Genomic DNA, 1,153,433 nt, shown 5'->3' on the forward strand with positions numbered 1-1,153,433 from the left:
AAGCCAAATAATGTTTACTACTCTTATAGCATTCATCTGTGACTCCCCTTGTTGCTGCTAGTATGAATTCTAAATTCCTTAAGTTAGAGCCCTAACTCCTTACCATAGCTTCCTCCACATTGTCAGATCTGGTCTCTGGTTACCTCCCCAACAAACTGTGTACTACTTCTTCCCTTGCTCATTGTAATCTGGTTTCTTGAACTATTCTTGTCCTTCTTACTTTGGTTTGACTGTTGAACTCCTTGGAATATTCTTCCCATCTCACCAATTTGATGCAATATTATGTCACTCAAGTTTGTGTTTCAATTATACCTAGTTCTTCCTTATTATAGCATCACATATAATGATGATGGCATATAAGAAATACTTGTTGAATGAATGCATGCATTTAAATAAAAGCTGCCATCCTATACTACCCAACCTAATTTTTTAGCATCTGGAGAAAAGAGAAATCACACTCCCAGTTATGCTCCAATCATCTCAATCAATGAAGACAGGAAAGTTTTGTCCTACCTGAATCTCTTCTTTAGTCTGAAGTTCTCTGTTTATTCCACAATTCTGTTATGATTTCCAGGATCTCAATACTCTATAGACTCATCATACTCTAGGTGAATTTTAAAATGTAAGTAAACATAGTATCTCAGTTTTGTTCAAACTATGGTAAAATATTGAGAACTAAGATACTCTGCTTATGTAGAAATTGGTGCTGTATGAATTGTTTTGCATAATACACTCTGATCAAAAGCTCTAAATATTTACTTTTGATGAAAAATTAAATACTTCTTTCTTAGAGTGGAAGGTATTCCAGAAAGTTACATTTGTAAGTATTAGGAATCTATACCCATACTGAATATAATCCATCCTCCCCCCTAGAAGAACTCTACATCAGTTCTTCATTAAACATATAATGTGTTCCTAAATGTATTCTGTGGAAAACTAGCCCTATAGGTTCTCAATAGCTGGTATTTTAGTGGAGAAATTCTACAATCCAATAATATTGGGAAATGCTGAATTCAAATAGCTTCTTCACTACAGGAATTCTGAAATCTTTTAATATATTAATGAGCACTGAGACTATCTGAGAGGTTGGATAAAAAATGCAGCTTCCCTCAGGGTTACTTGACCTTGGAACCCTTTTATGCAAAGCACATCAAGGGACTAACGTAAAACCAGTTGGGGAAATGTTTTCTTCTAAGTAATAGATCTCCTTAAAAACACTAAAATGCTGTATAAAACTTAGTTAATTAACTTCCTCAATGACCTTATTAAGAGAGATTTTAATAGTTCATGTGACTCAAACAAAGTAAACCATATAATCTCTCCTTATAAATGTATTTAGAATTTAGGCCCATTCAGAATCCCAACTAAACTAACTTCCTTCAAGCACTCCCCTGCTAGAATAAGCTGGCTCTTTTCTTTATGTATTTTTTTTCTATATAAAGACATTTAGATTATTCTAGTAATTATCCTGCTGCTGGTTTTGTTTTGTTTGTTCGGTTGGTTGATTAGTTGGTTTCCTGTCTGCTATGAAATGAATTGTGCTTTCCCAAATTCACATGCTGAACCCATACCCCCTAATGCAGTGGTATTTGAGATAGGGACTAGAAGGAGGTAATTAATGCTAAACAAGGCCATATATGTGGGGTCTTGATCTAATAAGATTAGTGTCATTACGAGAGGAGACACTAGAGCCCACTTTCTCTTTCTGCCGTGTGAAGATACAGCGAGAAAGTGGCCATTTATAAACCAGGAAGAGAGGTTTCACTGGAAACTTGACCTTGGACTTTTCAGCTTCCAGAGCTGTGGGGAAATAAGTTTCCCATTGTGTTATGGCAACCTGAGCAGCATAATAGTCTCCAGACTAAGTACTACCTCAGATACGTCCATCAGATTCTCTCCATTCTCTAAAATCAAGTCAAAGTCTCCCTAAAGTGCTATAATCAAGCTCAGGAATGTGAATAATATAAGTACTTTTGATTCCAGGGAAGTCAGCATATAGTTTGTCCATGATTTCTATTAGGGTAGGACTCTTAATACATACAAAATCTGAGTTCATGACGGACCTTATTTTTATGCATTTTTATTCTTCTGTCATTTTGAAAAAACAAATACTAATGCGTGTTGGAAATCTAAAATCCATTTTAAAACATTTTAATCAATTACCTGGCTCTTGTAAAGAAACGACTTGCAAAGGATGAGCCAAAGTCCATGTTTGGTCCTCTTACCTCCCCTTCCCACCTGCCTTCTCACGCCCTGTCTGAGGGGAGCCTCTGGCCAAAGCACAGACGAATGAATAACATCCCCTGAGCCCGGAGACTGACCAGGAACTTGTCAACTCAGATAATAAAGACTGCCCACATTTTTGTGTACTCTTTGGTGATTTATTATGATTTTACAGTGTCACATACAGTAGAAACAATGGGCCTAATCTCCAAGGAAAGAGGAGTGTCATATATGAAGAGATCTATTTCCCATTCATGATGCCAAGTTCTTATCATCTTAATTACTCTCATTTAATTCAGTTGATTTGACATTTGCTTTCTTGAAGAGTTTTAAATATATGAGGTCCTTGATTTAAAAAAAAAGAAAAGCCACTGTGCATCTCAGAAGCAAGAGTACATTATGCCATTTGTAAACATGGAGATAGTTATTTGCTCAGGTACATGCTTTTGTTGATGGACAAAGGAAGAACATTCTTTAAATCAATATTTTCCAAGTCAGTTTTAGAGAACATTTGTTCTGCAGAATTTTCTTAGAAAATTGAGGAAGGGTATTGTGTTTGAGTACATTTAGGAAACCCAGGGTTAAACAAAGTGGGCTTCTTGACTACAGTTTTTCTGATATTCTTTAAATGTTAAAATGTCTTGTGAGTTTCCAAAGGAAGGCTTTGTTATATGTAACATTCTTTGAATTTAATATGATCGTGGAAACTTCTTTTATTGCTGAGGCTGTTGCTGCTGTTCATTTTTTTACTTCTTTGCTTTCACAGATCTTCTGTCAGTGTTACATAGCTCATTTTAGAAAGTGCTTTTCATATAAAGTCCTGAGCCCCTCATACTGCATGCTTGTATAAGGCCTCAGCTTGTTTTTAATCAGTTCTACAATCCGGGTAATCAACCTATAGACATAGAAGACTCTCTGTTTTATGGCAATAGTCCTCGAAATATGGTCCACATGCCAGCAGCATCACCATGACCTGGTGACTTATTAGAAAGGAACACCTTCAGACCCCACCCCAGACCTACCGCACTGGGGCCCAACAATCTCTTTTTAAAAGCCTTTCAGGTAATTGTTATACATGCTGACATTTGAGAACCTGAGAACCATTGGTCTTGTATGTTAGAATCAGAATGGAGACTCAGATCTCAGTCAAGTAGAGTGGACACTTTTTTTGAAAATGGATTGTATCCCTGGAATGTGCAATCCCACAACAGAGGAAGGGAAGTTGAGCAGTTAACCAGCAGAGTAACACATCACAAAGAGAGAAACCCTACCAGGAGGGACTATAAGTAGAAGCCAAGCCTGGCCTTACCAGGCACCTTGGCTGTTTGAGTGGCAGAGGTCATTTAGAAGAGGCTTGGGAACAAATGACTGGGATTCAGAGGCAGAAATCAGGTGCCTGGTAATAGAGGCAAGAGAAACACAGTGCTCAGCCTCAGAAGACCAGGATCCTAGAAATGTATCAAGGTAGCAGGAACTCTGAATTCCAGGGAACAACTAGGAGACAGTGACAGAATTGTGTTGTATAACAATGGGCTGAGGTTGGGTCACTACATGTCTGTACTTTGACTAAGTGAAATTAAAACTTAGATTCACTGATAGATAACTGAGTTTCTGAACTTGGACTGGTCATGAACTTCTGAATTAAAAGCAATTAAATGTTATATAACATTAGGTATGGCAAATATGCCTGCATGAGATTCCATGTGGCTTCAGAGAATTAGGAAGGTGCAGAAGTGGAGACAGGATCCAACAAGATTTTGCCACAAGAGTCTTGGATTCCTCAGTTAAGAAATCGATTACCAGCAATACTGTGTGGCTGTCATTGGGCCTGTAGAGCAGAGTGGATCTGCTTCTCTTCACTTCTCCTCCCTGCTTGATGATCTGTAATGCTTTATTACCTCCACTAAATGAATAGTCCTGCTTTCAATTCTTCATTAAGCAAGGACACATGCTATGAAGTGCATAACTTAAGTATCCTGGTTGTTATGCTTGTAGGCGTCCCCTGGAAGATGTGACATTGATACTAAATTCCAGTTGTGGTTTGACCAGTTGAGCTTAGATTTCAAACAATAACATTCCTTGTTTGGGATATTTCTACGATGCATTTTTCTTTGGCAGTCTCATTACACTGAGTCATGTTAAACTACCTGTCGACTAAAATTCCCAAATGCAATCCATATACACTGATTACTCATAAAATGTAAAGGTTTACAGTTGGGATACTACACTTTCTCCCCTTTCTCAGTTTCATGGCAGGGAGCACTTTAGAGTGTAGATCTGCCACATCTGCACTCGAGCTACTGATAAAAGTATAGCAGGCAGGCCAGTGAAAATTATATATATATATGAGATACACTTATATATATCAGTCAAGCTTCTGAGTCTAGGTATTTCCCTATTGCATAATATAATAAGTAAAAGCAAACTCAGCATTATTAAAAATATTTATGAAAAAAGTTAATCAGAAGTTTTGAAAATTGATTCTTCTAATCTGCATGTGTCACATTCCCCATTCTTTTTAAGACTCTGTTTTAATGTCCTTCCTCTATAAATACTCCATGGTACTCCTCAACTTGCTAATCTTTTGGAGGTTCAATAAAAATTATAGTATAAAATCAAATTATGAATTAAGATAGTCTTCAAATAAAGCAAAACTTTCTTTGAGAGGTGTCCTTAATATTTCAACATGAAAAATGAGGAAAGTCCAAATAATTCCTGACTTTAAGAAGACAGTGAAAAATCTTAATATCAGCTAGACCCAGAGTAGTCAGAATTTCAAAAGGCCTATTGATGTGTCATGTCTTTCTTCCCCTGCACATTAGGAGGATACCATGTGCGCTGTTGGACTCACCGGATGGCACCTTCTAATAAGGTCATGATTTAAACTCTTCAGTGTTGAGGGAGAAGAGGGATTCTGGAGCAGTTTGCATAGCAAAGCACTTGAATAAACCAGAAATGGTGATAGAAGTGACCTGCATAGACAAATTTGCAGCCTCTGGGCCCCCTTAGGGCCCAGACAAAAACCCGACTGGTGTCTAGCTTAAGCTTTGTATCCTCCTTGGTTATAACGTGATTGACTTTTGTACTTTAAGGCATAATAATCTAATACTTGGTTCTAAATCCTTTCTGGAAATATCACTATCTTTTCTTAATGTTCTTTTCTCTGAAAACTGATGAGAGCTCTCACATACTATAAAACCTGAATTTTTCAACAAGGGACTTTCTAAGCCTCGTCAAGCAATTTTTTCCCCTCATTTTCATTTGTTTGCTTTGTTTTTGTCCATCATCAAAAGATTTTCAAAGTTCAGTGTTAATTTTTTTCTAGCCTATGCAAGCGCAAGTCTTTACACTGAGAGGGTATAGCATCTTCTTAATGCTTCCCATTTCACTAGAAGTTCACTTACCTAATTCATGTCAGACTTGATGCAACTGTTGGTCAAATATGACAGTTTTATTTATTTTTTTTAAAGATTTTATTTATTTGTCAGAGAGGGAGAGAGAGAGAGAGTACACACAAGCAAGCAGAGAGGCAGGCAGAGGCAGCGAGAGAAGCAGGCTCCCCTGCCGAGCAAGGATCCCAATTCAGGACTCGATCCCAGGACCCTGGGATCATGATCTGAGCCAAAGGCAGTGGCTTAACCAACTGAGCCACCCAGGCATCCCAAATATGACAGTTTTAAATAACAAAGAGACTTTTATAGATTTAGGACTTTTTTAGAAACAGAAACGAACAGAAAACAGTTGACTTAAGCTAACTTTGATGAAAATTTTTCAGGTAGACCTCTATTAAATCACCTGAGATGGGATGGGGTGGTAGATGGGATATGTGAGTGACATCAGAGAAGGTGGGAGGGGTTAGAGGACCCTTATAATTTGGGCAGACACTCCCAAACGTTCTGCTGCAATCTATCTATTAAATAATTCTGAAGAGAAAATCACAATGCCAAAGAATTATCTCTAACTTTGAAACCTCATAGTCAATGCATTCTCCTTGAATGGTTCAGGAACATATCTAGATATCATCCAGATTATAAATGTTAACAGGGAAATTACCAGAATCTGACAGCAAGAGCCTGAGTTCCAATGTGAAATGACTTCTTTTGGTTGAATTTTCTTTAATATGACAAGTATTTTTATCAATTAAGATACATTTTAACTGGGGCACCTGGGTGGCTCAGTGGGTTAAGCCTCTGTCTTCGCCTCAGGTCATGATCTCAGGGTCCTGGGATCGAGCCCCACATCAGGCTCTCTGCTCAGCGGGGAGCCTGCTTCCGCCTCTCTCTCTGCCTGTTTTTCTGCCTACTTGTGATCCCTCTCTGTCAAATAAGTAAATAAATAAAATCTTTAAAAAAAAAAAATAAAACTACTTTGAGAAGAAAAAAAAAACATGCTCAATACTCCATTCTAGTTTTTCTTTGACATGGAAGTATTCACAAGCCTCTTTAATTATTAATTTAGTAGAATTTGTAATTACATGAATGGCAGCTATCCACTTAGCTCTTCAGAAGTCCCATTAGTACAACTGTATATTAGCGCTTTTCAGAATGCAAAACCTGACCTAATAAAGGATGACAAAAATTTTGTAATTTAAGTTTGTTTTAAATATAGGACGAGGCAAATCAGACCACTATCTAGATCAGGATAATGTCCATTGTGAATCAGAAAGAATTGCTGACTTTCAGCATCACAGCACTAAGGAAGTCAAATGAAAATCATTCAACTGATATTTGCAGAGTTATCAACTTTGTTTTAAGAATGGGGGATCCTTATGCTTCTTTTGAATTGTAATAATTTCTACACAGTTGTTTCTCTCTAAAAGATCATATAACCTCTGACCCTTCCACTGATACTTACATTTTTCCTCATATTGTTATGTAATTTTTGAGCTATATCATATGTTTCAAAAAAAAATCTGTGTAATGAGTTAGTGCATATGTCACATCTCATTCTTCTTTTCTACACCTTGTAGGGTCTCCTCACTAAATCACAGAACACACAGAAGGCATCTGGTAGGTACCAACTGACGCAGGCTACAAGGATTTCACAATAAAGAGCTAAAGCACTCAACATCAAGTGGACTGTGGTATACCAACCACAAAATAATATATTTATTTTTCCAACATTTTCTTTTATTGATAAAAACTACACAAACGCTAATTGATAATTAACTTAAAAAGCAATGTTATACATTATCTTGTATTTAGAAATTTGTCAACTTGGCAGTTTCCTTCGTTGACCATGTGACCATTGTTCTTCATATGCCCCTGTTCAGCTGAGATTTCTGCTGGTCTTTCCAACTGGAGGTCTATACGGATCCCATTCAAAATTCTTACACAGTGAAAACTCACAGGAGGACTTCCAGTAGGGGGAAAAAAAAAAAAAGTCAAAACTCTTCCTACTGTGTGTCCTGAAGGACCATTCACCCAGATTTTACTGGATTTTCATTCCAGTAGTTTTGCCAAACTCTGTGGTCAATTTCGTTTCTTTGTGGTCTGTAATAAAGCAGATTTTCTTTTGGTACAACATAAGCTTTAATGCCCATGTTTAGAATTGGAAACAAAATCACTTGACCGGAAAAAAAGAAAAGAATGTGAAACATAAAGCAAACCAAATAGGAACACACAGCATTTTAGAGGGAAAATGAAGGAAAGCAATTGAAATCAAGTCTGTGAAAGTTACACACACCTAACACGGAAAACTGTCGTGTTTCCCCCATTCCCCCCGCCCCCTCCCCAGCCCCAGGTCCTCCCCGCCCACCCACCCCTGTGGTTCTCCAGCCCAGGAACCATGCAGTGTAGAAAAAGCAAATATACAAACAAACCTATACGTAGCTAGGGTGAAATCTATTTTTATAAGAACTCGACACTTGGACTATGTACATCCAGGAGCATTTCTGTTTTACGTTTTGAAGCAAAGAAAGTCCCGTAGTTCTCCTGGTTATGCTGCAGGTGCATCCGCGGCCCTCTCTCAGCAGTTTTGGTTTTTCCTCTCCTCTCTGTCCTAAGTGTTTATTGAACAGGCACGATGAGCCAGCGTGCTTGCACGACTGTGGACACCCACTCTCCTTTAAGAGGAAGCCCTCCCCCCACCCCGCCCCCCCCACCGAGGTCCCGCACCGAGGAGGAGTCGGTTTTCGCGTTAGTTTGTTATTCTCTCCAGGTAAATGGCTGGGGCCGCCGACCTGGCGATGGTGGCGATGAAGCTGTGGTCGCGGCCGAGCTCCAGGCTGGGGGTTTCGTCCTGCTCGGGAGACACCGCTTCATAGCCCTTGCTGACGCGGAGCGGCTGGTGAGCCTGGCAGTAGCCGATCACAGGCGGGTCGTAGCTGTAATACGGCAAGGGCTTCACGTGGTGCGGGATCTGGTGTGAGAAGGACAAAGATTTAGGGTTAGGAAAATGCCTTGGCAAGACAAGAAGAGGACGCGCCGGGGCTCCTGCTCTGAACTCTTCCATGCTGTTTGAAGGCATCAACTGCGGATTCCGCTATTAACAGACACAAAACAAAAGAAGGATTGTTAGTATGGAACTCGATCTTGTTCTGTCCAGAGAGATAAGCCTCATAGACCATTTTATGTCCAAAGCGTGTGTATTTATTTATAAACCTTAGAGATGCACCTTGTATATAGCTGTGTGTGTGTGTACACACACATATATATACACTTTATAAAAATGTATGTATATACCTTTTACATATACTGTTATAGAAAGTGTGTGTATACATACACACATATTTATGAACACATATATCCATTCATATATACGTTGTATATGAAGATTTAAAAAGATTTTTTCATGATTTCAAAGATTTCAAAAATCTTTCATAAAGATTTTTCCATGCCCAGGCCTGTCCTTTATCTTTCTATCTATTGCCATAGAGAAAGTTAAGAACAACCTAAATTCCCATCAACAGGGAATTTTAAAATACATGAGGTAAATTCATACACTTGTTGACAGATAATACGAAGATTGGGGAGTGCCCATCTGTTATAACGTGGCAAGATAGGACACTAAGAGAAAACAATGTGAAAAGAATGTACAGTGTGACCCATTTTGTGAAAATACAAATGTAAACGTACGTAGAGTTTTTACTTTTAAAATATCTTTATATACAATTGAAACCTTTATTGAGGACATACATGTTTTACTTAACATTTTTTAAAAAATAATCTCAATTTCCTATAGATCATTTCTAACAATTCTATGAATTCTCAACAACAACAACAAAAACTTTAGAATCATGAAAGCTGGCACATCCTGTGTTCATAAGATGTGATGCTCTTGATTTCAAGCTAACAGGCCAAATATGTGTCCGATGTTAGAATAATATACCTGAAAAATTGGCTACAGAAATCCCTTTAATAGTAAAAGCTAAAAATATTAAAATTACAGTTTTTTGTTTTTTTTTGTTTTTTTTTAAAGAGAGAGTGAGGGAGGAGGGGCAGAGGGAGAGAAAAAATATTAAGCAGGCTCCGCACCCAGCAAGGAGCCCAACATGGGCTTGATCACGACCTGAGCCAAAATCAAGAGTCAGAGGCTTAACCGACTGAGTCGCCCAGGAGCCCCAAATTATAGTACTTTCGATGCTATGCAGCTTTTTATTAAACCACAAATTTCCGATAAAGAAAAATGTGTCATAAGCTCAGAAAGGAAAATGAGGATTGCTTAATTCTATTCCACTAGAGCATTTCTCATAACGCACTAGATCAGATCGGACACTCTTGGTCAACAGTCCACAGATGATAAAATTGCAAACACTGTCACTGTCCTGTCAGGCAAGACTAGCGGCAGTTTAAATTATTGTCTCTCGGCTCCAACCCCCTGCTCTAGCTTGGCTTTATCATGCCAACCTGGGACTTTGCAAACCACATTGCCTCTTGACCTGCCTATCCCTGTTAGACAGTGGGCCCACTGGAGGAAGATGTCAAGAGTAGAGGAGTTGGAGGGACTGCTCCCATGGTGGGCTGCCTCTGTTTCTTCCTGCTCCAGGGAGCTACCCCAAATATATCCCGTCATACTGGCTGTAGCAATGCCTTCCCACAGTAGCCGGACATTCCAGTTTGTACAGTCTTCCTAACGTTTGATCCCACCATGTCCCCGCAGAGTCTTAAGCACCAAGGAAATGTGAGGTGTATCTCCACAAAGCTCCTCCTGCAGTCTCGTAATGTTACAATTACAACCTCTCCATTTGGTCCTTTAGTCCCACAGGTGGTAGGGTGGCAGTTACTACCTGAAGTTGCTGTCTCTGTTACACTCTGGCATTTCTAGCCTTTGCATAAACTTAGCTAATAACTCTGCATGTTTTTAAAGATTTTATTTATTTATTGAGAGAGAGAATGATAGAGAGAGTGTAGGTGTGTGCATGCACTAGAAGGGGCAAAGGGGCAGAGCAAAGGGGGCAGAGACAGAGGGAGAGGGAATCTCAAGCCGACTCCCCGCTTACCAGAGAGCCTGCCTGAGGGCTCAGTCCCACGACCCTGAGATCCTGACCTGAGCTGGAATTCAGAGTCAGATGCTCAACTCACTGAGCCACCAGGTGCCCCAACCACTGTATTTAATCAACAATTCATGTAAAATGCTTTGTTAAAATAACTGATAGGTTGTTTCCTGACTAGACTATATATGACTCTTTCTCTAGGTTAAACTACAGATATTGTTGTTATAGTTTTATAATTTGGGAGTGAGGTTAAACCCCAAAGGTTTTACGGGTTAATTGTTCTGTAGGAAGTTAACCAGTCTTATGGCTAACTTGGCCACTTTATTTTAAGAATCCATTTTTCCTATTACTGTATAAATCCCTCAAATGTTCTTCAAACTAGGTCTTATGTTTTCTCACTGGGATCCCCATTAATGTGTTAAGCAAAATTTTGACAAGAATTCATTATCTGTTTGCACGAGAATTGTGTTTTAAACAACTCTGTGCTTATTAAAAGTCACCTCCTCACATTTTTAAAAATAGAGATTAAAGCAACGTTTTCTGTGGAAGATCACAACTCATTAGTAGGTTATAAAATCAATTTAATGAATCCAGATAAACATTTTAAAAATTGAATTAACTAGAATAGAAAGTATTGGAGTGTCTCATGAGTAAGTTGCTTCATAAAAGTATCATTTCGGGCACCCGGGTGGCTCAGTTGGTTAAGCGACTGCCTTCAGCTCAGGTCAAGATCCTGGAGTCCCGGGATGGAGTCCCACATTGGGTTCCCAGCTCCATGGGGAGTCCGCTTCCCCCCCTTCTCCCCAATCCTGCTATCTCTCGTTCTTTCTCAAATAAATAAAGAAAATCTTAAAAAAAAATTTTCATTTCAAATTTGTGTGTTCATAAGTATATGTCTACTGAGTTTCCCTGTGATTTTTTTTAAATTGAAAAACACAATGAAAGATGCTTGAATAATATTCAAAGCACATAGTCAGACTGTACTTTATTTTAATGTGATCAGCAACAGCTGGATACATTCCCATCCTCCATTTACTATTCTCTTTTTTCCTAACTCACATCATACAGTTTTTCTCAGTGAGTGAGGAAATTAAGCCAATGTATATTTCTTTATTTTTTGGATGAAACTCCTTGATTTCTAATGGGAGGCAAACACTATTTTCAGCTAGTGTTAGGAAATAGTAAAGGAAAGATAATTTCTCATCAAACAAGATGTTGATATAGTCTGGAATATACAATTCTGCTCTCAAAAAATCTGAACAAAAATACATACTAGGTCAAATTTGTGATTGGTACAGAGATGTTTAGACATTGGACATTAATTTCTGTTCTGGCAGTGAGAACAAGGAACAAATTATAGGACAATATGGTTGGATTACTAGATAATAAATATAAAGTTAGATCTTCCCTGAATGTATAGTAGGTTTTTTTTTTCTTTTTTTCTCACTTATATAGACTTCTCCCTATAAATCAGTTCAGGTCCAGACATGAAATGTTTGTCAGCAAATTCTATTTTAGGTATCCTCATAGGATTTTACTGTGTGTCAGATAGGTAGAGATATTTGTGATTAGTGTCATGGGTCACCAAAACTCTGAAAAAGCATAGACATGAAACTACTTCATTGTGACATTTCAGCAGAAAGAATTTTATGAAGACCTTCTTAAGTGTCACATAGACCATTCTTGCTTTTTTATTGTTAATAGGTGGAATAATATAACTCTAAGCCATTAAAAAATTCACCAAATTATTTCCAGTGGCAGCAACATTCACTGCACATAGAATCTTTGTTGACTTTTTGTCTCCAAATTAGCCAAATTACTAAAAAAATAAAAATAAACATTAAGCTCTCTCTCTCCTCATGCCTCTCTGCTTTCTTGTGAACTCTCTGTCAAATAAATAAAAAATATCTTAAAAAAAAAAAGTGGGGGGTGCCTGGGTGGCTCAGTGGGTTAAAGCCTCTGCCTTTGGCTCAGGTCATGGTCCCATGGTCCTGGGATCGAGCCCCTCATCGGGCTTTCTCCTCAGCGGGGAGCCTGCTTCCCCCCTCTCTCTCCATGCCTCTCTGCTTACTTGTGATCTCTCTGTCAAATAAATAAATAAAATCTTTTAAAAATAAATAAAAAAATAAACATTAAGCATGGATTCTGGTTTTGTCCACTGTCTTCTAACCCCAGCGATAGTCCTCCTCTGGTCACCTACAAACCTGCTTGATCTACAAACATAGATGAATCACAAATACAAAGTGAGATAGGGTCATACAGACCCTACTAAAACCAGTTTAATCTACAGATGGAAACCATTAGCTCTTACGGGAACATTATAGAATTTTCAGTATGAAGTCCCTCAAATTGAATAAAGTGGGAAAGAACAATTTCATATCTAAGAAACTATGGCACTTATATGCAAACAAAGTTGATTCAAATGGTAAGGGACCTGTATTAACTACAGCACGTCAGGTTTATATATTCCATCATCTCTGAACTTAGAAAATTTGTTTTGCTATGACAGTCGAACCAGTTTATTTTTTACTTCAAGGAACAGGGGAACCTGCCATTTTCTCTGTTGTATTTGAGGTAGGCTTAGAACCTCCAGCAGGATAAAAAACATTGTAAAGCGCCCTCCTGCCCAACAGTCCAATAGCAAGAATTCAAAAGCTATGTGAACTGGCAGGCTCTGAAAGGATATCTGAGATGTTTGCTCATTTACTCTTAAAGTCTAGTCTGTGGGGCACTATGTAATCAACTGATTTTGTGGTTTCTGAGGAGCTGAGAGACTGAGGTCTTGTACTTTATAGTAATAATGTACAGTACATTAACCACCTGGGTCCCTGTGTGTATCATTGTTTCCTTTCCAGCAGTCAAAACAAAGTATCCTTCAGTTCCCCTTAATGTGTATTTGATATTTTTGTAAATGTGTTCTTAGAGCTTTTCCAAATGGTCCCTGTGTTCCGTTAGCTCTCTGACAGACCTCATTCTGGGGCACAGCACAACAACACTACTTAAAGATGGCCTCTTTTGTATGCTTGGCTGCTCATTGATTGCTTTGGAAGCTGCACTTTATTTACAGATAATAGGTGTGGTACGTGGAATGAAGGGGATCTCACCGGGGAAATCTACCACACTGAAATTCTGTCATTTGCTTCTCTCAAGAATATGAACACTTGAACTCAACTTGAATTTAAACCTTTATAGGGACATATAAACTTCTATGGAGGCATATTCATAAATAAATCTGAGGTAGGTTACAAAAGGGAAAACCATTATTATCACTAATTATAAGTCACTTTAATCTTGCTGAGTTTCCTGGGAGTCCTCTGAAAATGGGCATAATAATGACATATGATTTACCTCTATAAATCTCAGATAACTCCGAAAGCATTCCCTGTTTCTTGAGAATACTCTGGAAAGACATAACCTATTCTAGTTTCACTCAACACTGACAGTGTCTTTCCTGGAAATGTTCCCTGTCTTTTGTCTTACAGTTTCCATTTGAGAGATGTGAGAACATGAAGGGTCACAGAGTGGCTCATTATCAGAGGCTCTCAGTCCTACTTTGTGCACTCAGAAGCTAGGACACCTTAGTGGATGTTCTGGATTTCTGACAATGTTTTTTACACTTTGCCTAGAATATGGTTTTCTTCCAACATGCTGTGAGGAGAATGAAAGGACACACTCCTCTGAATTTCAGTGGTTCACAGAGTAAATGATTCAAAGAGGAAAGTGAAGGAAAGAGAATGTGTTTAAATGTTGAGAGGAAGGGCAAAAAAGTATAGTGGGATGTGCAGAGCTTCAAAAGTCTACAAATTGAATCAGATCCCATAATTTTATATCCATAATAATTACATTTAAAATGAGAAATGAATGTGTCTGTGTAGTTAATGTGAGAGTAATGTGACTCTTGATATGTGATCAGGAAAGGCTTTTGAAGTTCAGTTTTGTTGTAAGCATGAAATTCCAATATCGTTACCCTCTTTTCTCAAACGTATTAGCATTAGTTATAAGTAGTGTAATAGCCTGATCATTTTAAAATTACCATGCATTATCATTAGTCTTATTTATTAACTTTTCATGAACATTGTTCACATTTCAGTATGAGTTCTTTCAATTGAAGTCATAAAAAGTTGATTTTCAATTTCCTAAATGACATTTGGTCTCTAATTTTCGGAACTAAAGGGTAGTACCTGACTACTCAGACTGTTTAAAAAGTACCATCCTAAAAATCTAGATGAGGAATTCAATATAGTTGAATTGCTTAATGGAGATGGACACTTGGTTTATTGGAAATAAAATAGATTAAAAAGGAAGGGCAACAGCTAAATGAGCATATAACTTAGCCTTTATTCTATTCGCTATATTAGTCTGTGACAAGAATTGACAGGGACCAAGAAAATGTAAACAAATTTGGCTAGAGGCTTTTTTTCAGGAATTTTGATCAAAGCTGACAGACCCTCAGCCCATTTATAAGTTAGTTGGGTAAAAGGGAGACTTAATTGACTCATAGACACAAAAAGGGATTTAGCAGCTAAACAGAAGAGCAAGGGTACCACTGGGTCTGAAGAACGACTGACGCCAAGAACACAAATGTCACCAGGCCCTCTCAGTCAATCCTGCCTGATAATCTCTACACGTTTTCTTCACATCCTGATTGCCAAACGGCTTTCTTCATCTAGTAAAACACATTGCTGTGAGAGCTTCAGAATTTTACATGTAACCAGCCACAGTAGATTGCGCAAAGGACCATAGTTCTTCTAGCTCCTCTCATCAAAATGTAGTATCTGTTTCTTCTTGCCTTAAACACTGGCTAGTCTTGTGATTTTCTTTGCCCAGTAGAGCAGCAGCAATGCTTCTTGTGTCTCAAGGTTCCTAGGATCCTGGCCAGATTAGCCACCACCACATTAACAAGTCTAGGCTAGATCACTAGAGAATGGAAAGTGCTGTGGAGCCACAGAGTAATCTTAGACTAGCCACAGTCCCTTAAAGTCCACCGAAGTTCATCACAGGCACAAGAGCCCAGCTGGCCCCAGAGGAGCAGAATTGCTCAGCCACTTCTCCCATTCCCAAAAAGCAAATGAGAAATTACACTGAGCTGTGACATTGACAGTTCCAACAAACCTGATTTCATCCCTCACTCCTTAAATGAGAGAATTAAAATAATAATCACCCATTCATAAATTTTGCCTCTTTGATTTGAATACCTGAAGGCACATATAATATAAAAAGGAGACACAAGAAATGTAATGAATCTAAATCAATTCATCAAATTATGTTATTTAACCCTGTTCTGCAATGAAACATTCTTACTCATTGTTCTTTTCTTTTCTTTTTTTCTCTTTTTTCTTTTTTTTTTTTTAAGATTTTATTTATTTGACAGAGAGAGATCACAAGTGGACAGAGAGGCAAGCAGAGAAAGAGGGAGGAGGAAGCAGAGAGCCCGATGTGGGACTCGATCCCAGGACCCTGAGATCATGACCTGAGCTGAAGGCAGAGGCTTAACCCACTGAGCCACCCAGGTGCCCCCTTATTTTATTTTCTTAGAAGATTTTATTTATTCACTTTTAAAAAAGATTTTATTTATTCATTTGAGGAAGAGGGCGAGAGCACAAGAAAGAGGGGGGCAGAGGAAGAAGCAGATGCCCTGCTGAGCAGGGAGCCCTACATAGGGCTCAATCCTGGGATCATGACCTGAGCAGAAGGGAGATGCTTAACCAACTGAGCCACACTTGTGCCCTATTTATTCACTTGAGAGAGAGAGAGAGAGAATGAGAAAGAGACAGAGAGAGAATTCCGGAGCCCATGAGCAGAGAGAGAGGCAGAGAAGGAGGGATAAGGAAAGGAAGAGAATCCAAAGCAGACTCTGCACTGACCCCAGGCTGGATCCCACAACCCGGAGATCCTGACCTGAGCCAAAGTCAAGAGTCAGAAGCTCAACTGACTGAGCCACCCAGGCACCCTTCTTATTGTTTTTAAATGCAGCCTTGCTTCTTAATCAAAAAACACCAACTATCTAAGTATTAGTTTGTATTAATCAAAAAGTAAAACTGTCAACATCGTCTGACATTATTTTAAAAACATTTTGCTAGAAAGCTTATTTTAAAGCACAATTTTGAAAAATACCTTGAACTCAAAGTCAAGATGGAAATTGGAGTCTTAATTGTCCTTCCAAGTTAGCACTCAAATGGACAAAGTTTTTTATTTAACAGATGTTTGTTCACAAGAACTGTTAGAAATTCCTATAACATGGTAGAGAGAGGAGAATGCAAAGAAAAATTCACTAGCATATCAGTTTATGCAACTGGAGGCAAAGCTGGTTTAGACTAGGGAAAGGTCTTTTGCATGACTATGATATACTCATATCGACAAAGGTAACATTCAAATGACAAGTTAGCACTCAAATGGACAAATTTTTATTTAACAGATGTTTGTTCATTTGTTTTTCCATCCTTAAATCAAAAACTCTTAGAAATTCCTATAACATGGAGGATGGAAGAGAATGAATTAAAAGAAAAATTTACTAGCATATAATTCAATGCAACTGGAGGAAAAGCTGGTTTAGACTGGGAAAGGTCTTCTGAGGACTTTGATGCACTCAGCAGCTTTGCATGGCCAGGATTGGTGAGGTAGGGAGAAAGGCAGGGTCTGGGCCATCCCTGGCCATGAGTAAAAGCAGGAGAACAGCAGAGGATGATAGGAGGGTAATGAACCTTACTTTGAGGATTCATACTGTGGAATACTAAGTAAAAAAGGATATGACTGTACCAGACGCAGGGCACACTCACTCATATTGGGGTATTACTTTCCAACCGGTTGCCTCCAGTGGCTCCCTCCCCTTTCTTTATCTTCTGATATCAGTCCACCTTCCCACTCCACTTTACCTGCCCACTGGCGTCTTCTGCCGCTGTAGAGATCCAGACGTGTATAATTCTGATCTCAGGCTGATTTCATGGGTGAATGGAGTTCTTTGGTAGGTAATCACCTCACTTTGGGGTACCAGCTGAAAAGGCGCCTCCTCCTACACCCCCGCCATCTTGTCCCCATATGACTGTATCAGAAAGCTCATCTTCTATTTAAAGAAATGGTGAGTTCTTTAAGTGACAAAAGGAAAACAGAACTTCTCTGTCTGCCATTTTATTTCTTGTTGCTCAGCTGCCTTCACCAGCAGCCACTCTCTCTCCCACCATCTTCACTATCTACTGGTTCACTAGTGAAACAAAGCTTATCTCCTTAAAAAAGAGGCCCATACAATCTCTGACATCCTAACACTGTATACACACAAAGACTTTTCTCCCTAAGTAGTAACTGTAATAGAGAAGAATCTCTGGAAAAAAGATGCAAGAATTCAAGAGAAGATGATAAATCAGAGTGATAAGTGAAAAAGTCAAGACCACCTAAAAATGAATGAAACTAGAAACAGTTGAAAATGCATTCTTGTTGAACACCATTATCTCAACATTGCTTGGCAACATTGCTTGGCTTCATAGATAGTCACATTATTTGTTCAATGAAAGAACATAACCGTCTTATCTTTCTCACACTTTATTTTGGAGATTAAGTGATACATGTGACAAAATCTAAAATAATCTACTAATATTTGTCATAAACACTGATTACATTTATTGATTTTTGTTTTTGAAAATCTCTAAAGAAAAACAAGAAGATAATGGTGCAAATTGCTACTGTCCTACTTGCATTTTGTTTTTGGGCTGAAGTACGTACCAAGTTGCTCCAGCATGCAAAATCTGTGACACTAAACACACTGCATTTGCCTTTGGATCTCCATGGGACTCTTCTGACCATTTGAAACTCGAGTCCTGACAAAAGTTGCACACAAGCACTTGCCCTTATTGTTCTGTTCTTATTTAAAGATGGGAATGTGTACTCTTTGTGCACTCATGGTTGTCCAAATTTTAACTTTTAAGTCAGTCATGGGATAATAGAACAGAACATCCACTTACATCTTTACTGCTCTCCTAGTAGGCTTCCTTGTCCGTGAGGTGTCCAGACAGTTGACTAAGTTAATGAATGAGGTACTAGCTGTTCTTTGAAGTTAGCTTTGACTCCATTAGCTGGAAAGCTTATTGCATTACAGGCACTCTCAGTGTTCAGTGAGGTTCTGGGCTAATGAGCTGGATTAATTAGCTAGTATTAACGTCTAAAGGCTTTCCTTCTGTTGCTCTGGCCTCTGAATTTGAAAGAGTTAGGACTCCTTAATAGAGTAGGACAAGCAAACATTCTACAGAAGTGAAATCTACAACAATACTTCAATAAAAAATAGAGACAACAAAATTTTAATACCCCCATCTTTCCCCTCTGAGGGGGGGAAAAAAAACAAATGTGGAAGTGCCAATGATATACAGTGATGCACAGAAGGGAGTTCTTGCCTAAAACAGGAGACAGTGATCACTACTTGAGCCCAAATCTACTGCTGGACACTTAAAAACAAAACCAAACAAAATAAAACAAACAAACAAAACCAAAATGTATCAGCACATGTAACAAACAGATTCAGTGTAAGATTTGCTTTGCAGTCCCTCCTCAGAAATTTGGGGAGGGAAATGAACCAAAAGCAGCAGGAATGCCAATACCAGGAAGGCATGAGCAAGCAGGAATTACAGATGTTTTCCTTCTAAATTCAGATTCAGCTTCTCCGCAACGTTCAGAGTAGCTTATTTCTAGTTTCCATATTAGTTTTTGTAGTATTCTGTACAGTTTTGTGTTCATTTCTTAATGGTGTCCTTAACCTGTTTTATGCAAGATTGTTTATCTTGTCTAAAGCAAATGTGACTGATTTGTTCAGCTTTTGAAGATAAACTACCTTTGTGATCCTCCCCAGACATGTAATTCGATAGGGCAGTAGGTATTCAGTAAAAGCTAGAAATGTTTTTAAAATGTAAAAATAAAATGAAATGAAACTCTTATATAAGGAAGTTGATTGAGTTTCTTACATTTCGTGTACCTTTTCCTCCCAAGATAAAAGTTTAGAACCAAATGACGATTATAGAAGAAAGAAAACCCCAGAAGGACATACATCTTGATAGGATGAGTAACCTGAATCTAATAGAGTTTAAATAGAACTTCTTGGGGGAACTGACTGATCCTAATGAAAGGAGGCATGGCAATGTATATTTAATTGCAAAAATAGGGGAAGCCCACTTAGAAAATGCAACTAAAGTTGTTATTCTGATTGAATATGCTTTAGAACAGGGTGGCAGAGTGATGCATAAATAATATTAGTCTCATATTTTTAATAAAATGTGTTAAGCTCTAGGTTACTGCCTGGATCTCTGCCATGGAGCATATACTATTAAGGAGTCATTATATAAAGTGAATTTGCCATAATGGTATACTTATTTTTGTATCCATTCATTCACAGGGCAAATATTTATCACTGAGGTTGGCCAACTTTTTCTGGAAAGGGCCAGTAGTAAATATTTTAGGCTTGCAACCCATACAGTCTCTGTCACAAGTAGTAAACAACTTTACCATTGTAGCAGGAGAATAGGCTTAGACAAAAAATCTTTTGATTTTTTTTTTTCAATCATGTAAAAAATAAGATCTGGTTGGCTTGGGGCTAACTTACTAAGCTAGGCATTGCAGTAGGTGCCGGGGATATGAAGAAGAATAAAATAAAGGTGCCTACTGAAAGAACCTCTTCAGAACAGATTAGAAGATCAACCTGATTCTAATTCTCTGTGTTTGAAACTGCATCATCCAAGTCCGTGAAGAGAGGGAGAAAAGCATTCCCCGCCAGTGGGCACGGCAGGTTTTCTTGTGAAGATCCAGGTGTTCCGCTCCGGAATAAAGCTCTCAGCGGATCCCAGACAAAGAGCTAGACCCATACAACCTTGGTACTTAGAAGTCCGACTTGAATCTCCAGGTGGGAGTTCTAAAGTCTCCATTCAGGTCATTTAGATCAAACATGCTCAGGCAGAATAAACGCCCAATGACCTTTCAGCGAAGATCTTAAGCAACACTCAAGCCCGTGAACCTGCCCCTGGGTATAGGACAGCTTATAACACAGGGCCCGAGGGAACTTGCTTGCTTTTGTCAAAGAGGATAAGTTCATGGGTCATGGAACCATAAACAGGTTTTGTTTTGTGGAGAAGGTTAAAAAGCCTTCTTTCTATTTCTCAATCTCTACAAGCCTTTTCCCATCTCTGGGCCTCTGTACTCGCCATTCCTTTTGTCCGGGATAGTCTTCTTCCAACTCTTTTCCGTAGGATTATGCTGATCTTTTGAGTCTCTGCTTAAATGTCATGTTCCTAGAGGGGCCTTCCCACCACCTTGTCTAAAATGCCACTCCGTCCCTACTCACGCATATAAGCCGTCCCCTGACTCAATTCCCTGTTTATTTTCTTCACAGCATTTATCAAAATGTTAAATATCTGGGATCATGTCTATCTTTGCTCCTTTACTGACTGTTTCCTCCCAGTGTCAGTTCCGTGCTGTCACAGAATGTTTCTGATTGGTCTGGTGCTGCCTAGCTAGAGTATTCCAAAAAAATGTGTGCTCAAAGAATTATGAATTTATGAGAGATATTTGTTAGGGGAATTGGGTTTTATTTGGAAGAAATTTGCCTCCAAAACTGTGTCTTTTTCCACAGTCCCTTACCCATTCTTCACTTTGGATTTAAACAGGGACCTAGGATGGCACACGCACAATTTCTCTCTACAAATCCTTGCATGCCGGGCCCTGTGTTGAGGGCTAAAGGACTAGAGTGACTAAAGGTGTCCATGACCTTAAGGAACCTATAACCTAATGTGAAGACAAAAGGGAGTAGATTTTTACAATGTGACATCATCTATGGTCCAATGCAACAGTAGCGGTATATGAAAAATGACAAGGGAGGAAAGAAGAGGGAGTAAGATACTTATCAGGTGGTTTCCGATCCACAGAATGGATACTGATGAAGCCATCTGTAGAAAGCCTGGTGCTACCTGCAGCTTCTATGTCCGGTCAGCATGTCTGCTGCTATTACTATGCTACTTGGCTTCCTGTGTCCCGGGGGAGCCCAGTGCCCAAACTAACCTGTTTATTTAACTAATTAATTAATTGATTTTTTAAAAGATTTTATTTATTTGACAGACAGAGATCACAAGTCGGCAGAGAGGCAGGCAGAGAGAGGGGAAGGGAAACAGACTCCCTACTGAGCAGAGACCCTGATATGGGGCTCTATCACCAGGATCCTGGGATCATGACCTGAGCCAAAGGCAGAAGCTTTAACCCACTGAGCCACCCAGGCACCCCTCACAACAACCTGTTTTAAATCTTAATCGTCTACCCAACTCACCACAACTTGCCCTTGTAGGGAATGGATTCCACATCCTCCGTCTCTTCTGCCACTATTTCCACCTCTCAGCCGAACATTAGTCTCTTACGGCTGAAGCATCCCTAAGTTGTGATGAGCAGCTGAGACTGACCATAGCTCTGGGGCAGGACATGGGGACAGCTGCTTTCTCAGCTGCTGCTGCTGCTGAGAAAGCAATCAACCCTTGCCACCCTTAACGAAAGCCGAGAAATGGAGATCCTCACCTTCCCCTTCATGTGCCATTTGGGATTTCATCAACCATACAGACTGCCCTTAAAACACTGGTTCTCAGGCCTGGCTGCAGCTTTGTCACCTCTGAGGTGATGGTAAAAATGCTTAAGCCTGGTCCTTATTCCAAATCAATTAAATCAGAATTTCTGGAGGTATGGCACAGGCCACCTTTTCTTTTCTTTCTTTCTTTTTTTTTTTTTAAAGCACCCACTCAAATGTGCAACCAAGGTTGAAAGCACTACTTCTTGTTAAATTTAGATTGTTTTCCTTTAAAGATGTAGGCCCAACAGGGAGTGCACAGTGTGCTTTACCTAATTCCCCACACCTGCCTGGAGACTGCCTTGCTCAAAACAAAGCAGATTACTTCCCAGTCTGAAGTCACCAAACATTGTGCACATATGTGTGCTTTTTACTCTCCAATTAAATTTTCCTTTTTCTTAAGTTCAATTCATTACTGCTAATTATTCTGTCTCACCCGTTGTGTTTCTTCACTTGGCCCTATTCATATTCTTGGGTGATTATTCTGCCGGGGTTTTAGTTATTATCAGTTTGGTTATGTATAGATTCTACTCTTTTGTCTAAAGTTAGGTGTAATTCAGTTGGGTAAGTTTAACAACTACATTATACGCATGTTTTTTAAATAGCTACTTGTAGGTGAATTTACCTTGCCTTGATGGCAAAATGCCCATAAATGTTCAGTCAGCTGGAGAACTCCTTTGGCTAAACATTTTCACAATCTATTTCTTTTATTTTTTTTTAAGTAATTTAATTTACTGGGATGGTAGTAATAGCCCATTCCACTTTGCACTATGGGGAAGGAAGGATATTTTTATCTACTTAAAAGCTAATAAAGACTCCCACTGTTGAAAAATATTCAAACCTCCCAATTATTTCCATCATGCGATAAATTTAAAAGAAAAGAAAAAGAATTAAAACCCCAAAGTGGTAGCAAGTAAGCAATAATGACTAAGAGAAACTTAGGGAAGGATCATTAAATTCATCTTTGCTTTAGAGTAACCTGATACTCCCATGTAGAGGTGCCTATGAAAGGGTGTCTTCTGCCACTGGAAATAATAAAAGATGACATATAATTGATGAAGTTCACCAACCATGGTAGTAACTCATAGAAGGAAATGATCTGTATGTGTGAGAGCACAGAGAAGAGCTTGGAGGAGCGGCTCTCCCATTGTCCACCCCCCACCCCCCACTCCAGCTGCTGCCCATCCAAAGATCACAGGACTTATTTGCCTGGTTGTATCATGCTGCCCCGTGGACCACCATGGTCATATGCCTTTAGTTCCCCATCATGACAGAGTATTAATTTTGTGGGCTACCTCCATGGGTCCCTTTGTCAGAATGATGTTATAGCTGAATTTTTTGACATACTCCATGCTTGTTTTCCTTGGCCAATGCCAAAACGGTATCTATTTCCCCTCTATGCCATTCCTATAATCCACTTTTCTTCTCTGCCCAAATTTCTTCTTTCTTTTTCCTACCAAACCATTCCAATGAATGTAGATAAACCAAAGCCTTTTATCAAGAAGTCTCACACTCATCGAATCTTACTAAAAATACTCGAGGAATAATTCATTTTTATAGTGCCACTGAACTGTGGTTTTCTGGTTTATTATTAAATAATATGACACATTTATTATAAATAAATTTGTATACCTTACTATTATAAGTTATTAAAAATAAAATTATTGGGGTGCCTGAGTGGCTCAGTGGGTTAAAGCCTTTGCCTTTGACTCAGGTCATGATCCCAGTGTCCTGGGATCAAGCCTCACATCATGCTGTCTGTTCCGCAGAGAGCATGCTTCCTCCTCTCTCTCTCTCTGCCTGCCTCTCTGTCTACTTGTGATCTCTGTCTGTCAAATAAATAAATAAATAAAATCTTTAAAAAAAAATAAAATTATTATTTTGTCATGAAACTAGACCCACAGGGAAGTCCTACATTCTTGGAATTTAGTCTAACATTGAGAGTTTGATAGAAAAAGAGCTCACAATATTCTTGGATAGATTTAACTTTATGTGGATTCTATATGGCAACCCAGAGTATCATTTTCCAGGATGGCAAATAATTTCTATTTATCTAAAGGGAAACATGGAAAGACCCCATTATCTTCTTAGCTAAACATGTAGTAAAATGTCATTGATTCAGACTAACTAAGAGATGATCACTCAGGGAGAATTGGAAATCATATAGAATTTTAAAAATCTATAGTTTACTTCCTTGGGTTTAACCTAAGTTCAATAAACAACTAGAGAGTGTAGACAATACACTTTTCCACCTCTAGCTCTTTGATGAGTAGGACGTTTATGGTATATATGGACTGGTGGTAGAGAGAGAACTTGTGCAAGCGGGCACCAGGAAGACTGGGGGGAGGAATAAAAGAGATAGTGGAACAACATCCCCTTCCTGTCCATCACTTCTGATCAGCAGGTTGATGAAAAGGTTCATGAAGGCTTTTGTGTCAACTGAGTCATAAAGGTGGCATACACTTGTAAAAGAGCCTTTTGTCTCTTCCTCTGTGGAAAAGCAGCACTCTTGTGTCTCCTGCCTCATCAGTGTTCTCACAGTGGGGCACTGTTACAGACTCAAAGTATGTGTCCTCCATCTAACCCATACATTGAAGCCCTAATCCCCAGTGTCCATATTTGGAGATGGGGCTTCTAAGGCTAGATTAAATGGGGGGATAAAGGTGAGATCATGACTCCACACTATTAGTGTCTTCATAATAAGAGACCAGAGAGCTTGTTCTCTCTCTTTCCACGTACATATAAAGGTTGCGTGAGTGTACCCTATGATGCTTGTTGGCCAACAAAAGGGATCTCAGAATGAAACCCACCTTACCAGCACTTAGACTTCCCAGCCTCTAGAATTGTCTTAAACAAATCCTCCAGCCGATGACATTTTGTTTTGGCAGCCTGAGTTGACTAAGACAGAGACCAACACCATGAAGTGGTGAAGGTTTGCATAAAGATGGATGGAAGTTGTCACAGTGATGGAAGCAATACGGCTGAAGCTGATGAACCATTGTGTGATAAAGTATTGTTACTTCTTCTGCTGGCCTCCAGAAACAATTTCTTGAGAGAGATGAATGAAATCCTACTATTTAATAGCATAGTACATGGGCTTCAGTGGTATTTATCTGATTTATCAATGCTGAACCACAAAGATGAGTATATAGGCAGTCACAAGATGCTGAGATGTGCCCCTTGGTAAAACGTCTCTTAGTTTAGGGCAGACTTAATGGGAGCATGATGATTTACATTCTTCTTCTTCTTTGAACATCTTCCCCATCCTTCTTTATATAATGTTTATACTATTGAAATTAGGCTGGATCTGGGAGGGGGTTATGCATGAGGGGCTTTGTTCCTTCCTTGTACCTTATTTTAGTGCTCACTTGGAATTCAAGCTGGAGGCATTTATATTAATCTAGGCTGTTATTCTCATAATATCCATCTGGGGACCAGGACACCAACACATTTTTCCTAAGATCCTACAACCCGTGGTGCTCCTTGTCTTCTTACATTACCCCAAAGTCTCATGACTACTGAAAAGGGATCAAGGTAACTCTACATTATTGCCTATCCTAGGCCTGCATTTTGGTTATTCTCCTTTTATCCAGACCTTTTCCCCTCTTCCAACCTTGCCTTGTACCTAAGGAAGCTCATTCTATGACCCAAAATGCCTTGTTAGCTGGTTTTGGTTAGTTTCAGTAAGGAGAGCCATCCCCATCCAATGATATTAGGAAAAGGGAGGTCAGAGCATTTATTCCTTGCCACTCATTCTGGCCATGCTACTGTTCGGGAGTGGCTGGTTCCTTCTGCAGCAGTAGTTCACATTCTAGAGCAATTTTGCCTCCCAGGGAACATTTGGTAAAATCCAGAGGTATTTCTATTGTCAAGGTTAAGGTCTTCAAGACAAGAAATTGTCAAAACTGAGGCATTACTGGCATCTAGTGAGTAGAACCCAAGGATGTTGCTAAAGATCCTACAATGCACAAGGTATACCCCCCATCCCCGCCAACAACAATAACAACAAAGAATTATCTGATCTAAATGTCAAAGTGTCACTGTCAAGCTACCTTTTTACTATAATCACAGATCCTTTCAGATGGACTGTGGGAGGCCACGATAAGTCTTGAGACGAGGACCAAACCAGGCCCTGACTTGTGCCTCCTTTAAAGTCTGAATAACCTAACAAAAGGTTTAGGATGGGAAAAGTGGAGTAGCACCGAGAAAGGGTCTGTGCTATGTGTTGTGCGCTTGCCTACGTGACTTCCCACACATTTGCTAAACAAATGATAACAATTCGGTTGGGGTCATAAGTTCATGGCTGGTCCTTGCTGCCCTAGTACAGACCATGTACTGAAAATGGCTCTTGAGTCTGGGTGCTTAACACTACCTCAAGGAGGCATTTTGTCTTCAGAAATAAACCCTTCTAAAATATCTGCAACACAGAAAGCCCCATAGTTGGCTCTAGGGAATCACTTAAATGGGAATCACAAAGAAATTTTCAGAGGTACATCCAAGGCAATTCCTGATGTCATGCTACACTCCTACACTGTACTTTTTTTCTCTTTCTTTTACTTCTCTGTGCTTGCCTTCTTGCCTCCTCTGTTTCCTCTCTTTTCTTTCTGTTTCTCTTTCCCCTTTATCCCTGCATGTCTCTTCACTTCCATTCTTTCCTTTCTTCGCTTTGCCTATTTTTGCAAAACTTAGATCTGCCTTTGGCACCTCAATGTTAAAATGAACTGGGTTCAATTTTAGTTATAATGGCATTCAAACCATCAGGAACAGAAAGAATGTATAAAATATTGAATAAGACTATCTCTGGGATTTAATGAAATGTTAAGCATAAAATCACTTAAATGTTAGTTTTCTAAGTGCCAGTGTCTTGAAACAATACAATCAATTCCACAAAAAATGTGATGGATACTCAGTTGAATCTTATAGCCTATATTCAAGGAACACAGAAAAAGCTGGTTTTAATTTATATGCTTACTATATAGAGATATGAAATTGTTTAAAAAGACAAAGTTTATTTATGTAAGTGCTTGGGTTTGGAAATATGAAATGGTGATATTTGAAAGTAATAGCTTCTCTGAAAATACTTTTCAAAAGTGGGCAAATTGATTCATTCTCTAAGGAATTATGACAGTAAGCATAAAAGTATAGTTGCTATTTTGCATGCAACAATACTAAGGATAGTAACCCATTCCATCCATTTTTCACTACAAATATGTACAGCACTTAATATCAAAAGCTGAGTTATCCTGGCACTTTGATAAATGGATGCATGGGTGGGTGAATGAAATAAGATTTTGTCTTAGAGGAAATATTGGCTTTTCATTAGGTCAACTGAGAATTTATTGCATACAAAAGAACTAGGAATTTATGGTTTCTTCAAAGAGGTTTAAATACTCTTTCTAAAGATATACAAGTTATCTTTTTCCAGGGAAAACTATATCCAATTTCTATGACTCTTTGAGAAAAACATGCAACATATTTGTTCCCAACTTGTATATGGAAAGAATGATGACTGAAAGTTTATGCTGGCCAAAATTCAAATCATCCTGCTTTGTCCTCTTCTAGGCAAAATAAATCGTAAGCAAACAAACAGGCATTTCTAAGGACAATTTTCTCCATAAATATCCCCTCTCACAAGATAAGAACAAAGGCATTCCCTTGCCATTTCAGAAATTTTACTGAAATTAGGATGATTCCTCCTGCCTAAAGCCATTCGGGATAACTAAAGGCTTGGGAAGGATTAAATTGCCTTGTCCATTCCTCATAAGGAGTAGAGTTTTTGTTTGTTTGTTTGTTTGTTTTTTGTTTTTTTAAATAAGGAGTAGAAGGTGTTGGGACACGCAATATTGAAATTCACACAGCAATGTCTTCTTTTGATGTGTACGCCACTCTAATCAGTGTTATGAAGAGGTCTGAACAAAGACATCAAATGAAGCATCTTGTGGCACTGCCTAAGAAATGACTCATGTTTCTTTGAGGGCCTGGTCATCATCACCAACTAGGTTCAGGAATAGTGGGGCTCTAACGTATTTTTTGGTTGTTGTTTTTGGTCTTTTGTGGCCATAAAAAGAGGCAGGTGAAGATCATTAACATCTCCACAGGACTAGAAGGATCTTTCTGCTGCCTTGATTTCATAAAATTGCTGTGGCCACTTAAGGAAGTCCTCTTCTAGTAATTTAAGATTTTATTTGTTTATTTGAGAGAGAGAAAGCTGAGCAGGGGAAGGGGCAGAGAGAGAAGCAGTCTCCCCGCTGACCAGGGAGGCTGATGCCCTGTAGGGCTCAATCCTAGGACCCTGATCAGGACCTGAGCTGAAGGTAGACACTTAACCAACTGAGCCACCCAGGTGCCCCAGGAACTCCTCTCAATTTAGACTAAATCTTCCCTAAAAAACACAAAAGAAGAGGTCTCAAATGATTACACCATCTTCTTAATTCCAACCAGATGTGGGGCCAGAAAAATGTCCCAATAAATAAAACGGAGGGATTAATTTCGAAGATATTTAAGGTCCACTTTGCCTTAGACTGTGTTTTCTATGAATATAAGAGTCTTTTCTGTGGGGAATAGTTGACAATGAGAAGTAACTGAAACTGTAAAATTAATTAGATGAATTTGGGATGCGAGCTGTCCCTAAAAGGAAGTTCATTTGCAACTGAAAAACACTAACTTGGGTTGCTCCAATGTTGAGTCCAAAGTCCTTTCATGCCTGGAGGTTTGGAAAGGCAAAATCTCACTCAGGTCTCACCTCAGACCTGCTGAATCTGAATCAGCATTTTAACAAGGCCTCTGGATGTTTCATAAGCATATTAAAGTCTGTGATGCTCTGCTTTCTAACAGATCAGTTGTCTCAGAGGTATACTCTACCAGAATCGCAATGGTGCAGCTCTGTATTTCCACTGTGCCCAGATTAAAAATGCATTAAGAGAAAAAATAAGAATACTTGTAGATCTTAGAGAAGTGGTCTTCCAGACCAGTGGCAGCAGCATAACCTGGTAACTTGTTAGAAATGTAAATCATTGCACCCCACCGTAGCCCTACCCAGTCAAACCTCTGGGTTTCTGGCCCAGGCACCTGTGTTTGAATAGCCCTATGGGTGATTCTGATGCTAACTGGGACTTGTAGAGTAGGAAATGAAGAGCACCCCCCACTGTTCCCCTCACAACCAGTTTAGATAATGAGGGTGAAAAGCAATTGACCAGAGTTAGAAGATGAAATGCCCAAGGTGCCTGGGTGGCTCAGTGGGTTAAAAAACTGCCTTCTGCTGGGGTCAGGATCCCAGGATGCTGGGATCCAGCCCCGCATTAGGCTCCCTGCTCAACAGAATCTGCTTCTCCGTCTCCTTCTGCCTTCTGTTCTGCCTACTTGTGCTCTCTCCCTCTCTTTTTCTCTGTCAAATAAATGAAATATTAAAAAAAAAGTCCCCAAAAGGGGCTTACAGCGAAAATGGACATATTTCCATAAATGGCGCTGTTTTAAAGGATTAGTAACATATGTGGAATGAATCATGCTTGTTATTTTTCCTCCAACCCCACAAATCACCCTTCACAATTCATATAAAATATCAGTTCCTTCAGGGAACCTATTCCCTTCAAAAAAGTAACTTTTTGCTGCTCTAAACTCCCATCCTCATTATCTGTATTGACCATGTGGTGGTCACTTTCCAGTAATTGTCAGCAGGAGACCACTAGGGAACTACTTTATGTATAAAGTTTCTAGAGGGAAGAGATTCTGTCTTGTAACTATGTAGCCCCCAGGCATTCAGCACTCTATCTGGGATACAGCTGAGGTCTAATATGTTTTCTATGTGTTTGTTTGTTAGTTCTTTGGTTTGGGGGATGAAAAAGCCCATTTATTTTCCTGTTTTAAAAGTCATTTCTTTTTAAAGGATGAACAACTACCTGTGAAATACATGGAGATCCTCCGATTAAAAGTAAGCTGTGTTAAGAACATCTCCTTTTATACATTAAGCATTAAAAAAGAAAGTCTACCAACAAAGTCATAGAAGGTCTTTACCCCCCAGTAGTACAATTGAAACATTTGATGTAACATAAAATATGTCTCCATTTTCATGCATTTAAATTTCTAATTGTTTCTCGGTCCCCTCAGAGAGCTTTTCTAGGTCAACGAAGTACTCACACTGTGCTACACATTCCAAGAGTCCAAGTGAGTCTCATCTCATCCTCAAAATTAGAAGGCTAGCAAATGCTCCTCGTTCATACAATAGTTAGAAAAGATCAAAAGAAAAATTTGATTCTGTCAAATGCAAGCTCTTGCAGCTTTTAGATTTCTGGTTAACAATGTTATCCCTAGCTCTTCAGTATCCCCCTTCTTTCAGATTAGCTTCGAGCCTGGCTTAATTCTGAAAAACCAAACCAAACCACCACCACTGAAACAAAACAAAACAACAACGACCAAAAATATAAATATAAATAAATAAAAACAACCAAAACCAAAAAAAACAAGTGACGAAGAATTGTTGAAAACAAGGTGATGAGATCACAGATTCCTAACCCTCCTCTCATCTTGTATGACGCAAGAAATGAGTAAAAGACAAAAATGACGGTGTGTGTGTGTGTGTGTGTGTGTGTGTGTGTGTGCACAGCCATACAACGAGACTCGGAACCAACGAGACTCGGAACCGCTGTATCAGCTATTTGGAAACAGTATAAAGTACCAACCATTTGCCGTGACCTTAGAGGACCTGTGTGGGATTTAATGCAGCAGGAACCAGACAGAGGAAAGAAAACAATGGCTGAGTCAGAACTACTCCAGCTGATTTAGATGAGATTCAGGCCCAATTCCACTAAAGTGACCTTATTTGTAAGAATGAGGAATGGAGGTGACTTGGGGCCACAGCAATTGCTCCTTTGTGGGATGCCTTTAACCGCTATGCTTTCACACAGTTAACTCATGGGAGATCTGAGGTCTAGCACTGTTACTTCAAACAGCTTTGGCTAGCACCAATTCCCTGAAGCATCAAGAGGGTTCTGTGCTGTCCCTCAAATCATTGCCTGGTGAACTGAAAAACCAGTTTGGTTTAAGGCCTTCAGTGCACTTCATGACCAATGCAGATGTGAGACCAAACCAGCACACAGAGGGCTCTTCTCTGGACAGACCCCAGGGCCTGAGCTCTACCTTTGCACTAATGCTGTAGAATCTTGAATTCTGAGTTTGTTTTTGTTAACACCCCCTTTGACCTAATATCCAGGAGGACTCCAACGTTCTCCATTTGAATAATGAGGAATCTAGGAAAAACCCACCCAGATAATTTTGAGGGAAGTTACAGGCCAGGATTTCCTTCATCTCAATGAAAGAGAAGAAGGAGCAGAATAAAAATTTAGGGGCCATGTGTAAGACAAATGCAAAATTTTGTAGGAAATGACTTAACAAGAGGAAAGAAGTAGTTGTGGGCAAAGGCAACAGGAAACTTAGCCATGTCTAAATAAATGTTGGAGGTAAATACTAAAATAATGGGAGAGAGTGATCAAAAGAGACAAATATAGTCAAAGAAAGTATAAACTAGCTTTAAAACTGACCAAGAAAGCCTTTGCCTTCCCCCTCAGTTGGACTAGACTTCAGACAAGCTTCTTTGTGACCATAAACCTCTGATTTCCCTTCATGTAGGAATTTATTACTTTAGAAAACTTGGAATTGTAAATCCTTCTCTGACCTGTGAGTTGGAAGTCTCCCAACATCTGCACAGTCTATAGTCCAGGAAGTGCCTTTCTCAAAGACCTGGGGGCCATCCCTTTGAAAGGTAATCATCAAATCAGGGAACAGCCCTATCTGTCAATCTCTGTGGGATGGTAGGACCCTAACTTCAGTAAGTAGGAAATTAGCAAACACATATCCCCTAATCACATTGATCAGCTCCACCTACCAGCATCCTCTGGGTCACTCTCCACTAGCTAATCTGAGGTTCTAAAACCTACCCAGCCCTTTGGTTCAGCCGGTTCAGTTCAATCTCTCTCTTTTACTGCAACAGACTTGGAGGAAGTTTTTCTTGACTACTTAACTCTTCAGTGCAACTTTTCTTTGACAAAATGCATATCACAGCAATAAAAACTGGTATATAGTGTAAAATATATGTGGGCTAGGTAAAATAAGAAATTTCTTCCATTTTCATACAGGTACATAAATACACTCTGGAAGAGCAATTGAAAGAAAAAAATGGTAATTCCAGACAAAATAATCAAAGCAAAAAAACAACTAAAAATAAAAAAGAAAGATAAAACTTTAAATTAAACTAAATTTAAGTTCCCAAACATATGATCTTGATGCAGAATAACACATCAAAGTAATATATAAACCTAAAACTATTTTAGGGGAAAAATCTTCAAAAATCCACAGATGAATTAAGAAATTTTCTTTCAGTTGTTGGCAATGTGGTCAGAATTAATAAATAAGGATATAGGAAGTTCAATCTTGGAATCAGTGTCTTTTTTTAAATTAGGTATATATCTTCAATTTGGTTAATTATAACTGTTTGGAAGAAAAAAATCAACAAGATAATAAATACAACTATATTACATTGATTTTAAATTACTGTTTTCAGAAACTTAAAATTGTTGCTGGGGAAACAATTTAAATTGTGAGAGGAGTGTGTCTTAGAATTAAGGATATACCAAACATATGGCAATTACTTAAGGCTTTGTCAAGGATATATAGAGTATATAGATCTATTTATATAGATCTATATACTTTAAAACAAATATTTTAAAACAAATCTATTTATATAGATCTATACTCTATTTATTTAGAGTATATAGATCTATTTATAGAAATATATATAATTTCTGATCTACATTTCTCATTGGACCAGATATAGAGTATATATATCTGATATATATGTAGGTATGTATCAGAAATATGTATATATATATATATATATATATAGCTGTACACACACACAGATATATATATATATATATATATATATATATATATATATACCTTAGAGAAATGCACAATTAGGTGCAGAAATTTACATGTACAAGAATGGCCTGAGAAGCACTCTCCATTACAAAATGGAGAGTGTTAATTACTATTGGAAACAATTTAAATCCCAGCAACATAGAAATAATAAATACATTCCATTATTTTCATTTTGATGAAAATGTAGAACTTTTTATATATATATATATATATAGAAAGAATGCAAGTAAGCGAAGCAAACATTTGCTTCAAGAAACTAAAACAAATCTAAAATGACAATGAAATAAAGCTGCAGGGAGAAGGATGCCTCAAGAAGGGATTTCATAAATTATTGAATAAAATAAAAGGAAAAAAAAAGCCATATTTTAAAACAAATCATTTAAGCTTTTCTCTCAAAATATCTATAAAATATGACAAATAGACTTTCCTTCTGTTAACTCATATACTTTTCTACCTGAGGGACCACATATTATTTAACAAATACCTAATTACACCTACTACTGAGTCAGACCCTGGAGGATAAATAGACAGTAGACCAAATGGATAGGGTCCCTGTCTTAGGTAGCTCATGGTCTGTTAGGGAAAAGAAACAAAGCAATATTAAGCTAGGGAGTCACAGAGGTGTGGAAGGCAGACAGAATACTCCTTAATCTAGATCTGTGTTGTTACATGCCTACAGGATAAGGTTCAGATGACATTTCTGGCAGAGCAAGGAACAGTTGCAAAGGTATGAGGCAAGGGAACACAGCAGCATTTTTAAAAGAAACAGAGAGAGAAAGAAAGAGAGAGAGTGTGCGTATTTTAACTGCCATGTTCAATTACGAGCATTTGAGAATGAGATAGGAAAAGCATGTGCATGAGCTTTACGCTATGAAGGACTCATAACAAAAGTGTTTAGTAATAGCTAAGTTATTCATTAGGGAAAATGCTAACAAAATGAATTTTAAACAGAATTTTTTTCTTATATTTCTTTTATTTTATTGTGAAAGTAAGAAATTGTAAATAATTATTTTTGAAATTAATTCCCAAATAAACTTTTATATTTAGAATGGAAATAGCCTTAAAGTTCATGATGCATTTATACAGTAGATTAATGTTTTTGAAAAAGAATCCTAATTTCTTCAGTTAATACATTATTCTGATGAAAGACATACTACATCAATTCATGCATTATAATCCTATGCAAATTTTGAAAATTATTATGGAAAACATTTTTAATGTCACTTAAAAAACTTCCATGTATAGGGTCAAATGAAAAATGTAGATCACAAATTATTATGTTTCTTTTTAATATAATCTAATATGCATATGCATAGATATATGAGTGCTGTGTTTTTCACTGGGTGATAAAATTAAGCTGATATTTGTGTTCTTCTAAGCACATAATATGAATAGATGCCATATTTTCAAAATTAGGTATTCCATGTAATTTCACTCATTCAAGTTGTGTTCATTATTGGGCATCACTGATTTTGAAATGATGAATGTAATGTTCTCTATTTCATGCATAAACAGCTTCCTATGATCTTATTAGTATCATTATTTTACATCTGAACAGCTCTTTAAAATACCAGTAGCTGTGATGGCCAGTAATTTTGTCAAGACTGGATTTCTTTTTGTGTGATTTCTTTATTTACTTCTTTTTACAAAAATGAAATACTAAGCCAGATAAGTAAATACGCCTTAAAGACAAGGACTTGTTCAGCCCAGCATGTAGTGGAATGCTTCAATTGTGAAATCAATTATTTTGCACAAAACTAATTCAATTCAAATAGTCCCAATAGCTGAGTGGCAGACTGCATTCTAGGATGCAAGTAGCAATGTGGGACTCTTCGTTTTGTTCTATAGTATCCTGATTCCCTATAGGCAACTTTCCCTAGCTGTTGCTTTATCAACATTCAATTTATTCTGCAGTAGGAAGTAAACTATTTAGATGTCAGTCCTCCAAAGATATCTGGCTACATGCATTTTTAAAGAAGAAAATATAAACAACTGATAGAAAATTCTGATCTTATGTTTACATTGGCATCTGCGTTTTTGAAGAGTCTGCATGAAATTTAAAATGAGACCTTCTTGAATGATTGATTTGCAGTATTAGTAATGAGAGGACTCCTTTTTCACATATGAGGCTACAATTTTCTGTCTTGTTAAGCATGTAGAACAAGTAGTCTGATAAAATTAATAATTAGAAGGATAAAGCAAAATAGAGTAGCAGTTTATAATGATGTGCTTTATAGTATCTATAGTATATTTATTGAAGTGGTTCAGGAGAACTTCCAATAAAGGCATATTTCCTGAGAGTGAATTTTGGTTGGGAAACCAATAGTTCTTAACATATTTTAAAGGCAGATCATTGTTAATCACCTTTTGTATGAATCCAGGAAGGATCTTCTCCTATTGAATTTAGAATTTATTTCTAGTCTTTATCTTTCCTACCAATAATTTAATTTGAACATATATTAGTAATAGTCTTCTTTGTAAAAGACCACAAGTAGAGCAAATGGTTATATGTTATATGTTGAGATAGTAAAGTAAAAAAAATATGATTTTACCCTTCTCATATTTATAGAACTGAAATGTTGCAAATACCTGGTGGAGATAAAATTGATTTTGATGTACAGGATGCTTAACAAATCCATATTTAAACTGAGAGCATGGCTTGAATCCATCATGTTCTTGAATTAATTTATAATGATGGGTATTAAAAGACAAAAGCCAGCCAGACAGAATCTACAGAGTTGCCTGAGGAAGAAGAGGAATCCTTGCCGGTGGGTCAACTAGAAACAAAATGAACCATGAGTAGAAATGTTTGCTGCAAAAGTTAATCAGTGATAGTGCACTTGACTGATTTCTGAACAATATGCACTTTAGCTGAATGATACCTCGCTCCTATCTTTTTAATAGTTTGTGAGGTTGGAAAACATAAGCTATATGAGTATCTTGGCAAGCTATATCTTCAGCCCTCACCTCAAATTCAACTTTGTCTGGGAAACCTGCCATAATTGATTGGAAAAGAAGTACAAATTCTTTCCTATTCATAAAGCAATAAAGAAAGTTTCTAGCCTCTCTTCCCAAACGAACCATGAACCATTAAAAATAAGCCACACTTAAAACAATCTTTTCCAACTGATCGATTTTTCTTAGATTATGAGTTTGAAAATGGCAGAGACTGTACTGAATGAGAATATTGACAACGCATGAAAAAAAGTCAAGAAAATGCAAATGATAAATACATAAATAGATTAGTTCACCAACATTTCTTACTCTTGTTTAAATGGTATTGGTATAATATTTTCAATTCTGTCACGGGTTTCACTGTCAAAATATTCTAAAAAGTACCTATTAAGTTTTATGAAAACTTTGACTATTTGCCATGCAGCTCTTCTAATCCTCAAGGGAGTTGTCTGATTCAATCTTCCTTTACCTTTCTCCACTTTAACCTTCAGAGGAGCAAAATAACAAGAGAACTAAATGCAGGGAGGTAATTTGGATTTAAAAATATCTGAGGGAGATGCCAATGTATTCAGACAGTTCCTCTCCCTTCTTTGATTCCTGCTAAGTGGCCCCTCTTTCAATTTCTTTATCTTGTGTCAACAGGCTACAAGATTTTTTTTGCCAAGGAATACAGCATTTTCTTGGTTGACAAACTAAAAATAGTTGACTTAAAAAATGCAGAAGGAACGCGATTTTCCTATTGCTCTCCTTGCTGTTTCTTTTCTTCATGCTGATAGCATCAAAGCCAAAGCCATTCCATTCAGCAAGTTCCTGACACCCTGATCGGCTAACACAATGAAAACTTGCTGGGGAGCAATTTTAACTGTCACAATTTTTCTGTTTCCATCCATACCCAGGCAATGAAGGGAACCCAAAAGTATCTAAGGAAATCACACAGGAGCACTCTGGGGAAAATTCCCACCTTATTAGACACAGCTGGAGAAAGACAGGACCAGTGTGTGGCAAGGAATAGGGGAGGGCAGGGTCCATGCTATCAAGGAAGCAAGTTATCTGTCAGACAGCAAAAGAGAGCTCTAGTAGAAAAAAGAGAGGGATGTGAGATATAAATAGTAATAATAATAGTAATAATAATAATCTGGGAAACATTGTTTGGGTGGCAAAAGATGACTCGAGAGAGTCCCCAGCTGGCATAAGGAGATTCGAATCTGCGCTGGAAATAGATAGCTTGCTATTATCAGCAACTTGCAGTCGGTAGTGAGTTCTTCTTTTCTTTTTTCCTGCCTGCTCTACATAATCCATCCTTTTATACATTTCCGGAGTTCAAGAATAACAGGTAGCCAGGCCATTGTCTACTGAGGTCAATACAAAATATTTAATGGTTAGATGTTGAATTAAAATGGGGAGTGGAAGTGTAGAACAGGAAAAAGGCATCTTCCATGTGATTAACAGTGAAATTTAGTGCTTTGGTTAAATTTAATGACTATTGCCTATTTTGTGAGGATTAAGAGTTAGAGGGAAAACTCTGTGCTTTGGAAAACTGAAAAAACTATACATTTCTTAGAGTATATTTTTCCAGATTATCTGATTCTGATCCATGGGAGTTATTTTACAACTGTGTAAAATATTTCTTATCTATAGACAACAAATACTTTCTGTCAGATGGAGTTTCAGTAGATTTCTTTTCCTGACCATGGGGGAAAAAGTTTCTATCAGTAACTTCATTTCACCATTTCGTTATATAAATTTGTACTTCTTCAACTTCTTTGAATGAGTTACAATATCTATCTCGTGGCTCCACTATGAGTTAAGTAAAATCTTTAATATGTTCATGTATGTAAGTATGTGATTCATGCTTTTACCATTAAAAATATTCTTTAACAAGGTTCATATGTACACAAATAATTAGAACCTGGTGTAAGGAGAGATGAATAAACGTCATCATTGCTATTGTTTTGAGCCTGCTTTCATGCTTCTGCATGCTGGGACACAGTCATGATTGAAGCTGAAGAAGGTCAGAGTGTAGTGGAAAAATCAAGTAAATAAATAGTTCCAGTATAATGTGTTAAGAAATTTAATTCAGATAAGTACAAGGTCCTATAGTAATGTGGATAGAACAAGAATTGACTCTGTCTCAGGGTCAAGAGAAAAATGGGGTATGTGTGTGGAGGGACAACATTTAAGAGTTAGGTTAGAAAAAGGAGTTAGCCAATCACACTATTGTCCCTAGCTATCGCTGATGAATAACTATAATCAGGCATTGTAATATTAAACACAGAGCCAGGACAATGGCAATTAGTGAACAAGCTCTCTTTTACTCAATCAGAACTAAAATGAGCTTGAACACAAGGTCACATTTACTAATACTAGGAAGTCAGCAAAGATACAAAGTGTAATGTTCTCTGTTTAACCTGTAGACTTGGCAGGTGATGAGATTAATGATAGCTGAGGAAAAATAGAAGATATAATTTCAAAATAAGTGCAAGAAAGCTTATAAAGCAAGGTTAAGTTTAGATAAAAATTTAATGCCAAACTTTTTTTTAAGGGAATCACATAAGACGGGAATCACATAAAAAGGAAAAGTAATAATATAAACTGGAAGGACTGTGTCTCTATGTTCAATGTCCTTTTATACCTACTCTATCATTGTAACCTCGGGAAAGAGTCCTTGTGAATTCAACTGAAGAAGGGAATTCTAACACTGTTTTATAGTTAAGGACTCTTAAACATGGAGAGGTTTTTATATTAAGATCTGTGATGATCATGACAAATGCTCTTATGTCTATGGAGTTTATAGTTTCAAAAATAACTTCTCTCTACAGTATTTCCCTTAATTCCCTAACCACGAGGGCAAAGGAGGTTTTATTTTTCACATTTTACAAATGAGAAAGTGGAGTCCTAGAGAAATAAATTTTCTTATGCCGAGTTAAACAGCTAATATTTGGCTCCCTGCTTTTCTGGTCCTGCATTCTGTGCTTTTTCTACTACAAGTTGCTTCTCAACAAAAATGGAACTTTATGTTTCGGAGGTACCAGGGGTCACAGACTTTGAGGCTGAGGACCTATTAGGGCTAGGGATAGAGAGTTTGAGATTAGAATCAGGTGCTGGAGCTTTGTCTCTCATCCCCACTTCCTTTAAATGTCAGAAGAATGGCAGGGGTTAGTGGAGGGAGATGGCAAAGGAGCCAAATAGGCCATCCTTCCTTCCTGTCCTACCCTCAGACCATGATACATGGAGGGAATAAAGAAGAATTACATGCTATCATAGCTTATCTGGTATACTTAGTGTCATCTGAAAGAAATGCATTTTACTTAAAACAAAACAAAACAAAACAATACATGGGATTTTTATTTAGTTTATGGGAAACATGTACTGATCAAGAAAAGTTCTAACAACCCCCATATAACCATATTAGTTTCAATAATATTAAACGAAGAAAACCATAGATTTTTCTTGTTTATCGTCATTGCATAGGACCTAGAATTCCAATTTGTTCTTGAATTCCGTTTGGGCCATTGTGAATGCTGTCTACCCAAGGGATTGACTAGTTTATCAATAACTTGCATAACAGCTACTTAGGTGATTTCAGGTTGTGCCCTTCAGAAGCTGCCCAGCCAAACCAATGAGCCCATGTTCCACCATATTCCCTTCCTCATGGGGAGGACTGAGGTTGGGATGCAATTACCTGGAAGGGGCGCACACTCTTTCTTTCTTTCTTTCTTTCTTTCTTTCTTTTTTTTTTTTTTTTAGATGCACACCAAGACATTGTATGTGCTAACAGAGGCAGTGAGGAAAGGGAATACAAACAGCAGGGCGGACACTGGAATAAAGGGGTCAAGCAAGGGAGATCCCTTTAGAAACTCCCATTTCTGATTTCTATATGCCACTATTATCTCAGCAGCCTCTTGCCCTCATCACTCACCTCCATCCCAGTGCCCTCTCCCTCTTCCAAGAATACTCATCTTCAAGGGGTAACTCAAATAGTTTGAGTCATATAATAGGCCTTCTTTGGGAGCCCTTCTAATTTGCAAAATGGTATATGGAATGAGTATGGAAAGAAAGAGTTTCCTGGTTGGCAGTTAACTGGGACTCTTCTGCTTTCGAGTAAGCCTAAGATATCTTTCTATTATCTCTAGATTTCTATCTATTTCACTTACAGATGGTTTGGTTCTTCCTGGAGGCCACCAGGACCAAGGGCTGCTTCCTAGGATGAGTAGCCCGAGATATGTGACCTATGACAGCTTGTCTGGGAAGAGTTGTACAAATGCTCTCTCTTATTTGTTCCTTCTCATAGACTGCCTTCATCTTATCACCCTGCACGAGATCTGTCCCTGCATCAGATACTCTGGTTTACTCTTAGAAGTACCAAGGCAGTTATTCTAGACTTCATGAAGGAGATACCATAAGGTTGAGCCTACTTCACTAGCCTTCTGTTCTGTGGCTAGGAGTTAAAGTTCAAATTAGTAGTCATTTTTGTTTTTTTTTCCTTCAGACATAGATGCAAAGCAGAAATGCTGGATCATATGATAGCCCTATTTTTAATTTTTTGAGGAATCTGCATACTATTTACTTTTCACACCAACTGTGCATAAGAGTGCTCTTTTCTCTGTATCTTCCAAGTACTTTGGGTTTTTGTTGTTGTTTTGTTGGTTTTTTAATTTTTTTAATTTTTTTGTTTTTTTATGATAGCCATTCTAACAAATGTGAATGATATCTCACTGTGGTTTTAATGTGTTTTCCCTAATTATCAGTGATGTTGAACACCCCTTCGCGGACTTGTTGCCCATTTTTAAATTGGATTATGTGTTGTTTCACTATTGAGTGGTATGAATTCTTTACATAATTTGGGTATTAAACCCTTATCATACGTGTGTTTTTCAAATATTTTCTCCCATCCTATAGTTTGCCTTTTCACTTTGTTGATCATTTGTTTTCTGTGCAGAAGCTTTTAGTTTGATATAGGCCAATTTGTTTATTTTTTATTTTGTTGCTTGTACTTTAGGTGTCATGTTGAAAGAGTCATCACTATTCTAAAGAGATAATCTGCACACCCATATTCATTGCAGCAGCATTATTTACAATAGACAAGCCATGGAAACAGTCTCAGTGTCCACTGATGGATTACTGGATAAAGATAATATGTTTCTTATATATATATGATAAATGAGCGCACACACACACTCTCATACTAGAATACTATTCAGCCATTTTAGAAAAGGAAATCCTGTCATTTGTGACAATAGGATGGACATTATGCTAACTGAAGTATGTATGTCAGACAGAGAAACACAAATATTGTATGATCTCACTTGTATAGAGAAACTAAAAATAAAGAAACTTACAGAAACAGAGATCAGACTGGTGGTTGCCTGAGGCAGGGAGTGGGCAGGGGAGGAACAGGGTAAAGGTGATCAGATGGTTCAACTTCCAACTAGAGAGTAAAAATATTCTGGAGATGTAAGGTACAGCATGGTGACTATAGCTAGCAATACCGTATTGTATATTTGACAGTTGCTAAGAAAGCAGATCTTAAAAGGTCATGTAGTAAGGAAAAAAATTGAAACTATGTGAGATGATAGATGTTAACTAAATTTATTGTGGTGATCATTTCACAATGTATACATGCATCAAATCATGACGTTGTACACCCTAAATTTATATAATGTTATATGCTGATTATATCTCAAGGGGACTGGAAAAAATAAGGTGCAAGCTAATAATAAGGCAGTCATTGGCCCTGCTTTGGCAGTCATTGTGTGGTGTTTACATTCCTCCTCTGCAGAGAGATAATGATGCAAGATCTTCCATAAGGCATATTTTTTTATTCTGAACAAAGAAACTGATAGGAGTTGTACCTTCAGTAGAACAGATCCTGATAGATACTTCTCTGGACTCCCGTTGTCTGGGTTCGGATCTCAGCCTTATACCTTGCTAGCTGTCTAATCTTGAGAGCCAGCCTCTATTTCTTCCTCTTTACAGTGAACTCTATTTCATACATACTATGGAGTTTAAGTAAGAAAATACATGTAAGTCTTAACGTAGTGCCTGACAAAGAGTAACACCAAGTAAGTGTTAACTCATTGGTAATGAGAACGAAGTCTCATTACCACCTCTCATGAACGGAATTAGACCTTCTGAATTTAGAGAACAATATATTTATCTGTTGATTAATTGAATAGACTCCCCCACCCCAGAGAAATCTGATAGACAAAATGTCAGTATCTTCTTATTGATATAAATATATCCTGATACAATTGAATATAATTCTACTGTTGCTGCCATAGAAGTAGTCTGATGTTAGACTTAATGTACTTCACTACTCGGAAACCTGTTTTGGGCAATAATGCTGTCTGATTGGACCCTGAGAGGGTTGTATCAATCAATAAATACTGAGCTGCTGCAATGACAGGTCATGTTTCTGTATTTTCCTCTAAATATGGAATAACACACTTCGCGAGTCTTTTCTCAGCTGCTTGATAAGCCAGTTTGAAGTTACAGTGACAAAGAGATAATTTACTGAGGACATAACCTATTGGCTGTTACTCTGATGGTCTCAAAGGATCCCAAATTGATATTCTTTATATCCTCCAGGTTCCCTGAAGTGAAGCGGGGTTACTTCTTCTCAAGTCAAAATTGGAATTAGAGAATGATAGAAACACAGTCCATGAGAGCTGCAAATGATCTAGGGAATCTCTTGCCAAAACCCTGACACCACTAAGGGACATGGAGAGGGCTTCACAAAACCCCTTGTAACCTCTCCTGGGATCATTTCCACAGTTCTAGAGTCAGTATTGGGAGGCAACATCTATTTGAAGAAACAAAGTCCCCTGCCCAAGTCCCCCTACTCATGTTCATTCATAAGTTTGAAACTCAACTGAAGTCATTTGACTAGAAAATTGGAATGTAAGTCTCATAGCTAGTTATCACATGATTGATCAGACAATGTAGAAAGAACTAAATGAGAATATCATATGGACACCAAGATAGCATAAGGAAGACAGAGGGCTCAGGGACTGAGGAACTCTAATTCAGCAGGAATATTCATAGAGCAGTAAATCCTATCCTGCCAGCTGCATAGGAAAACACAATAGGACAAGAGAACAACACGGTGACTGCTTCTGGATTGTATACAAAAGTTTCTTAAGCTGTGAGAATCTGCTAAAGACACAATTTCAGTGCCTATTATGTCCTCATATGGAGAGATGTCATAATGCAAATTGGTGAGAGAATCAGCTATGTGGAGCTACACATTCTGCAGATACCCAGCCGCAGAGAGGCACTGCAGGTTTCAGAACTATACATATTTATTTTGCCAACAATATTTGTCATAGGAAATCAAGTCACAACATTGTAATAAGCTAGTTTCCAATATGAAATAGACTTTCAGACCCCAGAGAATTCTTGGGGAAAAGCGAAAAACAAAACCAAAGAAAAAATTCTTAACTAGCTTAGCCTATCCCCCACTCATGTTTCTGTATCAGATCTGGGTCATAAATTTCATTACATTTTAGTTTTCTCCATTATATTGTTCTATTTCAGAAAGAGAGTCAGCTTTTGTTTATCTAAGCACACAAACCTGGAGGCAGGCAGAATACTTAAAATACAAATGCCCATATTTAGAGAAATGGAATTTTTCTAGTCATAAAAAAAAAAAAAGAGACTACAGAGTAAGGAAAAAAAATCCTATCCATGGCTTTTGGTGTAATACTCCACCTAGAGTATCACTATGTTCCAGCATTTTAAAAAACGCATATGAAGTCAATGTAGAAACAAATAATCATAATAACAACACTCTCTTATTGTATAAAAAGAAAGTCAGGGAGAGTCAGTTTACATACTACAATAAATACTAACACCCCCCAAATCAGGAGTATACAGAAAGTGGGATAAATGGTTATAGAATGATAATGTTCAGCCCCAGGAAACATTTGTTTGGCATGTATTCTACAAAACACTCTGCTAGGAACCCAAGGATGATCCAAGGGTGGAATGACATACATCCATTCTTTTAAGAGCTTACAGTATACTAGGAAAGACATGTGTGTGATATTTAATCTTATACATATGGCACAAGCTAAGCTAGGCTATGTCTCCTAGTAGCTCCCAGAGAACACAGCCTTCATTTCAGGTAAGAGAAACTACCGTATGAGTAGTATTGTTGCTACTGGTAATGATTACTCCTTTGCTGAATTCTTTTTTTTTTTTTTTTAAAGATTTTATTTATTTATTTGACAGAGAGAAATCACAAGTAGGCAGGCAGAGAGGCAGGCAGAGAGAGAGGAAGGGAAGCAGGCCCCCTGCTGAGCAGAGAGCCCGATGTGGGACTCGATCTCAGGACCCTGAGATCATGACCTGAGCCGAAGGCAGCGGCTTAACCCACTGAGCCACCCAGGCGTCCCTCCTTTGCTGAATTCTTGATGGGTCTTTCAACGGACCTCCCAGACTCTGACTCTCTTTGTGCAACTCTTCCCTCTTAGTATCTTTCCCTTTAAAATGCCAGTAGCTAATGACTCTCAGCTCAGCTCCTTAACTCATGGAGTCAGCTGGGGTCTGTCTGGGTTCCCCCTCCTAAGCCCCCTCCTGAAAACACATCCAGTCAGCAAGCTAGAGGAAGTATTGGGTCCACCTTATTTGTTTCCTGTCCCTTAGGGATCACTGTCCTGCCTTGCCTGATGTCCAGGGTCTTGAAAACATCATCTTATATATTCTGTTTGGGTTTTTGTTTGTGATGTGTGGGAGGGTGAGACCTATCTCTGTAAACTCCCATCTTGATAGAAAATAAAAGTCTTCATTGATTCTTTGCTACTCTTAGAAGAAATTACCCATTCACCAGTGAAGAAACTGAGGCTTTAGCAGTATTAAATAACTTCCTGAATTTCACATAAAACCTGGAAGTATGAGTTAGTATTCATACCCAAGCTTTTAGGCAAGTAGGGTCTAGTGACCCCTGGAATGAGATGAATGGCTTATGCCATTTATTCTAGGTTTCAAGGACATCACTTTCCTCTTGGTATGCTTCATATTTGCTCATCTTGCCTTGACTCTTCCCATCATCAGAGTTCTTGGATACAAATAGTATGTTTTCTCTTGACCACCTGCTTTCTTTCTGGATCTGGAGTTTCCGTATGTGCTAGGCAAAAGCACCTACATGACCGCTCCCCCGCCACCAGTAAAAAGGCTAGATATCAAGTTTCATTAGCTTTTCTCCTAGACAACATTTCATATAACTTGTCCCAATTCATTGCTAGAGAAGTAAAGTAAGCTTTGCCTGACTCCACTGGGAGAAGACTCTTGGAAGTTTGCACTTTTCTGTTATAATAAATTATAGTTGGGAATAAAACTATCTGCTGAGTCCCGCAGTGAACCTGGAGGTGTTTTTGAGCATTTCTGACAAGGATGAGAATACCTTTTGTTTACGATATTATGAAGAGCTAGGCACACTATTTCGAGAGGTGTTTTTTTTTTTTGTTTGTTTGTTTTGACAGAGAGATCACAAGCAGGCAGAGAGGCAGACAGAGAGAGAGGGAGAAGCAGGTTCCCCGCTGAGCAGAGAGCCCGATGTGGGGCTTGATCCCAGGACCCTGACACCATGACCTGAGCCGAAGGCAGTGGCCTAACCCACTGAGCCACCCAGGCACCCCTATTTCGAGAGTTTTAATTGGTTCTTTATTTATGGAGAATCATTTGGAAATATGTATCAAAATCTATTTTATGTATACCCTTTGATTTAGTGTTTGCATTCCTTGAAATTTTACTTAAGGGAAAAAAAGAAAAAGAACATAACACACCCACATCACCTTATAATTTTTCAATATTATTCATACATTTGAAAACCTGGAGAGAGTATTTATGAATATAGAATTAATTAAGTTATGACATAACTCTGTTCTAATTTGTTAGGTATCTATTCTGATTGATTAATGCCCATTTGATGCCTTGTTAAAATGTTTAATTGTTTCCATTGGGTATGTTTATACAAAACACTATATATTATGCCATAATATATAAAAAATTTTTAGATAAGCACTTCCCAAATAGCTTATAATTTGGTGAGTTAGACAGATTTTTCAGCTGTCATCAGATAATCTAAGCAAACTCAGAAAATCACATCATTAAGGAACAGAACTTTAATAATTCCCTAAGTATTTGAATGACCTGTCATTTAGGCAATAAAAGTGAATAGGCACCTATTGTCATGGGGAAAGGGCTTACCATGACCATTTTTTGGGCCTAATGAAGGCTATCCTTCTTAAAACCTCTCTAAAGAGGTAGGTAACATTTTAAAGAAAATAAAGAATTAAAGCCCCAATCCCTTCCTTTTGAGGCTCAATGTTCTAGAGTCTCCATAGATAGAGATTATCTTGACCCAGTTCTACTGGTGGTAAAGGGCCCTAAAAAAAAAAAAAGACTAAATAAAATGACCTCACAATGAGGCATAGCCCTCCTTGTTCCCACTGGTAGAGGGGAAACAATGTATTTTCAGCAAGTGTGACTTACATAATCTATGTCTTAATCTTCTGAATTTGATAAATCTTTCTGCCACTCAGCATATCTTTAATATGTTTAAATACATATTATCTGAGACTTTTTTGCATAGCTTAGAACATCATTTTGTCACCTTTTTAATAAGAAACAGCATATTTGGGTAAAATGCTTTTCTTATTTAAAAGCCAATGGTTTTGTTCCATTATCTTTTGTTCTTCCTGGTTTGTGGCGGAGCACTTAAAGCCACCCCAGTTTGGTCCCACATAATTAAATTTGTCTTTACCCTATTCCTCTCTGTCCAGATGTTTGCAGGCATATTTCTTTATATTTGCAGCTTGAAAACTGATTTCAGAATGTATACAAAGGAAGGTTATACCTTTTGGTTTTACATAAAGTATAATGAGCTCTTTCAACATGAGCATGCAGGCCTTTTCCAGTTCAGGAATGTTTCTTATTATTATATTTTGAATACATGTCCTATTTCTTTATTCTGCTTCTTTCTCAGTTATGTTGATGACCTTTATGGATATTCCCAGTTCTCCATATCTATCTCAGCTTTCATGTATTCATAGTTCACCGTCTACAACACTGAGTTTATTTCTATAGTGCCAATATTTTATTGCCTCCCAATAAATTAATTGTAGGGTAGTAGAAAATTGGTTAGCAAAATTCTCAAAATTCAAACTAGCTATTTCTTTCTGCTAGTTTCCAGAGTAAAAACAACCAAACCAAACCGAACCAAACCAAACAACAACAACAAAAAGTTGTCTAAATTAAAAGTGACTCTTTGGCCTGTTTTTATGTATAATATCAATAGAAACTATTTTAAAAATATTGGAATAAACTTGGCAAGTAATTATCGCCCAAGACTATGAGAAAAGAAAAGTGCAATTTCAACCAAGCATATAAAATAACACTTGCATAAAATGGAAATTCTGGAATAGGAAAACATATTTTAATATTCCCATAGCCCCATTAATTCATAAAGTTGTCCAAATATTTAATACAGCTTATGAAAAATACTAGAAGCCTCTTTTGTTAGAATATGATAAATTATTACCAGCCTTTCTAGAAAAATATATCAATCAGTGTTAGTTATAGACTAGACTTTTAACAGTTACAGAAGGAGTAACAATGGTTATGAAAATTTAGCAAAACATATTCCAAATGAGTCTTAGATTGTTGGAAAATAAATTATATAAAAATGCTTCAGGGTTAAATTTCCTGTGGCTACTGTAATAAGTTACCAAAGACTTGGATTCACACAACAGAAATGTATCCTTTCACAGTTCTGGAGGCTAGAAGTTCAAAATCAGCACCAAAGGCCCTAAAGCAAGGTGTCCCCAGGGCCATGCTCTTCTGGACACTGTAAGGGACAATGTGCTGTTTGTTTCCTTCAGCTTTGGGTGGCTCCCCGTCTTTCTTGCTTTATAGACAGGCAGCTCCAATAGAAGCCAGCATCTTCAAATCTCTCTCTTCTCTGCCCTCACAGACCTGTTCTTTCTCTGGGTTCAAAATTTCTTTGCTTCTCTCAGAGGGACACTTGTGACTGCATATGAATCCCACCCAGAAAATCCAGGATAATCTCTTCATTTCAATACCCTTAACTTAACCACATACACAAGATAGCAAAGGCTATTTTTCCATGTAAGATAACATTTACAAGTTCCAAGGACTGGGACCTAACATCTTTGTGAGTCATTTTCCGCCTACTACGGCAAAAATAAACAAAGCTGAGATGCTGGTACAGGACAAGGGAGACTACTTAGAAGAAGGATACAAAGTCTAGAAATAAGATTAAGCACACCTTAGAATCTAGCACTCAATGAGGTTGCTATTTCAAATGAGTGGGAAAAATCATCATTCGAAAACTGGTTGGGCATGTGGAGACAAAAGTAGAAACTACCTTAAACCGTAAAAGATAAAGACCTCACTTTAAGCGTCTTAAACTAGACACTCATGTGAAAAATAAAACTATATTAGACAACATAATTGAATATTCACACAAACTTAGTATTAAGAATAATTTCCTGAAGTGAATGACAGAATTAGAAAGAAAATGGAATATGTGAATGAAACTTAATATCTAAGCTTCTGGATGATGATAAAACACTGTAACAATTCAAAAGAAGGGAATTACTTATCAACCTGTCATCCTACTTATGTTATTACGGCATATAACATATTGGTATTTTTAATATATAATGGTCTTTAGGAAACATAAACATTTCAATAGAAAAATGAGCGAAGAAACTAATAATGGATGTCATGAATTAAGAAATACAAATGGCTTATATACATAAGACCACACAAATTCACTAGTAAACACAAAAATATAAATTTGAAAATATACTGAGACTTTGAAAAATTATCACTGGAGAAGAATTAGAGCATGCTAATAAAATGCACTATGGGTGGAGTATGGGCAAATAGATTGCTGCCACACTTGTAGTGTGTAAACTACAAACCTTGCAATAAGAAACCAAAGACTCTTTCAACTTAGGTCATTTATAAGCTCTACTTCAAAGAATTGACTCAAAGGAAATAATCAGCACTGCTTGGCAATGGAAATGCTTACCAAAATGCTCTTTATTACAATGAACAACAAATTTTCAACTACAAGACAAGTTAAATGAATTACTGTCTACATTCCTTGGTTAACACTGTGCAAATACTGAACATTTTAAAGATAGATTATTATGGGTAATCATTAACACAATATTAATAGTATTATATGTGTTATGAACTTTCATATAGGCTTATATATATGCAAAACTACAATAAAATCTTGATCATGGTGGATTTCTTCTCTGTCATTTCTGTTTTCCATTTTTATTTTCCTAATTGCTTACTGATTCCTGTATTTTCTTCTATCTTTCCTTTTCTGAATTTTCAATGATGTTCATTTATTGCTTTTTCACAGTAAAATGGTTTATGATTATATAAATAATATATGTACATTACTGGAATATTGAAAAAATATTTACATTGTTTATGAGTATACAAACTCATAGAGAGATAAGTCATCTAAAATATAATCACCCTAAAACAAACACCATCACAGTACTGGGGGTTGTCTTTTCCTTTACTTCTTGATGCATACTTGTACTTTACGCTATTTTTCAATTTGCAAAATTAGATGACATTATTTTTCATTTTCCAGAAAAGTAAAAACCCATATTCTGAAGGCCACCGCCAAGTTCCTAGAACTGATGCAGAATGATCTGGGAATATGCCATTATGGGCCGCAGTGGTGTAGAAAGTTGCATGGCCAGTGCACTTTCCTGCAACACATTTAGTCAGAAAACTCAAAAATGCTATGGATTGCTGAGAATTTTCTGCTGGGATTTTTTTTTTTTTTTTAAGTTCAACCTAGAAAATAGATGGCAATCTTCTTATTTTAAAAGAATGTTTTCCTCCATTTCTTTCCCATTTTAGCAAAGACAGTAAAGAATTCAAATTATATAATATCTCTGTCCTCCGTGCCAGCTGTGTTTTGTGTTTGTCAGATGCTTCCAGTGATTTTCAAGCAGCTGGGCTTTCTCAACCATATTTTACCCCAATTATCTTTCTCCATGATCTTCAAAGCTATTTCCAATGATACTCCCCCCTGATTCAATACACATGTTTATAGTAAAAAAAAATTGGAAAATAGAGAATGAAATGATGGAGAAAACCAGAGTCAGCTATAACCATGCTAACCAGTGGTAAATAATGGTAACTTTTTTATCACTAGTCATTTTCTATACATACCCATATACGATCCTATTGTACTTACACTTTTGTACCTTTTATGCCTCATTGCTTTAATACTTACTATGTTATTAATTATTCTTCTAAAGTATGAACTTTAACGTTTGCCATGCATTGCTACTATCTTACCACCACCTGCCTCTCGGTGCTGCCTCTCGGTGTCCCCCTATCAACTATACCAAACTCATTGCTCAACAACTCAGGCCTAAACCATGGATTTTTCCATGACTCTTTTCTTTCCCAACCCACATCTTGTCATTAGCTAATTCTAGTCAATTTAACTTAAAAGAGAGAGAGAGAGGAAAAATCCATCATATACAGACTTCCCTCCCTTTCACAGCTAACCCCTCATTAACCTCAATAACCCCCTTATTTCTTTTCTCGTCTACAACAGAAGCCTCCCTTCTTCCACTCTGCTTCCCTACCCCTACAGTTAATTAAATATGAGCCAGACCATTTACTCTTGTGCTTAAAATCCACTCACACCCTCTCATAACACTGAAAATAAAAACTTAACTATGTTTTTATTCTTGGCCTAGAAGAACCAGGACTCCTGGCCTATCGTTGTTTCTTTGACCTATTCCTTCTTCTCTCCCTCCCCTCAGACACAGTCATGGCTCCTTCTCTCATTTCATGTAGTTCCTATTCAAATGTCACCACCCCAGTAGACATCTGTCTGACCAACCTATCAAAAATACCATCACCAACAAACAAACAAACAAACAAACAAAAATCACCAATGTTTTGCTCTTCTACATTTTGCCTTGTAGTTCTTCATTACAATTATCCCCAGCTCATATAATGTTATATGTGTATGTACCCATTTTATTTATTTTCTATCTTCTCCACTAGAATGTAAGCTGAATAAAGATCAGGACATTGTCAGTTTTCATTAATTTTTATATTCCCAACACCTTCAAAGTGAGTGACATTAATTAATTAATTAATTAAATTAATTAATTAGCAACAGTCACTCATTAATTAATTTGACCAGTTTTTCTCTACACAGCTTTTATTTTCTCTTATAAATAATAATTGTCATCCTTGATTATAATGTAAAAGTAAATTCTAAAAGTGAATAATATAATTTAAAAGATATGAATATTCTGCAAATGATTCTCAATAACAGGTTTTCTTAATTTATGCTTCTACTAATAGGGTATCTGAATATCTATTTTTGTATACTCCTATGAACACCGAGTTTTGTCATTTTTTTTCTCTTTAAATTTTCCCTTTAGTTATTAGGCAAAATGCTTCTTTTCACAGTTTAGATGATACTAATAAAATTTCTTTGAGATCACTTATGTAAGCAGCCTGCCACATAGTGAGCTATCAATACAGGTTAGTGATTTTTAAAAATTGTAAATGTGTTGTTTTTCTAAGAAGTCTTAAAATCTATAGAAATTGTATTCCAAGTATAAAAGAGTGGTTTTCAGCCTGTTGTAACAACTTGATTACCAGATTTCTCATTTTTTTCCATTAAAATATTAAAGTCCCTGCTACGGTGGGATTATTGAGCCCTTAAATGAAAATAGTGCTTTGAGATCAATGGATAAACCACATCATAAAATCACGTTGATTATATGCAAATGTGTTTTCTCAGGGAAAATTCTGGAGGTTTCATTCTAATTATTACTAATATTACAAACTCCTTCTTACCATTTTCACATACTTTGGGTTATTTTGGTAATCTAATATTTAAATAATAATGTGGTGATATTGTAATCATGGGTCAAAAATATATATTCACTGGAAACGATACAGGACATATTTGGAGGTCGCTCATTAGAAGTAAATATGGGGAGTTCTTTGTTTGGACAAAGTCCTCCAACCTTCTCATCCCTACCTTAGCCCAACCTTACCTTGAGGTGCCAGCCATAGACCTTAAGAGTTTCACCATTAGAGGCATTTCTTTCCGTTAAGGCTTTGATCCAAAGGGTTGTTGTCAATATGTAAACTCCAGAATGCCTGATACTTTGTACTCACCTACCCATTGGTGGGGGAATATTCACATTAAATTTCCAAAGAAATATAAACATTAGCACCTTACCGTCCCTTAGCCTACGTATTTTTTCTAACTTTGTAGTTGTTACAAAGGGACTTACAGAAGATTGAAAGCCTAATGACACTTTGAAGCATGAAAGGCAGGCCAGGACGAAACAAGATTGGGGCTCTTGGGTATCCACAAGGCAGCAAATGGACACTGGCGGGTTGAAGGGGGGGTGCAGCAGGACCCCGCTGAGAGCCGAGGGAGCAGCCCCACCATCACCTCTCCCCTACATTGTGAGTTTATCTCAGGCCTTCCACCTGAAGGGAAAACCTACTCTTCTTTGGCTATCATTTTTATTAGTCATCTGCCTTTGTTTCTGCCATGTCTTTCTTAGTCGATGAATGTGTTTATGGTATGTGTTTATGCAAGAGGGAACATTAGAAAACTGAGTTCTGACAGGGCTGACATCATTCGTGTCTGACCGGGGCTCTCCACCCTTAGAAGAGCCCCATGCTTGTCATCTAAATAATTTCTGAACAAAGCCCTAACATTTTCAGTGTAATAGTTCTCAACACTGAGGGTGTAGTTGATTGGAATCCAATTTCTCAATGGTTGAAAGGAAGCCTTTGATTTGATCTGGGAGGTAGGCAGTGGCAGAGATACAGAATGGGAAGGACATACAAAACTACATGTCTTTCTTTCTTGGTCTCTTTCACTGTTTTTATTATACAATAAGTTTACTCATTTACTTTTCTTATGTTAATCCCCCATTTTTTACTCCCATTATACTAAATATGTTTCATAAGAATTATATTTCAAACACCAAGCTTTTTTTCTCCCTGTAGCAATAAAACATTAAAATAACTTATACTCCTTTTGATAAATGGAGTTATTTGAACTTCATAAAGCACAGAGAAAAAATTTATAGTGTAACTGAATAATAAACACAGCTAGTGGACGTCTTTGAGGTCCGGAAGGAGGAATGAAACAATGTATGCTTCCTCCCATCCCATATATCTGATCCAATTTCCAGATCTCAGATCCATTCTAGTCACTTAAACACCACATAAACTTCCTTGACATTTAATTATATTATGTATATGCTGGGTACTATAGAAGGACCAACAGAATGAAAACTTCATTGAGTGTTTTCCTGGCTGCTAACCAATGAAATGCTCTGTGAGAAGGGACAGTGGGTAACAAATGCCTGGCCTGGCAGTAAATTCTCCAGTCTTACGAGACTGTTGGACAGGCCAGAGAGTGGCAGCTTGCTAAACTGTCCTTTGAGTTGACTAGGGATACTTGCTAGCATTGAAATGGGATTTAATAGGCTCAGCATGAGCTTGATAAGAGCCTGTATCACCAAGAGACACTTAATTCAGCGTAATTATTGTCTTTAGTGATAGATGGGTGGCCTGAGCCCTAATGCATTCTTACCAAGGAGACTGTTAGGAAGAGGCTGTTTTGCAAGAAGATAGACTTTTTGTGCCTAGGCTGAAGATGAGATACATACTTAATCTGAACTAGTGCCTTCACTGACTTTCTGCATTAAAATGGGCTTTTTACAAGTTCAGGTTTAGAGAAAGTTTGCCTGTTTCTGTTTAAAAAAAAAAAAAATCCCGAGACCCACTGAAGGAGGAATATATTTCCATATTTCATCTGGAAAGGTGTGAATAGGAAATATCCCCACTGGGGACTTGTTTATAGGAACTATTTTTCTTTACCTAAATCATCATGAGTGGTATAATCTTGCTTCTGTCAGACAAGGACCATCTCTCATCAGATGTTTAATCAGATGTCTTTCATCAGTGCTGGGCTTTGTTTGACTTCACCTTGTGTCAGAGAAATATGGTCTCCAGACATGAAATCCCCAAGACATGGAGTACGAAATATCTATTGCTACTTTGTTTTTTAATAATTTCTCATATTTTTTCCATTTTTAGACTCTATCTAATCCATGAATTTTAGATGGAAGCTACTCATTGATGTGAGCAGTAGAGGAAATAATCTCAGGCAGCAAAAAAATGATTAAGTAGTACAGGTCAGCTTTTGGTACATTTCTTCCCTTTTGAATTTCAGATTAGGGCTGTTGGACAGGCTTTCGGTTTTATTACCTCACCAGCAGTGGGATGGGACAGATGTAGAGGACAGAGGGGGTGCTATTTTTTTTTTTTTTACTTTTTTGAAGAGTAGTTTTAGATTTACAAAAAAAATTTTAGAAGAGTTTTTACCAAAAAGATAGTACAGGATGTTCCCATGTACTGTACCCTCAGTTTCCCCTCTTCTCAACATGTTACTTAAGTAAAGCACTAGTATTTCATTGTCACCATTAATGCAACAAATTGGCACACCGTTACTAGCCAAAGTCCGTTCAGATTGCCTTAGTCCTTACCTAACGTCCTTTTCCTGTTCCAGGATCCTAATTACATTTAGTCTTCATCTCCTTTGCCTCCTCTGGGCTGAAACAATGTCTCAGATGTCCTTGTTTTTGATGACCTTGACAGTGTTGAAGACTACCGGTCAGGTAATTGATAGTGTGCCCTAAATTGGGATTTGTCTGATGCTTTTCTGGTCATTAGGATGGGATTATGAGTTTGGGGAGGAAATTACAGAGGGAAATGCCATTGTCATCAAATTTATCAAGGGTACACACTATCAACATAACATACACTGATGATGTTTGATCACCCATTTGAGGTAATCTTTGTCAGATTCACCCACCATCAAGCTGCTTCCTTTCCCTTTCCATAGCATACTCTTTGGAAGGAAACCACTAAGGCCCAGCCAGAATTTAAAGGACTATGGAGTTCTGATCCTCCTTCTTGGTGGAGTATCTACATAACAAAGGAAGTAACACCTCCACCCAGGAGAATAATTTTCTACATTCTTCCACAAACACTAACTGTGAGACCTTGCTCCCTCACCAAATATGAGAATATCAACAAATTCCAGTACCTGTCTGTGGGTACTACGTGGAGGAAAAAAGTGTATTTACCATGGAAATAAAAGAAGGCACGGATGAGGAATAAGCAATCCCTATCATGTATGCTCTTTCTGAGTCAGATGTAGGACACCTCTGGCCTTGATACCCTCATTGGTTTTTACAGTGTGAGTTAGTGGCAGAATTATAAAGTGGGTCAAGTGTTTCTTTGAAAACACTTTTCCCTTCTCTTCTTTCCTGCTTCGTTTTCTCTCCCATTTTAGCAGAACTCTCCTCGCCCCAGGGCACTCGGTGATTTCTGGCTGCCAATTTGACCCTACCTGCCGCAGAGAAAAACATCTCATAAACCAAATAACAGAGCCCGCAGTAAATCACCTAATGCTTTGACGTGTTACTTAACACAATTCCATTTGGCAGACATTTATGGAGTAGCGATTCTATGCTGATCATGGGCACCATGGAAACTAGAAGGGGAGGCAGATCCATATGCAATTATGATTTGGGGAGATCAGAGCAGTGCTGGAAGTGTGCTTCTTAATTTTTACCAGGTAATTTCAGTTTCTTTGGTTTTGATTTTGTTTTGTTTTAATGCTACAGAAAAGAAAATGCTTCTTTCAAATAAATCACTCAGAGTATAATTTTAGGCATTAGTAAGAGGGTGTGATGATATGGAATTTAAAACAGGGTTTCCCTTGATCTCACAAATGAAACTTAGAAAACTGATTATGGGTTTTGTGTCAGTTTCATGGGATTAATCTTTTAAACATCTCTTCATGGGGGTTCCTAGGTTGCTCAGTTGGCTAAGTGTCTGGACTCTTGGTTTTGGCTCAGGGTCCTGAGATCCAGCCCTGACTCAGGATCTGGGCTCATCAGGGAATCTGCTTGGGATTCTTTCTCTCTTTCTGCCTCTTGCCCTGCTCAGGTACACGCGCACACGCACTCTCTCTCTCTCATAAAGAAAGAAACAAATAAATAAATAAACATCTCTTCACATCCTCACGCACACATGCATATTTGCTACTATATCCCTAGTACTCTGTAGAACCTCATAATATATTATGTAGTAGGGGCTCAATAAATATTTTTTCTTTTATTTCATTTTGACATGTAAAATAATAAATTTTATTTTTTAAGTACAGTTTTAGGGTCACAGCAAAAGTGATCAGAAAGTGCAGAGATCCACCCATATTCCCTTTGCCCCTACATATCAAAATTCATATACATTTTGGCCCATTAATTTTCCTTCTATAAATTAATCACATAGAAATATCATCAGATGTGTAAAATAACAAACGTACAGGATAATTCGTGGTAGCCTAAATCTCCATAAGAGAAGTCCTGCTAGTTTATGGTACAACTATAAAGTGTGTTAAAACAAAGAAATTTATTAAATTTATTAATTAAACTTACTTATTAAAGAAAATAAAGAAAAGCTTTCTTTGAGCCAATAAAGAAAAAATTCAAGATATAACATTAAGTAAAAAAAAAAAGAAAATCAAAACAATGTGCAAAAGTGTGGGTTTACTCTGTTGTCATTTGTATAAGAAAATTGGAAAAATACAAACATATACATTTAAATAAGAAACTTATGACAGTTTTTCCTGGTCATTGTGAAGGGCACAGGGGTGAGGACCAGGAAGAAAGGGGCATAAGTGGAAAAGAACCTTGTTATGCACCTATCTTCTTTACTTTTTGAAACAGACAACAATATCATCTATTTAAAAATAAAGTGATGGATAACACTATCTTAAAAATACTTTTTCTTGGTGAGTGCTGTGAAGTATGTAAACCTGGCGATTCACAGACCTGTACCCCTGGGGCTAAAAATACATTATATGTTTATAAAAAAATTTAAAAAATTATTAAAAAATACTTTTTCTTTTTTTTAATGGGTCAATGACTGTCTATACAGAAAGGTTATAGCTAATGTGCCCAACTGAAACTTAACATCAGACTAATTCTGTATATATATCTTGCTTGCAAAACTAACTCATTCAAGAATCTTGGGCAAAAAGGTGACCATTGCTCACAGGAGAGGAACCTGGACATAGGCCTGCCAGAAGCAAGGGATTCAGACTGAAGGAAGATGGCCTGCCTCTGCTGTGCTCTTTGCAAGCCACATGGCTAGAAATATGGCTGATGCCATTTCAAACCAATGATTAAATTAATATCTATCACTTTACATGATATAATATCTCTAATGATGACGTAAAGTAGGTTCTGACAAATAGTATCATGCAAAATTAGTATTAGTAAGCAAAGGAAGCAATAGTGGTTGTAGTAATAGCAACAACAGCAATAACAATAGTTACTATTATTGATGGATTTGTATGAGGAGGTTCCTTTGAGGATCACAAAAAGTTGAGAATCCATGGTGGGACGGGCAAAACTGTAGACTGCTTGTTGACACAAGAATTAGGAGTTGCAGGGAAAACTGATTTTGCAGATAGCCGTAAAGTAACTATCAGCGATGAATGGAATGAAATAGGATGTTGTGTAATGGAACAGAATAGAATACTAATGAAGAGGAATGAACGCCCATGTTTTAGATCATCTTCTAGCTCTCACTAACAACTGGTAGAGCTGGTCTGCAAATTATTATATTCTTTCCACTATTTTTCTACTCTACTTTGCCCACTAATTTATTTTCCAGGGTTATTTGGCTTCTTGTTTATTATGATAATCATTATTTTTTATGTATTTTGAGATGAGGGGGTTAGAATTCCTTAGACTTGTCTCTGTTTGATACTCCCAGAATAATGGATACAACATAAAGCTCAGGGTCACAAATCTGCACTGTTTCCTCCCTGCTTTCCTTTGTCTGTCTAGAGAAGGTAACCTCGCTGCTGTCAGATAGGATCTGATACAAAAAAAGATTGTTTCGTATGCAAAGACGTTAATGGAAGAGACGTGGTGACCTGAGCTGCTGGAGCATGCATCATTAGCAGGACTTCTCCCACTGGGTGCAGGATGCTTTCAGAACTACAGTCACCAAGTTTTTGCTGGCTGCTTTGACTATGGTTCCTACAGGGATTAGCAGTGCCATGACTGACTGCTTTCCAGAACATAGTGTTCTCAAGCTGGCTGCTCATCAAAAGTATCCAAAAATTGTCAAAGAAAACAAATACATAGATCTGTTATGATGAACCCTCATGTGCAAGAGTGAAACCCAATAATCTGTGTTTTTAAAAAGAGTCCAGTGTAATTTTAATGATCAGCCATAGTTGTATACTTTCTTAATTAGTTCCTGGCTAGCTTCATGTTTCATAACCTAAATCAACACTGTTGAGTCTCCCAAATTTTTGCTGGTGACATTGGTTAGGAAGACCTCTAAATACCCCTTCTTTAACTGCCCTCTCCTAAACCTTTCTTGGGACCTGCCTCAGATTTGCCGGTGGATTATCTGAGTACCACTTGCTTTTATTTGAGCTACAGTTGGATGGTGCTTGAAGACATTAATGCTTTTTCTTACAGAAGCCAAATTTAAGAAATAGAAATGGTTTTGCCTCTTTGGGGGAAGCACACCCAAAGGGAACTGTAGTTCAAAGAAGCAAAGTCATAGTTGGGTAGTTTCCTTGTGTGCTCAGTATAAGTTAGATTGTTTTCCTAAATCCTGAGTTTGTGATGTTACCAATAGATGCATTTATAGGGGTCAGAGGAAATCTTAAGAATGAATGAAGGGGGCCTTGCTCTGTGATGAATGCATGGATTCAAACTGACTGAGGGGAGAAAGGAAGAGAATCCCAGAGAGAGGGAACAGCCTGAAAGCAATGAGCAGTGCCAGGACAGGGCATCGTCGTTTCCAGTATTGATGAGCAAGTGGTCTCCATAGCTTGATAGTTCATTCCATTGTATAGAGGTCAATGATATTTCATAGATAATATAGGACCAGATTGGAAATTGAGTTTAGGTTGTTGCTTTAAGTTTCAGTGGTGTAGTTAAAGAAGTACTTGAAGAGTAAAGACTCTTAAAGAAGTAAGAGACATAAACAATGAGGTTGTGCAGAGTGAAGCTGGGGTCAGGATGGAGAAGACAGAGCAATAAGTTAACATTTATCAAATGATGATGCTGGGAACAGAATAAACAGTGCCTAGTTTAATTGTCACAATGATCCTAGTTAAATTTAAATGACAACATCCTTGAAAAGGTTAAATAATCTACCCAAGGTTGCATAGCTGAGAAGTTGATAAGATCACATTCTGTTATTCCATTCTTGGCACTAGAAGATCTGGGGAACAGTCAGTCACAATTGCAGCCAGAGATAAGCTATACCCATAACATAGCTACTTGAGTTTCCTGTAACTGCTTTGGGAAACCTCATTTAGTCTGATTTTGAAATGAAAAGTGCTGTACAATAGGCTTAAATGCTCTTTGAACAAGAGAGATTTTTAACAGTCCTATCAAATTTGTATTAATGAAGCTGGGCTGCAACGTACCATCATCTTGTTTCAGATGTGCCAGGCTTACTCTTTTCCAATGAAAGAGTTGGTTTTTCTCTCCAGGGAAGAAGAGTTGTGGCATTTAGCATAGAACATGCCATCATTCATAAAACAGAATCATGTTGGAAATAATACTAAGAGGTTTCATGCTCTCCTAAACTCTGAATGAAGGAAAAGCCAGAGCAAGTTCTTAAAAAAGATAAAGAGAATGCAGAGAGCAGTAGAAGAACAGAAGTGGGGGTTTGCAGACTTTGGTCAAGGAAAGGGAAAAAAGCTGTAGTACATTTTTCTTTGTAATACACATTTAAGCTGGTGATAGATTTCTGCTTCCCTGAGGATAGTTTTTCATTTTAAAAAATAATAAGACAAAGAGTAAATTAGACATTTTTAATTTAAATATTTTCTTGAAACTCGTTTTTAAAACAGTTTTATTGACCTTTTGTATTCCTTTAGTGGGTGAATAATACAGTAGAATTTACTTACTAGGACATAATCTCTTACAATATCAAATGTCTACTTTAAAGAACTCAGGAAAAATCACAAAATCCGTGAAAACCTTGCTTTCCTCACAGCCACATCTCATCACATTACTGAACACAAACTCTGAGCTAAAGTGGTGTCCTAAACCGCTTAACTGCAGTGAGCAAATGCTAAGATGAAAAAGTATTATAAACTGAAAATAATGTGATAACTAGTCTTTCCTTTCTCAATTCTTTACCAATGGACTACTGATGCTTTCCAGATTCCCATTCCATGCATCCAATCCAGTTAGTACTCAAGGCCATGAGGGAGAAAACCCGATACATGAAAGCTTACGCCTACATCATCACAGCCACACATGCAGACACACGTACACAGTCATAGGATTGCCATATAAGTTTCCTGAGAATATTATATTTTTAAAAAAAAAAAGTCTAATTCTAAAAAAAAGAGAAAAGAGTAAAAAATCACATATGCTACTTAAAAAGTGAGAAATCATTGTGCATTAAATATTAGTAAAAGAAGTATAAATAATGTTGCTCCCAATATTTGTTGACATGGTTATGAAACAAAGCAAATACTAGAACAACTCCTGAAATACAAATAAGCAATGTTCTGTGTCTAAGACCCTACATCATTTTACCAAAAATTGAGAAAATAAAATAATAGACTAAAAAAAAAAAAAAAGCTGAACATATCACTCTGTAATTTGGGACTATGGTAAACAATCATCATAGCAGCCAGTATTTATTGCTATCTTATACCACATATGTGTTACATCATTTAATCTTCTTTCATAAAAACCTACCAGAGGTAGATACTGATATTTCCTTTATTATACAAATGAAGAAACAGAGTCACAAAAAAGTTACCTTATTTGCTCAATGTCATAAAAATGGTATGTATACTTCACAGATCAAAAGACATAAAGAAGGGCACCTGGGTGGCTCAGTGGGTTAAAGCCTCTGCCTTTGGCTCAGGTCATGATCCTAGGGTCCTGGGATCTAGCCCCCATCTGGCTCTCTGCTCATCAGGGAGCCTGCTTCCTCCTCTCTCTCTCTCTCTGCCTGCCTCTCTGCCTACTTGCGATCTCTGCCTGTCAAATAAATAAATAAAATCTTAAAAAATAAAACGACATAATGAGCAAATCAAATGTCATCAATGTAGAAAAACATAGCAATATAAAATAGGAAAGGACAAAGAAGCATTCTATATTTAACACAAAGACTGACCAGTTGAGCCTGGAAAACAAACCACGAAAAAAACTGTATGTTAACATCCTGTTGATAGGTGAGCTACTTAAGCTGGATAGACTTCACTTCATAATATTAAAAATAAATATTTCAAAAAATCATGAAGAAACATGGAAATCAAAGATTTTGCCACACCCGAGTGATACTTTCATACTTTTTCACTCTTAAAACTATGATTCATCTTCTACATTGTAACTTGCAGCCTACCACTGTATTGGTCCTTCAGTTAAGTAAATAGATGATATCAGGTAGAATTTGTTCAAATTCTAAAGCTATCAAACCTAAAATTTGACTTCCATATGCAACCATCCTTCCTTCCTTCCTTCCTCCAGTTTTAACACCCATTCTGTAAAAGACCACCCATCTACTTTTTGCCTTTTCAGGAATTCCAGTCCTTCAGTCAACCCCCTCTGTGATCTGACTCTTCAACCTCAGTATCTCCTTGGCGTGCTGCCCTGTCCTAATAGTGTCCATTGGAGCAACAGTGGCAACTACAAGAAGAGAACTTTTGGATCCCACATGGCTTTTCAGATAACCATCTCACAGTTCTCTTACTCTTTAGTAAAATTTCTTAAGGAAAAAAAAGGGAGTGAACTAAATACATCCTATTTCTTAAGCTTTCATTCTATTTAACACAGAGTTTTGCTTGTGCTGCAATGAGAGCTATTTAGTTGTTATTAAATTTAACTGATGCTTTTTAGGTTCTAATCTTGCATGGCCTCTTTCTCAGTCTCTTTTTGATAGTAGTCCTCATTTCTACCTGGCCTCTTCATTCATACTGACATTCCTTAAGTTTCCATCTTGGGACTTCCTTTCTTCTCCTTTAACATTCTGTCCTGAGCTCTCTAACTTCCTGCTACATCATATTAGAAAAGACAAGACTGAAGGCCAGATTCAAGTCAGGGCTCTAGCAATGTCAGTGGGACTGGAGAAGAATGGAGAGTTTAAAAATTTCTCCAGGCCCCCATGAGAGTGGGAGTGAGGGGCAAAACAGGAATCTAGGATAAATCAGTTTTGTTTTAGCCTTAATCTTGGGGAGGTAGAATCACTAGAAGAAATCTGTCATAAAAATGATAGACTTTGTTTTAGGTATGTTAATCAAAGAAATTAAGAGAGATATCACTACCCAACTATATCTGATTATTTTATAGTGGTTTTTGCCTATATAGAATTACTTAAAATACATTAGCAATTATTATAAAAATTAATTGAGACTGAAACTCTTTCTATTAAAAATAATAGAAAAAGTAGTCTTAAGCATCAGGATGATAATACTGATAATGTGTATTTATAATTTAATACTATATAAAACTGAATGCTGCTATTGCACTAATAAAATTGAAAATCATTGAGGCAAAAAAAGGAGTTGGAAGCAATTGCGACATCTGAATTATCTGTTATATCCTTTCTCTGTATACTGAAAATTAGGGCAAACTGGTAGGACATCATCTGACCTGACATCTATTTTTTTGAACTAAAAATAAAGTTACTAGATACATGTTTTGATATAAAATCATAGGTTATGTCAGCATACTGGGCAGGGCATAATATTTCATGGACACTATGAATATAAAAAATAAATGAGAGATGTTGAAGAATATAAAAAAATAAATAGGAGACTGATTTTGAGCAATCTGTGAGCAAGCTAAGAAAAAGTGAGTTGATCCTACAGCACAGTGAATCATATAATTGTACTATTAAACAAGACCATGCTTTTATGAAGCACACATTTAGGAAGGGATGATTGTGCTTTGTTTAGATATATACCCAAACCGAGGTTCAACAGTGAGCACATCATAAAAAGTGAGCAAGATAATTCAGCTATCTGGCCTCCACTGCTCCAGGTAAATTTAATTAAAATAGAAGAAAGATTGTGTGCCTCTCTGTTTTATGTCCAGTTGAAGATAGATGTCTATCTCCACTCTTCCTTGATAATTGCTATCTATATCTATATCTATATATATTTTAAGAAAAGCCTTCATAATTCCTGAAACATCTCAGAAAATAAAAGTATTCTTCTAGGTACAAAACATACAGACCAGGAAAGAAGACCCAGAAACCAAATTTACTTCAATGTAAATGAGGAGTCAAATGAAATAAAAATAATGATTTTAACACCATTTGACATGGGTCATTGCCATTGACTCCTCAGACCTTGGGTATTAACTGCTTTGAACAGGGATAAAGTAGGAGATAAGGTGCTGCTACATGTAGCCATTGCCCAACCAGCACAGGGAGTGGAGAGGTGGGTTCTTCCTTGGAATGGCAACATCTCCACCTTATTAATGAGGGCTACAAAGAAAATACAAAAATTTTAACAAATGTGAGGGCCAAAGGATCTGTACCACGATATTTATTCTTTGGTTCTCCTCATAGTATACTTCTCAGTGTGTACTAGAACAGAGTCTTATATATATATATATATATTTCTTTTTATAGAGAATCCAAAGCAAATTAATCTATCTTGGTTTTGGAAAACAGTAGATATCAATAAATCCTTACAAGTGAATCAATGAAAATAGAAAACCAAATTTTACCCATGAAACATATTCACTAAAATTTCAATAGTAAGAAAATATGATATACCAGAGTTAAATAAAGATAAAGATAATATTTTATAAAAAAAAGTTTGCTCTAAAGAATATATTCATTTTTTAAACAGCATGTGCTTTGTGTTTTCAAAAGCAATTGCACTAAAACATGGACTTGAGGAAATTAATGCTGAAAACAAGAGTTGCTAAGACTTGAAAATGAGACGGCCAATGAGCTGACAGAGATAAAGGTGGAAATAAGGAGAACTGAATATTCTAATAAAGGAACAGAAATAAACTATAATGTTACTGTAGAACTAAAAGTGACATTAGGATAGTGAAAATAGAAATTAACGTGAAGAAAGCCTAATGACTAATTTATTAGCTACTAAAAAGGGAAGGGATTAAAAATAAAATTATGTTCCCTAAAGTAGAAACCAATAACATTACAGTAGATTAGAATAAAAATATAGGAAACAAACAAGAGATAAACTTTATTTAGATGAAGAAAACTCTCAACGTTTAGAGGCAAAGAGTTCATTATATTCCAACTGATTTAAAACGAACACGTAAAGAAATAATTATCACCCTAATGAATAAAAAATAAAATAGCACTAACAATAACTGGCTTTGTAACTGCAGCAAATCAAGGATAAAGGGGAAATCAGTCCATAATTTGCAGAAGACACAAACAAGTCACCCTGAAGTATGAAACAAATAATATCCATGAATCGATAAAGAGAGGATGTGACCCTAAGACTGACTAACCTCAGGAGTTTTAACCAATTCACACCTGCCTATTGACCTAAGGAGGTTTGAAATAAAATGTTCAGTACCAATGACTTTTTCTCAACCCATGACAAAAAAATTTTCAGTTACTTATGAAGCAGTGAGAAACAACACCCATAAAACTATTCAAATGTATTGGAGAGATGGCATACTTTTATTTCTTTGTTTATTTATTTATTTATTTATTTATTTATTTGTGAGAATGAGGGGCAGAGGGGAGAGGAGACAGAGGATCTCAAGCAGGCTCCATGCACAGTGTAGAACCTGACACAGGGTTTGATCCCATGATCCTGAGATCATGGCGGGAGCTGCAATCAAGAGTCGGATGCTTAACCAGCTGAACTACCCAGGCACTCCATGATAGTATACTTTAAAAAATAATGTTTAGAAATAACAAACTGTGTCAAAAAGCTACAGGTAAAATTAATAATAGAGGAGAATATGAAAAGGACAATAGGATAATATACAAAAAATCAATTTCATTATTTTACACTGAACATAATTAAAAGTTCATATATCGGGGCGCCTGGGTGGCTCAGTGGGTTAGGCTGCTGCCTTCGGCTCAGTTCGTGGTCTCAGGGTCCTGGGATCGAGCCCCACATCGGGCTCTCTGCTCAGCAGGGAGCCTGCTTCCTCCTCTCTCTCTGCTGCCTCTCTGCCTGCTTGTGATCTCTGTTTGTCAAATAAATAGATAAAATCTTTAAAAAAAAAGTTCATATATCAATCATAATTCAATGATTACAAAATGAAGAACCAGGCATAAAAGTAAAAGTTACCACGGTGGAATTAAAAGTCAGGTATACAATGTACAGATCACAAGTGGAAATTAAAGAAGCATACCTTGTCCTTAAAGCAAAAAACTGCAGAAAAATATATCCAGGTAGAAGAGACAGCAAAACGAATAACCAGAAAGAATTAAGATGAAAAAGTAAGACCAAATAAAACATTTTTAGTTAAATTTGCTAAAAACTTCTCTTAAAAGACTCTAACTTCAGTAAATGTGGTGGTTTTAAAATCTATTCACAGATTTTCTGACACTTCTCTCTTCAAGAGGCAAAGCCTAATTCCTCTTCTTATGAGTCGCCTGAACTTAATAACTCTCTTTTAACCAATGGGATCAAGCAGGGGCAATAGTGTGTCACCTCAAAGACTGGGTCATAAAAGGTACTGCCGCTTCTTACTCACACTCTGTTAGATTGTTTGCTCTAGAGAAAGCTGACTGCTTCTCTGACAGGAGCATACTAAAGCAGTCTTACAGAGAGGCTCACAAAGCAAAGAACTCAGGTCTCCTGCCAACAGCCATGTGAATGAGCTGTCCTGGAAGCAGGTCCTCCAGCTCTATCTTCTGAGAGATACCACCCCTGATGACACTGTGACTACAACCAGAGAGGAAGCCTTGAGCCAGAACCATCCACAGTTGAGTTGCCACAGGATCTATGACCCAGAGAAACTATGAGATAATAAGTGTTCATGGTTTTAAGGCACTAAATCTTGGAGTCATTCGTTATGTAGCAAGACATAACAAATTCAGTAAAACAGGCATACCTATGTTCTCAATTAACTATATTCTATTTTCAGTAATCAATCCTAATACAAAGGAACAGATTGAAATTTAATACAAGAAGTTTAGACAAATGCAAGCATAGGGACAATTCATATCAATTAAGAGCTATATTTCAACTTATATTTTGTACAAAAATGCAAGACTACTTTCTTACTATACAAAAAATAATAAAGAAACAATAAGGTTTACCTTCTATCCTTGTATTATTTTAAATAGTTCTTAAAAGTGAATTTGTATAGGAAATAAACAGCTATGAATATATAATCTAATAGAAACCATGAAAAATGCAATGAGACAAAATTTTGCTGTTCATTATTCATACATAGCTCATACAAATACACAAATATAAATACACCCACACACTCTAAAATAGTGAGCTATTTCTGCAAGTATGTAAACAATGTTGCGTTTTTATTAATGTAGCAAAGATGAAGTAAGTAATATGGTGGAGAATATGTGGTTAACTATCAAGAAAATATATAATTAGACCAAATGAATCACAGCATTGTACATAATAAAACAAAAAGTTTAACAAACTTAAAATATTTGTTAAATGTTCTCTTGTTCATGGGGAATGGGAATCAAGTACCTCGAAAACATAAAAGCATAAGGAGATAGATTAATTGATTTAATTCCATAAATTAAAACTTCTGGGGATTTCTGGGTGGCTCAGGTGGTTAAGTGCCTGCCTTCAGCTCAGGTCATGATCTCAGAGTCCTGGGATCAAGTCCCACATGGAGCTCTTTTCTCTGTGGGGAGCCTGCTTCTTCCTCTGCCTACTGATCCCCCTGCTTGTGCTCTATCTCTCTCTCTCTGTCTCTCTGACAAATACACAAATAAAATCTTCAAAAAAATTAAAACATCTAGACATAACAAACAAAATTAAGGAGCAAAGAGAATATTAGAGAGCATTTTCAATATATGTTTAAATTCATAATTTTTACAAATTTTATAAATTTGTATAAAATTTTTTCTTTAAAAATTTGTTAAATTTGTATAAAACATTTTCTTAGAAAAATAAAGGTACATAAACCTGCATGTTTTACTTCCTAATTATAATGCAATACAGGAAGCATTCCTTGTTGCTTTACTAAATAATGTTATAAACCATTCACTTTCAGTCCACTTAACCTCTACAGAAAGGTTTGAGTTGAATGACAGAAAAAATGTGTGCTCCAAAGGAAAACTATGCATTGTCTATAGGACATCCATCTGGGTTATCTAATTATCATCTTTTCTTGTCTTTGAACTACTTTGTAACTGAGAGTGTTTCATCTGTGGATGGACATGCAAATTCTATCTTATTGGGTAGAGACTCAACCATTCCTTCCAATGGAAAACCAGTTTTCCCTGTATTTGTGCAATCTTTCAATATTCTTGATCTACAAATGTGTCTGTTCTTTGCATTCTCTTTAACCAGTTATAACATCTCCCTTCTTCCTTCACAAATTAATGAAAAGAAAAAAAGTTAGGATATATTTACTTCATGTCTGCATTATTGTCTTAATTTTATCTTTTTTGAGAGAAGATTTTTTTTTAACAACAACATGTTTGTTTTAGGTAAACAATCTGTTTACCTTCACCTGATACTCATAGATTATACATAATGTTTTCAGGTTTTCCTTGGGGTGTCTTCAAATTATAAGTCATTTGATAAATTCTTATTCGTGGTGGTAACAATACCCTCACTTTATTGAATTAATCATAAGGCTGCCTTATTTTGAATATTGCTTAAGCTTGTAACACTAATACAAAAGTATTAAAAATAAGACATAATCCTTGCCCTAGGGAAAGTTAGAAACTAATGAAAGACCCAGCCATTAATTACTATCTGTACATACTGGATAAATTTTCAGTATTTGCTGAATAGATGACCAGTTAATAATGCTTCAAAAAGAACAAAAATAGTGTTAATGTTGTTTCCTGGAATTTCAGAGGCAGACAAAGGTGATTGGTCATAGGAGGCTTTGAAATTGGATTTCTTGGGCCATCAAGAATGGATAGGATTTGAACAAATAGAGAGGATGATGGACTGCTTTCCAAACAGGGAAACGATGTTAACAAAGGAATCAGGGCAGAATTCACAGAATATACTAGAGAACATCAAGTGACACTTTAAACAGTCAATCCCTCCATTTGGGGTACTGCTGATTCATTTATTTCTTTACTTTATATAGACATACTTGCTAAGCATTTACAGTGTTCTAGGCCACTTTTCCAGGAACGGAGGGTATAATGATGTGAACTAAACAAACAGTTCCCAGATCTCATAGCTTAAGTTCTAGTGCACAGAGAGTAAATTTAAAAAATAAGTGCATCAGATACTTTTAGAATTGTATGAGCTATATAGTAATGAAAAACAGAGTAGCAGAGAAGAGAAGGACTAGAAGTAAAGGCTATTTTAGATACCCAGAGAGTTTCAGACAGTTGAGAAAATTTCCTTATAGTGGAAGCATTTCACCTGAGACCCATGATGAGAAGTAACCAAGAGTGACTGGCAACTGAAAAGTGCAGAGACAGGACAGGGGATGATTGGGACCAGGATATAAACAAAGGAGTGTAGCTAGTACACATTGTGCAACATAAAGGGTTGCAAATTTGAGTAGAAGAGGAAGGTAGGAATTTGTAGCAGGCTGAATAACAGCCTCCAAAGATATCCATGTCCTGATCACTGGAACCTGTGAATGTTACCTTATATGGCCAATGCGATTAAACTACAGATCATGAGATGTGAACTATCCTGGGTTATAGGCATGGGCTCAATATAATCACAAATGTTCTTATAAGGAGCAGGTAAGAGTTCAGACAGGATTCCACAATTTATAATCTTTTAGACAAGGATGAAATATGTGTATTTAATACTAAATGTGACAAAAGAGAGAATGGAAGGCAATAAGGATCAAAGAAGGACAAAACATGATCAGCTTTACATTTTAAATAGTCATTCTAGATACTGGGTGGAGAAGGAGATTGAAGAGGACTAAGCACTGAAGGAGAGAGAAGAGAAAAGAAGCTATTGCAATAGCCTACCCTAGAAATAAGGGCTGGCTGAACTATCCTGACAATGGTAAAGATGTAGAGAAGTAAGTGGGCACTAGAGGAAATGGTCTGATTCAGGATAGATTTTGAATATAGAGTGAGTTGATATCCTGATGGATTGGAAGTAATGGAGAGAGAAAGGCATTACTGATGACTTCTAGCTATTTGACTTGAGCAGTTGTGCTCAGCTGCTGTGGATGGTGATGCCACTTAGTGAAATGGAAATGACCAAGGGAGACACAGGAGTGTCTGGGGTGATGGCTACGGAAGCAAGTTGAAAAGTCCACTTTGCGTGTATTAAGTAAAAGATGATGACAGATCTCTGGCTATTGAATACACTGTGTGAGGTCTGGGAGAAGACAGAGCTAGAAATACAAATGTGCACATAGAAGTGGTATATAAAGTCATGAGACGGAATGAGGTTACCTAGGGATGGAGCACAGAGGTTGAGATGAAGGTCTAGAACTGAGCATTAAAACGTTAAGAGGTTAAGTCAAAGGGAAAATGTTAGAAAAGGAAAATGCGATGATAGGAGGAAAACCAAGAGCTTAGGGAGTTGTAGTGTCTAAGAGCTGAAATTATTTTACGAAAGAAGTATTCATATTATATATTAGATATACTGAAACCAAATATATTATCAATAAATTAAAATTAAATATGTATATAATATTAAACACATTAAAACAAATCATAGAAGTGGATACTGAATTTGTTAACATGCAAGTCTGCCTAGACAACTGAGGAGACAATGAGAAAGAAGGAAGAGGTAGTTACATATGAACAAATGTTATCCATAGGTTTTGCTGTGAGGAGAACCAAAGAAATGCCACAGTATCTGTACAGGAACATTTTTTTCTTAATATTGAAGATGCTAGGTCATTATCAAATGCTATTGTTAAGGACACAAAGAACTTAGCAAAACTAATAGAAATAGATTATAGGAAAACCTTCAAATATTTTAATATAGTGGTGAAGAATTTAGGATTAGGAGTGAGGAACAGCTGGTTTTGAGTCTAAGTATCATTGCACACCAGATGTGTAATCTTAAATTCCATAAACCCTTTTAGCATAATCTAATCATTCATAAAAGGGAAAATAATAAGGTTGGCAATGTTAAGGCCTACACTGATGTAACTGCTAAGAATTTGGAACGTAGGAAAATAGATTGCCTTTGAAACATAAACTGCTACATATAACTAAATAAAAGTATTTATGTATATGTGTAATTTATATATTACATAAAAATTATAAAATATATAGAATATATAATATATTATATCTAAATAAATCATAATGATTATATATAAATAAATTATATATATAATGGCTTTGGAAATTCGCCTCTAGGAGAAAAATAGTTACAAAGCTAGAAGGATTTAGCAGTCCTTTAAATGAGGTGCATTAAACTACTTAAAAAAATCTCGTGTCATTCAGAAGAAAGATTTGGCCAGTCCTGAAAGCAGAGATAAAAGGAAAGTCACCGGGGAATATGTTCATCACGCTGATTCAAGTACTACGCAGCAACAAGTGTACATTAACTCTCTTCTCAAAACACCTCTGCTTCCTATGAAAAGTCCATCTCTGCCGTAGAAATAACTGTGAAATGCAGTAGCCAAAGGGATGCATATTTCCATTCTTGAAGGGAAACTCATCACAATCACCAGAGAGGCTTCCAGCTTCCCTCAGGCAGCCACATCAAGCTTTGATTCCCCCGCTGCCTTGTGTTGTTTCGATGCCCGCCACGCCACCTTCAGACTCTGTGAACATTCATTCAAGGTGCTGATGTGAGAGACTTGTATTTTTCTTTTCTGTACCATTAGTTCTTGTGGTAAATCCATAAAGTGGTTTCCGATTTTGCTTCGGCTTCCCATAGCGTTGGATGGTAGAGGAGAAAACGCGCCGATCGCCCTGACCTTAAGTATTTCAAGACCCTATGGCATTATTTTCCATTTTAAAATAATAAACGAGAAAATGGGTGTATGTTTCAACTCTATAGGTATTGTAGATAGCAAGGGCTAGTCTCTCAGGACCTAATCATTCCTGAGGACTTGAAGAGAAAATTTTGAGTCTTAAAAGAGAAGCACCAAATTCCAGAGGTCTGCCCCGACAGCTCTCCTGCTCTCTCTCATGCCTACCGATTGTGAGTTCCCATTAAAACAAAAGCACGTAGGGCTGCTCTGTTTCCTCCCCATGCCACTCAGATTTCAGCTCAGGATCATCATGGTGATGCTAGAAACCACATGCTGTGATGACTACATCTTGATGGATGGATGCATTTCACAGCAGCGAGAAACTTCTCATTGGATTCTTAAAATGAGTTATTTCAATGGACCAACTTTCAGATTCATGTACAAAAAGTTGTATATGAGGATAAAGAAATCAGCCAACTTCTTTTTTTTCACAGACTGTGTAGTTAATATTAATATATTGAGTCCTGATAAGATTATAAATGTATTGCTCTAGTTTGAGGCAATTCCAGATATCTACAGGATCCCAGGTGCTTACAGTCGTTTTTCTCTCCTCCCCTGTCTGACATTAAAGCGCTCTCTCCACGGGAATGAGATAGTTATAATAATATTACTGTATTCTGGCTTTTTCTCAGGAATCAGAATTTCCATTTTCCACAGTTACTGATTCTAAATATAACAGACTAGTGTGGGAACACAATAGAACAAATGAAATGTTATTTTCAGAATACACAGGAAAATGTCATTTGCTTTTACTCTTGGGAAACAGTGAAAGAATAAAAGATTTGTTGCCTATGTTAGGAAAGTCTCACTTAAGTGTTAACACACTGATTTTGGATTTAATAGAAAGAAGAATCATTGCTTTCATCATTTCCTTATTACTACCAATTTTTGGAATATAATAACCTGCTAGAAGTTTCTCTTTAACATTGAATGATGTGATGGCAAGTGATTGCCTGATTGCCTGAGCATGTCATTTAGGACACTACTGAATCCTCTGAAGAGTTGCTACTCCTTCCCAAACTGCAGTGAAGGAGGAAAGCTCTTAAAACCTCAAGAGGCAGAGGCTGCCTTCATTTCATCTCCTTCATAATTGCATCTTATTTGGGCCCAAATGCTATGTGTGTAGTGTCTAAAAATGGAGCAGTAATATGAAGTGGAAGTGATATCATTGTAATGCACATTTCAAAGAGATTTAGTGCCAGTTCTCTTGACTTCATATGCTTTGAAGTGTTCAGAGTATGAAAAGATGGCACTTAGGAAGAATCTGAAAAATTCCTTCTCAAGTATTAGTGTAATACTGCCCTTGGAGAGACGAGTGTGCAGATCCATTAGAGAGCTAACAGTTTCTTGCCACAGCTATTGCATTTAGGATGACATGAATGCCAGGTACCACTGAATTTCCCTTTGTGTTTTCAAAAACAGACCTTTTCTTCTCTACTTGCAAAGATACTTTAATTTAAACTCTTATGAGCATGGTGTCTATTGCCTCCTCATAGAATCTAAAAGCAAGTTCATCTTCTAACTTCCAGCTTCTTTTCACTTTGGAGCTGTAGAAGAATGGGACAAATTTAATATATCCAGCACTAAACCAATCAATTACCCCAATCTACCTTTGCAGTCCTTGCTCGTGCTTATCTGCAATCATAACTCATGCTTCATAACCTCAAACTGACTGTAAATTTCTCCTTGGTCCCTCATTTATAATGTTCATTTGGTCATTAGGCTTTGGGATTCTTTTTCTATACTCTCTTACCACACAATATACTTAACATATTCTGCCCTAGTCCATCTGCTTTGAAGAGCCTGGCTCCATCTTTGTTTCAACTGTGACCACCTCCACCCCTCTACCCCATGTGACTAGGGTCTATGGGGTCAACAGAACAAGTGCATTCAAAGCTTATGCTGTTTGTCAAGTTCAGAATCTTAAATCCCAGATCTTGAATTTCCTGCTCAAATACCCCCAAACTTCCAGACACACATACGGCCAAGCCAAGGAGCAACTGTCGGCCAGGTGTTAAGAGAGTTCCAGGCAGTGGTTTAATCTGAGGTTGAGGGTGTGCGTGTGCATGTGTATGAGGTTCCTTGAGGGTGAGAAGAGCTAGAAGCAGGTAAAGAAGAGGATAAGGGTAAAACCTAGATATGTCCATTTGTACTTTCCTCCAATCCCACAAATACTAGAGTCCTTTCTGCCTAAAGGATTCAGTTTAATCCTGTCATCTCCAACCTTTATTGTTCATTTCATTTCATAGAGAAACTGCTCACCTAGGACCACACAGCACATAGGATCCGCATCACCATCGGGTCCTTAATCATACTGTCATGTAATTGCTTTTTGATTGGTTAAGGCTTCCCCTCACCCATGGTCATAACATGTAAGCTGGATTTTTTTTTAATTGCTTAACATACTGCTATGCATGAACTAATTGCTCAGTTCATCTTTGTTCTATAAATGCATGTGGAGAACAAGACTTATATTTCAATTATTATAATTTTCTCTTTCATTATCTGGGGGGTTGTTGATTTTATTAATGTGCCCTAAAAAAGTAAAATAATGTATTCTAGTATTTTAGCAGTTTCTTGCTCTTGACACTTTTAAATATCGGACCTTTGCCTTACATTTTAGTTCCAGACTGTAGACTTCATAGCATTTTCATTTATACATTTTAAATTTATTTTTAAAACAATAGAATTATGGAGAATGAAGAAACATAAATGGTCATTTAGTTTAATCCACCTTCTTTGGTGGGAATCCAAGGCATCCTTGAGAGATGTTAACCTTAGACTGCCAGAAGCATGTATTTCAAGACTCTGATCAGTTTGAACTTGACTAATGTATAATGAAAACCTTCCAGAAGAAAAATGAATCTTTATCATTTTACATGTCATAAGTAATAGTAATTTGATCACCAGGGCTATTATTCTTTCATGGAGGAATCTTAGAGACTCCAAATTCTTCCATAGCCAGTGTGCAAGATGGTACAGTGTCCTTACCATCATCAAAGTATTCACATTTTTATAAAACCATGTTGTCTTATATTTAAGCCAGCTATGTCATCTCCATTTTAATCTTAATAGCTGTATACTTTAAAAAAAATATGAAAATTTTCATTTCAATTATATGTCAACCAAACATTATTTTAAACTTTTTGCTTCTAACTTTCTGGAATTTTATTTTTGTTCTTGCAAGGCATTGGAAAAGAAATAAGTAAGACTATAAAGAGATTTTAGACCTGCTTGCCTCTTGTTGTTTCTGTGATTTAAAGTAAGTTGTCTGCATGTGGCTGTGTCCTTAAGAAGGACAGAGACTTACGGGTGCTTGGGTACAAGTGTTCCAGGGAATGTAGCAATGGAATGGAAAGGAGAATACTTGTATCTTTTGGATTCTTAAATCATGTGTTTTAAGAATCTGTGCTTATATTAGCATGAGAAAACTTGTCTCAAAATTTAACATTAGGGGCAACTGGGTGGCTCAGTTAAGTATCTGCTTTTAGCTCAGCTAATGATCCCAGGGTCCTGGGACTGAGCCCCACATCAGGCTTCTTGCTCACCAGGGAGCCTGCTTCTCCCTTTTCCTCTGCCCCTCCCCCCTGCTCGTTCTCTCTCTCTCAAATAAATAATTTTTTAAAAAAATTTAAAATTAATCTTTACATTATCAAAATGTCTTTAAAAACAATGTTTTATGAACTAACATTGCAACAGCCTGCAATAGATTGTGGCTATTTAAAAGTAGGTAAAAAGTTTTATGTTAAATAATTTATATTTAAGGTAAAGCAAGTGGGACACATTTGGTGAATGTGCCCAGTTTTAATTCTAGTTTGATGTTTAGATTACAACTATAGCGTTATTATTTATCTCTGATCCAATAAAAATATAAATATATGAATGATGATGTCATAGTTCTAATTATGTCATCTTTAAAAATAGAGTTTTATGTGGTTACAATTTAGTACAATTAGATTTGCATTACTAGCCAGTTGCTAACTTTTAAGAAGATTTTCATTTGCTTTTACAAAGTTAGCAATGTTCCACATCTCATCTTGTTAAAATACTGGTGGAGATACTTTTTCTTTAATTCTATCTTATAATTGCAAAACATTAAGTCATGGTTAATAATAAAATACATTGTGTGTGCCTCTCTCTATATATAAAATATACAGTGAATACATAATGGCCCCATATGCACACATATATAATGAACATATATTGAAAATTTCAGGTGGTATGCAACTATTGAGTATTATTTGGAAATTTTGCATTTCTGCCTATGTACTTTCACTGTTTTGTGTGTTTGTGTGTACATGTGTGTATGCTTCTGTGCATGTAAATGCTTTAAAATAACTTTTCCCTGGTCTCTGCATCTCTGCTTCTCTATCCTACACACACCTAGGAATACTTTAACTATTCTGTGGAACCCACTTAAAGGACTCTCCCTAACTTGTTTCCTATTACAATAGCTTTGCTGTTGACCTTCATCAATTTAATCCCTTCTATAGCATACAGAATCCTAAATACACAATTCAGTAGCTAATGAGAAGGTGTATCCTTTGATATCCGGTTATGGAATATTCCAGACTTTGCTATACTTGCAATGATCTACTGCAAATCCATGATTTGTAACGCTGCTTTAACAAACATATTCATATATCATGAAAATGTTGACCTGTGAGGGAAGGACGTTAGGATGCTACATCTCAGTTTAGCTCCTCCCATGAGATCCCATTGGTGTCACTAACCACTACCTCTTCTTCCTATGAATGAGCCCTTTGGGGGCTCCAGTGTTATATTTACTGGGCACCTGGGGGCAATATCAACCTGGGTGTATTCAGATGTTGTCTTTAGTAGCTTTACTCTTCGTCTCTTCCTCTTCCTCCTCTTCTAGTCTCCTTTCTCTTTTTCTCCTTCTTCTTCCTATTCTTTTCTTCTTTTTCTCCCCTTCTCCTTTTTTTCTTCTCTCCTCCTCCTCCACTTCTTCTTCCCCTCCTCCTCTTTTTTCTTTTTAAAATTCATATTGTCGTTCATGTTTGTGGCAGTGCAGAAAGGAAATGTAATCTATATCTGAAACAATATAGTATCTTTGTATTCTGCAAACCAACATAACCTTTGGGTTCAACAGATGTTAAATAATTTGGTAGTTGATACCTTAAAAACATTCTATTCTGCAGAAATCCTCAATGGATTTTTCTTTTGGTGGTTAAGGTATTTTAGGGATTTGCAAAAAGCTATTTGGGGATTTGAATATACTGGGAACACAGTATTTTCCAATCCTTTTAAAAATAATGTCACATAGGCTCCCACTTTCTGAAAATTTGTTCTAGAACACACTGGCAGACACAAATTAGGTTTGATGCTTAGAGATGTCTGCATGCTATTATGTATTATTTCTTTTTGTTTAGCATGTCTGATTTTCCCATCACCAATTTGATTGTAAACCATTTGAAAGTTTGTTTTAGGCTTCTTTGCACCCTTATTGAGCCTAGAATATGTGGAATGTGAAGCAGGTACTTTATGCACATATTCAGGTTGATTAAAGCTTTACATGCGCGCACACACACACACACACACACACACTTCTGCAGACTCTATGACTACCACCTGGATTGCACCTCTCCTGATTTCCTGTAATCTATTTCCTAATACATTGTTTTAGTGCATCCTTAAGTAATCTTTTCTCTATCCTGCTTAGTAAATATCCTGCTTGGGTAAATATTTGTTGAAAGGTAGTTGAATATTTTTACCTTTTCTCTTTAGGTTTGAATTTTCTCAACATATATCCAGTTTATGATAACAAAGATGTGTTTGAGTAGGTGCTTTTCAATACATATAGACCGAATTTAAGCAACAACATTCTAGTTCCCATATTGCCATTTCAATTTAACTATAGCTCATGGATGAGGCAGTGGCTTGATTAAAAGCCAGCGATAGCATCTATCTGTACTTAAAAGGACATCTGAGACAAAGATAACTGCCGGTCTCTAGCCAGGACATTTTAAAGGCTAGCTTTGAGTGCACGTGGCTGCAGTAGAAAGCTGTGGAAGATCAGGAAAAGAAAGTCAACAGAACACACCGATTCATCTAAGCCAGTGGCTAAAGCGCCCAGAGGAATTCAGCCACTACCAAGTTATTAATGTCAAGAGAAGGGGGAGGCTATGGAACACTAGACACATTTTGATGCTAGTAGCAAAACTGGAAAGTTAGAAACTAGAACATGTTTATTGGATGGGGAGAGTTATGGTGGGTTGTTTTGAGTTTGCTGTGATTGTTAGATATCTAAGTGGAACTGGGTGTGAAATATGAATCCAGAACTTGGGTGAGTGATTATAGTTGGAAATACAGATTTGGGAGTTGTTTGACACAGAAATAATGGTTGCAACCATAAAAGTAAATGAACTCTGCAAGGGAGTGATCTTATATAAAGGGTGAGGAGTTTTATTTTAAAGCTCTTATTTTTCTTTAAAAGAATCCTCTGTGACTTACCCATCCACATCCTCACAGCAAACTCTGATTGTAAATATGCCATTTGTTCCTCAACTTTGTATGAATGTTCTAAGTGGGTCAGAGTAGTTGAATCCATAAATTTATCTCTACCCAATATATTTCATCTCAGCATTGGAGAAGGTAAATAAAAAAATAAAAAAAAATTAAAAATACCTCAGCTGTCCTTACATTCAATGCACCTTTCAAATATATGGTAGTCTGATCTTTACAAAAACCAGTAGAGGAAGGCTGATGATTGATTTTCTCAGTTTAAGTATGTATGGGAATATTCACTTATAAGTTCATATTAGCAAATACATATTATCTAATAAATATAATACATTTCATTATAAAATATGATGCTATTAATAAATAGATAATGGTTTTAATTGTGTTAGTATTTCTTTTAAAGATTTTATCTATTTGACAGAGCGAGACACAGGGAGAGAGGGAATACAAGCAGGGGGAGTGGGAGAGGGAGTAGCAGGCTTCCTGCTGAGCAGAGCGCCTGATGTGGGGCTCGATGTGAGGCTTGATCCCAGGATCCCAGGATCATGACCTGAGCTGAAAGCAGATGCTTAATGACTGACCCACCCAGGCGCCCCAACTGTGTTAGTATTTAAAGTTATTTAATGTATAATAATGATTTTTTAAAGTAAACCCTGTGAGGACAAGATGATGAATGTGCTTATCATAAAGCAGTTTGAAAACAGGTGATTTTAAATTGTAAAATTTAGAAGACTTCTTTTTTAGAGAAAATAGAAAAATATTATTTTAATATATCTGCACCTTAACTATATACTGTTCCTTTTAATTAAATAACAAAAAAGATTGGGCATTTTCTGCCTTTCCTTTTACTCTTTACTCCAGTGCCATTAAAGACCCTTTCTATAAGCAATTTTTAAAGGATGTGTAACGCTCCATTGAATGGATGGCATGACTTAGTTAAACAAGCCCTATTTTTGGATTTAAAAGCAATTTCCAAATATCTATTGCTGTAAATAATTCTTCAATGAGAATCTTAGCTCATAAAATGTGGTCAGTTTTCTCTTTGCATATGTTCCTAGAATGAGAATACTGAATCACTTGCCTTGCAAGTGTACTTGAGACTCCTATTCCATATTATTATAATCACATAAGATAGTTCCGAGGTCTAGAGAATGTGTAGTGGCTACAAGTGACTTTTTTTTTTCCCCATGCTCTCAAAGAGCACACTTCTTTGGTTGTAAAAAAGTAGATTTAAGATTAGAGTACAATTAAGAACATGTCATCCCATTTCCATTTTCTGCTTGCTTTTTTAAAAGTTTTTGAGAATACATATTATGCCATCACGATCATATTCCATCATATCATGTCTTTTAGATAATATGTCATTTGAGATAAGTCTGCTTTCTTCAACTTCAGTGTCTCAAACTCCCAAAGATTGCTTTTTAACTCTAATCTAGAATTTGTGGGAATATCAAAATATTTACTTAGTTATCTTGCATGCTACTTTTATAGACGATACATACATAAAATGTATAGCTATCTTTGGAAAGATCGTCCATATATAAAATTCACTGAATAGGAGAAGGAGAAACTACAAACAATGTTACACTGTATTTACTTGAATAAATGACATATGAGTGATTTCAAAGAAGTCTGATGTCACTGTGCTGGTAGGTCATAACCAATAAAACCCCTTCTCGGGGGAAAAAAACTTTTGGGAAGACCCACAAAAGTCTGATCCTCCCTTCATAGGTAAAAAAGTTAATAATAGGAAGAAGACGCATCAATTAATTGATTAAACGTTATATTGTGATTTATAAGAAATATGTATTTGGTGATCTGAATGACCAATACATATTTTTGATATATATTTGTTCATTATTCATGGTTCCTGGTCCACAGCTCCCCAAATCCTTAAAATTCCTGACCAATAAGAGCAATTGGAGCATTTTTTGTCATTATATTTAGTCTCTTGTACTCAGTTCTTGAAATTATTTCAGAGTCATAAAAGTAAAATGGGGGTCTTACTATTTATAAAAGGTTCCTTTCTACCACAACTGGGTTTATGGTAATGAGGTGACTTTTAGAAAACACCTAAGGATTGGGCTTGTTGCCAGGGAAAACAACCCTGAATAGAAGGGTAGAACTTTTTCGTCCCACCTCCTGATCACCTGGGAAAGTGGGGAGGAGAGAATGAGTTCAATGACAAATGGCCATTGATTTAATCAATTTTGTTTTGTGATGAAGCTTCAATAAAAATTCCAAAAAGCAGGGTATGAGAATTTCCAGGTTGGTGAACTCGTGGGGATGCCAGGAGAGTAGGTCACTCAAAGGGCATGGAGTGCTCTGTGCCCTTTCCTTACATTTTGCCCCGTGCATCTCTTCTATCTGGCTGTGCGTGAGTATATCTTTTTATAATTAATGATAATCTGGTAAGTAAAATGTTTCTCTGAGCTCTGCAAGCTGTTCTAGCAAATTAATTGAATCCAAGGTGTAGGTCGTTGGAACCTCCAATCTGTAGCCAGTCAGTCAGAGAAAGACAGGAGACACCTGGACTTGTGACTGGTAGCTGAAGCAGGAAGGTGGACACTCTTGTGGGACTGAACCCTTTACTTGTAGAATCTAATGCTGTCTCCAGGTAGACAGTATCTGATTGAGTTGGACTGTAGGATACCCAACTGTGTCAGGGCATTGCTTGTTGGTGTGGGGGAAAACTCTCCAACCACTTGGAAATGGGTACCAGAATTTTTACTCAGCTATTTTGATGTTTAGTAAACTAGACAGTTTGGGGGAGCTAATTACATCAGGATTCTTGTAGCCTGCTCTGGTCTCAAGTACATGTTCTTCAAGAGAAATTATCTCCATAGTAACATCACGAGCAGGATGGAAGAAACCGATAGTGCTTTAACTTAACTTAAAGGAATTATTCTCTGGTTTCTCATTTATCCTTTGTCCATGGTAATAGATCCTTAAAATCCAGAACTTTATGTGTATTGGCAAGTCACCTAGATGCCTAGACTAATTTTATCTTTTAAAAAATGAAACTGATCAAATTGCACATTTTAAATATGTGCATGTCAATTATATCTCAATAAAGTTAGAAAAATTAGCCTTAAGAAGCAAATACTTAATGAAAACAAATGGGAGTGGCTAAATGTCTCTTAACATGTGCATAGATTTATGAGGTGAGAGACACCATATTTCTGTTAAAAAAAGGAAAATAAATAGTACCCTGGATTATCATATATTCTTTATTTTTAAGATTTTATTTATTTATCTGAGCAAAAGAGAGACAGAGAGCACAAGTGGAGGGGATGAGCAAAGGCTGAGGGAGAAGAAGACTCCCCTTTAAGCAGGGAGTCTGATAGGACATGGGGCTTGACCCCAGGACCCCTGGATCATGTGACTTGAGCTGAAGGCAGACACCTAGCCAACTGAGCCACCTGGTCTCCCCATATTATCTTAAAAATTCTAAAGTCATTGGTAAATAGAATCATACACAAAGAATATGACTCAAATTGTGAGGATCTCTAATTCCTATTTAAACTCAGGAAGAGAACTTTCTGAATGAAAGTATAAGCTAAGCCATGACTAGAAAAACTAAGTTTCAGTAAGAGTCATCAGGAAATAGATAATGATTATAGGTAAGAAAACAGTTGAAACCATTCTGGATGATTAGTCATGTAATCTTAAATCTGCAAGACCAAATTTAAGTGAATATTGTAGTTTGCAATGTTTTTGATTTTCCAGAGTATCAGAGAAATTCTTATATCCCAGAAGAAATTCATTGTTCTCTCTTGGTCCTGAAGAGAGGGATAGATGACAAAAAGTTGATGAGAAAGTTGATGAAAGATTCATCAAAGGGCACCCTCCCCTGCTCAAATATTCTAAGAATTAGTTTTAAATGAGATAAGAGGAAAATTATTAGAGGAATAAAGTTATTACATGGTATATTTGGAGGTAGTTTCTCTAGCCTTGAGATGTAATGAATGATACATGGAAAAAATGAAAAGAAAATCATGAAAAATGAAGTAAAATATTTGAGTATTAATTCCTCCTGGTCAGTAGTATATTCAACAGGTGATTTAGTTCAACTGCATAACTTTTCTGAGCCTGTTTAATTACAAACTGATATACACTATAATATTTATTATGTAAGTTTGAAATGGGTAATAAGTTTGTTCAAAAGGCTTTGGCATATTGTAATTGCTCAATGACTAATAATGTAATTGCTCAATGTTGTTTGTCAATGTCTTTGATTATGCCTATGACAACACCTGCATATACCTACTCCAAGATATTCTCCATGACTTCCCATCTTCTTCCTCATCTTTATTTTATTCCACACATCCTTCCAACAGCTCTCTCTCATCTTGCCATTTTGTTTCATCTTTAGTTCTAAGAACAACAATGCTGATGCTATGGCTGATGAACAGTTAATGAATTAATATACACTAGAGACTATATTAAATGCTTTATGTACATGTCACCTAACTCTGATAACAATCTAAATGTCAAGATCTACTGTTACCTAAGCTTATATACAAATGAAGATTCAGAGATGTTAATACATTTTCCAAGATCACACAGCTACTAAGTAGCAGAGCTGGGATTTAAATCTATGAATTCACAATCCAAGTTCTTGCCGGATTTAGTATGGAATGTCCTTCCCAAAGTTGAAGAAGGCAGACAGAAGAATGTAACAGGGCTAAGGTTTATGTTTGGTCATGGGTTATTAAAATGTCTGATAAAAATGGTTTTGTTTCTTTCTTTCTGTTCAAAGAAAATTTTAATACAAGTTCTATTACTATAGTAAATGAATTTTCAATATCATGAAATCAGAGGATTTTCCTCATGTTATATGCGAGTTGGGGAAATGTTAAGAGGGGATCATTCTGTCACCTTCAGAGGTTAAGCAGCTGTAAGAATTGAGGCAGAAGCAAAACTTGAGGATGTTCAAACTGTTTTGGAGCTAATTTAAATTTAAAGTCTCGAAGTGTCATAAAAGTTACTAATTAATATACAAGAGATGCCTAATTACATTTACTGTTCAATTTATGTCACTGTAAGAAATGGTTTTGGCTGAATTATCCAAAATAAATACTTATTTTCAACTTGTTTATTCGGTACAATATTTATAGTAGTTGTTTCCCTACTTCCAAGCCTGTAATTAGTTTATATAAGAAGGCTTTCCACAATATTTAATGTATATCCCTAAATCAAGAAGGATAACTTATTGAGTAGGAACAAATAATGTAACAATTCCAGGTCCCATCTTACTATTCTTCATGAGAGCGTAAAAATTTCAAGCTTGTAGAAACGAATTCTAATTTTGTTACTTGAAGTATAGTTGCAAATTAGTTTTGGAATACATTTTCCCTACCCCTCCCAGCCCAATCTCTATTCCCTCCCTAGAGAAGCAAAATGCCACTCTATACTTGAAGTTGCTATGAACATTTACTGATTTCTGAAATGTTACAGTCATTTTCTTCTCTGCATCACACCTGGAATAACATCTAGAAATGTGTGGAAATGCATTTCTAAGTAATTGATGTTATTTGGATGAAATCACGTTCCTGAATTTGACAATGAAATGGGAGGTGTTAATAAGAGCTCACTGATGGACCTGCAGGGCTAAATAAACCAAATGTCACTTTTGAAGTTAATCTGGGGAAATGTCAGCAATTTATCCCAAATTTAATAATCAATTATTTCAGGATACCAACTTTTTATTCAGAAACCAAACACATGATGATAACAAAAACCCTGAAACCAAACATACCCTTCCAATATTTTTCAAGTTCACATAATTATTTTGTATTTACTAACAACAATACCAGCACATGAAATGCATAACATTCATTCCTCAATAAAAAGAAAGGGAGTTGGGGTATCATTATGGGAGTCAGATTACCTCAAGTCCTCTGTAATGTAAATATTCGGCACTGAAATATTTTTATAGCATTTTTCCCAAGGATATTTACCACATATCGTGTTAATTATGAAACTGTTAAAAAGAGAAAAAGAAATTAAGAGACAGCATGAGGAAAATAAGAAATGTTCTCAAATGATTGTTGACAACAGAAGGGGAGTCAATGAGGTAGAGAGATACAGACATTTTATCCTCAAATGATAACAATTTCTGAAAGGAAGGTTCTCAAAGCACGAACACAAGATTGCATTAACAGTTCTAGTCAGGTGTCAGAGAAGCCAAGAGTCACCAAAGAAAGGAAAAAATGCTCAATTAACTTTTTTATAACTGAAAACAGTTTACTCACCCTAAATCCTCAAATGGTTATCTTAAACTAATAAGTAATTAGTGGACTATTTTTACTATGCAATCACTTGGCAACTTATGTACAATAGACATTTCCCTTATAATTAAATAATTAATTGTATTTCCTAACCTAATAGACCTCAATTGCATATCAAATCATCCTGCTAGATAATTTTGATCCTGTCATTTCCAATTAATTATGCCTATTTGTTATGTTTGGTTATCCTAGAAAACTGTCATGAAATATTATTATTTTAACACATTTTCCACATAGTGGAATAGATTATCTCATTTGGAAGCACATGTTTGTATTTGTCATATAACTGATTCCTTTTGATTATCAAATAATAGATCACTTATAAACACCTGTGGATAATTTGGATAATATTTAAATGCCACTTTATTTTTTTTAAATGCTGAATCTTATAAACCTGCGCAAAGGAGGTCTTCGTTCCTTGGATATGAGGAATAGCCTCAAAGTCAGCGATATATCAGTAAATTCTTACTTTATCAGATGATTCTGGAATTCTGAATTCCCTTAATATGCTTATTTAATAAAAACCATCAAGGGTCTACTACATGTCAGGCATTAAGCCTGCCCCTAAGGAAACAACGATAAATAAAGTAGACCCAATAGCTGTCTAAATATTGCTTCTACTCCAGAAGGACCTTCTTTAAACTTTGGTTTTTTGTGGGAGGGTAGTGGTTTGATGTTGGTAGTTTTTAGAATATTTTCAATAATGACAAAACATTGTTCCCCCTCTGAAGATGAATTTGCCGGTAAGGGACTATGGATAAAGATGAAGTGGCTTAATAGCCATTTGTTATTTTAAATTAAGGTTAATAAAATACATAATGATTAAATTTTCTTCAAAAATTATATTTTAAGTATGATACAATGGTAGTGCAAGGAGTTTCTGAAGGAAATTGCAAAAATTTTTTCTTGTGTCTCCCAGAACACAGTTCTGGGCACCCAGAAAACGCTTAAGTTTATTTGATGGACTATTTGCCATCACTCAACAAGGTTGTAGAGGGATGTTAGGTAATAACAAAGTTCTGTCTATTGGACCTCACACACAGAAGACAAGATGATAACCAAAACCCTGAAAACCAAACCAAAAACAACCCAAAACTGATTTGACTTTAATAGATGCCCTGACCAGATGTCGTTTTCTATTTCCTATGAAAACAAGTAAAAAAAAAAAAAAAACAAAAAGGAGAGGATGAAGTTAGTATTGATACCTGGATTCTTGTTTCTGATTGTAAATTTGCCATCTCTTTGATTATACATCCAGGGAAATGTCACTTTCAACTTAGCATCTCTGAAAGGCCTTTGTAACAGTGCAGTGGGATGGTAATTCATTAACTATGAAATACTTTAAAATCCTCAACTTTTAAATGCTGTGTAGTTAGTAGTATTCAAAACACACCACACCAGTCAAAAATACAGCAGGCACAGAGTCAGTTTGGCAACCTGGACAAAAGGAAGCTGAAAACCACTATGTTCACATGATAAAGACATTCAGTACAAAAAGGCAATGTACCAAAAAAAAAAAAAAAGTGAACATTCATAAAAGACATAAAAGACATACAAAAAAATAGGCAATAAAATATCATATAGGGATGGCTGGGTGGCTCCATCAGTTAAGGGTCTGCCTTCAGCTCAGGTCATGATCCCAGGGTCTTGGGTTCAAGCCCCGCATTGGGCTCATTGTTCAGTAGGGGGCCTGCTTCTCCCTCTGCCTGCTGCTCCCCCTGCTTATGTTCTCTCTCTGTCCCTCTGTCTCTCTCTGACAAATAAGTAAATGAAATCTTTTTTTTTAAAAGATTTTATTTATTTATTTGACAGAGAGAGAGAGATCACAAGTAGGCAGAAAAACAGGTTGGGGGGCAGTGGGGGAGGGGAAGCAGGCCCCCTGCTGAGCAGAGAGCTTTACCCTAAGGCAGAGGCTTAACCCACTGAGCCATCCAGGCACCCAAAGTAAATGAAATCTTTAAAAAATAAAATATCAAATATCCAACCATACTTTTTAAACCAAAGAAGTGCAACTTAAAACAAAGAGATAGCACTTTCACATATGAGTACAAATTAAAAAGAAAAATGGAGTTAAGATTGTGGGAAAATGGGCTCACACATATACTGTTCATAGAAGGAAAATTTTAGGCTGTCTTCATTAACAATTTAACATTATTTAGCACTAAAAATTTATTTGGACTTTAGCTTCAATGCAGCAATTTATGCTAATACATTTAATACCTCTCCTTGTTGTACTTCATTTGAAATGATACCAAAATAAGGAAAATTCTATAGTGGGGATTGACCTTCTATTAACAGTAGGGAAGAATACTTCATTTTATGAATGTTGGAATTGGCTTTTCCTTCTGTGGAGTCAGGTGCACAGAGAAATTTCTGCTGCTTATAAATTGCCCCATAGTCTCGAAGTTATGCTATCAGGTAAATAAATACGTTTATGTATTGCCCTTCTGTTTTTCCTCATCAATAACATCAACATCATAGTGTGGTTTTGTTTGTTATCATTTGTAAGTGACAAACAGGTGCTAGCCATTTTGTTTTGGACACAAATAGTTCATTTAAGTGAGGAAGAAGGAAGAGAGGTCAGTGGGTCTGTGTACAGCTGCATTCTTGGGACTCCACCTAAGTAAAAACACAATCTAGAAATCACATTATAGAAGTCAGAGAAAGGAGAGGAGAGGAAACAAAGGTAGAATCGAAAAACCATCAGAGTGTAATTTGCAGTTTTCCCAGACTCAAGTTTCTTATATTTGTCCTTGAAAACTTTTGGATGGCTTAGTTTTTTTGTTTGTTTGTTTGTTTTTGTTTTGTTTTTAAATTTTATTTATTGAGAGCTAGAGAGACAGAGAGAGAGAAAGCACAGAGAGCACATGAGAGCAAAGAGGGCGAGGGAACACAAAGGCAGAGGGAGAAGCAGACACACTGCTGAGCAGGGAGCCCAAGGTGGGGGAGGGGAGGGCAGGGCGGTGGGGGGAATTGATCTAATCCAGGGATCATAACTTGAGCTGAAGGCAGACGCTTAACTGACTGAGCCACCCAGGCACCCCACTGCATGGCTTAGTTTCAATGTGTATTCCCAAAGTATCTAAAATGCATTGTAAAAAATTATATATATTTGAATGAGTTTTAAGACCTACACCCTTTCTTAGGAATATATATCTATGTCTATATCTGTATCTATGTCCACGTAACTCACCTTATTTAATCTTCAGGACATGTGTTTTAGGCGTGACTTTTAACCTCATTTTACAGAAATTGAGGCCATACAGAAGAAGCTGGAAAAGTAGAGTCTAAAGCCCAGTTCTTATTAATGAACAAATGGAAAGTTCAATGTTGACTGGACATTTGATGATAACAATTTATAAATTTTACATCTGACAATAATATTTTGGTTGTGTAAATAAAATGAGTTCCCACTTTGGAATTACATACTGAAATATTAACATAAAATGATATGATTTCTGAGATTCATTCAAAATAAATTAGAGAAGAAAGACTGGATGGGGGCGTGGCTGGGTCAGGCCTGGCCAGGGTTGATGGTAGCCGCATTCAGGTAGTAGGTATAAGGGACTTTCACCACATAAAACCACTCGTGTGCGTGTTCAAAATTCTCCACTATGAGAACTTAAAACAGTGTTAATACTGTTAATACTGTTAATCTCTCTGCCCCCAAAGCTCCTGTTTTAAAACACTCACAATGATTTCTTTACTGATACATACTTTTTTAAAAAATCACCATTCTGTTTTGGGGGGGACTAAATCTCTCATTTTTTTTTTTGTTCCCTTATCTACATCAGCAATAGAGTTAAACTATTTTCTTTATCTACTACTATATAATTTAGTTTTTAGCTAAAGTTTACCAAACAAAGAAACAATGTATCATTTCCAATAATGTGGGTTAGAATTACTGAGTATGTTGCCATCATCACTATTTGACAAGGAGGGTTAATTCGTTTTAGGGGAAAAAAAGAGTACTTAGTTATAAAATTTCCTACTCCCCACTTCCAAAGTCATTGAACATCTTACCCAGTGCTGGATCATTGTTGCATAGAGGTTTAAATGAAGAAAAATGGTATAATGCTATCAAACTGATACACATTGTGTAGTTGACTTTCAGCTTAAAGGTTAGTGAGTCTTTTTTTTTTTTTTTTTTAAACAGAATATGCTCACTTCATTTTTAGAAAGGACAATGAGATTCTTTTGTAGCCCATCAGGAGGCAGTAATCAGAAGGAGGGGAAGACATGCTAGCAAGGCTTGCTTTAGGCAGAGGTGTATGGTGGGGTTGCAAATGTGAATTCATTTTGATGATGCAAGTGAGAATCGTGCACCCTCAATCTATTGCTTTCTTTACCCTATTGCAGTCTCCTTTGATGTCAGAGAATTAATGTTTTGTGATTTATAAAAGAGGTCTGAATGTGGAGAACTTGACTGGAAAGAAGCTAAGCTACAATCATAGTAGTAAAACCAAGGCATATAACACAATTGAAAAACAACAATAAATAAGAAAGTGAAAGTATATGGAACAAACTAGAAACAGGGCAGGGTCTGTTGCAGAACAGCAATGTGGCAGCTCCCCACAGACATCTGAGGAAGATTGCTCCCAGGAGGCAGCCTGTAACTGCAGGCTGTAGATGGATGGTGGGATCAGGTCATGTGAGCAGATGCACAGAGATGGAGGGAGCATTGAAGACACTAAAAATACATTCCTTATTATTCAGGCATTTTTTCTATAAAATGCCAGTACTACCTGGAGAGCTAACATCAAATTTTTTAGTCTTTTTTGTCTCAAAAATGAAATGGCTATTTATAAAATTGTCTATGTGAGAGCGTTATCCCCATGAATGGGACAGAAACAACTGGAGATTTGATAGGGAAATAGGAGAGAGAGAGGCTCCTAAACACGATTGCTGTTCAGTGCTCTAGTGAGAAAGGACATCTCAGAAGCTAAGCATCATGGGAAGGCACTGGAAGTCTGGAAGAAAGCTAATAAAACAGGGAGATAATTCCAGAAAGGATGATTGCCGAGACCAGGATGTTGTGAGTGAGGCACTAGGGGGACAAAATTTAAGGAGGCACTTATTCTCAGGGGCTGACCCCACAACTTGCATCAGCCCGATGAGGTTTTCCTTAAAATCTGAGTTTTAGGTGCCTTACTCCCTTCTGTTTATCCTGGTCCAGGTACCATGAGAAAACCAAAACACAAGAACACAACCAACCCAAAGCAAAAAATACCTCAACTTGAGTAATTTTGCTTTAAACTAATAATATGTAATCTGAATAATTACAAATGGACAGATTTTAACAGGCTGATATTTTGTCTCTCTCTGTATGTGGATATATGTTTGTACCTACCTATCATTAGGAAAAACATTGAGTAATGCTATACTAATTCAGCATAGAAAAAAGAGAAACACTCTTTTAATTATGAATATTTCTGATAATTAAAATATTTATTTGGTTTACCTCTTTTATATCTTTAGATACAAATGTTAATAAATATTCACACTTTTCCTCCAATTCTATATGAAGAGGATCTTTGTGTTTTGGAGATACAAAATCAGATCTATCTAGAAACTTTGTTGAGTATAACCCACTGTCTGATAGATAAAAGATAAAAACATGCATAATGAACTATAAGTGAAATAAAAAACTAAAGAGTTTCACATGATAAATACGAATAAAGAGTCATTAGATTTGACATAAAAATTTTAACAATTTTTACCGCTAAGGGGTTTAAAGAATATTTTGTGAAGAAAGTGAAATTTGAGCTAGCTTTTGAAAGATGAACAGGCAACAACATATTAGATTTGTGTCCTCCAGATAGACCAGATATCAAAACCAACTGGGAACATTCCATGTTAAGTGGAGTTTTTCATAAAGTATAAAGAAATGATTATTTATTTTTATAGCAGGTGTGTCAGGATTTTGTGAAGTAATATGTTTTTTTAAATTTTTTATAAACATATAATATATTTTTATCCCCAGGGGTACAGGTCTGTGAATCGCCAGGTTTACACACTTCACAGCACTCACCAAAGCACATACCCTCCCCAATATCCATAACCCCACCCCCCTTCTCCCAACCACCCTCCCCCCAGCAACCCTCAGTTTGTTTTGTGAGATTAAGAGTCACTTATGGTTTGTCTCCCTCCCAATCCCATCTTGTTTCATTTATTCTTCTCCTACCCCCCTAACCCCCCACTTTGCATCTCCACTTCCTCATATCAGGGAGATCATATGATGGTTGTCCACAATAGCCAAACTATGGAAAGAACCTAGATGTCCATCCACAGATGAATGGATAAAAAAGACATGGTATATATACACAATGGAAGACTATGCAGCCATCAAAAGAAATGAAATCTTGCCATTTGCGACAACGTGGATGGAACTAGAGCGTATCATGCTTAGCGAAATAAGTCAAGCAGTGAAGTAATATGTTTTGGTTCTCCATCCCTCTCTCACTCCACTCACCCTTTCTGCATATCCTTCCCTACAGAAACAGGCTCTACTGAACATTCTTCTGTACTTAATACACTTTGCTCAGAAAAAGCTGTCCAACAAAAAAAGATGGTTTTTGTAGCAATAGCCACTAATATAATATTAGGAATTTTTTGAAAAGAAAAAGTTTTTAAAATTCTAAAATAAATCCTGTTTGCATTTTATAATATTCCCATGGGCAAGTGACTTTCCTGTTCTTCACCATTGCTTCACCATGCCTCTCCCTCGTTTTTCATACAGATTTTCTTCCAAGAGGTTGCCAAAGTAAGTGTCTGTGTTGATGAAAGGCATACAATTAGCAGGGTAGTCTGGATTCTTTTTAAACACCAACTTTAATTTTACATCATTTCTAAGTTACTTTCATAAAGGAAAAATTCTATTTGAAAAAAAGGAAGGAAAAATGTCATTTGCTTGATTACTAAGGAGAGTAAACATTCTCAAGTGTTTTGCTGTTCTGTTACTAATTTGTAAATATGCAATATTTGCCTAATTTTTGTTTATTTTTACAAGCCACTTTATAAAATGTTATTGATTATGTATATTCAACTTTTGTCAAATTTCAGAATAGATGTTCTTTAGATTTTTAGTGGAATTTCATGAAGAGTTTGAGTTAATTTATTTTAAAAGTGACATCTTCATGGCGCCTGGGTGGCTCAGTGGGTTAAAGCCTCTGCCTTCAGCTCAGGTCATGATCTCAGGGTCCTGGGATTGAGCCCCACATAAGGTTCTCTGTTCGGCAGGGAGCCTCCTTCCTCTCTCTCTCTCTCTGCCTGCCTCTCTGCCTACTTGTGATCTCTGTCTGTCAAATAAATAAAATCTTTAAAACAATGACATCTTCATTTTATATATTTCAGTACAAGTAAAACTTCTAATGGAGCCCTTAAGATGTTCGCTCACCCAGTTGCCCACCTAGTCAATAAACACGCTCCCTGTGGAACACTCAAAGCAAGGCCATGGGGTCCAATGATTAATAAGAGTTGGCCACCATTCAGACAGTTTAAGGAGAAACAGAAACGTAAACAAGTAATAAAAATAAATAATGTCTGACTAGTACACTATGGATGTGTGGCTGGTCTACAGTCCTGGATATGAAGAACAGATGCTATTTGATCGGGTTGTGAGAGAGTTTATGTAGTAGAATGTAACTGACCTTGCGAGCTAGGCTGATTCTTGGGGGTTGGGGTCAGAAGTGAACCCAGCCTGTGGTAAACAGTGTAAAGGACCTCTGCTGCTACAGGAAAAAGACATGAAATAGTATGTGGCGTTCAGGGATTTGGTTAGAGAGTATGAGAGACATGCATTATTCTAGATGAGGAGGTTAGAAAGGAAATAAGAACCTAGTTAAAAAAGGATATTTTATGGACTATTTGAGGAATATAGCAATTGCTCTAGTTAGACCTGGAGGATCTACTGACCTGTGAAAGGAGTAGCAAAGATCAAGGCAGGGTTGCATCTTTGTGTATCTTAGAAAAGATTCGATTTCGGCAGTTTTCCAAAGAGCCCATTCAGATCGTTTCCCATGATTTTTCCTTTTTTCTTTTTTCCTTTTTCCAAGGAGCTATGTGTGTGACTTTCTACTACTATATTTTGACTTCATATTAATGTATATTGATGTTGTATGAGAACAATACTTAATGTATACCTTTTTATCTTTGAATTTGCTACCGTCCTGAATTCCGCTATTAATTCATTTTTCCCAGTTGATTCCCTTGAAATATATAAAGACAAAGATAATATCTAGAAACAACAGCTTTATCTATAACTTACAAACATCATCTTTCTCTTCTTCCTTCCTCCCTCCCTTTCTTTCCTTCTTCCTGTCTTCTTTTCTTTTTCCTTCCTTTCTTCTTTCTCTCACTCTCTTTTTTTCTTTCAGTAGCTAGAGACCAGAATTATATATTCCTCACAAATCTTGTCATTTATCTATAAACCTTTCTAAACCAATTGTTCTTTAAAAAAAAAAAAGATTTTATTGATTTATTTGACAGAGAGAGAAAGCACAAGCAGGCAGAGTGGCAGGCAGAGGGGGAGGAAGAAGCAGACTCCCACTGAGCAGGGAGCCCAATGAGGGACTCGATCCCATGACCCTAGGATCATGACCGACGCTGAAGGCAGACACTTAATCGACTGAGCCACCGGGTACCCGTAAACCAATGCCTTTTAATGGACTATTTTGATAATTACCACCACCACTTGGTTGGTGGTATAGTCAGATTTTAAATTTCACCTTAAGTCAGTTTTAGTTATGCATGTTCTTAGTAAAATCTTCAGTTCATCATTATTTTAAAGTCGATTTCCATTGCCATTTTATTTTCCTTGAAACACATGAATTATTTATATATCATTTACCCTGAGGATTTCTAAGCTGTTTTCTAACATGTTATTATTAATAAACAATTTCAGAAAAAGTGGGGGAGCACTTTACCTGGTCAACAAATGTTTGAGGAACATGTGCTTATACCAAGGGCAAATGTTTATTTCTGGTAGAATATTTGGAGCAATAGACAACTTACGTATTAATAAACATTATTTGTTATTTCAGAGGCAGAAAAAGCATGCAGGATCTGAAAGTATCCTGGATTCTGTTGTTGGACAACAACAAATAATATTGTCATTGTTTCATGACAACACCCTCCTTGGTAGGCATGTTTTATGAGGAATCCTAGTTCCAGCTATCCACTGCCAACAGATCACACAAACCAGATCTATATTGTCTACCATATCAGACCTCATTATACTTTCTCCAGGTACTATTCTTAAAGTGTACCTTGAAACAGAATGGAAATAAAGTCTTTTTCTGGCTTTTTGTTTGTTCATTTGTTTTTCCGGTTGAATGTTAATAAGGTCTTAGTGAGGGCTGACAGTTTTTCTTGCTTTGAGAATGATGTAGGGATGGTAGCACATAGGAGACAGAACAGGTTGAATCAATGAAAGGCTACCAGGTGGAGAATCATATCTTTTCTAACAGGCTTCTAGTCTTTGTGTTCAAGACATGCACGATTCGTGTGATCATCCCCACCTTTCCTTGGGACAGCATGATTTCTTTTCTTGGAAAAATGGAAATTCCTCTGCTATGAGGAATATCCTTGTGCAAATGAACGAAAGCTGAAAACACGGAGCTGAAATATTTCCCAGCTGTTTGGAGGGGCATATATATATGTAGTTCCACAGAAAAAAGAATGTCCAAAATAAATTCTATGCATTTCTAAGAATAACGATGGTAAAAAAGACTTCATAAAATAAATACATTGTTAATTATCCTTCTATAGCAGGTGCCTTTTAAAAAGGAATCATTTATTCAAAGAAAAATAATCATCTTGATCAGTAATCCCTATCAAATTCCTCCTTAGCAAAGAAGTTAAAAAACTTTCTTAATTTTTATACCAGAACAAAATACCTTATTAACAAAAGCTTACAACTCAATTATAATCTCCTTATATTTGAGACAATATCTTAGAATTTTGCTAACAATCAGCAATGCCTTAGAAGTGCAAAATAATATTCCAAAGGGGAAAAAAAGAAATGCTAATGATATATTCTTTTCATACAAAGAACTGATTTATAAATATATTTTCCCTTCTTATCCACATGAAAAGGAAAGTCATTCGTTGAGGGCAGCGACAGGAGTTGACTCCCAATTACGGATGATGGTGAGAACTATGTCCTTATACCCACAGGGACAATTGCTTGGTAGTAGTGGATAATTATTAATCCTTGAATTTTGAATTCTCTACTGTTTTATATCTTTCTCAATCTAATTTCAACATTCCAACTTTCTGTCTTAGGGGTCTTTAAGTTCTAGCCAAATGAGGGTTTTTTTGGTGCTACCCAAAGCCTTTTTGCCCATCTGCACTTTCATACCGTGTTCTTTTCCTCTTACCCTATCTACCCTTCCAAGACCTATTTAATGTTCCAAATGCTCTAGAAAGAGATGCATTTATTAGAAACTCAGTGAAAAGCAAAGAGTTGTACACTGGGCAGATCAGAACAAGACAACAGAGAAAGACCACAGAGTAGGGTCTAAGAAAAATAGATTCAAATATTGGTTGCATTAATAATTGAGTAATGTTAAGCAAACCAGTGAATAGCTCTAATCCTCAGTTTTGTCATTTTGATAGTTGAGGATGACAATACATAAGGGTCCACAATTACTACAAGATTTAAACACCATTGTTTGTGTGTTGTTCTGTTTATTTATCATTTGGATCATGATTTTATTTTTATCTCATTTTAATTTTTAATTTTTAATTTTTAAATTTGCATATATTGACACATAACGTTACATTGGTTTTTGGTGTATAACAGTGATTCAACATCTCTATACATTATGCTAGACTCAACAGAGAGTAGGAAATGGAAGTCATACATATTTATCTACTGTATGCTCAATACTCTGCACATAGCAGGCACTTAGCAAGTGTTACTTTCCTCTCCCCACCCCCGTTCATCTCAAGAGTTGGAGATGTTACCTGTTACCTGTTACCAGATGAATGTGCATTTGTGGATGTGTGAATATGTACATGCTTCATGGCACCTACTCTAGTATTATATACATAGTTTCCTAATAAAGATTCTGTTAATGTCTAATTGCTTCTAAAAATTAGATTGCTAATCCTTAAAAATGATAAGGGAAATGGAAAAGCCAGAAAAATTTAGAAATGGATCAAATATTGCAACTCAGATTTATGGCATATCAATTTATTTAATTACTTCTTACTGGGGACTCTCTTTGGACATCTAAAAGATAGACATTATTTATAAATATATTTAATCCCCAAAGCTCCAATTGATTTTGACTAAATAGAGGCTGGTTGGGGAAGTCTGGAGCCCCACTTGGGCTAAGGGCCAGTTTTGCTAACAGTGCACATTCAGGGAACACTGTGAGCAATTCTATTTATCTAAGAGTTCAGCCTCGTGCTTGGGTTTGCAGGTGCAGCTGTAAATTTCAGGTGATTTACAGAGTGGGAAGCACACCAAATCTGAAATTATAATGGAGCTCAAGGCTCACGGCATCTTTTGTTAGATGCTCTGGTTTTATGATTTTGGGTGGGTGCCACCACATTTTTCTTCCAAGTGCAATAAAAAAAATGATGCCATTCAAGCTGAAAAGCTTAACAACCACTTTACCTTTATTGAATCTGTAGCTAATGTACTGAAATAGCAGGGGTTTTGCTGCAAATATAATTTGAGTTTTTGTCTGGGCATCTCTTCATGCCTTAAAAATGGGTTTGCATTGAGCACAAGTGGGTTACCTAAAAGATCTGAAGACAGAGATAGAGGACTTGATCTTACTATTGCTGACAGCTGCCAACCTGGAGCCAGTGAGAAGGAAGAACTGGTTTAGTAATTATAGCGATTCAGAAGCCATGTTCTAGAAGCCACCCTGCTTAGCTACCTAACTGTAGGTTGTTGCTTAGTCTCTCCCAGGCTCAGTTTTCTGATCAATGATTTGGCAGAGTTGGAGTTGATGACCTTCAGGCTCCTTCAAAGTCCAGAAGTCTACTCTTCTAAGGAAATTTGCATGCTTTGTTTGTTTGTTTGCTTGACATTGCATGTTTTCCTAAGAGCATTTCCCCAAAGTGATTTTATCCCCCTGTGTGGCAAATCTGATCCTGAGTTAGCCTACAGTTTTGACCCTACCTGCTAAACACTTAGGAAATAGTCTCTATGACTGCAAGCAACTGGAAGAAGAAAAAGCACTACTTGAATGACTGTGGACTTTTAACATAACTCACTTTTAACTTAAGGTTGAATCATACTGCATGTGCCAGAGAGTTCCAAGGAAGCTTCATTTCTTCTAACTCTTATTCACATTAAACTAATAATTTTGAACATTTACTATCTACTACCCATTATGCCAGAGAATGTCACCTGCATATGAACCCTATCATCACAATAACTTACTGAAAGTCACACATGAGTAAGTAGTTTTTGGATTCCAACTCTAATCTTCTACTTCCAAACTTAGCAGCCTTCCATAACACCTTTTCTATTCAATCATGCCTCTCGCTACCACCCAGCATCAGCTGGAGGCATGATTCAACATAAGCTCCTACTACATCACTGGTTCATTCCTTCCTCTAAGTGGTATTATTAATACCTCTAAGAGGTATTATTTTTTTGGCATTATTTGTTGTCCTTTTGTTCCAGACTACATAAACATTACACTTACATTAAGATCAAAATGATGTCCCCATTCTCATCAAGAACTCTTAATAATATTTGCCTCAGATTTTATTTACTCCCTTTTCTGAATATTTTAAGTGAATTTTGTCTGCATCATTTTAAGATGCAATTTTATGCTCTCTTATGTTATTATTTATAAAGTTATCTTTTTTTTATAAAGTTATTTATAAAGTCATCTTTCTGGTGAATAGGAAATTTGTAATAAATATTATTTAATCTATTCATCCAATAAGAATTGCAACTTTTTTTGTCCTGAAACATGTGAATATGCAAAGAATTCAGAGTGAATACTATACAATCCACGACTTAACTTGCCTTAATTGTTATTATAAGAATAGAGGTGGAGGATAACTTTGTGAAAGGGATAGTAGGTTTGAGAACATATGAATGAGGAGGCTGGAAATTAATTGAAAAGAGAGCTTTTTTTTTTTCAGACAGGAAGTTTTTGATCTTAGAAGAAATAAAATATGCAAAAAAAAGCAGAAAAGGTTGGAATTCTGTGTCCTAGAGCAAGCTGAATAGTAAGAGATGACACAGGGTTCATAACTTGGTACCTGTTGAAATCTTTATGCTATGCTGAAAATTCTAGGGTTTATCTTGGGAAACACTAAAGATTTTTCAGTTTTCTTTTGTCTGTAGCAGAACTTTGGTGTGATAAAATTTGGTGTTGGAGAGAGAAGGTTGGATACAGTGTGGAGGATTCGTTGGGGGAGAAGCTGTTGTCACTAATATAGTTGTGGTGAAGAAGGAGAGGTAAAAAATTGATTCAAGAGATGTTCAAGAAATATAATCAACAGAACTGATTGAATTGAGATAGGCTCTCAGTCCCCTAGATTGTTTTATATATATATATACAGGTTTGCCTTTATTTCAACATCCAAATTGTTGAGAGCACCTGTCACCACCTAAATAGAATTCAATTGCTTTCTTGCTGATTTTTTTCTAGGACAAACCAAATTCTGGTCCTTGCCCTTTGGATGTTAAAGCTGTCTTTGAATGGGAACACTGTTCAGTTGTGGATGATTTGTCTACGAAATGCCACCCAGAACATGTACTGAAAAGTGACCTCTCCACAGTAATATTTAAAGTAGGGTAAATGGCAAATACTTGTGCACAGAAAAAAATGTGTTAATCCTAAAAAAGAAAGATCTTGAAAGTAAGACTTTAAACCCTTTGCAAATTTAAGCATATGATATATAAAAAAAAGTGTTAAGATAAATCACAGATAAATCACAAATCATTTTCCAGAAGGCAAAGAAAACAATAAACACACATGCAACATACAAACACACAAACAACATATGATGTTGGTATTCTTCAAGGACAAATGCAATTGCAGTATTACAGCTGATTCTACATGCTGCTAACCTACCATTCACGGCACCTAAGGGAAAGTGTTTTCTCAATGCCACAAAATGCAGTTGCCTTGCCTTCCCAGTTGTGAATATTGTTGAGAAGTTTTATCCATCTGCCCCTATGCAAACTTTCAGATGCTCATTTGTCTTTCTCTTAAAGAGTTCAATACTTAAGAAAATGTTTCATCACAGTCTGCCTATAGTAATAACCACTCTGAGTTGGCAACGTTTCAGGCTTCAATACTCCACTTCTTTCCTAGCAACTAATTCTTGATTATGTTCAGGGATGCAATTACATTCTCAGGAGATGAGTTATGATAACACTAAGGCAATAGTGGTAGAATATATCCCAATGCTGGACATTCACTTTCTCAGTCTCCTGTGCAAGTAACAGATGATCCTGTGACAAATATGGGCTAATGAAAGGTTAGCACTAATTTTTTTAGGAGGCTTCTGAGAGAGCTTGAGCTGCCTGGTGAAAGAGCTGGTTATGCTGACAGTTTGCTTTTACTTTCCTTCAACAAACAAATCTTTGAAATGAGTCATGATAACTGCTGAAGTGGCAGTCGCCTTTCAGTCTTGAAGTAACAAACACAATGATCAGAAACCCAATCAATGAGCATGGCAGAACCACAGGAATGGAAAATCTGGGTCCAGATCTCTGTTGGTAATCCACTCTCTGAGGGAGGAAAAAAAAGACTTCATTTGAATTCTTGGCCAATTTTTAATGGTGAAAATATTCCCACCATTAGAAAGTGAGTTGAAACTACCAATCACTAAATATCCAACACACCACTACCTGGGTACCTGATGACAGAAATTGAGCTACTAAGCCTGCTCTAGATGACCTACTTTAAGATGTCTCTATTTTTTAAAAAATATTTATTGAGCACCTACTATATTCCAGGAGCTAGTCAAGGCATATGAGACACATCAGTGTGCAAAACAGAGAAGATCCGTGTCCTCATGGAGGTGAGATTCTAGAAGAAAGTGAAAGACAATCAACGATAAACATAATAAATGAGTTATGTACTATTTTAGAAGTTGGTAAGTACTGTAGGGAAAAAAAAAAAGAGAAAGAAACAGTAGATTAGAGTAAGGCAGATAGAGTATAATGGTCAGAGGAGGCAAACTGCAATAATAAATAAAATGGTCAGATGGTGACAATTGACCAAGATTTGAAAGAGAGGACAGATCTAGCCAAATAGGTATCTGGAAGTAAAGCATTCTGGGTAGAGAGAATTTATTAGAGCAAAGGCATTTGTTCAGAAGCCTGAGAGGTCTGATGAGGAGTCATCATCAGGAACAAAGTGCACAAAGGGAGAGGAGGACCAGGGGTAACAATCGCAAGATCTGGGAACCTGTGTAGATCATCCATTGTTAAAGCAGTTGAACGTCATTGCTGAAATAACTGATGAAAGTTACTGATCCATGTCGAGGACAAAGACTAATGTTTATGAATGCCCTGCCTCATACTCTTTGACAGTCCTTTAAGGCTAATTCCTGCTCCATGAGATCAATTTCCCCTCAGGACTTAAACTATTTCACAAGAAAATACCCCACCACCACCACCCTCAAACGACAGAGCCGAAGCTATTAAAATTTTATGGATTTTCTACCTTATTATAAAAGAAAATATTTACTCTAAAATTTTCTCTTATTTGGCAAATAAGCGGATGATATCAAATCCTTTATAAAGTTTCCTTTAAAATCAAACAGATTACAAACACTTTCTGGGAACACATTGTTGCTGGAGAACGTGCCCTTCACTTACATCAGCTTCTTCTTTTGCCCTCTGCACTGTGTTTAAAGAACCCACCAAAAGCACATGAAAAAGTCAGATAATTTTTAAATCAACCTTAAAATAAAAATTGGCAAAGAATGACATCAGAATGCTCAAATGTAAAAAATCATTTTCTGGAAACATAAAACAGATGAATCTACAAAGTAGATCTGAGAACATTAATTTGGAGGACGAGAAATCATCCTCCTGTCGCATATTTGGATGCTGTGTGGGGCTATGAGAGATTGTAACAGGGCCCCCAACGGGGACAGGGAGTTTCAAAACAAAAAACAAGCCATTCTGCTGTTAAAGGATATGAAGCAATAGCACAATTTATTCAGATTAAGCCTTCTGGAATATTTTAAAGTGGATAAGTGAAAAACAATTCATAGGATGACAAAAGGTCACTCTAGTAATCACCTGGTGACTCTGGTAATCAAAGAAACAAATTAAGAAAAACATGAGGTTTTAAAAATTTGCTTATATATTTTTTGATTAATATTATGTTACATGTAATATCCCAGTTGGTTGAGATGCTGGTTAAGAACTCCTTTATACACATAAATGTAAATGTTTAAGTAGGCACATCTATTTCTAAGAAATATTTGGCCCCACATATCAAAAGCATTACCAATATACCTAGACTTTACCTTGGAAATCTGATTTCTAGAAATTTCTATCTCAGGGTTAATTTTGCTTTATGAAATCTGTCTGCAAGTGTCTTCTTAATAGAAATAAAGCAGGAAACAACCTAAATATTTAATATAAATTACTACTTAAATTACTACTTATTTATCAATAAAATATTTATTGTCATTAAAAACAATATGTACAAAATTATTTGGAAATATCCCCATACATCATTAAGCTAAATGTGTTATAAATCAGTTTAGTGTTTTTATAAAAGATAAACAAAGTATGTAAAATAAAAATATTAAGTATATATATACATATATACACATATAGGGCTGAAATAAAATGTATACTCTAATAAATAAGTTAGAATTGGTCAATGAATAATTTTTTTCTTATTTTATTTTTGCTTTTCTCTTTCCCATTTCATGTTTTCAAAAATAAACATGTATTCCTTCTTTTATAAAAATATTAAAGCAAAAGAAACATTATAGCAAAAATTTTCATCTTGTTAAAAAAATAAATTTCCTACTGTCCTAGTATAAAATATTTTTGCCATCCCTTTTTGTTTCAAATATGTTTATTTACAAAAATTCTCAACATATATTTATACACTGCTATCTAAAAATATATATCATATACTCATATATCATATTAATACATTTATAACAAAATATTTGTACCCAGTGAGCAGCTTCTGGGAATTGAAAACTCCAAGCAAAAGAATTGTCAGTTTACAAAGGCAGAAAACATGGCCTATGTGATGGCCTATATCATCCACCTCATGTAACTTTTTGTTGTCTATATATTTTGCACTTAATCGTATATTGTCATATATTACGGAAATGTTAAGGATATAGCATATTGGCATAGGAGCTGGGAGAGAGTGAGTTCTAAATCCAGCTTTGTCACTAACCGCATCTCTTGGCTTTTTACATATCATTTGAATGTGTTTGTGACTCATTTTCCCCCGGCAATACTTTAATACAAATAGTAGTTATTTATTTAACGTAAATAACAGTTTATTGAGTGTCTATTGTGTACTGGGCTGTAATTAGTGTGTTTAAGGTATTGCTCAAAACAACTCTATGAGTTGGTGTTACCATTACTTCTATTTTATAACTGGATAACTGAGGAAAGAGTAAATCACTTGAAGAAATACTTAATAAGAGACAAAACTGGGATTCAGGCTCAGTCTTTTCTTTTTCCCCTAAGATTTTACTCATTTCAGAGAGAGAGAGAGAGAGCACTAGTGGGGGGTTGACAGAGGCAGAGGCTGAAGCAGGCACCCCACTGAGCTAAGACTAAGGCATACTTCCAGGATTCTAAGATCATGACCTGAGCCAAAGGTAGAGGCTTAAAAACCAAGCCACCCAGGTGCTCCCAGGTTCTGTACTTCTGACCCCAGTGTTCATACCCTTCACTTCCTCACTAAGTTAAAGATAATTCTTTTCAGCACTTCTTGCTTTATGTTTTTTTATGAAATACAATTAAGATGATAATATAAAAAATTGCTTTGAAAATTTTATATATATATATATATATATATATATATATAAATGTATATGCTTTAAATATAAGTTCAATAGCATTAGTCTTTTATGTGCTGGGTTTGAAGAACCTTACAATATGGTCTTTTGCTAGAGAAGAGCTTCAAACTGGCTTCTAAGATGCCCACTCCAAGAAAACTAGAGTTTTGAAGTTCTGAAAACTTGAATAATTTCATATTCCAGGGACTCTGGGACTTAAATTATTGGTCCATATAAATTAAATCAGCAAGAAACCAAGCTCTAAACAACTCAAGAAATATTTATAAAGTTGCAACAATGAAAAGAATCTTGCAGGTGAAAGACATCCACATCTCCTGACAGGCACAATTTGCCTATAATTTGAAATTTCCAGTGGAAGATCAGTTTTTCATTCACAGAGCAAAATGTTGATACATTACTCAATATTTGCCAATAAAGGAATAGTCTGGTTCTAAGGACCAAGCTGTCTTACCTACTGAAGGGAAAAGCAGAACCTGTCAGAAATGTATGGATAGCAATTGCCATTTTCTTTTTTTTATTCAAATGAGTCATTATTAATAGCCTTTCAGTAGTTATGTAAAGATTACACTTGATAAAAATTTAAGACATGCTAATAGTGCCAAGAATTATCTGAGGCTACACTCTGATACCTTGCTGAAGGAATCTTCCCAATTGCTCATTGACATTTTGTCTTTTCATAATTTTATCCTCAAAAGTCACATGCTTCTTCATCACTGGAACACTGTTCTTATAATTCCTAAAATATATGTTAACTTACATAACTTACTTAATAGAAATCAGTGTAATATGATTGAATTAGAAGAAGTCAGAATTAAAAGAAATCAGAAAAGGTGCTTAAAATGGCATACTTTTATAAAAGCCAAGGAAAAAGTTCAATGGTTAATGCAAAATTTTGTTAAAGACAGTAACAGCACAAACATTCATATAAATACAATGCAGAATATATGAATATGTGAAAGCCTGATCATAATAGACATGTGTCCCATGGGTTTTAGTGGGATCCCTTTTTTCATAAAACAGAACAAAACAAAAACAAACACAAAAAAACAAAGCTTGCTTTTCAAGCTTAAATTATCCACTGATTTTTGACCTGAATTTCTTTGGTTTCTATAGGCATGAGTATTATAGTCTTATATAGTGTTTATCTCTGAATATAAATTAATACACAGCTTCTCATTTATAAATTGGCTTGCCAGTAAAAATTTAACATTAGAGTTGTTCAATCCTATAACCAAATCATAGACCCTAGTGTGTGTGTTGCATGAGAGGTGTTATATCTTTCCATAGTGAGAAATCACTTACAGTCCACAAAGGTCTTTCCACTTAAACAGGAAGACCTGAGAATTAATTTCAACACAATGTCTTAAGACACTGAAAAAATAAAATAAAATAAAATAATAATTAAAAGACATACATAACAAAAAGGGGTATGTCTAAGAGTTTAAAAGTATTTGCCAAACTTATGTTCTAATGATGACACAAAGATAGAATGTTCTGAGACTTAGCTTAAAATAGTCAGTTGCCTAAAATATTATATTGCTACAAATTTTATGACTTAGGGAAGGCTATAAAGACATGTTACTTAAACAAACTCCTAGAAGGTATTTAGAGTTTCATTGGACAACAAAGAATGACAGAACATACAACTAATTTACTTGATATCTCAGCATCACCAGTGAACACAAATCAGTGTGTTCACATGTGGAACAGATCCACATGGTTGGAAGCAAAAACCAAATATTAACAAAACTTACTGAAAATTATTTCACAAAGTAACCATCTGGGCTAGCTATAAACACTATAATATTCTACCCTTTGTACCATGGCAAAAGTTTGCCCTTAATTTAAAGAATGTTTTTGTTTGTATGCATATGTGTGTATGTGAGTAGGCCTATCCAGTATTGCTTAGGAAACCCCTTTGAGAACAGAACCTAGTCACAGTTTTCTGTATTCAATTCTATTTTATTTACTTTTACTAATTTTTGTAGAAAAATTGGAAGAGAATGAGGTCATATTGATAAAAGGGTGATTTAAATAGTGATTTAAAACCTCTTTCTATAAGATCCAGAAATATATATCCCTAGGTTTAAAACATTGTGAATGAAAAAAAATTATGAATCAGAAGAAAAGAGATACAAATTCCGTAAAGAATATATACTAAGTATAGAGGAGAGAGGCAAGATGGCAGAGGAGTAGCTGACTGAAATGACATCAGATCTCAGGAGTTCAGCTACATAGTTATCACACCATTCCAAACATCTACAAACTCAGCAGGAGATTGAAAAGAACAAGAGCAACAATTCTAGGAACAGAAAATTGACCACTTTCTGAAAGGTAGGATGTGTGGAGAAGTGAATCCAAGGCAATGGGAAGATAGACTGTGGGTGAAGGGCCGGCTCCCAGCAAGTGAGGGAGCATTGGAACACAAAATCAGAACCTTTAGAAGTCTGCTCCATTGAGGAATATCGCTCCAGAGGCTAAATGGGGTGGAGCCCTCGCAGGGACAGTGTGGTCTCAGTACCTGCAGGGTCACTGAAAAATCAGGGGTGCTTGAGTGTGGCAGAGTTTCCAGGTATCAGAGCAGGGAAGCCAACTACAGAGAGAGCTGAGGAGTGAGCTCTCAGCTCAGGGTTACCTTAAACAGTGATCCGTGGCACAGTTGGACCACTGCTCTTTGAGCAGGGACCCCACAAGTGGTAGATCCAGGGAGACTCACCTTCCTCCTCTGGAGGAAGGAATCTGCTGATTTGGAGACTAAAAATGGGGCTGTGCATCAGAGACAGAAATGTTTGGTCACAGGACAGGTGGGCCTAGAACATGCCGGGAAAGGGAGACCCCTCTTCTCTGAGGGTGCTCTGAGGAGTGGGGCCCCAAGCTCTCAGCTCCTCTGGGCTGGAGATTGGGAGGCCACCATTTTCATGCCCATCATTGAGAGCTCTATGGAAAACATTCAGAGAACACTAAACTCTGAGAGTAAACATGAGCAGATTTCTTAGCCTGGCCCCAGGCAAGGGCGGTGCAATTCCACCTCAGGCAAAGACATTTGAGAATCACTACAACAGGCCCCTCCCCCAGAAGATCAGCAGAAACATCCAGCCAAGACCAAGATCACCAATCAAGGAGAGCAACAGAATTCCAGAGGTAGAGGAAAGCAATGCATGGAATTCATGGCTTTCTCCCCATGATCTTTTAGTCTTACAAAGTTAAATTAAAATTCTTTTTAATTTTATCTTTTTTCTTATTCTATTTTTCTTTTTTTTTTAAGATTTTTTATTTATTTATATGACAGAGATCACAAGTAGTCAGAGAGGTAGACAGAGAGAGAGGAGGAAGCAGGCTCCCTGCTGAGCAGAAAGCCCGATGCGGGGCTCGATCCCAGGACCCTGGGATCATGACCTGAGCCGAAGGCAGAAGCTTTAACCCACTGAGCCACCCGGGCGCCCCTTATTCTATTTTTCTTAACTTTTCCTCTTTCCTCTTTTAACGTTTTTTAACTAGTTTATCTTAACAGTGACTTTCTTTAAAAAAATCTTTTTTAAACCTTCATTATTATAGTCATATTTTATCCTTCATTGTATTTAACCTTATTTTTTATATACATATAGGGTATTTTTTTTCTAAAAAATTTTGGGGTACAATTTCTTCTAATAGATCAAAACATACTCAACATCTAGCACAGGGCTTTGTTCTAGTCTCCAGCCTGAGCATATTCTCTACCCCACCTTTTCTCTTACTCTTTCTTTCCTTCTCCAAACAACTTATCAATACCTTTTTTAGAATTTTTCTTAAAATTTTCATCTTTACAGTCATATTCCATCTCTTCATTGTGTTTACCCTTATTTTTGTGTGTATATATATATAAGGGTTTTTTTTTCTTTAAAATTTTGGGAAGTAGTTTCTTCTAAGAGACCAAAATACACCCCAAATCAAGTGGGTGGCTCTGTTCTATTCACCAGTCTAAATACACACACACACACACACACACACACACACACACACATATATATATATATATTTTTAATTTCTTTTTACCCCCTTTCTTCTCCCCCTGGTTTGGGGTCTCTCTGATTTGATGAGCATATATTCTTTCTGGGGACTTTGCCACACTTTTAGTATTTTATTCTCTCATTCATATATTCTTATCTGTATAAAATGACAAGGCGGAAAAACTCACCAAAAAAAAAAAAAAAAAAAAAGAACAGGAGGCAATACCAAAGGCTAGGGACCTAATCAATATAGACATTGGTAATATATCAGATCTAAAATTCAGAATGATGATTCTCAAGGTGCTAGCTGGGCTTGAAAAGGCATGGAGGATATTAGAGAAATCTTGTCTGGAGAAATAAAATTCCTTTCTGGAGAAATAAAAGAACTAAAATCTAAATAAGCTGAAATCAAAAAAGGAATTAATGAGGTGCAATAAAAAATGGAGACTCTTACTGCTAGGTTAAATGAGGGAGAAGAGAGAATTAGTGATATAGAAGACCAAATGACAGGGAATAAAGAAGCTGATCAAGAGAGAGACAAACAACTACTGGACCGTGAAGGGAGAATTCAAGAGATAAGTAATACCATAAGATAAAACAATATTAGAATAATTGGTATTCCAGAAGAGGAAGAAAGAGAGAGGGGCAGAAGGTATATTGGAGCAAATTATAATAGAGAATTTCCCTAATATCGCAAAGGGAACACACATCAAAATCCAGGAGGCACAGAGAAGGTCCCTCAAAAGTAATAAAAATAGGTTCACACTCTATCATCTAACACTAAAACTACTAGTCTTAGTGACAAAGAGAAAATCCTGAAAGCAGCTCAGGACAAGAGGGCTGTAATACACAATGGTAGAAATATTAGATTGGCAGTGGACTTATCCACAGAGACCTGACACGCTAGAAAGAATGGGCATGATATATTCAGAGCACTAAATGAGAAAAATATGCAGCCAAGAATACTATATCCATCTAGGTTATCATTGAAAATAGAAGGAGAGATAAAAAGTTTCCAGGACAAAAAAAAAATTAAAAGAATTTGCAAACACCAAACCAGCCCTATAGGAAATATTGAAAGGGGTCCTCTAAGCAAGGAGAGAGCCTAAAAGTAGTAGTCAAGAACAGAACAGAGATAATATATACAGTAACAGTCACCTTACAGGCAATACAATGACACTAAATTAATATCTTTCTATAGTTACCCTGAATGTAAATGGGCTAAATGCCCCAATCAAAAGACACAGGGTATCAGAATGGATAAAAAAACAAAACCCATCAATATGTTGTCTTCAAGACACTCATTTTAGACCCAAAGTCACCTCCAGATTCAAAGTGAGGGGCTGGAAAACAATTTACCATGCTAATGGACATCAAAAGAAAGCTGGGATGGCAATGCTTATATAAGATAAATTAGATTTTAAGCCAAGACTATAATAATAGATGAGGAAGAGCACTATATCAGACTCAAAGTGTCTGTCCAACAAGAAGATCTAACAATTTTAAATATCTATGCCCCTAACATGGGAGCAGCCAACTTTATAAACCAATTAATAACAAAAATCAAATAAACACATCAACAATAATACAATAATAGTAGGGGACTTTAAGACCCCCTTCAATGGAAATGGAGAGATCATCCAAGCAAAAGATCAACAAGAAAATAAAGGCCTTAAATGACACATTGGACCAGATGGACATCACAGATATATGCCAAAGCAACAGAACACACATTCTTCTCTAGTGCAAATGGAACATTCTCTGGAATAGATCACATCCTGGGTCACAAATTAGGTCTCATCTGGTACCAAAAGATTGAGATCATTCCCTGAATATTTTCAGACCACAATGCTCTGAAGCTAGAATTTAATCACAAGAGGAAAGTCTGAAAATACTCAGATACATGGAGGCTAAAGGGCATCCTACTAAAAAATGAATGAGTCAACCAGGAAATTAAAGAAGAATTGAAAAAATTCATGGAAACAAATGATAATGAAAACACAACTGTTCAAAACCTGTGGGACACAGCAAAAGTGGTCCTGAGAGGAAAGTATATAGCCATACAAGCCTTTCTCAAGAGACAAGAAAGGTCTCAATTTTACAACCTAACTCGTCACCTAAAGGAGCTGGAGAAAGAACTGCAAAGAAAGCCTAAATCCAACAGGAGAAGAGAAATAATAAAGATTAGAACAGAAATCAATGAAATAGAAAACAAAAGAACAGTAGAACAAATCAACAAAACTAGGAGCTTGTTCTTTGAAAGAATTAATAAGATTGATAAACCCCTGGCCAGACTTATCAAAAAGAAAAAAGAAAGGACCCAAATAAATAAAATTATGAATCATAGAGGAGAGATCACAACCAACACCAAAGAAATACAAACAATTATAAGAACATATTGTGAGCAACTATATGCCAGCAAATTTGGCAATCTGGAAGAAATGGATGCATTCCTAGAGACATATAAACTACCAAAACTGAACCAGGAAGAAATAGAAAACCTGAACAGACCTGTAACCAGTAAGGAGGTTGAAGCAGTCATCAAAAATCTCTCAACAAACAAGAGCCCAGAGCCAGATGGCTTCCCAGGGGAATTCTACCAAACATTTAAAGAAGAATTAATTCCTATTCTCCTGAAACTGTTCCAAAAAATAGAAATGGAAGGAAAACTGCTAAACTCATTTTATGAGGCCAGCATTACCTTGATCCCAAAACTAGACAAAGACCCCATCAAAAAAGAGAATTACAGACCCATATCCTTGATGAACATAGATGTGAAAATTCTCACCAAAACAGTAGCCAATAGGATCCAACAGTACATTAAAAGGATTATTCACCACAACCAAGTGAGATTTATTCCTGGGCTGCAAGATTGGTTCAACATCCACAAATCAATCAGTGTGATACAATATATTAATAAAAGAAAGAACAAGAACCATATGATACTCTCAATAGATGCTGAAAAAGCATTTGACAAAGTATAGCATCCTCTCTTGATCAAAACTCTTCAAAGTGTAGGGATAGAAGGTACATATCTCAATATCATCAAAGCCATCTATGAAAAACCCACAGTGAATATCATTTTCAATGGAGAAAAACCAAGAGCTTTTCCCCTAAGGTCAGGAACACAATAGGGATGTCCACTATCACCACTGATATTCAACATAGTATTAGAAGTCCTAGCCTCAGGAATCAGACAAGAAAAAGAAATAAAAGGCATCTGAATCAGCAAAGTGGAAGTCAAACTCTCACTCTTTGCAGACGATAGGATACTTTATGTGGAAAACCCAAAAGACTCCACTCCAAAACTGCTAGAATTTGTACAGGAATTCAGTAAAGTGTCAGGATATAAAATCAATGCACAGAAATCAGTTGCATTTCTTTTTTTTTTTCTTTTCTTTTTTTAATTGCATTTCTATACACCAACAAAAAGACAGAGAAAGAGAAATTAAGGACTCAATCTCATTTACAATTGCACCCAAAACCATAAGATACCTAGGAATAAACCTAACTGAAGAGGCAAAAATTTTTTACTCAGAAAACTATAAAGTACTCATGAAAGAAATTGAGGAAGACACAAAGAAATGGAAAAACTTCCAATGCTCATGGATTGGAAGAACAAATATTGTGAAAATGTCTATGCTACCTAAAGTAATCTACCCATTTAATGCAATCCCTATTAAAATACTATCAATTTTTTTCAAAGAAATGGAACAAAAAATCCTAAAATTAATATGGAACCAGAAAAGACCCCAAATAGCCAGAGAAATATTGAAAAAGAAAGCCAAAATTGGTGGCATCACAATTCCAGACTTCAAGCTCTATTACAAATCTACAGTCATCAAGACGGTATGGTACTGGTACAAAAACAGACACGTAGATCAATGGAACCGAATAGAGAGTCCAGAAATAGACCCTCAACTTTATGGTCAACTCATCTTCGACAAAGCAGGAAAGAATGTCCAATGGAAAAAAGACAGTCTCTTCAACAAATGGTCTTAGGGGAATTGAATAGCCACATGCAGAAAAATGAAAAAGGACCATTTCCTTATACCACATACAAAAACAGACTCAAAATGGATAAAGACCTCAATGTGAGACAGGAATCCATCAAAATCCTTGAGAACACAGGCAACAACCTCTTCAACCTCAGCCACAGCAACTTCTTCCTAGAAACATCACCAAAGGCAAGGGAAGCAAGGGAAGAAACAAACTATTGGGACATCATCAAGATCAAAATCTTTTGCACAGCAAAGGAAACAGTCAATAAAACCAAAAAACAACTGACAAAATAGGAGAAGATATTCGCAAATGACAGACATATCAGACATTTCTGCAAAGAAGACATCCAGATGCCCTACAGACAAATGAAAAAATGCTCCACATCACTTGGCATCAGGGAAATACAAATCAAAACCACAATGAGATACTACCTCACATCAGTCAGAATAGCTAAAATTAACAGGTTGGGAAACAACAGATGTTGGAAAGGATGCGGAGAAAGGGGAACCCTCTTACACTGTTGGTGGGAATGCAAACTAGTGCAACCACTCTGGAAAACAGCATGGAGGTTCCTCAAAAAGTTGAAAATAGAGCTGCCCTATGATCCAGCCATCACACTACTGGGTATTTACCCTAATGATAAAAATGTAGTGATCTGAAGGGGCACATGTATCCGAATGTTTATAGCAACAATGTCCACAATGGCCAAACTATGGGAAGAACCTAGATGTCCATCAACAGATGAATGGATAAAGAAGAAGTGGTATATATATACAATGGAATACTATGCAGCCATCAAAATAAATGATATCTTGCCATTTGTAATGATGGATGGAACTAGAGGGTATTGTGTTGAGTGAAATAAGTCAATCAGAGAATAACAATTATCATATGATCTCCCCGATATGAGGAATTTGAGAGGCAGAGTAGGGAGTTTGAGGAGGGAAGGAAGAAATGAAAGAAGATGGGATTGGGAGGGAGACAAACCATAAGAGACTCTTAATCTCACAAAACAAACTGAGGGTTGCTGGGGGGAGGTATGGAGAGTGTGGCTGGGTTACCGACACTGGGAGGGTATGTGAAATGGTGAGTGCTGTGACGTGTGTAAGCCTGACAATTCACAGACCTCTACCTCTGGGGCAAGTAATACATTATATGTTAGTAAAAATAATAAATAAATAAATAATTTAAAAAAATATACACTAAGTATAGAATTTACATAAGATGTAATAAGACAAAGCTAAAAGGTCTAATTATAATACCATATGGTATAGAAATACTAAGAATAAGTGAAAGGAAAACAAATCATGTCACTTTTCTTTTTGAAAGTGGTTGACCCAGTTTTTATAAAGGAAGTGGTTTTTTGAGGGTCAAAATAGGAAAATCTATTTCAGTGCAGGTAGTTTTTGACAAATCACTTTGCCTCTTTAGGTAGTGATTTCCATATGTCTAAATTCAGACAACTTGTAGTCTTTGGAGAACAAAGTCATTTTCAACCCTACCATCATTAATAATTTAATGACTTCATTAAATTTATGTTCTGTATATTTTCATATTCTAAAATTCTAAGAATGCAGGAAACTATGAAGTACATGAAGCATTAGCCTAAGACTTAACTTTTTTTTTTTAAGATTTTATTTATTTATTTGACAGACAGAGATCACAAGTAGGCAGAGGCAGGCAGAGAGAGAGGAGGAAGCAGGCTCTCCCCAGAGCAGAGAGCCCAACGCGGGGCTTGATCACAGGACCCTGGGATCATGACATGAGCTGAAGGCAGAGGCTTTAACCCACTAAGCCACCCAGGCACCCCATCTAAGACTTAACTTTTTAAAAAATTTTTAGAATCACCAAAAATCTGTTTGCACATTCCAACTGATTTGCTTCTTCTTCCCATATCCATACTACACGACAGCGACCTCCAAGAGATGGAGCTATATTCTATTTCTCCCTTAAATAGTCCAGTTTACTCAATTTCAATTTCTTCCTGATAATTTGTTGGGTGTAGCACTTTGCTTTCTCAGCTCAAGGGTCAATGCAATCTTTTCAATAGCCACAATCTCTGTCCTTTCCTGGGAAATTTGAGCTGGTCTTCGTTCTTCCTTAATCTTGACATAGGCATTGAAATTTGCCAGGCCAATACAGTACTGACTTGTTTATCTGAGTAAAGTATTTCCTTACTTTCATGTTCCTTTTTTTTTTTATATATAATTTTTTATTTTTTATAAACATATATTTTTATCCCCAGGGGTACAGGTCTGTGAATCACCAGGTTTACACACTTCACAGCACTCACCAAAACACATACCCTCCCCAATGTCCATAATCCCACCCCCTTCTCCCAAACCCCCTTCCCCCAGCAACCCTCAGTTTGTTTTGTGAGATTAAGAGTCACTTATGGTTTGTCTCCCTCCCAATCCCATCTTCTTTCATTGATTCTTCTCGTACCCACTTAAGCCCCCATGTTTAAAGGAATCATAATACAATACAATAATCCAGATTAACCAACGGTAATAAAGTCATTGAGCATTTATAATTTCAAACAGGAGCATGGGATGAGGATTAAAGGATTATGCTGGCTTCGAATTTCCTATGACTTAAAACAAAGTTTGTTCTGCCCTTAAACATATGATGACATTTATCTGAAGTAACACAGACACCTGTGAAATACACCTGTAAGTCTTGTGGGAGTGCCTTGGTCACTCTAGGACCCAAAGCAACTAAAGGAATGTGTGTCTAATGAGGTGTTCTTGGGCTGAACTATTTCTTGGGAGGATTCCCAGGGTGTTTCTATGCTTACAAGTCCAAGTATATTCATACTGAGCCGGAAGGACAGACACTTGCTTATTTGGGCATTTAGACAAAGAGCGGGGCCTTTTATTTTCACATTGCTATAAATAATGACATTTCCTGGCCCATTATTTCAACTAAATTAAGATCAAGAAAAATGGGACTGTGCTCTCCTAATCCCTGGATATTTGGGTCATTTGGTGCCTCTTATGCAGCTGGTAAGGCATGGTGGAGGTGGCTGTTGGTGTTCCTGTAACCCAGCCCCTTTCAGGTGACAGTGTGTCCTTGGGAGGTGAAGGAGCTTGGATTAAAAGGCAATTCACAGTAGCGCTCAGAAAATGCTTTCTTAGGGATCTAGCAATCACTTGTTATTTGTTGCTTCTACCTACAATTGCTGTGAACTTTGTTCTTTATTCAGGGAAGTGCATGGAAACGGTGATAAAGCCTGCTGCTGCTTCTCAGGTGAGAAACAAATGCTGAGAGATGCTATTGTCCTGAAAAGATCATCCTGAAGGTCATTGCTCTGGACCAGACATAATAACAATAGATAGTAGCAGCATGACCTTCCTGACTAAAAGAAAAAGAAGGCTGTATCTGAGGAGAGGAAGGGAAAAAAAAATATGTATATATAGATATAGATATATACAGAAAGATTTTATATAAATTATATGTAAACATTATATATATATAAATATATATTTGTATATATATTTATGTATATATAAAATAAAGCAATGGTAACCTTAGGGGATGTTCTATAAATGCAATTTCCTCTGTTAAACTGAAGTCTGTTGACTCATGTTTGAACAGTCTAAGAACTAAAAATGAGGATCTTACTCGCATATATTTGTTGACCTTAAAGGAGAGTTGGAGCTAAAAGAGAAATGTAACTTTAACAAATGAAGACACCTAGCTGGCAGATGAATTGTTGTGCTTGCAGAAAGTCTCTTTGTTAAGGATAGCACCATGTGTGTATTCATTTGTGTAATCCAAAGCAGATCACACTTCCAGACTCTTTTTCTGCCCTCCATACACCACCATACCAGCATTCGAAATTGGAAGCAAACAGCTGATAACTTAAATTCCACTCGGACACTTTCATGTTCCACTTACTCAGTACTTTCTTTCTAATTCTCCTATGATATGTGGACTTTCCAATCTTCTCTAGGCTTTTAGAAACTTCTGGGAAGAATGAAAATATAGCTGCTAAGAGCCAGGTACTTACATATAATTCAGTCCTCACAATGTCTTGGTAACACAGATCTGATTGATGTATGTATTTCCACGCCAGAAAATCAACATTTAGAGGTTAGTGGTATCCTTTAGGTCAGAAGCTCATGTACTAGATTTGCTACAAGAATCCTGAACTGGGTGCCTGAGTGGCTCAGTGGGTTAAGCCGCTGCCTTCAGCTCAGGTCATGATCTCAGGGTCCTGGGATCGAGTCCCGCATCGGGCTCTCTGCTCAGCAGGGAGCCTGCTTCCCTCTATCTCTCTCTCTGCCTGCCTCTCCATCTACTTGTGATCTCTCTCTGTCAAATAAGTAAATAAAATCTTAAAAAAAAAAAAAAAAAAGAATCCTGAACTGCCTGGCACTAAATTTAACATTGGTTTCACTATACTTTACAGCTAGAAGAGTTTTATATTTATTTATCTTTGATGCCCTCTTTCCTTGCCTCAAGTCCACAGTTTTTCAAATAATAGTGTTCAACAGATACTAATTATACATAAGCAACTAAAACATTCCCTTCCCAGAAATTAATAGAAAATGAAGAAGAATAAAAAGTAATTTTCCCTTACATATTTATTACTAATGTGCTACTTAACAATTCTGATGATTTAAAAGGTAAGATAATCATATTTTACAGATCATTAGCATTCAGGACCCTGAAATACACTGGGTGCCTGAATGAGATTCAAAAGTTTTCACCTTGGAAAACTTGGGAGTATCAGGTATCACCCAAAAAGATGAAATTTAATAAGAATAAATGTTAAATCCTGCACTATGATTTAAGAAAAAAAAAGTCTACAAGACTTAAAAAGACTTAGACACACCTTCCTGAAACTAACTTACCACATTTTAGTACAAGAAACCAAACAAACTATGTCCCACTCAGAGGATGATGACTGGGGTTACTAAGTAAATTGGAAATATTCCATCGAAGGAATTTTGCTAAAAGGGTAAGGATCTTGGGGAAATTATGACAGCCTTCTCAAAGCATTTTAATAAGGTCATTTGGAACAAAAATTAAATGAATTTTATTTGTTTTTAAAGTGGTGAGATTCAGATCTGTGGAGTAGAGAGTTACATGGTGTTCCACCATGTAACCAAGTTGGCCAAAGACAGAAGGAGATACCTGGGAGACAGAAATTTCCTCACTCCTGGAATTGTGTACAGAGAGATTGAACAACCATTTGTTGGGGATTTTTAAGAGATGATTTGAGTATCAGATGACGCTTATAATGCCATCTGGCTCTTGATTCTTATGTTGTTCATATTCTTGTAGGAGAAAATTGTTACTGGGATCCTGATACATTCTCTACTCCCATTCCTAGTTAGGTTAAGTTGCCCCACCATATATTTCCACAGCACGAGCAATAATTATGTAGCACTTTGCACATATGTTGTTTTAGGAAGTTATTTAGCATATGTGCTCAAATCCTTTCTTTGCCTTTAGATTGTAAGATCTACGAGGGCAGGGACTATGTCCATCTTGATATTTACCATCTACCCACCTTCCTGGATGAAGGAATCAGTAAATATTGACTGATTAATTACATACAGTGTCCTCTTTGCAGGATGCACTTTTGGATACTCTCTGGTTGTAAAAAGAAAGAGAGAGAGAAAGAAAGAGAAGAGAAAAAGACAAAGACCTATACAGTATTGATGCAAATATAAGACCTAGGAAATGGGCACGGCCCACTTAGCTCAATGGGCATTTTGAATACAGATTATAAAATTAAAGAAAGTCTTTTCCAATGTAACATTTTACATTCCATATCCAGTTTCTGTCCATCCTCATCACTTTTATTTTTTTTTTTTAAGATTTTATTTATTTATTTGACAGACAGAGATCACAAGTAGGCAGAGAGGCAGGCAGAGAGAGAGAGAGGAAAGCAGGTTTCCTGCTGAGCAGAGAGCCGGATATGGGGCTCGATCCCAGGACCCTGGGATCATGACCTGAGACGAAAGCAGAGATTTTAACCCACTGAGCCACCCAGGTGCCCTGATCCTCATAACTTTATCACAAAGGTATTAACCTTTTATCAAAATTATTACTAATTTGATGGCATTTGTTTTCCTAGTTTTTTGATAAACTTTTCAAGTATCTGGGCTCATGATTTTGAGCTCCATCCCATAACTGCAAAAAGTTAAGATTTAAGTATTTTATAAACAAGAGGATAGCTTAGACTTTTTCCTATTTCAAAGGAGTAAGTTAAGCAGAAATATACATGCTTAGAACGTAGATATTGACTAAGTATGAGGTAAAGACTACCCATTTAAACAAAAGGGAGTAAGCTGTTATCTGATAACTCTCTTTGATATATAAAAGATGTATCAAGACTGTCACATTGAGGGGCACCTGCGTGGCTCAGTGGGTTAAAGCCTCTGCCTTCAGCTCAGGTCATGATCCCAGGGTTCTGAGATGGAGCCCCACCATCGGGCTCTCTGCTCAGCAGGGAGCCTTCTTCCCTTTCTCTCTGCCTGCCTCTTTACCTGCTTGTGATCTCTGTCCATCAAATAAATAAATAAAAATCTTAAAAAAAAAAAAAAGACTGTCACATTGGGGTGCTGGGGGTGGCTCAGTTCTTTAGGCCTCTGACTCTTGGTCTCAGCTCAGGTTTAAAACAAAAACAAGAATGCTGTCACATTACATGTTCCTAAGCAGAAGAAACTAAAATTTATCTGTAGACCTCTGAAGATTAGAGAGAGTCCAGAATACTATTTCCTGTTTTATGTATGTTTTATATATCAAAATTCCCATATTGAGATCATTTAAATTATTTTGAAGAATAACAGAGTGATCCATGAAAACTCTACATCAGCATTCACTTAGTAGCCAGAGTGACAGGAGCAGGTGGGACAGGGTCTTGGTACCATTCCACACCCCATCCCTGATGGAAACAAGCCAAAATAACTTGGTAGTATTCCTTCCAGACCACGATGATGCTCTTGCCAAAGAATCCCAATTACCTACCTCCCTGCAAGATCTACCCCAAGTTAAGGAATTAAATTCCCTTTGACGGCACGGAACATTTCAGAAGTTAATTTAAATTTGTCTGTCCGCATTTGCATTGAAGAACAATCTCAGTTCCCACCATCCTGTTTGAAGTCCTGACGAGCTCGCCAACATGAAATGATTATGATGCAGGGATCTCATTTTGAACATTTTCCTCAGGGTTTCCATCAGCTCTGCTGGTTACCTTTCTTTCCTTAGAGCAATTTCAATTTCCTTATGACTCAGCAAGCAGCATGTGGATCGATACTGTATTTTTTCCTCTTTTGGTTTTGGATTGGCTCTTCATCTTTTTATTTACTTTTTTTTTTCTAAGACAAATTTAAAAGTGTTCCCTTCCAAAGGCAAAACTTTTAAAATTCTGCACTGTATCTTTTCTCCAACAATTCTTGACTGATGTGTCACATTGCGTCGCATCACTTTAGATAACTCTTGCATCTTTGCACTGTATCCTTCCACGAGCGAGCAAAAATGATGGACTCTGCTGACCAGGGAGCACCGGGATGTAGCCTGATGGTTATCGAACAGGTTTTCTCGAGGCTTTACCACCCATTCTTCCGATGAATACAAATATGAAGGCCTTCCCATTGTGTTTGCAAACCAAATAGGACATAAATTACTCCAAGTATAAAAGATTTAAAGATAAAATACCTGGAATGCAGCCCAAATCCTGGAACCTCTTCTGCTGTTGATTTCCTCTGGATATATTTGGTATAAATGCTAGGTGTGTTTGGTTTCTTCTTTTGTTTGTTTCCTCTTATGAATGTTAGAATTTAGCTGCTATAATAAATCCTTCAGGGACTTTTCAGTTGAAGAGATATTTGCCATTAGCTCCATGTGCAACTGATGCTACAGGGGTCTGAAACCACAAATAACACACTCCTACCACTGCTCATAGATTTCCCCTGTTGGATGATACCACTTTCATATGTAAAGCATGGGCTTCACCTTGTGAAATGGGTTGCTTTTGTCAATTTCCAGGTTTTAGCCCTATGAGGCATATGTTGTCTAGAATATAGTTTCCATCAGATATAGCTTCTCCCTGCAATATATCATCCACACATACACGCATGTTCTGTCTCATTCCATCAAAGAATAAGAAATTCCACCTAAGGTCCAGGATACATAGGATTGAGGTTTTATTGGCTTAAATAGCCTCTGGAATTTTCTGGAGAGATCAAATCCATAAGAACTTCTTATTGATTCCTACATTCAAGCTAACCAAAAACGCCCTACTGAATCAATTCAGTTGTGGGGACACTTCCTGTTGATGCAGAAGTTCTGTCCTACACAGGATATTGGATCCTGGCTAATGCAAGTATCATAGGCTGAGGTCGGAAAGAATATAATGTCATCTGATGGAATTAAAGATTTTTTTTTCAACTGAACTCAGTCAATCTATAGTAAGATTTTAGAAGTAGATTCTCATCCCAAAATCTCAAAACAAAACTAGATTTTTCTGATATGATTATTTCTTGCTTGGTTAAATTTGAGGCTCATGAAGATATCATATTTAACTCAGACTATACTCCTACATGAGTATGAATCACGTTTATTAAAATTTCAATACCTTCTATCTATAGACATATACCACGGTCAGTTTTCAACAATTTTTTTCTGAGTGTGAACAGAATAAGAAAAAATATCTCTCATTTATATAGCACCTTTCAATCAGAATGTTCTTTGTACACTGTACATAGTTAATTTTTCCCCTCAAATACATGTGTTAAACTCCCACGGATCTATCAGCAATTTTGTGGGGTTATTTTAGTATCATGTTAGAGAAAGGCTCCAACAGAATAAAAAAGCCTGGTGTAGCCTTCACTCAACTTAAGGAAGTTCAACCTATTTTTATATTGTCTAGTTCTATGTGGAAATATTGCTAAGAACATTTAAAAAATACCCAGTGGATTTACAATAGGTGCTATGTAGGAGGGAGCCTGGCCATGCAAATAAAGTAAAGCATAAAAACTTAAACTGAGTCAGACCCATATGAAAGAGGATGAAGATCTCTGATCATTCTGGGGATTTTTCTGGGCAGTCTTTTTTTTACCCCATTAAATCACATTTTGTCCCTTCCCTATTCTCAAGTACCTGCATTCTCATTATACCTTCCCTAGCCACCCTGTTAAAATTGTTTTCAGAAAAGGATGGGAAATTTACTTAACACTATAGCATGTCCAGTTGTTAACAGTTTTACTTGACCTCAGTGGGGTTTTGTATTTTAAAAGCTAATAAGACCTGAAGGCAAGAAAGATAATTTCAAATAGAAGGTTGAAGAGACTGAGTCTTCTCTTTGCCTTTCAAATTGTATAACCGGCTGGTCAACATTTTCATATATTTCTTATATTAAGCTTCTCTTAAACTTACAAATGCAGACTGGCAAAACTAAGAAATCTCATGGGATACTGTCTGGCTTATCCTGTGGCTGATCTGAAAAATGAATGGGAAGTGGGAAAGGGTAGATGATTGATTTTTTTTTTTTTTTTGAAAAAGGTCAGACCTTTTGAGGGAACTTTAAAAAATGTCTGCCAACTCCAGATATATACTTAAAAACATGGCCATTATTATGTGTGATATAAATAAACTTATATTATTAAAATGGAAATACTATATAACTGAAGACAAAATGAATGTATTTGACTTAGGAAATAGGATGGAGCATTATATTTTAAGATTATAAGAGAATTTGAAAGAAAGTCATAAACTAAAGTAATACCCAAGAACAACAAAATAGTCTAGGAGAAAACTATACATAACTTAACAGTAGTAGTGATCAAGATAATAGTATTATGAACTTGCACATTATTTGACATTTTACACAAATTTACATTTGTTTTCTTATAACATGCCCTTCTGAGTGAGTGAGACGATCATCCATTTAGGACAGAAAGTGAGACATTTTCAATATCAATGGAAAGGTAAAAGAGATTTAGGGAGGCCGAAACCAATTACCTAAATTGGAATTTTGCCAGAACACATAGATTAACCATCCCATCCCAGGAGAAGTATCCTGAGAACTTTAAATGCTCACTAGTCGCCAGGATCCTTCTTTTATTTCTCACCAGAAAGACATATGTTCTTTTATCCTCCTGGAGTCCTCCAGTATTTCCTGCTTGCTCAGCATTTTTGCATACCAATGCCTTTTACTGCCTTCTCCAGGAAGAATATATAGTTTGCACTTGTATCTGTGGACTTGCTGAGTAGTCTGACAAGGTCTTTTCTAAAGGGTTATATGCTGTGTCTCACAATAAGAGATATTATAACCCTCCCTGGCATCTCTCACCCAAGCCCTGTATTGCTGAATAATGATTACCTGGGTAGAGTCAGAACACCCCTAAATCCATGCTCAGGGTTTCTCAAAAGAAAAAAAAAAAAAAAAAACAAAAAACAGAAATATTCTGGATAAAACATTTTCCTTTGGTGGGTGGGTGGGGAAAGCTGTTGAGAAATGTTTTATAGCAAGCGCAGGCATACAGCAGGTGAATGAACATGTTCCAGCATTTCTGTTTCTACTGCTAAACAGAGTAGCAGCTCTATTCATTTCTTATTATTTTAGAGCTTTTATTTTTCTCCATTTGTTCACATGTCAAACTTATGGAAGTTGAACCTCTCCCCTTCCCAAGGGATTTTCTTCAGTAGGAAAAGTCAAGAAAGTTTACCACAAGCAAGAGTTGGTCAACACATTTGTAATGCCATGGAAACTGCATGTTTATGGCACAACTGTGTTTATCACCATACACAAGGGTTCCATGAGTGCTCATCATCCAATGGCAAGATGTTAGGAAGCCACACACAAAAATGCCTGTTTTTAAAATAGGAACAATTTAAAAAATATTACACAATTTAATTATCCTACTTTGGTAGTAAACTTTGTTCTCTGAATGATCCAGGGACACTACTGGTTATTCTTGCAAAGTTCTACATCTTGCTGACTACACTATTAGGTGGCAACACAATACAACAGAGATCATAAAATCTTGAAAAAAATCAACACAGCATCAGCATGGTCATCTGTATTTTAAAATGGCATATTTTGTGTTATAAATAACAAACATTGTCCCAAGTGTCATATGTGGAGTTGTTAAGGTAGAAGAAAATTATCTTGTACTTAAAAGAATTAAATAACCCTTTACCCAAACTCATCTTCAAGCTTCAAATTATTGGGTGTGGTGTACAGCAATAAAACATGAACATTAACATGCTTTATAGTCCAGTGTCTTGATACTACAGATAAAGGAAGTAGACATAAGTGGAGTTGAGGAATTGATTAACATTGTATAGTAGTTAGTAGAGCATCTATAGTTTAGACTATAGTCTACTTTTAACCAGAAACTGGCATAGCAATCTAGTCTTACACATCTTCTGGTCAAGAATATCTTAAGTAATCACATGTATTGACTTAAAAATCTTGTGTTTTTCTCATAATTTATGCATCCCATTTAAGCATATAAATATTAAACTTCCATGGTAGACAGACTCTGGGATGACCCCCAATGATCTCTGCCTCTTGGTACTCATGTCCTTGTATAATCCCCTCTGACTGAATGAGCAGGAACTGTGACCTGCTTTTAACTAGTAGAATACAGCAGTTGATGAGATATCACTTCTTCGATTATGTTACATATAATTTAAAATTTTGTTTTGCTGACAGACATCTCTCTTCTTGGCTTTGATGAAGTGAACTGTCATGCTATGAACTGCCCTACGGAGAGAGCTGGGTGACAGGGAACTGAATGTTGCCTCCAACAATCAGCATGGAATTCAGCCCTTCAATCACCCAACTCCCAAGACATTCAATCCTCCAATCACACAGCTCCCAAGACTATGCAAGTAAGCTTGCAAGAGGATTCTTCCCCAGTCAAGTCTTCAGATGAGAGGTGCCAGATCAGCACCTTGACTAAAGCCTGTGAGATACACTAAAGAAGAGGATCCAACTAAGCAATGCCTGATCTCCTGACCCACAGAAAGTTTAAGGCAATAGGTGTGTGTTGCTTTAAGCTGCTAAGTTTGAGGTAATTTGTTATATGGCAATAGACAACTAACACAGTTTTGCTTTTGAATAAAATAATATATACTTAAAGAAAATAAATCTTGGCCACAACCCAGGTAATGTAACTAACTGCACTATGGGAAACAATTTTTTTTTTGATCCTCAGGATAGATTAAAATCAGAGTTGCGTGACCTCTATTAAAATGATAATAACAAATCATTGAAGACAACCTCAAAAACTAATGATGTGCTATATGTTGGCTAACTGAACATAATAAAAAAAAGAGCAACTTTTGAAATAAAAGAATTGTGCAATTATGAAGAGCAATTATAAATATGGAATTAAAAATAGAAGAAATTTACAATTACTTTCCAAAATGTTTTTGCTCACATCAAAGTGGTTTTCTAAATGTCACTCACTACTTGTCTGTATTTGCCCTTTTTGAAGTTCTCAAACACTTCCCAGAAGCTACCTCTGACCTCCAGGGCCCATAATGGTTTTGGCTTCATTTGCCCTCCCTAAGAACCTACTGTTTGTGGCACTTACACAGCATTTAAAATACATTAGTGACACTGTTGGTGGGTGCACAGGTGTATCTTGTCTCCATTGATATGCCCTTCTAATGAGGAAAACTTCTTAAGGGTAGGAATGAGGTCTTTTATTTCCCTAATACCAGCAAAATACATAGTAACTTATGACACAGAAGATGCCCACAAATCTGTCTTTGTAGATGGTGGTGCTATGCTGACAATAGAAATAATTTGTGTCCTTTCTATTTAAGGAGAAAATTCAAATATTAGAATTTTCAAGACATGAGGAAATCTATTTACATCATACTGGAAGAAAATTAGGTAGTTTGGTTAGTACTTTCAGATGCAGAGCGATTCTAGGCATAGGCACATTCTCCATCACCTTGTCAGTCACCTATATGTATGCACAGCTTAGTTGTAAAACCACCTCTGGTGGGGGGACACAAATCCCTCAGAGCAATTATTGATTTTTCTTGTGGCCTTCAAGTAAGTAATTAGACTAACATTTTGCCCCATCTTTAAATTCTGTGATAGCCTTGTGACCCTGGCATGTGTGAGATAAACGTGTGCTGCTGGGTAACATTTTACCATATGACCTTATTGTTAATCATCAAGGTATACTGCTTGAAGTCACAAATTTTAATAGGTGAAACATGTGAAACAGGTTGATAGATTGATAACCTGATCCTGATGCTAATGTATTTAAACACAGGAGAATTCATGAACAGAGTACAGAATAAATTTGAGTATTGATTAATTCTTTTGAAGGTCATTCCCCTCTGATCATTTGAATTTCCTGAAAATATATAAGGTTAATTTTTCTTAATTGAATAGCAAATCATATCTATTGTGAATAAGATTTACTCAAAATTTTAAAATGTAGGGAAAGTATTGATATCAAACAAAAATCCTTCCTCCAAGCAAGAATCATTAGGTATGTTAGAGTACTTTACAGAAAATTCAAATCATACTATATATGAAATGTCTGTGGTTTTTTTTTCCTTTGTCCAGTAGCATATAATTTTTTCTCTGTCTAGAACATTCTTCCACATATTCTTTGTCTGCCTAAATCCTGCTCATTTTTCTTGTCTCATCTTAGACAACATTTGAGGAAGTCTTGACAAGTTAATTTGACTGTGACTCGACAAGTTTTGCTTTCCCAAATTCTTGTTGTGTTCTCTTAGTACCTTGCTCTTCTATCTTAACACATATACACACAGTATCACATTCAAATTTCTTGATTCTTCAATCCCATAGCTAAACTACAATTCTTATGAAGGCAAGGACAATGTCTTCCACACTACCGTACTTCCAAATAGGCACACAGCTAGCCACATAGTAAAATAGTAAAGCATATTTGATAAATGAATGATTGGGTGAATGAATGGTCTGATTGAATACACAAATTAAATTATGAATATATCTTATAAACGATTAAATATTGTGAATAAGCTCCTAAAAAACTGTGTAATATTCCACCACATGGACGGACCATCATTTACTTAGCAAGTTCTTTTGTTGTTATTGTTTTTGGTCATTGATGTTATCTCTTATTCTTTGCTATTTTTAACAACAATTGAGTGATCAACCTTTAATGGAATACTAATATTTATTTCTGATGATTCTCTCAGAATAAATTCTTATAAGTAGAATATTTTTGAGACTTTTGATACTACTGCCAGATTACTTTTTTCAAAAGATTCGTGATCAACAATATTAACAGTGGATATAGTTTATTTCTTAAAGTTTACTTTTAGGTGACAGTGTTGGCTCTCATGTTATAGTTATGTGATGAAAGTCAAATATTCTGTCCATTCCCTTTTGCTCTCTCAAATAAATAAAAACCTTTAAAAAGATTATTTTTTAAATAAAATTTTTTGAGAGTGAGAGAGAGTACAAGAACAAGCAGGGAGGAAGGGCAGAGGGAGAGGGAGAAGCAGGTTTCCTGCTGAGCAGGGACTAGATGTGGGACTCTATTCAAGAACCCAGGGATCATAACCTGAGCTAAAGGCAGATACTTAATCATGTAAGCCACCCAGTTACCCCAATAATTTACATCTCTTGATTTGATGAAATTATTTTCACTTTTCATCTACAGTATCTCTTACTCATTTTTCTGTTGGAGTGGCATTTGATTGGAGGAATTATTTTTATGTTCATATATTCTGCTGCACAATGGCAGAAATGGGAGGTTTCTATCCAAGCTAAGTAACTGAATGTGACTAAAAATAGTCACATGTTCACTAAAGTATATAGGTTTGTTTATCTTTTTTTTTTTTTAATGAGTCACACATGATAGGTATAGGGTAAAGCTTAGAGAGAGTGAAAGATATGCCTTCTGCAGTCATGAGCCAATTCCTACCAAATTTTGTCTTCTTTAAGGACCTTTAAGAGAAATAGTACCCCCTCTTTAATATTTCTCAATACTTTCTTCTTCCTTAATACTTCTCCCTAATTTATTAGAGAGTTATTTATTTTAGAGAGAGAAAGAGGACAAGAAGGGAGGAGGGATAGAAGGAAAGGGAGAGAGAGAGAATCTCCAACAGACTCCCAACTGAATTCAGAGCCCAATCAATGGAGGGCTCAACCCAGGACCCTGGGATCATGACTTGAGCTGAAACCAAGAGCGGATGCTAAACTGACTGAGCCACCCAAGCACCCGACTACTTCTCCATAATTTACATAAACTTCTCATAGTCACATTTGCCATATTTGCCATATTTCTTTTAGACTACACATGGATTTATTTTTGTCCTTCAATTTCTAGGAAGTCATGTCTAGCACATATCTGACATATTTTGTTGGACTATGTTGATGCAAATGAGCAAATTATAAGTGAATGAGCGAGTGAATGAATCAGTTAAGTCATTAAGATGCATTTTCATTCATTTTGTCATTACAGATTGTGAGGATATAAGGAAATCGGAGTTAAATTTTGATGACTAGCAAATGTTAGGGATAAAAACCTGATTCTAGGGGCGCCTGGGTGGCTCAGTGGGTTAATCCTCTGCCTTTGGCTCAGGTCATGATCTCAGGATCCTGGGATCGAGCACCGCATCGGGCTCTCTGCTCGGCAGGGGGCCTGCTTCCTCCTCTCTGCCTGTGTCTCTACCTACTTGTGATCCCTGTCTGTCAAATAAATAAATAAAATCTTTAAAAAAAAAAAACCCGATTCTAGCCTTTGCATGGTTTTTTAAAAAATATTTTCTAAAAGTGTCCTTCATTCTAATTAATCACTGCTAACAATTAATTATAAAATGGAAACATTTGACATGTTTATAAAGGCTGAGATTTTTTTTTTTTTTTCTTCCCATGACCTGCCAGATCTTGCTGGTCACTTTACAAGCTCAATGGAAACTATTCTTCCAAAGATAGGAATGCATTTTGAGACAGGGTATGGTGGGACTGTAGGCAATTGCCAAACCCACTCTTACTTCAGCTGAATTTTGTCATAAGGTAGGGTTAAAAAATGTGTTTCATTAGAGGGGTGGCTACACTGGAAAATACATTCAGTGAAAGTATTTACAGACTTGGAATATCAGATATAAGAAAAATCCCATCTTTCAACTTGTTGCCATCTTTACAATAATTGAATTTAATGAGCTTTTCTCCAGCTGTCCCCAAGGAATCTACTCTCTAATCAAGTCTAATTGGTGTTTTCCCTTGAGGTGAGAATTACACACACACACACAGTGAAGAACACAGTATGCCTAAAGATTTTAGAGGAAAGGAGGTTTTTCTCTTGTTTCCAAGAAATAAGCAAGATTTAGATTGATTTATGTTAAATCCCGAAATACTTATATGTTCTTTTAAAGTAAAGTTCATTTATGATACCTGTTAACCCAAAAGAAGTTTATAAAAGCTAGCAAATTACCAGATGTAATACTGGGTTCCAGAGGCACAGGACTGCCTAGCACACTAAAATTAGAAAATTGTTATATAATTTATGTAAGCTAAAAGCCTGGAAAATATATTGGAATGAATATTGTTTTTACTGAAGTATCTCTATCAGGCATCATATTATAAGACATTTAATTTTCATTCTCCTTAGATAAAAATATAGGAAAAATGCAAAGGATAATGAATATCCATCTATCTGATACTCAAAATTAACATACAATATAATTTTTCATATTTGCCTTAGATATATTTTAAACAATACCTATGTGCAAAGTTGAACATCACTCCCATGTTCTTTCTCTTTCTCCCTACCTCCCATCCTTTTTTTTTTTTAAAGATTTTATTTATTAATTTGACAGAGAGAAATCACAAGTAGATGGAGAGGCAGCCAGAGAGAGAGAGAGAGAGAGGGAAGCAGGCTCCCCGCTGAGCAGAGAGCCCAATGCAGGACTCGATCCCAGGACCCTGAGATCATGACCTGAGCCAAAGGCAGCGGCTTAACCCACTGAGCCACCCAGGCACCCCCTAGCTCCCATCCTGCTTCCCCTCCTTCATAACAGGCCACCAACTATATCACAAATTTTTGACATATCTAGTCCATGTTTTTATATATTAAATGCTTACCCTGACTCTAAAAACAGTACATAGTGTTTTTATTTACCTATTTTCACTTTTAACTCTGGTTAAAATAAGGGATTTTGTTGTTCCTAGTGTTGTTGCTCTTGTTTAGAAATAGAAAAATCACTCTGGAACTTGGTAACATAGTATCAGATTGGTGGTTGTCAAGGGGTAGGGGCTTGGGATTGATGAAGGTTGTCAAAAGGTACAAACTCTCAGTTGCAAAATAAATAAGCTCTAAGGATGTAATGTCCAGCGCAGTGACTGTAGTTAACAAGACTGTATTGTATATTTTAAAATTGCTGAGGGAATAGATCTTAAAAGTCCTCATCACAAGAAAAAATTTTGAAACTGTGTGTGGTGATGGATGTCAATGAGACATATTGTGGTGATTATTTCAGAGCACAGATATATGTCAAATCATTATGTTGCACATCTTACATAATGTTACATGTCAATAACATATCAATAAGTTTTTAAAAATTAAAATAAAAGAGTAGCAAATACAAACTAAGAAGTCATACAGTAGACAAGAGATGATGGTACAGTGGGGGTTTTATTTATAAATTAGTTAAAATAAAGGTTTTCAATCTCTAGTTTTCCAAACACTAAAAATAGAAATGTCTTATACTTTGCACACTATGGGGTACACTTTATTCGGATATTTTTTATCTGAAATTTATCAGAGGTTTGGTAAATACATAAGGGTCTTAACAGACTTTAGTATTTCAACCCTATTTTTTTGAAGAGCTATACGTTAATTTCATTTTATTTCCAGTAGTTTCTATCTGCTCTGTTTCTTTAGACAAGTGTTTTCAGGTGTCTGGGTGCTCAGTGAATCATCTGAGTAGGTTTCTGCTGTTGTCACGATCTCACGGTTGTGCAACGGAGCTCCTGTGCCTGGTTCAGCGCTGAGCACAGAGTCTGCTCGAGATTCTTTCCCCCTCCTTCTCCCTCTAACTGTTCTTCCCACCACTAGCAAATGTGCTCACTCGCTCATTTGCTCTCTCGCTTTAATTATTTAATAAAATAAATAAATAAATAAAATCTTTTTAAAAAGTGTTTTGATTATTTTATTTCCTTCAGTTTTGTGACTACACTATAAAAGGCTGATTGGAAAATGATGTTTTATGAGTTAATATATTCATAATCTTGGTGTAACTTTAATTGTTTTTTTTTTTTAATTTATTTTATATTTTGAGAGAGAGAGAGAGAGCACAAGCAGGAGGAATGGCAGAAGGAGAGAGAGACGATCTCAATGAGGCCTCATGCTCAGGGCACAGCCCAAAGCAGGGCTCCATCTCAGGACCCTGAGACCATGACCCAAGCCGAAATCAAGAGTCTGGCCCTTAATCTAGTGAGCCACCCAAGCGCCCCTTACCTGTAACTTTAAAAAGGAAGAGTTTATACGTTTTGAAAATGACTAGTCCACTTCTAACTCATTTTGTTGCTTAAATATCTAATAAAATTTTTTCAGTAATTAGTGACTTTTAGCTTTTTGAACAATGATTTCTCAACTAAAGAATCAGCGCTTCACAACTGCGTGGTATTTATTATACTTAGGGTGAACTGTAAAATAATATCTATGATTATTAAAATTTTAAATCAAAATTAAAAAGTCAAAATAAAAATGTCTTAGTTCTGTTTTATAATCTAATATTAAATTAGAATTTAGTTATTTCTGTTTATTTCAGATTTATAAAACCAAAAATTTCCATATTCTTTAATTCCTTTTAGAAACTTTATTTTTTCATAATGAAACCTTGATCAAAGTCATTTAGACATAAATAAACAAACCAAGGAGACTCAGCTCTGGAAGGTCATTTTTGTAGCAACCCTACACATTTATTTAAAGGGAGTGGCTGTGCTAAATTTACAAGAGGTTTTTTTTATAGCCAGACCAAGCTACAGTTTGAGAGCCAGATTGACACGAACCCAATCAAACTGTTAATTTAAACAACCCCAATGGGATGTGCATGACTGGATAGGGGGGCTGGGAGAAAAGGAGAGCCTTATTTGCAGACAAAAAAGTCGAAAGCTTCTTACAATATCCACAATTCCTCTCACCCCACTTTTTCTCACAAATCCATACCTCAGGAATTGGAGAACTTGGAACAGTCACAGTCTCTGAAAATTTCCCTAAAAATTATGTCATGAGCTATCTCAGCCTCAGTGAAGTAAGGGAACTAACACTGAGTACGGCATACTAGCTCTAAATGAGTGTGTTTGCCAGGAGAATAGCCTTTTATACCAATAGTAACCTAACCATGATGTAGGAATCTTATTGGTACTTAATTTGAAGCAAGCAAGCCAACTAAGGAAAATATGATTTGGAGGAAATGCCTTTGAATTCTCTACTGGTTATCAGACTCATGGGTGTGTTATTACTTCATCTAATTGTCCTAACCACCATATGAAGGGGAAAAGAAAGAAGCTTAAAGAAGTGTAGTACCTTGCTCAAGTCATGAGACTTGTTAAAAGTGAGCAGGAAATTAAAAGTTAGCTTTCGCCTGGGTGGCTCGGTTGGTTAAGCAGCTGCCTTTGGCTCAGGTTATGATCCCAGGGTCCTGGAATCGAGTCCCGCATCGGGCTCCTTGCTCAGTGGGGAGCCTGCTTCTCTCTCTGCCTCTGCCTGCTGCTCTTCCTGCTTGTGTTCTCTCTCCCCCTCTCTCTCTCTCTGACAAATAAATAAATAAATAAAATCTTAAAAAAACAACAAAAAACACAACAAATCATAACTACAATAAGGTCTGTTTTAATATACAAGAATTATATGATGTGCTGAATATCACAAAAGACTGAATTTCAATGATAGACAAATGTTTAAGTAAACTATAACTATATTCAAAGATTGTATATCCCTATTAATAGGCTTATACATACTGTATGATAATACACAAGGAATGTTTTTGTTAGGTCAAAGTAGTGAATGCAAAATTGTACATAGAGTATAATTACAATTATATATTTATATTTGATTAAAACAATAACAACAACAAAAACTTGGGCATGAAAGAGAAAAAGCAACAAGAACCAACATAGTTTTTATGTTCTTTGGCAATATGTACCAAAAGCTTTTAAAATGTTGGGACTTTTAACCTAATAATTCCATGTCTTACAATCTGTTTTAAAGAAATAATATAAGAAGTGGATAAGCACTTTAAAGATGTTCATGCAAGTGCAAATTGTAAACAACTTAAATATCCAAGTGGGCACTTCAAAGAAAATTATTGTGCTCACATAGGATGTAATTTTATACAGTCCTTATGCCTTCAAAACTTTTTTTTTTTTTTTTACTGGCAAAGAGAAATGCTTGCAATATAATGGCAAGCAGAATTGCCGTATGCAAAATCCATGTATGGTAGGATCATAAAATATGAGCACAGATAAAAGACTGCAAAGACATATGTTAAAATGTTAATAACGGTTTTCTCTGGATAGCAGGATCATGATTGATTTCCCTCTTATAACTTTCTGTATTCTACAACTTCCCCACAATCATCACAAAATATTATTATTTTTTTATTCCTGCATATTTTATTTGTTATGAGTAGTATTTTTTTATTACATATGTTCAGTATACCAGGAAAAATAGCTATTGCCAACAAAATATTATTTGTATTTAAAATAAAAAAGTCACCCCATCTTTCAAACTTTCTCTGCTATGCTTGATTGCCGACAAAGAAATAAACACATTGAAAAATAGGGACGCCTGAGTGTTTTAGTGAGTTAAGCATCTATCTACCTTCTGTTCAGGTGCTGATCCCAGGGTCCTGGGATCAGCCCTGCATTGGGCTTTTTGCTTAGCGGGGAGCCTGCTTCTCCCTCCACTTGCTGCTTCCCCTGCCTGCAATCTCTTTTTTCTCTCTGTCAAATAAATAAATAAAATCTTTAAAAAAATAAAAATAAAAAAATATGTTGAATGGTGATTTATAAAGATCCTCCCTACCCCCAGTAAACTAAACTGGAAAAGGCAGCAACAGCATCTTACTTATATGTGTATTCGGTTTGCTCATCACTGTCTGCTTGATAAATGCTAATGGAATCAACAACAGAAGACGTGAAGGAATTGAGCTGACTGATAAATAGGGAAGGACTTTTGACTCCCCGTCCCCTCACAAAAAATGTCTAGAAAATATCACAGGTCTGTGGGAGCTTTGTGGAAATTATACATGAACTTTCAACTAATAAATAATAATTTTGTATCTAAACTTTTCCATATCACAAAGCAGAAATCTTTTTGACTCATTTGGAGAAGTTAGTAATAGCTCAGATAAATAAACTTGACATAAATAGCACCCTCCTAAAAACTAAAAAATACAGTAATACACTATAACAAATATGACCTGTTTCTAAATTCTAAAAAATGTTCAGCTTAATTTATCAGACCAAAGGTTAAACAATAAGACATGTGAGAAAACTCAATATACTGAATAAAAAAAAAATCAAAGCAAAGTGACAAAAAGCAAAACTAAGAAAAATTATGAGAAAAAAAGGAGTATTAAGAAATAAAAAAAAATTATAATAATTCTTTCCTGTGATAAGGAAAACTTAGCTCAAATCAATTGTAATATTTAATATTTAATGAGCAAAAATATTAACCATTAGAGTCTCAAACACTACTAAGAATTCATCATGAATGATAAATACCCCCAAACTTTCACATACTTTTTAAGGTAATATCTGGAGGTACATTGATTAATTTCAATGCCCACTGAATTTGAGTTAAGCACCTCAGTTTTAGAGATGTTCCTTTTATTTATTTATTTTTTATTTTTTAGAGTTGTTCTTTCTAGTCAAGGATAAGTAAGGATTCCCATGATCAGCACTGTTGAATTTTGCTGTATCTCATGCAATAAAACAAAAAAAAAATTAGATATTATGAGTCAATATGTAGGATAAAAAGAGAAAAATATCTAAGATGATATATCTTACCACCAGGAAAATCTAACGGAAAAAATTGAAAAACCAATAAACTTAATAAGACTGTAAACATGGCTGTCTCCAAAAATAAAAACACAAACAAGTTTCCTAGGTTCTAAAAATAGCCACTTACAAAATGAAGACTGGCAAAGAAAAAAAAAATACTTTATAAAAATGTTAAAACTACTATATAGGATCTTTACAAACAAAACTGTCTTATTCCTGATAGATTTAAAATAATAAAGGCCTTTCATTACTTTAAGACACTATCTCTGTCTAAAAGATTCAACAGAAGAAGGACGTTAGTTCCATCAAAACTGACCTATAGTTTATTTTTTTTTTGAAGATTTTATTTATTTATTTGACAGATAGAGATCACAAGTAGGCAGAGAGGCAGGCAGAGAGGTGTGGGGGGAAGCAGACTCCCCAGTGAGCAGAGAGCCTGATAAGGGGCTTGATCCCAGGACCCTGAGATCATGACCTGAGCCGAAGGCAGAGGTTTTAACCCACTGAGTCACCCAGGTGCCCCAAAACTGACCTATAGTTTAAAAGAAAAATTTTGAACTTAATACATTAATTTTTACATTTGTCTGTATGACTAAATGTATATTTCAGAATATCTCAAACAATAATAGCAAGAGAAGACTACTCTTGTATTATTTTTGAATCACAAGTATTTATTTGAAGACTGTAATGCTAACACTAGAATGTATAAAGAGAAATAGGAAATGAAATATAAATCAAAGGAAGATATACAGAAAGGCAAGTATATTCCCATATAGAAAGTATAAATAATTCAATATGGTTTTGAAGTAACTAATTCTGTAAACAGGAAAGAAAATAATTATCTATTATCTATTGTATGACAAAATAAATTCAGGAGGGTAGATATGCAATGTGGAAGTAAATGTATCAAATACTCAAAACTTTTGATCTTTAATGTGGTATATTCTGTGTACGTACAGGGGAAATTTTTTCTAAGCCTCACAACAAAGGCAATAATCATAAGAAAAACAGAATAGATGTAAAAATATGACAAATAGCACCATCAGTCCAAAACAATAACAGAGTGACAACTACTCAATACCTGTGTTTATATATACATAGGCACACACATCATAAATACATATGCATATATATATACTCACTATGATTTTATATATGTGTATGTGTGTTTGTGTATCTCTTATCTATAAATGAAATGCAATAGGATATAAGATTAGAAAATGTATACGTTATTAAAATTTAAGAAATTCAAATGGCTGAAGAAAACATGAAAAAATAAAATAATTATATTTCCTAGTCAATGGAATGTGACCTAAAATATGATGTACTACATTTTGGCTGTCAAATTGCCGAGACCAATAAGGAGAAAAGATATTGTCTAAGCTATCAAGTGGAAACCATAATATTGCCCTATGTGTGTGTATACACATACATATATATGCAGTACTAGTGTCTGTGTATTTTGTATAGATATATAATATATAATGTATATATATAATTTTAAAGAAAAAATACTTTAGCTACAATTGTATTCTTAGAATAATAATGAACTGAAAGGAATAGTCTTGAAATTTAATATCAGAGACTATATTATTTATATTATTTGTATCATAATTTCTATAATGGCTTATTAATAGGTTATTAAATTATGTTATAGAAGTATATTTATTGGCATAAAATAATTATACATATATGCACATATGCAAATTGCATAATGTATAATATATAAAGATAATATATATCTTGTTCCTAACATAAATATATACATATATCTGAAAGGTCATATTCTAAAATTTAAGAATTATCACCTAAGGATGTGAAGATTTATTTTCTTAATATGCATGCATATCTTTCAGTATGAATAAAATATATTTAGGACTTGAAAATAGCTTAGCTTATTTCAAACAAGGAAATAAAAAAAGCATTCTGATTTGTTGAGATGATAGATGTTTTGTAATTATCTTTGTCAATCAGAATTTTCACCTCAATTTCAAATTCTATTCAAGTTTTTCAAAGTTCATTTTAACTATTCAATAGTTTTTCCTATATTTTAGTTGGAACCTTTGCTTCCTTTCATTTTGTGTTTTTCTTTTATAATACTGATTTTGTTCAGCACTTTTCTTTTGCTAATCTGGGGAAATAATGTTCATTTTCTTGCATCTAATACTTGGTTGCCATGTCCAAAGAATGATTTTTCTTTTTTATGGTTTGTTGATTAAGTCAAGTGAGTACTTATAAAATACCTGATACTTAGTTACTTTACTTAACACATTCTGTTTTTTCCTTTTCAAGGGAAAGGATCGGAGACTAAATTCTCAGTTAAGTCATGTCAAGAAGCTAATATCTCAAATATATATATATATTTGTGTGTGTGTGTGTGTATGCATATATACATATATATATATATATAGGAACACATGTACTTAAATATTCTTTAGTAATATTTTTATTTTAATTCTGAATTAGAATGATAATATCACACAGGCCAAAACACACACACACACACCAAAAACCACAACAACAAAACCCTTTCACCAAAAATTGAATTTGAAATATAACATTTATCTACCTATCTGTCTATCCATCTATCTGCCTTTTCATGGAGGAGAGGTAGGAACATTTGGTCTTTGCTTTGGTTAAATTAACTGTGAAACTGACTTAAAATTAATACAGTTATTTTAATCACCATTTTACTCTCCTATTTAAAACTAAGGTTTTGATTTTAGTATTAAAAATGTTTCACCATAAACCTCTAAGCTAGAGGCAGCTTAGTTCAAAAAACCAGATATTGATTTTGAGGAATAAAAATTTTTATATAGAGTAAACATATTGCTTTCTGTGTGCAGTCCTATAGAAAAAAAAAATGAGAAAGTCTTATAGAAAAGAAATGAAAGAACCTTTGCTTGAAATATGTCTTTCATTTCGATGGGATTAAAGTGAAAAATAAACTCTCACTTTCAATATTTTCATGATTCTTAACAATTATTAGTGTTTGATTTATGTGAATTTAAGAAACGAAAGTGATGAAGATAGACTGGAAACCTAGCAACAGATACATAAAAATAGTTTGACTCCAAAGATCCAAGGATACTGATGGAAGCAAATGGAAGGTCAAGTTAATGGATGATCCAATTAGCAAGGCGGCAGGCAGGCAAAAGGATTGTATTTCAATCTGAGCAGCGGCCCCCTGCCACATTCTCAGTGGATGTTTAAATAATATAGCAGAAAAATTATACTTACTTCTATGTTCCTTTGTGTTTCTTTCATGTATGAGAGGAAAAGAGACAAATAAAAGGGAGAGGGGAGGGGGTAGAGTGACAGAAAGGAGAGAGTGAGATTAAAATAAAGAGAGTGATTACAAGAGGGAGCAAACAAGAATTTGCAAGCCATGGCCAAAGCTATCGAACCACTGTTCACCTCAGGCATTCTGTTCTGTGACCTGCTCTTAGATGGATGACTACAGGGATATTCAGGGAGTTCTGTCATTCCGTCAAGAGATAAAAGATCTGAGGTCATTTCCATTGTCCCATCTAGGATCAATGGAAAGAAATAACTGTAGCATGCACACTATTGAAAGCAAGATAGAATCTTGGACTCTTGGAGTTGGATTTCATCATCCCACCACACCAGCCCAAAGATGTCATGCTGAGAAGGCCAAGGTCCATGATATGAGGGTCATATGTCTAGCTGCCTAGCCCTGAGTGATTATTAGAATCCAAGTCTCAGGGCGCCTGGGTAGCTCAGTCTGTTAAGCCTGTGACTCTTGATTTTGGTTCAGGTCATGATCTCAGGATTTTGAGATCTAGCCCCATGTCCGGCTCTGTGCTCAGAGCAATGTGCACTGTCCCTCTCCTTCTGCTCCCCCACCCCCGCATTCATGTGCACACGCTCTTCTCTCTGAAGTAAATAGATAAACACAATCCAGGTCTCCTGGTCCTGGATCCAAGAGTTCATTTGTTTCGTAGATTATTATTCCCACAAATTAAAATTTTAGAGGAGGATGGCCTAAAGGCTCACAAGTGACGTGGGAACAAAAGATACTATGTCCTGACCAGATTATTATTCTACGCTACAATTTTTTTAACATCATGGTTAAGCATGATTTATGTAATTATCCAAAAGTTCCTTCAGAGGCCAAAGGTGGACACAGATCTCGTCAATGTTGATTATATTTCCTTTAGGATGTTTCATGTCCTATTTCCTCAGACCCAGTTCGTACTTTGTGATATGTTAGTGCACATTGAAAATTATACCTTGACAAAGGAAACGTCAAAAGGAAATAGAGAAAAGTTTTAAAATTATATACATATAAAAATAATTCTATAAACAACAGCAGAGAATGTCCATGTTTCCAGGCAGCAATGGCAGCCAACTAAACTTTCTAGAAAACTGCATCTATAACTGACCATAATCCATACTAAAATGTAATTGGTAAGAAGATGATGCTACAAAGTCAAATTTATGGAGAAATATGGCAATAAAGCAGAGCCAACTGTGACTTGTATTCCAGAAGCAAGGGTAAGGCAGAGACTGGGAGAGGAGGCCTGCCAACGCCTAACAAGGGCAGAACACAGGTGAAGTCACTCCCAGAAATAGAGAATGTACCATGGTGAGGGAGGATTCAGAACAGATCTGAATTGTGCCAAGGGAAAGATTACTGAAAATAAAATAATCTTGAAATTTCAAGGGAACAAAAATGGTGGTCTTACGGAAGCACTTCAAGGGAAGAGAAGAATTAAATGAGAGGACGAGGCATCATTGGAAGGGTTGTTGGTGAAGGGGAAAAAAGAAATTAAAGATTCACAGAAACAAAAAAGGATGATAAAGTCAGAAAACATGCCAATCCCTTTCCAACAACTCCCTGCCAAGAAGTTTGTTGAATAAAACAAAACAAAGTAAGACAAGACAAGGCAAGATAAAACAGCTACTTAAATAACAGGACAGGCTCTCAAAAAATATAGTAAGTCAACTCAACCACTCAGTCCTGCCTAAAAAGAATCACCTATTATTGCTTGCCCAGAAAATTACAAGGGATTTCAAAATAAAAAAAGAGTGGATGACATTCCTACAAAATTACATTAACAACAAAAAATATCAAAGAATTTCAGTTGTTGGAATGGAGAAAATTCTCACAGAACTGCTCCATGCAAACAATCTCTAGTCTTAGAGAACTTTACAAGGAAACTCAACCAAATTTTCAGAAACTATAATCACAATGTTATTTTATATTTTCCCAGAGCATAAAAAAGTAAGATAATGTCTGGGGTTCTTTATATGAAGCAAAGTCAGCATTAACATCTAAGCCTATACATACACACATATTCACATACACAAAATTACCAATCTCACTTATGCATATTGATGTGAATTCTTAAAAGATTATCAGCAACACACACAAACACTCACTCACTAAGGTATCATGGTCAAGTGGGATTTATCCTAAGAATGTAAGAACAGTTTAACATCTGCAAATCCTTGATATAACTTGCTATATTAATAAATCTAAACAGAAAAATCATGATTATCTCTATAGATGATGAAAAGATATTTTATAAAATTCAATATCTGTCTCTGATTAAAACACTTAATAAAACAGGAATTGATAAAAACTTGTTTTACATAGTGAAACGTTTATGCCTCTATCCTAAAGCCAACATTTTACTGATTGGAGAACACTAAAGGCATTCCTACAGAGGATATACAAAAAGGATGCCCAATATCTCTAATATCTAACACTACATTGCAGGTGTGAATGAACACGTTCAGGCAAAAAAAAAAAAAAATGAACATACACGATAAAATAAAAACTGTTAGAGCTGTAGTAGTTGGGCAAAAAATAAAAACATCTTTTTCCAAACAGTATAATACTGTTATCAGCCAACCTAGAGTAGGAGTCAGCAAACTATAGCTCCTGGGCTGGCCATCTGTTTCTGCAAAATAAAGTTGTTTGTAAATAAAATTTTATTTGCATACAGCCATGTTTACTGACTCGTGTATTTATGTAGTTGCTTGTGTATTTCAGCAATAGAGTTAAGTGGTTGTGACAGGAAGTTCATTGCTAGTAAGGCCTAAAATACTTATCTATCTAACTCTTTCAGAAGAAGTTTGCTCTAGAGAATCAGTGATAAGATTAACACAAAAAAATAACATTTCTTTAAAGTGGAATAATATGAAATGAACAGGCATTATATACAAATAAGTTCTAGTTAGACCATTGGAAGAGTAAACCTTATTTATTTATTTATTTATTTATTTATAGAGAGGGATGGGACAGTGTAGAGGGAGACAGAACCTTTAGTAGGTTCCATGCCTAGCGTGGAACCTAAAGCTGAGCTCAGTTTCATAACCTGGAGATCACCACTTGAGCCAAAATCAAGAGTTGGACGCTTAACAGAGTGAGCGACCCAGGTATCCTAAAACTCGATTTGTAATAGCAACTCAATAAACAAAATACTCTGGGGCACCTGGATGGCTCAGTGGGTTAAAGCCTCTGCCTTCAGCTCAGGTCATGATCCCAGGGTCCTGGGATCGAGCCCCGCATCGGGCTCTCTGCTCAGCAGGGAGCCTGCTTCCTCTTCTCTCTCTGCCTGCCTCTCTGCCTACTTGTGATCTCTGTCTGTCAAATAAATAAACAAAATCTTTAAAAACAAAACAAAACAAAATGCTCTAAGAAAAGTTTAAAATTGATATGAGGAAAAATGAATCCGCATACAGATGGATCTTTAATGTCTGATAAAGGTGGTGTTTCAAATCACTGGGGAAAATATGGACTTCTACATGGGAGGTATTCAGTAATTAGAGAGCCATGCAGATAAAAATGATATTGGATTATTATCTCACCTAAGAATTAACTCCAAATGAATAAGATATCTAAATATAACAAATGAAAGACATAATTAATAGAAGAAAACATAGATTAATTAATTCATAAAGTGATAATAGGTAAAGTCTTTCTAATTATGACTCAAAATCTGAACACAAAAATGGAAAGTGTTGATTAATTTGACAAATAATTTCATAAAACATCAAATAGAGGCAAAAGACAAAAAATAATCAAGAAGAAAATATTTGCAGCACATATCATGGATGAAAAACTAATCTCCCTAAAAATATAATGAACTAAAATACCATGATAAAAAGAAATTTAAAATGTAAAACTTAATGCAGAATGGCCTCTATTTGGTATACTGTGTAGAAAATAAATAATTTAATAGGGCTGCTGTAATACTGAAATTACCCTAAAACTTAATTGTAAAAGCTAGGAAAATTAACAGAAACTAATTTGGTCACAGTTGTATGAAGAATTCATGTAATAATCTCCTAAAACAGAAATGCTTTAAAACTTTTCTAGGACAGTTACAACTGAAATTACGACAGAAACCTCTCTCTGGTCAATTTCCAATCATAAGAAGCTGTATCCAAAAAATAGGAAAGCTTTTGCAAGATTCTTGGCTATTTGGCGAAAGAACTTACATGTCTTTAAAGTCTTATAATATTGATGATAGTTTAAATAACGATAATAATTGCTGTTATTTTTGAAAGCCTAATACGTGTTTGACACTATTTTATATGCTTTCCATGTATTATTTCCTCTAAGGAAGTAAGAACCCATGAAGTCATCACCTCCATTTTATGCATAAGGAAGCAGAAGCAGAGAAGTTGAGTCACTTCACCAATTTGCACAGCTGCCAGTGGGAGTGTTAGGACTCATCCTGGCTGCAGAATTATACTTGATGTCCAGATCCACAAAAAAGCAAGTTTCTACCAGAACATTTACAGCTCCTGATATATCTTTTAATACCCTCAGCAGAGAATAGAGCCAGAGTCCGTGGAGTCATCAGACAATAAAGTTAGTCTTCTATCTGCTGATCCAAACCCACAGTCCACTCACTAGCTAACCTTTCCATCCTGGGAAACTATTCACTGGCTAACCTTTCAGTCTCATTTGCTCTTTCTGATACAAAATTCCTAACTGGCTTTATAGTTTGTTTGCTAAAATACATGCTTTGATTAGTTTGTCCTCCATCTTTAGACCTTGAACAATAGTCCTTAGTTTTCTAGTTTGGGCATGCCAAAAGCTCTCTAGCTGTTCCATCCTGCCACCAAAGTTGCTGCCAGGTCCATGATGTCAATGTTATGCTCGTACTGTTTTTATTGCTTTTAGAGTAGATTTAGGAAGTTAGGAAGACTTAATAGGCCCATAAGGCATAGTTTCTCCCATTTTAGGTCATTTGAAACTGATTTAAGTGTAAATTGCAATTTTTTTGGCAAACCTAAAAACAGTGGTGTATATCAGGGATTCCCAAAACATGTTCCAAGAAACCACAGCACATCAATAGGTTTAATTTTAAGGGTGAAAAAAGAATTTAGTGGAGGAAGTGGGAGATTCAGAGTGAAATACATTTAGGAAAAGCTGAGTGATTTTGCATATTTTAAACGCAGAAAGTCATAGCATTTTAAATATTCATTATGGCCCTACAAGAGGGAAATGAAATATGCTGAATTTACCAAATATATTTTTTCTCCAAGCCATCTTTCAAGGAGCTTCTTAAAGGACTTGTGTTCCTCAAAAATGTTTTTGGGAAATATTGACTTGGAAGGAAATGTGCTAAGAAATGTTGAAACAGCATTTCAGTGGCATGCTTTGGAGATTATTAAGAATCTTTCCTACTGATACATTCAAAGTTGTCCCCAATGTGTGAAAAGATGTTAGAAATCATAATCAGAGGACTATTACTTAATTTGAACCTCAAAGAAATAAGTGTAATATTATCATCAGAAAACAAGAAAAAAAAAGAAAATCAATGTATGAAAAATTAAAGGATGACTAGAGAGTTGAATTTGTAAATCAACCATCAAATGAGATTAAAGAAATGAAATCATTCTATTATTTGGTTATAAAACATTTATTAGTTACATTTTGTATTAAAAGAAAAAGTTTCACACTTAACCTTCAAATAAATTCAAATACATGTTGTTCATAAGACATATAAGAAATTATAGTTCTTAAAAGTCATATCCAAGTAAAAAGGGATAATTTTCCAAGAAAGGGAGCTTTTGAAAAATGTCATTGCTAACTTGAGTAGAGATGAAAAATCTCTAATATCTTATTAATCTCTGTTAACTTCCGATAATATTAATCTAAAACTTTTTAAAGAAATAATCAAATGCCTCTGAATACAGTTAATTCTTGGTAAATTATTTCAAATCTTCAAAGAGAAGAAAAGCTCTAGATTATTTGGCTTAAGACAAGAAAAATATGTAATCAATCTCAAAGTATTCTTCCCAGGAAGGTAAATAATCTACAGCCTAGAAAATCAATACAGATAGGTAAACTCTAGGTTAATTTATGATGTGGGTTAGTTGCATACTTGTTGTTGGCATCAAAATGGTACTGATTAATAAATGCATCCACAGAGAAATTTTGGTGGAATTCTACTAGGATCTTGACTCACGGTCATCTTATTTTGACACAGGCGTGCATTTCTGTGTGTGTGTTTGTGTGTGTGTGTACCTATGAAGGGTATCAACTTTAGTCTAAACTGAGTCCCTGCTCCAGTTAAGGCATGGGTCCTCCAGGAGTCTCATTTGTTTTTAACGCTTAGAAATTACTGAAAGAGAACTCATCCTAAGGACATGGGCATATTTCCTAAAGGCATGACCCAATGTCAGAGATAGAGTAGATTCTGGTTGTGTCATTGCATTCTGTCCTTATTTCTTCCATTTACAAAATCACAGACTCAGTGTCTAGGTCTTAAAGACTAAAGCTCTGCTTCCCTCAAAATTCCATGCATATGTAGGATGCATGGTATTCGTATAGTCTCTTCTGTTTAACACTAGACTAGGAGAAAGGCACTTTTCATTATTTAGTCATGAACTACTGTGCAGCAAATGACTTTCCTCCCTCAAATATGAGTAGATTTACCATGTGAAGAGAACTTTGCAGATTTGAAATGGCCCAAATTCAAATAAGTTTAGAGCACGCTGGTTCAATCAACTAAAAGTAACTCTCTCAATTAGGTAAATTCAAATGTGCATCTTATACTAAATAAAATTAGTTAATTAATTATACATAAGCATGGTCTTCATTAATGACTGTTGTGAAAGATAAATAAAAATGACCTAGGATGGAATTTACAGAGATATACGTTGGTTACTCAAAGCTAGTGTTCTCGAAATTTAAATGGTGTCTACAGTGAAGTATGTTTCCTCAGGAGGCAGTAGGCATCCACCCATGCGCGAGAAAACTGTTAGAAGTAATAGTGCGTTAGCAAGAATTCAAGCACTTGTGGGTTACTGGACTATATGGTTATAAAGTCTCATTGGGATTCTAGGATACTATGATTCTTGTTTGTACAAAATACTGAGTCATCCAATCCCCTGTTTCTAGATAGAGGCCTTGTCTACTGTGGTTCCTAAACTGATCATTTTTGAGAAGAATATGTTATTCATCTTATTAATTAATCTGTTTGTGATTGATTGGAATGTTTCAACGGTCAAATTGCTACAACAGCTAAAAAGAATAGATCAGCTGATTTTCAGTGTGGTGCTTGTAATCAAACGGTATTTTGCTGACAAGTTATGTTAATGTTCCTGTTTTCAAAATGGGCCAAGCATTAACTCGTTTGAAAGTCTCTGAATTCTATCTGGTGAAGGCATTAAAAAATCACGATTACAAATCTTTTGCAAGGAGCTTGAGTGACATTTTTTATTCTTTTAATAAACTGGCTGTTCAACCCAACACACAGTTCTAACCACTTGACTGTAAGTTGCTTACGAGATATCTGTTTGTAAATGGGTGTGTGTGAGATATAAACACATATAGTACATATGTGTCTATGCATGTTTATATATGTATGTGTATGCAGGTTCATATACACATATATGTTTATATACACATATTTTTTATTCAGGTGTGTGGGTACATATATATATAGTTATACTAGATAGCTAAAAATAATACAATAACAATTTGATTTATGCCTTATAATATTATCTTTTGAGAATAAATTATAATCTTACAGCTTTCACCTCTTTAGCAAATTAACTTACCAATATTAAAGGATGACATTTTATTTTAAAGTGAGACAAGGAAAAATAGTTTGCAACAGAGAAGTTGTTTAAAAAAAAAAAAAAAAAAAGAGCCAGACTTAATAGCACAAGCCCAGGTAGATATTTTCCCATTATAAAATTTTAGCACTTCATTTGCATTTCTATTTGTAACTTATCTGCTTTTTATAGCATTCTGTGTTAATTTCCAACTTTATATAAAACTTGTGGAAGACGGTAGACTGATTTGCTATGGATAAAAATACCTTGTATTTAAATAACCCATATAAAATAGATTATCTATACATTTCTTATTAGTGAATCTGTTCTCAAATTGCTGTGTCATTTATCCATCAATGAAAAAGACTGGTCATAATAAAAGCAATGCCCTATGTAGTATTTGTGTAGCTTGTACAATTTATAATCAAGGTCGCAAATATTAGCTCATTTTGATACAGATTCTCAGGACAAAGACAGACTTTGTGACATATGAAGCTGAAATTATTCATTCTCTGAGCCAATGGGCATAGAATGGGAAATAATAGAATGTTCTTCCCTCCCAGGCATTGTTTCTGAATAGGAGGAGCAAATAAATTATTAGAAATTTAAGTATGTATCTATTTTTATCTTGAACCCTTGTTCTGTCCCCGATGTGTCCATAAATCCAATATATTCTTCATTCACGTTGTACAATTAAGACAACAATGAATGAACAGAATGTGAAGAGCCACATGGGGTAAAAACACTGCAAAAAATATATTGGTGCTATTGAGCCCAATTTTTGTTTTTAATAAATAATTAAGAAGCTGGCTAGCTTCCATGAAGGATGGTGTGGGTAGCAACATAACCCCAATTACTTGCATTGACAACTGAATTAATCTTCTTCTTTTCTTCTTCTTTTTTAATAACATATGGGCTCCACTCAGCTGTGGATTATAGTGGAACCTCACTGGGATCACATCTGTCAGGTTTACAGAGTGAATAAAAGCACTCGGCAGGTTTCTGTGCTACTGTGTGTGTGAAGGCAGGGGCGAATTAGTGCCAAGTCCATGTCCTTGTCTTGTCCCTAAGATGTTAAAGATCATTACCTATTATAGAGATGAACCCCACACAATATTCTGTATGGGAAATTTGTAAAAAGAAAAATGTAGGAATCTAAATGCCTTACATGAAGTTAGAGTTTCTCTGTAGCTCATTCACTCTCTATCTCTCTCAAACACACACACACACACACACACACACACACACACTTTAGACTCTTGGTTACACACACACACACACACACACAGACTTTAGACTCTTGGTTACATTTTTCCCATGGCGTGGCACCAAAAAATCATTTCAACAATAATTTAGACAATAAACACCATAACCTATGCAGTCAGGTTTAATAAAAATGAAAGAGTAAAAAATTCATTGCTTTGGGTACAAAAATGACAGCTTTCATCAGATAGGGACGTGCTTTAATTTCTACCTAACCCTGGCCAGGCTACTACAAATTATATTCTGTTCTGTGAAAAGAAAATCATCAAGCTTCAACAATCCACGTGGCTTATCTCAGGTGTGATTTTTCATGAGCTGGCCAAAATTCAAAATATTAAATATAATTTAATTGGCAAAGATTTATGTGGTTCAAAAGTCACAGGACACATATCTGTTGTTTAGTGAGTCTTCCCAGAAGGGAATCACTTTATTTAAAACTATGACCCTTTTCTATTTCCCTTAGTTAATGAAAGTGTCATTTCATCAAATCTTTAAGAGTTGGTCTGAGTTTCAAATCTTTTCAAGTTAGCAAGCATTTATTGGACACGTTTTGAGAGGGACTCTCAGGGATTGTGATTGCTCTACAAGATTTACATACTATGTTTCTTGTACAAGGAGCACAGTATTTGGCAATACAAGCTATATGCAAAAGAGTTGAATAATTAAATAAAGCAACTGAAATTGTACAAAAAGTATGCATTATGCATTTGTGAAACAGGGATAATAGAAGAAATCTAGAGAGAGTCTGTACTTTTGCTTATTTTGGGTTTGGGGAAGGGGATATTCTGATGAGGGTGCCCAGTGCATTTCACTGAGATGGACGTTCTCGGGTTACTTCAATTTCAGAGAGAAGGTGGTTGTTTAAACAACTCTACTGTCATTGCTTCAATGACTCAGAAAGAGCCCACATTCCTTGAACCCTCGAGATGAGGAGGTAAGCTCAAAGCTGAATTGTAGTTGTTTTTTCAGGGCAGAGTAGGGGGTGACTGATAATGCAACCACTTCCATTCTGCATCTAGAGAAAATTTAGCTCTCTGTAATTTAAACTCATGAGCAGGTAGACGAAAGACATTCACTCATACAACACCTGTGACATCTCAAATTTCATCCCTATATCTAAAATAAGAGTAAGACCTTGAAGGATAACTTGCTTAGGTAGGCTTATTCCTGAAGTTATGTGATTAGCCCATGTAGCTAATAGCCCCCCGCTCGGATGCTGTTTCCTTCAGTGCCCTGGGTGTGGCTCTATGTTAATTCCCACTGCACAGGTTTCGGCCAATCATTTGTTCTGTGGACCTTTGTCCTTGAGCCCCACTTCTGTTCCTGCAGGGACAACTCATAACAGTAATGCCATTCAATCCCTAAAGAAAGGAAGAACAATATGGCCTTTTTATATCAGTAGAATTAAGCCATCAAAAGGGAAGACAATCTTAACAGGGAAGACTTTATAAAGAAAAAAACATGTATTCTTTTCATTTTTCTAAATGTCAACTTCAACCCCTAACAAGATGGTCCAGATTTGTTCCTTTGTCCAGTCCTCTTTCAGACTTTCTCTTTAGAAATGGAATGAAGAAGGGGAGGTCACAAGTGAATGATTAAACTCCCTCTAGTGCCAGAAAATTTTGCCAAAAGAAATATGACAGCTTCATACAGGTCTCACCTCTTATAAATAAATTTTCCTATGTATTCCAAAGAATGTGTCCTGAGATTCAACATGCATCATGTTCTACTCTTGGCTATTTCTGCTTCTTAATGATGTATAAATACAGAATACATACTTATTAGTGACTGTGAATTTAATTTTAAATACATAGGAGTGCTTCAGCAAAATTGTTTTCTTCTCTTAATACCCTGACAACTAGACATTTTATTTTTTATTTTGGGGGGGAGGGGCAGAGAGAGAGAGAGAGAGAGGATCTTAAACAGGCTTCATGCCCAGCATGGAGCCCAACCTGAAGCTCAATCTTACAACCCTGAGATCATGACCTGAGCCAAAATTAAGAGTTGAGCGCTTAACTAACTGAGCCACCCAGGCACCCCTAGACATTTTAAATGGACTGTCTGTTGACAAACAATTTTTTGGAAATCAGTAGATTATGTAGCTATATTTAACATAATATGACAAATAGTCATTGAAATCATTTCCCCTTGCATGTGGCAAGTCAAATTTTTATTTTATTATAGAAAAGGGCAATTTTAAAACATTCATAAGTATCAGTATAGTAATGGGTGATGGTACAAAATAATCTCATAAATGTCCCCTGTTGAAACTTGTGCTAGTTTTTATTTTCACAATCAGGTAGAGTTTTCTGGGAAAATATCTCTGGAGACATGGAATTTTATGGAAGATGTCTACTACATCTAAAAAGAACTACTATGTATTATAAGAGGTACCATAAAGATATGGAGATATATAATATTACTTATAATTTTTGCATATACTATAGATCAAATATTAATTTCTACTTTCATTTTAATCCTTTATTTAGCATTTGAAATGTCTTGAAAGATTGATATTCCCAGAAACAGACCCAGTTTATAAAAGAATGTAATCTTTGGCTAAGTCGAATTCATAAACCAGTAAAGAAAGGAATGTTTCTGAGCAAATGGTGTTGAAAAATTGGTTAACTTCACATCTGAAGAAATATGAGACTCTTACATAACTCTTCACACCAAAAGAAATAACTGATTAGTTAAGAGATAAAGCATAGAATTAAAATGAAATGTAGGTGAATGTTTACACACAGAGAGGAAAGAACTTTAATAACATTCAACAAACACATAGAGAAATGCTGGGGATACAGAGGTGAAGGAAACTTCAGAAATACCTCCCCTCATGGAACTTACACTCTAGTGAAGGGGAGAAAGACAAGTGAACAACAAATCTACATACACTATATTTTATAATGGTAGATGATGAGTACTATTGAGAAGCACAGAGTTGTAAACAGATTGGCCATGTAAGTCTTATGAAGGTGATATTTGAATGAAGATTTGAAGTAAATGAGGAATCAACACTAAAGGTTCCTGGAAAAAGATTTTTCCATATGAAGGAAATAGCAAATTCAAAGTACCTAGGATGAGTTCATGCCTGGTAGGCAGGATAGGGGAAAGGGAAGGAAAGAAGGAAAGAGTAATAGGAAAATTGTTAAAACTATAAATGAAGTTACCAAAAATATTGACAGCTTTAATTACATAAGCATTTGAAACTTGTGAACATTCAAGGTAATTATGAATAAATTAAGAGGCAAAAGACACACTGGGGTGAAATCGTAGGAACAGTGCAACACAAGGTAATCCACTAGGTAATAGGGTCTACAGAAACTATGACATTTCTTTATTGACTGCAGAATCCCTAGCACTTAGAACAATGTACTCGTATGATGTCCACACTAAACAGATCGTGAATGCGTTCTAATAACTCTGTATCTGCCAATAGAAGTAAGGAGTGTTGGATACTGACATATATTTTTTATAGGTGTCAAAACAGGATTCCTTTCAAGTACTTGATAGTTAGAAATGTATATACCAGAAGTCTTGGGCTCCTGGGTGGCTCAATGGGTCAAGCCTCTGCTTAATGATCTCAAGGTCATGATCTCAAGGTGCTTGGATTGGGCGCTCTGCTTAGCAGGGAGCCTGCTCCCCCTCTCTCTCTGCCTGCCTCTCTGCCTACTTGTGATCTCTGTCTGTGTCAAATAAATAAATAAAGTCTTAAAAAAAAAGAAGTCTCAAAATGTCCATCATCATTTTTATCTCTTCATCTTGTTTATTTTTTATTTATTTTTTTTAAAGATTTTATTTATTTATTTGACAGACAGAAGTCACAAGTAGGCGGAGAGGCAGGCAGAGAGAGAGAGGAGGAAGCAGGCTCCCCGCCAAGCAGAGAGCCCGATGCGGGGCTTGATCCCAGAACCCTGGGATCATGACCTGAGCCAAAGGCAGAGGCTTTAACCCACTGAGCCACCCAGGCGCCCCCCATCTTGTTTATTTTTAAATAATAGTCATTCCTAATATTATATTTTTATTCCTTTTGTTATGTCCACTAGGACAATGGTTTGGTTTTAATCTTTCCTGTATGTCAAATCATAGAATAGCTCCTGGTACCTCACAGCTTTCAAGAAATATTTCTTGAAAAAAAAAAAAAAAAACAATGAATAATTGCTTCTGGAAAATAATCCAATTTCAATAAGGAGTGCTAGTCAAAGATCTATGTACAGGGGTGTTCATTTCAGCATAATTTAAAATAATAAAAAATTTGGAATATCTTGCATCTACAAAATCAAGGTAATGATTAAAAATAGTGGCATATCCATTGATAAGAATATCATATAGGAATTAATCTTTACAAAGCACATTAAATATCAGGGAAGTGCTCACAACATGTTAAATAAAAGCAGTGCAATACTAAATCCCATGACATTCAATTAATATTGCTGAATTGAATTATATATTAGCAGATGTTAATTAGAACTGAATTTTAGAATTGTGAGAGACCTAAAAATACACCTAATCTAGGTATTTTCTGACTTTTTTTCCCTTCCCTTCCTTCCCTTTCCTTCCTTTTCCTTCGTAGGAGTGGCACCATATATACAGAAAAAGTGCCTTCTGTGGAACCAAAGAATTCTTTTCTATTGCTATGATAACTAATTACCACAAATTTGGTGGTTTAAAACAACACAGATCTATTCTTAAAGTTTTGTACAGTTTAGACTGGCTAAAATCTAGATGTAAGCCCTGCTGGGTTCCTTCTTGGAGACCCAAAGATAGACTGCATTTCCTTGCCTTCTCCAGGCTCTAGAGGCTGCCCACCTACCTCGCATTCCCTGGCCCATGATTCCCTTCCCCAGCATTCAAAGCCAGTAACATTACATCTCTTTTATTTTTTGACATTCACGTCGCCTTCTTATTTTTCTCTTCTTCCACTTCTAAGGAACATTTTGATCTTATTGGGTCTATCTGGATAATCCAGAATAATCTCTCCATTTTCAGGTCAGATAATTAGCAACCTGAATTCCAAATGTAACCTTAATTCCTCTCTGCCATGTAGCCTCAATATTCATAGGCTCCAGAAATTAGGACACAGACTTCTTTGGGGAACCATTTAGTACACCTACTGCAAAGAACAGTTAAAGAGAAATTCCCCAGAATGTCCACCTTCTTTTTCATACCTGACATCTACACACGTGCTTGTGCACGTACTCATGTATGCACACACATGGTCTCTTCTGTAATGTGAGGAATTTTTAGACTTCCTTCTGGTCAAAGCACATAGAAAAGCTGTAAAAATGTGACTTTTATCTAAAGGAAAGTAAGATTATAGAAACTAACTTAGTTGTCCTCTATTTAACATACTCACACACACAAAAATGGCCAATTTCCAAATCTTTTAAAAAATATGCAGTCCATTTTATATAGCTCTCTGATCACCGCAGTGACACCCAACTCCTCATGTGTTTACCTTCCACACTATAAACAGGCCAGGAGTTACCTGTGTTCCTCCCTTTTTAACCAACCTTTCTTAAAATTAAACAACTACTTTTTTATTAATTGGCTAGTCTCTATCAAGTCAGATTGGAGGCAGCATAACGTATATTCAGCAACTATCCATTGTGATGCTTGAATAAAAATTTGAGTATCATATCATTTCTCATTCACCAGAGCTCTGCAAGAAAAGAACCTGAGACATGTGGATTGTGACCACCGAGGGGAATAAGGAAAGTTTAGAATTCGAGGGTAGAGATGGGAGGTCCTAGCCATGAAGGAGGCCTCATAGGACCAGCGGGTATCATAGGGGCCCTAGGAATAACACTAGGAGACAAGTTCCTGGATGAGATTTGGGTCCATTAGTGAAGTTTTCCTATTTTAAGTTTTATCTGGCCTTGTACCCTGTTTTAAGTTTCATTATGCACAACCATTTTATTTTTCATTGAATACTTATCTAGAATCAAATTGCCCTAGTTTTAAAATATTCTATTAAGTTATATATCAGCTACCCCCAAATTGGTAGATTTCCCTGGTGCATTTGGAAGGAATTTCTGAAAATTTTATCATGTCCAATTGAGTTCTTGCCATTTCTTGGTGTCTCTTAATTAGCTCTATTTCCAGGGACTAGGAGTGACTTTTTCTATAATAAACTAATAAATTTGGTGGGTCAAGGTTAATATAATTTTAATCTGTCAATCAAATTCCACAGCTTCTCAGCTCATTAATATATGTTGAACTGTTTCATTTATCATTCAACCAAATTTCATTAAAACTACAAGAGCTTATTTTATCTAAGCTTTGTAATGTGTGTGGATGACATTGTTGTCTAGAGAAATTAGGATTCTGAACAGCAGTCAAAACATGGTATTTTTGCAACTGAGATAAATCAAATTTATGAAGCATTTATGAATAAATCAAATTTATGAAGTATCATCCATGAAGTATTTTTATCACACATAAATGATAGATTTGGTATTTTCCTGGGTTTCAAATGTTTATAATCCCATCCCTAATAAACTATCATTCAAAAATTGCATCCAGGAAAGGTGATAGGCTGCTTTTCTTAATTATATAATATTATTTTATTATCATAGAAGCCGTTAGTGGATAGAGTATTCTATTCTATCCATTCACTAATGATTCAAATGTTTTAAGATTTAAAGGAAATCCATCAAATGTTTCAGTATCACGTGGCCATTCTTTAAATGTAGGAATCCAATTTAATGAAAATGTGAAAGCCAGGAGCTCTCACGTTCAACATCTTATTTAATCTTTGTAGCAACACTGAGTGACAGGTCTTATTCCCACCTAATTATAAGGAACTGAAATGGAGAGAAATGAAGCTACTTCTGAGGTTTGTACAGAATGGTAGAATTGCCATTCAGACACCACACTCCCAGTTCAGTGCTCAGCCCACCCCAATTACACCTGGGGCACAGCAGCCCCAGGTTCAAAGTCATGGAATATCTCTTGTTGTATGATGAGAATATACTTACCAGATCTTCTTATCCTCTTATTAAACTACATTAGCAAACTACCTAATGAAGTTTTACAAATTTACTGAGAATGAAAATAGCCTTCTTAGAAAAACCGTTTTGGGCAAGAATGTTAGAGAGAAGAAGTATGTGTTTATTTGGAAGATTGAATGTATGTTTTCTAATGAAGAAAGAAAGAACAAACAGAAAAATAGCAAAACCTGGATTGATTTGGGATATCTAGCATGCTATCTTTATTAAAAGAGAGAAGAGGAAGAGAGGAAATTAGTTTTTACTTTATTCCAACAAATGCCAAGCATTTTCATGTATTTTATATCCTCATGATTGTACTATAAGGTTATTTTTATAACCCCCATATTGCATATGGAAACAACATAAGGCTCCTGCTTTAAAATGCTAGGCTAAATTCATTAGATAAGAACAAATAAAATCGAGATGAACACAGGTATCTGTCTCTAAGATGACACGCTGTCAACTTCTTAACATGTAACAACTTGTCAGAGAATATTCCAGTAAGAGTTATCAGATGGAAATAAAACAAATTATTGTTCTTTCTTAAAATCATAGTGGTGATGTTGCTATAATGAAGCATTAAATAGATATGTTTATAACTTTCTAAAATTTTAAGTAAAACGTATACCTGTGGTTATTGGAAACATTCAATGATAGAATTAATTCATACATCCCTTTACTTTAGATAGAACTTCATATAAGGTTAATGAAAATATGTAGTTAAGAACTTATTAAAAATAACTTTACTCTAGAAAGAAAAGACTAAGACAGTACTGAGTTACCTTTAGCAGATCTGACTCAAATGTAATAATAAAGTTGGAGATTTAAAAGATACCTGAAAAAGTGTCTTCAAAGACTTAAAGTCCTACTGTAGGAGGTATGTCTTAAGCTCTAGGTTGAATTTACAAGGAGGTTTTTTTGTTTTGTTTTGTTTTGTTTTGTTTTTTCAGCTCAGTAGTAGGCAGGAATTGCCAGCCATAAAAGCTATACATAACTGATATGAGCTACCTAATGAAATCAATGAGCTAATCGTTGCTGGAAGCTTTAATAGTGGGTCTACGTAGGCATTTGTATGAGATTTTGAGCACAGGATTATCAAGAACTGACTTGATACTTCTAAGCTTCTTCCCATTCTGTTTATGGTTTTATTTCACTACAGGGAATAACGATGTGGAAATACTTACTTACTTACTTAAAAATCACATGATGAAGATCAGTGCCTCTTTTGCCATATACATTCTATATTTTTATCTCTTTCTATAGGCCAAAGGTGGAAGGAGTCACGAAGTTTCTGTTACATAGTTAGTTAACTTATAAGGATATAACCTTATTCTCTGAATAGCCATATATTTTTTAAGAAGATAAAACCTACAACACTAATGATCATACCATATTTGATTCAGAAATTGTTGCTCAAGGAAGAAAATCATCACAGATAAAGCAGACATACAACTGTCCCAATCCAATAAGGTTTATGCATACACTTGATATTTGCCTTATGTTTTACTCTTACATGTATCATTGCAATAATATTTTCATAATAAAAAATAATTTGTGTTCTTGGCATGCAAGCTTGAGAATATGACTAGCTGAAACTTTATATATATCTCTCAGCAGTGTTTATATAAAGCTTTCAGAGAGTATAGAAGATAAAAACTGCCCATAAATGACACATTTTCATATATTCAAGCAAAAAAGGACTCGACACCAGTGTCTTAGAAGGCTGCTGGCTCAGTGAAAAAAACATTGACTTGGAATTAGAAAACACATACTCAAACTCCATCTGCTATTAGCAAGTTTTCAGTGACCTTAAATAACATCAAATGTTACATATTTTTTTAAAAAATGGGTATAATGTATAAAACTATTCACCATGAAGTGTTAGAGTAAAAGTAATATGAGCCACACACTTGTCAAAAGTGTTTTGAAGATGATTCATTCTTAAAGGCCTACTATTAAGCATATACATCTTTCAGATTCTCATTATTCATGGGTTGATAGAACTCCTTACAAAGAGTATGTGTTCACCCAAGGATAGAGCTTGTGTCAAATTCTTTACTTATCACTCTAAATAATAACTTTGTGTTTCTGAAGAGGCCTTTGCAATGAAATAGTTACAAAGATGCTAGAAGGTCATTCAATTCACAGAAACACTCTGTTATATGAAAACAACTGTGGTGTGAAATGTTAATTGATCTCGTATCATTGTCTCTTTCTAGCTTATTTCATTTTTCCCCAGCATAGAAATATATCTCATTCTTCCCCTAGACATTATCTGTCTTTTTTGACCATTCACATGCATTTCACACAATGTCTGGACTAAATAACAAGATAGGATGCTGATGAGCTTGATGGTATTGAGTAATAAATTCATCTACATAAAATGCCTTTACTCAGTGAAACAATCTAAAGTAGCTAATCTTTGCAGAATATATGAAATTCATATCTGATCCATAAAACGTGTACATTTTACTCAGGGAACAAGATGAAAGAGAAATGTCTAAGAAAGTGTCCCTTAGTTAACCATGATCATTTAGAAAGAAACATTTTTCCTGAAGGCTGAGAATAAGGGTCAATCAGTATTGAATTTATAAAGGAAACCTCCAGTGAATAAGATAACAGATGGATGTGCAGCCAAGCCACAATAATAAAAAAGATGATCATTTTGTCAAGCCATTTGTTAATACAATAATCACTATTAGAATTTTCATAATTATTTGTTTTCCATTCATTATGGATTTCTTGAAAATAAAAATGAAAATGTTGTCCTTGACAGCCAAGAACAAATGCTGGGACAGAACATACTGCTTGTAAGGAAACAATTACATACCCAACCCGGGTATAAGTCTTTCCATTTGCAGTAATTCTATGAAGCATTTCAAAAATCTTAAATCTAGTACTTGAGAGCCACAGCTTTCTCCTAGGGTTCATGGTTAATGAGTTATAGCTCTTTACTATGGTTGATGGCAGTGGGAGGCAAGCCATAAGGTCATAGAATGGGTCATTATGGAATTTTGATACTCTCATTCAAGAGGAGAAAATGAAAATAGAGAAAGAGGAAAGGAAGCGGCGGGGATAGGAGGACTAATGGGGAAGACGGAAATACAGAGAGGGAGAGAAAGGGAGATAGAGAAATGGCAGCTGGAATAGAATAGGATAGTGACAAGTAATATACACATTCAAGAGGAACAGAAAAAAATGAAAACTTTGATAGGCAACATTGTATAAGTTTAAGGGATACAAGTCTTGATACATTTCTGTATTGCAAAATGATGCTAAGGAAAAATTAAAGATACATCACTTTGATAGAATTACACGGATCAATTAAGTCACAATTTCCAACTTAAAAAAACAAAAATGAAAACTTCATGATTTGGGTGTTTGTCTGTATAGTTATGTGTGTGTAGTTTGAAACTGTCCATAATGCCACCATGGTATACTATAAACAGTGAGTTAGGATAGGTATCCTTTTAATTTGGCATTTGTATATAATAAAATGTGAGACATTATGCCTAATATTTTATAAACATTTTTCCATTTATTGTATCACAATGATTGTTTCACATCAATAAATATACTTCTGCAAAAATGGTATAATATTGCATTTCAGGGCTATGTCTTAGTTTGATACTTGTTTCAATTAAATTGCTTCTGATATTTCAGCAGTTATAATGTTATGATGAATCTCTTGTGAGTATATTTTCATCAACCCTTAATTATATTCTTAAGGATAAAATCTTAGAGGTAACACAGGAAATAGGTACACAAAACTCCAGGACTGTTGCAAAATGTTTAGAGATAATGTCATTCAGAAAAGGTCATACTTAGCTTTACCAAGTAAAACCCTCTGATATCACAAGACTCAAGTAAATTTGATTCATACATTTTTGATTCTTCTATATTCAGAACAAAAAGAAGTCACCAAAGCAACTCACATCATGCCTGATTGAAACCATCCCGACCAACACTATCTATTTAGAACTAGAAGGTTAGAAAAACACTCTCTTTGAGGGACCAATTAAAGGGAAATAATATATATCTATATCTATATCTATATCTATATCTATATCTATCTATATCTATCAATGTCTGTATCTATATCTATATATCTATATGAAAAAACTTCAAGGAATTACCTTAAATATTTGTCATTTTACTTAAAAAGTTATTATAAAAACTGAAGAAAACTGTAAAATATCTTGTTAATATTCTCATCAAGATACACTGGTGCACTGTTCCTATGAAAATAGAGCAATTACTAAACAATGAGAAATAAACTTCACTGAGAAAATGTTTATTAGAAAACAGAAAAGTAATCCTTGCCTTTTTAAAGGTAATTTGGTTGTAAGATACAGATTTGTAACTGGAGAAAACAAAACCAGTGCACTTGAAGATAAATTTTCTCAGCAATTATAAGTTAAAAATAAAGAGATGGAAGTGATAAAAAGAAAAAAGTGACATGTAGAACAGATGCTGAAGATAAAATATATCTAGAACATAAATTCCAGAGGAGAGAATAAAATAGAAGAATTATGATAATTAACCAGAGAAATGGTAGAGTAATATGATCACAGGTTAAAAAAATGCTCATGGTTAGTCAAAATTAATGAAAAATTACCAGCATCTGCTTGTATGCAAGTTTAAGAAAAATACATAAGTTCTTTTTGAAATATGAAATACACTTGGAAGGTACTAGTGTCCAATTAGAGTGGTAAAAGTCACTATGCCCCCACTAATTTCTTTTAAAGATTTATTTATTTATGAAAGAGAGAGAGAGCAAGCATTGGGGAGATGGGCAGAAGGAGAGGAAAAGTGAAACTCAAGCAGTCTCTGCTCTGAGCCTGGAGCCTGATGCAGGTCTTGATCTCACAACGCTGTGAGACCCTGTGAGAGCCAAAACCAAGAGTCAGACTCTTAACTGATTGTTCCACATAGCTGCCACACCCCCACTAATTTTAGATCCGTGTTATTTTGAGGTAAAATATCATGACCTGCTATTCTAGGGCCTCCAAACTCAAATGTACAAACCTACAACTCTGTTTCTATAATTGACTTTGATATCTGGCAAGAAACCCTAGCTTCCTTCTTAGCACGCAGATTCATCTACTTATTCCCAGGTAAATTAAATGAAGAAAATTCCAGCTAAGATAACATTTATAAACCTGTCACATTTCAAATAAAAGACCCATATTCACATTCCCTTATTTTCTTCCTCGGGTGGTAGCAAGATATTTATTGTATATGGAAGACTGTGTGTTGTTTATCGGGATGTTTAATACACAGTACCCTTTGTTAATACATTTTTTTTTGGTGTCGACCGGAGGTTGGACAACTTTTTCTATAAAAGGTCGGGGGTAAATATTCTAAACTCTGTGGGTCATATAATCTTTGTTGCAACAACTCAACACTGCCACCGTAACATAAAAGTAGTCACAGATAATATTTAAATGTATGAACATGGCTATATTCCATTAAACCTTTATTTACAAAACCAGGGTTAGTTTTGATTTTGCCCAAGGGTCTGCTGATGCTTGGTATATTAAATTCCCAGAACTCTTTCCAAAATCATTTCAATTAAAAAAATTTTTTTTTCATATTTCTATCAATTTTTCACTGGATTTCATAGCACTGTAACTTTGGAAAAATAGTGTCTGTGTTCTTAACCAGAGTTACACATATTACATGTCTCTGTTCGATGTACTAACTCCTCTTAAGCTCTTACCAAGTAAAACCCTCTGATATCACCCTCTTGGTGTCACCCAAAACTGTTGGATCTTCTTCCAGGTCATTTCCCTACATGGAAAACCCAGGGAGATGTCTGGGTCCCTTACTGTGCATATATCAACATGTGTCCATCTCTGTAAGCCTGCTGAGTACCGTACAGCAAGATAATAAAATTGAGCCCCAAATTTACCCTCCTTCCACTTCATGTCAATCCTAGTCAAGTATCTAATGGTCCCTCCCATTCTTCCTCATCTCAGGATTAGCCTGTGGCAGAGTAGCGGGAAGTTAACACACTGATTCTCATTTTTCTTCTGTTTTTCCTCTTCTCTACCAGCATCATCATGACTAGCGCCCTCTACCTCCTCATTTTTGTATTGTAAAGGTGTACTCAGGGAAAAGGTCCTGTATCTTTTTTGCCTCGTACTTAGCCTACATACAATCTTGATGATAATAGGAAAGGCAGAATCTTTTTACTTTTGGGTCAGAGAAGAGGGCTGAACATACCATTTGATATTTTAAGGTATTAGTTGGTTTTCCAGGATTAACAATTCACATATCATCTTTCCACAAAACAATGACCGTGGTATGTTAACAAAACAATAATACCTAAATACTGTCATAACACACCAATCTTTAAGAAACATACCTTCATGAAAAATGCCTGTCCTCCTAACCCACTTATGAAAGTTTTGCAAGTAATGTATTAACCATTAAAATCAAAAAAGAGGAGCACTTGAGTGGCTAAGTCCTTATGCAACTGCCTTTGGCTTGAGTCATGATCCCAGGGTCCTGGGATCCAGCCCTGCATGGAGCCCTGCATCAAGTGCTCTGCTCTGTAGGAAGCCTGCTTATCCCTGTCCCACTCCTTCTGCTTCTGTTTCCTCTCTAGCTGTCTCTCTCTCTCTGCAAATAAATAAAATCTTTTAAAAAAATCACAAAAGAGCAACAAACTTGAAGCAAATAAATAATACGTTCTGAAATTTCATTTAATGCTAAAGTTGTTTGTTTGTTTGTTTTTAACTTGAGGTGCAATCAAATGATAATATTGCAGCTTCTTTCTGTGAGTTCAGATTTAGACAAATTTAGTTAAATTCCTTAACAAAATTCAGAATTTCACCTTTATGTCTCCTGTGTCCATTTGTTCTAGGAATATATTTGGCTTATCACATAAACTATGCAAGTGTAGGACGTGTAGGGTTATCCCCATGGGAAGTGCAAGTGGAATAAATGAGACTGGCTATAAAAAGAGAAGGGGAGGCCATAAAAATATAGAGGGAACAGAAATCCTCAGTGTCATCACTCTTGGTGGTCTGGTTCCCAGCCATTTCCTTGCCCATCTTCCTTAACAACAGCCTACCTTACATGAAAGGGGCTAAAACTACCAGGCACTCAATTTACCTCCCTTGCTGCTAGAAAAGGCCCTATGCCCTGGCTCTGACCAATGAAAATTAAGACGTCTTCCGAGGGAATTCTGGAAAAGATTTCCCTCTGTGATAATGAGAGACATGAATGATAATGATGTCCCCCCTGCCTCCTACCCCTGACGTTAGCTTTGCTGGACCATCCTCAGGCTCAATTATTCACAGAGAGGACCCCCCCAGGACTCAGAAAAGCTGTTATGTCTAGGGTGATGGTTTATTCCAGCAGAACGATAGAGATGACAATCGGCAAAGAGGAAGGTGCTTATGGTGACATTTAGGAGAAACAGGGTCTAAGCTTCGAGGTGTCCTTTCCCAGCAGAGTCACACCCAATATGATGAATCCTTCCAGCAACAACGGACGGCACACATGCAAAGTTGCTGCCAATGAGGGCAGCTCACCGAGCCTTCCTGTCCGGGTCTGTCTTCGGACGGGGGGGGGGAGGGGTTGGGGGGGACCTGTCACACATGCATGAAGCTCCTCTGTGACTCATACAGCTATTGAGACGCCAGCGCCCCAGAGCAAAAACAATCATTCACCGCAAACCCCATTGTTAGTATAAACCATCCAATCAAAGTGATACCTCACAGCCCCAGGCCCCAGGCATACAAAACAAAAACACACAAAATATTTTTTAGAATCAGCCAGAATATTCCAAGGGGTCGGAGTTCATCTCCCAAGAGCTGGCCAAGGGCCAGTCCCGACAGCAAGCCTTTCTTGGGAACATGCAGGGTTTGCGCACCTGTGCCTCCTGAGTTAATCCTTTCCGGCATACTTTGAACATGGCTGGGTGAAGGCATATGTTTGGAGCTACATATTCTGTCCTATGACTCTAGAGGGACTGCTGAGAGAATTGTAGATGCTGATAAGGACCTGACATTTTTGAACTTCCAATCTACCACCTCCGAAACACCTTCCAGTGAATGCCTTGCTGTGTGATATATATTACGGAATCATTTTAAAGTTATTTTATTTGGCTATTCTCTTTGGTTCTACAAAATGGATCTTAAGTATCATTCAGTATCCAATGCATACCATGGCATATAAGTGAAGTTGAAGGCTAAAAATACACATATATTCTGATAAGACTTCAGTCATAGACTGAGTTTCAATTTGACAGAAACTCTGTTTCTTGGCTTGTGTTTTCCCTCTGTCCAGTTCTAAGTAATGTAGTAACTACATTGTCTTTGTTGCTACAATTCTAAAAATTCTCATAATCTTTTATCTATTTATATTTTCTTGAAATACTATTTATTTCCACTAACCTAACCCAGTGTTTTGCATAATAAACGCTCAATAAATATTCTGAATGTTCAATTTGAATTCCAGTTAGATATTTTTCCAATGAGATTTTGCCCTATAGCTCTTCTAAAAGAACAATGCAAGATCCTTTTCTGGCACCCACAGATAATAAAAATCACTTTGCAGGAGACATTTACAACACTGTAGTCTTGATGGAAATGGTTAATGTGCAGCCATTCCACATTTTCCTCTCTTCTTTCTCTTCCTTTTCTATAGAAGTAAAATATTTTTCCTCAAAAGGTAAAACTTTGATGTAACCTTCTGTTAGTCTCAGATAAGGGGCTTTAAATTTGAGCTTTCCAGAAGTTCCTTCCACAACACTTTGAGTTCTATAGCACAGTTTTAGACCATAGACAGCCATTTTATAATCTTTGGGCATGAATACTTGGTTTTGAAATAACGGTTTAGTTTCCTATAGAATTTTGGAGGTTTTGTACTTGTGTAAAAGAATGACATTGAGGTTTTAGTAATTTATTTCAGAACCTGGAGAAGACTTCATTTTCATAGCTGTCACACTAGGTGATATGTAAGCCCTAATGACATTCAAAAGTTGTCAGTGTGATTTATTTGTAATTTGGGAGACTAGGCTGGTAACAGGAGCTGTTGTTGTTTTAAAGGTGTTTTCTTGTGTGTCTAAACATAGACTAATGAAAAAGCAAAAAATAAAGTATGGTATATAAAATGAGGCATCTAGCACAGCCTCTAGCCCATAGCAGATTCTCAGCAAATTGTTTTTGCATTCCACTTCGTTTGCCAAAATACCATTATTCTAGGCCCTTTCTCTACCACATTTTAATTAACATATATCTCTGAAATATTTTTTCCTGGTCTCTCTGTAGTTGCATGTTTTTTTGTTTTTATTTCGTTTTTAGTTTAGAATGGTTTTAGATTTACAGAAGACTTCGAAGACAGTACAGATTCCCTATACGTTCTTCATTCTGTTTTCCCCATTTTTACCATCTTACATTTACCAAAACTAAAATGCCAGCCTTCATATATCATTATTAACTAAACTCCATACTCAGATTTCACTATTTTTCGCCTAAAGTCCTTTTCCTGTTCCAAGATCCCACTTTAATGTGATCCCAAGATCACATTAAATTTTGTCACCATATCCCTTTAGCTTTCCCTTGGCTGTTTATAAGATCTTGCTTATTTTTGATGATTTGGCAGTTTTGAGATTCCCTAGTCAGATATTTTGTAGAATGTTGTTCAGTTTTGATTTGTCTGATAGTTTTTTTATGGTTAGACTGGAACCTTGGGTTTTGGTGAGAAGACCAAAGGCAAAGTTCTTCCCATTACATCATATCAAGTGTGTACATGCTATTAAGATGACTTACCACAGATGATGCTCATCTTGGTCACCTGGCAGAAGTGCTGCTTGGCATATTTCTCTACTATTTTTACTGTCCCCACTCCAACCCCCTTTTTTGTGCTCTATTCTGTAAAAATAAGTCATTAAGTATACTCCACATTCAAAGGTTAGGAAATTCAGCTCCATCTCCTGGAAGAGTTAACATCTGTAAATGATTTGGAATTCTTCTGTGCAGGAGGCTTGTCTCTTTCCCCATTTATTTATCTATTTGATCTTCTGTTTATATCATGCGGACTCATGGCCATTAATTTAATACTGTAGGTTATATTATTTATTTTGTGGTCCCAATTGTGCCAATTTTAGCAATTATGTTTCTTTCCTGTTGGCTCCTGTGTCCCACTGACATGCCCCTTTGTTTTGGCCTTTGAGCTCTTCTTTACTTTCTGACACTACAAGATGCTCCGTGTTCACTGTGTATATTCCTGTGCCAGAGGGAATTGTCCATCTGAGTGTTTTTTTGAGAATGGCATTAGAATCTAAGATCTGGGTGCTGGGTGTACGTACTCATTGCAACTGGACTCATTTTTCTCTTTGTCAGGGAAGAATGAAAACATATACATTAGTAGAAAAATTACTGAATCTCTCAAAGACTTTCACTCACTTATCAACACAGGCAAATCTTCATCTACTCCTCTACCTACTTCTCCCAATGGTTCCCCAGGCCCCCAATGTCATTGCATCAGCAGGGTCTCTGAAAGATAAAAACCTTAAGAAAAAGTTTTTTAACATAACCACAATGCCATTACCAAACTTAAAGGAAATTCATTGTGTAACATCATTTGAATTCATTAGCACTCAAATTTTATTGTCTTTTTCATGTTTACTCTTAGCCACTGCATTTATTTTATTTTCCCACTTTCTTTTCTAATTAACACAAAATTTTTCTTCTTCATGCCACATTTAACCCATATATTTAAGGAGAGCTTTTTCTGTTGCATTTATTAAATTATAGCTTAACACTTCCTTTGGTTAAAGCCCACTGCACACAATTCTTACATCTATCTTGTTTTTATGGTATTTTCTTTCTGTATCTCACAACTGAGAATACTGCTATTTTGCACATCTTTAGTTATTTCTGCAGTAATTCAGGGGCTAACTTGAATTAAGGATGGCCACCCATCATTTATCTTCAAAGAGGATTTTTTTTTATTGCCTTTTCCACATTCCTGAAAGATTTCCATGAGATCGTGTCTACATGATGCATCCCTAATATTGCCGTGGCACGAATGTCAAATATTTTTGACACGGCTTGTTTTAACACCTGGCTGTTTTTACTTAGGCCCCTGGTCATCTCTCTGATGAGGATGCTCTTTTGGGGACATGTGCTGGGATTTCTTCAATATAATGTGGAGCCTTAATTACCTGAGTGGCAGTTTTCCAAATCACACAAGTGAAAAATAGAGGCACACCTATTTATGTCTTTCTGAATTTTTTTTTTTACAGAAACTCATTTTCTCTTAGAAAATCACTTTGTCCCAAACACATATTTTTGAACCCAGACAAAATACACCTAATGGAGATCATAATGGTAATCTTCAAATTAGAACTCAGCTATCCAGTCTATATCATACTGCCTTTACAATATCCTTTCCTGAATCTCTCCTCTTTTGTTCTCTGTGAGTTTTACATGATTATGTAGATAGATCATATATGCAGCCCACTTCTATTCCTCTATGGCTCTTTGAAACCATGAACACAACTCAGCAAGGACTTGATGGATTGAAATAAAGCCTATTCATGAACCTCTCTCAAATTCCAGAGTCTATTTCAATTCTATTCAATTTAAAAGGCATTACAAAACTTCCATTATATGCCAACATTATTTTAAGTATTGAAAGTGATAGAAAGATAAATATGTATAGTTCATTCTGCTGTAATGCTTGTTTTAAAAATGCACATTAGTCCCAACACAACTGATATATTAAGGAACAATTTGAACGTAATACAAATTTTGTGTTTGCTTATGCATGATTTCATCTGTGAGAAACGCTAGCTGAATGCCAAAAGTACACCCAGCTGAACAGAGCCACTATGTAGGAATACACAAAACACACACATATGCACATCTCAAACATCTACCAGCTGCCTCAGTTCACTTGTGAGCTATGAGCCCCATTGGTTCACATCTTGTGTTAGAACCTTCCATCCAATTCTCAATTAGCTCTACCTCTACCACATCGCAATAACTCACAAACAGCAACTGTTCTGTCTTAGCCAGAATTCAAAGATGACCTCCAATGAGTCCTGTCCTCATATTATCCTCTGCTCTTGGGTGGGAGGGACTTATAACTTCCAGAGGTGATAGGTTATCTCTCCTATGATTATGACATATTATATAGTAAGGGTGAAGAAAATTGACAGATATAATTAAGTTCCCTAATCGACGTAATTAATCCCTAAGTTAACTTTCACTGATTTAAGGTAGATTATTCTGGGTGAGCCTTAGTTAATCATGTGAGCCCTTATAAAGAGAATTTTAAGGTCAAAGATGAAAGAAGTTAGAGAAGCTGTCCTGCTGGCCAGGAAGGACACAGTCCCGCCGGAGGGAGTAGAGGCCTCCATCCTGCCTCCCCAACGTCTATTCTGTTAAGAACCTGAATGAGCTCAGAAGAAAAACAGAGCTTTAACTGAGATTGCAGCCTCGAGGACAGCCTTGATGTTACCTGTGAGATTCTGAGCAGAGGATGCAGTTGAGGTGTGCAAGACTTCTGGCCTATAGAACCACAAGATATAATATGGGTGCTGTTTCGAGCCACTAAGTTTGTAGTGATTTGGTATGCCAGCAATAAAAACTAAAAGAGTTTCTGATGCCTATATCCACAACCGAATTTGTAGCCATTTTCAAGGTCAAGTGTCATGTTGGGGCAATATTCCCATGTTTCTTCACCATTTACTGTGTGCGAAAGTGTGCTGCTTCCTTTTACTGGGTTCTTATCTTTTCTTAAAAGGGGCACTAATAAAGTTCTTAAGTGTTGTGACCCAATCTCATTTTCCCCATATGCCTTGTGACTTTTACTGTGCAATTCTACACAGCACAGTGAGCTGGGGGAATACATACATCATCTTATATTAGAATTGGCTGTACTCAGAATATATTTGAAAGAAACCCTATCTCACATATTTATAAAGTAAGCATCCAACAAAGACAAAAATCCTTTCTAATAGCATTCAATGTAGTTGTTATATTTATATTTAAATTATCTTCTTAAAGTAATAAATATTATGTGAGATTTAAGAAATAAAACCAAGTTATCACAAGGTTATTTTTTTTTTTACTTCTATCCTTGAAACAATAGGTGAGTCTGAGACTTCATTTAGGAATTATTACCGTAAGTGAATTTATTTTTCCCTAAGTTCCACTTTTGATAAACTGAAGAATCTAATTGTTTCCTCCTTTGGGGTCTAAGTTTCTCCCTTCAGTGAGTGTTTAGAGGATTTAGTAAGATATAAAATGTATTTAAGAGTACTTTTATGAAAAATTATCCAAGATCTTAAAAATACACATTTTCTAAAAATAAATAAAACTACCTAATAATCTTACAAATAAAAACTCTTTAAACAATGCCATTGCCAATCAATACTACTACAGATTCACTCTATATTTGATCCCCCAAATTTTGTATATACCACATGCATTCTCTGGCTCACTCCTTCTAATGAAGCCCATCACTCTATTATTGAAGAACAAACTGATGAAGTAAAGGAGACCTGAGTTACAACTGACATTTTCATGAATTTTAACTAAGATGGTAACGGTACTTTCATCAGGAAAAGAAATTATCTTTCAACTGCACCCACACACTGCTCCTTATCCTAACATCCCCAAAAACCTACCTCAGAAAAACTCATGTCAACGTGAAACTTCCTCCTAGTTTCACTAGAACCAAAGAGAAGGCATATGAAAATGTGTCAAGATGATGAATAGAATCATAATATATTACATCTGTTTCATTTATTTCTCCATTCAAATGGCAAATCAGCAACTACTTTTCATTTGCATTTATGGGTATTAGCATTTGCAATATTTACATTTTTATATGTTTGTAGTGGATCTCTATAGATGTCTTTGTCTGTGGTTATCTCACACTTTTCCTGAAAGCCCTCTTTTGTTATGTCTCCATGACTACCTGAGGCACTACCATATTTATAAATACAGTCGATTTGCTTTGGGATGTGAATGTATAAAACTGAGCCAATGAAATTCCTTCCCTGGGATTTTAAGAACTTGAGGGGATTAAGAAATCTGTAAAAGTCTCTCTATTATAAAAATGGCAAGATACAAAACTTTGTTCTTTTTGACAGCCATGATTCCTATAGATCAAGCATGAGTGATACTGAAGCATATGCCATAGATAAACAGAGACAAAAGATAAAATAGAAAAGTCTTGATGGCAGATTTTCAGAGTTACCGCCTTCCTTATAGCTTGGTTTTCAACAGTCATGTATTTCAAGAGTCAATATATTTCTCTGCTCTCTCTCCACTAATTTACTTGGGTTTCCACCCCTTGCAACCAATGAAATCCTAATTAATACACTGAGAGAGGCAGCAAATAAATAAACATATGTCATTTAGTTTCCTGTTTGTGCCTTAGGCTTTCTCGGTTTACTAATTCAGTCTAATGTTTTGGTCTCTTTCTCAAGAATGTTTCAGCTTCGAAGCACTGACGTCCCTCTGCAGGATTCTCAGCAGTTGGGACAGGAGGCAGTGGGGCACAGTGGGTAAAAGAAGGTAACTCCTCTAATCTAATACGATTTATGTTTTGTATGAATTATTACTTCAGAGGTCTTGCCCTTTAAAAATAATTACTCTGAAATGACTCCAATGAACTGGCTGAATTTATAAAACACATACCCTAACTGCCTTTCAAAGTTTCACGCTCTTAGAAGTTAGAGAATATGCCTTTCCAATTTTATATGGCTTGATATCAGACATATAATAGTCACATAATAAATGTTTGTTGAATCAAATAGAAGGACAGGAGCCATGTGGATGTGAAAGTTTGGGTTTGTGACTAAAGTCACACTTTAGAATCACACCTCATATCTGATGCTTAAAATCCTTTAAAATATTGATAAAATAAAAATTCAGTGTTAATTGGAATTCTCTATTTTGACTGTCAGTTCTCTCATTTAAAACATTAAAAGTGGTATCATGTATAATTTACTGAATAACAGCAAAAGCCATTCTGAAGTGTTATGAATATGTTTAAACAAGTGCACGAGTGGGGGATGAGATGTAGTCTTTCAATTGTGCAGTTTCAAGATCAAATTCTGCAGTGTGTCTGTGGACCTGACCACTATTCACGGAGGAGCTTTGAGGATTTTTGATGATGTAGAACAATCAGTGGTGAAAGATCAAAGACTGGAACATTGAGGGCAAATATGGGTTCATGAATTTTAAAGGCAGTCGTGCCTTAAATAATTTCAGGGCATAGGATGAAGCTGTTGGTGCTGATGAGATAGGTAGTCAGGAAGCCAACTTACCCTCTCTTTAGGTGAATAGGAAAAGAAAACTATAGCCGAGAATACTGAATGATTCTCGATTTTTGCAAGCTAACTGAATGACCTTTAATCAGTTTAAGGAATAAAAAATGCTTGTCGAGGTTCCTACTTAATTCATGATATCTTCTCTTCACCTCTTGACTTATGCCATGAAAAACTTAAGCAAGGACTATCAAAAATTTAGAATGTGGTATAGTCATCTTTAATATAAAATCATATTAAATATATTTCTTGGGAATTACTCTATGTTACTGTATTTAATTTTAAATACAATTCAGACTAAAGCTACAGCCTACAAACTCAGCCTCTGAAGAGTAGTTTTGAATGCTTCAAGGAAATAAAAACAAATTAAGCTATAGAGGTAGGGTCAGGGATAACAATGAAAGGAAGAGAAAAGTGGTCCCTTATTTTGTTTTCTGGAATGCAGAAATATGTGTTACTAGTTCCTCTCTCCCTTGCTTTTCTTGCAGCTTCTTCAGGTGAGAGGGATGTCCTGGAACCCCCTTGTGCCAGGATGAGCAGCCCACTTATTGAAGATCTAGATGGTGGACAAAAAATAGACTCCACAGGCCACATCCAGTCAATTCCACAACAAATATGGCTATGTCCATTTGTTTTCAGATTGTCTATGAATGCTTTCATCTGCAGGAGCAAAGTTGAAAAGTTGCAAGGAAGATCTTACAGCCCACAAAGCTCGATTTGCATTTGTGACTTGGACATTTACAGAAAATATTTGTGGATCTACCAGACTTGATTTCAGGAAGAAGAAACATTAACTGAGAATTTTTAGCCCTGTTCTACTCTAGGTTTTGGCTTTCTCTACTTTGGTTTTTCCTTTGAGATTTCCTTTGTCATTACAGTGAAAGAGCCTAAATGTCCTAGAGCAGACTTAAGGAAAAGTGAGAGAGTAGGTATGCTTCTAGTCTTGACCTTAAGTTAAACATGCTATTTAAGATCTTGGGCTACACACGTGGTCCAGCATAATTCACCAGGGGGCAAACCCCTTCTTTCATCATAATAGAGTCAACATTTGCCTGACGTTCCCTCTACGTAAATCCATCACAGATCTAGTCCAAGACAGGACTGAGAGTCCAGCGACGTGCGTCAGTGACCTGACTAGAAAAACATGCTGCTTCAAAGTGAAAATCATAGGCACCTCACATATTCTATCTTTTTAGCTTGTTTTCATAATGAAAAAAAAAAAAATAGGTGAGTGTGTTTTGGAATAGAGCTCTAAAAATATGTTAATTGCAATTAGAGTTGTTACTTTTTTAGCTGACTTATAGCATATTTTCTTACAATAGAATCCTGTTTAAGTTGGAGTGTGGGGCTTGGGGGGTTTTAATTTTTTTTCCATTTATTATCTCTCTGTAGTGACTGGAGATCAGTACTGCTCCGACTTCAGGCTCTGTGTACTAATGGTGTAATTTCTAACAGCCAATCCACAACAAACCCATAAAACTTGTCTTAATGGGATTTTGCCTTGAGCACCATCTGTAATTAGGTAGGGGGTTACCACTGCAACTCCATTACTGTGGTTTCTAGGTGAGTCTCTTGGGGCCCCTTTGGCCTCTGGGCTTCCAAGCTTTACAGCATTCACTGAGCATTAGGTAAGACTCTGCTAATGCTCAAGGACACAAACACACACTCATAACACCACACCACACCGTACACACCACATAGTATGGTTAATATCCATCAGCAGTTCTGTAATTAGTAAATGTGCCCGTGCTGAAAGGTTTTTTTTTTTCTTATTTTATTATTATTTTCTTTCTTTTTGCACATATTGGCTCTTTTGATGTAAGTACAATCCAATCTAGAGGCACAGAAGTAACCACAGATGCCACACCAGAAGTGTGCTGATGACACCATCTGCTTTCTGCAATTCTCTCTTGGTCATTGATTTCTCCAGGAGATTTTCTTCAAAATAGTTGGACAATCTTATGGCATGTTGTGTGACATATGGAGTGCTTTTTCACTAGTGACTTTAGCATGCTGTAGTAGAGAGAGGGAGGGATGTGAAATTGGAGAGCCAGATTTAGAAGCCTGAATTGGTTTCTACACTGGACAAAGTCATGTGTCTTTCCTGTCCTTAGTGTCCTAGTGTATAAAATAATGATTTATGTTATAGAGCTGTCTAAGAGGTACTATGATGAATACCTGAGAGGACATTGAGAATGCTTGATACATTATAAAGTGTTATTTAAAAATAAATCACAATTTTCTATTTCTTAAAATTTTCTTAATGGCAGCCAAATTATTTCTAATATCAAAAAGAAAGCTTTTCATTCCAGCTATGAGTAGGGATATTTATACCACTCCAATCATCATTGCTTGACATTCATAGACCCGTTTGATTTTAAGGTATTAGATTTTTGCTTAAAGAATTTGCACAACTTTGTTTTATGGCAATATCCTCTCTCTGTAAGCAGAGGTTATGGAATTATGGAATAAAAGTGATGAGACAGAAAGAGAGAGGGGTGGGAGAAGGAGAAGAGAGAACGAGAAATGAAAGAGAAAAGACTCTTTGGAAATAAAAATTAAGTAAAATATATATTCAACTTCTTTATCAAATTTGTGGATACTCCAATATCCACCAAATAAATAAGAAAACTATTAAACAGAAGTGCTTGTTTACATTCTGGACATTTTTTAGGAGAAATGTAGGCATGCATTGTTCCTATGAGCAATAATATCAACATTACATCAAAATCATCTACTGTAATAAAATGAAGAAACACAAGGTAGGGAAAACCATTTCCTTACTCTCCCTACAATTCCTTGTGTGGCCTTGTGTTGTACTTCTTACTGTCTTTGATATTCCCCTTCACAATGCCTTTTTAGATTCAAGAGTATGGGATAAGTTTTCCTGATGTGTGCCCATAACTTGCCCTCATGCATTTTCCCTCCCTCCTTCTCTCTCTGTATCTTTCTCCCTAGTCTCTTTCTTTCTCTCTCTTTTATTCATTACTCTCTGGCTCTCTCTCTCCAGCACCCTTGTCATCTAATGCCTCCCAGCTGTCCTATTGAGCAGGACAACTCCTCCCTGCTCTCTGAGTTGGATGGACAAAACCCAATTGACTGACTAGGTATATATGTTCTCTAAAGATCCAACTGTCTCTGCAGATGGATTGTAAGGTCTTGATTTAAAGGACAAAAGTATCAAAACCTCATTTGGACCTCAGGTTCAAAGCACTTTCTTCGAGCTAAATTTTCCAGTCACATCTATAAAACTGGTACTTTGATATCTATATCTTACTCTTACTTATCTTACTCAAATGAATCAGAACTATTGAGAGTTGTGATAGTAGTTCACTCAAAATTCCAACAGATAATTTCAATATCAAGGTGGTTTTAATTAGGTTGAGAGCAAACAGAGCAGAGAGGCTAGTAATCAAAGAATAAGGTCTTAAATCTCAATATATATATATATATATATATATATATATATATGCCTCAGTAAGATATTTGGCTTCAGTTTTTTTAACCTGAGAATTAATCACAACAATCACAGAAATTTATGTGTCATCCCCACTTCCCCCTCATTCAAAGTGAATTTTATTGTGCTTATATTGACTGCTCCTCTTTCATACTATATATTAGGTGAGGCAGAGACAGGTGTCAAAGCCATGACTCAGAGTCATGGGATATCACATCTGAATGCGACCACATCCCAAGTATTTGGACTTTTACTTGTACACATGAACTGACTATAACTTTGAGGCTATTTTCCTTAGCAAGGGGCAAGAATGTTCACATATAAGAAAAGGGATCCTACCATTATTTGGGTAGTCAAAGTACCAGTTGTTGAGAGATAGGCATCATCTCTCAATGATAACCCTAACCCCTCCCTTTTTTTTCCCATTAGTAATAGAATTTCCAACATGTACCTGGACACATTTCCACCCATACTAAGGATATTTCCCTGGCTTTATCACAGCCAGTTGTACTAAACTGTGGCCAAGGAATGTGAGTGGAAGTAATCTGTGCAAGGGGTATCCTTAAAAGGAAGAGGGGCCACATTCTTCTTTTGTATTCAGTCTGTACTTGGACCTCAGTTGTCCCACTTGTAAATAGAAAGCTGTCTTCTAGATTCTCATCAAAGTTCACTACCAGGTCTGAAAGACTAAATCATTTTCTGACAGCCATCTAGAATCTGTATCAGACAGATACAGCCAGAACTTGCCATTGGCAACTCTAAAATAGCTTGTTTGTTTTTAGTCCAACAACTTTCTTCTTCTGGCTTTTTTCCTTCCTGTAAATTGTCACTTCTTCTATCAGAGAGGGATGTTATAAGTTATTTCCAAGAGTGGTGGTGGTGGAGGACGTTAATTCATAGTAATGTGTCAGTGACTCACTGAATTAGTCCCCTGGAGTGTTTGCCTTTTGAGGAAAAGAAATTCAGACAGACAGACAGACACACACACCCCTACACACAAATAATACTATATGTGTGTGTATGTGTATATACTTTGTACATATATAGATACATATATGTGTATATACACACATACATAAAGATAGGAAAATGTTTATCTTAAATAAATTAATTTCAAATGATAGAACATCACAAATTCAGTTGATGTCTGTATAGAAAAATAATTTGAGATACTTACATATTTTTTAGTTCCTCAAATCAAAATTTTGGGGGTGTAATCCTTAGGCAACAAGATAAATAACACTGAATGCAACAATAAGCCAATTTATGATAAAAGACCAAAAATATATCTGAAAAGTACATTCTTAAAGATTCACTTATTTATTCTGAGAGAGAGAGAGAGCATGAGCAGGGAAGGGACAGAGAGAAATGGAGAGGATCTCAAACAGCCTGCCCATTAAGCATCGAGCCAGACAACCTAAGATCATGACCTGAGCTGAAACTGAGAATCAGATGCTTAACCAAGTGAAGCACCCAGGTGACTCTGAAAAACAGATTTTAAAAATCCATGAAATACCATCCATTACTTTCATCTGAATCTTATATCAGAGTAATCATTAAGTTATCATAGAGATGTTTTCTCTAACAATAGAGTTGTATGTTATTCCATTCCACTATTGTATATACTGCCAATAACCACATATTAAAATTGTTTTCCTGTGTCTGAAAATAGGTATTCTTTTTATTCTCCCACTATCACACAAATAGATTCTTACCTAAAGAGGCTGAGAAATTTTTCTAGTGCTGCAGTAAGAATCAAATTTTGAATATTAACTACCTGGAGTAATTAAAAGAAGATAAATAGGATTGAGGTATATAAAAGAGGAATGCTTATTAATTTTTTTAGAATTTATTACTAAAACTAGCCTCTGGTATTAATAATTGCATTCCTTTTAGGATATCATGCTTTGAAATAATGACATGCAGCAGTATCCATTATATTGATTGAAAGGTGCCAGATAGACCCGTCTTCAGTTATTTGATGTAGACTGGGTCAGAGACTGATGATTTAAATAAATAAAGAGGAAAAAATTTCTGAGCACAGTATTAGTGTCAGAATCAATGAATTATCCCTGCTGGGTATTTATTAGTGCACCCAGAAATACTAGGTTTAGAGACAGCCATGACATTTTTGGAAAAGTTGATGAAAAATTCAACTCTTCATTCCAAATTAACATGCTTTCCTTCCCTACTCTATACCAGTATTAAAGGTAGAAATCTAAAATATATTGGTCATAATCTTCCCTACACAGGTACTCCTATGTTGAGAAATAATGTCTTCAAGTCAGTGGGTAAGATGTCAATAACATTCACATTGTTTACCAGTGCTCGCTTTACATCAGGAATCCAGTTCTCAAAGCAAGATTCTACATTAAATAGAAATAGAGAGCTCTACTTTGCAGAAAAATATCACAACGATTTAAATAAACTTGGACTTCTGTACTTGTCACTTAGAATTCCATTGGGAGTGTCTCCAAAATTTAATTATGTTAAATATAATAACGCAGAGTATATACACGTGCACACACACACACACCCGGATAACTTTATCACAGAGATGAATAATATTGGAATTAATTTTTTAGTAATACAAATTAGCTACTGTGGTGAAGGGTGAAAAAGCACTTGAGGTAGACTTTGAGACTCGCTTTTTGATCTGATTATGTATATGATGTTGGACTAGCCAAGTAATACTTTTGAAATTTAGATGTCTTATCTGTAAAATTTGTATTAGTGTACCTTTCTCATATAGTTATTTTAAGACATCCCATACAGTTATTCCAAGTGGTGTGTTGGCAAGTGTTTAACAACCACTTCTCTATGCAAAAACACCCCTGATTTGTAGCAGTTTTCAAATTAGGGAGTGCAAATATTCCAACCACAGCCTATTTCAAGGTATCAGTATGTGGTCACTGAGTATAGGATTGGAAGGATATGTCCAGAATCAGGTCCTGTAAGTGGGTGCAAGCTGGTTTCAGCACACACTGCTCCTACCAGAAAATATAGGTGAGATGTGGTATTAGCATATGCTTGCTAACTGTTGATTGAATGCTTGCATGAAAGAATCCTATGGTCATTTACTCATACAGGAAAAATGAAAGATACATTAAGCTATTGATTAGTCTAATTTTATAATCCTATATAAATCTATATTTATAACCAAAATAAAATTCTGAAAAGTAGTTGGGGATTTGTCCTTCTCAATTCCATATTATCAAGAGTTAAAAAAAAAAAAATAAACAAAACTAAATGGCTCTAGATATCAACTTTACTTAAATATGTTGGTTACCAAACTTTCTGAATTTAATATCATTTTTTCAAAGGCAGGAAAGAATATGAGAGTAAGAATAATGTAGCGAATTGTCTCAATACGCACTTACTAGTGTTCAAGACCAGGAAAAACAAAAGATAAAAATAGCACTGAGTAACTAGAATCCTGAACTTAGGTAATGGAAAATTGCTTCTATCAGGTCAAGCTGCACTCTGTATATGAAAAAAATTTGTGGTCACATCATCTCTCTTACTGACAAATTTCCATTCAAAGATGCAATTAAGTACATATGAAAACACACCATCTTATCAGTAGATCTACGGTGTCAATGACAGACCAAGTCACAGAAGAATTTTAAGAAGCATATTCTTGAGATTGAAAAGCAATTTCTAGAAACACAGTGTTTGGTATAGTGACTGCATTGCTCAACTCCAAGAGGAAAATTTCACACTACACTCATTGTGAATGACACTCCTTGTTTATGGACCAAATGCTAACTTAAAAGCCTTCGCTATAACTATCACACACAAAATTGGTCATGAAAATGGTCAACTGGTGCAGATCAAAATCTCAATCTTTTAGTTATAAGACAAGAGGAGGGAAAATTGAGTTTCTAGAAAGTTCTAGCAAAAGTCACTAAGAGCAATACTTTGAAAACTGCTTTCTTTTATATTGGTATGATGGAAAAAGTGTCACCAGAAACAGTGTGGTGATCATGTATTTCTGATCTCTGGATGGAACTATCATTGTTTTAAATTGGCTTACGTATCAAATGATACTCTTACTTCAATTTAGGCATTATGCAAGAAGAAAGGAGGATTTTATTTTTATCAAGTGGCTTTTCTTTGTTTTGTTTGTTTGTTTCACTACATATTTTTTAAAAATACACAACTCTTTTTTTTTCTTTTTCTTTTTTTAAATTTTAAATTTTTTATGTTTTATAAACATATAATATATTTGTATCCCCAGGGGTACAGGTCTGTGAATCGCCAGGTTTACACACTTCACAGCACTCACCAAAGCACATACCTGCCCCAATGTCCATAATCCCACCCCCTTCTCCCAAACCCCCTCCCCCCAGCAACCCTCAGTTTGTTTTGTGAGATTAAGAGTCACTTATGGTTTGTCTCCCTCCCAATCCCATCTTAAAAATACACAACTCTTAATAGCACTTACATAGTAAGTCACTGACTCAAAGTATCAGTTATAAACAATAAAGGAGTGGGGAAACATTGATTTTGTTTAACATTTGGGAGCTTTTAACTGGTTTTAATTAATATTCCCATGAGCAATTCAATTAATATTTCTCATGAGTACTTTTAAAATAGCCAATAATGAGCCTTTTCTCCCAATTTGCATTATTTTATAAGATAATTTCTGGTAAAGAATATTTCTATTGACTTTGTGGCTGCATGTCATCAGTTCATTTCAACAGCTTTGATTTTTTTTTTCCCTAACATTCCTCAGTTCTAAGACCATCTAATTAGCAAATCCAGAGAGAGTACAAAGATTAGTCTTGATGTTTTAGCCTAATCAAAAATCCTTCATTTGGCAGTAACTGTCTGGCAAAGTTAAGCAGCTGGCAAAGAGTATCATACTGATTTTTTTAAAAAACTGTGATATAACTATTACGACATTTCTTAATTTCAAAGATAAAAGAACATAAATTATTATAAAAATTCTATCTCAAGTTATGATTCTTTTAGAATAATTTTACTGATTATGGATCATACAATTTCATTAGAATGAGCTTCTTCATAACTGCTTTTTATTGTTTGTTGCTGCATTTTGGGAGATGTGATTTGACACATATGTGAATTAATGAACTAGAGCATAATTAGCTCCACTGAATAAAATGAGATACTACATTTTGAGTAACAGAATTTTTCTCCTACATTTTCCCTCTTGTTCAAACAAGTTGTTTGAACAAGTTTAGATTTAAAAGCTACATGATTTTTTTTTTTTTTTTTTTTTTTTGGTAAAAATCTTAGATTGCTGTTCTGTAATTGATCCTGGTTATATATAAGCAGGAACACTATTATGGAAACATTTTTGAAAGACATTAGTCTTTTTTATAATGTTGAATCTGAAAAAGTACATTTAACAGAGAAAGCAAATAGGGTGCCTGGGTGGCTCAGTGGGTTAAAGCCTCTGCTTTCAGCTCAGGTCATGATCCCAGGGTCCTGGGATCGAGCCCCACATCAGGCTCTCTGCTCAGCAGGGAGCCTGCTTCCTCCTCTCTCTCTCTCTTTCTGCCTGCATCTCACTACTTGTAATCTCTATCAAATAAATAAATAAAATCTTTAAAAAAAAAAAAAAACAGAGAAAGCAAATAGAAAATGCTAAATTATCACATTTTATCAACCTATACCGTAACAGTTCTTATTTTTATCACGTCTTCTTCCTATTTTTTAAAAAAGTCTGTATTTCTGGTCCCAAATTAGTCTTACAATATTGGGATTCCAGCCTGTATCACAGAGACTCCCAACAAAGAAATACCCGGGAAAGGAAAAGAAGCAACAGAGAATTTAGCATTCAATTGTTTGTTACGCTACATGGCAAAGTTATCTTTATAGATCTTTCAGTGTTTATGGATTAAGTTCAGGGGTTCTGTTTGCATCAACTGTTGTTTAAACTTCCCTTTGGCATGTTTGCTCTATAAAATTATTTGTACCACAGCCACTATGAGGATAACACATTTCTTTTATGCAATAGGAGAAAGAAGAGATTATTATTCAAGAAATTATATACAAGAAAACTTGGAATTGACCCAAATGTCCTTTAACAAGGGAAGAGAGAAATAACATTTCTGTTTTCCATTCCTATTGTCACTTTTCTAGCCTTACTCTTAGTAGGAATGCAGTCTTTGAGCAAAATAATGCACTAACATAAAGTCGCACAAACCAGGTCAATAAGAGAACTATGTATTTTTTTGTCCTAGATAGATGTTTAAGCTAAAGAATGAACTGTCAGGATGACGTGAAACTTGCAATTTGGAGGGATCAGGGTTTGAGCCAGAACTTGAGATCTGAGGAGTGGCCATTATGAAATAGGAGACTGACAGTGGGATGGAAGGATGAAGCCAAGTGGAGTGGATAAGACATGCTGAACAAAGACAGCGGGAGGGAATTTCAGTGCCCATGTTAAGCTACATCAGCTAAGAATAAGAGGCAGCCACAATGGGATAGTGAAATCTTTGTATCATCTCCTGGACTCCAAGTATATTGTTAATAGTCCAGGAATATCATAAGGTCTTTTCTTTCTTTCTTTTTTTTTAATTTTATAATTTTTTATGTTTTAAATTTCTTTCCAGTGTACCAGAATTCATTGTTTATGCACCACACCCAGTGTTCCATGCAATACGTGCCCTCCATAATACCCACCACCAGGCTCACCCAACCTCCCACCCCCCGCCCCTTCAAAACACTCAGATTGTTTTTCAGAGTCCATAGTCTCTCATGGTTCATGGGGACATGGAGAGGAGAAGAGATTTGGGGAAAAATGGAGAGGGAGATGAACCATAGGGTTCTTTCTGATAAAGACTGTCATCTGGTCTGTTAAGTATTTGGGGACATACATATAATAGCTGCCTCTATCAGTCCAGAACTGACATATACATTCTGAGGTGAAGCAATTTCCAAGACTTTCCCAAGTGAAAAAAATTAAATTAAATTAAGGAAAAATTATACACTAAATTTTCTTATAGTATTAACGAAGATATGTTATGTTTTATTTTTACCAAAACAAATATGCCTAAAACTGTACTTTCAATATCACAAAAATGATATTTAGCTGCAATAAGTCAAAGTCACTCAAATAACACATGATTTACCTTTTACTTGTTGTCTTTGCATAATTAGGTTATATAACAATCTATTTTGTATTTATGTGTGCTCAAAGGAACATTTATTTGACTGGGAATACAGAAATCTGGTATCTTTTCATGTCTTCATGACATTGTGAATTCCCTAACTTCTTGTCTTCAGTTCATTTATTTATAAATTATGAACTACATAATATGTAAGATCATTTCCAGATATGCCTTAGTGGATTCCCTAGAGGTCCACTTATGAATTTATTTCATCTTGCTTTAACATTGACTTCATATAGATCATTATTCAATCATAATTTATATTCTCTGTTTACTTTAGATTTATATGGGATAAACTATTAAAATAAAATTGTTTAAATTTTGTGTATTCATGTGAATGTGTCTATTCAAATGTATTCATATGTTTATATATAGAAAATCAAGCACACAGAGAAGGTAATATTCATATATATATATAGTTTTTGTTGTTGTTGTTGTTAAGGCTTTTGGCATCCAATTTGTTCAGGCATGAACACAGAGGCTATGTAAGGTATGAAAAAACCTTTTAAATACACGCACCTGGGTGGCTCAATTAGTTAAGCTACCAACTCTCCATTTCAGCTCAGGTCACGATCTCGGGTCAAGAGACTGGGCAGGATGTCAGTCCTTTGCACTGGGCATGGAATCTGCTTAAGATTCTCTCTCTCCCCCTGCCTGCTGCTTGCACACATGCTCACTCTCTCTCAAATAAACAAACAAATAAAAAACCCACAAAAACCTAAATAATAGAGTTTAAAACAGTTTCATATATTTTAGGCTTTGGGCACAGTACATATCTGGCCTCAATTCGCACATGTGGTTCATTGGAAATTATTTATTTATAACCTTAATTATAATGTCTAGTGCACAAAGAGAACACAAGGGCATGTACAATATTATTGATTACTAGTACTATTGATTATTAATAACAATTACAGTAATAATAACAATGCTATTATTTTATCATTATCATCTGATACCTGTCAACTTCTATGAAGAGCTCAAGGCTTTTAAATCCTAGTCATTTCATTCCCTGATCCCCCTCCACGCTACCAAATACTGTTAACACTGATCAAGGACATTGGCTATAACGCAATTCTAAGTGGCGAGTTTTTAATTCTGAAATCTGATACAAACCTAGTATATTTAAGGTTTTTGCATCATGGTCATTTTCTCTCTCCTAGCTGGAAATATGGGATAATTGGAGGGCCTGAGTCTGCCTGCTTTCTGGGATATGCCTCTTCCTTAAGGCCTATGACAGATAACATAGGTCAACCCTGAATTAAACATTAAAGAAAGTATGCATTCTCCTCTTTTTTCCTTAGACTTTTTTTCTTGCTGGCAAAACAGTAAAGTAGTTTTATAAGTAAAATGTAGAAGAAGAGAAAATCTACTAATTCTATTAGAGTATAGATCTCCTGTCTGGCTTCTCAACATAAAAAAGATTTTGGGTATCGATGGAGTTCACCTGAGTTCACTAGGACCCAAGACTTAGGTCTGCATGAAAACAAGGAATAAAATATTCCTTCCTTGGTGCCCTCTGTACCTACACCTTCATGAAGAAAGTTGAACTACCATAGTTGTATTAGGGTAGATTTCAAGAATAATGGTTATAGGCCTTCTCTGATAACCTTTCCATCAGATCCATGGATTATAGAACTTTATAGAAAACGTACATTCCTTTGCCTGTTTCAACCCATTAATGAGGAAGCTATTTGGTAGCTAATCAGAGATTAGGGACAAACAAACAAATAAAAAGAACTATCAGACCTTGTGACAACAGAGGAGTGACATGCCATAAATAAAGAACAGGAAAGTTAAATCCGAATATGCTACTTGGTCTACAAAGAGTTACTTCTGAGGTTGGTGGCAGAACATGAACATTCTAGGGAATCTAGACACTCCCCACATATCCCACTTTCAAGATGAATAATCACACTCCCCAATATTCTATATTTACTAGAACTGGGGATAATAGCTTTTAATAAATCTTTAAACTGATAACATTATTAGAAAAATTCTATTGATTGTACTTTCAAGGTAATACTTGCAGCTATCATGAACCTTGAAACTTAAGTGACTACACAATAGAAATTTCTCATGCAGATAACATTTCAGCACAGATTTTCCTGGAGACTTTTCACTGCATGAAGATTTGGGAGCCCAGATTGCCTTCATCTTGCAGCTCCAGTATTTCCTATGGCCTTGGACTCCACCACATCCAACATTAAATGAGGGGAAGACGGTGAAGACCTATCCGTTCCTTAGGAAATCCAAAAAATTCATGCCTTACTTCCACTCACATTTCATTGGTGAAAGACAGTCACATAGTCTTGCCAGAATGAAAGGGAAGCCTAGCCGGTCGCAGCTGGATACATTCATATTATGGAAAGTAAAATACATTTTTGGTAGATATCTAGTGGCCTTATCTTATTATACAAACAATAAAACTAATATTTCACCCCTCTCCTGATAGATGCATTATTCCTCTCCTGACAATGTAAAGCAATACATTTTTTTTGGACCCCAAAAATTGTGGAACAAAATTTTAAACAAAATTATTACAGGTATTTCAGACAGTTCTAGACAGTTTAATTTTTAAGTGATACCCTTTTAGTAAATTAGTATTTAGTGGTTTCTAACTAGCCAGAGATCACCCTTAGTTCTCCGTATTTTTCAGCAAATTTAGGGGGAAAATATCATAGGGAAATTTCCCAGATATATTCCATTGATTGCTATATTCAGATGAATATATTAATGGCAACAATGCATTATTTCAAGGCCAAGATGGGGCTGGCTCCTCAAATCTTTTGTTTCTTTGTTTCTGTTTTAGTTGTATATATATATATTTTTAAGATTTTATTTATTTATTTGACAGAGAGAGATTACAAGCAGGCAGAGAGGAAGGTAGAGAGAGAGAGAGAGGAGGAAGCAGGCTCCCTGCTGAGAAGAGAGCCCGATGCGGGACTCGATCCCAGGACCCTGAGATCATGACCTGAGCCGAAGGCAGCGGCTTAACCCACTGAGCCACCCAGGCGCCCTGTTTTAGTTGTATAGATCCCAGATTACATTTGCTGTGTAGACTTGAGAAAGAGAGTTCCTGAAGATTAGATCTCCACTTACCCCATTGGTAAGTGAGCATGCCCAGAAGTAAACCTAATACTCTGGTTCTGGCAAAAGTCACCCTCTTAGAGGTGTTTTCTTTCTCTCTTCTCCCCAAGGCGCTGTGTGTGTGTGTGTGTGTGCGTGCGTGCGTGCGCCTGAAAGTGTGTGGTTTTTTGTTTTGTTTTTGTTTTTTGGTGGGGTTGGGGTTGATTTTCATACCTGCTTTTAGCAATTCAAATTGTTTTTATTTTTCTCATTCTTGTTGAAATTTTGTCTTTCGGTGTGATATAAGAAAGAAATAAAAATATAAGGTAGAATATAATACAAGCAAAGATAAAATATATAGGAAATATATTTCAAAATTAAGACCCCAAAATAAGAAAAAGTTATTTTATGGACAGCATTCACTGGTAGGATGTACATATACTATAAAATCTTTCATGCATTGAATCATACTAATTTTCAGGCAAAACAAATGGCTGTTTATATTAAACACATTCTAAATACATTCAAGTAAGAGTCAAATGATAGAGTATTATGATTTAGAGATAATTGATGTTTTCCCCCCTGAGGAGAACAGATAAAAGAGTATTATTCTGATCCTTAAACCCCTGTGCTAACTCTTCTTTGCAATAAAAACATTCTCAGAGTTTCAGCTAGATAAAGAAGGATATGTATAAATTTGTATTGCAAAATGATATGCCCCAAAGATTCAACCTCAACTTTTATGAACTCTGGGTCTACCTGTTAGTATATTTACAATGAAACCTTGGGAAAGTGAGCAAACTCTAGGATCCAGATATTTTTACTTCATCCATACAGAATAGAGGTTTTTAGGTTTTTTCTACTATATGGCATAACTTATATATATATATATATTTTTTAAGATTTTATTTATTTATTTGACAGAGAGAAATTACAAGTACACTGAGAGGCAGGCAGAGAGAGAGAGAGAGAAGGAAGCAGGCTCCCTGCTGAGCAGAGAGCCCGATGCGGGACTCGATCCCAGGACCCTGAGATCATGACCTGAGCCGAAGGCAGCGGCTTAACCCACTGAGCCACCCAGGTGCCCCTGGCATAACTTATATTAAATTCTTATTAGAGTGTGAGGAATATGAAGTACTAAATATATATTAATTTCTGTCTCACAGCTTCTAGTTCCAAAATGAATATATCCATGAAATGGTATTTTGTAAAGGTAGGTAATTAATATTGCCAATGATTAAGGTTGCATACAATAAGTATGTTGTAAATCAAATATTATTTTGTCAGAAAGCCCATGTTTACTGACCCTTTTACTTCCACTGTGACAGAAGACAGCAATACAATTTTGAAAATTATAAATACACCATAACACGATAATCAGTAGATCAACTCTGGAATAAGTAATTTTTAGCTCTGTCTTTATATGAGAATTCCTGGAAAGCTCTTATAACATACCAGTCCCTGGATTCTGAAAACCTCAAATCCTCAAATTCAGATTTAATTTGGCTGTGATGAAACCAGAACACCAATATTTTTAAAAGTTCTTTTGACGATTAATATGAAGCCAGGTTTGAACATCACTTAATCAAAAGATTCACTAGAAACATTAATTATGCCAAAAAGAGGTGTTTACATTTATAGTTTATATGCTTTCTTGTTATGATTTATCCCTCTATCTACAGCAATTGGATTCTGCTTTTTTACTCTTGTGAGGACCAGACATCTATATCCACTGTCTTCTGGACAGCTTCAGTTGTATACACTGCAGGAACTGAGCCCTCAAAACACCACAAAACAAATTTATTACCTTTGTCTCAAATCTGCTCCTTCTCCTCTACTGTGTATTTCAATGAATGGCACTGAAATACATTCATTCTTTTAAGCCAAAAGCAGGAGCATCAGCCTTACTGTCTGGCTTGTCTTCTTTCACACACCAAAAGGCTGATAACTTCTCTCTCTTAATACATCTCCTGTATCTATCCATGTCTTTTCATACCGAGGGGCATTTCCCCTGTACTGTATTCCTATCTTCCCTGAACTATTCCTATAGCTTCATCGTTGGTCTCCTTGATTTTAGTCTGGCCCATCATCGGTTCAAATTATTTTCTGGGAATTCAAGAACGTATGATCACATCGCTGTCTAATCTCAAATGTTAGTGTGGTCTCTGGTGCCCTTCGTGATTGCCCCCTGCTTGCCCCGCAGGTCCTACTTCTCTTCACCCAGTACATTCCGGTTACAATAGCCTTTATTCTGTTTCATGCATGTTCTCACTCACCTCTTTAAATATGCTCTCACTCCTCTTTTGGAGTCATATTTTCCTGATTCCTCTCACTCCCGCTCCTGACTCATACTTTCCTGACACTTCCTCCAAGCAGCCTTTTTTTGACACTCAGATTTGGATGAAATATTTTCTAGGCATTCTTATAGTACAATACATCCCTCTTTATCATATTTACAACGTTGTACTTAATACCCTACCTACTTATTCATTTGTTCAAAAATATGAAATAGCTCTGTTTGGCTATAACTCTTCTGTTCCCCAGTGCCCAAGAAGTAATAATCAGCCAGTAAATACTTGATGAATTCAGAAGCAGAAGCAAATGTGTTGTTGATGAGATAAAAGAAGACACTTTATCACAAAGGAAGAATGAGTATTTTCACTTACAGGTAGGAATGAGAGGGAGGCAAAAGAAGATTAAAAAAAAAAAAAAAACCCGATGCTACTGTCTTTAATTTTGTTTAAAAGTGTAGTCATATTTATCTACTAAGAATACGGCTATAATTATAGAGTATTCAGTTAGTAAACTGAGAAGTGCTCTTTCAGTGGTTCCCAGAGTTTTAGAAGAATGGGGAGGAAATTTACGAAAGGCAAAGAAATAGATCTTGAAAATGGAGAAGAGACCATCAAAGTCATGTATTTGTAAAAGGTTAGATATGTATTAGTTGGGGATATTTATAAGAGTTTTTGGACTCAGGTATAAGAAAGGACATGAAAGATAGGGGGTTTCTACAGAGCTTACTTAGAAGGTTGTTGTAGAAACTCAGAACTGCTAAAAAGGCCATACAGCCTGTAGAATGTAGAAATCACCCTGTGATTCTTGGCCTAGATTTAAAGATTTGAAAACTTAATTTAGGCTTAGGACAGGTATGTGTTTTGTCCAAGATCATGGGGATAGTAAATAGTAGGATATTATTATGTATTGATTATTATAAGCAAACTATAATAGTTCCCCCTTATCTGCAGGGGATATGTTCCAACTCCCAGTAGATGCCTGAAACTGCTGATAGTACCAAACATTATATAAACTATGTTTTTTTCCAATACATACCTAAGATAAAGTTTAATCAATAAATTAGGAGATGAACAATAACTAAGAATAGAATACGTAGGCCAATATACCATAGGAAAAGTTATGTGAATGTAGTCTTTCTCAAAGTCTTATTGTACTGTACTTACTCTTCTTTTCCTGGTGATCATGGGAGGTGATAAGATGCCCACATGATCAGACGACATAAGGTGACTATGTAGGCGTTGTGATGCAGTGTTGGGCTCCTAACTGACCTTCTGATGTATGTATGATGATGATGTAAGTGAGGATTATCTGCTTCTAGGCCGTGGTTGACTGCAGGTAACTGAAACTGCAGAAAGCAAAACTACAGAGAAGGGAGGACTGGGGTGGGGGCGGTCACCATATAATTAACTAAAGAGAATCCTACCCAATGTAATCATCTCTCAGTTTTCTTTTTAGCTTTGTAAAAAGAAGGTAGAATATGCACAAAACTTTAACTCTAAGGAAATCGCTCATAAGATGAAGCAACTCGTCTACCTAAACCTAAATGACACTTTTTATATTTTCCTGAAGAGACTAAGATTCACTTTAATGTATATTTATTGGTCTCAGAGTAACAACTTTTTCAGTGTAGAAACATTTGTTGTGAAAACACCACCACCATAAAATGTGTCATGTCTTATTTTAGCAGACTGAAAATGGCCCTATAAGGCATGGGGCAATACTGGCAAAGATGAAGAGCAAATTTCGGTGGCAGACGTGTGGTGTGGTTGAAGGCAGAGGATCCAGGCTGTAATACACAGTAGGAAATAGCTTTCCACAGAATAAGAAGCAGCATGTTGATTACAAAGACTTATTTTTTTTTAAAGATTTTATTTATTTATTTGACAGAGAAAGGGAGAGAGATCACAAGTAGGCAGAGAGAGAGGGGTAAGCAGGCTCCCTGCAGAGCAGAGAGCCCAATGCAGGGCTTGATCCCAGGACTCTGAGACCATGACCTGAGCCAAAGGTAGAGGCTTAACCCACTGAGCCACCCAGGCTCCCTACAAAGACTTTTTAACCCAAATATCTATTAAGCCCTGAAAAAAGACCCACATATCTCTAAAGCAACCTTTTTAAAAAGTCTTACAATGAAATTTGAGAATGAAGAGAATAAGAAAGCAATAAAACACTGACTAGTGTAAGTGGAAAACAATTTGGGGTAGAAAATAAAATATTTCAAACAGTCATATTTTGAGTGATGGAGAATGGTGTTTATTTTTTTTTTCAAAAAAGCATTATAGGAGAGGGGATTTTTTAAATCACAACATTAAACTTGCTTTTTGACTTTGAATTCATTCAAGTATGCAATCATAATTATATCCACAACTGAGAAATTGTGGTAAGAAATCCATGTACAACTTCTCATGCTTGATGTCCTTTATTTTCTTTTAAGGGTTTCTCTTAAAAAATAACAATAATATTGTATCTGTTTAAACTTCTACATGAAATCTCAATGCAGTGTCATTAAAGTATGGCACTTTGTTGAATGCCTCTTATCTCCAGGGGTAATGAATTCCTTAGGGGTCATTCCCCCCAACACACATTTAAATACTTGCCTAAAAGATGGCAGATAGTCTTGTATAGAATAATTATTCCAAGGAAGTAACCCACCTAATCATTCTAAATAAGCATATGTTCATAAATTAACACACTTAAAAAAAAAAAAAAACTTCTGCATTATCTTTGTAATTTGTGACAGAATATTGTGTCCCCCAAAATTCATAGTTCAATCTTAACCCCCCAAATGATGGCATCTGGAGGTAGGGTCTTTAGGCAGATAATTAGATCATGGGGGTGGAGTCCTTATGAATGGGATTAGTGTCCTCATAAAAAAAAAGATCCCAGACATCTCCTTCCCTTTTACCATGTGAGGAAGAGAGAAGTCTATATCAGGAAGTGCATTTCATCAGATATCAAATCTGCCAGGACCTTTATCTTAGACATCGCAGCTTCCAGAACTCTGAGAAATAAATTCTGATTACTTACATTAATCCACCAGTCTATGTTATTTTTTCTTAGTCAAACAGACTAAGCCATAACTATACAGGCAAACTAAAATCGCAACAAATAGATGAAAAATATAAAAACATCCTTGCTTGCTTGTTAAGAAAACATCCAGTGTTCTTGCATGTATTTGAAAATAAGGCTATAGATTAGATACAGAGGCAAAGGTGAGACTTTAATGTTCGGAGAAACCTTAGCGGTTGGATGTGATTAAACATGCACTAAAAAGAGTCGTCCACACCGAGCGACTAACTCTCACTTCCAAATATTGAATGAACAGACCGAGTTATCTCCAAACCTCAACTTTTTCACCTTTAAAATTGGGATAATAATCTCTGCATTGCTGGATTCATTGAAGGAATAAATGCAACAGTAGCCATAAAGTTTGGCCAGTTACAGCAACAAAAGTTAAATGCTTTGCTAACTCATACTTATAGTAAGAATTTGGTCTATAATCTCCAAAGCTACACAACATAAAAAGGAGGGGCTATTTTTTATTGGTAAAGTTTAGTTGAAATTTTAAGATGTCATCTGAAGCATCATTCAATATACATGAATATACATATGTTCTATTATTTAAACTATATCCTTTCTGACAAATGAGGTACATTTGTCATACACAGGTTGGGGAGAACAAAAGACCAAATTTCTTTCTTTGGAAAGATTACAGTAAGACCAGGAAGGCCTGAGAGGAGAGCATAATTAAAGCATATAAAGATGTACAAAATAGGAGTGCCTGGGTGGCTCAGTGGGTTAAAGCCTCTGCCTTCAGCTCAGGTCATGATCCCAGGGTCCTGGGATCGAGTCCCGCATCAGGCTCTCTGCTCAGCAGGGAGCCTGCTTCCTCCTCTCTCTCTCTCTCTCTGCCTGCCTCTCTGCCTACTTGTGATGTCTCTCTGTCAAATAAATAAAATCTTTAAAAATCTTTAAAAAATCAAAATAGTTAGAATGATGAAATTTAATTCTTAAGTATGATGGAATCACTGATATTGGATGAAGGGAGGAGAGATTTTGAACTCTCAGTTCCTGATGGGGGAATTTCAAGGAAATGCTGAAATTTGAGATAAGAAAAATGAAACACTAGAAAGGCTAAATGTGCTTTTCAACTGAAAATAAATCAGAAGAAATAGGAGAGTGGATAAGTTGATAATAATAAATATCAGCAGAATTAGAACTAATATTTATTAATTGCATTCAATGATTCTGAGGCTACACTGAGATGAAATAGAAGATTTCTTCTATTTAAATCTCATAATATCTAATGTTACTAATACCTTCCCATTATAGAGAGGAGAAGGTCTAGAACAATATTAGACAGGATATATAACTTGCCTAGAACAACAAATCCAGTAAATGAACATGCCTGGATTTGAAGCCAGATTCTTCTAAGGAATAATCATTATAAACTAAATACAATAATGTGAGGATAGTGACATTTAATATATATCAACACCATATTAAAAATATTCAAGCCTTACTTACTTCCTAACTCCACATTATCTAATTAATGTTTGTATGTTCAAAAAAAACTATTTACAGATAAACTGAGAAATGAGCCTTCTTTACACAGACAGACACATAGACAAATGGATAGATATTTGTACACACCCATGCAAGCACACATATACAAGCAGCATTCTAATTATGACAACCTACTTTAGAGAATGCTGCCTATTAGAAAGGAGTAGCAGTAAAATAAATCCATTATATTCACTAATCACACCATTATTTATGCTTGACTTTGAAAATGTTTTTTATTCATAGATTTGAAGGAATAGACACAATTACGCTAGATTCTTAGCAAAGACCAAACAAAAAAGGAATTTCAAAGTGACTCATGAAATCAAAAATTATGAGCTGCCCAGATACCTGAGTCTTCCTCCCTCGTGTCCTAGACTAGAGCATCTTTTAAAATTAAATACTATGAGTTGGCTTTTGAAGTTTTCTCTTTTAGCAGATCATCCACCTGTTTTATTCATAATAAGACTGAGAGGAAAGAAACTTTGACTTAAGATAGAGATCCCCAAATACTGTTGTAGGGCAACAAGTAGCCCACATCGCAAAGTGGAAAATCCATTCAGTGACAAGAGGGACAGGACTGTCTTTTTGTCTTTTCCTGCCCTCATTATTTGCTGCTGTTGTGATCAGGAAACTTTAGGTGATTACAAATACACCTTGGGGCTATGGTCCTATTGTACCCATAAATACTTTCCACCATTTAATTAGACTAGAGACATGTGTAACCTACATGACTGAACTCTCTTGGGTTTTGTCAGGTGAAGACAAATGTCTTTGCATTTTAATCTTTTCTCATTGAAGTCTACCAGACCTATTTGCAAAGGAAATTAAATAACCTTACACTATTTAGAAATTATTTTAGGATATCTCATCTTTGTTCATTTATCTGATTTCCATTTCTAGTAGAACTGGTCATAATAATTTCATTTGGAATCAATTCCTTGGTCTGATTATGATTCCGCAGGTGTTATATAGTAACTTAATAATAGTTCTTAGGCATTTAAGTCACTAGAGCTAATTTATAGTGGAAATGCATATGGAATAATATATTACTGCTCCACTGAATTTCAAAGGAATTCATTATGATTAATATTATTACAATAGCAATTGGAGGAAGTAATAATGATTTGCTACAAGTTATAAGGACTCATTGAATAGTTTTAATCTTACTATATTTAAACATTGAACTGCAAGTAAATTCGGCAATACTCAGTAATGAGATCTGGGACTCATAATAATGCCATTAATCATAACTAGATTTTATACATTTTATGGTAAAGAATACATGATATTTGGTGGATTTGATTTAAAATATTTTACTGATTTTAAATTAAGCTATCTGTGTGAGATTTGAAGCCTGTGGTGATTATGTCTTTACACGAGCCATGTTTGTTTTACATGATTGATGGGTTTAATTCTCTCTAGTGAATATTCCATATTTACACTCAAATCCAACCATTTCATACAATTAAGAGAAATACAGTGATTTGGAGGAAAATAAACAGTGCTTTAGCTAATAAAAATATACTAACACCCACTTCTCTGTTTCTTAGCCATCTTCAACTATTGGAGGCAGCACCGAATCTGAGACGATTTTTAAAAATGAGTTCAAGTAAATGAGTAGTTATTTTCAGTCTCTGTGTTAAACACTTGCGATATAATATAAAGAAGTCAGCCTGCTCACTCTCATGGAATTCCCAATAAAGTAGATACAGAACCATATGCAGCTAAATATAACACAATGTAAAATATGCTCTATGAGGGGTTAGAACAAAGTCACCCAAGGAAAGAACAATTCTTTCTGCCTGAATAGTTCACAGAATGCTTCATAGAAGATATAATATTTTCAGCCAGACTTGATGGATGAAAGGAATTTCAGCAGTTGGGGGTGGCATGGAAAACGTGCCAAAAATATTAGCAGAGCAATGGCGATGCTCAGTGACCACAGGATGTGGAAAGATTCAACTCTTATAAGCAGTCCCTTTGTGTTTCAGTTGACCTATCTGTAAAATGTGTTACTTCCCTGTTATTGTCATAATTTGCTCATAGCTAACAGAATTGTCACTACTGAACACAGTGAAATAGTCGAAATCACCTTGGGCTATTGTACACATGTTATTTATTTTGATATAAAATACTTATGATGATACTATTAGGAAAATGTAGAAAAATGCAGTAATTTTTAACAGAAAGGAGGTAAGCAGCACTATTATTCGCTGGTCAACGTCATGGGCTGGGTCGCATTTTAACCAAAATTAAGAGCCACAGGAAAAATATGTAGGAAAAACAAGAGAGAAGACAGAAAAAAAAAAGGTTAAATGAGTAGACAGTAAGAAGTCAGCAGTAAGAGGCACAAGCTTGGCAAAAATGAGTGAGAGTAGGTAGGAACAAGCAAGGAAAAAAAGGATCCTCATATGATGGAAGGAGTAGTAACAATGGTAAACCATGGAGAAAGAGTTAAGAAAGCCCTCCCAGATACTGAACATATCCCAGGAAGCTCAGTAATCCTTAAACAGCTTTACCAAGAAAAAAGCAGAAGCAGCTCATAGTTCTGAAGAATAGTCTAAAAGCAAAACCTAACAGGTCACCTCAAAGACCTCTATGGTATCACCACATTTCAGCTCATGTCTACCTAAAGGCATTTCCATCAAGGCACTTCAGGTATTGGGATGGAATCTATTGCAAATACAACATAACCTCACACTTAAGCAGCTCAATTTAACCAAGCATATGGCAGAAAATCATCCCTGCTTTCAGTTCCAAACTCCATCCAATGCAAAGGAAAGGGAGTTATTTTTAAAAGTTCTATTAACCTTCAAAACTGAGAACATGAATATTGTACCTGGATTGAAAAGGTTAGGGAAAAAAGTGAATCCTTTGGTAGATCAAGGCTATACAGGCTCATTTGCTTAATATAACACCACATAGACCAAAACAGATTGCTAGTCAAACTTTCAGATAATAGCATTTACAAATAGTTAAAACAAAGGACCAAACAAAAAACCGCTGCAGTCTGCATATAGTTTAACTTGTGCCCCTGTTTGAGCATTTTAAATGTAAAAATACGGGAAATATTGAGATCTGACCCAATTCTTTAAAAAAAAAAAAAAAAGATACAAATTCTAAAGAGCAGTTGCAGTCGAAAGTGCTTTCTAGAAAGGGCTCTGCCATATTTAGATTTTAACTACATGAAGTCAGGAACAGTATTTTGATATTCTTTTACTCAATGCCAATAAATGGTGCCGGCTGAATAAATAGAAATGTAGATATAACACTATGAGAATAATTATATATGAAAAAGGAACCTTCAGAATATGTGTGCAACTATTTCAAAGAAATAAGTTTCTGAACATTATTCTTTCCTTTCAAAAATGCTAACAAAACTCTTTTTATTCCAAGATTCCTAAGTTTGACCATAATTGGTGCCTGAGAATCAGTTATCCTTGTATTGAAGCAAATATAAGACAAGCTGATGATTTTAAAGGGGCCAATGCTGCAGTCTCTCATAAAATATACCTTTGGTGATAAAACAATCTATTTCCACACCAATGAAAGTTATAGAACATTAATTTATTGCTTCCAGAGTTTATGTTTATTTTTGAATGAAAAATGACAAATATTCCCTAACTGGTTGAGACATATGTTTGCATCTTCACTAATATATTCAGAATGCACTTTAGCTCTTCTAGTTCTGAATAATTATAAAGCTTATCACAAGGACAAGCAATAAAAGTCTCCTGAAAATGTAAGATTTGGATTATTTAATAATAATGTCCTCTGCATTGTTAATTGTTTATTGATTGGGAATTAATGAAATGCTATCTGGAAGTACATTAGTCTATTTGAATGGAAGCAGTTCAGACTCAAGCAATTACTAGGGTTAGCGTACTTAGTGGCATATTCTCTTGCCTTCCTGGAAAGAGCTTTGTTATCACCATTAATACACAGTGTAATTGAGTTATTCAGAGGCTGTTTTGCCTGCTATCTAAATGTGCATCATTAATGAAGCTAAAATGAAGTTGAGTTGCCCAGATGTCAGGAAAACCTCATTGTTTTCCTGACAATGTCTCTCCAAATAGACCAGACAGATGTATTCACGTGCAGTCTGTTCTAGTTCATTTCAACACTTTGGAGGAGGAATACATCAATGTGATTTAAGAATAGTTCTACATATTAGCATTTCTATATTAAGGAAAAAAATAAAATATAATAAGTGTGACACATGTAATTTAATGATGATTTCAGCACTAGAGGATTTATACAAGTCAACTGATAGATCAGCTGTTCTCTGAATAATAGCTGGAAAAAAATTACTAAGTGAAAATGCACATGAATTCCTTTCACTTGTTCCAAATTTTAAAAGTAGTCTTATAAGCAACAAGAAAAAACAAAACTGGAGTGGAGTGACAGATGTTAAGTAGACTTATTTTGGTGATCATTTCACCATAGGTACAAATATGGTATTATGTTTTACACCTGAAACTAATATAATGTGTCTCAATTATACCTCAATACTAAACAAACATACAAACAAATAAATAACTAAACAAAGAAATCTGGAGTGTTTAACAACCAGAAGTGTTGGTTCCATGATTCTGCTCATCAACATGCAATCAATTTAAAGGGTAAATGGGTAAGTATAATTATTAGGAGAGTGAAGTTGATTTGAGTCTTAACATCTACTTAAAGAGGCCTCTTTTCCATTTACTTTTTTTAAATTAAATTTTATTCTTTTTTCAGTGTTCCAACATTCATTGTTTATGCACCACACTCAGTGCTCCATGCAATCCGTGCCCTCCATAATACCCACCACCAGGCTCACACAACCTCCCATCCCCTCCCACAAAACCCTCATTTTTTTTTCTCAGAGTTCACAGTCTCTCATCCTTTGTCTCCCCCTCAGATTTCTCCCAAATCACTTCCCCTCTCCATCTCCCAGTGCTCTCTGTGATCTTCCTTATGCCTCACAAGTAAATGAAACCATATGATAATTGACTCTCTCTGTTTGATTCATTTCACTCAGCATAATCTCCTCCAGTCCTGTCCATGTTGATACAAAAGTTGGGTATTCATTCTTTCCGATGGAAGCATAATACTCCATTGTATATATTAACCATATCTTCTTTATCTATTCATTTGTTGAAGGGCATCTTGGTTCTTTCCACAGTTCAGTCACTGTGGGCATTGCTGCTATGAACGCTGAGGTACAGAGGGCTCTTCTTTCCACTACATCTGTATCTTTGGGGTAAATACCCAGTAATGCAATTGCAGGTTAGGTTAGCTCTATTTTTAATTTCTTAAGGAATTTCCACACTGTTTTCCAAAGTGGCTGCACCAACTTGCATTCGCACCAACAGTGTAAGAGGGTTCCTCTTTCTCCACCCTTTCTCCAAAACTTGTTATTTACTGTCTTGTTGAAATCAGTTGCTTTTTTATAAACTAACAATGAAAATATAGAAAGGGAAATTAGATAATTTATTTCCATTTACTATAGCACAAAGAACCATAAGATACCTGGGAATAAACCTAACCAAAGAGGTAAAGGATCTGTACTCGAGGAACTACAGGACACTCATGAAAGAAATTGAAGAAGACAAAAAAAAAAACAGAAGAGCATTCCATGCTCATGGATCAGAATAATAAACATTGTTAAAATGTCTACACTGCCTAGAGCCATCTATACTTTCAATGCCACCCTGATCAAAATTCCACCGGCATTTTTCAAAGAGCTGGAACAAGCAATCCTAAAATTTGTATGGAACCAGAAGAGACCCCAAATTGCTAAGGAAATGTTGAAATAGAAAAACAAAACTGGGGGTATCACGTTGTCTGATTTCAGCCTTTACTACAACACTGTGATCACCGAGACAGCACAAAAACACTGGCACAAAAACAGACACATAGACCAATAGAACAGAGTAGAGATCCCAGATATGGACCCTCAGTGCTATGGTCCATTCACTTTTAAAGACCTCCCACTCCGTTCACAAGCACAATATCTTTTCAACTGTACTTTCCATAATGAGAAGATATTTTCTCAGTTAATTACAGGAAAACAGGTCACTGGACTACATCTTCTTTCTATCCCGAATAATTTTTTCTGGGCCTTTCTCTCACAGCAGGGGAGGCATAATTTAAGAATGTCAGGTAAGAAATATTGTTTTACTTTCTAAAATAATAAGAAAATATATTCGCTTTAATGGAGATTCTATACAAATTTTAAATCTAACTTTAAAAGTTTCAAGAAGATTCTTTATTTTCAGTGCATTAATTGACCCTTTAATCTAGGGCAAATTTGGATTATCACATTTGGCTTTCCTTTCCTGAAAGTTCCAAACTGATTTTTTTCAAGATTATATTTATGTATTTGACAGAGAAAGAGAGAGAGCACAAGCAGGGGAAGCAGCAAAGGTAAAGGGAGAAGCAGAGTCCCCACTGAGCAGGGAGCCTGATGCAGGGCTCAATCCTAGGACCCTGGGATGATGATATGAGCCAAAACCAGACTCATAACCAACTGAGCCACCTAGGTGCTCCTAAATTGATTTAATAGTATTTCAGGGCCCACTTCTGGAAAGTGAATTCGCTGAGGAAATGAGTAAAAACACACTCTAGTTTCTATTAACAGGATGAGAAAGCTTGACTATGAGAAAAATCCAAGCTTTTCACAATGGCTCACAGTCATATGGTTTCAAAATATATATGTTTATGATATGACTTTCCTAATTCAGCCAGTTAGCTCAGTTTTCTCCCAAGAAGATGTATGCTTTTATTTTAATTAGCCTCAAATCTTCTGTTGTCATTGTTTCCAATTTCAGCTCTTCTCCTCTGTGAGCCTTAAGCATCTCTGAGACAGTAAGTTCAGTTTTAACACTTAATATGACTCACAAGGTGGCAAAGATATGTCTTATTAAGTATAAAATTCCATGGGATGAAACATTTCCCCACGCTTTCCCTTAATATGACATCAAATATTTACAGAGAAACTAACCACATGCACCCAGTGCTGAGGCAGAGGGCCTGTGCCCTAACTGGAGTGCCAAACTTCTTGTGGCAATCTCTTCGCAAGAGTGCAGAATGCAAACCAGAAAAAAAATTGTTACAGAATCTCTTAAGTGATGAAAGCTATGAGGCTGACTCTGTGGCTCTCTGGTATCAAGCGTTGATAGATTTCCCAAGTCAGAGGTGGCCAACTGGGCCTTACAGTCATCTGACAGGACAAAACTTGTGATGCATCTACCTTTACCCAGAGGAGGAAATCTTGTAATGAGAAGTTAAATGTTTGAATTAGAACATTTCAACCTCCTACTTCAGCCAGTTTCATAGTTGTTTAAATACTAAATACCATGAGAAATGAACTTAGCATCCATTTCCATGCAAGATACAATGAGCCTCTGTAGGCTTACCCTGCCTCTGACCCCAACCTCCAGAACCCATGAACCCCACCTATGTTCTTGGTTTTATTTGAATTAAGCAAACAGATCTTGGATAGCTTTCATGTTTCACTGAATGTAAGATAAAACCATTCATCTAAATTGATACTATACCTAGAACAAAATGATCCTAGACCTGGTAAGACTGGTAAGATTGTACTTACCAGGTAAGACCATGGGTAAGACTTTCCTGTGAAGGGCCAGATAGTAAATATTTTAGGTTTCACTGGCCAGATGGCTTCTGCTGAAACTACTTAATTGTGCCATTGTACCATGGAAGCACCCATGAGCAATAAGTAAATGAAAGGACATGGCTATGTTCCAAAAAAAAAAATTATATACAAAAACAGACGGTGAGCTAGATTTGGCCTGCAGGACACAGTTTTCTGACTAAGATGCAAACTGAAACCTCAAAGGCCTGATGTTATTTTCTTGATTGGCTAATGGGACCTGAGGAAATCTTGCCACCCAACCAGCTGTTACAGTCCTCTTCTGCTTTTCTTTTCTGGTATGCAGAACTTAAAACTTGAGTCTGTGAGGGTCTCAGGATCTCTTTCTTACCAAGTCTCTACAGTTGTCAATTTTTCAACTAAACCAAAGCTTCTGTATTAGAAAGTTCATGTCCATGAAGCAGGAGGAGATGGAAGTGTGAGAAGATTCCATTCAAGTGGAGAACCTCAAGACATATCTAAGGACTCTTAAAAAATGAGCACTATTTAGTAATTTGGTTTAGTGTTTCTAAAGCCTCAACAAGTATAATTACCTGAGATGCTACTAAAACTGTAGTCCTCGTATTCTCACTCCCAATACTGCAATTCAGTATGAAAAAAAAAAAAAAAAAGGAAAAAACAAAACAAGACAAAAAAAGAAAAAAAGAAAACCCTGAATTTGTATCATGCCACCTAAGCATTTTGTAGATAAATGATCCACAGGTTATGCTTTGGGATTTATTACCTAGTTACCAAAACTGACTGAATAGGTAGAAACTCTGTAAGAAATTAAGTCACGTGCTTTGGAAACACGCAAAGATTCTAAGTTGTAAAGGATTATCCTGCCATCAAAGACAGATAAAGATGGATATTTCCATCCATACGGACTAATGTCAAGTGAGCCATACCTTAGAGAGGGAATTCTTATACTGCTCCAGATATTCTGGAAAACAAAGAATGGTAAGTGATTTGGAGAATGCACCCTGTGCAATCACTTCCCTTAACCTCCTTTTTACTGAATCCTGGAGAGGAAGTATCCGTTTACTTTCTGGTAAACATGACTAAAGCCTGATCTAAAACTGAATATGCAACCCATGCCTTCCAGGTGCTGAGCAGAATTTTTGAAGGTGTGTTCTAAGGAACAATAATAGTCCTATAGGATATTAACAGGTACTAAATGAAAGAAGAAATATGGTTAGATAGGGAGGTAGAATATGCAGTTTTCCTCAGACTTTTTAATCCTTGAAATCTCCTCATCTACCTACCCCAGTAAATATCTTGCTGGACTAGTTTTCAAAACTTATTGCTAGGAAAATGATTCTGTAAACAGTAAAGAACCCAAGATGGACTGTCCTTCATGCGGAAAGGGAAAATTGGAGGTAGTGGTCACATTTGTACTGATTTGTACTCCAACTGCCTTGTCTCTAGAATATTGAACTGTTTTCTGACTACATCAGGGTCATCACACTTTTAAGCATAGAGTGTCCCTTTGGCTAATTATTATTTATTACCTGGTGCTAAAATTTGGAATTTCAAACCTTCCTCTAATTTCCACCCACTGTATTCTATTAAAATACCCTTTAACCCTAACCCTAACTTATTTGTGGAGCATAACAAATAACATGGAGGACATGGGGAGATGGAGAGGAGAAGGGAGCTGAGGGAAATTGGAAGGGGAGGTGAACCATGAGAGACTATGGACTCTGAAAAACAACGTGAGGGTTTTGAAGGGGCAGGGGTTGGGAGGTTGGGGAACCAAGTGGTGGGTATTGGGGAGTGAACGTATTGCATGGAGCACTGGGTGTGGTGCAAAACAATGAATACTGTTATGCTGAAAAGAAATTAAAAAATAATAATAATATAAAAAATAAAATACTAAAGAGTATTTTATCCTAAAGAGGATACTCATGGTATGTTCTCAAATTTTAAAATTATATCTTGTGTTAGTTAAAATATAAGATTAAAAATAAATGTCATAGTGCAGATGACTGTAATTTGAATCTAGGAATCTAGGAATCCTAGGAATCTTTCTAGGAAGAAAAATATTAAAATGAAGAAGACACCATAAATACAGAAAAAGAAAACTCCACATCCATATTAGAGGTGGGCCATAAAGGCTCCTGACTAAGATCTAATATCACAAATACCAAAACATTACTGGTAAAAGAAGAAGACAGAATTTGTAAGGGACATTATGCATCTCTTAAAAATAAGTTTTGCTCCTTTAAAAGTGCACATAAGAGAGGTAGGAAGAACAAAGCTACATCCCTTAATTTAAATAAGGAAGAGATAGAGGAGAAGGTAGCACATGAAACAGATACAGCACATGCCTACTATGAAAAAAAAAAACTGAAACAATATGTGTGAACAGCATACACAATAAGCTGTCTTAAGTATTTCATGTTGGCTACACAGAATTTAAAGACAGTGTGTAATGCAGCTCTTCCTTTATCTTGGGAGCCTGTGGAGTATGACTATAGTGGTAAGATGCAGTAGTATAATCAAAAAGTGTATGTGTGTGGGGTGGTCCACATACAGGCAGGGAAGATTATTTTATGACTTAAATTGTTTTAAATGTTAGTGAATGCTGATTTGAAAAAGACAAACTTTTTTTATTATTATTTTAAAAATCTCTACAGATGATGTATCCCATTATTGACTGCACTTAAGGCAGACCACTTCCCTTGTTATCACCTTCATCACCAGTGGTTTACTGTGTATTAGAAACGAAAATATGGCCAAACAAAAAACTAGCTTTTGGAAATTGCTTGATGCACATTGACTTCTCTAGACTACAAGCAATAAGAACCTGAAAATCAAGTTATTTCACAAGGACTGCCCATACTACATCTCCCTCTCCATCTTTCTAAGTACCAGACAGTAAGAAATTAATCCAATTCTAACATATTCAAATAGGGAATCATATATCACATTGAAAAAAATTATAGATTATTTCATATTATAGATAAATGTTCCAAATATATTGGTTCAGTAAAACAGTGTTATAATAGAGAATTCACAGTATGATCATCAATTTGTTAAGAAATAAAAATTGATGACCACACTGTAAATTTTCCATTGTATATAAAATGTTATATATAATATTTAGCATACAATATAATATATTACCTGTGTAGGTATCATGAAATTTTGTCACATTTTAATTTTTCTATTTTATAATTTTCTATTTTTGAACTTTATAAAAATACACATTATTATTATTAGAAAAAGTTGGAATTTTAGATATATAAGTTGTTCCATCTAAAAGAACACTAAAGCAATATGAACTTGCACAATATCTTTATTGATGATTTCTAGTGTCAAAAATTACATCATAAAAATATGGCCAGCTATATGTGGCATTTTCATCATAAATGCTCATATTAGTACTCACTCTCTTCTTCTGATACACATACACACACACACACACACATACATACACACACATACACATACATACACACACATGAAAACCAGAGATCCTTTTCAGGATCACAATTATTTAATAATCTTTTACTAAGGATAAGACACTACAAAGGTTAAGAGAACTCTAGAACCACATAATATAAATTTTATTTTTTTTTAAGATTTTATTTATTTATTTGACAGACAGAGATCACAAGTAGGCAGAGAGTCAGGCAGAGAGAGAGAGAGAGAAGCAGGCTCCCTGCCGAGCTGAGAGCCCAACATGGGGCTCAATACCAGGACCCTGGGATCATGACCTGAGCCGAAAGCAGAGGCTTAAACCCACCGAGTCTTCCAGGCACCCCATAATATAAGTTTTAAACCTGACTGCATTTCCTGGATGTGTGACCCTATGCAAGACTTTTTCTTTCAAAATAAAATCTCTGTAAGTTTATAATCAAATCTCTTAAAATATCTGAACTTAAATCATTCTTATGAGGTTTAAATTGAGAAATATATGTAAAGTGCTTAGTAGAATGTTTGGCATTTGTAAACAATAAATGCACACCATTTTTATTGAATGATGACTATGCATAATATATTGTGCTGGGACTGTGGGGAAAATAAAAGTAATACAACAAGATGATTTATTTTTCCAATGGGATTTTAGAATCAATATTTGTGAAAGATTAGAGAGAATGAAAAAATCCTATTTTCAATTTGCCTATCAGTATCCATGGTGCAAATATATTAATTCACTATATATTTTCATTTTTATATATTATGATGGTAGGATAAAAATATTTCCCCAATTGGATGGTATCATATATTGACTTTTCTGATTATCTAACATTAATAGACAATGGCATTTATTTTCAGGTGGCATATGTGAATAAATATTTATTTAATATCATTGGAAACCTTGGGGCAGCGAGGACAAGGTGCACAAACATAAAAGATTTGTCCACATCATTGCTTTTGAATCTTGAAATTCCCAGCTGCCACAATAAGGCTTTGTGGCATAATTAGAGGAGAATTTCACAAATATGTCAGCTTGCCCACATTTTATGCATCAGGAAAATAGCCTATTGTTATCTTTTCAGACCTGTCTCTACCCATGTGAGAAGTAAATCAAGGAATGGATATCTTAAATGACCTAATCACCTATTTTCTCTCTGAGAGAGGTGTGTAGTTGAGTGGTCATCAGGAAATGGGCATAGTTCAGGCACTTGGGCAGTCTTGTTCTTTTCCAGGGCATGGACAAGGGTGGAAAAGACGTTGGGTAGGAAAGGCTGAAGTGAGGAAACAATGCATTCCTATGTAATTCTGTTCTTTGTTGATGCATCTCTCCATGTCTTAATGACAGTCACAAAACATTAACAAGTATTTGCGGAAAGTAGATCAATAGATGCTTTCGAAGACTGGGGCAATTCAGACAAAGATTAAAGAGTGGCTAGATCGGTAGATAGATATTCAGTGACAGTTTGTCCTCTGATTTGAAAGATTAAGGTTACAAAAATAAAGTTCTACTTTTGCATCTGCTACATGAAATTTATGAGATCCTATAGATTTTCTTGATTTCTTGTCTTTTAAATAACGTTTTATTTTCCTACCATGGGAAATAGTTTGAACAGCTATCATTATCTTGAAATCTGCTCAAATATCAGAGTTTCAGAGACCAGTTTGAGCCGACCGCAATTAATTTTTAAAACTCTTGACAAAGTAATCATCCTTAAGACTCTCCAATTCTCTACCACCTCTCAATAAAGAAATTTTTTCATCTGGAAATCCTTAAGTGTGAATTAATAGCTCTGAAGAGAAGTAAATAGCTATGCCAAAGCATGTTTAAAACCAGAAATAAATATAGAAGTGTGGATCAAAATACTTCCTAATGTTTGCGGTTTAATTAACAATGATAGTGATCTTCATTCCATAACAGCTTGAAACTATGAACCATATTAGCAAACTTTGAGGGATATGAAATTGACATTGTGTCCCTCTCGAAAGAACTACCTTCTAGTCTTATTTGCAATATTTTGAAAAGCAGCAATTTTTAGGTACACCTAAATATCATTTAGCTGGTGAATTATCCAACTATTTAAGTTATATTCTATTGAACTTAAAGAATCAATTTTCCTATAAACACAGTATAATATATTCTACTTTCTAATAGAAATAATTCCTATTAATTACCATTTTACTATTACTTGTATCTGTGATGCAAATTGGAAAATAATTAAATATTTTTAGTTTGGTATTCCAGGAAATGTTCTGAGATTTTAAATCCAAAGTGGAACTACTACTATAAAATCCTGACATTTTTCAGTTTAGATACTTAAAATCCTATTTTTATGTGTGAAATTGTTCTAACTAAATTGACCTTATATTTGTTTAAAAATAACCATGCTCACTTTATGAATGTGCTGCCAATTCAGAAATAAACATTAAACATTTGAAGACATTATCTCCGACAGAAATTCTGGGTTAAATGTAGGAAATGCAAGAAACAGAAATCTCAAGAAAAGATTTGTTTAGTGAGAAAAATGCAACAATTTTACACATTTTTCTCCAAGATTTGCAACAATTATTAGACCCTCAATCAGCTGGTGCAAAAATAACAAAGAATGTTAATTTCTGAGTTCAGGGACAAAACACCATGCCTTTTGCAATGAAAAGAAATGGATTTTGCATGGGAGCAGAGAGAAAACTTTTACTTATGTCCCTGGTTCCACCTTTTGGTAATTTTGCAATTCACTGGCTCAGCAAGATTGAGTTGGCTGAATGCAAAATTACAGTTTCCAGTTGAAGCTTGCAACCTCCATGTACAGGCCACCCCAGTCTGGCTTGGGAATCTTCCCTTTCTTCTAGCAGTGCCATTTTGCCAGAGAAAGGTCTCCTTGTTAGTCCCGAACAGTCCTTCTCCTAAAATCCCTAAAAATACGCAAAGCAGCACCATGGGAGTGAGGTAATTAGGGAAGAGAAGCAAGGTTCCTTTCCTGCAGTTCACCATGTTTCAGGACCAACACACCTTTGCACAGGTTAGTAGGAGAAAGGGAGCCTTTGCACAGTACTGACCTTCTGTCTGTGAGTCTTCCTCAATACAACTTTTTTAGTCCAAATCTATATTTTCCACTGTATGTGTGCAAGGGAGGGTGAGGGCGGTGCCTATATTCCTTGCAAATCAATGTGACTACCAATTTGGACATGAAAATCCCTAAGTTGCTGTCATGTTAAGAAATAGTAAGACCTATATATGTCAATAAAGAACATTATTTTAGAACAATAAAAAATGGTTCATGAGAGACTTGTAGATTTGTTGTATTTTCTTGTCCAAATAACATTCATCTTTTAAAATGTGAAACATTTGGGCACCTGGGTGGCTCAGTGGGTTAAAGCCTCTGCCTTCAGCTCAGGTCATGATCCCAGGGTTCTGGGATCGAGCCCCACATCGGGCTCTCTGCTCAGTGGGGAGCCTGCTTTCTCCTCTCTCTCTCTCTGCCTAAAAAAAATAAATAAATAAAAATAAAAAAATAAAAAATAAAATGTGAAACATTTGCTACTTGTTTTCCACAAGTTCTGAAAATGTTCCTGCATTACTCTGAACATATTCTAAGGGACATGGTTATTTGATCACTGGTGGCCAGGTCTGGCTGCCATCATTAAAAAATATCAGTGTAATGTATTTTCTTCATTTTACCTTTAGCCAGAATAGTTAGGGAAAGAAGCATCCTGGATAACCTACCTACACAAGAGACCTATAAGAAATTGAATGTATATTGAATCAACACTCTAAGAAATAAAACCAAAGCTGTGACAGATAAACATCTTCTGTCAAACTATTAAGATTTAGAAAAAAATGATCAGTTTAAATCAGTTTCTTGAAGAGAATACAAATGTCATGTCACATATTTTAGTTATTCTACTTAAAAGCAGATAAAGAAATGCTTTGTTTAAAAACAAAGGTAAGAAGTCAACTTACTATATTACTCTTTTATGTTTAACACTATAATTAGGAAAAACTTTTTAGGATTTTATTATGCTAATTTTAAAAAATACGTGTAATTGTAAGTGGAAATTATTTGCTCAGAATAAAATTTTTAAAAATAAAATTTTTAAAAACCTAAAAAAAAAGTTTAATATTTGATAAATTAACAGGTATATTAGTGGGATCACTTCAGATGCCTGAGCATCAGTTTTTTTCATTTCTAAAATGAGGGTTTATAACCACTGAAGGGCAAAAGTCTATTTTGGCTCTCAGACTCTGGGTGATACATAATACAAATACATGCATATCTGATTTTCAAAAAACAAAACAAAAAAAACTTTAGTTCAGTGTCCCCGGGTGGCTTAGTGGGTTAAGCCTTTGGCTCAGGCTGAGGTCATGATCTCAGGGTCCTGGGATCAAGTCTTGCATCAGGCTCTCCACTCAGCAGGGAGCCTGCTTCCCCCTCTCCCTCTGTCTGCCTCTCTGCCTACTTATGATCTCTGTCTCTCTGTCAAATAAATAAATAAAATCTTTAAAAAAATTTAGTTCAATAATAAAATTTTAAACTTTGCTTAGGGCAGTTTAATATTTGATAAATTAGCAGGTATATTAGAATGTGAAATAAACAGGATCATTACTATGAAACTGCTTTTATTTACTTCTTTTATTTTTGCAACAGAATTATGAGAATAGACATTGTGAGAAATGGACCAGATTTATGTCATAATTGTAAATATTCTGGGTCTCTTTTTCAGATTACATGATTCCTAGTGAATTCTACAGATCAAATATCCATATAGCAGTTTCTTTTACCCTTGGTATTCTTAACCTTGGTTTTTCTTTAAATTCTGTTTTGCAGTCTTCTATTTTTCTTCATCAATCTTCAAAATTTGTTAACTACTAAGTTTGCAAAGTAAAACAACCACAGTTCTTATCTGAATTTGGAATATTTTTGCATTTACCTATTTCTTCAATGAAGTCCTTCCAATCTATTGGTATAATATTTTTGGTTTTCCAGTCCTCCTTGATGAGCTCATATACATTAGAGATAATCATACTATGCTAAATGCATGTATATATGTTGACTCTGAACCCTATCATAACCTTATGGAATCTCTACTGTAACTTCATTTCACAGATAATTGACTTGAGGCTTAGAGTGGTAAACAATTTGTGTAAATAAGAACATACTTCAAAACTAAGAGGTTGAATGTGATTTTGACATCACTATAAACCACTAGTGATTTCATGGAGAATAACCAAATGAAAATATTTGACAGGACAGTTTTGTAAAATACAGTTTATACAAGATCAGATACATACCAAGATTATAATATAAAATAGTAATATGTTATTGAATAAATGGATGGTGGCACTTATTAATGCTGTACGCTTATAATCTTTCCTATCACTTAATTTTTGTTGGTTATATAATTATATGTTGCCTAGATTAATAAAATCAAGTATAAAAAAAGTATGATTAAAACATTTAGAATAATGCCAATAACCAATAAAAGAATATTTTTCCCTCTTGAAAGAGAGACTGGATGTAAAGTGTTGAACTTGAGAGCTGAAGTAACCTTTACTACTCACATTTTTTAACCTCTGAATGTACTTTTTAAATCAAATTAAATGAAATAAGTCTATATTACATTAGAGTATATATTAGAGTACTCTAATTATATTAGAGTAATATAATTGAAATTTTGTTGAAATGAATTATTTTCTAGTGTAATATGAAGTGTAAAAAAAAAAAAAGACAATATATTGGAAGAAAAGCCAGAAGATATAACAGGTTAGCTCATTCAATACATCAAGGCATGGATAATTGCAATGTTACCTGAATATTATCAGAGCATTTTAAAAAATGTCCAACTTCCCAATTTTTTTTAAAGATTTTTATTTATTTATTTATTTGACAGACAGATCACAAGTAGGCAGAGAGGCAGGCAGAGAGAGAGAGAGAGAGAGAAGAGGAAGCAGGCTCCCCACTGAGCAGAGAGCCTGACGTGGGGCTTGATTCCAGGACCCTGAGATCATGACCTCAGCCGAAGGCAGAGGCTTTAACCCACTGAGCCACCCAGGTGTCCCCAGTATGTTTTTAAATGCCATCATGACTTTGAAGCCAGAAGTTGATTAAAAATTAGTGTATATATACACACACACATACACTCACCCTCAGATCAGTTCCATTCACAGAAGCAAATGGAAAATGCAATTTAGAATTCTAATGAGGTTTTAGCAGTGCATTAAAATATAAAACACATAATCAATTTCTCTTTCTTTTAAGAATATCAAAATACTTCTGTATAACTATAATTTAATAGAGCAAACAATAGAAATTTTAGGAATTATCTTATTCAATGTAAAAAATATATTTAAAAATTCAATTATCATTCTTGAAAGAATAAGTATTACTAAAAATGGATTATAAAAATATAATTTAAAGAAATATTATATATGTTACAAACCAAGGGCCAACATTAAATTAAGTAGTAAAACCCTGGATGCTTTCTTCTTAAATCAAGGATATGGTGACCTTTAGTTTCATTATTCACTGCTCTGGAATCATGGCCAATGCAAATCACCAGGACAAAAATGGAAGTATAAGTTTTGGAAATGAGGGAAAAAAATACACCCACACATCCATACCCACAACTGTATTCACCCAGAAGAAGTAGGAGAAATAAAAGAAAAAGATTGATTGATACATTAATTGATTAAAATATATCACTCATTAGAAAATGGGCAAAAAACATGATCAGGCAACAAAGAAAATAAATACAAATGACCAAAAACACTTTGATAAAACATTTTGATTCAGAAATAACCAAAGAAATTAAAATAAACAATGAATTTCATTTTTGCCTATGAAATTAGAAGGCGGGTTTTAAGTGTTGACTAATCTATAAACTAAAATTCGTATTTCTAGAAAAAGCATCTTTTTTTGGCAGGGAGGAAGGAAAAGGAGAAAGTGAATTGGAAAATTTTCATTTTATATTTCTAAAGCCTTAGAATTTTGCATAACTAGTTGATACAGCTTTTCCAAATTTCAGACATATCACAAGGAAGTACTCATAATGAGTACTTCCAATAGCATTTTGGATAAGAGAATCCAATAGCATTTTAAATAAGAGAAATAATGTTAGATCAAATTTCATGGAAAGAGACAGAATTAAAAAATGAACCCTAGGGGCGCCTGGGTGGCTCAGTGCGTTAAGCCTCTGCCTTCGGCTCAGGCTGTGGTCCCAGGGTCCCACATTGGGCTTTCCGCTCAGCAGGGAGCCTGCTTCCTCCTCTCTCTCTGCCTGCCTCTCTGCCTACTTGTGATCTCTGTCTGTCAAATAAATAAATAAAATCTAAAAACAAAAAAAATGAACCCTATAAGCAAAACAACTTGAATGACAATAGGTAGTGACAATAACAATTCAATGTGTGGGGAGGGAGAATGGGGATAACAATTTTTAAGCAAGAAACAATCCAGTTAGGAATATACTTATGATTTATTAGTGTTTCCTTGACTACTATAAAATAAAATATTTAGAGGAAATAGTTTTATGATAAATTTCAAGTCTATCACAATATAATATTCAATAATATCCAAAGTCAAAAGATTTGAAATTTTCCTCTGATATTTCTATACCATCCTCCAACAGAAGTGTTGAAATTTAACAATATTTTTCCCTTGCCTAAGTTAAACTCAATAATGCTACCTGAATCTGTACTGCTCTTCATATATTAAACTTGTTTAACATATTGAAAATTAAAATAAAAGTATGCTTTTAGAATGGTGTGAGTAATGCAAATATTGGGAAAAAAGAAAGATACCAAATTGATAAACCATATTTCTAACCTAGAACATTCAAGAAAGAGGAGTAATTTAAACTTAAATTGAGCAAAAGAAAATAAGTTATAAAAATTAGGACAGAAAATCATGAAATTGAAAACAGGAAAACAATAGAGAAAATCAATGAAACCAAAAGCTAGGTCTTTGAGTAGATCCATAAAATAGATATATCTCTAGCCAAGCTAACCAAGAAGAAAGGAGAGAAGACACATATTACCAATGCCATGAAATGAAAAAGGAATCCTCCCTTGTCATTCCATGGACATTTAAAGAATAATAAAGGAATACTATGAATGACTTTTTAGCCCCAAATCTGATAATTTAGACTAAGTGAACTAATTCCTTGAAAGATACAAACAACTAAAATTTGAACAATAAGAACAGCCCTATAGCCACAAAAGAAATTGATTCAATAATTAATAACCTTTCATTAGGCCTGGATGATTTCATTGATGAATTCTACAAACATTTAAGGAAAAAGTGATTTTAAGTCTTCATAATCTGTTTCAGAAAACACAAGCAGAGGGACCACTTCCTAATGCATTCTATGAGGCCAATATTATCCTGATGCTAAAATGAAATTAAGATATTACAAAAAAGGAAAAGAAAATTACAGACCAATATCTTTCATAAACATAAATGCAAAAATACTCAATAAAATATCAGCAAATGAAATTCATCAGTGTATAAAAAGTACTATACTTCCTGACCAAGGGGGATGAATTTCCGCTATGCAGGTCTGGTTCAATATTTGAAAATCAGTTAATGTAACCTAGCACATCAAGAAGATAAGGAAGAAAAAATCAGATGAACATATTAATTGATGTATGGTCTGAGTATAAATATCTTTAATTTCTAAGCATTTACCTTGGAGCTACTTAATGAAAACAGTTTTTGTGTTTTAGGACCTGAAGTAAATGCACATTTTCATACTTAACTCTTAGGATCATCATACTTTGCAAATCAAAAATCATTTTTCACAACTGACTTGGCTTTCTTGTATTTGAGTTTACATTTGAGTAATGTTTGACCCTACCACTTGAATATTTTGCTAAGTATTTCAAATAAATACTATGTTATAACTGTAAAATAAATAAATGAAAATAAATATATGTAAGCAAAATATTTGATAAAATGTCATTATTACATGGATTATTCTTGCTCATTTTAGACAATAATAAACTATCTATGCAAATAAATGTGCTGGAATATATACATCAATAAAATAGTAACTATCTAAAATTGTTTTAATACAGCCACCATACCATGTTCTTAGGGATGGCTGGAGTCAGATACCCACAGCCTAGCTTTAAAATCAAATTGTAAGGTGGTTTCCCAGAAGCAACTCAAGTGGTAAGAGTAGAATCTAAGTAATCATGAGTATGCATATGAAATAGGAGACAGAGGAGAATTTAAGGAAGAAGGACATAGCCGGGCAGAGGGACCGGGGGGTGGGGGCGGTTGGCGGTGGGGGGCAGTGGTGGTGGGAAGAGATGGGTGGAAGAGGGAAAAGAGGAAAAAGGTAATAGAAGAGGTTGGAATGGAAATAATTTTAAATATCTTTGTGTCTCTTTTGTATTGTGAGATTCTGCCCTCATCTTTATGGCTCACTTGGTAATACAAGGGAAAAAATTACTGTATGCCTTTCAGAAGCTTCCCAACATGCATAAGCCTCTTCCACATCTAAGAAAACAAGCAAACAATGCCTTTGTTGCAAACACATTGCTACATGAAAATCCCTCAACTCTGTATCTTCCTTTTAAAACTATTTCTCTCTTTCTCTCTCCTTCCTTTGTAACTAGTTTTCTTGGAAATGTTGCCATTTTCTTATCTTTAATTTGCTTCTTTATCTCACTAGAATCTTTTCCCATCAAATTTACTCAACAGAAAATAGCAGTGTTATCCTTTCAATGACAATCTAATTGCCATTTCCAATATAATTTTTTTTCAATTCTTGTACAACATTTTATAGGGTTTGACACTGTTGATTAATCTTTTTTAGGGATGCTTACTAACATCCTCTGCTGGTTTTCCTTCCATTTCTCTGGCAACTTTTCAGGTTGCCTTCATTGGCTTCTTTTTAACCTGGGTCATTATATAGTCCCCCAGATTACCAATCCAGCCTTCTCAATTTTTTTTCTAACATATTTCCTTGCATAATCACATACATATTTTTGGCTTTTACACCTACCAACTTACCTATTTATCAAACAAATGAATTTATAAATGAATTAACTGCCTCTTAAATCTCTATTTCTATCACATATCATCTGTGAATCTCCTAACCCACATGTTTACTGTCTTCTACTTAACCCTACCTATTTTACCCTAATATGTCTCTCTCCTGTCAGAATAAGAGCCTCTTCTTGCATTTCTTTTTGTTCTCAGGAGAAACACAACTATGCATCTGTTCAACCAAATCCATAATAGGGAGCTTATTCCTGACATTTTCCTCCATATAATGCTCCAACTTCAATTAGGCAGAAAGTTTTCCAGATTTTAATCCTTAAATATGTGTCTGATCTATTCCCCTCCAGTTGCAAAGTCTCTGGCAATTCAGATTCTAATACCTTCATATATCGTTCCACCAACCAATTCATTTTATATAATTTAATGAGTCTGAGTTTTCAATGTGGCAGTTTGAGTCATGTCACTTCCAACATAAGGCCAAGCAGGAGTTCCTCAGTGCCTGTAGAACACTTTTTGATCCTCTCCATATTGGTGGGACGTGGACCTGGGCCCTTTTTGATCTGCTGAACACTTCTTATTTTAATCCTCTCAAATAACCTTTCTATCACAAAGCCTGATTTCACCACACAAAATAATTTATAATTCCTCAAAATAGCCATGGTTACAATAACTTGTGCCTTTGCCTATGACAGTTTCTCTTTTAGAACATTCAACTTACATATATACTTTTGTCAAATTCTTACTAAATTTTAAGGCTCACATTATGTTTCCTTTGAGAAGCAGATCTCCTCATCAGGGTATTTTGTTTTGTTTTAATAACACATTGTAAATACTGATATTATAACTCATTACATTCACCCTCAGAATACTGGACTCTAAGTGAACAGTCACTATGTCTTATTTGTATCTCTATTCCTAGCACCTAGCTCAGTGCCTGATGAATAGTAGTTATTTAACAAATATGAAGACAGACGAATGTGGACTGAGGACTGACATGTCATTGTCATTTATTTATTTGCTTAAAAAGACAGTAAGAGATGATTAAAAAAAAAAAAAAAAAAAAAAAAAAAAAAAAAAAGATTAAAGATGTAAGTAAGCAAACTGAAAAAAAGTCAAATGTCAGTGACATTATTCATCCATCCCTAATATTTTGGTGTATATTCAGGCATTCATTTCTGCAAACCTTACATAAGAAAGAGATGCAGCTCATATGGCATATGTAAAAACTATCCAATTCACTACTGGCAATCAAATAAGTATAAATTAAAATAGCATTGGAAACTCTTTTTAAAAGGAAAACCAAGTCTGGCAATGAATCTAAAAATCTAATAATACATAGGGTTGGTAAAATATAAATATAAAAGTAGATGAAGTACAAAAATCAAACTGGCAAAGTACATAAAAGCCAATTCATCAGTCTTTCTCTTTTATGTTCTCTCTCTCTGCTCCTCTCCACGTCTATCTATCTATCTGTCATCATCATTGTCATCTTCTTTCACTTGTATGTGATCTCTAGGTTAAACTTAACTTTTCTATAGCCAGCCTAGTCTTCCTCAATGGTTTTCTTTTAATCCTTAGCCAATTTTGCCTTAGCTCATTCTTCTCTCTTGAGTTGGGCAGAAGAGAAGGAGATTATTTGCAGTGGAGGAAAAAGAAGAATAGGCAAAGAGGAAAATATAAATGATGTGCACACACTCTGCCTGGCAAATCCACACTACCAGGTAAGGCCTGTGAACTACCCATCTCTCAGCCCAGGCTCCTGGCCAGTCTTTCACAGTTCAAAAGCTTCTTTCTGCTCAGCAAAACACTTAAGGTAAATCCCCTACGCATCCATTTGTGGCTCAAAAAAAAAAAAAGATCTTGTAGCTCAAAAGAACTGTCGTCAATAAATTAAATCAAAACCTAGCTCCTCCTGGCAATGCCTAGGGAGTTGTCAATTACCTAACAGTCATTTAGCCTTTGCTAATTGCAAAATAAAGAGACTGCTACCCTTATTTCTCCCCCAACGGTCTTGCTTCTCATCTATTCAGTAAATACAAGGATTTGCTATTATCTATTTTACTTTTTAAAGTTGAAGGAATTTAATTTTTTAGAATTTAGATGTTTAAGGAGCACACTTTTAGTCCTCTTTAAAGATACCCTTCTTGATATTAGCAGTCCACTAAACATCTAGTTAGTCTCTTAGGAGGTAGGTCAGGGTCCAAAGGAGTAGTACCATAGACCTTGCTTCTCACCAGTCATTCTGTAAATTAACCCTTTTTCTATCATGAAGAAGTTCTAGTATCTTTTTAATCTTTCTCATTATTATTATTTTTTAAAATTTTCTGCTCTTTCCCATTCCCCCCAATTTCCAAGAAGTGCCAGATATGGAGATGCAAAAATGTACAAAAAATATGTTTTTAGTATTTGCCTCAATCCAGATGTCTTAGATTTCCCCCAAGAAAGGTAACTCTAGAAAATTTGCAAATGCAGCTCTAACTATAGAGAAATTTTAAGCCATTCAGGTATGCACGCAGATAGCCAAATGGAACACTGATGCACTAAGCTTTGCATTCTCCATAGAGTAGCAAAATTTTCTAACAGTAATAAATGTCTTAACCACAAAATAATAAAAAAAATTGATAACAATATAATAATGTTGATGAAAACGATGATGACGTTGGTAATGGTGTTTGAGTACTTACTGCATTCTCAAACTATATTATGGACTATTTGTTAACTTATTCTTAGCTATGTTGTCTTTGTCAAACTTCACAATTACTCTAAGAGTTGAAATGCTATCTCTGTTTTATTTTTTTTAAGATAAGAAATTGAGAATTAGAGAAAATTAGCTGACACAGATTTGCAAATTTAACTGTCCTGATCTATGTCTTCCTCAAAATATCTCTATTCTGCTAGGAATTTTGATAACTTTCATGTGACTTCAAATGAGAAACAATTTTAGGGATCACAAAGTCCTACTTACTCATTTTAGGGGGAGGAAAATGAAACTCACAGTTAAGTTGTGCCCATAGTTTACTAACTGCAGTTTCAAAGAAGGCTTCAAAATTTAATCTCCTAATACACAGTACAGTCTTCCTTCTATGACATATAAAATGGCTCCAAAAATTAGGACTCCTAAGTTCATAATTGTGTATAAATGTACAGGGTAAAAGTGATACAATAATTAAAACCTCTGAAAAGCCAATGTACACACTCAAAAAATATATCAAGCGGCCTATTTAGTTCACCAACAGAAGTAAAGTATTTCACATTGTTCAATTCTGAAAGTCTTTTCTCCTTGTGGCATTATAACAACTAACAATATAGTAAATAATGAGAAAATAATTTTCATTCCATTGCAAATTCCCAAATGCCCTCTTGTTGGTTTCTTTCCTATTAAAATGATAAGCACATTGGTTTGGGCCCTTACTCTGTAAGTACGCTAACGATTCACGGAAAATTATATGAATTTAGCAATATTCATGGCATATCATATGAATATTATAAATATTATAGACTATTATCCTTAGCTCAATAACTCCTAAAAATAATTGGCTTGCATTATGAAACCTGTAATTTCTCATAAAAGGAAAATACCCTACAGCAATTTCACACCATCTTCACATATGTTCTGCCAAAAGTTATATAAAGCCAAACCTCACAGCCTAGAGCTGTAGCAATGTAATTAGATTTCTATTTTATAACTGAATATGCTGATTTCATTGGAAGGTGTTTAATGATATATTTTGCTTATTATGCCAAAATGTCATGGACAGAGGTTGAAAAGTCGAGTTACAATTAATTACACAGTTTCAGGGAATGGCTGAGACAAGAGGAGTATGGAGCTCCCATTGAGATGTAAATGAAGTCCACTTCAGTCTCAACATCATTGATTTATTCGGTCTTTAGAACCAATGCCTCTACTCAAAGCATGTCCAAGGCTTACAAAACAGAAAAAGCACAAAGCAGCAAGTGAGAGTGGGCAGGTAATGTGGTGGCTCGAACATTCCAAGATTCTTGCAATGAAGACAAAACCAATACTCTTTGGGGTAGGGCTAATGCCTGAGAACAGAAGAGCCATATGCCGGGAGCGGTCCTCCCGGACGGACAAAACAGACTCCCAAAGCTCAGCATTCCGTCTGTTGTGAGGATCATCTGTGTCTGCACAGCCTGTGTGTTTCTTAAAACTGCACATTGTCAGTTCAACCTACCCAAATCAGAATGGCTCAGCAGGAGCCCTGGAATGGGCATCTCTCATAAGCTCCCAGGCAATTGTTCCCGAATGCTGAAATATGACAACCAATGATCCCTCAAGTTGGATGACTGGCAATTGGTGAGAGGCAAGCTGATGACTAACAGGTGCTATATTCCATAAGGGGTATCAGTCGAGTGCCATTGTGAAGGTCAAACACTGCATCCGAGGAACTAGGAGAGATTCAGACAGGCAACTGGAATTAGAGGTGTCTGTCAGAGAGAACAGTAGCAGGGCTCCAGGCTCAGGTTTGGGTAGGAGTTCTGTTCTCAAGGAAGAAATAGTTAACGGTATGGCCCCTTGTTTGAGAAATAGTGGTACAAGCCTGGCTAGTAAATTAAAAAAAGCTTGGAATAAAGAATCAACTTGGCGGGGGATGCCTGGGTGGCTCAGTGGGTTATAGCCTTTGCTTTCTGCTCAGGCCACAATCTCAGGGTCCTGGGATCAAACCCCACATTGGGCTCTGTGCTCAGCGGGGAGCCTGCTTACTTCTCTCTCTTTCTGCCTGCCTCTCTGCCTATCTGTGATCTCTGTCAAATAAATAAATAAAATCTTAAAAAAAAAAAAAAGAATCAACCTGGAGTTGAGAACATAGGGCCTACGTTTAACTGTATTAACTGTATTTGAATGTATTTACCAATGCATTCTTTCACTTGCTTGAGGACTTTGTTCAAAGTTCCATTAACACACAAGAAAAGAGCAGAAAATACCATCCTCCCCCCCGAAATACATGGATAGAACAGAGACCAAAAAAATCAATAAGATTTAAATTGTAATGGAAACTTTTTAATGGTTATTTACTTTTCTATAAAATGAGAACTGATGATCATGGTGATAGTGTTATATTTCATCCTACAAATCATGCTGTTTCATTGACCTGCAGGGGAACAGAAGCGTTTATTGAGGGGGTAACTATCATTCTTCTTTTATGGCCTCCATTTAAAATGCACCACAGAACTGGGTTGTTACACCGGCAGTTTCCCAGAAGTCAGCCACTCCAGTAAAACCTCAACCATTTTCAACTGATGTTTCCCCAGAAGAGTTTGTCTTGGTGAGAGAGAAAGACCCAATAGCACTTTCCTGAAAATCCTGGTCAAATCTGCCCATCCAGTTAGATGCCAGAGAACTGAGAAGGATGAGGACATTAGGGAAAGTAATGGGGTGACTCAGTGTGGCTGACACCCACTGTGAACCTCTCAGCAGAGACAAAGTCCCTACTTTCTCCTAACATATGCAAGCTCCTAATTAGTACCATTTTAAAGTCACCTGCCACTCTCTGCCTTGTGTCTATTACAAATATTTCATTCATTCACTGAACACCTTTTTTTTAAACCTCCTTCTGTGTGCCATATGGTAGTCTAGGCACATCCGTACATAAGACTGCTGATGTCCCTAACCTCATAGCATTTGGAATCCCTGATGCAAGCTTTGTGTCTGATATATCATGTCACCTCTCATGAAACATATTTGCCATATGAAATCCTGGAATAAGTATAATGAAAAGGGTTGCTAGGGTTAACGCTCTCCTTTTCCTGCATTCTCTTAAAGGAAGGCAAGCATATTGTGTAAAGATTTTTTATTTTATTTTATTTTTTTTGCTCTCCCAATATCTGACAGGTATGTATGGTCCAGAGCAACATGAGAGTATTTTCTATCATACTAAAATAATGAAATATGGTTTTGACCTCCCGAGATGGATGGGAAACATGTCTTGTGAGATATTGCATAAAAGGAGTTGAAAAGAAACTTTGAGAGCTGACAACGATCAGTGGTATTGGATTAGGATGTGATTTTTATAATCTTAAAATTATAAAATAAGTGATTTAGTGTCTTGAAAATATTGATCACAAAGTGTCCTATGTTGTGCTACAATTTTCTTCATTTTATTAGGTTTTGATAATAGGGAGTGCTAGTTTTTCCTGCTTCTGATTAGAATAAATTGCTGAGTTTTTGTTAATTTCTTTTTTTTAAAAGATTTTATTTATTTATTTGAGAGAGAGACAGTGAGAGAGAATATGACTGGCGAGAAGGTCAGAGGGAGAAGCAGACTCCCCACGAAGCTGGGAGCCCAATGCAGGACTCGATCCCTGGACTTCGGGACCGTGACCTGAGCCGTAGGCAGTTGCTTAACCAACTGTGCCACCCAGGCGCCCGGTTTTTGTTAATTTCTAAGATATTCTTCAGTGGAAAAACTTTCTCAGTAGTTGTAGCTCTCTAGCACACTACACAGAAAACATGTATCACATTTCACATGCGTACTCTCCTAAAAGTAGGCATATTGTTTACTTTTTCCACTGTCTAAAGTTTTCTGAAGGAAAGAACTCTTCATTAGTATTTGGAACACTCTGCCCAAGAAAATCCTGCCTTTCGTGAGACAAGGGGTATGACAGACCATATCACTTCTGATGAGCTCTACTGTATACTTTTGCTGGTAATGCTCATTTCTATTCTATCAGTACTAATACAACCGAATAAGCCTTTTATGCAATTTTCAATCCTTCTACAAGATGGATGAGTAAGCTTAATGTATAAAGGATGACAAAATGAAATATAGAAATCTGGACAGAACAGAATAACCAGGGTAGCACATACAATTACTAGCATCTGTCAATCCTTCCCCATCATTTGTCATTCATTCTGTTACTAATTCTAACAGTTGAAATTATGTGTCATGGGATAAATGTGATGGAAAGTTACTTTTCAGCTTTTCTTAAGGATCAATGAAACACATTCAGAAAAAAACGCGGCCGACATTGCTTGTCATTTTCACATCTTTAAGATGGAGGGAAATGTGCTCTCTCTTTTTTGGGGAAAAAAAAAGTGACTCTGTTAAGAACATAGCACATAACGAGAATAATTTTCAGTTCCTCTTCCTTAGAAAAAGGTTTTGCCATCCATTCAGATAAATGCACTGTTTTTAATGCCGAATCATGATTATTAGCACATTTGTTCTAATATATGTACTTCTTATTCTGACATATCAAAGCATTAACAATGATTTAACAGATTTTTAAACATATTTTGAGCTTTGACACCTGAAATTATTTTTAAGAGGGTTTTTGAGCTAATAACATTTATCTTGAGAACCCTAGAAAGTTTGAAAATACCAAGAGATTGTATTAGTATTATAGCATATGGTGTATTTTACAATATTAACTAAACCCTCACTATGTCTATAACTTCAAATAAATAAAACAAGGTGGGATTACTGTTGTAATACACATAGGCATATGAAGAGATGAAGAAAAATCCTCAAGAATGATCCAGGTATATATCTATACTCTAGATTCTAATAAAAGTAGAATTTCAAAAGAGTACAAAGGATAGCTTTTTTTTTTTTTTTTTTTTTTTTTTTTTTTGGTAAATTGTACTGGGATTTGAGAGGCAATGTGGTTTTATTTTAGAGAATAGAGTTAAATAAATATTCTGATATACTAATATTAGAAATTTAATTTCCCAAAAATATTTCTGGAGAATACTCAACAATATATTATAAAAGTTCTAAAAATTTACATTCTTTTTATCTTTTTAAATCATGACACCTTTTTTTTTTTTAAATCTAAGGAAGTCATGAGGGGCATGCAGAAATAACTATGCACAGTAATCATCTTGTCATATGTTTCTAAAATATTTTTTAAGTTATGTATTCCTGTATTTTCCACATTTCCAAGCATTCAAAATTGAGAACTTAAGTGGCCCTTTGGATAATGGCTAGTTATTTACAAATACTAAGGCCCATGTGCAACGGTCTGGTGATACAGCAAAACAGACAAAAAATCCCAATTAGTAGCACTAGAAGATGACTGTGGTGTAAATACTCCCACTATGGTAGGTTACAGGTTACCAGCATGACATCACTGAAGTTGGAGATGGGAAGTGATGTGCACAGTTTGCTTTATCTGAGAGCTGATTCCAGCAGGACCTATTTGTGAAAAAATAATATATAACAGGGTAGGGAACTCATGATTTGCTTATGCTAACCAAGTCTCTCTTCCTTATCTTGACTTTCTAAGTAGGACCCCCTTTGCCATGCCCGAAGGGGGCATGGCTGCTTCATGAGTAGTTTAGCTAAGGAGGATAGAGCCCTGCTTACTCACCAAGGATTTAAGAACATAAGCTAATAAGAATTTAAAAGTACATTTTTCTAGTCTAATCTGCTGTTATTTTTCAAGATTTTCAAGAGAATGTGGGAGTAGAAGGAAGTGGTCTTCAGAAAGGACTAACCATGTCCCTGCCACACCCTTTTTACCCCAATATTCTTTATGGTTCTAGGCATTTTATTTAAGATCACTGCATCTCAATGTTCATTTCTTAAAATTAAAAGAAAACAAATATGCCTCCACCAACAATCAAAAGATTACCATGAGGCAAATTTTAGGAGTTAATTGTGGAAATGCTCTGCTAAACAGAAGACATTAGACAGACGCGAAAAAGATTTATTACTGAACCATTTTTGGCAAAGTCCTTTATAAAACGCCCTGAGGTAGCTTTGTGATGCCACAATAACTAAGTCCATAAGAAGCAATGAGTCAAATCAATATCTTTTTCTCCCTTATATATCCATTTTGTAGCTAATCAAATAATTGTTAAGTGGTTTAAAAACAAACATGAATTCTGGAGATATAAAATATGTAAGTCCTAAGAAAATTTTGAGAAGAGGCAAGTTCCTGTTTCTTTTTTCCTAATGAAATAGATTGCATTCTTGATCATTCATGCCATGTATATGGATTTTCTTCCTTTCTTGCCTCTCATTCTTTAGGGAAATAATGTTTCTTTCTATTGAATTATGAGTCTCCTTGTAATAAATATGGTCCTTCTATTTAAAATTGGTTTGCGTGCATTTTATATTAAAGGGTTTCAAACTTTTTGCAAACAGATGCTATAATTCTTTTGACTTTAAATGTATAAAGGAAGTTTTAGAAATTTTCCCTTTGCTTGCTTATGTTAGCATTGGCCAAAAGAACCCTTCAGTAATAGCAGAACATGTATGCATCAAAACACATTTTAAATAATAATATCAAGAGGACAAATAAAAATCAACTTATGTCTTAATTAGACCCAGAATCCATGGAAAGAAAAACATTGGTCTTGATATAAAGAAACCCCTATTTAAATGATGACTCCTTTGGTTAATGGAGCCATTTAATTAGGGGGGAAACCCAAAGCATATAAATAAAGTTGTCTAAGGTAATCAGTCAATGTGAAACACAGTTCTATTGTATATCAGTAGTTATTTACTTTCTTGGTTCCTATGTAAATTACTAGTCTTTGCGACAACATGGATGGAACTAGAGTGTATCTCTCTTGGTTCCTATAGAATTTACTAATCTCTGCCTTCTTCACTCGACCTCTGAATGTTGGTGTGGCCCAGGCTCAGAGAGAATTTTTGATCTACCCACATATATTATTGTCTGATCTCATCAATTTCTAAGGCATTAAAAGGCATCCATATACTAATTATGTGATGTGTGTTTATGTGTGTGTACACAGGCAGTACCCGTGTGAATATGTGTGCATGTGTGGACAGTTCTCACTCTCAGTGGAAATTTCCCTTTGAGCTACCAACTTGATCCTTCCCCTTGGATGTGAATTAATCTCACCTCAATACTAGTAAATTCAAAATGGAACCCTTGATTCCATGTCAGTGACACTGACAAATATCTTTTTTATACCAAATACCTAAAATATTCTTTTTTTGTATCCACCCCCCAATTTTTTTTTTCTATTTTTTTTTTTCATAGTTGAGATCTTTTGCTAAGGTCTTCTCTTGGGAATAATACGTGATCCTTAATTTTTGATCAAATTAAGCCCAAACACCCATAAACTTACCTGCCGGTGGCAATCACAACTTCCTGCATAAAGTACGCACAGCGTAGTCATTTTATTACAAGCTGAAGGTGAAAGATTGCATGTATTGGCTTATTCTAAATACAAAGCTAAAATTTCAGAAGGCAGAAGGCGGGTAGGGTTTTAACCCACTGCAGTCCTTCCCACTTTAACCAGCAGCCTGTTGATTTCCAAAATATCTAAGGCTGCCTCTCAATGCCCAAGGCGTAAATGTAATAACCATCACAAACTGTTATTGGATTCCTAGGTCCTCACAGATGTAACTCACTATACACGTTTACTTCTCTTGGAATACTGACAATGTTGAAACCAGGAAAATGTGACATTTCATTCGTTTTTGTACGATGGTTGTCAATTGGTGATTCTTTATTATATATCAGTCATGAAAGAGCAATCTAACTAAAGCCTAGGAAATGTGTTTTCTCTTTCAAAAACCTATTAGAAGAAAACAAATAAGGATTAGGGTATAAACCTTTTTCTTTCATCCAAATGTAGTGAAAACAGTGGGATGCCCTTTTATGCTAACTATGTCTAGGAAAGAATTGAAAAGGCTTGCTGAGCCAGAAACATAAATGGCTTTGATAGCACTGGAGTTGAAAACCTTTATTTACATTCACTCAGTGTGAATGTGAGCTTCCGTATGGTCAAACCCATGGCTTACGAGTCTATGGGGAAGGCTAATATGTTATCTAGCTCTTCTCACACAAATTATATTCTGATGGCAACTATCAGCCCTCTCCTAGTTTTCTTTCTTTTATGAACCTTCCCAAACTCTTCTCCCCTTTGGCCTACAAACAGATTCCCTCTTCTACCAGCCTTGTTCAGTGTGATTGACTCTGAAGGCAACGTCCTTTCTTTTCTACTACAGAAAAGTAATGCTTTGCTAAGCCATTTCCTTCAGAATCATTTAGCTGTTTGAAATTTAGAAATGGGAAAAAAAAGAATCAAGGCACATGCTTGGCCTAAGTTAGAGGATTTTATTGCTCAGTTATGTTGGTGATGATGAATGGTAATGGTTGTAGTCATTTTTTCTTATATAACATGAATACATATATTTTTTTTTCAATGTTCTGCTTTCACATTTATTTTCTGCAATCCAAATGCTCACTCACTCATACAGCCTCTAGCTTAAGACTTGAATTCTAAGCAACGGATGAGAAAGTCAGAGATTAAAAATAAAACTGGTGAGATACCACAGTGCACGTAATCATTCCTTCATTAACTCTGTTACTTTTTCAATCAACACATATTTACAGAGGTTATATCTAAAAGGTGTACTACCTTCAGCAGAAAATGAAACACACACACACACACACAAAGAAAACAAAACTTAAGCTTGTCTGGGAGTTTCTGGTAAACTGGTAAGCAGATCTTCAAGTATTTGCTGTGCATGGAAACTTGTTATTTCTGTAGAAGGTAAAGGGGGAGGTTTTTTAGATGTGACACCTGGTGGCTGCGACTTGGCTGGGGTGGTGCAGGAGCAGAGCCTCTCCCTTATTTTACATGAACTGGGTCTGAGGTCTGAGGGGACAGAGATAAAGGGGAAGTTGCAGGAACAATTTTCATGTAGCCTGTTATTTGACACCTAGAGACAGCCTGAAATTCTTATGTCTCCAGATAATTTAAAAATTACATAGGATAGAGGAGTTTTGTTCTTTCTTCCACATATAATATGGTATTAAGGTTGTTGTATCATGTGGGCATTCATGGTGAATGCTAAAGACAAGTCTCACTTTCTTAGGAGTAATTTAGATCTTAGTTACGGAGCATAGAAATAAGGTATCTAGATAACATGAGGCCAAGATGCTCATATACTAGTGGGGGAGATGGACACCTAAAGTAACGATAGTACAATATGGTAAGAGATGCTGTGATAACTCAGACAGAGAGAGAGAGAGAGAGAGATGTGAGAATAGAGAGGATGAGTATACAATCCAGACTGGAAAGGCAAAGTTTTTGAAAAATGCAGAGAAAAAAATAGAGGAAGCATAAAAGGCCCTACAGCAAAGGAATTAGGGATTTTAAGGTATATTCATGAACTAGTGAGAGCTTGGTTGTGTTTGAAGCACAGGTTTCAATAGGGAATAAGCAATATATGATGACAGATGGATAGATGATAGGGAGGTCGTGAGATGAAGACATACACAGGCACATAGATATGAGTTTAGAAGACAAATTGGGCCCATGTCACGAAATACTATGAGTCCTTCCATGACATCAGGTCATACAAGGCTAGGAACCTTGTATGAACCTCTTCTACTCACTGCTATACCTCTCACTGCTATACCTCCAAGGGACTGTAAGCAGCAGAAACTCAATAAATCGTGTCTGATTAGATAGATGGATGCATATCAATGTGGTCCAAGTTCATCCTATACTCAGTGGAAGCCACAAGACAACAGCAGTTAGAGAAGTCTTATGAGGGGAAAATACATATATAGAGAATCATGGTTAAAGGGAAACATAAGTTTGGCTCTCACTGTTTTCTCTTTAAGGTGACAAAATTGAGCATATTTATATGCTGGAGAGAAGGGAAGAATATTCAAGAGAGGAGACAAGTGTTGGAATGATTGTCTTAAGAGGGATGAATAAACAGATTCTAAATTACAGGTGGAAGGATTTGCATGGGAAAGATGACAAGATAGCTCCTTCACTGAAGAGGAGAGGAAAGGGAGAAGGTGAAGGTAACAGGGAGGTTGATCATACAACTGGAGAGAAAAGTTTGGGAGAAGAGAGGAGACTGAGAAAGAACCCTTCTCATGTCCTCTATTTTCTTTATGAAAAAGAAGATGTAATTACCTTTTCAGAAGCACAGGCAATGACTACATATATATAGTCTGCATGGAGTCAGCAGACCAACACAGTCAGAATCAGCCTCCTGGATGGGGAGAAGGTGCTGGATGTCTTGGCAAATGCTGAAACAGGATCAGGGCTGACAAGACTCTGGATGTATTATCTCTATTCCAGCAGTTTTATTCATAAAGGAGTAAATGAAAATGACATGGAAGCATACAAAAAAAGCATACAAAAAGAAGCATATGAAAGAAGCAGTACCAGATTTTTAATCAGAGATTGTGTTGTATGTAGGCTTATATAAGGCAGGAGAAGTTCTAATAGTATGAAGAAGTATCTCTCATGATATTGTACATGAGTGTGGGTTTTACTTCTCCACACTGAGTTTAAGTTCTTTGAAAGAAAGGGTTGTACATTTATTTAGATTGCAAATATCATTGCATCTAGTCTGCCACTTCACTATTTTGGACATATACCCATCTTAGTTTCCAGTTTCAATAAAGGAAGACTTGTGTTGCAATAATTAATGTTTATGATCTCTTTTGGGTTTAAAAATATTCTCAGGGAGCTTTTATTTCTATTCTGGTAGAGAGTTTAAAACTGATGATCATGTTGATATTATGAGGCACTGAAACATGTCTTATAGTACCAACTATGCCTTTGTACCAAACACTAAGTCTAGGTAGCCATATTTTGTATCACATGATACTGTCTCCAGCCAATTGGATGACAATCAGGCACTAAAGCCAAGACACCACACAGCAGTCCTTGAATTATTACTTGGCTCCAAATTATGAGCAAGGCCATCTATATTCTAAACCTCATCTCTTATAAGCCAGGGCTACTTATAAAAAGAAGAAGTTAGGTTTGGGAACTGATGCTTAAAAGATTCCTTAAGAAAAGTGGTGAAGTATTGCTGGTTTTGTGATGAGCCAAGCACAAACTGAACATATAAGAGAGAAGAAAATATGAGTAAGCAGGAAAATCCAAGCAGAAGATAAAACAGGATGAGATACTAGTTTGAACCACAGAAAATGTGAGCAAGATTACATGCAGTGTAAGGGAAATATGAAGCAAGGCTCCAGGAAATGTCCCTACTAGCATCTTATTTCCATTGCATTTATTAATATCATAAGGGTTAAAGGTACGGCTGTGAGAACAAGCTTCTCAGATTTAAATCACAGCTCTTAAATCTTTACTAAACTTGTGATCATTGAAAAGCTAAAACTTTCTGGCCTCAATATTTTCATCCATTAACTGAGGATAACAATAGTGATAAAAATTAAATCAGTTAATAGAAAGTACTCTTCAGAAAATCCCTCAGCACAAAGCTCTTGCTATTATTATTTTAAATATCCCTTACAATTAGATGTGTCTGCAGTCCAAACTTCTGGGCCACCTGGGGGGCTCATTTCATTGAGCACCATCTCTTGATTTTGGCTCACGTCATGATTTTGGGGTTGTGAGATAGAGCTCCAAGTCAGACTCTACACTCAATGGGGAGTCTGCTTGAGATTCTCTCTCTATTTCTCTCTCTACTCCTTCCCCTGCTCATGCTGTCTTTCTCTAAAATATATAAATCTTTTAAAAAAGGACAAAGCTTCCATTCCCCATCTCACCAATTGTTCTATTGAACCATGTCATGATTTTAAGACACCAAAAAAATTTAACTGTATCTGTATGTTCAAAATGTCCTTGAGACTTTTAGACATAGAAAAGAGTAAGGAATTCTAGAAGATGTAACTCTTTGAAGATATTTGTACTTATGACAATACATGAAAACTTTGGATCAACTGGATTCCTATCTGTTTGTCCATTATTCTACTTATTATTGGAACATTCTTCCTCATTACTCCTTCTGTTGGGCATAATCCCTCTCATCCCACACTGTAGCTAGGTATTTATTTTCAGAGTCTAGACACAGATCATGGTCTATTGCTGGCAGAGGATGTGGTAGGAGGGACCCTCACTCAAACTTAAATAATCATTCCCTTCTAGGGATTTTAGATGGCAGAAAGTTAAATTAGACTTTCTTTCTTTCTTTCTTTGAAGATTTTATTTATTTATTTGACAGAGATCACAAGTAGGCAGAGAGGCAGGCAGAGGCGGGGTGGAGGAGGGGAAGCAGACTCCCTGCTGAGCAGAGAGCCCGATGTGGGACTTGATCCCAGGACCCTGAGATCATGACCTGAGCCGAAGGGAGTGGCTTAACCCACTGAGCCACCCAGGTGCCCCTAAATTAGACTTTCTTAAGCAACCATAATATAAAAACTCAGATAGTATAGGTAACCATGTGTTGCCATGCAGACAGATGAGCATAGAAAGCCACTCTTCAGCAAGACAAAAGAATATTACAGATTCCCAGAGAGAAGCGACAGTAAGAAGGAGAACAATATGCTGAGGATGACTGAGCTCCTGGGTGGACCTGCCTTTGAAGTCTAGCCATCCTTATCCTCAGTTTCCAAGAGCATTCCGGCATCCTTTAGTGCTATGGTCTGAATGTTTGTGTCCCCCCAAAATGGACAAGTTGTAATTCTAATGCCCATTGTGATGGTAGTAAACAGTGGGGCCTTTGAGGGTGATTAGGTCATGAAGGTAGAGCTCTCCTAGGTGGGATTAGTGTTTCTTTTATAAAAGAGATGTTCCAGAGCTCCATAAGCTCTCTGGCATATGAGGATATAATGAGAAGTCCATCGCCAGAAGAAGGTCCTCACCTACCATGTTGGCACTCTGACCTATTTCCAGCCTCCGTAACTAGGAGAAAAACATTTCTGTTGCTCTATGAGCTACCGAGTCTGTGGTATTTTATTATAGCAGTCAGAATGGACTAAGACAACAAGTTATACATTTGTTCACACCAGTTTGTGTTTAGTTTCACATACTTACCAAGTAGGGAGAAATGGCTCTGAACAATAAATCTAGACTGTTTAAAATTTTTCAAGCATATGTATTTTTAAAAGAAAATTAAAAGTGGTGGGAAAGACGTATGCAGTATCTCTGAGGCTCTATGTGCCTCTTGCAGAATGAGTCAAAAAAGAGAAGACAGGTAACAATGGAAAAAAGCCCTCTCCTAGAAGATATGTTCTTGGTACTATATTTTTAAGAGAAATAAACTATATGCTAGCAAGCTAATGAAAAGCAGGAGGCAATTTTTAAGGCAATAACTAATCGGGATGTGGTGGGGATTTTACTCTAGTCCTTTAAGTTTGAGAGTAATACCTCCTGATATGGGCATAGTCAATTTTTGATGATCAAGAGAAAAGATTCCAAGTGTTAAACTTAGATCTCAGAGGATGCCAGCAATAGTGATTGGGCAGAAAATACCATTAAAGAGTTAAGGGGAATGGAGCAACTATCTCTTTGTATTTTTATATGGCATTTTATTTCTTATGAATTTTTAAAATGTTCATAAGAATCAAAGAATTGATTCTCTATGGCCACACACTGATATTTAAATATTCTTATCCACATAGTTAACCCAGTAGGCTTGTCCATGAACGCTGGACTTTAGTTTCTTTGGGGCAAAACTACAATGAGATGATTAATGTAGTCCTCAGATACCGTTTTGCTCAACTACAAGTGCTTGCCACCATAGTAAATCTATAAAAACTTTCATAGTCAGTAAATAAATATAATTGTTATCTTGTTATGTGAAAAAGTGAAAGTGTTCATTCTTTCCCTACTCAGCATGTATTGCCCTTGTTTTAGGCAACACATACTGATTTTGCGTGGGGAAACACAGAGATATGGCTGTGAAAATCAGTCTCTGCCCTAGAAGAGAAGCTGAGACCATAGTAAAACATAGAAAGAAAATCATCTTTCAGTTATCCTAACTCAAACATTCACAGCTGGAACAGTAACTAGGCATCATCAACAGAAATCTCCATTCACCTCAGGACATTTACTCCTACTCCACATATTCTGCCAAGGGTGAGACAGCTGGGCTTTGCAAATCCAAACCTGTCTTAAATATAGACATTTAATATTAGCACTATTTGGAAATAATATTCTCAGTGCAACTTTAAAAATATGTACTAAGAAAGAGCTTAGGCTTCTGTGTATACTAATGGAATACATAATGTGAGTTTCATCATAAACATCGAGCAGAAGGTAAATGTAAACATTGGGCAGTTTGAAGAGTTCCAGTTTCCTTAATTTGATCAATCTTTGGGAAAGTGAAATGAACCTACCTTGAAGGAGGCTTTTTGCCCCTTTGATAGAAGAGCAGTTCTTTAAAACAAAAACAACAAAAAACTTTGAAGAATATTTGCTAACAAAAGGATTGTGTTCAGTGAGATTCTATTTTCCTATGACATCAATCCTCAGTCATATTGCACTATATGATCATGAATATTGTTATGATTTGCCATCTGCCATATTTCCCATATTTCTCTAGTTATTTGACCTTGGAAAGAAAGTCAGCTATCAGCCTCTGTTGATTCACTCAAAGTCTTCTTGCATTTGAACAAAAGGAAGACTACTGAGCAGCAAAATCAACAACATAATATGGATTCCCAGAATATGTCTAACACTTAATATAATTTCACTCTGAAAATCCCAGTGATGCAAAATGGAAACTATTTCTTAACCATGCAGAGATTTTATGTTTAAGCAATCAGGCCCTTTCTTTGGGTTTAAACTAAATGGAAAGGAGACAAGAATTTGAGCCATTGCCTTTCATCTTAAGGATGGTAATAAAAAGGTAAATTTCCATAATTCTTTATAATTTTCCAAGCACCTTGGTACTTTATGGGTGATATGGGGTGATGGAAGGGTTTGTGACCAGCAGGGTAAATCAGGCTGAGAGATGGGATGTGAACTATTCCAGATGCTGCGATGGGTGGGAATCAAGAGTAGACCTGGAGAAACCGAGGAACCTGGGTGACATGCAGAGTTGCGGAAAGAGAGTATGAAAGTTTGAGATGGAAAAGAATCAGGGATAAACCAAACACCAGAGTAAATTATGAAAGCCAGTGTTTAAATTTGTAGTTTAGATTTGTAAACATAGGGGTGGAAAGTTGTAAGTTTTATTATGTTTGTCTTATTCTTATAGCTAAGTTTCTCTTGTGGCAAATTAAGAAGTATGTCTTAAATAATTTTTCTTATGCCCCAAATGAAGAGAAATAAATTGTAGTTCTGGCAGGTAATGATTCACTCAAGGTTATACATAAAACTAAATATAGACTCTTCTCTTTGTTCTGCAATGACATATATGTGTTGTCCGTGTGATATCATTGTGGTCTATGAGACCTAAGGGAAAGGCTTCTGGCTCGGACATGCTCGGGCAGAAGCCGTCTGTGCCACCTTCTTCTTCCTGCCCTAAACCGTAAGGTGATGCTAGAGTTCCAACTGGCTTCTTGCAGCCTGAGGCTAAGAATCACACATTAAAGGATCACAAAAGCAGCAGAAGCTTGAGAAACTGGAGAGAGCGTGGAGGAGCCACTGAATGGGGACTAGACTGTTCTCAGAATTCTTTACAGGAAGGGTAAATTTCTCCTTCATTAAGCTTGTGTTATTTGCATTCCCTGCTATACTGTTCACTCTCAAGTTGACACGATTCCAAAAAGGAAATGGGCATAACAGTGAGATTTGCATAAGTAGACAATGAAGTGAAGGTTTGACAAAATAAGAACAATTGAGTGTAAAAACAATAGAAAGATTTTTCCCCCCTAGATTTTGGAGGTAGAGGATAAAACTTTCAATACTATAACACCGTAGAAATTCAAAGTAAAATATTTTAAATTTAGAATGAGTTTTGTGTGATTGGGTCTTTCTAAACTGCCTGATTCCAACCAGTTCCACTTATACTTCTTCTTCCAAAAAATAATTCTTTACCTTCTATCAAAATGTGGATACTCTTCAGGAAACTCTTTAAACTCTTGTTCAAAATTACCTTGTCCGAAATAAAAAGGATATGTTCTTAGTTGGAAAATTTGGCGACAGGGTTTATGTTAGAAACATGTAAAAGTTGTGTATATTTCAACAAGTTTCCAGCTGTGAATTAATTGGGGGATAATATTTTCTTAAGAGCAAATTGAGAAATTGCCTCCTCTGTATTAGAAAGACTGATTCCCAGAGAGATTTGCTTTCAGCTTAAAGCCCCAGTGGGATAGCATTTCCTTTCTTTTTTCTACCACTGCCATAGAAAAGGAACAGAGGACCAACAAGGAATAAGATGCCCCTTCCAGAGACCTTGAGTGACAGTAAGGCAAACAAAGGTCATCACTTTAATTAGCTTTATTTTTTTTTTTTTTAATATTTTATTTACTTATTTGACAGGCAGAGATCACAAGCAGACAGAGAGGCAGGCAGAGAGAGAGGAGGAAGCAGGCTCCCCGCTGAGCAGAGAGCCCGATGCGGGACTCGATCCCAGGACACTGAGATCATGACCTGAGGCGAAGGCAGCGGCTTAACCCACTGAGCCACCCAGGCGCCCCTTAATTAGCTTTAATAACCCAAAGCAGGGCGGGAGACTCCCTCCTGAGACAAAAGTTGCTAGCTGGCGAAAGGATGTTAGTGAAAATGCTGTTATGTCAAAAGTCTTGCCACATGATTTGAAGTTTTTATTAAGGAGTGCGGGAAGTTAGAGCCGTCTGAGCAACATGTGAGAGGAAATCAAAAAGGAAATGAAATCTAATGCCTTCTTTTTTCCAGCTAAAAGCTGGCTTTGTTTAATGACACAGTCTTAGTATATTATGATAGTTTTATTATCATACCATATAGTCATTATTTTTTTTATACTCATCACTTCTAATGATAAAAGAGAATATTGAAAGGGATCATGAATCATGAATGAATGCCCAGGAAAGAATGAATCTGCCCCCGCCTCACCCCACTCATACACTTGCTTAGAGGTTTCAAGAAGTTGAAACTAATAATTTACCCTGTGAACTCTAAGCTCTCAATTCAAAATCTTTCACTTGGCTAATTCTAGTAAGGGGTGGGATCTTGACCCTCTCTGTTCAGGTGTAACTTCGAATTATATCGTCTACTCTAACATCCAGATATTTGACTGATGAATCTAGTTCTATTTTAAATGACGTGAACGCTAGATTTTCATTAGACTCTGGTCCTTTGCATTGTAGCGGTGCTACTTGTTTTAAGTTGTCCCTTCTACATATTGACTTGAATTTTCCGTTTGATTTGAACTTTTAAGGAGTATACATTTAAAAATATGGGTTTGTTATGTTTTTTGCTTGTCAGTTTGTTTGTTTTATAAAGCATGACCATCCTCTTGTCTGGTAGTAATGAATACACAGATTGGGCTAGAGGACATTTTAGCATTGCAGGAGTCCTCACAGTCTTCTACCAGTCTATAGTGGGTGAACGTTTCTAGGAAATACGATGGGCGCATGGATGGCAAACTTAGATCAGAGGTTCAGGGATACTCCCTGTAAGAGGCAGATTCTATGTCTAAGTTACTCATGTCTTTTCCTTTTGGAAGCTCCCCAACCTCTGCCCTTCTACTAAGAAACCAATCTTGTGTGTGTGTGTGTGTGTGCGCGCGCGCACATATGCCCTTCTAGTTCACAGGAAGAGGCAGTGTAGCCAATTTGAATATTTTTGGTAGGGAGTAATATGGAAGGTATCTCTTGCTACTAAAGCCTCAGGAATTGGAAACAGTGGAAAACCAGAATGACCTGGCACAGCTATTCTGGCACATGGAGTAAATCTGCTTGAGAATGAAACCAATAGACAGGAAAACTCAGCCAAGAGATGGAGGATAAGAGGCAGATCTCTGATTATTGTTTGTCCTCCTGGATCCACCCATGTCTGGAGTAAGTTTTACCCCTTTGGACTTTGTAGTTACAGGGGACAATACATTTCTTCTTTTGCTTTAGTTAATTAGACTTTGGTTTCTCTCATATGCAGCCCTAATGAACAAGACAAACACACTGCTTCATCCCCAGTTGGTAAAGTAATCACTAGAGAAAATGTTAAACAAGGCTGCATGAACTATTTTGATTCTGTATTTATCTGAAAGTCAATAGCCAGTGGTGGGAAGAAACTGACTCCAATAAATTATTTCTTTGTTGATTCTGTACAAAGCTACAGAAAAAGACCTAGTTTATATTTGAGAAGAGTATATGGAATAGTAATGATGAATTTGATTTTATTTACTGTGATCATCATTCTTTATAAATTCTATGTAGGAACTGGCTCTAAATACACTATTCATTATTAATTGTTATATTTTCCTGCTATTAGAAAGTGATGTTTCTTTTTATAACCAAGAGACGTATAATATTTGGTTGTAGTCAGAATGTTTGAGTTTATTACATGTGAGGAAGTACCCACATGTAAGAGTACAAACTCTTTCATTTTAAGTAATATGATAATGCATTTATTCTTTGACAATTAGAACTCTAAACAAGAAGTTTCACAATGGACCCTGAATGCCTATTTATTCTCTTGGTTTCAGTGGGTGATTTCTAAAGTGGTGATGTCCAAAGGAGAGCCAATACATCTCAGGGAATGTTCAGAATTATGCCGTGGAGTACAGAAAGAAAATATGCAGGTTTTTATAATTAGTTTTATAGTCATAGTTTTTAAGTTATCTAAGTCATAATATAATAATAACTTTAAAATCTCAATGGCTTAACATCACCAAATATTTTTCTCTCTCATGATCTATGTCCAGTATAGCTTGGCTGAGGGCTTTGTCCCACAGTTACAAGAGACCCAGGCTGGCAATCTCCTTTATCCATAGATGCACTAATGTAGAGACATGGCTTCCAATACAATAGAGTCCTGGAAAAGGAGTGAGGAGAATGCTGTTGGGCTTTCCACTGCTTCACTGACTAGCTCTTTGAGGGCCAGAACATATAGTTGTCCATATGGCCCCCCAAAGAAAGGAAAGCTGAATATTGGTGGGCTATGCTAATGCTTGCTACACAATGTATTTATTATATATCAATATATTTGCAAAGTAAAATGAAACTATAATTTCTGAATAATATAATAATATAGGCTTATGCTCAAAAAACTTTTACTAAAATTATGCATGATAAAAATTATTTCGAGAATATTATGCCACTTTTGGATTTTTTCTTGGACTCTACATTTTGGTTCTTTTTTCCTTTTAAATTTTTTTTAATTTTTTTATTTTTTTTTAAAGATTTTATTTATTTATTTGACAGAGAGAGATCACAAGGTAGGCAGAGAGAGAGAGGAGGAAGCAGGCTCCCTGTGGAGCAGAGAGCCAGATGCGGGGCTCAATCCCAGGACCCTGGGATCATGACCTGAGCCGAAGGCAGAGGCTTTAACCCACTGAGCCACCCAGATGCCCCTGGTTCTTTTTTCTTTTGCCAATTTTCATTTGCCTTGATGATTGCTTCTAATCATAAGTGCCTTTTCTATGTTTTCTATAGCAAACCTAGTTTCTCCTAATCCTTCCTCTTCCCACCTTTGCCTAAGTACAAGTTAAGAATGGGATAAAATTAATATTTTCCATGCCTACCCGATGTCAGCAATCTATCAAAACATAATCAAGGTGCTACTAAAATCTAGATCAGGGGCATAAAGGTGATTGATAATGACATGTCCTTGACACAAATATGAATTCAAAGATATGTATTCTCCATTAATTTATGTGGTGGAATGACCAATTCACATGTGAGTTTGATTTCATTTATTGTACCAAGATATCACCTAACTCTATCCTATGACTACTGATACTAGGTTTCAATCATCACCTCTTCAAATTCTTCAAAGGAAAAAACAAAAACCTTTCAGAGCCAAACATATTCTATTAAATATTTTGAGGAAGATATAAATATATTAAATATACTGTGAATGTCATAGTGAAATAATGTTAAAAATTGTCATTAAAGATTTCTTTTCTTCAAGCCCTCTCCTCACTTCCAGAAATTTTCTCTGAGTTCTCCTTTCCTCCATCAAATAACAAGTCTTGTCAGCAACTATTATCTGCCTACCAAAATTATCACCAAAACTTTAGATTTCTTTCTTGAAAAAAACAAAAAAAGGCAAAACAAAGAGCAAAGAACAACTTATCACGTGAATGAGAATACATGCCACAGAATGTGAGAAAACATTTCCCCCCAAAAAATCTGATAACTGTAATCTAAAATATACAAGAAATTCTTAAAACTCAACATTAAGAAAACAAATCTGATTTAAAATGGGCCAGAAACCTTAAAAGACACCTCATCAAAGAAGATACAAAAATGGCAAAGCAGCCTATGAGTAGACGTTCCACATCCTATGGCAACAGGGAAATGTAAATAACAATGAGATACCAGTATGCACCTAATAAAATAGCCAAAATTCAGAATACTGATACCACCAAATGCTGGAAAAGATGTGAGGCAACAGGAACTCACATTCATTGCTGGTGGGAATGCAAAATACCACAGCCACTTTGGAAGACAGTTTGCCAGTTTCTCACAAAACTAAATATATTCTTACTGTACAATCCAGCAATCATGGTTTTTGGTATTTACTCAAAGGAGCTGAAAATGTATGTTCACACAAAAACCTACACACAGATGTTTATAGCAGTTTGATTCATAGTTGACACAACCTGGAAACCCAAGAAGCCCTTCAGTAGATGAACAGATAAACAACCTCTGCTATATCTAAACTCTGGAATATTATTCAGTGCTAAAAAGAAATGAGCTATCAAGCGATGAAAAGACAGCCTTAAACACATATTACTAAGTTAAAAAAGCCAGTCTTAAGAGGGTATATACTACATTATTCCAACAATAAGACATTGTGAAAAGGCAATGGAGACTTTGCTTTAAATGGAGACAGTAACAAGTGGCCTCCAGTAGTTGAGGTGAGGAAGGATGAAACGATGAAGCACAGGGCACTTTAAGGGCAATGAAAATACTCCATCCACCATAATGGTGGACAGGCCTCATTATACATTTGTACAGGCCCACAGAATGTAGAACACCAGCAATGAAACCTAATGTAATCTATGGACTCTGGGTGATTATGATGTATGTGTCAATGCAGGTTCATCAACTATAACAAATGAACCACTCTGGCAGGGGGTATTGGTGATGGGAGAGGCTATGCATGCAAGGGAATATGAGGTATATCAAAAATGTCCATATCTTCCCCTAAATTTTGCTGTGAACTGAAAATTGCTGTAAGAAAAAAAAAAAAAAAGACAAACAAAAAAACTCCAGGCACCTGGATGGCTCAGTCAATTAAGCATCAGACTCTTGATCTTGGGGGTGTGAGATGGAATCCCACATCAGGCTCTGCACTCAGTTGGAGTCTGCTTTAGATGCTCTCTCCACTCCCTCTGCTCCCCCCCCCAATAAAATCTTTAAAAAAAATAATAAAAATAAAACAATTCAGCTACTAGCCCTAAATTGGTAATACCTAAATTGATACATCCTATCACATTCTTTAAAAGATTTTATTTATTTATTTGACAGACAGAGATCACAGGTAGAGAAGCAGGCAGAGAGAGAGGAAGAAGCAGACTCCCTCCTGAGCAAAGACCCTGCTGTGGGGCTTGATCCCTGGATCCTGGGATCATGACCTGAGCTGAGGGCAGAGGCTTTAACCCACTGAGCCACCCAGGCGCCCCTCCTATCATATTGTTTAGCAAACTAAATGACCTCCGAGGCATACCTAATTGGAAAATAGTTATCTATTATCAATTCTTATGAAAACAAATGTATCTTGGTTCTTAACTCCCGCTTTAAGTTTTTTTTTTTTTTTTTAAGATTGATTGATTGATTTGACAGACAGACAGAGAGATCACAAGTAGGCAGAGAAGCAGGCAGAGAGAGAGGGGGGAATGAGGCTCACTGCTGAGCAGAGAGTCCAATGCAGGACTTGATTCCAGGACCCTGAGATCATGACCTGGGCCAAAGTCAGAGGCTTTAACCCACTGAGCTACCCAGGCATCCCCCGCCAAGTTGATTCTTTGTTCCAAGTTATTTTTCCCTCACTTTAAGTATCTTATCAAAACATTTTTTCCAGGGTACCTGTGTGACTCAGTCCTTAAGTTTCTGCCTTTGGCTCAGGTCATGATCCCAGGGTCTTGGGATGGAGCCAAGGGCTCCCTGCTCTTTGGGGAGCCTGCTTCTCTCTCTCCAACTCCCCCTGTTTGTGTTCCCTCTCTTACTCTCTCTCTCAATCTGTCATAAATAAATAAAATCTTTAAAAAAAGAACAAAGTGAAACATTTTTTTCCCCAACAATTTCAGTGCTTCCACAATAAGTATTCTAGGGAATGCAACTGCTATATATTGTTACATATATTCTCTCTCTCTATGTGATATATATCATGTATATGTATATCATATCATATATATATATCATAATATAGAGAGAATATATAGAATATACATAGATATATATGAATCTTACTTATGATGTTTTGACTTGTGATTTTCAACTTGATGATGATGCAAAAGCCTTATGCATTCAGTAGAAACCATGCTTTGGATTTTAAATTTGGATCTTTTCCCAAGCTAGTGATTTGCAGCATGTCAGTCTCTTGTGATGCCAGGTTGTAGCAGCAAGCCACAGCTCAAAGTTACCACACAATCACTAGGGTAAAAACTGATGCGCTTACAACCATACTGTACCATACGACTATGCTGTTTTCCACTTTCAGCACAGTATGCAATACATTACATGATATATCCAACACTTAATTATGAAATAGGCTTCGTGTTAGATGATTTTGTCTAATTATAGACTGATGTAAGTGTTCTGAGCATGTTTAAGGTAGGTGAGGCTGAACATGAGGTTCAATAGTTTAGGTGTCATCAATGCATTTTTGACTTAGGATATTTTCAGTTTACAATAGGTTGATCAGGTTGTAATCCCATTCTAAGTTAAGGAAGATCTGTATTGTTGAGTTTTCATTGTGGTATCTCCCTTCATTTCTGGAATGCTTTAAATATCCTTAGATTTTTCATAGATCTCCTTTCCCTGGAAAAAAAGTGATTGAGTGACAAAGTAAAAGATCAGATTTGAAATGTGATAATTTATTCAATATGTTCCCTACAGTGTCTGTCCAGCTTCCATTCTTTTCCACGTTGCTAGTAGTTTACCACAAAAGCAAGCTCTGTTAGTTTGTGATGGACCTTAGAATGAAGAATTTTTAATCAATGATCTCAGGTTTTGAAGAGAGTTGTTCATTTCTGCTCCAGTATAAGGAAATTAATTTTAAAATTTGAATTTGCAACTGTATGAAAATAGCATAAACAAAGTTACATGTGTTGGGTACAGGAGGAGAAATGAATATGTTTGTTAAAATGATTATTACATGTATGTTACGTATGCTAATTATATGTATGTTATATATGCATGTTAATAATATGCATGTTAAAATAATCATTTATTCAGAAATAAATAATAACTGGATTAAGAATGTACATTCTATAGCGATCCTTGTTCTTGTCCTTACAATTTCTCCTGGCCTACGCAACTTACTTAACCTCCCTAAATTCCAGTATCCTGAGCTATAATGGGAATAATGAAACTCAGTGTTTACTACTGTGAGAATTTGATTTTTAAAAATCTATATCTATCATATAAAATGATAATGATAACTGTAAGCCTTTTATCATTATTTTACAAAAATAATTCCTAAAATGTCTCTAACCTTCCTTTGTTTTCTGTGTATACTGGTCTTACTTAGGCAAGTGACTTGAAATACCTAAGACTTGGTTTCTTCTTTTCAAACATGGAGTCATTAAAAGTATAAGGGGGGAAATAACACAAGCTATAGCCATAAGGTAGGTAAAGTACCAACAAGATAGTCAATAACTATTGGCTATTCTTTCTTATTGTTAATAATACTATTCTTTATGTGTCTAATAAGGTTATGCAATAGCCCTTCTTTATTTGATACAGAGAGAAGCAATTTTCCATGAACCCTGATCTTCTCTGCAAGTTCTTACTTTGTAAGCCAAGAAAGCAAAACTCTAATCATTCTTTACCAGGGCCATTTCTCAGAGTTATGTTGTTTGAGGCTTTAAAAAAAAAAAAAGATTTTATTTATTTATTTGAGAGAGAGAGAGAGAAAGTAAGGAGGGAGGGGGCAGAGAGCACAAGCCAGGAGGAGAGGGAGAAGCAGCCTCCTTGAATGCAGGACTTGATCCCAGCATCAAGTGAATCCCTGAAACTTAGTAATCCGGTTCTGTAACATAAGCAGTTTCATATGCAAGCATCTGTGTTAGGCCCTTTGCATTTCTTCAGTTGGATTTGAGGGCCACAGAGAACTGATGAAAATTAGTATGAAGCTCTGGCTAATGCTGTTGCCATAAGTAATAAAATCCTTTGTTTCTGAGCCTGGGGACTCAACATACTTGAATTTGTGGAAAACTAACATATTAGCTTGTGAGTAGGCTAAAATCTCAGATACTGCGTAGTTCTTAACATAAGGTTACCTCCAAGACATACTATGAGACAGTTTCCCAAAGAACATTAAAAAAAGGAATTATTTAAATAACTTGTAATTGATACACTGAAAATATAATTCATTATTATATGAACATGGAACTTAAAGAGAAATGGACTAAAAACAGTACATAATAGTGTATTATCTGTTATTAGTTGATGAACATGTAAAATTGATTTCCCAAAACCATCAACATCAATGCACAAAAAGTTCTATTAAGAAAAAGTTAGGAGCCCTACATCAGCATCCTGGCTCTCTGATCAGCAGGGAGCCGGCTTTTCCCTCTCTGTTTTGCTCTACCTACTTGTATGCTCTCTCTCTCTCTCTGTGTGTCATATAAATAAATAAAATCATTTTTGAAAAAGAGAAAGTTAAGAAATTCTAATATATGGCACTCCATCCAAATTAAATAGTTACACCACCTAATTAGGAAAAGGAAATTTTTGCTCAAAGCCACTCCTCACATTTTGATCTAAATCAAGTGGAAAGTTCTAAGGGTAGAGGTCAGTTGAATCTGATAACTGACAAGTCTTTCTTATAACTCTTGAGATTATAAGGAGAAATATGTCCTGAGAAACTAGGCTTCTAAATTGTAGAGTTTTGTATATAGATGTAAACTTCAGAAAATGCATAAAGGAGATAGATAAGGAATAATTTTGAATGGAAAGAGCTATCTATATAATTCCTTGTTTTAATGTTTTTCTTTATGTGTGTGAGCTGTTTACATATATTTGAAGTCAGCATATTCAAGAGCAATGTATTGATTTTTTTTAACCACTCAATTTATGTTCAAATGAAATGTGAATGCAAAATGTTTATCCTTGTGAATTCTGGTCAAGATATTGCTGTGCTTTCATCTGGAATCCTCCATACCATGATTTTACATACATAAAAATGGTAAGGTATTTTTTTACATCATATAGATATCCTTTGAAACAAAAATGGAACTGAAACCCATAAGAATAAATGAAGCCTAGACTATAATTCTATGAAGTTCCTAGATCAAAAACTGATAGAGGCAGCTGGGGTATTGACTCTATTGGAATAAGAAGTATCAGACCATCCTATATGTGGCTGTGGGTAAGATTCATGCTGAAGTCTCAAAACACAGAAAAATGCATGTAAAAAAACCTATAATTACTGCCTGGGGCTGCTCCAGGACAGGTGGGGTCTCAGAGATGTCCTGCCAACTGGGACCACAGCTACAACATCTAGACTCAGGAGTTAGAACTATGACATCCTTATAGGTTGGGAGCCCAAAAACTTCAATATAAGAAATGTTTCTAACTGTAGGGTCTCATTTTGTAGGTAGGAAACCACTAGAATAGATGGGTGACCATGGAAAGTAAAAAATAAATGTGTGCACACATTTAAATGAGCACTTATTCAAGATAAATTAGTTGATGTATTAAGGTCTAAACTACAAAGAAAAAGGAGTAACTTAAAAAACAACCAGAAAACTTGACAAATGAGAGAATTAATTTATGAGGGTATGCAGATAATATAGCAATCTTCTGAAAAGGACTATAAAAAGATCTTCTTAATCTATTTGGAGGGATAAAGGAAGGAATAATGTTCATAAATTACCAACAGGAAATTATGAAACAAAACACAGGTAGATATGAATCAGAAATAAGTTGAGATATAAAAATGCCTTTAAAAATCCTGGAAAACAAAAATATTATCAAAGAAAAAATAGACATGATAAATTTTGGTTGGGCCACAAAAGTAGAAAAAAAGTCACTGAACTGTAACGTCATAATGAGAAAATAGTTAAAATGGAATGTAGGGGTAACGTTAAGAGCAATGAGAGATAGTTTTAGACTAATCAATATATAAATCAGAGAAATTTCAAAAGAAGAAAAAAGAGAGTACAGAAGTAATGTTTAAAGAAATACTGATAAAATCATTTTCTGAATCAATGAAAGACATGAATCATTAGATAGCAAGCCAAAGAATATTGATCAGGACAAATAAAAATAGATACACACCTATTCACACTGTGAAATTACCAAACAACAAGGATGAAAATAATTCTTAAAAGTTATCAGGGAGAAAAATCAGAGTATCTACACAGGATTAACAATTACTGATACAATCCTTTTAACAGTAACAGGAACTGCCAAAAAACCAAAAAGTATTATTTTCAAAGGTCTGAGCCTTTGAATCACAAAGGCTCACAGCCAACCTTAACTTTTACACTCAACTCAACTACCATTTACAAGTGTGATTTAAACTGAAACAACAGGGTTCAAATCTTGAAATTCTTTACCATAAACAAATGCTTTCAACATTACCTACTGAAAGATACAGTGAAATGTGAACCCAGAAGGAGGACTGTGATAACAGAAGCAAAAGAAATACAAAATGTTGGGGAAAAATATTTTTAAAAAAGGATAGATTCAAAATTCTAAATAATAATAACAGAATGTAGGTGGGGAAGCCTAGTGAGGGGGTGAAAAATGCCAGAGTCTAGGTCAGGAGGAAGATAAATACTGTAAATAATCTTGGATTTTTGACAAAAAGGTAAAAAGTTAAACATGTATAAAGAGACATCGAGTAGGATTTATTCACTTTTTCAGTACATATCTATTCAGGGCTTAATATGTGCCAGATGGGGTATGCAGGAACTTCAGCCAACACACTTACTGAGGGTAAGTGTCTTCTTAACTGAAGTGTCCAGTAATCTGAAGATAGTAACTGGCTGCACGGGGACAGCGCCAGCCATCAAAGCTTGCCCCCATGAGTGTTGCTATGAGAACATTCACAACCCAAAGGGAAAGAAGGGAGTGCTTAATACATACTTCTAAGGCTTAGGTTGTATTGGAACATGGAGACTGGTAACCAGTTTCAGTAAAGAAATGTCTGCAGAGATATTCAGAATACTAAAAGGACTTGAAGGAACCATAGTGCAACATACCTAGGAAGAAGATGGGGCATTTCTTGGCAAAAACTTTCCTTAGCTCCACAAAAGGAAAAAGGCCATGAAACTGACAGGAAGGCACTCAGAAAACATAAATTTATCTTCTAAGATATAATCATGCTCATTTGTAAAATTATCATCACATTATTTTCATTTCTATGAAGAAACCTATTAATATAATATGGTATAGAATGCATTGTATAAATGTATGTACCTTTCTCATATAAAATTGAATTGGCTGGTGAGTTGTATAACTAGCATCATCCTACCAAATCCAGATCAGGTTAGTTTACCATGAGTAGTCTTAGGAAAGTGTGAGGTAGAAGAAAGGCCATGTGTTGAGTATGGGAATTTTACAATTAGATGAAGATGTGTTATGAAAGAGATGATATGTGAACATTGTCACTTTACTCAAAGTTTACTCAGTGTCTTCTGATCAATTGAACATTATAACACTATCAGTGCATTCCTCATTGTTTCCACCAGAATGCAGCTCAAGGAGCTGAGCTTTTCCTCAATATCGAAATTCTGTATTATCCTCCATACCATCAGATGACAATAACAAAAAAGAACTTAGATCAGTTTTGAAGGTTTAGATAAACATAGTTTAGAAAAGTCATGGAGTTGAGCCAAATCGTTTTTGAGCAATCACTAAAAAAAAAAATAACTCTATGAAAAGACACTCAACATCACTAATCATCAGAGAAATGCAAATCAAAACCACAATGATATATCACCTTACACCTATTAGAACAGCTGTCATCAAAAATAGACATACAAAAGTGTCAGTGAAGATGTGGAGAAGAGGGAACACTTGTGCACTGTTGGTGGGAATATAAATTGGTGTGGAAAACAGCATGGAAGTTCCTCCAAAAAAATTAAAATATAACTACCACATGATCTAATAATTCCACTTCTGGATATATATTTAAAAGAAATGAAAATAAGATTTTGAAGAGATATTCACATCCCCTGTTAACTGCAGCATTATTCACAGTAGCCAAGATATGGAATCAACCTAAGTGTCCATCAATAGACAAATAAAGAAGATGCAGTGTGTATGTGTGTGTGTGTATGCACATGCATGCAAGTAGAATATTATTCAGCAATAAGAAAGAAAGACATCCTGCCATTTGTGACAACATGGATGGACCTTGAGGGCATTATGTGAGCAAAATAATCCAGACAGAGAAAGAAAAATACCAAAAATACCACATGACCTCATTAATGTGTGGAAAGTGGGGAATAAAAAAAAGTTAAATGCGTAGAAATAGAGAGCAGAAAAGCAGTTGCCAGGGCTGGATAAAGTAATCATGTAAATCATGATGACTATAGTTGATAACATTATATTGTATAATTAAAATTATACAAAATTTGCTGAGAGAATAGAACTTAAATATTCTCACCCACACTCCCTCTTACCAAAAAGAAAATAAGTATGTGATACAATAGATAATGTTAGCCGACTAAATGAAGGAAATCCTTCTATAATGTATGCCTATATCAAATCACCATGATGCACACTTTAAACATCTTATACTTTGGTCAGTTATACCTCACTAAAGCTGAAATTTTTTAAAAAATTAACAAAATTAAAGAAATGAGATGAGAATCATAAGATTGCTGATTTCCTACTAATGAAAGCTGTTCCAACTTGTATAATTTTATTTAATGTTATATAAAATGTACTTTTTGCAGGTTGCCAAAAAGAGAATCTTCCAGATAAAAAAAAAATATGAGTGGAGCTATTTCTTTGAACTGTGGGGAGAAGTCAACTCTTAATTGTTGTATAAGATAAAATATTGTTTAATGACATATATCACTAAAAGTTAACAGGAAAAACAATGTTGATGATAAAGCTATATTAATTCTTAAGTTCAATCCTAATATAAATGATCTCTTGCCTGAACAATGTGGAAAAACCTCATAAGTACATGCCACTGGGATGGAGATTCAGAGAGATTAAATCTCTGTTAATATTCTTTAGAAGAGATTGTACAAGGATGCTAATGACTGATGAGAAGTTTCCTGACAGTCTACCAAAATGAAATGTAAAAATAAAATTAAGTGTACTTATAGAAAACAAAATATTTTTTTGCATAACTGAGTTATTAGTCCAAGATTCATATATAATATAATCTTTTCTTAAAGACTTATTCCTTCAGGTGTTTTGCTGGAACTTGTCAATATATTAATACTTCCAGAAAGCAATCAAGAGCAGATATCAAGCCTGGAAAATTGCATAATCTAAGAAGGAAATGTTGATGCTGGTCATGGAAGAAGGAGCCAGAGCCCTGGGACAAGGTATTGTCAGGTTATTTTGAGTATTTATGCCGAACTAGACTTTTCTAATGGATTTCTCAGAATGTCTTATTTCAAAGCCAGTAAAATTTTAATTAACCTAATTTCCCTTTTTCTGATTCCATGCTCCCTAAGCAACCGTCAACTTATGAAACTCAATCAAAAGGACTTAAAATATTTATGATCTCCTGACAGTGATTTCTAGAAGTAAATTATTACTCTCAGATCTGACTTTCTTTTTCTTTCTTTTTTTAAGTTCCCTTGCAGTTTGAATATCCTGACAGAGTTTGTTTATAAATACACTGGCATAGCTGTCAGTGTATATGTTTCATTTTTCACTCTAAGTTTGGTGATTTTGCAGTTTCTTATTTACATTAGTTTTTTTTTTGGATATTGTATTTAGCATGACTCAATCTTTTGGTTCAGGGTTGAACATGCATGAATACTGATAAAATAAGTATTTGAGACCCTAAAATGTGACCAAATTGAGGTACTATCTCAAGAGACCCAGCCAAGCTCAAAACAGTCTTCCTTGAGCCCACCTTGCTTCCATTTCCTGGCTCACACTAGTTATTTATACAGTTCCTGCTTTAAAAAGGAAAAGCCCATGAGGTCGCAGTTAAAGATACATGGTTGGTAACAGAGCTAGAGGAAGAGGAACTAACATTTTAAGGAAGATTTTTACTACATTCCATACACTATGCCTAATATCTTGTGCAGATTGTTCTTTTTGATCCTCACTGTTTTCCTGCCAAGGTTCAGAGGGTTACACCATTGGTTCCACCAGATAGCATGGCTGGCTTGGTGTCTTCCAGGGCACCTATGAATGGAGTTAATATTTGTGTGTGGTCACTCTGCTATCTATACCAGAATCAGCTTGAGTGCTGATGAAACATACAGTTGCATAACACACCCCTCGCTGCCCCCAAATCAACAACAATAGCAACAACAAAATTTAAAGTCTGAATCTCTAGGCTGAAACTCTGGAATCCACGTTATTAACAAGCTCCCCCAGGTGACTTTGGAGTCTGACATCCACCGCTATAGTCAGCTCTCTCTTTGAATTAAGAACCAATGTGAAAAAAAAAAAAAATCATTGCCACTATCCTGTTATATTTTCCTCAGTTTTTTCTTCTTTTTTGTTTTCTCCTCTTTTTTCTTATCATGAGGTGTAAGCTGAAGTTTCTTTTAGTCAGTCCTGACTTATAGTCCCTTCGGGGTTATGACTCATCCCAAACACTTTTAAACTGAACTGCAGCAAAATCAATAAATCAATGTAATTAAACTACGATCATAAAGAATATTACTCAACAGTATAAGAACTGTACCTACTTGCCCTAACATGTGTTTCTTTTCATTTCCTATCCCGGGAGTAGATAGAATTCTCAAGTGAACAGTTTCAGAAAATATCTTGATAGAATCTCAAGATGTACTTAAGCAACTGGTACACAGTCATGATGACTATGACTTAAGGCTCTCTGGGGGCCAATCAGAGGGCCATAAAAGATGCTTAAATCCAGGAAAGAAAACACAAAAGGAAATTTAAAAAAAAGGGGGGGGGAGGCACTGGTGAAGAGTCTGCAAATAAAGGTAGATGAACAGTTTCTCTCAATTTTATAAAATCAACATATATTTAGCCTACATGGGTCAAAACAGAACTAACTCATTCTGAATCTTGAGAGTCACAGAAGGGCATTTGAAGTTTCCTTACCTTTTCGTAACCATTTAGAGGTTCCATAGCTGGATCCATTTTTCATTTGTCTCAGGGTCTCAAATAAGAAAGCACTTTGAGCAATTATATAATATAGATTCCAAACTTTTATAAAACTGCTTCAAAATGCCATTTTCAGATGGTTTCTATTGTACCTTAAAACTAAGTTGTTACAGTTTAAAAGTGTACAAGAGCAGTCTGATAGTTCTATATACCATGGAAAGAACTCAATGGACGATGATAATGGCTTCTTTCAGCCAGGAAACTGTACAATAGATCGTTCTTCTTTACACATTACTGAAGGTAGACTGAAAAATATAACCTAGGTGATTTTTTTTTTTTTTTTTTTTTTTGGTTTCTGAGCCTCATTTAACTTGATGAATTGACAAAAGCCACAGACAATGGCTGAGATGGGAAGGTGTGTCCATAGGTAGAAAAGCATGGCCCTGAATCAAACTGTGAACGAGCCTGGGGGGCAGTGGAGGCACAGGAGAATTTGGGAGCAATTTCCTCTTTAGGACTGAGCATATGTTCTATCTTCTTCTCAGGCTTAAGAGATTTCTAGGAGAAATAAAGTGTAAGGAATTGTGTGTGTGGTGTTTCCTTGTTTTGTTCTGTTTCATTTTCCATAACATTTCAAATTTCAAGGGCTATCTTAAGTGATAGGTTGGGAGAGAATGTGACAAGGTTATTATGGAGACCTGTTAATGGAAGGGGTGAGCATAGCTGTGTTCTTAGTCTTGCGGCTTGAATCTATGACTTGTGACGGGGGAGGGATCAGTGGAGCAACCTGTAAATTCACATTGTCTCCCAGGTCAAAGGGGCAGTATTGCCTGTTTGGAAAATGACAGAAAGTGGGAGGCATTTTCTTCTCCCATCATTGTGTGGTTTGTGGCACATGGAACAAAATAGAGGTGGTTATCTTGGGTTGTCCTAGGAATTGCTAATCTTAATTGTAACAAAATAATTAAAATTTATCTGGCCATTCCTTTATCTTCTTCTTGGTTTTACCCACAGCCATTATTTGAATTCTGTTCTCTATCTCAGGAAGCTTCCAATTTTTCATTCCTGAAAATAGTCCATGCCCCTCCATGGTGGCAGTGGAGAGAAGTTTTATATTAGAACCCCCTTATTCTTGTTCCTTGGGAATCCCTTTGTCCTTGAGAAGACATTGTTCCCCTTTATACTTTATTATAAGAGAAGCCACCTCCTGCCTCATGCTTCAGCAGAGAAGAGATTGAGATATTTAAATAATTATAACAACAAAATTTAAGCCAAAGAAACAAAATACCATTCCTAAACCGAGGGAATAAAAAAAATATTATGTGTGCAATATATTCAAGCTAACTAATGTATGTATCCTGCCTTTTTCTCTGAGGCTATAGACCAAGCCCCCTCAGAGTGCTAATTTATTGGGGAATGGTAGGTATTGCCTGAGTGGCCTTCAGGGAAGCCTCTACATACGGTCCTTGAACTCTACATTCAAAGGAGTGAATCCAGAGAGAGAAGACACCTCTTCACCAGTCTGCATGGACTTACTTTGTGGATTCCTATTTTTTGGTTTTTGGATCACACTTTTTCCTTGTATAATTGGCAGGGGATCTGGAATGATTCAAATATGCACTGGACAGCCAGGGTCCCTAATCCCAGGAACGTGATACACCCTGTTACCTCAATAATACAACCTTCTCAGAATGCAGTGCAACATTCCTAAGCTAAGTGCATATATGTGATAGGGGGGTTAGTGGATGTAGAGTATCACTGGATCAAATACTCGCCTCCTCTGCCTGAGAGAATTTCTCATTAATATTTCTTGGAGATAAGAGATAACACTAGAATCAATGAATAGCCAAAAACATGGCCTCATCCTTGAGCTCTCTCTTTCCTTTATCCTCATGGCCACTCTTCTCCAACTCCATTAACTACAGAATCGGCTCCTCCATATCCAACAGATGTCATGTAATGTGCTCTAAAAATTATATCTGAGTGTGAGAGAGATTGAAGGATTGAGCATTTTCTATATGCTTCATATGCCTTTGTCCTGGCAACTATTTCTCCTACCACCTCTCATATATGACCTCAGCTCCTACTGGCTTCCTCCTACTCTTGACAAAACCCAAAAGCCATACTGCATAAACAATCGTGATCTGACAAATAATTCCTTTTTTTTTTTTTTTAAAGAAATGTAGGCTTCCACATGCAGTGCCTTGTGTAGATGTGTCTGGAGTCTTGGAAGGCAACACCTGTCTAACCAGCCGGATGAGCTGAATCAACCCTGGTGTCAATGGGGTGACAGATGTTGCAACCAGATTGTCCTCATATCTTCATTTCTTTCTTTTCAAGAACCACCCTTAGGCAACTATTCCTGATATCAACCCAACTGCCACTCATTCTGTCTACTTAACCCTCCCTAAACAATTGTACCCTCCTGCACCAGGTTAGAGTGCCCCTTTGGAAGCTTCTCATGGCTGGTATTTTCAAATCAAGGTTTATGTTAATGATGCTTGGTTGACTTTTCTTTTACACAACATATAAAATACATGCTTAATATTTTACTCCCTTTGAACTAAATCACTATGCCCTTGTACATCTTCAATGTCTGACTCCATGTTCTTCTGAGGTAATTATTGTGACTGGGCTTACTTTCAAGTGTATATCTGGCCTCTTTTCAAAGGTATATCTTAGTTTGATTTTTCAAATAACCTTTTAAAGTCTCTCTGCTGGAAACCCCAAAGCAAATGTGGGGAAGAGTGGAAATTGGGGTTCTCCCCATGTATAAAACAAAGGCTGTAAAAACAGTGTATGGCTGAGAGGTGTATGCTACCCAATTCCTGGCTGGAGGGACTCTTTTTTATACTGCATACAGATCCTCAGCAAACACCAAAAGCCATATTTCAAAATATGAATCTTAGTATGTGAATCTTTGCCCCCATAATCACCATGATTGTCCCAGGTGAACCCACCATTCATTTGAACTGTAACTATTGCTCCCTAAGTGGTCTCCCTGGTTCCATACTCGTCCCCTGCAATCTATTCATTTCATAGCAGTCAGATTTTTCTACTTGTACACATAAAACAAAATATGTCAGTCCTTTGCTTAAACCCCCAAGGCTTCATACCACAGTGCCCTTTGTATTTCCTGGAAAAAATGAGCTCATTTTTTTCTCTGTCCTTGATGTATCCGTGGTGCCTTCCTCTCTCATCCTCCTACAACTGGCTTCTCTTCATTCAGGTCTCTACTTAAAAGTCCTCTTGTGGGGGTACCTGGGTGGCTCAGTGGGTTAAGCCTCTGCCTTCCGCTCAGGTGATGATCTCAGGGTCCTGGGATAGAGCCTCGCATTGGACTCTCTGCTCAGCAGGGAGCCTGCTTCCCCCTCTCTCTCCGCCTGCTGCTCTGCCTATTTGTGATCTCTGTCTGACAAAAATAAATAAACTCTTAAAAGAAAAAAAAGTCCCCTTGTGGGGGTGTCCCTGGGAACATTGAATGTAAATCTACCTCTACCACATTAATTTGTCTTATTTAGTTAGTTTTTTTGAAATAGGTATCAATATTTTAATTTATTTTATTCATTTTCACTTGTTTAACTAGCTGCCTCACTCACACTAAGAATTTATACGATGTAAAGTCAAAAATTTGTTTTATCTACAGTGGTAATCTCAGTGCCTAGATCAGACTTTGACATATAGTGGACACTCAGTTAAATTTTTATTTATTTTTAATTATTTATGTCTAATCTTTACTTTTGCAGTAAGAATATTTCCAATTTCTCTTTTCTCAGAGTCAGGTGATTACCCATATGAACTACCCAGATACTCTGGAAGAGAGAGAATCCTAAGCAGGCTCTGTATCTGGTGTGAAGCCTGATGCAGACCTCGACACAGAGCTCCACCTCACAACCCTGAGATCATGACCTGAGCTGAAATCAAGAGTCGGATGCTTCACAGACTGAGCCACTCAAGCACTTCAGCGAGGAATTATTCTAAGAGATTTATAAACATTAGCTCATTTACTAACATCCTTGTATAACTATATAGATACTATTATTATCCTTACTTTACACACAGAGAGAGGGAGGCACAAGAGGAGGATAAGTAATACTCATGATCACATAAGTAGTAAACAGAAGAGCCAGGTTTTAAACCCAAATCCATGCAGTCTGTCTCCAGAGCCCGGGCTCTAAAATGAATAAATAGATAAAAAACCCAAAGATGGGGGCACCTGGGTGGCTCAGTGGGTTAAAGCCTCTGCCTTCGGCCCAGGTCACGATCCCAGGGTCCTGGGATCGAGCCCCGCATCGGGCTCTCTGCTCAGCGGGGAGCCTGCTTCCTCCTCTCACTCTGCCTGCCTCTCAGCCTACTGGTAATCTCTGCCTGTCAAAAAAATAAATAAATAAATAAAAATTAAAAAAACAAAGATGACACATATTTAAAATATTTCCACATATATTTATTTCTTTTCAATCATGCTCTTCTGAGAATTTCTATCTCTTAAACAAAAGGCATCCATTCCTTCAGGGGAAGAAAAATATAGTCTGGAATAAAAGAGTTACTGAACATTTTTGAATCTCCAACCTAACATTTTGGGAATACTAGTAATTACAATAATTTTAAACCTAGGCCCTGCTGAGAAAAGACTTTTTTTTTTTTTCTAAATTCTCAAAGCTCATATCAAAGATATGTGCAGTGAGTGATGGCGAAAAAAAAAAAATGGTCCAAGAGTCTTACCTATGAACATCCCCTTCCAAAAATAAAGCCTCTAGAAAAATGTATGTTGAGGGATGGGGGTAGAGGAAAGAGATGAAAAGTTTAACATTAGGATTAAGGGCTACTGACCTTAGCAAAGTCCCATAGCCACATGTCATTCTGAGGTATAAAGGCACAAGCATTCTGGGGGTGTCTAGGTTGCCAGGCTGGAGAGCAGCCCCTCAGAGTCCGCAGGGACCAACATGATGCAGACAAATGAGCTTAGAAGTCCTAGACTTTTGAGTCCATGGGATACCTGAAGAGAACTGGTGGATTAGAAGGGTCTGGGATCAGAATATAGGGGCGATGGAGATGACTCTGACAGTCTCTGTCATATGGCCACAAGATGCCCATAAGAACTGGGCAACACACCTTTAATGCATACCAGACCCTGAGAGAGACTAAAGACACCCCCTGTAGACCTAGACTCTGAGGACCAGTTGAAGACCAAAGGACAGCAGATGAAGCAAATGTTTTCTAGTTAAACACGTACAAACTTCCTCTTCCATACAGATTCAAGGACGGCAAAGAGTAAGCTTTACAGGGAGAAAAATACCCCAATATGATTTTAAACATTAATTGTTTTTACCTTCCAATGACCTTCTATTAGGAAGAGTTTGAGTTAATGTTGAAGGACCGAGGTTCCCTGGGAGACCTTGGGAGCAAAACAGAAACTCGGGGGAAACTGGAGCTTTTTCTGACACAAAATAAAGAGAAACATTGCTTTTTGTGCACACAAGGTACAGGATATGTACATTTGCAATTCTGTTATCTAAGAGAAGTAAGAATAAGAACTTACAGAGGGGATGTAAGTGAAAAGAAGAGGTGAACACCAAGGCTCCCTTGTGCATTATAGTAAAAGAAACCCTGTGTGCCTTTAGACACAGTGCAAAGTATTACAGCAATTTAAAAAGATCAATATGAAGATAGTCATGCATGTAAAATCTGCTGAGATATATTGGCTATATGATCAAATTCCAGCCATGTGAAAGAATATATTTGGAAAGCAATGAAAGTCCATAAATAGAAATAGTCATTTCCATCTATTGGAGAGCCAAGGAAAAATTAATACAAAGGTTTGAGAAAGCATTGATCTGCCATAGTCCTTTCCCTATCTAATAAAATGGCAACATGAATGTGCTCATAATTTGTACATTTGGCTGGCATATTAGCGAATATTTTTACAACTAAACCTCACCATTCAGGTCTCTCTTAAGGGGACAGACTAGTGCAAGGTATTTCCAGTGTTCTTGCAATGGGTCAGTGGAAGAGAAAGGCTGCACATCTTTTATTCTGCTTCGGAGAGAGTTCTATGAATAGCAGATTGGCTCTTTTCCTAATTACTCTCCTGGAATCAGCTGCAGAGTGCAACTCCATAACCCACACCATCCTACAAAAGACACGGCAGAGGTTAAGCGAATTTGTATGACATCCAAGACAGCTTTCATAGAGTTTCCTTGTTCCTTCAATGAATTGAGTCATTCACTGAAAATGCATACTTTTCCTATGTCCCAGATTGATTATCTAAGGTATTAATTTCCACTGCACCAAACTGAAATATGGAAGGAAAATGTAAACCACAGCATTGTGAACAATCATAGAATTTGGTTATTTGGCCAACCATGTATGTGCGGCCAGATGCTCTGGTAAAGGAGAGAAAGAAGAAAGAATATAAATGAAAGCTCAGATGTGGCCTGGTATTAATGTCGATTAATGTCATGTGGACGGCATTCTTTGCATTCAAGTCAAACTGACTAACAGAAAAGCCACCTGAATTGGTGGTACAGTTATGTTTATCTCAGCATCCTAAGTGAAAGCTGGTCTATAAAAACCTTCCCTCTTGTTTTACCTTATAATCCAATCTAATCTGTATTCTATTTTTCTTGAACTCCAACATTCCTAAACGCACAGTCATGGAGATATTATAGACAATAGGGTTCAGATCCTTCAACGTAATGTAGCTTCCCTCAGAAGCCAGCATCACTTTGGCAGTTTGATCGCACTACCGAAGTGATCCTGGTTAAGCTTTTTGAAGAAGGTTGCTGTTGTTATCACTATGTAAAACAATGTAGGCGCTGGGGGATTACATTCACTAAATGTTGGCAATGCAGTGCCCGACAGCTGTGTATTTGAATAACATCTGGGTACCAGACTAAACTCTTGTTTTTCTTGTTGAGGTGTGTTTGCCATATAGATCATGTTTATATCAGTAGTCAAATCATGTACATTCACTCAGTCGATTTATTGCCTCTTGCCTGGGACAGAGTGATTTCCAAATGTACCATTTTTATAATTGTTTTCTAGGCCTGAAGGCATGGCAAGGCGTCGGCAATCCCTTTCTGGTAGCTGACTGCTTTCTCCTTGTAGGATTCACTGTTTCCGACTGGGTTAGCACTTTCTGTCTAACACTTTACTGTGTTATACAGTATGCCAGGTCTCAAGCCACGCTGGAGCCAAGAAAGAAAAAAAGAAATGATGAAATGCAGCTAAACAGTTTTGCTGACATCTTCTTGTCTCATTTCATTCATAGAGTGTGAACCCCTGGAGTTTTACAACCATTTGAAATTCAAAAGCAATGACTGAGAGCACACCATCAGGAGAACTGGCACCAATGAAAAAGTTTGTCAAAACTGCTTTGGCACCGAACTACTGAATGTTTTCGGCACAAGTGGAAAGCTGACACCATTCATAGACAACTCACGGGCCAACCCAAAAGAAAGATGTCAGATCCACTGAATTTCTTTCCATGCAATTACCGCATGATTTCAACACTGAGGTCTCTAAGAAATGCTATTTTTCTCTGAAGTGTGTTGTGTGGCATTGTTTTCTTTATCATCAGAGGTTTGTCCTTTCCTATCTTCCTGAGAACATAAACGTGCATTTTGGAAACCTGCTGGTGATTTTAAATTTCAGAACAGATAATAAACATGATTCATGTACTATGACTCATCCCCCCAAAATGTTCTAATTGTATAAACTACATCCTTCAAAGCATCCTACAGACACATTAAATATTAATAAACACATTTAAAAGTGCCAAGAGGTACGATTCCTTTGTGCTCACTGACAACACTGTAACTGATCCTCTACTTTATGCCTGCAATTCACAATAAAGTTAAGAAGCTGGAAAGCCTTGAATTTTTGATATTGATCTTGAACACACCAGCTCCAAAATCTCAATAGCCACACCTGGAATACCAATGGCAGTCACCTTTATTTCCAAATTCATGATTTTCTAGAATCTCCCCCATTATTGCTTCAAATAAATAAAATTGAAATTATCTATTATATTTTTGTATACTTCTTTAACCAATAAAGTCATTCCTTTTAACACAATGTAAGCTTCCATGCTGTAATAATTTGAGAAAGAAATTATCATTGTTCAAACCATTTAAAGGAAACCATGTCTAGTCACTCTCTATCACCTTATTTCTTACTTTGTTCAAGATCCACTTTGAACTCTCCAGTCATCCTTTTGGTTAGTTTCTCCTCTGTGTCCCTTCATTAAACTCTAAGTTCCATCAGGACATGACCTTATTGTAAGATGTTTAAATCTGGATCCTTTCTCCCCTAGGACCTTGAAAAGTAACTGATACATAGGTGGTATTTAAAGAATATTTGTTCTAACTGAATATAATGATAATAATGATAATAGAGAGAAATTAATTCTCAGAAAAAAATAGAATATTTGTTGAAAGAAGGAATAAATGAACACACTGTTTAGAGTGGAGTTGGTCAGCTGAAGTCTTATCCACAGGTGATTTTCTAAGTCGATACTGTATTTTGGGAATGGAAGAGAAAGCTACTTCACCACTTTCACCATGTAAAAGCAATGTTCAAGCAGAATTGATTAGATGAACATCAAATATCATTTGGGGGGTTTTTCTAATAACATCACTAATCCACACAGGGGTTTGGGGGATATTAAAATTAATGAATTAGTCGGTTTTCTATGATAGCATCACAAGTATATGAAAATCTAGAGTATTACTATCTAATAAAAATATAATGTGACCCACACATTAATTTAAAATTATCTAGCAGCCACACTAAAAGAAATAAAAAGAAAAATGTTATGGATTGAAGGTCTCCTTCACCAAAATTCATATGTTGAAACCCTAACCTCCAATATTTAGTATGGGGACTGGGGCATTGAGAGGTAATTATATTTAGGTGAGGTCACTATAGTGGAATCTTTAGATGGGATTAGTGTCTTTATAAGAAAAGGAAGAGACTAGAACCCTCTGTCTCTCCTCAGTGTAAGTATACAGCAAAAAGAAATAAAAATAGGACACAAGGCAAAAAAAAAAAAAAAAAAAAAAAAAAAAAAGATAGCATATGTATGTTTCTCACCACCTCCAACCTAGATGACATAGGTGATTTGGAGGACATACCGGTACCTTCTACTATGGATCTACCCACTCATGGGATCCAAAACTCAGAGTTACCAAAGGAAGAGAACTGGCGGGAGGTGGACCATCCACATGGTTGGAAACTACCCCACACTTATGAGGTGAAGTGAGGTGACAGATCAGTGACAACGTGGGCCAACTGCCACATTATTTGAAGCACTGCAGCAACCTTAAAGCATGAAAAATGGCTATTGTTTTACCACTGCCTTCCAAATCTCATGCAAAATGTCTGTTGTAGTCAATGTAAACCCCAAACCCTAGAGGGAAGGAATTCTGGAAACTGTAGCTCCAGCTGAACTAAACTGATAACAGTGTAAATGAACCACAGGCAGGTAGGAAAGCTTACTCCAGTGTCTCCAAGTCCTACCATAATTAAAATTCTTTGGAGGTATCATCTCAATAGTACTACAACACAGGGGCTTAAAACAGGTGTTCTACTGAAGCCTCCTGTAGTGCAGAAAGCTTTTACACTGAGAAATTAATGCCTACAGAGTTTGTGTTGGTATATTCCTCCTTTCCTCTGCTGCTGCTGCTTCTTTTTTTAATCTGAAACTGTAGACATTGACACCAAATCATTTAACGGCAGAAATCCTGAAGAGTATAAAGAACCACCTACAGAGCCCGGGCAAGACTGATTAGTGCTAATTGCACTTAAAGTCAAAGTTCTAATGTAATTTTTAAAGTAGAAGTATCACAGGCTTTTAGAACTAGAAATGTTTTTTTTTTCAAATTATCAGATCGAATTTCTAGATGAGGAACGGAGACCCAGAAACAAATTGAGTAAACCTCAAATCATTTGATTATGTGGCAATTCAGCAAAAAGTAGAACTGTTTTCCATATCTAATATACTATAGCTGAAATAAAATGAGAAAAGCAAATAAAGCTATTCAGTCAGACAAGGATTGCTTTCCTGGTTAAGTCTAACTCACCAAAAATATAGAATACCTACCTGTAATTACTACTCACAGTACTGTTAATGACTTACCTGTATAACGGGTACAGGATATTATTACAAGTTCAAGGCACAACTCATCAAGGAAGAAAATATGCATTCAAGAGGTATACTCTTAATTGCAATGGAATTCAACACAATATAGCATATACATTAAGGTTAGATAATCTCCCCAATTTCCATCATTCTCATTTTCTTCTCTTTTTACCTTCTTTTTTCTTTCAGCTTCCCCATTGAAAGAGAAGATCACACAGGGGAAGAGGTGGAACTATTCAAAGCACTTGAGATAGAAGGAAAGTGGGAGAAGATGTGTGCCTTGATTCTAGTTTGTTCTCTCTGCTCCTATGGGTGGGCTACAGAGAGCAGATGTGGTCTTGTGACATGTTTTGGCAAAGTCAGAGTCTTAGGAATGTGCCTTTCACTCTCCCCCAGCTCCCAGGCTTTATAGAAGGGGTCTCCCTGTTGAGCAAGCTTGCCTTTGAGGTCAGCACTAAGGAAAAGGGACCTGACGCAAACACTGCAGGGCAAAACAGAAGTTGAGTAGAAGTCCCAGCCAGGCCTGAGAGGATCTAAAACACTATGAACATTGAAGTGAGCAAGAATATCAATATCCATGGAGGCACAAACTGACTCTTCCAGAACAATTGCCTGGAGAACCTGTGTTAAGAGAACAGAATAGGAATTACAAGAGACTCCAACTTCTCATTGGTGGTCAACAGTAGGGGCTGAGGTCAATGCCACCCCAAAGCCAATAGTAATAACTACCTTCCCAATAAATTGACATACTCACTTAGAGAGAAGAAGAAGAAAAACTGTATGATGAGAGAAATAACTCAAGTAGGGAATTTGAATTTTGAGATAGTTACATATTTACTCCAATGAGATCATGTTAACGATAAAGATGCTTTTTCAAACTGGGAAGATCTGCTGCCTTCAGCTGATTGGGTTACTTAAATTCTCAGTAACTTGGTTTCCTCTGAGTAAAATGAGGATCATTGTACCTCATTTCCAGGGAGTATGATGGTAAGATTGAGTTTAGTTACAGAAAATATACTCAATTTTTTTATTTCTCCCGTGTAGGAATCAAAGTACATAAATTCTCAAACTTGTGCTATGAGTATGAGGAGGGACTATAAGGAATATGATCAAGTTTGATGGTGAACGTGAACATGGACAGTTCTTGTTGCTCTCCCTACCGGCTGTGGATTAGTGGGGCTTGATGGGGAGAACAGATAGAAAGAAGCGTGTCAGGGCTAGTGACAGAGAAGGCCAAATCTGGAAAAAACTTGGAGAAAGCAGATGATCAAGGGATAGCGAGCGTGAACACAAGTATGTTTAAATGCAGCATGATATAAGTATATAGTCTACTTATAAATGAAATATTAACTTACTAGAACAATAATAACTTTCCACTTACACATTTCGAAACTATAGCCTACAAACAAGACAGTCTCATCCTATAATATGAATCATTCCTTGTCCCTCTTCACTAGAACTTTTTACCCACTTAATAAACACTGTTTATATGATTTGTTATCCATTTTTCTTGATAACATTGCAGAAGAAGCATTTATCCCATCTCATAAAACTTTTTATAAACATTACCTTTAATGGCTATACAAAAATGGCTACGTAGTATTTGATATGATCGTTGTACTATAATTGACTTTTATTTCTTTCAAAGATCTTCATTATTTGGAGACCGTGACAATCTTTGGATGTGTCAGCTTGGCTAGGCTACCATCTGTAGTTACTCATCACACACCAACCTAGAGTTGCTGTGAAGGTATTTTGTAGATGTGATTAAAGTCCATAATTAGCTGACAGGGAGAATATCCGGTCTGGTCAGGGTGGGCCTGAAATCATCCGTTGAAATGTCTTAAGAACAGAGCTGTTTCCCTTGTAGGACAGCAACTTTACCTGTGCCCAGAGTTCCTGACAATTTGCCCTATACATCGCAGACTTGTTTAGCTCACCCCTAAAATTGTTATCTCTTGCAGTATCTCTTAATAGATATATCCTACTAATTCTACATTTTCGGCTGAAACTTGACGGAAGCAGGGAAGAAGTTCTATGTTTTAGAAACACTATTGCCACAGAACGTATTCTAAAGTAGAAAATAAAGTCTCCCAAGAGAAACTCATCAGCCCAGTGGATGCTTGGAGTGCCTAGGAAAACAGTAACAAAAATCTGGACATTTGAAACCTGTCAGAGATATCTCTAAGTATTAGATCTGAAATGTCAAAGAAACAGAAGTGCCAAGGTGATGGCTAATCATTCATTCGAACCTAGGCTTGTGTTGTTGAGTGATGAGGGAAAACGTGAGAAACAAGGAACAAACAAGTTCTAATTGATGGATGTAAACAGATTCTTCAAATTCAGTGTTAGCGTAACCCAAAGCCATGATTTTCCTCCTGGCACTCTAAAGCCTGAGTAACAGTGCGGCCCTGCCGATGTGCAAACTCAGCTGGAAAAGTTCTGCAACTACACCGCACGGATCGCCTCTCTCCTCTCATGCTAGGTTCCTATTTCTGATGAAAGCCCCTTAAAATGCAAATAAACTTACCCCCACCGAGGCACCTGCTCACAAGTGATAAATGGAGGCCTTGAAGTGTTTCCTCTAGTGAATTACCTATCAGAATTACACTTTCTATTTCTGGGAACTTCGCGTTCTCACCTATTGCCTTGATCAACATGTGCTGCCTCTGGCTGCAGAAAGGGATTAGAAAGCAAGGCCAATTGGAGATTTGCAATGATACTGTATTGACATTTTTTTTTTTTTTAATACCAGAGAAATAGCCAGCATGTGTAGTAGCACTCTCTATGTGATGGTAGTTGGGGTCATATCTTGTTTTCTCTGTTTCACAGTAGCAAACCATGAATACTGCATGCTTCCTTCTCAGTTACACTCAGCAAAAATACATTGGGTATTACTCATTTTGAAAGCCTCAGGGAAAAGAAGCAACACTAGGCCGTGGGGACTTTGTCCTTTGTTTGATATCCCTTAAATGCCATCAAGAAGAATTCTCTAGGGCAGGTATCATTACAGATGAGGACACTGAGGCTGTAGAAATTCACTATAATATTTAAGGGAGAAACAGGATTTTATCTGAGGCCTGCTCTCTTTTGGTTGTGCTGTGCTGCCACTCTAAGTAATACAGGTAGGTATTCCCTAAAAGCCACATCAAATTTAAAGCCCATTTAGTAAATACACTTGTGAACGAGCTAGTAAAAATAACTATCTACTAGAAACGTCTTTTGTAGAACAAATATCATACTTATTGGTCTTAGCTATCCCCCTTTCCATTGCTTTTTTTTCTTTTTGAAATTGGGGAAGATATAAAAGAATTCTTTCTTCCTGGCTGTACCTCTTTGGATTTGATAAAAACGGGAAAAAGAACCATTTGCTGAGGCTAAGTGAAAGCAGTGCCCACGACTCCCACGTGCTTGAGCACCATCTATAGAGAAGTAATTTTCTACCAGAAAGGATAGTTTGGTCACCTACAGCCCAGGCATCGCCTATTTATACTAAATACATTATCTACGTAAATAACTCCTCTCTTCCTGCTCCTCCTCCCTCAACCCTGGGTAAAAATAAAAACATGTGAAAAGAAAAATAAATGATGAATATAAAAGACAGGTTGAGAAATGACTCTACGAACAGTTCTCTAGTCTCATTATCTGATTAGCAGTTTGCAGAATAGGAGAATCCTATATACTTATATTCCACAAGTTTGCATAATGATCAAAAGACTACGTAGCAGGAAACATCTTTATTTAAAATAGAGGTGTGAGACCAAGAGAAAGATGTGAACAGATAATCATAATGAAATGTTGATATGTAAATATATTTTGCATACGGCTAATGCAAGTCTAAATATCTAGCTAATCTACATGTATGTTAAAATTAATATGAACCTGACTTTTACTTACAGGTATGATATATAAATTGTTTAGTGTAAGAAACCTTTGAAAACGATTTTGCATTTTGATGCTTTTGAAACCTAATTTCTATTTCAAACATGTGATTTCTGTTATATGATGAAAAATAGCTCCCTTACAGAAGAATGCTTTTGTTTTCTTTGTTCAAAAGTGTATTTCATTTGGCCATAGAGTTCTGAGCTCTCAATTGCTTTTGTTTTTTGTTTTGACTTTCTTTTCTGACTGTGAGCAGATGAAAAGAGAACAGGAGGGGTGTAAAGCCCTCTTTGATACCTGAAGGTTTCCTGAAGGTTCTTTTATTTGTTGATAGCTGGGATTTTCTCATTTACATCATTTTGGAGAACAAACCATGTAGCTGCCATATCATATCCATGTCTGGGTAACCTTTTGTGGTAGACTGCTGTGTATGGATTAACTCATGATGGTTATTGACTCAGACTTCTTACAGCATTCCTCCGAGCACAAGGCAAAAGTCAGACTCTTCCATTCCTTATACAAACGGTAAGCGTTCAGGCCAATTTCTAGAATCAGTTGATTTTGATTATGTTATGAAATATGTGCATTTTCTTTCCTGAAGTTAAATTCTGAACTGTTAATAGTTCAGAAGTTAGGTTGAAGGTATACCTTAACTCAGATAGCTTTCTAACTAAATAGGGAAGTACAATTATTAGGAGAAGATTTACAGCCCTTTAAAAGGTTTAAGTCTTCTGCTATAGTGCAAAAATCATAATTTGCATATAAGCAATGGTATGATAATTATATATATTTTTTTTCCTTTCAAGAAAGCAAATTAAGGACTCCTAAGGAGTGCAATGTTTTAGTCTAATTTTAACATCGGTTTGTGTTTGAATGTGGTAAAGCATAATTTCTTTAAGTACTTTCAATTCTGATCTTTTTCACTTAGCGTATCATCCCCCACCCTGCCCCACCCTGCTCCAGCTGAGTCGCTAAATGAAAAAAAAAAAAAAAAAAAAAAAAGAGGAAAACCTTGTCACAGGAATGTAGTGAATTTGCAGCTCCAATCTTGAATCTCACACCTTGGAAGGCCCCAATCTGCTGTTCATTTCACAGTGCTATGTGAAAAACTTCTTGAATGAAATATGGAAACTGAATTTTTAGATATCTCATAGTCAGAACATAGCTCCACTAACAAATGTATGATATTGAGTTTTATAAAATAGGATTTATTCAAGAACATGCAATGGGATACTAAGCTTGTCGCTGTTTCACAAATAAAGATGAGATAGGGTACTGACCCTGATTACAGTTATCCCTCATCATTATTAAGCCCCCATTTAATCATTTGATTAAAGATCTTAATCAAATATGCAAGCAGAGTACTGTTTCTGCTGTCAGAATAATAACATTTGAATCCCAGGTTTATTACCTTCTATTTGACATCGAGAAGGTTACATACCTTTCCTAAACCTTGGTTACCATACCAGTGAAACAATAGTATGGATCTCATTGAAGGAACCTTTTCTGAAGACACAATGAGAAAATGGATTTATATCTTTGGCACAATGCCTGGCACACTATAATTATTTAAAAGAGTTAGCATGTATTCATACCGCTAACCTAGTGATAAAAATTAAATCAGTTGCAGATAAAGCCAATTTCTTGTTTCTAATACATGCAAATCAATTTTAAGAGAGACAAACTTGGTTACAATTATAGATGATTACATTAATGGTACTCATTATGCAGCAATAGAAAACTGACCAGAAAATATTTATCAGAAGCGAGTCTCTAAATTTAATAGAAATTGAAAAAGATATAGTACTCGCTTTGGTACTAGGTATTGAGTAGTCAAGAGCTAGATGGCTGTCAAGGAGGCTGTTCGTGAAGGTTGGGAGAATGGATTAGAGGGCACTGGACTCAAATGATTCAAAAAGAAAACTCTCCCACCAGGAGGATTCCCAAAGTGGACTCACAGTAAGAATTAAATCTAGTGTGGCTTTATGATCCTCTGTTAATGTTGCAGAAAGACCATGGAGGTACCAACTAGACTTAATTAGCTAGACAAAATACTTTCTAGGAATCTCAAAGGCTTTATCATCTCAACACTCTACCTAAAATAGAGAGAGGCTTATTTCAGAAACAATTGTAGATATGGCTTTTGAGGCACAGTATAAACAACAGTCATAACAAACATATGAGGTACACAACATTTTTAAGGGAGTAATATCAGATTGAATTAAAAGAAGCAGAAGCAATTCAAAATGGAAAAAAAAAAAATTTTATCCCTACCGTTTTCTATGACCATGAAGCAACCTGTAAAGGTACTCCGCTTCAAACAGGGCTAGTTCCTTATGGAAAAAAAGGCATCTCTCACAGGGTAGAGTCAAGAATCACCATGAATAAAAGGATTTGAGAATCATACTATCATGGCCACAGGGATATCAACATGCATGACATGATAAATGATTACATATCTGGGCTTGCTAGTTGTCACCACATGAAAAAAAGATTACATTTTTTATACTGTGAGTAAAAAGATCAGATGGAGAAAGATCCCCTATTATTCCAGCCATCCCAACTAAGCCAGCCTTTAACCAAACTTGCCAGATGAATGCACCTGCATGAGTAAAGCCAAGTGAGATCAGCAGAAAAAAACTTTTTCCTAACCCATAAAATGGAAAAAAAAAAAAAATATATATATATATATATATTTGTTTGTTTAATCCTTTAAAGGATAAGAGTGGTTATGCAGTATAGATAACCAGTGCACTTATGAATGCCATAAATTGTAACACCAGTGACCTACCACACAGAGTCGTGTCATTGGCTGCAAAGATTTTAGCATAAAAAGAACAAAAACCCAAGTTCTTAAGAGAAAAGAGAGAAAGAAAAAAAAAGAAAAGATAGAAAAAGGGAAAAAACACATTTATTTGTTACTAATTCGTTTGAATACTGCAAGTAACCCATGTAGCTTCTTCTCTTTTTGTTTTAGATCATTTTTCTCACCTAGGGAGCAACAAAACATGTTCTACTCATTTAACATTTTTCTCATTGGAGGATTAAGTGACATATACAATATAGGTGAGCCACTCTGAAAAATATAAAACCCCCAGATTTCAGAATGTTTGTAAATGTAGATAGCAGAAATTTCATTCATGGGGACATATTTTAAGCACTTAGTCTAGCACATTGTTCCCTAAGGATTTTTGGAAAGCCAGTTAGAATATATCTTGTTTGAAATGTAATGAGCTTTTTTACTGATAATGCAAAAAGATAATTTTTTTTGAATTTTTGCCAGGAGTGATCAATTTGAAAGATTATACCTTTCTGTTTCAAATAGAATGGAAAAGAATACTGATCCATATTTTTGAAACCCTAAGGCTTACAACAACTTAAGGCATGTATATTTTCATATTCTGAATTGTGATAAGGAAATCAGTCCATCCATAATCTGTAGAAATTTATGTCACATTCTAAAATTAAAAATCTCAACTAACAGATCTGTAATGCTCTTTTTTCCTGGCAAAACCCATGGCCCCTTAATAGATCGCAACTACTTTCCTAGAAAAATACTATGAGTTCTTTCAGATTTTTGTTATCAGTAATACCTTTCACATAATCTCTTGAAATTGATTGATTGATAACTACAAGATCCAATTCCTCTCAACTGCTGTTTATCACAATATTGAATCTTTCCTACTTTAATATCACTAGGCCCTTCCACTTCTAATGAGCACAGGAAAAATCTTGGAGCAGGTTCAGTATATGTTTGGGTGTAAGAGAAACCCAATTCCCACTCCCAGAGTGGTGAACGTTAATCTCTTTCTTCTTGCAATACAGTTCTTAAAAATGGCAACTATTATCACCCCCCCTTCTTTCTTTCCTCTCTCCATCTGTCTATCCCTCTCCCCTCTTCTTCCTACTCATCCTCCTCTTCTTCCTCCTTCTTCCTTTTAATATCCTGAAATTCTGAAAAATTCATTTTAATATTTAATATTTATAGTATAAATATGTATAAATATTTATAGTATTTAATATTCCTCTTAATATTCTGAAATTCTGGAAAAAATCCTTTTTTTCCCCTTGGACAATCAGAATGCAGATAAATTTCAGCAATATTTCAACAGATCCTGTTTCAGGATTTCAAAAGACTGGAATCTGTTCTCTCCTCTCCACTGTGTAAGAGCTGTGTGAATGACTAAATGAGATTAGTCATGAATGAGATTACAGTACAAAGGAGAAAGACTAGACTGAAGAATGTTGGTTTAGGGAAAACACAACATTATGGAGACTTATCCACCTCCACCGCAGACCCCTGCATGTACACAGTGATGATCCTTTCTTCCTTTCTTCCTTATTTTAAATGTTGTTTCAGCAACGAGTATTCTACACATACTTGGCAAGTGACCCTATTTACATCAGCATTCCAAAGATTAAAGTCAGTTACCACTTCTCTCAAATATTGATAAATCATCTTGCTAAATAAGCAAGCTATGACCACGCATGTCCCCTACTCAAGTAAAATATAGGCTATCATGGGGAAACAACAAATGCACAGTACTAAAACTTAAGTCATGCATTATAAACATTGCCTAGAACAAAATTTTACTTTATTTGCTATGGATAAATAATTCCACTAGGGATTAAATGATACTAGTGCATACTCTGTGGAATGCTTTTTAGTAATTAGCGCTACAAAAGAAAGAATTTTTTTATTTACTATGAGAATAACAATAGCTAACATTTATGTTCTAGTGGCTCTTTGAGCACTTCATGTGCATCATCCTTCCTATTTCCTATTAGCACCTTACAAGATAGAAACTATGTTTTCCTCATTTAACAGATAAGTGAAATGAGACTCAGAGAGATTGAAAACTTTTTGTAACTTGGAAAGTGAAGCTGAGAATCAACTACTTGTATGCTAGACTCTGAATGCTTGATTTTAAACGTGTATCAGTGATGATGAGAGTAGTTGCAGTCCAACAGATGCATTTGAAAAAAATCTAAATTATTATAATGATTTACAATAAGTGGGGTTGCCATCTTTTAAATTATATTGAAATATCACAACCAAAGTAATACTAAGTACCTAACCTAATTTTAAAAAATTGATATCAAATCTACTTTATTATGCCATATATACGTAAATTCTTCTACAAAACCTGAAAAGCAGCTTATCATATGAAAATTAAAATGTTTAGCGGATAAAGTTCTCTTTGCATTTTTGTTTGCATATTATACACACATGTACACATACACACATATTAGCCCAAGTATTGTTTTAAAAAAATTTTTTGGAGCTAAAATTATGTTTTGGGGGAAATTCACAATATAATATTGGGCTATAGGGATATATAAGTATTCAAAAGGAGATTTCAAAATTTATAAATATAATGAAAATAAATATTAGATATGTCTGTGAATATTTAGTAGAATGTTCCAGAAAATGTTAATTTGAAGGAAAATATATAGTGTAACTTAACGCAAGGTAAACTGAGGGGAAAAAAAAGCTTCTCTCTTAAAATCCTAACCACATTGATCTTCTGATACCTGTCACATTACGCAGAACCATGAAATGATAGTAACTGGTATAGTGTCCATATCTCACACCTCCCCCAGGGCTCTCCTTCCTTGCCTTCTCCCTTGCATTATTTCTGGACTGTTTACACCACTAGATGTAAAGCTCCTTTTCGGACACATACAATGTAAGGTCAATTCTTTTTATTCCCACGCTTCTTCATCCTGAAGAAAATATTATGTAAGAGCAAGATTCAGTTTTTAATGGGGGATACATGCTTTAATCTGAGGCTTTTTAAAAAGATTATAAAATTGGAGAAGATGAATTGAATATCAAAAGCAAATAATAAATGCTTTTAAAAATAGCTTATGTAATAGACTAAATAGTCACAGCATGCCAAAATTAATTTGCAATACATGCATGCATCAGTGATTAAAAGGTTTTAGAAGCACTGAAGTGCTCCTAATCTCCATAGCCAGGTGGCAGAAGCAGAATGGGTGGGTAGCCACTCAGGAAGCTCATGGTAAAAGCTATTTACCAACTAGGATAGAAGCCATTTAATATTTTAGCAAATGGCATGACTGTATCAATCCTACCAGGGAGTATCAGCTCTGAGTACATAATGTGCTGTCTGAATCACTAAGAGCCTTCTAAATTATTATAGTTAGAAGTAAATTGTCTAAAGGATCATTCCATCTAGCTTAATCTTTTATCGACTGTTTGTCTTTTAAAATGACATGTAAAAGAAACATAAATATCAAAGCATTTGAATGACAATGTGCATTGCATTAATTTTAGCATGTTTGCCAATTGATACCATGTGTATTTTAACATAATCTATTTGCAATATCCAAAGGATAGTTCACTAAAGTTCTGTTTGAGAAACAGCAATACTGCTCATAAACAGAATATAAATTATCAATAGAATTAATGGCATTTTTCAACTATCTCCTATATTTGTCCTCTTTTAAGCAACCGTTACACAATTTTAAATAATGTAACCTTGCAATAATGTAAAACTATGTAAAAGGAACTCTTGTTCACTTCACACCCGTTTCAGCTTTGGTGAGAACCTACCCAAATCAAAATAAATAGCAATCATTTGTGGTGCTACCTATATTAAGCTCTGCATAATAGAGGTGTTAGCTCAAAGGGTTTAGCATTCAGTTAGGAAAAGGAAAGGCAAACACATTTAAATCTGAAGTCTAAAATAAATCTGAAGAAAGAAGAGATATCAGAAGGTAACGTATGACTCACTGAGAAATAAAAAGGACATAGATTAAGAAAGTTGGCAAATGTTCAATGATACAGAAGTAGAACATCAGAAGCCAAAAGTATGAATGGAAATCAAATGTCAGAAACCACTTAAAAACATTAATCAGAGGGTTTCCAGGAAAAAGTGTAAGTTGAGATCAACTTTCTAACCCCCCAACCTATTAAAGGACTTCCGAAAAAGCCCACGGGAATAGAACATAAAAAGGAATCATTCACGTGACTAAATGTTCCAGAATTTTGCTTGGCTATAAGATTCTATAAGATGAGACTGAAAGAAAATTGGAGAAACCCCCTCACAAATCATCATCTCTGTAAATTCAACAATAATAAGAAAAATATAAATTAACAAAAAGAAAATATCAAAGATGGAAAACAATGACTATGATGTTGAAAAACAAAGCAGATGGAAAAAGGAACACAATAAAACCTGGTGCTGATATAGGGAAAGATTAAAACATAAGAAAACCACAGGGAATTAAAATATTCATAATCAATAAAATCAGAGCCATTCGTGCAGACAGTAGATTTAGTACACAAAGTTTGATGACCCTACTAGTCAGAGACAAAAATTCTAAGAGATTTTATTTAATAGGGAAGACAGAAAAGAGAAGTCTAATCTATGGCTATTAGACCACCTGAAGAAGAGAACAAATAAATTATAAAGCAGAAATAACCAAAAATACAATAACATGAAACATTCTAGAGTGGAGGAAAGATTTGTTTCATCATCTACCTTGAAATATTAGAAAAGGAAGCCAATGGTAATGAATCATCAATGTCCATAAGATAAAGCAGATTTCAGTGGTGACCAAGAAACCTAGAGACTCGAGGGTGCATGGATGGCTGGTGGCTGGTAGATGGGAACACATCAAACAAAATGAGATTCAAATGAACAACTCAAGAGGTGCAACATTATAGTACAAATGTCTAATAGAGACTGCTGTTATAATTGGTATCTAGAATTTAGTATGACAAATTTGTTCTTAAAACAATTCTAAAGTAAAAGTTCATTTTTGTTAAAAAATTTCATTTCATTAAAAAAAGTAATCTGAAATAATGAATACTCGTATATAGAGTCAACGCAGATTTAACAACAAAGCAATAAAATGTAAATACTTGCTGAAAAGTTTTTATTATAATGTTTAGAAGTTAATTTTAAATTTATAAAATATTAAAGATGATAAATATAAGTATTATTTATTTATTTTTTAGATTTTATTTATTTGACACAGAGAGACAGACAGCGAGAGAGGGAACACAAGCAGGGGTGAGTAGGAGAGGGAGAAGCAGGCTCCCAGCTTAGCAGGGAGCCTGATGTAGGGCTAGATCCCAGGACTTTGGGATTATGACCGGAGCTGAAGACAGATGCTTAATGACTGAGCCACCCAGGTGCCCCTAAATATAAGTATTTAAAATAGGATATACACTTTTCAATTAATAGAGGATTTAAAAAAAGACATATGAGCCTACAAATCAAAACATTTTTTAAAAAGCAAACAACAACCAAAAATGAATCCTTGATAATGAACAATTTGATGTTATGAAAATAAAATTAGACCAGTCAAACGTTGCCTTAAAAAAAATTATTCCCTTACAATAAAGTCCCAAAAGATGTTTTCTGGGCCACTGATTGTAATCTTTATAATTTTAATCAGCAATACCAAATTATCTACCAGAACACTTGTACCAATATACATTCTCACTAGCAATTTTACAAAGAAACTCTTTTTGATACCCTGTCAAAGTTCAGACACCATCCGGATTCTAATATTGCCACTTTCTTATGTGACATCTCTCAATTTGCAGTTTGTTGATAACTATCAATGTAAATATTTTGAGAGGTTTATTAGACCATGATGTTCATTTTTTCCTTTATAATGAAATATTAATGTTCTTTACCCATATTTCTATTGGGATATTTGTTTTTTCCTCCAGATATGAGTAAAATTTACAATATATAATGTAGATCATAGGGTATAAAATACTATTCTTTTTCCGCTATTTGTATTGCAAAGTATATATTTCTAAGTTTGCCATTAACTTTGAATTTTATATTCATTGACATGCCATTTTTTTCCATTTTTATGCATCTAGATCTACTGTCATTAATTTACCATTTCTTTCATTAAGGATAGTCTTTCAAATGCTTTTGCCATTTTGAGATCAAATAAATATTTTCATAGAGTGGTCCTATGGTCTTATATCTTAAATTCTTTAGTCTACACAAAATTTATTTTGCTATCCAATCTGGGGTAGGCACATAACTTACTTTTCCAAGTAGATCATGATTACCCTAGGGCCATTTATTAGCTTACCCTCTCATTTTCTCACATGGTTAGCACTAGATATTGTTATCACAAAAGGCATTGGGTAGATTATGATTTACTATAGATCATGGATTACTCAGAGGGCAAGACATATTGCACAGCTGGAAGGTTCAGTTCTCAGACCCCTTTTTAATGCATATTTGTAACAGTGATCACATGTAGTCTCATGGTTTTAAATACCATATGTCTGATGATCCCCAAATGAGTGTCTGCAGACAATACCAGACTCATTCTGAGTTCTCTTTTCCCCTTATGTGTCTATGAATTAATATATTTATTAATAAAAATTAATTTAGAGCTATTTTTATCTACCTCCATGGCATCTCTACTGGAACATCTATCTCCTTCCATCTCATCCATATCAATTGTATCTCTTCCAGTTGCTCAAGTTCTAAACCTTAGCATGATTATCAACTGCTCATTCTTCTACACCCCACATCTCATACCTCAGCAAATCAAAATATTTTTTAAGGATCTCAAGAATCTGGTTTCTTTCTACTTTCTCTAAAACCAACTGCCCTAGTGCAAACCACCATTATTTGGGGCCTAGAATATTGCCTGTGGCTCCTAACCCCAGACTCTCTAACTTGACCATCATACTTTCTCCCCAGCTCTGCAGTATTTTTCCTCCCAAACCCAGAGTAAAGTATTAAAACAGTAGTCAGACTGATACTATATCTTCTTTTCCAAAATCTCTAGCAGCTTCCCATCTTAATGAGTAAAGTCCAGCTTCCAGACCAGGACCCGGCATGACTGAGATGTCTCACACTCGCCTCATCAGTCATTTCCATTGGCCTCACTATCCCTCCAATACTACAGAGCCTGAGTTCATTTCCTCTTCCTGAAGCTTTTTCCCTCACGCCATGTAGTGAATGCCATCATTTCCTTTGCTTTTTACTTTACATGTACATTACTCAATTTTCCCCATATCACAGAATTTGGCCTAACCATCCCATACAAAAGAGCACCCCCCAATCCCCGTCGCATTTCTCTGTTAGTTTTGCCCTAGTTTCTTTCCTAGCACTTACAGCTGGGCTATTACATGTCCATTTCCTTCTCCCCCCACTAGATTGTAAGGTCCATGAAAACACAGGATCGGTTTTGTTCACGTATACTACAGCAGACACTGATACAAAGGAGTTCCATACTTTTATTGAATGAATAAATAAATGATTGAATAAATGAAAGAAAGCCTGACTCACTAAGATCTGTTCATATGTTTTCCCATTTCTTTTCTTTTTTTGATTCATTATGATTTTTTATTATGTTACATCAGTCACCATAGATAACATCATTAGTTTTTGATGTAGTGTTCCACGACTCATTGTTTACGTATAATACCCAATCCCATTTCTTTTCTAAGAGGTGTTCATTTTGGAGAAAGTTGATTATTAATATATGTTGTATAGTTACATACTCAAGTGTTATTCCTTATTATGTGTTAAAGAGCTTCATTAGAACCTTCTTAAGTCTTACTTGTTTAATTACTTTAAATTTTTTTCTGATTTAGAGGGTGGTGGGAGTGGAAATTTTTTCCCTGATTTATGAATAGTATTTCTATAATATATATAATAGCATTCTATATATATATATATAACTATACATAATAGTTTATAGTAAAAATTATGTATCAATAATGACACATTTGAAAATATTCATTTTTCCACCAGTTTTGTCATACTGATTTTCTGGGAATTTATAGTATACAATGTTTCTTTCTTGCTGGCTTCTAATTGCCTATTATTCCATAGAACATGTTTCTATCAATTGTACAATGAGGTATCTACCTATTATACATTTTATACTTAATAATATGGTCAAACTTCCAATAGAACAGCACACAGATGAAAAGGAAGAAATATCTTTTGAGACAATCACAATGTATGGTTACCTGGTGTTTTTAAGTTGAAAAGTAACAAAGCTATAACAGAAATAATGTCTCTTAAAAAGAAGGGCTTTAAATTTCAGCTACAATGAAAGAACAGTAATTCCAAGGAAACAATATAGGTTGTAATCTGTTCAGTATTTAAAACTCATATTTTCTAAATAAGATCATTGTCACATGCATTTATTATTTTAAATGGGCTCTCAAGAAAGCATTGAATTTATATTTATGAAGACATTTATTGCACACTAAATGCCAAGTAAAGATTATAAAAAAAAATCTTTATTGAAGTCTAACAGTAATGAAAGACATTTTCCATTAGTAGTATAATTAGCTCATGATTATGTAAACAATAAATGCATAATTCGTTTTTTTTATTCTTAATATATTAATATTGTATATAATATTGGCCATGGAGATGTAAATAATATTGACAAATTAAATCACCATCTCCCTGTATACTGAATGTCAATTTAATTGAATGAACAGATATTTTTAAAACATGGAAAAATTTAATTCTTCTACCACAAATCTGCATGGAGCTCTTCCCCTTATGAATCTGAAGATACGTTATACTTTCCTATATTTGAGTGGGTGGGTATGGAGGATAATTATCTAGGCTATGCAAACCAACATTAGAGATAGGACTTACTATCCTTTTCATTTGTTCCTCAGCTCATTTCAAATATTGGTGGGGCTCTTTACTTATAGGCTACAAAGCTGACTTATTGTTTGTCTTTCAAAATGTAGTCATGTCACTAAATGACAAATACCCGCTCCCCAAAATAGCCAACTTATATAAAGTTTGAGATGGATTTCTTTCTCTTTTTTTATTATTATTTTTTTTAAGATTTTTATTTATCTTTTTGATAGACAGAGAGAGATCACAAGGAGGCAGAGAGGCAGGGGGAAGCAGGCTCCCTGCTGAGCAGAGAGCCCGATGTGGGGCTCGATCCCAGGACCCTGAGATCATGACCTGAGCCGAAGGCAGAGGCTTAAACCACTGAGCCACCCAGGCGCCCCGAGATGGATTTCTTAAATGTTAAATAAAGACTTATACTACAAATGTTCAGATCGTGACAGTTTTATATTTACCTTACTTTGTGGGCAGTAAGCAAAGGACCAGCATGCCTGAGATGAAACTGTAACACCTTATTTCAAGATTATTTTAAAATAAAAAGTATGCCTACTGTAATTTTATTCATGATAATTAAAAACTGGAAAGAATGAAAATGTCCTATTATAGCAAATAGTTACATATAAATACTGCATGTCCTATAATGATATATCATAAAGCTTTTTTTTTAAGATTTTATGTAATTGAGAGTGAGAGAGCAAGTGCAAGAGCATGTGCATGAGTCCAGAAGGGGCAGAGGGAAAGTCTTCAAGGAGACTTCCTACTGAGTGTGGTGCCAAACTTGGTCTTGATCCCAACACCCATGAGATCATGACCTGGGCCCACACCAAGAGTCAGACTGAGCCACCCAGGCACCTTTATTGTAAAACTTTTAAAATAAGGATTTTACAGCATTTTTTTTAAACTTGGGAAAGTGTTTAATATGAAATCTTTCCTAATTTTTAAAAAACGTTAACCATAGAAAATATATGCAGATCTTAATGAAATATTATAAAGTGAACATCCTTGTAATGGTAACCCAACTCAAGAAACAGAACTTCGTCAGTCTCCGGGAGTCTTGTCTAAGAGTCCCAATTCAGTCATACCTCCCTCCTTCCCTGAAAAATTGAGTGCTCTCCTCACATTCATAGCAATTGCTTTCTTGTGAGTTTTTCTAGTTTTAATATCAAAATATACTTCCTTAGGTAACATACTTTAGTCTTGTTCAATTTTTTTAAATATGATGTGTCTTTTTTTTTTTTTTTTTTTTTTTTTTTGAGAGAGGGAGGTGGGGGAAGGGCAGAGGGAGAGGAAGAGAGCATCTCAGGTAGGCTCCACGTATGCCATGGAGCCTGACACTGGGCTCTATCTCACAACAGTAGGACCTGAGCTGAAATCAAGAGTCTGGTACTTAACCAACTGAGCCACCCAGGTGCCCGTAAAATGTGATGTGTCTTTTAAATCACTGTTCAAATCTGCAGACTCTCACTTCATCTTTTACTTTTCTCTTACTATTTATGGGTATAAGATTCTGGGGCAATTGGGTCTCTCGCAATCTGGATTTTGCTGATTTCATAATCATGGTGCCATTCAACATGTGTTTCTGTTTTTCCTGAGAATGGGCAGCTGAATCCAGAGGCTTGATTAGACTTATTTTTTAATCACTGTCAAGGCTACAGATGATGTTTTCTTTCTTCAGGAAGTATATTATGTCTGCTTGCTTAATGATATTCACAATTGCTGATATTCAATGGCTAGAATCATTAATTTTTTTGAGAATTCAAAAATGGTGATATTCTAACTATCTTTGTGAATTGTAATAATTCTATAAAGAGAAACTTCTATTCTTCGACTATGAGGGTACTCATTTATAGTTCATATAGGAAAGGCAGGATAAAAGTAGGATTTTTTCTCCATTCTTCATTATTTTTCACAGAAAAAAAAAATTAGTTCTCTGTTCTCCTCCAAAGGTGACTAGCTTGTTCTGTTTTTTCTTTTTTTGATAGGCTTTTATTTTGAAATAATTGTAGATTCATAGATAGTTTTTTAAATAATACAGACAAGTCCCATATATACTTATCCAGTTTCTCCCAAGGGTATCATCTTACAAAACTATAGTGCACTATTACAACCAGGCTATTGATACCCATAGGTTTAAGTCACAGAATATGTTCATCACTAAAAGAGTCCTTCTTGTTTCACTTTTTTTTTTTTTAAGATTTTATTTATTTATTTGTCAGACAGAGATCACAAGTAGGCAGAGAGGCAGGCAGAGAGAGGGGGAAGCAGACTCCTTGCTGAGCAAAGAGCCTGATGCGGGGCTCAATCCCAGGACCCTGAGATCATAACCTGAGCCAAAGGCAGAGGCTTAACCCACTGAGCCACCCAGGTGCCCCTTGTTTCACTTTTAAAGCCCTACTCACTTCTCTCACACTCCCAGCCTCTCTATAAGCTCAGACAATGACAATCTGTTCATCATTTCTGTAATTTTATCATTTCAAGTAATTCATAAAAATGGAATTATACAATAAGTAACATTTTGGAATTGACTTTTTTTCATTCAGCATAATACTCTGGATATACAGGTTGTTGAATGTATCAATAGTCCATTTCCTTTTATTTCTGATTAGTATTCCACATTATGAATGTATAATTTAACACTTCCCCATTGAAAAACATCTGACTTGATTCCAGTTTTTAGGTGTTACAAAGTTGTCATTAAAAAAAAAAAAAATGTTTCCCAACTACTAAATATGTATAAGCCAGTTTTATAAATCAAAGTGCATTTTTTATTAACTTTTATATCATTTTAGAATTTTAATGAATATTAGATATTAAAAATCATATTCTGTTGGTGAAAAAAAAGTCGGCATACTCTGAGTGTTTTTTTAATTAAACTCCTAATTTTGAACTAATTATAGATTTACATGAAGTTGTAACAAATAATACAGAGATCTAGTGTACTATTTTTTCCAGCCCTCCCCAGTGGTTTATATAAACAGGACATGAAAAGAATGTGTACAGATTTTAGGCAAGCATAAACCTTCACTTATCTGGATAAATCTGTAGGAATACAGTTGGTGGGCTGTATGATAGTTGCATGTATAGATTTTTGAGAAACTGCCAAACTGTTTTTCAGCATGGGAGTACCATTTTACATTATCATCAATAAAGTGAGAGATCTGGTTTCTTCATGTCCTCACCAGCAACTGGTGCTGTCACTAATTTTAATTTTAACCATTCTCATAGATACGAAGTAATAGTTCATTAAGATTTTAGTTGGTATTTCCCTAATAGCTACTGATATTGAACATCTCTTCATTTGCTTATTTGTAATCTGTGTGTCTTCTGTGGTGAAATGCCTCCTTATGTTTTACTCATCTAATTGGGTTGTTCGCTTTTTTTATTGTTGAGTTTTAAGAATTCTTTATATATTCTGGGGATAAAAATATATGTTTATAAAAAATAAAAAATTATTAAAAAAAAAGAATTCTTTATATATTCTTGATACTAGTTCTTTGTCAAATATATGGTATGAATATTATCTCTCCTATTCTGTAGCTTTTTCTTTCATACCCTTAACAAAGCACTTCACAAGGCCAAGTTTCTAATTTTAATATAGTCTAACTTAATTTTTTTGTTAATTTTTTCCTTTTATAGATTATGTTTTTGTGTCAAATCTAAGAACTTTTTGTTTAGATCTCCTTTCAAAGGACTCTGTTTTATTGAGTTTTTTCCTTGTTTTTTCTGTCTTCAATTTTATTGATCTGCTTCTATTATTTTCTTTCTTTTTGGCATAAAGGGGCACAATTTATTGCACAGAAATTATTCTTCGAAGATAAAATTCAAAAGGAGTCACTCTTACCATCTACCTCTTGATTTTTGTCTATAAAGGAAAGAATGACACTTAATTGTAGTTTCAAGATGTATACTAGTTCTTTCAAGATATGACTCCAACATTTTTCTTTTGTTTCTATATAACAACTAAATCTTTAGAAGGCCATTATATTGTTCCATCAGGAAAGCTGAGACCATAGGCATTAAGTCCAATGCTGTTCTTTCAGTATGAAATGCATTCCTTAAAAAAAAAGCTACAGGTGGTCAATTTACACATTATATTGACAAAGAGTAATCTCTTAAAGTCCATAGTTCACATCAGGATTTAGTCTCGGTGTTGTATATTCTATGAGTTTGAACAAATGTATAACATATCCATCGCGATAGTATCATATAGAGTACTTTCACTGTCTTAAAAATCCTCTGTGTTCTGACTATTCATCACTTCCCCCAAACCCTTGCAGCAGCACTAATCTTTTTATTGTCTCTATAGTTTTGTCTTGTCCAGAATGTCTTTTCCAAAATGTTGAAATCATACAGCATACAGCATTTTAAGATTGACCTCTTTCACTCATTAATATTCATTTAAGATTCCTCCATATCTTTTCATGGTTTGATCATTTCTTTTTAGCACTGAATAATATTTTACCATCTATATGAATATACCAAAGTTTATTTATCCATTCACCTACTAAAGGACATTTTGGTTGCTTCCAAATTTTGTCAATTATTTTGTCAATAAATAAAATCAAGTTGCTATAAACATTCATTTGCAGGTTTCTGTATGGACATAAGTTTTCAAGTCCTTTGAGTAAATACTGAAAAACACAATTGCTGTATCATAGAGTAAGAGTATTTTAGTTTTATAAGGAACTGGGACTATCTTCCAAACTGTCTATTTTTTTCTGCATTCCCATACCATTGATTCACACTCTTTACAGCATTTAGAGTTGCTGTGTTCTGAATTTTGTCCCTTCTAATATGTGTGTGATGGTATCTTTTAATTTGCATTTCCCTGATGACATGATGTGAAGCACATTTTCATATGTTTATTTATGTCTGTATATCTTCTTTGGTGAGGTGTCTATTAAAGTCATTGGCCCATTCTGAATCAGGTTCTTTTTTCTTTTTGTTGAATTTTAACAGTTCTTTGTATACTCTGGAAGAGTTTTTTGTCATATGTATCCCTTACAAATATTTTCTTCTGTCTATGGTTTGCATTCTTATTCTTTTGACATTGTCTTTTATGAAGAAGTTTTTAAAATTTTAATAAAGTACAATCTTATCAATCATTTCTTTCATAGGTTATGTCATTGGTGTTATATCTAAAAATCCATCTCCTTAAAAAAAAATAAAAATAAATTCATCACCTTATCCAAGATCATCAAGGTTTCCTTCAATGTTATCTTCTAGGAGTTTTATAATTTTACATTTAGTTCTATGATCCATTTTGCATTCTTTTGGTTTGTTTGTTTATGAAGGGTTTAATCTGTGCCTAGATTTATTTTTTAAGTGGATATCCAGTTGTTCCAACACCATTTGTTGAAGAGATTATCTTTGCCCCATTATATTGTTTTTCGTCCTCATTTCAGATGGATGTAGAAGTCTAGGCACTCCTACAGGTCTCCACTGGCATCTAAGAAGGGTGTGGCTCCTGATTACTGTTGGATGGAAGTGAAAGCTCTAAATCCCTATGTGGTCTCTATTGAATTATGGTGGGCGAAAGTTTCAGAAACCCATGTGATCTCTACTGACAATTAGTACCAGTATTGTGGTGAAAGTCTGACCTTTCTACTGGTCTCCTCTGACACCAGGCCAGCAGGGAGGGAGAAGCGGACCTCATTATTCTTGGATAAGAGTGTAAGTCCACATTACCTACTTGTCTCCACTGCCTGTGTGATGTAGAGGGCCTTGTTACCTGCGGACAGTGAAGTCCTGGCTCCATACTTTACTTCCTTTGACATTATCCTGCTGGGGGTGTTGAAATGCCTCATTACAGGTATGAGAGGATAGAAGACTAACCTCCCCACTCAGCTGTTACTGGAATTGGTGGGAGTGGAGACAAGTTTTCTTCTGTGGTTGGATGCCAAAGAGCATTTATCTTGTAAAGGTTTTCTGTCTTGCTAGATTGTTCCTCTCCTGGTCCCATGGCTAGAAAGAGCTGATTTTACTAGGACTCTTTTTTTTTTTTTTTTTTCCCCTGTGCGTATTGGCATTTCTGGATTACCAGCTTCTTCACCTTCAAATTGGGGGTATAAGAAACAAGAAGAAACCCAAGGAACTGATCACCATGTTCCTTCAATCCAAGATCCCTCACTGGTGTGATCTTTTCTCGCCATATTCCAAATTCTTACATTTGTTTTATAGATAATGTCCATGGTTTTAGTTGTAATTAGTGGAAAGAATAGGGCAAAAATAGAACGATTCTATTTTCCGGGAAAAAGTCTCTTTTTAAAAACTGTATTATGATTCATTTAGATATATTTAATGGATTGGGTGCCTGGGTGGGTCAGTGGGTTAAGCCGCTGCCTTCGGCTCAGGTCATGATCTCAGGGTCCTGGGATCGAGTCCCGCATCGGGCTTGCTGCTCAGCAGGGAGCCTGCTTCCTCCTCTCTCTCTCTGCCTACTTGTAATCTCTCTCTATCAAATAAATAAATAAAATCTTTTAAAAAAAAAGATTTAGATATATTTAATGGATTTCAATCAATTGCATTTTTTTATCCTTAATGAAATTCAAAAGGTTTCAATTTCAATTATTAGGAGACTTGTTAAGTTTATACTGACTTATTTTGACATGACTTCAAAAGTGTGTTAGATCTGTGACATCTGGTATAATTATCCTCTATCTCTCTTATAGTTTTGAATATGTAAACAACTACATTTCATATTCACTACCAGTTTTATATAAATTGTTCTCAAATAATTTGGCCATCTGATGCTTGTTCTCTATTGGATTTTTCAGAAAGGTCTCATTGGAACAATATTTTCCGGGGTTTTGCACGCTGGTAAAATTTAGCTATGTTCTTTATAGTTGAATATCAAGATGGGCAAATATAAAACTCCATATTTTCTTGTCTTTATCATCTTAAATATGCATAGTTTTTCTCATAGAATATACTATTGGTTTCGAAATTTTGTATGATAATCAATTTCCCCTTCAGTTCACATTTTTTTTCTTTTTTGTCTGTATTCACAAGTGATTTTCTTCTTTCACTCTTTAAGGTCTAATAATTTTAGGAGAGGGTGGTAGTTCAGTCAGTTAAGTGGCTGCCTTTTGCTCAGCTCATGATCCCAGGATCCTGGGATCAAGCCCCATATTAGGTTCCCTGCTCAGCAAGGAGCCTGCTTCTCCCTCTTCCTCTGCCTGCTGCTCCCCCTACTTAATGTTCACTCTCTATCAAATAAATAAATAAAATCTTAAAATAAATGAGTTAAGTCAGTAAAATAAATAAAGTCTAGTAATTTTACTTTACTTCTCTTGGTGTTTGTTGTTTTGGGTTAATACCCTGAGATGCATGATGTGTTTTTTTTTTTTTACTTTTGTGTACTATTATTAGTATGTTGGATTTTCTTTTTCTCTCTTCAGTGTTTGTCTCTTTATCTTAAATATTTTAGCTTTTTCTTCATCTTCTCTTGAAATTTTAAACATTTTAATTTCCTTTTATCTTGCATTTCTGTAAAGACACTATCTGTTGGGTTTATTTGCTTTAGTGTCCCTTCCAGTTTCATCTATATTTCTGAAGTGATTTTTTGTTTTGTTTTGTTTTGAACTCTAATGCTTTTCAGAGGATTGTCTAATTTCTTTAGGTTTTTCTAACTCTTATGTTGTTATGTCATGTGCATGTATGTGTCAAATTTAACTCTATTTTTGAGTCAAGTGGACGCATGATGTTATATTAGTTTCAGGCATATGACATAGTAATAACAACTCTATAAGTAAGCTATGCTCACCATATTTGTAACTACCATCTGTCACCAGGCTGTACTATTACAATACAATTGACTATTTTCTCTATTCTGTAACTTTTATTCCTGTGACTTATTCATTCTATAACTGGAAGCCTGCATCTCCCACTCTAGTCATATATTTTGATCTTAATGTTTTGAGGTCATTTTGAATATTGTAGTATATGGTTTTGTGGGCTGATCCATTATATGGAAATTTGGGAAGATGCCTCAACTTTTAGGAGGAACGAATGGTCAGGATATTTTTTCTAACATCACTATTGTCTCCTCTGTTATTTTTCAGTAGCATTAAAAAATATAGCAGCTCACTTTCTGAGCTTTTCTGGCTCTCCTCTTCCCTCATTTTTGTCTGGAAATATCTTTCTTCATTTCTATTTTCCTTGCCCTACTCAATCACGCCTCACTCACATAGTCAATTTTACCAAGGGGGAAAAGACAAAATAAGACTAGCATAGGGATCATTCCCATCCTGACAAGCCTTTTCCTGAGAGAGGACTTATCTGTGAGATGAGGGTGAATGAGAGTTTCAGTGGGTGTAGAAAAGATGGTAATTTTCTTCTTAAGGAAATATGGAAAAATACAGCATTATCAGAATTAGTATGTTACCCCATACATCTGTGGAAATAAAAAATAATCTTGAAATAAGAATATTTCACAAAATAATTTAAATATATTTTAGCACATCAAAATCCAAAGCCATAGGAATAAACAAACAAACAAAAAACCACACTGAAGTATGAGCCAAGAAGGGAGAATGAGACTATATGGACTCTCTTGCAGGCAAACTGCAGAAAGAGAATTTCAGTTTCTTCAACATTCCACAATGGAAGTGAACAACGCTGCATCTATTACGTATAGTTCAGGGTTATAATCAATTGAAGGAAATGGGCTTTTGTCTAAGAGCAAAGGTTTGGAGCTGCTTCATGGTGAATGTGAGGTGACTTTAACAGAAATCAGAAACTGGTCTAAAAAAATCAACTCCAATTTTGCCTATATATTTTCCAGAATGGAAAACTGTTTGCAGTTTTGGAAGTTTGGGAAGGCATCAAACTGAAAAGGAATGCATAGCTTAACATATGAAGGGGTAGAAAAGTTGGCACCTAAAAAGTTTGTGAGTTAAATAATTTTGCATATATTCTATAATTTTAAAGGAATTTACTAATTTTAAAAAAAAAGTCCTTCCCAGAAACTTTAAAGTAGGTTAAATATTAGAAAACTGGAGACAAAAACATATTTAAACAACTAAAAGTAGAAAATCTGGACCCAAGCAGAATATCTAGCTTAACAAAAGTTTAAATTGAGTTATTAAAATTGAGCATCTCTCAATAATAAAGTACGAAAGTTGAAAAAGTGGGAATACATTTGATAGAAATAAGACATGTAGAAAATATACTTTTCTGATGACATTACTGGATTGACAGACCCTACCAAAAAGGTCAAGTAGACAGTGTTTTGATTTTACCCAAGAATGACAATATATGACATTAATTTTATGGACCTAGGTTTATTCCTTGTGGAAATGATAGTAAGATTATGTAGAGTCACAGCTGGTTCAATAATTACATCTAGATGGAGTTGATTAACAACTTTGTAGCACTTTAGGAGTGTTAGGTGTCTCTGTATTAAAGATTTCAGAGAAATTATGGAACCGAAGCTTACCATATTTTCAAATGATAGAAAGTAAATGAATAGGATGGTTCACAAAGTTAACATCTAATAAATGTTAGCATACTAATGTGCTCTTCCACAAACAGGAAAATAAAGATTAATTGTATAAACATCAAGGTTCAGAACAGCACAAATAGGGAAGAGGAGAGACTTAGCAGCCAACAGGGGTTTGAGTTGAGCAAGAGATTGATAAGGATCAATATTATGATCCAGATTTTAAAACTGACTATGAACAGTGTCCAGTAATGGGAGAGCGGCCATCACCTTAGACTCCACTGGCTAAATGTATTCTGGGATATTATGTTTAGATTAGGGGTGTGTCTAAAAAGGGTCTACAAAAGAAAAACCACCAAAATAGTGAGATTCTGAATACCATGCAATATAAGAAGCAGTTGGCAGGAATACCTTGGTGCTGTTTAACACATCTGTCTACAGCAGCTGGTCTAGTCCATGGTCCAGAACAGAGGTTGGCAAACACACTCATGGGTTCAATCCCACTGTTTTGTAAAGTTTTCTTGAAATACATCCCTCCTATTTGTTTATGTCTTGTCTATGGGTACTATTGTACTACAATGGTAGAGTTCAGTTAATAAGGGACACAAACACTAACACATTGATTTCCTGGTCCTTCAGAAAAAATCGCTAGCCAACTCTGGCTAGGAAAAAAGTATAATGGGACACATCATTATTATATTCAAATATATGTGTCTGAGAACCATCCTTATATGTTCTTACATATGTGGATATTTATGTGTGTATATATATATATATATATATATATATATATATATATATATGTATTCATTTACTTCAAAATCCATACATACAGAATATACTTGCTAGGTATCAGAAATGGCAATCAATTCTGTGATTCCTCTGAGGTCTCTGTGAGAGAGAGGCCCTGTTTGCTTCCTTTGTGCCTAGAAGATTATTTTGCACATTGGAGAAGCTCAGTGAGTATTTGCTCTGTGGAAAAAAAAAAAAGACGATTGAGTCAGGTAGAGGCTTTGCTTTCATGGAGCTAACACTCTGACAGGGACACCTGTTATTCCGTAAATAATTATATAACCAAGCACAACTTTAGTAAGTTCTATTAAGAAAAAATATTAAGTGCTAAAACAAGCACATTTCATTTATTAAAAAGATATCTTTTTCCCTTATATTTTTAATTTCAATGATGTCACCCTGTAAAATGGTACATAATTAGGGGAGTTGTAGATTGGCTGGAAAATGATAACTGGGAATTTTTTTTGTCAAATTAGTATTTAAGATGAACAAATAAGGTTTTCATTATCTAGGAGGCCAAACTAGGATGACAGTGGATTTAGGCAGAGTTAGAATTAGCTGAAGAATTGTTTCAAAACTATGATGATTAATGGTAGTTGATGTATATTTGCCTCTTCATCTTGTCTTGAAGGGGAAAGATTCATGGCAGCAATGCCTAAGACTATTGACTTGGTATTCTACAGGACCCAACTCAAGTAAAAATTATAATTATGCATAAAAAGTATGTTATCAATTGTCAGAGCTAAATAAATGTTATCAATTAATTTTTGAATAGATAGTTTTAGTGTAGAGGTTTATCTCAAAAAATAAGGAGCTCTTGGACAATGGAGTACTAGTGATATTTAACCCTTATATAGCAGCTACTGTGTCAAGAACTGTTACAAGTGCTTAAGGGAAAAGCTTTTCATGTGGCTTGCTAACGATCACTTGCAGTAAGTGTTGGGACTCAGTTGCAAACCTACATTGTCTGGCTTAAGAAGTTAAACTCTTAAGTGTTCTGCTGTACTGCCTCTTAAACAGGAATTACTCACAAATAAAATGAGCTAGTCCCAGATCCCATCACTGTCAATAATTAAGCAAGGCATGAATCATATCTTTCAGAGTTACTATAGATAAGATCCATTCATTGAGGAGTTTGATTTTATGAGCATAGTGATCAATTCTAAGACAATGTCATTCTAAAAAGGGTAGTTTTCTCATAGCCGCAAATTGCAAGCCGTGACTAGTAAACATATCCTCCTATTTGCTACAGCTGCAAATTTTTATTCTTTCTCTGATGTGCTGTAGTACTTTTTTTTTTTTGGTTTTGTTTTAAATAACCAGTTCTACTTTTAAAGCAAACAAATTCTACATAGTGCTTAGAAAAATGACTGACCATCTCACGTCTTTGTGCTGTGATCTATTAATTATTACGAAGAGGGAAAATATATTTTATGGTTCCATTAACTGTCACTTTTACTTTTAATTGTTTGCTTAGCATTTAGTAGTTCTGCCAAATTTTAAAATTACCTCAGGATTCCTGGACAATTATATTTGACAGTTTAAGAGTACCCAGGTGCTCTGATTTGATGAAAAGATAACATGAGATATGCCAAACATATTAAGCATTTACCTTTCATAAGCAATGTGGTATTAATTAAGCACTAGAGAACAAGAAACCAAGGATATATAAATACCTCAGGAACTTCTCCAAAGATTGTTACATACATATATATTTGTGTGTATACACACACACACGTGTGTGTGTGTGTGATTGTGTCTCTTCCCATTGAGAAGGAGGGGAGAAAGAAATGGGAGTTCTATTCAAATTCCAGTGCTGTAAATTCTAGGGATATCAGTATTTTTCACATCCTACCATAAGTCCAAGGGCACTTCTCAAAATTACTTTTGGAGTTATTTATCTTTAAAAAAATCTCATACATCACTACGCCTTTTCATTATTATTGATAATTGAGAGTGAACTGTATTAGAAAAGGGCCATGTGCTTTGAGTTCTCTCTTCTATTAAGACGAAAGCTGAAAAAAAAAAAAAAACTTTAAGGGACGCCTGGGTGGCTCAGTTGGTTAAGCAGCTGCCTTCGGCTCAGGTCATGATCTCAGCGTCCTGGGATCGAGTCCCACATCGGGCTCCTTGCTCAGCAGGGAGCCTGCTTCTTCCTCTGCCTCTGCCTGCCATTCTGTCTGCCTGTGCTCACTCTCTTTCCCTCTCTCTCTCTGATAAATAAAAAATAAATAAAAAATAAATAAAAAGATGAAAGCTGTACTCTCTTAATAGTCTGAATGAGTCTGAAAGTAAATTATCACTAGGGGTTTTAGTATTGAGTTTCTATATCATTGTGCTCATATACATTTTCTTGGGCTGTTCATACCTTGCAATATTTGCTTACCATGCTACTGTTTTTAAAACCTGTCTATTTCAAAGTTTTAACCACAATGTAATTTCTGTAATTTCCTAAAATTACACATTTTTTTTACAGACAGCTCAACTTTCCTTTATGTATAATACTTTAGGGAAATACTACCTTGTAAAATAAACATGATCTTTTTCCCTTTGTGCCAGCAAAAACCCAAAAACACATATTTACATGTGCAAACATGTTAGTCCTCACCACATTCCTGTCCCTTTTATAAGTCCCAGAATCATACTGAAATGTTAAACAGAATGTTAAACTAACAAAATGCATCACAAAACTGACCATTTCTTACTCCAAAGATACAAATATTTTTTTTTCTTTTATTAATTAAATTTATTTATTTTCAGCATAACAGTATTCATTATTTTTGCACCACACCCAAAGATACAAATATTTTTAAGTGTTTTATAATTCTCATGAAGGTAATTACAGATAGAAACTGGTTCATTAGGTTAGCAATGTGAGAAATATCTTTTCATTTGTAATTAAAAACAGTAACAATGTATACTAATAAAATTAACACCAGAATATGTCTTTAAATTACAAAAAAAAAAGGAAGGAAGGAAGGAAGGAAGAAAATTAGTGCCCACCAAAAAGATATAGGATATATAAATGGTATATTCTCAAGATGTAATACAAAGTATCAATTAAAAATCACTTTGACAAAACCATTTACTAACCTGAGAAAATGTTCTTGATTCATTTTTAGCTAATTAAAGTAGATTATTAAGCAGTATATATAGTATGAAACCTGAGTATTTAAGAAGAAAAATAAATATAAACATAGAGAAGAAAAGTTCAGATTATATATATTAATCATTAGGAAACTTTTCTACATTTTTACCTTATTCTTTGTGCCTTTGTGTCTTTCCACATTTTGAGTGTGTGTACCCATATTCATATATATATGAGACAAATGAAAGAGTATATGTATGTATTCTGTATAAGCTCTAGTCACATTTTGGGAAAACATGAATGGTATTATTAGTATTTTATCCTGACAGCTTCTTTTAAAAATGCAAATGTTAAAATTTGCTATTTTTTCTATAGTTATTTTGAAAGAAAATGAACCCTATTTGAACAAAAGTAAATAATGTTGAAACAGCAGCTAATGAAAAGGTATGATTATAATACACAAGATATTCTTGGAGGCTTTTCATAGAACATTAGACTTATTTGTTATCTTTTCCATCATCTGATTAGATGACAAACACTAATCAGGTTTATATCTTCATCACATCAGCCAATGGAGATTCATTCACTCATGAAAAATACCCTTTGAATATATTTACACTGTATGTCACATTCAGGGCAAAATCTGATCTGTTTCATTTACTATTTTATTTCCAAAATCCTGTCCTATGCATGTCATATGCAAGGCTTTCAATAAATATGTATTTAATTAAATAAATTAATAAGATGTTTCAAGTCATTAAGAGATTAAGCATATAATCAAGGCATAAATGATGTGTTAATAAGTTAGCTGATATTTCAAAACTAGAGTGAATAAGAAATTATACAGTTAAGAAAGAGAAAAATAGGATCAAATCCTGAGAACACTTTCCTTCCACAAAATTAGAGGTCAATATAGAGCAGAAATGATAGCAAAGGAAACTGAGAATTGCTTTCCAGGACACAAGAAGAATCCAGGAGATTGCAGAGTTCTGGATTCAACCAGAGAAGAATGTTTCAAGAGGGAGAGGATGTCAGTTCTGATGAAGGCTCTGAGAAGTTGGGTTAAATCAGGACAGAGGAATGTCAATTGAATTTAGGCACATGAACATTATTGATGACCTTGGATAGGGCAAATTCTGTGAGATGGCAGAGATTATTTTAAATTTATTTACTAGTGGTAAAGGTCATTATTTTCCTGAAATGGTTAAATAGTGATTAAGAGATTAGAAATAGTTTTTTCTTTTTAAGTAAAATAATATAGGAGACTATTTTTAAATTTGTACTTTTTAAATTACCTAACACAGTTATCTAATCCTCAAAAGACCAGATACCTTTTTCTTTTTTTCCCTCATAACAGGGACACCTATCATACAGTGTTGCACAAAAGAGACAAAATTTGGCTTTTCTGGTCCACAGCCCAGTGTTTTGGTTTGTTCTGTTTTTACAACAGAATACAATAGTATCTGAAATACTTCTTAACTATAAGATGACTTAAGTATTTAATACTTTATAAGAATGTGAACTACTGTTATCAGTTGAACAAATCTCATCAAAACTGGCATCTTCTACCTATTATCAGGGGCTTTTTCAAAAGTCCTTTCCTTAGTCTTTGATTAGATTAAGCTCTGTGGAACAGCCTAATATTTTGAGATGCCATACTTCAACAATTCCACCCTAGGGTATTAGAGTATCTTACTCTCAAAGAATTAGTTTGGACTTTTAATTAATTAAGACATATTATTCCCACAGCAATGTAGGTATTGCCCCACAAAAGCTAGAGAATACAAACTGATAGTTCATTCACAGGAGGAGTAAAAATGGTATCATATGATCTCCCTGATATGAGGAAGTGGTGATGCAACATGGGGGCTTAAGTGGGTAGGAGAAGAATAAATGAAACAAGATGGGATTGGGAGGGAGACAAACCATAAGTGACTCTTAATCTCACAAAACAAACTGAGGGTTGCTGGGGGGAGGGGGTTTGGGAGAAGGGGGTGGGATTATGGACATTGGGGAGGGTATGTGCTTTGGTGAGTGCTGTGAAGTGTGTAAACCTGGTGATTCACAGACCTGTACCCCTGGGGATAAAAATATATGTTTATAAAAAATAAAAAATTAATAAAAAAAAAAAACGGCTCACCAGCTTAAAGAATTAATGAAAACCCTAATAGAAGCATCGGAGGAAAGCACTATGTTGACATGAAAACCAAAGTGAGAGAAGATATTAAAGAAATAATTGTAGGTATGGGAGAAGATAGAAAAATAAAATAATTGCAAAATAAAATTCATTTGGCTGGAGGTAGTATTTCTGGCTTTATATATAATTCTATATAGAGATTTCATAATTTTATTGACTAAAGTGTTATTTTCCTAGTATAAATTCCTTTGTTTAGGCTGATTTTCAACTGCTTGAACAGCATTCCCCAGGAAACAAAAATCTGTCTTTAAAAATTTTACTTTAAGGATCCTGCTCCGATATCTCGTTCTCATCCCTAAGCAACCCAACTGATGTGGATCTCTGTCAATGCTAGGGGTCCTGTAATCCTTACCTTTCACTGAGTTCTTGGCATTCTCTAAATGTTACATTTTTCTTTTCACACTAATTTACATAAAATATTTTATTATATATAAAATATATTTATGTTTATATAAAATATATTATATAAAATATATTTATGTTTTCTTCAGTATAGAAAGAGACCCAACAAAGTTCTCATCCATTTCAAAGAGAACTTTAGTAATTTGTGCAAACTATGTTAGTAAAAACATTCTCAACTTATCTATAATATGGATCCCTGTTATCTTTTGATGAGTCCTGAATTTCTAGGGACCTCAGTTACTGAAATCTTTAGAGGCCATAATATTTCCCCCGACATCCACTGTTTAATCCTGCCTTGCAGGACCTTTCAAGCATTGCACAGCTCCTAAATGTTCTGTTTGTCTTTCAATGCTTGGAGCATTACTTGCAAATATAACTTCTCTCATGGTTGTTTTCCTTATTCCTCGTCTAATCGAAGAAAAGCCTCACATTCATTTAACACACAGGGGCTCACGCAAACAGGAAACACAAATTTTATTTTAAAAAATGTGAAGACTCACATCACGAGAAGGGATATTTTCATTGTGTTTTATGCATTCATTTTGGATATGTGTTTACTCCCCAGTAGACATATTTTATCTGTTGGTTTTTCAGTTCAGAGCATCTAACTAGAGTTGAATTTTGCTCATAATTAAATTGTTATAGATTCCAAGTTCTCTCTCAATTTTAATTTCAAAATTTAAATTGGTTTCATATTAGTGCACTTAGTGGGGGAGCACTCATTTATCTGGTTCACTCTCTCAAGGGTTTTAGGGATGAAGTGTGCCTAGAGGAGGCCAGTGGCCAGTGAAACAGTCAGCGTCCACAGGCTCAACATTATTGCTGAAGTCCAGCTGAGACTAGTAGTTTTCAAAGTATCCATATAATTACAATAAGCAGATTTTCTCTGAAGTAGCCATCTGTTTCTTTTTTGGACCACTTATATTTTCTTCCTAAATATTTATTGATGAGTCTACACCATATTTCCAAGGAAAGTCTCTGTGGACTTTTGAGTAGAAAAATTGCAAGAACCAATTCAATATTGTTACTATGGCTTTCAAGTATTTTTTACAAATCCTTTAAAAAAAGGCAAATGAAGAACGTGATTTAATTAACCTATTACATTAAAAATTCATCATTGAAATTTGCCTAATAGATTATTATTTGCCATGCACAGCTTTGCTCTTAGAATTCACTTGACCTCAGGCATGTTCATTGTAATCCTAAAATAGCATCTATTTTGTTTTGTTTGGGTTTGGCTTATTTTTTATAAGTTACCATTTTTGTTGGCTAAAGTTCTGTTCGAAAATTACAAAGTATTTTTTAAACTCTATGAAGTCATGTTTCAGCATTATTTATGTCACATGCCAAATGCTGAAGTGATACAAAATACTGGGTTCCTTTAAATGTCATTTCTACCATTATCCCCAACCACATCTGTATGTTGTCTCTAAGATTTATGCTACTGGTAGAACTGAGCTGTTAGCAAAGCAATTCCACACTAACGCACTCCCAGTTTTAGTGTCCTTCCACCTTTTGCAAACTCGTCCTCAAGAAATCATCCTGACAATACAATTAATTAAGGGTTTTCTTGATGACCCGAGTTATCATGCAACACAATGTTAATAGTAGACTCTGTTGGCGAGTTTCTCTCTTCTTTGCTCTACTGTTCATAATACGAACAATTTCATATTGCATTTTATTTCTTTGTATGTCTGACACCCATATCAGACTAAAAAATAATTGAGTTTAGGAACTACATTAGGAGAAGCACTGCTCCTATTACATAGTGAGTGTCTTAAAAATCTGTAAAATAAGTAATAGAGTATTTGCAGTACTAGAGGTCTAATGGAGGTCAATAGATTTATAAAACCCCATTCAGTTCATAAGAAATTTGAATTGGGGGCGCCTGGGTGGCTCAGTGGGTTAAGCCGCTGCCTTCAGCTCAGGTCATGATCTCAGGGTCCTGGGATGGAGTCCAGCATCGGGCTCTCTGCTCAGCAGGGAGCCTGCTTCCTCATCTCTCTCTCTGCCTGCCTCTCTGCCTACTTGTGATCTCTCTCTGTCAAATAAATAAATAAAATCTTTAAAAAAAAAAGAAATTTGAATTGGGTTATCTATGTGCAGTGTAACAGTGAATGCAATTACTGATAAAAAATCAATCAAAATATTTTTCTGCTCAAATAGAACAAGAGAAGTAATTAATTTATAAAGTGGTAAGGAAGACAAAGATACAAACTCTTTAAGATTTAACAGATCTGGCATCCTAGAATAAGAGCATCACAAAACAGCTTCTGAGTGTAAAGAGACAAATAGCAGCTAGGTGTTCTATGTAATAGAGGCTTTAAGGTCAAGCTGGGGACATATGGTGAGATGAGTCAAAAATATTTTTCAACCAATTTTTTAAAATTATAATAATTTTTACTTTTTTTTTTTTTTTTTAATGAAGAAAAGCCTCAGGATAATATGAACTGAGGTCCAGGTATACTTGTTTTACTTGAGGTCTATGTTTTCATTATTAGTGTCAGTTTCTTCAGTAATGATAATGTGTATTTCTGCTCACATTCTGCTGTTTTGCATATTTCCGTTCACTTTCAGAATATGCATTTAGGACTAGCCATCAGGGCAATTTTGAGGTTAAATTATACTTGGATTTCCATAAAACAAAACACAGCACTCCCTCCACTCCTCACACAAATCTGTCCTCTATTTTTTTAAGAAATCATACTATTTTAAAATAATAAAAAGAAGTCTACTTTTTATACTGTATCAAATACTTTTAATTTAATGACATCTTGTGTTTATGTACATACACTGACTGCATTCTAGCATTAGAATATTCTCTTTTTCAGGTTATTCATTTCCAAGACATATTAATTGATTGTTTTATATTTGCCTTAAGTCTTTCTATGGAGTCAGAACTATTGCAAAATCCAGTAGAACAACATTGAGCTCACAAAGGAGAAGATTATCTTTAAATTATTGTAATTGAATCACTTTGCAGAAGAAACAAAATTCAACCTGATAATTTTCTCATTAGATAATAGTAATGAATTCTTTTTTAAATAATTATTCTCTTAGTTGTTAATTACTTGAAATTACAATAAGCTCTTTTTATAAGCAAGAATAAATGGATTTTTGTTGTGTCTTGATGGCTAATTCAAGTTAATCTTGATGTTTAACTTGGTATTACTGGACTGGTAGGCAGGGCAATAGAAAACATAAAAATAGAGTAGTTTGACTGATGTCAGAGTAGATGTCATTGTGATCCAAACCCATGAAACTTATAAAACTACAGAAATTTGTCCATGCTTTTTTTTTTTAATTTGGTATAAGACGAATTAAAATGTAATTTCTTTTTCCTTTAACAAGACACATATCTTGAGTCTTCTTTATGTTCTATATGTTTTATATAATCATTATGTATCCAAACTACCACCTCATCTATTAAATGCTTGCAGAGATTTTGACAAATGCTATACATGTAATAGCTAAAAATAAACAAGTCTTGTTCAATCTACTGAAACTCTAAATGAAGCTTGAATAAGGTTGTATCATCTGAAGCCAAAAGAGATTGTCAAATTGATAAATTTCAAGTAAGCCTCAGTAAATTTGGTAGTTTTTTGTTGTTATTGTTGTTTTTAAAGCCATCAAGTCCATGTTTGGTAGCCCTATTTAGAAGCACTATTAAATGGGTTTCTCAGCTGATTGAAACACTGTGAAATCTTAGCATATGGCAAGTTAAGCATGCACATTCAAAATTGTATGCACTCTATAAGGGGGGAAGATGCATGGTATATTGGACTGAGAATAAAGTTAAGAAACCAAAGAAACAGGTATTTGGATATTGATGTAGGAAACAGGCAGAACAGAAGTAAATAAAATTCAATCTCCCCATAACCTGAGGGCCATCAACAAATTCTTGAGATAGGCAGATTATAACATTATTGTAGGATACATAGAGTCTTCTTTAACATATGAAATTCTTTGGGAAATTCCCTTATCTTTTTTTTTTTTTTTAAAGATTTTATTTATTTATTTGACAGACAGAGATCACAAGCAGGCAGAGAGGCAGGCAGAGAGAGAGGAGGAACCAGGCTCCCTGCTGAGCAGAGAGCTGGATATGGGGCTTGAATCCAGGACCTTGAGATCATGACCTGAGCTGAAGGCAGAGGCTTTAACCCAGTGAGCCACCCAGGCACTGCTGGAATTTCCCTTCTCCCAAACCTGAGGTATAAAATCACTTGCTCCTCATAATCCCTGGTAGCAGGGAGCAGCAGGTAGCAGTGGCCCCAGCCCTTCCTGCCCACCAGTCCTGTCCTGTGCTTTAATATAACCACCATTTCTCACCCAAGATGTCTCGAGATTTCTTTCTTGGCCATTGGCTGCAGACCCCACCAAGCCTCACCTATATTCAAAAACTACATCAGATACCAACCCCATTTATTATTTTTGTAGTTCTAGAGAAGATAAGTTGTGAGTTCACTTTCTTTGTCTCTCTAGTGAGACTGAAGAAATGTTCCAAATTAAAGAGACCAAAGAGCCGTATCAACTGAACACAGTGTGTGACCCAGGATTTTTTTTTTTTCCCTATGAAAACATTATTAGAATAATTGGCAAATCCTGAATGAAGTCTGTGGTTTTGATAATCATATTGTATTACTCTTAATTTCCTGATTTTGACAGTTACACTATGTATAAATAAGAGAATGTCCTTGTTTTATAGGAAATACACTGACGTATTTGGAGGTAAATATCATTATGCTTCCTATTTACTCTCCAATAGTTTAGAAAAATTAGAAAGAAAGAGGGAAACTGATAGAGCAACTATGGCAAATGAGCAATATTGGGGAATAAGGGTGAGGGATGTATGGGAATTCTTTGTTCAACGTACGTTTCTATAAATCTCTAATTATATCAAAGTAAAATAATTTTTAAAGTTATGAACAAGAATATCTTTCCCTCTGAAGAAATTTAATTTGATGTATGAAATGTAGTAGTTACTTAATATCTGTTATTATGGGTACCCAACCAAATCAAAATTACAGCAAGATTGTAATTTATGTGTGAGATAGTCTAGAATAAAATATGTGTTCTTTTATGATACATGAAATATTTTTAAAAATAAAATCTAGTTTTATATAATCCTTATGATTACGTATAAATGATTTATTTGTACATCGTATAATTTAATGTTACTAATGGTGTGTTTGTAAACTTGCCTTCATCAAGAGCATTTCCCATGACGAAACCATAAAGGCACTTGTAGCCAGAAGGGCATTTAACTTCCCCTATTCCTCTGGCCCTTCCCACTCTCTTTCAGCAAAACCTTCGAATGGACTAGGATTAAAAAGATAGAGCTCTCTGTGTACCAAGCAAAGGGATCAAAGTTCCGTTCAGTGTTGTGGTGAGGGCGTCTTTGGGCTCTCTCTTCTATCAAGATAGAAGGCTTCAAAAGTAAACCTTGCTTTCCCATTCTTTTGCTGCTTTTCTTCTTGTACTCACATCTTACTAATACTGATGTGGGAGTGTCTCTGGGAGGAAAAGAAGCCACTTGGTCTAATTGGGTTGTAGGTCAAAGGATGCCAATAGTATAGGCATTTAGATTTAGGACCAATGTTCCTGCAGACAACTGACCTTCTGCATGTTTAGATTTTCTCAGTATCTGTCAGAAGAGTTTTCTGTAAGGGAATAGAAGATGAGGATTGAGAAATTGTGGCTCCCTAACTCGTATTATCCTCCAGTTCTAACACAACACACAACACTGTAACAAGAAGCCCTTCTGAGAAAGCTCTAATTCCCTGAAGGGTCTTCCTGTAATGCATGCACAAGGGTATTTAAGATGCCTAAAATAATGTTGCTATGTTCAATTTATGTAGTCTACTGAAATCAAATTTAAGCCATAATCAACAGTGACATTGTGGGAGAGGAGAGAGAGAAAGAGTTAAGCTAGTGCTGTCGCATTCGAAAGGGATGATGTGGGAACATTTAATCATAACTGGAATATTATCATATAAATGTGCAGATTACAGCCAAACTTTATGAAGGATGATGAATCAGGACCAGTCTAATGATCCTATAATCTGGCAGAATTCCTCTTGCAAACATTCTTCATCTTAAAGTGGTGAAGGATTTCCACTGGAATAATAACTAATGGATGTTAAGTTCTATATGTCAGGTAAAAAAGAAATCTATTATAATTTATTTGCAATTAAAATAGCAAAACAGTCAATTCTGCATCCTACAAACAAGCAAAAAAAAAAAAAAAAAAAAAAAAACTTTCAGCCCACATCCTGGGCAGAAGATTAGTGAGCATCCTAACCAAGAAGATGCCTGCGCACAGAATCCAGAAGGCACAATGCTTCCTCATTTCCTCCTTCATTTCTGTTTGCTTTCTTCCACATCTTCTTCCAAGATAATAACAGAAGAAGAAAAAAAGAGACAGAAATCATAGATATTTTAAACCTTCTAAGGAAGTTCCTGTAGGTATTTTAATGACTACTGTAGAAATTAAAATATCCTTGCTCAGTCCTCATGATAGGAGAATACATACCTAAAGGACATATTGTCCTTTATGCTTGAGTACCTTGAACCCATCTGAATATAAAGAGCATGAAATTTGTAAAGGCAATATTATTTTACTGGAATTAAACATGCATTACTTAAATAAAATGGTTCAGAGATGATCTGTAAAATACGGTGCTTAGAATGTTTATTTGAAACTCTGCCAATTATATCAAACAGTCCAAATATTACTTTGTATGGAAAGCTCAAAAATGCTAGCCTTCATTCTGCTCTCTTTGAGAAGAGAAATATTTTAAAAGAGAAAATTCATTCAGATCTTAAAATTGATATTAAAAATGTTTCTTATGATAATGTACTTTCTAAACAAATACATATATTAAGGGTGTGTGTGAGAGTGGGGAGAGGGGAGACAAGGAGTGAGAGAGAGGGAGAGGAAAAGAGAAAGATTTGGGAGTGAAACTGTTTTATTTGATGTCTTCTCCATGATTAATACTATTTTGGCATCTCCCCCCCAACATACACACACACACACGCACACACACACACGAAAATGTCTGGCACAGGTGACACATATATATGCAAGAATATTTCAGTAGTGAAAATGTATGAATACAATAATCAGTTAGCAAGCATGAAATATGTTAGGCACCTACCTTCTGCATATGCCATACAAAAACTGCCTTTACATGAAAAGGTAACATGGCATTTTTAAAACAGAACATGAGACTATGGTTAGAAAAGTTAATAAAGTTAAAAAGTCAGTAAGTTAACACAGCACAAACACTCCACAACACTGACAGATAAGGTAAAATTTTAACCCAAAAGTGTGGGAATCTAAAGTTGGTATTCTTTTTTATTAAAGTTGATATTCTTCCTTTTTATGTTTGTTCAAAATTTTTCAACCTTTACAAGAAAGTAGAGAAAATCTCACAAATGAACTCCAGTGTGCCCTCATTCAGTTTTAACAAGTATCCAGATTTCTGCCTCATTTATTCCATCTATCATTTGTTTTTATTTTCATTTCTTCTTTTTGCTTTTTTTACAAAGCTAATTCCAGGCATCATGTCATTTCATGGGAAAATTGCATCTGGACTCCTCTTTTTCAAAAATATGGACTTATTTTACATAAGTCCAGTTTTTTAAAAAGATTTTTATGTATGTATTTGTTTATTTATTTGTCAGAGAGAGAGAGAGAGAGCGAGCACAGGCAGAGAGGCAGGCAGAGACAGAGAGGGAGCAGGCTCCCTGTGGAGCAAGGAGCCCGATGTGGGACTCAATCCCAGGACACTGGGATCATGACCTGAGCCGAAGGCAGCCACTCAACCAACTGAGCCACCCAAGTGTCCCTAAATAAGTCCATTTTTATACCTCAAGCAAAACTGGCAATTATTTTTGGTATCACCAAATGTCCAGTTCATAGTCAAATTTCCCTTATAGCTTCAGCTTTTAGTTGGTTTGAAACAAAATCCATTCTATATACATTGCAGTTAGTTGCTACGTCTCTTAAGATTATTTAATACAGAATGACCCCTCATTGTCTCATGTCATTAACTTGTTAGAGAAACACAATTAGCTGCCCCCTAAAATGCCCCACATTCTGGATTTGTTTGGTTCCTTTTACTGTTATTTAAGTTGTTTCTATATTCTCTCAGATTAGCTGTAAATCCAGCTAAATCCAGAGTTTTGATGTGATGGTAGTTCAACTATTTAGGCAAAAATACATCATAGGTGGTCCTTTGGGTTTTACATTGCATAGAACTAGCCCTACCAGACTAGAAAAAAAGATCTGAATCTAAAATGATGCACTTTCCAATGCAACATATTATCTTACTTTATACTAGACAATGAATTTTATTCCTGTGGTCAAGTGTTAACCTAAAAGGCCAAAATCTGAGATGTGCAATGGACAGATTTTTTTTCCCCTGGGAAAATAGTTATAAACCTTTGGTAAATGGAAGCTTAGTGTCAACCTGTATATTATATCATTCCACCCAATAGTATACTCAAAAATAATCTTATATTCCATTGCCAGAGAGCCCTGGCAGAGAGTCTTAATGATGAATTCCCTCGAGGAACCTTTGGCAGAATGACTAGGGTAGATACTACTCAATGGGGAGATGTGAATGTGTCTGACACACACACCCCTGAGGTTGCATTACAAAATTATCATTTTTATTCCCAGGAAGCATTTGCCTCATTCGGACTGTGAGAGATGGTTGGAGTAAGATTTTTTAAAAGAAATTAATCAAAGGGAAAAAAGCAGAAGATCAGTTCCCCAGTTAGACATACACACACGCACGCACATACACATAAACGCACAGAGTTTTTGCCATCTAGGAAAAAACAAGATGACTTTGAACAGAGTTTTAAGAATTTGCACTGGCGTTATCTCAAGCCAAATGAGGTGACTCCAGCTGATGAATGAAAGGGAAATAGAAGCGTGATACTTAGAAACACACTCATAAGACTGAGAGAGATTTGTTTAAAGAGGGCTTGAGGTCCATCTTTGAGTTGTTTATTTTGATTGCTAACTTACTCTGCAGAAAGATGTCCTGCTCCTATCTCAGAACAGCCATCCAACAAATAAGATACATTTTGTCACAGTTCAAGAGTTAAAATGTATTGAGTGGCTCAGAAATGTTACATGTTACAGAAGAAAGCCTTGTTCTTGGCATGCCCACTGCATTTTGGCTCACCTTTAGCAAAATATTTGTTATCTCCTGTCTCATACATAACATCGATTTTAGTTAGGTAAGTACATTGCTAAATGCGCTAAGTCTAAGTCATTTCAGGCACAGCTTCTTGTTGTTACTATTATTTATTTTTAGAAATAGACAATAAAATTAGTTTGTGTTAAGGCTTCTTAATATAACCTCTGAAAACTAGAAATTCAACTAGAGAATTTCTGTATGTATGTGATCAAAACTGCTTCAAAAGACTGATCTAAATAATTTCCACTGATTTGAAAGCAAAAAAAAAAAAAAAAAAATTCCCTGTTCTTTGTACATTTGCTTTTAAAGTCTTTTTAAAGGGTATCACTTAGTAAATTTTGATAATGTGCTTATAATATTCTTTGCTTGCCTTGAAAAAGTGCAAAGAAAGAAGAAATGTAGGTATCATTTGGCAAATAGTCCCAGTATCTCTTACCCAAATGACTCTTCGACAAGGAATGTAAAAAAGTTAGGTTAGTTGTGCAAACCTTAACTTTTCAGGTTTCTATTCTGTAAAATAGGCATAATATTCTTTAAGTTGGCAAAATTATTCATAAAAATTTAATGAGGGAACTTGGGAGCCTTCAGCTCAGGTCATGATCCTGGGGTCCTGGGATCAAGACTCATGTTGGGCTCCTTGCTCATCAGGGAATCTGCCTCTGCCTCTCCCTCTGCCCATCCCCCACCACTCCTATTCTCTCTCTCTCTCTCTCTCTTTCTCTGTTCTCTATAAAATAAATAATTTTTTTTTTTAAATTTAACAAGATAATGTTTTTTAGAAGTATTTGGTAGACTTGTGTTTCTTCTAGAAATGATCAAAATAGCAGTTAAATGATTTAAAGGTTAGTAATTGAATAGCTATTAAAGGAATATCTCCCCCACCCCGACTCCTCCTGACAAAGAATGTATCCCATGGTATGCTCTAACTTAAGGACATTGATTTGGAGCAAAGTTCAAACACAGTGCCCAAAGGACTACTTGTCCACAACTATATTTTGACCACAAACTTCACCTTTTTTCTTTATTTAAATTCACTACAAGCAATAAAATCAAAAAAATTTATTTAAAACCTGGAGATCTCTGCTTTTCTTGAGTAATCAGCAGCTCTGGGATCCCTGACCTTGCATTCTTGGATGGCTGCAATCAGGTGGAGCTCAGAAGCTATAGCCCATTTGGTTGGGTACATGGCTTCAGTAGGCCACTGACTTCACCATTGCCAGTTTTCTCCACTGTGGCCCTAATACTAGATGCTATTTATGTTCATGCTCGCCCATTTTAACGTAGTCCAATCCCATCAACTTTACAATTCTATAGATACCATACGGGTTTATCATCTCCACTTAAAACTCAAATCTGTGGAAGGAAATCAACTAAGTTTAAAGAAACAGGTGTCAGAATACTTCTATAAGGAATAGGGCAAAAAATAGAAGGCATCACTGTTAAAGGCCGGAAACCAGAACCTACAAGAACTGTCACATGTTCAACAAGTTATTGCTACTAATTGCTTGACGCTATTAAAAACAAACTAGGTCTCTGATCTATACCACTATCATGAATATTGCAAAATGCATCTTTTACCTACTTTTTTTGCTAGCTATATGATCTTGGCATTATTTAAGCCATCTAAACTTCGCTTTCCACTTCTATAAAATGGAAAAAGTCACTGTATTTATTTCATGAGTATTAAGAATATTATTTCATGAGCATTTAAAAAGTTAATACATGTTAACTGCTTAAAATTATGTTTGTTAGAGCAACCCCTCATTTAATGTTATCTGTTGTTATTTTCACTACAAGTATTCTGATAACCTACTCATCCATTGTTTAGATAATCATCATGTCAATGTTTTATATTCTCAAATGACTCAAACTAATGGGAAATTTCCTTCAGCATATCTAGGTCAACCAGCCTACAAGAAAATAAACAATATTAAATATCAGGGCAAATATTAAATATTAACATAATTACCATTGATATTAAATATCTAATATTAAATATTAGACCAAAAATTAGACCAAAAATTGAAAACATTAAATATTAGAACAATGGTTCTCAACTCTGGGTGATTTTGTTCCCCATGAGACATTTGGTAATATCTGTAGATGGTTTTGATTACTGAGACTGGGGTGAATGCTGTTGTCATCTAGTGGATCCAAGAGAAGGCTGCTGCTAAACATCCTTTAATGCATAGTGCTGTCGCCTACTATAAAAAGATATCTGGTCCAAAATATTAGTATTGTGGGACTTGAGAAACCCTGTACTATAGACATTTACTAACATAAACTGAAGAATTACTGTTATGAAAGTAAGAAAAAGATAATCAAGAAAGGAGGGCATGTCAAGAGAAAGGACAGATAAGAGCCACAGAATTGTTTTCATTTCATTTAACCATATACTTGTCAAAGTTTTCATTGTCAGATGAATTAAGTGCTTTTCTCTGAACTACAGAAGTTTGACTTTCAAAAGAAAGCTTTTAGGATCAGGATAAATCTGTCATCTTAATGCCCAGGACTAAGCTGTTGAAGCCAAAATAAATGAATTCCCCCAGTGGATCACTAGCCATGTGTGCGAGTCTGTTCCTAAAATTAATACATGTAGTGTCATGGCTTGGAACTACTTTTCATGCTTTTTCTCTGGGATAGATAATACACCAAACTTTTAAAGGTCCCTAGACATCTATAAAACCAGTTTTTGTGTTAAGGCTGTCATCTGTTGGCATTAACTATTTACATAAAGGCTAAATTGATTGTCAAATTTGCAATATGAGCACCTGGATAAAGACTTCATTTCTCCCCCCACTCTTTGTCTCACCTTGTCAAATAGCAAACTAAAAGTGGTGTATGGTTTTCATGATAGTGGAAGCATCTATGAAAACCAACCATCCATTTCCCTCCAGTATGCTACTGCTTTTAGAAAATGTGATTGTTCCATGGGTCTTGTGCTTTTATTTTTATTTTTCCTCAAGGAAAAGCAGTGATGTATATGTAACTTAAAAAAAAAAAGATATTTTATTTGTAGATGGGAAGTAGATTACGATTGGAGATATTCTTGACTTTTGACCACAAGTGAAATCAATAAAAGAAAAGCAACAGTCTTCACAATCTGGGGGGAAAAGATATAAAATGAACTATGGTTACTTTTTTTTTTTTTAATGAAAAAGAGGATCATACTCTTATAAGAGATCATTTATGGCCACATTACTTATCTTACTAAGTAAGTAAGTATAGAAGACTCCTGTCTTCTACTTTATATTTTTACTGAAATGAAGGAAGAAGCCATATGCTATCGTGTTTTGTAATAAAACTGTGTTCAAAATGTACACAATAGGTTCTATTCTAACATTTTTATAAGCACTGCATTTACTTCTCTATAATAGGAAGTGTGTGTGTATGTGTGTGTGTGTGTGTGTGTGAGAGAGAGAGAGAGAGAGCACGCATGTGTGTGTAAATATTCTTGTGAAAGAATCTATTAATTTTCTATTTTAATTATTTTCTTACAATACCAAGGATGCTGACACAGGAATTTAAAACGAAAGTGAAAAATGTGCTTGATGTAAGGCTTAGCCCCATTGATTTTCTTCAGGGCATATACAATAGAATAGCTTTCCATTTGAATTCACCAGTATAATAAAGTTTCAGACCCCATTCAGTAATTTTTGAAAAGGAGTTAGGAATCCTAGGATTGAAGGTAAAAAAGAAAAATCAAATGAAACAAAGAGATATTTTGCTATATAATTTAGGAGAAACAGAAAGCTTGTTTCGAGAGATAGGAAGAAGAGTGTCCTTGGTGATTATGTTTATAACCTCACTAGTTTAAAGAAACTATAACTACAAGACAAAATACAAATCTATCATTAAGACACAATTCAGATACTGCAGAAATGCTAAGTTACAGAAAATTCTACTTTCATTTGTATATTTCCATGACCGATCACTGTAAATGCTTAAGTCCAAATAAGATATCCATATTTAAAAATGAAAAGTAAATGAACAAAATTTAATAGTTCAGCAAGACAGAAAAACAGGGATAATGAATGAGAAAAAAGGCAGACAGAAGAATTAAGATTCAACAGGAAGCTTAGTGGGCTGAAGTATTTAAAAATCAATATATATTATCAGGAGCCAATGATAACAGATCTGTGGAAATGCATAAGAGAAAGACAATCATGGGCATATGACTTTCAATTTATAAATAATATACTTAAAGTTTGCTTTGTGTTTTCTGTAGATTTATCCCAGGCCTAAAATGATTGCTTACAGCTGACAGCTTGCTAGTCTCCTAGTGATTTCAATAATTATCTCTATTGAGTTAGGGTATTGATCTGTAGCTGCTAGCCATTTCAAAATTCCCCTTTTATCCTGCTAGAGGTAATAGAATTAATGAGTCTCTTTGCCAAACATAGCAGGAACACTGGGTACACAATTAGGTCACAATATGAAACTGAAAAAAAAAAAAAAAAACAAAGGAAAATCAAATGGAAATTTTGAGCTAAAATAAATGTATATAAGATAACTTTTCTGTTTAACTTGTTTGTTAAATATGAACATGATACTAAAACAATAGCCAAAGAAAACCAAACAAATTGACTAGTGCATCTTCAAACTATCCTGCACTAACATGAGTGGTAGAACAGTTAATTCAAATATAAATGATTGTGAATTAGAAATTTACTTAGTGATTTTTTTTTCTTTTTGTAATTCTTCTGTGACAGCTATTATATGTTAAGCGTCAGAGTTCCAACCCTGAGTCACCATGCTTGAAATTGAACCAGGCTTTGCCCACTTTCTAGCTGTGAGATTTTGCCTCACTTTCCTTGTCTATAGAAAGGGAATAGGACAGCACCTACTTCAGGAGGTTCTTCCAATGAGCAAGAGAACTCATGATCAAGAACCTCGGTGAGGTCTTTCAAGGAAGGCAGCGGGGGGGGGGGGGGGGATGTGAACCTTGGGAAAGAATGCCTATGTAAATTCTACAAGTTTGCATTCAAATGGACACATGGTTAGAAGCTAGAAGGAATGTTTCCAAATGAACCCTTAAAATGATACATTGCACATTTTTCAGCATGACAAATGATTAGAATTTGAATATTGTAATCACTGATTTTGAAACATTTTTGCACCCACTTTAACTGTGCAAATGCAGGAACCAAGGGATACAGACTACCTGATATCATGATCAGTGAGGGGAATGGTAGACAAATATTTTCACAATAAGAAGACTTCATATTTATTTGATCTACTGGCATTTTGGTTTTGTGGTTTTTTTAAATAAGATTTTAATAAAGGTATGTAATAATAAAAGAACTAAAAACGCTACATGATAAATGGAGTAAACATAGCTAAACATTTAGTTAAAGTAGGTATTATGCAAGGAAAATTTCAAAAACTAGATAGTTCTCATTAATTTGGCATTCCTAATAAGCACTGATATTGTTATAACCTTTGTCTTAAATGCACTCACAATTAGAGAGAGCTATACACATGGTTTGAGGAATTATGGTTTGCAGAAGAGGGGTTACCACTGGCTGACCACCACTTTAAAAAGGAGAAACAATCAGACTGCTATTTCTTTAGTTTGAGTAATTGCTGTTTTTAAAAGTAAAGCAGGCATCAATGACTGGAAAAATTGCAAAAATCAGTGACTGGAAAAATTCATTTTTGACCAATTTATCATTTCAACAAGTTTGTTTTTGACTTATTCATTTGCCATCTTGTCCCCCAATTTATCTGCAACTAGATCACCTGAGTTCCACATGGTAAGAACAGAACAGCTGCATTTTTTCCTGTTCCAGTGGCCAGGCCAGGCCAAAAGCAGAGGCCCTGTGGTAGCTGGCTCCCCAAAGAGGACCTGTATTGACAAAAAAGGAGGACGCTGGCTCTGAGCATCTACAACAAACACAGAAAAGGAACAGCGCAGCCCAGAGAGGATATCCCTGCCTCAATTGCCTCCCTCTTTGCTTCCCCTGCACTACCTCCCCTTGGCTGCTAGATTCCTGAGGAAGCAAAATAAAATGACCCAGCATCTAAATTGCTCCTTTTCTTTGGAACCAGGCCTGACCCTGGTCCCAGGATCCTCAACAAAGAACATGCTCAACAGAGGATAGAAATCAGTTATGCTCTTTGTCCTGGGCACACATCTCATTATTTGTAAAACCAACAGGGAAAAGGAAGGAAAACCAGCTGAAGCACTTGTAAGATGTCCTTCTATAAAACTGACTTGGTTTAGGAATTGAGAAAGTTTTTTGGAAAAAAAAAAAGTCTTAAATTTGTATGTTAAACTAGATTCAAATTATAGCACTTCTATACATTGAGAACTAGTAGCCTAGTAGCAATGAAATGATCATAATCCAATGTCAAGGATAACTATAAGAATAAATATGACATGGGGCTCCTGGGTGGCTCAGTGAGTTAAGCCACTGCCTTCGGCTCGGGTCATGATCCCAGGGTCCTGTGACCGAGTCCCGAATCGGGCTCTCTGCTCAGTGGGGAGCCTGCTTCTTCCTCTTTCTCTCTGCCTGCCTCTCTGCCTACTTGTGATCTCTCTCTGTCAAATAAATAAATAAATTCTTAAAAAAAAAAAACAGAATAAGACTGACATAAATTGAAAATACAAACTAGGCAGTAGAGGGCAAACTAGCTAGAACAGAAAACAGAATGAATGACTTAAACATGATCAGTAGAAAAGAATAAAAAGAGTAAGAAACAGACAATTTTTTTTTAAAGACTGTCACTGATAATTACACATAAAATAAGAATACAATAAAAGATGAAAAAGATTTCACATTACTGTGTACCAGGCTAAATTTTATATATTGGGCTAAATTATTGAATTGTAGAACTAATATTTATTTATTATTTTATTTTATTTTTTAAAGATCATTTATTTATCCATTTGACAGACAGAGATCACAAGTAGGCAGAGAGGCAGGCAGAGAGAGAGGAGGAAGGGGGCTTCCTGCTGCACAGAGAGCCCGATGCAGGGCTCGATCCCAGGTCCCTGGGATCATGACCTAAGCCAAAGGCAGAGGCCTCAACCCACTGAGCCACCCAGGTGCCCCTAGAACTAATATTTAAAGACAAGGCCCAACATATATACAATTTTGAAAGATAATTATTAGCACAAGAATTGTTTACACCGGCAAACTGTAGTTCTTTTGTATAGAGTTTTTCAAACTACAGCCCATGTGCCATATCTGGCCTACCACCTGTTTTAGTAAATAAAGTTTTATTGCAACATAGTCACATCCATTGGTTTATATGCTGTATATGGCTGCTGCAACAGAGACTTTATGGTCTGCAAAGTCAAATAATTACCATCTGGCATTTCACAGAAAATCTTTACTGATCCTTCCTACAAAATTTGTAGCAAATTTTGTAGGAAGGATCAGTAAAGATAAATATTTTTTAAATAAATAAATATTTATATTTATAAATAAATAAAAATAATAATTCAGAGAGATTACCATACATTTATGCATCCCATAAAGGTATTATATAAAATAAATTTGGTGAAAGAATCTGTAAAATATGGGATAACGTGTAGATAACTGTGATGTTATGATGAAACCTATGTATATGCAAAATTTTGAAGAACAGGGGAAGGTAACAGAGTAATATATGCTTACTGTTGAAAGCAGTTGGGATAATGTGTGTGAAAATGCTCTGAAACCTGGAACAAGCTAAACAAATTAATTGGATTATCATTAGCCACAAGAAGACCATTAATTAGAGGAATAACTAGCTCACAGTAGACATATAATTTACTTGTTAAATCATAGAGAGGCAGTGGTTAATTTTACCTTTCCTTACTATTAATAACATGAATTTTAGTCTGGCTGTTCTGATTTTAAGCAACTGAGATCCAACCAAGCTAATCCAGTGGTTCTCAACCTAACTGCACATGAGAGTCATCTCGGAAATTTTCAAGCAAAATACCAGAGCCCTTCCTACATCCCATTCCCATTAAATCAGGACCTCCTGGTAAACTTTAAAAGCAACCCCCTCCCTCCGCCACCCAGAAGCTTTTAATGTGCAGTCAGGTTCAAGAATTATGAGGAAACAAATAAGATAAGATAAAATAAAGGCAACCTATATTTAGAGTGGATATAGATTTGAGAGGTGAATTTCATGGGAAGCTAAGAACAAGACTCATGCTAGCTAAGGGATTGATGGAAACTGTAACTAAGAAAGTTTCCACAGAGTATACATGCACATAAATGTGACTCAGCCCCATTTCCCATATCAGCTTTTCATAGCCTGTTACCAACTGGCTTCGGTAGGTTTCTGTTCTTCTATAAATTTTTGGTCAATTGTTTAGATTTTTCAAAGTCCTCCGGAATCAGTTCCTCCCTATGGTAACATTTCCCATAATATTATTTTATTTTCCTATCCCTGATTCCTTCAGTTATTTTACTAAAACTAAAAATGAAAAAATCTCAAGGAAAGATAGTCTATATGAATCTGTTCATATTTCATAATAGATTGTGGGTCATAGACCAGAGGTTATAATTTACTGGGCGTTGTTTCATTGCTTTTAATCGTCTGTCCTTTATCGGGTAACAACTGTTTCTGGCTGATGGGGAATAAATCAAAGAATGCTAAGGGCCAGCCGACATGTATGTGAAAAGGCACTCAATATCACTAATCACCAGGGAAATGCAAATCAATGCCTCTATCATCTCAGTCCTATTAGGATGTCTATTGTTAGAAAGCCAAAAAATAACAAGTATATGTGTGTATATATATATACACACATATACACAAGTATATGTATATACAGACACAAAGGAATATTATTCAGCCATTAAAAATAGAAATCTTGGGGTGCCTGGGTGGCTTAGTGGGTTAAGCCTCTGCTTTTGGCTCAGGTCATGATCTCAGGGTCCTGGGATCGAGCCCTGCATAGAGCTCTCTTCTCAGCAAAGAACTGCTTCTCCCTCTCTCTCTGCCTGCCTCTCTGCCTACTTGTGATCTCTCTCTCTGTCAAATAAATAAATAAAATCTTAAAAAAAAAATAGAAATCTTGCCATTTCCAACAACATGGATGGATCTTGAGCACATTATGTTCAGTGAAAGAAGGCAGACAATAAAAAATAAATACAAATGTGATCTCACTTACATGTAGATTCTAAATAAAACAAAACGAACTCATAGATACAGAGAAGAGACTAATGGTTGCCAGAAACAGGGGGTGAGGGTAGGTGAAATGCATGAAGGGAGTCAAAATGTATGAACTTCCAGTTAAAAAATAAGTAAGTTCTGGGAATTTGATATATTGCATGGCGACTACAGTTAATAATATTGTACTTTATATTTTTAAGTTGCTAGAAGAGTAAATCTTAAATGTTCTTATCACAAGAAAAATATTGTAATTATGTGTGGTGATGGGTATTAACTAAACTTACTTAAAATGATCATTTTGCAAAATATTAAATGTTGAATCGTTATGTTGAACACCTGAAACTAATATAATTTTACATCTCAGTTATATCTCAAGGGGGAAAAAAAAGTGCTAAGGCCAGAGTAAGGCAAGGTAATGTCAGCTATAGCTTGTGCCCACCATGATCACATTGATGGTGAGTGAGCTTTCCTTCGGGGGAGATGAAGAGAGGCACGGCCATGACATCATCAGTAATATATGATTCTTTAGTATCCTAAGTAGCTACAGTCCTTCTCTCCTCCTTTTCCCTCTCATCTGTTCCTTTCCTGCTTCCTTCCTCCCTCAGTTAGTATTTTCTGTCCCTACTTCTTCCTCTTCCATTTATTCTTTTGTTCTCTCGAACCAAAGAAACAAAAATCATCCTGCAAATATCTTTATATTTCTAATGCATTTTTAGTGGAATTAGAATGAAAACAGAAAATAACATAGAAGAAATTTTAAATAGCTAAAATATACTAGACATTAATAAAAATTAATAAACAATGTCTAACAAAACTAATTGTTGTTGTTATTTGTTTGTTTTTGATTCTCCACATTAGGCATATGCCCCAATCTTGTTTAGATAATTATTTTAAGTAGTATTCTTCTATCAATTTAATATAAGTAATATTGCACACTTAGTTTCTTTGAACTTTAAAATGTTAAGTCCTGATTTTTACTACTTGACTTTTTTTTTCACTGAATGCCTACAATTTATTTAGGAATGAGAATTTTCTGATTCAGTGAAAATACCCATTTTCTAAGCAACTTTTATGAATTTCCTCATTACTTAGGCCAGTCAAAAGTTGTCATTTTGAAACAAAATCCTTTTCTTCTGCCTCTAAACTTTGTCAATCTTCTTTTTTTTTTTAATCTGCTAAACTTGGCAATGGTTTTCCAGATCTGCAGCTAAATTTATTCTTTTATACATGTTATTTAGCATACTTGAATCAAGAGAACTAGACTATCATCCTAAAACAATGTACTTCAAAATAAATATATTGTGTTTGTCTCAATTTTTTATTTCCTGACAAATGTCTTGGGATTTGGAAGGCCATTATAAACCAAGATAAACCATTATCTTGTCACAGTAGATAATTCCTTCTGTAGAGTTGTCTAAATATTCCCAAGTCTTTTTTCTTTACCTTTTTTTTTTTTTTTTAACTTGGGTAGCTTTGGCAGTTAGATATTAAAATGAAATAGCAAGAAACTAAACATAATGGCTCATGTTTTGGCTTAGAATCAACACAAGCTCTGTAAGTGAGGTACCCATTCTTCTTCAATCATCCTTTGGAACACATTCCATAAGCCTGACCAGAATAATTTGTTTAAAATCAAGTCACTGGCAAGAGACTCAATAATTTTGTTTCCTTTTCAAATGTGTTACATGGGATTTCCTAAACCTGAACAACACTTGTCTTTTATGCGCATGGTCTCTACCAAGTGATTAACCCACACAGAACAGCAGTATGGCAGGCAATAATAAAGGGCAATAAGTTTTTGCTCAGTGATCTGTACCAGTCCCCTTTTGGGAGAAGTGAAAGATAAAGCAAAAGATATTTTGCCCATACCTTAAAATCACTTCATATATTAAATGCATCTTTTTATGCCTCATACAATTCTGTTATACTCCAGATCTTATCTCCAATTCTTCCCAAGAGCCCCAGACTTGATATCTCCAATTGATTGTCATCTTGGAAAATAACACAGTCAAAATAAACCTCTTTGTTTGTTTCGTTTTGAGAGGCAGGGTAAAATAACAGTCAAGAGCAGAGGTTGGCAAGCTCTGGCCCATAGGTTCAGTAATGCCCTCTGTGTAGGACACTTGAGCTAAGAGAGCTTTTTATGGATAAATATTTGCAGTCAATTTGATGATAGGGAACATTGGAATCAGTTTGTCTGAATTAGATCTTAGTTTGACTGTATGACCTAAGACTAGTCACATAACCTCTCAATATCTGAACCTCCTCATAGTATGTGTGCTTAAGGAATAAAAGCCCATAAAGGTATATGCCTAAATGTTAATTATAAAATTTTACTAACAACTTTTTCTTTTTTCCTCGTGAGTTTTTGCAGGGAGATGGGGCATTTTCAAAAGTTTCTGTGGTAAAGATGCAATTTTGATAACATAAAGATGTTACTGAAATTATTAAGCAATAAATGAAGGGTTTACAGAATAAATGTCATTGGAGAAAGTGGACTAGCATCTTGAGAAAAATGATTTAGGTAAATATGTAAGTATTACTTTAAGAAAACTAAGTTGTGTATTTTATTTGTATCAGAAATGATTCAGATCTTTTGGGGCAACCATGCATGAAAACATATGATTATAGTAGATAATTTAACAAATTTTTCAATTCATGGCAAAATACAGAAAGTCCAATATTAAGAAAAGGGAGTATCGATACATGGTATATCTGCTTTTATAAATGCTAAATAGTTCTACATCTGGAGTTTGTTTGTAATTAAAATCTGGCTTTTGCCATTTAATAGCTCTTATCTCAGAAAACTACAACTTATCTAGGATTCAGTTTACTTATTTGTTTTCCCAAACTCAGGGAAAATAGAGTACTTTCTTCACAGAGGTGTTTTGAAGCCTAAGTAAGATAATTCCTAGAGAGATTTTAGCACAATGCCTGGCACATTAATGCTTAATTATCACTCCATAATTTATGCAAATTTATTCTGTGTGTGTCTTTGTTTTTCAATATAAGTACAAAACAATAGCAAATCATAAGATTACATCATTGAGCAGCAAAGAATAATTTACTAGAAAATCGTAAGGATCATGTCACTTAGAGTTGAAACTATCAGCTCAAGTCCCAGTTTTGTACTTTCTTAATTAATAGCTTTGGAGACACCATTAGATTTCTTTTAATCTTAATTTCTTTAAATCTATAAAATGAGTGCACATTAGTTGCTCTTACATCACAATGTCAGAGAAGCAAGTTAGATAATGCAAGATTATAAATAGTAGTAGCAATTTTAATTATGATTATACTCGGCAAATCTTAAAAGCAAGTTCATACTGCTAATGTCAGTAATCCAGATGTTAAATCCAAGGTTTTAAGGTTGCCCTCATCTGTTCTTTAATTTATTCTACTTTATTAGAATCTGGAAAAGGTGGTCTTCAAAATCAAAACAATAAACTTGCTGAGATTATGAGAGCCAACATATTAATTACCTTTTCATTTAATATTATGCAGAAGCTTTCAGAGTGAGATCAATTCTGCTTTAGGCTGGTCTACTGCTTCAGTCTGAGGGTTTATGACAAACATTCTAATCCCCCTAGGAAGAGAGTTCAGCATGGGGGCCAGATGGTCATGATTAACCCTGCTTTGTTTGCAGCATTGCTAATTCTCAGATTAGTATAAAATATTATGTTATTTTATATGCCACACCAACTCCCAAATATGATTTTCCATTATCTACCATTCTAATAGTTTACCACACAACTCTTATCCATTACAATCTATAAAACCATGATTCATTAGTGTGAACAATCATGAGTTGGGTGAGATTTTTCTTTCTTTATATATACCTAAACTAGTCACTCTGTGTTACCATCATTGCCTGATGAATAAATTGAACCTCAGTTGACTTTCAAAGTCATCTACATGGTACTTAATAGTTGATAGCTGTTAAGGGCCAATTAAACAAAATATTGTATGCAGGCTCCTTGAGAATGTGTAAAGCCCAAGTGACCTTATAAAGGAAGGTAAATCAAAACAGCTAGTGTTCCAGGATATGCCTGTGAACCTTGTGTGAGGGAACAAAATGATGAGCAGGAGTCCAATACGTTTGTGTCATTAGTCATCCTTGGCTTGAATTAACCCTTAGAGAAGACCCACTTATTCTTTCCTGCATAACATTCTGCATATTTACATGGTTGGCCATAACTCCAGTCTGGTAAATTCTGGTTTGCATTAGGCAATAACTCCAAGATCTAAACTGAATGGAAACATCGGTATTTGAATTTATTTTACCTTCTAAACTAGATTAATCAAAAAGTCCATGGCAGGTAGAAAAGTAGATAAGAATTTCTCCAATAAAGAGCTTGAGACCTACATGGTATAATGTTGTTCTCTGCAGAACAACAGAGAACTCCAGATTTGAGGAAAGGAACTAATACTTGCAACTTGATGTAATCAATTTAGAGCTAATAATAATTTGAATCAGCATTTAAACTGATTGAGTAACCTGATCTGGTAATTATTACAAGTTTTCCAACTCAATGAAGCCCTATCTGGAAAATCACCTGGTTCTTCTGCCTACTCAATGTGTGTAGTGATTATGCTGATATTTTAAAAACTCAAAATAGAGACGGGACTCAGATTGTACCTCAGTTATTCTCTTTTCTCTCTCTTCTCTTTGTTCCCCTTTCTCTGTCTCTCTCTCCTTCTCTCCCCAACACAGAATAGTCTTGGACCTTTCATGATGTCTTGTTGCCTCCAATCAAGTGCAGCTGGGGCAGGTGGCTTATAGATCTCCACAGCTTAATCACTCATCAGCCCTCTGTGATGTTGGCACAAGATACAACGCTCTGCAGCACAGATGCAGGAAGGTAGAGGTGGGTCTTAATTGCCACTGTGAATTTTAGGCCTCTGACATTCTGATAATTTTTCTTCTGTGTTTAGTTCCTCTTGTCCTTTTTATGGTAGCATAACCCGCTGGTCATCACTGTGTTCACAATTTAAATCACAGTAAGATCTCCAAAGACTTGTTTTACATCTGTTGAGTTCATTCTATTTAGAGTAACCTAATGGTGCCCCTTTAGCCTTGTTTATTTGCTAACCATGGGGCCATTATATCATATGGTTCTATATTTCTACCAAATTGTATGTACAATTACCATTCTGGGAAAAACATATAAAACAAGAAAAATAGTGTCTTCTTTTTTTGGGAATTTTTTTTAAATATTTTATTTATTTGACACAGAGAGAGAGATCACAAGTAAGCAGAGAGGCAGGCAGAGAGAGGGGGGTGGGGAAGCAGGCTCCCCACCAAGCAGGTTGCTGATGCAGGGCTTGATCCCAGGACTCTGAGATCATGACCTGAGCTGAAGGCAGAGGCTTAACCCACTGAGCCACCCAGGCGCCCCAGTAATTGTTTTGTCAATAGAATATCTGTGTGTATTCTTTTCCAAATTATACTTTCTTCTGAAGAAATCTGTGGGAGATGCAGCTGAACATAAAAGGGCAAATGTCATTCAAGTTCAAAACCAAATCAACTGACTTTATAGCATACCAAAGTCTAATAACATTATAAATTGTCTGTTATTTTTGGTCAAAATTAAATTGAGCAGAGTTTGGAAACACTCTATTTCAAATACTGCCCGTGATGTCAAATGCTCGTTATAATAAACTCGAAATTCTGAATTTATAACATGTTTACTCCTTCCTCTTTGTTCTCCCCAATTCAATCTACTCCATTTTATGGATACTGGAAATCTAGCACAAGTCCTTAAAATAAAGATTATTGATGGCCTGGATTGTTTTTCTGAAGGAGAATAAAGCTATTTGGAGGAAAAAAATGTTCAAAAGTAATAGTGAGAGGCAACATTAAGCTCTGTGTGTGTGTGTATGTGTGTGTGTGTGTGTGTGTGTGTGTGAACATTCTTACAGCATGCCTTTTAAGGAAGATTATAAGTTGTTCCTTACTTTTGCTCATGTACTCACGAAATATGGAAAGGTAATTCATAAGAAATTCATTAGGAAAACAGTTAACATATTAATTTCAAAACTGATTCAACTTGGGTCTAAAAAAAATTGGGGGGACTCTAATTTTATTCAGTGAGTAACCCCACTCTAGAAAACACTGCATAAGCCTAAGAAAGTGATAACTGCAAAATAATGTGTTGCAACAGGATGATTATGTATTATTATTGAAACAGGCCTTCAATGGGCATCCTCATAATCGGTCCACTTGCTGCAGAATATACTGTAGAAATAAAGCATTCAGGGCTACAGAGGAAGCTAAGAAAGGGTATCTTAATAACTTAATTTAAAAGTAGATTTCAAAGTTAACATATTCTCCCTTACTGAGAGTTTCAAGCAAATTGTGACAGAAGACACAGCTATAAATCCTTTGAAAGGCACCTGCCAAATATAATTTCAGAGAGCAAAGCTATCAGCCATATTTTTCAGGCCACAGTATGTGCGTACTTTAGAGAGGGACCATCTTATCTTCAAACAAAGTTACGCTTGGTCACTCCAGCCAGAAGTGTATTGTTCAGCACATTTTCCCCACAAGATGAATGGCATCTTAGATTTGCTTGATGCCTTTTCTTCATAATTCTCTAAGGAGTATATGCCCATAAAATTATCTAGCCCTTTGGGAGGGAAAAATTATCATAGAGGAAACTTTTAAATATTCTATCTGGGGTATACTTTCTTGGAACTTCCCACTGCCTTTTCATTTTGGCAGATTTAACCCATTCTTGGAGAACCTACCTAAGATGTCACCCACACTCTGAAGCTATTCAAGCACCAATAGAAGATAGTCTATGATCTGATAAAACTTTATAATTCATGTTGATTGATGTTATGATACTCGTTGTACTTTATTGTGGTTCATTCAACACATATTAATACCTACAATAATAATTCATAATATTCATATTTTTTTAAGATTTATTTGAGAGACAGCAAGAGAGCACAGGGCCGGAGGGACAGAAGGAGAAGGAGAGAGAGAATGTCAAGCAGACTCCACACTGAGCACAGAGCCCCAAAGGGGGGGCTCGATGCCATGACCCTGAGATCATGACCTGAGCCAAAGTCAAGAGGTAGATGCTTAACCAACTGAGGCACACAGACGCCCCCCCCATAATATTTACATTTTGTTGAAAAACTCTGTGACCAGTATTACAGTAAGCAATTTATAAGCACTATTTCTTTTAATTCTCCTCAAAATTCTTTCAAGTGTTACTACTCTTATTTAACAGGGAATTTAGCTATTATTTACGGACTCCTAACTAGGCAGCAGAACTGCTTTTCTACACAGAGCTGTTGGAATTGGAGCCATAAAATTCCTTCCATCTTTTTGTTAATTCCCAGTGATGGAACCAGAAGTCACAGAGATAAGATACAGTCCGTGTACCCAGAGAATTCACATGATAAAAGTGGAGATTAATTACAAAAATTATATTTAAAATACAATGTACAATTAATGCATGTGCTGATTTTTGTTGATTTTTTTTTATCATTGTTGGTTTTTACAATCTTCAGAATCTCATCTTTCCCATAGTTTTTTTTAATGTTTTTTGAATGAGTGAATAAACACTACTATATGCTACTAAATCACATTTTGTAACAACATAGTTTGATAGAATAATATTCTGGATTACGTGAAATGAAACGGCATATAATACTGGGAAAAGCCTGAGGCTTTGATTCAGGAGAAGCAGACCAGACTCAGTAGCTAGAAGGTGGGGGTGGGGAAGGAGGGTAGCACAGGAACCAAACATTTGGCTAAACCTCAGTGAATTCCTGGTCCAAAGCCAAGAGCCTCTGTTAATCTGATTCTCTTTCCATTTGATAACAGAATGGAATTTATTCCCAACTCACCTATCAACCATTTGCATGGTTGACATAAACCCTGAGCCTCTATTTTATATTAGTAAAAAGAAAAATGATGCCAGCCTTATGTAATTCATATAAATTAAAGCACAAGTATTAGATAATAACTATAGCTCCAGGCACAAAGATGGTGCTTAATAAAGGTTTATTTATGTGAAATGAGAGCTAATAGATCCTTCCTATATAGTCTGACAATCTCCATAAAGTAAATCACAGGTGGTATAAGAGGATAAAGCTTTTCAAAGCCAGAGAAAAAGGGTGTCGTGAAGCTTTCTCTCCTGGATTCCACAATGCAAAGAGTAAAAACATGCATTAGTGAAAGGCAGAAGAGCACCCTGGTTAAGAGCTCAGATGCTGAGTTAAATTGCTTTTTTCAAACCCTGACTCTATCAATTACTATTTTGTAACCTTCAATATGTTACTTAAATTTTTATGTCTCAGTTCCTCCATCTATAAAAGCGGGTTAATAGTGGAGTACTGGACCTGCCAGGTCTATTGTATTAAATGGATAAAACAAGGCAAGGGCTCAGAACAGCAATGGCATGTAGTAAACACCTTAAATGCAGGAAACTAATGGGCATCATCTTTGTGGGGACCGCCACCTATAGCCATAGATTCATGCTCTGGAGTTCAAATTCTCTCACATGATTCATAGTAAAGTTCAAGCTGTGACAAGAGTCATTAAGGCACAAAGGAAGTATATTAATGGATGGGAATAAGGAGCTTAATGTGAAAGCGTGGCAGTTACCCTTTATTGGAGCATCTACTGTGATTAAATACTAACATGAAAAAAATTGGAAGGCTTCCCTTGTCATGCAGGCACTTGATATGCAGACAAATACATAAGTAAATAGAAAAGGAATGTACAAATTCTTAAAACACGAAACCACTGAAGACTGGCACTTTATAAAAAAAAGAATTATAGAAGATGTGATATGTAGGTTGCAAATTGAGGAATTCCTAAGAGTTTACTCAAACAAGGATGACTTGTAACACTGTGCATTTATATTATGTCCATTACAAATGCCTGGCTCACAGGTTGAGTGGAGGCTGAATTTCTAGCCCATGATCTGATTTAATCACAAACCTATAAGCCTTGCCTGCGTTCTCCAGACAAGAGCGCCAAATTCCAAATTTACTGAAAGGCAATATATTGGGTGATAGTGGGTGGATTGCTGAAATTGCTGGGTAATCCGATAACTATGTTCAACATTTTGAGGAGCTGCCAAAATGTTTCTCACAGTGGCTGTGCCATTGTGCCTTCCCACCAGTAATGCACGAGGTTTCCAATTTCCCCACATCACCACATAGTCAACACCTAAAATTTCCCATTTTTTATTATAGCCATCATAGCGGGTGTGAAGTCATGTTCCTTTGTGGTTTTAATTTGCATTTTTCTAATAATGATGTTGAAGCATCTTTTCACGTGTTTTTTGGTCATGTCTAAGTCTTCTTTGGAAGTCTATTTGACTCCTTTGCCCACTTTTCATTTGGGTTGTCTTTTTATTTTTTTAAATCATTGTATTATAATAGTTTTGATACATTCTGCATTATATGGATCAAATATATGATTCCTTTATAATTGCAACTTAGTATTAATAGGACTGGAGACATTCCCATTCTGGGCGTTTTTCACTGCCTATTGCAACACAATACTGAGAAATAAGTAAAGTGAATGTCTGTCAGGAGATGATCTGAATTTAACATCATTTTTTTCCCTAATTCTTATTAATAAGATAAGAGGAAGAAAATAATAGAGAATCTCTCTCACAGAGCTTAAAAAAATTTCCTGAAAATGAGAGGAACTTCTAAAAGATAAAATGCAGGTAAGAAAGGATGGAAGGTGGGAAGAACTGAAGGCCTCACTGTTGAGTGAGTAAAGAAAAAGATACTCAGCAAAAAGTACCCCTTGATAATAAGTCAACAACTTCTGATTAGGATCAATGGCACCAACAAAAAAAGAAGAGCTTTAATAAGGGGTGAGGGGGAAAGTAGGGTGAGAAATTATGTACTCATACAACTAAATTGGGTTTTTTTGTTTGTTTCTTTTTGTTTTGTTTTGACTTTTTTTTTTTTTTTTTTTTCAGAGAGAGAGAGAGCGTGAGAGAGCACCAGTGGTGGGGTGGGACAGGGCAGGGAGGATGTGTGGGGCGGGCAGAGGGAGAGAGCGAATCCTAAGTAGACTCCACACTCAGGGCAGAGACCCAACATGGGGTTCCATCTCCTAACCCTGAGATCAAGACCTGAGCTGAAATCAAGAGTCAGGCACTTAACCAACTGAGCCACCCAGATGCCACATGATACAACTAACTAAAGTTTTAAAGCATCTCTTAAAGATCAGATGAAATACTGTAGGAAAAAAAAAATGTCTATGAATTAGAAGACTGTTCATTGCTGATATATGGAAGAACAACTGATTTTTTGGATCTTGATCTTATATTCCACAAACTTGCTGAATTCACTCTTTATTTATTTATTTTACCTTAGGGGGTGTGTGTGTGTGTATTCTTTGGGGGTTTCTATATATAAGATTACGTTATCTGCAAATAGAGATAGTTTTATTTCTTCCACTCCAAATTGGATCCCTTTTATTTTATTTTCTTTCCTGATTTCCTTGATGAGAATCTCCAGTACAAATTATGAAGAGGAAAACAGACATCCTTATTTTTTTCCTGATTTCAGGGGAAAAGCATCCAGTCTTTCACCATTAAGTATGATACTAGCCGTGGTTTTCTTTTTTCTTTTTTCTTTTTTTTTTTTTGTGTGTGTGTATAAGTATTTTATCAGGTTATTGGATGTTCATGAATAAAACTTTAGTAGAGCGGGTACTGGATTTTGTCAGTTCTCCCACATCTATTATAATGATCATGAATTTTTGTCCTTTAAGCTATTGACATGGTATATTACATTGATTAAATTTTAATTTGTTGAATAAACCTCACAATCTTGGATAAATCACACTTGATCATACTATACGATTTTTTTTAGATATCGCTGGATTTGGTTTGTTCATATTTTGTTGGTGACTTTTGCATCTAAGAGATATTGGTGAGTTGTTTTTTGTTTGCGTGTTTATGTCTTTGGCTTTGGTAATATCAGCCTCGTAGAGTGAGTTAGAATGTATTCCTTCTTTGATTTTTTAGAAGAGTTTGAGAAGTATTAGTATTAATTCTTCTTTAAACATTTGGTAGAATTCATTGGTGAAACCATTTTGTTCTGGGCTTTTCATTTTGGGAAGTCTGATTTCAAACTCAATCTCTTTACTTGTTATAAGTCTTCTCAGATTTTCTATTACTTCATGGGAGTGTTTTGGTACTTTGTATCTTTAAAGAGATTTCTCTGTTTCACTAGGTTGTCTAAGTTGTTGATGTTTAAGTATTCACATATTATTTGTAATCAGTTTTATTTCTCTAAGAATGGTAATTTTATCTTCTATTCCATGCCTGATTTTCATAATTTGAGTCTTCTCTCTCTCTCTTTTTTTGTCAATCTAGCTAAAGATTTGTGAATTTGGTTGATCTTAAAGAACCAACTATTAGTTTTGTTGATTTCACTATTATCTATTATTAGAAATAGAATATTATTGTATTATCGTTTCTTTGGGGTTTTTTTGCTCTAATCTTTATTAGTTCTTTTCTACTATTTACTTTGAGTTTTACTTAGTATCGCTTCTCTAATTTCTTAAAATTAGGGAAAATTAGGTTATTGATTTGAGATCTTTTTTAATGTAGGAATTTATAACTGTACATTTCCTTTTGAACACTGCCTTTGCTATGTAATTTCTATTTTTTTCATTTTCATTCATTTCAAAGTATTTTCCATTTTTTTAAAAGATTTTATTTATTTATTTGACAGAGATGCCAAGTAGGCAGAGAAGCAGGCAGAGAGAGAAGAGGAAGCAGGCTCCCTGCTGAGCAGAGAACCTGATGTGGGGCTGGATCCCAGGATTCTGGGATTATGACCTGAGCCAAAGGCAGAGGCTTTAACTCACTGAGCCACCCAGGTGCCTCAGTATTTTCCAATTTTACTTGCAATTTCTTTTTTGATCATCTAATCAATAGTTTGCATGACTTTCCCAAATTTCTTTATTGTTTATCTCTGATTTCATTCCTTTGTGGTACCAGAACGTACTTTGTATGGTTTCAGTCTTTAAGATTTGTGCTTTTGGTGTACTATATTATCTATCTTAGAATGTCCATGTCAAGAATATGTATTCTGCTGTTGTTGGGCAAAGTGTTCTATATGTGTATTTTTAGGTCTTTTTGGTTTATAGTTTTCTATTTTCTTGTTGATCTCCTATCTAGATATTCTCTTTATTGTTGAGAATGGTCTAGTGAAGACTTCAACCATTATTGTTCATTTTTCACTTCAATTTGTTAGTTTTTGCCTTGGGCATTTTGAGGGATCTATGGCTAGGAGAACATGGATTTATAGCGGCTATATCTTTTTGATATAACAATTTGTTGTTGTTACTGCTTGGTTGAAGTTGTTAATATAGTGACCTTTCTGCATTAATTCTGTAAAGTCCATTTTTGTTTTGTCAGAAGTGGCCACTATTGTTTCTGAATGTGTTGTTGGCTAGTCAGTAGGCAGATTTTCTTAAATACCTACAACCAACAAACTTCCCAGTCTTTGCCAATGGCCATTAAAGGTTTGCCTTTAATACTCAGCCAGCTGGTTCACTACTCTGGGTCAGCCCTTCATTTCCTGGTTGTGCAAAGCCTCAGAGTCAATGGGCATTGTGACCTTAGGGTTTTCTTAAATCTTTCCTGAGCATGTTCACAGTCCTATACATATGGATGGTTTCTAGATTTCTAGGAATACGTAATAGTTTTTCAAAGCTTTTTGGTTATTCTCTGCATTGTCCCAAGGATATGCTAGGCAGATGCAAAGTTTAAAATAATTGCCTGTAAAAGTTTTTGGACACACCCCTTGGGAAAACCTTATAGTCTTGGCAAGCTGGGATGAGGTTATATAAAGACAATCTTTCTGAGTAGAGACTCCTAGATAACCACCAGACAGATCAGATAACAATTCCTAGGGAATGAGACTGTGAAATAACTAGTGTTCTTTTCTGTTCCCTCCAGTTCCTGGAACCTATGCTGTTCTATTTTTATCAAGACTACTGCTGAGCTTGAGAATGGGGGATAAGACTAGGGCGAGATAAAATATTACAAAATTCACTGCAGTTATTAACAGTTTGCCATTTTTTTTTCTTGAATAAATGCTCCGCAAGGCTTTGGTTAATTTCAAGAGTCTTAAAAACATTCCTTTGAAAAAATATTGTTTTGACAAATTTTTGAATTGAGTTTTTTTTATTATTATTATTATTTAACTTTATTTATTCATTTGAGAAAGAGTGAGAAAGACTCAAGGTTGGGGGGGGTGGGCAGAGGGACAAGCAGACTTTGCACTGAGCAGGGCACCGGACAGGGGCTTGATCCCAGGGCCCTGAGATCATAACCTGAGCCAAAGGCAAACTTTTTCATCTACTGAGCCACTCAAGCACCCCTGCACTGAGTTTTTGAGTTGATTTTATAAAGGGACAAATTTTCACTGACAAATTTTCACTGCATTTTCACTGATATCACTTTATACAAAATATTATTTTTATCTATTTATCTATTTATTTATTTTTATTTGACAGAGAGAGAGCTTAAGCAGGGGGAACAGCAGGAAGAGGAAGAGGGAGAAGCAGACCACCTGCTGAGCAAGGAGCCTGATACAGGGCTCCATCCCAAGACTCTGAGATCTTGACCTGAGCTAAAGGCAGAGGCTTAATCTTAACTGACTGAGCCACCCAGGCACTCCTAGAATATTTTAAAGATAAAATGCAAATGACCAAACTACATATTAAAGATATTCAATCTTTCAACTATGCAAAAAAGCAAATTAAAATAATACTATTAATTATCACTAAAATTTTGTTTTTCATTTATTCATTTTACTGTTTTTACTGTTTTTAAAAAGTTATATAACTATAACTTTAAGAATATTAATAAAAATAAAACTTTTAAAGAATAGTTTTAATATGCAATGATTATATTTCTTCAGAACCTAGTAGGTTTTTTTTTTTTAAGATTTTTATTTATTTGACAAAGAGAGACTGTGAGAGAGTGAATACAAGCAGGGGGAGTGGAAGCGGGAGAAGCAGGCTTCCCACTAAGCAGGGAGCCTGATGTGGGGCTCCATCTCAGGACCCTGGAATCATGACCTGAGCTAAGGTGGACACTTAACTAAGCCACCAAGGCGCCCCAGAATCTAGTAGCTTTAATACAATCCAGATTACTTTCTTTGCATGCTTAATATATTATTCTTTTTCTTTACTCTAGAAGTCACATTTAGCCATAAGAATAGTATTCATAGGTAAATATAGGTGTATAAAGATTTTTTCACAAAAAATCTTGAGGCGATATATACCTTCAAGACCAACTACATAAACCATCCAAATCTTAGCAAATGACATATCCAATCCCACTGTGAACTTCAGAATCTACAAAGTAATTCAATAACTTGAGCTCTGATTTTCTTGTGATCAGAATACTCCAAAAACAAAAACTTGTCTAACCTAAATTGTTTCTTTTTTTAATATTTTATTTATTTATTTGAGAGAGAAAGCACAAGCTGAGGGATAGGCAGAGAGAGAGAGAGAGAGAGAAGCCCAATGTGGGACCCGATCCCAGGACCACCAGGATCACAACCTGAGCCAAAGGCAGGCACTTAACCAAGACACACAGGCACCCCTCCAACCTAGACTGTTATTGATGTGTTTATATACTGCACTGTTTTTTAGAAATGTTTATTAAATTTTTTATCTATGTTGTTTTAGTATAATTCAATGAAAGTTGAAACTGCATTAATGATAGAAAGGCAGCTTTCTAGTATTTCAAATATTAATTTAACTATTATGCTCAACCCTAAATATTAAATGTAATGGAGTTACCTTATTAGACTATTTCTCCCGAATTCTCCTCAAGACATGGAAGATGAGAAATATGGAATCAGTTATATCTATGACTCCTACAGCAGTAGGAAAAGAGAAGCAGAGATTTATTCCTACACTATGAATTAGGCCTTAATAGGACTTTGCTTAAAAATCTCAACTTCTAACCATATAAAAGTTGTAAACAGGTAAAACAAATCTGGGATGCAGTCCCCCATCAGGCCTCCGCAGGGAGCCTGCTTCTCCTTTGGCCTCTCTCTCTGTCTCTCATCAATCAGCAAATAAAATCTTAAAAAAAGAATTTCTCCCCATTCATGAGATTAGAATTCAAGCATACCATATAGTATTCGTTGCTGATAAAGAAAAACCTTCAAATGGGTTCCCAAATCTAACATTTTTAAAAGAAAGTGAAAGACACTGGTGTATGTACCACTGATACTATATCCCCAGCAGGATTAGGTTGGTTGGTGATTCAGAGTATGAGAACTGATAGGCATTTGAAATTTTAACTTGGTAGGACTCCCTCATTCTAGTTCATGTCACTGACCTATGCGACTGCTTTTCTACTCTCACTAACCCCTCAAAAATTGTCACTTCATTTTGCCTTCTCTGGAAAACTCAGAGTTGTAAAAACGTTTAATTTAAAGAATCAAACCTTTCTATTCCATGCCATGGGTTTAAAAACATCAGACTGGGACCTAATGGCTCCTGTCAACAGAAAGACAATAGAAAAAATCAAATCAACTAATTAAAATCAACTAATTACAACTAATTAAAATCAATTAATTACAATACTATATTTTTAAAATATAGGTTAATCTCCTCCCACTGAGTGGACTTTAGCCAAACACCCAGCTGACTCATGTTGCCATAGTTATAAACCAATTATTCAGCAAGCTTTGTTTTTTTAATCATAATAGAGGCATTATTTCCCTGAAAACAACTGATGACCTAAACACACGAATATATTTGATTTCATAATAGATGAATCCAAAGATTTGAAGCATATGATTTTTTAAAAATATTTTGTTTATTTATTTGACAGAGATCACAAGTAGGCAGAGAGGCAGGCAGAGAGAGAGGAGAAAGCAGGCTCCCCACTGCACAGAGAGCTGAATGCAGGGCTCGATCCCAGGGTCCTGAGACTATGACCTGAGCCTAAGGCAGAGGCTTTAACCCACTGAGCCACCCAGGTGCCCCTTGAGGCATATGATTTTTAAGATTAAAAAAATCCAATGTGGTTTACCAAAGACTGCTTTACCAACCCCTTCCACAGTCACCAAAGTTTATATATGATTTTCTCAGTCATCCAGCTACTTGTGTTTGTCAGATCATAATAGACGATTTTGGAAGATAATGGTTTGTTAGGATAGAACTACTATGGGTCTGCACTAAAGATTCTAGAGGAAGGCAAAGAAAATGGATCACAAATATCCTGGATTAAATTTCATCATATAACCATTTTTTTTATCATGAATAAATGTAGAAGTTAAATATAAATTTAGTATGTAAAGTATAATAAGTATTATTTATTTATTTATTACTGAAAAGTTTTATAACACAGAAAAGCATAAAGAAACAGGCATATTATCCTTAAGCATATAGGTCCTTGCTTCCTGCAGTGTGGTACGCAGAATAGCAGCATCAGCATCTCCTGGGAAATTGTTAGGCATGTATATCAGTCTACATCCCAAAGCAGCAAGAATGCAAATCTGTTTTTAAACAAGTTCCCCAGGTGATTCATGTGCACATTATAGTTTGCAAAACACAGACTTATAAGCAACTACTACTGAAATTTTGGTGGGTTTTTCAAGTGGTCTTCGCCACCAATATATTATAGTTTATGTATTCATACAATTTTATGATATTATTATAAATATTTCTTTATCCATTAATAATCAATGTTATGTTTTAATTTTATTAGTAACTATAACATAGTTACTGCAAAAAAAAAAAATTTAGTAAAATAAGCCATACATTGAAAATTACCCAACTCTTATCAGCTAGTATAAAATTTTGGTGCATAGTCTTCTAGTCATATAGTCTTATTAATACACTATTATATAGAATACATAGAACATGGAATTATATAGAATGTGAAATTGTGTGACATGGGCATTTTAATGGCACTTCTCTTGCCCTTATGTACTTCATTTCTATGCTATAGTACATTCTATGTTGGAGGCCATGGCATAGTTGGAGTTGAGGACCAAACCAGGCCCTGACTTGTATCTCCTTTAAAGTCCAGACACCTTGATAAGGAGCCAAGGACAAGAAAGTTGAGTAACACTGAGAAAGGGTCTGTGCTATGTGTCATGCGCTCGCCTATGTGACTTCCCACACGCTCTCCCTACAGAGGGGAAGAATGTGGTCAGGGTCATGAATTCTTAGTTGGTCCTTGTTGTTCCTGTACCTCCCATAACCTACTCCCTGGTTGATTGTCTTGCTAATGGCATTAGCTGAGACTACCTGGCATCACGAGGTTTGCTTATAGTTAATGTAAACTTGTTATAGAAATAGAAACTTGCGGTCCTCTGACTAGGTACCGATGTATTACTCCTCCTATTGTGGTCTGCCTTATAAATGATTGTAAGATGTGGAATAAAATCGGCACTGTTGGACATCCTCCTCAGTGCTCCTCCTGCCCCCATCTCTTTGTCTCTTAATTTCTTTTCACCATCTTCTTAAACTCACGTCTTCCTGGTTGATTTGTCACGCTGGCCATGACAATTCTATAAACATTTTTGCAATATTATGTTCCATAATCATTAGCATTTCTTATTCTTTCCTGGAGATAGAATCCTAGTATATGAGTATCAGTCTTTTTATACTAAAAAGTATCCATTATTGATTTTTAGTTTTGATTTCCTTTCCTCATGGATCTTCAAATCCACTGTAAAGGGATAGTATGAAGGAATAAATGTGTATTATTGTGGGAAAATACTGATTCTAGTTTCATGTTGTAAAGGAAAATTCTGATTTTTTTGTATATCTGATTTTTTGGTATATCACTTATCTCTTTCTGCCTATATTTATGTATTTTTTCTTTTTAAAATAACTAAAAATTAGCCATGTCTAAATATGTGACCTTCAGCAAAGATTTTTTTTTAGAAATCTCATGAACCATTTTCATTTGTATAATTTTGTCTTTTTTTCAGCTGGGAGCATTTTATTCAATATAGATGATCTTACTGCTCATTTTTGTGAGAAATATGTTCTTAACTAGCTCTACATTATTTTTCTTATGGATATTTCACCATGTGTACCATTAGTACTTTTCTTCAAATATGAAAACCTCTAAAAAACCTTTGCCATTCATATCAATAGTTCAATACTGTGCCTAGTTTATCTTGTTACCTTCAATGCAATTTTTTAAAAGATTTTGTTTATTTATTTGAAAGAAAGAGAGATAAGAGTGCACAAGCAGGGGGGAGCAGCAGAAGGAGAGGGAGAAGCAGGCTCCCTGCTGAGCAGGGAGCCTAATGTGGGGCTCTATCTCAGGTCCCTGGGATCATGACCTGAGCCTAAGGTAGATGCTTAACTGACTGAGCCACCCAGGCATCGAAAATTACACTTTCGATGTAATTTTAAATGTTCTTTTTTTTTCAGTGTTAAATGTTCTAATGCATATTTTGTTTCCCCAGATTCATCTTCATCTGATTCTCCTTTTATTTTGTCTTGTTGTCTTATCATTTGAACATTTATATTGTATTCAAACATAAATGATCCATTTCTAACCAACCTTTGTTAACATTGTTGGTGTGTGATTTGCTTTTGTTCATACAATCTGTGTCCTTGGGCCTGGTTCAAATTTGCAGCTGGGAAGTGTATTTTTGTCCAAAGTCCCTTGAATACTTCCCACTGTTGAAATTGACTTTATCATGTGGGAATTAGCAGGAGTAAAACGGCATGCTCTCTTTCCCTACTGCTTGGAATTACAGAAACTCAAGGCTAAATATTCTTCATTCCTGGATTTTTTATCTTTGTTTTTAAGCCTATAGTACTTCATTTCTGGTGATTAAATTTCCAAATTGCACTTACCTCACTTTGTACTACCCAGTTGATATCTATCTACATATCTGCTTACCTACCTATCCATCCATCTGTCCATCCATCCACCCATCCATCCTGGATGGACAGATTTTATAGCTGTGGATTATATCATCAACTGGAAGCAGAAGCATATTTTGGAACAGCAGGAAGGAGGACTGTCATAAAAAATTAGCCCTAAACATTAGAATGACAGCAGGTCAATTGTTACAGATACATACTTTCTAATCTAAGAGGTGGAAAAGCTGAGGATAGATTTTCCTATAATTCCCAGTTGGCACTGCAAAAGTGAGCCAGGCATTTGAGTTAATCAAATAAGTTCCATCAAGTTATGGTTTAAAGCAAAACCAAACACACCAGCAGAAGACTGACTTCAGGTTGGCTTTTTTTCAAAACCTAATGAGATTTTGCTGTTTTCTACATTTTAGTATTTCAGTGAAAGTATGGGTGATGACATATCTAGACTGCTAGTTAGTTGTTGGTTTAAAGTGGAAACTATCGAAACCAAATCAACATTCTTTCATCAAAATTAAAGATTTATTTTATTGTATTGTATTACCGTTAGAGATGCTTTCCTACAGAGTAGAGAACAGGTGAGATGCCCCTGCCAATACATGGTAAATCTGAAGTTGAAACAAACTAACATAAAGTATAGTTAGCATATCCTCCAAAACTTTTCCAGAGATTGAGTTTTGAAAGTATAGTGTTTGATGGAAAAGTTAGGCTTAATCAAAATAAGCTAGATTCTCTGTCAGTTAACTAGTCTTGATAAGGAAATCAGCTTTTAAATTTTTAAAAATTTCTTCAGATTAAATACAGCCTGGGGCTTATATTTAGTTTTTATTTCACAAAAATTCATGACATATTTCACAGTGACTAAGAGGATATGGCTAAGGTGGCAAGAACACAAAATACTACATGATACCATTATAGATTTGTCATAGAAATGCTTTGTATATTGTTCTCTCATACATGCAAACAGGGTTCAAACGTGGTAAGAGTCACAATTTAAAATTAATTTACAACTTCGTTTTAAATGAAGTGGGATGAGAAGTGAAGGTGGTTTCTCAGAGGGTCATTCTCAAATCGGATGCAGATTCCTTTCCAAGAACTGTTCCCATGTATTTCAGAACTTTTTTTCTAGCACTCTGTTGATCAGTGAGGCTTCTGACATTTACATAAAGCAAAAAGGCATTTTCATTCTCTCAGAGCCATTCCTCAAAGAGAAAGATGCTGCAGCAAGGGGAAACATTAATTAGAAGTACATCTAACATAAATGGCTTGTCACTGAGTTACAATACTTAGCAGAACTCACACTGTCCTTGGAAGATAGAAAAATTCCTTCAGTGCTTGGGTTTAATTTGAGAAGTTAACTACTCTAATTTGTAATGATACATATTATGCACAAACTGCAATGTATTTATAGATTTTAAATACTTTAAAGAATATTTCATTAAATGAATCCCTAATGGAATGCAATTTAATTCACAAGTTGAAAAATGGGGTAACGGTTTCAGCCCCCGTCACTCTCCTAATGCTTGAAGTATAGCTGGAGAATAAAACAAGCAGTGCATAAAGAACAGATATTAGTAACAACAATCATAATGAGAAGGATACACTGTAGAGTTTTTGCTTATTTATAACAAATGAGCATGAATATATTTTTGTTGTTGTTTCTTGGGGGAATAGTATTAATTCTTTTTGCTACGTTGAAATGCAGCATGGGTAATGTCATTGAATGTGTGTCTAAACGACCTTAAAATATTACATTAGAGAAATGATAGGATAAAAAATCACGCAAACGAACGTAATGTTTATATTCTCCATGTTTGCTAGTTTTAAGTTGTATGATTTTGAGATAACTCTTCCATTGTCTAAATTATTCATGAATGGCCACTTTATCTGTAAAAGGAGGCTTCAAGAAAATAGACTGTGTATTCTTATTACTAGATCTATGCCAGATTTGAAAGTACCAAAATTTCCGTCAGTTTATCCCTTGACTCAAGAAACAGTTTTTTCTCTCCTCTCGATGAGGAGAGAAATAAACAATAATGAGGTTGAGCAACAATGAAATGTGGCAACTCTAAGAGAGGCTCTACTACTATTGCAATCACTTTTCCAATAGATTATCTGTTGACTAGTACCTAGATAGTCTAAAAAGCATAATGCATTTTCCTGTGCATTAGTATGAATACCAAATGTATTACAGTATGAAAAAAATTTATAGACATAGAAAGGAGAAATCTATATGGATTTATGTGCATAATATAAGGACTTCTTTTCAAACATGTAGGAAGTCACCTTATCATGCTTTTTTTTTTTTTAAGATTTTATTTATTTATTTGACAGAGAGAGAGAGAGAGATCACAAGTAGGCAGAGAGGCAGGCAGACAGAGGAACTGGGGGCAGGTGAAGCAGGCTCCCCGCTGAGCAGAGAGCTCAATGTGGGGCTTGATCCCAGGAGCCTGAGATCATGACCTGAGCCAAAGGCAGAGGCTTAACCCACCGAGCCACCCAGGTGCCCCTCCTTATCACACTTTTAACAGAAGCATCAATAAATTGTGTGGCAGATTCCACTGTGACTTAAATCCATATACTTCTTATTTTTGAAGATTTATTTATTTATTTTAGAGAGAGAGAGAGTGCAAGCAGGAGGGACAATGGGAGGGAGAGGGAATCTTAAGCAGACTCTGCACTGAGTGCAGAGCCCAAAGCTGGGCTGGATCTCAGGACCCTGAAAACATGATCTGACCTGAGAACAGGAGTCAGATGCTCAACCAACTGTGCCACCCAATGCCTCCATATACTTCTTAAATAACTAAAATCAAACTGAAAATGTGAGATGAGGAAAGGTGGCTGGTACTAGCTTATTTCCAGTATAGGAACATGATAAGCCTTACTACCACATCCTAAGAGATACCAGAGGTGAAACATGTCAGAGATGTTTTCCGGTTCTTCCAGGAAGCATGGGATTAGGTCAGAAACTTTGGAAAATTCTGATATGACATGAGACATAGATACTAGATTATTTCTAACTCTCCAGAACTGTGTGCTAGAGTGGAAAACCCAGACTACAAAAGATACTTCTCGCTTGTATGCCCTAGGCACAACCCATGATCTTGGAATATATTGAGACCACTCCAGTGTACAAGATCCAGAAAGACTACTAATAGTATAAACATGGCTTCTGTGAGATTATAAAGATGTGATGAGTGATTAGTCTAATAAAAGTCCAGAGTATGTTTCCGGGGAATAAAAAACAAGTTTCTTTGTGTGTTTTTATATATGTAGAATGTACTCAGTAGCCTCTAAAAACAATACATTGACCAAGATGAAAAGACTTTACATTTTGATTAATGAGAAGGTTACATGGAGCACGTTTGTAGTACTTAGTATATGTCAAATAATTAATCTTCAAAGCCCTTTGTAACAAAGGAAGCACTGAATTTTTAAGTGAAGACAGAGAGACACAAATAAGTAAAATGATTTGCTTCTTTCCTTTTTTGTCAGGAGGCTTTCTAATCCCATTTTCCCAATCCTTATAGTTCTTGAACTACAGGTTTCACTTCCTTTTTGAAATAGTTGAGCTAATCTTTTGACTGTCTAAAAGCAAGATTTTTCTTTGGGATTTTACATGTTCACCTTTTGTTATAAGGCAGTGAGAAACCCTGAGATTAACAGTTTTTGTTGTTGCTGTATGTACCTAAGAACCATCTGAGATTTCTTCAAGAATTTTTCATCTAGCATCTGCTGCAAACTGATCAAACAGGAACTGGCAAGTTGAATTATTTCTAAGTGTTAGCTTCTTTTGTCATTATTTTCTTTTCATATCCAGATGCTTTTAAAATAAGAGCAAGGAAAAAGACTTTTCTTATGAAAGACTATGTGTGTTTTTATATGATATGTGTAAGTTATACATATGTTATGTATATATTCTTACATATATTGTGGAAATAAATAAAGGAAGCCTCACTCAAAATGGAATTGGGAAGCCCTGAATGAGGAACACTCTTACAGGACCACTAACAGTAAGAAGCGTACTTGGCATTCCCCAACAGGAAAAGAAACTTTATTTAACTTAGTCCAGCAGGAGGGAAGGATTTCTCCTTGCCTAGCAACAGCCCAGCCAGTGAGAAGCTGCCATCAACCTTGTAATCAACAGAAACAGCCCCTCTCAGCTTCCTCTTTCCCCCTATAAAAGCAAAACCCTCTCCTCTGCTCTCTGAACTTGCCTATGGTTCATCATAGTTTGCAATCCTAAACTGCAATTCATCTGCTATTCCAGAATGAGTCCATTTTGCTGGTAAAATAGCTGGCTCTTTTTTTAAGGTTATCTATCTATCTATCTATCTATCTATCTATCATCTACCTATCTATCTACATCATCTGTATCTTCCAGTGCAGGGCTCTGTGGCCCTGCAAATGTCAAATGACAGAGGAACTAGTAACAAATCAGAACAGTATAACAAGTTGCCTGAGCTGGCCATGTTCATCATTTATAGTAAACTATTTTTTCTAATCAATATTTTATTAACTTAGCAAGTCAGAAAGTCTTTCATATGGATAAGCTGTCATGATATATGGTAAAACAATTGCCTTAATTTAGAGAGCTACTTATCTACAGAGACTTTGGGAAAAAATCTGATGATCTGGTATCCATACAGTCCAGTGGTGAACCTTGTACAACAAGCTAAAAGGCTAGGAAAACATGTAGAGACTTCTGCTAAAGTTGCCTCTAAAGAGAGAAATAAAATTTTAACTGCTTTGTTCACGTATGATTGACATTCAAAAAGCTGTAGATATTTAATATAGACAACTTGTTGTGTTTAGAGATAAGTATCAACCTGTGAAACCAATATCAATGTCAGTGCTATAAACTTACCCAATACCTGTAAAAGTCCCCACCCCCTTCCTTTCTTCCTTTTGTGGTAAGAGTACTCAATATGAGATTTATATTCTTGGCAATTTTTAAGTATACAATATAGTATTAGTAATTATGGGCCTTATGTTACACAGTAGATTTCCAAAATTTATTTATTTTATGTAACTGAAACTTTGTACCCTTTGACCAGCACCTCCTCACTTCCCCCTCACCCAAGCCCCTTACAAACACCTTTCTTTCTCTGTTTTTATGTGCTTGACTCTTTAGATTCCACATATAAGTGAAACCGTGCAGTATTTGTCTCTGTGTCTGCCTTATTTCACTTAGCATAATGTCCTCCAGTTCCATCCATGTCATTGTGGATAGCAGAATTTCTTTCTTAAGGCTGAAGAATACTCCTGTTTTCCAATAAAATGCATTTTCCTTACCCATTCATCTAGAGATGGACAGTTAGATTGCTTCTGTATCTTGGCTACTATAAATAATGTCTCGATGCAAAAGGGAGCGTAGATATCTCTTTGAAATCCAGATTTTAATTGCTTTGGGTATATAACCAGAAGAGGGGTTGCTGGCTCAAATGGTAATTCTCTCTTTAATTTTTTTTAAACAAACTTTATGTTATTTTCGATAGATGCTTCTCCATTTTACATTCCCACCAATATCCTCACCAATCCTTGGTGTCCAGGGAAATGCTTTATAATATATTATAAATACAGAAAAAAAAAAATCAACGAAAGGAAAACCATCTTTTCTGTCAGTAATGGATTTGAACTTTACAAATACCAGACATTCAAGTTTTTTTTTTTTTTCATGGAGTTAAAGCTAGGGGCTGGGCTCTTAAATGCCATGACCATCTTATACAGGGATAGGCAAACTATGGGCTTCAGGCTCAGTAGGGCTCAATATCTGTTTTGGTAAACATAGTTTTATTGGAGCACAGCTTTGCTTATTGGTTTACACATTGTTTGTGTCTGCTTTCTCCATACAACTGCAGAATTGAGTGGTTGGGGCACAGACTATATGACCTGCAAGCTTCAAATACTTTCAATAGTTATTTTTACAGAAAAAAGAATTCTGACTCCCGGTTTTACTGATTAGGGGCAGATAGGGCTAGGTAGAGAGAGATAGGTAGGGGGCCCGGGGATGAGGCTCACAAAATTCAAAATGTGGGAGATCAATGGGAACCAGAGACAAGGGAACAAACCAGACCATCAGGTCCTAGGTGTCAGAGGTGAAGTCTTTTTATAATAGCTACTTGTGACCATCCAAGAATTACTGGACCCTAAAAAGGGAGTAAGCCATTGATGGTGTTATCACTAGTCTTTACTCAATGGTGCTATCAATAGAGATGTTAAAAAGATTTTTCTCTAGTTAGCATTCTATAAAAGACCACCCCTAAAAGCCCTCAGTGGCAACACTTTCCTGACCTCTCTCACTTCTGAGAGCTTTTTCCGTATCCTTACTTAATAAACTTCTGTCGCTTTACTCACTCACCTTTGTCCGTGAGATTCATTCTTGAACTCTGTGAGATAAGAACCTAGCTCTCCTGCATCATTTTTGTCCCATGAAGCTTAATTATAAACTAAACATTACGAAAGTACGGATTTATGGAGTGCTAGGATAATGATGGTTTCAATTTCTATCTTTCACTTTCTTTTTTCTAGTTTTCTGCATGTTCCAAATTTTTTGAAATATTTACGTATAATTCCTACACCAGAAGCACATTTTAAGTTTAATTTTATCTTCAATATGCATTTTACATACAAATATATTTTCAAATGCACTTTAAAAATATTATCTTTCTTTGCTCTCTTTTTCAGCGAATTTCTTCAAAAGAGTTATTTATATTCACTTCTTTAGTTTCCAATCTTTTTAAACTCATTCCCATTAGGATTTCACCCACATATCTCTAGAATTGCTCTCAACAAAGCCGTAGCCCTACATTGCTAAATTCAATATCGCTTCGAATTTTACTTGACCAATTAGCAGCATTTGGAAGAGTTGATCACTCTCCTACTTAAAATGTGGCCTGCAATTGAATCTGATAATTTTATCTTCTTTTGGTTTTCCCAACAAAACTGGCCCCTTGTTTCCATCTTTTGCCCACCCCCCTCTTCTCCCCAACCTCTTCTTTATCATGGATTGCCCTAGGCCTAAGTCCTGGCCGCCTTTCTCTGTCTACACTCCTACCTCTTTGCATATCCCATCTCTGGCTTTAAGTGCCTTCCATATGCTAAAGATTCTAAAATGGATTTCCTTGGGTCATTGTGGAACAACAGAAGCAAGAATCCTGCTACCTGGATGTCTACTTGGAAATCTGACACCACAAGTTTGACCTCTGCCAAACTGAACTCTGACCACTGTTCTACTCCAAGTTGACTTAACTAGCATCCGTTCCATCATAGTTAATGGAAACTGTTTCCAATGGCTCAAACCAAAAGTTTTGAAATAACCTTTCTTTTTTTCATAGCCCATTATATGGAATTATGTGAGCTCCACCTTCAACTTATGTTAAGCTAAAACCTCACACCTTTTACCACCAATGCAGCTAACACCGGGTCTGAGTCATCCTCATTTCTTACCTGCAAGGTAATTATAATGCCATGAGGCCTCTGTAGTCAGCTCCCTGATAACACTCCTCTACTATGACTTTGCTCCTTTTTCATTTCTATCAAATTGCCTCTTACAGTTCTACAGCTACATGTAGCATTCTCCAGCCTCCAGCCTTCTGTGTTGACCATTTTCTCTGCCCACAACCCCAGCTATAAGCCTGGTAATGTTCTCACTTGCGTTTAGTGTTGTTTTAATAGAAACGTCTCCCCCTCCCCATATAAAAGATCCTCTTTACCTTGCTCTACTTTTTCCTTTTATTCACTACATTTGTTATCTTCTGTCATAGTCTATAATTTACTTTATGATTATGTTTATTTTTTATTATCTGTCTCTCCTATAGATGAAAAGTCACCTGAAGACAGTGGTCCTTGTTTTTTTCCCTGCATTCCTAGCACTTCAAGCAGCAATCTATATATATATACACATATCGTCCAAATGTAGGAGAAATTAAGACCTGTATGGGTGCACATAGAGATAAACATTTACCTGTTCTTCCTACCAGAATTTAGACTTCCATTATTTTCAAATATTTCACTGTAGAAAAGTGACTTTCTTCCAATAAATGCCAGGTATATTTTGAAGTTTGCAATTCTATATATTTTTCTGAAATCTTACATTTCAGTAGCAGCTTATCTGTTTGGAAATGCATTCTGGATAGGGTTTAAAAAAATACTCTGGACCTAATTTTCTGATAATACTGCACTCCGAAAAACTTTAACTTTCTTGCCATGGGCAGTTGCTGAGTCAACTAAATATCTTCCTAGACCAATTGGATATACTCATCCCTGGAAGCGATACTTGAGTAGTGACAGCCACTAAATCCATTAGAAAATTTACAAAGATGCATTTAGTCAGTTTTTTGGGTTCTGTTTGCAAATAATCAAATAAATGAAAACTATTATCAAAATCCCATCCTAATGGGATCACTACTGTTTTACAATCTCTACATACTTTCAAGGTTCAAAACCTTAGTTACACCTACGCTTTACCTTTGTTTCGTATTTTTATTTTGTTGTTTATTTACTCCCTATCTTTCAAAAGAGATGTAGGTCCCAGAAGAATACTTCTTCACTTACAGGCATTTTCTCATTGACTTTTCTGTCCTAATTTCTACTTATCTTTAAGCTTCAAAGAACATTCTGGGAATATTGATGTGCCCTTTTGGGTGCATTATTCTTGTTTTACACAGTTACTTGTGTTGACTGTTTTTTACTATAATTTTATTTATTGACCACACACAATATGACTAATATCAGACTACATGTTCAGAGGGATCCAGATCATAAAACTCAAAGACCTTACTATTTGGTTTTATTTCCTCATTTTTACGAGTTTTAGCACGGAAACAGTTATTAATCTTAGTTTATAGGGAAATTTTACAGTTTTTACTGTTGATGAGAACTTCATAACTTAAAGACCACTTTACTTAAGAAATCTATTCAAAAGGGCATCATTCATATATAGAACATAGGTTGGTGCAGAAAATTGCTGTTGGCTTACTAAATCAAAGACTGGCAAAGATAAACCAGGTGTGAACACACACACATACATGCACATATTTGTATTTCTCACCTTATATAAAAAGTAGAGAAATATAAAATTAAAAAATCAAAATGAAGTAGAGAAATATAAAATTACACCCACTTCTATGGTTCTGACATTAATATCAGAGAAAAAAAAATATTTCTATTTTGAACATGTTTGCCCTTTTCTTCAAGACAATATGTTGCACATTTGCCCTTTCACAAATACTATATATACAATGCAAGGAGTATTTTATCATTTAAATTTATTTTTTATATTCTACTGTTTTAGGAGACCAGCTTGTTATGCATCTCATATTTGAAATAATTCCAAGCCTTTATACACCCTCAAGAAGGGAAAAATAACTCAGTGATGTATTGATACTGTAAAGGTTATTGTTTTACTAATTTATAACTTTTTAAAACTATGCCAAAGCACCTATCTGATTGATGTAAAAATGCTTTATTTTGCAAATATGTGTTTCTAGTAAATATGTCCAGATTTGTTCATTATTTTCTCTATGAGCAGACTGGAAAATTCAAAGACCTTTAATTTTCCACAAAATGAAAGTTAGCATGGTGGAAGTTTCACAGTGCACAAAATGTAGTAGGGATACAACATGGTTCAGCACCCTAGATGCCCAGTTAGTTCATCACTCTAAGGGGCTCAGCATCTACTCAAGCTGAGACGGTGGTATAGTCTACAGGCTAGAGGTCTAGAGAAGAGCCTGTGCTTCCTTGAGATCCCAAATCCTAAGTCACTCTGAAGGGCTTGTTACATAGGCACCAGAATAATCTAAAAGGAGCCATCAAATTGAGTCAAAAGTTGTAGCCAATAGAAAATCTACCATACATTTCACCAACCCTTTATTTCAATAATGACAGCCAGTAAAACACCCCAAAAATAAGAGGAAATCAGCCACAAGGCATGGGAAGCCAGCCGGTCCTGGGAAGTATCAGAGAGTCAAGCAATGTACTGTCCTATTCTCTTTCTAATTCTTAATGAACATTCAGTGAAGAACAATGAGTATAACATTGCAGACATGTTCCCCAAAATAGTATATACTAGAAGGGGTATATAGTATATATAACACCACCCACTCTGGTGTTGAGTGTTGAATGCACCTGATAATCTTTCATAGTAATAGAATGTCCCAATTTTTTTTTTTAAGATTTTATTTATTTATTTGACAGAGAGAAATCACAAGTAGATGGAGAGGCAGGCAGAGAGAGAGAGAGGGAAGCAGGCTCCCTGCTCAGCAGAAAGCCCCTTGCGGGACTCGATCCCAGGACCCTGAGATCATGACCTGAGCTGAAGGCAGTGGCTTAACCCACTGAGCCACCCAGGCGCCCCTAGAATGTCCCAATTTTTAACTGGATAGAAGGATTTATTTATTTATTTGGTAAATCAAGAGTGTGACTAAGCTCTCATCCATGATATATAAGCAGACAGGATGTCCAACAAACATTACTTAAAAAAATAAGTGACTTTGTCTTTTGCCCATCTCCAACTAGTTTTACATTCTGATGGCTGCAATTTTGTACAGAAAAAGTTAGGGGTCTCCAGAAAAAGAATGGCAAGACACAGTTTTCACAACATTCAGAGGAGTCATTTTAGGCACCCAGCTCTTTGTTATCTTTGCCTCTACTTGCCCAAACACACTTCTTGCAGAAATTCCTAGGAGGTGTCAGAATTACAAAGAAATGCAAAAACTTCAGTAGTTAAAAGTTTTAAGGGAACAAAGGGAATACAAAAGCTAGCAGTCCCTAGCAGGCCAGGAAATAGCTTAACCATACCAGAGACAATAAATCAGTGGTTCAAAACTCCCAGTGTTGTTTCAAAAGTATGCAAGAGCCTGCATTTCTTACCTGAGATAGGAGCACAAGACCCCTTCTAGTATATACTATTTTGGGGAACATGTCTGCAGCCCTTTACCCTAGTCAGGCAGTCACCTCTGCTTCCTTATAATGTTAAAGTCTTGAGCAACACAAGCTTCATTTACCTAATACAGCATGTTTTCTAAGTTCACCTGTGCAAGCTTATGCTCACCTATCCACGTGATGATAAAGCTCCCTTTCTGCATATGCATCCTAAAACCTAAGTAAAAAGAACCCTTCACTCACTCCCGCTTGGGGGCTCATGGCTTTGGAAGTTGTTCCCTGTGATCTCCATATTTGGTGAAAATAGTTTGCTTTGTGTTGACAACTCCACCTGGTATAGTTTCTATCTGCCACAAACTCATTTAGTTTTGCTACAGTATAGATTATAATGGCTGGACTACTAGCAACCACTTTGAACCCTGAGGACAAAGAAGGAATGTAGGGTGGAGAGCTGAAATGATAGGTCCTAAGGACTTGGTGAACACAATCTCCACAGCAGCCTCCAGGTTTTTATATGAGAAACAAGTACCTCTCTTGTTTAATTATGTTGAACTGGATTCTCTCTCATGGCAGACCTAATTCTTACTATCACATTTTTCGTTTCCCAGTTTACTATAATATTATTTATGGGAGAATTACCTTATTTATTTTTCAGGTCCCTGAGTGTTTTACCAGTGATGTGTCTACACTATCAATCTTATATCTAGAAGTAATGGTTAAGAGCATAGGCTCTGGAGCTTGACTAACTTTGATTTGCCCTTTACCAGATGTGTATTTATCCTCTAGAAGCCTCATCTGGTTTAATCACAAATAGTTATAATGACAGTACCTACCACATAATGTCATGAGAAATAATTTTGATTCTGAATATAAAGGCTTATCTCAGTTGGGAGCACATATTAAGTGCCCCAGATTTCTACTACAGATACATATGCATGTGTAAAATTAAAGTTATATATTTTTTCTGAATTATGAGGTATAGGCAAGCTCCAGATCATTAATGGAGGCTGGAGTTTAATACCTAACAATGGTGGTGATAATTTTATACATACACACCTTTGTATATACATACGTAATAAATTTAAATTCCAAAATATCTATTGTAAAGTCAAAGTTGTTGTCTTTTCTATTAGAAAAAATTTGCAATGCCTATAATATACCAATGGATGCCTACATGTAGCTAAAGGTGAGCTGATTTTAGTAATTTCAAAAGCAAACCTTTCTCTCTATTGCTAGAAACGAAATATTTTTATATGTTAGATGAGCTAGATTTAAGATTTTTAATACTCAAGTTTATGAAGAAATATTTCATGGGACTATTTTTCTTTAATATTACACTTTATTATTTTTAATATACATTTATATGCAGTTAATAAATCACAAAGTTTTTTCAGTGATACATAAAAATACTTTCATAGTCAGCTTTTATATTTGGATTTTTTGGACATTCTTTACCAACAAGTGTGATACACTAACAATGGCTTAAGAACCATTGTTTGAAAAGTTGAAAGAAAAAGCATCCTCCTCCCCAACACGTTTTTTTTTTCTGCATTAAGGATATTACTGGTAAATTTTTTCAGGTTTTGAGTCTGTCCTGCTTCAGTAAAAGATAGATTAACTTAAGCTAAAAATTATTAAATATTTATATAATTTCTTATTTCTTTGAAACCCCAAATTATGTGTTGAAGAATAGTAGTCTGCCTTTGTATTCTAGGGAAAAACTAATTGCCAATGTGCCATTTATTCATTTTCAGCAAATGCTATATGGAACACAGTTTTCTGCCTGACACAATTCCTTTAATTTTTACTAAGAAAAATGTGTTCAACTAAAGAGAACAATCAAATCATTTTCTATTTCAAATTGATATCATATTCTCTTTGTCTATTTTCAGCACTTTGTACATCATATAATGATTTTCTGCTTGTTTAAATGTGGTTTCTTATCACAAACTGATTAGCCAATGTAAAATATATGAGGCTAAAATGGTTTCTAAATGTTCTCAGTTCCTAAATCTTTTAAATATTTCCAGTTTGCATGAATATTCCTATCCTCACAAAACTTATATGGATAATAAAAAGCCAAAATGAACAAACTCTTTTATGCTATTGTTATTGCACTATATATGAACCAACATTTTTGAAAAGGGGAGAAAGCATGTGAATCAAATTCAGATTAAAAAAAAAAAACCTATGAAAGATTGCCTTGTTCACATTGATTAAGTAATTCAGAATTGCACTGAAGACAGACAGTAAAAAGCAATAATGATAATAGAAAGTATTCATGGTACATTTTCATATGCCAGGCAATGTTCTACACACTTTTCCTATACTCATTCATTTAATCAGTGTAATCATCCAGAGAAGTGGACACCATTATTTGCAGTCCATTTTATAGATGAGAAAGGTGTCAAGGAGAATGGCAACAGGCCCGAGGTCTAACATTATAGAGAAGATGGAGCCGGTCATCAAGCTCAGGCTATAAACCAAAATTTATGATTTTCACCAACGTATTTTATTGCCTCTTAAATGTTGAATTTCTTCTAATTTTTAAAGCATTTTTTATGCTTGTTTTTAAGAAGTTAAGATTAAAGGTCATACATAATAATTTAAAAAACCTCTTGGTGCAAGGTTATTCAACCCTAGCACAGTAAATTAACATTACAATTCAATGTCAGAAGACAGATGTTTGTTGCTAGCAGCAATGCTATCCAAATGATCAGAAGAAACAAGTGACAAATAGATGTTTTGGGTAAAATATAAAAATACAACTTTTTAAACATTATAGCTGACTGAGCTCATAATGGAGTAATGTAAATTACCCAAGGCCCAGAAGGAGATGGCGTTAGATATAAGACTAGTAAGTTAATACAAAAACTAAAGCAAGCAGTGTAGAGCTGCTGATCTTGTTAAGCATAAAGCTTATTTGCTGGCAGGCTGAGTTTTAATAAAGGCTCCCTAGACAGGAAACAAGACCTTAAGCTGCACAGCATCAAGGAGGGGGGTGCACGTGCACGCGTGCACGCACACACACACACACATACACAGAGTCTAAGTAGGACTCTCAAAGGCTTATATCCAAGTGAACTGGTGGACTAGAAAAATTGTTCCTGCTGGCAAAGGCAAAATTACCACTTAATTTGACTATTTTGGCCTAGGATCTGGTAGGGGGAAAAAACTCTCCCATAAAAATTCCCAATCACAGCCCACTCTCAGCAGTTAGGAATTTAACTTTACAATTTTCACATGGTCTGGAGAAAAAATTACCAGTCAATAAGTTCACTTAAAATTTTCCCCAGTTGATAGTAACCTAGAATGCCTGGTTGAATGAAGTCCAAATATTTTCCTGATGTAGGGACCCTCCACCAACCTTCACAAAAGTCAGACTCCCAAACTAAATCCCAAGAAACCTGAACTCACCTTTTAAAATGATCAAATACATGAAGTGAGCAAGAATCATCAGGAACATGAAGAAAAGAACTCAAACACCAACAGCATAGGGTAACGGCCGTAGAAATAATCGGATGGAGAATATAAAATGAGTATGTTGAAAGATAGAATTAAGAATAGAAAGGTATAGAGTATTATTAAAAGAGAATGGGCAGTTGTAAAAACAGATCTACAAAAGAAAAATCTAATCATTTAATTAAAAGAAAACTCGATAGATATGCTAATTAAATAACCAAAGAGAGAAAACGAATACACTGATAGACATATATGCAGAAAATAAATAATAGAAATTTGAGAGTATGTAAATACATGTCTTTGCATAGGTTCTCCTTTTCCTGAAGCAAAATATCAGATGTTAACACCTGATGGAGGACCGCAGTCCCAGGGAAGTACAAGTGAATGGAAAAGTGAGGCTGAGTAGAGAAGATTAGTCTTTAGATTATGTTAAGACTACTTACAAATCAATAAAATAAAGATAAATATGGGGAAAATGAGCAAAGCATATGAAGCAGCAATTCACATGAAAAATTGGAAGAGCCAATAAAAAAGGAAGTAGTATTTAACTCCACTAACAAAGAAATTAATATTAAAACCATGATGAGATACCATTCATATCTATGAGGTTGGCAATAATATAAAAAATTTGGTAATGTTGAATGATAGTAGGTGTGGTGGTTGTTTAAATTGATTGAGAGCATTTTAGAGAGCAATTTGGAATTATCTAGTAAATAATATCAACTCCTAGGTATAATCTAGAGAAACTTTTGTACAAGGAGACATTCATAAGAATGTTCATAATAGCAGTATTATTTATCACAGCAGGATAATTATATACAAAATACCATCCCTCTATTGGAGAATGGAAAAATAAACTGTGATGTTTTCATGATTGACTATTGTACACCACTGAAAATAAATGCATTAGACCTATACATGTCAAAATGAATGAATTTCACCAAAAAAAAAACCCACATAAAAATCCCCAAATATATTGTTATGCCAGAAATTTACAGAATAATACATATATCCTGATTTCATTTATATGCAAATTAAAACTTGTATATCGGTATTGTACATGGTTTAAAGATACATATATATATTCTTAAATATCCATATACCTATATATCCATGTCTGTCTTTCTTTCTCTCTATCTACTTAACTATCTGTTTATTTACCTATCTAGTTATCTATCTAGTTACTAGGAAAGAGAATGGGATGCAACTGGGAGGGGTCCCCAAGACACTCCAATAGAATTTATCATGTTTTGTTTTATTAGGTGTATACTGGTCACATGAAACTTGTTCTCTACATTGTTTGTGTGCTAGAAATAATTTATAATGGATGTTAGGTAATGGAGAGAGAACAATCAGACTAACGTGTAAATGTCTCCTTACATCAGAAAGTTGGAATATAGTAGTTGGTATTGATTATCATAATTAACTGAAACCTGTGGACACTGGGTACTAATATTCAAAGCATTTGAATATAAGGAAAATTCATTTAAATTTAACATTCATCTGAAATAATTTTTAAATGAATAAAATAATATTATTCATTGTCATTTATGCATGTTTTGTGAATGTAGAATATAAAAGTGCATATGCGTAACTTCCTAAAGATTATAACATGGGCATTTTATAAATAACATCATTATTTCATTAATAGCTGAATAATCCTTTCTCACAAATAATTCTTTTCTTTCCTTAAGCCACTCATTGACTTTTTTCTCATCCTTTGGTGTCCCCTTGGTCCTTTGACTAACATGCAATGAATTTTCTGTCATTTCTGCATCATTTACACATTAACCTTCTTGTCAGCCTCATCACACTCTTTTGACACATTTGCATTAATAATGTTGACTATGATAGAAGAGGGAGTATCCATCACTTTTTCAAGAATTTATGCTAACTTGGGTTAAGAATTTATTTTATGCCATTAAGCACTTCATCAGTCACAATACCTTGACATGCTTTTCTAAAAACTAAACTTCATGCTCCCAATTGGGACATGTCCCAATTCCTAGTCACTAACACTGTAAAATTTCACATGATGAATCAGAAATATCACCATGAAGGGCTCCTGTGGCAAAAGCAGTGTTGCTGAGTTGAATCATACTTTTTAGTTTTAATACTAGTTTAATGCAGGAAATAACAAGGATAGAAGACCAAGTTAAACCTCACTATAAGGAAACAAACACCCAAATCCAGAATGTGGGACATTTTACCGGACACATAGCCTGACTTCTTCAACAAAAAATACCTTTAAAAATAAAAGGCAGAGATTCTTAAAACCTCTTGAGGTGTTACATTCAAATGCAATGGGAAGTTATGTTTAATTTGGTTCAAAATAAGTAAAATGTTGGGAAAAAAATCATTAAAGCAATCAGGAAAAGGGAAAATATGGACTGGGTATTAAATGATACAGAGATATTTTTGTTTATTTTGTTAAATGAATAACGGCATAAGATTTATTAAAAATACTTATATCACTAGGAGTTAATACCAAAGTATATGCAAATGTGTGAATTGCTTTAAACCCTTACTAAATTAGTTCTGATTCTTTCAGTTAATCCTATCATCCAGAAATTTTATTATTTCATTGCAAGATTAAAAATATTCATTTGGATTCCTTTAGGATATAGCATAGTGCTATATGCACAGAAGACTGAAAAATATTTAAATGAATAAATGTGGGAAACTATTTTGGGTATTGAAAATAAAATATTTGTTCTTCAAGCAACAGACATATATATATAATACATATATATGGAAATTATATATGTGAAATATATAGAAGATATAATATATAGTAATATCTATTTATGAATATTGCTTAAAATATACATGCTCATATATGCTAATATACATATGTATATCTATAATATGTATATCTATGATATGCATATGTATTTTTATATATATGTAAAACCTTAAAAGTCCAGAAATAATGACATTATCAGTACCAGAAGTCCTCATTATATGAAAGTTGATTTTATCTAAATCCATATTTTGCACACTAAATGTAGTAGACAAATGCCATCAAAACTGCATGATGTTGTTAGCTTAATAGTAACATTTTTAGGTTTTTAGATATATTCTGGTAAGCAATATTTCTATATATGACATGTGTACTATACCACACATGCACACATCACATTTAGCCCATTAAAACCTTCAGGCAAAAATAGTTAAATACTATTTGTGCTCGTTATTTACTATTATTTGGAAGCCCAAAGCCCACCTTTATTTTAGAATCTACTTTTTTATGTGATTCTGCAAACTGCCTTTCCTACATTCCCGGAGTGCGTCGGCATTCTGTTAGATAATGCTAATGGCAGGAACTAAGGGGAGACTGCGCAACTAAGGGGCTTGCTTCCTGCTTTCCAGCTACCATCCTAGTTCTGGCCGTGGACAAGTGGCTCCAGACTGTTTCTTTTTGCTGTTTCTTTTTGCATTCACAGCCCAGGTCCACCACGTCTTTTTGGCAAATTAGAGTACCACACACATCACAGACTCCCATCCTCTGGCTGTGATACCCTATGGTCCAAGTACTAGTCCCTACTCTTTCCTCAGAAGCCCTAGCACCTCTTAAACTTTGCTTCTCCCTTACCTCCAACATCAAGGCACTGTATCAATGGATCTGCATCTTGCGGCTCCTGGCTTTAGTTAATTCCTTTTAATTAATTGATTAATTAATTAATTAATTAATTTTTACCTGGATTCCCGCTTTCTGCTCTTAAAAACTTCAGGTTACTTTGGAGTTTCTCTTCTGCTCTTTGAAAATTCCAATATCAGGGTAAATGTGTACTCTCTGTTTGAAACATTTAATAGGTTTTCCTAACTAGACCCAAATGAAACACATTCCAAGAAGGGTGTTCTTAGCACATATTAAATCTTCCATTTTATCAAATTATTTTTTAAATGAGCAAAGGAATGCAAAACTGGCATAGAGTGAGTGGCAAATACTGTTTGCCCCAAATCAAGGAAATTTTCTGTAAGATTGTGAATGTCTAAAAAAGACTGAAGGAAGGGCTAAAAACAATATGAAATTCTGGAGTTTTGGGGCTGACTCAGGAAACTCAATATGTGGGAAAGGCTTCCCGGTGCTATTCCTGTAGTATCACATAGTAGAGGTCAACAAACCATGGCTGGTGTGACAAATATATCTGCTGTCTGCTTTTGTAAATAAAGTTGCATTGACACATAGTTGTACTTATTCATTTATATATTGTCTGTCAGTGGCTCCTTTTGTACTATCAAGGTAGACATGAATAATTGTGACAGACATATGGCATGAAAACCTAAAATATTTACCATTTAGCCCTTTACAGAAAATATGGTCAATTCCAGATCCAAGGGTGAATATGATGTCATTTGTATTGAGTAAAGTTTAACCTCAACATTTATTCCAAATATTAGCCCAGGTGCAAGAATTTATATGGATAAGACATTGCATTATTTCATTCACTATGGTTTCATTAAAGGCCAAGGGGCAGCAGGCTGAACATCAAAGGTTGAAGCCACTGCCATAAATTGGTTCAAAGGGAAAAGTCATGATATTTGGAAAAGGAAGATATCACTAAATTAAAAAAAAAAGTTTAAAAAATAACAAAACTGGGTTACCACAGAAAATAAAGAAACATTTTAGCCTCCAGAGATACTATAAATATGAGAGAGTACACAGTCAATTGAAGATTTAAGTTGATGAATTGAATCTAAACTTTTTTCATCTTGCATGTCATGAAAGATTTAAACAACTCAATGCAGTCTCCAAGAGAATTCCCAGCCACGTGAAAAGTAGCCATCCATCTGTAAGAATAAGAAAATGTTTGTTCACTGGGCACATGAATAGATTTAGCAGAGAAAAGGGGACCCAATTTAGAACTCTACACTAATACTTCTTAGAAATAGATCTGCAATGTAAAAGGTTAAAACTATATTGTGTTTTTAGTTGGCATTCTCAATGTAATTTGGAGGGTATTATATATATTATGACAATATGCAGTAATGAAAAGATAACACGCTGAGTGAGGGAAAATTGATTCAGAGGAAAAGTCTGCTCTATTTAAAAATATAGTGGGGACAGTTAACCGCAGATCACAAATTTTAGGAAACTCAATTAATTCATTAAAAGACGTCTCCTAGAATTTAGATAGAATGGATTCAAAGACAAGAAAGAGAAATGATAAATTGGATGAGTCTCTGTCCTTAACTAAGCCTGGAATTCCAGACTCAAATGTTCCTCTGCTTATTTGACAATTCCACTTGAATATCTAAGAAGCATCTCAAATTTAACAAGATCAAAACAAAATTCTGTATTTCTGTTACTCTCAAACCAACTCCTCTTAGTTAATAGCACTATCCTACATTTGCTCAAGGCCCAAATCTAGAAGTCATTGATTGCTGTCTTTCCTACAACCCCACAAGGAATCCATTCACCCCTTCTGCCTAAACTTATCTCTAAATCATGACCACCTTCTGTACCTTCCTTCCACCAATGCCTTCCTGGTCCAAGTCAACATTATCTCTCATCTGAACTGATATAAAAGCCTCTTCTCAGTGCTCCCTGCTTCTAATCCTGTCAGCTAGCAATCCATACTCCATAGGGCAATCAGTGATCTTTTGAAAGTGTCAATCAGATCATAACACCTTCCCACCAGATTCTCAAATTGCTTCTCTTTGTAAGAATAAATGGCAGGAATCTAAAGAAAATGATGGGATAGGTTTTAATTTTCATAGGTTCTCCCTTAAAAAACGGATGGGACAGCTAGGAGAGCAGAACCTCAAATCCACATATATGGCTACAACAAAAGTAAATGATGACATATTCCCAGAAACCTCAACATATAATCAGATGGTAAGAAACCATGAATGGTGAAAGACCAGGGTTTATCAGCATTTGTGCAGAAAGCAGCATGGGATCAAGCAAACTGAAAAGAGAAGAATCCCTAAATAGTCAAGAACTCCTCACTGGAAAAGTTTATGAGGCCAGTTTGATGACAGCAGTTAAAATGGAGATGGTTTCCCTCCGCACTAATTGTGAGTGCCAGGGTCCCAGTGTGAAAGTCTCAACCAGCCATCATTCCCTTCTGATAATCAGAACATCAGAGAAAGAATGTAAACTAATATGTGTAAACTTGTTAAAGAGAAGAAAGAAGACTCAAAACGTGAGAGCACAAAAAAGGCCCGGGGAAAGTGAAAATAAAGTCATACAACTTTTTGAGTTGAAAAATAAAATTTTAAGTATTTTAAAGAACTAAAGACAGAATTAATAAATGACAAGATAGATGTGAAGAAATGACTCACACTGCAGCACAGTGTTAAAGAGATAAGAATTACATATATAATACACATGTTTCTAATAGCAGTTTAACAAATGAAGGACAGAGAACATGAGGGCGAGATCAATGCAAAGTAAGACAGCTCTATTCATATCTTTTATATCTTTTATATTTTCATTATTTCATAGTCACATGTTTCATAACTGAATAAAGATATGAATAATTAGAAGCAGACATCAAAAGAAGACCTAAATGAGATAAAGAAAGTGAGCTCCACATCTAATGACATGGGAGTTAATCCAAACACAAAAATAATGAGTAATACTGATCAGTGAGAAACAATGAAGTACCAATAAAGAAAAGTCAACTGGAATATTTCTTTTTCTTTTTCTTTTTTTTTTTTTTTTAAGAATTATTTATCTATTTTAGAGAGAGAGAAAGAGAGAAAGAGTATGAGCAGGAGGGACAGAAGGACAGAGAGAGAATCCCAAGTGAACTTCGCAATGAGTGCAGAGCTCACTGTGGTCTTGATCCCAGGACCCTGAGATCAGGACCTGAGCTGAAACCAAGAGTCAGATGCTTAAAAACTAGGCACCCCTGGACTGGCTCTTTAAAATACTGAGGAAAAATAGCTTCATCTTTGAACTTATACTCAGCTAAACTATCATGTAAAAACCAATCAAAAAAAACAAATAAGTAAAATTTTTTAAAAATCTTCAGACAACTCAGAATCAAAATCTACCAACAGATTGAAGAATCTCGTATGAGATGTTATATAAGGAGAATAAAATTTAATCCAGTGAGGATTGTTAATGAAAGTTTAAATTGATACAAACAGAATGCTAATGTACATGAAATTTTTTAAAAAAGTATCCATGCTTTTTGCACAGGAATTCTTATCTATAAGTCTTACCCTAATACTTTTGCTATGCATACATGCAAATATTTTCCTACAAGAAGGTTTCAAATTGTTTCATTATATTGAAATCAGAAACACTTTTGACCTTCAACAAGAAGAGACTCGTGAAATATTGAAATGCTATGCTATCATTAGTCATGTTTTCATAAAAAAAAATCTGAAAGCATGGATAGCTGTCTCGGGGATATTAATTTCAAAAGCAGCTTATGTTCTTGTACAGTTTGTTGAAATATTACTAGAGACATATCCTCTAAAATATTTAGATTAGTTATCTCTGGTAAAGAAATTGTGAGTACTTTCAAATTGCTTTTTTTGTGCCTGAAAATATTTTAAAATTATTTCTACACCATACTTTTTCCTTTTGTACTCAGAAAAAACATTATTAAAAATAAATGCTATCTGAGGGTATGAACATGGCCTCAGCTTTTGAACATTTGAGGACAGAGAATATGAACAACACATGTTTGAGCTTGAAATATCTGCTCTGATTAGCTTGTGAGTGAAAGGAAGTGTTCGGAGTTTTTCTATAATATCCCAATACCTCTAGTTTCACATGTTTAATTCAGAAAATGTGTGAGGCAGGAGGAGAAATAATGGAGGTGAAAAGTACCTATGGGAATCCAAGGCTGTTTCTAAGGCAACCAGATACATTCTAACTAATCTCAAAATATGATCACTTATTGTGGTGTCTATAATGTAAGCATATAAAAACTAACTTTTAGTAAATGTTATGTTTGGTGATTATTTCTGTTTATTTCTACTTGTTAAAGTTTTTCTTGCAGATAGAACTTATAACTGGCTATTTTTTTTTTGAATGACTGAGAAAGAAATTAAGCTTCCAGTTTCCACTGAGACTGTAAGTGGATTATAAAATGGAAAAATAGGGGCACCTGGGTGGCTCAGTTGTTAAGCATCTGCCTCCTTCTGCTCAGGTCATGATCCTAGGGTCTTGGGATCAAGCCCAGCATCGCATTGGGCTCCTTGCTCATCGGGAAGCTTGCTTTTCCCTCCCCTGCTCTCCCTGTTTGTGTTTCCTCTCTCTCGATGTCTCTCTCTGTGTCAAATAAATAAATAAAATCTTAAAAAAAAAAAGTAAAGTGGAAAAATATGTGTATCTTATTCCCATATTTATTTTAAATGACTCTACATAATTAATACAACTCTAGTCACGGATATCATATAGAAAAGTCATTCTTGTTAAAAGAGTATTTTCTCTTTCACATGGCTGATGCAGTTAATAAATCTGTTAACAGTTCTTCAATGTTATACAAAACATTCTATTGATTTTTTTTAGTGCAACATTCAAGAATCACTGATGAAGGGTTTGAACAGATGAGGATTCATTCTTATAGAAATGGTATGTAACAAGCTTTTCCTGAGGTTAATATCTATTGGACAGAGATGAAGAGGGCATAGAGCTGAGGACCCTGAATTTAACCCATTAATCCTATAAAAGCACCTTGTAAAAAAAGGAAACCACAAATTCTAAGTAGAATGCAGTGTGATTTGGCAATAATCTGATTTATTAGGCAGATAGAGAAGGAGGTCATGTAATTGTTTTAAAATGCAATGTAGGGGCGCCTGGGTGGCTCAGTGGATTAAGCCGCTGCCTTCATGATCTCAGGGTCCTGGGATCGAGCCCCGCATGGGGCTCTCTGCTCAGCAGGGAGCCTGCTTCCCCCTCTGTCTCTGCCTGCCTCTCTGCCTACTTGTGATCTCTTTCTCTGTCAAATAAAATAAGTAAAATCTTTAAGAAAAAAAAAAGATAAAATGCAATGTAATATGGTCAATCTACAACACTGGTTTTGTACTCTAATACCTCTCACAACAGGAATATAAGAATAAGCTCCAATTTAATACTAAATCAGTCCATGAAGAGCAACATAAAAGAAAAAAGAACCTAAATATTACTAAGTGTGTAATTATTGCATATATATTTTTACTGCATTTCAGGTAGGACTAATCATAAATGCTTGAAGGTTATTTTGAAAATTAATATTATAAATTTAGCAAGACTATCTACTTACTTTCTAGCCATGAGGAAAATAGTCAACTATGCTTCATTTCCTTTTTTCTATATGTGGTATAGCATGACATGCTAACTTTTTTTAGAGTATCAGGAGAATTTCAATGGCTGATAATATAGTTCTCTGAATTCTGACAAGATTCAGCATCCTATTTTTTATACAGTCAAGACTTCCATTTTCTTTTCATTTTATACAAAATCTAAGGAGTGAATTTCTGCCCCCAAATACTTAACCTCTCTTTCTGTTTTCAAAAGTAACCAAAGTTTTTATGTATTACTCATTCACCCATTTCAAGTCAAAAGTATAAAATTCAATGATGTTTTAGTACTTTGCCAAGCTATGTAACCATCACTATAAATCATTTTTAGCAGATTTTCATCACCCAATGAGATCACTCATGCACAAATACTGTTTACACATACATGCACATCTGCCCCAGGCAAATACTTTCTCCATAGATTTCCTTTCTCTGGATATAGCATATGTAATCAATAACATGTGGCCAGATTGTTTTCGAGGTTCATTCATGTTTTATCATGCACCCATGATTTTAGTTGAGAAATAGTATTTTATTATACGGATATGGCTCTTTTTAATCTCTACATTCATCAGGTGATGAACAGAGAGTTTTGTTTTGTTTTGTTTTTCTATTACGAATAATGCTGCTATGAACACCCACATATAAGTCTCTGTTGGACATAATGATTTCAACTATCTGTGTAATTTTAAGGAATCCAAACTAAGATGGGAAATGTACAATGTTAGGATGACTCAAGAGAGGGCAAAAAATGTCACATTATTTTCATTGTAAAACTTAAAAAGTCTTATTTAAATATTATCTCTTATATGTTTTACTAATATATGCATCGTTCATTTTATTTTACATCATATTTTACATCATATTTTACTAACATATGCATATAATAATATATGTAATTCTTCATGAGAATTGAGGACATACTTTAGACACTATATCTAATAATTATAAATTGCCACATCAGTTTTTCCAAAAGTGACATCTTTCCTTTTTTTTCTTTTTAATGTTATATCATCTGATCCATACATGGATGGCAAACAGATGAGAAGTAACTTTTTCTCCATATTAGCAATGAACAAATAAATAAATAGCATTGTCAATTAAAACTTACTCATACGGTTAAATTGGGGGAACAAAATACAATTAGCTGATCTAATTTTAAAAAGTTTGAGTCCTATGTGAAATTCACAAATAACATGCACACACACATAAAAACACATTTTTGACAATGTAATAAGTGGTTAAATTTATTCAAACATGCTAAAGCCTAGTCCTGTTCTAGGTGCTGGAGCTTATTTCTGCATTCAGAATTCAAGTGTTAATCAGCTCTAAGTGTCTGTGTGCTGTTTAAAAAGATGTGATTGCCTACTGTAGAAGTTACTCTTCATCTGCTAACCTTCCGCATTATGGAGTATAAAACTTCTGCACAGTACCCAGAAAATTGGTTGTTGTCAAAATGTAGAGCTTGTTTCACCACTAAATTACTATTTCCCAGGTTCATTAAATTTAGAAATTCATATTATAACAAAAAGTAAATTTGTTGCCTTCAGAAAATGTTCCTCCTCAAACAGTAACCTCCTTTATTTATATAAGGCCAGAGCTTTGTTCAATGCTGTCACAGCTAGAAACTGGTAAGTTTGTAGCAATATTGCCCCTGAGAGCAAGCCCATTTCATGTCATTTTGGTTAGGGGGATGAAAAAGCCTGATAAAATATCCTTAAAAAAATAAAGTGATAGGGGCACCTGGGGGGCTCAGTGGGTTAAAGCCTCTGACTCAGGTCATGATATCAGGGTCCTGGGATCGAGCCCCACGTTGGGTTCTCTGCTCAGTGGGGAGCCTGCTTCCTTCTCTCTCTCTCTCTCTCTCTCTGCCTGCCTCTCTGCTTACTTGTGATCTCTCTCTTTCAAATAAATAAATAAATAAAATCTTAAAAAAAAAGTGATAGTCTTATTTCCAAATATTACTAAATAATAGCTTGGCTTAGGAACACTGAGTGCTAATACTGATGTAGTATCTAGAAAAAAATGACAACCTCAAACTCAGAAGAGTATCTACTTTCTTCATGAAGGAAAATTAATTATTTAGTAAGATCAGTGCAGCTGGTAAGTCACTGACTAAATTCTGATTTTATTATTTGCTGTGGTTTATGAGTTGGCAGAGACACCTAATTTCTTTCAATCCTGCTTGTTCACTACTAATGTTCAAAATCTTTCAGTGATGGAAAGAGCAAGCAACAATGCTGAGGCTTTGTTATATGTATTTACTTCTGACTTCAGCTTTTGATAAAGTATAGTTTTATTTATTTTTTTTAAAGATTTTATTTATTTATTTGACAGAGAAAGATCACAAATAGGCAAAGAGGCAGGCAGAGAGAGAGAAGAGGAAGCAGGCTCCCTGCTGAGCAGAGAGCCCGATGCGGGACTCGATCCCAGGACCCTGAGATCATGACCTGAGCCGAAGGCAGCGGCTTAACCCACTGAGCCACCCAGGCGCCCTGATAAAGTATAATTTTAGAATCTAGTAAAATTCAATCAGGAAGGTGAATGTTCATCACTGAAGGCAACAGCTATGTTCCTAGAAAGCAGAGGGGGTAAGGCTTAGCGGTGCATTAGAGCCACATTACTTCATTTGTTATTTATTAGTCCTGTGAGAGCTAATGACAAGTTATACAAATTTTTTTTTTCAATCTGATTTCTTTTCTTTCTTTTTTTTTTTTTTTTTATAAACATGTATTTTTATCCCCAGGGGTACAGGTCTGTGAATCGCAGGTTTACACACTTCACAGCACTCACCAAAGCACATACCCTCCCCAATGTCCATAATCCCACCCCCCCTTCTCCCAACCCCCCTCCCCCAGCAACCCTCAGTTTGTTTTGTAAGATTAAGAGTCACTTATGGTTTGTCTCCCTCCCAATCCAATCTTGAATCAATGAAAAAAGTTATTCAAATTTTTTGACCTTCATTTTCTCACATCCCAAATGGGGATAATGGCATAGAGATTCCTTGAAGATCAAATGGGAAAATCCCATAAGGCTACATGGATCACAAAAGTTTCCATTCTAATCAGAATACTTTGAGGAGATGTGTTTTCTTTTGTTGTTTTGTTGTTATTGTTTTTGAGAAGAAGAGCTATTAATAATGTGCAGTCATGACACTTATAAAACAGGAGTTCCTAAACAAGCTGGGCATTTGACTATTTTATGTATTACACAATAAGCACATTGCTTGGCACTTAGTGTTTGATTAATGCAAGCAAAGATTACTGTTATTTTAATTTTTATCTATTTACCTGATAATTCGAAGATCAAATCTCTTTTCAAAGTATTTTGATCTAAGAGCAACTAAGACCGATATTCAACCCAACCATTGTCCTACGGACTTTACTCACAGCCATAGTTACCAAGTAACCACGCATTCATGTAAGCCATGTTTACTTTGACTACTCTACTCAATACTGGGGTAAACGCTGTACACAGAACAATGAAGAGATAGTCCTGCCCCTTGGAGCTTACTTCCTAAAAATTACACTCAGCGGACAACAAATTTCAAAAAGAAGGCCACCAATGTTTTATAGTAGGGTTTCAAAATGATAGAAGGTTCTCTTCAAATAAATTTCCACAGAAAAACATTAGAAATGTTACTATAGAACCAGGGATTCATAAATGTTATAAAGATTTTTTCTTTAATTTGAGTTTATTTTATTCCAGTTTCCCTGGATTAATATTAATCAACCACTTTCCTTGACTTAGAGCTCTAGAATTTTAAATGTCACTGTTCTGGGTAATTTATTTTTTCCCTGCTTTTTATCCTACTATTCAGATCAAGACTGGAACTGAAGTATGAGGATATTCTGGAATACCTGGTCTAGGAACTACTAGGATTCACTTATATTACTCTGGATAGCCTACATTTATGCATAACCTCCCTAATCTCACTGCTTTAACAACAAATATCTATATTATTTTAGTCATGGAAATTTTGCTACTGGCTGAACATATCTCCAGAACAGCTTCCAAATGGTGACTCAATAATGCAAGATATTTCTATCTTGAGAACTTACCATCTCTATACTGGCTTCCACAGTCATTCCCTAAAAGGAAGGGAGATGCTAGAAGGTTGAAAAGTGGCTTTAGTCCAGATTGGTTTCACATCATTTGTGTTGATATTCCGTTGGCCCTAGATAGTTGCAAGAGGGCTAGAAAATGTGTGTGTGTGTGTGTGTGTGTGTGTGTGTGTGTGTTGGGGGGTGGTGGTGGTGATGGGAGTGTATAGAGATATTTCACCAGGATCAAATATATCATGCACTACTCTACAAGTTTCTAAAATCACTTTGTATGGGGGCACCTGTGTGGCTCAGTGGGTTAAAGCCTCTGCCATGGTCCCAGGGTCCTGGGATTGAGCCCCATATCAGGCTCTCTTCTCTGATCTCTGTCAAATAAATAAATAAAATCTTTAAAAAAATGAAATGACTTGTATGAGATTTAAGAAATTATCATGTGGAGTGTAGGCTAACGGGGACAGACACACTGTAGTTAAATTCAGTCTAGGACTTGAGCAGAAATTGAGGTGAAGGGTGGTAGTGATAACTTCAAAAGATGTGCTTTATTAATGAGTGAAGAAATATTTCAGAAAGAAAGAAAGAAAGTTCCAAAAAATACATAAAGCAGAGCTTTTCCCCAATATTAGCTTGATATTATAAAATGGAATATCAAAATGGGTCATTTTTAAAGGATTCAGAAACTTGAGGTACATAAGGTTTTCAAATACTTCACTAATTTTCTAGGTCAATAATGTAATTTCATGCTTCTGATACTTCATTTTCAAAACTAGATAGAAGCATCTCTCTTTTTTCATAAACTCACTTTCTTAGACTCAAGTAAGTTGAGAAATATGCCTTGACAATGCTGAGATATATAAATATATAAATATAAATATATATATATATATACATATATGTGTATATATATACATATATATAAAATAAAGGACAATATTTATCTTGGTAGGAACACAAGATCTGCTAAAGAATGTCTTTGGCATCTCTGATAGAGCCAGACATTGCATTCACTTCACTGATGCATGGTATTTGTGTCAATGGAGGAAAACGTTTTTTCTATCAACTGTTCTTGTTCTTTGACAATCTGAGAACATATAATTTAATTTGGCTTTGTAACAGCAGTCTACAGCTCTTCAGTGCAGAAACTCAAGTGTTCAGAATGATTTTGAAGCAAATCTCAAAAAAGGAATACAGGAGATGTGTGTGTGTGTGTGTGTGTGTGTTGGGGTTATGTCTGTGTAGGTGTACTGTTTGGAAGATAATAACAAGAGAGATAAACAAGACAAGAAACAGAGTTTTAGTGTCAACCCTTCACGTCTAGGTGAAATAATTAGTTTTCTGGAAATAAGAAGAAAAAGAATGTGAAAAGACAAATTAGGAGCTCGCCATTTCATTTCATGCTGTCAACAGCTGTACCTTGCTATATTTTGTTTTACATGAGAGTAGATATCTAAATTTTAAGACCAAACTACATGTAATGATTGTACTATCAGTTCCTCATCTTAATATCAATATGAGCATCTTTTTGAAATGAAACTGAACTGCACTTAAATGAGAAAACAGCACAACAAATCACCTCTCCTTTCCGAGACAGAGGTTAAATGGTGCTGTTCCTCCTCAATTTAAGGGATAAACAAAGTGTTAAGAAAATATATGTTTATTTTTATGCTTCACTTCAGAAAAAACAACAACAACAACAACAACACATATTTAAAACTTAAAACCAAGATGCCTGCTTGGGAAAATTCTGTGAAGTTTGAATTTACAAGATGGAAAGAATTATTTTAAATTTCTACCAGAAATGTTCTTATACAACCAAGGATTCATAGAAATTATAAAATTATCTTCTTCAATTTGAGAGTTTATTTTAGTCCTGTTTCCCTTGGTAAATATTAGTCAACTACTTTTCTACCATTTGCTATAACTGAGATGATGTTTGGGTTACTGTTTTTTGGGGAGAAGACAGAAGGTAGTAATGATCTAGGCCACCTGTGAGATTTTCCACTATAATATAGAGTCCTCAGAGATAAGAAAACCATAAATCTGATTAAAATTACATTTTGGAATAATACAGAAGGCTGCTGATCATTGTGCAATTTTATGATTATCAATATTAATATGCTAACACTATTTTTGTCTTAGAAGGTACAGACGTATGTAATTTTCATATCATGCATAAATATATACCCATAAATGTATATTATTTTATAAACAAATATAAAATGTATTTGTTTTAACAAGTTTCCTATTAAAACTAGAGATCTTAAAGAACTATTAAAGAACTAAAGATCTTAAAGACCCTAAAGAACTATTTCATAAAAGGTACCTGCACAAACATTCCCGGAGTTCAATGAAAACTATTTACATCTAGTAATATACATGGGTCAAATTAGGAATCTTAGTGCAATGCCAAGTACATTAAGAATATTTTTGTAGCATAAAAATAAATGTTATAAGTACTAACAGTAAATTTTTGTCTTCAGTTTTCGTTTTAGGTCATCTTACTTCACAGAAAGATTCCATGATGTTGGATTCTCTCTCTCTCCCCTTCTGTGTTGTACGGGCATACATCATTCTTGCAATTTGCAATACATATAGCTCACAAAGTCTGATATTGAGCAACTGGATGTTAATATTCTATTTTAAAGCTCTGCCATCCACCATCCATAAATGTTCTTTTCCCCATGAGAGTCTGCTCACTGACTTAACTGAACAAATGATAGAAAATCATCCAGGTAAAAAGCTTCTGTCAAGTAATAGGGGACAATAAGCTCAAGGAGAGGCAAAACTCATAAAATCCAGGAATCTGTAATGAATGAGAAATAACTAATTTTGAAAATATCATTTATATGATTTTATCACTCCAAGTGATTCAGAAATCCCTCAGATTTCCTAAAGACTTTTATTTATTTAGGGCATGTCAAATTTTATATGTATCCACTCTATGAATCAGAAAATATTGAGACTCTGTAATAAAAATCATTGGCATGGTTCAATGTGTTAAGAACAACAAACTAAATGGATTAGAATCAATCCAAATATTTTAAAAATTTTTCTAACAGTGAATATCCAAATGGATTTGCATGTGGGGAACCAGTCATGGAAGCAAATGGATTGACTGAGGAGGAAAACAACATAAACAGACAATAACTACAAACTTTCCCTCTTATATACAGCCCCAGTCCCCTGTGGGGAAAGAAAGAGAGAGGGAGGGAGGAATGTAATTCATAATTCAGTCTGTTTACTTATTGTTTTGGCATACTTTTCATATTCCTACACTACAGTAAATTAACTTTCCTGTTGAACTCCATTTAATTAAATAGGAAGGTGGTGGTTTTTTTTTTTTTTTTTCCCCTTACTTTCCTGCTTTCTGGCTTACAGCCTCAAGTAAATAAAAAGAGCAGGAAACCCACCTGAACCATGTACAAACCCAAATAGTACTGCTGTAATATTTCTCTCACGTTCATTAGTTTCTATGACTTTTGTGTGGGACTGGGTCTTTGCAAAGAGCAGTGAGATTAAGAAACAGATGTAGGCAGAAGGTGTTCACAATGGGCTAAGTTCATGAATCTGATATGCAAGTTTTGACCTTAAATATTTTATTCAATACAAATGAAGTCAAAACATTTTGGAGTGAAATTTGGATGAGAAGTTGTGTTTTTTTTTTTTCCTATTTTAGAAATTCTAATTTTATCTCATTTTATTCTTTTGCCTTCTAAAGAAACAATGATAAAAACCATTCCCTACTGGCAGGTAAAGCAGTGATGGACTCAGTTATCTAGATGTAACCTCAGGATGTCTGACATCAAGGAAAATGAAGCCACAGGAGTGGGAGCCCAGGGGCAGAGCTTTAATCACAAGAGAGATGGAGAAGTTTGAATCATAGTCCTATATCTGGAGGAACTGGGGTCCAAGATAAAGAGAACCCAAACATTTGGATAAGAAAGAAGAAAGGGACAAAGAGTGATGGACTGTGGAAGGGGCCTGGAGCTTGTTCGGTGCAACAAGAGGAGGAACCAAGTTAAAGACATTCAGGACAATGTCAAAGCAGCATCAGTAGGACATAATTCTCCCTATGCTGTGACATTAAAGACATTGAAAGAGTAATATTTTAAGTGCCCCTACTTTAAGACCAAATTGGCCATAAATTTGGGCATAGGACAGCACTAGTTTAAAACTTCAACTAAAAATTGAGTGTGAATGAGCAAATTCTTGTGCTTGAAGAAAGCTTCCAATGAGGCAGGGTTGAGATCTCTTTCCTATCCAAGTCACAGACCTCACCATCCATGCTATCTCTGTAATTCCTTGTCAACCTTTGATTAAATTGGCAACATTGGAGTCACTCCCCCTGTTTCTAGTTCCCTGAAGGGAATGCTAGTAGTTTTGATTCAGTTTTGAATTCCTTTAGTGACCAGCACAATTTGTGTAGCCTGATTTTCAGACAATGGAACATGGCAGCAAGATATTCTGTCGACTATACTGGTTTGTTTGTTTGTTGTTTGTTTTTTGCTGTGATGCAGTTCATGACATCAATCTTCTTCAGTTCAACATATAACCTGTGCTGACTTTGCAAAAACATTTCTATTGTCAGGCATGTCTTCCAGATGTGTCCTCAGGGACTAGAAATTAGCAAGCATAACTGTGTAGCTTCAGAGCATTTGGGGCCTGGTGGAGCAGGGTATGTTTTAAATAAAATCTCAGTGTGTCAGTTAGTCCTCTCCTCATTTCCTACTCAGAGCTCCTCAAAATCCACAGATGACTGTTCCAGTTGAAATGGGAATCTGGTTGAACAGGATCCAGAATGACTGCCAGTGCCATCATGGATAGACCTTAGTAGAATTTCCTTCCAACATTTTTGGCCATATATTTAGGGAATCTGCTGTAGTCCTGACAGTTTTAGTAGAAGTTTTTGTTCTCACAATAGAAAGTCGTATTTTGGATATCGTACATGAAACAGTTGCCCTTGGTCCTAAGATGACATCTAAAGATTCTGTAAAGACTTTTTTTAATCATTTTTATCTGACACCTGATATGAAGATGAGTAAGATATTCTAGAAAGGCTTTCATCAGAGAGAGAGGAGTATGTGAATGCAGTCCCTCCTTCAGCATCAGAGCATGTAAAGACTGGCACAGATTTTATAGACCAGGCTTTGCTTTAAGTCTTCTACTGTTTTCCATCTTAAAAGCCCCACTCAAGTCAGACCTCTTTTATCATTAGGTTTGAGGTTATTGATACAATTGAGACAGAGAAGTAAACTAGGATTTCCCTGCACTAATGGGTTTACCATATTGAGGATGATTCCCGCAATGATTCTTTCTTTGACATTTAATAGCCTTTATTATCTATAGAGCAGTAAAATGGAAGTACTTGCATTCTTGCATGTCTTCAATGTGTGCGTGTATGTATGTGTATCTATATATACATACTGAGAAGGATGCAAAGATATGGGCATTTTAAATGTCAACACTGAAAAATATAAAACATCATTATCTCTAGTTTACATAATTTGAAAAATCATTGTGCATAATAGAAATTTTACTTGAAGCTAGTAACTCCAGTGACTCAAATGAATAAGGGACTGTACACACACATCTGTATTTTTTTCAAAACCCTCTATATATCCCTACTGTAAAGCTATCTTGCCTTGTTTGTTGTTGATTTCAAAGCGACATAACCGAAAAAAAGAATATATTAATAGTTTTCCTAGAGATCAACTGAAAATAGGAGAGACAAAATATTATATATAAGCATCAGTAGCAATAACAAGTCAGTGAGAGAATAAATCTGGGAATTTCCTATTGGAGCCATGGGATATACAATGAAGAGAAGCAGAGAAATGCTTTGGGAAATGGAGGTGAGTTTGGGAAATTCTAAACTTCTGTATCATTTATTGTGTCTTCTTCTTGCCTCTAGTGTGGTATATTTCTCCTTGTGCAATGAAAGGAAAAGGTTCTGTATCCAGTATCCCAAAGGTAAGTAAAATGGTGATTCCATTACGAAAGAGGCTATTTAAGTAAGAAAGATGGATTCCCTTCATGGGAAATCAATTCTCTCAACTCGCTTTATATGGATTTCTTGCATCCTACAAGTAAAATGTGGAATGTAGAGAGAAATGTGAAATGACATAGGGGTCTTGTCAGGTCATTCCTGGAAAGATTTGGAGCTACTAATGGGATCCTCTGGAGGCTGACTTAGTAACACCTAAAAATGGAAGAACAAAGTAGATGAAGGTTATCAGGATGATGAAAGGAAAGCCAAATATTTAGTCCTTGAAAGGTGTTTGCATCATGGTTTTGTTTTGTTTTGTTTTGTTTTCCAGGAAAGGGCTGCATTCCTTTGAGTTCAAGATTATCCACCATTTTTTTTTTCTATTTCTGAGATCATACTTGAGAATTATGGAACATGCCAAAGACCAAGGGTTAGTGAGAGGTTCTAGAATTTATTTTGGATTCTGTTACTGGATATCTGAAGGTTTCTATACTTCCTTTATGTACAAATCCATCTTTCTCCCCTTCACACCCTTAATCTTTTATTATCCTCTATATATGTTGAAAAACTTAAATGATATGCCATGGTCTCTTACCTGAACATTTTTATTTGACTCTTCTCAGCTTAGATGTCCCTTACTCAGATGTCTATCTTCCCTAGCCACTCCAAGAATCATGCTCTGAAAGAATCCTGAGCCCAGGCCAGCACTAGCTTTTCTCATCTGCTTTTTAAAATCTCCTGTTACATAGTTGTCTTGTAAGTACCTTATGACTCATCATATGCACTAAAGAAATATTCAGTGACTAATCAAAAGTACTCATTTAAACTTAATTGCATAGATCATCTGAATCAATAAACTAATACATTACATTGTAGCTAATCCCCAAGATGGCCCACTATGATCCTTGGCTTTTGATATTTACCTTCTGTGTACTTCCCTTCCACATTACTCCAGAGTTGGTCTGCAGGACCAACAGAATATTAGAAAAATGATGCTAGGTCATGCTTGAGATTAGGGTGTAAGTGAAGGCAGCTTCTACTGATCATCCTATCTCCTTTTTCTCCTTCTGTCTCTCTCTCTCACTTTCTCCCTTATCATTTATTCTAGGGAAGAAATGTTAAAGGCAAACTTACAGAAAGGCCCATGTAGCAAGAACTGAAGTCTCTTGCAAAAAAGCACATGAGTGACCTTGGAGTGAATCCTCCAACTCCAGCTAAGTCCTCACAGATGACAATAGCCCGGATGAAGAGTTTGACTACAATCTCAGCAAAAACTCTGATCTGGAACCACAAAGTTAAGAGACCCCCTGATTTCTTAGCCTCAGAAAGTATACAAGACAATAAATGTTTGTTTTTTAAGCTGCCAAGTTTTGGCCTAATATAAATAAATAGGTTACGTTGAGGTAAATGAGCTAGAAATCAAAAAGTTCATGCATGTAATAAATGTCACTTCTAAGCAGTTAGTAAGTTTTGGCTGTTTCCCTCACTAGAAGTTTGACATCTGGATTTAGAGATATAAGACTACCAGAAAATAGCCTACAATAAGAAATTCTGCAAGTTTATAAATACATGTTAAGAGGTTTGTCTTCAAATTTAAGACTAAATCTTTTCCCACTGATGTACTTGGGCCTATGTATCTGTGATAGACTTGGACACAATAAACAGTAGTACCTCAGCATATTAATCACCTTAAAATATCCCATCTAGAAACGCCATATGAAACCTATCCAACCCTAGGCTTTCCTCTTAAAGTCAAAAGAAAGATTCTGCTGTGCATGATAATGAGAAAGAATTGTGCTGACATTTTTATACTTGAAAATTGTACTGAAATTTATGTTTTCCATATTTTTATTCACGTCGTGTTGGATTTTCTACTTCATCCTTGCAAACAGGTGTTCCTAATCAGAGAAAACATATTTTTGTCTCTGAATCACTTTTGTGTTCTTGGGCTTCTCTTTACCAAGGTATGCTTTCAAGTCTCTGGCCTGAAAACACTGATTTTATCTGGGGGATAAAGCACATAGTGAAAAAAAGAGACCATAGGACTAACCGATCTCTCGATTCTCTAGTGGTCTCACATAATGAAGAGACAAGACTTGCACTGAATGCTATTAGCAAGCACTTTTATGGGTTAAGATGAGGGAAAGGCAACAGTACTATCCCCTCTGTACAAACAAATGCTTGTAATGGGAGGGTGGGTGTCTTCAATGACTAGAAGAAGAAACCAATTAATTAAATCTGGGATGGTGCAAATTTACAATTATGTGGCTCAGAAGCACAAAAGGGCCCTCTGAACATGGGGACTGAAGGGCTCTGTCGCTTTACTTAACATAAATTTTCTTTGTTTTTCAAGCTGCTTCTCTCACACTTTTACTGTTAGATAAAAGTTGTTTGCTCCAAAACCTGCTTGGCCTAACTTGGATTTCTGGCTGCACCAAAAAGCCTCAGTAAAGTGCTGCAGACACTCCTCTGCGGTGAGAAGCAAGCCCTCCCAAACATGATCTTAAGTAAGGGAAAGGATAGAGTGTTCTCCACAGATCTTGATCCTTATTACACAAAGCTTCCGGGGAAACTCTGTATAAAGCAGGTTTGCGAAATCGCAAAGCCCTGTGTGTGTCAAGTAAGTGGCTGCCGCCCAGGTGTGCCCACAGATACTTTCACAGAATTGTCATTCTCTACTCGTCACTGAAAGTTAGTGGTTTTTCCTTTGGGGTGAGGCCTTGCTTAAGGACAGCAACTAGTAACCACCCAGAATAGTCATCAATGATTTCAAACTTCCTGAAATATTGTATATGTGAGAAAATGCACAGTATTTTCTAGTTTAAATAAGATCCTTGCCTTTAGTTAACAAATGAGAATAAGGATGGTGAGAAACGAAGCTCCAGTGCTCTGATATAGAAGGCTTCCATTTGTGTTTGTTCTGGAAACAAGCTGAGATGCTTTTCCACTCACCCTGTTTTTCAAAGTCACATGGTATATTCACAATTAAATTCTCCTTAAAACACTCTCTGGCTCCTCCGTACATATGTACCATACTATTCTTTCATCTGGTTCTCTACCATGAAAGGTATAACTTTGAGAGTGTCATAAAAATGGTAAGGACAAGGGACCTTTTCTTCTTCATACTCAAGAGTGTGTATGTATGTGTGTATAAGAATCACACACACAGGCCTAAAACTACAAATAAAGAAAATTTCTTGTCATTTTTGTCTTTAGTAAGTTATGTTCTGTGCCTGAAAATATTGCATCATGCAGCTTTCAGTTAACTAGAGTTGATCCATATTTACTATCCAAAGACTATGGAAAGGAACACAGAAGTCTGAAGGGTGGCTTAGGGCCAAGAACATGAGTGATTTGTCAGAGCTGTTTTTAATGTGTGCTTTGTAATGGATTTATTACTGGGAAAATTAGTTAGAGGGAAAGACTTATTGAATTTCACAAAAACATGAGTATAATTGAATGTATTATTCACTTGGTGTAAATCCAACTTTATTAACAAGTGGGCATTATTCAATTGTTCAGGTTTTCCAGAGGTCAATATCCTTTCCTCAAGGCTGGTAAAAAGTTATTAGTCTTCTATGTCATTTTATTTGGATTATTTAGGGCTGTGATGGACTGAGAATTATATTTTCTTTTTGGTCATTATTTGTAAAATGTGTAAAGTGTCAAAGAGACTTCTAGAGTAAAAAATAATAAATATTATTATTGTGGGTATCTGGTATAATATATAATTATTTATGTTTAATTTTTCTTTTGTAATTTTATTTCCTTATTTCCTTACGTGTCACATAAAGGAGTGGAGTCTGCAAGCAATGTTTTATAAATATTTAACCATCATAGTAACCTATGTGGTAGTCATTAGTGTTACTCCCATTTTTCTAACAAAGAAATTGAAAGTCAGAGAGGCTGAATTCAACAGGGTCACTTCCATTGTTAGTGTCAAAGCTGGAATGAAACATCAGCTCTTCTGAAATCCCAACTCTCTTAGCACCAGTGTTTCCACCACTGACTAATTGGCCGTGATAATCCAGTATGTTAAATATATGAAAATGAACCAATAGAGTTAGCTTATCTTTTGCTCAGTAATAGAACTACCTAGGTTTAGTATCTTACCTGAACCAAAGTTGTGGTTCATAATATGTTATACAGGAGGGTGGGAAAAGACCAAACACAAGTTTCTCTATTAGTTCATTTTGCCAAAGACCAGCCTAAGTTGGACTGCATGATATGGGGAGAACAGGGATGGTGAGGTCACCAGGGAGACATTTAGAGTGATGTTCTCAAAGATTGAGTCTAGTTCCCTTCTCCTCGTCAATAAACTTTCTGTGAGTATACTTGACTTGTAAATACTTCGGAGGAAACATCCCTGAAAGATTTAGAAGCAGAATTTTAAAAAAGAAGGGAAAGGGAACGAGGAAGGAAGAGATGAAGAAGATGGAGAAGGAAGAGAAGGAAGCGGGGTAAAATGCATGACTATACACATTACATCACTATTACCTGGCATTTATTTGCCTGCAGCAAATCTGGCAACTTCACAACTTCACAAAATCACAGCAACTTCAAGTTACTGAGCATAGCCAATGGCCATCATAAGCATTTTGAGTATAAATTTTGTCTTTGTTGGCTTTTATTTGTTTAGAAATGGAGATAAGCTAGTGTTGGCCGCTTTGCAAATATCTAAGACAGAGACTGGTCAACTCAGCAGTAATTGAGATAAATATCAAGAACACTGACTGTGATAGGACACAGCTTATGCAACTCTGTCTTCATCATGTTTTTCTCAGTTTACTCTATTTTCTTTCCTTCTTTTTTCCTGGAAAAAGTTTCATGTCTTTGCTGACTTTGCCTAAATCTGCCAGGAACATCCTCAGATCTTGGTTTATACTTGCCAAAGCAATACAGGACAAAATTCTGTCCAGTTGAATTAAGAAAACAGAAATGAGCACCTTTAAGGGTCAGTTCCATATCAAGGTGAATTAACTTTTATGAAGGGATAATTGGAGAAGATGCCATTTAGACTTCATCAACTAATAGGCTAATGACCCAAAGATTTTTTGTTCTTAATGTCACAGACTTTAGTTCTGCCATCTAGTGAAGGCATACTAATTTATATTTAGATATCAATGACATAAACTCTATCTCTGCATGGATGTGCATACAACCTGGTCCTGTGAGTGCCATGAAAAAAAAAAAATAGCACAATGTTAATTGCCTCCTTAGTATATTGCCACTATGCCATTAAATGTCACCCTGCCTCCTGAGGCATGGTTACTGTAGTCATTTGGGATAAAAGCAAATGGTTGCACTTTGTTTCATTTTGTTTTCCATCTGCATATTTGAGGAATTGTAAGCCACTCATTATTTGAAACAATAAGAAGAGACTAAAAGAATGAGCTATGTCTGCCAAGTCTAAAAATCAATGTTGGTGTACTCTGTCTTGGTAGCTAACATTGAAAACAGCAACGATTTAGAAGCACTAGGAAAAAATCTATTAAGTACAATAAAATACATCCATATCTATCAAGTTATCATATATATGTACATATATACATACATATATAGCTTTTTGAGGAAAAATTTATAAGCATCTAGGAGCAAGAAATAATAAAGATGGAAATTAACATTTTTGTTTTAGATTAAGATGCTAACACCTCAAAATTGACTGAATTAAATTTATATGATATTTAGATCTTATAACATCATGGCTTGTTCATTATAAAGATATGCTATGCAGGTGGCTTATAGACCAGGGCACATTGCCCAGCTTGAACTGATTGTTTTTAGATTGATGACTGTCTAATATTTTCATATATATTTTTTTTCCATCATGAAAATAATTTTCATTAGTTTTATGTTTAACACAAAAAGTTCAAGGTTCAGAAGACATTGCTATTTAGAAATAAGTTAAATATGTTTGCACTGTCTATGGATTTTGTTCTCCTGTTAAGGGACACTAAAAAATGGACTTAATACTTTAATTTTCATATGAGTAACGATATCAAATTTTTGTAGCTCACAAGTATAGTGATTTTTTCCTTTCATTTCAATTTTTTTTTACAGTTTTAGTTCTTATATTCCTATCTATTATCTTTGTAGACTTGAAAATATCATTCTTTTTTTTTTTTAAAGATTTTTTTTATTTATTTATCAGAGAGAGAGAGGGGGAGTGAGTGAGCACAGGCAGACAGAATGGCAGGCAGAGGTAGAGGGAGAAGCAGGCTCCCTTGCTCAGCAAGGAGCCCGATGTGGGACTCGATCCCAGGACGCTGGGATCATGACCTGAGCCGAAGGCAGCTGCTTAACCAACAGAGCCACCCAGGCGTCCCTTGAAAATATCATTCTTAAAGGAAAATATCTACCCAAATCTTATCGGACCAGCATCCTGATAACAAGTCAAGTGGTACAGGTCTTTTAGGTGAGGAAAACTCTTGAAAATTTCTTTTTAGTCATGTAAGTAATCAATCACAAAGTGAATTAAGGAGGCATAAGTTCTTTACTGCATCTATGCTCAGGCTACAACATAAAGGGGGAATATGTCATTTAAAGACCAGACAGCAAATGACAAGTTTAGTTCTATAGAAAAGAAATGAGATACTTAAGGGCATTCAGTTTTCAGAGGCACCAATAATATTTATTTGAAAGATATTACAAATAGTAATCCTGAAATTACTTTGACTGAAAATTATAGCTGAAACACCAACAATAATGAATAAAGATGTACTGGTAATAACCTTCATTACAAATTTGAAGACCCTGGATAAGCAGTCTTCCTAATCCTATATAATCCTGGCAGACACTGGCCAACATGTGAGGCTTATATTGCTGGCCATAGTCTCAAAACTGTTAAAAGACTCTAGAGCTCTCTCCACTTCGTGTCCCTTTTCAGAAAGAAGATTCCTCCTTAGAGGGACATTGATTATGTCCAATGGTACATGCCTTCTCACTTCCGTCCTCAGGGTAGCCAGCATATGTAGTCATGTGTGAGGACTTCTCCACCATACTGAGAACAAATCCTTTCCAGAATTACCTAAGGTCTTCTGGGATTAAAAAAAAAAACCCGCAGTGTATGACATTGACACCAATATAGTCAGGGAAAGAACCACATATATACAATAAATTGGGTTATAGGAGAACTTGATCTAGAAAATAAATGCTACATTTCCTTATGACAACAACACATTCTGATTTCCCTGAATCATTTCATTTTACAAACATCTCATAAATCTGCCACAAAGGAGAAAGTTATTGATAGCTTCTGAAAATTCTCCATAAACAGTTTATATTCTTTGATTTTTTTTTTTTTTTTTTTTTGTAGCACTACCTTTGAAGACTATATGTCTATACTATGAGAACTATAGGAAAGTCTAGGAAACATATAGCAACTCAACGAAAAAATTAAGATCGCAAAATGAGTAAATAAAATGTTATTTTCTAAAGGGGGTTGCCAAACTCATTTGACATTTGTTAGTGGCTCCTAATGTTGGTATTATTATTATTATCTTTTTGACTATTATATACTTATCTGATGGTTCTATTATGACACAAACAGCCCTACGGATGTAAGTATCTCCAATCAATAGTTGAGGAAACTCAGAGAAGTGACATTGTACGGATGTCAGGGAGAGTATATAAGCCCAGGGCTTCAACTCCAAACTCTTATCTTAATCACAATTCTGTTCTTTGCTCATTACATTCATCTCTAGAATTCATTTTTAATCTCTGTGCTAGAGCCAGAGCTGAAATAAACTGAAAAATCTGCAGTTAGCAAGAGACTGAATTATACACAAAGCACAAGAAAATAAGTGTACCTCATACTAAAGGCTGTAGGTTTTACAGTTTGGCCATTGGCTTGACAGTTCTAGAAAATTATTTCTAGAAGTTTTCCTCAATGATTTCAGCATTTAGGATTAATACCCTTGAAAACATTTGAGGACATTTACAACATCCAATTGTTTTGTATTTTGTTCACTACAAACTTTGGAGAAGATTTTTTAGCAGGCTGGCAATCCTCTATTGTACCCTGTGACTGAGTTCTTGTTCTTGTTTCCATGGTTTCCTGGGATGTTTAGTCCAAGGGCTAGACTAGATCGAAAACCTAATGAGCCATTCTCCCTTTTATTCCTGCTTGTCACCATCTACACACACACACACACACACACACACACAGAGAGAGACATACACTGTCTCTCAAAGCACTAATTAAAGAAAAAGTTGGTAGCTTTATTGACAAATATATAAAGTGATATTCATTTTTAATTTACTATCCCAGGTATATTAATAATGAATTCTTAAATTCAAAGGTTACTACCATATTCTAGATTCTTATTTATTGTCCTCAATAAATAAGTCAGGCAAATCAGTTTTGGTATAGTAATAAGACATCCTTGACCCCTGAACCCTATCATGAGAACCTTTTACAGACTTCAGGAAAGGACATGGATAAAGATAGATTGAAGAAGAGAATGATGGAGATGATGTCTTTAATGTTGGATACTAAAATGTTTTCAAGACAGTTTTATATATATCTTCTAATCTGATTCTCACAGCACATAGTAATATACCAGTGATATACCGAATGTTGTAGTGTATCAGTTTTCTTAAATTTGTACTTACAGATAAATGATAAACTGAGTGATAGCAACGTGAACACAATTTTACAAGCTCACACTTCTTTTGTGACAAAGCCATAGTATGAATCTAAAATTCCAGTCCAGGGAATCATGTCACGTCAAATAAATAAATTTTCTTTGTATTTGAATTCTCTGTCTTCACACTCAAACAAAATTAACACCAACACCAATATTACTGATAATAAAGAGGAGGCAAATATGAAAGATCTAGGATTCAAATCCAAATTCAAATCCAAATTTTAAATCCATGCTCCTAATTCCAGCTATAACCTCAATAAGAAAAATTTTGGTTGTTCTTTTCTTATTTGAACCAAAAGATCTTTATAATCAAAGTGATTTTGAGATAAGAAGTATATCTTAATTTGAGCTTCAAATATCATTAGTGTGATATGCATTCACCTTTGTTTTGACGAATTTCAGTGCTCTGTTTAATTTTCTTTGTGGAGGTAAAAGAAATGTTGATTTTGATATCAAAAATATGTTAGGGACATTTGCCTTGAGATGGTGGTCTGAGCTCAGGTTTATAGATTTTCCCTTCTCTTCAAAACATCATTGAAAATAATCAATGATGTATTAAAAACAGAAAAAGCAAACAACAAAAGTGTGAGAATCTAGGACAACTATATCATTCACAAGCCAGAAGCTTTTCAGAATTTCTACAAGACATAAAAAAGGAGAGGCTGCATTGAAGAAAGAGCCAATCAATTCATTGTTTACAATATGCAAAGTAAGAGCTTAGAGAGAAAAAAAAGGAGAGTCAAACCACTAAAGAATTTTCCTTGCCATCTGCTAGCTTAGTCGCAAGAGGTAGAGTTAAAAGGGAGAGTTGGGACAATCAGTTGAAGCTAGACCTAGATAGTGCAGGTGCCTTTTAAAAAAATCATTTATTTGAGAGAGACAGAGAGAGAGAGAGAGCCTGAGTGAGAGGAGGGGCAAAGGGAGGGGGAGAAGCAGACTCCCCATCGGGCAGGGAGCCCCAATGTGGGACTTGATCCTAGGACCTGAGGTCATGACCTGAGCCAAAGGCAAACAATATTTTTATATTTTTAAGATTTTATTTATTTATTTGACAGAGAGAGACACAGTGAGAGGGAACACAAGCGGCGGGAGTGGGAGAGGGACAAGCAGGCTTCCTGCTGATCACAAAGCCTGCTGGCTTCGGGGCTCAATCCCAGGACCCTGGGATCATGATCTAAGCTGAAGTCAGATGCTTAAGGACTGAGCCACCCAGGCGCTCCCAAAGGCAGACACTTTGCCTGAGCCACCCAGGTGTCCCTGTAGGTGCCTTTTGTAAATTCACTAAATTAATGAATTTATACATAACCAAAATACTATCCACTATCCATATAACTTCCTGTCACAGTGTGGGTTCCCTTGGAAGCAGAGTCAGGGACCAAGCTTAATATTGTGGAAATCGTTATTATTTATGGAAAAATGCCTTGGAGAGAAACCTATGGAAGGGAGGAGGATGACAACAGAGAGAACAGGGAGAAGCTGCACTGTGATAAAGTTCTAATTATAAGTTTGGCCAACCCTGTTGGAAGCCCTGGAGTTAGATTGTTCTTCTGAGGTGTCCTGAAATGAGCCAAAATGTCCTGGCCTTTAGGACCCCACATCAGCCAGTTCCTGCTTATGGATCTTCCTGGGAAGGGTCATGGTCTTGGATGGGGTCGTTTTCTGTAATTAAGGCAATTCCAAAAGAAGAGGATGCCTGAAAGTTATTTGCCTGCAGGATTCCTAATAACTTTGTTATAGGTCCTTCATTAAAGGGAGACTCAGGAACACATCGAAATGGTTACCACTCTTACTCAGTAAATGACAAGATTCCTACATTATGTGGAAACAAAAATAAGACCATTTCTTGATGACAGTAGCCATCATGGGTAGAGTAAGGAACAGAACCAGTTAAAAGTTATGGAAGAGAAACTGGTCTACAGAGAAGGCTGTCTGCCACAGGTGCCCTACTTAACTCTGATGAAGGAATCAATAGGACTTCAATGCTAGAAAAACAAAACTTCAAAGAGCTCAGTTTTCCCATTCTCTTTTTATGTGACTATAAAATTGGAATAGTTACAAATATGACAGAATTCCCCTTAGCTCCCAAATTATATGATAGTCTATAGATTTACATGGAAAAATGATCAAAGACAAAAAAAAAATAGCACAAGTCATAGAAAAGAGATGTGGCAATTCTAAAGAAGAGAAAATATCTGAGGGATAAGAGTGGACCTCCTGGGATGCAACAGAGTTGCTGGGAGGACCACTAGAAAACAGTTACTTTCAAGGGCATTTGAGAGAACTTTGAATTTCTGACCTGGGAAAAAGAGATTGGAAACATACACTCCAATATGAAAGCATGGTTAGAAAAATTTTGAAAAATAGTACAAATAATATACAGCAAATAAAGCATGTAGGAAACAAATATAGACTTGAAAAGAAAGTCTAAAGCTATTCATTTTAGGGGGAAAGAAGAGCAACACGGATAGGAAGAGATAATAATAGGCATAGAGTAAAAACTGGGAAAGATACCATAGTTATGCAATAAAAATCGCCAAAGGAAAGAGCAGAGTCCTTGACAAAGAAACATTAAGTGAAAAAATAGTTAAACAAAAACCCAAAGTTCTTGAACACAAGAAAGGCTTACTATCTTTTCCCGATTCGTTTCTCTTATCTGTATTTGTAATTTGGGACAGTACACATGTGTTACTTTCAAGAAAAAAGCAGTGAATGATAGAAGCAAGAGTATTTCAAAGAACTGAAACCTTATTTGTCATCAGAGTTCTCATGAAACGTGCCTGGTTGCTTGGAAAGAGAAGGCAACGGCATGAGAGCATTGCTTTTACAGTCTTAGTATTGTGTTTCAAATATTATCCTTCTGCCAAAATAACTTAGGATCAAAAGATTTTGAAATTCCAACATCGCTGTAGCCCATTCATTATGTCACCTTTAATCTACAGTCTGCCATCTGCTTGAAGTTATGTAAACAATATCAAAAATGTGGTTTTTAAAAAGCGATACTCAGACTTTCTCAGTTGATAGTATATAATTAACCTCCTCTTTCAGTGTACATTTATTTTTCCCTTAAATCCTACTTTTAGAATTAACCTTCAAACACTATATCATTGGACACTTTTATCCCTAGAGATATAACAGCCTGTCGTCCATATTAATCTATGATGATTAAGAATCTCACGACTGGGAACAGCATTGTAATCGTGAAGTGTTTCATGTCTAATTTTGATGAGGATATTTATAAGAACTCTTCTAATACTTTGTATTTTCAATAAACCTGCTTTCAGCTTAAAGCTTAGAAACATTTTCAAGGTCACGATTACTCTGGTCACCTTCGGCTATGCCGGGAGCATAGCAGAGATGTTAGAAATTTGGTGCCAGGGGCATTCATCCTGTTTTAAGAACTGAAAAGTCAAACCAAGCCAAGCCATGAATTCAAAGGAAACCTGTGAAACAGAGGGCCCTGTTCCAGCTGAGGGTCTTCGGAAATTAGGAATGGAAGGTTCTGAAGTTTTAGGCTAGTAACTAGAATTACGACTAGTAACAATTCTAGTAACTAGAATTACAACTTTCTTTTTCCACTGCTACAACAATTCCCCCTTTAGTGCCTTTAAAAGCCAAAGATTTCTATAAGGTAAAACCCAGAGATATCAGAAAATAAAACAAGTGTTTCACCAATATTTTGTTATTTCACCCTAATGGAGACATTCTATTTTAGAATGTTAGAGCCAATTCAAGTCTCCTCATAGTTGAGTCTCAAACAACTTCCTGTGTCCAATTAAGTAACTTTGATTCTGACAGCATAAGGAATTAAAACTCTTCCCTCTTCCCTTCATTCTCCTCCTTTCTTACCAACAATTAACTTAAGAAATACCTTACGCTATATAGAAAAAAGAATTTAGGAAGCCAATTTCTCTGACAAACTAATTTATATTAATTTAATAATGAAAGCAGTAGTCATTCACTGACAGTATCTGATTTCATCATAACTAATAAAATTTTCCATTTTAAAAACTATAAAACTTTTCCAGAGAAAAATAAGAATACTGCATCAACACAAGAACAGGTGAACTTCAACTAATTTTTTTCCCCACACATGTATTTCTTTTCCACAAAATCTACAAGCATATTCATAGGAATGGTTTCCACGTTGTTGGTTCTCATATTTACACCTGCTGTTTACTGCCAATACAACACGATACTCAAATACTCTCGGCTCAGGGAAGACACTGATACAGATAACGTCTCCGAGAGGGATTTCCCATCCCAGATGACAAGAGTCACAAGTATATCAAATCTAATGGCACAGCTCAGACAATAAAACATATGTTCCAGAAGCACATTTAATTAGGACAGGAACTGTTAGTGTGCAAGAGAGCAGAGCAGAATTAATGGCACAGTGTTTCTCTGTGGACTCTGAGGGGTTTGTTTTCATGTGATTAGAAAAGATCTGTCATGTACATTATACCATTGCCTTTCTATCCTGCTACCCAGACTCTATTAATTTAGGTTTGCATTCTTACCCAGTCAGACAAGTTTTTCTCCTCCAGCTTCAGTACTTTCCCACCTACCCTTGGATTCTCTCCCCAAATTCCATCTAGTTATTCCATTGTGCTGCTGCAAATGTTAATTAGAAGAAAAGTGATTTGCAAGCATTGACAGATTCAGTGAAAGCTCTCCCTTGGACTCAATGGAGAAATTTCAGAACATTGCTATGAACTGAGGTGATTTGTAAATAGCACACACTGGAAACTTTGCCAAATGTGTAAGCACAATGGAAGGACTAATCTATTTATGAACAGAATAAGCTTTTGACTTTTAGGATTTTTATTTTTAAAACATTGAGAGCTTCTAAATATTTACTCAAATAGAATTCATAAAATGAAGATTTTAACACTAGGAATGATTGATAAATTTCTTATTTGTAATAGAAAAGAATTGTAATTCTTCTTATGATGAAAGATATACCTTTAATTTGTGTAATCTGAGCATCCTTTGCACTCAATGGAAATGATTTTTCTTAGTCATTTTGTGAGCCACTTGGCTATCAACTCCATGGTTCCATTTCTTGGTATGTAACCACTTAACTTTATAGAATCTACCTTTCTAACTTGTGTAATTACATGTGTAATTAGCTATTCTTTGGACAGCTACTGACTTTAGCCTGGCAAATGCATTTTTTAAAAAAGGATTTATTTACTTATTTGAGAGAGAAAAAAGAATGAGCCTGCAGGAGGGGGCAGGGGGGAAAAGGGGCAGAGGGAGAAGGAGAGAAAGTCTGAATCAGATTCTGTGCTGAATATGAAGCCTAATGAGGGGTTTGATCTCACAACCCAAGATCACGACCTGAGCCAAAATGAAGAGTCACACACTTAACTGACTGACATCCAGGCGGCCCAGCAAATGTGTTCTGAGAAAGGTGTGGACATCTGGCAAAATAAAAATTATCTGGCATACCGTGAAATAATAGTAAAAAATGAAAAAAGATTTATGAGATCTAGTATGAAAACTCCGTTGGTTTGGGGATTTTATTTAAGCCGCTATGCTAAGAATTAGAGTAATTTAATCTCCCCACACTTCATCTTTTCTCTTTTTCTAAAAGCTAGATATATAACTAGTTGGCATTGCAAGGAACTTCCTTTTGTAAATGGCAGTTGTGTTGTGTTTGAAGAATGGTAATGAAGCAAAGCTTCAACTAGCTGTACCTGCTGTAACACAGAAATCAGGCAGCCACAAAAAGACAAACTAACAGGAGAGGAGGGAAGAATTTGTGTGGAATTAGAAAAGAGGTGGACACCAAAACATTTGCAATTAATGGTTCAGAAAATAGCTTTCTTTTGTGCAGAAAGTTAAAATCCACAAGCTGTTAGTGAACTATCAAGGGTTTTCTATAGTCATAATTCAATGAGGAAACAAAATGTGGGAAGAAGTAAAGGGTAGCAGTTTTATAGTAGAGATTCCCTAACACTGTCTGCTTTTAATTTTTATATGGCTGTGTATACTTGGGTAGAATTTTACGTATGCCTTCTTTTTTTTTTTAAAGATTTTATTTATTTATTTGACAGAGAGAGATCACAAGTAGGCAGAGAGGCAGGCAGAGAGAAAGAGGAGGAAGCAGGCTCCCCACCGAGCAGAGAGCCTGATGTGGGACTCGAACCCAGGACCCTGAGATCATGACCTGAGCTGAAGGCAGCGGCTTAACCCACTGAGCCACCCAGGTGCCCCCTACGTATGCCTTCTTAAAGACTTTTCTTCAATTCCTGACAGAAATATCTTTTAGAAAGAAGAAGTAGGGGCACCTGGGTGGCTCAGTGGGTTGGAGCCTCTGCCTTCAGCTGGAGTTGTGACTTCAGAGTTCTGGAATCTAGCCCCTACCTCTGTAGGGATCTCTGCTCAGTAGGGAGCCTGCTTCCCCACCCCCCTGTGCCTGCCTCTCTGCCTACTTGTGATCTCTCTCTCTGTCAAATAAACAAATGAAATCTTTAAAAAAATGAAAATAAAAATAAATAAAAAGAACAAATAATTATGAAAACAGGAAATCTTAATTTGGGGTTCAAGAACCATGTGAAATTTTGTGCAAAACTGAGTTCATATTTACTTACATCATATTTCTCTGAGCCTAGAATCGAGGCTAGTGTTTGTAAATACTGCAGCTGCTTAGCATATATGCTTAGTGAGCCCTTGAAATATGTACAGTCTGAATAAAATGTGTTATAAGTGAAAAAATATATATTAGAGTTCAAAAATGTAATGTGAAAAAAGTAAAATAATTCAATGATTCTTTTACTGATTATATACTGACACATTACATGTTAGGTATTTTGGGTTAGGCAAAATATATTTGTAATTTTTATCTTTTTAAACAAATTTGTTCAGAGTGGCTATTAGAAAATTTAAAATTCCACATGTGGCTCCCGGTTATGTCTTCCATTATATTTCTAATGAACTGCATTCATCTAGAGCCTTTATTAATTTCACAACTTCTGGGTCTATTAAAGAAGAACGGAAAACTCACAGTCTCTTTATGCAAAGAAGGTGCCACAGTGTTTGGATGCTGAATCAATACTTACTAAATGTATCTAATCTGTAAAAAAATGTGGAATCACTTTGTCAGGGAGCATTAAAAACCTGTTTGAGTTTTCATTAAGGAGTCTGGTTTCTGACATATCAGGCTCTTCCTTCAAGTACTGAGGGAAAATGTTCTGTGTGAAGGAAGAACCATGTGAGAACCTGTGAATGTGACTTGGTGCAGACTCACATTCATTAGGGGCTGCACGCCTCATTGGTGCGCATGGAGTGCCTACCTGCCAGTGTCACCCCTCACTGAACGTGGACTCCCAGGCGGCCACCTCAATCATTTCCTGCCTCACTTACCCACCCGCCTTGATGGAGGAGCTCACTCCTAGAGTTTGCCTGAGAGTCCATAGAGCCTCACTTAAGTACATTATTGGCATGATGATGACAATCAATGTGGTCCTCGGGGGCTATCATTTTCTCTAAGCAAGACTAAAATTTGTATTTATTTCTGGTTAATTTGTACATTAATACTTTTCCTAGCTGCATCTTGGATGTCATCTATTTAGTGGAGGGTGGGAAAAAAGAGCAACTACTTTGTCACAGAATTTGAACCTTAAGTAATGGAGCTGATCTCAGTTGTTAGGCAAGCCTGTGCAAAACTGAAAAGAAAAATTCTCCCAGTAGCTTATTAGGCTAGGGAATAGGGATAATAGGATACCCAAATTCTCTTTTCTTTTTGCATTTTTTTTTCTGTCCTTCAAAATAGAGAACAGAAGACTCAGACAACCACAATGTCACCAGGAAAACTTGGATATAGCTCCACTTTTTTATTCTTTTATGTTTTCTCCCTTTTCCTTTTTTTTCTTCTTAAGAAATGTTTCCTAACAAAATGAAGATTTCAACCTCCTCCTAATAAAACGCTGCATTTACAATCCTGTAAGCCTGTTACCTAGTGGGAGTCCAATCACCAAGAGACAGATTGACTAACTGTATTATAAGAATGATCCAGAAGCCTCCACTCATTTTAAATTCTCTGTTTCAGTGAACTATGCTTGTTTCTCAGGGCATTTACATAATCACACACACACATATATATAGACACATTATATCTTGTTATATTGTATATTATGTGTAGACATATACATATATATGTATAGACACTTAGATATACATATATCTTTATACCTATGTATACCCTTTTTGAGGTAATGTTTTTCCTCTATAATTGAAAAAGAATATGCAAGAAACTATATGATACCTGTCTGTTAAAAGAACAGCTTGAGTGGCTCGGGGATAGAGGTACCTGGATATCATTTTCACTTTTTTTAAGATTTTATTTATTTATTTGCCAGAGAGAGATCACAGGCAGGCAGAGAGGCAGGCAGGGAGAGAGGGGAAAGCAGGCTCCTTGCTGAGCAGAGAGACTGATGTGGGGCTCGATCCCAGGACCTGAGATCATGACTTGAGCCGAAGGCAGAGGCTTTAACCCACTGAGCCACCCAGGCACCCCTCATTTTCACTTTTTAAATTGTATACCATATGCTAACATTACTTAAAAATAAATACTACTATATCGTCTTCCATTGTCCCAATCTTCCTTTATTGGAGATTTCCCCCATCTTTTTCTTAAAATTTATTTTCTCCTTATCTTACCTTCTATTTATTCAACAAGTTGAATACATCAACATACTTCTAAAAACCTCATGTAAGGGAATGCAGATTGGAATTCACTTAGGTATTGTGTGTACATTTAGAAATGTTCAATTTTCTTTTTTGACTATAACCCAGATCAAAAAAAAATTTTTTATAAAGGCTCTCTATCCCACTCACTATGTTCCTATATGTAGGTTCATTAGTTTAATATTTTTAAATGGAAAGATGTTTATTGCAGTGACGCTTTTCATAAAATTGTACCCAATTGGGTATCTTAAGATAAATATGTAGGCAAGATGGATGGGGAATTTATCTATTTGAACCACGCAAAGAAGAAAATCCAAAATTAGATATAACTTAGGTTATGTTTAAATTCTTTAACTGATTTCCTGCCTTCATGCCATCTTATTCATCTAGCTCCTTCTGGGAATTCACAAAGGTATCTAATTTGGGCTTATAAAGGAAGCCTGACTGATACCCTTGTGGAAATCATACGGGACTATCATTTGATCCCACCAGGCCAGACAGAATCATCATAAGAGTGCTTCCTCTGGAGCATCATGTCCAGGGTTCACCACACACTTGATGTGGAACCTTGGACATATGCCTTCTCTCTTGGTGTCTTAGCTTATTCATTAATAAAATAGAGAAAGTAATTACACCTCAAGGACTTGCTGTGTAAACAAAGTGAACTAAAACAGGAGAAGCACAAATAATAATGTGCTAACCACTCGATAGGTGCCAATTATTCATTATTTTTCTCCTATTCAATCTCCATTCTTCTTTGTTGGGATTTACTGTAAGATTCCCCCTGCCTTCAGATTTGCACTAAGGTGACTTGTGACTATGGCTAAAGCTCACAGAGGACCCTATCTCCCTCCATTCGAAGCAATGTTGAGCCTCCTGGAGAAAGAGGTACAGAGGAGTTTCTGGTCAATGTGGTGTCCTTCACAGTCTTCACTGTGCTGTAACTTGTTGTCTGAAGAGGTGGGGAGAATGCCTCCTTGCCCACCCTTTCTGCAATAGTTTGTCACCTGCCTGGAAGGAGGTGGAAGGGCTGTCTTGCTTCCTAAGTACATAGTCTTCAGTGAAGTTAACTCTGACAATTTTGCATAGCTCCCAAGTTTAAATATCCAAGAAATACTAACTCATGTAAATTTGATGCACAAAATAAAGTGACTCACTTTCTCCCTCTTTATAAACCAAGATAAATACAGTTTTTACCATGAAAAGGAATGCTGATTTCATTTATTTTATTATGTCTAAAATTAAAGAGCCACGTGCCTTCCTTGAAAAGCTAAGTTTTCATTTCATGATGAGACATATTTTTGTATTAGTTTTCCAGGTGGAATATTCCTTTGAGCAAAAGGGCATTTTTAGGGTTAATGGGCTCTGTTCTCATTAATACTAAAACTTACAAATGCTTTTAGGTTTCACCTAAGGGAAAACACAGCAAGTGCACACTGTCAACTCCTATAGATGCATCCTAAAATCTCAATCAAGCACAGTGAAGTCTTGTCAGGAAAAATAATTATCCTCTTGATTTAAAGAGTGCATTTTTTCTCTCCCTAGTGACAAAGGAAGCATTTAATTATTAAAAGCTTATAGTGGTCCACAGTTGACAACTAATTTATTTCATCACACCAAATATGTTGTAAGACACTAAGTTTAAGATATGTCTTAGAACTTTCAGAATTATTTCACAGAAGGTTAGGATAAATTACCATTGTTCTTGATATTTTTCAATTACAAACTTTTCAATTACAAAAGTGTGATCAACATCAATCAATACCATATGCAAAGGAGTTGTAGGATAGTGGGAAGTGTCCTGAATTAGCTTTGTGAACATCTGGATTTCATTCCTGGCACTCCCACAAAAGTTGTGACATTAGCAAAGCCATTTAGCTTCTTCTCTTTTTAGTTGGCATGTCTGACAACTATAGACTTTGGCTAAATATGCTTTATAGTCCACTCTTTATAAAGGTAAACTATTTAGAGCATTATTTCTTTCCCTAGTCAAACTTCTATGTCATTGACCCACCAATAAAAAGTTTACAAACTGCAACTAAACAACTGAAATAATGGTCAATGTAACCGATAATGAAAAAAAAAATTTAATAAAAAGTGGATTTCATAATTTCTGGGTTTTGACAATATAATTAGTGACTGCCAAAGAGAAATAATCTAATTATAACTCATATTGGCATGAACATAGGAAAACAGGCACTTTCTTAAGCTACTGAAGCAAGTGTATGTATTAGTAAAAGTTTTATGGATGGTAACATGTCAAATTGAATTAAAAGCAGAAAAAATAGCCATTTAATCCAATACCCCCACTTTTAAGAATTTATACTGAGACAAAAGGTATATATACAAAGGTGGTTTACATTTATACTTAAGAACAGTGAACATATAATTATTTATAATAGAAAAAAACAAAATATGAAATGAAAACTTAAATATTAAAGAACAGGAGATTAGTTACATGAATGTCAATGAGGCTTGGCACAGGGTAATATAAGGAACATTGGCTTTGCAATCAGAAGGTCTTTTTCACTTCAGGTCTACAGAATTCCCTAATAATATTTTCTTGTGAAAGTTCCTAATCACTATAAAACTCAGTCTCTGTCCCTTTAAAATGAGAGTGGTCATGGTAATTTCATCAGAGAATTGTTATGAGAACTAAATAAGGTATGAATTTGTATTGGGTTTTATACTATTAACTCTTAACTTTAGTATAAATCTATATGATGAACATTCCTAGCTATCTATGAGTACTGTGGATAAAAAAAAACAGTCAACTGATGTGGGAGGTATTTTAAATTTTTTTTAAAAGATTTTATTTATTTATTTGTCAGAGATAGAGAGAGAGAGTGAGCACAGGCAGACAGAGTGGCAGAGGGAGAAGCAGGCTCCCTGCAGAGCAAGGAGCCCGATGAGGGACTTAATCCCAGGACGCTGAGATCATGACCTGAGCCGAAGGCAGCTGCTTAACCCTGGGATCATGACCTGAGCCGAAGGTTGCTGCTTAACCAACTCAGCCACCCAGGTGTCCCAGTATTTTAATTTTTAAACATTTATTTATTTGAGAGACAGCACAGGGGAGGGGACAGAGGGAGATGGAAAGAGAGAATCTCAAGCAGACCCCAGCTGAGCACAGATTTTTTTCCCCCCCATGCTGGGCTCTATCCCCCTACCCATGAGATTATAATCTGAGGGGAATCCACTGAGCTACCGAGGCACACCTTGTTCTTGACTTTAAAATTAATTATTTCTATTTGGTCACTGCATGTGATACTTGATGCATTTTTTTTTTAAAGATTTTATTTATTTATCAGAGAGAGAGAAGGGGAGAGAGCGAGCACAGGCAGACAGAATGGCAGGCAGAGGCAGAGGGAGAAGCAGGCTCCCCGCTGAGCAAGGAGCCCGATGTGGGACTCGATCCCAGGACGCTGGGATCATGACCTGAGCCGAAGGCAGCTGCTCAACCAACTGAGCCACCCAGGCGTCCCCTTGATGCATTTTTTTAAAAAAGGTAATATTTTCCCAAATGTAAGAGAACAGTTATTTTTTAGATACTGATATTTAACCTGAAACATATGTGATCAGAGTGGAGCAGCATTCTACTTCTAGAGAGAAGCCTGTGATGTGAAATTCCTGTCATCTTACTGAATTTTTATCTACCTCTTCTGTCTACCATTAAGAGATTGATGTTTGAATCTCACACTAGGATAGTGGATTTTTCAATTTCTCCTCACAGATGTATTAAATTTTACATTATATCTTTTCAAATAATGGTATTATGTACATAGCAGTTTGAAAAATTCCAGGAAGCCACAGCAACAAATGGATGATTCATAAATGCTCATGCAGTAGCCACAATGAAACCTGAGAGTGTCACATAGGGCCACTGCTACCAACCTCAGCAGCTAGTTTTCAAAATCTTGATGTCTTCCAAGGTATCTGCCTATAACTGTTACTAGAATACAACTGCTTTCCCCTCTCTTACACTTTTGAAATATTATGGGGGTACTCTTCACTGATAAGGTCTCATCTAGACCCATAAATATAAGGGAATCCAGTTCCAGACTTCCATAAAAGATTAAATGTGGAGGAGGCACTGATGCAATGTTTACCATAGATAATTCAGCAAAATATATACCTTTGCTTACTCAGCATCCATAGGTATCCTTCTACCTTCACTTAACTTTCTACACTGCAATACATAAACAATAACATTCTTTCACCTAACTTGATGTAACTGCCTATTACACAACAAAAATTTGCCTACCCTCTTCCCAAAAACATGTGGACAAAATTCTCAGAAGTTACCTCTCTGTCATAAATATGTGTGTGCTATTTATCCTTATTCTAGCTCTCTCATGATCTCCCTGTGATGTATCAGTAAGGATAGGTAGAGGTACAGTTCAGTAACAAATAAACCCCAAATATCAGTAACTTAAAAATAATTTATTTCTAAGTCATGGTACACTTCCATATTTGTTATTATTTTTTAAGATTTAACTTATTTATTTGAGAGAGAGACAGCACACACAAGAGAGAAGGGGAGAGCACATGAGTGGAAGGAGGGGTAGAGAGAGATGGAGAAGCAGACTCTCTGCTGAGCAGGGAGCCCCGATGCAGGGCTCAATCCCAGGGCTCTGGGATCATGACTTGAGCTGAAGGCAGATGTTTACCTGACTGAGCCATCCAGGGAACTCAATTTCTATGTTTATTAATGGGGCTTTCTGTCCCATCCCTTTCTCACTTTGGAAATCATGCTAAGAGATGTTACCTCATTTAGAATATTGATAGACAAGACAGCAAGGGGGAAAGAAAATGGAGAATGTGTGCAATCATATATGTTCAGTTCAACAAGTTACTTCTCTCCATGTTTTATTCGTCAGATTAAGTTTCATGGCCATGCCTAAGTTTAAGGTAGGAGGAGTCTGGTCTTCCTATATTCCCAAGTGTAAATGGCAGTAATGCCAAACGCAGTAATCTGTGATAGAAAAGGGGTTTTTCAAGTGATAATAATCAGGGAGATAAAACAGAAAATACCTTAGATATCCCCGAAAACATTTTATTACCATCTCTTTTTTCAAAATTTGTTAGCATATTTACTTTCAACTATTATTTATCCTATTCAGTCAAGAATAGGCATTTTGTTATGAAAGAATATTACAATACGGTTAAGCTTTTTCAACTCTGCTTCTGCTTATTCAATGTTCAGTATTTTTTCATTTTTGTCTACCCAACACTATTAAATAGAACTAAGGATATTACTACTCCAGCATATTGACAAGCTATTGTGAAAGTAGAGTTAAGTTTTAAGATATTTTCTATCTTTAAAGTAAAATACCCAAGAAATAAGACTAATTGATCATTTATTTAATTTCATATTGACCTCTTAAAAGACTTTAGCTGAGATCAGTGATTTAATAAATGTTCATCTTAATAAAAGAATTTGGTAAGAACATTATGGAACTTTAGGGATACATTTGAACATTTAAATGATTAATGTAAGTCAAAGAACAACAAAATAAGTAAAAAGTGAGAAAACAATGAAAAAAGATTAGATAGTTGTTGTCTGGAGATAAGAACTGGTATAGGGATAAGCAACATGTATTACACAAATTTTTTTGCGTGCAGCATATAAGCATTTGAGGAGCCATGAGAATAGTCTTGAAGAAAAATAGTGCAATCATAGTGTTTGTTTTTCAGCAACATAGCTGTGTTCTTCAGAAAATGGAGGTGTCTTCTAAAACTCTGCCTTGACTCATGGTTCATATTTTCCACTAACTATTTCAATTCTTTTACCTCATTCGCAAGTTCCCCTTCCTTCTTTTTTCATTATACAACATATATCTCCAACTAAGAAAAGAAAGAAAAACATCTTTCACATATTGGGACAAGAACCATGGATGTAATTTATCTATGAATGTGTCCTATATCTTGCTTACTAAGAGAACTATAAAACAGATATTGTAGACCTTTGAAGGGAAAGAGGAATCAAAATATATAGCAAATCGATCTTTTTTTGACATTGCATTTCTTAAGGTGTAAATTCCCCAGTCAATATGCTTTTTAGTAAAAGGAACAGATAGCAATATTATAGGTAGACACAGCAGTGGAATCAAATAGAACACTTTTTATTCTATGTAAAGAGACTTGAACATATTAAATGCAGAGAGAAACATTCTATAGGCAGAAATACTTCAAATAGAAGAAATCAGTACAGATTTTGGTCAAGCTTTTTTCAGGTACTTGACTAGGGATGAAAAGAGGAAATTCCATCTTGAATGAGGGCAATCACTTTCTCTTCTAAAATGAAGAGAAATGTTGAGAAGATAAAGAGGTAAGTATGTTGAAATAAAAAGAGCAACAAACATGGGAATCCTCCTGAGATCCTAAAATACTCTGTAAAGCAAGAAACGATATGATCTTCTGGGAAAAACAGGTAAGTTGTTGAATTAAGGAGAGTACTAGAGAAAGGAAGATACGATCCTAATTAGCTATAGTGAAGTGTTTGCCATGGAAAGAAGCATAACTAAATCCAGAAATCAAGAGGCAACAGACAGTCTCAATTGAATTTACCATATCTAAAACTGAATTTGATCATGATTTCATTTCCTTCTGCCAGGTCATAAAGGGTTAATATTATTATTCTTCAGTAAGTGAAAGCAGGTACAGTGCCATCTCAAGAAAGTAGTCAGTTTAAATTGGAAGGAAGAAAATGTTTCCATTTTGCTTTCCTTTTCCTGATTTCCTCATAGAATTACAGAATGTCAGAGTCAGGGAGGATCTTGGGATCTAAGTCTCAATTTGGTTATCTTCTTGATAACTCCCCCGACATATATTTAATCTGTGCTTAGAAATTTCAACTTCATTATGGGAAGTTGTCTACCTGAGCTCTGAAGATGAGGGTAGTACGTGGTAGGCAGATTGGGGGGTGCAAATGGTCTTTATTATTATAAGCCAAAAATCTAGCTCATGTTTTTTTCCGCTGAGTTCTCTGCTATAGTAACAGATTGGTTTCTTTCTCTTTGATATGAAATTTTCTCAGATGTTTAAAGTCAGTCATCAGGTTAATGTTTCTAGACTTGTGAGACTACCTTCCAGTTTGTCAATGCCGCTTCACATTTGTCACCATCGCTCTGGATATAATTCTCTACCTGTGTGAAGGTACTTTTACAGAGCAAATCAAAAGTCCTGATTTGCCTGAGACTAAAGGGGCTTTCACAATTCCTGACTTTCAGTACTAAAGTCATGCAAATTGGAATGATCTGGTCACCTCTCAAAGTACAGCATTGCTTCCACCACTCACAGGAAAACAAATACTTCTATATCTTGGTTTCAATCTCTTTCTCTTTTCCTGATAATTCCTCTGGAAACGATGCTGATGATCAAATCAATAGGCAGCAGGAGGATGATGGCATTGTGAATAAAAAATGTAAATCATTTATAGTTGGATTATTGGGACCAAAGTGATAAAGAGTAATGTACTCCTTCCTATGAATTGAAGTGATTAGAGACTCATTTCATATATTAGTTTTATGGTTTCAGGCATTCTACTGTTCCAACCATCCCCAAGCCATAGTCATCTGCCTTACCTTAATGATATACAACAGACAGTAACAAATTATTTGCATCATGTCTCCTGGAATCATCTCTTAGAATATTTAAAAAGCAAAAGAATTTTCTTTATTTCAAAATGTGAGGAGGGCATCCAGGAAAATACTTCACAAACTTTCTTACCTTTGCATTATGTCCTAAAGATGTCTTCTACCTTCAAGTACCTCAAAGTTTTGTCCAATCTCTTAAAATTTCCTAGGGTACAGACATCTATATCTTTTAACAAAACCATGTCTATTCTGATGTCTGCCCAATGCTACGAAGTGAAGATTCCTGAAGACGAACCTGCCAACTCAGATGTTTCCTTATGGCTTCCACTGTCCAAAGAACCTCCATGATTTAGGTTCACATTTGCAAAGAAGCAAAAGAAAACCAAGCCACAGGTGACACCGGAACTGGATTATTTCTCAAGGACTTGATTCTTGACAGTTAAAATTATAGCTGCAGCCTGCATGCATTTATCCACTGCCTAAACTGGAGTCAGCTGACTCCACTGACATTCCTGACCCCCTCCCTTTCATTTCATTCCCTTCCAGTCCAATGTCTCCAAAACTCATGAGGAGATTTAGAGTCAGTTATAAGTAAAAATTCTTTTTAGGAGACTTTTAATACAGTGAGAAACCCAAAAAAGATAGATTTTTGTATAGGCTTAGCAATATCAAAGACAATCATATACATACTAAATGAGTTAATACATTACTTAGAAGTGCCTCTTACGTGGCAAGTGCTCAAAAAAAGTTAGCTATTACTAACTGCTATTTTAAATACTATACTATAATGAATATTTTATTAATATATAATGGCTCAAGCACATTAAAAATGTGGAAATTGCATGTACGACAATACAGAACTTATCTAGAATTACTATGCTCAGAATTATTCTGCTCAGAGATAATATTTATATATTTGAAATTATACTGTGTGTAAATTTTAAAGCTTTTTTTTAATAGTTTCACTAATGTATATATTCATTTAATGACTATAGTTTTTTAACATGTAGTAGTAAAACTGTATAATTAATGAATTCTTTAATACTGAACATCAACTTTTCCTAAAGTTTTATTTTTCTAATAAAGTTGAGTATTGGTATTATTTCTCCTAAAATTTTCAGCAAATTAATATTCCCTTGAGATTACATTCTATAGAAGAATCGTTGGGCCAAAGGGTACAATTTTAAAACATGTGATTCGTATTGTAAATTGCTCTCCAAGGAAGTGTGGCTAATCTTCATTTACATGAGTATTGCCAAATTGCTACATCCCCTCAAATCCTAATAAATGAATGCATATATGTGTGTATATGTCTGTATATACATTATACATGTATATATGTAGATTTAGATCTATTAATTTAATCTTTGTCAATAGTTGTTATTTTAGCTTTAAAATCAGTATTTTAAAAATGATTTTTAATAACATTTTGCATAACTCAAAATATCTTTAAATCTGTGATGATGATAGACATGAATAATTAAGTCACAGAAATGTTATGGCAACATCACAGATAAATGACCCAGTTGGTAAGTGGCAAAGAAGGAATACGTAAGCCTTTGAATGCCAAGTGTACAATTATTCCCATTTTTGTAAGAAGAATTAACATGTTAGTAAGCAAATTTCTTCCAAGGTGGTGGTAGCTACTAGGATCATTCACTCTATTTTAAGGAAATCTAATTTGGCATTGTACCTGAAGTAAGTCAAAGAAGTCAATGGACAAAGCAGAATAAATGTACTTACAGATGTCCTGAGTCCTTGGTCTTTGAAATATTTAACTTTTTCCCCTGTGGGATGCTTGGGGTTTTGCTGAATAATATGGTGTGAGACTTAGTAATTGTTTGTTCAGTTGATTGACAAGCATTACACTGAGTAAGTAATTACTTGTCATTCATCAGTATTTCAAGAAGACTGTGTGGTTAAATTGAGAGTAAGTCACTTAAGGTTTAGGGGTTTAATGTTCGATTTTCCATTGATTTATGTCAGGTTTTACTCTATTAAAAAAAATTAGACCATAAAACTGTCCTAATAAGGATGGCTCGGGCTTCAGCTAGAGGGGAAAAAAATGAGAATAAGAGCCAACTCATTTTATTACTAAGACAAGACTGATTTCTTATCAGCATAATCACCTTATGCCCAGGATGCAGGTCTCAATGTACTCAAAATTGAAAAGTATCATGGCCATAGATATAGAAAACCAATTCTTTTAAAACATAATTTCTCTGATTTTGGATAAAAGTGGGAAAAACTAATCAACAAAAAGAGTTGTTGATCAGAAATATCTAAATGTGCTATATAAAGTTAATATTTATTTGTTTAGAGAACTGAAGATTTATATTCAAGAGCTAACTTGAAATTATCATGAGAATGTATGAGAAATTATTATGAAATAGTAAAAAATGACAATTTATTAGATTGATTATAAAAGTAAATCTAGTCTTGGATATCAATGTAGAAGAAGTCAGCATCTGAAAACTCATTAGAAGTAATATAAGAACAAAGGAGAGAATCTTACAGAATTATTATAGTCTCTCACATACTACAGAGATTAAACTTTAACAGCACCAGAAAGAAATGACAGTACCCTGATTCTGTCTCAGTATGTTATGTTCCTCTGGTAAGATACTCTATCTTTCAAAAAGTGAAGAAAACTAGTTCATGACAAAATGAGCCCCTAAATAACACCTACTTCCTGCCTAATCCCTCTCATCTCTTTCCTACTTATATTTTTGTATATACAGAAGCAATAATGACATTATTAATATATTAAAGAACCTAGTTATGAAATCTAATGGTATAGATTTAAATCCTGGCTCTTCTACTAATTAGTTGTGTGGTCTGTATTAGTAGTTAAAACTCTCTTTGCTTCAATTTTACCCTAAGGAAAATAAAGATTTAGTTCTTCTTATCTCAGATACTTGTAGAAAAATTCATGTAAAAAACTCATTCCAATAAAATAGAAGCTTTCATTATTTTTTTCTCCAGAAAGCCAGTGAAAAAATCATGAAAATTATTTTTTAATGTCATGATGTTGAACACATGCCAATTTCATTTCCATTTGTATTTGGAAGAAAATTCTGATTGTCTCATTTATGCTACTGTATTATGAATTGATGATATCCATTTGTCATAAAAGCGAGGTCAAAAGGATATCACAAAAACCAGTTGGGGAAAAAAAAAAAAGAGTGAATCCAGAAGGTTATGGAGCACTCTGTTCCAATCTCATCAGACATATTATACATACTTTCAGAATTAGGCATGAATAATAAACACTGAATTATGCAAAGTTTCAGTATACTTATACTTACTATAGAAAGTCTACTCTCTACAGCTTTGTGTTTAACTGATAAAGCTCTCAAAACTTTTTTCTTTAAAAGATTTATAAGAATGAACAGATATGAGGAATGGAGACTATGGCTAGAGCCCATGAATTAATGTGTCCATTCTAATCCCAAAAGATTTTACCAAAGAAATATAAAAATGAGAAGACATGGTCTGAGCACAGGATAGCATAAGTTAGATAGATGTTTTGAGAAATTCTATATACCACACTGCGGGTTAAACTGAGTTGAGGGCAGGACCTGTGATGTACTGCTTGTGGGAAAAATCCCACATGGGTATAATGGAAAAATCCCACATGGGTACAAATCTGATAATGATCCCCCAAATCCCTGGACAAACCTTGGTTGAACCAGCAATATGATGTCTGATACCAGAAATGATGAGAAAAGAATAGAGAAGAGTTGGACAAATTACTACTTACAGAAGTGGCCCAGATACCAGAAGCAGCACAAGGCATTCTCATCCCAGTGCCAAAGATTTGCATTTGACTGAATGGTTGGTGGTTAAAAACCGACAATGACTAAAAATGGATTCAAGAGAAAGGCAATGGAACCAGACAGGAAAGAATTAACTACTATTTTGCTGACACACATGGAACAGGAACACAAACTTCTAGGTATAAAAGCAAAACTTCCTATAAAAATAGCAAATAACAACAACAACAACAAAAGATAAATCACCCAGGTACATATTTTTTTTTTTTAAAAGGAGCCAGAAAAGAAAGTTAATTTAAATACTCCCAAATAACACAAAAATGGACAATCATCTAATAATGTTAGATGTTATTTCTATTTATATTAACTAATAAATTTAATATGCCAATAAAAAAAGCACCAGGATTGTTTTGGGGGAGGGTCAGGGGAAGTAGCAATTTAATAAGATTATCTCAAAGTACACACAGAAAAAGTAATCAGAGATTATCTAGCAAAATTCAGAAAAATAACAACATGAAGTACCAGCCTTACTACATAATACAACGAAAAATCTCCACAATTAGAGTGTAGTGCTGGCACAGAAATAGACAAAAACAACATTAGCAAAAAAGACCATCAGAAAGGTCATAGGAGAGGGGCACCTGGGTGGCTCAGTGGGTTAAGCCGCTGCCTTCGGCTCAGGTCATGATCTCGCGTCCCGGGATCGAGTCCCGCATCGGGCTCTCTGCTCGGCAGGGAGCCTGCTTCCTCCTCTCTCTCTCTCTGCCTGCCTCTCTGCCTACTTGTGATCTCTCTCTGTCAAATAAATAAATAAAATCTTTAAAAAAAAAAAAAAGAAAGGTCATAGGAGAAAATTTATCAGTTTGATACTGAATTATAAGAAATGTCATATTAAAAAAGATTACAGGCAATAAAACCAGTCATAACCATATTTAATATCTAAATAATTACTGGTGACATGGCCATAAAGTACAGTCAGGGAAAACACATTGAAGTAAGACATCTTTTGTTTAAAAGAACCTTATCATCTAGAACTACAAATCCATGGTTTTTCAGCAAACTAATTGTGTGATATTTAAATAGGGGGGAAAGTATAATAAGCAAGGAAGTAAACATATGATAAAAGTTTTCATTTAACATAGGAAGAGCAAATGATTCAGTATTACCTATGCTTTCAGTAAAAATAATTAGGTTTGGCATTTTGTTTTTTACTAAAACATAACAAGGGTTGTAATGATTTCTGGATGTATAACTTCCAAGTCACTTGAAGAGATGAAAAAAAAAGAAAAAAATTTTTTGTTTAACTCCACAATTCTGATAATGATCCAGTATTAGGAAATGTGATAATAAAAACTCATCACATTATGAGATTTAAAGTGAAAATACATATAATCTGGAACAATATCCCTCAAAAGAATTTGATACACTGTAACACATGTTGATGGCTTTTAATAAAATATGCTTTCACTAACTGGAAATTGAAGAATTCTGTTAATAACATGATGAAGAATGATTATCACAAAGAATGGTTAACATCATACATAATGGAAACCTTCTCATTAAAATTAAGAAAAGAAAAAGACATCTGACTTCCCCACTTTTATGAAAGGACTATCCAAAGTAATTGAATAAAAAATAGCTTTTAAAAAGGAGTAAAAAATTTGAAATAAAAAGTTAAAGTAATAATGATAGCTTGTTTGAAATCACAGAAGAAACAACTGCAAAAAGATCTGAATTATTCTTAGTATGAGTTACCAAAAATATATATGGCTACATAAACAAAGATTGCAGATAATCTTATTTTTCTTTCCTCACTTTATGTTTCTGCTTTTTAATTTTTCTTTCATCAAAAAATATTTTATTAAAAATTATAATGGGGGCGCCTGGGTGGCTCAGTGGGTTAAAGCGTCTGCCTTCGGCTCAGGTCATGATCCCAGGGTCCTGGGATCAAGCCCACATCAGGCTCTCTGCTCGGCAGGGAGCCTGCTTCATCCTCTATCTCTCTGCCTGCCTCTCAGCCTACTTGTGATCTCGCTCTGCCAAATAAATAAATAAAATCTTTAAAAAAAAATTATAATGGAAGTTGTGATAAAACTATATTAAAATAAACTATATATCTAAATAAGAAATTAGAGTCACTTCTATAACATGCAGACTAATGAAGCACTAAAATTATATTAATGCCCAAAGCTTTCAATATTTTTCTCGAATGTTTACAAGTATTATTAATATATTGTACCTCATTCTACTTAACTTTCTCACATGAGAAAACTAGTCTGCTTTTCCTTGGAGCTTGAAAACCATGATCCAGAATTCTTTAACATGAGGGAGTTTATGAGAAATTAACCTTATTCAAATTTATGTTGTTCATATCTTTCCTCTCTTTCCTCCAACCCCCCCATAACACACACACAACTGAGTTTTATATGCATTACTTCACTTAATATTGCAATGTCTTTTCAAAATATGAATTATCATATGCTTTTTTTTTAATTATTTTTTTCAGTGTAACAGAATTCATTGTTTTTGCACCACACCTAGTGCTCCATGCAATCCGTGCCTTCTCTAATACCCGCCACCTGGTACCCTGACCTCCCTCCCCTGCCCCTTCAAAACCCTCAGATTGTTTTTCAGAATCCATAGTCCCTCATGGTTCACCTCCCCTTCCAATTTCCCTCAACATCATATTCTTTTTAATTAATTAATTAATCAATTTAGTTTGGGGGAAGGGGCAAAGGGAGAGAAAGAGAATCTTTAAGCAGACTCTATGCCCAGTGTGGAGCCAGACACAGGGCTAGATCACACAATGCTGAGGTCATGATCTGAACTGAAATAAAAAGTCTGATGATTAACTGACTGAGCCATCCAGGTGCCCCATCATGTTTTTTTGTTTTGTTTTGTTTTAATGGGAAAACACAGGCACAAAAGAGAAATCTTGCCCTACCCTAGGATTCGTGGGGAAAGAAGTGGCAGCACTGAGACCCGGGGCCCGTTACTCATTTCTCACAAAGTCTCTACAAGAGAGATAATTGAAAACTAACATATTATTCTCTATAAAAACTATATTTTGTTAAGAATATCTCTGAAGAACTGATTTGTAGATTTAAAAAAAAAAAAAAAAAAGCGCCCAGGAGCCCAGGAAGTTGAATCATTCCTCTTGCCCTGCCCCCCAGATGTTACTGGTATTCTTAGGAATATCAAGATATGATACTTAGGAAATATCAAGAATAATTTTCAGGTGTTAGAATTACATGTAAAACCTTTCCAAAGTAGTTCTATTTGAAAGCTTGCCCTTGGAATGCTCTGGGTTATCTTCCCCTTTACTCTATCTAGTTTCTTCTTATCTCGGCCATAAGTAAAATAAGCGGAATCGGGAGACACGGATTCCCACATACATTTTAAATTTGTACCTCCTTATGTACAAGTGGAAATCATTATCCTCATGGAGATATATTCTAATACTTGCTTCTTTACTAATAAAATTAAAACCCAGAAATATGCCACATAATTTTGTATCCTACAGGTCCATGTATGTGGGAAATAAGATCGCTTTGATTTGGGGGGAATTTATGCCCCACGATCTTTATTTTTCAGGTGGAGGTTTACTGGTGTCTGAAACTCACACCAGATTAGAGAACCTCTTTGTCAATCCGTTCTGCATGGCACACAGCGCAGCCAGGAAGGAAAACCACTGACCTACACTAAACTTCTGGCCTTTATTTCTCTACCTCTCCACTTGTCACTCCTTCTCTCCTGTGTGGGGAGAGAAATGAATTATAGATTCGTTAATCTCTGGAAAAGGAACCGAGCATGCTTGACTCAGCTGCGGCATCTTTAGAAACCAACCTGACCTCAGATCCACATGTTTTGGTCTGCTTCCAGTATCCTGGTGAGGGGACCACTCCTGGTGGGGAAAAATCTATAGCTGTCCAGTGCTTATGGGATGAATTATTAGCCTGCCCCCTTGTCCACAGATCACAGCAATTCTCTAAATGGCTATATTGGTCATAAAGGTCATATTTTGATCTATTAGTTTCAGGTATTTATTACTCTATAGATTTGGGCATGGATGTGTAGAAGGGCTATTATTTATATACTACCTGCCTTCCACAAAACTTTAAGAGTATAGTTTCCACTGTACTTTCCCTTTACAACTAACAGCTAAGAAAGCATATTGAATAAAATCACACAGCAAGCGTGGGGTGTGTGCATGTGTGGTGTGATCGTGGGTGTCAGGTTGGTGGTAGGCGTGGAAAAATCAAAGTAAACTACAAACAAGAAACAAACTCTGAATTAAACGCTGAGATTGTCTCTCATTCAAGATTAGGTAGGTATTCACAAACCGCATACATCTTTTTAAAACCAACCTTTACTCCGAGAGTTCAACAGGATAGAGTGAATTGGCTTAGCTAGGATCCTGGAAACTGAAGCCCAACAGGCCTAGTTTTCATTCTCATTCAGCACTTTTTACAAGCGCTGTGACTTTTTTTTTTAATTAATTTATTTTTTTTAATTAATTTTTTATTTTTTATATAAACATATATTTTTAACCCCAGGGGTACAGGTGTGTGAATCACCAGGTTTACACACTTCACAGCACTCACCAAAGCACATACCCTCCCCAATGTCCATAATCCCACCCCCTTCTCCCAAATCCCCTCCCCCCACCAACCCTCAGTTTGTTTTGTGAGATTAAGAGTCACTTATGGTTTGTCTCCCTCCCAATCCCATCTTGTTTCATTTATTCTTCTCCTACCCACTTAAGCCTCCATGTTGCATCACCACTTCCTCATATCAGGGAGATCATATGATAGTTGTCTTTCTCTGCTTGACTTATTTCGCTAAGCATGATACGCTCTAGTTCCATCCATGTTGTCGCAAATGGCAAGATTTCATTTCTTTTGATGGCTGCATAGTATTCCATTGTGTATATATACCACATCTTCTTGATCCATTCATCTGTTGATGGACATCTAGGTTCTTTCCATAGTTTGGCTATTGTGGACATTGCTGCTATAAACATTCGGGTGCACGTGCCCCTTTGGATCACTACGTTTGTATCTTTAGGTTAGTTACCTAAAGCAATCTACACATTTAATGCAATTCCTATCAAAGTACCATCCATCTTTTTCAAAGAAATGAAACAAATAATGCTAAAATTTATATGGAACCAGAAAAGACCTCGAATAGCCAAAGGGATATTGAAAAAGAAAGCCAACGTTGGTGGCATCACAATTCCGGACTTCAAGCTCTATTACAAAGCTGTCATCATCAAGACAGCATGGTACTGGCACAAAAACAGACACATAGATCAATGGAACAGAATAGAGAGCCCAGAAATAGACCCTCAACTCTATGGTCAACTAATCTTCGACAAAGCAGGAAAGAATGTCCAATGGAAAAAAGACAGCCTCTTCAATAAATGGTGCTGGGAAAATTGGACAGCCACATGCAGAAAAATGAAATTGGACCATTTCCTTACACCACACACAAAAATAGACTCAAAATGGATGAAGGACCTCAATGTGAGAAAGGAATCCATCAAAATCCTTGAGGAGAACACAGGCAGCAACCTCTTCGACCTCAGCCACAGCAACATCTTCCTAGGAACAACGCCAAAGGTAAGGGAAGCAAGGGCAAAAATGAACTATTGGGATTTCATCAAGATCAAAAGCTTTTGCACAGCAAAGGAAACAGTTAACAAAATCAAAGACAACTGACAGAATGGGAGAAGATATTTGCAAATGACATATCAGATAAAGGACTAGTGTCCAGAATCTATAAAGAACTTAGCAAACTCAACACCCAAAGAACAAATAATCCAATCAAGAAATGGGCAGAGGACATGAACAGACATTTCTGCAAAGAAGACATCCAGATGGCGAACAGACACATGAAAAAGTGCTCCATATCACTCGGCATCAGGGAAATACAAATCAAAACCACAATGAGATATCACCTCACAGCAGTCAGAATGGCTAAAATCAACAAGTCAGGAAATGACAGATGCTGGCGAGGATGCGGAGAAAGGGGAACACTCCTACACTGTTGGTGGGAATGCAAGCTGGTGCAGCCACTCTGGAAAACAGCATTGAGGTTCCTCAAAATGTTGAAAATAGAACTGCCCTATGACCCAGCAATTGCACAAGCGCTGTGACTTTAGGCCAGTTACTAAACCTCTCCAAGCTTTAGCTGGCTAAAATGAGAGCCCACCGTATGAGTTTCTCATGAAGATTATGTGAAATAATGCTTAATACATTTACCGCAGTGTTTGACATATAGTAATCAATAGATATTAGCTGTTCTATCATTACTTTGTAAATGAAGACCCGACAGACAGAGAAAAATAGACAATGTGTTTAATATAACCAGGCTACAAAGTGACAGAATGAAGTTAGTAGCCGCTGTTTTTAATATTCAGCATCAAACCCAGCTTCATTCCTATAAACTTCATGCCCATGAACTAGTTCCTAGGAACTTAAATTGAGATTTAGTGCCTGGCTTCCTTAACATATTCTTTTCTTTTTTTTTTTAATTTGATTTAATTTTTTTTAAAGATTTTATTTATTTATTTGACAGACAGAGATCACAAGTAGGCAGAGAGGCAGGCAGAGAGAGAGAGAAGGAAGCAGGCTCCCTGCTGAGCAGAGAGCCCGATGCGGGACTCGATCCCAGGACCCTGAGGTCATGACCTGAGCCGAAGGCAGCGGCTTAACCCACTGAGCCACCCAGGTTCCCAACATATTCTTTTCTGTGGTTGAGATATTTACGTCCAGTCTTTCTGTTCTACCGTACTATTAATCAGTTCTAATGCTCTAAGAGGTTACTTCCATGAAGCTTTCTACGATCATGAGGAGGTGATTGTTCTTCTATTAAAAAATATAGTCTGCACCTCTCATGTGATACTAATCAGAAATTTCCTTGGATTGTAATGAATTATAAAGAGCTCTCAGTTATCTTGCTAGATTTCATGCTTCTGGGTAAGTAGGGTTTGTCTTATCTCTTTGTTTGGTTTACTACCTTATATAGAATGAGCACTTAATAAGCATTTATCAAATAAAAAATAAATGAGAAAACCTGTCAACATTTACTTAGTACTGAATTTCTCAAAAAAAAAAAAAACCTGAAATAATGAGGTTGTAGAAACAATGGCAAAGTTATATCCAATTAAAATGCCATTCATTTCATATAAGAAAGATATAATTTTCTAGGATGAAAATTAATTGGCATGAAATACCTTAGCACTCAAGTGGTGCTTCTATTATATTTGGGTATCAATTATATGATCCTTCCAACTGTTTCACATAGAAATTTACATTGGGCAATTAATACTTGATGTCCAACAATGAGTCAGGGGAAACTTGGTTTACTCATATTATTGCCAATTCCCACAATGAAAAAATCCAAGAGCTACTAATAAGTTTTGGAGTCATTACAGGAGCTTTTAAAAGGTATTACATTGGGATGAAGATAGAAAATAGAACGAGATACAGATCTACTGCAACAAGTTGATAGATATGCCTTTATAAACTATTATATTCCTTATTCCCTATACAGCTTCTTAAACAATATTACGTCGGTACTGATACTGGTTTAATATAACTTTTAGTCCAAGTCTTTTTTTTTTTAAATCTAAACTTATGGTACATATATTTAAACTTATATATAAACTTATGGTACAGATATTTAATTCATATTGAGAAGGACATCTTTATAAATAGTAAGATACTAAATTCATTAAATGAATAAATGAATGAAGGAATGAAACACTGCTATAGTTAGCACTACATCAAGTTTTAGAATGTTTAGAGAAGATACTTGATTCACACTTCATTGCAAGGATGGCTTCAACTCAGGATTTAAATATATTTTCATGTTTTTTAAAATTTTCTAGACTAAGATCTAAATTTAATGCTATCATTTTACGTAAAGGATGGCTACGTCATTTTCACAGAGGACATCCTATCGCCCTGAGATAAGACTAATTAATATAAGGTGACTGAGGCACTCATATCAAATCCATAATTTTAGGAATGACCAAAAAAAAAAAAAACACAGTGATCGAGAAATACTAAGTTAATGCAATATTTAAAAAAAAAATCACATCAGCCAACTATGACCCATTAATTAGCTGCCTGTCTTGTGAGTGAGGTTTTATTAGAAGTAGTAACACTGGGTAAGTGTATGCTTCATTACTGGGGTTCAGGCAAAAAGCCTTGCCTGTACTAATTAAATCATGTCCTAATAGAAGTCAACACTTAATTCAATCTGTTATTTTGTTGTGTTCAAGTGGTGTCTGCAGAATACAGTACGAATCAAGATTTTTGGAAAACAGTAGAAAAACAATAGTGAGTATTAAAGAGATTATCATCTTTGAGCACAGTTCTCTTCCTCCAACAAACAAAATGTGTCAGTCACTGCACTCTCACTTGGACAAAGTCTTCTAATTTTATTTAAAATACTTTAACTGCTTTTACTTACATGAGCCTCTGTAGGCCCATATTCAATGATTCAAGAAGACGAGAGATGTAAACCCTTCTAATTAGATGAAAAACTAAAAATGGTCTTAGCAACATACATATATTCAAGGCATACTGATAGTTTTAAATGGTGAGATTGTTTCCTGAACCACAGAGACAAAGGTTATATAAAAAGATAACATATATGTTTGTGTATGTATATATATGTGTGTATATATATATATATATATAAATTTTAATATAATTATTTACTGACGATGGCTCTATCAAAAACTTTATCAGATAAAGACTTTGAATACGATTTAGGAATTATCATTCACATCTTAGAGATTAAAAAATAAGACCCAATGTAAGCTTATTACTGGTGAACAACTACTTCAACAGATTTCTCACCCAAAAATCCATGGTCTTTCTACTAACATGCATCGCTGAAAATAACCTGAGAATTTATTTAAGCCAACTGCCTTTTTCATATGAAGAAAATGATTCTTGTCCCAATTAAAAACAGAATGAGATCTACATACTAATTTTTCTGATGCCATTACCCATGATAGTAGAAGAATGATTGCCTCACCCAGACTCATTTATTGTTTGTACCCACCTACTAACATGCTCAGAGCTGTACTTTTTCCGCCTCAGGAACCATCATACTCAGAAATGCTGAGGGAAGAAATTGAAGTCTATAGCCAATGACTGACTGATGTAAGGGTGCTAAGTACCCAGCCGCCTTGCCTTGAGGTGGGACAGCTGAGGAACCATTGATGTTCCAGAGTTCTCTCAGCTAATGGTGAATCTTGACTTAATCTGAACCATCCCTTTCCTTGGTTTTTTTCCATCTTATCCTGGACCCTCACTGGATTATAGGTTTTCCTCTTTAGATCATTCCTGCAAAACACATCTACAACAATCATCTTCTCAAAGCCTGCCTATATAAAAGTCACACTAAAATATCTATGCTGACTATCTCTTTTAGATATTTCTTTATTTTTATTTAATTTTTAAAAAATTCTCCACCCTTTAACAAGCAAAAGCTGTGATTCTTTTTAGCTTTATTACTGAGCTGGGTAAAATAAAAAATGAGAAACTTGTCCTCCATATAAGCATGTAAATTAAAAGCTTTTGAAGAAAATCAACAGGAGGGAAAATACAAGAGTCTAAAATATTTTCTTCAGAATATATAGTAATCCATACCTCTCATAAAAATATATAATTAAATAAAATTAATTTTAAAGTGCAAATACTATCTTTCACTAAAGATAATGTATTTTCTTTGTCTTTTTAGACTTTTTATTTTATTTAAGTTGTACTATAGACCAAATATTATATCCTGTTATTATTTCTTTAAAATGTTGGCCTGATGACTTTGACTATATTGACAGTTTACTCCCTGAAACTTGAAACCTGCTTGTATCAGCGCTTTCCATGTTTGCTTTCTGTGACAAAGGAAGAGGGGTACCGTCTTCCTATCAAAGGCAGTGAACATCTCTATAAGGGCTCTGAAAATCATTCCTTCTTACCTTTATAGGCTTACATTCAGCTCTTCCGTTTTTTGCTGCATCTTCAGTCCCTAATGACTATTTCCTATTCATTGAAAAAATTATACCAAAAAACCATTCCTAGTCCTAAGCTTCCCTAGTTACCTCTCTGTCTCTCTACTCGCCTCATTTGGTCAAGTCAGTTCCTCCTTCAAAAGCTTGCTTTCTGCTCTTCCTCTCTTGGACATAACATGTTCTTGATTTTTCCACTATGTATTTGGTCACTTTCTAGAAGAATAATTTGGGGTCTTCTTTCTGTTTCCACCTAAATATATGTTTCTAGCACACCTGTTTTTTAGGTTTTTTAGTAGATTCAAATATTCAGTCCCTTACTGGCATCTCCTTCTAGATTTTTCAAACTCATTTCATATACAATCCACACTGAAATCTCTGCCTGTCATCTGCACCTAAGGGACATATGCTAGACATTGCACTAAGTGGCACAAATATATACCATATATGTATACAAAATACACAATCAACATACAAAACTTATAAACACATTGATAAAAATAAAGTCTTTGGCCTCATTAAGATTATAATTTAGTATGGAAAAATAATATTATTTATAGTTACCATTCAGTCTAAAATGTGCTTTGTAGAGTAATTAGAAGATGCAAAATACTGTGGTAGTGTACAGTAGGCATATCTAAACTAATCTGGGGTCAGGTACTAATTACAGAATGCCTTCCAGAGGAAGTTCTATTTAAGCATATTATACTATTGAATTTAATTAATAAAATAAGCTTCATAGAGATATATCAAACTCCATACCTAGAAAATGGAAGCTACAGCATTTATAACATTATGGATTTTTAAACATGATTATTTAAGAGGCAACAAATAAAATCTCAGTAAGTTTCCAAATGTACACATAGGACATATTTTATGAACACCATGAACAAAATAGAAATGAGTAATAAAGGTTTTTTAAATCCATCATAAAAAGAATCAAACTACTCATTATTTTCTTCCAAAAAACTTTTCTAGATAACTTTTCAAACAATGAGAAAATAAATCTAAAATAAAGCCAGTAATAAAACAAGAACAAGAATGTGACAAATGGAAATTAAAAAAATTTCATCAATGTTCTCTTCTGATAAATATTTATATGTAAATGAGTTTATTATAGCAAGAAAAATTATCTGAATATTCATCTTACAAATATTAAAAAAAAACCTCCAACCTATATAAGGTAGAGGGCAAAATAAAAATATCTAAAGTTAATTAAATGCCCCAAAAGCAAATACATGATTAAAAATATATTCAGTAAATCTCTGAAATATACAATTTTTTTTCACAAATTTCATTTGGAAAAAAGCCATCAATACCAGTGGAAGTATATAATTAAAACTCTAGTGATAAGTATTAAGGAAATTAAAATTATAAGAAACACTATGTATATGCTAGAAATTTGAAAATACATATAAAATGGGCAATTTTTCTTGGTAAAATGCACTTAATTAACTCAAGAAGTAGAAAACTTGGATAAATAAATTACCATGTGGACCATCTGTTGAAAATATTCTGAGAAAGGGTAATTTATTTTTTTTTTTACAGCAGTTAAAAGAATTTTTGCTACATTTCTATCATCTGCAACTACAATTATAATTTTGGGAATATTAGGGGTAGGTCACCCCTAACTTTTACAGGACAGGGATCATAAGCATAAACAAGTCCTACCTACTAACTGTATGTTTAAATATTTAAGAGGTAAAAATAAAGATATGCAGCTGGAAAATAAAACATGGTATACCTCCTACCCACAACAGGTAAACTTTCCAAGTATAAGTATATGAAACTAGAATTTCATATAATTGAGAATTAGTAAAATAGCAAAAATAATTTAATTGATATTATACATGCTTGTAGCTGATGGATGGGATGTTTATAATAAAAATAAAATAAAGGCATTTAAAAGAAAAACCTGTATGGTTTCATTCCATGTATTTTTAATTCTTTCTATGTTTTAGTAAAATCACTAGTTAGGTGGTTTGAGTCAAGATTTTGATACAACTATGTTGAAATTCTGTCTTATTTTTAAAATTTCATCATAAATTGCTATTATAGTACTTAAATTTCTGCTTTCTCATGAAATTCTAACTATGGTACTTAATTATTTTTTGTCAAACTTTTCAATGTGGCATATTACCAAAAAAAGAAAAATTCTAAAAACAGCAGGTTTTATACTGACTAAAATCACTCTTCCTTTGAAATTTCATTTTTTTTAAATCATCTTTTTCTAAAAGATTTTAAAATAATTTTTTTTTTTCCAAAGGAAAATAGCCAAACATAAGTCAGGTTTTTGTGGGGTTTTTTTGTTTTTGTTTGTTTGTTTTGGTAAGCCATGCCAAATAATTGTAGATAGCACAAGTTGAGAATTAATTTGATTTTCTGCTAAAGATCACAATTTGCTTTTAGTGTATCTCATGTCTTATGTTTATTAAATAAACTTGTTTTTTTACAGGATTGGGATGGCATTCTTATTGTGCATCCAAGAAGAGTTTTAAGGTCAAATTTTATGTGTGCTTCCTATGATATTTTATCTTTGGTCAGACTGAGAAAGCTTCATGTATAATACCTGCATTTTTCAAAGAATATCAGTGCTATCAACCTAGTAACACATGTATGTGGAAAAAGGAAAGCTTTTGATTTTTCAGTCAAAATTCTAGCTTGTGGGGCGTCTGGGTGGCTCAGTGGGTTAAAGCCTCTGCCTTTGGCTCAGGCCATGATCCCAGGGTCCTGGGATCGAGCCCTGCATCAGGCTCTCTGCTCGGCAGGGAGCCTGCTTCCTCCTCTCTCTCTACCTGCCTCTCTGCCTACTTGTGATCTCTCTGTCAAATAAATAAATAAAATCTTAAAAAAAAAAAATTCTAGCTTGTGCATTTCCCCCTTGTTCTTGACAGTATTTACTTTACTCAAGTGAAGCTCAACTTTTAATTTTGCACTTGATCTTAGCCAGAAGGCCGAGAAGGGAAAAGCTTTCAATTTTTGAAACTCAATTAAATATTCAATATTTTTATGAAGTAAAATAACTTATTATTCTTATATTTAAGAGTCCATATAGTTGCCGGTATAAAAATTGGTATCATACCACAGAATATTTTTCAGTACCATGTGCAACTGTTGCACACCATCAGGACACACATATATGAGGAACACATAGGGAAGCAAGAAAATGAAAACTCACCCCTTCTGGGAAGTGAGGATGCCAGATTCCATGAGACTCATGCTCTCTAAGAGAAAGGATTTAGCAAGTTGATTTACTTTCTTTCGCATAAGCACTTCTGTTGCTTTAAAATTTCACTGTTCTGAAATAGATGGTGGCACAACTCACACACCTTGGCAGGCATTTGGCCACAGTTCCCTTTTGTTCTGAGGATCAGGGTAAGAGATGTAGAGAAATGTTTCTCTGATGCAGAGTGATGGGTGTTCACAGGAGCTCTTCTGCCCAGCTCTTGCAAGTCTAGTGAGGAGAGGAGCAAGTCTAAGACAAAATGCCAATGATCTTGAGGATGGCATTGAAAGAAATAGAGAGACCTGGGTCTCTGACAATGTCATCGGGCCCCTGAAATAATCACCCCTATGACAAACCTATCTCTATAATTCTTAGGTGACAAAATAGAAGTCCATTAATGGAGGGCACTTTTACTGGCATATCAGTTAGGATTTGAAGAACACAGGAGAAACTACCTCGTGTATTTCTGGTATGAAGAATTTAATGTAGGAATTAAGAAAGCATTTTAATATGCAGGATAATGGAAGTCAAAGGAGCTGTCAATGAGTATTTCAACCTGAAAAGCTGAAATGTGAAGTTCTCGGCATTCATATGGAAGCTGTCACAATTCTAAAGAATCTGTAGAATTTACCAAGTATGCAAAGAACATCAACAAATCAGGATGTTCTCAATAGCTTACTGGTAACTTACTGTAAATACCCTCTCTACCCATTCACCTGGGTACAACTGCACTTAGGGAACACAGGCCTATCTTTCTCTTCAGCCTTCTAAATCTTGCACAGTGGCTTTTCATTAGAAGGGGCTGATCCTTACTCCATGAGGGAAGGGACCCTAGGTAGCATGTAGTGAACGCTGCTCTTCGACTTTCACAGAAAAGAGTGTGAATGGAACCTATTATGACACCAAGTTGACGACAGACAATTCAACATATGAGGGTTTTCTTTAATTTACTAAACATATTCACATCAGAGCACTATAACCATTCAAATTAGGTAAAGGAAAAAAAGGAGACTTTTTTTAAACTTTTAAACTATCGTAATTTACAATATTAAAATTTAAATTTTATAGTGTTTTCTTTTATATATGATATGCTGAAGCAATCAAAATGTTTAACAATCCATGATCCATAACATACCTTGATATATCATTAATTAAATTCAATAATATTCCATTTTTATTTTATATATTTACTATATATTTACTATCTATTTATCTGTATTTTTAAAATTATTTAAAATAGGCATGGACTATATTATAAGATGTTTATTGGGTGGGAGGAATTAATTTTTTATCCTACCTGCCTTTGCTATAATGACATGCCCTGAAAATATATTAGGATTAATTTACAACTTGGAAATGCTTAATAAATTATTAACATTATTAATATTTATAAGTATTTCCCTTGGCACTGTTCTATAAAAATACATAACAGGTTAATACTGAAGAGATGAGTCATGAAGGATTTATAAAGCTAGGCATTTATAGCTTAAGTAAATAAAACAATTATCCACATACTTAATAACAACAAATAGGAAAACTTAGCACTTACTGTAAGGAACTATATATAAAACTGAGATCATTCATTTATTCAAAATTAATAGATAGCTGCTTTCAATGCACTGTATGCAAGTGAAGTTGTAAATACAGATAATGTCAAATTTCTGTCTTTAAATTCATATAAGCATTATATGTAGCATATATAATACATTATACATACTATACATATATCATGAAATTGTGACAAATCAAATTCTGAATTTAATAAATTATCAAATATAAGCATTAATAATATGATACAATATTTAAAAATACTCATTTCAATTCTCATTTTCTAATTTCTAGGATGGGTGGGTACCCATATAATTCACCATCCAAACAGGACATGAAAACTCTAAGAGCATACATGAGTTCTGTTAATTATGGTGAGTCCCCAGGTTCAAAGAAGAATATATGTTCATTGTATGGGAAGGAAATGGCTTCATTAAAGAGGAGTATCTAACATGGATCTTGAAGATCGAATCCGGTAGGAAAATTTCCATATATGTGTAGAAAAGTCATTTAACTGTGCAGGATAGGAGGAAATCAACACTTCTTATTATGGTTCTTGAATACTCATACTAAAAACCCAAATATATTACCACAGAGAACATGCATCTGTTAGTACATAAGTAGTAATGAGGTATTTGTTTAGCTATTGTCATTTTCAAATGTTGATGGCAATGAAGAGAAATTTATATTTTTAATAAGGGGATAACAGTGGCCAGAACTAATCAGAGATCTTGGGTAAAGGGCAACATGAGAAGTCTGTGACATACAAGAGATCAAAATAGGACAGGAGAGGAGATAAAAAAACAAATTGCTATTTAACAACTTTCATTAAGTTGAGCCTAAGATTTATGAGCTTGAATTTAAAAGAAAATATATATGAATACTTAATATAAGAAAAATAAAAATGTAAGAAATATGCCATTTTAAAAAGAACTGGCTGAAATTTTAGAATGATTTAAGGAGTAAGTCCAACACAATAGATTGCTTTACTCTTTTTAAAAAAGATTTCTTTCTTTATTTGAGAGAGAGAAAGAGAGAGCAAGGGAACAAGTATGAGTTGGGGAAGGGCTGAGGGAGAGAAAAAAGAAACCCTAAGCAGACTCCAGAGCACAGTGCAGGGCTCAGTGTGGGGCTGGATCCTAGGACTCTGAGATCATGATCACAGCTGAAATCAAGAGCCAGTTGCTAAACTGACCAAGCCACTCAGGCACCCAAGTTTTCTTTATTCTAGTTTTGACTGTACACCAATTTTTTTTTTTCGGTCGTCTCCCAATGGCTGGATGAGTTACAATTACTAAATCTGTTGGTCTATTTGGCAATTTTTTTCCCTTTTGATACCAGTATGCCTACATTTCTTTTAATTACAGCATCCTGGATTTGTATCTCTAGCACAGTGTTCAATAGGAAAACAAATAGTGGCCATTCTTGCCTTCCTCATAGTGTTACTGGAAGTCTCTTGATAGTTTTCCCATTAAGTAAAGGGAATAAATTAAGACATCCCAAAATAAGTATGTTCCAAAGAAATTACTTTTGAGAATACTGATATTATGTAAGAAATTGGGTAAGTCTGATGCATTGTTTACTCTTTATAATCTATACCTATCACAGAGTAGGACAAAATAGTAAAATTGTCATTAGTTTTTCTGTATATTTGTATTATGTGAAATGAGGAACATGGGTTACTCTTATTTCAGACTGCTGATTTTGGAAATTATTAGACTTAATAATATAAGGACAACTTATGTAGGAGAATGTCCTAGTCAAACACATTAGTATAACTGATATAATGTTATTATTTGCAATAATTGAGGTCAATCTATTATATCTCCAAAATACTGTTCTGTTCTTTGTACAATAAATCACATATTGGAACTGTAAATGAGTTGGGAAGTAGCATGCGGGAATGGGGCCTCGGTGAGGCATATATTTTTATTTTCCATCTATTTTTTTATGAGACCTTGGGAAATTAACTCATTTTAGTTGAACTTCAATTATTCTAATCTGTACAGCAAGTATCTCTTGTGCCATGATTATTCTTCCCATCCATCTATTTAATGTATCATTATGATAGGGAATGATACTAGGTTAATTATTTTTCTTTCATTTATTGAGAACCTGGTGTCTTCCAAAGGTATGGAAAGTTCTAGTTCTTTTTCCTTTTATGCCTTATGTCAGCCAGGGGAAATACTGTGTTAAATTCTATTTTCATTTAACTCTTCCTTTTCCTCTTATGAGAAAAATAAATACACAAATAAACATGATTTTATGTTGATAGATATGAGTTTCAGATGGGTTAGACTAGATCATATAGTACAGTAAATTCTCAAAACCTCAACAGTTTACACAATCAACTTTTATTTCTTCCTCGTGTAACTTATGTACCAAGGGTTGCTTTGGTCATTGCACATTCTCTAGGACCAAGGGCAACCTGGACTTTATCTCAACAGCCTCCGACTCACTGCTTTAGTGGGATAGCACTTATTGAGTACTAAATTAGTAAATATTGTTAAATATTCCTTATAGGGACACTACCTAAACTATCTCCTGAAGATACTTGGCTAGAAATTAAAGACTTGAGTCTTAATAATGATAATATAATAATAAGAGCAATTACTTGTCCAGCACTGGCTATACACCAGATAGTAAGGCTATACATATTTTAGCTCACTTGGCTCCAAATAACCACCCTCTGAGGCAGGTACTATTAGTATGCTCATGTTATACTTGAGGCAATTGAAAAAACAAAAAGATAAGTAATCAGCCCAAGATTAAATGCTAGCATGGACAACATTAGGAAAAGGAAGGGAAAAGTAGGGGGGTGGGGGGAGTCAGGGGGAGAGGAACCGTGAGAGTCTGTGGACTCCCAGAAACAAACTGAGGGTTTTAGAAGGAAGGGGCCTGGGGGGATGGGTGAGCCTGGTGATGGGTATTAAGCAGGGCACGCATTGCATAGAGGACTGGGGGTTATAAGTAAACAATGAATCTTGTAACACTACATCAAAAACTAATTATGTACTGTATGGTGACTAACATAACATTAAAAAAAAAAAAAAAGTGTTCATAAGTGGGAAAAGCCAGGATTTGACCTTCGACAATCTGGCCCCAGAGACTATGCACTCCCAGTAAGCTAAAATGCCTCCCTTTATGGAGGATTCCACTTTTACTAAAGTTTCTAACTTTGGAGAAGTCACTTTCCTTGTTTTGATTTGCTTTTTTTTGTCCCTACTATAAAAAAGGAAACAAAACAAAACAAAACCATAAGAGACTCTTAAACTCACAAAACAAACTGAAGGTTGCCCGCGGGGAGGGGAGTAGGAAGAAGGTGGCTGGGTTATGGACATTGGGGAGGGTATGTGCTTTGGTGAGTGCTGTGAAGTGTGTAAACCTGGGGATTCACAGACCTGTACCCCTGAGGCTAATAATATATTATATGTTAATAGAAAATAAAAATTTAAAAAAAAGAAAAAACAAAACAAAACACTGATACCAAATTATCCCCAGATCCCACTTTCTATTTCAGGAATCACTGCATAAAGGAAGGAAAATGGTTTTAAATGACAAACCTTTAGATACAAGAATCTCCACAGTTTCTATTCAGATATAACTGACAGAAGTGACATAAATCTCACTTGTAACATCCAACGCTCTCATGTTGTTGTACTTCAAAGACAAGGAACAATTATAGCTGTTCAGTAAGGGAGGTTTACTCATTATAATTAATTAATAGCAAACATAAATCAGTTTCAAGAATGCCAGGCCCAAGACAAGTTAGGAGCATCATATTATAACCAAGAGAAAGTTAAAGAGTCAAAGGCATCTGAAAACCACTGATTAAATGCATCACAAATTTCTCTGAAAAGTTCAAAACTCTTAACTTTTTTTAGCACTTCAATGTCTCCAAGAAGCAGTTATAGAGTCTTAATTTCATAGTCAAACATATGTGAGAAATGCTAGATTAAGCAAAATTAAGCAAATTTCTTAGAACCTTTTCTATGATGATAGAATCACATACTTAGAGAGAACAGCCTTTCCCAACTTACTTAGCTGTGAAACTCCTATATCTTCCTTGAAGCATCTTGTGTGAATAATGGTCCCTGAAATATTCTTTACAAAATACTGATTTCAGTGTTAAGGGAACATGAAATAGAAAATAGTGTGCTTATTTTAAATCCCTAGGAACTTGAAAGAAAAACCTGTAATTTTAGCTCTCTTAATAATGTAACCTTCTGATTAAAAGTTCAATTTCTCTATGGCTTGATATTTACGTGTGTGTGTGTGTGTGTGTGTGTGTGTATATACACAAAAATTATTAAATCTCTATGTGTATATATACATATATCATTTTCTCTCTCATATATATATATATATATCTGTGTATAAGGAGCATATCTATGATATCTAGATATGCTCCTTATACACATTATATATTCAAATATGAAACCTTGTCAGTTGAGTTCTGAACAAAATCATCAACTTTCTGAAATGCTATCCATCCTAGAACTCTATTATATGTAACCATGTTCTTAGAAGAACATTGTATAGGGGTGGGAGTTGGTAAGAATCACCTTAGCTAGGGTAAAAATGTCCAGTGAAATATAATCTTCACTCATTTTTTTTTTATCCCAAGCTACAACTCAACTGCTACAAAGGTCAGCAGTTATAGTCCTCAGCGGATTCTCAGAATGTAGAATGAGGGAGTTTGAAATGATTTGTTCTGTCACCTGTTCCCAGAAAAACTGACATAATTTAATATGATGACTGTTCTCCTTTACCTCATTAAACTGGTAAAGGAGAGCTGGATAGAATCCTAAGTAATTTATGACTTACTACTTATAAAATATGAGTTTGGGATTTTTAAACTCTACTTAGCTCCTACCCCCTAGCCAAAAACATCTGTATGCATATAATAGAAAACCTGGAGTAAAATCCCTTCTAAGTCAGCCAAGGCAGTGTAAATAAGCATATTGCCATGTAAGTATGCAACAGCCTCTATGGCATTAGCAAAACAATGATTCGAAACGAGTTATCCTTTATACTACCATGGCTTAGAATCAGTGGGTTACAAAAAAAAGGAAAAGAGGAAACATTCCAAGTAAGAACAATAAACAGAGAAAAGGAAAATAAAAACCCTTCAAATAGTACTCCAGTATTGTGGTTGATAGCCTGGTTAGAGGTTAACTATACAGGTATTAAGAGGGGTCTGCAAAGTATATTTTCAAAAGTAGAGTTTCTGAAACCAAAATGAGAGTCATCTATCACAGGAGTGCCCAAGAACAAACTTATATTTCCTCACTATTGCCTAGAATTAGTCTAAATCCACATGTTAACTTTTGTTTTATAGTGATCTCTGGACATGGCAAGTTGTGTGTGTGTGTGTGTGTGTGTGTGTGTGTGTGTAACTGATTAAAGTTTTGGAAAAGTAAATAATTATCACTTAAGAATCGTGTGTTTGATCAAACTCTTAGAAGCTGTGACAAAGAGCTTCTAAAGAGAGGTTTATTATACATTATTAGTATATACAGAGTAGTATAGTTCAACTCCAGAAACAGAATTCCAAGGAAGAAGTGGCAGTTTTGTAAGCAGATAGACTATAATCAAAACAAAAAATGTTTGTGTCCTTCTAATCTCTTTATTGGAAAAAATGAAGCAAGCATAAAAGCAAATATCTACTATCGTCCAAAAAGGAGCAACATCCCACAGAATATCTGATAAACCTCCTTGTAAAATTCAAAGTCACAGCTTGCTCGGGCTTGATTACAGACAAATGGAATCGATTATAAACAGTTGGCCATAAACCTAACCTTCTTCAATTTGTAAAGTACTTACCAAATTTCTAAATATGATTTTTCATTATGCTTCTTTTCAGAGGTACTACTAGGGACGAATGTCATGAATGCTATTTCAGATCTGTCATCTAGAATCTTCTAATCTGCCAACTTTTTGCAACTAAAGATGAGCTCATGTACAAGCTGACAAGAGGTGGGGATGAATCTAGGCTTTCTTGAAGGTTGTTAAAAGTTTAAGTCCCCCCATTGTGCAGATACACTCTGAATTGGCTTGGTAATTTTTATAATGACAGCTGCTGTCAGGTGAGAGGGTAAATTATTCAGTTCAACTGGGGATGTTGTCAGGAGCAGGAACAAGGTGCTAGAAATAGAAGTGGTCCCAGAGAGTGGAGAGGGACTTGTGTAAGCGTATCAAATCTCTCTGGGAATCCTGGATGTTTCATTTTCCCCTAGGGATGCTTTAAAATCATTGCTCTTGCGGGTGATTACAATTTCTCTCCATAGAAAGCAAAGTGGAAAACTTAATCAGATTAGCTGAAAAAACTCAGAGATGTCAAAAAAATCTGGAGATTTTGGCCTTGACATCTCCAAGACTTGATAACTCCTTACGAATGATATTACTGCCAATTACTCTTATTAGTAGTGCTAGCACCAATACTATAATTGTACTACCTATTTCAATGTATATATCCATAAATGTCTACAGCTTTCAATGATCTCTCTAGAAGTGGTCAACCCAAATAGATTACCATTTTATATTGAAATTTGGATAGTTATTTTTTATAGGCAAGACGCAGGCTAAGACATACTAAGATAAGTTCCTAAAGATCTTACGGGACTGTGGAACCCTAAATGAATAGGACAGGAATTATGATATCTTTTGGTGTAAACTGAGCTATAGGCCAGTTTCAGAGAGTTATTGGAGCTGTTGTTCTATTTTATTTTTCTCATTTTATTTTTTGTCTTCTTGGTATTTTTTAAATTTCTGAGTAAAATTTTATAAAACTGGAGATTTCACATAAATATGTAAATTCTTATCTTCTAAGGAAAAGCAGAATATATAGAACAATAAGGATCATGTTCAAACATGGGAAGAGTGAGCTCTGACAGAATAGCTGCAGTTCCCTGGAAATGCCCAGAGATCACTGGAGTGCCCATCTGGCTGGTATTACACACTTAGGTTAGTTATCTGATCTCTGTAAACATTTGAGACTTGGAATTTATCAGTAGACAACAAAAAGATCTAAGTAGCAATAGGTTCTTACAAGTGACTAGGAAAAACAAACAAACAAACAAAACAAAACAAAACAAAACAAAACAAAAACAACAGGCAATATTTAACTGATATAGCAAATTACTCAAAAGTTACTTAAGATCTGAGAGGTCCTAGGATAGGCAGCCAGACCTTTTAGCAGTGATTTTTACCCAGTTGCCTTTGATGTCTCTAGATAGTGGCTGACAAGACCAAATCAGGTCTCCCAACATCCAGAGAGAAAGGAACAAGTTACTGAACAGCAACAGTGACAAAGGCCCAGGCAAATGTTAAGTCCTACAACTTGGGGGTCCTGGAGATTGGGTTTCAAGAACTAGGTCACACTGTTACTGTTGGAAGAGCAGTACATATAACTTGAAACTGAGTCCCAGTAGACACGGTTTATTTACTACCGACTCTCTTAGGTCAAAATTGGTATCTGCCAACAGCTTACAAGTAGGGTCCAGCAACCAACCCACTGCTGCTATGAGATGAGAATGGTCCAGAGACTCAAGTCTGACCTATTATAACACAAGATCAGTATCAGATCTGGACACCTGGACATTAAACAGTGCACTTTGTCTACACTGACATGTGACTAAGTTATCAACCAAAAAGGGTTTCTTTCTAACAAATAGAGTCCAAAGCAGACATGACAGGGCATAGCATAGCACAGAACCACATGGTACTGACCATCTGGATGAGCTGGGGTCAAATATCGGGAACTTCACTCCCCCATATGTAAACTAAAAATAATATTAGTGCCTTGCCAGAAGTGTTATAAAGATTACTTGAACAAAACATACAAAGTGTTTAGAAGTGACTTCTTCCTGGATAAAGATTGATAATGTTGATATTGAAGGGGCAACGAGGTAGACTACATTTAAAAGGAAACAAAATGTAATACTGCCTGAAATAGAATGGAACATTTTGAAGAATGGATTCTAGCAATTACTGCAGTTGGTGGATGAGGCCAGGTGGATACATGGCTTCTATTGACTAACTCCTATTTATTCTTCTAGTCTCACGCTTGTTGCCACTTCTCCCGGGAAACTTTCTTTGACAGGCTAACTTGAGGCAGGTGCTTCAGCTTTGTGTTCTCATACCATTCTGTCATTTCCTTATCATAGGGCTGTTTGTGATTCATTGTGAGGAACTGTTTAATTGTCAGGTCTCTCTCAGTAAGCCATAAACTCCATGGGGGTCATTCATTCCAATTTATGCTATATACTAAAGCCCAACACTAAGCAGATAGGAGCAGTAAATAACAAGCAATAAATACTTGCAAAATAAATGCATCAATTAATCTATCAATTGCCATAGCATACCCACCCACTCACCCCCCGACTCGGGTAAGAGTGCTATAAGTAAGATAATCAGATACACAACTAGCAGCACACACCCAGAACTGGTGTGATAATTCCCAACTTAGGTCTAATGTGAAATCATTATGACATGAAAGTATAAGGTTGTTGGTCTTACATAAGTCCAGAACTAATTGAGAGATTTATAATCCCCCATGTTTGGAAATCAAAGGTTGATTACTTATCCCTTGGAAAGCTATGAACATTTTCCATTCCTGGACTAAGGCAATTTTAAATGCTGTACATTATAACACTCAATTATTCATTCACACAGCAACTATTTGAGTAGCTCTTATCCTAGATTTGAGGGATACAAAAGTGAACATGATAAATATGGTCTTTTGTTTTCATGAAGATTACATTCAAGAGAAGAATAAAGAAAACAAAGAAACAAGAAACCAGGCAAATGAGATAATATCCAATATTGAAAGGTGTCATGCAAGAAAGTAATATTGGATAAGGGGATTCAGAGGACTGGGAGGTAATGAATACGCCTATTTTAGATTAGACAGTCGTGACTTTTTTATTTCAGAGATGAACAATGAGAAGTTACTAGTACTGAAAAGATCTGGGGGATACTATTCCAAACAAAAGAAAAAAAAACACAGAAAAAGTCTTTCAGGGTGTATGTGACATGAGCAAAGGACCAGGAGAGCAAAGAAAGCTAGAGCATAAATTGGAAGAGGGAGAATGAAGTGAAGTAAGATAAGGGGCTTAGGAGAGGGTAGGATCCCTTAGGCTTTGTGCATCGTGGCAATCCAGATGTTATTCTGATTCCAATGGATAACCCTGGGTTTTTTGTTTTTCAGCATCATTTAAGTTATTAAAAACCATCATGGCTATTATAAGAAAACTGTACACACTCTGTAATGAATGCTGAATGAACACATTATATATAAACTTCAGACATCATTAATAATGATGTTGCTAGAGATTTGCTTCTTTTTCAATGCTGCATAATGATTTAGAAATCCTTCTGGCTGAACACTGCAGTCCAATTGTTCTCTATTTTCCAACATCCCCAAAATGATTTCGTTGACAGATCAATAAAAACAGCCTTAATTAAGGCAGTGCAGATCACAGTTCACATCAAAGACAGCTGATATTAATTGGAACCCCAAATGACCAAACTACAGAACAGTCTCCTACAGTCTATGTAGCACCACCATGCAAATCACCCCACCCAGGTGGCAAGGTTATTCATGCATAATTTCCCATGATGTCTCTTCAGAGCCTGAAGCATTCCATACAAAATGGGACTTGCCATTTTCTCTTTTGCTTGCAACCAATTGAAATTCAGATCGAAGAAACTTAGAAAACTCTGTTTTTCCTGATTTCACTTTGTTTTCTCACCGAAAACGTGTGGGACACACTTGGATGTTACCTTCTGTTCTCCTTGTAGCATGTCATCAGGGTGAGCTTATAATTGATGCTGACTCTCCAGCTGGCTGTGACTTACTGTCCACAGCAGAGTTGAGCTCACAGCATTTGGCCATTTGTTATAAATTCATCCAAAGTTTCACAAATAGGTCTCCTTGATATCTCATTACACCATTACCTCTAAATGCCTAGAACAATCGCTGACAATTCTGAGAGAGGCATAGATTTTAGCAGGTCTCTTGGTCCATAAATAGACCATGTATTATATATACCATCAATTATTCCAAAACAAATCATGGTTTGTTTGTTTTATTTTTTTTTTTTGTTTTTGTTTTTGTTTTTGTTTTTTTTGTGGATGGGAGTGTTCTTGCCTACTCTGTTCCATGCTAGGGACTGGTTAGTGAAAGTCAAATACGCAGTGATGGCTTTTCTTAAAGAGTATGGAGAATAGCTGCTTAATCAACAGTTTCATGTTATATCTGAGAACTAGGAGCTATAGACTTCTCTTCTCCCTTCTCCTTGCAGCAGTAGATTCTCAATCACTGGAAGCCTCCTCTCCTGAGATGAATCTTTAATAAAACTCTGAAGGATAGGCTGAATTCATTCTATGAAAAAGGAATTCTTTGCATACTTGATGGGGGCAGGAAGGACTGGGGATCCAGAGCAAATGTGAGGACTGTAGGAGAAAGGCAGCTTCCCCTCACTGAGCTAGAAGGGAAGAAGTAGAGATTTAGGTAGAGATACTTGTCAACTGTTAGAGAAGGAGTTGGGGTGGCCATAATTATCTCAGAAAGTATGAGGCTGGGACACCTGGGTGGCTCCTTCTGTTAAGCGTCTACCTTTGGCTCAGGTCATGATCCTGGAGTCTTTGCATCCAGCCTTGCATAGGGCTCCCTGATCAGCAAAGAACATGCTTCTCCCTCTACCCCTCACCCTGCTTGTGCTCTGTGTCTCTCAAATAAATAAATAAATAAAATCTTAAAAAAAAGAAAAGAAAAAAGTATGAGGTTGGTTTATCTATGTAGGGAGAGGGAATGGAGCTCGGGTTTTGGAGAGATGGTGGACTGCTTGTGACTACCGGTGTGGGAAATAGGAAGAAGGAAATTAAGACTGGAAAATGCAGGGCTCAGTCAGGTAAACCATTGTCTTCGGCTCAGGTCATGATCCCGGGGCCCTAGGATTGAGCCCCACATCAGGCTTCCTGCTAAGTGGGGAGTCGGCTTCTCCCTCTTCCCCCTCTACTCCCGCACCTCTCTCTGCTCTCTCCAATGAATAAAATCTTAAGAAAAAAAAAAAAAGACTAAAAAATGCAGTTGTGTGCAAGTTAGTAGTTTGTCAGAAATGCCAATGTTAGGAACCTGGGAAGTTTTGACAGAAAAATAGTTGTACTTCTATTATATATTAAAATAATTATTTGGGGGATGAATTAGCACAGTTGGCTATTTGTACTACACGAATAAAATAGTGTACACAAAATATTTGTACTATGTAAATAAAATAAAATAGAATTATTTAAAAATGTTTCAGGGATATCAGTGATTCTATGATTCAAGATTTCAATTTGCAACTTCACTTACAAACGTAGGATTTTTTCCCATGAGATCTCCCTCCTGATAGTCTCCATTCTAATTTCCCCCTTGACTCAGTCATCCCCACTCTACCTATATCTAGACACCCAACTTTCCAGATCACCAGATCTTTGTCCTCACATGGCTCCCTCCATTCCAATTTCCTATAAAACTTTAGACTTTGGTCACCGAGTTACAATATTATAAATTCATTATGGGAGAGAAATCTTTACATTTTTTTTCCTTTTTTTTTTTTTTTTCCCCCTCTACAGGAGAATTTCCAGCCAAGCTGCACATTGAAACATACTGTTCCTTCATCTTCATACCTAACCCTTAAATCAGAATTCCCTGGAAGGAGGCCCTAGGCAATGGTGTTTGGAGAAAGTTCTCCAGGAGATTTTAAGGTGCAGTTGTATCAACTATAGTGTTAGGACCTAGCTGGCACCCAGAGGAAAGTAATGTTTGTATTTAAGTAGAAAACTAGCCAGTGGAATACCAGTCAAACTGCAAAAGCACAAACAAAATTGTTACTCCTTTTGTAATAGCAGGGTCAATGTCCTTGAAATCACAAATGTTTCAGAGCTAGGTATTATCAACAACAGTGCAATTTAAATAAAGTTCATTTGTTGGAATACTCAAACATGCTGTCAATCTGACCATTCACCTACAACTAATTTATTTAGTGGGGGAAAAAAAAGGCAAGGGTTCTACTGAACTGTAATCTTCTTATGCCATTTTCTAAGGGGAATAAAAGGCAACAAAAAACAATTACATTGAAACAATGCTCTGACCTCAATAATCACGCATTGAAAATACTTTTATCTGGAAGAAGCCATTAGGAGAAACACGAACAAGGTGAAAATAGCTTTTGTGTGTTTTGGATAATAGTAACTCAGCAGGACCACAAAAGTAAAGCCCTATTAAATCTACTTCACATTCTACAATTCTAGCTTCTTTCCAGAGTAACTCTTTGACTCCTGGTTTCAAAACTTTCTGTCCTCAACCCAGATTTAAAATAATATAGTCATCTGCCCAGTTTTCAAGAGCATTACACTTTTCACTAGGATGTGGCAGGTATGATAAGAATAGAAATATGTATGAAGATGTATTTTATTTATAGAAATAATAATTCATTTTGTTGCTGATTGTTTGTAACATGCTAAGGAACTAACAAGGCATTTGAAGGAGAGGCCAAGAGCAAAATTACTCTAGCTTGCCTCTTATCACTTCTGAGCCACATGCTGTCTTTTTAAATTTTTTTTATTATTTATCCCCATTACTAATAGCATTTCTGCTTCTTATCTCATGATAACACAAAACTCATCCAGTCCTGCCTTTTCTGGAAAACTGTGGTTCTGGAAGTTTCCCTTTTCCTGTATTCCCTTGCCCCTTCCTTTATAAAGCTTTCCTTTAGTTGGCTAACATTTGGAAAAAAAAATAGAATCCTTTAAAATAAACTAAAATTCCTGGAAAAAGTAACAAAATAACATTAAAAATTATTTAGAAAATGAAGAGAAAATTTTTGTATAAATTTAATATTCTGATAAAACGTGAATCATCATTTTGTTTTGTGTCTCTGTATCATATTCATGAATAATTTTACATATCTTTTCAATTGAGTCTCCTCTCCCCACACTCTTTTACTGTCTCTCTCCCCATAACTTTAGGTCAGACAGCTGGTTAATGGTGAAAATAAAACTCTAATCAAGTTCAGTTTGACTCCTAATCTGCCATTCCCCCCCACCGCCCCTCCTGCATTTGCAGTATCTGGTTATGTCTTTGAAGTTACACCAGAAATTGAGACCATGTTTGGAGGTTCAACCTGAGGACATTCAGCAAATAATTTCCCTATTTTGAAGAATTATCTCTTCTACCAGGCAAGTTCATCCTATTCCCCAAATTCGTAGCTGCAAGAGTGACACATACAGAACATGGAGAGAAGCCAACTGCACTGTTTCTACTGTCCGGTGAGTACAGGAAGCTGCTAAGCAATGGAGAAACAGATGTGGTAGCTCACCCATTTCCTGGGAAGTGCAACTGATGTGAAAGTGTAGTCACCCTACACTAATGACTCTATCAGAAAAAGTCCCTCTTGAATCACTCCAAAGGATCAGGATCCATTCAGGATCAGAGAGCCCAGATAATTCCATAAAATAATCTCAAATACAGACAAATTTAAAAAGATGACCACTGAGGAAGGTAGAGCAATCCAAAGAGAAAGAAGTAGGAAGTACCCTCAGCCCTAAAGCTGGAAATTCAAAGAAAGGATATTGCTGAGAAACAAAGTACAGGGACCACCATGCAGGAGCCAGAAGGATAGCAAATGGAGCACCCAGTATGTAGTAAACCAAAAAAGAGAAAACACAAACTACTCAAATCAGTATCAAAGCAGGGGAGAGAATGAGAAGTAATCAGGCTTCTCCTATTTCCTACCCTCAATCTCTTGCCATTGCCTACATTTGTAAAGAGTAATAGAAAACTGTTGGGTGAGGGAACGGAAAGGGAAAAGGATTTGAGAAAAAAATGACTGACCCAGCTTCCAATCCACTTACTACTTGATTCTGAAGATAAAGTATTGAAAGAAAATCAGAGGCACCTGGGTGGCTCAGTCAGTTTAAGCATCTGACTTTAGCTCAGATCACGATCTCAGGGTTCTGGGATCTGGCCCTGCATCGAGCTCCGTACTCAGTGGGGAGTCTGCATGTCCCTCTGACCCCTTCCCTGTTCATGCTCTCTTGCTTGCTCTCTCTTTCAAACAAACAAGTAAATAAAATCTTTTTTTTTTTTTTAGATTTTTTTCTTTATTTATTTGAGAGAGAAAGAGAGCACAAGCAGGGGGAGGGACAGAAGGAAAGGGGAAACAGACTCCCTGCTGAGTGGGGAGCCCCACATGGAACTTGACAGATCCCAGGACTCTGAGATCATGACCTGAGCCAAAGTCAGATGCCCAACCAACTGAGCTACCCAGGTGTCCCTAAATAAATAAAATCTTTTAGAAAAATAAAGAAAATAAAATACTTATTACCTGTATCCAGTAACATCCAAATGTATTATCATCACAATCAATTTTTTTTAAAGATTTTATTTATTTATTTGACAAACAGAGATCACAAGTAGGCAGAGAGGTAAGCAGAAAGAGAGAGGAGGAAGCGGGATCCCTGCTGAGCAGAGAGCCCAATGCGGGACTTGATCCCAGGACCCTGAGATCATGACCTGAGCCAAAGGCAGAGGCTTAACCCACTGAGCCACCCAGGCACCCCATCACAATCATTTTGACTACCGCTAGTCTTTTCAGCAAAGTACAGTGGGCAAATGAATTTGCTCTGACTAACCACGCTCAATTTAATGCAAGTGGGGTCATCAGAAAGACTCACTTCACATAGCCATGTCTGTTGATACTTTAAAATCTACTGAAGAAGACATATATGTTAAATCTTCCTTAAGTGTTACTTAGATAATTCAAATCTTTCACCAATCTTTATCTTATACTAAATGTAAAATGAATAAAATTTAACCTTTATTATATACGGCTATATTCCACAATTTTCCCTTACAACAATTACAATATTATTTGATACTACCATGAACACTTTTAGGAAAATTTTCTTCCCAACTTAGTAATAAGCTCTTTGTGGACAGAAACAATGAATTGATATGTCTATTTTTACCAATAACACCTGATTTAGTATTATCCATTTGGTGATGAATATCGGGGCTAATGAAATATACCTCCTTCTTTCCTTTTCACACAAATAAATAAAAATGTATAGGATGTATGGGAGATTATCTAGGTGTACAAAAAAAAAAGATACTATAAAGCATTACTGAAATAACAAAATGATATTACACGGTTAGAAATGTTTAGAGCAGGAGTAACATCACCAAGATAGTGACAGGTTGTTCTTGACATCGCCCCCTCACAAGAAAAACAATTAACAAGTATTCAAGAATAAAACATCACTGTGAGAATCCTAGAATGTGGGTTTTAAGCACTGCCATCCCCCACCCCCAGCACTACAGAAACTATGACAGATTGCATTAGAAAAAAAGAGAAGCAGCTATACTTTAACTGCACTGCCCCTCCCCCAGGCCAGCCCAGCACCACAGAGACATCTCCCTAAGCCTCCCTTTCCTCCAGTTGGAAAAGAGAGCCCCTGGGGAACAACCAGCACTATCCCAAGCATTGTGGGTCACTTCATGAAAGCCTCTTCCCTGATCTCACACCATGAATTGCTGGGGAATGAATTGGGGTCAACCACTGAGAATCTGTGATGGAGAAATGAGGAAGGGCTTGCAATAACTAGTACATGTATCTTGGCAGACAGAGTTCATACCTGCAGTGCCCAAGTAGGAATCCCAACTGGAGGTTTTGTTCATGTGCAAAACCAAGTCAGGGGCATATTCTGACCAGGGAACTAGGTGGTACAGATCTACCTGATTCAAGTACAGGAGTTTGCTGGCATAGAGCTTAGTTTGTCTATGTCCAGGAAGGGAGTTGAATCATTACACCATCCACTATGGAGAATGCCTTCCAGCCCCATCTGACCGGAAGGGCTAAAGGCAATTCCTGGAAGTAGTATAGTACAAAGCAGATTTCCCCCAGAACAAAGCCAGGATCAAGGATGTTTCTGTGCTACACATAGGCAGGGAGATTAATGCATAGCCAATGATAAGGGTGGCTTTCAGTCTCTTCCAACCAAAGAGATTGTTTGGTAAATTGGAAATAACCTGCTGTGGCCCCTTTCCCTCCCATCCAGGCAAGGGAGCTAAGACTTAGTCCTATGTGCTGTGGAAAGTATCTTCCAGCAGCCATCTGACCAGAAGGGCTGGGGACAATACCTGGAAACTATAGAGGTCAGTAGCACTCAACCCAAGAGACAGCAAGGTAAAGTCAATAGTTTGCCAAACAGTCAATGGTCTTATTTGGTCATGGAACTTGGGGTGTGGGTTGGCTTGAGTTCAGACAACAAAGAGTTTTAGTGGCTTTAGAGCTACATCTCCCACTGTGATTGGGCAGGAATCTAATTCATAGACCTGTTCATTGCTGAATACAGCCTTATTCAGCTTATCTGACTAGAGATCTTAAATAAAGCACATTGGAAGCAACACAGACCATTCAAAAGTGCTATACACTATAGCACTAGAACAGAGCTCAGGCCATGGCTTCCTTCATCTGCAGAGCAAAACTGGTTGCTTCACCTGGTTAGGGAATTCAGTGCACACTCTGGCCTGATTCAGGTTCCCAAACAACAAACTATATAAGTCCTGACTTCTGTCCTGAGGTCCTGCCAGGGCAGGGAAGTTAATTCATAGCCCTGTGTGGTACTGAATATAGTATCCAATCCTGATCATCTAGTAAGCCTGACCAGAAAATCCAAACAAACATCCTACAGCTTCACTTGTGCAGGGAACAAAGCCAGCAGTTTTACCCAACTGCTCTCAGTCAGTGTTACAACCCCCATCCCTGTCCTCAGAGTTTGAACAACAGTGTCACCCCAAAATAGACCATAGTAGCAGGACCTACCTGCCCAAGGACATTATGAGCAGACAAACCCAGGAACCCAAACTGAGCATCTGGGAAAGAAATGTGTCTCCAAAAGCAAACTGGTAGAAGAGGAGTCCCTTCACTCAAATGAACAAATACCAATATAATGAATCAAGAATCATGAAAAATGAGGTAAATATGACACCATCAAAGAAAACTAATAAAGCACCAATAACTGACCCTAAAGAAATGGAGATCTGTAAACTGTCAAAAATTTCTGAATAATCCTCTTATGGAAGTTTAGTGAACTATAAGAAAATACAGACAACTAAACCAAATTAGAACAATAAAGCATGATCAAAATAAGAAGTTTGACAAGGAAATAACAACCATCAAACAAAATATAATATAATATAATATATATTATGAATATATATGAAATATATATGAAAATATAATAATTGAACTAAAGAATATAACAGAGAGTTTAAAAAGTAGACCTGACCATGTAGAAGAAAGTATCAACAATCTGGAGGACCAGGACATTGGAAGTTACCTAGTCAGAGGAGAAAAAAAAAAAAAAAAGGAAATGAATGAGGAAAGCCTGCCTATGGAAATTATGGAACACAATAAAAAGAAAATTCTTTGAGTGGGAGTTAAAAAAATGCAAATTAATACTACAAAAACATAAAAAGGTATTCAAATTCAAATTCAAGAAGACTAAAATCATACTATGCATCTTCTCTGACCACAATCTCACTGGAAATGGTGAATATATAATCATAGATTCTGCAATATGGTAATAGTGGTGCATAACACACTACTTTAAAATGTAAAAGAAAGAGAATAGAGTAAAAATAACTATAATAATATTAGTTACTCACTAAAAAACAAACAAACAAAAAACACATGTAAAGTGTAACAGCAATGGCCTATAATGTGAGGGAGAAGTAAAAGTATAACATTTGTAAATTCTACTGAATTTAAGTTGTTATCAATTTAGAATCAGGTGTTATAAATTTAAGATATTTTATGTAAGCCTCAAGGTAACCACAGTGAAATTCTGTGGTAATTACATAAAAAAAAACACAATAAAGAAATCAAAGCATACTGATACCAAAAGACATCAAAGCAAACAAACAAAAGACAATAGGATGAGAAACAAGGAACAATGAATCTACAAAAACAACCAGAAAACAACTGACAAAATAGCAATAGCAAGTCCTTATCTATCAATAATCACTTTAAATGCCAGTGGGTTAAATTCTCTAGTTAAAAGACATATAATGTCTTAATGGATTTTTAAAAAATCCAACAATATGCTGCCTATAAGAAACTCACTTTAGCCTTAAAGACACACAAAGACTAAGAGTAATGGAAAAAGACATTTCAAGCAAATGATAACCAAAACTAAAAATGAAACATATAAACAAACAAGCAAACAAAAACAGACAAAGTAGACTTTAATATGACAAAGTAGACTTTAAACTAAAAATGGTTAAGAGACAAGAAAGTCATTAAATAATGATAATGCCTCTAAGAAGACATAACAATTACAAAAATGTATGCACCCAACATTAGAGAACCTGAATATATAAAGGAAAAACAGTGCTAAAAAGAGAAATAAATAGTAATACAATAGCAGTTGGGGAATTTAACACCCCATTATCAACAATGAATAGATTATTCAGACAGAGCACCAATAATGAAATAGTGGATTTGAACATTATTGACTAAATGGACCTAACAGACACATGCAGAACATTCTGTTCAACAATGGCAGAATGCACATTCTTTTCAAGTACACATGGAAGACTGTATAGGGTAGACCATACATTAGGCCACAAAACAATTCTTAGCAAATTCAAGAAGACTAAAATCATACTATGCATCTTTTCTGACCACAATGACATGAAACTAGAAATCAATAACAAGAGGAAAACTGGAAAATCCATCAGTACATGTAAATTAAACAACAATCTATTAAACAACCAATGGGTCAAAAAATAAATTAAAGGGGAAATAAAAAAGTTTCTTGAGACAAACAAAAAGGAAAATACAACATAACAGAATGTATTAACAGAATGTATGGGGTGCAGCAAAAGCAGATCTAAGAAGGAAGTTCATAGAAAAAAACACCTACATTAAAAAGCAAGAGAGATACTAAATAAACAACTTAACTCAAGCCTTAAGGAACTAGAAAAAGAAGAATAAATTAACAAAGATTAATAAATATAATAGAAAAAAGAAAAATAATAGAAAAGATTATACTAACAGTTGATTCTTTGGAAAGGGAAATAAAATTTATAAATCCTCAGCTATCCTGACCAAAGGTAAAAGTAAAAGGACCCAAATGAAAGGATCATAATATAAAAAGAGGCTACAATGAACAACTATATGCCAACAAACTGGACAACCCAATGGAAAAATTCTTAGAAACATATAACTGAGCAAGACTGATCACAAAATAATAAAAAATTTACATAGACCAAGAACTGTTAGTAATTATAATCAATAATCAAAAATATCCCACTAAACAGCAGAAAAGCCCCAGAACAAGTGGCTTCATGGGTGAATTTAACCAAACACTTAAAAAAGACTTAACATCAGGGCACCTGGGTGGCTCAGTAATTTAAGCAACGGACTCTTGATTTCAGTTCAGGTCATGATCTCAGGGTCATGAGATCAAGCTCTATGCCAGGCTCCACACTGGGCATGGAGTCTGCTTAAGATTCTCTCTCTGTTCTCTACCTGTATCCCCATGCACAAGCACTTTTTACAAGACCAGCTCAAACTCTTCCCAAAAAATCAAAGAGGAGAGAATATTCCCAAGCTAATTTTACAAGACCAGTATTATCTGATACCAGAACCAGAAAAGGTACAGGCCAATATCCCTAATGAATACAGATGCAAAAATTGTCAATGAAATACTAACAAAAGGGACTCAATAGCACATTAGAAGGATCAAACACTATGGTCAAGTGGGATTTATCCCTGGGAGGTAAGTGTGGTTTGACATGTACAAATCAAGCATTGTGATATATCACACTAATAGAATGAAAGGAAAACAAAATCATGATTATCTCAATAGATGCAGAAAAAGCATTTGACAAAATTTAACGGTCATTCATGATAAAAACAACAACCACCTCTTAATTAGCAGGCACGGAAGAAACATATATAACCATTCTAAAGGCCATATATGACAAGCCAATAGCTAACATCATACTCAATGGTGAAAGGTTGAAAGCTTTTCCTCTAAGATCAGGAATAAGACAAGGGTACCCGCTCTCACACTCTTACCCAACATAGTACTAGAAGTCTTAGCTAGAGCAATGAGGCAAGAAAAGCAAGAAAAGGTATCAGAACTAAAAGGAAGAAGTAAAATTATCTCTATTTACAGATGACATGGTTTTATACACATAAAATCCTAAAAACTCAACCAAAAACCTGTTAGATCTAATTAATGAATTCAGTAAAGTTACAGGATATAAAATTAACATACAAAATTCATAGTTTTTTATATAGTAACAATGAATTTTCTGAAAAAGAACTAGAATGTTCAGAAAATAACATTATTCTAGGTTGTTTTCTTAAAAATACTAAGAGTTATTTTAATGATAATAACATTATCCAGAAGAATGTCTGTGAAAATATAAATCCATTTCAGAATTTATAGCACTATTACTAAATCAATACTAAGAGGTTTATATTACCTTTATGTAATCATGATAATTAACTCATGTAATAAGTATGTTTATTCCTATGGTAACAGATGAGAAAAATCAAACCTCCTTACATCAAATAGCTGACTAATTATAGCACTATAGGAGGTCCCTGACTTATGATGTTTCAACTTACAGTTTTTAAGATTTATGATGGTGTAAAAGTAATATGCATATAGCAGAAACGGTACTTTGAATTTTGATCTTTTCCTGGTCTACCAATATGTGATATGATGCTCTCTCAAGATGCTGGGAAGGGGCAGCAAGCCATAGTTCCCAGTCATCCATGCAATCATGAGGGAAAACAACTGATAAACTTACAGTCATTCCGTACCCAGACAACCATTCTGCTCTTCACTTTCAGTATGATATTCAATAGATTACATGAGATATTCAACACTTGATTGTAAAATGGGTTTTGTATGAGATGATTTTGCCCTCCTGTAGGCTAATGTTAAGTGTTCTGAGCATGTTTAGGGTAGGCTACACTAAACTATGGTGTTTGATAGGTTAAATGTACTAAATACATTTTCAACTTATGGTATTTTCAACTAAAAATGGATTTATCAGGATATAACCCCAAACCATAAGTCAAAGAAGATCTGTACTTTGAGAACCCCAATCTGTTATTTTATTTGAGAGCATCTGCTCCTTACTTTACCATGCTGTGCCTGTTAACAAAAACTTTAAGTTGATTGGTAATTCACCTCTAGTACACTGTTTATACACTTTTATTTCCTTGGTTAAAAAAAGAAAATGTAGTATTTATTTTGTGCACAGGGTCTTTGAGAATAAAGAGAAATAAAATATTTCAGTAATGAGCTATAGTTTCCAGGCAAGCAACTTATTTCTTTGTACTCACTCATCACATAATGAACTTCACTGTACTTAATTAAAAATACAGAATATATACTATTTGAAGATTTTTATCTGTCAAAATTTAATTTCAAGGTTGCAAATTGATCTACTAATCAAAGTTAATTGTTCTGAATTAGCAGCATAGTAACTCTCATCAGCACCAGTTAAGACCTGCAAATGATACCAGGAAATAAAAGACCGTGGTGAGTGATTCTGTCAAAAATGACTTCTTAAATATAATTTTTATTTTGTTTTAAATACTACCAGCATCAACTTTAACTTGCAATTAGGGACATGCTCTCTTCTCAGATACCTGAAGAACATTGTCAAACTGATGTCTAGGACCTCGGGTAGTTATTAAGAGTGGGATGGATTGATATGTACATATTACATAGAGAGCACATAGAGGAGTGCCTGGCATATAGTACACTTTCAATAATAAGAGAAGAGCTGTATTATTATACTGTGCCAGAATTTGAAAGCGGGCTCTAGATTATTTTCTTACAGAAAGAGGAAAGAAAGACTTCTTTATGAGCTGTTCTTTACCCGTGGGTACTGAAGTCCGTAACACCCAACCTCAGGACTCTTAGAACCAGTGGGACAGGTTGGTCGTATCCTCTTCTGCCTGGTAGCTTCACCTCAGATATGCAAGAGAGATTTGAAGATTGTTGGAAAGGTCTAATAGATCCTTTGTTTCATGGAATTCCATCAGAGAGAAAAGTGCTTTAATTCATCTATTTTAGTAGTAGGACAGATAAGAGGTATGAAGTGACTATGGAAGCAAAATGTCAATCAGCCATTCAGCTCCTGCAATCAAAGGCTATGTACTGAGTTTTAAAGGAAATGGAAATATAGGAACTCAGTACAGTATCATGCTTATAATTGACACCACTGTCTTGTACACTTAAAAATTATTAAACAGGATAGATATCATGTTAAGTGTTCTTACACAAACACATGAATGTTCCTGTGGGATGACCAGGGTTCCACTGAGCTTACAAACTGAGTTGAAGTGAAAGTCTCACTTTTTCCAGCGAAAGAGTCATTAATCTTGCCTTTACTTAACAATTAATGATGTAAAAAAAAAAAAAAGAGTTTATGATCTGATATGAAAGCAATATCACCACATAGTAATATATGGGTAACATAACAAATACAGGGTCCCTTGGAAAGTGCATGGGAAAAAGTGGTAGCTTGGAAAGTAAAGAACCTGTGTTTGTATCCTAACTATGCCCATTATTTCCTGGTTGTCTTGGTTGACATTTAGATTCTCTTTATTTTTACAGTAGGGGTGATAACATTTCCTTGCATAAGTGTTATTACATGATGTACTGTATGTACTGCCCAGTTCCATGCCAGATGCACAGCAGGTTCATAAAGGAGGTTATTGTTTCTTTATTAGTTGATGCCTTCAGTGCAATAATAACTATTCTGCACCACAGCAGAACTTAATTGAGGCTTCTCTAAATTGGCTCCAAAATGGCAAATTACTTTGCCATTTTCAATAGAAAAATATCTAGAAGAAAATTTAACTCACTGAGTTCATGGTTATTCATACCACATGTAATGCTTGTATTATTAAACCCTCCCTTAAGTACAATACGAAAAAGAGGTAAGTGGCAAAATTACTGATATTTTATAGAGGGTTTTTTTTTTTTTAACTATTGTTAACTCACTGATACAGACAATCATCTACAGCCATCTGTTACTCTATTCTCTGCAAAAAGTACTTATTCACAATTTTAACAGAATATACTCCTTTCTTGAATTAAACAGATGTGTGGTGTTTGACAACCTAAAGAAGCAGTCTCTCATGTTTATTCTAGGGTGACAGTTTTCTCTGAGGTATCCTCATAGTCTTTTACCAAACAATCTAGAGTCTGCTTCCTTGAATTAAATAAAATCAAATTTCCTATGTAATTTCATTGGCTTACGTTATGCCTAGTAACTTTCCAAAAGTCCCTTTTTAGTAAGCTGATAAGGACTATCTATATATTCCAGATGGGGATTAAAGTAATCAATTTGGCATGGCTATTACTTTATCAATTAACATAAGCAAACTTTATATTTTAACAGCAAGATTCCTTCATTTTAAGAGTATGAGCTTTAGAACTTTAACCACGATTAGTTACATACTAAAAGGCATATTTTAAGTAGGAAAATGTTAGGAAAGGAGAAAGAAAGAAAAAGTGACTGCTGAAGAAGTTTCTGAAGGAAATTAGTTCAGGGGAAAAGCAGTCACCCTTCAAACCTGTGGCCTTCAGAAGGAGAAAGGTGTTTTAGATGCTTCATTAATGAGAAGAGTAGCTTGGCCCAAAATACACTTCAAAGTTATGTGGTACAGTTGGACACTTCTATGCCCAGATGCCTCACTTGCCTTTAAGAAAATGTCATGGGCTAATTAGGAGGTAGTCTAACACTGTATCTTTACAGGATAGAATTATGACCTATTTTTTTTTTCTAACTATTCTTGGTATCTCCTCATTAAACACAAATTGGCTTATTCGCTCATTCTTAGACCACAAATGAATCGAAGCCTTACTTTTGGGGTAAAACTGATGCTTTGTGCCTATCATTTTCATTGAAGCAGCTATGAGGGGATTTTTTTTTTTTTTTTTTTTTTTTTTTTTTGGTTCATCATTGTAGAGATTGGTTTCAGAACTGTCTAAACATCCAGACTTTCCCTTCTTTTAAAGTTTAATTGAACTTTGGTCTGTCAAGTTTCTTCGGAATGACTAAGTTTAATTGCCACTGTTGAACAATGTCAATTAGAGTAAAACCTCATACATTTTTAACAGCTCATGCAGTCTTAATTAGTGAAAAGTTTGAAATAATGGATACATCTTCATAAGTGCCATTTTTCCTTAGAATTATTAATGCTAATGGCAACATCAGCACATGATTGTTCAACTCCCCATGCGTTGTTTGATTCCCTGATCTTAATTCCTGCTATGCTGTATATGGACTGCCGAAGCGGGTATACAAATAAAACAAGGGAGCTCTACTCCTTGTAGAAAAACTGAGGCCTGTGATGCTTTGAAAAGCCTTCCCACAGCAGTACAACTAGGACTTGGATAGACAAGAAAGCATGATTTGTAAAGCATCTCTGGAATTTCAAAGAGGTGATGGAAATTTTCAAAGACAAATGGTGAGGTAAAATATGCTTGATACCATTGCCAGAACATGAAAGGAAAATCTATGTTGGACCTGGTTTGCAAAGGAATCCCAGATATTTTAAAATAAGTGACAGTTCACAATTTTTTATGGATAGGGTAACTCAAAGGCAAGGTTAATAACGTGTTTCTTAGAAGAAATAATAATGGGCTCACTTTAAGAAATATATGAGGTATTCGTAAATAGCATTTACTTTAAAATTTTTCCCTATGGATAGCTTGTTCACCTAGCAGGTAAAACTGAGTCCTTTAAACTTTTGTTTTCTATCTGAAAAGCAAAGACATGACATAAGCCTTGTTCAGGCAGGGATGTTTCACGGGTTTTCAAACTTATGTGTGCATCAGGATCAATGATGACTTTTTGAAAAACCAGGAGAGAGCATCCTAGGGGCCAATGAATCAGGATATAGTTTAGGACTGGTATCCAGGCATGACCATTCTCTTTTAAAAAATTCCTTAAGTGGCTTTGATGTACAATTATTACTAACCATTTTATCTTTCAGTTGAGAGTTTTGTTTACCTAATCTGCTTATTTTACACACTAGAATTTTCAGAAAAACCTATTAGACACATTTAATAACATCTATCTGGTTTATGCATCATCAGCACTTATATTAATTGAGAATGACTTGAGCTACTCCCAGAATGAACTACATGTATTTCTTAAGCCATTAGTTTGAAGGTAATTTGCAGATAATATAAATTGTGTTCTTAGAATTGAGTTCAAATCACTTCTCACTTAAACTAGAGCTAGAAGTGTCAAGGCAAACACCACTGCATGATTTTTGGGTCATGGTGGTTCTGCTCCATTTACTACTCTGTTATAGTGTCTCATTTCCCATCATACCAATTTTGAGATTGTTTCTTTCCTTTCTGAGTTCTTTTATGACAATTACAGATAAATTTTAAGGCTTCTTATCAGCAGGAATCAAAAATTAATAATTTTAGCATAGTCACTAATCCCATTTTCATATAGTAATCTGTTTACTCTTGATTGTTAATGATGGCTTGAAATATACATATCCTATATGCCTTAATTCCTAAATAAATACAGTGAGAATATCATTACATTAGAGACTATGTTTCCCCTGTTGTCCACTATACTCACTACACAGCCCACAACATATGATAGAAGCTAAATAAATGTTAATTAAACAAAATCAACTCTCTTTTTCCAAAAAAACATTGCTCAGAATTGGGTTAGTTTGGATATGTATTCACATCTTTTATTTCAATATGACCTTTCTATACGGAAAGGACAGAAAGAGTAGGGGAAAAATAACTCTCTCTTACTCCAGAAATTACAAACTCTCTTAATTCTCTATATCTCTGCTCTGTGTTTAGCTTTATTTATTTATTTTTATTGGCTCTGTGATATTGGAAGTGGTTTTAAGTTCTGTTCAACATTTAATGAAGGGTAAATGATATCTAAGGTGAAAAAGACTTGGAGATATTTTAACTATTTCCCCAAAATATCTGAATGATCCTTCGTTGGTGGCATTATCAAACATTTCTTCTAGCTGTAGCCACATAGGCATTTAACGCTGTATATCCAACTTCACATGAGCAACAATTTCAGTAAAACTGGATAAGATGGCTTTTGCAATGCTTTTTGTATAAAATGTGTGATGCCTTCATTGAATAAACAGCACCAGGTACTGAGCAAACCATTGATGATACTGAGATTAAAAGGAAAAAAAAAAAAAGACTACACCCCTGCCCTCAAGGGACTCAAAACAAAGTGTGGAAGATGAGAAGGTACAGAAACAAAATATAATGCATCATAATAAGTGCTAGCTGGGCATTGCCAGAGTACCAGAGAATGGCTGGGTGTTGAAATTCCTATGAATGATGTTAAAGTCAGATTTCTAGCCTAGAAGTCTTTCTTGGTAAGTAATTAGGCATGGTTAAAATTGATTCCTCCCAGCTGAAATGTTGTAAAAGAGGCAAGATGAATCTTATAATTTTTAGCCAGACTTCACTGAATTCTTCGGATGCGGAGGAACATCAGCTGTATTTCTCTCAATGTATATGGATATGGGAGACCTGATTTTGTGATAAGAGCAACTGAAGAGCCCTAGAGAGATAGGACTTACATCATTAGGTCCTCTTTGTATTTATTTTGCATTTGTATTTATTTTGTATTTGCATTGTATTTATTTTGGTCACCGTGTGGAATTACTGGTCAAAGAGCATAAACTGTCAAGTCTACTAGAATGAAAGATACCAGAAGGCCTCAAGTACCTTCCCCTAGGTATCTGAATTCATAGAGCACTCTCTTCCAATCAGGAAGTCCATAGGAAAAAAATAAGACCATGATTTAATAAGCAGGTACATTTGGTAAACAAACATACATTATCCTTGTTTACAGTACTGATAACTTCTGATAATTCTCATCTCTACAACAGGTTTTAAAAAAGCATTGGAAAGATCCTTAATACAGTATAAATATTTCCCTAACACATAATCATATGGGTTTGGTTATGATAGAAAGTGAAGTTTGGCAGAAAATAGTAGTATGAGAATATAAGTTACACCCTTGCCACTTGGAAGCTGTGTGACTTTAGAGAAGTCACTTTAATGACAATAACAACAGCTAATCTTTCTAAATTGTCTGTGGTGTGCCTGTCGCTCCTCTAACACTGTACACATATTTTCCCTTCTTTCTGTTCTTCAAAGAACATTTATTGAGTACTTGCTGGGTAAATAGAGAGCTTGCTATCTGTGGGGTAGTGTTAGTCTCACAATTTTCCATAAATGTTTATTGAGTTAATTAATTAGTAATGACTATACGCATTTTAATGATAATTGTATGTAAATAATTGCTATTTACCTAGACCTATATATGCCATAGTGAAAACAGATGAAATATATAATACAGCCATGACCTTGAAGCTAGAAGAATAAAAATGTACTTGAAACTGACTTGAGTTGCCTAAATCGTTTGTCTTTGCCTTTGGTACAAATAAGCACATTAAGATTTAGTACTTTACAAAGGAAACAGAGATATATTTTCTTATTTACATACAGAGATAACATCAAACAGCTATCTGTGGAAATTAATAGTAAATAGCTATTACATTTGATAACTAATTCATTCCTACTCCATGGCAGTAAAAATGAAGAATGTGAAAAGTGTGTACACATTTTATTTAATATTTTTAAAATGTATAAATAATATATTTTATAATTGCTTTTTTCCAAATATTTTTATCTTCTAAAGCTCCATATTTGTTTACTCCAGATAATTTAGATGACTTAAAATCACAGAGAAAAAAATTTAAGGACTGATTGCTATTCTTATATAAAATATTTCTTTTAAAATGATTTGAGCAAGATGACACCTTAAACTGTAACTGCCAATGAAGTTTTTTCTTTCTATTTCTCCTACCCTGGCAAAATCAGGATTATAGATTACAAAACAAAAATTAAAATTAGGAATGATCAGATGTAACTTCTATCTATTTTTAATTTTTATATTAATAGTTTAATACCTTTGCCCCTAGAGTATAGAAATCTATAAAGGCCCCTTTATATTTGTATCACAAATTAAAATGTATAAGCACACAGTTCTATCATTAGTATTTGTTTTCTATCATCTAATATTTCTGCTGAAGTTTATTACAGATAGGATGATATAAATCTTGCTGTGCCTAAAACAATTCCTTGCACTTCATAGTTATTTAAAAAAGTTTGTGAAATGTTACAAAATTTTCTAAAATATCAAATAAATAAAATTCTTTGTTGAGCTTAAGAAGCAAAACACTTGTTCTCAGATACAGATTTTCTTTTCAAGGCAAACATACATGCTATAAACCGGTCTTTAGACTTACTTTGAATCCCTAAGTAGGAACACAGTTGGGTAGAATATTGTTGTGAAAATGTAATTGCTTACAGAGAAGCACAGGGGTGAATATACTAATACCTGATTATTTTAGGAGAATGATGGATTTTAGAGTCTATATATTCTGCCTTTAAGATCCTAACCAAATCCTCCTATTCAACATCAATCCCTCTTACCCTGTGCTATAGCTTTTATATTGTCTTATACTTCACTGATGGCAAGTTAAGAAATTATATTCTCCCTTGACAGCTAGCTATTCTCAGCCACATCTCAGCTGGGCTGAGATTGGGTTAATACCATTGCCACCTGATTTTCCTGTTCTTGCTACTTGTTATCTGCTTTCCTAGAGTCATGTCAGCATCATTTTTTTGTCCCTACCCCCAGTTTTATGAGAGTTAGCAGCAATCTGTTTTATGAATTTAATGTACAGTCTCCAAGAAACAAAAGAAAAGAAAATTGCACTTTTATGAATTTTCAAATTGTCACAGCTCACACTCAATGTTTATTTTATTTTAATATTATTGCCAAGAGGTTTTTGCTGAGTGGAATAAATTTAGCACTAATGAGCGTATTTTGAAAGTTTAAAAACACAATTTAATAGATGATTCAATGTAATTTCTACAAAAAAGGACCCTAAGAGGCTAAGGAGTCATTGAGCAGGAGGGAAACCATGAGGAAACAATGGAACAAAAAATAAATAGGTGAAAGCAATTTTGATTTTTACATTAGCGATTAATCAAGTAGTCCTGTTTCTCACATCACAAGGACAGTGTTGTACATGATAAAAGTCAATTTAATTATAAAAATGCTCCAGAGTAGTTTCCTGATGCAATTAGTTTAACGGGGCTTGACACAGTAGGGCATATACATGTTTGTTCCTTTCAAATCTATATTTCCCACTTGTTTTATAATTTTATTTTATCTTTTAAATTTTTTCAAAAATTTTAAAAGATTTTATTTATTTATTTCACAGAGAGAGAGACAGTGAGAGAGGAAACAGAAGTAGGGGGCATGGGAGAGGGAGAAGCAGGCTTCCAGCCTTGCAAAGGAGCCTGATGCAGGGCTCCATCCCACCACCCTGGGATCATGGCCTGAGCCGAAGGCAGACTTTCAACAACTGAGCCACCCAGGTGCCTCTGTTTTATAATTTTAATTAGGATTATATAGTGTGGCTTAGCAACTCTTTCTTTACAGTTAAATTTATGAATTAGTTGCCAAATAACCATTGCCTTTTAAAATAAAATTATTATTTCACAACAAGAATCTTTAAAGGAACATATTTTCTCGACTTTAAAATATGGTTATACTTTCTGGTCTTTGTCTTATGCATATGCCTACATGATTACTCTTTTCTTACAAATTGATATATCACAGGACTATTTTGTTTCTTATTATTACTACTTAGTAATTATTTTATCATCATCATATAGGAATTTTGAGGCAAAATAAAATATAAGGGTCATAGAAACACTATGAGATATTGTTATTGTTAAATCTATTATTAACTTGGTTTTGAAAGAGCCAATGCTTATAAACTCTTATAGCATAATTCAAAATTGGCCAGAGAAAATCTGAGAAAATTAAGAATCAAAGAGATTGAATTTTTTGTTCATGTTCCATAATCGGTCTAAGATTTTAACAATAGTGGATGTAGTCCAGATCCATTATCTTTTCACCAAACTTCATTTTTTCCACATAATTTTAATCTATACGTTAAGTACTATCTGTACTTTTTAACTGCACTCCGGTCCTACCTTTCTGTCTTGAACATATTCCAATTTGTTTTCATCCCATCTTGAGATGAGTAAACCTATCCCAGACTGATGTCCTACAGACTGGTCACTCAGGAAAAAAGGTAGGCTTTCTGCAAGACTCCATGGAAACTGAATAGAGCTCAGTAAATAAGACATTCAATCCCGGACAACCGCAAAACTGAGATTCAGTTCACCTGATCATACCACAGGAGGATCTGATGATTTTCTGCCTGAGCATTCTTATGTGGGGAAACTGGCTGCCAGCTTTTTACATCACAGTGACAAGCTCAAGGCTTGGACACTTGCCCACTGTTCACCCAAGGGAAAGCGCTGGTATCACTCCCAGCGATTAAAGACAAGTTAGCAGGAATGGGATACAGTCAACTTCTGCCAAAATGTATTCTTGTTGTGTCCTGCCCTTGTTCATATCAGGAGAGAGCTAGTGTTTCCTTAAAGAAGCATAAAATTCCCAAAGCCACGAGTCAGGCTCTCTCACTTGTAATCTAATGTCCCTTCCCACTGGACACCTGAGAGTTACATTAGAATGAATGTGCATCAAAGGATTCATCTGTTTGCTCTATCTCCTCTCTCCATGAGCTTTCTCCCGCTGAACCAGGGGGACTAGGGAAATTCATCTTTGTTTACTTAACCCTTACTTAATCCTTCCCCCTCCCGACCTTTTTTAGATGGGGGAAGAAAGAGAGCACAGAGCAGGGTGAGGGGTGGAGGGAGAGAATTTTTTTTCTAGTATTTTATTTACTTATTTAGAGAATGAGTCAGGGAGGGGCAGAGGAAGAGGGAGAGAGAATCTCAAGCAGACTCAGTGCCGAGCACTGGGAGTCAGAAGCGGCCTTGATCCCAGGACCCCAAGATCATGACCTGATATGAAGGCAGATGCTTGCTTAACTGTCTGAGCCCCCCAGGCACCTTAACCCTTTCTCCCTTTCATTTTATTTATTTACTTATTTGAGAGAGGATGCACACAAAAGAGTAGGGTTGGGGCAGAGGGAGAAGCAGACTGCTGAGCAGGGAGCCTGATGTGGGACTTGATCCCATCCTGGGGAATATGGGATCATGACCCAAGCCTAAGGCAGATGCTTCATCAACTGAGCCATCCAGGTGCCCTACCTTTCCCTTTTTTAATGTAAATCCCCAAATACCCAGCAAAACTTCTTAACCACCTCCATGTTTCCAGTTAACCATTACTCCATGCTGCAAGTAATCCCTCCTCTAACCTTATATTATTCATCCTAACAGCATAATTGGACAGCACAGATCATGCCCCCTCCCTTCTGTGAAACTTTCTCAACTAGTTTCTCAAATACCACATTCTTAGTTCTTCTCCTACCTTACTAGTGACCCTTCATTTTCCTTTACTAGATTTTACTTGGATTCATAAACTGTGAGATTACATATTTTTTAAATCTTTTTATATACTTCTCTAAACTCATTCTTTAGGTGATTTCATACTGTTCCATGACTTTGAATTTCACTTGTCATCAATGGATAATACCTTTATATTTCCAGTCTCAACCTCTTCTCCAACTACATATTCCTTTATCCAACTGACTTCTCAACTTTGTAAAAGAATCAAAAGCAAAGGAGTTCTGTCTTTGTTCTATAAGGAAATCTTTACCAAGATTACTAATCAGTACTTCCAAGTTAAAAAGTCCCAATTTGCCCAACTCCAAACTTGTTTCTTCCTCAGTCTTCCCGTGGTTGAATGGTAATCACATGCCTCTAGATAATTAGATCAACTCACCTAGCATCTTTCTTGATACCTCTCTTTCTCTAATACTCCCCATCCAAACCATTGGTGAATTATGTTGACAACTTTTCTGAAATGTATCCAAAATCCAACTTCTGTTCCCCACCTTCATGGCTACCTTCACAGTTCAAGGCACCACCATTTCCTGCCTAGACTTAAAAATAGCTTCCTAGATATTCTCCATGTTTTCACTCTTGCTTTGCTATGGAACATTATTCAACAGCAGCAGCAGAGTGAGAATTTTGACTCGTGGACTGATGTTACCTTGCTGCATTACTGTCACTAGTCTCATGGCTTTCCACTGAATACCCCAAGTACACACGTCTGCTCAAGGTTTTTGCATTAGCTTTTCTTCCTGCCTGGAATTCTAGTTTCCTAAATAGCCAATGGTACTTTATTTTCTTCAAATCTCTGCTCCCATATCACCTAATCAGCATTGCCTTTTAAAAAATTTCTTACATAAAATATCACATACCCTATAGTAACTTTTCATCCACTCATTTTGCTTTATATTTCTTGATTGCGTTCACCACCACTGTCAATATTATATCTGTCTTCCCCAGAAAAATATACACTAAAGAAGAGCAGGGTTATTTTATTCTTGTCATCCTTCTAAGTATTCAGTGCAGAGGTCCCTGTTTAGTAGCTCACATAGTCACTCCCTTTTGAGTTTTCAGTATATTGCTGTAAATTTAGTTTCAAACCAGAAAATTTTAAAATAATCACACTCTCTGCATTCATTCAACAAATACACTAGGCAATCACATCATTAATTATTAATCTATCATCATTAATTATTCAACATTAATAAATTATTCACCAAATACACTTTTAAACTCACATAAATAGAGAAGACTATGCTAAATACCTTTGGGAATACACATATAAATAAGACACCATTGTTCTTTTTATAAAACTATATAAATCAGGAAGCATCATCAAAGAAGAAAATTATATAAAGAGAACAGTCTAGAAATGTTCCGAAGAGGGGAAATATTATCTATATGGGCAAAGGATGGTTTTATAAAGCTTGGCTTTATAGCTAGCAGTGGGCTAAGTTTCAATATAATTTAAACATAAAAAAATTTGAGAAGAAATAGCAATTCCACCACTTGCTAATCATATAATCTTTGACATTTTTCCCTTAAATTTTTATTGATATTTTGTTTTTAACTCTCTGATATTTAACTCTCCTCATCTATAAAATGGAGTGTTTTGCACATATTAAATGAACAAAATGTTTGTAAAGCATATAACCTAGTACCTGGCACTTGATATGTCCTCAATTACTATTATAAAAGTAAGATTATACAGATTAAATGAACAGCAGGAATGATACAGCTATAGAATGAAAGGAGTTGTCTTTAATGTCTTTTTAAAAGAAATATCTATTACTTTAATAATAACAATAATAAGAAGCTATTATTAAAAAGCAGATAATTAGTTTCTATTTTGTAGTGGTCATTTTTCTATATGACAAACATACTTCATAGTTTTTCCACTGTTCTTCAAAAGCTCTCCTAATTAATACAGATAAGAGTTGACAGATTTGGCAAATAAAAAACACAAGGTTCCCAATTAAGTTTGAATTTCGGATGAGCAAAAATGATTTTCTATATTAGTATGCCCAAAATATTACATGAGACATGCTTATACTTAAGTTTTGTTTTTGTTAACTGAACTTCAGACTTAACTGGGATGCCTAGTAGTATCCCTAAATATAATCCCTGGTTTTATTTTTTCAACTTAAACAATGATATGCTGATAAACAGGCTCATCTCTCTCTCTCTCTCTCTCTCTCACACACACACACGCACGCACACACACACACACAACAGACCTCAAATGCTGTTTGTCAAATTCATTTACTGAGCTGATAGCAGCCAGCTCGGATATACCACTGAAGGGAACTCAGAAAACTAGAAGGAGTTTTAGAGATCAAACTAGGATTCATTTAATATAGAGAACAGGGATTTGCAAACTATGGCCTATGGACTAAATCCAGTCCATGGCCTTTTTTGGTACAACCCTCTGGTTAAGAATGTTTTATATATATATTTTATCTTATATTTTAATTTATAAACAAAGAATGACATGCAAAGAGAACTTCTATGGTCCACAAAGCTTAAAATATTATCTGGTCTGTATATAAGAAAAACTTTGTCAACTCATGAGTAAAGGAAGAAACTCATTGTGACTCGTTTATTCAGTGATTAATTATTAGGAGTCCACCAGGTTGTAGAAACCCTGCCAGATGCCTTAATCAAACTAATACAGTAATATGAAAAAGGAGAAAGATATTCAATTGAATAAGGATTGAAATAAATCTATAAGCACTCAAATAAATGTATATGGAAGTACAGAGCATTATGCAAACAAGTTATGATTCTGAAATTTTTACTTTTTTTAGTGCATGCTAATAACTTAGCCCTGCCAACTATGGAAACCTATTTTCTGATATTTATTTATGTTTAGTAAGCTGGCATTTTATTTTTTTCTTTTTAAATCTATTTTAAAAGATTTATTTATTTATTTATTTACTTTGTGAGGGGAGGGGCAGAGGGAGAGGGAGACAGAATCTCAGACAGACTCCTTGCTGGGCATGGAGCCCAATGTGGGACTCCATCTCCGGACCTTGAGTTTTAGAAATCAAATTATGAAATCAGGTTATGAAATCTGAGCCAAAATCAAGAGTTGAACACTCAACCGACAGAGCAAACTACATGCCCTATAAGCTACATTTTAAATACTTAATTTGAGAATTTACTATTCATATAACTTTGCATTTCTTTTTTTTTTTTAAGATTTTATTTATTTATTTGGCAGAGATCACAAGCAGGCAGAGAGAGGGGGAAGCAGGCTCCCTGTTGAGCAGAGAGCCCGATGTGGGACTTGATCCCAGGTCCCTAAGATCATGACCTGAGCCGAAGGCAGAGGCTTTAATCCACTGAGCCACCAGGCACCCCAAACTTCGCATTTCTTCTCGATTATTCCTTCGTTCAGAGTTTTCAAAGAAATTTGAGCTGGGCAAAGTTATTACATGTATACTACCCACAGAATGATCTTCACAGATCACAGGGAGAACTTCATGATTTCCCAGGTCAGCTTCTTTTATCTAACATGTTCTAGCAGGACACATACTGAATGGTAAAGCATTAATGGGAAAATAAAACAAAATAAAACACATAGGCAGCCAGAACCATCTAATCTACTCAACTTATGAATGTGATATTAGATATTATTGCGCAATATCTCATTTCTGTCTTTGCTCAAATCTAACACATTTTTTCAAGTCATCTACTTCTTTATTTCTTTAACATTTTATATTAAAATTAAAGAATTTATTACTTATATAACAGTAGTATTTGTGTCTATGTACAGAATTTGTGTCCTTAAATTCTGCTTAATGCTTGTCTTTCCATGTCTGTCATGAAAGGTATGCTCTCACAGATCAACTCTAGAGACTTCAGGGACTGATTCCAAATATTAACCTGTTTGGCTACAGTGACCTTCTTAAGAGCCTCAAGTTTTTCTTTTTCATCTTTAGAACAAAGTCTGAGTCCTCTTTCCCCATATACCTAAGCCTGTAATTGTATGGTCATGATCTTATGTTTGTTTTCATCTGACCTCTTAACTCTCATTATTTTGTCAATGGTAGATATGGCATAATCTTAGTATGGGTCTTTTCACAGCTAACTTGGAAATTTAGTAGAAAAAAATAAAATGTACTTAATGTAAATGGTTCCTCAAGGCATGAGACCCACTTACATTTTAAAATCATATTATTTCTCATGTTTGCAGTTGAATGAAAAGTTTTTAAAATTGTGAGGTCATTGTCAGATGAATGTGATGAATTCAATTATTTGACTTTAGAAAGTGTGGCAAAACTATAACAAGGAAATATTTTTTTTTTTAGAAGATTTTAATTGTGTATTTGAAAGAGAGAGCACACAAGAGAAGGGTGAGAGGCAGAGGGAGAAGTAGACTCCCCGCTGAGCAGGGAGCCCAATGTAGAGCTTAATCCCAGGACTCTGGGATCATAAACTGAGCCAAAGGCAGATACTTAACTGACTGAGCCACCCAGGTGCCTCCCCCCAAAAAAATCCCTAAAAAATTAAGTATGTGCAAGATAGATAGAGAGAGAAATTGTATTGCTTGACAGTGTTGAGTTTTCTAGGGTGAATCATGGGTAGGAAGTTTAGCTTTTGGGGGTCACAAATCTTATAACAAATTAGTGTCTTAAAGTTACTCCTCTTGTAGAAATAAAATAGTGTTTAGGAAGTATCTGGGAGCTTGGGCCTTGCTAAAAATGTTTCAAAAGTTTAAAACCTAGCAATTTGTTCTCCCAGTCTGTAATCTTCCTTGACATAGTTCTAATTGGCAGACTAGTTGTACAGCTGCTTTTGAAACAACCCATAACTGGGTCCTAGGGGGCTTCCTCACCTCTAGCTGGATTATGATAAAAAAGTTAAAATACGGAACTCCATAAAATTCAGAGTCGACATTTCTTAATTTCTTTCTTTAATAGTATAAATCCTGCAGTAACTTGGAATCACACTTGTACCTAATGCTTACTTATTATTTTGATGTTTGTATATTTTTAATGTAATATTTTGGTCCTTTATATATTACAAATTCTATATTTTCAGGTTTTATTTATCTCAAAGTCTCTATATTTTGCAAAATTTCAATGTTTTTGCTCACTAATACATTTGATTCCTTAACAATCAAGAATATTTTATTAATAGTATTCTTTTATAAATCAAAACCTCAGAAGATCTCCTGAAAGTTTCCTGGTTAACTATTTGACTTATTTAATAGAAGATTCTGAGTAGGAAGTAGGTGTCAAAGATAAAGTATATGATGTATCTGATAGTATAATAGCCAAATCTATTGAACTGGGTCATGAAAAACCAGATCATATAATAAATGTTTATGTCCTTGTGGTTTCCTTATTTCTAACATTCTGTTCAGACTCTTCAAAGGAACCTCAGCTGATGGCCTACCCAACCATGATATTAGGAGATCCTAAAGGGGCTAATTTAACTTCTTGCAAAAGATACTTCTCTCCTTAACTCACAAAACAAAATCACTGTAATGATCTCACACGATCTGGTTTGGATACGGCCTCAGGCAGAATATGTTTCTCCGAGTATAAAAACAATGTGACTTTGGTTGGTTACCTGTAGGAAGTAGGATTTAAAAGTATGTATCTTCAAAGGAATTTGTAATTATAATAGATTTAAGAATATCATGGTTCGTATGCTGAAATTTGTTACTTCACTCACTTATTTTACCAATTAGACTGATTAGAACAACGATTCTAACATTAGCTATAAATCAGAATCTAAAGGTAGATTTTAATAAATATCTATGGCTGAAGCTCTGCTGAGACCAGTTCATCCAGAATCTCTGGAGGCCAGTACCTGGGTATCAATATTCTTAAAAAACATACGTTAGGGATTTTCATCAGTACCCAGGATCAAAACCACACCATTAAAGGCTATGCATGTTGTTCAAGTTTCTAGGGTTCTCTACTGTAGTTGTATATTAGCGATACCAGGGAAAATTTTGTCATTCTTGCTATTTAGTACTAATGCAGGAGTTTTGCTTCTACCAGAGACACAGAAATTTGTTAAAAGCCTAACCCCCAATATAACAAGAGAAAACAAATGGACTACAAAATATAAAATTTTCTGAAACACATATTATTGAGGTCACAAGGCTACAACACAGATGGAAACCCAAGAAACTCTGTACCATGATCCAATGAAAATGGTTTATTTGGGGGCACTCTATCCTAGTCATTGGTCTTTAATATGTCTGTATTTGTACCAGTACCACACTGTTTTGATCATGGTAGCTTTATAATAAGTTTGGAAATCTGGATGTGTGTCACCTCCAAATCTGTTCTTTTTCAAGACTATTTTGGCTATTCAGGGTCTCTTGAAATTCCACTTGAATTTTAGGAGGGATTATCCTATTTCTGTGAAAAAAATAATTGGGATTTCAATGGAGATTGCACCGAAACTGCAGATTGCTTTGGATAGTATTGACATCAACAAAAATAAGTGACAATGAGTTTTTGGATATGACAACAGAAACACAGGCAAGTTTTCATGTAGCCCAAACCAAATAATTATTTAATTATTAATAATTAATTTAATTATTAATTATTAATTAATATTATTAATATAAATTATTAATATTAATTAAATAATTAAATAATTATTTATTTTGGGCTACATGAAATAATTTGGGCTACATGAAAATCAAATACTTGGTACATCAAAGGAGACAATCAGCAAAGTGAAAAGGCCATTTAGGGAGTAAGAGAACATATCTGCAAATCACCTATCTGATAAGAGATTAATTTCCAGAATATACAAAGAATTACAACTCAAGGACAAAAAAAGTATGGTTAAAAATTGGCAAAGGGGGGCGCCTGGGTGGCTCAGTGGGTTAAGCCGCTGCCTTCGGCTCAGGTCATGATCTCGGGGTCCTGGGATCAAGTCCCGCATTGGGCTCTCTGCTCAGCGGGGAGCCTGCTTCCTCCTCTCTCTCTCTCTGCCTGCCTCTCTGCCTACTTGTGATCTCTCTCTGTCAAATAGATAAATGAAAAATCTTTAAAAAAAAATTGGCAAAGGACTTGAATAAATATTTCTCTGAAGAAGATATAAAAACGGCCAAAAGCACATGAAAAGATGCTCAGCATCCCTAATCATTAAGAAAACACAATGAGATACCATCTCACTGTGATGAGATACCACAATGAGATACCATCTCATACTCATTAGGATAGCTACTACCCAAAAGAAAAGCAAAAAGAGAAAATAGAAGTGTTGGTGAGGATAGGGACAAATTGGAACTCTTGTGCACTGTTTATGGGAATATAAAATTATTCAGCTACTGTGGAAAACAATATGATGGTTCCTTAAAAAATTTAAAGTTGAGGGGTGCCTAGGTGGCTCAGTGGGTTAAAGCCTCTGCCTTCGGCTCAGGTCATGGTCTCAGGGTCCTGAGATTGAGTCCCACATTGGGATCTCTGCTTAGCAGGGAGCCTGCTTCCTCCCTCTCTCTCTGCCTGGCTCACTGCCTACTTGTGATCTCTGTCAAATAAATAAATAAAATCTTAAAAAAAAAAAAAAAGAAAGTAGAAATAGATATCTCTACTAATGATTGAGAAAACTGCTTTGATTCTTTCCACTCCTTCTCATTCCACAGCTTCAAAACTCCAAATACACATATTATATGTAGATTTAAAAATAATCTCATCAGCTAAATTGAGAGCTAGTTCGCTCTGAGGAAGAAATAGTGTAGACCAGTCCATGGTGATGCTGGAAGCTATGACAAAATGTGTTTAAAATAAATGTAGTTGGTTTTTATTTTCCTCCCCCAAAATATTATTCTGAACATCAGTAATTACTAACATTAGGAACATGCTGAGTTCTACCTTTTAGGGATTATTTCTGCCTGTCTCCTTACCCTCAGAGATTGTTCCTTTCTTTGAAATTTCGCATAATCCTTTAGCATCCCTCTGCCTTTTTTTTTTGGTCTCACTCAATGGCATTTGCTGTATGGTAATTTCCTATTTTGATGTAGCAAAACATCCTCAAATTTAATGACTTAAAAAAAACTATAATTTTACAATTTAAGTGGGTCAAGAATCTGGGCTTAACTTGGCTGGGTTTTCTGGGACTTGGGGCCCCTCAAGAGTTCAGTCAAAGTAGGAAGAGATCATGACCTGAGCTGAAGGCAGAGGCTTTAACCCACTGAGCCACCCAGGTGCCCTATTTCTAGTTTCTGAATGAACTCTGGGGCTGTGAAGCAACATTTGGACTCTCACAAGAGAATCTCATAAGAGAAAATCCAGTCCTTACTAATTCCCAGAACTCTACATTGGTCAACCACAAAACATGATCAGCCAGTTTCATTAATCTTAAATGCCACTAAATTCTCTGTAAATCCTAGGCTGAATTATTTATCATCGTTGGATTTTGCTAATGCCTGGTTTAACGAGTCAACTTTAGTGATGAGTAGGCAAATCTTCCTTCAGTTTGAAATATGTGTGATTCTAGACATAAACATTTTCAAATGACAAAATATATTATTTCATTAGATTCAGTGGCTGGTCAACAGTTTATATTCTTATATTCTTCTACAATTGAATTGCTTAGCAATTAGAAGACATGTCCATCCAAATGTGCTTTCTAATCTCTGCTTCCCCATAAATTGGGAATTAGGCAAGGTACTTCACTAGCTCCATAATATGGTCAGTATCACAGAAGGACTCAGAAGGTACAAGTCAAATCTAGCTCCATTTCTCACATATACATACACCACAAAGGTAAATAAGAAAAGCACTATATAAATGGAAACACTGTGAGCCATTATGATTCAAATTGCCAAAATTAAAATTAAATTGGGGCATCTGGGTGGCACGGTCAGTCAGAGTCCAACTTTTGGTTTCAGCTCAGGTCATAATCTTAGGGTTAAGAGATTAAGCTCTGTGACAGGCTCTGCTTTAGTGCTGAGTCAGCTTGAGACTCTCTCCTCTGCCCCTTCTCCTGCTCTCTCTCTCAAATAAATAAATAAATCTTTAAAAACTTAAATATTTCACTCCTCGTTCATATTAAACATTTTAAGTGTTCAATAGCTATATGAGTCTAGTGGCTACTGAATTGGGCTGCACAAGTGTAGACATTCCCATCATCACAGAGAGCTCTATGATACAAAGCTTCCTTAAACATCATGCTTTTGGCTTTCCCACTTTAAAAATCAATATCAAAATCCTTGCTTGCATCACATAGATAGGGTGATCAAATAAAATATTTTTTACAAAAGTTCTTTACCTATACACAACATATTATCATTATCATTGTTTCCATTGTTTAATTTCCTTTCTATCAATAAAAATATGACACCTCTGAATGAATTGATGGGGCTGTTCTCAGAGGCAATAATTAAGACAGTTTATACAAAAGCATTTGCAAAATGTGATGTTTTATACTTATATTCATCAATTACTGTTTTTACAGTATTTTTACCAAGTTTTTATTTAAATTCCAGTTAGTTAACACACAGTATGATATTAGTTTCAGGAGTAGAATTTAGAGATTCTTCATTAACATGCAATACCCAGTGCTCATCACAAGTGCACTCCTTTATCCCTGTCACTTGTTTAACCCACCCCTTCACCTACTTTCCTTCTGGTAATTATCAGTTTGTTCTCTATAGTTAAAAGTCTGTTTCTTGGGACACCTGGGTGGCTCAGTTGGTTAAGCAGCTGCCTTCTGCTCGGGTCATGATCCCAGCGTCCTGGGATGGAGTCCCACATCGGGCTCCTTGCTCAGCGGGGAGCCTGCTTCTCCCTCTGCCTCTGCCTGCCATTCTGTCTGCCTGTGCTCGCTCTCTCCCCCTCTCTCTCTCTGATAAATAAATAACATCTTTAAAAAAAAAAAAAAGTCGGGCACCTGGGTGGCTCAGTGGGTTAAGCCGCTGCCTTCGGCTCAGGTCATGATCTCAGGGTCCTGGGATCGAGTCCCGCATCGGGCTCTCTGCTCAGCAGGGAGCCTGCTTCCTTCTCTCTCTCTCTCTGCCTGCCTCTCAGTGTACTTGTGATTTCTCTCTGTCAAATAAACAAATAAAATCTTAAAAAAAAAAAATAAATTAAAAAAAAAAGTCTGTTTCTTGGTTTGCCTCTCTCTCTTTTCTCCCCTTTGCTTGTTTGTTTTGTTCCTTAAATTCCACATATGAGTGAAATCATGTGGTATTTATTTGTCTTTGTCTCTGACTTCACTTAGCTTAATACTCTCTAGCTCCATCCACATCATTGCAAATGGCAAGATTTTATTCTTTTTTATGACTGAGGAATATTCTGAAAATAAATATTCCAGGTAAAAATGGGCAGAAGATATGAATAGAACATTTTTCCAGAGAATAGATACAGATGGCTAACAGACACATCACTCATCATCAGGGAAATACAAATCAAAACCACAATGAGAGATCATCTCACACCTTTCAGAATGACTAATATTAACAACACAGGAAACAACAGTTGTTGGAGAGGATGCAGAGAAAGGGGGACCCTTACATAGTTTGGAGGTTCCTCAAAAAGTTAAAAAAATAAAACTATCCTGCAATCCAGCAATTGCACTACTAGGTATTAACCCCAAAATACAAAAATACTAATTTGATGGGATACATGTACCGCAATGTTTGTAGCAGAATTATTGACAACAGCCAAATTATGGAAAGAGCCCAAGTGTCTATCGACCAATGAATGGATGAAGAAGATGCAGTATATACACACAATGGATTATTACTCAGATATCAAAGTATTTTTAAAATTACTTTTTCACTATTTTAATCAATGCAATTTTTACTGCATTTTCTAAATAAACCTTCTAATAGGATGAGATTTTCAAAAATGATATTGATTGGTGTGCACAAAACATTTTGATTACAGAAGTGTAGAAGTATGTCATACATTGTTTTTAATAATATAATAATCACTTAAAATACATTTCGGGAGGAGGAGTCAAGATGGCGGAGAAGTAGCAAGCTGAGACTGCTTCAGCTAGCCGGAGATCAGCTAGATAGCTTATCTAAAGATTGCAAACACCTGAAAATCCATCGGCAGATCGAAGAGAAGAAGAACAGCAATTCTGGAAACAGAAAAACAAACACTTTCTGAAAGGTAGGACTGGCGGAGAAGTGAATCCAAAGCGACGGGAAGATAGACCCCGGGGGGAGGGGCCGGCTCCCGGCAAGCAGCGGAGCAACCGCGCACAAAATCAGGACTTTTAAAAGTCTGTTCCGCTGAGGGACATCGCTCCAGAGGCTAAACCGGGGCGAAGCCCACGCGGGGTCAGCGTGGCCTCAGGTCCCGCAGGGTCACAGAAGGATCGGGGGTGTCTGAGTGTCGCAGAGCTTGCGGGTATTGGAACGGGAAAGCCGGCTACAGAGACAGAGCTGACAGTAAGCTCGCAGCTCGGTGTTACCTTGAACCGGTCGCAGGCTCGGTGAGCTCGGAGCGCGGCCGGAGGTCAGGCAGATGGGAGTAACTGGGCGCGGTTCTCTGAGGGCGCACTGAGGAGTGGGGCCCTGGGCTCTCGGCTCCTCCGGGCCGGAGACCAGGAGGCCGCCATTTGTATTCCCGTCCTCTGGAAACTCTACGGAAAGCGCTCAGGGAACAAAAAGCTCCTGAAAGCAAACCCGAGCGGATTACTCACCCCGGCCCCGGGTAAGGGCGGTGTAATTCCGCCTGGGGCAAAGACACTTGAGAATCACTACAACAGGCCCCTCCCCCAGAAGATCAACAAGAAATCCAGCCGAGACCAAGTTCACCTACCAAGGAGTGCGGTTTCAATACCAAGGAGAGCAGCAGAATTCCAGAGGAGGAGAAAGCCAAGCACGGAACTCATGGCTTTTTTTCCTGTGATTTTTTTTTAGTCTTGCAGTTAATTTAATTTTTTTTTCTTTTTCATTTTTTTTTTTTTCTCGCCTTCGGGTAAAATTTTTTTTTAACTGTTACCTTTTTTCTTTTTTTAACGATTTTTTACTAGTTTATCTAATATATATATATATATTTTTACATTTTTCTTAGGTGTTTTCTTTTTTTTAAAAAATTCTTTTCTTTTCTTTTCTTTTCTTTTTTTTTTTTTTTTTTTTTTTTTTTTTTTTTTCTTTTTTTTTTTTTTTTTTTCTTTCTTCCTTTTTGAACCTCTTTTTATCCCCTTTCTCCCCACTCACGATTTTGGATCTCTTCTAATTTGGTTAAAGCATATTTTCCTGGGGTTGTTGCCACCCTTTTAGTATTTTACTTGCCACTTCATTTACTCTTATCTGGACAAAATGACAAGACGGAAAAATTCAACACAAAAAAAAGAACAAGAGGAGGCAGTACCGAAGGCTAGGGACCTAATCAATACAGACATCGGTAATATGTCAGATCTAGAGTTCAGAATGACAATTCTCAAGGTTCTAGCTGGGCTCGAAAAAGGCATGGAAGATATTAGAGAAACCCTCTCGAGAGATATAAAAGCCCTTTCTGGAGAAATAAAAGAACTAAAATCTAACCAAGGTGAAATCAAAAAAGCTATTAATGAGGTGCAATCAAAAATGGAGGCTCTCACTGCTAGGATAAATGAGGCAGAAGAAAGAATTAGTGATATAGAAGACCAAATGACAGAGAATAAAGAAGCTGAGCAAAAGAGGGACAAACAGCTACTGGACCACGAGGGGAGAATTCGAGAGATAAGTGACACCATAAGACGAAACAACATTAGAATAATTGGGATTCCAGAAGAAGAAGAAAGTGAGAGGGGAGCAGAAGGTATACTGGAGAGAATTATTGGGGAGAATTTCCCCAATATGGCAAAGGGAACGAGCATCAAAATTCAGGAAGTTCAGAGAATGCCCCTCAAAATCAATAAGAATAGGCCCACACCCCGTCACCTAATAGTAAAATTTACAAGTCTCAATGACAAAGAGAAAATCCTGAAAGCAGCCCGGGAAAAGAAGTCTGTAACCTACAATGGTAAAAATATTAGATTGGCAGCTGACTTATCCACAGAGACCTGGCAGGCCAGAAAGAGCTGGCATGATATTTTCAGAGCACTAAACGAGAAAAACATGCAGCCAAGAATACTATATCCAGCTAGGCTATCATTGAAAATAGAAGGAGAGATTAAAAGCTTCCAGGACAAACAACAACTGAAAGAATTTGCAAATACCAAACCAGCTCTACAGGAAATATTGAAAGGGGTCCTCTAAGCAAAGAGAGAGCCTACAAGTGGTAGATCAGAAAGGAACAGAGAGGGGCGCCTGGGTGGCTCAGTGGGTTAAAGCCTCTGCCTTCGGCTCGGGTCATGATCCCAGCATCCTGGGATCGAGCCCCGCATCGGGTTCTCTGCTCAGCAGGGAGCCTGCTTCCTCCTCTCTCTCTGCCTGCCTCTCTGCTTACTTGTGGTCTCTGTCTGTCAAGTAAATAAATAAAATCTTTAAAAAAAAAAAAAAAAAAAAAAAAAAAAAAAAAAAAAAAAAAAAAAAAAAAAAAAAAAAAGAAAGGAACAGAGACCATATACAGTAACAGTCACCTTACAGGCAATACAATGGCACTAAATTCATATCTCTCAATAGTTACCCTGAATGTGAATGGGCTAAATGCCCCTGTCAAAAGAAACAGGGTATCAGAATGGATAAAAAAACAAAACCCATCTATATGTTGCCTCCAAGAAACACATTTTAAGCCCGAAGACACCTCCAGATTTAAAGTGAGGGGGTGGAAAAGAATTTACCATGCTAATGGACATCAGAAGAAAGCAGGAGTGGCAATCCTTATATCAGATCAATTAGATTTTAAGCCAAAGACTATAATAAGAGATGAGGAAGGACACTATATCATACTCAAAGGGTCTGTCCAACAAGAAGATTTAACAATTTTAAATATCTATGCCCCCAATATGGGGGCAGCCAACTATATAAACCAATTAATAACAAAATCAAAGAAACACATCAACAATAATACAATGATAGTAGGGGACTTTAATACTCCCCTCACTGAAATGGACAGGTCATCCAAGCAAAAGATCAGCAAGGAAATAAAGGCCTTAAATGACACACTGGACCAGATGGACATCACAGATATATTCAGAATATTTCATCCCAAAGCAACAGAATACACATTCTTCTCTAGTGCACATGGAACATTCTCCAGAATAGATCACATCCTCGGTCCTAAATCAGGACTCAACCGGTATCAAAAGATTGGGATCATTCCCTGCATATTTTCAGACCACAATGCTCTAAAGCTAGAACTCAACCACAAAAGGAAGTTTGGAAAGAACCCAAATACATGGAGACTAAACAGCATCCTTCTAAAGAATGAATGGGTCAACCGGGAAATTAAAGAAGAATTGAAAAAAATCATGGAAACAAATGATAATGAAAATACAACGGTTCAAAATCTGTGGGACACAACAAAGGCAGTCCTGAGAGGAAAATATATATAGCGGTACAAGCCTTTCTCAGAAACAAGAAAGGTCTCAGGTACACAACCTAACCCTACACCTAAAGGAGCTGGAGAAAGAACAAGAAAGAAACCCTAAGCCCAGCAGGAGAAGAGAAATCATAAAGATCAGAGCAGAAATCAATGAAATAGAAACCAAAAAAAACAATAGAACAAATCAACGAAACTAGGAGCTGGTTCTTTGAAAGAATTAATAAAATTGATAAACCCCTGGCCTGACTTATCAAAAAGAAAAAGAGAAAGGACCCAAATAAATAAAATCATGAATGAAAGAGGAGAGATCACAACTAACACCAAAGAAATACAAACTATTATAAGAACATACTATGAGCAACTCTACGGCAATAAATTTGACAATCTGGAAGAAATGGATGCATTCCTAGAAACATATAAACTACCACAACTGAACCAGGAAGAAATAGAAAGCCTGAACAGACCCATAACCAGTAAGGAGATTGAAACAGTCATTAAAAATCTCCAAACAAACAAAAGCCCAGGGCCAGACGGCTTCCCGGGGGAATTCTACCAAACATTTAAAGAAGAACTAATTCCTATTCTCCTGAAACTGTTCCAAAAAATAGAAATGGAAGGAAAACTTCCAAACTCATTTTATGAGGCCAGCATCACCTTGATCCCAAAACCAGACAAGGATCCCACCAAAAAAGAGAGCTATAGACCGATATCTTTGATGAACACAGATGCGAAAATACTCAACAAAATACTAGCCAATAGGATTCAACAGTACATTAAAAAGATTATTCACCACGACCAAGTGGGATTTATTCCAGGGCTGCAAGGTTGGTTCAACATCCGCAAATCAGTCAATGTGATACAACACATCAATAAAAGAAAGAACAAGAACCATATGATACTCTCAATAGATGCTGAAAAAGCATTTGACAAAGTACAGCATACCTTCCTGATCAAAACTCTTCAAAGTGTAGGGATAGAGGGCACATACCTCAATATCATCAAAGCCATCTATGAAAAACCCACCGCAAATATCATTCTCAATGGAGAAAAACTGAAAGCTTTTCCGCTAAGGTCAGGAACACGGCAGGGATGTCCATTATCACCACTGCTATTCAACATAGTACTAGAGGTCCTAGCCTCAGCAATCAGACAACAAAAGGAAATTAAAGGCATCCAAATCGGCAAAGAAGAAGTCAAATTATCACTCTTTGCAGATGATATGATACTATATGTGGAAAACCCAAAAGACTCCACTCCAAAACTGCTAGAACTTATACAGGAATTCAGTAAAGTGTCAGGATATAAAATCAATGCACAGAAATCAGTTGCATTTCTCTACACCAACAGCAAGACAGAAGAAAGAGATATTAAGGAGTCAATCCCATTTACAATTGCATCCAAAACCATAAGATACCTAGGAATAAACCTAACCAAAGAGACACAGAATCTATACTCAGAAAACTATAAAGTACTCATGAAAAAATTGAGGAAGACACAAAGAAATGGAAAAATGTTCCATGCTCCTGGATTGGAAGAATAAATATTGTGAAAATGTCTATGCTACCTAAAGCAATCTACACATTTAATGCAATTCCTATCAAAGTACCATCCATCTTTTTCAAAGAAATGGAACAAATAATTCTAAAATTTATATGGAACCAGAAAAGACCTCGAATAGCCAAAGGGATATTGAAAAAGAAAGCCAACGTTGGTGGCATCACAATTCCGGACTTCAAGCTCTATTACAAAGCTGTCATCATCAAGACAGCATGGTACTGGCACAAAAACAGACACATAGATCAATGGAACAGAATAGAGAGCCCAGAAATAGACCCTCAAATCTATGGTCAACTAATCTTCGACAAAGCAGGAAAGAATGTCCAATGGGAAAAAAGACAGCCTTTTCAATAAATGGTGCTGGGAAAATTGGACAGCCACATGCAGAAAAATGAAATTGGACCATTTCCTTACACCACACACAAAAATAGACTCAAAATGGATGAAGGACCTCAATGTACGAAAGGAATCCATCAAAATCCTTGAGGAGAACACGGGCAGCAACCTCTTCGACCTCTGCCGCAGCAACATCTTCCTAGGAACAACGCAAAAGGCAAGGGAAGCAAGGGAAAAAATGAACTACTGGGATTTCATCAAGATCAAAAGCTTTTGCACAGCAAAGGAAACAGTTAACAAAATCAAAAGACAACTGACAGAATGGGAGAAGATATTTGCAAACGACATATCAGATAAAGGACTAGTGTCCAGAATCTATAAAGAACTTAGCAAACTCAACACCCAAAGAACAAATAATCCAATCAAGAAATGGGCAGAAGACATGAACAGACATTTCTGCAAAGAAGACATCCAGATGGCGAACAGACACATGAAAAAGTGCTCCATATCACTCGGCATCAGGGAAATACAAATCAAAACCACAATGAGATATCACCTCACAGCAGTCAGAATGGCTAAAATCAACAAGTCAGGAAATGACAGATGCTGGCGAGGATGCGGAGAAAGGGGAACCCTCCTACACTGTTGGTGGGAATGTAAGCTGGTGCAGCCACTCTGGAAAACAGCATGGAGGTTCCTCAAAATGTTGAAAATAGAACTGCCCTATGACCCAGCAATTGCACTATTGGGTATTTACCCTAAAGATACAAATGTAGTAGTCCAAAGGGACACATGCACCCGAATGTTTATAGCAGCAATGTCCACAGTAGCCAAACTATGGAAAGAACCTAGATGTCCATCAACAGATGAATGGATCAAGAAGATGTGGTATATATACACAATGGAATACTATGCAGCCATCAAAAGAAATGAAATCTTGCCATTTGCAACAACATGGATGGAACTAGAGCGTATCATGCTTAGCGAAATAAGTCAAGCAGAGAAAGACAACTATCATATGATCTCCCTGATATGAGGAAGTGGTGATGCAACATGGAGGCTTAAGTGGGTAGAAGAAGAATAAATGAAACAAGATGGGATTGGGAGGGAGACAAACCATAAGTGACTCTTGATCTCACAAAACAAACTGAGGTCGCCGGGGGGAGGGGGTTTGGGAGAAGGGGGTGGGATTATGGACATTGGGGAGGGTATGTGATTTGGTGAGTGCTGTGAAGTGTGTAAGCCTGGTGATTCACAGACCTGTACCCCAGGGGATAAAAATATATGTTTATAAAAAATAAAAAATTAAAAAAAAAATTAAAAAACTTTGAGGTTATGGAACTGTTGCCTAATGGGATGATTTGTAAATATGTATTTGTTGATTTTTTAAAATTTGTTTTTTCTTGAAATACCAATTTAAATTTAAAAAAAAAATACATTTCAAATTAGTATCATTTCAATTAATGAATTATTATGATACCTGAAGTTAAAACAAAATATAACTTACTGAGGAGTGGGAAATATGCAATGCACAAATTGAATACCTGCAACTTTTATTCATTTGTAACTTGATGTAGGTGAGTTGAATGATCACAGAACCATACCAGTGTATGGCTTGTTGAAACACTTCCTCTTTATTTTTGTTTAGAAACCTGAAAAACCTTCCTTCTGTTTTCTAGTTTCTAGCAATGGTATCTTTTAGACAGGTATTTTAGGAATAATAGGTCTATTTGTTCTTCATATATAACATTCAGAATAGAATTACTTTGCAGAATCCATTGCTATTTTGAAGATACTGTGCCTGAAAGTTACAAACCACGTAATAAATCTAAGCGGGCTCTGAGCTTTTATAACTTAGGTGCTTACCACATCTCCCAGTGCTCTTGTTAATCTGCCAACATCTATGATGGTTAAGAAGTTACAGAAAAAATTTTGAACAGCACAAAATTGTCAGAATAATGTATTCTTCCAAAAATATATGCATGGGTAATACTAAACAAAAACTATTAGGTTTACATCTGTAATTGAGAATGTTGCCCACAATGCCTACCTAGGTGGCTCAGTTGATTAAGGTTGTACCTCCTGATTTCAGCTCAAGTCATGATCTCAGGGTCTTAAGATTAAGCCCCACATTGGGCTCTGCACTTAAGATTCTCTCTCTCTCTTTCTCTCTCCCTATAACCCTGCCTTGTGCTCTCTCTCTTAAAAAAAAAAAAAAAGGTTGCTAACAAAAATTAAGATTAATTAATATTTTGAAATTGTGCTTTTGGGACGCCTGGGTGGCTCAGTCAGTTATGCATCTGCCTTTGGCTCAGGTCATGATCCCATGGTCCTGGCATGGAGCCCCATGTCGGGCTCCCTGTTCACTGGAGAGCCTGTTTCTCCCTCTCCCTCTGCCTGCCACTCTGCCTACTTGTGCTATCTCTCTGTCAAATAACTAAATGAAATCTTCAAAGAAAAAAAAAAAAAAAGGAAGAAACTGTGTTTTTATATTCAGTACTTCCTATAAAACAGTTTGTCATATGATAGTTTTTATATTAATTATAAATCAATACCCTTTATAATTTATATTCATCATTAATGTACTTTATAATTTATATCAATAATTGGTTATACTGATATATGTATTATATTAATAAAATTAACATATCAATTTTAGAATAACATGATATATAATTTAAATATATTATGTATATCAATATGTTAAATTATTTTAACTTTGGAGACTGTTTTCTTTTGAAATTTGGTTACTCTAGGGCACCAAAAACAAATATTAGATATTCAAATATAATTTTTGAAAATTGCTGAAACGTTTTATATATACATTATATAAATATACTATTTATATGTAAATCCATATACATACTTTTCTTTGTATATTTATATTTATAAAATTATGTATACATAAGTTTAAAAATTTTTTATTTGAATGCAGTTGACACACAAAATGACTTTATTACCTGGTCTACAATATATTGATTCAACTTTGCTATACATTATGTTCTGTTCACAAGTATAGCTACCATTTGTCACTGTGCAATGTTATTATATCATTGACTATATTCCCATGGTGTCCCTTTTATTCCCATGATTTATTCATTCATAACTGTTTTTATAAATATATAAAATATACATGTATGCATTCATTTGTAAAATAAAACCATGAACACAAAAATATGTGTTGTGTATAGATATATATTTACATATATTCATTGCAAATTAAAATATGGGCACAAAACCAGTTTGTATAGTTGTAAAGCATGGACATAAAATATTGATACCAAATAAAAATAATTATTTTAGATCCCTATCCAACTGGAATAAAAACAATTACATGCTTCCTAGAAATCAATTCTAAGTACGATTTGAACCTGAAATCCATGGAGTAAGCTCAAATGTCAAACTTTATATAACTATATAATTATATAACTATATAAGCACTATTAATAAAAAATCACAAGTAATAAAAAATCTTAAGTAATATGAAATTATAGACACATTTAATAATGAATAGGTAAACCCAAAGTGAAAAGCTTGATGTATGTCTTTTTAGTTTTGTGTAAGTAGGTTATATACTTTATTTCCTTATAGGTGGAATATGCCCCCTTTTCAATTCTGTATTACTATAATTTTATTAATATTATGTTAATATATATAGTAAAAGTAATTTCTCTATAATTCTGAAGAAATCATAAATTCTATAGTACTCCAGTTAGCAGATTTTAAAACCCAGACAACCTTGAAATCTTTTCACAAAGAAAAAGGCTTAAACAAATAGACTTCAAATTCTAGTTCTCTCCAACATTCCAGGTGAAATGATCAAAGGCTTAGATCATGTGTGGCGGGATAATATTTATATGTTTTCTGTAGATATACCCTTCTCCTTCTATATCCAGAAAATAGCTGGGATTTAGCTTTTTTTTGGCATGGATTTTGGGTGACCAGATAAAAGTTAAAAGTGCATCTTTTCCTTTTGTGTAATTTTAAGCTTAGCAAAGAGGATTCCTAGAATTTTGAGGGAAATGGAAGGGAAAGGAGAATTTAGAAGCAACTAGAAGGGAAAGACTGCAGTTGAAAAGGGGGCTGACTAATCTATGTCCTTGAGAAACCATAGTACCCAGGAAGAAGGCAAGACCTAAAGGGAACACAGTATCAAACACATGTCTAGAGCTTGCTGTGTGTGAGGCACTTTTGGATAACTTCACCTGCATTTATTCATTTAATCCTCACAAAAACATTCTGAGATCACCTAATAGAATTTACACTTGACAGATGAAAAAACTGAGGCAAAAGAAGTTATATAACATACAATGTGGGCACAACTACTAGTAGAGGCACTATTTGACTTGTAACTGGCTCCACTGTATGCATTCACCCAGTGGACTTTTTCACGGCTAATGGGTGTATGGATGCATAGTATCTTGTTGGCAAAGCCCTCACTATTACAGCACACAACAAAGTCCAGGAAGATCTTGTGTCTCTAAAGGTGATGTTTGGATGTATGGTAATCATGAAAATATAAGAATTTCTGAGATTAAATTTTCTATCAGCCTGGTAGAATGGGGGCTTAGAGGCATAATTAAGTTAATTCAAAAGAAAAGCTTTTAAAATGTCAATATTCCCACATACTTTCTGATGGATAATAATATGTAAGAAACTTTGAGGACTTAAGGCAAGAAAAAATACAGAAACAACTAGACCAGGTCATAAGTCAAGAACTCACCATTCACCAGTTCAAGACAACTCTTGCCCTCAAGTATGTGAAGCAGATTCCAACAGATATGCACTCTTATTTTAGAATGTCTGGGATTGGGAATGAGAAGTCACTGGAAAAGATGGGAGGTATAAATCTTGATACAACTGCAGCCTCGGGGAAGGTCACAGATGCCTGAAACAATCCTGGGTTGGCATATATTGCTCCTTGCATGTAGTTAAGGAGGCTGGACTTGCGAGGTAAAGAGGTTTGGGGTTTTTTTTTGTTTCTCTAATAAGTAGAGTTAAATGAGCCTCTGAGAGAATAGAAGCAAGGTCCTAATCAAATTCTACCAATGCAATCAAAATGGAGACGGAACAATGCCATGCTTTCTGCTACGATTGCCTAGCTCCCTAAGTTAAGACTCTTCAGGTTAGAGGGTCTCTGAATTGGAAAAGAAAATCAGAGTGAATATAAACATTTTGCTTCCCATTTCTTTTGTGTATAACTGATTAAAACCAAAATAAACCCAATCTGTAAAATGACCTTTCTGAAATTTCAATGAAGCATTAAGTGCAGTGATGTAGCAAGATTAAAAACAAAAACAAAAACACTGAAACTAAAAGTAAACAGGCAACTATAGTGAGCCAAAAGAATGGAGAACCAGGAAAAAACAAACAAAAATCATCACCTATATCTTAGATGGGAACAACACCATCACCTTTTGTTGAAGAGGCTAGGGAGGCTAGGAAGTGGCTTTCACAGAAATCTGTCTTCTCACAATTCTGGATAACTAGAAGTCAAAGATCAAGGTGTTGGCTAGGTTATTTCTTCTGAGGACTTCCTCCTTGTTCATGGTCATCGTCACCCTCTCTCTTCACATAGTCTTCCTCTGTATTGGTCCATTTCTGGCTTTTAAGTCTTCGAAAAATGGCCTGGAATTTCTTCTGCATCTGATTGTTCTCCTCTCCCCATCAATTCCATAGCTCTTGGAAGTCCAAGGGTTTCCCAAGGATCTATGCTAACACTAAGAAGACTACATTCTCCTGTGTCTTACATTATTTACTGGCCCTAACACATCGACCTTAGCATAAAACAGGACACTTAGTCCTTCCGTTTTTCAAACAAACAGACAAAAATTAATAAAATTGATTAATCAAACATCTGTATGCTGAAAATGTGCTAGAGCCCCACCAGAAAGCCATGATGAGTGTCTCAGAATTATCCATAACCTCCTTGATTCTCTCCACTGCGCCTCTCACAAATTACAATTCAGCAATCATTCCTGTTTCCTGAGCATTCCCTTAGCTTCTCACACATACACAAAATATTTTTCAAAAGAGTTTTCTCTCTAAGAGGAATTCTTGTGCCAGCTGTTCACAGAAACAAATTTTCACCTCAGAAGAAAAACATGATAATGGATGTAAAACCTGTAATGGAGGGAGTGTACAGAATATTGGATATTATAGAAACCCACATGAGTAAATTAAATGTCCATTTTAAGAAATGTTTCACAAAATACGTAAGAAAAAAGAAAAAGAGAATATAAATTATGAGAGCAAAGAAGGCACATGGAATATACCCTAAAATACAATTTGCAGTACAGACTGAAGTCAAGAACAAAATGAAAATCAATGATCAAGAAGTGATAAAATAAATTTAAAAAAAAAACAAGATTAATAAATCACCCCAGTCTTAATTTTTTAAAAAAAAGAAGTAATAAAATGAATTTTTCTGGGGTAAATGAACACTTGAATCTGGAGATATGATAGCTTGAAATCTACCATGCAACATAAATACAGAGAGCATCTCAACTTTATACTATTCCTGTAGGAAGTCTTGAATGTCATGAATAAAGAAAACAAATAAAATTTTCTAAGTATTTTTGGAAGGACAGACACATATCCAATTCACACTGAACCATATACATATATAAGTACATATATACATATTGATGACAGAGTTTTCTTCTGCATCAGAGAGCTATAAGACAATTGAATCAACACAATTTGGGGAAGAGGGACACACACACACACACACATGCACACATATACACATTTATTTATCTTTCAATCTATAATACGTAAGTTGTGGCATCAAAAGTACATCACCAGAAATACAAGAATTTCAAAATGCAGTGTAACCTAAAAAACCAAAATAATAGCAGCCAGGAAACCAGACAGTTAAAGATATAATCCAGATGACTTAGAAATTAATCACTTAAAACCTTGGTAACAAAATTAAAAGGAATAAGCAAAGACTTCTTTCTCCTAAAAAGTGGAGAAGAAATTCTCTACTCTTTCTACTAACTACAGTAAAAAAACACTGGAGAGAAGAAGGCAGACTGGCAAGGAAACTCGGCATCCAGGAAATAACAATGCTGAAGTCTGTGGGTTTTCTTTTCTCTTTATATATTGCAGACTTGGTGTTACAAAAGCTAGTAACTTGTAAATGTCAATGGGCACAGACAATAAAAGCCCTAACAAAAGTTTGCTCCTGTTTGGTTTTAAAAGGCTTATAAAAGGGACAGTCTAGCAAGATTTAAAACAAACAAACAAAAACTTAGAAAACAGCTACTTTATCCAAACAGCACAGAAAAAAATGTGGCCCCACCTTTACTCACACCAACACATGCCTAGACTTCCACTCTCCGGTAGTTATAAAAATTTGCCTTTCCTCTTTCCACATATCCTTGTGAAAGTGATATTGTCTTTAAACCCTGCATGGTAATCCCTGATGCACCACCATGATACCCAGGGAAGATAGGGTGATCCAGAAGTCCCAATACTTGCTTGAGATCTTCTAATTTTATGTGTGTGTGTGTGTGTGTGTGTGTGTACATACATATATAAATATATATATATAAACATTTTATTAATTTTTTGAGAGATTGAGAGCACAGAGTGAGGGTGACAGGGAGAAGCAGACTCCCCACTGAGCAAGAAGCCCAAAATGAAGCTCGATCCTAGGACCCTGAGATCATGATCTGAGCCACAGGAAGATGCTCAACTAAGCTACCCAGATGCTCTGAGACCATCTGACTTTTAGGTGAATAACCAAAATGCTTCATTGTGGGAACAGGCAAAATTGGTTCCAAGCAGATGCAGCAGATCCATATGGCCCTCCACGGGAAGGCTGTGGGGCCGATGGCAAGAGCACCATGATAGACAAGGCCATCTGAAGGCATCTGGAGAACCAGCCTGCTCTGGAGAAAACTATTGCCTCACATGAGGAGGAATGTGGGCTTTACGTTCACCGAGAAGGACTTCACTGAAATCACGGACATGCTGCTGGCCAATAAGTAGCCAGCTGTCACCTGTGCTTGTGCCAAAGCTCCATGTAAAGTCTTTGTGTCAGCTCAGAACACTGGTCTGGGGCTCAAGAAGACCGCCTTCTTCCAGGCTTTAGGTATCACCACTAAAATCTCCAGGGGCACCATTGAAATCCTGAGTGATGTGCAAACGTTTAACACAGAGACAAAGTGGGAGCAGGCAAAATCATAGTGCTTACCATGCTAAACATCTCCATCCCGGCCTTCTCCTTTGGGATAACCATTCAGTAGGTGTTTGACAATGGCAGCATCTACAGCCCTGAAGTCTTGACATCACAGAGGAAACTGCATTCTTGCTTCATGGAAAATATCCCCAAGGTTGCCAGTGTATGTCTGCAGACAGGTTACCTGACCATTGCATCAGTGCCCCATTCTACCATCATATCAGCAGGTCCAGGCTCTGTCTGTGGCAACTGACTGCACCTTCCTACTGCTGAAAAGGTCAAGACTTTTTTGGCTGATCCATTAGCATTTGTGGCTGCTGTTCCTGTGGCCACTACCACCAGTGCCGCCCCTGCTGCTGCAGCCCCAACCAAGGCTGAAGCAAAGGAAGAGTCAGAGGAGTCAGACAAGGATAAGGGATTTGGTCTCTTTCACTAATCACCGAAAAGCAACCAATCTTCCTCAGGCCCCTGTTCGGCAGGAGACCTGCGTCTCCTTCTCCCACTCCCCCTGTTTGTGTTCCCTCTCTCTCTGTCTCTCTGACAAATAACTAAATAAATAAAGCCTTAAAGTGATCAGTGATCATTGTATTACACAAGTAAGTAAAAGATTTAAAATAAAGAAATATTTTAGTTCTTTAAAAAAAGAAAAAGAAGTCATGAAGGCCAAAAGGAAGTAGATTTTGTTGTTGTTGTTGTTGTTTTGTCAGAGAGAGAGCATAAGCAGAGGAAGCATTAGGCAGAGAAAGAAGCAGGCTCCCCTCTAAGCAAGGAGCCCAATGGAGACTAGATGCCAGGATCCTGGGATCATGACCTGAGCCAAAGGCAGGTGCTTAACCAAGTGAGCCACCCAGGCATCCCAGAAGTAGTATGTTTTAAAGCATTGAAATAAAAGAACTTTATACCCAAGAATATACACCCAAGAATAATAGACTTCAAGAATAAAGGAATTCAAGACAGTCTCAGATGATGGAAAATAAAACAAAATAGACAAAAGAGAAGCAAAAAAATGAATAAGAATTGTTCCCAGATGATTTACTCTAAAAGGATGACTTAAGGAAGTTATCTAAATATCAAAAAGGAAAGACAAAACAAAACAAAACAAAAAACCAGAAAGCAAAATTATGGGTAAATACAATAGACTTCCCTTCTCCTATTAAGTTTTCTAAATTATACCTGATATTTGAGGCAAAAATTATAGAATTGTCTACTTTAGCTCTCAGTGAATATATAGGAAATATTTAACATAATTATAACTGAGGTAAGGTGAAAACATGTAAGGGTAGGAAAATTTTGCATAATGTTCAAGTAACCTATAGGAAGAGAAGAAAAAGAAAACACAGAAATGAAAAACAAAGAGAATGAATGGAAAACAAAAAATAAAATGATAGTCGTAAGCTCTTAACATATCAGTAATTGCAGTATATGTAACTAATCTGATTACAATTAAAAAATAAAGATTGAAAGAGTATATTTAAAAATATGATGCAACTGTATGTTATTTATAAGAAAGTCATTTAAAATACAGGTTTCCCTCACTATCTATAAAGAGAGTGTTCTTATGAAAACTTTCATAAGCCACAACATGGCATAAAGTAAAGAAGCAATTATCATTAGTTTATATACAAAAATTTTTCTAGCATTCCCAGACCCCAAAAATAACCTCTCTCAGGCTTTTCTGACTCCTGAGGACACATCTTGCTAATGGATGCACAAAATAAATCAAGATAAAAAAACAGATGCTCATAGACTTAGTTCAGAGCTAGGGAGGCTTGATGCTGAGATGCTGAGCATAGTTCCTCAGGAAGGAACTTGGTGGTGCAACTCTCGCTGCGACTGGTTGGCACTCTCTCTTTTAACGACTCACAGCAAAAGAAACAATGCTATTTTTGCCTTTTTTCATAAAAGTGAAAATCCTCTTAGGATTTCTTTAGGTTAATGGAAACAGGTACAAATGTAGATTGTTTTCATAAAAGTGGAGTGGCATAATGCAAACGTTCAAACAGTGGGGAATACCTGTATAATGACATATGGAAATTGAAAGTCAAAGTATTTATAAAGAATACGCAAATAATCAAAGGAAACAGGAGTGGCTGTATTAATACATCGGACAAAGTAGACTTCCCAGCAAAGAAATTTACCAGGAACAGAGTGAGTTATTACATAGTGATAAAGGGGCCAATCTACCAGTAAGACACCAATACTGAATATGTAGACACCAAACAGCAAAGCTGCAAAATACGTGAAGTGAAACAGGTAGACTGAGAGAATAGACCAAGTCACAATTATGGTTAACCTTCCCACACCCATCTCTCAAGCAGGGATAGACAACTAGACATAACATTAGCAAAAATATGGAACTCAACATTGTTATTAACCAACAGGATCTAATACACATTTATAGGATATACAACTTAATTACAGTAGATTACACATTATATCCACAGAACATTCATCAAAATAGACCAGATCTTAACCATAAAACAAATTCAAACTATTAAAGAGGACTTAAACCATATGTAGTGTATTCTCTGACCACAATAGCATCAGGGTAGAAAACCAATAAATATTAGAGCAATAATAGGACAATCTCCAAATGCTTGAAACTAAACTCTATTTCTAAGAGCTACAGATATCAAAGAGGAAATATTAAAGGAAACAGAAAAAGGACAAATTTAACAAAAGGAAAATGAAATTAACATTTCAGTACCTATGGGATACAGCTAAAGTGGTGATAAAGAGAAATGCATATCACTAGATGCCTATATTAGGAAGAAAGAAAAATCTCAAATCAGTAACCTAAGCTTTTCTATCAGGAAACCAGAAAAAGAAGAACAAAAATAAGCCCAAAACATGGAGAAGGAAGGACATAATAAACAAAGCCGAAATTAATGAAGTGAGAAAACAGAGAAACAGTGAAGAAAATCTGTATTAAAAAATCTGGTTTTTGGAAAAGATCAGCAAAACTGACAAATCTCTGGTGTAACAGATTAGGAAAAAAAAGATGGCATCAAGGTCATGAATGAAATAAGAGCTATCTCTAGAGCCTCTGCTGGCATCAAAGGGATAATAAGGGAACAATATAAGTAACTCTACACAAATTTGACAACATAGAGGAAATAGACCAATTCTTGAAAGCACAAATTAGCACTACTCAGCCAACCTGAAATAGATAAATAACGTAAACACCTCCGTAACTTTTAAGAAATTAAATTGTTGATTTATACAATTATGAAAAAAGAAATCTCCAGCCTCAACTGTTTCATTGGAAAAGGATACTAAACATTTTAGAACTAACAACAACAACAAGAGAACTAATTTTAAACAAGCTCATGTAAAAAATAGAAGAGGAAAGACTTTCCAACTCATCTGATGCAGCTCATAATTACTCTAATACAAATCCAGATGACAAAAAGGTAGAAAGAAAAAGAGGAAGAGAGGGAGAAAAGGAGTGAAGGAAGGAAGGTGGGATGAAGGAAGAGAGGAAGGGAGGGGGGAGGGAGGAAGTAAAGAAATCAAGAAGAGAAGAAACAATAAATCAACATTCCTCATAGATACAGACAAAAATAATTCCAAATTAAACATTAGCAAATAGAATTCAGAAAAATATAAGAAATTAGTACATTATAACAAATTAATTTATTCTAGGGATGCCAAGAAATATAACCTTCCATATTAAAAGGATAAGAAAGAAAAGTTTCATGAAAAAATTGCATGATCTTATCAGTTGATGTAGATTTCTGCATTGTCAAATTTCAACACTCCTTCATGATAATAATTCTTAGAAAACTGGGAATAGAGAGACTTCTCTAACCTGCTATAAAAAAAAGAAAACGACAGATAATCTACAGCTAGTGGTAAAAGACTGAATGCTTTTTCCTCTAAGTTTAGGAATAAGACAAGTTTATCCAGTCTCACCACTGCTATTCAACATGGAATTAGAAGTTGTAGCTAACAGGATACCATTAAGCAAAGGAAAAAAGGCACTCAGATCGGAAAATAAGAAATAATTTCTATTTGCAGATGACCTGACTGCCTATGCAGAAAATGTCAAAAATATACAAAACAGTTCTATAATTTATATGCAAGGTCAGAAATGTCATATAGTACAACATAAACCTTAAAAAAAGTCAATTGTATTTTTATATACTAGCAATGAACACATCAAGATCAAAATTAAAAAAAAAATACCAGTTCCACACCCTCAAGAAAAAGGTAATACCTACATATACGTCTAATAAAATATGTACAACACTATCCAGTGTTGTAAATTTTAAAATACTGATGAAACCAAAGAAGATCTCAATACATGAAAACATATAACATGTTCATGAATTAGAAGACTCAACACAGGAAAGACAACACACAATTCCTATCAAATCCTAGCAAGATATCTTGTAGTATATACAAGATTATTCTAAAGCTTCTATGGAAAGGCAAAAGAAGGAAAATATCCATAACATTTCTGAAAAATATAATAAAATAGTAGGAATTACCAGTCCATGTAATTTGAAGACTTATAAACTATTGTATGAGGACTGTGGTATTGGCAAAGACAAAGACACACAGATCAATAGAAACGGGATAAGAAACCATACACACAGAAGTACATCCAACGGAATTTTTTGACAAAGAGAAAAAAGCCTTTTCAACAAATTGTGCTAGAGCAATATGACACCCAGAGGCGGAAAAATGAATCTTGACCTAAACCTCACAATGTACACAAAACGTAATTCAAAGTAGACAGTAGATTTAAATTAAAATATTAAACTATAACATTTCTTGAAAATGTAGGAGAAGATCTTTGGGACTTCAGGCTTGGTGAAGCCTAAACACGATGCCAAAAAAAGTCCATAAAAGAAAAAAAAAAAAAAAAAAAAAGATGACCTGGACTTCTTTCCCTGAAGAAGATACATGGATAACATTTAAGCATGTAAGAGAAGAGGTTTCATATCAATAACCATTAGGGAAATGCTAATTAAGACCACAATGAAACATACTTACTACATACTCACTACATACTTATTGGAAGAGCTAAAATTAAAAATAGTGACACCACCAAATGCTGGTGAGACTATAGAGAAATTCAATCCTGGGATGCTTGAGTGGTTCAGTCATTTAAGAGCCCAACTCTTCATTTCTGCTTAGATTGTGATCTCAGGCTAAAGGACCCCACCTTGGCTTGTGGGGGGGTCCATACTTAGAGGGGAGTCTGTTTGGGATTCTCTCTTCCCCTCTCCTTCTGCTCTTTCCCTGCTCGTCCTCTCTCTCTCTCTCTCTAATATAAATAGATAAATAAATAGATAAACAAATAAATAAAATATTAAAAAAAGAAAAAGCCACGAACAACTCAGTCCCTCATATACTGCTGGCAGAAACGTGAAATGGCAGTTATTACAAAAAATAGCTAGGCAGTTTCTTAAGAAAATAAAATATACATTACCATACAATGGATCAATTGCACTTCTGGGCATTTATCCCAGAGAAATAAAACTTATATCCACACAAAAACTTGTACATAATTTTTTTATGGCAATTTTCTTTGTAACAGCCCCAAATTAAAAGCAACAAAAATGTTACTTAACATAGCTATGGAAAAACAAAATGCAATATCTATGTATCATGGAATACTATTAATCAGTAAAAAGGAACAAACTACCCATATATGCAGCAACTTGGATCATTCCCAAGGGCACTCTCCTGAGTGAGGAAAAAAAAAAAAGCCAGTCTCTAAGGGTCACATGCTGTATAAACCCATTTACATAACATTCTTAAAAGAAAGTTATAGAGAGGAAGAACTGACTAATGGTTGCCAGGGTTTAATGAACAAAGCAGCAAGGGGTAAGGGATTTGGGTATGGCCATAAATGGGTAGCACAATGTGAGTCTTGATAGTGAAGAAGTAGTTCTGTATGTTTTGTTTTGAAGTAGTGGTTTCATGAACACACACTTGTGATGCAGTGTCATACAACGATACTCACTCTTTATTGTATTAACAGTTTCTTGGTTTGCTATTGCTGTATAGCTATGTGAGATGTAACCTCTGGGAAAAACTAGGTGAATGTCGCCTGAAAACTCTCTGTATGGTCTTTGCATCCTGGCTTTTACATTAACTAGCTAGGTAACATTCATTCAATAGCAATTTCTTGAGAGCTAGCTATGTTCCAAGGATTATATACCAAATTGATGAAGCAGTAATAATCAAATAAAAAATGATCAAACAAAAAATCAAAATAGAAGTGTTCCATCTTGTAAGGGAAACCTAAGAAGGATATAGACAAATGAACAAGCAGTTAAGCAGTGATGCATTCCTTGACAGTAGGCATGGGGAGAACGGAGGTCAACAGTAAGAGACCAGATCAGAATTAACAAGTGAGAGCACAAGCATGGAGTCTGCTTCAGATTCTCTCTCCCTCTCCCTCTGCTCCTCCTGCTTACTGTCTCTCTCTCTCTCTCAAATTAATAAGTAAATAAGTAAATCTAAAAAGTTATAAACAAAAAAAGTAAGAGATCTTTTCTGAAGTTATAGATGAAGGATGAATAAGAGTGGTCTAGGTGAAGACCCAGGAATGGAGAGAAGTGGATTAGGATTATGAATGTGTTTCAATACAGATGGCACAACAATTGCAAGATCAAGAGCAAATAATTTATCCAATGTTGCTATAATCAGATTACTTTTCATCCTTTCCATGTAGAACACCTGTATGTTTGATGAACAAAGAGATTCAGCAAAATAGCCCACATTAAGAGCTTTATAAGCCAAAATAGACTCATAACTGTACAGTTAATTATTGTGAATGTATAGCAAAACACAGAAAGGAAAGGAGAGGATATTCTATTCGGTGGAACAAGCAAAAGCTCAGGGTCAGGAGGTTTAAGATGTGAATTAAAAGATCAGCCTAATAGATCATAGGGTACCTTTTAGTACCAGGAGAAAATTCTATATGAAAAGATTATAAAAGTCTCTATTATATTTTTAACAGAGAAGCAATATTTCTGGAATTTACACAATGTTCAGCTTTACAAATTTGTAAAGTCACAGCAGATTACAGAGGTAAAGAATATACTTATCTGAAATTTCCTAAAGAAGATGCTGAAGCGATTAAATACATGAACAAAGCACAAGTGTATATGAGCATCCTTTCCAAATTTCCTACATTAGATTTTCATTACCACTTGACCTATAAGTGAAAGGATTAAAACTGGGGCATCTGATGGGCTCAGGAGGTACAACATGTGATTCTTGATCTTGGAGTCTTGAGTTCAAGCCACATAATGGGTATAGAGATAAGTAAGTAAGTGAGTAAGTAAGTAAATAAGTAAGTAAGAAATTAAGTAAATAAATAAATAAATAAGAGTGGAACTTTCAAGAAATTGTATTTGTATGTTTGTGTGTATTTGGTTAGTTGAATGGTTGCTTTCAATATAGAATGATATGTAATCTGTATATCAGGGATTAGAATATATCCTATACAAGTGAGTTTTAATGATTAGCTGTGATTCAAAACACAACACTCCACAAATGGGTAGCAATATTTAGATATTAAACCATCTCTTGTCAAAATTTGTCAATATAGTTTTCTAATAGCCATTAACTACCACATTATGAAAGGGATTCTAATTTGTCATCATTCCATTTTTGATGTTATTAAGAAATGTAAATATAAACTGAGCTTGTACCAAGAAGCAAAAGCTAATTCGACTATACTCATAGGCACAGATGCAATAAGTGCATGTCAAAACAGCATTTTCATAGGCGATTGAGCATTTACATTTCTGAGTGGGTTTTTAGAATTGCAATTATCCAATTTAGAAGGCAAGAGGGCAATTTCCTTATGAAAATAAAGCCTCACCAAGCCTGGTCAAAATGCATTTGGGGACCTTATACTAATTGATGACACTGGAATTGGAGATGATCTTAAAGTAATGATTTCAGGAGATGAACCATAGAGTAACTTGTACTTTTCCCCATCACTAGGCAATAACTTTAAATTAATAATTTCCTATATTCACACATACAGTCATTTCATATTTCTTATTATTATTTCCAATGATAGGTCTTAGGCAGTCACAAATTGGAGGAAGCATGAATATTGTCTGTAGTCCATAGGAGATGCTGAAAAATTGAACTCTGTCTGGGTTTCACAGTTCCTCTAGAGAAGAGACTGAGAGTATTTTGAGTATCAAAGACTAAGCAGTTATAAAAATAGTGTTCTCAAATATTTTGGTAGTAATAAAAAATAGAAAAATGTAAACCAAGGAATAGTTAAAAAATGAGGAAATATGAATCAATGGTAAATTTACTGCTCACCAAATATCCTATTTTTCCCTATATTTTCTAGTCTGCTTGCAGCTGGCAACTGTCATATGACCAAATCTAGTCCGTGGGTGATAAGGAAAAGTAACATGCATCATTTCTAGATGAAAGCTGTGGAATTCCTCTGGGAAATTATCCAGAACATCTTTTCCTGTTCTTGTGAACCTGGAAGTTCATTTAAGTTCATACAGTTGAATGAAGCTCCCAATAATCCTTGGTCCTTGAGTGAGCAGATCCCCTTGGTGTCCCAAGCTGGAAATGAAATGTGAGAATGAAATAAAACTGGATTACTCTAAGCCATTTAAAATAATCTCTCTCCCGACTAATCTACATGGTACCTGGGATCAGGAACCTAGGATGTAACATGAGTGAGAGTCTGTGCAGGATTCCCAACAGCATTAGGACTACTACTGATCTTTGGAGAAAGGGGTCTCTCTATCCTGGTCTATGGGTCTTGTTGACTTTGTTGACTAAACTTGTTGACTAAAAACAAATAAACATACAGCAACCCTTGCATATACAATAAACTTGATTTCCAAATATTTTCAGATTTACTGAGAAGTTATAGTACTGTGCAAGTTCTCACATAACCCTCGCCCAGTTTCCCCTCTTGTTAACATCTTAGTACAGTACATTTGTCTTAACTAATGAACCATCACTGATATATTATTATTCATCAAAGTTCACAACTTATTTGCATTTCTTTAGTTTTTACCTAATATCCCTTTACCTATTCCAGGACCCCATCTAGAAGACCCTATCATTTATTTTTCTTGTCTCCTTAGACTCTATAAACTGTGACAGTTCCTCGGACTTTCCTTGTTTTTGATGACCTTTGCAGTTTCAAGGAGTACTGGTCAGGTATTTTGTAGGCTAGATTTAAATTTGGGTTTGTCCGATAGTTTTCTCATAGGTAAACAATGATTATGGGTTTTAGGCAGGCATGTCACATCATACTAAGAGTACATACCATTGAGAAGACATCACAGAGAATGTTACCCATAATGACCTAGTTGAGGTAGTGTTTTTGGTTTCCTCCTGACCCTGGAAAGTTACTCTTCACCCCAAATTTTCACACTGTACTCTATATAAGAAAGTCATGTGGGTACACATTTTTATGTCTAGATAATTTGACCTGGAATCACATTCTCCTCTTGTAAATTGTCCCAACATTTCTTGGTACCTTGTCCTAATGGTATCTATGCAATGAAAACACTTCAGGTAATGGAGGTTCAAACTTGTGAAAAGATATGTTAAGCTCATGCTTCTTTAATATTTGTCTTTGGAGCTATATACAGCATTTACACATCTACGCTCACAGTAACTCAGAATATTAGCATTTCAGAACTGTACATAAGAAAGCACATTAGCCAGCTCAAGTTGCCATAAAAATACTACAGACTTAGTGGCTTATACAACAGAAAATCATTTTCTCACAGTTCTGGAGGCTGAAAGTTTGAGATCAGGGTACAGTACAATTGGGTTTTGGTGAAGACTCTTCCTGGCATGCTGTTTACAGAATTCTCTATTGTAAGTGGCCTCCATGGCCTTAGTTGGGTTCATGAATGTGGAGACAGAGAGCAAGTGACCTCTTCAGTGTCTCTTCTTTTAAGGACACTAATCCTATCAGATCAGGGCCCCACCCTTATGACTTGATTTAACCTTCATTACTTCCTTGAAGGCCCATCTCCAAATATAACCACACTGGGGGTTAGGGTTTCAGTATAATGAACTTTTAGGAGACATATTCAGTCCATTACCAAAGGTAAAGAAATAAAAAGAAAGCCGAGTAATGAATAGAAGATGATATGCAAAGTCGAATTTCTCTTCCACTCAATTCAAATAAAAGAAAAGCAAATTACTAGGGGGAAGCATTTTTATTTATTTTATTCTACTGTTTTATTTACTATTTGTTTTTGGAAAAGCAGTAATATTTACCTTTCAAACGTGCACTAGGTGTCAAGACATGATTAGATATAAATTTATTCAAACCAACCCTAAAATGAGTCCCCTTATATAAACACACAGCACAATTAGAATGAAATGGTCATCTCAATACTGCTCTACTAATGAGAATTGCCTCTATGAAATGACTATATTCATTTAATTAAAAAGCCCATTATGGATCTCATTCAAAATGCTGTTCACTGAGCTCTTCAGAATAAATCTAATTTGTTATAGTGGAGTGTTTAGAAGTGTCATTTTTATTTGTTTTCAAAGATGGTAAAACAACAGGGTCTTGGAAAATATAATGAGCCATCCACCAAAAGAAGTCACAGTGAATGGCTTTTATAAGTTGAGAAAGCCTTAAAATTAAAAGGGAGTCATGTCATCATAATATGCTAAGGAAAGGACAAAGGAGAGGTGCTGCTCAACACAACAGAGGAATAAAAGGAACACTCATATAAAATGCAAAGCTTTCTTCTGTGTTCTACTTGTTCAGCATATTTATAAAGTTGTATTTTAACTACTCTAATTACTGTACTTGAGAAGAAAACAGTACAGTAATACTTATTGTATTAGTAGCATGTTCAAAGTAACATGCTACATAGTTTTACATATAATATCATTTGACTTAATACATATGAAACCTTGAGAAAGAGTTTCAAACCCAAGGAAGCTATCAAGTCCTTAGTCTATAAAAAAGTAGGATCATTAATTGCTGAAAAAATAATGGATAATTAAATATATTGCACTACAACCACTGATTATTTTAGCAGAAAAAATAATGAAGGTTTTTACCTAATTGTATTGCAAAATAAATTTCAAGTGGAGTAAATTTGACTTGTAAAAATGTTAAGTAGACATCTGGACCAAAATAATATTTCCACTAATTTCTGGAAAACAAAGAAGACAAAAGAGTTGTAAATGATTTAGCAGAGTGGATGAATTTATATTCCAAGGGTCTACAGAGAAGATTCTGATAGGAAAAGGACCTATTTGTCCCACGAATCTCCAGAGATGGTCCAGCAGGAATGACAGTGGGTGGTGAGAGACCGGTGCTAAAATCGTCTGAAAGGCTTAGTCCTTCTGACTGCAGGAAGCAGAGGGACAATACGGCAGGTGAACAGAGCTGCGGAGGCTCTGAATGTGGAAGAGGTAAGAACCACTGGTGTGCAGAGGCAAGGCATCTGGCTGAACCCAGGGTGAGTGCAAGCTGACATGGGCTTGATATCTGAGACCCCTCTCTTCTATCCCAATCTGCTCCCTGAAAAGAGACCAGACACTGGAAGATGGCTGAATAAATTTTATCATCTAGAGGAAACAAACGAAAATACTGAAATACTGATACTTGGTCTGGCAAAGTGACCCCAAAATAAGTCATGCCTTGCTATCTTATCGATCTCTGTCCAGTAAAGCCATAGGAATAAAATTTCCCCAAATAAATCTTCTAATAAGCTTTTTAGTGTTTCAATGATTATTGAAGAAAGTTGAAAGTGAAGCAAGTGAAAATATAGTAGAAAATTAAAAACACTGATTAGGAGTTCCACTCTATGACAAATGTGGAGAGACCATATATTCCAGTTTTCCCTGGTAGTTCTTGTTTAGAACTGTTTTCCAGCAGATTTATCAATAATGTCATTTTCAAGTTAAAAAATATCCAGCTATGGACTATGAATTTTAAGTTCATCCTGTTAGACAATAAAATTCTCCAAAAAGAGAATTTAAAAGATTAGATAAAGTTTCAGTAGATGCTCATAAAACATCAGAGCACTGATGTTAAGTAAAGGATCTTAAACATCTTTAGAAGTAGGAAAATAATGCTAAATCAAAGTCCATTTGAAAATGATTAGACATCTTACAGCACTGTATTATTTTTTCTACCTGCATCTCTACTATTCTGTTTCCTTTATTAGCTCATATTCTTTGCTGTCTAGTTTTGTTTCCTTAAAGTAGCTTAAGACGTTTTGTAATCTCATTCTCTACTTAAATCTTTGATGACTTGATCCATATAAAAAACTCCAAATTCCATCAATAGGTCAATGACTTTCAAAGTTTTATTCTTGGCAACTACTTCTCATCTCAGCTCCAAGTCTATATCTAAATGAGCATTTGACATTTCCACTAAAAAGCAAAACAAAACAAAACAAAACCTCCCCTCCCCCCCAAAAAAAAAACCCAAAAGAAAAATCCCCAAACAAAACAAAACCCTCAATTTCCTAAATCGCATTATAATTCCCTTTCCATCACATCCACTTTCAGTCTGTCCTTCTTTCAAAAATCTTCTTCCATGGATGGTACCACACACTGCAATCTGGGTACCAGGAAACAGAATTCTTGGGAGTCATTCTTAATTCTTTCCTCTCTTACACTGAAATTATCATCAAGTCTTACTGACTTTTTACCCTACTTATTATCCCTTGTATCTCTCTGAATCTTTGCCCTGCCATTCCTGTCACCTGCCCTTGCTCTCCTCGGATCCCTGGAACAATCTCCCAACAGGCTTTTCCATTATGCATTCTTCTTACTTCCCCTCAATTCATTCTGCACACCATATACCCAGGATTTTTTTTTTTTTTTTTTTTGTAAAAGACAGATGTCATCACATCAGTTCTTGGCTTAAAATCCCCCAAAGTCATCCCAACTGCTCTTTAAACTATGAAAAAAAATCTTTTAAGGGTTTAAGTCATCTGTCTTCTCTATATATTTCTGTCTTCTCATTCACTTGTTCCATAGTTAACTGTGGACTCACCATAATGACCTTTCTTTAATTGTCTAAGCCAGTGGTTCTCAAAGTATGCTCTCCTGTCCAGCATGGGCTTTGTCACCTGTAAACTTGTTAGAAATGCAATATGTGCAAATTCATGGACTCTGATTCATGCGGAAACATAAGCTTTTGGGTAGGGCTCAGATATGTATGTTTTAACAAGTCCTCCAGATGAGAACCACTGACATTTGAATACACTGATTCCTTCACTTGCAACTGTTTCTTTCTCTCCTCTCTTTTCTTACTTTCTACTTGTTTTCCATATTCCAGCTCAAATTTTATTGCGTTTGGGTCATCTTGTCTGATGCTTCATTTATCCCTTTGTCTACTTCAGGTTTTCTTGTTATAAATTCTTCATAGCCTCCAACATTTTTCACTCAAACCAACTATGACAAGGTGTGATTATATATATTCATATGATTAGTTGGTTAAACGTCCCTTTCCCTAAACTGACTTTGTAAAACAGGACACGACAGAGCTGGCTAGATAGACCCACAATTTATTAAGGATGGTAGCGCACAGGGGCGCCTGAGCGGCTCAGTCGGTTAAGTGTCCAACTCTTAGTTGGCTCAGGTCTCATCTCAGGGTTATGAAATTGAGCCCCATGTTGGGCTCCATGCTGGGTGTGAAGCCTGGTTGAGGTCTCGCTCCCTCTCCCTCTGCTCCTCCTCAGTGTCTCTCTCTCTTAAAAAAAAAAAAAGTTAAAGAATTTAACATTCTTTATGGTAGTAAGTAAAATTGAATGGTAGCAAGTAAAAGGGGCTCAGTAAATATGACTAGGTTACTGGTAATCTGTTGGAGAGATAAAATGAGAGTCAAAAGACAAAGTAAAGGAAGGCAATCAGCACACTATGTTGTTAATGACAAGCATTCACCAATGAAAGGAAGACAATAGATTATATGTCATTAAATGAAACTTACTGATCAGTGTCTGCTAGACATTCTAAGCCAGTACCATTAACAAATATAAATGAAATTCAAATATACCAGTTGCTGATAATCACTAATGACTTTAATGAAAGGGGGGAAAAAGTGCTCAGTTATACAGAGCATGATTATACAGAGCTCACTTGTAAACAAGGACTTTTGTCAAGTTCTTTTCTTTCCTAATTTCTTTTTCTTTCAGAGCACAAAGAGCTTTGCTCAATCTGTGCTTGCCTTGCATACATTTTATATGAAGCATATTTACAGCATTTAACAAAAATCAAAAAATAAAAGAGACTGACAAGTTAAATGTTTTTATCTTTGGGAGCAGCACTTTATTAGAAAGAGCTTAGACTAAACTCCTGGAGCCTTGCTTCCTTAAATTCTGAATTATGTTTCCTGGTTACTAAGCAACATGGGGGCTTCACAGAGGACCATGCTTTCCACGCCAATTCAGCAGTGTCTTTCCTACTTGCGATTGCTGAGAGACACAGAAGTTGAGGTCCCCTGACCACAGTCATGCACTAAAGTGGAAAGATGACAACTTAAGATCTGAACTGTGGCAAATGTCTGGATCGACAGATAAGGCAGCAGCTGTTCATCTGCATCCCTCTGCAGAGGCTTGGGCACAAGGAAAAACCTCCTCCACCTTATTAAGTTATGTATTTGGGTCACTGGTTTTAGGAAAGAAAGGGACAGCTTAGAAAAGTGACCTAGAAAATTGAAAAGTTAGGGCTTCATTGGAAGAAAAAAAATTAAAATGGGGATAGGTCCTGTTCCCAGTTTGCCAAGGAAGGTTGTAAAATGGCACCCTCTTGCCCTTCCTTTATGTCTACTAAAAGATTATTTAGATGCAGGTGTCTCCATGATGACTGGTGTGAAAATAAGGTCACCCTTGCTTGGTTCTCCTCCAGATGCCCTTTTCTATGAAGAAGATAATTCTAATTTTGTGTAGTAATAAACGTATAAGAGAAGACTCTGTGGAATTAAAATTTATTAGGATATTTTCTGAAAGAAATGTCTGCTCCTTTTCAGGAACCTGCCTCTCAAGGACCCTCATTTTACAGCCCATGTTATTCTTCTTCCACACCGTTACTTGACCACTTACATTTCTGATACCATCCCCTTTTCCTAGTGCGTGCCTCATTAGCTACCTAGAGTCTAGGCCATGAAATAGCCACCTGAAAGATCTTCCTGACGTCTACCGACCCTCCTCTCATTCATTTGCCAGGCTACCACTCAGGCCGGAGTTTCTGCAGGATCAATTAGATTATGCTGTTTGTCCATGCTTTCATGCTTTGCTACCACTTATTATTCATTGCTTGATGGTCAAACATTTTCATATAGGATTAAAAGTATTCTATGACCCAGTAACAGATTACTTTTTCATTCTTATGCTCCACCATCTTTCATTCTTATCTCCCACCAAAACGTGCCTCCGCCATCGAGTTTTCTGTATATTTACTCTATAAGCACAGGTAATTCAAGCATAAGGTATTATTTAAATTTCTTTCACTACATCATGCCGTTTAACATTTCCAAGCCATTGTATACTTGGTGTGTTCATTGCCCAGAATATCCAATTCCTTCTTTAGAGTTTTCTGCCTAGTTAATTCTTAGCCCTCCCTCAAGAAGGCTCATGTTCCAACTCTTCCATCCCTCCCCTTTCTGAATAAGCATAATCACCATTACCTCTGTAACACTTATTTTCTCTGTGCATTTATCAACACATGATACACTATACATATTCCGTGGGGTTTTATAATTAATATTGTCCTTTTACACTAGATAGCTCCTTAAAGACAGTAATGTTGTTTGACATCTTTAGCCAGTGCCCTGTATAGGGAAGGCCCTTGGTAAGCATATCATAAATGAATAATTGAAAATGTATTGCCATGCGATAATTTACAATTACAGCTCATTAATTACATTACATCGAATTGGGCCTCCCTCATATTTATCTTCATATGTCAAAGCCAATCAGATTATAAGTGTTCAATAAAAGTTTTAACAGATGAATCAGTGGATTAAAAAAGTTAGTAAGTTAAATTGCCAAACTCGATACACTCAATATCATAGCAGAGGATAATTTGTCAGGGCACTTGGGTGGCTTGGTTGGTTGAGCATCTGACTCTTGATTTAGGCTCAGGTCCTTATCTCAGGGCCATGGGATCGAGCCCTGAGTCAGGCTCTGCACTCAGCCTAGAGCCTGCTTAAGATTCTTCCTCTCCCTATCCCTCTGCCCCTCCCACACATGCATACATGCTCTTTCTTTATCTCTCTTAAGTAAATAAATGAATAAAATCTTAAAAAACAAAAAAAAAAGGTAGTTTTATCTTTGGTTCCCATTCAACTTCCCTTTCACCCTGTTAAGCTACCTTTCCCCTGCCCTGTATTGTGTCCATTTGCATGTGTCTTTGCTTCTCCTTCTCCACCCTAGCTGGATAATCCTTGCCACCTGTGACTTTCATTGAGCTGTTTGTTAGTTGATGACTCAGGCATACTGATACTTTATTAGGAGTGTCTTGAGAAATAGAAAGATTTTGATGTCTAAAATCATTAAAAAAGAGTCTCAAGAAATCTGATGAACATAATAATAGATATTTGTGAAGTGTAAGATACTGAAAGAGGAGAAAGTGGGAGCAGAAAGGAACAGCAATTCGCCCCCGTCTGAGATGGTACAGAATTTCCATGAAATGAGGTCCTTAAACAAGTGAATTATCACCATTTCCAATACCTTGATCATCAAAACAAAGTGAATCTTGTAAATATCAAGGTTTTTTTTTTTTTTTGGCAAGACACAGGTTTATTCAGTTGTAGAAAGACATATTTTTACATAAGATTCTATGATTTGACAGCTTTTAAAGTCATGTATTTTAAAGTACAAAGAGCTTTCATTGGCACTTTTTTTAGTGAATTCCATCTTAATATTTTCATTCTATGTGGCATAACAAATTATAATGGGACCACTTTTAATCAACTTGTTTTTTCATCCTGTTAATTTTCATGTCTATTTGGGACATCCATTAAAGTCAATATCCTTAATTTAATGGCAGATTTCCTTTTGAAGTTGCTACATTTTTTCTGCCTAAATTAACACTGAGGATATGTAATGGATGTGTTAAATAGATAATGCTATTAATGGGAAAACTGCATAAATTAAATACAAGCCTGATAATTTTCAGAGCATCTGTTTTATTTTCAACAGTTCAGATTCTCTTATGCAGTGAACAAGCACCCTCAAGAAAACAGACCTCTACCCAAATTTATAATCATTATGGCAAAATTTTGGCCACTAAAGCTTATTTTCATTTTGATATGAATTTAGCATAAGGAAGACAATAAGCTAATATTTAAACTCATCTGGACACCTTCACATACACACAAAAATAACCTAAAGGTTTGGATAAACTTTAGGTGGGAGTCTTTCTTTACAAAATCTGGTAAGTTGGAGAGTAAATTAAGAAATTTCAGGGAATTAGATTTAAGGTATTTAAAATGTGTAAGGAAGATAAAAACACAATGCTTTGTTCTAATCTTATACTTCATCTTTAGAAACAAAATAACAAGACCAATACATAATAGATGCCATAAGAATATTTAAAGTTTTCTTTTGCAGTTTTCTGTTTTGCTTTTCATATCCAAAGGGATTTAGAAATAGATCAATTTATGAGATTTTAAACTGCTAATTAGATATTTATCATGTATCACTTTTTACAAAATACATGGCCATTTATGTATCCTAATGTTCTGTAACAGCATTTTTTTTTTTTCCTGTACTGGTAGATGCAAGATGTCTATCTCTTTCTTACTTCAAATATAAGAAAATTCTTAGGAAATTATCCCCCCAAAATGTGTTTTTTTTTCAATCTCTCTTAAAAATAGAAGCTAACAATGCTTGGGATTCATTAATTTGATTACTCTGGCAGCATTTATGTTCACTCTGGGGAAATAATACTAAATTTTACATTTCCAAAGTCCTCATATTTTTGTTCTCTTTCAAATGTGAATACACACACACACACACACACATACAGACACACGTGACATTAAGTTTTTTGGCAATAAAGCAGATTTTTCTGTTACTCACACTATATGTTAAGAGATCACAAAAAGGTTAATGAGCATCTAGATGAAATGGAGCCCAAGGGTTTTAATGTTCATTCAGTGATTTTAAATGGGGGTTTGGCTTTCAGCTGTATCTGTACCTACGGAGAAATATCTCAGACTGCAGATGAGCATGGTGAAACCACAAGTGCAATAAAGGTCATGGTGTTTGGATGATAAATTTACTCACCTAACCATATTTTTTTATGGTTGGGATTTTTTTTTTTTTTTCTTTTTAGAATCAGCAAAAATACTTTCAGTTTGGTGCTTGGGAATACTTTATACCTCTATGGCATTTTTTTCCTCTAATGTATTCAAAGGCTAAAAATTAGGTATTCAATCAGTGATTTCCAAGTGACATTAATACACCTAAGTTACAATGTGTCAAAAGGCTTTAACAAAACAAACTCCAAAACAACAAAAAACACTCCTATTACTGCTATTACATTAAATGCGTGATCTTCAGGATTTTTTGGGCTATACTGCTATCATTAAAACAAATTTTGGATTTTTAATATTATGACCCATTCACAACATCTACTATAGGCTTGGATATCTAACTGTTAAAATGAATATAAAGGGAGCCACAGGCATGCTAACTAAAAATAACTATTCTTAGGTCCCTCCTTCTTTCCTAGAACTCCAAAGCCCAGATCGCTTGACAGAGTATATGCCTGAAAGCAAATGAAAAGTAATGAGGGTTTGGTGGCTCTTACTGTGCATGGGTTCTGTTCACTTAACCGTGGGTACCAGGGCATGCGTCAGGCTCTGGGAGGGTCTCTAAAGGACACAAAGATGAGCATTAATATGCAAGAATACTAGACTCTTAACAGTGATAGAAATCATATATCATCCAACAATCAAAGTGTACATCTTAAAGGCAAAAGAAAGAAGAGAAGAGAAAAAAAAATGGTTGCTAGGGACCTTTTAAAGCCATCCCGACGTATCCATAAGCCACATTGGCTGCTTATAAATACTCTCCTGCCTTAAAACTTCCACAGCGCTTCTCTGTGCCACACACTTAGTACCCACCTACACTGATTTGCATTGTTATTTGTTCCTGCAGGGATTTCTTTATAACTTTCAAGTTAGATTATAAAATTCCGTAAGATGAAGGTGGTATTCTATAATGTCTTGATTCTCTTCTGTCTCCAAGGCATTGATCAGTCTCTTCCATAATTGGTGTTAAATTAATTGTTGATTGTTTATAGAACCAAATATAGCCTGATGCAATCCATAGACATTCAGTAAATGTTCTTGAATATATATATTCTGATAATCAGAATTATTCTGTAGGCTATGTTATTGTGTAAAAATGCCCCAGAAAATAAAATTGGGATCATACAAATCAATTCAAAGGATTTACTACTATATAAATAGTAGAAGGGCTTTAAAAACCGTTTTAGCTCTCATATGGTTGCCAGAAGATCTACAGAAAGAGATGAGCCTCTAGGCATCCACAAATGCATTCCTCCCCGTGCTGGACCTCATCTGTGTTCCCCTTTACTCCGCCTGAGTGACAACTGCAAGCATCGGAAATTTCATAGACCCTCAAGGTTAATGTGACACCAAATTAAATTAAACCATAATGAGAAAGTTTATTTTCCTTTTTTTAATTTTTTTTAAAGATTGTATTTATTTATTTGAGAGTGTGAGAGAGCACAAGCAGGGGAAATGGGAGAGGGAGAAGCAGGCTCCCTGATGAGCAGGAAGCCCAATATAGGGTTTGATCTCAGGACCCTGGGATCATGACCTGAGCCGAAGGCAGACACTTAACTGACTGAGCCACCCAGGCAGCCCAATGAGAGATTGTCTTAAAGGTTTTTGTCTTGGGGGTTGGGGGGAACTGCTTACATGTATTTGGCTTTTAAGATGAGTTTCACAGGACTTACCCACACTTAAGACAATCCTTGGTGTGCCTGGATTCCCATGTCAGGCTCCCTGTTCAGTGGGGAGACTGCTTCTCCCTCTCCCTCTGACCCTTTCCTGCTTGTGCTGTCTCTCTCTTTCAAATAAACAAATAAAATCTTTAAAATAAATCTTTAAAGCCCTTAAAATAAAATCTTTAAAGCCCTCCTACTATTTATGTAGTAGTAAGTTCTTTGAATCGATTTGTATGATCCTAAATAAAATAAGTCTATCTTCAGCGACTGCTTCTAGAGTTAAATCTATGTAGTTAAGGAGCTCCATATTGTTCTCTACATTTACCACACAATTTTAATCTACTTATTAAAATAAGGTAGTGTTGGGGCGCCTGGGTGGCTCAGTGGGTTAAGCCGCTGCCTTCGGCTCAGGTCATGATCTCAGAGTCCTGGGATCGAGTCCCGCATCGGGCTCTCTGCTCAGCAGGGAGCCTGCTTCCTCCTCTCTCTCTCTGCCTGCCTCTCTGCCTACTTGTGATCTCTCTCTGTCAAATAAATAAAATCTTTAAAAAAAAAAAAATAAGGTAGTGTTTTTATTTTTTGACTTGCTTAAAAGTTTCCAAATTGACCATTTCAGAATGTCAGGCAAGCATTACATATAAAAATACATAATGCCAAAAGCTACAAAGAAAAACAGAAAGAAACAACAGAGGCAGGGAAGGAAGAAAGAAGGAATTTTGTCCTAAAAAATACATATAGACATATAACTACTACAAAATTTAAATATATACTGGGATGCCTGGGTGGTTCAGTCGGTTAAGCTACTGCCTTCGGCTCAGTTTATAATCCCAGGGTCCTGGGATAGAGTCCTGCATTGGGCTCCTTGCTCAGTGGGGAGCCTGCTTCTCTCTCTGCCTCTGCTTGCCACTTTGCCTGCTTGTGCTCTCTCTGACAAATCAATAAATAAAATCTTTTTTAAAAAAATGAATATATACTTTTCTATTCTAAAGACATGTTTATTTCCAACCCTACCTGCTGGAGTAATATGGAAGGGAAAAGCTTAGAATCAAGGGAGAACATGGGAGATTGAAATAACCAGTATCTTCTAGCAGTGAGTAGATCGGAGAACTCTCTCTGATAAAGGATGGAAGGGGGGTGCTCAACAATGCCAAAGACAAACAATGAGGAGAAGAAGCCAAATTTAGAGTCCAGGGAAAGAAGGCAGGGTGTGGATAAGCATTTTAGTTGTCTTATTTCACTTTGTCCCAGATATGATAGTTGTTTTTTTTTTTTATCTTCTATCAGAATTCTGTGATCTTCCATGTCCACCTTTAAAACAAAACAGGTAAGCCCAGTGACTTAGAACTACAGCACACATGTCAGTGCAGAAGGAATAACCCAAAATGTGCATTTTGAAATAGTTTTCTATAATGGGGCACATACCTCATTGTTCCTCTACTTTCACTTTTTTTGGGAGACAGTTACATTCAAAACCAATTACAGACAGCAACAATGGCACACAGAGCCTATTTTCTGGGAAAATAAATTTTACTATTTTCAGCTTTTAGTATCTCTGCATAGAAATGAAGCATACTTTGTTGTAGTTCAGCATACGTCTTTACCTTTCTCTTTTTGATCTGGCCAATTATATCACAGAGAAAATCATTGTTTGGCTAATTCCATAGTATCTCCCAGAAAATTAGAACTTGAATACTATGAAAATTTATAGGATAGAGACATAAAATAGTGAAGCTAAATAGAAGATCATCCATCTGTCTTTTATTCAGATATCCTCTCAAACACAAAAAATATTAAAACATATTCTTCAGATGCTCCATGCCTTTTTCCTACCAGCATGTGTCAAGAGAACAGTGAATGGGGAATATCCTTGTGGTTAGATTATTTGAACTCAAACCACTGGGGAGTAGTAATTTGGACATTTTCTGGCTTGGACTGAGTTTAATGTGCTGTTAAATTCCTCCTTTCATATGTTAAAGCAGATGATCTCATTTTCTTAAGTGACAAATGGATTCTGTGCAATATAGCTCATTCGTAGTGAACTTTACAAATGACTCACACCATATATGACTCGTGCAATTACATTTACATTTGCTTGTCATATTTACTCTAAAATGTCACTGAGTACTTTTAAAAGTAGCTCTATATGGCAAACTCAAGATGAGAAAACTGTAGCTATTCATTTCAAATTAATTCCAGCCCTGATTAGGTTCATAAAAAAAAAATAAATCAAATTCATTTGCTAGGGTTAACCGAGTGTTTCATTTGGGATTTTTCTCTTCTGCTGCTCTCCGCCTATCTCTCTTTCTCTCTCTCACTCTCTCTCTTTCTCCCTGGGAAGAATCACTGCCTCAAAGTCACACTGAAAGCTAATTACCATGCTGGAAAGATGTGGCATTTTACTTGGAAAGGTCACATGGCATAGTGAAAAGAGCAGTGAACTTATAATTAGAAGTCCAAGGTTCAAAGCCCGATTCTCCTCCTGTCTGGAGGGTTGAGTATGGGATAGTAGTAGCACCTCTGCTGACTTTTAACCAGCAATGTGACCTTGGGCAAAGACAGTTGGATCTCTTTAGTTTCCTTAGGACACTTCCCTTTTTTCACTGCTTCTTGAAATAGAATCTCAAAAGAGATTACACCTGTGAAACACTTATAGCAATATTAAATTTATGAACAAATGAGAAGTTTAAGCACCCATTATTAAATCAAAATTATCTTCTTTGCATGTAATACTATCCTATGACAGCTAGACTGATCTTAAAAATTCATCATATGGATAGACACACAGGCTTGATGGGCATCCCTGAAATATGTTTTTCATTCATCAAGTATCTCATAGCAAGAGCTAACAGACTGCGATTGCTGGAAAAATCAGGGTGGTAGAGCACTAAATGTCACTTAAGAAAAGATTTTCCCAAAACTCCATAAAGGTGTATAGGAAGAGCTGGCAAGAAAAATAAAAAGCCAGAAATATGTATTTCAGGGTATATTTAAAGGGAGCCAAGGGGAAGTTATCCCAATATAGCTGGAGAGAAAAGACCCAGATATGTGTGGGGAATATAAATACCCCATCCACAATATCTTATTTCACCAGTTTGTAGAAGTCAGGTTAGGAAGTAGTGTATGCCATATGGACTCCAACACTTTCTGGCTCAGCATCAGTTGGCAAGTATTGTTTTTTTCCTCCCACAATCACCCTTCTGGGCCTAGTATTTCAGTACCTGAAGCATTACATCGCACTGTCCTTAGTAAGATGCACAAATGCCCTTTGCAAGTTGGCTCAAAGCAATGAGATTATGTGTCTCTAAACACTTTACTGTGTTTATAATAAACAATGGTGATTCTGTAAAACCAAAAAAATTAGAATGTGATGCATGTTTTTGTAGGAGGCTATTGCTAATTAAAAGGGTAAAACTTAACCATCACCTACTTTTGAGCCTAGTTTAGAAGAAACTACAAACATTTGAAATCCAAAAAAAAAAAAAAAAAGAAAAAAACCACCTGTTGCTTAGATCCAATTCATGGGGTCATTCAAGCTATTGTCTTTCATGATGGCTCTTTCATCTTTGGGTAACTTAAACCATCACAGACACCAAAAACTCTTTGTTTTCTTTCCTTCTTTCCTCCTTTTCTGCTTTATTCCTTCCTTCCTTCCTCCCTCAGTCCCTCCCCTCCCTTTTTTCTTTTTTTTTCCCTAGAGAGATAAAGCATTGTGGGGAGGGGCAGAGGAAGAGGGAGTGGAGAATCTTAAGCAAGCTCCACAGCCAGCCCCACCTGGAGCTTGATCTCAGTACTCTTGAGATCATGACCTGAGCTGAAATCTCGAGCTGGATGCTTAACCAGCTGAGACACCCAGGTGCCCCACCAAAAATTCTTTCTATGGATCTCCTAAATAGCTGTTTTTCAGGATCCAGGGAAAAGAAACTTACCTTTTTTTTTTTTTTCTGATTCTTTAAATACTTGGGAATACTGATGATAATATATTTTTTATAATACTGATGATAAATTTTGATGATGATAATAAAGATTCTTTAAATACTTGATAATACTTCAGCTTTTTTTTCCAAGCTAAATACTATTCCTTTGAAAAGTGTATATAGATTGCTATTTATTGGTCATTTAACCACTCTCCAAGAATTATGTACTAGTTTGTCTACATTTCTTTCCATTGTAGCACTCAAGAGTGGATATCATATGTCAATTATTGTTTAACCATTAAAACACTGCAGATCACCTGCTCTTTTGATCTATATAATACAATTCTATTTTCTTAGTATGTATTATACTAGCTTTGCATTTATTCTCATGATATGAATCACTATTATAGAGTCTAATAAAATCTCTGAGTCTATTTTCAATCTTTATTACTGAAAATTTTAAATATATACAAAAGTAGACTAATATAATAAATCTCCTATATATCCATTATCCAGCTTCAACAATTTTCAGCTTTCATGGGTCTTACAAAAGTTGTTTGAATGTTATGAAGAGAAATATAAAATTTTAAGCAGGACATACTAAATTAGAAATTAGCAAGCTCATGCAAATTGTTTTGAAAGGGAAAAAACAATGCTTACTAAATGACAAAACCACATTTCATCCTTTTTATAACATAGAGAATTAATTATAAGGAGCATGGTAGACCAAATAACAGCCCACCCAAAGATTCTGACAGGCTAATCCCTAGAATTTATGACTATGCCAGGTTACAAAGAAAATTAGATTTGCAGACAGAATTAAGGTTGTAAACTAGCTGACCTTAAAATAGGCAGAATATCCTAGATTATTTGGCTGTACCTGATATAATAATCACAAATGTGGAATACAGAAATAGAAGAGAGTCAAGAGAAGATGTAGCTGTGGAAGCAAGGCACTGAGAGATGCAACATTACTGGCTTTTGAGATGTAATGGGGCCATGGCCAAGGAATGCAGTTATTTTATAAAAGCTGGAAAAAGCAAGAAATCAAATTCTCCACTACAGTTTACAGAAGGAATGTAGCCTAGTTGACACCCTCCTCTTCGCCCAATAAGACCTGGGTTGGAGTTCAAGCCTACTAAACTGTAAGATAATAAATTTGTATTGTTTTAAGCTGTTAATCTTGTGGGAATTTGTTACATAGCCAGGGAAAAACTAACTCAAAGACACAAACTCTAATGTGTATTACGTCCTCCAGAATCCTTCTTATTACTTCAGATACAGATTATGCCAAACCTGATGAATATATCTTTTATATTCTCATCGCTGTAATAAAGCATGTAGCATCAGTGTAAGAACATCATGTGGTGTATCACAGTGGTTAAGGGTATGGTTTTGAAGTTATATACACTGTGCTCAAATTGTGGCTTTTTCAGTTACTGTACACATGATCTTAAATGAAGTAATTAATCTTCCTTTGCCTCAGTTATCTCAGTTGAGCAATGTTTACAATATTTCATAGGTTATGAGGATTGAAAATGTTAGAGCATGCATATAAAGGACATAGCAATGGCTTGCACATAAAAAGTTATAACATTTTTAGTTTAATATTTTAAAATTATTTACATGTTACCATAACTTTTCTTCAAGTAGAAATTGCTCATAAATCCAGCTCATTTCAATTATCTTGTCAACAAGGAAAACATCAGAAGACTTGTCAAATGCCTGGCTGAAATCCAGACCTTGTCTACAGTGTCTCTAATATCCCTGATCTATTAATCTATTAAAAGAAGAAATTGAATTAGTCTGACATGACTTAGTTTGTGTGAACCCAAATTGAAACTGAGTGGCATGTGTTTCTTCTTTAAGGTACTCACTAATAATTTCCTTTATAATTGGTTCAAGAATTTCATCTGAAATCAATGTCAATCTCATTTGGCTAATGTTTGCACAATGTCTCAGTACTCTCTGTATTGTTTCATTCCAGAAACCCATGCTCAGAGCTTCTTCTGATGTAAGATACTGTGGGAGTCTATAAGCAGCTCACAGTTAGCAAAATCATCCTCAGGATTCCAGAACCTCATATTATTCATAATTTCTGGAAATCCTAACAGTGTTTCTAGAGTTTATACTTTTGAGGCTTCTTGAAGTTTATATAGCTTACTAAAAATGATTTTCCAGGAGAAGTTTAGCAACTAGCCAAGCTTCTTTGTCAAGGATCTCCTATTTGTCTAGTCCTCTCTCCACCTTCCTAAATTTTCAAAGGTATAATAAGAACTGGGACCAGCTTCTGAAAAACCTAATAAGTCACTTTTGTTACTTCTCAGAGCTATTTTTTTATTATTGTGGTAAAAACACCTAACACGAAATATGAAAACTATCTTCTTAACGATTTCTTAATTGGACAGTAAAGTATTGTTAATTCTGTGGACAACACTATACAGAGGATCTTCAGAACCTTTTCATCTTGAATGTCTGGAGCCCTGTACTCACCAAACAGCAACTCCTACATCCCTCTATCATTCCCTGGTAACCATCATTCCATTTTCTGCTTCTATAAATTTGACTACTTTAAATACTTCAATAAGTAGAATCATGCAATATTTAACTTCCTCTAACTGGCTTATTTAACCTAGTTAATAATATCCTCAACTTAATATCCTCAACCTAATAATATCCTCAACTTTCATTCATGTTTAAGTATATGTCAGAATTTTCTATCTTATGCTAATATTTCTTTTTATATACATAACACATTTTCTTTCTTCCTTTTTTTTAGTTTTTCCCCTTTTTAATTAAGATATAATTGAAATATACCAGTGTGTAAAGATTAAGGTGTACAATGTAATGATTTGATATACATATGTATCGCAAAGTGATTACCACAATGAGGTTAGTTAACATATCCTTCACCACACATCATAACTATTTTAGTTTATTATTGTTATGGTAGGAACATTTAAAATCCACTCTTTTAGTAACCTTCAAGTACACAATTCAATATTATGAACTACAATTACCATGCTATCTGTTAGATCACTTGAAGTTATTCCTCTTATAATCTCTTACATCCCCAGAACATATTCCTCTTAAAAAGTTAATACCCTCAGACAAACGTTTTCCTATTTTTCCCAACCCTCAACCCCTGGCAACCACTAATCTATTCTCTGTTTCTATGAGTTCCGCCTTCTTAGCTTCTACATATAAGTGAGATCATATAGTACTTATTTTTCCCTAAGTTATTTCACTTAGAATAAAGCCCTCAAAGTTCATCGGTGTTGTCACAAATCGAAGGATTTACTTTCTTTTTCTTGGCTGATTAGCACTCCATTGTACATACACCAGATTTTCTTTTTCAATTAATCCATGGATGGACACTTGCATTGTTTTGATTTCTTGGCTCTTGTGAATGATACTTCAGGGAACATGGGCATGCAATTGTCTATTCAAGATCCTGCTTTTAGTTCTTTAGGATAAATACCCAGAGGTAGAACTGCTGGATCATAAAGTAGTTCTATTTTTAATTTTTGAAGAATCTCTACATTGTTTTCCATCATGACTGTAACATTTTTCTCTTTCTTTCTTTCTTTCTTTCTTTCTTTTTTTCTTTCTTTCTTTCTTTCCCTTAAGATTTTATTTGTTTATTTGAGAGAGTGCAAGAGAAAGCAGGTGAGCACAGGTGAAGAGGGGAGAGGAAGGGCGGAAAGAGAGGGAGACACAGACTCCCTGCTGAGCAGGGTGTGCAAAGTGAGGTGGGGCTCCGTCCTGGAACCCTGCGATCAAGAACTGAGCTGAAGGCAGATGCTTAATCAACTGGGCCACCCAGGGGCCCCTGCATTCTAGATTTCTTAGCTGAAGCTTCCATTTGTCACAATTTGGGCAGTATTAGTGTTTCTCATGCTTGCTATCTTCAAACATCTACTGAAGAATTGTGAATCACCATGATCAAAATATTGATTCACTTATTAAACAAATGATAAAAGTAAATTTAAAATTAGTAGGGGGGTGAAATAGGAAGTTTCATATATCAACCTCTTATGTGGTTCAGCTTTGACCATAAAAGAACTGATCTGATTTGTGATTTAGGTGACAGGGTTGTCAATTTCCTATTCCCAGCTGCTAAATTCTCATTAGAAGGGGAAAAAAGCAGGACAGAAATGATATGTATTACGTTCAAATAGCTTTAGCCTCTCAACTGTGCACAGGTACATGCAAATGGGTGAGATAGAACCCCTGATGTAGGTAAACGTGTCAAGGAAAACTTGTAAACAAAGTGACAAAAACAGCCAAACAGACAAAGAGTTCATGAAAAGAAAGCTTGACTGCTTAGACTATTATGTTAGTTCACTGGCTTTTGTCATGTTCCATAAAATAGTTAAAAATAAAATGCAGGTGAGTTACCAAACAACTTTGGCTCATACTGTTTGGTTTTGTCTTTTTAACAGAAGATCTGCCCCTGTGTTGTCTCCTGTAGATATAAAAACAGTACCTTGCAACTGTTTAGATGGATTCTGAAATTGTATTACTGTGTTCCTTTCTTTGTCCAACAGGCAAAACTCACTATTTATTTAGGAGTTTATAGATAACAGGTACTTATTATCCAATTTGTTCCTTGGGATGTGTGTTACATGGGAGGGATCTATACTTAGAGTAGTGGATATATCAAAGATGCACAAAATGGCCCATTATTAATTCTCATAGTGTACTCATGGTCCCAGGGAATAATATTCTATTAATATTAGTTAATGTCAGAAAATTACACATCCTAGAAAGTCAAACTTATCTAAACTGGTGAATAATTATGTTTTATTTCAAGTGTAAAATGTTTTCTCTTTCAATCTCATGTCTTTTACTTATATATAGAAAGTACTTTAAAATGAAAAAGAGAACTGTATTTAAAATTTCATGTGGACAGGTGAACATATTTGTTCTTCTGAAGTGTCAGCAAATCACTGAAAATATGATTAGGTACTGAGTAAGCATTAAATACATTCATGAATAATCCTAATATTCCAAGCCAGATGGTCTGGTCCTGTCACTCCATTCTGCAGGTGATTAAGTACTTTTTCTGAAGATCCTATGCAAAGTTAATGATGAAGTCAAGAATGGAATTTGTTTCCTAAATCCTTCTGTGTTCCTTCTACCTTAACATGGTGCTTGCTTATACGATTTCACAGTGGTGAGGAAGAGATGAATTTTAAGGAAATTAGAAAATGAGGAAATCAAAGGAAACTGAATGTTGATAATCTCAACAGTTCTTGAAGTCTGCTTATCTACCACTAAACAGGCAATTCACTCAGAAGCTGGGGAAACCTTAATACACTCATCAAAGTCCTCTTTACAATTACAGAGGTATTAAAGAAAGTGTCCAACAGTGAGAGGTGAATCTTAAGTAGTTTAAAGATTGCATTTAGATGATGAAGATAAGAGCAGTAATACTTAATGCTACTATAGAGCCTTTATTCCTGGAGGCTCAGAGTATTTAACTAAAGGTCAAATGATATAAACCCCTGATAGCTACAAAACTGGGCTGAAACACTTTATCTATTCTAATAATGTTTTGTGGCTTTTTTCTGCCCTTTTATTTTCCTGCAGGCGGTATTTCCAATACCTATCTGTGAACATTCTAGCACAAATTTTCTTTAAAACACAATGGAGGTATTTTCACCTTGCAGTAAAAGGAAATGCCTTATGCTGCATTACACAATTGATGAGAATAATTAAATCTACATAAATTTCATTTTGCCCCAACACAAAATTTTAAAAAATTATATTTAGCCAGTAGAAATATAAAAATATAAAAACATGAGTAATTGTAAGCAAGTATTACAGAAATCCTGTAGGAAGAAAAATATTAAAAAGAGATCCTGGTAGTCTGAAATAGAAGAGGACAAGCAACAGAAACTTGAAGGTATTCTAAGCCTCACAATTTTTGCCAATTACAGATATCTTCTTCTTCACAATGTAGGCTAAAACAAGCTCTACTGGATGGCAGCACGTAAAATGCATGTAAATCGAAGCTTAAAGAATAGAGAAGTCTGCTCTGCCAGCCAAAGTAACACAAAATATCTTCTTTAAATATAATAGCAGCTTTCTTATATGAATTATAGATGTCTAACTTCATATTTCATGGCATGTTAAACTATACTGGATGTGACTGATGGGAAGATTATAATCTAATGAACTTTGGAAAGATTATGCTCTTCTACGGGGCAAATTTGTATGTTTCCTGCTCTTTACAGAGCTGAAAGAGTACTGTGAGCCAGCTGAACTGAGGGATTTCTTCAGTCTTGTAAATTCAGCTGGGGTACACACAAATTAAAATCTAGATTTTTTGAAGAGGTTAAGACTCTTTTCTTCATACTGAATAATTTAGTAAAATGAAAGTGATTTTAAATACATACAATACAATGTCAAAGTTTATATTAATAAGTCATTCTAAGCTACTTTTATGAATTTTTAGAAGGAATGTTAGTTGAGAATTTTAACTATTAATCATTACTCTTTTTATCTAATTCAAAAAAGTATTTAAAGCCATAATAATATCATAAAGCTAAATTGATTAAAAACATACTAAATGTCAACTAATATTTTGGCCTTTAAGCATCTGCTACTGTAACATTATATAAAACGCAAATGATTTTTTCTCTTCACTGACAGTTTTCCTTCACTATAAATCACCATTGAAAAATAGATATATGTATTTGAATAAAAACCTCTAGCAAAAAAAAAAATCACACTACAGGAACTACACAGTGATATAAAGACAGTTAAGAAAAGAGCTTCTATTTTAAATCAGTATTCAATAAGAATTCCTAATACAGCCTATACCAGATTTCATAAAAATATGCATTAATGGGAAAAATGAAAGTCAAAGAACTATTTCAGAATTGTCATACTTTTAGAAGTGAAAATGACATTAATTGAAGCTTATAGCCTACCTAAAGGAAAACCTACTCAAAATTAATCTTTTTAATTTTCCCTGTCCCATCCTATCTTCTACTCTCCATCTTCACACAAGTGGGGAAATTAGATAGAGAAAATCAATTACAATATTGTGTTCAGAGCTGCAATCCCCCAGCAAGGCCCCACTGGACTAATGGGTGAGCCGGCACCAGTTATGCAATGCAGACCCCATACACAGGTAAAGCCTGCATAGGTTCCCCAGGAGACAAGTAAAGAAAAGTGTTACAGAAATTCAAGAAGGGAACTATAGTTTGTTTTTGACTTGTTTGTTTTACATACTGTTTCAGAACATAGAGAACCCAGCAGCACATGAAAGAGAATGATACTGCCTCAGGAAAGTATCTTCCACATTGAAATTACATATATACCTATACGCAAAAAAGGGGCAATCCATTCATACTTGAGCACTGGACAAATGTGCCATCCGGATGTTCTTTAAGGACGAGTAAAAACAAAAGAGAGCAAGCTGAAAAAACACTGGTCCTAATGGTTAGGAAAAGAAGAAAATAAAAACTTCTTCATGATTTGGAGGAAAAGCTTACCTTTGAATATGACTCAACAGAAGCTTCGAAGAAAGGCACAGAAAACTGACATACCAGTTGATAACAGAGCATAGTCCCCATGAATCAGAAGCAGAGATAAAGCACAAAGAATAGACTATTTTTAAAAAACACATGAAATAATAAATTTAAAAGAGAAACACAAAAAAGAGGAGTAAAACAAATTTAAAAACTTCAATGAAATTACAACATAATTTGAAGACAAATAACAAACATGTTAAAATGGTAGAGAAAACAAATGTTTCTAAAAAGGTAAAAATAAATTATATCAAGGAGAGGGAGTACAGTAGGTATGTTAAAGAGAACAGTATACGACAAGTTGATGTTTCCAAAAGAAAGATGAAAAATAAAAGGAACAGAAGTAAAAAAGCACTGCCTTATTAGAAGAGAATATTCATAAACTATGAAAAATATTATACATACTGGATTTAAGAATTATTATTTCCTAGGGTATTATGTCCAATATATCAATTTACCATTGCAATGGTAAAACACACACAGTTAAGGAAAAAAATAATAAAAGGAAAAAAAAATTGGTCTTCAAGATTTTACACTGTAATTTTTGTGAGTGGAGCCACAAAAATTAAGTTAAAAGTTGTTACCACATTACTTACCTTTAACTTCGGGAAGAAAAATAATAAAGAGCTAATAGATCAATAAATATACTACTCCCACATTATAATAGAAAGTTGTTTTCTATTAAAAAGTATATACATATATTTAAAGATTTTAGCTACTTATTTGACAGAGAGAGACACAGCAAGAGAGGGAACACAAGCAGGGGGAGTGAGGGAGGGAGAAGCAGGCTTCCTGCTGAGCAGGAAACCCAATGTGGTGCTCAATTTCAGGACCCTGGGATCATGACCTGAGCCAAAGGCAGATGCTTAATGACTGAGCCACCCAGGCACCCCTAAAATACTTTATTAAAGATTTATTTATTTATTTTAAAGAGAGAGAGGGAAAGTGTGGGGCGAGGGGCAGAAGGAGAGAAAGGGTGAGAATCTCAAGCAGACTCCCTGCAGAGCACAGAGCTGCATGAAGCTAAATCTCAGGACCCATAGATCATGACTTGAGCAGAAACCACAGGCTGGATGCTCAATCAACTGAGTCACTTGGAAGACCCTGCCATTTAAAATATTTGAAAATGAGTATCTGTTTTCTGATATACAAATACCTCTACAATATAGTGTCAGAGATTTCTTTTTTAAGTTATAACCCTTACATACAGTTATAGTTGTATCCTTTCATTAAAAACAGTACTATAGACAGTCCCCGACTTAACCATGGGTTGACTTAGGAGTTTTTGACTTTACAATGGTACAAAAGCAATATACATTCAGTAGAAACTATATTTCAAATTTTGAGTTTGGATCTTGGCCCAGTCTAGTGATAGGCGGTATGAAATTTTCTCTTGGCTGCTGGACAGCAGCAGTGAGCAAGGAAGGGCTCCCATTCAGCCACACCATCACAAGAATCAACAACCTATGTGCTTATAACCATTCTGTACCCATACGGTCATTCTGTTTTTCACGTTCAGTACAATATTCCTTAAGTTATAGGAGATATGCAATACTTTATTATAAAATAGGATTTGTGTTTTATAATTTTGCACCACTGTAGGAAATATAGTGTTTTGAGCATGTTTAAGTTAGGCTTGACTGAGCTCTGATGTTCAGTAGGTTAAGTGTATTAAATGCATATTGACTTATGATATTTTCAATTTGTGACACATTTATCATATATAACCTCACTGTAAGTCAAAAAAGATCTGTATATCCATGAACTGGATCTTGTCCAGCATCACCCAGATGTGAAAGGGGTTTTGACAGAGTGGTAGTAGGATTGTACTTTTTTTTTCTTTCTTCTTCTATTTTTTAAGATTTTATTTATTTATTTGTCAGAGAGAGAGCGCACGCACAAGGAGGCAGAATGGCAGGCAGAGGTAGAGAGAGAAGCAGGCTCCCCGCTGAACAAGGAGCCTGATGCTGAACTTGATCCCAGGACCCTAGGATCATGACCTGAGCTGTAGGCAGCAGCTTAACACACAGAGCCACTCAGGCGTCCCCATACTTTTTTTTTTTTTTTCAATTCTTGTTTTTTCCCCCTGCTACAGTAACATGTCTTAATTCATGCACTAATACAAAATAGGTGTTTTTGTTTTGAAAAGGAAAATTTGAAAGATAATGAATTTATAGCCCTGACATTTCTAAACCATGAGTACAAAAACAGTTTGTTAAGCGATTGTACTCTTCATTAACTACATATTCACACTTGAATTGAAACATTTATGCTTGTGGTATATGCTACGCGATTACCATAATCCCTGGAGCTACTATCATAACCCTGATTAACATTTAAATTAACCATGGGCTTCATAATGCACAGTTGACAAAGAAACCCTTTTTTTTTTTTTTTTTTTTTTTTTTTTTTTTAGTAATTTCATGCCAACAATAACACTCGCAGGATCAAGAAGGTATGTTTGTGTTTTTAGGGATTGTTGTTTACTGGGCAATCTTGGTTACTACCGACAACTTGGACTCTGAGGCTTATACTCAGACAGGACTATTTTTGTCTCCAGAGTGAGCATGCTGATTAAATTTCATAGTTAATGGATATACAGTAAGATTTCTTTTCTATTAAATTCTGTTTGAAATAAAAGCATTCTAAAGTTTAAAAACTCTGCGGTAAATCTTTATTTACTCTGAGGCACCACACATAATTAATCTCTTTTGCCATTTTCCATATTTCTCAAAACAGTGTTCCTTCATCTTTTCTCTTGGCCATTCGCTCCCAGCTAATTTATCTCTTAATCCCACAGGGAAAACTCATGAAAAACATCCAGGAGGAATTACTGTCTGATAGAAATATTAAGAAGGGTTTTATTTCTTCTTTATTAGTTAACTTTGCTTAATTTTTTAATGCTTTGTAAGCAATATTAAATATTCTGTGAACTAACGCAGTGTGAAATTTAATGAAAACATATACAAGGCGGGAAGGGGGATCTTGAACGGTGTGATTCATTAGACACAACGCAGCAGTTTAAAATCCCAGTCCACACAAATGTGGTTGCACTACCAGTAATTACCAGTAATTATTAGGTGATACATTTCCCAGCCATTATATGCTATGTTTGAGAGGTTAACATGTTCTTGGCAATTTTCCTTAGATGCTTGAATCCATCCCCAGTGGTATTCCATTGCTTTCAAAGTCCAAGTTCCAGAATTAGCCCATAAGTCCCTTTATGATATGCTCCTAACTATAATTCTTGCTTCCTTTTCTCCTTGTTTTCCCTACAGTTTCAGGATTTTTTAAATGTTCCTGTCACACTCAATTACTTATAATTCTTAGAATGTGTGTCCATACTGCATTTGCTCCCTGAAATGTTTATGACTCCTGAGTTACCAGTCATCCGGCGGCTCAGGCATTCTTCTATCTCAGTTCAACACAACCTTCATATAGGAGGGCATTACTGCTTGGCTACATGCCCCTTTTCTGTTCTCATAGCCCAGGAATAACACTACATCTATCCAACTGAATAAGGTAGGGACAGCGCCCTACTCAATAGTGTGTTCCCAGCAGCTGGAATTTATTAGCTGCCATAAATTTTCTTAATACTAAGAAAATTATTTGAATTTTATTATGCAGGTGGGAGATGGAAATAAAACTGTAGTTGTGTTAGTAGGGATAAGACTTTATTATACCTCCTTGTAAAGCAAACTACAGTTAACTGAAATTGTGGCACAACCCAAACTAGTTTGGTATAAAATGTGGAGCTTCATGAGTTAAAAATAGTGTCATAAAATAATGTTAAGGAAATTAGAAAATAGAAAATCAACAAATATCTTAGTACTAATTTATACTATTTATTCCTAAATTATACCTTGTCTATTTTTGGTATATTCTCTCTCTCTCTCAGCACATCTTTCTTTCTTTCTTTCTTTTTTTTTAAGATTTTATTCATTGGGGGGGGGGCGCCTGGGTGGCTCAGTCGTTAGGTGTCTGCCTTCGGCTCAGGTCATGATTCCAGGGTCCTGGGATCGAGCCCCGCATCAGGCTCCCTGCTCAGCCGAAGGCCTGCTTCTCCCTCTGCCCGCTGCTCCCGCTACTTGTGTGTGTGCTCTCTCTCTCTCTTCAGAAAAAAAAAAAAAAAAAGATTTTATTCATTGGGGAACCTGTGTGGCTCAGTCATTAAGAGTCTGCCTTCGGCTCAGTTCATGATCCTGGGGTCCTGGGATCGAGCCCTGCATCAGGTTCCCTGCCCAGCAGGAAGTCTGCTTCTCCCTCTCCCACTTCCCTTGCTTGTTTTCCCTCTCTTGCTGTCTCTGTCTCTCTGTCAAATAAATAAATAAAAAGTCTTAAAAGAAAAAGATTTTATTTATTTACTTGACAGAGAGAGCACACAAGCAGGGGGAGCAGAAGGTAGAAGGAAAAGGAAATACAGTCTGCCTGCCAAGCAGGGAGCCTGATGCAGGGCTTGATCCCAGTACCCTGGGAATCATGATCTGAGCTGAAGTCAGATGCTTCACTGACTGAGCCACCCATCTGTCCCTATATTTTTAATTCAAAAATACAGTTCAACTTTTAAGGATCCATTAAATGATAAATAATCTCATTCATATTTACATGGGTGTATTTTATTTATTTCTAGTGATATCAACTTAAATGACTGCCAGTAAAGATCAGAAGCCTAAAAGTAGCATTATAAAACTCACATATAAATATCTAGCAGAGTTTTTGTGTGCTTCAGAATTTCAGATAAGAGTAAAATTGGGAAGAAGAAGAAAATGAAGAAATCTGGATCTAGTGACCATTATATTTTAGCATGTGGCCACATGTTTCTATTTAATAAGTCTTAAACTGTTGTTATTCCCTCTTTTTGGAATGGTTAAATAAAAATTCAATTCCATTACATTATTTCTCTAAAACATATCACTAGTTAGTAGGAAATTTGGAAACTAAATCCAGATCACATAACTTTAAGTTCACTATGTTTTTTAAATATACTATATTGAGTCAAGAGAAAACATTTTAGTTTCATATTGAGATAGTACATTGAGCTTGTATGCTTGATTCCTTTCCTTTATAAATTACCATGGATATCTATAGGAAAATATGACACACTGCAGACATAGAATCCAAATGTAGAATCAGAAGGAAAAAAAGTCACCAAATAAGAAATTGAGGAATTTTTACAAGGTATAGTAAAAATGGGGTCCCAATGAGAAGAGTGGCAATTATGACAAAAGGTAGTGAGCTAACATTTGCTGAGAACTTAGTGTACCAAATGAAAACACATATAAGGCAGAGAGAAAATATTAAACTGTAATTCATTATATATGTGCCAAACACTGCGACTATTACAGGGCTCAACTTATTAAAAGAAAAAGCAAAGAAGGGGATGATTGGAAAGAGTGGAACATTTTCCAGAAACCCAAATAATAGAAAATTAGGGATCCACAAAAATGATGATATAGATATCTGTTTATTAACATGAAAATATTAATGTTATTATTGATATGCTCTTGATTAAGATATGAATAAGCTAAAGGTTAAGTTTACTGCAAGTACTGTATGGAATTTTGAGAGGCATAAACAAGAAAGAACCAGAGACAGAAGAAAAGAATGAATAATTGTGCATAAGAACATTGTGGTTGATCTTTCTAGTATTATTTACAGACATTTATCCTCTTTGTAGACTTAGGTGAGAAAAACACTTCTCCTCACCTCCATTAGTCAGTGTCATGTGACTAACTCTGGCTCATGAACCAAGGCCAAAGAATTCAACTGCTGGTGAGGATCCCTGCGGCACTCTCTTCTCCTGTGGTGGTAAAACCCGATCCTTCATGATGAGATGGTGGGGCTTCTGCCAGCCTGGGGTCCCTGAGTGACTAAGGGAAGCAAACCCTTCCACTGAAAAGTATGGAGATAAGGGAGAAGTGAACCTTTGTTGTTTCAACTCACTAAAATTTTGTTTTGTTATTGCATCATGGCCTAGACTAGCCAAGTAATGTGTGCTTATGCCACATACCCTGTCTATCAGATATGTATATATGTGTATATTTGCACATAGGTGTGCGTATCAGAAACATTAAATTTTTTCCTTATTTCTGGGTGGTAGACATTTAGGCTATTTTTTAAAAAGGATTTTATGTATTTGAGACAGACAGAGAGGGAAAGAGAACACAAGGAAGGGCAGAGGGAGAAGCAGACTCCCCGCTGAGCAGGGGGCCCAATGTGGGACTCAGTCCCAGGACTCTGGGATCATAACCTGAACCGAAAGCAGAGGCTTAACCGACTGAGGCACCCAGGTGTCCCAGACATTTAGGCTCTTTTATCATCATTCTCTGTTTTCTGTTTTTGGGTATTTTGGGGTATATATTCTACTTCAGATGGCATGTGCTACATGTGGAATAACTTAATTATTCAATCGGTAAAGAGTGGCTGATTTTTGGGAAAAAGTAAGACAGGAAATGGCTCTTGAATATTTATTTTCAATTTAGATCAAGAGCTATAATTAAAATAAAGTTATCAAGTATGGAATATCTTCACTCCCTGTTATAATAAAGATTAAAATATACCCAATTTTCAGAGATATTAAGAGCACACATGCATTTGGCCAAACATGTTCACTTATAAACTAAACATTTTAACTTAGCATTTAGAAGGGTGATGAAAGTAACCAAGATTAGTAAAGAGAAGGGTTAATAAACACATCCTTTTTCTGTTTGACAAGATGTTGGAGTAACTAAAGCAGATATAAAGCTTAAAGACAGTCTTATATATGTCTTCAAAACCTAACTACATGGAATTTATCTTCTGAGTGGGCAGGAGAGTGCACATTAATGTATACCAGTGAGACACTTTTCTTGCCCTACTTATAACAAGACTCCGGTGTGACCTGAATGGCTCCCTAGTGCTTGGATTTATATTCTTCTCAGAGGCATTGGATATTGTATTTCACTACAAAGAGCTAAAAACATTGCAATCATTATTTATAAATCTTTTAGAAAAATGCATTTTCTGAGCAGCAACTATGGCAACAGGGAACTGGGAGTGACACTGGAAAAGAATGGAGCTCAGTTGTAACGGGTAATGCATGCAGGATTTATATTCTACCACTGCCTGTATTTTAAAACTGGAAAAATCAAAACAAACATTTGCTATATACAATTATTTTCTATATTTAATCCACACATTCCACTTAACTAACTTTTAAATGCTGTAATATGAAATACATTGACTTAATCTTCATGAAGAATTGACAGACATAAAATGACTTCAGGGGATTGAAACCATCTTATTTCTTAGGTACAGTCAACTTTACATATTTGTAATATTATTAGAATTTCTTTCCTTTTTCTTTTTTAAAGATGTATTTATTTGAGAGAGAGTGAGTGCATGTGGGGGTGGAGCAGGGGAGGAGGGAGAGAGAAAGAATCTCAAGCAGACTCCTCACTGAGTGTGGAGCCCGAGGTGGGGCTCGATTCTATGACCCTGAGATCATGACCTGAGCTAAAATCAAGAGTCCAATGTTCAACCAACTGAGTAACCCATGCACCCCTTAAGAATACTAGCATCTCTAGCCATACTGTTTATTTTATTGTCACTCATTACAGATTTAATAAACTATTTCTAGAACTGATGATGTGGTCTTTCCTTACAAGTGTTTAATTGAAGCAAATGTGATTTCTTTTTTTATTTTTCACATATTACTTTAAGCACACACCCACAGTACCCTCTTATATGACATTAGACACAGAAGCAGTTTATGTCTCAGCAATTGTCCCCTTGATTAAGATTCCTTTTTTAACCAGCAAACTTTCTGCTACTTATAATTTTTCTAAGATAGAGATTTTTTCCTTACAATTTAAAGCTAATGTCATTTAAGGAGTGAGATGGGAATTCTTTTGTGCATCAACATTGTCAGATCCGTGTTAGCAGGTTCAGGCAAATTCCTCCTCCAGGAATAATACACACTAATATAACCAATTATATGACTTCACCATGATTGTATTTGTTTGGTAGGGCTACCATAGAGAGTGGAACACACTGGGTTTAAATCACAGAAATTTATTTTCTAACAGCTCTGGAGGCTAGAAGTCCAATATCAAGGTGTTTTCGGCAGGGCTGTTTCCTCCTGAGGGTTATGAGAGAGAATCTGTTCAAGGCCTCACATAAAGTAACCCCTGGAATCATCACAGAAGAGAGGGTTCTCCGCCCTCCAAATGTTATCCAGCCCTACTAGGGAATGGAAATTCCTCTAGTATTCTGGCATTAGGAAATCTTGGTGGGGAATTATTTGTTGGTGCCATATATTTCCTTTTTGTCTATATGGAGATTTTCCTCAAATATTTCAGATGTCATAAAGGGGCTACAGAAATCCTTTCCTACTCTTTATTATTTAAAAAAAATTATCCTTTGTATGAGTCTTACATCACAGTAAATAAAAAGAACAGACATTTTGACTTATGCAGGTCTATAAAAAGTTTGCCAAATGTAATGAGACTGGTTACTTCATTTGCAGCATGTTAGTCATTCTATAGTTAGAACATTTTTGTTTCACATCTGATAAGGTTAGTGCCCTCCTTAGGGGTAGGGGTAGGAAGTATCATCTATAAAGTGAGAGGGGAAAGACTAAATTATAGACAGACTTTAGAAGGTTGATCTTAGGGACCTTCCTCATTCATGGACTAGCCAGTGTTTTCTTTTCTTCTCTCTTTCTCTACCTTGGGACCCAGAGATTAAGTGAGCCAGGCTTGTTCTTTGATCTATATCTATGGGTTTTTCTCCTAACAAGCTTAGCTATAGCCTTTTCAGAAGCTCCTAGATGAAGTCCCTGAAGGCAGTCACATGAAGGATTCTTAGATTTTTTTGCCTCAGTGACAGAGTAATGAAAACAGAACTTTAAAATAAATTAATATAATATAATGAAGGAAGTTTTCCACTTGAGTGTTACCCTCTGCTCTTAGTCAATTAATTTTAGGTTTTCCCAGTTATCCAAACTAGCAATATCTTATGATGATAGTGCTACTTTAGGATTGACACAAGATCACATGGTCAAAAGCTTACATTTCTAAAATGAAAATAAGCTGCTTCTTTTTTTTCTGTTTTTTTTTAATCTTTTACCATTCCCTAAAGAAGGTGACATGATTTAAATTTTTCTTTGTCTCAAGTTTTTATTTAAATTCCAGTTAGTTAACATATAGTGTAATAATTGATTTCAGGAGTAGAACGTAGTGATTCACCACTTACATATAACACTCAGTGCCAACACAAGTACCCTCCTTCATACCTATACCTGTTTAACTCATCCACTGCCCACCTCCCCTCCAGCAACCCTCAGTTTGTTCTCTATAGTTAAGAATCTCTTATGGTTTGCTTCTCCCTCCTTCTCTCTCTCTCTCTCTCTCTTTCTTCTGATTATACACAGAACCCTATGGAATTAAGTATGATGGGTAAGCAAGTGATAGGTATGAAACTCAAAAAAATGAGAGCACATTTTGCCTTTTAATAAATAATCCAAGATCAAGAGACAAGTGGATTCATTGGTCATTGAGAGTAACATCACCTAGAGTTTTACATGGATCTATTATCAAACAAAGACAACCTAATTAAGATGGACAAGTGACACTAAAAATTATCTTATATGAGAACCACTAAGAAAATGTTTAAATCATTTCCCAGATCTTGCTCCAGACTTAAAGGAATGGATATTTTCCTTATCAAACTTAAAGATGGATATTTTCTGGAAATTCTGGAGATAATTTTTTTTTAAGATTTTATTTATTTGAGAGAGAAAGAGAGAGAGCATGAGAGGAGAGAGGACAGTGGGAGAAACAGACTCTATGGCGATCAGAGAGCCTCATGTGGGACTCTATCCCAGACTCCAGGATCATGACCTTAGCAGAAGGCAGTTGCTTAACCAACTGAGCCACCCAGGAGCCCCTGGAGATAATTTTTATGCAAAGCCAGAATTTAAAATAACTGTGATAGTTAATAAACCAAAATCATAAACTAAGAATGCATTGGCCAATTCTCTCCACAGTTTAATCTCATGAAGTTCGCAACTGACTAATCTTGCATTTATCAAAGTGTCCTGCTACTATTATTATAGAGGAAAAATAACAAATAAAAACAATGCCATCTTTTTTCCAAAAAATGGAATTTTTTTCTTGACATTTTCAATTATTATCTTGCCTTTCTATTAATTGTAACTCTAACCTAATAGTGCAAAACATTATTGTGGATTAAGGTCTATGAACAGCACCTAACATTATTTCTAAAATGTAAAGAAGGGGTGCTTGAGTGGCTTGGTCGTTAGCATCTGCCTGCAACTCAGGTCATGACCCCAGGGTCCTGGGATAGAGTCTAGCATTTGGCTCCCTGCTTAGCTGGAAGCCTGCTTCTCCCTCTCCCACTCCCTCTGCTTGTGCTCCCTCTCTTGCTGTTTCTCTCTCTGTCAAATAAATAAATAAAATAAATAAAATCTTTAAAAAATAAAATGTACAGAAGATGATATATAAAAATGTTGATATGGGCACCTGGGTGGCTCAGTCAGTTAAAGCTTCTAACTCTGCTTCAGTTCAGGTCATGATTTCAGAGTCTTGGGATCAAGCCCTACATAGAGCTCTGCACTCAGTGTAGAGTCTGCTTGTCCCTCTCTCTCTTCTCTTCCCCTTGTAAGCTCTATTTCTAAAACAAATAAATAAAATCTTTAAAAAGTGTTTATGTAAAACATTATACAATAATGTCATACAATGTATAAAATGTTCTTTTAATCAAATATGGGAGGTTTTGAATGAGGCTAACGTACAGCTTACAAAAAGAAAAATAGGGATAATATTTAAATTTTTGATATGACACTCTATATGGTTGTTTGCAGTAATGGAAACCAGCTTTTCTGAGAAGAGAAATCCATTATGGTTCTTCCTACTTGTCATTATACATACATACATACATATATGTCATTATATATAATGACACACACACACACACACACATATACACATATATATATATATACATACACAGATCACAATTGAAATTTTATTCATTACCACATAATGAGTGATGAAAGATAATTTCAATTTAATAACAACTCACAGAAGATTCCTAAGCTAAAAGATAAACTTGAAAATCCAGTCTTATGACTGGAAAAACTGGGACACTGTTTCATTTTCATGTGGTAGCAAAGTATTTGCTACTTTCAGTAATCTTTTTCTAAAATCATGAGCACACAGAACAAAAAAAAAAAAAAAAAAGCTTAAGTAAGAGGCTCCCATTATCCATTGTAAGATACACTGAGACTCCTACATGGTGGGCAAGAAATCTAGGAGTTTATTCATTATAACTTAATGAAAAGAAACACTTCTAATCTTTCAAAGAAAACATGTTGACAGATATATGGAAACATAACAACACATTGTCACCAAATGTGAGGATATAATGTCAGATATTGATTGTTTAAAATTTATTTAAAGTACTACATGTAGTCTATTATACTACATAAAAGTGATGTCTTCTAGAAAACACAGGGTTACTTTATGTCTAATTTGTAGAAATGATTATTCACAGGCCTTTTCCTTTAATCAGTGCTGTTACAATTAATACACCTGTACTAATCTTTGGGCGCTACTATTAGATGGAAATAGAAAGTTTTTTAAACTTTGTCTGGATTTCTAAAGTAGCTTTATATAAAAGGCAGGGGACAAAATAGTAAGTGTTAAGACAACATAGCATTACATCCTAGAATTTTGTCTGAGGTCTATCAAAGATAAGATGGATAATTTGCTTAACATGTGGTTCAATTCTTCATTTGTCATACAGAGTTTATAATAAATAGCACATAGGGTTGTAGTGAAGAACAAATTATAACAATAATGCATACCACTTAATATAGCATCTAGCACAAATAAAGCTCTCACTTATTGGTAGCTACTGCTGTTGTATGTAAATCAGATACATAGAATATGCATGCATAACATCATTAATTGGTTGATTACTATTTCTTTTAAAAGGCTTTGAGATAGATTTAATGCACATATTCATATGTTCATTTTGTGCTTATTAATTATCCTCATCTACTTGATAAGGACATCAACTTGCATTCTATAGCATCCTAAGGCTTTCTATGCCTTTATAGTTAAAAATAGTAATACATACTGAGTTAAAAGGAAGATGTAAATCATAATGAAAACCCAATCATAGCAAATGAAAAAGCACTTTGACTTTACATAAATGGACTTTTTTTTTTTTAAACAAGTTATAAAGCCATACAATTGTTTCTTTTAAAGCTACTTGGACTTTTGGTTTGTCTAGGGTTAACAGTACAAATATAAACCTATCATAAAACACACTTTATGCATTTTGAAATTTTAAGATTATACATTGAAAATTTTAAGATTATTTATTCTGTTTAACTTTACATATTTAAACTTGTTTGTAGGTAAATGGATAACATTTATGCCTCTTAATTTTAAAACCACTAAATGATGAGAATTTCTAGTTTTGAGTTTATATGACAAAGTCATTAAATTTGGAAAATACAGCATTGCAACAGAAATAAGTTATTGCTAAGAAGAACATAAGTAGGCACAACTAGCATAAAATATTATCGGAAAATATTTAATAACTAAGAATGATGTTCCATGAGGCTTTACTCTGGAATGGTATTTGTCCCAGAAAGATTCTTTTGTCATTATGTCACAAAGACTATATTAAGTACTAACAACTACTAACAAAATGTAGTACTGCACAAATTACCAGAGCCATCCTTTTCATTAACACAACTTTATGAAAAATAAGAAAGCTATCACATTAATATCATTCTAAGATTTGAACTATAATTGCAGTCACTTTTATTTTGTCCCAGGAGACACAAGAGGAATGCAAGAGACAGCTGGCAATACACTCGTGTAATTATATTTTTCCCTATGTTTGAGTTGTTAGGCAGGATTTTTGCTAATAGAACTGAAAATGAATCATAGTAAACTTGGTTATTCTTAAGCCACAGACTCAAACACAGGATAAAAATGGCATATTGTGTGTCTGTATCCTCTACTCAAAAGTTATTTGTAACATGGAGAAGCTAAAGAATCATAAAAAAAAAGCAAAAATAAGTAAAGACATTGCCTAGCAACACCTCAAAATATGAAAGCTATGGACAACTCAACAGAAATGAGAAGAGGTGAAGTCATTTAAAAACTATTTTAGACATAGTTTCTCAATTTTTAAGTCATCTAGGTAGAAAGAGAGAGCTAAGCAGAAATAGGCTCATTTTCCATGCATCAGAGAAGTGACTGAGGAATAGATTAAAATAAAGACATACTTTTCTAGTCATCACAGCAAACTCGCATCAGGGGAGTAAAATTTCCATCAGAAATAATCAGAAATGAATTCCACATCTAAAGCAATAAAATATAGATCTAATACAAAAATAAAGAATTTATTTCATGATACTATTCCATTTTGATTGAACGTGGCATCATGAGATCACCTATCATATTTCAAGAAATAGTAGATAAATCTAAACTTTATTTTAAAATTTAGGTAGTTTTGTTATATATATTTATATTTTTATTTTTAAGATTTTTATTTTTATGAATTTTAGAGAGAGAGAGAGCAGGAGCAGGAGGGGCAGTGGGAGTGAGAACCTCAAGCAAACTCTGCACTGAGGAGGGAGCCTGACGCAGGGTTAGATCATGATCTGAGCAGAAATCAAGAGTCAGATGCTTAACCAACTGAGCCACCCAGATGCCCCTTAAAGTATATATCTATTTTTAATAACTGAACCTGATCATTCAGATGTTGATTTCTTTGCAGACAGATCTCAAAATTCATTAATAGCGAGACCCCAAGATTTCCTCTGAGGCAGTTTTGATATAATGAAAAAAAAGGGGGGGGTTGAAGTCACCATGCTATTGGTATTGTGAGGATCAAATGAACCAAGTAAATACTAGTATCTAGTATCTAGCACTCTACAGGGAAGGGAGGTATTCTCAGTAAATGTTTGCTCACTTGTACTTGATTTGTAGTATCCCATGGGAACTCATTCTGTAGCAGAGGACACCTGAGTTAGTTAGCAGGTGGAGACTCTGCAAACTCATCCAACACCCTTGATGAGATTTCTGCAGTAGTTCTGAGTGAAATGTCTATACACACACACCTTGGTAGCTCAGTGGAATGAGTTTGGGGGAATTACTATCAAACAGATATTAGGGAAGGGGTGGGCCAGGACCATTTTGTGTGGGGATGATGGTGGAGTAATATAGTCTGTCTTAATACAATCTAGCCTTTGGCTGAAAAGCCGCTATGCCTGGCAGGCGTGGGAGGATACAAGGAAGGAACAATTCACAGAAGCTTCTAGATACTGACTAGGATATTATATATGCTAGGCTCTGTCAGTCTTCAGGCTCTGTCTTCCTGGATGACTGCAATGCTATAAATCTGCCCTGCCCCCTTAAAACATTACCAGGGAAAATACAAGCCTGGAAGTTTCAATCACCTTCTTAAAACCCTCATGTCTTTTCTTCTTCTCCAGAATAAAGTAAAATTGTCACAGTTTGGTAGGTATGTATTTGAAAGTAGATTTGGCTGAAGTCATCAAATTTTAGCAGAGAAGGCCGTTGTACTTCATATATCCAAGAAGACAAAGCTTCTATATGCTTCTTTTGATAGGGAAGAAAGACAAGTGAGGAACAAGTGTGCCTACTGGGAGTGCTGGCATCTTAGCCAGCCTGATTGTGGTTCAGACTTTCTCATACACAGTTTAGTGTCCTAAAGACCATAAATCTCTAACCTCAGCACTTCTTATCACAGGGCTGATCTTGAGGTAAACCCTCAACAAAAATTTGCTGAATGAATGAGATTTTAAGTTCTATAAGAAGTAAATTCCAAGTTCCTGAGCCCAGAGGGAAGACGTGTAGAGTTTAGAGGCAAATGGTTCATCATCTAGGCTACTATAGAACTACTTTTAACTATGAAATGAGTGAGCATGAATGGGGAAAAAGTAGTCAAATGATGTACCTGAGAAATTCTTGAGAGTTAGTATGAATAGAAGTCAGAAAAATTAGGGGTGATAGCTCACGCTGCTCTGGTTTATTACAATGGCTACCAGACTGTGTGGACTAATGCTATAATAACCAATAATGGTGTTAATGTACTAAGTGCCATACACTGAGCAAATAGCGTGTGACTCGGCATTACACTCAGTGTTTTCCCAACATCATCTCATTTACTTTTTAAAATAACCATGTAGAAATGGTATGATTTCATCCTTTTTACATATACATAAACAGGGTTCAGAGTGATCACCTTATCTTAGATCATATAGTTAGTTCCTAGAATAGCCAGGATACAAAGCGTGCCTTTCTGATGCCAAATATTCTTAATTTGGTATGCTAAATTTTGTTAAAACGATGCCTTTTAAGTTCCTCTATAACATATCAAGAATTATGTAGTCTAAATTAACCACCCTTTTATTCATTCATTATGGATTAATTCATCTTATTAAGAATATCACGCCATGTACATATATGAAAGGAACATTTGTAATGCATATCAATCTCTGAGAACTGAACCATAGAAGCGAAGGTTGAAAAGGTATGCGTAAACTCAATTATTTGAGGTGATTTAATTGCTGTTAACTTCTTACCAAATTTCTTCTATTTTTTATGTTATAAATGCAAATCCTGTATACTAAATAAAAGTTGAATTGTAAATGTTTTTGAAATATTGAGAACATGTTTAAAAGTGTGTCTGAACTTAATTTAAATTCTTAAACCCTTCAAGTACTAATCTGTTAATTTTTTTTCTAACTTCACCCATCTTAGAGACAAAGTTACAATACAGGTAGTAGCCAAAACAGTTTATTATAAAACCAGCTATTTTGTAGGAAACTTCCTTCTCTGTCTTGCTCCTCATTTATTAAAACTGGTGCCTGAAAGTGGTTTGAAAGTTTATATACATTATGCTGAACGAAGTGCTTTAGGCACTAGCAATTTCAGGTGTTTAATATTCAACAGGCATCGTCTTAAAAGTCAATGCATGTTTTAAAATTTTCATTGCATAGCCATGTGTTATTGCCAAGCTCTTAAAAATCATTGCTTTGTTATGCTACTGAAAGTTGGCAAGATGACTTTTTCCTATGATACCTTCCATTTAAAGTAAAAAAAAAAAAAAAGTGGATGTTGTGTTTTCTGAAAATTGTACAAATTGATATGCTTAAATAGAATGACCAGAATGATCTCCTTCATGCTTAGTTTAAGCCTTATTTAGTACATTCTAAAGCTCTTATTTAGTACATTCTAAGCTTCTAGAAAATATATCTATAAAGTCATTATCACTGATTCAGTATAGATTATTCTGAAAGTATAGATAAGTCAAAATAATAATAGCATGTGCATATATTTGTGTGTGGAAAATGGATCATATCATTTGAAATCTCTGTTTCCCTTAAATGTAACCATTTGTGATGACCATGTGTCCACATCTACATCTTCTTCTTAAGGGGCGCCTGTGACCCATTGCATAGATGCATCATCATTTATTTATTCAGTCCCAGATATTGGGATTTAGGCTCAATTGTTCATATTGTCAGTTCTATAATTTTTGATTACATATAAGATACAGTATTTGAAGTGAAATTGCCAGGTGAAATGCCAGGTATGATTTTTTTAAGAGCATTTTAGTATGCATTGCCTTTGTGATCTATTAACTAACAACAGAGATATACTTTTGTGCCCTTTTGCCTCCTGCAGCATCTGACAGGTCACTTAAGGACGACAGCTTGCAGGGACAATGGCTCACATCAGGATGCTCTCCTTGCAATAGCTCTACTACAATTTACTATGGTTTTCAGATATTGCTGATTAGCCTAGTGTTGCAAAACCTTAAACTTGATAGTTTCCATTAAGTCACACCTGAGGCATTGGGAGCAGACATATCCCAAAATGGTTTGCAAATGTGACACCACTAGTATTCAAATGACTATTCAGCTTTGCAGCTGATAAATCCGTAATATCTCTCTCCTCCTCTCTCCCCAAAGCAGTTAACCTGAGGCCAATTAGGGATAAATGTAATTTTCTGTGATGTGGTTACCTTTCTAAGTTTGAGGATATGAGAAACAACTATATTTGGAGAAGAGTTCAATATATGTGACCCTGATCTTCAAAAAAGTCTTTTATTGTTTTTTTGTTTTGTTTTGTTCTGTTCCTCAATCAGGTTAAAAAGTAATAAAATAGAAGAAAAAAAAAAAGTTAAATGCCAAGGAATGAACTACAATTGGTTAAGTGAAATCCCTAAATCCTCTTAATCATTTTTTAAAGTAAAATTAAATACTGTCATTTTGTTAGAGTTGGCCATTAGGTTCTAAAAGGATGGTTGAAGGCCCACAAAGAGGAAGTCCTGGCCAGTTCCCTGGAAAGTCAGCTGGCTGTCCTGGGGGCACTCCAAAGAGACCTGATCAAACCAGATAGGCCTAGCAGGGTGGGTGCCAAGACAGGAAAACCTTGACCAAATAAGGAAGAAAAAGCAGGAACCCATGCTTCCAAGAAATCTCTGCTTTAAGTAATGATTACTTCACCCCCTTGTTAACAACTGCTGATAAAAGACACCTGAAACCCAGGGTTGCAGCATTCTCTCTCTCTCTCTCTCTCCCTTTCTCTTTTTCTCCCACCTGATCTCTCAGGTCTCAAGAGTGTATTTTCACTTTAATAAGTCCCTGCTTGTGCTGCTCCACCTTGTTCTCTCTATCCTTGAATTCTTTCTGATGACTAGATCAAGGGCTTTCAGTGACATCTTGAGGACTGGCTGGGTTGAGGCCTCAGAGTTCCATAGTCTTCCCAGTTCATCCGGAAACAAGTTCATATAGTTCTCTAAATAGTAGCTATATTCTGCTTTCATATATTTTGTAGTCTACTTCGGATACTAATGTTCTACAGAACATAAATGGGTAGCAGACCAATCTGAAATGCAAATTACTAGTTACTTTTTGCTTTTCATGTATACTTCTTATTACCTTTATCCATCCAGTATCCCAGATTTCATTTATTGACATATGTGAGACAGACTTTTTTCTGTATTTGATGTAATGTTTATAACTTATATTTAAAAATTTAATAATTGTCATACACACACACACACACACACGCACACTCTCTTCCATTACACATACACAGACAGATGCATGTGATAATATGATTTTGGCATTTTATTTGCTTCTTTATAAAGAAAAGATTAAAAAGAAAGAATTATAATAAAATATTTGACGTTAAATAGGACATTTTCTTTATTATTAATAAAATGCAATATAAATCCATGTTAAAAACATACAAATGGTAAAGAAAAATGCTAAATGAAAATTGAAAAGCACTAATATGTCCCTTTCTCATTTTTCGTACTATCCCTAAAAGGCCCATTTCAACTCTATTTTGATTATTATATTGATTACTGCTATAATTCTCAACAATAGGTAGATCAAACTTCTTGATTTTTAACTTCAAATAATGTCAACTTACTAGCACCTTTTAATTTAAGGAATTTAGAATATTCTCTTGTTAATAACTTTCTTGTTGGGAGTTTTATAGGTATCTTTGTTTCTCTCTTTTTTGGTTTGTCATGTGGAAAAAAGAAATTTTATTTTTCATTCCTACTATATTTTTAAATTGATAATTAGCATACAGTGTTATATTAGTTTCAGTTGTACAGTATATTGACTCAACAATTCTATATATCACTCCGGGCTCAACACGGTAAATGTAGTCACCATCTGTGACCATATAACATTATTAGATATCATTGACCATATTCCCTATGCTGTACTTTTCATTTCCATGATTTATATATTTTGAAACTGGAAGTTTGTACCTCTTAATCTCCTGTATCTATTTCACCCCTCTCTCTACCCACCTTTTTATCGGTTTTTATATAATCCCTTATTGTTCTGTCACTTGGGACACTGTCTCTTAATCCACACTGTGCAAGAGAGGAAATAAATGACATTACAGTATTGTCCCACTTCTCTTCCATCACCCCCACTTCCTGATGTCCGTCAAGCCATAGCCACACATGTACTTGAGAAAGTTTGATACAAGACAAACCCATTCTCCTAAGACAAACTGTGTTCTAGCAGTTTCTATCAAATTATGTTATATTTGGGGTATTGGGTAAGTACATCCTAAATCTCTACAGAATGCACCAATTTTGACTGAAAAAAAAAACAAAAAAACAAAAAACCACAACCCTACTAACATAAACTCAAATCACAAAAGAATCTAATTTCAAATTCAGAATTGCAAAAACAAAAATGTACATCAAAGGGAAGGAAACAAAGCCCAAACATTTCTATTCACTAGCACATTCAAGAAAAAAGAATAACACAAGTTAGAAATGAGAAGGCAAAAATAAAACTGCTTAATGATGATTCTTTGTTCACCCTTTCCAAAGCAGAAAAGCAGAGGATGGAGTACAGTTCAAGCAATGCACTTTTAAATGATATTAGAATAGCAACATGTTCTGGAAAATTTAATGAAGGGGTCTTGCAGGAAGGGCAAAATGACAAACATCGGACCCTTTCTCTCTCCTTTTTTTCCTTAGAACTTAGGAAATATGAAATACAAGAAATAAACTTCACTGATCTGCCCAAGGTATGTGAAAGAACCATCAAACTAATGCTGAATATTTTGCAGAACTTCTTTCTATAAAACAAGGTACAGATATGACCATAATAAAACAGCACACCCATCAAAGGGAAGGAGAAAGCCTGGAAGTCAAATCAGTCTGGGAAGTCTCTAATTAATGGGAAAACTAGCCCCTCAGGGACATTAACCACTGTCTGGAGAGAAGGACTGACAGGACCCCATACAGTGGGATCCGCGGCAGTGCAGAAGGTTTTTCAATAACACAAGGCTGAAAACACAAAGAATCCCCCTTGGGAGCAAAAGACTTAAGTAAACCATACTATACCCATATCATGGAACTTTATTTCCACATGAAAATAATAGTTTAAGTCAGGGATGGGCAATTAGGACTCACAGGCCAATTCTGATACACTTCCTGCTTTTGTCAATAAAGTTTCATTGGAACAAAGCCACATACATTTATTTAACTACTGCCTACAGCTGCTGTTAAGCTTCAGTGGCAGAGCTGATTTGTTGTGACTGAGACCGTCTGTCCAGAAAAGCCTAAAATATTTGTTATCTTGCCCTTTACAGAAAAGATTTTCTAACTCCTGGTAAAAAAGAGGTATTTTTTTTTTAAAGGTTTTATTTATTTATTTGACAGACAGAGTTCACAAGTAGGCAGAGAGGCAGGCAGAGACAGAGAGAGAAGCAGGCTCCCTGCTGAGCAGAGAGCCCAATGTGGGGCTTGATCCCAGGACCCTGGGATCATGAACTGAGCTGAAGGCAGAGGCTTTAACCCACTGAGCCACCCAGGCGCAGCCAAAAGAGGTATTTTTAATGACATGGAGACATTTTTTGTGAGATAATATAGAGTAAAAGAGGAAATTATAAAACTACATCTACAAAGCTCCTAGTTTTGTGTATCTAAAAATTGTGTGTGTGTGTGTGTGTGTGTGTGTGTTCACGCATGTATGTATTTGTGAATGCAGGGAAAGGTTAAACACCATAATGTGAGCTATGGCTATCTCCATTAGATAGGATTATTGGTGACTTCCATGTGGTGATTATTAACTATTTTTAAAGTTTATCCATAAGAAAACATATTGCCTACGTAACAACAACAAAAAAGATATTTTAAAATAGAAAAGGAGCAAAATCACTGAGGCAGTTTTTATCATTGCTTGTATAATCATTGGTCCTAACTCTGAATTTTCAGAAAAGGAATTTGGGCCCTTGTGTTTTAGTAATATGGAGCTTGCCAGCCTCAAGGACTATGGGGGCCTCATTCCAGGGCAAGACAGGCAGCAAATTATTTCAAGGTTCTATGAGTTTGATAGCTCTGGAAGAAGGACAACTGTTCATTTTCAACTGTGGTCTCACAAGCATGGAGAAACTGTTACTTTCATCGGTGCTCCTTCTATCAAACATGGAACATCTGTCAGAAGAATTTTGTCTGATGTGGCAGCAAAGGCTGCTCTTGATATAAGAGCTCCCCAGCTGCTACAGGAAAGGAGATCAGACAACTGCAACCAGTACATCGATACCTGTACCAGACCATGACAGTTAATTTTTTTAGTAACATTAAGCATTGCAGCATTGGGAATAACAAACATGGTCATCTATAGCAGTGTGTGTGTGTTTGTATTACATATATATATGTATAAACACACATTTGTGGTTAGCCTGTCATTTGACGTAAATAGAATCTTATTCTTAAAGTAAGAGTGTGATAATCTATTTGAAATATCTAGATACCAATCATAATTTATGGGTTTCATTTTCAGTATGAACTTAAGCCTTAGACTACAAAGTTTACTTTTTATTGTCAAGAAGGGGTTTGCAAATATTGCAATAGAATATCTTCAAATTACTTGAGGGTTATGGAGGGTTTTGTTGTTTTTGTTTGGTAAAAACTGAATTGAATTCAAATTCAAATTCAACATCAACAAATTAGAGTATAAAGCAGAAATTTGACAAATTCTAAATGCTTGGCTCTTTAAAAAAAAAAAAATCCTCTGCATATCATTTCTACATTTACCAAAACTGTCCCATTTCTTGAAGACTACAAAGAAAAATATAAGTGAAATGGGGTGTTCACAAGGAATTACTCTATTTAGGGCATCTAAGAGGAGAGTGCTGATGTGGAAACAAACAAGAGTATCTGAGGTAAAAGCATATTCTCTGGAGTCAGAAAATTTGGGATTTAATTCAATTTACTGGCTATGGGAAGTTGGTCAAGTTTCAAGTCCTCAGTTTGCTCAAAGCATAGGCAGTTATATCACTACCTGTCTCCCTCATAAGGTAAGGTTGTTTTGACAATCAAACGGATTAATAATTGCAAAGTGTTGGGGTGCCTGGGTGGCTCAGTGGATTAAAGCCTCTGCCTTTGGCTCATGATCCCAGGGTCTTGGGATCAAGCCCTGCATCGGGCTCTCTGCTCAGTAGGGAGCCTGCTTCCTTTTCTCTCTCTGCTTGTTTCTCTGCCTACTTATGATCTCTGTCTGTCAAATAAATAAATAAATAAATAAATAATCTTTTAAAAAAATTGTAAGGTGTTTAGCACAGTGGAAGGCATATATCAAAGACTGCATGTATTATAGATTGTTTAAGTAAATGGTGACAAGTGTGAAGCTTATTTGAAAGGCTATAGTGGGCCACCAACATAGTCACTAAGCTCTTCTTAGTGAGCAGGAAAGAAACAGCACAGAGGAAGGGAAGCTAAGGTTGGCTGTAAGCTCAGCCATAGGCCAGACACAAACTTTAAAAAAAATTCCAAAAGACACAAGGTGGTTGAAAATTCCAGCCTTGGTAGAAAAGTAGACTAAAAATTGGAAGAGAGTCTCACAAAATACTGTGTTGTCAGTAGAAACAAAAGTATATTTTATTTTACTCTTACCCTGGACATTCTAAATCACTATGAGGCAATCCATGTAGGGGACATTGGATTCCAATTTGTTTCTCTTCATCGTTCTACAAATAACTAGCAGGCACAATATATTTTGCCTTTTTATCATCCTGAAATCTCTGCTTAAACCCCAAATCCCCACCCTGGACATTCAAATTATTGAAACATGTGATGTCTCTTTTAAAATTTCTGTGACTTCAATCCATTTCACTGCCCACACATCCCTGTCATTAATATGAATTTCTCCCATTTATTTCTTAGTTCTGTATTCTATTCTACAAAAGTATGTAATTCCTCAGTGTTAATTAGATGTCACTTAAATCCTCCTAATGATGTACAATCGGCCTGCTTATTCATGTTGCATTTCAGCCTCTTCTGGACTGTGATTGTTTCAATCAGTGAAAAATGCTATTATTAAATCCCATTCAGTTACATCAACAAGGTATCAAACCAATTATGTAAATGTAATTTTATTTTTGGTGACATTACTAGAGTTCAGATCAGTATGCAGAGCTTCAATTATCCACTTTGAAACTCACCTTAAAAATCCAGTTTGAAGACAAAAATGATTCCCAATATAAGAATTTGTTAGATAATATAGAGGAGTAGATAGTCAGATAATATAGTATCTATAGTAGTTAGATAGTATAGTTAGTTATAATAGTTATGATAGTTATATACTATAGTAATATAGTTATATATAGTATAACTATATAGTAATATAGTTATAGTTAGATAGATAGATAGTAGTGGTTAAGTACTATACATAGTTACAGAGTTATAGTAGTTAGTATAGTAGTTAGATAATATAGAGAAGTATTCTGAAAAAAAGAAAAGAAAAACAAATAACAATTCATGTTACCCTGAAACCAAAATAAAGATTTTATATGGTTCTTCTATAATCACACAGTTTTAAGGGAGAATATTAAGTGGAAGTTGAAGTCAATGAGTAAGGTCAAATGAGTTAATACCAACAAATTTTCTTTGATAAGAGTGCCACAAAAAGAAGAAGGCTCTTGGGAAAGACAATAATACATGCCTAAATTTAGGGTAAATAAGAAAAAGCAGGCATCTCTTTAGGTTGTTTTATTTCCTCCCGCCATTAGGAAACTCTAACTTATATTATAGAGATAGACTGATCAGACTGTTTATACCAAACCTACCTTCAGTGACAAAACAGCCCCATGGGAACTGTTATCACGAGATCCTTCTCTACAATTTCCCTTCATCCTGGCAACCAAAAGCATCCTTCCTATCACATACTCCTTTTCATCTTCTTTAAAGACGGACACAGAATATCCTTCTTGTTTATCTATTACTATCCTGCTCATCTGTGTGTTATTCTTGCCCCCAATCTCTCCTCCACTTTGGTTCATCCCATATACTATTGACAGTGTTCCTCCTGAAACTGGGCCAAAGCACTTCTCTTTGAAAAAAACAAACAAACAAACAAACAAAAAAACAAAAAAAAAAAACCCAAAAAACCTAAATGTCAATGATTCCTCATAGCCTACCAAGCAACAACCAAATTCCTTGGGAAAGCATACTTCACTCAACATCAAAATATTAATCATTATTACATTCCCTTTGAACAAAAATCTGTTATTTATTGTTTTATTACAAAAGTCTATAGCAAAATGAAAAACAAAAACAAAAATATTGTAGTGGGGATTGCTGTCCTCAATATTGAACCAAAGTTCCACTGCTATCTCTAAATTGTTAATAATGTAATTTAGAATATACTCTGTAGCCAAGGATGTAAGTTTTAGATGATGTCTATATTTCATCCGATTGTAGTAAACATGATACATGTTATAGGTCAAGCTTATTTATAATATTCAAAGCATCTAGATTTTGATTATTTCATTTTCTTGAATGTTCAAGTACTGTAGAAAGTATAATAGAGAATATCTATAGTTATAGCATTTCTCATCTTCTAAGTACATTTTGTTAGATTGTTTTATATTTTGTTGTGGTTTAATGTTCAGTAACCAAATTTCATCTATCATACCTTTTTAAAATAAATATTTATATAATATTATATATGCAATTTGTGCCCAAGTGTTGTTTAACAAAAATAAAATAAAATAAAATCTAAAAAATAGAATTAAGCACTGTTCATAACTTGGTTTATAGTCTTTTTTATGCCATTTTTCTAAGAATAGGATCTTAACATATTCACTGCTTTTCAAACAGTTTTTCTTTACCTAACATTAAATACTATATACTTGACAGGTTTACTAATTAAAAGTTATTCTGTAAGATCATTTACTAGCTGTATGACTGTAAGGGAATAACTTACTATCACTGTGATTTAAGTGATTTAAATTTTCTTATCCAAAATAAACAGAGGAAATACAGAGAAAATAGTACCTTTCTCTTAGAACTCTTGAGAGGATTAAATGCAAAGAATCTAAAAAATATTCTGTACTGTAAAATAACAATAAGAACAAATATGTGAATACAAGCCATTTTTTCAGAAATAGTATATGGCACATGCACATTTTCATTAGGTTGAAAACAATCTTCGTAAACTAGTGGGCATTCGCTTAAATTACAAAAACCTGGGGCGCCTGAGTGGCTCAGTGGGTTAAAGCCTCTGCCTTCGGCTCAGGTCATGGTCTCGGGGTCTTGGGATCGAGTCCCGCATTGGGCTCTCTGTTCAGCAGGGAGCCTGCTTCCTCCTCTCTCTCTGCCTGCCTCTCTGACTACTTGTGATCTATGTCTATCAAATAAATAAATAAAATCTTTAAAAAAATTATAAAAAACTTATGAAGCATCAGAAGTTTAGGATGATATTAATGAATGTCTTTATTTAAAAAAAAAATGTTTAAAATACATTGTTCACTAGAAGCAATAGGCAACTTATTTGCATAACATAGAAATAACTAGCCTAAATAAAGGTTTCTTATTACTCCATTTTTTTTTCATTTTTCTATGACAAATAGAGATTTCTAGTATCATAAAATTTACTTAATTACCAAGTGAGATATAGTTGTAGAAAATTATTTGCAATATGACTAACAGAGCTAATTTTTTTGAGTATCAAAGGTTATTGTGAGTGACCAAGAAGCCTTTAAAGTTCCCTGCAGTTTGACTAAATTTTAGACAGGCTGCTTTCTGACTCTAAGTCCCTAACTTCCTTTTTCTTAAAGCAGTTTAATTGTAAAGGCAATGGAAATGTGAATGTTTTCTCTACCCAAAGACTCTTGCCAGCTTTATAAATAAGAACTGTTCTTCTCAAGACCCTAAGAACTAGCTCTTTGTAAATGTAATCATCAAGGAAGATAGAGCCCCAATCTGCTAGTTTCTGTGGGAGCACAGAAGCTTAATTTAGCCAAGAGACTTACTCTAAATTGCAACACTACATTCGGCTGTGAAGACAGAAGAAAGTTTGCTTTTCCTTTAGGTGAGGCCAATTAGCAAACAGAGATGACCTATGATCCTCCCCAACCTAAGCTGTTAAAACCTCTCCAAACTTTTGTTTCAGCAGAACTGGTTTATCCATACTTAATCTGTTCCATTTCCCCTCTTGCTGGCAATCTTATCAGAATAAAATCAATTCGTGTAATTATCTTGTCCTATGAGATCTCTCTCTTTCTCTTTTTAACAGAGACACAGTGGTACTGGATTCTTACAGCTTGTTTTTGTTTTGTTTTGTTTGTTTTTTTTAATTTGGAGCAAGTTACGTGGTTAAATTTCAATTTCTGATTTGTAAATAGGAATTTACAGCACCTCCCAAGCAGAGTGGAGACTGATTGTCAGGAACGAAGATAATGCATTGAAGTGCTTAGTAAAGGTTAGAAAGAAGATAGTCTCTAAGGTTTGAATAGGCAATTACAAAAAAATCTGCCAGTTAACAGTTGAAAAGATGTTCTGTGTCAATTTTAACTTTTTTAGAATGCAAGCTGAAACAGTGAAATGTGTTTCCAGCAACCAAAGTGGCATAGATTTTTTTTTTTTAAATGTCTACAGAGTTGTTAAGTGTTTGGCAAAGCAAATATTCTCACATACTAGGAGTAGAAACATAAATTGCTATTATCTTTCTAGAGGGCGATAATGACAATAAGTATCAAGAATCTTATTTATTTCTAGTCTCCACATAGATAAAACTTAAAGCCACTGACTACATATTGCCTATTGAAAAAGCAGAAACAAAAACAGAAAACCGCTCATCAAAGAACTATCAAAGTAACATGGACTCATCATAGGTTAGTGATATTGTTAATAAAGACTCAGAGGGCAGCTTTTATTGCTCAGAAGATATAAAAATTAGTGTATCATTGCTTTCCTCTTCAAATTAGCATTTTCCTTTAAACTCCTAATACCCGTTTTATTTGAAGCATGTTTATACAGTTTAGTTAGTTGGCATAAATGGCATATGGTTAAATTGTTACATGTAACTTATGTGGAGACACACAGGAAACTAAACATTGGGAAAACAAACCCAGACCCCAAGTTTCCATAGAAGTGTGGCAGATCACATTGCCCTTTGGCTGAATATAACTACCCTTTTCAACAGATAGAGACCAAATTTAATAATTTCCTTACTTAATGTCATTCTGGCTTGAAGTAAGATAGTTTATCTAATTTGCATAAAGGAACAATGTGTACCAATTCATTTATGCAGCATGTATACTATTTTCTTTAATACTATAGTGATAATAATTTTAGAATTGGTAATTTATTAAGAATGACAAGGCTTTCTTCCCCCTCCCCCAAAGATTCTCATTTGAAGCTAGACTGATATTAAGATATCTAAGAATAAACACTTGAGAGCTAAGGTTAACTCTGATGGAATTCTATAAAATTCTGAGTGCTATGGATTATTTAGATACCTACCTGCCCATTTTTTATTTTGAAATGTGAGATTATAGAAAAATTGCAAAACAGTACAACGTTTCCTTATACTTCACCCAGATTCCCATTGTTAACAGCTTATAAAACCATAGAACAATGATAGAACATGGGAAATTACATTAATGAAATATTTTTTAAACTACTTAACAGACACTATTTGAACTTTGCTAGTTTCCCTACTAATATACTTCTCATGTCTAGAATCCAAGCCAGTATCCCGCATTGCATTTAGTTGTCTTATCTCCTCAGGCTCCAATCCATAACAATTCCTCAGGCTTTCTTCTATCATGACTTTGACAATTTTGATGAATACTGGCCAGTTATTTTATAGAATGTCCTTCAGTTTGGGTTTATCTGAAGCTGTGATTTTTTTTATTTTTGAAGCTATGGATTTTTTGGTAAGAAGAGCACAGTACCTCCCATCAAGTTATTCTGACTTATTGTATTCTTGCTTTTCTGAGTAGGTATGTCCTTGGAAACATTATAGAGGTATATGTTGGCAACTGACTATCCCTAAATGTTGTTCAGACAGAATAGTTTTTATTTTTGCCTATGAAGCCTGGTCAAAAACTATCAATAAAAAAAAAAAAAATCCAAGATTTTGGAAGTTAACTCCTCACTTTTTAAATGTCAAACTATAGATACCAACACCTTTCTACTAAGCTGCAAGTAAAGCTAATATAGGGTACAAATAAACAAAACAACAAAAACAACTAGAATGCTGCATCTTCAGTAGAGAAATCTGTGTTGGTATTTGAGACGTTAGGGGAGGGAGAAACTACTAGGATATATGTATTTATATTGACCAGCAATTGTGTGAATTTAAAGCTATATGGAAATTAATATGATGGGTGTTTTTATATTCATTCATAGCAACTCCAAGAAGTATATTCATAATTATATAATTAAAGTAGAAGATCTAATACTATATTTGAAAAGATGTCTTATTTGGTTAAATGAGTAGGGTATAAAAGAACCTATTTTCAAAAGCATTTCTCCAAATCTCAAATATAATATAAAGAACAAGGTAAATTAGGGTAAACTGAAATGTTTTAATATTGTAAATTTTACTATCACTCTTACTATTGAAAGCCCTCATCCCCATTACCCAACCTAAGAGCCAGATTCACTTTTGTATATTTGAATGCAATTTATTTCTTTCAAATGGAGATAGCCAAGTATTAATAGACACAACTTGTCTATTAATGTCTATATTAATAGACATTAGTAATGACACAACTTATATTTTACAAGTAGAGAAAATGCATGTAGAGTTTGGTACACTCACAAATACCTGTTTTGCTAAAACCCAGCTTCTACTTGATTCCAATCAACCATCTCTCTACCCCTTGGAACTGTGGTGAGTCCTATGGTGAGGATGGGACAGTGACCCAGTGACCAATGAGAGTTCTTGAATGCTTTCAACTTGTCCTCATGTCTCCTTCTCTTATATCTTGTAAGGAGAAAAGCCAATTGGGATTTGGGATACCAGAAAATTACACCTGATTTTGTAGTAATAAGCCCTCAACTATAAGTATAAACTATCCAAGTGCAACACTTCAGCATAGTTCACAATAAGCACAACTGCATATTGGGTTTCAAACTAAGGACATCTACATTTTGAGTAACTATAATATACAGATATTGATTATACTAAAATCAAGACTTGTAATCCAGAGATGTGCTATTAACCTCCCCATAGAAAATTCATGTATGTTTTAAATCAGGAATTTAAAATCCAGGCTTGGGGCACTTGGGTGGCTCAGTCATTAAGCAACTGTCTTCAGCTCAGGTCATGATCCCAGGGTCCTGGGATCAAGCCCTGCATCAGGGGTGGGCTCACTGCTGGGGGTCACTCTGCTCACTTCTCCCAGGAGAAGTAGACTCCCCCAACCCCCACTCCCCCTACTTGTGTTCCTTCCCTCACTGTCTCTTTCTCTGTCAACTTTTGTAGCAACATGGAGGGGACTGGAGGAGATTATGCTGAGTGAAATAAGTCAAGCAGAGAGAGTGAATTATCATATGGTTTCACTTATTTGTGGAGCATAAATAATAACACGGAGGACATTGGGAGAAGGAGAGGAGAAGTGAGTTGGGGGAGATCGGAGGGGGAGATGAACCATGAGAGACTGTGGACTCTGAGGAACAAACTGAGGGTTTTGGAAGGGAGAAGATTGGGAGGTTGGGTGAGCCTTGTAGTGGGTATTAAGGAGAATAGGCATTGCATAGAGCACTGGGTGTGGTGCATAAACAGAGAACACTGAAAAAATAAAATGAAATTAAATTTAAAAATAAATAAATAAATAAAATCTTAAGAAATAAAAAACAGGCTTACACAATTCACTCTCTTGTATGAAAGTCATCCTAGAGCATTCATTCTAGCACTGCCAATTTAGAAGAGAAATTTCTTTTCTTTTCTTTAACTTTAAATGAAAAGGAAAAGGAAATAATATAATGTTCTCACTGTGGGTTCTTTCAGGGGAAAATGTCCCAGTAGCTACAGGCTCCCCATTTACCTTCAATTACTCCTACTGGCGTCTGAGCTTTCTCAGACACTGTGTAACGCTAGTGCCTTTTCTTTATTAATGTGAGATCAACTAAGTCTATTCATGCTCATGTCAAAAATGAGAGAACGACCACTACACATGGACATAAGGCACTTTAGCAAGGACTAAAGGGCAAAAGCAATAATAATAATAATAAAATTGTGTTTTCCCATATCTTAGCTGCTAAAAGAGACCTGTAGGGTAGTCTCACCAATACCCTTAATTTTCCATCTGTAGACACTGGCCATAGAAGGAGAAAGAAAATTTTCATGCTACTATAAAAAAGATTTAGTCTTCCCATTGTGATGATCTCAAATGTGATCTGCATGATTCTTCCACAAAAATCAAATTAATGCGATTTTCCTTTCTTACCTCATTGAACAACATACTTGAAGTTACTACTATACTATTAAACACTATATACTATCTAGTGTTATATAACTATTTATTTCCAATCTATTTCCATCTAAAAAGGATTTGAGGTAGGCAATGTGAAGAACATAATACAGTGAAGTTGATATTAGAGAGATGAAGTCCAGAGCCAAAGAAAGACCAAATAAAATATGCCAAGAGCAAATGCTAATATAGTTGTTGTTATTAAAGATCAAGAATCTCATCTTCATATTTTACCTAAGTTATTTAAAATTTTTAATTTTTAATATTTAAAAATATTATACACACAGAAAAATGTGTTACCAAATCAACATGAGTTAAAACAATACATGTGGGTTTATTATTTTTTTAAGATATATTTATTTATTTGAGAGTGAGAGAGAGAGAAAGTATGGGAAGGGGCAGAAGGAGAGGGAGAGAAAATTTAGCAGACCCCTTGCTGAGCTCAGAGCCTGATGTGGGGCTTGATCTCAAGACCCTGAGATCAAGACCTGAACTGAAACCAAGAGTCAGATGCTTAACTGGCCGTACCCAGGGGCCCCTTGTGAGTTTATTTGTAATTGGCATTATGCTGGTAATTAAATTACTCCAGCTATAAAGGCATATAACATTTAAACAAACCACTGGGATATAATACTTATATTAACTTCAGGTTCTTTGATATTTCATGTCTTTTATTATCTGACTGATACCTGACAGGGAAATTGGAAAAACTGTGCTGAGCTTTGTAAGTACACACATTCATAACAATAAAAGAAGCTTCATGTCATGGCAAAATATTACCTTGCCTCATTTTTGTTAGTTTTATTTAAAAAAAAACACAGAAAGGATATTCAAGTAACCTCTAATGAATTTATTACTAAAAGCACCATCTGCTGGTTACTAGAAACTGATGCATTTCAATCTGTCTTCAGATTCGTTGATAAAAGAATAGAAAAAACATTTTTCTCTTGCATGTCTGCACAGATTCCCCTCTGCATATTGAAGTTATAAGCCTAGAGAAACAGGAGGTAGATTTTATTGGTAAAATGTTTTAGTCTATGTGTGTGTGCGTGCAATGGAAATCAATTTTACAGCTTGCCTTTTATTGGAAAGCTTAGGTATATAAATGAGAGTATTTTCTCTTCTAAATCAGTCTTACATAACCAAAAGGCAATTGTTAGTTCAGTAAGTGCAGAGGCCTCCCCCACAGGAGACATCAAAAAATCTAAATTGAAGTGTTTTAACTAGTCCAGCCTATAGCCTGATTCTAGCCCACAGTAGGCTCTAAATAAGTGTTGGCTGAATGAAGAAAGGGAAAATAAATTCGTGACTATGACTTGATGTGAGATAAGACCAAATTGGGCGGGGGGGGGGTGATAAAGCCCTCATATTTTATATTCATTAGATAGATATTTTTAACTATGCCAAAATTTGATGTGTGAATTTAACATTAGCAAGGGAGGAGTGATGCTTTTTATTTTTAAAGAAAGATAGTCATGCAAAGAACAAATTTAGAATTTTTTGAGATTAAAAAAAAAAGGAATTAATTCTGGGATGTATAAGAGACTTAATATGAGCATTTGACCTAATGGATTATAAACAGAGAACAAAGAAATCTTCTGTTGCTACACAGCTTTTTTGTAAATTCAATAGAACTCATTTTCTACATTCTCTTGAGAGGACTGAATTTGATTATTTCAAATTAAAATTTAAGATATGAAATTCTGAGCTGTAGGAGGGAAATTCCCCCCCCCCTTTTTTTTAAATTAATGTCTCCCTGTTACAGATAGAGAAATTGAGTTTCAAGGGTAATCAAAATAAAGTGAAGTCACACAGGTAGAATTGATAGAGCTGACAACTGAATTTAGGCTCTTAGTTTTCAAAAACGTTGTTTTTCAAATTTATAAAGAAGGCTCTTATATATACCAGTACATTTTTCTGAGTGGTGGGAGGTGATGGGTAGGTGAGGGTAAATACAAGTTCTCCTATACTATAGATGAGTAACCTCCTAAGCTTTACTATGGTGGTACCTTACCACTTCTCTTATGTGATACAAATATACCTCTTTAAAATCAACTGACATTTAAAACATTTACCAAGCATTGGGCTCCTCTACCCACTTGGAAATACACTCTCAGTATTTCAAGATGTGATCCAGCAACATAGTTGAACTAAAAATGATTCTGCTTTCATTACATGATAGAGCAAGTTTAACAGTTGAGTCCACAGATACTTTCCCAAATGCTGGAACATTTCTGAATGCAATGGGAAGAAAAAATGCATTCATATGAATTCTGTAGGAGGAAACTGCCTTTCCCACGAATGTATACCTAGTTCTAGGAAAAAAAAAATAACCTCCGTAAATCCTAGTATCAATAAGACATCTTCATCAAACAAGTGTCAAAATTATTTTAAAGAGGTAACATATTTAGAGTCTATACACAATTTTTAAAATCCATCTGATTTTGGTATTCCTATGCCAGAAAAGGTCCAAGATTGAGAATTGTCATTTTGGGACTACCTGATCTCTCCCTCTCTTTCAAACAACTGGTTTGTTACTGATAACCAGTTGTGATAACCAGAAATGCTGACATCCAATATCTGTAACATGAATACTTATGTTAACAAAAACACTATAATAGTAATAATTTTTAGTGAATATTCATTGGGTATCTATCCAATATCATTGTCTCTCAATAGCATCTGGAAGTTCTTTGATAGAACCACCCATTTTCTACATGCTGAAGTCACAAGGTTTGGGTGGCACTGGCCTATGGGGAGAGCTCTGATTTTCACATACCATCCTCTGTTCTTTTCTTTTTTTTTTTTTTTTTAATTTATTTATTTGACAGAGAGAGAGAGATCACAAGCAGGCAGAGAGAGGAAACAATCTCCCTGCTGAGCAGAGAGCCCAATGTGGGGCTTGATCCCAGGACCCTGAGATCATGACCTGGGCCAAAGGCAGAGGTTTAACCCACTGAGCCACCCAGGTGCCCCCATCCATCCTCTGTTCTACTTGTCTTCTTGCTCCAGTGAGCAGTAGCCTAGTTCTCTGCAATTGTCTCATGGTGACCTCCTGTCCACTTTGCTAACTGACCAAAGTTATTCTGAACAGAGTCAATCCCAGAGCTCCCTCCCCCAGAATGTGTTTGGTGTCTGGAAGAGAAACATTCTCACTCTAAACCAGAAATAGGCCAGCCCCTTCATTATTGTCTGCACCATGGTGAGATCATGAAGGGATCTAGATTTTTACATTAAACTGCTACTACAGAAGAACGGAGAGTAGGTTAAGTCCTAAGTCCTGGGCCTCACTGCTCTAACTCTTGCCTGAATGCTTCTTAGTTGCATGAGCCAACAATTTCCCTGTATTGCTTATGCCAGTTTAATTGAAGCTTTCTGTTGCTTGCAAATAAACAATCACAATGGCAATGACAATAGTTACCATGACTTAAGTGTTTCCTAAGTGAAAGGCATTGATTCCCCCAAATGCTTATTATTACCTCCATTTCATTGATAAAGAAACAGATCTGGGAAGGTTGAATGACCTGCTTAAGATCACACATCTTGGGGTGCCCAGGTGGCTCAGCTGGTTTAAGCAACTGCCTTTGGCTCATGATCCGGGATCCTAGGTCATGATCCTAGAGTCCCGGAATTAAGTCTCACATCGGGCTCCCTGCTCTGCGGGGAGTCTGTTTCTCCCTCTGACCTCTCTCCTCTCATGTTTTCTCTCTCTCATTCTCTCTCTCTCTCTCTCAAATAAAAAAAAAAATTTAGGAGAAAAATATCAGTTTTTAAGAAAAATATCACACATCTCATAAACTGTCAGAACTACAATTCAAATGCCATCTTTATGAAAATAAAGTCCACACTCTTTTAAACCTGATACTTTGGGTGTCCCAAATGACAGCATGATTATCAGGAAAAGCCATCCTGGGCTAATTTATATGAGGATTAAAGAAGTTAATATATATGAAGTGCTTAGAAAAGTATAAGAGTAACCACTTAAAAATATCAGTGCTTATTATAATTACAAGTGATAAAGTTAATTTGTATATCAGGGCCCACAAATGGAGGCCACCTCAGTGGTCCAGCCTGCATCACAAATCTATACCTAAATTAGCCTGCATTTATGGGAGACACTGGCTAAGGAAACCTAATTAATTACTCACAGTCCTAATGACAATCTTGTGACTCAGTGTTAGCTAGCTTATCTCACCCTAGAAAATAAGACCTGCTGGCCTTATACAAAAATCCCCAGCCTCCCAGCCAATAATGGCCAGTTCCTGAGTTGCCTCTCCTAAGGCTCTATAAAACTCACTCTTGCACAAAATCCCTCAGGGGATTTGTGCTCTACTGCATAGGAGGCATTGTGCTCCCCCAATCCAGAGATTGTCTTCCCTTGAGTAAAGGACATCCGACTCGTTATCAAATTGTTTTTGTTCTGCCATTTGACACCAGGTTTACATCTATGAGCTTTCCTGAAAATGTTTTCAGGTTAGGTTTCCTAACCAACAGAATACAGATTTTTTTTTTTTTTTTTAAGCATAGCATCACTGCCTAAAACCAGCTCTAAACAAGTTTCCATTGGAGACATGGGTTTTTCACACAGCTCACATAAGAATGACTGCAGTCTTTCTGGTTTTGTGTTTTTATCCCACATGCATTTGACTTCATTGATTTTTCCTTCAACATATATTTATTGAAAGTTCAGCGGATGTTAAGGAGTTTGGGAGCTGGAGGATGGAGTAGCAAACATAAAGCAGATAAGGTTTTAACTTTCAAGGGGCTTAATAGTCTTGTGGGGTACAGGAGATAGACACGTAAATACAGAAGCTCACACACAATAAATATATTTCAGACAAAAGTGCTACAAAAAGTGTCAAGCATACTGGGATACCATGCAGAAAAACAGAGGTTCACATCTAGTCCAGGAAGAAAGGGGAGGGTCCTCTGAGGATGAGACTTTTATCTAGAGCTAGCTTTACCCGGAGAAAAGTGTTTAGGACAGAGACCACAGCATGGACAACAACCATGAAACAGAAAGCAACTTTATGCTTTCAGAGAACTCGAATATACTCCTGGAGCTAAAGTAGAGTGAAGCAGGGGATATATAGTCAGGCACTTTACTGGAGAGACTGCCATGGAACAGATCATACTGTATTTTGTAAGCAATTTTAGAGATTTTTGATTCCTCCCAGGTGTCTTAAGTAAGACAGAGGTGCAATTTCATTTTGTTTTTGAAAGAAGTCATTGTTCTGTAGAGGACAGATGGGAGAGGCATACAAGTAAATTTGTGAAGAATAATTAGGAAGATATATTTGTGGTCTTGAGAGCAGATTATTGCCTTCAAGAGGGTGAATTGACAATCATTTAAGAATTTGAGTTAATAAGAGATGGTGATGAACTAGATAAAACTGGTGGAATAGAGGTTACGGTGCCCACTCCAATCCGGACTGGACAAGCTGCTGTTTAAATTGGCTGCTAGGCTGACAGCTAATCCCTTCTACAGAGAAATTAGAAAAGCTGCTTGGAGGTTAGATGCTATTCCTATTATATTCATACCCCAAGCCAGTGACTGACACTCTCCAAAGGACAGTCCCCCTAGACACAGAATATTTGTGCTTCCACATCCCAGTCTCTGCTAGTAGGGGACCTGAAAAAAGACAGCTGGGCAGTTGGCAAAGGACAAAATATTTTGAGGATGATTCTCATTCTTCTAGCCAAAGCAACTTTTACTTTACTTGCACTAGAAGTCGAGCTGGAGATTATAGATGTGGTTATGGAGATTATAGATGTGAATTCAGTTTGGGCTGTTGTGTTTGAGACCCATATGAGCCAAGCAAGTAGAGATGTCAAATTGTTGCTTAGCTATAAAGGGAAAAGAAATAAAATTAGATTGTATGGATGTCATAAAACAAAAATGCAGCATGGGAACTGGGAGAGAGAATAGCATGAAAACAGGGTCAAGTCTCCTCTTAAAGATTTGAAATGATCAATGAGCCATTTGCTAACAGAATTCTCTCCACTTTTCTGAGAGCCCTTTTCATGTTGAGGTTTGGGAAATATACTCTGTTTGTTTTGGTGAGGATACTCTTTCTGAAATGATACCAACTATTTTTGTAGCTTTCAGCTTTTTGTATTATGTATTGGTAAAAATTGTGTGAAAGATTTTTTAAAATTAAAAAAAAATTTTGTGGGGACGCCTGGGTGGCTCAGTGGGTTAAAGCCTCTGCCTTCGACTCAGGTCATGATCCCAGGGTCCTGAGATGGAGTCCCGCATCGGGCTCTCTGCTCAGCAGGGAGCCTGCTTCCTCCTCTCTCTCTGCCTGCCTCTTTGCCTACTTATGATCTCTGTCTGTCAAATAAATAAATAAATAAATCCTTTAAAAAAATTTTTTTTTAAATTTTTTTTCCTACATAGTGCATCAGCTTTATCTGGGGTTGAGACTCACAGTAGAAATATTAGGGGTCATGTTTAAACCACTCATAGTTTACCTTTTTATCATCAAAGTACTCCTTTCCGCATCTCTACTTTGAATAGGATCTATAGAATGTAACCTTATTTCCAGCCAATAACATGAAAGATTGCATTTTGTCCTACTGGACTAATCTCCCTCTCTCTGATACTACCTTGTCACAAGAATGTCATATATACCTCATGCAGGTTTGGGACTATCCCCTGACATTTTTTTTTTCATTAACTTAGCTAATGAGCTTCCATTTCCCCCTCATGCTTGTTTAAATTTCAGAATGTAAAATGTTTCCTAAACCCTGGGCCTGAGTTGTCTCTGCTATAAGACACAGTCTATGCAAAAGAAAGATTTTTGCTATTATTTTGTGTTTGAATCTATAGTTCTTTCTTTGAAGGTGCATACAGTAAAGGAGTAGGGGAAGGATTTTCTTCCTAAATTAAATGTAGAGAACATCTCAATGTGTGGATACAAAGTAGCAATCAGGCTAATTATATTATACTATTTCTACATACTACAGAATTAGGTGGTAACACTGTAAATCAAATAATTTGTGGGCCTAATCACACCGTACACAATGTAAGAAGTTATAAAAGATTAAAAGAAAAATTAGAATAACCTTAGGATAAGATACAAAATTTATTTATAAATATCTTCAAGACCTTTAGCTCCTGGAGCTCCCCAGTATCACAGAGGTCTTGGGTGGGTGTGGAGCTCTTTTTTTCCAAGATAATTAATAACATATCAATAGCAATGAAGAGCTATTTGGCTATCTATAATAAAAACTGTTATGTAAAACTCTTCCTTAGTAATTTGAAAAAGTAATTTTATATTTGAAAAAGTAATTTAAATTCTTTATAGGGAACAGAGAAAAAGGCAGAACAATAGATAATAAGTCAGATGGGTAGGGTTAGGAAGAGTGCTGCTGAGGGGTCCCTTACCCTCCTCTGTATTTGCAGCATTTGGACTGAAGTCATTGATCATTTGTCTTCTATTTTTCCTTTGTTTAATTACAGACAGGCCTATCTTCTCTGGCAGTCCGTGTTTGTGTTTCCGGATAGGAAGCCCAGTAACATTGATATGGTTATCCCCTTTGAAAATGATCTCAGTTGTTTGGGTGGAGAGGGGAAGATCTATGGAGATTTACAAGTATAGGTTAGTAAAAAGGGGGGAAAACAGAATGAAGGAGAATAAGAATGGAGCGACAACAAGTAACAAAGAAAGAGAAGAACGAAGAGGAGGGAAAGGGAAGTCCATTTTAAAAGGAAGCTGGAGAGAAGGTGGAGGAAAGGAGTAGAAGATCAGAGAGAAAGCTGAAAACACAGGCAAAGACAAGCTGATTGGTAGCTCTTTCATCACGAGGATCTCTATCTGCTTTTTATCAAAACACCTGTGCTGAGACAGGGCATTGCATTTCTTACTACATACTGTGCTACACCCATGGTGACCTCTTATTTCTGGTAATAAAAGTTATAATTTCAGCAAATGGATTTTATCCATTAACTCCATAGTCTGCTTGATATAACCTGAGATTAGGTGAAATTTAAAGTCCAAGTGCACTCAAAGGTGTCGGTGAAGTCTGTTTCTCTTACATCTAACTGAATACTAGTTCTCTGCAAAACCCCAACCACATAAAACCCTGGATCCACAGTCAGGGCAACCCCATCGGCTTCAGATGGGATGGTGGCCAGAGAGTTCAATAGTTTTTCCATGGAGGCTCCTGATGCTTGCTGTTTGGATGGATATTTTTACAACTGTGTATTTGAAAAGGGACATATTAATAATGCGGGACCAAGTCAGCTTTCTTTGTCCTCTGCCTTCCTTCCTCCTTTCCTTTCTTCTCCCTCATTGTCTTCCTTTCATTTAGCACAACTATTCCATCAGAACATGCTCAGGCCGCAGTTTGAGGATATAAGGATTAAAGCTTTACAAAGCTTTACAATGACAGTTTCTAGAACTGTAGCTTCCCACATATATTATACATTCATAAGCAAAATGTGAAGCCCTGGGGGAGAGTGCAGTGAGCCATGATCTATGGTTTACAAGTGCTGTCGTTGGGAGAAGTTACACAGGACTCTTCACATAACTCGGCAGGTGATTTATTCCTATTTAGGGATTTCAGGCTGCACCATAGGCACATAAATTGAAATAAGCTGACGAATGGCTTCTATACTTCAGCCCTGATCTCTCAAAAGGCACTGTGCATGCTCTAGGTATAGAATCCCTTCGAGCAGAAACCTCTGGAGAGCTAGGTGGGAAGTAACTGGCCAAATGGTCCAACAGCTACTTGGGAACCTTCAACTGGTACCTTCAGTATTTCTAGACTGAGTTTTCTCATTTGGAAAATGTAAAGAATAGCCAGAATTTCATGAATCTCAGATGAGATGGCTATGAAATGTTGACAACAGCCAAGTGTCTTCTCCCAAGTTTAGGGCACTGAAGTAGTTTGTTTTAGGATAGGAGCAAACTTAGGAATCCCCCACTCATAACAGAAGCATTACACTGTTTCGATGACTTGTTAACAAGACGTTCGGCAATGTGTAACTTCACAGACTTCAATCCAACTTATCAGAAAATTGTTCACATAAGACTGTGGCTGTACCTCTGTGTCCTCTAGCTTTCATTTCTCAGTCAATAGGTGTTTCAGTGAGCACCACATATGTATTGGACTAGGAATTCTAGGTGAGGAATGCTGGTATGAACACAAGAGAAACAAAATCATACCCTCAGGGAGCTTACATTCTAGAAGGAGTGACTGGTATTTAAAAAAAAAAAAAAAAAAAAAAGATGTACCAGTAAAAACTATACATGTTTAACAATGCTAAGTACTCAGGAAAAAAAGGGAGGGCTCTCCACACTATATTTGCACTGACACTGTACAGCTGCACAAACCACGGTCCCTAGCCTGAAATGAAGGTGCTCAGCTTAGTGATGGTGTCAGGCATACCAACAGATACGGTGCATGGGCCATAGGTGTCTTCACGGAAGGATGCCCAGAAGCTTGTGGGAGGGAAATGGAGAACATATTTACCCGACTGTGATGTGCATGATGTAGAGAAGAAAATTAGAAAAAGTTTCACAGAAGGAGTGGGTGTTTATTTGGGATCTTGGGGAACGTACAGAATATGCACAGATGGCCTAATTAGCCAGGGTGAAGAATTACAGGGGCAAATAATAACCCCAGGATTATAAGAATAAACTAAATATCCCTATTCCAGCACAAGTTGTGAAGGTATTTTGGCCAAGGAACAGTCAGGAAACTGAAAGAACGGAGCCCGATGTGGGCTTGACTGGATTGTGGGAGGAGAGGCATGCAGAGCGAGGAAGGCAGGATCAGACCACACCAGTTCTTCCCCACTAAGCAACAGACTTGATTAGGTGGGGCCTGTAGGTGACTGAGTGACTGGTTCAGATCTGTATTTTAGAAATGTCACTTGGTAACTATCACTTAGAGGGGGCTGATCTGGAGGGGCAGGACTGTAGGTGGAAAGGCCACTCGCTGAGTTTCAGCACAAGTTTGGGAAATGTATTGTTTGCTTCCCTAAACTTGGTTACTTACCACATGGTTCAAATGACTTGCCAACTACCCACAGAGTAAGCTGACCTGTATCCAATTAATAGTGCTTTATTCAGTAGTGCTGATTGCAATCAAATAATGATATTTAAAATATTACTAATTGTTTATATTTTGTTGAGTGGGGAGATAATTAATTCTCCAAAGAATTTCATCCTACACTAAATGAAGAAAAATAAGCTGATAACTTCCCATCCAAGACTGTTTATCATAAAGAATTTTAATGATGTGAGGGAATGTCTATAGCATGTGAAATCAAATAAACATTTTAAAAGTATTATTTACCATCTGTTTTTTTCTATTTTATATGTATATATGTATATTGTATTTTATATATATAATCATATATATGAATATATATATATATACACATATGAATAAAATGTTACAACATTTAATAGTGGCTATCCTTAGGTAATTGGATAATGGGTGGTTTTGGCTTTTTGTTTGTTTTCTTTTACATTCATCCATGTGGTTAACAAAATCTGTTCTAAACTCTCAGTAAAACTACTTATTTGGAAAATTAAAATATAGGAGGTTCCATGTATTTTATCCTTCTCAATGGTGGAATCAAATTCAGGCCCAGCATATTGTAATGCTTTTCACATTATGCAAAAAATGATTAGATTGTCAAAATATCAAAATGGTACTTTTTCTATTGTAGAAATAAAGCAGTCTAACTCATTTCAAGATTCCTGTAGTGTTTCTGTTCATTAGGACTCTTTAGAAAGTGGCAATGACCCACTTTTTAAACAATGGCTTATGTAATCTGAAAGAGAAAAGATGCAACTGGTGTATGGATCTAAAGATGTAAAGAAAACACAACTTCAAAGAATCTCATACCAGATTCAAACACTATTTGTATATTGTTTTATCTTAGTCTCTTCTTCTATGGTTCTCTTGTTCAGTTTGCTTTCTTCTTCATGCTGACTGCGTTCTCTTTTACTTTGTGATTCTTTCCATGATACAGGTTTAGCAATACCGATAGGTGGGAAAAAAAAATTAATCTCCCAGGATTTATGTTTTAATTCCAGGGAAGATTCATTGGCCCTGTTTGGTTTACATGCTCTTCATTGGGCCAGTCATTATTACTCGGGCAGTGGGATTGGGGAAAATGATTGTCCAGGACTATATTTAAAGTTTGGAGAGGGGAAGATGCTATATTGAAGAGTATATCGTAAATCATTAAGTAGAAGATCTGCAATCCGTTCTTTCCTTGTATTGGGTGCTGTCCCTCATAGGGAAAGGGTATCGGGATTATTAACCGAAGTGGAAATGGAGAGGTTATATGATCAAGTCAACCACTTTTCCTCTAAGTTATGTAATTATACATAGTTATTAGGAATTTCCTATGTTAATTTGGGCCTACATGTGGCAAGAAAGGATGTGGAGAATGGTGTTTGAAGTCCCAGATTTTCCCTGTTTTGCCTTTACCAGTTACTTGGTACTCTCAGAAATTTTAATAAAGTTGATCCAGGGCAAGATCTCTAGTTTTTGCAAGTACAATTGACAACCTAATCCTTTGTGTTATGCCCTGCCAAAACAATATGGAATGGGAATGGGATATTTCCCTCAAGAAATAAATGGACATACACAACTATATTATTTTTATGAAATTTCTCTAAGTAACAGATATGTACCAAAAAAACTTATATAGAAGAACAGTAAATGTATTTTAATTAAGATCAATTTTAATAATAGGGCAAAGTAACAGATACTGTCATGAATGATAAAAATGCCAATATGTTTCCTAGGAAAAGCTTGAATTCCTAGTTTTCTGGGGAAAATGGTTTCCTGTTATAAACTGGCAAATTTCTGGGATTGAATTTCTTCAAACTGCAAGAGCTATCATATACATTGCAGTCTGGTAAAAACAAAACAGAGCAACCCAAATATATAAATATGTATGTTTTTGGATTTACTTACATTCATTCTTCCAATAGGACTTGGACAGTTGGAATTTTGACCTATAAGTAAACTAAACAATAAATATGGCATGCCACAAAGGGCAGTGGGTTGGATTATTTGGCAACTTCTACTGAGAGTCAAAGGAAGAGAGGAACCAGGAGTTCTGTAATAAATAAGTCATAGCCCTGATTATTAGTAAAGATTTTTGTTCTTCCCCATAACTATAAATATGGTTTTGCTTTAATGTTAAAAAAATCATCAGGGTCTAGCAAAGGAGTATATGTATATTTGGTGATGATATAAAAATTGGTTATGAGGATTTCTTCCCTTTGTGAAACCATGTATCAAATTCTACCTGACTTGTCTTTAAATAAGCTTCAAGGAATCGTTGGTAATCATATTTGTTCTTAGAGAGCAACCACAGAAAGGTCAGATTATAGTTCAGAATACATTTTCCTCAGTAACAATATTAAAATGTCCTAACAACCCTAAATTGATTTTATATTGCTTTTACATTCACTTGATTTATACTCATTTGCATAATATGTTACTAGTTTTTGTAATGTATTGTAACTTATACCTACATTAGATAATTCTAATTATTCGCAATTCTAGTTATTCATATTTTAACTTTTGTAGTCCTAACCTTTGGCTGGGTACAGTTCTAACCCTCCATAGTATATTTGTCTTTATCTTCTGGTTTCTGTCCATCTTTCTTGTAGGATGGTGCTCTTTTAAAGACAAAACTCTAACAAGGAACTGTATGTTTTACATTTTAACCAAGGGTAGGATAACAGTCTTCCTCTGTTAATAGTAATTATCTTGTATGTAGGTTTTGATCAATAATATACCTAAAATACTAGCATAGTGCCCGCAATATAACAGATATTTAGGAAATATTAGTTTGTAATCCTAATGGTCTCCCACTTATACTGTCTTATTAGCTCTTCTTCTTTTTTTTTAATGTTTTATTTATTTATTTGACAGACAGAGATCACAAATAGGCAGAGAGGCAGGCAGAGAGAGAGAGGAGGAAGCAGGCTCCCTGTTGAGCAGAGAGCCCGATGCGGGGCTTGATCCCAGGACCCTGGGATCATGACCCAAGCCGAAGGCAGAGGCTTTAACCCACTGAGCCACCCAGGCACCCCTTATTAGCTCTTCTTTAGCTTGCTTCTTCTATTCTCCCATCTTAATGGCTCTATATTCTTATAGATACTGATAACATATTACTTTTTTATTAATAGCTTATGTTAACTAGGATATTGTATAGTACCCTCTTTTGTTATAGAATCTACCAATTGATCCAACCTGGGCTTGGGACTACTGGTGTATTACCCAGGCTTAATCTACTTAAAATAATTGACCAAAACATCCAAATCACATCCCACTTCAAATAAAAAAAAAAAATCATTGTCTTGCAACAGGTGAAAGGCACTGAACAATCTGGTCCCTATATTGATTCTATGACCCCTACCGTGTCCCTTGTTCAGCTGGCTTCAATCAGGCCAGATTTTTCTAGGTGATCCCCTAAGCTCCTGCCTCAGAGCATTTGCACTGGGTTTTCCATAAGTCTGCAATGCTCATATACAACATTTCCCCATAGCCACACACTACTCAACTTCTTTAAGCACTTGCTTATATCTGCTTATATCTGCTCAGGAAGGCCATCATCATCACTCTGTTTAAAATTTCACCTTGCCCCATGTTTTTGCATTCCTATATTTTTTGTAATTTGTTCCTGCAGCCAGTGCAAATCATTTGCTTATTCTATGTATTACTTCTAAATAAAATAGAATTTATTTATTTATCATAATCATTTCTGAAATTTAAGCTCTGTGGGGACAGGAGTTTGTCTATTTTGAGCACAACTAAATCCTTGCTGTCCAGGTCATTACAGGTACTTAATAATCATATTTTGAATGAATGAATAAATTAACCCCAATTAGTCTTATTCTCACAATTTTTATAATTTAAGCTTTGATTAAATCAAGCTTTTGGGTTGTCATATATCTCTAGTGTTAATAAGGTTGAGATTGCTCTTGGTGTTATTCAAATAGCTCAGAATTCCTTCAAAAGCTGTTTCAGTAGAAACTCCTTCCCACCCTATGTGTTCCCACAATTTAAAGTTAATAATTCAAATATTTGTACCTCATTTATCATCCTTGACACAGGTAAACATACTAGCTATTTTGTGGTAGGTATCTACTTTTATTAAGGTTGAACATGCTTATATGTAGCCTATTCTTGCATTTAATCATGTGTTTTTAAAAAGCAACAGACAAAAATATATTTCATTAGAGACAATATTGTTTTAGTATATAAAGAACATGGACTTTGAGGTCCAGCAAACTTGGATATTTACACAAATCCTGACATTTACTAGCTATTTGGTCTTAAATGTTCTAAATTCCAGTTTTCTCATCTTAAAATAGGAATAAAACAGGACTTTGGTCACGTTACTCTGGGATGCTGAGCCAGTACTGCAACAGAACACACCATGTGACACACCCCAACACTCTAATGCTTTGTAGATTTCATACACAGGCATGAAGAGGTACTTCCTGACCTAGATGGGCAGAATGGAGTGAACAGGTCCATATCCGCTTTGGCATACCCATCAAAACCGGATTTGTTATCTCTGCTCAGTCAGGAGTTTCCAGATAGAGGTCTTTTAGGAGCTTTTTACAAAGTATCCCTTGTTAATTCGTCATGTCTAATAGTCCTTGCACTCAACAGGTTAGAGTTTAGTGAAAGATCAGCCAACTTTTTCTGCACTGGAGCAGTCAGTAAATATTTTAGGCTTCTTGAACAATATAGCCTCTGTCACAACCACTCAACCCTACTGGTATAGCACAAGAGCCGCTTTAGACAATATGTACATGGACGCGTGTTACTGAGTTCCAATACAATTCCACTTAGAGAAACAGGCAGCGGGCCAGGTTTGGTTTGCCAGTGGTAATTTGTTGACCCTTAGTCTAGTGATTTTACTGTTCTTTTGCAAAATTATTTCTTAAACAAAGATAAAAAAAGATACTGCTTCACAATGCCTCATAAGAGATTTGAATCTTTAACAGTTAGTTTATGCATGGATTTTTATTTATTTGACAGAGAGAGATCACAAGTAGACAGAGAGGCAGGCAGAGAGAGAGGGGGAAGGCAGGCTCCCTGCTGAGCAGAGAGCCTAATGTGGGACTTGATTCCAGGACCCTGAGATCATTACCTGAGCTAAGGCAGCAGCTTAACCACTGAGCCAGCCAGGCACCCCTATACATGAGTTTTTGATCAAAATTATAACTTTCTCTTGGGGTGCCTGGGTGGCTCAGTTGGTTAAGCGTAGAACTCTTGATTTCAGCTCAGGTCATGATCTCAGGGTTGTAGATCAAGCCCCCACATTAAGTTCTGTGCTCAGTGAAGAATCTGCTTGAGATCCTTCCTCTCTCTCCTCTGCCCTTCTCCCCAACTCTCTTTCTCAAATAAAAAATAAGTAAATCTTTTAAAAGTATATAACTTTTTCCTATAATTCCTTTAAGATTGATTAAAAAATACTCTTAAGTTTTTCAAATTATTTGCCACAAAATATTTTAAATATTATCTTGTGCACTTATCTTTCCTAAAATTAATAGCTTAAAAATACATTTGTATACATTTTCTGTATATTAGAGGTCGTGGAGGTCACTGATGCTTGTGGTTGTAACCGATTTGTGGTTGTTCCTATTTGTGGTTGTAACCAAGGTTAGTACATCCACCTTCTTTGCTATAAAACTTAAGAGAGTTTAAAGCTATTGGATGAGACCAAATAAATTCTCTTATAGAAACTTAATATTTACATCTAGGTCAGAATGCTATGTATCATTATGGTCGTTATTGAGGTTCATATTATTTACATATGGTCTTGTTTTTTAGTCACCAGTCTTCTTAAGGGAAAGACATAGAAAGATTCTGTGACTGCCAGGACATTTCACATATCCATTTACATTCCTTTCAAGGTATAACCACATGAGGAATAGTTAAAATATATCTAACAAGATACGGCCTTGAAATGTCTTTGTGAAACAGTATGGCATGCCAAAATTTAATTGTCGCATCAACTTCTAAGTGCCCAATCATTCATATAACCAAAGAGATATCATGTAAACACCACAACTATTTACAAGTATCAGAGAGTACTATATGACCTACAAGTTTCTGATGAGCATCATTTACCCTATCACAGTTCTCCGTCTTACCTATCTCATTATTCCAGGATAGGTCAGGTTCCCTCCTCTGAGACCCACACTCTAAATAACTTTGAAGAAACTTAAAATAGCAAACTCAACTATTAACATAGCGCTTCACAATTCAGAAAGCCATGGTTGGCTTCATTTCCTCATATATACCTCATTCAAATGTTAACTTCTTAGGAAGCTCTTCCCTGTCAGTCCTACATAAAGGGTCCTCTCTTGTTTCCCCATAATGCCTCATACTCCTTTTTTTTTCCCTGTTTTATTTTATCGAAAGAAATTAGATCTATGTGATAGTACATTATGTGTTTATTTACTTGTTTAATATGCATCTTCCTCATATAATTCCATAAGAGCAGCATGGTTATGTAGCAAGTGTTCAATAAATATTTGTATAATGAATAACTAGATAAGCATACATTAGTGCTCCAAATTAGAAATAAGGAAAGTGAGGGGCATCTGGATGGATCAGTCAGTTAAACAACTGACTCTTGGTTTAGGCTCAGGTCATGATCTCAAGGTTGTGAAACCCAGCCCTGCTTTGGGCTCCCACTCAGTGTGGTGTCTCCTTGAAATTCTGTCTCCCTCCCCCTCTCCTCTTTCCTATCTCCCATGTGTAGGGACTCTCTCTCTCTCTCTCTCAAATAAATAAACAAATAAAATCTTTTAAAAAAAATAAGGAAAGTGAGACTCTTGAAGTTAAGTGAAGTGGTCAAGACCATATAACTCATTATGAAGGTTTCCAGACTTGCACTTCTTAAATATTCCCACTGCATTATGTTATCGTCTCTTTCCCAATGTACGATGGGGCAGAGGCAGATATATAGAGACTAGATAGTTGGTAAGAGAATGTTAGAGCTATGACTCATCTCTCGGAGGCTAGGGATAGTGTGAGGAGTAAAGGAGAAAAATGGGCTCGTCTCTTGAGCAGAGGAAAGCTTCCTGTCACCAGAAGCTCATGTACTCTTAACTCTCACACTTGATTTTAATTTTCTCCAGTGAATGTCACTTCATTTCCTAACTAAAATGATACACATTGATAACTGTGACCAAAGAAGACGGCAAACACTTAAATGCCATAAATGTATATTCTGAATGTAAGTATACACAGATTTAAAGGGATGCTACTATAAAACAGATTCCCAAAGAAATACAATGTACCACATTCTGATAGATTTAAAAAAAAAAAAATCTCAAGAGGAAAGAGGCCATGAAGCAAACTTTATTCTTTTTATGTAACCTAGTATGCATCTGTCTGGTTTCACTAAAATCTATATTTTAAATATAGACCCTTGGTCATACCTTCTTAGAGTATAGAACAGTGGTTAAGAAGATGGCTTTGGAGTCATCCAAAGGGTGTAGGTCCACAACTCACAAGCTCACAGATATTGGGGAGAAAGCACCATTCTAAGTTGGTATCTTCAAGTATAAAATTGGAATAAAGAATCTACCGTGTAAGACTGTGGTGAAGATAACACAATTTCATAAACCTAATAAATATGGCATATGGAACAACCTCAGTCCTTACTAAAGGTTAGATATTTATATCCAAGGAATCGAATATATACTTAACTGCTGAAATAACTAAATTAAAACTACATTAAACTAAATTAAACTAAATTAACCACAATAACACTCTACAGAGATTGTTGATCTTTTAAACACTTTCATTGTCACCTGGAAAAATGAAGAATGCTTATATTTGGGGAAGAATTGGTAGGGATGGGATTATGAGCCAGGAATTCAAATTAATGCAGAAATAAAAGAATTTATAGTGCCCCTATGTTTGTATTCTCTTGATTTATCATTTATTGAGAATCAGAAATGATTTTAATTTGCCCTCCATAACTCATGATTTCAATATTCTTTTCAGGCATTTGACACTACAAGTTGCTTAATAGAATAAAAATATGGACCCTGCCCAGGGAGCATGATCTACATTTCAAAGTAAAAGAAGATAAAAAAAAAAGTTACTTGGTAAGAGTATAGGGAGGAAATTTAACAGTGCATATCACACAACCTCATAAAATACCTCTGAGTCAGAGAACATTCAGGCAGTGTAAAACTCTGATATAAAGCATTTTGCAATTCCAATTTCAGATGTTCTGCCAGTGAAATGAAATCCTCCATGGGCACAGTGACGTACAGTGCATATCTCTTACTATCCTGTGGACTATTGGGAATATAAGGGTCCATTTACTCAAAAACACTTCTTGAATAAGGTAAGTCAGACATTCTGCTAGCCACAAGGGCAGACATGAAGACCAGGGCACAGTCTTTCATATATAGCTGAACATACTAGGTGGAGATAAATATATTTTCATGTATAGTAGATTTCTCTTTTCATGCTCAAAATCTATGATCAAGTCCTCCCAGGACTTCTTGTTGTTTTTGCAACTCCATAGATGACAGATGTTCTTTTTTGCCTCTGAGTCTTTGTTCATACTTTTGTTCTGCCTAGAAAGCTCCTCTCCATCTCTACTGGTTTTGTTTCTCTGGTGGATTCTGCTTAGTTTCAAGGATTATGATGACATATCACTCCATTATATGAGCCTTTTCCTACTTGATCATGGGTTATTTTAGCGGCTATGGTTATTTAGAAAAAATCTATACTTTCTTTAGAACAATGTTTATCACATTTTTATTGATAATTGCATGTTTTTATCTCCTCTAGTAGTTTCTATTCCTCATGAAGACAAGAACTGTATATGCTATCATTCAGCACAAGACAATGCACTTCATATGTATCTACTGAATGAATGAAAAAATGAATGCCACCTAACATTTTGGGTTAAATGTTGAAAGACCAGTAAGATAAAAGTGTATTTTGGGGAAAGACTATAATAATTAATTTTTCGAGTTCATATTGAGTATTGACACTTTTACATAGGTCTTTTAGGCATGAATAAGAGTTTACCAGGCAGGGTAAAGAGAAGGATATTTATGGATAGGAAGAAAGCATTTGTAAGGACTAAACGGTCCTTTCCAAGTGTGAGTTGGAAAAGTTCCTTGTAGAGAACAACAATTTGTGAAGACAGATTATAAAGGTCTTAATAGAATATGCAAAGGCATTGAATCAAGATGGATGAAACATCATAGTATCGCAGAAGTTCTATATAGTTAATGGGTGATTCAGAAAGAAGATGACATTTAAGTTAAATAAAATTTGGACAGGCTTCATTGCTGCAGGATTTCTCAGATCTATTTGCTATATCAGTATACTACACAATGTAATTTATTATGAAGGTATAATATATAGAGAGCCTTTTTAATATGTTTGTTTATAGAGCACTCCTCTTTTCCATAGAGCATTATAAATGGTTTGTATACAAAGAAAACATGTTGAGGATCAGCAGTGTAGTAGAATGGTTCTTAGCCAAGATTGCATTTCTTTTTACATCAGAGGATATTTGGTAATGTCTGGAAGTATTCTGAATTGTTGTAACTCTGTAGGTCAGGAGAGCTACTGATTTCTAGTGAGTAGAGGTAAGGCATGCTGCTAAACATCCTACAATGCTCAAGACAGCCTCCCAAAAAAGAATTACCCAACCCAAAGTATCAGGAGTCCCAAGTTGGGAAAACTTAGTGTGGTAGAAAGGGAAACAGTTGGACTTGAAGTCTCTATTTTGCTGCTTAATAACTGTTGGCTCTTAGGCAAATTATTTATTTGACTAGGTCTCATATTTTTTATTGAAAAACAAAAATTAATTCATTTAATTTGGAGGATAAAGGTTATTTTTTTAAAGATTTTATTTATTTATTTGAGAGAGAGACAGTGAGAGAGAACACGAGCGAGGAGAAGGTCAGAGGGAGAAGCAGACTCCCCATGGAGCTGGGAGCCTGATGTGGGACTCGATCCCAGGACTCTAGGATCATGACCTGAGCCGAAGGCAGTTGTCCAACCAACTGAGCCACCCAGGCGCCTGGATAAAGGTTATTTTAAGAAAGATACTGTAGGGTGCCTGGGCGGCTCAGTCAGCTAAGCCACTGCCTTTGGCTCAGGTCATGATCCTGGAGTCCCGGGATCGAGTCCCATGTCGGGCTCCCAGCTCCATGGGGAGTCTGCTTCTCCCTCTGACCTTCTCCCCTCTCACACTCTCTCTCACTCCCTTTCTCACTCTCAAATAAATAAATAAAATCTTTAAAAAATAATAAAAAAAGAAAGATACTGTATATGAAATTATATGGTAGAATATCTGTCTCAAACCAGTCACTGCTTCTGTTAACAGACTATATACTCCATGGACTCACCAGTGGAATGCCTGAAGAGGTTCAAACTTAGGAACCTACGCCAACAGCCACAGTTAGAATCTTAAGAAGGGCAGATGATCCAAAAAAAGGTCACCGGTGCCTTTCCAAAGATTCCAAACTTGATAGAAAATAAAATTCTTGTTCCCTTATGAAGACACTGTGATACAGTTGTATTTGACATGCCTAAAGCTCTTTTACAGTAAGAGAACTTGAAGCTGGCATTGAGAGAAAAACATGGAAAGTTTGAAGGTGGCATTGAGAGATATAATGGAAAGACTGAATTTAAGCTCTGCATCCAATCATCTCTGAAGTCAGTCATCTGAAGTAACAAAAGCCAATATATTTTCTATTTTCTTTAGCTAGCTCATTGGGTTTCTGTCACTTACAAGCAAAAGAATCCTAACTAACACAGATACAATTATTGTTTATTCTATAGGACATGGAGAGCTCTTATGTTTTCTAACATACATTATAATGAGGCTATTCTAAGTGTCTTGATCCAATAATAAATAGATTGCTCTAAGAAAAAATATTAAAATGTTTCACAGAAAATAATGTATATCATATTACTGAGTTAAAACACTAGGCTTCCCAAACCCCAATTTAGTTGTTGAATTGCATCCATTATATATTAATTTTTGAAGACTAGTTGATCTCAAATTTGTAGTAATAAAATATTTTATTCTGCATCTTATTTTAAAAATTTTATTTTCTAATATTTGTTATTTATGGTCACTAGAACTTGGGTAACTTATACTGATTTTCCCCCCCAAAATCTTGAAAGGCAAAAAAAGAAAATCATATAAATAATTGAAAACATCATGACTTTGATTGAAATTGAAATATATTCTGAAGATTGAGTAATGAAATCATTTTAAGTTACATTTAGCAAATTTTCTTTATTAGGTACATGCCCACTATATGCCAGTTACTATAGTAAAAACCTAGTATGTTTATATTAATGGTGAAAACAAATACTAAGTAAGACAAGAATCTTTGTATTTTGTGCTATGAGGTGATAAGAAATTGTGACATAAATTAAGTGTGGAAGAGGTCAGGGAATGCTTCTCTGAAGAAGGAATATTTAAATTAATATCTGAAACTAGGAAAGAAGTTAGGCAGGTAGGATTGCTGGAAGAGCATTACAAGAAGTTTGAATTTTTGGTATAAAGGTCTTTAAGAAATTAGTCTGTTGCAATGAAGAAATAAAAAAAAAAAGGATGGGATAGATAGAAAATGTATGTGATGTCTGGATTAAAAAAATATATAAATTTAAAAATTTGTGCCAGTCTCATAATTGAGTGGTATTGACACAAGTCAGCTAAAAGAAGAAAAATAAATAAGGAAGCAAAAAACTTAGCATTCTCAAAATGATGTAAGTAGGACCCAGAACATGGTATTCAAAATATCCAGAATACAAATCAAAATTATTCTATATACAAAAGATATATAACATAATATATATTAGATATGTTCATATTACATTGATTTATCATAATAAAAAGGCAACAGATACCAATTGATTTTGAGATATTCAGGTATCAGTATTAGGTGACACAGACTGTAAATAGCCGTAATAATGAAGCCCCAGGAAATAAGATAAATACTCTTCAAATGAATTGAACAATACTAAATCTTGGCACAGAAACAGAAATAAAGAAGTAAATGGAAGCTTTTGAGCTAAAAAAAATGTATTGGACTTCATAGAAGTATGGGAATTACACAGGAAAATGTGAGTGAACTTGAAGATTAAGCAAATAGAAATTATGCAGTCTGAAAAATGGGGAGAAAAAAGATTGAGGGAAAAAAAATGAACATAGAGATATATGGGGCAAAACCAAAAGTTTAATATTTGTGTTATTGTAGCATCAGAAGAAAAGAAGAGTGTGGTACAGAACAAAAATATTTAAACATACTGGCTGAATACTTTCAAGTGAGAGTGATGGATTCACAAGTTCCAAAGCTCAGAGAATTTCAAATAGGGTTAAATCAAAGAAATCCATGCCAGGATATATTGCAATCAAAACACTGAGAAATTAAAACAGAACACTCTTAGGGGCGCCTGGGTGGCTCAGTGGGTTAAGCCGCTGCCCTCAGCTCAGGTCATGATCTCAGGGTCCTGGGATCGAGTCCCACATCCAGCTCTCTGCTCAGCAGTGAGCCTGCTTCCTCCTCTCTCTCTCTGCCTGTCTCTCTGCCTACTTGTGATCTCTCTCTCTCTCTCTGTCCAATAAATAAATAAAATATTAAAAAAAAAAACAAAAAAAAACAGAACACTCTTAGAGCAACTACTAAAAAAACGCATCAATAGTAAAAACCTCAGTAAAAACATAGATCATAACAAATAATGAAGATCATACAAATAATGAAACCAGATAATTCAAAGAAGGAAAGAAATAAAAGAGAATTGCAGTTAAAAAAAAAAAAAAGTAAACTTCCAACATATCAATATCCATATCATGATTATGTAATCATACCAATTAAAAAAAAAAAACAACAAACTGCTGGGGTGCCTGAGGGGCTCACTCAGTTAAGTATCTGACTTGTGGTTTCAGTTTAGGTCATGATCTCATGCGTGGTGAGACTGAGCCCCATGTTGGGCTCCACACTCAATGTGTGGATTCTCTGCCTCTCTCTCACCCTTTGCCCCTCCCCCTGACTTGTGCATGTGTACTTTCTCTCTCCTTATCCCTCTCAAATAAGAAAATCTTGATAAAAAACCCACCACACTGCCAAAATACATTTTTAAGATGGCAAACTGACTGACCATTATTAAAGTTATTATTTTTTTTCTCTAAGACATACAGTGGTGAGATAAGGAAAATGGGAGCCACTGGTTTGGGAATTTATTGCCAAATCATAGATTTGTATCTGAAATCTACAAAAAGGAATTGTATCTAAAATATACTAAAAACTCTAAAAGCTCAACAATAAGAAACAACCCAACAGAAAAATAAAATGGGCAAAACATTTGAACAATATATCAGTGAAGATATACAGATGGCTAATAGGCATGTTAAAAGGTGTTCTACCTCCTAGGGGAATGCAAATTAAAATATCCTGAGATATTACTATACACTTACTAGAAAGAAACAACTACAACACCAAAGCTTTCACATTACAATTTATTGGTGAGGATGTGCTGCAATTAGAAAGCTCAAACATTGCTGTGAGAATGCCAAATGATAGCGTCACTCTGGAAAACAGGTTGGCAGATACATATTTGCCATATGGATTTGTGATGTCATTCCTGGATATTCACCTTAGAGGAATGAAAGCTTACATTCACACAAAACTTGAACTTATGTTTAGAGCAGATATATTTATAATCAAGCATAAATAAATAATAAATAATTATTTATAATAATAATAAAATCCCCAAACTGAATTCAGATGTCTACCAAATGAAGGGATAAACAAACTGTGGTACTTTTACATAGGAATGAAATACTACTCACCAACAAAAAGGAATGAACTATACTCAAACATATCAACTTGTATGACTCTCAAGGGTATTATACTGAGTAAAAGAAGCCATTCTCAAAAATTGTGTAATGTACGATTCCTTTATACCACATTCTGAAAATGCCAGACTGTAGCGTCAGAGAATAGATCAGTGGTTGCTTGTGGTTCGGCATAGGGGAGAACACTACTGCAAAGTAGTACCAGGTGAGGTGATGGAATGGTGCTATATCCCAGCTATGCTGGTAATTACATGGATCTAACAATATGTTTGAATAGAGTTGGTAAACAAACAAAAAATGAGTTTTACTGAAAACAAATGAAAAACAAATGAAAGAATATGAAAAAAAATTGTATAGTTATGTTTGTTGGAAGATCATACAAAGGCAGAAACTGTGTTAGAAAATATTAATTTAAAAGAAAATTGAAGTATTTTGTGATAAATGCAAAAAAGTGAAAGCGGATTACATACTTCAGGGGTAATTTTAGATGAACATGACTATAAAGGTTTTAATTGATCTGATTTTATGAAGAGCTCTTGCTGATTTTTTTAAAATTGATACTCATAAAAAGATGTGTAAAGCCATTTAAAGCAGTTCTCAGGCAAATGAAATACAAATGGCTAATATGATATTAAAATATTATTTTGCTTAGCAAATACAAACTTAAGAAGCATAAGAAAATACATATGTCTAACAAAATGAGAGGGAGGCAGATGTGTGCAAGTGCACTTATTGTGTGTGTGTGTTGTGTGTTTGTGTTTGTAGGAAACTGCACTTGCATGTGGACATGGGTAACTTGGCTACCGAAAAAGAGACATTCAACTATGCTGTCAGTGAACATATTAAATTGCTACAATATTTCTTGGAATAATTATGATTAGACTTAAAATTTTTCCAAAAAGTAGAAGAATTCTACTTATATATAATCCTTATATATAATTATATTTACTTACATGTACATCTGTCTATATCTATGTATAATTATTGGTGCCTGAACAGTGCCTTACCACCTATCAGATACTCAGTAAATATTTGTTAAAAATATGAATGAACAAATTGTAAACAAACAAATAAAAAACATCCCCAAAAAACAGTTAACAAAATGCAGAATACATACAAACATACATGCAATTGTTATGACTATTAGAGTTTCAGAGAATAGAACTCATATACTATTTGTGGGCTAAAAATAGGCAAAACCTATCTAAATATATAAATACGCATATTTTTAGTCTGATTATTAAGTTCTACAGTACTATTCACAAGTCAAGAAAAATTGGAAAAACTACCAACATAATTTTACAATCACAAATTAATGAGAAAATTAAATGAAAAGGCATTTGATAAAGTACAGCAGCCACTTAAAATATACACTCCAAAGAAAACAAAAATAGACAACCATTAACACTGACAACAAATATAATTATAAAACATATTACTAAAAACATTTCCAGTAATATGTGGAGGTGGACAGGAATACTGGCTAGCTCCATTTTTTTTTTTTTAATCAGCGATGTTTTGGAGGATCTCATGAATTTAACAAGAAAATGAAATAACATCAGAAAAGGAAAGATAATACCCTATTTATGTTAGTGACAGTAGAAACTACTGAAAAGCAATTAAAACTGATTCACTTTCTACCTTGGCTGCACACAAGGTAAATACATTAAAAAATAAAAGCCTACCTCTTTCATAGCCTAGCAATAGTCACTTGGAAAAGCATATAGAAATTTAAAAAAAGAAATCTATCTACAACTGTAAAGAAACTAGATATTTCTTATGGATGAATTTTGTAAGAATGGTCCAGCAGAAATGGTAAAGAAAATTTTACTCATAGTTTTGAAGAACATAAATAAGATTTAAACAGATGGAAAGTGATACTATGCACTTAATCAGAGGTTTATTTTCCCCCAGTTTTCTATACATTTAAAGTAATTATGAATGCAACCATTAGTAACATATTTGTTGTTGACGCCATTGGTTTTTGTTGTTGTGGTGAGTGGATGGAGATAAGATAACTTTTAAGTTTATAAAAAAGAGTAAGTTCATTAAAAACAAAACAAGAACAAAAAGAAAGAAGAGATGAAATTCACCAGGTATTAGAAAGCTTACACATTTACTGCAATAGCATATATATGGAAATTTTAAAAAATGTTCAATGGGGTGCCTGGGTGGCTCAGTGGGTTAAAGCCTCTGCCTTTGGGCTCTCTGCTCAGCGGGGAGCCTGCTTCCTCCCCTCTCTCTACCTGCCTCTCTGTCTACTTGTGATCTCTGTCAAATAAACAAATAAAATCTTTGAAAAAAAAATGCTCAATGGAACAGCATAGGAAATTCATAAAAATAAAATCCCAATGCATATGAAGATGTAAGTTAGGAAAGTTGTGTTATCCCAACTCAACAGATAATTAATGGCTTTTAAACTAATTACTGTCATTGAGAAATCTAGGTAGCTATCTAGGAAAATCTAGATCTAGCCTATATCACATATAACAACAAATTCCAATTATCCCTCTAGTACTAGGCTTAGACTCTTCAGTGATAGAGACCTTAACTTCAGGAACTTCAACTCTTGTCTTCATAAATATTCCTACAGAGAGCTTAATAATGCTGAAGTGTCAGAGAATGCATTAATTCTAGAAATGGTAATAAATATTTACAGGTTTCTTTTTAAAATTTTAACACTTATCTGAAAGCATATATATATAATCTATCATTAAGGGGTAATCAAGACTTGAAATCCAAGACTATTGGGAAAAAATGGAGATATGTCTGCATATAGAAATAATTTAAAACATTTTGTAGAAATACCATAAACAAGTTAAAGGTATAAATAAGAGATGTGGAAGAACTTATTTCCACCAGCAATTAGATAATTAGTAACTGCAAAATATTCAAAAATACATAAAAAATTGTTTAGACTCACAAGCACCCAGGAATATGCTATGTGAAATAAAATTATTCCACTATAGTGATACATCATTTTAAGTTTATCACTGAAAAAAAATTTCAAAGGCTAACAACCAACAAAACCTTTACTGGTAAAAATATAAGTTGGTATAGTGCAAGTGAAATCAAGTGTAAAACCCATAAAATTTGGAAATATATATCTTTTTTGACAAGATAGTTCCAATCTAAGTATTCTATTTCTTAGAAATCACAACTATATTTAATGATGTAAATGGAATGATGTTCATTGCAGTATTTATTACAGTATAATGGTAAGAGGTTTGAAACAAACTGAATTTCCATCAGTAATAGGATGTCTAATGACCTTGTGGTACATCTGTACCATGGAATATTAAAAGACAAATAGAAGTAAATCAAATGATTTAGAGACATTTCCATGCGATCTATCTGAATAATAAATGCAAAGTGCAAAAATAATATGCTTTTGTGAAAGAAAGACAAACCTTTATACATTTATTTATGTGTATGAACGCATACACACACACAAACACACACGCACACAGAAAAATATAGAGTTACTCATATTCAGTCATAAACTCAGCCTACTTGGTGGTTACTGTGTGCAATGAGGAAAGCAGGAACCAAGAAAGGTAGAAACAAAAAGAAGATCACAGTAACAAAAAACAGTAACAGGAAGGAAAATAATATGAAGAATGTGTATATAGGACAATAGAATTCCTTCATGAATGTGTATTTTGTAAAAATGCATTTAAAATGAAATAATGATTGCTATGAAATATACTTAGGAACAGTGGCTATTTTGTCTACATTTCCCCGAATATCCTCCTGGCTTCATTTTGGGCAGTTTTATTAATGAGCTCATCCTTATTACATGTGTGAAATATGTGACCATGTAAATTAAAATGAGAATTGAAGGATCAAGGTACATAAGCATGTCCTAATTCCTAGTCAATCCCATGAACATCAATCAGTAATGAGGGATGATTCTATTATTACGGAACAACCTTCTTTTCCTCTGTTCAGCATTCATGAGAAGCTACTCACTCTCCTCTTGATGCTGAGCCTGACCTTCCATTTTATGGAATAACAGTTTAAAGTTATTTGTTTAGTTCCCCTTACCAATGTTTGAATAACAATTAGATTTTAGGAGTGAAGTCATATTACTGATTTGATGTACAACTCACCAGATGGCCAGAGGAAAATGTGTTAGTTTCCTATATTTTACTGCAATGAAGAATAAATTCTAGTCTCCCTCAGTGACCTAACACACTAAAGACAGATTACTCTAGCAATTATTAAGTGATCTGCAGTAGCCGTGGATCATTTTGTGAATACCAGGAATTGCAATTAATTTTATGCATGGTCCGCCTTAGTTAAAATACTCGCTATCCCAGGAAATTTGGAACAGAGTTGTGATCAGAAGTTATCATTGTAAATAAACAAATGAATGAATGAATGAATGAATGAAGAGAAGTTCTCATTGTTCCAGGTGTGTACACTGGAAGAGAAACCAGGTTTGTCTTTGCCTGATAGAGCTTAATTTAACGTGAATTATTGGTCTAAATAGGACAATACAGGGACAATGCAGGGATCCTATAAGCCTCACAATTCCATCCTCCAAACCAAGATTTTACAGCAACTGAGATTGGAAACTCCAAGGAATTAAGGGGAATATATATATATATATATATATGTATATACATATATATATATGTACACACATATCTATGATATCTATAGATATATCTATCTATCTATCTATCTCCTGGTACATAGTAAGTTCCCGAGATATTGTACCTATGTACATAAATGCCAAATAACTAAATAAGATCAATCTAAAACTGGGACAGCTGGGTGGCTCAGTCAGTTTAGTGTTAGACTTCAGCTCAGGTCATGATTCCCAGGTATTGGAATCCAGCCCTACGTTGGGTGCCATGCTCAGCAGGGAGTCTACTTGTCCCTTTCCCTCTGCCTTGCCCCTCTGCTTATGCTCTCCCTCTCTCAAATAAATAAATAAAAATACAAATAAAGTTAAAAAAAAAGACCAATCTAAAACTAATTACCACTCAGTTAAATCAAAAACTTGAAAACCAGTCTTAACATTAGGACTGATTGTGGAGTTTTACACTTATCATTCAAATTTTTCATGTGTCATCTTCTCTACCTGCAAAATGTGTCCTCTTCTCTACCTGTATATGTTATAGTTTATATAAATTTGACCTATGAAGGTCAAATTAATTAAAAAATTTGAGGGTCTTTTTTTATAGAGTATAATGTGCCATTCAACTTTCATAATTATTAAAAACACTGATCCTTCATAATTTACCATGCTTTCCTCCTCTTGGTCTGTAGAGGTTAAACATCCTTTGTTGTCAGTGACTTAAAATAATATTTAGATGTTGTGCTTTATGATGTGTGTTACATGGTTATGAACTAGAATTCGATTTTGTTTTGCCTGAGATAGTATATGTAGGCATTGCATTTGTATTCTTTTTTCTAACTTCAAGATGTTTAGGTTGAATTTACTTTTGTTTAGATAGTGGAAGCAAAGGCTAATTTCAAGTTTTTAAAGAAGAAAAACAAAATGAAAACTAAGAGCATCCTTTTACAAAAAAGTTGTCATTGTTGTGCAGCAAAATGAGCAAAGATGATACTGACCTTTTCCTATTTCCCACAACACATTATAAATTAGCACAGCTGGAATATTCTATAGAAAATCAAGAATCATGGCATAATCAATTCCACATTGGTATTTTAATCATTGCTTAGGAAAATCCTGCCACAATATTCCTGATCCTCCTGAATACTAATTAAATGGAAAGTATCTAGTTAGGCTAAATGTCTGATTCAAATCTTCCCCAGAGTTATGCATATGAATATGAACTTCATTCATTTGCCAAACCAAATTTGATTGTTTGCTCTATTCCTGTAGATTTGTTAGGTATTAAGAAGATAAAAGACAATTAAAAGACAGCATGTCATCCCAGCAAACTTGGAAACTTGACTAAAATTTATATAAATTTAAAATAAAGAAGATGACATGTGATTTATTGCATTTGACAATATTATCTTTAAAAAATCTTATTTTTAAAGTTTAGTTTAACACAGATATATACTTCATTTTAAAAGTAATAAATGTTTATTATGAGGACTTAAGAAAAACAGGTAGGGGTGAAAAATGATGAAAATAACTCATCACTCAGACTTTTAATGTACCTCCTTCCTATATTTTTCTATATTTATGAGTAGTATGTTGAAATAGACAATATTTTAGGCAAAAACAGTCATACTTTATATACTGCTTTAGAATCAGATTTTTCTCCCATTTAATATAAACTGAAATCATTTCCTTAACCTTTCCCCTAAAAGATGATGTTTCATGTCAGGAAAAAAAATCTACTCTGTGGTTATTTTCAGTTTGTAAAAGTATTCATTTCCATACATAATTGTTCCACATCTCTGAATATTTTTCAATGAGATAATTACTAGATGTTGAATTACTGTGTTAAAAAATATGAAGTTTTAGTGTACATTAACAACTTTCCTTCCTGAGATTTTTCTAATATTTCTATTTAATGGTGATACATGACATGTGTGTCCATTGCCTCATGGCTTTGTTAACATTTATTACCAAATTTCTAATTTTGTCAATTTAATTTAAAAATGTCTTTCATTACTAACATAGTACAAATATTTAATATACAGTTGGCCCTTAAACACTGCAAGGGTTAGGGGAGTAGACCCCTACACAGTTGAATCTGTATATAACTTTTGACTCCCCCAAAACTTACTTCTAATAGCTATTGTTGAATGGAAACCTTATCCATAAATAATCCACTAACATATTTTTAATGAGAACAGGGAATGTTATTAAGAAAAAATCATAAGGTGAGGCACCTGGGTGGTTCAGTGGGTTGGGCCTCTGCCTCCGGCTCAGGACATGGTCTCCGGGTCCTGGGATCGAGCTCCGCATGGGGCTCTCTGCTCAGCGGGGAGCCTGCTTCCTCCTCTCTCTCTGCCTGCCTCTCTGCCTACTTGTAATCTCTCTCTCTCTGTGTCAAATAAATAAATAAATAAATATCTTTAAAAAGTCATAAGGAAGAGAAAATATGTTTATGTACTGAACTGTATTTATTGAAAAAAATCTGTATATAAGTGGACCTATGAAATTCAAACCCATATTGTTCAAGGGTCAATCATATACTGGGGTTAATAAATATTTTTTTTAGTATGTGTGAATTACCACCCCAAATACTTTACCCCTTTCCCTACTAGGTTGTTCAAATTTTTATCATTGATTAATGAGAACATTTCACATTTTAATTATACTAGTCCTTAATTTTAATTCCAATATTATAGTAGTTTATTACCTTAAATTTTTGATGCTTTTGTTAAATCTTATGTAATCAATGTATCAAATTTTTCTTTATATTTGGATTTAATCATAAAACTTTTGTAGTCTAAAATCAAGTAACCATCACCCTGGTTTGTAATTATATTATATTCTTGTCTTTTCAACTTTAACCTTTTAATCTAAATAAAGTTTGTTTTTGTTGTCTAAGTCTGGGGAATTGTAGTTCCTCCCGCCCACTCTAATGGACTTATTTAAATGAGATTTTTAATAAAATCAATCATCTATTTTCTCACATAAAATGGTATATATAAAAATTCTTGCACATTTTGGGGCCTCTTTTTGAGTTTTTCATTCTATTTTAATCAGTGCAACATTAGGTTAACTACTATAATTAACCTAAAAACCTCATATTCCCCCAGCCCCCCTCTTCCATTGTCTCATTGTTCTTCTGACTGAGCATTTTTCTAATGAAAGAAAAATGTGAAGGTTTTTACAACATAGTATGTGTAGGTCTTCTAAAAAATACTGCTATAAATGGTATTATCATTAGGAAAAGTGTTATATCTCTTTGCAAATCAAGAGCAATGTAGCAGTGGGGATGGCTGAGATTTTGAGTCACACATCTTTCATAGACTGAGATTTGAATCCTGTGTCTGCCACTATACACAATTGTATTGTTTTTCATTTTTTCAGCTATAAAATAGGACAGTCATAATTCCCTCAAACTATGGTTGTGCAAATTATGGAAGAAAGTTAAGATATGTACAGCAGCTGGTACATAATGTTTACTTTATACATTCCCTTGTACTTCTATTCAACAAAGTACATTAACTTGAAATATATTGTGTTCAGTTTAAGTTAGTTAAAGTTACTTATGTGAAATTTTGTATAAGTTCCAATCTCGTTACTGTAATAGAATATGAATTCTTCTGCTCTGTATTCTTTAAAAAACCCAAGATATATATTTACATATCTAGGAAATGGAAATGCAGTGTTTTATAAATGTGTTATAATAACTCATATCCATTTTATCCTTAAACTCCAATGATTCTATTTACTACTTTATCCACTTGATATGAACTGAATGCCTACCAAAACATAAATTGTGCTATAACTTGCAGATATATTAGCCCAGCAAAGTTAAATTCTTCCATAACATCCCCTTGTTAGACAACAGCAGAGCAGAACTGGGACTTTGAGTTCTAGACTCTCCAATAGTCCAAAGCATTGTGATGTAACTGAATAGACTGAATGAAATTCAATAAATAAATTGGGCATGTTAACATTTAATAGTACACATTGATACCTTCAGCAGACTCTCATTCTATCATCTATTTTTTAGAAGTTTATATTCTACTTCCTACACTAATTTTCTCAATCCATTAATTATTTTCCCTCAATATTTCACTCAGAATCCAACCCATGTGCCACCATTTTCATCACTGTCTCATCCATGGACTTAACTTTCTTGTTCAGTTACCCACCTTTTGACCCAGGCTGGGATGAATCCAGCCATTTAGCTTCTCTGTTTCTGGTCTTGAAGAGTTGACAATATCTAAGAAAAATCTCTCAGTCTTGTTGTAGCCTCAAGAAATATCCAGATTCGCCCAGATCTTAAACTCTGCCAGATCCTCCTCAATATGTTCCTCGTAAGCTCTCTATGAATTCACTCAGGAATTTTTTCTAAATATTGACTTCCTTCCTCTACTGCCATATGCCTCATCCCCCCCACACCCCCGTCCCTCTCAGCAAATCATCTTTCCTCCTTCATTGGAGAAAAAGGGGTGGGGGACAATCAGGAAAGAACTTTTTAAACTTCCTCTTTTTGCCACTATCAAATGAATCAAACTGCTTTCCTCCATTCTTCCCTCTCATTTTAGTGGAAGGAGTTTCCTGTCTAAACTAATATTTATCCCTTTATCCTGCTTTATGTTTCTGTTACTTTTTGAGACATTGTGCTATTTCTATCATCTTCATTCTTTCTACTCTCACTTTTCTTTTTGGCTTATTATCTAAATAAATGATAATCTTTGATTTATTTCATCTTAAAAGAAAATGTTTCCTCAAATCCACATCTTCTGCTAACTCTGGTTCTATGTATTCCCTTCACAGCTAAAGTATTTGAAAGAATAATCTAGAAGACATACCATTTACCTTTTCAGTGGATTGATTATGGTTGATAGGCCTTTAAACTCTCCATTAAACTAACTATAAAAGATAAACACAAGCACACACACAAAAAAACTGGCAACAACTTGTAAACTTAAGATTGAAGACATAAGTCTAAGTCTGGGTGTCAACTAAGACCATTTCACCCCAATACACATATTACCTTTTTATTTCTTGAACCCATCCTTCTTTCTCCCATTTCTATCACTACAGCCACTGATATTTCACAGATAAGAAAACTGAGGCCCAGAAGTTTAGTTAAATTGCCAAAAGTAGCATTTCCTGGATTTCATTACAGGCAGGCTATCTTCAGAGTTCTTAGTCTTAACCATCAAAACCCTCCTTCCCCATGAACAGTAAAATGGGGACTGATGTAATTTAGCTGTTATCCCAGAGAATCCATTTTATGAAAAGTAAAATCTTGCCAGTTGTGAGAAGGATAATATGATGGGTTCTGTCTTGGTATCAGGATCCTAAGATAGAAGATTATGACTACTTCTTTTTTTTCCCCCCTGTCTATAATAACCTTGTCTATAACTGAACCTTTTAGGTGCCTGATTTAGAGATTTCTTGAGACAAACCAGATCAGTAGGATTAAAACTCTGTAAATAAAAGCTGGTCCAGAGTCAATATTAGCATATTTCTCAATTTAAAAAGTGTGAAAATTTTAATGACTTTTTAATGTATTTAACAAAGGATCTTCATAAGAATCCATATGGGCACTATTACTGCCTATCATTTTATAAATGAGAATATCGACACAATAAGAAGTAACGTGTCCAAAATCAATAAGTAGGACGAGGCAAAGAGGGGATTTGAAGCCACATTGTTTGTTCCCAGAATCCATCTTCTTAACCACAATGCTATTTTGTCCCCTTAGAATTTATACTATGTCCATAGTTAAAATCTACAGTAATCTTTACTTTGGTTCATAATTAAAAAATTTTACTATGCCTCCAAATTTCATCTTATGAAGTTGTCATAGGCTATCCACATACTTTTATTCCTTGGAACTGAATATTGAAAAGAAAAAAAAAAGTGGGAGAAAAGAAAAAAAAAAGAAGAAGAAGAAACTGAAAAGTAAAGCGAAGCAAAAACAAAATGTACTCCTAAGACTATGCTGTATCATTCTGAACTGAAAGACTCTAGCACTGTCCTTAATGACAGCAGTGAGATGGAATCTAACAAAGCCAGGTCTTATTACTGTCATCTCACTGAATAGGAGTAGTGGTGGTAATTTCCCTTATGTCCTTTAAGGAATCAGGGCCATGCACAATTTTATGAATTCTATGTCTTCTCATACTGATATGGTTTACTGAGCTTTGCATCCAACTCAAAATTCCACTCTGATTAAAAACTTTGATATAAATAGTAAATGACTAATGAATGTACTCTTCAAAATGCTGTCTCATTAACATCAGGTACTCAATAAAAAGGGGAGAATGTACCATAAATAATTGCATCTCTTATGTGTAGACCACAGCTCTAACTGAACATAAAGTGCGTATATGAGATTCATTTCTTCCTTTTCAAAAAGGTATTAGGAGGAATGCTTTGGAATTTTAACTAAACATGTTACATAACTTTCCTGAATTCTCAAATGAAAAGAAACTCTTTAAAATAATTGAACTAGAGTACTTCTTGTATAATGGAAAGCTTCAATTACAAATGATATATAATTCCACATATGATTGACACATTTATCACAGTTACAAAATCACTAAAGATAAACAAGCTTATACGTGTTTCCTCTAAACACCTAAATTCAAACCTCAAAAGGAAACTTTTATTGGTAAAGGCTCTCTCATAAACCATATACTTAGAAGCAGAGAATGCCATGGACAGCTAGGGGAAGAGAAGTTTTTGTTTACCTTTCTGTGTTTGCATGAACATTTATTTGCATGTAACATAGGCACACCTGCCACATTGTAGCAGGATGAGTGGCTTCTGAGCACAAGAATGTTTACCTTCTGCTCTTCAACACACATTTGTTTAAAATTCATCTAAAAATTGAGTCTTCAAACTAACTGCTATATATAGGGGCTGTATTTAGAGAAAGCTATAAAATTGACTCTTTTTTAAAGGACCAAAAGAATTACAGGAAATTGTGGATTCGAGTTCAAACAAGAAAGGAGGAATTGCCGGCAGCAGACTAAATGTTAACTCAGACAAAATCTTCACCTGGATATATTTTTAAAGGGACAACTCTAACAGCTTAGCAGCCACAATAAAATTAGAGATACTGTGTTCTGAATCTATAGAGCCATCTGAATTCCTATGGTTCCTTCTGTAATTCCCATCATGCCCTTGCATCCCCTCCTTTTGCTACACCCCCATGTCCTGGCAACTGGCCATCCTCAGTGGGTCAGTAACCTCTAGTGCAGCCTCTATCTCCAGATGGAAGAAAGCAGAATAACTAAATCCATCCCAATAAATAGCTGCCTTTACAGTAAGGGAGGCATACAAAATGAGCCTCAAAATCACAGAATCACCATGATAACCAGAACCACCTCCATTATTTTTGTTATTATCATTGTTGTAGTAATTTCTGTGTGGGAAAATCACTGCTTTTAGATTCACCAGAGTAGAACAAATCCCCAATAATCACATAATCCTACCTCTTAGCAGATAAACAAACAACATTTATTTAAATCAAACTTTTAAACCGACATTGATCCTTCCGGTGAGAAAGACTTCACTTTTATGGATTCTGTCAATTCTTTCAGGTTCCAAACCTCTGCCTCTATTTTCAGGGGGGGGAAGTAGAACACTGAGGAGATGTTCAACTTTATAATAATCTTTAAAATAAAAAAGAAAGAGTGACATATGCTCTCTCCACCAGTAGATCAGATCTGTATTTTGACTCATATTAAAAAAACAGCCTTAAGTGGGATGAAATTTACGAAGAACAGGTTTATGGAATATTGATGGTCTCAGAGAAGTGATATATAGTCTATGAAAACAGTCTTGTTATCACCTGCTTTCCAAATACCACAAAATTCAGGTGTATTTCCAGAATATAATTCTTAATTACTTCCTGTAAGTCTGTGTTCTGCTCTGTGAAAGACTTAGTATTTTTTTAACTACATGAGAAAATTATGAATAAACTGAGTCATTTAGTAATCAAGCAATCAGAAAAGCTGTCCCATTTTTTCTCTTGACAGAGATTTTTTCATAAAGGTAAGTAATTTAAATTTTGACATGTCTCTAAATTAAATTAGACCTCCACCTAAAAAGATGGAAGGTAAATGATGAGCATTTGCTTGAGTTGCTTTAATTAATATAGCTGACCCTTGAATGACATTGGTTTGAACTTTGTGGTCCACTTATGAATGAAATTTTTTCCTTAAATATAGTATAGTACTTTTAAATATATTTTCTCTTCCTTATGTTTTCTTAATAACATTTTCTTTTCTCTAGCCTACTTTTTAAAGAATATAGTATATAACTCTTATAACACACAAACCATGTGTTACTTGACTCTTTATGTTATCAGTAAGTCTTCCAGTCAACAGTAGTGGGTTATGAGTCATTAAGTTTTGGGGGAGTTAAAAGTTATATGTAGATTTTCAACTGTGCAGAAGTTAGCACTCCTAACCCCTATACTTTTCAATGGTCAATTGGGCTATAAATATCACCTTTTAATACATGCAAATAAAATGTGTTAAGAGTGGTGGGACTGTGGACATTTTTATTTGCATTTTCATTTTCTCCATGTATTTTTTTAATGCAAATAATAAATACCTACTTGATGGAACAATATGACCACACACACACACATACACACACAGAAATAACAAGTTCATATATATACATGTACATATATATATGAAATAAAATGTGTCAGATTGATTGATAAATTTTTTTGAAAGTTAAGTAAAAAATATAGTGAATTTCCTCTTCATGCCCAACTTTTGCTAAAACATCATTCATAATTTCTACCTGCATTGTTTTACCTCCCCGCAAACATTCACTCAGACCAGTCTGGCTTCTTATACTGTCTCTTTCACAATAGCTCTCACCAAGGCCCCTAGATCATTCCATAGTACTGAACTTACTTAAATTCCTGGTTGGATTCACCTCAACTGATCATTTCTTCTTCTTGGAAACATGCTTTATCCTGGCTTCCAAGACATATCTTCTCCCTTCAATTCCTCCAGTTACTTCTTATCTGCCTTTGCAGCAGTATTACCTGTATTACCTACTACCCCTACATTAATTCTTCATAGCTTTCAAGACTTATCCCTAGGTGGCTTCCTGTACTTCCTTTATATTCTCCCCCTGGAATTTCTCATATGTACCCCAAGCTTTTTTTGCCCCTAAATAAGCAGATGACTAGGAAATTTATATCTCTACCCCTGAACACTCCTAAAATTCCAAGCAATTGTATCAACTTTTTATCTGGCATCTCTACTTGGGTGTCTCAAAGGCCAATCTCATAAAAAATTAATCACTGATCCCTCTTACTTCTCTCAAACTTTGTCCATTTCCAGTGTCCCTTATCTTAATGAAAAGTACCACCATCCATGTACAGAAGAGCCATTGATGTTGTTTAGTTCATAGTTATCTATAATATCCGATACCCTCTCCAGTCTCAAGAATTGTACTTAGTATTATCATTCTTCTACGCATCAGTGTCTATCTCCATTAACATCCTAGGTCAAGTTACCATCTCTGCCCCAGATACTCCATTAGCCACTTAACTTCTTCCCCTCCTATCTGTCTAGCCAAATTACAATCAAAGTGACGTTTTAAAAATCCAAATCTAGTCACATGTCTATTTCTTGGTCTTCTTCTTCCTCATTATTAATGAATACTAATCTTCCTCATTATTAATGAATACTAATTTTACACAGAGATAAACTCCTTTGCTGCTCTCAGCTAAAAAGGTACTTCCACAGAGAAGCCTTCCAGTCCTTCCAAAATAGGTCAGTGTCCCTCCCCATTCACACATAGGTTTCCATGGCACTCACACTTGTTGGTATCATTCTTTGATTATTTTGTGTGTGTCACTTACTAAACAACAAGCCATGTGAAATCAGAAGCTGTCTATTTTTGTTCACGATCACAACTCTAGCTACTACCATGAGAATGGGTACATGAGACAATGATTCATTTTGAGTAGCTTATTTTCTACTTGAAGTTGTAACCTGTTTGGAATTGAATAACTTGTTTAAAGGACTTCTGAACAGGATATACCTCATGTGAAATTGTGCAGCAGGTGAAGATCATTAATGCATCTGCTTTTTTCCTCCTTTCCTACTCCCCCATTAAACCACTGGCAATTCCCTCACTTGTAGAAACTCAGTGACTTCCAGGGCACACTTGAGCTTCGTCTCTCTCTCTCAGAACAATGCTAACATGCCTTTCCCAGGATACCTCTCCTTAGATATATTTCAGGAATAAGAGGAAGTATAGAAAATATAAAAATTGCAGAACTGAATAATAAGAGATGATGGGTAAGTGTGCCTTCCAGGTCTATATTGGAAGGCATTCACTTATATATCCATAAAATAATTATAGAATACCTCATACTAACAGCTTCTAGTTGTTGATTATAAGATTCTGTAGCTGCACAGTCCAGTAGTCACCATCCATTTAGAGCTATGCAAATTTAAATTAATTAAAATCAGATATTAGCTCTTTGTTAGCAATAGGTATACTTTAGGTGATCTTTTCCATCATCATACAAAGCTTCATTAGACAATATTGTTCTATAATCTGTGTTTTTAATTCATAAACTCTGCTTCCTCTGCCTTAATTTAGACTGTCCCCTGATTCATATGCTCCCAATGATAGTTTTTAAAAAAACAGCTTTCTATTACATGACTCTGCCAATATTCACTAGCCCCCCTCACCCTGGAACAAGTGTGAGCAGATGCCCCAGCTAGAGCATCATGTCTTTTCCCAAATTATTTGAAACTGAAAGAGGGAAAGGTTCTTTTTTCTCCAGGTAATTCCCTATTTCTGTTACGTGTTTTAAAGAGAAAAAAGAACTAGATTCAAGAAATAAAAAGATAGCAGATGTGCCATCAACCACTTATGGGAGGGAAAATGAAATTCATGGTAGTACTCACATATACTCTTGTTCTAAGTCCTTTCTTTATCCCCGCCCTTGGGGTATTATGAACTACCCTTGAACACTTAAACATAAGCTACCTTTTAAAAAATATAAGCTAGCTTAAATAGGTTTTATTTAATTCTCATAATAAGCCATGAGGTATATTTTAATATTTCTATTTATAGATGAGGAGACATTGATTCAATTTCAATGAAAGTAAAAGAGCCAAACTAAAATCTATATGATTTATGTGAATTGAAAACATGTCATATTTCTATTATGTTATAATATTTGCAAGGTGAAAGCCTCTGTACTAAAAGCTGAAGATAAAGAATTAATAAGGTATTGCCCTTGGTTAATTTTATTTTTAATCTCTTATGGGTCAAGCTTCAGGAAAGGAAGAGAGATTAAGGATGTTGAGGCAGGGCTGTGTGCACAATATAGAAAAATTCCAGAAAAAGACTGAAACTGAGGTCATCTCCAAACTTTTCTGATTAATGCAAGCAAGTTACCAGGAACAGTTGAACAGAAACTGCAGGTCAGATATAGGTCCAACAGATATTTATAAATAGGCAATGTACATGGCATTTCAAGACTGATCTGCTCCCCACTAAGGCTAATCTAAATCCAGGCCTGGAAATAAGCAAGGAAAGATGCTGGGTTTGCCTTGAGAAAGCAAAGGAGAGGGATCAGAAAATGGGGGAAAAAAAATCCTGATGTAAGACTGTAGATACATAGCCCATCAAGTTTCCAACTCGAGTATAATGACTGCCCCTAGTAACACTACTTCCTGAGGCCTCAACCTTAGTCCAAGATTGATTTGAGAGTAATTTTTAGGTTTTTAATTTGGGGGGCATAGAAAGCATTGTTTCATTGCTTAGGGGCTCCATTCATATTCAAACTGTAAATGAGAGAATTTTTCCATGGTTCTGAACAAAAATGAAAAATAAAAAGAGGTTTGATTCGTTTTTGAATTTTAGAAATATGTCTATGAATGACTAGTCGAAGACAGCAGAATTTAGATATGATGAGATGGACTGATGCAGCTATCTGCCAAACAGCATGATTAAAACCATTCAGACCCTGAAAATGGAGCGGAGAACATTGGCTTTATTTCTGTAAACTAAAATGTCACCATTAGACTTGAGTGCTCTTGTCTTGTCAGTGGATTTATTATTATTAAGAATTTCTCTGACGTGCATTTGCCAAGTGTTTCATTGAAGTTCTCCATCACTCACTGTTCTGTGGTGACATGGTATGACTAGATCTCAACAGTAAAAAGAACTAAGGCATCCAATCCATGTAAATTACATCTAGTTTCATGCACAGGACCCCTCATTAATACATGACTTCATGACAAAGTGGATTTCATCTGTAATATGATTATTTGGATGGGAGGACTGTATCATGTAGTAAAAAGGTATTAGAATATGTATGTTAGTTTCAGCTTTTACTGGAGAATCAAAAGGTGAGTCCTCTGTTGAAGGGATGTTGCTCATCCATCATCCCAATGGTCAGCTATATCTGTGGATGTAAAATTAGCTAAGACTTGGGATAGGCATGTAAATTTAAGGTTCATCCCAAGATAATTGTGGGTTGATAATAATTATGGATAATAATTATGGATAATTATCCATCACAAGATGGATACTATTCTGTGTCTGATCTTGCCAGAGTCTTTTATGTCACAGTATATATTAAAAACTGTATAGATTTCTATTTTCTGAGCTCAGATGGGCCCTCGCACTACCTATTGATCCCAGTACCAGAACCAGGTACATTTCCCATTCTCTTACAGACAATTTCAGAACTATCCCTTTTTTCTCACACTTTATGTATAATTACCACTCCACTCCTCAGCAGATAGTCTGACTACTTAGAAAATTGTGGCCTCCAGGCTTAATTTCCCTCAACTTTCTACCTCTTTATTAAACTTTATACTGCTATCCCTTCTTTCTTTTTTCCAAGCGCATGGGATGAACTGGCCTTCTGCTATAAATCACACTTTTGTGCCTTTGAGAGTCTCCTGTTAATTCTGTTCTAAGATCTAACTACATCAGTCATGTTTCCTTTACATAACTTGAACCACTCTTTTCCACTGGTTCCTTACTCTGAGGTTAATCCTCCAAATTCTATAGACCTTCTTTTGCTTCATGGTCTCCCTAGCTAATCACAAGGCCATATACTGTGCTCCATACTAAATGGTTATGTCAACAACCTTGAAGGGAAGGGGATTTTACTCCACTTTAAGGCTAGCAAGTTAGTCTGCCACAATTCTATATACTGGTAGAAGACAGAACTCATGGGTGAGAGACATAGGACGTTATTATTCATGGTACAGCAAGAAGTGTGGGCTTTACATTTGTTTTGATCTCTCTGTCCCCAGGTGCTATAGAAGTGATGCATATGGCCAAGAGGATATTGAGCTCACAGTGGGCTTATGTTATAGCTAAGGAAACAATCATGCTTAGAAAAACCCCAATGTTGTATTAGGCTGCGAGTAGATTTGTTCAGATTTGTGCGGGGAGAAGACATGATCTTTGTTATTCTGGTCAGGAACAAATATGCCCTCCGACTAGAAGGAAAATCTATCTCTATTTTCCAAGGCATTCTATTATACAGACATTCTTGAAAATATAATCTGGGACAAAAGTTGTCCCAATACATGTAGAAATGCCACAGAGAATTGCTCCTTAACAGGTTGTCTTTTATTTATTTATATTCTTATTAATAAAAAGAAAATAGTCTCCTGAATGTTCTCTACACTATAGCCATTTTATTCAGTGAAGAGTTACAGAGATGCAGTGCACAGTACCAGATTTGAAGAATCCTATTGTATTCTTATTAGACACAATAAACCTCACTGCACATTTTAGGAATGATGGTAATTTTTAAAGGCCCTTAATTATAAATCATAAATCACACATAGTCATTTCATTATAAACTGCTGAAAGGTTACAAGGCATTGAGGTCTGGTAAAAAAAAATCTCCACATACATCAGTATTGATCCAATAAAGAAGAATAAATTGCAAATAATATTTCAGCATTAACAGTGCTCTCTTCACTCCATAAGACACAAAAATGGTGCCTCTTAGAAAATACACTATTACAGTTGCTGTAATCCTCCATTTTGTTTTAAACCAACAGTTGAAATCACATTATATTAAATAACTGTGTGCTTGGTCTTTTGCGTTAGAGATGAAGAAACATTATTTTGCCATGTTTAGCCATTGTGAGTTCAGAGTTCAGAAGCAAATCCAATTCTTTCTGGAAATGAGTGCAATAGAACAGCTGGTCAAACACAATTTACTTGCTGACAGAAATAAACTTAATGACTTCTGGGAGAGAAAAAAAGACTTACTAAAAAGGGTCATAAGGAATATCAACCAGATTTGGGACTTTTTGCTTAAAATGGTATCTTCTTATAGACCGTTATGCAACTTTCCCTAGTCCTCAAACACAAATAAGTAAATAAAACAAAATGAAATTAAATTAAAAAGTTAAAAACCAAACTATGTAAAGAATAAAGAGTCATTTAAAATGGCTGAATCTTATGTTGACAACTTATAATGAGATTCTTTGGAGATATTTCATTAACTTTAAGAGTAATAGAGATTGTAGAAGTTGTAGAAGAAGAAAACAAATAATGTTGGAATATTTGCATTAGACAACCAGGATTTGCTTTCTGAAATAAAACTCACTGGTGGGGAGGGGGGGAACAAAAAAACCGTCAGAAAAGGATTTGTCTTCAATTATTGTCTATCTCCAAACTTAGAAATCTGGAATATAAACTGGAACCATTGTCTTTCTACAACATTGGTACTGCATTTTGAGGTCTATGGGATACTCACACCTTCATATTTCCTCCCCCGGTCTTCTTTTTTTAGATTTTATTTTGAAAAATATCAGAGTCATAGGAGGTTGAACAAGTAGTATGGAGAGTTCCCAGGCACCTGCAAGGAACCTCCTTCAATTCAAGCCCATAGCATCAAAATCAGGAAATGAACTTGGTACCATACTATTAACTATTTTCAATTTCATTACTTTTATTGCCCTCCCCTTCATTTTTAAAGCTACATTCAGATACACAGCTCACAGAAAACAACTGTTCAGAGATCATAGTGGGAATGCAGTGGAAACGGAGGCAGGGGACACTGCTCTTTACATACTTCCAAAAAAGTACAGGCAGGAAGGGAAACAGCCTGAGTCATTGGACAATGTAAAATCTAGTTAGTTAGTTAGTTAGTTAGCTAAATATGCCCACTAGTTGACAGAAGCACAGAGCTGTCTAGTGGAAAATGGAGGTGAACCTGGTCAGTTACAGGGTCAAAGAAAGCAAAGACCTGCGAGAACTGAGAAACCAGACCGGAAGTTCTCAGCACACACTCTTCCACGTGCTGAGACCTGAAGCTAGCAGACAAGCCCACTTCCACATGCCTACCCACAGTTTCTACTGCTGAATAAAATATAACATGTTAGGAAGGTTGGCATACCCAGCAGATTACATGAAGATGTGACGCTGGAGGAAATTGCCACAGGAAAGAAAAGACTGAGGAGCTATGGTGAAATGTGAGATCAAGGGGCTGAGAAAGCATTTCAAAGCAAATGGAAGTAAATCCAGTGTGCACAGAAGAGGGGGCTGACTTGCAGGAAATCAGTCAGGAACTTCCTCTTTCCATAATTTACAAAGATGTTAAAAACAAAAATCCAGGCACTAAAACCTACTAGCCATTTCCCATATTTTCCATATTAGACAGACATGGTTTCATCAAACAATTAAACAAACAAACAAAAAATCCCCACTATTTCTTTACTCAAATGTATTTGTTTAAATGTGAGGGAAAACAACATCTTTGCACAGATTTTATCATCTTTTTTAATACAGAAGAGAAGTGATCAGATGATAATTGTAGGGTTATAGTGGGACTTTTCTTTGGGATGGAAGTCAATTCACTCCCTGGGCTGGGATGACCCCAACAGTGTGACTACTCTCAATGGCTATTTATTTTTATTATGAAATTTTAATGACAATCTTAATTGTATTCAAAGCTATTAGACTATCTGGTCTCAAAGATTTATGTATATCTAGTCTATAAAAGCAGTATCAAACATTCTGTGGTTGTAGCACTTATTGATCTAGTTGCTATAAATTTTAAGTTCCAAAGTCATTTTGGAGAGAAAAACTTTCTAGTTTCCTTTAGAGAAAGGGAAGAAAAGAAAAGAATTTTCTTTTTCTATTATGAATTTTTAATTTTGAGAAGTTCTTCCAGAAATTATTGTATGATCCAACTAATCTTTCAGTTTCCTCATTTTATTCTAAATCTTTTAAGCTTCCTAGATTCCTTATTTCCCACTTTTCTTCTAAACCTTCGTCCAAGCCTTTTTTTCCTTAACAAACGTTATAAGTCGTACATCCATTCACTCTTCTTTCTACCCTGTGTCGTCTTCTCTCTTTGCACAAACTTCATCACTCAATGAGAGTTAAAATTGTACAAGTTCCAAGTACCCACCTTTCAAACTCAAGAGGAACTTTTTAATTTTTTAAAAATAAATGTAAATGTTACAACAAACAGAATTTGTTTATGTTTTATTACAGCAGCTGTCAGCTCTCACTGGAAGAAAGGGCACAAAAATATTAGTACAGAAAGAAAAACAACAACAAAGCAAATGAAGCAAAAATCACATTGTATTTATGGCTAAACCTCTAGCCTCCCAGCCTTTTCCCTTTGTCCAACCCCATACATAGCCACTATCCTAAAGCTGGTTTGATCATTCAATCAATGCTTATAAATGTATGAACACTAGATGGAGACAGCTTGAGTCACAACCTATGCTCCACTGTTCACTAGCTCTGTGATCCTGGGCAAGTAACTATCTGACCCTGTGCCTTGGTTCTTCTCTCTGTAAAATGGGAAAACATGGTTACTGTTTTGTAGAGTGTATGTGAGAGGGGGAAAAATTTAAACATGTCCCTAGAAAATTGCCTGACATTGATAAGTGCCCTACCCATGGCACTTAGAAATTATTATAAAATAATTTATAAATAAATAAATAAATGTGATTAAATAAAATACATTATTATAAATTATAAATTATATATATTATTATAAATTTTTTCTGTTAAGGGACAAATAGTAAATATTTTATACTTTGTGAGCCCTACTATAGATCCTTTCCCCCCAGTTTCTTCCTTCCTCCCTGTTTCTATTCCCCAACCCCCCTTCTCCCCTCCTCTTCTCCTAACACTTAAAAATGCAAAAAACACACACAAACCCAACCAACCTCTAGCTTCTAGGACAGTACAGAAAAAGCCATGGGCTGGATTTGACCTGCTGGTCATAGTTTTACAACCCTTCATATAAATTAATACTGGGATAGTTGATGTTTTACAATATTGATTTGTCTTGTCCATCAAAATAATAAATGTCACCACTATTTAAGTTTTATGTGGATCAACAATTTTTTTGTATAGCAGTTATGCTTCCTTTGTTAGATTTACTCAGGTAACTTAACTTGTATCTTAGGGATCTCTTTCCAAGCAATTTCCTCCTCTTACAAAATATTTAAATAATCTCACTTTGTAAATAGAATAGTTTTAGATTTATAGAAAAGTGACCAAGATATTACCAATAGTTCCCCAATACCCCTCCACCTCGTTTCTCCTACTGATTTCCTACAGTTGTCACAAGAAAACGGTAACACTACAGTTTCTTCAAACTTCACCAGTTTTTCTCTAGTGTCCTTTTCCTGTTTCATAATTCCACCCTGAAAACCACATTCCATTTTGTCTTCACGTTTCTTTAGCTTCATTTGGTCTTTGACAGTTTCTCAGATTTTAATTTGGATGACCTTGGCAGTTCTAAGAATTGGTCAGTTGTTTTTTTGAATGAAACTTTAGCTTAACAGTTTTCTCATTACATTTTCTCATGGAAGACCACAGGAATAAAATGTTATTCTCATGGTTATCAACTATTATGATTTATCATGCTATCAGCATGATGTATCACTGGTGATGTTAGCCTCAGTTGCCTGCGTGAGGTAAAGTTTGTGAAGTCTCTCCATTGCCAAGTTACCTCTTCTCCCCTTTCAGTACTCTCCTCTTTGGAAGTAGGTCACTGTGGACATCCCATACTCCAGGACTAATGAATTAAGCTTCTTTCCTTGGTGTGGGGGAAATGTCTACAATAAATATTTGGAATTCTTCTGTATGGGAGATTTGTCTCTTCTACTATACATTTATATTTATTTACTATAGCAATTATTTATATCAGTTTGGATTTATTTTATACTTCAGGTTACGATTTAATATGTCATTTATTTGGTTGCTCAAAATGTTCCAGCTTTGTTTATTGAAAATTCTTTCAGGTTGACTCCTGTGTCCCATTGAGATGCTTCCATTGTTTGTATTTTGAGCACTTTCTTACTTTCTGGCATTAAAAGATCCTCCAGGCTTATTTTGTATATTTCCTTCCCCAGCCCTAGAATCAACTATTTCCCCAAGGATCTCTAATTCCTTTTCTTGGAGAATGGTATTAGTAACCAAGATCTGGGCACAGGTTGCACAATTTCTTTTTTTTTTTTAATTACAATTTCTGATTATTTACAGCACTCACGATCGCTATTGATTTTTATATATTGACCTTGCGACTATCAATATTAGATTTAAACTGTTATGTGTAATGTTATTCTGCAGATAATAGTTGATTTTCCACATGAATATTATTTTCACAATTTTAGTTCTTCCTTCCTTCCAATTCTTACACCTTTTACTTTATCTAAGTTTTGTTTTGGATAGCATCTCCAGGACAACATTAAGTTGTAGCATCCTTATCATATATCTGATTTAAAATGAATGTTCTACTGCACTGTAGAGTGCTATGTTTTCTGCAAGTTTTTGATAATGCTACTTCTCAGGTTTAAGAGAAAATTTTCTATCTCCAAACTACTAAGAAAAGTAAATAAATCCTTGAGGCATAAGGAATATTATCACATGCTTTTCTAAATGTATGGAGAAGATCACATGAATGTTTTAATCAGCTTATGGGATAAATTACATAAATTGATTTTCAAATACTAACACATCCTTGCCTATCTGAGATATACTTTTTTGGTCAGGGTATATTTATTTTTTGATTGCTTCACAAAACATGGTAACACTCTCCTTTACCATCTCTTAAACTAAAAATCAACCTACTAACCTTTTTTTTTTTTTAAAGATTTTATTTATTTGAGAGAGAGAGAGCACAGAGTGGGGGCGGGGAGTAATGAGCAGAGGGAGAAGCAGACTCCCCGCTGAGCAGGGAGCCCAAAGTGGGGCTTCATCCTAGGACCCTGGGATCATGACCTGAGCTAAAGGCAGCCACTCAACCAACTGAGCCACATAGGTGCCCCAACCTACTAAACTTTTAAAAATTGTGAATAAAAAAATATTTGATCTCTTTAATGTCTGCATTCCTATCATAATTTTACATCTCTTAAAAATATTTGGTAATTTAGGTTATTCTGTAGAAGTCCACATTGCCCAAGTTTTCAGATTTGCCAGTTTATAATTCTGCACAATACTCACTTTTAATTCTAAAAAAACTATTTGTAATTATATTACCTACTTCATTGATATGTTGTTTTTTTGAACTTTTAATCTTTTTTTCTCCCTTTCTAATTATGCCATTTATTTTTCTATTTCATTTTTCAAAAATTTTTGAGGGAATTAATTTTCTTTACTTAATTTTCTGCTTTATTAAATCTACTTTTGTCATTTTTTCCCTACTTTGGAGATATCTCTGTCTTTTTGCAATAAATAAAATTAATTATTTTCTATCTTTATTCTAATATATCTATGGTTATAATTTTTATTTGAAAGGCTGCATCTTTAAAATTCTACATCTCTAATAAGTAATTGAAAAACTATATTTTATTGTTTCAATATATATTATGACTATTATGATTTCTTCTTACAGCAAATTTTATGTTAAGTGCCTATATATATGTTTATCTTTCAAAAATTTCTCCATATATATGTTTTGGGAGCTATCATATCTTTTTTATAGATAATTGGGTCCATTGAAAACATGCTTTATATATTTTAAACTATTGAGTATTTTGAAACTTTCTTTGTACCCTGGGACCTGATCAGGTGTCAAAAGTTCCACAGATGCTTAGATTCAATCTTCATTCTTTTAGATGTTGAGGTGAAAATTTCTTGCTGTAGTTGTGGTAGCTTCTTTGTATGTTCTGCACCAACCTGGTCTTTGAAGCCAGATTTTACTGGATGCATATCTGGATTTCAAGAATGATTACTGTGTATGAGCTGAGACTGAGCATTTAAACTTTCACCCACCTCAGTGTCTACCTCTGTACAATGAACTTTCCTATCCGGTTTTAATAAGTACTGAGCAAGTTAATGTGTGTGAAGGGCCTGTAGGCTTGCCTGGAATATATCAGGAGACAGGGTTTGCCATTACACATTTCAAGGGCTCAGAAATATATTTTCCTGGTGAATTCTTCCTTTTCTTATTATTCCTAATGATGTTCTTTGCCACTGCAACATGTTTTTCTCATTTTGTCTAATGTTGCTCTCATTTATATGTAACTGCTTCCTATATTTTCCCATTTTTTGGCTTTTAATCTATTTTATTGTTCAGAGGTGCCTTTTTTTTTAAAGTATGTGTATATATAATACACACATTTCCACAAGTATGTACTTTTATCCTTTAAGAGTAGATTTTATTTGTCCTATTTTGATTACTAATATTTTCAGATTTATTTTTGCTCTAGTTTGTGCTTTATTGTAGTGCCTATTCATTTTCCCCCTTTCCTTTCTGAATATGTATTCATTGATGGATTATTCTTTATTAATTTGTATTCCCTCTCTTTCTTTTCACTAGTTTGGAAGCAATACCTTATGTCATTTTAATGTTTATGTATATAGTTTTAACATGAATATTTGGCATGGCGATATCCAGGAAAATGTACAACTCCACTCTCCATTCTGATAACATCTGGCATTTAGATTAGTTTAACCCCAGTGGCCCTTCTCACACAAGGCATGTTATTGTTGTCCTTCATTTTACCTCTGCCTTGAATTTACTCTCTTCCACTAGTTCCTGCTATTAATATTGATATATACAGTTAATTATACATAGATTTCCCTAAATGACTATCAATTCCTTTGCTCATAATTGTTATTTTCCTGTGTTTTTTAATGCGTTATTTTTTTCTTCTTGAATTACACCTTTGTGATAGTTCTTTGGAAAAGGGATAAACTCTTCCTTGTTTTATCTCTTATTTTGTCATCTTTGTTCAATGGTAGTTCATCTGGCTGGCAGTTATTTTTCTCAACAAGTTAAAAGTATAATGTCACTGTTTTCTGACCTTTGTGCTGAAGGTGGGGAGTCTGCTCTCAGTCTCATTAATTTGTAGTAGATATATATTTTACTTCTAGTGACTTTAAAAATTTTCGTTTCATGTCCGATAGTCTGGAGTTTCTTAATAGTGTGTTTATATGCAGATAGAAAGGAACAAAAGGGCATATGTGGCCCTCATTTCATTGGGTAATATTTTTTTAAGCCAGCACACTATGAACTTATAATTCTTATCAATCAACTTTAAACTTATGACTAATTAAGTAATATGCTTAAGACATAACAAGGGCAAACATTCCATGGAAACACATAATTAGGCTAAAGAACATCCTTTGTATATTAAATTTTCTAAGATTTTTATTGTTATAGATTGACTTTAAGAAACACTACCAAACGTTGGCAAGGTTTCAGTTAAATGTAAAACCTTATGCATAACTGAGGAGATAAGTCATTAAAACATCTCTTTAGGGCAATTTGGTAACATATGGAAAAACTGAAACTATATTCATCAGGAATTCAACTTCTAATAATTTTTCATAATGATAATATTATTCAGAGGACTACACACACATATATATATACATATATATGTATATATATATACACAACACAATTTTTAATAAAATAGCCAACTTAAACTGGAATTAGTATACTTAAAACTTAATGGCATGTCTATATAATGGAGCACTTATATGGCTATTAAAGTAATATTTCCAAGGAACTTCAGGTGAGAGGAGATATGTCCTATTAAAAAAGTCAGTTTATAAACAATATATATAACAAGGTAAAAATAGAGTCAAACTGATTAAACATAAGAAGTGAATAAAATACAGGACACCTGGGTGGCTCAGTTGGTTAAGGGTCTGTCTTCAGCTTAGGTCATGATCCCAGGGTCCTGCGATCCAGCCCTGCATCAGGCTCCCTGCTCAGCCAGAAGTTTGCTTCTCCCTCTGCCCCTCCCCAGATCCCCTGCTTGTGCTCTCTCTCTTGCTCTTTCTCTCTTTCTCTCTCTATCAAATAAATACATAAAATCTTGAAAAAAAAAAAGTGAACAAAATACACTAACTAGTGGCAGATTTAGTATTTGGATAATATTATGATATATTTTTAAAATTTTTTCCTGAAATTTCTAAGCTTTTTACATGAATTACCATCATGATCAGGTAAAGCAATTATTTTGAATGGGAGGAGCACAAGAAATACAGTAAAAGTAGATGTAAATTAGATATGTATCGACTATAAATCATTAGTATTAATTTCTGAGGAGACAAAAGAAATAGAGATTTCTTTTTTTTTTTTTTACGATTTTATTTATTTATTTGAGAGAGAGACAGTGAGAGAAAGCATGAGCGAGGAGAAGGTCAGAGAGTGAAGCAGACTCCCCATGGAGCTGGGAGCCTGATATGGGACTCGATCTGGGGACTCCGGGATCATGACCTGAGCCAAAGGCAGTCATCCAACCAACTGAGCCAGCCAGGCATCCCAAGAGATTTCTAATTTAGAGATTTCAGCTTTAGAAAAGTGTAAGATTTTCTTAGCACGTTACATACACCAAAGGCAGAAAAAGAAATAGTGATAAATTTGATTACATAAAGCTTTAAATCTCTTACATAGATAATATAATTAACCAAGCTGAAAGACTATTAATAAACCAGAAAAAAAATTGACCACCAGATGAGACAGCAAAAGGGCAAACTGTTTAAACACAAAAAATCTCTTAGAAATAAGATAGAGTCAGACCAGTAGCAGAATTAGCACATGCAAATAACCAATGGGCATGTAAATCTGCGATATCACTCACCAGGAAATAAATGCAAATGATAATAAACACATAACCATTTCTCCCCATATGACAAGTAAAAATGAAAAGTTTGTTAATAAGTTAATGTGGATAGGAATTTGGAAGAAAAGTTGATTCTTTCAATGTTTTGATGAACATGCAATTCGTCAAAAACCTTAGGTAGATGGTTTTGTGGTATTTTCAAAAAACAATATTCAATAAACTCATTTCTAGATGTTTACTTTGTAGTCATGCATACATATTTTTGCACAGGAAAAGAATGTTTAAGATCATTCTTACTTTCTAATGACAGGATGATGGAGTTTTGAAAAAAAGCAATGCATATAATTATAATATAATATACAACATATAATAACAATATAAGCCATTTCACTTTCTTAACTGGGATAATAAACTATAGTATATATTGTTTCTGTGTTGTTATCATGTGATATGAATATCTATTTAGATATTTTCAGAGTGAGAATATTTGCATGTGGAAAACATTTTTCTAGACATTTTCTGCTATCTTTTTAAGATTCGTGTACTGAGAGACAGTGCACATAGGGCAGGGGGAGGGGAAGGTCAGAGGAAGAGAGACAAGCAGACTCCCTGTTAAGCAGGGAGCCAGACACAGGGCTTAATCCCATAACCCTGAGATCGTGATCTGAGCTGAAGTCGGGTGCTTAACTGACCAAGCCACCCAGGTGCCCCTCAACTGTCTTTTCAGTCATGGTAAAGACTCAAGTATTGGGTTTATAATTTTTCTGTGTTGAATGCATGGCATACATGAAAATTGGTAGCATTTTTTAAGCTAAATATAGAATATTTATTAAAATATGCTTTGTTCTCTCAGCAGATATTTTATTGCCCATTAGTATACTTAATTTATTTGCACACTTCTGACCTAAAGGAAGAAAATGTAATTTATTTTTAACCATGTAAATTCTCCCAGGAAGCTCACCCTTATCAGCATCAGCTAGCTATGGGCTCAGGAGAAAGTGACTGCAGTAGTCTTAAAACAACTGATTCATGAGTCAGCTCCCAGAGATTACAAGTCAGTGGTCCTGGAAGATGCCAAAAAACCTAAATATTTCCCAAACATCCTGTGTGATTCCAGGGCAGGCACCTACAGACTCTACTCTAAAAAACACTGGCAGTAGTATTTGTCCTTCATATAAGTCCTGACAATGTTAATCTGTTTTTATTACCCCATCATCTGCCTCATGAGGTAAGCAAAAATAATCAGGAACATATTCTAACAATGGTGGCCACAGAATGACCTTTTACCTAAGACTTTTTAAGTTGGAAATCATGCCACTGTGGTATATTCTCCTCACATCATTGTAGATTAGAATAAAGTGATCTTATTAAAAACAGAAAGGAATGTTTTGTTTAAATTGAAATCTAAGTATACAACAGATCTAATCTCAAAATGGGCTGACTGGTAAAGCACTAGCCATATCAAAACCCACATCCATTGTATCTTTAGACATTATCTTATTACATAGTTGCTTTTGCTGTTGGAGAAATGGATTTGAATAGAACCTTGGTACAATGCATCCTTCCTCTGCTAAAGAAAGGAGAAAAAAAAAAAAAGAAGCAGGTTCTCCATTTGGAAAAATAAACTGTGAAATTCCCTCAGTTTCTAATTTCACTGCTTTCATGTTCACAAGGAATAGGGAGAACATTTGAGATATTTCTGTACTTCAAATTAAGTTTTGGATATCACACCAATTTCATGTTTTGTAACCTAATGTCAAATGACTGAGAAAACCGCAGATCTTGTTAACTACACACAAAGCAGTGAGAGTTTTTTTAATTTTTAAAATATTTATTTATTGGGGCACCTGGGTGGCTCAGTGGGTTAAGCCGCTGCCTCCGGCTCAGGTCATGATCTCAGGGTCCTGGGATCAAGTCCCACATCGAGCTCTCTGCTCAGCAGAGAGCCTGCTTCCCTTCCTCTCTCTCTCTGCCTGCCTCTCTGCCTACTTGTGATCTCTCTCTCTCTCTGTCAAATAAATAAATAAATCTTAAAATATATATATATATATATATATATATATATATATATATATTTAGAGCAAGGGAGGGTGTGAGTGCAAGAAGGGAGAAGGGGAGAGAGAGGAGCAGATACCCCCCACTGAGCATGGAGAGGGAAGCAGGGCTCCATCTCAGAACCCTGAGATCACAACTTGAATCAAAATCAGCAGTCAGATGCTTTAAGCAACTGCACCACCCAGGCACCCCAAAGCAGTGATAGTTTTAAAAACATTTATCTTAGATTACATACATTTCAGATTGAGTCCCATATTTAATTAAAAATTACCTGACTTTCTGACCTATACTCTGTCCCTTTTTGAATCGTTTTGCTTTCTCCTTCTTCTCCTGGATAATTTTTCCCCCATGAGGCTCTCTATTCTTTGTATCACTGTTTGGATTTTCTACTAAGGCCTTTCTCATTCCTCATTCTTTTCTTCAATGCTATTCTGAGAATCACAGCTCAGAGTCTATTTTGCAAAGCTTTGCTTTTTATATTACACACAAAGACAGTCTAAGAGTTGATAATCTAGATGTTTGCAACTTTATAATTATAGTTAGATAAGAAATAAATATGGTCAATATATATTGAACCATATTATATATAAGTGCCAGGCACTGTTCTAAGCAACATAAAAACTCCGATATTCCCTTGACATAGATAAAGAAATTGAGGTCCAGAGATACTAATCACTGGCTCAATTTCACACAGTAAGTTATAGAGCTGGGGAGGTGCCTGGGTGGCTCAGTTGGTTAAGTGTCTGCTTTTGGCTCAGGTCATGATACCAGGGTCCTGGGATCAAGCCCCATATCAGGCTCCTTGCTCAGCGGGGAACCTGCTTTTCCCTCTTCCTCTGCCTGCTACTCCCCTGCTTGTGCTTTCTCTCTGTCAAATAAATAAATAAAATCTTTAAAAAAAAGTTATAGAGTTGGGGTTTTAGCTCTGTCACTCTGATTCTGGAATCACTAATAGTGATTTCCCAAAGAGTGGTTTCTGGAAGACCAGCATCAATATCAATACCTTCGAATTTGTTAGAAATCTAGATAAGCAGATCTACCCTAGATCTATTGAATCAGGAACTCTGAGTAGAGTTCAATCTGTGTTTTGATAAGCCCTCCCAGGGATCCTGATGCAAGCTCAAATATGAGGACCACATTCAGATGCACTGTAGCAGGGCTTAATTTAACAAAAGGTGGATGTAAACGGATGACAGATATGCTAGAATCCATACATTGTTTTGGTTATTTTACTGTTATTCTTAATATTTATATTTGTTAAACAACATGTTGTACAATCCACTGCATCAGCTGTTCAACTAAGGACTTAGTATTCATTAAGACTTTTCAGTGTACAAGAAGTTATGCTGTATGAAGGAGCAAGAAACAAATAAGACATCATTTCCCTCAAAGATCTGGTGATATAATTAGGGAGATAAAAGATTAAAAAAACAGGGATCACTAAAAACACTATATATACCTTGATGGCTTAGTTTAGAATGTGACATCTTGAATTAGAAAAATTCGGTTTGAACCCCTAGTCCAACATTGATTAGCTATGTGATTTTATCCAAATTACTTGACTGTTCCAACACCTAGTTTCTCAGTTTTCCTTGAAAGAAGTTAACAAATTAAGTCGCTAGGAGAAAGCAAGTGTCTTGTACAATGACTAACAGATATTAAACTCCCAATAAATGTTAATTATCACCACTTCTCCAGCTACTAATAGAAGTTGACCGGATGGGAAGATCACGGAGGCCTGGGGTGTTCAAGAAGTTTAAATAAAAGATGGGACCTACGTTTAGCCACTTCTGTCATTATCTCCCTTTGGTGCAAAGGAAAAGAAGTTGGTAAAAAGAGGAATTTGAAAGAATATTTCTAAAAAAGTGAATAAAACAGTTTTGATGAGGGAACAGATTGGTGAGGAAAATTAGGTGAATATGGAACAAGGTCAGATTTCAGGAGTGGGCTTTATAAACTTGCTATAAAGTAAAATTCATCTCCACTAAGGACAAATTTCACATGGTCAGATTTCAGGAGTGGGCTTTATAAACTTGCTATAAAGTAAAATTCATCTCCACTAAGGACAAATTTCACATGTTATACACTTCATACATGCTAGAGCAAAACCACAATTATCATCCTCTAGTCATAGGCATTGACAAAGATCTACTAATCCCCAATTATTTAGGATTTCTTTTAATCCTCTAAATGCTATACCCAGTGAAAAGGGCTCATAGAAAGGAAGCATGAAGTGAGGAATGAAAACACTATTAGGTTTAAAAAAAAATCACATTTTTGGGCAATGTGTTTTAAGAGGTAACACTCACAGTAGGATCTCGGTAGGCTAAAATTTGAGCCTGAGAAACAGATCAAGAGGTAATAGAAAATAGATTTCTTCAAAAGGGATCAGAGTAGATTGCTCTCTAATGACCCATCTGATTTTATAAATTCCCTTAATATTACTAACTGTACATTTCTCAACCTTTTATCCTTAGGACTTAGCCAAAATTAAGTTAACTAACAACAATATTAACAATAGGCAAGGGAGTAGAATTGTGTTTACTGTGGTTCCAAAGAGATTTCTGAAGTAGATTCACTGGTAAAGAACAAATCCTCTTAGCTATTGTTGGCTTTGAAAATGTTTGTGCAGTGTAATTCTTTGCTTCTCGATTAACCCTCTCACTGCCTACTCAGGCAGTTGCCCTATGGCAATCATGAGCTTTGAAATAGGAGTAGTTTCCTAACAAAAAACTTCAGGTTGAATAAGCACGATTTATGATATTCTTAAAATGATCAGAAAGATTACTTTAAAACATGCTTTGGAAATGTATGAACCTCAAACTCCCTCACTCCAGTGATAATATGAGATATACCAAGCTATCAGTAAACTCCAATCTTAAAAATAATATCAAGAATATATTTATAATGTTACATATTAAAATTTTAGAAGTTCTGATGTAGAAGATAAACAGATTATTTCAAGAGAAAATATCTATAGATATGCTATTGAAAAACTCATCAAGTTGTCATAAAACTACTAAAAGACAAAAAGAGAGGAAATAGTGGTGTTGGAGAAGTTATTTCAATAAGTTATCAGATAGGAGTAAGAGTGACTGACTTCATAAATCTATAAATCTATTTGGTCTTAATTTAGCACATTTATATAGTGAACATTACTGTCTTTTAATAAAGTGATTATGTAAATTTAGTACATATAATAAGTCAATAGAACAAAGAAATTTTGTAATCAGAAGACTGTTATTATTTCCACTCCATTTTAAGGCCTCGTATATATTATTTCTCATTGTGCCATACTGGATTCAAACCAGTGCTGCTTGGTTTTATGACCAAGAAGCAGGTAATATTCCTGTATGAACATTAAATTCCCTTACCTATGCAATTGAGGATAGTATGGTATTCCTCATAGAGATGCTTTAGGAATTCGAGCAAAAGTATATTTGAAAATGCCTGAAACATAATAAGCATTTAATAGATGTTAGAAAGGACCATATTTGGTTGATTATGTCATCTTTTGGCTTTTTCCTTAAGAAAGAAGAAATATACTAATTGTTTATAATCATGTTGATTTCTACACAAAAGTGAATTTTCTAAGTTTTCTTATTTTTGATTTTGCTCTGTTTATGAGGACTGCTGGAGGAAAATTTTCCATGGATCTTATGTGTTTCTGCTTGTTTTCTAAGCAAAGCACAGGTTTCTGTGCTAACATGTCTCCCTTCCGGGCAAAGTTGTACAGGTTTGCAAGTTAGCCTTCTTTAAAAGATTGGAACTTGAGACTCCTGGGTGACTTAGTTGGTTACACATCTGTCTTTGACTCAGGTTATGATCTCAGGCTCCTGGGATCGAGTCCTGCATCAGAATCCTTGCTCAGCGGGGAGTCCGCCACTCACTCCCCTGCTTGTGCTCTCTCTCTCTGACAAACAAATAAAATATTTTTAAAAATTATTTTTTTAAGCTTTTTTTAATTAAAAAATAATTTTTTAAGAAGATTTTATTTGTTTGTCAGGGAGAGAGGGGGAGAGAGAGCGAGCATGCACATGAGCAGAGGCAGAGGGAGAGGGAGAAGCAGGCTTCTCACTGAGCAAGAAGCCCGATGTAGGGGGCACCTGGGTGGCTCAGTGGGTTAAAGCCTCTGCCTTCAGCTCAGGTCATGATCCCAGGGTCCTGGGATCGAACCCCGCATCAGGCTCTCTGTTCAGCAGGGAGCCTGCTTCCTCCTCTCTCTCTGCCTGCCTCTCTGCCTACTTGTGATATCTGTCTGTCAAAAAATAAATAGAATCTTTAAAAAAAAAGCCCGATGTAGGACTGGATCCCAGGACCCTGGGATCGTGACTTGAGTCAAAGGTAGCCGCTTAACCGACTAAGCCACCCAGGTGTCCCTAAAAAAAATAATTAAAAAAAAAAAATTGGAGCTTCCTAAGCTTGTTTCTTAGCTGTCACGGTCACGCAAAGTGATCACTTACTCATCATCAAGCTGGACATCTCCATATTACCCCGGGGGTATCAGGAGCAAAAGAAGCATGTGAACACGAAGCTTATGCTGCGTGCATTGCCTTAAGTCCTCATGAACCTTCTGCCGGCTCCCATGAAGGCACAGCAGGTTAACCTGTCAGCTTGCAAACAAGGTAACATCTTAGGCCCTTCCCAGCGCTTAACAAGGACTAGCTTACCTAAAGGGAAGTCATTCCACCTGATGAGATAAATTATGTAAAAACTAGGGACATGGTAAAGCATAAGGCTAATAGTTAATGAAATTACTTCACTATGTTCTGTTTTAGAATAGAGATCATCTTATTAAAATGTCCTCAAACTTGTATTACATACCACTTCACTTGACAGTGAAATAAAAATAAGATATAGGATATTTGCAATGGTTCTCTACTTGGTATTTTCACAGAATCTGGGGATAAGATCGGGTCCATGTTCTTTTTCTGCTCAAGTTACTCTTGCTGCAGCCATTTTGTTCCCGCCTAGATGAAGGCCTTTGTTGTAGCTGTGTGGTAAATTGATTTACCTGACAGTGTAATGGAAGACTAAGGGACATACCCATCTTCAGGAAAGGAAAAGTCAGATTAATAACTTCAGTCTTCAAAAATAACAAAAGTAAGGGTTTCTGAGAGTGAACGTTCGGGTCCTGTGTGGAGAAGTGAATGAAATGAATCTTCACAGAAAAGATTAGATTAGATATAGAACGTTAAAGCTGGATCAGACCATAAATATAATCTAGTCCAAGTCTCCAGAGTTTCGGTCACTTGTCCAAGGTCACGCTGTGCTGTTGGTGGCGCACAGACCTCATAACTACAACGCCAGCATATTATTGCTCTACACCAGACATTCAAAACTGTGACAGCAATACAGATGGAGTTTGCAGCCCCTGGTCTGGGGAAAATAAATTTGAGAGAGTTTCTCTTTCTCATTCACTGTTTTCTTCCTTTCATTTTTGTGGGCAATTATTGTTCCTTCATGCAGTTGTGCTACAGATTCATGTAATGTAAGCGTTTTCAGGTTTATATATATTGTTTCTCATTGAGTTAATCTATGAAGTTTCTATTTCTATTATAATTATTTACATATCAAATGAGTTTTAGGGAATGTTAAAGAGTATTAGATATGAAACAGTAGGAATCAGTTTGGTGTCAATTGGTATTTTGTCAACATTTCCCAAGGTAGGCATCTTAGTGAATATTTTTTATGTCACTAATTCATTATGCTATTAATTCATTTCAGTGAATTATATAAATTAACGCATAAATGAATATGCAAAATAGCAAATATTTATATGTGCTATTTTATATAAACATACAAACTTTATTGCATATATTTCTGGTTTAAAATGCCATATATAAATAGAGGTTGTATGAACAGTCATTTAGGTGATATAAATACCAATTAATATAACTATTTCATTAGAAATTAGAACATACCACAAAATTCCAAAGATATAATCAATTTTATAGGGTTAGGTTCTGAACTATTGAGGACTTCCCACAATGTCCATCAATATACTATGTACTCAAAAGTAGCATAAAATTTATAAAAGAAAATAAATGTAATTGAGCATGAAAAGAAAATCACGTAAAAATTTCACAGTGTTTTAAAGTATGTGTTTCAATAGATGTCATCACTCTGATATCCCAAACTAAATTAATTACATTTTTTTAAAGATTTAATTTATTTGAAAGAGAGAGAGCATGCACAAATAGGAGGAGAGGCCGAGGGAGAGGGAGAAGCAAACTCCTCACTGGGGAGGGAACCCAATGTTGGGCTGGATTCCAGGACTCCAGGATCATAACCTAAGTCTAAGGCAGATGTTTCACCAACTGAGCCACCCAGGTGCCCCTAAATTAACTACATTTTTATTGTAACTGTATTTTAACATAGTTACAGAAGAAGAAAGTTAAGAATTCCACAAACTGAAAACTGCTCGGTTTTGTTCCAAAGAGAAATTTGGAAAATCTAAGGCTGAACTACTTATCAAACTCTAACCACAGGTAAGGTATTGAAGATCTTCCTAAAGCCAAACACAAAAACAAAACAAAACAAAACAAAACAAAACGAAAAGGTGAACAGAGTTGTGATAAGGTAGAACTATTCAACTGTGTTAAGAAGCCAAAAAGTAAGTAGTAGGTGGGTAGTTTCAAACAGGTGATTATCAGGTGATTATTACTCCTCACTTCTGTTCAGAGAGAGAACCAAAACACAAAAGGGATTTAAAAGGCCTTGCTATTTGTGAATCCTTAAATGCTATCTGATTAGCAAAGTCAATTGGTACTTTAAATCTATTTCTGGGTAATCGTGTTGTAAAGGTTGATACTTTCTTATATTCAAACTACATACCACCAAAAGGAACTTAAAATTTCTGTTTCAAGATGATACTGCTGAATGTCCCATCACCCCATACGAAGAAACAATTCTCTTCCTGAACAAAATACAAAGAAGAGTCTCCTTTCCTCTCCTCCCTTTCTCCTTCCACCCTCCCTGTCAGGTTTTGTGAATTTAATGGGGAACCTTTTGGAAATCATCATTAGGAAAGGCGACAGTTCAAGAACTATCTTGGTGCCACCTGGGTAAGAGGAATCTTGGGCTTTCAAGGGTTCAGCATGTCACAAACTCGTGTCCTCAAGAACACAGCTGCTTGGGATGCCTGGGTGGCTCAGTTGGTTGGACGACTGCCTTCGGCTCAGGTCATGATCCCGGAGTCCCCAGATCGAGTCCCGCATCAGGCTCCCAGCTCCATGGGGAGTCTGCTTCACTCTCTGACCTTCTCCTTGCTCATGCTCTCTCTCACTGTTTCTCTATCAAATAAATAAATAAAATCTTAAAAAAAAAAAAAAAAAAAAAAAAAAAAAAAAAAAAAAAAAAAAAGAACACAGCTGCCTTGTCACTCAGAATCTAGCCTTCAGGTCCAGCACAGGAAAACTCTTAATTCTAAACATCCATTTTCATAATAATACTGTTTAGACCCCAGGAAACACCTCTTCCCATTTTAGCCCTATTCCTTTTAAACGTGAAACAACTTTAACCAAGGGCTACAAAAATGTGTGTGTTGTAAGGCATTGGAAGACGGATGATGTTTTGGCCACTGCTGAGAGTACTGAGCAGAGGATTGGCTTAGTTAAGCGATAATAAATAAGCATTTCCTTCTAATGTTAGTTTGAAGGCAATAGCTTCTTGCATAGTGAAAAATCATTTCTCAGAAAGGTGGAATATCCATTCTTTTTTATTTCATTTCGTGCTTCCAGCATTCCTTACACATCACTCACATTTTCATATAAGCTGTACATAGTAGTTGGAAATAATTTTTCAGTATGAAATAATTCATATCATTGGTTAATTAGTGTATATGAAGGTTCATACATAATATGTGTGAAGCATAACCCCTGTTCTTACCATTGGCAACCAGAAATATTCTTTATACTCTAGAAAGCTAAATTTGCAAATAATTTTATTATAGAAATGTTATAAATTTGATTTAGGTTCTCAAAAAGCTAAATAAAATGATCTAGATTTGATTTATAGTAATTAAAAATAAGAGATGAAGCAAATTATAAATTTTTTAGTAATTTAGAAGAAAAATGTCATTGCTTTAAGAATATTTTGATTTATTTATATTTATATTTTTGTTAAAATATATCCAATCCTATATACTTTGTAAACAAATCCCACTTCAATTTTTAATTTTTGGGGGCATTGAAAATGAGTACAAAGACTCTTAGAGAAATGGGAAATGGAAAAATACAATACTGAGAAGAAAAAGAAAACTGAAAACAAAAGGAAATATATAATCTCAGAGAGGCTGCCTGTTTAAATTTTCAAAAATTCAAGACAGTGAAATGAAGCATATTTTTGTGGAACATGACCCACTTAAAATTGCAATCAGGACGTTACAAATTCTTTATTAATGAATATTTAATTACTTAATTAACTGATCGAAACAGTGAAACTGAGCAAAAAAAAATTATTCTCATGAAATACACTGCTTGAATAGGTCAGATGATAGCTTTATAACTTTATATTCTTTACTAGCTGAAGAGTTAATTACCCATAGAAATAATAGAAATGTATGTGTGCTTCTATTTGCATATATTTGCTTGTATATGCATAAGATGTCTCTGGAAGGGCAGATGGGGAAACTCTTATGATGGTTATCTTGGGAATGGAACAGGTGACTGGCTAGATGGAGTGGATGCTCTCTATACTTTTTGAACATAATGTATAAGTTACTTACTAAAAAATAAGTTGTTTTTATTTTACTTACTTACTTAATTAATTTTAATAAATTGTTTTTAAATAAAAAAATTTTTCAAAGGCCTTGGTTAAAAGTAAGGAAATTCTTTCTCAGGTCATGTTAGTTCACTTTTGTCTTCAATGAAAAAAAAAAAAAAGATTATAGCCTATAATCCTATACAGTATTTAAACAAGTAATTGGATGTCACTGACCTAGTATAAGAACAGTGCTGCCAATGAATAATCAAAGGTGGGCAAAACACAAAGGGTGACGAAGAGCCTTACTTTGGTTTTGCAGCTATAGCTTTTCAAAAACACTCTCATTTCATCCAACCTGCTGCCCTGATATATTATTAAACTAAAGAGCTCTGTCTTCATTCAACATACTTTAAAAATGTGTCAAACGGTGTGTATTAAAGTTAAAAAAGACACAGTCCCTTTTCCCAGAACACAGAGTCTACCAGGGGTACTAATGGGAAAAAGGCAATTGCAGTATTATTTGACAATTGTTAGAAAGTGCTTAAACTGGAACACTATGAGAGAACATTAAGAGAAAAGGCACATTCACTCAAGAAGGTGAGCAGGAGCTAAACCAAGGAGGGAAGGTTGGGGAAGATCTTTTCAGGCATAGGATTCAAGATGGAATGAGATTTGCTGTAGGTAGAGTTTAATGTACAATGAATAAACTGGAGAGGAAAGCAGGTCCTAGATCACCTAAGGCTTTCCTGTGCATTATTTACTAAGGAGTTTAAATTTTATCCACAGGGCTCTGGGGAGCCACTGACAAGTTTTTAACAGGCAAGTCACTGTGATCAGATTTGTGTTTTAGAGCAATCACTTTTGCTACAGGATGAAGAACAGACTGGCCAGAGACAATTAGGAGGCTGTTGGAATTATAGTCGGAATGATTATGGTCTAAAGGAAGAAGGTTGCAGCAGAGACTGAGATGAACGTACAGAATTACTTGTAGATTGACCTGTTTTAGGGCTGACACACAGGGGATTAGTGGGCTCCCTACAGTCCAGGTTGCCAGATTTATCAAATAAAAATACAGTATGCTCAGTTAAATGTGAATTTTAGATAAACAGACAGTTTTTTTTAAATATAACATGTCTCATGTAACTTTGGGACATTATGCTAAAAAGGTATTCATTTTTTTAAAAACTGAACTTCAAATTTAACCAGGAGTCCTGTATTTAATCTGGCAACCACAGTACAGTGAAGGGTTCGGTACAGTACCTCCATTTTTACGACATTTAGGAATTCCTCTATCTTCTATCACAGATACAAGTTTATGTTTCACTTAACACAATTCATAATTTTAAATCAAGAATATCAAAGAAAAGTCAAATATAGGGCAAGAAAAGACTGGAGGAAAGGAAAGCATAAAAATAAAATCGATTTGAATAAAAAAATGCAAGGAACTTATCTTCATTCTGTTATAATACCTCTGGATTCCTTCCAGATTCTCATGGAGGAAAGTAAAAATTATCATGATATTTGTGACAGTCAATTTCCCCAGATCAAGTGTTTTTCTGTGTCTCTTCCTTACTGTCAGTTTTCCACATTTGCTTTGGAGAAAAGATTTACTGAGAATTAATATCTGAGAAAGCACTAGTCTTATACTTTCCATATGTAAACTCATTTAATTTTTAAAGCAATGAATGAGGTAGGTATTAATAATATCCTAACTTTATGATACCCACTCTGGAACTTAACTAAAAAGGCTCAGAAAGTTTAAAAAATGCCTGAAATCCCATTGCTAGATTCCAAAGTAGCCAGTGCTTGAATTTAGATCATCTTGACTAACCCCGTGACTAACCCCATGAAAAGCCCACCTCATCCACAACTTCTCTCAAGGCTCTTTGGTACATACATACTGCATCCATGCATATGCATTCCACATTTTATAAGTTGACAATTATTAGTAAGTTGCTCTGATACATCCTTCATATTTAGGTTGCTTTCTTTGAGAATCCATTAAATCTAACATAAGCTTGTGTTGATATAATTAAATTGTATTTGCTCCATGTCTATGCACAGAGACAAATAAGACTAGTGGCTAGTGCCGTTTACTTTTATGCTTTAAGTCCATTGGGCCAAGACCTTATTTCAAATTCACATTCACAAAATGTGTGGTGAATATCCACTTCAATATTATATCAGTTGTTCTCAGGGTTTTTTTTTTTTCCTTCTCTCTTAAATGATTTGGTTTTCCTCCTAATTTTTGCCAGTTTTTAAATAGTTAGATATAAATGGATATGTTTCTATGATATTCACAGAGATGAAAAGTTACTTTTTCTCATTATTAATCATCACATATGTTTCATGTCTTGTAATCGATATTTGTACTGAAATATGTCTTTGAACATTATTAAAATCAGGGTCATGTTTTGAATCATTTAGATTCTTTTTTTTTTTTTAAAGATTTTATTTATTTTATTTGACAGACAGAGATTACAAGTAGGCAGAGAGGCAGACAGAGAGAGAGGGGAGGAAGCAGGCTCCCTGCTGAGCAAAGAGCCCGATGCAGGGCTCGATCCCAGGGTCCTGGGATCGTGACCTGAGCTGAAGGCAGAGGCTTTAACCCACTGAGCCACCCAGGCACCCCTGAATCATTTAGATTCTATCATCAGGACATGTGTAATTTTGCTGGTTTATGTATGAGAGCCACGAAAATGATTTATCACTTTAACAACTGGTTAACATCCTAAAGGCTGACACATTAAAAAAAGCCTCACAAACATGTATGTGTATATGTGTGTGTGTGTACATACATACTGCATCCATGCATATGCATTCCACATTTACCTTCAGCAGGAAAATAATCTCTACAGCTACTGAACTCAATAGGCTTTGTTTATGCTCTTCTTACGACATTCATCATTTTTTGAGCTTGTGTTCAAGCTATTTATGCACATTTCTCATTTCCCCTAAGAGTTTTACAGGTAGAAACTGTGTTTAATTCATCTTTCTATCTCCCACAGTGCCTACACACAGCTTTGCATACTGTTAGTACTTGTTAAATGTTTGTTAAATGAATGACAAAAATAAATAAATTTAGTTTATTTGACCCCTTGGTTTAGAAGTATTTTTTTATGAAAATCCAGTGAAGCCAGTCCCCATAAAAGCTTTTATTCCCAGACCTTTTATTTCTTACTGATATACTTCCTAGACCTTAAATTATTTCTTTAATCAATAAAGTACCATCTCCTACTGCAGATGTTAGGTTAAAAAGGGATTTAAGACAAAAAATGAGAATACTTGAGATTTATTATCCTGCCTTCTGATTATACAATCCTTCTGTATTGTCCAGTGAAGCATAACAATTTCAGTTCCTGATATAGGAACTTAACTGAATAACCTAAGGATGCCAAAGATCAAAAGCTTACTCTATAGAATGTCCTCAGAGACTAGTGATGGCTTCACAATAGGCAACTAAAACTCTCTTCCTTTGATATTAGAAGTTGACTGAAATGAACAAAGGTTTATAAAAGTAGAAAAAACTTTCATCAGCACTGCTAATAGAGAAGGAAGACATCCACTTTTGAAATCTTCAAGGGAGCTCAGCTTAATTCAGTTGAAATGGAACCAAATTGAAGGTTAGTCATTTGCTTCCTGGGAAAAAAAGAAATAAATAAAAAAGCCAAAAGAATCCCATAAATGTACCTTAATTCTATAATTTTTTTCTGTTTTAAAGATTTTATTTGAGGGTGCCTGGGTGGCTCAGTGGGTTAAGCCGCTGCCTTCGGCTCAGGTCATGATCTCAGAGTCCTGGGATCGAGTCCCGCATCGGGCTCTCTGCTTGGCGGAGAGCCTGCTTCCCTCTCTCTCTCTCTCTCTCTGGCTGCCTCTCCGTCTACTTGTGATTTCTCTCTGTCAAATTAATAAATAAAATCTTTAAAAAAAAAAAAAAAAAGAATGGCCATCCTGAAGGCCGGGAAGCCATTTAAAAAATAAATAAATAAATAAATAAAATAAAGATTTTATTTGAGAGCAAGAGAGAGAGTGTATGCATGAGCATCAGTGAGGGGGAGGGGCAAAAGGAGAGGAAGAAATAGACTCCCTGCAGAGCAGGGAGCCCAAGGCAATCATGATCTCAGGACACCAGGGTCAGGACCTGAGCCTGAGGCACTTAACTGACTGAGCCACCCAGTGTCCCAATGTGCCTTAATTTAGTAAAGTGAGAACTGGTGGGAAAGAATGAGACCACTCCTCTAGGAACCTCTTTAGCCATCCTAGATAAGGGGCGGAAAAAAAAAGAAAGAAAGAAAGAAAATAGTTCCAAGTTGGCTGAACTGGTAGGTTCAAGTGTAAATGTGGCCACACTAAACTGAAATCAGTTAAGTTTCTGTTTGCTAAGAGTTCCTCCTGATGCTACAGACTCCTCTCTTGATGGTGCTAGCAGTGACAGAGGAGGCAGGGCACATCAATCCTTATTTGTGGAATACAAGTAAGTAGAACAGAAAAGCTGGTCCCTGGAAGGATAGAGAAGAAAGTCAAGTTTCAAAGTACCCTCATGGAATCGCCCATGGCAAGCCTACTCTTTGGTTTCTGGATCACTGACCCAACCAAATAAAACTGTATCAGTCAATTGTTAAACTCCAAAAGGAATATCTTTGCAAAAGATGTGCTGAGAGTGAAGCAATCCAACTAGTTCATTTACACTACTTTGAAGTGAAAATAAAATCATAAATATGGACCATTTTCCTCCTTCAATAATAAATAAAAGTAAATGGAACCATGCATTTCCTTCAACAGAAAAGAAAATCAACATTCATGAAATAAAATAGTATACAATATAAAAGCATACCACATAGATAATTATTTTTACAGGCTTGACTGCCATTAAAATTATGGAAAAATAAGGTCTGTATGCATAGAATGAAAAGAAAGTTTTGCAAATATAGTTGTGACATGCAAAAGTACAGATATATTTTGTTTCTGGAAGGAAAAAGCCCACAATGTTTCATCCTTTAATTTGATTTTTTAAATCTTTTATTAACAACCTAGGTTAAATTATATCGTGTCATTAAATATAGAAATCACAAGATTATACTTTCTCCTTAGGTAGAATAGAGCATGATTACTATCAGAAGTTATAGAAATTATGGTCACAGGATTAGAAGGTTGAGATCAACCTTGACCAAAATGGCCTTTTAATACGTGGGTGCTCAAAACTGCTAAGGCATACCTTGTGACTGCAAAGGAGAAAGCCACTTTGCTGTCCTGGGCAAAAAATTCCTTGGATACAAATTTAAGACATTATTTCTTAAGGAGAAATTCTAAAACAGAGAAAAGCCCCTTTCTTGACAATGAGAATGTTAAAGTCCCATCTTCTGACGTCCTTTGAATATTACTAAGCAGACACAGAAGTCCCCTCCACTGGGAACTTGAGTTACCTATGAGATAAACTCAGTTTTTTGAAACATTCAAAAGCAACCGAGATGTTTATTTACATTAAGTATTTGCTATTTTCCTGTTTCTCTGAAAGATATGATAAATAGGAAATGACTACTAAAATGGGTGTTGCTCCCATGAACAACTACTCTCATTTCTAGAAACCAAGGCACTTCAAGCCCAATTTTAGCGTGTAGATACATCAGAAAATTAAAAACACTTTAATATGTTCTCCATTAAAAGTCACCTGCCGTCCTCAGAGCTGCCCTGGGGATATAATCTCTTGGGTTAGCTCAATTCTTCTCAGCCACTTAATCATATTAAAATATAATAATATTAATTCAATTCCTATACAAATAATTTTCTGCTTTTCTTAGAACAAAACTAACTCTTCTCTTAGCAAGGATGGGACAATGTTGGAGAGTACAGATAAAACTGATCATTACAGATTAAAAATGTGTTCAAAGTTTTGAATCTACTGACAGTTTGCCTGTAGATCGACTTCTGAATAGCAAGAAAATGACTTTGGAGCTGCATATGCATAGGTCTCTGAACTAGGTAACAGCTTTGCCTTTCTTCTGGATCACAGTCAACTGGCCAGAGTTTAGATCCTGACTTTCATTGCCTACCTTTGGGATCTTGAACAAGGTACTAAAACTACCTCAGCTTTCTCTTCTATAAAACAAGTTTATTTGTAGATTTATTACATAAATCTATTATCGATAGATTTATCTTGACTATTAAAGAAAGTAATGCAAAGTCTTAATTATCTTTGGTTTTGCCATTATGTTTATCATCTTGTGCTGAATGCATCTATTTCTCATCTCTTAATGTGAGTCCATCAAGGGAAATGCCATAGCTCTCTTTTAAAGTTTATCTATCCATGCAAATGATGCAATACAAAATATTTTGTAAGTCAACAGAAATAAGAAATAAAACAGTATTTATTGAGCAACTATTACATACTGAGGTCTTTTCATATATTATTTGATTTTAATTGGTAGTTTTATATTTGGTCTTTTTAAACATCGGCATCCTTTTTAACACTTCTGTCCCTCAGTGTTCACCTCAACCACTGCATAATGGAAGTAATGCTTCAGAGGTCCTCACTTATTCAGTATCACAGAGGGTGCACACATGATATGGTCTCACCCTAGGACATAAGAAACAACTTCAAATCCCCTTAAAATCCAAGATAGATGACAGATTATTTTCTTCATGAAAGAACAAAATCATGCATCCTAGATTATGAAGGTTTAAGGAAAAATTGTGTCAGAAGTTTATGTTTCAGTGACACAGCTGACAGTGAGTAAAATATTTACTAGGGAGACCAAACAACCTGCACACCAGGTGTTTCCAAAACAACAGATAGAACAGTTAAGTGATTAGGCAGCATTGTTGCTGCTAGAGTGTTGAGCAACAAGGTCAATTGAAATCAATGACTGAATATATGTTTCTTAAAAGAAGGCTATTTATGCATAGAAGACAGTACATTGCTACTGTCTGACTGCTAATTTTCACTTTACCCATGGGTAACATTAGGCACAACAGGAACCTCCAACCTGTGGCTTCCAGCATAGCAAAACACAATGATTGATAGGTGGATTGACTCTTTGTTTTGCTTATCCATTCAAAAAATGTTAGCTGAATACAGAGTGTGCAGTATATGCTGGGAGATAAACAAATGCAATTTGAACAGATTTCCATAGATCTCAAGTTTCTTTTTTCATGCATTGTCTAGTTGATTAGACAAGTATGTGAGGCCACACTAAAATATTCCATTTGCATAATTAATATGTAACAGGTGCAGTAAAAACTCTCATCCTAGAATAAGTTTCAAAATCAACACAGGAACTTAAGTCCTCCGATTCCACATTTCATGGCCATTGCTCCTATTTTCAGTCCTTCCTTATTACAATGTGCTAAACCTCAGGATCTTAGAAACAGGAGGTGGAGGGAAGACCTCTAAGACTGGTTTCTGCTAATTAAACACAGACATCAGCAGACGATGAATCAAGAAAAAGATAAGAAATGGCATTTTAAAAAGACTTGATGGCTCACAGGCCCGCATGCTGTGATTATAACTTGATCAAATTATTTATCATCTCTATAAAAGAATCCACTCTCTAAGTGGGTGTGACAGTTTGTAGGGCATAGAATACAAAGAGCCTCACACAGAAGAATCTCTGCAATGCTCATTCCAGAGCAGTGTGAGCTGTGCTGCTGGCTCTAGGCTTTGCCTCTTCTATCTCTCCTAAGATGCCCTGTAAGAAATTCTCCACAGTTTATCTCATGCACATGCCACTGAGCATTTAAACTCAGATTATTATCTCCCTTCTTTCATCCTGATCCTATGCAAAATACACAGAGCTATGCGTGTTATTGTCCTCTCATATACCGGACTGAATGTGCTATCTTCTTATCAGTAAATTTTTAAACTGAAACCTAAATTTGGGTTTCTACATTCCTTGCCTTTAGGGAGCCCCTGCACCGAGTATATCTGATTCCATTGTCAGTGACAGTTCCCTTTGGAAAGCACCAGTCTGGCATTATAGTTTACACCTTAGTCTCATGAGCTTCATTTAGGTGAATCAAACCCCAGGAGACACATCCATTCTGGAGGAACAGCTGACAGATTTCTCAAGGAACAAGACTTAAGGCTAGACACAGGAATGGAGCAAATTCCTGTATATCAAGCAACTCATCAGGTTTTGAGAAAACCAGCTAGCTGGCCTGACCCAGAAACAGCTTCCACTTCATTGCACCCTACTTTAAACTTCCAATTCTTCTATTTATGCATAAATGCTCCAAATATTTCTACCAATGTAAACCATGTTCTTTTACTTGTGTGAGGATTTTAAAAATCTTTTAGCAAAGGAACTAGCCATTTTACATAATCACATCAATTCACAACATGTCCTGGTAAAGGATAATGAATAATGATAATAAAACAGATCTAGAAAACATTCCTTGGCTATGGAGCCAGATTTGCCTAGAATTCAGAAAACTTCAGAGTTTTAGAAAATTAAGCACATATTCTAAATATTGCATATTATATCTCAGAGGGGTCTTAGCCATACACTGTCATCAAATGCTTTAATATTTTCTCAGACAAATCTCATTATATTTTCATAATAATCTTGTAAGTAGTTAAGTGGCTCCTTACTGTCTACATATAAATAAGGAGGAATCAAACACTTGAGAACATTTCAGTAATTTGTCCAAGACACGCAGTGAGTTGCTGAGAATATAATAGCAATCAATGACCTTGCCCTTAAATGTGATAACTTCACTAACTCCAAAAGAGAAATTGGGAAAGGTATCCAGTTGGATCTTTTACCTCCCCCCTTATTGTGTTTAGAAATGGCTGAAAGTACAGACCATAAAGTCAAGACAACATGGATGGAAGGTTATCTCAGAAAATTTGGCTAAAGGCACTTTAAACTCACTAATGCTAATTTATGAGGTGGCAGCAGGCTAATGATCCTTGTAGTAGTACTAAGATAACTAAACGAGAGGTCATGTGAATTGGTACTGAGTATGTTTGCAAGTGACCATCAGCTGCCTAGGCACTGCCCCTGCAGGATTTATGAAGCCCACAAGGCTCAGTCCTACATCTCATCACTGACCCCAAAAGACTGGATCTTTGTTCTCTTTGTTCTCTTCATCAGACCACCACTCTTCCCCAGTATTTCAATACCATCATCTATGACACCACCTAGTCTCAAGAAAATGCATCAGTTTGCACTCAGACGCATATCCATTATGGCCTGCACACAGCCTAATTTGAATCCTTCCCCAGACCTTTCTTCTAGCTCTGAAAATAATGTCCTCATCACAGACTCCCACCATTTTCTTATTTGCATACCTCCTTCATGAAACCAGGCCACCCTTGCATCAAATGGATTCCTGAGAAATCCTTTCAAGAAGCAGCTGTCTCTCCTTTGTTTATTTTCTACCACTTAATTGGCATAGTACTTGGAGAAAAGTAGAGCTTTTCCCTGTCATGTCCAGACCACAAAAAATAGAAGTTTACAGAAAAGAACATGTACATCCTCTCCCCATATTTGTTATATCTTCACGCACATGTTATTCTATTCTCTATTTCTATGATGGTGACCCTCCAGACACTAAAAAGAAGCCAACCCTTCTAACAAACTCAATAGCCTACATCAGCAATTTCCCTCAATCTCTTCCCCTTCATCAAGTTCTTCCCTTTTTAATCCATATCAGCATATATACATCCACAATATTCCCAGTCTTCACCCGAAGCAGCGGAGGCCAGGAGCACCACTTCTTTCTACACCGTTCTAGCCACTACACCATTCTCTGTCCCTGTGTCAGCAAAACTCTTCTAGAACAAACTTGTAAACACTTAAATGTGTTTTCTCTTAAATGTTTTCACTTAAATGTGAAATCTCTTTTCTCCCATCCTTCCTAGAACCACATCCACAGTGTCACAATTTAGCACCATAGACACTATCAATGTCATACCTGTGCCAATTCTCCATCTTCACCTTTACCTTAACTCCCAGTGTCTGAACATGTTGACCCCATTCCTCTTGAAATACATTCTTTATTTGATGATACTGTGTTCTTGTCTTTTCTCTCCCCGGCATGATGCTGTCCTCTTGGTTTGTTTCCTCCATCATGACTTTACATTTTTTTTCCCTCTATTGCCTACAGCTGAGTAATTGACCCCACAATTTGCTCTGATGCATACAGCTGAGGAATGGCCCTACAATTCACCTGGCTTCCAGACTGACGTGTTTAGAACTAACAGACTTCTTTATTCTTTTTTTCACCCACAGCTCATCCATCAGCATGTATAGGTGGTTTCTATCTCAAAAAAAGCTTTCCTAGGGGTGCCTGGGTGGCTCAGTTGGTTAAGCATCTGACTCAAAACTCAGGTCCTGATCTCAGGGTTATAAGATTGAGTCCCGGGTAGCATGCTGATCATGGGGACTGCTTAAGATTCTCTCTCCCTCTCCCTCTGCCTTACTCCCTGCCCCTCCCATTCCCCTGTTCAAGCATTTGCTTTCTTTAAAAAAAAAAAAAAGAGCTTATCTACCACCAGTATACCACTGCGTGAGTTCAAGCCTGAAGTGTTCACCTCGATAATTAAGGGAAGTTCCTCATCATTCCCCCTGCTTTATTTCTTTCTCCATTTTTTCTCACCACTTTGTTTCATCTTTATGTAGAGAAGCTAGAGAGAAACTTCAAAAATGTATCAGATCATGTAATTCCCCTGTTGGAAATCCCCACAAAAATTTACTTATGAGAATAGAGTCTGTGATGGGCCTATACAACCTTTCATGGATCCCTATACATATTTATTGAGTATCTTTGGTCTTCAGGGCTCTGAGTTATGGTGGTAGATAAGAAAACTGTCATTTCACTCATGGAAAGTGTTCACAATTCTCTGCTTCCTACTCGTAACTACCCTAATTGCAATCAACATTATTACTTCTTAGATTTCCATAAGAGTGTTTTCACGTTTCACTACCTTTGAGCCATTCCCCACACTGAGCCATAAAAATCCTTCTAAAGTACAAATCTCATTATACCACTTTTGTACTGGAATCCATCTGACATTGACTCCCTGTTAACCTCAGGTAAAGTTTAAAGTCTCTAACCTGATCAGGAACAGTTTCTAATGGTCAGTTTGCCTTTCTATCCTAACCCTATTAATACAATTTCTCCATGACCCATCCTTCCCATGTAAAACAAAAAACTAAAAACAACCTTTCACTGTCATCTTGGTTCTAGGGCTCTATTCCTACTGAATAGGAATTTCAGCCCTCTGATTATTATCTATTATTTTATAGATACATATTGATAATTGCAGCTCTCTCTATCCCAAATCCCTCTTGTCCCCTTTTTAGCTGTTTTATACTAACCCATCTTTTTTTTTTTTTTTTTTAAGATTTTATTTATTTGACAGAAAGAGATCACAAGTGGACAGAGAGGCAGGCAGAGAGAGAAAGAGGAGGAAGCAGGCTCCCTGTGGAGCAGAGAGCCCAATGTGGGACTCAATCCCAGGACCCTGAGATCATGACCTGAGCTGAAGGCAGAGGCTTAACCCACTGAGCCACCCAGGTGTTCCCCGCCCCCACCCCCGTCTTAATGTTTCTTGTCAGAATTACATTAGCAGCAAAAAGCTGATTGAGTTGATTGGTTAACCATACTCTGAGATACGCCCAGAAATCAGTTATTGCTACTCACTGGCTTGTCATTGCCATATGATTGCAATTTCCTTGAGACCAGGAGCTATGTGTTGCTCCAGCTGGATACTGAATACTTAGTAAAGTACCTACTTAGAGTAGAGTGGGTATTTAATATTTATATAAAGAAGGGATGAGGGGCACCTGGGTGGCTCAGTGGATTAGGCCTCTGCCTTTGGCTTGGGTCATGATCTCAGGGTCCTGGGATAGAGCCCCACATTGGGCTCTCTGCTCGGCAGGGAGCCTGCTTCCCTCCCTCTCTCTGCCTGCCTCTCTGCCTACTTGTGATCTCTCTCTTTGTGTCAAAAAAATAAATAAAATCTTAAAAAAAAGGGGGGGGATGAATAAATAAATGAATGATGAATAAGAATAGAGATTGGGAAGACTTCATATATATAACTTAATATACATATATAATATGAATCTATTTATGTATTATTTAAAAAGTAAGGTTACCATCCAATACATTGATCTTTTATTTCTTTATCCTTATGCTCTATTTCTGAAATGTTTAATAGATGATTTCTAAATATTCAGCAGCAGGATTGGGACTTGGTGGGTCTCAGATAATTCTATGGTAATTGCCAGATCTTAGATAATGAATTCTTCCCTTCAAATCTTCATTCTCTGTCTGCTTTCAGATATATGTGTCACATTTTAGATCACGATCTTGAAACTTAACCCTACCCTAACCCTGACTAGATTATGCAGTGGCCAACATTACACACAACTAATTCTTGTTGTTGATTTAATAAGTCACTATGTCTTTTCCCCCACCTCATTTATATGAGAAACAGACACATATTTTAGGAAAGGAAATTTGGTTGAGGGATTTTTCTTTTTTTCCTCACTAAGAGGAAGGGAAATGTTCATTATACTTATTTTAGAAATTATCTTATAGATAAATATAACAATGCAATTTATTGTTATCGTTTTAAAGGATCCATCCTGGAATTCTACACAAATCAGCTGGAATCATAAGTTGTCTTGCCTGGATAAATAAGACAATGCCACTTCTATTCTAATTTATTGTTTTATATAGCAGAATAGTCTTTAGATCAGCTCTTATTAGGAAAATGCTTCCTGATGGTATTCCGGTTTCTTATTTTGCAAGTCACTCTACTTTAAAATATGGTCACATAACCAATTTATAGAAACGCAAAACAGATTTGAAATTGTTGTAATGGTGTGCTGCGGGAAAAGCATGCTCTTCAGTTGTCACCATCTCTAATTTCCCCTTCATCTCTTTTCAAATGGCTGCTACTTAATATAGGCAGAGTTTTATTCAATTCGATGTGTCAGCATTTATAATAGTAATATTGTGATTAAATTTTTTTTAATATTAGGACTTTCTCTACATTTCAGAAAATGACACTTTTAAATCCTCTGAGAGCAAGTGAAGCATTTGCCTTGAAGCAAACGTGAAGAGACAAAAGAGGCCTTTAAGAGTGAGAGAAAATACCGGGAAGATACAGTATCTAAATACACTGTTAACATATATGTCATGATGATGGTTTGACCTCTAATTGCCTCAGCTTGGTGAATTATCAAATGGACTGGAGAGATATGGGGTTTTCTTTCAACACCATCAAAACCATCAAATTTCTTCAAAAAATAGTTCAGTGGTAGCCAGATTCATCTCACCAAACATATTATACAACCTGCCTGTCTCACAGGAGTGCTGGGAAAGCTAATTAAAATGGCCACAGGAAACTTCTAAATAGGTAGCTGCATGGAATAATAGTAAAAAATAGCATTTTTAGCTAAGCAACAGGAATCACTGGTTATCCTGAATTTAATGTCTCTAATGTTTTCCATGAACCCCCGCCCCCTCCTCCTTTTTAAGATCACTGAACTTTCATGTTATTGGTAAATGTGATGTCACTTTTAAGGTAAATTTATAAACTTATTAAACCCTCTTCAACCAGCATTACTGAATAGCAGGTGTAAGCCATGATTTAAATTAATCTTATAATGTAATTTTAAAAGTCTAACATAAAAACTCAGCTTCCACAGATGTTTGAGTTGAAAGCTTCCACTTATCAGTCTCACTCTAATTGCAACCAAATTAATACAATTTACTTTGATTTATGGGCGAAATGCTCATTTTGACTTGGCTGCCCTCCTGGGAATTACATAAAGCCCAGCGGTACTTTTACTTCTTTATCATTGAAAATGGGGGTGGGGTGGAGAGTCCTGAATGTGGGGCAGACCTGTGAGATCCATGAAGTGGGCCACCTCTTACCACCCTAATCCCTTAAAGCCTTGTTTCTGTTCTACAGAACAACGTGCTTTTACCTGAATGTGCTAGATCTCTTGGACTTTGAGCATACTTTCATTTCGGGATTGAGCATTACCTCAGGCCATCACTCTACCTCTCCTCTCGGCCAGCGCTGCTTCCTTCACTCCTCTTCAAACTTCACCAGGCTAATATCTATTTTGTGTTCACTATTTAATTCAAAAATATGCCCTTCCAGAAATTCTCTTCCAATCAACTAAAATTAATTTAGCCAAAGTGCTACTCCTGAAACAAAAGAGGTTTTGGCAGCTACCATTGGTTAAGCAGCCTTGAAGGAGAAAGGGAATTTGAGAACGAAGAATTAGGACTTCAGATCCAGTCAACCTGCATTTATCCAGCGTCTTCTCATATTATCTCTGTCTGGATTACCTGTTTCAGTCTCAAGTCTCCATGATTGGTTTGCAGAGCTTTTATCCCTCTCTCCGATCTTTGTGTGTTCACATGTCTGAGTCCTATACTAGAAAATGAGCTTCTTATGACCAGAACTAGCTTCCTTTTCTTTATCTCTGTACCTAAAGCCCAACAGTACAGAAACAGTAGTTACTGGACAAATGAATGGAAGAATAAATTATAGACAACAGCAAATCAGCAACAGCATTCATATTTTAATAGATTTTTGCCATAATGATCCCTCTTTTTTCAATGGTTGGAGGATAGAGATTAAAAAGAGAAGTTGAATTAAAAAGAAAAAAACAAAAAAGGATAGGATTAATACCTGGAAACTACTCATGAGAGTTTGAACTGAAAACTCAAATTGAGACAATCTATTAATCAACTGCTAAGCTAAGCAACCAATTAATTATAGTTGGTTTTGTAATAGGGACTTTCATACACATCACCTATTTTGCTTATATTTAGATTAGTAGTAAGAAAATCATTTTTATATTAAAGCAATAATATGGTTGCTATTACAAAAATTTATGGTCATCACTTAGTACAATGCATAGATTAAACTCAAATATCTTCCATCAGTATGAAAAGAGACTATTTCCACTTCATATAAAGAAAAACAGTTGAAAATGTTTCTTGCTCTAAATTCACAAATAACAAGAAAATAACAGAATACAGCAATTTTATACCTTAAAAATATGACTATCAAAAATAGGTCTTTCCATTTTAATGGGAAATAACTAAGAAAATATACTGCCCAAGGCCCAGGCAGAAATAAATTCTCCTTCAGCAAGCAGCTGATGCATATCCTATGAAGTTAACCACTATAAAGTTGGTCAATAAAGCCAATCTTTTAAATAGATAATTTCTAATTGTAGAGGAAGAATTTATTCCTTAGACCTGGATTATTGAGTTCACTTGTAATTAAAAGTAAATCTTACCAAGAAAATCTCACAAGGAATTGGTATCTGCTTATTTGTTTTGTGGTATTCATTAGGGCAAAGAAATTTATACATGAATGTCAATCTTCCATGCCCTATTTGAGGAAAACTGAGACAGGGACAAGGAAAATAAAATTTGGTTAGGAGGAAAAAAAATAATTTACATAAACTAAGTAAATTTTCCTTTATGTTATGTTTAGATTGTGCCCCCAAATGTTGGTTTATATGTAAAAGATGTAATCCTTGCTTGAAAATCTCGAGAGGTAATTCTAATCACTGTGTTGATTTCAGACGAACAGATACTCTGCAGAATGAAGCTTTCGTTTTAGACAAAAACACATCTACTTTTGAGTATGCGTTTGTTTTAAGTTTGCTGTTAGTTTATATTTTTGTTTGTTTTGGTAGTTAGAAGTCATTGATAAATCCTGGTCAAAATCATATATATGCATTTAAAGGATTGCAGGTCGCTTCACCTACCACTCTCAGGGTTATTTCAGTGCCTCCAAAATCACCCTTAGACACTAGTGCAGGTCCTTTTCCAAATCATGTTTGAATTATTTCTCTTTCATTGGGGTATAGGTGTCGAGGACATAGTGATCCTCAAATAATGCAGTGACAAGGAAAAAAAATCACAAATACCTCACGATTGTTCCTTTGGTCCAAACCCATAGCTTGTCCTTCTACCTTTGGTAAGTTTCAGGAGGAAATTCCTACATCAAAGTCTGTAAGCACACACATAACAAGAATACTCTATTTTGACAAACATTCAAAAAAAAATTACCAACCCTTGTTAGAAAAATATTCTCTATTTACATTTTCCATTTTTATAATCTGATTCTGAATTGATGGCTTCTCTCTCTCTCTCATTCAATCTCATCTAATAAAAATGATCTTTTTCCTATCTACGTTTGTTTATTAAGAGTATGGACTCTACCATGCATGTGTTATCCCTTCATGATGTTTGTTAATCCTATGGAATCAGACTATTTGCTCTTGTATCTGCTCCTAAAATTTATCTTCCAATTTGGTGATTCTTTGTTAACAGCTCAATATTTATCATGGTTTGAAATATTTTTCCAGAAATAATTTGTTATATCAGGTCATAAATCTCAATTTGAATTAGCTGTTAAAAGATGTTGCTACTAATTAGGATTTTCATCTATCTTTTAAGCTTAGAATTTAAGTCCCCAAGAAATATAATATAAAATCAATATTCAATTTGCTGCAATTCTGTTCACAAATAATTCCCATCGAGTTTTTTCTCATGAAAATAAGTGATTGTAGTGACTGAGCCACTGGCTGCTATGTTCATTCAAATTGCCAGTGAGCTCTGCATATCTCCAATTCTCTTGTCCAGGTTAGATGTTCCTCCTTTGTCGAAACCTAATTCACCATAGTGGCCCTATGGTTCTATACAATATACAATATGCAATATACAATATATAATTACTTTATTACTTCTCTGACTCTCCCAGTAGACTAAAGCTCTTCAAAAGAAGAAATTATGCCCATGTTAAATCCCTAGTGTCTAATACAGATGTTATAATTTCTGTTTAATAAATGTTTCCATGAAAAATGAATTTCAGTTAAAGTCAATTAAGAAAATATGCAATGAATCACATTTGTGTGTTCTACTGTCTCCTGGTATTAATGATTTTTGTACCTTTTGAGAAAAATATTATAATTGAGCCCACCTCTATCACAAAAAATATAGCTGTTTTTTATCTAACCATACAAGTAACATTCTTCCACGGAAAGCATTTTGTTTGTTTGTTTTTCAGTGAACGTTGCATCCTGCTGCGTGGGAATTTCATCAAGATAATTAATGGCAGAAAAAGAAGAAGACAATATTTTTGCCCTACAAGATTAGTATACAAATTAAGTATAATAAATGTGTAAGAGTGTCTGATACATAGTATCACTTAAATAATTAACTGATTAACTCAAGTTGTATAGTTTGTGAATTTGTGTGAACATGTGTATATGTTTTTACTTCCTTCAGAAGAAATAAAGCAACAGCAACAAAAACTGGCAAAGTTTCTTTAATAAGAAATGCCATTTCTTCAGCTTTTTCTCTTCAAAAAAAATTTTTTTTTAATTTTAAGTAGAAGAATCCTATCTTTAGTTGTGTCTTATCTTCCTTAAGCTGCTACTGACGTTGACTGAAAAAGTTTAAGGAATAATGGTAATCAAACCCAGAATAGAAAAGGAGAGTAATTTGTAACCTCCTAGTGCAGCACTTCTCCTCTGGTGGCAATCCTACGGCTCCTTGCCCCACTTAACACCATGGTGAGCAAAGTAGAAGATGTTTCCCAACAAGAAAAACTCGACTTGGCTCCTGAAAGGAAACAGCTTAGAAGAATCAACCTGTCACTGCTAACGTTGTTTCATAGTCATGATTTCTTGAATTCTGAAGAAATCTCTTGTTTTGTTTTACATATATATGTATATATATATATATATATATAATATATATGTATATATATATATATATATATCTGAAGTAACCACACACAGATATATCATAGGTTCTTAAAAAATTCCATGAAGAACAGTTGATTAATAAATGTTTGCTAAGATCAGGATTTTACAATGCAATAGAAGAGTAATTGTCAGAAACTTTTTCACGTCAGGTATAAGTGGTGTTTGATATTTGGGGACATGAGACCATCCACACGAAGAGGGAGCCAGTTTTGTTGTGATTTTTAAGGTTTATTTTATAGACCTTCCTGCCTTGAAATAGCTCCCACACTGATACTTGAAACCCCTATTAGATATCTTAAGCCCTGAAGATTTTGGTCCTCCCATTTCCCTATTAAATTGAAATTGCTTTACAGGATGTAACACCATAGGAAGCATCAGCTAACACCTGATCAGGGATTGCTTTCCAATCTGGCAGACAGCTAATTAAGTGAGATAGTTCCTATGGGAAAGTACTTTGAGGAGGGAGGCCCATAAGGAGGAGAGGAATACTGACTGAGAAAGAAGATGCTAAAGAAAATTTGGTCAAATTGAAATTTATCCTAGGGATGCATGTATTGGATATCAACACCATTCTCTTTTCCATTCATGAAAGTATGATTATAAACCAGGGCTATAGAGGAGAATCATCTGAGGGGATTATTAAAACCATGTTCTAAGCCCCAACATTGACTGAATGCTTCAGAATCTCTGGTGGCTAGACCCGGTCTGCATATTTAAATGTCCCCAGGTAATTCTGTTACATACACCATTGCCATAAAAAGCTAGTAAGTTAACTATGCTGGGCTCAGTTCTATTCAACAAACCTTCACTATAAACTTAACTATGTAGAAGGAACAACGTTGAGGTACTGTGAATGGCCTAGACACGAATCTCATTTTCAAGGAGATTATCATCTACCAGGAATAATACATTGTGAGCATTAGAAATACAAGGAATAATCTAAGTATTTTATTTAAATGCTACAAATAAGAGGAAGAGGAATAGATTACTTTTGAAAATAACTGTCAGTAAAGGTTTCCTGGAGCGTATGTTCAGGCTTCCTAACTTCCCTTTGTCCCTCACAAAGGACTCTGTGGGGTGGCTATCCCACAGCCTTAGTTTCTTTTGTGTCCCTAAACTATGTCAGCCTCAAGACCCCGAGTTAGTCTCAGCAAAATATGCGAGTTAGTCTCAGCAAAATATGTGCGGGAGCAGGATTGCAGTCATTTTCTCTTACAGCTTGCCCCAGGATAGGGGACGCAGGCATTTGACCTCAAGACCTGGGATTTCCACTACAGCACTCTCCCTACCACAACACCAATGTATTCATTTAGGCAATCAAAAGAAGGCTCACTGTCATGTAAAGCAGTATGCAAGCTCTGAAAAACAGGAATGAATAAAATCCTTATCCTTGAGAAACACATGATCTACTGATAATGGGATGTTGGTTTCAGACTCTGAGGCTATGCTGTCCCTTGCTTCTCTCACTTTGTTTTAGGAATGAGCTTCTGTGGTATCAACCCAGCTACCTACCTCAGTTTTAGTCCTCCCATGGGCACAACTATGGGGGTTACATGCGTTCTTGAAGGACTGACCAACTGTTCCTGAATTCCACAGGTTGAAGTTCTGACTCCCTTTGGCATTAATCACCTCCAAGTTCTCCCCACATAAATATCTCCTCAGTTCAAGGAATGGCAGGTAGGTCAGTGGAGTGGGCAAAGACACTAGGTGTAGGTAGAGAATCTGAACTTTGCCATACAGTAAAGATTCTAGCAGGATACTATTTGAAAGAAATTAATTTATCTCTGAACAATGACTAGAAGACAGTGGAAGAAAAGTATCTTCTCTTAATATGTTCCACTCCTAAGTTTTCCCAAAATCTCTACAGCATACTACAATCACATCTGTTCAACTACCTAGCAAATATTCCATATTTGCAAGCGTTTTGCAAGCAGCTACCAGTGTTTAATCTTGGGATAATGCCTTCTTGATGTGCTAACCCCAAGGGTATTTTTGAGCAGCCTAAATGTGAATTACTGGTTGTAAAAAAGAAATCTGGCTCTTTCAAATCATGTCTGTCTGTAACAGGACATGACAACATTGAAACACAAGGTCATGTCTATGCAATCAAAGCCCATTAGGGTAAATTTGGCTGCTGGATTATCAAGGGAGCAATGTATAATAATTAATCAGAAATTGCCATCATTAATGAAATATAATTTTGAAAATTGTTCTACGTTTTACCAGCAACACAACATGGCAGAGATACATTTGGATAGAAAGTTAAAATGTCTTCATCTAGCTTTCTACAGTCTAGTTTTTGTACTCTCGTTTCATTATTAGTAAGTAGGAAAAAATGGATACTCATCTTTTGAGATATTAACAAAGTACCTTATGGTTATTTATTAATGTACTAGTTATAAAGTATTTTAATATACATTTTATCTATTGAGACTCACAAACACTATTCTGAAGTAGGCAGGAAATTTCTTTTGTTTGTTTGTTTTTGTAGTTTGTTTTCAAACTGCAAAGATAACTTGCTACCAAGTGTGGTTGGTTAATGGCAAGATTATTGACTCAAATGCTGGTGTTATAATTCCTAGTTCACCACTTGCATCATTAAGAATTCTTTCACTTGTGAGAGGAAGCATCTTGACCCAAACTGTATTAAACTAAAAAGAAATTGGTTGGTTCATAGACCCAAAAATACTATGGCAGGTCTGGGGCTGGGACCAGTTCATGGAGATCTATACCTCAAGTCCCTTCCTCCATCTCCTCATCAAGCTGCTCTCCCCTTCATGACAGCCAATTGACTTCAGCAACTCCATTCTCTCAAACTCACACTACACATTCTAAAGACAGTGAGAATTTTTCTTTTCAGAAGTTGCAGCAATAATTGTTTGAGCCACTTCAGTCTGAATGTGCTACTCTGAACCAATTACTGTGCCATGTGAGATGTATAGTCCAATTGTTTTAATCCAATAGAGCTGGTGTTGGGGAAAATTCTACCCACACATGAGAATAAGAGGGATGATTTCTCACAAGAAATTTGGGAAACTGTTTCCAGAAGGAGAGAGAATTGATATTGGGAAGCAAACCACAGACGCCTACTCTAGGGCTCTCTCTCATCTCACCCTCCCTCCACCTCACTATCAACTCCTGGAATGAAATTACCTGTTCATATGAGAACCCATGTTTTTAAAAGTATAAAGCACGCCAGGCAAACATCAATAATATTTCTGTCTAGTTACATGCAGGGTTATATTAATTCCCTCAGAGAGAGTACCAACCGTGTGAATGGCTGGGGTCCTTGATCCTGACTTTACAGGTGACTGTGTCCCCTAAAAGTCAGTAAGACCATCTTCTAAGAAGGGGTGATCACAAACCTGTTTAAATACACCAGAAAAAATGAGGAAATATTTGCAATACTCCTGACTGACAAGGTGCTTGGGGGTTGAAAGAAGATTGGACGGCTTCCTGTAATGAAAGGTGTTCTGAATACCACTTGATTATTCAGGTGGCTTTCTGTTAGTTTCTTTCATTTCTTCTACATCCCTCCCCCATTTTTTCAATAGATTGCGGCAAGAGAGCTGCTCTGCTACGAAACCCCGATCCACTTCGTGTCGAGGGCTGACTTTCAATAGATCCCCTCCCCCATTTTCTACTCCTTTCCTATCTTTCTCCATCCAGTAGGTGTGAGGTACTATACTAAGAGCTGAGAAAATAAAGACAAAGCCAGATCCTTGTCTGTAAGGGAAATGAACAAGTACACAGATAATTATAATTTAGTCTGATAAATGCTATGAAGAGCGGTGTTGATTGAATGTTATATGAATAGCTTATCTTCTAGTTTCATTGTCCTGCCCAAGGAAGCCTTCCCTTGCTCATTGCCCAAACCGTGTCTGATTAGTGACCTCTTTCTGTGTTCCCAAAGAGCCCTGTTCGTACTTCTATTTATCTCAGTGTGTTTTAATTGTCTCTATTTCTTCGCCAACCATAGCCACTATCAGCATTAAAACCAATTAGAGACCATGAACTCCATAAGGACAGGTTCCTAAGTATAATTTGCTGTCAGTAAAAGATTTGTTTTTTTCTATAATTTCTCATTGTGATTAGGGATTGTTCTGATCCAATCACGCTTTCTTGGGAAGACAAAGGCTATTAGGAAAGGATCAAGAGGAAAGTGAGCAGTGTAGTGTCATGCCAAGAAATTTATGCTTATTGATCCATGTGATCTATGAACAAGTCTCCTAGTCCTCCCTGTACACACTTTATACCCTTTCCCCCTCACATTTACACAGCATCAATAATTCATTTCCAATGCATGAGCTACCTGGCTAGAAAGTCAAACATCAAAACGTCAAAACTAAAATCAGAAATGGGCCGTTTGCTAAAAAAATAGATCTCTTACAGTAATTGTGTGGGGGACAGATGTGGTAATTACCTTGTGTATGGTAATCATTTTACAATATATATATATCTTTCCACACATCACACTGTAAGCCTTAAATATATACAATTTTTTATTGGAAAAAATAGATTTTGACTCTTTTCAATAGTGTTTTTTCCTATATAATATGAAGAAGGTAGATAAGACAACCTCTAAAGTCCGACTAAAATCCAATCATTCTATAACAGAAAGGTTTTATGGTAATGATGTAGGCAGGAGGTAATATTGATTATGGCTGTAAATTGTGCTGACATGTTTGCAATCCAGTGTATTGCAAATCAAATTCACCATAAGATCACCAAAGAAGATATAAATAAGTTTCTCCACTTCACCCAAATATTTGATACACATTTCGTTTCTAAGGGAGTACTTTTAGTAAAATCATACTCCTACATACAGTACTTATAATGGAAGAATAACTTTATCTTAATGTCACAGACTTTGCTTAGAGAAATGCATTTCTGGGGCACCTGGGTGGCTCAGTGGGTTAAAGCCTCTGCCTTCGGCTCAGGTCATGATTCCAGGGTCCTGGGATCGAGCCCCACATCGGACTCTCTGCTCAGTGGGGAGCCTGCTTCCCTTCCTCTCTCTCTGCCTGCCTCTCTGCCTACTTGTGGTCTCTGTCTGTCAAATAAATAATAAATAGAATCTTTAAAAAAAAAATGCATTTCTTCATGCTAATACTTACTCACTTCTCCTATATTAAAGACTACTCTGTGTAATGTCTGCCACTTGAAAACTGTTTTGTTTTTTACAAGGTGCAAGAACATATTAAATCCTTAAATTCATCCTTTCTCAGTTTTGTAGCCAACAAGAATTCTTGGTGAATTTGAGACTTAACCACATGGCCTTCTTAAGTTCCATTCATCTACCATTTTGACCTACATTTAAGTCTTGCCAGATACCATATTCTCTTGATCTCTGTGAGAACCTTTGTGCATGTGACAACTTGTTTGGTTTGCACTGAACATGCTATTTCCCCACCCATTTGCCTATTTAATTTCTTTTCAACAACCAGCTTCATCTTAACTACTACAACTAATCAGTACTGCTTTTTCTAGGAATTTCCTATAGAATCCCTTTTATGAATATATCTTCTAGAAATTTTCCCCAGCAGCTTGCTTTTCTCTCAACATCTGTATAGTGATCGCCTATTTATTTGTATCTACCCTACTAACCTTAATTTCATGAGATCAAATACAGTTTCCATATCACAGATTTTAGCACAGTGCTTGACACATCATAAGTACTTCTTAGATATCTATCACATGAGTAAATAAATAAAAACAAATGTCATTAAGTAAATGCTAATTAACTAACCAAATTCAAAAGATTGACTCCTTTTTTATTATTAGATTATGACCACAATCATCTGTAGGATATCTATATAATTGACTACTATTTCTCTAAATTTATACTTTCATATCAAGGAGTAGTATGACAATATACAAGTATTTTTCTCTTCATAGTTCATGTAACATCTTTTTTTTTAAATTTATTTATTTTACAGATTGAGAGAGAGATCATAAGTAGACGGAGAGGCAGGCAGAGAGAGAAGTGGAAGCAGGCTCCTTGCTGATCAGAGAGTCCAATGCGGGGCTCGATCCCAGGACCCTGAGATCATGACCTGAGCCGAAGGCAGAGGCTTAACCCACTGAGCCACCCAGACGCCCACATCTTTTTTTTTTTTAAATAAAATATGGTTTGTATTTTTTTCTTTGTATGGTGAGTCCACTTTCCCAACCTGCTTTATTATAATTAGAATAATATTTACCTCATTTTGTCCTCTAAGTCTTGTGGTTTCAAATTATGATGGCAAAATTAATGATAGCAACTAATAAATATTCACAAAAGCCTCCACAATGGGCCTACAAATGAGCAAGCCTGATGTTATACTTTTTTGGCTTTAGTAACAGATAATATTCTAATATTATCTGAATATAGAATAATACTCTAATAACTTTAGTAGTTAATTCTGTGATAATATTCTGTGGCCACTTATTATTTAGTCCATGTTGAGTTTTTTATGAAATAAATGTATAACTCATTGTATGCACTCAAACATTTACTTGTAGTGGTTGTTACTGAATGCCTTAGGTTTGTTCATAAATACAGTTCTACTTTTACAAAGGCTTACAATTGCCCAACATCAAAATGATTACAAATCCATTCTCAAGGGAAAAAAAAGTCTGCTTTTCTGACCCTGCTCTTAGATAAACTCAGAAAATTATTTCAAAAGGTTTCTCTTATAATGGACATTTATTAGTGGAATATTAGTAAAAGTATACCACTTCAGACAAAACTATAGTTTAGAACTAGATTTCCCATGTTTAGCAAAAAGGTCTCTTTTCTGACAGAAAAACTGATGAAACTGAATCAAGAAAAAAACCAGAAAAAAGGTTAGTATGTAACTGAAAAAATAGGTTTCTGAAATAAAGAAGTATCATTAAAATGCTATAACATTTCATCTTTTATTAGACCTAGTTACTAAAAAAAAAATACTTTAAAAGCCTTCAAAATATTAGTTCACTAGCCATTATAACTCTTTCCTTAAAAACTGTAGAGTGAACACACTTACAGTACCCACTTGAGCACCTTCTCTGTGCCAAACACGGCTTTAAGTGCTAGAGGTAAGCAGAACAACACATTTATTTCTTCCCTTAACTACTAACTTTATCAATCAGAGGACATTTTTGGTATATGGATTTTCTTATAATTTTTGCATTAAAATAACTTTAAAAAAGGTGAGAAATCTATAATATTTCTTTTGAGAATAGCTAATACAATATAAATGCAATAGAAATGGATTCTTGCTTATTTTCATGCTATGGTAATTTTTTGTGAAGACAAGTGGGGCAATACACAGTAAATTATTATATTTCTATTATCTTCACAACAGGGAGCAGAATTTTCAAGTAACCATCGCAATAACTAACATCAGATGTATTTTCTCTTGCTCTGATAAATTATATCAAATGTGTTAAAGTAAAAGCTTCCCCCCAAAATAAATGGTTTGCATTTCTTAAAAGACATAGTCAAAAATATGTTCTAAAATCAATACAAAGGTTAAATTTGTAGTATTTCAAAAAATTTTGCTTTTGCTTAGGAAAGTATTTATATTACATTTCATTTTGTAAATAGCCTGCTAGTATGCTTCAACTCCCTAAAATGTCTTTATGAACAGATGTCTCTAAAACAGTAGGCAAGGAATTTAAAAACATAAGAAGTTAACCATTAAAAAAAAAAAAACAACTACTTTGCAATAACTTAAACCTCTAAAAAGCATTTTTAACTTAGTAACATTTTCCACTTTAAATATGACCCTGTTGTGTGTTGTTTGTTTGTTTAATGGAAAATAAACACCACAAAATAATTTCTTAAATTGTCATTTTTGAGCGAAACACTCAACCTGAAACTTTGGAAAGTAAGTAAGTAGCCCACCTCCCAAATATAGCCTCTATTAGACCTCAGTTTTAGAAATTTGCACCTTTGTAATTTATACTTTTTGTATGATGTCACCATTTTATTAGGACTAGAAATGCTGAGAATTCACAAGTGTTTCTGAGTAAGTAGTAATGAGGACCATGAAATGAAATCTTTCTTTATATTTGGTTCTTCCTCATGATTTACTGGAGAAAGGCATCAAGAGCTCACATGTATTAGACCACATTAACTTCTGTCGGGCATACGCTAAAAATCTTGATGATCACTTCTTCAAACTACATGTTTTGCATCATTTCTCTGTTTTAGAATAATTCCTATGAAGATTCTGTTTCACTGGTAGGGAAATCCTTCCTCCCCAAGACTCATTCGGATTTTATCTGAGGTTGGGTCAGAGGAATGGGTAGGACTTTCTTATTTTTGTACCATTTCTATGTAGACAACTGGTGAAATCAGAGAACAAGTCACAGATACTCTATTTTCCTATAATACAACCCATCACACTATAGAAACCTGGTAATCATCATTGAATCTAGACTATTTTACATAGCTTGAAATGCATTTAGTTAAATGAAAATTGTGTTTACTGAATTAAAAAAAAATACATGCCAAGGAAAATTTAACAGGTTTTTTTTGTTTGTTTGTTTGTTTATTTGTTTTAAGGCATACAAATGAGGCTATATCTGATCTTGACTTACTTGAAAATCTTCTAATACTCATTGCACCTTCATTTATTCTCACATTTGCTTTTTCTCAACATAGGTTAGGTAACAATTTCCACCCACTCACATCCCTGACTTCTTTTAAAACTGTTTTAAGACATCTTCTTCAATACATCTCTTGGTGAACTCTAAATTCATTCTGACCGCCGCTATTTTGTATTTCCACAGGACTTTATATCAAAGTCAGAAGAGGTTTCCCAAGCTTATTTTAATTATCTCTGTTTATTTAATCATGTCTGAACTTCTAACTGTATAATAAACTCATGAAGTTCATGAAGTCTCTTTCTATTACCTTATTTCTCCAATTATACCTGGTACAAAATTGTATAAACACCAACAAAGCAGCAAATGATTGCTAAGTGAACATTTGTTAAATGATTAAATTTGTTCTTTTTAAGAGAATAAAACAAGAACACAAGATGTATAAAACAAAATGTTTAAAACTGAGATGAACTCTGACCCCTGGAACAGAAGGAAGAAAGATAAAAACAAAGTCAAAGAGGTGTTAAGGGCTCTGACTTGGGCAGAGCGCAACAGGCCTGGGAGGATATTGTCTCCACTATGTCCTGCTAGGCTGACTCAACTAATACAAATTACAGACATTGACAGGAGGGCTGGGGGAGGTAGGGAAGTGTGGTCTAATGGGATGCCACAGGTGTAAATTCTTGGTACTGAGGCATCAGTGCATGTGCAAATGTTGGAGTGTACCTATTGGACACCAACTGACCACCCATGGTGTCCTGCCTATATTAGGAGATGAGTTGCTTCTGCCTACATGTTATGCTAACATATGGGGAAATATTGCTGAGCTTATAGTTCTGGCTGCCTTTAGGGGCTCTACTCAAAAAGTAGAAATAAAAAAAAAAGGGAGAATTATTTTCTATCATGTAAGTGATACCTACTCCTCCTTCTTTTGTCAAAGACTGAGAAGTAGGAGGCTCCCTTTGCTTCTCAGGAAGATTTGGCTCTGAATCCCATTTATTTCAGCCCACAGGGAAAAAATTACTTCTACTCACTGGCTAATGAATGATTTCTTAGTCCCTGCTAATAATAAACACACTCATGTGAGGGTTGGTCTAGTGTAACTGGAATAGTATAAGTAGACAAAGGGAATTTATTCTTTGTTTAATGAATTCAGTTATTTGAAGAATAAATTGAACCAACAAATTGCCATAGGTGATTTTCTCTGAGGAAGATTTAAGAAGAGAAGTTTAGAGCCAAAGGAAAAAAATATATAATATCTCAAACTCTTAACAGAAATCAAGAAATTATTACATGATCTGATATATATACACACATAAACTAGTATTTCACACATACACACACATCTATATACCACATGCACTTAAAAAACAAAGAGAATGATAAAAGAGCACATATATACTGCAATAAAATTAATGCTCTAGGATACCAATAATTATTTAACAACCCTCTATGGACTGAATTGTGTTCCTCCCATATGTTGATACCCAAATCCCCAATATAGTTATATTCGGAGAAAGAGCTTTTAGGAGATAATTAAGATTAAATGAAATCATAAGAGTAGAGTCATAATCCAATTGGATTGGTGGCCTTATAAGAAGAATAAGACAGAGAGCTCTTTCTCTCTCTTTCTCCACCATGTAAAGACATCGATGTTGGGCATCTGCAAGCTAGGAAGATATTTATCACCAGAAATCAACCTCTGATGGAACTCAACCATGCTGGCACCCTGACTTTGAACATCTAGCCTCCAGAACTGTGACAATATAAATTGTTGTTTAAACCAGCCAGTCTATGGTTTCTTCTTATGCGAGGTATAACCTAAGACAAACACTAAGCAAATGTTTTTAAAAAATAAAAAGTTTTCTTGTTTTTTTTAAAAACAAGAAAATTGTACCACTCTTTCAATTTGAATTACAGGCGTTCCAGAAGAAGGGAAAAGAGAAAATGGAGAACACAATCTCATTAATTATATGACTAGTTCTTACGAATTAGGTTAATGGCACTGGATAATATCTGAAGGGAAAAAATATTCACTTGTAGCAGGGATCCCTGAGACATTAAAAAGAGGTACACTGCAACCCAAACAGCCATTTCTGTGCCAAAGAGTTCTTAGTATAGGCTCTAACTAAATTTCTGGCATTTTTTCTTAAAACACAAAAATGTGGGCTTATTGAGTTCTCTAAACTGACTCTGTGAGGTAAAGACAACAGCATTTCTGGATTAACAGTCTTAATGAATAAAAAGTGATAATAATATGTGAATTGATCTGGGTTTTTTTGTTGATTTTTGTTTGTTTTTTGTTTTATATTATTTGTTTTATATTGTTATTTTTGTTTATTTTTTTTATTTTGATCTTTTGATGATTTTGTACAACTTTAAGCAAAAAAACATGTTTATATAACAAAGTCAGACAGAAATTTGAGATCAGATTAGAAAAATTTTAGATCATGCTCCATCCCCTGAAAAATTCCTTTCTGACCACTGTAGTATGTATACTTCACTTACTTTGAAAAATGGTGGTTGAAGCAAAACTTTGTTATCCTATTATTACTAAGAATGGTCTGCTCAAACATTTTCAATGATTCTCAAAAGTGTGCAGAGAAAAGTACAAAGTACCCTTCCATGTCTATTTAGCCCTGCACAAGCCAGTGGCCCCCTCAACATCTCTTTGACTTTATCTTTTCATTCATTCTGTCCCAGCCACATAACTCCTACATCATTGCAGGTACGTGCCTGCCACAGGCCTTTGAACTTGCTGTTTTCCAGGTTAAATGTTCTTCCCTGAGTCATATGAATGATTGCACCCAGTCAGATTGTTAGAGAGTTCTCCACTATCCACCCTAGTTCAGTTTAGACACATCATTTATGCACTCCTTGTCTCCTACCCTGTCTTCTTATCTTCATACCATTTACTAGCTTCCAATATATCATGCCATTTTCTTACTGTGGCCAGCAAACTCCTCAAGTGGTCTGTAGGGTGCCTGTCTCTTGATGTTCACTTATTTATCATATTTATTTTTTTATGTCTTCCTACTAGATTAAAGTTCTATGAGGGCATGCCATGTTTTCTGTTTTTATTCTACTTTTTTTTTCACTGATATATCCTGAGTATTTAGCATAACACTTGGAATATAGTACACACAATAAATATTTGTTGCTTTACAGAATAAATTCTTCTTGACTGCCCTATCTGTGGACTTGCCTATTTGTTTGTTTTGCAATACTCTCTATGCTGTGATTATAAATATCTGAACCAAAAATTAATCCTGGGGCTCATGTGCATGGTTAAGGGAATAAATTGTTATGAAGAATTAATGCCCAGCCAACAGAAAGCCCTATATTTTGACACGTTATATTTTATTTGGGGTCTATTACTAATTTATAAATTTGTCATTTCCCCCCAGTGCCTACTAGGGGCCTTATAGAACAAGTTTCGGTGGGCTTAAAAATAAGCATATAAGATTTTTTTAAGTGGGATTTCAAAAAAGGCAAAGACAGCACACCTGTCCAGGCTCCTTCCTCCCATATGCTTCCAGGAATATAATGGAAAGGAATAATTGTCAATCATCAAAGGAATATGATCAATAAATATACAATGCAATAGTTCCAAAAGGACATTTGGCAATGTCTGGAAACATTTTTGGTTGTTATACCTAAGAGGAAGATGTTACTGGCATCTAGTGGATAGAGACTAGGGATGCTGATAAACATCATTTAATACAAAGACACACAGCAAATAATTATCTGGACTAAAATGTTTCTGGTACCCAGATTGAGAAACCAAGGCAAAATAGAATAAAGATAGTGTCATATCTATAAGACTATAGCATGCGGTAACTTTATAGCAGAGCCCAAATCAATAATTTTTGAGTCTGCATTAGGCGTCAACAAAGACACCTTCAAATTAAAGGAACCATCAAGGAAGAAAACATGGTGACATGAAGGGTATTTGGTAGCCAAATATGTACCCTCACCTGTGAGTTCCATCTCAAGTTTGTGTTTCTGGCATTTCTCAGCAACTCTCTCTTTTTGGCTGTATACACAGTCGATCCCTTTTATAGTATGCATTCTTGAATAAATTTGTTCATCACGAGTTTGCTTTTACTTGCTGTCGATACCTAGAGTCAAGAGTTGGAATTTTTACCATGGACTTGAAAGTGGTGCTAGGAGTTGTCCAGAAATTTGCTTCGCATTTAAAGAGTTCTAAAATAGGCCATTGTTCTGTCACTTTTGTTTTATGAAAATGCACAGAAAATGACACATGACCTCCTGGGTTTCTATTTTCTTTTTAGAGAACATAACCTTTCCATATAAATTGAGTAATAACTAACCAGGTACATCAAGCATGTAAGACTTTCACCTCTGATGTGTCCTTTAACATTCATATTTAAGTAGAATGAGAGCCTAAGAGCTGATTAATTTGAGTTGTGAGCAGTTCATGTGAGAAAGCCCCATTCTGTTTTCTATCTATCAAAAACCTACTCTTTTGTTTTTTTTAAGATTTTATTTATTTACTTGACAGACAGAGATCACAAGTAGGCAGAGAGACAGGCAGAGAGAGAGGGGAGGAAGCAGGCTCCCTGCAGAGCAGAGAGCCCGAGGCGGGGCTCGATCCCAGGACCCTGGGATCATGACCTGAGCTGAAGGCAGAGGCTTTAACCCACTGAGCCACCGAGGTGCCCCTCAAAAACCTACTCTTAATGGAGCCAAAATTTGAAACTCCTTTGATTTGAACCCCAGATCTAGTGATTCTGCTGGTTTCAGCTCTTATAGGATCACTATTAATCTTCAGTATTTTGCATGTTCAGTGGTTTTATTTATAAATAAATTGCAATAGCAAAATAAAATACAGTAAAACTAATAAATAAAAAAACTGTTTCTTTGAAAATAATACTAAAAATACTATTAGTCACTTGTTGGCTAAGGGGGGTAAGGGGGGAAAAAAAAGACAGTGAGCTGCAGTTTGGGGGAAGAAGACTCAAATAGAGAATGTTTAAAAACATAAAATTGGCAAGGGCAAAATAACTATTGAATCAGATATATTTTTTTAAAGATATTACTTTGAAAACCTAGATGAAGTGTATATTTTTTTTAGAAAAATACAACTTAACAAAATGTCCCCAATAAACGGAAATCTAAAGAGGCCATTCACCAAAGAAGAAATAAGGTTGATAAACAGCACCAACCCAAACCAAACAAAAAACTAAGTCCAACCAGTTCGATAGCAGAATTTTCTTCATAGGTAAAAATTGATGGATAGCTCATGCCAAAAATTACAACTTTCTCAATGGGGATTATAGAGGCTTTCTTGATAGTGTCACAAATAAAACAAAGATATCTGTTATCTATACTATTACTTAGATTTTATTGGAGGTATTACCCAATCTAATTAGAAAAGAGAAAACAAATAGAGGCATAAGAATTGAAAAAAAGATATAAAACTTCTTTTCAGATAACGCTATCATAGATCTAGAAAACTCAAGAGTCAATGGGAAATATATGATAAGCAACAAGATAATCGAACAAAGAAAATTATAAAATCAAAACCAAAATCAATAGCCTTCATAATTAAAACAACTTGTTATAAGATGTAACAGAATAGAAAGCTACATTTAGAATACTTCACAACACAGAAGTTGAGAAGACTCAAAAAAAAAAAAATTCTAAAACATACATTTCTGAGAGACACAAAACCAGACTTGGAACATACCTAGGTCAAGACCCAGTACAAATAGAAAGGTGTACCTCATTCCTGAATATAAATGCCCTCCTCCCTTCATATATATAAGGTGATTTCAATTAAATTGCCATTTTTCAAAACTGAAATTAAAACAAATGAGCAAGAACAGCCAGAAAATACTTTACTGAAGGTGGGTCTAGACTTTCAGATATTCAAAGATATGCTTTCCATAATCACATTAGTATGGTTTACACATATATATAGACCAAAGTTAAACAACAGAAAATCTAGGGAAATGGTTTGGAAGTGTCTTTGAAAGTTAAACATAAATTTGCCATATGATTCAGCAATACCAGTCCTAGGTATATATCCAAGAAGAATGAAATATGTATCGTACATGGCAATACATGGGAGTGAATGTTCATGGGAGCATTATTCGTAGTAGTCAAAAAGTGGAAACAATCAAAATGCTCATAAACTGATAAATAAATAAATACATACATACAATGTATATATTGCATGTATTTATGATAAATAAATAAATACATAATGTAGCATGTCCTCACAATATATATTGGAATATTATTTGACAATAAAAGGGAATGAAACATACCACAAAATGGATGAACCTGAAAAACAGTATGCTTTGTAAAAGAAGCCAAAAACAAAATATCAAATATAACATGCACCACTTATATAAAATTTCCAGAAGTGACAAATCCATAAGGACAGAAAGTTGATTAGTGGGTCCCTGGGCCTGGCTATAGGAATAGACAGTGATGGCAAAAGGGAACAAATCTTTTCAAAGTAATTCCATTTTGGTGATGGTTGCAAACTTTGCAAATTTACTAAAAGTCATTTAATTTAACTTTTCAATAAGTAAATTTCAAGGCATGTAACTTATAACTCAATAAAGAATAAAAAAATCCAGATAGACCCAATACATTTGGAAATGTGTTATAAATGTATCATCTTAAATCAGTAAAGAAAAGGTGAAGTTTCAAAATTAGCAGTGTTAGGATAACTGGGTAGGTATCTTGAAAAAGATAAAATTGAAATTTTTCCTCTTATTAGGTACAACAGAATAAATGCAAAATTATTCAGAACCTATATAATTACTAAGGAAATTAGTAATTATGGAAAACCATGATCGAATTCCTATTTTGGGTGTTGAGAGAAATTCTAACTATTACTCAAAATCCAGATGCAACACAGAAAAAATACTGATTTTTTTTAAAAAGAAGAATCAAAAAATTTTTGCATTGTAAACAAGTAAAAACACAAATGATAACTGGAGAAACATTTTCTACTTATACTAGAAATGGTTAATATACTTAATATATAAAAATCTCCTAAAAGAAAAAGAGAACAAGACAACCAACAATAAATGGGCAATAGATAAGAATATATAGTTCACAGAAAAAAATAATAATGAGCATAAATATATGAAAAATTTTTGAGCCTTGCTGCTTGTGATAAGAGAAATACAAGTGACACTTGTGAAATGACACTGAGATGCCCTTTCTCCCTCTCATATTAGCACTAATCCTAACCTTTAACAACAGACTGCATGTGAGGTCAGAGGAAATATTTTTACCTATTGACGATAAGAAAGAAAAATAGCTACAACCTTAGGGGTGAAGGAATAATGCCATTATATTGCAAGATTACAGATGCATTTATGCTTTGATGTAGCAATCCTACTATTGGGAGCCTATTCCGATGACCAGCAAAAATATAAAAAAGATAAAAGCACAAGATGTAATAGCAAGACTCTGGAGAAAACCAAAATGTATATCAATAAGGGACTGGACAAAAAAAAATCTATGGTATATGTATACAAATTAATATTGTGCAGCTGTAAAAAAAAAAGAGAACATATTATATCATATTATATTTATAGCTCAGGTAGTGGTTCTCATAAGGGATTGATATTGTTCCCCAGGGGATCTTTGGCAATGTTTAGACTTGTTGAGTTGTCACAACTGTGTAGAGAGGTGCTACTGGAATCTATTGGGTAGAGAGGGAAGAAACTGCTAACTATCGTATAATACAGGGTAGTCCCTCACAACAAAGAATTATCCAGCCAAAATTTCAATAGTGTTGAGACTGAGAAATCCTGAAACAGATAATACTGACAAATGAGCAAAAGCAAGGGGAAAAAAGATATATATATATAAAATGTATATAGTTTGCTATCATTTACCTTATATTCCTAAGAGGCTAGAATTATATAAATATATTTGATTGTATTTTCTCAAAAAAATAAAAAGTTAATCCATGAGAGGTTTGATATGATGATGGAGGGAATAGGGTTGGAAAATAGAATTTTCTGAATATTCCTTGCTTGTGGATTTAACCTTAGAACTATGTAAATACATTCATAATTATAAAACCAAAGCAAAATGTATACTAAAGAAAAGCAAAGGGTGCCTGGATGGCTCAGTGGGATAGGCCTCTGCCTTCAACTCAGGTCATGGTCTCGGGGTCCAGGTATCAAGCCCCACATCAGGCTCTCTGCTCAGCTGGGAGCCTGCTTCACCCTTTCTCTCTGCCTGTGTCTTTGTCTACTTGTGATCAGTTTCTCTCTCTACCAAATAAGTAAATAAAATCTTTAAAGAAAAGCAAAATAATACAATGAACCTAATTTTGTATTTTGGTATTGAGCTAGTGGTATAATTTCACAAATAGAAATTATATTAAGTGAGTTTAAAACAATAATTTAACTATGTCTAATAGTTTATACACTGTGGACAAAAGTAAATGACCAGGAAACTTTTAACTATTTTGAATATATTCTAAATATTCAAATTGTTGGTGGCAAGGATATATATATACACACACCTTATGAGACTAGGTTGTATGTGCTGTATTAAAATCAGTTTCCTAGCTCGATCATGCAGTTGTTGGCAGGATTTAATTCCTCCTTGCCTTTTGTATTGAGGGCCTCTGTTTCCTTTCTCTTAGACTGTTAGTAGGAAGTCTTCCTTATTTCTTGCCATGTTATCCTCACCATAGGGCAGCTAATAATAGAGCAGACGGATTCCCTCAGAGCACACCATCAAGAGAACTAGAGAAAGCCAGTAAGACAGAACTCATGCCTGTAACCTAATCTGGGAAGTGACATCACATTACTTTTTCTGAATGCTATTCACTAGCAGTGAATCACTTGGTTCAGCCACATTCAAGAGGATGGGATGATACTAGGGCATGACTACTAAGAAGTGAAGATTAAAGAAAAACATTAGAATTTTCCTACTGTAGGTATAAATCATATAAGTGACTATGTTGACATCATTGGTTATTGGGATTTGCAGTAGTAGAGAAAAGAGATCCAAGTGTAAGGTTAAAAATTAAGTAAAAATCCTGTAGTTCCTGAATTTGAATTGGAAATATGAATCCAAGTACACACACACGTAAGTGTATGTGCATATACATTTCCTGTTCTTGTCCACTGAAAAGGCTTAAAAACTAATGAGCACCTCAATCACACACACTTCACTCTCTAAATTCTATTTTGTACTAAAAGAAATAAGCCTCCTTGGAGAAATAATGGATGCCCAGCCTTGATAGGAAATGGACAAAATCAGCTTGGATGAACTTGTTATAGAAGAAAGCAATGCCACTAGATGTGTCAAATGAATTTAGGAAACAAAGAGAATCACACCAAAAACAAACAAAAAATAAGCTTAAATTGGAATAATAACTAAGATATAAATTATATTTAAAATAAGGATATTAGAAAATACCTCAACTATCTTTTCTAAGGAAAGCTCAAGAACTATCTTTTTGAAAGCTGACAAACACAGGAAAAAAATCAAGTATATATCCTTTATTTCATGTATTTCACTTATGAACTTTAGGATAAACCAGTGGTTCTCAACGGGGTGGGGGGCAATTTTGCCCACAGGTGTCACTTGACAATGTCTTGAGACAAGTGTAGTTCTCAGGACTGAGGAAGGGAACTACTAATATCTAGTAGGAAGAGGCCAGGGATGCTGCTAAACCTCCAAAATGCAGAGAACAACCCCTTAAAGGAAAGAATTACCCAGTCTAAAATTATCAATAGGACCTAAGTTGAGAAATCCTCAGATGACCAAGTAGTTAAAGAGATGAATTTTTTTCTTCTTAGATGTACTAATAAACAATTTAGAAATGTTTAAAATAAAATATCACCTCTTTGCAATCTATTAAAAGGCAGGTTTTGCCATTGATCACAAATGGCTGTTAATATCACATAAACATGAAACCATTCATATAATATTATTGTCAATAAACTGAATCCACATCTGATAGAGGAATATAATAAGTGGCACCAGGTATATGCAATTTGCTAAGTGCAAACTTCAAAAGAATTCTACTTGGACAGAAAGAAAAAGAAAAGAGAGAGAGAGGAGACACATCAACCAACTGCAATACATGAAACATATTTGGATTCTAATTCATACAAATAAGCAGAAAACAAGTTATAAGACCATCAGAGAAACTTGGAAAGAAATTGAACATTTGACTATGATATTAAGAAGTTATTTAAATCATTTTAAGTGTGACAATGGATATTGTGGTCATATTTTTAAAAAGCATTCTTGATGTTGGGAAAACTGGACAACAATATGAAAAAGAATAAAATTGGAACACTTTCTTATACCATACACAAAAGTGAATTCAAAATGGATGAAAGACCTAAGTGTCAGACCTAAAACCATAAAAATCCTAGAAGAGATCACAAATGGTAACATCTTTGGCATAGTCAGCAGCAAACTTGTGCTAGATATGTCTCCTGAATATGGGAAACAAAAGCAAAAATAAACTATTGGGACTACATCAAAATGAAAAGCTTCTGCACAGCAAAGGAAACAGTCCACAAAACCAAAAGGCAACCTACAGAATGGGAGAAGATATTTGCAAATGACCTGTCCAATAAAGGATTAGTATCCAAAATACATAAAAAGCTTATAAAACTCAGAAGACATGAACAGACATTTCTCCAAAGAAGACATACAGATGGCCAATAGACACATGAAAAGATGTTCATCATCACCATCAGGGAAATGCAAATCAAAACTACAAAGAGATATCACCTCACACCTGTCAGAATGGCTAAAATCAACAAAACAAGAAACAACAGGTGTTGGTGAGGATGTGGAGAAAAAAGAACCCTCGGGCACTGTTGAGAATGCAGTGGTACAGAAACTTTGGAAAACGATATGGAGTTTCCTCAAAAAGTTAAAAATAGAACTACCTTATGATCCAGAAATCGCACTACTGGGTATTTACCCAAATACAAAACAAAAAATTCAAAGGGATATATACACTTCTATGATTATAGTAGCATTATTTATAATAGCCAAGATATGGGAGAGCCCAAGTGTCCATTGATGAATGGGTCAAGGAGATGTGCCACACATATATGGAGAATATTATTCAGCCATAAAAAAGAATGAAATTGTGCCATCTGCAATAACATAGATGGAGCTACAGCGTACAATGCTAAGCAAAATAAGTCAGTCAGAGAAAGACAAATACATGATTTCAGTTATATGTGGAATTTAAGAAACAAAACAAATGATTAAAGAAAGAGAGAGAGAGAGATGCTGAGAAACAGATTCTTAATTATAGGGAAAAACTGATGGTTACCAGGGGAGGGAGTAGAGGAATGAATTAAATAGGTGATGGGTATTAAGAGGTGGACTTGTTGTGATGAGCACCTGGAGATGTATGGACTTGTTGAATCACTGTACTGTACACCTAAAACTAATATAACACTATACATTAATTAACTGGAATTAAAATTAAAACTTAGAAAAAAAATTCTTATCTTTTTAAGATGGAGATTGAAATTGTTACAGAATAATAATAAGATGTGGTAGTTGTGGGACACCTGGGTGGCTCAGTGGGTTAAGCCTCTGCCTTTGGATCAGGTCATGATCTCAGGGTCCTGTGATCGAGCCCCACATCAGCAGGGAGCCTGTATCCCCTTCTCTCTCTGCCTGCCTCTCTGCCTGCTTGTGATCTCTCTGTCAAATTAAAAAAAAAAAAAAAAAAAAGATGTGGTAGTTGCTTTAAAAATAAACTAGAATGGAAAAAGAGTGTATATGTGGAAATACAGATGAAACAATCTGAAACTATGCATTTAGGATATCACTCTCTCTTTTGTGTGTTTTTGAAATTTTATGTAAGTGTTTTAAAAGTTTACAAGTTCTATTTATTCATTACTATAGTCATGTTAAGGGAAAAACTGATGGTAAAATAGCAATAAAATATTCCATAATGTACACTAACTTGAAAAAAAAAAACTTGGCATTGTATTTACTTTAATATAGCATTTTAATCATACTGTATATAATATTGAGCATTAATTTTTAACTTTCTATTTATATTAAAATAAGTTTTATTTTAGCATTACTCATTTTCAAGAGTCATGTTATTGATAGATAATGGTCCATTAAAAAAACCCTTACTTGCCATTTTATTTTTTCTAATTTTCAGTATTTTAAATAGTGCTGAAATAAACACTTTTGCATATAATATAATTTCTTATCCAAACTTATTCATTTTAGGGCATATAGGTCTGGTATAAATCCACCTCTTTGGAATAATTCCCAGAACTTAAATAACTGAGTATGAGGTCTTATCATTCTAAAGATTATTGAGACATAAAGACAAATCACTCTCTGCAGAGATTAACAAAGCATTTGACCACAAAAAAATTGAGCATCCTATAACAATTACTTTAGCAAGAAGCATTTTGTCTGCTTCACAAAATAGAAAGTTCAGTATTAGTATAGAGGTACCACGATGTTTTCAGTAACAAATTCTTTCTCCTCTTCTGTTCTGCCATCTTTAGTGCAGTTTCACTATCACAATACATATGCTATAGTACCATATCTAAGGACCAGATTGATATCAGGGTAGAGGGAACAAAACCTTGCAAGAGTTTGTCTTTGTATGTAGATATGGGAGGAATTCCTTGTAGACTTCTGACCTCATTTGTGAGAAATGGGCTTCAAGTTCATGCTTGACTAGAAGCTGTGTAGGAAAACAAGGTTTAGTTTTTTAGCATAAAGGAGATAAGGTAGTTAGGAATGGATGCTGAGTGAGCCAATTCATGGTACTTGAGCCCCACATTTCAAGAACACCAAAGTGCTAAATGACATCTAATTTTTTGTACAACCATTCTCATTTCGTTTAATAAGTGTATTTAAGATGCTATATTGTTTTTAAATTGCTTTCTTCTTTGCCATTACCTAAATAAGAAACATATATTAATTTATTTTTTAACATCTTAATTTTATTTTTTTCATGTTCCAAGATTCATTGTTTATGCACCACACCCAGTGCTCCATGCAATATGTGCCCTCCTTAGGACCCACCACTAGGCTCACTCATCCCCCCAACACCCTCCCCTCCATAACCCTCGGTTTGTTTCTCAGAGTCCACAGTCTCTCATGCTTCATCTCCAGCTCCGATTTACCCCAATTCACTTTTCCTTTCCTTCTCCTAATGTCCTCCATGTTATTCCTTAAGCTCCACAAGTAAGTGAAACCATGTGATAATTGACTTTCTCTGCTTGACTTATTTCACTCAACATAATCTCCTACAGTCCCATCCATGTTGATAAAAAAAATTGGGTATTCATCCTTTCTGATGGTTGTGTAATATTCCATTATATATATGGACCACATCTTCTTTATCCATTCGTCTGTTGAAGGGCATCTTGCTTGGTTCTTTCCACAGTTTGGTGACTGTGGCCATTGCTGCTATGAACATTGGGGTACAGATGGTTTTTTCTTTTCACTACATCTCTATCTGTGGGGTGAATACCCAGTAGTGCAATTGCAGGGTTATAGCATAGCTCTATTTTTAATTTCTCAAGGAATCTCCACACTGTTTTCCAAAGTGGCTGCACCAACTTGCATTCCCACTAACAGTGTAAGAGGGTTCCCTTTTCTCCACATCCTCTCCAACACTTGTTTCCTGTCCTATTGAATTTTGGCCATTCTAACTGGAAGGTGATATCTCAATGTGGTTTTGATTTGAATTTCCCTGATGGCTAGTGATGATGAACATTTTTTCATGTGTCTGTTAACTATTTGTAGGTCTTCTTTGGAGAAGTGTCTGTTCATGTCTTCTGCCCGTTTTTTGACATGATTATCTGCTTTTTGAGTGTTAAGTTTGAGGAGTTCTTTATAGATCTTGGATATCAGCCCTTTGTAGCATCATTTGCAAATATTTTCTCCCATTCTGTGGGTTGCCTCTTTGTTTTGTTGACTGTTTGCTTTGTTGTGCAGAAGGTTTTTGATGTTGATGAAGCCCCAAAAGTTCATTTTCACTTTTGTTTCCTTTGCCTTTGGAGACGTGTCTTGAAAGAAGATACTGTGGCCAATGTCAAAGAGGTTACTGCCTATGTTCTCCTCTAGGTTTGGTAAGATTCCTGCCTCACATTGAGGTCTTTCATCCATTTCGAGTTTATCTTTGTGTATGGTGAGAGAATGGTTGAGTTTTATTCTATACATAGCTATCCAATTTTCCCAGTACCATTTATTGAATAGACTGTCTTTTTTTCCCACTGGGTATTTTTTCAAGCTTTGTCAAAGATTATTTAACTATAGAGTTGAGGGTCCATATCTGGACTCCTCTCTGTTCCATTGGCCTATATGTCTGTTTTTATACCACCACCAAATATATTTATTAAGCAACTTATATAAACAATTTTGGGGTAGGCATATATTATAGTGACTGGGAGGGTTGAGAACACAGAATCTGAAGTTAAATAGCTTCATTTAGTGTAATGCTCTAGCCCTTAGCAGGCACATAAACTCGGCACAATGCTGAGCACATAAGAGGCACTCTATATGTTTTGGTTTGCTGTTGATAAAATAAGCAATCACTGTAAAGTTGAATTTGAGAAAAAAATAACCTTCAAAGGGATGCTCTTCCGCCTATCCTCCAAAGATGGTACTTTAGCTCAAAATCCTTTGTTCTACTCCTTGACCTTCAAAAGTTCCCATGATATGTCTCATTATGTAACGAACTGATAAATCTTACTGTCAGTTGTGTTGGGATTAGATAAACACTTCAGTACCTAAGCATTAAATGTAGACATGTTCATTATTCTCTGATACAATATTTTTATTTTAACCAAAATAATTCCTTATCCCAATGGAATGCATATTTTACAATGTGTGAATCTCTGTTAGCAATTTTCAGATGGGTGCAATACTTCAGTAAAGGAAAAATTTCAGATCCCATTAAACAATGCCTTAGAGATGATTATATAAATTGCCATCTCTATTGATATGAATATCTTGAGATTATTCAACTGCAAATGCATCAGAATAAACAAATATTTGGGGCATTTGCTATAAACCTGAGGAAGTTTCTGCCTTAATTACACACACATTCTTGGTGGATGTCACACTATATTTGCCTATAGACCCAGGGATGACTATAGATGGCAGAGGCAAATGTTAATGAGTCCATTATTAGTGTTAGTTGTTTTTATTAAAGCTCCAGGAGGTGAAGAAATATATTCTTTTTTATTTTAGATGCTTGATATTTTAAATGGAATATGAAACATCTTTGAATCACAGTGGCAGATTCTTGAGGATGATTAAGCATGGTGTCTATTAAAAACCTATGCAAATTACAAAAAGACCTGTGCTAAATAAAACTACACTCATACAGTGAGAATTTTAGCATTTAGTAATCTTCAAATATTTTCATTTACATTTCTTAAGTTTTTCTTCTTTTTTTGGTTTTTATTGGTTCAGTTTAACACAATGTTTGGAAAGTAAGGATTAAGTTAGAGATCTTGTAGTTTCATAGTTAAACCTCTTGTAGAAGCTGTCTATATTCACTCTCTTCATTTTCTGGCCTTTCATACAATTTTCAGCTTAGTCATAAGTTTAGTCCATCACTTTACTTTAAAATTGTTCATGATGGTCACCAATCAGACCTATTTTTCTAAATCCATCAGCTTTTTTCCAACCATCATATTACTGGCCTCTAAACAGCATTCACTTTTGTTAACGTATTTTCCCCTGTCTTTCTGGTCATTCCTGTTTTCTGTTTCTTGTCTTATATTACACTATTTATTCTATGCTTTCTTTGGGGCCTTATCTTCTCTACTAATTTGAATTCCTTAAGACTCAGTCTAAAATTCTATCTTCTTTTCACATTATACTATTCCCCTAGATAATCACAGTATTCACATACATACCAATTGACATATAAGCAGAAACAAAATGAATTTATATCTGTAGGCCAAATCTCACTCTTAACTCTAGATATCTATATCTACTGCTTCCTTGACAAGTTTGCTTGGATATCACAAAGGCATATGATCTCTGCATGGTCCATATATGTCTCCTTTCAAACATTGTTTTCTCATGTATTGGAACCCTTCAACATCTAACTACTCAAGTCAGTAGTTAACTGCTACATCCATCTCATTTTTTCTATCCAATTCATTAAAAATCTTCTCAAATACACCTGTTAAATGTTATTCAAGCTCATTTACTTCTGAACATTTCTATTGCTAACACCATTATCTTTTGTCCTTAATATCCACAATAGAGACCTAATCACTTACCCACATACATACCTCTGGCTTCCCTACAGTCTAGTCTTTATATTCAACCAGAGCAGTATTTTTTTTTTTTTTTTAAAGATTTTATCTAGTTGAGAGAAAGAGCACCAGTGGGGGGTTGGGGTGAGGGTGGGCATAGAGGACAGACTCCTTGCTGAGAAGGGAGCCAGATGTAGCACTCAATCTCAGGATCCTGGGATCATGACCTGAGCCTAAGGCAGACACTTAACTGACTGAAACTCAGGTACCCCAACCAGAGCAGTATTTTTATCACATTAATCTGATAATGATATTCACGTAAAACACTGATAGTCATCCCTTTTCTCCTAGACACATTGAGTTACCCCTGGTAACTTTTCACTGTGACCATCAACTAGCCCCTCACATTAGTCTGTTTCTCTTCAGCCTTGTTTTATTAATTATTACTTATCCTTCAGATTTGTTCCAGAGATAGATGGATGGTAGATGGACAGATATATAGATAAATAAAGATGTAGCTTTTGATGCACATATAAATAGTATCTTCTTTTCTCTTTTCAATTCATAAAATTTTATTTCATTTTAAGATTATAGATAGATGTCTATGTCTCCCATTACTTGTTAAGTTCCATAAAATCAGGGACCACATCTGGTTTTATTTATTCCTAGCATCTAGCAAAGTGCTTAGGACCTTGTTAGTATCTTAGAGATATTTGTTTAAAAAATAAAAAAATAAAATAGATGCTTTCAAGTCATATATCCCTACCTTAATACTACCTTTATGTATACTCTTTTTCTTAGCTAATGTATTTATCAAGCTAAATTGTTTCTTCCTTGGAAACCACTTTGCTAAAGTGAAAAGAAGTACACATTTCCACATACACATAAATGCATGCAACAATGGTCTACCAGCATAGAATACAGAGAAAATTCTCCTTTATTTGTAGTTTGAAGTTAAAATTCTTCAGAGCAGTATGAGATAGTTAAGCTCTGTTTTGAAAATGAATCTTCCATGTTAAGGAGTTATGTAGTTGGCCTGTTGACTTAACTCATATTTTTACCTTAGATTATATGACATGGGTGTCAGTCTGCCATGGGGGGGAGAACAGTAGGGAGAATGCTCTGCAGTTTTGGAGATATATATATATGTATATATATATATATAGTTTCACTTAAATCCTGAAATGAAAGCTCAGCTGCATAGATGAAATTCTTTGCCTACTGGCATATAAATCAATGTTATTAATGTTTAGAAAATTAGAAATCATATAATGTTTAACAGGGGAGGGAAGACAAGCATATATTTGTCAACTTTTTCACTTGCCAACTCTGAATATTCAAAATGGCTACATTTCTTGTTTAATAACTACATCATGAGCAAAGGAGGGCTATATTAACATAAAAAATCATAACGACATAAGGATAGGCTTTTTAATTATAAAAATGTTACAATTACTGTGGTAATTGTCCTTATTTTTATCATTTCACCTAGGTCTGTCAAAATTGTCATCAGGAGAGCAGCCTGGTACATAATTTCACATTTGAGAAATGTAACATAGAAATGTAACTCATGTAACATAGCTGAGAGGGACTCAACCCATAGTAAGGTATTTTCTATTCCCATTCTTAGGAATAATTCTAAGAAATTTCTACTGTTTTCAGAAATAGGTTGCAGATACTTTCAGTATTGACTGGATAAGTGTTTAAAACTGAGAAGAAAATTGAAGTTGGTCTGTGTATTATCAATTGGAAACACGGGTAAGGCTTTTCATTAATGGAAGAGTCAGAACAGAAAGCGGTGGACATAACTAATGCATGCTCTTAAGCAAAGTTTCCTTGAAACTGTTAAAAAAGCAAATAAAGTGTAATTGCCTTGTGATTAAGTAGAATCTCTTTAATGTCTTCAAGCTCATTAGTATGCCCCAAAACCCTGGTGTCCTTTTAAGCACATAGTGTGCTGCTTAACAAATACATATTGATTCCCGTGGATAAGGAGCAGATACAATTAGGAGAAAAAGAACAGAGCTAAATTAATTCGCTACTGGGTGGGAAAGTTTAACAATGTCATTCCCCAGGTTTGACAGTAATTTTATTTAAAGATTTTTATAAATAACCTAAAAGTGGGAGTACACAGTGTTAACCAAGCTCTTCTAAGCAAAGGAATGCTGAGTCAGTGGGAGTAAAGTGCACAGAGAACTCATGAAGCTGTGTGGGGTAAGACAAATGGCAATTGAGCTTCCATGTGGGCAAGTGTGAAGTAAAGCATTTAAAGAACAATTCCAGATATGGCATAAAAAATTATGAGAATCATTTTTGATCCAGGAAAATGATCTAAGAATTACAATATGCTCTTTCATTCAAAAAGTCTTTCCCAAAACTTCACTCACTATGGACCTCTTAAATGTTGGTAATTCCTTAGAAGACCATGACACTAAAGCTTTTCTTTCTTATACATTACTCAAGGTAATCTGTTTCCAAACTTACAGCTTTAATTTCCATATGTAATATTTCTAAATTTTTTTTCCCTTTAATGTCTTATTTTTCCATGGTCAGCATTCTATTCCCTTTCTTTGGTAACATGCTCCAATTTTCCTTGGGGGAACCATCACCTTCTCTGCTTTTACCGAAATGTTTTCAGATAAATATGATGTTGCATGTAGCCTTAGTGAGGCAAAATTAGCCTGTGGTAATCAAGCAAATAATGTGCCCAGCCCATGGTTATCAGCTCAGGAAATAACGAGTAGCAGAATAAAGGCAATGTGAGATGTTTGGTGCAACTTTGGGAAGGAAAAGCATTTTATCTTTCCTGAGTTTTGTTGACATGAAAATATGGCGTCTAGGTAGTAGTCATGGTTTGGGAGAAGCCTGAAGCTGACGGCAACCTTTGAATGTATCCTGAAAATGGAGGCAACCCAGAGGGAATAAAGAGACAGGGCATCTTGGATGTCCAATAAATTTGTACCTAAAAGTAACCCCATGTAGTAGATGACTGAAAAATTATTTTTTCTACATTAATTTGAATTGCATTTCTGTAACTTACAATAGAAATAAATGCTGATTAATATAGTACCTTGTTGAACTGGTATAGTGGTGTACACTGGTGGGCTATTTGAAGTGAAAACCTCTCTTCTGAAATCCAGCCATATTTCCAATTGAATAATTATGTCCACCTGGGTATTCCTTAGTAATGTCATAAATTATGCATTTAAAACTGTGCTCACTGCTTTGTCTCCCAAAGCATGTCATTATTTTTAATGTTCTATATTTTAGGAAGTAATGTTAACATAGTCTCATACATAATCCCCAATGCCTTAGGAGTCACTTTAGCTTCCTCCTCACTTAATCCAACTTTTACTGAATTATTAAATTGGAAGACTTGTTTACATAGTCACAACTTATATATTTTATCTCTTTCTATTGTCACCACTCTAGTTCAGTTATTGTTTTTCTTACCTCTCCCAACTGTCCTTTCTTTCCATAAAGGCAGATCTATCCTTCTCCATTCTATTATTGTGATTTTGACAAAATAAAAATATGTTACCACTTCCTTACTTGAAATACTTCAATGCCTTTCCAGGATTTTTAAAATTAAATTTTCTTGTTTTACCTAACACCTTGAGAACTTATCCTTTACCCTTCTCTACCTCTGTCCAAGTCCTGTGCCAAGTACCTATTTCCTGGGCACACTAAACGGCTTAGGGTTTCTAAAAACAAATAAAATTTTCTTATATAATGTGATTTTGCATTTAGAATTTTTGTTTTGTCTACCTGGAATGTTCCCCAACATTTCCACTTCTGCAAACACTTCTCCATCAAGCAGAACTCAGTTTCACTAAACACTTACCATGGACTCTTCTGGATTTCTGATGCTGTCAAATGTTCCTCTTCTGGGGCTCTATAATATTTTGTAAACCACTCTGTACTTCTAGGACACTGAAGTAGAATGATTGAGCTCCTTGTATAATTTCAGCAATACATGTGCTATGTCTCATTTCATATCTAAAGTACACCACTGTAGAGTGTGTTCCCACTTGCACTGGATAAATCCATCACACATGGATGAATGAATGAATAAATGGGCCTTGCCTTTTCCAGCTAATCTTGTTACTGTATGTATATTAAACAACTCAACAAAACATTTTATTTTAATTCAAAATAAAGTATCACATGGAAAAACAAATGTCCCAGTTCTGGGTCCAGAAACTGTGCTTTTTCTGCTATATGTGCCTTTCTTTGAAAATAGGAGTAATGAAGACAAATAAGCCATGTAGAAAATACCAAGTTTCCCAGAATCAGGAAGGAAATATTATTAAATATTCATTAAATTTGTATTTGGTACAAATAAAGAAACATTTATTTTATTAAGAAACAAATGGGGACGCCTGGGTGGCTCAGTTGTTAAGTGTCTGCCTTTGACTCAGGTCACGATCCCAGGGTCCTGGGTCCTGGGTCCTGGGATCAAGCCCTGCGTCATGCCCCCCTCAGCAGGAAGCCTGCTTCTCCCTCTCCTACTCCCCTTGCTTGCGTTCCCTTCTCTTGCTGTTTCTCTGTGTTAAATAAATAAATAAAATCTTAAAGAAAAAAAGAAATGTACTTACTAATTTACATCTAGTATTCAAAGCAGTTCCAATGTTTTGAAATATTTGGTTAATGTTTAGCTTTTTCCCCAGTTCATATTCTCCATTTATTATCTCTCTTTATCTCCATCACTATCTCTATCTGCAATTTGAACCATGCATTATGTAGGAGTTATATTTAAAAGTTTAAGATTTGGGGCGCCTGGGTGGCTCAGTGGGTTAAGCCGCTGCCTTCGGCTCGGGTCATGATCTCAGGGTCCTGGAATCGAGTCCCGCGTGCGGCTCTCTGCTCAGCGGGGAGCCTGCTTCCCTCTCTCTCTCTCTCTGCCTGCCTCTCCATCTACTTGTGATTTCTCTCTGTCAAATAAATAAATAAAATCTTAAAAAAAAAAGTTTAAGATTTAATTAGTAGTACAAAATACTCATTTCTATTAAAAAATATTCTGCCACTTGGGGCTCCTTCTCCGCCCCGCTTTCTTTCCCTCTGTCCCTCCTCTCCTTCAAGCTCTTGCTCTCTCTCTCTCACACACACATCCACAAATAAATAAACAAAACATTAAAAAATAAATTCTGCTACATGTTGTTTCTCCTTCATACACAATTCTCTTTATTTTTTTCTCATTTGAGTCTTAGCACCCATTTAAGTTATGATGCTTCCAACCTTGTATGGTTTGCAAGCTTGCCCAGAAATAAGACCACTGTTGAACTACCACAAAAGTATAAATGAATATTTTAATGCCACAATCTTTCCTGTTGCCTGTGGAGTCTCTGCTAAAACGAATCAGGATTTGAACTCTAGGATGAGACAGAAAATGAAAGCATGTTGTTTGCCAGGACACTGTGGGTTTATATTGATGTGTAACAAGTTGATTTGGAACACTGGAATTTCATTCTATTCTGTTGTGGTTTTTTTTTTTTTTTTTTTTTGTAAAGGCAATTAACTAGTCCCAGGAAGGATCCTTCAGTTATATAAAAGTTTGTTTTATGAAATGTCATGGCTTCATTCATAATTTTGTCTTGTTCTTCCAATTGGTATATACAACTTTCAGAGCTCTCATATTTGGAAGGCTGGAAGGGCCCAGACTTTGAAATAGTGTCTTGTTTTCATTGTTTTTGTTTTTGTTTTTGTTTTTGTTTTAAACTAAAGCTATATAAAGCTTGTGGATTAAACAGAATAAATTTCTAAATTAAAAAAAAAAAGATTCAAGTGAAAATGAACTTTGAAATTTGCACATGAAAATTCCAAAAATACTAAACAAAGATAATTCAGTTCAGGGAGAGACACTTTGATTGTTGTTATAAGATGGGATCAACTTGCAGTTGGTCACTTACATAAAGAATGGATCGCAGAAAGCTACTGTAACCACTTAATATTTCCAGTTTATTCCAATGATATTTTAGAACTCTTTAAAACATCGGCCTTCAAATATTTGAGTCATATGCTCCACATATGAAAACTAGATAATCTCTTGTACTTTTTAAGCTGATGTCTAAGATTATCTTATGTTCAAATCATTGTGATAGATGTATTTTTTTAGGCAAGTTGTTTATGGCATATTTTTAGAATTCAATTTTTATTAAACTTTGAAGGGGCAAATTTATCTCATTCAATTTAGAGAAACCATCTATACTGGCAAAAGCTGGCCCTCATTGTCAAATCATCCAGTCAAATTAGATAACTTTTTCTCAGAAAAAAGCAAGACTATTTTTTTTTAATGAAAATCAACATATTTCTTATATCCATATGACAGCTTTCTGACTGCGAATTCTAGTTCTTACGCAGGTAAAGAGATAGAGAGATTAAGAGATACATCCATGCACCCCTATATTTAATGCAGCATATTTACAATTGCCAAGATATGGAAACACCCCAGCTATGCCCTGATAGATGACAGGATAAAGATGTGGAGATGCAGTGTATAACACACACACAATGTAAGATTACTCCGTTGAGTGATGAGAGCATACCATTTGCAGCAACGTGGATGGACCTAGAAGGTATTACACTAAATAAAATAAGTTAGAGAAAGACAAACACCATATGATCTCACTTATATTTGGAATTTAAAAACAAAACAAAGCAAACAACCAAACAAGAGACTGCTAAGTACAGAAAACAACCCGGGGATGGCCAAAGGAAAGGCCATGGGTGGGAGGTTAAGCAAAGAGATAATGGGGATTAAATGATACAAACTTCCAGGTAGAAATAAGCCAGGGAGATGAAAAGTATAGCATAGGAAATACAACCAAGGATATCGTAAGAGTGTTGTATGGTGACGACATTCATCATGGTGGGCATTGAGTAATTTATAGAATTGTCAAATCCGTATATTGTACACCTGAACTAATATAACCCTGCATGTTAATTATGCTTCAATAATAAATTAAAAATAAAAAATACACTTGTGGCACATATAGACCAAAAAACTGCTGGTAAGAAGTATTAAAAGAAGCAGGATCTTATTTCATCCTAGATTTAAGGAAGAAGCATGTGACTAAGATGAAATAAGACTCTGTCCCTTTCAGTACTTATTAACACTTTCTGTGCTCTGCTCCTGGAACTGTTCTTCAGAAGTAAAGCATTCTTCAACTGCTTCTTTGCTTGGTGCCCCCATTTTTTTTTTTTTTTTAATGGTTTTTGTCAGTGGAAAGACAGCAGCTGAGAAAAAGTTGCATCTGTCTATGGTAAAATGGGTGAGGGGCAATTGTGAGAGAGGAGGTGGGTGAAAAAACTCTGTAGCCAGAAGGCAATTCTCAGGTATGTCAGTTTTAGGAAACAGCATTATCCGGGAATTAAATATCTCAAATCTGTCCATGCCCTGGGAACTCCTGAGCTTTCTTCTTGCACCATAAAGAAAGACATTTAATGAAGGACTCAAAAAAACCTCCCTCATTTATTTCCTGGGAAATGGGAATAGGAGAGAATAGATGAACAGAAAGTTATGTGTGCACTATGAGAAAAATAGGATGTGTCAAAAGCAATAATATTATATTTTGAGGAACTAAGAACTGGAAAGATCAAACAGAATCAGCAATGCCATTCTGAAATCAAATCAAGTTGCTGAGCCAAAAGGAAGATTACCTTCCATCTCAACGTTGCACCAATGTTAATGAATCTAAGAATGCCTAAACTTCTAAAAGTCAAGCACTATACCTATAAAGAATTCTCATTATGAAGTGGATTGTCTCTGTGGTAAAAGAAAATTACATACTGATTATGTGATACTTTGATAACTTTACCTATGCATTTTTAATTCTCCATAGCCATAAGAGCTTCAGCCATATTACTATCAATTAAGGAAAGCCATTAAAAAAAACTGGCTTCTGGATTTTCAAAAGCTAAAGTCCTAATGCAAACAACAGGATGGGAAGGAAACTTCTAAAAACATTCTATAGAATGTAAAGCTGTAAAGTTATAAATGTAAAGCCATAGAATGAATAGATAAACCTCTTTAAAGCTATAGAATGTATAGATAAACCTCTTAAAGCTATAGAATCAATAGATAAACCTCTTTCTACCTACCTTTGAACTAAGACATAGCAAGCACCAAAGAGAAGAGCAAAAGAATTAAGTCAACTTTGGAAAAGCTCCTCAAGAAATAGCCTTTTACCTTATGTTTCCAGACTTGTCTGAGCTTCATGGGAAGGAGGACAGTAAAATCCCTGGTAAGTTTTGGTAGAATCCCCCTACAGCAGAGGGTACCTTAGCCCGGTTTCAAGAGTCAGCATGAACATAAGGTTCTAGAGTTTTCTGGACATGAATATGTTGTCGGAGCAATAAAGTTACCATAACTGACTATTGTGTGTAGAGCTTCTAGACACACCCTACTGGGCTTCCCACAGAGAAAAACTGGCATAGCATAACATTCAGAAGTTCCCTATAGAAGACGTCTGCGTAGAGAGTAACATCCAGGTCAGGATACAGAACACACAGAGTAAAGTGTGTGGATCCTCTATCAAAGCACATTTTGGAAACAGGGAAACAGTGTTTTCCAAATGCCAGAGGGATATAGCTCTTGCTAAATAAAAATAAGGGAAATAAAGATACTGCAAAATAAGCCAAAATAACCAAGAACCCAACCTTTAATGTGAGTCAGATACTTACAAGCAACTTTAGAAATAAAGGGAGAACACAATCACCCTTAATGTGTTAAGAAACTAAGTAATTGATTGAGTCTATCAAAAAATTGACCAATTTAGTTTCACTACCAGGCTAAAAAGAGCTGGTAAGATAAATGAGTTAGAGTTATCTCAAAAAGTTAAATATTTTGTACAAGACAACTGATATATCTTCAAAGCCATTGGTGCACAAAATTAACGCAGTAGCTGCCACGTATTGAGCACTCACTCTCCAAGTTAGGTGTTCAGTGCGCTGCCTGTATTATTTTAACTTCAAAACAACTCCACAACTTAGACATTGTTAGTACAGCTTTCCAATTTTTTTTATATTTAATTTTTTATTTTTTATAAACATATATTTTTATCCCCAGGGGTACAGGTCTGTGAATCACCAGGTTTACACACTTCACAGCTTTCCAATTTTAAAGGTAAATAAGGCTTATGACTTGCCCAAAGTTAGTATGCCAACTGGTGGTAGAATCAGAAATTAAAGCATAGTATACTCATATCAATTCTACTTCAAAGCACCACACCATATATTGATGAGCAGAAGAAAGGATAGGGATACTGGTAAATTAATGTATATACTGAAGCTGAATTGTCCACCCCCTACCTTAAAGGGACCTGAACCTCCAGTTAAGGGATTCTCAGCCTTGGCCCTATGAAAGTTTGAACCAAATAATTCTTTGTTGTTACGGGATGTCCTGGGCATTGTAGGATGTTTAGCAGCATCCCAGGCTTTTACAAACTAGATGTCAGTACAGCCTCCACCCGGCACTGTATCAATCAAAAATATTTTTAGACATTGTCAAATGTCCCTTGGGAGGGAAAATGGCCTCTAGTTAAGAACCACTGATTTACACTTAAAGGGCTGAGGAGGAACTCACATGACCTTTACCAGCTGTCCTGATTCTAGTTTTGAGATATTTTGTGACCTTATAATTGATGTTGAAAACTTTAATCTAAGTGATTAGAAGAGTTGAAGACATTTCTACAATTCACAGAAAGAAACTGCATCATAAGACATGTCTTCAAGTTTTATTATTCAACCATTCCTTTATTGAGTTGCTTTATTGCTCAGCTAAAAATTTTTAGACAAGCCAATTACCCTATCTATGAACAAGTCTCTTATTTCTAAAATACAGATCATAATACCTACTTTATACAACGTGAGTAGATGGGTAAAATGAAATGATAAAAAACAAAATTTGCTTTACTATAAAGCTAGGAGACTAAAACTGTGTTTACCTTGACCATAACCACAAGGGGATACAAAAATCAAGGGCAAATGGAACTACCAGAAAGATGTTTGATCAAGCCCTTACATTATGAATTACTTTATTTCCACCACATGAACATCTCTCCTAGGTAATTTTGACTCTCCATTTATGTGGAAATATATGTAATTGAGAGAGACATTGGTAATTTCAAACACAATAGAGTGTTGAAGGAAAGGTACTAAAAGTAATAGTAAAATTACTGAATTATCTTTCAAAGTGATGAAAACATGCTCTGTATTTTAATGAACTACTACAATAAAGAATGCCAAGAACAGGAACTATAATCATTCATAGGCTACACACTATTTGCTAAGTCAAATATGTTGCAAAGTGGTAAGAGATACAATATTTACCATGAAACATATCCTGGCCTCCAGGTAATGTACCTGTCTTTAGGAAATAGGAAGATCAACTGTATTTAAAGATCAATGCTAAGGTTGTTAGATAATTATATAAAATCAATGATATCAAGTGATATAAATATCATTTGATATCATTGATTTTACATAATTATATAATGACATAAAAAGTGAAGCAAAAATTAGGAGTCACACATTGATATTAGGAAGAAGCAAATTTAAGACCAATGGAAGAAAGCTTAGTTTTTCCCAGAGATTATTATCCCCAGGAATGACATGCATAAAAACAAACAAACAAAAGTATTCTAGAAAGCTTTAGATGGATTAAATGTGTATGTCATATTATACAGCCATCAGACAATGAAATACAGTGAAAGAGAAAAGAAGTAAAAACATTATGCCTTCAATTTTACCAAGGCTTCATTTTCTGTTATTAGACCTATAGGATAATATTCAACTATTTTCTGTATGTAACATATTAGCTATGAAAGTCACATATTATTTGAATAGACAAATCATTCTGTCAACTCTTTAATCTCTTAAAATAGCAAACGAAGTTTAAGGACATAAATTTAAAGTAACTTGTAATCGGTTCTTGGTATAGCTAAAACAAAAAGGGTTTTATTTATTTTTTTAAATCAGCTGAGAATCCAAACATAGTATAGCAACTTAAATATTAATATAAATAATTAGCCTACACTAATAACTCATACATCTGGTGTTATAGGGTTAGAAAGAAAATTATGATTATCTGTTTTCACAGTGATCTGATTAGAAAGAACTCAGGGTATAATGATTTTGCTAAGAGTATCCCTTTTAATTGAGATGACCTTTCAATAATACTGGCCTGTTACATTTCCAGTTGACTAAATGTGATGATTTCTATAAATTTTTGACCAAGCAAGATGTTCAAGATAGTTAAGAAATCAGAAATATCAATGGTATTTTTGAACATGAAAAGTTGAGCTTATTAAATATGCCCTTCTGAGCAGGCAAGCATGAGAAATTTGAAATATGCTTTGCTTTTCACAACAGTTTCGTATTACACAGAGATTCAACCCTTTAATGTACTCTATTTGTTGACTCATGCAAGAAAACAAGGTAATTGTATTATCTCAACCCCAATGACTTTTTAAACCATGGTGTTACAGCTATTATACTCAATATTTGAAAAGAAATATATTAAAAAATAACCAAGTTGCTTTGAGGAAATTGGGGCATAACCTTTTCATATAAAAGAATGAAAACTCACTGAATCGGAAAAAAGTATACTTCTAGTAGGGACATTTAACTCACTAGATAAATGTAAAACATTAACATTGCTCTTGTAAAGTTATCAAAGTGATTAAAAAGAACATTAAAAAGTATATTCCAAAAATTAATTGAATCGTGTTTGATAGAAAACATAAGGCCAGAATATTTAATGAATATCTACTTTAGATTTTTTTTTGTTTCCATAGATGATTTAATATTATCTCAATATATTTTAAAATATTTTGCTCCTCTGATTGTGAAATAGATAAGCACATATTTACTGAGTGCTTATAACATTTTCCTTTTAATTTCCTCCAATTGGGAGTGGTGGAGATACTATATTAGAATTATTTTTTTAATTATAAATAATTATAAATAATTCACATTATATTATAAGTATAGCTACTCTATATGCTTCAACAAGATTATTACCAAGTTGTTATGGAGATTTAAATTCATGTAACTGATATTACAATTATTTTATAAATGACATCTTTTACTAAATTTCTTAAAGTTCAACAAGCTATATCATTGGATTGTAGTGAATATATTTTTATTTCTGAGACTGTGAAATGTTGTTCAGACAGTGTATCTATAATATATATAAACTATATTGCCAAAATACAAAATAAACAAAATTTATGTATTTTGGTAGAGTGAAATATTGTTATACGATTAAATAAAAATGTTCAAGAATGATTTTCACATGGATTATAAAATAAAGAAGTTAATAGAGTAGTAATGTAAATTTAAAACTCAGCATTTAAAAAAATCCTTACTTTGTGGGAAAGGTAGAAATAAATGTATAGTGAAACCTAAAAGTTACTTTGTCTTGATGATAATTAGAAAAACAGAAATTAAAGAAATCCTCTCACAAACTCAGGGTTGTTATTAGCACAGGTATAAACAAAGACATCAAACTGTGAAGCCTTTGAATAGAAATCATTTCTTCATTCTAGGAAGCCTGGCACATTTTATAAAAGCAGGTTTCATTTGTAGCAAGGATACAATCTCAAAACTTTCTTTTTTTAAAAAAGATTTTATTTTATTTATTTCACAGAGAGAGACACAGCGAGAGAGGGAACACAAGCAGGGAGAGTGGGAGAGGGAGAAGCAGGCTTCCCGCTGAGCAGGGAGCCTGATGCGAGGCTCCATCCCAGGATCCTGGGGTCATGATCTGAGAGGAAATCAGACACTTAATGACTGAGCCACCCAGGCGCCCTCAATCTCAAAACTTTCTGAAAGGCATGAAACATATAGACCCTGTCGCATGGGCCTAATGCAATTGTACTAGAATTTAATAATGGAAATAGACCAAGTGAACCTGCCAAGTAGAAATTAAGGAATAGTCCTGAAAGTCACCATGGCAGAAAACTCAAAATGCACTTACAGGCCCTTTAGAATGTAAGGAGGAAAAACAAGGCAGTGTTAAGTTGATGATCTTCATCCTCAGGCTAAAGTGGTATGAGGCTGAATAAGTTATTTGACCCATTTGGACCTAAGATGCTGAACCTATAAAAGAGCGATAGAACCCGGACCACACCCAGGATGTTGCAAAAGATAGAAATAATTCACAACTTAAAGCTCCAAGCAGTCCTATATCAAAAGAATTACAATGCTGAACTGCGATTTTTCTTCTTTCTCTCCTTTTCCTTCCTTTTGAAATGCCAATTGAATATTACCCCCACCTTAAAAGACCACCAGAGACGTGAGTCAAAGCCAATCAGCAAGGGTCGTTTATTGCAGGTTCGAACCTGGACCTCTGCGCCGCTCGTTGCCGATAGGAGCGGGTGAAGGGGGGGGGTGCAAGGCGCCAGCTTTTGCTTTGTCCTCAGCCAGCCTCCTGCTCCTTCACTTTCTCCCTCTTCCTCTTCTTCCTTCTTCTACTATATTTGCATATTATGGAATAAAACCAAATATGGCCAAATAAAGCCAAATATGGACATAATTATGGCTTTATTTATTATTTGTTGTCCAACAAGAAAACGTAAATATCTTCACTCAGTTCAGGAGCTTAGGGGAAAAGAAACCAACCATGAGGAAGAAGTTAGTAAAAAATAAAATAAAATCTATTGAATAAGAAGACCTGCTATTTTAAGGATTATTATTTTCCAAAATTAATCTCTAAATTCAATGGAACAGCAATCAGAATCCAAACAGGATTATATTTGAAAGTTAACATTAGTGTGTCAAGGAAGATATGGACCTTATTAAAATAGCAATAAGTAGATAATAATAGAAACAGTAATTTCTATACTGCATGGTGTCTAAAGGCCAGTGACATGCTATTTTACATGTATTAGCTCATTTAATCCTAAGAACAAAACTGCATGGAAGGCAATACCATTATCTCCATTTTATCGGTAAAGCAAATGAAATAGGCAAAATTTGAGTATTATTTTGAATGTCACAGCTAGTATAAAACAAACCAAGCAGGCAGATCCCCAGGGATTGTGCTATTAAAAATTATACTGTACATCTAAATATAAGAAGTGATATTTCCCTATCAAATAAAAATTTATTCTGCAGTAATTCAAGTAGTGTGGCACTGGCCAAGGAGAGAAGGATGAGATTGGGTATTCTACAAACAGGCCCGAGAATGTACTGAAAATCATGTGTGAGCACCACAAGGGACTGCAGAGTCCAACGGGGCAAAAGTCAAGAATAAATTTACCTTCCAGAGTTTACCAAGGAATTAAATATTTGCTAGGAAAATAATTTTATTTGGGACATTGATTGCTCAGAATGTTAATGTCAAATAATCGAAAACTTAGCAGTTCCTGTCTTTAAGCTTTCAAATCAGTACCAGTTCAGCAGTTATCAATTAACTGATACTTGAAAATCAGTGCAAATATAATTTATTTTTAATGGATATACTGTCTTTTGTTATATATTATTTTCAAAACACCAAACTTGCTCTGGAAAAAAAGGTCTTATAGATTAATACAGTTTCAATCCCCTAGGAAAATTTAGATATGTTTTTCCTCCTTAGTTACATAGACTTGGATTTGTAGGAATGAATAAATTTTTTTTTTTAATTTATTTGTTAGAGAGAGAGAGAGCGTGAGCGAGCACAGGCAGAGTGGTAGGCAGAGGCAGAGGGAGAAGCAGGCTCCCTGCCGAGCAAGGAGCCAGATGTGCGCCTCGATCCTAGGACGCTGGGATCATGACCTGAGCCGAAGGCAGCCGCTTAACCAACTGAGCCACCTAGATGTCCCTGAATGTAATATTTTAATGGAACAATTTGATTGGCCATTTCACATATAATTTAAAACATCCTCCCCCAAACTCAATGAAGGGGTCTTGCTGACTTTGTTAACAAATTTTTATATTTTAATAAATGTGTGTAAAATCTATTTAATAGCTAAACATACCTATCTCACTTTGGAGTTAAAAAGGCAAATCTTTATTAATGATCCACTAGAATCAATATTCAAGAGAGCAAGGACTGAGATTTTTTTTTTAATGATTATTATTTTTTCATTATGCCCAATACCTTGAGTAGTAACTTGGCCCATGGAGAGGCTCAAAAAATAGTTACTGAATAAATGAATGAAACTAAAAGTTAATATGTATTGGTGCTTACTATTTCCCAGATATTGTGCTAAGTACTACCCTCATTTAATGCTCATAATCACTTAACTAGTTAACATTTTATTAATGCAGCTTTACAAATCAGTTTAAATGTCAGATTTTTACTAGGTATTTTATCTTGGGCAAGTAGGCAAATCTCTTTCTCCCTCAGAGCCTGTCTCTCCTCACCTGTAAAATGGACATAATAAGCTTATCTGGGTTGAGTTGTGAGAAATAATGACTAAAAAAAAAATTTTAATCATAGTGCTAGACACTTAATTGATCATATGTAATTACAAAATATATTTCATAAGCCTGCAAAGCAAAAAAAAAAAAAATTACATCTTATAATGATAGACAACTAAGTGGAAGCTGGACATAATTTTCCTTGCTTGAATAAGTATAAACTTAATTCCTGTTACTCAGCTAGGCAACTGCAACTGCTCAGTGTTTTAGACAATAAATCATAAATCATTTAAGGACTATTTAAGGTAAGGATATGAGTCCTGACTCATGTCTAGAATTTTCCTTCTACTAAAAACAAGAAAGTATCATCAAGAATTTCAGAATAGAAATTATCAGCTTGGAAAAACAAAACAAAACCAGTAAACAAGCCAGCAAAACAGAGACAACTGTGAAGTATTATTTTCGGAAATTCTTCACTATAGCCTTCTCAATGTCCTAGAGAGCAATTTAATATGGAAAAACATGGGTACAGAGGACTGTGTTTAAATCTGATACAAAGGACCAGGGCATTAAATGCAAAGAGGTTTTAGAAATAGGGGCGCCTGGGTGGCTCAGTGGGTTAAAGCCTCTGCCTTCTGCTCAGGTCATGATCCCAGGGTCCTGGGATCGAGCCCCGCATCGGGCTCTCTGCTCAGCAGGGAGCCTGCTTCTCTCTCTGCCTGCTTCTCTGCCTACTTGTGATCTCTGTCTGTCAAATAAATAAATAAAATCTTTTAAAAAAAGAAAAAAGAAATATAACCAAATTTGGGGCACCTGGGTGGCTCAGTTGGTTGAGCATCTGCCTTTGACTCAGGTCATTGTCTCTAGGTGCTGGGATTGAACCCAGTGTCTGACTCCCCGGGGAGTCACTTCTCCCTCTCCCTCTGCCCCTTCCCTGCTCTATCTCAAAAAAATAAATAAAATCTTAAAGAAAAAAAAAATAGCATGCCTAATTTATTTCACGTTTGCCCTTTATCAATTTACCTATCATTTTCTGAATAGTCTAAATTATTTTTTAAATAAGCAAATTACACAAGTCTAACTGACAAGAAAGCATCATGTTGTATTTTCATTTTCTTTGTAAGAAGTATATAAAATAATGGTGAGTCTTATTATTGATAGCATTTCAGATTTCCTAAAACTCAGTAAAAGTTCATGTATTTGGATGGAAGCAAGAAAAAACTTTACATATCAAAACTCAAAACTGTTCATCTTCCAGAAAAAAAATTTGTGACTGATACCACCTATCAAGTAGCATGGTGATTACATTAGTGCTTTCTATAAAATGTTCCTCAAAGCCGCATGTGTGTCAGACTCTTCTGTTATCAAAGCTGCCTGCAGACATTAAAATGTTTGAATAATGTGTTATAGTCCTTTAAACTCTGCTATCAAGTATACATTATTAACAAGCAAATACTTGTGATAATATCTGTGTTCCAGGCCCTAGGAAGAACTCTTAGAATTCAATGGTGAGCAGCACTGCATTTGGCACTCAATGCTATGTGAATACTATGTTTCAAGGTGTATGTTAGGTAGATTTAGCCGAGTCAGGAAGGAGGGCAAAGAAGATATTCCTGAAAAAGTGATATTTGTGTGGAGGTCTGTTTGAGCCAAAATGTTTTGACTCGATGGAGGGCGTATAGAGGTTCATTAGGTTTTCATGCAAATAGCGTCTAATGCGTACGGTCATTGTGAGGATTGAGTCATATAATACATACAGACTGCTGTGGTCAGCTCCTGGAACATAGTAAGGACTCAGCAAACGTGAGCTACTGTATCCTGCTCCTCCATCTCTTCCTCTTCCTTCTCTTCCCATCTTCTTTCACTACTGCCTCTCCTCCTTCTCCCCCCAACCCTCCTTCTTTTCCTTCTCCCCCTCCTTTTTCCCCTTCCTCTTCCTTCTTCTTCTTCCTCTTCCCCTTCCCCCTTTCCCTCCTTCTCCTGCTCCTCCTCCCCATCTTCCTCTTCCTTCTCCTCTTCTATCTTCTTCTTTCTCCTCCTTCATGCCCTCCTCCTCATTCTTCTACCTCTCCACTTCTTCCTCCTTCTTTCTCTTATCATCATCATCATCATCATCATCAGAAATAATAACATGCTCAAAAGCTCTGCGACAGGAGAGATGGTGTCTAATAAAACGGTCTCAGAGAAAGCCGGTGTGGCTCTAATGGAAAGAAAAACTGGAAAACTGTATAAATAAAACATGGAGTGAAAATGTAGTAGAGCAGGGTTAACTGTTTCGTAAACATCAACGAAGCACATTTGGAAATAAACTTAGTGTGCTCAGGATATCAGTGTATAATTTTATACCCCCAACAAAATACCATTTGGCACAGTTACAGTGAGTCTGTGGTCTCTTAGCTTTAAGATTTATAAAAATGGTTTCATAAACCATCTCCATCCCCCATTTCCTGGTTCTACTGTTGCAACCCGTATGACTCAGGTATTTAACGTCTCAGTTTCCTCACAAACATTCCAGAAAAAAAAAAAAAAATTGAATTTATCCCATGAACTATTATGGAAATTAAATGAAATAAAACACATATATTATTCAAAATATTATCTGGAAAGCAACTGGTAAAAAATAATTATTTCTACTAATAGTATTGCTATTAATTTTATTTTGCCAAATGAGATGTTGTTATCACCAACCAGAAAATACGCGACATGTTCTGAGTTCCTCTGGGACTGATATGAAGCATAATATAAGCACTTTCAGAACTTTAGCAGCAGCAGCATATAATATTTAGAGGGAGCCTGTGATAATCCATTTGTTTATTTAAGTAAATAAAATGTTCTGTCTCCTCCACATCATGTTTTTTCAATCTTAGCACTACTGACATATACGTATATAGCCTTAGTGCCCAGGATCAAATGCTGTCCTGGTTGGGTGGTTGGGTGGTATCATTCTTTTTTTATGGCAGGCTGGTCCTGTGCACTGTAGGCTGTTTAGCAGCATCCCCAGGGTCCTCCCACAGACACTAGCTGCACATCCCATTCCTCAGTTGTGACAATGTCTCCAGACGTTGCCAGATAGCCCCTACCAGATTGTCAAAACGTATCCCCAGTTGAGAACTGCTGCTCTACAACTGGTCTGCAGTGATGACAGTACTAGCTGATCATCTTCAACAATGAAACATACATCTTACTTTGAAAATTAAGAGAATAAGACAGTTTGATTATTCTTACTAATAACTTAGTATCATTAGCAAACTGTAATAATTAGTCCTTTGTGGGAGCCTAATTTGGTTTAGTTCCAATGGAAACTCACACATTTTTTGCTTCGTTAAGATTTAACATCAGCCACACTGTTTTTCCTCTTTCATTTTATTGACGTAAACAAGAATCAGAGTTTGGACTTTAGCCACAACAAGACAGCACTTTACATATGGATGCTGTAAACTTATGAAGCTCTTGTTACCTGAACTTTCCCCCCAAAATGCAGCTTTTCTATGTAAAATGTATTCTGGCAATCTCTGTAACCCAAATTTGGCAAAAGTTCCACAGCCCTCTACTGGTATAGAAAAGCAATGGAAATAATATCTCGGGCTGTGGGGATTCACAAAGGTACCCAAACTTGTAAAACTATAGTTGGGAATAAGCTTGAAATTTCTTTGCTGAAGAAAGCATTCATCATTTGAGAGTTTACAGTTTCCAACGTATGAATAAAACTAGAACAAAACAAAGCTAAAAGGTACAAAATCTTGTGATGCAAAGGAACTTGCACCAGAGGTAGAAATCCTAAGAAATGGGAGTCTTTATATGCAACGTGCATTAATGTATGTATACATTTGTGGATATTTATGGGAGAAGATTCACAATATTGTAATAACTCCAAATATTTCTACTATACTGTATCACTTTTTTCCCACATGCAGTTTTACTATAACACTTGCTTTGAAAATGTAAATTTGCTTCACGGCAATTGATATGCATATATGTACATATTCATGTTTTATATATATGATGTAAGCAAATATATAAGGACCAAGATAAATTTGTATTTGTATTTAGATATAAATAAAAATTTGTATGTTCAATTATGACTGCAAGGACACTCGAATGCAGAAAACTGCACCCAATTGAACAGAGCCAGGTAGGAAACACACATCAAACATCCACCCAGTTACCTCAGTTCACTGCACTACTAACCATTAACCGGGCCTATCCACATCTGGTGTCCAATTTCAATCACCCTCTTTCTATCACTGCATAATACCATAAGCTCCAATCACTCAAAAGTCCCATTAGTAAACATTAAGGATTTTTCAAGTTTATCTGCTATTTTTATTGTGGTATTTGTACATTTCTTAGCCATTCAGTATGTGCACAATTGTGCTACACTTTTTATTAGGTCCCTATGATTATTTTTATAAAAACATAAATATGTCACTGACAGAGTTTTTAAGTGTTGTTCCCCTAACTCCATCTTCCCACAAGCCCTGTCGATTTCATGGCACATTTTTGCATACCATTGTGGTTCTTAGGTACACATATGTCATGTTATAACTGACCCAACCACAGTTTAATAATGTTGGAAACAGTCCTACTGTTGTTGGACTTAGCTATTTCCATATGCAAGTTTGGGCAACTAATGTTGAATGTGGGAATTTTAGCACTGTATTAGAACAATTTATTTCTTAAACACTTTCCTTTTTACGTAAGAAGCAGAGGAGGCATTGCTTATTTAAAGAGCAGATTAGATGAGTGAACCATCAGGGAAACAGGGGAAAGGTAAAAAAGAGAGAAAACAAATTATGAAAAAGTTCCCTTTCCTTAATCATTCTATAATTAATTTCTTATCCACTCTCAAGGGACTAAAAAGTAGGACTTGTGCCATATTACACAAAAGGAAGGTGGCATTAGTTCCTCTCTCACTGTCAGTAAGGTTTTGCGTGAGAATCAGCTGTTGGGATGTGGATGGCTCAGCATATTCTGACCTCCATTCCTGCCCTGTGGCTCAACTACAGACACCCCCAGCTGACTGTCAAGGGCTGAGCATATCTGGCTTCCAGTAGAGGTCAGCCCCTTATTTCAATGAACTTATTGCTTATAATCCACATAGTACCTTCCCTAGCCTTTTTATTTTTTATATTTTTTAAAGATTTTATTCATTTATTTGAGAGACAGAGATCACAAGTAAGCAGAGCAGCAGGCAGAGAAAGAGAGGGAAGCAGGCTCCCTGCTAGCAGAGAGCCCGATGTGGGGCTTGATCCCAGGACCTGAGATCATGACCTGAGCCAAAGGCAGAGGCTTTAACTCACTGAGCCACCCAGGCGCTCCCCCTAGCCTTTTAAAATTATTCATTGCCCTACAACAAAAATAACTAGATCTCTAGGAGGAAACAGTTTATAACTTTGCATCTGTACCACTTTAATTTTGTTATCCGGAAAATCAAATACTTTTTTCAAGTAACTTTGTTCATTCTGCCCTTGAATTTTCAAGATATCATTCCCTAATGTTCCCTAAAGGGAAAAGCACTGGAGAAGGTGTCCAGGTATATGATTCTTATTCTCACTCTCCTCCTTATTCTTTTAGGTCTTTTTCTCCTCAAAACAAATGAGAATAAAATATTTTCTTATAGACACACATACACATATGTATATAGATATACATAATATATGTAATGTGATCAATTTGATGTATTATTACTAACTGCACTTCTTTGGATTAATAGTAGAAAATAAAGAGGCTCAAAAATTGGGGCACCTGGGTGACTCAGTGAGTTAAGCCTCTGCCTTCAGCTCAGGTCACGATCTCAGGGTCCTGGGATCAAGCCCCACATCTGGCTCTCTGCTCAGCATGGAGCCTGTTTCCCCCCCTCTCTCTGCCTGCCTCTCTGCCTACTTGTGATCTCTCTCTGTCAAATAGATAAATAAAATCTTTTTTAAAAAAATCAATGAAGTGATAGCTGTGGAGGGAGAATTTCCACTCTCTTCGAATCCTGGGCCCACTTTTTCCTTCTTCCTCCTTTTCTCTCACAAAGAGCAGAAAAAGTATGGTATTTGTTACTTTGATTGTTTAGAGAATTATACTAGCAAACATGCTCAGCATTGTTCTAAGAACCTCACATGTATTAGGTCATTATATCCTCCTTATAGTATTATTCCAGTTTTATAGGTGGGAGAGCAGAAGCACAGAGTATTTAAGTGACTTGCTAAATAGACTATACTTCTTACCATTTATTATGATGCCATTCTGAGCTAATGTAAATGTGGAGTGATGCTAAGTTTCTTACAATCATAATTGGAAACTTTGATTTTTGGGAACACTGTATAAGAGAAGAAAAGGACAATTCTTGCTAGATTTTAATATCTCTTTGGGGTTTATTGAATTTTGTAGAACTCCATAGTGCTCAACTGTAATGCCTGCTTCTTTCTAATCTGGATCATGTTCTCATTTGGGCTCACAGTATGATCTCTAAAGAGTCAGATTGGACAGCTGTGGCTGTGCATGATTTGAGATGAGAAATAAAATCAGGGTGAATTTCTGACCCAGGGGATTTGAGGGCATGGGTCTGTCTTTCTCAGAGATTTCAGAAGACTTCTCCTCCTTTGAAGGGGAGAATCTCATTTCTCTTTCTTATAGCCTAAAACACTGAGCCCAAAGAGTAAAGAGAAAATTAAAATTGGAGGAGGAAGGAGAAGCAGGGTATTTAGGGTTAAGAGAACTTAAGAGTGCCTTTTCCCATTCCATAGCTATTTCTACCTATTTCCTTTCTACATTCTTCGTTTAGGGAGAAGAAGATATTAATCAGACAGTTTAAAATACTAGACAATAATTGAGCTATGATTACTACTGAGTGTCTTAAATACAAGAAGCCATTATCCCCTTCTGTTTCCACTCATCCTGCCTGCTCCCATTCCCACCTTGCAACATGGCGCTCTCTAACCTTTCTCTCTGCCCATCTCTTTGAATTTACATGGCTGGGAAGATACAGATGATAACTCGAATCAGTCTCCTGCACAAAACCAACTTACACCCCTCAAGAATGGTCACTTCCCTCTCTTCCCAGTTCCATTTTGCTAAAAGAATAACTTGGAACACAGCTATCTCTGAGTCTCTATAGACGCAAATGACCCCAGGTATTCTAAAATTCGAAACAGAGGACCAAGGATATCTACATAATCCTAAGTCTAAATGGCCTGCTCAAACACAGTCTTTTTCTAGAGCTTGGCATCTTAGCCAACACTTGCCAAGAGTTTCTCTGACTTCCTTCCACTCTGTTCCATGCTGTGTGTGGATGTGTCTACTCAGGAATCCAACTGGAAGGAGACATAAGAACAGGAGATCATTCATATCTACTAGCCTGAGTATCCTGTAACAAGATTAAAATCACATCCTTAATAATTAGGAAGAGTTTTAATCTTTATTATGTCAAACTTTGCATTTTTCACTACTATGAACAACCTTTGGTTTTAGTCATAAAAGTTTACCATAGCATTATAAAAATTCAATACTTTTGGGGGATAGAATGACCAGGAAGAATAAGCAGGAAGAATGTGAAATGTGTAATTCATTTTTCAATTGACACTCACAGATAGTTTCATTTCACTTCCTAATTTTCCAGAGAATTTTGAGGAAATCAATTTGATATAATAGCACTAAGAAGAGATTGCCACAGGTCCCATGCCCATGTAACTGAAGTGATCGCAGTTAATTCGAAACTATTTAAATGAGGTCCTGCACAAAACTAATCACACATGCAATACTTTCTTGGCACTTAATAACTTAAAATCAATTCAAGAAGCCTTAGTCAAGGAAGCTCTTTAACTGGTTAGATTTTATTTCTCAGTGCTTTGCATGTAATCTATTCTTTAAGAAGCTGTCAACATTATAACTTTGCAATTACAGCTAGCCTTCTCTGCAGGTGGAGCTTCTTCAACATACTTTATTGAGTCCTGGACCTATTGATTTATAAGTCTAGGATTTAGATTGATAAAAATGTCATTATCCAGAATATACATGTGGGATCAAGCAAATGGCAAAACTATGATTAGACTAAGTTAAACACACAAATCGGTTGAAGAGTACATCCTAAGAGGCTGGAATAGACACATCCATTCAACAAATAATCATTTATGACAGTGGTTCTTCAATTTTCAATGGGTATAAAAGTTACCCAATATAGTTGTTTAAAATATGAAGAATTCAGAGCCCTGTCTCCAGAGATTTTTTGAAGTAGTTTCAGTATGGAGACACATCCTCAGTGATTTAGTGCAGTTGGCTTACTGACGCCTTTATGGGCAAGGTGGGGAATGTTTTAGGGGACAGTTGTGCCTAATTGTACTAAAGACTAAGAAGATGTAGTCTTTGCAACTGAGCATTTAATGAATGGAAAGAAGATGTTGAAGTAATTAACCCAATAAACTTGTTTGGTAATGAATGATTCATGTGGCTAAAGAAGGCACACAGTACTCAAACACCAGAGAGGACGAAGACCTAGCGTTGCAGCAGAGGCTTCAAGTTAAAGACAGGAACTGAACACTGAGATTTCTTTAAGAATTAACTGGGGAAAGACAAAAGTAAGGGTGGTACAGCTAGAGGGAATAAGGAGCATATATAAAGACCACCAAAGGAAGAGATCCTCTCAAGATCAGGAAATCTAAATAGTTTTCTGACCCTGGAAGGAGGTTGAATGTGGGATAATGAAGTGGCAGATGCAGCTCTGGAATCAGGTAGGACCCACAATCAGTGTCCTTGTTCCTCTGTCTCCCTGTCCCTCTGTCTGTGCCATGATCTAAGATTCGTCCTAAATCCAATAAGGAGGACTTTTTGAAATTTCTGTGTTGAAGAATATAATCACATTTGATTGGAACAAGGAAAGACTATAGGCCAAAAAAAAAAAAAAAATTGACGGGATCTGTTGCTATAATGCAGACAAGTGATAATGCTTTAGGAATGAGGAGGACAATTAGATTAGAAAGGTTCTCAGAAGATAAAGTTGACAACATACAGTGAATGGCCGGAGTGGAGGACCAGTCTATGACTTCAGGCCTAGGGAGAAATATCCACATCAGTTTGAAACCATCTACAGAGGTGCCAAATGGTGGATATCTTGATATTTAAGTGAAGAACTTGAATTTTTAAATGTTGACAACTAATTCAAAGAATTTTAAAACACTACAACCAACTACATAAAACATAATTGTCAAGCATAAATGGCTCATACTCCGCAATGTGTACGCTCTGATTCAGATGGGGAGGGGTTAAAAAACCAAAACTGAGTGATAAAGGAAACTGTTCAGAATGATGCAGCTAATTAGTGGCAGAGCTAAGACAAGAATGCCAATTTCCTTTCTTTTCTATTAATGATTGTAACACTGAAAAAAATTAATCTGAAAATATTTGTATGTGCAGAAATTGCATGCTGCTCTGTGTTCACAGTTGGGTTATTGATTTAAGAAGAGGAAAGGCAGTTGTGTTGAAGAGAAGGAAATAGCGCAATCTCTGCGAGTGCATTGAATGTTGAGTCAATAGCGTGGCGGAGTTTTTCAGAGAAGAGAGACTGCAATTAATTTATTGTTATTTAGAAGTAGGTTTTTTGTTTGTTTATTTGTGTTTGTTTGTTTGTTTTGTCAGCACCATCATGCTTTGGGGATCCTGGTTAACATAATAATGTAAAACTAGAGTTAATTATCTTGTGTCCAAATTCCTTTGTTATGTTTTGTTGGTTGGTTTGTTTTAATTAAATGATCATCCCCAGGGTTAATATTAAATCAGTTGAAACTAGCTCTCCAAGTCTTTTCTAAATCTAACAGGTGAATCACATCTAAGTGGAACCATATGAGGAATGTGAAGCATCATACCAGGATTATTAGTTATGGGCATGCTAATACAACATTCTTGGGAACAAATTAAAATCACTTCATCCTAATTTGTCAAAAAATTTATAATATACTTTGTTCTCAGAAATAATTCTGTCATTAAAATAAGCTCTTTCTCATTGTTAAAGAAAGGCTATGTATGAATATCCAATTACAAATGTAATAATTATGATTTCAATTAATAATAATACATTGCTAATAAATGTACAGATATGTGTTCTACCTGAGTTAATGTATTCCTACTTATAATCTAAAATAAAGAGCAAGACATAGATAAAAGATCTATGGGAGACGAAGAAAGAAAGATCAGAAATAAGCAATGCTGTTGACAGCTTATTGGCTCCAATAAAGCACAATGAAAACAAGTGGATATCTTGGGAGACAGGAACTGAGGTTTGAATACTGCATTTCCTTGATAGAAAAAGAAGGTAGAAAGGACAGACGTAGAAAGAGGAGAGTTGTACAGAATTCAAATGTCTTCCCAACGACCTGGCATAAAATTAGCTCTGTTTGCATTCATGGCCTCCAAAGCACTCCAACAAAAGTAGTCACCTAAAATCAAACGTGGTTAAAATTGTAGATTCTGGCATTAAGTAAGAATATATGTTACATATCTCTGTCTTTTTTTCTTAAATGTGATTATATTATGTAATTAATAGTGTATATAAAAGTGATAATGAATTTTTTAAAAAATACCAAGATTAAAAAATTGAACATTGCCAGTACCTTTAGAGACCCCCCTATGTACCAATTTCTGATCATATTTTCTCTCTACTTCCTAAAACAACACTGAATTTACTCTTGTATAAATCTCTCCCTTGTTTTACTTCTAATCTCACCAGTAGGGCTATATTACAAAATAAAATATTTACAATATTTTATTATTTATTTTATAACTAGGGTTTTTTCTGTTTTAAACCTTATATAAATTGAATCATACTGCACATATATATTTTTTGCAGCTTATTGTTTTCATTTAGCATTATGCTTTGAGATCCCTTCCTTTTGATATATGAGGCTATAATTAATCTATTTGCACCTCTGTATAGTATTCTATGGTATAAAGAAAAATCTATTTTCAATTCTCTTAAATGGATATTTGTACCGTTTCCAGTTTGGGCTACTATGTGAACATAAGCAAGAGTTTCTTGGAGTAGTTCTAGGAGTAAAAATACTCAGTTGTATAGTGATCTATTCTGTAATATCTTACTTCTTTACATGGATGCTCTTTGTCAAGAATCAAGCATATATTATTTCTGAGTGTACCTAACAAAGTTAAGAGTGTATTTTTTATTTTTAGTACATGTTTTCAGATTTGACCATATCAACAGGCAATGATCCTTATGCAATCATGGAAAGCGGCAGATTCAAATCATTTTAATAATGTGCAAATGACATTGGAATATTTGAAATTTGAAGATCTTTAACATGGACAAACTAAAAGTATTTTGACAATTCTTTCTGTGTGACATCCACTATGAGTCCTAATATAAGGAAGAGTCTCAAACCATAAATTATTTTTTAAATTTATATATACCTTTTCAGTCATTGGTTATCAATTTTAGGTTAATAAGGATCTAAAAACTTATGGAATCCGACTACTTCAACCAACATGAATATATATTAATAAAATATTTTATTGTGCAGTAAGATATCCCAAAAGTGTGTAGATCAAGGAAAGTTTTGTAGCTCAGCATCTTTGGCAATAGGTTTTAGAATCTGACAGGACTTGGTTAAAATGTGGGCTCTCAGATGTATTAATTAGAATTTCTGGGCGCCTGGGTGGCTCAGTGGGTTAAGCCGCTGCCTTCGGCTCAGGTCATGATCTCAGAGTCCTGGGATCGAGTCCCACATCGGGCTCTCTGCTCAGCGGAGAGCCTGCTTCCCTCTCTCTCTCTCTGCCTGCCTCTCTGCCTACTTGTGATTTCTCTCTGTCAAATAAATAAATAAAATCTTTAAAAAAAAAAAAAAAGAATTTCTGCATGTCAGTTATCTCATGTTTTAAATAATTATAATAATACCAGGGTTGTAGTAGGTCTTAAATTGGATAATTTACAGGGAGTGGATATTTGTCATTTTTGTTTCTTATTTGTTTGCCTTTTCAGAATTTTGCTTTGGCTTCCTTTAACTAGGGAATACCCCACCTCATGAGGCACAGCATTTGTGCCTCTGGAGAAGCTTGAAGTGCCAGACTCATTTCCAGCCTCCCTTTTCACTAGAGTACAATCATGAGACCTGGACTCTGCCTGGACTCTGTATCCTCCACAGACCTTGAGTCAAAAGCCACTGATATAAAGCAGCAGGTACTACACAGAATCCACTGTGAACAGAGGTGGCCACGGGCAGCAGCTACATCTAATTCCCAGAAGTGGCTGTCCTATGGTCCAGTATGCTGTGTTGCTGGGGTCATTGTTGCCAACTGCGGCTTTTGGTGCCCAGTGTGACCACAATGCAACTTCACTGGATCATTACCGTCAGCATAAATTTGGAGAGTGTTACTGTCCTGTGTCTCCTCAAATCCTGTTTTCAAGCTCCACTGTTAATGAATTCTGCTCAAACTTTAGTCAACCAGTTTCTATAGCTTTTGGCATTAAACCTTGACTGATACAGTATGTTAGATACTCAAGCAGCACCAGGTTCACAGTAATAATAAATGTAACCTCCAACAGGTCAGGAATTATGTTTGATTTGTTCAGTGTCACATGCCCAGCACCTCGCTTAGGTTAGCAGATAGCAGTAGGCACCAAATAAATATTTATTGGATGAATTTTTGCTATTATTATCTCAGAAAAAATTGTCAGACAAAAATGTAGTCATGAAAAAATTTAGTCATTGAATGGTTAAAATTGTTCCTTTAAAAATTTAACATAAGATTTTGATGATGCTACCTGGCAACTTTGTATTTGCCTTGAAAAGACATTATTTAACAGTTTCAATATTAATTTTCCCTGTCCCCCTGCCACCAGCCACACACACACACACACACACACACACACACACACCCCTCATCAGGCACAAACTTACAGGGTACATAATAAAAATTATCTTGTTTCATTCTCAAAAAATATACTTTCCAAGATCTATCAGTCTGAGCTTAAATCTGAATTTTAACTTAAACCAATAATATAGGAAGATATATAATATCTTTGGTTCTACATATTTTCTGGTAATAAAGCTAAATTAAATAAAGAAGATAGATGAGTGTATTTATTCCTCACCTAAGTGCCTATAATCAGCAAAGTGATTGAACTACACTTTAAGAAACAGGGGAAAAAAAAGAATGAAAGAAAGAAAGAAAAATACCTATGCAAGCAGCAAATCAACTTTTCATAGGGTTCTCTATCTATTATTCTTGCCTCTCTTCACCTCCATATCACAGAGTTGAAACAATATCTGAGAATTTGTTTCTTCTTTTCCTCAAAGCAACTCCATCTGGTCACATACTAAAGGTTTGCTATTTTTATCTCCCCAGTTCAATATTCCACAATAGACATTCTAGTTGAAGCACACATCACCTTATAGCGAGAACTTTTATTCCCAACTCCAAGTTCCTGCTGGTCCAATCCAACTCTATAAATTTCTATAGATTAAATCCTAACATACTACTTTCCCAATATTATTCCCTTGCCAAAAAGGCATTATAAATCTTCATTGCCAACATTTTAATTTTTAAATGCACTTAGCATTCAAAGGATCTCCACAATCTAACTAAACATAACTTTCGAATTTATCTTCCACAGATTCTATATGTAAATTTTGCAATAACAAAAATGGTTCACATACTGTCTCATAAAATTCTTTTGGAGAGGATCATAATCTGCATTTGCAAGTCTTGTTCACCAATCCCAGTTCAATCTATCTTATAAAATCTGATCTGAAGATTAGTTCTTCCTGAAGTCATCCCTGGTCGTCCCAACCCCAAACTGTTCTATGAATTCCCTTAGCTTCTTTTTTTTTTTTTAATATTTTATTTATTTATTTGACAGAGATCACAGCAGACAGGCAGGCAGAGAGAGAGAGAGAGGAAGAAGCAGGCTCCCTGTGGAGCAGAGAGCCTGATTCAGGACTCGATCCCAGGACCCTGAGATCATGACCTGAGCTGAAGGCAGAGGCTTAACCCACTGAGCCACCAAGGCGCCCTTCCCTTAGCTTCTTTAATGTATCCCATGAATCATGACGTTAGAATCCAGACCCCTCTAACATGTAATACAACCATAGTATATAATATTTTTTAAAATTTCTCACATTATCTAATCCTCCTCAATGCCTATAAGAAGCAATCAATATCTGTTGATTGATTTTTAGACACAATCTTAGCATAAATGCTATTCTTCCTAATAAGTTAGAAAATGAAATATGGAGGTTCAGTGGACTTGATTAGAGATGAGACTCAGAATACAAAATCAAGTATGGTGCATTTTTGCCTTATTTTGGATGCAGAAAAAAACACTTTTGTAGGCTTGCTCAATCTTTTATTGTTATTTTTTTTTTAAGATTTTATTTATTTATTTGACAGAGAGACAGAAGTTAGAGATAATTTCCACTTGTAATTATTCAATTAATATCTTTTGAACTTCTTCTAAATTCTAGGTACTCTTCTAAGCACTGACAATACAGCAAGACCAAGGCACTCATAGATCTTTCTTCACAGTAGGTGAAAACAAAACTATCTAACTCACTAACTAAATAAATAAATAAGGTGGGTTTTTTTAAGATTTTATTTATTTATTTATTTATTTATTTGACAGACAGAGATCCCAAGTAGGCAGAGAGGCAGGCAGAGAGAGAGAGAGAGGAGGAAGCAGGCTGCCTGCTGAGCAGAGAGCCCAATGCGGGGCTGATCCCAGGACCACAAGATCATGACCTGAGCCGAATGCAGAGGCTTTAACCCACTGAGCCACCCAGGTGCCCCAGATAAGGTGATTTTAGATAGCAAAAATTAATGTGAATACAATCCACAGGTTGGTGAGTAGGAAGGTCACTTCAGGTTAGAACGTCTTGGAGACGATAGCTGAATCAGACACGAAGGATAACAGGCCATGGAGCTGTGAAAAGGTCTCCCAACGAAAAGATCTTCAAAAGTTCAAAGGCCTTTAGTTACCAATGAATGTGGCATGTTTAAGGGTAAAATTCTTATTTCTGGTAAACTTTTTTATATAAGATAAAGAAAGGGGTAAGCAAGTCGGGAACTGAAAAGCTAAGCAAGGAAAGATAATGTGTGTTATCGTTGCAGAACAATGTTAGGAGTTCAGATTTCATTTTACATGCAGTTGAAATCCACCAGGAGCTTTAAATCTCTAGAGAGGTTTTATGATCTAATTTATGGTTTTTTTTTTTTAATTTTATTTATTTATTTGACAGTCAGAAATCACAAGTAGGCAGAGAGGCAGGGAGAGGGGGGTGGGGAGCAGGCTCCCCACTGAACAGAGAGCCTGATGTGGGGCTCGATCCCAGGACCCTGGGACCATGACCTGAGCGGAAGGCAGAGACTTAACCCACTGAGCCACCTAGGCGCCCGTCTAATTTATGGTTTTAAAAGTTACTTTCAGTTGTGAGGAAAATGGCTTACTAAAGATAGTAACAGATAAAAAGAGGGTGCTAGGGTGGCTCAGTCGGTTAAGCATCTGACTCTTGATTTTGGTTCAGGTCATGATCTCAGGGTGATGAGATCAAGCCCTGCATCCAGCTCTACACTGGGAGTGGAGCCTACTTGGGATTCTTTCTCTTCTTCTCCCCCTCCCTCTCTAAGCAAACAAACAAACAAACAAACAAAAAACAGATAAAAGGAGACCATTTAGAAAGTTATTACACTGGTTCACGTAGCAGGGAGTAAGAAGACAACAGTGCAGTTGTGAAGAAGTTGACAAATTCAGGGTATTTGTAGGTAGTAGAACCTATAGGAATGGCTGATGGATTGGATGTGGGGAGCAAAGGGAAAAAACTAAAGTCAAGAAAAGCAGAGGTCCGAGTTCCTTAGTAAGAACTTTGAATTTTATTCCAGGAGACATAAAAACATTTGCAAGGCTTTAAAAATGAATGTGTCATGAACTCATTTTAATGATCTTTCTAACTAATAAAAAGATTCTGTATATGCAATGGGAGGTGGACAGAGTATGGGCTCAACTGCAGCAGTAAAAACAGGGTAAAATCATTTTAATGGATCATGTTGGCAGGCAGAGGAATGTGCTATCAAGAGAGACCACATGTGCAACCTGTGCAGTGACACAGGGCCCCCGAGCTCAGGAGGTCTCTGAATTTGGTTTAATATTCAGCTGTCATTGTCCTGAAATTCTTAATAATTTTTTAACAAAGGGTCCCGAACTTTCATTTTGCACTGAGTCCTGCAAATTATGTAGTTCATCCTGATAGTCATATTTAAAAAGAGAAAGTAATTATGGGGCTAAGTTAACGATAGCTAAAACAATGGCTTTTTCAGCCAGGATTTTATGACTTAGCTTCAGTATACCAAGGGTCACCAGAAGAAGTAAGATTTACATTTTTACCTTCCAACTCCTTTATTCAATGCACTTTTTCATAAGACTAACTGCTTCTTATCGGCTCACCCAATCTGTTGATGGTTTCTATGAGATATTGTAAATGATCCTTTATACATATTTGGAAAAAAATTCTGATAATAAAAGAGAATGTTTGATATAGAACTACCAACCCAAAGCTACTGTTAATATTATTTAAGTCAAACACCCCTATTTTTGATATACCAAATGTACATATATATATTAATATATTCTATTATTATTTTTATTTTATCACTCTCTTCTTAAAGTTTTATATTCTTTGTGAGTGTTCATTCTAAGATACTGACTTATAAAGATTCATTTGTGGTCTGTCCTAACTGTGGATTACACTTTTGATCCTTGTAAAACAATAATCAATGCTATCTGGTAATTGCTTTTAGCCTTGTATTCTAATTTTCTGGATGTTAATATTCCCATCTATAGTGATATCATTTTTGACATTTCTTCGTCTTATCAATATCTCTATATTTTGGTTTGCAATGTTTCTCTGGAGTTTTGTTTTTAGTATATATGTCTCTTTTAAAAAGCATACTGTTGAATTCTCTTTCTATATATTCTTTTTTTTTTTTTAAGATTTTGTTTATTTATTTGACAGACAGAGATGACAAGTAGGCAGAAAAGCAGGCAGAGACAGAGAGAGGGGGAAGCAGGCTCCCAGCTGAGCAGAGAGCCCAATGCAGGGCTCAATCCCAGGACCATGGGATCATGACCTGAGCTGAAGGGAGAGGCTTTAACCCACTGCACTACCCAGGCGCCCCTCTTCCTGTATATTCTTTCATCCATTCATACTTTTGTGATAGCCCTTCATTTAGACTTTAGTGATTTTACCTACCATTTGTTTTTCCTTGTTTTCTTCTCGGGTCTTCCTCTTACATTCTCCCATACTGACCAAATTTTCTCAACATTTCTACTTTCCAGAGTAATTTTCCCTCTGGTTCATCTAATTAGCATCTGCTCGTCTTTCGGATCACAACTCAAAGTTTCTTTAAATACTCCACATAACAGACACCCTCCTCTATTAGCTTTTCTCATAACCCTTCACACTTTTTAAAATTTTTTTTAAGATTTATCTGAGAGACAGAGACAGCATGTGCACAAGCAGCTGGTGGGGGAGGGGCAGAGGGAGAGGGAAAGATAAACTTAGGCAGACTCTGCACTGAGCACAAGCCTACCACGTGGGACTCGATCTCACCACCCTGAGATCATGACCTGAACCAAAACCAAGAGTCCAATGCTTTGGTGACTCCGCCACCCGGGTGCCCCAACACTTCACACACTTTTTAAAAAGCTCTATCAGGGGGCGCCTGGGTGGCTCAGTGGGTTAAGCCGCTGCCTTCGGCTCAGGTCATGATCTCATCGTCCTGGGATCGAGCCCCGCATCGGGCTCTCTGCTCAGCAGGGAGCCTGCTTCCTCCTCTCTCTCTCTCTGCCTGCCTCTCTGCCTACTTGTGATCTCTCTCTGTCAAATAAATAAATAATCTTTTAAAAAAAAAAAAAAAAAAAAAAAAAAAAAAAAAAAAAAAAAAAAAAAAAAAAAAAAAAAAAAAAAAAAAGCTCTATCAGGGTTGCCTGGGTGGCATCTGACTCTTGGTTTGGGCTCAGGTCTTGGTCTCATGGATCCTGGGATGGGGCCCTGGGTAGGGAGGGATCTACACTCAGCATGGAGTCTGCTTGAAAGATTCTCTCCCACTGCCCCTCCCTCAACTCGTGGACTCCCTCTCAAATAAATAAATCTTTAGAAAAATAAAAAGCTCTATCATAGTTTACAATTACATTTTTGTGTGACTGTACTAGGAGACTGGGAATCATCATGGTCAATTTTTCTAAAATGTCTATGAAAGCACAAATTTATAAAAGAATTAAACTTAAGACCTACAAATGTAGTTTCATTTATCTTCGGATGGAAGTCCATTTTTTAAATTTTTTTTTTTAAAGCAGAACAATAATTTATCTATACTAGCCAGGGAATATGAAAGCAGAATTTGCTTTTTATTACTTTTTCCCAATCATTTAGAGTTTTCTTGCCCACACTTAATTTTATATAGTAATTGCTTTCAGTGATTTTCTCTTACCACATTTCTGAAATCATTCAAGTTAATTTTCATAGAATAAACAGTTCTCAGAGTTTATCTAACATTTCATTAAATTGCATGATCAAAAAAAAATCCAAAACAGAAACAAGTTGGGGAATAAATACAACAGACTCTGGTTAAGCATAAAATCCAACTGGTTGCAGCAGAAATTCTCAGCGTATCCTGACAAGAGGCTAACAGCAAACTATTCAGAATGCTAAGGACACCATCCAGTTAATGTCATTGAGTGAACATACTTCTGTTTTTGTTTTTTAATCTTGCTGATTATTTAAATTCAGAAAGGTTAGGAGATCTAGATGACTAACTGAGTCAAGTCAGGAAGCATGTTTGTTTTGCTCAGTAATGTATTGCCAGCACCTACATTAGTATCAGACACATAGATGATGCTTCATAAATATTTGCTGAGCAAATGACAAGTTTTTTCCTTTCTGTTTTATCCTGAAAACTCCATAATATTTTTAAATGATTTAAAATTTTAGACAGTCCTGAGCAAAGAAACCACAGAGACTATCATATCTTATTTTCAGAAGATTGCTATTAGTATTTCAACATTTTTATAACATACATTTTCTCCTATGAGTACTTTTTATGTTAATTTTTAAAAATAGCTCAATATCTATTTCAGATTTAAAATATGAGGAAATAGAACTCAAGGTCTACCATCAACAGATTTGCTTATGTGCTCAGCCTTTCCCCCTATGATAATCTGGTGTCCCACCTGAAATGACAGTATTTGGATTGCAGGCTTCTCTAAAAGGGGCTTTTATCCAAACATCACACATGTCCAACATGAAGGTGAAGTGCATTTTCCCTGTCCCAACCATAACTCTTTTTCTCCCTGCCACTTAGTTCCCAGATATCTTAACACCTCAATACTCTTTTTACCATCTCACATTAGCCAGCCACGCACATAACAATTTTTATAATCAAAAATAACTTCTCCAATAAATTCTCTGTTATAAACAGCCCCTGTAAAATATCACTTTCCACCACTTCAGGACACTTACTCTTCTGGTCTCCCTCCAATATTCCTTTGTCTGCAATACACTGATTTTTATGAATTTTCCTTATCCATAACTTCCTCATGACCTCCCTTCCCTCCTTACCTCATTTAGTGTACACCCTCTTAAACTAATATACACTACATGTCAACATGCTTCAATCCCTTTACTTTCCCAATCTTGAAATTTTGTCAAAATATCAAAACTAGTGAAACTAACATTCAATAAGCTGAACATTGCTACAGAATATCATGAATCTCTACTGACTGAATCCACTTTACACTTGGGCTCGCAAATTTCAAGTGAGCATTTGGTTAATTCAGAAAATCATCGTGCACTCTACTACTTACTATATTTACTATGCCACCCTAAAACTTCTCTGAACTCTCCAATATTTTCCTCCAAATCATACTCTCAACTACTGAGATTGATTGATACTTCAGAGAGAAATGGTTAAAATAAGAAAGTATTTTATTTTCTCCTTACCAAATAAAACAGAAAAATATGTACCTACTTCCTTTCACAAATGCTCTGCATTTTCAGACCAAAGCAAGTGAACTCTCCATGCTTATTAAGTAAGGTCAATTTGTCCCTTCGTAATCTAGTTTCTATACCTTTTTATTCATCCTTTGACTTAATTCCTGAAATTATCCCCTTTCATTCCAACATCCTCAATCTCCCCCTGTTGATCCCATCCACCCACAAACATGCACTATAATTTATAGCAGATAAAAACCTCCCTTACCTTTATGTCCTATCTCTGTAACAGCCTCCTTTTTCTGGCTTTGTTCATTAAAGCTTACACCTCTTCATTCTTGAAGAAGTTCTTATCAAAGTCACCAGTGACCTGTCAAATCCATAGTATATATCCTATCCTGACCTTATCTTATTCTCCTCTCTGAGTATTTATCACATTTACTTAGACCCTCCTACTAAAATACTATTTCCAGAGCAATGAGGTGGCAGACAAAAACTTGGTTTTGTCTAAGGTCATGATCTCAGGGTCATGGAATTGAGCCCTACTTTGGGCTCCATGCTCAGCCTGGAATCTACTTAAGACTTTCTCTCTCTCTCTCTCTCCTTCTGCCCCTACCCTACCCCTCCTCTCTAAAATAAGATGAACCTTTAAAGGTAAATACATAAATAAAAATAAAATACTACTTCTTTCTCTAATTTTCTGTAACACCATCCTTTATTTCTTCCCCTCTTTCCCCAAACCCATTCATCTTTGCTGACTCTAATTTCCACCCCCCTAGGACATTCTGGCAAGACTTCTTTGCTATTCTTCCTTTGATGATTTCTTTTTATCCAGTGGTTTTTAAATACTATCTATATGCTAATTAATTTTAAAATTATATCCTCAACTCAAATCATTCCTCAGAGTTAGATATTGAACTAGCCAACTGTCTACTGCTATCTTAAAGCCATATAAGTGCACTTTATTCCCCACTCTCTTGCCACAAAATCTGTTTGTCCTTCAGGTTTTTTGTTTTTGTTTTTGTTTTGTTTTTATTTTTAAATTTCATGAAGTGAAGTTGGTTAGGCCTTAATCTATTCTTGATTTTTTTTTTCTTTCCCCAATTAAGCCATCTCTCAACACACAATCTAGAGACTCTTCAAGTTCTGTTATATCTCAGCACAGAATCCATCTCTGTAACTACAACCCTAATCTAATCACCTTCACTTCTCAGCTGGACTACATACAGCAAGAGCTTCCACAGCAACCTCCCTTTCTTGGTTCATTTTCTATACAGAAGCCAGAATAATATTTTAAGATAAAAATCATACATGGTATCTCTTCTACTTAAAAACATTTAAAAAGCTTTCGATTTCCCTTAAAAAATTTCCTAACGCTGCATCACATGCTACAAGACCTCATGTATTTTTCCTACTGTCCATTTCCTAATGCCTCCTATCACCTTTTCATCTTTCTCCTCTTCCAGTGGACTTCAGTGCACTGAAGCCATCTGAGCTGTTTCTGTCTCTACACAAAGCCTATTTTATTCCTGAATTAATGCTCTGACCTTTTTGCTCCTCTGTCTAGAACAGTCTCCCCAAATATCATCACCTGGCACCTTCTCTTCATCATGCCTCAGCTCAAAGGTCACTTTCTAAGGGATGCATTTCTGGGATCACCCTGCATTCTTGACACGGTTTTATTTCAGAGATCACTCTGGCTGCAGGGAAGACATGGATTTACAGCAAGAAGTCAGGCTAGAAGCAGGGAGCCCAACTGGATGATAGTTAAAATTATCCAGGTGAGAGAAATGCCAAATCTGCCTCATAAGCAGCATTGGTTTGATCCTTAAATTAACTCTCTAAAACCTAGTCTTTACATAAGCCCAGTGTATTTTTCCACCCCTACAGAGTGCAGATAGTCAACAATTCTCTTCCAGATTTGGAATTTGAGATGGGATCTATCAGAGATTATGTTGATCTCTGTTCAAATATGTCCCGACCAGAGGAATAAAGGGGAAGTTTAAGAGTTGCTCTGCTTTCACTTGCCAGCACAGAGTAGCAAGGGAGCTATAGCCAGAAAGAGCAGACATAGTGTTTCAACTTTGTGCCAAATCGTTTCTTTTTGAATTTCTCAGAGCAGCAGGCATTAGCTGGGTCAGTGGCAGTCTTTAGAGCTGGCACCACGCCCTCCATTTGGAGCCAGCTGTAGTATTGCCCTGCTTTACTTAAAAAGCCATACATGCCAAATGTGACTTAGGAGGCAGCACCGCTACAGGGCTGTCCCATGGGATGGACTCACTATTTGGTAGAAACCTGGGGAAATGATATCAATTTGTGTTTCCCATCAACTGCGTAGAAGCTACCCTTGGCTCCAGCTTCTGCCGGTGCAAAGAAAAGACAGTTGGAGGGATTCCAAAGTACAGCTCCCACCCTTTGTATCCAGGTAGGCTTTTCCATCCTTGCGGAGACTCACTGAATGGCCAGTGACGGTGCCCTCTGTCCTATTATGGTGTTCATAGCTACAATTTATGTGATAGAAATTTTGCAATACTTTCCACATTTGACTGGCTTCCTACATTTCAATATTGATGGGAGTTTTTGCTCTTATTGCATTATTTTGTCATTTTGGTGGAAATTTAAAACTAAGGCAAGTTTAAATGTATGAGCTCTGATTGCTATCTTAAATATATATTGATTTGACGAGTAAAAATTGCAATATTTTTTCTATGGATTCATGACACCATGCCCTTTGGTTCTTTTTCTATTCTGGTATTACATTATCTATATGGATTTTTATAAGTTCATAATGCAAACTATATAGACATTCTTTATTTTTAAAAATCTGGGTTATATCACAACTTGTTATTTATATTTGTTCAAAAAGTTCAACTATTTGTTTCTTATCTAAAATAGCAATAAATAACTAGAATGATAAATTCTCTATTCTATATAATGCCTGAAGGAACCATTATTTATCTCTTGAAAAAACTGACTTCCTCTTCACCTTATTTCTGGGAGAGGCATGCTGGCATTTCACTTAACTTTTGTTACATTATTATTAGATTATGGATCATTTCAAGAGAATAAATAAAACTGAACATATTTGACCCTTTGGATGACACAATTAAGGTGATGATTTCATACGTATCTAAAATTCAGCATGTTAAAGTTAGAATTGTTTGTTTCTCTATGTTTAAAAAAATAGATATACATATACAGCTACTAAGAGGAAAGGTCTTCCCCTGAAACACATTTTAAAAGCCCTTCCCAATGAAATACAAATTCAGATTTTTTTTAAAAAACTAGAAGTCAGCCCTTGATTATAGCCCCTACATAGTTCCCCCTATAGAATAACTCAGTAAAATATTGTCCCCTTCCAAAGTATCATATAAAGGCATCTATGACATTTATAAAAACAGCTATTATTAAATATATATGTTGTCTGGCCTCACTGAAGTGTCAGTGAAATAGATTTCAGTAATACATTTCAGTAAAACAAGGGACAGAGATGTGAATTCTTTTTCCATGACACACTTAAAAAGCTTTATACCCTTAATGTATAAATTTGTCTTGGTTAAGGAAAAAAAAAGAAGTTTACCGCCAAACTGTGTGGCTCTTGAATAATCATTTATACTATGGAATCTCAGATACTCATGAGCTAATCTTGCCTTTTAAACAATGGGTTTCTGCCTTGTATTATGATTGGACATATAATTTCTTCTTATTACAATGACCATCTCATCAAGCCCCAATCTATCCTATGATCATGATGAAAAATGATAATCTTCAAATTACATTTCTCTTTCCAATTGAGTGAACTAATTGAAAGAATTCCATTCTGTATCTTCCATGGATACACAGAAGAATACAAGAAACTGTAAGGAGAACTGACTGCATACCTAAATACCTGTAGAGTTACTAAACAACACAGATACCTTTTCTATACTTTTAATATGCTGACTCCCTGATACTCGCCCTCCCCATAATCAGACTAACTTAGGCTGCTGCTTATATCAAAGGCAAGTTTTATTTTCTTCCTTTTAAAAAAAGGTATTATTAACCAAATTTAATTCTGTGTAGGAGAAGCAGTGTGACTGCTGCACTAAGAATGTGCACCTTTGATAGCAGTATGGCTTTGGTTAAGTTACTTCACTTCTTTGAGCTTTCTGTTATAAGAGAAAAGCCATTACAGCTGCTAGTTTATAGATGATGATGATAAATGTCTTTTGCATGTCCATTTGTACGAGGCAAGAAAAAAATCTCCCCAGGTGTTTTATTTCTTGAGGTCACTTTAGTAAGTCCTGACGACAATAAAAAGTAAATTTAAAATGTGATTTATGTAGTTCATTGACCAAACTAATTATTCACACATTTAATAAGATAATTAATCACGAGAGAACTTTCCTTCTGAAATGATGTAGACACTAACTCAGTTGTAGGCTAGTTGAAAGGCAAAAATATTTTAAGTGCTTAACTTGGTGATTAGAGAATGCATTTTGCATTTCTTAAGGAAATTGGTTCTCTGTACCTAAATTGAGAGCACAAGGAAAGAGTAACACTGTAAAAGCCCCTAGGAATGAGCTCCTTTAACCCTGCTCTAGTTGGGGCAGTAACTTCCAATAAAGTAACCGCATTCTAGTAATCCGTTGTGACACTGGGAATTGCAGCCCATTTTCCCCTATCCCCTACCAAGCCTGACACTTTTTTTTTTTAAGATTTTATTTATTTATTTGACAGACAGAGATCACAAGTAGGCAGAGAGGCAGGCAGAGAGAGAGGAAGGGAAGCAGGTTCCCTGCCGAGCAGAGAGCCCAATGAGGGGCTCAATGAGGGGCTAGATCCCAGGACCCTGACCCAAAGGCAGAGGCTTTAACCCACTGAGCCACCCAGGTGCCCCAAGCCTGACATTTTTTAAAGTAAGGTTTGTCCCACTGAATATCACAAATGGAATATAAACTTAATTTTAAAGAATTTGAAAATCACAGTGTAATTGAGAGAGAAATTCTTCAACCCAGAGCCATTCATTTTTAATTAACCCTTTGGTATACTTCAGAATTGTCTCTTTTTTAAAATGTCAATGTATTTTTACATAAACACATACATACAGACACCAGGGATGTATAGGCTCATTTTGAATGTACTTCTTACTTAAAATATATACTTATTACATAAAACATGAAAATACATAAAAATACATTATAAGTCACCTAGAGGTAACCACTGTTACCATGGATTTTATTTTCTGGCTACTGTACACATCCTCAAATGCAGAGAAATTTATTCAGACTCAATACTTGCCAGCCAGCAGCCCTGGTGTTTGGATTTCCTTGGCTCTGCTCATTTGAGTACTGATTAAATATCTTTTCAGATTTGTAACTGAATGTGGATACCTTCTCACCATAGTGGAATTAAGAACTTCTGAGGCCATATGGTCTGAAAACGTCAAAATATCCCATTCCCTACTTCTAACTATCTCTGTGCATTGAAAAATAAGTATAGCACAAAACTGTAAAACAACCATAAGGAGTATCATTTTACTAATGAGGAGTACTTTTATGATTATTTTGAAATAACAAATATCAATTTTTAAAAAACGTATGCATATTATTCTTTCTCTGGGATCTAATCAACTTCTTCCGAGTATATCCACTTCATTCTGAGAATGTGGGAACATGACAACCTTTTCACTCAGCATTCCTTGCTCTCTGGCCGATATTGGTCTCTTACCCTGGGAGTACTGAATTATACCAAGCAACCAGTAGAATGATTTTTCAGTCAATTGCCTCAAATGGCTCACTGAACTGCTATTTTCTTTCACCGATGATTTGTTTTGTTTACTTGCCTTTAGTAAAAACTTACTGGTTGTTTTTATCTTTCTGTAATAACCCTCGAACATTTAAATAAAATGGGATCTTGAATTCACTGCTCTCTGAGAACAAATGGAAAGCATCTAAGAGCATCCTTTGTCTTTTTCCCCTAGTTATCTACTCACTTAACCAGCAGCTCAACTGACACTTTGGGAAGTCTGATTTAAATACCCTACCTACTCTGTTTCCACCACATCCCGTGCATACCTCTACCAAAGCACTTATCACGCCTAATTGCAAAGGCCAGTTTGCTTGTTGTCTTCGCAGAGCTATAAAAGCCCTGATGTGAGCTCTGGGGCATCTACCATTGCATCCCCAGTATAGAGCAAAACATTTGACAGAGAGAAGTCATTATCAAGACAAAACCAAATCTCTCAAAGCAATGACTGTTGTTGCAACAGGAAAGCAATCAGTCCAGGTATCTGGAAAGTCTTCCTTCACCCATAAGTTGTTGTGGGGTAGCCTTCTTCCATCGTATAGCTCTGAGGGAGCTTAGTGGGGAACAGTAGCAAGGGTTATTTAGAGTCCAGCCTCCTCCTCACACTTCCTAACCCAACCCTATCCTCACTCCAGACCACTGCCAATCAGTTAATAAAATGCCTGCCTTGACATAAGGAAACCTTACAAGGAAATGTTTTAGCATATGGAAATGCACTATCAGCTCACTAGGAAAAAAATAAAAAAATAGAAACAGGTGGCAGAGAGATCTACCAACAGCTTTCTCTTTGATATTCATGCTGTTGCAGAGTTCACAGATGATGAAACACTCACCAGCAAAAACTTTTAAATGGAAACAAAGCAGGTCTTGCATCCACCCTAATTAGCAATCAGCATAAGGAAAAATAAAATCATAAATTGTCTACCTGTGCAGAAATCATTGCACATATGATTTTTAAGATTTGGAGACTAGAGCAACACTGTATATTTTAAGAGAGCTATCAAGGAGTGTCCATGTGTGCGTGCATGCGTAAGTGTGCGTGTGTGCTTGTGTGCTTGTGTGTCTGGGTGTGCTGGGATTTAGGAGGAAGGGCAACCTGATTTAACAGAGGAGGATCTAAGCAAAGATTATGAAATCTCAAAGAAGAAATGACTATGGAATTAGAGAGGAGAATTATTTTTATTGTTAATGCTGGATTTAATTATTATTTGATTATATCATCTTAGTAAATAAGCAACAAACCACTGTTTTCTTCTACAGTAATATATTTTCATGAATAACCTGTACATTGCAAATCTCAAATATTATGCATGAATACAACTATTCTCTTTCATCAATAAATCAAACTCACATGTTCATAATTACTAAATTCATATTAGTTTTAGAGACCTATTCTGTAACACCATACTGAAAAATGTTTATCGTTTCTGAGTACATATTTATGACTATAATTATCTTCCAAGAAAACCCACCGGAGAATAGCAACTGTATTTTGCATGAAGGAAAGGTCACTATATATTTTACAGTTCTGACAGGATTCTAAGATTATATTTTTTTCATTCAAAGATCTGGTTACCTTCCTCCTAGTCCAATCTGTTTTTTACAAGTAGAATGATGAGTAATAAAGTAAATGTATGTATTTTATCACAGCTTCACTGAAGCACCATCTCTGGTGATATATTCTATAATACTAGTGTAGCCAGTGATTGCTTATCTCCTCTCTAGACCACAGGATTGGTTGCTCTACAGTATGTCATGATAGGAGATAGTACCATTGCACTATTTTGATTATTATCTGAGTGAATCAATGAATTGACGAATTCAGAGTTACACAAAAAACGCAGTAGGTAAATGGGAATGTTTCTTAGGGAAGATGGGATTTGAACTGGGCTTGACGGATCATATAATAGCAGAGATGGATTCTTGTTTTGAAGGTCAGACAAAGCAAATTGCATGGATACAGGCAGCCCAAAACATAGCAAGTAAAGGTAGTACATAGGTCCGGTGTGTCTAATGCCTGGGATGAGACTAGGAAACTATCAGAAAAGGCTATAGTAACATGAACCTAGGTAGCAAGTTTAAGATAACAGTGCAATAATTTCCATAGAGTTTTAAATAAACAGGAACTCATAATTGGTGTAAGTCTAAGAAAACTATAATGTGAACCATATAAATAAATTTAAATTTTCTAGAAGACCCTAAAAATTTTTAAAAGGTAAGATTAACTTAATAATATATATTATTTAACCCAATATATCAAACATATCATCATTTCAGCCTGTAATCAATACAAAAATTATTAGTGAGCTATGTTACATTCTTCTGGCTTTGTTTATTTGTTTGTTTGTTTGTTTGTTTTCTTACCAAGTCTTCAAAATCCAGTGTGTCTTTTACATTTTCAGCACATCTCAACTTGGGCCATACACATTTCAAGGGCTCAAAAGTCACCTGTATTGAAGGAGGCAGCTCTTAGGTATAAATTGGTTGTAGGTACTTTCGTTCTTCAGAACCCTTATTTGTAGGGACTGATATCAAGGTGATATGTTAATTATCCATTCTTTGGGGTGACTGCTTCTCAAAAGATGGCCTCAGACCACCTGCATCAGATGTTTATTAAAATAGTCGCCTACCAAGTTTTGTTAACTTAGAACCTTTGGGTTGGACAGTAGAATCAGCATTTTTTAAACAACCTGACCAAGTATTTCTTATGTAGAATAATATCTGAAAACACAGCTTTTGAAAAATACTTTCTTGATAAACAAATGAAAGGAGAGATACTACATGAAACCATTAATACTTAAGATCCAAACCAATTCTAATCACCTTTACCCTAAGTGGAAGCACGGTAGAGAAAATAAAACTATGAAATACATAATTGTCATATTCTCAGAAACTCAAATTCTTAATTTTTCATCATAGCATTTTTCACTGCCCCCCATTACAATATAGCCCTGTATTTGTCTTTATGTCACAACTAGCATATAATCTTCATGAAGTTTGGGTCTGATGTATAGTATCTATATAATAAATAGTTTTTATTTATTAAAATAGCACTTAGCAAAATATTAGCTGCCCAAAAGATATTTGATTAATGAATGAATGAAATATTTACTTCCTTTAACCAGTTACATAACTACATGAACTAAAAGTGTGTCCATCCAGAAACAGAAGATAGTACGTACCTTGAAGAACCTCATGAAATGAAAAATAAAATGACTATATACATGAGGTCTTCATTTAATATGTTTTTCCTACTATCTATTTTTTCTATGACAGGGAAGAGTGAATTCATAAAAGTGCAGTCATTAATAAATTGTATTCCCTCTCCCAGGACATTTGCATTTTAAAAGCAACTGTCTGGAGAGAACCTCTTCAGTCCATAAGGAGTTGCTCTAATAGTTGTTATTCTGTTTTGTGACCATAGTGGGAGAAAAGGGAAATTCACAATTATTTTTTCATAGAGGGAGGACCTAAGATTCTCCCACCCACCCCCCCAAACCTGGTTTAACCCAATGACTATAAGTAGAAAACACATTTGTTTCTTCCAAAGATTTTACCTACTGTTTGTCGCAGAAAGCATTTTCTTTAAGAATGCAACCGTTCCAATGTTGTGATTTCTGTTTGGATTTATTGTTTTTAGCAAAATTTCTCTGGTTTTCACGGATATTGTGTTCCTTCTCTCTGCCCTGATTAGACTAGTATTACAGAACAATACATATGGGCAGCTGGCACCTAAGGTAATGATAAAAACAGCAGGCTTCTCAAATGCAATATAGACTATTTTTCTTTTGTGCCTCTATTTTGCTTAGCGATTATGATCCATTCACAGAACATAAAACTTGTCTAAGTCAGGCCCTAAGCAACCATGACTCTTTTTATGTAAGGAGGAGCTCTTTGTTTTAGGGAAAAACAACAAGACTCTAACTATGGGATACATTTCTTAGAAACAATAGAATTAAATTCAGATCAGCTCTCCACAGAGTTTCAATTCTGAACAAAGCTTATCAGAAAGGGGCATATGGGGACAGTAAAGGCTTGTGAATTTAATTGGATGGAAGTGAAAAGAACCTTGCTTCTGCAGAATTCTGATTTTTAAAAGACCCCAAATTAATTACTTCAAAGGAGTCGGAATTAAATTGGTCTTGGTTACCACTGAGCAGGAAAAAAAAATAATAATGAGAATATCTGGCAGATAAGTTAAAGTATTTTGCGTTTTATAACCTCAGAGGTGAGGTTAATGGTCTGGGAGAGATGCCTTAATACAAGGAAGTGATGAAGGCTGCTGATGGAAGACACTAGATTCACTAACAAACCAATCCAATCCATTAGCTATTTCAGGTTGTAAAGCATCTCACCACTTTATATTATTATTATTAACAGTTAAATGATAATATCATGCTTCTTTTTTTTTTTTAAAGATTTTATTTATTTATTTGACAGTCAGAGATCACAAGTAGGCAGAGAGGCAGGCAGAGAGAGAGAGAGGGAAGCAGGCTCCCTGTTGAGCAGAGAGCCCGATGCGGGACTTGATGCCAGGACCCTGGATGCTGACCTGAGCCGAAGGCAGCGGCTTAACCCACTGAGCCACCCAGGTGCCCCTAATATCATGCTTCTTAATCACTGTTTCTCTTTGTCAATAATCAACAAAATCAGATCTGTAAGACACCAACACAACTAAGTTCCTTTTCCAATCTTTCTTTTCTGGGATAATCCGTCTTCAATAAAATATTTAATGCTGTGATAAAAAGCTTCCAAACTGTAGCAACTTTCACTTCTGTGTGTTAATTTATTGACATAACTGAAACTAAGCATCATATTTTACATGGTAACATTTTTTTATATAAAACAAGGCTGTTTTGCTTTTTGTTGTTCTGGGGGTTTTGGTTGTTTTTTTTTTGGAGGGGGATAAGGAGAGGAAAAGGGGTTTGTGTGGCAGAATGCTGTATCTCCCCCGACCCCGCAAAGATTTTATTTATTTATTTGTTTGACACAGGGAGAGTATGAGTAGGGGAAGGGGCAGAGGGAGAAGCCGACTCCCCGCTGAAAGGGATCCTGACGCAGGACTCCAACCTAATTGAGCCACCCAAGTGTCCCAGATGAAAAATGTATCTTGCAGACAGCTCTGAGCTCTGAGTTTTTCACAGGATCTGGTGGTCAGTACATTAAGTTTCTTTACTCATGTATTCTCAGTTTGGAATGGCCATCCTGACACATAACAGCAAGTCTTTGTCCCCTCCACATATAGTTCCAGCATGATCTCTCTGTCTTGTTGTCATCCAAGAAAGACAAAAGCCATGCTCCTGCTGTTCCAGATTCTTATCCACTAGGGATTGCACTAATGCCACCTAGCCATTTTAGATATACCTGTAAGGAGTCTGGGTACCTGGATAAAATCCCACTTCAGATGGCCCAAGAATGTATCTGCATTCATTTACACATTCATGACTGCATGGGTGTATGTGTAGGCTTGTATACTGCACTCTTAACCAACAACATACAGAGGAAAATCCTTTTGGCATATTCTAAGAATGATACACATCAAAGAAATTGGGCCCAAGCACAATAATTTGGTTATTAGTTATTCTGAGATCAAATATATAAATAATGTAACAATGATTTTAGACACAATTTAAATTGACATTTTATCCTGAAAACCACCTGTTTTTTAAAAAAAAAAAAAAAAAGAATAAAGTGACCTCAAGTTTGGATAGTAGGAAAAAATGACAAGACCTTTAGAAAAGAAACACATTTTGTGTGCTATAAAATCAATGGGTGTCAACCCTGAAAAAATATTTTGAATAAATGTCAGAGGTTATTTATTGATTCGTTTCCCCACCACCACTGTTTACTTTTGAGTTGCAATCAGAGGCATTTATATAGTACTTGATGTCAGCCAAGTGATATAAAAAAAGTCCTGTCATATGGTTTCTGTTCATTTATTTTTGTGTTTTCTTTTATTTCATTAGCTGTTCCCTTTTTTTCTTCAACAGATCTATGATACTCTAAATATCCATCATGGAATACCTTGCCAGTGACTAGTATTTGTTTTATAAGGCTCCTCTGCTTCTTCTCCAGATAATAAAACCCAAAGATCAGAGAGTACCAAGGGAAAAAAATGTTCATCAAAACCATTATTCAGCTACACATTTGGCTATCACTGACTTTTTCAGTTCTTCTATTTGTGTCCTCATCTGACAAATATTTAACTCTTACTATGAGTACAGTACTACGTTATGCTCTTGGGAAGCATATGAACTAAGAATCATTTACTGGGGATGCAAATATGCTTAATACACATTCCTTGTCCACAGGAAGCCCACAGTCAGGCAGACCATTCATTCTCTTACAAGAGGCGATGAAATCGAGGCGTACTTAAAACATTTTTGGAACAAACTGTATCTATTCTTCAAATATAGGAAAGCTATTCTATTCTGGGGTACCAAGTCCTCATGGGGCTTAGAGTCTAGGGCAATTGCCATGCAGTGTGGTGAGTGCCAGAACAGGGCTCCCTACAGAGAGCTCTGGGAACACCATCAGCTCTCTTTACCCAGACTTGCGGATATAAATTCTGACTGGAGGAGTCTGGAAATCTTTACATACTCCCTGGCCCTCGTCCTGCTCTCCTCCTGTTGCTGGGTCCTGTGTTCCCACACATCTCTGCATGGGCATCCTCTCGTGATGCGCTGTCTACCCCCACACAGGCCACGCCCCTAAGATTCAAATCGATCCTTGGCCCTCCCTCATGGTCGGGGGCGGGGGAGGTAGCACAAGAGCCTTACTCTCTGTCACTGAGGACACGACTAAAAACATCTGCTAAACGGCGCCCTTCCCCCTAGATTTTAATGCTTCGAGCAGTACCTAGTGGTTTGCCCGTTTTTGCCACAATGCGTACAGAAATGAACAACGAATGCAGACCTTCACTTAGGAGAGTCGGATCGCACCCTGTGGGTGCAGATGGTGCCGCCCTTCTGGAACACAGAAACTGTCCTTCAGTGCTCAGCTTCAGCTGCTTTCTTAACAGGAAGGGCAGAGAAGGAGTCAGGAGAAAATAATAGGGATCGAGGTTAGCTTGATTCCTACCTAAGCATTTACGTTTGAGGAAAGTAGTTCGCCTGCAGTGGTGGTCTCTAAAATCTACAGAATCGGCCTGGGCAAAGGAAACAGCAAGGGTTTGCCTCTGAAAGCAGGGGCAGCGGGGGAACCACAGCCCACACAGAAGCATCTTTATTTCACAGAAGGCCACTAATAAACTACTCAAACAGAAGCCTGTTTGATGGAGAGAGAGAGAGAATGTGTCAGGGGGCAGGAAAAAAATCCTACAAAGAATTCAAACTGAATGTTAGTAATAGAGAGCTAATGTACTGAAAAAATAAGCTTGCTGCTAACTGTAAAGACACTGCCAAGAAATAGATGGGAATTAGTGCCAGGTTAACACATAAATCAAAATTTTGCAATTATGCAAATGAGAAAGCCAGAGACTTTATTTCATTTCCATCTGATTCCAGAATAAAGACCCTAATTTTGATGAATATATAAAAAGATTTTAAGAAAGTGAGATGATGAATTGCAGCAAACTAAAGATATGAATCTCACTCTGGAAAAGGAAGATGATTAAAAATTTTTATGTATGTATAACACATATATTTAAAACATACATATGAATCCATACATTGCTATAAATACATTCAGTATTATAATTTATACACACTCAAGGACAACTTTTTTTTTTTTTTTCCTATGGCACTTTATATGCTTTCTGACATTTTCATACAACTCTTGAGAGTGGATAAGACTGATAAAATTGTCTCCATTTCGAAGTGATGATTAGTTTAATACCATAATTGAGTAAAGTTTTCTTATTTATAAAAGTAGAGCTAATCACAATAAACGTATATTCCTGGAAATGTAAGGTTGTACTGTTTGAAAGGCAGGGGTGGCTCAGATAGGGTAAGAAGCCAGTTGCTCAAGATCAATGCGTATTAGCTCAATTAGGCATAGTTCCTTAGGACGGACAAAGAACCACTACGAAAAGCACAAACATGTTTAGGCACAGGCAAACACATTTTAAAATGTATAATATTAGGCATGCAAGTTGCATGTATCATTTGTGATCACATAACATATAGCAAGGTAGAATATTTCATTCCAAGTAGTCCAACTATTCCCTTAAGAACTAAAGATTAAGAGCTATTTATCTTGGTTTTTGGCATATGGACAAGCAGATGGGTGGACGTGAGAATTTTGGAAGGCACACCAAGTTTATGCCAAATATATTGAAAATTACATAAAACACAGACCAAATGACACAAAGCAAGTGTTTGAAAGCATGAAATCCTTTTGAAAAGGAAGGCTTGATAATGTACTTTTAGAATAACACCAAGAGGCATTTGGTTCACTATTCAATGATGCTGTAAAGAGCAGAAAGGTGAGTCCACAGAACGAGCGTTAGGTAGATCCAAATACTGCTGCTTCAGGTAAGGAAAGAGTATTTATGGAATAGTCACAACCTTTGGTTGTTGACAGTCCCTAAAAATGCACCCCAGCATCATAGGGTGAATCTTAATCAGAATCAACAATTCACTGGGTATTTTATGATAGGTTTGTCTTAAGATTTTGCTTTTGTAATTATAGAACACAAAATTCACCCTCGAGCCATTAAAATAGAAGCCAATATTTCTTAAGGGGCAACTATTCCTTTCCACTTAAGTTATATAGATAAGGTTATTATAAGTCATATCAATTGTTTCAGAAATCGTGAGAAGCTCTGTGGGGCTCAATTAGTACCAATCAAGTGGACATAAAACTTATTAAGACCACAATGACCTAGTAATTTAATGAGCACGACTCAGTCTTAGCACCTCTTTTCTGAGTTCTTCTTGCTCAGTGGTCTCTGCAGTCTTGTGGCTTTAAATACCCTTCATGTGTTGTTGACTCCTGATATACATCTCTAGTCCAGATTATTCCCCTAAACTCCAAATTCACACAATAGCTCTGGACTTAACATTCCCACTTGCATTTTAAATCTTCATCTGAAACGTGACATGCACAAAATCAAGTTCCTGATTATCCCTCACAAGCTTCACAAGCCAACTTCATACATTTCCCCCACCCTCTTGTTGAAAGCAACTCCATTCTTCCAGTCGCTCAGAGTCATCATGGAGTTACAATGAACTCCTCTTTTTCTTTTTTTTAAAGATTTTATTTATTTATTTGTCAGAGAGAGAGCGGGAGCGAAAGCGAGCACAGGCAGACAGAGTGGAAGGCAGAGTCAGAGGGAGAAGCAGGCTTCCCGCGGAGCAAGGAGCCCGATGTGGGACTCGATCCCAGGATGCTGGGATCATGACCTGAGCCGAAGGCAGCTGCTTAACCAACTGAGCCACCCAGGCGTCCCTGAACTCCTCTTTTTCTATACCTGATGTGCAATCACCAAATCCTAATTAACTCTAATTTCCAAATATATCTAAAATCTGGTCTCTCCCGACCATTCTGGTTCGAAGTCCCATCATCTCTAGCCAAACTACTGGAACGAATCTTCGGACTGTAATAATTTCCTAAATGGATCCTTGATTCCCTCCCATCAATTCCCCACAAAAGCCAGAGTGATCCACTTTAAATATGATAGATTATGTCACTCATCTTAAACACTCCCTGAATTCCCAGAGCTCGCTCTCATGCCTCACATACCCTATCTCCTTGCCATCTCTCTGACCTCATCTCCTCCACAGCCTCATCTCACTTTAGCTTCCAGGCCTTCTTGAGATCTTTAAACAAATCAATTATAATACTGCCTCAAGTCATTTGCACTTGTTCTTTGCCCGGAAGACATTTCCAATACATACCCACATGGCCTCTTCCCTAACTTTAAGATCTTTGTTCAAATACCATCTCATCACAGAGGTCTTTGCGGACCACCTACACACACAACACATGCTCCACCATCAACAGCAGTATTCTCCAGCCCCTGTACCTCGACTTATTTTTCTCCATGATACATTTTACCACCTGGTATGTCTTAGACACACACACATGCACACACAGCCTTTGCTACTTATTCACAAATTCCGTATTCGTAAATTTGCCCTACTCACAAAATTAATTGTAACCTCAGACCTAACTCTTGCAGTGTTTTCAGGGTCATTCATGGCATGTGCATAGCTGTGAAAAATTTGTCACCCAGGAAGCATGTTCTCATCTGAGGTTGAACTCTGCCTTCTTGTTTCAGCTATCATAGCACAAACAAGTGTCTTTTTTGCAGTCTATTTTGTGCTACATTTTTTGCATTTCTTGTGCCCTTTGTTGGTGATTTTTCTGTTTAAAATGTCCCCAAGTGTACTGCTGAAGTACTGTCTAGTGGTCCTAAGTGCAAGAAAGCTATGATGCTCCTTACAGAGAAAATGTGTGTTAGATGAGCTTTGTTCAGGAAATGAGTTATAGTGCTGTTGGCGGTGAGTTCAATGTCAGTGAATCAACAGCATATATTAAATAAGGTGTCTTTACCTAGAAACACACATAAAACAAGGTTATGTATTGATCAGCTGACAGAAACTGTTCTGACCAGAACCCACCCTGTGTTTCCCCTAGGGGCAGTGGTTTAGTGTGTGCTAATTCAGAGTTCATGGTGACATCATAAAACATAACTATTGTGAATAATGAGATTTGACTGTATTTGCTCTTTTTTTTATTGTCATATTCTTCCCAAACATAGAAGATTCTGTAAAACCATGGCCGAGTTTATTTTCCTCACTAATGTATTTCTTGTGCTTAACCCTATGCATAGAATATATCACGTACTCAGTAGTGATGATACATTTGTACTTCGTTTAATCCTCCCAAATATTCAGTGTTATAGGGGCTCCTGCACCCACTTTACAGATAAGAACCTTACACCAAGGAGTCCATCATTGGCTTAATTTTCTCAGTGGTAATTGTCAGGGCCAAAATGTGAAATCAGGAAGAATTCCTACCCTATCTGGGAGCTTATCCACCTCAGTAGTGTTCAAAATGAAGTTGGTAGATAACCAATTTGTTGATGAAAGAAATAAAGGAAGGAATAAATGAATTAATTAAACATCAGGTGAGTTTCAGGTATATCTAATTCTAAAGTGAATAAAATCATCTTTTGAGTGACAGTCAAACCCACAGCCATTGTTATTAAACTAATTGTGTTATCAAGATTTATTATTATTCCTAAATTAAAATGTTAAATAGATAAAGGCAGAGATAAAACCAGAAAGAAGCCTGAAGGGATAATAGATTGAGGATTTAGAGTCAGAAAATAAGGACTCTATTTCTGTTTCAGGCTACATTCTTCTGCAATTCACACACACACACATACACACTTGCACACATATAGTCCATCCTCATTATCACGTCACTAAGACTTTGAGACTCAGATTTTGAGACTGTTATATACATATAAGCATATCTACCCTTCCCACTTTTTGGATTGTTGGGGGAATCAGGTGGATAATAAACGTAAAAGCAACTTGAAAATGGCGAAATGTTATATTATTCAAATAATGAATAAACATTATGTAGTAAATAATAATCACTTTCCTAATTATTTGAAAGAAATATTTACCAAATAATTCATAAGGATGTAGTTTTAGGATAAATATGATTATTGTTATAATAACAGAGCATGTAAAATCAAAGACATACACACAAATTAATGTCACTCAGACACAGGAGTTTTGCTTTCCCTTCAGGCTAATGGGATTGATTTTATGCACAGTGCTCACCTGATAGCTCTATTAGCCCATGTTTTTTTTTTCTTTCTAGAAATGAGTGGGACTGATGTACAAGTAAAATCAAATAAAGAAAAGACCATTGACCCAATTGCAGCTTGACAACTGTGACACAGAACACCTTCCACTCACAGACCTTGAGCTTTGGTTTCTGCCTCATGAGGCCTTCTGAGCTGTCACTTTAACTTAATTGTTTCTTTGGGGAGTAAGAACTGATAGTTGACCATGATTTGTGTTGATTTTCAATAAAGTTTCTGCCAGGGGTATTTAAACTGAAACATCTGCCTGACAGCTTTATTGGCACCAGGGTATGTGACACTAATAAATAAATGAAAAAGATATTTTTTCCTATTGTGCACTTTCCCCACTTTCTCTGGTAGGTGGAATTCTAAACACAGCAACAGGCCATATGACATACAAGCCTGCTTGTATGTCATTCTCACAAGTAACCATTTATTCAATTAGTCCTGGCAATTTGGAAAGTGTTCTCTGTCACCTCCGTTCATTTGGATCATGAGCCAGGTGGATTTATCTGCTTTGTCCTTGTTTGTTATCACCTCTCATCCGTCTCATTGGTATTACACCGAAACACAACCAGGGCTTTTTGTTATTTCTGGGTCAGTGATGCAGAAAAAAAAAAAAAAAAAAACCAACTACAGGATTCACATTTAAAGTGTTCGTGTGTACGTGTTTTAATTTTCAGAGAAAAATACTCAAAAGAAAATTACTTTAAAAATTAGCACGTGTGGAGGGATGGGCAACAGGAAGGGAGGGACAGAGGAAAGAACTGAGAGCAAAAGAAAGAGATAGCAGCTGATAAAAACAGAGAAGCAAAAGACACTGAATAGATTTGGAGGTATTTGTTTGGGGGCTGCAGCTATTTTGTATACATAGGTAAGACTTTCTATAAATTGTCAATCCTATTTCTTCTTTTGTTGGCTTAACCTTATCTGCGGTTTTCTGACAGAGGCAAACTGCCAATATATGTATATGATTCATTGTACATAAAATAGTCATGGAAGCCTATTTCATTGGAAACTTCTCAACAGGGGTGGCTCCAATAATGTCAGGAAGGTTGCAACAGAATCAATATGATTGTTTTGATTTAGACCAAAAAATATCAAAATTAAACCAAGATTATAAAATACTCAAAAGTCAAGTAAATGTTACAGAAATTCTAGTACCAAATTATTCAAGGAAAATTATAACCCCCTAGTTAACCTTCAGTTTTCTTTATTTTGCTTTATAATTGACCCACAATGATCTATTTAAGTCCAATATGTTTGAGGGTCAAAATTAGTTGTTTTCTGCAGAAGTAGCAAGGATCACCTTTGATTCAACTATGTTGTGTATAGCAATCAGCAATTCTTTCAGACTGCACTCCTTATAAAACAATAAAGGCACAATATGATGATATTTTCAAATAATCAACACCTTGCTTTGTGACATGACATAGTTAAGGCTTTCACAACACAATTGTTGACTGCCACACAACGTCACAGCATAATAACATAAATCTTTGTCCATCCAACTGATATCCAAAAGTCCAAATTCCATTTCGTGAAGTTGAAAGCTGGGGAAAGGGAAGGTTGAGTATATTGCAAATAACTGATTGTGTGAAAGGCAGACATATGGACATCAAGAAAAATTTGCTACCGAGAGAAAGGATATACTTTGATGAGGAAACATTTTCTTCTAAATATGTAATAGAAGGGAAAATTGTTCTTTCTCTAATACCACCAACTGTGCATTGCAGAGGAAGCAACTCGAATTCACACCTACAAAGGAGCACAGGTGGTGTTGGTTTTACAACTCAGTTCATTCATAAGAAATTGATTTAGCTTAACTTGGGGAGTACATTAATTCTACTAGAAAACACACACACACACACACAAGAAACCTTCAAATCTTCAGTCATACGGATAGCCTGCGTCATTTTGCTAGCCAGCTGTCTATTACGAGGTATCACAGGTTACTATCACAATGAACAATGCTGAAACTATTTTTCACAAATAAATAATTTATTATGAATGGGCACAGTGTATTTAAGAAATATACCGTTATCTCATATAGAATTTTTTTCCTCCCTTTGTATACTTTTTTCTGCATACAAGGCAAATATAAGCTAATGTCTTTTCTTTAGTCCAGTTTCTCAGTGTTTTTTAGGTGAAATGAAATGCATGTTGTAAAGTCATTTAATACGTATTTCGAAATTGTCTTCTGGAAAAGTTTACCCATTCGCTAACAACACTAGAGGCAATAGTTTTTAAACTATTTACTAATCTGACAAGGAAAAAAGATAACTGATTTTTAGTGTAATCTGCATTTTTTTAAATTTTATTTATTTATTTGACAGACAGAGATCACAAGTAGGCAGAGAGGCAGACAGAGAGAGAGAGATGAAGGGAAACAGGCTCCCTGCTGAGCAGAGAGCCCGACACGGGGCTTGATCTCAGGACCCTAAGATCATGACCCGAGCTGAAGGCAGAGGCTTAACCCACTGAGCCACCTAGGCGCCCCTACATGTCTTTTATTTATGTGCAAATTTGGCATTTTTTCATAATTGGCACTTTATATTTCTTTCTCAGATTGCCTTTTCTTTTCCTTGCCTTCTTTAATTCAAAGTACATGACATTTTATTTTTTTTTTAAGATTTTATTTATTTATTTGACAGACAGAGATCACAAGCAGGTAGAGAGGCAGGCAGAGAGAGAGAGATGAGGAAGCAGGCTCCCTGCTGAGCAGAAAGCCCGATGCGGGACTCGATCCCAGGACCCTGAGATCATGACCGGAGCCGAAGGCAGAGGCTTAACCCTCTGAGCCACCCAGGCGCCCAATGACATTTTATTTTTGATTGATTTGTTTGAAGGTCTGCACTTCCTATTCAATAAAATAATTGTCTTTCATCAGAGCATCCTACATCTTATCTCTTTTCTTATGATTTTGTTCAAGGTTTTATCACACACACACAATAAACTTTTGTATTTCCCTATTGATCAGTACCGACCTTTTCTAACACAGACACATTGGAAAATTTAATAAAAGAATTAGAGTCTCAGGGGAAAAAGATGTCCAGAATGCCTTGTTTATAGATGTAAAAAGAAGTCTCATACCTGAACTCATTCGTGGAGTCTGCACGCAAAAGAATTCCCTTCCTTTTTGTTGTTCAGTCTGTCCTAAGTGCGCAATGCCCTTCTCCTAGCTAGCATTTACAAACATACACCTTTATATTCTCTGGTTCTAAAGTCATTTCATTTATTTACATATGCTCATTTGTTCATTTATTTGGAATTTGATTACTATTGTTTTATGATGAGAATAAATTACCTCCTTTCATCTAAAATAGTTACCCCAGCTCCATTAAACTAATATTCTATTTTCTCACTGAGAAGAAATATTTGATGGATATGTGGGAACCTCACAAATTTATTACCTTTAATATAAGTTAATTTTCATACTTTTGGGCAGATAAAATTATAGTATGTCTTTCTAATTCCTAGACACATTAAAATTGTAGAAACATAAGGATGATCAAGAAATTGGGTAACATAATTAAAAGGATTTATTTTAGAACTATGTATTGACACATTTATAATACAAAGGATGCACCTTTCTTATGTGCTCATAGAATATTTCTAAAACCTGATCATAATCTAAGTGAAAATTAAATATGAAAATTCAAAACCAGTAAATACATAGGTCAAATTGCCTGAGCATAATGCAAAATGTCACACATTAACTTCAGGAGTAAAAAAACAAAACAAAACAAAAACAAAACAAAAAACTTAGAAATTTAAAAGTAGGCAAAAATATTTATTCTCTAATATCTTGCATCAAAAAAGAAAAAAAAATGACCATATAAAAGATTTTAGAAGACAATGAAAAGAGTAAAAACTATGAATTGTAGTTAAGGCTTTAAATAAAGGTGAATTCATTTTGAAAAACCTTCGTAGTGGTAAATAATCCAATCTAAAAATAACGTTGCAATAGAATATTAAATGACATGGAACAATTGCCATGCTAAAGCCAGTTACAAATATTATTTACAGTATGGGGTGCCTGGGTGGCTCAGTGGGTTAGGCGTCTGCCTTCAGATCAGGTCATTATCCCGGGGTCCTGGGATGGAGCCCAGCATTGGGCTCTCTGCTCAGCAGGGAGCCTGCTTCCCTTCCTCTCTCTCTGCCTGCCTCTCTGCCTACTTGTGCTCTCTCTCTGTCAAATAAATAAATAAAAATCTAAAAAAAATACATATATATACATATTATTTACAGTAATAGTCCAATATTTTGAAAATAAATAGTCTAAGTGAAAATTTACTCTAGAATATTTTACCATAAATATAAGTGAATGGTGGTTTTCTTTAAGGGGTAAGATTACAGATGATTCTCTTTCTTTTGCCTTAAGAGTGTGTTATTAATTTCTCTTACAAAAATTCTACTTTAAAAAGTAACAATAAATGCAGGTATGTATGGATGGAATAATTTATTCTGAAGTGATAGGTATATGCATGTATGTGTTTTTGGGTGTGTGTATGTGTGTATGGGTTTTGTCACATAAGTGTGATAAAAGACTGAGCAATGTTAACTTCCATAGGGGCTTTCCAATGCCCCTTCTCTAGAGAATTGTAAAAGGATGGAGGGACAGGAGCAAGAGAACAAAAGACAGAGAGAGAGGAAGAAAGAGGGTAGACCACATTAGTGGTCTCACACGGTGAGATCATTAGCATTACATACAATTCAAGAAGAAGATCCACTGAAGATCCAGGAAAGCAGTTTTTAAAAAAATCAAGAGCCACCACAGAAAATAGAAGTATTTACTGAGATACATCAAATATTTCACGTGAATACTGGAAAACATTACCATGGCAAGAACATGGCAAGAACAATGATTTCTGAATAAGGATTGCTCTCATCCTGACTAAAGGAAGTCCTAAAAGGGGATTTGGTGGGGTAATAGCCCTATTCTGTAGAGTTGAACCTTTATTTTAAAATTCTCCCGGGGCTCCTGGGTGGCTCAGTGGGTTAAGCCGCTGCCTTCGGCTCAGGTCATGATCTCAGGGTCCTGGGATCGAGTCCCGTATCGGGCTCTCTGCTCAGCAGGGAGCCTGCTTCTCTCTCTCTCTCTCTCTCTCTGCCTGTCTCTCCATCTGCTTGTGATATCTCTCTGTCAAATAAATAAATAAAATCTTTAAAAAATAAAATAAAATAAAATTCTCCCATAAGTGCAAAAGAAAATATTATGTTCCTTTTATCTTACTTTTGAATAATTTATTTATTTTGAGGTGGATTTCTGTGTCATACAGCATTGGAAATGTATTTATGCTTTCAACAACCACATGAGGCAGATGTTAATTCTATCCTAAGAATAATGGAATCGGGGGCACCTGGGTGGCTCAGTAGGTTAAGTCTCTGCCTTTGGCTCAGGTCATTATCTCAGGGTCCTGGGATCGAGCCCTGCATTGGGCTCTCTGCTCAGCAGGGAGCCTGATTCCCCCTCTCTCTCTGCCTGCTTCTCTGCCTACTTGTGATCTCTCTCTCTGTCAAATAAATAAATGAATAAAAATCTTAAAAAAAAAAAAAACAACAAGGGAATCGGGCTCATAGACGTACAGTGTCTTCTTCCAGGTAACACAGATTTTAAATTGCAAGATGGAATAAGTTAAAATCCAGTGTTGGCAGTCTTAAAAATCACTGCTCTTCCTGCTATTGCTTGCTGCTTCCTACCTATTTGTCTTGCCCTCTATTTTCTTTTCTATCTCACATAGTATCAAAATTGATCATGACTTTCATGGAGATAATAGAAACACACAAGTTCAAGCTTAACTCTTTGAAAGTCATTTTTTTTTTCATTGTTAATACAAAATGTAATTTGAGATAAAAATGTTATTGTAAGTGCAAATTTAGCTTTACATCTATGTAAGCATGAGTTATCATTCAACAGGGCAGCTTTCAAAATTTCCAGGATGAAGTATGATAACCAATAAATATGCCTTACTCCTCCATCTCTTTTAATTATTAGGGTTCTAGAGGCACCTGGGTGGCTCAATCAGTTAAGTGTCCAACTTTTGATTTTGGCTCAGGTCCTGACCTCAGGGTCCTGAGACAGAGCCCTGTGTTGAACCCTGCTTTGTGCTTCGTGCTGGGTGTGTAACCTGCTTAGGACTCTCTCTCTCCCTCTCCTTGTGTACCCCCTCATGTAAGCTCTCTCTTTCTCAAAACAAAAAAACAAAAACAAAAACAAAAAAAGGTTCTTAAGGGTTATTTATAAAACTTTAGGTATCTAAACATATTGTTCTATATCTGAAGTTACTATTTTGAACATTTTCTTTTCTTTTCTACTTTCCTTAAGGAAAGGAACTTTCTGCAAACACTTAGTTCAGTCATGAACAACTTTCACATGTTCAAAAACAGTCCATTGACTGAAAGGTATTTGTCTCTACACATACACTGGTATATACACATTCATTCTTTTCCTGGAAAACAATTTGGGTTTCCAAGATATTTGATTAGAGAAAATCAACTTCTACTTGTTCATGTCATTTCAGAGGCATTTACTTCTAAAGACCTGTAAGTACTCTCCCATGTGAAGATGATTTCTGCTATAATTGCCAATGCAAGTTCAATTTCTATCTTTTCTAGAAAGAAAAAAAAAAGCTGGTTGTGATAAGTCTACTTAGTGAAGTATTTTTATGAAATTCCATATTTGTTTCTATATGAGGACTTTTCTGTCTCTTCAACAGTGGAGTTTCCTTGTTGGCTTTTTCATTAATGTCAATGTCTGGAGATTTTATATATATATATATATACATATGTATATATATATACATAAAATGTTATTGTAAGTGCAATGTATATATGTATATATATATATGTATATATATATATGAAATGCATATAAATATATATATGAAAGTGAATATGAGACTCTTTTAATGGGCTCTCTAATACCCGTCATAAAAAAGTATAAGAAGTGAGATACTCCAGAAATGAATATTTTTCTGTTAACAACATAGTTTATGACCCTCCCCCCAAAAAAGATCAAATAGGCAGCACACCTTGTAAAAGTTCTGGAGGTATCAAAATGCAAGTCCTCAGAGTTTACTGGAGAACGGGCATCTTAGCAGGGTACTAATCTCTGCAGACTTCTAAACAAAGCTAACTAACAGGAGGTGATTTAGACTGTGAAAGTGGCCTGACCTGCAGGAAGTACAGGATTTGCTATTGTCCTTGAGTCATCCTGAGCCACAATGGGTCTCAGGGTTAGAGGAGGATTCCTATCATTCCTTCCTGGGATTTCCTGCCCTCTCTCTCTCTCTCATGCCCATGGATCCTCAGATCCCTTCAGAATGATTGTACACTTCCTCTTCTCACAAAGGCTGTAAACCACCTGTAAGTTGAATAATAAAGAACTAGAGGGGCACCTGGGTGGCTCAGTGGGTTAAGCCTCTGCCTTCGGCTCAGGTCATGATCTCAGGGTCCTGAGATCGAGCCCCGCATCAGGCTGTCTGCTCAGCAGGGAGCCTGCTTCCCCCTCTCTCTTTGCCTACCTCTCTGTCTACTTGTAATCTTTCTCTCTGTCAAATAAATAAAATCTTAAAAAAAAAAAAAAAACTAGAAAAAGACGAAATGTCCAGGGAACAAAACAAATATATTTTAAGTAATACTTTACAAATTGGCACAGGTTTTCTCATCTCGGATCTCATTTCACCCTTATTCCTGGCTTAATTTGGCATATGAAGGGGAAGATGAGGAAAATGAACTTCCCACAGCTAGAGTGCTTGATCAGCGCTGACAACATTGGAATTCGGAGTAAGGGAGAGACGGGGTCTGCTTCAGCCTATGTGCTTTTCTTTAAACTACATTGCCTCTGATTATCAACCTCAGCAAATCCTGGCTAATCAGTAAAGTTAATGTTTGTGGATTTCTGCTTTAAAGAGGAAGCTATCAAGTATGAGGAACCACAGACGAAAACAGAGACCATGCTCTTTCAAAACACCTGTAACACTACTGCCTGGTAGCAGATTATTTTCAGGTGATTCAGAAGGCGTTCACTTTTCTTGAGAGATGCTTGTGTTAATTCTTGTCCTATTTTCCCAATAAAATAATTTATTCCTTCAATTTTAATGTGTTAGCAAATGCAAGAGAGAAAGAGAGGGAGAGCAAGTGCACACCGCCTGTGGAAAATTCGCAGCCTCCTCATCCAGAGTTCATCTCTGGCTACTCACTGGACACTCATTCAATTTACCATTGTGAAGGCAAACAGTCTCTAGAAAATCAAGTAATGTATCATTTCAATTCCTAGATAGATCGCTTTCCGTCTACATCGTACTGTCACTATTAATAAAGCCGGTAAATTAAGCACTGACAGCAGCGGGGGGTAAGAAGAAAGTGCAGGCATAAACGCTCACAACTTACAAAAAGAATAACGCATATGAGCCATTCAGCATCACTCCCCAACATTCTGATGCTCAAAATTTGCTATATATGGCTGTTCTAGGAGTGTTAGCATGTGTGTGTGAGGGAGAGAGAAAGAAAGAGAAAGAGAGAGAGAAAATGAGAGCGAGAAAGCACAAGAAAGAACCAGAGTGACAAAGACAGAAAGACAGAGAGATTGCAATGGTTCTTGTGCAGGTTTTTCTCTTCTTTTCTCTTCGCAGTTGAACTCTATATCCAGATGCCAAATATTCACCTAATACATCCCCAACTGCCACATCTGATAAGGCCTTGAACTGAGGTAAGATTTTTCAGATACAACCTAAATGGAAATACAACATCTGCCACCCCTCTATCCACTTCCTGCCTAGAGAATACCAGTTCTCCCACCAAAAGGACTCATCTGTCTCATACTTATTGACATTTTTCATAAAAAAAAAAAAGCATCATGAATACTAACTAAAATTATTGAGTACGTTCCCTGTGACAAGCCCTGTTCTAAACTGATAGGTTAGCTCATTTTATAGCCTTCACAGTTCTGCAAGGTATGGATATAATATTATTTCCATTTTATAGGAAAGAAGATTTAGGCTCAAAGAAGTAAAGTAACCTGGCTGGGATCACAAACCTAGAATAAGGCAGAGCTGAAATATAAATGCAATAATCTGGTTCCAGAACCTCCTTTCTTAACCATGAGCATAATCTGACTTTAGTAAGGCAATCCAATAGTTTCCCCCTCTTCTTTGCACACCAAAGAATTAGGCAGAGTACAGTAGATGAATTCTGCCTTTGCCTATGTACCCAAATATAAAGGCTTGATAAAATTAAAATATTGCAAGAATATTCTGTAGCTGTTAGAGCCTGCTCATCTTTTAGGTTCTAGATAAACTAGAGGAAAAAAAAGGGCTGAGATTCTACCATCCCAGGTTTACTCATGCACTAAGAGGTACCCTGTTTCTCCTTCCATCCATTTTTTAAAACTTAATTTATTTATTTAACTGAGAAAGAGAGAGGGAGAGCATGGGGGTAGGGAGGGGGAAAGGCAGAGAGAGTCCTAAGTGGACTCTGCACTGAGCACAGAGCCCAACACAAGGCTGGCTCCATCTCACATCCCTGAGATCATGACCTGAGCAGGAACCTAAAGTCACACACATAACCAACTCTGCCACCCAGGTGCCCCTGTTCTTCACTTTTTAAGATTGTGAGGTGTTTTGTCGTTGTTGTTGTTGTTGTTGTTGTTGAAGTGTGTGATACTTGTCTCAGGCATCCTTGTCAGTTCTCTTCATGGATACATAAAATGGGAAACCCCTTTGCCAAAAAGGATGTTTATCCAAGGCATGAGGGCAACTCCTCTAGTTGAACTTACTTTAGGATACTATACATTAGCATATGAAGATGGTAAATATTGTTTTCTCCTTCTACTTGTTTTGGGAACCTGACAACAAGCATGAGCTGTATCAGTTTTCTTAGCAGTCCTGGATTGCTTTAAATTTCTGTTGTAATTTTTATGACCTAAAAATAGTGCACAACTCGAATCTCTAGTCAGCTGTACGAAGATAATGAAAAACATTCTAAAATTTCAAATCAAATGTTTTATATTTTCAGGTCAATGGATAGCTACACTTTTCCTGAATTTGAATTAGTGACTTTAATAAAAACAAGAAAATGGATGGGGGAAGCATGTTAGGAACGGCCATAAATGATTCTCACTAATTTGAAGTCACTGGTGCTTTTTTCCAATATGATTTGGCAAATCTTTATTCCAACTGTGAGAGAATAAGAGGAAAATTTATTTCTCATTTGATTTCCTACAAGGCATTGGCTTATAAATGGAATGCCCTACATGAGATTTTTGAGACTTTAGGAAGTAAATAAAAAGGCAAAGAAAGAAAAAAATGAAATATAAATTATCATAAAAAACAATGAATTTTTGAACACAGAAACATCATAGAAATAGTTTTTAAAAGACACCTTAGGACATGTGAATAACTTTCCATTCTATTTGAATGCATTAGAAAATAAAACGTGACACAGATTCCAGAGAGGTCCTGATCCAGAAAGGAACAGAATGATTATATGATAAATTTAAAAGGAGTTTAAAATCATTATATAATACATTGACATTTTTAGACATAAGACAACATGGCAAAATGTATTTTATCCCAGTATAATATTAATACAAATAACTATGATATGTATCACTTTATAATCAGGTTTTAAAATTTTGTTCTCTCATTTATTTGCTTAGAATCTACTTAATAGTCAAACTAATTAGTATTAACTGACCAATAATAAAACTTGTTTTTTGATTGTCTCCAAATATTTTTCGATCTAATCTATAGTTTCAAGTTATTGGGTTTAATGTCATGACTTTCTAAATTACAAGGTATATATATTATCTAACAATGTATGTATAATAACTGAGTTCTTCCTTTTAGATGAAAATCCAGAGGATTGCATAGGGCATTTTTTTAAATCTGTGTGGAAGACAGACAAGTTTAGAACAGAGGATGACAACATCCTGAGAAGACAACTTTGAATGGAGTTTCCTCTTTGGGGAGAAGCTCTAGGCAGTGAGAAAATAAAAATGAACTTGAGTGCAGATTGAAATCTGAATGAATGTGGATTAAGAAGACCTCGGTGGATTGATACGAAAAAAACCAAGTTTATCCATCTAATATATTTTACTAACACTGTTTTGGCTAATATAACAATCTTTAATAAGAGCTTGAATGTATTGATTGCTTTATGTCAGTGATTCTTTTTATCTCAATATTTCAAAGTAGGTGTTTTATTTTTACATCGAACATTTATGTAATACAAATAATATATGTTGCTGTGTTGCCATCAGACCATAGCATACTAAAGTAAAAGCTCAGTTGCATTTATTTGACTGGTTTGAGTCTTACTGAAGGATTAAGGTTATGTCTAAACACACACAGGTTAAGAAACAATTTGGGTCATTCACAGACAAGAGGTGGATAATGTTTGAGACATTAAGTCAGGGTATTTGGCCACTGGAAAACCAAACACCTTAGTTAGTAATAGGCAATTTCTTGGGCAGTTTACTTGAATTGTTTTTACAGTTCAATGTTAATATTTCTGATAATTTCAATAATTCTTTTTAATTCTCTAACACAGTTAGGTGGCCTGCCCCTTTGAGGAGGCTTTTATAATATTAGATCATGAAATCATTCATATACATTTCCAAGGTCAGTTATGTGTATCTGATGGGATGTCTCTGTCTTAGAGCCAAAGAAAGAGGTGCCTGTGGAGTCAAGATTGGTCTAGAGTTTGAGGACTTTCTTAGAAAAAAATAGGAGCACCTGGGTGGCTCAGTGGGTTAAACCCTCTGCCTTCAGCTCAGGTCATGATCTCAGGGTCTTGGGATGGAGCCCTGCATCGGGCTCCCTGCTCAGCGGGGAGCCTGCTTCCCCCTCTCTCTGCCTGCCTCACTGCCAACTTGTGATCTCTCTCTCTCTGTTAAATAAATAAATAAAATCTAAAAAAAAAAAAAAAAAAAGAGAGAGAGAGAGTATATATATATATACACATACACATATATACACATACACACATACACACACGTATAGTTTACCTTTTAAGAATCTCTTTCTCTTTCTCAAGGTCAAGGACACTGCTAAAAACCAGAGGATTAATTATGATCAAATTCCTGAAATTTATAATTGATAGTATGTTAAATAGAAACGTGTTTTAGACATCTCAAAAAATGATTTTTTGAAACAAGTATAACTCTAATTTTGAAATTATTTTTATTTGATTAAATACAAGTGCTTAAAAGTTAACAAACAAATTTTCAAGGTTTTTTTTTTCTTTATGCTGATAAACTCACTTTCCCTTTATTGTTTTTAACAGTTAATAAAGAACAATCTTGCAATCAGTGAGTTTAATTACTATAACCCAAGCTCACCCAAGCACAAACAGAAGTTAATGACATGTTTATTAATAGAACATCTAAGCATGGAATCTGCAGACAGACTAAGAAAACACAGGTTAAAAACAAAAATGCTCAATGAATCAGGATGTCAAGTAGAATTATAATAAGTTCCAGAATTGGTTTCTGTTCAATGGGTTATTAGCACTATTCAATGTGTTCTTCAGAACAACTTTTATAATTTATTTTTGCGAAACTTCTATGTGTCAGACAATTTAATAGACTCTTAAATATAAAAGACAAATACATTTTTACTCCAAGGGATTAAAATTCAAATGTAGACAACAGTAAGTAAACAAAAAAAATTTTAAAGAGGATCATGTAATACAAATGAGGAGAAAGAGCATCCGAACCTTGGGAATACATAAGAAGTCACCATCAAATTGGAGAATTGAAGAATTGGATTTTAAATGAGGGTGATTTCTAGGTAGAGAAAATAAGACAAAGTATCATCTGCATAGACAGGAAATGATGAATAAAGATCCAGTGAGTGAAGAAAAACATGATGTTACTGTAGAGTTGAGGACAAATGAGATATTGCTCAAAAAAAAAAAAATGTAATGGGGATTAACAGGATTTTATGCAATGAGATTATAAAGAGATCAGGAATTTGACTGTTTCAAGGAAGGTAAGGGAAATCAAAGAGGTTTTCAAATCCGGATTGTATCCATGAGAGGCACTCCAAAAATGAAGATTGTCAGCTGCATCCGTATACCTTTTCAAAGGAGGGGCTGTATTTTTAAAAAAATAAATTTAAAACCTCTATCATACCTTTTTGTGCCATGATAAATACTCAGTGTTTATCACATATCTATGCTTCTACAATTAAGTTTGGAGACTATTTTAACTAGCTACTGCTTCACATTGATCGGGATATCCATTTCCTTCCAACTCAACAGAGCAGTTGCATCAGAAACAAATAGATGGCAGCTAGTCTTAAGAAGTTAACAATATATTCAATAATAGGTTTTTAGAAATAAATTTTTAAAATTGACTTTGCTGTCCTTTCTCTGCCTGTTCAAAAAAAAAAAAAAAAAGAGAGAGAGAGAGAGAGAGAGAGAAAAGGAGGAGGGTGTGTTGCCTTCCATTTGCACATATTTGCACTTTTTAGGAAAAAAATAAAACCTTTTCCTCACTCATTCTGTCAAGTAGAATTTGTATAAGAAGTTTTGGTGTACTTACTCTTATGACTACCTTAAGGAAAGGCAGGGAATTTATGGGATGCAAGACTAAATACTACATATGGGATGCAAGACTACAATGGCACATCTCTGAGGAAAAAAGCAATATTATTAAGCAAATTAAAAACTTTTTTTTTTTAACTTTACACATCAGGCCCAATCAGTGGCCTGTGTATCCTTTCAAATGAGTGTACTGAAATTAAAAAAAGAAAAATGAATTAATGCACAAAGAGATCTGCTGTTTGGCATTTCACAAGAATGATAATGTTCATTTTCAATTCTTGTGATAAACATGTAAAAATGACAGATCTATATTAGGAATGTTCTGCTCTCTTCTGAATGAAAGAACATGACCAGAGATAACATAGTATGCAGAAAGAATGCAGAATTAAATAGTTAAAAATTTCTAGTAGCACAAATGACATTGAAGGATCATGTTTTATTTGTACTTAAATACCAATTAAATAATGAAAATTTTAGAATTAAATATAAAGAGCAACATGTTGAAACTTCAATGGAATTTTAAAGTGACATATTTGCAGATCAATCAAGCAAAATAACAAGCTGTTCTTTAGTACAAGTACAAACAAATATGAATTAATTTCCAATACTATGATCTAATCAATTGCAGAATTTAATAGTCTGATTCACATCCTCTTCTTATCCACTCAACTTAAAATCTCTGCCATGTTTAAAGCTGGAACTAGAATGAGTCTTACACAAGGCACTTAACTATTTGGTATGGGACAATGGACTTTAATAATCCATATCTACTTGTGATCTCATAAAATATTATAAACAATTACCCATCATCTACTATTCTATCCAACAGGTATGTATTAGTAATACATACAATGATGATCAGATGCTTTCTATACATCTTCATTTTGCAATACTATTCTATGATCTCCCCAAATTGCCTACTGCCCAGACTATAATCTGGGCTGAACCTAGGCAAATATTACCCACTGGCAGCAGATAGCACATGAGTTATATCCACAGGTGGTCCTTCAGGTTTTCATTTACAGAGAACTGCAATTTACCTACCATTTATTGGTCTTTCTTAGAAGTCTGCTTTTAGTATTTGGAGAAGTGGGGACTGATCCTCAAAATAATTGAACCACCATGTCTAACATAGATTCTGATTTATAGTTGCACAAATCAACAAGTTAAATAACCAAGAATAGCTTGTTTACAAAATTAAATTACTTTATTTTAAATAATCCTGCTAAAGGAAACATATTCAACATTTAAAACAACATGCATCTTTAAGAGTTTTATTTCAAAAACATGGACTTCGGTGCCTGAGGAATAATTGTCATAGTCAGCCTTGGAGCATGCCTAAATAATTGAGCATTTAAAAAACAAATAATGTCCTCTCGCAACAGACAAGAATTGTAAGTAGATGAGCTAAGATGGCAAAACATATACTCCTAGATTTCTAAACTCTAATGACTTTCATGTACTATTCCCAACCTTTATCTTCCTTTGTAGTCTCTATATGATATTTAAAGAAGATTTAGTGTGATATGGAATATAATTGTGTATAATAATTATTCCCTTGCTAGAGAACATGATGTCTATCTTGAGTTTTAGATGCATTCATATTTTTTAAAATGTGATTGAAATTATTGAACTGCTATCTAAAGAAAAAGACATTATATTATAAAAGATGTTATATCTATTTTAGCAGATCTATTCAATCAATTTATCCTTTCTTAAAAGATTTTTATTTATTTATTTGACAGAGGGAAACACAGTGAGAGAGGGAACACAAGCAGGGGAAGTGGGAGAAGGAGAAGCAGGCTCTCCGCTGAGCAAAGAGCCCAAAGCAGGGCTTGATGGTAGGACCCCAGGATTGTGATCTGAGCTGGAGGCAGAGGCTTAACAACTGAGCCATCCAGGCACCCCACAATAAATTTATTTTAAAATCAAGAATGTCAGCCCTACCCAATTTAAGGGAATGGATAACAGCCAACTATGGTATTTATAAATATAAAAATCATATGCATGGGGTTTTGTAAATATAAAATGGCATATAGCTAGCAGTCTCTTGATACATATTCTCCCAATTCATCATTAAATCATATACAAATGTAAAAGGATGAAAATTTAATATAGGATTGAAAACTAAGAGAGGTAATATTTTTACAGATACTAGATGACCCTCCAACACCGTTTGACAAGTAAATCCGACTGAGACAGTCGTACACAGAATAAAGAGGCGTAGTGTCATAGAACAGTCGCTCCTAAAAATAGTCAAGCACTTACTCCTTCCTCTCCTTTCCACCATTGTTTCAAAGACACAGGAACTGCATCATCAAGAAAACTGGCCAACCACCTTTCACTGATGGTTCTCAAACATGCTATGCAGGATCACAAAATTAATATAAGATTTTATAGAACTTAGGTGGAAAGTATATTTCTGGACAAAAAGTAAGAGTATATATTTCTAATTGCTATTATTCCCAAGGGACATAAAAATTTCTAACACTTCCATGTGTGAAATAATAAATAACAATGCATATACACAAACCTATTCATATTAAAAATGGAAGGGATCAAGATGTAAGAATCCACTATGAAATAAAGGATTGAGATATAGAAAACTCTATAAAATTAATACATAGTTCTTGGTTTTGAGAGATCAATAAGCAGAAGGCAAGCAAGAAATTATACAACTCAAATAATATTTTTAAGAGGGTTAATATATTAAAAGTTACACCTTAGAAAGAAATAATGTATTTTTCATACGCAAGGCCCAAAACACTTAAAGATTTTTGTGTATTGGTCAACATAAGATTTGTCTCACAAAGTAAAAGTAATATAATGAAATCAGATGCTAGTTAGAATTGTTTTTAGAAGCCTCACAAATCAACAACACAAAGACAAAACAAGCATTCTCCCTCATAAATCCAAGGTTAAAATAGGAAATAAAACATTAAATAAAATCTATTTGGAAATTATTGACCATCAAAACTGTACCTATCAGAACTCCTGGAATGTAACCAAACTCTGAAGAAATGCCATAGACTTAACTTCTTTTATTATAAAATAAGAAAAAGTTTTAAAAACTAAACTTCACAGTAATATAAATGGCATAAGAATATATATAAGAGAAGATATAAATTAATAAAGATGAAACAGGAAAAATTGAAGAAGAAAGAAATCAGGAGACAAAGTGGTATGTTCAATAATTCTTAAAGCCATTTTCAACAATAATAAATGCATGCAAACTTTTTAAAAAACAAAATCAAGAAAAAAAGGGTAGGCACACTAGACATCAGTATTTAAGGAGAGTAAAACCGCAAAGTAAATGACTGCCAGAACTATAAATATTGTTCTTTACTTTAAATTTTCAAAATTTTTAAAAGATTTTATTTATTTGTCAGAGAGAGAGTGAACGAGTGGGCACACACACAGGCAGCAGGAACAGCAGGCAGAGGGAGAAGCAGGTTCCCTGCAGAGCAGAGGAACCTGATGCAGAACTTGATCCCAGGACCCTGGGATCATGACTTGAGTTGAAGGCAGACACTTAACTGACAGAGCCACCCAGGTATCTCTAAAATTTCAAATTTCTATTTATGTCACTCAGCAAAGTTGAGGATCTCTTAAAAATTAATTTCTAAAAAGTAGAAATTTTCAAAACTGTTTCATGAGGATAAAATAATAAATCCTCAACCATGAAGTTATATAAAAATAAGCTAAGAAATATATCTTCCCGAAAAGATGCAGGACCCCAAGAGTTTTAGAAATGACATAAATGAAGTATCCATTTTTATGTATTTTAAACTATTTCAGAATGTAGAAATTATGGAAAGCTTCACAATTCATTTAACAAAACTAGTTTAATTCTGGTAATAAAAATGACAAAGAGTAAAAAGTACTAATTAATTTTCTTTACAGATATAGATACAAAATACTTAATATTTTATAGCCAATTTACTTCAGCTATATATTACCATGATATTCCATGATAAAATAGTTTCTAGTAGTAAAGCAAGGATGGTTGAAAATTACAAGACCTTATAAAGTCAGCCTACTTGATTAATGAGTTAATAGAAATCATCTCCATAAATACAGCATCCTATATGATAAACTTTAATACTCATTTCTTATAAACCAATCATAAACTGGGAGAGGTAGAGTATTTCTCTAACATGGTAAAGAATTTGTGACTAAGAACAACTGTTGTTCTTGTCAATAATGATGGACAACAGAAGACTGCCAAACTTCGCCTAAGAGTATAGAGAATCTAAAAGAGGAAAATAAATTCTAAAAATTTACAGACAGAAATGCTTTTTAACAACCTCATTTGTTTGTTTGTTTGCAATGTTTTTATTGAAGTATAATTATTGGAATGATCCATCATTTCCATTTTAGCTGTTCTTTCCATCTGTGGTTTGTTATTTTTATTCCCTTAGAAGTGCCTTTCCAAGAGCAGAAGTTTTAATTATGAGTAAGTCTAATTTTTCACTTCGTTCTTGAATAGCTCATGCTATTGTTATCATATATAAGAAAAAATTTTCTCCTCTTGTTTACTCCAGAAGTTTCAAAGTTTTAAGTTTCACATTTAGATCTATGATCCACAGAATTAAACTGCTATCGGGTGTGAAGTGTTCTGGTATGGTACGGTATGGTATGGTATGGTATTTATTTATTTTTGCATTTGTTTTGGGTTGTACTAAGTCCTTTGCCTTTCAGTGCCAGTTTTAGTATTTCAGTGTCAATGTGTCATTTCACACACACACACACACAAGCCTGCTGTAATTCTGTTTGGGATAGTGTTAAATATATAGATCTAAGGAGAACTGACATCTTAACAGTACTAAGTCTTCCAATTCATAATCAAGGTGTGTCTTACCTACTACTTACAATTTCTTTAATTTCTCTCAGCAATATTTTATAACTTCAGGTTTTGAGCATTCATGTCAGATTTATTCCTAAGCAATTTATATTTTTGATATTATAAACAGCAATGGTTTTTGACTTTTTATTGTTAATACAGTAAAACAATTGATTTTTTGTGTAATAATGTACACTCTAACCTTGCTAAACTCACTTTTTCTGGGAACATGTTGTTGTTATTGTTTTTGCAGATTTCATTAGATTACCTTTATAGATAATCTTGTCATCTACAAATAAAAGTAGTTTTTATTCTTATTTACTATCTGGATGCCTTTTACTTCTTATTCTTACCTTACTACACTGGCTAGAACTTTCACATTATTTTGAATAGGTGGTGAGAACAGACATATTTGTTGGAAAAAGCTTTGATTTGTCACTATCATGTGTGATTGCTACTAGTTGATTTTTCATAGATGTCCTTTATCAGGCTAAAGAAGTTCCCTTTTACTCGTTTTGCTTTTTTTTTTTTTTTTTGTACTAGAAATGTATATTGAATATACTCAAATGCTTTATCTGCGTGTACTGAGACAGTTATATGTTAATTAAATTGTATACTAAATTATATAGATTGATACACAGATGTTTATATCAACCATACATTCCTGAAATAAATCTCACTTGGTCATGATTATGTATTTTTTGGGTATGACTTCCCAAAACGTTTATAGAATTTTTGCACATATTTTATTTTATTTGGTGTATTGCCTGTAGTTTTCTCCTTGTAATTTGTCTGCTTTTGGTGTTACTGTAGTCATGGCCTAATCAAATGAGTTGGGAAGTATTTCTTCGTCTGTAATCTTCTCTTTAATCTTCGATTTGTGTAGAATGAATTTGTGTTATTTCTTTCTTCACTGTAAGATAGGGTTTACAATGAAACCACTTATACCTGGTGTTTAACTCGTGGGAAGGATTTTAAGTACATATTTATTTGATAAATATTAATTGATATTTAATTAATTGATATAGGGATATTCAGGTTCTCTCTCTCTTCCTGAGTAAATTTAGGTACCGTTGTGTCTCTCAAGGAATTTTTAAGTTATGTCCAAGTCATCAAAAAGATTTTTTAATATTTCTTTAATTCGCTTTTAATATCTTTAAAATCTGGAGGAATTCCACCACTCTCACATTTGATATCGGTATGTGTGTTTTTGCAGCTTATTTTTATAGATCAGTCTGACCAGTTTAATCAATTGTATTGCTTTTCTCAGAGAATAACCTTTAGTTTCACTAATTTCATTATTTTTCTGTCTCTTGATTGATTTTGACACCTATAACAATTATGTTCTTCTGCTTACTCTGGATTATTCGCTCTTCTTTTTTTTTTTTTTTTTTTTTTTAAATTGAAGTTGAGGTCATGGTTTGAAACCTTTCTCCTTTTCTACTATAGGCATTTATTCCCCGTAAATACTGGTTGCAGTTCTGGATTTTTTTTTTTTTCCCAGAGCCTCCTTCCATATCTTCCATATCCATATCACCCTTTTCAAATGGCTTCAACAAGTCAAAAGACAAATATGTTAAGTCCAGGTCTACATCTATATTCACATACACACAGACACACTCACATAAACACTGGATAGATAGATGATAGATACATAGATAACTAGACAGACAGATTGATTTATATGGAACTTTAAATATGTATATGAAGAATATTTATAATCATATATTATATAATGGTGCATTCCCAAATAATACCACATGTTCTGTTCTATGCTTAAAGCACTGGTAATTTAACAGACATCACTGAATATTAGTGATTTTGAATAGAGGTAAAATATTACAAGCATAATAACAATATCACAGCAATAGCTAGCATTTATTAAGAGAACCCAATGTGTGCCAGAGACTGTTACATCTTTTAATACATGATGGCTGTATTAAAACCCTGTAAGATACACATAGCAGGATTATCTTACAGATAAGAAAACAGGTTGACAGGGGCACACGGGTGGCTCAGTGGGTTAAAGCCTCTGCCTTCAGCTCAGGTCATGATCCCAGGGTCCTGGGATCGAGCCTCACATCAGGCTCTCTGCTCAGTAGGGAGCATGCTTCCCTCTTTCTCTCTGCCTGCCTCTCTGCCTACTTGTGATCTCTGTCAAATAAATAAATAAAATCTTTAAAAAATTAAAAAAAAAAAAAAACAAAAACAGGACATAGGGTAACCAGTCTGCCCATAATTTCAGAGCTAAACATGGCAAGGCTCATGTTTTGGCTCAAATCTTTTTGACTCCAAAGTGTTTCTAAGGGGGAAAAAAAATCATTTTATTTTTAATTTCAGCCTTTCCATGGTACAAGTCAGTCCATGACATTTGTTCAAATTTCATTACTCATGAACCTAAAACTCAATTGGAAGAAATCTTTCATCAAGAGTTTAACCATATCTCTCCCATATAATAGGAGAAAATTCTACCATCCGTGAAAATTGCTTCCTCCAATAGAGCAAGTCATCTGAGAAACCATCTTCTTAGAGATTGCAGAAAATTACAGAAATGTCTGTCAGTCCCCAAGTTCTTCCTGAGGCTAGTTTCTTCCTATACATTTTCATTTGGTATACTGAAAACCTTTTATCTGCTTTTCAGTTTCCCCTTGATTCCTGCTTTGCAGCATTTCCCCATTGAAATAAGTGTACAAACCTTATTACGGTTTTCCTCCTTTCTGTACATAGATAAACAAACATAGTCATGGCCTTAAATTCACTGATGACTAACAAACATTAAACATTCTTATGCCTGATGGGTGCTATTTGTGTTTCCTAAACCCAATTACTCAGTAAATTTCTGGGAAGATATGTTTTTTTTTCCTATCATGTATTAAGTTCTCCCACCATTGTTTCTCTTCATGCAAAATTCTCTCGGCCTGCAGTACTACTATGGTGGTAACAAAACCATTTCTTTCTCTTTCTCTTTCTTCATTTTTCTTCTTTTTCTTCACCTTTCTTTCTTTCATTCTCTTTCCCTCTTTCTTTCTCTCTTTCTCTCCGACCTTTTCTTTTCCCCTTCATTTCTCTCCCTCATTCTCTATCTTTCCTAGAATATTTTTATTTATTGAAATTTGTTAGTACTTTAACCTTAGCTAAGAGTCACAATAAAGCAAAGCATGCTATTCTTATCATCAGCAAAATCCCGACACCACTTTATTAAAACCTTATACACAGAAATGTTCTCAATTTTGAAGTGAGCATAAGTCTCTGCATAGATTACCCTCACCCCCTTTCTAAATATGACATCAAACTCTTTAAGTTTTTGGATCACTATTAACCTTCCTCGGCTACAGAAATGTAACCCTTGCCCCTTCAAGAGCAGATTCTTTGAACTATATTAGTGGTTCTCAATCATGTTGATTTTGCCCAGTCCCCTAGAGAGTTATTTGGCAACATCCAGAGATACTGTCGGCCATCACAACTGGACAAAGGGAGTTGCTGCTGATGTCTAATGGCGACAGTCATGTTTCCTAAGAAGCTCAGGTCAGACCCCATCTCCCCCACCACCAATTATCCCAAATATCAAGAATATGAATATTGAGAAACCCTTTACAGGATCAGTTCCTACATTAGGAGTTTCTATTTTTCTATGGAAATGTGTCCATGGGAAGTAGAGTTACCTTAGAATTTATAAGACAAGGGAAATTTTCCTGGTTCTAGCTCTCCACACACTTACCTGAGTCTGCCCAGCTATGCTAGATGCTAATTGTGTCTCTGCGATGCAAAGAGATAAAGGCATGATGAGAATAAAGAATTCAACAAAAGCTTCATCAGATCCCTAATTCCACCATGGTTTTAGTTCTTAATCCTAGCTTTGGTAAACTGGTAAATCACAAAGACTGCTTTAAGCCCTTTAAAGCTAGAATTGGTGCTTGCTTCGGCAGCACACATATTAAAGCTAGAATCGATCACTCTAACTAGATAACCAAAAGAGAACTTTGGATCAAATCTATTTTATCTGTCTAGAAGTGTTAAAACTCTGAATGCCTCCATAGATACTCAGCGAACTACAGGTTTCCATAGTCCCATTAATTCCTAATGCTTGCTTATCTAGACATGCTGTTTCATATACTACCTAGGATACTTGCCTCTTTTGCTCTAACCCTATCCCTAACCCTTCATTAAATACAATCCATAGAAAAATTTTAACAGACCTCCTTCCTTTTTGCCCCAAACTCTTGCTTATTTTTGCTTCCTTGTTCTCTCTAATCAGAAAATAATAACAGCTAGAGGTAACCTAATTAAAAAAATACTAAAAAAAAAAAAATACTAAAAAAGAAAATGATACAGGAGCATCTTACCTATTCCCCACTCATTGGAGAACTGCTGCCAGGCTATATTATTGCCTCTTTCCCCCCAGAAGAGCCTTATTGTCAACTATAAACACTTCTCAGTCAGTCTGAACATTCCTCGAAGTGGGCTCAAGTCTACCACAGTAATGATTTCCTCCTCAAAATTACTGTGGAGGTGAGAGAAGAGAACTTTCCTGAGCACTCTCAGAGCTCCCTAATTAGTCAACATCATTTCAGAAATTTGACCAATAAGATAAAGACTGTGAAGCTTAACAACTGGCAAGGTTGAGAAATAATGGATAAAAATGTCTTATTTATTAAACCAAAGAAAATATACTAAAATACAACTGAAATTAATATTTGGAATATTATTATTTTGATTACAATAGGAACATTAAAAAATAACCCCACTCACATATACACATAAGTCTGCATTAGATGGGTCAGAGCAAAAAACAGATAGAAGAGAATACTGAAATATAAAAACTCATTATATTCATATTGGGAACAAACAAAATGATTATTATATAGAGAGAAATAAATGTTCTCCTTTATGCAGAATATTTTAGTATTTTACAGTACACTTAATTCACAAATAGAAATTAGAGTTTTATCATAGTCCAAGATTAAAGATTCAGAACTTAAAAGATATTTACTCCAGATTATTCTTTAAGAAAACACAATTCCAAAAAATGTATCAAAGAAATTTTATTAGAGTACTGACATAATAATTCTAAAGTTCATCTCCATAACCTCAAACATCTCACTTATCTACCACTAGAGAATCATTTTAATAAATTAAAACAAAGAGGTAGATTTTTATTTGCTGTCATGGGGAAATGTCCAAGATATATTACATAAAACAAATAAATCCAAAAGCATACAAACAGAACTTCAATCAGTACAGCTAGTATAGTATTATTTGAGAAGAAAAATGTATTCATTTATATATGCACAGAAAATATCCAGAATAATACAGAGCAAAGTGTTAACAATGATTTATTTCTAGAATACGGTTCTGGAAAGCACAAGAGGCAAAAGAAAACAAGATAGTGGGAAAGAACCACTTTTATATATGTAAATTATAGTGACTTTTATAATTAAATATAGAAACTGGGTGAAAATGATAGCCAAAAACATTTTTAAAATATGAATAATGAAACATAATTTAATCTATTATATTCATTAAGCAATATAATAAAAGGATTAGGAAAATTAAAAGTTTAATAAGAGAATGTATATTCATATATATTTGTATATATGGAAACATGTGAATACATAATCTATGCACATAACATATAAATATCTATTCATAAAACAATATATGTATCTGTAAGTATTCAATGCTTTGTAAGTTCACAAATACAACATTCCATATCTGTGAGTAAGTAACCAATGAGTTTGGGAAAGTGGGTAACATATTTTATAACAAAAGTTAGGTGAATTAATGATTTGCATGCAAAAAATAAAACCATGAAACTGTTAGAGGAAAATAAAAGTGATTATTTATTTAATATTTTTTTGCAGATAACCTTTGTTAACCATACAAAAAGTCAGAAACCATAAAATAAAATTTAAATATGTGAAATTAATTTTCTAATTACACAGTAAAAAATCCCACCTAAAATAATTAAAAGACAAATGACAAGCTCTGAAAAAAACCATCTATGATGTTTATAGAAGCAAAAGGATTAACCAACTAATTTAAAATCAATCAATAAAATTATGAATTGGTAAAGAACGGGAACATAAAATACAGAAAGTAAAATATACAAAAGCCAAACAAATGTAAGAAATTATATATATTGTTAGTAAAGTGATGAACATAAAAAAAAAACCTTGATGTCAATTGGAAAAGATTACTGCCAAAATTTAAAATATCATGATAAATTTTTAATCATTAAGTAAATGTAGAAAGACATAGTGTAAGAGTGGCCATCTTATGTTTCTTTATTCCCAGAATGTCAAAACCACCACTAAAACAAAATTTGTGTACAGTAAAGTCATATACAATACTATCCACTAACTAAAATTATGTTGTAGATGAATAGTTATTAATGTATAGTTATGCTCACAATAAAGTAAAAGTGACAGCTTATAAATAATTTGCAAAATTAATTTTGTTTATGTAACAAAAGTACAGAAATATGCCAGGAAAATAGTAAAAAAAAGCTACATTAAGCATTTTTTCTCATTTTTGCCCTTATGTTTTGTCATATTGAACATGAATAGTATAATAAAATGGTATATTGATGAAAAAAGTCAGTGAGGAAAATATATATTTAAAAAATGGGCTACTTCAAAATCTATACCCTGAAGTTAATCCATAGTTTTAAACTTAAAATAATGAAATGAGCTTACTAATTTTTCAGAAAAAACTTATGAAGAAACTTTTCAAAGAAGAGACTATGTTTTTAAAGTGAGAAAATAATGAAGAGATGTAAAATTTGGGATGCAATCATTTATTCTTTCATTAAATATTCTTTCAATAAACATATAAGACATGAAATGAGGCACTGGAGATATAAAGTCAAACAAAAATAGTCATATATTATCTGCCCTTGAGTAGACAGAATTAGAAGATACTCATCAAATCATTATTTTTTAAAAAAAGTGGTGATGACCAAGAATAAGTTCTGTGGTTTGACAATACAAGAATTTTAGCAATGGCTTCTTGAGGGATTGATGAATGGAAATTAACTAGGTGGAGTGAGTAGTACCTCGGTATAGGCTTATACAGTGATGTTGCCAAAGGAGAGAGCACGGCAAATAAGAGGGAAAGGAAAGGAGGCAGGAGTAGAGAGTGTGAAGGCCTCCTGCGATGGAGACTTAAGAGCAAGGGGAGTGTGATGTGAAAAGAACCTGCAAAGGCAGGGTCAGGTTAGTCATTGTTTTTAAGTCATGTTAAGTGTTTTCATTTTTATTCTAAGAGCAGGACTCCACTAAATTGTTTTAGATTAGGGAGGAGAATGAAGTGATCAGCTTTCATTTCAAAACATGCACCTGTGTGTAAAGTTGAGAACACATCCTTTGGAGCCAGAGATCATTAGGGAGACTAAACAAGACCAAAAGGTGGCTCTAGTGAAGACAGAACGGATGGATTCAAGAGATACTTAAAATGTATAATCAAGAGGACTTCATGATGGATTTTTATGGAGTGTAATGAGGATGGGGTAAGGTATGATTCCTTTGATTCTGACTTGCAGAAATGTATGGTTTCATTCACAAGACAAGGACCAATGAAAGAAAAAAGCAGGTTTGGAAGAGATCGTGGTTTGGTTTGCAAAATGGGTTACAGTATCAGATCTTTGAATTCAGATGCCAATAGAAAATTGTTATACATATGGGGAACTCAGAGAAGAGGTCAAACAATTAAAGAATAACTTTATTAGTAGTAAAAAAAAGTGGTAAAGTATATGTCTCTCTCATTCAGAAAGAGAAAAAGAGAGTGGAGAAGGGAGAGAGAGAGAGAGAATGAATGTAGGGGTGTAGAGAAAACGCAAGGAAGAGGCCACAAGGAAAACATAATATTTAGTTTACAGCATATATGAAAAAGGAATATGATAAAATGGAAAAGGAATGGCCCCTATATAGAATTCCAAGGAGAAGAACATTTAAGAAGAAAGGAATGTCCAAGTGTTGAATGTTAAGATATCAAGGTAAAGCAAAGAATAAAAGAGTCATCAAATTTAGTGTTAATGAAGTCAGTGGCAAACTTAGCAAGAGCTATTTTGATGGCTTACAGCTCTGATGACAGACTGTAGTGGGTTGAAGAACTAAATGATTGATGAGGAAAGGCAAACTTAGGTAGAATCTTTCAGAAAGATTTTCCATGAAGGGGAGGAATAAGAAAGGGCAATAATAGAGGAAGATATCCAGTTAGGAGACACTTCTATACAGTTTATTTCGAGGAGTAAGACTCCCAATGGCTTTAAAAGCCTATGACAGTGATCTAGGTTAGGACTCAGCAAACTATAAAATATGAGAAAACATGTTACCTGTTTTTACAAATAATGTTTTATTGGAATGCAGATGTGACTTTCCTTTACATATTTTCTATGCTTGATTTCATGCTACAAAGGCAGAGTTATGTAGCTGTGAAGGAAAACATATTGCCCACAATGTCTAAAATATTTACTATCTGGTCCTTTACACAAATATTTAGCTGACCCTGATCAGAGTAAAGAAATCATGTGGCTTTTTAAGAAAGTAAAAGGTAAGATAAGAATGATAAGGTAAAACTACTTGAACATCAGAGTGCACTGCTGGAGGCATTCATTTAGACAAAGGTGATGTTAATACCTTGAGGAAAAGAACCCTGATAAAATTTGAAGGTGAGTCTCCTCCAATTCTTTTTAAAATATCAATAAACCCAAAAACCCTTAGTAATTATGAACAAAATAAACAGAACTAAAATACAAAAAAAAAAAAAATTAGACTAAAGAAATTTTACATCTGTAAGGAATTCACACTCTTAAGGAAAAAGTACATCTAATATCTAATGATCTAAGGGTTTTATTCTGAATTTCAGGAGTATGGATCAAAGAAACTCACCTGCCTCATTTACAGTTTCTAGTACGGTGGTCCACAGGGACTGAAAGAACAAATATATGACCAGAGAAGATGCTTAAGAATAAGTAATTATTACATAAAATAAAAATTATTATATGTTACATTTTCAATAATATTGGCATTTTTCCAGGAAATTGTAATCCAACATTCTGATTTAAGGACAGCAAAAGGCAAACAAATCTGAATAAAATCTATGTTTTTTCAGTATTATATCCCCAAGGGAACAATGTAAAGGGAGTTTTCAGTGGCTGTTTTATAAATTTCAAGGAAAAGATAATGTCTATATTGACATTAGAAAAAGCTAGAAAAAGAGACATTACGAAGCATAACTCAACTCGTAGAAAATATCCTCCCCTTTTAAGAAAAATTTTAAGACTGTAAGCAAAATAAAACTAAACTCAATGAGAGCTGATTTAAGAAAGAATATTATGAAATGCTGTAATTCTAGAAATGCAAATAACATTGAAAATTAGGAAATAAAATATGCAATTCATAAAGCCAGCAACTGAAAGCTGGGAGGGAAAGATATGTTTCATAAAAAGGAGAAAAAAAAATTCTAAAAGTCATTTAGTAAAACTTAATGTCCATCCTGATAAATGAGTATTTTATAAATGAGACTATAAGTATAATGATAAACATGATAAATAATTTTACCTAAAACAAAGTATTGCATATGCTATTGTAAACACAAGCATTGAGCCTACCATTAATATCTATTAATGTAGGTAAACAATACATTTTTGTGGAATAGATAAGTGAATGAATAAATAGAATGATAAAATGGACAAAAACACAAAAGGCAGTCTCATTAAAATGAGGAACAAAAATACTGCTTAAAATCAATGTAATTGTTTGTTATTTTAGATTTAGTCAATACAAATAGAAAACTATGAAATTTAACTATTAGAAAGTCAAAACATTTTGTATTTTACAAAATTATTTTTGAACTAGCAATTTCAAAAAAATTAACTTTGTCTCCTAAAATTAATGGATTCGGTCAAAATGTCGATATTAATTTTATATGTCTCTATACACTTATGATCTTATATATTCATTAGAATTTTAAAATAAAGCAAATCAACTCATCTTTATTGGGGATGCAAAAAATAGGTAATGCAAATTGAACTCTATATTTTTATGTCATCCAGAATATTTCTCTTTGACAGCTATTTCCAAATTGATATAATATCAATTATTTCCAAACTGATTTATAGATCCACATAATCCCAGTCATGTGTGTGTGCATATGTGTGTGTGATAGCGCATGTGCATGTGTGTATATATTCAGGAAGAAAAAGGTTAGTTAGAGAGGGAGGGAGGAAGAGAGACATGCAAAATTTTATTTCAAATAAAAATAGCAAAAAAATAACCAAGACAGTTTTATAAAATATATGTGGAATTGAGTAGAAGACTCCTTTATAAAAATTAAAATATACCTTAAAATCATATTAGCATAAAAATGTGTTTCTTATACAAGAATAGAGAGTGAATCCATGGTAAAAATATAGAGACCACAAAAATGACATGGATATATGAAAATTTTATATTAATATTAGGCAAAACACACTGACAAAATCCTAATTCTTTAGTGAGGAAAATATAAGTCAGGTCTATATTTCACATTATATACTAAAGGATATTTTGGTATATTAAAGAATTAAATATAAAAATAAACCTATAGGGTAAAGGATCAAAACATAGTGAATATTTACTTACATACAGGATGTGAAAGGCCTTTCTAAAAATAAAAGCAATGCAAGAGAACATAATGAAAATTACTGTTGACCTCATGGACTGTTCATATATCATGTTTCAAAATCAGAAATCCAACAACACAGAATATTGCACACAAAAAATTCTAATGCACTAAGGTTAAAGATGTAAATACTAAACTCTACAAACTAATGTGTCAACTTGTTTAATGAAAGACAACAAATAATGTTGGTGTATATGTGGTGAAATGTTAAATCTTACACAATGCATGTGTTAATCCAAATAGGTGTATATTTTTGAGGGGGTAATGTAGCAATATGGCTTAAGAAGTTTAAAGTTTTCATTCTTTTGGCTATGCATTTTCTCTTCGAGGATTCTACCTACACAAAGAGGTCACTGTAGAACTATTCCAACAGTGAAATAACTCAGCACAAATGTCCAACAAAAAAGAAGCCTTAAGTAAAAGATGGCACATTTGAGGACTGTAGTTTCAACATACAGTATTTTAAGACGTTATTCTATTCATCACAAAATGTGAACCTTAAAGTAACAATATATAAATCTATACATACAATTTTCAATGCCAAATTGATTTTATGAACACCCACGATACACTACCTGTGCATAAAGTAAAGTAAAATAGCAGAATTTTAAAAGTATTATCACTGCATAGTGAAAATTTTTGATAATTATTTTGTTTTATTTTTATAAATAACCTCATGTTTTCAACATTTTCAAAAAAAGCATTCATTTATAATTAGAGAATAATGGAAAATACATGACACATTAGGTAAAGGCACAAAGCTGTACCTCATATTTCTAAATAATATTTATCTTTAGTATCTATAAAATAGAAATATCTGTCATTGATAAAATAATGTATTTGCATATGTAGTTAATAATTATGTTCTGATAAATTTTCAGTAAGAAACACAATGAGAAAGAGAAATGGATACTATTATTTTTATAGGCCAATGATCTCTGTCAATCTTCCTGTTTTGGTGGAGAATTGTATATACATTTTCAAGAAAGATGCTGTGCCAAATTTAAAGAAGCATAAATTTGGAATATTGATTTAAAGTCAGCTTTTATCATCCAGTCATTTGAGGAAACACAGAGAGTCAAAGAGATTACGATTTGCAAAAGGTTAAATATTATATTTATAAATAACATTCTTTTACCTTTCAAATCTCAAGATTAGACTCTAAGCAGTTATTCTCAAAAATTAAAAAAAAAAATTTCTGGTTAGAGTTCTGTAGACCATATCGCAAGAGTATGAAATGGATTGACTATCTGGCAACTGGGGAAGGGAAAGAGGTTGAGCATAGTAAGTTCAGGGCTAATGACTCTGTGGTCACTCTTTGTTGCAGGTCAGAAATCACAGTGGAAATAGCTACCACTGAACTGCCATTCCTACTGCAAGTGGAAAAATGAGATCCCCCACTGGAATGGCCTAGTGTCAGCACTTAATTGCCAAAGACAAGATAGGCATAGATACCATAAGAGACAGTAAAGTCAAAGTAGTAATCAAATAATTGGACTCAAAGGACCCGTGGTGTTGTCTACTTGATCATGGTGTCCCTAGGAAAAAAGTACTTGAGTACCAATTCCTACTTGATCAGTATAAGTAGGTCAGATCTAGGTCAAGTGAACAGAAGTATAACCTGAATCACAAGAACAGTGCCATGGCCCCATAATCAATTCCCAGACTTGAGCCAGTTTGCAGATCCAGAAACATTTAAATGAAAGGTCAGATCCCCTTGAGGAAAGAAAGACAAAGCTACACTGTCAAAATGTATACTCGAAATCTCTCTCCTAGCCTTTCCCAAAGAGAGAAACAGCTATTTAACAAAGTGACCATGCACTGGGCACAGTGGTGTAATCAGTTTTGGGGGCTTACTGGAACTTGACTTGGAAGTGACACTAATTCCTGTAGATCCAAAACATCACTGTGGTCTCAGAGTTAGATTAGGGGCTCATGGTGATTGATGGAGTTTTAGCTCAGATCTGTTTCACAGTGGGTCTAATGGGTCCAGTGGGTTCCTATTGTTCCTAGGGACGTATCCTATCGTTATGTCCCTACTTCCAGAATACATAACTGGAATAGACATATTCAATGACTGGAAGAATCCTCATTTTGGAATAATTCTGCATTTCCAATCACCATGAAAATAACATGCTGTTTTCTCCAGAGAAGATAAGATTTTGTCTTTTGTCTGTGGGGCATTTGTTTTTGTTAAGGACATGCAATAATGGTGTCCTCTGTTTCACAGCACACAATGGTATCACAGGAGGTGTTATTCCATGGGGAAACTTCAAAAGAAATGTATTTCACATTAAAATATATTACAAGTATGGGGACAAAAATAGGAATTATATAATTATTTATGCAAAAACAAGAGCCCATATTATATTAAACCAAGATACACATTTATATACATCAAATCATTAAATATTATGTATTTTTGCTAGAGAAATTTCAGGTCTTCTTAAAAATACATATTAACTTCTTGTTATGCATAAACACTTTGGGGAAAACTAAAGCTGCCTCCACTGGTTAAGAAAATGAACTGAAGGGCAATACTTGATCAGAATGGAAATTTATAAGTTGTTTCTATAACCCATTTCTTCCTTAGAGCTAATATTAATAAAAGAACTGTAAATGCTAACTTCTTTGAAATGTGAATAAAATGTTCAGCCAAGGGAGTACTTTACAATCCTGAGGTATTATTTATATATTAGTGTGTCTGGTACCCAAACTAAATTACAGCTCAGACAAGGGACTGAAAGGTCAGGTTTATTATTCACTTTAGTAAAAATGTAACCACAACACTTGTTTCTACATCAGGGAGTATTATAACCATCATTATAACTAATAATAACAATGAAAATAATACAGCCACAATGTATTTTGCATTTTTCAGTAGACAGTAGGGCTTATGGCTAATAATCATTTATATTTACACTGAAGCTTTTTATGAAGGAGTTCAGAGTGGTTTTCAAATAGTAGCTCATTAATCATTTCAACAAGTTAGTTGGAAAGTTATTATCCCAGTTCAATAGATGGAAAAATTTTATCACAGAAAGGTCAGATACATATTTACTTGTCCAATATTACAGAAGTAAAGTGAGTCAGTTTCAAATATCTTAGACCTTCTTTTCACCCCTTGATCTAACCACTGGACCAATGCAATTTTGGTCCATACTATGGTTTGACCATCAACCTAAAGTACTTTAAGGCTGACCTCTCTGCTATTACTTTTACAGACCTATAAACACAGAAGAAAATAACAATTTTTCATCTGTGGAGATCATACTAAAAAAGACTCAGACACAATTAATTTATATTTATATTCCTTTTTTAGGTCTTATTAGAAATATTTAACAATGCTGGTGTCAATTTAAAATTATAAATATCAAAACCTTCATAATGAAATGCATAATAATTAAATTTATGCTGAAAGAAACAGGCAATATTTTCAGGGCTTCGTTTGAACATAAGCACATTTAATAGGAGTTACTTAAAAGAAACAAGAAATCAACTTTTAATAATTCCAACCCTTGCAAATAATTAGATCACTAGGAAAAAATGAAAAAACCAATGCTTCAGTAAATGTGACCTGAGAGAGGAGGGAAGAATTAAAAACAAGCAATTTAAACTCAGAATTTAAACTCAGACTGTTTCTTGTTTGCTTTTAAAAATCAGTGAAATTTCAGTGCTTTATCTGATAATACTTAATCTTAAAAGAAGACAGTGAAACAAAATTGTTAACCTTTAATATGAAAATATACCATGAATATGAATTAAATAGAACTGTCTTTCTAAAATAAAATAACTTCAGGTATTTTTCCTCTTTGTCTCAATAATTTGCTACTCCAAAATTAATGTCTATATAATTTTGCACTAACCTTGAAAATGACCCAAAAGTGAAATCAGTTCATAACCCTACACATTCCTATTTGGAAGTATATATTTGCTTATGAGGTCCTAAAAAAGAGTCAGTTTTCTTAAACAAATCATCTATATTCACTTTAGCTTGTTTGCTTTGAATATTTAAGTATACTGCAAAAAAATTATTTTTTTAGTTTTTAGGCTCAATGGGATCTGAAGATTTCAACCATTGAAATATTAAGTAAAAATGACAATTATACATTTACACAGGAAATTTTGTTTTAATATTATAGCTATTTTCTTTAATTTTTTCTTTTAAAATCAATGTGACAAAAATGTATAATGTAACATTCTTCTACTAGAAGAATTTACATTAAAAAAAAAAAGAAAAAGATGACTCTTCTTGCTAGGTTTAATGATTATATATATCTTTACCCTTCTGAGGTCTGAGAATTCAGTAAATATTTAAAAGACTAAAGTAAAGGAGAGAATAGAACTTTCCAAGAGACGGTGATATGGACATCCAAAAATTCAGAAAACAATCATGATAAATGACAGAAGAAACAAAATTATGATGTCTAAATGGTTTTAATGTCTCCCCAAAATATTTTCTTTTGAGGTAATACATGTGAATTGGACAAGTAGTGTCTACTGAAAAGTATAATTTATATTACTTTAATATCTGTATACAATATACATCTTAGCATTTTAGAAATATTTATGTGGGATATATGGGTCTTTAATTGCACATGGTTGCTTAATTGCAATTGTATTTCAAAGTTACTTTTGTATATATTTAATAAAATCATTTATATATTAAAATATAGAGATCTCATTAGCCTGTACAAAAAATGCTAAATACCATAATCTTATTTAGTTATGCATGTGTTTACTACTTATCTGGTCAGGCATCAGTTATTGTTCAATGTGTTCCTTTTAGCCAAACTTAATTTTCAGACAAGATTTTTTTTTCTGATTTTATAAAAAATTTTCTTACCATTACTTTAACCATTCGTTAGTGCATATTAGTTTTACGGTCCTTTCACTCCCAAACCTTAGGTTTACAAGTATTATAAGATTTGACTTAAAGTCAAACCTCTTACCCTTAAAAAATAATTTATCCACATCCTCATTTGCTTAAGACTTAATTTCTCTTGACAGTGAAAGCATTATTTTTTTAACTATTTAGCAGGAGTATGAACCATAGTGCTTGCATATATTGAGGAGTTTATATTGAGGAGTTTTATTAAAGCAGTTTATAAAAAATCTAGTGATTTTGATACCAAAGGAAGTAGTGTGGTTTTTCTCAACTTTCTTTAATTTACAGCTAAATTTTTAATGGCTTATGGAGCACCTAAGAAAAACACCATCATAATTTCTCTTTCATTTTAACAATATTAAGATTTTATTAAATTGACCTGATAAATGATACTTCTCTTGGTACTATAAAAAGCAATTTTAATTTTAAAACATATTTAACATCACTTTCATGCTTTTCACTGATCCAAAGTCATACTAATATTTCAAAACTCCCACTGTCTGATGATACACAGGTTGCCAGTGTTTCACTTTGATTTAGTGATTCATGAATCTCTAGAGACATGAAAATTCTGATGAGTCACCAAGTCCCCAATGCTAATATTACCGAGCAACTTCCAATGCATAAAGCTATCTATAAATGTAATTCCTGAGACTAGGATGAGTAGATTTTATTGAATACAGACAAGTCTCAAGAAGAAAAATTCTGAAACTACATGAAGATCACTGGGGTGTGTCAAAAGCTGTACATTCCTAAGACCATAATGTAGTCAGACTTTTCAATTTGGAATCTTAGTAAAATTTTGTCCATGACATGCTAATGTAAACTTATTCTAAAAAAAGTAATTGAAGCCCTTATCATCAATTTAAGATCTTTCCTAAATTAACTATGTCAGGCTTTCTTGGAAACTGTCACTCTTCACCACTACCATTTGCATATTCTAATGAAAGCTCTATTCACAAATAGATTTTAATTGAATCAGATTCAGACAATAGATTTAAAAAAAAAAATCAGTCATATTTTAAATGCTCTCAAAGTAACTAGTTACTTGCCAGAATTTAAAAGATACATAAATGTGTTTGTGTGTGCTAGCATATATGCATATGCGCACATGCATGTGTATTATGAAGTTTCCCCTCAAGCATAAAGAAATTATAATGTTCCTCACCTGAGCATGCCAATTTTTATTAACTCAAGTTCTTTCTTTCTCACTGCCAATGAATATAAATAACTCAGCTTTTCCTCCATATCCCATCTTGCCCTTTTTGTCCTGAAAATGACCGCAGAGTTTACAAAGTTTACTAGTCTAAGGGATGCTTGGAGTTGGGATATATTGTGCTAGTTGCATATACTCATTTAGTGATGGATCACAGAGAAAGGAAGTGACTAGCCCAGAGTCACACCAAAAAATGACAATGTGTAGCTTAAATTCTGCTTTTTGAAAAAGAGAAGAACATTAAGACTATCTAAATATGAAATACTACTAATTTTAGAGAGGTTTACTTCTCTTTTAGAGAGGTTTACTTCTCTTAAGAAGTATGTTTCCTGACGAACAAATTCTGATAACAACCCAAGATTCTTTCACGAATATTTCAAATGTCCAAAACAGAAAGGAACTTTAATGGAAATATATTTCTCTCTCCGTGTATATGAACACATACACATACATACATACAAACACACACATATACACACACATAAATATACGTTATGTGAATATACAAAGCAGAGTTTCCGTTATAACATTTTGACATAACACAGCAGTAGTAAGCCACCAAAATGAAGTTTATTTTCTATAGTTTTGTATTGGTAAAGTATAAGTTAAACTCAAGGATATTGGGCTTACTTCACTTAGAAATCCTCTTTGAACACATTACACTTTTTAGTTCTTGGAAATTAATTTAGTATACTTTATTTATTTATTTTTTTAAGATTTTTATTTATTTATCTGACAGGGAGAGACACAACGAGAGAGGGAACACAAGCACAAGGAGTGAGAGAGGGAGAAGTAGGCTTCCCACTGAGCAGGGAGCCCTATGTGGGGCTCAATCCCAGGCATGAACTGAGCTGAAGGCAGACGCTTAATGACTGAGCCACTCAGGCACCCTCATTTAGTATACTTTAAAATGCCAATTTCTAAAGTGTAAGAAGAAGTTAATAATCCCTCTTAAATCAATAGTTAGGATCTGACATAATATATTCAATAAATATAAAGTGTTAGAAATGGTCTATACCACCTATTGCACAGCAGTGAAAGAAATAACATCAGCCCAATTACAACCATTACATATATATTTTACTTGATTTTGAAGAATTGTTTACTAAAATATCAAATATTTGGGAAATAAATATCAAATGTCACCTATACTCCTATTTTCCTAATGGTAGTAGCCCTATTAGCATTATGGGATTACTAAATTTTATATCTCAATTAGGTAACTTTTAAAATCCATTGGGTAGAGGATTTCTTTAGAAACCACTTTCATTCTTTCATTTATTTATTCATTTTAAGGTTTCACCAGTTCCTTTTTTTTTTTTTTTTTTTTAATTCGCAAGAGAAAGTGTTCTCTCCTCTCCTATATTCACAATGACTAATTTTATAAAGGTCCTTGCTATTTTCAGTTGATACAACGTATCCTAGAAAAACAGGTAGTCAAAATTTGTTCTGTGTAAGTTTAAAGTAAAATTTTGTAGGCAGAATATAGTAACTTCATAATTCTGGTAATACTTTTTAGCGAGATAAAGCTACGCAAAATTTCACAAACTATTTTCAAAAGTATGTATTGCAATTCTCTCTCTCTCTCTCTCTTTTTTGTTTTGTTTTGGGATTTTTTGCTATTTTCTCTTAATAACAACTTACTAAGCTTTAGGCAAAGCTGTATCTTTTTGGCTTTAAGTTCTTTCTGAGCACATATTGAGGATAGACAAATTAAATGAGTTCAACCAAGCACACTGCTCCACTCAAGGTATGATGATTGAGATGTAAATATCTGTTAGAATTGTGCCATATATCATATTAATTATTCAGAACTATCTACTCTGTTCTTCTTTTATAGATATAAGAGATTTTTACTGCCTACGGTACTATAATATTCTCCTTCAAAGTATTAGTATAGAATGTGCATGTGGAATTTTCAAAATTATAACTTATAAAGAATAGAGCCAAAGTTATTCACTTATTGAATGTTATATTTGTGTGTTAGCTCACAGGCACCATTCTAATTAGGGGTCTTAATATTTTTATTTTCTTCTTCAATGAAATAGACAAAACAAATATTTTAACTGTATTTAGATTATGGTAACTAAATGTAACTGTTGTATAAGTGGAATTTTCAGTTTAATGTAGTTTTTTTTCAAGGCACTATCTTAGAAAATTAGCATTTAGTGCTAAGTTTTCTAGTTAAATATTTATGGCTTTATTGAGTAAAGTTTGGTGTTTTGAATTAAAAAAAAAAAAAGCCCTAACTCATAAAATTATATTATAAATATATTAATGACTATTTTTCTAAGCTATTGATATGTGAGGTTTATAAAAACACCAGATTAAAACTCAGCATACCTCTATAGGCTTAAAAAAAATCATAAACTTGGACAAATCACTCCTCTCTCAGCTTCATTTTATAGAAAAGTTTTCTCAACAGGAGAATTTTTACTCTGTGGTGACAAAGACCTAAGGAGAAGTTATGGTTGTCATCACGGTTTCTAAGAATTTGCTTTTTCTCATTTCTTTGTTCACCCGTAACTATAATAGATTGAACATCCTGTCAAAAAAGGGGGGCAGTTGCTGCAATGTTCTTACATGTTTGTATTTCAAAACAAGTTAACATCATTCAAATCTAGCTTCACTGGACCCCTTGACTTAATGGTCTTAAATGGATAGCCTGTCATTTTTCACTTTTTAGGGCATGGAGAGTTTGATCTACTTTAGCAAGGCTGCCATTTCAATTCTCTTCATTACAATATTTAATTAAATTCTTCATTATTTAATATCCTAACACCGCATTCAACTCCAACAATGCCACTACAATTCCATGAACATAAACTTCCCTCCATAAAACATATATAGTCTCAACATGTGTTTTGAAACACGCTTTTATGGAATAAAGCACGCTTTTATTTTGTTCCTATCATGGTAAAGCCTAGGGTATTTGAAAGAATAATCCCTGGAACTGAAGATCTCTGTAAGTTTTAGAATCACTATACTCAAGTCCTAGTTCTTTAAGAATCTTTATTCTTTCTTGGTGATTATTCTAAATAAAAATCACTTTTCTACTATAAAAGTCAAGAGAAAATGAATGGACCTGGATTTTCTTTTTCTATTATTAGCCTTTAAAAGGATCTCAAAATATAAAGAGAACCTAGAATAAAACAAGATGAACTTGTTTTACTAATATTCATGTATAGTATATAAATATCAACCTGTAATAAAAGCATCAAGACTTGTTAAGACTTTCATATAAAATCTTTTATTCTCTTTAATTTTTAAGATCAAATGCTCATACAGGTTTCTTTTAGGGATTAATTATTTGGGATTACTTTTCTTATTTTTCAGTTATACACAGAAAGGAGAAAATGAACTCTGTAAAGAATAGTTCAGTATTCCAAATTCTACTAGGTTTGAGAATATTTCAAACTCAGTGCCTTGTCTGAAAACATTTTCATTAGCATCTGCCTTTAGGACTATAGAAAAACTGGGTATATATTATCAAAGAGCAAATTATTTTTTCCAACTACTATAACTAGTAATAAAAGGAAAAATACTCATTCAACATTCATGAAAACTTTCCTTTGAAAAACTAATCCTCTAAAATCATATATTGAGACAACATACTGCCAGAACTTTCTCTTTCTATTACTTTATTCCAGCAACAAGGCCTTGGCAGTCACGTCTTTGTACTTTTTGATCAACTTTACCACACAAAGAACAATTTGCATCCAGTACTACTTATCAACAGTTTGGAAATCTGTGGCTATTTTCTACTCCTAAGCATGATACTCTAAGTGATCTTTAAAATTAAATAATTAGAAACTGGATCCAAATACATTCTCATGAAAATGAGAATAATGTAACATGGAAGGCCTTCATTTCAAGCTAATGTTACAGAAAGGGAGGATATCCAGAATTCAAATCTCTCTCTCTTTATTTATAAATATTTGCATCACTTAGTTTTGGATAAGTTTAACAAGAATACACATTATTTCTTTCGGGGATGACAGCAACATTGACAAACAGTCCCTGTTATGCCTGTCATTACGTTATTGCTAAATCATCCACAATATCATGACCTGATTTTAGTTGCCAGGGACATAGCCAAAACATGGAATTTAAGTATTATTCTGATTACATACAAATAGCTAGCACTTAAGAAAACCTATGAAAAGTGATCTATGTCCAGTAATTAAAAAAAAAAAAAAAAAAAAAAGGAAGGAAGGGACCAATGGAAGAAGGAAGGAAGGAAGGAAAGAAGGAAGAAAGACATCTTTAAAAGCCTAATACAGTTACACAGTAGGCCTCTGACATTCTCTATGCTGGTATAATAACTAAATGGCAAGTAACACAGAAACAGTTATCCTTGTGAGATCCCTGTTGCATGCTTTAATTATAACTAAAAATTTACAACAAAATCAACCCTTGGGTAAATTGCTCTTTGGTTTAAATCTTCATTACCTCCTGGAATTTTGGTAAAATCATTTTGTTTTTAAATTAAGCTGGTCCCTCCTTCTTTACTCCATTACAGAAGTCAAACAACAAGAACCAGACATTAATTTTAGAATGAAAAGAGTTTTGTGTATATGTGTGTTTGTAAGTCCAACCCCTGTATACAAACTGTTAAAAAACAGATGTTTTAACATAGTACTTTATTCCAACTTAATCTCATCCTTGAATGAGCTTCTTTCAAGTTTCAACCATTAAAAACAAAAACAAAAACAAAAACAGTCAATTTCCTGGTGGTTGTAATTTAATTAAGTAACCTTTCACACTGAGCAAAAACCCAAAAGCAAAAGGGTCATTAATCTTTCTAGTGATTAGAGACATCTCTAGAGCTTCAAACATTTACCTCTCCTTCCCCGAAGTAGAAATGCTTTTAGGAGGATCATGGTTCATACCTCGCATTCCCTGGAGCCAGAGATGGTATATGTGCAGGGCCCAGATCCATTAACGGATATATCCATGGTCTCAGAGTTTGTAGGCTTGTAGTCCACATAATACTCCTGTAAAGGGGAATTCATTTGTCTTTCAGACTCTCTGGTCTTTTTCCGCCGCCTCTTCATAAGAGAGTGTTGCTGAAGTTGTTTCATACTGGCTGGGTAGCGTTTCCAAGACACATAGATCACCAAGAGGATCATGGCCACTGAGAGGAACAGAGCCACACTCCCTGCAATAATTTTGTGAAATGAAACATGCTCATACTCTTGCTCTGTGCCAGGAATCTGAAACCCTGGGGAAGGGCTTGGTGTTTCAAGGGTGGGCTGGGTAGGGTCAGATTTGGAGAATGTAGGTTTAGGGATAATCAGAGGCTTCTGGGGCGTTTGGGGTACCAGGTGTGACTTTTCTGTGTTGACCACCTGAACTTCAGAGCAGATATTATATGTTTCCACTGCATCACTAACTTTTTCACCTTGGATATGCTTAGGTCCTGCACATATCATGGTGCTTTCCTTATTTCCTTTGAAATTCTTAAGCCAATAAAACAGAGGACATATGCTCCTACTGCATTCCCACATATTTCCAGACAAAGTGATGGATATTAATGATATCCATGCATTGACAGTTTCCTGTGAGATGTTGGTAAGCTTGTTGGAATCCAAATTCAATTTTTGCAAATTGGGTAGACATTTAAATGTGCCCGGCTCAATTCCTTGGATGTCATTCCCTGATAAATCCAAGTTGTGTAAGGAACTCCAAGTCCATGTCAAGCCTTGGCTAATGGAGCGAATCCTGTTCCACTGTAAGTAAATTGAGCGGAGATTGAAGAGACGTGGAAAATGAGCAAAATTGATCTTGGAAAACTGATTGTGCTCCAAGTGGAGCTCCTTCAACTTCAAGAGGCCAGCAAAAGCATTTCGGGACAAGCTTCGAAGACGATTGTAACCCAAATCCAGAAAGTCAAGATTTCGACAGTCTTGAAAAACTCTTATCGGCACAGTCTTTAATGAGTTAGATCTCAAGTGCAAAATGATGAGTTTACGAAGACCTTTAAATTGTTCCGATTGCAATGTCTGAAGTTTATTGTAGGAAAGATCCAGATTGCGGAGATTGGGAACTGGGTGAAATGTTTTATTGTGCAGATAGGTAATTTTGTTGGAGCTTAGAATTAATTCTTTCAGTCTACGGATCCCTTGAAATGCATCTTCATCCACTGAGCTAATGTAATTATGGTCAAGATAAAGCCATATAAGCTGGTTAAGGCCGGCAAACTGATTGGATTTGAGTTTCTGAATGCTGTTGAACCTTAATGATAAGCCTTGTGACCCTCCAGAAATGTTCTCAGGGATATCTGCGAAAGCATGAGACTCACAGTATACAATTTTGCCATCACATCTGCAGTTCTTTGGGCAAGCTCTCTGAGCCCCTGTGAGCATAACAAGCAGCAGTGTAGGAAGTAGCACTAGCACCACACGCATGCCTCTCAGCTGCGTAATTAAACGGAAACCTACAATATTAAAAAAGAAGACAAATGCACATTGTAAAGCTATTAATATAAATCACCACCAGCTTACTGATATCAGGGACATTTCATCTAGTGTAGTAATGGGACAGTTGATATAAGAACAATGAATTTAACATTTGAAGTCTTGTTTTCTTCAGTGTTGCATGTTTTCTACCATGAGGTTTCCTTCATTCTTCCTTGATTTTCAAATCACCACAGTGCCGTGAACTAAAGAAAAGCCTTCCCGAGTTTCATGAGTTCATATGTTCATCAACACTGAAAAGCACACAGCCTGTCTTATCACTTAATGCCAACACTGTCATAACAACAATATTTGGCTAGTCACGCTGTTGAACATCAGTATCAAAAGGGAAGAGTACCAAGTCTTCTGGTAATGGCAAAAATGTGACTTAGAAAACCCCATACTTGTACATCTTTCCTAGTTGAGCAAACAAGCTTTGATTTGACAAAAGAGCTTCAGTAAGCTGTCAAGGTAACCCAAGTTTGCGCTGACTGAAATTGTATCCTTATTGCATAATGGAGTAACAATGCATAAGCTCGAAAAAATGGCATTGGGACAAGTATGGGCAGCCAATGAAGCAGGGTATGAAGACTAATAACAGTGCATGGTACTCTCAGTGTGTTAATGAGCATAAATGCTCTCGGCATTCAGGAAGATCTGCCTACTGTGGCTCCCCTGCCCAGGGATATACCAGCTCAGAACCCTAACTACTGATATAATGCACAACAGTCCAAAGTTAAGATTGTCTGTCAAATTCTTATTAAGTATTTGCATAGAATGCAAAATAATCTTGTATAGTATTAGTTTTGCTGTTCTTTTTAATAGTTGCTTTTGCAAATTTGGGGCGTACACAAGGAGTGAAGCAGTAGATTACTATATCCCCTCCCCTCCATCCGGACCTGCTCAAATTTCTCACTGACTTTTTTTTTTCCTCCCCTACCTCTATTAACTTCAGAAAACCTGCAAAGTTGTAATGTATTGGCACTTGTGCTGCATTTCCAAATCATTGCATGGTAAGGGACTTCTTTCCTCTGTCAATAGTAGATTTATTATTTCTTAGCGGTGGGGGAAAAAAAACCCTCTGTGTAATTTATTTCTCTTAAATATTCATATTTTAACCAAGAGGCAATCAGCCAAACCTCTAATCAAAAAACTCTCCTTCTTTTACTCAACCAGTTTTTTGTTTTGTTTTGTTTTGTTTAGTTTTTAATTTGAAACCTGATCTTGCTCTCTGTCCTCTCGCCAGCTACAATCTCATTGAAATACATTCCAGCTCTTCCAGACAGGAGAAAGGGGGGAAAAAAGCCAGTCACACTTGAAAAAATAAGACTGGCAAATGACTGCTGGAAATTTGGAAGCTGTGTTCAGGATACAGCTTTAAAGATAAAACAAACCCTTGTGCGACCTCTGGTAAAGTAACGACCCCACCCCTACACACAAGCAGTAAAATGTTAACAATCTTCCTGACAGCGACCAGAAATACAAGCGTGGTTAATATTATCAAGAAATAGAAGCAAACACAATATTTATCTCATGCTCAATTCCCACGCTGTAGAAACACATACAGAAGAGACAGTCTTAAAGATATTTCTCTAGAGTCTGTTTAAGTCCGTGTTATGCATTTACGTATTATGAAAAAAAAAAAAAACTACTAAAAGGAAAACGATCTAAAAATATAATAGCAACTATACTGAGTCAACTGGCAAACTCAGAGGCTGCTGCTTTTTGCCTGTTTTCCCGTCTTTTATCAGCTAATGCCGCGACTGAGAATAGGAAGCCAAGAGGATCAGCTTTGGTAAGAAGGAAACAACAAAAGTTCACTTACCCATCCTTTGTCATCCAAAAACGGATCCCCCCTCTCTCAGCTTTCTTCTTATTTGGTCTCTCTTGCTGAAACCACCACCACCTTCATGACACAGTGCGGCTGTCATTCACACCATTCTGATCCCGCATGTGAGCTAGTAGCCCCATACAAACTTCCCCGGAGAGGACAGGCAAAAAATATATATACATATATGAAAAAAAAAATCAGCATGGGGTGGGATGGTGGGGGGCAGGGAGAAGGAAGCCGTTGGGGGGGAGGGGGAGGGCCTCTAAGCTCTGAGGACCATTGTGTAATTCACCAGAGACCCATCAGCAGTAATTGGCAATCTGTGCAAAAAAGCTACAGCCCATTTCGAAGGTAACCAACTTCTCTGTAAAAAGAGAGGTAAAAAAAAAAAGAAAAAGAAAAAGAAAGAAAAGAAAAGAAAATCTTCAGAATACCTGGCATTCCTTATTGTGCTGGCTTTTGCCATTCCCAGATAAAGCAATTCATCCTCTGGATTTTCAGTTCTTGAAGCAAGTAGGCCTCCTGTGCTGTATGAGACCCCAGTTTAAAAGCTATGCAGGCTAGGTTTATCCATTTAGCTGGTCAGGTTTAAAGTGTTTTGTAGCTGTGCTGAGAGGCAGCCCTTGTCTAATTCAGAAGGCTTTCCAGAGACTGATGATGCTCAGAGCTTGTTGGTGCTAATGCTTGAGTTTGTGATACACTGAGTGCCCTCCGCTGGAGAAAACAGATTGCACATTAAAGACGGGAACAAGTGAGCCTGTCAGTGGTGTGCAGCCTTCCCTCGCTCAGAAAGGGAAATTAAAGGCACAGGATCACTTTTTTTTTTTTTTTCCTCTCCAATAATATATATATTATGAAAGCCTCATGACAAGGAGTTCCATTCAGTGATATCAAATATTAAGTAAAATACTGGCTCTCTAAATATTATCCAATTAGCAGTTTTTAAAAGTTGCCTTGGCTTTTTTTTCCCTGCATATATCACAGACTTATTACCTTTTTTGACAGAAACAATTTGAGTTTTATTTTTGTTCCTGTCAGTTTATTTATATTTTGTTAAGCAAACCACGTAGAGAAACAATTGTACTAAAGGGGAAAATATAATTAGATCACTTTTGAAGATAGTCATTTGAAAAATTTTAGATCTAATTTTTAAATTCCCAACTTTGATAATTAAATACATTCTGTAATTTTGCACATCTTACTGAACAGTCTAGATCATTATTTTCTAAAAGTGTACATTCTTAGTCTTAAAGTAGTTATCTTTAATACTATATTGCCCAAATGTGTGGTTATCTAAGAGAGACTAAATGTTACTTCAATAAGAGTATTATTCCAGAGTATAATTGTCAATTGACAATTATATTTCAAAATCATCTACATTAATAATACAAATTTTTCTTATGCAAGTCACTTATAATGTGTAATTCCAGAAAAACAAAAGCATGTGAGTTCTATATCGCTATTATATTTATCTAAAATTTGCAAAATATCCTCAAAATTAGAAAGGAAGAAATGATCAAACACCTGAAATATGTATTTTAAAAAGCCTATACTTTCCTTCACGTTGCATTGGACTTTGAAAAAAAAATGGTACATCACCTTCAATTTTGTTTCTCTTCTTTAATTGTTTATTTCATAATCATCTGGCAGATAATTTTTGGAATAATCCAAAAGAATGAAACAACGCAATACAGAGAAAGAATGGTGGATAAAATTACTAATCTAATTTAGCAGGTGTGAGAAGTTAAAATAAATTTTATATAAGTACCTAAAATTTCTATGGATCAGTGTAAATGAAGATTTTTAGAAATATTTCTTGGTTTTAGAATAAGTGCCAAAATATTAGTAAGGAGGGCTTATTACATAAATAACATAAATAATTTGACTCAGATTCATGAGTAGGCAGTAACAAGCAACTATCTAATTACTAAGATTTTCAAGGAAGAGAAAGAAATAGTATGTCCCCCAAATATACACCTTTACCATTAACTGATACCTGAATTCTATTTTAGAAATGTATACTTTTGGCTTATGGCACAAAATCTATTGAAATGCAAATGATACCCAAAGAGGCAATATTATTTGGTTAATAAAAGAGGTATACCTTTCTAAGGAAAAAAACATAAATGATACACATATAATTTGTTCATAGTTGTGTAGTTAGCATAGGAACAAAACACCCCACCCAAATATTCAATGATGGTGGATCAGTTCAGGAAATATAAATATATTCATGATTAGAATACATACTGGCATTAAAATGAAATCACTTGTATTCGCTGACAGGGAATGAAGACCACAATGTAAAAAATAAAGAGAGGAGAGGGAGAGAACACAGGTCCTAGAGGATGATTAAGGAGTCTATTTCTATACGTTTTTACTTGTGTGTGGGCAAAATAAAATGTACAAAGCAGATTTTCCTGGGAGATGAATTTTGGATGGGTTTCATTTCATCTTTTATGATTTTTTGTCTATTTGTATTTTCTAACTTTTTAAAATAAGATGAATATGTGGTACATGTGACATATGTATGTACCCATATGTATGTTTGTGCATGTATGTGTAAATTTTCCTTTGTTGGAATGTAAGGCATGAGAACAGCTTTTGATAGTGGATTAGAAAAATCTCATGATGGTACCCACATTTATAGTGTAATGACCAATTAAAATGCAAGTTTTCTTTTAAGATCTTAAATAAGATCTAATAGATGCTATATTCCAAAGCAGATACGAAATCATATGCAGATTTCACAAAGGATGTTGTAAAAAATCAATTACACACTGTGTCTCTTAAACACATTGTGAAGGCATAAAAGGGCCAAGAGAGTTAAGAGTGAAAAAAGATGTTGTGTGGATGACTTCACTGTGAAGAGTTGTGCTGGCATTACCTAAAGTGTACACACACACACACACACACACACACACACCCTTAACCCAAGGAAAAGTGCAGGGTATGTCCACACCTCAGCTTCATTGTAGTGTGTTAAAAATAAAACAAAAGGTCCAAAATGGAGCCACTTATGCTAAGCCTCATTTCATCAAACCACAATTTAACTTAATTACAGTTTTGGCCACTCCCAGAAATGGAATCTTAAACCAGTCCATAAGGAATCACCTGGTCAGCACTAGTAAGGTGATCTGCCTGACGGACCTCATCATTCCCTGAAAGAAAGTGACCTTGTTACAATCAATCAGACTTCTTCTAATATAATTGCTTAGTCCTATTCTCTTTGGTCAATAGAAGTTTTTAGTTTTTACCATTTCTCAGAGCCCCCTTCTATCTGCTGGATGGAATGCTGCCCAATTCATGAATCATTGAATAAAATCAATAAGATACTTAGAATTAACTGATGAATTTTGTTTTGTTTTAACAGTTTTGATGTCAGTGACAGGATCTGAAGGAAATGTGTATGTTTTGGGGGATAACAAGTAACACAGGAACTGTTACTCATGAATCCTTTGAATTTTTCTTGCCATTTCCTAGGGCCAAGAGGTAAGTTCCTCTCAGTTCTGAGTTCTGCTTTCTTTGCATTGAGCTTACGATCTAATTGGCTTTCTAGTCCAGGGCAGGTCAAACCTAAGCCCCTAGCTCTTGGTTCAGTACCCAGATGCCATATTGGGAACTATGGGTTGTTCAGTCTACATTTTTTTATTTGATTAGAAATCCCAATCAAATCCCCAATCCCCAAGTCTGTAGTCCTCACTTGTTGGGATCTTTCCCCTGTCCTCAGTTCCACATTGGAAATTGCTGGTGGGGCACACAATGCCATCTCTTGTCCAGGTTACTGCTAGTTTCTGTTAATGGGGATATGATATAAAGGCTATTGTTAATGGGAAACTTGAAAGCCAAAGCCACAAAATTGGTGGACATGGGTCAAGCACTTTAAAGCTGTTAGGGCACTTGCCACCTAACTCGAAGACTCTCATGCTAGGATTAGGTGGCCATGAAATGAGTTAAGATTGATACTGGGTTACCTGCCAACCTTATGAAAATTTCCATGTAATGAGGTATACTGTAAAATGCCACATAATCCTCAACCCAGTGACTCATCCCTAGTAGATATTATTAATTTTGTTCTGAGAGACCCAAGGCTTACCTACAAGAAATGGAATCCTTATATTCCAAAGATCTGAGAGTGCCACATTCTGGCACACCTGCTTATTTCACATCTAAGAAATGTGGGTCTCAGAAGACACAGATATCTACAAAAATGAAAAAATCTTGCTAATGACAAACCAGAATTATAATGGTCATTGTGGAGAATGTTCTGATTAGACAAGATTATTCATTTAAGAAGTACACTTGAAAATAAGAATTCCCAAAACAAACAGAATTGGATATCAATTTTAATTGGCATTCAGAAGCCCCCAGAAGCGTTCAAAATTCCAAAATAGCTTCATTGAAATATTTGCTAGAAAAGCCTAGTGACAAATTAAAGACATAAAAAATAGGACTATCAGACTGGGATAACTCCTACTGCTTCTCTCTGTCTTCCTTTACCTGAGTACTCAGTCTACTAATCCTCTGTCTGAATTGTCGGCACCTGTGTCGACACTCTTGAAGGAGGGCCCCTATATGGGCCCCTCTCAGGATTACCAAAAGCAAGAGGGATTTTCCAGTCAACTGCTTTGTTATTTCCTTAAATAGCCAAAAAGAAATGTCTCTTTCTTTTGGTTATCTTTGGGAGTGGCTCTGGATCTTGGGAGGTAACACCTTCTCTATCCCCTTTGGGAATGCCTCTTAGGTTTATGTATCCTTCAATACTGCCAGGAATATTTACTGTTTGTCCTAGGCAGAAACTGATGTGTTTTTGTTTGTTTATTTGTTTGTTTGTTTTTCTGAGAAGATATTTCAAAGGATTTTTTATAAGTATCTCAGTGGTCTGAAGTCAGCCAAATTGAAAGCTGATACTCAGAGCCTGACAAGAAGTTCTCTTAGACCTCCTCCCCTAAGCTAAATGTACCTAGAGGGAAAGAAAAAGATTTGGAAGAGAAAGCCCTTTTAATCCCATTTTAGCTGAAGAACTTCTCCTGGGTATAAAGAAGCAAACTGAGGATAATTTAGTTGGGTGGGCAGTTCAACCTCCAGATGTCATTCAGGCTACAAGTCAATTCTTTGAAGAATTAAAAACAACTCTTCTTATCTTACACTTGTTTACAAAACCAGAAATGCAGCTTTAGAAATGATTCAAATCAATCATTTTAAACAATCCCCAAATCTCACCTATTCTTCTCAAAATGAAAGCTTATGTTGAAAAATTCTGGCCTTAAGAAACAAAAGCACTTCCTGAAGGAACTGGCATTCTTCCTCTGTGCCTTTGAGATGTAAATATTCTACCCAATCTTCTCTGGAAATTCTCATCTAAACCATCTCTGTGAAATGCAAACTTGAGGGGGGCAACTCAGTAAAAAAGAGGCTATTTGGATATTTGAAATTTAGGCAAATGAAAAACCATGTCTTCTCCAAAAATATTGCTAAAAAGTTTTAGCCATCTGAGCAGGTAACCTTAACTTATTCCATCTGCCAGAAATATTATTTATTTCCAACTGCTCTTCTATAAAGTAGTGAATTAAAACAGGGTTGGGATTGACTTTCATTTTCAGAGTCTGTCTGGATAAAAATATGTACATGTGTTTTCTACACAAGAAAGAAGGACTATATGAGAAAGTGTCAGTTTAAATCCTGGTGATACCCCCAACAGAAAGTTTTTATAAAAGCACTACCCAAACAAAGAGACAAATAAACAAAAAACAGAAACCCATCAAGTTTGGACAGGTATTAGATAAATGAAGAAAAAAATGTGTCATTCTTATCAGGGAAAATCTGGTCCATTATTCCTAATGGGGCTATTAAAAATCTATCAAGGTGTCCATGAAAAAGAGAAATATCTTTTAACGTCCTCTAGGGGTAGAGATTAAAAAAAAAAAAACTTTTTAAAATTGTTAGGTCAACCAAGAAGTTTCCTGGAAAGGTCTGAAATGGTAGTAAGGGTGGAAGGGGGTAAGAAAGAATGAAAGAAATTGACCATACGTTTTTTATTCCTAGGTGGTAGATAGCCCATCTTTCTGTGTAACTGCTCCTATACTGGAATAGGATAATAATGTTTACATGTGATCTTTATATGAAATATAACATATTGACTAATATGGTGGATTTAATATTTCCATTTTCTTATTTGAGACTTTATGAACTAACGATATGATGGGAATTTTTTCATTTTAATTTTTGTAATAATAGCATTTTGTTACACTCAGAGAGCATTCAGTGACTTCACCTTGATAATCTGAAACTGACCATGATAGGAGTATTCACACCAAGGAAATCAGCAAAAACCTATAAAGTTTAAAATATACATTATTTTGTTGAGGATCTATATTTAAGAAAGTGATGTTGAGAATATTAGTAACACATTAAACTTAAAAGTGTAATATTAGTAGCCACTCAATTATAAATAGGTTTCATGTAATTATAAAGAGCTATTAAATAAATTCAAATTATAATATATACATATAATTTCAAATATGTTGTTTTTGAAAACTATGATATGATTGGGCAAATAAATTACCATGTCACCGACAAACAAGCAAAATTCCAATGTATGTCAAACATTGTTTCACTTCTGTCTTACTCATTAATGTAAGCAAAAATATCAGACTGTATTCATGTTGGAATAATATTTAGAGGCAGTTGTTAAACATTTACCTTCAAACCATTGTGCCTATAGTTCTACATATGTATTGCTCTAACAATGAAATAGATTTAACACATAAATACTAGTGATGACCTAGTTTCAATAACTATATCAAAAGTTCAATCAATTATTATCATCATAATCAATGTCACTTTCAATATTGCCAGTATCTTCTTTCTTCCCTAAAATATTTTTTGTTCTCTCCAATTAAAAATTAAAAGCTTTTGTCAATTAAGAAATTTAAAATTACAGGTGAAAGAAATCTCAATTCAAACTCAATAATAAAAAAATGGAAAATTGCTTTAGTTTGTATAAATCAAAATTCCATAGATATAGCTGGATTCAGAAATTCAAAGTATCACTGCTAATGTTTCCTTTGGTCCATTTCTCAGGCTTAAATTCCCATGTATTATTTCCATTGCAATTTTGGTTTCAAAACATCTCTAGTAGCCCTGGCTCCAAGAATAGTAAGACTCAAGACCTAATAAATGTTTCATTGCATGAAGTGACTCTAGAAGAGTCCTTTTTTTTTTTTTTTTCTTTCCTCCTACTTCTGAATAATTTTCTGTGATGAGGATTGGGCCTCCCTGGGTAGTTTACATAAAGGTCATGTACTCTACTACTGGTACTGGGAACAGCTTCCTGGGAGGGGGGGAATACTAGGGATGTCTGGCTGGCTTGATCTCAGGGTTGTGAGTTCAATCCCCGCACTGGGCCTACAGCTTACTTCAAAACAAAACATACAAAACAGCAGCAACAACAAGAAACATGTGCTGAAAGGGAAAGGAAAATGATGTGTGCATCTCTTGCAAAGTACAAAGTCATCACTAAAAAGGGGTTGCCCTGCCAGGCACACCTTGAATCTAGGTGGGGACGATGTAAGTAATCCTCACCAAGGACTATGAGCAGAATTGATGTGTAACACTTCCAGGTCAAGATGGTAAAAGAAAAAGAGTCCCTTTCTTCTTCTTCTTACTAGAGTCCAGGATTCTAAAACCCTGTTAAAGCTACTGGACTACAGGGGATTATTTATGTTGCAGTATGAGTGGGACAAGGCATAATGATAGATATTGGGAGCTAAAAATAAACACCATGAAAATGAATAGCAAACCAAAAATACAAACAAACAAAAAAATAAAAAACAAAAATAAACCAAATAACAAAATATTAAAAAATCCCAGTAACCTTTTGCTCTTACTCTACCCTGCCATTAGGATGTGGTAGTACCTATGATTTCTTCATTCTCAATATGTAAAGCTCTTCATATAATGATTTACCAAATATTCCTCTTACCTTCACTCTCAAATGGTAAAAAAGCAAAATTAATGTATTATGCCTGATTTCTTCTACACACACATGCATGCACATGCACACACACACTGAAAACCATACCATATGTGTATATGCTTAAAAATAATTTACTTATTGAGACACATTTTAATTATGTACATAATTGAATTTTAACATGATGAGGAAATTTGAATCCCTTTATCAAAATGAATGACTTTTTCTCCCTTTTCAATTTACTTATCATGATTTAACTGTACTTCATTTCTGATAGTAGCTATAATTAGTCACTTAACTTGTTAATAATTTAAAGAAAAATAACATTTTTTTATGTGTTCAGCTGAATTCAGGAATCTCAATGTCTATCCCAATATGTATTTTAAGCTAATGTTCCTATTATTAATATAGTCAGAGCAAAAGTTGTATTGAAATATAGACACATAAAATGAATTATTAGTCTCATTTTATTACCTAATGAACTTATAAAATTAAGAAAATTGGTAATATATTATAGGATATTAATGAGTAGATAATGATAATGTAAACAAGAAAATGGGGATTGGGGCAGATGGAAATTGATTATTAAACAAAAATGAAAATAAATATAAGATTTTTAGATAGTTTTAATAAATTAAAAAGAAGTTATGAAACAGAATAATGGGAGATAATTTATTTTGGAGAATGGAGAGCAGAATCTTTAAAAATAGTATTTTAATGGGTTTTCAAGTAAAATGCTCTTATATATTTGTGAAATGGATAAATTACCAAAGTTGAGAAGACTAAAGGAATGAGTAGGAGTGAACTAGGCAAACATTAAGGATAAAAAGAGAAGACTACATTAGAAATAAAACAAAACAGTATGGGAAGAGGTGAATGCTTGGCTTGTTTGAATAAATAATGGGAAAAAAACAAATAATAAAAACAGACTCACAGATGATTCAATATTAGAGTTACCAGACACAGACTTAAAGATAATTGTGGCTACTATCTTTAACCAAATATATATATATATATATATATATATATATATATACACACATATCTCACAAATTGAGGATTCCAACAGATAAATGGAGTTTGTAAATAAGAATCAAATCAAACTTATAAACCTAAAAACAAAAGAATTGAAAATAAATGAAATTAATTACAGATTTAAGTGGAAATTAGGTAAAGCTGTATGGAAGATTATGTAGTGAACTAGATAAAATAACAGAATGTGAAATTTGGTTCAGGGGCTTTCATTTTATATATGTATTTATATTTTAATTTTGCTATCACACATAGAAAAGAATACATTTTACTAAACTGAAAATATTTTTCATAAAGCAATTATTACTTTTTTTTACTTTATTGGATTTTGCTTAATAATATTCTGACAGTATATTTGATGTCTCAATGTATACTGTTTAAACAACACTAATACAAACACACATTATAGAACCTAAAATTAAGCTTAATAACCTTTCAAAATTCCACCAAATGTTAATATTACAGCTATGGACAGAACTCAGTGCATATACAATGACATCATATCGTTTATATAACATGAGCATTTTGTCTGTTATAGTCAACAATGGCAACATCAGTTGGAAATCTATTACCTAGAGGTAATTCTTGGCTCAATTATTTATAATCATTTGTTTGTCTTCAATGTCTGTCATTTTCATAAACTTTGTGATATAAGAGATCACACAAAGAAGGACTGCCAAATTCTCATACGAAAATGCACAACTTTGCTTCAGTGAAAATTTTAAAAAGAAAGTGATAGCAATAGATAAAGGCTTTGTATCCATATGATATTTTAAAATGCTCACAATACTAATGGAGCAATAAGCTATCAGAAATTCTGAAAGTCAGATTAGAAAAAATATAAAATATATATACCTAACTAACAAAAAATAAAAGTTAAACCACATACTAACTGTATTATCAGATATTACATTTTAAAGAATATTACAAATGTTTTTGTTTGTTGTCAAAGCTACATGTATAGTAGAAATATAAATCAGAATAATTATTTTGTCACATACCCCAGTAATATGTATCAAGATCTATACAAACAAGTCTAGCCTTTAACCCAGTGTATCCATTCAAAAATATCTTAAAAGAATACATATTAAAAATATGCAGTGCTTTGTTATTAGAAAGATAAGGAAAAAATAAGTCACAAAATAAACTTCCAAAATACTAGATTATTTTACTGAAACATGACATATTAATCTATAAAATATTTGTACCCACTAAAATATAAAAATAATGACAAAAGCAAAATAGTATTCATTTTATTAATTACAACCATGTAAAAAAAAATTCTAAATTTATACTGAAAGAAGGAGTGAAAGTAACACAGAGAAAACAAAGGCCTAAATAAATTTTAATTTTTTAGCAATTTCTCTATGGTTATAATTCACTTTCTGCAATACATATGAATCTAAAGGATTTAAGATGGTATCAGAAGACTGTTGCTTTCACTCTAAATTATGACAAATTAATTCCAGGTATCAATCAATTTTCTGACTTTATTATAGATAATCTGGAATAGTCTGTAACTGATTTTAAGTTAAATGTCTTTGCTCGTTACATAAAAATTGGACATCTATTACAACCGGTTAATTGGTTAGAGTAAGTATTTTACACTCTACTCTTCTTTTTGTGTCTAAGCCATGCTGATAAATCTCTTTACCTTTTACATCTTATGTTTATCTTCTTTAAGAAAGGGGATGGTATGTCTCCAAAGGCAAAGGAAACAAAAGCAATGATGAACTTTTGGGACTTCATCAAGATCAAAAGTTTCTGCACAGCAAAGGAAACAGTCAACAAAACAAACAGGCAACCCACGGAATGGGAGAAGATATTTGCAAATGACAGTACAGACAAAAGGTTGATATCCAGGATCTATAAAGAACTCCTGAAACTCAACATACACAAAACAGACAATCATATAAAGAAAAAAATGGGCAGAAGATATGAACAGACACTTCTCCAATGAAGACATACAAAAGGCTATCAGACACATGAAAAAATGTTCATCATTACTAGCCATCACGGAGATTCAAATTAAAACCACATTGAGATACCACCTTACACCAGTTAGAATGGCCAAAATCAGCAAGACAGAGAACCACATGTATTGGAGAGGATGTGGAGAAAGGGAAACCCTCCTACACTGTTGGTAGGAATGCAAGTTGGTGCAGCCATTTTGGAAAACAGTGTGGAGATTCCTCAAGAAATTAAAAATAGAGCTTCCCTATGATCCTGCCATTGCACTACTGGGTATTTACCCCAAAGATACAGATGTAGTGCAAAGAAGGGCCATCTGTACCCCAATGTTTATAGCAGCAATGGCCACGGTTGCCAAACTGTGGAAAAAACCAAGATGCCCTTCAACGGACGAATGGATAAGGAAGATGTGGTCCATATACACTATGGAGTATTATGCCTCCATCAGAAAGGATGAATACCCAACTTTTGTTGCAACATGGGTGGGCCTGGAAGAGATTATGCTGAGTGAAATAAGTCAAGCAGAGAGAGTCAATTATCATATGGTTTCACTTATTTGTGGAGCATAACAAATAGCATGGAGGACAAGGGGAGATGGAGAGGAGAAGGGAGTTGAGGGAAATTGGAAGGGGAGGTGAACCATGAGAGTCTATGGACTCTGCAAAAAACAATCTGAGGGTTTTGAAGGGGTGGGGGGTGGGAGGCTGGGGGAACCAGGTGGTGAGTATTGGAGAGGGAATGGATTGCATGGAGCACTGGGTGTGGTGCAAAAACAATGAATACTGTTACACTGAAAAAAAACAAAAACACAAACAAAATAAGAGCCAATTTTTACTATTAGATTCAACTGAAAATATATGACATTTAACAAATATAATCAGAACAAGGAGTAAAGGAAAGATTTAAAAAAAAAAAGAAACGGGATGGTAAAACAAAATTTTATAGTGGACATATTTTTAGAGTTAAGCAAATAATGATTGCAAAACATAGAAAGACCTATTATAAAAAATGCTTAGTTCTAGTATAATATCTCCAGTAGGATTCAGGTTTGTACAGCTGGTAAAAAATACATTTAGTAAGTATTAGTGTTTATCATTTTCTGCATACTGTCCTGACATATCTAGCAATTATATTTTGGTAACTATCATCATATTGCTGTTGTTGATTGGTTTTGATCTTTCACAAAGGAAGGCTTATAATACCTTCCATAAACAAAAGTTTTAAAAATTTTTCACTAGATAGTTATATTCCTTGCCATCATAAGAATAGTATTTATTTGTGTATGGTCTTCTATGAAGTATTCCACAGAACAATTTTAATTGAAATAGGCCAAAGAGGTAGTCTGTATCAACTAATGCTTAAATGATAACATCAATCAATACTCTTTCTCTTTCTGCCATATGGATACATATTTTTCAAATGAAATTAAAACAGAATTTGAAAAAGTACATAAATATTGAAGTAAAAAGAATATAGATTTATATTCTAATGCAGCACTATTAATTTTTTCTCCATTTAAGGAAAACGTACTGAGTATGCACTGTATCAGTGGAAAAAAAAAAATCTCTGTCTTTAAGTAGCTTAAAAAATTTAGCTTAAAAAATTTAAGTTAACCAGTTCTTATTCAAGGTCTTTATCTATAAAATGAAAATAATAGGATAACAGTATATCATTTCTATGGGTATTCTGGGTATTAAGTGTGTAAACCTCTATATCAATATCCACATATTGATAAATACAGTAATATGTTTGTGTTTAATTAATGCAAGTTCAGTGTTTTGCCTGATATATTTAATAATATTCAACCAAGCCTGTCTGTATATAGTTTTGTATTTTTTACTATCAAGTTTTTTCTTAAAGGAGAGAAGTCTTTATACTTCTTGTTTTTTTTTTTTTTTTTTAATTGACCATCACAGCCAGTACATTACCAGGCTGTTCAAGTCTTTCAGTCAAACATGTCTTATTGCATTGGTACTCTCACTAAGGGCTCCTATGGCATGGTCCACGTTCAACTACAAGCCAGCGAAATGACCATAGTTATATTACAATTTCAGTATACACTTTCCTATCATCTCTAAATGAAAGCAACAGATTGCTACTAAATAGTCTCTGATTAATTCATACTAACTGAATTATAGCAAACAAGCAATAGGTTATAAATATAAAGGAAATACAAGAGAATATTTAGTTATCTTGCTTCCTCAGAAGCCCTTACAAAATTAGGCCTACCATGGGCTATATTACCAGAAACTAAAAATTCCTCCACCTATCTCATATATAAAATTAAAATGTTTGAAAATAACTTTTTGGTGAATTAGATGAGAAGACATAAAACTGCCACCTGCCTAGATTAAAGCCTTCCACAAGTCAATTCATGACTTCACAAATTAGCCCTTTATTTCTAAACAAACAAAAAAGCTTTCAGCTGAAAAAATTATCTGAAGTATTTCCCAATATAAGCTACTTATTTGTAGCCATACAAAGCCCAACTGGGGGAGAAAAACAAAACAAACAAAAAAAAACTTAAAAAGTTGAGATTCTATGTAAACAGGTTGTAGCACCTTCTGAGTTCATTTTGCATTTACTCAAGGAAGTGAGATATATGTTTTTGTTAAAAGGTCCCCAAATGACCCTGAATCACTCTCATTTAAAGCAGACAGCGTAAAGTTAATAGTGAGTGACAATGGCAAGCGAACAAAACGAACATGCTTCTGCTGCATAGAGCAGATTTCATTCCATTCAGCAGGAGCATAAGAAATAAGAACTTAGATGCTTATCACTGCAATTCCTACACCCTCTGGGTTTAATGATTAACACATAATTAGAATATAAATAAGAACTATCTAGATTTTCCTTGAAATTCATGTATCGTCAGAAAATACTTCTTTACTAAAATTTCTGATTTCTTATAGATATGTTTCTATGTATATACACAAACACCTGCCTCCCCCACACAAACATTTATGCATTTTGCGACTTGCTATAAATTACGGCCTATGAAAATATATCTGTACGTAAAACATTTTTTCCAATAGAAAACTCTCACATCTTATTTGTGATTGGCCATTGCAATAATAATAATAATAATAACAATAATAATAAACCCCAAAGAAACCTCAGTGTAGCTAGCAATTAATAGAGGAATTTGAAGGAAATTAATGAGGACACTAAGAGGAAACTGGCAAGGTTTTAGGGCTCAACTGCTATTTAGATTCTAGCTATGAATACAAGTTTGGCCTCTTTAAAAATTCAGAATACCGCTTTTTCACATTGGTATACAGTCTTAAAAAATTAATATATTTAATAAAAGTAATAGCAAAAATAAATAGTTATTAGTAGGTTGAAACATGTAGACATGGAAATTCTACAAGCTAAATAAAACATATTTCTCAGAAAACATGACTGAATTTAACTTTAGAGAAAGGCAATGACATAAGCTGTGTAATGGTCCCAAGAGTAACACCCTTCAGAGCAGCCCACTTTGCTTGTCAACACTGGTACTATCACCCACTAGCTGTGTGCCCCAGCAGGGAGAGACCTAAGTCAGCAGCTGACACCAAGCTTTTAATTGGAAGGACTGACTGTACCAACATCCAAAGGAATACTTCAACTAAATTTGGACTTTTCTTCTTTCATTTCTTCTTTACTGAAGTGACAGTGTAATTAATCTATCATTGTTTGGAGTATGTTATTTCTTTATTGGCTTATTACTAGACATTACCCTGTAAACTACTAGTTTGTAAAATATTATTATAAATTATATTTCCTACAGTAACCCTGTGTTAAATAAATTATTGGCACAGACTTTTAAAATTCACAGAACTAGAAAAAAATGATTCTAAAATTTGTATGGAACCACAAAAGTTTGTGGATAGCTAAAGCAACCTTGAGAAAGAAGAAAAAAGCTAGAGGTTTCACACTCTCTGATTTCAAACTATACAAAAAGGTAGAGTAATCAAAACACTGTGGTATTGGTACAAAAGTAGACATACAGACCAGTGGAACAGAACTGAGAACCCAGAAATAAATGACAAGTATATTTGTAATTAATCTACATCAAAGAAGCCAAGAACATACAACAGAGAAAGGACAGTCTCTTCAATAAATGGTGTTTGGAAAACTGGACAGTGCTTGCAAAAAATGAAAATAGACTACTATCTTACACCATATACAAAATTTAACTCAAATAAAGAGATGAATTTAAGACCTGAAATCATAAAATTCCCTGAAGGACACATAAGCAGTAAACTACTTGACATCAGTCTTAGCAAATTCTTGTGGATCTGACTCCAAAGTCAAGGGAAACAAAAGCAAAAATAAACAAATGAAACTACATCAAACTAAAAAGCTTCTGCATAGCAAAGGAAACCATCATCAGAGTGAAAAGGCAACCTACTGAATGGGAGAGGATATTTGCAAGTAACATATCTGGTATGGGATAAATATACAAAGGACTCATATAACTCAATAACAAAAAGCAGCCCATGGGGCGCCTGGGTGGCTCAGTGGGTTAAAGCCTCTGCTTTCGGCTCAGGTCATGGTCTCAGGGTCCTGGGATCGAGCCCCGCATGGGGCTCTCTGCTCAGCGGGGAGCCTGCTTCCTCCTCTCTCTCTCTCTGCCTGCCTCTCTGCCTACTTGTGATCTGTCTGTCAAATAAATAAATAAAATCTTTAAAAAAAAAAAAAAAAAAAAAAAGCAGCCCAATTAAAAAATGGGCAGAAGACATGAGCAGACATTTCTCTAAAGGAAACACAGAGATGGCTAACAGGCACATGATAAGATGCTCAATAACACTCATTAGGTATACTCAAAATCACAATGAGGTTATCACTGAACACCTGTTAGAATGGCTGTTATCAAAAAGACAGGAAATAATCAGTGCTGGAGAAAATGTGGAGAAAAGGACACCCTGGTAAACTGTTGGTAGTACTGTGAACTGGTGCAGCCACTATGGAAAACAATTTGGAGATACCTCAAGAAATTAAGAATAGAACTACAACATGAACCAGCTATTCCATTTATGAATATTTATCCAGGAATTCAAAAACATGGATTTGAAAAGACATATGCACCCCTGTGTTCACTGCAGCATTATTTATAAAAGCCAAGACATGACACAGCCTAAGTGTGTCCTTTGATAGATGAATGGATAAAGATGTGGCATATTTATACAATGGAATAGTACTCAGCCATAAAAATGAATTAAATCTCACTATCTATAACAACAGAGATGGAACTTGAGGGTATTATGTCAAATGACATAAGTCAGAGAAAGATGAAGACCATATAATTTTACTCATTTGTAGAATCTAAGAAAAAAAATAAAAAAACAAAGTTAAAAAAACAAATTCATAGACACGGAGAACAGACCAGTGGTTATCAGAGGGAAACAGGGTAGACAGTGGGCAGAAGGGGTAAAGGAGGTCAACAATATGGAGACAAGACTTGTGGCAGTGGTCATTTTGTAGTGTGTACAGATATAGAGGTGCTGTATACCTGAAAACTTAGACAATTAAAAAAAAGAGAAAGAAAAAGAAGCTTTAGAAATTTCAGGAGGTTGTATGCCCCAGTTAGAAGAGAAATGAAATAGACTTCCTGCTCTGATCAGGCACATACCTCATTTCAGCAACAGGAACATGAGAGGTTTTTTCAAATGGACTGGGAAGACACATGCACTATCCCTCAATATGAAAGCTAAAACAAAGATGATTTGTTCCATCCATTTAGATGTGCAACTCTAGGTTTCTTCTGAAGTGGAGCTGGCAGAGAAGGGGTATAGGAGGTCTCCTCTTCATTACCTGTTATCACAGGCTACATAATCACACATCAGAATTGATAACAATCACCAACATGAAAACCATTAACATCTATTTAACACTTGCTTTACTCCAGTCACTACTCTAAACCGTTTATTTTTTGTGTTCCAACACATGCTATAGGTACTGTTAATATTTCTATTTTACAAATGAAGAAACAGAGCCATCGGTTTTTAAATAAATTGCTCAAGATTGTACAGCTAATACAAGACAAAGCCGTTATTAGGGGCCATGTTGTTGGGACTCCACAGCCCAAGCCCTTAGCCTCTAGGCTGGCCCACTGTAAGCTCATCGAGACTCCTGACAGTGTAGGGAAATACAAGCAGGAGCCATAAGTATTCATGGTCCTGGAGAGAGATTCAGTCCTGACAAGATTTGACTTTTACACTAAACTAAAGTTGTATGGACAATAACTAATCTGCTGAGCTAAATTAATCAATGAACTCAACGCTGAGTCAAAGAAAGTGTGGGAGCTATAACCTCTGGGTATCTCTCCTCTGACAACAGGTTTCTGTAGGCTGAAAGCTCCAGCAAAAGGACAACAGAGAGTCCAAACTGCTTCCAAGAAGGATTGCACACATTTCTAGTTCCTGCAGAGGATAGTATCATTCACACAAAAACTGAAATGAATGATGGGACATCACATGGTAAAAGACTGATGGGCTGACATCCACCAGACTTTTCAGCATACATTTATAACCAAGCAATTGACCTGAAGGGAAAATTAGAACACTTAGAAGAAATTTCTCTCTTTGTTCTCAAATTCCATTTTCTTTCCAGCCACATATTTTACAAATGCAATTTCCTGACTAAAAAAATTGGGGGGGAGGGTGCCTGGGTGGCTCAGTCAGTTTTAAGTGTCTGCCTTTGGCTCAGGTCATGATCCCAGGGTCCTGAGATCGAGCCTCACATCTGGCTTTCTGCTCAGCGGAAAGCCTGCTTCTCCCTCTCCTCTGCCCACCACTCTGGCTACTTGTGTGATTATCTGTCTGTCAAATAAATAAATAAAATATTTAAAAAAATAGATTAGGAATGATAACACTATGCTATCCTATGATATACCATTTACTATTACTTGTTTAGCATGTTAGAAATGGGAATAAGAATAAATATGACATTCCGTTTCAAAGTATTTCCTCTTTCTAAAGGAAGTAATGTATATATTTTAAAAGATAGATAAACTATAGAAATGCTCCCTGAAAGTATAGTCTTAAATATTTAAAAACTTACAATAAAGTAATTAAACAAGGAGCCATTCAACTGAGACGGCTCTAATGCCTTAGCAGCCTATGCACGCAAAGTGAAATTCAAGCCAGAATCAATGCATTCTAATCCATAAATATGAAACTTAAGAACCAGTCACAAATAGTCAACCAGACTTTCCCAAATAAGGCATCCTTAAGCTATAACAAATCAAATAATTTCCTTGTTTTGCTTCCATTATCATCTTTATTAAGTCTCTCCTCTAACTCTTGTCCATGGTGTGCTCCTAAGTAACCAATTTTGGTTTGGTGCTAATTGATTTGAATTGACATATGCTCAAATAAACTCTTAAAATTTTTAATAGGCCTCAGTTTATTTTTTAACACAATGCTTGATAAAGGAGTACCTTTAAACTAAGTACTTTAAGTTTAGAATATGAATGTGGTGGATTACTCCTGTGGCCCACACAGCTTTTGACAGAGAATGAATTTGTAAGGCTGGAAGCCATTTGTCTGTTAACAGAAGTGTCAGCAAAATTGTTGTAATTCAAGTCTTACTAGGCTGTATGACAATTCAATTATATCATCATTTTAGGTAAAACTGTGACTTAATCATGATTGGAGAATATATCTGAGCTCTAATTTGTTAAAATTTTATCAAATATAAACATTTGAGATTTTGCATCATTATTATTTGCATATGACGATAGACACATAATTAGGTGACTAAATACTGCATGATGTACATAGAGATGTATATTATTATAGCTACAAAAAATGGATATTATTTAAATAACTCTAAATATGCACTGAATGCTATTTTCAGAATTCCATGGTAATGAGAAGATTGCTGAATTAAGCAATTATTTAGTACCACAATAATATAGCTATTTTTAGTGGACATTACTAATGTGTAAAGCCTATGCATAAATTTCAGGGTAGAGTTCTTAAATAACAAAGAAATACTATGTTCAATATTTCTATTATGTAATAAAATCACATATTATCTGTATTCAGTTTTTACTTTTTAATACCTGCACATACATGGCATTATTTCTACTTGCATGATCTAGCAAACGGTTCCTTGGAGAAAAAGTTAAAGCTAATGAAGCTTATTTTATTATTGATTTGTGACTTGTGGTTGATTGACTTGTTAACTTAATAAGTGACTTGACTAAATGCAACATTTAAATACTCTTCTTGGAAATAGACTTCACCAAGGATGTCAAAGCTGCTGGAGCTACCTTGAAAGGAAATGCTGGGCTCAGTGTTTAAGGGTTTGTTTTTCATGTGGAGACTAATACTTTAGTGTGGGTTTCTCGAGGTCAGCACTTCTGGCATTTTGAACTGGATAATTCTTTTTCTGAGGGCTGTTTTGTGCATTGTAGGATATTCAGCAGCATCACTGGTCTCTAACCATTAGATGTCATTAACAACTTCTTATCTTAGTTGTGATGATCTAATATGATGTCAGATATTAACAAAATAAACCCCTTCCTTGACTGAGAACCACTTTTATTTTTTTTTAAGATTTTATTTACTTATTTGACAGAGATCACAAGCAGACAGAGAGGCAGACAGAGAAAGAGGGGGAAGCAGACTCCCCACCAAGCAGAGAGCCCGATGCGGGGCTCGATCCCCGGACCCTGACATCATGACCCAAGCAGAAGGCAAGAGGCTTTAACCTACTGAACCACTCAAGTGCCCCATGAGAACCACTTCTTAGTGGAAGAGGGTAGAGGACATTCAGGGATCACGATTCAAGAGCAGAATGCAAGCACAGGAATTTTTCTAGAAGATTCTTGAGGCATAGAAAACAGTATTTAGTATAAACTAAATTGACAAGCTATAGTCAATAAGTTTCATTATGTTAAATTATCAAGGATGAAATGATTCTTAATATACATATTTTTAAAAGCCAATCAGCTTTAAGACCAAAATAATTTGGTGTCTATACAATGTAAGATAACCTGAATTTCCAAATTAAGAAAATGTAATATAGGAAAATACTGTTATTCTTGATAGTTTTTTAAGTCTGAAAATATCACACCCTAAAAATCTGCGTTCTAGAATTTTCAAAATGGAAGAGTAGAATAATTTTGCTTCTGCAAATGACTGACATTTTTAGAATGAGGTATTTTCACATCATCTTACCAATGATGGCATACTTCAATTACTAATCATTTTAAATTTAAGACTAATTGGAAAAAAAAGGATCTTAAATAAGAAAGACACTATTTGACTATCTCAAAACATATATATTATTTAACAGATGGGTGTACACTAAATTAGTTGTTAGGTACTTTTTTTGAAACTCAGAAAACAAACAACTGTGACAAAGATATTAAAAAATAGTTTTATTAATATAACTTTTAATTAATATTATCCTTAAACATAAATCATATTAAAGTAGACCTACATTTACTAGCACCAGCTCCAATTCTTTCCTTAGACAGTAAAAATTATCATTTAAATTAAAGATCAGCCTAGAGTTAGTTAATTGTGGCTAGAGTGCTATAAAAATAATTCAAACTTGGCAATTCTTAATAAATTTAAACTCTATAATTTGTGTCAGCCTCAGAACAATTCAACAGACTAAGAAGTCACTTGTCCTTATTCTTAATGTTACTAAGAAGGAAACATATGAGGTATGCAATATTCAATTACTACATTAACATGTGCTTGTGTATACTTTGGAGTAGAAAATTAAACTTCTGGCATTTCCACAAGCCAAGATGTGTCAATTCTTAAGACAAGATTTACTAAACATGTCTGCAATGTATCACAGACCCTCTTACAACTTTTCACACTGTTCTCCCATGTTGCCTTATTTCTATAAATAGAACTGCTTTGAAAAACAAGAGAATATTATAACCACATCAAGAAATTCAAGGGATTTCATAGACAAAATATCCAAACACTGTCAGTGAGTTTTCTGCCTGTGGAGAACTGACAAATATCTTATGGCTTATTATTCACCATGTGAAGCTAACTCCAAGGCTGCCTGTATACACATATTCAAGTTGAAATTGGCAAGGTAGGGAATTAATATTAGGTGGGCTAAATTTCTATGAGAAAGCACTGTCTGATAAAACTTTATATTTTCAGTGACTTTTAAGTTCTTGAAAGCTTTGTTCTAGGCTTTTATGTAAAAGTAAAAGTAACTTAAAGACCAGAAAAATGGGAAACTCCTGTAGGCCTAACTGGTACTCTTACTGAGGCTGTATCACATACTTCATGAAAGTTATGGCTGCGGTTATGGCTCTAATGAATGCCTATAATTTTTTTTTTCAACAGTATTGGATTTGTTTGCATTACTTTTGAAAACTGTTCTTTGATTTGGAAAGATCTGTGTCCAGTGATTAACCCGAGGGGATCTGATCCAAAGCCTAGTAGGGAGGAGGAAGAATATATTGATTTCACACGGCAGAAAAACCCTAAAGGGGAAGAGGCTGACCGAGACAAAGACCAACTGGGATTTTGCTGTCATGCAATTTCAGACTGAGTAACTAAGTGTCTGGGCCTGAACTGGTTTGGGATTGTTGTATTCTGACATATTACCCAAGGCCATCAGAATCCCAACAGAATTGACATCCATTGCAGAGATTAGAATAAAAACAAGAACATTTTAGGGAATAGATGGCTGGACTCAGAGAGTGGACAATTGATAGTGGTGAAAGTCATTCTCAGTTGCTGAGGTGAGCTTGTCTCTGACGGTGGTGACTGTGCAGAGTAGAAAGAGAACAGAGGCCCCACATCTAGTAGCACGTCTGGGTACAATTCCCTTTTGTTTTCACAGTCCCTCAGTATAATTTGTCTAAGAGATTAGTTACTGTTATCACTGTTAAAAAAATTGGGCAAGGTCTGTCTTTTGGATAAGTGCAGCTTACTCATGGAAGTGGCACAGAACCACCAAGACAGACTTACTAATTTGTGGATAGCACACACTCTCTGAAAATTTTGTTTGTAAAATTTTATTTTATTTTTTTTTAAGTAATTTCTACACCCAATGTGGGGCTTGAACTCACAACCCTGAGATCACATGCTCCACAAACTGAGCCAACCAGGAACACTCTAAACTATTTAATAATACCTGGGAAGGAGAAACATGTTAAAAAATAAATAAATAAATAAGACAATGAGAAAAACAGAAAGAAGGAAAAAGTGAGAAAGAAGAAAAACCTGAAATTTGCAAAATTCAAAGATTATCAGAGGATTAGGGCACCTGGGTGGCTCAGTGGGTTAAGCCTCTGCCTTCTGACCTGCGGTTCAGGTCATGATCTCAGAGTCCTGGGATCAAGTTCCGCATGGAGCTCTCAGCTCGGCGGGGAGCCTGCTTCCTCCTCTCTCTCTGCCTGCCTCTCTGCCTTCTTGTGATCCCTTTCTGTCAAATAAATAAATAAAATCGTTAAAAAAAAAAAAGATTATCAAAGGATTATAAATTTGAGTAAAATAGCAAATCCTGTCATAAACTTCCAGGATTCCACATGCAAAAGGAACCCATGGAATTAATGTTCTATGATACACCTTTCCTTTTAACTACAGCTACCGAGGCAAAGTTTCCACTAAATATTAATATAATATAATAAAATAAAATATAATCCTTTATTTAAAAGCACTGGATTTTATACACAACTAATGAATTACTGAACACTACATCAATGACTAATGAGGTGCTATACAGTGGCCAACTGAACATAATAAAAATAAATAAATATAAAATAAAGCAAAAGCTCACATTCTGCATTTGGTCAATATCATATATTAAATCAAGCACCTTTCTCCACATTGATTATCAGTTCTCTTTCTTTCCTAAAATAACACTACATTTAAGATTTTTATAGCATTTGGCTTTTCCTTTCAAGTAATAAATACTCAATAGGTATAAATTGAAATTTTTAAAATATATATTTTGTATAATACTCTCCCCTAAAGGTACCAACTATTATGTCTTTAGTAGAAATTTCAAATTACATTATGATTAAACATAAGCAAATAAATACCTATGTAATTTACAGAAATACTAAATAGTAAGTTTTTATGAGTGATATATTTTTACTAAAAAATACATATATATCCATATCAACAGGTATTTCCTGTAACGTTTCTTTAATAGAATATACCTAAATCAGGACCCCTGGGTGGCTCAATGGGTTAAAGCCTCTGCCTTCTGCTCAGGTCATGATCCCAAGGGCCTGGGCTCTCTGCTCAGCAGGGAGCCTGCTTCCTCCTCTCTCTCTGCCTATTTCTCTGCCTACTTGTGATCTCTGTCAAATAAATAAATAAAATCTTAAAAAAAAATAAAAGAATATACCCAAATCTATTTAAATGATTCTGTTATTAGGGACACCTGGGTGGCTCAGTTGGTTAAGCAGCTGCCTTCAGCTCAGGTCATGATCCCAGCGTCCTGGGATGGAGTCCCACATTGGGCTCCTTGCTCGGCGGGGAGCCTGCTTCTCCCTCTGCCTCTGCCTGCCATTATGTCCACCTGTGCTTGTTCCATCTCCCTCTCTCTCTGACAAATAAATAAAATCTTTAAAAAAAATGATTCTGTTATTAAATTTTTAAGTGATTCTTCAGAATAACACCCTGCTTTCCAATAGTTCTATTCTACTTTTGATCTTTTCATTTTAATAATCAAAAAGTACAGAAAAATGATTAACAACTACGAGAGAGCATTCAAGGAAGTTGCCTTTATGCCTCTGCATTAAATTCAATATTGGTTAGCTTTAATGTATATTGTTTAGTGATTATACTATTTATACGTTGCTAAGAAATTTCCAAATACTGGTGTGGAATTTTTAAAATTATCTTTGCTTCAATAGAGGTAGTCAAATGATTTTTTTCTTACATGAACTACTGACAGGGTAAATTATATTTACAGGTATCAAATACTAAACCATACTTGTACCAACGGAATGAAACCTACATTTGAACGTTGTCTTGTTCTCTTATTATATTCATGAAATCTATTTTGGCATATACTATTTATAATTTCTTATCTGTAATTCCTCTTTTGCATTTTGTTAGGTTTTCTTATTTATGTTATTCCTGTTTATTTAATTAAAGAACATTCCATCATTTTCTAAACTCTAAACAAACTGAAAGTATTTTTAATTCTAAAAAAAAAATTATTGATAAAATAAATATTTATGGATCTCTTCCCCAGTCAGTATTTCCCATTTTTTATTTGTAGCATTAATTTTATAATAGTTTTATTAATTAAATGTACCAAAAGTTCTTATTGGTCTTTTCAAATAAACATGCTTATATTTATTACAGAGTATTTGTTATTTTGTTGAAAAAATCATTATACTGACTTCATCCATTATATTTCTTATTGTTGCTCTTTACATACTAAATTTTAAGTGAATGCTTTTTCCATTTCTTAAAAAAAAACTTTTAGAGAATCATTTTTTCTCATAACATAATCTTAAAATATACTAAATATTTTAAATAATATAAATAATTTTTATTTTTTCATCTTTAGTTATATCAATATAGTTTTAATTATTTCCTTGCATTAATTCTGAAATTTAAATTTTCCCGAGATAAAATGTTTTCTTTTTTCTTATTTTATACTTTTCATAAATTATGATAAAAAAACTGTCCACACTTTTAACTTTAGGGAACATGTTAGAAGGTTTCTTTAGAATTTATACATAAAATATGAGACCACATATATGTATCATATTAACATTTTACAATACTTTGTCTTTTATCATACATAAATATAGCAACATTAATATTTTAATGGCTTGGGGCACTTGGGTGGCTCAGTGGGTTAAAGCCTCTGCTTTTGGCTCAGGTTGTGGTCCCGGGGTCCTGGGATCGAGCCCACATTGGACTCTCTGCTCAGGAGGGAGCCTGCTTCCCGCCCACCCCCACACCCCACCCCCGGCCCCGGCCTGCCTCTCTGCCTACTTGTGATCTTTCTCTGTCAAATAAATAAATAAAGTCTTAAAAATATATTTTAATAGCTTAGTAATTTTTTACTTTAGCTGTCAAAAATGATAGTGACATTTTAATAGTCTCTACCTATAATTATTTTAACTTATCCTAATATTTATATTTTTTTGTTTTTTCATAAAATAGTGATGCTGATAATACTTGCAAGTTTGCCTTAAAATATTTAATAACATTTGAGATGAAGAAAAGCAACTTTTAATTGTTCTGATGATGAGGTTTTGACTATATTCCTTCATTTTTCCTTTATGCTTTTCACACATCCTTTTTTTCTCTTTTGTTTTCTCTCAAGCACACATTTCAAAACTTCTTCACTTGGGCTCAAATGATTTAGAAGTTAGACATTCTTTTTCAACCTGCCAGTCTTGAAGACATTAGGTAACTTGTGTAACCTATATTTAAATAGATATTTCTAAATATGTTTCATAATAATATGATTTACTTCAGGTTCAGATTACTTTTTCTGTAAAATATTTCATCTCTTTTATTTTTAATTTTTGCTGCACCCTAATTTGTGGTTAGACAATACCATGATTTACTAATACCAATGCTTATTGTCCTTTTTTATCACTGTTATCTTTTTTATTATTATTCAATTTCATATTCATAAGCAATATTTCCAGAATTGGTGTGTGGGTGGCATACTGAATGAGTCTTTGCCTGTCAGATAATCTGTGAGGTGCTTGTAGAAGAAGGGTGGTTTAGCTGATTTAAATATCTTCAGTCACAATCTTTAACCTCAGATTTTGCATTCACCTTTCATTGTCTTTCTGCATGGAGAGAAATTTGAGTCCAGCTAGACTCTTTTTCCATCCTTAAGAGATAATATATCTTTTCAGCATGGGTGCTTGTGTGATTTTTTTTTCCATCATTAGTGTTCATGATTATTCCTCAAAAAAAAAAACAAAAAAAACATTTTAAGCACATGTTCCATATCCTGAACATATAGAAACATTTATAATGTAATAAAAGTAATATCTAGTATTTATAGCTATATACATATTAACAGAAAAAAGGGAAAAAAACATATCTAGTGGAGAAAGTTTAAAAAGTTTGATAGCTAATATCCAATCAATGATGAGTTTATAGAAAGTAAACTTACATCTTAATAGTGTAACTATTTCATAATACCTGGAAATATACATACACATGGACTTTTTTTCATCGAGCAATTCCATTTCTAGGTACTGATACCAAGGAAATAATTGAACAAATGCAATGAAGTTACATAGACTATAGTTCTTAAAGTTTTAATCATAATTATCAAGAAATTATACCATATATACCTATAGAAATTATTCTATGTAGGCCAATTGGAATAGAATAGTGAGTACAGAAACAAAGCTTCACACATATGGTCGAATGATTTTTGACAGGGGTACCAAGATTATTCCTTAGGGAAGGGACAGGACAGTTTTCAACAAATTGTGTTGATAAACTGAATTTCCACATGCAAAAGAATTAATTTGGAATCTTACTTGACATCATATACAAAAATTAGCTCAAAATGGATGAAAGACCTAAATGTAAGACCTAAAATAATAAAACCTTTAAATGAAAACAGGGGAAATTGCTTGATATCATTGGATTTGGCAAAGACTAGAAATAGAACCAAAAATCCCAAAATGTATAGGGAACACCAAAGACCCAAAATAACCAAAGCAATCTTAAAAAAGAACAAAGCAGAGGTACCACATGTCCTGATTTCCTACTATATCACGAAGCTGTAGTGATCAAAACAGTATGGTACTGGCATAAAAACAGGAACATAGAAAAGGGCAACAGAATAAAGAACCCAGAACTAAAACTATACATATAAGATAACTAATTTTTGACAAAGGCATCAAGAGTACACAATGGGGAAAAGATAGTCTCTTTGATAAACTGAATTGGGAAACTGGATATCTGTTTGTAAAAGAATGGAATTTGACCTCTATCTTATACAAAAATTAACTCAAAATCGATTAAACACTTGAACATAAAACCTGAAACCATAAAAATAGAAGAAAGCATAGAGGAAAAGCTCCTTGACATTATTAGTCTTGGCAATGATTTCTTAGATAAGATACCAGAGCAACAGTGAACAAAAGCTAAAATAAACACATGAGACTAACATCAAATTGGAGAGATTTGCAGAGCAAAAAAAACATCAATAAATTAGAGGCAACTTACGGAATGGGAGAAAAGATTTGCAAACCATGTATCTGATAATGCGGATAATATACAAAATATAAAAAGAACTCATACAGCTCATCAGCAAAAAGTAAATAATCCAAGTGAAAATGGGCAAAAGACCTAAGCAGACATTTTTCCAAAGAAGATATACAAGAAGCCAACAGATACATGAAAAATACTCAACATCAGTAATCATCAGGGAAATGCAAATCAAAACCACAATAAGATATCATCTCATACCTATTAGGATAACCACTATCAAAAGGACAAGAGATAAGTATTGGTGAGGATGTAGAGTAAAGGGAACCATTATAAATGTTGGTGGGAATATAAATTGGTACAGCCATTATGGAAAACAGCATTGCAGTTCCACAAAAGTTAAAAAAAGAACTTGTAATAAATAGAAAATAAGATTACCTTTGCACACATAAAAACTGAAAATGACAAAGGAAAGATCTGCTTACCTATTAAGCCAAATACAAGTCCTGATTTGTATACCAGTGGTTCTCAGGCTCTCAAACTTGAGTGTATATCAGAAGGCCGTCAAAGTATTTGTGGAACACAGATTACTAGGTCTCTTGCCATTTCAAATTCAGTAGGCTTAATGTGGCCTCTAACAGTTTCTAACAGTTCCCATAAGATGTTGATGCTGCTGGTCCTGGCTTCATACTGGGAAACCACCAATGTATGCTGACTTCGCTGTGCATGCTTTCTCCATTTTCACTTTCAGAAGGAAAAGGCCTAATTCAAATTCTACTATAGTCTGCTGACCCAAAACCAATGTAGCAGTTCCTTGGGTATCCTACTTATGATAGCCTGGTTCAGTGACAGCCATGAAATGTGCTCCCCTCTGTGATGAAATGGGTCAGCAAAAGCTGCTGTAAGTTATTTTTTTCAAGAGAGGATTACAATTTTTTCTCCTTAGCTTTGTCATTTCCATGGTCTAAAATCATACAAAGTTTTTCACTGGTTAAATGAATTCCAAAAAATTTGTATACGTATACTTCATATCATCAACATTAAATTTCAGATGGATTTAAAAGGAAAAGTAAATATCCAAAGTATAGAAAAGTTGCCCAACAGAAAGCTTATCAGGGGTGCCTGGGTGGATCAGTCGGTTAAGCATCTGCCTTGGGCTCAAGTCAGGATCCCGGGGTCCTGGAATTAGGCTCCCTGCTCACTGGGGAGTCTGCCTCTCCCTCTGCCTCTCTCCCCACTTATGTGTATGCTCGCTCTCTCTCTCCAAAATAAATAAAAAATAAAATCTTTTAAAGAAAAAGTTTATCAGATTGCTAGAGAAACAAAAAATATTAGGTGTGAAGATAAGAGGAAAAATTTTAAAAAATGGCTCAACTGACTACATAAGATTAAAAGTGATTTCTCTATATCACAAATATAATTTAAAAGGAAGACAGTCCCAGCAAAGACTAAAAGCAATTCTGAGAGACCACTTATAAATAGGCTTTATGAAGAAAGGCTTGTAAATATTGATAAAAATACATCAATAATCAAGTAGATATAAAAGCAATGGATGTGAAAATGTAATCCGTATGTGTTAAATGAACTCTGGAATTCTGAAAATGGTAATGTACCTTTTTGTGGTATAATAAATGCAAATTAAAACAAAAGGAGATAGTAGTGCATTTAAAAAGTACTGAAAACAAAATAGATTTTAATATGTCTATGTAGAATAATTGTTTCTGGTGGTATACATATATTAGCATAAAAACTTAGAGATCAATTTTAGAAAATTTATCAATAACCATATATACATATATATGTCATCATCATTTGATTTAGCACCTTTTCTTGTCAAAACTGATCCTAAGGCAAAAACTTCAAAAAAATTGAAGATATTCATTATAGCATATCTATTCTAAAATTAGATCTAATTATTGTTGTATCTGTGCTTAAGTTAAGTAAATTGCTTCTATCAATTTAATAATACATTATATGACATTTAACTGGCATTTAATGATACTCTGCTGTAATAAGGGAAACATAATTTTAGGCAAGTAAAGAACAAGCCATATCTGTATGTATACCATTATGTGGTAATAACTCTACAAAATTATATCTATAGTGGATGAAAGAAAAGATAATTAGTCACTTAAGGAAGATAAAGAATATATATATCTTTCTTGTCTTATTATTTTTTAAATTGCATAAACATTTTAAACAAGACATGCAACCTCCCTTCTATTTATCAGAGGAAGAGCAACTAGGCTTTGCTTCTTCTTTTACCAAAAAAGGGTTGTTATTGTATTTGGCAAAATCTGGCCATTAGGCCAAATCCAGTCAGCTGCCTTCTTTTTGTATGACCTGTGAGCTAAGAAAGGTTTTCAGATTTTTGAATAACAATTTCCCTCACTGTTATTTTTGAGTATAATAGGAAAAACCAAAGTACAGGAATAACTACCATTATTTGTGAAATAATAAAACAAAAAAGAAAAGTTCAATGAGAGGACGAGCCAACATGATGAATGTTTTCATTTATGTATTTTAGTTTCTTTGTACGACAGAAAGATACTTAAATCTTCCCCCTGCTTAAGAAACCCACATCCTCCTATTACTTCTTTATATTTTGATGGCATAATTAGAAATATGAAATGCCACCGTGTTCACTTCTCTCCCTACTACTAAATTATTAAATTGTAAAAACAATGTGCTGTACATTTTAAACCAAGACACTTAGAATCATCTTGACTTGGCTACAGCCTTTCTGGGTGTGTACAAATCATTAAAAGGGCTCCCCCACCCGGAGAGACCAATCTAGGCTCTGTCATGATTGACTGCCTTGAAATGATCTACCCACACTCCACCCCAGGATGTCCTGAAAGTCTAGGAAAAGTACAGTCAAGTGGACCCACCTAAACTCAAAGAAAGAGACAAGGGTGCTGAATCTGGCAGGCCCTCTTGCAGAACACATTATGTTTTCTTTTAAATTTGCAGGTACTTTATGCAATGTTGCATCGAAAACAACAAAACAACAGGAAAATGGTTTTCTACTGCCATTATTACTTACAAAATATGAAACCAAGTATGCAATTCAAAGATGGCATTTTTGTATGAAAACTGTCTTCTGTACTACTAAAAATAAAGTGGTATATGCAACAAAAGAGGAATTAAGGAGTACAGTAATTATAAAAAAAAAATTGAAGTCTCCTTTTACTCTGACACCTATTCTCTCTCTCTCTAGGGTAAGTACAGCTCAGTTCTTAATTTTTTCTTTTCTGTTCTTTTTTTTTTTTTTAAACAAACAGATATTGGAACCTGTATATATGCATGTTATCTCCCATAAAAACACAAAACTGTATTCTTTCCACTTTTCCCCTTTGATCTTATGAAATTAATGTATTTTGAAACTCTGTTCACAATACCTTTAAAAATTATGTCATTCTCTCTAATGCCTGTGTGGTTCACCAGAGATTGCAGGAATCTATACCATAAAATAAATCATATTCCCCTCATCAAGCTCTCAACTCTCAATTCCCCTTGATTGAGCTTTCAATGGTCCTTATAATATCAGAATTGATCAAATCTTTTGAATAATCAAATGACTTTTACTAACAATTAGTGTAATTTTGAATAATCAAATATTTATATAACTGTTATTTTAAAACTTATTAGCATAAGAGGAGATTCACTTATTCTCTCAAGATGTATCTTTGACAGTGCCACGTACCAGTTACTGAGGTAGAATACACTTTAGGAAGGCAAAAGTCACTCAGGCATATGCAAGCAACTGCAGAGAATTGTTCTGCCCTCTGTATGGATGGAGGTCTTGTTGGGTTTGGAATTTGGAGCCGATAAAGGCTCTGCTATAGTCATGAGTTTCTTCTTCTTTACATCTTTCAAACTCAGGTAAAATTGAAACAGGAATCATTTTTATTAATTGCCTTATCCTTTATCCATTTAGATACACAGAATAAAGATTCATAGGATGAAGAAAGAATATGACACAGATTAACAGATGTTGATCATACAGGCTTGTTTTGGAAGAAAGAAAGCAAATTTTAAAAAAGAGGTATGGATTTCCATGCAATTCAATTTTTTGTTGTACAAACATTCCTTGGGAAATCAGAAATCAAATTTTCTTTGAGTAAAGCCTATGGTATAAATTATTCCCAAGAGACATTATTTTATGTTTATTTGCTTTTAAAAGTATTAAAATTTAGGGAGAGCAGAAAACATAATTATTTCAGTATACACTGGTGTTTGTTTATTTAGCTTTAGATTAGAGTCTTAAAAACATGTTTAGAGTTGTGCATTTTCTAAAGCCTAATACTTGCAAATTAAAATGTTAAGCTTTGAAACATCAATCTAATTACAACATAAACAAAAGTAAAAGGGGAAGGACAAGATGGGAAAGTACTGGCAAAATATACTATAGTGGAAGAGTTAATTTCCTTAGAAGACATGTTAGGATCATAAATCAAAGGCATCATAAAAGAAGCAAAACACCTTAACAGGAAGAAAAGCAAAGATAAAAATATGTGTACACATAGACATTCAAATAAATGCAAACAAAATAAAACAAGCTCACTCTGATAAATTATAAATAAATGGAAATTAAATAAAAAAGGGTAACTCTCTTCTACCTCTACCACAGACCCAATCCATCAGCAATTCTTACAGTTATTTTCAAGATAAAGTGAGGCTCTGTCCCTTGTGACCTCCCTCAAAGGCACTGTCATTACTCACCTGAACTATTGCAAGAGAACTCTGTAGTTCTACTCTTGCTTTTCTCAAATCTGTCCTCACTGAACACCCAGGATTATATTTTAAAAATAAAAATAAACCATGTCATTTCTGTACTCAATGCTCTTTTCCAGGTTACTGCTTCTAGAAAGGGCAGGGCAAGATATACTCATGGCAGATGCATGAAGGCCCCTAATCAATTTGCTCACAGGTTTCTACTTCTTAAGCATCTGCAAATGTGTAGTGAGTTGGGCCACTTGGCTGCTTTTCAAAGGAACATAAATTATCTTATTAGACACTTGTGTAAGGGGTGTATTATGTTACTAAGAATGCAGACCCAAACTAAGCAAGTTGGAAATTGCTTTGTGTCTTGTGCCAACACTGAATGTATATTCACGAATAGCCAGTGAAGTTAAAACGTGCTTTTCTCAAACTCCAGCACAAGCATCCTATCCCCTTTAACCCCTCATTTATAACTTCTGTCTGCTACTGTAATGCAGTCTGCATCAGGGCCATTTTTCTTGGGGTCCCTTTCCTTTGTAAGTAAATCCTTGGCTTAATTTGCCCTTCCTTCAACCAGTGTTCAGTATATGTTAAAATTTCTCAAAGCATGCTTCCAGTAGATGGCATTTGTTTAAAGTTAGCACTGCTGTGTAACAAATTAATCAAAATTGAGCACTTAAAACATCTTATTTTTTATGCTCACTGTTTCTGGGGATGGGAATTTGGACAGGACACATCAGGGATGGCTTTTCTCTACTCTACAGTGTCTGGGGCTTCAGCTGAGAAGATTCAAAGGATGGTAATGTCCCTCAATGTTTGTTCACTCCTGTATCTGGCCCCTGAGCTGGAATGACTCGAGCATAGAGCTGAAAGTTCTGTGTGACTTCTCTATGCTTCCTTGCAGCATGGCAGACTCAGGCTGGTCTTAGTTAATGGTTCAGGGCTTTAATCACAAGTGTTACAACCAACAAAGCAGAAACTACATCACCTTTTATGACTCAGCCTCAGGAGTCATATAACTGTGTTGAAATCCAAGAAGGTACAATTGACCAGATTTCAATTAGATTGCCAAAAAGAAGGGATTGTGTCAAAGAAATGGGGGAGAATGTCTTAAAACCTTCTCTGCACTGATCCTTGTGCTGATATGGTTATCTTTTCTCAACTTTATACTCTTTTTGTCATTGTTGTGCAATTTTAAAGATTAAGGTATGGCGGGGGCTATTAAGGTAAAGTGCAGTTCATTTAAAAAACTCGTTTGCCCCACTCCATTTGCAGAAAGAAGTAGAAATGAACATGGGTATCTGAAAACCAATCTGATCCCCCTGCTAATTAGAGTCCTGCTGATGAGGAAAGTGATGTTGATGATTTACTTATTAAAGTTCTTGGACATTTCAAACTTACTTGGAATTCATGAATATGGCAAGTCATTATAAAATCAAAGATAGAATTTGGAAAGAAAAATCAGGCAACAATTAATGAAAAAACTGAAAACAACAGGAAAGATGAATGTTTTTGCATCTTGCATCTCTTTTTTTTTTTTGTATTACATGTAGTAGCAATAAACTGTATATGTGTTAAATATATGTGTGTGTATGTAATTTTAGTTGGCTATTAAGTATTTTTACTAAAAGGTACCACAAAGAAAGGAGGGTAGTACAGAAGATATGGGAAGAGAGGAGAAGCTTTAAATATAAGCAGACTAACATCCTACAACTAATTTTTTAAAAGTAATGTGTGTGTGTGTGTTTGTGTGTGTGTCTAGCCAAATGTACTTATATCTCAGGTATTCAGATTTATGGAGCTAGGTCTTCTCTTTAAGGAAATAGTTTTGATATATATGGTATGCAACATATTTGGTATATTTTTGTTTAAATATTTATAACCAGATACAGACAGTACTTTAAATTGTGCTAAATATATTTTAATGCTTTTTATTTTCACAGTGCCTCAAAACATGTGCATTTAAGGACCATTAGGTCTTTACAAGGTAGGATTTTAGAAATATCAGTTCAGAGAGAATTCTGGGTGATTAGCTAATGGCTATTTAGGATTTTGCTCTATATACCTTTCTTAAAATTAAGATATTTTTATAGTAGAAATACTCTGCTGCTAACACACAAATGTCCTTTAAAAACAGATGGAATTTTTATACTCAAGGGTCCAATTAGTGCTTCTTAGTGAATTCTTATCATAGTTTCTGTTTTGGGATTGGGGAATATTATCCCTTAAAGAAACATATTTGTAAAATATTATTGATGCAAATGTCTCTTAGCCTCAAGTGGAAATGCTAAAAATGATCATGCAACATTATTAAACATTGTAACTGTGTCATATACTTTCTTTTCTCAGAGGAACTCTTTAATTTTTAATTTCTTATCTTTAATTTCCCTGAATTTCATAATTTATTCTATTATTTCAATCATAAGCAAATAAAAAATACATTAATAGAGCCCAATGCTATATTTTAAAAATAAAAATCAATGTACATTCTATAAAGTATCATACACTAATAGTGTCAGGTAAAACAGTCTTTATCACAGATCCCAATTTCCCTTTTTGGTACAAAAGGGGGTGGAAATAAAGAATAAATGTATAAATTAAATTTTCTGTGTAATATTCTTGATAATATTTAACTAAAAGTTATTTATCAGAAGCCATCTATTCTTTAATAATTTAGAATCATTTCATATGACAGAAAAATAGATTAATTTTCATCAAAGTGACCAAAGGAAGAGAAAACTAAACCAGGTTTGAGTTTCCAGAATACACAGAGATAGAATTTCACAGACTGAATAACCTCAGTCTCCTAAATTTTCACAGAAATTAGGAAAGAAATTCAAGAATAATCATATGCTTTCATGCTAAATGCCAAGATAAAATATGCCTCACATCTAAGAAACTTTCAGAATTTTTTTTCAAGGGTACAGATTAAGAGAATGTCTGATGAACCTGATCATGTGAGAATGACCATTCCATTTTTGTTTCTGATGATAAGGGATGTGTAAAAAAAATGCCCGCCACTAAAGAGCTGAATTTGCAACAATTGGACCTAAGTATAGGTAGGACAGGGTTGTTGGGGGACATATATTGATCCTTGGCAACTAATTCTCCTTTGACAGATACTGATATAGACTGAATTTACATCTTTGAAAACAATAAAGACAATAATCAATAAATCAATAGCAAACAGAACAAATTTAATCAAAGCCACAGAAGAAATTCTTATAAAATCTTTTGGGTTGCCAAAAAAAAAAAAAAAACAAAAAACAAAAGACAAAACAGCAACAACAACAAGAAAAAACCCAGATATGATTTAAAGAATACCTTAAAATTATCTTAAGCACTCTCTGAAAAGATTATCCAAAAAATAAAAATTTAATATAATTAAGACTATACACATATTCTGGGAAATGTATATATATGAATATACACACTGATCATTAATATTACTAATACTATCACCTATAAAATATTTTTTTAAAATATAAATATGGCCTACAATGCCATATTAACTAAACAGAATAATGAAGGAAGATAATTTGAAAAGCTAAAATGAGCTGTCTTATATTCCATTAAAAAAAGTAAAGATTATTTTGTTTTATGTAGTTTTTAAAAATCTGATTAATTTTATTTAAAAAATTTATTCGTGTTTAGAGGTGTGTAAGTGGCTCAATCAAGAGAGCATCTGACTCTTGATCTCAATAAGGGTTGTGAGTTCAAGATCCATCCTCAGCTCCACACTGGACATGGATCTAAAACTGATTTTCACACAGAATGAATTCAAGTGAGTTTTGAAAAAGGTAAGGTAACCAACAGCTAAACTTAACTAAGTTTGTCTTTGTTTTTTCCAATTGCTAAGAAAAAATAAACACTGCAAAAATCACAGATGAAACTAGAAAAAAAAAAAAAAAAGAAGAAGAAAATAATGAAAAGAGTAGCCTGAAAGGCTATGTAACTTATGATTCCATTTATACAACATTCTGGAAAAGGTAAAACTATAGAGACGATAAATCAGTGGTTGACAGCGATCTGGGGAAGGGAGAGCACTAAAGAGGTAAAACACAGATTTTTAAGGTCATGAAACTATTCTGTACAACACTGTAATGATTTGATACATGACATTATGCACTTGTCCAAACACAAAGAGCACAGAGTGAACTTCAATGTATACAATTTTAAAAAAAAATTCACTTATATCATGGGATCCCAGAATGGAATAGAGCCTGTGACAAAAGAATCTCCTTGTATTACAAATGTATGAAACAGCATCACAGTGTCTATCGGAGATGAGAGAAAAGCTGCTGACCTAAGTTTGTAAATCACAGGCAACTGTAATTCTAACACAAAAGAAAAGTACAGAAGCATTGCACTCTAGTTGATAAAGATTTTTTTTTTCCCGTGGGGATACAGGTTAATGGTTCAAAACCATTATACATGTATACCAGAATTTTAAAAACTAAACAAATGGATAATGGTTGGTGGGAGTCAAGTCTCTCACTATGGGAGGTGACAGGCAAGCAAGAGGAGAAGATTAGAATGATAAATGTGGTAATGGATTAGAGTTAGAGACATCAGTATGAACTCATTTAGCTTAATACTGATGTAGATGGCTAAGTATACAGATATCTATCTATCTATCTATATCTATCTATCTATCTATCTATCTATCTAGTATACACACGTTTCCATGCTCTATCACCTAAGAGGACACTAAATACTGATACACTAGGAGTAACAAGGAAATCTAATGCCTATATATTGGTTGTTGATACCATTTTCCAGCGGGGGAAAAAAACAGAACCATGGCTTTTGGGGGCAGAAAATACACAGATAAACCTTGAACATTTTCATGCTACTAACAATAACAGCAACATGATGGGGATATGTGAAAGTGACACTGCATCCAACTGAAACAGTACCTAATAGCTAAAGCTGAACAATCTGAGCAATGGAATAAATAACATACTGAATTATATCTCAAAGTATAAGATAAATAACCACGAGTCCATGCTGACACAAATAACAGAATAAATAAATAAAATGGGGGAGAAAAGACAAATTTCCCATCCATAACAATTCTAAATAATTTATGTATATATACCACTCCCCAAAATGGAGATAGCACAGCTCTCCTCTTTAAAAGTACAGGCTACACATAGTGACTTCCTTCATAAAAGTGAATATGAAATGGGAGAAAAAAAGAATAATTCTATAGGAGAGCTACCTATAGTCACATGATCAAGGTTATTATTATGAGTAATTATTTATAATACTCTGTACTCCTGATATTTGTAATGAAAAGATACTTAACCTCTCTTAGTTTTCCTCTTCAGAACAAGTTACTCAATCGTAAGAAAAATGGAAAAATCTCAATTACAGTATATTCTATAAAATATTTGGCTAATATTCCTCAAAACTATCAAGATCATCAAAAACAAGGAAAATCTGAAGAACTTACAGTTAAGATGATACTAGGGAGACATGACTGCTAAATGCAATGTGTCCTGGAACAGAAAAAAGCATTAAAAAGTAAGGAAATCTGAATAATGCATGAACTTCAGTTAATAATAACACTAATACTGGTTCATTAATTATGACAAATCTACCATATTAACATAACATGTTAATAGTAGGAGAAACTGTGTATGGGATGTATGGGGTCCCTTTGTATTATCTTCACCACTCTCTTATAAATCAAAAACTTTTCTAAAATGAAAAGCTTATTTTTAAAAACCTTTTTAGTCATGTGAAGTAATGTTACCTAGAATTGATCATCTAAAAATAGTTTGGACATTTGAAAAAAAAAAAAAAGAGCAGATAACATAATAAGATAAAACATTTGTGAGTATAAATGCAAGTAATTGTCAAAATAAAAACCTAGAGACTCTAACATTTGGTTACTCACATCTAAAAAAGCAACAGCTCAGAAATGGTAAAAAATAAATAATACATTAGGAAAAGAAACTAGAAACAGCAGTCATATTCAAGCAAAAATACAGCCTGTGCCTTATAGTGTTATTGTAATATGCAAAGCTGAAGAAGATTAAAGATTAAAACACATTAAGAATGTGTTTTTGTTTTTATTTTTCATTAGAAAATAATGTCCTCCAATAATGTCACAAAAAGAGCACTCAATATCCCACATGGCCATCTTATCTAGAAATTCAGAACACTTCTCCCAGATTCCCCTCAGATGGTATTTCTAAGCATCTCGTCTTGTTTACTATTAAATAATGAAGGTAAACATCAAAGAGATTTTTTGAGGCTGGAAAATACCATCAGCCCTTATAAAGATGACTGTTATAAAGTTCTACTCCTATTGCTACTGTCCAAGTCTGGGTACTGGGGGCCCTCCCTAAGAGTGGCCGGCCAAAACACAGTGTCTGCTCTTTGTCATAGCTGATTCTGTATGCTCTCTTTATTCTCTGTCCCTTTCCCTACCTCTCTGCCCTTACACATCCATTTTAAAGCCATTGTCAATAAGTCCTATAAACATTTCACAGAAATGTCATTGAAAACATGCAATAAATTATTAAGTGATTGCTTTGAATGTATATTTTAACGATGATCAGAAATAACATTACATTGAAAGTAAAATAAAAAACCTGGAGGTATATAAAAATATAAGAAAGAGATCTCATAAAATATTAAGGAAATTATGAAAAGTCCTAGAGGAGAGTGTGTAAAAATGAATATGATGCATTTAAATGTTAATAAATGAATGAGAACATACTCAGTTGTACTCCCAATCAAAACTTTTGGTAGTGAACTTGTCAATGATTTAAAAATAGCCAAATAAGAATGAAGTAGGACTGAAATGGGCATTCTCAAATATATCTGGGAGACTGTACACCTTTTGTAAAGTTCTGACTTTGGGAATCATGTTAATTTGTCATGCAAGCAAAGATAAACAAGAAAAAATATTTTCCTAAGCAGAAATATTTTGATTATGTGCCTCAAGGTGAAAGACAAAAAGAAATGTAAACAAATATCAAATATTAAACTCTAGTTAGTAGGCTTCTTTTTCACAGAGGCATAAGTTAGCTATACTGGAAGTACTTTCTGTGTATTCGAGGATTAAGCAAAAAAAAAAAAAGAAGAAGAAGAAGAAGAAAAAGAAAAACCAAAAACTCTCAGGAAGAATTCATTTTGATACATTGAATAGAAGCAAAGATGTTGGTATGATAATCTCACTGCCAGTATGTTTATAATTAGAAGAATTCAGATTCTGTATAAACTTAATAAGTTAATTAGATAATCCAGGAGTTTATATAACAGAAAACTATTTAATCATTTGAGTTACCTCATAGATAATATATAGTGACATAGAACACTATTTATAATATTTATACAGATAGATATTCATAACATTTTTACAAGTAGTATATAGGTATATCACTTTTAAAAATTTCTATATGTACATGGAACCTCTAGAAGAATATCCAACAGAAAGATAATGATATTTACCTCTAGTAGAATACTATATGATTATTATCAACTTTGTGTATGACCCTGTCTTTAGGAAATGTATATGTATTAATACACAGTTAAATACTGCTATACTTCATGAAGTATGATTGCTATGAAATAAAAAATAAACAATCTCTTCAAATTTTGCCCCTAAAATATGACATCATAAGCCAAATTAGGTAGGAAATAGGATGGGAAAGAGTGGTTAGGAGACCAATGTTCCATAATTCTGAGTCTTCTATGCATTGTCCACCAAGAAGATCTGGGCAGCTTCTGTTACTGAACAATGGTTAGGCTGTCCTTGCAGGTAATCCCCTTTTCTTACTTTTTAGAGAAAAATTGTGTTCCTCTGTTTTAGAAGACTAAAAGACTTGCTTATGGTCTTGTGCTCAGATATGCTCAAATGGGTACAACCATCACCAAGGATGGGTAAATATTGACTTAGTAATAATTATTTTCAAACTGAACATATCACTTTTTCATTTAACAGATGTAAAATAAAATCATTTATTTAATTATGAAGTTTGGCCATGCTAAAACATAGAGAACTACCTGATTTTCACGCATCCTTTTAAAAGCATGGAATGAACACATTGACTCAGTTCTGACATTAAAACTTATTACATGTTGACAAAATATTGATGATAGTCCAACAGACAGCATTCCATCAATAATGTTTGAAACTTTTAAAAACAGATTTATTTATATATTTGAGAAAGAGAGCACAAGGGGGAGGGGCAGGAAGGAGAGAGAGAATCTCAAGCAAACTCTCAAGCAAACACTTTGCAGACAATGGTCTACTAAGTTTTCTTGTCATTAGGACTTTTTTTTTTTTGCATCAGTGCACTTGAATTGTGAAGAAAAGTAATATTTATCTATTTAGTCCAAGAGACATTTCATATTGGCCATTTAATAAAGTGATATTAATAAGTCATTAACAGATTATTCATTTCACTGGAGTTGCCTGTGTATAATTTTTATCTCCACAACCTTCTACAGGCCAAGTTAAACTAAACTTCTTTAAATCACATGTGATTTTTTTCCCTCTTTAAGTAACATCAATAATTAAAATCATACTTAACATTTATTGAGTGTTTATAATGTGTCATGCATAGTTCTAGAGGTTTTAAATGATTTAAGTTAATGTTTATAAAAACTCCAGAAGACAGGTAAGTTAGGGTGGTTTCCCCAGAAGCACAACCCAAGTAGTGGATATAGGAGTCCGTGAGTTACTGAGGCCTTGCTCTCACCTTGAAAGAAGGTGGATTCAGTGGAGGTCTAACAACCTCAACTCAAGGGAGCTCTGGAGGGTTAATTGCTCCAAAGACTCATTTTATTTTGGGTCAAAGGAGTTTTCCATCTACTAATTGCCTATGACTGCAGTGGAGGGAGTTTTCAGGTAGCAGGAAGAAGAGGGGAGGCTGGGAATAATGCCCAGATATCTCAAGTGAGCTAGGCTCAATTTCCTGAGGATATTCCTCAGTTTCCTAATGTCTTTAATGTTAAGTGTACACTACCAAGGAAAATACCCAAGCACCAAAGCACTGGGAGATAGACCTACCTCCAAAACTGATAAATGCACTCCAGCAGAACTAGGCAGGGCATACCATGGGCATCTGAATCAACAGATCTACTATTTTCCTCATTTTAGAACTTAGGACAGAGGCCAGAAAAATCATGTGATTTACACAAGGACACACAGGTTGGAGAACTACAGAGTTTGGATGCAAGTCTTATCAGTCTGGCTGTAGAATCAGAATTCCTACCACTACATCTTAAATTGACTCAAGTTTTCCAATTAGCAATGCATTTGTAGATCTATCTATCTATCTTAAAGATTTATTTATTTTAGAGAGAGAGGGTGCAAGAAAATAAGGGAGAGGGAGAGAGAAACTTCAGCAAATTCCTTGGTGAGCTCGGTGCCCCACACAGGGCTCAATCTCAAAACCCTGAGACGGTGACCTGAGCTGAAACCAAGAATCAGACATTCAACCAGATGAGCTACCCAGGGGCCCCTATAGATCTGTATTTTTTGAAACCTGCTCTGGAAATCACTTACAAATTCATATACCACCTGAGACATTAAATGAAATCAAAAGTACGACAGATATTAGGAAACTCATAAGAAAATTTTCTTAATAACTTAGCACATTATTTTTTTATCAGCTTATTTTTTAAATATTAATTTCTAGCAGTTGCTTCACATTTCTTTCTCCACAGAGGTTCCCTTACTTAAGTTTGTTTTGCCCTCTCAAGGTATGAGAATATTTTGTTCTATAATTTGTTCTATATTTTGTTCTATAATTTCATATTTTGTTCTATAATTTCAACAACTTCTCAGAGATCAAAATTAATCTGTATAAATTAAGTTTTCCCATTCCAAAACTAAGTTTTTCAATAAAACCTGTTTAAAAAGGAATCCAAAATCAATATGTCATCTATGCGACTCACATGCAAGACCAAATAAAAAACTATACAATGGAAATAAGCACTTTAAGTTGTATGATACATGGACCTGTCAACAGCAAATAGGATGTGACATCCTGCTGACTGAGATATTACACTGACTACAATAATAAATGTTCAAGAAAATAGTAAAATGAACACACAATTATGAGTTTTAATAAGGATATGCTACAGCTAAAGTTGGAAATACTTTTGGAGGTAATGGACCTACATAATTTAAAGATAGGCAGTAAACCGCAGGCAGTAAAATTCAATTACACTGACTATAAGATGCATTCGAACATGCTCCCATGAAGCATACAATTCCCAGCATCATTTTGCTGATAATGTTTCCTACAGATATGGCTGGCCACACTTTTACTCTGATCACTTAATTTATGAACAGAATAGAGGAAGTGAATGGCTAGTTTGGGATTAGAAAAAAAAAATCTTATAGTTTGTCATAGTGATAAACTGTATCTCCCCAAAAGCATATGTGGACTTTACAAAACCATCACGGTTTAACTGAAGTAAGTAGTTGTTAACTAGGATCCCAGATCTATTAGGAGATGGAAAGTGGGAGAAGTAATGCTTATGGTAGGAAGATAAAAGAAAGACATGAGGATGGACAATGTTAGTTACCATATCATGCTGAGAATGATAAGCTATTTGGATGGGACTATTCATTTTCAGAGTCATCAGCTGAATTTAAGAGGCAGGGAAAAAATTCCTTCAAGCATTTTCTCTGAGGATTAGATAGCAACCTGGTGGAATTCTAATTTCAGTACTTCACTAAGTGTATGTATATTTCTTAGGAAGAATTATTGCTTGCTATATGGTGGTTTTTAAACTCCTATATTACTAAACGTTACTATAGCGTATCTTTTACAAACAGATTAATTGTGTCTAAGAGTACTTCTGCAAGGAAAACAAAATTGTCCACAATATATGCAAATTGCGTTGAAACTGTTGATCTGAATGAAATGTTCATACCCTTAACTGACAGATTATTAGATACTAAGAAGAGAATATATGGCATTACATTTAGCAAATTTACAGGCCATAAAAGGAAAGCATGCATTAAAGCTGTTTATATCATAACATGGCAGCTACTGAAAAGTTACATATTAAGTTAACTACTTAATTTTGTCACCAAATGATATCCAAGTGAGTGTGAGTATTTTCCTATTGTGTACCATCATTTATGTGCTTTTTTAAAATTCAGTCATTATATAGAAAATGAAGCATAATGTTAATCCTACATTTTTCTTCATTATACTCTCCACCTCCACTCACTAAAATTATAATGTCATATCAATATCTTTGTTAGAATCATCTCTTAGTAGCAGTGACTTCTGTTGTAGAGAATGGTAGAAAAGTCAAAGATAAGGCTTTCATAATCTTGGGAAAGGTACCAAGCTATTGTCTTTTTTACTTAGACTTTGTCTTGCAAGACAAAGATGAAGTTACAATGTAAACAAAAAGATCTGGTAAGAAGACTTTGCCTTAGGGTCATAAAGCTCTAGGGAAGTCTACTTCATTATTTTCTCATCTCTTGGATATTCTTAAATATGCATTTTTTTTCAAGCTTTAACAGACTTGTTCTTAGAAAAGTTTTAGGTTAGCAGAAAATTGTCCAGAAAATACTGAAGAGGAAGAAATCAGAGAGGGAGACAAATCATGAGAGACTTTGGACTCCTAGAAATAAGCTGAGGGTTCCACAAGGATGGTGGTTGGGGTGATGGGGTAGCCAGTTGATGGGTATTAAGGAGGGCATGTGTTATGATGAGCACTGGGTGTTATAGGCAACTATTGAATCCTTGCACATTACATCAAAAACTAATGATGTATTATATGTTGGCTAACTGAACATAATCAAAACAAAACAAAACAAAGCAAAACCAGGTATCCTTATTCAATATTATATGTTGTTAAACATTAATTTATAAAAATAGAGAAGTGCAAAGAAAAAAAAAACCAGCAAGTTCCCACATACTTCTACTTCATATCCAACTCAGTTTCCCTCACTATTAGGATCTTGCATTAGGTACATTTTTAACAACTGATGAAACTATACTGATGGATTTATAGTAACAAGTTCACAGGTTATACATTAGAGTTCAATCTTTAGGTTCTGCAGTTCTATGAATTGTTGACAAACGCAAAATGTCATGTAACCATCCTTATAAGAAAGAGAGAAGGGTGGTTCAGCTGGTCAAGTGTCTGCCTTTGGCTCAGGTCATGATTCCAGTGTTCTGCGATTGAGCCCAGCCTCAGGTTCCCTACAGGGATCCTGCTTCTCTCTCTGCCTCTCCTCCTAGCTTGGGCTCTCTTGCTCACTCTCTATTTCTCTCAGATTACTATATATATATATATATGTGTGTGTGTGTGTGTGTGTGTGTGCGCGCGCGTGTGTGTGTGTATATATATGTATATATACATATATTCTCTATTTTATATATATACGTATATATATAAAATAGAGAACAGTTTCATTGCCCTAATATATGTGCGCGTGTGTGTATATATATATATATATATAGAGAGAGAGAGAGAGAGAGAGAGAGAGAACAATTTCACTGCCCTAAATTTTTCCTGTGCTCCACATATTCACTCCTCTGTTCCACCATCTCTGCAAATATCTGGCAGGCAATCAATGACGTTTTTACTGTCATTTTTCCTTTTTCAGAATGTCATATTCTTCGGATCATACAGTATGTAGACTTTCAGAATGGCTTCTTCAACTTACCAATTTCATTTAAAATTCCCTCATTTCTTTTTTTTTTTTTTAGCATGACATTTTTTTTTAGTAGTGGTGAGACATATACAATTTTGAATGAGAAATTAATGAGTAATATTAAAATTTAAAGAAACTCCAGGGGCAACTTTTGAAGGCTATGTTCTAACTGCTTTCCTCATTATGTTTTCCCCCATATTTAGTGAGGTATAATTGACAAAAATTGCACATATTTAAGTTGCAAAATGCAATGGTTTGATATATGTATACACTGCAAAATGATTGCCATAATCAAGCTAATTAACACAACCATCACCTCACTTTAGTTATCACCTTGTATATGTGTGTGGTGAGAACACTTAAGATTTACTCTATGAGAAAATTTCAAGTACACAATATTTTTTCTTTAAGATTTTATTTATTTGATAGGCAGAGATTACAAGCAGGCAGAGAGGCAGGCAGAGAGAGAGAGGTGGAAGCAGGCTCCCTGTTGAGCAGAGAGCTAGATGCAGGACTTGATTCCTGAACCCTGGGATCATGACCTAAGCCGAAGGCAGAGGCCTTAACCCACTGAGCCACCTAGGTGCCCTCAAGTATACAATATTATTGAGTCTAATTTTAATCTTATAACTAAAAGTCTGTAACCTTTGATCAATATCTCCCCATTTTTCCTACCCCATAGTCTGGGGCAACTACCATACTATTCTCCACTTTTGTGAATTCAACTTTTTTTTTTTTTTAAAGATTCTACATAAGTAAAATTATACAGTTTTTGTCTCTCTGTATCTAATTGAATTTACTAGAATAATATCTTCCAGGTTCATCCATGTTCTCACACATGACAGAATTTCTTCATTTATTTTTTTTTAATTAAGTAAGCCCTATAACCAATGTGGGGTTTGAACTCGTGACCTTGAGATCAAGAGTTGCATGCTCTACTAAGTCAGCAAGCACCCCATAATTTCCCTTATTTTTTTAATGGCTGAATAATAATCCTCTGTGTGTGTGAGAGAGAGACAGAAAGAGATGGGGGGGGGAGAGAAAAAGAGGAAGAGAGAGAAAGAACGTATATATAACATTTTTCTTGATCTATTGTTCTTGACTTACACTTTCCTGATAATTAGTGATGTTAAGCATCTTTTTATGTACCTCCTCGCCATCTGTATGTCTTCTTTGGACAAACATCTATTCAGATCCTCTGCCCATTTTTTAATCTGATTGTTTTGCTTTTGCTATTACATTACACAAGTTTCTTATGTGTTTTCTTTTTTTATTATTTATCAATCTGACAGAGAGAGAGAGAGCACACAAATGGGGGAGCAGCAGGCAGAGGGAGAGGAAGAAGCAGACTCCCTGCTGAACAGGGAGCCTGGTGCAGAGTTCCATCACAGGACCCTAGGATCATGACCTGAGCTGAACACAGATACATAATCAACTGAGCCAACCAGGTGTCCCTCTTACGTGTTACCAATATTAATCTCATCAATATATGATTTCAATTATTTTTCTCCCATTCTATAGGCTGACTTTTCATTTTGCTGCTTGTTTCCTTTATTGTGCAGAGATTTTAGTTGGATGTAGTCCCAGATGTTTATTTCTGCTTTTGTTGCCCCTGCTTTTAGTATCATGTCCAAAAACTCATATCTAAGATCAACATCAAGGAGTTTTCCCTATTTTCTTCTCGGAGTTCTATGGTTTCAGGTCCTACAATTAAACCTTTAATCCATTTCAAGTTAATTTTTGTGTATGGTGTAGGATAAGGGTCTAATCTCATTCTTTTGCATGTGGCTGTCCAGTTTTCCCACCCATTTATTGTGTATTCATGGCATACTTGTCCCCATTGGGTATTCATGGCATGCTTGTCAAATATTAGGTGATTATATGTATGTATGAATATGTGCTCTCTATTCTGTTCCACTGTTCTATGTGTTTGTCTTAATGCCAGTATCACACTATTATAATTACTATGGCTTTGTAATATAGTTTGAAATCAAGAAGTATAATTCCTCTTTTTTCTTCTTTTTTAAAGATTGTTTTTGGCTATTCAGGTTCTTTTATACTTCCACAAAAATTTTAAGATTGTTTTTTCTATTTCTGTGAAAAGTGGAAAAGTGCCACTGGACTTTTGATAGGGATTGTATTAATCTGTAGATCACTAAATCCCATTTAATTGTGATTATTTCAATTACTTTCATCAATGTCTTATACTTTTAGTGTACAGATATTTCACTTCCTTAGATAATTCTATTCCTAAGAGTTTTTTTTTTTTAATTTTATTGAGGTATGACTGACAAAGTAGTAAGATATTTTAATTGCACATAATGATGATTTGATATACATATATACTATGAAAGGATTCCTCCTATCTGGTAAATTTATACATTCATCACCTCAAATTTAATTTTGTTAGAATATTTAAGTTCTACTTACTTGCTCAGAAAATTTCAGTTATACAATACAGTGCTATCAATTATAATCACCATGTTATACGTCAGATCCCTCAGACTTACTGTGTTGAAGCTGAAAAGTCTGTACTCTTTACTAACCTCTCCTATTTTCTCCACTCCTAGTCCCTGGCAACCACTCTTCTATTTTCAGTTTCTATGATTTTTTGTTTTTGTTTTTATTTTTGTTTAGATTCCACATATAAGTGATATTCTGTAGTATTTGTCTTTCTCCATCCAGCTTATTATACTTAGCATAATGCCTTTAAGGTCCAACCATGTTGTAGTAAAAAGGATTTCTTCTTTTCTTAAGGCTGAATAATATTTATACATACACACCCGCCCCATATATGCACTGTATTTTCTTCATCCATTCAACCATTGACAAATACTTAGCTTACTTCCGTATCTTAACTACTGTGAATGAACCTGCAATGAACATGAGAATACAGTTATCTCTTCAATATCCTATTTTCATTTCCTTTGAATATATATCCAGAAGGAAGACTGCTGGATCTTATGGTAATTGGGAACTTATCCCCAGAAAACATGGTGAAAATTATTTTAAATCTGGAAATATCCCAAAGACATAATGTAAATAAAATGCATTATTTCAAAGGGTGCCTGGGTGGCTCAGTCAGTTAAGCATCTGCCTTCTGCTCAGGTTATGATCTCAGGTCCCTGCTCAGAGGGGTTCTGCATTTATTCAAGAAAATCTACTAAAATTCAGTAAGAACTATGATAGTATATGGTATCTGAGATCTGCTTTCTCCATATCCTCTCCAACTTAGTAGGATGGATATTACACTCTAGACTAGTTTAGCTAAGAACACGCTTCCATATGCCCCCAGATCCCAAATGGAGGGCTATCTTCCCAAGAAGGACAATGTGTCAGTATTTCTCACCTCCCAAACTACCTGTTGCTCAGTCCTGAGAATAATGTGGCCCCAGTCACTCTTGTCCAAGCTCATGAGTCAGTAGTTCCATTATAGGAGACGGAAGTCAAGAAGACCTGAACCTACAATCCCACTCTACCAGAAACAGATCCTAGAGTAGAGATGTCACTCCAAGTATGCCATTAGCTCCATGCAGGCTCCAGAGCAGCAGTTCATAAATTTTTACCTTGTACAAGAAGTAGGTGTTGAACAGATAGCATCCAAAATCTCCCAAAGAAATTGACTTCATTCCAAACTGGAGAATTTCAAGTCTACAGGCACTTTCAAAAACAGTGAAAGTTGTAGTAAAAAATAATTGGGAGAGATTGGTGGGTTTCTTGGACATAAAGGTTAAATTGTAGACTGGTTTGTTTTCCCTAGACACTCAGAGAAGGGAAGAACTCAGAAAAAGCTGCTTGTGGTCAAAATAACTCAAAACTAACATCAGAACTATCACTTCAAAGGAGCCCAAATTCCACTGCTTTAGTCTATGTAACAATTTATACTGCAGGGCTTTGTTGAAACGAATAGATCTACATCTAATGCAAATACCACAAGTAGAGTACCAAAAAAAAAAAAAAAGTATTCAAAGAAATTATTACTGAAAATTTACCACATTTTTGATAAATAGTAACTTCATATCCAGGAAGCTCAACAAATAGGATAAATGCAAAAAGATCCACAAGCAGATACATCATAGTAAAAAATACTCACACAAAAGACAAGAAAAATCTTGAAAGTAAAAAGATAAAAAGGACTTATCACTTACAAGAGAACTATAATACAGTAAAGAGCTGACCCAGTGAAAACAATGGAATCCAGAGGTGGTGGAAGGATATATTCAAAGTGTTCAGGAGAAAAAAAAAAACCCAATAACAAATAATTCTATATCTAGTAAAGTTATCTTTTTAAAAGGGCTAAAAAAGTAGTGATTCCAGAAAAACAAAAACTGAGGTAATTCATCACTAACAGACCTGTCTTTTGATAAATATTGAAGAAAATGCTTTAGGCTGAAAGCAAGAGACCAGAAAACAATTATAATTAACATGAATAAGCAAATAACTATTATAATGTTAATGATGTGATTATAAAGGATAGTATAAATGCATACTTTTCATCTTCAATTGAGTTAAAAAACAATTATAATAACAATATATATTATATAGCAATATTATATAGAGAACAATTATATAAAATTCCAGAAAGTAAAATAATTTTATATAAGATTATGTAAAACTATATAAAATAATACAAATATTGTGCCTAGAGCATCCACAAAAGTAATATTTCTACTATGGAAGTAAAAACATGTTCATGGGAGCAAAGCTGGGCTAAAGAAATAACTATAGATTGTTACTTGGGTCCACAAGGACAAATAAAGAGAACCAACGAGGATAAAGAAAATTAAGAAAAACTATAATTATAGTATATAACTTCTCTTTTCTTCTTTCAATTATTATAAAGACCTGAAATTATAGTGTATTAGGTATAAAAATGTACTTTTAAATTTGTACAATTATAATATGTGTAACAATAATAGAAAAAAGGGATTAGAATGAATAGAACTATATAGGAGTAACATTTCTATATCTCACTGGAATTAGGTTAGTATAAATCTGAAGCTGATCCTGTTAAGTTAGTATATACATGGTAAACTCTTGAGCAACCATTTAGGAAATAACCCAAAAGATGTAGTGAAAAATCATTAAAGAGATTAAAATGTTACATTATAAAATATTAACTTACTGCAAGAAAGCAGTAAAGAGGAAATACAGGGTAAAGAAGACACCAGACACATAGTAAGCAAAAAGTAAAATGGCAAACATAAGTTTAATATTAACATTAAGTATAAATGATTTAAAAAATTCAATAAAGTACATAGACTGTCAGTCTAAATTTTTTTAAAAAAGAATGTGACTATGTATTGTCTACAATTTTACATGTACACATACAAATACATTAAAACTAAAAGAATGTGAAAAAATGTTATCATGCAAACAATAATCACAAGAAAGCTAGAGTAGCTACACTAACATCAAACAAAATAGATATTAAGACAATAAACTACACTACGCATGAAAAGAGATATTTTGTAAGGGGAAAGGGTCTATACATGACAATTATAAGTATACATACACCTAATAACAGGACACCAAAATACACACACACACACACACACACAAAATGAAGGGAGAAATAGAAAATTCAGCAATATTAGCAGAGACCTCAATATTCTACTTTTGATAATACTTTAAATAATAGATAATAATAAATAGACCATAAATAATAAGCAATAAATAAATATTAAATATTTATTATTAATATAATATTTATTATTTATATTTATTATTTATATTTGTATTTATTATTAATATAATATTAATAATAGATAATAAAGATAAATAAATAAATAATAGATAATAAATAGAAAAACTAGATAGAAGATCAACAAGGAAACAGAAGACAAAACTATAAACCAACTAGACAATATCTTAATACATATACATCCTAAGTGTACATGAAATATTCTCCAGGATAGACTATATACTAGGTCATAAAGCAAGCATCAACAAATTTAAAAGATAATATAATACTAATTGTTCTGACACATATGAAATAAAATTAGGAAAAAATTTTATTTAGGAAATTCACAAATATATGAATATTAAACAATATGCTCTTAAGTAACCATTTAATAAAGAAATAAAAAAGAATTAGGGTAAATACTCTAAGATGAATGGAAATGAAGACAAAAGCATACTAAAACTCATGGGATCTAATACATAGTGATAAATTTATAGCTTTTTATGCATAGATTCAAAAAGAATCAAGACCTTATTCAAGTCAATAATCTAACTTTCCACTCTAAGATACTGGAAAACAACAAACTAAACTCAAAACAAGCAAGAAAAATAAAAAAAAAAGGAAATCAAATAAACAGAGAAGAGTAAAACAATAGAGAATATCAATAAAACAAAAATTGGTTCTTTGAAAGATCAATGAGGTTGACAAACCTTTAGAGAGACTGACAATGAAACAAAATTTAAAAAAAGAGAGAAAGACAGAGCAAGCGACAGGGGCAGAGACAGAGAGAGAAGACTCAAATTATTAGAATCTGAAATGAACAAATTAGACAACTTCAATGAAATTGAAAACTTCCTAGATAAACACAACTAACCAAAAGCAACATTAGAAGTAGATAATCTGAATAGACCTATAAGTAAAGAGATTAGTCATCAAAAAGCTAACTATAAAGAACAGCACTCCCCAGTGGCTTTACTGCTTTTACCAAATATTTATAGCATGTACTCCATTTATTCACAAAAACAGAAGAGGAGGGAAAATGCCCAACTAATTTTATGCAGCCTGTTATACCCTGACACCAAAATCAAACAAAGATATTATGACAAAAGAAAGACCAATATCTCTTACCAATATGGATGCAAAAATTACCAATACTAGAAAACCAAATCCAGTAACATATAAAAAAAGATACACCATTATCAAGTGAAATGCATCCCAGTAATCCAAGATTAGATTATCATCCAAAAATCAATTAATGTAATATGTCATGTCAGTAGAAGACAAGACATGAAAAATGCATAATTATCTCAATAAATACAGAAAAAATTCTGGGAATAGAAGGGAACCTCTTTAATCTGAATAAGAGCATCTGTGAAAAACTTAGCTTACATCATACTTACTGATGAATGAAAGACTACATACGTTCTCCTTAGATCAGCAACATGATAAGAATCGCTGCTATTGCAGCTTCAAGATTGGACTGCAAATTCTGTCCAGGACAATTAGGCAAGAAAAAGAAATAAAAGGCATCCAGACTGAAAAGATAAAAGGAAACTATCTTTGTCTATTTATAGACAACGTGATCTTGCACATAAAAACAAAAATAAAATTAAAAATTAATTTCAGAAATAAAACCATGTGTGTATATAGTCAACTGACTTTTAACAAGGGTGCCAAGGTCATTCAATAGAATAGTCTTTCAATAATGGTTCTGGGATAACTGGATAGCCACATGCATAAAAATGAAGTTTGACCCTTGTCTCATACCACATGTAAAAACTAACCCAAAAATAGACCAATGACTTAACTGTAAGTGCTAAAGCAGTCAAACTCTTAGAAGAAAACTTAAATGCAAATTGTCACAATCTTGGATTTGGCAATGGATTCTTAGACATGATACCAAAAGCACAGGCCAAAAAAACAAAAACAAAACAAAAAAACCTTGGACTTTATCAAAATTAAAACTCTTGTACTTCAAAGGATACTGTCAAGAAAAGGCAAAACAACTCAGAATGGAAGAAGATATTTGCAAATCACAGGTCTGATAAAGTGAATTGCATCAAGAATTATTACAACTCAATTTTTTTAATGGTCAAAATATATGAATAGACTTATCTTCAGGGACTATATAGAAAAGTCCAATAAGTACCTAAAGAAATGTTCAACATTAACTCAAAGAAAAATGCAAATCAAGACCATAATGAGATATCACTATCATAACCACTAGGATGGCTAATCTTTAAGTCAGAGAATAACAAGTGTTGATGCGAAACTGCCACCCTCATACATTGGTAGGAGCAATGTAAAATGGTACAACTTCTTTGAAAACAGAAAGTTACTCAAATAAATAGAGTTACCATACGACCCACCAATTCTACTTCTAGGTAGTTAGCCCAAAGAAATAAAAAGACATCCGTGCAAAAACTTGTCCACAATTGCTTATAATAGCATTGTCCATGTATCATTAATTGTGCTAAAATGTGTAAACAACCCAAATATCCATCAACTGATGAAAGAACAGTCAAAATGCAGTACATATGTGTGCGTGTATACGTGTATGTGTGTGTGTGTGATACTTATATATAAGGTATATTATTGGAATGGAATATTGAATATAATGTAATACTACTATTATGGACTATCACATGTGTGCACATGTATATAATATACACTAATTATATCACATCATATATATATAATGAGATACTACTGGAATGGAATATCGAATATAATGGAATATTACGACTATGGAATATTATTCAACCATAAAAACAAATGCTAATGCATACAACATAAATAAATTGTGAAAAAATTGTACTAAGTAAAGGCAACCAGGCAGAAGACAGTCACAGAAGACCACATGCTATATTATTCTATCTATATGAAATGTCTAGATTAGTCATTTAAGTCAATAGAGGCAGAAAAAATAGTGGCTGTTTAGAGCTGGAAGAAGGATGGGAGAAAGTGAAGGGATATCTTGAGTTTATAATGGACACAGGGTTTCTTTTGAAATGAAGAAAATGTTCTAAATTTGATTGTGGTGATAGTATCAAATATATTTGAATACACGAAAGTCCATTGAATCATATACTTTACATGGGTGAATTGTGTGATATGTGAATTATATCCTGAAACAGCAGTTTAAAAAATGAATAGATGAGAAGAAAAATAAGAGCACACCTTTGTAACTTGAAAATGTAGGCTTGTTTGGTAGGAGCACTATGAAGACAAAATATATTCTAGTTCAATTAGTAAACTAAACCATTGCATGAGAATTACCACTAGCACTCATGAAAGGAGAAGATACTTAGAGACAGTAACACTCAAAACTAGGTAGCATCAGAACTCACCACCAAAAAAGTGACCAAAGCTTTTAAAAGGAATGATTATTCAGAATTATATTGTGTAGTAAAAAGGATATTTAGAGTCAGAAGAGCTAGATTGTATTAGATGCTCCCCCTTAAAGCCAAGATAATCTTGTTTAAGCTACTTTTCTAAGCCACAATTCCTATTCTGTAAAAGTTGACAAATTTTAAACTGCAAAGCAGTATATAGAAATGTGAAAGATGTATTAAATATATAGAATAGGGTTGACTTCTAATGTCAATAACATTATTTCAACAAATATTCATTTCATAGAATTACTGACTTTACTGGTCTTTTCTAAATCTTTCCACAAGATTGCTTCATCTTTAATATTTGGTAACCATGCCATGAATTGTCTACAGAACCAATTTCACATAATCTTTATTTCTTTTCCTTAGTGGGAGAAGCATGCAAGTATGGTAGTATTAACTTGTGGAATTTCAAGCAGAATAGTAAACTCCACTTCACTGTTACCTTTGCATTTATAACTGCTCCTCATCACCCACAGGTGAACTTTTACCCTCATAACTTCTTAGGCATCATATTTTTACTGCATAGGATTAATGTCTTCTTCCTGTTACTTCCAAAATTGTGAGTAGTAATTAAGCATGTAAAATAATCATCAAAGAACGAATTATTACTGAAATAAAGAACACATAAGATTACATGGTAATGAATTAGGACATGAGCATACTGTAGTGGGGCGCTTCAGAGATGCTATTATGAGAATAAGACCATTGCCAAGCAAGGCTAACTATAATGAAATTGTAGGTTGTTGTAATTAAAACATTCAAGTGAGATATTTTCTACTATAATTTAATTTTTCACCAGAATGTATACCAAAATTTATTCCCTATATCTTAGAAATTAGTCTCACTTTCAAAATCCTATTACATATTGAAATTTTAAGTCTATTTTGATTCTGTCTTAAAATTAAGTCATACCAAAATGGTTCTGCACAATTGCCACAACTTTAGAAAAAGTTTAACCAAAGGCTACGTATTCTTTGCAGTGCATAAGTTGTTTGCAGAACAAGGACTTTGAACAGACTTGTTAATAACTGGCTTTTAATTTTTTTTAAAAATATTTTATCTATTTATTTGAGAGAGAGATGGGGAGAGAGAGTGAGTGAGCACAAGCAAGGGGGAGGGGCAGAGGGAGAGGAATCACACTCCCCACTGAGCAGGTAGTCTGATGTGGGGCTCCATCCCAGGACCCTGAAATCATGACCCTGAGATAAGGATCTGAGCAGAAGGCAGACTTAGCCAACTGAAAGCCCAGCCACCTCTATTTATTGACTTTTCAAGCTTTGTGATTGAGACAGAAAACTTTAACAAGGATACACAAATTAGATAAGTAACATAGTAATAAACTATCTTTGACCTAAATCTGAGAGATTTTTAAAAAGCTTAAACACATATAATATTCCAAGTTATTTCCTTTATAATTTTGAGTGACACAGAGATTGCACTTTGTGAGTTTTTATATTTATGAAAGTTGATGCTAAGAGTGTATTTAAGTATTCATATGCATATTAACTTTTATGATAAATATCCTAAACTATTATTTGTAAAAAACTACTCAAAGTTATCCAGTAAAGTAGAATGTAAATTTCAAGTAATTCCACTTAATCCTTCCTTCCATGTCAAAAATGCTATTCGAAAATTTATAAGAAAAACATATTTGGGTCCCTTCTACTCTCATATTGTCTCTGGGACTGAAATAGTATCAAGATCTAAAAGTAATAATAATAATAATAACAAAGAAAAAAATTAGTGCCATCAATAATCAGATATTCTCTACCAGGAATTTTTAGACACTGAGAGATTTGTTTCACCTTCATAATTAAATAATGTATTGACAAAGCTTTCCTCAATTGTTTCCACTCTCAGAAAATATGGATTGGACATTATTATTCCATGTTCTTGTCAGTTTTTTCATTTTTTTAATCAGCTCTCATGATTCTGTTAAACATACATACACTAGAACTTTGCCCTCAGCAAAAATCCAGAAGCAAGAAAGGCCCCTCATTTATGGATAAATAAGAACTTATATTAATGCACACTACCCAATTTTTAAAATTTTGCCAATTCACTAAAATAAATTTATCCTTGCAATAATACTTTGAGATCCTTATTAACTTATGGCATAGATTGAGAGACAGAGAGTTTATATAATATATGACCTTGTATGCCATGACAAAGAGATTGAATTTTAAGAGCAATGGGAGCTACTTTCTAGTTTAAACTAGGAGAGTCACATGGTATGATGTAGATTTGAATAACAGAATGACAGTGGAAATGAGTAGAACTAACAGAACTAGAAACTTGGGCATTGTAATGTCTAGGTAAATGGTAGCAGTGGCTGGAGGAGAGCCAAGAGAAATAGAATAAGTCTAAATTTCTATTTGGAGGCAGAACCGCAGGACTCAATGATGGATTAGTAAGAAAGGAAAAAGAAAAATATATCTTAATGTTGGGGCTTAAGCAAATGAGAGATATGCATTTGAGGAATTGAGAAAATCAAATGTACAGGGAAAATCAAGAGCTGTGTTGTTTCTGTTTCAAACGACTAGACATATGTTATCTAGTACAGAAGCCACCTAACCTCACGTAGCTCCTGAGCACTCAAAATTTGAATAGTCAAAATTAAGATAATTATACTGAAAAATATACAATAGATTATAAAGATATAATGTAAAAATAAACTAAAATATCTCATTAATAATTTGTATATTGATTCCAATTCTAGGTGGTATTTTGGGTATATCTACCATATAAATATTAAAATGAATAATTAGAAATTTTAATGACTCTGGGGTTCACAATATATTTCTATTGGAAAGAAATGGATTAGTCTATGAGCTAAAAGTAATGGACAGCTAAAAAAACAAGTCAAATTCATGTTTTTAAAAAAATTTTATTAAACTTACCTATAACCTCCTTGCATCTTTTCATATGCCTATACACACTTACAAAGACTAAATGAGGAGATCTACCTGATAGGCATATAAATCTATTTCTAGTAGAAATTATTTTTTCTAAGCTACAAAAATATATGTTAACATTTTTGAAGAGTGAATATTTGTCACATGAAAACCAAAGCATGTTGATATCTTCTCATTCAAAAAAAGTAGTAAGGTAAAACTTCTCCATGAACTTATTTTTAAAAACAATGATTTTGTAAACATGACTTTGCTCTTTTTTAAATTAAATATATGCATTTTTTCTAATTTCCTTTACTTTGGCTATGAAAAAAAAGAAACGTTTTAGTATTTAGAGTTTAATGTGGAGGGCAAAACTGTATATGTTATGTAATCGTGCACTTAAAAATACTACTTGAAATATGGAAGTATTTGCACATGCACATAATGGTAGGAAGCATCTAAGGAGAACAAGTCAGCAGTCTGGGAGAAGAAAATATTTGTGTTTTATTTTCAAGACCATGTTTGTGCATAGGAACTGTCAAACTTGTATGTTGGTTATATGTTTAAACAGTAAAAAACATTATCTGATTTTTTGCTGGCTATTTTGCAGGAAACACATCTAGAAATAAAGGAAGACCAGCTTTGGTGAAATTTGAAGGAGACTGAAATGGGAGACCTTAATTCTAACCCTGGTTCAGTCATGATAAGCCCAAGAAACACTGGGTGAATCACTTTCGCTTCTTTCTTATTTATCTCTCTTACAGAATAAGATGTTGGTATGAAAAGTTTTCTAAGTTTCCTTTTCACTATATTCCTATGTGGGAATTACATGTTTCATTGTAAAATAGTTCTACAATGTAACAATCTACATAGCCACAGCTACAGTTAGCACCTGGTAAGACTATGCAACACTTCCAGGTTAAGCCATTATAATTCTAAAATATTTTCACCAATGAAAAGGATCTTTGCCTTCTTATTCTCTAAGATAATGTGTATGCAAACTATGTTTTTGATTGGTAAGGCCTTTATCATTTCTGAAACATAATGAATTTAGTGATTGTATAGAAAGCTAAAATATTGGCTTTTCTCCCCTGGTTTGATTTTTTCCTATTTTATTTTCCTATTTTATCACTTCGAGGAAAAATGTAGGATACAGGATTGATCATGTTTCACATGCAGACTCTGCCACCAAATTTACTGCTTCCTTTGATCTGTAGTGGTTTTTAAACTTTCTAAAGATCAGGCAGATAAATAATTCACAGCAAAAGAAGAAACATGGGTATAAAAGTTCAACAAAAAATTATTTTCTAATTATTGGAGCTTCATAAAATAATTTCATAATTTCAAAGTAGAGACAAAATATTTACTTATATTTGCTTTATCAAAACATGTAATCATGGTCATAGGACTAAAAAGCTGGAATATTTAAGCTGCTTTGGACACATATGTACAAACTGAATCCTTGGGAAGCAATTCTCAAAAAAATCAGCACTGTCTTATAAATATATATGTAAGTTTATAAGCATATATATATATATATGCTTATAAGTATAAGCTATAAGTAGAAACAAATTAACTAGAAGGGCCTCCAATATTAAATCAAGAGCACAATTTTTTTTTTTTTTTTTTAATGCACTGGATTTGGAGTATTGAGCATGCTTTCTCAAAAAAAAAAAAAAAAAAAAGAGAGAGAGAGAGAGAGAGAAGGGAAATCCATCTTCTTAATACCACTTGGCTATGAAACACTATTTCCCAACACACTCTCTTCTCTCTGAGCTCTGTCTTTTCAGCATTCTTTCTTTAATCCCTCTTGTAAATCTCTGTCAAAATAAACTGTAGGAAACATCACTTTCAACATATTACCCACCCTAATCATAAAAGCCTCAATAAACTCCTTTGGTTACACATATCTGGGTAATCAAGGTCTTCTACAATCAGGTCTCTGCTTTCCTTCCTATACCAAATATATCAAGAAAGAAGCAATTACTATGTTTCTTTTCTTTTCTGTTTTGTTTTGTTTTGTTTTTCCCCACACTCTCTTCTTTAAAGGCATAATAAACATGGAGATAAGAGAAGTGATACTAGGGAAGGACAGGCTTCAGATCATGGAGCCAAAATTAGCCCATGAAACAAAATGCAGGATTAGAAGGGAAACCAAGTTCACACAGAGCATACATTCAAGCCATAAAGATGAAGAGACAAATCTCAAGGTTGAGGAACAGCCCTAGAAAGAGGGTCCAGAAGAGATGTGATGAAAGAGTCTACAGAAGTTCCTTGAGCCACTAGAACAATGGAAGGTACATTCCCCAGGGTTCTTCCAGGTAGAATGATATGGAGAATTTTTTGAAAGCTACAAAGGGATATAAGCCTTTGGTTGTGAAAAGTGAAGAAGAAGAAGAAGTAGTAGAAGAAGAACAACAACAAAAACAATAACAACAACAAAGAATGGAAGAAAGAGACAGAAGAGGAGCAGGAGAGAGGGAGGGAAGAGAATGATGGAGAGAAAGAGAAAGAAGGGAGGGAAGGAAGAAAAGGAAGGCAGGAAAGAAGGAAGGAATGAGGAAGGGAAGAAAAGAGGGGAGGGAGGGAAAGTTGAAGGAAAAAAGACTAGAATTTCCAAGGCCGTCTTGCCCAGAACAGAGTATTTCTGTCTCAAAGATGGCTATGATGCAGATTCCAGGCTTAAACATTTAAATACACTTTTTAAATGCTTGGTTCTTCAGAACTCTAAGAACATTATAGCTAGATGAAAGATAATTTTTCATCATCTTCTTAGATGTCACATTCCTTTGAGCAATTTGGAACATTCAAAAAGTATATTGACAGATCAGCAAAAATGAAAGGGCATTTTCATCACCTTGAAAAATGGTGATCAAAGGAAATGTGCTAACCAATTAAAACATGATCAATGCCTCTATTTCCTTTTTCTTCTGTCATAAACTGTGGCTAAAAAGAATTAAGTTATTATTTTTTCAAAGTCTGCTTCATCTTGATAATGTCATATAAAAAAACAATTTGAATCACAAGAGTTTAAATATACCATGTGGTAAATTACATTGATACAATTTTATGAAGGCAATATTAATCATATTTGAAATACATGACGGTCTGTCTATTGTTTTAGTTTAAAGCAAAGCAACTGGCATTGGTAGACTTAAAATGCTTTTATGCTTTTGTACAAAGATATATAAAAACAAAATTAGTATGAATTACCAGTTTAAGAAATCACAGTCTTTATCTTATTTAAAAAAAATAAAAAAACAGCTATGATAAAATCTATTTTCTTCTGCAGGGTACCCACTTCCTTATCTCAGGAGAAGACCTGTGTTTTATAGTGGGCTTGGTAATTTGGATATATAAAAATGGGAGTATTTTTTATCTATATGCTACACAGCAGGTATACATTTAGAATTTTGATTTATAGCTTCCAGATAGCTTGAGAAGAAACATACAGGTCTGGCACACACCCAACTGTCAAAATATTAGGAGCCTGGACGCATCCACAACTTCACAGTTACACAGCCATTGATTAAAAACTGTCAAACCCTCACTGAGAAGATAAAGATCCAAATGAGACTCCCAAGGACAAATGTCTTAAAGTTATAGTCTGTGTATCTGCTTGCTTCTTTCATCTCACCCTAGGGGCATCTGCTCTTCTCTTCCCATTTCCTTCTTAGATCCCCTCTGAACCACACACCCAGTAGCTCTTATCATGCTTTACTCAAACAACTGAAATTTCAAGTGAGCTATGCTCTCCCATTGAGTATGCCCTGAGATAGAACCAAAGTTAGTCCCCTAACAGACAAGCTAGCATACCTACTAAAGTAAACCATGTCTCACTGGTAACCCATATACCAACTTGAAAGGACAAGGCAAGAGGAGTCAGGAGGTAGGAATACCTCTGCAGGAGTCCATGTGATAGATGGGTCAATGTCAAGGGAAGAATCTGATTTCTCTTATCCTGGCTTCAATTATGTTTAAAACAAAACAGAAAGCAAGAGTCATCAACAGGATGAAGTTGGAAGAGGAGATATTGGACTTGAAAAATAGATAAAAAAGGTCAGAAATAGCTGGCTAAAGAATAACAGAGCATAAAAGTATGAGCAGCCTACGACTTACAATGTAGCTGTCTGGAGACATTAAGGAAACTTGGTTCATGATCATAAACTTGAATACAGTTTAATCATTGTGTTTGTGAGTTTTCTTTCAGTTCAGCAGTAGAAGATTAAATTATCCATAGTCAGAAAAACAGTGTATGTGGGTATGGGTGTGTTTTTCATGAGGAGGAGGATGGGTAGAATAAAATAAAGAGGCAATTTAAAATTATTATCTACCTTTACTTTTTATTATAGTGCCACGTATTTCCTCCAGCATTAACAATTTATTCCCTTCTAATTTAACAGCATTAACAATTTATTCCCATCTAAGACAACATTTTATAATTATTTGTTTTATAATCAGCTAATTTATGCGCTTTTATAATTAAAGTAGTAATTACATAAGTTATTTGGAAGGCATCTTTGCTCTAAAAATTAGTTATTTAAAAATAAAGTAAAAAATTCAGAAAGCATGAAAATTGGCCTAAAAATATACAAAAAGATATTAACAATGCTACACAGTTATGGTCTTAGCTATGAATCTTTGTAAAAAAATTCATAAACATGCTTAAGAGAAAAAAAATTAAGAACTGCCAAGAGCACTCTAAAGAAAGACTTGCCTACAAACAGAAATTCTCTAGCAGTTACATTGTTAGAGTGATAAAAGCATCGTTGGATTGACTCCATGTGTTTTACCTTCTACACAGACTAGCGCATTGAGCCCCAAAGAAAGAAGGACCTGCAGTTTCCTAGATGCAAAGTAGCAGAATGGTTGGGCAGCCATGGCTGCAGAGATGCCCAAGAGAAAGATCCCCATAAGCGAAAGCAAAGACATAAAGACAAATTACCCAACTGAAGTGTCACAAAAGGAAAGTCTATCTTGTCTTAAAGAGTATAACAAATACACTAAAAGTTACAAGTGTACTGTATTTCTGAAAGGAATAAAGCAGTACATTCAAGGACAATACATTGTATGTAGTTTAACACAAATTGTTCTTCACTTATCATTGTGGTTCCTCCTATTATTGCTGAGAAATACATAAACACAAGTCATTATATAAATATGTAAAAAAAAAACCCTGAAAAATGTATATAATCATCTTAAAATGTGAAATAGTATTTAATTCAATAAAAATCAAGTACTAATATTTTTGTGGAAAAGTGACATAGAGGCACTTTATGATAATGATACCTATTTTTAAAATGGAAACTGATACCCTAATAATAAAACACTCTAAGTTTTGCATCTTTTAAAAAGAATGTCTAGGGGTGCCTGGCTGACTCAGTTGTTAAAGCAACTGCCTTCCGCTCAGGTCATGATCCCGGAGTCCCAGAATCCAGTCCTGTGTTGAACTCCCAGCTTAAGAGGGAGTCTGCTTCTCCCTCTGACCCTCTCCCCTCTCATTATCTCTCTTACTCTCTCAAATGGATAAATGAAATATTAAAAAAAAAAAGAATGTCTATATTGTTGCTATATTATTCCAAAAGGTCTAGTCCATCCAATGAGAAAGAAAAAAGATTATTAAAATTGATAGGCCAAAGAGCCAATAAGGATATTCAAATGAGATATACATATATCTCAGAAAGTCATAGTCACTCAGAAATTTTAATAAATTTAATAAGTTTTAATAAAGCAAAATGTTATTTATTTTTTGTTTTTGCTATGCTTCTATTTTGGATCTAGAGTAACACAGACAAGGGTTTCTCATGTTAAGACACATTTTTACTCCATGTATTAAATTCTATTTAGTTTTACATAATGGATATTCTGAAATGCTATTCAATTCTCTTAACTTGTACTTAGTATTTTGTGCATATTGATTTATAAAAATTGTTCTTCACTAGCTTTTATTGTAGGCATCCTTTTTATATGCATAATTTTGGCTCAAAATACACCCTAGGTTGTGCTATATAATTTTTAAATAGTTTCTGCATTCTGAAATAATCTAGTTTTTTGTTTTTGTTTTTTAAAGATTTTATTCATTTATTTGACAGAGAGATAGAGAGAGAACACAAGTAGGCAGAGCGGCAGGCAGAGTAGAAGGCTCTCTGCTAAGCAGGGAGCCCAATGCAGGACTCAATCCCAAGACCCTGGGATCATGACCTGAGCTGAAGGCAGATGCTTAACTGACTGAGGCACCAAGGTGCCTCAAAATAATCTGTTCTCTAAAAGTTTGCATGAAATAAGTGAAAATATCTAGCTCTGGAGTTTCATTAATGGATAATGTCTTTATAACTGTCTTCAATTCTTTCCATCTGTATTTAAAATTTTCTATTTCATACCACTTATTTATATTCTAGCTCATAAAGTTTTTGTAATACACTGCAGAGATTTTGGAAAATATATAAAAGCAAAAACAAACTTTTAAAGAAATCACTGTAACTGCACAAAGAACAAATAGCCACTGTGAACATTTTGGTGTCTATAAAACCTCCCGTGTCTCATCATTCTCCATTTGTACAACATTCCTTTGTCTTGGTAGTTTATCTTTCTTCCTTTCTATTTCAGCCTTTCCCCTGGCTGGCTTTCCAAACAACTTTTATGGAGCAGGTCTCACTTTGCAGTAAGAGAGTCCATCAATTATACCAGAGTTTTCTTCTGGAAATTGAAATGGCTCATTTAAAACTCTTTGTTCTAAGTCTTTTGTGATACCGATCTCTTCTGCTCCTTAATTTCTATAGTACTTTAATACACCACCACCGCCAAATGTCTGTGTTTTCTCATACTTGAACAAGGCAAAATAAATGCGGGTCAAGGACTGCCAAAAATGGTACATAACTTAAACTTGGAATTCTCTCTGTCCATATGAGTAACAGTCTTGCTATAATCAGACATTTTCTATTGCGAAAACAAAGTAATTTGGAAAAATCAGTTCCTCAATTTTGCAGAATGACAAAATGACCAAATCACTGCTTCACTAACAACTTACTTCTATTATCTATTATGGAATACATACAATTTTGTCTTTGGGAAAATGAAATATTTTAACTAGCTATCCTCCACGTTATAATCCAGAAAGTTCCCCCTTTCTTTGCTAAACCAAAGACTTGCTATCTCCAGAAGTCAATGATGAGGCTTTAGTAGAGCCCTGGGGATTCTGTTGGGGGTAAATTTCATTCCTTTTTTATGTAACAATGCATGCACATAAAAACTGTTTATTTCTCACAAAGAAATGACGTTGTATCTGTGGCCCTCATAAGGGCTATTTAGCCTAGGAAGAGACTGTATGATTTATTTTTATACCTTTCTCTTTAGCATATGCAAAGCTGTATTTCCACATGGTCAAGTCTTTCTCACTAGAAAATTTCAATAGGCCTACAGTTCAAATTTGCCTGGTTACACAGTCCATTGTGTACTACTACTATCTCCTATGTGTGTCTTTTCCTCAAATAACTGAAGAGGAAAGGTAGCTGAATGAGAACATAAAAATATGGCAAAATTTAGTCCATCTTAGTCCAAACTTTACTAGTATTTCTATATAAATCCCTCTTTTCACATTACTTGCATTTCCAAAGATTTTGATACACATTCAGGGAAAGATAAGTACACAAAGATGATTATCAGCCCCTGTAATGCAAGAACTTTTATCAAATAACCCATTTAACCTAAATGGGTTTGTTAAAATTTGCAAAAGAACACTGTGTGGCTATTAAAACTGATTTCTATTTCTTGACTTATGTTTCAGGTGTTTCCTAGTTACTCAGAAGAATAAAGATGAGGGAAACGGCTGTTCACCTTTTTTTAGAAGGTGTGCAAGGCTGATGGAATTAACATGTCTTCATTCCCAGGCTCAAAAGGCATATTAAGATTGTCATGGACATACAGATAAATAATGCTACAAATTGGCCCATTTTTCCTCATTCTTCACCCTCAAGAATGTAAGGTAAAATTATCTTAACTTTCTGTATTACACACATTACATCTTGATTACATATACTGAAATCATAATATTTTGACCTCATTGCACTGCGTAAATGTATTTTTGAAATTGTTTCTTTTAGTTCTGAATGTGGTCATTAGGAAATTTAAATTGTATATAGGCCTTCAACTTATGGTTCTCAGAATATTTCTGTTGGATAGCTCTGTCCCAGATATATGTATGATAGAGTAGATATTTAGACATTTATCCATATAGATATATGAAATATACATTTATGTATATTTGTCACTATCTTCATTTTTCCATGGTATATTTTAACATTCTCTGACTTAGACTTCTGTAGAACTAATACCATTCTCCTCATTCTGAGCTTGAATTTGTGAAGTTACTTATGTTCCTTAGATACCCTGACTTCTATGCCAGGCCTTGCTGCATAACATGAAATCTTAACTTCTGATACCAGCTTTGGTGTTCTCTTTTACAAGTTCTTAAATTGTGAGGGAAACTGAATCTATGAGAGACTCAGAATCCTAACTCATGAGTAAGAGTTAAATCTTAGAATACACAAAAATTTACTTTCAAAGAAAATGCATTTTAATGACAGTATATATCACTATTTTTATAGACAAAATTCCTGGGTACCTGGATGAAACATTTCCTCTCCAATAATTAAAATTATATAATAAATGTGAAATATGTTTTCTTCATAATACCTGGGCTCTCCTTCATAAAAATGCTTTACTTATTACCTTATAAATATTCTCTCTGTATCACAGAGGCCTTAGTTTAAGGAAGGCAACTTCTTTTAGCAATATTAAGATATTGACTCTGGAATCAGTCAGGGAATGAAAAATGAAGTTATGCATATTTAATCTACTCAGTGAGGATTTGGGGCTGCCTCTGAGAATAAGAGAAAATTAATAACTCCCCACCCTCCTTCACAAGGATATTTATGAGAACAAAATTATATCAAAACATATGGGAAAGCATTTAGGAAGTATAACAGGATATAAAATGTTGGGCATTTTATGATTGTTTTTATGAGTGATAATTATTTAAACTTTAGAAGAAACATTCATTTGACTTTTGTAGTTTCACACTTCTTTTAAGCCCTAAGGGCTAATTCCCTTTTTTCTTCAAATAAAAAAAAATCTATTTCACATCAATAATAGAATAAGTATTCTTACCTTTTTTAACATGTCAAGAATTCTACTTTATGTAGAACAGTGTTTAGCCTTGACCACCTTTTCTAAACAATCTGCGCCAAAGGGACTCTTACATGCTATTCCTCCCAGCAAAATAAATAATGTATAAAATACAGTTTCTTTCAGAGCTGCACAAGAAAAGAGCAGATAAGGCAGAGAGAAAAAGAGGGAGGTTTTTTTTTTCTTTTCATTTTCCTTATTGCCAGTGTACTTATAATCCTTTAAAATATTAGTTTTATATTCATTATTTTATTTATACCCGAAGTCTTTAAAACAATTCTTAGTTTTTAAACTAAACTGTACATAGAAGAAAGCAAACAAGCAAGAGAGAGAGAGAGAGAGAAAGAATTCAATCAAGGAGATGGGGAGGGGGATCAAAAGTAGGACAGAGGGCAGTTAGAAAATAGGGAGAAAGGAAGGGAGGGGAAGTCAGGCCCTGGATGGAAGTAGAATCTAGCAAGGTCTAAATTTTAACTGTATTTTCAGCTGTAAAATTGATTATGTTAGTATTGAAAGAGTTTCTAGTTTCCAATTTGGAGACTGAAACTCACTTTGCAGAAACATTCTTACTTTGTTCTGGGACAGACAATGGTAGGGTAGACCTTTTAAGCATGAGGACTTATAATGAGACCTACCCATCTCTGTCCTTGCTGCAGCTGTGAATAGTGAGGTAAACCAAGACAAGTTACCTCAGGCTACAAGCTACCTTTATTTCTAATAAGAAAATTTTATAATTGGGTATAATACTGTGCTCCCTGAGAATATATTTTTTTCCCATTAGTTGGTCATGTGGGTAAAAATCATTGTTTCTTTTGTGCCTCTGTTGTTAGGTGAGATGTGAGGATTTAAACTGGTTGAGGAAGGGATGATGAGCTCCGACTAGAGCTGGTTTCTCCTACTGAAACTACCTCCAAGGACTGTGGCCACCTCCAATAATTTTATTGAATTTCTTTTTTGTGCAGTGACTTAGTAAGACCTTAAGATCTTAGTTGGGTCATGGTGTTTTTGTTTTTGTTGTTTTTTTTTTTTTGTCACCAGACCACAACATCAGTGCCCAGTTAAGCGACAATAGCACAAAGGCCAAAAAAGAAAGGTCTAAAGAGCCAGTTCTGTAGCATATATAACATGGTCATTAATTTGCCCTCACAACAGTCAAATGTGCAAAAGAAAACTGAAAACATGTCCTTTGTCATTTCTTCATATTCCTTTGAGCTTCCACTCTGTTTAGTAAGAAACATACCTAAACTTACCAATGAACAGTATCATCTCCTTTGCTCCTAAGGAGTGTTATTCCAGCTTAAATATTAATTCCACCCAAGTCCATCTCCTCAGGACTGTTAAACAGTCCTTTGTGATGATTTATATCTAGATGTTTTCCAAAGTTAAATTCTCCCTTACATCTGACCACCCACCTCTCCGGAGGTTCTCCTATTTTGAATGGTGGCTCTGTGGGTGAGGGACTTCTGGTATCTTCATTGTAATGGTTAAAAGGGATAACAAGCGGGGACTGAATATTACCTGCATCTGCCAGCTTGTCCCTTCAGTGGAGAGTAGACTGTTTTGTGGACTAGTGAGGATTTTAGCACAACTGATTCATTTGGTCATTGAGCATAAAGTTCTGCACCAGACACTGGCATTTATTGTCTTATTATGACTTATGGAAGGCCCAAGAACTAAAGCTAAGTGGCATGGAAATATCCAGGCAATGTCTAGTAGTTTTTACTCAATCCGTCCTATTTTATTTGCTACAGAATGGATTAAGCTTGTTTATTTGCTTAAGAACAACTGGGTATTTAAGCTGCTAAACAGAAAAAAGGGGCTTCGAGTAAATATCCCCAAGGCAAGATACCCTTTGTTTGGGTACTTATTTATTATTGTATTTGTTTAACTTTTGCAGTTTTGCTTCCTTCCAGATCCATTTCCTCCTTCCCTTAAACACATACACACACCCCTGTGATATCAGGGACTTAATTTATTCTGTATTTCTACACTGTATTTCTACACTGAGAAAGTTGCCCAATACACAGTGAAGAGTCAATAAATATTTGTTACATTTGTGTATGCATGCGTGCATGAATTTTCATTTACATAAGTCAAAAAAACTCAGTGAGAAATGTTCTAATTGATTAATAAACATTTATGGCCTTCATACTCAAAGTGAAACCTGTGGACTAGCAGCATCCATATCAGTTGATAAGTTGTTAAAAATTTGTGTCCCACCCCAGATCTTAAGAAAACGGAATCTGCATTTCGAGTTGCTGATGTGCTTCATTTTGCACAGGGCAGTTTGAAACATCAGGCTCTTGTTAAGGAGTCATACATATCACCAGACCCTCATGTGCACCTGAGGCAGGAATCATTAATAAACAAAGCAACCTTTTCCACTGAATCTCACTCAATCAAAATTCAAAACCCTTTTCACTATCCAACTCCGCCTAGCTTTGATTGATCAATAAAAGTTGAAATATGGAGAGATATAGATTTATTTCATAAAGTTAGTTTCTATCTTCTTATCTTTTCAATTTGAAGAATTAGTAAAACTATGGCAGTTGAAAAATGTAGACGCAACTATAAGTTAATGAAGTAGTATTTATGCAATGCTAAATAAATGGTAAGCTCTAAAGTAAGCCTTTTAGAAGATAAAAACTTAGTAAGTGATTTCTTAATGAATTTACAATTTTATACATTAGCTAACATGAAAAATAAACATAAATGCAAGGGTTAGCAATTAAATAATAAATTCTGCAATACTAATCAAATTAATAAATATAGAAACTAATATTTTTAAGTCTTAAAACATAACTGGCATCTTGGGAATTTTTCAATGTAAATAGATATAGGAACTTACCAAAAATAATACTCTAACTTTTAAAATAATAAAATTAATGCTCAAAGAGCATAAAATACTTAACCAAGAAGCTAAGGGACAAAATGGTGATTTGGACATCTCCAAATAAAGGTCAATAAAAGTATTCAGACAGAAAGGTAAGAATGACGGGCAGCATCCAAGGAAGAGGGGTTACCATCTTTTGTGTTTGTTACTCATCATCCCTTCCTTCAGGGAACTGTGTTTATGAGATCCCAGATCCCAGTCCTCCCCTTCTTTTTTCTTTGACTTGTATCCCAGGAAACAAGGCGTGAAATTTTGGCCAAAGTAAGGTCAATGAGATCCTCTTATGAAGCCATCTGAATCTTGAGGCCCAGGCACTGAAGGCTGTTGGAACTGAGTTGTCTGTTGGCAGCCCTGGGGAAGTTTCATGAATTCAGTTTCTGAAATGTATGAAACGTTGAAATGTTTCTGAGCATAGTACAACATTTTAACTTGTTCCTTTGATGATATGAGACACTTAGTGTAGTTTCAGTAGCATACTTTATTTTTCCTCAGTTAACTAGATCTGGGTTTTGTTGCTTACAAAGGAAGAAATCTATTCGATGAGGAAACACTAAAGAAAGAGGGAGTTAAGCAAAAGACTGCAGGTGAATTATGAGAGAATTTGTAATTAACTGCTAGAAAGAAATGGGGTGAAATACAGCAAGATTTGTATATATATTCTGTGTGGGATAGCATTACGTGGGATGTATTAAAGAAGTAGATATTGAAGAAATCACCAACAGACTCCCTGAGAATGAAGACCAGGAATAATGGGTCAGTATAGAGATAGGTCAATTTAAAGAAGACTAATAATGTCCATTACAGATAGACTACTTTTGCTCCCCCTTTCCCATTTTGCTCTTACTCTTTCAGAGTAAGAACTGCAATATTTTTCTGGTCTATGGCTACCAAAGGTTATATATGTCTGCTTAGCTGTAGTTAGGTATGACCATGTGCCGGAGGTCCAGCCAATGGGATTTAAGCAAATTGTGAAAATTCGGATCATGCCATTAAACCAAAGTGGCAAGTTCTTCTGCCAACCTGTCCACGGACTAGAAAACAAGCTTGGTGAGTGGAGCAGCGATTTTAGGCCACAATGTGGAGTCGATGGGTTTAGGATGTCAGAGCTGCACTGAGAAATATTCATAGCAACCTGGGCTACTTCTATTTGAACTGCACTGTGAGAGAACATTATAATTCTGCCTTGTTCAGGAACTGCTATTTCGGCTTTTGTTATGAAACTTGATCATTATCCTTCCTATTACACAAATGGAGGTTGTTCATAGTGACATTGAAAGTGAGAAAGTGACAAGCATACACTTGAAATTCTTGCCTCAAGGTATGGAATAAAACACAACGATTTTAAGCACAAAGGTTTAGTGCTTAAACTTGTATACAGAACTTTACTAAATATTAAACTCAGCGACTGATTTCACACAATTGGGGATATACAACAGTAGTTAAACACATAATCTTTCAAAGTGTTTTTTGAGAAACCTATGATATACATGGTGGAAGATCAGGATCTTAACAATAACAGTGATATCCCTGAGAACTGAGAGTCCAAACAATCTTAAACCTCCAAAACTTATAGAAAAATCCTCCTCTCTAAATCTCCTTTGCCTGAGGAAGCTTTAAGGAAAAAAAAAAAAAAAAAAGCCAAACCACACACAAAACCAAAAACTATAAAAAGAATACTTTATGTACTCTTATTTTCCTGCTTAAAAAGTGATTTTTTTAAAAAAGATTTTATTTATTTATTTGACAGACAGAGATCACAAGCAGGCAGAGAGGCAGGCAGACAGAGAGAGGAGGAAGCAGGCTCCCCGCTGAGCAGAGACCCTGATGTGGGGCTTGATCCCAGGACCCTGAGATCATGACCTGAGTCGAAGGCAGGCACTTAACAACTGAGCCACCCAGGTGCCCCATAAAAAGTGGTTTTTGAATTCAACATGCACTAGCTGTAAAATGCAAAGATGAGCCAAAGGAAATATTATACCTTAAAGTTCTCAAATAAATTAAGAAACAACTATATTACAAAAAATGTGGACTCATTTGTGGGACTGGAAAGAGAATGGGCATGATGAAAGATGTATTAAAGTTGTGAAAGATGTATTAAAGTTGTTACACATAGCTCAATTTATTGGCATGAGTACACCTTACCAGAGAAGCTGAATTTGCCACTTAGTATTTCTGACTGCTGAACTAATCATTCTGAGTTGGACGTATAACAGGCTTTGTAAACTTAAAAAGTTCAAAACAGGGGCACCTGGGTGACTTAGTGGGTTATGTCTCTGCCTTCAGCTCAGGTCATGACCTCAGGGTGCTAGCTAGGATAGAGCCCCACATAGGACTCTCTGCTCAGCAGGGAGTCTGCTTCCCCCTCTCTCTCTCTCTGCCTGCCTCTCTGCCTACTTGTGATCTCTGTCAAGTACATAAATAAAATCTTAAAAAAAAAAAAAAGTTCAAAACAAAACTGATTCCCACATGCACCCCTTTAACCACAAATTCCTTTCCCAGATTCCCCAATTTCTATAATTGGTACCAGTTTTCATTAAGTTTCAATGCATAAAACCATACAGTCATTATTAATTTCTGTGCTCTCCTTGTATCCACATTCAATGCTTAATCAAATCAGCTGGACCTTCAAATATGTTCAGAGTTTAACTACGTATTACAACTTCTACCTTGACTTCCCTAATCCAAGTCACGTTCACTGCTTACCTGGAAGACTACATTCTCTGAATAGCTCTATGATCTCTATCAACTGTAAATTAGGCTCTTTTACCCACTTTTAGTTGGATTTGGTCACAGACAGGCATTAGCATGAGAATGGAGGGTAATAGAGAAGAGAATAGAGAATAGAGAGAGGTTTCTTTGGTTTGAGACTTTTATATTAGCTAGTATAAACATCTGGTGCTATTAATTTCCCTCTAAACACAGCTTTATCCATAGCTCATACATGTGAATCTGTAGTGTTTCAGTTTTAATCCAAATCAAATATTTTAAAATTTTAATGACTTCCTACTGGACTCATGAAAGTTGAAGAAATTACCCTTTAAAAATACTTAAATGAATAGAGAAACATTTCATATATTTACTCCTATTTTTTCCATTGCCATAGGTCTTCATTTCTTTGTACAGAGACAAGTTTCTTTCTGTTAACACATTCCTTGTCTTAAGAAGATCCTTTGTCATTTCTTGTAGCACAGGTCTGCTGGAAGTAATTCTCTAAACTTTTGTTTGTTTAAACAAGTTCCCATTCACTTTCTATGAATATTTTTACTATGCATAAAAGTCTGCATTGACAGGGCTTTATTTGTTTGTTTCCTTTTTATTCCCAGTACTTTAAAGATCTTACACAATTGTTTTCTGCCTTTCAGAACTTCTGACAACAAGTGTGATATAATCATTATTATTGTCCCTCTACAGATGTCTCTCTGGCCTCCTTCAAAAACTTCCTGTATTTTTAATTCACAATAGTTTAAACACGATGTGTCTATGTAGGCTTTATTTGATATTTATCATGCTTGAAGTAAGCTGATATTCCTGGATATATGGTTTGAGGTCTTTTATTATTTGATGAAATTTCTTGGCAATTATCTCCTCATATAATTATTTTGCTTCTCCTCTGTACTTTTCTGGGACTCCAACTGCACAATGTTAAACCATTTCATATTGCCCTATAACTTTTAAATGCTCTCTTTTTTCCCCCACTTCTTTTTGTGTGATGCAGTTTATGTAATTTCTATGGATCTATTTTTTAAATTTGCTGATTCTTCAGCTTTGTTGAGTTTACAGATAAGTCCACTGAGGAATTCTTGGATACCACTTAAAAAGTTATTTCTGGCATTTCATCTAACTCTTATATTTTCCATCATTTGCTGAAATTCCCAATCTTTTCAAGCATGTTGTACACCTTTACCACTTTACCACTGTTTTTCTGAGCATTTTAATCATAATAAATATCATAGTGTGACAGTTCTAACATGAGACATTTGAATTTGTGTATTTTGGTTGTTTTGTTTATAAATTAAAGCATCTTTTTCTTCCTATCATGTGTATTTCCTTATTTTCGAATAAATGCTGGACATCACATATAGAACAACAGAGACTGAGGAAGAGTTACATCCAGAAATGGGCATGTCTCTCCTGTCATGTTTTTAGTATAGTAGTTGAGTTATTCTAATCAGGGGATGAGTTGGATCTGAATTTTGTTTTTCCTATAGTTAACCTAATTTGTACCACAATATTCAAATTTGTCTAATATTTTGATCTTATGATAAGAACTGAGATGTCGGGGCACCTGGGTGGCTCAGTGGGTTAAGCCTCTGCCTTCAGCTCAGGTCATGATTCTAGGGTCCTGGGATTGAGCCCTGCATCCGGCTCTCTGCTCAGCAGGGAGACTGCTTCCCCCTCTCTCTCTGCCTGCCTCTCTGCTTACTTGTGATCTCTCTGTCAAATAAATAAATAAAATCTTAAAAAAGAAGAAGAAAGAAATGAGATGTTGCAGGGCTTTCTTCTAGCTAACCATTCAGCTTTTAGTATCCCTTCTGGGCCTGAAACTCAGAGATGGTTACTCCCCAGGTTCCTGACATACCCCTCCCTCATTGAGTAAGTGCTATTGGTTGCTACTTGGTATTTGCTTATGTCCAGGTGGAAAGCAGGAGGTGATCTCTATTACTCTGGACTAGCCTCAGCTTTAAGTAAGCCATGAGCTCCCGGGCCTCAGGTTAGGATTTTGTCATTATTCCTAATCCTCTTCTCTTTGGCAAACAAATTCTGTCTTGTATCCAGGCAGGTCTTGCATGGGAGGGAGTTTCATGCTCCTGGCTAGAAGTAGAAGGTTCTAATGCTGTTAGGTCCAGTATTACTTTCTGATTATCTTATAGGACTGAAACATGTTTTGGGCTTTTTTCGATTTTTTTTTTTTTAAGCCTATGCTTTCCTCAGAAACAAATAGCCTATCCTTATCCCCCTGCTAGTTGGTAGGATTTGCAGCTCTTCTTCCAGAGCTTAAAGGATTTTCTCTATCCAAAGGAAATACACAAAGGGACAGGAATTTCTGCCTTTTCTGCAGTGATATCTGATACCTACCATTCTTATATTACTGAGAAAGGCTATCTCTCCCTGTCCTCTATCCATTAAAAAAAAAACAAAAAACAAAAAATGGCCCATGAGTAAGTGAGAGTCCTTCTTGTGTCTATAGTTGGAGTTCTTCAGTAATTCATTAAATGAAATTTATTTTTTTCTCACTTTTTCAGCAGCCACTTCTTCCTGTGCTGTCCCTATCTTCATTTCTTGTGCCTCTTTTTCAGTCTTCAAATATTTGACTACTAGTTGTTTTATGATTTCAGTTCTCTGTTGGGCTCAAAAAAGTGATCATTTTATAATTTATGCATATTACTTATCATTATTAGGTAGGAGGAACATACTTTCTCAGCTCACTAAATCTTAGCATAAGGAGAAATCTTAAGTTTTAAAATGGATTGTGCTAGATAGTTCCTATAGTTTGTAGAGGAATGTTGCTGAAATGTGAAGACCAAATATAAGGTTCTTGTAGTAGTTCTGGAGAAAGAGAAGGATTGTGTGGCTAGAGTGGTAGTAGTATAAATGGTCTGAGATAATCTGTTTGTGGATATACTGAAAGGAAGTGTTGACAGGGTTCACTGATGTATCAGATGTAGTGTGTGAAAGATGAGAGTTAAGGATAATTTCACTATCTTTGAGCAAAGATATATAAAGAATAAAAATCTCATTTGCAAAAGTGAGAAAGAATGAAAAAAGATCATGTTTTGGAGGTGGAGCTTAGCAAATAAAACTTATTTCCAGATACATTAATTTTAAAATATCAAAATTACGAGTGGTGATGTTGATTAGGAAGTCCATGAATCATCTTCAAGGAGACGAATTTTTAAACATTGCATTTGTTTCAAATCCCTTCATTTTTTTCTTAAGGAAACAATGTATGCAGTTTCAACACAAAAACATTTATAGAGCACCTACTATGTATGAGGCATAACAATGAATTTGATAAGGTACCTGTTGTCCAGGAACTCGTTATCTAGTGGGGGGAAAAAAGCATACACATACAGGGATGCTCAAATAAAAATAAATAATTGCTTCTTTTCTTATCATTTTTCATTAAGTGCCAATGAAATATATGGCTTCTGATTTCAGCTACAGTTTTAATCAAATATGAGTCAAAGGGTGTGGAGATTATGATAATTTATTACTCCATGAATAAGTAAAGAAACTGTGGCAGTAAACTATTAAAACTGGAGGGATAAGAATTGAAGACTAATGATTGGAATTAAAAATTGTCATTTTTATTGATGAAAAAGTACATAGTCACTTAAGAATGGGTGGCTGACTTGAAGAAAAAAAAATATTTCTAAGAAGTGACAAAAAATAAGTGGTCATATGTATGATTGTATGATTTAACATACTGAATCACCAAGAAAAATACATTCTGCAATAAGTTTAGACAGGGGTAAAATATTAAATGAAGCAGTGGGAGAGAGCTAGTCTGAAAGACAATAAACCACAGAGAATCAAGGTAATATAGGCAATAGTATATGCAACAAAGGTATACAAACATAAAGACATACACATATTTACATATATATAAAAATGTATTACTTCATTGCACACATATATGTGTGCGTTTACAGAAGTGCAAAATATATTTAGATATTAAAATAAATATAAGTAATAAATTAGATATATACACCTGCTTTTTTTCTAGGAGTCATGGTTTAGAGAATAAGCAAATAGACTTTTTTCCCCCCTCAAATATAAAGGATATGAGAGAAAAGAGATAAAATGCCCAATTTCATAATTCTAGGATTTCCATAGGGATACTTTCCAAGATTATGTTTTCTGTTCCATATTCATATTAGTTAAAATAAGACACAGAGTGCATAATCAAATATTTAAAATGAATCTATCTCCTGGGGGGAAAACATCCCCAAAGTCAGAAAAGAAATAGTATCTATTAGAATGACGAAAACCCAGAACACTGATAATCAACTGCTGATGGAGATGTGAAGCAATAAGGATTCTCACTTATTGTTGGTGGGAATCCTGTCTTGGAAAACCAAACATGGTCTTCCATACGATCCAGCAATTTCACTCCTTGCTGTTTACCCAAAAGAGCTGAAAACTTATGTCCACAGAAACCTGCACATGTATGTTTATAGCAGCTTTATTCATAATTGTCCAAACTTGGAAACCGCCTTTGATAATAAGAATGGTTAAACTGTAGTATATTCAGGTGATGGAATATTCTCTCTAGGATTAAAAAGAAATGTGCTGTGGGGTGCCTGCATGGCTTAGTCAGTTAAGTGTCTGCCTTCCATGCAGGTCATGATCCCAGGGTTCTGGGATCCAGCTCTGCCCTGGGCTCCCTGTTCAGCAGGAATCTGCTTCTCTATCCCTCTGCCCCTTCTCCAAACTTGTGCTTGGGGGCTTTCTCTCTCTCAAATAAATAAAAATCTTTAAAAAAAAATGTGCTATAAAGCCATTAAAAGGCATAGAGAAAACTTAAATTCATATTAGTAAGTGAAAGAAACCAATCTGAAAAAGTTACATACTGTATGATTCTTCTATGTGACATTCTGAAAATTAAAAAAAAAAATCTACAGGACAGTAAAAAGCTCATGGTTGCTAGAGTTTAAGGGGGAGGGAGAGATAAAGAGGTAAAGCACAGAGAATTTGGAGGGCTGTGAAACTACTATGTATAATACTAAAAGTGGATACATACTTATACATTAGTCTAAACCCACAGAATTGCAACACCAAGAGAGAACCCTTATGTAAACTATGGACTTTGGGTGATTAAGATGTGTCAGTACAGGTTCATCAGGTTTAACAAATACAGCACTCTGGTGAGGGATATGGATAATGTGGGAGCCTATGCATGAGTTGGGGGAGGGAGTATATGGGAAATTTCTGTCCCTTCCACACAATTTTGCTGTAAACATAAAACTGCTCTAAAAAATAAAGCTGATTTAATACAAACAGAAGAAACACCACATTGTTAGGTAGAAAAAGAAAATATAGTCCTTTAACAAACAATATATAAAGATAGAATAAAGTAAACAATGATATTGGCTTTAAAAGAAGGAAATAAAAACTGCTAGTACAAAAGAAGATAAATAAAAAGGAAATAAAAACTGCTAGTACAAAAAGATAATAAGTGACTTTTTCTGTTGAACATTTATTATGTGTCAGAAACTCTCCAAAAGAATTTGCATATATTAACTCACTCAATCTACACACAAAAACTTGTAAGTGCACTTATATTATTTTTTGATTTTTTAAATGTCCTGATTATTCAGATCAGGTAACTGAGGCCCATAAAATTTAAGCAATTTTCCCAAAGTCATTTACCTCAAAATCAGTATATTCCATGTTCAAATCTAAGCAATACAACTCTTGAGTTATTAATATTCTCTCTATACTATTACTCATATAGTTAGCACTTGAATCTTCCTGATGATATGATTATGATTCTAAATGACTGTATCTAAACAAATAGAGTGAAAACCACATATCAAAACTCATTTCTTTGTCTGAGTGAGATAATATTGGAAATCATTCAGAAAGATTTCTTTCACCCTAACAGGTAAGAATGAATGCCCTTTTGTTCCTATCAGGTTATAAATTGGATGATATGGTTGAATAATTATTTGTCATGAAGGTTATATGAGGTTTCAGCAGGAAAACTGTTAACACTCTTTGTTTTCACAATAGGCTCCTTGAGTTAGTACTTGAAAAAAAAGATGATAAAGATACTTACTTTTTAATTCTAAACTATACTATATGGAAAACAGTATGATATAAAAGATGGCTAGTTGAATCTACTTGGAAAAACTCCTGACAGGCAAGGTTAAATGAGTGACTCAATTCCCCCCTAATATTTAACCTAAGGACAATGGGGAGTAAATTATAAAGTATTTCCCAAACTTAATACATAACTTAAAAAATCTCTTAGTATATAATTAAGAATACCGTTTAAATTTTTGCTGTCCATTAAAATGCATACAACTGTAGTTGTAGTTGTATCTATAATAACTTCCCTCCAATGAGAAAGCATGGTAGTAAAATTTTCAGTGAAATAAAGCCAACAGTTGATATTTCAGTGCAGTTATATGGATTAAGTTAAGCTCCACAATACAATGTAAATGACATTATCCATCCTGAAACTAAAAGTATAAACTGACTCAAATTATAAATACTTATTTTTGCCCAAGACAATGATGCCTTTTTTTTTTTCATTTATAGAAACTGAATACAGATCCATTAGCTGTAAGAATTAGTAGGCAATGTTATTTGACATAAATGAGGAAAAGATAGAACATCCAACACACTACATGTACCATAAGGGAATTTTTTGGGAAAAAAAAGAAAAAACTTTAACTTATACTACCTTAAAGAATATGTTCTAAATGGCTTAAGGAAGTATTTTACAGTAGCAAAGAAATTATTTTTCTTTGTGAATATATGTATATGTATAATCTTAAGTATTTGATATTATATAATGTTGAAGCTACTACAGTTCGACACATTATTTTTGAGGACAATTTGGCACTAAAATTTACATTTAAAATATGCTTACCCTTTGATTCAGCCTTTGCACTTCTACGTATTTATACTCTCTTCTATGTATCAATCTCTTGCTAGAATTTTTTTTTCTTTTTTGCACTATACATGAAAGAAATGTTACTGAAATTTTGGGGAAACTGCTAAGTTTCTAATTGGGCTTTTAGAAAACAAAATTTAACAAATATAAAACACAGGCTGATATTAAATGTAGGTGTTGTCTAGTCTATCCTTTTATTTGAGGATTGAAAATTGAGATATGACAAGGTTAAATATTTATTTCTAATCATATAGCCAATTTTATGAAGATAGAAGTAGAGTATCATATTCTGTTGGCTATTCCAGTAATGGAGCTTTTGGTTATTTGTATTATTCTGTAGACATTATTTGTGCTATTCTGCAGGCATTATTCATTTTATTCTGCAGTGTTTTGTTATTCATGGAATATAATCATGCAATTTGTTCCACAGTTTAAGAAATCTTTGGTTCTTTCAAAGTTTTAGCTCCTCAGAATGCATACATGCGGAGTCATTTTATTGTAAGGAACATGATGAAGAGATAAAGACTTTGCCTCGGGCAGCTAAATAGATCATATGTGAATTTATGGTTTTAGGGTTATTTATAGAAACATTAAATAAATATCCCTCATAACTCCTGCTGGTGCATATTAAAACTCAAACTATGTAATAGTCCACGATAGCAAAATCCACAAAAGAAGGAGGTGTTTGGTTTTTTTTTTTACTATTTATGAAAATATTATAATCGTCATAAAATGCTCAAATAGTATCAACATTTAGAGATTCCAAAGTTAAGGTGCACCCACAAGCTCCCTAACCAATAGCATGACACATCTCAGAGAGCACTATTCAATTTCACAGGGTATCTTCATTCTGTGTGCCACATATTTATATATTTTTTTGCACATTGATTTTACATAAATGAAAGTATATTTTGGAAATCTTTCCATGTTTGAAAAACAGGCCTATCATTTTCCTTTAAGTAAGCAGAATATTGTCTAAAATATTCCCTAATAATGGACATTACTCTGTTCCAAATTTTCTGTATTATATAAAATGTAGCAATGGATGTCCTTGAACACATAATTTTGTATTCTGGTGCCAGTATTTATGATAAATAGAAAAAATGTAACTGGCAGATCAAATGGTATACATTTTTTATTTGTTCATCAAATCATCTGAAGAGTTATTCCAGTTTAAGCTTCCAATAGTTGAGCACAGAATGAGTGCTTTCCCATAATCATGCCAATTATCAATTTGTATATTTTTAATTTAACTTATCTTAATGGTATTCCACAAAATCTTTTTAATTCAAATTGTATAGATTATTTAAGATATTTAATACCTTTAATGTGTTCATTTATCTTATGGCTCATTTGTTTCACTTATGTTAACCAACTCATGTCTATAGTTAATGACAGTTCAGAAACTTGGCCCCTGTGTTGCTTTGGGGGTGATTCCTTAATTACTGCTTTGAAAGAACTATTTATATAATTATGTTCTAACTTATAAACTGTGATATATATTGCAAATAAATGTTTCTAGTCTTCTTTCTTATTTTTCATAATGTCATATTTTTTAGAATGTCCATATTGTTTTTGCCACCCAAAACTTATTAAATTTTCATATGGCCAAATCCCTCAATCTTTGCTTTATTGGTTTGCTTTAATGGTTTCTTAATGACTTGTCTTTTTGCTTATCAAGGTCAAAAATATTATTCAGATATCTATAATACATTTATATCCTTACCTATAAATGTATATAGCTATATATATATATATATATATATATATATATATATCTGTGTTTTGTATTCTTCTGTGAAGATCTTTCATTCATCTGAGATATTTTTGTGTGTATGAGAAAACAAAGAAAAACTTTGTTTTTTCCCAATGTTCATTTCTAAATCATTTCAAATATTGTTTAATAATTATCCATAATATATATATAAATCACCCTATGTACATGGAATTTCTACTTCGTTTACTTCTTGGCTTATTTTTATGATGTGAACTGAAAGCAATACACTATAATAAAAGCTTCCACCCAAAAGCTTCCTACTGGCTTAAATTTGGGGGGGGTCAGAGTATAGGCTGCATTTTCACAACTATTCTTTGGCCTTTGGCCAATATTATAGATTCCCACATAGGAAATTTTCTGCTAAAACTTAGAAGGCATCCAGTTGATTTGCTTTCAGTTAATTCCACTGGAAAATAAGTACAGCTTAAAACATCTCATTATATTTAAAGCTGAATTCTTATTATTTAAAAGTCCCCATTCTTGGCCTTTTCCCCCCTCTCTGCTTCAGCCGACTGAAACTATAAGCTTGACAGAGAAAGTGAGATAAAACTTGGACAAAACCATAAAATGATAGGGGTGCCTGGGTGCCTCAGTGGGTTAAGCCTCTGCCTTCAGCTCAGGTCATGATCTCAGAGTCCTGGGATCAAACCCAGCATTAGGCTCTCTGCTCAGCAGGGAGCCTACTTTCCCCTCTCTCTCTGCCTGCCTCTCTGCCTACTTGTGATCTCTGTCTGTCAAATGAATAAATGAAATCTTAAACAAAAAATAACATAATAGGAAAGCATTATTTGGTCTTTGTCTCTTTGCTTACATTCATCATATGGTCAAGAATACCCTCCCTAGAGGTTCTTAAAAAGGCTGTAAGAAAGAATCTTATCTATTCTTTCTCCTTCTCTCTCTCTCTCTCTTTTTTTTTAATCAATTGCCTTTTCCAAAGTTTGTATGTAAGTTTAAGGTATACAACCTAACAGTTGGATATATAGGCCACTTGTAAAGAAAGTTTCTCTTTTGCAGAACTGTATTCCTTTCCTTTTTTCTGAAATGGCTAATTCTCTGATATTCTGTTTCTAACAACACCAGGATGTAGCTACCACATAATATTTTTTGGTTAGAGAGCCTCATTGAGCTATAGCTCAAGTGTCATTTAGTCTGACTTTATTTTTTATTTTACTTTTTTTCAGTGTTTCAAAATTAATTGTTTATACACCACACCTAGTGCTCCCTGCAATACGTGCCCTCCTTAATAACCACCACCAGGCTCACCCAACCCCCATCCACCTCCCCTCCAAAACCCTCAGTTTGTTTCTCAGAGTCTACAGTCTCTCATGGTTTGTCTTCCCCTCTGATTTTCCCCAACTCATTTCTCCTCTCCATTTCCCAGTGTCCTCCATGTTATTCCTTATGCTCCATAAGAGTAAGTGAAACCATATGATAATTGACTCTTTCTGCTTGACTTATTTTACTCGGCATAATCTCTTCCAGTCCTATCCATGTTGATACAAAGGTTGGGTATTCATCCTTTCTGATGGAGGCATAATACCCCATTGTATACATGGACCATATCTTCTTTTTCCATTTGTCTGTTGAAGGGCATCTTAGTTCTTTCCAGTTTGGTGACTGTGGCCATTGCTGCTATGAACATTGGGGTACAGATGGTCCTTCTATTCACTACATCTGTATCTTTAGGGTAAATACTCAGTAGTGCAATTGCAGGGTCATAGGGTAGCTCTACTTATAATTCTTTTTAGGAATCTCCACACCGTTTTCAAAAGTGGCTGCACCAACTTGCATTCCCACCAATGGTGTAAGAGGGTTCCCCTTTCTCCATATCCTCTCCAACATATGTTGTTTACTGTCTTGTTGATTTGGGCCATTCTAACTGGTGTAAGGTGGTATCTCAATGTGGTTTTGATTTGAATCTCCCTGATGGCTAATGATGATGAATATTTTTTCATATGTCTGTTAGCCATTTGTATGTCTCTTTGGAGAAGTGTCTGTTTATGTCTTCTGCCCATTTTTTGACGTGATTATCTGTTTTGTGTGTGTTGAGTTTGAGGAGTTTTTTATAGATCTTAGATATCAGCCCTTTATCTGTAGTGTCATTTGTGAATATCTTCTTCCATTCCGTGGGTTGCCTCTTCATTTTGTTGACTGTTTCCTTTGCTGTGCAGAAGTTTTTGATCTAGATGAAGTCCCAAAAGTTCATTTTTGCTTTTGTTTCCTTTGCTTTTGGAGAACGTATCTTGAAAGAAGTTATTGTGGCAGATGTTGAAGAGGTTACTGCCTATGTTCTCCTCTAGGATTTTGATAGATTGCTGCCTCACGTTGAGGTCTTTTATCCATTTCAAGTTTATCTTTGTGTATGGTGTAAATGAATGGTCGAGTTTCATTCTTCTACACATAGCTGCCCAATGTTCCCAGCACCGCTGAAGAGACTGTGTTTTTTCCACTGCATATTTTTTCCTGCTTTGTCAAAAATTATTTGACCATAGAGTTGAGGGTCATATCTGGACTCTCTATTCTGTTCCACTGGTCTATGTGTCTGTTTTTGTGCCAGTACCATGCTGCCACAGCTTTGTAGTAAAGCTTGAAATCAGGCAACGTGATGATCCCAGGTTTTTTTTTTTCCTTTTTCAACATTTCCTTAGCAGTTCAGGGTCTCTTCTGGTTCCATACAAATTTTAGGATTGTTTATTCTACCTCTTTGAAAAATGCCAGTGGAATTTTGATGAGGGTGGCACTGAAAGTATATATTGCTCTAGGCAGTATAGACATTTTAACAATGTTTATTCTTCTGATCCATGAGCATGGAATCCTATTCCATTTTTTTTTGTGTCTTCTTCAATTTCTTTCATGAGTGCTCTGTAGTTCCTTGAGTACAGATCATTTACCTCTTTGGTTAGCTTTATTCCCAGTTATCTTATGGTTCTTGGTGCTATAGTAAATGGAATTGATTCTCTAATTTCCCCTTCTATATTTTATTGTTAGTGTATAAGAAAGCGACCAATTGCTGTACATTGATTTTGTATCCTGCGACATTATTGAAATGCTGTATGAGTTCCAGTAGTTTAGGGGTGGAGTATTTGGGGTTTTCATATAAAGTATCATGTCATCTGTGAAGAGAGAGAGAGTTTGACTTCTTCATTGCCAATCTGAATACCTTTATTTCTTTTTGTTGTTTGATTACTGTTGCTAGGACTTTTAGTACTATGTTAAACAACATTAGTGAGAACGGGCATACTTGTCTTGCTCCTGATCTCAAAGGGAAGGCTGCCACCTTTGAGATTGAGGAAGATATTCACTGAGGTTTTTGCATAGATTGATTTTATGAAGTTGAGTAATGTTCCTTCTATCCTTTTACTTTCAATCATTTTAATCAGGGAAGGATGCTGTATCTTGCCAAATGCTTTTTCTGCATCAGTTGAGAGGACCAAGTGGTCCTTCTTTCTTTCCTTATTGATTTTTTCTATCAGTGATTGATTTGTATATGTTGAACCACCCTTGCATCTCATGGATAAATCCCACCTGGTAATGGTAGATAATCTTTTTAATGTACTGTTAGATCCTATTAGCTAGGATCTTGTTGAGAATCTTGGCATCCATATTCATCAGGAATATTGGTCTGAAATTCCCCTTTTTGGTGGAGGTCTTTGCCTGGTTTGGGAATCAGGGTAATCCTGGCTTCATAAAAAGACTCTCGAAGTTTTCCTTCTGTTTCTATTTTTTGAAATAGCTTAGGAGAATAGGTATTATTTTTTCTTTGAATGTTTGGTGGAACTCTCCAGGGAATCTGTCAGGTTCTGGGATCTTGTTTTTTGGGAGGTTTTTGATCTCTGCTTCAATCTCATTACTAGATATTGGTCTCTTCAGGTTGTCAATTTATTCCTGATTCAGTTTTGGCAGTTTATAGGTTTCCGGGAATGCATCCATTTCATCTAGGTGGCTGAACTTATTGGCATGTAACTGTTGATAATCATTTCTGATGACTGTTTCTGTTTCCTTGGTGTTAGTAGTGATCTCTCCCTTTTCATTCATAATTATATTAATTTGGGTCCTCTCTCTTTTCTTTTGGATTAGGTTGGCCAATGATTTATCGATCTTATTGATTCTTTCAAAAAACCAGCTTCTAGTTTCTTTGATGCGTTCTACTATATCTCTAGTTTCTATCTTATTGATCTCTGCTCTAATGTTTATTACTTCCCTTCTTATGTGTGGCGTTGGCTTAATTTGTTGTTGATTCTCCAGTTCTTTAAGGTGTAAAGAGAGCTGGTGTATTCTGGATTTTTCAATTTTTTTGAGGGCTTGGATGGCTTTGTATTTCCCCCTTAGGACTGCCTTTGCCATATCCCACAGGTTTGGATCAAGGTGTCTTCATTCTCATTGGTGGCATGAATTGTTTAAGTTCTTTTGATTTCCCGGTCTACCCAAACATTCTTAAGTAGGGTGGTCTTTAGCTTCCAAACTTTTTCTTGTGGTTGAGTTCCAGTTTCAAAGCATTGTGGTCTGAGAACACACAGGGAATAATCTCAGTCTTTTGATATGGGTTGAGCCCTGATTTGTGATGTACTGAGTATGTGGTCTATTCTGGAGAAAGTTCTATGTGTGCTCGAGAAGAATGAGTATTCTGTTGTTTTAAAGTGGACTGTTCTGTATGTATCTATGAGGTCCATCTGGTCCAATGTGTCATTCAATCCTGGTTATTGATTTTCCGCTTGGATGATCTATTACTGAGAGTGGCATGTTAAGATCCCCTACTATTAATGTATTCATATAAATATTTAGTCTGACTTTAAATCACTGGTTTTGCCAAAGCATGACTAGAACCTTAATGTTTTAGCATGCATTACTTTTTCTTTCACTGTCTTATAGTTAACTGGACACTCACAGTGTTGTGAATGCTCTTAAAATTAATAGTTTTATAAAATAACACTGTAAAACACCCTTGTCATTCTATTAGAACAGGAGGTAAATAAGCATACATTATCATCCAAAATTCTATGTATGCATGGAAATAATGATATCATTTAAAAAGATAACACATCACATCTTTACTAGAAAACAAACACATAGTTCTAGACTACAAAGCCAATTAAGTCTCTAAACTCCTTATTTTACATATGATGAATCTGAGACCTTGAGATTATCAGAAAATCCTAAATTCATGTAGTGAGCAAGGGAAAACTTTGTATCCTTAAAGAAGGTGATGATTCACATTGTGTTTTCTGTCTTACACTTTCAAGTTAATTTCATATAGACAGGTAGTTTGAGTTCTGAGAATTGATACTTTCTGTTCAGCTCAAAGACAGAAGGAAAACCCAAAATGAACCCTAGATCCTCAAATAATATGTAGAAAATATAAAGTGCTGTTTATAAGGAAGCAAACTATTCCCTTACCAAGAAGTGAGATCTCTCACACAGCTATGTTATTTTCAGAAGAGAAAATGCTGATTTTTGATGGAGAGAACTACTCATCAACTTTGTTGACCACATTTGCTCCAACACCTAATACCATTTCATGTTAAATCAGTTTATAAAAAAATTAAATGCCACAGATGGAAAAAAAAGTACACTTCTGCAAGGGAATGGGGAAAAAATAAAGGTACAGCTGCATTTAAGAAGCATTCTGAAGTTGCTTTTCAAAAAGAAGATAAGCTACAGAATTGTGCAATCTGCAGCATAAAGTCTTTGGTATCACACATCTAACTTATTTTTTTTTTCCTTTGCAATCCACATTGGATTACACCCTGTCACAGTGTTCTTTTGAAAGATTTTAAAAGGATTTGTATAACAGGGGAAAAAGGTCTTAATTACTATCTCTCACATAAGAGATTTCTACTCTGTATAAACAGATAATTTCGGGTCAAAATGCATAATACAGCTTGTTTTAGTTCTATTCCTATAAGTAGTTATGATTCCAATATTTCACAGAACTATCCATGGATAAAATTTCTTCCTTTTTAAATTAGAATTGGCTACCACAGAGGTAAAGGACAAAAGAGAAAAAAAAAAAAAAAAACAGAACAACAACAAAAACAAAGAGAAAGAAGGAGCAAGACCACGAGAGCAACAAGAAATCATTTACTATTTTCAAATGCAAGTGTTTTATGTCATCTCAATGGAAAAATCACAATGATAGTATCTCCTCAAAATCAGTAGTAACCAGCTTACTTACAGTTTAAATACTATAATCAATTAAAAAACACACTTAAAATGTATTATGTGGATATTTTTAACATTACTAACTAAAAATCAGAATGCAAATCAAAATAGAAACATCATTTTATGTTTTAACAAGCAAAAATGTAAAGAAGTAGTTAAAAGGTGTGTTCTTAAATGTTGCAATAAGCGTTCCCTACCACCAAACTTCTACCCGTTGAATGCATTTTCAATGACTTAAGTAATGAACTCAATATGAAAATATCTCACTGGCTTTTCAGCCCAATGATTTCCAGGCCTTAAAGAATCATAGCTGAAATTGTAGTATTTAGATTTGGTTGCATAAAATTCAGGAAATATTCATAGCTTTAGAGAAATCCAGTGTACTTCTTCAAACACCACCAGCATGGTTCACATGTCAATCAACTGGAGTCAGAGATAAAGAGGGAATTTATAAAGGCCCCATTGAGCCCTACTGGCAGCCACAAACACATAACTAAAAAGAGCATTAGAAACCGTTCTGTTTACAGCAATTAACTGGACCCAAAGCCCTGTCAGCAGTTCCGGTAGTGTGGTCTTTCTTTGTGTCTGTTCTTTAATATTCAAAACTTGTTCAAATAGTGTGAAAAACTGAATACATCCCTCTGCTGCAACTGATACATATGATAAACTCTGGAGCTAAAGCTGCAATGATGCATCTTAATGTATCCAGAGGCTATCACCAAATGGAATGTGTGACAGAAAGCAGTGGCTTTGTGGAGATTTTGTGAGAGCAGATATTTTTTTTCCCTGGGTTGAAACACAGAAACTTTAAAAAATCCTCAAATCAGCAACTAACTGGCCATCCATCTGGCAGCATTTAACAGAGCTGAATTCATTCTCCTATTAACACAAAGGACACCGGCTCAAAGCTTTAACCTTAAAATAATCATGTGACCAAGTACACACCTTTTATCATGTATGTGATTTGTAAATGACAGCGCACTCTAGTGCTACCACTGAGGAGTGGGTATTAATAGATGTCTGTCCTCATGTTCTCTGGCCACTTTAGTGAGACTACTAGAAAAATAAATATTATGTCAACTGTCTTCCAAATTAAGATACTGTAATTCTAAGCTCCACTTTATTATGAGTTTTTATGAACTGTTAAGGCTCATTTTACTCAATTGGCATTTCAGGATATAAACTCTGATAATAATCCTGAAGAAAATCATGGAAAATGAATTTACAAATCATTAAACTATCAAGACAATACATTAAACTATAAGACAAACTATATAAAAATTGAATTTTCTATATGTCAAAGTTATTCCATAAAAATATTATAGAAAAAATCCCATTCATATAAGGAGCTTAGGCAAAGAGACTCCTCTGAGGCACAGTGCAAAGAAAAGACCTAAAACTCAGAAAAGAACAGGTATTGTTCTGTTAAACCAGCCCTCTCTCCGTAAAAGGTATCCCTCCAGGAATGTGATGACTGTTGCACAGTGTAGACAAATAGTGCCACAATAAACTACATGCTTGCTCAGTTCTCCTGTCTCGCAGTTGTATTGTGCTGTTACTTGTTATTTGTGGTTTCTTAACTTGGTGGTGGATTGTGGTTTTAGCTATTCTGATTAAGGATAAGTCTTAGATAAGGTATTCCCCCTGGGTGCCAATGAGTGTGGACATTTCTGCCTCTATCTAGAGCTCCAGATTCAGCAATTACTCCTGCCCAGTTTTCCCCTCCCTGTTCTCTTCTCCCAGCTCCCATATGTGTTTCCTAATACATTCCAGCAGTTCCTTTGGTCTACTTGTTTTCCACCTGCCCACACGGACATGAATTAATTGAGCACATTTGCACTCTGTCTTCTTACCCACTTCTAAAATTTTATGTACAGTAGAAATTTTGTATCCTTAAAAAAAGGGTAGAGAAAAGCAGTGATTGTTGCCTTTCTCAACAAAGATTAAAACTTCTGTTTGTTGGGGAGGACAACAAGAACCCTTCATGGTTCTTCTGGATGGTCTGAGAACCAATTTGACATGACACAATTAGCAAAATGAGGTATATATGTCATTCTGAACTAAGAGGGGGGAAGTAGGGTTTTAGGGCTATAAAGGGAAGGGAAACAATTCATAGGAGAATGGAAAGAGTAAATGTTTGGTAAACCAATGTTCGCTGAGCCACCCAGAAACAATGGGAGATAGAGAAGACTTTGATCAGACAGGCCTTTTGAGGTTCTTCCCTGTCTACCATACCTACTTCTATTATACTATAGCTATTTATAGTGGTAACTCCCTTCCTAGAACAAATATTCTACCTAAATACTTTAAGGTAGTTAGGGAGAGGGTCAAAGGTTCTGCCTCAGTCTTCTGTTTCTTAAAAATAATCAGTCTAAAATAATCCACCCGCCAAAGAGACACATTTTGCAGTGGCAAATTTTGCCCACTTACATGTTCTGGAGGAGATACAGGAGAGAAAGAGCCAGGTGGAGTTTCTTCCTCCTGCATAGCTGCTATTCTCACCAGTTCTGTTCATAATGGACACTTCCTAGGGCTCTACTACAATTTTTTACAAATAATGCTGCAATTAATAGCCTTGCACTCATATACAATATTAGATGGATAGATGGCTGGATAGACAGAAAAATAGAAAATTTGTTAGTATACACTTTAGATAGATTCTAGAAGGGGAGAGACCTTGTTATATAAATGTGATTTTAGAAAAAATTAAATATTTATGTAAGAAAAACTAATCACAAAGAAAACATTTAATTCCTAACATATAAATACTAATTGAAACATGGATTTAACTTTATATCAAGGTTAACACAAACACATATATATATACAGACATATTCATATCTGTTCATTAGCTCCCTCTTTAACAATGAAAATATATTTATGTGGGGAATAGCCAGGAAGATTGTGAAGTAGATGAATCATGGGGAAACATGTGTTCTTTAAGTTATTTAAATATGTTATTAAGCTTTAATAATTAACATCTGGTACTCAGACTAAAAGTGAAATTTATGAATGGAAAAATTTTCAGAAATAGAGAGCCAGGAAATCATCCAAATGCAGATAGTGATAGTGTTAAAGTTTTAAAATGGGTGGCAAATGTCAGATTATTCAGTAAGTGGCATTGCTTCACCTGTCTAACCATTAACAAAAATGGCTGCTTCACACCTTGTAAAAACTTAATTTCAAAATGGATGAAATGCGAAGATAGAAAATATAAAAATGAGAACTAATTGCTTAATGATGCTTTTATGGGTATTTTTAAGTTATATTTTTATTTCCTAAATTTTTAATGAATACTTAAGTTACTGTCAAATTTTTTTTTTTTTAATTTTATAGTAGCTTTTGGTTTTTGGCTCAGAGAAGACAAAGGTACAACTGTCTTCAGTTGTCCAAATACAGGTTCATGTGAATACCAGACACCTAAATTCAACCCCAGGTAGATCAAAGTCAAATACCTGAGGTGCACCGGTAAGGAAGTTAGTGCTTCCTCTGACCTGGCTGTGAAGATCTATGTACTGGGTCTATCTCCAGAAGAGATTATTGATGATACTGCTAAGGCAACAGCAATTGGAAGGGTCTGAGGATGACAGTGAAACTAACCATTCAGAACAGACAAGCCCAGATTGAAGTGCAACCTTCTGTCTCTGGCCTGGTTATCAAAGCCCTCAATGAACCACCAAGAGACAGAAAGAAGCACAAAAACATTAAGTACAGTGGAAAAACCACTTTTAATGAGATTGTTAATATCAGCCCCAGTCTTTAGTCATTTTTAGCCACAAAACTCTCTGGAACCATTAAAGAGATCCTAAGGACCACCCAATCTGTGGGACTGTTACCTTGACTGCATCTACCCTCATGACATCATTGATGACATCAATAGACTGCATTAGACTGCTCAGCTAGTTTAGAAATACATAGGAAAATATTCCAATAAAGGATTTGACCAAAAAAAAAATTTAATAGTAATAAACTTCATAAATATGGGAATAATGGAAAAGTTGGGTATTGATTCTGTTGGAGCTGCACTTAAGAACAATGAAGTTGTCCATCCACATAAGACAAATTAAATGTAGTGAGATAATGTGTAAGCATTTTAAATACTGTAAAACTTAATACTTAACTGTTAGTCTCTAGTCGCATTAGAATATTAATGAATTAGGTGGGAAAGAATAGGAAAAAACTAGTATAGTTCAGAAGGTTATTAGAGCAATCCAGATAAAGTACAAGCTGAATCTGAGAATGGCTTCAGTAGCACAATGAAATATCAGGGAGATTTGTTTGTTGTATTTTTGCCAGATGCATAAAGCAAGCCATCAGAAGTAATACTGAGTAATCCATCTAGTCTTATATTCCTATCTTTTCCCTTACACTCTAATCTACCCATGCTCACTCACTTCCAATACAACCAAATTTGGTGTTTGGTGTGCCTGTCTTGCACCTGGATGTTTAGATCACCTGAGCGAGAATAATCTAATTATATGGCAGACCGTGTAGTTCTGGATGTTAATCTAGACTCAGGGAAATCATCATCATCATCATCATTATCATTATCAGTGCTCGGCATATTTTTAAGCACTTCATAGCTCTTTTTTTTTTTTTTTTAAGATTTTATTTATTTATTTGACAGATCACAAGTAAGCAGAGAAGCAGGCAGAGAGATGGGTGGAAGCAGACTCCCTGCTGAGCAGAGAGCCTGATGTGGGGCTCGATTCCAGGACCCTGGGATCATGAGCCGAAGGCAGAGGCTTTAACCCACTGAGCCACCCAGGCACCCCTAAGCACTTCATAGGTCTTAATTCACTTCTTCCTCACAAAAGTTTTATATGGTATTTTCCTCCATTGTATAGATAACAGGAATAAAATATAGAGGAGTCATGTTAATTACCCCCCAAAATGCACAGCAATTACGTGACAGGGTCAGACAGCCTGGCTCCTAGAGTCAGACTCTGACTGGGCTACTGTTCCTGAGGAGGCTGACACACTTACTGTATTAGGCATACTTTTTTCTGACAGCTCTCAGATTTGCTGAGTCAATACTCAGGTATCTTCCAAATTGCATTTTACTTAGACTTAATGATTTCCCTGCTTCCTTTCTTACCTCATTTCTCCCTACCCTATAATCCAACTTAACACTATTCTTAAATGTTGAACACTGACATTTGGAATTTTTCTTGTCTATGTGAGTTAATATATGATTCTTCAAAAAGTTGTTTTGTTTTGTTTTGTTTTTCTCTCAAATACTCAGAAGGCTAAAGACAGAAAACATGACTACAGCGTCCTCGGAGCAGCAAAGCCAAGATTAGCTGAGTTAAATCTATCACGACTTAAAATCAACTACTAAAATATCTAATGGAAAAATCTATTGTGAATTTGAAAAGATCACCTCAGTCCAGACCACGGTTGGTATTATAAAAGCACCATATCATTTCTCCATTAAATAGCATGACTTAGAGCAAAAGCCAGCATATGAGCTGTTGGCCCTACTGACTTGAAATCATGTAGATGTGATATCTAGTCACCCATAATAAATGTGTTCTGCTTCAGGACAAGACGGAAAGATAACTATATCAGGCCATAGTGATACCAGTTTGTAAGAAAGGTCAATAAATAAGTGAATAGATATTAAAAGCCTAAGACATTTTAGCAAGTTCATATTTGGGTTGATTTCAATGCTAACAGTACTCAACTTGAAATAGTTTATCTAGCAGATAGGAAGACATAGGAAAATGGGAAGGAAAATTAATAGATGAGGTATATAAAATAATTTTTCACAACTGATAAAACCTTGCCTAAGGGTCTATGTCATTAATGTATAATATATCTTCTCTTGAGCTCACTATTCACATGATTTTAGTTTTATGTCTTTTTAAAATTAATAATTAAATTATTTTATTGCCAATATCTATAAAATTATCATTAAATGTGGACATCCTATGAATTATAAACCATTTGAAGAGGGTATGCAAATCTCCTCTATACATTTTAATATGAAGATTATAGAAATTAGCTTTCACAAAGTAGGGCAAGGAGGCTCTAAACTAAAATTAGACAATTATAAAAAAGGTAAAAAAAAATTCATTTGGAAAACCAAAATGAAAATAAAAGCCTGTACTATAAACAGTTTAAATTTTAAATACAATTTTAATTTATAATACATATTTATAGTTAATTTAATTATGTTAAAGCTGTAACAAAGCAAAATGGAATGAGGTTTCAAATATTTAAACAGATGCACATGAAGAACATACTAATGTAATCTTTTAAGACAAAATTGATCATTTTGTCACTGATATTTTTGGTAATGATCCTGATGATGCTGATAATAATATTTGTGTTTGATAACCAATATCAATCTTCAGATTTAAGCATGGATACACATATTTTGTGTGAATAGTTAATGCTCTATTTTGTGGAGAAATCTCTATTTTACAACTTGAATTTTCTCTTATATTTAGTTTATTTTAGCACACAGTTAATAAAATCACTTCACAGGAGATCATGTAAAAGCAGAGTACTATATGGGACGCCTGGGTGGCTCAGTTGGTTAAGCGGCTGCCTCCAGCTCAGGTCATGATCCCAGCGTCCTGGGATCTAGTCCCACATTGGGCTCCTTGCTCAGCAGGAAGCCTGCTTCTCCCTCTGCCTCTGCTTGCCACTCTGTCTGCCTGTGCTCACTCTCTCTGACAAAAAAAGGTTTAAAAGCAAAGTACTATGGAAATCAGAGTACTCTGTTAAAGCCACATTCATCTTCTCTACAAACAAAAACAAATTTTTCCATACACTGAATCATGAAAAAACTTGTCAAAAATTAGAGAAATAAACATTAGTAATTTTTTTTTTTTTTTTTTTTTTTAGGTTTTAATTTTTTTATTTTTATAAACATATATTTTTATCCCCAGGGGTACAGGTCTGTGAATCACCAGGTTTACACACTTCACAGCACTCACCAAATCACATACCCTCCCCAATGTCCATAATCCCACCCCCTTCTCCCAAACCCCCTCCCCCCGGCAACCCTCAGTTTGTTTTGTGAGATTAAGAGTCACTTATGGTTTGTCTCCCTCCCAATCCCATCTTGTTTCATTTATTCTTCTACCCACTTAAGCCTCCATGTTGCATCACCACTTCCTCATATCAGGGAGATCATATGATAGTTGTCTTTCTCTGCTTGACTTATTTCGCTAAGCATGATACGCTCTAGTTCCATCCATGTTGTTGCAAATGGCAAGATTTCATTTCTTTTGATGGCTGCATAGTATTCCATTGTGTATATATACCACATCTTCTTGATCCATTCATCTGTTGATGGACATCTAGGTTCTTTCCATAGTTTGGCTATTGTGGACATTGCTGCTATAAACATTCGGGTGCATGTGTCCCTTTGGATCACTACATTTGTATCTTTAGGGTAAATACCCAATAGTGCAATTGCTGGGTCATAGGGCAGTTCTATTTTCAACATTTTGAGGAACCTCCATGCTGTTTTCCAGAGTGGCTGCACCAGCTTGCATTCCCACCAACAGTGTAGGAGGGTTCCCCTTTCTCCGCATCCTCGCCAGCATCTGTCATTTCCTGACTTGTTGATTTTAGCCATTCTGACTGGTGTGAGGTGATATCTCATTGTGGTTTTGATTTGTATTTCCCTGATGCCGAGTGATATGGAGCACTTTTTCATGTGTCTGTTGGCCATCTGGATGTCTTCTTTGCAGAAATGTCTGTTCATGTCTTCTGCCCATTTCTTGATTGGATTATTTGTTCTTTGGGTGTTGAGTTTGCTAAGTTCTTTATAGATTCTGGACACTAGTCCTTTATCTGATATGTCGTTTGCAAATATCTTCTCCCATTCTGTCAGTTGTCTTTTGATTTTGTTAACTGTTTCCTTTGCTGTGCAAAAGCTTTTGATCTTGATGAAATCCCAGTAGTTCATTTTTTTCCCTTGCTTCCCTTGCCTTTTGCGTTGTTCCTAGGAGGATGTTGCTGCGGCAGAGGTCGAAGAGGTTTGCTGCCCGTGTTCTCAAGGATTTTGATGGATTCCTTTCGTACATTGAGGTCCTTCATCCATTTTGAGTCTATTTTTGTGTGTGGTGTAAGGAAATGGTCCAATTTCATTTTTCTGCATGTGGCTGTCCAATTTTCCCAGCACCATTTATTGAAAAGGCTGTCTTTTTTTCCATTGGACATTCTTTCCTGCTTTGTCGAAGATTAGTTGACCATAGATTTGAGGGTCTATTTCTGGGCTCTCTATTCTGTTCCATTGATCTATGTGTCTGTTTTTTGTGCCAGTACCATGCTGTCTTGATGATGACAGCTTTGTAATAGAGCTTGAAGTCCGGAATTGTGATGCCACCAACGTTGGCTTTCTTTTTCAATATCCCTTTGGCTATTCGAGGTCTTTTCTGGTTCCATATAAATTTTAGAATTATTTGTTCCATTTCTTTGAAAAAGATGGATGGTACTTTGATAGGAATTGCATTAAATGTGTAGATTGCTTTAGGTAGCATAGACATTTTCACAATATTTATTCTTCCAATCCAGGAGCATGGAACATTTTTCCATTTCTTTGTGTCTTCCTCAATTTCTTTCATGAGTACTTTATAGTTTTCTGAGTATAGATTCTGTGTCTCTTTGGTTAGGTTTATTCCTAGGTATCTTATGGTTTTGGATGCAATTGTAAATGGGATTGACTCCTTAATATCTCTTTCTTCTGTCTTGCTGTTGGTGTAGAGAAATGCAACTGATTTCTGTGCATTGATTTTATATCCTGACACTTTACTGAATTCCTGTATAAGTTCTAGCAGTTTTGGAGTGCATTCTTTTGGGTTTTCCACATATAGTATCATATCATCTGCGAAGAGTGATAATTTGACTTCTTCTTTGCCGATTTGGATGCCTTTAATTTCCTTTTGTTGTCTGATTGCTGAGGCTAGGACCTCTAGTACAATGTTGAATAGCAGTGGTGATAATGGACATCCCTGCCGTGTTCCTGACCTTAGCGGAAAAGCTTTCAGTTTTTTCTCCATTGAGAATGATATTTGCGGTGGGTTTTTCATAGATGGCTTTGATGATATTGAGGTATGTGCCCTCTATCCCTACACTTTGAAGAGTTTTGATCAGGAAGGGATGTTGTACTTTGTCAAATGCTTTTTCAGCATCTATTGAGAGTATCATATGGTTCTTGTTCTTTCTTTTATTGATGTGTTGTATCACATTGACTGATTTGCGGATGTTGAACCAACCTTGCAGCCCTGGAATAAATCCCACTTGGTCGTGGTGAATAATCTTTTTAATGTACTGTTGAATCCTATTGGCTAGTATTTTGTTGAGTATTTTCGCATCTGTGTTCATCAAGGATATCGGTCTATAGCTCTCTTTTTTGGTGGTGGATCCTTGTCTGGTTTTGGGATCAAGGTGATGCTGGCCTCATAAAATGAGTTTGGAAGTTTTCCTTCCATTTCTATTTTTTGGAACAGTTTCAGGAGAATAGGAATTAGTTCTTCTTTAAATGTTTGGTAGAATTCCCCCGGAAAGCCGTCTGGCCCTGGGCTTTTGTTTGTTTGGAGATTTTTAATGACTGTTTCAATCTCCTTACTGGTTATGGGTCTGTTCAGGCTTTCTATTTCTTCCTGGTTCAGTTGTGGTAGTTTATATGTTTCTAGGAATGCATCCATTTCTTCCAGATTGTCAAATTTATTGCCGTAGAGTTGCTCATAGTATGTTCTTATAATAGTTTGTATTTCTTTGGTGTTAGTTGTGATCTCTCCTCTTTCATTCATGATTTTATTTATTTGGGTCCTTTCTCTTTTCTTTTTGATAAGTTGGGCCAGGGGTTTATCAATTTTATTAATTCTTTCAAAGAACCAGCTCCTAGTTTCGTTGATTTGTTCTATTGTTTTTTTGGTTTCTATTTCATTGATTTCTGCTCTGATCTTTATGATTTCTCTTCTCCTGCTGGGCTTAGGGTTTCTTTCTTGTTCTTTCTCCAGCTCCTTTAGGTGTAGGGTTAGGTTGTGTACCTGAGACCTTTCTTGTTTCTTGAGAAAGGCTTGTACCGCTATATATTTTCCTCTCAGGACTGCCTTTGTTGTGTCCCACAGATTTTGAACCGTTGTGTTTTCATTATCATTTGTTTCCATGATTTTTTTTTCAATTCTTCTTTAATTTCCCGGTTGACCCATTCATTCTTTAGAAGGATACTGTTTAGTCTCCATGTATTTGGGTTCTTTCCAAACTTCCTTTTGTGGTTGAGTTCTAGCTTTAGAGCATTGTGGTCTGAAAATATGCAGGGAATGATCCCAATCTTTTGATACCGGTTGAGTCCTGATTTAGGACCGAGGATGTGATCTATTCTGGAGAATGTTCCATGTGCACTAGAGAAGAATGTGTATTCTGTTGCTTTGGGATGAAATATTCTGAATATATCTGTGATGTCCATCTGGTCCAGTGTGTCATTTAAGGCCTTTTATATCCTTGCTGATCTTTTGCTTGGATGACCTGTCCATTTCAGTGAGGGGAGTGTTAAAGTCCCCTACTATCATTGTATTATTGTTGATGTGTTTCTTTGATTTTGTTATTAATTGGTTTATATAGTTGGCTGCTCCCACATTGGGGGCATAGATATTTAAAATTGTTAAATCTTCTTGTTGGACAGACCCTTTGAGTATGATATAGTGTCCTTCCTCATCTCTTATTATAGTCTTTGGCTTAAAATCTAATTGATCTGATATAAGGATTGCCACTCCTGCTTTCTTCTGATGTCCATTAGCATGGTAAATTCTTTTCCACCCCCTCACTTTAAATCTGGAGGTGTCTTCGGGCTTAAAATGTGTTTCTTGGAGGCAACATATAGATGGGTTTTGTTTTTTTATCCATTCTGATACCCTGTGTCTTTTGACAGGGGCATTTAGCCCATTCACATTCAGGGTAACTATTGAGAGATATGAATTTAGTGCCATTGTATTGCCTGTAAGGTGACTGTTACTGTATATGGTCTCTGTTCCTTTCTGATCTACCACTTGTAGGCTCTCTCTTTGCTTAGAGGACCCCTTTCAAGATTTCCTGTAGAGCTGGTTTGGTATTTGCAAATTCTTTCAGTTGTTGTTTGTCCTGGAAGCTTTTAATCTCTCCTTCTATTTTCAATGATAGCCTAGCTGGATATAGTATTCTTGGCTGCATGTTTTTCTCATTTAGTGCTCTGAAAATATCATGCCAGCTCTTTCTGGCCTGCCAGGTCTCTGTGGATAAGTCAGCTGCCAATCTAATATTTTTACCATTGTATGTTGCAGACTTCTTTTCCCGGGCTGCTTTCAGGATTTTCTCTTTGTCATTGAGACTTGTAAATTTTACTATTAGGTGACGAGGTGTGGGCCTATTCTTATTGATTTTGAGGGGCATTCTCTGAACCTCCTGAATTTTGATGCTCGTTCCCTTTGCCATATTGGGGAAATTCTCCCCAATAATTCTCTCCAGTATACCTTCTGCTCCCCTCTCACTTTCTTCTTCTTCTGGAATCCCAATTATTCTAATGTTGTTTTTCGTCTTATGGTGTCACTTATCTCTCGAATTCTCCCCTCGTGGTCCAGTAGCTGTTTGTCCCTCTTTTGATCAGCTTCTTTATTCTCTGTCATTTGGTCTTCTATATCACTATTTCTTTCTGTCTTCTGCCTCATTTATCCTAGCAGTGAGAGCCTCCATTTTTGATTGCACCTCATTAATAGCTTTTTTGATTTCAACTTGGTTAGATTTTAGTTCTTTTATTTCTCCAGAAAGGGCTTTTATATCTCTCGAGAGGGTTTCTCTAATATCTTCCATGCCTTTTTCGAGCCCGGCTAGAACCTTGAGAATTGTCATTCTGAACTCTAGATCTGACATATTACCGATGTCTGTATTGATTAGGTCCCTAGCCTTCGGTACTGCCTCTTGTTCTTTTTTTTTTGTGTTGAATTTTTCCGTCTTGTCATTTTGTCCAGATAAGAGTAAATGAAGGGGCAAGTAAAATACTAAAAGGGTGGCAACAACCCCAGGAAAATATGCTTTAACCAAATTAGAAGAGATCCAAAATCGTGAGTGGGGAGAAAGGGGATAAAAAGAGGTTCAAAAAGGGAAGAGAGAAAAAGAAAAAAAAAAAAAAAAAAAAAAAAAAGAAAGAAGAATTTTAAAAAAAGAAAACACCTAAGAAAAATGTAAAAAAAAAATATATATATATATATATTAGATAAACTAGTAAAAAATCGTTAAAAAAGAAAAAGGTAACAGTTTAAAAAAAAAAAATTTTACCCGAAGGCGAGAAAAAAAAAAAAAATGAAAAAGAAAAAATTAAATTAACTGCAAGACTAAAAAAAATCACAGGAAAAAAGCCATGAGTTCCGTGCTTGGCTTTCTCCTCCTCTGGAATTCTGCTGCTCTCCTTGGTATTGAAACCGCACTCCTTGGTAGGTGAACTTGGTCTCGGCTGGATTTCTTGTTGTTCTTCTGGGGGAGGGGCCTGTTGTAGTGATTCTCAAGTGTCTTTGCCCCAGGCGGAATTACACCGCCCTTACCCGGGGCCGGGGTGAGTAATCCGCTTGGGTTTGCTTTCAGGAGCTTTTGTTCCCTGAGCGCTTTCCGTAGAGTTCCAGAGGACGGGAATACAAATGGCGGCCTCCTGGTCTCCGGCCCGGAGGAGCCGAGAGCCCAGGGCCCCACTCCTCAGTGCGCCCTCAGAGAACAGCGCCCAGTTACTCCCGTCTGCCTGACCTCCGGCCACGCTCCGAGCTCACCGAGCCTGCGACCGTTTCAAGGTAACACCGAGCTGTGAGCTTACTGTCGGCTCTGTCTCTGTAGCCGGCTTTCCCGTTCCAATACCCGCAAGCTCTGCGACACTCAGACACCCCCGATCCTTCTGTGACCCTGCGGGACCTGAGGCCACGCTGACCCCGCGTGGGCTTCGCCCCGGTTTAGCCTCTGGAGCGATGTCCCTCAGCGGAACAGACTTTTAAAAGTCCTGATTTTGTGCGCGGTTGCTCCGCCGCTTGCCGGGAGCCGGCCCCTCCCCCCGGGGTCTATCTTCCCGTCGCTTTGGATTCACTTCTCCGCTGGTCCTACCTTTCAGAAAGTGGCTGATTTTCTGTTTCCAGAATTGCTGTTCTTCTTCTCTTCGATCTGCCGATGGATTTTCAGGTGTTTGCAATCTTTAGATAAGCTATCTAGCTGATCTCCGGCTAGCTGAAGCAGTCTCAGCTTGCTACTTCTCCGCCATCTTGACTCCTCCCCCCAACATTAGTAATTTTTAAATTCATAAGGAGAGTAGATGAGTTGACTTTTCCTGAGCCAGAACCCACTCTAATATTCTCTCTTTATAATTAGTTTATGCCTATCAGGTTGAGAAGAGAAACCTGCATTCTTACTGACATTGAAAAATATGGTTAATTAGCTAATTTCTTAATTGTAAAATTAACATCTTACTTGAAAATAATTCATTTCAGAGGAAAGCAATTCATTCAAGGACAAAAATTACCCATGAAAAAGTTCAGAGGAACAACTGATATATAGTATTTTATTTCTATTTGCACATGCCTCCATGTATAAAAGCAATTTTTTAAAAAGATTTTATTTATTTATTTGAAAGAGAGAGAATGAGAGAGACAGCATGAGAGGAGAGAGGTCAGTGGGAGAAGTAGACTCCCTGCTGAGCAGGGACTCTAGGATCAGGACCTGAGCCAAAGGCAGTTGCAAAACCGACTGAGCCACCCAGGCACCTCTATAAAAGCAATTCTTAAGGAAATCTTGGTTCAAAGGAATCTATCACAATGAAGAGTTTGTAGACAAAAACTATATGGTTGGTTTTGGGGTGGGGAGAATCTCAGCATATTTTGACCATCTTTTCTCTACTTTTGTCAATGGATTATTTTTATAAGGGTTTCTTACATATTTTTTATTCATAGCAGAAATAATCATGCCAACATACTACTTTAAAAAATGCATTGTAAAATGTGCTCACAGCATATGATCACTCCACGTGACATCCATCTAGTTAATCCTATGCTTTGAATTAAGCATTTCTAAGTCCCTCTCCTTCATCATTCCTATATTTTCACAAAGAAGCTTTTCCAACTTTATCTGCAAGTACCTATCCAGTCAGCATGCTTCTGTGCAGTCATCATCCCAACCCAAGTGCAAATCACCACCGTCTCTTGACTAGCTTACCCCAATAATTTTTCTAAATGCCCCATTTTCATGTACTCTTCTCCACCCCCTCCTCCAATCTTTCATTCAAATTGCAGCCTAAACAATATTTACAAAGTGCAAATCTGATGTCAACCTTCTCTTTTCCATATGTTAGACTTAAACAACTGCCAAGCATCATGGCTAACACTTCTCAAAATCAATTCTCAATTATCACTCACATTGCTTTGAACCCAAGCCTTAAAAATGCATGCCAGATTGACAGAACTCATGTACAGGTTGAACCAGTGTTGCAGGAGAATTTGAGTGAGGATGAACATTCGGTTAGCCCTATCTAGGTAAGGTAGACTCATATTAACAAATTTTAAAAAGACATAGCAATTGTTCAAAATGGACTCAGATCACGTGTCTTTCCTGGAGTCCACGATTTGATTATGCCATACAAAATACCTCTTTTTCCAAAAATAAGCCTCCAAACACCATTACTTCCACCACCAACACTTTCCAGTAAATTGTTACTAACCCTCAGAGAAATAATTCTCTCACCGCCTTTGAAAAATGGAGCAATTGGAGGTCTCAACAGTTACTGCATCCATCTCAAAGTCCTAAATCACTTGAGTGTTGTTCACTCCCTTATAAAATGACTATATTTACTTGATATTTTGTAATTAAAAAGTGAACTGTAATTTTAACTATGACTACAATGCTTAAATAAAATCACAGAAAAATATAAGAGGAAAAAATTTAAAGACATATTTATAATGCATAATTATAATATAAATATGAAACCATGTTTAATATGTTTTAGATGAATTATGGTGTATGTGTATATACACATATATACACACATATGTATTTATTTATACACATGATAGAGAAAGGAAACTCATGGAGGTAAATTCTTCAGTCCATATTCCTGCAATTATTCATGGAGCCATTATTGGGCTTTATGATTTCCTTCCTCTACTATGCATTTTATGTTTCCTTCCCATTCAGGGAATTTTTTCACTGGGATTCTTTATCTGGTATAGATAAGTGAATCTTCAGTCTTTAGAGATCTGAATACTTGGTGATACTATTTTACTATAGACCTCCAGTAACTTTTACTACTAGATATGATACTGTTAGAAAGTATCTCAGGGGTTTATAGGGTCCCACTAACAGTCCTTTCTGCCTTCTTTTTGATAGAGTGATAATTTTTGCCCTTAAGAGTGAAAATCAAATCCACCAGGCAGCCCAGGGCTCCTCTTTGTTGCCTGTTCTAGCATTGCATAGGAAATTAAAGTGACCAGAGACAGATTCAACTTCCAATTGAGTGGAAGTGATGTGGTATTCATGGTGGAATCAGAATCTACCAACATTTTTTTGTTTCATTCACTGTAACATGATTTTAGTTGATCCTTCTCTCTCTCTGGGTTTCCTAAGTCTACTACTCTCCAATCTTCAGTAAAAATAAGTATTTCAAAGAAGAATAAAAATATTCAACATTTATTAGCACTGACTATGTGCTAGGTACTTTTCTAAGCATTAGATATTAACTCATTTTAGCCTCCATCTGATTCTGTAAGATAGGTATTAATACTACCCCAACTTTAAAAGGAGCAAAAGAAGCATAGAGATTCCTTGCCACAAATTAATAAATCCTAGTGGCAGGGCTGAGAGTGGAATCAAGGCAGAATCAAAATGCCATACTTTCAATTTAATCATAAAAATAAAATCATAAAAATACCTCCAATCTGGACTGTTCAATGATGACCTCTTTCTGAATAATATCTAAATACCTTAACATGACTTACAAAGATGTTTCTCCAGCATACCTCGGCATCCTTCACGTACTACACTGCAGACATTCTGAAATATTTTTATTTTCATGAAGGTTCCAAGACTCTTGGTTGATTCTGAGTCTTTACCCAGCTATTTCCACTTTCCTATAATACATAAAGTATAAAATCAATAGACATTAATTGAATAGATCAATGAATAAATAGTTGTATGGATAAATAAAAGAATTTATCAAATTTAATTACTATTATACATACAATACTATACATTAGATACAAAGTACGTTATATATAGATTATACATATAATCTATTATATTCTATATTACCTATTTTATTTTTGCAGATATATAAATATACATTATAAATGACATTTGTATATGTGACTTGTTTAAAGCTGTAAATATATCAGAAGTTAAAAAGTAAGCCAAATTCAGGGTGACACAGTAAATGCGAAATCCTTTTTCTAAATGTTACTAAGGTACGTTTTGGGATTTTGTTTCGTATTTTATGAGCAAAAGAATTTTGCTAGGTATCATGATGGATTGAAAGTACAAATCACAGTCTCTCCCTCTCTCTCTTTTAGATTTTTGCCTGGGAAGCCATGATTCAATGGAAATACAAAATATAAGGTAGTATGAATTGCATCTAATAAGGGTTGCAGAAGAAAAATGCAAGTAAACTTCTGAGAACTGAAAGAAAGACTAGCAATGACCAAGAAAGCCTTCAGAGAGAGATGAATTTGGCTGGAACTAGGGAGTGGTAATAATGTATTCTATAATGTAGAAGCAATAACACAAACAAGTATGGGAAACATGTAGTCTATCAAGGCTTGTAAATATTCTGCAGGAGATGGAATATTTTTAGACCGGGAAAGAACACAGGCCAGACATAGACATAGACAAAGACAAAGACATAGACAGGCCAGAAAATAGAAGTGCAGTCTGTGCGGAGACAGTGTCAGGCAGCAGCCACTCAAAAGGTTTCTGATTTTTCTCAGCACAAAGAACACTGTAGCATTCCCCAATAAACTGGACCAATCAAATTATTCCACCTTGTATCATATTTATATTAATAAGTAACAACCACAAAGTCAAGAGGAAGAGTCAGTTAAAATAATGCCTTTTCTTTACAAATCTATCAGTACAGGAGGGTTCATTGAAACAATTTTCCCAAATCTTTAGGATATCGATGCATTAAAATAAATAATTGAATATTATGTCCATAAATAAATAACTTTTATAAGATATCCTTTAACCTAGGTCAATTTTCATGTACATGAAAATTAATTGTTATTTCTAACTTAGGAAAATCCAGAGTACTTCTGCACTAGAATCCCAACTTTGACCAACTGCATTGTTCTGGTAAACTCTAGATCTTCTCACCGGCTTGTGAAATGGAACAAAGATGAATTGTCTGCAGGCTTTTAGTGAGACTGATCTGTTTTTATATCCTATGCAAGTACTGACCAGCTAATTATTTTTAAGCTCTCTCTACTTCAGACTCTCCTTTTCCAAAACTGTTTAAATTACTGAAACAAGTAGAAGAAGTTGAGATATCTGCTTAAGTGAGACTATTATTTTTCTCCTTAAGTAAATAATAGATGTTTCTTAAGAATCTTAGAATCTTTGATAAGTAAAGTTAAAATGATGTACAATTATAGCATTAAAACTAAAAATATTTGTGATCATTTGGTCAATTACTAGATAATTGGTAATAGGGAATTTTCTAAATAAATTTTACCTTTATTGGAAAGAAACATTCTCAGATTTTTATAATCATTCTTGATAATATTGGCTAGAAAGAATAATTTCAAATCCAATTTTTTTTAAAGATTTTATTTATTTATTTGACAGACAGAGACCACAAGTAGGCAGAGAAGCAGGCAGAGAGAGATGAGGAAGCAGGCTCCCTGCTGAGCAGAGAGCCTGATGCAGGGCTCAATCCCAGGACCCTGGGATCATGACCTGAGCCAATGCAGAGCCACCCAGGCGCCCCTCAAATCCAATTTTTTGTTAGCTTTTGTATGCATCTCAAAATCACATGATTTGAATGAAAACAGTTAGTAAAAGAAATCTATGCAAAACACTTTATATTCTTTATATAGTAACTAATCATGCTCCCGCTTACAGTTCCAAACACATATACCCAGACAAAAATTGACTTGAGTTTGCTGGCCTTACTTTCCTACCAAAAAAATTCCTGTGACTGGATTCCTAATGCAAAATACAAATTAAACACACTTAGTAGCTTTTAATTCAAGATGGGGAACTAGACTCATGCCTTGACTCCTTCTGATGAACACTAATTTTCTGTAAAGAAATACGAAAGGAAATGACTCAAAAGAGCAACAAGAAGCAGTGGAGGTGAGCAATAATGGACAGGGTGCTTCTAGGAAAGAAGAGGCAATTGAAAGGATGGTATTTAATGGCACTGAGTAGAGGAAGCTCCAGACTGCAGCTGAGACAGAAACTCCTCCATAATATAGGGAAAAAAACCAAGAAGCGAATTACAAAGTTTAGTGAGAGGCAGAATACAAGTTATATAGATGATGGGAAAACTCAATATTATCATGAAAAACATTTCCTTATTTTCATTTGTAAAGGTTAAAAATATCCCAGTCATTATCCCCAATTTGATCACCTTTGGAATTCGACTATATGAGAACCATGCAAAGCTAACTATAACGTTTGTATTGAGAAAAATAATAATGGTGAATTTGCATTGGCCAATATGAAACCACTCTAAAAGTTATATTTAAATCAACTTGATACTGTCTCAGAAATGTTCAGATCAATATCGGAATAATATGAAACAAGAATCAGTCTTAAGTAAGCAAAATACAGTAATATATGCTAAATATATGCTAAATACATTACTTCATTGCCAGATTCAATCACAAAACTCTAAATACATCTAAGTAAGTCCAGATATGCTTATACCTTTCTTAACTTCTATAGGTATTCTGACTTTGTTTTGTTGATTTGACCTACCTATTTCGAAAGGGTGGTTTGCTAAATGTGTCCACTGAAATTATTCATTTTCCTTTTATATCTAATAGTTTATCATAATACTTTAGGGTACATAGAGGTTTCTATAGTTAATCTTGTCTGATTGTATCTTTAATCTTATTAAAATATAATTACAATTTTAGTTTGATATTATTATGTGCATTTTTTAATATTAATATGATAGATCCTGCTTTTGTCTAAAATATCCTTGTTCACTATTTTTATTAAAATTCCTTTAACCATTTTTCTTTCTTCTATTTACATATTTTAGGGAGAAAAAAAGAAAATTCATTCATTCAAACATTATGATTCCTCTATTTTTGGAATTCTTATTTACATTTGCTTTAAATTTTCCAGCTGAATCATATGCAATTATTTAGTATTTAGACATAATTACATGTTTTGTGCTTAATGGATTCTCATTTTCTTTATTCATGTCTTCTCTTTCCTTAGATTTAAGGACTGTTTTTTTTTTTTTTTCCCCAGAGAAGATGTATGGTATACTTATTCTATGAACCCCCACTTGTCAAGAATATATTTATTTTGCCTATCTTTTGATCAAAGTTTGCTCAACCAAAGGATGCTAAGTTCAAATATTTATTCTTGGAATTTGAAGGTAGTGATCCACTGCTTTCAGCATCGTGTATCTCAAATGAATAGTCCGAAAACGACCACGACCTAATTCCTCTATAAATATTTTCCTTTTTTGTCAAGTTGTATTGGACTATTTTATGTGGGAACGCCTCAGCTTTTTCATATGATTAACATGGTAACTATATTTTTCCTCCTGTATTTCTCAATCCCTATCCTAAATACTACTTAACATTTACCTAATGAGCTTGCCGTTTTAAAGAGAGTCCTCCTCTCTCTCTCTCCTTCCCTGTCTTTGTCTCTCACTATTGGTTCTTTTGTTTCAAATGCACAGAATCCCTTGGTTTTTTTCTTCCTAAGGCTACTAATTCAAAGATGATTTTCTTTTCCTTTATTTTTTTTTTTAAAGATATTTATTTCAGAGAGAGTGAGAGAGATCACAGAGGAAGAGGGAGAAGCAGACTCCCGACTAAGCAAAGATCCTGATCTGAGCCAGCAGACACATAACCGACTGAGCCACCCAGGTGCCCCTTTTCTTTTCCTTTAATTTTTTTTTCTCTTCTTTCTTGCCTTGATGATAGTCCCAATTCCGTTGATGTTCATCAAAAGCTTTATAATCTTATTTCTTGGATATACATATACACACAGACATGTAACTGGGTTATGATTTTTCATACGTATAATGAAAGTCACAGACCGCTGATGCTAATTGTGGAAGCCCTGGCTAGCATCGTAAGGATGTGAAGTCAGGCCATTTTAAACCTGTGCGGGGAGGGGGCGGGGGAAGAAGTCCGCCTTCTGTTTTGAAAAGGCTTCACGTCAATAGTTAAAAATCTCTGTGTTTCTAATGTAAAGTAAGACACCTAAACAAAAAATGCACAAAACCAACAGCACTGTCCTATGAATTACTACAACGTGAATATTTATGTCACCGTTCAGGTTAAGAAACAGAACCCACAAGTGCCCCTCAGGCTTTCTCTAAACCTCACTCCACTCTATCCAAACCAAAGTAATTACTATTCCTACGTTACATTAATTCCTGGTCAAATACAGGAATATACACTAATTTATATTCATTTTAAAGAACAAACCTAAACGATGGCCCAAAGGATAGCAGCATCCAGGATGGGGAGCCTAGCCGAACGGCATGCTGGGGTGCTGCAGCCTTGGACCTCGGACCTCGGCAGAGGTAGAAAAGCCACCCAGGGTTCCCCCTCAGAAGCCTGCGAAGCCCCCCCACTCTTCAGACTCCCCGAAGGCTGTAAACTTGCAGCCCGCGCATGCGCCATTCACGCCCTCAGTCTGGCTCCCGGGAGGTTCGCGTTTGGGTCCCGTTTGGGTCACAATGTATGCAGGTACCTAACACGGCACCTTTGTTAAGATACTTTCAGCATTGGGGTTCAAGTTGGGGGAGAATGGTTTTGAGGACTGCGGAAGCATTGAGGATTGCATTACAGATGTTGCGGAACAGAGCTCCTTAAGGAGTCTGGGAGGAAGGCCCTTTGACGCCCACATGATTTCTCCTCCTAAATTAAAAAAAAAAAAAAAAAAAAAAAAAAAAAGGAGAGAAAGAGAGAAAGAAAGAAAGAAAGAAAGAAAGAAAGAAAGAAAGAGGCATCCCTAAACATTTAAACATCACCACTTAGGTTTGTTCTTTGAACTTAATGTAAATGAAATCATGTAGTGTGGGTGACTGTATGTCTGCCACCTTTCCCTGAATGTTTCCAATATTCATTCATGTTATTCCATGTTGCATCATTTCGTTTATTTACGTTGCTGCATAATGATCCATTTTATGAGTTTATCACCCTGTATTTATCCATTAATTCCCGGATCATGGGCTTTTAGGCTATTTCCAGTTTGGAGCAGTAAGGAACTGTGCTGATGTAAACGCTACCGCATAGATCTCCAGGGAGAGCTTTAATTTGCATCCATTCACGAAGCCGGAAATCACCTACAGGTATTCGTGTGTTTGTCTCTCATCAGTGGAAGATTGTGATGTTTTATCCTCATTACAAGAACAGAAATATTCTGGATTTTATCTGAGTTCAAAAGTCACAAGCTTAAAAGGAGGAGGCAATTTCCCCAAACTGTGTAATTAATTACCCTGCTGGCTGCTCCATGGCTTTCCCTCACTCTGGGCTTTTTCTGAAGCAGACAAACTGAAATTGGCTATTATGTTGGGAAAACTCACTGTAATGTGTATGCTGTATGGGATTGCAGTTTTATCAGCTGTTAACTTAATGGCATTTCTTTTAGATCAAGAAACTTCTCAAATGTCCTTATTCTTCAATAGCATCCTTCCAAGTGCTTCAGTGATGCCTTGGGTTTATTTGTATCTCAGTAATCATTTATTAGGCAATAGGAGAGGTAAATGAATTAACTCACAGTTATTCTGAAGCAGAATTAAGGTATTTAACAAGTGAGTGGAGAGGCAAAGGAAAGAAAGCAATAATAGCAGCAGTCACAACAATGGTAATAGAAATCTGGAGCTGCTAAATGGTCTATATGCTCAGATCCATGGGGCTCCCTGAGTTGATATAAAAATTAATTCTATCATAGGTCTACCTAGAAATACCCAGAATGAGGTATATAGTTGCATAGGTCAGCACCTGTTCTATCCTCCTCCTAGTGTCCATCTGTACTAAAGCAGCAGGCCAGCTAAAAATTTTTTTTTTTTTCCTGGACATTCTTACAGCAGGATTTTGGGTGTGATTTAAAGAGGAGGCTTTGCCTTGTCTGCTTCTGATGTCTCTCTTCTCCAGCATAATTGAGGAATTATTGGGTAGCAGAAGTCAGACAATAATATCCTCCTTGGATCTAAATGGTGGTTCATTCACTTATGATAGTAACAGATTTCTGATGTCTACATCACAGATAAAATTGTGTGTTCTGGGGCCAATAGTTCCAGAAGTAGCTTCCTTATTTCTCATCTTTGTAATTTGTACAGAGCTGACACCATCTTTATTAGGCTGGATTGGCAATGTTAATCTAAAAGTTGTTCCCAGAAATTCCATTTACAGAGTATTTCTCCAACTCTTCTAAAGATTGTATAAAAACTAATGTTCTGTATTAATCATTTCCTGACTTAAAAACACTAGGGTTGTTTCTGCTTTCTCCAAGTTAACTCTGACTTAAAAAAAAAAAAAGTATTTGATACAAAACAAAAGACAAAAAAATCCTCAAGAATAAAAATCCATGATTAGTTGTCTCATCTGATAGGGTTTGTAGGCAATGAGGATTTTTTCCAATAAAGAAATAAGGGTACTATGAATAATAGGAAGAATAAATACTAAGACTTAGGAATACATCAGTATATACTTAAATGTTGAAATATATTTAATTTATGTGATTCATTCATTCAACAGTATGTGAAGCCATACATAATGGATTACACACTGGATGATATTATTCATATGAAATTTCTAGAAAAGGCAAGAATCAGGGAAATTTGTGGATGATGGAAATATTCTAAAGCTAGATTATGGTTATCATTGTATAATTCCATAAAGTTACTGAAAACCAGTTTAAAGCTTATAATGGGTGAATTTTATGGTATTTATGTTATCCTTTAAAGCTCTTTTTTAAAGTTTTTAAAGCTATTTATTTTAAAATACTGATAAGCTACAACTCTTTAAATTTCTAATCAAAAAAATGGAATGTACATAGCACAAACATTCAGAAACATTACAATTATTATTTTAAAATCAGAGACTGTTGTGTTCAACTTAAGCTAAGAACACTCAACTGGATAGTTCGCTAGGAAAATAGAGAGTCTAACAATATACAAAAAAATTGAATAATACCATTAACTTCAGAAGAAATTTTTAAAAATACATTTAAAGAGATTTTCTTTTCCCAAAATACCAAGGCTTAGTTATGTAAGAACTTCTTTTATTCAAATATTTTAGTATTAGCTAATTTCTGATATTTAATGTTTCCTAGAACATATAAAGCGTCTTATTGCATTTCAATTACCTTTATTCTATAATATGATGGTACAGAAAGCAACAATATCATGAGAAAAAAGTTGGGGTAGTGCACATATGCAACTAGACAATTGAATTAGTTTTACATTAAGTATTTAATTAACTCTTCTTAAGATGGATTTATTTTATGAACATTTTAATTTGTAGAAAATTTAATTCAATTAATGCTATAAATAGTAGAGAGAGAAATTTTAATTATTTTCTTGGTTGTAATTTAAAAGCATCTGATAAAATTTATATAAACATTTGTATAAACATATGCATGCTTCACACAAGCATTGAATTCACTTAATGATGAGGGATTCTTATTAATATTTAAATTAGGATCACAATTCTTGCAAGCATAAAGATGGCTTAACATTTTTTCTGGAATTTCTAGAGGCTTCAATTAGATAAGAAAACAAAGATAAGTGTTATGGTTATCGAAAGAAGAGAAACATATTTATATTTACTGATGAGTAAATATTTAACGTAATAGAATTATTAAAACATTAGAGTGCAGTATGTGAGGATATATAGAAATTTTGGCTAGGGAAGAGCTAATGATACAAGGTGATGACAACTGAGGGACATATTTAAATATGTAGCAATTATTAAAAAGTAAGAAAGAATTTCAGAAATATTTGCAATATATAAGACAGATAAAAGGTCAGTATTACTATTTCATTACAAGTGCTTGTAAATCAATAAAATCTTAACTAGTAGAATAATGGAATAAGCACACTTAAGATAATTTATTAAAGAAATCATATGAATGACTAATAAGCATTTAAAGAAGTGTTGCACTTTGGTAAGTTGTCAATTTAATGGAATTTTTAAAATGACTAGATATCATATTTTCTGTTTAATAATCAAAACTAAAAATAGGTTGCAATATTCATTGCTTACTGAAATGAACTGATGTGGATATTGTCATATATATTTAAATGGAATAAAAACTGATAATCCTTTCAGATGTCTACTTTTCAAGTAATTGGGTTTTGTTGTTGTTGTTTTCTGGAAGGGGCAGAGGCAGACTCCCCACTGAGCAGGGAGGAATTTGCCTCCTACAATTGATTCCAGGACTCCACAACAGGGCTTAATCTGAGGACCCCCTCCAGGATCATGACCTGAGCCAAAGGCAGATGCTTAACCAACTGAGCCACCCAGGCACCCCTAGAAATAGTGTTTTAAAAATGTGTTTCTTACAGTCAACAAAACAAAGAGGCAACCCATGGAATGGGAGAAGATATTTGCAAATGACAGTACAGACAAAAGGTTGATATCCAGGATCTATAAAGAACTCCTCAAACTCAACACACACAAAACAGACAATCATACCAAAAAATGGGCAGAAGAAATGAACAGACACTTCTCCAAAGAAGACATACAAATGGCTATCAGACACATGAAAAAATGTTCATCATCACTAGCCATCAGGGAGATTCAAATTAAAACCACATTGAGATACCACCTTACACAGTTAGAATGGCCAAAATTAGCAAGACAGGAAACAACATATGTTGGAGAGGATGTGGAGAAAGAGGAACCCTCTTCCACTGTTGGTGGGAATGCAAGTTGGTGCAGCCACTTTGGAAAACAGTGTGGAGATTCCTCAAGAAATTAAAAATAGAGCTTCCCTATGACTCTACCATTGCACTTTTGGGTATTTACCCCAAAGATACAGATGTAGTGAAAAGAAGGGCCATCTGTACCCCAATGTTTATAGCAGCAATGGCCACGGTTGCCAAACTGTGGAAAGAACCAAGATGCCCTTCAACGGACGAATGGATAAGGAAGATGTGGTCCATATACACTATGGAGTATTATGCCTCCATCAGAAAGGATGAATACTCAACTTTTGTTGCAACATGGATGGGACTGGAGGAGATTATGCTGAGTGAAATAAGTCAAGCAGAGAGAGTCAATTATCATATGATTTCACTTATTTGTGGAGCATAACAAATAGCATGGATGACAAGGGGAGTTAGAGAGGAGAAGGGAGTTGAGGTAAATTGGCAGGGGAGGTGAACCATGAAAGACTATGGCCTCTGAAAAATAATCTGAGGGTTTGGAAGGGGCAGGGGGTGGGAGGTTGGGGGAACCAGGTGGTGGATATTGGAGAGGGCACGGATTGCATGGAGCACTGGGTGTGGTGCAAAAACAATGAATACTGTTAAATAAATTTTAAATTTTTTTTTTTTAAAAAATGTGTTTCGGGTGCCTGGGTGGCTCAGTGGGTTAAGCCGCTGCCTTCAGCTCAGGTCATGATCTCAGGTCCTGGGATGGAGTCCCACATCAGGCTCTCTGCTCGGCAGGGAGCCTGCTTCCTCCTCTCTCTCTGCCTGCCTCTCTGCCTACTTGTGATCTCTCTCTGTCAAATAAATAATAAAATCTTTAAAAAAAAAAAAAAATAAAAAAAAAATAAAAAAATGTGTTTCTTGACAGCATGCCTGGCTGGCTGCCTCAGTCCATAGAGCACACAGCTCCTGATCTTGAGGTTGTGAATTCAAGCCCCATGTTGGGCACAGAGCTTACTTCCTTAAAAAAAAAAAAAAGACTAGATAAAAGTATTTCTAGACTAAACCATTCCTTTTTGGTGAATTTATTCAATAAATAATAAAAGTGTAACAAAATTTTTAAAGAACCTGTGTTCACAGAAGTAAAAATTGAAACCATATTAGATGTTAATCTACATTTAAATTCATATTGCTTCCAGGCATCTGGATGGCTTAGCAGTTAAGCATCTGACTCTTGATTTTGGCTCAGATCATGATCTCAGGGACCTGAGATGGAGCCCCACATCCAATCCCCAGTGGGTTCTGGCTCTGAGCATGAAGCCTGCTTAAAGATTCTCTGCCCTTCCCCTCTTCTCTCCTGTCTCTCTCTCTCTCAAACACGCTGAATTATATTTAAAAAAAATTTTTTTAAATTTATAGTCACATTACTTCCGTAATGTGGAGAGCTATAAGACCCTTAAAATGTGATGGAATAGGTCATGTTCACTAATATACATGGAAGTGTAAAAATAGGTAGAAAATCGGAAAAGTGTTCTCCCATAGGGGAGGTGTGTGTGTGTGTGTGTGTGTGTGTGTGTGTGTACAGGTTTGTGTGAGTACGTGTGAACACTGATATTTCATACTAACATGAAAATCTGGAGGTTATTAACACAAGATTAACTGTGGCTTTATCTGATTGATGACTTTTTATTTTCTTCTTTTTGTGTTTGTTACAATGAACCTTGTATAATAGGAAAGAAAAAGACTAACCATGTGAAAACTAAAATATCTATGAAGTGTAAGAAATATGGATTAAGGAAAACTATTAAGAATGAAATCCCGATTCTTATAAGAAATACCAGTAATAATATCCATTGCCACAAAAATGGAAGGATGTTTTCTTTTGACCAATTTCTTACTCTGATTTTTTTTTTTTAATATATGCCTTAAATTTTGTTGGTTTAACCAAGGTAAAGGTAAAGGCCCCTTTTTCTTTTCTCTATCTCATTTGAATCCTGCTACCTCTAATACCTAGCTTAATATTAGACTTTTCTTACTCTTTCTTAATTAGATAATTAATTAGGTGCACCAAATATTAAATATATAATCCATGACAATAATTAGAGAATAATTTTCTAGGATACAAGAAGTTCTAAAATACAATTCTTCCCCTCAGTGAATTTACAGCTGAATAAAGAGTATAACTTGGGACGCCTGGGTGGCTCAGTGGGTTAAAGCCTCTGCCTTGGGCTCAGGTCATGATCCCAAGGTCCAGGGATCCAGCCCCGCATAGGGCTCTCTGCTCCGCAAGGAGCCTGCTTCCTCCCCTCTCCCTTTCTGCCTGCTGCTCTGTCTACTTGTGATTTCTCTCTCTCTGTCAAATAAATAAAATCTTTAAAAAAAAAAGAGTATAACTTTATGTTACCCTAGCTACATTCTCATTTGTGTCCTTATTATTTGAATCATCTTATTTCCTTTGAGAGACTGCTAAGAACCTAATTCTTGGTAATAACAGAACTAAGTAATTTTAATATGCAAAAAGTTAGATTAGGTCTTGACCACCATTTATTTTTGTATGGTTATGCAAATGGCATGCCAAAACTCATTTCTAATAAACTCTCTTATGATTGTTTAATAGCAATAATTATTTGTGATATTTAGTAAAATGATTTATTATTTAATTGTTGATGACAATATGGACTTAGAATTTCTCAAGTGTTTTCATTGAGGAATTTCTAAAGTCAAATGAACATAAATGTGTTCTGGCATTGTCTGGGTGAAAAGGGCAAAGAAACAAGCAGCATTGGAAAATTAATATTTAATTCTGTAACCAGCATACTGTTTCCTTTATGTTCCACAAAACATGCTATTTCTTATAATGATATTTGTGACCTTCCATTGGTTGCATGAGATAACATCAAACATTTATTTGGATTTTCCTGACTCTAAAAAAACTTAGCTTTTTTTAAAAAAGCTAACTGTCTTTTCTTGACCACCTCTCAGTTAGCAAATCAAGTTTAAAATAGGTAATGTTTGTGAACTCAAACTGTATTCTTATGAATCACTATTTTTAAAATCACTTATTTTATGACTTTGCTTGATTGTAGATTTGAATCACTTGAGAACTCTCTTGCCTCAGAAAGTGCTGTTACAATTCACTTTAAATGAAAGTGTCACTCACAGTCTTGACAATTAACCCAGTTAACCTGCTCTGTGAAAAAGTTAATATCAGACTTAACCTCATGTACTGAACTGTTTCTCATCATGTCAGAAGTGCATTTCATTTCTGAGAAAGCCATATTTTGTTCCCTTTACATTAGGATTTCTAATTAATTGCACAACATGGAGTTGCTATGAGCGCTTACCTGACAAACATCAAAAGTGGGATGTATAAGACCTAGAATTCAGAATGTAAAAATAAAGCCATGTAACAAATACTTCTATCCCCTGGTTAAAAAAGCTGTAGTAGCTCCTGACAAACTAATGCAAAAGTCACTGGATTCATTATATAACAGTGAGATTTCTTATATCTTATCTCTTCTTTAAAACCAACTTTCATTTCCTCTTCTTGTGGGAAGCCTTCCTGCACATTTAAGAGATGTTTTATTATTATAATTTTTATTCCTTCTCCATAGGGGAAAAACTTTCCTTCCCTTCCAAATGCCCATCATGCTAATTTTATGTCTTTTTTATTATACTAAAATTTTAAAATCTTCATCATTATAATTGCTTTTGGTCTTATCTTCCCTGTGAATATTCTGTGAGATATAACAGTATTATTCCTGATAGCCCGCATACTGAGAACCACAATGCTATGCACATGGTTAGCACTCAGTCCACATATTTAAAGGATGAAAATTGTGTGATTGAATAGTCTTGTACTAGTTTTATTGCAGCATTTATTCTTTGTACTGTTAATAAAATTGTCCCATGAGTACTAAAGTATGATCTAAATTTTTTTAAAGAAGGAGAACTAATAATATGGTGCCTTTGTGTTTAATATTACCTCTGTCTAATTGTTGTCATTCTTATTTCTCATACGGAAAATAATAGTCATGCCAATTGGGTTTTTTTGCCACTGTAAGTCCAATGGGAATCACACAGGCAATCAATTTATTAAAATGGCTAGCTATGCCATTAAATGGTAAATTATGTTAGAATGTCTGAAAGTTCACAGAAGGAAGATTAAGACTAAGAAAGAAATGATGATATATAGCAGCATGCATGATACTTGACAGAAGAGGTCTGAGTTTGAGATCTATCAGAGATAGTAAGTGCATGACCCTCTAAAATTGGAAAATTATACAACTGTAAAGTAAGAATAAATCTTAAACTATGTACTTTTTGTATAATTTACATGAAATTGGGGAAACTCATGACTATACAAATATACTTCTAGTGATTTGGTACTTCTGTTCAAGTAATGTGGTTTGCTTTATGGAAGTTATTTAAAAATGAAAAACCCTTTTTAAATGCTCAAATCAATTACTGTTGTGTAAGTTGTGCAAATCAGGGGAAAATATCGTTAGACATGTCACTTATAGAAAATATTGAATACAGTAATGATTGAATTTTAATATTCACTTTTATTTTCTGTTCAATTATGTATTTTGTTAACTTCTGAACCTATGTTTAAGAAAACTACATTTGTGAAAACTTAAACTGACTTTTATACAGTGTATTAATCATTACTTTGATTTATTGTTTCATTATTTTTCTATTGGCAAACATAACTAAGTTATTGATGTTCGAAGAGATGAACTCCAACAAAAAAAGGGACATTTTTTTTCCTCTTAGAGAATACAATGCCATTTCTTCCACAGAAATATTGATGGATTAAGTTTTTTATTCATATTAAAATGGAAGGCTGAATTAACTCCTAATGCTTTGAAGTAACTATTATCTTTTATTAACTAGTGGAAAAAATAACATTTCCTATGCTCAGCACAGAAAAATATATATAAACATATTAAAATTACAGTGATATTTTACACAAAACTTTCAAGGAATTCTAAGCTTGGATTTGAGATTTATTTTAAAAATAACCTTTTATGGGTGCCTGGGTGGCTCCGTGGGTTAAGTCTCTGCCTTCAGCTCAGGTCATGATCTCAGGGTCCTGGGATTGAGCCCCACATCAGGCTCTCTGCTCAGCAGGGAGCCTGCTTCCCCTTCTCTCCCTGCCTGCCTCTCTGCCTACTTGTAATCTCTCTCTCTGTCAAATAAATAAATAAAATCTTTTAAAAAAATAAATAACTTTTTATGAGATTAGTCCATGATGACATATTTGTTTTTAATAATTTATTGGAAAATAAAGTAAAAAGTGAAAAATAATCATCCACATTTTCATCAGAGCTTGACACTTTTGATTTGTTTTCTTCCAGATGGAACATATGAAATATGTAAGTAAGTTGTTTTGTCAACAAATACTAGTCTACACTTTCACAGTTATTTCTACATATGAATGCATGATATTTGATTTATCAGGTCTGAGATATTGGAGATTATTTTGGTTTTGTTTTGTTTTTTAAGATTTTATTTATTTGTCTGAGAGAGAGAAAGAGCAAAGGGAGCAGCAGGCAGAGGGAGAAACGGGCTCCCTGCCAAGCAAGGAGCTGGATGTGGGGCTGGATCCCAGGACTCTGGATTCATGACCTTAGCCCAAGGCAGACAATTAACTGACTGAGCCACGCAGATATCCCAGAGATGGACATTGTTAAAGATGGCTTAAAGTTAATAAAGACTAAAAGGAATTATTCTCTACTTTTAGAGTGTATGAGACTCAATCAAGACCTATGGAATTTATGCCATTCCCAAGAGCCTACAGACAGATTATTTAGGAACATAGAAAGAATTCATAAGACCTTCTTTCCTGCAAGATTATTTACATACCAGATCCAATAACTCCTGATACTGATATTTTTAAGGTCATAAATATAATGGGATTACACTACAGTTATTTGCTTGAAATTAGATTCAAGATATATAGCAATCTCTCCTTAGATCCCATTCAAAGCAACTTAAGATCTAGCAAGATTCCTTATGGAATCTCAGACTACCAATGTGAGCTGACAAAATGAGCATTCTTAGTATCAAGTCTAGTAGAATAAGATTTTTGTTTAGTGTATGGGTGAAACAACTCAATATTTATAACGTGTTTTTCATTTTTAAAAATTTTTACTTAAATTCTAGTGAGTTAACATACAGTGCAATATTGGTTTCAGGAGTAGAATTCACTGATTCATCACTTATATAGTGATTTTTAATTAACTTTTCTATAGTGCCTCAGATTCTTGATGTTTAAAATAAATTATATGCATCTGACGTGTTGACTTAGAGAATTAAGAAGGGCAGATATGAGGAAGTGGTGATGCAACATGGAGGCTTAAGTGGGTAGAAGAAGAATAAATGAAACAAGATGGGATTGGGAGGGAGACAAACCATAAGTGACTCTTAATCTCACAAAACAAACTGAGGGTTGCCGGGGGGAGGGGGTTTGGGAGAAGGGGTTGGGATTATGGACATTGGGGAGGGCATGTGATTTGGTGAGTGCTGTGAAGTGTGTAAACCTGGTGATTCACAGACCTGTACCCCTGGGGATAAAAATATATGTTTATAAAAAATAAAAAAATTAAAAAAAAAAAAAAAGAAGGGCAGATATTTCAGACATTACAAATTTAGATACTAATGGATTTGAATGAACACATTTTTTTTTCTTTCTTTATCAAGTTTTTGTTTAAATTCAAGTTAGTTGGGGTGACTGGGTGGCTCAGTCGGTGAAGCATCTGCCTTCATCTCAGGTCATGATCCCAGGGTCTTGGGATCCAGCCCCATATCCAGCTCCATGTTTAGCAGAAAGCCTACTTCTCCTTCTGATGGCCACTATTCCTCTGCTTGTGTATGTGTGCTCTCTGTCAAATAAACAAATAAAATCTTTAAAATAAATAAATAAGCCAATAACATAATAAAGTAATAAATATTATTTATATATTATATAATAATTATATAATAATAATATAATGTATAATAATAAAATAAATAAGTTAGTTAACATATGATATAACATTAGCTTCAGGTATAGAGTCTAGTGATTCATTACTTACATACAACACCCAGTGCTTATCACAAGTGCCTTCCTCAATACACTTCACCCGTTTAACCTGTTACTCCCCATTCTCCCCTCTAGTAACCCTTAGTTTGTTCTCTACAGTTAAGAGTCTGTTTTCTGGTCTGCCTCTCTTATTTTTTCCCCTAGTTAACCTGTTTTGCTTCTTAAATTCCACATATGTGTGAAATCATGTGGCATTTATCTTTTGCTGACTATTTATCCTCCCTTCCAACTTCTAATTTTCTAATAAATTTAATGTATGCTCTGACTGCCCAAACTATCATTATTATTATATTATTATTATTACTGTTGTTTTATACAGTAGATACTCATTTTAACTTACCCATATATATACTATTTTGCTATTCCTCATTATTTCATTAACCTCTAAAATATCACCTAGTATCATTTTACTTCTGCTTAAAAAATAACCTTCCACCAACAGTGTAGGAGGGTTCAAGCAGAGAAAGACAACTATCATATGATCTCCCTGATATGAGGAAGTGGTGATGCAACATGGAGGCTTAAGTGGGTAGAAGAAGAATAAATGAAACAAGATGGGATTGGGAGGGAGACAAACCATAAGTGACTCTTAATCTCACAAAACAAACTGAGGGTTGCCGGGTGGAGGGGGTTTGGGAGAAGGGGGTGGGATTATGGACATTGGGGAGGGTATGTGATTTGGTGTGTGCTGTGAAGTGTGTAAACCTGGTGATTCACAGACCTGTACCCCTGGGGATAAAAATATATGTTTATAAAAAATAAAAAATTAAAATTGGAAAAAAAAAAAAAAAAAAATAACCTTGACTGTGGGTTTTCTATTGGTGAGTTACTTAAATTTCAATCGTGTGAAATATCAATTTTGTGAAAAAAGATTCACTGCATATGAGATTATAGATTGGAAATTATTTCCTTTTAGTACATCGAAGATATTTCACTGTCTTCTGACTGCCAACCTCACTTTCAAAAGATAGCTCTGAGTCCAAAGACTCTTTCTTTGAAAAGTGCTATGTTTATTCTGCTGACTGTTCTTAAAGTTTCTCTCGTTAACTCCGGGTATCTACAATTCTTCTGTTGTTGGGCTATGAATCGCTTTCTGCTTTTTATGCTTTGAGTTCATTGTTGTCTTGCAATTGGATAATTTAATGCCTAGTGGAAACACCATCCCTGTTCTTGTCTCCTTTCTTCATCCCCTAATTATATGTGTCAGATTTTTCATTGTTTCCTACCCTTTCCAGTATAATTTCTATATTTTCATGTCACCATGCTTGATTATGTATATTTTATTCTGACTTATCTGTGGGATTAATCCTTTTTTTAGTATGTGTATTCTCAAATCTTTCCACTATGTTTTCTGTTTATTTTTCACACAGGAAATGCCAATTTAAAATTCAAATTATTCAATGATATGTTTATGTTTTCTTTTCTATCTCCACAGTAATTTTAATGCCTGGAATAATTCTGCTAGCTGAATTAACTCTAGGTCTGTTCTATTGTTAGTTGTTTGTAATCATTTTCATTCATGTTGTTTTGTCTCCTGTGTTTGGTTATCTTTGATTTCATGCTGGATGTTATATTTGAAAAACCATCCTGTTCATTGGCAACATCCATGATAGGGTGACAGAAACTGACATTGTTTTTCAGTTTCTTTAATGCCTGTTTGCCTGTTTAATGTAAGACAGATGGATTCTCATGTCTACTTTTGCTTTCAGTGTGTTGTGATATCACATATTGCCTAGCCTCTAAAAAACTCTACTTACTTTATACCTAGTAGGGTAGAGAGAGAAAACAGATAGGGAGAGTGGGAGGGAGTGAGAAAGTGAGGGAGAGAATAGTAAAATGAAATAATATCTTCTTTATGTCCTCTGTACCGCACATAAAGAACCATTGATTTAAACAAATTACAATAATAGAAACTAAATGGCTTAATAATATGCCATACTGGTTATTATTAGTTTTCCCATACAGACGCTGTCTCCAGCTTTGATGTCTATTCTTTTCCATGAGAAGATGATCCCTTTTGACTCCCTTACTTAGGCTGCCTTACCATTGAAAGGCAAGTGCACAACTGTGGAGGGAATGAGGTCTGATGTAGGCCATGGGAACCTCTTTCCCATGGTCTTTCCAACCTAACTTAACAAATTCTGCAGCATTTCTTCTGTCCCCCATCTACCACTTTTCCTTAGTTGTCACATCACTGTGTCATCCCTTTGCCTTTTTAGAGATGAGATATAAATGGCTTTATATTTTTCCTGATTCTTGAAGTTTCACCATCTTTTGTTGGTTCTCTTAAGCTTGTCCAAACCACTGAAGATAGTTGAGGCCTTACTGATAACAACCATTGACACTGATGCCTTTTTTTGTAATGTTGTGAATGGTAGCCCCAAAACTACAATGTTAAAGAAATAACATTTTCTTCTTTCCTCTAAATCACGAGAGTCTACAATCTTCCATCTTTATGGACAAATAGAAATGTCCATCCTAGTTGCTATTTCACTAGTAAAGTGCCTGGGAAATGTTAAAAGTACTCCACAATAGGTACGCTCGAAGACAGCCCCTGATGAGCTCCACATCCCATTATCCATATCCTTAGGTATTCCCTCCTTCCCCATAAGTGTGGACTAGACCTTTGACTTGCTTCTAAAGAATTCTAAAGAAATATTTCACTTTCAAAATTGTTATAAAAAGATGGTGGTTACTACCTTCGGTAATTTCTCTCACACACTCTGTTTTTAATGGATCATTCTGGGGGAAACCAGCTTCCATGACATGAAGTAGTCCTGTGGAGTAATGCACAGGGTGATGATACCAAGGCTTCCTGAAACCCACAGGAGGGAACTTAGAAGTTCCCTCCATCATCTGTTTGAGACAAGCCTTCAGATATGACCACAGCTCCATCTGACAACTTGACAAAAAATTCAGGAGAGATCTTGAGCCAAAATGCACTCAACTAAGCCATGTCTACATTCCTGACCCACAGAAACTGTGATGTAATAAATGCTTATTGCTTTAAGATGCAAACATTTGTCAAGCAGTAATAGATAACTAATACAGACTTTTCTTTCTTGGTTTATAAGGTTTATCTCTTGCACTCTTTGCTCAGGCGCAAATCCCCACTTGACCTCTTGTCCATCTCTTCTCTGTATCTTTCCTGAGGCAACTTCCTAAATGTATATACCTCCCTAGACACAAAATCACTCATCCCTCCTGATGTCTTCCCACTTTTCAGGGGCATTGCTAGTAAATATGGTGAATGTCCTCACACCACACTTTGTTCTCAAGTCCCACTGATCTCTCTGCCCTTTCCAAACAAAGGAAACATTCTTTCCTTAAATTATTAAAAAATTCTACCTGGACTTTGTAATTTGGGACACACCACATGATCTCAGTGTGCCTAAAGGTTCATAAAAGCCTCATTACTTCCAATTGTCAATTTTTCAACTCTACTATAGCATAGGAGGAAGAATCACAGAACTTGCCTTTCAGTTTTATATTGGTTGAAAGGGAAATTACACACACAAATTAATAATTTCACTTTGCCTCAGAGCTATTTTTCTTATGCCAAACTCACTAGAATTTTATAATCAAAAACTTCTTTTTAGGAAATGGCTTTGCATGTCTACTCCAAGCTCTCTCAGTGTAAGATCTAACTTAATAATTTGTTATTAAATGCTTCAGTGTTATGACTTTCCCCTTAATGAGTTATTCATTATGATCCACTTCCAAGTGGGATGTATCTTTCTTTGTCATTGTTTGTACATATTTATTACAGTTTTATAATTCAGAAAGAGATCATATTCTCAGACATTGGCATGTCTGAGAAAGTTTTTGAAACCTTTACATTTGAATCACAATATAACAACTATCAAATACTTTGTTCTTATGATCAAATGTATCTTTCTCTGTAAAACTCCATTGTTTTATAGCATATAATATTTTAAAAGTGATGTTTGGGGAGAATCAGAATTTCTTAAATATATAAGCTTATCACCAGGGACTCAAGGAAAAAACTTTTTCAGTCAACCTGAAATTTGGTATCTTCAAAATTATTTCCACTGGGCTTGTTACTGGCCTTGTAGCTTAGTCCTTCCATTATCTATACAAAACCTTCACCATGGTTGTCTTCATATGCCAACAATCCATCTGTATAAAAGTGAGCTAATTTTAATATATTTTATAGTCAATTCTTATCTCTCAGGCTAACACTGCTGTGTTTTCTACATACTGCTAATTAGTCTTTTCTGTGGTCTCAGGAAGATGAATTACAATATAATCTGTGTTTTTCCTTTCATTCTGGTCCTGCAAACCTTGATTTATGCTAATTACTCTTCAGAAGGGTGAGGATAAATCATATTTTTGCAATTTTCTTTAATGACACATTGTTTTTGTCCATTCAGGCTGCTATAACAGATCACTATACACTGTGTGGGTTATAAACAACAGAAATTTATTTCTCACAGTTCTGGGGGCCAGAAAGACAAAGATCAAGGAGCTGACAGATTTGGTATCTGGTATGAGCCCTTTTCCTGATTCACAGACAGACATGTTCCTTCTTTGTCCTCAGAAAGCAAAAGGAATAAAGGAACTCTCCATAGTCACTTTTGTAAGGGCACTAATCCCATTCATGGGGACCCCTGCTCTCATGACCTAATCACCTACTAAATTCCATACCATCACATTGAGGATTACGTTTCAACATATGAATTTACAAGGGACATAAACATTCAGTCCACTGCATGCATACACTACAGACTTCTTCCATTCTTTCCTCCATACTAAAAATATAATTAAAATTTAAAAACAGGTATTTATTAAGATAGTAGTGGAGAAATTTTAAGTTCCTTCAATGATGACAATTGAATTTGAGTCATTCAAATAACTACTGGGAAAAATTTCTGTTCAAAAATACCTAATCATTAGGTAGCTAAGGAGCTCCTTGAAGCCTGGATATAAAGGTAAAGGTGCAGATTACTGCCTGGGAGTTAACAGTGAAAATATTCCTCCCACTGAGATTAAATCTCTCTATAGTAGGTTTTCATTGCTGCATCTACCTTGTAATTAACATAAACATAGTTGTAAAAAAATTACTGCCTCATCATTTGGAAATAAGAGTTTATTTGATCAAATTAATGACAAATAATTTAGAACCAATAAAACATTTAGGATAAAAAAAAAACTCTTAGGGGCACCTCAGTGGTTCAGTCAGTTAAGTAACCAACTCTTGATTTTGGCTCAGGTCATGATTTCAGGGTTGTGAGATTGAGGCCCCTGCTGGCCACACTGGGAGTGGAGCCTACTTAAGATTTTCTCTCTCCCTTTATCTTTACCCACCCCTTCTTTAAAACAAAACAAAACCAAAAAACTCTTAGAATCTGTTGCCATGAGAATCCCATACATGAACTGTTTTCAATTAGTTGACTTTCAATCACATGTATTCACAAGAAGATACCTAGAGGTCCACAGGCCTTAAGAGCTAAGTGATCAATAACGTGATGAGCTTTGTTTTATCTACAGGCAACAAAAAACACACCCTTGCAACTCTTACGAGGAATTCAGGACTCAAGCTCCATATGTACTCATAAGTAAACTTTAAACATTACTTTAGGAATGCACCTTGATACATGTGACATTGTTCCACTGGTTTTGCAAATGTTTTTTCATTTGTTCATTCATTTACTCACTCATTGATTCAATAATACATCTATCCACCCAGAATGGTAATTGAGGTAAATAGCCTCTAAGTGGTTCCCAAATAAGCATCACATCTTAGAATTCATCCCCTTGTGAGATCCCCTCCTGGAGTATGGACTAGACCAAGTGACTCACTTCCAATGAATAGAATGTAGCAAAAGTGATGTCACTTCAGAGATTAATTACAAAAGGATTGTGACCCTTTCCAATAAACTCTGTCTCATTCCTTCTCTCTCTCTGAGCCCCTTACTCTGAAAGAAACATGCTAGCATGGTATAAATAGCCCTTTTGTGAGGCTTATGTACCAAGGAGCTGATGTTTCTGGCCAAAGGCCAGTGACAGTCTGAAAGTAGCGAACAGCTAACTGAATGACCTTTGAAGTCAATTTTCCCCAATGAAGCCCTGAGATAATAACAATACTGGCCGAGACCTTGATTGTAGCTTCATAAGAGATCCTGAATCATATGCATCTCTGTGTGGTATCTGAATTCCTGACTCAGACAGACTGTGAAACAATGAAGTGCTGAGTTTAGGTTTCATTTGCTACACAACAATAGATAAATAACATAGGAAAGTACATGAACTCTGAAGTCAAATGACCTGTGATGGATTGCTGGTTCCATAATTCTTGGTTTCTTTACTTTGAACAATTTATAAACTCTACCAGTGTTTTTGCTTTTGAATAATAATAGTACCTCTCACATTAAGTTATTTTCAGTAAAAAAACTAAAATATGCATACAAAGAGCTTAGACCAGCGCCTGATCAAAGTAGACAATAAATGCTCTTTATTAATTCTCATTCATCTGAACAATGAAATAAAGGAAATAAAATCCAATTAAATCTGTGAAATTGAGCATGTGACATAATAATCAAGGGTCTCAGTATTCTTTCATTAGTCAAGAAATATTTTCTAAACACCAATTCTGTATCAATGTCCTAGCCTCTGCAGTGAACAAAATAGAAAAAAAAAAAAAAACTGCATTGAAGAATATTACTCTCAAGGAAAAGAGACAGCCAATGAAAAAGTTAAGACAATAAATAAAATTGATGATATGTTAAATGGTGATAAGTACATAGAAGAAATACACACCATGCATATTTTAATATGACATTTTAAAATCTCATTCAGTTTGAAATATTTTCTACATGTCATTGTGATTTTCTTCAATTAATGAGTTGTTTAAAAGTGAGTGGCTTAATTTCCATATTGTTTATAATTTTTACAGATATTTTTACTGATTTTGATTTTATTATTTTATTTTATTATTTTATTTTATTATTTATTTATTTATTTTTAGTTGACATACAGTGTAATATTAGCTTCAGGTGTACAATTTAGTGATTAAGTATTTCCATACAATACCCATTGCTCATCATCTCAAATGCCCTCTTTAATTCATTCACCCACTTCTTATCTAGTAACCATCAGTTTGTTTTCTGTAGTTAAGAGCCTGTTTCTTGGTTTGCCTCTCCCTCTTTTTTTCCCTATGCTTGTTTTTTGTTTCTTAAATTCTAAATATGAGTGAAATCTATAGTATTTGTTTTTCTCTGACTTACTGATTTCGATTTAAATTTCTTGTAATCAGAGACCATACTTTGTATAATTTCAAATCTTTGAAATTTATTGATACTTTTTTTTTAAATCACTCAGTATGGTCCATCCTATTGAACAATCTATGTATGCTTCAAAAAATGTTTATGTTACCTTTGTTGAGTATAGTGTTTTATACATATCTGCTAGGTTATATTGGCTTATAATGTTTAAATCTGTTATGTCTGAGAAATGGATGTTAAAACATCTAAATATGTTTGTGAATTTGTCAGTTTCTGCATCATATATTTTGTATATAATTATTAGCTTCATCCACATTGGCCCCTGTTATTCCTTTTTTTTTTTTTTTTCAGGCTCCCTGCCGAGCATGGAGCCCGATGCGGGACTCGATCCCAGGATGCCGGATCATGACCTGAGCTGAAGGCAGCTGCTTAACCAATGGAGCCACCCAGTCATACCCTTGTTACTCGTTTTTAATGAATTTACTAAATGGATCATAACATTTATCTTTGGTAATAGTTGTTTTAAATTCTATTTTGCTCGGTATTAATTTAGACACATTAGCTTTCCATATATGGTCCCATCATTTTACTTTTAACAATATCTAAAGTTCATTTCTTGTGAACAGTGTATAATTGAATACTGTTTTTTTATACAGTCTGATAATTTCTCACTTTATTTGGAATATTTGGTATACTTACATTTGGTGTATTTTTTTTATGTTTGGGATTTTAACTACCATCCTATTTGCTTTCCACTGTCTAATGGTCTGTACTGTTTCTAATATGAAGTCAGTAGTAATTCATAATACTGTTCCTTTTTTTCTGTGTGAACTGAAATTATGTCTTTCAGCACATTTGGAAATTTTTGCTTATTAATTCTTCAAATTACCTTGTCTTTCCTATCCCTCTAGGGCTTTAATTACATTGTAGTAGAACTTTTGATAATCTTCAACAGTTACCAAAGTTTCTGTTGTATTTTTCCTCACTCTGTTCCATGCTTTTCAGGTTGGATAATTTCTATAATTCCATCCTTAAGTTTGTTGACCTTTTTTTTTTTTTCATCTCTAATCTGCTGTTAAATTCATCTAATATTTGGGGATTTTTTTGTTATTTTTTTAAAATTAACTATATATATTTATCTATATCTATGTATCTATATACATATATACATATATATGTGTATACGTGTATATATATACACGTATATATATACATATGTGTATACGTGTATATATATATGTGTATACGTATATATATACACGTATACACGCATACACATATATTTAAGATTTTATTTATTTATTCGACAGGCACAGAGATAGCGAGATCAGGAACATGAGCAGGGGGAGTGGGAGAGGAAAGTGAGAGAGGGAAGGCAGGCTTCCTGATGAGCAGGGAGACCGATGAGGGGTTCAATTCCAGGATCCTGAGATCATGACCTGAGCTGAAGACAGAGGCTTAAAGACTGAGCCACCTAGGTGCCCCCATATATGTATTATTTGTTTCAGGGGTACAGGCCTGTGATTCTTCAGTCTTACACAATTCACAGCACTCCTTATAGCACATACACTCCCCAATATCCGTTCCCCAGGCACCCTATACCTCCACAACCCACTCCAACAAACCTCAGTTTGTTTCCTGAGGTTACGAGTCTCTATGGTTTGTCTCCCTCTCTCAGTTCATCTTGTTTCATTTTTTCCCACCTTCCCCTGTGATCCTGTGTCTTGTCCTCAGATTCCTCATATCAGTGAGATCATATGATAATTACCTTTTTCTGACTGACTTATTTTGCTTAGCATAATACCCTCTAGTTCCATCCCTGTTGTTGCAAATGGCAAGATTTCATTTTTTGATGGCTGTGTAATATTCTGGGGTGTGTGTGTGTGTGTGTGTGTGTGACATCTTCTTTATCCATTCATCTGTTGATGGACATCTAGGCTCTTTCCACAGTTTGACTATTGTAGACATGCTACTATAAACACTGGGGTTCACGTGCCCCTTTGAATCACTACGCTTGTATCGTTGAGGTAAATACCCAGTAGTGTGATAGGGTAGCTCTATTTTCCACTTTTTGAGGAACCTCCATACTATTTTCCAGGGTGGCTGCACCAGCTTGCATTCCCACCTACAGTGTAGGAGGGTTCCCTTTCTCCACATCCTCACTAACACCTGTTGTTTCCTGACTTGTTAATTTTAGTCATTCTGGCTACTATGAGGTGGCATCTCACTGTGGTTTTAATTAATATTCCCTGATGCTAAGTGACTTTAAATGTGTTTAATTTCAGGAGTCTTAATTTGTGTAGAATTTTCTTCTGATTCTTTTAAAAATTTTTTCTATTTTCTACCAAGATATTCAATTTATTCATTTATTATAAACATGTTATATCTTCTATCATAATTATTTCTGTTAATCTAAAACTTCATTTATTTCAAGGTCTGTCAGAATTGATTGCCTGGGTCACCTGGGGGGCTCAGGTGGTTAAGTGCCTTGCCTGACTCTTGATTTCTGCTCTGGTCATGATCTCAGGGTTATAGGATCAAGCCCTATGTGGGCCTCGCACTCAGAGTGGAGTCTGCCTGAGATTCTGTCTCTTCATCTGCTCTTTCCCATAGATTTTATTTCCATAAGCATTTTATATCTCACAATGTATTTTTGTTGTTTTGTTGTTTTCAACACTTACTTATCCTTTATTAACTATTATTATTTACTTACTATTTTTATTTACTATTTTTATTTATATACTATTATTTACTATTTTATTTACTATTTACTTGTTAATTTTTTAATTATTTACTATTTAGTATTTTTATTTATTTACTATTTATTTACCATTTGCTATTATTATTCACTATTTGTATTATTTTTATTTACTGTTTACTATTTTTACTGTTTATTTACTATTTTTTATTTTACATTTACTATTTTTATTTACTATTTAATTTTTACTACTATTTTTACTATTTACTATTATTATTATTATATACTATTTACTCTTTATTTTTTATTTTCACTATTTATTTATTTACTATTTACTATTTTTTACAATTATTATTACTATTTACTTTTACTATTATTTATATAATTTACTATTTACTATTTTTTATTATTTGATATTATTTATTTATTATTTTTTCTATTTACTATTTATAATTATTTACTATTTTACTATGTTTATTGACTATTTACTATTTTTACTATTTATTTACTATTTATTTCACTATTACAAAATAGTAAAATGTACTATTTACTATTATTTAATATTTACTAATTTTTACTATTTATTTACTGTTATTATTTATCATTTACTTTTTTACTTTTATTTACTGTTATTATTTACCATTTACTATTATTATTATTTACTACTACTATTATTATTAATATTATTAATATTACTAAAATTATTATTACATATATATTTGTCATTTCAAGTGTTCTCAGTTCTTTGAGAGTTTGGTCTCCATATCGTATAATTTTCTTTTTGCTTAATGAACTTCTTTGTACAGTTCTGGATTATGTGTAGTAAATTTTTCTGACAAAATAAAGCATATATCTCCTAGATTACTTTTCATCCAAGTGGACCATATAAGCAAGATTTAGCCAATACACAATTTCTGGTTGTGCCTTTATTATGATGTGTCATGACCAGCATTTTTCTTTCCTTTTCCTAATGCATTTTAATGGTGGCAAAGACTGGAGTGGTTATCACATTCCGTGAAATGGAAGCCACATTTTGAGTATAGAAAAGTAACAAATTAGAGGGAACCTAGGATCATGTTGAATTCTAACATGGAAATCCAACATAAAATCTTTAACCCTTATATGAAAATAATATAAATGTCTAATTTACTTATATCATTGTTAATTTTGACTCTTTACATTACCAAGTGATATGATATCCTAACCAATATAGAATTTAGTACTTAGAAATGAAATGCTGACATAGTAAAACCTAGGATATGTAACATAACTTAGCCACTGAACACTGGGCATCAAGGAGGGTGTCTGGAAAGTGAATGCTGAGGATCTTATAATACCTCTTAAAGTAAACCATGTGCCAATAGATACTATAATTCTAAGGGAAAATGGTAAAAATTAAGAATGTTTATGCGTGTGGCTGCCTTTTTTCTGCTTTTACAAAAATCCTATACAGCAGGGATGGATTTTACTTATATTTAGGCATTATGCAAGATATTATGCAATGAACTTTGACAAGAATGCCTTTTTGTCTATAACTTAAACTCTAATATGACCAAAGTTTATGAGGATAGGAAAAAGCTTAGCCTGAACTGAAGCTAATATAAGAGATGGTTCTCAAGAAATAAGATTGTGCCCTTAAGCCTTTCTGAAACATCTTCCAGTAATTGTTTCCTCCCAGGTAATAGGAGCTAGCCAAGCAACATACCTGAAATAAAGATCTTTTTCTTTGCACTCAAACCTATTGTTCCGGATGGCCCCAAGTTATATGTGATTAAGTTGAGAGTGACTCTGATAGGCAGAGCAAGAGTCTGGTAAATGAAAGACCAGAGATTTTAGGCTCTGAATGATTTTTAAATATCATTGCCCCAGAATTTCCCAGATTGCAACAGACAGAAACCTAGTAAAGTTTTTGTTTCTTTTTTAATTTAATTTTTTTTCAGTATTCAAAATTCATTGTTTATGCACCACACCCAGTGCTTCATGCAATACATGCCCTCCTTAATACCCACCACAAGGCTAACCCAACCCCTTCCCAACCTCCCCTCCAAAACCCTCAGGTTGTTTCACAGAGTCCACAGTCTTTCATGGTTTGTCTCCCCCTCCGAGTTCCCCCAACTCACTTCTCCTCTCTATCTCCTAAAGTCCTAGTAAAGTTTTGAAGAAATTATATTACCAAAAATGCCACTAGTTTTGCTGGAGAAAGCCTGCGATTTTTAGACCCCTAAAACAACCTCAAAGAGAATCTCAAAACAGACTCATAGAAAGTAAGTTAAGAAAACTGGCCCCAAGTGGGTCATACTCTTTAATGCCTACTTCAGAGGAGCCAGAGAAGATAATGGACAAAGAAAAATCTCACAATAGGTTAAGTTAGAAACCACAGAAGAAAATTGTTGAGGACTTACTGCTCGGAAAGCATAATCGGTGGTTGTCAGATGGGCTTACCAAGAAATTTATTTTTCTTCTGGAGTAGGGTAAGTCTTAGTAATTTGTCCATTATAAGAACTGATCATTTAATTCAATGGTGAGATTTATGTTTCTCATTCCCTTAATGGAAGTTTAAATTATAAATATCTTATTCCTACTTACCCATTGTATGTTGGATATGCTTTTAATTTATACACACTCCCAACAAAAGGGAACCACATATGGACCTGAAAACTGCATATAAGTCAAAGATCCAAGACTTTGTATACATAATAAGTTTTCGTACTTTGTGATTATATACTTTAGGGTGGGGTTGAATATATTCTATATGCAAAAATAATTCACTGCCCTGTTGTGTTAGCTGTGGGAATTCTCTTTTTATATAGAAATAGAAATTTAGCTGGGTAATAGCCACCAAGGAAAGAAGCTGTATTCCCCAATATCCTTTTTTATCAGTGTTGCCGTGTGACCAATTTATTGCGAGACAATATAAAAACAGACAATACCAGATCAACATGGCAATGGAACTCTGTCTCAAAATCTGCAGCAACCATCTTGGGAAACCAAACCACAAAGTCTATGGCAATTGGCCCAGAATACTCAGCACTCAGTGAACAATCGCTGGGTTATCTGCCTTACTTCCCTAGCATGCAGCTCAGGACCAATCACACAAAACCAGAAATGGACTCCGAACCAATCACATAACATGATCACTGCTAGCTGGCCTGCCTCAAGTTCTCCAGGCCAAACGGTTCAGTCATGCATGAATCTTTCCTTGTTTTTTTTTTTTTCAGGGTAAAACTTTCTCATCCCCTTCCTGTCTTTGAGTCTCCCAAATGCAAGTGTTGATGGCTGCCTCCCTAATAAGAATAAATATACCATTTTTTTGTCTGTTTGTTTGTTTGTTTTGTTTTGTATAGGTCATGTGCATTTGTTTTCATCTCTGGTCAATGGGAACTGTCAAGTACAATTCTGATTTGTCCCTTCAAAGAAATATACATATCTTTTCTTTCTTATTCTTTCTCCTTTTGCTACCTGTTGAACTGAGGCATGATTCAGCATGATTGCAGTAGCTAAAGCAGTCTTATTCAACCACAAAATGTTGAAGGTGGCAGATGGGATGGCCTTTGCTGCCTTTTTGGAGTAGAGACATTATACCAACTCATACTTTATAGGAAACAAAATAAACTTCTATTTTGTTTAAGATATTAAATACTAAGAAATCTTCTTTACAGTATCTGAATGGACACAATAAATAATAGAGAACTATAAACACCATTTATTTTGAACTAAAATATAATCAACATATAATATAGGTAATCTTGTTTAATGATACCTAATTCAATGAATACTGACATGTGTGTACAGTTTTATAACCATTGCAAAAATAAAAACACACATTTTAATTCACCCCAAATATTTCTACCATGGCTCTTTGCAGTTAATTACCTCCTAGCCCATGTCAAGTGTCAATATATTTTCTGGCCCTTGTGTTGTTTTGCCTTTCCTGAAATGTCATACAAATGGAGTTATAAAATATTTAGTCTTTTATTTATTCACTTAGCAGGGTATTTTTGAGATTCATTCATATTATTGTGTGTGAAAATGTAAAAATAAAAGGAAGGTTATGGATATTGGTAAATACTGGATCTAACTCCAGCGACAAGTGAATTTGAGTTCTATGGTTACAGTTGCTCTATAGACCCTAGGAGTCCCTGGGAGAGAGGCTCCAAGGCACAAAGGAGGACATTTGACATTTGATAGAGTAAATTATACAAATCCTTACATTATGTACAATCATAGGTAATGTATAAAGGTGGCACTTTAACAAATATCTATTATATACTATTATTTAGAGATACAAGGTAGCAAGAAAATTACAAATATTTGTGAATATATGTCTTTGTAGAGGAGGATTGATGTGGCAGAGCTTAGATCATGGAACTACTATTTTTCATGATAATCCTCTGTGCATGTATTTTTACTCTAATTAAGGCAATAGATGTTATTAATTAGAAAAAGAATTTTGGTAAAAGATCATAGAGGATGACATACTGATTGATAAGCTGAGAACATGAAGAATAGAGAATAGAAGCTCAGGAAATTGGAAGAGAGACTAATGTATGAATTCAAAGAAGTGGCCAGATTTGAATAAAGGTAAAGTAGAAAAATCCAGGCCTTTTGTTCCTACAGATTTAGGCCACTAGTTCTTTAGTTCTTAACAGGTCTTAGTACTGTTTCTGTCAGAAGAGATCATATATCTGAACTGTTAGTACTAAAAAGAAAAGCAAAATCTCCTCAGCATGTTAATTACTCATTTCCTCAGAAGGCATCACCCTGCTCTAGAATTAGGGACAGTGAGCAGAAAAATGTAAGGGGAAGAAAAAGGTATTTCTAACAGTAGGTCAGTAGGCAGATGGCTAGCAGCAGACCAGATCCATGGCAGGACCAACATCAAGAGCCACAAGGAATGAATTAGGTTCATGGCTTAGGTTCAAAACTAATGAAGGTGGGTATTGCTTTCAGGTCAGGTCTTGGGAAACTGCTTGATGTAAAACAGAAAAGTATTGACTGTAAGGACTCAAGGGAGAAATTGTAAAAGAAGAAATAGATTTTTGTGATTGAGTCTAACTTATTGATCCCATTGGATTTGTTGATCCCAAACTTGTTAAGTCCTGATTGTCTTCTCCCTAGCTGGACAATCTTGGGTAAATCACTTCTTAATGTGCTTTACTTTCTTTCCTTTTAGGTGCCTGGATGATAGTCACAATATTAGCAAAATTAACAAAAACAGTATCCAAAGATATATATCCATTGACTATGTGCTAGACTCTATTTTATTTTATTTTAAAAATTAGGCAGTTGTAAGAGCTTTACAATTCTGATTAATTCTGATTTTATGAAGTAGAACTGGAGATTTGAAAAGTAGTGGTATCAAGAGGTAACTGAGCATTTTTCCATTTTGAGACAAGTATCCTAGCCTAATCGTTATTCGATTATCACAATTAAGTCCTTCCTATATAGATATACTATGTTTGCCAGATTCAAGAGCTTTCAGGATCCAAGAAGATAATAAAAATTTGTGAGGTAAATGCATATAGGACTATAGGGATTTAGGAAATAATATCTGGTCATGCCTAGTCTGACAAGCATCCTATTCAAATAAATTTAAATGAATATAGTAATTAGGCAAAAATAAATCTACACACCAAAGCATCACGTTTTTTATTTTATCTAAATCTGCTTACCTGTTATTTATCTATATAAGTCTATTAGTTAATTTCCTTGTAAATCTCTGTAACAGATTCTTCTGATGACCCATTCAGACTCCTTTTGTATTGATGCCATCAGTGTTAATAGACCTTGTTAGTGTAAACTACTAAAGGCTTCTACTAGCTTCCTATTCCAAAGAAATGTCCTCAGGCAAACATGAGCTCTGGTGCAGAGATAATGAGTGAATGATTAACAAAAGACTCAACCTTTTTGGCTCAAAGAGAGGACTAACTCTGAAAGCCTACAGTCCTGTTCCAGAGCTTCTCTTCAAGATCAAGATGAAGCAAGTCTCCACCTGAGAACTACATACTTACTCAGTTTTTTACTACCTTACCTTGGTCCCATAACTCCCCTTCTCTAGGAAACACCCCTTTGGCAACTTGAACAGAATCCACATCTCAGGCAACATGGTATTTTCCTCAGAGAATATACATTCCTTCTATTATGGAGACCAAGCATGTAAATAAAATACCTCTAAAATTAAAACAAATCTAAAACAGATTATCTGCATACTCAGAAAAAAAAAAAACAAAACAAACTTTAGAGGTAAAAAGTTAATCATAATAGGTTACGTTAAAACTGAAGGAATAACATTACCTTCCTTTCCTACTTCAAAAATAAGTCATGGGATTGTGAAATGTTATCTTAGTCTGAACTTGAAATTGAGATTCTTACAAAAATTCATTCTATGAAATGAAGTAATCCATAAAACACATCAATGACCATAAAAGAAATTGTGGAGGAACAAAATGCACAGAAATGTTTAATATAAAAAAAAACTAAAAAAGTTTAGAGAAAATTACGTTCAAAAAGGCAATGAATCTCATAACTGATAAAGAGTTCTAGTCCACCTGTAATTTTCTCCAGAGTGTTTCAAACTACATTAATTCTTAATAAATATAAATAACTATTATACTGACAATTCTCACTTCGAAGGCAAGTATTAGAATACCTTTCACATTTTGAATAATGTTTTATTGCTGTAATGTACAGAGATAAGATTAGGTGGTAAATCGATTTCTAGTGTACTTACTGAAATTTTAAATTCTTTCCTACTAATATATCCCAAAGGAGTGTGACCAAAATAATCTTGCTGTATAGAGACAGTCTATAAAGCATTTAATATATACTGTCTTTAGAAGGAATCTCTAATTTTTTATATATATATATCATATATGATATATATATAGCATATTTTTCTTATGAATCATGTACTTGATTAAAAGTACACACTTGTGTGTGTAAAAAATTAAAATTAAAATTAAAAAATTTAATAACATAAAATGGGAAGGCAAATGTAGAATCTCTATATCCAGATATTTTGCAAGTTAATTTTATATTTATTCACCTTACTGTTGATTTGACTTTGTAAAAAGTAGAGTGAGATACTTAATTGAAGGATTTAAAACAAAGTATTTAGCCTGAGGGTCAGAAATACCTATGTACCTGTCTTACCTTTCTAACAGGGAAAAAAACTGTATTGAACTAAATAAGGAGAAAGTAAAAATTTCACTTCCTAGATTTAAAAAAACTGGGGTACAGATTTGGAAGTGCCAAGAAAAATGATAAAAGCTGAAATGGAACTAGTTCACATAATTTAGTTTTATTGTTGTTGTTGTTGTTTTTTCTCTGTATGTGTGTGGCGTTTGAGAAAGGAAACTCCAGTGTGAATTGGTTAATTTCCCCCATAAGTAGAGAGTTTATTAGTCAGTGATTATCACTTATTCTCCATTTCTATGTAGAAGTTTTAAATGAACATGAGAGGCAGTTACGTTGGGTACATTTATGAAGTTCTTAATGCCTGCCTTTACAGTTGAAATGTTAAGATAGCATCTCCAAAAAGAGAATAGACTATACGCCCTACTAGAAAAACATGCGTACCAACATACAGCAGTTGAACAAGATGGATTCTCAAAACTTTTTTACCTCAAGATTTTATATATGTATATTTTTCACAGAAATTACAGCAGAATGAACTGCATTAAGAACTATACCCTCAGAGGACTCAAGCAGGCAGTTTGCCACAGGCTCTTACTTCCACATCTCTAACAGTCATTCTCTTTCTTGACCCTTTAATTTGAAAAAAAAAAAAAAAAAGAAAGAAAGAAAGAAAAAGAAAAACTTAACTTTTTACTGTGTCTCTGTAATACCCAGTTTTTGTGCCATCTTAGTAGACAGAAAATCCCCATATATGAACTCCCTTTTAATCCACGGTAGCTAGCCATAAAAATCAGTGTGTTCTGTACTTGGTTATGAAGCTGTCAATAGAATCCCTTGTTGATTCATGATCTTTTTTTTTTTCTTTCTCTTCATACATTGGTCTTTTCATTAAAATTCAGCATTAAGATAAAGTTATTGTTTGTAGTGAAAGTTTGTAGTGAAGAGTGGAGGAGTGAAAGGAAAAGCATTTTCATAAATCAACAATGATCCAGGAGCAATCTTATGGAAATCTCCCTCCCACAACATGTTGATTTGAGTCTCAGATGAAATTGTGCAGGAGTAAATTATTCAACTTGAGAAAAACAAGTTTATTCTGATAAAAGAAAAAAATAGTAAAATGAAAAGGAAATAAGTTTAAGAATACTATATGTGGCAAAAATATTTTCTTCTAATTGCCTCAAAATAAAAAATGTTTTATATTACATTAATTGCCTCAAGAATTATTCATGATGTCTCTTGTCTGTTGGCTTATTCTTGTCTTATGCAAAAATATAACATTTCTTTCAGTGGTTCTCAGACAGTGTATGGAATGGGTACATGTACTGGGGGACCTTCAGCAATCCCAAAATAATACTCTTCTGATCTACCCTCTAAACGGCTGAAGTCCCCTGATCTAACAGAGAATGGATAGGGCAGCTTAATACTGAAATTGAAACAGAAGTTCCTAATCTGGAGCCTCCTAGACAAATGTGGGCACCAATGCTTTTGAAACCTATGATGTCAATTATATAGCATATATATGTTAGTATGATGCCAGTTAGTATGATGACAGTTAGTATGATGTCAGTTATATAGCAATAGACTCTAAAAAAAAAAGGCCCTAATTTGTAGTGTTCGCAATTTTTTGTGGTGTAAATATTCCCAACAATGTTGATTCCAGACTAACAGTGTATCACTGAACACTGGAGGGAATATGTGCAGTAGCACACTATTGTATTTTATTTATAACATACAGAAACTATAGAATATATAACCTCAAGAGTATAGATAATATTAAATTATAAGTTTGAGTTTTTTAATGATTCACCTCTTTAAAAATAATTAAAATGTACATCTATGCAATTTAACTTTTAACAATCAGTTTGAAAATTCCTAAAAATTAAGAAATTGGTTCCTATGAGCCAGGATGAGTTTGTTCCAGCACACTCTCATATATATGTATACCCATACATGCACACACACATATACATATGTCTAATCCAAGATGCTCTATTATAGACAAATTGTAGTAATTAGCCATACATCTAAAATCTATAATGTCAACTACTTTAGGGATAATCTGGTTATCTAAATAATAATAATAATAATAATAATCTGCTAAACTAAATAACAATATAATAATAATAATCTGGTTAACTAAAGTTCCAAATCTCCAGTGCTTGTTGCCACCTGAAACTAAATTTAGGATACCTGAGTATACATGAGATAAAAAATACTCCTAATTCTTAGATGATCCTTCGATGATCCTTCTGTCCCAAATTCCCAGCCTACGGTTCTATTTTGGTGTGTTGTGGTAAAACTCCTGGCAAGTGTCCTTGTAAGGCAATCATTTTTTTTTTTTTTTTCTATGAAACAAAGTCCTCCTTGTTTGTTTCCTTCCCACTTGGACTTCTGCCTTGAAATGCCCATGTGAAGAAAAGGATCTCCTAAGTAAATGACATAACATTACATAGTAAGCAGAAGGAAGAAATTTTGCTTCCATTTTCTTTTTCTTTTTTTTAAACGAAGACTCCATCTGAAGGTACAATGACTCTAGTGTTCTCTCTGTGACCTGAATGTCACTTATGAAGTTAAATTTAAGGAAGGAAAATGGCATAAGAATAAAGCTCTTGGGACGCCTGGGTGGCTCAGTTGGTTAAGCAGCTGCCTTCGGCTCAGGTCATGATCCCAGCGTCCTGGGATCGAGTCCCACAGCGGGCTCCTTGCTCCGCAGGGAGCCTGCTTCTCCCTCTGACTCTGCCTTCCACTCTGCCTGTGCTCGCTCTCGCTCGCTCTCTCTCTGACAAATAAATAAATAAAATCTTTAAAAAAAAAAAAAAGAATAAAGCTCTTAATTTTTTCTTCATTATATATGTATAGCAAGGTAAGGATCAGAAAAGCGACGTAACTAGTCTAAGATTAAATAAAATATACTAAACGTCAATGTTTGAACCCAGGGATGCCCAGTTCTAAAGCTTATTTTTCCATCATTTCCTCTTAACTTAGTTCTGTAATAAATCTCAAAATTAAATGAGCACTGAGAGTTTTAACTGTACTGACTCAAAATATTAGCCTCCAAATACTCCTCGATTTCAGAGGCTCATTGAAATCTCAAACAAAGAAACTGCAGTTAGCTTTCAAGGCAGAAACACTATGGGAAAAGACCAATGATATGAAATGATGCTAATGGTAAATAAAATAATTAAGATGAATTCATTGAGCAAAAAAATCAGGCAATTTAACAATTGTTCATAAGAATATTTCCATTATTCCATTATCTAATTCAATCAAAATTGTGCAAATTAGATGGAGAGACCCGGTCTAAGACACTCTTTTCAGAAGTTTTAGAACATGGTCCAGAGTGGGTAAAAACAACTTTATGTCATGACTGAGCGCGTGCACACACACACACACACACACACACTAAAAGCAAGCAAGCAGGCAAGCAAGCAAACAGAAGTGTTAGAAAGCAATGCTTACTCTTGTTAGGTGAAACTTCCTCTTTTTGATCTATTCTATTTAATTCATTTGACAATACTGTTATGACCCACTAAATTGGCTTCATGCCTACTAAAAGATTACAACCCACAGTTTAAAAAGTATTTATGTAAGGTATTTTTCCTTTGGTAGTATACTTCTTAGCTTTGGTAAAATTTTCTACCCTATCTCTTAATCTTATGTCATTTTACCAAATCACAGAGAAAGAGATGAAGAATTTCTACAAATTACCCTAGTGTCAGGGGCATCAGTGGGTTAAGCCTCTGCCTTCAGCTCAGGTCATGATCTCAGGGTCCTGGGATCGAGCCCCATGCTGGGCTCTCTGCTCAGCAGGGAGCCTGCTTCCCCCCTCTCTCTGCCTATTTGTGATCTCTGTGTCAAATAAATAAATAAAATCTTAAAAAATTACCTAGTGTCAGTTCTGTTTCTTCATTCACATGTGCCATATCACATTATTTGCTTATATTCTTTCTAAGCAATCACTAAATTCATTCTAATTTTTGGTAGGTTTTATTGATATGCTTTCTTTGTTTTATTAGGCAGAAATGTTACTTTGAAACTCACTTTCTCATCCTGGATCTGGATTCTGGGGTCCCATACAAATCTTCTTTTCTTTTCCTGCAGGACACCATAAATATTTGAAGAAGTCTTTCCTGTGTCACCTTATTATTTCTTCAAGAATATAAACACCCGGTTATTTAATATCCTGCATATGACACAGACTTGAATATCTGCATTCTCTTCACCAATCCTTCTGGAGTTCACTCTAACTCATTTATGTTCCAGTTAAAGGACTTTGCACCGAACTGAACACCATTCTGAAAGGTTGTCTCTCACTAACTCCCTTTTACTTTAACTCTCCTAAGATCCAAAACATTTATTCATATATTCCTTTCATATCCTCTTCATCTACTTCCTTTTTTACGTGTGAAAAATTTATTATGAGACATAAAATGCAGACTTCAACTATGAATTTAGAATTGATCTTCGAAGTTATTTTCACATACTGCATGCAAAAAGAATCCCTAGCTCACAGTTGTTAGATCATGTCAGCCAACATCCATTCTTTCTCCAAAACACATGACTCAATAAGTTCTCTTTATAACAGACTTGCTTAGATTGTCTTTGGTATTTTTTTACATTGAAAGCTAAAACTAGTAAAGAATCATTGTCTGTTAATTGAACTTTTTGTTGTAGCTGAAAAACCTAGTTTAGTGACCTCCAATTTTCTTCTCTCCTTAAAAAAAAAAAAAATTAGAAACTCTCATCTACTTAGTGACTCTAGTTTTGGGTTAAAAAGAGTTTGGACAAAATGGATCTATTGGGGTAGAATGATGCTATGGGAAAATTGAGTTGATAAGTCATTATAAGAATTTTAAAAATTAAGATGATATTAGCTTAGAAAGAATAATCAAATTTTAGTGAGTGAAAAGTAGACATGAATTGTATCACATTTTTTCCCCATTCATTTAACACTTATGTTTTGAGTACTTAATTGTGTGAGGTTTTTGTTGTTGTTGTTTTTCATTTCAGCCAAAGTGTTTTTTTGTATTAGAACTTACTTAGTATTGGAAGACTAAAGGATATCACCATTTTCAGATAACTTTCTCCTATTTTGAAGCCTTATTTTACTAATACATACTTTTCTGAAGTCACCATTATGTTATTCTTTTTCTAGGAAGTGGATTTTAACTTGAGATGGCTTGAAATAGTTTCTTCTTTCTACTAGCCAAAATTAGCTACAAGACTGTACCATCCCAATTCCTTTTCCAAACTCATTTTTTTCCAACTGTCAGTTTCATATGCCATAATTTAAATGTCAGGAGTTATTGGGTCCAAACAGAACAACTAATGGTCACTTTCTTTTATGACTTTCCTGATGTGAGAATAGAAGTATCCCCTTGTTTAATCAAAGTTATTAAAGCAACTTCAGAGGTAGTCTTTCAGTTTAAATCCCATGCCTCTTCTCCTGTCATCGCATCCTTTCTCAAATCCCTAACATTCCTATATCATGGTCTTATTCTGATATTAGTCTACCAAATTTTGAGATCTGAAAATTCTTTTCCTTTTCTTTTTAAGATTTTATTTATTGATTTGAGAGAGAAAGCGAAAGAACAAGTGAGAGCATGAGCAGAGGAGTGAGGGAGAGGGAAGAGGCAGAGGGGAGACGCAGAAGCAGACTCCCTGGGGAGTAGGGAGCCCAGTGTGGGGCTTGATTCCAGGAGCCTGGGACTGTGACCTGAGCCGAAGGCAAATGCTTCACCAATTGAGCCATCCAGGTGTCCCATTTCTTTTCCTCCTTAATAGCTCATCACATCACAATCCTAGTCTGCAGTATTATTTATCTCTCTCTTTTTCTCTCTCTCCCTTTCATTCATACTGTTCTTTTGAGAGATGGTTGAAGAATGAACCAGAAGATATAACTTACTGATCTATCCTGGAACTACCAAAATCCACTAATTGACCAAAGACACTTTAGCTCTATGGTTATCTTCCAAGAATGCAGTGACTCTGGGATAGAGCATAAAATACTCTCTCTATCTATATGAAGTATATAAAAGTAATTCAAACAGAAAAATTGAAAGACTACTCGCAACACTATTTAAAAGAATCCCTGCACATAAAAGTTAAATTCTAGCCATTGAATACTTATTACATTTATTACACAAAGGACCATGATTCTTAGATATACATGGGGGACCTGGGTGACTTAGTTGGTTGAGCACCCCTCTCTTGATTTTGGCTCAGGTCATGATCTCTGGATCAATGGATTGAGCCCTGTGTGGGGTTCCATGCTCAGTGCAGAGTTTACTTGAGATTCTCTCCCTCTTGCTAATGCCTCTCCCCCGACTCACAGTCTCTCTTGCTTTCTTTCTGTCTCTCAAATAAGTAAATAAAATCTCAAAAAAGATTATCTATAATAATCCATCCCTTTGATCTCATACCCATTTAATGTAATGAATACTGTCACTGGTATTCTGCCCTACAGACTACATTTGCCTGGTACTTCTGTGTATTTTCTTTTAAATTAGATTAATTAAATTTAAATTAGATCTAATTAGATAAATTAGATAAATGAGAGGCACTAGCAAGATACTGGACAACAGGAATTTCATGCCCTCACTCTCTCTGTTTTGGGCTGAATCTCTCACATTGTCTACATTTTCATTGTGGTTTAAATCCTCCATGAACAGCCCTTCCTTTCATGGACATGGATCCCATTGGAAGTCCCCACTGTTGTTTCAACTCCTTCCAAGCCAAGACTTCAGATTCTAGAAATATCTTTTTTTCTTTCTCTTCTACTTCTGGAAAGATAAGATCAAATATTGAATCACTTTCCCACCTTTATGGGATATTGATCTCATAAGAATTGTACTTACTAGTTTCATTTGTTTTACATATTGAACTAACTGGAGTGGGATTTATTTTCCTGACCTGACCTAGACTAATACAATTTGAAGGGTCTCTGTATACCTGAGTGAATCTATGTGGGCTGCTGGGTTTCAACTTCTGCAAGATTCCTCGGCAAATCACTCTGGAGTGATAAGAGGAAAGATCTTTCTCCACTTTTTTTCCATTCCCCTAGCAGGAACTACACAAATTTCCATTTACTTAATAAGCCTATTACAGTTTATCACAGACCTTATACCAAAATCTATTATGTTAGCAGCTAAATGCAGACTCTTAAAATAACAATCAGAGGATGAGATCATTGGGTCCTATCCTTGACTAAAATAGGTCTGACTTTATGACTGATATATCTGTAGCTTAGCAATGTAATAGTATGGGTACTATCCTTGATTAAAATAGGTCTGACTTTATGACTGATATATCTGTAGATTAGCATTGTAACAATAAGGAAAAAATTTGTCCTCACTGCCTAATTTCTTGCCTATGACATCGGAAGGTGTCTGTTAAAAGACTTTTGAATGTAATTAATTGAGGTGTATAGGTACTTTGGAAATAAAGTGTTAAAGAAATTTAACAGATATATGATTAGATGTCCATAAGAAAAGTTCTAAAAAAAAAAAAAAAAAAAAAAAAAAAAAAAAAAAAAAAAAGGTTCTTGGGACACCTGGGTAGCCCAGTCAGTTAAACATCTGCGTTCAGCTCAGATCATAATCCCAGGGTCCTGGGATGTAGTCCCACATCAGGGTCCTTGCTCAGCAAGGAGCCTGCTTCTCCCTTTGCTTGAGGTCCCCCAGCTGTGCGTGCATGCAATCTCTCTCTCTCTGACAAATAAATAAAAATAAAATCTTAAAAAAAAAAGTTCTTGACCTGAAAACTATTCCTATTCTGATTAGTCCTTCTAAAGAAAAAAAAAAAAAGCAATTTTATAGCTTACACAATTCTTTTCACACAATATTATTAAAAAGATAACATTAGCAAGTCTCATCTTATAATCTATCTTTCTGCATAATGATTTTTAACTTTCTTAAATTTTAGATCTGTATTATTCAATGCCACTTTTCAAGTTCCATTAAAATTCAAGAGAGTTATTCATTAATTTTTTAAATGCATATAATTTAACACTCAAAGTCCTGCCTATCTGACCAAAGTGGGTTTAAAATACATAGACCCACTGAAGGGAATTCAATTCTTCCTTAAGAATAATTTCATTGGCCAGTAGACCAAAATTTTTCATCAGGATTTAAGTATGTGAAAGAAATCTAGTGTGTTTTACTTAGTATGGTACTTACTAATTGGTAGATATCTCAACTGAATTTTATACAGAAACATTTTACACAAATTAATAATTCAAAATATATGTATATAAACCTCTGATGCAATGCCCTAATCCTTATACCAGCTGAGCAGATACATATATTAAAGAATGTAGACCCTTTAAATGCCCACAATTACACCAACTTCTACAAAGGTACTCCTAAGTATGTCTTGGCAATTCAAATGTATTACAGTGAAATTCAGTTGAACTCTTTCTGTGCTGGTATGGTAAAACCTCGATCATGTGCTATATCTCTGGGCCAAGCTGGCATTTCGGGACTGATTTTGGTACACCTTATTGCTCTATATGTTGGTAAAAAAGGAAACAACAGTTTGGGGTGAAATATAGGAAGTTGAATCAAGGACATTAATGATTTTATTGTTGTTGTTTTCTGGCTGGAACCAGCCTTGTCTACTCTGGGCTCCAGCAGGCCTGACTGACCACAGGTCAAGTCTCCAGAGTCTCCCAAGGACACTAATGATTTTTGAGGCTTACTTTTGACTTTAATATTCCACATTGCCAAATAGCTAAAGAAATACATGTAAGGTTTCTTACCCTAGCTAACACCCCCTTTCCTAGAGATTGTTAGCTTCCAGTGGCCCTCTCTTCTGACACCTGTACACCATGACACCATATCATTACCAAACTGTTTTGATGTCAGTGCCATCCTCTGCCCACCACTTTCTCCTGAAAGCAAAAGTCTGTACTGTGCTCTGTCAACTTTTCCAGCCATAGTCCAGTTTTGCTATCATTAAGACAGTATAAATTATAAAAGAAATATACTAAGCCTTTAAGTGAAATTTAAGCCTTTACTTAAAATTTGTTAAGTAAAACCATGTAAACTAAAATTTTCATTATTATTATCAAATAGATGAAATACAGAGCCTAATGTAACCATCTACAACTACTGATCTTGCTTTGAAAAGGAATTCTTACTTAAAAAATTAAATTGGCTACTGTTTCCAAGCAGCAGATGAGTAGGTTTGGATCTAATTTTCTGCTACTGCTGAGTTTCATCTCATGATGTCCTAATTTACCTCTTCACTCTCTCCTTCCATTGTGTCTTTCAGATTCACCATGACAACTGTTCTTCTATTCACTTCTTCTATAGTTTCTTTTATCTCATAATTTAGAATCCCCTTTGCTTTGCCTAATTATGTTCTCATCCTCAGAGGAAAAGTTATGTATTTAACCTTATGTATCCCTTTGATTCTTAGAAATACCGTGAGGACTTCAATTTCCAAAAAAAAATGTCGATGATTTTTACTTTAGTTTCTGAATGTTAAAACAACATTCCTATCTCTAAGATGCCTTAGAGAGGAACCAAGATCAAATTCATTGTCATTCCTCCAACTGAAAGGGTCTAATTTCCTTGATTTGAATCTGGGTTGATCTTAGAGACTTCCTTGACCATATGCTATAGAAGGACTGTTACTCTGAGACTTCTGAGGCTGAATCATAAAAAGCCTAACAGATCCTGCCTTGGTTGCTGGAAACACTTGTTCTTGGAACCCTGTTAAAATGCCAGACATATGAATGAAGCTATCTTAGAACACCCAGACCACAAGCTAAGTACCACTGAGTGACTCCTGTCAATGTTATGCTGGAAAGAAAAAATCTCCCTGCAGAACGTTCCCTTTTTATTACAAAGTCACAGCATAATAAGATATATCAAATGATTGTTGTTTTAGGCCACTAGTTTTAAAGGTAGTGTGTATCTATGCAGCCATAGATAACTAGAACACAATTCAACATTAAACACGTCTGCTAAGCTTATTGATCAGATGACCAATGACAATAACAAGAATGCTGTGAGGCCACTTATTATCTAAAATGATGCAGGTTATATTTGGTATTTTTAAAAAAAGATTTTATTTATTTATTTGACAGAGATCACAAGTAGGCAGAGAGGCAGGCAGAGAGAGAGAGATGGAGGGAAGCAGCTCCCGGCTGAGCAGAGAGCCTGATGCGGGACTCAATCCCAGGACCCCGGGATCATGACCTGACCTGAAGGCAGAAGTTTTAACCCACTGGGCCACCCAAGTGCCCCTATATTTGGTATTTAATAATTCAAAATATTGTAGAATCTGGAATAAATTATCCTGAAGTATACAAATTACTAGTTAAACATTTACATTGTAAGGCACCTTATATTAATACCATTCTATTTTATAATCATTATGAATTTATTTTATATTTTATTTTATAATTTTATAATCTATTATAATATATATTATATATATCTATATAACCTATTTTATAATCACTATGAACTTTAAATCAGCGAGTAGTAGATTAGGAATAATGAACAACTATGTTCAGAGTGAAATAACTCTATTCGAAAACTCCAATTTCCATTCGAAATCTCCCCAAGGAACAAATGTGGTGTGTATGTATGTAATCTATGTATACATTTATTGGCTGATTGATTTTGTTGATTAGTGGGCTAATTTAAAGCCAAAACACAATCTCAATCTCACTCGGTCTTAAGCTGTTTAGAAATACAAAGTTTTTCACATCCTTTCATTTTTTATTTTTATGGCTGTATCTCCCAATTCAATAGCATCTGATGGCATAAACTGTGAGTCTCTGTGAAGCAATACAATAATAACAGGATAGCCATCAGTGCCAAGACAACCCTCTCACATCCTGAGGACACCACTGATGTTTCTTTTTGTTTTTGTTTTGTTTTAAATACATATAAACCTACAGAAACATAGGGCTGTCACTGTAGAATACTGCTAAGAAAGGCTTAATTCAATAGTTAGAACTTTCATAGAATCAGGAAAAGAAAAAATAAAGAAAGCTTACTTATAATAAATGTGTTTGGTACAAATCAAAATTGAATTGTAAATGGGACTCCCAGGAACCTAACAAAGAAGCATAATGCTTTTTTCCTTCCATCACCTATGTCTTTACTCTACCTTTGTAAACACTTTTACCACCTATACTCTTGAAAATGCAAACCACCAACCCAACAAATTGTGTTTTACAGGTTAGCACTGTGACACTAATTTTAGATATTTTTCTTTTACTCTGTAAAAAAGAAATGAAATAAGCAAAATATGAAACATTATATTATTTCATCGACAGACTTTAAGAATTTCTGACCATAGTTTTTGTGAAATTAGCAAACATCTCTGACATCTACATGCTCTGCTAGTTCTTTTATGTTATTGTTATTATTATTGTTTATTTATTTTATTTTTTAAAAATCAATCTGGGAGAACCTGGGTGGCTGTCAGTTAAGCGTCTGCCTTTGGTTCAGGTCATGATCCCAGTCCTGGGATCAAACCCTGTATCAGGCTCCTAGCTCAGCAGGGAACGTGCTTCTCCCTGTCCCTCTGCTGCTTCCCCTGCTTGTGTTCTCTCACTTTCTCTGTCAAATAAATAAAATCTTTAAAATAAAATCTTTAAAATACATAAAATTTAAAAAATCAATCTGTTTGATTTCTCAATGTGAGAAGTGTATGAGCTTTTAAAACACAGACATTAACATTTTTACACACTACTATAATATAATGAACTTTAAAAGATACAAGTTGAAATAAAAAAAAATCTATAGATTCTAATCCGTGGATGAAGAATTGGATTCTAATACAAAGATCAGGTATATATGCACAAAAACATAAAATCCTGACTTCTTTAAAAAGGGAACTTGAGTAGTTGTCCCTGGTAGAGTCTCCCTAAAATTCTATTGAAAATACCTATGAAGATATTATAAATATAAAATAATCTTCCCTACAACTCATTAAGTACAACAACTAACCAGCCAAATGACACATTTGATAGCAAGACCTTTAAAAAATTTCATACTCACAATATGGTAATTAAGAGAGATGTATTCAGTTCCTATCCCTTTAAATAGATCACTTACAAAAGTAGCAAGGGTTACTTGTTTCTGCCATTATGCCTATACACACATTAAAGATTCCAGAGAGCCTGTCATGGCACTATTGAAGAAATTGAATTTCTGTGTCTCTTGAATAAGGAGTCAGAATTCAGTTCCTTTTTCTTGTTCCATGTCAATCCCCTTTATCTCTCTTAGAGTCTCTTGTATTAAGAAATAGTGCTGCCCTCAAAACTACCAATATAAAGAACCCTAAAGTAATTTTGGAAACTCTTTGGGAAGAGCAAAGAGTGGATGATTTTTTTTTAATTTTTTTAATATTAAAACAAAAATAAAAACACAACAAACAAAATCAGGACATGGAGATGAGAGATGTTTCCATTTCCGGAGTACAGAGGATCACTAGAAGAAAGCCATATAAAACCCAGAAATTAACTGGAGGGTTGTAACCATCAATTTGCTGCTTTGTAACTGGAGACTAAGATAATAATGGAAGATGAATTTAAAGAATTAAAATAATAACCATAAGTTTGAACCCAGAGCCCTGGGAATAAACACTGCAGAACCAGGAATACTCTTCAATTAAGATTCAAAATAATATGTCTCAAAATTATCTACTGATAGATACCATGTAAACTTCACAAACAGAGATAATGAAATAATAGATGGAAATTGTAAAAAGTTCAAATAATGGTTAACTAGAAAATATTTCTTATAGTGAAGGACACATATTTCACAAAAGGAGCATTAATCTAGAGGATATGAAAACAGAGTGAGCCATTACTAAAGAAAATAATTTGTTGAATAGAAAAGAGGAAAAAAAATTAAAAAGTACTTCTTAAAGGAAATGACTCATTACAAAAGAAAAAGTGATAAATTGAACAAGAAGTAAGTAAGAGAAGAAGGTCCCCAACATGACAAACTGAGATTTTTAGATTAAAAAGTTTGACTGTCAGATGAACTAACTTAAAAAAAATATCCACTTGTATCTTGGTGAAATTTATGAATTCATATGATAAAATGAAAAAATATAGAATCTGTACAGAGAGAAGAGTTTATATATAAAAGAAAAAAAAACATTAGCATAGAAGTCAACTTCTCATCCACAATACTAAAAAGTAGACGTCAGTTGAATTTACAGACCTCAGAAAAATAGCAGACTATATATTCTGAAAACTTTTGCAGCTACAGAACACCTAAAAATGCCGGATAAAATACTGCAATCATTCTCTTTCCACACAAATACAAGCACATAGGTTTGGGTGTTAAGAAAGTAAGGGAATGCCAGCTAGTGCAACCTTAGCGTGAACTATGTGTTACCCAGAAGATACTTGCTGACAAAAATCCTTGAGCCAACCTGGTAAATGGGCAGACATTTTTGAAGAAACTGTGATGCTTTCAGTGCACCGTGAAAAGGTTAGAAAATACTTTCTCTCTGGCAAAATCATGTTTCTTAGCTGTACATTTGGATGGAAAATAAAGGGACTCCCACAAGAATTTGTACCCATAACCTTGCCCTGTGTATATTTAGGATATGAAGATATATTATCTCTATGATCTGAAAACCACGAGCTCAGACATCATTTTAAAGTGCTCTCTTCTTAGCAGTCCTCCAATGTATCAGGAAAAAGCAACTAAGAATTCTCTCTGGAGGGTGTGTTGATTCCACAACTTAGAAACTGGAACTTTTTGAGTCCCATAGTTCCTTTGAATTTGATTGTTTCAGTGTCTTTTGTCAATTAAAAAAAAATGCTTGCAAAAACAAAAAAAAAAAAACAAAAAAACAAAAACAAAAAAAGAATTCTCTCTGGAGGAACATAGCTTAAACTCAGACTTACGAGGTCACCCATATGTGAACACAGATCCCTGAATAAAGAAATGTACACAAACACGTAAGAAAAGAAATATAAATAAATAATTAAATTAGACCCATGAGTATTTCAGGTATAGATAAATATCTATAGATAAATATCTACATAGATAAAGATATTGTCAGAAAGGAATATAAAGTAAGTATATATGAAAATTAATGAAATGAAAGGGGGACTAAAAACGAGCACATAATTAGAAATTATAAAAATGGCAAGATAAGGGGCGCCTGGGTAGCTCAGTGGGTTAAAGCCTCTGCCTTCGGCCCAGGTCATGATCCAAGGACCCTGGGATCGAGCCTCGCATCGGGCTCTCTGCTCAGTGCAGAGCCTGCTTCTCTCTCTCTCTCTGCCTGCCTCTCTGCCTACTTGTGTTTTTTGTTAAATAAATAAATAAAATCTTAAAAAAAAAATGGCAAGATAAATATGAATGATTAAGTATAGATTTTAAAATGTAGTTTTTAAATTAAAAATTAAGAGGTTAATTAAAGGGGAGTTGAGAAATAAATGAATACAGAATTAACTAATTAGAAAATAGATCTGAAGAAATACCCATTTCAATATAAGAGAAACTAAGAGATATTGTACTGAGTGTGGACTGGGGGTTAGAAAGTGTATGTTGCTTCTCAAGGCAGAGGTTTCTGCATCATATTCAAGCAACAAAGTGAGCACTAGCTTCTAACAGAGAGGCGTGGGCCTAGAGGCGTGGGCCTTCTCTGATGCACATATGACTGAGAAGAATCTGGAGATTGCAGCTATTTGAGAGAATCAAACTAACCATCCCCTCTCTGAGTTCTAGTCCCTCCAAGGGCCTTGACCATGGTGCAACTGATAGGCCAGAATAGAGAATTCAACCTTCTCAGCAAGTATGCTCTTCTTACATTTAAAACCTGGGCTTTATCCTTAGCTTTTTCTGTCTTAGCCTGCCGACAAACCCTGGTTTTCAAAATATGTCATCTTCAATTGGTAATACATCACCTTCAGTTTTTCATTCAATGTACCTATAGCACCCAACAAGAGCTGTCCAATTCTATAATCTTTTTAAAAATATATACTTTTCCCCCCAATCACCAGACACCAGAGATACTGGAGGCACCATCACACTCTTATATCAGTATTCCACTAGTGTTTATCCTTAGAAAAGATTCAGTAATTATACCGGAAAAGATTTCCATTATCAGTTCTCTGTCTACTACCTTTGATGGGAATCTTCATTGTCAGCCAATGGATAAACATGATTTGTAGGATCACTTTTGAAAAATAAACTTCATTATTTGGAACAGTTAGATTTATACGAACAATGAGAAGACACAAAATTCCCATATACCCTAATATCCAAATTCCCTTTTTAATAACATTTTGTATTAGTATTGGACATTTGTTATAAGTAATGAACCCATATTAATACATTATTATAACTTAATGTCCATAACTTATTCATATTTCCTTAGTTTTTACCTAAAGTTATATTCCTAACCAGGATTCCATTCAGAATATCTCATTGTAGTTCACTGATGTGTCTCCTTAGGTCCTCTTGATCATAATAATTTCTCAGACTTCATTTTTAATGATAATTTAGAGGAGCACTGATCAGGTATATTGTAGGATCTCCCTCCACTGGAATTTGTCTATGTCCTTCTTATGATTAGACATGGGATTTTGAGGAGAACAATCACTGGTAAAGTGCCATTTTCATCACATCTTATAAAAGGTGTATGACATCAACATCATTAATCACTATCGGTGATGGTCTTGATCATTTCACTGAAGTAGTCCTTGTCAGGTTTCTTCACTGAAGAATGAGGGGTTTTTTTGTTTTTTGTTTTTTTTTTTTAACCTCCTTTTCCTACTGTGCTCTTTAGAAGGAAATCACTATGGGAAGCTCACACGTAACAACTGAACAGTTATACTTTTTTTTTTTTTTTTTTTTTAGGGAGCATATATAGATAAATTATTTGAAATTCTCTGTATAAGAGATTTGTCTCTTCTCCTCCATTTATTAATCTCCTCAATCATTTGTATTAGTATGTACACACGAATATTTCTCTTACACTTTACACATAACCTTCTGTGTTATATTAAGCTAAACATGAGTCCATGCTAATAACTAAGTCCAATCCATTATCATGTAGATTATTTAGCTTCCTTAATTTATCCATAAATTCTCATCTCCAACAATAACAAACGTGGCTTCAACCACCTGCAATTGTTAGTTTCAGCATTCTCTCCATCTCCTTCAGTGAGATTGGTTCACTTGCTTGTAGTAGAATTATATTATCTTGAAACCATCTAGATTTCTTCCTGAGATCTCCCTATCTCCTAAATGATATTATTAAAATATTATATATTGAGGTTCATTTTCTATGTGCTGTAAATTGTTATGAGTTTTGACAAATGCCTGTAAGGTACCATGATTAGTGTAGCATATAGAACAGTTTCACTCCCAGCTTCACCTAATCATTCCTCTCCTCTTTTTTTTCCCCCTAATTCTGGCAACAATTGATCTTTTTACTCCTTTTGTAGTACGTTCTCTAGAATGTCCTAGTGGGAATCACATAGAATAAGTCAATTGCATCAATGTGCCATAGTTTGTTTTGTTTTGTTTGTTTTTAACTTGTTCACCTTCTCAAGTATATACCTTGGTTGCTTCCAGTTTGGGGAGAGTATGAATAAAGCTTCTATAAACATTCACATGCAGGTATTTGCTTACACCTAAGTTTTCATATTTATTTGGTAATGCCTGGGTATGGAATTGGAGTTACTGACACTCTATTTTACTTTGTAAGAGACTGCCCATCTTCCAGTGTAATTGTGTGCCTTTCTGCATTCCTACCAGCAACGAGTAGGAGTTCCTATTGCTCTGTATCCTCTTCAGCATTTAATATTGCTACATTTTGATTTTATTTTAGCCATTCTAATTGGTATATAGTGGTATCTCATTGTTTAAATTTGCAATTATCTAATGACGAGTTACATAGAACATATTTTCATATTTTCTGTCATCTGCATATCTTCTTTGGTAAGATACTTCTTTCAGATCATTGTTCTATTTTCAATTGACTTTTTCTTATTGAGTTATACTTGTTCCTTGTATATTTTCAATACAAGTCCTTTATCACATATATATTTTGTGTGTCCTCCCAGTCAGTGGCTTATCTTTTAATTCTCTTCACAGTATCTTTCACAGGACATTTTAATTTTAATGAAGTTGAAATTGCCACTTTTTTCCCTCTTAGACCTTGTCTTTGATGTTGTATTTGATGACTCATTGCCAAACCCAAGTCACTTAAATTTTCTGGTAGTTTTTCCATATAAAGTTTTATAGTTCTGCGTTTCACATTTACGTCAATTGTCCAGTTTTAGTTAGTTTATGTGGAAAAATAGTCTATCTGGATTCATGTTTTTGAATATGGGCATCAAATAGTTCCAGAGCAATTTTCTGAAAAGCCTATCCTTTTTTTCTTAAATTGCCTTTACTCCTTTGTGAAAAATCATGTAAGTATATTTATACTATATTCTATGCTATCACATCTATTTGTCAATGTGTCTATTTTTCTCTAAAACTGCACTCTTTCTATTTCTGTACTTTAATTTAGTCGGTTATTTTCATCCTTGTTCTTTTTCAGCATTGTGTTGACTATTTTGAGTCTTTCTCGTTCTCATATAAACTTCAGTTAGCATCAATTTATTGATACCCACAAAATAGCTTACTAGAATTATAATTAGCATTATTTGAATCTGTAAATCAAGTGGGGAAGGATGGACATATTAAAGATATCTCAGAACACGGACCATCTTTTCATTATTTAGATTTGTTATTTCTTTCATCAGGGTTTTATAATTTCTTACATATAGGTCTTACATGCATTTATTGTGTTACACCTAAGTATTTCAACTTGGGGAACTATATATTATAAATGCTATTTTTTTGTGTGTCAAATTCTAATTGGAATTGCAGTTCCAATATGATAGCATTTATCAATATGATAGCATTTAACTTTTGTACATTAATTTTGAATTTTACAACTTGTTATAGTTATTTATTAGATCTGGAGATTTTGGTCAATTCTTTGGCACTTGCTGCTGCATACACTATTGTTATGTTATCCATGGATTAAGACAATTTGACTTTTTATTCCTAATCTGTATAGCTTTCCTTTATTCATCTAATTGTACTGGTTGTGTCTACAACTGTGAGGATGAGACTGTTAATAGGGTACATCCTGCCTTATTCCTGATTTTAGGGAGAAAAATCCAATTTCTTACCATTAAGAATGATGAAAATGGTATATTTTTCTACAGGTAGTCTTAATAAAGTTGAGCAAGTTTCCTCCTGTCACTACATTGCTGAGGTTTTTTTGTTTTTGTTTGTTTTATGAATGACTTCTTGGATTTTGTTAAATACTAACTACAGCTTTTTAATAACATTATTCATTAAATTATTTTTTAATTTTTATTGAAATTCAATGTAATTAACGTGTACTGTATTATTACTTTCAGAAGTTTAAGTTAGTGATTCATCAGATACATACAACACCCAGTGCTCATTACATCAAGAACCCTCTTTAATGCCCATTATGCAATGACCCCCTCCCCTCCAGCAACCTGTTAGTTTCTTATAGTTAAGAGTTTCTTATGTTGTGCCCTCTTTTCTGTTCTCACCTTATTTTATTTTTTCTTACCTTCCCCTATGTTCATCTGTTTTGTTTCTTAAATTCCACATATAAGTGAAATAATATGGTATTGTCTTTCTCTGTGACTGACTTATTTAGTTTAGCATAATACCCTCTAGTTCCATCCATGTCAGTGCAAATGACAAGATTTCCTTCTTTTTGATGGCTAATATTCCATTGTAAATATATACCACCTCTTCTTTATCCATTCATCTGTTGGTGGACATCTGGGCTCTTTCCATATTTTGACTACTATAAACATTGCTGCTATAAACATTGGGGTGCATATGCCCCTTCAAATCACTATGTTTGTATCCTTTGGATAAATACCCAGTAGTGTAATTACTATATCTTAAGGTAGTTCTATTTTTAACATTTTGAGATACTTCCATATTGTTTTTCAGAGTGGCTACACAAGTTTGCATTCCCACCAACACTGTAAGAGGGTTCTCCTTTCTCTGCATCCTTGCCAACATCTGTTTTTTCCTGGCCTGTTAATTTTAGCCATTCTAAATGGTGTAAGGTGGTATCTCTTTGTGGTTTTGATTTTAATTTCCCTGATGCCAAGTGATGATGAGTGTTTTTTTCATGTGTCTGCTGATGATTTAAATGTCTTCTTTGGAGAAGTGTCTATTCATGTCTTATGCTCAATTTTTGACTGGATTTTTTGGTTTTTTTTTTTGCTCTTAAGTTTGATAAGTTCTTTATAGATTTTGGATAAGAGCTCTTTATTTGATAAGATATTTGCAAATATTTTCTCCCACTCCATAAGTTGCCTTTTAGTTTTGTTGACTGTTTCCTTTGCTGTGCAAAAGTTTTTTATCTTGAGAAAGTCCCAATGGTTCATTTTTGTTTTTGATTGCCTTGCCTTTGGAGACATGTGTAGCAAGAAGTTGCTGTGGCTGAGGTCAAAGAGGTTGCTGCCTGTGTTCTCCTCTAGGATTCCGGTGGAATCCTGTCTCACATTTTGGTCTTTCATTCATTTTGAGTCTATTTTTGTGTATGGTGTAAGGAAATGGTCTGCTTTCATACTTCTGCATGTGGCTGTCCAATTTCCCAACACCATTTGTTGAAGAGACTGTCTTTTTTCCATTGGATATTCTTTCCTGCTTGTCCAAGATTAGTTGACCATAGATTGGAAGGTCCATTTCTGGGTACTGCCCAGTGAACTAAGATATGAACAATAAGTGTTATATGCAAGGATTTAAAAGGAAGTGGTGTCTCATTTATGTTATATAATATTATTGCTTGCATATACAAATAGAGAAAGAATAAGAGGCAACAAGAAATAATGAGGAAATCAAAATGTAAAAAATTCTACAGAATACAGAGAAGAGAGGCTTAGAGACACCATCTGGGTGATAGGTATCTTAGAAGGAAAGAAATGTAAATAAAAATTTGTATCAGATGAAAAAATGATGATAAATTTCTCAGAATTAAGGGAAATAGGAAGCTTCAGAATGAATGTGCTCATAGAATCATAAATAGGAAGAGTACAGTGAAAACTAACCTAGACATATCATAATGTTCTTAGAAATTATGATTATTTCTAAGTTTAAAGAAAAAAATACAGGTTAACTACAGAGGAATAAAAATACAGTTTATATCAGAAATTTGAATATAATATTATATATAAGAAGATAATGAAATATATTTTTAAGTATTCAAGGAAAAAATAAATTCTTTGGTTCGTTTGTGTTTAGTCAAATCACTATTCAAATGTGATGGTCTACCTAAAATATCCAGAAGTTTTAATTCTCAGAATCTTTACCAAACTAAGACCCACATTAAAAATGTGTGATAACTTAGTCAACCATAAAAAGAAAGAGTAATTAGCAGACTCTAAAAGATTTTGATGTAAAGCTGAACAAATACTTTGTAACTATTTTTGTCAAAAGAAAAAAATGAAAAAGTAAAAATACACAAAAAATGCTATTTTAAAAAGAAAAAAAAAGAGAATGCAAATCCATAAAACCTAAAATTGAAATTTAGAAAATAGTAAAATAATGGAATGCTATGATTTCATTAAATTAGCATTTGTTAAAGGAGAGCCTGGGAGGCACAGTCGGTTGGGTATCGGACTCGGTTTACATTCAGGTGGTGATCTCAAGAGTTGTGAGATTGAGCCCCATGTGGGACTCTGTGCTCAGTATGGAGTCTGTTTAGACTTCTCTCTCCCTCTACTTTTACCCTCTCTCTCTAAAATAATTGAGTCTTTAAAAAAAAAATCTGTGTAAATTAACATTTGTTAAGTAGAGTCCCATATGGAGTGTTGGATGTCAAGCCATGGTTCAACAAAGATCCAAGGGAAAATAAAATAGAAAAGTCTATTACTTACAGGTCATGTAGGAGATACATAGAAAACCTCAAGGGGTCAAATGGGGAGATCATGGAAGAATGAAGGCAGAGTGCAAGCAGCAGGGTAGAGTCCATGGATAGAATGCTGCTGGGGTTCCAGAGTTGAGGCCAGATTGGTCAATTCAAACCAAAAAGAGCTAGGGTTATGATAAGCTCCACAGAGTCTTATCTAAGGAGTGTCCTAGGAGAAGGATCTAAGAAGCAGGAGAAACTGTCACCAGAAGCACTGGGAAAAGTCATATCAGAAACTTAAACTTAAGACTCCATTGACTGTTATCTAGGGCATGCACTGACGAGTGGGGCTAATATCAATTCTAGGCCCTCAGTCCCATAGAATGGATATGGAGGGCAGCATTATTATGCAATTGTTCAAACTCTCAACATGGGAATTTAGGGGAGGCATAGAATGGTGTTGAACAATTGTGATCTAATTGCAAGTTATTGGAAAGACTGTATCATCTACAAGTCTAAGGAAGGTCTATCCCTCATTGTTGCTGACAATTACCACTGAGCCTTACTCCTTTTCAATGACTTTAGTTTCTAGAGTACTTCTTATCTTTCTAATATGACTCCATATAATATGACTCTAATATGACTCCTTATGTATCTTAATTCTCCATGACTTTGATATACACATGGATGATTCTCCCAATATTCTGGCATCTCATTTCCTTTAACTCTCTTTCAGTGGTATTGTCCATCACTCAGTCTCAACCGCACCTTCCATGGCCATACTGTACAATTTTTTTCCAATAATTGCAATAATTCAGTAAATTTCATTTGCTACATTTTCTCATGACCACAAACCCATATCCCATTCTCTCTCCCTCAACTATCTGACTCCACAGTTCTTTGCACACTAACACATTCAATCTATTTATTCTTTTACCATTCTGACTCTTCTTATCCATCTAAAATTCCATGACTATCAAATCACTTCCTTGCAAATATCCTCAGTTTCCCCACCCTCAGATTGACTCTTGCATCATCATGCTCACTTGCTAAAATCACCCCGATTAAATATAATTCAGCCTACTCCACACCTACACCATGCAACTGAATGTGGCAGTGGACAGGAAAAAGAGCTATATTGACAAGTCCTACTTGAATCATGACCACTATCATAGAGTGGTCTTTAAATCCTGTACAATGATTATACTGTATTTTTCAAACCATATATTCCACCATTTACCTAGATAACTACATCTAACCTAAAACCTATGACATATCTTTCCTTATATTTACTCTCAGCTGATGAACTTTTCCTATTTCACTGAAAAAAAAAAAAAATTAAGCAATCAGAAGCAAACTTCCACAAACTCCCACAACTTCTTTTCCCAACCCTCCACCATCTGTACCCATATTATCTACCTTCCCACCTGTTACTATAGTGAACCATCTGTGCTCTATATGAAGCCAATCTCTCCACTTGCATACTAGATCTCATCCTTTCTCAGTTACTTAAGGAAGGAATCCAAGGATTTTCCCTCTCCTGCTTTGTTAATCTCCCCTCTTCATCATTTCTTTCAACAAAGAAATATATTAGGGGCGCCTGGGTGGCTCAGTGGGTTGAGCCGCTGCCTTCGGCTCGGGTCATGATCTCAGGGTCCTGGGATTGAGTCCCGTTTCGGGCTCTCTGCTCAGCGGGGAGCCTGCTTCCTCCTCTCTCCCTGTCTGCCTGCCTCTTTGCCTACTTGTGATCTCTCTGTCAAATAAATAAATAAAATCTAAAAAAAAAAAAAGAAAGAAATATATTATACCTCCATATTGTGTAAAAATCATATGCTATTATTTCCGCACTTCTCTCCCAGATTATCTCCCTCCTTTTTGTTCCTTTCCACAGCAAAATTCCTTTATATATATTAAAATAAATATATAAAACATGTAAATAATAAATATATGTAGTAAAAATATATAATAAATAAATATATATAGATACAGAGATATATATCTATATATATATTTACTCATTGTCTCTGTCTTTAATTTCCTTATCCTAATTATTTCCTAAATTCTTTCAAATCAGGCTGTTGTTTCCACTTTTCCATTGTTCATGTCTAGTTTATCAATAATGTCATAACTGTTACATCAGTATAGCATGGCTAATTTTAAGTACTATCTTACTTGAAGCATTGGGCACTCATTCATCCCTCTCTCCTTTCTACACTTAATTTCAAATATACTATTAGCACTTGGTTGTGTTTCTTTCTTCACTGATTATTCCTTCTCAGTCAACTTTTCTTTCAAAACCCTTAACATTGAAGTAGCCCATAATTCAGTTCTTGGTTCTTTTCTCTGCTTTAATGACACTAACTCCCTTTTTGATATCTTTAAAACCTAACCAAATTCGAATAACCCACAATTTTATATTTATAGCTCAGATTTATTTTCCTAATTCCAGAACCACATCTGACTCTCTTTTTAAAATCTCCACTTGGAGTTCTAATAAATATTAATATTTCATATCTAAAATGAACTTCTGTTTTTGCCTCTCAAACACATCCTATACATAATTTACTCCTTTGTGTTAATGATGATTTATAATCTAATTATTCAAATTTAATATCTCATCATTTTTCTCTAAAACATCAAATATAATATTCCAGAAAATCCTGTTGATCTACTATGATAATATATCCAGACCCATATTACTTGTTAGAAACTCATAATTAATGTCTTGGTACTTTCTAGCCATCATTATCTCTTAGGTAGTTTTTGCATTAAAGTTCTAGTTCCCTTCTCTTGTCTGTAATTAAAAGAACAGAATGATACTTTTAACATATAATACTTTTAATTATTCTTGCCTTTAAAGCCATTTTATAGTTCTGCATCCCACTCAAGGTAAAAGCCAAAATTCATATAATAACACACAAAGACTTGTGCAAAAAGTACCTTTGGGGTGTCCAGATGGTTGAGTTGGTTAAGCATCCAAACATTAGCTCAGGTCATGATCTTAGGGTTGTGAGAGCTAGCCCTGGGTGGGGCTCCATACTCACCATAGAGTCTACTTGAGATTCTCTCTCCCTCTCCCTTTCCCTGTCCTTCTCCCACTGCTTTCACATGCAGTCTTTCTCTCTCTCTCAAATAACTAAAATCTAAAAACAAACAAACAAACAAACAAAACATTATCTTTTTGAGCTCACATTTATTACTCTGGCCCTCACACACTCTGCCACCATCACTCCTTCCTCTTTGCTTCTCCTCAGACACACTAGGTATCCTCTTGTATCTATACTTTTATGCTGGATTATTCCTCTGTCTGGTACAATTTCACTCTACATTTTCATGGAAAATTCCTTTATCTGCCTCAAATCTTTGCTAAGTTCACCTACATTTTTAACGAACATAACCTGACCAACCTGTTTAAAATAGTGATTCATGAACTCTATACTCCTTTGTTTTTTCCATATCTCATCACTTCCTAACATTTTATGATTTAATTATTGATGATTATTGCTTGTGTCTGTTTTATTCACTCCTGTATCCTAAACAAAAGAACTATGCTTGTCATTTGGTAGACTCTTGCCAAAATTTATTGAATGAGAGAATTCAAGATTGAAAATTAGGATGGAAAAAGTTATATAGCCACAAGAGAACAGGAGTTCAATCCAAGATAATTAACACAAAGGACAAAGAGGATTATAAATTGGCAAGACAAAAAACAGAACACAAGAATATAAATCATACACACTGATCTAATATAATTCTGATGACTATTAATTTGAAATGCAGATATTTTCTTGGTAGGAACTAATTATTCTGTTCCTATTTTATCTATGTTCACTATATTAGAGATAGATATTTCACTTTCTAAATGTTTTTTTCAGTATCTACCACGTTTTCTAAAATTTGAATTATCAATATTTACTTTTTATTCCCACCAAATGTATTATTGTGAATAATTCCAATCCCTCCTATCTCCCCTTTTATTTATTTATTTTTTAAAGATTTATTTATTTATTTCATAGAGAGCTTGAGCATGAGCAGAGGAAGGGCCTGAGGGAGAGAATCTTGAAGCAGACTTCCTGCTGAGTAGGGAGCCCGGACACAGGGCTCAATCCCAGAATCCATGAGATCATGACCTGAACCCAAGTCAGAAGCTTAGCTGACTGAGCTACCCATACAACCCTCTCTCTGTTTTAAAAGCACTTATCATCCTCTAGCTAGCTATATATTGTTTCTTGTGCTTTATATCATTTTCTTTCTCCTACTTTGAAATATAGTTTTCATGAGGGGAAATAATTTTGCCTTTGTTGTGTTCCATGGTCAATTTAATTGTGCTTGGCCCATAGATGCTCAGTTAGAATATGCTAGGGGCACCTGGATGGCTCAGTCAATTAATCATTCAACTCTGGATTTTGGCTCAGGTCATGATCTCAGGAAAGTGAGATTGAGTACCCTCTCAGGTTCCCCACCCAGTGGGGAACCTGCTTGAGATTCTCTCTCCCATTCCTTCTGCCCTTCCACCTCCCCCACATGTGAGCATGCATGTGCTAGCTCTCTTTTTCTAAAAAAAAAAAAAAAAAAGAATATGCTGAATAAATGAATTATTATATTTTCTATTATGGAACCAAACTTGAATTTCTAAGATATTTCATTCTTGGAACATATTACATTATTCTGTTACTACACTGATAAATGTGTTAGTATTTTGAAACCTGTATTATAATAAACTATAGATCTATAATGTTCTTTAATGTATCAAGATTTTGTACCATAAATATTAGTATTAGAAATAATTTATTTTCCATGCTCTGCTTCTGCTTCATTTTTAAGTGTGGAAACTTATTTCTATAAATACATTCCTTAGAGGTTTTATAAGTTTTACTTAGGATATGGCATCACTAACATCTTAGTACTAATAAATTTGTCAATGGCCTTGCAACATGAAACCTAGGAAAAACTACCTTCACTGGTATAATATGATGTAAACTTAATTATCAAATTGGAGTTAGCTGATTATCTGAATATAAAGTCCAAATACTTCTATGTTTACAAACACTATTTTTATAAGATCAAATAATAAGAAAGTGGATTAGGGACATAATACTATTTTCTTACTTTCCTTATTTTTCTGTGAATTTCTCAATGACATTTTTAATAAAGAAGAAACTAGGCAGATAATTTTATTACAAAGAACTGCAAGAAGAGTTAAGGAGTTATTATATCTTAAGTGTTTGTTTATATTTATTTGTGTGTGTGTCAATATATGTAGCTATATTTGAAAATCATGAGGACATTTTTATAGTTCCTTTCATTTTAGCATTGAGACTAGATTAAAAGACAAAGTATAAAGCCATCTGCTATATCACACATAATGAATTTAAGCCCTGTGATGAGAATGAGCCTAGCGTGTTAAAAGAATATATTGAAAGTCAGTGATTCTGATGCAGGGTAAGTTAATGCAAGAGTTACTTAAGATTTTAGAGGTAGTTTGGAGCCAGATCATACTGTGCCTTGCAGAGCATGGGAAAGGCTTTTGAGGTTTTTCTAAATGTTATTTAACATTTCAATTACAAACCCTCTTTCTTTCATATAATTAACACACAGAAGAACTGTATAACAATACCTATTATTTGAAAGGTATAAACATTGTTCGTTTTACCTTGAAATTTCTTAGGTAAAGTATAAGTACTCTTCAAAATTACATAACATATTGACTTATATCTCTTACATCAAAGCAAAACAAAATAATTTTCTGCAACTTAATTTTATTCAAGCAGTAGGCTTATTTGGCCCACACCAAAAGAGGCAGTTATTTTCAGACAAGGAATTCTTTTTATTGGACGATGGCTCAAAGTCAAAGTTAGTATATATTCTGAAAATTCTATTCATTTTACCATTTTATATAAGACATAAGCAACTAAATACTAGGTAATGTAGGAATCATAGCTATTCTTTGTCTCAATTTTCCTTACAGTAAACCACTGAGATATGAAAGTCAAATTTTGTAGTGTTACATATTTTGTGTTGCTTAGTCCATTTCAAAATTTGCATTGCTGAAGCACAAAGCTTGGGGAAAATGGGGCAAGGGGAATAAAAAAGAACTGTAGACATATCTATGATCCATGAAGAAAAATTACATATCAGTGGTAAATTATTCATTATTTACATGTGTCAAATAATTTATCGCTACAGAAAATATTAAGACTTCAGATATATGCCACGGAACATCTATTTGCTCTGGGTAAAGGTACAAAGTAAAAAAAAAATGTTTTGATGTTTTTATATTTTTAAAGCATGCAGAAAAACTTATATCTCACTTCTGATATGATAAAGGCAGAGATTTATGATACCAGGAAGGTAATGTCTAATTCAGTTTCTTTCCCCTAAATATCTATAGACTAACATGGAGTCAAACAAAATAGAGAATTATAAAATAGTATGTTGCTTTTTAAATTTATATTTTAAAATGGAAAATACTCAGAAAGCTACATTCTCTAAAAAGTCAAAATAATGTCAATTTTAATGTTTTCCAAATGAACCATCTGTTTGTCCAGATAGTTTCATTTGTTTCGAAAATACTCCTTTCCACTTCAACAAAATTCTGTGGCATTACCTCTTTTAATATTATACCAATTAAAGATTCCTTTTAAGAACAACTGATATTTATTCCATTTAATGTATCTCAGAACTTCAAAAAAAATACTGCCCCTTATCTTAAAAAAGAGAGAAAAAGATGAAAAAAACTCCACATTTTTGTGTTTATAAGAAAAAACATTGGCTAAAAGTTGTAGTATCTTATAGTACACACTAAGTAACAAAGTTCAAGTGTATTTGTGTTGTTCTTTTCTTTGAAATTTCTTTTTATTTATTTATTTATTTTATTTTTTATAAACATATATTTTTATCCCCAGGGGTACAGGTCTGTGAATCACCAGGTTTACACACTTCACAGCTAGGACATGATGATGCAGACCCATCCATTACCTCCTTTTAAAAATGATCAGTACTCAAATGTCCAGAGGCAAAGGAGAGTCCAATTTACTTTTAACAACAATCAGAAATTCTGAATTATTTCACAGTCCTTATGACATTTTTGAATCAACTTGCATTGTGATAGATTTAAAATCTAATCTAGTTCTATAGCTCTGTTTTCAAACAAGACTTTGCCACTCGGATAGCTGATTAAATTAATAAAACTTGACATGTCAAAACATGAACACATTATCTTATTTCTTCTCCAAGCTTGCTTATTCTCACTACTATGGAAAATAAGACCATAGATGGAAAATTCAAAATCTTCTACAGATAATTTTAAAGGTCTTAAAAAATATCTAAATTGCAGGCAGGAAGGGAAAAAAAAAAAGTACTCGCAAGTCAGGGACTGGTGCTGCCACAGCCCCTAACACAATAAAAATTCTGGGTGTGTTGAGTCCAGAGCACCACCTAAGACCCTTTCTGGGAAAGCACTGTGAGCAACAGGAGGAAAGGCTCCATGAGACTCGGGGTTGTGCAGGAGGTGAGCAGGAATTCACTGGCACTCAGGCAGGGGAGATGCGTGTGACACTCTATAGAGATGACATTTTTAGTAATAAATTAAGAAACTTCAAAATCGCTATTTGAAAGGCATGCTGATAATGAATATTTGGAAAGGGCTGCAGTGTTACTACAGAATAAAGCCTTCAGAAAACATTTCTTCTCATAAAGTGGTTGATTTCTTCAGCACCACTGCCTTCCATCAGGAGCCCCATGTAAACTTCTGTGGCCATTAACGAAAGTCACCTCCATCTCATCTCTCCCTTCTTTTTCGCTTTTCATAACCAAACTCCTGGTTTTGTCCTTAGTCACACCATATAGCAACAAAAATGTGTTCTTCTCATCCTTGTTTCTCCATTTTCTGGTCAAACAGGAATAAACTTTTAATAGCATGGTTTTGTCATACTAAGTCCCTTTATACAGATATATGGATATCTTCATTCATGCAAAGATAAAATCCAAATTACACAGTTTTCTAAGTTCTATATAAACAAAACTGCCAAATCAAATCGAAATGTATGCAATATCTGATGTTTAATGCTTTGAGCATGTTAAATTAATATATTTGTGAATTTTCTTCCTGTCAGTTGCTATACAATTCAAATTTAAATAAATAATATTAAAATTGTGTATGTTTGAGGTGCATAGTTTGCACCTAACCCCTTTCAAACAACAACCCTCATAATTATCAACACAAAACAAAATAACCATATGTGTGAAATATGTGTCGACAACTTATTTCCCTGTTTTCCTAGAGAGAGACTGAAAGAAGGAAGAGAGAGACAGAGAAAGAAATTGAAGAAGGGGGGGGGTAATATGGCATTTTAAAAATAAAAAGTAACATAGTCAAATTATATTAAAATATATTTCCTATATAGATTTTTTAATACATCTTGTATATTTTACTTTATGTATAATATTTCATGACTGCATGTTATCTGTTCCATTAAATGGCTGTATAGTAATTGTTGACATAGATTATTAATAGATTTTGATAATTTGCTGGTTCTTTCCTGTTTGTTCTCTTAGTCATTTTGACTCTGATCTCAGTGACTCTTGCAGTTTGTGTTGGGGGTCCTCCTAGGTCAGCTGTCTTCTGGCTGGTTTGATCAATAGACTTGGGAAGGCAAGAGGAAGAGAGAGTGTACTTTTTTTTTTCTTCCGGGTGAAACCTCTCACATCAGCTTCATCTTCTATGAGGCTCCAGCACCCACTGGAAACATTCACCATGGACTAGGAGATCTGGATCCCTAGGAGATCTGGATTCCTTTGTCCCTCCAGCTTAAAGTGGTGAAGACTCACTGCACTTGCTGACCTTGTAACCCCTTGCTGGCATTTCAACACTTCCATTAACCCATGTAGCCAGTTCTCTACGGTGAATTCCCTCTGTTTTGCTTATTGGAACTGAAGGATCATTAAGGACAACCTTGTGTCTACATCTTGGCTTATCTTGATATTCTTGATATTATTTTGTGAATAAAGACCTCTCAGTTCATTGCTTAGCTAAAGGTTGTGCTTTTTGATACATATTGCCAAAATATTATCCATAAGTTTTAAATTCAATAATAGTTTTAAGAGTATTTTTTTTAAAGATTTTATTTATTTATTTGACAGACAGAGATCACAAGTAGGCAGAGAGGCAGGCAGAGAAAGAGGAGGAAGCAGGTTCCCTGCCAAGCAGAGAGCCTGATGCAGGGCTCGATCCCAGGACCCTGGGATCATGACCCGAGCTGAGCCACCCAGGCATCCCAAGAGTATGTTTTAAGAATTGCTATACCCTTCCACCGATTCTGAAACTAGCATTAAAAAAATAACGCAGCATTGTGTTTAATAGTTCAACATGTTATATTATTGTTTTCTTAATTTCTATTTCTTTGATTATGGCAGAGGTTGCAAAAAAATCTGATATATTTTTATTAGGTAATTCAGGGTTTTAAATCAGTCCCAACTGATATATTAATCCTACATTAAAGGTGGAAATGTGTAGCATAATCATATCATGAACACTTTCTCTCAGATTGAAGTTAATTACATCCCTTAAGTCTGCCCATGTGATTTTAGCACACTACTACATTGTCGCAGCAAGGGTGCTTCAAAACTCTGATCAGCTCTGTTCTAAATTATAAATGGATGCTTGAAGAATAAAACCTCATAAAATATAATACATTTAATTAAGGGAAGAAAAGGCAAAATGTGAGGTAGTATTATAAGAACAGATTAAGATAAATGGCAGTTTAAAATTATATTTCTTATTACAGAAGTTAACACTTGACTATTTAAAACTCTTTAGAGAACTCAGAGAAACAAACCAAATCACCATAATTCCCTTCTAAATAGGAGAAACCCTTTGCAAACATCATTGTTATTTTAGCATTGTGAGGTTATTTCCACCCTTTATATCAAAAGAAGTTTAGATAAACTTGTGCGTGGCATCTATATACATTAAAAACATACACGACATATATTTATGACATATATGTGTTTTATGCATAATACTATATATAGAAATTTCTTTGACCAGTAGAATAAATAATCTATTAATTTATTTTTTACTTAGTCTAACATTTACCCATGCCTCAAAGCTGGGTAAAGCTGAGAAAACTGGGCTCCCATTCAGAATTTATTTTTATTCTAAACAAACACACAAGCAAACAAACAAACAAACAAGCAATTGTCCTCTGTTGTCTGATATCATCAGCTTATAATGACTGAGATGTTATAAAATTTCTTTTCCTAGCTATTGCTTGAATGGGATGGAGCAGGCTCTTGTTAACTCTGTCCTCTTTATGAGATTTCCTGAGGAAATTCTTGCCTGGCTTTGAAGTACAGCAGGATATTTGTGTCTCTTTTTGGTAATGGACCTGTGTTTAGCTTGTGAGCAATGAACTGTGTTACTGAGCAAACTTCCCTTTCCATGTTGTCCGTAAGAAACCTTAATCAACTATAAGAATTTTGTAGGCCATGAATAAAATATTGAACATTTTTCCTGATTCTATTTCATCTCTCCACTTTTGTGAGTTTGATCTATCTTTGGTATATTTCTCTGTGTTACATATCTTTATAGTTCCGCTGTTGAAAGAAAATGTGTTTGCATTGCTTAATCACATATTTTATAACAGCACAATCAGATTATATGCAAACTAAACAATAGTTCAACAACTCTCATCATAATGATGTGAATACAAATATTAAGCTTCTGGGTTATTCATTTAATTTTATGTTATCTATATAGACTTTTCTATTTTTATACTTAAAAAAAAAATAACTCAAATATGCATACAGTTTCTCTAGTTCTAGAATCCCATCTGTTTTTTATTCAGAAAAGTCTTCAGAAAAAGGCCAGAAAATGAAAGTATCATAACAGACAGACACAGAGCTTATTTAAGCTTGAATTGTAATAAAAATATTTTTAACGAAATACAAATTACTGTTGAAATAGTGTACTAAAATATAGCAGGATTCAAAATTTTGCATCTGTTGACATATTCTTCCACCTGTGAATTTAAACTGGCTATATAATTGGCTATATAACAACTTAATCCTAGGAAACATCCCTGTTTCTTGTAAAAAGTAAGATCATACATTGGAGAAAATGTTGGTCTATCAATTGTCCTCTGGGTTATTTTACACAGGGTGAATTGAGAAAGAATGCAAGATATAAAATAGGCGTGGCAAACTTTCTATAAAGAGCCAGATAATAAATACTTTTAAAATTTGCTGGCTATATGATCTTTTAAACAACTACTCAAATTTGCTGTTACAGTACAAACGTAGCCCTAGGGGCTCCTGGGTGGCTCAGTGGGGTAAGTCTCTGCCTTCAGCTCAGGTCATGATCCCAGGGTCCTGGGATGGAGCCCCACATCAGGCTCTCTGCTCTGCAGAGAGCCTGCTTCCTCCCCTCTCCCTCTCTGCCTGCCTCTCTGCCTACTTGTGATCTCTTTCTGTCAAATAAATAAATAAAATCTTAAAACAAACAAAAAAACATAACCCTAGTCAGTAAGAGAGTAAATGGGCATAAATGGACATACCTATAATGGGTATATCTCTAATAAAATTTTGTTAGAAAAATCATACATTAATGGTGATATAGTCAAACTGTTATCCTTCCCCCCCCCCCCCGTTAACATTATGTTAATATTCAGGAAAGAGGTTGCATTGTATTTGTGTTTTGAAAATGCCCATCCTACAGTACTTTCACTCCCTCTCTTCTCCAAATTCTGTGATAGGTTTTTATAGGGTCCTGTACTCGACTTCATTTTAATTAGCATCATCATAATCATGATCAAATTGCTTACCAAAAAGTTTATGCTAATATACATTCCATACAACAGTTTATGAGTTTGGATTTTTAATAAGGTAGCAAACCACCAACCAAGAGATATTAGGAGGCCATAAAAAGCATAGCTACAAAACAATCTATCTCTGTAATTCTAGCTTCTCAGAGATATAAGACTTAGAATCCATAATACTAATCTTTTACAAATAGGATAAATTTAGTGTTCTCAAAAACTTACACAGCTACCAGGATTATCTAAAATGCTAGTAATATTCCATTTAGTTCAGTACTTCCTACAGAAGTTATAAAATGGCTACGTACGTATTTAGTTATGAGGTTTTTATGATTTTCCTTGTCATCCATTCCTCTACCTAGATAGGAAAAGAAAGGAGGGGATGGCATGTTTGCTTTTCACAGGTACAAACATAGCCACATTCCCTGTTTCAAGGGGCCTGTAGAAATGGTGATTATTGGGTGCTGATAATCAAAATACTCTTGAAGCTTAATGTAGGTTCTGTTTGTATGCATTTCTGTGGAAGTAGTATTCAAGACTTGATAATTTTTAAAGATATGTAAACCACTTAGAGTGTTGTCAACAATAGTAAAATTAAACAGCCAATGCAAAGATGTGATTAAATCAGAGAGATAGCATTAAATACCAGGAATTTTAAAAAAGTTTGAGGAGGTTCTGGAAGTATACTTGAAACTTTCCATTAGAAGGTAACATTGTATTTCACTGCCTCATCAGTATATGGGAAATACCTTCCACAATGCCCACTCAAAGGAACAATTACAACAATACCTATAATTTTTTAAGTGCCAAAGAAAGTTAAATTTTTTTTTTTTCGGAAGGTAAAAACAAGCATACAAACAAAAAGCCCAACAACTTTAAATGTATAGATTTAGAATTGGTTAAATCATGGATGTCTGGAAGGAGGGAGCCTCTGTGGCAACAACATGGTCACCGAGAGTAGAAAGAAATAAGACTATAACGAAAATGTATTCTTACCATCTAAATTTCAGAATGGCCATATTTTAGTGATAAAATCTTCTGACTCAGATGTATCTAGAAAACACCTAATATCTTTCCCTCTCAGTCAGAAATTTTGCTCTAGGTCTAAAGCAATCAATCTCACATTGAGAATTTAGGTTTAAGAGTTTTTCTTGGCTAAGTTCTAAGCTTCTTAATAGCCTTTCTAAAGGATTCATTATAGTATATTACTCTAAATCATTTCTCAGTTTTATTCAGTTCAAAATGTTAATTGTCCCTGCTGAGGGCATGGTAAGCTTTGACAAGGATGTAGAAATACATAAGTATAGAGCCTGTCCTCAGAGAACTTAACAGAATGTTAAGGAAAGGGGATATAGATAAAACCAGATTCCTATTGTAAGAGTGTGAGTAGTGCGGTAAGAAAAATGCAAAGACCTAGGGAGGTGGGAAGAAGGAGATCACATTTGGCAAAATGAATCAGAAATGAACATGACAGTGGAGATGGACATGGGGAACAACATGAGGTTAACATGCTGAAAGTTACCTTGAGAAATTTTGCTGAGATAACAAAGTGTAGGTAGGGTATATTAGCAGCATATGAACACTTAAGTTTGAAGCCAATGGACTCCCATGACATGTGAAAATGAATAAGGTAGAAATAATATGAGAAGGTAGTCTGATGAAAGTGTTCAAGAACTGGAGAATAATTTTTTCCACTGCTTTGGAAACCCAGGCCTGCTTTCATACCCATTTCATCATGACTTTTGGCCCAGGTGAAAAATTTTCTCTTTAGTTCCTTATAGATGTATAGAAAAACTAAATCAATGAGAGAATGGGATCCAGGGATCAGATAACAAGAGAAAATTCAAGAAATACCTGTGCTTATCAAAGACATCACATTTCTATAAAAATGGGCATCATATTTCATTATATAAACTCCTTCTATTTTGGTGTGTGCTTTAAGCAATACAGAACACTTTTACAGACATATTCATATTTAGTTCCTGGCTATACCTTAACATAGAAAGAGGGCACACAATTATGCTACAGATGAGGAAACCAAGAATCAGAATATGGGGGGTGTGAGGCTGTCCAAGGGATAATACCATCTAACTTTTCTAAAGCAAGATGAATAATAAAACAAAAGTATTGTTTGGCACTAGGAAGCACTTCATGATTGTCCTGGGTTGAGATGGTGAAGAGAAGTTCCACTGAAAATTAGAGATGGTAAGAATCAAGAACAACAACAACAAAAAAATCAAGAGTAAGATTATTTGTTAGAAAGAAGGAAATCTTATCTCAGTTTGAATTAGGAAAAGTAGTTTAGTTGAAGGGTCAGATGGAGTTAACCATTGAGTGTTAACACAAAGTTTATTTTGAACAGAAACAGAAAATAGAAACCAGTAAAGATTGAATCAATACAAGCATTCGTAATGAAGGAAAAGCACACTGTGACCATACTCTTAATTTCCCTTGTGTAGCAAGTAAGAGATCTGTTGTACAGGGTCATCAAGATCCTGTACAAGTGACAAGTGCAAAGAAATTTAGCAAACTGACAGTGGCAGAAACCAACTAAACATTTAATAATAGTATACATTCATACTACGTACCACCCCACTGTTCCCTTATGTGGAAGAATAATATTATAGTAGACCCTTGACTGATCCTGCATTTGGTATGAAGTCTGCACTGGTGGTACCAGAAATTTGTACATTTATTTAGAGAGGCTTTGGGGGAATAAAAGAGATAGGGATCTTTTAGATAGTCCCCATAGAGGCTCAAGGTTACCTTAAAACTTAGACTTAAATTTATAATACAACTGGCATCCCAAAGCCAACTCTTACTAAAGGGGGTCAAGTCAAACATCTGCTTAACTGATGCAATGTCTTTTATTTCTTTCACAAAAATTAGGTTCATCCATCTGATGGTTACCAGATGGGAAGTGGGTGGGGGAAGGGTAAAATAGGTGATGGAGATTAAGTAGTGTACTTGTGATGAACACTGACTAGTAATATGGACATGCTGAATCACTATACTGTATACCTGAAACTGTTATCAGATATTGCACTGTATGTTAACTAACTAGAATTTAAATAAAAACTTAAAAAATTAGTTTCATAGACTGCCCTAATATTTTCATTTTATATTAGTGATTACTGATATTGCTATAGACTAAACCATTCCAATGATTATACCAACCTAATGTAGTCTGTATCTATAAATGCCACTCACTGCTCTCCTTCTTCAACCCTTCTATCCTCTGTAAAATCCAGGAGACTATTTTTATTTCCAACTACAGAGAATAGTCATTGAAATGCCATTTAGCAGTCTGGACCTCACTCTCACAATGTGTTTCTCAGGAAATTACTGAAGGTATCTTCTGTATTCTTTGGGGTAACACAACTGGGTGGTTGTAACATGATAAATTACAGCATTAAGTTTTGGCTTTATTTTTTCTCTGAATTTTTAACATAAGTACTAGTTTTGTTGAGAGCAGCCACTAAAATATTTAATTGGAATTTGATACCTGTGACAGTGGTAACAAAATGTGAAAATGAATAAGGTAATGTAAAATTGTGTTTTTTATGCTCTTCAATTCAATTGCTCATATCTCCAAAAGTCTTATCTTCAAAGTGGACTTTATTCTAGGTGATGAGAAGGTAATTGTCCTTTCCTATGTACAAAAACCCGAAATCTTGCTTAGGTTAATTTAAGTTAAAAAAAAATATCATCTATCCATCTGTCTATCTATCTTCTATTATTTGTCTATCCATACACCATTTATCTATTTTTTTCTTAGATAGTGTTGTGTGTATGTATATAAATACATATATATGAAAGAATATATATGTTCATATATACATGTTTATATATATATATGAAATACAATGAGAAGTTCAAATAAAAAAATATTTGTAATCTTGTAAAGGTAGGCATGAAGGGAAGGAAGCATGCCACAATCTCATCTTAGGAAGAACTGCTTAAGTTTTGTCCACTGTTCAAATTGCTAATATCCATTAACTGTCATGTTACTAGGCCCTCCAGTCTGTCACATGTGTAGCAAATGATTTCTGACAAGCATTCTCAGGGTATAATATCTCAAGATATAAAATCTTACTCACTGTGACTTTGACTTTGAGAGGCCAGACACTATCACTTTTCTTTTTTTTGTGGGGGGGGAGGGTAACATTTTCCTCCAATAGAAAGCATTTGGAAGTCCAAAAATGTATACTTTGTGTTTAATGTCTTTCTAAGATATTTAGTAATAAGACTGCCCTTTTCATCAAATATCATCAAAATTTGCTCTCACCAATGTGGTAGCTACATGCCATAGACAGTGACAGGCCATTGAAAGCTGATGGTAGAGAAAGAAATTTATGGTGTGTGGGTTGTATTTCAATCTTATTAAAAACATGAACTTTTGGGTCAGCAGGATTTTGACTCAAAAGCCAATTCAACTGTCTGTGTGGTATTAAACAATAATTCTTTTAATCATACTTAGTCTTACTTTTCTTACCTGATCTTGTAAAGGTAACACAAGTGCCACAGTGGGCTTAACTGGAGTTACTTCTTGGCTGAGTTTGCAGTCATCCACTACTTCTTCCAAAATCTATCTGTTTTCTCCAGAGGTCATACCAAAGAATTAAATGGATATGTGGTGAGGACTATGGTTCCTATATCCTTTAAGGTCTTTAAGGATGTCGATATTTTCTATTATTCCTCTTATATGTACTATTGACTTTTATTTACTATCTTGGCTGGGAATGAGAGAGCATAATCATGTCAAAGGATTCTATTTGGCCTTCTCCTCTACGATACATCACATAGGTCAAGAGCTCAGTGTGGTTATTGTGTCAGCTACTAAGTGTATCAATACTAACTACAAAATTGAAGAGTGGGGAAATGACTCCTAGTGTGTCTGTGGACCCAGGGAACCCAACGTTAATTATAACTTGGCCAGACCTCCATTCTTACCTGTCTCAGGTACTCCTTCTTTATTAGGGAACAATAATGGTAATTTAGGTGCTCAAATATCAATGTCAACATATCTCCTGTATTTAAAAGTTCTCAAAATCTGAATATCCCTCTTTCCCTGGTGTATGGTTATCTGAATAAAATGTTTTGAGGAAGGACTCTGGAAATCATTACTATATAGTCATATGATAATGCTACACAGGCACTCCATTCCACTTTCTCATGGTGTCCTGGCCTTTACCTCAGTCACTGATTTTGGGGTTTGAGATTTACCTCAAAGATAAGGATGTTAATTTATTTTTAACTATTGTGACTGATAGTCCTCAGCCTCTGGATCACCCATCCAGATGGATATTTAATTGTGTAGACTGATGAATGCTCTTGTTGGTTACCCACCAAGAAAGCATGATTAGTCAAAGGAGAAAGATGGATTGTGATGCAGTGATAACATAGGCCTCAGCCAGCTCTGGCTTGTGCTCACCCTCTCTCTCTATCTCTCAAATAAGTAAATAAAATCTTTAAAAAAGGACACCCTTAAAATAATATAAGAAACCAGCTTATATACTAGGGCATACACTTATAGATGAATACTGATGCTTAAAGGCACAGTACCCCAGGTACTCTGCCTTTTTTCTCAGCATTTTGAAGGCATAATTTTTTCTCAATTTTAGGGCCTTAAATATGACATACAGAGCTTTTACTATTAATAATAAGCTTTCATACATCATTTATTGTTATAATCAATGTCTGGTCACTCTAATCAAATCTCTCTTCCTTTTGTTAAAACATACCACACAACCTCTTAATTTATGTCTTCAAAACTGTTACTTTGTTTCCATTCAATTAGACCCTTCATTTGTGTGTTCAAGGAATGCTTCATAGTTTACACTAAATTTCTCTCAAATCCTTTGCTCATGAAAAGTTGCTTCCAAGTATCCAATCACATTTTCTACCTTGTAATATCATTCTTTATGTATGGACAGACATTTTTTTGACTGACCATGCTATACTGGATCACACATCTTCAATCCACAGAACCTGACACACAGTGAAGAGTAGTAGTCATCCTTTCTGTTTCTTATACCATCTGTATTTTAAGATACCTAAAATTTTCATAACTGAATATCAGAGAGAGTAGTTGTTCATGTCCAGGAGAGCTGGGCAGGACATTGCCTTGCCTTTCATCATCTTTGCCATCCTATTCTACCTTCAAAAGTTACAAATGAAAGATGCTTCATTTTGATATATTTCCAGAGCGATAGCCTGCTACAGGGCATGAGGTTATCCTATAAAGCTCAATTTAATTTGACAATTAACACCTGGATAGGTTCATTACTATAACATTTAGGAAGGCAAGCCTTCAGGAGATATTAAAAAGTCCTTAATGGTTTGGGGTCTACATGTAGCATGCAGTGCTTAGATACGGTTTTCCACATTTCGTTTAGGCCTCCTTAATACACCCCCACCTCCCCGCACTTTGCTCTTACTACATCACAGCGCATTTACTTCTTTTATACTTCTATCTTTGCTATCACACTTTTTGAATGAGAGGCGGTGGGTGGCTTGGCACCTAACCACAACCTACAGTACGTGTTATATTAATATTAAAGGCCCTTTTACATACACTGTGATTCATAACCCCAATCACATTGTTGACATTTTTGCAAGCTGATCCACCACGAAAAGTGTGTGTTCATGCATGTGGGTGTATATATTTGTGAATTATGTACTTGTGTGGTGAATCATAAGTTAAGAAGAATAATCTGTGATTATCATCTAAATTAGAAATATGGAAATAAAAAATCAGTGGTTTAAAAACTTAATCATAATGGAGGAACAAAAAATAACCCAAGAGGGAGAAGGAAGAGTACTGTTCCTTTTACATTTATAATTTTTCTATTATAAAGATTCCAATTAGATGAAATTATTAACTTTATATTACAAAAGGAAGAAAGCTAGTGTTATGCTTCATCTAAAACACTAAAAAAAGATCCTCTTCCTTCTCCCCACTAAGAAAATCTCATGACAAATATGAGCCTCTTCTCTGCAAATTGGTGGGGTCGTGATGGAGACATTTGTAGATCTAGCTAAAAGAACAGAGTCTGGAAATCGTGTGTGGTTGACACGGCTACAAAGTGCAGAATGAGTTTACTTTTCTTTTGACTTATAGGTGTTTTCAAATTCCAAGTCTATATTCACAGTTAGTTTTACTTAAATATCTCTTCCTGTGTTATCTGAGTTCCAGAAGTAGTTAATAATGAACTCTGGGATATATTATGTTTGCATTTGCATAGGAAGTATATATGAAATATAATCACCTTATAGGCATAGTTCTTAGGTTGGGATTTTAAGCAAATACAAAGTTGGAAATAAACATGATGGATTTCAATGTACAGTTACCCATTGGTAATAGAGTACCAAAATGCAATGATCAATATGCATTATTCTATGAATAAGTTACAGATTTTACTGATTTGACTACTCTCTTGTCAAGGAATTTCAGGGCATAATTGATTAAAATATTGCATAATTTCACAGATGCCAGATTTGCTAAAAATTTTAGATTGCTATGCAACTCAAGGAACAAACTTTACTGATGCAGTTAAATTGGGTGTTTTTCCCAATTCAGTGTACTTGATTGAGGTGCATGCTTCACTGATTGAACTGAATACTTCCTAGACAAAAATTTTAGTTTTCATCAATGGAAAAATATATTTCTGTATCTTGATTTTTTTCAGTAGAGAAGTCAGAGTACGCAAAAATCCTCTTTGGAAGGCGAGGTTTGTTGTTACACATTATCATTTTATTGTTATTATTTTCGTTATTTTGATTAAGAAGTCTTCCAGGCTCATAAACATTTCTCCAATGTAGTTTTTAAACAACAACAACAAAAAAAAACAGGAACAAAATGCACAACAACCTGCTGCAGTTAGGCCTCCCATTTAACTGTAAGTAGTGTAGAATTAGAGCGTTTGTCTTTTTGACAGTGTTGCTTCTTTTCACTGTACATGGGACAGATTGTTTCTGAAGCATACATTTTCTTAATTGGAATAATGCCTTAAAAAGTTTTTAAAAAGTAATAAAGAGTAAAATGATAATCATTTTCTTTAAATAAACACCAACATTCTTATGTTATACTCTTGTTTCTTTTATTTTAAGATTTTTGGAACATCATAGCAGATCTTCAGATTGGTAAAAAGAGACCACGGATATATTTGGCAAGACTAATTTAAGTTCCTAATTTAAACAGCAAAGCATATCAAAACTTAGCTGAAGCTCTTTGGCAAGATAGAGAAAGAGAAGCAAACCTAACATTTAATAAACTTTCTCTACTTTTACAAGTTTTTGATTTACAGAAGAGTCTTCAGATATTGATGGGGGTTTCCTTCCACATACCCTACATCCAGGATCTGCTATTAGTCCTATCTCAGATCATCTCCAATTTAGAAAGAAACTTCACAAGGAGTGAAACATGCTGTTCATGGAGAAAGAACTCCAAGTGACCAATGATCAAATAAATTCTCAACCCTACTATGAATCACTAATAAGTCTTATTATGACAGCAAATTAGCATTATTTATTTTTGTTTTTTTTTTTTTTTTTTTTTTTTTTTTGTTTTTTTTTCTGAGTAAATTAACAAGAAAGCCAGTATCTAAGGTTTGGAAAACATATGGGGAAAAAATAAATGATTATATTTTGGACATAGTAAAATTTGTAATTATGTGGCAAAGATTTCCAAGCAAAGAAAACGCATGTAATTTACAACCCATCAATTCTACTTTGAAGTGTCAACTCCAGAGAATCCCTTATGTTTTCAAAAAAGACATATAAGAAAGTTCACTGTATCTCTATTCATAAGGACTAAAAATGTGGAAATCTTAAATATCCCTCAAAGGTGAATAAATTCATTGTATTTTAGTTTATTTTAACACAGAAAGGGTACATAGTAATGAAAATGAATTCTATCTACATGTATCTCTGGATAAGTGTCAAAGACATAAGTTCAAGTTTAAAAAGCTAGTTGCCAACATATCAAACACAATGAAAATGGGGCAATTGTAAAAAAAAAATAAGGCATATTTATTTATTTACAAATTTATATAAAGTGAAAAGTCAAAACTTGCATTGGAATGATTCACTCTCACATTAGGTGTTGCTTCCTAGAGGTAGAGTAGAGAAAATATGAGGTGGAGTGGAGACTCAGCAGTATCTTTTTTGCTTCTTTGTTTCTAGTTTTCTAAGTATTATGTATTGCTGTAATGAACAATCATGGGCATGTCTTTTGATAAAACATACATACATTTCTGTTGAATTTTACTTGGTAGTAGAACTACTAGGCTTAAGGTACAGAAATATTTGATTTGATTAATTGCCATTTGTGAAGTTAGTGTACGAATTAATATTTGTAAAATTCCAGCTATAATATGTCCTGCCAACACTTGGTATTGTCATTGTTTCTTGTCACTCAGTGACTATTAATTCATATTATTATAGATATTCATTTGAGTATCTTCTTAAATTATGTACCTATTTGAGTCACTGTTTATTAGCTTTTATTGCATAATAAAATACCTAAAATTTAGTATATTAAAAATATTTTGCTCAGTCTGTGAATGAATAACTAGGATTGATTTCAGGTAGACTCACTCATGGAACTTTATTCACTCATTCTGCTTGACAATGCAGCTTTGTTTTGGAAATTGGCTAGTTTAGGTTAGATGATAAGAATGACTAAACCACAAGTCCAACAGGCTAACTTGAGTTTATTAACCTAACTGGCTGGGCAGGACCAAATGCAAGAGGAAGACACATGAAAGGCTTCTTGACGTTTAATTTTATATGTGCTACAACATTACTTCAGCCATGTTTCATTGGCAAAGCAATTCACAAGGCTACCCCAAATTTAAGAGGTAGAGAATGTCTGTTCCTCTTGGTGGAAATAGTTGAAAATCCATGTTCCAAAGGCTCAGATACAAGAAGCATCAAACTTTGTGATCATTTTTCCAATCTATTACAGAGTATGAAACTTTAGCTATTTTGTTGCTGTAAACATCTTCTACATTGTGGCTTTCTAGTCACCATTTTTTGGGGATAAGTAGTATTTAGTAAGAAAAAGGTCTTAGTATTAATGTGATTTAATTAATCAACTTACCCCTATGTGACTAAAGCTTTAGTATTTGATGTAATAAGACCTTTTCAACTTTGGAGTTACATATTTTCTTCTGTATTATCCCTTAACTGCTATACCATCTGGACACTTAAATTCAGATTTCATTTTTATTTGAAATTGATTTTTTGGGGGGGTCAAAACCTTTTTTTTCCACTTTGAGAGTCATTATCTCAATACAATTTGTAAGACCATCATTTACTCTGAAGACACATCTTTCTAAGAGATTAATAAATGAATAAATTAAGTGTCCATATAGGCAAGCTGTTTCTTGATCTCTATTTTATTCTTTTGTTCTGTTTGTATATCCTTGCACCAAACATACTGCTGTAACGAATACAGTATTCCAATGTCTTTTTTTTTTTTTTTAAGATTTTGTTTATTTATTTGTGAGAGAAAGCGAGAGAGCGAAAGAGTGAGCACAGGCAGGTGGAATGGCAGGCAGAGGCAGAGGGAGAAGCAGACTTCCTCGCCAAGCAAGGAGCCCAATGTGGGACTTGATCCCAAGACGCTGGAATCATGACCCTTTGAGCTGAAGGCAGCTGCCTAACCAACTGAGCCACCCAGGCGTTCCTCCAATGTCTTTTTATCCTTTATAATATGTCTGCTGTCTTCCCACTTTGTTTTTCTTCTGTCATAGCATCTTGGCTATTTTGAGCCTTTTGGAGTTACATATAAAGAATCAGCATATAGGGGCACCTGGGTGGCTCAGTGGGTTAAGCCGCTGCCTTCGGCTCAGGTCATGATCTCAGGGTCCTGGGATCGAGTCCCGCATCAGGCGCTCTGCTCAGCAGGGAGCCTGCTTCCTCCTCTCTCTCTCTCTGCCTGCCTCTATGCCTACTTGTGATCTCTCTCTGTCAAATAAATAAATAAAATCTTTAAAAAAAAAAAAAAAAGAATCAGCATATAACTTTTCAAAGGAAAAATTTTTGGAAGATTGAGATTTTATTAATTCTACAGACAAATTATCCCAAATGGTATCTTTTATATCAAGTCTTTCAATCCATTGCCTATGTCAATCCACAGCAATCCACTGGATTATCTTTATGAAAGTCTTGCATATTGTCAGATTTATTCCTAGGCTTTTAGAATTTTTTGTGCCACTTTGAATGGTATCAATTCAAATTTTATATTCTGTATCTTTCAGATATAGAGAAATTAGAACAATTTTTATATCAATCTTGTATCCTGCAACTTCGCTTTAGAACTAGTAATATATTTACTCTTAATTAATTTTTTATAAAAAATTCTGTGAATTGGTCATACCACATGGGAATAATACTGTTTTATTTATTTCCAATCCTATAACAGTCAGTTTATTTTTCTTACCTTACTAGACTGGCTAGGAGCTCAAGTAAACTGGTAAATAAAGGTAGTGGTAGTGGACATGCCTGTTCAGTTACTAGTTTTAAATGGAAAACATTCAACACACATAAGTATAATGTTTTCTTCCAAGTTTTTAAAGTTCCTTTCACTTTAAGTTCCTTTCTTTTCTCATTTTTCTAAGGTTTTTTTAATTAATAGATTTTATAAAGATTTTTTTTTTTTTTTTTTTTTATTTGACAGAGAGAAATCACAAGTAGATGGAGAGGCAGGCAGAGAGAGAGAGGGAAGCAGGCTCTCTGCCGAGCAGAGAGCCCGATGCGGGACTCGATCCCAGGACTCTGAGATCATGACCTGAGCCGAAGGCAGCGGCTTAACCCACTGAGCCACCCAGGCGCCCCTTAATTAATAGATTTTAAATTTTATCAAATCCTTTTTGCAGATATTATATTTTCCCAATTGTTCTAGAATTTCCCAAATTACATGGTAATTTTTAAATATTAGATAAACTTTAATATGCCAAAAAACCCGATTCATTCATTTTATAAACATATGAGTAACTTCTGATAAAAATTTTAAAATAATTTTTTGAGGTTCATGTTTTAGACTAAAATTTCGCATTATATACTATTCCCCTTATGCTTGAATATAAGTTGGCCTTAGAAAATAAGCTGGGGAATTTCTACTTCCTTTATAACCTCTAGAAGTTTTCAAGTGATATTAATGGCTATCTTCCTCTCTGTTGGATAAAATCTTACTGTTAGGGCCTGAGACAATCTCTGTGTGAAGATCTTTAAGTACAGATGTAATATCTCTTTTTAGGTCTAGAACTTTTCAGAGTTTTTATTCTTTATTGTGTCAGTATTGGTAAGTCTTATTAGTCTAGGATATTGCCATTCCACTTACATATTCAACTACATCAATATAAAATATTTTCATGTTATAGTTTTCCACATCTTTAAGTAAGTAAGAACAGAGTATGTATCCTTTATTTCAATTTCTTTCATGGATTAGATGTGTTTTTATCTTTTTGTGATCATTGTAGCTACTATTTTATTTATTCATGGGTCTTTTGGAAGTAATTTTAACTTTGTTGACCCTCTCTGTTGTGCCTTTGTTTATAGTTCAAAAATGACATTTCCCACATCTTTTTTTCTTTCTTCAAGCTTTTGAGGAGTTTTCTTGTTATTTCTTGGTTATTCTTATTACATTGTGAGGGTATGGCATACATTTTGTTTAATCTTTAACTCTTAATAAGATTAAAATTTCTTTAATTCGGACACAGTTTTATTTCCAATTTATTTTTAAAGTAGAAGCCATGCTGTAATGATCATCTTTGTAGCTTTTCAGAATCCTTAATTATCACATAAAATTCAGTGACAATAGCTTCTTTTTCTTAGGATAACAACCATGTTTTATCAACTAGGTACCAGACAGCAGCAGTAACATTCTTCTTTTGTTTGTCTCTCCTGGTATGGAAATCATCCCTATGATTGAGTTGGGATAAGAAGAATAAATGCAACTGATTTTTTTGTAGAGGAGAGGGATCCAGAGTTCATGACCTGGAGCTAGGAGATGAAGCAACCTAATCTTAGCCATACCCACTCAGATTGGAGTTTTGGTCATATTGACTTGAGGGTAGAAAGCAGGAAATGGATTATGGTACAAGTACCATGGACTCCCAATTTTCTTACCAAGATTTACTAGAATTTTTTGACTAAATATTTCTCCATTTGATGTATGCCTTTAGGATAATTTCCAAAATTTTTTCTTTATATATAACTTTTAGCAGTTGTGGTTGTTGTACTGGGGAGCATACCACCGAGCTCTTCACATTATCATTCATGAATTTGTTGTCCTATTTTTTTTTCTTTCCTCTCATTTATACTTTCATATTTTCATTGCTGCATCTGCTCTTCCCTCCCCAAAATATTCTTTTGAGCAGAGGTGATTGCACTACAACCTGTACATCAAATCTGTCCCACTGCCTGATTTTGTAAATGAAATTTTATTGGAACACAGTCATTTTCACTTGTTTATGTATTGTCTGTGTCCACGTTTGCTGCCTTTGTGTTACTATGGCAGAGATGATCAGTTGCAACAATGACTACATGGCCTAATGACCACATGCTTTTTACAGAAAAACATGTACCCACTCTGTTTTAATGCATTCTTTTTTTTTTTTTAAGGTTTTATTTATTTATTTGACAGCCAGAGATCTCAAGTAGGCAGAGAGGCAAGCAGAGAGAGAGGAGGAAGCAGGCTTCCCAATGAGCCGAGAGCCTGATGTGGGACTTGATCCCAGGACCCCAAGATCATGACCTGAGCAGAAGGCAGAGACTTTAACCCACTGAGCCATCCTGGCACCCTGATGCTTTCTTTTTTTAAAATTAACATATAATGTATTATTTGTTTCAGGGGTATCCAAATGGGTAAAGAAGTCAAACTCTCACTCTCTGCAGATGATATGATACCCTATGTGGAAAGTGCAAAACACTCCACCCCAAAACTGCTAGAACTCATATAGTAATTCAGTAAAGTGGCAGGATGTTTCAATGCATTCTTATTCTTCCTTGTTAACTTATTTTTTTTAAAACTAGATAACATACTTTTAAAATTTTACTTCCAAAGATATATTAGAAATTTCTTTACAATGTTATATTTAACATTTAAAAAATAATTCTTTCCTATTTGCTCTCCCTATAATGCTGCTTAAAAAAAATATTTTTCAATGGGTTAGAACATTTTCTCAAGTACTTCTTTCATGTTATTGATATGAATGCTACCCACTTTGAAACTTTCTATAATTACATTTCTGCCTAACAAGTGAATAATATTTTATTTATTTATTTTTAAAGATTTTATGTATTCATTTGCGAGAAAGAGAGAGAGAGAGAGAGAGAGAGAGAGAGAAAGGAAAAGAGATGGAACACAGAGGAGAGTGAGAAGGAGAAGCAGACTCCCAGTTAGCAGAGAGCCTGATGCGGGGCTTGATCCCAGGACCCTGAGATCGTGACCTGAACCCAAGGCAGATGATTAACTGAATGAGCCACCCAGGCACTCCAAGTAATAATACTTTAATTGGGAATAAGATTTTGTTTCTTTAAGATATTTGTCCTCAATTTATAAGGCCATTCTTTTTGATCTTTGAATCCAAAAATTTACTTAATGATAACTAATATTGATATTTCATTTTAATTTTTAATTATTTTTCATTCATCTTTCCTGGGTCTTACATAAGCCTCCAAGTTATAGTCAATTCCTTATTTACATAATGAAGATTTTTCTCTACTAATTGAGCCTAGCTATATGTCTCTTTATATTTTTCTTTTGGGGGAGGTTTATATGTCCCATGTTATAGCTGATATATATGTACACAGTCATTTATCTTTGCACTCATTTATTAATCTCTTATTTTTGCTATGAATTTAAAGATATTTATCCAACTTGAAATTTCAGAGCATTTAGCTTGTTTTTAATAGTGACCATCTCACACCTACTCTATTAAATTTCCAAATTCAAAATCCTTGATCAGAATGTTTGAAAATCTTTTCTTAATATATTCCCTTAGAATTTCTTATATTTTTCCATGTATTTAAATTTCTCATGTGGATTTTTTGAGAGTTGCAGTGACTAGTGAAGCTCTTAAAACTGGTGTTTACTGGTTCCTCAGAGGTTCTAATTGAATTGTCCTAAGGAGGCCCCAGGTGATTTTAATGGGCAGTCGAGGTTGAGTTGAGTTCTACTACACAAGTTGGTTGTTTTTGATTGATTATGGCTTGGTGTACTCTTCTCCCCAACATCTGTTGGTTGAAAAACAATTATGAGAGTGGAAAATGGAGCAGAAATATTGGATCAAATGTTAGAAGATTCACATTGAGAATCTGCAGGGCCACAAATAGAAAGAGCTAATGCCCCCAAACCATTATTATTATTCCTATGTCATATACCTGAAAAAATGGATTCTAAATAAAAAAAAATAAATAAACTTCTAGGGCACTTAGGTGGCTCAGTCAGTTGAGTGTCTGACTCTTCATCTCAGCTCATGTCTTGATTTTGGGGTTCTGAGTTCAAGCCTTGCATTAAAAAATATAATAGTAAACAAACAAACATAACTTACAAAACCCGTGATTTTTGGTCTCTTTTTACAACTGCTTTAACAATATCCTCCATAATATAAGTACCTAAAAGGTAACTAAGTGCTATGCCAACTGACATTGGGGTGAATAAAGAGACAAATACAATTTTCTGGTCTCATATATCCTTCATATTTCTTAAGCAAGCACTGTTTTCCTTTATTTATATGTTTCTTTTCTGTATACATGGTCATTTACCATGATGCTAACCCTGTCTTACTCATAAATCTGAATGTTTTCAGATTAAGAATACACATTTTTAAAATGATTTGCTGATATCAATTTCTCTCTTGGGTTTTTGTATTTAAATAACCCCTGCTTTAATATACTGTACAACTCTAGTTGGCTTATACAAATAGAATTCCTCAATTAATATTCATCTCAAGTTTAATCATTTTCCTATTCTATCCTACTTTGAACTTTTGGCTCAATGAACTAAAACAAACCACTAATTTTCACAATTAGTCACATACTTTCTCATATAATTATGTAGTTTATATCTATGTTTCTTGTCTTGATAATACAAATTACCTGAAGTTAGAATCAGCACCTTATTCTTCTTTATAACCCCTATGATTTCTGGCATCATGTTAAGCAAATGGCATATATTCAATATATATGACAATTAATTTTTCATTATTAAATGACTTATATGTGTAATTGTAAGAAATTGTGTATGTTGTATATTGTAAGAAACATTATAGAAGCACAAAATTCAGAAAACCTACTGTACTCTCATGTTTTCAATGTAATCAACTATGAACTATTGAATATATTACTTGCCAGACAGTTTTCTGTTGGCATGCTATTATCTATTGAATTTATCATTTACTCTTCAGAAATGGGGCCATCCCATAAATACTCTACAGCAAAACACTGTTTGCCTTAAGAAAATATCTTAGCAATATTTTTGATGTTAGCATGTATTTTATCTAAATTATTATAAGAGCTAAATAATTCAAGTAATATTCCTGACCAAATGGAAACACCTCCATATTATTAAGTGAGATTTATAATTTCATATGCAAAACTGAGGATTTTTAAAACCATATATTTGAAATAAAGATAAAAATCTTTGAGAAAAATGCAGTATCATTTTTTAGGGTTAAAGGTGGGCAAAGTACAAAGGTCTCTTTCTTTTGAACACTTCTTTACTTTCTTCTCTTCCTTACAACCTTTCTTGTCTACTCTTTGTGGATCTGAGCTAATAAAAAGAAGCTGAATTTGCCTTCTTTATTGGAATATGTCACTCCTGGGATACACAGCACTAAGTGGAGGACAAGGTGGCTCCTTGGGCAGTAACGCATGGAGTATTATATATGTGTAGCCTAGGTCTAGGATTAATAGTTGAAAGTAATTTTTGATATTTCCAGACTGATTACCCTAGCTCTCTAGAGAATTAAAACATAGATTTCAGTAATAAACAAGGCAACAACATCAGGAGCTCAGGCAGGTGTGCTCTCATCTCTGCTATCACTCCGAAACTCAATTAAAAAGGATTTCCATGAATGATTGGAGGTTGACTATCCACAAATTTTCTCAGTCCAGTAATAAGGTAAAATAGGTTCTATTCCTGAGACCAAAGGAAAACAGAGAAACGGCAACAGACTTGATAGTGCAACAAAATTTTAAGACACAAAAGAAAATGGAGAAGTGATAACTGAACTGGAGGCAAAGTTATTATCTGGGTGCCTGCAGTGTGGGATACCAATGAGTTAAAAGCCACAGAACACTTAATTCTCTACAAGACCCTTAAAGCCTCATTATGTGGAGGAACCAGCTCAGTCCTTCAGTCTGGGACTGAAAAAAGACTTGTCAAAATCTAAGTACAGAGCAGATGGAATGTCCAGGTCCCCTCTCCCATTGAGAACCATGCAGCAACAATCCTTTTCTATAATCACAGGGCACATAAGATTTATTTTTGGGGTAAATTGAATGTGAGCTACTCTAGATGTGGGAGCATAAGCCACTTCATAAGGCTGGAGTAAATTACCTTTTGCAAACTGGAGAATTAATTAAAAACCTACATGTTAACTGGCACATCCACCCTTTCTTGTGTCCAGCTTCTGCAAAGCAAGTGGGTAGACTTATACCCTCTAAACAAAAAAGAGGCAAAAGGAATTCCCAGTTTTTAACTGGGTACGAATACAACAGTGCCAAGTTGAATTTGATGCTTGAGGATGAGCACTGTAAGATCATCTCCAGGGAGAAGTAGGGAGGTTAATGGGGAAGACTGAATAGCTAGATGCTTTGTGGGTTTAACTTTGGCAAAAATTTTGATATGTATATGACAGATCTATTTTAGAGTTTGGAGTAAAATAACAGTGGAAATATTGTTTAGAAGAACAATGAAAATAACTTCAAGAAGAAAAGACTAAGCAATATGGAGGGGTTAACTATGAGAATTGGGTATTAAGATAGAAATAGGGGATGGGCTTGTTGTTTTTCCTTTTAAGTGTTTTTAGGCTTTATTACTATTTTTTAATACCATGGCTTATACTACTTTGATAAACAATAAAGGTAGTTGAGAATAAGTAACGTCTAGGGATTCAGAGATGTATTATAGGGCAAAACCAACAACCATTGAGTAAGTTCCCAGTTGTTCCCTTCATTCATAGATGATTTTTATTGATTGTCCATAAAACTATGCATATTCAGAACACACATACCTATATCAGTGAGTTTATTATTTACATAAGACATATGTTAATGGGTAAAGATTAAACTTTTTATAGAGGATTTGGGATGATATAAAATAATCACAAATAGTTGGAAGTGAGAAAAAAGTATGAGTGCCTAGGTAAAATAAGGTTGCATTTTAAATGTGGATGTTTGTTACATAGCAGAGGCAGAATAAAGCAGAGCAAAGAAATAGAAAACTTTAAATCAAGCATGAATAATTTGAACATTTACATTTTGAAATGAATTAGAATATGTGATGGGTGCTAAATAGCATGAATTTAAATTCATAACACTCAAAAGAGAAAACTAATATGTGTTATTGAAAACATCTCCCTGGGAACATAATTTCTCTTTTACATTATGGCAGAGACAGGCAGGGTATTCACCAGGATTGTATCTTCTTTCTCACAGAGACCTAGTCCACATTCATTAGCCTACCATACAGATGTCAAGGAGCAGGCTATATGAGCAACAAAAGCTTTTATATGTCCATAAAAGCATTCACATATTTTCCTTCAAACCCTTTCCAGTTCCACTCACTTATTACAGTTCTACTCACTCACTTGAAAGCCCACTGTTGAAGAGGTCAGAACCCCAAGGTGGAGGAGGCAGGGGTACATCTATCACCATTTTGAGAAACATCAATCAGAAATATCTTTTGGACTCTCCATGAACAAAAAATAAACTTCTATCGTATATGAGCCTTTATATAGTTTTTGACTTGTGTCTTACCAAAACTAATATATCCTAATACATCCCCTACATAAAATAAGTGAGATGAGACACGAGATAAGATAATGTTGTCAAAATAGGCAAATAACCCTTTACAGCTGACATTAACAAGAGAGCACACAAGAACATTAGAAAAGGAGGGAAAAGCATTCTCAAATTGCCAAAAATAATCCAATAAATCATTAAGAGAAATCAGTAAAAGGGTGATTTCTTAATTTCTTGATTAAACATGATATGTTTTTTTCTAATACACAATTGCAAAGAGCCCTCAAGAAATGTTGTAGCATGTAATAATCCTACATGGAATTGCAATGTTATATTATTGGGCTTTACTTTGCCACTTCTTTATTAGTAATTTCTCTGGCAGTATTTATATTTTTCCTATTGCTATGCATAGATTCTTTATGGAGTAGAAAATTCTATTTATAAATTTTATATACCTTGTATTTGTTATAAATATTAACACAAGTGTGTCAATTGTACTTTATTACTAGTGGCTCCTTAATATTTCTACCAAAACAATACATATTAATTGCAGAAAATTTAGAATGAATGATAATAAAAATTAATCATTAAAATCACTTTACACAAAGAAGGTCAAGCCAACATGGCTTCATTGGTGAACTGTATTAATTAATTAATTAATTAATTAATAATTCAGCCTCTTCTTTTCTATTGACATAAAATTGATATGTAACATTGGGTAAGCTTAAGGTTCACATTGTGATGATTTGATACAGTTATATATTGCAATATTATTACCACCATAGCTTTAGCTAACACCTCTATTTGGGCACATAATTACTGCTTTTTATGCTGAGAAGATTTAAGATACAATCTCTTAGCATTTGAGTTATATAATACAGTACTATTGAGTAGGGTCACTATGCTATATATTAGGTCTCCAGAACTTATTCATCTTCTAATTGCAAGTTTGTACACTCTGAACATGTCCCCAGTTCTCCCACCATCCCACCCCACCCTTGGTAACCAGAAACTTTTTTCTATAAGTTCAGGTTTTTAGATTCCACATGTACGTCATATCATACAATATCCATCTTTCTCTGCTTGCCTTATCCTGCTAAGCATAATGCCTTCAAGTTCCATCCATGTTATCACAAATGACAAGATTTCCTTCTTTCTTGGGGCTGAATAATATTCCATTGCATGTAAATACCACATCTTTATCCATTTCATTAATTTCATTAACAGACATTTAGGTTATATCCCTAGCTTGGTTATTGTGATTAATGCTGTAATAAATACAAAAGGCAGATATCTTTTCAATACTCTGTTTTCATTTCCTTTGGACGCAGAACTAAGATTCTGGATCATACGATAGTTCTATATTTTAATCTTTTGAGAAACCTCCATATTGCTTTCCATAACTGAATGCATCAGTTTAAATTTCCACTAAGAGTGTACAAGGGTTCTCTTTTTTCCACCAACTTGCCAACTTTTATCATCTTGTCTTCTTGATGATAATCATTGCAGCAGTTATGAAGTACTTCATTGTGTTTTGACTTACATTTACCTGATGTTTAGTGATATTAAGCATCTTTTCATGTACCTGTTAGGCATTTGGATGTCTTCTTTGGAAAAGAGAGTATATATTCTTTTGCCCATTTTTAAATTAGATTGCTTTTACTATTTTGATTAGTTCTTGCTGTTGCCACATATGGCAGTCTCGGGAAGTTCCACTCACACAGACTCTCACTCTTTGCTGTGTACAAACTGCACTGTCTTTCTGAGACTCAGTTCTTCTCCTGGGTTACAAAAGCAACAAATGCCACACTCCGAGGTGAGTAGAGAAGCCACATTGTAGGGTTTACAAAGACTATAACTGACCTAGTTACAAAACTAAAATGTTCACTCACAAGAAGATTGTAATGTGTTGGAAGCTGTTGGAGAGCAAACAGAGTATTTTAATATTTTCAAAGTTGATGGTATTTCCTCTTTACCTTTAGTGAAAAAAAAGAGTTGCTGTAAGAAGACCTTCTCTCTCAAGGTGCCTGGGTGGCTCGGGGGTTAAAGCCTCTGTCTTCGGCTCAGGTCATGATCTTGGGATCCTGGGATCGAGCCTCGCATTGGGCTCTCTGCTCAGCAGTTTATAATAAACATATAATGTATTATTAGCCCCAGGGGTACAGGTCTGTGAATCACACTTCACAGCACTCACCATAGCACATACCCTCCCCAATGTCCATAATCCCAACCACCCTCCTCCTAACCCCCTCCCCGCAGCAACCCTCAGTTTGTTTTGTGAGGTTAAGAATCTCTTATGGTTTGTCTCCCTCCTGATTCTATCTTGTTTCATAAATAAGTAAAAATCTTAAGAAAAAAAAAAAAAAGAAGACCTTCTCTCTCTTGGAGAACTTTGTAAATGATATCTACAGTTTGGGGGAAATAACGGACTGTGTGTACTTCTGCCTAGGGAGTATAAAAGATAAAGTTGGGCAGTCTGGCTGGTATCAATGGATCCAAAGAGAGGTGGCTGTATTGGGATTGGCCAAAACATTTTAAAACAAAAAGAGAGTGATTCCCACAGACAAGATGTGGGCCACATGTTGCAAGAGGTATAGGATGTTGTTGTCACCTGAGATGGGGGAAATACCTCAGCAAAGTGAGGGGAGGCAACTCTGATGCCTGGGGGTTGAGAACACAGGAGTAATCAAGGACTGCTGAACGGCATTTCTCCCTACATTTCACAGGAATTTCAGGTTCGAGAGCTCCAGTTAAGGTGTGAGGTTTCTTTTAAGTTCCCACAAAGGGACTCATAGAAAAGGAATTAATATTGCTTGCTTCTCATGTCTAAAAAAACCAAAATAAACAAAAAAACAAAAAAGACCCATAAATTTACTTCATAAGCATACTGATCAAATAAGGACTTCTCACCTGTCTCTCCACTGAGCATACTGGAATGGCTGAAAACATGATGAATGAACAGGATGGGAAATGTATGTGGTGATCATGCATCCACCTATTATGCCAAAGACCAACCTGCTTTCAAGACAGGCAGCTACAACGAGGAGTAAAGACTAAATGTTTTATGATTATGCTAGAAGGAACCTGACATATTATTTATTAATTGATACTGTTATCTTTCCTGACAGTGACACAAAAAATCATGGAGCTCATTCACAAGCAGTAAAGCATCATTCACATAGAACAAATGTAGGGAGAGAGGGATAGTAAAATATAATACTCCTTCTGATTAGAGTCCTTGGGTCCTATTTCATTAACATAACTATTCATAGTTATTACGGATGAATAAAAACATCCATTTGTGCATATCTTTGATATACATTACAAATTGTATAAGTATTTTAATACTTTTATATTAAGAAAATATTTTTTGCATAGTTCAAAAGCCCACTATAATTTCTTTTTTCTCAATGCTTGATCTGAAGAGGGAGTCAGTAAAACATTGCTTGTAGGTAAAATCTAGGTCCCTCCCTGTTTTTGTAAATAAAGTTGTATTCGAACACAACTTTACTGTCTCGTTTACATATTCTTTACAGCTACCTTTGGTTATAACAGCAGAGCTGAGCTCAGAGATTGTATGGCCAGTAAGACCTAAAATATTTACTGTACAGAAAATGTTTGTGAAGTTCTGATCTAGAGCACTATTCTCTGCAACCTCCAGAATCAGAGGCAAGAGCAACTTCATCATAGTAAAATATTTTTCACTCAACAGCTGATTTTCAAATTGATAGTAACAGATTGATTTTAAAGGAAAACAAAACATGTTAATGTGTTTATGTGTATAGCATGCTCTCATGAAATCTTGAAAACTGCCAAATTATGCATCTTGCTTACAAATATTGTTAATTTCTCTCATTTGTTTGTTGCAAAGTTATGCCAGTGTAGTTCCTCTACTCAATTATACGCTTATTTAAATCAGAAGGGGGGTGATGTATGAGGCTTAATATATTTTAAGCTTCAATTAAAATGATTTACAAGTAATGGGCAGGACCTGGAAAAACATTTTTCAAAATTTACAATAATCCTTCTATGATATGAGTTAAATGGATTTCAATTTGTGGCAAAGAGAAAAATGAAAATATAACAATATAAATATTGTAAGGACATGAAACGGGACTGAGACAGATCTATTAACTATTAATCTAATAACTGATATCACAACATATATTTGCTATGTAAAATAAAACAGCAACATTTACCTTGCAACCATTTAATGACCCATCTACCAGCTTCTGCAAAAACACAGTTTTAATGACTTTGAAAATTCACTACATTAAAAAAAAGAAAATTTAATATATTATGTAACAAATAGCTCTAGAAAAAATGAGTGAGTAAAAATGAATAGATGAAGCATTTAAGATAGGAAGTCAGAATTAAGTTTGAAGACATATGTTTTGTTCATTTCTGGAAAGTATTCACACATGAAAATACCATTAGTATGATAATTGTCAAAGTAAAGGACACAAAAAGCCCTGAAGGAGCTTCTCTCTTATCATTGAGAGAGAAGAGAGGAAAATAAAATAAAAAAAGCAATCTACTGTATTCTGTGACATGAAGTCATCTTATTACACATAGTCAGAACTGAATGTAAACTGGTCAGCTGCTCAGTTGTTTAGGACACTTAAATATAAATGTTCAAACATTGTATTTCCAAGATGGAACGATCTGGAATCATATGAATTATTTCTTCTTTTATTTAGCACACTAGTAGAAGTCAAGCACCCACACTCTCTTTCTCTATCAAATAAGTAACAAAACTAACAAACATAAAACTTATATCCAGCCATAGATCTATATTTCCCTATAATATATTATGATAAGCACATAAAGTCATAAACTAGCAGATACTTGAAAATCTCAGGCAAAAGAATTCTATGACAAAATCAGTTATGATGTGCTGTTTAGTAGAAATCAATGATGTCTTTTATTACCTAAATGATAAAACCGTTAACATGCCCCTAGAATGTTCTGGTTTGGCAAATGGCAAAAGATTATTAAAGTAGATTACATATGGATACATAAAAAATGTTTCATAAATTTTCTTTTGAACCTTGACTTGAGGAAATGAATTAGTGTAGATATTGGTTTTAATTTGCAAATTTTAATTAATTAAAACTGGATGTTTCTACCCCTACAAAATCACATTTAATGTTATATTTAACAAATATCAGATTGAAGCAAGGAAACCATATATTTTTTCTAATTGTGTATCTTTTGAGTCAACAAAAATATCCTCATTGACAAATTTGTCCTAAGGAAAATTGTAGAGCAGGAACATACAGATTTTTTTTTATTTTTTATTTTTTATAAACATATATTTTTATCCCCAGGAGTACAGGTCTGTGAATCGCCAGGTTTACACACTTCACAGCTCTCACCAAAGCACATACCCTCCCCAATGTCCATAACCCCACCCCCCTTCTCCCAACCCCCCTCCCCCCAGCAACCCTCATGCAACATGGGGGCTTAAGTGGGTAGGAGAAGAATCAATGAAACAAGATGGGATTGGGAGGGAGACAAACCATAAGTGATTCTTAATCTCACAGATCTCTTTTAAAAATGTTCTACTTAATATATTTTATAATAATAAATATTTCTCAAAGTTCTGTTTGTGATTAATTAAAACTAGGATTTGGGATAAAAGTCAAGTGGAACTGGTACCTATCATCCCCAGAATGGAAAGTAAAGACTGAGCTGTTGGAAGAGCATGATCCAGGTGGTGTGGTAAGTTAGATCATGAAAAGACTAATATCTCAGCCTAGGACTATTGTCCCTTGGGAAAGGACAAGGAGGAGATAGAGATGGGGAAGGAGGAACAGGGGAGGGAGAGGAAGATGAAAGAGGAGATATTAAAGCTATTTCTTGTGAAATAGGATATCAGAAATAAAGTACTGCTAAAACCCGGGAGATATAAGAGGGGTTCCCATCTGAGAAGAGTAGCTACATTAAAGTTTTGTCCATCTGAAAGACTGGGATTTATCTTTGTGTAGACTTTTGACTTAATTGGTTGGGAATTGTAGGACAAACACACCTTATTAATAGAAATGAATCAAGACCCTTATTATTCTGTTTGGAATATGCAATATCCCCAATGTTTCTATGGGCACAGTACTCCAAGCCCTAATCATAATCCATGGTTTGGATCACAGGCCCAGAGTAGTAGGTAAAAGTAGCAGTAAGACTGGTGGAAAGAATATAAGTGCAGAGAGAGAGGAGAAAAAAGAAAATATTACCCTCACCACTGTCAACAAATAACAAAGAGAATGGCATACAAAACTTCCAAAAAGCACAAGATATTCTAATGCTAAAAAATATAACTGACAAAATAAACAATAAAATCAAGAATTTTGTTTCATGAAGGCACCTGGGTGGCTCAGTCAGTTAAGCCTCTGCCTTCAGCGAAAGTCATGAACCTGGAGTCCTGGAATCCAGGCTCCCTGCTCAACAAGGGTCTGCCTCTTCCTCTCCATCTGCCTCTCTCCCAGCTAATGCTTGCTCTCTCTCTCTCTCAAATAAATAAAATCTTTTTTTTTTTAGAGAGTTTGTTTCATATGAAATACATTTTATAAAAATAGAAGACTTGAAATATTCTCAGGAGCATACAAGCAAAAGGCACAATTTTATCTAAATTAATAAATTGGAGCACACAAAAATGAGAAAGTTTGGAAAACTATAAAAGCAAAAGTAGGAAATAATGATATGGAAAATATTGTAATTGTAATTTAAAATGCTGTAAAGGTTATAAATAAAATGATCTGTAGGCAGGACAAGTTTAACAACAGAATGAGTGGACTGGAAAACAATACTGAGACATTCAAGAAAAACACAGTTTAGATATGAGGTTAAAGAATTAAAGATATTAATAAAGATGGTAGCCAGATGAAGAAGTTATAGCTCTAATAGGAAGGTGAAGAACTTGGAAGGAATGAGAAGTAGCATTTGAGGAGAAATTCTTTAAAGTGTTCCTTAATCTCAGATATTTACACACAGATGCTCAGTTGAAAGATGTGACATGTGTTTGGTCAAGAAGAAAATTGAATCCAGAAAGAGGTGGAGAAGCTATTTAACGCAGAAATTAAAAAATAAAAGTTTTTAAGTGACAATATATACTAAATACATAAAATGAAACATTTTATGCTTAAAATACAATAATAAATCTTTGAAAGCTTTTAGCTAGATGTGGAAGTAGGCTAAGTTGTTAATCATTGTCAGAAAGAGGAAAAAAAACAATTCAATAACTGTAACATTTGTTATAAAAGGACTATAATTGTATCTATACCCTAAAATCTATAGAAATACACCAAAGGGATGGAAATGTAATATAAATTTTCTAAAGTGATTTTGGAAATTTCATTTATTCAAACAAAAGCCACAGAAATGGGGGAAAAATAAGAAAACTGAAGAGTAAACAAAATGCAAATCAAAATGGCATAAACTAGTGTAAATATGGACACCAGCAATTATAATACCTGTGTGTGTGAATAAACATTTAAAAATAGAATTAATATATTAGCTAAGAAAAATACCCAGTTATTTGTTTCCTATACCAAAAAACATATACCTAGCAGCACATAGAAGGACAAATAATCCTAAGCAGCTATGGAAATCATGAACCTATATGGACTTACTAACAATTCCTGCATTTATTCACTAGTTATGTATTGCTTATTGTCCCAGAAGTGAGAGCTACCCATGAGACAAAATCTCTGATCTGAAGACCTTATATTTTAGCAGTGGAGAATATACATTCTCTCTCTCTCTCTCTCTCTGTCACACGCATACACACACGCACACACACAGAGGCTGGTGCTGTGAAGAAAAATAAAGCAGGAGAAGGGGGATGGAGAGAAGACAATGAGGAAGCTTGCCATGTGGACAGCTAGGAAAAATTATAGGGAGTAAGTAGAGCAAATATAAATGTCGTGAACATCTGCAATTCTGAATATGCAAGACATTTGTGGACACCTATGAGTAGATTTTATTTTATTTATTTTTTTTAAGATTTTTTATTTATTTCTTTGACAGAGAGAGATCACAAGTAGGCAGAGAGGCAGGCAGAGGGAGAGGAGGAAGCAAGCTCCCTGCTGAGCAAAGAGCCCAATGTGGGGCTCCATCCCAGGACCCTGAGATCATGACCTGAGCCGAAGGTAGCGGCTTAACCCACTGAGCCACCCAGGCGCCCTATGAGTAGATTTTAAAGTGCTTATAACTCTTACTTATTAATTTCACTTCCATGAAATTATAGTTAATAGAAGTGGAATTCTGTAGACATTCTATATCTTATCATATATTTATATTATTCAAATAAGTATGTATTTCTACTTTGGGGAAATGGTAAAAGCAACAAACAAAATTAAAGTACCATGGAAAAACTATTGGTTTAGTATTAAATGAAAAAAAAAAAAGGCCAACAACTATATTTTTATACTTATAGTTCCCCCAAATAGAAATACATACTTACTTGAACATTGGATGAATGTTGATGATTATTGACAAGTATATATACACTTGTGTGACAAAACTCCAATGATCACCTTTATATGCCTTCATACTGAATCACCATCCTACTCAAGGTGAAATCAATATTTGATTGATAGTCCTATAGATATTCTTAAAGACATGAAATTACTGGGCCATATGTTGGCCATGTGTTGAACTTTTATGAAACTGCCAATGAATTTTGCATCAGTAATGTATAAGAGTACCAGTTGTCAGATATCTTTAACATGTAGTTTACTCCTTTAAATTTTAATCAAGCTAGTAGGTCTCTAATAATAATTCATTTTGGTGTAATAACAATTCACTAATTACTAGTGATCTTGGGCATCTTTTTACATCCCTATGGGTCAATCATATGCCTTTTTTGGTGAAATGTCTCCAAACGTTTTGTCCACTAAAAAAATGGGTATAGGAGCTATTTTATCTATTCCAGAATAAGACCTTTGTCAGATATATGTATCATTACAATTTTCTCCAAATGTGAGACTGGCCTAGCATTTTGATAAACAAAGATATTTGATTTTGATGATATCAATCAATTTTCCTTTCTTATATGCTTAGTGTTCTGAGTTCTGTCTAAAAAAATCTTTTCTTACTCCAAGTTATCAGTACTTTCTATGTTTCTGTTTATAGCTTTCACTTTCACATTTAGATCTACAATCCTTGTCAGCTTGCATATGGTGTGAGTATAGCTCAAGGGTTTTGTTTTTTTTTCTTTTTTCTTATATGGATTTATCTTGTTTTACCAATCTTTATGAACATCTATCCTCTTTGCTTTCATTTGCACCATTGTCAAAAATAATTTTACTGGGGTGCCTGTGTGGCTCAGTCATTTAAGCATCTGCCTTCAGCTCAGGTCATGACCTCAGGGTCCTGCCATCAAGCCCCACACTGGCTCCCTGTGTGCTTCTCCCTTTCCCTCTGCTTCTCCCCCAAGCTCACGCTCTCTCAAATAAATCATTTTAGTGCATATATGTGTGCTTAATTCTGTCCTCTCTTCCAAAACTACTATCTAATCTTACACAAATGCATTATTTTAATTATTGTAGTTGTATAGTAAGACTTACAATGTAGTTTTGTGAGCCTCTTTTATCAAGATTATTTTGACAAATCCATGGATTTTATAACACTATATGAGTCTCATTCTTAATTTATGAATTTCTTTAAAAAAATCTGGGATTTTAACTTGAATTGCATTGGTTCTATAGATCAATTTGTGAAAAAAATAGACATTTTTTCAATACTGGATATAACAACTATGATCATTATTTACCTATTTAAATCATTGTTAATTTTTGTCTCTAATATTTTGTCTTTTGAAGTAAACAGATTCTGCACATCTTTTATATTTCTCATTATATGTTTTCTTACTATTGTAGTCAGAAGCTTTTTTTTTCCAGTTTATATACTTCTTGTTTATAAATAGAAATGCATTTGATTTTCACATGGTAATATTTTTTTGTGTGCCACTGGTAATATCACTTCTTAAAATCTAATAGGTTTGAGGTATATTTCTTTGTATTTTTACTTAACAATTATGTCTTATATTAATAACAATGTAGATTTCTCTTTCAGTTATTTATGCTATTCATTTTTCTTGCCTTATTGCCCTAATTGGAATCATTAGTCAATATTGTAAAGAAGCTGTAGGAGAGTATTTCTTTGACATTTTCCTAACCTTAGGAGGAAATCAATTTATATTTTACCAAACCTGATAATTAAAGTTTTCTCTAGATGCCCATTCTTGGCTTAAGAAGTTTCCCCTTTGTTCTTAATATGCTAAAAAGGTTTATCATGAACAGATAATTATTTGTAAAACAATTTTTCTGCATTGAATAAAAAGATTTTCTTCAATATGTTCTATTAATCTGAAGAAATACATAGTTTGATTTTGAAATATGGAATCACTTTTGCATTTCTCCAAACATAAATCCGTTTTGATCATATGGTATTTTTCTATTTTTAGTACTTCAGGAATTAATTTAATAATTTTCTTAAGGATCTGACATCTAAGTTTGTGATATTCCTTGGTAAATCTTGATGTTTTATAATGCTCTTAACAGAATATGATGTTAGGTTATAGTAAGTCATGAAACATATTGGGATGTATTTTCACCTACCATTTTTATAACATAATTGTGAACAACTGATTTCATTTTTTATTAAATGTTTGGGAACACTTACCATAGAAGCTTTGGAGCCAGAATATGTCTTTATCTTTTTAAGAAATTTACTTTGAATTTATTTAACACACATAGGGCTTGTGAAGTTGTCTACCTCATCCTGTATTAGCTTTGTAAGTTAAACTTTTTTAAAGTATGTGTCCTTTTCATTTGTTTATTTTCTGTGTGAAGTTGTTCAAATTATTCTCTTAATATCTTTTAAAGGCTGTGGACAGGCAGTAATATCCCTCTATAAATCCCAATATTCATGTTTTTCTTCTTTTTTTAATGCTGTATTTATTTGAGAGAGAGGATGAGAGAGAGATTTTCGGGGAGGGGCAAAGGAAGCGAGAGAATCTCAAGCACACTGTGCTGAGTGTGGAGCCTAACACTAGGCTTGATCATAGGACCCAGAGATCATGATCTGAGCTGAAACCAAGAGTCTAACACTTAACTAACTGGACCACCCAGGCACCCCTCCTTCTTTATTAGGAAAAGTACTTTAAAAACTTATCAGTTTCCTTAATTATTTTGATAAATAACATTTAACTTTGGGTGATTTTCTCTCTTCCTGCCGGAGCAAGAACAATTGTCAGGTTGAATAAATTACTGTTGCATTTTTGAGATGTCTAGACTCTATTATACTACATTTGGCCCCTCCATCTTTGCTAATACCTCAGCAGAACTCCCCCCATTTAGGTGATTTTTCAATAGGCCTATATCATGTGCCTGCTTATGCTGACACCATGTATTTGCCCCCTTAAATTATTACCACTCTCTGGTCATACATGATGTTCTGAATTCAGTTCATCTGTGCTTCCTTGTAAACAATGCTCTTTAATAAGTTTCTTATCCAGATTTTTAAAGTGTTTTCAGGGAATTAAATCTTTTTATATCATAACCAGAAGTAACTCTGTATAGGTAATTTCATTTTTTAATTTTTTTTAAAGATTTTATTTATTTATTTGACAGAGAGATCACAAGCAGGCAGAGAGAGGAGGAAGCAGGCTCCCTGCAGAGCAGAGAGCCTGATGCGGGACTCAATCCCAGGACCCCAGGATCATGACCTGAGCCGAAGGCAGAGACTTTAACCCACTGAGCCACTCAGGTGCCCCTCCATAGGTAATTTTAAACTTTCCTAGGATATTTCTAAATCTAACCTCAATAAATATAAATTATTTCTAGATTTAGATAGAAACTGTACTTCTTTAAGAAATGGAGGAACATTATTGACTTTTGAAACTTCTTTTAAAGACTATCAGTTATTTGTTTTCTTCAAAAGTAGGACAATGACTATGAGTTTATCTTTTTGTTTCCTCAGTGTCTTGGTCTAAAAATGAGAACACTACAGGCCTTTCCTTTCATCTTTATTTCCTTTTTAAAAAAATATGTCTCCTTTATTGTAAACTAATTGTGGAGTTAGAATAAACTGAAGAAGGTATGATTTTATTTGTCACTCTAATGTGCTAAATTGTGAATGGATTTTGTTTCTGATGGATTCCCACCCTTGCAAGGAAGTGTAATGAGGTAAAATGTAATTTTGCAATCCAAACAAAATATGTAAGCATCTCTGAAAGTTCTCCCATATATATGCAGAATGTATGTGTTTCAGGTATTACAGAATTGTTGCTCTATAAGCTATTCTATAGTATTCCTATCTTTGTAACTACATTTGTTGTAATGAAAAAAAAAAAAAATATACAATAATAAGATTTGAGCTTGAATTTCATCTCTCTCTAGAGTTAGACCCTGTTTTTCTCTTTCCTATGTGAAAAATGATGCCATATTAGTATCTCTCTTCTATGCTGAAAGAGGCAAATGGGATAGTGAATGAGAAAGTGGCATCATAAACAGAAAAACACCATATAATTGATCATATAGCTTAATTTATACTTCTAGAATGGATGTAGGGCTGAATCAAAAACAGAATGAAAAAACCTTGCAATGTAAATGTCCATGACCTGAAGGTGAATTGTAAAAGAGCTGAATGTTACTTGTCTAGGGCCAGCTGGCAGAAAGCCTATGTTGAGTTAGTGTTTCAGTTTCATTATGGATATTTAAAGAGCACACACATTTACACACACACTCACACACCTGGGCCCAACTTTGTAAATTCTATTATGCAGCCTTGGCACAATTACTAAGTAGAGCCTCTATCAAAAGGTCACTTTTACTCATTTCTTTAGAGCCATTAAATAATAAGCATCAATTACATATCTTGCCTTGACCAATAGAAAGGTCAAAAGTTGTTAAAAGGCATACCTTTAACTTAAAAATGTGATTATGCTTCCTGAAAATTACAGATATATGCTCATCTGAAAAAGATGGCAATATTTCCCTCAAAGGGCAAACACTACAAAACCACAAAATCTTTTTTATACTTTCATGCTTCCTAGCTGAAATACAAATTATCCATGATGTTGGGGGAATAGTGTTAGGCAAAGAAAACAGTGATTTAATTTAAAAATAATTGTGTTATACCCATGATAAAAGAGATATATGTTTATTGCAAAAAAATTGAAAAAAATAGAAACCAATTGCTTTGGTTCCAGGATGTTCATTGAAATTCAAGTATTTTGATTATATTCATATTGTCATTGAATTGACAAAACAATTAAAGCAGATAAAATTTTTAAATCATTTCTAAAAAGCAGAGAAGTATGTTATCATAGACTGAAATTATAATGTATTTCAAAATTATATACAGCAGAAAGTTTGTCTCTTAGAAAGAAAGTGCTTATATGAAAAGATACTCATAATCATACATTACCTGGGAAATACATATCAAAACTACAGTAAGATATCACCTCACATCAGTCAGAATGGCTAAAATCAATAATACAAGAAACAACAGGTGTTGGCAAGGATGTGGAGAAAAGGAAACCCTCTTGTACTGTTCGTGCAAATGCCAACCGGTGCAACCACTCTGGAAAACAATACGGGGCTTCCTCATGAAGCTAGAAATAGAACTATCCTACAACCCTGCAATTGTTAATACTAAGTATTTACCCAAAGGATTCCAAAACACTAATTCGAAGGGATATAGACACCCTAATATTTAGAGCAGCATTATCAACAATGGCCAATTTTTAGAAAGAGCCCAATTTTCCATCAACTGATAAATGGATAAAGAGGTGGTGGGTGTGTGCACGCACACACACACACACACACACACAGGAATATTATTCAGCCATCAAAAAGAATGAAATCTTGCCATTTGCAGACATGGATGGAACTAAAGAGTATTGTGTTAAGCAAAATAAGTTAGAGAGAGACAAATATGATATGATTTCACTCTTATGTGGAATTAATGAAACAACAAACAGGGGTGCCAAGATGAATCAGTTGTTTAAGGATCTGACTCTTTGAAAAAAAAAAAAAAAGGATCCGACTCTTGATTTTGGATCAGGTTATGCTCTCAAGGTCATGAGATTAAGCCCACTGTCAGGTTCTGCACTGGGCATGGAGCCTGCTTAAGACTCTATCTCTTTCCCTCTGGCCCTCCCCACAGTGCTCATTCTCTCTCTCTCTCTCTCTCTCTCTCTCACAAAGAAAGAAACAAAGAAAGAATAGAAAAACAAAGAAAATAATAGAAAAGAAAAGAAAAGAAAAACAAAACAAATGAACACAAAGAAAAAAGAGAAGAAGGCAAATCAAGAAACAGACTTTTAACTATAGAGGATAAATTGATGGTTACCAGAGGGGAGGTGGGTGGGGGATTGGGTTAAACAGGTGATCGTGTTTAAGGAGGGCACTTATGGTGAGCACCAGGTGTTGTATGGAGGTGATGAGTCACTGAATTCTACACCTGAAACTAACATTACATTGTATGTTAACTAACTGGAATAGAAATAAAATCTTAAAAAAAATAAAAGAAAGAAAGACAGGAAGTGCTTACAGCTTTTGATTCAAAACATGTGAGCAACAGGACTGTCCAATGTAATTGGCTTGTATCCCTGGGAAAACACCAAGTACTGCAAACTCCCAGATGCACACTGAAGGAAGAGATACTGGGCACTAGCAACCCACTTATCAGTGGAGGTGGATCTATAACTAATACCCAGATGCTAAAGTAGCAGAGTCTAAGTGCAATGGTGGCCAAAGACAGCCACGTGATAAAGACCTTTTACAGAAAACTAAGTGACTGATAATAACAACTAACCAGCCTTCGTTTGCCTTTGCAGATGTCACTGGAACACACGCCAAGTAAAGCAAGGACATAATTGCCATAGGTTACTTATAAAGGTTGTCCCCAAACACAAGAAAAATAAACATCTAAGCACAGAAAGGGACTTCTCGGCTGCTAGAATTACTCTCTATTAACTTCCTTCCTACTTGTCAAAGTCAATTAGAACCACAGTTTCTGAAAACGATATCAGAGAAAATATAAACTTAGACCTTTTCCCTTTTGTGATTAAAGATTTGCTCAGAAACAGTCTCTGATAGGACTCATATTAAATCACGCTAGTAGAAAAGAGATGCCTCCTTCTATAGCAGTGAGTAAACTGAGAATAATCCCTGGATACGTATATGGAAGTATGCAGAGATGTAGATGTATTAAGGAATTCTGGAAAATATTAATTTTTTTTTTTAAAGATTTTATTTTATTTATTTGACAGAGAGAAATCACAAGGAAAATAGAGCCAATGTTCTCCTAAAAGCAGACTAGAAAAACCACTACACACATGAAAATGGCCCTTTACTTAGTATTCTAAATGAGTTATGAGATAGTATTGTATATCTGATAATAGCCATCATTTATTTAAAACACATTATTTGGCAGGTAATGTAAGTATTCTCAAATGATATGTCCTTGAAACTTGACAAATCTTATAGGAAATAGATACCATTGTCCATAATTTAGACAAAAAGGAACTGGATTGAGGGAGAGATTGCTGGAAAGAAAGAGAAGCAAGCAAATAAAAATAACTACCTTTTGCTCAGGGAAAATATCATTTTGTACTAAAAATACCACAAATAACAAAAATGTACAAAATGTCCTGTTAGATTTTATTTCATTTTATTTATTTTTTTGTCCTGTTAGATTTTAAATATTGATTTTATTTTTCCTGAATTATTTGAAAAATAGTTAAATAGAAGGAATAAAATATAAAAAAGTAGATAAATTATGGATCAATACCTAGAAAAATTACATCAACATTTCACATATGTCATTTTAGGATTTATAAAAAGCAAAATAATATATGTAAAGTGGGCCATGCTATAAATACCCTAACTGTATTTTTTAACATACTAAGACCTATTTTTCATAAACCTATTTTTTCTCAATGTGTCATTGTTTTTAATGACTGAACATTGTTCTATCAGCTATATTTATTTTTCACTATGGAAAATGTATTTCTAGGTTTTTACTATTATAAAAAGATACCCTTTCATTTATATATTTGTTCATTTTCCTTAATATCCCTAGTAATACATAACAGCTATGGAATCATTGAATCCTTTAGGGTAAGGAAAGTTTTAAGGTTTTTTCCTACATTAACTTCCTTCAGCCACTTGCATCAATTTACTTATTTAGATATAATGTGTGAACTTCAAGTAGCAAGTCATTTCTACCCCATTACCTGTATAAAAAATATATAAAAAAATTAAGGTTTACATACCTTAATTTCAGAATAAGTTTTAATGTTGAATTTAAAAAATCAAGCTTTTTTAGACTCTTTCATGAAATTGCATTGTCAGACACCTGAACAAGCCACATAATTCTGAATGAAACGTTGTCACCTGTGAGTTCTATATGCAGCAAAAGTGCCTTTGATCGGTGTGGCTGCCATACTCACATTTCCAGGAATTCAGAACATTTGTAATCATTGTATTCAGTTTTCAAAGTTTGTTTTCTTTAGCTTTTAAATAAGAGATCATTATTTAGTAAGACTTCTCAGATAAAGAATTCTGGACCTTTCTAATGAATCTAAGAGGCAAGATGAAGTGGGAAAAGCAAAAATGTGTATTACTTGTGATTATGTAGGGGACCTAAGTAAACACCACTGCATTCTTAAAGTTGATTAGTAGAGAAATGTATGCTTTATAAATTTGTACACTAAAAAGTGACCCTAGATGACAGATTATATGTTTCCCAATTTACTAAAAGAAAACAAACACACATACCCACCCATAAAACAAAAAAGAAATATCTATGTCATGTATTAAAATATAGCAAGCCATAAAAAAGAACATAAAAATATAAATTATGAACTAAAACATAACTTGAATTGAGCACCAATTATGCATAAGAATTACCTCAGAGTTTTACATGTACTAAGCCATCTAACCTTCTTATCTAACCAATAACATAGATGTTTCTACAAATCTCAGGCTCTGAAGCCAGACTACCAGGCATTTCTTCAGTAGCTCTACCATTCACTTGTCGTGTGAATTTATTCAAGTATTAAATGATCAGGGAGTCAGTTTGATCTCTTGAAAAGTGGGGATAATAACACATCTGCCTCAAAGGATAAGTTAAGATGTAAAATTTTCAGTCAAGTGACTGACATATTAAGCCCTCAATGGAAAGTTGTATTAGTTTTGAAAGCCCATTTACATTGGCTTTCTACCCCATTTATCTGATTTTTACAGTGTATGTTTGCTACATATTGTCTCTAAATGTCATCGGGCTGTCTGCTCAGCAGGGAGCCTGCTTCCTCCTCTCTCTGCCTGCTTCTCTGCCTGCTTGTGATCTCTGTCTGTCCAATGAATAAATAAAATATTTTTAAAAAAAAAGAAATGCATAGTATGTTAGACAATACTATGGTCTACAGAATAAAGTATGGCAAAGAAAAGGATGTTTCTGCATGTGTATTTGCAATCTTAAATATTGTAGCAAAAAATATTTAATGATGGTATCTGAGACATTTAACAGGCAAAAGCAGGATCATGCAGATATCTCTCTGAAAGACATTCCAGGAAAATGAAATAAATGGAAAGGTTCTGAAGCCAACGAATGCCTGGTGCGTCCTGGGAACAGAAAGGAGACGAGAGTGGCTGATGAGTACGAATCAGGGGAAGAATATTGAAAGTAAACTCAAGCCAAGGAGAAGTAAAATGGAGAAGAGAAATTAACAGCAACATAGACTTGATTGGCCAGTAAAGTAGAGAGAGAATGGGTGAATTAAGTAACTTAGAAGCTAATAGGAGGGCAGAAAAGATTTCACAGAAACTGGAAAAATGACAAAGCAGGTGTGGAGACAGTGGAAAGAGGCTGGAGTGGTTTCCTTGTATAGAGGACAGGAAGAGAAACCTAAGTGACCTGCAGCTAGAAGCATAGGAATATATACTTTTTATGAGGCAAGAATGTCAGGTATAAACACACAGGAGTTGGGAGGTCGGTAGGAACACTCAAACGTGATCAGGCCATCCAAAGCAAAGTAGCACGGAACTGCCATTTCATCAGGTTTTGCCCTATTTCAACTCCACTGAGCGGAGCGTGGCTGGGCAGTCCAGTCCTCTGAAAGCCACCTCAAAAGCACAAGGAGAAAAACACCCCGGCTGAAATGGTATTATAATTTTATCTTCAATTCTGCCTAACAGTATTTGCATAAACGGATACTGGTTTTAGTTAACACGAATTGGATAGTTACTATGTGCTTGATAAATTTAAATGTACTAACTCATTTAAGTTTTCCTCCTCATTTAATTTCATGTCGACTCTACCAGATAAGCATGGTATAATATTTTATAGATTGAATATAACACTTTGTTCAAGATCTCATTTCAGAAACAATATTTTTAATTGGTATGCCATAACTTTTACTTTGCAGTGCACCATCAACTATTACATTTTTTACATTTTGCCTTGTTGTTTTCTGAGATCTTTAAGAGGTGTAGGAAGGTGGCATCTGAAAGGCAAGTCTACCTCACCAATTAGTGGGAGGATGAAAAGGATAGATCCCTTAGTCTCCTAGCCAGTTAGAAAAGGGATAAATACAGAATATTTTCCTGCTTCCCTCCCAACCACTTCTCCATCCCCAATGATCTCTGTTAATTCTGCATATTTTTAAAAATTCAGTGCTCTATGCCTTTTAATTAGCAAACACTCCAAAACTGTAGATTAAATTCTCCCTTAGTCTTGCCTTAGTCTTAATTTTTAGGGCCTTTTTGCCTTTTCATGATTTCTGGTTTTCTCTGCAGACATTTTAGTTTGCAATTGGGACAGATTGCATCAGATAATTGCCAGTTGCTCTTTCTTGGCTAGGATATCCTCTGATGTTTTAAAAACTCTCTGTGTTCATTAAATAAAAAAGCAAAGAAAGCCAACTATTATTTTTCCTTTATCTGACCTTAGATTAATTTATTCAAAGGGCAAACTATGCCAGAGCTCTGAATGACTCCTAGAATACCATCATTTCAATAATAGTAGTGGATTATTTCCTTTAATGGGTAATTATGGTTTGACTCTAACTTGTCCATTTTATAAATTCATGAAAATCTGTGTTCCAACAGAAAATACATACATTGAATCATTTTTAATTTGCCAAGGGAATCTTAAACTACCTTTTTATATCCACAATAACATACAGAAAAGCTATTTTAACTCCTTTCTGTAGAAGAGGGCTAAAATTTAAAAAGACATTTCTACTGTTGTTCAGCTGCTTAATAACAGAAGAATACTTTCATCTAGTCTGTGTGATTAAGATAATATTCTATTTTTACTAAAACACATCACCAGGTCTCTCCACACTGCTCTCTGTCCATGTACTTGAACTCAGAGGATGAACATAACAGAAAGAAAAAAAAATGTCAATGAAGATTTTTACAGAGATACATCATGTGTTTGTCAGTGCAGAACTTATCCAATAAATTCTGTGGATAAGCTCCTACAAGGCATTAAGAAAATGGACAGCTAGTTTTTACTCACTTATACACCTTTTATATTAAAACATAGGTGGAATTTAAGAAACAAAACAAATAAGCAAAGGGAAGAAAGAGAGAGAGAGAGAGAAACAGACTGAATTACAGAGAACGATATGACCGTTACCCGTGGGGAGGAGAATGAGGGGATGGGTTAAATTGGTGGGGATGCAATAAATGCCAGCTGTAGTGATGAGCACGGGGTGACCTATGGAACTGTTGATTACTATATTGTATAACTGAAACTAATATAGCACTGTATGTTAACTAATTGGAATTAAAATGAAAACTTAAAAATTAAAAACAATAGTTCCCAGGTGATAAGTACCTGAACACTAAAAGTGTACAAGGAAATTTTACTGATTTTTATGACCTGAATAAAGGGAAAACTGAAGAGCTGCATTTAAAGGTAAAATATGGGCACTTGGGTGGCTCAGTGGGTTAAAGCCTCTGCCTTCGGCTCTGGTCATGGCCCCAGGGTCCTGGGATCGAGCCCCACGTCGCGGGGGGGGGGTCTCTGCTCAGCGGGGAGCCTGCTTCCTCCCCTCTCTCTGCCTGCTTCTCTGTCTACTTGTCATCTCTGTCAAATAAATAAATAAATAAGATCTTAAAAAAAAAAGTTAAAATAACCTCTGAGTTTTAGTTATTGTTCTACTTCTTCCTCGTTGTGTGATAATTGGACAAATTACTCCACTTTCTAAGACTGGTTGTCTCCATCAGTACAGGAGTCTGGCTGGTAACATTGACCCCATAAGGAACTGGGCTTACATAACCAGCTGGCATTTATTGCATGTTTGCTATATTCCAGGCATGATTCTAAGAACATTCTATATATTCATTCATTTCATTTGCACATGGTCTCATGAGCTAGGTCCTATCATTGTTGACAATTTACAGACATGATAAAGCAGCACAGAGTTAAGTATTTAACAAATGCACCCCAGGCAATCAGACCACAGGGCCTGTACTGTTAATCATTGGGCTTAGCTGCTTTTCATCAAAAGTGAAAGCATGGTTTGAAGGTACTTTGAAAACTTCTATTCAGTTTTTAGGTTTCCTTATTATTTATAATATTTTATTTCATTATATATGCATATACTGAATACTATTTAATCAAAGATATCATTTACTATGGATATTGTAATCGTTTTTACATCATGACTATTTTAAAAAATTCCGAGTGAGGCCTAAATATGCGTTCCATATATTCATAAGTCCAAATGAGTAGTCTAACTTTATAATATTTAATTGTGTACCTTGAGTATTTCCTTCAATTTGAACATATAACTAAGTGTAAAAAATGAAATTAGGTATCCCTGAACATAAGCTTTCCTAATTGTTTTGGGTGACTTTCTTCTCTTCTATTGGACTGTTACCAGTGTTCAATTGTACTCGTAATTGAGATCATCTTTCTTATCGGATATCCCCTACTTCCTTTCATTTCCCATGCAGAAATGGAAGACCCATATGGCCAATGGGCCGAGAAGAGAAGTAAGTCTCTTTTCCTCCCTCTCTCACCCCTTTCAGAGGCAAGTAGCTCACCACTGAACAGCACTATGAAAGTCAGCTGCTTTGTGGATTTATTAGACCTACAGAAATTTGGTATACACAAGAATTAAGCTCTGTGTGTGTGCGCGTGCGCGCGTGTGTGTGTGGTATGTGTGTTCCCTATGCAACATAAACTTATTCTATTCTGATTTATCATTTCCCATAAGCTCTGTACCATTTAAGCAATGAATGGATGACAGTTGTTATCTTTACTACCATCATCACTGACAAAACACTAACATTCTGAAATCCCATTTTGCTGTCCTCTTGTGAACTGGGGGCTGATTTAATAGGAACTAGGATTATTCACCTGTCTCAAAATGTCTAAACCAGGGTTACACAATCATATTTTTAATATTAAATATTAGGAAGGTGATCAGACATTTTGGTCATTCCCCTTGTCACTAGGATTTTGGGAGTTTTTTTAAACCAAAAAATTAGTTTCAAGTATTAATCAGTCAAAACACATTGGTAGAATACAGAAACTACGATGACTGCTGAATCACAGATGTAACATCTTGCTAAGGACTGTCATTCTAAATTTTGGTGTTTATCTTTTATCTTAATCTAAAACTTGTCTGTATCTTATGAAAAATAATCAAAATAGTGACTGATTTTCCATAAATAACATACCTCATTCCAGTTGATAATTAAATTTCTGACAAGTAAATTTGTGTTATTGTTTGCTTTTCATCCGAAACAATTTGTTAAGCAACTTCTCCTCTTTATCCTTCACCCATGTTTTTTGTGCTGGTGACTCATCTTAATGATACTGGATATGAGATCACTGAGTATCAGTCCTTCTGTACCGGGGTACAGTTCCATTTCAGATTTGTATCTGCCATAGCTCCTGATGGTGTCCATATACTTACCTCTGGAATGGGTTATTATTGTTATGAGCAAGGTAATTGTAAACCATATTGCAATGTGGAAAAAAAAAATTGACCAGTAAAGAAAGAACATAAAAGTTCACTCCACTAAGTGTGGAAAAAGCACAGGGTAGTTTAATCTTTGCCTTTAATTTGATTACTGATTTACTGAGGACCATAATTACTGATTACTGATTTACTGAGGACCATAATTAATGATGTTTGTGGGTCTCAAAAAGTTTTAGAATTTTACAGTTAACCCACATTTTCAGAAAAATTACCTCAATGTATTCCAGCAAATTAAGTATAATTGCAGGAAAAACGTCATGTTATATAAAGAAAAATGATAATCCCACTATATCAATGCAATACTTAAGTTGGAGTCCCTTGGCTCCATTTCAAAATATTTTTTTCCACAGAACTCCTAGTACATATCAATAGCAATTAGTATTTTTACATAGTAACTTTCATTGAAGTTTTTGAGATTTTTAAAAATCTACCTCCCTCATAGTCTATACATTTTGTGTGTATAATTAACTATTAACTAGTTCATGCCTGGGAATTGACAAATTAATTAATCTATAAATATTTATAAACTAAATTCAAGTAGCAAAATATTGAAATTTTCCACTACTAACAGTAAATGGTATTATTAACTACTTCAGTCTTTCAGAAGACCAATTTGGAAATTTTATCAAAATTTCAAAAATGTGTTTGTTTTCTCAATATGACAGTATCTAAGAATTTATCCTAAAAAAATATCTTCCATATGTCCAAAATATGGAATAAACATAGGTTTTATAAAATTGGTATGAATAAAATTTGGTACTGCATATATATATATATATATACATATATATATACACACACACATCCACACTCATGTGATATTTGCATTATATATGTATATATAATTTATATTTTTAATTATCAATATCTATCAAACATGTATTGAGTAATTAACTATAATATAGTTTCAATACTATATAACCATTTAAAAAAGTGTGGTAAATACTTATGTACTAACATAGAAAGATGCATGATATATAAGTTAAGGAAAAAAAATAGTGTAAACATTCCCTGTAAAATAAAGACTTTGATAATTTGTATGTATTCACCTATAAATATCCTCTCTTTATGTATGGATAATTTTCAAAAATATATTTAATAAAATTTACCTGTTGGAAGGGTATGGAAAGAAATTTCACTTACTTTTTTGTCCATAACTGAATAAACATAATTTTAAAAGATACAATATTGACATCATTTCATGGGTAAGGTATTACTAGTGAGACAAGAAGGGGAAGTATAACAATCAATGCTGAAGTGGAAAGGTAAGCAAATCTCCATATATATTTTTTTAGATAACCATGTGTTAATATGCCAAGTAGCCTCAGTTTTCAGCTTTTTTTTTTTTCTAAGATTTTTATTTTATTTATTTGACAGAGAGAGATCACAAGTAGGCATAGAGGCAGGCAGAGAGAGAGAGAGAGGAGGAAGCAGGCTCCCTGCTGAGCAGAGAGCCCGATGCGGGACTCGATCCCAGGACCCTGAGATCATGACCTGAGCCGAAGGCAGTGGCTTAACCCACTGAGCCACCCAGGTGCCCAGTTTTCAGCTTTTTAATTGGAAAAATTAATTCCATCTAGTTACAGATGGTCTCTGACTTCTGATGGTATGACTTCCGATTTTTCAACTTTATTATATTGCAAAAGCGATCTGCATATAAGAGAAGCCATGCTTATGGGTTTGAATTCAGATCTTTCCCAACTAGTGATTTACAGTATGATAGTTTGTCATGATGATGGGCTCCTAGTCAACCACATGATCAAGACGGTTAATGACTGAAACTCACGCAACCATTCTGTACCCATTCAACCATTCCGTTTTTTTTTTGCTTTCAGTACAGTATTCAATAAATTACATGAGTTATGCAATATTTTATTATAAAAGAGACTTTGGGTTAGATAATTTTGTCAAACTGGAGGCAAGCTAGGCTCAACATGGTGCTGGTAGGTTAGGTGTACTAAATACATCTTCAACTTCTAATGTTTTCAATTTATAATGACTTTATTGGGCTATAATCCCATTGTAATTTGATGAAGGTTTGTTCCTATTCATAGTTCCCATTGCTTGCTGCACTTTATTGAAGTTTTGAAGCTGCCAAAATTTTAAAGATTTAGAAAATTCTCTATTTAGAAAAGTTCTGATTAATTCAGTATATACTTTTTAAACATCTCTTTCTACCAGGCAGTTTTGCATGATAATAGTGTATTTATTTCTTAACATTTCAAATTCTCCAGCTTTTTTATCCTTTCATACCAAAAGTCATAATTATTTCCATAGCAACCATACTCATTGTCAGAGGTAGAAATTTTGACTTCTGTTGGGTATTTCTTTAGGAGCAAAGGAACATTTAAACAACAAAAGGTGCTATTTTATGAAAATTATCAAGAATTGAGAGCAAAAGTATTGGATGTTCCCTTAATAACTTACAATGATAACTTATCATCAGTGTAAGTTAATGCCAGAACCCAACTCTATGTTTCCTTAGTTATCTCAAGCTATAATTAATATATTCCTTTTCATAGTGATAATTTCTTTCTATACCAAGATAAGTTTTAACATATACAAAATAGAGAATAAATATTTCCACATTTTCAGTTATGAAATCTGCTTTAAATGTTGTTTTCTGATCCCAGGCTTTTAACTAAAGGGTAATTTCAGTATAGAAGCTCAATTAATTTAGTATTTCATTTAAAAAGTATTCTTTTTCTCCTCTGGCCCCTCTAAAATATTACCAGCATCTTATTTAATATGGTATTGAATATTATGATTTAAAACTAAAGATTTATTTGATTATACAGGTTTATGAGTGATAGATAATAAGCATTCCCATCATACATTCTTGAATACAAGAATGATGAACACTGAAGCAAAACTTGTTTTTTCCTGCAGCTTTTATTGCTTGAAGTGACTGAGACCACTGGATGGAGATACTGAGTTAGTAAAGTAGAAGGGAGTAGCTTTTATTTTGTCCCATCTGTTGATTTGTTTAGAGATGGCAGGTAATTTAGGTGGATCTTCTTGAAAATCATTATCACTACCACCAAGAGAACATGCTTTGTAAAGAGGAAAATGGGATAGGATACAGAAATACCAGACCTGTCTTGCCCATTATCACAATATGAATTGGTCATAGATCCCAAACTACAGTTCTCTTTCTCCTGATTTACTGTTTAGTGAATTGGCAAGTAAAACAAGAGGACAAATTAGATTAAGTTAGCAAAATGTTAAATATGGGGGATTTGCTGGTGCCAAATTTATTAATGAAATTTAAAGCTTTGAAAGAAAATCTCTTTTATATGACTTACTTATATGTTAGATAAAAATAGGGGCACCTGGGTGGCCCAGTCACTTAAGCATCTGATTTCTGCTCAGGTCCTGATCTCAGGGTCCTGGGGTAGAGCCAGGAGTCTGGCTCCTGGCTCAGTGGGGAATCTGCTTCTCCCTTTCCCTCTGCCCCTCCCCGCCCCCGCTTGTGCTCTTTCTGTCTCTCAAGTAAATAAATAAAATATATATTTTTTAATCTTTAAAAGAATATATACCAAACTACTATGCGAAAAGTGAATGCTGTCACATTTCCAGCAATAAATGCAAATTCTTTAGTCAAAATTTAATCAAACTGACAAATTATGAAAAACAAAACTAAGAGCGGGCAAACTCTGGATGGAACACTCAAGTTTTCAAGTTGGAATGTGAGGATTAAACTACATAGCACATTGCAAAGTTCCTCTTAGGAGCAGGGTGCTCAGCATGAGAATAATTTCAACTGAGAGGGCAGATTTGAGCTCCCTCTGAGTTTTCAATGAGGTCCCATATTTAGGCTAATTATGCTATTCTTCTAGCTGCTTGGTTGGCAATCTCCTCCTGATTTTCACGTATCTTTGACCATATTAAAACATTCTCTTATGTCTGTTTTCATCTACCACACCACATGTCAGCTTTCCCAAGATGGGAACTGTGCCTCGTTTTCCTTTGAATCTAAAACCAGCATCTGGCAAATGGTACAAATGCAATATATATTTGAAACTGTATTGATATGAGATGATGGATGAATCAATTAAATAAAACATTGCCTCATTTCAGCCATCCTCCCAAAGACCCCCCTCAAAAATTTCCAATTTTTCAGACCATTAAAATATATTTACCCTGAAGTAGTAAGTTTAAAATTGAATATTATATAGCTTTGGGCAGTTTTCGAACAGTTTAGTATATGCAACATCATTTTATCTATAGGTAGACATTAAGGAATATTTTAAGTGATATTTTAGGGAAATCTACTATATATCAGACACTGTACAGTTATTTTATAGGCAGGGAAACCAAGCTTCAAGGTACTTAAAATGAAATGCTCAGTATCAGAGAGGCACAAATGGCAGCATTCCAAAGATAGGAGCATTCCAATTCCTTTTCCATTCCAGACCTTCATTCATTCATGTCACTACACTGTGATTCCAGAAGGAAGCTCAACTCTCCAGAAAAATGACACATTAAGCCATTATTAGCTATGTATACTTCTGGGAAAAAAATTAAAATATTCTTGTTTATTTTTTGCTCATTAGTTTTTTTTTTAATAGGGGTGCAAGACATGGGAAATATAATGTAGAGGAGTGAAATTTTGATAGTGAAGAGTATTAAATATTTCAAAATCAGTATACTACAGATATTATCTTTCCAAAATTTTAAAATAAACAACATTTTGTATTTCTCTAATTATAAGGCAATAAATACAAAGTGAGAAGATATTCAAATGCATTTGTGATCCTACTTATCAGCAGTGCAATTAGATGTTTATATAAAATATATAAATAGATATGAAAAAAAAAGTTTTCTATATGTGAATATTCATATAATGTAAGTTTTTTATTAGATGACCAGAGTTGTGGGGGGGGGTGTCTAAAATTTTTTAAAATGCTGGGACGCCTGGGTGGCTTAGTTGGTTAAGCAACTGCCTTCGGCTCAGCTCATGATCCCAGCGTCCTGGGATCGAGTCCCACATCGGGCTCCTTGCTCAGCAGGGAGTCTGCTTCTCCCTCTGCCTCTGCCTGCCATTCTGTCTGCCTGTGTTCACGCTCTCTCTCTCTCTCTCTGACAAATAAAATAAATAAATAAATAAATAAAATCTTAAAAAATAAATAAATAAATGCTTAAAAAAACCAACTCAGAATTTTAAATCCAATGAAAAGAATCTGTAAGGATACTAAATGAATACATTTTCTGATTTTAAGAAAGAGTTTAGTAATAACAGTCTGTACTAGATAAATGCTAAAAAACATTTTTTCAGGATGAAGAGAAGTGATGTCAAATGAAAATCAGGTTTTCAGGAAAGAAGAAATGATATGTATATGGATAAATATGAAAGACTAAGCTTTCCCCTTAATTTTCTTAAAACACATAAGGCTGGTTATATAGCAATACTATGGGGTTGGCAGAAGGCAACAGAAGACTTCCTATTCAGATATGATGGCATAAACCATTTCTCCCAGTTCCTTCCTGACAAGTACAATCATGTATACAACCATGTACAACTCTGGCAACAATGCAAAAGGCAACCAAAAAAAGAACTTTGAAAGGTGCAAAGAAGAAGGCAAACTGGCAAATAAGTAAAAAATCCTACTATGTTCATAGATTGGATGACTCAGCATAGAAAGGTATTATTTCTCTCAATTTGGAGATAAATAGGTTTAATGTAATTCCTATCAAAATCTCAGCCAGGTTTTAGTGCACATACACAAGCTTATTATAAAAAGATTATATGAAAATATCAGGTTCCTTGAATACCTAAAATAATCTTAACAAATAATATTAAAGAAGGAGAAATGCCTCTACTCTATAATACGATTTATTATGTATGTAGCTCTATTAAACAAGATATTATGATATTGAAAGAGACACAGACACATAAATCAATGAAACAGAATGGACACAAATATGCCAGACATTTCTTTGCAGAGTCACAAGAGCAATTAAATGTAGGAAAGATAGCCTTTTCCACAATGGTTCTGGAACAACTGGGTATCTACACATAGCAAAAAAAAAAAACAAAACGAACTGTAACCTAAACATCATATAAAACTAACTCAAATTTGGTCATAGATTTGAAGTTAAACTTCAAAATATAAAATTTGGGGGGTACCTGGGTGGCTCAGTAGGTTAAAGCCTCTGTCTTCAGCTCAGGCCATGATCCCGGGTCCTGGGATCAAACCCCACATCGTGCTCTCTGCTCAGCAGGGAGCCTGCTTCCCCCTCTCTCTTTGCCTGCCTCTCCGCCTACTTGTGATCTCAGTCTATCAAATAAATAAATAAATTCTTTAAAAATATATATATAAAACTTCTAGGGGAAAACAGCATCATAATATTTTACTGTGGGATTTGTGGTAATAGATGCAATATATATTGCAAGAGTATGAACAATTCTTATAAGATTCATATAATAGGGGCGCCTGGGTGGCTCAGTGGGTTAAAGCCTCTGCCTTTGGCTCAGGTCATGATCCCACCGTCCTGGGATCGAGCCACCAGTTGGGCTCTCTGCTCTGCAGGGAGCCTGCTTCCTCCCTTCTTTCTCTCTCTCTCTGCCTGCCTCTCTGTCTACTTGTGATCTCTGTCAAATAAATAAAATCTTAAAAAAAAATCCATATAATATGCCATCTTCTTCTAAAGCTCTTCTGAGTATTCCAAGTCATTCATAATATATATATATATATATTTATATATACAGTTCTATCAGGTGTGTGTGTGTGTGTGTGTGTGTATGTGTATACCTGATAGGACTGTGTACTTGTCTTATGATACTTTCCAAATGTTAACTTTTTTATAGTTAATTGTTCACTTTTTATATACCTCTGATATATTTTAGTCTTCTTGATAACAAAATCTGTATCTTTTTTACTATTAAAAACCATATAAGTTAACAACCACATAGTATTTGTTTCAAGAAATGAACTATTGTAAAGAAAAAAATAAAATATGTTGGTAAGTGATACTTCAAAATTCCACTAGAAGTTTTCAAAAATATTTGTCCTCTAGATGATATCTAGGAAAAATGTCATTATTTCTACATCACTGTATTCATTTCTCTTTCAAAACCTTAATCCATGTCCTTAAATGAAAGATATGTTCAAAGAAGACTGAATATTGTGATGAAGTGAGCTTCTTTAACCCTGAATGCTAGAGGCAAGCAAATGGCTCAGGAATCCCCCCTGGCTAATGTCAAGGATGTTCCCATCAATATATAATGTGGCCTGGTAGAGGCTGAATGAAGTTGAGGTTGGAAAGCTAAGAAAGATGCTTCAGAAGGTGTATATTTTCTCTTACGGATATTTATTGTGGCAAAGCAGCTCTTGAAGTGTCCCCAAATATAAGTGTGTGTGTGTGTGTGTGTCTGTGTGTGTGTGTGTGTAATTTTTATGATAGATCAAAGGAAAGAAAGAATCCTTTTGCTATATATATATATATATATATATACACACACACACATATATATCTATGTGTATATTATGAAATGTATATATAAATATATATAAAAATAAATATATAAAAATATATATTTATATATACCTTTCATAATATGTATGAAATGAATGAATTAATGAATGAATACATAATATGTATATATACATATATAGATATATAAAATATATATTTATATATACCTTTCATAATATACACATAGATATGTTTTATAATATGTAGATATTTTTTATAACATATGCATAAGTGCATATTACAAAATGTGGTGTATACTATTGATTGCTTTGGTCTCAACGAGTTCCTTCTTTACACTGACAGTGGCACCAACAGTTTTGTGCTCCAGGTGCAAAATATTATAATTACATGTGTTAAAGCTACAACTGTTTCTGCTTCCCTTGGCTGCCACTCTTTAGCTGAGTTGCTTTACAACTTGAGAAAATGATCGTTATTAACTAATAATTATTTTGAGGAAACACTTTTAAATTTCCTTGCAGTGACAATCTTTTTTTCTGTTTTTTTGTTTGTTTGTTTTTTGTTTTTTGAAGCTTTAATGGGTATTTTTTTTTTAATGGTATTTGTATAGATATTGAACTCTTGGTTTTTACCACTAGAAGACAGATGTCTACAGATTCATCTTACTAAGAATTTGCAAGTGACCATAAATATTGGCTTGAGTAATGCAAGTGAGCTGTACAGACCAGGTAAGTTACCTCTTTTTTTTTTTTTTTAAGGTTTTATTTATTTATTTAACAGACAGAGATCACAAGTAGGCAGAGAGACAGGCAGAGAGAGAGAGAGGAGGAAGCAGGCTCCCCACTGAGCAGAGAGCCCAATGCGGGGCTCGATCCCAGGACCCTGGGATCATGACCTGAGCAGAAGGCAGAGGCTTTAACCCACTGAGCCACCCAGGTGCCCCTAGTTACCTCTTTTTATCTCTTCATATTTTCTCTTAATTCTTAAAACATCGTATATTGTTCTGTGGTCTGACTCTATGATATAATTTAAAATGATTCATATTTGGATTGGATCAATTTATTCCTAGTAATTTAAAGAACCTATTTTGTTAGAGATCAGCTATTTTTATCCACACTGGAGGGAATGTACAACATTCCTGGAGGACAAGTTGACAATAAATAGAAAAGACTTAAAATGTACACATACTTAAACAGAGTGATTCTTCCTTAAGGAATATAGGATACATAATTACAATTGTGCTCAAATTTAGCCTCAAGAATATTTATTGGACAATTATAAATAATAACCAATACTTATCATGTTGTAAATCATCAAGAACATGTGCTTGAATATGGTAACTCCTTGAAATGGAATAATATTAAATAATTACAACTAACAATAGAAAAATACATAGTGATGGGAAGCATATTCATGATATGCATATAAATGCAAAAAAACCTTTCACATATCTATGTATGGATAGAGATGATGAGATAAGCATACACATACACACATGCCTAGTTATCCATAAAAAAAAAAATACTGAAAGCCTAAAATTCAAAATATCAATAGTCGTTATTTCTAGTGAGTTTTGTTTTAATTTTCCAAATTATATTAAAGAATATACACAAATTTTATGTTAAGAAATGCAGTACCTTCAAAAAGAATACATTTAAGAGATATGAACTCTATTATGAAACATCTCCTGAAATGACTAATAGACTATTTTTACTTAGTGCTTTAAAAAGCACACACACTAAGTATCTGCTCTGTGCCAGGCATTGTGCTAAGTTAAGAACTCATGACTAAGTGCACAAAGAGTAAAATCAGTACAATAACAGTTCAATGAAATTAGTGTTATCATAGATGTTTGAATAGAGCCCAAATGAAATCTAGAGAAAAGTTTAACTTATATTGAATGTTTCTTTTCATTATAATAATTAGTCTTAGATTTGATGATTTTACTGTTCACATATGCCAAATTCTTAAAAGAGTTTGCTCTCCTGTACCCTTGATTCATTTAATATTTTCGAAGTTAACCCCAGATCATTGTCATGCATCTATCACCACACAGTTGCAGAAGTGATACATACGTCACAACTTCTCATCTGCCTCCATGTAATATTCACTTATTTTTAGCTTTCTTTCCTGGATGATTAATTTAAACAATGACTTCTTTGGCAACAAGTTAATATTCTTTTTGATACAGCTTTTACTTACTTGGAGAAGCACATGACTTTCATCCTGGATACTCCTAGGTTGAATAGCTACATCTGTACTTTTGCAGTGCAGGAAGGACTTTAATGTAATTTATCTAAGATATCCAAACATATCCCTGTTCATCCTGATTGTGCCATGTCCTAAAATTTCAAAGAGGAGACATAAAGCAATTAAAAATGGAATATTTATCTAAACCCATGGGAACTTATAAAATTACACTGTAAAGATATAGAAACTGAGCAATCTAAGTTAGAGAATTACTGGAATAGCATCTTTAAATTATTTGTCTACACAAGATTAATCTAAATTAAGCCAAGTATTATAAAAGGGCTAAAAAAACCTCAAGAGAAAGTCATAATTAGTAGACATTTTAGACAAGGGCATAGCACAACCATATTGTGTAATTTTTTTCCCATATCTGGTCCCACTGTGGCCTTGTCCTTTTGTTCTGGATATTTTTCTTCCCCACATATAGGTAGTTAACCATTGGTGCCATATTTATGGTACAATCTGGACTGCATTTCATCTGAGACCATCTTGCATTTCCCTCTTCTAGGAGAACTATGTTCATAAGGTTGCATCTCAGGGTTATAGCATAGCAGCAATGAAAAGCAGATGAAAATAGCAGATGAAAAGCATCCGTTTTCAGTGTATCAGAGAAGGCCACCTTCTTGTTTGAATTTTTTAAAAACATTTTTTGGAAAGTAACTTTAGAAATATATAAAAATACAGAAACAGTAGAGATACTTTCCATATACCTCTCAGGTAGCTTCATTCAATGTCAATATCTTATATATAATATCTTAAAATATTTTATATATAATATCTTAAATAACCATTGTACAATTAACAGAACCAGGAAATTAACACTTATACAATACTATTAACAAAACTACAGTGCTTATTCAATTTCACCAGTTTTTTCACTGTTTTCATTTTTACTTCTCCAAGATCCCATTTAGCATTCCACATTAAAGATGGTTGTTCATTCTCCTTAGTGTCTTAAGTCTGTAACATTTCCTCTTTCCTTTCTTTTCTTTCAAGACCTTGCCACTTCCAAACAGCACTGATCAGTTTCTCATTTTTTTCCCCCAAATGTCCCTTAGTTTGAATTTGTCTGATGTTTTCTCAAAATGGATTGAGGTTATGCATTCTCACCAAGAATACCATAGAAATGATAGTACATCCTTCTCGTGGATTACATCCCAGTACTCATGAGGTTGATATATCTTATTACTGCTGATGTTGATCCTGATGATTATTTGTGCAAGGTTGTTTCTACAGTTTCTCCACTGTAAGTTACTATCATTCCCTTTGTAGTTAATAAATATCTTGGGTATATGCTTTGAGATTATGCAATTCTGTTTCTCCTTAAACTTTTATCTACTTATTTTAACATACATCAGTGGATCGGTCTCTATTAATTATTTCAGTGTGATGCATTTTCTATTTCTTTCTTGCATACTACATCTATAAGGAATATCAGTCCCTGTTGTTCCATGTGTTTATTAATCAATTATTTATTATATTGGCAGAGGTTCATGGATATTCATCTTATTTAATACTACAATCCAATATTACCATAATTTTTTTCTTCCTCAAATTGGTCTGGTTTGACCATCTGGAGAACTTTAAGATTTACTGTTTTGTTTTTTCACTGAGATCCCATTATTTATTTATCTATCATCTATTAAACACCATGAATTTGTACCAATACATTGACTTGCAATTCAATACCCCTCAGTTCATTTTAAAGCCAAAATTTCTCTTTTATAACTTATTTTTCTAACAGTTATTTGGTTCTAAATCTGGCCTTCAGATACTGTTCTCTACTGTCATTTTATCCACTTCATTATCATATTCTTCATTATGGAGGCATTATAGTATATTTTAATGTCTTGTCACTTTCAGTTTCTGTATGTTTTCATGGGATATGGTTTAGATATTTGCTCTGTTCCATGTTTCTCTTTTTCTTCATGAAGGATTCCAATAACACAGATAGATCACTTCTTTGCCTTCTGTTTTCATTACTTTCTTGGTCAGTCTTTTCTCTTCTTTGTCTTTTTATCCTACTGGTTGTTAAACTGCCTTCTATGTCCATTATTGAAATTTGAGTACATTCTCTCTTGGAAACCTTGTAATTTATTCTTCGATCCTGGGATAAGTTGTCTTTTTTCATTCCTGAGTTCAAATAATTCTTCTAGTTGTTTCTTCTGTTTTCGTGTTGTCTTTGTTGTTGTTGTTGTTGTTGTTGTTTTCTGAATTTCTATCTCAAGGTCATTTTCCATACTCTAAAATATCTGTTGAGTATATTTAATTCTGTTGGAAAAGCAAATTATGGTTTTCTTTGGCTTCATAGTTACTTTCCTTTTTTCATTTCCCTGCTTTTCTGTAGTAGTTCTCTATGGTCTTTACTTAGGTTAATTTTTCTTAAATTAAGGTATTTTACATGATTCTTAGTTTAACAGCACTCTTTTCTGTCAGTCTGGCAAATTCCAGTTATCTTAGTGGAGTTTTTTTTTTTTTTCCTCTGATGACACGGGTTGTGGTTTTCTTTCAGCTAGTATCCTAAATCTCCTTATTCTTCATTCTTTGCTGTCTAATTACTAGCAGGCATTGCTTTCTTCCCTGTTGGCTTTTTCCTCCTCACCAGAATTTATGGGTTAAGACTGTCCACTAAAATTGTGCTTGTCTTTTTGAGTCAGCTTGCTTCATTAAATAGAGCCTGCCACTTTAAATCACATGCCTGGCACTTTTTATGATATTCTTTCCTACCAGGATTGAATCGTTTGAATACTTTCCACATAGTTTATAATCTGATATTTGTGATTTTTTTTTTTTTAGGATTTTCATATTTAGAATGGAGTTAATCTTCCTAATGTCACCTTATCTTCATGCTTCTTCCCTAGTGTTCTAACACGATATATTTCTTATAGTTTTTCTTGTTCTGATGCTAAGCTCTGTGGCAGAGGGGGGTGGACGGGAGCATGTGAGAATTTGGCATTGATATTTATTGTTATTCTCTTTTTCCTCATAGTATTTGTGGTTTTGACATTCTCTGTCTTTCAGTAATCCTGAAGGTGTGGTATTGCACAGAATTTTTGCTAACATAAGGTCATCTCATAGCATTGGGGAGAACATTGAGAGAGGTACTTTATGATGTATCTATTGTCTACAAAAGACAGTTTCCTAGTGAATATTTTCCACTGTGTTTTTATATTAGAATTGGGAGTTATCTTTTACTAGCTTATATTCTTTTAACATCGCTCAAATAATTAGAAGCTTAATTGCTCTTGCCTCAATGACTTTTTTGGAAAGATCACAGTTTAAACAATAATTGGGTTTTAAAATATTTCCATAAAATTTTAATGTTAAGCAGTATAGGTCTTTGTCTGGTTCTTTCTAGATTAAAAGCAAATTTTTCAAAATGTTGTTTACTTATATTTTCAAGGAGAATCCATCCTAGTAGTACTCCTAAGAAAATTCCCCATTCACAGCCTGACATTTTCTCTTCTTTTCTTTATCCCTCAAAGGTAACATAAACAAAAGTGTTAACATCACTAAGAAAATTGTAATTTAGTAATATAAAATAATAAAACATTCCACAGAAACTTTGAACTTCTCACCAAGAGGACATTCAAAAGAAGAAAATAGGTTTTCGAGGAAACAGACCCTGGATACATTTTTTTCTGTTTGTAGGTAGAATCCCAGGAAGGACTGACTGAGAGAAAAGGCAAATGATGGAGGGTTGAGGAGAGTGAAGAAGGAAGACAAGCACCAGGAGATACATCACAGATTGTGTACAATTCTTCAGAAAACGATGATCGACAGTACGTAAAACACCTCCAATAAAGCCCTTGCTTCTCATATCAGTCCAGGGGAAAGGACAAGCTCTTTATTTGTTGGCTCCTTCCTGTTTCCTGCTTTTCAGTGATATTTCTGCTAATGTCACATCGCCCTGCTAGGTAGCCTAGAAAACCCAGAGCATTGGCAATTCTAAATTCATTGGAGCTGGGTTTAAGACTTATTTCTCGTGCTGCTTCTCTTCCTTCTTTTTCAGATCAATGGTGTGGTCTGCTCACTAATGACAACCTATGCTGGAGTCATGTTACCTGAAGCCTGGACTTTATGACCATAGGAATGACCTATCACTGAGGCAACTGTAACCCAGAATAAGGCAAGTAGCATAGATCCAGAGGATAGGTGAGGCTGAGTCATCTGGGATAGAGCATAAGGGACCCTGTTTACAGTCCTAATATAACATTTATATACACTAATTGCTATATATTAACATACGGTTTAATAAAAGTTACAATATATAATATCCCTGGTTCAATACTATATTGCTTTGGGCTTTGTGATATGTAGTTTATTTTTTCAGTTTAGTATAAAATGCAATTCTTTCTTAATCAGGCATGCGGAAATGCAATGAAACAATAATTGCATTTTTTTCCCTATAGTCTACTAGCTAGAAAACAGATAACAAAATATTGCTATTTTGTTTTTATGGATCAAGATCAAGGCTTTTAAAAAATCTTTTATTACAATTTAAAAAATATATTGATTATTTTATTTCAATGTGTAAGGAAAGAAGAATTTCACTTTTACTTTAATGATAATTTCCTCTTGAAAGCCAGAACAAGATGTTGAGCAGATTGTTATTTCCCTTTATAGAGCTATTGAGCAATTTTACTTAGTGTCTTCTTCAATAGGATACACATTAACTTGATGCACATGATAATTCTGGAACTGTTTTGTTTTTTCTTTTTATTTCAATATTCATCTTCAGACTTTGTATAGACTGACCTTTTTGTCTGCATAATACAGAGTATTAAAGTTGAGCACTATTTTAATGAAATAAATTTTACAACCATTTTTTAAAAAATTTGATCCTGAATAATTCCTTTTACACAGTACTCCAGATATTGTGGAAATTAAAAGTATCCCTTTCAAAAAACCCTCCGTATTAAGACTGAAATATATTCTAACCTTGAGTGGCATTGATTCATGAATAAAATATACTTTTTTTGTCAAAAGGTGAAGAAAGTAGGGGTAATTTTTTTGTACTTTGGTTTATATAATAAAAAACAAAAGTCAAACATTTAAGGCAAATATAAATTTCAATGGAAATAATCACAGTATAACTTTCAATTCAACAGAGACCTGTAAACTTAGAAGAAAATGAACTGACGTTCAGGAAACTTTAAAAAAATGGAAAAATGAGAGAAAAATCTAAGACTGAGTAGTTCAAGAAATCTGAATGGAATATATAGAAATAATGGTCTAGAAAATAATTAGTAGAACTACTTTTATGTTTATATACTTACATAATACCCTTTGGGAGAGATCAAAGAGCATAGTAAGTATTCATTACTCATAATCTAGATGAATTTTCATAAATGAATAAATGAAATGAATTATCCAAGTTCCCTAAATCCCTTCCTCTGGCAAACAGGAGACACAGAGAAAGAAACAGAATGGTTAGAATCTGGAACTACAGTTTAAGGAAATAACTGGCTTCTTTTAGGTGATGTCCTACCATTTTCAGATTTCCGTTCTGTAGTTTATAACAAGCAAAATTATAAGAGATTCTTATCTTTGCTGTTTAATTTAGTTTATACATCTCTTATCAACAGTGTAAATGGATGGTGAGTTCATATGACTATTCCAGAAAAAATTAGCTTTATATAACTCAGACATAAGTCCTTTAGCTCTGACGGACCCCAAGTTTCTTATTACTGAGATGTTGTGTTAGAGCCTAAATTCTACTTGTTTTTGGCCACATTATAGGGTTCCTAGCAGCAATTTCTGTTTTAGACAACTTTGTCTGTTTTCCTTCTCTCTTTTAATTTCCAGAATTGTTATTATCAACTTAAGATCTGAAGGCTGCACTTCATATTTTGATCTCTGAGTTATGTGAATAGGATGGGCCCAAAAGTCATTTATTAATGGTGAGTCTAAGCAACACCTTTTCTGCCTAGTTCTGTCTTCAACATCATAATTGCACTTTGTTAGTGTAATTCTCACTTCTCCATAGAAGCTTTCTTTCTTGAGTCAGAAAAAGTGGTAAGAAAAAGCCCCTTGAAACACTTTGATTTTCTATATTCCTGAATTTCTGTTCATATTCCCTCAAGATTTTGGCTCTGGTTATAAAGGCATTGTTAGCCTTAAGAAAAAAAGTGAGTGACCTAAGGAATGAGTTTTTCAATCAGTATTCCTTCTCCTTTTCATTGGAAATATTGCTATATTTAAAGCATCTTAAAGTGTTCTCCAAACACTATTGAAAAGTCTTTTTTCTACTTAGACACTGAGAAGCATTATGCACATGTTTTAAGCCTACCTCCCTTAACCTCCCTCAGTTTCTCACTGAAGAGAGCACAGAAATATACAAATATTAAAAAAGAAAAATTTACAGCAGCAACTGAAGCTGAAGAAAGGTAACATCCATTAAAAAGAAATTTTATATGCCTACTAGACATACTGTAGACAAGAGAAGTATAGCTGAATTGTGAACTTGTATTACATGAAATAATAACTTCATTGGATAGCTTGTGGAAGAAGACCCATAAGTTTTCACCATAGAACAATTTTCTATTTTCAGATGCCTTTGCTTTGCCTCTAGAAAACAGATCATTTCCTGGTTAGAGATGGGAAAGCTGGAGAATGAGGGATGCAGGAAAATTCTGAGAACCTACTATCTTCTTCTGAAATGTAAGATGCTCCCCATAGTTCATCCAACCCCAGAAACAATTCCTGCCATCTAGATTCTTTTTCTAAGTTCTCTCCTAAAATAGAAGCCAGGGTTTTTGTCTAAAATACAGAAGTGTAGTTGTAAATAAAGTTAGACTTTAAATATGAGTGGCTTCTCAGATCCCTTATCACATTGGCTACATTCATGTCAATCTTTTGAACTATATCATTTATCTATCCATTCTGATGGAGAAAGAAAGCAAACAATTAATGAATCTAAAGGAGGGAGAGAGACAGATAAGAAGAGAAAAGAGGTCTGTCTGTTTCTAAGGTTCACAGCAGAGCGAATCTAAACTACTAATCCCTAGAAATTTGCAATTGAGAAATTTAGCCAAATCCATTTACTACATCAGGCAAATGGAAGGAAACATTCTATAGGAGAGAGACAGTTAAGCTGACATTCCTGGGAGATAAAGGAACATAAGAATGCAAAGCTACAATATTTGAGAAATCCACCTTCTGGTTCAAAAGGTCACTTTCTTAGCCCTAACTTGAGTCCGGTGCTCTCCGTGATTGGGGTTAGTGATCAGAGATAACCTTCCTCTCCTGTTCATTTACAAATGGAATCAACATTACAGAACAGGACCAATATACATTAAGTAACACAATCAGAAATAAATTACGAATTTTTGCAAGAGATCTATGTAGGTCTGACATCTGAATCTTCTCTTTAGAAAACTTTTATCATTTTCTATTTATCACCCCCAAAATTACAACTAAGTTCCTTACCAAAGTCCTCCTCAATTTCATCCCAAGCAAATTTCCTTTACCTTATAATTTATCTTATATTGCTTTAAAATTACTGTACAAAGAATTTAAAATTAAATATTTTAAATTCTTAAAATTTAATGTTGTATCTTTTCATGTATTTAATTCTCCCAGTGGAAAGTTCACTTTCTTTATGATTTCTCACAAGTATATATGCATGTCCTCTTTTAAGGTTTAAATGATAGAGGTTTCTAAAGCCCATACAGGTTGTTTTTTTTTTTCCTATCCCTGCCCCCTACCCTTTTCCCCAGCCCTATTATTTTGTTCTTGCTTTTGTTTTGTTGTTGTTGTTTCTTTTTTTGCCGCAAGGTCCTTATATCTTTTTGCCTTGTATTAGAAGTAATTACATATATACAGCACCTATCCAATTTCTTCCTGTTAGAATAGGTGTAAGAATTCAGAGTGTCTGAAATGTGAGACATATTTTCTCAGGTGAGTAAAACTTAGAAAGCCGAGCACAGACTGACTATCCCCTCCTACTGATGAGCAGGGTGCCTTGTACATAGGGGGCCTTCAATAAATGTCTTCAATACATGTTCATTCCTTTCAAAACACACGCCATTAAGAAAAACAAAAGGAATACACAGTTTACATTTTCAAATCAACAAACCCAGCCATATCTCTTTATGCAGTAATAAGGTTTATAAAAAAACAAACAAACCCTGCAAATTCTTTTCCCTGCAGGAATAATAGTCACTAAGATGATTTTATCTTTTGTTTATAAAATGGAATTAGGTATCCTGAGAGACCATTTTCAAAATAATTCTTTAAAACAATTTCATATTTCATTGGTAAATCTCCCTCTCAACCGTAAAGAAGATTTAGGTACTTTTCCTGGACATCTATCTTGTTTTATCCCCTCCCAAAGACAAACCTCTTGGGCTTGGATGTTAATGCCAAGTCATGCAGTGGGATAAACAGGCCATTAACATTTTAAAAAATACACACCTCTTTTTTTATTGAAAAATTCATTTTATGACAGATGGAACCTAAAATTTGCATTTAAATTGGGACTATTCAAGTAAGATGCTGCTCTAGATTTTTAAAGCTAGTGATTTTTAAATCACTGCACTGTGATTTTTATAAGATTGACAAATATTGCCACCATCACAGATATTTTTGGAAGGAAGTCAAGGAGTGAGACGACTTCCCAAACTAGCGAATTCAAGGATGTCTCATCGCTTTGTTCAGAAATTTTTCCTGTATTATGTTCTCCATAAACAACAGTCACTTTTCCGAAGTTAAATGTGTTTAAAGGTGTAAAACATTAAATTATATGGTTAGAGACCTCTTTATATTAAATGAGTTAAATTCTAGATGTGACTATTGAAATACTTTTCCTGTCAGTCATTTTTTGTGGTATAAAAATATATGAATTTTTCTCTTGGTGGGGTCATTTTTTGTGGTATAAAAATATATGAATTTTTCTCTTGGTGGACTCCATGACTCTATAATATCTGAAAGATTAAATTTCTGATAGCAACGTCCTGGATGAAACTGTTACTATCTAATTGAAGTCAATGAAAAAGGCAGCCTATGACACCAATTCTAAAATTTTATAGAGCTTAACAGTTGCGTGAGAGTTTACAACAACAACAACAAAATCTAAATCCAGAGATTCTCATTCTGAGTTGAGTGGGACTTTGAAAGAGCAACCCAGTAAGTGATGCACATTGACCGCAGAAACATGGAGGGTGGGTGGTAATGGATAATACTAAGATAACGAAGATATTACAACTGTCTTTGTTGATACAGAGGGCTACATTGTTAATGTAATGATAACTCTTTTCTTTCTTTTTTTTTTTAAAGATTTTATTCTCCTATGTGACAGACAGAGATCACAAGTAGGCAGAGAGGCAGGCAGAGAGAGAGAGAGGTGGAGGCAGACTCCCTGCTGAGCAGAGAGCCCGATGCAGGGCTTGATCCCAGGACCCTGGGATCATGACCTGAGCAGAAGGCAAAGGCTTAACCCACTGAGCCACCCAGGTGCCCCTGATAATTCTTATCTGACCACAAACTTGATTAATGAGATTCAAACATGAATCAAAACCAAATGGAGGATTTCCTTTTGGTGGGGCAGGCAATGATCACGGCTTCCCAGAATTTTCTTCTCTTACATTAGGACTATGCTTGGAATTGGATTAACGGATAAATTCTGAATCATGAAAGCAAAAAAACAGTTCACAAAAGAAGCTGTTTGAATTCTGGGTCTTTTCCGTTTTATGCTGTTAGTTACTTGAATGCAAAGTGTTTGACTTCCTCTCATTCTCTAGTCATGCATGCTTTTTAAATCTATAATTCCAGGTTTATTTAAAATAGGCAATTACAGAGAACACATATATCCTGCTATTTACTTTTTATATTTATATAATTTATATAAAAAATAAAAAAGTAAATTTATATTTACTCTTTAAGAAAATAAAAACTCTGTTCTTTACCATTAACATGTTGATAAGAGTTCTGGTCTAGGTCATAAGCATATTTAGTTAAAAGTCTATTTCTATTTCATCTTCTCAAAGATTTTCATCTCCAGAAGAGATAGGCTTCCTGTTAAATCTTTTCTTCCCACTTCTGTCCTTAAATGATTATAAGATCCTCTCATTTTCATAAAAAAAAGTACTTGTGCTAATCTATCTCTTCAAATATTCCTCTAACTCCATACTTATTCCATGAACAAAGTCTTGAAAAATATTCATATTATGTGTCTGACATAGACCTTTTTTCCCCTGATTATACATATACTACACTTTCCCTCAGCATACCTACTGTAACTAATTAGTAGAAATTTACATGAACATGATTTTGTACCTCTTCATTATACCTGAATACTCTATATTACCAATATTATTCATTATGTGATCAAGTGAATGGATTATTTACATTATGAGGATTAATATATTTTTTTCAAGTCAAAGGGTCTTTGAGTAAGAAGGAACCTGACATTAATTAACCTTGTACAATATTTCCTGTACAATGTTCTAACAAGTTCTACCTGAACATATCCAGGAAATAGCAAAGTTAACATAAATAGCAAAGTGAACATACTTCACCCTATGATGCTCAGTGAGCACACCGAAGCACTCCCCTACCCAACTATCACTTGCTGCATATTGAGTAATGCCCAATAGAGTACAGAGGATGACAGAAGGAAAAAAAAAAAAAGTGCTTGGGAAACTCAAAGGTTTAATGACAAATTTCTGAATAAGTAAGAGAGAAATTAAAATGAACTTTTCAATTGCACTTTAAAATTTACCAAGTTTCTGGAGCTATCTATTAATTTAATGTACAGTATGCCTATACTATAATTATCAACCTTCATTTAGAGAAGAGAAACTGTATACCTTGAGGCATTTAATTAATTTCTCTAAGCTCACACGTTAGCAAATAATGAAAACAGGGTTGATGTGGGGTTTCTTACTGCCTAAACCAGACCTCTTTTCATTGCAAGAGCATTTTGTATTGCATGCTCTGTGGAACAGTAGCATGGGTCAGGAAAGGAGGAGAGGCCTGTGGTACATTAAGTTTGACAGATGCTGACATAAAGTTGCCTACATTTCTTAACCACAGGACTCCTCAGAAGTATGCAATGTACCGTCATGTAGTTTGAGTCTTGTAAAGGGAGATATCAAAGGTAATATACACAACATTATTGAACATTTGGTTTGTTGAGTGGCTGGCTGAACCCTGGGACTAGTAAGGTTCCTTAGAATTCCAAGGAATGCTGAACTTTGTGTTTCTACATTCCATATTTAATTTCTAAGTACCAGAGAAGGGACAATAACACTGAATCTGCATTGGAATTCTGGCTAGAAAAAATACTTCTACTTAAGAGAATCATCTGGTCCCACAATGGAAAAATGCAGATGATGTTTTCAATTAGGATTAGCTCTAAGAAAAAACAGAATCAACAGGTTAATGACGCATCTGCTCCTTTGCCTCCTATAGATGCAAACTGGAAAATATTTGTTAAAATAGTATAAGTGATACTGAAATAACCTGAAACCCAAGACTCAAAATTGACAATTCAAAATGCCAGGGTGGTTTGTGGTGAGCACAGACAGATTTCCAACACTGAGCATTTAGAGAGATTTCTCTCCAAGTTAGTTTCACTATACCTGATTTATGACTTTTAAAAATAGAATTGCTCTCTTATCTCACACTGTGCTCATTTTCTTGAGCTTCCAAAGTCCTCTTTTTTTTTTTTTTACTTAAAAAGAAAACAATCACTGCAGTGTATTGTGCTGAATTACATCTAAAAATCCAAACCAATTCTGCAGCAAATTCTATTTAGCTATCCTAATATCATGTTTTAATAAGGGTTTCACCAGCAAGATAAAAATTAAATGTTTGCCAGAGTGATGCATTAATAACTCAAAACCTTTAATTATAGCAGGGCCCAATTTAATTAAACCCTACATTACAAACCGTCGGCCTTCATATCATGGACCCCTAGGTTGAATGGTTTATAGCTGAACCATTAAACAAAGTTATTCCATGTTTCAGAATATGATACAAGTTTTCCACTTAGGAGAGCATGATCTTTGTTTTACAAAACCAACATTGACAATAAAGGCGTACTTTTTATTTAAGTAAAACATTTCGGCACAATTCCCTACAGGTTACTACTAACCTAATTAGTAATTAAAAGTGAAGCAAAATGGGAACAAAATGGAAGGTGAATGAGGTATCTCATATGAATTTCCTTTGACAGAAAGGTGGAGAACTTGATTCAAGTTTTAACAAGGGAATTTAACAAGGGAATGAATCTGGCTATTCAAATACTACTTAATTTTCCCGTGATATTACTCCTTGGGAAAGTTTCCTAAGTTCTCTTCTTTTGTCTTCCTTATTCCATGACTACTAAGGATCTTAGGTTTAAGATACTGGATTGCAGATTCAAGCATGAAGGAGAATCACTGGGAGGGTTTATTAAAAACAGATGGCTGAGTCTTTTTGAGTTTCTGATTGGGTATATCTGGGTGTAGCTCCAGAATTTACATTTCCAGAAAAATTCCAAATGCTGCTGCTGCTGCTATTCCAGGGACCACCCTTTGGAAATCATTGGTGAAGAATAAACAGAGACTAGATTCCCTTATAGGATGTTAATGAAAACATGAGTGAATGGACAGAAATGGAGGTTATACTCGTCTCTTCTATAGTTCTACAATTTCATTCTGTCTTCTAGTTCCATCAAACAATTCATTTTTTCTCATACATAAAAATGTTTAAGTTGTTAAATTGAAAAGCAGTATTATTTACTTCATGATCTAAATTTCTGATTGTTTATATTTATATATATGTTAAATATAATATAAAATATTAACAAATACTTTCTCATGGTGTGATTTTAAATGTTATTTTTTTCCCTGCGGGCTTATCTATTTTTGTCTAAGAATCTAAAAATCACTCTGTACTGCTCAATAAGAAAATATATATTAATATATTAAATTCATATGTGGGAAGCATAAATAAAATATTAAACAATGTCAATTTACAATAGTAAATTATTAAAATTAGAATATAAAATCATTAAATACACAATCTATGCCACCTTCACTCAACATGTCAGAAAATACAACTATGTTAGTTACCTTAACATTTTGCTTTTTTGCATCAAAAAGATCATATATGTATGTTTTTAGCTTTTTAAAAGATTTTATTTATTTATTTATTTATTTATTTGAAAGAGAGAGAGCGCACAAGTTGTGGGGGTGGGGAGAAGCAGAGTTCCTGCTGAGCAAGGAGTCTGACTTCAGGCTGGAGCCTGGAACTCCAGGATCATGACCTGAACTGAAGGCAGACACCCGACGACTAAGCCTCCCAGGCACCCCCATGTTTTTAATTTTTATATTTATCTGCAATCTTAAAGAATGAATACTAAATACTTTTATTCTTTTTGTGACTATTTTGGTTCTAAGGAAGGGACATTTGTAGTAAGAAAGTTCAATCCTGTCAATAAAAAAATAATGAGATTGAAATGCTTATTGCTTTATAAAGCATTTCCCTTTGAAGTTTTCTATACAAAAATGGAATTCCTCTCTCTTAAGTTATATTTCACAAGGATTAAGAGTACTAGGTGTCCTTCTTTTGATACCTGCCACTAGAGCTTTTCCTGGATAAAATGGTCCTAACTGGCTAATCTCCCACAGCTATGACTGATAGTCACTATGCACATGGATAACTGAGACATGCAACCCATGTCTTCCCACTGGGAAGAGACTCCATCATCATCTCTCTAACATTGCTGTACCTACTTCAATGAAGGATTCAATACTGAGCTCATTTTGTAAATATGCCAAAGCCATTTTTGCTCCCTAATCTCTGCTGGCAGGTGAAATGCTATAGTGGAAATAATGCAGAAGTGACTCCTTTAAGAGAAATTCACAAATTTGCCCCGAAGTTTAGGACTTAATATTCAACATCTTTCTCTTCTAAGTCTCTTCAAAGAAAATGAAGATTGGCTTGCATATGCATATTTTAATCATTTTATTTATCAAGTAATTAATGATCAATTATAGCTTACTTTTTGCTTTACTAAGGTATAGATTTATATTATGAATACGATATGTATCACAGATCAGATGTGGCATGGCAGCATATGATATGATTAACAATAGCCATACCCTAAATTCAATTAAAATATAATCAGTGGCAACAATTAAACTTCAAAGAGTAAATATAGAAAATATTAGTTGATGCAAATTTCATTAAGAGTAATTTGACAATATATATTGAGGATTGAAATCAACATAACTCCTTATCCCTATATCGAATAATACTGACCATTTCTCTTATCTTAAAATGTTAGGGACAAGCATATATCTGCTTCTGTGAGATCTGACAGTAGGCTAACTAAAATAGCTTTCCGTAGGGTGCCTGGGCGGCCCACATGTTTAAGTGTCTGCCTTTGGCCCAGGTCATGATCTCAGGGTGCTGGGATCAAGCCCCATATCAGGCTCCCTGCTCAGTGGGAAGCCTGGTTCCCCTTCTCTCTCTGCCTGCCTCTGCCTACTTGTGATCTCTCTCTTTCTCAAATAAATAAATAAAATCTTTAAAAATAAAATAGCTTTCATATCAAGAATAATAGCTGCTTAAGACTCACTTCAAGATCTTTACCTCATTTTATAGACCAATTTACAGATTACCAAAGCAAAACAAAACAAACAACAACAAAAAAAAACCCCCAGATTATCATAAATATTTGCTTAAGCTCAAACAATTTCATACACTGAAAGTCTCACCTTACTATCACAAAATTCAGGTCCTCAAACTCCCCACTTCCTCCTGCTGAAACACTACTGATGCTATGTCAACTTGGTATTCCCCCTTATTACAGGAAGTCTAATAAACTTAACTTTGCTTACTCAACAGGTTTTGTTTTGTTTTGTTTATTTTGTTTTGTTTTCACACCTGGTAGTCTTTGGGTGGGCAAAAATCAACAATAACAAAGCATTTGAAATATTACATAGAACTAAAGATTCTATTTCCACAAGTTTATCCTTATAAAAAACTCCAAGTTTAGTCTATATGCATATTTAATTATAAGAATATTAATCACAATGCTATATATGATAGAGAAATATTCAACAATTAGAGGAATGTTCATTTGAATTAGCATATGTCCACAGGGTGAAATGCCATAGCATCATTAAAAGGCAAGTATTTTAAAAATATATTGTATTATTCTCAAAGGGAGTGAAAAGTGATAATATATAAATCTTGCCTGCCACTCCACCCAAATCTGTCTCTCCCCAGTTTTAGCCATTTCTATAAAATACATCAGCATCAACTTTGTTGCTCATGTAAAAAAATATATACATATACATATATATATGTATGTGTATATATATATATATGGATCAGTTTTGTACCGTCCTTTTTTTTCTACATCTCGTCCAGACCTTTATCCTGTACTTAAGTGACAAAATATATCTGGCTACTTTTTTTCAGTATTAGTATTTCCTATTCTTGAAGCCATCACAGCTCTTTCTGAGGATATTGGAACACCAACTGTTCTTCCCTTCTTAACTCTTAAATTAATTCTCAACACAACAGCTGGTTTGATCATTTACAATCCAAATTAGATACAGCTTGAACCATTTCAACATCCATTCATTGAAAGTAGAATAAAATCTGAACTCCTGATTATAGCATAATATTCTTATATAGTAACGGTTGATATAATTCTTTCCAAATTCATCTTATTCTCCCGCCAACCAACTTCATGATTTCTTGTACTGTCTTTCCACTAAGTCAAATTCTTTCTCCAGTTTTGGGCTTAATATGTGCTATTCCATTGGAGTACTACTTTCTAGCTTTTTCTTATCTTTTGGATACTGAAGGAGAAAAATATATATATATTTATATATTTTATTTAATATATATATTTATTAAAAATATATATTTAAAATTTTTATTAAATATATATATATATACATATATATATTTTTTTCCAATCTTATCCCAACCCAGAAAGTTAGCAGAGAAAGAGAACACTTTATCATGGAATAAGCATTAAAACATATGTGATGCACAATCCTAAGAGATTGTAAAAACAGAAAATAATCTTGCCCTTTTGTGTAGGCAAGAAGATACAACCTGTTACACAGGTCTTCTTAAATAAACAGTAATTAGTCCTTAAGCAAGAGGAAATGACAGCACCCCCCCACACACACACACAGTTCATCCTAACATTATCTGGCAATGGGTTGACCATCTATGTTCGTTAATTGACTTTAGTCAAAGGGAAAACAAAAAACAAAACAAGAAAGATAAACTAATTTCTTTATGCCTGCAAATAATTTTATAACTTGGAGCAAGACACTCACTAAAGTTAGGTGTCTACCTGCCACAGAAACAGGGAGATAAGGAGAAATTTACATTTCAATCTTATCAATGGGACTGTTATTTCTAAGTACAGATACTATCCCCAAATACCTTCCTTTCTACCTGTTTTCTTACTGCCTTTTCACAATTTCAAATTATCTTTTTTTGTTTATTATTTATATTCCCCAAAGGACATAATTTCTCTAAGTCAGTCTGTCCTGTTTAGTTCCCCGAAGTTATTAAGTTGCTGTTGCAGCAATAATACAAAATACAAGGGTAAATCTGAGAACTAATGAAAAAGATCTGAAAATTGAAAATTGTAAAACACTGCTAACAGAAATTGAAGAAGGCCTAAATAAGTGTAGAAATGTACCCTTTTCATGTGTCAGAAGACTCAATCTTATTAACAATTCTTTCCATATTGATCTATAGATTCAATGAAATTCTAGTGAAAATCCCAATAGGTTATTAATAAAAATGGATATTTTTCTTAAAATTCATACAGACATTCAAAGGACCAAGAATATTTTCAACTGTGAAAATAACAATTTTTCATTGAATAGCTAACATTGTAAAGTGTATACTATGTTCAAAGATAGCCTAAGTTTCTATTTCTGAACTTAATACTAGCCTTGCCTCTAAGATACAGAACTCTATGGACTTGTGAAAGTGTTTGCTTTTATTTTCTCTATACCTCTCTAGGCTTCATTTTGATATATATTTTATAAAATCAGTATTTTATTTCCTTATTCCTGAAAATGTCTTCCACATGTTATTTCCTCATAGGATTATAAAAGAGAAAATTTTATTTTCATTCAAGAACTCTGATCCAATTTCAAAGGAGGGGCAGCTCTCAGTTTTTACTGCATGTAAATAATGATACAATCTCTCTCTTTCCTCTGATTTTGGTCATGAATTTCTAAGCAACTATTTCAAAATGGTTTATACTCAGTATTATGTAATTTTATCTTGCATGATGGATGTATTAGATGCTCTTTATATTGTTTTTTTTTTTTAAAAATCCTACCCATCTAATTTAATATCTTAATAAAAAATCAATCATGACACTGTGAAATCACATTCAATAGTTGTTGGTTTGTGTATTTTAGTAAAATTCTAATTTCTACAACTGCAAACAGGAAATCAGTCTCAAACATTTCCCCTCCACCCCCCCCCCCCCCACACACACACAATTCCTGCAAAAGATCACAGAGGAAGCCCCTACAGATTGTTCAGGTCGGGAAGGAAGAGAAAGTGTCACTTTCTCTTCAATGAACATTATTGATGCTGGGCAGCTATTCAGGAGAGAAGTGGTCTCTAAATATAGACTCATGAGTTTGATACCTTCCTTTTCAAGTTCTTGACAGTATTACTGTTCTTTTACAAAAGAAGGGCCAATCTTTTGTGATGTGTTGAAAAGGAAGAAAGGATAGTTGGTACAATGCCTTAAAGAAACGCTATTCACATCACAATTAGGCTGTGTCTATCTCTTCCCACCACTGTGTCTGTCGCCAAAGTTACCTACAAGTCTTGTTTGACCAGGGATCAAGATGGAGCACATCGTGAAAACTGACCGTTTTTTTTTGTATGTTGCTTTTAAGTTGTACTTCCTCTAAGAAGACTTCCCTTCTGGCCTCCCACTTATCTCTTTTCTGAATTACATAATATAATGTGTATAATGTGGGCACTTTTCCCTGATTCTTCATAGATTATGTCTGTATGGTTGAGAGGCTGATTGTGCCTCTCAAGATAATACCTTAAATCCTTAAAGAGCTAACCTCTAATTCTTCTGCATATCTCTCCACATTTATCTGCTGGCTGACAATATCTGAAATACTTACTATACTGATACTTTTTAAACAGATACTCTATAAACTTCTAATTTTGCCATGAAATATGCAGAACATTAAAATGCCTAAATTGTCTTTAACATTAGCATTTATAACAACTTCAAAAAGTCTCATACTTCTGTCCACCTGAGGACATTTCATTAAAGAAAGAGGCTACAGATGTCTCTTCTTGCTGTGAGAAATATCTCCCAGAATATTACCTGGGTTGGCCCTTTACACGTATTTAGCGGGTATCAACCCAATTATTCATTTTGCTTCTCTCCTAGCTCCTCTTGTGTCAGAACAAGTAGATTCCACAATGGAGAACAAATTTGGTCTTAAATACTTTTTATTTTTTTTTCTATTGGTTATGTATTTAAGCATTTATTCAAAATTAAATGTGTCAAATACAGACTTAAAGATGTTTGTGTGGGAAAACAACTGTTTTATATTAAAATAACTTTTTAACAAATTGATTTTTCAGGGGAATGCATATTTCTATTTGCATGACCTAGATGAGTGAGTCCCAGTGAACCAGTTAAAGATCAGTGAAAATGCCTTCAAATCTTCAAGAAATCACTCGTGAGCAGGATTCTGGACAATATCCCAATTTCTAAAGAACAACACTGCCTTTATTTTTCACTTTGGACTTTTGTGCAGTGGGTGGGCTAATCCACCGGGTCCATATCAATTAGATATTCACAAAACATTTTTGCTCATGTGTTTTTCAGTTTTGAAAAAACAGATTTTCAGTTAATGGAGAAATGTATATCTACTTAACTCTCAGAAAAGCTTTATTATATATTCTAAAGATAATAGTTTTTAATGAAATAATCTTTTAAAATACCACATTCACAAATCAAACATAGATACCACTAATTATTCATGTTCCTTTATAAGATAAGTTGAATAATGAATAAAAATAAATTCTAAGTCAGGTTTAAAACATATTTGACAAGTGTGTGTATGTGTTTAATTTCAGGCTATTGGGGTGCCTGTGTGGATCAGTGGGTTAAAACCTCTGCCTTCAGCTCAGGTTTTGATCTCAGGGTCCTGGGATTGGGCCCCCCCGCATCAGGCTCTCTGCTCAGCGGGAAGCCTGCTTCCCCCTACCTCCCTGTCTGCCTCTCTGCCTACTTGTGATCACTGTCAAATAAATAAATTAAATTAAAAATAAAATAAAATAGAATTTCAGGCTATTAAAACATGTTACATTTTCCTTTTGCTTTTGTTGAGTTTTCCATGTTTAGATCTCCCTTTGTGTTTTTTTTTCCTATGATTCTTCCAACGTAGAGCTTTAATCTCTAATTGCTAGTTAACATCACTTTAGCATGGACTTTCTGGGTTTAGAATTTCAGTTTTACTATTTCATCTGACATAAGATGACAATCAATTAATTATTCTCATCTTCAGTGGTATTTGTTGTAGTTGCATTTTCTCTTTGCAAAAGTGCTGAAAAGACAAATATCTTTGCTAGTAAGAGGTATTTTTCTTTGGAGTCTCATTTTCCACTTCAAGTGGGGTAGGACCCATCAAACGTCACTATTAAGAGGTCTCCTATGGAAACTTTCATAATTGGACTTAATTTTCAGTTTTTCTCATTGGTTAACCTGTAGAACAGCAGTGATATTATCCTATTATTTGGTGAAGATCTATTCAGAATGTAAATACCATCATTACCTGAATGCAAACTTCATCGGCTTCACCTGTGTGACTTCTTCAGGCTATTTATTTTGTACTTTATGCAAAACTATAGTTTCCAGTCTTTGGGAGTTCATAGAGCTTATTAGTTAAAAATTGGAATACTGTGGACTCTGAAAAACAAAGTGAGGGTTTGGGAGGGGAGGGGATTGGGGGGATGAGTGAGCCTGGTGATGGGTATTATGGAGGGCACGCATTGCATGGAGCACTGGGTGTGGTGCATAAACAATGAACCTTGGAACACTGAAAAAATAAAATAAAATTTAACTTGAAAAAAATTGGAATATATACACATTATATGGCCAGTAGGCTGCAGAAAATTGAATGCTAATATCCATTATATTAAACAAAAGGAATTAATTTCAGATTAAAGGACTATCCATTAAATGTAAATAGTATAACTTCATAAACATTAGATTCACCTCATTTATTTTTTTTCACTACTCACTATTGTGAATTTTTAACACAGATAGTATTATCTGTTTCCAGAATAGGATGTTAAGGATCACTGATCTAGAGTAATGGACTCTGAAGTCTCATGTAAGTCAACCAATTAGTGTCCGAGGAAATGTATCAGTGTGTTAGGAGAAAATATTAAAACTTGAATTCATATTTAATTTTTAAATGTAAAACTTTAAATGTACAAATACAGTAGTATAATAAGATAACATATATAAGTGGAACTATATTGGGAATGAGGACTTGTTATTTTTTAATTTAAATTCAATTTAGTTAACATATCATGTGTTACTAGTTTCAGAGGTAGAATTTAGTGATTTATCAGTTGCATATAACACCCAGTGCTCAGTACATCAAGTGCCCATTCTAATGCCTATCACCCAATTACCTGTCCCCCGACTCACCTTCCCTCAAACAAACCTCAGTTTCTTTCCTATAGTTATGATGTCTCTCGTGGTTTGCCTCCCTCTCTGTTTTTATCTGATTTTATTTTTCTGTCCTTCCCCTATGTTCATCTATTTTGTTTTTTAAATCCCACATATGAGTGAAATCATATGGTATTTTTTTCTCTGACTTATTTTGCTTAACATAGTAGCCTACAGTTCCATCCATGTTGTTGCAAATGGCAAGCTTTCAGTATTTTTGATGGTTGAATAATATTTTATTGTATGTATATGTGTGTGTGTGTGTGTGTATGTGTGTACATATAACATCTCTTCTGCATCCATTCATATATTGGTGGACATCTGAGCTCTTTCTATATTTTGGCTACTGGAGACGCTACTGCTATAAACATTGAGGTACATGTGCCCCTTCAAGTCAATATATTTATAGCCTTTGGATAAATACCTAGAAATGCAACTGCTGGGTTGTAGAGTAACTGTATTTTTAAATTTTTGAGGAACCGTCATATTGTTTTCCAGAGTGGCTGTACCAGTTTGCATTCCCACCAACAGTGTAAGAAGTTTCCCTTTCTCCATATCCTTGCCAACATCTGTTGTTTCCTGAGTTATTCATTTTAGCTGTTCTGACTGGTGTGAAGTGGTGTCTCATTGTGGTTTTGATTTGTATTTCCCTCATGACAAGTGATGTTGAGCATTCTTTCATGTGTCTGTTAGCCATTTGTATGTCTTCTTCAGAGAAGTATCTGTTATGTCTTCTGCTCATTTTTTGACTGGATTTTTTGTTTATTTGGGTGTTGAGTTTCAGAAGTTCTTTACAGATTTTGGATACTAGCTCTTTATTGATAAGATATTGCAAACATTTTCTCCCATTCCATAAGTTGCCTTTTAGTTTTGTTGACTGTTTTCTTCCCGGTGCAAAAGTTTTTATTATCTTGAGGAAGTCACAATGGTTCACTTGTGCTTTTGATTTCCTTGCCTTTGGAGACATGTGTAACAAGAAAGTTGCTGTGGCTGAGGTCAAAGAGGTTGTTACTTGTGTTCTCCTCTAGAATTTTGGTAGAATCCTGTCTCATTTAGGTCTTTTATTCATTTCGAGTCTATTTTTGTGTGTGGTGTAAGGAAATGGTCCGGTTTCATTCTTCTGCACATCCTCGCCAGCATCTGTCATTAATAAGTGACTTATTAATTTTAGCCATTCTTACTGGTGTGAGGTGATATCTCATTGTGGTTTTGATTTGATGCCAAGTGATGTGGAGTACTTTTTCATGTATCTGTTGGCTATCTGGATGTCTTCTTTGCAGAAATGTCTGTTCATGTCTTCTGCCCATTTCTTAATTGGATTATTTGTTCTTTGGGTGTTGAGTTTGATTAATTCTTTATAGATTTTGGACACTAGCCCTTTATCTGATTTGTCGTTTGCAAATATCTTCTCCCATTCTGTCAGCTGTCTTTTGTTTCTGTTAACTGTTTCCTTTGCTGTGCAAAAGCTTTTGATCTTGATGAAATCCCAATAGTTCTTTTTTGCCCTTGCTTCCCTTGCCTTTGGCAATGTTCCTAGGAAGAAGTTGCTGCGGCTGAGGTTGAAGAGGTTGCTGCCTGTGTTCTCCTCAATGATTTTGATGTATTCCTTTCTCACATTGAGGTCCTTCATCCATTTGGAGTCTATTTTCATGTGTGGTGTAAGGAAATGGTCCAATTTCATTTTTCTGCATGTGGCTGTCCAATTTTCCCAACACCATTTATTGAAGAGGCTGTCTTTTTTCCATTGAACATTCTTTCCTGCTTTGTCGAAGATTAGTTGACCATAGGGTTGAGGGTCTATTTCTGGGCTCTCTATTCTCTATTCTGTTCCGTTGATCTATGTGTCTGTTTTTGTGCCAGTACCATGTTGTCTTGATAATGACAGCTTTGTAATACAGCTTGAACTCCGGAATTGTGATGCCACCGACTTTGGCTTTCTTTTTCAATATTCCTTTGGCTATTTGAGGTCTTTTCTGGTACCATATAAATTTTAGGATTATTTGTTCCATTTCTTTGAAAAAAAAAAAAGGATGCTATTTTGATAGGAATTGCATTAAATGTGTAGATTGCTTTGTGTAGCATGGACATTTTCACAATATTTTTTCTTCCAATCCAGGAGCATGGAACATTTTTCCATTTCTTTGTGTCTTCCTCAATTTCTTTCATGAGTACTTTATAGTTTTCTGAGTATAGATTCTTAGTCTCTTTGGTTAGGTTTATTCCTAGGTATCTTATAGTTTTGGTGCAACTGTAAATGGGATTGACTCCTTAATTTCTCTTTCTTCTGTTTGTTGTTGGTGTAGAGAAATGCAACTGATTTCTGTGCACTGATTTTATATCCTGACACTTTACGGAATTCCTGTACAAGTTCTAGCAGTTTTGGCATGGAGTCGTTTGGGCTTTCCACATATAGTATCATATCATCTGCAAAGGGTGATAGTTTGACTTCTTCTTTGCCAATTTAGATGCCTCTAATTTCCTTTTGTTGTCTGATTGCTGAGGCTAGGACTTCTAGTAATATGTTGAATAGCACTGGTGATAATGGACATCCCTGCCATGTTTCTGACCTTAGCAGAAAAGCTTTCAGTTTTTCTCCATTGAGAATAATATTTTCTCCATTGAGAATGATATTTCTCCATTGAGAATGATAGATGGCTTTGATAATATTGAGGTATGTGACCTCTATCCCTACACTTTGAAGAGTTTTGATCAGGAAGGGATGCTGTACTTTGTCAAATGCTTTTTCAGCATCTATTGAGAGTATCATATGGTTCTTGTTCTTTCTTTTATTAATGTGTTGTATCACAGTGATTGATTTGCAGAACCAAACTTGCAGCCCTGGAATAAATCCCACTTGGTCGTGGTGAATAATCCTTTTAATGTACTGTTGAATCCTATTGGCTAGTATTTTGGTGAGAATTTTCACATCTGTGTTCATCAAGGATATTGGTCTGTAGTTCTCTTTTTTGATGGGATCCTTGTCTTGTTTGAGGATCAAGGAGATACTGGCCTAATAAAATGAGTTTGGAAGTTTTCCTTCCATTTCTATTTTTTTGTAACAGTTTTAGGAGAATAGGAATTAGTTCTTCTTTAAATGTTTGGTAGAATTCCCCTGGGAAGCCGTCTGGCCCTGGGCTTTTGTTTGTTTGGAGATTTTTGATGACTGCTTCAATCTCCTTAGTGGTTATGGGTCTATTCAGGTTTTCTATTTCTTCCTGGTGGTACAGGAAGTACCAGTTCAGTTGTGGTAGTTCATATGTCTCTAGGAATGCATCTATTTCTTCCAGATTGCCAAATTTGTTGGCATAGAGATGCTCATAGTATGTTCTTATAATTGTTTGTATTTCTTTGGTGTTAGTTGTGATCTTTCCTCTTTCATTCATGATTTTATTTATTTAGGTCCTTTCTCTTTTCTTTTTGATAAATCTGGCCAAGGGTTTATCAATCTTATTAATTCTTTCAAAGAACCAGCTCCTAGTTTCATTGATTTGTTCTATTGTTTTTTTTCTTTTTAGTTTCTATTTCATTGATTTCTGCTCTGATATTTATGATTTCTCTTCTCCTCCCAGGTTTTGGGTTTCTTTCTTGTTCTTTCTCCAGCTCCTTTAAGTGTAGGGTTAGGTTGTGTACTTGAGACCATTCTCGTTTCTCGAGAAAGGCTTGTACTGTTATATATTTTCCTCTCAGGACTGCCTTTGTTGTGTCCCAAAGATTTTGAACACTTTGGTTTTCATTATTATTTGTTTCCATGAATTTTTTCAGTTCTTTTTTAATTTCCTGGTTGACCCATTCATTCTTTAGAAGAATGCTGTTTAGTCTCCATGTATTTAGGTTCTTTCCAAATTTCCTCTTGTGATTGAGTTCTAGCTTCAGAGCATTGTGGTCTGAAAATATGCAGGGAATGATTCTAATCTTTTGATACTGGTTGAGACCTGATTTAGGACCCAGGATGTGATCTATTCTGGAGAATGTTCCATGTGAACTAGAGAAGAATGTTTATTCTGTTGATTTTGGATATATCTGTGATGTCCATCTGGTCCAGTGTGTCATTTAAGGCCTTTATTTCCTTATTGATCTTTTGCTTGGATGATCTGTCCATTTCAGTGAGGGGGTGGTGTTAAAGTCCATTACCATTATTGTATTATTGTCAATGTGTTTCTTTAATTTTGTTATTAATTGGTTTATATAGTTGGCTGCTCCCACGTTAGTGGCATAGATATTTAAAATTGTTAGGTCTTCTTGTTGGGCAGATCCTTTGACTATGATATAGTGTCCTTCTTCATCTCTTATTATAGTCTTTGGCTTAAAATCTAATTGATCTGATATAAGGATTGCCACCCCAGCTTTCTTCTGATGTCCATTAGCATGGTAAATTGTTTTCCACCCCCCCCACTTTAAATCTGGAAGTGTCTTCCAGTCTCAAATGAGTTTCTTGTAGGCAACATATTAATGGGTTTTTTTTTTATCCATTCTGATATCCTGTGTCTTTTGATTAGAGCATTTAGCCCATTAACATTCAGGGTAACTATTGAGAGATATGAATTTAGTGCCATTGTATTGCCTGTAAGGTGACTGTTACTGTATATTGTCTCTGTTTCTTTCTGATCTACTACTTTTAGGCTCTCTCTTTGCTTAGAGGACCCCTTTCAATATTTCCTGTAGAGCTGGTTTTGTGTTTGCAAATTATTTCAGTTTTTCTTTGTCCTGGAAGCTTTTTATCTTTCCTTCTATTTTCAATGATAGCCTAGCTGGATATAGTATTCTTGGCTGCATGTTTTTCTTGTTTAGTGCTCTTAATATATCATGCCAGCTCTTTCTGGCCTGCCAGGTCTCTGTGGATAAGTCTGCTGCCAATCTAATATTTTTACCATTGTATGCTACAGACTTCTTTTCCCAGGCTGCTTTCAGGATTTTCTCTTTGTCACTAAGACTTGTAAATTTTACTATTAGGTGAAGGGGTGTGGATCTATTCTTGTTGAATTTGAGGGGGGTTCCCTGCACCTCCTGAATTTTGATGCTTGTTCCCTTTGCCATTTTAGGGAGATTCTCTCCGATATACCTTCTGCTCCCCTCTCTCTTTCTTCTTCTTCTGGAATCCCCATTATTCTAATGTTGTTTCATCTCATGGTGTCACTTATCTCTCGAATTCTCCCCTCGTGGTCTAGTAGATGTTTGTCCCTCTTTTGCTCAGCTTCATTATTCTCTGTCATTTGATCTTCTATATCACTAATTCTTTCTTCTGCCTCATTTATCCTAGCAGTGAGAGCCTCCATTTATTATTGTACCTCATTAATAATTTTTTTGATTTCAACTTGGTTAGATTTTAGTTCTTTTATTTCTCCAGAGAGGGCTTTTATATCTTCCAAGAGGGTTTCCTCTAATATCTTCCATGCCTTTTTCGAGCCCGGCTAGAACCTTGAGAATCATCATTCTGAACTCTAGATCTGACATATTACCAATGTCTGTATTGATGAAGTCCCTGGCCTTTGGTACTGCCTCTTGTTCTTTTTTTAGTGGTAAATTTTTCTACCTTGTCATTTTGTCCAGGTAATAGTATATGAAGGAGCAAGTAAAATACTAAAAGTGTGACAAAGACTCCAGGAAAATATGCTTAACCAAATCAGAAGAGACCCCAAATTGTGGGGGGTACAAGAAAGGGGATAAAAAGAGGTTCAGTGGGGTGCCTGGGTGGCTCAGTGGGTTAAAGCCTCTGCCTTCGGCTCAGATCATGATCCCAGAGTCCTGGGATCAAGCCCCACATCGGGCTCTCTGCTCAGCGGGGAGCCTGCTTCCTCCTCTCTCTCTCTCTCTCTGCCTGCCTCTCTGCCTACTTCTGATCTCCGTCAAATAAATAAATAAATAAAATCTTAAAAAAAAAAAAAGAGGTTCAGAAAAAAAAAGAAACAATTAAAAAAAGAAAACAAAAAAATATATAATAGAGAAAAAAAATATATATATATATTAGATAAACTAGTTAAAAAACATTAAAAAAGAAAAGGGTAAAAGGTAAAAAAAAATTAGCAGCAGAAGAAAAAACATTGAAAAAAATTAAATTAACTGCAAGACTAAAGAATCATGGGGAGAAAGCCATGAGTTCTGTGCTTTGCTTTCTCCTCCTCTGGAATTCCACTGCTCTCCTTGGTATTGATCCTGCACTCCTTGGTAGGTGAACTTGGTCCTGGCTGGATTTCTTGTTGATCTTCTGGGGGAGGAGCCTGTTGTAGTGATTCTCAAGTATCTTTGCCCCAGGGGGATTGCACCACCCTTACCAGGGGCTGGGCTGAATAATCTGCTCTGGTTTGCTTTCGGGAGCTTTTGTTCCCTGAATGCTTTTAGTAGAGTTCTGGAGGACAGGAATGAAAATGGCAGCCTCCCAGTCTCTGGCCTGGAGGAGCCGAGGGCTCGGGGCCCCACTCCTCAGTGTGCCCTCAGAGAATAGCTCCCAGTCACTCCCATCTCCCTGGTCTCCAGCTGCGCTCTGAGCTCACCGAGCCTGCGACTGGTTGAAGGTAACTCCGAGCTGAGGGTTCATTCCTTGGCTCTGTCTCTGTAGCCGGCTTCCCTGTTCTAATACCTGCAAGCTCTGCAACACTCACACATCCCCAATCCTTCTGTGACCCTGCAGGACCTGGGGCCATGCCAACCCCGTGTGGGCTTCATCCCGGTTTAGCCTCTGGAGCAATGTCCCTTGGCAGAACAGACTTTTAAAAGTCCTGATTTTGTGCTCAGTTGCTCTGCTGCTTGCCGGGAGCCGGGCCCTCCCCCCGCGGCCTATCTTCCCGTTGCTTTGGATTCACTTCTCCGCCAGTCCTACCTTTTAGAAAGTGGTTGATTTTCTGTTTCTAGAATTGCTGTTCTTCTTCTCTTCAATCTCCCGTTGGATTTGTAGGTGTTTGCAATGTTTAGATAAGCTATCTAGCTGATCTCCTGCTACCTGATGCAATCTCAGCATGCTACTTCTCTGCCATCTTGACTCCCCCCCCCATATTAATACTATTTGTTCTTCCAATTCATGAGCATGGAATGTTTTTTCCATTTTTTTGTGTCTTCTTCAATTTCTTTTGTAAGTGTTCTTCAGTTTTCACAGTACAAATTCTTTACTTCTTTGGTAAGGTTTATTCTTAGATATCTTATGGTTTTGGGTGCAATCATAAATGGAATCAATTCCTTGATTTATCTTTCTTCTGCTTTATTGTTAGCATATAGAAATGCTACTGATTTCTGTATATTGATTTTAAATCCCATGACTTTGCTGAACTCAAGTATCAGTTCTAGCAATATTTGGGTATAATAGTTTGGGTTTTCTACGTAGAGTATCATGTCATCTGCAAAGAGTGAAAGTTTGATTTTTTCTTTCCTGATCTGGATGCCTTTTATTTCTTTTTGTCCTATTTCTGAGTCTGGGACTTCCAGTACTATGTTCAACAACAGTGGTGGACATCCTGTTGTGTTCCTGATCTTAGAGGAAAACCTCTCAGCTTTTCCCCATTGAGAATGATATCTGCTGTGGGACTTTTGTATATGGTTTTTATGGTATTGAGGTATGCTTCCTATATCCCTACATGGTGGAAGGTTTTTATCAAGAAAGGATGCTGTATTTTATCAAATGCTATTTCTGCACCTATTGAGAGGATCATTAAGGTCTTGTTCTTTTTTTAAATTAATGTGGTGCATTATTCTGATTTATTTGTGGATGTTGAACCACCCCTGTAGCCCAGGAATAACTCCCACTTGGTTTTGATGAATAATCCATTTAATGTACCATTGCATCCTGTTAGATAGTATCTTGGTGAGAATTTTTGTACCCATGTTCATCAGGGATATTGGTCTCTAAATCTTCTATTTAGTGAGGTCCTTGTCTGGTTCAGAGAAAAGGTAATGCTAACCTCATAGAATGCATTTGGAAGTTTTCCTTTTATTTCTAATTTTTGGAACAGTTTCAGAAAAATAGGTACTAATTTTTTCTTTTAACGTTTGGTAGAATTCCCCTGGGAAGACATCGAGCCCTGGACTCTTGATTTGGGGGAGATTTTTGATTACTGATTCTATTTCTTCTCTGGTTATGGGTCTATTCATGTTTTCTATTCTTTCTTATTTCAGTTTTGGTAGTTTATATGTTTCTAAGAATGTATCCCTTTCTTCCAGATTGCCTAATTTGTTAGCATATGCTTGCTCATAATATTCTCTTATAGTTGTATTTTTTTGGTGTTGGTTGTGATCTCTCTTCTTTCATTCATGATTTTATTTATTTGGATCCTTTTTCTTTTCTTTTTGACAAGTCTGGCTAGGGGTTTATCAATTTATTAAGTCTTTCAGAGAACCAGCTCCTAGTTTTTTGATTTGTTGTACTGTTTTTTTATTTTTATTTCTGTATCATTGATTTCTGCTCTAGTCTTTATTATTTCTTTTCTCTTGCTGGATTTAGACTTTATTTGCTGTTCTTTCAACAACTCCTTCAAGAATAAGGTTAGGTTGTATATTTGAGACTTTTTTTATTTCTTGAGGAAGGCTTGTATTGCTATATATTTCCCTGTTAGGACCGCCTTTGCTGCATCCCAAAGGTTTCAAACTATCATATTTTCATTTGCTTCTATGTTTTTATTTTTTAATTCTTTAATTTCCTGGTTGACCCATTCAATCCCTAGTAGGATGTTCTTAAACTTCCATGTATTTGTAGTGCTTTCTTCTTGTAGTTGACTTCAAGTTTCATAGTATTGTGGTCTGAAAATATGTGTGATATGCTCTGAGTATTTTTGTACTTGTTGAGACCTGATTTCTGACCCAATAGTGATCTATTATGGAAAATGTTCCATGTGCACTTGAAAGGAATGATTCTGCTGCTTTAGAATAAAATGCTCTGAATATGTCTGTTATGTCCATCTGGTCAAGTGTGTCACGAAAATCTCTCGTTTCTTAGTTGGCCTTTTGTGTAGATGATCTGTCCATTGCTGTGGGTGGGCTGTCTCTTATTATTATTGTATTATTATCAATGAAGTTTTAAAATTTTGTTATTGATTGATTTATACATTTCTTCTTACAGTCTTTGGTTTAATATATAGTTTGTCTGATACAAGCATAGCTACTAGATTTTTTGATTTCCATTAACATGAGAAATGGTTTTCCACCACCTCACTTTCAATTTGGTTCTCAAATGAGTCTCTTGGAAGTGGGATATCAATGGTTTGTGGTTTTTTTTTTTTTTTTTATCCATTCTGATACCCTATGTTTTTTGATTTAACCATTTATTCCATTATATTCAGAGTAATTATTGAAAGATATTAATTCAGTGCTATTGTATTGTAAAATCACTGTTCCTGTAAATCATCTCTATTCCTTTCCAGTTTTTTTTTTTTTTTTACTTTAGGGTCTGTCTCTGCTTAAAGGATCTCCTTTAATATTTCTTGCAGGGTTGGTTTAGGGTTCACAAATTCCTTTAGTTTTAGTTTGTTCTGGAAACTCTTTATCTCTCCTTGTATTCTGAATGACAGCCTTGCTGGATAAAGTATTCTTGGCTGCAGTTTTTTTTTTTTTCCATTTAGCACGTCAAATATATCATGCTAGTCCTTTCTGGCCTCTGTGGACAGGTTTGCTGACAGCCTTATATGTTTGCCCTTGTAGGTTAAGGACCTCTTGTCCTAACTTACTTTCAGGATTTTCTCTTTATCTTTGAAATTTGAAAGCTTCACTAATTATGTTGAGGTGTTGACCTACTCTTGCTGATTTTGAAGGGGGTTCTCTCTGCCTCCAGGACTTGAATGCTTGTTTCTTTCCACAGATTAGGGAAGTTCTCAGTATAATTTGTTCAAATGAACTTTTTGCTCTTTCTCCCACTTTTCATCTTCTGGGGACCCTATAATACAGATACTATTTCACTTTATGGAATTGCTAAGTTCTCTAAGTCTCCCTTCTTGATCTGATAGTTTTCTTTCTTATTTTCAGCTTTCTTATTTTCCATCATTTTATCTTCTACATTACTGATACACTCTTCCTTTTCATTCATACTCGTTTTTATGGCCTCTTCTTGGGATTGTACCTTGGTAATAGTATTTTTAATTTCTGTCTGCCTAATTTTAGTTCTTTTATTTCTACAGTAAGGGATTCTCTAGTGTCATCTATGCTTTTTTTTTTTTTTAAGCCCAGCTAGTATCTTTATAATCATTTTAAATTTCAGTTCAGACATCTTAGTTATATTCTTATTGATTAAATCCTTGGCAATGAGTACTACCTCTTATTCTTTCTTTTGGGGTGAATTTTTCTGTCTTGTCATTTTGTCCAGAAAAGAAAAGAAAAAGAAAGAGAAAAACACAATAATAACAACAACAGAAAAGGAAAAAAACAACAGCTAGATTCTGGGTGTGCTTATAAAAGAAACTAAATCTCATAACAAGAATTAAAAATAATTAAAAAATGATTGAAAAAATAAGAAAATAACTTAAAAATAATGCTAAAAGACTAAAGAATAAAAATACAAAGAATGCTACATACTGTTTTTCCCTAAAGCTTAAGCTTTGCAGCTCTCTATGATCAGTAAACTTGGTGTGAGCAAGTTGTTTGTGGTCTTCTGGGAGGAGGGGCCTCTTTCATTGATTCTCAGGTGGACTTGGCCTAATGGAAATGCACTACCAGTACAAAGGGAGGCAAGACTCATTGTAAGCAAGGTCAGACTTCACTAGGTGGTTTTATTTCACTCCCTGAAGGCTTTCAGCACCAATGGGTGGAATGATCATGGTGTTACCCTGCTCTCTAGTCCCGGAGCTAAAAATTCACAGCCTCCCACTCTTCAGTGAGCTGTCACAGAACATCTCACTCTTGTCTCTTCATTTATGCCAGAACTCTGTGTTCACCTGGCCCTTGACCAAGTGTCTTTATCTAAGGCATGTGACTGAATTCCAAAACTCTTAAATTTTACATATTCCTGTGGCATGGATCTGCACTGTTCCTCCCAGTGGAGGGGGTTCTTGCCACACTTCTGCCTTTTGCTGGGTCCCTCCCAGGACCATAACCAGATAGCACTTCAGAGTTTATGGCCACATGGAGCACAAAGCCAACACCTAGACTCACTGTTTTCAGCCAACTTCCCCACTCTTGTGCCTGGGAACTGTGCTGTACTCAGGCACCATCCATTTTCTTGTGACCCTGGAAATCCTGAGACCATGATGTCACACCTGGGATTCCACCCCATTTCACTACCTGAGCACTTTTAAGCCAGGGACATCCCCCATTGTAGCAGGCTTCTAAAAGTTCTGATTTTGCACTCCACTGCTTATATAATACTTTGCAGTATCCTCCTTAAGCAGGCTCTCTCCCCTCTGCTGTGTCCTCAGTTATATCACACCAGATTCAAACTTCACACCTTCTACATTCCAAATGGTAGTTACTTTCCTACTTGTATACTTGTATGATTTCTTTTCTCATATCTCTGACTGAGTCTCAGGTGTTTATACTGATTTGAAAACTATCTAGTTGTATTTGAGGGACCAGATAAATTTAGGGTCTCCCTATTCCTCTGCCATCTTAACTCCTCCTCTGAGGATTTTTTTTTTTCTTCCTTAACTGATACAATATACAATAAAGTAATTGAGGTCCATTGATACAGTGGATTAGTCTTCACTTATCCTGTGTTCTAGTCTAGGAATTTTATATTCTATTGATAGGAAATCTTGGGTTATTAGTTAATTCTTTGATAGGAGTCACAAAGAGACTGTATGTTTTACAGAATACAGAATATACAGAATTATAATTTTTGTTTAAAAACTCCATCAATGATTTTTCCTGCTACTTATCCATTTTTTCAAGTTTTTATTTAAATTCTAGTTAACATATAGTGTAATATTAGTTTCAGGTATAGAATTTAGTGATTAAACACTTCCATACAACACCAGTGCATTCCTTGATCTCTATCACTTTTTTTAAACTATCCGCTCACCCACCTTCCCTCTGGCAACCATTAATTTGTTCTTTATGGCTAAGAATCTGTTTCATAGCTTTTTTTTCTCTTTTTCTCTCTCTTTTTCCCCCTATGATCATTTTCTTAATTTCCACATATAGGTGAAATCATATGGTATTTGTCTTTCTCTAACTGACTTATTTTGCTTAGCATAATACTATCTAGCTCCATCCATGTCATCACAATGACTTTTAAACATTTGTTATAAACCACGTTTATGGATAATCTGGCATTGTCATTTTGAACCAGTATAAATCATGTTAGTTATAGTGATGGGAGAAAAAAGAAAGGACTTGCAAATGGTGACTTATTCCTGGTTCCCACAGATGCCAGAGGTGTTTCCAGTAGTAAATACATGAACAAGTTAGTGGGGAAAAATTTATTCTATGGGATACCAGGTGGTACTGCAAAATGGAGTAGTAGTGAAGCTAGTGGCTCAGAGTTAAAGATGTAATGATGGAAACAGAGGTGAAAGGGAGAGAGAGAGAGATTGGGAGAGAGATTTGAAGAATATTTTCCTCTAGAGTCTCCAGAAGAAACACAGCTTTGGCTAAACCTTGGCTATAGGATTTTTGACCTACACAACTGTAAGACAATAAATTTGTGCTGTTTTAAGCCATAAAGTTTGCTATTAGTGTAGCAATAGGAAACTGACACAATTTTAATAATAGAAAATTGGAGGAATTTCTGTACTGTCTTTGCAATAATTCTGTTAATCTAAAACTGTTCTAAATAAATAATTTCTATAAAAGGAAATTAAGTGGGGCGCCTGGGTGGCTCAGTGGGTTAAGCCGCTGCCTTCGGCTCAGGTCATGATCTCAGGGTCCTGGGATCGAGTCCCGCATCGGGCTCTCTGCTCAGCAGGGAGCCTGCTTCCTTCTCTCTCTCTCTGCCTGCCTCTCAGTGTACTTGTAATTTCTCTCTGTCAAATAAATAAATAAAATCTTTAAAAAAAAAAAAAGGAAATTAAGTAATTGAGTGGTAGGAGATAGAAACAAGCACTGGGGGTAAGCAACTTATATGCTCCTGACATACTGTGACACTTAGAGCATATGTTTAGCTTTATATTTTTGTCTTCTGTCTTATTTCACTCCTGCTGGGCCATCAGGTCTCTGCTCAGGCATTGTTTACTTAAAATTTTCTCCTTGTTCAAACTCTAAAAGTAGAATGCATTTAGTTTAACTCTCTCTCCTTAACTCCAGATCCTATGTCCAACTGTCCACATACATCTCCACTAAGATATCTAATAGCTACCCCAAACACACAAATATACTATCTCCTCCACTTTAACTGGTGGCAGCTCCTTCCTTTTAGTAACTCAAGAATTCTTTATTCTCTTTTTATTCAAATAATTCATTATTTACTCTCAGTTTTTATTTAGCATAAAATCACTGCAGTAGTCTATAAAGCCCTAAATTATGTGACCCTATTATCTCTCTGATCTCATTTCCTTCTAACCAGCTGATTAAACTTCTGCCACCAATACCTCCCTGTTGGTTATCAAACATGATAATCATATCCCACCCTTAGACATTTTCTGTGCCTCCTCCCTTTGTCTGTTTTGAACTTTCCCCAATATGCCCAAGTATATCACCTGATTAGTGAGACCTGACAACAGCCTTCTGTAAAATTTTACTCCTACACTCCTGATTCATTTCAACCTATTCCCATTCTTTCATAGCATTTATTACATTCTAACACACCATTAAATTTGGTTGTTTTATGTTTATTTTATATTATTTTACTTATTTTCTGCTTCCCTGTTCTACCCTAGCTCATTGATTTCAATGTAAAGGAATTTAGCAAGAATTATAATTTGTTGTATTTACTATTACATTTTAGACACTGAAAATTCTGCCTAGCACACAGTATAAACACAAGATATAACTGATGAATTGATAAATAAGTTATACTATTTAACAAAAAAAAATTGCAATGTTTAGTGTAAGCAAAGCTAAATTTTCTAAAAAGTATAATACATTTATTTTTTAGAAGTATAGTATGGTTGGGGCGCCTGGATGGCTCTGTCATTGAGCATCTGACTCTTGATTTTGGCTCAGGCCCTGATCTCAGGGTGGTGGGATCCAGCCCCTGCTGGGCTCTCCACTCAGCAGGGAATCTGCTTCTTTCCCTCTCTGCTCCACCCTCCTGCCCTGCTCGGTCTCTCTCTCTCTCAAATAAATATATCTTTAAAAAAAAAAAGTACAGTGTGGTTGTCAATCTAACATTTCCCAATTTGATATCCTTAAGAATGAATTATGGAAAATCTTTACCTCCATAAAGGAGAAATATTCCCTGAAATTTAAAAAATAAAACAAATTCAAAACTTTTACCTGTGACGGATTTGTGAGTGCATCCAAACACTTCATAAAAGTATGCAAGAAAATATGTCAATGATTCCCAGCCAAAATTTAACTTCCATACCCACAGAAAATTCACTAAGTCATATAAACAATAAAAGCTGTCACTTCAATAAAAGGTAAAAAAAAAGGGATGGCAACTTATCCCTTTTAAGGATGGAATACACAGAAGTATTTCAAAAATTAAAATCTTAAGAAGATAGGATTTTAAAGAAGAGCAAGAAATTAATAATTTCTCTGAGAAGTTAATTTTATATACTTTGAGGTAAAAGAAAAAAGCAGCATCTGGAATAAAATTAAGACATTTCTAGAAAAAAACAAAAACAAAAACAGAAAACAGCAGGATTTCAATGTATCACCTTTAGTTTTCAACAAAACAGAGTGAAATTTTATAAGTATTTTCATACATGCACAGATACAGGCATAACTTAATAAGATGAAGAATATTCTGTGTGATTAGTATAAGGCCCAGGTTCTCCAGAATTCTGCAAGCCATCAAGATAGTAAATATACACTAGGAATAAGATCTCTGCTACTTTAAAGGAAATGAGAAGAAACAGCCACATGGGGTTGAAGATCAGTTCTTGCCATCTATCTACCCAGTCACTGGAAGAGAGGGCACTAGACACCCATCCCTACATCTTGATGCAAACACCATAATCTGCCTTCAACCAGAATTAATTCTTTCTGTTATGTCTCAAGAAAACTCTACCATACCCAAGTAACATCTTACAGCTTTCACAATAATCCTCACATGTTTTGTATATCTACAATTCTGTCTACTTTTCCATCCTTCCTCATATCCTAAAACCATCTCCATATGTCCTCTGAAATTCATGGTCCATTATCAGCTACATACCTTATACTTTCATCATGTACTCTAAATATTTCCTTCAAGTTTTATCCTAATGGCAATCTGAACCTCCCCCTAAGAATCTTGGTTAACTCTGCTTACCATAGAACTTACTCACTAGACCTGGAATAAGATCCGTGTGCCACTGCCCTTATTTGTCATTGTCAAATTCAAACCATTCTCCCTTCCTGTATCAGAAGAAATAGAAGAAAGGGGAAGAGGAGGAGAAGAATGAGGAGGTGGAAAGGGAAAGGGAAATGGAGGAGGGAGAGAAGAAGGAGGAAGAGGAGGGGGAGAAGACAACAACGTAGCAGTAGCAGTAAATAGAATCACTTCTCATTTCATAAGATTGTGTTCAACCATATTCTTCATTATTGCTGTTATGTATTGTTCTCAAGTTCACAGTTGAATTGTGGAGAAAAACAAAATGTATTTTTTAAAGATAATTTGTAAACTCATAACCTGCTTTTCTTACTTAATAATATATCATGGTGATGTTTCTATACCATGAATTTTAATGGTTGCATATTATCCTATTGGATGTCATTAAATTTATCTAACCCTTTCCTGTTAGGTATTTTGTTCCATTTTTGTTATTAAAATGATGCCCTTATTTTTTTCTTAACAATAAGCATATTGCAGATTATATTCTTTGATTTCAGAGGACTTGAAAATTATGTAATGAATTGTACTCTACAATTTGCCTTTTTATTCCCATGTCATATTTATTTTTAAAAAACTGTACTTAAAAAAATAAACAAACTATACTTAGACTACAAAGAAAACCTTAATGAATTTAAAAGGAAACAATTCAGAGGCTATACTCCATGGCCACATTTAACCTAAAGTATGCTTAAAAATAGATTGTAAAGAAGAAAAAGAGCCACATCAAAATAAAAAATATATATTCAATGAAATAACTCTTGGGTCTAAGTGTTAATAAGAACCATAATTATAGAAGCCTTAAAACCTAGATGTCCATCAACAGATGAATGGATCAAGAAGATGTGGTATATATACACAATGGAATACTATGTAGCCATCAAAAGATATAGAAGCCTTACAAAACAACAAAAATAAGAATGTTGTATATGAACACCTATATAATACTGATCAACAAAATTACGAACTAGGCATTTTTTTCAATGAGTTAGAAAGAAAAGCATAAAACAAACTTACAGAAAGCAGGAATTTCCCAAACATACAAAGATCTAGACTTCAGACCTGTCTGTGTTCTGTAGTTTGTAATTTACAATGGAAACAAAGTTAAAAAAAGATTGTTTCACTGGAAATCATTTGGCCTATTTCAGAGGCTTTAATAAAAATTGTGCTTTTTATAACCTCTGCCAAATGGCCCAGATAGACCATCACAATTTAAACTGCAAAGCTTTAACTGTTACAGGAAATTTGCTATAGAAGTTCACTATATCAAAATATCTTAGTTCTATATAGCAAGGCTTTAGCATGACCTATAAATGAATAAATAAACTTCATATGTGAGACAAATTGAACATCCAACAAAACATTTTGAAGAATCTTGTAAAACTATAATCATACAATCCCTCTTGGATTGTTGCCTTCATTTTGGTGATTTGGAAGCAAGAGGAAAGTAGATAAAGCGTTTACTATGAGAGATGGTGCCTCTATGATGTACAAGGGGAATTATAAACTTAGCCCTATGATCCTGCCATTAGTCTTTTTAATTATTCTGAGCCACAACCTTTCTGAGATAACATCTTCTCTCTCTTTCTCTGGTTAAGCTTTGAGCAGACTAGTGGAATCTTGGGGTTTTTTTTTTAGCCTGTTATTAAATTTAAGCTGAGAAATAAGGGAAAGCTAGTGGAAAAGGATTAGAGAGGTTTATTCAACACTGTCAGAGAAAGCAAACCCCAGCCTTACTGCCAAATATATTAAACTCCTGATCTTGCAATTGCATAAAATTATCACTGGCATTATATCTATGTCAATTAAACCTAGTGCTGGAGAAATGATTTAACCAGCTCCCTCTTTCAATGTCATTCAAGAACTCTAATTAGTTTGAGAGGTGTGTTTCTTTTCTAAGTAGTGCTATAGGTATTATTCAAGTGCATCATTAAAGATCATTAATATGAGAATATTTCAGAGGTGTTTATGGGCTTTGGGGAGGACACTGTTCAGATATATTTGTTCATGAGAAATATTTTGTATTGAAAATCTTGGAGTACAGTATTTTCTATCAACAAAAAATATTGTTCCATTGTTATAGGCAAATTGGTAACATTTCTGCTTATATTTCAAAGGTCCCCAATTTTTATAATACATAGATTTTGTTTCCTATTTCCTTAACATTCAGGAATGAGATCTTATCCAATACCCTCTTTTTGTAAAGGAGAAAAAAACAGCACAAAACTTCAACTACACTTCCCAAGTTTGCATAAAAACCTCTTCTATTTTGTTGTTGGTCCTGACTATAAATAAACTGCTTTAAAAAATAAGTTTGTAAATCTAGTAGTAGACAGCAAATTACATTTTGAAAAGCACTGCTTCCAGACTCGCATTTTCTATCCTTCCTTTCTTGACTAGTGCACAAGCTCACTGACTCAGGTGTCATTAACTCCAGTCAGTTTTTGGATAGTCTTGTAGTTTTGTAGTATAAACATGCCTTATCAAACAAATTACTGTCAACCTCAAGATAGGGAGCTGGCTTATTTATTTCCAGCTCTTTCCAATTCAGTACTGGGTACACAGTTGCAACTCCTTTACTACTTATTGATTTACCACTTTATTGTCTAAATAGGGAAGATAAAAATTAACAATAAAAATAATATTTGTTTACATATTTTCATCATGTTGAGTGTAGGTGAGTTACCTTAATGTGTTCATATAATCAGCACTTATAATCAAATGAATTCTACATATCAGGCACAGTGCTAAGTGACAGAGATACAGACAATAGTATGATGTAGGCGAACACTTCAAATGGCCCCGTGTCTGGTGAGGAAGAAGAATAAGTAAACAATAACTATAAAACACAACATGTGCTAAAATTGAAGAAAAGATGGAATGAGATACAAATGTAGATGAATGACTCTTAGCCTACATAGTGTAAGGTTGAGCATAAGGTTGTGAGGTTGGAATGAATGGGACGGAGCAGGTTTCCCATAAAATAAGATGTAGAGCTAAATCTTGAAGAACAGATAGATATAGTGAAGAGGGACTTGTGAGGAAGGATATTCTAGGCAAAGAGAACAAAATCTGCTAAATCAGATAAAGGCATAAGCTAGACAAGGAGTTGAAGTTAATTTCATGTTCTTGACACAATGTGTATGAGAAACTTAAGAAAAAAAGCCAGAAAGAAAAGTATGCAAATGACTAATAAACAAAATGATATTAAAGAGTTAGCACTTTTTTCTAAAGTCATGAAAAGAAATACAGAGGAATAAGACATTAAAGAAATAAATAGAAAACAAGTAATGAAATGGTAGTCTGAAGTCATAATATATCAATTATGACCTTAAGTGTAAAAGACCTAAAAAAAATAGCAATTAAAGCCAAATATTATTAGGAGTTGGAGGAAAAAAAATGATCACAACCCAATTCTAGGTTGTTTAAAAGAAGCCCACTTGAAATTTAACAATACAGGTAATTTGAATATAAAAAATTAGGAAAAAATATACCAAGAAAACATTAATTTAAAAGAAAAAAGCAATAGTGACTACTTTAATACCAGATGAAATATACTTCTTAATAAAGAAAATTATGAAGATAAAGAGAGGTATTATAAAACAAAAAAGTTTCATCCACTGGGACAATACAAATGTCCTACGTATGTGTGTCCAAACAACAGAGCCTCAAAATACATAAAGCAAAAACTGATAGAGCAAAAATGGAGAATAGGCAAATCCACAACAAAAGTTTGTGACTTCAACACTCCCCTCTTAGTAACTGATAGAGCTATGACAAAAGTTAGCAAAGATCCAAAGGTTTGAACAACACAATCAACTAAGACATTCTAATTGATATTTATAGAACACTCTAACCTAAAACATAGAACACACATTTTCTTTCAGGCACTATGGAATAATCATTAAGATATATTATATCCTGGGCTATAAAACAAATCATCAACAAATAAAAATAATAATCAACAAAAAAATTAAACAAATAAGACCACTATATATTCTTTGACCATAAAAAAAATCAAAATAAGAAAACAGAAAAATATCTAAATCCTTGAAAATTAAAATAAATACAACAAAATAATACATAGGCTAAAAAAGGAACTTTCAGAGTAACTTAAAAATACAGGTAGGGGCACCTGGGTGGCTCACTGGGTTAAGCCTCTGCCTTCAGCTCAGGTCATGATCTCAGGGTCCTGAGAGCGAGCTCGGCATCAAGCTTTCTGCTCAGCAGGGAGCCTGCTTCCCCCTCTTTCTCTGCCTGCCTCTCTGCCTGCCTCTCTGCCTACTTGTGATCTCTTTCTCTCTCTGTCAAATAAATGAATGAATAATCTTTATATATATATATATATATATATATATATATATATATATGTATACACACACACACACATATATATATATGTAGAATTGGGGCACCTGCGTGGCTCAGTCAGCTAAGTGTCTGTCTTTGACCCAGGTCATTATCTCAGGGTCCTGGGATCAAGCTCTGCATTGGGATCCCTGCTCAGTGAGGAGTCTGCTTCTCCCTCTGCCCATCCCCCAATTCCTGCTGGCTCTCCCTCTTGCTTTTGCTTTCACTTTCTCCTTCTCTTTCTCTCAAATAAAGAAATCAAATATTTAAAATATATATAGAGAAAATGGAATGAAATGAAAATATAACGTTTCAAAATATGTAGGGTGCATGTAAATCAGTGCTGAGATGGGAAATTTTAAAAGTAAATGTATGTATTAAGAAGAGGAAAGGTCTCAAATCAGTCATCTAGTTCCTACCTGAAATCACTAGAGCTATTTTTATTTGGTTTTTCTTTTAATCAAAATTAAGGATTTATTTTAATCAAAATAAAAGATATAACAAAGACTAGAAATCAAATAAATTGAAAACAAGAAATTAGTAGAGAAAAATCAGTGACACAAACCTGGTTCTTAAAAAACAAAGGAAAGAAATGGGGAAAAAAAGCTCTAGCAAAGCTGACAGAGATCAAAAGCAAGCAAGAAGGTAAGTCACTGTGTCAGGAATAAATAGTATCCTGCAGCCACTGAAGGAGTAATGAGTATACTATAAACAACATTATGCTCTTAAATTTGACAACTTAAGGGGAAAAAAGGGAGGGGACAACAATTACCAACTCGTTTTATCAGGACAATATTACCTTATCCCAAAACCAGATAATAAAAACAAAAACAAAACAAAACAAAACACAAAAACTATACACCTGTATCTCTCATGATCCTTGACACAAAATTATTTTAAAAAATATTAGCAGATTAAATTTAACAATGTGTCAAAGTATTATATACCTGAGTAGGGTTTATTGCAGGTACACAAGGTGGGTTCCACATTCAAAAATTAGTAAATGTAATCCAAGATATCAACGGGTTAAGAAGACAAATTATATGATCATACCAAAGCAAGAAAAAGCATTTGCTAAAATGTAACATCAATTTATAATAATAAAAAAAACCTTTTAAGTTATGAATATAGGGAAGCTACTGCAACTTGATAAGGATATTGAGAAGAAAGCTCAAGCTATCTCTACACATGATGTTGAAATATTTAATATTTTTCCTTTAAAATATTAAATGCATATTCTTAAAAAATGAATAATCTTAAAAAAATACACACACACACACACACACACACACACACATATATATGTAGAATTGGGGCACCTGCGTGGCTCAGTCAGTTAAGTGTCTGTCTTCGACCCAGGTCATTATCTCAGGGTCCTGAGATCAAGCTCTTGTGGCCCACTCTTGCCACTCTGAGTCAATATAAAACTGAAAGTAAGACACTGTAGTAAGGCTATGTAAAAAAAAAAAAAAAAATCTGCAAATTGCAAAGGAAGAAACTAAACTGTTCCTATTTGAAGATGAGATGATTATACATGTAAAAAATCCCAAAGAATGTACAAGAAAGAAAACTTTCAAAGCTAGTAGGAGATTTCAACAAAGTTGCAGCATATAAAATAGTGTGCATTCACGTGTGCGCGTGCGTGAGAGCAAGCACACACACACACACACACACACATTACATTTCTATATACTAGCAATGAATGTATGGAAACCAAATTTTTTTTTCTTTAAAGACTTTACTTATTTATTTGACAGAGAGAGATCACAAATAGGCAGAGAAGCAGGCAGAGAGAGAGGGGGAAGCAGGCTCCCTGCTGAGCAGAGAGCCTGATGTGGGGCTTGATCTTAGGACCCTGAGATCATGACCTGAGGCAAAGGCAGAGGCCTAACCTACTGAGCCACCAGGCACCCCTGGAAACCAAATTTTAAAATAATATGTAATTTATAACTGCTTCAAGGAAATTAATTACCATGGCATAAACTTAGTAAAACATGTATAGTATCTATATACTAAAAATTACAAAATGTTGATGAAATAAAAGATATCTCAAATAAATATAAAGGGATATCACATTCATAGATAGACACAGTGTAATAAAGATGTTTTTATACAGACTTACCTATAGTGTCCATGAAACTCCTATCAGAATTGCAACTTTTTTTTTTTTTTTCTGCTTACACATTCTAGGATGTATATGGAAAGATACAGGCCCCAGAATATCTAAAACAATTTTGGAAAAGAATAAGTTGAGCAGACTATCTTTACCCAATACAAAGATTTACCATATAGCTATAAAAATCATGAGAGTGTGGTATTGCCGGAGGGACAGATGATGGATTGATGAAACAGGATGGAGAACCCACAAATATGCTCAAATGATTTTTTTTTCCAAAGTCAGTAATACAAATTCAATGCAGGAAGCATAGTCTTTTAAACAAATAGACACCCATAAGCAAAAAGCAAGAAAAGAGAGGGAAAAATTGACTTTAACTTCATACTGTATTTGAAAGTTAATAAAAAAATGGTTCTTGGGCTTACACATAAAATATAAAACTATGAAAATTTCCACAAAAACTAGCAGAAAATTTTTCAAACTGAGGCCAGCAAGGACTTCTTAGATTTGACATTAAAAGCACAAAATACAAAAGAGAAAAAGAGTACATTGGACTTCATCAAAACTGGAAACCTGTGCTATGTGAAAGACACTATTCAGAGACTGAAAAAACAAGCTATGGGATGGAAGAAAAGGATTTGCACATCTCTTATGCTGTCAAGGATTTGTATCTCAAAAATAGAGAATTCTCAATGCTCAGTTTAAAAAGTCCAATCAGAAAATGGGAAAGAAGACTTGAACAGACATTCACTGAACAGGGTATACAAATGGCAAGTAAGTCCATGGAAAGATGTTAAAACATTAGTAACTACTAGTGAATTGCAGGATGAAATCACAAGTTATCACGACACAGCTATCAGAAGAGCTTAAATTAAAAATTAAATAGTGATTTTTTAAATCAAATGCTGGTAGGAATGTGAAGATACTGGTCACTCATTCATTGCTGGTGAGAACACTAAATGATATAGTCACTTTGGTGATTACTTGACAGTTACCTATAAAACTAATCATGTACTTACTGTCTGGCCTAGAAATTACACTTTAGGCATTTAATCCAGAAAACTGAAAACCTATGTTCACATTAGAGCCTGTAAATGAATGTTCATAGCTTTATTTGTAGTAGCCAAAGACTTGAAACAACTCTGTCCTTGAATGGGTGCCTGGTCAAGTAAATCGTTACACAGGCATACTGTGCAATTCAACTCAAAGATAAACAAAATATTGATACGTATAACAACTTAGATAGATCTTGGGGGCACTATGCTTCCTGAAAAGAGTCAATCTCAGAAACTCATATATTCCATGACTTTAACAGTTTCTAAATGTCAAATTTCTTGTTGTTGTTGTTATAACCCCAAATTTGAAACAAACTAATACAATCAGATAGGTGTATAGTAAAACGGGTTGTGAAATGTTTCTATTGTGCAATATTACCAGGCAATAAAGGTAAGGAAACAATATACATGGCAACTTGGATGAACTATTACAGAATTATACTGAATGAAAAAAGCCAATCCCAAAATTTAACCAACTATACAAGTCTATTACAATAACATTATTGAACCAGAACATTTATGGCAATGAAGAACAAATTAGTGGTTGCCACGGTTTAGGAACAGGGAAGGGAAAGGATGTGGGTGTGCTTATGAAAGGAAAACATGAGGGATTGTTGGGATGATGGAAATGTTTTGTATCTTGAGCTATATTAATGTCAATATTCAATGATACACTATTATAGTTTTGCAAGATTTCTTATTGGGAGAAAATGAGTAAAGCATTCATATGATTCTTTTGTGTTATTTCTCAGAACTCAATGTGATTCTACAATTAACTCCATATGAAAAGATTAATTAAAAACATAAGGGAGAGCCAAATGATATGTTTGCACAGATTATCTCTAGCAAATATTTTTAAAAGAAACAAAGAACTAAAATTAATGCTAGAAATATGCAAGTCAACAATACCTAAGTTGTAGAGGATGCATTTTAAATGATGGAGAAAGTGGTTGTATTAAACCAGACTTTAAAACGGATATACTATACTAAATGCACTCAAATGTGCAATAAAGCAATTTTAAAGCTGATCTAAAAATAATTGTGTTATACTGTCATATATTAAATAGAGTTAAAGAAGGTTGAATTGGCAGACATTCACTACATTTTTGAACAAACATGAATAAACTTGACTCTGACAAATAAAAACAATATATTTCCCTCTACAGGCAACAAAGGTAAGTGTGTATATACAATTCTTAATTTTATTTTATTTTGAATAGACTATATATCAATAAATATACCTTTAATATTTTTATATTTCATGAAATTCTTTAAATTATGAGTTATTTAAAAATTATTTCATTGCAGTTAGATATTCATGTATGTTTTTTATGTCATAGAAGTGAAACTGTTCTGCCAAAGGATATGGACCTTAAATAGGCTTTTGAAGATATTGTTCAGCTATTCCTTCCTCTGCAATATGTGAAGGTTGCTGCTTTGTGAGTCTTTGCCATAGCTGGAGAGCTGAAATTTTTTTCCCCTTCTTTTCTTCTTTCCCACTTTTTCCTCCCCTCCCTTCTTTTCCTCCTTCTTTCTCTCTTTCTTCCTCTCCTTTGTCAATGTTATTGGAACATGATTTACATTTAAATTGCCACCCTATTGATTACTCTTCAGAATGAACATATTTCCATAAAACATTTGTTCATATTTTTATTATTGCTTAATAACCATGTCTCTTTTTAAATCATTACTCATATATATTTATTAGTATTATATTAACTCTTTATTGATACATTGCAAATGACCCAAGAGAATTTTCAGGTGGAACCAGAGGTTCGTTCATAATCTAAGCTATGGTTTATCAGTTCGCTGTCATGATCTTTGTCACTGCTGTGATGAAAGCATTTCCAAAGGTTCTTTCTTTCACATTTCCTTGGAAAGACAATGAGGTGCTCACAGCAGAGTAAATATACCTTGATGACTCCTCAGAGGACCTCAGTCAGAAATCTATTTTTAAATAATTTTATAGTACTGTATTCATAACATTAATTCCTTCTAGAAATTAGGAGTGTGAACTATATGCTGGACTATTTGAATTTAATTTCAGTGCAGCGCACTATCATACTTGTGACACCACTAAACTTTATCTTTTATTCTCAGTTTCCTCATATATGATAGTTAGGGCAACCTTATAATGTTATAGGAGGATTAAAAGTGCTGGAATATGGAAAAATTTCAGAACAGGACCAGAATATAGTACACACAAACTAAAGCAACTTTATTTAAACCTATTTCCTTATATTAGACCTGAGGGCAAGTGCCAGGTCTTTGCAACCATTTTGCAAGTCCCTAGAGGAAAGGGACTATATTTCTTGCAATTTTGTAATTCCAAAGACTAATATATATTTTATACCCTGCAGATACTTGCTTTCTATTAATAAAATATGGATTTTTCTAAGGACAGTACCTGCCTAGTAGACCACAGGTCAATTATCTCTTCCTCAGAAAATTCTGATTAAAGTAAAGCAAACACTCTGGTACATTACTTCATATCTTTATCTTATACATCACAATTTGTTTCTTTTATTTACTATCCTTGCTTACTCTATGAAATTTAGACATTGAAAGGCTCCAAGAACCTAGAGAAGCACCTGGAACATAGTAGGTATACAATGAATATTTGTTGGATAAATGAATGTAAGATTAATTTAATTTTTGTTGTTTCAGTAACAATAATTTTTTCAGGATGTATTGTTATTATTCCTGGTCTATTCAAAAGTTACTTATCTTAATAAATCTGTTTGAATATGTTGAATATAGATTTTAATCTTTTAATTTATTTCAAATTGAACATCTATAATTATATATAATTATATATAATAATATTATATATAATATTATATATATAATAATATAACTATTACATTCCTTGTTTTAAGGACTATTTTTATTTGATTTCTTTTATGCAATAGTATTCAATAGAGAAGATGACAACAGCTGAACAATTGATCATTTTTATTAGCTACAGATTTCCAAATTTGGGGGATTTGGAAAATTTTAATAGAAAATTTTGTGAGAAACTGTGCTAGGACAGGATTCCAAAAAATCCCTGCTAAACACGATGAAATTAAACATAAGTACTATAAAAGTGGTATTTTTCAAAACTTCTTAAAACTCTTCTAGCGAACACTTCTTTCACATGTATACTGACTTTTTAACAGTTCATTACCACAAATTCCATATGCTCAATGTATCATGTTACTTTATGCTCAGTTTGATCAAAAGCTGGTCCTAGATACTATGGAACAAAGATAGGGCTGGAGAGAGAGGTCTTCTCTATAAAAGGGATTAATTATTCTACTTCTAGCAAGTTTGGTCTAACAAAGTTTTTTAGAGCAAAAGAGAAAAACTGATTTTTGGCAAAACATTAGAAATACACAGAACATTCTGAGTAAGTCTGCAATCTCTGTTGGTTATTAAGATGAGGCAGTTATTAGAATGAGAACCACTGTTCACTGAGCTTCACCATTCACTGAAAGATGTGTTCATCAACTCAGAAAAGGGATGGAGTCAAACTTGGCTCGTTTCTGGCCAGCAGAATTGTGGACTATATCCTACCTCTTTTAAAATCCACACGAAAAGAACTGTCTTTTCACCCCTGTACCATGATGAGAGGAATGGATAATACATGGAACTGAAGACGGTGAAACAGAACTAAAACAGCTTCTGGAGGAACTGAAAAATCTAATTAGAATCCCCATGAAATGTGAGTGGGAACCTTTCAAAACACTCTTTAGAGTCTCAATGCAATTTCTACATGGTGAACTTGTGGATAATTGGGCCCATGGTGGAAGCACAGATAATAATACAAGAGTTTTTTGTTTTGTTTTTTTTTTTTAATTTGTTCTGAGACAAACATAGTTTGTATATTTTTGCTTCTCTGTTTTCTTTGTGCGTGTAGTGCTACTTTTTATCAGGAGCATCTAAAGAACAATATTACCTTGTTGGATCATCCTCCATAAGTTTACGATTTACAATTAGCCTTACACTAAACACTGATTCTTAAGAGCAAGTTATTGAAGTCATTATTAAAGAGAATTCACCTTTTCTAATCCTGTAATCAACTGAATAGGATTAGAGAAGTTATTAGAATTAAAATACCTATTTGTTAATTCAGTCATTCAAGAATCATCAATGGAATGCTTACTCTTGTTTAGAGGCTCTGTGCTTAGCACCAAAAATAGAGCAGTTAACACAAAGATTCTCGCTCTCACCCCGTTTAAAGTATAACTATGATGAAATTTTTATTTTTAAAATTTTTATGATGAAATTTTTAAATAATAAAACTACTAATAGCTAATTATTTGCTCACTTTTGAGTGTGATGTAATACATATTCTATTTGTTTGGGGTATTACCTAGAATTTATGATAAATGAAGCTCAGCCATTGTTTTTTATTAGAATATTTAAAGTCTTTAAAAAGTTGACTGATATGTGTAAACAAAGCAATTCGAAAGGATAACCTGTGGACAATTTTAGTTTAGTTTAAGAAATAAAAAGTCATATTTAAAAAAAATAGATAATGGATTCTTCTTATCCTCTTTTAAAAGCCAATCATCTAAAATATTTCCTCTTTACTGTAGACTGGCATGAGGCATCTATCTAAATAATGCATTTTCTTTCAACTAAATATGAGGGCATGTCTGTGCATGTACATATTTTTGCCTGTTTTATTATATCTTGCACATAAATAAATAAGAGTGGCACAGTCTATACAAGTGAATCTTAAAGTCTAAAGAAGGAGAGTAACAGGGTAAAGGTGACTTAAAATAACTACATGAGGTAAATTAGGAAAGGAAAAATAAAACAGAAAGATGAGTCCTCATGGTCTGGTAGATGATGAAAGTCAGCTAGCACAAATGGCAGGTTTGGAGTGCTGAAGTCAAAATAAGAACCTCTCATTTGGTCTGTCTTCTAATTTGAAAATCATTTTTTATACAAACATGTACAAAAAAGAAGAAAAAAAAACAAGTATTAATCCCAGTTTTAATTGAGGAAAATGCCTCTTAACTAGGAATTTATGGATCTATTTATTTATTTCTTTATTTTAAGATTTTATTTTATTTTTTCAGTGTTTATGGATCAAGTTAGACAAAGTATCTACACATTGGTATTTTTGAGCTTTAACTCATTTAAACAAGATCAACTGTTTAGTGGTAAGATTTGTCTCTCTAACTACACCTAACCTCAGAAAGTGAGGCTGTGTCCCAAAACTTATTGTTTCTGTTCTTGTGACCAGTTCACTAAAGTCAGCAGCTCAGAGGAATGACACTAGCTAACTCATGCTAGGCTCATGTTATTTATATGTCAGGGGCTATATATATGCAATTCTGCATGGTTTGTTCATTTGCTCTTAAAAACAAACCTGATGGGAAGCAGTATTAAAATCCTAATTTTGCATGCAAGGAATATAAAACTTAAAGAGGCTAAGTGAGTGATGAAATAACTTACCTAAGACATGTAGTTACCATGTGGTAGAGCCGAATCTCTCTTATTCCACCACATCCAAACCTCGCCACTGACCACCAAGGGAGAACAATTAGGGAAACAGAGCAGGATGACGCAATACTTCCTGGGAAAAAAAGTTATCATCAAACGATTGTGCTATTGTCAGAAAAAGAGTTAAGAATAAGCAGAATTTTCAGCTTGAAGAGGGAAGGATGAGAATTTCAGATTACCAAAATAATACAGATAGAGGAAAATGTTAGGTTAGTTTAGCAATTATAAGTAAATCATTTAACTAGAAGAAATATGCAGTGAAAGATAGAAAAGGCCAGAAAGAAAGAGCAAGTCTATAGTAGGATAATACATGCTAGAAACATGTACATGGACAGGAACATCGACTTGGATTCTAGAAATCAGTTTCACCTTCTCTCTTTCCCCCACCCAGAGGAATACCTGGTCTTGCTGCCAACATAATCTTTAAATATTTTACTGCATTGATGTAGCCAGTGGAGTCTGGTGGGAGGGGGCAGATTGGACCTTTCTTTTCAAGACTGAGAGGTGTTATAGAACAATAAAAATTATTTACTGCAAATTCAGAAAAAAAAAAAAATTCAGGACAAAGATTTAATACCCCTAATAGAACATAAAACTCCAACAGAATGACCTCAATAAATCAAAAGGAGAAAGGCATGAACAGAGAACAAGGGTAGAAATGAACAGAATTCAGCAGATAAAAATACCCCTGAATGAGATAAGAAATAAGACTCATGAGATAAAGAAGTATTTTCAGGGGCGCCTGGGTGGCTCAGTTGTTAAGTGTTTGACTTTGGTTCAGGTCATGATCCCAGGGTCCTGGGATCCAGCCTCCCATCTGGCTCTCCACTTAGCGGGAAGCCTGCTTCTCCCTCTCCCACTCCCCCTGCTTGTGTTCCCTCTTTCGCTGCATCTCTCTCTGTCAAATAAATAAATAAAATCTTGAAAGAAAGAAGGAAGGAAGGAAGGAAGGAAGGAAGGAAGGAAGGAAGGAAAGAAAGAAAGAAAAAGAAAAGTATTTTGAAGAAAGTAAAACACAATGGTAAAATTATGATATACAGGGGGAATGACCAACAGGAGAAAAATTCCTCTCAAAAATCAAATCTAAATGTTGAGGACAAGCACAAAACTCCACAGAATATAAAAACGGAGACAGGAGCGCCTGGGTGGCTGTCAGCTAAGTGTCTGTCTTCAGCTCAGGTCATGATCTCAGGGTCTTGGGATCAAGCCCCACATCAGGCTCTCTGTTCAACGGGGAGCCTGCTTCTCCCTCTCTCTGACCATCCCCCTGCTTGTCCACTCTCTTTCTCTCTCAAATAAATATCAACCAAAAAAGTTGCTATGTGTGGAGCTGCAGGGACTCAGAACCACCACTAGCAGGGACAGGCTTTCTAAGGAACAGAAGAACAAACAGCAATAATTTAAGAGTTAAATATAAAAAAAGTATTTTTCCCAGTTGAAGTAAATTTCTGTATACCCACTGCAAGTATTTACAATGTTTCAGGCAAATTGTTTAAAACACATCCTAACACATCAGATGTGACTGTTATGGTTGTCAGTATTGGAAGAACAAATTAAGATCCTAAATGCAGAGAGACACTTAAAAAGAAAGATTAAATTCCACACATAAATCAGATTAAATTAAGATTTCTTTCCAACAGTAAAAGCCAAGAAACAATGGAGAAAGCTTTGGAGAGAGGGTACGTTTTGGAGATTCTAACACCAAAGCAAATTAAATTATTGTTAATGTAGATGAGAACCAGAAAATTTTTTCAAATACACAATGACTCATAAATAGCATTCATGTACCTTATTGAATAGAATCACTGGAAAATATAAAAGAAATAGCAAAAAGATCAGTAAAACCTATTTGTTTACATTGGCCATGTCATGCCCTAAACAAGTATGACAGAGAATTCTGGAAATAGTTTAAATAGTGATGAGACTAAATTTATATAACTTACTATAAAATTGAATGTAAATATTATTAGGGACTGAATGTTCATATCCCTCATCCCATTTATTTGTTGCAGCCCTAACTCCCAGTGTGATGGTATTTGGAGATGAAGCCTTTGGGACTTAATTAAGGTTAGATGAAATGATGAGGATGGGCCCTCGGGATTAATACTCTCCTAAAGAGAGCTATCAGAGAGCTCTCTCCTTCTCTCTCTCCCTGCCACAGAGGAGATCATCTACAAGACAGGAAAGGAATCCTCACTAGGAAACAAATTGGCTGGCAGCTTGGTCTTGGAATTCTAGCCTCCAGAACCGTGAGCCAATAAATGTCTGTTGCCTAGTGATCTAGTCTATGGTATTTTGCTACGTCAGCCCAAGCTAAGACAAATATCAATATAATTATTTCTAGAAAAATAATATTCTGTACATTATTTGAATAACAATGATTTGAAAATAAAAGAACCACAGGTCTTTTGGCATATGTGAACAAGTCGATGGGGAATAGAAGACAGAACTCATGAAAATGAATGTGTGGGTGGTAGGAGGGGTTAACAGAAAGCATTAGGATATATGTCATTGGCAGTAGACTTGGAGAAAGTCATTCTTCATTTTTCAAAGGAACTGATAAATGCAGAATTATATACTCAACCTATGAGGCAAAATGAAAAGTAAATTCAAATATTAAGCAATTCTTAATACTTAAATTCTTGCAAAGGTTTGTAGCTAAATATAGATTATTAGCAAACCTGACCACAAATCAAAGTTCTTTCATGTGCAAGGGAATTGGAACTGAAAATAAGACCCATAGAAAATGTGATATAAATGTGGGAATAGAAGTTTTTTGTTTTTTTCTGATCAGCAGATTTAGTGGCTTGTGTGCTGAGATTAGTAAGACCAGTATCAGTTATTTCCTCACAAACCAAAATCAGCCATGAAAAAATGGCTTTGAAAAAGTGCTCAGAGTCCCTGGGCAAAGGGCATACCTATGAGTGTCTACCTGCTCCTCATACTACTAGCTTCAAAACCACAACTGCTATGAAGCCTTAAAATTTTGCATTGCTTTGTGTCTGTTTCATTGTTTGCTCTCCTTGCCTCAGAGTACTGGTTATCTCCCTACTTCAGGGGCTGTCTTTTCCCCATTCCCATATTTGTAAGATTTGATAACAACATTGCTTGTGGCATTAAGGGTCTAGATATAAAATATCAAAATCAGTGTAGCTGAGCTTTTACATCCAGCAATGTAATTACAATGTATAGATTGTTTATATCCATGTATCATTAAGAGTTAAGTTGTAGTAGATATCAATCCAGGAAGTTGTATGTTAACCAAGTTGCTTAAATGTCCCAAAGGAGTCCCCAAATATGGAGAGTTGTGCAATGTTTGCAATGGAAGGAGTGATAGCTCAGTGCAACTGTGTGCTTCTGAGGATGGAGGAGGGGTGATGTGAGGAAATTCGGGCTTAATGGCATTTCCCTAGAAAGATGCTAGAGAGAAAGAGAGGAACAGGAAAAGCAGAACTTGCAGAGGCAATAATAATGAGTAAGGTCATAATTGAATAGATACCTTACCCAAACACTGTGTGGAAATCTATTTGTCCTTTTGAACTAAACTAGAATGATTAAATTAAACTCCAAGAGAAAACAAGTAAATGATCAATGGTACATGGTTTAATTCAAGCTAAAGGGTCATTATCTAAGTGAGATGTAGGGGCATAAAAAGATTATGGAAATTAAGTAGGATCTGAATCAAAGTTTAACATGGCAACAAGCACATACAGTTTATTTAGAAGCGGGAAGAACTCGGTCATTTGGGGGAAGAGGTTGGTGATACAGACTGTGAATGAGAAGCCAGATACAATTAAGATCTCAGAGAAGCAAATCATTGAAATGCCATCTTGTGTGCTATCAATGTTTTTCCCTTTTCTACATCTCTGAGTAAGGCCCTGACATGTGCTTAGAAGACTTTCTTCTCCTTAGTTTTTTATCTGTCTTTCCTGAAGCCAAGAGAGAGTCATAGCAAAGGTACTACTATTAAAGTTTTCTCTACAAACTGCCCTCTTTTCTCATTTGTTCTGAATTGGGCCTTTATTTCATCCTGAGTCTAATGGTCAGTACTACTTTTCACATCTCTGATAACAGCAAACAATGACAATTGCATAATTAGCTTCTGAATAAATGTTGGCTCCCCAAGCAGATAAATGGCAAGCAATTTTACTGCTTTCTTTTCCTGACCTCTGATAGATTAGGTCTTGAGGGGAAATACTTTGGATAAATTCAATGCAGAGTATTACCTACATGTTTTAATGCAGAAAACCACTTTGCCATTGCATAAGCTAGGAAGAAAAAAAACTAGCTCTTTGATTTAAATTGGTCATGAGAATTCAAATTCTCCAACAAATTTAAACTGATATCTTAAAAGTATCTACTGATAAACCTTTACATAATAGAAGAGACCTTCTATTTCTGATTCATAATTTCTACTTGACTGGTTACAAGTATTCCTGTAGCATTGGCTAGCATCTAAATAGTGATGACTCAATATTTTCTGTTGTTTATTTGTGGAATTTCAGTTGCCTGCAGGACAGTTCCATTTGTATATTTTACAAGTATCTCAAACATTAAAAAAAAAAAAATCCACAACATGGGTTGCCTGGGTGGCCCAGCTGTTAAGTGGCTGCCTTTGGCTCAGGTCATGAGTCCAGAGTCCTGGAATCGAGGCCCACATCGGGCTCCCTGATCAGTGGAAAGCCTGCTTCTCCCTCTCCCATTCCCCCTGCTTATGTTTTCTCTCCCTCTATGTCTCTGCCAAATAAATAAATAAAATCTTTTTTAAAAATCCACAAAATGGCATAAGTCTCAGATCTATTATGGCCCTCAGCCCTCACATTCTAAAGACATTGCCTGACCATACCATACTTTTTCCCCCTCCATGAGAAAAAAATACCTTGTTTGAATAGTTACAGTGATTGGTTTTGTTTCATGATTTTCTCTGACCTTACTGCATTTTTGGAACCCATTCCAAATGATATCATGTACATATGTTTTTCCAGATTATTGAGGTATGACTAGAAAATAGGAATTGTATATATTAGGTTATACAATGTGCTTTTTAAAAAAGGAGTACCATATAATAGGCATATACATTGTGAAAAGATTACCACAATCAAGTTAATCAACACATCCATCACCTCAGATGTTTACCATCTGTGCACACGTGCATGCATGCGCATGTGTCTATGTTTAGTGAGAACACTTAAGACCTACTCTCTTTTAACAAATTTCAAGTTTACAATACAGTATTATTAACTACAATCACCACGTGACAATACCACATTTTGAGTGATGCTTTCTAGCTCTGACACTAAAACCAATGTTAGAAACTAAAAATTAGTTTTTATTTTTTTCTTTCCGACCTTCTCCACTTCACATCAATTTATTCACACTTCATCAATTATATTACAAAAACGTCTTTAAAATCCTGGCTTTTTTCTTTAAACTTTCTGAGCATGAGTACAGGTCTTCGTCAGCTTTAAATCCCCAGACTCCTCTTCTCTGTTCTGTACTTATAAACTCCTGAAAAATAAAGTCAGCTCAACCATTCTTCTGATTAAAAGCCACTGTCTCTGATTGTCCCAGAAAAATCCAACTTCATAAAGCTGCCCACTCTAGGGTCATTCACCATACCAACTGTTTGGGGGTAGAGGATGAAAGTAGTTGCCCCTTCAGACCTACATGACTTTGCAAACACCTCTCCCTAAAACTCCAATACCCCATTCTCCACCTGATTTCTTACTACACCTCATAATCCCATTTGTGACTAGTTCTCTATTAACATCTCAAAATATCATATTATATTTGAAATAATTTGTTTCTGTCAGACTCTCACAAAAGTGTATATGCACCAAAGCCACTGGTAACACTAACATTTTCTCTTGTAGTGTCCCAGAAAATAATAGTAATTTAATGTAGTAATTTTTTATAGAAGTAAACTCAAATGAATAGAATTTACAAAATTCCATGTTTCCTTTACAACCCAGAAAATTCTTGTAAAAAGCACTGAAGATTTCCCCAGGAACAGCTTATTCAGCTTTTGTGCTTAAGTATATTTTTTATGTGTCTATAACATAATTCGAACTTTGTATTTATAAACACACACACACACACACACACACATCTTTTCCCAATTAGATTGTGAATGGAGAGATATTTCACATATATGGACTCGTAACACACTTCTTTCAAAAAACACTATATGCTCGGCATTGAAAAATTTTTTGCATCACTGAAATTATACCTGAAGTTTGTTAATGAAGAGGGCTTGCTGTAAATTAAGCTTGAATATTTAAAATTTAGAATCCATCTCTAAAAACCTTTATGCTGATGCTGCTACTTTGACTTTTTTCTCCATTACCTTAAGGATGGTGTTACCTAATCTACCTGTCTTGCAAATTGCAGGTGTTGATGAAGCATATCCATTTTAATTGAACTGTTAACCCATGGGAGAATTTCACTTACTCTCTCTTAATGGCATTTATGTTTTTAGATTATTTAGTGGCTTTGATTATTTAGAAGAACCCCTTATGATTTATCAAGTAAAATGACATGATTAATGTTGTACATTATATTTTCTTTAATATGATTTTACAAGTAGAAAGAAGCATCTGGATTTAATCACAAAATTACATTGAGCACCAGTGGTGCATGCAGAGCAGCTCAGACTAGGGCTGGGTTTGTCATTTCTCCTGTGATCACAGACATCTATTGGCTATTCCAATTTTCACCTTTTTAGCCAGTTTGCAGAAATTGACAAAGGTAGAAACAAGCACAGTTACACACAGTTCAGGAGATTAGGGAACCCTTAGAAGCATTTGTGGTTTTATTTTATTTTAATTATTGTTGACACATAGTCTTCAATTTAGTAGCAGTGAGCTTTTGTATAACTTTCTTAGGACAGAGAAATTCATGGTGATTTCTCTTCTTTTACCATAATACTTGCTGCCTTCTCTCCCTCCTTTTCCCACTTCCATTTTCTCTATTCACTGCCATTTTTTTTTGGTCTTACACAGGTGTGCCTGGTTTCCTATTTAACGATATATAGGAATATGTATATCGTTATATATATTGAGATATATATTGTTGCTGGAAATGCCCCAAAAGAACAAAAGTTCCAAATCCATGTCAGGTTAAAAAGCCCCAGAAAAATTATTGCAAGAGAAGAAAATTTGTAGAGTCTGACTTATTTTTGTCCATTTATTATATATTAGCTTTGAAATAATGAGTACATTACTTAAACTTCCTTAGCCTTAGTTTCTTTTTCAGAAAAACAAACAAACAAACAAAAACAAAATAATATACACCTTATATGCTTGCTGTGGTAATTAAATGCTACATTCATAAGGTGCATTAACATCATGGTTGACAAAAATATTAAGTGCTTCAAAACTGTTAACTATTGTCATAATTACTGGGCCAAGTTACTCTGTTTCCATTCTGGCAAATATTCTCCTAAAGACAGATTCATTTAATTAAATGAATATAAATAGAATAAGTTTGAATAGAAAAGATAAATGTTTTAACTTTAAAAATAAAACAACTTTTTTTTTAAAGATTTTATTTTATGTATTTGACAGACAGAGATCACAAGTAGGCAGAGAGGCAGGAAGAGAGAGAGAGAGAGGAGGAAGCAGGCTCCCTGCTGAGCAGAGAGCCAGATTCGGGGCTGATCTCAGGACCACCAGATCATGACCTGAGCTGAAGACAGAGGCTTTAACCCACTGAGCCACGCAGTCGCCCAAAACAACTTTTGTTTAAAGGATTTTATTTTATTTTATTCTTTTATTTGAGAGAGAGAGAGAGGAAGAACACCTGCTGGGGGAGGGAAAGAAGTAGAGAGAAAATTGGACTCCCTGCTGAGCAGAGAGGTGGAAGCAGAGAGCCTGGCATGGGAGTCAGATCCCAGAACCCTAGATCATAAGCTGAGCCAAAGACAGATGTTTAACCAACTGAGCCACCTAGGCAACCCAACAACTGTTTTGATTAAAAATAGAAATCTAAGCAAATGTATTACTATATCTCCCTATCTAAATACTATAGACTTAAAATTCCATATAGCGGAATAAAGTAATAATACTTTGAAAAGTTCAGATAACGAGAGTTGGAGACATTATCGTTACAAATATTTAGATATGTTTCTGCACTGAAAATGGGAGTTATCATTTAAATGCATAAACTTGTTTAGAAGTAACACAATTGAGGGGAACAGGAAGAGAGCATGGGAGTGGGAAGCCAGAGGAAGCGAGAGAATCTTAAGCAGGCTCCATGTCCAGCACAGAGCCCTGTGTGGGGCTGGATCGCACAACTCTGAGATCATGACCTGAGCTGAAAGTAAGAGTCAGACACTTAATCAACTGAGCCACCCAGGAGCTCCTAGAGGTAACACAATTAAGAGTCTACCAAGAGAAGGAAGGAACAATACTGGCAGCTAGTCTTCATATGGGCACATCTGTAATGAGTGAAATCCTTATTGGGCCAAAGATCAAAGGGATGAGCTAAGAATTGTCTTTGGAAAGAATACTCCTCACCTACAATCTTACTTGCACAGCATTTGTTGCAGCTTTTAGCTTTAAGCACATATGAACCCTTTAAAGAAACTAAATGATATGCTTAGAAGGACAGAGTCTCAGAATGTGAACTGGCACACCAAATGAGAACTCTTCCTCCTTTTCCACTGAATCAGTTTATGGCTTCCACTCCCCTTTCATGCAAGTAACATAAAGTCTGCCAGACAATCTTTCCTGTGGAGAGATAAAAACTGATAAAACAGTAAAACAGGCTGACACATATATGTGATATATATGATATAACATATATATATACATAGGAAGACATACATAATCAATACATACATATATAATCATTTCCTACTGATATATACATATAACACATATATAATTAATATATACAAACATCTATAATTAATTCCTATTTTCTTGATCCTCATTTTTTCATATATTTACATATGGATATAAATATCTATCAGCAACTCGTTCCTCTTTTTTTAACCCCCATTTTTCACAGCAGCCTGTTTCAACATCTTCAATCTCTCTACAGGAAAGAAAGGCATATAGACTGGTAGGCTTTACTTGAATGAAAGACAAGAGGTAACCATGGTGACCTGTTCAGTATAGAATAAAGGAAAGCTCTCATTTGGCCTGCCAATTCACATATATATGTTGAGGAACTGATGAAAAAGTCCAGAAATTTCCAGGTTGTATGTTAAAGGATTTACATATAAAGAATCTGTGAAATGAACACATCTACAAGGATTTGCAAAAGTAAAGCATAGAGAAAATAGCAATGAAGAAATAAATGGAGAAACAAGAAAATTTCTCGGGTGAAAGAGAGAAATAAAAGTTTTTGAGCCAAATACCATGTGAAAGTGAATGACTAGTATTTTTTTTTTTAACATTCTCACCTAGCTATGACATTTCAGAATGCCCAAAGCAAATGAAAAATTTGAAATATTCCAGATGGATACTAATCCTTTTTCATTTACATTTTTTAGATATGTCATTTTCAAGTCTATAGCTTTTTCTCCCATTTTTCATATGGAAAAAAGCTATAGCTTTTAATAAAATTATATGAATTGTTTTTATTGACTCAGTCTTTTAGGAAATTTTTCCTTATATAAAACATATTACAAAGATATAACCTCCTATACTTTTCCTACAAGTACTCAAAGTTTATGTATTTTTTCTCACTTTTAAGCTATTTATAAAGCATAGATTTTTTTCCCATACAAATAATATATATTACTGATACTGGTAATCTTTTTCTCTTAAATGAAATAAAATGTCTCATGCTCCATGAATCTTGTTGAACTTTTGAAATTTTGTTTGGAATTATATTGGATAGATTTTGGGTGCTTGGGCTTTGAAATATTTCTTGATTTATTTGTGTTATCTTAAATATTTTTCTCTAAAATTTTGTAATTTTCTCTGTGAAAGTCTTATACATATTTCAATTTATTTCTGTATTATATTTATTTCAATAAATTATTTGATTTATTTCTGTATTATATTTATATCTACATAAATGGGATATTAAAAAGTGATATATTATTTATGTACTGTTTATAGCTGATACATAAAAATATAATTGAGTTCTCAAAATTGATTCATACTCCCAAACTTGCTAAACTCTCTTTAACTCCAATAATTCATATGTTCCTTTAGTAGTTTCCTTGGTCATAGTTATATTGTCTGTGAAAAGGGACTATTGACTTCATCCTTTCTAACTCATATTTTGTGATTTTTTTTCTTGTCTTATTCTACCAATTATTATCAGCAGTATAAGAAATATCCTTATTTTCCTATAAATTTTCCTTTTTTAATATTTACCAATGATAAATTTATTTATTTTATATACTTGTCTATTTATTCCAGCTAAGGAATTTCCTTTCTATATTTCCATTGCTAAGAATGATTTTAAAAGTATGAGTATATAACTATAGTAAATTAATGGAATCACTTTTTACACATCTTGATATATTTGTCTCCCTTACTCTACTTAGTGCAGCATATATATTATACTAATTGATATTCTAATATATGATTACTTCTTAGTTTGTCCTGAGAAGAGCGTATCTTCCTCCTGAATTTCAATTTTGCATACATGTGATTTATTTTTCTGACTGCATTCACGATTTGTGCTTCTCTGTTCATGACAGAGATTATAGTAAGGTATAGCTATTTTATATGCACTGATGTGGGCTTGTGAGGAATTAACCTAGCCCAGTAACAGAATTAGACACATTGTCTTTGGAACTAACCTCTGTAACATTAGTAGAAAATAGCTTATTTCCATTCCTGGAAGTTTGTGTAATTTACCTCTGAATTGTCTAGCATGGATAATTTATGTATGTAGATTTTGAAAACTGATTCAACTATTTTAAGATCAAACCGATCTTATATTTTAAAGTATCTTATATTTTAAAAAAAATCTTATATTTAAAGTATTTTAAAGTTTATCTCATTTTTATATTTTATATTTATAAAAAATCAAGTCTTTCAAAAGTTTTCGTATACATTAGGCATGTTTTTGTTCAAAGGTTTTTTTTTTAAGTATAACTGAGAAAATACCCTATCTTTAGTTGTGTCCTTATTTCCATAATATTATCTATTTAATCTTTATTTGTCAGACATTTGGCTATCTTATTTGTTTCTTTAATTAAATAGCATTTTATATTATCTTTCTCAATGCATCTATTTTCAAATCAATCCATTTCTATCTATACTGTTAATTTTCTTTATTCTACTTTGATTTCTTAGCTTGTTTATTTGTAAATAACTTAGAGGATGTTGTGGAAATAGTACAAATATTGTGCAGCCTTACTAAACTTTTCCCAGTGGTAACATTTTATATAAATATAATATCAAAGCAGAACACAGACACTGATACATTAATGAACACAAGACTATAGATCTTACTCAATTCCACTAAATTTTGTAAGTATCCATGTGCATGTGTAGTTTGCTACAGTTTTATTCTACATATAAAGACTTATTTATGTAATCCTCACCACAATCAAGATATAGAACTGTTCCCTCACTACAAAGAAATTCTCTTTTTCTACTCTGGAGTTACCCACTTGCTCCTCATCATTTTGGAAATCACTAATTTATTTTTGCTCTCAGTAGCTTCTCCATTTACAGACTGTTATGTAAATGAAATCATGTAGCATGTAACCTTCTGAGATGGGCTTTTTTCACTACAGACAGTGCCTTTGAAATCCATCTAAGTTGTTACATGTATCAATAGTGTTTTTTTTTAACTTCCCCCTAAAATGCCATGTATACATGTGTATCATCATTTATTTGGCCCTTTACCCACTGAAAGACAGTGTTGTTTCCAATATCTGGCTACGACAAATAAAACCTACAAACATTCATATATAAGTCTTGGTGTGAACACAGGCTTTTGTTTCTCTGGGATAACTGTTCAATAGCCCCTTAAGTATAGTTTGATTTTATAAAAAAACTCCAAATAATTTCTAGAGTGATTGTGCCCTTTTACATTATTAGAAATGTATGAGAAAAACTTGTTTCTCCAAATTCTTGTTAATATTTAGTCTTTAAAAAAACAAACACATTTTAGCCATTCTGTAAGGTGTGCAGTAATATCTCATTATAGTTTTAATCCAGAGATTCTCAAGCATTTAAGGATGTTCAACATATTTTCATGTGCTTATTTGCTATTCATGTCTCCTCTTCATGAAAAGTCTGGCATGCCTTTTGTCTATTTTTTTTTTTGAGCTTTGTCAAAACTACATATTTGTAGTATGTAGCTTACATACTTTTGAAATATGTAATTTACAAATATTTTTTCCTTTAACCACATTTAGTTTTTGAATGTTTTTCATTTGGCAAATTTTTGTTTGTTTGTTTTGATGAAGTCTAGTTTATCCATTTTTTTTTTATGGATTATGCTTTTTGTGTCATATCTGAGAAATCTTCCTCCAGCCCTATATGTCAAGAATTTGCACATATATTTACTTCTAAAAGTTTTATAGTTGTACATTTGAATCTGTAACTCATGTTTAGTTAATTTTTATAAGGTATAATGTTTAAGTCGAAGTGTTTTTGTTTGGGGCTTCTTTTTTTTTCCTTTTTGGTATTTGTTTGTTTTGTCAATAGATATCCAATTGTTTCTGCAAAGATTATCCTTCCTTCAGCAAATATCTTAGGCAGTACTGAAGGAACCTTTCCAGTCAAATATAAATACAGAAATTTATGCTCTTGATGAAACTGCATAATTTGTGTGTTTCCCTTTTTTACTTCCTAAATTTTCTTTACTATGCTAAAAATACTTCTGTAATAGGCAAAAATGTACATTAAAAATAAAAGGTAGTAATTAGGAGATACTGTGAAGACACTATTTGTTAACCAATTTTTAATCCTTTAGATATGCCTCACTCATTTACTATTATAATTTCAATTCTGAAAGTTAGATGAACAACAATATTTTACTATTCAAGCTGGTTTGATCCAAAAGATTTTTAGGCAGAGCATTTGTAAAAGATTAATGGTTTAAATTAATAGGATTCTTCTTGCTACTTATAAATTTATAAGATTTTAATTAAGGCATTGCTTTAGTGCTTTTAAAAATCTCCCTAATAAATACTCTAAACTTATCCCCAGATGGTTTCATTGATGAAAGGAAGCAGTTTATGAAGTTCTGAGATTAGTGCCTGAAACCTAAACAGATTCATTAAATTAGACAAAAGACATATAAAGATTAAAAATTGAAATTATCATTAGGATGCTGGTAGTAATGAGGAACTAAAAAAATCAGGTGAATCTCCATATTGTGTTATTTTTTTTTCCTTGTAATGAAATATACTTAGATTTGCATTACCCTTTTAGATTCCAATTAATCCAACACAAAAGCCTCTGCATGAATACCCATGTGAATTTTTCTTATATGTTTTGTTCACTTCCACAATAACAACAACTAATTATATGAAACTTCAAATGAATAAGGGGAGGCTATTATCATACAAATACCTTTTAAATAGGCAACTCTTTCTCAAATTAGCTTTAAAACACTGCCAGCATTTGTTACCATTACCCCTAAATGACTCTGCTTACCTTAAAACCATATGAGGAACCAGATTCAGAATTTTGGGTTATATTTGCAAGCTACAGGGTTCTGAGATCTGGTAATATAACCATTTGAATGAATTATTGCTTATTGATGTTTACTACATTTTATATACCACATACTAGGTAATTTTTAAGTTCATTTAATTTTTGCATATTTAATACCTAAAATGGTAACATTTACTCATCTTCTGAACTCTAGTGAGGACGAAAGTTTTACATATCTTATTTAGTATTCTGCAAAGTTGGGTTACTACAATTTTTCAAGAAATATAAGAATTCAACATTGTATGAATAATTAACTGAGATAAGGAACAATTGTGCATAGTCTAATGTTAAACAACTAGCATTCTTTTTAAATCAGAGCATGATGCTTAAAAGGAAAGCTGACTGGATTCAGGGCTTTAAAATATGGTAGCCCTTTAGCTCGGTTGTTTCAATCTGTTATATGAACTCCAGCTGTATTATATTAAGGTCACTGAGATTATTTTATTAGGTAACATTCTAGGAAAGTCCACTTTTGACATTTTAAACATTATATCACACTCTAAATCCCTAGAATCTGCCCAGCTCTCTCTTCTTCCTCCCATTGCTCCTCTTCTCCAACTTGATAGAGACCTTGTTTCCTGACATCACCATTTTTCTATCTATTCTTTCTGCGCTGGATTTATTATTTCTTACTCACTTCAACCCCATAATTTTTTCTGTGCCCTTAACGGTTTCCTTAGATCTAAAATCCAGTAAGTCATTGTCCTCCATCTTAGCTTCGTGGGACACTTGATCTTGTATCAACCCAAAACTAGAAGATTGCCCTTTGATTAATTTATCCAGCACTACATGAAGGAATTCCAAAAACATGTTAGTTGGATCTAATAAAAATTCATGATCAACAACATTAGTTTGGTCCTCTCCACTGAATAGCAGGCTTTCTGTGTGTTGACTCTGCCATTTTGTAAACTTCCTTTCTAGATGTTTTCCACTCTCTTAAAGATGCAGAACTGTATTCTCCCTATAATCTCAGCAGAGGACTATATAGTCTTTTGTGGTAGAAAGTTCATTATATAAACCTCTTCAAATCTCCGCTCTCACTCACCCCCCACCAGTATCTGTAGCCTCATCTAAATCTAGACCCTTACCACAGAAAAAGTCTCCTATTGTGCACAAGTCAGTAATACCGTCATCTGCTAATGCATCATTGTCAACAATTCTTCTCTATTTTAATATCACAGCTTTTTATTAATAGTCTTCCTTCCCCATTCTTTTTATCCCCAGTCTTAAAAAGAATGAAATTTAATCTGTCATTTTCCATGTAACTTCAAATACAGTTTCCTAATCTATAGCTAAATTTCTTTAAAATTTATTTATTTTCTTTATTTTTCCATCACTTCACCTATCTCGGGATGCCCATGCGTACACTGGATACTATTCAATTCTAGCTTACCATCTCTGAGGTATAGAATGGTATTAATCAATACTTTTATTTTAAAATCATGCCTCCTCTTGATCTCCAATGCTTTTTCTCTAATAGTGGAGTCTATTTGTCTTTCTTTAATTCCAGCACTTGTATTCTCTTCTTTATATAGCTTCTGTTCCCCTTCATTCACCATTTAAAAGTTCAATTCTCTTTGCGTTTGCCCTTTTTGTTCCTCTTCAGTTTTAATTCTGAGCATTTCCTTGGGTTGTTCTAACTCACACATATTACTTCACATGCCACTGACTGTTTAAAGAAGAGCACAATGAACATTTTCAGCACTAAATATTCTCTTGAGCTTTGACATATATAGCTGGCGACCTGTCGCACATTTTGAGTAATTCCTAAGCATATTATATTCAGGGTAGATCAAACAGTAAGTGGACTCACCTCCTTCTCACCAACCCTGCCCTGAAAAATAAACAAACAATCAAACAAACAAACAGCTCCATCTATATTCTACCTTCACGGAGTGGCATTAACTTCTATCTAGTCAAAAAGGCAGAAATCAAGGCTCATCCTTGATTTGTCCTTCCTCTTCATTTTCCTACATCTAATCAGCAAATCCAATTTGCTCAATAACTTAATTAACTCTTAGATTTTTCCTTACTGTTAATCTAAATGCTTCAGATTAGTTCCTCATGCTTGTATTTTCAAAACCTGAATATATTTCTAATATCCTCACAATCTATTCCTATTTCTGTTCATGTCATTCTCCTCCATATCCAAGAATATTGCTTTTACTAAAGAGCATATATAATTAGACCACACTCGTGCTTTAAATCATACCTTAAGTATAAAATTCAAATGTTTTATTGTGATATTAAATGTTCCTTACTAATTGGTCTTTATCTACAATTCAGAAGAATATGTTAAGCTTCATCATGGTATACCCTATTTTCTTGCTATGTGAAATACAGGTCCTTTTTAAAAGGTGTTAAACCCTATTAAAACATTTCTGTCTTTTAGTATACAAAATGCTATTCTTTATTTAGGAATATTATTGCCAATAATTTTCCTCAATTGCTTATGATTCTGCCCACTTCCTAACTATAGTAGGAGGTACAAGTGCCTCAGAGCACCTTCCATGACCATTCCAAACCATATGTTTCCTATGCTCCCCACAACATCTATTATAGCATTTGATATTCTTTATGAGATACTTTTCCTTTTTGTCTATCACTCCCAGAAGACTGTGAAGTGATTAGAGACAATGCCCATTTTCTTATTCATCTTTGAATGCCTCCTGCACAGCATGGGACCTCAATTATTTAAGCACTTAAGTATTTATTGATTGAATAAATGAATAAATATACTTTTTGTCCTCACGTAGATTACTCTTTTCTTATGACAGGAATTCTCATATCTGCCAGACAGTGAAGTATGAACAAGATCAGTTTGATTTTAGGCCCTTCTATTCAAGATTCCAGACAACTCATCTTTTTGACACATTAATTCTTCAAATATATTTGCAACATTGCATGACTTGCTTTTATATTCATTTTTTACTTTTCTGCAATTTTGCCTTAGATTTATTGAGCTCAAGAAGATACTTCTCTCTTATTTTAAAACTGATAGATATTTGTGGATTTGGATCAATATGGTTCTCAGTCGATGAGATTATTTTTAAATTCTAGTGTGCTTTATATGCTAACCATAGCAAGTAAATAAAAGAAAGCCAGGGATTCAATGAGGTTTCTGAAGTGAGGTCAATTCACCTGCACATTTGGAATAGCATAACAAATTCACTCCAACTACTTATGCTATTCAAAATGTGGCACCTTCATGTCCTGTAACTAATTACTTTCCCTGTTCTATCCTCCCTGGGAAACTGGGCAAAGTAATTTATGAATTAATAATCTCATAATCTCCCCCAGTTTGAACGTTTAAATATGCAGTCAATTCAGATTCATAGTCCTTTTTTAACTTAGTTTAAAGTCTTTTTTTTTCTTTTTTCTTTTTTTTTTTTTTTAATGACTCAGTCTTTTGTATGTAATTGTTCAGATTCCCTCTACTGCCTGGTCATCTCCTGGATGCCTTTTTGAGTGCTTGGGATAGGGGAGTATCCTTGCTGCAGATTGATTGGTTGATTGTGTGTGTGTGTGTGTGTGTGTGCTCATTTGTGCTGATCATTGGGACATTACCCATTGCCATCGTCGGTAGACTCAGAAATTTATACCAGCACAGAAGTATCCACCCTCTCCACCTGTTTATTCTTCCCCAGACCACTTCCTGTTGTCCAGCGCTCTCAGCTCTTCCACATTTCCTCACCATGGCTCATTAGAATATTTAGAATGCATGTATGCCCTACATAGAACCTTCTGAGCCAGTAATGTTCTGTATGGCTGTCAATTATGCCTCATTTTACAGCAAATGATAGACTCTCTCTCCAGGACATACTGGATATGGCTTAGAGGTCAGGATCTTTCAAGCTGTGCCTCCTAACCCAATTGTGAAATTACTCATCCTTGGCTGCCTGAATTTTGGGGATTTTCTAACATTTTCTCTCTCCTTGGAGTTCAATGGCAAGAGAAGAAAATGGAGGGGGAAAAAAAGCAGAAGATGGGCATGTCTCTCTCTTGCCTTAACTGCAGCCCTCTGACATGGAAATACTTTTTCCATTTTTCCCCTTCTCTGGGAAGATTCCCATTCCATGAAACAGTGAGGTGCAGCTCTCCAGTTCTGGCTCCTGATAAGTTACTGGCATGTTAAAGAATTTAGAAATGTCTCTTTTCTCTTAAAAAAAAAAAAAAGTAACTCTTAAAGTAATAGTATTGTTATTATACAAAACTATTTAAGACTTGTAAGTAAATAATTATATTTTAGTTTTAGGTGGTATTTATCTGTGGATACAGTCAGTATGGAGTTATAAGGCAAAAAGGTATATAAGATCCTAGAATAAATAAGTAAACATGTAAAAATATGCCTTTCTATTACACATATTTTGATGGTTTTTATATCCTTGTAGTAGACATAGTGGTTCCCCATCAAGACAAGGATACTCATTCTCCCAAGCTGCTGGGAATATTGCCTGTTATTGGTGCAGAACTGGCCCTCTCCACCAACTGACCCTGGCTGAAGGGAACTATCTCATGCAAGGTTACCAGACCTCTCGAAGGGGGGTCTACAATAATTCTAGTACCAATTTTAAAGTATGGGGCCTTTTTCCACACCCTAAATGATTCTAAGACACCAGTTAAGTGTCCTACAATTCAATACGGATACCATTCACCTGGAGATAACATCAGATCCCACAGATTAAGTGCTTAATCTCACAAGACTGTCCCCCATCTCCAGACCTCAGTTGCAAGTCAAGGTTATTACCTGTGCTAACTAACCATCTGCAGTTCAGAGATTCCAATGACCTCCACCTAGGGTTCTGTTAATTTGCTTATATGACTTACAAAACCCAGAGAAACATTTTACTTACTAGAGGACAGTTTACTGTAGTAGGCTATAACTCAGCAGCAGCACCATGGAAGAGATACAAAGGGCAAAGCACGTGGGAAAGGATATGGAGCTTCAGTGCCTTCTTCCAGCTCACCACACTTCCAGAATCTTTGCATGTTCTCCAACCCAGAAGTTCTCCAAACCTTCTTTCGTGTTTTTAACGGAGGCTTCATTACATGGGCACGATTCATTAAAACATTGGCTACTGGTCATCAACTCAACCTCCAGCCCTTCTCCCCTCCCCAGAAGTCAGGAGGCGGGACTGAAATTTCCAACCCTCCAATGATCAGGTTAAATCCCCTGGCAACCAGCCTCATTCTTAACAGCTTTCCAAAAGTCACTGCATTAACATAACCTCAGGGTGGCTGATAAGGGGTTTGTTAGGAATGTTAAAATGGCTTTATCACTCTCACATCACTTAGGAAATTCCAAGAGTTTTAGAAACTCCGCGTCAGAAATAGGGAAAAGACAAAACATGTATTTTATCACAGTATCACAGGGCCCATGTTCAATAACGGTTGATGCAGGTTAAGAGAACCAGTCTTCTCACCCCTGTCCAGAACAAGGCTGAAATCCTATCCCAGCTGCAGCTGCTTATAAAAATTATTGAAGCTTTGGGAAGGCAATGTGTCTCGGTTCAGTCTCTCCCTCTGTGAAAACACTGCTTCTCCCAATCCATAGTTTCCTGAGAGCTCCCTTCAACAAGCCACCTGCAAGTCAATCTCTGGTTCAGAGGCTATTTCCCAGAACACCTGACCTATGAGAGTTGGAATAGGGATTTTGAAGCTAAACTGATTCCCCGTTCAGTAGAACTGCATCAGAGTACAGTATCTCCTCTAACCAATCCTGTTCTCCCTCGCTGTCTCATATCTATTTTTCCTCAAAGCTTTCCTTCGATAATTACCTCATGTATAAAATCTGTCTCAGAGTCTGTTTCCTATGGAAACTTCCTCCAATAATCCAGATGCTATCTTTGCTTCAAGGCACCGTAAAAGGAACAAAACATTATAAAGATGAAAAATTAAGATAATAATCCCTTAAATTTTCACAGTATTTTTTCACATGGCCAAGAAAATTGATATTATAATTTCTGGTTAGATCTGAGTAAAATAATGGGGAAGAGAAAGATACTGAATGAAACCAGATAGCAGTATTTGTTAACGACTGCTCTTTAAACCTATGACCTTGACTTAGATTTCAACATATTAACCTGTACTTCCTCGGTTGATCTGAGATACATTTTGATATTAACAATAAGAAATAAATGGTAAACAGGACCAATTACAATTCAACCTGTTTATTTCTTTTATATATGCACTTGGCCATGTCAGAAACATTGAAAATTACAAAGAAAGAGAAGAATGTCTTTCAAAGTATATGATAAAAACTTCAAGATAAACCCTTTTATATCCTTTAGCATATAAAAATATATAGCTTCTGTAAATAGTAGCAAAGAGTCAAAAGGAGATAATGTCTAAGAAAGAAATAGATAGGAAAAGGTGAAGTAAATATGCATGAAATAAAATATGTAAGAGATTAAAACAAAGGAAGAAGTAAAAGACTGACATAATGCTGCAAATGAAAAAAATAAAAAGGTTGTCACATTGAAAAAGTCATTTAGAAATCATTTGAACAATTTCCCCATAAATAATTGTATTATTAAAATGAATAAAATACATGCATTGTAATTTCTATGATAGCTAAGTTTTATACCTTTCTGAAATTAGTTACCCTATTGTAGGGGCTTGCTTAATGCTAATTTACTTCCAAGCAGAATGAATCTTTCAGTTGTAAAAAATTTGCTATTAGGATGTGTGTGGTGTGTGTTTATTTCCAACTCAGGAAGTGGGGGCCTAAAGTATTTCAGAAAGAGTAAGTAGTGTGTCAGATGATTTATTAAATTACTAATACTATATTAATAGTGTTAATTTTATAATGTAGCCTATTCAATATACAATGTATGATTTTTGTTGTCTTATATTATCTTTTTGTGTCAAGTACTTATGTGCTGCTAAATAAATACCTAAATATTAAAGCAGAATATTCTTTATCTGTACTTTTGTTATTGCTATTGCTTTAGCACTTTACTCTGATACTATTAGAAAGAAAAAAATATATACCTCTCTTGATAAAGTACATTCATAAGAAGCAACAGTTAAATTTAAAATAACTTTTTTGAAATCTATGAGTCAAGGCATAATTTCATTTTAAGGCTGTCATTTAAGAATACTCAAATGTAGGGGTCCCTGGGTGGCTCAGTCATTAAGCGTCTGCCTTCAGCTCAGGTCAGCAGGAAGCCTGCTTCTCCCTTTACCACTCCCTCTGCTTGTGTTCCCTCTTTTGCTGTCCCTTTCTCTGTCAAATAAATGAATAGAAATCATAAAAAAAAAGAATACTTAAATATTCATAATAAAAGCTGACATTTCATACTATTATCTACTACTCATGAGGAATTCTTATTATTGCTCACTACTGATATCATGTTGAAAGATAATAAGATTTTAAAATTCTGAACTTTATATGAAAATGGGAACATTTCCAATTGTGTATGAGATGCAAAACAGAAGTCTTAAGGAAACAATGGGCAAATTCTGAACTTTATAAGAAAATGGGAACATTTCCAATTTTGTATGAGATGCAAAACAGAAGTTTTAGGGAAACAATGGGCATTAGAACAAAATTTTCAATACTATTCTTCCCCAATTCTGTTTTAATAAATGTTGAAAGCAGTGTAAAATTTTTATTGTACTAATTAAAAACACATTCAGGGAAACTAAATATGTATGTATAAGCAAATCTGTACATGAAAATCACTTATGTGTACACTTACTTGCCAAGGTTCATAGGTACATAGATACACAAAGACCTAGACAGATCAATAGAAAGATGATAAAGAATATTACTAGCAATGCTACTGATTTCCCTGTTGTTTATCATCAGGCTCTTTGCTTTTCAATACATAGAATTTTTAACCCTTTCTTTGGAAAGAAGTAATATGATGTGGACTTCTCTAAATTAAGAATCCACTGGCAAAATCATATTTTAAAAATCTTATGTGCTATTTACTATCTACTTTGTGATTTAAAAAAAAAAAAAATCTTGAATACTATGTGGATGAGAACTGGAAATGTCCAAAATCAAGAAAATGGAAAAGACGCAAGTATTTACAATATTATGGTCAAAACCAAAATCATTTTAAAAGAGTATGTCTGATTTTTTTCATGCAACATGATTAAGAAATTATAAAAATAATAAGAAAAAGTATGTTGTCTCTACTGAGGGAGAAATTAATTATTTGGAGGTATTAACGTATCTCAGTACAAAAGTTTTATCTTCTCTAAAGGGACTATATCTCTAATAAATCAGTTATAGGAGGTGTTTATTTCAGCAGTCTAAGGAGCAAGATTTCTTGGGCAGCTTTACTTTGTGAAACACTACAGCTACAGAGATGAAGACTTGCCCTCAAGAATCAGTTTGTAAGAAATATGGACATGTCAAAATATTTCAGCTACCATAAGAATTTTTCATAGTTAACAATATATTAGACAACAAAAAAACCCTTTAATATAGTTTATAAAAATAGAAATAGTATAAGTCATCCCTTTATGAAAACTAATAAAATTATAACTGAATAACAAAATATGAGACAAATAGTGCTTATAACTGGAAAGCTGTAAACTCCCTTTAAAATAATATGAGTTAAATTTAAAAGTCAGAGTTTAGAAAATAAAATATGTATTAGGACCTATGGTCCTTGACTCCAGAAGAGCTCTGAGGTAAATTTATGATATCAAAGCTTTACAGGACTTGATAACAAAATTAAAACCAGACAAAACAGACTTCTCCTACTGGCTATAAGGACTTCACTTGTACCAGACCAATTTTTCTCCTGAGAACAACTATAAAACTAGGAAATACACCAAGAAAATAAAAATTCCAACTGTTTGAAGGCATAAAAAAGAAATGAATCCAAGACTTGAGGGGGAGAAAAAGAAGCCCCCCAATCCTGCCCATGTTATTTCCATCATTTGTTGATTCCTGATGCAAAATTGTGCTGCCCAGCAGAAAGAAGCAATCTAGAGTTTTCTCAAAAGCATCAACAATCTGGAATTAAGATGGTGGAGGAGTAACAGACTGAAATATCATTAGGTCCCAGAAGTTCAGCTAGATAGTTATCAAATCATTCTGAACACCTACAAACTCAACAGGAGATAGAAGAGAAGAAGAGCAGCAATCTAGGGACAGAAAATTGACCACTTTCTGGAAGGTAGGATGTGCAGAGAAGTGAATCTGAAGCCACAGGAAGCTAGACCGCAGGGGGAGGGGCCAGCTCCTGGCAAGCAGTGGAGCAGTGGAGCACAAAATCAGAATTTTTAGAAGTCTGCTCCACTGAGGGACATCACTCCAAAGGCTAAGCAGGGATGCAGCCCTTGCGGGGACATTGTGCTCTCAGATCCTGCGGGGCCAGAGAAAGACCAAGGGTGTGGCAGAGCTGCCAGGTATCGAAGCAGGGAAGCCGGCTATAGAGATGGAGCCAAGGGGTGAGCTCTCAGCTCGGGGTTACCTTAAACTGTGATCCAGGCACAGTCGGACCACTGCTTTTTGAGCAGGTTCCCCTAAAGTGGCAGAATCAGAGAGACCCCCTCCACCCTCTTCTGGGAGGAGCGGCACAGGAGAATGCAGCAGGAATCTGCTGGGTTTGGAGATTCTAAATGGGTCTGTGCACCAGAGATAGAAATGCTCAGTTACAGGTTGGGTGAGCATGGAGTGCAGCCGGAGACCATGGAGACGGGAGTGATTGACTGCTTTTCTCTGAGGGTGTGCTGAGAAGTGGAGACCCAAGCTCTTGGAACCTCATAGCTAGAGATTGGGAGGCCGTCATTTTAATTCCCATCCTCCAAAGCTCTATAGAAAGTGTTCAGGGAACAGAAGCTCCTGAGATCAAACCTGAGCAGATTACTTAGCTTGGCACCTGGCAAGGGTGGTGCAATTCCATCTTAGGCAATGACATTTTAGAATCACTGCAACAGGCCCATCACCCAGAAGACCAGCAAGAACATCCAGCCTAGACCAAGTTCACAGATCAACGAGAACTGAGGAACTCCAGAGCTAGGGGAAAGCAATGCATAGAATTCATGGCTTTTTTTGCATGATCCTATAGTCTTTCAAAGTTAACTTTTTTTAATTTTATTTTTTCTTATTCTATTTTTTTTAACATTTCCTCTTTCCTCTTTTAACGTTTTTTAAACTATATTGACTTAACAATACCTTTTTAAAAGAAAATCTTTCTTAATTTTCATTGCTATAGTCATATTTTATACCTTTATTGTATTTAACCTTATTTTTCGTATGCATATAGGTTTTGTCTACTTAAAATTTTGGGATACAATTCCTTCTAATAGATCAAAATATACCCAGAATCTAGCACATGGCTTTGTTCTAGTCTCCAGCATAATCACACTCTCTCCACACTTTTTTTCTTTTTCCAACCAACTTATTTATTATAAATTCTTTTTTTAGGCTCTTTTTTCAATTTTCATCTTTACAGTCATATTTCATCCCCTCATTGTGTTTACCCTTATTCTTGTATATATGTGTATACCTTTCTTTAAAATTTTGGGAAGTAGTTTCTTCTTAGAGACCAGAATACACCCAATATCAAGTGGGTGGCTCTGTTCCATTCACCAGTTTTAATACACACACACATAAGTGCGCACACACACACACACACATGTATGTGTATGTATATATATACTAATATATATATATATAATATATAACTAATATATATGTATATGTATATATATACTAATGTATATTAGTATATATGCAATATATTAGTATATAATTAATATATATTAGTATATAATATATAACTAATATATATGTATATGCATAATATATAATATACATTAGTATACATGCATATATATTAGTTATATATTATATATATTAGTTTCAGGTCTCTTCTGATTTGGTTAGCATATATATTTCTGGGGGCTTTGTGACCCTTTTAGTATTTTATTGTTTCATTCATATATTCTTATCTGGATAAAATGACAAGGCAGAAAAACTCATCAGAAAGAAAGCTACAGACCTAAGTAATATAGACATTGGTACTATGTCACAGCTAGAGTTCAGAATGACAATTATCAAGGTGCTAGCTAGGCTTCAAACAGACATGGGCGATATTAGAGAATCCATTTCTGGGGAGATAAAATCCCTTTCTGGAGAAATAAAAGAACTAAAATCTAACCAAGTTGAAATAAAAAAGCTATTAATGAGGTGCAATAAAAAAGATGAAGGCTCTTACTTTTAGAATAATTAAGGCAAAGAAAGAATTAGAGATACAGAAGACCAAATGGCAGAGAATAAAAACCTGAGAAAAAGGGAGACAACAGCTACTTGGCCATGAGGAGAGAATTCAAGAGATAAGTGATACTATAAGATGAAACAGTATTAGAATAATTGGGATCCCAGAAGAAGAAAGAGAGAGGGGGCACAAAGTATACTGGAGTGAATTATAGTAGAGAATATCCCTACTAAGGCAAAGGGAACAAGCATCAAAATCCAGGAAACACAGAGAATCCCCCTCAAAATCAATAATAATAGCTCCACAGCCCATCATTTAATAGTAAAACATAAAAGTCTTAGTGACAAAGAGAAGATCTTGAAAACAACTCAGGAGAAGAAGTCTGTAACATACAATGGTAGAAATATTAAATTAGCAGCAGAATTATCCACAGAGACCTGGCAGGCCAGAAAGAACTGGCATATATATTCAGAGCATTAAATGAGAAAAAGTATGCAGTCAAGAAAACAATATCCAGCTAGACTATCCTTGAAAATAGAAGGAGAGATAAAAAGCTTTCGGGACAAACAAAAATTGAAAGATTGCAAACACCAAACCAAACCTACAGGAAATTTTGGAAGGAGTCCTCTAGACAAAGAGAAAGCCTAAAAGTAGGAGACCAGGAAGGACCAGAGACAATATACAGTAATAGTCACCTTAAAGGCAATAGAATGGCACTAAATTCATATTCCTCAATAGTTACCCTGAATGTAAATGGGCTAAATGCCCCAATCAAAAAACACAAGGTATCAGAATGGATTAAAAAAAAAAACAAAAACCCATCAACGTGTTGTCTACAAGAAATTCATTTTAGTGAGAGGTGAAAAACAATTTACCATGATAATGGACATCAAAAGAATGCTGGGGGGAGGAGTCAAGATGGCGGAGAAGGAGCAGGCTGAGACTACTTCAGCTAGCAGGAGATCAGCTAGAAAGATTGCAAACACCTACAAATCCATCAGCAGATTGAAGAGAAGAAGAACAGCAATTCTAGAAACAGAAAAACCTTTCTGAAAGGTAGGACTGGCGGAGAAGTGAATCCAAAGCAACGGGAAGATAGACCCCGGGGGGAGGGGTCAGCTCCCCGCAAGCGGCGGAGCAACGCAGCACAAAATCAGGACTTTTGAAAGTCTGTTCCACTGAGGGACATTGCTCCAGAGGCTAAACTTGGGTGAAGCCCATGCGGGGTCAGCGTGGCCTCGGTCCCGCAGGGTCACAGAAGGATCGGGGGTGTCTGAGTGTCGCAGAGCTTACAGGTATTAGAACAGGGAAGCCGGCTACAGAGACAGAGCCAATAGTGAGCTCACAGCTCGGGATTACCTTGAATCGGTTGCAGGTTCAGTGAGCTCAGACCACGGCCGGAGGTCAGGCAGACGGGAGTTACTGGGCGCTATTCTCTGAGGGCGCACTGAGGAGTGGGGCCCCGGGCTCTCAGCAACTCCGGGCCAGAGACCAGGAGGCCACCATTTGTATTGCAGTCCTCCAGAACTCTACGGAAATCGCTCAGGGAACAAAAGCTCCTGAAAGCAAACCGGAGCGGATTACTTAGCCAGGCCCCTGGTAAGGGGGGTGCACTTCCGCCTGAGGCAAAGACACTTGAGAATCACTACAACAGGCCCCTCCCCCAGAAGATCAACAAGAAATCTAGCCAAGACCAAGTTCACCTACCAAGGAGTGCAGTTTCAATACCAAGGAGAGCAGCAGAATTCCAGAGAAGGAGAAAGCAAAGCATGGAACTCATGGCTTTCTCACTATACTTTAGTCTTGTAGTTAATTTTTTTTTTCATTTTTTTCTCTTCTTCTGCTAAAATTTTTTTAACTTTTACTCTTTTCTTTTTTAACGTTTTTTAACTAGTTTATCTAATATATATATATATATATATATATATATATTCTTTTTTATACTTTTCTTTATTCGTTTTCTTTTTTTAATTCTTTTCTTTCTTTTTTTTTTTTCTTTCTTTCATTCTGAGCCTCTTTTTATCCCCTTTCTCCCCCCTCCAATTTGGGATCTCTTCTGATTTGGTTAAAGCATATTTTCCTGGGGTTGTTGCCACCCTTTTAGTATTTTACTTGCTCCTTCATATACACGTATCTGGACAAAATGACAAGGCAGAAAATTTCACCACAAAAAAAAGAACAAGAGGCAGTACCAAAGGCTAGGGACCTAATCAGTATAGACATTGGTAATATGTCAGATCTAGAGTTCAGAATGACAATTCTCAAGATTCTAGCCAGGCTTGAAAAAGGCATGGAAGATATTAAAGAAACCATCTTGGGAGATATGAAAGCCCTTCTAGAGAAATAAAAGAACTAAAATCTAACCAAGTTGAAATCAAAAAAGCTATTAATGTGGTGTAGTCAAAAATGGAGGCTCTCACTGCTAGGATAAATGAGGCAGAAGAAAGAATTAGTGATATAGAAGACCAAATGACAGAGAATAAAGAAGCTGAGCAAAAGAGGGACAAACAGTTACTGGACCATGAGGGGAGAATTCGAGAGATAAGTGACACCATTAGATGAAACAACACTAGAATAATGGGGATTCCAGAAGAAGAAGAAAGAGAGAGGGGAGCAGAAGGTATACTGGAGAGAATTATTGGGGAGAATTTCCCCAATATGGCAACGGGAACAAGCATCAAAATTCAGGAGGTGCAGAGAACGCCCCTCAAAATCAGTAAGAATAGGCTCATACCCCATCGCCTAATAGTAAAATTTACAAGTCTTAGTGACAAAGAGAAAATCCTGAAAGCAGCCCGGGAAAAGAAGTCTGTAACAAACAATGGTAAAAATATTAGATTGGCAGCTGACTTATCCACAGAGACCTGGTAGGCCAGAAAGAGCTGGCATGATATATTCAGAGTACTAAATGAGAAAAACATGCAGCCAAGAATACTGTATCCAGCTAGGCTATCATTGAAAATAGAAGGAGAGATTAAAAGCTTCCAGGACAAAGAAAAACTGAAAGAATTTGCAAACACCAAACCAGCTCTACAGGAAATATTGAAAGGGGTCCTCTAAGCAAAGAGAGAGCCTACAAGTGATAGATCAGAAAGGAACAGATACAATATACAGTAACAGGCACCTTACAGGCAATACAATGGCACTAAATTCATATCTCTCAATAGTTACCCTGAATGTTAATGGGCTAAATGCCCCAATCAAAAGACCCAGGGTATCAGAATGGATAAAAAAAAACAAAACCCATCTATATATTGCCTCTAAGAAACTCATTTTAAGCCCGAAGACACCTCCAAATTTAAAGTGAGGGGGTGGAAAAGAATTTACCATGCTAATGGACATCAGAAGAAAGCAGGAGTGGCAATCCTTATATCAGATCAATTAGATTTTAAGCCAAAGACTATAATAAGAGATGAGGAAGGACACTATATCATACTCAAAGGGTCTGTCCAACAAGAAGATCTAACAATTTTAAATGTCTATGCCCCCAACGTGGGAGCTGCCAACTATATAAACCAATTAATAACAAAATCAAAGAAACACATTGACAATAATACAATAATAGTAGGGGACTTTAACACTCCCCTCACTGAAATGGACAAATCATCCAAGCAAAAGATCAACAAGGAAATAAAGGCCTTAAATGACACACTGGACCAGATGGACATCACAGATATATTCAGAACATTTCATCCCAAAGCAACAGAATACACATTCTTCTCTAGTGCACATGGAACATTCTCCAGAATAGATCACATCGTTGGTCCTAAATCAGGACTCAACCAGTATCAAAAGATTGGGATAATTCCCTGCATATTTTCAGACCACAGTGCTCTGAAGCTAGAACTCAACCACAAGAGGAAGTTTGTAAAGAACCCAAATACATGGAGACTAAACAGCATCCTTTTAAAGAATAAATGGGTCAACCAGGAAATTAAAGAAGAATTGAAAAAAATCATGGAAACAAATGATAATGAAAACACAATGGTTCAAAATCTGTGGGACACAACAAAGGCAGTCCTGAGAGGAAAATATATAGCAGTACAAGCCTTTCTCAAGAAACAAGAAAAGTCTCAAGTACACAACCTAACACTACACCTAAAGGAGCTGGAGAAAGAACAAGAAAGAAGCCCTAAGCCCAGCAGGAGAAGAGAAATCATAAAGATCAGAGCAGAAATCAATGAAATAAAAACAACCAAAAAAAAAACAATAGAACAAATCAACGAAACTGTTTCTTTGAAGGAATTAATAAGATTGATAAACCCCTGGCCAGACTTATGAAAAAGAAGAGAGAAAAGACCCAAATAAATAAAATCGTGAATGAAAGAGGAGAGATCACAACTAACACCAAAGAAATACAAACAATTATAAGAACATACTATGAGCAACTCTACGCCAACAAATTTGACAATCTGGAACAAAAGAAAGCTGGGGTGGCAATCCTTTTATCAGAAAAACTAGATTTTAAGCCAAATACTATACATGAGGAAGAACACTGTATCATACTGAAAGGGTCTGTCCAACAAAAAGATCTAAAAATTCTAAATAGCTATGCCCCTAACATTGGAGCAGCCAACTATATAAACCAATTAATAACAAAATCAAAGAAACATATTGACAATAATATAATAATTATAGGAGTCTTTAACACCTCCCTCACTGAAATGGACAGATCAAGTAAAAGATTAACAAGAATATAAGGGCTTTAAAGGACATCACAGATATTTGGATATCACAGATATTTCAGAACACTCTACCCCAAAGCAACAGAATACATATTCTTGTCTAGTGCACATGGAACATTCTCCAGAAGGTATCATATACTGGGTCACTAATCAGGTTTCAACTGATACCAAAAGATTGGGATCATTCCCTGACTATTTTCAGACCACAATGCTCTGAAGCTAGAACTCAATCACAAGAAGAAATTTGGAAAGAACTCAAATACATGGAGGCTACAGAGCATCCTACTAAAGATTGAATGGGTCAAGTAGGAAATTAAAAAAGAGTTGAAAAACATTATGAAAACAAATGAAAATGAAAGCACAAGTGTTCAAAATCTTTGGGACACAGCAAAGGCAGTCCTGAGAGAAAAGTATATAGTGATACAAGTCTTCCTGAAGAAACCAGTAAGACCTCAAGTACACAACCTAATCTGACACTCCAAGGAGCTGGAGAAAGAATAGCAAAGAAAGTCCAAACCCATCAAGAGAAATCATAAAGATCAGGACAGAAATCAATGAAAGAAAAACCAAAAGAACAGTAGAACAAACCATGAAACTAGGAGCTGGTTCTTTGAAAGAATTAATACGATTGATAAACCCCTGGCCAGACTTAACAAAAAGAAAAGAGAAAGGTCCCAAATTAATAAATTCATGAATTAAAGAGGAGAAATCACAATCAACACCAAAGAAATACAAACAATTATAAGAACATATTATGAAAAGCTATATGCCAGCAAATCTGATGATCTGGAAGAAATGGATGCATTCCTAGAAGCATATAAAATACCAAAACTGAACCAGGAAGACAAAGAAAACCTGAACAGATCAATAACCTGTAAGGAGATTGAAGCAGTCATCAAAAATCTCCCAATAAACAAGAGCCCAGGGCCAGATGGCTTCCCAGGGGAATTTTACCAAGCACTTAAAGAATTTATTCCTATTCTCCTGAAACTATACCAAGAAATAGAAATGAAAGGAAAACTTCCAAACTCTTTTTTGGAGGCCAGCATTACCTTGATCCCATAACCAGACAAAGACCCCATAAAAAAAAGAGAATTACAGACCAATATCCTTGATGAACATGGATGCAAAAATTCCCATCAGAATACGAGCCAATAGGATCTAACAGTGCATTAAAAGGATTATTCACCATGACCATGTGGGCTTTATTCCTGGGCTGCAAGATTGGTTCAACATTGGCAAATCAATCAATGTGATACAACACATTAATAAAAGAAAGAACAAGAACCATATTATACTCCTAACAGATGCTGAAAAAGCATTTGACAATGTACAGCATCCTTTCATGATAAAAAACTCTTCAAAGTGTAGGGATAGAGAGTACATACCTCAATATCATCAAAGTCATCTATGAAAAACCCACAGTGACTATCATTCTCAATAGGGAAAAACAGAGCTTTTCCTCTAAAGTCAGGGACACAGCAGGAATGTCCACTATCACCACTGCTATTCAACATAGACCTAGAAGTCCTGGCCTCAGCAATCAGACAACAAAAAGAAATAAAAGGTATCTGAATTGGCAAAGAAGAAGGCAAACTCTCACTCTTTGCAGATGGTATGATACTTTATGTGAAAAACCCAAAAGACTCCTCTCTAAAACTGCTAGAACTTGTACAGAAATTCAGTAAAGTGTCAGGGTATAAAATCAATACACAGAAATCAGTTACATTTCTATATACCAATAGCAAGAGAGAAGAAAGAGAAATTAAGGAGTCATTCCCATTTATAATTGAACCCCAAACCATAAGATACCTAGGAATAAACCTAACCAAAGAGGCAAAGAATCTGTACTCAGAAAACTATGAAGTCCTCATGACAGAAATTGAGGGAGACACAAAGAAATGGAAAAACATTCCATGCTCATGGATTGGAAGAAAAATATTGTGAAGATGTTTATGCTACCTAAAGCAATCTACATGTTTAATGCAATCTCTATCAAAATACCATCCATTTTTTTTTAAAAAAATGGAACAAATAATCCTAAAATTTATATAGAACCAGAAAAGACCCCAAAGAGCCAGAGGAATGTTGAAAAGGAAAGCCAAAGTGAGTTGAATCACAATTCCAGAATTCAAGCTCTATTACAAAGCTGTAATCATCAAGACAGTATAGTACTGGCACAAAAACAGATAGATCAATGGAACTGAATAGAGAGCCCAGAAATGGGCCCTCAACTCTATGGTCAACTAATATTTGACAAAGGAAGAAAGAATGTCCAATGGAAAAAGGACAGCCTCTTCAACAAATGGTGTTGGGAAAATTGGACAACCATATTCAGAAGAATGAAACTGGACCATATCCTTACACCATACACAAAAAGAGACTCAAAATAGATTAAAGACCTGAATGTGAGACAGGAATCCATCAAAATCCTTCAGGAGAACATAGGCAGCAACCTCATCAATCTCAGCCACAGCAACTTCTTCCCAGAAAGATCATCAGAGGCAAGGGAAGCAAGGGCAAAAATGAACTATTAAAATGTCATCAAGATCAAAAGCTTTTGCACAGCAAAGGAAACAGTCAACAAAACCAAGAGACAACTGACAGATTGGGAAAAGATATTTGCAAGTGACATATCAGGAAAAGATATAGTATCCAAAATCTAGAAAGAACTTATGAAACACCCAACCTATGAAATGACACCCAGAGAACATATAATCCAATCAAGAAATGGGCAGAAGACATGAACAGACATTTCTGCGAAGAGGACACCAGATGGCTAACAGACACATGAAAAAGTCTCAACATCACTCAGCATCAGGGAAATACAAATCAAAATGACAATGAGATATCATCTCACACCAATCAGAATGGCTAAAATTAACAAGTCAGGAACCTACAGATGTTGGCAAGGATGAGGAGAAAGGGGAACCCTCCTACACTGTTGGTGGGAATGCAAGCTGCTGCAGCCACTCTGGAAAACAGCATGGAGGTTCCTCAAAAAGTTGAAAATAGAGAGCTACCCTATGACCCAGCAATCACACTACTAGGTATTTACCCTAAAGATACAAATGTAGTGATGCAAAGGTTAGGAATAAAAGAAAGAACAAGAACCATATTATACTCCTAACAGATGCTGAAAAAGCATTTGACAATGTACAGCATCCTTTCATGATAAAAACTCTTCAAAGTGTAGGGATAGAGAGTACATACCTCAATATCATCAAAGTCATCTATGAAAAACCCACAGTGAATATCATTCTCAATAGGGAAAAACAGAGCTTTTCCTCTAAAGTCAGGGACACAGCAGGGATGTCCTGAATGTTTATAGCGAAATTATGGAAAGAACCTAGATGTCCATCAACAGATGAGTGGATAAAGATGATGTGGTATATAGATAGATAGATAGATAGAGATATAGACGTATCTAGATATATATCTAGATATATGTATATCTATATGTATATGTATATAGACGTATCTAGATATATATGTATGTATATATATATGTATATCTATATATATGTATATCTAGATATATATCTAGATACGTCTATATCTCTATTCCATATATAGAATGGAATACTATGCAGTCATCAAAAGAAATGAAATCTTGGCATTTGTGATGATGTGGATAGAATTAGAGGGTATTATGCTGAGCAAAATAAGTTAATCAGAGAAAGACGATTATCATATGGTATCTCTGATATGAGGAATTTGAGAGGCAGGGTAGGGGTTTTGGGAGCTAGAGAATGAAAACAAATGAAACAATATGGGATTGGGTGGGATACAAACCACAAGAGACTCAGTTTCACAAAAGAAACAGGTTTGCTGGGGGTTTGGGGAGTAGGGAGACAGTGGTCAGTGATAGATAGATAGATAGATAGATAGACAGACAGACAGACAGAAGGCTCAGTTTAAAGTCTATGTTTCACCACTAAGAATATTGAAATAAAGGCCAATATTGTTATGAATGTCAACAGGTAGATCACAGATCCAGCTGAACTAATTTACACAATGAATTTAGATTTTGTTCTTGTTTTTCTGGTTCTTATTTCTTTTTGTTCTTTCTTTCTTTTTACTCCTTTTTTCTTCTTTGCCCTTCCTTTCTTTCTTCCTCTCTCCCTTCCCTTTTTTTTTTTTTCTTTTTGTCTTTCCAAGTTAAGTAAAGCAACATCTCCTAGAATTCTAGGGCTCTAGAAAATAGGACCTATGTTGATAGCATAGCATAGCACACACTCATAGTCAACAAATCATTCAGACATGGAATAGAAAATTTAATCCTACCTTGGCAAAGGAGAAAAGATAATATAAATATTTTTAAACATTTAATAGGCAGTTTTTATTGACAAGAGGAAAATTACAATGGGTTTAAATCAAATTAGGTTGGATCACAATAAACAAAATATCTGGATAACAATAGCTTTGGATCTAGAATTTCTTCCACTAAGTTGTCACACAATCAGCTTATAAACTGGAGATACCACATAATTGAGTTGAAAAGCATTGTTTTGTGCTTTTTATAAGTGTGAAGTATGACTTAAGGTCATGGCGGAGAGATTAGCACATCCTTTTTATAATAGTTTACTGATATGTTTTGTGCAAACTCAATTTCAAGAAATGGTTTATCTCTGCAGATAAATGTTCATATTCTCTACAATCATAAAAAGTACCAAAAAATCAACAAAACAATACTTCTTGAAATGGAAAGACTGGGGTATATATGAGGTATACTATAAAAGTATACTGTACATATTTCATCTTTTATATAGTCTGTATAGGAAAGAAGCTTTATTAGATTATTTTCCAGCTTTTGACAACCTCTGTCACAGACATGACTAGGCATAGTTCTACCTAGTCAATGTTTTCTTTGTGTTCAATCCTCCTTTTTTTTTTTTTTTTTTAAATGCTTCATTTCAGTGAAGTTAGGGGTGAAGCCACCATAGGTAACAATGCTATGTCTCATGGGGAATGTTGGTGTTTTCAAAAGTGAGTGTTCATATAGCTCTTTTTTCATGGTGAAAACACCTGGGAGAATATGGCTTTGGAATATTTTCCAATGTTCCAAATAAATAACTTGAAGAATTTGCCTAAGAAAAAAAGCACACCTCGGGAAGAAAGTATGATGTGTCAGTGTCTTGCATTTTACTATTGCTGTGCATCACATTTATGAAGACATAATAAATAGTCGTAATAGAAAAAGGGTAGTTAGAATAAAATAAAGTGGTCCATCAAGTACTCAGCTCAAGTTTATTACTGCAATGGACTTGGGTTATAATTACCAACAGAGGAGAGAATAACTATAAGTTATTTTTATGTAAAAAGCATATTATACTAAGCCAACATAATAACACAGTTTTTATGAACCACAATAATTACACTGAAGAATCACACAAGTACATTTTCCTAAAAGAAGAAGGTAGGTGTTGATAAGCTACTATAGAACTTTACAGTTGCAATGAACAAAAATAATTGTCATGGCAAAATAATAAAAGTGCATTAACTTTTGTTGCAATGCTTGAGAGATTAAATAATAAAATTAAACAATACTTATTAAATGATAAAAAGGTTTTATATCATGTTTAAAGTCTTCATTTTGAAATGGCATTTTTTTTCCCATAGAAATTCTCTGTTTATGCAAAGCTGTTTATTATCCTTCACTAGTGGTATGTGGGAGATCATTTCTGATGCCAAGAATGCTTTTCTATAATATTTTAGTGAATAATATAGGAGAAAATTAATATAGGAGAAAATTACTTTTAAGTAAGTATAAATTTAAATATCTACTTTACAAAACTATGATTTTATCTCAAGCCACTATGATTTTATCACTATATTCGATTTTACATTTGCAAGCTTATAGAAAAGTCAAATGCTATCACCAGTTATTTAATGCCTGGTAACTAATTAAAGCGTATTTTATTAATTCCTATTCGAATGCAAATGGCAGACTGTTAAAATAGAACACAGTGTCAGGGATATATCTTATAGGAGCAAACTTCAATACATGGGCTTCATGGAGAGAGATATGACTTTGTGTAAAGACTATACAAATTCTTGGCTATACATTGATCATGAGGACAACCACTGATACAAAGGAGTTTAATATATTGAGTAGTAAGCACAGAGTTTTATAGATATATGCAGAAATAAAAAATATTCTATTTAAATTTAATTATCAGTAAGACCTTTTCTCAGCCCAGAGATTACTGATGACCGTGATATGATAATCAGGTAAAGGAGAGCACTATTTAGACAATTTTGAAACCTTTAAATGTAGGGAAATCCTGGGATAGAATTTGGAAGATTTAATAATAAAATGCCTAAAATATCTCAGAAAAGGGCTGGGGGAATGCCCTGAGAACATCTGGGCAAGGCATCTATCTCCTTTTTTTTTTTTTTTTTTTTAAGAATTTATGTATTTATTTATTTTAGAAAGAGACAACATGCATGGGGATAGGAACAGAGGGAGAGAATCCCAAGCAGAATCCTTGCCCAGGATGGAGCCTGATGTAGGGCTCCATCTCACTCTATCACACTGTGATCATGACCTGAGTGGGATGTGCCACAGACTGAGCTACCCAGGGGCCCTGGCACTTGTCTGTTTTATGAGAACACAGCAGGGCAAGTAGGGCAGCTTTTCCTGGGTGGTGATGCTTTTTATTCTTCTTCTGGCATTCAGGAGTTGGGTTTTGTCTATTTGTACATTAGTTCTCTAATATGTATGGAAGTTGCTACATTGATTCTGCCTTCTAGTCCTTGTCTCTGTTGAAGAGGCCCTATCCAAAAAGGCAAAGGATGGAGGCAGCATCTATAGCTGGTGTGTACAGTCTAACTACAGTGGAAACATACCTTGACAGTTATTAATTGTCTATTTTTTAAGATTTTCACATATTTGAAGTATAATCCTCATGAGGACATATGTCACATTACATTTTTACTGAATTATTGTCAATTTCCCACACCACTTATTCAACAGAAATAGTAATATTATAGAAATAGCAAAGCAGTAACATTTCAAGGAAACATACATACAATCAAAATATGTCCAAGTATCCATTTATACTGCCTGCATGGCTTCTAAAGTCTTCCAAAAGTGAAAAGGCAACAGTTATTGAAACAGAAAAAGTGAGGAAGAATGAAAAATTTTGAACCTTATCTTCCCTCACCTTCTTCATAAATGGCTAATGAATTAGTGAGATAAAGCACATAAGATATACCACTATATATTTGATTCCAGGTAGAATACTAAATATAATAACTTCTTGCTTTCCACAATTAAGAAATAAAAGTTAATTAAGTCTGTATATACTCCATCTACATTTCCATTCATGATTCCTTTTTTTAAATAAATTTACTCCTCCACATTTTACCCATTTTCTCATTTAAGATTCATTAAAAGCTTTGAATATATGAGCCAACATTTATTTCTACAACTGAGAATTATTTATTTATTTATTTATTTATTTATTTATTTATTACAACTAAGAATTATTTAGAGAAACACAGTATGACTTCATTTTCTTGCTTCACCAGTATTGCTAATGCTATGCTTATTTTAACAAAATATTTCCACTGCAGCAGGGGTGTGGTAGGGAAAAAATGCTCTTGAATGAAGAAAGACTAAGATTTGGTCATATGATTATGTGTGTGGAGCACAGAATACTTCCTTAACCATGGTCAAGATTATGAGTGAGTATCCCCGTTTGATGCTAGGAACTATTTTTAAATGAATTTTTCCTAAAACTCTTTCTCCTATCTCTTTTTTTATACGTGCATGAATAAATCATTTTTATAACCAGTGCCTAAATACCATCTTCTATGGTAACATTTACTATATATGTTTTTCATTTTATCAGAAGAAATTTATTCAAAGGTGTAGTGAACTTGTTTTAAATTATTTAGATCTATCGGAGCACCTGGGTGGCTCAGTGGGTTAAAGCCTCTGCCTTCAGCTCAGGTCATGATTCCAGGGTCCTGGAACCGAGCTCCTCATCGGGCTCTCTGCTCAGCAGGGAGCTTGCTTCCCTTCCTCTCTCTTTTCCTGCCTCTCTGCCTACTTGTGATCTCTGTCAAATAAATAAATAAAATCTTTTAAATAAATAAATAAATAAATTAGATCTATCACTTTATGACTTCCCCACAGCAGAACATGAAAACCAGATTTTGCATTTCATATCAGTATAAACAAGAATGATCTCTTCATTAACATTACACTTATCTACATATCTAAAAAGAAACCAAGGGTTTCAAAATTGAAAATAACATGTTTTATTCATTATTTCAACTAACATTTACTGAAGACCTACCTTAGCAGGCAGGCATTTTGTTAAGTTTTAGAAATAGCAGTGAACAAATTGGCATGGAAGGGTAGACATCTCTGCCTGTAGTGAGTGAAGCAGATATTATATAAATAGTGTATACTACACAGTTATAAACACTTAGGACACAAATCAGGAAAAGGGAACATGGGTTTTGGAATAAGGGCAAGGGTTCAAATTTGAATAAAAATGTGAAAGCAGTGAGAAAGGTGACCAAGAATGTATATGAGGACAGCACCCAAGCAGAAAGAACTGTACTCATGGGCATAGCCAGAAGGTTGCTGTGGTTGAAAGGAGTGTTTGAGAAAAGAGTAGGCTATGAGGTCAGGAAGATTACAAGGGCTTTTAAAATATGATTGAAGTGGGGTATTATTAGAGGTCTGTAATGAAAAAAATCAGATTAAAATGATATTTTCTCAGAATCACTCTGCTGCTGACTTGAGAATAAAAAGAAAGATTAGGGGAAGATTGGGGTTGATGGAGAGAGTTGGGGTTGATGGGTTGAGGGGGGTTGATGAGGAGACCCAGTTAAGCCTCTCTTACAATAATCTGGAGAAATGAGAAGATACTCTGGTGATGGTGAAAAGTAGACAAATTATGATTATATTGTAAATTTCCCAGTAAAATAAGAACAGTGAGACTGATGAATCACCTGAATTCTTAAGCAAAATGTATCTAATAGAAATTTTGGTAAATATAAGATGATGAAGCCAAAATAGGAGAAACATGCTTAGACTCTGAAAAAATATATATATCCAGCTTTGTCTTCATGAAGCACATTGTGAAGAGGGGGAATATCTATTCCTATCTTACTGCCAATTTCCCAATCAAATACAAATATACATTGGCAAGGATCTGGATATCAGTCTAACTATTGCAGTCCCCTATTTTCCTACTTTTTTTTTTTTTATTTGACAGACAGAGATCACAAGTAGGCAGAGAGGCAGGCAGAGAGAGAGAGAGAGAGAAAGAGGAGGAAGCAGGCTCCCTGCTGAGCAGAAAGCCCGATGCGGGGCTCGAACCCAGGACACTGGGATTATGACCTGAGCTGAAGGGAGAGGCTTTAACCCGCTGAGCCACCTAGGCGCCCCCTTTCCTAAATTTTTGACAAACTATTTTAATTAAAGCACAGTGTATGTAAAAGTTGAATAATCACACATTTATATAGCTCAATAATTTTTTTTTACAAATAAAGACACTATGTAACCACCACACAGACTGAGAAATAGAAAATACGGGTACCCTCTCCTAGACATTATTACCCCCAAGATGACTAGTTTTTATTATAATACATTAATTTTTACCTGTTTTCATACATTATATACAGACATTTACTCTTCTGTGTCTTGTTGTTTTTGCTCAACATTACACCTGTGAGATTCATCCATTCTGGAATATAACATAATCTACATATGCTCAGGACTGAATAATATCTATTGTATGAATACATCAGAATCCATGAACTCCTTCTATGGTTTACATTTGGGTTGGACTACAGTGGATTACAGTCTGAACATGGAGATGTTGCATGCATAAAAGTTCATCATATTGACTTCTGATTTTAAACATATATTAGGGTATACCAAAAATACACCAAATGAGTATGAGGTTATGAAAAAAACTGAGGAAAACATTTGTGGCACAGAGTCCAAGATGCTAGTATTGTTAATAGATGATTATATTGTGTTCAATGCAAATGCAAGCATTCCACTCCATGACTGAAAATAGTGGACAGTTCTGCTGAGCTTCATGTAAAAGTAAAGGGGTTCAAGAAGAAGATGCAGGTGAGACCAAAATGGAGGTAATTCCTACCAATTCCTCTCATATGTTCAGACAGTAAATGAACCAGCGTCTTCCCTTCTTTATCCTATCCAGGTTTGCTAATATCTCCAATTCCTAGAGGCAAATACTAGCAACACTTGATGGTGGGAAAAAGCAAAAATTCTTCTCAAACCTCCAATCTGGTTGGGAACCCTATAGGTGAGGGAAAACAACTCAGTGAAATAAAACCTGAAACCACCTTAACAAGTTTCACACTCCTCAAGGGGGTTATTTGAAGATTTTGTGACAATTGACCTTACTATGCAAGAGCAGAGAGGAAAATGAGATAGAATTAAAAGTACTGAATATTGGTCTGCTCAATATATGCCTGGACCCAATTCAACAAATCCAATATTCACCTAGAAATATTTTTTTAAAGATTTTATTTATTTATTTGTCAGAGAGAGAGAGGAGCTAGAGCAAGCACAGGCAGGCAGAGGCAGAGGGAGAAGCGGGCTCCCCGCCAAGCAAGGAGCCCGATGCGGGACTCGATCCCAGGACACCAGGATCATGACCCAAACTGAAGGCAGCTGCTTAACCAACTGAGCCACCCAGGCGTCCCTTTACCTAGAAATATTATCTGGTAGAGAAAAACTGTGGAACATTAAAAATGTAGCAAGTTAAAATGGAAGGATTATCTTGAATATTATTAGTGAGTAGGCCTTTAAGAAAGAGTAGAAGTAGACTCTCTCTTTTTGTAAATACATTGGTGTTATGTCTTGGGTTTTAGTCTAAAACGCTTTTGTAAAAATATAGAAAGATAAAAAAATTATATATACAAGATACCTGAATTCTATCATCACTGAGTTAAATAGATGAAGTATTTTACTAGGCAATGGAAGAATATGACTAAAAAGAAATTTTCTGAGAATCTAATGTAAAACCTGGTGATTATATCATTGCATTTTGTTAAATGAGTAGATTGAAATGTTCTCATTAAAAAAAGATAAATATGTGAGGCAATGGCTACGTTAATTAGTTAGATGGTGGGAATCTTTTCACAGTGTATACGTATGCTAAATGACCATGATGTATACTTAAAATATCTTGCCATTTTTTTGTCAATTATACATCAATAAGGCTGAAAAAAAAGAGAGAAATTTTCTTCAGGAAAGAGGGGGGTTTAAGCAATGCTATGCAATGCCTTTAAACATTTCTGATTAATACCTCCTTAAAATGCCAAGGAAAGCAATTCTGTAGGGACAAGTAAGTGCAATAATTATGCATTCAACGTAGTGTTTCAACTAATAAATCCTGAAATTTCCTAGAGGGACATTATGAAATCCTAGATCTTCACATTAGGGTACATAGCTTGCTGTCTAACATACAGTTAGCTAATAACAATGATAAGCACACACAGAGAATATACTCACACAAATACATACCCATATAAAAAGAGAAGTAGTAATACATTATCCCTAAGCTAATAACTTATTGACTGTTCAGAGTTAAGGGACAGGTTGATATAAGAAACAGAGGGGAATTCTTTTGGTTCTTTCCACAAATAAATCATGGTGTGAGGAAATACACCCAGTAAAACACATATTAAGAAAAAGAAATCATTTATCAGATAACTTGTCCATAAATCTACTTGCCATTTTAATGGAACTAAATAGCCTGCAAACTAACTCAAAGAAGACGAATAAAATGAAAGAGAGTCTTCTCTTTGGAATAAAAAAAAAATACGTAATGTATTTTTATTATCTACGATGATATGTAGATGAAGGATAGCTGCATATCAAAACTATACCTTCTAATGTTCCCAGCATAGACAGTAATGATGTATCATTTTTCTCCAATATCATCCCCAGGATAGTTTGTTTTCCTGGCTTCCTCTTTGATTGAATTGACTATTTGATCTACATGGTACTACCCTTAGAGGTCGCTGTCCAGAATCCAGAATTGTGTTTAAATAACCAGGGCAAGTTGTAATCATGAAACTAAGAAATGCTCCTCTACTTCAACATTACCTTTTATTAATATAATCTAAGGCTCCTAGTTTTCTCTTGGTCATGACAGTGTCTCTGACTTTCCTTGTTGTTTTTTGGTGGTGGTGTTTTTTTTTTTTTTAATTTATATCAGTAATGATTCATGGATATTTATTTTATACTATGACAATAATCAAATAATAGGGTTTTTTTTCCCCTCACAAATTGTTGAATCTTTATAGCCATAGCTTCCTGTGAGTAAAAAACCTACATCCATAGAGGGTCATTTCTTTAAAATATAATCACTTTTGTTGGTCACCTTCAGTTCTAGTTGTGAAAGCTAGGTTTAGAGAATATAGCTCCTATAAATCTTCACAATCTAAATTAAGCAGTTCTTCTGTCCTTTTTGTCAGTCACATCTTTTTCATCCCATTTACCTTTCAACCTAAAGATGGAAATTGCTGCACTGATCTTTAAAAGTAGTCATCTTATTCCAGAACACAATCACCAGAATAAACTCCAAAGTATCAGGTGACAATGATAATGACTATTACCAATAGGTAATACTTCCTGCTCTCTCTCTCTCAAATAAATAAATAAAGTCTTCAAAAAAATTTTTGTAGGTGGGTGATTAGAGCCATGGAAGCCATGTTTTAAGCATCAAGACAAGACCATGGAAGCTCTTATAGAGAAACCTTGCCAAATAACAGCTCTTTTCCCAACTTCCCATCATTTGAGAAAATCAAGCCTGATTTTATTTATTTATTTATTTATTCATTCATTCATTTATTTATCTTTGATAGTTGGAAGTAAGATTCTGTAACTTGTCCAGAGTGTTGTAGGTTCTTTTTTTTTTTTTTTTCCTCCTTCTTCTTTTTTGGTACTAGTTGTAGTTCTCTCCGTAACTGTCATTTAAAGATATGCTAGGTTAGAAAAAAAGATATACTAGGTTGTAATGCAATAAAATTAGCAAATATGGGAGGCTTAAGATAAAAAAAAGTAGCTTATTTTTTGCTTATTCTATATGTCCACCAAGGATTGCTTGTTTGATCTTTGTGTTGTTTGGAACAAAGATCTTTTCTGGAATAGCTACTATGTGCAACATTGCTTATCATTATTACAGACAGAAAACATCTGCTGGTGTTTCCAACAATTCAATTCTATAATCCAAGGGGAGAGAAAGTACTTGGCTTTTAACTATTTACACATGAAAATTAGTTATAATTAGTTACACATGAAAATATGATAAGGACAGATGATAGATGATGATAGATAATGTTTTCTTTGAATAACTCATTTTAGAATGGGTAGACTGTGGGTATTTTCAGAACTTTAGCTCAGGTTATAACCCCAGTTCCTGCATTTAGCCTAGACAAAGAATTTAAAGAATTAGATCTCTGAAGGTAAATGAGCCAGAAATATCCATTCTAACAAACATTACCATTATATTCCTTCAGGTCCAAACACATTATATACTTAGAACAAATTATTCAGATAGACTAATGGATGATACATCTAAAATGCTGGACTTAGTCCTCAAATGAATATCAGTACTATTTTTTTTTATGGTTTTTCAGAGTAGACTTAAGATCCTGATAAGTTAATACTATCTATGCATGTATCTTTCTCAGGAATAACAAATCAGCAATACCTGGGGCAAGTTATAGAATCTTACTTCCAACTACCAAAAAAAAAAAAAAAATCAGGCTTGATTTTCTCAAATGATGAGAAGTTTGGAAAAGAGCTGTTACTGGATTTGGCAAGGTTTCTCTATAAGAGCTGCCATGGTCTTGTCTTGATGCTTAAAATATGGCTGCCATGGCTCCAATCACCCTCCTAAAGATTTTTTTAAAGACTTTATTTATTTATTTATTTGTTTGTTTGTTTGTTTGAGAGAGAGAGAGAGAGAGAGCTGGAGAGAGTACAAGAGTTGGGGGCAGAGGTCAGAGGGAGAAGCAGACTCCCCACAGAGCAGGGAGCCTAATGCAAGGGCCTCCATCCCAGCATCCTGGGATCATAACCTGAGCTCAAGGCAGACACTTAACTGACTGAGCCACCCAGGTACCCCAACCATCCACTTTTAATATCAAGGAGCATGCAGTAAGGACATGATCAATTATTTCTGTCTCTTTTGAACCTTTTTTCAGAAAACAAAGCCTTCTCAAAACCACCCCCAATTTCCCTTAGTTTATGCACCTATGGAAAAAGAAGGTTACATGATTCATTCAAGTGAGACTGATAAAATGAGCCAAGAATGGTGAAGAATATCTTAGACCGATAATAACACTTTAACGGGTTCTAGACACAAATATTCTCTTAGCCTGCAAAATGGAGATGTGGATTCCAAAGACAACTGTTAGACACAACTTGAATGGCAATTGTCATGTCACAGATTTATGGAGAGAATACCAATGTATTTATTTTCAAAGCAAAATAAACCTAAAGTGAAAAGTGACACATCATTGTTTCTGTCATATTCTATTTATTAGACTTACTAAATGCAACCTACACTCAAGGAGAGGAAATTATATAAAGACAAGAATACTTGGAGGCAGGGATTATTTGGGGGCATTTTATAGGTTGCATACAATCATCAAATAAACACCTTCTTGAAAATAGCATGTAACTGAATCCAAACAATATACTAAAATTTGGGGGCACCTGAGTGGCTCAGGCATTAAGGGTCTTCCTTCGGCTCAGGTCATCATCCTAACAGCATCAGGCTCACTAGTCAACGGGAAGCCTGCTTCTCCCTCATCCACTCCCCCTGCTTATGTTCCCTCTCTTTCTCTGTCTCTCTCTATCCAATAAATAAATATTTTAAACATATATACTAAAATTTGTCGCCTTTTAATGGGGTAATTAAGCCCCTTCAAAGATGTAGTGATTACTTTGTGGTACTGTATTTTTTCTCCTTTCAGAAAATTCTTCTTTTTTTTTTAAGATTTTATTTATTTATTTGACAGAGACAGAGGCAATGAGAGAGGAAATACAAGCAAGGGGAGTGGAAGAGGGAGAAGCAGGCTTCCCACCAGGCAGGGAGCCTGATGCGGGGTTTGATCCCAGGACCCTGAGATCATGATCTGAGCTGAAGGCAGATGCTTAATGACTGAGCCACCCAGGCACCCCTCATGAAATTCTTATGTATTTAATATGTTTGTTGAGTTTTCTTTAGCTTTCGATAGATGCATTGATTTTTTTCTTGTATTTTTGAAATAGTCTATATTCTATTTTATCATATTAGTAATTATAAATTTTTCCCAAACCTAGTTTTATTGTAATTATTAGATATGATACAGTATTAGTATCACAGCCTCAGACAAAATAGACCCTCCTTTTCCATCTTCCCATTCTATTGCCACATTCTCAAATCAGAATTTGGTTCAAATCATCTGATGACTTTGTGACTAATCACCATTTAATTATTGAGCTTTGGCATCATCTTCTATTTAGAGATTATTTCCTTGCAGATCCACTTGGCCTTTGAGCAATATTGGTTTGAACTGTACATATCCACTTATACACAGATGTTTTTCAATAAATACAGTATGGGATTGGAAATATATTTTCTCTTCCTTGTGATTTTCCTAACAGTTACAATGCTCTAGTTTATTTTATGTAAGAATACAGCATAAAATACATATAACATACAAAATATGTGTTATCAACTATTTATGTTAATGGTAAGGTTTATGGACAAAAATAGGCTATTTGTAGTTAAGTTTCTGGAGTGTTAGATATGTGGATTTTCAGTTATATAGCATGCAATGCTCCCAACTGCTGTGTTGTTCAAGAGTCAACTGTAGAGTGAACTTCATAACCACATTTTCAACAATTATTATTTAATCTAAGATAAATCCAATACTCACATGGACTTCACCAAATTTCTTTCTCGCCCACAAAATCTCAAATATAAATTTCTCAGAGAAAACTTTTCATCCTACCAAGTGAAGTTAGTTTAGTCTACTAGAAATGTTCATAGCAGTGTACACTTTCCCTCTGAATTGATAACATTTATATATTTATTGATGTATTTTTAAAAATTTTTATTTAAATTCAATTTGGTTAACATATACTGTATTATTAGTTCCAGAGGTGGAATTTAGTGATTCATAAGTTGCATATAACACTCAGTTCTCATTACATCAAGTGCCCTCCTTAATGATCACCGCACAATTATCCTATCTCCCCCACCTACTGCCCCTCCAGCAACCCTCAGTTTGTTTCCAATAGTTAAGAGTTTCTTATGGTTTTTCTTCCTCTGTTTTCATTTTTTTTCTTTTAAGATTCTACTTACTTATTTAAGAGAGAGAGAGAAAGAGAGATAGTCAAGGCATGAACAGCGGGGAGAGGAAGAAGCAGTCTCCCCACTGACATGGGATCATGACCTGAACTGAAGGCAGATGTTTAACCAACTGAGCGCAAGATTTTATGTATTTATTTGACAGAGAGAAATCACAAGTAGATGGAGAGGCAGGCAGAGAGAGAGAGGGAAGCAGGCTCCCTGCTGAGCAGAGAGCCCGATGCGGGACTCGATCCCAGGACCCCAGGACCCTGAGATCATGACCTGAGCTGAGGGCAGCGGCTTAACCCACTGAGCCACCCAGGCGCCCCCCCACCTTTTTTATCTGTTTTTATCTTATTTTATATCTCCTTCCCTTCTCCTATGTTCATCTGTTTTGTTTCTTACTTTCCACAAATGAGTGAAACCATATGTCATTTGTCTTTCTCTGATTTCGCTTAACATAATAACTTCTAGCAGATGTATTTTATAAAAATCTGATTAATTTTGTTACTTCCACTATACTGTAGGCCTCAAAAGGTAAAAATTGTGCCTTTTTTGTTGTTGTTTTTCACAGTTACACCCTTCGTACAGTAGCACAAAGTTGATCAGAAACACTTTTAATTTAAAAAACACATAGGGATGTCTGGGTGGCTCAGTGGGTAAAGCCTCTGCCTTCGGCTCAGGTCATGATCCCAGGATCCTGGGATCAAGCCCAGCATTGGCATCCCATCCGGCTCACTGCTAAGCAGGGAGCCTGCTTCCTCCTCTGTCTCTGCCTGCCTCTCTGCCTACTTGTGATCTCTGTCTGTCAAATAAATAAATAAATAAAATCTTAAAAAACAAAAAGAAAAAAAGAATAAAGAGGAAGAAAATCTTTAAAAATTAAAAAATAAAAAAACATAAATTTTGATTATAAAGAAAATCTAACCCACTTCACAGTCACACTTGGAAAAAGACTTTTCAAGAAATGTGAAAAATTCTACAATTAGATGCCTGAAAAACACACTGCCTCTTCATAATATGACAGAATTCACTTCCTTTAGAGTGGAAATGGATCTTAACATGTGGTCTGAAAGTGGCTATCACTATGCTATTTTTTTTTTATTTATGTATTTGACAGAGATTATAAGTAGGCAGAGAGGCAGGTAGAGAGAGAGGGGGAAAAGCAGGTTCCCTGCTGAGCAGAGAGCCCCATGTGGGGCTCAATCCCAGGACCCTGGGATCATGACCTGAGCCGAAGGCAGAGGCTTTAACCCACTGGGCCACCCAGGTGCCCCTCTTTCTTTCTTTTTATGTATAATGTAAGAGCATTCCTGGGGTCAATTTTTTTTTAATTTTTAATTTTTTATAAACATATATTTTTATCCCCAGGGGTACAGGTCTGTGAATCACCAGGTTTACACACTTCACAGCACTCACCAAAGCACATACCCTCCCCAATGTCCATAATCCCACCCCGTTCTCCCAAACCCCCTCCCCCCAGCAACCCTCAGTTTGTTTTGTGAGATTAAGAGTCACTTATGGTTTGTCTCCCTCCCAATCCCATCTTGTTTCATTTATTCTTCTCCTGGGTCAATTTTTAAATTTTTTTCTTATTCTCTTTTTTCAAAGGAGAAAAATTAGTCTTTATTACAAATCCTATACACATACACAATATTATAGTCATTTTACAAAGAATCTAAACACAATATAAATTGTTAGCTCTCTTCTTTGTCAGAATTTTGTTTACCCTCTTGAAAAATTATTTTCATCTCTTTCATGCATACACAAATTCCTCACATATGAAGCCTAAAGCAACATTAAGAACTCAATTTTTTTTTTAATGTGACTTTATAGTCTTTGTATACTCAGTGGGACTTTATTCAGCTGCAATGTTATTTCAATACTGTATTAAGATAGATTATTCTGGGGAAGCTAGGTGGTTATACATCTGCCTTTGGCTCATGGTCCCAGGGTCACCTGTATCAGGCTCCCTGCTCAGAGGAGTCAGCTTCTCCCCCTCTCCCTGCTCCCCACCAACTTGTGCTCATGTTCTCTCTCTCTCAATAAAAAATAATTTTTAAAAAATTGAGTATTCCTTCATTCACTCATTCACTTAGTCATTTATGCATTCATTCATAAATTTGTAAAAATTATAGACTCAGCTAAAATTACACATTGAATCCATGTGTCAAATGTTATGCTAATCATTAAAGGTGAAGAAATGATTAGGGCATAGACTCTCAGTTCTGTAGGAAAGCTGTATATGCAAACTCTGGTGTAAACACTAGTCAGCAAACTGCATAGTTGAGGTATGGTTATTACAGTGCTTGCATAAGAGGAGTAGGCTTTCTTTCTTTTAGAGTGGAAGGAGAGTACACAGGGTAAATGAAATCTGAGCTAAAATCTAGAAGGAAAGCTTATTTTACTGTAGTTAAAAAACACAACATGGTATCTAACCTCTTAACAAATTTTTAAGTGTAGAGTTCAGTATTAAATATAAACACAAAGTTATGCAGGCAATCTCTAGAACTTTTCCATTTGCATGAGTGAAAGTATGTACTAACTGAACAACAATTTTCCTATCCACTCAGACACTGGCAACCACTATTTTACTTTCTGTTTCTATGAGTTTGACTAACTTTAGATACAGCATGTAAGTGGAATCATGTACTGCTTGTCTTTCTATAACTGGCTTGTTTTACTTAGTATCAAGTCTCAAGGTTAAGCCATATTGTAGCATATGACAGACTTCCCTTCTCTTTTTGTGTTCCAAATAATATTCCATCAAATGTATCATATTGCCATTATCTAGTCATCTGTTGACAGACACTAAGGTTGTGTTCATGTCTTAGCTGCTCTGAATAATGCTACATTATACATAGGAGTGCACTTATCTCTTTAAGATCCTAACTCAGTTCCTTTGGATAAATATTGCAAAGTGAAATTGCTGTACCATAAGCCAACAGTGTGATTGGATCAACTTTTGCTAGTGTCTAGGAGGGAACCAAAGGGCACAGTACTCAGTCACATAGAGAAAATTAGGCATTTGTCACGTGGATCCCTTCTACTATCTCAGCAGAAGCCAAAAATAGAGATGAAGCCGTCTGGGAAAAATCTGCTGAGAAGCCCCTTATATAATGGAGTAAATCCCTGGACATAAATGGGAACCCCAAAATGAGGATATTAGGTCAACAGAATATTAGCAGATTTGTTAGAACAGGACAAATAGAGGACAAAATGAAAAAAAAAAATTGTTAGATTACTAAAATTTTATAGCAGTTGGAAAAACTGCCAACCAAGAATACTCTATTCAACAAAGTTATCTTCCAGAAATGAAAAAGAAATAAAGATTTTCCCAAGCAAAGATGTAGGGAGTTCATCATCTCTAGACTTGACTTAAAACTGAAAGGAGATCTTCAAGCTAGAGTGAAAGGGTACTGAATAGTAACATGAAAATATCTGAAAATATACAGCACATTAAATATAAACACATTAAAGGTAAGTAAATAACCAAGTCCAGACTTCCCTGAAACTGCAATATGGTAGTATGTGAACCACTTAATGCTAATAATAAACACTAAAGGATAGGAGTGTTAAAAATAACTACAGCTATAATAATTTGGTCATGAACACACAATATATAAAGATATAAATTTTGACATCAAAAACATAAAAATGGAGGTAAAAATAAAAGGTAGAGTTTTTGTATGTAGGCAAAGTTAAATTGTAATATAAGAGGTAAAAAACACCATTCAGATGAACTTGTTTATGTGATAACGGATATGAGATATGGGCTATTCAAACAGGATGTGAACAAGGTTTACTATATTAGACATGGTTTTAGGAATGAGGTTGATCCAAGGGAAGTTAAGTTTTCTCCTAGATTCTTTTTTTGCCTGAATTATGTTGCTGAATTATTTTAATGTTTTGTAAGTGATGCTTTGTTTAAGCATTATGCATATCCTTGTTAATCTCATGTATGCATAACTATATGTGTGCCTTTGCATATTATTACATCCTGTTAGCTTTTTAATCCTTCATCTTCCACAAATTGCCATGCAGGTTTTATTTATTGTCCTGCTTGCTTAATCCTGATGCATTATTGATGTTGGACCTCATGGAAAATAGGGACAGAGGTATCCTGGCTGCAGCATGCAGGATTTCATATCTTGAGGGGCTTAAAAATGCTGATTTCCACTGACCTATCCCATAGATTCTGGGGATCAGCATTGTTTTATCTCCAGAGGAAATTAAGACAACGATCAAACTGCTTTTGAAGTTCCCAAAGCGTGAGCCCCCTTCTTGAGGCACTCACAGCAACCTTCCATCTTGTCTGCTAGTTAAGGTTAGTACAGTATCTAAGATGTTACTACTACCTTGATCTCAGTTTTATAACTGCTTAATGTGAAATGTGGTGGCTAAATGTGATGTTAGTTGGCTGCATGGTAGAGAATTTTGGGAAATCTTACATCTTTGAGAGGCATGGGACCTCATTATTTTTCCATCAACATATTTACATATTTAATTCTTTGCGTCACATTGTCTATTTCTTACACTTTTTTCTGTCATATTATCGTGGTTAGCACAAGACTATATAATCAGGAAAATGTCTTAAAATTATGCATATAAAGCTAGTTATCTGATTAAACAAGTTCTGAAATTCTTAAGACACAATCATAGATTTTCAAAACAACAGAAAAACATTGAGTTAAAGCATACATGTAATGTGTTTCCATGGTAGGTTCATATTGTTGCTGAAAATTAAAAGATCATAGAACTTGATAAGTATCTTAATTCCCCTCTAGTTTTAGAAAAAATCTGTCAAATAAAGTATTCTTGAATCTGGGCCCATAAAACAAATGTTCATTTATTTGGGTGTTACAATAAAAAAGTAGACAACATAGATCTGGCTGGGTGCTCAAAATAATCAAGAAAACCTTCTGTAGTGTGGCATGTTTAAGGGATTCTTTTAATGTTTCTTGCTATTAGAGATGAAATGAGAGTTTATAACTACTTAGTTCCTTGTATAGATTGAGTGTATGGATAGAATCACATTCAGCTATTGTCCATCTCTTCTATCACTTGTGGTTAGAATCTTTCTTATTTCTTTATTTGGAAAGTATTTATTCCCATGGTACTCCAAAAAAGCCTGTAAGTTTACCAAACATAAACCTTGGCTGTTCCTTGTTGTCATTCCTTCAGACTAAGCTTATAGGGGATTCCTTAACCTTCATCGTCTGTCATCACAGGATCTTGGAAGCACCGTATACTTCTTTAACTACATTTATATGACATGAATAATCATTTTGCAAATGCATTTAAAATTAAAAGATCTAGGGGCGCCTGGGTGGCTCAGTGGGTTAAGCCACTGCCTTCGGCTCAGGTCATGATCTCAGGGTCCTGGGATCAGGTCCCGCATCGGGCTCTCTGCTCAGCAGGGAGCCTGCTTCCTCCTCTCTCTCTCTCTGCCTACTTGTGATCTCTCTCTGTCAAATAAATAAATAAAATCTTTTAAAAAATAATAATAAAATAAAATTAAAAGATCTATTAACATTCCAATGAGTGGCACAGAAAAATACAGGAAATACATAAGTCAAGAAGTTAAGACTTATATGGAAAGCAACAACTGTGGTTAGTACAAAGCTATTTGAAATCTAGCTGAAAATCAATACTAGTAATACATTGTGATTCAGTTGTCCATTTGTTGAGGCACAAAATAGTTATTGGGTTCTTATAATGAAAGAAAAGCTTTCTCTCCTTAGGTTGTAAATGAGTTTTTATATCCATATTATTTTTTTAAAGAAACATTGTAACTCTTAGAAAAACTGCTATTTTAATGAACTGTGTGAATCCAGCTTCCAAAAATGCAAGAGAAAGGCGGACTAAAGCCAAGAGCTATAATTAACTGCATGCTTATTTGCTAAAATAAATGTGCAATTCTCACTTCTTTCCCTGAATGGAGTCACTGGGACTACTATCATTAGACTGCCATTACGGTCCTATCATTATAGAAATAATAAGAAACAAGCTCTGGAATCTGCTTTTCTCTTCAATTTAGGGGTAATTTGGTGGTAGAAGCAGAAGCAGAAGTTATTTTTAGATGTACTCCATAACTCTAACATAGTGATACCTGCATATATTTGTAAATAAACACGATATCTGGTCATTCTGAATAGTGGCTTATGGTAAAAATAATAATGTGCATGTGATTAACATGCTTTATCAGAGCATATAAATTAACTTTGATTGCAAATTCAATTATGACACAGTAGAAACAAGTTCACTATTTCTGTTTTTATAATTTTCTCACTTTTCTGTAATTCTAAACACTGACTGTTTGGAGCATTTCTTACAAACTAATAATTTTTCTACAGTTCACCCCTTCTGCATCCTGCTGTTTCTGAGGCCTCTCTTGTCTTTCTTGCTTCTGATTCTACAGGCTTTGTTTTACATCCTATGTAAATACTCCTAAGTGCTACATCATGTAAAAGTCCCTTTTACTAGCCCAGGCTTTTCTGCTATATGCCTGTTCTTGGGTGACCCAGAGACCCAGCAAAATGTGAAAATCTTTATCCTACGTTGCCCACTTAGCAGAGTTCCCCAGTGGCTCATGGGTCTACAATAGATAGAGTATATCATACAGAAATACTTAAACACGCATGATTTTAACTAAACCCAAAATATTCTAAAATAAACTAACATTATTCTGGTTCACTCGCTCTTCATTTATCCTTAATTGTTTCACATTTTCAAAAAAAAAATGAGAATCTTTTTCTAATGTTGCTCACTAAAGATTGGATTGGCAGCCATGAATTTTACTGGTGATCTTGAAAAGAGTATTCCTAAACATAGTGGGGTCAAAGCTAGACTGTTGAAACTTTAAGATAGAGTGAAGAGGTCAGAAAGTGAGGATAACAAAAACACTAGACAATAAGAGTAATTTTATTATGAAAAAGGCCATAAGTTAAGAAACCAACTGGTAAGGAATCTAGGTTTGAAAGAGATTTTTTTCTTTAAGATTGTAAATATTACAGCTATTATTGAACTGATTGTGTTGAAATTGTATTGAATTGCATTGAAATGAGAAAGCAGAAAGGTTTAAAAAAAAAAAAAAAAGATTATACCAAGGAGAGGTGTGTTAATTGCAGACAGAATGCAATTGTGTGAGTATATGGAGGGATTAGACTTAGGATTCAGAAGATGTCATTTTAAGGGGAAGGAAGGCTGTGGATATGAGTTTAGAAAAAAATATTTTAGAAGATATTATGGAGGCAGAGGAAGACAAGGAGGTAAGTGAGGAAATACACATAGGCAACAGACTGTCAACAAATGGTAGATAGATGGATTAGAAGCTGCCATGGGAATGGCATATTAAGGTAGTAGAGTTACTAAAGGAAGGTAAAAGGTAGTGATCAAGAAGCAGATAATGAGGGACGCCTGGGTGGCTCAGTTGGTTAAGCAGCTGCCTTCGGCTCAGGTCATGATCCCAGCGTCCTGGGATCGAGTCCCACATCGGGCTCCTTGCTTGGCAGGGAGCCTGCTTCTCCCTCTGCCTCTGCCTGCCACTCTGTCTGCCTGTGCTTGCTCTCGCTTCTCTCTCTATGACAAATAAATAAAATAAAATAAAATAAAAAAAAAAAGAAGCAGATAATGAGATTTTCAAGGTGATCTCACTTTAGAAATGCTTGGTCAAGGGAATGTGTGGCTAAGGGGAGGGATCATTAAAAGATTGGTAACACAGGAGAATTGAGTGAGGCTGATGAGGGAGTTTTCCAAAAGGATGGTTAAAAAAAAAAAAAAAGGAAAGGAGAGAAAGATTGATTTAGTACTGATAATCACCAATCTATAAAAGAGAATGACCTTGTTGATAACCTCAAAGAATTAGATGGGTTTTAGGAAAAGGCAAGAAGATGCCATCTAGAACAAGAAGGGCAACTGCCCCACTTCTGAATTCATATTTGAGGTATAGATTTTTTAAAAAGTAAGTATTTTCTTGAGACAGTCATAAAACCAAAACAACAGTGTAGCTATAGAAAGCAAATTTTCAGAGATCGGGCTACAGGTATGATTGTTCTGATCGTGAGTCACAAATTAGGGTATATGGGAGATCATGAGAGATTAGAGATGGAATCAGATAATGAACTATAAAGAGCCATAGGTAAAACAGTTTGGATAAAAGTAGAAGCCAAGAGGATTTTTTCTTCCTGGGGAATTGAGATGATCAGAAATATACTTTGTGATGGTATTGGTTAGTCCAGAGAACGTCTTAAGGGCCATGATTAATTAATGATAAATATAGTCTACTTTCTTTTTCAGCTTATAGTGATTGTATTGGGGTAGGAATGGCATTTGCTTCCTTTTTTTTCTTGCCTCTTTCCCAAATGGCAAGACGGTATCTGACTCCTTAAGCTGAAATGATGAAAGAAGAAGAGTTAGAAAGTACTATGTTAATTTCATTGTCACTCTTGTAACTTGGCGTCTTCACATTCTGTGAGTTAACATTTTAATAGAATGCTTTCACTGGAGACCCTGCTACTTTGTAACAGTTACCATTCTACAATACCCTTGACCTGAATTGATGTACTTTCTTGAATTAGTGGCTCATCTCTACTTTATCAGTATGCATTTAGGTTCTTCTCTTGCAAAACCTATTTGTACTTCTCTGTAGTCCTTTTGTTCACAGTCTAAGGTATTTTCATGTTAATCCCTTCATTCATGATCCACACACATTTTTGCTTCATAAATTGTGGGAGCACAACTTAATTTTAACATAATAGCCACTTGCTCCTCTACCTCATTACCAAAGAAGACAATTTAGTTCTCAACCTCTAGATTTCCCAGACAGCAATAACATGTCAGCTTACCAACTCCTCCGATTTTAAGTAAACTCCTTCGAACATTACTGAAATCCCCACTTGAAGTACATTCCCTGGGCTTAAGGTGGGAGACTGGAACTCCATCCAACATAAACATACTTTCTTCATGGGAACAGTGGCATTTATAGTACCATAGCAACTTTCTACAAAGAAATTCCCTCCGCATATACTTATCTTCCAACCTGACCCTTTTATATACTCAGTGCTAGTGGATTGTTAGTGGATTCTAGATTCCTAAAGCACATTAAAAAATCAATTATCTCATTTTATCATGCTTGCATCCTATGAGAGAGATTATTTTGTAAATAATACTTATATTACTTAAAATGGGATTTTGATGATCATTCTGGTATGAAGGCAAAATAGCGCTGTGAAGTGGCATATGAAAAGAAAAGAGATTTTTCATACTCTAAAGTCCTAGAGGAAGATGTGGCACACCACTCAGGAAGCAACATGTGAGGAGCACCAAAGGAGTGGGCTTAACCAAGCAGATGGGGAGCTGAGAGAGTGAGGACTCATGAGGGAGAGTGGAATACTTAAGCAAAAGGCCTGATGGTATTTCGCTGATGTGGTTGAATGTCATTAAGCAAGAAGGGGAATTTGTGGTAGGGTCCAGCTTTATCACAATGGTATACACGGTTGCCTAAGCAAGGCACTCAAAGCCTGTTAGTGGGGATGCTGAAGCATTAGAAAACTATAAAGTTTAAACAAATTTACAATACAGAGGTACAAATTTCTACAGAAATTCACAGCTTGATGAACTGATTCAGCTTCAAATCCACAATCAAAATTCCTAAATCTTCCAAACCAGGGAGCTCCCTGGTCAGCTTACTCTGTTACTCTCCATGGAGGTCATTTTTTTCCCCCATAAATCTGTCTTCTACTCTATTTACCTTTTATCCTCATCTCAATTTATACTAAAAGAACCATCCTCATTCTAAGAATCATCATTTCAGATAGAAGAGGCCAAGATGGTAGAGGAGTAGGAGGCTAAAATGATATCAGATCCCAGGATTTCAGCTAGATAGTTATCAAAACATTCTGAACACCTACAACTCAATAGGAGATAGAAGAGAGGAAGAGCAGCAGTTCTAGGAACATAAAATCGACCACTTTCTGAAAAGTAGAACATGAGGAGAAGTGAATCCAAAACGATGGGAAGATAGTATTATAGCACAGTACTATAGCACTAGAGGGAGGGGCCAGCTCCCAGCAAGCAGTGGTTGAGTGGAGCACAAAATTGGAACTTTTAGAAGTCTGCTCCACTGAGGGACATTGCTCCAAGGCTAAGCAGAGGTGGAAACTTCATAGGGACAGTGTGGTCTCAGGTCCCACAGGGTCACAGAAAGATCTGGGGTGTCTGAGTATGGCAGAGCTCCCAGGTATCAGAGCAGGGAAGCTGACTACAGAATAGAGCTGAGGAGTGAGGTTTCAGATCAGGGTTACCTTAAACCATGATCCAAAGCACAGCTGGGCCACTGCACTTTAGATAGGGACTATACAAGTAGCAAATCTGGAGAGACTCACTCCTTTTTCCTCTAGGAGGAACAGTGCAGAAAAGCAAGGCAGGAATCTGCTGGGTTTAGAGACTCCAAACAGGGCTGTGTGCCAGAGATAGAAATGCTTGGTCACAGGTTGGGTGAGCATAGAGTACGGCCGGACACCAGGGACACAGGAGTGATTGGCTGCTTTTCTCTGAGGGTGCACTGAGGAGTGGGGCCCTGAGCTCTCAGTTCCTCTAGGGTGGAGACCACCATTTTCATTCCCATCCTCTAAAGCTCTATGGAAAGTGCTCAGGGAACAAATGCTCCTGAAAGTGAACCCGAGCAGATTACTTAGCCTGGTCCCTGGCAAGCATGATGCAATTCTGCCTCAGACAAAGACGTTTGATACTCACTGGAACAGGTCACTCCCCCCAAAGATCAGCAAGAATACCTAGCCAAGACCAAGCTCACCAATCAAGGAGAACAGCAGAACTCCAGAGTTAGGGGAAAACAACACACAGAATTCATGGATTTTCCCCCAAGATCCTTTGGTCTTGCAAAGTTAAATTTTTCTAATTTTATTTTTTCTCTTGTTCTAATTTTTTAACATTTCCTCATTCCTCTTTTAATGTCTATTAACTAGTTTATCTTAACAATACCTTTCTAAAGAAAAATCTTTTTAAACCTTCATTGTTATAGCTATATTTTATCCCTTCATTGTATTTAACCTTATTTTTTTTGTATACATATAGGTGGTTTTTTTTTCCTTAAAATTTTAGGACACAATTTCTTTTAATAGATCAAAATATACCCTAAATCTAGCACATGGTTTTCTTCTAGTCTCCACCCTGAGTACATTCTCTCCCCGCTGACTTTTTCCAACCAACTTATCTTATCAATTTCTCCTTTAGAATTTTTTTTTGAATTCCCATCTTTACAGTCATACTCCATCCCTTCATTGTGTTTACCCTTATTTCTGTATATATATAAGTTTTTCTTTCATTAAAATTTTGGGAGGTACTTTCTTCAAAGAGACCAGATCACACCCAAAATTAAGTGGATGGCTCTGTTCTACTCACCAGTCTAACATTATATATATATATATATATATATATATATATATATATACAGCCAGGAAAACTATATCCAGCTAGGCTGTCATTGAAAATAGAAGGAGGGATGAAAAAATATGAGATATATATATATCTCATATTTTTTTAATGTTTATTTATTTTTTCTCCTTTCTTTGTCCCCAAGTTTTGGGTCTCTTCTGATGTAGTTAGCATTTATTTTGGGGGGTCATTACTACCTTTTTAGTATTTTATTCACTTATTCATATAGTCTTAAAGGGATAAAATGACAGGGCAGAAAAACCAAATATTTTGAACAAGAGGCAGTACTGATGGCTAGGGACCTAATCAATAAGGTATATTGGAGCAAATTATAGTAGAGAATTTCCCTAATATGGCAAAGGAAACAAGCATCAAAATCCTGGAGGCACAGAGAACCCACCTCAAAAAATCAATGAAAATAGGTCCACACACCATCATCTCATAGGAAGACCTATAAGTCTTAGTGACAAAGAGAAAATCCTGAAAGCAGCTCAGGACAAGAGGTCAATAACATACAATGGTAGAAATATTAAACTGGCAGCAGACTTATCCACAGAGACCTAGCAGGCCCTAAAGTATTCACATGATATATTCAGAGCACTAAATGAGAAAATATGCAGCCAGGAAAACTATATCCAGCTAGGCTGTCATTGAAAATAGAAGGAGGGATGAAAAGCTTCCAAGACAAACAAAACTAAGAGAATTTGCAAGGACCAAGCTGCTGTACAGGAAATATTGAAAGGGGTCCTCTAAGCAAACAAATTCTAAAAATAGTAGACCAGAAGGGAAGCAAAAATATACAGTAACAATAATTTTACAGGCAATTCAATGGCAATAAATTCATATCTTTCAATAGTTACCCTGAATGTAAATGGGCTAAATGCCCCAATCAAAAGACACAAGGCATCAGAATGGATGAAAATGGATGAAAAAACAAAACCTATTAATATGCTGTCTACAAAAACTCAAAGAAACCTCCAGATTTAAACTGAGGTGGGGGGGGGGGACAATTTACCATGTTAATGGACATCAAAAGGCAATCCTTATAACAGATAAATTAGATATTAAGCCAAACTATGATAAGAGATGAGGAAGGACACTACATCATACTTAAAGGGTTTGTCCAAGAAGAAGATCTAAAAATTTTAAATTTATGCCCCTAACATGGGAGCAGCAAACTATATAAACCAATTAAAAGCAAAATCAAGGAAACACAATGATAATAATAAAATAATAGTAGGGGACATTAATTCTCCCCTTACTGAAATGGACAGATGATTCAGGCAAAGAACAACAAGGAAATAAAGGCCTTAAATGAAATACTGGATCATATGGACATCACAGGTATTTTCAGAACATTGTATCCCAAAGCAACAGAAAACACATTCTTCTCTATTGCACATGGAACATTCTCCAGAAGAGATCACATCCTGGGTCACAAATCAGGTCTCAACCAGTACCAAAAGATTGGGATCATTCCCTGAATATTTCAAACCACAATGCTCTGAAGGTAGAACTCAAACACAAGAGGAAAGTGGGAAAGAACTCAAATACATGGAGGCAAAAGAGCATTCTACTGAAGACTGAATGGTTTGACTAGGAAATTAAAGAAGAGTTGAAAAAAATTAATGGAAACAAATGAAAATTAAAACACAAGTGTTCAAAAAAAAAAAAAAAACACAAGTGTTCAAAATCTTTGGAACACAGCAAAGGCAGTCCTTAGAGGAAATATATAGTGACATAAGCCTTTCTCAAGAAACAAGAGGGGCTCAAGTACACAACCTAACCCTACATCCCAAGGAGCTAGAGAAAGAACAGCAAAAAAAGCCCAAACCCAGCAAGAGAAATCATAAAGATCAGAGAAGAAATGAATGAAATAGAAACCAAAAGAACAGTAGAACAAATCAATGAAACTAAGAGTTGGTTCCTTGAAAGAATTAATAAGATTGATAAACCCCTGGCCAGGCTTATCAAGAAGAAAAGAGAAAGGGCCCAAATAAATAAAATAATGAATGAAAGAGGAGAGATCATGACCAGTGCTGAAGAAATACAAACAATTATAAGAATATATTATGAGCAACTCTACGCCAGCAAATTTGACAATCTGGAGGAAATGGATACATGCCTGGAGACAAATACTACCAAAACTGAACCAGGAAGAAACAGAAAACCTGAACAGACCCATAACGAATAAGGAGATTGAAGCGGTTATCAAAAATCTCCTAACAAACAAGAACCCAGGACCAGAAGTCTTCACAGGGCAGTTCTACGAAACACTTAAGAAGTGTTAATGCCTATACTCCTGAAACTGTTTCAAAAAATAACAATGGAAGGAAAACCTCTAAACTCATTTTATGAGCCCAGCATCACCTTGATCCCCAAACCAGATAAAGATCCCATCAAAAAGAAGAATTACAGACCAACATCCTTGATGAACATGGATGTGAAAATTCCCACCAGAATACGAGCCAATAGGATCCAACAGCACATTAAAAGGATTATTCACTATGACCAAGTGGGGTTTATTCCTGAGCTGCAAGTTTCATTCAACATCCACAAATCAATCAATGTGATAAAACACGTTAATAAAATAAAGAACAAGAACCATATGATACTCTCAATAGATGCTGAAAAAGCATCTGACAAAGTACAGCATCCTTTCACGATCAAAACTCTTCAGAGTGTAGGGAGAGAGGGTACATACCTCAATATCATCAAAACCATCTATGGAAAACCCACAGCAGATATTCTCAATGGCGTAAACTGAGAGTGTTTTCCCTAATGCCAGGAACATGGCAGGGATGCCCAGTATCACCACTGCCATTCAACATAGTCCTAGAAGTCCTAGCCTCAGCAATCAGACAACAAAAAGAAATAAAGGGTATCTGAATCAGCAAAAAGAAGTCAAACCTCTCACTCTTTGCAGAGGATATGATACTTTATGTGCAAAACTCAAAAGACTCCACTCAAAACTGTTAGAGTTCATACAGGAATTCAGTAAAGTGTCAGGATATAAAACCAATGCACAGAAATCAGCTGCATTTCTATACACCAACAAAAAGACAGAAGAAAGAGAAATTAAGGAGTCAATCCCATTTACAATTGTACCCAAAAGATGCAGAAGATGTGATCAGACACATTTCTCCAAAGAAGACATCCAAATGGCTAACAGACAAATGAAAAAGTGCTCAACATCAATGGAGCATCATGGAAATACAAATCAAACCACAATGAGATACCACCTCACACCAGTCAGAATGGCTAAAATTAACAAGTCAGGAAATGACAGATGTTGGCAAGGATATCGAGAAAGGGGAACCCTCCTACACTGTTGGTGGGAATGCAATTTGGTGAAGCCACTCAGGGAAACAGCATGGAGGTTCCTCAAAAAGTTGAAAATAGAGCTACCCTATGACTGGGTATTAATTCTAAAGGACAAATGTAGTGATGAGAAGGGCCATGTGCACTCAAATGTTTATAACAGCAATGCCTACAATAGCCAAACTATAGAAAGAACCTAGATACCTAGATGTCCATCAATAGATGAATGGATAAAGAACACACACACACAGGAATACTATGTAGCCATGAAAAGAAATGAGATCTTGCCATTTGTAATGATATGAATGGAACTAAAGGGTATTATGTTGAATGAAATAAGTCAATCGGATAAAGACAATTATCATATGCTCTCTCTGATATAGGAATTTGAGAGGTAGGATGGGAGGTTGGTGGCTAACAAAGGAAATAAATGAAACAAGATAGGATTTGGAGGGAGACAAACCATAGGAGACTCTTAATCTCACAAAACAAAATGAAGGTTGCTGGGGGTGGGGGTAGTAAGGACAGGGTGTCTGGGTTATGGACACTGGGGAGGGTATGTGCTATGGTGAGTGCTATAAAATGTGTAAGCCTGACGATTCACAGACTCATATCCCTGGGGCAGATAATACATTACATGTTAACAGAAATAAATTTTTTAAAAAGTAATCATTTCACTGTCATTTAAGATATGTAATATATACAGCAGAAACCTAAAAATATTTATGTTTGATTAAATCTGAAGATTGGACACAGCTATATTTTCCAAGCCTTAATAAATATTCAGTTTTACTCTCTAATGAATGTTTTGCAAAGTTCCTAATTCTGTATCTCCCTCTTACGTAAAACACAGCACACTGTGTAAATTTGCCATCGTTATAACCAAAATCAAAATTTTCACTTTTAAGTAATTAGGATATTAGAAAAAAGAGGTTGTTATTACTATAATGATGTAGAGATTTCTCTTAGGCTACGAAACCTACGGGGAGGGTATGTGATTTGGTGTGTGCTGTGAAGTGTGTAAACCTGGTGATTCACAGACCTGTACCCCTGGGGATAAAAATATATGTTTATAAAAAATTAAAAAAAAAAATGTATAAAAAAAAAAAAAAAAAAAAAAAGGGTAATGATACGATGAAAGAGAATAAAGCAAATGATCAATTAAATATTAAAATATAATAGGGCACCTGGCTGGCTTAGTTGTTGGGCGTCTACCTTCGGTTCAGGTCATGATTTCAGGGTCATGGGATAGAATCCCACATCAGGTCCCTGCTTGGTGGGAAGCCTGCTTCTCCCTCTCCCACTCTCTCTGCTTGTGTTCCCTCTCTAACTCTCTCTCTCTGCCAAATAAAGAAACAAATAAAATCTTAAAAAAAATTAAGTATAATAAAAAAAGATATGCAATATATGACCTCTTGCTTTTTTTTCTTCTAGTTTTCAAGATGGCTAGGCACACTGGTTTGAAAACATAGTCTTAGTTAAACAAAGCAACTTTATTCTACTGTTTATCTCTATCCAGTTACACATACCTGTCTCTCTTAGGCATGCTATATAAAAACCTTATCAACATCACAAATTAATTTTATTATATTCATTCACATCTTTCTCTACTATGACTCCTGGTCCATCAGTTTATTGAATAAGATTTTTCTAAAATCACTAATCACCAGGACTTGTCTTTAAGAATGAAATATTACTATAGCAATTGCTAAAATAACAAACTACTTCTACTGTGAGATACACCCCAGTCCAACCTTCTCCCCTTCATCCCATCATCACTAGCTTTACCTTAGGCAGCCTTTTGCCAAACTCTCCAAGAACCTGTATCTAAAAGACTGTTTGTCAGAAGAGGAACTGAGGGTCCTGCTTTAGCTTTACAGCTAGTATCTGATCAATCACTGACATGTTATATAATTGTTAATTGTTTGGAATATATCTTTGCTAATGTCCTTTATTCTATAAATGCAAAAAATATTTTTCTCAATTCATAAGTTTTTTTTTTTCTTTATAGTAACATGGTTCTCATGGCTCCCTTCTTGAAAATATCCTTTTCCTTGAATATCATGGCTCAGTATATTCCTGACTTTCCACTTCTTTTTCTTGGTTCTTCTCTTTTTACCTAGAGGGTTCAACTCCTTATTTTTTTGTAAACTTTATATGCAACAGTAGGCCTTGTCCTCTTTTAACTTTCTAGCTTTCTAGGCAATTATATATATGTATATCTGTAGTTCAATGGTCACATATAAATGATAATTCACAAGTTTATATCTTCAATCCAACAATTTCACTGAAGCTTCAGCTCTGTATATTCAATTGCTTTATTAAAATCTTCACTTGTTAACTCTTTCCTTTGCTGTGCAAAAGCTTTTGATCTTGATGAAATCCCAATAGTTCATTTTTTCCCTTGCTTCCCTTGCCTTTGGCGTTGTTCCTAGGAAGATGTTGCTGCGGCTGAGGTCGAAGAGGTTGCTGCCTGTGTTCTCCTCAAGGATTTTGATGGATTCCTTTCACACATTGAGGTCCTTCATCCATTTTGAGTCTATTTTTGTGTGTGGTGTAAGGAAATGGTCCAATTTCATTTTTCTGCATGTGGCTGTCCAATTTTCCCAGCACCATTTATTGAAGAGGCTGTCTTTTTTCCATTGGACATTCTTTCCTACTTTGTCGAAGATTAGTTGACCATAGAGTTGAGGGTCTATTTCTGGGCTCTCTATTATGTTCCATTGATCTATGGGTCTGTTTTTGTGCCAGTACCATGCTGTCTTGATGATGACAGCTTTGTAATAGAGCTTGAAGTCCGGAATTGTGATGCCACCAACGTTGGCTTTCTTTTTCAATATCCCTTTGGCTATTCGAGGTCTTTTCTGGTTCCATATAAATTTTAGCATTATTTGTTCCATTTCTTTGAAAAAGATGGATGGTACTTTGATAGGAATTGCATTAAATGTGTAGATTGCTTTAGGTAGCATAGACATTTTCACAATATTTATTCTTCCAATCCAGGAGCATGGAACATTTTTCCATTTCTTTGTGTCTTCCTCAATTTCTTTCATGAGTATTTTATAGTTTTCTGAGTATAGATTCTGTGTCTCTTTGGTTAGGTTTATTCCTAGGTATCTTATGGTTAACAAAATCAAAAGACAACTGACAGAATGGGAGAAGATATTTGCAAACGACATATCAGATAAAGGACTAGTGTCCAGAATCTATAAAGAACTTAGCAAACTCAACACCCAAAGAACTAATAATCCAATCAAGAAATGGGCAGAGGACATGAACAGACATTTCTGCAAAGACGACATCCAGATGGCCAACAGACACATGAAAAAGTGCTCCATATCACTCGGCATCAGGGAAATACAAATCAAAACCACAATGCGATATCACCTCACACCAGTCAGAATGGCTAAAATCAACAAGTCAGGAAATGACAGATGCTGGCGAGGATGCGGAGAAAGGGGAACCCTCCTACACTGTTGGTGGGAATGCAAGCTGGTGCAACCTCTCTGGAAAACAGCATGGAGGTTCCTCAAAATCTTGAAATTAGAACTGCCCTATGACCCTGCAATTGCACTATTGGGTATTTACCCTAAAGATACAAACGTAGTGATCCAAAAAGGCACGTGTACCCGAATGTTTATAGCAGCAATGTCCACAATAGCCAAACTATGGAAAGAACCTAGATGTCCTTCAACAGATGAATGGATCAAGAAGATGTGGTATATATACACAATGGAATACTATGCAGCCATCAAAAGAAATGAAATCTTGCCATTTGCGACAACATGGATGGAACTAGAACGTATCATGCTTAGCGAAATAAGTCAAGCAGAGAAAGACAACTATCATATGATCTCCCTGATATGAGGAAGTGGTGATGCAACATGGGGGCTTAAGTGGGTATGAGAAGAATAAATGAAAGAAGATGGGATTGGGAGGGAGACAAACCATAAGTGACTCTTAATCTCACAAAACAAACTGAGGGTTGCTGGGGGGAGGGGGCTTGGGAGAAGGGGGTGGGATTATGGACATTGGGGAGGTTATATGCTTTGGTGAGTGCTGTGAGGTGTGTAAACCTAGTGATTCACAGACCTGTACCCCTGGGGATAAAAATATATGTTTATAAAAAATAAAAAATTATATATAAAAAAAAAATCTTCACTTGGTTGTCTTAAAAAGAACTCATACCAGCTTGTCCAAGGCAGAACACATGATTTCTTCTCAGAAGTCTGTTCTAATTAGTGAATTATCCAACTCATTCAAGAAATGAATATTGAGGGGGTGCCTGGGTGGCCCAGTGGGTTAAGCTTCTGCCTTAAGCTCAGGTCATGATCTCAGGATCCTAGGATTAAGCCCCACATCAGGCTCTCTGCTCAGCAGGGAGCCTGCTTCCCTCTCTTTCTGCCTGCCTTTCTACTTTCTTGTGATCTCTCTCTCTCTGAGTCAAATAAATAAATAAAATCTTTAAAAAAAGAGAGAAATGAGTATTGATTTCTTTATTGATATCATCTCCCTTCCACCTATACCTTGAATCAATCTTCAATCTATTCACTTTCTTTAATACCTGTCCTTTTGCCTTTTTAAGAAGCCTATATTTTGTTCCTAGACTACATTTGTAGTTTTCCAACTGGTCTAATTACTCCACTTTGCACTGTTTGTCACACAACATCAAACTCTATAATCAGCAAAATTTGACCATGTCAACATTCCAAAGTCTCCCTATTGCTCTTCTGTTAAGGACAGCATCATTATATATCAACTCTTATATATTTAGTCCTACTCTTTTTACTAGCCCTAAATTATTCCTTGCTCACCTTCATGGTCATCACTATTGGCATACTTACCTCTTAAAACTTCATGTTCCCTTATGCTAAACAGCCATGAGGCATGCTATTCTTACTCCTGGAAAAGATCTTTCACACAATCATTCCAAACTCCATGCAAGTGATTTGCATGCCTAATTCCCATTTATCATTCAGGCCTCAGCTCAATTATCTGTGAATTCTTAAAGTCCATTACAGTAGCTTAATTTCTTAACACCATGTAATTCTCCTACATCACAATTATTAAGTTGTAATTTTATAATTATTTAGGCTTTTGTATACATGCAGATAGACATCCAATAGCTAAATTCACAGTATAAAATAGTAATGAGTACATATCCTGTATAATACTAAAAATGGTAAAGGATGATATCCTGTAACTTAACCCATTAATAATTTTGCAAAGCAATATACAAGTATTCAGTCCAAGTTGGATCAGTGAAGGATGTATGTTCTTACAATCTAAGTAAGAGTTCAGATAAGATTTTGCCAATAAATAAATTTCAGAACCAAATTACCAATAAATAAATAAGAAAAGAAAGGAAGAAGGAAGGAAAGGAGTTTGAGGAATTTTAGGACTCTTGAGATTAAGATATATTGGATAAGCATTCAAATTTGTATATCTATGTATTAAAATTTATTATTTTTCTAAAATAATTTGAAAAACAAGAGAACTGAAAGATGCATTTAAAAATTAGTTACAACCCAAGTTTGAGGTCAATTTATATGTGCAGTTGATTTGCATTTTTAATGTTAATCCTATAATATTCCTTTGCTATAATATAATCAAGTTAATAAAGTAAAAAATTACATATGATGCACAGTCTCTCCCACCATTTATTACATTCTCTGAAAGTATTTCTGAAATGGAACATTTTATATTTAATGTTCTTATCATTAGAAGGCCTTAGAGTATTCTAATGGATTTAGATTTAATTTACTTCATCTTATTCTTTTTCCTATCATGAGAAATAATATTTTATACAATTTTGATTCATTAACTAATTTGTTAATAATTTGAACTAAGTGAATTCATAGAAAGTGGTTAAAGAGTTCAATGTGTCTTACTGAGGTATAATCCTTCATAGTACAATAATAAGGCTATAACTGTAGAAGTATGAAATAGTCAAGCATTCTTTTAGTATATACATTAGTATAGACATTATTCTACAAGGCATGTTAATGATGGCAAGCTGTGTTAAGATCATGGCAATTTTTCATACATCCTTACAGAATTCTTAAGCCATTCTTATTACTTATAAATTTATTATGAAATATAATGACTTACAGAAAGAAAAGATGGTTACAGTCATTATGTGGTAAAGAAATGCTCCTCAACAAATAAGTAATAAAAATAATTAAGTTTAATTAAAGAAAAACAAATTTTTTAAAAGGTTTTGAGTTGACTTGAGAAATGGATTTTATGATTATTTAGTAGAATATATATATATATATATATATCCATCTCCTTCATCTACATATTGATTCATATAAGACTTTGCCAAGAAATAACTTGGTAAGTGCCCCCCCCAAAAAAAATAAAAAAGGAGAAGAGAAAGAATGAAATTGATATTATACAAGAAAATTGTTATTTAGAGCAAACATCTATATGGACTAAATATTTGAATTGTGACCCCCCACATCCTACTCAAAACCCATGCCATTAGCATATAAATATAAGCTTTTCTCTGCAAGTACAAGAAATAATAGAAAAAATTAATCAAGAACTCAAAATTAGAAAATAGCATTAGAAATTTAAAGTCACTACCAGTTGCAGTCAGGAAAAAAGAAAAAAGTTAATTTACAGTAATTAATTTAAGTAAGTCCTTGGTAGGACATAAGGATTATGAAGAACAATTAGTTCCATAAATTTGGGTAGGGAAAAAATTTGTGAGCAAAATCTTGTTTAGATTAAAAAAAAAAAATGACCTCTTTAAAGGAATGACTGACATATTAAGCAGAGTAGTTAGTGCAGAAAAATGACTTAAAGATAGAATTCTTCCAAAAATAAAAGGAAAGTTTAAAGTAATGAGTGCTATGAAAAAATTCAAGGTAATTGTTATGCTTAACATGAGGATTCTAGAAGGAGAAAACAACAAATAAAAGTAAGCTAATTGAAAAAGTAGTATTAGACACTTTTCGTCTGAGTTAAAAATGGAAGCTCATCAACTATCAGAAAAAATAATAAAATGAGAAAAAGGGGGGGAAAGTCATTCTAAAAACATGTAATTCTCTTCAAAAATGTTTTTAGAATATGGAACATGCATTGATCCAATCCATTGTCTGACAAATAGGGAGCTTAAGAAACATATTAAGGGCATTCAGAAGTCCTGAGAAAGTACCTGAAATAAAAGTAATGACTAATGATTACACTGGCTTACACACAAGAAAATTATATAATAATGATAATAAATCTCTCTTTTATAGAAATTTCTTCACTAAGTACAGACTGTCATTACAAAAATTATTTGTTCTCTTATGATCATTATAGCAGGAAAAAGTCATTACTTCCACCACTATTGCCAATTGAAAAGAAAGGTCAAGTGAACTGTTGAAAGATTGGCAGTGACACTGAAAATAAAAGCAAGAGCTTTTAAAACTAAATTTCAATCACTGTACTTAAAATGAGAAACAAAACTCTGAATAAGGAAAACTCTGAATATTTGTTATGAAGTGACTCATCAAGGAGACAGTGAAAGTTCTAGTCAATGATTTAAGTATATCCAAAGGTATTTTTTTAAACAAAGAATCTAAAATAACATAAAATGTTTAAAAAGCTTAAATTTTATAAAATAGTCATAGTGGTATAATCTTAACATTTTTCAGTTGTTTTATATATATATATTTTTTCATTCTGGATCCATATAAAATAGCTAGCAATGCTAGTACAGACTCAGCCTCATCTTATGGTTAGATCTCTGTGGCAATTCAGGAATCTCCAGAGATTTAGCTCATTTGATCTGCAACAACCATAATCTAACAAAAGTAACAATCTTTATTTTACATGGTAAATACTGCCTCACTTCTAACTTTTATACTAAGTAAATCTTTCTTTTGAATTGCTTGTAATGATGAAAATAATACAAAACTTAAAACACAGTCAAAGAGGGGTTCCTGGGTGACTCAGTTGGTTAAGCAACTGACTTGATTTTGGCTCAGGTCATGATCTCAGGATCCTGGGATCAAGCCCTGCTTTGGGCTCTGTGCTCAGCACAGTGTCTGCTTGAGGATCTCTCTCTCCTTCTCCCTCTTCCCTACCCCCTGATCATTCTCTCTCTCTCTCTCTCTCTTTTGCTCTCTTTCTCTCCCTAAAATGAATGAGTACATATTAAAACACACATACACACACAGAGACGAAGAAACAGGTTTCTTTATATGCTCAGATGTGATTATAAATACATAATATGAAAACTTTTTAAAAAGATTTTATTCACTTATTTGGGAAAGAGAGAGAGAGAGAAGGCATCAGTTAGGGGGAGGCGGGGCAAAGGGAGAGAGAGAAGCAGACCCCCATTGAGCAGGAAGCCAGATGGGAGGTTGGATCCCAGGGCTCATAGATCATGACCTGAATGAAGGGCAGATACTTAACAAGTTGAGCCACCCAGGGGCCTCCATAATATGTGAATTTCTTAAGCATTATTGTTTTATGGATATTGCATAAGAAGCCACTATGCACATAAGCAGGCATTTACCAAAGGGCAACAACAAAAAACCCTCTTAATCTCCAAAATCATTTATCTTACTCTATTCTATTATTATTTAAGATTATTTCTAAGTATCAAATTAAAAATTACATGAATTAATATTAATTAATTATTGAAATTTAAAGATTATCTCTCATAGTGAACTCTTTAAGCATCGGTCTGATCCAACTTGTAGGAATTTGGAGAACAGCCAGGAAGGTAAAGTGATCAGTCAGATGCTGATTTGTTCAGGGGTAGAGAAACAGGCATAATAAGATTATTAGAAGAACATCATGTTTAAAGGCTAATTATAATGTAAAAAAATCTATATCTATACCTATATTTATATCTACCTATATCTACCTATTTATCTATTTATAGACATACATACATACATACATACATACATATATGGCTCTTACTTTTTTCAAAATTTTAAATTTAAAAGATGAACCATGAGAGACTATGGACTCTGGGAAACAAACAGGGTTTTAGAAGTGAGGGGTGTGGGCAGATGGGTGAGCCTGGTGTTGGGTATTAAGGAGAGCATGGATTGCATGGAGCATTGGGTGTTTTACACACACAATGACTCATGGAACACTACATCAAAAACTAATGATGTACTCTAAATAACATAACATAATAAAAAATTAAAAAAAAACTATAGTGACAGAAAAAAATAAATAAAATAAAATAAAAGCTGACAAGCAACTGAATAAGAGAAAGCTATAAAGAAGGATACTTCTAGTGGGAAGGAACAAGATGGAGGAGGGGTAGGAGACTGAGATACCATCAAGTCCCAGGAATTCATCTAGATAGTTATCAAACCATTCTGAACACCTTCAAACTCAACAGGAGAGAGAAGAGCAGCAATTCTAGGAACAGAAAATCAACCACTTTTCAGAAGATGGGAGGTGTGAAGAAGGGAATCCAAAACAATGGGAAGATAGACTATGAGGGGAGGGGCCGGCTCCTGGCAAGTAAGAAAGCAGCAGAGCACAAAATCAGAAATTTTGGAAGTTTGCTCCCCTGAGGGATGTTGCTCCAGAGCCCAAGTAGGGGGCGGAGCCCTTGTGGGGACAGTGTGGTCTCAGGACCCATGGAGACACAAAAAGACCAGAGGTGTCTGAATGTGGCAGAGCTCCTAGGTATCATAGCAGGGAAGCTGCTGCAGAGATGGAGCTGAGCAGTAGACTCTCAGCTCAGGATTACCTTAAACCGGGATCCAAGGCATAGTTGAGCCAATGCTCTCTGAACAGGAATTCCACAAGCAGCAGATCTGGGGAGACCCAATCATCCTCACGGGAGTGCACTGCAGGAATCTGCTGGGTTTGGAGACTCTAAATGGGGCTATGCACCACAGATAGAAATGCTTAGTCACAGGCTAGGTGAGCTCAGAGTGTGGCCAGAGACCAGGGAGACAGGAGTGATTTCTTTTCTCTGAGGGTGCACTGAGGAGTGGGGCCCTGAGCTCTAGGCTCCTATGGAGCTGGAGATTGGGAGGCCACCATTTTCATTTGCATCCTAAAAAGCTGTAAAGAAAGCATTCATGGAACAAAAGCTATGGAGAGCAAACCTGAGCAGATTACTTAGCCTGCACCCTGGCAAAGGCATGTAATTCTTCCTTGGGCAAAGACATTTGAGAATCATTAAAACAGGCCTCTCCCCCAGAAGACCAGCAAGAACATCCAGCCAAGATCAAGTTCACTGATCAATGTGAACTGAGGAACTCCAGAACTAGGGGAAAGCAACACATAGATTTCATGGATTTCTCCCTAGATCCTTTAGTTTTTCAAAGTTAAATTTCTGTTAATTTTATTTTTTTTATTCTATTCTTAAATTTTTCCTCCTTCCTATTTTGACTTTTTAAAAATTATATTATCTTATCAATTTTAACTTAAAAATTTTTTTTTTCACTGTTCCAAGATTCTTTGCTTATGCATCATACCCAGTGTGCCACACAATACTTGCCTTCCTTAATACCCACAACCAGGCTCACAACTCCCCATCCCCCACCTCTCCCAAACTGTCAGTTTGTTTCTCAGTGTCCACAGTCTCTCATAGTTCATCATTTTCCCTAACAACTTTCTCCTCTCCTTCTCCCAATGACCTCTGGTAAAGATCTTTTAAAATTATCGTTATAGTCATTTTTTAATCCCTTCATTATATTTAACCTTAATTATGTATACATATAAGTTTTTGTTGTTGTTGTTGTTAAAATTTTTGGATACAATTTCTTCTAATAGATCAAAATAGACCCTAAATCTAGCACATAGCTTTGTTCTGGTCTCCAGCCTAATCACATTCTTTCGTCTTTTTTTTTTTTTTTTTTTCATTTTCAATCAAATTCTTATCTCATCAATTCCTTTTTTGGAATCTTTTTAAATTTTCATCTTCATAGTCATATTCCAACCCTTCATTGTGTTTATCCTTATTTTGAATATATATAATATATATATTATTTTTGAATATATATATATATATATATATATATATATATCTGTTCTTAAAATTATGGGAGGTAGTTTCTTCTAACAGACCACAATACACCCAAAATCAAGTATGTGGTTCTGTTCTACTCTCCAGTCTATTTTATATATATATATATATACATATATGTATATATATATATATTTTTTCTTTTGTTCCCCTTTCTTCTCCCCCCATTTCAGGTCTCTTCTGATTTGGTTAGTGTACATTTCTCTGGGGCAATTGATACCTTTTTAGTATTTTGTTCTCTCATTCATATAGCCTTATCTGCATAAAATGACAAGCTAGAAAAACTCACCACAGAAAAAAGAACAAGAGGCAGTACCAATGGCTAGGGACCTAATCAATATAGACATTGGTAATATGTCAGAACTAGAGTTCAGAATGACAATTATCAAAGTGCTAGCTTGGCTTGAAAAAGGCATGGAAAATATTAGAGAATCCCTTTCTGGAGAAATAAAATCCCTTTCTGGAGAAATAAAGGAACTAAAATTTAACCCAGTTGAAATAAAAAAGGCTATTAAAGAGGTGAAATAAAAATGGAGAAATGGAGGCTCTTACTGCTAGGATAAATGAGGCAGAAGAGAGAATCAGTGATAAAGAAGACCAAATGATGAAGAATAAAAAAGCTGAGCAAAAGGGAGACAAACACAAACAAATACTGGACCACAGGGGGAGAATTTGAGAGATAAGTGATACCATAATGTGAACTAATATTAGAATAATTGTGATCCTAGAGAAAGAAAGAGAGAGGGTGGCAGAAGGTATATTGGAGCAAATTACAGTAGAGAATTTCCCTAATATGGCAAAGGAAACAGGCATAAAAATCCAGTAGGCACAGAAAACCTCCCTCAAAATCAATGAATATAGGTCCACACCCCATCATCTAATAGGAAAATGTACAAGTCTTATGACAAAGAGAAAATCCTGAAAGCAGCTCAGTACAAGAAGTTTGTAACATACAATGGCAAAATTTTAGACTGGCAGCAGACTTATCCACAGATATCTGGCAGGCCAGAAAGGACTGGCATGATATATTCAGAGCCCTAAATGAGAAAATATGCAGCCAGTTGTCATTGAAAGTAGAAGGAAAGATGAAAAGCTTCCAGGACAAACACAACGAAGAGAATTTGCAAGCACCAAACCAGCTCTACAGGAAATATTGAAAGGGGTCCTCTAAGCAAAGAGAGAGAATAAAAGTAGTAGACCAGAAGAGAAAAGGCAATATACAGTAACAATAACTTTATAGGCAATACAATGGCAATAAATTCATATCTTTCCATAGTCACCCTGTATGTAAATTGGCTAAATGCCCCAATCAAAAGACACAGGGTATCAGAATTGATGAAAAAGAAAAATAGGACCCATTGATATGCTGTCTGCAAGAAACTCATTTTATTTTATTAAATATTTTATTTATTCATTTGAAAGGGAGAGAGAGAGAAAGAGTGAGAACAAGCATGAGAGGGGAGAAAGTCAGAGGGAGAACCAGACTGCCCATAGAGGTAGGGGCCTGAAGCGGGGCTTGAACCCCAGGTTCCAGGATCATGACCTGAGCTGAAGGCAGTTACTTAATGAACAGAGCCACCCAGGCACCTGAGAAACTCATTTTAGACACAAAGATTGAAAGTGAGGGGATGGAAAATAATTTGCCATGCTAATGGATATCAAAAGAAAGCTGGGGTGGCAATCCTTATATCAGATAAGTTAGATTTTAAGCCAAAGATTATAATAGGAGATGAGGAAGGACACTATATCATACTTAAAGGGTCTGTCCAACAAAGACCTAACAATTTTAAATCGCTATGACCCATGAGAGCAGCCAGTTATATAAATCAATTTATAAAAAAATTAAAGAAATACATTGACAATAATAGTAGGGGACTTTAACAGCCCCCTTACTGAAATGGACAGATCATCTAAGCAAAAGATCATCAAGTAAATAAAGGCCTTAAATAAAACACTGGACCAGATGGACATCACAGATATTTTCAGATCATTCCATCCAAAAGCAACAGAATACACATTCTTCTCCATCGCACATGGAACATTCTCAGGAAGAGATCACAGCCTGGGTCACAAATCAGGTCTCAACTGATACCAAAAGATTGCGATCATTCCCTGCCTATTTTCAGACCACAATGCTCTTTAGATAGAACTCAAACACAAGAAGAAAGTTGAAAAGAACTCAAATACATGGAGGCAAAAGAGCATGTTACTAAAGAATGAATGGGTCAACCAGGAAATTAAAGAAGAGTTGAAAAAATTATTGGAAACATATGATAATGAAAACACAACTGTTCAAAATTTGTGGGACATAGCAAAGACAGTCCTGTGAGGAAAGATATATAGCGATACAAGCCTTTCTCAAGAAACGAGAAAGGTCTCAAGTACACATCCTAACCCTACACCTAATGGAGTTAGAGAAAGAACAGCAAAGAAAGCCTAAACCTGGCAGGAGAAGAGAAATCATAAAGATCAGAGCAGAAATCAATGAAATAGAAATCAAAAGAACAGTAGAACAAATCAATGAAACTAAGAGCTGGTTCATTGAAAGAATTAATAAGATTGATAAACCCCTGGCCAGGCTTATCAAGAAGAAAAGAGAAAGGGCCCAAATAAATAAAATCGTGAATGAAAGAGGAGAGATCATGTCCAGCGCTGAAGAAATACAAACAATTATAAGAATATATTATGAGCAACTCTACGCCAGCAAATTTGACAATCTGGAGGAAATGGATGCATGCCTGGAGACAAATACTACCAAAACTGAACCAGGAAGAAACAGAAAACCTGAACAGACCCATAACGAATAAGGAGATTGAAGTGGTCATCAAAAATCTCCTAAAAAACAAGAGCCCAGGACCAGAAGTCTTCACAGGGCAGTTCTACGAAACACTTAAGAAGTGTTAATGCCTATACTCCTGAAACTGTTTCAAAAAATAGCAATGGAAGGAAAACCTCTAAACTCATTTTATGAGCCCAGCATCACCTTGATCCCCAAACCAGATAAAGATCCCATCAAAAAGAAGAATTACAGACCAACATCCTTGATGAACATGGATGTGAAAATTCCCACCAGAATACGAGCCAATAGGATCCAACAGCACATTAAAAGGATTATTCACTATGACCAAGTGGGGTTTATTCCTGAGCTGCAAGTTTCATTCAACATCCACAAATCAATCAATGTGATAAAACACGTTAATAAAATAAAGAACAAGAACCATATGATACTCTCAATAGATGCTGAAAAAGCATCTGACAAAGTACAGCATCCTTTCACGATCAAAACTCTTCAGAGTGTAGGGAGAGAGGGTACATACCTCAATATCATCAAAACCATCTATGGAAAACCCACAGCAGATATTCTCAATGGCGTAAACTGAGAGTGTTTTCCCTAATGCCAGGAACATGGCAGGGATGCCCAGTATCACCACTGCTATTCAACATAGTCCTAGAAGTCTTAGCCTCAGCAATCAGACAACAAAAAGAAATAAAGGGCTCTGAATCAGCAAACAAGAAGTCAAACTCTCACTCTTTGCAGAGGATATGATACTTTATGTGCAAAACTCAAAAGACTCCACTCAAAACTGTTAGAGTTCATACAGGAATTCAGTAAAGTGTCAGGATATAAAACCAATGCACAGAAATCAGCTGCATTTCTATACACCAACAAAAAGGCAGAAGAAAGAGAAATTAAGGAGTCAATTCCATTTACAATTGCACCCAAAGCCATAAGATACCTAGGAATAAGCCTAACCAAAGAGGCAAAGAATCTGTACTCAGAAAACTATAAAATACTCATGAAGGAAATTGAGGAAGACTCAAAGAAATAGAAAAACATTCCATTCTCATGGATTAGAAGAACAAACACTGAAAATGTCTATGCTACCTAAAGCAATCTACACATTTAACACAACCCCTATCAATATACCATTAATTTTTTTCAAAGAAATGGAACATGTAATCCTAAAATTTATATGGAACCAGAAAAGACCTCGAATAGCTGAAAAATGAATGTTGAAAAAGAAAGCCAAAGTGGGTGGCAATCACAATTCCAGGCTTCAAGCTCTATTACAAAGCTGTCATCATCAAGACAGTATGGTAGTGACACAAAAACAGATGCATAGATCAATCGAACCAAATAGAGAGCCCAGAAATGGACCCTAAACTCTATGGTCAACTTGTCTTTGACAAAGCAGGAAACAATGTCCAATGGAAAAAGAACAGTCTCTTCAACAAATGGCATTGGGAAATGGGAAAACTGGACAGCCACATGCAGATGGATGAAATTGGACCCTTTTCTTACACCCCACACAAAAATAGACTCAAAATGGATGAAAGACCTCAATGTGAGACAGGAATCCTTCAAAATCCTTCAGGAGAACACAGGCAGCAACCTCTTCAATCTCAGCTGCACCAACCTCTTCCCAGACACATTGCCAAAGGCAAGGGAAACAAGGGCAAAAATGAGCTATTGGGACTTCATCAAGATCAAAAGCTTTTGCACAGCAAAGGAAACAGTCAACAAAACCAAAAGACAACTGACAGAATAGGAGAAGATATTCACAAATGACATATCAGATAAAGGGCTAGTATCCAAAACCTATAAAGAACTTATCAAACTCTACACCCAAAGAACAATTAGTCCATTCAAGTAATGGGCAGAAGATGTGAACAGACATTTCTCATAAGAAGACATCCAAATGGCTAACAGACAAATGAAAAAGTGCTCAACATCAATGGGGCATCATGGAAATACAAATCAAACCATAATGAGATACCACCTCACCAGTCAGAATGGCTAAAATTAACAAGTCAGGAAATGACAGATGTTGGCAAGGATGTAGAGAAAGGATAACCCTCCTACACTGTTGGTGGGAATGCAAGTTGGTGAAGCCACTCAGGGAAACAGCATGGAGGTTCCTCAAAACATTGAAAATAGAGCTACCCTAGACTCAACAATCACACTACTGGGTATTTACCCTAAGGGACAAATGTAGTGATGCAAAGGGGCATGTGCATCCGAATGTTCATAGCTGCAATGTCCACAATAGCCAAACTATGGAAAGAAACTAGATGTCCATCAATAGATGAATGTATAAAGAAGATATATATATATATATATATATATATATATATATATATATATACACACACACACACACACACTCAATGGAATACTTTGCAGCCATCAAAAGCAATCAAATCTTGCCATTTGCAGTGATGTGGAGGGAGCTAAAGGATATTATGCTGAATGAAATAAGTTAATCAGAGAAAGACAATTATCATATGTTCTCTCTTAGATGAGGAATTTGAGAGACAGAGTGGTGGGTCACGGGGATACAAGGAAAAAAAAAATTAAACAAGATGGGATTGGGAGGGAGACAAACCACAAGAAACTCTTAATGTCACAAAACAAAATGAAGGTTGCTGGGGGTCAGAAGGGTTAAAATAGGGTAGCTGGGTTATGGATATTGGGGAGGGTATGTGCTATGGTGAGTGCTATAAAATGTTTAAGTCTGATGATTCAAAAACTGTATCTCAGGGGCAAATAATACATTATATGTTAATAAAAAACAAACAAAAAAGAAACCTGCAAAAAAGAGGGATACTTGTATAGTAAAAACAAAGCATGGTGTTATTTTCTTCCATAAAAGACAGATTAGCAGATTTAATTAGACAATTAAATATTGGGGAAATGACTATAAAGCCTTGAGACAAAAATATAATAATTCTATAATCTTATTACTATGAAACTTCTTATGTGTGCAGTCAAACCATAATAACACTGAAATTCTCAGAGAATCAAAATGTATTCTATGTCTATGCCAAATGATGAGTTCCAGGTGCTGTATGGAAGTGTTGAATCACTATATGATACACCTGAATAATATTACACTGTATATTAACTAATTGGAATTGAAATAAAACTTTCTAAAAAGTACAAAACCAAAGGATAAATCTAAATAGAAATGTATGAAGTAAGATATTGCTATATGAAAGCTGTATTAATGAGTATTAAGAACTCATAAGGCTCAATTTATTTTGAAAACATCATTTCAAAGCAAATACTAATGAAAATGATTCCTGAAAATAATTTTTCAATGTAATGGATTGTATTTTGTAAATGTACTGCACCAGGTTAATATACATTAATATGATTATTTATATTGTTAGTAAAAGTGATATCAGACAAGTTATTCATTAGTATAATTGTAAAATATATATCCAGTAGTCCACCACCCAAACCAAGAAATAGAACATGACATTTTCAATATATTCACCCTTGACTTTTTATGCTACTAAAATTAAAACTGATACTACTTTTTATAGTACTAGGTATTTCCTTCTAATATTTATTTTTCATGCATTTATTTTCAATCATTTTTAAGCACCATTTTAAAACACTTCTCTTAGAAATACCCTAGGACTATTTTCTTCCCAAATATCTGTGAATCTATGTCTTTTTTAAAAGTTAAATTTTATTTATTTATTTATTTATTCCAAAATTCATTGTTTATGCACCACACCCAATGCTCCATGAAATACGTGCCCTCCTTAATACTGACCATCATGATCACCAAACCCCCTACCCTCCACCCCTCCAAAACCCTCAGTTTGTTTCTCAGAGTCCATAGTCTCTCATGGTTTGTCTCCCCCTCTGATTTCCCCCAACTTACCTCTCTCCATCTCCCAATGTCCTCCATGTTATTCCTTATGCTCCACAAAGAAGTGAAACCATTCGATAATTGGCTTTTTCTGCTTGACTTATTTCCCTCAGCATAACCTCTTCCAGTCCTGTCCATGTTGATACAAATGTTGGGTATTCATCCTTTCTGATGGAGGCATAATACTCCCTTGTATATATAGGCCATGTTTTCTTTATCCATTTGTCTGTTAAAAGGCATCTAGGTTCTTTTCACAGTTTGGCAACTATAGCTATTCCTGCTTTAAACATTGGGGTGCAGATGGCCCTTTTTTTCATTACATCTGTATCTTTGGGGTAAATAACCAGTGGTACAATTGCAGGGTCATAGGGTAGCTCTATTTTTAATTTCTTGAGGAATCACCACACTGTTTTCCAAAGTGGCTGTACCAACTTGCATTCCCACCAACAGTGTAAGAGGGCTCCCCTTTCTTCAATTCATCTCCAAAACTTGTTGTTTCCTGTCCTGTTGATTTTGGCCATTCTAACTGGTATAAGGTGGTATCTCAATGTGGTTTTGATTTGAATCTCCTGGGAATAAACGTAACCAAAGAGGTAAAGAATCTATACTCGAGGAACTACAGAACACTCAGGAAAGAAATTGAAGAAGACACAAAAAGATGGAAGAGCATTCCATGCTCATGGATCAGAAGAATAAACATTGTTATAATGTCTATACTGCCTAGAGCAGTCTATACTTTAAAAGCCATTCTGATCAAATTCCACCAGCATTTTTTAAAGAGCTGGAACAAACAATCCTAAAATTTCTATGGAACCAGAAGAGACCCTGAATTGCTAAGGAAATGTTGAAAAAGAAAAACAAAACTCATGGCATTACATTGCTTGATTTCAACATTTACTACAAAGCTGTGACCACCAGGATAGCAAGGTACTGGCACAAAAACAGACACATAGACCAGTGGTACAAAGGAGAGAGCCCAGATATGGACCCTCAACTCTGTGGTCAAATAAGCTTTCACAAAGCAGGAAAAAAATATACATTGGAATAAAGACAGAATCTATGTCTTTTAACAGGACAATTGACTCAACTTTGGCTTACCCATATGTATTATTGAATTCTTTGTTTATGACTCTTTTTTGTATCCCACATAAAATTTTGTGCATTCATTTCCATTGTGCTGAGTGACTTTATTTTGTTTTTCTTTCAGATTTATTTTACAGATGTCAAAAATTCCTCAGTCTTTACATCACTGAAGATAATTTCATTGTTTTCAATCTTGCATGATATTTTGGCTAGATGTAGAATTTTAAATTCAAAAAGACTTTCTGACAAACATGAAATTCATGAAGTGTCTTCTTGAATCCACTTTTACAAATAAAGTATCTAATAAAATCTGTTTATTGATATTTTTTGTTAATTATTTTTCAGTATTTATACATCTTCTAAGTATATTTTTCATTATATATATTTCTACTATGTGTCAGGAAAATGTTCTGATTTTTTGTCCACCTGCTCTTTATTACAAGTATATGTATTTTACTCCATCTCTGAAAAAATCGTTCTCTACGTAATGGATTATTTAGCCTTTATTTTGACTTTGTTTACTTTTCTAAAAACACCATCAGATAAATCTTAGAACTTCTGGATAATTTATTACTAAAAAAAGAAAAAAGCTGTTTTGTACCAAGATAATATAATAATCATAAACCTGTTTTAGCTGAAAAATCATGTTTCAAAATATATAAGAGTAAGGGGTGCCTGGGTGGCTCAGTGGGTTAAAGCCTCTGCCTTCGGCTCAGGTCATGATTCCAGGGTTCTGGGAGCGTGCTCCCCCCTCCCTCTGCCTGCTTCTCTGCCTACTTGTGATCTCTCTGTCTGTCAAATAAATAAATAAAATCTTTAAAATATATATATATATATATTTTATATATATATATATATAGAAGAATAAGAAATGGTTCTGGAAAATTTAGATATCCACATGTAAAAAATGTGAATCCAGACATAACTTGCACTCTCCCAAAAATTAACTCAAAAGGGACCACAGACTTAAATTTAAAACATAAAGCTATAAAAATCCTAGAAGACAATATAAGGGAAAATCTAGATAACCTTGATTATGGTGATTTTTCTTAGAAAGATAGCATAAAAATCAGGATCAATGAAAGAAATAATTCATAAGCTGGCCTTCACTAAAATGAAAGTCTTTTGCTCTATAGAAATCTTCAATAGAATGAGAAGACAAGCTGTGGTCTGGGAGGATGTATTTGCAGAGACATATCCGATAAAGAACTGCTATTCAAAACATATAAACAATCCTTAAATCTTAATAATAAGAAAACAAATGACATGATTTAAAAATGAGCAAAAAACCTGAATGAACACCCCACCAAAGAAGATAACAGATTTTGAGTAAGCAGCATATGAAAATATATTCAACACCAGACATTATTAGGAAAAGGAACTTTTAAAAAAAATGAGATACCACGATAAACCTATTAGAATGGCCAGAATCAAAGCTGCAGTGATCAAAATAATATGGTATGGGCACAAAAACAGACACACAGATTAACAGAACAGATTGGAAAACCCAGAAGTGAACCCATCATTATATGGTCAGTTAATCTTCAACAAAGCAGGAAAGAATATCCAATGGGAAAAAGACAGTCTCTTCAATAAATGGTGTTGGGAAAACTGGCCAGTGACATGCAAAAAAATGAAACTGGATCACTTTCTTAGAGCATACATGAAAAATAAATTCAAAATGGATTAATTACCTAAATGTGAGACAGGAAAAAATTAAAACCTGAGAGGAAAACAACAGGCAGTAACCTCTTTGACATTAGCCATAGAAACTTCTTACAAGGTATGTTTCCTGAGGTGAGGGAAACAAAAAGCAAAAATAAAGGATAGGCACTTCATCAAAATAAAAATCTTCTGCAAGGCAAAAAAAACAATAAAGAAAACTAAAAAGCAGCCATTATCTTCAGGGGAATACAAATCAAAACTACAATGAGATATTGCCTCACACCTATCAGAATGACTAAAAGCAACAGCACAAGAAAAAAAGAGGTGTTAATGAGGATCTGGAGAAAGGGGAACCCTCTGGCACTGGGAATGCAAATTGATGCAGCCACTCTGGAAAACAGTATGGAGTTGCTCAAAAAGTTAAAAATAGAACTACCTTATGATCCACTGAATGTACTACTAGTATTTCCTCAAAGACTACAGAAATGCTAATTGGAAGGGATAGGTACACCTGATGTTTATAGCATTTGATAGCTGCGAAATCATGGAAACCATCCAAATATCCATTGAATGATGAATGGATAAGGAAGATGTGACATATACATGTGTGTGTAGACACACACACACACACACACACGTCGGGGACCGCCTCCGGGCAGGAAAGTCCCCACCATTACAAGATGGCGCTTGGCTCACTGCCAGCAAAATATGCTGCAAGTAAACAATGAACTTTCTGGTGAAGCCCGCCTAAAGGAGGACATAGTCATTGGCTGTTTCAAATTTAATCAGCATAGTAACAGGATTCTCATTGGCTCTCCCCATCGCTTGGCCCCTTATTGGTCACCCTGCCACATATAAGCTGAGGAAGTTGACGAAATAAATGGGGAATAAAGCATTAACACCAAAAAAAGGAAATGAAGCATTAACACCGAACCAGGCTTCTTGTTGTCCTTGTGGGTGGAGGGCGATACACACACACACACAATGGAATATTACTTAATCATGAAAAGAATGAAATCTTGGCATTCACAACAATCAATGTGGATGGAGCTAGAGAGTATATGCTAAGAGAAATAAGTCAGCCAGAGAAAGACAAATATCATGATTTCACTCACATATGGAATTTAAGAAACAAAACAATAAAAAAAAGAGCAAAGGGGAAAAAGAAAAAAAAAAGTGAGAAGCAAACAAAGAAACAGACCCTTAACAATGGAGAACAAACTGATGGTTACCAGAGAAGTGTGTAGGAGAATGAATTAAATAAGTGATGGGGATTAAGCAATGCTCTTGTCATGATGAGTGCCATTGTATGGAAGTGTTGAAATAATACATTTTACACCTGAAACTATATCACACTGTATGTAAACTAATGGAAATTTAAATAAAAACTTAAAAAATAAAACAGTGACAACACCAAATGCTGTGAAAGATATAGAGCAATTGGAACTCTCATTCGTTGCTGGTGAGAATACGAAATGGCTAAACCAATTTGGAAGACAGTTGATAGCTTCTTACAAAACTAAATATACCCTTACCATATAATTCTACTATCACATTCCTTGGAATTTACACAAAAGAGTTGAAAACTTCTGTCCACACAAAACTCTGCCCATGGATATTTACAACAGCTTTATTCATAATTGCTGCAACCTGATGTCCTTCAGTAGGTAAATGGATAAATGAACTGTGGTCATCCAAACAGCAGAATATTATTCAGCACTAAAAGAAATGAGCTATGAAGCCATGAAAAGTCTACATATTATATGACTTCAACTATATGACATTTGGGAAAAGTCAACAGTAGAGAAACAATAAAAATATCAACAGTTGCCAGGGATTATGAAAGAGAGAGGACTGAATATGTGGAGTGTAGAGGATTTTAGGGCAGTGAAACAGTTGTGTATCATATTATAATGATAGATATGTATCAGTATACACTCGTCCAAACCCGTAGACTGTACAACACTAAGAATAAACCATAAGGCAACTATGGACTCTCGGTGATTATGAGGTGTTAATATAGATTCACCGATTGTAACAAATGTGCCACTATGGTAAGAGAGGCGATTCCCTGTCATTTCTGTTCAAATTGCTATGAACCTAAAATTGCTACACACATGCATACACAGGTGTTTTTCATACCAGGTCTTTCTTGTTAGTCCCTGTAGAGCTTCCAAAATCCTGTGACATCTGGCCTCCTCTAGGGAGAATGATTGTAGCAGCCATGACTTGGTGCTCTTTCTATATATATATATATATATACGCACATGCGTGCAGGCACACACACACACACACGTATGTATATCTCCTCTGTATTCAACAACAACAGAAAACAAATCCCTTAAAACTTTTCAGATGAATTAGGCAAAAAAAAAAAAAAAAAAAAAAAAAAAACCCACACAGGATATAATGAGTTTACAACATATGTCTAACAATTTGTAACCTTCATAAGGTTGTTGTGTACACTTACAACTGTTGTAAGTACACTTACAACAATGACAAAAATTAACTGTGTAGTAAGTCACAAAAGAAATCTCTACCAATTTCATAATGCAAAAATTGTACAATCCTCATAAAGCTAAATAGGTAAGATAAAGCTTAAACAATAGAGATAGCCAATATCCTAGCTAATTAAAATGTATAAATATCCTTTATAAAAGTAAATATAAATCATGCCCATTATTATCAAAGCCACTACTGTGTTTCCATTTTTATTCTATTCACCTCTCCTTCTTCACTACATAGATATCCTGAGATTTTAAAATTTTAAAACTTACTTGCTTTTCTTAATAATTTCTTGAACAGATGCATTTATCAATAAAAAAATATTGTGGGGCACAATATTTTAGGCTCAGATCATGATCTCAAAGTCCTGAGATGGAGCCCTGCCTCAAGCTCCTCACTCAGCCTGGAATCTGCTTGAGATTTTCTCTCCCTCTGCCTCTGTCTCTCTTCCTTGCGCGTACTCTCTTACCTTTCCATATAACTTCCTCTGAAATTTCTTTTATTACAATCTTTTGATTTTATGAATAACTAATTTTTTGTCTAAAACTAGACTTAAAAAATACCCAATCTATCTGTTTTTCATATAATGGGTATTTGAGTTACTTATAATCCTGATTATTATAAACAATGATGTTAGGAACATACTTGTGTAAATATTGTAGTGTACAAAGAATGAAGACAAGAAAAAGTCAAAAGTAAGGTTAACTAGTACAGAAAATGCTTGAGTTTAGTGTGCATACCTTTAATCTTGTGAGAATATAATAATTTTTCTAAAATTAATTTTCAAGTTATACTCTAAGCAATACTTTTTAATATTCTTCCTTTATTTAAATTTATAGACTTAAATTTTTGCTGTCTTAGTGAATATAATATAGCATTTTTGTGGTTAAATTACATTTTCTTGGCTATCAATGCTATCACGTAAATTTTCACTAATACTGATCACCATTTCACATGTCAGTAGTTTACATTTTCTTAAATGCCTATTTTTGTATCTTGCCTATATTTCTCTTAGATCTATTATTATCTTTTATTTGTAAGAGATTAAATGCATGTAGGTATATGTTTGCATGTTTTAAACAATAAACCTTTTATTATCTATGAGGCACCTATCAACTCTCTTGTCATAACTATTAAAAAATTTATTTAAATTTAATTAACATACAGTGTATTATTAGCTTCAGGGTATAATTTAGTGATTCATCAGTTGCATATAATACCCAGTGCTCATTACATCAAGGATCCTCCTTAATGCCCATTACCCAGTTACCCAGCCCCTCACCAACCTTACCTCCAGTGTCATACATTTTATGTTTTCTTACAGTATCTTTAAAAAACTTTAAGTCTTTATTATATTATAATCAAATATACCCTTCCCTTTCCATTATGGTTATCTTATTTTATGTCTTAAATAATAAATTCTTTTCTTTTTTTTTTTTTAAGATTTTATTTATTCGACAGAGAGAGATCACAAGTAGGCAGAGAGGCAGGCAGAGAGAGAGAGAGGAAGAAGCAGGCTCCCTGCTGAGCAGAGAGCCCAATGTGGGACTTGATCCCAGGACCCTGAGATCATGACCTGAGCCGAAGGCAGAGGCCCACCCAACCCACTGAGCCACCCAGGCACCCCAATAATAAATTATTTTCTATAATCAATTAAGTTTTCTTATTTTTCTTATAAACAATAATTTTATTTGGCATTTATATATTTTCTCTGTCTAGAATTGTTTTGTGTATTATATAGGGGCATGAATCAATTTTTTACATTGTTACATCGTACAATGTTATAATTGTTATACCATGATTTTAATAAATAGTCATTTCTTTTCTCCTTATGCTCCTCTACTACTTGTGATCCATAAGGTTCACATTTGCATTTGCCTGAGTATTTTTCTAGGCTCTCTGCTGAGTGCCCCTGCCAATTTACTATGTTAGGATTTCACATTCACCTGATATTTAAGAGTGTCTTGACTGTTATCCACCCATCTTCTTGTAGAAATTTTAGAGTAAGTTTGTTAAGTTCCATTCAAACCTCTGACAGAATTTACTGATAGAACATTGAATCATTGGATCATTTTGGCAAAAGTTTACATTGTTAAAACATCAACTTTTCATATCCATGAAGAAGTTAAATTTCTCCAGTTAATTATGTCTTTTTTAATGAATTCCCACATAGTTACATAGTTTTTCTCTTAATAGTCTACAAATATTTGATTTGATGAACTTGTTTTCTGATTTTTATGTGGTTGAAATTTTATTTTTTTTAAGATTTTATTTATTTATTTGACAGAGAGAGACACAGCAAGAGAGGGAACACAGCAGAGTGAGTGGGAAAGGAAGAAGCAGGTTTCCTGTGGAGCAGGGAGCCCAACGTGGGGCTCGATCCCAGGACTCTGGGATTATGACCTGAGCCAAAGGCAGAGGCTCAATGACTGAGCCACCCAGGCATCCCCAAATTTTATCTTTTTATTGCATTTTCTAACACTTGGTTTCTAAGCATATAAATATAAGTGATATTTAATATGGGATCACTGCTCTTTTATCTCTTTTTGTATTATTATCTTTAAAGTTTTAGCTTATTCCTTTCCAATTCTTATAAATATCACATTTGGTTTTGTTTCCTACTGAGTGCTTTAGGACCTCCCTTACAATGATGAATGGGAGAGGTCATAGTAGACATCCTTATCTTGTTCTGGATTTTAAAGGTAATGTTTTTACATTTCCATATTGATCAGAGTAAGACGTACTTTGGGATTTTTTCAGATATCCTTTATCAGGAGAAGGAAATTCTTTTCTACTTACTATTTGTTAAGAGCTTTTATCAGGAATAGTATGGAATTTTATCACATACATTCTCTGCATCTTCTAAAATGATCAATTGCTTTTTCTCCTATAGTTTTATAATCTATTAATGTGCTATACTACATTGATTTATTTTATTTGGTGAGCCACCTTACATTCTTGAAATAATGCCACTATGAAAGGTGGTTTGCCTGTACAAATTAATGGGTATATATTTTATTATCTATGTTATATATATTAAGTATATTAACATATTAACATTTATTATATATTTGCATTAGATTCACTGTACTATTTTGTTTAGAATTTTAAAATTCATTTTTGCAAGTCAGTTTTGCCTATAGTTTCTCATTCTTCTACTGTATCTATCCAATTTGTTTTTATTTACATGATTATAGATATGAGACAATTAAAACCTTAAGAATTAAAGCTGTGGTGCCGAATCTCATCTCTTTCATAAGGGGTCACATAAGCCCAAACTGTTTAAATTGTGTATTATAAGCAAATCACTTCTAATCATTCTGGGTTGAAATGTGTCATGGTGAAATGATGCCTGCTATGAAAACTTAAAATGTAAACACTCGGTCCTTGATTTACCTTGTCTACACAACTGGATATTTAATTTTGCTTTTCTCACATGAGAGTATACCCTTCTTTTAATTTTATGTTTATATGCAACCTTCTGAAAGAAGTATCTTCCTGTCAGAGATTTTAAACTTAATAACAATTTATACTCTAATTTAAGAAGAGTCTATGTCAAAATGAACCAAGAATACTTCCAAAGGCTTGATATATGTTTCTAATCTCTGGAAATGCACAGTTAATTTATACCAAAGAGCTGTTTGCCATATTAACTTATATTTGTATATAAAAGGGTTGTTTTCATACTGAATCATCCTCAAGCCTGGATATTTTAATGTACTGACTATTAAGACCCATAGCTTTGAGATTTTACCTAAAGCAAGCTAGCATGAGACAAATTCAATTTGTGTTACTCATTTTCTGATAGTATCACAGTACTTTTGGTCTGCAGGAAGAGTGATAAAGACTGCTTTATGTTACCAAACCCTGTATCCATTTCTTTATGTTCAAAAAGCTAGACCACATTTCCCAGACCTCTTTGCATTTAGAACAAGATGCAAATGTTAGGTGAGCAAAAGAGATGGGCTCCTAGCCAATAATAATTTTTCAGCTTTCTCCATACACTCTTCCCTCTATGCCTGGCCCATGGAAACTTCCCAGGCTAGCTTCCATATTCTCCACTCATGCCTCTAACTCCCTGTTTTACATTTTATACTTTATGAGGGAATTTTCTTTTGAAAACCAGTCACACATGTGACTTATTTCAGGAATATTATCATTCAATATTGTGTAAGTCTATGTCATTCTGTTCAAGAACTCACTACAGTCTTAATATGCACTGATAAGTATTCCCAACCATAAAGTAAAATGTTCAGCTTCATTCTTTTATGCTGTTGTACTTGTAAACTTGCAGTTTACAGGAATAGATCATAAATGGGCAAACTGTTTTGTTTTTCAGTTACATGCTACCTTCTGCTACCAATCTTACCAAACTAGACAATCACATAAGTTGTTTTGTAACCAAAAGATGACAAAAACATACTTGTAGAACCAATTGTGTGACGAAACATACAGAATTATTCTGATTATCCACAAAACTTTGGATGCAGGAGTTTTTTAAATCAATGAAATAGATTTTTACAACTTTATGACACATACCATAGACAAATCAGTTTCTATATTATTCAGTCATAAATATTATGACTATATCATTTCATCTTCTCATTTGGAGATGAAGTCTGAAAATGATAATGGAATTATTTTTATTAGGAACCTTAGTGATTCAACATACATAAGTCAACTTTTACATTCTTTCAAAAATATTCTTTCTCCTCACTTAAATAGTTAACACATGTATCCTATACCTGGCAATGTAAGCAAGGCTTTTGGGGATATGAGGTCTATTTCCCTACTCTCATCTTCCTTCATAATGACTCTTTAAGGTCAAGTAGCTCATTAGTCCACTAAGTTTTCTCAAATATCCATGAACATACCATACTTATTCCACCTTCACATGTATTTATTTTGGTGAAGTGATTTCTTTGTCCTATTTGTTTAACCAAAAGTTACCCAATGTTCCAGTTATACCCCCTCAGGGATTCTTCTATTTCTATTGCAGTATACATTAAACTGCATTCTCCTTGAAATACCACTGAACTAACTGTAATTCTTGTTGAAATCACAGATTTATTTCATATATTTTATGCTTTGTGTATATTGTGAATATCATGATTTATATGATATACTTATAATGTACTGATTGTATCTTTTCAATTTCATATCCTCTCCTTGCAGAAGAATATAATAATTTCATTTATTCTAGACTCCTCATAATTCCTGTTGCAGAACTAACTATATAAGAAAATCTAATAAACACTTCATTCTTTAATTGATTAACTTTTTTAAAATCACAATTTGGAGGGAAAAATTCAACTTATCACAGTGATCATCAATCTTCTTATAAAAACTAAAATACTAAACTAGGTATGAAAAACATATTTAATAAATACTAAATTTTCTTATCTAAAAATAAGAATCTTAAGACTATTCTATTAAGGAATGCTATTTGAACCAAAACTAATTATTAATTTGCTTATCCCATTTTATTTTGCTCTATAATTGTTGAAAGTGGAGATTTTTTCCATGCAATAGAGCTATCAATGACAGATCAAATAAGCCTTTATTTCATTACTGACAGAGTCTGTACTTTGTAACCTGGAAATTCATCTTGTTTTAGGACCTAGAAAACATCCAAGCAAACAGACTGTAAAATTGGTGTCTAAGCAAATCTATCACAACTTCCATCTATCTCAACATTCATGTATATTGGTTAACTCTATGTCAATCTTTCCCAAAGATTGCTACTCTAATTTGGGCTAATATTCTTTCACAGATGACTTTTCTCATAACTATATCAACTGATCTATAGTCTGGCCATTAATTTAACCAGAGCTGGACCTCAGCAATTCACTCAACTTATTCTAGCTGTTTCTTTTCTTCAAATTATAATTTTCTAACTATGTTCTTGATTCATTTTCATGTTCTGATCATAAGCATGCAAAATATTTATCATGCTCATTCTGTTTATTTTGCCTAGGATCTTGCTGCACTGGGTATAATACCCTGAATCATATTCTAATTATGCAAAATAAACATAATCATTTCTACTCCTTCATATGATGTATTTTTCTTCTGCCCAATATTATTCATTATTAATATCAGTGAAATATCTGACCAACTCAAAATAATTGATCAGAAATTTTGATTTGGGTGTGCCTGGGTGGTGCAGTGGTTGAGTGTCTGGCTCTTGGTTTTGGCTCAGGTTGTGATCTCAGGTTCATGAGATTGAGCCCTGCACCATGCTCACGCTCAGCTTGGAGTCTGCTTAACAATCTCACTGCCTCTCCTTCTGGCCTTCCGTCTGCTCATGCTCTTTCTCTCTCCCTCTAATAAATAAACAAATCTCTTAAAAAAAGAAAGTTTGATTTGGCATTCTTCTGGAACAGTGTCTTTGTAGTCATAAGTCAGACTACCTTACTATTTACCCATATTCAATTTCTTAAGAAATATAATGTATGGGAGGAAAGTTCCACATGGAAGCTCTGAGAAAATTATAGCATGTAGTCCCTTTAACGTCTGAACAGCATTACAAAAAAATCATGACAATGACCATATATGTATCTGTTGCATGATAAATGAAGTATTTTTAATAATACAAATTGTAGTATTCAAGATGCATAATAATTTCCCTTACATGTATATTAACCACTTTGTCCTTTAATGCTATTAATTATTTTTAATATAGGTCTTATATTTATTTTCATTATTTTTCAACCAAACTATGATTTCATTATTTTTATGTCATATATAAATGACTAAAATATATTTTATAATTATAGTGCCAGAAAAGGATTTAGTATAATATTATTTAATCATTAAGCTGTTAGAAAACTGATGTATTGTCTTTTAACAATTTTGTGTGTTACAGATTTTAACTGCTATATTTATCAAATCTTAAATACATGGATCTGCCTCTGGGCTTTTAATACTATTTGGCTTTTTAGTGAATGGCACTTTAAGAATTTATACTCTTTTAGATACAGTAACATTATTGAATAGTTTAATACTTAGTAAAGATGAAATTTTCCCATTATTTCTAGGGGTATTTAAAAATATGCCTTTATGTATATCAATTGATGTCACCATGTCTTTTCTGGATTGTTTCAGTTTCAGCTTGTCCATTGGATTCACTGTCTGAAAATCACTTAGAGAAGCTATATTTATGAACAAACTATTTCTGATATGGAAAGGGTGCTATTTCTGAATATTCTTTTTTCCAACTCCCGTCACTGTGTTATAAACAGAAATGATAACTTCCCCTCCCAAAATCAGTCTATATCACCTGAAGTCCAAAGAAGCTTTTCTTATTCCATGAGTGTCACGAAATCCCACTTTAACATTTACATTGACCTCTAACGAGCATCATTTGATCAAATTTCCATCAAGCTACTTCTGAAAGAGATTAATAGATTTATTAGTTTCTGGCCATTTCTTCACTACTCATTTAATTTCACTGTAGTTCAAGTGCTTGATAGAAAAGTGGGACAGATCAACATTCCATTTCCCTCAGCATTCTCAAGATCCTGCCAAAAAAACAAAATTAAACCCTCCCATTTAGTCATGAAATAAAATCTACATGCACTGACAAAGAAAAACTCATACTGGGAATATGAAACTCTAAGGAGAAGTTTAAGAAGGAAGAAATACAATGTGTACATTAGCAGCATCTGGAACCCAACTCAGCCATTGAAAAAACCCCACTAGAGTATTTCTTTAATATTTACACTTAATAAACATATGATATAACAAACATAAAATCAACATATAGTAAACATGTAGTATGTGTACAGATACACAAAATATATGTATATTTATATGTGTGATTGTGCTAGAATCACTCTCTCTTTGTTGTTCTATTTCTGATAAACAAAGCAGTACAAATTCCATCCTTGAATGAAAAAGTAGAGGAGGCATTATCTTGGGCATATTAATTACATTTAATTATAGGCATATTAATTCTTTTTACTTTTTTCATTAATAAAGACAAACAGAGGTGCTAAGGTGGCCCTGTTGGTTAAGCATATGACTCTTGATTTTGGCACAGATCATGATATCAGGGTTGTGAGACTGAGCCCCACACTGGGCTCTGTGCTCAGTGAAGACTCTGCTTGAGATTCTCTCTCCCTCTCCTCCTGCCCCTCCCCCACACTCTCTCTCTAAAATAAATAAATAGGGGTGCCTGGGTGGCTCAGTGGGTTAAACCTCTGCCTTTGGCTCAGGATATGGTCTCAGGGTCCTGGGATTGGGCCCTGCATGGGGCTCTCTGCTCAGCAGGGAGCCTGCTTCCCCCTCTCTCTGTCAAATAAATAAATAAGATCTTTAAATAAATAAATCTTAAAAAAAAACCCAAGACAAAGATATATTACACTCACATATTCATGATATAAACACAGTTAAAATATTTTTGATCTAATGTACAAGGATGAGATAAATCTGTATTGGTCATTATACTCTAGCCAGAGAAAGTTTCTTTTTTATTTTGTTTGCTAAATACTGTTTTCCTAAAGAAGAGAAGAGACGGAACATAATGTAGTTTAGAAAAGCTCTCTTCGCATTTCTCTGGCTGAATCTCTGGAATATAAAAGGCAGTAAAAGAAAAACACTGGCATGTGGCTGTCCAATTTTCCCAGCACCATTTATTGAAGAGGCTGTCTTTTTTCCATTGGACATTCTTTCCTGCTTTGTCGAAGATTAGTTGACCATAGAGTTGAGAGTCTATTTCTGGGCTCTCTATTCTGTTCCATTGATCTATGGGTCTGTTTTTGTGCCAGTACCATGCTGTCTTGATGATGACAGCTTTGTAATAGAGCTTGAAGTCCGGGATTGTGATGCCACCAACGTTGGCTTTCTTTTTCAATATCCCTTTAGCTATTCGAGGTCTTTTCTGGTTCCATATAAATTTTAGAATTATTTGTTCCATTTCTTTGAAAAAGATGGATGGTACTTTGATAGGAATTGCATTAAATGTGTAGATTGCTTTAGGTAGCATAGACATTTTCACAATATTTATTCTTCCAATCCAGGAGCATGGAACATTTTTCCATTTCTTTGTGTCTTCCTCAATTTCTTTCATGAGTACTTTATAGTTTTCTGAGTATAGATTCTGTGTCTCTTTGGTTAGGTTTATTCCTAGGTATCTTATGGTTTGGGGTGCAATTGTAAATGGGATTGACTCCTTAATTTCCCTTTCTTCTGTCTTGCTGTTGGTGTAGAGAAATGCAACTGATTTCTGTGCATTGATTTTATATCCTAACACTTTAATGAATTCCTGTATAAGTTCTAGCAGTTTTGGAGTGGAGTCTTTTGGGTTTTCCACATAGAGTATCATATCATCTGCGAAGAGTGATAATTTGACTTCTTCTTTGCCGATTTGGATGCCTTTAATTTCCTTTTGTTGTCTGATTGCTGAGGCTAGGACCTCTAGTACTATGTTGAATAGCAGTGGTGATAATGGACATCCCTGCCGTGTTCCTGACCTTAGCAGAAAAACTTTCAGTTTTTCTCCATTGAGAATGATATTTGCGGTGGGTTTTTCATAGATGGCTTTGATGATATTGAGGTATGTGCCCTCTATCCCTACACTTTGAAGAGTTTTGATCAGGAAGGGATGCTGTACTTTGTCAAATGCTTTTTCAGCATCTATTGAGAGTATCATATGGTTCTTGTTCTTACTTTTATTGATGTGTTGTATCACATTGACTGATTTGCAGATGTTGAACCAACCTTGCAGCCCTGGAATAAATCCCACTTGGTCGTGGTGAATAATCTTTTTAATGTACTGTTGAATCCTATTGGCTAGTATTTTGTTGAGTATTTTCGCATCTGTGTTCATCAAGGATATCGGTCTATAGCTCTCTTTTTTGATGGGATCCTTGTCTGGTTTTGGGATCAAGGTGATGCTGGCCTCATAAAATGAGTTTGGAAGTTTTCCTTCCATTTCTATTTTTTGGAACAGTTTCAGGAGAATAGGAATTATTTCTTCTTTAAATGTTTGGTATAATTCCCCCGGGAAGCCGTCTGGCCCTGGGCTTTTGTTTGTTTGGAGATTTTTAATGACTGTTTCAATCTCCTTACTGGTTATGGGTCTGTTCAGGCTTTCTATTTCTTCCTGGTTCAGTTGTGGTAGTTTATATGTTTCTAGGAATGCATCCATTTCTTCCAGATGGTCAAATTTATTGCCGTAGAGTTGCTCATAGTATGTTCTTATAATAGTTTGTATTTCTTTGGTGTTAGTTGTGATCTCTCCTCTTTCATTCACGATTTTATTTATTTGGGTCCTTTCTCTTTTCTTTTTGATAAGTCGGGCCAGGGGTTTATCAATTTTATTAATTCTTTCAAAGAACCAGCTCCTACTTTCGTTGATTTGTTCTATTGTTTTTTTGGTTTCTATTTCATTGATTTATGCTCTGATCTTTATGATTTCTCTTCTCCTGCTAGGCTTAGGGTTTCTTTCTTGTTCTTTCTCCAGCTCCTTTAGGTGTAGGGTTAGATTGTGTACCTGAGACCTTTCTTGTTTCTTGAGAAAGGCTTGTACCGCTATATATTTTCCTCTCAGGACTGCCTTTGTTGTGTCCCACAGATTTTGAACCGTTGTATTTTCATTATCATTTGTTTCCATGATTTTTTTCAATTCTTCTTTAATTTCCCGGTTGACCCATTCATTCTTTAGAAGGATGCTGTTTAGTCTCCATGTGTTTTGGTTCTTTTCAAACTTCCTTTTGTGGTTGAGTTCTAGCTTTAGAGCATTGTGGTCTGAAAATATGCAGGGAATGATCCCAATCTTTTGATACCGGTTGAGTCCTGATTTTGGACCAAGGATGTGATCTATTCTGGAGAATGTTCCATGTGCACTAGAGAAGAATGTGTATTCTGTTGCTTTGGGATGAAATGTTCTGAATATATCTGTGATGTCCATCTGGTCCAGTGTGTCGTTTAAGGCCTTTATTTCCTTGCTGATCTTTTGCTTGGATGATCTGTCCATTTCAGTGAGGGGAGTGTTAAAGTCCCCTACTATTATTGTATTATTGTTGATGTGTTTCTTTGATTTTGTTATTAATTGGTTTATATAGTTGGCTGTTCCCACGTTGGGGGCATAGATATTTAAAATTGTTAAATCTTCTTACACCACACACGAAAATAGACTCAAAATGGATGAAGCACCTCAATGTGAGAAAGGAATCCATCAAAATCCTTGAGGAGAACACAGGCAGCAACCTCTTCGACCTCAGCCACAGCAACATCTTCCTAGGAACAACGCAAAAGGCAAGGGAAGCAAGGGCAAAAATGAACTATTGGGATTTCATCAAGATCAAAAGCTTTTGCACAGCAAAGGAAACAGTTAACAAAATCAAAATACAACTGACAGAATGGGAGAAGATATTTGCAAACGACATATCAGATAAAGGACTAGTGTCCAGAATCTATAAAGAACTTAGCAAACTCAACACCCAAAGAACAAATAATCCAATCAAGAAATGGGCAGAGGACATGAACAGACATTTCTGCAAAGAAGACATCCAGATGGCCAACAGACACATGAAAAAGTGCTCCATATCACTCGGCATCAGGGAAATGCAAATCAAAACCACAATGCGATATCACCTCACACCAGTCAGAATGGCTAAAATCAACAAGTCAGGAAATGACAGATGCTGGCGAGGATGTGGAGAAAGGGGAACCCTCCTACACTGTTGGTGGGAATGCAAGCTGGTGCAACCTCTCTGGAAAACAGCATGGATGTTCCTCAAAATGTTGAATATAGAACTGCCCTATGACCCAGCAATTGCACTATTGGGTATTTACCCTAAAGATACAAACGTAGTGATCCAAAGGGGCACGTGTACTCGAATGTTTATAGCAGCAATGTCCGCAATAGCCAAACTATGGAAAGAACCTAGATGTCCATCAACAGATGAATGGATCAAGAAGATGTCGTATATATACACAATGGAATACTATGCAGCCATCAAAAGAAATGAAATCTTGCCATTTGCGACAACATGGATGGAACTAGAGTGTATCATGCTTAGCGAAATAAGTCAGGCGGAGAAATACAACTATAATATGATCTCCCTGATATGAGGAAGTGGTGTTGCAACATGGGGGTTTAAGTGGGTACGAGAAGAATAAATGAAACAAGATGGGATTGGGAGGGAGACAAACCATAAGTGACTCTTAATCTCACAAAACAAAATGAGGGTTGCTGGGGGGAGGGGGTTTGGGAGAAGGGTGTGGTATTATGGACATTGGGGAGGGTATGTGCTTTGGTGAGTGCTGTGAAGTGTGTAAACCTGGTGATTCACAGACCTGTACCCCTGGGGATAAAAATATATGTTTATAAAAAATAAAAAAATTATATTAAAAAAAATAAAAGTGAATTATAATAACAACAACAAAAAAAAGATAAACACTGGCTCCCACTGGTCTGCAACTGTTACCTCCAACACTCAGTATCATGGCATTCCACCCTCCTCTCAATATGCCATGTAGCAACAACTTATTACCTGATAAGAAAAGCCCCAGGTGGAACGAGGGTGTTGCAATGCTAACCTTAGCTACTCAGATTATGCCTTGAGACTTCTCAACTAAAACCCTATCCAACCTAAGGAAAATCCAGAGATTTTGGGTGTGTGTGTGTGTGTGTGTGTGTGTGTGATATCAGAGCTACAGTTTTAAGATTGGGGGATCACCAAATGTGTTACTATCTTTTTATTTAATGCCCTACATCCAAGAAACAGTAACTCCCCTTTCTGTTTTTCTTTTCTTCCCTGTTCCTTTAGTTCTGATTACTAAACATTTATTGGGTTGAATAATCCAGGTGGGCTAGAAAGAATTGAGATAGGTAATTTTTAAATTACGAGATGCACAGAAATCATTCTGCAAAATGTCTTTGTCTCACTCTTATTTTACTGAAGCTTCTTGCTCATATCTAAATTAAGCAAAGGGAGTACAATATTATCCTATGGATATTATTAACTATTATTTTGGCCTTGTTTACACCTTGTTATCAATAGGGTATCTAAGATATGGGTTCTAAAGAAAAGTTAGTAACTTAGGCACTAATACACTTATGCATTAGACCTAATACCAATGTATGACAACAGTGCTGAATCTAGAGCATATATAACAAGTTGTATCCAATTAATTTTAAATCATAAGGCATAAGTTTTAAGTATAATGATCACATTAATAAGGACAAAATAATTGATGTAGATCAGATGTGGTGATTAGATGTATTTATCAAATCAATTTCTAACAAGATATTATTATGTTAAGTTTAAGAAAACAAAATTACCTCAAAGTAGATAAGAAAAATTAAAGCACAAAGAGAGACTATATTAAAACCCTGGGTGATGGAAAATGAACAACTGCTAGCAGATTTAGTGTATTCAGAGTAGGCGGAGTAAATTTTCTTAATTTCTTGGTAAAGAATAATAATCTGTATAGCACACACATACACACAGAACACATGAATTATAGAAAGTTTTAAAATGAAACAACCAACAATTTATTCAGTCATTCAAGTTCTGAAGTCCTATTCTGTGCACTCTTTTCCTATCCCTGATGGCTGCGAAAGATCCTAGGTTGAGAAGTCACACAGATCTGTGTTAAATTAATAACTTCAGCAAATCTAGCTTTGTAGGATATTGGGAAGCAAACTAAACTCTCCCAGGGTAGGTTTTTACTTTTTTTTTTTAATCCATAGATTTGTGTATTCAATTCTGAATATCACAGATACAAAATTAAATTACATTATAAAAAAGTGCTCCATATCACTCGGCATCAGGGAAATACAAATCAAAACCACAATGCGATATCACCTCACACCAGTCAGAATGGCTAAAATCAACAAGTCAGGAAATGACAGATGCTGGCGAGGATGTGGAGAAAGGGGAACCCTCCTACACTGTTGGTGGGAATGCAAGCTGGTGCAGCCACTCTGGAAAACAGCATGGAGGTTCCTCAAAATGTTGAAAATAGAACTGCCCTATGACCCAGCAATTGCACTATTGGGTATTTACCCTAAAGATACAAACGTAGTGATCCAAAGGGGCATGTGCACCCGAATGTTTATAGCAGCAATGTCCGCAATAGCCAAACTATGGAAAGAACCTAGATGTCCATCAACAGATGAATGGATCAAGAAGATGTGGTATATATACACAATGGAATACTATGCAGCCATCAAAAGAAATGAAATCTTGCCATTTGCGACAACATGGATGGAACTAGAACGTATCATGCTTAGCGAAATAAGTCAAGCAGAGAAAGACAACTATCATATGATCTCCCTGATATGAGGAAGTGGTGATGCAACATGGGGGCTTAAGTGGGTATGAGAAGAATAAATGAAAGAAGATGAGATTGGGAGGGAGACAAACCATAAGTGACTCTTAATCTCACAAAACAAACTGAGGGTTGCTGGGGGGAGGGGGCTTGGGAGAAGGGTGTGGTATTATGGACATTGGGGAGGGTATGTGCTTGGATGAGTGCTGTGAAGTGTGTAAACCTGTACCCCTAGGGATAAAAATATATGTTTATAAAAAATAAAAAATTAATTTAAAAAAATTACATTATAAAAGACAAAATGATATATTAAAAAATATAAACTGAAGTCCAGTTAATAACATTTTAAAGTTACTCATTGTTAAAATGGCTATAAATGAAATAAAAACAAGAATAGGTCATTAAAACATGACAATACCTAAAAGATGCCTAGTTTATCACATTCCTAACACTACCTTCTTCCCAGTTACCTTCTAAGATATGTACTATATCCTTACACTTCCTTTAGAGAAGCACATAAAAGTAACCTTACTATAGGCATATAGGTAATAGGGTATGGAATATACATTTGAATCCAGATAAAAGGACTTGAAGTTCTACTTTTTTTCCCCTAATTTGTCAAAATTGAGATATAATTTAGATACATTAAAACGCACAAGTCTTAAATGTTCAAACTCAATAAGCTTTGCCAATTATATACACTAGTGTAATCACCACTCAAACTACATTTCAGAACATTGCTAACATCTCAAAAAAGTGCCTTCTTGTCTCTTTCTGCACTCTCTAGTCCCAAGGAAGTAACCATTTTCCATACTTAACTTTGCCTGCTCACAATTTTCATATAAATGGTAATAAAGTATTTATTATTTTGTCCTTTTTCTTTCACTCAATATGAAATATTTACGTTTCATCCATATTGTTGCCAATCAATTGTCTATTCTTTTAAAGTTTCTAATGATTATTCCATTGTATAATATACCACAGATTCCTTATCCATTCTTGTTTTGTTGAACATGTGGGGAGTTCCCAGTTTTGGAAAGGACGGGAAGTGGCAGGTGTGCTATTATAAATAAAGGTGCTCTGAATATTCTTCTTTTTTTTTTTTTTTTAAGATTTATTTATACCACCACCTGGCTCACCTGGTGGTGGCTAATAAGGAAGGCATGTGTTGCATGGAGCACTGGGTGTTATATGTAAACAATGAGTCTTGGAACACTACATCAAAAACTAATGATATATTGTATGGTGACTAACATAAAAAATAAAAAATAAAAAATAAATAAAAATACGATAATAAAATATTTATTTATTTATTTGAGAGAGAGAGAGAGAATGCATCCAAGGGAGCAGAATTGATGGAAAGGGAGAATCAGACTCCTCACTGAGCAGAAAGCCTGATGTGAGGCTTCATCCCAGGACCCTGGGATCCTGACCTGAGCCAAAGGCAGTCACTTAACAGACTTGAGCCACCCAGGCATGCCTTCTCTGAACATTTTTCACAAAAATTTTTGTGGACCTATCTTCTCCTTTCTCTAAGATAAGAGGAGAATTGCAGAATCAGAGGATAGATGTTAACTTTTAAGAAACTGCCAAGCAGTCCTAACAAGTGGTTATATGATTTTACACTCCCATTAGCAATATATAAGTTTTGATTGCTCCACATCCATCTCAACTTTTAGGGTTTTCAGTCTTTCATTTTTTCTATTCTCAGGGTGTGAAGGAGTAATCTCACTGTCAGGGATGTAGCTCTTAACCACAGGCCACTGTGTCCTTATATATGATGCTCAGAAATATTCTGATTTTAGTGAATATATTGTAAACTCAAATAAAATCAAGAAAATGGATTCCAAGTTACAAGGCATGGTAGAGTTTCAGTAGAATATTGAAAGTATTTAAATAGTCTCTACAGAGGAACAAAAACAAAATAGAAGCTGAGCGACCAAAGCTCAGACTGAACTTCTGAACTTTCTCTCCTTCAGACTAAAATGGAAATTTCTTTCAGATTTTTATTCAATTCCCAAAAGGGCAGCTTAACAGAATGAAACCCAGATCACTTTAATTTGACCTCAAAAGACAGTTTTATTTTCTTTTTTGGGGGTGTTTATCCTCATAGTTCCTGTCAGAAATCCTGACTGTGAGACTGGTAAGAGAAAAAGTTGGCAGGGACAGGTACTACAGGTGAAGACAATATGTCTACAAGCTAAATCCTCCAGGGCCCAATTACCAGCTGCAAAATTGAAGAAGTCAGATTCATTTCTGACTGCAGACATTCTATTTTCAATTTATTTTGCTGTCATATCATAAATATTAGGAAAACAAATATTTTATCTATAAGTTGAGTTAATAATTTTATTGAAGATAGTGTATTATAAAATTATTTATTCCACTTATTAACTATAGATAATTGAAATTCATTGCTTATCTTACCACTTATTACTAAAAATCAGAGGCCAACACTACAAGTTTTATGCTTTTAAAAATAGTATAAGAATATCTGAACCAGAAGTTATTTTCTAAGAAAGGGATGGGGGGGAAGTCTATCTAAACTTTTTAAAACTTTGTTTCTTGCATTTAAAACTGATTCTCATTATAATTTGGAAAGAAAAACTAATCTCTTTTTTTCCCCCTCCCAGAGCAGACTCACTCAGAAATATTTTTTTGGTAGTTTGTGAGTGAACAATTCTATCCACTCTTTGAAGAGATGAAGTGAGTCTGCTGTTCTATTTATCTTCTAAACCAAGACACTGTTGACTTTGATGCTGTAAAAAGAGACAAAGAAATCAAATAGACTGAGTAATTTTTCTCAAATGGGAATATGGAAGAATCTCAAGGGAAACAGATTGCTTTACATAAGTCAGAAGAGGGAAAAAAATGTAGTGTTTAATGTAGTATCTATCACTGAATTTTAGTGAATTAAACAACTTTGACTATAACACAGAAGGGACTGAATTCCAAACACAAATCAAAATGACAGACTATAAAGTGACAATAATGATTATATTTAAGGAGTGACAGTATGTACACCTTAAATAATGAAATAGTAAAATGTTAACATTATGCATGTGACTTGACACTTTCACTGAATATTTCAAAACCATCTGGTACATTAATAAATTTTATACCATCTACATAAAGAAGATTCTGTCAATCAACCTATAGAGCTTATCATTTGCTAAAGTTGTTGAATTAAAGATATGATCTTATGTCAGCAAGATGTGAGGGTTATGTTTGCAAACATCTTGTGGTCATCATTACAGTCTTGTTTAAATAGCACTCATCATGGAGGCTGATGCCTTTGAACTTCCCTCTAACCACAAATACTGACTTAAAACTCATTAGTCTAGCAAAAGAATAGTTTTCCCACATAGAGAAAAGAATCTATTAAACAACCTTGGGCATCAAAGACCAATTAAAGTAATTTTAAATGTCTTTGAATATAAGATCTTTAAAATTAATCTACAGAGAGTTTACCAAACTGACAATTATCAGAAAATAATTGGAGAGTTGCCACATTAATATTTTTGATTGAGAAAATTTACCTGAAAGTAACAAAAGCATAGGCTCCTAGAACTGTTAGCAGCATTAAATATCAAGCCAGTGATATTTACAAAAGTAAAGTAATAAAAATATATGATATTTTGTATATGCAATTGTTACCTTATTATATGGTACAAATCTTACAAATTTATTCAGTAACACATAGATTCTATAACCTAAAATTCATCTGTTGATGGACATCTAGGTTCTTTCCATAGTTTGGCTATTGTGGACATTGCTGCTATAAATATTTGGGTGCACGTGCCCCTTTGAAGCACCATGTTTGTATCTTTAGGATATATACCCAGATACCTACTGACTTTTAAGGGAAAAAAACTCTAATACCTTTTGAGAGATTTAAGGTAGTGGACACCATTCTTTTACATTTGAATTAGGAAACAGTGGGAAGACCGATAACTTACTCAGGCATAGAGATATGAGAATATTCACTATATTACTGAAACAAGCTTAGGTTGGTAAACATTGCTTTTGTATGCAGGAACGAATGAGTTTTTGAAAGTGAAACTAAGAATTTTCTTTACCACCCAGCCACAAGCAAGTTAAAGAATTGCTGGCCTTCCACACGAAATGCCTAACCCTGTACACTTAAACAGGGAGGAGCAGACCAGAATGCACACTATTGATAGCCGGCTGCCTGCAAAGTAAAGAAGAAAGGAATGGCATTGAGCTAAGCAAACCTTGTTTGAAACTAAACATGGATCAGCTACATTACCCCACAAGCTAACACTCGACTCCCATCAGTGAATAAGAGGAAATAGATGAGTATTATATTTAGGGGTGTATTTCCATAAGTAAGCATGAAGGAATAAGGAAAAAAAAACAAACCCACAAAGCACAAAACATTGCTCACCTCTCCCCCAGCACTCACCTTTTATATCTAGCCCAGTTGTCTCCACTTGTGAGGGCAGAACAGTCATTAATTTACATAGAGTACTACAGCCTTGTGGTCAAGAGTTTGGGTTTTAGTAGCTTAAAACAGGTTTGAATCTGAGCTCTCCCATCTTTGATCTTTGTAACGGCAACTGATATGAATCTGAACTTTTTCATAATAGGATATATATCATAGGTTTAATGTGCTGAATAATTAAGACTGTACATCTTAAGATGTTTAGAGGTGTCAGGGTTACAGCAATAAACTCAAAAATTAATTGTTATCAACAGTAACAGCTCAAAAAAAAAAAAAAAAAGACACTCAAAAGTAAATACTGAAAGAGAGTATTTTTTTTTTTAACTTAGAAAATAAAATTAGATAAAAGGAACTCACTTAGGGCCAACACAGTTTCCAATAGGGGCTGAAAACACTGTTAGAAGTAAGGTGGATTTTAAACTAAAAAATCTTACAAACTTTTATAAATACAATCAAAATACTGACAACAAACGTGAAAAATACTCTTAAAGAGTAAACATAAAATAAAGGCTTAGGGCATAGTCAAAATTAGGAAAGTCTAAGTCTAAGGGTCTTTCCAAAGCTGTACTGTACTTTGACATTTTCAACAGCATAAAACAGAAATAATAGAACACCAAAAGACAGAGATTGGTCAAGAGATGTATTATCCCCCCATTCCTAATTAATCATATGGCTAAGTTTTATTCATAATTTCCCAAATAGCTTTAACCCTTAGCTTAAAGTTGGATTTGAGCAACCATAACAGCCACTGGGCCATGGAAGACCTCATTCTTCAAGAGAAATGGAAAAAAACACACAGCTGATCAACCAACCAAAACCCAAAAACCATTTCTTGTGATTTACAGGTCTAGTTGTATAAGAACTATAAGAGTCAGAAAAGAAGGGATGAACCCCACTTACTATTTTTTTTTTGTGAAGAGCAAAATGCAAAGCCCATAAAAACATTCACAGAGAAGATTTTCCTTACTTGAAACATTATGACTTAAACTTTACTCTACAATTTTATAAAATTGTATCATCTAGAAAGCTAGCTAGTAAGCACACATTAGTCTCAAATAAAAGGTAGCCTTTGAAAAAACAAACGTTTAAAAAAGTACTTAGTCGAGGTACAGTTGTGTGCCAGTTGCCAAAGATGTTCCTCAAGCACCAGTCAGAGTACCTAGCCATGCTGCATGCCCACCTGGACCCAGCCAATATGATGTATCTTGAAAGCCAGGAAGGTGCAGACTCTGCAGATGGCCATAGATACCAGCTACAAGGAGCCTACCAGCTTCAGTAGAACTCCAGAGCTCACTGAAGACCCTCCTTGATTCAATGGACCTACACAAGATCAGCAAGTACCTATCTCAATTTCAGACCCATTTCCGAGACTTCACTCTTAGGACCTTTGTTTGGAATTGAGGCCCTCCTTTCCTAGTGTTAGGTTTTCAAAACTAACAGACAGTAAAAAACAAACAAAACAAAACAACAAACAAAAAACAAACAAAACCTTATCCAGGAAAGAACATTAGATCGAACATGTAACATTTCATATTAAGTCTAGTGAAATGACTTCATGTATTCTTCTTTAAATGAGACTATTAATCATTAAAAAAAGTTTTTTTTTTTTTTTAAGTACTTAATCATTGCCTTAATTTTCCTTCTTCACTAAATAAAGATAAAATTTTCTTGGAATAAGCCCAGAGACCTGCCTGTTTCTCAGTAATGGATATTAAGTATCTTTCTTATTTGTTTCACATGGGATGGAAACAAATGTTGCATGGCAATGGACCTTAATAGGCAATTGATATTAATCAAAGTCCCTTAGCAATTATCAACAATCTTACCCTTAGACACACAGAGGCCAAAGGTGGTACATAATAATTCTTTGTTTTTTTCCTATAGTTACTTTCCCAAGTACAAGGAATCTACCTTATGCAGGTCCTGGGAGACCCCCTTCTCTGACCTCCTCTCTTGAGCATCTTACTTCAGTTTTTAACTGAATACCTTTCCTGCTGGGTCTGTACTGATTCCACACTCACCTTCTTTTCAAAGGGCCAGGTACTCTGTTCCTTCTTTATTTTCCCTTCCCCATCCTTGGATCTGGGGAGCAGACAAGCAGGGAAGTCATTTCACTAATTTATTTTATGTTCCATGTATGGCCAATTCCAGTCCAGAATTATAGAAAGGCCTCTGAATAACACATGAGTACCTTTAATTCTAGGATTGAAAACAATTCTCAGAGTCGAAAAAGAATTGTATGTATTAAAAAGGGATAAAAACTAGGGCTGTCTTATTCCACCCCAATGATGATGTCACCTCGAAACATTTTACATTGTAAAAATATATATAATTATGAGCCCCAAATCATTAATTAAAAATATAAAAATTATAAAATTGATTATAAATCTAGAGATTGCATGAGAAAATATCTATTTTACTAGAACGATATAAGGAAACTCCTTCACAATTTGACAAATCAAGTAGAAAAATTAATGAAAAAAGATAAGATACATACTTAATGGAACTAAAATACCTTTATAGAATGCAAATTATTTTGTCTAACACAACATAAAAATATTTAAGTGCTCTTTCACCTGTAATTGTCTGTTTATCTTAATACATAGCCAAGCTGTGGAGAGCTAGGGCTTTGTTCCTTTCATCTTTGTTTTATACTTCTAGACTTTTAATGGGGTTGTTTATTAATTAATAAATTATAAAATAGATTGTACAACTCTGATAGCCAGTTCAGAGGTGAAGTAGGAATAGTAGAAGATGGGAGAGAAGGAGGAAAGAAAAAAAAAGTTAAAAAATAATTTTGATGTAAACCATATTTTTTCACTTTGTATTGGGTGATTTCGGAGCACCATCTAAGTATTATTTAGAAACAGTAATTAAAACATCACAAAGGCATTTATATGCAAATGAATCCATGATAGGCAACCATGTACCCAACCTTTCCAGCACCTTCACATGTGCAACTATCTTTTCTACTATTTGACAACAATCCATACATTACCGGAAAGTTTTACTTTAGGAGTCTTTGTTATCTAGCCCGTGTGGCCAGTTATATTCTGTCCTGTATGTAGTTTCAGAAAGTGCCATAAAAAATGACGGGTGATTGTGAAGTATTTCTTCTCTCCCATCTGCTCCTGGGAGCTGCTCTACTTTAAGTCCTATTTTTATGTCATCAAATTGACAGTACCAATCTGCCAAATGATGGATTCACAAACATTTACCTGTCAGCGTCCTTAGCAAAAGATCAAAACAAATCTCACATGTTACAATTAAATGTGCTCAGTTTTTCATAACACAATTTGGCACATGCTTTATCATGAGTGATCAGGGAGATACCTATATAAATAAGCACATCTAAATTGCTTAAGCATATATTAGATAAGTATTCCTAAGGCATTAAATCCACATTTAAATATCTAACCACCTGTCCAAACCTTATACCTCTCTTTTGTGTCTCTTCTAATGCATGAGAACTGATAATTACTAAGTACTTAAAATGTATATATAAATCATTTTTGCTGACTGGGGAAGTAAGTGGACGACTCTACTAAGGTATAAGAATGAAAGAAAACAAAAAAGTTCTTGAATCATTTACAGCACACTTGTTTTTAGGAAAATATTAAAGTTGACTATGTTCTTAAAATTTTAAGTCCAATGACTTTTCTGAACACTTTACTTTTCTTTTGCCTCGTATTTCCCCCAATGTTATTTGTCAGTCCTCTCTGATGTCAATTGGTAAAAAGTAATAATTCCCAATTTACGAAAGGGAAACCCAAGAGAAGAATGGTTAGTTCAGCTGTTCTCAGAATCCGAATAAAGATCTATGAAAAAATTTTCATATGTGCAAGGCAAAATATTTTAAAGTAATTACTTCTCCATTTTGGAAAATGGTCTGGGACTTTCTTTAGAAAATTAAACATAGAGATCCAAAAAAATCCACTCCTTAGTATACATGCAGCAGTATGAAACTATATTCAAGAAAAAATGGTACACAAATATTCCTAGTGGCATTATTCAAAATCACAAAAAGTAGAAATACTGAGTTCAGCAAGTGATAAACAAACAGATGAAATATAGTATATCCCATTTTTCAACAACAGACAAACTATGGAGAACCCCAACGTCCAGCGAGTGATGAATGGATAAGGAAGTTGTGGCATGTATATACAACAGAATGTCACTCAGCCATCAGAAAAGTGAAACCTTGCCATTTGCAATGACATGGATGGGGCTAGAGGGTATTATGCTAAGTGAAATAAGTCAGTCAGTGAAGGACAAATACCATATGATTTCACTCATATATGGAACGTAAGAAACGAAACATATGAAGGAATGGGAAGGAGGAGAAAAGGAGAGACGGAAACAAGTCACAAGAGACTCTTAATGATGGAGAACAAACTGAGGGTTGATGGAGAGAGGTGGGTGAGGGATGGCCTAGGTGGGTGATGAATATTCAGGAGGGTACTTGTGATGGACACTGTGTGTTGTATGTAGGTGATGAACCACTGAATTCTACTCCAGAAACCAATATTGCACTGTATGTTAACTAAAATTTAAATTAAAAAAAAAAGAAAGGAATTATTTTTTGAATTTTTCATACAAGCAACCTTATTCCATCTCTTGATGTGTCTTTACTCTGTGATTATCCTCTTTTTACTTTTTCACTGTTAGTATATCCTTTCTCTTGCACAGTGAAGATAAAGCAGAGAAGTTTTTTAAATATTGTAATGAACATACTTGAATGAATAATTTGCTATTCCTGCAATGGTGTCCTTTGTTATCCTTTCTTATTTTATTCCATCTATTGTTTCCCTCTGATCCATACATATTTTTCCCCCACCTATCTTTCAAATCCAACAGCATGGGACTAATTGGCTAGATGACAAATAGCACATAATTGATGAAGTTCATTAAAGAACCTCAGTTCTTTTTATTCTAGTCCATCGTATTTTTCCATTACAAAGGACTTTTCTTACCTTTTAAAGAAACAATCTTGGTGCACCTGGGTGGCTCAGTGGGTTAAAACTTCTGCCTTCAGCTCAAGTCATGATCCCAGGATTGCATCGGGCTCTCTGCTCAGTGGGGGAGTCTGCTTCCCCCTCTCTCTCTCTGCCTGCCTCTCTGCCTACTTGTCATCTCTGTCAAATAAATAAATAAAATCTTTAAATTTTTAAAGAAACAATCTTTTTAATATACATGTATGGTCAATACAGGAAGAAATTTTCAAAGTGACATAGTATAAATATTTTCATTATATTGTATGACAAGCATATTTTTTGTCACATATAATGGAGATTCATAATATCCATGGAAGTAATTGAATATCCTTAAGAATTTTAAAGTCTAATCAATCTATACACTGACAATACAGTCATCAAAATAATACATTGTCATCTAACACTTCGATTTTTTTTTTTTTTTGGAGAAATAAGTTGTATTCATTGACAACTAACTGAAATACCAATGAACTGAGTGGTTCTCTGAATTATGCTCTGTTATCTAAAAATAAGCCCGAAATTAGATTCTAGGTCCAAAATAGCTGATGCAATAACTTAGAGGGTTTTTTTTTTTTTTAAGATTTTATTTATTTGTCAGAGAGAGAGAGGGGGAGAGAGAGCGAGCACAGGCAGACAGAATGGCAGGCAGAGGCAGAGGGAGAAGCAGGCTCCCCGCCGAGCAAGGAGCCTGATGTGGGACTCGATCCCAGGATGCTGGGATCATGACCTGAGCAAAAGGCAGCTGATTAACCAACTGAGCCACCCAGGCATCCCTAGAGGGTGTTTTTAAGAGGATGATACTTGTGGTGAACAAAGTATAGTGTATGGAGAAATTAAATCATTATGTTCTATTCCTGAAACTAATGTAACTTTGTGTGTCAACTACATTCCAATAAAAAAAAAATTTTAAAGATCATGATACTTTAACATATTTAGAATAAAATTACTATTGTAGTCTCCTAAGCCTTGTCTCTTGTTTCTCTGAAAAAACCAACCAACCAACCAACCAACAAAACCTTACCATGACTAGGTAAAGATAGCCATATTCTGTGCTTACTGTCCAATATTTTGTGTGTATAATGCTATTATGTCCCTAACAATGAAGAATTTAAATCTTGTACAACATGAAGACTTGTTACATGGGACATTCCCAGAATACTTTATTTTTTACCCAAGGTCCCATCCAGCTTAGAATTATTTTGGATTTTGCAATCTGAATTGTGCTTTCATGTCAAGTTTATGAATTCTTTGCCTGGTTCTAGACTTTGAAGATTTTCTCTATTTTCTCTAAAAGCTATATAATTTTGAGTATTACATTTAAAAATCCATAATCTTTCCAAAACTATTACATATCTTATTTTTATGTATTACATGTAAAATATGCATGTTATATATACACACATACATTACATACCTGTAACATTTACAAATAATACATCTACATACATGTATTATATATACATATAAACCAGATATATAAAGTTCAATGGTCTTAAAATTTTAAGCCCGACATAATTTTCTAGATGTTTTTCTTTGCTTTTATATTTATCCCATGTTATTTATACATATAAAATACATACTATACATTATAATATGAATATATTATATAGGATATGTTATTATATCACATATCATGCATGTACATTGTAATACCTAGAACTTCCAGCATTATGTTGAATAAGTCATAAAACTGGACATCCTTGCTTCATTTCCAATTCTAGCAGCAAAGCATTTTATTCTTTCACCATTTCATTAGGTTTGATATTTTCTGTTTTTTGTTTTGTTTTGTTTTGTTTTGTTTGTAAATTTAATTGTAGTTCCTCTATTGGGTTTTACTAGATCAATTGGTATACCATATGATTTTTCTTCTTCAGCCAGTTGATATGATAATTTTTATTGACTTTTTTTTATTAAATGCAAAACCAGCCTTATATACCTAAAAAAAAAAAAATCACTCATGGGCATAGTGTATAATTATTTTACATACTTTTGGATTAAATTTGCTAACATTTTTTTGAGGATTTTGCATCTTGTTCATGGTCTGCAGTTTTCTTTTATGTATAGTTTCTTTTTCTGGTTTTACTATCAGGGTAATACTGGTCTCTTAAAGTGAGCTGGAAAATGTTTTCTTCATTTACATATTCTGGAAGACATTGTGTAAAATCAGTATTAACTGATCTTTAAATATTTGGTAGGATTTCTTTGGTAAAACAATCAACATTGGGAATTAATGTTTAGACATTCTAATTAAAAATTCAATGTATTAAATGGTTAATGAGACTGTATAGATTGTCATCATGGTTAAATTTTGGTAATGTGTGTTTTTTAACAAACTGAACTATGTAATCAGGATTTTCAAATTTATGAAGTGAATTATTTTTAAGATTACCTTCATATCCTTTTAATGTCATGGGCTTGAAGTGATACTGCTATTCTTTACCGTCATTGCTGATTTGTGTGTTCTCCCTTTTTATTTTTGTCCGTCTTGATAGAGATGTACTCACCTTAATGATTTCTTTCAAGTGACCTGTTTTCTGTTTTATTGACTTTTATATCTTTTACCTTTTTTCAATTTTACTAATTTTAACTGTCATCTTTACTATTTTTTGTATTCTTTTTGCTTTGATTTTATTTTGCTCTTATTTTCCTAGTTTCTTGAATTAGGAAATTAGGTTATTTATTTGAGAACTTTCCTTATTCTTAATACAAGTATTCAGTTCTATATGTGCTTTTATATTTAATGGTAAGAAGATAGATGCTTTCCATCTAAAATTAGGAACAATGGAAGTATATTTTCTGTCACCACTGCTAAGCAACATCATACTGGAAGTCATAACTAATTGGGTAAGACAAAGAAATGAAGTAAAATGTATACATATTGGGAAAAAAAGAAAATAAGCTGTCTTTGCTCATAAGAGACATGATTATCTATATAGGAAATCCCAAACCAACAGAAATTCCTGGAACTAATAAATAATTATAGCAAGGTCACATATGAGTTAACATAAAATAGTCAAATATTTTACTATATACTAATAACGAACAATTGGAACTTGAAAAAACATAATATAATTTATATTAGCATCTACAATCTCATATCTAGATATAAATCTAACATACTATGTACAAGATCTATGTAAGGAGATCTATAAAACTCTGGTGAAAGAAATAAAAACATATAAATTAATGAACATGGATTTCCATGTACATGGATAAGAAGATTCAGTATTATATGGATGGCAATATCCTTCCCAAATTCAATCCATAGATTAAACAAATTCCCAACCAGGGCACTGGATGGCTCAGTTGGTTAAGTGCCTGCCTTTGGCTCAGGTCATGATCCCAAGGTCCTGTGATGAAGACCCGTATCAGACTCCCTGCTCAACAGAGAAACAGTCTGTTTCTCCCTGTCTCTGTGCTCCTCCTCCTGCTAGTGTGCACTCACTTTCTCTCTCAAATAATTAAATGAAATCCTTAAATAAAACCTCCAAAAAAAAAAAAAAAACAAAACAAATTCTCAATCAAAAAGCTAACAAATTATTTTGAGGATACTAACAAACTGATATTAAAGTTTATGTGAAAATGCAAAGACTCAGAATAGCCAACTGTGTATCAAAGAACATTTTCAAAGATTAACAATACCCAACTTCAGGCATTGTATTAGCAGAAGAATAGACAAATATATCAATGGAACAGAATAGAGAGCAGAAAAAATAATTCCACACATGTATATATCAAATGAATTATGACAAAAAAGCAAAGGCAATTCACTGGAGAAAGGATAGCCTTTTCAACAAATGGTCCTAGGATACCACATGCAAAACGATTAAAAAAGTAATAATCTAGACACAGACTTCATACCATTAACAAAAAATAAGTCAAATAGATCTGTCTTCATCAGTTTGCCATAATAAAATACCATACACTGAGTAACTTTAATAACAGAAATGTATTTTGGTCAGTGCTAGAGGCTGGGAAGTCCAAGATTAAGGTGCTGGCTAATTTGATGCCTTGTGAGACCCGCTCCTTGACTTGAAGATAATTTCCTTCTCACTGTGTGTTCACCTGGCCTTTCCTGTAATCGATCTCTTTCATGATCTCTTTTTTGTCTCTCTGTCTCTCCTCTTCCTCTTCTTATATGGCTACCAATTGTATTAAATTAGGAATCTACCCTAATGACTTCATTTAACCTTAGAAACTCTATCACTGAATATAGTAAGGCTGGCTGATAGGGCTTCAGCATATAAATTCGGGTAAGGACAACACAATTCAATCTATAACGTTCCATCTCTCACCATCCCAAATTCATGTCTTTCTTGTCTGTAAAATGCACTCACTGAATCCCAACAGCCCCAGAAATCTTAACTTGTTCTAGCATCAGTTATAAATTCTAATGGCAAAAAGTTTCATATAAATATCATCTAAGACATGATTATCTGTTTTTTGAACATTGAGTTTGAGGAGTTCTTTATAGATCTTGGATATCAGCCCTTTGTCTTTAGTGTCATTTGTGAATATTTTCTCCCATTCCGTGGGTTACCTCTTTGTTTTGTTGACTGTTTCCTTTTCTATGCAGAAGCTTTTGATCTTGATGAAGTCCCAAAAGTTTATTTTCGCTTTTGTTTCCTTTGCCTTTGAAGACAAGTCTTGAAAGATGTTGCTGTGACTGATGTTGAAGAGGTTACTACATATGTTCTCCTCTAGGATTTTGATAGATTTCTGCCTTATGTTGAGGTCTTTCATCCATTTTGAGTTTATCTTTGTGTGTGGTGTGAGAGAAAGGTCGAGTTTCATTCTTCTATACACAGCTGTCCAATTTTCCTAGCACCATTTATTGAAGAGACTGTCTTTTTTCCACTGGATGATTTTTTTCCTGCTTTGTCAAAGATTATTTGACCATAGAGCTGAGGGTCCATATCTGGGCTTTCTACTCTGTTCCATTGGTTTATGTGTCTGTTTTCATACCAGCAATGGCCACAATCACCAAACTGTAGAAAAAGGCAAGATGCCCTTCAACAGATGAATGGATAAAGAAAATATGGTACACATATACAATGGAATATTACATAGCCAACAGAAAGGATGAATACCCAACTTATGTATCAACATGGACAGGACTGGAAGAGACTATGCTGAGTGAAATAAGTCAAGCAGAGAAAGTCAATTATCGTATAGTTTCATTTACTTGTGGAGCATAGGGAATAACATGGAGGACATTAGGAGAAGAAAAGGAAAAGTGAACTGGGGTAAATAGGAGGGGGAGATGAAGCATGAGAGACTGTGGACTCTGAGAAACAAACTGAGTGTTTTGGAGGGGAGGGGTGGGGGAGTTTGGGTGAGCCTGGTGATGGATATTAAAGAGGGCATGTGTTGCATTGAGCCCTGGGTGTGGTGCAAAAACAATGAATCTTGGAACATTAAAAAATAAGTAAATAAATAAAATTAAGATGTTAAAAAATATGTATTACATAACCCTTCAAAAAATAAATAAATAAATATCATCTATGGCAGTTATTGGTGAAACTCAAGGCAGAACTCATCGTAAGACAAAATTCCTCCCCATCTGTGAACCTGCGAAACGGGATAAGTTAATGCACTCCCAAAATACAATGGTGGGATAGGCATAGGATGGACATTCCCATTCAAAAGGGAAGAAATTGGAAAGAATAAAATAGTGATGGGTTCCAAGCAAGTCCAAAATCTAGCAAGGCAAAAGGAATACAATACTTTTTGGTTTGATTCTCTGCCTTCCAAAACCACTAAGACAACAAATCTTTCCCATAACATTAAGTGGGGTTTTGTCCCATGACTGGGTTGGGCCAGCATTCTGCCTCTCTACCCCAGGCTCTGCCAAGTGATCCAACCCCATGGTTCTGCCAGGCATTCCTACATTCAGGGCTTTGGATGGAGGTCATCTGATCTGTTGAAACCAAGGCAGTTACCCTGATGAAACATGAATTACCTTTGAGGTCATTTTTCCTGTTCCTGAAAAATAACACACTTTGCAACCAACTAACACTATTATCCCACCTTATCAAACCCAGGAAGGCCAACAGCATTCCTTTCCTTTGTTCTCTGTCCCTTCAGTTCAAACTGACAATGTTTCTGTTCCTATATCAAGTATCAAGTAATAGCAACCACACCCTTAATGTTTCTTCAGAACATGCTTTCTCATTTTTTTTAAAGATTTTATTTATTTATTTGACAGAGAGAAATTACAAGTACACTGAGAGGCAGGCAGAGAGAGAGAGAAGGAAGCAGGCTCCCTGCTGAGCAGAGAGCCTGAAGCGGGACTCGATCCCAGGACCCTGAGATCACGACCCGAGCCAAAGGCAGCGGCTTAACCCACTGAGCCACCCAGGCGCCCCATGCTTTCTCATTTTTGGCACTGTGAATAGGTTGAGAGTTTTCCACATCTTCAAGTCCTGGTCCCTTTTTGCCTAATAATTCCTTCAATTAATCTCTTTTCCTTCACATTTTACTATAAGTCATCAGGTGGAACTAAGCTGTTCTTGTAACAATTTACTTAAAATATCTTCAGCTAAATATCCAAATTCATCACAAGTTCTATTTTCCACAAAACACTGGAACACAGTTCAGTCAAGCTCTTCACCACTTTATAACAAAGATGTCCTTTCTTCCACTCTCCAATAACATGTTCTCAGTTCCATTGGAGATCACACCAGAATCTTCCTTAGTGTCCTTATTTCTAGCACGCATGTTAAAACTCTTCTAGCCTCTAGCCGTTATCCAGTTTTAAACCTGCCTCCACATTTTAAATATTTTGTTAGAACAACACCTCACTTCTCAGTGTCCATATCTGTATTAGTGAGCTTGGGCTTCCATAACAAAATGTCATCAAATTATTTTCTCACAGATGTGGAGGTTGTAACTCTGAAATCAGGTCATCAGTATGTTCAGCTACTTTTGAGCACGCTCTTCCTGGCTTGCAGATGGCCACCTTCTTGCTGTATCCTCACATGGTGGAGAGAGGTAGAGAGCCAGAGCTGTGATGTCTATTCTTGAGGGCTCTGTCCTTGTGACCTCATATAAACCTGATTATCTCTCAAAGACCCCATCTCCAAATAGTACCATACCAAAGCTTAAGCTTTCAACATGTGAATTTTGGAGACACAATTCAGTCCATAGCAGCAACTTTAGAAGATGTTTGGCAGTTTCTTATAAAACTAAACATATTTTTAACATGGAATTCAGCAATTATGTTCCTTGTTTTTAACCAAATTGAGTTGAAAACTTCTGTCCACACAAAACCATGCACAGAGACGTTTACAGCAGCTGTATGCATAACTGCAAATATTTTTAAAGCAAAAATGATGTCCTTTCAGTAGTTAAGTGGATAAATAAATTGTGGTAGATCCCAATAATGGATACTACTTAGCATTAAGAAGAAAGGAGCTATTAAGCTGTGGAAAGACGTGGATGGAACTGAAGTCCATATTCTAAGTGTAAAAAACCCACTATTAATAGGCTGCTAACTGTGTGATTCCAACTATATGGCATTCTGAAAAAGGCAAAACTATGGAGACAGTAAAAGGTCAGCAGTTGCCAGGGGTTAGGGGCAGGAATGGATGTTGTAGGCAGAAGACAGGGGGGTTTCAGGCAGTGAAACTATTCTGTGTGATACAATAGTGGTGAATACATCATTATCAAAATCTCATAGATATTTGTCAAAATCTCAAGAATGTACACCAAGAGAGAACTCTAATGTAAACTATGAACTTTGAGTGACAGGGACGGCTGATATAAGTGCATGCATTGACTTTAACAAATGGACCAGTCTGATATGTCATGTTGATAGTGGGAGAACTGTGGGGACAGGGGTTATATGGAAACACTCTGCATTTTCTGTTCAGTTTTGCTGTGAACCTAAAACTGCTCCAAAAAATAAAGTGCATTTTTAAAAAGTTAATGGTAGCATCTAGGAAAAGGTGTTTACTGTAAGTATTTCAACTTCCTGTATGTTTGAACATTTTCATAATAAAACTTTAAGAAAAAAATCTGTCCCGACATTTCCCTTGCCTGTATTTCATATGCTTCCTCTTCCTTCATCCCTTCCTCTCCATGTGCATACACTCCTACACACATCAGGAATCAGCCACTTTCTCTTTATAAGGAGTTTTCCACAATCTTGTCTTCTATTTTCAGATGTTTCAACCTTTGCCATGTTATGTTTAGGCTTTGTTTCCAGAAAAGAGGAAGAAAGAAGCTTGTTTAGTTTCTCATGTTTTCAGGAAATAAAAGTTTCTTTATTTGGTTTATTGTTACTACTACCATAATGGATTGTTTACTGTCCACTTGACACCATCAACCATCAGATTCCTCTTCCTTGTTTGAAAATGTTGCCGATCCAGTCTGTTACACTGTTTTTATTTCTTCTGTTATTTCAAATACTCAACAGTGATTCTCCAAGTACTAGAGAGATAAAATGCATTTGGAAACCATTCTTGTTTACAACTATGTTTCCACTTTGAAAGTCATTTCTAGTTTAAGGGAGCTTATGAATTCAAATCTACCATTTGTTAGTATCATGATATAAAGAGTATACTCTCAATCTTTCTTTAGTGAATCCATTCTTGTTTCTCAAAGTTTTATTAATAATGTATACATGCATTGTGGTCTTGTGTGAAGATCTAAAGATCCCATGGCTAACTTCAGCACTGTTACAAAATGTTGTAAATTATTCTATATCTTCCTAATAGTAAAATGCTTCTTCTGGATTTTCCAAAGACTTTATTTTATCACTAACATGTGTAAAGTGATGATAATAGCAGCCTGTAGTTCATTGGCTATCGGGGGAATTTAAAGGAATATCAGATATAAAGCATATAAAACTCTGTGTGCAAGGGTTAAAAATTAGTTTTTTTAAAAAATCTCCATTTACCAATATATTTTAATTTTGTTTTTCTTTAACTCTAATAGATACACTTTACTGAACATAGAGAAAAATGTAGTTGTTTCATAGATACAGTTCTCCATGCATCTATCTCCATGTACCTATGCCTTTTCTTGTTGAATACAGGATAAATTATCTGAATAAGTACTCTGGACCAATCCTTTTTTAAATAGTACATAAAATTTTCTATAATCCACTTTTAAAATCATACTTAAAATTGTAGTTTCATGCTAAAAATTATAGTTTCATGCCAAAAATTATATCACCTTTCACCTGTTAAAAACAGGGGTCTCAACTAAAGCTCTAACTAGATTAAATAGAGGCATGGAAATGTTGGGTTAAGCCTACAAGCATGCTCTAAGGGTCCTTTTCCAATGTAATATTGTTATTTTATTTTTATCATTAACAATGAAAGTTCACCTAGTTTTCTAAGAATGGATTAATAAAGAATATCAAACTACTGAAAGATTTAATACTGCAAAAATGTATTACATTGGTTAAAAAACATATTTTTGTCCTTTTAAATATAAATTAAACATATATTAGTGAAAGGTATAATAAACAAGGAAGGTCAAATATGATCTCTGCCAACTCTGCTAAAATCCCTCAAACAAATGACATATTGATTTCATAGAGGAATGATCGTCAAGTGGGTAAACATGATATTTACAATTACTGTACTGATACCAGACTTGTAAGCCGGAAAAAGATTTTCAAAACAACATTTTAAAGTCGCACATTTCATGCTCCAAATATTCAGATATTTTTTTCTGTGGTGTTTTCTTATGGCCAGATACTCTCCAATCTGGTGCCCTTCCAGTATTCTCAGTCCCCCGCACTGTTAAAGGCCATTGCATATGACTGGAAGCAAGAGACCAGATCACTGGCCAAACAGATGGTGAAGAACAGTTAATTGACCCACTTGAGAAGATGATCAGTAACTCAGACTATGGATTCATCAAGGGAAATGAATAATAAATTACATCTGTTTTAATGAATTCAAAAATGCAATGCTTTCTCAATTGCTTATTTCAAACAATATAATAAGTATTTAAGGTACTAGGCAGTTTTAGTAGAGTAATCTCTTAATTCTGATGACAATTTTATGGCTTAGCAATCCTAGTATTCTCATTTTACAGATGAGGAATCTGAGGCACTGCATAATTAAGGAATTCATCCAGAGTCACTTAAAATATAATGAAGTAAGCCAAGAATCAAAAGTAGGTAAGTTTTCTCCAAAGTCCTTAAATAACTACACTACATTTCTGCATGGAATCCTAGAATACTTCAAACTACATTTGTAATTATAAAAGTAAAACAATATAATAAAATAATATGAAAACACTATTTGGAAAGTACAGAAAGGTTAAAAAAAAAAGGACAATTGGCTGTTACCCTTCCATTTAATGGAAAAGTATTTTTTAAAAATGTTATTTTCCTTTATTTATTTGATAGAGAATATGCACAAGTAGGAAGAGGGGTAGGGGTGGGGGAGAGAGAGAGAGAAGGAAAGAAATCTTAAGCAAACTCCCTTCTGATTGAGGAGCCTGACCTGGGGTTTGATCTCATGACCCTGGGATCATGACTTGAGCTGAAATCAAGAGTCAACACTGAGATCATGACTTGAGCTGAAAGCAAGTTGGATGCCCAACCAACTGAGCCACAGAGGTACCCCTAAAGGAATAGTGTTTTAAACTGTGGGCATATTTAACAGTTGTAATCATTTCTATATATTCTACATTTTAATCTGTTTTTCTTTTATTAAAAATTTCTGGTTTTATTTTTATATTATATTGCAAGCATTAGTTCCAATCAGTAAAGAACTTGGTATTTGTAACTTTTGTTTTTATAAACAGAAAAAAAGAAGAGTAACATAAATATCAATGACTTCTCTTGGACCCATCAGAGAATTAAAGTCTTAGGGCAAAAACTGCTGCTCTTGAAATCTGGAGACACAGGTGAACACAGAGAATCACAGTTGAGATCAACTTACCTGGAACAGAATTTGCTGGAACCATAAACTGTTAAGATTACTTAAGGGACAATTTTGACATATGGCCAGAGGCCAAGTGGGAAGTAGGCTGGGTATATGAAATGTCTGAGAGTCATAATTGCTGCATTCCCTCATACTTTCAGGTTCTGGCAAATCCAGTATGTTCTCATGGTGAAGAGCCAAGAAAAAATCACCTTGTATTTCTTACAAGAGCAAGGGGAAAGATACCATTTGGAAATACACCTAAAGTAATCCCCATAACAAAAGCTTATTCTCCAGGAGAAAAGACTTTGCCAGATCATTACTATATCTGGGAACAATTACCTACTCCATCCAACTGGCCTTTCTGTCTCACCTAACAGGGAAAGAAATCTAAGAAAATTTTGTGAAGGTCATAGCCAAGGGAACAAGATGATTAAAAGACTGAAATTTAATCGTAAGATTATTGACCACCCTCCCTCCCCTGCTCTCCCAACCCCTCACATAACCATCTCATTAACAGTCTCCAGGATAGTAACATAGAGCTGGAAGGCTCGGACTCTATTTAAGAAGATCTTAGGGAAATGGCAAGGGAGACAAAAAGGAAGATTCTAGAGGAATTTGAAATGCCTGTCACCTGTAGCTAAAGCAAAAATTAAACACAATCTGATGTAAACCAAATTAGCATAAAACCTCACAGTAAAGGCCTGTTTGTATCAATCCCTGTTATCTCATACAATATGCCAGTCTTCAAACATTACAAGATGTTTTAACAGATAAGGTATAATAGTCTGAAGAGACAAAGCAAGCATCAAAACCTAACTCAGATATAATACAGAAATTGGAATTACTGGAGAATTTTTAAAAATGGATCATTATTAACATGTTGCAGGTAAAAGCAGAGACAATGCAAGGACAAATGGTTACTGTAAGCTGAGTGAAGGAAAATCTAAAAGGAAATACTAGAAATCAAAAGGAGTGATAGAAATGAAGAGTCATCTTTGATTCATCAGGAGAATAGGCATAGTAAAGACCGAGTTAGTGAGCTTAACGGGATCAATAGATACTTCCTAAACTGTAATGCAAAAAGAACTTTTAAAAAAGTAAAATAAATGAATACTACATAAATAAATAAACCCAAACAGAATATTTAAGAACGGTGTGATGATTTCAAAAAGTGTAACATCTATGTAATTGGAATACCTGAAGGAGAAAGAGAGTAGAGCAGACAAAATAGTCAAGCTAATATTGGTTCAGAACTTTATTAATAGTTATGGACACCAAGTTATAAATCCAGAAATCTCAGAGAATACAAAACAGGATAGAATCTATACCCAGGTATATCATATAACTAAACTGGAGAAAACCAAAGTCAAATGAAAAAAATTTTAAAAGAAACTGGAGCTTGGGGGAGATACTACTATATTGCAAGTACTCTCTTATGTCTATAATTGTCTTTCTAAATTATGGTTTTGAATGGGTACATAAAGTTTCATCATTGCTATATGCTTCAGTAAATATAACCATTTCAAGGTTATAAGACCCATTTTTATAATGTACAGTGTTTAAGAAAATTTCTTACATGTGTAATGTTTTAAATATTTCTGATTTCTTTTACAAATATAAATACCCTAAGAATTAGAATGGCTAAAATCTGCTGATTTTACATCATTGAAAAATGATGAGTGACTGCTCTTTAAACAGACTACAATTACATTCTAATTAACTGTATATAAAGTTTTTTCTCCACACCAAAGTGAACTCTAATGGTTTGTGTTTTTTTGTTTTTTGGGAGTTTTTTTGTTTTGTTTTTTTTGGCAATCTTAGTAAATCTAGGAGATGTAACATAGTGGTTACTAATATTATTCCTAATAGGAATTGAAGTTTAATAAGTGCTAGTCTTTGTTCTATGCCTTTACCTGTATTAACTCATTTAATTCTCATATGGTTATGAGGTAGGTACTATTAATATCGTCACTTGTGGATGAAGCGATAGTCACAAAATATGATAAATAACTTGTTCCTCACAACAAGGAACCATCAAAGTTGATATTTGAACCTGACCATAATGGATATTATATTTTCAAATATTTTATGTATTTATTTGAGAGAGAGAGAAAGAGCAAGCAGGTAGACACAGAGGGACAAGCAGACTCTGCCCTGAGAATGAATTCTGATGTAGGGCTCCATCTTATGACCCCAAGATCATGACCTAAATTGAAATCGAGTTGGACACCTAATAATCTGAGCCATCAAGGGTCCCCTAGAATGAGTATTATTAACACTAATGTGTAACTACTTTCTTGAGATTAAATATACTGTTTTATGTGGTCATTTCATGCTTCTTTTCCATTTTATTTTATTTCTTTTCAGTGTTCCAGCATTCATTGCTTATGTACCATACCCAGTGCTCCATGTAATACATGCCCTCCATTATATCCACCACCAGGCTCACCCAAATCCCCACCCCCGCCCCCTACAAAACACTCACTTCAGGCTTTTAACCCTTTCTTGCATCTTCACAGAATTTAAATTTAAAATTAAAATTATTTTCATACGGTATGAATGAATAAATATGATAATTGTTATTTTAATTTTAATATGCTAATTGTTATTTTAATTTTTTAATTTTGAGCTATTTATGGCATTTTATGGCAAAAAAATTGATTTTTAATACAGAAATCTACCTGTCATTTCCTTGATTTTCTGCCTTTAATATTATTATGCTTTGGAAAGGTGATCTTTCTCCTCTATTAAATAAATATTGGCCTGTATTTTCTAATTTCTTCAAGTCAGTTTTAATTTCTTATTTCTTATTTCTTACTCAGTGTATGTGTGTTTGTATATTTTTAATAATTTTCTTTTTTCCCCATTTTTTATCCCCTCCACATAAAACACAGTTGCTAGATAATTGGACTCATGACTTTATTTATTCCCACAAAAGAATATGTGATTTAAATTTTCATTTTTTTCATGTAATAAAGTTTTCTTTATGCTTGAGTCTCAGTCTGTTTGTTCTTTTTTTCCCTGCAAGTATACTATTTCCTTCATTATTAAAACTTTATGTTATCTGCTTATATGCTTCCTTTCTCTATTCCAATTATAATCATCTACAGAAATGGGTTTTCTTTACTTTGCATGAAGTAAGTCTAGTCAGTGATTCCCAGAAGTGATTGTTCACACTAACCCCCACCCCAGTGAATCAGCCAATTAGCTAACTGGCATTTTAATTCCAATTGTGTTGCATAGAATTAATATATATAGAATTAATAGAGAGACAGATAGGATATTTATAATAGGCAACTTTCATAATTCAGTCATTTCAGGTTAGTCAACTTTCATAATTTTATATAACTCATTCTTATGTGCATTAATGATTTCATACTATTTTACTAATGTGGTGTAGAATTTTAAAAAGTCCAACTGCTTGTCAGTTTAGTTGTTCTAGAATTTCTGTTGATTTCTGAAATTAAAAAAGAATGAACAATTTGGTGGGTGTTATTGTTAAATTAAATATTCTGATTATCTTCTTTATCTCTGTTTATATATTAGCACACAAAAATAATTTTCCACCTTTTAATGTTAGCTTACTGTACATTTTCTTAAAATTTCAATTTAAAAATTAAATTGTTTTAATTTAAAATCTTAATGTTGCTTAAAATATCTAGTTAATAATAAATGGACGAAATAATACTGGGTATACTTATACCTGATTCTACTGGAACAGGCTTTATATTTCACAGATTTGGAATAAGATATTTTTTAACTAGACATGTCATCCTCATCTCCAAGTTTAGTAGGCATTTCTTCACTTCATTTTGGAAGTCTTTTCTGAATATTACTAAATGTATTGTTAATATATCCTGAGATAATGTGCTACTTTATTGTTGAATTGTGTCTTTTTAGCAGGCATTTATTATCTAGCCTTGGATCTCCCTATAAGTAGGATTTTTCTTTCCTGACTTTTATTCCTTCATCCTGAGCTTATCCAGGTCATAGAAAACCACCATTGCTAATGATTTGAGAGCATGTATCTGGTCCTATCTGTTACTGTACTTTTGAGCTCCAAATGTCCTAAATGTCATCTGTGCATTCATTCAACACATATTTTTTGAGAGTTTACTATGTGCTAAGGCAGTCAGCAAACTTTTTCTATAAATGAATGGATAGCAAATATTTTAGGTTTCATGGGTCATATAAATTTTTCCTGCCCTGTTCTCTCCTTTTCCTCCTCCTCTTCTTCCTCCTGTTTCTCCTTCCCCTTCTTCTGTTTTTAACTTTGCAACAGTTTGAAAAAAATAAATAAAGCATTCTTAGCTTTATTTATATAGGACCATATATAGGGTGTCTGTCAACTTCTGTTATTATCAGGCTTACAGTGGTGAGTGATGAGTGATGCTGATAATGACCAGGCATTTACAGAACTCTCAATAATTACATTTGACTGAAAAAACCTCCAAAAGAACAGGCCACTGTGATACTATCTGCAAGCTGGGAGATTCAGGGAAGACCATTTAGCAGCACTGGACTGAGACCAAAAGGTTTGTGTAACCTGTGAATTACTCTCTTGTCCTATTGGTCTTAAATTTTCAGTCTCTCGGAAACCTTAAATCCCAGGAAGGAAAGGCCAACAGAAATCTTCATCTCTACTGTATCATCAGGTTCTAGTTTCATGCTATCAAGGGTTATGTAATTATTTGCTGGATAGATGAAGATCAGAGACTAAATAGAATGAAGGTGGAAGAGGTATTTTGCAAGTTCTCTTCACATTTCTTGAATATAAGGTGGCTTATATTCAAACAGCTTGCATTTTCCTGAGCCTGTGTGGGAAGTTAGATCACTATGATCTTGTTGGCATGGCTCTATTTCATTAGGTGAAGTAGAAATATACTTGAAAGTGAAGACTAGGTAGTGATTTATCAATCAACCATCACTTTTCATTAACTGGAAAGTTCTTCCAGATTCTGACAAGAGGCTGTCATTCTCACTTCCATGGATTATTTCAGATTTTATCCATTTCTATGCCTTCTTAAGCATTTTGGAGGGAGGTATGAAAAATCCCATCAGAGTCTGCTAGGTAAATCAGAAACAGAGTCACAGATTTCAGAGGGAAAAACGTTCTTTATCCCAGCCTTAAATTTATATATCTCAGTTCTTCAGCGAATGATAAAGTGAAAAAAGTGGTGCTTCTAAGATCATGAGTGGGTTTTACCTGAGTTTGGCAAATCCGGGAAAAATACTTTTAATTCAGATGCCTCTGCCTTGGGGTCTCTAAGGGCCACTAAGATTTCTCTTTTGGTTTCATGGATATCCAGGGGTGTGTGTGTGGGGGGGTGGGTATCGTTTTCTTTCATTTTGTTTTATTGTAGGCATATCTTATTTTTAGGTAGAGTTTAAATCTTAGAGGATTTCTTCCTTACTCTCCCATGTCCCACCCTTGATGCTCTACCTCAAGAAGACATCTTCATTTTCACTGCCATGACCCTAGGCTGACCTGTCATCTCTGGTCACGAACACCACTTTATAGGTTTCCCAACTCCATCTACCTTCTTGTACCATCCTTTTCTTCTAATGTTGCCTCTTGAATTATAATTTAAAAATACACATGTGATGATGTCATAAACCTTTTAAAAACACTTCAGCAACTTTTGTTAGCTCCGAAGACTTATTTCAGTATGGATTGTACAAAAATAGGTGTTTGAGCTACCTGCTGCCCCCAGACTAGCTGCATTACCAACCAGAAATCTCTTCGCTTCCCATGTCAGTCAGCCTGGCCTTGTTGCCATTCCACCAATCATATTGTTCCTTTTCACCTACAGGCCTTCACAAATCTTGAAAGCTGTACTTTCACAATCCTTCCCAGCACTGAGTATTAATCCTCGTTTTCATGCCTAGTCCGATGGAATGTCCTTTTCTTCACAATGCTATGGTATTGGTTAGATTTCTCCATTTACCAGCTCTTTAAGCTCCCTGTTATTGGCATACATAATATTTGTCAGAAATATACAAAGAGCTAGAACTAGAGTTAAATGTAGATGAAAGAAGGGAAAAATGTGCTGGTAATAATACAATAATCATATTTAGTACATTGAAATATTAAAATTATTACTTTAGGGAATTAGAATGAAGGGATTGGTATGACTATGCATGTGCATTTTCTTTATGATACATATGCTTTTATATTTTTCACATACTTTAATGTAGTTTTTGCAATTATCATGTATTGCTTTTAGAATTAAGGAATAAAGACTGTCTTTTTTTCTTTCTCATCTATCAGAAGGTGTATTTAAAGTGGTCAGGGAAGGTTATTTTAATTCTAGGGCACGTAAAATTTTAACACCATGTGTTATACTAAGTTGTCACTCTTTATATACTTGGTGAATATACTAATAAAGAAGGAAACAATGAAAAATGATTTAATAGATAAATGAATACAACACCTTTGTCACAAACCTACTGTGACTTATTTAAAGTTTATTTTTCTTTTACTTCAGTTTTGTAGGTCTGCAGCTTTATTTTTCCAGATTAAAAAAAAAAAAAAGCATAAAATTTTTGATAAATTAACCTACAGCATTTCCTAAAGCTGTTTTTGCCTCAAGCAGCATTCTTTAAACAGTGTATTCTACAGACCAAGTCTTAAAAAGTAGAAAATAGGGTGATGGTAGAATATCTGGAAAAATGTTTCAGGTATAAGAATAAGCTTTACAACTCAGTTAACACCACTGGACATTATCTTAGTCTACTAAAATGCAAAACCCAGTGTGAAGAACCTAGTGTTGGATTCTTATATTCAAGAAGCATGACCAAGAAATCATCTTCTACCAGAGGATTCAAAATTTCAAGCAGCATTTCTGAGTCTGAAAAAATCTTCCAGTAGAGCTTTTCTTCCCTATAATTCCTTATTTATATTTAAGGAAAGGTGTCAAATTGTATTACCTAACGAGTTCTTTAAAAATGAAGCATCTCTCTAAGGAAGTAGTGGTACTGGGGACTTCAATAATCTATCTGAAGCACATACAGCAACATCTGGATTATTTGCAAACTGTAAGCTTTAGACCCAAAATAGCTTTTATGTTGCTATGTAATCACTACTGTGCATTTCCTTACATCTCTAGGGGTTGCATCGAGAAATAAGTGCCAACCTTTTTAAGGAAATGCTTAGATTTAACACATCATGGAGGATTAATTAATTTCTGTACAACCAGCTGATTTTCTACTGTTGCTGCCACTGTCACCTTTACTACTCAGTATTGATACAGATATGATATCATGAACAAAAGAGTGTGCAAAATTGCAGATTTTTAAAAAGGAATGCATTTGGGTGGGAGTGGTAAAGATAAAGTACATGATATTCTTTTTACCTCAGTCATAAGAAGTCAAATATTTAGATAGAGTAAAATGGTCAAGGCTTCCTTTTCTTGTAAAGAAACCCAAATGTTAATCTCTGTAATTGCACTAGTAGAAAGTACAATCCTGATACTATGCAAAATGAAACCTTTGGAACAAAATCATATTTACTGTGAATGTATTATGCAGAGCAATGTTAAGGAAGAGAGTTTGAAAGAATGAGAACAGTTCAATTTAGGAATTTTTTTCTTGGTGTGTTTGCCAAAGCTTTAAACTCTCTGCTAATGGGCTAACCTGAAAATAAATATGAAATGGCCAATAAAATTAAAAGTAGAAAGCCCAAGGGAGAGTCAAGATGGCAAAGGAGTAGCAGACTGAGATGACATCAGGTCGCAGGAGTTCAGCTAGATGGTTATCAAACCATTCCAAACACCTCCAAACCCAATAGGAGATCAAAGAGAAGAAGAGCAACAATTCTAGAAACAGAAAATTGACCACTTTCTGCAAGGTAGGAGGTGTGGAGAAGTGACTCTGGAGCAATGGGAAGATAGACGGTGGGGTGGGGGTAGTCAGCTGCCAGCAAGTAGTGGAGCAATGGACCACAAAATCCAAAATTTTAGAAGTCTGCTCCACTGAGGTACATCACTCCAGAGGCTAAGTGGGGGTGGAACCTTCATGTGGACAGTGTGGTCTCATAGGGTCACAGAAGGATTGGCAGTGTCTGGGTGTAGCAGAGCTCACAGGTATCAGAGTGGGGAATCCAACTACAGAGATGGAGCCAAGGAGTGAGCTCTCAGCTTGGGGGTATTTAAACTGTGATCTGTGGCACAGTTGGACCACTGCTCTTTGAGCAGGGACCTCACAAGTGGTAGATCTGGGGACACCAACCTTCCTCCACCAAAAGAACAGCATGGCAAGAATCTGCTGAGTTTGGAGACTCCATATGGGACTGTGTGCCAGAGACAGAAATGCTCAGTCACAGGCCAGGTGAGCTCAGAGTAAAGCCGGAGACCAGGGAAACCAGAGTGATTGAGTGCTTTTCTCCAAGGGTGCACTGAGGAGTGGGGCCCTGAGCTCTCAGCTCCTGGGCAGGAGATTGGGAGGCCACCATTTTCATTCCCATCCTCTAGAGCTCTGTGGAAAGTGTTCAGGGAAAAAAAGCTCCCCAGAGCGAACCCGAGCAGTTTATTTAGCCTGGTCCCAGGCAAGGGTGGGGCAATCCCGCCTCAGGCAAAGACATTTGAGAATCACTACAACAGGCCCCTCCTCCAGAAGATCAGCAAGAACATCCAGCCAAGACCAACCTCACTGATCAAGAAGAATAGCAGAATCCAGAGGAGGGGAAAGCAAAGCATGGAATTCATGGCTTTCTCCCCATGATTATTTAGTCTTACAAAGTTAATTAAATTTTTTTAAATTAATTTTTTCTTATTCTAATTGTTTTGACTTTTCCTCTTTCCTCTTTTAATGTTTTTTAAGTAGTTTGTCTTAATAATAGCATTCTAAAAAAATTTTTTTAAACCTTCATTGTTATAGTCAGATTTAACCTTCATTGTATCTAACTTTATTTTTTGTATAGATCTATGGTTTTTTCTTTTAACAAATTTTGGGATGTAATTTCTTCTAATAAGGTATATAATAAATATACCCTAAATCTAGCACAGGGCTTTGTTCTAGTCTCCAGCCTGAGCAAATTCTCTTCAATTTCTTTTTCTTTCTCTTTCAACCAACTTATCTTATCAATACCTTTTTCAGAATTTTTTTTTAAATTTCATCTTTACAATCATATTGCATCCTTTCATCATGTTTACCTTATTTTTGTATATATATAAGTTTTTCTTTCTTTAAAAGTTTTGGGAGGTAGTTTCTTCTAAGATACCAAAATACACTCAAATTCAAGTGGGTGGCTCTGTTCTGTTCACCAGTCTAATATATATATATATATATATATATATGTATATATAGATATGTATACTTATACATATGTATAAGTACATATGTATGATACTTATACATACATATGTATGTATACATATATAATTATCTGTATATACATATTACATAATGTATATACATAATATATACATTTATATATGTATATATTTTTAAGATTTCATTTTAATTTCTTTTTACCCTCTTCCTTCTCCTCCTGATTTAGGGTGTCTTCTGATTTGGTTAGAGTACATTTTTCTAGGGTATTTGCCACCCTTTTAGTATTTTATTCTCTCATTCATATATTCTTATCTGGATAAGATGACAAGGCAGAAAAACTTACCACAAAAACAAAAACAAAACAAAACAAAACAAAACAAAAAAACAAGAGACAGTACCAAAGGCTAGGGACCTAATCAGTAAGGACACTGGTAATATGTCAGATCTAGAGTTCAGAATGATGATTCTCAAGGTGCTAACTGGGCTTGAAAAAGGCATGGAGGATATTAGAGAAACCCTGTCTGAAGAAATAAAAGCCCTTTAGGGAGAAATAAAAGAACTAAAATCTAACCAAGCTGAAATCAAAAAAAGCTATTAATAAGGTGCAATAAAAAATGGAGGCTCTTACTACTAGGATAAGTGAGGCAGAAGAGAGAATTAGTGATATAGAATACCAAATTACGGAGAATAAAAACCTCATAAAATGAGGCAACAACTACTTGACCATGAGGGGAGAATTCAGGAGACAAGTGATACCATATATTGAAACAATATTAAAATAATTGGGATTCCACAGGAAGAAAAAAGAGAGAGGGGCAGAAGGTATATTGAAGTGAGTTACAGTAGACAATTTTCTTACTAGGGCAAAGGGAACAAACAACAAAATCCAGGAGGCACAGAGAACCCCCCTCAAAATCAATAAAAGTAAGTCCACATGCCATCATCTAATAGTAAACCTTACAAGTCTTAGTGACAAAGAGAAAATCCTGAAAGCAGCTCAGGGCTAGAAGTCTATAGCATACAATGGCAAAAATATTAGATTGGCAGCAGACTTATCCACAGAAACCTGGCAGGCCAAAAAGAACTGGCATGATGTATTCAGAGCACTAAATGAGAAAAACATGCAGCCAAGAGTACTATAACTAGCTAGGCTATCATTGAAAATAGAAAGAGAGATTAAAAAGCTTCCAGGGCAAGCAAAAACTAAAAGAATTTACGAACACCAAATGAGCCCTAAAGGAAATATTGAAAGACCAATATGAAAGGGGGCCTCTAAGCAAAGAGAGAACCTAAAAGTAGTAGACCAGAAAGGAAAGGAGACAATACACAGTAACAGTCACCTTATAGGCAATACAATAGCACTAAATTCATATATTTCAATAGTTACCTTGAATGTCAATGGGCTAAATGCCCCCATACAAAGCACACACGGTATCAGAATGGAAAACAAAACAAAACAAAAACAAAACCCATCAATATGTTATCTACAAGAAATTCATTTTAGACTCAAAGAAAACTCCAGATTTAAAGTGGGGGGGGGCAATTTACCATGCTAATGGATATCAAAAGAAAGCTGGGCTGGCAATACTTATATCAGATAAATTAGATTTTAAGTCAAAAACTATAAGGCGAGACGAGGAAGGACACTAGATCATACATAAAGGGTTTCTCCAATAAGAAGAACTAATAATTTTAAATATCTATGACCCTAACATGGGAGCAGCCAATTATATATAAATCAATTAATAAAAAATCAAAGAAACATGTCGATGATAATACAATAGATAATACAATAATAGTAGGGGACTTTAACAGCCCCTTACTGAAATGAACAGATCATCCAAGCAAAAGATCATCAAGTAAATAAAGGTCTTAAATGACACACTAGACCGTATGGACATTACAGATATATTCAGAACATTCCATCCCAAAGCAACAGAATACATATTCTTCTCTAGTACACATGGAACCTTCTCCAGAGTAGATCACATCCTGGGTCATAAATCAGATCTCAACCAGTGTCAAAAGTTTGGGATCATTCCCTGCATATTTTCAGACCACAATGCTCTGAAGCTTGAACTCAATCACAAGAGGAAAGTTGGAAAGAACCAAAATACATGAAGGCTAAAGAGCATCATACTAAAGAATGAATGGGTCAACCAGGAAATTAAAGAAGAATTGAAAAAATTAGGGAAACATATGATAATGAAAGCATGATGGTTCAAAATCTGTGGGACGTAACAAAGGCAGTCCTGAGAGGAAAGTAGAGAGCGATACAAGCCTTTCTGAAGAAACATGAATGTCTCAAGTACCAACCTAACCCTACACCTAAAGGAGCTGCAGAAAGAACAGCAAATAAAGCCTAAACCTGACAGGAGAAGAGAAATCATAAAGATCAGAGCAGAATCAATGAAATAAAACCAGAAAAACAGTAGAACAAATCAATGAAACTAGGAGCTGGTTCTTTGAAAGAATTAATAAGATTGATAAACCCCTAGCCAGGCTTATCAAAAAGTAAAGAGAAAGGACCCAAAAAAAATAAAATCATGAATGAAAGAGAAAAGATCATAACCAAAACTGAACAAATACAATCACATGAACATATTATGAACAACTATATGCCAGGAAATTTGACAATCTGGAAGAAATGGATGCATTCCTAGAGACATATAAACTACCATAACTGAACCAGGAAGAAATAGAAAACCTGAAAAGACCCATAACCTCTAAGGAGATTGAAGTGATCAGCAAAAATATCCCAGTAAACAAGAGCCGAGGGCCAAATGGCTTCCCAGGGAATTCTACCAAACATTTAAAGAAGAATTAATACCTATTCTTCTGAAGCTGTTCAAAAAAAAAAAACAAAAAACAAATGGAAGAAAAACTTCCAAACTCATTTTATGAGGCCAGTATTACCTTGATCCAAAAACCAGACAAAGACCCCACCAAAAAGGAGAATTACAGATCAATATCCTTGATGAACACAGATGTGAAAATTCTCACCAAAATATTAGTCAGTAGGATCCAACAGTACATTAAAAGGATTATTTACACAACCAAGTGGGATCTATTCCTGGGCTGCGAGGTTGGTTCAACATCTGCAAATCAACCAATGTGATACAACACATTAATAAAAGAAAGAACAATAACCTTATGATACTCTCAATAGATGCTGAAAAAGCATTTGACAAAGTACAGCATGCTTTCATGATCAACTCTTCAAAGTGTAGGGATAGAGGGTACATACCTCAATACCATCAAAGCCGTTTATGAAAAACCCACAGTGAAAATCATTCTCAATGGGGAAAAACAGAGCTTTTTCCCTAAGGTCAGGAACAAGCAGGCATGTCCACTATCACCACTAGCCTTAGCAATCAGACATTAAAAAATAATTAAAGGCATCCAAGTCAGCAAATAAGAAGTCAAACTATCACTCTTTGCAGGTGATATGATACTTTGTGTGGAAAACCCAAAAGACTCCACTCCAATACTGCTACAACTCATACAGAATTCAGTAAAGTGTCAGGATATAAAATCAATGCACAGAAATCAGTTGCATTTCTATACAGCAACAAAAAGAAGAAAGAGAAATTAAGGAGTCATTCCCATTTACAGTTGCACCCAAAATGATAAGATACCTAGGAATAAACCTAACCAAAGAGGCAAAGAATCTGTACTCAGAAAACTATAAAGCACTCATGAAAGAAATAGAGGAAGACACAAAGAAATAGAAAAACATTCCATGCTCATGGATTGGAAGAACAAATATTGTGAAAATGTTTATACTACCTAAAGCAATCTACATGCTTAATGTAATCCCTATCAAAATCCCAACCTTTTTTTTTTTTGTCAAAGAAATGGAACAAATAATCCTAAAATTTATATGGAACCAGAAAGGACCTTGAATATCCAGAAGAAGTTGAAAAAGAAAGCCAAAGTGGGTGGCATCACAATTCCAGATTTCAAGCTCTATTACAAAGCTGTCATCATCAAGACTATGGTACTGGCACAAAAACAGAAACATACATCAATGGAACAGAAGAGAAAGCTCAGAAATGGACCCTCTACTCTATGGTCAACTAATCTTAAAAAAGCAGGAAAGAATGTCCAATGGAAAGAAGACAGTCTCTTCAAAAAATTGGACAGCCACATGCAGAAAAATGAAACTAGACCATTTTCTTACACCATACACAAAAATAGACTCAAAATGGATGAAGGACCTCAATGTGAGACAGTAATCCATCAAAATCCTTGAGGAAAACAGAGGCAGCACCCTCGTTTTCCCTCAGTACATTAACTTCTTTCTAGAAATAATGCCAAAGGCAAGGGGAGCAAGAGCAAAAATGAACTATTGGGGCTTCATCAAGATCAAAATCTTTTGTACAGCAAAGGAAACAGTCAACAAAACCAAAAGACAACTGACAGACTGGGAGAAGATATTTGCAAATGACATAACAGATGAAGGACTAGTATCCCAAATCATGAAGAACTTGTGAAACTCAACACCCAATGAACAAATAATCCAATCAAGAAATGGGCCGAGGACCTGGACAGACATTTCTGCAAAGAAGACATCCAGATGGCCACAGACACATGAAAAAGTGCTCCACATCCCTCGCCATCAGGGAAATACAAATCAAAACCACAACAAGATACCACCTCACAACAGTTAGAATGGCTAAAATTAATAAGTCAGGAAGGGACAGAAGTTGGCCAGGATGCAGAGAAAGGGGAATCCTCCTACACTGTTGGTGGGAATCCAATCTGGTGCAGCCATGCTGGAAAACACCACGGAGGTTCCTCAAAAAGTTGAAAATGGAGCTACCCTATGACCCAGCAATTGCACTACTGGGTATATACCCTAAAGATACAAATGAAGTGATCCGAAGGGGCACGTGCACCCAAATGTTAATAGCAGCAATATCCACAATAGCCAAACTATGGAAAGAACCTAGATGTCCATCAATAGATGAATGGGTAAAGAAGATGTTGTGTGTGTGTGTGTGTATATATATATATATATATATATATATATATATGTATAATGGAATACTATGCACACACACACAATGGAAGACTATGCACACACACACAATGGAAGACTATGCAGCCATGAAAATAAAGAAAATCTTACATTTGCAATGACATGAATGGAACTAGAGGGTATCATGCTCAATGAAGTAAGTCAATCAGAGAAAGACAGTTATCATATGATCTCCATGATATGAGCGATTTGAAAGACAAAGAGGGGGTTTGGGGGATAGGAAAGAGAAAAATGAAACAAGATGGGATCAGGAGAGAGACAAACCATAAGAGACACTTAATCTCACAAAAAAAAATGAGGATTGCTGGTGGAGGGGGCTATGGAGGGGGTGGTTGTGTTATGGACATTGACAATGCTATGTGCTATGGTGAGTGCTGGGAAGTGTGTAAGCCTGATGATTCACAGACCTGTACCCCAGGACAAATAATACATTTTATGTTAATTAAAAAAAAATAGCAAGCCCCAATGTCCATTGACTGATGAATAGATAAATAAGCTATCACTCACACACACACACACTGATGAATATTCCTCAGCCATGAAAAAGAATGAAATCTTGCCATTTGCAATGATGTGATTAGAGCTTGAGATTATTATGCTAAATGAAATAAGTGGGTCAAAGACAAAGACCAAGACCATATACTTTCTCTCAAATGTGGAATTTAAAACACAAAACAAACAAATAAATGGGGGAGGGGGGAATAGAGACAGAGGCAAACCAAGAACCAGACTCTTATCTATAGAGAACAGACTGTTGGCTTCCAGAGGGGAGATGGGTGGAGGAATGCATTAAACAGGTAGTGAGGATTAAGGAGAACACCAGTTATGAAGAGCACTCTGTGTTGTATAGCAGTGTGGAGTCACTATATTGTACACCTGAAACTAATATACTATACGTTAACTAACTGGAATTTAAGTAGAAACATAAAAAAAAAAAAAAAAACATGTTTTATTTCTGTTGGAATTTAGATGTATAATCTTTGAATTTGGGAGAACTGCAGACTTTCAGACTATTTGATGAAAAAGATGAAAGCTTTCTGCACAAAGTCATACAAATACAAGTAAACATAAAGTTGCATGTGTGAATTTATGTTACATCTCTTTACCTTTTCCTGCCCCTCCCTTCCACAACACCACCTACCCCCATCCTTCCACCTGGGCCAAGGACTTTGTTGGACCCTCCCTTAGAGTATGAGCCCCATCAATGCATCCAGATAATAAGTGCCACAGGCATAGAAATCATAATTATGCAGAAAATAAATTAAAACTTGAAGAATTAATATATGAACAACAAGATTAGATTAAGAATAGCACAAGTGCCAATATCCTGATAACAACATCTGTATGTACTAACTAAAAATGATTTTTAATCACTATATTCATATTCTTCATTTATAAAATTAAAATCCTATAAATATGTATAATTTCATTCCTGATTTATAATTTAAAATTTAGCCAACTTGCTACTTTTTCTTTTTTTTTTTTTTAAGTACAGTGAAATTGGCTTTCCTTCTTTGTATGTATTTATAGGATTAGCAACACCAGACTATGAATTCCTTTGGTCCAGGAATAAAGTCTCATTCATTTTTCACATTCAGCACCTTGTAAATGATTTACCCTGCTCAAGAAGTGAAATACATATTCATCCAGAGAAGGAACAGAGGATAGAAAGAGAGAAAAAAGGAAGAAAGTTAAGAGGTGAGATTTTAGGTAGGAACTTACAAGAAAGAATGAAGGAAGAAGAAATGAAACAGCTGAACCAATTACCAATTTATTTATTAATGCTTCCAAAGATTTCCCTTACTCGGAATTCCTTCTGTGAAAAGAAAACCTTTTTGTTAGCATGAATATTTAAAAAGTTCACAGAGAAAACAAGAACTTGTAGAAAAGAGAACATCCTCACATTCACTCAGGCTCCTTTTCAGGCTATAAATTAGGGATGATACTCTTGGCACTGGAATATCAAAATGAAAATGCCCAAGTTTGTACTTCCCCGTCTCTTTCTTCTGTCTGATTCTTTCAAAATTTCAATATTCAAACCCTTCACCACAATATTCTAAAATCATCTCTCTCTACTTCGCAGTCCATTAACTTTACTCCCTTTCCTTCACAGTTGATCTTTATTTATCATTTAAATGGACTTTCTTACTCATATTATCTGTGATTGAGCCATAAAAAAGGTAAAGCATTTGCACTGTAAAAGAAAATCTATTAAATCAAAGGGATTTATTTCTAAGGATGAGATGAAATATCTCCATGCAGTATCTATGTGTTTTTGCTCCCATAAGTCTTTTTCCCACAAGTCCAATATTCCTAAAAATAATATAGTTTAACCTAACAGCCCAACTATTTTTCTGTTTTGGGAATCTCGCTTCATTTGTTTGGGTCTCCAGTCAAAGGAAAGAGGGACAGTTCAAGAAGTCCAAAAGAAAATCATTACATTTTAGGAGGGCTGAGAAGGATTAAGCTCTCTCATGACAATTTCTGGACTCTGACTGTCTTATATAACAGAATATCTTGCACGACATGTTGCCAGTTGAAAAGACTGTTGTTTGCATCCTGGTCTGGTCTAAAAGAAAAGCTAAGGCTTATGTGCCAGAAAGATCCACGTTTGAACTCTAGAACTACTTAATCCAGACTTGGTAGGATTCCACACTTCCTCAACTCTTGAAGTTTTTTGACAAGGTATAACCACAGAATGCTTATATTTTAAATCATCAAAGGAAAACCACAAGTATCATCCACACAGCCAAACATTAAAGTGAAAGAAAATTTAAAAATAAAAAAGTGTATTACTACAAAGCATAAATAAGATAAAAGAGGTAAGCGAAGCATAACAATTGTAACAATAAATGTCAAAGCTTTACATGACATTGTAAATCAAACAAGTCTGTCAGACCCAGCAGAAAAAGCAAAGGTTATAATATGCAGCATAAAAATGATAATCTAAAGCCAAATGAATCAGAACAGGAAAGCAAAATGTACAAAATTATATTACAAAAATCAATGCAAAATAAGTGGGAGTTATAATATTAATACCAAACCAAAAAGTTGCAAAGCAAGAAGAAAATCAAAATATTACCCATATCGGCATTTGGGTTAAAGAATGGAGCTCTTCTAACAAAAATATGCATCATGAATATCTGTAGCAATATTATGGATACATATATCACCAAGTATCTATGTGCATAATTTCTAGCTGTTATGACTCACACTAATTTATTTACCTACTCTATGTTTGACATCTTAGAGATCTCTACACTTAGCAATGCATATGTGAATTAAGCCATCCCATTGTATACTATAAATATATATAATATTATTTGTAAATCATATCCTCAATAAAGTTGAAAATTGAAAGGAAAATAAATAAGAACTGCTATAAATAGGTAGGCCTTTTGTAATGAGGTGGTGTGGTGTGGGAGAGGAAGCATTCTACAATACCAGGATTAGCTCTCAGTCTTTAACTGAGCCTATGTCTCTGATCAGTGAACTTCATAAGAGTTTTTCCATCAAGGCTTCCTCCCTAAACCCCCCAGCCTGTAGTAGAACAGCATTTCTAGAGTGTACTGAAGTTATATATTTCCTTTCTCCCAGGTCAGTTAGGATCTGACAATAACGAGGCAGGTTAGTCTCTGGTTAGCTAGTTTCCTCTGAGGGCAGAACTTGTTAAAAGCAGAGTGCTTTGGGAGGAAGCAAGATGGTGGAGGAGTAGCAGACTGAAATATCATTAGGTCCCAGGAGTTCAGCTAGATAGTTATCAAATCATTCTGTAACACCTACAAACTCAACAGGAGATAGAAGAGGAGAAGAGCAACAATTCTAGGAATAGAGAATAGACCACTTTCTGGAAGGTAGGATGTGCGGAGAAGTGATATCTGAAGCAATGGGAAGATAGACTGCTGGGAAGGGGCTGGCCCTGGCAAGTGGTGGAGCAGCAGAGCACAAAATCAGAACTCTTAGAAGTCTGCTCTATGGAGGGACATCACTCCAGAGGTTAAGCAGGGGTGGAGCCCTTGTGGGGACGGTGTGGCCTCAGGACCTGTTGAGTCACAGAAAGACCAGATATGTCCAAGTGTGGCAGAGCTGCCAGGTATTGGAGCAGGGAATCCAGCTATAGAGATGGAGCCAAGGAGAGAGCTTTCAGATCAGGATTACCTTAAACCATGATCCAAGGCACAGTCGGACCACTGCTCTTCAAGCAAGGACCCCACAAGTGACAAATCCATAGAGACCCCCCCACTTCCTCCTCCAGGAGGAGTGGTGCAGGAGCACAAATCAGGAATCTGCTAGGTTTGGAGACTCCAAGCGGGGCTGTGTGCCAGAGATATAAGCACTTGATCACAGGCTGGGTGAGTTCAGACCATGGCCGGAGACCAGGGAGACAGGAAGGATTGACTGCTTTTCTCTGAGGGTGCTAAGGAGTGGGTGCCCCAAGCTCTTGGCTCCTCCAGGCCCAAGATTGGGAGGCCGCCGTTTTCATTCCTGTCCTCCAAAGCTGTATGGAAAGCTTTCAGGGAATAAAAGCTCCCCAGAGGGAATCTAAGCAAATAGCTTAGCCTGGCAGTGCAATTCCGCCTCAGGCAAAGACATTTGAGAATCACTACAATAGGCCCCTCCCCCAGAGGGGAGCAAGAAGAAGCAGCCAAGACCAAGTTAACTGTTAAACAAGAACTGTGGAACTCCAGAGCTAGGGGAAAGCAATGCATAGAATTCATGGCTTTTATCCCATGATCCATTAGCTTTGCAAAATTAAATATTTCTAATTTTATTTTTTCTTATTCTACTTTTTTAAACTTTTCCTCTTTCCTTTTTAATGTTTTTAACTATTTTATCTTAACAATAGCTTTTTAAAAAAATATTTTTAAATTTTCATTGTTATACTCATATTTTACATACTTCAATATTGTCAAAGCCATCTATGAAAAACCCACAATGAATATCATTCTCAATGGGGAAAAACAGAGCTGTTCTCCTAATGTCAGGAACACAGCAGGGATGTCCACTATCACTAGTGCTATTCAACATAATACTAGAAGTCCTAGCCTTGGCAACCAGACAATGAAAAGAAATAAAAGGCATCTGAATCAGCAAAGAAGAAGTCAAACTCTCACTCTTTGCAGATAATATGATACTTTATGTGCAAAACCCAAAAGACTCCATTCCAGTACTGCTACAACTCACACATGAATTCAGTAAAGTGTCAGGGTATAAAATCAATGCACAGAAATCAATTGCATTTCTATACACCAACAAAAAGACAGAAGAAAGAGAAATTAAGGAGTCAATCCCATTTACGATTGCACCCAAAACCATAAGATGAAATAGGAATAAACCTAACCAAAGGGGCAAAGAATCTGTACTCAGAAAACTATAAAGCACTCAAGAAAGAAACTGAGGAAGACACAAAGAAATGGAAAAGTATTCCATGCTCATGGATTGGAAGAAAAAATATTGTGAAATGTTTATGCTACCTAAGGCAGTCTACATGTTTAATGCAATCCCTATCAAAACCCCATCCATTTTTTTCCAAAGAAATGGAACAAATAATCCTAAAATTTATATGGAACCAGAAAAGATCTTGAATAGCCAGAAGAATGTTGAAAAAGAAAGCCAAAGTGGGTGGCATCACAGTTCCTGATTTCAAGCTCTATTACAAAGCTGTCATCATCAAGGCAGTATGGTATAGGCACAAAAACAGATGCATAGATCAATGGAACCAAATAGAGAGCCCAGAAATAGACCCTCTACTCTATGGTCAACTAATCTTCAACAAAGCAGGAAAGAATGTCCAATGGAAAAAAGACAGCCTCGAGGCGACTGGGTAACTCAGTGGGTTAAGCCGCTGCCTTCGGCTCAGGTCATGATCTCAGGGTCCTGGGATTGAGTCCCAAATAGGGCTCTCTGCTCAGCAGGGAGCCTGCTTCCTCCTCTCTCTCTCTGCCTGCCTCTCTGCCTACTTGTAATCTCTCTCTGTCAAATAAATAAATAAAATCTTAAAAAAAAAAAGAAAAGAAAAGAAAAAAGACAGCCTCTTCAACAAATGCTGTTGGGAAAATTGGACAGCCACATTCAGAAGAATGAAACTGGACAATTTCCTTACACCACACACAAAAATAGACTCAAATGGATGAAAGACCTCATTGAGAGACAGGAATCTATCAAAATCCTCGAGGAGAACACAGGCAGCAACCTTTCGACCTCAGTAGCTTCTTCCTAGAAACATCACCAAAAGCAAGGGAAGCAAGGGATAAAATGAGGTATTAGGATTTCATCAAGATCAAAACCTTTTGCACAGCAAAGGAAACAGTCAAAAAACCCAAAAGACAACAGACAGAATGGGAGAAGATATTTACATACAACATATCAGATAAAGGAGTAATATCTAAAATCTATAAAGAACTTATCAAACTCAACACCCAAAGAACAAATAATCCAATCAAGAAATAGGCAGAGGACATGAACAGACATTTCTGCAAAGAAGACACCCAGGTGGCCAACAGACACATGAAAAAGTTTTCTACATTACGTGACATCACAGAAATATAAATCAAAACCATAATGAGATACCACCTCACATCAGTTAGAATGGCTAAAATTAACAATTCAGGAATCGACAGATGTTGGCAAGGATGTGGAGAAAGAAAGGGGAACCCTCCTATACTGTTGGTGGGAATGCAAGCTGATAAGCCACTCTGGAAAACAGTATGGAGATTCCTCAAACATTGAAAATAGAGCTACCCTATGACCAATCGCACTACTGGGTATTTACCCTAAAGATACAAATGTAGTGATTTGAAGGGACACGTGCACCTGAATGTTTATAGCAGCCATGTCCACAATAGCCAAACTATGGAAAGAATGTAGATGTCTATCAAGAAATGAATGGATAAAGAAGATGTTTTACACACACACACACACACACACAGAGAGAGAGAGAGAGAGAGAGAGAGAGAAATATTATGCAGCCATCAAAAGAAACAAAATCTTTTGCAATGACTATTGCAATGACGTGCATGGAACTAGAGGGTATTATGCTGAATGAAATAAGTCAATCAGAAAGACAATTATTATATGATGTCCTGATATGACGAATTTGAGAGGCGGGGGTGGTGGTGGTGGTGTAGGCAAGGAAAAAATGAAACAAGATGGGACCCCAAGAGAGACAAACCATAAGAGACTCTTAGTTTCGTAAACAATCTGAGGGTTGCTGGGATGCTGGGGGTGGGGAGAGGGTGGTTGGGTTATGCACATTGGGGAGGGTATATGCTATGGTGAGTGCTGTGAAAGTGTAAGCCTAGGGATTCACAGACCTGTACCGCTGTAGCAAATAATACATTATATGTTAATAAAAATAATTTAATAAAAAAGTATAGAGTGCTTTGACATATTTGAAAAATGATTCCTTTTTTCTCTGCCCCTGAAACATGAGGGAATTTTTCTCTTACATTCATTGTGGGAACCTGGTAGGGCTCCCAGAGGTAAATTTCACAGTAGCATGCCTCCCCACTCCCATGACTGGGTTCTCTTGGAGTTGTTAACTCTCACAGTTGCCTTCACTAGGCCTCCAGCAATTTCTCATTACAGTCAGGAGTTCCTTATCCTGTACTCATACCCAAAGCGGCATCCATTCACTCTTGGGTCCCTACTCTGGGAAACCTCAACTTCCTGTATTTACCTCTATCATTCCAAACCTGGGAGCAGTAGCTTGCACTGTGTCCTCCACTTTCTTATGGATCCAGGAAGAATTGTTCATTTTTCAGTCTATTTAGTTCTTTAGGATGCACTGGAAACTCCCAAGCTCCTTAATTGGGAGACCAGAAACCAGAAGTCATCATATTTCTGAGTGATATTTTGTCTTACAACTTAATTGTATGGGCCTTAAAACAGTTGGCTCTTACACGCCATCCCGAAATAAGGCACCCTGGCATATTGCGTATTTTATGTTGAATGGCTTTAAGAAAACAAAATGGCAAAAATAAAATAAAATAAACTCACTCTGACCTCCTTCCACTTGCCCTTCTTCCCTGATACCCTCCCTATGGAGGGGGAAAACAAAAACAAAAACAACAAAAAACATTTTTGGGGGGCCTGGTGGCGCAGTTTGTTGGGAGACCGACTCTTGGTCAACTCAGGTCACAATCCTGGGGATGGGGATGTGAGCTTGAGCCCGCCTCTAGCTCTGTGCTCAGCAGAGTCCGCTTTGGTTACCCTCTCCCTCTCCCACTGTTCCATCCTGTTTTATACTATCTTTCTCCCAAATAAATAAATAAACTTAAAATATAAGCAGTCTTTTCAGATTTCTGCTCCCAGGTGCTTCAAATTTTTAAATATGCATAAGTGTATATATGAGTAGATGTTAAAATTTTCAACAGGAAAACAATTGATTAATAAAACCTATAGATTAAATAAGTATTCACTGTTTCCTATCACTGTTGACTCCACCTCACTACTTTAGGCTGTTACATACACATTAGGTATCACCAAATTTTCTTTTTCCTTTCTTCTCCTTCTCTCTCTTCTCCTACCTCTCTTGCTCCTTCTTCTTATAACTAACCTGAACCTCCTTTTGCCAGTGAAGAACTTGTGATCCTGTGAAATTACACAACTTTGCCAGGTTACACAAATCTAAGTATTGGTACTTTGATTCCAGATTGACTCCAGAGTATTTACTCTTTATTACTGCATTTATGAATTTTCAATCATCCTCCAGTTGTTTGTCAGTAAAATACCAATCACAGCTGAGATCTTAGAAAGCAGATTTCTTTTAGGACACAGGCAACTTCCGGGGACAGAAGTTATTGAACTTTAAATGTCCATCACTACCGAAGGTTTGTTAGACTTTGGCAACATCCCCAACAGCAAACTATTGATTGCTGTTTAGAAGGTTATAGTTTACAATGACTCCTCATTCTGATAAAAGAGTAATGAGCTTCTTTACTATAGACATTAATTACAAGTTCTAATTTAAATGTCTTTTTCTTACAGCACGATCATTTTTGTCTCAAAGAATATAGATTATCCATCAGTATCTCTAATTTGGATATTTGCTGTTTGTTTGTTTATTTGTTTTTAATGCCTTAGTGGATTCTCTTAGGAGAAAAAATTCTCCAACAAAACCTCTCTCCCACCATGACGTCTTTTTTTTTAAGAAAATTAGAAAATTCTAGCCAAGAAAAAAATAAACACAAATAATAAAAGGAACAAAATATTTAAATCTGTGGTCCTTAACACTTAATAACTACAACATTGATCATTCTGTGAAAACAAAAATGTAAGAAAAAAGACAGGAAATCCTATTTGGGGAAGTTTCTTTAATGAAATCCTGCAACAAGCAATCAAATTAGTCTCTCTATTAGACTTCTAGAAGGAGGCACCAAGATGATCTATAATTAAATTCCTGGAATCCAATTTACACTAGCCATCCTAGAATAAACATCATTAAACTACACATTACTCATCAAAGCAATGCATAAAAGCTTTCTAGAGAGCGAGAAAAGCATTAGAAAAGGCACAAATTATGTATAATATTTGGATTCCTCAATCTAATGAGCAGAAGCAGAATACATGGCAAAAGGAGGTTATGAAATTGCTGTCTACTGGAGAACTTGATGCATAATAGATTGTGTGCCATTTTATTTACTTGGCTGCTCTGAGAATATTAAAGTCCCACCTTTTCCTAGACTCCTACTTTACCTCTTTCTCTAAACATAAATATTCAAAACCAATACGCACCTGAGAAGTTTGGCTACAAGGTTTTCAGATGACTTCTTTCTATATTTCAAAATAAAATTGATATATAACCTGTTTCGTCTATATTAAATATATATAGCATACTGAATATTAATAAATGAGTGATTTTCAGTAAATTATTTGAAGAAGAGTTAAAGTAGGAAGACTCTTGGAAGATGAGTATTATTCTAAGGTAGGTCTTTAGAAAGCTTAGACACATATTATATACATGCTTTACATTTCTACATGCTTTTTATTTTTTAATTTTTATTTATTTTTTTCTACATGCTTTTTATATTTTTATATATTTATATAAGTATGTAGTATATACATATGTGTGCTTTAAGAATGCACAAGTATGAGAAGTCTTTCATAATTCCTGCTTTACAGGCCATAATCAATTGTCTTATTTCACAGGAGCAAAAGCACTTTTTATTTCAATTCAATGTGCTCTCTATGGGAGGTCATTTTTGAAGAAGGCAGTAATTGTAACTGTAGTGAACCATTTGATATTCGAAAGGGTGGATAGATTATGCTCTTGGGATGCTTCTGTTTAAGAGATTTTTTTTGGTTACAAATCAGGTTTAATAATCCCTGGGCTCAGGGCACCTGGGTAGCTCAGTTATTAAGTGTCTGCTTTCCGCTCAGGTCATGATCCCAGAGTCCTGGGATCAAGTCCCACATCAGGCTCCCTGCTCAGAAGGAAGCCTGTTTCTCCCTCTCCCACACCCCACTGCTTGTGTTCCCTCTTTTACTGTGTCTCTCTCTGTCAAGTAAATAAATAAAATCTTTAAAAAAATAAAAAAATAATAATTATTGGGCTCCATTATTAACAGAGGTTTTCCTATTATCTGTAGATAAGAAAACTGGGGCTTGAAAGAAATCTAGAGGTTCCAGGTCTGATGCTCTGTTTTGATGGAAGAGAGAGTGAAATAAAATAAATAAGTTAATAAAAATATATGTTTATAAAAAATAAAAAATTTAAAAAAAAAATAAATAAATAAGTTAAGCAATAAAATAAGTGGTCTCTGCCACTTCTGTAACAATACTTTGGGAACCGCTGTGCTTGGTCAAGTATGGGGAAAAGACATAGGAAATAATTAAATAATAATATGTAATATTTTAACCAAACCATGGAGACAGGGAGAAGACTGATCAATCAACCTTCCTTTTTCAAAAACAAAAACAGAAACAAAAAAACAGCTCACCACTGTGACAACATTGATGATCATTGATAACCATCTCTCTCAGCGGGGCAGGGTTGAGTCAACACTCTTAAACTATCCCTCTTTATGCGTCAACATTTCCTTAGCAAAGAATTTTCTTTGAATGCAATAAATTCAGTCTGATTTTCTTGTATTACAAGTTTCCATCTCTGAGTTTAGACTAGTCACTTTGTTAGAAGTTAGTTGTGGTCAGACTCCTTGGGTTTTTCTTTAAAATCCATTTAATAACCTTTACTGTTAGTATATATCAAATCATTTACTTTTATCATATACTATCCATGTAATTAATTAGACCAGTTGTCAGAAGGCCACTTTACCCCCCCTTCTTCATTTTTTCTAACTTCTTCAGAGAAACCTTCGAGTTTTTCCCCAGTTGCTTTCTACTTCACATGGTTGTATAAACTAAATTAAATGAGGCTTGACTGATAGTAGCTGCTAAAGGCATTTTTGTGGTTTCATATTTTCCTTCCTCTCCATCAATTAACAAATTATGGTAGAGGGAATAAAAACCCAATGCTTTAGCTTACTGTAAGTGCCCGCTGAAAATTTTATTTCTTTCTTTTTCAGTTCATTACATAAAACATTAAGTGCATCCAGGAACTACAGCCTAAAGCTCAACAATGGGCTGGATGTGTGTGTGTGCATGTGTGTGTGTGTATGTGTGCATATGTTCACACTGCAATATCTGTAAGCCCTAATTTTCTGGTAATAACTTATCTTTAAATTCTTAAATCTTATTTAATTTTTATGCATATTTTTGCTGAGATCTCAGCTTCAAAATCACACTTTTACAGAGGCAAAATACTAACTATATTTGTCACAGCATGGACATTAGTTACTTTTCTTGAAATTCATCCAAAGGTTCAAAACATTAACCAAAATATATTTTTAATTTTGCTTTGAATTGATTTTCATTGTGCTTTAAGGAAATTCTATCCTATATCAATTGTGAAGTGATGGGTATATAGAAGAAAGGATAAATTAGCAGTTTTTAAAATGTGACTACACATTGGCATTCATGTTAGCAATACATGAAAAAGACATTATTAAAATAAGTTGATCTGTGAATATTTTGACATTTTACCACTAAATTGTCAAAACACTATTATGAGCACATTCAACTCCATATTTTCAGAAGTACTAACTGACAGCTATTAAGTGCCTTTCTTGGTGCCAAACAACAAATCAATGGTATGATCAATATCACAATTCACAGGCTCTGAATCAGCTACAAACTAAGGGATTTTGTCCAAATATTAATGTTCACATAAAAAAACAACAATTTAGGTCATTAGTAAGATCATTTGCAATCATTAGTATCAATTATTTTATAGACTGATCGTTTATTTTTTCCAAAAGATGATCCTTAGTAATCTTTTTCTTCCTGTTCTCTTGAGATATTGAGATGCTATTTCTTAAATGTTGGGGGATTATGTGACCCTAAAAATATAACTTTAACCAAAGAGAGAAACAAAAGGACTGGGACATAGCTGGTGTCCTACTTACACTTGAATAGCTGATCTGAACAACGCCAGGAAGATTTGTTGTTCATTTGGTATATTTTTAATTGCTGGTAAAAACAAAACAAAACAAAAAAACCCAACAAAACCCTGACTTTTATCTTTAATTATACTAACATTAGTCTTAAATTTTAGGAAAAGTCTGTATTAAATATGTCTCAAATAAATAATCTATTGTGTCTTTCTAATATACTCAGGGAACCTGGGTTAAATCAGTATTTAGACTCCAGGGAAATAAGAGAAGAGCTTATATAAATTGTATATTATCCCTATTTCTTCTACTAAAATAGTAGTATTATCCATCTTTTCAAAAAAGCAAAATCAAATCCCCAAAATCTGGGTAAGGGAGGAAAAGGGTGAAATTAACAGAATTAAGATAATGTCAAAAAAAAAAAAAAAAGATAATATCCAGGTGTATTTCTCATGTGTTCCAGAGATAGGGAGAGTATTTAGGCTTGCAGTTTCAAAAAATGGCTGATGGAAGGCAGATTCACATCTCTAGAATAGACCTGCATATTTCCCTCAGTGTTAAGATGGGTCTTAGACATAATTCTGGTTTAGGTTTGGAGGAGAGAGACAAGCTTCATCAAAGCTATCCTCCACAACAGCATGAAAACTGTAGTTGGCAAGCTTTAAAGATGAGCTAATTCCACAGAGGTAGAAGAAACATTTCAGACATTGATCAACTCCAGACTCATGGGCTATGTAACAAATAATAATCAGTTCATTATTTCACCATTCTTCATTAGAACACTGCTAATTCATTACTCGTGGAATTTTTTGATATTTGTCTATATTCAACAAATCCTTTTTCTTTGCATGTATAGCTGACAAGTCAATCTCAAAACTCCAGCATTTGCTCAATATGAGAAAAAAAATTTTTTTCTTAATTATCTGAAATAATAGTTCAAGGGTTTTGTGATATTGCTGTGAAAACTTTATACAAACACTCTCCTCCAGCTCAACATATTTCAAAACATTATTTTGACTAGAGTTTTAATAATACTGCTGAGTATTAATTAAAAGGGATTATATTTTTATACTAACTCTTAACCTAAAAAGTATTTATGTCAAGGAAATATATAAATATATAAAGTTCTATAGTAGGATTGAACTGCAAAATATTCATTACAGTCTTTATTATAACAGCAAAATTAGCAATACAGGAATTACCTAAATAGGACTTTGCTTAGATAAATTACAGTATAATAGAATGAATTGCAATATAAATAGTAACTTGTTCACTAGAAATATTTATCTGTATGAACTTCTGATATCTTGATAAATGATAGTAGAATTATAACACTAGGTACAAATTTGATCTGGTTGTATTTTTTTTAAAGATTTTATTTATTTATTTGACAGAGAGATCACAAGCAGGCAGAGAGGAAGGCAGAGAGGGGGAGACAGGCTCCCTGCTGAGCAGAGAGCCCCAGGCTGGGCTCAATCCCAAGCCCCTGGGACCATGACGTGAGCTGAAGGCAGAGGCTTTAACTCACTGAGCCACCCAGGCGCCCTGATCTGATTGTATTTAAGTATAAAGATACAATATAGAATGCTAAGAATAATAGAAAAAATCCAACAAAAATTATTTATGAAGTGAGACGTTTTAAAATGTATATTGCTTGCTTATGTGCATTTTCCAACTTAATTATTTTTATAATAAACATATTTTAAAAGACATACATATTTCTTTATGCCACAGTATTAAATGTGATTTTGAGAGGTCTAAACTTCACTTTTTTTTTCTTCATTCTTTCCTTGGCAAAAATAAGAAAAAAGATGACACTTTTTTCAATAGTTCTCCTTATATAATAAAGTGCAACAAATTAAATTGTCAACAAATATCAAAGGGAAAACAATCTTTTTGATAACTACCTAGTGAAATGTCACTTCAGGACATTTGACATTTTGATATGATCATTGATAATTGTTGTGAAAAGCTCAGTAAATTTGTAAACCAGGTGCAAATAATGTGGCATAAAATGTTCATTATGCAAATTAGATGGTTTAAATCTTCACATGTAGCTAATGTGTTTATGTTAAAGTTGAAGGCATTTATTCTCTTCCCACCTAGTAGAAACCAACTAATTTTCTCCCTATTGAGAAAACTATTTACACTGCTACACAAATAAACTCACCGAAGAAAGACTAAAGAAGATGTGACCATTTTAGTCCTGAGGTCCAAATGAAAAGGTTTGAAGATAAAAAGACTTATACATAATTGTGGACTAGAGAAAAAACTTGGCAATCGAAAACTCTTGCTTTCAGTTAGTCAATGAGAATATTGCAACTTACAGTAATTGCATTTTTCACTTAAAACTTTACAATTAATGGAAGAACTATACTATAACTCTAGTGAGGTCATAAATTTACCCACATCTTAAATTATACATCCACAGAAAATGTATTTCCCTTATGTATTGTATTTCCACTCCTGATTTTATCTCCTTACTCCCTATTCTGTGAATGGGACAAGGCAGGGGCTAGGGATGTCATAATGGCCAATTCCCGTAACCTATGCCCAAGCTAATAACTATGACTTTTTGTAACTTACTTTGTATGATAAAAAGTTATTTTCATTCTCCATGTGTTCCTTTTGGATGTGCCATATGTGTATATGAGAAAGTGGAGAAGTAAATATGACTTCATGTGCTGCAAGAGATTGAGGTCCACAAAAACACATTGTGTCTTCTGAATACTCTGTGGGAACTGCAGAAAACTGGTGACCTACTCCTCTCTCTAGGGTGATGACCAGTGAGGGCAAGTAAGTTCCATGTGGTTTTTGTAAACTGATGATATGCTGGCCCCCATTGCTGGAGTCCATGTTCCTAACCATCTGTCTGTAGTCACTAATTATTCTCTCAAAATTACCTGTTTGCTTGGACACCCTTCTGATTTCCCACTTAAATATGCAAGGATGTTGGAAGCCTTTCATAAAGTGCACTGGCCCTGAAGAACTGAAGATGATAAGAATAGAAAAGGAAAAATAAGATAGTGTACTATATAGCTCAACTGTAGGTAGGACTTATGTGATCATAGTAAGCCCTTGTGATCATTCATCTATTTTTTCACCACCACTCTTGCATCATGAATGTCCTTTTTTTTTTTTTTTTATGTGACTCACAGCCTTTTTTGAGTTATGGTTCTATGGAATATAACCATTATTGAGGCTTGTATAGTCCTGAAAACCTGCCTTCTCATCATAAAAAGCAAAGTTCTCAGAGACTGTTTTAAGTCTTGATTAGTTAGTTTCCCTTGGTGGGAGCTAAGGGGTCTCGGCGTGAGATTCCTTTGGCTCTATCATTCTTTTTTTTTTTTTTTTTTTTTTTTTTTCAGAGGAAAAATGTTTAATATAAAGATTCAAGATTCACATCATGATAATCTAAAACTGAATACTTATGTTTAAAGTTCAACTTTTGCATTAACTTATCTTGCCATCTTTTTCCGTTTTTCTATTATTTCACCCCACCTCTATCATTCTAACAAAACTTTTCAATTGCTGTTTCCTGTTGGTCTATATTTTAGGAACTCTACCTAAAGTATTTACCTTGACACAGTTCTCAAATTTGCTTACTTATCTGTTGTCTCAGCACCAAGCTTTTCTCTCAACCTAATGGTGACTACCTTAAAAAGAACAATGTTTCAAATGTGACCATGAAAATTATGAATGGGGATCTTTCTAAAAAGATCATTAGAATTATGTGACTATGAAGAGCACTGGATAAGGCCATTCCTCCCAGACAGCAGAATCAAAGCTCAGTTAAATCTTTGACATCCCCAGGAGAGGGGCTCCTCACAGTATTTGCTTAGAAGAATCTTGGCATTGCTGTTTAGTACTGACTGTTGTGTTTTTCCCATTTTTCTTCTTTTTTAAAGGAGACAATTTACTGGAGATATCTTGTCCCTGTTTCATCTTTGTATAAGAGGGGTGTAAATGGAGATGGAGTACAGTTAACTTGTTCTTTTAGTTTACTGGTTGTCAGGGGGAAAAAATAAAAGAATCTGGACCTAATGGAGATAATTGAGCATTATCCAGAAAACCTTATCCTTGGCCTGACAGTGGTAATTGGATGGGACTTCAGGAGGGTCTTTTAGGGAGACAGTAAATTTATTCTATGTACAAGAGAAAAATGAAATAAGTATCTGATGACCAAGAGGATGGAAGATGGCAGAGACCTGCTAGATGTTTATTAATATCAGTTACTTTTTCTGGGTGCACATCAAAACTACATAAATGAAGCTCCCTTATAATTTGAATGGGATGCACACATTTCTTAAAGATTTATTTATTCATTTGAGAGACAGAGGGAGTGCAAATGAGTGGGACAGAGGCCAAGGGAGAGAATCTTCAAGCAGACTCTCCCCTGATCAGGGAGCCAGATGCAGGGCTTAATCCCATGACCCATGAGATCATGACCTAAGCTGAAACCAAGAGAAAGACACTTCACCAAATGAATTACCCAAGTGCCCCAGGATGCACACACTTTTAGGCTTTGCCATAAAGGTTTGAGTATAATTGTTCAGAATTTCTCTTCTTCTGTGGTGACATAAGAATTACATATTTTAAATATCAGAAATCTACATCACTTGGATGAGAGCAAGGAGAACCAGGGACTGCAGTCATAAGAATTTATTATTATTTTTTTTAGTTTCCTATCGCTGCTGTAACAAATTACTACAAACTTAGTGGCTTAAAACAATAGAAAAATCACTATCTTACAGTTCTGTAGTCAGAAGAAATCAAATTGCTGAGAAGGATTGCATTCCTTTTGGGGACTCCAAGTGAGTATTCATTTCTTTACCTTTCCCAGCTTTTAGAGGTTACCGTGCTTCCTGTATTTTTGAGCCCAGGGGCATAGCCTCCTTTTCTGATTTTCACTCCAACTTCTTTTGCCACATATCCTCTGACTCTGGCACTGATCCTCCTGTCTCCTTCTTATAAGGACATTTACGATTACACTGTACTAACCCAAGTAATTCAGGGTAAAAACCCTTAACTTAATCACATTGGAAAAGTCCCTCTTCCTGTGTAAGGTACCAAAGTCACAGATCCTGAAGATGAGGACCCGGAAATCTCTGAAGGGCCTTTTTCGATTTATCACATTGTGTTAATCATTATTACATAAGTTGTTTTGTGTTTTTAAATTGTAGTCACTATACCCTTTGTTATTCTGGCTAAGATGTGGTAAAGGGAGTGATGACAATTTTGATATTTTACGAGATAAGTTTGAAGTATCAGAGATAATACCAAATGGTAAGTCCAATACGAGCTTTAATATATGCACTTGGAGTTTAGAATAAAAAATAAACCAGTGTAATCCATAATCATTTTAGGGACACTACTTTTAATCTCTGTATCTTCTATATTAACAGCTCTCAAGATTTTTAGTGATGTCGTAGTTTAGAGGAATTCTCTGTAGTTAAAAAAAATGCCTTTACAGTCAGTTATCATTCATGTGAATGCACTCATTGTCTCAGGTGCATCCAAACTGAAAAAGACTAACAAGTGAAGATATCTGAATGGTGTTACCAGAAAACATATATGACAAGAACAAAAGTTCCAAGGACAAAACTTCTGAAAAAGACCAATACTGTAAAATGGATAACAAATATTCTGAGAAAGTGTTTTCTGAGCATTGGGAAGATAATACAAGGATAGGCTCTAGAAGTCAAGGGCAAAGTATGTTTTAATGATTACCATGTAGTCAGCAAGGTCAAATGTTCTAGAAAACTCAAGTGTGATAAATTCTAAGAAATATTCATTGGACTCAACTGCACGTGTGCCTTCTATGACTCAGACAAGAACAATATCCATGTAGTGGTAGCTTATATTCCTTACTGGAGAAGTCCAGGGGAGTACAAATCAAAGACGACAGATACATAAAACTGTTTCAGGAAACTTATTTACCAAAAAGGTTGAAAAAAAATAAGTGGTTTTCTTATGTTTTGCTTATTAACTAGAGGAAACCAGGAAGTAAAGGGACAGATTTTTAAATGTGTGAGAACATCAAACACATGTATACATTGATGAGAATAGGCAAGTCCACAGAAAGATACAGGATAGCAAGGCTGTTAAAGTGGTATCATCAAAGATAACATTCCAATATCGCACAGTTGTAAAAAATTAATGATGTTCTTGGGAGGACACTTCTATTTCTCTGTCATGTTGCTTTGAATAAAGGGCAGATATGGTGGAATGGATTATTTGAGGAAATTAGGGACTGTTTTAAATATTGCTGTGATCACGTAAATACAGAATGATTCACGGGCAGTATGATACTACCAGTCTGCCTAAAGATGTGGTTTTCTTCAGCAGCATTTAAAAGAGGGGTAGGAAAGCTGACCAGCCAATATTTTAGACTTTTGAAAATTGCAGTTTTATTGGCAGCATGTAATAGAAATGCAAATAAGGAAAGAATTTGAGGATTTGGCAAGAGGATGATTAAAATGACGTATCATAGAATTTAGAAAAATAGACAAGATAGAAAATACAATCATGGGGATTTGGGGGAGGAGGCTAATCAATGCGAAGGTATTAGAGAAGTCCCAAGGCTGGAGTTCTGGGCAAGACACAGACCCTTTGCAGGGTGCAGCCCCACGTGAGAGCTGCCCCGCTAGATCTGCATGCAAGAAGGGGGTGTCAGATTTCAAGAGTTTAGAACTGCAGCAACTCTAGGTAATTATGGGAATAAGTGGCTGAAATAGAGTCAAGGTGAAGGTTCCAGGAATTTAGAACGTTAAAGAACTAAGGATTCACGTGCTGAATTACCTTGGTATGATAGATGACTAGGCTTGGTCTGAAGAGAGGGGTGAAGAGTCTGCTGATAAAACCTTCAGTTAATGTTGAAGTGTAAGTGAGACATCTGCGGGTGGGGGCAACTTGGAGGAACAGTGAATGGTCTAAACATAGGACACCAGTGAGCAGGGTAAAACAAACCAAACAACATAAAAACCTCAAGGAAAAACACTGCATATCCTCCAGATTTGTATGGATTAAATGGTACAATAATGCTTTGGAATACATGCGGTTAGAGTCACTTTCCTTCAGAACTTGATTACAAAATGACTATTTGATAATGAATTTTTTCATCTTTATTTTTGGAAGCTAAGCTTCAAAAATTGGCACCCCATGAATATGATTTATTATTTGTGGAAGTGATTAATCCCAATACCTATTCTACAAATGGAAGTTTGACAATATTCCTAAATCTGGTCAAGACAACTACCAGGTAATCTTAAACCTGGTTAAAGGAAAGTTTATGTAGATTACTTTATGAACAACAATACCAGGTAAATAAAGAGGAATTTTCTGGGAATAAGTAGTCAGCAGTGTTTCTTGAGCCCTCTCCAGAGGATCTTGTGCTCAGACAAACAAAAGCGTGTGTTTTGAACTAGATAGCAAATGCCTTTTTACAGCAGAGGTGGGTATTACAGGCCCCATAGCTTGTTCCCATCAAGAGCCTTCAGGTAACTTTCCTTGCTCTGATTCTGTACAGGGGGGAAAAAAAAAGAAAAAGAAATCCTAATATATATACCAGTTCTTTTGAAAACTTGTGGAAAATAAACGTGAGAAGAAAATCGTGCATCTAAACCTAAGGATCAGACTCTAGCCTTCAACTTCCCATTTCCTTGTGAGGTCCTATCTTCACAATCATCCTTCCTCCTTCTTTACAGTCTCTGCCCTGTTCCCTGTGACATTTGTGCAAAAATTAGCTTAAAAGTAGATATGCAAAACATAAGGAACATATATGAGAACCCTATAGTTATTATTCCTATACTATCTCGAGACATGGATAAGGCCAAAATCTTAACCTATTAAGAAAAAAATTCACTTATATTAATACTAAGTGGAGTGACAGATTGTGGCAAAGTGATTTATCCATTGAGTATGGTTCACTTTCTACTTCCCTCCTTTCTGTACCATTCTTGTTCTGTGAGCCACAGCCTAGCTCATGAGATGACATCCCGGCATGCTTTAGAGGCCTTCTTTCTGTCTTGCACATGCACTATCTGGACAGTAATGGGTCCCAAGATATACCCTGTGTACAGACTCTCTGTCTTCTCCATTTTCCCTCCTCCTTTTTAAAAAAATTTTTATATATATTTTTTAAAGATTTTTAAAAATTTTTTATTTTTCATAAACATATATTTTTATCCCCAGGGGTACAGGTCTGTGAATTGCTAGGTTTACACACTTCACAGCACTCACCAAAGCACATACCCTCCCCAGCATAATCCCACCCCCTTCTCCCAATCCCCCTCCCCCCAGCAACCCTCAGTTTGTTTTGTGAGATTAAGAGTTACTTATGGTATTTTTTAAAGATTTTTAAAAATTTATGTATTTGACAGACAGAGATCACAAGTAGGCAGAGAGGGAGTCAGAGAGAGGAGGAAACGGGCTTCCTGCTGAGCAGAGAGCCCAATGCGGGGATCCATCCCAGGACCCTGAGATCATGACCTGAGCCCAAGGGAGAGGCTTTAAGACACTGAGCCACCCAGGCATCCAATCATGCCTCCTTTCTGACAGCCAACATGGAGACTCTAAACAGCAGTAGTCTAGCAACTGAAGTCAGATCACCACCAGGCATTTGAGACCAATGCTAAGTCCTGAGCTCCCGGTTGCCTTTCTCTCAGTGATGGACTCCCCTGCAGCTGTGAAGTGTCTTATTTTGGTGTGAAGTTATTTAGTCCAAAACAGCTTATCAAAACCACACTGCTGCATAGAATTCACTTCGGTTTCCCAAAAGTGGGTTTATGCATCAATATAGATTTTTTTTAAAAAGTGTCCTTTTTTTTTTTTTTCTCTCATTGCTCTTGGCAGTTATATCATCTTTAAATATGTTAAATGGTTCAAATGAAGATAGTTTAGGACACAGGTAATGTTCAGAATCTCTCACAACTGGGCATCACCAACGCATCAAGATAGGTGCTGGCCTAACAGCTAGTGCAGGATCCTAGAAAAGTTAGCTATGCTAGGAATTAATTCTTTAGTTGCTTAACCAGAGAAATTTCTAGGGGATCAACTGGGTATTTGAGTGGTGATGGCATTTAGGTGGGCTCATTGCAGCGGGAGTTTACCAACTAGTAATTGACAATGAGTCTGCTATACAATTTGTTCCAGGTGACTAAAAGCTCTGATTTAGGGTGAATTTTGGTGGTGTGAGTTTTGATGGAAATCACGCTATTTTAATAATATCAAAAGCCCAAGCTTTTATCAAACATGAAAAATATCATGTTAAATACTTTAGGAAGTAATTTTGTGACCCAATGATCCATTTTTTTGCTTGATTGCTGGGACTGGGTTAAAAAAAAAATTAGTAGGGAACAGACCTAAGTTAACAACTATACCATGGTTAGTGTTGCTAGCACCAATTTTTCTATATGTCATTTTGTTCTTTATATAATTTAATATACATACATTTACATTTGAATCAAATGTTTGTTACATTTGAGTCAAAGTTACTTTGTGAATGTTCATTTAGGTGCAAATTTTGAACTAACAAAACAATTAAGGAAATTTTGCTTATGTAATCCCATATTTCTACATAGAACAAGAAGCACTATAACGCTTTATAGCAGTAATATCACATCTCACTCCTGCTTCAAGAAATGGATATGTCAGGAATCTTCTTCATATTGAAAAATACCCAGCCATCTGAAATAGCTTGAACAAATTTAGCTCTTAGCCTGACTTCCTGTATTTCAATAAGCATATCATTGAAATACACTATAATACATGAGGTTGTAGACTATGTACATGTAATACTATACATGTATGTCATCACATATACACTTATATTCTCTTTTTCCCTAGTTCTCCCACTATCTCTCTCTCTCTCTCTCTCTCACACACACACACACACCAAAATATGAGGATTTTTTTAAATTGGAGTCTAGTGTAATCCAAAATTCTGGAACACCGTGGAATTCATCTATTAGCAGCTCTAACCAAATTGAATGAAATCAATTAACTAATTGTCTCAGTCTATTCTTTGTTTTCTGTCTTGAGAGCTCTCCTACTGAGGAATTAAAACATGAGGAATAAAAGAAAGAAAAGCTCTCTAAAGTTGACATTAATATTTAAAACACACTTTTCATTACATACTATTCAATGCTTTTGAGGTCCCTAGATTTGTGATTTTGATTACTTTCTACTTGGTTAAATTTCTTATAAATACATGTTCTCCCCGACTCCACATCATCAGTTAAACCACCTATGTTTTCTTCACACAAAACTGCTTTCATCGTAGATGCACTTTCTTCTACACCAGAGAGAACTGAAAATGAAAGGTCATGCTAACAGTAATTGGTGCTTCACTTGAAAGTTAAATGGATCGTCCTCTGAATGTCTGAAATTTGGTAGCCCTTCCAGATGAAGTCATGGCTGCCAAACTGTCGAGTTTTCTCTTACACATTCCTGATCTAATTCTGCACAGGAAAGGAACCATATAAAGTACCTCCTCATAAGAGTAAATAGACTAGAAAAATAAGACTGTATTTTGTCATATGCTGTTTAGGATGCCTTAGTGTTGGCCCTACCAGAGTGCTTATGATGGCAACTAGTCCCAGACTCTCCCTGTTCTCGGATATGTTGCTTCAAAGATGCAAACTGTCCACAGTATCATTCTTTCTGAGTATTTCTCTCATATCAAGTAAAAGTTCAAGACTATGCCAAGCTTCTTATTTTACTAGTCAACTCCCTAGGGGCAGGATGAGCAATGATGATAGTGCAGGAATGGTTAGTTAAGATACTTTGGGTGTTCTGGAATATTGAACTTTCTTACATATCAAGGGCTGGTGACATTAATCATAAACTTGACATATCTGTTGGATCAAGGTATGCTAAATGAACTAGTGGTTGTTCAGTAGAGTTCAGCTTTTGTATTTGAAGTTTTACTTTTGAATTCTGATTCATGGATTCCCAACTCTATCATTATCTGCATGGATTGTTTATCCAGTCATGTCATATAATCCAGAAAAAAAAAAAATCACACTTACTTGTAGCCATATCCATCTAAATTTGATGGATTAAGGAGATATTTATTCTTTTATTTTTTTCTCTTTATTTCAACCTTTATCATTAATGTCCAAAGATTTCCCTGTTTTAGAATCTTACCCTTAATATTTTATAATTTTCAAACTCCAGTGAACTTCACCTCAGCCTCTGCCATTCCTTACCTGTCATAACTTTTATCAGCGGCCTTTCAACTATGGTTTCCTAATAATCATCTGGGTCTTGGTTAGCAATAGTGATACCCAGGCAAACCTCAGATTTTCTTTTTTTTTTTTAAAGATTATTTATTTATTTATTTATTAGACAGACAGAGATCACAAGTAGACAGAGAGGCAGGCAGAGAGAGAGAGAGGAGGAAACAGGCTCCCTGCTGAGCAGAGAGCCCAATGTGGGACTCGATCCCAGGACCCTGAGATCATGACCTGAGCCGAAGGCAGCGGCTTAACCCACTGAGCCACCCAGGCGCCCTCAGATTTTCTATTAGATTAAAACTCCAAGAAATTCTGATTTAGGTGTTTCTCCTGATCATATTTTGGGCAACGTTGACATAGATATTCTCATCCCCAAGGGCTACTTCACCATATAAACTCTAAAATCCAATACTACTGCCTTTAGCCCCAAACTCATAACTTTTTATCTCCTCTTCTCACTCCCATTCACAGATTCTAGACCTCATAGAATTACACTCCTTTGATCTCTCAATATTTCTCAGAATATCGATCAGCTATAGTCCTCATCCCACCTGCATTTTATGTTTTATATTTATGTCTCCGTGTTCTCTCAACAGTACCATAATTAACTTTCATGACTTACTAAAGCCACAAAGACCCAGAAAAAGAGAAAAAAGAAAAAGAAGGGGGACAAAAAAAGTTGATAACTATTGCAACTCTGTATCTGCTTTGCTAAGTACAATTCTGGAGAAAATCATTCAACTAGATGGTCACCCCTAAAATTCCTTGTTTTAAAACTAGACAGTGTCCTCAGAATCACATATTCATCTATTCACCTCTATGCTCTCCTTTACTTATTTCTCAAGCTCTGTTTTAAAACCAAAGAACAGTAATAAAAGCCCCAACTGTACTCTCAAAAGAAAACTGTTCCCTTCCTCTATAAGATAATTGGAGCAATCCTGCATAATCTCCTACAAATTCTTGTCCCTTTAGCCAATTTAGAAACATTACCATAAATATAAGCCTTGTTTATGTGTTCTCATAAGTTGAAATAATTGATCCTTCTCTTCCTAAATTAAACCATTGTTGTTTCCCTGATCATGTAGTTTAAGAACTTCTTCCATCAAACACATATATATCAAACTTTCTCTTTTGCATATTCAGTCTGTTCCACATAGTTAGTGCACGTCATTAGCCAAGTAATCTGTGTTTAATATTCCCATTTTATAAAAAGATCTCTCAAAGCTTGTTTACCTCTAGATACTGCAGTATTTTTAAGCTTTTTAAAATTGCAGAGAGTTCTCCTATTGTTAATTCATGTTGATTATTGCCCAGATGTTATCCAACCATTACTATTACTTTCTAGTTTAATATTTTCTCTAATTCTCTATATAATTTTGGTCCCCAATTTCCTCTAACTTATGAATATATTCACTTTGTTCAATCTGTGTACATATTATCTCTCTTAGATTCTGCAACCATGTGGTCAAAATCCTAAACTAAGAAATTATCTGTCTAATCTAAAAAACTGTATCTCTAACCTAAAACATTCAATAAAATAATGCAATGTGTTTCTTGCTAAGTTTTCTGTGATTTAAGATTTTCTTCTTCCAGAACTCACAATACAGTAACTGAATTTCTTGAACTCATTTCATCTTGTTTTTTTTTTTTTTTTACAAGCTTCTTTTAATAAGAAATATGCATTTAAGGTCTCTCATGTCTATTTTAGGCTTGCTATATCATTTCTTTTTATCAATGAATAATATTCCTCTGTATGGATATACCATAGTTTGTTTACCAGTTCACCTTTTGCAGGACATCTTAGTTACTTTCAGTTTTTAGTAATTATGATTAAATTTACAGATTTTTGTGTGGACATGACTTTTCAACTAATTTGGGTAAGTACCTAGGATTATGATTACTAGATCATGTATGAAAACCATTACTACCTTTCAAAAAAAAGTGAAAAACTGTCTTCCATAGAGCACCAGCAGTGCATGAGTTCCTGTTGCTCCGATCCTTGTCAGCAATTAGTGGTGTCAGATTTTTGGAGTTTAGCATTCTAATAGATGTGTAAGGGTATCTTATTGCTGTATTAATTTGAAATTCCCTAAGAATAGGGAGTAAGCATTTTTCATATGCTTATTTGCCACTTAAATATGTTTTTTTGTTAGCTGTTGGTTCATATAATTTGCCTACTTTTTTTTTTTTTTAATTCAGGTTGTTTGTTTTTTTTTATTGCTGAGCTTTAAGAGTTCTTTGCATATTTTGGATATAAGTCTTTTCTGAAAAATATTTTTCTCCCAAATATTCTTCCCTGTCTGTGCATTCTGTAAGATAATCAGAGTTTAGGCAACAATTCTAAGCCTCAGGAATATATAATAAGACTTCCTTATCTTATACATGGACAGTAAGGCATAGTCACTTTACATTTGGGTTTTACTTCCAATTATTTGGAGACCAATAGTCCCAGAACCTTAGCTGTTTCAACAATTGACTTGGAATTGTAACTTCTGTGTGTGTGTGTGTGTGTGTGTGTGTATGTGTGTATGTGTGTGTGTTACATACATGCTTAAAATATATGAATCTTCCATAGCATGTAACTTATATTTGCCTGAAACTTGATGATAAAAAAGAATCTCCACTTTCCTGCACTGAATTTCAAGCTCAAAACCAAGATTAAACTAATCATGGCCATTATGTGTTAAACAAAATAAATGGGATAAATAACAGTACAAAACATAATGATAAGACATGGACTGCTTTAATTCCAGCTATTCTTGCAGGGGAGGGAGCATAATGACGGAGCAACACAGTCAGTAATCATGAAGTCTTCTTTGAGCAATCTCCCCTTTCTTTGTGATTTTGCATATATTTTATAAATTTGGAAACGCCTCTGGGAAATTAATGCTGATTCTCCAGCATTTTACCTGAATATGTAAATCAAACAAAGTCAGACTTAGCAATTGATATGGGAATTAGGCCACATCTGTCATTGTCCATGGGCTATCCAGACATAAACAGATAAAAACAATGTTTTAAGAGTATATGAAAGCATATACTCTAAGTGAAATCCACATGCAGTATCTGCCAGATAATCTAGAAACAGCAGAGTTGTACTGAATTCTGTGAACATTTATATTCTGTTAAAATTTGGCTAAAATTGATAATTCAGAAAGTTAACTTGAAAAATGGTAAATGAAAGGGATAATATAATGTAGGTTGCCTTAGTCACTTTAATAAGAAATTTAAAATATAATACTACATTTGCTAATTCCTATATTGAAACCCTAAACCCCAATGGATGGTTTTTGGAGATGGGACTTTAAGAGATAATTAGATTTAGATGAGGTCATAAAAGTGGGGCACTCATCATAGGATTAGTGCCCTCATAAGAAAATACACCACAGATTTCCCTCTTTTACCCTCCCCCCACCCCTACCAGCCCCCTGATATTAAGTCTCAGACGATGACCAACTACACAGCAGGAAGAGATCTATTATCAGAAACCAATCATTCTGGCACCTTGATCTTATACTTCTATGCTCCAGAAATCTGAGAAAATAAATACCTGGTTTTCAACACCATCTAGTATGCTATTCTGTGATGGCAGCCTAAGCGGACTAAGGAAACACACATAATTACAACAACCAAGAGGGTTGAAGGGTGTGTGGGGGTCACACATAAAGAGAAAGAGGAATAACAAGCAGTAAGAAAAAGGAAAAGAAGTAGCAAGTAAATTACACAAGAATCTTTTATTTCCAGAATTCTATGAGATGAAGATTCTTGTGGAATAAAAATGAAATCTGAGCCAGAATTCTTCACAGAAATCTTTTGTTCTTCCTTGCTCTATGCACAAGGTAGGTGCTAGCGTAGTGGAATTATTGCATTATGTTAAGAAGTAAGTATGACATGAAAAGTTCTTGCCTGTGCATAGAAAGAATCCTGTGCTATGCCATTTATTACACTGTAGTATTTGCAAAATGCAAAAAAAAAAAATTAAGACTAACTTTTAGATTATTTTTTCCCCTTATCTTGGCATCTTAATTGATACTCCTCTTTTGTTTTATTTGATTTGATTTGAAGTCAATAAATAAAAAGTGTGCCTTTTCACAAAGCATATTCCATCACACAATAATGAAGTCTTTTATTTATTTTTTATATTTTTGACAGAGAGAGATCATAAGTAGGTAAAGCATCAGGGAGAGGGAGAAGCAGGTTCCCCACTGAGAAGCAGGTTCCCAATAGCCTGATGTGGGGCTCAATCCCAAGACCCTGGGATCATGACCTGAACTGAAGGCAGATGCTTAACTGACTAAGTGACCCAAGTACCCCAATATAATGAAGTCTTTTAAAATACCAATTTCCAAAAGCTTTTAAAGGGCTAGAAGAAAAATACAGCATGGCGATACCACATACAAATTTTGGAGCTCAGCCATTTATTATTTTTATAGTCACGTAAGATGATCACAAGACACCTAAACAAAACAAAAAAAATCTCATCATTAATTACTGAGTAGACACCATGACCCCAAGTTTAGCATGTACTCAAATAACATTGCTGCAGGAAGTTGGGATAAATTAAAGAAATATATATTTGAAGACAAACAGACTTAAATTGCAACTCTGTCACTGACACCCATTGGCCATGTGATCTTTAGAGGTTTAATTAGAAATCACATATGAAGGGACTTAACACAATAGGGGGCAGTTAGTCATTGATCATCTAATGCTAGCTGACTTAGAAGTCTTTGAATTAGTGATTGGAATTGTTTCTATGCATCCAAATGTATTTTTAATATGGAAAGGTACAGTTATAATATTTCCTATTTATGCATTCAACATATATTCATTATGTACCTACTATGCTAGATGCTACTATAGACAGCATTGTATTTATACACACAAATGTCAGCTAATCCTCAGAATAATCTTGTGGTGCTCCACTAAATTACTAAGGCTTCCTACCTATTATATAGGAATAGTTTATTTTCTATAAAATAAAAAGAAACATATAGTCTGAGGACACATTTATGTATTGACAAATTTCAAGACTTTCTAGGAGAGTTGCAATTTGTGATATTATGCCTAATCAGACTGTATTTTATAAGTTGCACCATTGATTTGTATCTTATGGTTTCTATACTCTTGTAGTATAAGCATAATACAAACTTTAAATGATTCCTTTGTTTGAAAAAAAAAAAAAAAGAAAAAGGCAAAAAACCCAAAACTGAGCTACATAGAAGCAAAAAGTACAGGGATTCTACATCTATAGTCTATTGTAATAATACAAATGGACTATTTTCTCTTGATTAAAGTGACCTGGACATTTCCCCCAGATTTAGTATCAAATAAATTTATCAACCTGGTATAAAGCATAAGTGTCTGTATGTGTGTATGTATACATACATACACACACATATGTGCCTATATTAATCATTACACACACTCATATGTAGATTCACACACTTTGAAGATTGAGAAAATTGAGGCTTAAGTTTGTTATGGTAATGGCCAAATGCTCTGCCCCAACGTTAAATAATGGTTTCTCAGCTCCAGTCCTTCTCCTCTGTGTGCTATTTGGCAATGATGAGGTCAGAACTTTGTAAAAACATTTGAACCTCAGCAGCTGCTTCCAACAGGGAATCCAGAATGGGGACTAGAAAGCTGGAAGTGGAGGGAGAGACATGTCGTACCCTGTGTATTTCCCACTTCTTTAGTTTTCAGTTTCCTGTTTCCCTAGGGTTTTTTGGTGTTCTGTTCGTTGTTGTTTTGCCCAGCAGTGGCAGTTTATATTCATCATGTTTGTTGCACTGTATTTCCTAAAAGGGCCCTGCAGTTTTACGGACCGTGGGGCTAGGGAGAGGGAGTGGGAGAAGGGAGGGTTGGAAGAGGAAAAGTATCGAGTGAGAGCAGAGAAAACATGTCTTCCAAGTTTCCTCTCCTTCCTCTCCTCCATTTTCTTGGTTTTCTTTTATTTCCTTTCTCTCTCTCTCTCTCTCTCTCTTTTAAGTAATCTCTACACCCAACATGGGGCTGAAACTCATGACCTGGAGATCAGGAGTTGCATGCTCTTCCAACTGAGCCAGAGAAATTTTTTGCAGAAGCACCTGAGAAGGTCCATATACAGGACCTCTGAATAGAGCCACCTGCGTTAGGAATACAGATATGTGGAAAGGCATAAGGCTAATCAGGGACAATTTGAGTCCTGGACTGCAAATCCCCTCATAGATTTCAACGCACTGGCTGTCCAACAGCTATGACTGAACGGCAGCTCTCCCATGAAGCCTGACAGGTAAAGCCTCTGTGATTCCCTACAGTTAGACCTGAAAGATCACTCGGACAATCTGGGCCAAGAGTGGGACTACTCATTCCCCTCACACCCTTTCCCAGTCAATCCACAGGACTAACCCCTCCCCAACACCAGGCGATCAATGTTCTTGTGTTTTTTTTCACCAGGGATTAATTTTACCTTTTGTAAAACGACATAAATATAATCATAAAGTCAATACTCTGGATAATATATAATTACAGGAGTGGGGAGTAGGAAAAAAATGGGCATTCAGGGGAAGGTAAAAAGAGACGGAGTCCAGAGTTCAAATAGAGATTCATGTTGGAAATAAATAGAACAGTTTTTATATTAATAGCAAGACAGGTCGGGGGAGATGGATGGGGTTGAAGATAACTTCTACAAAGGAAATAGATATCAGCTGAGATGATCATCTGTATCATTCCTTTGATGTTTAACATATTATATTTTATTAAAGATATCCTGATTGCAAACCATCCTTAAATAATGATATCTGTCCTTAAAGGACAAAAGTTAATTTAGATATATTTATCAGAGCGATTAAGGTAGAGAAAAAAAACATTAAACACTCAATGTGTCCAAATCTTGTAAAAGCTATAAAGAAAGAAAAATATCCCAGAACATTTATCACGTGAAAAAAATTAACATTTTTAAATAATGTGTCAACACGTGCAATTTAAACATCTGAGTAGACAGTAACAATAGAGATGTTGGAAATGTTAAATCCAACATGCATGACAATTTTGACACTTAGATGCAACCTATGGATGGTATAAATTGATACAAAAATTGCATAGAACATTTCAGTTTATGTATAGTAAAATAACATACATGTGTGTAAACATACTGTATGAGTGTGTGTGTCTGCATATTTATATTCCTTTTAATCCAGCAGTTTTATGTTTAGGAACTTATCACGCAGGAATAATAAAGGGTGTGCTCATGTCTTTGTCCAAAGAATTTTGATCCACATGCTCATATTAATTAGTGATACAACTAAAAAACTCTCCAGAGCTTGACAATAAAATATGGTTATTAACATGATAATACGGAAAAATGTAAAGAAGAGATGCTTGTGGTATATTGTGAATTGGGAAAATCTTCTAAAAATTATGTGCAATATGAACCCCTTTGCATAAATGTAAATATAGAAAAATACTGAAATCTTACAGCTAAATGTTTACAATTGCCATCTCTTAGTTGGTGAGATTACGTGTGAGTTTTAGATGCTTCTTTTTATTTTCCTTAACAGAATTGTCTAAATTTTCCACAGCAAATGTTCATTACTTTCATAATAAGAAAAATAATTTGCATATATAGTAAATTACAGTTTGTTTCTACCCATGTTTTGGTTGCTATTTCATGTTGTAACTATCAAACAAAACCCTTTGAGACTCCACTGTAATATAGTAGAACAATTTTGCAACTGATCTTCACAGTATTAAAGTCTCTCTGGATTTCTGTTTTTTATTGCTTTAATAGTTTAATGTCAACTATTTTTCATAAGAAAAATCTATCTTGGGCATTTCAATCATTATAAAAAAGGAAAAGCATATTTTATCATGAAGGTTGAAAATAAATACTTGGCTCTATATGAGATCATAAAGTTATCTTTTATTTTTCTTTTTTGTGTGGAAGAATGCAATAGGAAGACTAAGGTAATAATAACATACAACTGGTATAATAACATAAAATATATTATTTAAAGCAGAATAATATAGTAAGAGCTACCAAATAAGAATAACTTGGATTTAAATCCAAGTCTTTCCATTTGACAGTTACGTAATCTTGAAATGATTACTTAACACATCAATATCCCAGAATAGCCCTTAAAAAATAAAAATTAGCCTGCCTTCTTCACGGGTTGAGAATGAGGCTTAAATGAGTAATGCACAAAGATGGATACTGTATAAGAATGCCATTATTATTAGCTATTATTAAATGTTTTACAGTTCAACAAGAAAATATATAATTTCAGATGGTAATAAATTCTTTTTTTTTTTAAGATTTTACTTATTTATTTGACAGAGAGAGATCACAAGTAGGCAGAGAGGCAGGCAGAGAGAGAGAAGAGGAAGCAAGCTCCCCGCTGAGCAGAGAGCCTGATGCGGGACTCGATCCCAGGACCCTGAGATCATGACCTGAGCCGAAGGCAGCAGCTCAACCCACTGAGCCACCCAGGCGCCCAGATGGTAATAAATTCTAGGAAGAAAATAAACAAAGCAACAAAATAGATAGTGATATGACTATGTGGGGTGGAGTTCAGATTGAGGCACTGGAAAAGAAGTCTAAGTAGGCATTTGAAAAGAATATTAGCTTTGGACTACTGTATTAAAATTTGAGTACAAACTTGAAGGCTTATAGCAGCACCTATTTATTTTTCCAGAGTTTTTGTAGCTAAGGCATCCAGGCCTTACAAAGATGATCCATTCAAGGCCTCACTGGGTTAAAATCAAGGCATCAACCAGACATATTCTCATATGCAGCCTGCAGTCCTTTTCCAAGCTCATTAAAGTTGTTAGTAGAATTCAGTTCCATTGTGGTAAGACAGAGGTCTCTGTTTTCTTCCAAGATGCCTACCGAGCTCTCTCAGTTCCTGAAGGGTACTTTCCAATTCTAGCAACATGATCCTTTCATAACACGAAAGCTTACTTCTTCAAAGTAAGAAGAATCTTTCTCCAATCTGCTGAAATGGAGTCCTGTCATAGAAACATCAACCAACCCATCATGTTCCTAGGTCCTGCTCACACTCAAGAAGAGATTTATGAAGGACTTGTCCACCAGGGGGCAGGAATCTTGGCCCCACCTTAGAATTCTGTCTACTGCAAGGGGAGACTAAGATAATGATTAGGAACTGGACTTGAAAGTTCAGTGTGTAGATGATTTTAGAACAGAGATAAAGACATGGATATAGAACTGGACATCATTTTGTGCACACACAATGATCTAAATTCATTCTTGCTGACTGATACAGCTTCTTATCTTGAATCTGAAAGGAACAGAGCTCCTCCTTTAGAGGTAACCACTTCTTCCCAGTATGGCATTACTCTTACAATTTGTGGCAATTATTTTAGTGATCTTAGGATGCAACAATTCTTTGAGCTTTCCAGTTAAAATACTGACCATCATATTGCTATCAATTTCTTAAAAATATTAAAAAAGAAATAATAGAGGAGAAAGAGAGATAAATTCTAAGAAAATATAATAATACTAATTGAACTCAGGAACAGACAGCTATAGAGACAAGCAGGGGGAACTGAAAAGGGAGAAGGAGAAGCAGGCTCCCCAATGAGCAGAGAGCTCAATACCGGGCTCAATCCCAGGACCCTGGGATCATGACCAGAGCTGAAGGCAGATGCCTAACCAACTAAGACACCCAAGCACCTCAGGAACTGACTCTTGAATAACTAAATCTTGACTGAAATTGAGAAAGGTTGATTAAAAAAAAATACATGGGGAATAAAACAAATCATCATAATAATAGATAGAAACTAGGCGAGGGGCTATTTTTTTGCTGCAAGCATTGAGGATTATCTAGGACCTAGATATCAGTGTATCTTAGACAAGATCAAACAGTACACATAGGCTTAGGAAGTCAGTGTTGTAGTAATTTCAGCATTTAGAGGTTAGGAATGAGGATGAGGATCAATTTTGGAAGAGGGATGAGGAAGTTGGGTTGGACCCTTGTTAGATCATCAGAATTTAAATATGCTTATACCAAGGCCAAGTGTAGTCATCCAAGTAATAAATACTTCCATGCTGTGATAGGCAAAATGAATAACATAAGCCATCATAGAACTAGTGTTTTATATGTTTTAAACTGTTTGTAAAATTATTGAATGTAATTGTTCAGTAGCATGGGGATTGAAATATGCTTCAGACACCACAAATAAATGGATAAAGCTGAATAAAAATGTTGAAATCACACTTGACATGAAATCATCAAGAGTCAAAAAATCTCTCTATGACAATGGTCTGTAACACAGCCTTATAACCATAACCATTAAGCTGTGGTTAAATGAAGAGAAAATACAAGTAGAGTTGGCCTTCCATTTAAGATACATGAGAGCAGTCTAACAACTTTAAGAACAACCGAAAAATAACCGAGATCACAGATTTTTTAATTTTACTTTTAAAATAAAAACATTTTCCGGCCCTAATTTTGCTAAAACTTAAGATTTATATTTGTTTATTGTTTACTGGTTGATGATAGAATTCCTTTCTCAACGTTAAATTGGGGGCTAAGTTAATGGGCATAGCTTTTAGAAGAATTTTTCATTTGTCAGAAATGTTTCATGCAAAACTATTGCACTGAACTGTTACTTCTTCTAACTCGGAAGTCTGATTCTATATTATACTGAGCTACTATAAAAATAAAAGCTAACACTTCCAGCATAAACTGTAATAAAGATTCTCCCTATGGTTTCTCCTACTTAGAATACTTTATGAGGCAATCATCTCATAAAACAATACACAATATTAAACCTCTTTCTTCTTCCACTCTCTTCATTTTTCTTCTCTAGATCTTAATGTATCTGCAATTTATAAAGGCTAAGAGTAGGGGGTTAATGGGGTAAATGGGTTTCACCTCAAAAAGAATCACCCAATGCAGCATACCATAGCTCTCCCATTATTTGGATACAGTTTCCAAGTAAAGTACATGTACTCTCTTTCCTATTTGGGATCTATTTCATGAATTGAAGCTATGATTGGCCAAGAGGTGAAACCTAATTTCACATAATCTACCTGCCTTGGCCTTATTAATAGTTTATAACCACTCCCACTGCCATCTTCTTGTACACACATTTTATAGCTTAACTCTCAGGTTTAATTTCTTGTGAGGTTATGTGTTTATTAGTATTACAAAGGAAATTTTGCAATAGCTACATATGGAGTTTTGGTCTTTGTACAAATAAAACTGGAATCCTTTGGAGGTTTATGATATAATTTACTAAAGATGCCAACTTGTTCAAATTAAAAGAAGGCAAAAAGTATTGCTTACTATAAATAACCACACCTTAAGCCAATTACTTCCCTCAGGAAGGCTGGAACCTTGGATTCTGCTAGTGACAGACCAGCATTTCTCTTCAGAGCAGGTAATTTTGATGCTCTCATGTCCTACCACAGGTGGGATTGAAGAAAGAAAGAAAATGGATTCCATTCCTCATGTATTTTAAAAATGCAAAGAGTATGCCTAAATTCTAGTTATGAAAGTTATACAGTCTGTCAATTTTGTGACTTTAATGTATTCAATACTCCAAGAAAATACATTTTGGGGTCTAGCACGTAGAAATACTGATTCTTTGGATTTATGTTCTGATGCTATATTCTAGATATCATAATTGCAACAATTTCAAGCAAATAGTTGCACTGGATGATATGGCCACTACTCTAAATTTGCGAAGAAAATATTTTTGAATAGGTAAATATTCCTGCCTAATTTTTTTGGCAATTTGAATTTAATTATGAATTTGTGGTGGCTTATGAAATTCTCTTACAGTTTGCAAGAACCTTTATAGCCTATGGGTAACTTACTTTCACAAAGCTCTCTAACTAAACTTGCTAAATTCATGGCACAATGTTTAAAAAATTAGTGAAATTGGGATTTTAAAATTATCATTCATAGTTACTATAAATACTATAATATCCTCTTATGTATAACTTTCATACCAGCTATATCCCATTTATTCTGCTTCTTTCACTTATAACTCCTAACCATGGAAAACTTTCTTCTCACTGATATGCCACACTACAGAATTTTGTTAGTTTTTATT

General features: G+C 35.0%; 1 protein-coding gene and 2 pseudogenes across 2 annotated transcripts; 2 read left to right on the forward strand and 1 right to left on the reverse strand.

Moving 5' to 3' along the window:
• Window positions 1-7,994: 7,994 nt before the first annotated feature.
• Window positions 7,995-718,214, reverse strand: LRRTM4 (leucine rich repeat transmembrane neuronal 4). 2 transcript variants are annotated; one of them, XM_004742288.2, is made up of 4 exons: window positions 717,844-718,214; window positions 717,404-717,554; window positions 714,013-715,559; window positions 7,995-8,583 (listed from the first exon to the last, which is right to left on the reverse strand). In XM_004742288.2, the coding sequence occupies exons 2-4, from the start codon at window positions 717,405-717,407 to the stop codon at window positions 8,362-8,364; spliced, it is 1,773 nt and encodes a 590-aa protein (XP_004742345.1). In that variant the 5' UTR covers window positions 717,408-717,554; window positions 717,844-718,214; the 3' UTR covers window positions 7,995-8,361. The 2 variants fall into 2 exon arrangements, with proteins under 2 accessions (XP_004742345.1, XP_004742344.1); XM_004742287.2 differs by having other exon boundaries at window positions 717,404-718,214.
• Window positions 454,067-454,953, forward strand: LOC106004745 (annotated as a pseudogene).
• Window positions 718,215-786,937: 68,723 nt separating the features above from the next.
• On the forward strand, window positions 786,938-807,405 carry LOC106004750 (annotated as a pseudogene).
• Window positions 807,406-1,153,433: the final 346,028 nt, after the last annotated feature.

Source organism: Mustela putorius, unplaced genomic scaffold (assembly GCF_011764305.1).
Source record: "Mustela putorius furo isolate JIRA1106 unplaced genomic scaffold, ASM1176430v1.1 tig00000281_pilon_pilon_pilon, whole genome shotgun sequence".
NCBI lineage: Eukaryota > Metazoa > Chordata > Mammalia > Carnivora > Mustelidae > Mustela > Mustela putorius.

Excerpts from the sequence above, each read along its gene's own strand:
- LRRTM4 (XM_004742288.2), bottom strand. Across the intron at positions 8,584-714,012 it reads CTGGCTCCAGGGAATGCGAG|ATCCCGCACCACGTGAAGCC; the intron begins GTATGAACCATG and ends TTCTCACACCAG.